Source organism: Bos indicus, chromosome 22 (genome assembly GCF_029378745.1).
Source record: "Bos indicus isolate NIAB-ARS_2022 breed Sahiwal x Tharparkar chromosome 22, NIAB-ARS_B.indTharparkar_mat_pri_1.0, whole genome shotgun sequence".
Classification (NCBI taxonomy): Eukaryota; Metazoa; Chordata; class Mammalia; order Artiodactyla; family Bovidae; genus Bos; species Bos indicus.
Window position 1 is genome coordinate 47,509,750 of NC_091781.1, and position 1,129,118 is coordinate 48,638,867.

At 47.4% G+C, this 1,129,118-nt stretch overlaps 31 protein-coding genes, 5 long non-coding RNA genes, 6 other non-coding genes and 1 pseudogene across 142 annotated transcripts in view; 21 read left to right on the top strand and 22 right to left on the bottom strand.

Moving 5' to 3' along the window:
* The first annotated feature begins 41,795 nt into the window (after nt 1-41,795).
* DCP1A (decapping mRNA 1A) lies at nt 41,796-87,428 on the top strand. The gene is made up of 10 exons (XM_019984751.2): nt 41,796-42,039; nt 44,567-44,607; nt 46,555-46,682; nt 62,445-62,511; nt 67,379-67,517; nt 69,421-69,534; nt 76,983-77,732; nt 79,631-79,696; nt 81,412-81,630; nt 81,962-87,428. Exons 1-10 carry the CDS (start codon nt 41,905-41,907, stop codon nt 82,040-82,042), a joined length of 1,740 nt encoding a protein of 579 aa, XP_019840310.1. The 5' UTR covers nt 41,796-41,904; the 3' UTR covers nt 82,043-87,428.
* Nucleotides 87,429-102,631: 15,203 nt separating this feature from the next.
* On the top strand, nt 102,632-126,162 carry TKT (transketolase). Its single transcript, XM_019984881.2, has 14 exons — nt 102,632-102,869; nt 112,451-112,568; nt 113,298-113,411; nt 114,067-114,164; nt 118,045-118,236; nt 119,696-119,814; nt 121,140-121,333; nt 121,601-121,765; nt 122,868-123,024; nt 123,145-123,275; nt 123,892-123,975; nt 124,084-124,177; nt 124,775-124,897; nt 125,873-126,162. The coding sequence occupies exons 1-14, from the start codon at nt 102,763-102,765 to the stop codon at nt 126,046-126,048; spliced, it is 1,872 nt and encodes a 623-aa protein (XP_019840440.1). The 5' UTR covers nt 102,632-102,762; the 3' UTR covers nt 126,049-126,162.
* Nucleotides 119,812-129,873, bottom strand: LOC139178619 (uncharacterized). Of its 2 annotated transcripts, XR_011563014.1 has the most exons (4): nt 129,686-129,870; nt 129,001-129,231; nt 122,787-128,062; nt 119,812-121,133 (listed from the first exon to the last, which is right to left on the bottom strand). It is a non-coding gene; the product is annotated as an uncharacterized lncRNA (long non-coding RNA). The 2 variants fall into 2 exon arrangements; XR_011563013.1 differs by having other exon boundaries at nt 122,787-129,231; nt 129,686-129,873.
* A 9,595-nt stretch (nt 129,874-139,468) lies between these two features.
* On the bottom strand, nt 139,469-140,598 carry LOC109575868 (PRELI domain containing protein 3B pseudogene; annotated as a pseudogene).
* A 946-nt stretch (nt 140,599-141,544) lies between these two features.
* PRKCD (protein kinase C delta) lies at nt 141,545-176,138 on the bottom strand. 8 transcript variants are annotated; one of them, XM_019985005.2, is made up of 20 exons: nt 175,915-176,138; nt 172,357-172,469; nt 162,703-162,814; nt 158,268-158,401; nt 156,967-157,166; nt 155,653-155,713; nt 155,326-155,488; nt 155,195-155,226; nt 153,972-154,057; nt 153,576-153,705; nt 152,871-152,971; nt 152,092-152,185; nt 151,808-151,905; nt 151,468-151,641; nt 151,076-151,167; nt 150,444-150,506; nt 149,567-149,705; nt 149,228-149,416; nt 148,499-148,627; nt 141,545-146,079 (listed from the first exon to the last, which is right to left on the bottom strand). In XM_019985005.2, the coding sequence occupies exons 4-20, from the start codon at nt 158,380-158,382 to the stop codon at nt 145,921-145,923; spliced, it is 2,025 nt and encodes a 674-aa protein (XP_019840564.1). In that variant the 5' UTR covers nt 158,383-158,401; nt 162,703-162,814; nt 172,357-172,469; nt 175,915-176,138; the 3' UTR covers nt 141,545-145,920. The 8 variants fall into 8 exon arrangements, with proteins under 8 accessions (XP_019840564.1, XP_019840562.1, XP_019840561.1 ...); XM_019985003.2 differs by having other exon boundaries at nt 152,086-152,185; XM_019985002.2 differs by having other exon boundaries at nt 152,092-152,218.
* LOC139178620 (uncharacterized) lies at nt 155,932-157,089 on the top strand. The gene is made up of 3 exons (XR_011563015.1): nt 155,932-156,441; nt 156,815-156,878; nt 157,001-157,089. It is a non-coding gene; the product is annotated as an uncharacterized lncRNA (long non-coding RNA).
* A 9,198-nt stretch (nt 176,139-185,336) lies between the features above and the next one.
* TRNAG-UCC (transfer RNA glycine (anticodon UCC)) lies at nt 185,337-185,409 on the top strand. Its single transcript has one exon. It is a non-coding gene; the product is annotated as a tRNA-Gly (tRNA).
* Nucleotides 185,410-208,436: 23,027 nt separating this feature from the next.
* Nucleotides 208,437-256,680, top strand: RFT1 (RFT1 homolog). 6 transcript variants are annotated; one of them, XR_011563017.1, is made up of 15 exons: nt 208,437-208,591; nt 211,967-212,052; nt 213,757-213,873; nt 215,015-215,204; nt 216,218-216,319; nt 221,063-221,200; nt 228,081-228,159; nt 232,634-232,684; nt 233,567-233,697; nt 234,795-234,939; nt 240,961-241,066; nt 246,332-246,581; nt 246,903-247,189; nt 251,497-252,389; nt 253,610-256,680. XR_011563017.1 is itself a non-coding variant. In XM_019984901.2 (13 exons), the coding sequence occupies exons 1-13, from the start codon at nt 208,529-208,531 to the stop codon at nt 247,068-247,070; spliced, it is 1,626 nt and encodes a 541-aa protein (XP_019840460.2). In that variant the 5' UTR covers nt 208,437-208,528; the 3' UTR covers nt 247,071-250,130. The 6 variants fall into 6 exon arrangements, 1 of the variants encoding a protein (XP_019840460.2); XR_011563016.1 differs by having other exon boundaries at nt 251,497-251,645; nt 251,807-256,680; XR_002183354.2 differs by having other exon boundaries at nt 251,497-251,645.
* A 15,759-nt stretch (nt 256,681-272,439) lies between these two features.
* Nucleotides 272,440-394,138, top strand: SFMBT1 (Scm like with four mbt domains 1). Of its 15 annotated transcripts, XM_070776503.1 has the most exons (23): nt 273,108-273,246; nt 274,019-274,140; nt 283,838-283,909; nt 339,171-339,325; nt 348,721-348,815; nt 354,169-354,409; nt 360,066-360,154; nt 362,739-362,985; nt 363,709-363,800; nt 364,665-364,766; nt 366,078-366,228; nt 368,431-368,513; nt 372,260-372,386; nt 373,646-373,759; nt 375,517-375,559; nt 376,381-376,445; nt 379,564-379,703; nt 380,452-380,561; nt 381,285-381,460; nt 385,475-385,653; nt 385,836-386,081; nt 386,963-387,091; nt 388,237-389,969. In XM_070776503.1, the coding sequence occupies exons 4-23, from the start codon at nt 339,298-339,300 to the stop codon at nt 388,375-388,377; spliced, it is 2,598 nt and encodes an 865-aa protein (XP_070632604.1). In that variant the 5' UTR covers nt 273,108-273,246; nt 274,019-274,140; nt 283,838-283,909; nt 339,171-339,297; the 3' UTR covers nt 388,378-389,969. The 15 variants fall into 15 exon arrangements, with proteins under 15 accessions (XP_070632606.1, XP_019840404.2, XP_070632604.1 ...); XM_070776505.1 differs by lacking the exons at nt 273,108-273,246; nt 274,019-274,140 and adding an exon at nt 272,440-272,576; XM_070776513.1 differs by lacking the exons at nt 274,019-274,140; nt 388,237-389,969 and adding an exon at nt 392,635-394,138.
* On the bottom strand, nt 377,055-377,191 carry LOC139178756 (small nucleolar RNA SNORA8). Its single transcript, XR_011563248.1, has one exon. It is a non-coding gene; the product is annotated as a small nucleolar RNA SNORA8 (small nucleolar RNA).
* Nucleotides 394,139-396,612: 2,474 nt separating the features above from the next.
* On the top strand, nt 396,613-450,767 carry STIMATE (STIM activating enhancer). Its single transcript, XM_019984413.2, has 8 exons — nt 396,613-396,881; nt 432,221-432,269; nt 434,079-434,174; nt 437,470-437,591; nt 442,669-442,781; nt 443,790-443,867; nt 444,649-444,798; nt 447,046-450,767. The coding sequence occupies exons 1-8, from the start codon at nt 396,722-396,724 to the stop codon at nt 447,160-447,162; spliced, it is 885 nt and encodes a 294-aa protein (XP_019839972.2). The 5' UTR covers nt 396,613-396,721; the 3' UTR covers nt 447,163-450,767.
* Nucleotides 450,768-452,243: 1,476 nt separating this feature from the next.
* On the top strand, nt 452,244-453,621 carry MUSTN1 (musculoskeletal, embryonic nuclear protein 1). 2 transcript variants are annotated; one of them, XM_019984416.2, is made up of 3 exons: nt 452,244-452,533; nt 452,939-453,071; nt 453,278-453,621. In XM_019984416.2, exons 1-3 carry the CDS (start codon nt 452,525-452,527, stop codon nt 453,382-453,384), a joined length of 249 nt encoding a protein of 82 aa, XP_019839975.1. In that variant the 5' UTR covers nt 452,244-452,524; the 3' UTR covers nt 453,385-453,621. The 2 variants fall into 2 exon arrangements, with proteins under 2 accessions (XP_019839975.1, XP_070632616.1); XM_070776515.1 differs by lacking the exon at nt 452,244-452,533 and having other exon boundaries at nt 452,663-453,071.
* Nucleotides 453,622-455,876: 2,255 nt separating this feature from the next.
* ITIH4 (inter-alpha-trypsin inhibitor heavy chain 4) lies at nt 455,877-470,962 on the top strand. Of its 2 annotated transcripts, XM_019984410.2 has the most exons (23): nt 455,877-456,082; nt 457,226-457,392; nt 459,432-459,536; nt 459,682-459,844; nt 459,981-460,091; nt 460,575-460,703; nt 461,369-461,485; nt 461,744-461,912; nt 462,021-462,146; nt 462,331-462,512; nt 462,611-462,796; nt 464,433-464,572; nt 464,784-464,938; nt 465,214-465,240; nt 465,505-465,555; nt 465,992-466,108; nt 466,964-467,041; nt 467,238-467,264; nt 467,350-467,466; nt 468,258-468,432; nt 469,976-470,130; nt 470,265-470,361; nt 470,749-470,962. In XM_019984410.2, exons 1-23 carry the CDS (start codon nt 455,996-455,998, stop codon nt 470,816-470,818), a joined length of 2,751 nt encoding a protein of 916 aa, XP_019839969.2. In that variant the 5' UTR covers nt 455,877-455,995; the 3' UTR covers nt 470,819-470,962. The 2 variants fall into 2 exon arrangements, with proteins under 2 accessions (XP_019839969.2, XP_019839970.2); XM_019984411.2 differs by lacking the exon at nt 465,505-465,555 and having other exon boundaries at nt 455,892-456,082.
* Nucleotides 470,963-474,412: 3,450 nt separating this feature from the next.
* On the bottom strand, nt 474,413-488,359 carry ITIH3 (inter-alpha-trypsin inhibitor heavy chain 3). 2 transcript variants are annotated; one of them, XM_019984417.2, is made up of 22 exons: nt 488,206-488,352; nt 487,537-487,557; nt 486,396-486,562; nt 486,202-486,306; nt 485,786-485,948; nt 485,134-485,247; nt 483,994-484,119; nt 483,574-483,690; nt 483,207-483,375; nt 482,497-482,622; nt 482,054-482,235; nt 480,166-480,351; nt 479,905-480,044; nt 479,084-479,238; nt 478,450-478,467; nt 477,372-477,395; nt 477,103-477,138; nt 476,829-476,942; nt 476,136-476,340; nt 475,278-475,450; nt 474,974-475,085; nt 474,413-474,658 (listed from the first exon to the last, which is right to left on the bottom strand). In XM_019984417.2, the coding sequence occupies exons 1-22, from the start codon at nt 488,296-488,298 to the stop codon at nt 474,529-474,531; spliced, it is 2,676 nt and encodes an 891-aa protein (XP_019839976.2). In that variant the 5' UTR covers nt 488,299-488,352; the 3' UTR covers nt 474,413-474,528. The 2 variants fall into 2 exon arrangements, with proteins under 2 accessions (XP_019839976.2, XP_070632600.1); XM_070776499.1 differs by lacking the exon at nt 487,537-487,557 and having other exon boundaries at nt 488,206-488,359.
* On the top strand, nt 486,560-497,885 carry LOC139178622 (uncharacterized). The gene is made up of 2 exons (XR_011563020.1): nt 486,560-486,686; nt 496,544-497,885. It is a non-coding gene; the product is annotated as an uncharacterized lncRNA (long non-coding RNA).
* On the bottom strand, nt 495,599-509,859 carry ITIH1 (inter-alpha-trypsin inhibitor heavy chain 1). The gene is made up of 22 exons (XM_019984977.2): nt 509,699-509,859; nt 509,441-509,461; nt 509,042-509,208; nt 508,498-508,602; nt 507,995-508,157; nt 507,340-507,453; nt 505,148-505,273; nt 504,947-505,063; nt 504,097-504,265; nt 503,882-504,007; nt 502,800-502,981; nt 502,352-502,537; nt 501,307-501,446; nt 500,387-500,541; nt 500,275-500,289; nt 499,817-499,837; nt 499,176-499,256; nt 498,952-499,065; nt 497,747-497,948; nt 496,705-496,877; nt 496,032-496,143; nt 495,599-495,876 (listed from the first exon to the last, which is right to left on the bottom strand). Exons 1-22 carry the CDS (start codon nt 509,798-509,800, stop codon nt 495,747-495,749), a joined length of 2,721 nt encoding a protein of 906 aa, XP_019840536.1. The 5' UTR covers nt 509,801-509,859; the 3' UTR covers nt 495,599-495,746.
* Nucleotides 509,860-510,120: 261 nt separating this feature from the next.
* LOC139178621 (uncharacterized) lies at nt 510,121-513,612 on the bottom strand. Its single transcript, XR_011563019.1, has 3 exons — nt 513,520-513,612; nt 512,102-512,775; nt 510,121-510,560 (listed from the first exon to the last, which is right to left on the bottom strand). It is a non-coding gene; the product is annotated as an uncharacterized lncRNA (long non-coding RNA).
* Nucleotides 513,613-520,971: 7,359 nt separating this feature from the next.
* On the top strand, nt 520,972-548,852 carry NEK4 (NIMA related kinase 4). Of its 2 annotated transcripts, none has more exons than XM_019984297.2 (15): nt 520,972-521,263; nt 526,015-526,281; nt 527,217-527,414; nt 527,603-527,710; nt 530,171-530,325; nt 531,775-531,916; nt 534,101-534,505; nt 536,576-536,725; nt 537,262-537,411; nt 538,371-538,437; nt 539,157-539,263; nt 540,695-540,783; nt 543,331-543,539; nt 543,973-544,106; nt 547,877-548,852. In XM_019984297.2, the coding sequence occupies exons 1-15, from the start codon at nt 521,171-521,173 to the stop codon at nt 547,967-547,969; spliced, it is 2,367 nt and encodes a 788-aa protein (XP_019839856.2). In that variant the 5' UTR covers nt 520,972-521,170; the 3' UTR covers nt 547,970-548,852. The 2 variants fall into 2 exon arrangements, with proteins under 2 accessions (XP_019839856.2, XP_019839857.2); XM_019984298.2 differs by having other exon boundaries at nt 520,973-521,263; nt 543,331-543,536.
* Nucleotides 529,510-529,635, bottom strand: LOC139178762 (U6atac minor spliceosomal RNA). Its single transcript, XR_011563254.1, has one exon. It is a non-coding gene; the product is annotated as a U6atac minor spliceosomal RNA (small nuclear RNA).
* A 2,507-nt stretch (nt 548,853-551,359) lies between the features above and the next one.
* On the bottom strand, nt 551,360-553,088 carry SPCS1 (signal peptidase complex subunit 1). Its single transcript, XM_019984117.2, has 4 exons — nt 552,844-553,088; nt 552,450-552,509; nt 552,285-552,371; nt 551,360-551,850 (listed from the first exon to the last, which is right to left on the bottom strand). Exons 1-4 carry the CDS (start codon nt 552,877-552,879, stop codon nt 551,725-551,727), a joined length of 309 nt encoding a protein of 102 aa, XP_019839676.2. The 5' UTR covers nt 552,880-553,088; the 3' UTR covers nt 551,360-551,724.
* A 338-nt stretch (nt 553,089-553,426) lies between these two features.
* GLT8D1 (glycosyltransferase 8 domain containing 1) lies at nt 553,427-568,511 on the top strand. Of its 4 annotated transcripts, none has more exons than XM_019984305.2 (10): nt 553,427-553,554; nt 559,212-559,265; nt 559,535-559,633; nt 561,538-561,751; nt 563,371-563,488; nt 563,715-563,799; nt 564,295-564,407; nt 564,716-564,882; nt 564,973-565,085; nt 565,233-565,756. In XM_019984305.2, exons 2-10 carry the CDS (start codon nt 559,250-559,252, stop codon nt 565,421-565,423), a joined length of 1,116 nt encoding a protein of 371 aa, XP_019839864.1. In that variant the 5' UTR covers nt 553,427-553,554; nt 559,212-559,249; the 3' UTR covers nt 565,424-565,756. The 4 variants fall into 4 exon arrangements, with proteins under 4 accessions (XP_019839864.1, XP_070632658.1, XP_070632659.1 ...); XM_070776557.1 differs by lacking the exon at nt 553,427-553,554 and adding an exon at nt 555,410-558,341; XM_070776558.1 differs by lacking the exons at nt 553,427-553,554; nt 565,233-565,756 and adding an exon at nt 566,436-568,511 and having other exon boundaries at nt 558,767-559,265.
* Nucleotides 565,986-572,369, bottom strand: GNL3 (G protein nucleolar 3). Of its 2 annotated transcripts, none has more exons than XM_019984303.2 (15): nt 572,232-572,369; nt 571,552-571,610; nt 570,873-571,010; nt 570,655-570,768; nt 570,487-570,567; nt 569,456-569,588; nt 568,647-568,759; nt 568,284-568,401; nt 567,906-567,993; nt 567,232-567,406; nt 566,966-567,108; nt 566,746-566,882; nt 566,480-566,652; nt 566,187-566,253; nt 565,986-566,090 (listed from the first exon to the last, which is right to left on the bottom strand). In XM_019984303.2, the coding sequence occupies exons 2-15, from the start codon at nt 571,585-571,587 to the stop codon at nt 566,005-566,007; spliced, it is 1,602 nt and encodes a 533-aa protein (XP_019839862.2). In that variant the 5' UTR covers nt 571,588-571,610; nt 572,232-572,369; the 3' UTR covers nt 565,986-566,004. The 2 variants fall into 2 exon arrangements, with proteins under 2 accessions (XP_019839862.2, XP_019839861.2); XM_019984302.2 differs by having other exon boundaries at nt 572,174-572,322.
* Nucleotides 567,466-567,542, bottom strand: LOC139178760 (small nucleolar RNA SNORD69). Its single transcript, XR_011563252.1, has one exon. It is a non-coding gene; the product is annotated as a small nucleolar RNA SNORD69 (small nucleolar RNA).
* LOC139178763 (small nucleolar RNA SNORD19B) lies at nt 568,528-568,609 on the bottom strand. The gene has a single exon (XR_011563255.1). It is a non-coding gene; the product is annotated as a small nucleolar RNA SNORD19B (small nucleolar RNA).
* LOC139178759 (small nucleolar RNA SNORD19) lies at nt 569,336-569,412 on the bottom strand. Its single transcript, XR_011563251.1, has one exon. It is a non-coding gene; the product is annotated as a small nucleolar RNA SNORD19 (small nucleolar RNA).
* Nucleotides 572,370-572,414: 45 nt separating the features above from the next.
* Nucleotides 572,415-681,132, top strand: PBRM1 (polybromo 1). 39 transcript variants are annotated; one of them, XM_070776519.1, is made up of 33 exons: nt 572,438-572,546; nt 576,167-576,292; nt 577,884-578,036; nt 578,965-579,062; nt 588,105-588,252; nt 594,337-594,480; nt 595,671-595,787; nt 598,332-598,400; nt 599,434-599,532; nt 602,579-602,661; nt 606,865-606,960; nt 607,555-607,646; nt 615,300-615,513; nt 618,302-618,443; nt 619,584-619,681; nt 621,760-621,804; nt 626,604-626,880; nt 631,145-631,250; nt 634,791-635,433; nt 639,327-639,538; nt 644,741-644,926; nt 645,840-645,997; nt 646,711-646,974; nt 652,088-652,233; nt 657,836-657,993; nt 664,006-664,189; nt 664,978-665,188; nt 665,823-666,024; nt 669,403-669,567; nt 672,937-673,092; nt 676,083-676,153; nt 676,268-676,484; nt 678,275-681,132. In XM_070776519.1, exons 2-33 carry the CDS (start codon nt 576,245-576,247, stop codon nt 678,445-678,447), a joined length of 5,175 nt encoding a protein of 1,724 aa, XP_070632620.1. In that variant the 5' UTR covers nt 572,438-572,546; nt 576,167-576,244; the 3' UTR covers nt 678,448-681,132. The 39 variants fall into 39 exon arrangements, with proteins under 39 accessions (XP_070632631.1, XP_070632634.1, XP_070632620.1 ...); XM_070776521.1 differs by having other exon boundaries at nt 577,887-578,036; XM_070776523.1 differs by having other exon boundaries at nt 576,167-576,283.
* A 3,481-nt stretch (nt 681,133-684,613) lies between these two features.
* Nucleotides 684,614-687,824, bottom strand: UQCC5 (ubiquinol-cytochrome c reductase complex assembly factor 5). The gene is made up of 2 exons (XM_019985081.2): nt 687,415-687,824; nt 684,614-684,718 (listed from the first exon to the last, which is right to left on the bottom strand). Exons 1-2 carry the CDS (start codon nt 687,572-687,574, stop codon nt 684,627-684,629), a joined length of 252 nt encoding a protein of 83 aa, XP_019840640.1. The 5' UTR covers nt 687,575-687,824; the 3' UTR covers nt 684,614-684,626.
* Nucleotides 687,825-689,723: 1,899 nt separating this feature from the next.
* Nucleotides 689,724-742,400, top strand: NT5DC2 (5'-nucleotidase domain containing 2). Of its 2 annotated transcripts, XM_070776567.1 has the most exons (14): nt 689,730-690,027; nt 738,377-738,561; nt 738,684-738,758; nt 738,984-739,039; nt 739,125-739,218; nt 739,385-739,513; nt 739,623-739,683; nt 739,776-739,878; nt 739,991-740,092; nt 740,234-740,315; nt 741,534-741,620; nt 741,703-741,843; nt 741,924-741,988; nt 742,061-742,400. In XM_070776567.1, exons 1-14 carry the CDS (start codon nt 689,793-689,795, stop codon nt 742,320-742,322), a joined length of 1,677 nt encoding a protein of 558 aa, XP_070632668.1. In that variant the 5' UTR covers nt 689,730-689,792; the 3' UTR covers nt 742,323-742,400. The 2 variants fall into 2 exon arrangements, with proteins under 2 accessions (XP_070632669.1, XP_070632668.1); XM_070776568.1 differs by lacking the exons at nt 741,534-741,620; nt 741,703-741,843; nt 741,924-741,988; nt 742,061-742,400 and adding an exon at nt 741,067-741,525 and having other exon boundaries at nt 689,724-690,027.
* On the bottom strand, nt 742,315-768,128 carry STAB1 (stabilin 1). 4 transcript variants are annotated; one of them, XM_070776560.1, is made up of 70 exons: nt 767,938-768,128; nt 766,439-766,558; nt 763,636-763,772; nt 763,186-763,301; nt 762,896-762,981; nt 762,755-762,824; nt 762,266-762,361; nt 761,890-762,000; nt 761,453-761,649; nt 761,122-761,252; nt 760,828-760,952; nt 760,465-760,544; nt 760,144-760,281; nt 759,864-760,004; nt 759,660-759,722; nt 759,271-759,384; nt 759,140-759,193; nt 758,820-758,900; nt 758,322-758,480; nt 757,849-757,911; nt 757,514-757,609; nt 757,182-757,268; nt 756,804-756,915; nt 756,166-756,352; nt 755,970-756,063; nt 755,709-755,867; nt 754,435-754,530; nt 753,816-753,911; nt 753,635-753,682; nt 753,356-753,486; nt 753,089-753,200; nt 752,653-752,730; nt 752,465-752,563; nt 752,240-752,338; nt 752,027-752,158; nt 751,651-751,779; nt 751,456-751,512; nt 750,993-751,076; nt 750,350-750,545; nt 750,138-750,233; nt 750,000-750,045; nt 749,829-749,905; nt 749,171-749,296; nt 748,941-749,014; nt 748,741-748,815; nt 748,368-748,490; nt 748,046-748,093; nt 747,756-747,833; nt 747,496-747,642; nt 746,984-747,124; nt 746,847-746,906; nt 746,459-746,635; nt 746,289-746,375; nt 746,027-746,176; nt 745,868-745,924; nt 745,586-745,787; nt 745,167-745,316; nt 744,978-745,082; nt 744,743-744,850; nt 744,472-744,665; nt 744,233-744,377; nt 744,020-744,153; nt 743,765-743,930; nt 743,580-743,689; nt 743,378-743,497; nt 743,150-743,299; nt 742,967-743,071; nt 742,744-742,890; nt 742,545-742,661; nt 742,315-742,465 (listed from the first exon to the last, which is right to left on the bottom strand). In XM_070776560.1, exons 1-70 carry the CDS (start codon nt 768,016-768,018, stop codon nt 742,409-742,411), a joined length of 7,827 nt encoding a protein of 2,608 aa, XP_070632661.1. In that variant the 5' UTR covers nt 768,019-768,128; the 3' UTR covers nt 742,315-742,408. The 4 variants fall into 4 exon arrangements, with proteins under 4 accessions (XP_070632661.1, XP_070632660.1, XP_019840257.2 ...); XM_070776559.1 differs by having other exon boundaries at nt 763,636-763,811; XM_019984698.2 differs by lacking the exon at nt 766,439-766,558 and having other exon boundaries at nt 767,938-768,127.
* Nucleotides 768,129-770,283: 2,155 nt separating this feature from the next.
* Nucleotides 770,284-832,555, bottom strand: NISCH (nischarin). 3 transcript variants are annotated; one of them, XM_070776561.1, is made up of 21 exons: nt 832,305-832,491; nt 829,856-829,939; nt 829,012-829,194; nt 820,846-820,894; nt 819,698-819,861; nt 819,246-819,341; nt 817,833-817,928; nt 816,093-816,245; nt 814,925-814,993; nt 814,240-814,425; nt 813,962-814,090; nt 812,505-812,618; nt 812,129-812,240; nt 807,908-808,032; nt 806,767-806,816; nt 776,344-777,738; nt 774,087-774,453; nt 773,518-773,674; nt 772,924-773,052; nt 772,242-772,403; nt 770,284-771,516 (listed from the first exon to the last, which is right to left on the bottom strand). In XM_070776561.1, exons 1-21 carry the CDS (start codon nt 832,398-832,400, stop codon nt 770,906-770,908), a joined length of 4,527 nt encoding a protein of 1,508 aa, XP_070632662.1. In that variant the 5' UTR covers nt 832,401-832,491; the 3' UTR covers nt 770,284-770,905. The 3 variants fall into 3 exon arrangements, with proteins under 3 accessions (XP_070632662.1, XP_070632663.1, XP_070632664.1); XM_070776562.1 differs by lacking the exon at nt 770,284-771,516 and adding an exon at nt 771,543-771,809 and having other exon boundaries at nt 832,305-832,555; XM_070776563.1 differs by lacking the exons at nt 770,284-771,516; nt 772,242-772,403; nt 772,924-773,052; ... (3 more) ...; nt 806,767-806,816; nt 807,908-808,032 and adding an exon at nt 810,509-811,574 and having other exon boundaries at nt 832,305-832,555.
* Nucleotides 832,556-834,113: 1,558 nt separating this feature from the next.
* LOC139178626 (uncharacterized) lies at nt 834,114-851,957 on the bottom strand. Its single transcript, XR_011563022.1, has 4 exons — nt 851,140-851,957; nt 844,273-848,976; nt 835,992-840,113; nt 834,114-834,373 (listed from the first exon to the last, which is right to left on the bottom strand). It is a non-coding gene; the product is annotated as an uncharacterized lncRNA (long non-coding RNA).
* TNNC1 (troponin C1, slow skeletal and cardiac type) lies at nt 834,509-837,474 on the top strand. The gene is made up of 6 exons (XM_070776569.1): nt 834,509-834,629; nt 836,059-836,089; nt 836,307-836,453; nt 836,705-836,819; nt 837,045-837,181; nt 837,263-837,474. The coding sequence occupies exons 1-6, from the start codon at nt 834,606-834,608 to the stop codon at nt 837,292-837,294; spliced, it is 486 nt and encodes a 161-aa protein (XP_070632670.1). The 5' UTR covers nt 834,509-834,605; the 3' UTR covers nt 837,295-837,474.
* On the top strand, nt 845,517-856,553 carry SEMA3G (semaphorin 3G). Of its 2 annotated transcripts, none has more exons than XM_070776564.1 (16): nt 845,517-845,650; nt 847,389-847,549; nt 847,673-847,735; nt 847,888-848,007; nt 848,270-848,360; nt 848,486-848,602; nt 848,824-848,969; nt 849,171-849,285; nt 849,378-849,447; nt 849,722-849,866; nt 850,165-850,396; nt 850,491-850,582; nt 851,220-851,261; nt 851,953-852,181; nt 852,443-852,582; nt 853,890-856,553. In XM_070776564.1, exons 1-16 carry the CDS (start codon nt 845,542-845,544, stop codon nt 854,328-854,330), a joined length of 2,313 nt encoding a protein of 770 aa, XP_070632665.1. In that variant the 5' UTR covers nt 845,517-845,541; the 3' UTR covers nt 854,331-856,553. The 2 variants fall into 2 exon arrangements, with proteins under 2 accessions (XP_070632665.1, XP_070632666.1); XM_070776565.1 differs by having other exon boundaries at nt 853,893-856,553.
* An 8,752-nt stretch (nt 856,554-865,305) lies between these two features.
* Nucleotides 865,306-878,754, bottom strand: PHF7 (PHD finger protein 7). 3 transcript variants are annotated; one of them, XM_070776571.1, is made up of 11 exons: nt 877,674-878,753; nt 876,795-876,909; nt 875,866-875,918; nt 875,399-875,490; nt 869,520-869,621; nt 869,018-869,142; nt 868,406-868,565; nt 867,770-867,876; nt 867,193-867,309; nt 866,644-866,768; nt 865,309-866,395 (listed from the first exon to the last, which is right to left on the bottom strand). In XM_070776571.1, the coding sequence occupies exons 2-11, from the start codon at nt 876,836-876,838 to the stop codon at nt 866,169-866,171; spliced, it is 1,152 nt and encodes a 383-aa protein (XP_070632672.1). In that variant the 5' UTR covers nt 876,839-876,909; nt 877,674-878,753; the 3' UTR covers nt 865,309-866,168. The 3 variants fall into 3 exon arrangements, with proteins under 3 accessions (XP_070632673.1, XP_070632672.1, XP_070632671.1); XM_070776570.1 differs by having other exon boundaries at nt 865,310-866,395; nt 878,048-878,753; XM_070776572.1 differs by lacking the exon at nt 876,795-876,909 and having other exon boundaries at nt 865,306-866,395; nt 878,048-878,754.
* A 195-nt stretch (nt 878,755-878,949) lies between these two features.
* BAP1 (BRCA1 associated deubiquitinase 1) lies at nt 878,950-887,465 on the top strand. 4 transcript variants are annotated; one of them, XM_070776579.1, is made up of 17 exons: nt 878,952-879,098; nt 879,197-879,226; nt 879,337-879,391; nt 880,345-880,477; nt 880,857-880,976; nt 881,283-881,344; nt 881,430-881,572; nt 881,784-881,862; nt 882,380-882,449; nt 882,745-882,892; nt 883,343-883,527; nt 883,967-884,100; nt 884,626-885,104; nt 885,216-885,376; nt 885,648-885,740; nt 885,874-885,946; nt 886,129-887,465. In XM_070776579.1, exons 1-17 carry the CDS (start codon nt 879,062-879,064, stop codon nt 886,260-886,262), a joined length of 2,136 nt encoding a protein of 711 aa, XP_070632680.1. In that variant the 5' UTR covers nt 878,952-879,061; the 3' UTR covers nt 886,263-887,465. The 4 variants fall into 4 exon arrangements, 3 of the variants coding, with proteins under 3 accessions (XP_070632680.1, XP_070632682.1, XP_070632681.1); XM_070776581.1 differs by having other exon boundaries at nt 878,955-879,098; nt 882,326-882,449; XR_011563024.1 differs by lacking the exons at nt 885,216-885,376; nt 886,129-887,465 and having other exon boundaries at nt 878,950-879,098; nt 882,326-882,449; nt 885,874-885,952.
* A 537-nt stretch (nt 887,466-888,002) lies between these two features.
* On the bottom strand, nt 888,003-974,508 carry DNAH1 (dynein axonemal heavy chain 1). Of its 6 annotated transcripts, none has more exons than XM_070776577.1 (80): nt 974,118-974,507; nt 970,840-970,929; nt 968,421-968,722; nt 964,687-965,057; nt 963,815-963,887; nt 961,453-961,627; nt 960,868-961,024; nt 959,845-959,977; nt 957,420-957,581; nt 956,595-956,847; nt 938,336-938,493; nt 937,607-937,818; nt 936,619-936,917; nt 934,768-934,918; nt 933,894-934,087; nt 933,573-933,798; nt 933,036-933,155; nt 932,586-932,668; nt 931,364-931,505; nt 930,747-930,902; nt 930,164-930,362; nt 929,823-930,076; nt 929,046-929,258; nt 927,346-927,510; nt 926,302-926,423; nt 926,042-926,147; nt 925,292-925,471; nt 922,464-922,604; nt 921,682-921,845; nt 921,306-921,419; nt 920,384-920,572; nt 919,996-920,101; nt 919,408-919,521; nt 918,816-918,965; nt 917,275-917,361; nt 916,953-917,139; nt 916,016-916,107; nt 915,334-915,488; nt 913,892-914,069; nt 912,997-913,191; nt 912,789-912,908; nt 912,405-912,563; nt 912,134-912,241; nt 910,881-911,021; nt 910,577-910,737; nt 910,032-910,189; nt 909,562-909,735; nt 908,790-908,828; nt 907,521-907,699; nt 906,030-906,260; nt 905,183-905,379; nt 904,641-904,776; nt 903,510-903,718; nt 903,108-903,279; nt 902,154-902,345; nt 901,673-901,783; nt 900,484-900,669; nt 899,873-900,064; nt 898,586-898,753; nt 898,304-898,495; nt 897,989-898,120; nt 897,390-897,515; nt 896,660-896,779; nt 896,385-896,534; nt 896,135-896,295; nt 895,072-895,297; nt 894,747-894,942; nt 894,258-894,409; nt 893,420-893,616; nt 893,020-893,164; nt 892,609-892,767; nt 892,391-892,522; nt 891,899-892,069; nt 891,625-891,804; nt 891,006-891,182; nt 890,216-890,386; nt 889,943-890,073; nt 889,236-889,656; nt 888,718-888,847; nt 888,003-888,168 (listed from the first exon to the last, which is right to left on the bottom strand). In XM_070776577.1, exons 4-80 carry the CDS (start codon nt 965,020-965,022, stop codon nt 888,047-888,049), a joined length of 12,765 nt encoding a protein of 4,254 aa, XP_070632678.1. In that variant the 5' UTR covers nt 965,023-965,057; nt 968,421-968,722; nt 970,840-970,929; nt 974,118-974,507; the 3' UTR covers nt 888,003-888,046. The 6 variants fall into 6 exon arrangements, 5 of the variants coding, with proteins under 5 accessions (XP_070632678.1, XP_070632677.1, XP_070632674.1 ...); XM_070776576.1 differs by having other exon boundaries at nt 888,718-888,952; nt 889,236-889,587; nt 974,118-974,506; XM_070776573.1 differs by having other exon boundaries at nt 888,718-888,952; nt 974,118-974,506.
* Nucleotides 974,509-989,421: 14,913 nt separating this feature from the next.
* Nucleotides 989,422-994,778, bottom strand: GLYCTK (glycerate kinase). Of its 8 annotated transcripts, none has more exons than XM_070776584.1 (6): nt 994,718-994,778; nt 993,589-993,682; nt 992,104-992,519; nt 991,722-991,873; nt 990,930-991,105; nt 989,422-990,668 (listed from the first exon to the last, which is right to left on the bottom strand). In XM_070776584.1, the coding sequence occupies exons 3-6, from the start codon at nt 992,478-992,480 to the stop codon at nt 989,802-989,804; spliced, it is 1,572 nt and encodes a 523-aa protein (XP_070632685.1). In that variant the 5' UTR covers nt 992,481-992,519; nt 993,589-993,682; nt 994,718-994,778; the 3' UTR covers nt 989,422-989,801. The 8 variants fall into 8 exon arrangements, with proteins under 8 accessions (XP_070632685.1, XP_070632688.1, XP_070632684.1 ...); XM_070776587.1 differs by having other exon boundaries at nt 993,594-993,682; nt 994,718-994,777; XM_070776583.1 differs by having other exon boundaries at nt 994,550-994,775.
* A 34,167-nt stretch (nt 994,779-1,028,945) lies between these two features.
* Nucleotides 1,028,946-1,047,869, top strand: WDR82 (WD repeat domain 82). The gene is made up of 9 exons (XM_019984554.2): nt 1,028,946-1,029,424; nt 1,034,669-1,034,766; nt 1,037,473-1,037,539; nt 1,041,508-1,041,607; nt 1,042,028-1,042,144; nt 1,042,391-1,042,546; nt 1,042,964-1,043,033; nt 1,043,598-1,043,740; nt 1,045,005-1,047,869. The coding sequence occupies exons 1-9, from the start codon at nt 1,029,264-1,029,266 to the stop codon at nt 1,045,032-1,045,034; spliced, it is 942 nt and encodes a 313-aa protein (XP_019840113.1). The 5' UTR covers nt 1,028,946-1,029,263; the 3' UTR covers nt 1,045,035-1,047,869.
* Nucleotides 1,047,870-1,049,768: 1,899 nt separating this feature from the next.
* PPM1M (protein phosphatase, Mg2+/Mn2+ dependent 1M) lies at nt 1,049,769-1,054,280 on the bottom strand. The gene is made up of 10 exons (XM_019984555.2): nt 1,054,004-1,054,280; nt 1,053,242-1,053,365; nt 1,052,846-1,053,100; nt 1,052,280-1,052,392; nt 1,051,852-1,051,936; nt 1,051,641-1,051,759; nt 1,051,440-1,051,503; nt 1,051,099-1,051,206; nt 1,050,847-1,050,995; nt 1,049,769-1,050,538 (listed from the first exon to the last, which is right to left on the bottom strand). Exons 1-10 carry the CDS (start codon nt 1,054,225-1,054,227, stop codon nt 1,050,394-1,050,396), a joined length of 1,386 nt encoding a protein of 461 aa, XP_019840114.2. The 5' UTR covers nt 1,054,228-1,054,280; the 3' UTR covers nt 1,049,769-1,050,393.
* A 10,746-nt stretch (nt 1,054,281-1,065,026) lies between these two features.
* TWF2 (twinfilin actin binding protein 2) lies at nt 1,065,027-1,074,185 on the top strand. 2 transcript variants are annotated; one of them, XM_019984855.2, is made up of 9 exons: nt 1,065,027-1,065,183; nt 1,068,418-1,068,495; nt 1,070,869-1,071,047; nt 1,071,450-1,071,545; nt 1,071,765-1,071,869; nt 1,072,007-1,072,132; nt 1,072,770-1,072,920; nt 1,073,064-1,073,185; nt 1,073,590-1,074,185. In XM_019984855.2, the coding sequence occupies exons 1-9, from the start codon at nt 1,065,159-1,065,161 to the stop codon at nt 1,073,755-1,073,757; spliced, it is 1,050 nt and encodes a 349-aa protein (XP_019840414.1). In that variant the 5' UTR covers nt 1,065,027-1,065,158; the 3' UTR covers nt 1,073,758-1,074,185. The 2 variants fall into 2 exon arrangements, with proteins under 2 accessions (XP_019840414.1, XP_019840415.1); XM_019984856.2 differs by lacking the exon at nt 1,065,027-1,065,183 and adding an exon at nt 1,068,842-1,068,975 and having other exon boundaries at nt 1,068,311-1,068,495; nt 1,070,874-1,071,047.
* Nucleotides 1,074,186-1,074,332: 147 nt separating this feature from the next.
* TLR9 (toll like receptor 9) lies at nt 1,074,333-1,084,114 on the top strand. The gene is made up of 2 exons (XM_019984854.2): nt 1,074,333-1,076,552; nt 1,077,562-1,084,114. Exons 1-2 carry the CDS (start codon nt 1,076,550-1,076,552, stop codon nt 1,080,646-1,080,648), a joined length of 3,090 nt encoding a protein of 1,029 aa, XP_019840413.2. The 5' UTR covers nt 1,074,333-1,076,549; the 3' UTR covers nt 1,080,649-1,084,114.
* Nucleotides 1,084,115-1,089,449: 5,335 nt separating this feature from the next.
* ALAS1 (5'-aminolevulinate synthase 1) lies at nt 1,089,450-1,103,670 on the bottom strand. 2 transcript variants are annotated; one of them, XM_019984867.2, is made up of 11 exons: nt 1,103,361-1,103,518; nt 1,102,132-1,102,350; nt 1,098,118-1,098,366; nt 1,097,225-1,097,374; nt 1,096,192-1,096,414; nt 1,095,168-1,095,352; nt 1,094,458-1,094,637; nt 1,093,958-1,094,122; nt 1,091,773-1,092,041; nt 1,090,915-1,091,077; nt 1,089,450-1,089,759 (listed from the first exon to the last, which is right to left on the bottom strand). In XM_019984867.2, exons 1-11 carry the CDS (start codon nt 1,103,500-1,103,502, stop codon nt 1,089,599-1,089,601), a joined length of 2,106 nt encoding a protein of 701 aa, XP_019840426.1. In that variant the 5' UTR covers nt 1,103,503-1,103,518; the 3' UTR covers nt 1,089,450-1,089,598. The 2 variants fall into 2 exon arrangements, with proteins under 2 accessions (XP_019840426.1, XP_070632690.1); XM_070776589.1 differs by lacking the exon at nt 1,102,132-1,102,350 and having other exon boundaries at nt 1,103,361-1,103,670.
* A 1,473-nt stretch (nt 1,103,671-1,105,143) lies between these two features.
* Nucleotides 1,105,144-1,129,118, top strand: part of POC1A (POC1 centriolar protein A) — a 100,633-nt gene continuing 76,658 nt past the window's right edge. Inside the window, exon 1 of one of the 2 annotated variants that reach the window (XM_019984992.2) lies at nt 1,105,144-1,105,260. The gene's annotated coding sequence lies outside the window, so the exon portion shown is untranslated. Of the gene's footprint in view, nt 1,105,261-1,116,281; nt 1,116,301-1,129,118 lie in introns of those variants that run through there. The other variant, XM_019984987.2, reaches the window with a different exon arrangement.

A 1,129,118-nucleotide genomic window follows, 5' to 3' on the forward strand; every position in this document is an offset into this window, starting at 1 on the left:
AAAACCCAATTCAAGTTATATAATCTCTCCAAGCTTCAGTTTTTGCCTCTATAACATGAATAATATGAAGATGATAATACTACCTACCTCACATAGCTTATGAGGATTAAATATAATAATGTATGAAAAGTTATAATAGCATCTGCCACACATAATATGCTTAATGAATGTTCAGTTCAGTTCAGTCAGCACTCAGCTTTCTTTATAATCCAACTCTCACATCCATACATGACCACTGGAAAAACCATAGCCTTGACAAGACAGACCTTTGTTGGCAAAGTAATGTCCCTGCTGTTTAATATGCTGTCTAGTTGGTCATAACCTTTCTTCCAAGGAGCAAGCGTCTTCTAATTTCATGGCTGCAGTCACCATCTGCAGTGATTTTGGAGCCCCAAAAAATAAAGTCTGTCACTGTTTCCACTGTTTCCCCATCTATTTCCCATGAAGTGATGGGACCAGATGCCATGATCTTAGTTTTCTGAATGTTGAGCTTTACGCCAACTTTTTCACTCTCCTCTTTTACTTTAATCAAGAGGCTCTTCAGTTCTTCTTCACTTTCTGCCTTAAGGGTGGTGTCATCTGCCTATCTGAGGCTATTGATATTTCTCCCTGCAATTTTGATTCCAGCTTGTGCTTCATCCAGTCCAGCATAAGCAGGGTGACAATATACTAGCCTTGATGTACTCCTTTCCCGATTTGGAACAGTCTGTTGTTCCATGTCCAGTTCTAACTGTTGCTTCCTGGCCTGCATACAGATTTCTCAAGAGGCAGGTCAGGTGATCTCGTATTCCCATCTCTTGAAGAATTTTCCACAGTTTGTTGTGATCCACACAGTCAAAGGCTTTGGCGTAGTCAATAAAGCAGAACGAGATGTTTTTCTGGAACTCTCTTGCTTTTTCGATGATCTAACATGTTGGCAATTTGCTCTCTGGTTAGCCATTATTATTTTTATTATGCTTAATGTACATTAAAATTGTTTTCTAGTAGGGAATTTCCTGGCAGTTCAGTGGTTAGGACTTCACGCTCTCACTGCTGAGGGTCTGGGTTCTATCCCTAAGATCCTGCAAGATCCACAACCTAAAAAAAATTTCTTAATTGTTTTGTAATAATTTTTTTTTAAATAGCACACTTCCTTTGCAACTCTCTCTGTTCTCTTTTGCCCACAGAAAGGTATAAACTCTATGCAAGCAAATGATGAAATAATTACTTAAGCTGAAGATAAACAAGCTTGGGAGAAATCTGCAGGATTGGAGAGGTACACTGGAAACTTTAGAGTGGTTAAAGACAGAGAGATGTTCATTTGTCAGTCTCTTGGATGGACTGTAATTTCTTGTCCACTGGCACTGAGCCTTTTGAGAACTAAGAAGTTAACCTTGCCCAACATACCTGAGCATCTTCCGGACTATTTCCTTGTTTACTGGGAAGGCAGTATAATATATTCCAAAGAGTGAGAATTAGGAATCCTGAGTTTGTGTTCTGACTCTGCCATTAACTCTGGGAGCCTGGAGATATGCCTCATTTCTCTGGCTTTTGGTATCTGAGAAGGAAAGAAAAAAAAAGGAGGGAGGGAGGAAGGGAAAGAAACTCCCTCTTGATTCTAAAAGTCTGATTACTTGGAAAATTCTACATTTAAAATTTCTTCTCTCCTTCAACCAGAGCAGGCAGAATTGCTCAAGCCAGTTTTCAAGCTATTCGTGCACACTAGTCTTTGTGACAGCACTTCCATTACATTTACTTTGGAAGTAATCCATAGCCCCAAAGATAATCTTCCCTTCTCTGTTTGGCATTTCTACCTAAGAGCCAGGCATCCATACATTTGTAGGGAAGGAGGGCTGAGTCCCAGGCTCACAGATAGGCCTAAATGTTGACTCCCCAAGAACTTCGGGAGAGCAAAGGGGAAGACACACTGACTCAATGGCCAGGAGGACTCGCTGTGAGCCCAGAGCTCATTCCTGACCAGCCTGAGTTTTAAAAAGGAAACACAAGGCCTCTGGCATTTCACAACAAGCAGAAGGCAACCAAAATAATGCTTCAAAGTTCCTGTGGGGGAAAGAAGTATTCAGGCAATTCATTCACTTATTCCATAAAAATACATTGACAGCCTAAGATTTGCCAAGTCCCAATCTAGGTGCTAGGAATATAGCAGGGAACAAAATCATGTTCCTATACCCACTAACCTTACCTTTTAGTGGGGAAGACAGGCAATAGACAAATAAACAAGTAAATGAATAGGTGTACATGTGTGCATGTAGGCTGGCATCGGTGGAGAGCGTGTGCACAAGTGGATGTGTATACTTATGGCTGCATGTATGTGTCAGTAGGTAAGTGCTTTGGAAAAGAAAGGCAGAGAAAGTGACATGGGGAATGGGAGAGAGGTTGGTGCTTTTCTTTTCTTTTTTTTTTTTTTTGGTCTGTGCGACATGGCATGCAAGATCTTAGTTCCCTGACAAGGGATCAAACCTGTATCCCCTGCAATGAAAGCAAGAGTATTAACCACTGGACCGCCAGGGAAGTTCCCATGTTATTATCTTAAATAGAATGGTCTTCATCGATTAGGTGACGAGTAAACACAGAACTGAAAGATGAGGAACTGAGATATCTGGAGGAACAGCATTCTAGCAGAAAAACAGTGAGTGCAAAGGCCCAGAGGCGAGCACAGGTGAGCTGTCTATGAGGAATCCAGTGAGGATGACTCAGAGAAATGAAGGCAGAGAGCAGCAGGAAGTGAGTGGGATGGGGTCGGGGGAGGCCACATTTAATAGACTTGTTAGACACTGTAAGAACTTCAGCTTTTATCCTGACCAACATGGGGATCCATTGAACAATTCTGAACAGAAGAGACAAGTGACCTGACTTATGCTTTTAAATGATCCTTGAGCTGCTAAGAATATACCCTAGGAGGGTGGCCGCAGGGACATCAGTTTATTGCCTCTGAGAGGTAATGGGGGCTTAGACAAGAGGGTTTAGCCATGAGGGCTGTGAGAAGGAGTTGGGTTCTGGATGTGTTCTGAAGGAAAGGCCAGGTTGATAGATGCGATGTGGGGAGTAAGAAAAACATTCAAGCGTGGCTACAAAGTTATTGGTCTAAGAATATAGAGGGAAAATCTGTGGGAGGAACAAATTGGAAAGCAGGAGGGTGTGGTGGCTCAGGAGCTCGATTTTGGACATGTTTTTGCAACGAACGTGAGACATCCAAGAAGAGATGAAGATTTAGCTCTGGAATTCAGAGAAAAGGTCCTGGCTAGGGACACAAGTTCAGGAGTCGAAGGTACAGGTGTGACGCAGGTGGGATGTAAACCCTTGAGACTGGATGACGGCCCCTGGGGCATGAATATAAAGAAGTCTGGTGTCTGAGCCCGGGCTCACCAGCAGTAAGAGGACTGGGCGATAAGGAGGAAGCATCTGAGACCGACAGATGCAGCCAGAGTCGCAAGAAGAATGCGAGAGACAGGGTGCCCCAGAAATCAAAAGAACAAAGAACAGAGATCAGTCATGGCAAATGCTGCTGATTCGTCAAGATGAGGACTCGGGACTCATGCGACAATGCGGATGAACCTTGAAAACATTACGGTAAGTAGAAAAAAGCTAGACGCAAAAGGCCACATGCTGTACAGTTTCGTTTATATAAAACGTCCAGAATGCACACATCCACGGAGACAGAAAGTAGATTAGTGGTTCCCAGAAGCTGGGGGAGGGAGAGACAGGGGCCACCTACTAATGACTGTGAGGTTTCTTTCGGGAGGGGCTGAAATGTTCTGGGATTAGAAAGTGGCGATGGCCGCACAACTTTGTGAATAAACTTCAAAACCCACTGAACCATTTATATCAAAAGAGTGAATATCATGGTATGTGGATTATATCTCCATTTTAAAAATCTTTTAAAAAGAGATGTCAGCGTTAACTGTTGGACTTTGTGACATGTAGGCCAATGGTGACATTGACAAGAGTGGAGGGAAGTATTAGAGTTTAAGAGAGAGAGGGAATAGAAAAATTGGAGCATCATATGAATAACAACTTTAATGGACTGAAACATATCTAATATGTTTAAAACATGAGTTCATAATGAAACTTGAAAAAAAAAATCATCCCCAAACCCAAATTAGGATGCTAGGGAATCAACTCATTATTCTGAAAGTCAATTTTTAATGATCAAAATTTATCTTGTTTTTCTTATATAAACTGTACCATTGGATATCCAAATAGTAAATGAAGGTAAATTTCTCTTTTAAAACATGTTTCAGCTAATAAACATATGAAAAAGGAAAGATAAAATTAGAATATCACCTAATATATTTTGAAGCCTCTAATGAGTTAATGGAAATAAGCATTAATCATCAAGAAGGACTAGCATCTTAAGGAGAGAAACAGACTTTTATAAGCCTCCTGATGGAAGAACATACCAGCACCTATGAAGTCGGCCTGGCCCCACACCCCCAACATCAAACCTGAATCTGCAAGGGTCTTTTATTTCCTTTTTAAAATTATTTTTAGCTTTTTAAGAGAAAATAATAATTAAAACAACTGCCGAAAATGCCACTGCCCAAATGTCCCCTGTTAATATTTCTTTGTTTTTTTTCCCCTTGTTAATATTTCTCATAGAAATAATAATGATGAAAAACAGAAACCTCCCTCCCCACTCCTAGTTCTATTCCCCCTACAACCATTGTTTTTTATTTTTCTGGTAAATAATAACGATGTCATATATTATCAGCATATACATGTTAGAATAAAAATTCATTCACAAAACCATCCTACTGTAACTAACCTGCACCTTGCTCTTTATCCTCATAATTACCTTGGCAATCCCTCTCAACAGTGTTACTTTAATGACCACAGGGCACGTTTTTAAAAGTGCTTTGTGGTTTATCACACCTTAGTCTCATTGAAATACATTGAAACAGAATATCGCTACTTTGCGGATAACTGAAGCGGACCCAGGGTGAGATTAAAGGACCTGTCCACCAATTTCACTTGAGTTGGAAGCTGAGGCTGGGTTAGACCTGGGTTCCCTTCATTTCCTAAACCACAGCGCCTCCCAGTGGCAATCAGGTGAAATTTTCTGCCCGCAGCCCCAGGGTGGCCATCTTTTTAGTCCTCCAGTTTCCAGGAAATTCTTCATTTGAATGTATAAAGACCATCTCACACCTTAAGACAGGTGTCTTTCTTTTTCATAGAGCTTCTCTGTTTGTGAAATCATTTCTATAATCATTACATTGGGATTTAAAATTCATACTAGAACATTAGGTTGTATATCCTACAATATCTAATATTCCAAGCCTGACAATGCAAAAGAACCAGAAACATTTAAAAATACTCTGTACATTGGAATAAATTTTAAAAATTGATAAAAAGGAACTTTTCTGGGGAATCTATTCCTTCTCTTTCTACATGAAAGGCTGGAACATTTATTATAGTATCTAATATTTATAATATAGAGAATATCTAACATCTATTTTATAATATTTAATATCTATATTACAGAGATATCTACATATATTATCTAATATCTATATTTATAGATATCTTATATCTATGTTATATAATATTATATACAATTATATATAATATAAATATATAATTATAATGATGTTATAATTATAATATTTATATATTTTATATATTTTAGCTATATATAATATATATAACCATATATTATATATAATATATTATGTATTATATATAATAATATATTATATATTATTACATTATATATAATATAATAATTATGTTATTATACTAAATATTCATATTAAATATTTATATATTTATTGTATATATTAAATATATTCATATTATTTATAATTAGTTAAATATATTGTATATATAGTATATATAGGTAATACATTACATATATATAATATATATTATATATTATATATATTATTAATATATATAATTAATATATTATATATTTTTAATATATTTATTATATATAATTATATATTATGTAATATATTTATATAATTTATATAATACATAATATATATCATTATATATAGTATATAATATATAATTATTATTTATATATTGTATATATAATATATACTGTATACTAGTATATATATTATATAATATATATAAATTATATATAATTTATATATATTAGATATATAGATAGCTATAGACATATATAAACAGACATATATAGACTTATAGATATATACAGATAGACTTTCCTGTAGAAAGAGAAGGTACAGATCCCCAGAGAAGTTCCTTGTTATCAGTTTTTAAAATGTAACCCAAGGTGCAGTTCAATTCAGTTCAGTTCAGTCGCTCAGTCGTGTCCGACTCTCTGCGACCCCATGAATCACAGCACGCCAGGCCTCCCTGGCGTGCATCACCAACTCCCAGAGTTCACTCAACTCACATCCATTGAGTCGGTGATGCCATCCAGCCATCTCATCCTCTGTCATCCCCTTCTCCTTCTGTCCCCTATCCCTCCCAGCATCAGAGTCTTTTCCAATGAGTCAACTCTTCACATGAGGTGGCCAAAGTACTGGAGTTTCAGCTTTAGCATCATTCCTTCCAAAGAAATCCCAGGGCTGATCTCCTTCAGAATGGACTGGTTGGATCTCCTTGCAGTCAGTCCAAGGGACTCTGAAGAGTCTTCTGCAACACCACAGTTCAAAAGCATCAATTCTTCAGTGCTCAGCTTTCTTCACAGTTCAACTCTCACATCCATACATGACCAGAGGAAAAACCAAAGCCTTGACTAGACGGACCTTTGTTGGCAAAGTAATGTCTCTGCTTTTGAATATGCAATCTAGGTTGGTCATAACTTTCCTTCCAAGGAGTAAGCGTCTTTTAATTTCATGGCTGCAGTCACCATCCGCAGTGGTTTTGGAGCCCAGAAAAATAAAGTCTGACACTGTTTCCACTGTTTCCCCATCTATTTCCCATGAAGTGATGGGACCGGATGCCATGATCTTCGTTTTCTGAATGTTGAGTTTTAAGCCAACTTTTTCACTCTCCTCTTTCACCTTCATCAAGAGGCTTTTTAGTTCCTCTTCACTTTCTGCCATCAGGGTGGTGTCATCTGCATATCTGAGGTTATTGATATTTCTCCCGGCAATCTTGATTCCAGCTTGTGCTTCTTCCAGCCCAGCGTTTCTCATTATGTACTCTGCATATAAGTTAAATAAGCAGGGTGACAATATACAGCCTTGACGTACTCCTTTTCCTATTTGGAACCAGTCTGTTGTTCCATGTCTAGTTCTAACTGTGCATCTTTAAATGTTTGTGGTTCTTCTGCATTGGCAGGCGGATTCTGGGATGATCATGAACGCTCTGCTATATTTAAAATGGGTAACCAACAAGAACCTACTGTATAGCACAGGGAACTCTGCTCAATGTTATGTGGCAGCCTGGATGGGAGGGGAGTCTGGGGGAGATTGGATACATGTAAACATATGGCTGAGTCCCTTAGCTGTTCACCTGAAACTACCCCAACACTCTTAATCGACTGTACTCCAACACACAATAAAAAGCTTTTTTACAATGTCTGTGGTTCCTCATCTCTTGGGGGCACATGGACACTTTTGAGAATCTGATGAAGGCCACCCATTCTGTCCTGAGACAAAAGCGCAGACACACAAACCCTGCTTTTAATCCTGGAGCGGTCACAGAGTTTCTAACGGCCCTCCACAGGCCCCAGGTGAAAAACCACTGCAATCATGATTTCCTCTTCCGAGTTTTCTACAGCCAGGCATATCTACTTTTTAATGTGTCACAATATGCTTTTAATTCACTCTAACTTTTAACATATCAGCCAAACCTTCTCAGCCTGACTGCATATTTATAGATATCACAATATAAACTATCTCAGGCAACCAGAACACCCTAAAATATTTTGTTTCAAATGTTTTTAAAAGTACAGAATTAAATTTCAATTTCCATTGAAATATTCAACAACGAAAAAAGCTATTGAAATTAATGTCTGACCTAGATTACTCAGTGATAACTTGATGCTCAGTCCTTACACTGAAAAGCAAACCAAACAAAAATCTAGGCTTTGATTATGGTAGGGAGGGAAGGGGACTAGAATTCACCACATCAATTAATCAGTAACTTCAGAAATAAAATGACCCTCAGGGGCAGAGAAAGTTTACTCTATTGGCTTTGGGTGGTAAAAACCCCCCTGAAGAAAATCTTCCTTCTATCACCTTGAATCCTCCACTCTAGTTAACTGGGTCCTTTTTCTGAGGTGTCCTAGGACGTCACCCTTCAAAGGCTCAGATTCCCATCGAGATGGAATCTGCATATAGCACCATCAATAAATAACGATGAAGAACTGTATCTCCTTTTTCTTCACACGGTTAAAACTACCTGTAATTTTCCTTTTCCACAGCGACTATCCAACTTTCCGGTCTGTAGGCCACCCCGAACAAGAGGTGTCAGCTGCCTAGAGTGTGAAAAGGCTATTTTCAAGCATTCCAAAAACTGACCCTTTTTTCACTGTTTATAAGGCGAGAAAAAGAGGGAAAGAGGGTAGTAACAATAACATCATTTTCTCACCTCTAAGAGCTTCTCTAAGGCTCTGACCCAGCACCAACCCCAACTTCATCTCCCACAGAATTAACACTTTCTTAAACACGAATCCAGTCCCTCTTGACTGACTCTCTGAGTGTTCAGGGGAAAAAACAGCACAGAGGCCCCTGCAGACACGGAAGGCGGTGGCCAAGCTGAGCCAGACTGGCTGCCCGGTAGAACCAATTCCTCAGAGCCCCACAAAAGGGGCCCCCTTCCCGTGTTAGCAGCAAATGTTAAAACAGGTTGGTTCTACCTTCTGAGGTTTTCAGGGGTTTTGGACTTGGAAACGTTTCTCTGACTGGCAGTATTTTGTCATCTGTGGTTATTGTTCTTCTTATTATTATTAATTCAACAGAACCCTTAGAGCTTAAGGACACAGGACTTATGGGTATGATCCTGATTCAATCCAAAATCACACTTGGCTTTCAAAGGGATGCTATTTAGCTCGCTAGGGGCTTTCCTGGTGGCTCAGCTGGTAAAGAATCCAACTGCAATGCAGAAGACCTGGGTTCGATCCCTGGGTTGTGAAGATCCCCTGCAGAAGGGAACGGCTACCCACTCCAGTATTCTGGCCTGGAGAATTCCATGGCCTGTATAGTCCATGGGGTCGCAAAGAGCCAGACACGACCGAGCGACCTTCGCTTCACGGGGGACCTATGATAGTGCAACCCTCCCCCCGCCCCCGCTTTCTTCAATTTCTAGATTTAGAACAAGCTCCCTAACCAGATTCTCCCCTAAGAAGCGACTTTCCCCCTAAGAAAAAACCATTTTTTCCCCTTCTGTCGGCCAGCAGAGAGCCAGCATGTCTGCCACATCCGACTGCATTACCATTGCATTTAGAAGGCCATCCAGAAAATATATGCAAGAAAAATGAGTGTAGCTCCGTGCTGGGCTAGCTCCCTGGGAAACTTCTGATTACCTAGCAATATGCACTTGTCCTTGGCTAACAAATGTCTTCGCTTAACATATGTGCCTGGCCTCAGCACTTTTCAGTCCTGAACTCTGCCGCCCCTTAATCCTCTTGACAGCGTGCATGTGTTCTGGGGCTCACGAGGCACGTGGATGGCAATGTGCTGGGAATTGCAACCCCCAGGGTCCCCGTTCATTCTCCAGACAGGGAAGAGGGTCTGTGGGCAGCCACCAGCGAGAGGTCAGGCTTAGGTTTCCGGGAAAGCTGCCCACGATTCCAGAGACCAGCACTTCGGCAGAGGTACCCCCTCGTTCACGTGCTGTCAGGAGCCATGCTGCGTGTCCCCGACTCAAAAAACAAGCCCATCGACTGTGGCCTATGAAGCGGGAAGAGAACACATTCATCGACTGAGCCTTCCTATGTCGTAGGCACTATCTTAATTGATTTGCCAACATTTTCTCACTGTGGGCAAATTTCTCAATCTCTACAAGCCTGGGCGGTGGAAAGCATTAACCCTGTTTTTTTCAGATGAGAAAACAGACCCAGAGAAGTTCAATGACTTCTCCAGGTGGTGGAGCCAAGCTGGAGTTCTTGTTTGACTTTCTGACTTCCAATGCTCAGATGCAGGCTGTCTTACAGCTACTGCTGAGATACTGCTTTAGTCCAGCAAACAGGAGAACAGAAGAACATTCTTCCTAAGAGCAGTCCAAGAAACGGAACTCAAGAACGTAGCCCCTGCTGACCATCTGAAAGTATCACAACATTGTTAATCAGCTATTACTCCAGTATAAAAGTTAAAAAAAAAAGCAACTCCAAAGAGAATCCATATGGTTTTCTATGGAACAAAACACAGAAAAAGAAGGGACTTGCCATCCTCTCCCCTCCTCTCAGCCTGTCCTAACCCTGCCCACCGCCAGGGCACAGGCCCCGGCCCGCCTCCTGCGTCCACCAGGAACACAGCCCTGGGGAGCAGGCCCACTCAGTCGGTACTTAACCACATCCAGCTTTATGTTGCTACTTTCTTTTAACTATCCCTCTGAACTCCTAGTTGTCTTGGTAAGTAGAGAAATACTAAGAAAAAAAAAGTAAGTATATATTGATGGATGAATGAATGAAGAAAATATGGTATGTATATATACATAAATATAGTAGATTACATACAAATACCCATACAATAGAGTATTTTTCAGCCAGAATAAAGAAGAACATCTTGCCGTTTGAGACATGTATGGAACTTGAGGGCACTACGTAAAGTGAAATATCAGACACAGAAAGACAAATATTGTATGATCTCACTATATGTGGTATCTAAAAAAAATTAAAAGCAAAATTATGCATACAGAAGACAGACTGATTGTTGCCAGAGGCAAGGTGTGCAGGTGAGACGAGGTGAAGAGCGTCAAAGAGTACAGACTTCCAGTTTTGGGTAGCTTCTCCAGGGTATCTTCCCAACCCAGGGATTGAACCCAGGTGTCCTGCACTGTAGGCAGATTCTTTACCATCTGAGCCACACCAGGGAAGCCCACATACTACTGTAGAAAAAGAATACGGACCTACTGTGTAACAAGGGAAAGTGTAGTCAGTACTCTGTAATGACCCATATGGGAAAAGAATCTAAAACAGAGCGGATGTGGGAATTCCCTGGTGGTCCGTGGTTAGGACTCCATGCTGTCACTGCTGGGGGCCCAGGCTCAGCCCCTGCTCAGTGAACCAGTGATTGTGCAAACTGCACAGCACGGCCCGAAGAAAAAGAAAGAAAAGAAAAAAGAGCGGAGACTCATTCCCTTTGCTGCGTAGCAGAAACTAGCACAACATTGTAAATCAACTATACTCCAATAAAAATTAATTTAAAAACACTCAGGTTTAATTAACCATTTCCTTGGGTCTTCATTTCATGATGGTTCTCTTGTGTCACATAATAAATAAATGTGTGTGCTTTTCTCCCGTCAATCTTCAGCAGTTTAATCTTCAGGCCCAGCCATGGACCCTACAAAGGTTGAGGAAAACGTCTTCCTCCCCTACAGCAAGGAGCATATTAAAAGATCAAAGTACCAGAACGCGATGCTTTGCCATCATGGCAGAGTTCCGATGTGGTTTATTAGTGTTCTCATCCTGGAACTGTCAGATCAAGATTGTTTGGTCAATTAATTCTAAGCAAAAACAAACTGCTTATTTGTTGGAAGAATGCTACTGAGTCCTTACCAGTTTGTTGCTTATATTTTTGGCTTAAAGTTAAAAGTCAAGGGCCTTCCCAGGCAGTCCAGTGGTTAAGACTCAGAGTTTCCACTGCAGGGGGTGAGGGTTTGATTCCTGGTCAGGGAACTAAGATCCCACGCGCCATATGGTGTGGCCAAAAAAATTTTTTTTCAACAAAAAACAAAGTTAAAAGTCAAGTATTTTAGTGTACATACATCTGATGGTGATGGTTTTCAATAAAACTGGATTTGAAAGTTGGATAGAAGATCTGTGTTTTTCCCTCAGCTTTCAAAATGCTCTTTCACCCCATCCGCACGGTGGAGGACATCCGACCCTCCAGCAGAAGGCCTGGCCGCACCACGAGACCGCACGAGCAGCTGGCTTTGCTCTGCTCAGGCCTGTGAAGTACATAGGTCTAGTACTGCTGCTGCTGCTCAGTCGCTTCAGTCGTGTCCGGCTCTGTGCGACCCCATAGACGGCAGCCCACCAGGCTCCCCCGTCCCTGGGATTCTCCAGGCAAGAACACTGGAGTGGGTTGCCATTTCCTCCTCCAGTGCAGGAAAGTGAAAAAAGAAAGTGAAGTCGAGCAACCCCTTGAACTGCAGCCTACCAGGCTCCTCCATCCATGGGATTTTCCAGGCAAGAGTCCTGGAGTGGGGTGCCACTGCCATGTGAGCCTAACCCATACTTCATAAAAGGTCACTTTTCGTCTGTTTCACAATGTTACTACATTTACCCTCTGTCCGTCTTAAGGATGACATAAACTCTTGGCTTTGCCTCTGAAACCTCTTTGGCATTACCCATCTCCAGTCTGAAGGACAAAAATCCCAAGACTGCTCTTTTTATTTAACGTCAATGATACATTTTCAAAAGACCTTTCCAGCTCACACCAGGAAAGATCTCTGCTATTCCAAACACTTTAAAAATTAGTCAGCTTCTTTTGGGGGAAGAAAAGACTCCTTGCTTATTCTGAGAAGGCATGCCAAAATATGACACTGAGATTATCTGTCAGTTCAGTTCAGCTGATGTATCTCTGTCGATTGCAAACTACACGGTTCATTTCTCTGACGCGATATGCCTTTCATCAGATCTCTTGGCGGCTTTCTATAGAGGATATACCACAATCCTCAGGGACTCACTGACTTAAAAAAATGGAGATTTTTTATTCACATATTCTATTATAGTATAAACTGTAATGGACATTTTTTTCCTCCCAAGCCCTTGTTTTCTGTATGTTTCTTTAAATGCAGGAATCTGTAGAAAGCAGAAAGTGTCTGCACAGTAATGTTTCACCCAATTCATCATATTTCCACTGCCTGTGCTAAACCATGAGGCAATTTAGCTCAGAATCCATGGAATGGTTGAAAACTGTGAATGTTCTCCTGGGTTTCATTATTGAAGAATAAAGGGCCATCAAAGGAAAACAAAGATGGGGGAAAATATCTCTGAGTAACAAAAACACTTTCTATATGAAAACATCCATTAATAAGAAATAAATGACTTTAAAATATTTACAAATAAGATGCCCCAACTTTCCCCCAAGTCCCTTAAAATTAAGTTACTTCTGTGATGAAGCAGGTCCACCTATATTATTTTCCAGTATTAAATATTATACAAATACACGTGCTAAAATACTCTTTAACAACAACAACAAAGACTTAGAAATGTCTGAAACATTAAAGGACCATTAATAAATTACTTTTCCAAACTATATATAGCTCTTTTAAGAAGTAACTTTGCCAGCTTTTACTCTGAAAGATTTTACATAAAAATAACAATACAGTATTTTTTGTAGCCAGAAGGATATTTATACCATATGATATTTTTAATATCACTCTTTACTTCACCTCCATTATTTTTTTTGGCTTCTATTTATCAGCAGTCTAAAATAAAAACACGAATATACAGAGTTTACACAAAATGAGATACTATTTGGTGATCATATTTTAACATTACCTTTCTACACCATTTGCCTCTGGATTTCCCATAAAAAATCTTTTGCTTTGAAAATCTTCATCTTTGCCAAAATACAGTTTCTAGAGCTTTGAGACGCTGTCACGCTAATACAATCGCGAAATGAAATGGCACGGAGAAGCTGGGGGATACGGGAGAGTAGGTATCAGGACCAGATCCTGTTACGTTTCAGGACCAGATCATTGTTTCTAGGAGGTAATCCATACATTTTTAATTCTTTCAGTGTTCTTGAGCAATGTAAAAAGAACCATTCCTAACCCAGTTCAACCTCTTGTCACAGGAGTAGCATTAATTTTACTGTGCAAGAGACACTGGTTACTCTGTTATCTTTTGGGTTAATGCTTATTGAACGGCAGAGTATAATTTATGTCTTTCTCTTTGATAATGAACACCCAGTTCCCTTCATGGCTCGGAACAGGTAATATCCCTTAAATTCAAGGCTGTAGACAACATACAGATGAGTGAATGGCTTTTCATACTGTGACAGTTAATCTTCATTAAATTATAGTGTTTCAGTAATTCAGAGTGATTTTAATGATCCTGTTTGACATCAATGCCTGTGTTACAAGTGCACTTCAATGGGAAAAGAATTTCCTAAAACTTCAGCCTTCAGGCTAAATGAGTTCAGGTTTAGAAAAATCATTTGTAGATCATGTTTATTCTTCCACAAATCACAAAATGAGCAGTATCCACAAGAAAGGCTCCCAATAAATCATATGGCATTTTTGTCTAAGGTAGAACACATTTCAAAAACCCAAAGTGAATTAATATATAAACAGAAAAACTAAAGCATTGAACCCTTAAAGTATGCAACACTATGGTTTTACCTCAAAGCAGGAGTTTATAATGAATATAAGTAATTGATTCCTAAACCTATTTCTGTGCAAATACAAACCATAGAAGTTCAACAAATTTCAGAAAGGAGGGAGCTAAAATTCATAAAATAAATTAAATTCACATGTATAAATGATCATATTAAAAGTGCTAAAAAATAAATATTAATGAAATAATAGCAAAAAGACAAAAAAAAAGCCTGTAATAAACCCCAGAAAAAGGGTAACAGAAAAGAAGAAATAAAAAGAATCTATAGGCTCTATTATCTCTGCTTTATACATTTTCATAACTATTTAGAGGGTCAAGAAAAAAACCTTTCATCTTTCAGACTTGACACAGCAATATAGGACTTACTGAAACTTTTCTTACAGTGTTGGCTAAGGAAATAATTCCATTCTCAGGGCAGAAGACCTAAATAGTGTTTTGTCCAGAGAAGACATACATATCCAACAGGCACGTGAAAATATGCTCAACATTGCTCATTATAAGACCCATGCAAATCACAGCTACAAAAAAGAACTACTTCACACCAGACCCGATGGGCAGAATCAAAAAGTTTAGAAACAACAAATGCTGGATAGAACATGGAGAAAAGGGAACCTACACAGACTCTTGGGTGTCTGAGCACGTGCATGCGTGCTAAGTCGCTCCAGTGCTGTCGGCCTCTTTGGAAACACGTGGACTGTAGCTTACCAGGCTCCGCTGTCCATGAGATTTTCCAGGCAAGAATACTGAAGGGGGATGTCACGCCCTCCTTCAGGGCATCCTCTGGGCCAAGGGGTCAAACCTGCATCTCTTATGTCTTGTACATTGGTAGCTAGGTTCTTTATCAGTATCGCCACCTGGGAAGGGCCTGTTTAAGCAGCTTCCACGCTTATTCACAAACCCAGAACGCCAGAACGTCAGGGTGCCTTTGCCTAGCAAACCTGAGTTGTGTCTGAAGCACTGCTGCCGCCTTGTGGACAGATTTTGTAACAACACCTTGAGACCCCTGCCTAAGGGCACTTCACGCAAGCCAGTCGCCCAGGGCTGCCCATGAAATCTACCCTTAGAAATGCCCTGGGGTGAGCTTTTCCGGTGATCCACTACTTAGAATCTGCCTGCGAAAGTTGGGAACATGGGTTCGATCCCTTCCCGAGGAGGATCCCTCACGCCTCGGGACGAAAAAGCCTTTAAGCCACAACTACTGATCCCTCAATCTGCAAGAATTTAAGACCGCCAGCTCGGAACCAGGGTTAGCCAGCAAAAGATACCGCTGCAAAGAAAAGCCCAAAGGACCACAGCTCCGCTCTGCGCATCTAGAGAAGGCCGGCGAGCAACAATAAAAACCCACGACCACTACGAATAAAAATAAACAAAAAATCTTCACTAAAAGACGAAAAGACCTGGGATAGTCGTTCACAGCAGGAATCAAATCAGGGCCGCCCCTCCACCAGTCAGTTTCAATCGGGACGTATTTTTCCCACCCTGTATGAAAGGAACATAACCAGGAGAAACTGCTTCACGTGGCTGTATGCCGGCAAAGCCATCCTCACATACACCCAGGAATCACTGCACACCACTCCCAGTGGCGCGCGTCAGGAAGGCTGCGCACCAGAAATCCAGGAGAAATCTCAAAGGAGAAAAAGAACCCCCGACAATTCCGGGGGGAATGTAAACTACCACCGCCGGCTTTTCTTTAGAATCGCCCCAGCTTCCTGGGACACCGCCGTCCGCATGGAGGTTTGGCTGGAGTTCAAATGACTCTTGCGGGTGGAAGGTCACGTGGAAGTGCCAGTGACAAACTTGTGGTGTCTCTGTAAGCACATGCCACCCCCAGGAACACGCCTGGCCCTCAGGCTCACGGTGCCTAGGGAACCTGCCTTGGGATTGGGGAAGTGCTGCCGCCTTGTGGGCACGTTCTGTAACTACAACTAGAAACACCCGCCTTAGGGCACTTCAGACTGGCTAGTCCCCACGGGGCCACAGATAAAATCCACTCTTTAGAAACGGCCTGGAGTGGCCTTTTCCGGTGATCCACGATTTAAAGTCTTCCCGACAAACTTGACGTCCCTTCCCCAGGAAGAACCTACACACCTCGGGGCAAGAGAGCCCCTGAACCACAACTACTGATCCCTCGCTCCACAACAGCTGAAGCCCGCCGCCAGCCAAGGGCCGGAACTCCGGAACTCCACAGCAAAAGAAGCCACGGCAATACCAAGCTCAAAAAGACTATAGCCCCGCTCTGAGCATCTCGAGAAGGGCGGTATGCACCAAAAAGACTCGGGACAACCAGGAGGAAAAATAAAGAAATAAACTAAAAATCTTTACTAAAAGAAGAAGAGCCCCAGGTAGTCATTCACAACAGGATTCAAAAAAGGGCCACCCCTCCACAAGCCAGTTACAATCAGGACATTTTCCCCCACCCTCTATACAAAGGAACATAATCTGGAAAAACTGCTTCATGAGCCTATATGACAGCAATGCCATGCACACAGACACCCAGGAATCACAGCACACCACTCCCAGTGGCACACAGCAGGATGGCTTCACACCAGAATTCCTTGAGAGATCTACTAGAAAACAGAACCTCCGACACTTCTGGGGGGAATGTAAACTACCACAACGGGATGGAGAACACCGTGGACGCTTCTTAAACATCAATGAACTGAGGGACCAGACGATCGAGCAACCCCACTCCTGCACCAGCATCAGCAGGAAACAGTCATTCAAAAAGCCTCATGCATTTTGATGCTCACTGCAGCACCCTTCAAAAGAGCCGAGGTGACCAGGGAACCAAAAGTCCATCCAAAGATGAATGGAGAAAGCAGATGTGGTACAAAACATAGTGAGATAGTGCCCAGGCTTTAAAAAAGATCTCATGACACACGCAGAAACAAGGACGGACCTACGGATGGTCCGAAGAAGTGAAGTCAGACAGACAAGGCTAAATGGCATCTGCCAGCACCTACCTGGCAAGTCTAAAGTGGACACAAGTGAATCAACAGACTGCCACCCATAGAAAAACACCACTGCTGACCAAAGGGAAAGGTACTGTCCAGAGTAAAGACAGAGGATGCTATATATTTAGATAGATAGATGCACCCTAATAAGTACATAAACAAGTATATGTACACAGTGTCTGCCTACATATAGATACAGATATAAAAACATGTAGATATACATGTATCTATGGAACAGATATTTAACTCTTACTCTTGTTGCTGTTGTTTAGTCACTCAGTTCTGTGCACCCTTTCACCGACTTCATGGACTATGAGCCCCCAGGCTCCACTGATCATAAGATGTCCCAGGCAAGAATACCGCTGTGGCTTGCTGCTTCCCTCAACAGATCTTTCACCCCAGGGAGCGAACCCGAATCACCTGCCTTTCAGATGGATTCTTTACCAAGAGCCACCAGGCAACCACTGTAGATCACACTGAATTGGAAATAACACTCTGAAATAACATGTATGGGAAAAGAATCCAAGGAAGAATTGATGGATTGAATGGATTTCACTGCCAGATATGGAAACCACACACAGTACTCTAAATCATGTACATTCCCAGGAATGAAAATCAAATTTAAAAAAAAAAAAAAAAACAGAAAAAAATGCCTATTCTACTTTTTCAGACCTCGGGATCTCGACTCTTTTCACATCACAGCTGTCTGATGGGGGTGGATCCCAAGGCTGGACTGTCCTGGGGCTGATGGAGCCAAGAGGATGCAGCCCCAGGGGCAGGGGGAACACCCTCGGACCAGCAGTGTCTCTGGCCCCTGAAAGTACGCCCCCTCACCATGTCCATGCCGGCTCACTTATGGCCAAACCGAGCCCCCTATACATGGAGCAGTCGACTGTCTCGACTTAACGAGCTGGGAAATTATCCTGGTGTCTAGGTTGCCTGGGTTGTGGTTCCCACTTGCAGGCTTTAACTTTAGAGTCGCCCCAGCCTCCTGGGAACCCCTGTCGGCATGCTGGCTTTGCTGGAGTTCAAATGACTCTCGTGGGTAGAGGGTCACGTGGAAGTGCTAGTTACAAACTTTTGGTGTCTCTGTAAGCACATGCCACCCCCCTGGAAAACGCCTCGCACTCAGCCTCACGATGCCTAGGGAATCTGCCTTGGGATTGGGGAAGTGCTGCCGCTTTGTGGACACTTTCTGTAACTACAACTAGAAACACCCGCCTCGGGCACGACTGAGCGACTTCACTTTCACTTTTCACTTTCATGCATTGGAGAAGGAAATGGCAACCCACTCCAGTGTTCTTGCCTGGAGAATCCCAGGGACGGGGAGCCTGGTGGGCTGCCGTCTGTGGGGTTGCACAGAGTCGGACACGACTGAAGCGACTTAGCAGCAGCAGCAGCAAGGGCACTTCAGACTCGCCAGTGGCATAGGGCCACAGATACAATCCACTCTTCAGAAGCGTCCTGGGGTGGGGCTTTGCGATGATCCACTGCTTAGAATCTGCCTGCCAAAGTAGGAGACACGGGTTCGATCCCTTCCCCAGGAGAACTCCACAGACCTCAAGGCAAGAAACCCACTGAGCCTCAATTACTGATGCCTCTCTCCTTAGCAGCTGAAGCCCAACAGGCGACAGCCGGGACTCCGCAGCAAAAGAAGCCACCACAATACCAAGCCCAAAAGGACTGTAGCCCTACTCTGAGCATCCGGAGAAGGCCAGAGTGCACCAAAAAGACCCGGGACGACCAGGAGGAAAAAAAAAAAAAACAACCTAAAATCTTAACTAAGAGAAGAAGAGCCCTGGGGAGGTCATTCACAACAGGATTCAAAACAGGGCCGCCCCTCCACAAGCCAGGTACACTGGGTACAGTTTTCCCCCCGCCCTGTATGCAGTGGAATGTAACCTGGAAAAACTGCCTCACTTGGCTGTATGACAGCAATGCCATGCACACACACACCCAGGAATCAGTGCACACCACTCCCAGCGGTGCACAGCAAGATGGTTACACAGAAATCCTGAAGAGAATTAATTCAGAGGAAAAAGAACTTCCGACACATCTGGGGGGAATGTAAACTACCACAGTCAGGATGGAGAACACTGCGGACGATTCTTAAACACGGAAGAACTGAGGGACCCCACTCCTGCACCAGCATCGACAGGAAACAGTCATTCAAAAAGCCTCAAACATTTTGATGTTCACTGTGGCACCTGTCAAGAGCAGAGGTGAGGAGGGAACCAAAAGTCCATCCAAAGATGAACGGAGAAAGCCGACGTGGTACAAAACATACTGAAATGGTGTTCAAGTTTTAAAAGAAAAGTCTCAGGACACACACAGAAACAAAGACGGACCTACAGATGGTCCGAAGAAGTGAAGTCAGACAGACAAGGCTAAATGGCATCTGCCAGCACCTACCTGGCAAGTCTAAAGTGGACACAAGTGGATCAACAGACTGCCACCCATAGAAGAACACCACTGCTGACCGAAGGGAAAGGTGCTGTCCAGAGCAAAGACAGAGGATGCTATATGCATACAGATGCGCCTTAATATGGACATAAACGTGTATGTACACACTGCCTACATATACATATAGATATAAAAACATAGATATACACGTATCTATGAAACCCATATTTAACTCCCACTCTTGTTGTTGCTGCTGTTGTTTAGTCATCCAGTTCTGTGCACACGCTTTCACCGACTCCATGGACTACGGGCCCCCAGGCTCCACTGATCATAAGATGTCCCAGGCAAGAATACCGCTGTGGCTCACCACTTCCCTCAACAGAAGATCTTTCACCCTGGGGATGGAACCTGAATCTCCTGCCTTGCAGATGGATTCTTTACCAAGAGCCACCAGGGAACCACTGTAGATCACACTGAATTGGAAATAACACTGAAATAACCCACATGGGAGAAGAATCTGAGAAGGAACTGACGTGTGTATCAGGTGAATGGATTCATGGTGCCGGATGCCGAAAGCAAACACAGTGAGCATGGTAAATCATCTGCACTCCCACAGCGATGAAAATCGAATTTAAAAAAAACACGGAGAAAATGCCTGTCCTACTCTTTCAGGCCTCAGGACCTCGGCTCTTTTCACATCACGGCAGTCTGATCAGGCTGGATCCCAAGGCTGGACTGTCCTGGGGCTGGCTGGTGGAGCTAAGAGATTGCGGCAGCAGTGCAGAACCCCCAAGGACCAGCAGTGTCTCCTGCCCCTGGAAGGCACCCCCATCACCGTGTCCATGCAGGTTTACTTATGGCCACACTGAGCTCCCTGCACAAGGAGCGGTCGACTGTCTCACTAAGGACTCGGGAAAAGTGGCCTGGTGTCCAGATTGCCTGGGTTGTGGTTCCTACTTGCTGGCTTTTCTTTAGAGTCGCCCGTTTCCTGGGGCACCCCTCATGGCATGGAGGTTTGGCTGGAGTTCAAGTGACTCTTGTGGGTGGAGGGTCACGTGCAAGTGGTAGTGACAAAATTCTGGTGTCTCTGTAATCACATGTCACCTGGGAACAGACTCAGTGCCCAGCGAACGTGCCTTGGCAATAGGCAGGTGCTGCCTCCTTGTGGACACGTTCTGTAACTACAACTAGAAACCCCCTGCCTAAGGGCACTTCAGACTCGCCAGTCCAACAGGGCCACAGATAAAATCCACTCTTTAAAAATGCCTTGGGGTGGCCTTTTCCCAGTGATCCACTGCTTAGAATCTGCCTGCCAAAGTAGGAAACACGGGCTCGATCCCTTGTCCAGGAGGATCCCCATGCCTCAAGGCAAGAAGCCCTGGGGCCTCAATTACTGATGCCTCTCTCCCCAGCAGCTGAAGCCCGCTAGCTGAGAGCCAGGACTCCGCAGCAAAAGAAGCCATCACAATACCAACCCCAAAAGGACCGTAGCCCAGCTCTGAGCATCTAGAGAAGGGTGGTGTGCACCAAAAAGACCCAGGACAACCAGGAGGAAAAATAAAGAAATAAACTAAAAATCTTTACTAAAAGAAGAGCCCTGGGATAATCATTCACAACAAGATTCAAAACAGGGCTGCCCCTCCACAAGCCAGTTACAATCGGGACATTTTTCCCCATTCTGTATGCAAAGGAACATAACCCGGAAAAACTGCTTCACGTGGCTGTATGACAGGAATGCCATCCACATGTACACCCAGGAATCACTGCACACCACTGCCAGTGGCACCCGTCAAGACGGCTACACACCAGAAATCCTGGAGACATCTCAGAGAACAAAGAACCTCCGACACGTCTAGGGGGAATGGAAACTACCACACCGGGATGGACAGCGCCCTGGGCATTTCTTAAACAGAGTGAAGATGAAGGCTGCTGTACATAGATACAAGCGAACACATACACATATAAAATGGTACAGGCTGGCACTTTCTTGCTAACTCTAAAGTGGACACAAATGTATCAAGGTACCTTACTCAAACAGATTGCACCCGTATAAAAAAAACACTGCTGCCTACCAGAGGTAAAGTTTGTGTCCAAAGTAAAGAAGGACAGTGCTATTTCTAAATACACACTAATACGTATATATGCAGGAGAAGGCGATGGCACCCCACTCCAGTACTCTTGCCTGGAAAATCCCATGGACGGAGGAGCCTGGTGGGCTGCAGTCCGTGGTGTCTCGAAGAGTAGGACACGACTGAGCAACTTCACTTTCACTTTTCACTTTCATGCACTGGAGAAGGAAATGGCAACCCACTCCAGTGTTCTTGCCTGGAGAATCCCAGGGACGGGGGAGCCTGGTGGGCTGCCGTCTATGGGGTCGCACAGAGTCGGACACGACTGAAGCGACTTAGCAACAGCATATATATATATATATGCATGTTTATGTACATATATTTCTATGTGAGGTATGTGGTAGACGGGCTCCAGGTTGAACATTTATAATCAGCCAGGCTCCTCTTTGGCTTCCCTAGTGGCCCAGATGGTATAGTATCTGCCCTCAATGGGGAAGACCTGGGTGTGATCCATGGATTGGGAAGATCCCCTGGAGATACTGGCATGACAACCCACTCCAGCATTCTTGCCTGGAGAATCCCCTTGGACAGAGGAGCCTGGCGGCCATAGTTCCTAAGGTCACAAAGTGTCCAGCACAACTGAACAACCAAGCACACCCAGCAGAGGCTCCTCTTTGCATTTCCTGAGGCTGGAGACAGGCGGGCTCCCGGTTCTAAATTCATCATCAAACAGCCTCCTCCCAGAAACCGTCACTTCAAGATCCATTGTGGCTCAGGGGTGCATGGGCACCCCAGGGGCGGGTCCCAGGTTAGATCACGTGTGGTAATAGAAACCAGATCATTGGCCTGAAGGAAGACACAGACCTGGAAGTCCTGACGTATATAAATGACTTAACGGCCTCTTTACTGAGCTCCTCCTCACTGGTGGGACACACACACACACACACACACACTCCCTTTCTCCAGGCATGTGCATCTCTGCATTGCTTCCATCTCAACTAAACAAACTATTTATCTATGCGGTCTCCCACTTGTTGTGCTATATCTGTAATAATAAACTTTCTGTACGTGCCTTTACAGCTTTTGCCTCGGTGATAAATGCATTTTTAACCGGTGGTAAAGATCCAGGGAAAATTAGCTTCTAGCCTCTAGCCTTTGCTGGTTTGGTGGCTAGGATTCCTGGTGTTCATGCAGGCTACCCAGATTCTTCCTGAGCATGGAATTAAGATCTCATTTCATGCCACTGCTCACTGCTGCCTGGCCAAGATCATATGTATATATCATATGTATATATAGACACACACACATATATAAGCATATAAATATATATGTATCTATTAAACAGATGTTTAAACAAGACCTATTGTTGTTGGTGAGGTTGGTGTTGTTCTTATTTAGTTACCAAGTACTGTGGACTCTTTTTACGACTCCATGGATTATAGGCCCCCAGGCTCCACTGACCATAAGATTTCCCAGGCAAGAATACTGGAGTGGGTTGCAATTTCCCTCGTCAGGTGACCTTTCCACTTAGGGATCGAACCAGAATCTCCTGCCTTGCAGATGGATTCTTTACCCCTGAGCCATCAGTGGTAGTGGAGGCTAGTCTAGATCACACTGAATTTGAAATAACACTCTGAAACAACCTGTATGAGAGAGGAATCTGAGAAGGAACACATGTATGTATCAGTGTAACAGACTCACGTTGACATACACCGAACACAAACACAGCACTGTAAATCATCTACACTCCCACACAATATATAAATCAAATTTAAAAAATAATGGATGAAATGCCTACTATACTCTTTTCAACCCTCAGGGACCTAGGCTCTTTTCACATCACAGCAGTCTGCAGTCTGATCAGGCTGGATCCCAAGGCTGGACTGTCCTGGGGCCTATGGAGCTAAGAGATTGCAGCAGCAGCGGGGAACCCCCTACGACCAGGAGTATCTCCTGCCCCTGGAAGGCACCCCCATCACCATGTCCATGCAGGCTTACTTATGGCCAAACTGAGCCCCCTGTGCAAGGGTTGGTGGATTCTCTTGGCTTAAAGAACCTGGAAAATTCCCCTGGTGTCCAGGTCTCCTGCGGTTGCGATTCCCACGTTCAGCTTTCCTTTATAGGAGTCACCCCAACTACCTGAGACAGCACTCTGCATGGACGTTTGGCTAGAGTTCAAATTACTCTTGCGGGAGAAGGGTAAGTGGGAAGTGGTATAGAGAGACAAACTTCTGGGGTCTTTTCCAGCGCACACCACCCTCGTTTACAAACTCCAGAAGACATCCTTCCCTCAGGATCCCGGTGCCTAGGGAACCTGATACACTGTTGGAGAAGTGCTGCCGCCTTGAGGACACATCCTGTAACTACAACTTGAAACCTCCGCCTAAGGACACTTCATATTCCGCAGGCTGGCAAAGCGGCAAATAAAACCTACCCTATAGAAATGCCCTTGATAGGCTTTGCTGGTGGTCTAGTGTTTACAATCTGCTTGCCAATGTAGAAGACACTAGTTCGATCCTTTCCCCAGGACAATCCCACATGCCTGGGGGCAAGTAAGCCCTTGAGCCACAACTACTAATCCCTGGGTCAGCAACAGCTGAAAACACCAGCCTAGAGCTGGGGCTTCACAGCAAGAGAAACCACCTCAATGACAAGCCCAAAAGGACCTCAGTCCCTTCTCCGCATCTAGAGTAGGTCAGCATGAAGCAATGAAGACCAAGGACAACCAGTAATATAAATAAATTAAATAAATATTTAATAAAAGCAAAAGACTCTTCCTCTGTCCATGGACTTCTCCAGGCCAGAATACTGCAGTGGGTAGCTGTTCTCTTCTCCAGGGGATCTTCCTGACCCAAGGATAGAAACCAGCTCTCCTGCATTGCAGGCAGATTCTTTACCCAGCTGAGCCACCAGGGAAGCCCAAGAATACTGGCGTAGGTAGCCTATCCCTTCTCCAGCAGATCTTCCTGACCCGGGATTCAAACCAGGATCTCCTGCATTGCATGCAGATTCTTTACCAGCTGAGCTACCACGGAAGCCCAAATAAATAAACGAATCTTTATGAAAAGCAGAAGAGTCCTGGGGTAGTCAGTCACAACAGGATTCAAAACAGGGCAAACCCTCCAGCAGCCAGTGTAATTGAGACATTTTACCCATGCTTTATAGAAAGAAAGTAACCAGAAAAAGCTCCTTGACATCACTATATCAGAGCAATGCCATCCACAAACACACCTAAAGAATCACTTCACACCAGCCCCAATGGCCAGCATCAAGAGGGCTACACACCATAAATCTGGAAGAGAACTTGGGGAAAGAAGAACCACCCACACATCTGGGGGAGAGGTAAATTGCCACAGCCAGGATGGAGAACACCTTGGAGGTTCCTTAAAAACCAAAAAATTCAGATGTTTCAGCAGCCCCACTTCTAGACTAGCATCGGCAGGAAGCAGTCATTCAAAAAGCCTCAAGCACCTTTACATACACTGCAGTGCCCTTCAAAAGAGCCGAGGTGAGGAGGCCACCTAAGGTCCATCCAAAGATGAATGGAGAAAGCAGACGTGGTACCAGAGCATAGTGAAATGGTGCTCAGGCTTTAAAGAACAAGGTCTCAATGCAGACACAGAAAAAAGGATGGACCTACACATGGTCCGAAGAAGAGAAGTCAGACAAGACAAGGCTAAATGTCATCTGCCAGCACTTAACTCACAAGTCTAAAGAAAGCAAGTCAAGTCGCTCAGTCATGTCTGACCCTTTGTGACCCCATGGACTGTAGCCTACCAGGCTCCTCCATCCATGGGATTCTCCAGGCGAGAATACTGGAGTGGGTTGCCATTTCCTACTCCAGGGGATCTTTCCAACCCAGGGATCAAACCTGGGTTTTCTGCATTGCTGGCAGATGCTTTACCCTCTGAGCCACCAGGGAAGCCCTAGGCAAGTCTAAAATGGATACAAATGAATCAACAGACCAGCACCCATAGAAAAAACACCACTGCTGACCAAAGGGAAAGGTCATGTCCAGAGTAAAGACAGAAGATGATATATATAGATACACCGTAATATTTCATAAACGTGTTTATGTACACAATGTCGACATAGATATAAATACAGATACAAAAACTTATAGATATACATGTATCTATGAAACAGATATTTAACTTCTACTCTTGTTGGTGATGTTGTTGTTGCCGCCGTTGTTTAGTTACCCAGTTCTGTGCACCCTTTTATGGACTCCATGGCCTATACAGCCCCCAGGCTCCACTGAACATACACTTCTCAGGATAGAATGTTGCTGTGGGTCACTGTTTCCCTCAACAGATTTCCATCCCCAGGGACTGAACCCGAATCTCCTGCCTTGCAGATGGATTCTTTACCAAGAGTCACCACAGAACTACTGTGGATCACACTGAATTTAAAATAACACTCTGAAACAACTTATAAGGGAAAAGATTCTGAGAAGAAATTGATCTGTGTATCAGTTGAATAAATTCATGTTGCTGGTCGCCAAAATCATCTACACTCCCATAGGAATGAAAATCAAAATTGAAAAAAAGAAAGAAAATGCAGACTAAAATGCCTACTATCCTCTTTTCAGACCTCGGGATCTCGGCTCTTTTCACATCACAGGCAGACTGGACTGTCCTGGGGCTGGCTGATGGAGCTAAGAGGATGCAGCCACAGTGGGGAACCCACCAGGACGAGGAGTGTCTCCTGCCCCTGGAAGGCACCCCCATCACCATCTCCACGCGGGCTTGCTGCTGCTGCTGCTGCTGCTAAGTCGCCTCAGTCGTGTCCGACTCTGTGCGACCCATAGAGGGCAGCCCACTAGGCTCCTCTGTCCCTGGTTTTCTCCAGGCAAGAACACTGGAGTGGGTTGCCATTTCCTTCTCCAATGCATGAAAGTGAAAAGTAAAAGTGAAGTCGCTCAGTCGTGCCCTACTCTTAGAGACCCCATGGACTGGAGCCTACCAGGCTCCTCCATTCATGGGATTTGCCAGGCAAGAGTACTGGAGTGGGGTGCCATTGCCTCCACGCGGGCTTACCTATGTCTGAACCAAGCCCCCTGCAAAAGGAGGGCTCGACTCTCTCGGCTTAAAGAGCCAGGAAAATTCCCCTGCTGTCCTGAGCGGTGGTTCCCACTTGCCGGTTTTCTTTAGAGTCGCCCCACTTTCCTGGGACACTACTGTCTGCATGAAGGCTTGGCTGGAGTTCAAGTTACACTAGCGGGTGAATGGTCAGAAGGAAGTAGTAACGAGAAACTCCTGGTGTCTCTTTAAGCACATGCCACCACCCTGGCACGTGCTTTGCCCTGTCTCGCAGTGCCTAGGGAACCGGACTCGGGAATGGAACAGTGCTGCCGTCTTGTGGACACATTCTGTAACTACAACTTGAACACCCAGCCAACTTCAGTTCAGTTCAGTTCAGTCGCTCAGTCGTTGTCCGACTCTTTGCGACCGCATGAATCACAGCACGCCAGGCCTCCCTGTCCATCACCAACTCCCAGAGTTCACTCAGACTCATGTCCATCGAGTCGGTGATGCCATCCAGCCATCTCATCCTCTGTCGTCCCCTTCTCCTCCTGCCCCCAATCCCTCCCAGCATCAGAGTCTATTCCAATGAGTCAACTCTTCACGTGAGGTGGCCAAAGTACTGGAGTTTCAGCTTTAGCATCAGTCCTTCCAATGAACACCCAGGACTGATCTCCTTTAGAATGAACTGGTTGGATCTCCTTGCACTGCAAGGGACTCTCAAGAGTCTTCTCCAACACCACAGCTCAAAAGCATCAATTCTTCGGCACTCAGCTTTCTTCACAGTCCAACTCTCAGATCCATACATTACCACTGGAAAAACCATAGCCTTGACTAGACAGACCTTTGTTGGCAAAGTAATGTCTCTGCTTTTGAATATGCTATCTAGGTTGGTCATAACTTTCCTTCCAAGGAGTAAGCGTCTTTTAATTTCATGGCTGCAGTCACCATCTGCAGTGATTTTGAAGCCCAAAAAATAAAGTCTGACACTGTTTCCACTGTTTCCCCATCTATTTCCCATGAAGTGATGGGACTGGATGCCATGATCTTAGTTTTCTAAATGTTGAGCTTTAAGCCAACTTTTTCACTCTCCTCTTTCACTTTCATCAAGAGGCTTTTTAGTTCTTCTTCACTTTCTGCCATAAGGGTGGTGTCATCTGCATGTCTGAGGTTATTGATATTTCTCCCGGCAATCTTGATTCCAGCTTGTGCTTCTTCCAGCCGAGGGTTTCTCATGATGTACTCTGCATATAAGTTAAATAAACAGGGTGATAATATACAGCCTTGACCTACTCCTTTTCCTATTTGGAACCAGTCTGTTGTTCCATGTCCAGTTCTAACTGTTGCTTCCTGACCTGCATACAGGTTTCTCAAGAGGCAGGTCAGGTGGTCTGGTATTCCCATCTCTTTCAGAATTTTCCGCAGTTTCTGGTGATCCATACAGTCAAAGGCTTTGGCATAGTCAATAAAGCAGAAATAGGTGTTTTTCTGGAACTCTCTTGCTTTTTTGATGATCCAGTGGATGTTGGCAATTTGACCTCTGGTTCCTCTGCCTTTTCTAAAACCAGCTTGAACATCTGGAAGTTCACGCATGGTTCATGTATTGCTGAAGCCTGGCTTGGAGAATTTTGAGCATTACTTTACTAGTGTGTGAGATGAGTGCAATTGTGCAGTAGTTTGAGCATTCTTTGGCATTGCCTTTCTTTGGGATTGGAATGAAAACTGACCTTTTCCAGTCCTGTGGCCACTGCTGAGTTTTCCAAATTTGCTGGCATATTGAGTGCAGCACTTTCACAGCCTCATCTTTCAGGATTTGAAATAGCTCAACTGGAATTCCATCACCTTCACTAGCTTTGTTTGTAGTGATGCTTTCTAAGGCCCACTTGATTTCATATTCCAGGATGTCTGGCTCTAGGTCAGTGATCACACCATTGTGATTATCTGGGTCGTGAAGATCTTTTTTGTACAGTTCTTCTGTGTATTCCTGCCACCTCTTCTTAATATCTACTGCTTCTGTTAGGTCCATACCATTTCTGTCCTTTATCGAGCTCATCTTTGCATGAAATGTTCCCTTGGTATCTCTAATCTTCTTGAAGAGATCCCTAGTCTTTCCCATTCTGTTGTTTTCCTTTTGTTTCTTTGCACTGATCCCTGAGGAAGGCTTTCTTATCTCTTCTTGCTATTCTTTGGAACTCTGCATTCAGATGCACATATCTTTCCTTTTCTCCTTTGCTTTTCGCTTCTCTTCTTTTCACAGCTGTTTGTAAGGCCTCCTCAGACAGTCATTTTGCTTTTTTGCATTTCTTTTCCATGAGGATGGTCTTGATCCCTGTCTCCTGTACAATGTCACAAACCTCAGTCCATAGCTCATCAGGCACTCTATCTATCAGATCTAGGCCCTTAAATCTATTTCTCACTTCCACTGTATAATCATAAGAGATTTGATTTAGGTCATACCTGAATGGTCTAGTGGTTTTCCCTACTTTCTTCAATTTAGATCTGAATTTGGCAATAAGGAATTCATGATCTGAGCCACAGTCAGCTCCTGGTCTTATTTTTGTTGACTGTATAGAGCTTCTCCATCTTTGGCTGCAAAGAATGTAATCAATCTGATTTCGGTGTTGACCATCTGGTGATGTCCACATGTAGAGTCTTCTCTTGTGTTATTGGAAGAGGGTGTTTGCTATGACCAGTGCACCAGTCCTGTAGGACTGCAAACAAAATCTACCCTCTAGAAATTCCCTGGTTCCAAACTGGGAAAGGAGTACATCAAGGATGTATATTGTTACCCTGCTTATTTAACTTATATGCAGAGTATATCATATGAAATGCTGGGCTAGATGAAGCACAAGCTGGAATCAAGATTGCCAGGAGAAATATCAATAACCTCAGACATGCAGATGACATCACCCTTATGACAGAAAGTGAAGAACTAAATAGCCTCTCAATAAAAGTGAAAGAGGAGAGTGAAAAACCTGGCTTAAAACTCGACCTTCAAAAAACTAAGATCATGGCATCCGGTCCCATCACTTCATGGCAAATAGATGGGGAAACATTAGAAACAGTGAGAGGCTTTATTTTGGGGGGCTCCAAAATCACCACAGATGGTGACTGAAGCCATGAAATTAAAAGATGCTTGCTCCTTGGAAAAAAAGCTATGACAAACCTAGACAGCATATTAAAATGCACAGACATAACTTTGCTGACAAAGATCCATCTAGTCAAAGCTATGGTTTTTCCAGTAGTCATGTATGCATGTGAGAGTTGGACCATAAATAAAGCTGAGTGCCAAAGAATTGATGCTTTTGAACTGTGGTGTTGGAGAAGACTTCTGAGAGTCCCTTGGACGGCAAGGAAATCCAACCAGTCCATCCTAAAGGAAATCAGTCCTGGGTGTTCTTTGGAAGGACTGATGCTGAAGCTGAAGCTCCAATACTTTGACCACCTGATGAAAAGAACTGAGTCCTTAGAGAAGACCCTGATGCTGGGAAAGATTGGGGGCAGGAGGAGAAGGGGACGATAGAGCATGAGATAGTTGATGGCATCACCAGCTCAATGTACATGAATTTGAGCAAGCTCCAGGAGTTGGTGATGGAAAAGCAAGTCTGGTGTGCTGCAGTCCATGGGGTCACAAAGAGTCGGACACGGCTGAGTGACTGAACTGAAAATTGCCCTGGGATGGGCTTTACTGGGAGACCAGTACTTAGAATCTGCCTGCCAATGCAGGAGATTTGGGTTCAACCTCTTCCCCAGAAGGATCCTATGTGCCTGGGGGCCAGTAATTCGTTGAGGCACAACTACTGATCCAGCAACCTAGAGACAGTGATCACAACTACTGAGCCCTTGTCCTGCAACTACTGAAGCCTGCGTGCCTAGAGCCCATATTCCACAATTAAAGAAGCGTCTGCGATGAGAACCCGCCAGGAAGAGTAGCCCCACTATTGGCAACTAGAGAAAGCCCTAGTTCATCAAGGAAGACCCAGAATCATAAATAAAAATTAATCTTTAAATATTATAGGGAAAAATGGACATATTCTGGGGTAGTTAATCACAACAGAATTCAAAAGAAGGCCCCTTTCAAGAAGCCAGTCAATAGGTACTTTTTACCCACTCTGTTTACAAAGGAAAGAAACAAAGAAACTGCTCATCCTGGCCCTATTAGAGAAAAGGAAACCACCACTACCCCCAGGCATAATTTCGCACCAATCCCAATGGCCAGCATCAAAAAGGCTACAAATGGTAAATCCAAGAGAGAATCTGGAGAAAAGCCAATCTCCTTTGCATTTGAGGAAAATGTAAATTACTAGTCAGTATGGATAACACGTTGGAGGTTTTTCAAAAAACAAAAAGTAGAGCAACCAGACAACTTCATTTCTGGGCAAGTGTCTACAGAAAATCATGTGTGAACATGCACATGCATGTTGATGTTCACTGCAGCAGTCTTTTTTTCACAGCAGCAGTGTATACAACAGCCCAGCCTCCGAGGCATGTGCGATGTTCGTAGACGGATGTATGGACACAGAAATTGTTGTACGTATATACAATGGCATATTCCCGAGCCCAGAAATGAATGAAATGTGCTATTGCGGCAACATCGGTGGATCCAGAGAAGATCATACAAAGCGAAGTAAGTCAGACACAAAGTCAGATATTACGCCATTCACTCACATGTGAGACCTAAAAATGGATACAAATGACACAATGTGCTAAATGGAAATAGATTCAGAGACTTCGGAAACAAACTCATGGGTACCAGGAGAACGTTTGTGATGTGTGGAAGGCAAAATTTTAAAATTGGGATTGACATATTCATACTATTACTTTTGAAATAGATAAGGAACAAAGACCCACTGTATACCATAGGGAACTACTTTATTAATCGACTTTATTATGTCATAATCTAAATGGAAAAATCATTTTAAAAAGAATGTATGTAGAACTGAATTACTTTGTTGTAATCCTGAAACTGACACAGTATTATAAATCAACTGTGGTCTAACTTTAAATAAAAATTTCTGAAAAACCAAATTCAAATTATAAAGAGAAAATAAGAAATAGTTTCCTTTTAGTATGTCAGGTGAAAAAGACGAAACAGAAACCCAGGAGTTTCCGTGGAAACTGCCACAGACTAAGCCAGTGTACCGTTTGTCTTCAAGGGTTTTTCATGACGCAATTACAAATTCAGTTTGCTTATGGTATAGGGAACATTATTTTTGGTCTTTAGCCACTTTGTGACTCTGCAAATTTGTTGCTTATCATCGATTGTAAATGTAGAGCTTTGACTGGAATTCTTTTATAATTTGGACTTATTCTCAAAGCCCTAAGCCGTGTTCTGGTCAGTCATATGCTTCATTTTAATTTTACTTCAGAAGATTGAACTGTCATTTGTGACTTGTGACTTTCTAAACAACCTGGAGCAGTAATATAGTTGGGATAGGCTGGACTGGGGTAACTAAAACTCCTCAAATAACACAATCCCTCAAACCAAACAGAGCCTACTTCTCATTCCTTATAATAGTCTCTCAAGGGCACCCTGGCTGGTGGCCAGCTCTCCTTCATGCGGCGGTTGGTTTGGCTCTTTTCATCCCGTGTCACTGCCATTTCTCCTGGCCTCACCATGACAGCACCCAGGCAGCAGAAGGTGTAAAACACGGCAAGCAGAAGGTGCTCCTGAAGGCCTTGGCCTGCAGCAGGCACACAGTGCTTCTGCTAACGTTCTTCTGGCCTGAGCTTGGTCATGGAGACAAAGGGAACCCAGGGGAGCTTGGGAAGTGAAGCCTGGCTGTGCCTCCGTCAATGGAAAGGGATCAAGGGATTGTTGGTGAACAGTCTCCTCCAGAGACAAGTCAACTCATCTTGTGCCTCTGGCTCTTTGACGTGCAAATGAGTAACAGTGATCTGCATCCATATACCAATTGCGAGGGCTTGCGAATGTGTACTGTCGAACCCAAAGAGAAAAAAAAGGTGGCAAATTAAAAAACAACTTATTCGAGATCTGAGAATTCTGGAGACGCAGACTTGGATAAAACCAAAAGTGTGCTCCTTGGGAGAGAAAGAATCAGGTGCTTCTGAAGACAAACGTCATCACATTGTTACAGTTGCCTGGCAAGAACTGTGACTGACTCAGACACAAGTCAGGAAATCTCTGTCCTTAAGGAAGAATGGGTTATTTTAGGGTAAGAGGTGATAAATATCTTGAGTTTCTGGCAGATGTTCTGGATGCTTGCATTAGGACACTAACTGGTCAGAAGTTCAGATTCCATACAGGCTGAGACATGCATCAGTCACACTTCCTCAGTGTCTTGCCTGTTCTGTTTTAGAGAACTCCCTTAGCAACACCAACTCCATTTTTATTTTCCTTCCACAGTCTACCTAAGAAGCACTTTGATCCAAGGATAAGCAGTTGAATACACTGCCATTGTTTATGACATTCCTATGCTATTGGTAATTTGAAACATAACATTTGGTAAAGTAACATTAAACAACATAGTCCTTCCTACCAAAGAACACTGTCAAGAACACCATGTTAAGTGCAATCTTTCCTGGCAATAGAGGGATGACCTATTAATAAATGTTGTTCTAATCCCATGTTATTTTATTCTCCCTACATTACTCTATATGGGACAGCTATTTCTTTCTTCCTGGTTGAAAATATTGTATTTCTGCTCCAGGACTGATAAACTAGTGCAACATATCAGAAGTGTAATTATAGAAAGCATCTGTGCGTGTGTGCTCAGTTATCTCTGACTCTTGGACTGTGCCTCTAGGCTCCTCTGTCCATGGGATTCTCCAGGAAAGAATACTGGAGTGGGTTGCTATTCCCTTCTCTAGGTAATATTCCCGACCCAGGGATTGAACCCGTGTCTCCTGTATTGGCAGGCAGATTCTTTAGCACCGGGCCACCTGACTACACCACTTAAAATACTTTCATAGGGTAACATTTTAAAATACAGAGGTCTGAGACCTTTCTAGAGAAACTGAAGGAAAGCACTACCATCCTAATCATCTGGCAAGGGTAATTTAATCAGTGTTACGCTTAATAGTAAGTCTAAAATGTTTTGGATATCAATCATGTAAAATAAATCTCAGTAGTGAAACAGCAACACAAGTAAAGTAAGTTTCATTCATGTGTAGACAGTATAATTTAAAAGTGTGGCTTCAAGTTGATATGTCTAATGTCTTATTTTACCATGTTTTTGTTAGATTAACCCATTTTTGATGTAATAATAGTTCAGTTGTGCTCTTTTTGTTTGCTTGATATTGTTTTATTATGTGTCATTATCTCATAGATAGTATTTTCCTTCATTAATAAACCTCACTAATTTATATTAAAAAAAAGTGTGCCTGGCAGAAGAGTAGCAAGATGCATGATCCACCTGGAAAACCAAGGTTCAGTTCAGTTCACTTGCTCAGTCATGTCTGACTCTTTGCAACCCCAGGGACTGCAGCACACCAGGCTTTCCTGTCCATCACCAACTCCGGGAGCTTTCTCAAACTCATGTCCATCAAGTCGGTGATGCCATCCAACCACCTCATCCTCTGTCATCCCCTTCTCCTCCTGCCTTAAATCTTTCCCAGTATCAGGGTCTTTTCTAATGAGTCAGTTCTTCACATCAGCTGGCCAAAGTCTTGCTTGCTTGCTACGTTACTTTGGTCGTGTCCAACTCTGTGCGACCGCATAGACAGCAGGCTCCCCCATCCCTGGGATTCTCCAGGCAAGAACACTGGAGTGGGTTGCCATTTCCTTCTCCAATGCATGAAAGAATTCCAGCTCAGCAAATGAAACATTATATGACCTTGGGAAAATTAGTTAGTTTGGTTTCTCTACCTAAAAAGGCAAAACATTAATAAGCATATACTTTGAGAAAATTTTTTTTTAATCTGAGGGAGAAGGGGAGAAAGACAGGAAAAGAGGGAGGCTTAGAGATGGAGAGAAAATGGACAGGGAGAAAGTTGCAAGAGTGAAAAGATGCCAAATGCTTGTCCTGGGCTATACTAAAAGCAATAAGTACAGAGCCTAAGAATCAAAATATATCAGTACAAGTAAATCAGGCATGATGATTTGTTTAGTACTTATGACAAACAAATATTTTGTTGGATGTAGAGATGAAATAACCATCCCTTCTCTCAGCTCTATGTGACAGAAGTCATCTTAACACTCTTAAACATTTATGAGGTCTGGCCTCTGTGTCAAAATGTGGTAGTAAATAAGGCAGACATGTTTCCTGCTTCACTGCGCTGATGAGACAGACGAAACATACGTGAACAAAATAATTACAACTCACAGATAAATGCTATGAAGAAAGCTAGAAAACGAGCTATCACAGGGATATCAGCAAGAAGAATGCTCCAGAAAGTGAGAACAAGTGCAAAGGTCCTGAGGCAGGACTCATTTAGCACCTGCAGGTCGGTGAACTGGGATGGAAAATTGAAAGAGAAATTCACAGGAGATGGAGATAGAAAGGAAGCAGGAGAGCAGGCCCAGAAATGCCTCCTCCCAGGCCATGGCAAGGACCTGGGATTTGACAGTGGAGAAAGGGGAAGCCTGGGACTAACAAAGCTACATGACTAGCAGATTCGGAACTAAAACACTGATCTTATGACTTGTACTTTAGTGCTCTTTATCGTAGACTCCATGGCTTACATTTGATTCTTATTTTTTATGTATTTATTTTGGTTGCATGGGTCTTCCTTTCTGCTAGCGGGCTTTCTCTGGCTGCAGAGAGTGGGGGCTCCTCTCTAGTTGTGGCGCATAGGCTGCTCACTGCAGTGGCTTTTCTTGTTGCAGAGCATGGGCCCTAGGCTTGTGGGTTTCAGTAGATGCGGGCTGTGGACTCAGGCTGTAGGGCCTGAGCTCAGCAGGCGTGGTGCACAGGCTTAGTTGCTCCATGGCATGTGGAATCTTCCCACACCAGGGATCGAACCTGTGTCCCCTGCCTTGGCAGCCAGATGCTTATCCACTGCACCACCAGGGAAGTCCTATTTTATTTTTAAAAATGAAAGAAGGTTTATTCAGGGAGATATACACTCCACAGCATGAGAAACACTGGACTGGAAGAAACACAAGCTGGAATCAAGATTGCTGGGAGAAATATCAATAACCTCAGATATGCAGATGACACCATCCTTATGGCAGAAAGTGAAGAGGAACTACAAAGCCTCTTGATGAAAGTGAAAGTGGAGAGTGAAAAAGTTGGCTTAAAGCTCAACATTCAGAAAACGAAGATCATGGCATCCAGTCCCATCACTTCATGGGAAATAGATGGGGAAACAGTGGAAACAGTGTCAGACTTTCTTTTTTGGGGCTCCAAAATCACTGCAGATGGTGACTGCAGCCATGAAATTAAAAGACGCTTACTCCTTGGAAGGAAAGTTATGATCAACCTAGATAGCATATTCAAAAGCAGAGACATTACTTTGCCAACAAAGGCCCGTCTAGTCAAGGCTATGGTTTTTCCTGTGGTCATGTATGGATGTGAGAGTTGGACTGTGAAGAAGGCTGAGCGCCGAAGAATTGATGCTTTTGAACTATGGTGTTGGAGAAGACTCTTGAGAGTCCCTTGGACTGCAAGGAGATCCAACCAGTCCATTCTGAAGGAGATCAGCCCTGGGATTTCTTTGGAAGGAATGATGCTAAAGCTGAAACTCCAGTACTTTGGCCACCTCATGCGAAGAGTTGACTCATTGGAAAAGACTCTGATGCTGGGAGGGATTGGGGGCAGGAGGGGAAGGGGACGACAGAGGATGAGATGGCTGGATGGCATCACTGACTCGATGGACGTGAGTCTGGGTGAACTCCGGGAGTTGGTGATGGACAGGGAGGCCTGGCGTGCTGTGATTCATGGGGTCGCAAAGAGTCGGACACTACTGAGCGACTGAACTGAACTGATACACTCCACAGACAGAGTTTGGGCCATCCCAGAAGGTGAAAGGACCTGAAAGAAGGTGTGGTTAGTTTTCATAGGCTGGGTAATTTCATAGGCCAGTGAGTGGGAGGATTACTTCAACTATTTTGGGAAAGAGGTGGAGATTTCCAGGAATTAGGCCATGGCCCACTTATTGGCCTTTTCTGGTTGGCCTTGGCCTGTTGTGGCGCCTGTCACGGGTATACTGAGGCTCAAGGTCTAGTAGAAGTCAACATCTCTGCCATCTTGGACCTAGAGCCCATGATTTAAATGCCAAGTTTTATTTATTTTACCACAAAAACACTCAGAGTGGCAGAGACATGGGTTTTAGGTTTTTCGTATTTAAAATTAGTTTTACTGTAAAAAGTTGTTGGAACTTCCCTGGTGGTCCAGTGCCTAAGACTCTGAGCTCCCCATGCAGACGGCCCTTGTTCGATCCCTGGTCTGGAAGGCAGATCCCACATGCCGCAACTAAGACCCGGCACAGTCAAATAAATAAATATAAAATGTGTTCCATTCATAGAACACAACGCAAAACTAACCAAAGGTAAGATTCCTTTCCACCTCCCCATCCCTCCCAGTAGTCTCTTCCATGACCATAAGGGAGTTGGGTTTTAAGACAACATTCACTGTATTTATTCAAAGTCTACTCTTTGCCAGGAGCTGTGTCAGGTACTAGAGACCTAATGGACTAAGATGTAATCTCTGACCTCTCAAAGCGTATTGTGTGAAACACAGAGGAAAGGTCTTCATGTTTGATTCACAAATGTAAGGTAAAGTCAGGCGTCAAAGTAAATGAGAAAGATTTTCAATTCCAAAATACTCATATTCTCTTTAATATATCTTAATAGCTGAATAGGGCATCAAAGTCAATTAATATAATTGGGGCCATGCAAATATGCATGCATGTTGAAGCAATTTTCTATTCTGAATATGAAAAGTCCCTAAAATAACTGGGTGTTCTTCACTAGTCTAGTCTTCTTCAATCAAAAATAAAGTTAATAATTTAAAAAGGACATGTCTTAGACTATTTCAGGAAATCTATGTAAGAAGAAAACTCATGAACGAGGAACAAGAATATAACGAATAGCATGGTGACTACTATGATTTTGCATTACATATTTAAAAGTAGCTAAGACAGTGGATCGTGAAAGCTGTTATCAAAAGAAAAAAAACGTGTAACTATGAGTGGTGATGGGTGTTAACTGGACTATTGTGGTGACTACTTTAATATATACAAACATCAACTCATTATGTTGTAAACCTGACACTAATGTGTCAACTGTGTCTAAGGTAAAAAATAGGAGTTAAAAAACCTAAATTGTTTCAGGTGTGCCTTTGAATTTTGTACCAAGGGAATGTGTTACTTATTCCAAAATTACAGTTAAAAATTAGGGTACCGATAGTTTAAATGCTCCCTTGAGAGTGGGTGGATGGGGAGGGATAGGGAGTTTGGGATTGACAGCTACACACCGCCATATTTAAAATGGATAACCAACAAGGACCTACTGTATAGCACAGAGAACTGTGCTCAATATTCTGTTACAACCTAAATGGGAAAAGAATTTGAAAAAGAATAAATGGGCTTCTCTGGTGGCTCAGTGGTAAAGAATTCGCCTGCGAGTTCAGAAGACACGGGTTCAGTCCCTGATCCCAGAATATCTCACGTGCCACAGAACAAGCCCATGTGCCACAACTACCGAGCCAACATGCTGCAACTTCTGAAGCTCAGGTGCCTAGAGCCTGTGCTCCGCGACAAGAGAAGCCACCGCAACTGGAGAGGAGCTCCCACTCACCGCAACTAGAGAAGCCCACTTGCAGCATTGGAGACCCAGCACAACCAAAATAAATAAATATTTTGAAAAGAAAAAGGATAGATACCTGTATGCGTATAGCTGAATCACTTTGTTGTACACATGAAATTAACAGAATATTGGTTTCTGTTGGTTTTTTATGTTTTTTCTTTATTTAAATTTAAAATTTTGGCTGCTCTGGGTCTCTGTTGCAGCGCATGGGCCTTCTCTAGTTGCAGTGTGCAGGCTTAGCTGCCTGGAGGCATGTGGGATCTTATTTCCGGGACAAGGAGTCAAACCTGCATCCCCTGCATTGGAAGGTGGATTTCTAACCACTGAACCACCAGGGAAGTCCCCTAACACAACACTGTTAATCAACTATACTCCAATATAAAATAAAAAGTTAAGGAAAAGAAAGAAAGAAGGTAGCGGGAGATGTAGGACTCTCTCCCCAATATGAAGAAAGGCAGGCATAGCATGGAGAAAAGGACCCTGGTGCGGCCTAGCCCCTGGATTCTAACACCAGATCCCCCTGACTTGTGCGGAACAACGAGCCAGTGACGTCTCCACCCAGCTTCAATTAAGCAACCATCAAAAGAGGATGAGCACATCACTACCATTTAGACTGTGATATGAAAGGGAGTCCTTGCCTGTCCTTCCTGATGAACTCATCCTTATTCCTGAAACACTAATTCAAACATCATCTCCTCCACCAAGCCTTCCAATACTCTTCTGACAGATGAAGTTACTGGCTCCATCCCCTGGGTGTCAAGTGAGACATCTCTAGCATTGCCCCTACTTCTTTCAGTTTCTCCCAGAACCAGAAAATTGTCTTAGACTTTGAAGCTTCCCAAGGGACTCAGTTCAGTTCAGTCATTAAGTTGTGTCTGACTCTGCAACCCCATGGACTGCAGCACCCCAGGCTTCCCTGACCATCACCAACTCCCTGGAGTTTACTCAAACTCATGTTCATGGAGTTGGTGATGCCATCCAACCATCTCATCCCCTTCTCCTCCTGCCTTCAATCTTTCCCAGGATCAGGGTCTTTTCCAATGAGTCAGTTCTTTGCATCCCAAGCGGATACCCATTCAAAGTAGGAGGTCAATAAATATTTGCTATGGAGAAGGGCAACCTGACCTGCCTCTTGAGAAATCCATATGCAGGTCAGGAAGCAACAGTTAGAACTGGACATGGAACAACAGACTGGTTCCAAATAGGAAAAGGAGTACATCAAGGCTATACATTGTCACCCTGCTTATTTAATTCATATGCAGAGTACATCATGAGAAACGTTGGGTTGGAGGAAGCACAAGCTGGAATCAAGATTGCCAGGAGGAATATCAATAACCTCAGATATGCAGATGACACCACCCTCATGGCAGAAAGTGAAGAACTAAAAAGTCTCTTGATGAAAGTGAAAGAGGAGAGTGAAAAAGTTGGCTTAAAGCTCAACATTCAGAAAACGAAGATCATGGCATCTGGTCCCATCACTTCATGGCAAATAGATGGGGAAACAGTGGCTGACTTTATTTTTCTGGGCTCCAAAATCACTGCAGATGGTGGCTGCAGCCATGATATTAAAAGACGCTTACTCCTTAGAAGGAAAGTTATGACCAAACTAGATAGCATATTAAAAGCAGAGGCATTACTTTGCCAACAAAGGTCCGTCTAGTCAAGGCTATGGTTTTTCCAGTACTCATGTATCAATGTGAGAGTTGAACTATAAAGAAAGCTGAATGCCGAAGAATTGATGCTTTTGAATTGATGTGTTGGAGAAGACTCCTGAGAGTCCCTTTGACTGCAAGGAGATCCAACCAGTCCATCCTGGGGGAGATCATTCCTGAGTTCACTGGAAGGACTGATGTTGAAGCTGAAACTCCAACACTTTGGCCACCTGTTGCGAAGAGCTGACTCATTTGAAAAGACCCTGATGCTGGAAAAGACTGAGGGCAGGAGGAGAAGGGGAGGACAGAGGATGAGATGGTTGGATGGCATCACGGACTCAATGGACATGAGGTTTGGGTAAACTCTGGGAGCTGGTGATGGACAGGGAAGCCTGGCATGCTGCTGTTCATGGGGTCACAGAGTCGGACACGACTGAGCGACTGAACTGAACTGATGGAGAAGGGAATGGCAATCCACTCCAGTATTCTTGCCTGGAGAATGCCATGGACAGACGAGCCTGGTGGGCTATAGTCCATGGGATTGCCAAGAGTCAGACACGGCTGAGCAACTAACAAAAATACTTGCTAAAGAAACAGTAAATGAATATGTTTCCTTGTCTGCATTTGTACATGTAACGTGGTTCTGCCAAGAATGTAAAAACATGAAGTATCTTTCCGTTAACGACCTCGGGATGTAAAATCATAAACAATACAACTATTACAGTCAATAGTTTTTTTCAGGCAAAAAAAATTCAACCTACACCCCGTGCACTGGAAGGGTGGAGTAAACCACTGGGCCGCCACAGACACCTCTCGGTTATCTTTTCAGTATAAAAAAAGGTTTTTTTATAACAAACCGGGGGAGGGGGCGGGGGAGTGGGTGCAGAGTTCCCTTTATCTTCCACGCCTTGTTTTACTCTTTAGCTAGTAACTGGCTCTTTTAAAATGTCTTAAAATATTAAGCAGATGTTTGCTAAAAGGATGAGTTACCGTTTTAAAGCTTTAAACGATGCACGGCAAACAAGTTTTCACGGGTTCTTTCCAAAACTGGATAAAGATTTTCGTGGGATTCAGAGGAAGAAAATAAGTTGACAACAAAAGACATTTCCGTGTAGTTACAGACGGGCTAGTTTGGCTTTTTCAAAAACTTCCTTTATAAAAACACTAACAGATCTGAGATCTGGGGTACTTTCCGAGGTTCCCCCACCCCCACCCCGTTTCTCCCCGCTTTTCTGTTTTCTAAATCGCCGGTGGAGCCCTGCCTTGACGCAGCTAGGTTTCCAGTCTGCGGCCGCAGGAAACTAATACGGCAGGAACGGTGAGAAATCTCCAGAGCAGCCTTGTTCCGAGCGCCGGTACCTTTCAGCCCGCGGAAAAGAAGAACCAGCGCCCAGGCCTTTTTGCTCCGCCACGCGGCGGCGGACGCCACCTCACACCTTCAGTCCACTGGGACCTGACGACACCGGAACCCGACGACACCGGAACCCGGCGCCCCGGGCGTGGGTTCAGCGGAGCATAATAGCTGCCGTACCGCCCGGCCGCGAGGCCCGGTGGATAGGCGGAAATTGAGGGCGCTGACGCAGCTGGGGGAACTTTGCCTCCATGGCACCTTCCTGTCCTCGACTCCGCCCCGCCAGAGGGGCTCGGCTCCGGAATTCAAGATGGAGTCGCTGAGTCGAGCTGGGCAAGAGATGAGCTTAGCGGCCCTGAAGCAACATGACCCCTACATCACCAGCATCGCAGACCTCACGGGCCAGGTCGCACTGTACACCTTCTGCCCCAAGGCCAACCAGTGGGTGAGTACAGCCAGGCCGCTGAAGTTGCTCTCCCAGCCGCCGCTTCTTAAAGGGGCCGCGCCGACCGAGCTGGGTAGGGGGCGATGCGGGAGGCCAGGGTGGCGGAGGCGAGGCCAGGGACTGGAGGAGAGCCTGGCCGGCGCCTGAGAGGTGTCGGCGCCGCTGGGGATTGGGTGAGAGGAGAGAGGGAAGTAGGTCCAAACATCCGGGGGGAAAGCTGATAGAGGGGAGGGTTGAAGAAGGGTTAGTCTCCAGGGGTCCAGTTCGAGGATGTGGGCGACCTGCCTTCTTTGCAGGTGTGTTGGAGGATATGAGACCGATGGAGTCAGAACGACGCCTGTAAGATTGTCTGAAGCTTTGAGAGTTGTTAGATAAATTATATATATATAATCTATAAAGTAAACACCCCTCTCCCCCCAACAGATAAATCAGAACCCCCTTCGCAGAGGTTATTAGGATTTAAAGCTTGAAATCCAATTAGTTTCAGTTCTTGGAAAGGCGAGAGGGTGGGGATAAGTCCCGCATTTATCAAACTACACTGTGTTTCCAGAGTTTGGAAAAGATTTCAAGGCACTTAGGAAAAGGGCTTGCTTGTTAATTTTGTTACCTTGAAACCTTTGGATAAGAGACCTCGTGTTTGTTTCAGGTATGCTGCTGGTGATGTCACCTCTGAATGCTCGCATCAGACTTTTTGCCTTTTTTGCACGAGAGAGGTTGCGAAAAGTTACATTCAGTTAGTTCACTGATTTGTTAGCCGGTTTGAAGCTTCGGTGGTTGTTTACATGTCAGAATTTCGAGACTTCCCTGGTTGTCCAGTGGTTAGGACTCCCCGCTTCTACTGCAGAGTTCCATCCTTGGTCGGGGAACTAAGATCTAACAAGCCACCCAAGTGGCTAAATAAAATATAAATAAATAAACGTAACATCATTTCCCTTAAAAATATGAATCTTCTTGATTAACTCATTTAGCTATATAGGCTTTATTTAAAAAATAATCTGTAAATGTTTGTTGGATTGAATTAATGATTCACATTCACGTTTCAATAAGAATTGAAGTCCTTGTACTAACAAAATGGAAAGATTATTATAATATATCCTTTGCAACATAATGCAGATACATGGGTTATATTTAATCATTAATTTTGTGAAAAATCATTTCACATTTATAAACAGTTAAATCAGATGCGGAGAGTTTTCAAAGTCATATTGCTTTACTTTGTATCGTCTTTCCTTCACCCCCTGGAATAGAAGGAGGTATGGCAAGCCACATAGAACAAAATTATAGATTTTTTTTTTTTAAGTGTGACTGTTTTACTAGATATTACTTTAGTTTAAATTGTTTGGACCATTGTTCTTTTCTTGCTGTACATAACATTTTTGGAGTGTGGATTGCAGACAGATGGTGAATATTTGGGGCATGAGCTTATTACTGACAAGCTTTTATTTCTAGTTTGTCACAGACTTCCAATATTTTGGAATTTTAATTGTGCCATTCTTCTTTAAATACAAGCTGAATGAAATACAAGCTGAAATAACCTGAATTGAAAACTAAACTGCTATTATTCATTTGTATCATGGCAGTGATTTGTAACTTTACACAATTGTTTATTTGGGTAAGTTTTCTTTCATTGTGAAGCAAGTGATTACCAATTTCTTATATTAATAAAGTTTGAAAGGCAAGAAATACATAAGGAAAAATTCCATGATGATGTTTAAGTTAGAAATCAAGATGGTAAATATCTTTTAAAGTTCTTTTTTTCATCCCACCAAATTCAATTCTATATGACTAACATTTAAGTTTACTAATAGTTTGCTGATTGCATTAAACTATTTAGATCCTATCTGGGCTGTGAACTGTAGACTAATTTTTTTTCTTTTTTTTTTTTAAAAACATTGTAACTATTTAAAACCTAAATACACTCTTGTCACAGCAAATGAAAGATGATGAATTGTACTTTCTTAATCAAACGTTTACTTTAAGCTAAAAAAAAGTTTAAAATTATTTGTAAGAACTATACAAATTATACTAAGTATAATTTCAGTATTCGTGATTCTTCAACAAAGTTCTAAGAATAACAAACTCATTGTGTTTGACAGTAGTTCTTAACTAATCACAAAATTTGCTGCTCGTGAAAATATGCCAGAATCTCCCAAGTGATGAAACAGTGTCCTGTAAGATAAAATTTCTTTTTTTTTTTCCTACTAACTGATAAACTTTAAAGGTGAAGTAATGACTGTATATGGACGTTGACTTTAAAATTAAGAAATTTGGCTAAAACATTTTAGTTTTAAAAAATGAAAGCTAATTCTAGATATTTTTCTCCTTTACATTTTAAAAAAGAAAAGAAAAGTTACTGTAGATATAGGCATGTTGCTGGATAGAACATTGCATATCAATTAACATGCATTAATTAATTAATTAATTTTAAAATAAATAAGTTGATCTTAAATGTGAAGTACTTTTCCACTGTGACAACTTGTGGTTAGATTATGGGGGGAAAAACTAATTGACTCATTGTCTGTTACAGGAGAAGACTGATATAGAAGGGACCTTATTTGTATATCGAAGGTAAGCTTTTTAAAAAAGTACTATTTTTTTTTAATTTGATGGTGAACAATGTCATGTAGAGTGATTCAGCCCTATTGTAATTTGTGTTTGGAACCTTCCTGCTTGACCCTTCCAAGTATTCATCCATCCCTTGCTGTGAAATCTTAACCAAGTAATGTCCCTTCTTTGACAGTTCCTGTGATTCAGAATCAAACAGAACTTATTTAGGAACCTAGCAAAATAGAAAACATTTTGTAGTAATGAATGAATCTAAAGCAGATGCCTTTCTCCTTCCCCCATATTAGGAAAACAGAGATATGTTAGTCATTGGAGTTTCTTGTTTTCCTGGATCCCTCTTAACTCTCGCTCTGATTGAGATAGATGCCTTTTCTTGGTTTCTAAAGCTTAGGAAACTCAGCAGGATTACTGATACACATACACACACGAAAAGAACTGATACTGGTTCTTTTCGTGTGTGTGTGTGTGTGTGTGGTAAATTATTTATGGATTGCAACAAGAATTTGTCAAATATTCTTCTAAATTGTGTTGTGCACCTTTGAGATCTTGTCTAAAAAACACTGATTTTTTTCTTCCTTTTAAGTGATTTAATGTTACTCTTTCTTTTTGACATTTTGTTCCCTGTTACTCATCTTTCTCCTTTAAAAAAAAAAAAAAGACTTTTACCTGGTAATATTCATTACCAATATAAATCTCTAGAAGCTCTTCAACTATTATTAGAACCTTGGTACTTGGGAAGCACTTTCCTGGCCTTATTGTAACAGCGTGGATTCACCAAAGTACAGAAAATGAAATTTAGTTTAGTGACTGACTTGATTTAATAAAATTTATGGAAGCTTCCACTTGTATTGATTCCAATAAAAGGAGACCAGTGAGACTCTGTTTGGGAAATGTGGGAACATGTTATGGATGAAATGGATAAATATATACCAGATGTCAGAATGTCCCTTTGGAGAGACCTTAGCATAGAAGAAGCATGGATTTGGAATCAGAAAACCTAAAAGCTGAATCCTGGTTATTATTTGTGTGACTTAGGGTGCAGGCCTGAATCATCCTAAGCTTGTTTCCTAATCTGGAGAATAGAGTTCTAAAACCTCTCCCATTAACACAGAAATATTCCATATACAAGTGAGAAGTACCTGAAGGATCATGTGCTGGATCACCCTGACATGGGAACCAAGATGTTTCTTGTAGGATTCAAAACATTTTCTTACTAGCTCAAGTCTCTCCATAGTTCTCCCATTTGATATAAGCAAAATCATTGTGATGGTGGGCAATAATTATTGTAACCAGTCCTGTACCATATTTAAAATAAACGATATTTTTATTGAGTGTATATTCGCTAAATATCTACTATATGGCTCTCTTGGTACTTACCTGAAAAAAAGAAGAATACTATTTGCATGGTACAGTTTAGTGGAGAAGGATGGTAAACACAAAAAATCATGGTGTGGAAAAAGAGAGAAGGGTTAGAGGTATTGAGCTTGGTAGCATTGAAAAGGGTAGTTCTGTAGCAGGCCTCAGTGAGAATGGGACATTTGAACAGAGGCTTGTGGGAAATGAGATAACTGTAGATTCTGGGCAAGTAGCCCAGACAGAGGTCTTTAGGTAGAAACATACCTATAGGAAGAATGGTAAGGAGTCCAGTGTGGCTGGAGCAGGAAGAACAGGGAAGAGGCACAGGCGTTGAAGTCAAGGGGGCACATATCACTTAAGGCCTTGGGTGGGTGGCCTTAGTTAAGACCTTGGCCTTTATTCTGAGGGACAGTCCTTGAAAGCTCCTGAGATGGGGAGGGGTATGATCTGACTTAAATTTTTTGTTTATGATTTTGAGTGCTAATAATATTATATAATGCAATATTCCATTCATTCTTTAAAATGGAACTAAAAAGTAGATAATATTTCAGCAAATTTAATGACTACTTTTTTTTTTCTTCTATTAAATCTAAGGTCAGCTTCACCTTACCATGGTTTCACCATTGTGAATCGACTGAATATGCACAATCTAGTTGAACCAGTAAATAAAGATTTGGAATTTCAGCTCCACGAACCATTTCTTCTGTATAGAAATGCAAGTTGTGAGTATCTATCTGTTAATTATAGTTCATGTGTTTGCTGCTTAATTGAGTGACTTTAGTTTCTGTCAGCACAGTATTCTTGGAAATTCAGGGTACAATAAAAACTATGGTCTATACGCTTGGTCATAAGTGAGTCTCTTGCTAAGATCAGAGCTTTTGAATTGAACTTCTAAAATTGAAACACTCTTTGTATACAGTAACTTATTATTTTAGTAATAGTTAACTATATTATTCTATATAATTATATTACATTATATTTCTACTATTTGTTCTATGAAAATAAATTTCACCCTTTGTTTTTGTTGTGATATGTGTTATTGGCTGCCCATGCCTGGCATGCTACGATTCATGGGGTCGCAAAGAGTCTCACATGACTGAGCGACTGAACTGAACTGAACTGATGCCACTGAGCAAAAGAACTTAAAGACAGATACTACTATTTCTGTGCACAAAAAAAGGACTGTCTTTGCCCTGATTGTGGTATTTTTCAGTCTGTTTATTTAGTTGAGTGTTGGGTACAAGTGCAGGGCCAAGAGCTATTGTACTTTAACATCAATAGTATAATAACTTTTAGGGTAGACAGGCCATTAAGTCAGCTGAGACTCAGGTGAGCGGCCGCTGCTCGGTTGGAGAGAGAGGATTGTAACCCTTTTTGCTGCTTCCTAGTCCAGGGTCCTTTCAGGCATTTTAAGACACGAAAAATGGTTGGGTATAGTCAGCAAAGCCAGAGTGGCCTTTTTAAGAAATAAATACTAAAAAGTACACCTGGTTCTTGTATTTCAACATGGGATTGGAGATATGAGTGTTTGGGAACAGAAGACAGACAATTTGTCTGGCTTTGCTGGTAGGAATGTCAGCCCTGGTTATTCTGGTAAGGGGACTGTGCTGCAGCCATCATCTGAGGAGGCTGCTGGAGAGGCTTGGCTTCTAACTTAAAACCTAAAAGTATGAATTTCACTTGAGTGCGAGGTAACTAGTATTGGGGGAATGTCTTCAATAGAACATGTTTAAAAAAAAACTCCTAGAAAGTATGCATCTTTTCATTCCCTGAATGAGAAGTGACAAATCTTTGTTGAAACTAAAAGCCCCAAATTCTTCTCCCTAGCTCACTTTTAAGCAAAATAAAATCTATCTCTTGAATTTTTAGTAAACAATTTGTCCAGATAATTCTCTCTCTTAGTTTGAATGGATGGATTTATTTAAACTATTATTAACAGTAAGAATTACTTCAAATAGCTGTTTTTTTATGCTGACTATTCTGTTAAAGGGGAAAGTCTGCAAAGCAGTGCAGATCCAATTTTTTATTTAAGGAAAATTGGGTTAATTCTGTTTTTATTACCTGAAAACTTAATCTAGCTGTTGCCTCTAATATAAGTTTGATTAGTAAAGTAGTCTGCTGCTGCTGCCGCCAAGTCGCTTCAGTCATGTCTGACCCTGTGCAACCCCATAGACGGCAGCCCACCAGGCTCCCCCATCCCTGGGATTCTCCAGGCAAGAACACTGCAGTGGGTTGCCATTTCCTTCTCCAGTGCATGAAAGTGAAAAGTGAAAGTGAAGTTACTCAGTCGTGTCTGACTCTTAGGGAGCCTGGGGACTGCAGCCTACCAGGCTCCTCCGTCCATGGGATTTTCCAGGCAAGAGTACTGGAATGGGATGCCATTGCCCTCTCCGAGTAAAGTAGTCAGTAGGGGAAATTATCAGAGGCCCATGGACTTAATTACCATTTAGCATAAGCCTGAAATGAGTTGTATTGAACAAGTAAAGTTACCTATGAAGTTGAAGTGCAAGATAACACAAATAAAAATGAACCATGATTAACCAAAAAGTTTTTTATATTAATTTTTATTGGAGTATAGTTCATTTCTAGTGTGTTGATTAACCAAAATGTAACCAATCAGAGCCTAAAATATCTGTAAATATTTCTATAGTCCATGTATGGAAGAAATGAAGGCAAATTGTAAAGGGAAAAGGCTAATGTTTTATTTTGTGAAAATTAGCAAATTTCTCATGTGTTACTTGGGATCAGTACTATAAGTTTTACCACACTATAGTGTCATAGATTGATTTGCTGTAATGATAAGACCTTAAACCATCAGAAGTGTTTCTTATGTTAATTAGAATATTCTTGAGGGGGACAGTGCACTAATGATATTTATTGTAGAAAGATTTTCAACAGAAGGTTGAAACAAAGGTTTCCTTAGTTAAACATAAGAGTCATTTAACCTAGATCATTCCGCTTCTCCGTTAATTGAGGCACTGAATTATTTCTTAAGGGCCTAACAGTTTCTGGTATTGCTAATTAGATATTCAAGAGCACATCAGTTTGGTTTTAAGCCAGAGAAAAGCCTGAAAAGGTCAAGAACAGTACTGTGGATATATGAGAAATAATCTAGAAGAAGAACTTGGGGAAAGTATTTAGAGGCCTTTTTGTACTGGGGAGAAGTGACAGGGCAGCATAAAGTGATTCTGAGAGTATTAAAGCCTCTGCGGAGTATGTTTTGTCTCCCTAGTCTTAGACCTGACAAGTAGTCTTGTCAGGTCAGCAAGCTACTGAATTGTTTAGGGATTTGATCTTTAAATAAAAAGTTAATTAGTGTCTGATGTGTATACAGGTAATTATACATGCTTCTGTAGCTGTTTTCTGTCATTTTCTCATGGGAAATACCACCAAGACACCTGACCCATTGTATTCCAGCTATACCCTCAGATCCAGCCTCTTTCTCTTAAATCAATTTTTAGAGTTGACAGAATATTGAGCTATAACTTTTTCCAGTTCTAACTTTTTTGGGGGGTAGGGGGGCATGCACTGAGTGGCTTGTAGGATCTTAGTTCTCCGGTCAAGGATGAAATTCAGACCCACAGCAGTGAGATCACAGGGTCCTAACCCCTGGATTGCCAGGAATTCCCTAGTTTTTCTTTAACACCCCACCTCACCATCCCAAGAGAAAGGTAAAAGCTTAGAAAGGAAATGCTTGCACCTGCCAGAAGTTTAGGTTTGGTGATTCTCTTGCACCTTTTGGAAACAGTTTATTTTTATACCTTTTGCCAGCCATAAGACCCCAATAAGGGTTGAGGAGACTGCAGATTCTGTACTTACTAAGTGAAAATTATATTCCCAGCACCTGATTTCTGATTCCCCACTTACAGATGAGGAAACAAGAGTCCCAGAGAAGTTAAGAAACTTGCTCAAGAGTCAACAAAGTTTATAAGTAACAGGCAGAAGTCAAATCTAGGTCTCTCTTGAGCTTCAAAACAAATGTTCTTTCTACTTTGCTACAACAGTAAAATAACTTATTTCATCAGTCCACTCTCTAGAGCAGTGCTGTCCTGTGGACTCTGTGATGATGGAAATGATCTCTATTGATACTGTCCCGTATAGCAGTCACTGGTCAGCCACATGTGACTGTGGAACACTTAAAATGTGGCTGGTGCAGCCAAGAAAAAACAGATTTGTAAAGTTTATTTAATCAGTTTGCATTTAAATAGCCATATAAGACTAGTGGCTACCATATTGGACACCAGAGTTCTGAAGCATAGATCCATGCAGAAACATACTTGGGCACCTTTAGATTTGTATGCCTCTCATTTAATCATTTCTTTTTAAAATTTACAAATGATTTCTAGATGCAAGGGCTGCAGAAGATATCCCTGAGGGTGGGTTTGCCATGGTAACACTCTTTGCAGTAGAATTTAATTTGCAGAAAAGAATTCTATTCTAGGCTTTGCCATTTTCCCAACTGTAACTGGGTAAATCACTTAAACCACTGATCTGACCTGCTTGTCTTAAGAAAGCGTCATATATGTAAAGGTAAGTTATCAGGCACTTACAAATTAAAATATTATAGACTGTGTCTCTGTCTTGGACTTAAACCAAGTGGTCTTATTAGTGAAAGATCTTAAAGACTTTATTATCCAGGTCCCCTAATGAGTTGTGTATTAGTAAATTAGGAAGATATCAGCCTATCAACCTAGGGAGATGACAGGCAAGCTTATCTACTTCAGTCTGTGCTATGAACTAGAGGGAAGATTTCCCCCCTAAAAATTATAGCCAGAGGCCTCTCATATTTCAGATTTGAGGTTCAAGTTATAATATTCATTTGGTGTAATTTCTTACCCAGGCCAAAAAATTAACATAAAATTGATTCTCACCTGTTGAATACTCTAGAACACTTGGCAAAAGCAAATGCAAAACTTTTTTGGAGAGAATATTCTTAATCAAAATTGCCCCAGGATCTTACTGGTAAGCCCCAGGGTCCAAAAATTACAATAAATACAAAGACATAATTCACAGTCGGTAAAGCATATGGTAAAACAAACAGCCAGCCCTTCCCAGAAATTTTGGTTAATGATATGATCAGTTAGAGACTTTAATGGATAAGAATATTAGATGTAGATTATAAAATAAAGTGACAGGTAGATTTGAAAAATAGCTAAGTAAAACTTTAAGAAATTAAAATTTTAGTTGTTGAGGTAAACTCTCTACCTGATTTAACATTTAATTATAAAGACTGAAAAGAGAATTGGGTACCTGGAAGAGACATCTGAGGAAATTATCCAGGATGCAGTCCAGAAAGGGGAAAAATGGAAAGTTTGACAGAGAGCAAAGGGTTGGAAAGTCTTAGAAAGTTTAACATATGACAGAGAAGAATTTCAGAATGATAAAATATGTAGAGGGCGAATTTTTTTTTTTAAGAGGGAATATTTGAGGAGATTATAACTCAGAATTTTCCAGAATCCATGAAAGACATAAGTCTCGGATTTAGGCAATAAAATAAGGCCTCAAGCAAAATAAATAGAAATAAATACAGACTTGGACACATGGCAAAATAAATAGAGACCTGGATCAAAGGCAAAGACGTAAACAGCCAAACTGTTGAGATCTGTTATTTAGGAAGAGCGTCAGTTAGACTGACAGCATATTTGATTGCAGCTACTGAGTTTAGAAAACAAAGGAATTTTATTTTCAAGTACTAAAGGAAAAAAATACAATTAACCATCAATTTAGTAATTCAAGAGAGCAAACTAAGACATTTTTCAACAAAAACAGAAGTTAACTCCAGCAGACCTTTGTCATATGTGCTTCCAAAGCAGTACTGTATGGTAGCTATTGAACCCTTGAAATGTGCCTAGTACAACTATGTTTTTAACTATAAGTTCTTAATTTAGTTTAGTTAATTTATTTTTACCAGTGCAGCTGTAAAGGCTATAGTTCAGAAAGAAGAAAATTGAATACAGAAGTAATTAGGTTTAAGCAACAGTAAAACAAAATAAGCATTGACTGTATAAAAAAATAAAATGCCTAGCTTGAGTAGAGGTATTAAAAAGGTAAAGCAAAAATACCAGACAGCAGTATAAGATAAAAACTTTCCAAACCAAAAAATTACAAAGACTGAGGTGAGGGTAGATAAATTGATGACCAATAGACTTGTAAGTCAAGCTATGTTTTGATCAAAAGATTCAGGGTAATCACTGCAGAACAGAAATAGGGTGTCTTAATTTTAAACCAGTACAGTTTGAGATGGGAGAAAAGTAAATAGAAACTATGGGGAATAGCCCAGTTCTAATAAAATGGCAGAAACAAATAAACCAGTAACTGAAACAAATGTTAAGTGAACCATACTTGACAGTTAAAGGAGATTCTGAGATCGGATAGATACAGAATTTGCCAGTAATGCTGTTTTCAAAAAGCGTAAAACTCCAAAGCCAGGAAAAGTTGAAAGTAAAAGAATAGGATGATATATGTCAGGTAACTATTAGCCAAACAAGACTGATGTAGCTGTGTTAATCACATGTCATAGAATCTGAGGTAGGAAACATCAGGAATAAAAGTTATCCCATAATGACAAAAGAAGTAAATTGCCTACAAGAAAAAAACAGTTCTAAACTGATACATACCTTGTATTTATCAGCATTACACATCAAATGTTTAAAATCCATAATTATAGTGGGAAATATAAACAGACCACCTCAGTAATTGACAGATAAGGCAGATAATTTACTAAGGTTATGGGATATTTAAACAACACAGTTAGACTTGGTTTAATGGACAAAGGAAAAAACCCTGCTTCTAGCAGTTCAAGAATTTGCATTATTTTCAAGTATGTATAGAATTTTTATTAAAATTATCATACATAGGTAGGAATATGAGCAGATAGATCATATTAGCAATATGATCTATCTATCTATCAATATTAGCAATAGAGCAGATCAACAAAACAAAAGCTTTCCCCTATGACCTGATTGATCCAACAGGAAAAAGAGAAGGAGAGACATAAATGGCAATATTAGGAATAACATATACTATATATATATATAATACAGCAACTAAGGATAGAGAATAAAAAACCACTGTAAAGAACTTTTTGCACAGAAGTTTAAAATTTGGATTATATAGACAATTTCCTGGAAAAAAACAGTGTAACAAAACTTAGGAGTAAATGGATTCAATGAAATAATTGGGTCAGTAGTTTTAAAATCTCTTCTATCTCATCTAAAAAGAATGCTGAGAAGAATGTTTTCTCCAGTTCAGTAAGTGGTACTCAAGTAGTCATCCATATAGCAACGGGCCTCTGAAAAAGTAACTATAAGATCTTCACATTTCTGATCTTACCACAGGAACACTTACCTCCATAGAAAGGAAATCGTGCTTCATATTATCCACTATTCCTTCAAGCATTTGATGAGCACTGGCTACAAACAACAAAACCTCACTAAGTATGTTTCTCTTAGAAGGTGCTTTCCCCCAAGATCAGTGTCGGGTACTTTCATTTTCGTTTCTGTGGGTATCTTCCAGGGTTAACATGGTAACCTGGAATTTGTTGTATATATATGTATATATACTTCTGAATTAATTATGAGATATCAGGTCTAACATGCACACAGAGTAGAATAATCACTTCTCTTTTAGCTAAAACCACCATCACACACTTGTCTAAGGACAGAATAAAGTTTGATGTGAGAAGAGAGGGGACCTTAAGGCATAGACACCCTGTAACCAGCTTAACAGCAACAGCAGATCACCACACCGGGAACAATTGGAAATAAAAATCTTATCACTGTTTAATATTTTGAAAGAACTTACCTCCAAAAATCTGTGTGAAGTACCCCTTCATTTCCGCTTCACTTGTCACTTTTCCTTTATATCGAGCATCAGTCTCTTGATATAGAGCATTTTTAATTAAAATTAGATCACTAGAAAAAGCAGGGAGATTCATTTCCATAGCGTTGAAAATGTAGCTGCCAAATGGTAAGTTTTATTAGAAGAAATATTGTAGTGTGTACGTGTGTTTTTCTTGGTCTCTGCTTGGCCTTTCTCGGTTCAAGGGCAAGAGCAGTAGAGATGCTAGGTGGCTGTTGGCATTTGGTACAAATCTTCAAACTTAAAAGCACAATACAGGAAATTTCCTTGCAAGAGTAATTTTACAGTTTGGCAACTCAAGTAATGTGAGTTCTACCACCAGGCTAAAAGACGACTTTATGAACAGTTTCTAAAGTTCCACAGCCCATATTTTGTGATCTTTGAATCCAGTACACACTGCTTCTTACGTAGCCTGAAGAGAGGCAGGCAGTCTTCCCCCATCAGCAGCAGCAGCTGCGGCTGGTATGATTCTGCAATCAGCGTAAGAGGAAGAAATCTTTGGCGCTGCATTCGTCTGGCCTTCTGAACCAAGATAAAGAAAGAGCCTTGCTGTTGTCACATAACGTAGACGGAAGAGGTAAAACACCATGAAAACAGTGACTTGGACTCCGGGGTTGATCTGGTGACGCTGTTAGGTCAGAGATATCAAAAACCTTTAATGCTTCCTAGCTGTTGTAGGTCACTACTTAGTGTTCCAGTAGAGCCTCCATCGGGTACCTTCTTGTTAACTTGAGTCTGTGAACAGTGGAGAATTTCCAAAACAGATTCTTTTCATTATGCCCAATTACTGGCTTCCCCTCCTCTCCCCAGTAGTGTTTTCAGGTGAAAGCAATTTTTATCATTTATTATTATTATCTTAGTTGTAAAGATTTTAAAAGTTGACCATGTGTGCTCTATTCATGGCAAGTGCTATGCGGCTATAGTGACGATAAATCCTAAAAGAGGTGAAATCCTAGTATGACTCACTGTTTTATTCAGGGTTACCCATCATTACAGAGTAAAAAGTTTATAAATAGGAATCGTCACTTGTGATATTCTTGGGTTTTATTTTCCTAGTCCTCCAAAAAGTTTAGTGGTCATTTCATATGTCTGAATCCTATACTGAAATTACAGTTAAAAGGAACTGTGGAAGCAGTGTTGCTGGTAAATATTTTCGGACTTGATTTAGAGAAGAGTACCATATTTAAAAATAAAGAGCTTACAGAATAGCATTTTTAATTTCCTGGAAGAAGTCTTTTAATCAATGTTTACTAAATAGACATAATTTAAACTTTAGAAAGTGAGCTCTTTTTCTGCCATGTTAGTGTTCAGTGGTGTTTAAGTATGTCTACTCTTTGGCCCCAAAAAGTTAAGCTGCTGCTACAACCCGGTTACACTTAGCAGCCTTGCTTATGATTCACAGCGTTTCCTCACCTGCCTGTTTGCCAGCTGGCACACTGTTGTGCTGTAATCCCAGGTCCAGCAGTCTTTGGCTCAGTAACTTTTCACCTGTATGTGTGTATTCTAACCTCCACCCCAGAGACTTTCTCCTCTGTCTCTTTCCCAACCTTTTGATATTGCTATGGAGCCACCAGGCTTCTTCTTATCTTAAAGGAAATGGTCTGTCAAAGCGTTTGTGTTTTCAGTTGTCAGGGCATGCTTATGTATATGTCATCTATTCTATTCTTACAGTCCTTTTGTTATCAGAAGAGTCTTCCTTATTCCACAGTAAATATTTCTGGTTATGTTCAAAGTACATTTTGTTGTGTTTGTTTCCTGGTCTAGAGGACATTTGTTGGTGCCATCTTCACAAATGTTATAAGTCATAACACCATTGCCAAAAGCTTTATCAAGCCCCCTTTTCAGCTTGGCAGCATACTGAGAAAATCTCCAGCCACCTCAGATCCTTTTAGAAAGTAGGTCAGATGTAACTAATAAATGAGTCAAAAAGGCAGCACGTGCATGAAAGTGGTCCCCAGGTCTGTTTTAGTGACATTTTACCAGATTGCTAGAAGTCTCAAGGGATTTTGTAAGGGCTCCAAATTAATTTGGATTTTCTTGACCTCGTGTGTGTCATACACCACTCCTGATGAGAAGCAGAATGAGGTATAACATCAGATCATAATTGGCTGCTGAATCTTCAAACAGGACTCTCCAGGGAAACAGATGACTTGCCCTTCAGCTTTTGAAAATTTCTCAGCATTAAATAATCCAACAACTTTGATCTTTGTCAGTTGCACTTTTCATATGTTCAAAAGAAGAGGGCTGTCATTTGAGAAGCAAGGGAAACAGTTAATTTTGAATATGCTTTTCTGCATTTTGATATTTTTTATGGAAGTACAACATAAAGTTATTTAAATGTCCTGTCACACCCGCTAACTCTTCAGGGACAGCGTGACTAATTGGGACAATGGTTAACAGCCACGATATGTGGTGGGTGTCCAGTAACTGAATAGTTTGCTTTCATCTTCAGAAAAGCCACGTACAAAAGATGATGCCATTGTTATTTACCATAGCAAAATTATACTGTATTGCCAAATGTCTAAATCCTCTGTGGCATAATTAATCAAGGAAAATTATTTCAGGATGTTTTAGCAAGCAGATGGTTGGCAGAATATGTTGGGCCTTAGAGTGTAAGTTCCCTTGAGGGAAGAGTACTTGGCTTTGGTGTGGAGACAAGGTCTTCCATGGTTTTAGCTATCTGGTGAACTTGTCTGTCTTTGCTCACAGTGACAGTGACAGGCTCAGTGGCAGCTCCCTGGGCCTCCTTGCCAGTTGCATGCACTGATCATCTGATATGTTGGCAGACAGAGCTGATTCTTGGATGCGTGTCTGAACCTCTGCATGTCTGCTTTTGGCAGAATTGAGTGTGACTCTTATCCTTTACCCATTAAGCTATCATTATGGCTTCCTTATCTCTGTTTCTTCTGCAGCATGCCTTTGAAAGTGTTTGACTCTTTTTTGGCAGTTTATTTGATAATGCACAAATGTGGAAAATGTGCATCTTATTTCTATCTAATATAGTGTATTTCTGCAAAGGAAAGAGAGTGGGACTTTAGGTAAAGATTTGTCAGAGTAAGTCGACAGCTCTTATTTTGGACTTATTTTGATTATTGATATGGAATTCTTTCCTAAGAGTTTGATTTACACACCCCTCTATGAAAACTTAAATGCCTCTGCTTAGCGCCCTCAAAATGTTGTATGTTCCTCTCTGAGCCTGATGTATTGCATATCATCCTTGTGTCCATTAGAGAAAAATTGGTGTCTTTTGTATTTGGTCTCTTGTATTTTGTGTGTTCTTTAGCCAGGTCAGAAGAGGCATATTAGAGAAAGATGATTGTGTGTAATTGCCATAAATGGAGTCTTTTCAGAGCCCCAGTCTGATTTACTAGGGGTCAGCAAAGAGTTTTTAGACTTGAAATCCACAGAAGGCATAACTCATAAATTGGACTTTGCTATTGACAAAAGAGAAAATATTTTCAAACCACATCTGACAAAGAATTGGTTTCTTGAATATATGAAGAATTCTCAACTGAACAGTTTAGAAAACAATCCTTTGGGGCAAAAGATATGAATAGACATTTAATTAAAGAGGATATATAGATGACAAGCACGTGAAAAGACATTCTGTATTATTAGTCATTAGGGAAATGTAAATTAAAACCACCATGAGATACCACTACACACCTATCAGAATGCGTAAAATTAAAAATAGAACAGCAAATGCTGGCAAGGAGCAGAGAGACTAGATGGCTTATCCATTGTTGGCAGGAATATAAAACTGGAAAACAGTGTAACCGTTTTTTTTTAAACATGTAACTACTATGACTCAGTAACTATTCTTTTGGACATTTAACCCAGAAAAATGAAAACTTAGGTTCACAGAAACCTGTACACAAACATAGCAGCCTTATGCATAATAGCCCCAAAGTGGAAGCACTGCAGATGACCTTCAGTGCATAAATGGTTAAATAAACTGGTACATCCACACCAAGAAATACTACTAAGCAAAAAATAGGAGCAAACTTTTGATGCAAGTAACAACTGTAGATGAATATCCAGAGAGTTACATTGAGTCAGAAAAGTCAGTCTCAAGAAGTTGCATCCTCTGTGATTCCATTTGTAATACATTTCTCGAACTGGCAACATTATAGTATGAAATACAGAGATCAGGGTGTTTGTCAGAGGTCAGAGATGGGGGATGGGTACCAAGGGAGATGGGTGTGGCCATAAAAGGGCAACAGGAATATCTATGGCAATAGGAATGTTCTGTATCTTGATTGTATCCATGTCAATAGTCTGGCTGTGATATTATGTTACAATTTTACAAAATGTTACCATTGGAAGAAATAAAGGGCACACAGCATCTCTGTTTCTTTTTTTACAATATGTATGAAGTTACAATTGTTTCAAAACTGAAAGTTTAATTAAAAAAAATAAAAGCATACCTACCCTTCTTGTGCCAGAGCCATATGAAATAGAATGCAGCCTGGGATAGAGATGAGCCATGCCTGTCCATGTGTTTACTTTGACTTATGTTTTCATTATTTCTGGTCTCAGTTCAGTTCAGTCACTCAATTATGGTCTCAGTTCAGTTCAGTCACTCAGTTATGTCTGATTCTTTGTGACTCCATAGACTGCAGCATGCAAGGCCTCCCTGTCCATCACCAACTCCCGGAGTTTATTCAAATTCATGTCCATTGAGTTGGTGATGCCATCCAGCCATCTCATCTTCTGTCATCCACTTCTCCTCCTGCCTTCAATCTTTCCCAGCATCGGGGTCTTTTCCAAGGAGTCAGCTCTTCACATCGGGTGGCCAAAGTATTGGAGTTTCAGCTTCAACATCAGTCCTTCCAATGAACACCCAGGATTGAGCTCCTTTAGGATGGACTGGTTGGATCTCCTTGCAGTCCAGGTGACTCTCAAGAGTCTTCTCCAACACCACAGTTCAAAAGCATCAATTCTTCAGCACTCAGCCTTCTTTATAGTCCAACTCTCACATCCACACACGACTACTGGAAAAACCATAGCCTTGACTAGACGGACCTTTGTTAGCAAAGTAATGTCTCTGCTTTTTAATATGCCGTCTAGGTTGGTCGTAACTTTCCTTCCAAGGAGTAAGCAAGCGTCTTTTAATTTCATGGCTGCAGTCACTATCTGCAGTGATGTTGGAGCCCAAGAAAATAAAGTCTGACACTGTTTCCCCATCTGTCTGCCATGAAATGATGGGACTGGATGCCATGATCTTAGTTTTCTAAATGTTGAGCTTTAAGCCAACTTTTTCACTCTCCTCTTTCACTTTCATCAAGAGGCTCTTGAGTTCTTCTTCACTTTCTGCCATAAGGGTGATATCATCTGCTTATCTGAGATTATTGATATTTCTCCCGGCATCTTGATTCCAGCTTGTGCTTCTTCCAGCCCAGCGTTTCTCATGATGTACTCCGCATAGAAGTTAAATAAGCAGGGTGACAATATACAGCCTTAACGTACTCCTTTTCCTATTTGGAACCAGTCTGTTCCATGTCCAGCTCTAACTGTTGCTTCCTGACCTGCATACAGATTTCTCAAGAGGCAGGTTAGGTGGTCTGGTATTCCTATCTGTTTCAGAATTTTCCAGTTTCTGGTGATCCACACAGTTTCAAAGCTTTGACATAGTCAATAAAGCAGAAATAGGTGTTTTTCTGTAACTCTCTTGCTTTTTCCATGATCCAGCGGATGTTGGCAATTTGATCTCTGGTTCCTCTGCCTTTTCTAAAACCAGCTTGAACATCTGGAAGTTCACGCATTGTTCACATATTGCTGAAGCCTGGCTTGGAGAATTTTGAGCATACTTTACTAGCGTGTGAGATGAGTGCGATTGTGCGGTAGTTTGAGCATTCTTTGGCATTGCCTTTCTTTGGGATTGGAATGAAAACTGACCTTTTCCAGTCCTGTGGCCACTGCTGAGTTTTCCAATTTGCTGGCATATTGAGTGCAGCACTTTCACAGCCTCATCTTTCAGGATTTGAAAGAGCTCAACTGGAATTCCATCACCTCCACTAGCTTTGTTCGTAGTGATGCTTTCTAAGGCCCACTTGACTTCACATTCCAGGATGTCTGGCTCTAGGTCAGTGATCACACCATCGTGATTATCTGGGTCGTGAAGATCTTTTTTGTACAGTTCTTCTGTGTATTCTTGCCACCTCTTCTTAATATCTTCTGTTTCTGTTGGGTCCATACCATTTCTGTCCATATGAGCCTATCTTTGCATGAAATGTTCCCTTGGTATCTCTAATTTTCTTGAATGGATCTCTAGTCTTTACCATTCTATTGTTTTCCTTTTATTTCTCTGCACTGATCACTGAGGAAGGCTTTCTTATCTCTCCTGGCTATTCTTTGGAACTCTGCATTCAAATGGGTATATCTTTCCTTTTCTCCTTTGCTTTTCGCTTCTCTTCTTTTCACAGCTATTTATAAGGCTTCAGAAAGCCATTTTGCTTTTTTGCATTTCTTTTTCTTGGGAATGGTCTTGATCCCTGCCTCCTGTACCATGTCACAAACCTTCATCCATAGTTAATCAGGCACTCTGTCTATCAGATCTAGTCCCTTAAATCTATTTCTCAATTCCGCTGTATAATCATAAGGGATTTGATTTAGGTCATACCTGATGGTCTAGTGGTTTTCCCTACTTTATTCAATTTAAGCCTGAACTTGGCAATAAGGGTCCTCCTTATGCAAGAAGTATTTATATGTAAAACACAGACAATCTAGCCAAAATTGTACTAACTATAAATGGAAAGTAACCTTTAAAATTGTATAAAAAAGTAAAAGTAAAAATATATTCAAGAAGTATTTACAGCAGTTTTATATTCTTTATAATACAGTTCAATCTATCCATCCACCAGGTTTTTCTCTGTTTTTATTGAAGTATAGTTGATTTACAGTGTTGTATTAATTTCTGCTGTTTGGCAAAGTGCACATATATGCATTCTTTTCTGTATTCTTTTTTACATATCCTATTGTTTTTAATATATCCTGGCTTATCTCAGGATATTGAATATAGTTCTATACAGTAGGACCTCGTTGTTTATTATTTACCACTGTTTTGGGGAGCTTTCTTAGCCGTGATCACCATATTGGGAATAAAAGATTGGAAAAGAAGTGTGGTATGGAGCTCAACCTGGGCACGTCCATTTCAAGTGTGAGTAGAGTTGATCATAGAAGGTTCTGGGGTGGGTGTTTGTTTTTAAAGCTTTGTTTTACCGTAACATGGTATTAATTTTATATTTTTAAATTTCAAGAGACTCAGAGATTCTGGTGTTTGGTTTTGGAATGTGGTTTAATGTGATTTTCACTAATTTTTCTCTCCACATTTGACTGTCAATTTGGAAGGCATTTTGCAGTTAGTGACCAAGTGAAGAAAAATAAAACCTAAAAGTTAAAGGTTAAATTTTATTCGGAGACTTTTCTGAGAACTAAGGCCTAGGGGATAGCCTCAGATAACTCTGAAGAATGCTGTGAAGAGATGAGGGAGGAGCCAGGGTGTATAGGAGTTTTTGCTGAAAACATGTGGTCAAACATCGAAATATTACTGCTATTCACAAAAAAAAAACAGATACTTCAGGTTAGTGATTTTTGTGCTTTTTTCTGTGCGGGAAGATGACTGGGCTCATTGAAATTATTCCTTAGGTAGGCATCTTAGATATACAGCCATGGAGGGCCATAGTATCCAGAGCACATAGTTTCCTGTTTGTCTCCATCCTGAATTTCCCTTAGCACTCACCGTGGGGCGCTGCAGCAGGGAAGGACAGCATTCCTTATTTACTGGAATGGTAGACACCGTACCCTTTCCACACAATCAGTGTTGTTTCTTAGTTTGTCGTGTGTATCTTAATCGCAGAGTCGTGTCCAACTCTTTGCAACCCTACGGACTGTAGCCTGCCAGACTCCTCTGTCCATGGAATTTTCCAGGCGAAAATACTGGAATGGGTTGCCATTTCCTATTCCAGGCAGGGAATCTTCCTGGCCCAGGGATCCAGCACTAGTGTTCGATGTTCTCTTGTGTCTCCTGCATTGGCAGGCAGAGTCTTTACTAATGTGCCACCTTGAAACTCCTAGTTTAATTGGCAGCATTTTTCCCTTGCTCCTCATGCGAAGAGTTGACTCATTGGAAAAGATTCTGATGCTGGGAGGGATTGGGGGCAGGAGAAGAAGGGAACGACAGAGGATGAGATGGCTGGATGGCATCACTGACTCGATGGACGTGAGTCTCAGTGAACTCTGGGAGTTGGTGATGGACAGGGAGGCCTGGTGTGCTGCTATTCATGGGGTCACAAAGAGTCGGACACGACTGAGCGACTGATCTGATCTGATCTGATCTGAATACATAAAATAATAATGAATCTTATAGTTTAGTGTCATCTTAAACTCAATGAGATCTGATAATGATGTCTAAAACCAACTGTCTGTATACTTTACCTGGCCCAACTTTATTAATTTATTAAACATTTTGTGGGGAGGTTTTTTTTTTCTTTAGAGGAACTGTTAACAGTTTGAGGGTCTGATGGTAAATTCTGTGACATTTTATGGCAATAATATATTACTGCCATATACTCAAGTACTGAAACCTCATTTCTCCTTATCTTTTTGTTTGTTTGTTTTTCAAGTGTCAATATACAGTATCTGGTTTTATGACAAGAACGACTGTCACCGCATAGCCAAACTCATGGCCGAGTAAGTATTTCTGTAACACCATAGATTTTAATTAGTGATATATGGCAGATGAAAAAATAATGTTTCCCCCTTCTCTTTGTTACCAGAGTCCACTAACTCATATATTTTCCCCCAATTTCCTTTTATTGTCAAAGTTTTGAAAAAGGCAGAAAAGCTTAAAGAAATCTCAAATTATCAATAATCCAACTACCACCAGTCTCTTTTTATATGTACCTTGGGTTGATGTGTGTGATTGTTTTTTATTCTTTTTTTTTATGTTCACTGAAAGAAAAATGCAAAACAAAAAAAGTTATGAGCTAATTTTTATTAAGTGACTATATTAAGGCCTATAGCCTGGGAGGTAGCCTCATCTAATTATTTAAGAGATAATACCACCAAGAGGAGAATATCTAGGAAAAATATTTACATAATTGGAATCATCTAAAGACTGCTTTGTTACCAAATTAATCAAACCAAAAAATGGTATTTAGTGTAGTCATATCAGAAAAAAAGAATTTAAAATATGATCCTCTGCAATAGTAACAAGAATTTTAAAATACTTCTGGAAAAAATAAAAGCAAAGACAAGGGAGCTAGAGAAGAGAATGCCAATAAAATGAGGATAGGTAAACTTTTTTGCTGAGAAAAACGTATAATCAAGTATCAAAAGATTACTCCTAGTAATAACCAGACATCTCATGATGAAGATTTTAGTGCTTTCCTATATGTGGGAAGGTGCAAGAATCTGAGGTCAGTGAAGTGATTCCTTGGATATGCATCTTAATTATCTATGGGCCAGGATATCCAGAGCCCAGAATGTTTCCTGTTTTTCTCCATCCTGAGCTCCTCTCACTGCACACTCTATGGGTAACTGCAGTGGCCCGTAGGCTTGATCCTTCTTGAGCTAGAATGGCAGGCAACACTTTTTTTTTTTTTACACTTGCAGAAGTAAGATTACGCTGTACATTGGACTTTTCACGTCCACAGCATTTTTCCAGGACATTAAATAGTCTTCTGTAGTATTTATGTCTGCTTTGTATTCTGTTCTGCAGATAGATCCTAATTTAACCAGAGCCTTGCTGTTCAGCATGTGGTTAGAACCGTCCAGCTGCCTCGCTCCGGAGGGTATTCTCTGTGTCCAGAGCACAGCCCACCACTTGCAGTGCATCTGACTCTGATTCTCTCCAGATTTCCACTGTAGCAGGTGGAGCTGTGTTCAGTAACTGACAAAGAACTCCCACACACATCCATGGCTACTTCCTTTAAGAGAACTTATTTTTGACACAGATTCCAGGTTTAGAATCCCCAGTCCTTTAATGGGTTATGTCCCAGGAGAGCTTTTGTGAATCAGAATCTTGGAATTTGGAAACTAATTTTCATTGAATTGATGTTCTGAGGGATGGTCGTTGTCCTTTCTCAGACTGGCCCACAGAAGCCATCCCTCTGTATTGCTGGTACTGCCATTATGGTTTCTGGGAATCTAAGACGCAGGTGTTAGAGGGGCGTGAGGTACTACCACACCCTGGACAGAATGCTGCAGTGGGCAACGAGTTCTGGTGGATTTAAGTTTTCCTTTTCAGTTTCTGCCTGGATTTCCTCAGAAATGCTGGCCTCTCTTCCCCCTCCATCAAATCAGAATTCCCTTTGCTCTTCTGCAAAATTTTTACATGTTTGGGAGAAAACAGTTGATTTTTTCTTCTTTTGTCTAATATTAAACTAAATCCTGTTAAACTATAAATAAATAATTGGCCCCACATCCCATTTCCAGATATATTTGCATTTTAAAAGAAGTGCACATGGCCAAGGCCACATTTTAGTCCAGGACTGCTAACGTGTCTCAGTTGGGTTTTTTTCTGCTTCCCGCTTTGTTTGCTGTGGGTGTGACCCCAAGGACATTGTTCCACGTGAACTTGTGTCATTCATTTGAAAATGCATTGGCTTTCCACAACCAGACTTTTCTTTTTAGAACTTTTCTCTTAAAAAAAAAAAAGATAGAAACTACTTTTTTACAAAGCCGTTTATTTAATGACCACTATCCGTACTTTTGAAAGGAACAGCAGAGGCAGTTTTTGATAACTTAGAAGACAGAGATTTGTTGATTTTTGGTTATCCTGAAATTGACAGTATTTTTCTTAAATGTCTATATTTTGGAGTATGTTAATACATAGACTTTCTCCTGCAGATTGAGAGCTTTGGGGCCCAAATTGAGAGACCCTGGCTCTTTCAGCTCTAACAGTTATTTGCAGGAAACCATTTTGAACTGTATTCTCTGTCAGTAGGCAGTACCCGTAAAGCAAGACTTCAGATCATAGATAAAGCAGAAGATAAAGCAAGGCTTATCTGAAAATACTGTAGTGAACATAAAAATAGGATGAGGAAGTAGAAACAGGAAGCAGAAAGGGAAAAGAAGGACATTCAGGTTTCCTTCACTAGAGATGCCCAAAAGAGGGGCATTTGCTTAAACGCTCAGCTTGTTTTACTAGAAGCAATGGTATTGAAAGTGATTAGCAAATGCCTGCATGAAGCTGTTGATAGTGAGTTTTCAAGTGTCTGGCCTATTTATGGCTGAAGAGAATACCAAATATGTTCACATTAACTTTGTGATAAATGGCGTTCTGGTCACCAAAGATAAAAAGGTTATCTTTGTCTTCCTTTGCTCTGACTTTGCCTGCATACAGCCTCTTTTCGCTACGTATTTCAGAATATAATCTCTGTTAGCTGGAGAGACAGGTAAAATTCTCTGGGACATATTGTGCATCTAAATAAAAGTGCCTGCCACTGCCCATTCTGTTAAATCTAGTTCTTTCTACCACTGTTTTGACAGCTGCAATATAATAAAAATTCTTGAAGTAAAACATTGATTTATTCCAAAAGGTTGTTAATAAGAACTAAGAAGGTATATAGAACAGGTAAACTTCTAGACCTGTTCTATAAATAAATCTGGAAATTCTCTTTGATCAGTAGCAAAATTGAAAATTCACTAAACTTGGAAAATGTTGCCTCTCCTAAAGAGGAAATTCAGTCTGCCAAAAAGTGTTTTTAACAAAACCTAGTCTGAATGTTTGCCTATACATAGACTATAAAATTTGGAGAACTGATAGAAGTGAGCCCTATTCCTGATCTTACAAATGTCTTGGGGCATACTTTGGGTTTGGGAGGAAGGGAGAGGGGCAGGGCTGTTCTTCCCAGAGTGTGATTGGAAGAGGCCTTAGAGTCCAGAGCTCGGTGTGCCTTCCATGTTGTCAGCCAGTTTCTGCTCTCAGCAGTGGAGAGCTTTATAAGGTAGCCCGTTGGGTGGATGAACAGTGGTGATTATTAGAAATGTTTTTCTTTTGAGTGAAGATCACAAATCCAGTCCAGGTCAGAGAGGTGAATACTAGAGGTGAATACTAGCATGGCTAAGCCAGACAGTGTAGCAGGTGGTGGGTAGAAACGGGCTGTGTGGCCAGTCCTTGATGGTTGGCATGGCCTATAACTGAGTATTAAATAATAAGTGTTTTTTCGGTTTTGGCTGCATCACTAGGTTTGTGGGATCTTAGTTCCCCCACCAGTGATTGAACCCCAGGCCCTTGGCAGTGAAAGCATGGAGTTCTAACTACTGGACCACCAGGGACTTCCCAGTTTGGGGAAAGCTTTAAACCCATCCTTGGAGAATCATAATACATTGTAGCTTATTAAAAACGCAGAACAATGTTGCTGTTTAAAAAAAAAATCTGTGTTTAATATTGTTTAATCCGATGTTTTCAAATAAGAGAACCATCCCACACACACTAATAGGAGTTCCTAGGCAGGCTGTTTTAAAGCAGTGAACTGACATTGGGTACCCTGTTCTATGCCTCGTAGTCCATAAAAAAAAAAGCCTTTTACTACTGAATTATTTTATTGCCTGTCATCCTCACTGTCTGAAAGTTCTCAAATTAATTCAGTTATCAAGCTGTGACTGTGCCTATACTATCCCGTGGCAAGTAGGCCTGTTCATTACAGTTGGACTTGAAACCTGAATGGATGTTTAAAAGAAAAAAAGATTAGTTATCTTATTAAAATTTATTACATTAATTTCAAGCTTGAAAAAAAATATAAGAAGCAATAAAACATTTATGTGCTCACCACCCAACTTTTAGTTTCTCACATTTTGCTTCAGACTTTAAGATGTGGCAGGGAGAAAGGATGTTCCTAAGAAATGAAACCCCTCAGATAGATTTGCAGACCGCAACCCTTGACTTAGACCTTGACTTTTCATGCTTTTTTTAATATATATTTTCAAGTGCAAAATTAGCTTAAGTAGCACTAGTCAAGATAAAGAGCATTGCCTCAATCACCCTGACTTTAGTTACCCACTTAGTGATTTTTTTAAGGAGACAAGGAAAATCTTTTGTTTGCTTGTAGAGTTATCACTGATTTTTGAAGATTCACCAAGATCTTCATTTTCAAGATGCTAAGCTTTTTCCTTGCTCCCCGTTATTAATACACACTCTCCGTAGAAGTTGTTCACCTGTACAGCCTTCCTTTGTCTTGGTGGCATTGTCCATTTTCAGATTTACTTTACCAGTTAGTTTGACTGATCCTGAGATACTTGTAGGAAAGAGAGAGAAATAATGAGTAATTTAGTAGATTTTAAACGTATCTACTTCTACCAAATCTGGAAAGGAATTCTGTATTTTTGGCCTTCTAACAGTGAACTATATTGGTTGATACTGTTGTGAGTGAGATGGTGAAAGTAATCAGTCATGTCTTACTGGGATGAGGTAGCTGAGGCTCTGTGTTGTGTATTGTGAGGAAGGCATTGTTACCATGAGGCAGTCTTCCAGTATCCTTGGAAATGGACGCCAAAATCTTGGGTCATATTGTGTCAAAAAAGGTCTTTCTAAAACTTGGTTCTCTTCCTCTAGTGTGGTAGAAGAGGAGACACGGCGGTCCCAGCAAGCAGCTCGGGATAAGCAGAGTCCCAGCCAGGCCAATGGCTGCAGTGACCACAGGCCCATCGACATCCTGGAGATGCTAAGCAGAGCCAAGGATGAGTACGAGAGGGTGAGGCTGTGTGCGCTGAGCAGGAAAACCAGAGCAGGGAGGAGACCTGTGGTGGGTCTGGTGGACTGGGGAGCTCACCTCCAGGGCCAGCAGGAATAAGTAGTTCAGAAAGAAAACATGTCTTATAGATAAGGAAGGGGATTTTCTTACCTCTGAAAATTCAGAGTGTTCTTTTTCTATTCCTAAAAAATTACTGCGGGAGAAAAGGATTTTGGAAAATAAAAGGTCCCACTTCCTGGGTAAAGAAATGTACATTAGAACCCATGAGACGTTTCAAGTTCTACCAGATTCCTCAATGTCTGTCTTAGAGAATTACAAAGAATTTATGGATCTATGAAAATTAATACAGGAAAGGCAATCATCTCTATAATGAATTCATTGATTCTTAGGAAACTGGATGAAGTAAATAAATTTCAAGAATCATTTCTGAGCTTTTAAGTTACCATGTATTACCATAAATTCCCTCCCATACCCTTAATGAGATATGCGTTATCTACTTGCCTTCTGTTTTTATAGAGACCTTTCTGTGTTGTGGTGACAGCTAATAAGTTGAGAGCTCTGTCACCCATTCCCAGTGAGGATGAGATCAAGGTGCCACTTGGGACAGAAAGTATAGGTGCTGCACACTAGAGCAGACCCTCCAGGAGGTGGCCCGCCTTCCTCCTCAGGCTGGGAAGCAAGTCATCTCCAGAGGAAAGAAGGAACTGAAGCCTTGTTTCTGTGTGCAGAGCTGCAAAGGAACTCTAGGTCACATGAACAGTATAAAAATCTGACATGATTTCTGGTTAATGCACATTGCAAAGGTAGAAAATAATTGCTGTTGTAAAGAAAATTCTTCTGGTATGGTATGGAGTAAATAAAATTTCTGTGGTTGGATTAAGACTAAACCTTTGGGGATTTAGTTAAATCTTTGATATTTCCTTCATAATGTGTTCTTTCTATTTTTGAAGCCATCCATAAATAGGTGGCACTTCCTTAAACAGGAGTATTGTTGCTTGTCTGCACTCGCCTGTCATCTATCATATGCTGTTAGTCTTAGCAGCGGCCCATGAGTTCACTTCTTAGTGTTTGGATGAGCTCTCCTCTGCCTCAGATGGTTCCAAGTAGACCCTTTATCTTTAGGTAGAGACTTGGGAGATTGCCAGATTCATCTGTGCAACAACTTGGGTGAATCTCAAAGGCATTATGCTAAGGAAGCCAGCATTCCATTTAGATGACAATCTCGAAAAGACGGAACTAGCGCCAGAGAAGAGTCACTGGTTGCCAGGAGTGGAAGGAGGGCACGACTGCATTGGGATAGCACAAGGGAGTTTGGGGAGGTGATTGGATATCCTGATTGTGGTAATGGGTACACAAAACTATACATTTCAAAAGTTAATTTTGAAAGTGAAAGAAATGGTAGCCCTCCAGGCTCCTCTGTCCGTGGAATTCTCCAGGCAAGGATACTAGAGTGGATTGCCATTTCCTTCTCCAAGGGATATTCCCGACTCAGGGATCAAACCAGGGTCTCCTGCATTACAGGCAGATTCTTTACAATATGAGCCACCAGGGAAGCCTGGTGATACATTTCAAAAGTTAATTTTACCATATATTAACTTTAAAAAAAAATGGAAAAGAATATATAATATAGTAATGCTGTTTGCTTGTCCTTAAGGGGTTATAAAAATAACAATTGTTACGAACACTATTGTCTAAAATCATGTGCTTAGCTTTCTAGAAATTTTATTGTCCAGTTAATTTCCATATTTACATGCAGGTCCAAAGCAAACATTTGGCATTTGGCGGGGGTGGTTATCCTTGACTTTTAAAATAATACTTCTGTTAACAGTAACCTTAAATGCTGTTTTGTAAACCAAACAATAGCAAGTTTTTTCACATGATATACTTTTCCTTTTAATTTAAGAATCAGATGGGCGACTCAAATATCTCCAGCCCTGGGCTGCAGCCAAGTACTCAGATCTCCAATCTGGGAAGCACTGAGACGCTAGAAGAGACACCATCTGGGTTGCAAGATAAGGTTTGTACAGCTCAAGCCCTAGCTTTGTCCAAAGTAACCTAACACAGAGTCAGCATTTTGTAAGGGTTTTGATGCAGTACAAGTTTGAGCCGTTGATCATCTGTCAGAGTATGTGCATATAGGCAGTAGCGTGATGTCATCCTCTCATGTCATTTCCCCTGGTCCGTGTAACTGTCTTTCATCCGGGTTTTGCAGTAGCCTCCTATCTGGTTTCCCAGCTTTTGCCCTAGCCACTCCCTCTCCTCTTCTTGACCCAGGGGTCAAAGTAATCCTGGTTTAACCTAAGTTAGACCGTGGCCTTCCTCCAATCGTGTCTCATCTCACTCGAATAAAAGCCAGGGTCACAACAGTAACCCTTAAGGCCCTCTCTGATCTGGCCCCCTTAGCCCTGGCCTCATCTTCCATCTTTCTGCGTCGTTCCCAGCCTCATAGGCTTCTCTACCTTTTCACAGATGTGTCAGTCCTGCCTCTGCCTCAGGACAGGCCTTTGCAGCTACAGTCCCCTTTGCAGTCAGAGTCCCCACAGCCTGAAAGACTTGCCTCCTAGAAGTACCTTGCTCCCATTCTAGTGTCTTCCATATAGGTGGGGGCCTTTCACACCACCCTATTTTAAATAACAATCCTTCCCTACCCCTGTTCCACTGTGCTTTATTTTCTTCCAGCTATCAGGGTTCGTGGTTTTTTTAAGTTTTGTGATTGTCTCCTCCCCACCAAAATCCAAGTATCATAGGGGGCTGCCTAGTTTGCTACTGTATCCTCAGCACCCAGCACTGTAAATATTTGTTGAATGAAATCGTTCTCTTTGTTTTTATTTCTTTTTATTTTACTATTTATATTTTTATGAAGTAATTCTTGAAACTGATGACTTGATAAGTGAACAGATATCAAGTAAAAGCCATAGTTTTTTAAGCTTTTTATTTTAAGATAATTACAGATTCATATACAGTTGTAAGAAATAATACAGGAAGAGTAAAAGCCATAGTTTTTTAAGCTCTTTAAGATCATTACAGATTCCTATGCAGTTATAAGAAATAATACAGAAAGATCCATGTCCCTTTCACCTGTTTACTCCATTGATACCAGCTTGAAAACTAGAGTACAGTATCACAACCAGAATATTAACCCAGTATACCCATCTTGTTGGAGAAGGAAATGGCAGCCCACTCCAGTGTTCTTGCGTGGAGAATCCCAGGGACAGTGGAGCCTGGTGGGTTGCCATCTATGGGGTCGCACAGAGTCGGACACGACTAAAGCGACTTAGCAGCAGCAGCATACCCATCTTGTTCACGTTTCCTCAGTTGTTGTATTCATATTCGTTTCTGTGAGTATATGCACGTGTGTGTTTGCATGCGTCCTAAATTGCTTCAGTCGTATCCAATTCTGTGCAGCCCTATGGACTGTAGCCCTCCAGGCTCCTCTGTCCTTGGGATTCTCCAGGCAATGCCCTTCTCCAGGGGACCCTCCCGACCCAGTGATCGAACCCATGTCTCTTGCGTCTCCTGCACTGGCAGGCGGGTTCTTTACCACCAGCAGCACCTGGGAAGCCTCATCTGTGTGTGTTTAGTTCCATGCAGTTTTATCTCATGTAGAGCCTTGTGTATCTACCACCACAGTCAAGATAGAGGACTTCATCACCACAAGAATCCTTTGTACTGCCCATTTGTTATCACACTGACTTATATGTCACACCCTCCTAGCCTTCCTCTGGCATCCCTAACCCCAGCAGTGACTGATATGTCTCCAGCTTTATAACACTGTCATTTCAAGAATTTTCTATAAATGGAATCATACAATATATAACCTTTTGGGAGTATGTTTCTTCACTCAGCATAACTCATTGAAGAGATTCATTGAAATTGTTACATATATTATAGTTCTGAATCTCACTGCTGAGTGGAATTAACATTTTTAACCATTCACTCGTTAAAGGACGGATGTGTTGTTACCAGTTTGGGGCTATTGTGAATGACATTTCCATGAACATTTGTATACAGATTTTTGTATACACATTTCCTTTGTTGTTCCTTTGTCCTTTCTGTTACTAAATCGTGTTCGACTCTTTCCAACTCTATGGACTGTGGCCCACCAGCTCCCCTGTCCATGCGATTTCGCAGGCAAGAATACTAGAGTGGGTTTCCATTTCCTTCTCCACGGTATCTTCCCGACCTAGGGATTGAACCTGTGTCTCCTGCATTGGAAGGCAGATTCTTTACTGCTGAGACAGCAGGGAAGCCCAAATTTAAATTTCCTTTACTCTGGGTTAAATGCCCAAGAGTACAAATGTTAGGTAATTTCATAACTGCAAGTTTTAGTTTAGAAATTGCCCTACCATACTGTTTTCCAAGAGGCTATCAGATCAGATCAGTTGCTCAGTTGTGTCCGACTCTTTGCGACCCCATGAATCGTAGCACCCCAGGCCTCCCTGTCCAACACCAACTCCCGGAGTTCACTCAGACTCACGTCCATCGAGTCAGTGATGCCATCCAGCCATCTCATCCTCTGTCATCCCCTTCTCCTCCTGCCCCCAGTCCCTCCCAGCATCAGAGTCTTTTCCAATGAGTCAACTCTTCACATGAGGTGGCCAAAGTACTGGAGTTTCAGCTTTAGCATCATTCCTTCCAAAGAAATCCCAGGGCTGATCTCCTTCAGAATGGACTGGTTGGATCTCCTTGCAGTCCAAGGGACTCTCAAGAGTCTTCTCCAACACCACAGTTCAAAAGCATCAATTCTTCGGCTCTCAGCCTTCTTCACGGTCCAACTCTCACATCCATACATGACCACAGGAAAAACCATAGCCTTGACTAGACGGACCTTTGTTGGCAAAGTAATGTCTCTGCTTTTGAATATGCTATCTAGGTTAGTCATAACTTTCCTTCCAAGGAGTAAGCGTCTTTTAACTTCATGGCTGCAGTCACCATCTGCAGTGATTTTGGAGCCCAGAAAAAGAAAGTCTGACACTGTTTCCATTGTTTCCCCATCTATTTCCCATGAAGTGATGGGACCGGATGCCGTGATCTTTATTTTCTGAATGTTGAGTTTTAAGCCAACTTTTTCACTCTCCACTTTCACTTTCATCAAGAGGCTTTTTAGTTCCTCTTCACTTTCTGCCATTAAGGGCGGTGTCATCTGCATCTTTACATTCCTAAACGATGTATGTATAATGTTTGTACGGATGCAGGTGGTAAATTATTTAAACCAGATTTTGTATACTACATTTCTTTGCTCCATTTTTACTGTATTTGAATTTAATATCCTGAAGGTCAAACGTATATTAAAAGAGAAAGTGTTATGTAAAATTTAATTTTTAAAAAATATGTGTTAAGAGAAGCAGCAAGTGGAGGAGCAGATTCCTTCTGGTCTGGCTTATCAGCCATGAATGTCCAGTGGGCTAGTCACTTTCCCTTTCATTTCTGAATCATGGGATTAACGATTCTGGCTGTATCTGACTCACAGATTTACTTTGAAACCCAAATGAAAAAATGAACCCCAAAAGACTCCATTTTATAGGCCAAAGTGACAGCACTTTGTACAATACTGAGAACTGGATATTGTTGAGCCATGTGATTGTCTAAAATTAGCTCAGATCCATAACCAGGCCTGTACACAGAAGAGTACACTGGTTTAGTAACACTGCCATCTAGTGCTGAGGAGCAAATAATGCTGTCAAGCCTTAATTTTATTTCAGTTTCATTATTTACTTAGTAGAATTTCCTTGGGACAATTTCCCTCGTTTGTTTTGTATTATTTTTGTTTTTGTTTTTTTGTTCCTGTGGTTAAGAATAATCACACCTTCTAGTGTGCCCAGGGCACTAATGAGTAGGAAATCTGACAGGGACACAGTAAATTCAAACAGAAATATGAAATTCTGTAAACAGCAAGAGCTGTGGGGTGAGAGAGGAACAATGGAAAACCTGATATAGCTTCTTTAAAAAAATTTTTTTTTCAGTCCCATATATACTATCACTTATGAATTCCATTTCACAAGGGAATGGTCAGATTAAAATTTGATTTAAGTGAAGCATTACTGAACTCAGAATCCAGACTGTAAGTATATTCAGATATGAGTAAAGAATAAAATTTCACCTTTTCTGTGGATGATGGAAGATGAATCCATGAATAAATAAGCCCAACAACTAGAGGAATGCAGCCAGTTTTTCTTGTCAGAGGCAGAGGAGAATGGAACAGGTCCTGTCCAAACCAGCTCAGAGACAATAAAGCTTTAGGGAGTTTGTGTAAAGACACATGCTCTGCCCCTTCAGCCTCTAGTGACTAATTCACCCAGTTACGTGATTCCAAAAGTTGGTACAATCTGACCAGTCACTGGCTCTTAGTTATTCAGGTCTTACTTGCACCTCTCTTTTCCAAAGGATCATTATCACCATTCAGTTGATTAGATAACCTGTCATCTGCACGGTGGACATAATGGTGCAGTGGCATAATGGTTAAGAATACGGATTGTCTTGTTAGAACTAGGTTGGCATCTGGTTCTGTTGTACTTGGGCCTCATCCATAAATGGCGATAATAATAGTACTGCCCTCACCGGTTAATAGAGTAACGCATGCAAAGTGTGTAGTACAGGGCCTCCTGTACAGTGAGCCTTCTGTCTGTGATGATTCTTCCTGCCTTATAACCTCATTTCTTCTGCCTTACGTAAGGTACCTCTGAAACCTAATGCTTTACCACACACCCTATTCCATAAAGTCTAATAATCTGTCTCTGGCCTGGCAGATGTTGCAGGGAGGTAGCAGGAGAAATTGGAAACTTACTGCTGCTTTTGCATACTACCAGATGACTTCATTTTTTAATATGAAGTAGATTTTAAATGATCAGAAATACCTGTTCTTAAGTTCAAGTATAGAAACACTTCACATGTAAATGTGGGTAATTTTAGTTTTGTAAGAGTTCGTTTTTGTTCCACTAGATAGATAAAAATTGCTACCTGGATCATTTTTGAAGCCTAAGGTGTATTTCATGGTGAGGTTTCTCCATGTCTGGTTTTTGATTGTTCCTTTTCTTAAAAATAGTATTCTTCACTGGAAAAGACTCTTAAGTTTTTACAAGATCATTCCAATATGATCTGTGTTTTCTAAAGTCAGTCAGTTCAGTTCAGTCACTCAGTTGTGTCCGACTCTTTGTGACCCCATGAATCGCAGCACCCCAGGCCTCCCTGTCCATCACCAACTCCCGGAGTTCACTCAGACTCACATCCATCAAGTCAGTGATGCCATCCAGCCATCTCATCCTCTGTCGTCCCCTTCCCCTCCCGCCCCCAATCCCTCCCAGCATCAGAGTCTTTTCCAATGAGTCAACTCTTCACATGAGGTGGCCAAAGTACTGGAGTTTCAGCTTTAGCATCATTCCTTCCAAAGAAATCCCAGGGCTGATCTCCTTCAGAATGGACTGGTTGGATCTCCTTGCAGTCCAAGGGACTCTCAAGAGTCTTCTCCAACACCACAGTTCAAAAGCATCAATTCTTCAGCGCTCAGCCTTCTTCATGGTCCAACTCTCACATCCATACATGACCACAGGAAAAACCATAACCTTGACTAGACGGACCTTTGTTGGCAAAGTAATGTCTCTGCTTTTGAATATGCTATCTAGGTTAGTCATAACTTTCCTTCCAAGGAGTAAGCGTCTTTTAATTTCATGGCTGCAATCACCATCTGCAGTGATTTTGGAGCCCAAAAAAAGAAAGTCTGACACTGTTTCCATTGTTTCCCCATCTATTTCCCATGAAGTGATGGGACCGGATGCCATGATCTTTGTTTTCTGAATGTTGAGCTTTAAGCCAACTTTTTCACTCTCCACTTTCACTTTCATCAAGAGGCTTTGTAGTTCCTCTTCACTTTCTGCCATAAGGGTGGTGTCATCTGCATATTTGAGGTTATTGATATTTCTCCCGGCAATCTTGATTCCAGCTTATGTTTCTTCCAGTCCAGCGTTTCTCATGATGTACTCTGCATATAAGTTAAATAAGCAGGGTGATAATATACAGCCTTGCCATACTCCTTTTCCTATTTGGAACCAGTCTGTTGTTCCGTGTCCAGTTCTAACTGTTGCTTCCTGACCTGCATACAGATTTCTCGAGAGGCAGATTAGGTGGTCTGGTATTCCCATCTCTTTCAGAATTTTCCACAGTTTCTTGTGATCCACACAGTCAAAGGCTTTGGCATAGTCAATAAAACAGAAATAGATGTTTTTCTGGAACTCTCTTGCTTTTTCCATGATCCAGCGGATGTTTTCTAAAGTAGGTATATCTAAATGTTGGTTTGTGCATGTGTGTTTGTGTATACACACACACATATATATATGTAAAAGAATATGGTGGTTAAGAGTTACGTAATTGGGATTTGCCTGAGGGTCCAGTGGTTAGGACTCTGTACTTCCACTGCAGAGAGTACTGGTTCAATCCATGATTGGGGAACTAAGATCCTGCAAGCCATACAGTGCAGCCAAAAAATAAAATAAATGAAAGGAGTCCTTTGGGCCCAGGTCGGAGCAGGGCCTGGCACCCTCTGCATACCCAGCAAATAAAGGTTAAATGAATTCAGCAATACTGCTTGAGGGGAAGGTGCAGGAAAGCTCACAATTGAGAACTATGAACATGTCTCCTCTGAATCATTGCAGTGGTATCAGTAAACCAGATCACTAAAATATAAATAAGTTTTAACATTTCCAGACTTAAATGCTTTCCTTTTCCTCCAGCATCTGTGATTTGGGAATTGGAAGGTTGCTATTTAAAAAATGGTTAAATTGGGAGGGGCAGTATAGGGGTAGGGGATTAAATGGTACAAATTTATTATGTATAAAATAAATAGGCTACAACAATAAATTGTACAGCACAGGGAATATAGCCAATATTTTATAGTAACTTGAAATGAAGTACAGTCTATAAAAATATTGAATCACTGTGTTGTATACCTGAAACTAATATAATGTTATGTCACCTATACTTGAATTTTTTTTAATAGTTAAATTTATTTTCTGGTATTTGAGGCCTAGTCCTTAAGGTACAATGCCTGCCTTTTAATAAAAAAAAAAAAATGAACATATAGGTAGGATTGCTTGATCATCATTTGGTCCTCATATCCTCTTGAGTGTAATTTCCCTACCATGTGTGACTGGCATGGGGCAAATTAACTTTGAGCAAAATAATTGCTCCTTTACCTTACATGTGTTTGCGAAGCAAAAAAGGTGAATTCTAAACTATCACCTGAGTCCCTAAAATTTGATTTTTATTACAAATGTAGATATCTCTTCACCACCTTGGGGATACCAGGTGCATTCTTGGCCTTAATCCTGAGGACATCTTCAGCCTGTTCCATTTCCTATTTTCAGACTCCACCTAGCCTTGCTTCTGCAAACTGATTTGGTTGATGGAAAAGAAACTTAGTTATGCTGGTTTGCAAGAGTTTTCTCTCATTGGGTGGTTTGATTTGTTTCTCAGTCTGCTCCATCTGGACACAAACATCTGACAGTGGAAGAATTATTTGGAACCTCTTTGTCAAAGGAACAGCCAGCAGTTGTGGGTCTGGATTCAGAAGAAGTGGAGAAGCTGCCAGGAGATGCCTCCCAGAAAGAGCCCAACTCATTCCTACCATTTTCCTTTGAGCCTGGCGGGGCACCCCAGTCAGAAAACCTGGGTGTCCATCCTGCTGCCCACCCCTCAGTCCAGCCCGAAGTCACCACCCCGGTGCTAATCACTCCTGCTTCCATCACTCAGTCCAGTGAAAAGCAGGCCCCCAGCTATGCCATCCCATTGCACTCTGTGCTCAGTCCCAGTCTACCAGCAGAAGCTTCTACTGGACAGGCTCCCCCCAGCCTACCCCGAAAAACCACCATGATGCAAACAGTGAAGACCGCGCCTAGGCAGAGGTCTCCACTCCTGAGTCAGCCTGTCCCTGAGCTGAGCCACGCCAGCCTGACTGCCAGCCAGAGCCCATTCAGGGCCCCGCTGAGCGTGACAAACACAACCAGTCCGTCTCTCCCAAGTGTTGATCTTCTCCAGAAACTCAGGTTGACCCCACAGCATGACCAAATACAGCCACAGTCACTCGGGAAAGGTGCAGCGGCACCCAGCTTTTCGCCAGCAGCCGGCCAGCTGGCCACGCCTGAGAGCTTCATAGAGCCTTCCCCTAAAGCGACAGCAGCGAGAGCCCCAGCCTCCCTGAGCAACATGGTGCTTGCTCCCCTTCAGGTACTGGCGGGAGATTGGGTGGCTGTAACCTAGTGGGATGAAACTGGATTTTGATTGAGAGGAGACAGTTGTTTAAAGAGACAACCGTTGAGTATGTCAGGGGCTAGAAGAAAGGAGAGGTGAGAAGCCCTGCAGTGATCAACCAAACCATCAGTAACTGGTGGTGTAACTCAGTTCCACTTCCCAAAATAATCTCAGCTGAGAAAAGCTGAGAAACTGTATTTTCCTTCCTGGGTGTGCATTTTAACGTTTATTTTTGCCTGACAGGTCTAGGAGTCCTTATTTGACTCAAGACCATGGATCCAGATTATCCCAAACTTTGTTCCATCCCCTGCTCCCTGAGTACTCTGACTGAGTGCCCGCCTTGTGCCAGGTTCATTAGGGCTGCCATAAGAGCATCCCACATTTGCAGGTCTGAGGTCAAAGAAAGCTTCCTCGGGAAACTGGCCATCAGCTGAGATCTGAAGACTCAGGAGAAATTAGCCAGACCTAGAGGTAGGAAGAGTGTGTGAAGGCAAGGAAAACAGCAGGTGCAGAAGCCTAGACACTAGAGGGCATTTGGTGAACTGTGGTGACTGGATCTATGTGGAAAGAAACGGGGGAGCAGGTATTGGTGATGAGTAAAACTTTGTAAATAGTGTCAAGGAGTTAGAGGTTTGTTCTGAGGGCCCTGGAGAGTCTTTTAAGTATGTGAGCCAAGGGTGGCACGCTGGGAGAGGAGACGACGGAAGGAGGACGACCCATCAGAAAGGAGGTTGGGGCAGTCACCCGGCCTTGAGCGGGTGGGGGCCTGTACTGGGCAGTGTGGACATGTGGATTTATTAAGAAGGAGGATGAGTGGGACTTGGTGGGATTTGGATATAGGGGTGAAGAAGAGGTTTGTCCCTCAGTAACTTATAAGGTTGGTGAGTTTACAAATGAGGAAATCAGGTCACAGTTGAAGTGACTTGTGCAAGATCACAAAACTGAAAGGGGGTGGAGCCTTTTAAGGTTTTAGTCTCATGCCCTTTAATAATTACAATCCCCAGCTCTTGAACATTTTACCAAATAATATTATACTGGCTCTCCTGTATAATATTATTTCTTAGTTAATGGAGTGTTTTGTTCCGTTCTATTAAAATTTTGTCCAGAAAAAGAAACCTAGTGTCCTGGTTACATGATTAAATTGTCAAATTTGCCGTTTCTGTCTGCGAGAATATTCTGTTTAGTAAAACAACCCTGAAATGTGTCTGCTGCCACTATTCCTGTTGTTCTAGAAATACAACCAGCAGCAGTCGTCAATACCGCCCCCTCTAGATTTGGCCTCTGGGACAGCACCCTGCTCTCCAGCATGCCTCCTGGCAGAGGAAGCTTACAAACATGTTCTTTCTCATTTATGTGGCTGTATCAAATTTTAGGACCTGGGACCATACTGAGTCCTAATGTGTTTGCTCTGCTACAGGAAGTTCTGTGTCTCCCAGGGAATAGGTGTAACATTTGTCTGTGGAAGTGTGTGGCTGTGTAAGACTGTTTAGTGCCACCTTCCAGAGTGTGAACCGCCTTATCAGGAGGCTTCATGCTGTCAGGATCTTGCGTCTCAACATTCTCAACAGCAAAAATATGCTTGGTCTGTCCCCGCTCTTATAAGAGACCCAGGTTTCAGCTTTTTCTGTAGAGACATTTTCAAGGCTTTGCACACCCCTTTTCTCCGGTGGAACTGAAGGGGGTTGGGGGCTGTCCCGAAGCTCCTATCCTGCATTGTCACAAATTCTGGTCAGCCACTTCCCTCAGGAATCTAGGAACCAAGTCATGTTTGAACTCCTCCTTACAGTTGCTAACCTAGATTTTTCCCCAGTAACTAAGAAATCTTAAATGAAAAGTTGCTACATCTGTTCATCTTTTCTGTTTAAACATTGCAGTCTATGCAGCAAAACCAGGATCCTGAAGTTTTTGCCCAGCCTAAGGTGTTATCCAGTGCCATCCCGGTAAGGATCCCCTTTTTCTAAAGAGCATAGTATGTCTTAAGTTCGTCTGCTGAGTGTGAAGTGAAACGTTTCAGCTTTCAAACCTAGGTCCCTCTTAAATGTCCCCTCCCACTCCCCCAGGCAGAGCTCATTGCTGTGGCCTCTGCAGTCCTCAAGTCGTCCATCCTCAGTGATGAGTTCCCTGAGTGTGTGTATGGGAGGGCAAGGTCGGCCACAGCAGGGGCGCTCCCTCCCTCCCTCTGTGTTGTGAATGGGCGAGTGCTGAGAGCCAGTCAGCCCCGTGTCTATGGATAGGAGACAGCCTTTGCCCAGAAGAACCGTGGTGCCCCAGTGGACCAGGCAGTGTCACCACTGCTCGCTGGCTTCCCGTTGCCCTGTGGGCAGAACCTCCCAGCCCAGGCCTGTGTGCTCTGCGCCTTGCTGCTTCTCCCCTGCCTCATTTTGTAGACGTTGTCCTCATCCTCCATTCCCTACCAGCTTTGACAGGCACACTCATCTTTTTCAGTTCCTAAACTTTTAGGTTCCATTAGCCTTTGAGCCTTAACACCTCTCCTGAAGCCTAAGATTGTAAGCAAAAGCCACCTTCTGACTGGTCTTAGCAGGTCTTCTTTGCAGCTGGTCCTGCTGCATGGTGGTCGGCATACCACTTCTTGGTGATCTCTCAGCCTGGTGTTGCACCAAAAATAACCGCAGATGGTGCAGAACCCAGAAACTGCACTCTCAAAACTATGGACAGTTTGGTTCCTTGTAGATGAGGAGGGTGACAGATAGGAGGGAAAAAATATGTAGTTTTCGTGTTGAGTGTATCAAAATATGAGAATTAGTAAAAAAAAAAAAAAAAGGGGGGGGGTGCTGCCCTCATATCTCAGTTGGTAATCCACCTACAATGCGAGAGACCTGGGTTTGATCCCTGGGTTGGAAAGATCCCCTGGAGAAGCAAAAGGCTACCCACTCCAGTATTCTGGCCTGGAGAATTCCATGGACTATACAAGTCCATGGGGTCTACAAGAGTCGGACATGACCGAGCAACTTTCATTTTCAAAAAAAATATTACTGTGTTCTGCTGGTTAGCCATTGTTAGCCCAGAAGTACATCTAAATGAAAGGAGATAAATATTAGTTTTATGTTTTTAAAATTGTATCTGTGTATCTGTGGTGGCATAATAAATACATTGAACACGACTAAAGAAACTAATGCTTCATATAATTCTTTTTATTGAATTAAAAGTTATATATAATAAAATGCAGATTTCTTAAATTGAGTTTTAATACACATATATCCTTTGGGTAGTGAGAAGTTATATAACACTTCCGTCACCTCAGAAACTTCCTTCACACCCTCCTCCAAGCATTTCTGAGTCCCTCATGGAAAAACTTTACGTATTCAACTTAATCTCAGGACTGTTCTTACTGTGCCTACCCTGCTGTTAGTTATCAGGTTCCCCTTCTGTAGTGATGGGGCTTGGCTTCTCATAACAGCTCTAGGCCATCCTTATCATGTAAATGGGCTCTTCATCCTTCAGCTAACAAGCTTCCTAACCAGACATTAAATGCTTAGATACTGCTTCCGAATCTTTATCTGAACTCTAAATAGTTAGCGCTGGACTCTGCATTCCAGCCTCCTACTGCTGTGCTTGTTATCAGGCGTCCCCTCCTCTGGGCCTGGCTGCTGGCTCCCACGCTCTTTGTTGCAAAATGGCTGTTGTTCCCCTGCAGGTGGCAAGCTCCCCTCTGGTTCCCGCAACAACCTCGGCAGCGCCCTCAGTCCTGCTGTCCCCCAGTGTTTTCCAGCAGACAGTTACAAGGTCCTCAGACCTTGAGAGGAAAGCCAGCTCCCCTTCTCCTCTCACCGTCGGGACGACAGAAAATCAGAGAAAGCCTTCCATCATCCTCAGCAAGTCTCAGCTCCAGGATACATTAATACATCTAATCAAGGTATGTAGAATATCAGTTTAGTCTTCGGATTTTCATTCTGTAAAAAAATAATTGTATGATTCTAAAAAAAAATCAATTCATAAAAAAAAAAAATCAATTCTTAAAGAAAATCCAAGACCAGCTAGAACCAGTGTTTCTCTCTCCCTGTGGGAAAATTCTCAAAGTGGAAAAATAGATATGTGTGAATTCCAAAATATTCCTCATGATTGTCTCTGGGTGGTGGGATTCTTGGCATAATTAGTTATACAGAGCACGTATATAACTTCTTCCTAAGCTGTTATCATGACAGTAAGCTCTAAGGAGGTAAACGTGACATGACCATCTCTTCCAGAATGATTCCAGCTTCCTCAGCACACTTCATGAAGTCTACTTACAGGTTCTGACCAAGAACAGAGACAACCACAACCTATGACTAGAGCAGAGTAATTCTGAAGGCAGAATGTCGACCTCAGAAACAAACAGGCCTCATCATGGAAACTTCTAAACGGAACATTGAGCTTTGAGAATTCTAAAATTGAGCCTATGAGAAAGAGACTCATTGCTTAAGAATGTTTTCCAAGTGACGTTCTCAGTGATAATGGAGGTTTCACTGTGAAGCATCACCAGCAGACCTTTGTTTTGGGGGTAAAAAAAAAGACCATTGTGTTCAGTTGTGTGGGTGTTTTCATCATCTCTAAACAAGTTTGTGAAATAAGGAATCTGATTTTCAACTCACTTTCGTATTCAAGGTCTTAAGGAAAAGAGGTCACCAGCCCTGAGGCAGTCAGCCCAGCCCATACCCCCATTCCCCTCCCTCATTTCCAACTAAAAACTTGAGCCTTGGGCTGGTAGTCAAGTTCTGAACAGAGCAAAAGTCGGCTCTGTGCAAAGTAGCTTCGGGTTTTAAGGGTCAGAAGTTAAGCTGGCAAATTAGGACTGGTTTGTCCAAGTGAAGTGTATTTTATATGAATGCCCCTTTGGGGCCTTAAAAGTTCTGAAGTTTATTAATTGTATTCTGTTTTTAAGTGTTCCCGGTGATGCCACGCAAAGGGCTTCCCCTGTGCGGATATGTTTGAATAGGGCCCTGCTGGCCCTGTGCTGAGGTGGGAGCGGGCGTGGCACACCTTTGGAGTAAAGGCTGGGACTGGTAAGACCCAAATTCTATCAGAAATCTTCACTTTAAGTTAAACTCTCCAATGGTTTTGAAAATGTTAAGCTTGTGTGTGAATCATAGCCTTATTTTCCTTTTCTGTCTAAACACAGTGAGAGGTCATTGTTAATTGTTTCCCTTAACACTTTGACAAAAGGACCAGTGGACCAATCTGACAAAGCCATTCTGGTTCCATTCCTCAAGTCTACTGAGAATAGTTTTAAAGCTATGCAGAAAAGGGAACTGTTATTCACACTGCCCTTACTTTATTATAGAATATGGAATTAAAAACCAAGTGTGATATTCTGAACTTTACCAATGTATTCTTAGGCTGTGAGTACTTCTGCAGCCCAAAGTCTGAAAATATGTAAAGATGCTTTGTTATGCTGCTATTGATCTGCCATGATTTATATTTATTCTTTTATGGCATGTAATGGTGATTAGTAATATTTTAATGTAGATTTGATTTATTTCAGCAATAGTAATTTTAAGATATTCTTTGAATGAAAGTGTCTTCGTTTCTATGATACAGGTCATTTTGTAGTATTTAACCAATTAAAATGCACTGCTTACTTTTCTGAGCACTATTTAATGATGGGATAAAAACCCAATTGGCTCAACCAGCTAGCTTAAGGATTAGCTGTGAATAATGCTGACAGATATGATGGTTCCTTGGGAACAATCATATAAGCTTTAATGGTAACTCAATCATAAATCCATAGGTTTTTTTCCTTTTAGCTGAGATTTTAGAAAATTACTTGTGAATTACATACTTGTTTTAGTTTGTGCTTGTTTTCTGTTTTCTGTTTTTTAGCATAAAGAATACCTTGATTGGCTTTTGTTAATCTAAACGTGCCTCCTGGGCAACTTTTCTGCTTCCAAATTTAGTGTCTTCTATTGTGTCTACCTATTATTTGTGAATTGTGCAGAAGTCCAGGAAGCTTCTAAGTTCTCATACTCAGTTAGGAATTAGGAATAGTTTGTTTTCAAAGGTAGTGTGTAAATTCAGCAACCAAAAATGAATTGCTTGCGCATCACCAGGAAAGAGATAGTTACAGTAAGGTGTGAAATGTCGCTGACCCCAGGAGGTGGTGTCCAGGGCGCCCCGTGACTGTTCTCCGAAGACAGTTGCCCTGGCAGGCTGGCATGCATCCAGGTGTAAGTCTCTATGGGCTTTGGAAAGCGGGAGAATTGAGGGGTTCTTGTTATGATAGATGTTTGAGTTGAAATGATGCTTTGAGTAGGGTCAATATTACAAGACAGTTGAGAGACTGTCCTGAAGAGGGTCTGTAATCAAATCTGTTCATTTTCACCCTTTAATTCAAGGAATGAATAGGATAGACAGTAGAGAATCTGGGATGAGGTTTCCTTAGTGTGAAAGTAAACTTTTAAGTGCCCAAGTCATGGAGACTTGAAAAGGGTAAGCCTGTTTCAACTCCCAAATTTCTGTATTCAAAGCATTTTGAAAATTCAGAAGCCAGAGGTTCACCGTCATGAGAACCAGGAAGTTCAGGCCAGAATGAGTCAGTAGAGAAGTCAGGCCGAGCCTGAACAGTGGCAGTTGGATGACCCTGGGCCAAAAGTCACAGTTCAGTTGCCTTACCCCTCATTCAGACTTCTGTCCAGAACCTCATGCTAGTTTAGGTTGCATGTTTACATTGCTGCAGTAACTTTACTGGAATCTTAAGTTTTAAACCTTAGTTGAGTCAAAATGGACACCAAAACAGAGACGCTTCTTGCTAGGTTTGCAGAACTCCAGGTGCCCTGCACTTAGGTCACCGTGTCTGTCTGTAGAGCCCCTCACCCGAGTGGGCGGCCCTGCTCTGCTTTTCTTGCAGTTACCGTGATGTGTTTGAGTGGACTCCCACCCCCCAAACAGCCTCGTTCCTTTAAGGCAGAAGCTCCTCCTCATTGTGCATCTCCCCCCAGGTTGGTAAGGTGTGACTTGGAATCCCATGTTGTCCAGTGACTGTCAGCTCCAGGAGTAGCATTCATGACATCTGCATGTGAATGTGAATGTCCACGGCTTACTTTGGAAGGCTTTTGGGAGCTGGGTTTTGTTAAGAGCCCAAGTTGACCTGGGTACTTCTCTGCCAGAGGAGGCACAGGCTTAGTTGAGAATAGGACCCGATTTTGCATGTCAAGAATTGTTCTTTTTCCACCTGTGTGTTCTTGTAAAAAATCTTAAACCCCATCAAATCTACTAGGTAAATATTTTTAAACCATGCAGCTTTATTACTCTCCTCCCCAAAGAATGTAGTTTGACATTTTTCTCATTTTGATAGTAGAGGCCATAACTGCCATTGTATTACTAATAATGCAACATGAAATTGAAGGTGCCTAACTGCTTAAAAAACAAAATCAGCCATCATACTGTAACTCTGGGCAAAATGAAACACAGAGGAATGAGAGGCGGCACAGGCACGGGTAGGCTCGGTCCGTGTGAGTGAAAACGAGGACTCACAGGGACGTGTGTCCTGCATTCTTGCTGCACGTTTGCTGCTGAGCACATGTTTCTTTCCTACCTGTCTTTGGTTTTCTTCAGTTGTATTCAAAGGGCCTGCTGGAACCAGTAGCGCCCTGCGTTTTCAGGTGTCTAAAATGTTAAGATCTGAAAGAAGTAAAGCAACTTACACTGAGCTCTTTAAAAGGTGTGCTTGAGAACATTTCCCTGAGTGGGCCGTCGCCTCCAGGAGCCCTTTTTTTTCAGCAAGAGAGACATGTGCAATGTTTCACTTGGCTTTGTGTGTGACATCTTCATTTGAAATGCTCTGATGCAATACCGTTCACTTTGAAAGGGGGAAATGCAGAGTTGTGTTTCCCTTTTATCTGTGTGATTCCTTCAGAAACATGTTTTTAAAATATATGTTCTCAATGGTTTTTTATTCTGTATTCCTGCTTTGGCCATGTGGCTCTCATGACCTTCAGTGTACCAGTCTCATTGCCCTGAATGTGGGCCTGAAAAGCTCTGGGACTGTGGCAAGATTTTTGTTCCATGAGCGCAATGCAGCATCATTAACATTTTTAATGGTATGGATTTTATACCATCTGTGTATGTTTGCAAATATTAAGTTATTACCTGTTTTCAGATGAGCATTTTTCATCCTAAATTTTATATGTTTGCAAATATATTTTTTTAATAAAAGTTCAAAACCAAGTTTTAGCACCTACTCAATTTTAATTGTGTTTTTATTGAACTTAAAGACTTAGGAACTTTTGGATGAGTTGCCACACTGTGCTAGAGCCCCTCCTACTGCTGAGAGGGAGTAGGGTGAGACAACAAAACAAATCCATTTATTCCCAAAAGGTTTCCCCAGATAGAGGGAACAGGTCTAATCAGGACGAGAAATAGTCTTTTATAGGGGACTTTTATCTTCTGAGTCATTTCTCAGATGCACTCATGTGCCTGGTGTCTAGGTTGATAAAGAAGGAAAGAGGGAGAGAAGAAAATAAACTGTGATTGTTATGGGAAATAGGGAAGAGGGTAGAAAAGTGTTAATCATATAAGTCCCTGATAACTGTTCACATTAAGTATTGGGTTGGCCAACCCAGTATGTTTCCAAATGAAATTCTCCCTAAAATGTTTGCTTTACCTGCCTGCTTTCATAGAGCAGAGCATATGCTTAAACCTTGCTTTATGACTTGTTTACTTCATGAGTGGCTCAGATGGTAAAGCGTCTGCCTACAATGTAGGAGACCTGGGTTCAATCCCTGGGTCGGGAAGATCTCCTGGAGAAGGAAATGGCAACCCACTCCAGTATTCTTGCCTGGAAAATCCCATGGACGGAGGAGCCCAGTAGGCTACAGTCTATGGGGTCGCAAAGAGTCGGACACGACTGAGCGACTTACTTTCTTTTCTTCTTATGACTTTTATACACACACTCAGTCACCACTAATGCATGCTCATTCAACACATAAACATTGCAACTATTTTCTTGATCTTCACAATAACCCATTTTAAAGAGAAAGGAGTTGAAGCCAAGAGTGACAAGGATGTGCCAAAGGCTGCTGCTTATTAAGCCAGCACTGAGTTAAGGACCTGAAGCCATGCAGACTGGAGGGTTGGTCTAGAATTCCTTTCTTGATTCCATTGCCTCCATGATAAATTATTCTAGATTGCTGTTGCTGGGGCTTTTATGTATGTCAGAGCTACAGGAGGCAGCCTGTCTCTCCTGGATGAGCAGCTGGAAATCCAGCCACGGGGTTTCCTCTAAGGATGAAGCAGGGTTCTTGGAAAGCAGAAGAGAAGAGCAGCAGGAAACAGTCACTAAATCAAGCAAACCCTGGAGCCCAGCCTGCATTCCCTCTTTCAGACACTGCATCTCTGGTATCTGTAATGGGAAGAAGTCAACAAGTTTCTAAAGGGCTTAAATCCATTCAGGATCCTCAACCTCCTAGACTTTGCTGCCATACTCAACGCAAATAGAACTCATGACATAAGCCTCCTACCTGGCAGGAGGATGGGGCTTCCACACATCAATTCAGGTTCACCAGGCAAATAAATTCTCTGCGGATGGCTGCTAAGAGATACGTTATGCCCAACTGGTAGAATGGCTCAGAAGGAGGTGATAACAAGAGCAACATGACAGTCACATCATGTTTCACAAACATTTCTTTCAGTTAAGTTGGAATAAATTTGAAATACAGTCCCATGAGTAATCATAACCAACATGTGTTGTGTGCTGTGTGATTGTGTGCATTATTTGTTAATCTTCCCCACATCCCTGTGAGGAGGAGGCCATTCAAAGTGCAGCCTCCAGAAAGGGCTCGAAACTCACCAGCTTCTGTCATCCTGAGAAGGGGAAGAAGGGGTACGGGGTCTGGTTAGACTGATGTCAGCCCGTCCATCTGAAAAGAGCTCCAGAACGTGGAGCCGAGAAGGCAGCCACGCTCCATAGGAACTGGTGTCTTTGTACCCAGGTCCCTGCCACTCCAAAAAGATGAGTCTGGCATTGCTTGAGCCCTGCCAGAGCTCTAGAGACACCCTCAACAAGCCACACGCCATTTTCGGTGGAGTTTCTCACAGTGTTGGCAATGGGGCCCTGGCTTCTGAAGCAAGTACAAAATCTGGATCCCTACACATTTTGCGACCCAAGCCCCATTTATTGTTTCTGTATCTGGCATCTGAGTTGATGCTTTTGTACTGCGGTGCTGGAGAAGACTTGAGAGTCCCTTGGACTGCAAGGAGATCTGAGCAGTCAACTCTAAAGGAAATCAACCCTGAATACTCACTGCAAGAACTCATGCTGAAGCTGAAGCTCCAGTACTTTGGCCACTTGATGGGAAGAGCCGACTCATTGGAAAAGACCCTGATGCTGGGAAAGATTGAGGCAGGAGAAGGGGACGACAGAGGATGAGATGGTTGGATGGCATCACTGACTGGATGGACATGAGTTTGAGCAAGCTCCGGGAGATGGTGAAAGACAGGAAAGCCTGGCATGCTGCAGTCCATGGGGTCGCAAAGACTCAGACATGACTTAGCGATTGAACAACAATATTTGAGGTGTCCCTACCCCCAGAGGTTAGCCCTTCAGCCTCTCAGGCTAACATCCTCTCCTGTCCTGCTGGCACCCAGAGGCTTCCTTGACTTCTACTTGACCCCTTACCCTGGAAGGGCCCCCGATGGGAACGGGGGCTCCAGCAATGTTGCCGGCAACACCAGTTACCTTGTTATCTGCACCATGCGCTGCGTGCACCCCAGCAGGCACCTCACCCCATTTTAAACAAATAATTTGTCATTTCACCTTAATCACTGTAAAACGTATTTGTTTGCTTAATTTGTTTCTTTGACTGTGCCAGGTCTTAGTTGCAGCATGTGGGACCCAGCTCCCTGACTGGGATAAAACCCAGGCCCCTTGCTTTGGGAGCACAGGTTCCCAGCCACTAGACCATCAGGGAACTCCCTCACCTTTACCATTTTGACCCAGAATTCACAGAGAATGTAACCTCAGTTCATTTTAGTTCAGTCGCTCAGTCGTGTCCAACTCTTTGTGACCCCATGAATCGCAGCACCCCAGGCCTCCCTGTCCATCACCAACTCCTGGAGTTCACCCAGACTCACGTCCATCGAGTCAGTGATGCCCTCCAGCCATCTCATCCTCTGTCGTCCCCTTCTCCTCCTGCCCCCAATCCCTCCCAGCATCAGAGTCTTTTCCAATGAATCAACTCTTCGCATGAGGTGGCCAAAGTACTGGAGTTTCAGTTTTAGCATCAGTCCTTCCAAAGAAATCCCAGGGCTGATCTCCTTCAGAATGGACTGGTTGGATCTCCTTGCAGTCCAAGGGACTCTCAAGAGTCTTCTCCAACACCACAGTTCAAAAGCATCAATTCTTTGGCACTCAGCCTTCTTCACAGGCCAGCTCTCACATCCATACATGACCACAGGAAAAACCATAGCCTTGACTAGACGGACCTTTGTTAGCAAAGTAATGTCTCTGCTTTTGAATATGCTATCTAGATTAGTCATAACTTTCCTTCCAAGGAGTAAGCATCTTTTAATTTCATGGCTGCAGCCACCATCTGCAGTGATTTTGGAGCCCCAAAAAAGAAAGTCTGACACTGTTTCCACTGTTTGCCCATCTATTTGCCATGAAGTGATGGGACCAGATGCCATGATCTTCGTTTTCTGAATGTTGAGTTTTAAGCCAACTTTTTCACTCTCCACTTTCACTTTCATCAAGAGGCTTTTGAGTTCCTCTTCACTTTCTGCCATAAGGGTGGTGTCATCTGCATATCTGAGGTTATTGATATTTCTCCCAGCAATCTTGATTCCAGCTTGTGCTTCTTCCAGTCCAGCATTTCTCATGATGTACTCCGCATATAAGTTAAATAAGCAGGGTGACAATATACAGCCTTGACGTACTGCTTTTCCTATTTGGAACCAGTCTGTTGTTCCATAGCCAGTTCTAACTGTTGCTTCCGGACCTGCATTCAGATTTCTCAAGAGGCAGGTCAGGTGGTCTGGTATTCCCATCTCTTTCAGAATTGTCCACAGTTTATTGTGATCCACACAGTCAAAGGCTTTGGCATAGTCAGTAAAGCAGAAATAGATGTTTTTCTGGAACTCTTGCTTTTACCATGATCCAGTGGATGTTGGCAATTTGATCTCTGGTTCCTCTGCCTTTTCTAAAACATCAGGAAGTTCACGGTTCACGTATTGCTGAAGCCTGGCTTGGAGAATTTTGAGCATTACTTTACTAGCATGTGAGATGAGTGCAATTGTGTGGTAGTTTGAGCATTCTTTGGCATTGCCTTTCTTTGGGATTGGAATGAAAACTGACCTTTTCCAGTCCTGTGGCCACTGCTGAGTTTTCCAATTTGCTGGCATATTCAGTGCAGCACTTTCACAGCATCATCTTCCAGGATTTGAAATAGCTCAACTGGAATTCCATCACCTCCACTAGCTTTGTTCGTAATGATGCTTTCTGAGGCCCATTCCGTTTCTAAGACTTCACATTCCAGGATGTCTGGCTCTAGGTCAGTGATCACACCATCGTGATTATCTGGGTCTTGAAGATCTTCTTTGTACAGTTCTTCTGTGTATTCTTGCCACCTCTTCTTAATATCTTCTGCTTCTGTTAGGTCCATACCATTTCTGTCCTTTATCGAGCCCATCTTTGCATGAAATGTTCCCTTGGTATCTCTGATTTTCTTGAAGAGATCTCTAGTCTTTCCCATTCTGTTGTTTTTCTCTATTTCTTTGCATTGACCGCTGAGGAAGGCTTTCTTATCTCTTCTTGCTGTTCTTTGGAACTCTGCATTCAGATGCTTATATCTTTCCTTTTCTCCTTTGCTTTTCGCTTCTCTTCTTTTCACAGCTATTTGTAAGGCCTCCCCAGACAGCCATTTTGCTTTTTTGCATTTCTTTTCCACGGGGATGGTCTTGATCCATCTCCTGTACAATGTCACGAACCTCATTCCATAGTTCATCAGGCATTCTGTCTATCAGATCTAGGCCCTTAAATCTATTTCTCACTTCCACTGTATAATCATAAGGGATTTGATTTATTCATACCTGAATGGTCTAGTGGTTTTCCCTACTTTCTTCAATTTAAGTCTAAATTTGGCAATAAAGAGTTGATGATCTGAGCCACAGTCAGCTCCTGGTCTTGTTTTTGTTGACTGTATAGAGCTTCTCCATCTTTGGCTGCAAAGAACAGAATCAATCTGATTTCTGTGTTGACCATCTGGTGATGTCCATGTGTAGAGAATGTAACCTAGGCCTACATAAATTTTAAATTAATATCTTAATTGTAATACACAGGAGAAATTTTCCAGTGATTTATAATCAGATGTTCTATATTAAATATGTAAATGCTCGGGCATGACTACACAAATTCTCAGAATGCCCCCATAAGTCAGAGCCCTGGCCTTCACTCCGACACTTCCCCTCCCCCACAAAAGACAGCAGCTCTCCCGTAGCGGGCCTGCCCAAGGCCGACACACCTGGGAGTCTGCTCCGCCACCCCTGCACTGCCCACTCTGTCTCCCTGGGCTCCTGCCCAAAAGGAGACTGAGGAGCTGTTTGCACTTCAGCCCAAGATGGTGAGGTTATTAATGCCTCCCAAGGACTTCAGCACCCTTAACTGATGGACCAGTGCAATGGCTGGTGGCTCAACCTCAGAGGAAGTTAGGAGGGAAGATGGGAGAGAGACACACATACACAGACCCTACTTGTTGGTCCCCATCTGACCCTCGGGGCTGCAGCTAAGAGCTATTCTGTCTCACACCCAGTGCTGGACACCACGTGCACACACGCCTGCCCTGTCCCCTTAGACTGTGGCTCCGTAGGAAACCGCGCACTGGGGAGCCTCTCTGTACCCACAGTGTGGCACAGAGCAGGGATGCAGGGCGCTGTGGGACAGAGTGACTTTCACCCTCCTGACCAACTGGGGGACACAGATGAGGGAACTGGCCATTGAGTGATCAGCCAAAGACCATCCGTCCAAGTTCACCCAGCTAGAGGGCAGCAGAGGCAAGAGTTGAAGTGGACTTACTCCCACCACCTCTCTCTGGGTTTGTGGACCATGGAGAAAGGCTTCGGGTCCCTGGAGAATTTCGGAGCACATTTGGAAGTGACAGCAGCCTTGCTCCCAATCCCCTTCTGTTATTCCTCACTTACAGGAATAGTTCTCAGAGGGCTTTCTTAGCCCTAAGCCAAAGAAGGTGAGAAAGTGGGAGAGTGGATTAGAGGCATCCTGCCAGGACACCGGCCAAGCAGGAAAGCCAAGGCCCAGGTCTGAAATGATTTTATTGTCTCAATCCCCATCACCCATGCCAGCTTGACACAGGTACAGTTTGGGGGCAAATTGGCTGTTGGTGGTCACTTCCTCCTTAGAGCCTTCCCTGATCTGCAGCCTCAGGAGGCAATTCTTTGTATAGATCACAGGGACAGAGCCGCATGGCCCCCACTGACCTATGACCTGTGAGCTGAGAACTGATACAGGATTGTCTTCAAACATCTAGCACAATATCTGCACACAGGCCTTGGCAAATGCAACGAATAAATTCATGAGTGAATCAAAATGTCATTTGAGGCCTCATCAAAGAAGGAAATGGCAACCCACTCCAGTATTCTTGCCTGGAGAATCCCATGGTCAGAGGAGCTTGGTAGGCTACAGTCCACGGGGTCGCAAAGAGTCGTACTGAGCGACTTCACTTTCACTTTGTTTCAAAGTCACCAGAAGGAAGGCTGACTAGATGTCGTTGCTAATTCTGAGGGTGGGGTGGGGAGAAAAAAACCATTATGTTGTAATCTGAGTAGTGGAACTTGGGCACCTCCCTTGGGTGAGGAGCAGCCAACTCGGGCATGGGACTTCCTATAACTGCTGACTGCTCTTCCCAGCCAAGCACTCCTACAGCTTAATGTTTCCTAGGAGGAGCTATGTAGCTCTGAACAGGGAAGTGATCCCTCTCCATGCCTTTCTCCAGAACCCTCGCCTAAAAAACGACCACTTCAGCTATTCAGTAACTGCCCAGGAGGAAATCCACTTAATCTCACCACAACAAAAACAAAACGGTCATCTGTAATATCCACTGGAACAAAAGCCACCCCTGCTGCCCAGCTTGCTCAGGGAAACGAGCACTCAGAACAAGGCACAAGGTGACATCTCTCCCCATTCCATGCTGCAGGCCAGGCCAGCTGCCTTAGAAGTGCCCCGACTGTCAGTAGCACTATCGGAGCCCAGCCTGTCACGGTGCCCCCAGACAGGAGCTGATGGAGGTTGACTCCTTGCTCCCAATGCAGGGGAGGTGCCCAGGCTCCGCTACTCAGATTACAAGCTGCAGTGACTAGGCACTTTTCTTTTGTGTGCAAGAAAAGCAGGCCTGGCTTGGCTGGGCTCCAGCCTGGTGCTCACCTGTTAGGAATGGCAGGTGCTTTCAGCCCTGGCCTTTGGTGGTGACTCAGAGGGTCAACCACCCAATTTGGTGCTGAGATTGGCCAAGGACACACAGTGAAAACCAAAAAAAAAAAGAAGTCCTCTCTCCTGGAAGCTAGTGCTAGCTGTTCTGAAAGCACACATATTGTTAATTACAGTGCAAATGCCAAAGCAGTGTCCAACCGAGGGGGGCCAGTGGATAACCTACCTCTGCCCAGTGATAATCCTGGGGGAGAAAAGCATGTGGACTCTGTGGAAAAGAATTTAAGATGCACAGTGATGTAAACCAGAGGGGTCATGACCTGGTTTGAAATATTTATATTCATGGAGAAAAAAAAGACTGGAAGGAAATAACCAAGATGTTGTCCTCGGTAACCTTGGATGGTGGGATTATAGGGGATGAAGTTTTCCTCTTTGTGTATCAGAGTTCAAGTAGAGAAGCGGAAACTGTCTATATTAAGAGATTTGATACAAGGAATTGAATTGCTCTATGGCAGGGAGGAGAAGGAAATGGCAACCCACTCCAGTGTTCTTGCTTGGAGAATCCCAGGGATGGGGGAGCCTGGTGGGTTGCCGTCTATGGGGTCGCACAGAGTCAGACAGGACTGAAGCGACTTAGCAGCAGCATGGCAGGGAGGGTGGGGAGTGACTGATCAGGTAAGTCACAAATTGCAGGGCAACCTGTCAGGAAGTGCAGGCTAGACCCTTGGGCTCAGGTGGAACTGCCATTGAAGGAGTTTTTCTTCAGCCTTTCAACCAACTGATCAGATATTCTAGATAACCACCCAGGTTATCTAGAAGAATCTCTTTTACTTAAAATATGGAATTTAATCACATCTATAAGATATCTTCACAGCAGCACTTAGTGTTTACTTGAATAATTGGGGACTACAGCATAGCTGAATGACATAAAACAGACCATCACAATATTTTTGTTAAATTCTCAAATTTTCTGCAAGGGACATGTGTTGTTACTTGTATAATTTTTTTTTAAAAATCAGTAAATGACAAAACCACCATGAGATACCACTTTGCACCTACAAGGCTGATTAAAATAAAAAAGACAAGATAATAACAAGGATTGACAAGAATGTGCAGAAATCAGAACTGGCATCCATTGCTGGTGAAATTATATAATGGTGCAGTCACTTTGGAAAACAGTTTGTTTTGCAGTGTATACCCAAGGATATATATATACCTGGTTCCCTTTCCCCACCACTGCCTTCCTATCACGGAGAAGGTAATGGCACCCCACTCCAGTACTCTTGCCTAGAAAATCCCATGGACGGAGTAGCCTGGCAGGCTTCAGTCCATGGGGTCGCTAAGAGTCAGGCACGACTGAGCAGCTTCAATTTCACTTTTCACTTTCATGCATTGGAGAAGGAAATGGCAACCCACTCCAGTATTCTTGCCTGGAGAATCCCAGGGACGGGGGAGCCTGGTGGGCTGCCATCTATGGGGTCGCACAGAGCCGGACACGACTGAAGTGACTTAGCAGTAGCAGCAGCAGCCTTCCTATCATGGGGCGCCCGCCCAGTGCCCACATCCCAGAGTTTGCCTGTGTCCTGGAGAAAACCATCTACAAAAGTCATCTCAGAATTCTCTCGGAGGGTACAGTCTCCAATCACTCCTGCTGCCTACATACCACTACCAGAGAGAGCTTACAGTCCTGTTAAAATGAAGGCAGGCTCCCACCCTTGAACGTGCTTCCCCTAGGCAAAGAAAGGGAAAACAAGAATACACCTCTGTTTAAGAATGAGCCCATTTTACAGATGTGAGGGATCCATCCAAGGCCATGGGGGCCTTGGATTCCCTCCCTCCACCCTCTGCCCCAGGCACAGTCTGGGGCAGATGTACTGAGGCAAAGTACCAGAGTCACAGAACCAGACTTGCTGGAGAGCTCTTTGCCAAATACGTATCAAGGGCTTTAGAATGGTTGCCACCCTCTGACTTAGAAGTTTCCTAGTTGAGAACTCCCAGTTCAGACCTAAGCTGCCAGGACAAGGATTTAGGTACCACATGTTAACTGCAGGGTAGTATATCTTGGTGAAAACCTGGAAGCACTCCAAATACCCATCACTGAGGGATGGTTCACAGCTAATCAATATGATGTCTTTGAAGAATTTGAGAATGCTAATGGGAGAATGTAAAAGAAAATGGTAAATGTTATATGATCTTGACAATATTAATAAAAAAATAGTAAACACCTATTGAGAGGATGCCCAATTCTACTCTGCAGCCCCTATCCCTAACCCTTGACCCTCTTCTATTCTCTACATAGTTCAGTCGCTCAGTCGTGTCTGACTCACGTCCATCGAGTCAGTGATGCCATCTAGCCATCTCATCCTCTGTCATCCCCTTCTCCTCCTGCCCCCAATCCCTCCCAGCATCAGAGTCTTTTCCAATGAGTCAGCTGTTCGCATGAGGTGGCCAAAGTACTGGAGTTTCAGCTTTAGCATCATTCCTTCCAAAGAAATCCCAGGGCCGATCTCCTTCAGAATGGACTGGTTGGATCTCCTTGCAGTCCAAGGGACTCTCAAGAGTCTTCTCCAACACCACAGTTCAAAAGCATCAATTCTTCGGTGCTCAGCCTTCTTCACAGTCCAACTCTCACATCCGTACATGACCACAGGAAAAACCATAGCCTTGACTAGACGGACCTTTGTTGGCAAAGTAATGTCTCTGCTTTTGAATATGCTATCTAGGTTGGTCACAACTTTCCTTCCAAGCAGTAAGCGTCTTTTAATTTCATGGCTGCAGCCACCATCTGCAGTGATTTTGGAGCCCAAAAGAAGAAAGTCTGACACTGTTTCCACTGTTTCCCCATCTATTTCCCATGAAGTGATGGGATCAGATGCCGTGATCTTTGTTTTCTGAATGTTGAGCTTTAAGCCAACTTTTTCACTCTCCACTTTCACTTTCATCAAGAGGCTTTTGAGTTCCTCTTCACTTTCTGCCATAAGGGTGGTGTCATCTGCATATCTGAGGTTATTGATATTTCTCCCGGCAATCTTGATTCCAGCTTGTGTTTCTTCCAGCCCAGCGTTTCTCATGATGTACTCTGCATAGAAGTTAAATAAGCAGGGTGACAATATACAGCCTTGACGTACTCCTTTTCCTATTTGGAACCAGTCTGTTGTTCCGTGTCCAGTTCTAACTCTTGCTTCCTGACCTGCATTCAGATTTCTCAAGAGGCAGGTCAGGTGATCTGGTATTCCCATCTCTTTCAGAATTTTCCACAGTTTATTGTGATCCACACAGTCAAAGGCTTTGGCATAGTCAATAAAGTAGAAATAGATGTTTTTCTGGAACTCTCTTGCTTTTTTCATGATCCAGCGGATGTTGGCAATTTGATCTCTGGTTCCTCTGCCTTTTCTAAAACCAGCTTGAACATCAGGAAGTTCACGGTTCACGTATTGCTGAAGCCTGGCTTGGAGAATTTTGAGCATTACTTTACTAGCATGTGAGATGAGTGCAATTGTGCGGTAGTTTAAGCATTCTTTGGCATTGCCTTTCTTTGGGATTGGAATGAAAACTGACCTTTTCCAGTCCTGTGGCCACTGCTGAGTTTTCCAATTTGCTGGCATATTGAGTGCAGCACTTTCACAGCCTCATCTTCCAGGATTTGAAAGAGCTCAACTGGAATTCCATCACCACTGTAATAAATCAATATTTGTCAAATGAGTGAAGTCCTGGTCCAGTGGTTAGAACTCCGAGCATCCACTGCAGAGGACACAGGTTCGATCCCTGGTTGAGGAACTAAGATCCTACATGCAGCTGCTGCTGCTGCTAAGTCCTTTGAGTCGTATCCGACTCTGTGCGACCCCATGGATGGCAGCCCACCGGGCTCCCCCATCCCTGGGATTCTCCAGGCAAGAACACTGGAGTGGGTTGCCAGTTCCTTCTCCAATGCATGAAAGTGAAAGTGAAGTCGCTCAGTCATGTCTGACTCTTAGCGACCCCATGCACTGCAGCCTACCAGGCTCCTCCTTCCATGGGATTTTCCAGGCAAGAGTACTGGAGTGGGTTGCCATTGCCTTCTCTGCTACATGCAGCATGATGTGGCAAAAAAAAATCTCAAATGAACAAATGACTTTTAATAGTGGTCCTCTTTGAGTGGAATTATGTGCAACTTTAGTTTACTTTAAAATTTTCTGTACTTTCCAGGTTTTTACAATTAGCATGCTTTCCTTTTACCTTTGTAGGGGGGAAACGTGTTTTAAAAAACAAGAACAATAACAAAAGTCAAATCAGAAAAGTCAGAGGTTCTGTGAGTTAACTGTGTGAGAGCTCACATTCCTGGGGGCATCATTATCAAAAGAAGCATTTCACCAAAAATGCCTCTGGAAGGAAATTCAGGGCACTAAGAGGAGAGATGGGGACTTCCCTGGTGGACCAGTAGCTAAGACTCTGGAGTTCCCAGTGCAGGGGGCCCAGGTTCAATCCCTGGTCAGGGAGCTAGATCCACATGCTACAACTAAGACCCAGAGCAGCCAAATAAATAAATAAAATTAAAAAAAAAAAAAAGGAGAGGTGGATTTATTAAAGCTCGGTTCTTCATCAACCTACAGTCCTGTTAGAAAGTGTCCGAGAATGGGCCCTCTGCAGGGCGTTAGGGAGCACCAGGCTGGACTCAGAAACACACACTCACACAGGAATCACCTCAGGCCCCCACGGGCCTTCAGTCCTGGATGTGAATCAAAGAAAGTGTCCTGAAGACCCGGGCTGGCTTGTTGGCTCCACTGCAAGCTCAGTGCTGGCTTGGGCCCCCACTGCCAGCCCAGGCCTGCCCCAGGAGCATGCACATAGACCAGAGCTGCCAAAGTGATGCCCAGTGCTGTCACTCAGGAACACAGCTGCTCAGGGCCCGTTCACGCCTCATTGGTGTCCACTCAGGGGACATGCAGGAGCACATCAGGATAGCTTTGCCCTGCCTTTCATGCAGACAGCTGGGCAAGGGCAGGAGAGGCCCCCACTGGTGAGCACCCCCACCGCCTGGAGGTTTGCTCCCAACTCAAAAACATCTAGGGCAATGGCCTGGCTTATGAAACACAGAAGCAGCTTTACATAATCACAAGAAATGATGAGAAAAAGTACGTTCATAAAAGTGCATCTCCCAATCGACAGTAATTCTTTCAAGACAGAATTTGGTTTTGCTGGCTGGTTTTTTTTTTGGGGGGGGGCGGTTTTTTTGGGGAGAGGATTATAAAAGTCAACAGTGTTCACTAACACTAAATTCCAAGCAAAGAAAAATTCATAGAAACCAAATACTCTTGTTGAAATGAAGAGAAAAATTAACCAGTGGGTTTTTCTGGCAGATTTATGGCTGCAGGATAATTATCCATCTTCCACGGGTGGAAATTATAGCTTTTACCATAAGGTCCCAATTCCTCCAAAGTCCCCTGTGACTTGGAGTGCATCCTTGCAGCCTCTGCTTTGCCCAGGCACACTTATGAACATGCATGTGCATAAGAACAGATGCATGCGTGTGCACGCTTTCGTTTATTTTTGACAGAAATAGGATCACACTCTAGAGGCTGTTCTGTACCTTGCTTTACTCTGTTTACAACATGGCACAGACATCTCCCCACCATAGCTGATCTTTCAGTGCTTCACTCAGCCCATGGGGCAACCAGCAAGGCACTGGCCTCAGATCTCCCTGGTGTTTTCCTTTGGAGAGTTCGCAGAACACCAAAACAGAACTGCCTGAGGGTCTTCATAGAAATGCAGAGTCCTAGGCCCTGCCCCATAGGGCTTCCCTGGTGGCTCAGTGGTGTTTCAGTCCCTGGGTTGGGAAGATCCCCTGGAGAAGGAAATGCAACCAACCCCAGTATACTGGCCTAGGTAATCCCATGGACAGAGGAACCTGGTGGGCTGGTCCATAGTGTCGTAAAGAGTCAGACTCGACTTAGTGACTAAATAACAACAGCAAGCAATCCTTCACCAGAGATTCTGATTCTGAAGGTTAGATGTGACCAGGGATTTGTATGTAGAATGACTGCTTCAGGAAGGCACAGAGCGTACAGAGGTTTCAAAGCTATGTCCTTTCTTATCAGACTGAGGGCAGAGCCACATGTCTGGTCTCTGATGTGGCATACCCTTGGGGCTATCTCACTCTGATCTAGCCTGCAGCCTTTGCCAGCTTTGGGGCCAACCTTGGGTGGGCAGGCCTCCATGGTTTGGGTCAGCAGGAGCCAAGGGCCATGGGATGCACTTGGCTTAGAGTCTGGCTGGGCATCTGGGCACCAGGCCAGCAGAGGAACAGCTGAGGAGCAACTGAGGTGGGGTGCAAGACTCACTCACACTCAGTCCATTGTTCCTCATGACCCAGAGCTCTGAGTGTGGGTCATGCAAAAGACAAGAGGGCCCAGGTGAGCAAGGCCTGGCCCCTTGCCTCCCGCAGATCTGATACAGCCTCCTCCTCAGCCACTGATTTAAAGGGATCCCTTTGTCCTCGGTAATGTAAAATGGAGCTTCTTCCTGTACAAGACATAGTAGAGTATCCACCTCCTGGGGCAAGTGAGGTGGGTGGACTCCACCAACAGAATCTGTGATAACTGTCTCCTTCCTACTCCCATTCTGGGGACCCTCATACCCCTAGGGCTCAGGGGACCTGGTAAGAGCAGAGGTGAGTGCTCCTGTACCTACACCCTGTAGGTGCTGGGATCAAACCCAGTGATCTCTCTCAGAGTCAGCCGTGTTATTAGGTCCTAATAACCTGTGAAGGGCTTGCCTCTAGTAATTTCTCAGTTAACACTGCTGCTGCTGCTAAGTCACTTCAGTCATGTCCGACTCTTTACGACCTCATGGACTGCAGCCTACCAGGCTCCTCCGTCCATGGGATTTTCCAGGCAAGAGTACTGGAGTGGGTTGCCATCGCCCTCTCCATTAACACTAGCTAATACTATTATTACTAGTGCTAAGTCACTTCAGTTGTGTCCGACTCTTTGTGACCCAGCAGACAGCAGCCTGCCAGGCTCCTCTGTCCATGGGATTCTCCAGGCAAGAATACTGGAGTGGATTGCCATTTCCTACTTCAGGGGATCTGCCCAACCCAGGGATCGAACCAGCTACATTTTCCTCTTCTGATTGTCAGGCAGGTACTTTCAGTTCAGTTCAGTCGCTCAGTCTTGTCCGACTCTTTGCAACCCCATGAATCATAGCACGCCAGGCCTCCCTGTCCATCACCAACTCCCGGAGTTCACTCAAACTCATGTCCATCTAGTCAGTGATGCCATCCAGCCATCTCATCCTCTGTCGTCCCCTTCTCCTCCTGCCCCCAATCCCTCCCAGCATCAGAGTCTTTTCCAATGAGCCAGCTGTTCGCATGAAGTGGCCAAAGTATTGGAGTTTCAGCTTCAGCATCATTCCCTCCAAGGAAATCCCAGGGCTGATCTCCTTCAGAATGGACTGGTTGGATCTCCTTGCAGTCCAAGGGACTCTCAAGAGTCTTCTCCAACACCACAGCTCAAAAGCATCAATTCTTCAGCGCTCAGCCTTCTTCACAGTCCAACTCTCACATCCATACATGACCACAGGAAAAACCATAGCCTTGACTAGACGGACCTTTGTTGGCAAGTAATGTCTCTGCTTTTGAATATGCTATCTAGGTTGGTCATAACTTTCCTTCCAAGTAGTAAGCGTCTTTTAACTTCATGGCTGCAGTCACCATCTGCAGTGATTTTGGAGCCCCAGAAAAGAAAGTCTGACACTGTTTCCACTGTTTCCCCATCTATTTCCCATGAAGTGATGGGATCAGATGCCGTGATCTTTGTTTTCTGAATGTTGAGCTTTAAGCCAACTTTTTCACTCTCCACTTTCACTTTCATCAAGAGGCTTTGTAGTTCCTCTTCACTTTCTGCCATAAGGGTGGTGTCATCTGCATATCTGAGGTTATTGATATTTCTCCCGGCAATCTTGACTCCACCTTGTGCTTCTTCCAGTCCAGCGTTTCTCATGATGTACTCTGCATATAAGTTAAATAAGCAGGGAGACAATATACAGCCTTGACGTACTCCTTTTCCTATTTGGAACCAGTCTGTTGTTCATGTCCATTTCTAACTCTTGCTTCCTGACCTGCATTCAGATTTCTCAAGAGGCAGATCAGGTGGTCTGATATTCCCATCTCTTTCAGAATTTTCCACAGTTTCCTGTGATCCACACAGTCAAAGGCTTTGGCATAGTCAATAAAGCAGAAATAGATGTTTTTCTGGAACTCTCTTGCTTTTTTCATGATCCAGCGGATGTTGGCAATTTGATCTCTGGTTCCTCTGCCTTTTCTAAAACCAGCTTGAACATCAGGAAGTTCACGGTTCACGTATTGCTGAAGCCTGGCTTGGAGAATTTTGAACATTACTAGCGTGTGAGATGAGTGCAATTGTGCGGTAGTTTGAGCATTCTTTGGCATTGCCTTTCTTTGGGATTGGAATGAAAACTGACCTTTTCCAGTCCTGTGGCCACTGCTGAGTTTTCCAAATTTGCTGGCATATTGAGTGCAGCACTTTCACAGCCTCATCTTTCAGGATTTGAAAGAGCTCAACTGGAATTCCATCACCTCCACTAGCTTTGTTCGTAGTGATGCTCTCTAAGGCCCACTTGACTTCACATTCCAGGATGTCTGGCTCTAGGTCAGTGATCACACCATCGTGATTATCTGGGTCGTGAAGATCTTTTTTGTACAGTTCTTCTGTGTATTTTTGCCACCTCTTCTTAATATCTTCTGCTTCTGTTAGGTCCATACCATTTCTGTCCTTTATCGAGCCCATCTTTGCATGAAATGTTCCCTTGGTATCTCTGATTTTCTTGAAGAAATCTCTAGTCTTTCCCATTCTGTTGTTTTCCTCTATTTCTTTGCATTGATCGCTGAGGAAGGCTTTCTTATCTCTTCTTGCTATTACCACTATTATGTAATCTCATTTTCATAGTCCTCACCACCCTCGAGGCTCATGCCCTGGGCTCTCTCTCTGGGGCTAGGGCTTGAGGATGGGGCACTTTTGCTAGTACTGAGCCCAGAACCCAACAGCCCTGTGACTTTAATTGACCTTGCCAGTTTCAATTTGCTCATTTTTTAAAACGGGATTACCAGTGAAACCTCCCCTGTCAGTTTCGCTCAGGGCTATTATGGGGAGGGAGGAGATCTGTCTGCAGGGAGGATTCGAATCCACAGGAGAATTCTGGACCGGGCCTAGAACCTGGAGTTATGATCACATTATTTGTGTGTGTGGTTAATCCCGGCAGGGCAGTGCCGCTTGACTCAGGAGCCTGGCAGCTCGAAGCTGCCCCGCAGATTTCGGGGAGAAGGAAAGAGGAACCGAGAGGCGAGGCGGGTGGACAGCATCGGGTCGGATCGCTAGACGCTCAGGCTCCCGGCGGCCTCAGTTTCCCTATCAGCGCTGGAGGGCTGGGGCGGAGCTGCCTGCGCAGGTCCGGGGGCGGGGCAGGGCGCTGGGGCGGGGCAACCTGGGGTGATGCCGGCGCCCCGCCCCGCGGGCGGCTCCCGGGATTCTTAACGCGCCGGCGAGCGGCCTCAGGCCTCCGCCGCTGCTTGCAGCTCCGCAGCCCTGCGTCTTAGCTTTCCAGTCTGCGTCCTCTGCCTCGCCACCCGCCCGTTCGCCTGGCTGCGCCATGGAGGCCTACCATAAGCCTGATCAGCAGAAGCTGCAGGCCCTGAAGGACACGGCCAACCGCCTGCGTATCAGCTCCATCCAAGCCACCACGGCGGCCGGATCGGGGTGAGTTGGGACGCTGGGCGGCGTCGCCGGCGTGCGGGCACGTCGGCTCCGTGTGGCGCTGCACAGTGCCACCACGGAGGAGGCGCCAGGGCTGGGGGTGGGGGGCGCGGTCTCATGGTGGAGTGCGCGCCTGGGAGGTTCTGACCGGAGGATCCTTCCTCCGCGCCGGTCCTCCGCCTGGCTTCCGTCCGCTGGGGCCCGGCTCTCTGAGCGCCTTAGGCCGGCTCGGCCCCTCCTTCCCCTCCACTCTAAGGCGCAAGAGACGCGACTCGGCACTGCGGAAACCTCTCGGCCGCCGTGCCCGGAGAGCCACCATTAGCGCGCTCTCGCCGAGAGCCAGGCCCTGTGCTTGGGATCTGCACACGCGGCCCCTGGACCCTTTACCCCCTGGTAATTGATAACCTTCCACCCACACGTGAGGAAACCGAGGCTCCGAGTTTGTCAGTTGGCCGGGATCGGGCGCAGCGAGAGCTGGAATTTGAACCGGCTCTGCCCGAGACGAGAGCGCCTGTTTTAATACCTCATCTTGCTGGGAAGCCTGGGGCCCTGCCCTTGTCCCTACCTCAAACTACCCGTCCCTGTCGCCACCTCACATTCCTGTTAAGAATCAAATTCCTAAAAAAAAAAAAGAATCAAATTCCTGCCACCTTGGGTTTGGAGCGAGAGTGCTGCGACTCCAGGGGAGTAAGGGTGAGGAGGGAGGTGGCCACGTGGATGCAGAGCCGTTGCATACCTTGTGAACTGAAGGTCTTAAGTGAGATCTCCTCTGGGGCGGGGACAGGAGGAGGGGATGGGCTGGAGGAAGGGAGGTTTGAAAGGCTTAGAGAACCGAGAACCAAGTCTCAGGGCTTGCGGTGAACATGCAGGGCCAGCCTCCACATGCATTTTCCCCAAGACAGGCCCATCCCCCAACGCTCTTTCCCGCCAGCCCTTGTGGCTCAGAGGCGGAGAAAGGCTGCTGTCCATCTCAGGGAGCCTTCTCTGAAGGTGGCCAGTTGGCAGGGACAGTAATGATAATCGGTCACTGTGTAGCTGGAGGCGTCCGCTGGGGTACTTAAGAAAGTCAACCAGTGAGTCACTTCAGAGCCTGTTTCCTCCTCCGTAAAATGGGAACAATAGTAGCTCCTACACAACTCTGTGGTTTCCAGGATTCCAGCCCTTTTGGGGCTTGGGACCAGGCTGCCCAGACAGCATTTCATGATTGGTTCATGAAATAATTTTGAAGTCTGGGTGGGGGATGGTTTCCAGGGACCTTCCCAGATTAAGTCTGTAGAACAAAGACAAGATTCTACCTTCTGGCTAATTTCATACAGGATATATATATATATTTTAATTGAAGGATAATTGCTTTACAAAATTTTGTTCTCTCTCAAGCCTCAACATAAATCAGCCATCAGTTCAGTTGCTCAGTTGTGTCTGACTCTCTGTGACCCCATTACCACGGCACACCAGGCCTCCCTGTCCATCACCAACTCTGGGGGTTTACCCAAACCCATGTCCATTGAGTCGGTGATGCCATCCAACCATCTCATCCTCTGTCATCCCCTTCTCCTCCTGCCCTCAGTCCTTCCCAGCACCAGGGTCTTTTCAAATGAGTCAGCTCTTTGCATCAGGTGGCCAAAGTATTGGAGTTTCAGCTTTAGTATCAGTCCTTCCAATGAACACCCAGGACTGATCTCCTTTAGGATGGACTGGTTGGATCTCCTTGCAGTCCAAGGGACTCTCAAGAGTCTTCTCCAAGACCACAGTTCAAAAGCATCAATTCTTTGGCGCTCGGCTTTCTTTATAGTCCAACTCTCACATCCATACATGACCAATGGAAAAACCATAGCCTTGACTAGACGGACCTTTGCTGACAAAGCAATGTCTCTGCTTTTTAATACGCTATCTAGGTTGGTCATAACTTTCCTTCCAAGGAGTAAGCGTCTTTTAATTTCATGGCTGCAATCACCATCTGCAGTGATTTTGGAACCCAGAAAAATAAAGTCAGCCACTGTTTCCACTGTTTCCCCATCTATTTGCATCGAAGTGATGGGACCCGATGCCATAGGTATACATATATCCCTTCCTGTTTGAACCTCCCTCCCATCTGCCTCCCCATCCCACCCCTCTAGGTTGATACAGAGCCCCTGTTTGAGTTTCCTGAGCTATACAGGAAATTCCCATTGGCTATCTGTTTTACATGTGGTAATGTAAGTTTCCATGTTACTCTTTCCATACATGTCACCCTCTCCTAGGAAATGTTTTTAGTGAGTAAATCCTAAGCTCCAGTGAGGGGCTCATGTTACCAGGAAGACTTCTTGGACAGGTGGGAAGCACCAGGCCAGAGAATGGAGAGAAACTGGAAAGGGTGGAGACCAGGCTCAGTGATGGGCATCTCAGGCATTTGAAGCTACTTGCAGAGAAATGAAACAAATATTTACAACTTGAGGTGGGGGGCTCCCAAAGGGAGAGGGTGTGTCTAGTGGGACTCCTGCCTGGGTCTTTGTTAGATAGTTAAACTCTGATTTCTACAAGGAAAAGATAACTGGATTTGGCAACTGAGTTACAGGCAGGTTTATATTGTAATGCCTGAAGGAGGAACTCACTGAACTCAAAGTGTCCATTTACAAAGAGAAAAAAAGTGAAAGATACAGTGATTCCTGTGAGTTGTGAGCAAGCCTAAAAGATTCAGGAAAGAAGTACTTAGAGAAACATGCCTCAAGACAAAAAAAAAAAAAGAAATACTTAGAAAACTGAATTTTCAGAAGGAAGTAACATTACTATGTAACCTCTGTCAAAAGAGATTTTGAAAGGCATGTGCCAAGAGTTGTGTGTGCAAAAAAAAAAAAAAAACCCCAATAAAGGAAGCCTTGAACAGGCCTCCAAGATGTTTGTTTTGAGGCAGTTCCTCATGAGTGGATGAGCTTTGCAAAGTGAAGGTGCAGCTTTGAGGCCTTGCTGCTGCTGCTGCTGCTAAGTCGCTTCAGTCGTGTCCGACTCTGTGCGACCTCATAGACTGCAGCCCACCAGGCTCCCCCATCCCTGGGCGCTGTGCAGTCATGGTCAAGGTGACCATCCTGCCAGGCTGTCTCCTTCCTAGGGAAGCTTACATCCCTGGTGATGCAAACAGCACTCTGACCAAAAGTCTTCTCATGGTCACTGCACATGCCGGATTGATAGTGGGTCAGTGAGGACCATGGGGTCCTGATATCTTGGTAGCTTTCCCCTTTGTCTGCCATCACTGGGCAAGTGACAGTGAACCTCCCCAGGCCTGGTAAGTGTGGACACTGGCCTCTGTGTCGTGGAGCTGAGGGACGGCCTGCATAGAGGACTCATTGTGCAGCAGCCAAGGCTGCTCCAGGTCACCTCGCTCTCCCTCCATGTGCCGCAGGAGCTGTGGCAGCCGTGGCAAGGGTCCAACTCACCCAGTCTTTAAAAGATGGTATTCAGGGACTTCCCTGGTGGTCCAATGGATAAGACATAGAGCTCCCAATGCAGGGAACCTGGGTTCGATCCCTCGTCAGGGAACTAGATCCCACATGCTGCAAAAAAGACCTGGTGCAGCGCCCCCCCACCCTCCACCAAAAAAAGGTGACACTCAGTGGCCTTGTCAGAGGGGCCCTGACTGCTAAGGCTCTTGGTGGAGATTTCGTAGTTCTCACCAACCACGCTAGACTCACAGTATCCAAACAGTGCTAAGTATTATCTGAGGACGCCATTAGAGTCAGACCTGAATCTGAAGGTTCAGGCTGTGCTTAGAGGTCCCCAGGGCTCTGACCCACAGTGTTGGGCTGGGTACTCCGGAACAGAAGGTCTGGCCAGGCCTGGCTGGTGGGCACAGAGGGACAAGAATCTCACCGTAGCTGTGTGCTGAGTGACTGTGCCTTTGTTGAAAAGACCCTGTTCCGTCTGAGGCCTCAGTTTCCCCATCTCTAAAGAAGTTCACAGCTAGGTGGTTTTCAAGCTGGGTTTCTTGAGAGCAGGGCCGGGGGACCAGAATGAGTGAGCTCTGGGGTCCTGCCACCACCTGTTGTGGGTTTCATGTCCTGAGGAGTGTCCCTGTGACCTTAAAGTGGCTGAAAGTGCATCCTTGCCACCCAGCTCTGGTGATTAGGGACTTGGAGTGCTCAGAGGGCCCCTGTGGGCCCAGCCTATCTGGGCAGAGAACTGCTGCCCAGGCCTTCTCCCAACTGGTCTGTCTTCACCCCAGCTCGGCCCTGACTGAGGCAAGAACAAGCCTGTTGGGATTACCCCAGCAGCAAGCAGTATGTCCCAACTCCCTGTGAGGACACCTGGCTGTCGTGCAGCGACTCTGTTCTCTGCCCCTGAGCTCAGCAGCGCTGGTGGGAAGTGCTTCCTGAAGCTGAGAACCCGGTGCACCTAGTTAGGGTCTCCTGGCTTCCCGTGAGCGGATGACACTGTGGCCCCTGGGCCACCTCTCTCTGACCCCTCCCTGGACTTGGCCTCTGTAGGTGGGTCTGTTGTCTCTAGAGCCCAGTCCCACAGCACCAGCAACTCCCTTATTGTGCACAGGACCCAGCTGCCTGCCCTGGATGCTGGGTCCTTCTGCCGACTCTTCTGCAGTACTTTTTCCCTGAGCAGTGAGGTCAAGTCCACTCCACGATGTGGGCTTGCAGGAGCTGGTAGCATGTGGAGCTGGCTGACCGGAGCCTGCACTGTTTGACCTCCTTGCTCAGAAGTCAGTTGCACCCATGGCCTTGGCTGTAATCTCTAAGGACTGCACAACTGGGTAAGGGAGTGTGGCCTCTCCAGAACTTCCTCATCTGGGCCCTGAGCACCTTCTTCCTTTTAAACACCACCCTTTTACAGCTCTAGTGAGGTATAATTTTCATCTCATGGCATTCTTAGTGTACGGTTCAGTGGCTTCTAGTAGATTTAATGTATTGACAGTGAGTTATTAATGCAGTGAGTTTTAGTGAACTTACCACTTCCCATTTTAACTCTTCTGGATATTTCATATAAATGGGGTTCTACAGAATGAGGTCTTTGAGGGTCTGGCTTTTTTCACTTAGCACAATATTTGGAAGGTCGTTATGTTGTAGCAGGTAGTGAACGTACTTTGTTTTTATTGCTGGATAGTCAGGTGTTTGGATAAACTACATTTTGTTTATCTATTCATTCTTACTCTTAGCATTTTGCTTTTCTCCTGGCTCTTCTGATGGTAGACTGCAACCTTGGGCAAGGCACTTCCTTTCTGTGGACCTCAGTGGTCTTATCCTCAAATGAGGAAGTTAGATTTCATATCTGATATTTTTAGAGCTAGGATTTTACTGAGCATTTGCCATTTTTTTATGCACTGTGCCAGGCTCTTTACACACAAAAACTACCTCATTCAGATTCTGCTATATCTCCATTTTACACGGAGGAAACTGAGGCTCAGAGAGTTCACATCCCTGGGGTCTTAGAGCCTTGGCACATTTATTTGTGCACCGTTTGTGCCAGATGCTCTTCAGGCCCGAGGCTACTACAGTGAAAAGGCTCAATCTGAGGTGTGGAGGCAGGCTTCTCAGGCAGGAGCCACCCTTCATGGTTCTTGGAACAGGAAGAACAAGGATGGCTTCTAAGGTTTGCTTCTGCCTTGGCATCCTAGGATTCCCTCCTGAGTTGTTGTTGTTTTTTTTAACATATGCCTAAAAAAAGAGTATAACTGATGTACATATTATAAATAATGAGCCTGGTAGAATACCTTCCACCAGGCCTAAGAACGAGGATATTACAGGGCTTTAGAACCTACTGGGTGTCTTTCCCTCCTCATAGGAAGAGGGTTCCCCCAAGAAAGAGCTATACCCTGAGTTTTGCATTTTATTATTTTCCTTTTAGTATAAGTTCATAAACAGTATGGTCTTCCCTGGTAGAGATCTGTCTGCAGTGAGCTTTGTTCACGTGTCGTATTTGTGAGATTTTATTGAGATTGCTGCATAGTGTTCCAGAAATATGTTGTCATCAAATACCTTCTCGATAGACATGAAGGTGGCTTTCAGATCTGATCATTGCACGTTTCACTGTGGATGTGGTCTTAGAAGTGGAGATGCTGGGCCTTAGGGAATGTGCATTTATAGCTGTTGATTTGGTCTTTTTAATAGTTAAAAGATTACTTAGATTTTTCTCTCTTCCTGAGTCAGTTTTGGTGAATCATTTTCTCCTAGACATTTTCCTGTTTCCAAATGTATTTGTATCAGGTTGTTTGGAGTATTTTATCATCTGTTCTTGTGCCCTTCCCTCCACTTCTAATAGCACCCTTTCCTTTTTCTGGATCCTGCCTTAACAGAAGTTAGCTAAACCTTTCATCTTTTTTTTCTTTTCCGAAGAGCTGACTGTTGGCTTTGATTTTTAAAAATCGTACATTTGCTTCATATTTGATAAATTTCTGTTTTTATCTTTCTACTCTCTTTGAGCTCAGTGCATATTTTAACTTTTTAGGTTGGATCTTCACTGTTGGGTTTTCAACTCACATTTCTTACTTTTTCCTTAAGGAACTTAGTTTTTTGTTCATAACAGATTATTTTTCTTCCTGTTTTGAGGCATGAGAGAGGCTGTGGCCGTGCCCACCGCCCTGGTTTGTTCAATTTTTTGAGGTCTTGAGGTATGTGTCGGGCAGGGAGGAGGGCCATCATGGCACCTGGCAGTATTACCTCTTGATAATGGAGCGGAGCCCGGCCAGAGGGCTGAGGGATCTTCTCTGCATTTGTTCTGTAGGAAAACCTGTGAGCAGGCAGAGAGTGCTGAATAGAAGGGGGAAGAGAGAAGGGAACATCTAGAAGGTGTGTCTTCCCCTGGGGTGGGTGGAGAGGGCTTTGGGAGACTTACTTAGGCCCAGCTCCCTCACACCACCTTCATAGACTGAGCTAATTGGGAATAAGTAGACAGGTTTTAGAACAACCTTGTAACTCCCATGCATCACAAAGAGTTGCTTAGCAGATAAAGTTCCCTGCAGCTGCCCACCCTGTCCCTGCCCTTCCCCATTTCTGCTGCTGCTGCTAAGCTGCTTCAGTCATGTCCGACTCTGGGCAACCCCATGGACTGCAGCCTACTGGGCTCCTCCGTTCTTGGGATTTTCCAGGCAAGAGTACTGGAGTGGGGTGCCCTCGCCTTCTCCATCTCTAGCCAGTTTGTATTCATAGATATGTCCTGAGCAACATGGGAGGTAGGCCCCCTCAACCATAGTTGTCCCCGCCAGGGCAGGCTGCAGTTGCTGGGGAAACACAGGTCTTCGGGCCCCAGAGTCTGTACACTGGAGCTCCTCTACTAAGTTGAGCCTAAAAGTCTCCCATGAGTTTGGCAGAGCCCCATCTCAGTCCACAGCTTTATTCCCTCCTGCCTGCCCCGTGGTCAGCAGAGGGTCTCAGTCCCAGCCTGCTGATGAGTGGGGGCGCTGTTGAAGACCAGAGCGTGGCATCTGGTCTTCCAGCAGATGCTGATGGTGACCTGGGCACTTTGAGTTCACTGTCTTAGTTCCTTGACTGTGGATGTCCCCACGTAGCATCCCATTTACAAGTGAGGAAGCTGAGCCTCATGGGGCTGAAGCACAAGCTGAAGCCACACAGCCGCAGTGGCCCATATCCCCACTGTGGGACACATCTCGGGGAATTCCCTGAAAGCTCTGGGGTGGGGGTGGGCAGACGCCTGGACCCTAAGCACCCCTTACTCTGTATGTTTTTATTTGGCAGGTATGAAGGTAGGGCCAGCAGTGTGTCCATCATGCAGGCTTTCTTTGTGATCCCATGGACTTAACCTGTCAGACTCCTCTGTCCATGGAATTCTCCAGGCAAGAGTACTGGAGTGGGTTGCCATTTCCTTCTCCATTTCCTGATTTGGTGGTGACGATATAGGCACATAGATCTGAACTAAACACTTAGAATGACCGAACTAACACTTAGAATGAATGCATTTTATAGTGTGTAAACTAAATTTCAATAAAATTGATTTTAAAAAAGAAGGGATCTTCCCGACCCAGGGATTGAACCCAGGTCTCCTGCATTGCAGGCAGATTCTTTACCAACTGAGCTACTAGGGAAGCCTGGTTAAAATCGAGTACTTTTCAGTTTTTGGTTTGTCTTCATGGATGACCTCCCTCCCTCCATGTCAGCTTTGCCCAGGCGGGCATGCCTTTGCCATGCACAGAAGGTGCTTTTGCCAGGCCTTTATCCCTGGAGCCCCTTCCTGGAAACCACTGATGGGCAGGAGAGGCTGAGCCCTGTCCTGTGCCTGCCTTCTGTCTCTTGGAGCAGTTTGGCCTGCTGTCCACCCGCATCCTTCCCCCACTGTTCTCCTCACAGGATCTTGACTTTTGAAAGAGGGTTCCTCAGGGATGAGGCTGCTCTCGGAGGGTGGGGAAGGCAGGAGGTCAGCCTGGCCGGTGTTGACTAGGGTGTCCGTCTGTCCCCCCTTGCCCCGCTGAATTCTGTGCTAGGGACAAGGGAAGCTGGGTTCCTGCCAGGCAGGGAAGAGGTTTCTCGTTCACATTTCCTCACCTCCCTCTTTCAGGTCTAGTGTCTTTCCCCATGACCCAGGAGTTCGTAGAAGTGGTTAAGTATAAGACAACTGTGTGCTGGGGATGTGGCTACTAAACCAGCATGGACAGTTCCGGGTTTCTCTACTAATGTGTCTGCTCTGGGAGTGACTCACCCCTAACCCGTGCGGGGAGCCGGCTGCAGGGAGGAGGGAGGCCCACGTGAACTCCAGATGGTGCATGTGCCCTTGGGTTTGGCAGTGGGCATGTTGCAGTGTGGAGGGGGCAGCTGGGAGACACGTGCCCTGAGGCTGACTTTGTAATCAGACTGTGGACCAGAGGGCTTCAGGAATTATAGCATGTCCTGCCAGGAACCCTGGGGGCTGGGACTGAATCAACCAAGTGGGTCCTGAGAAACCTGAATAAGTCTCATCTCTAAGATGTACTGTCTCTAGCTAAGTCCTCTGCCTGGTCGCCATTCAAGTAAGTATACGGTGAATAGAATGAGAGCCTAATAAAGGCAGCCCCCTTGACCCCACCAGGAAGGACAGGCTCTTGGCTACTGTCGGCCCCACCCCAGGTCTTGTCTCAGGCAGAGGACTTTTTATTTTTATTTTTTTAGGATTGTATCCTTTGTAGAAGATAAGAGATTGCTTTTGCCTTTTCAGTTCTGTACAAAAGCTTGGTTTCTGGTGCTATACCAGCCCTCAGAATGCCCATTAAAAGGCTGCTGAGTAGCCCAGTGATGCTCTTGGAGAGCCTAAAGCCCCGGTTGCCAGACTACCCACCCTATGGGTGGAGTCTACTGGAAGTCTCAGTCCATTAACCTCTGACTATGGCCATTGGGGCCCTGGATCTGTGAGGGCCATGGAGGCCAAGTTGCCCTGACAGGTGGGCAGAGTCCTGGGCAGTCCCACTGGGATTTAGCTCAATGGTCCTAGAGGGGCTACCGCAGTCTCCTGGGCCCCTCCTCCTCCATGTCTCTGAGGGTGCAACCCCCATGCAGCCCTCCCAGGGCCCAGATCACGTGGCTCCTTGACACCTGCACCCCCAGCGCTCGGGCGTGGTGAGCCCTGAGGCCAGGGGTCTGGGCCGTGACCCACATGTGCATGTCTCTCCTGGGCCACAGCCACCCCACGTCATGCTGCAGCGCTGCTGAGATCATGGCTGTCCTCTTCTTCCACACCATGCGCTACAAGGCCCTGGATCCCCGGAACCCTCACAACGACCGCTTTGTTCTCTCCAAGGTAGGAGGCCAGCCCCCCACCCTTCATGTGGGCCTGGGTGGGCCCTGCAACGGCGAGAAGGAGACCTGCCTCCCTGATGTAAGCCCAGCTTTTTGCCACCCTTCCTCACCCCAGGCTCCTTCTCCACCTGCCCCACCCGGCCCGGCCCCCTCTTGCTCTGTACTGACCCTGCTGGTAAAGTTTAACTAAGAAATAAATGACTGAATTAGTAAGAGAGAATGGAAATGATCCGTCTCTGCTGGGCCAATACCCAGGCCATGCTCACTCCCTCAGGAGTGGGGGTGCCCTGCAACAGTTTGGGATGGGGAGCCCTGATCGCCCCCCCGACCCCACGCACCGCGTGAGAGCCACAGCCGCAAGCCATGCCACGAACACCCCAAATCCACCAATACCCAGGCCTGGCTCCGTGGTCTCTGGTCTCTCGAGGCAGGCATGAGAGCTTAGAAGTCTGTCCAAGTCGGCTCACATGCCAGAACCCAGGGATTAGGGTGACCGGCTGCCTGCTGGGGTTTTGGCCTCCGCAGCCTCACAGCTGTGTTCCGCCTGCACCTGTCCTAGACTCCGCTCGGCCTTGACTGTGGGAACCTCGGGCTAGAGAAGGATGAAGGGAGGGGAAGTGGCCTTTGCTTGCTTCCTTCTCTGAAAGGCATATCCTGGCCGGCAGGCTCGGCCAGGCCCCGGCGGGAACAGCTCCTCATCTGACCTCTCCCCATGGTCCGTCCCCTGCAGGGCCATGCGGCACCCATCCTGTATGCCGTCTGGGCTGAAGCTGGCTTCCTGCCGGAGTCAGAGCTGCTGAATCTGAGGAAGATCAGCTCCGACTTGGACGGGCACCCTGTCCCGGTAAGTCCACCTCACCAGGAGCCCTGCAGGCCTCTGCCTCCATTTCCTATTTCTCAAGGCTTGTGGGAAGAGGGACTGAGGAACTGAGGATGTTAGAGAGCAGAGGAAGAACTGGGTGCTTGGGCAACACTGTTTACCCCAAGCTTATGCTGAAGTCTGAGGCCTTTAAAGCCCCAACCTAGGGTGCTCTGGGCTGACTGCCAGGAGGGCCTTTCCCCAGCACCAAATACCAGCTTCCCTTCCCCGCTGGGCCTCCTTGGCCATGTAGACATGGCTTGGGAGATGAGGTGCACTAAGGGGGTGGCAGCCGGATACTGGTGATATCCAAGGAAGGGGCCCAGTGTGTTCCTTAGAGGGTACCATGAAAACTGTCACATCCCATCGGGGCCAGCCACTAACGCTAAATATTCAGTTTTGTCCTGAGTTCTCGCACCCGCTTCACAAGGTGGGCTCTTTTACAGGTGAGGGAACAGATTCAGTCCATGGCCTGAGGTCACACAGCTCCCTGTGGACTGAGCTGGTATTTGAACCACACCCACAATTACTGCTGCAGGGAGAGTGGGAAATCATGCCCCCTGGGTCTGGGTGGGGCAAGGATCCTGGGAGGCACTTCCAGGAAACACTGCCTGTGGTAACTGAAGCCCTGTCATGACAGAAACAAGCCTTCACCGATGTGGCCACTGGCTCCCTGGGCCAGGGCCTTGGAGCCGCTTGCGGGATGGCCTACACAGGCAAATACTTCGACAAAGCCAGGTAATGCGCCCACTCCCCAACCCCACCCACAGTGGTTTGGTGGGTGGTCCTGGGGGCCCTGTTTCACTCTCCGCCCCCAAGCACCTCCTTGCCTGACGGAGACTAAGTAGAAACTGTGTAATTAACTGTGCATGCATGGTGTGAGGCTAGTACCAGGGCTAGCCTCCTTTTAAGATGAAGAAATCGGCTCAGAGGAATGAAGGGGTGTGCCCACAGTCCCTGGAGAGTGGCCAGCAGGGCCCGCTTTGCGTCTAAGGCTGCATGCTCTTTGGCCAGAATGCTTTGACTCATGAGTTTCCTTGTTGCCCTCTTGAGCCCAGCTCCTGGAGCCCGGAAGTTTTAGGAGGCCCCATCCCACAATGCCTGACTGGGTGCCACAAACCTAGGCCTGAGCCACTTAGCCTTACCTCAGGAAAGGAGTAGATGGTGTGCTCTGGGGAATTCTGGGCCTCCCTGAGCCCCACCTGTCAGTCAGGGAAGCAATGAAGCCTGGAGAGGTTGGTCTGTAGGGAGTGAGCAGCCTGGTCAGAGCTTTGCTGCTCTAGCACCCGGGCAGTTTGGGGGAGATGCCCCTTGAGGCAGGTTTCAGCCACAAGGCTGTCCACCATGGCCTGCAGACAAGTCTCTGCTGTGGAGGGGAGGAATGTTGGCTACAGGCTGTCAAGGTGGTTTCTGCATTCCTTTACCCTTTGGGGCTCTGTACTCTGCTCAGAGCTTTCTAGGGTTTCACCTTGATAAGCCCCATGGGCTGGGTGGTGACATGCGCACAGCTGTCCCTCCACACAGATGAGGAAACAGAAGTAAGATGTTTGCCTTGTGATGGAGGCAGCCTTTTGAACCCAGGGTGTGCATCCAGAGTCCGTATTCAGGGTCCCTAAGGCTGCTCTGAGGTGCCCGAGGGAAGCACAGGAGAGTCAGGGGGCCCTGCGAGTGGGAAGCTTCCCAGAGGAGAGGCTGAGGGAGCCTGGCCTGCAGGTGGCAGGTGGCTGCAGGGAGCCTGACTGGATGCTGCACCTCAGTGAGCATCTACTTTTTCAGGGGAAGCTGCTGAGACAGTTTTCTCCAGGAGGTAGACTGGGGCTCTGAGGTCTTCCAGACTCAGGCCGGTGTCAACTGACTGCACAGCCTCCTTGGCTGGGCTCTGGGGCCAGGCTCAGCCACACCCAGACGTGATGCACTGTGAAGTGAAGAAGGTCGCAAAGAATGGGATGTGTGTTTAAGAGTATTTTATTTGGCTCAGAACCAGAGTTGTGAGTTAATTATTCTCTACAGTTGGTTGAAATAATTGCTCGTGAAGGGTCATTTCCTGACCCTTAACATAATGGGAGAAGCCAGTGTAGGGAGAAGGGGTTTAGCGTGGTTCTCGGCAGCCAGGGTTGGCTAAGGCTGAGGGGTCGAGGGAATGATCAGGCTGTGCCAGCTGCCAGGGTTCCTGATAGAGCAGATCCAGCCTCCAGTCCAGTCTGTGCAGCCAGCAGCCGGGGAGCACACATCTAGCTGGCTCTTTCCCATTTCTCCCTCTCTCTCTTTTTTTGGCTGCACTCTGCAGCTTGTGGGATCTTAGTTCCCTGACCAGGCATCAAACCTGGGGCCCCGGGCAATGAGACGGTGGAGTCCTGACTACTGGCTCACCAGGGAATTTCCCCATTTCTCTTTTAAATAATTTTGGGGGGGGATTATAAAATACGTACTAATCTGAAACACAGGAATGCATTAAAAAGAAATGAACATTTTCCCTATTCTTAACCCCCTACCCCCATTTCAACCTTCTTAACAACAATGCATTCTATTCCCTCCGTGTTACTGTGAGAAGGAACTTACAGATTCATCATCCTAGTATTTATACACTTTCACCTAATGCTTTCTGGGAAAATCTGAACATTTCCTCATGCATCATGCACTGTCAAGAGCTAGTTTTAATGCCCATTCTGTTTCATGGGGATGCTATAACGCGTTTAGACAGTCATTTGTTGTTGGATATTTGGGGTGGTTTCCCAACTCCTGCAACAAATATTGGCCCTCTCATTAGGGTTTCTTCATGGTCGTTCAGGACTGTGGGTATTTGCAACTTCCTCCCCAAATCTAACAGCTTTAGGCAATACACAGCCTCAGGGTTAGCCCTAGCTTCTGCTGGGCACCCTTTTCTCCTTTCCAGTCCAGTGTCTCCCCAGGCTGCCCTCCTGACCTGAATCTGAGGTTGTGCTGTGACTCCACTCTTGGCCCCAGTTCAACTTCCTTGGAAGTGGGTGTGGAGTTGGGAGGGTCACTGATCGTCTTCCCTGGAATCCCTTTCTGGAGAAGTCAAGTTCCCTGCTGGCCTCTCTGCTCAGCCCCATCAGACTGGTCATTTAGGGGAGCGGCTGTGCAGGACCCCCTGTTCCTGGTGGAGGAACCAGTGGCCTGGCCCACTGGAGGCCGCAGAAGGGAAGATACAGGCCTGAAAGGGCATGGAGAGGATGAAGGAACTCTCTGTGACCTGGAGGCCTGCAGTGGTGCTGAGTCATGCTGACAGCACCACGGCTGGCCCCGCCTCTTCTCCAGCTCCTCCTGCCTTGGCCCTGCAACAGGGAGGCATGGAGGCCCAACTCGCTCAGCAGCAGGCAGGCTGTGTCCTCTCTGACCCATCCAGGCATCAGCCTCACTTCCTGGTTTCACACAGTTGACACTGAGCAGGCGAGTGGGGGGTCTCCACATCCTGGCGCTCCTTCTGCTACATGCAATCCTAGTCAGCAAGGACTGGGCAGTCAGGCCCAGGTTTGAATCCCCACTCAGCTGCCCAGCTGATCCTGACAAGTCCTCAGCCTTTGAGCCTGTTTCCTTATCTGTGTGTGTTTTTTTGGAATAACAACTGCACTTACCTTATTGTGGGGCTTACCTTCATAAGGGGCTTCCCTTGTGGCTCAGCTGGGAAAGAATGCACCTGCAAAGCGGGAGACCTGGGTTCAATCCCTAGGTTGGGAAGAGGAGAAGGGAAAGGCTACCCACTCCAGTATTCTGGCCTGGAGAATTCCATGGATTATATAGTCCACAGGGTGGCAAAGACTCGGACACGACTGAGCGACTTTCCCTTTACCTTCTTGAGAGGGTTACTCAGTGCTAAGCACAGTTAAGGGGTGGGAGGTGGGGTCAAGGTCTCTGGGTTGCTCTCCCTGCCTCCAGCCTCACTCTTGGCTCCACCCTCCCCAGGGAAGGTTCTATTTTTGGGTAATTTATCCCAACCTCATTGCCCTTTATACTGTGTCATACTGCCTTTGGAAAATCATGGCTACCTGGGTTGAGGGCAGGAGATGGCCCCTGGAGGGGCAGAAAGCCTAAGCCCAGCTCTAGTCTTGAGCAAAAACCAGTCCCAGAATCTTGGGAGAAGCCCATCCTGGGAGGCAGCTGCCCCCAACGGTGATCTTGGCCTTTAAGCCCCTTGGGAGTGCTCATCTTCACCTGAAGCCTGCCTCTAGAGTGCTGCCTGGTGTGCATCACAGGGGGCCTCTCCAGCCCACCTCCTCTGAGCAGAAGGTCTCCTGTCCCTCTGGCCTGCGCAGTGAGTCCCAGGGCTCCCTCAGCAGTCCTGGTTCAAGTTGGGGTAGAGAGAGGCGGATGCACCCCTGTAGTGGGTGGCTCCCACCCAGTGTGAGTAGTTAGCCCCCATGAATCTCACTGTTTTCTTCATGCCCTAACAACTCCTGATTGTCTGGATCTTATCGGCCAGATGGCTGTCTGGAGCTCTTTTCTTGGCAGCCAGTACTACTATCTGGAGCTCCTGACAGTTTCCATCGCAGCCCTTTCCTCACTGGGTGTGGACTTGGGTTTGGCACAGCTGTTGCATGTCCCAGAGGGAGAGGCCAGGGGCACAGGGACAGCCTCTAACCCGCCCCCCCATCCACAGCTACCGGGTCTATTGCATGCTGGGAGACGGGGAGCTGTCAGAGGGCTCCGTGTGGGAGGCCATGGCCTTCGCCAGCATCTACAAGCTGGACAACCTTGTCGCCATCCTTGACATCAACCGCCTGGGCCAGAGTGACCCTGCCCCGCTGCAGCACCAGATGGACATCTACCAGAAGCGCTGCGAGGCCTTCGGGTACGTATGGGCCAGTGACCTGAGGACCCTCATAGCGAAGGAGACCTCTTATGCCAGGAGCTTTGTAGGTGCAGGGGCTGAGCCGGAGGTTAAGCCGCATTTTGATGCAGCCTCCCTTCAGGGTTTGACTCACTTGGCATTTGGGCTTAAAGGGGCCGCCTTGGCCAGTGCCACGGGTTTGTGGGCTGAGACGCAGCTCTGAGTTCCTGTATTTGCACATTGGTGTGATGGTTCTCAGAGCTTCCACGTGATGCAATCTCATACATCCTCACTTTGTTCTTCAGTGAGAAGGCAGGAGGTGCACAGTGTAGACCGGGTTCACTCAGTACATCAGTCCACTGGTCACCTACGACCAGCCAGCCTGGGGAGGAGGAGCGGGCCCTTCTCCTAGGGAAATGGGAGATAAGATTTCCAGATCTCTCCCCTTGGCCTCAGAGTCACCTATTACAAAGCAAGGAGGTCTGTCTGGGTGGGTGGCATCCAGAGGGGCCCCCACCTTGATGTCCTTCCCCTGCCCCAGGTACCAGCTGCTCTGCAGTTGGGCTCTGAGGGCCCTGGGCCTCTAAGGCCACCCTTCAGAGATGAACTGGTGGCCAGGGAAGGTGGAGGTGGAGTTGCAGTACCCGGTCACATAGATACAGGGCTGTTACCTCTTTTGTGACCTTATAGAGGGAGAAAATGTGGAGAGGAAAGATTTCTCTGGATGAAGGAAGAAACAGAGCCACAAAATGCCTCAGGGACACACCTCCCGAAAACCACATGGACCTGGGGACTTAGAGAATAACCCTGGCAGTGTCCTTGGGTCTGTGTCTATAACCTTGTGACTATGGAACCAGATTCCTTAAGTCCTGGCTCCATCACTTAACTTGCTTTTGTGACCTTGGGCAGGTTGCTCCACCTTCAGTATCTCAGTTTACTTGTCTATAAAATGGGGACAACAACAGGCTTAAGTGGGTTGACAGGTGCTCGGCTCAGTAAGTGTGAGCTGCCACTTCTATTACTATTAATCTGCCAAAAAGAATTCCAGAAAGGACTGGCTGAAAGAGAAAGTTTCCTTCTGGATGTTTGACAACATAGCTTGTTTTATACAAGTTTCTAACACTGCATCCAGCAGCCATGGAAAGGTCAGCTTAAAAAATTCATCAAAAATCTAGTAGTAGATTCCAAACTCAGCGCATTGTCCCAAGAGCAGCTTTCAGTAGGAAATGAATAGCTCAGGAATGAAAGACAATAAGTACACCAGGCTTTGTGTTACTTAGGAGAGAGGAGGAAGGTCTGTCCAAAGGCAAACAAGAGGAAGTAAAACAATGTGAAAAGAGAAAATTAAACCCAAATTGGAAACAGGCAGGTTTGAGCCATCCCAGCTCCTCCAGGTCCTTTCATGCAGTGGAAGGAGGGCAGGCCCTTCCCTGGACCCTTGTCAGGGCCCTTGCCCCTCATACCCTCTCTCTGTTCCCAGTTGGAACGCTGTCATCGTAGATGGGCACAGCGTGGAGGAACTGTGCAAGGCCTTCGGGCAGGTGAAGAACCAGCCAACAGCCATCATTGCCAAGACCTTCAAGGGCCGAGGCATCACAGGTCTGTACGTGAGCCTTCCACCCCTGCCCTGCCCGGGACTGGGCCCTGCAGCTGACTTTAGAGCTGGAGGTTTTGGGGGGTACCACTGAAGAGCCTGCCCCTTGATTGCTCAGTGGAGTGTACCCAGTCTGGGGAAGGAGGTGCAGGAGACTCGGTGGGCAGGGTGGCTGAGCTGGGATTTAGGACCCTGGCCTATGGGGGTCATGTATAGGCAGGAGGACTTTGAGAGGCCTCTGGGTAAGCAGAAAGGACACTCTCTGGCTGGCATTTGCAGAGCGAACTTGGCAGCTCCAGCTGTCTGCCCTGAGCCGAAGGGCTGAGGCAGGGAGCCCCAGGAGAGCTTGGGGAGACCTAGATTCTCCCCTCAGAGGTGGGCAGGGTACCCCTCATGCAATGGAAAAGGGATTCCAGAGGCTTGTGCAGGTGGGTTGCCCAGGAGGGTCTGGAAGATAGTTCCTGAGCTGAGCCTGAGAGCTCTGCAGGCATTAAGTCCCTCCCTAGCACCCAACCATGGGTTCCAGACCCTTGTTTGGGGCTAGGATGGCCATTGCCGATTGTAAAGAAGGGAAGATGGGACTAGAAGTGGCCAGGAACTTGACTACGGAGTCTGGCATTAAGAGAGCTAACTGCAGACCCTGGGCTGGCTTCATGCATTGTGCCCAGATGGCCCCCTGCCCACCAGGGGTCACATCCCTCTCTGCCTGTGTGGACTTGGGGCAGATGAGGACATTTCACTGCAATCTGGGGAGAGGTGTGCAGCCCTCTGAGCCTCTGGGATACTGTCGCAGCCTCAGTGCTGCTGACACTCACCCTTAGGTGTTACCACTACGGCTCCTGGGGGCGGCCTGAGTCCTTGGCTCTCCCTGGGCTGTGGTGACATCTGAGGTGACTGAGAGGAGAGGGGTACTAAGCCTCACTGGCTCTCCCACACAGCAAGGAACCATGGCAGGGGGTGACTTTTGGCAGTGCTGACCCTGCCCTGGTCCTCAGCTTCCCTCCCAACTTCTTCAACAGAGTGTGATTTCTGCAGCAGACCCCATTCTCTGCAAGCTTGGGGTGCGGAGGTGACGCAGAGAACGGGTTGGGCCAGCATGCCAGCAACATTCGTCTAGCCACACATGCCCCCTCCCACTGGAAGCTCCTAGAGGCCTGGGCTGCCACTCAGTAGGGGCCTGCAGTTGAGCACTGGTCAACACAGTCCTCTCCTTACCCTCTGTGGTGGTGGCCTGCCCTCACATGGAGGGCCGGGTCCCCCAAGCAGCTTCCTGGTCCCCTGGGAGCTGTCACCTTACCTGTCCCTCTCTCCTCCAACGTTGTACCTGTAGGGATAGAAGATAAGGAGTCTTGGCATGGGAAGCCCCTCCCCAAAAATATGGCCGATCAGATCATCCAGGAAATCTCCGGTCAGATCCAGAGCAAGAAGAAGATCCTGGCGACCCCCCCAGAGGAGGACGCCCCCTCAGTGGACATCACCAACATCCGAATGCCCACCCCACCCAACTACAAAGTTGGGGACAAGGTACCCAGTTGAGCCTCCAATTTTCTGGACTGACTAGGCTGGAGTGGCAACAGTACTCATTTCCGGAGAGTGGGCCCAGGAGAGAGAAGAGAGGTTAGTTCAGGGGGAGGAGGAACCCTGAGATGTTGCTCCTGGAGTTATTTACTTTTCTGTCCCTATATTTTATCCCTTTTCTCCCTGGTGGAAGCTGTGGCCCAGGGGCTGAGCAGGGCTCCAGGCCTCATGCCTCCTAAGGTGCTCAGCCTACCCACTCTTTCCTCCCCACAGATAGCTACCCGCAAGGCCTACGGACAGGCCCTGGCCAAGCTGGGTCATGCCAGCAACCGCATCATTGCCCTGGATGGGGACACCAAGAACTCCACCTTCTCAGAACTCTTCAAAAAGGAGCACCCGGACCGTTTCATTGAGTGTTACATTGCTGAGCAGAACATGGTAGGTAGAGCTGGGGTCTGTGGGGTGTGGGGGCAGGGCCGAAGCTATATCGGCATGCTGGTCCTTGACCCAGCATGGACCCATGACCTCAAGTGACGGTGGGCGAGGGGTGATGTGACACCCAAGGGCTGGGTGAGTGGAAACGGGATGCTGCATGCCAGCCAGGCATTCTGTTGGATGGGCTTTCTCTGGGGGTAAAGGGCTCTGCAGATGGAAGGGCAGGCACAGCCAGGAGGCTGGTAGTTTTAGCAAAGGCTACTGAACTCTTATACACAAGGCTCTGGCCCTTGCCACCCTGCGGGATACAGAGATGAGAGTTTGGTGGACCGCTACCATGTGCATGTGGTTGTTAAATAAGGAACAATGTTTTGTCCAGTTTTTCAAAATATTCGCTCCTTTCTGCAGAGGAGCCCTGCAGGGCCTGCAGGCCCCTAGGAGCTGGGAGCTTCCGCCCCCTGGTGGCCACTTGGCTCTATTGCACCCAACATTCTTCCTCTTAATACCTGAACTGGAAGTTGTCTCTGGCTTCTGGCCTTGGCAGCTAGAAGATCCAGATTAAACTGGTGGGGTGTGGAGAGGGTGGGGGCTGGGGAGGCCCCAGGTGTGCTGGGGAAGGAGGGCTCATGTCACCTGGTGGATTTCATAACTATGGAGGTGGTGCCAATTTGGAACTGATGCCTGCACTCAGTGCAACTAGGCCAGGATTTGGGGCCTGGAGTTTACGGAGCTTAGGGGTGCAAGGGCTTGTCTTTGCAGAGGCCTTGGGGAAACAGGGAGATGGTGTGGGGGGGGCGGCTTGCATGGGCCTGGGAGGGATGAACCATCCATGCCCCAGCTGACTAGCTTCTTTGTGAAAGGCTTTGCTTACTGCTAGAAAAGTATTCCCCAGGAGGGTGATTTTTTTGAGAAATGGTTATATCAGTTCAAAGGAGTCTGGAAACAGACTAGAGTTCCTAGGTGCACCGGATCACTTGCATGAGAGGAGGAGAATTAACAGTTACTAGGATGACAAAACACTCACCTCCCAGGAGGTGGCCCTGAGAGGTCCTGGGCTTCCTGGCCACCTCTCCCTCAGCACTGACTCCATCTGCTCTGTCCCCAGGTGAGCATCGCCGTGGGCTGTGCCACACGCGACAGGACGGTACCCTTCTGCAGCACCTTCGCAGCCTTCTTTACACGGGCCTTCGACCAGATTCGCATGGCAGCCATCTCCGAGAGCAACATCAACCTCTGCGGCTCCCACTGCGGCGTGTCCATTGGTGAGTAGAGCTGGGGTGCTTACACCTGTGACATCCTCAGACTTCTGGAGCAGGGTGTAGGGCCAGGATTCCATTACATGCATGGGGTCTTACATTGACATATCCTTTCCCACACCCTAGGAGAAGACGGGCCCTCCCAGATGGCCCTGGAAGATCTGGCCATGTTTCGGTCTATCCCCACGTCAACTGTCTTTTACCCAAGTGATGGGGTGGCTACGGAGAAGGCAGTAGAATTAGCAGCCAATACAAAGGTGGGTCATGTGACTTCTTTCTTCAGCTGCAGCTAGTCCTTCCCTAGAGAAACAGGAGGGGAGGCCAGCATGCCAGCCCAGAGCTGCTCATTTGCTGCCTCAGAATGGGTATCTCCTGACTTTGCACTGGTGGTGTAGCTTGGAGGAGTTAGACCAGGAAAAATGAAATACACACCACCCTTCCTGCTATGTGGCAGACATTGCTAATTGATCACTGCGCTCTTTGCCCATTTGAGCATCCCAGCAGCTCCTGGGATACTGCAATCCAGCTCCCTGCCTCCATTCTGGAAGTTGAGGCTTATCTGCCCTCCCTGAGTTGGATTCTCCAAAACAGAATGAACTGAGTCCTGACCAAGAGCCACCTGCTGTTGACCAGACAGCCCCCACATGGTTCTCGTCCTCTGTCTGAGGACAGGGAGTGAGGCACAGCACTTGGGTAGGGGCAGCCCTTCCTGGAAGCTAGTCTACCTGATAGAGACTCTTCTATCTGGGACTTGGGGCTGGCTCTCACACAAGAGGAGTATTTGGAGAGGCACATGCTGCAGAGGAAAGACTCCTGCCCTTGAGATTAGATGTCCTACATCCTGAAATCCTTCGTTATTCTGTTTCATTCCAGGGTATCTGCTTCATCCGGACCAGCCGCCCAGAAAATGCCATCATCTACAACAACAATGAAGATTTCCAAATCGGACAAGCCAAGGTCAGTTGCAGTTTATGCGCCAGTGAGACCCCGTAGAGTGAACCCAAGGTCGGGACCCACCCCAGGCCACCAGTTTCTGAGCCTCACTGGCCCCCATGTTGCCCCCAGGTGGTCCTGAAGAACAAGGATGACCAGGTGACTGTGATTGGTGCCGGGGTGACCCTGCACGAGGCTTTGGCAGCTGCTGACCTGCTGAAGAGAGGTAAGGAAGGTGGGACCCGCAAAGTCTTAGACAGGGCACTGACTGCAGACCAGGTCTTGGGGGTGAGGAAGAATCTCATCTAATTAAATGATGAGAATATTAATAAAAGCCAGACTTGGAGCCCTTATTGTGTGCCCAGCATGGTGACTAGATCAGAAGCCCTGGGGCCTGACCACAGGACTTAAATCTACTTAGCTGGCCTTTAAGTATGTTATTCAGCATCCCTGTGCCTTACCTTACCTCAGGGCAGACTCTTGGAATGTCCCTCTGGCTTCCTCTTTAGCTTGCAAAGCATCTTTGATGGAGTTTCCTGACACTCCAAATGCCAACATCCTGCAGCCCAGGGCAGGAGGGGAGCGGAGGAGTGCTCCTCATCTTCCTGGAGACCAGTTGCTCCCAAATCAGGCCAGGCAGGCTCCCAGGTGGAGGGGTGGGTGGCAGAGGACATGGCATCACAGGTCAACAGAGGAGGGGGTGAGCTATTAGGGGTGGGTAGCTACGTGACGGGCTCCCTCCCCGGGCGCTCATCCAAGGCCCTAAAGGGCAGACCCACAGCACCCAGCTCCTTTGCCTAACCCCCTTCTTCTCCCCTCACAGAGAAGATCAACATTCGCGTATTGGACCCTTTCACCATCAAGCCCCTGGATAAGAAGCTCATTCTTGACAGTGCCCGTGCTACCAAGGGCAGGATCCTCACTGTGGAGGACCACTACTATGAAGGTGAGAGAGCTAGGGGCACACGGCTGGACATCCAGCCCCAGGAGGGCAGCTGCAGCCCAGGAAACCCAGAGCAGCTGGCACTTGGTTTCCTATTAGACCTCAGGCTGGGGTTGTGGACCAGTGAACTCAATGGCTGGAATGGCTCCTTGGATCCCTGCCCGATCCAGGAAACCTACAAGGGTTCCAGCCTTGCTGAGAGCACATGGTGGTTATGTCCCTGAAGTTCTTGAAAGTTAAGGCTGTTGGGGAGAATCGAGCTGGGAAAGCGACACAAATATCAGACTTGTATGTGTGTGTTTGCTTAGTTGCTTCAGTTGTGTCTGACTCCGCGAACCCATGGACTGTAGCCCACCAGACTCCTCTGTTGATGGGGTTCTCCGGGCAGAAATACTGGAGTGGGTTGCCATTTCCTCCTTCAGGGGATCTTCCCATCCTGACCCAGGTATCGAACCTGGGTCTTCTGCATTGTAGGCAGATTCTTTACCACTGAGCCACCTGGAGAAGGGAATGCCAATCCACTCTAGTATTCTTGCCTGAAGAATTCAATGGACAGAGGAGCCTGGCGAGCTGCAGTCCCTGGGGTTGCAAAGAGTCGGACATGACTGAGTGACTAACACACATCTGGGAAGCTTTTATCAGTTCTTCACAAGACCATCCTCTACACGCCATTCCTCCCCTGGGGAAGAGATAGGCTTAGACCCTGAAGTCAAGTGCATACGTTCAATGGTTGATGCCCAGAGAATGGTGTTAAAAGTGATTCAGAGGCCATATTTGGGCTTATGGGGAAAAAAAAGTGCTGTGATTGACGTCTGGTCTGGTTACAGGCGTGGGGCAGGGTGGAGTATATGCCCGTCCCACATCCTTAGGAAAGGGGATAAACTCAGACTGATTCGGGGCTGGGGGCAACTAGGGGTGATCTGCCCACCACTCCCCCTGAGGCTGCATCCCCTTACTCACCTCCTTTCCTTTGTCCAGGTGGCATAGGTGAGGCAGTGGCCTCTGCAGTTGTGGGAGAGCCTGGCGTCACTGTCACCCGCCTGGCAGTCAGCCAGGTGCCCAGAAGCGGGAAACCAGCGGAGCTGCTGAAGATGTTTGGCATTGACAGGGATGCCATCGCGCAGGCCGTGCGGGGCCTGGTGACCAGGGCCTAGGGAGGGTGTGGGTATGGTGTGGCAGTGAGTTCTACACATTCCTGAGATCCTGGCAAAGGTGCTCAAAAGATGTACTGAGAAGAGTCATAAAGTATATGTTTTGAGAAAAATGAACTGGCTCCTGAAATGTTTCTTCTTGGATGTGAATGCAGCTGGTGCTGGTTCAGAGGAAGAAGGCTAGAGGGAAAGGTGGGGAGCTTGGTGCACTTGGGAGGTTCTGGACCACGACCTGGGGAGGCCCCTCATCTGCCCCCTACTGTCAGCGCTGTTGCTACCTCTCAGGCACCACCTTCCAGCCCAGAGGCAGAAACCCTCAGCCTCGGCTGGCTTTACAATCTAAGCCCTGTCAACCCCAGAGAAGCAGAGGGATATAGGGCAGCTCCTGGGGAAGAAGGTGCTTCTCAGGTTGGCATCAGAACTGCAAGTGGCAGAAAAAAACAAAAAGCTCTCCCCCAGCACCGCAGACCAGCTCTCCTCAATTCCAAGTGCGCAGAACTCCCTTCAACTTGTGAAAATGCCTTGCCTGTGGGGCCAGGGACTCTACTGTCCAGGAGCTTCTGTGCAGGCCTGAGCTCCCAGGACCACCGCTGATTTCTCCCTTGCTCCCTGGGCTCAGCTGGGGTAGTCCTTGTTGTGCTTAGCCACGCTGTCATGCCCAACTCTTTGCGACCTTTTTGGGCTGTAGCTCCCTAGGCTACTCTGTCCATGGCGTTTTTCAGGCAAGAATACTGGAGTGGGTTGCCATTTCCTCCTCCAGGGAGTCTTCCCAACCCAGAGATTGAACCCTCGTCTCCTTGTTGCCTTTGCAGGCGGATTCTTTATCTGCTGAGCCATCAGGGAAGTCCTTGCTTATAACCAAATGTATAGAATCTTATTCTGACCTAGAACAAACTGATGCCAGGGAAAGAGGGCTGGGTACTCCTAGCCACTGGCGGGGTTCCCAGGAAATCCGTAGAGTCTTCGGGGAGATGAGACATCCGCAGGCATGTCCATTTGTCCACCTAACAATTTGGACAGTATGAACCAAGTCACCCACATTTAGCAAGCTGCTGCTCACAGGTACTCAGCCAGGTTTGGCTGGGCCAGGGGCTGTGTGCCTACCTTTGATACCAATTCCAGAGGGTGCCAGGAAGAGCAGGGGTAGAGAAGAGCCCTGGGCCAGGGCTTGTCTGCCTGCTGGCACCAACTAGAGGTGACTTAAAACACTAGAAGAAGCCAAAGTCAGGGTGAATACCAGGGAGGCTGGCACCAGGCACCATAGGAAGCCCACATGGGTAGAGGGAGGAGGGGAACAGACAAGCCCTCTCTTCTTGCCTGCCCAATGGGGTGGGGGAAGAAGATAGTTCTCAGCCAGAACTCTGGATCCTGATGTAACCATGGTGCCCCTTTTATTGAATATAAACCATAGAAGAAAAGTAAGGAAATCCATGGTAGTCTGCAAAGCCAAGCCTGGGGACAGGGAGCTAGAGGGGTGGGTGCCACCTGGCGGTCATCCCTGGTATTGTGATGCTTGGAATGGCTCCCCAAGGTAGGGCTGAAAATGGGAGTGGGGCAGCGGTTGTCCCAGGACTGGGGCAGCAGCCAGTCAGGAAGGGTGAGGAGTGGGGAGTGAAAGTGATACGGCCTAACACCTGCAAGCCAGCGCTTTATGTGTACATATCTATGTGGCATTTGCAAGGGATTATCCCCATCTTTCAGAAGACAACTGAGACTCAAATGAGACAGCAGTTACCCCAGCACAGTAAAGGGCAGAGCTGGGATTGGAAGCTACATCTCTCTGACTCCAGAAGCCCCGACATCTGTACCCTACTACCCCACGGCCCCCTTGGAGAAGGGTCTTGGGTCCTCCTGCAGGACTATGACCATGGGGAATGTGGAGGGAGTAGCCTGAAGCTCAGATTCTGTCATCTGTCAGCAAAGCCACCTGTGGTCCTTGGGGCCTAAGGCCCATGCAGAGAAGTTTCCAGAAGCAAACGATGAGACTTTCCTGGTGGTCCAGTAGTTAAGAATCAGCCTGCCAATGCAAGGGACACAGGTTCAATCCCTGGCCTGAGAAGATCCCACATGCTTTGGACCCACTAAGCCCATGCACCACGACTACTGAAGCCCGTGTGCCTAGCGTCCATGCTCCGCAACAGGGGAAGCCACCACAGCTAGAGAAAGCCCTCTCAGTCAAGAAGACCCACCACAGCCAAAAATAATATATACATATTTTAAGCAGAAGGAGGGGAACAGAAATTCATCCAGAGGTCACTGACCACCCCCTAACACACACTCAGGCCAAGGGTGGTGGAAACCCAGAGCCCCCATTCTTTATCCAGGTCTCGCTGCAAAAAAAAAAGAGCAACAGAGTTTCCAACACTGGCAAACGTTTTTCCCCAGAAAAGGTCTTTCTGCCTCAGTCCTCAAAATACCAAGGATGAGTTTATTAGTACGTAAGTCGTACACAGCCCATTTTTATGTTGCTTTCAGATCTTAACATGCAGTTTTTTTCACACATTTTCACGGGGGTAGGAGGAAGCCAATCAGAGTTTTAACAAAAACGTCCTATCTGTATGTGGCACCTTAAATTCAAGACGTTTGCACCTCTGCTCCCCCATGCCCAAAAGACTGAGAAAACCACCACCCAGTTCAGAACTGGATGAGTAGTTTTTTGTTGCTATTGTTTTATACCATTGCTCACTCTCTCTTTTTATAAATTTAATTTAATTTATTTATTTGGTTGCACCAGGTCTTATTTGAGGCATGTGGGATCTAGTTCCCTGATCAGGGATTGAACTCTGGCCCCCTGCATTGGCAGCGTGGATTCTTAGCCACTGGACTGCCAGTGAAGTCCCTGGATGAGCAGGTCTATCCCCACAAGAGGTATTTGGAGACAAGCCAGGGCCTCTACACCTGCATGAGCCCAGGTCCACTAGGCCAAGGATGAGGAGGGTTGAAGTTTAGACTCACCAGGAATTCCATTTTAGCTGATCCCGGGAACACAGACCTCAGCAACTAGCCTGTTTCTCCATCACCTCAGAGGTCCAAGTCACATCACTTTGTGGGAAGCAGGGGCCCATGTGGAGGAGGAGCCTACACCTCAAGTGACAGGGTCAGGGAGGGGCTGACTCATGGGCCAAGACCCTGGGTTGCAGCAATGGTTTCCAGTAGTCACACAGCACTGAGGCGTCAAGATGCATCCTGGGACAAACAGGAAGGTTTTGGGCAATTACTCACCCCCAATCCCTCCCACCCTGCCACCCCTGCCCGTGGGCCTGGACAGAATTCTCTCCCAGTAACTCCAGGCCTCACCGACTTTCCTTACTGTGGTTCAGATGCTCAGTCATGTCCAACTCTTTGTGACCCTGTGGACTGTAGCCCACGAGGCTCCTCTGTCCATGGGATCCTCCCGGCAAGAATACTGGAGTGGGGTATCCTCTGCCAGGGGATCTTCCCAACCCAGGGATTGAACCTAGGTCTCTTATTTCTCCCAGACATGCCACCTTCTGTCTTCATCCTGCTCCAGACCCCCGTCATCTCTTCTTCCACAGAACACAGTCAGTGAGGACGCCTTCTGACCTCAGCCCCCGCCCCCAGCTCATTCTCTACATAGCAACTCAAGGAAAACTTTTCAGAACCTGACACAAGCACTTACTGGTCAAGCACATTGCCTCCGTCATGACTCCCACTGGGTGAAGACAGCCTCTGGCTGAGCCCCCGAATGACCTCCTCCTGCCCTGCTCCAGCCTCACTTCAAACCATCTCCCCCGGCTCTCCAGCCCCAGCCCCAGCCCAGCTTCTGCCACTTCCTCCATGGGCTCTGCCACTTCCTCTTCTGCCTACCCCGCCGCGCACGCGCGCCCCCACCCCAGGCGTCGCCGGTGCTGGAACACTTACTGCTGGGGAAAACACGAGGCCGTTTGAAAACAGGACGAAAAGGGGGACCCAAGAGGAGGAAGAGAAACCTTTGGGCCGGGGGCGGGAATCAGAAAAGACTTCTGGGAGGAGATGGCACCTAAGCCAAGCCTTCCGGGGCAGACTGGGTTCTGACCAGAGCGTGAGTTGCGGGAGGGGCGGGGACGGGGGCGAGGCCATCTCAGGAGGATGGCGCGGCCTATTTGGGTGACAGCCCACACCTAGTGTGACTAGAGGGCACACGTTGCGGGGTGGGCATTCGGTAGGGGGTGTGGGTAGGGGAAGAATGCACCCTTGAATGCTAGCTTCACTAATTTAGATCTCGACTCTGCCTAAGAAGACTTCCAGTTTTACTTTCACAGGAAGAGGAACTCCTTTGTTTCCTTTTCCAAACAATACTGAATGCTTTCCATGACCCAGGTCCTGTGCAAAGAATCCAAAGCTGGACAGGCCCAAAATTGTGTCCTCCAGACCAGTGATTCCCCAAACTTGGCTAATGAACAGAATGGGAGATTGCCACACAAATCAAGTCCCAGGCCCAGAAAACCACCTCTCTCTGACTTTCCTTAGCAAAGACAAGATGGGCTGAAATTCTCATAAAAGGATCACTAAACCAAGAGAAAGCAAAAAGTATAAGTGCATAGAGTAGTTGAAATACACTTTTTTTTCTTTATGGCCATGCCACATGGCTTGTGGCCTCTTAGCAGTGAAAGCATGGAGTCCTAACCACTGGACTGCCAGGGAATCATTCCCTTGAAGTATAACAATTAATTAGACTTTTCCACAGATTCCGAAACTCCCAAACCAAAAAGGTCATCTTTCTGTTCACACCCCAATCCTAAAGTAAATCAACCCTGAATATGCATTGGAAGGACTGATGCTCAAGCTTCAATACTTTGGCCACCTGATGTGAAGAGCTGACTCATTTAAAAAGACCCTGATGCTGGGAAAGATTGAAGGCAGGAGGAGAAGGGGACAACAGAGGATGAGGTGGTTGGATGGCATACCGACTCAATGGACATGAATTTGAACAAACTCCAGGATGTGGTGAAGGACAGGGAAGCCTGGTATATTGCAGTCCACGGGGTTGCAGAGACACGACTGAAGTGACTGAACAACAACTGAGAAATCTGCTGCTGCTAAGTCACTTCAGTTGTCTGACTCTGTGTGACCCCACAGACGGCAGCCCACCAGGCTCCCCCTTCCCTGGGATTCTCCAGGCAAGAACACTGGAGTGGGTTGCCATTTCCTTCCCCAATGCATGAAAGTGAAAAGTGAAGGGAAGTCGCTCAGTCGTGTCCGACTCTTCTCGACCCCATGGACTTCAGCCTTCCAGGCGTCTCCATCCATGGGATTTTCCAGGCAAGAGTACTGGAGTGGGGTGCCATCGCAAGCAAGCCCAAACAACAGTCATAATTTCCAAGTCCACTCACCCTCTTACCTGCCACCTTTGGAGATAATCAAGATATTCTGGTGGTGAAAACTATGTTCCTCCACATTGTTGACTCACCATCCATTATCCATGCATTCTCTCCCCATCTCTCTTCCTTTCCATGCCCCTCCAGCTTCAAACATACTAAAGTAACAGAAGGCTGGAGCATGACGCAGGGGGAGAAATTTTATATTTTAAGCATTTAATATTTTAATCAGCAGTTGCCAGCAAATGACAGATAAGGTGCAGCTTTTCTTAAGTAAATATTTCTAAATTCTCATGCTTTGGAGGGTTACCTAGGAAATAGCCTTTCTTAGATCTCTGGTTGGGAGAAATCCCTCCTGGCCTTTTCTGTATTTCTTCCTTTCATAAAGCAATTATATTTATTACCTTCTCTCATGGTGATTTAATCTAGATTGTGAAATCCTTAAAACCAGGGTAATTTTCTGACTCATCTTTTTCTCCACATAGCCAGTAGCATGCTGTGTTGTGTACAGGGCAGATGTCACATGAATGGCTCTCCACCAAATTGGGTAAATGAGAAATGAGTAGCTGGGACTTCCCTTGCAGTCCAGTGGTTAATATAAGAGGTCCAACGTAGGAGGCGTGGGTTTAATCCCTAATTGGGGAACTAAGGTCCCACATGCCATGAGATGTGGCTGAATTTTTTTTTAATAAATAAATAGAAATGAATAGCAAAAGAGTACCAGTAACCTGAGAAAATTTCATTGAGGTGGTTGAGAAGGGTGCATGCAGATGCATTGCTAATTTTCTGTACTTCATTGTCTACAGAAACAGTTTTCCTGCCTTGGATCCACCCTTATAGCAATAGTGACATTTTTATAAAGCAGTGTTAATCATGTGACCTCTGGAACTAAGATGGCCTCCATTTGCAGTTTAGAAAATAGTTCACCAAAACTTCATTACTATACTAGGTCATCCATACTATTGTGCTTGGGATTCACTGAGCTTCTTGGACCTTGTTTTCATCAAGTTTAGAAATTTTTCTGCCATTATTTCTTCCAATATTTTTTCTGTACCATCATCTCCTTATACTTGAGAGATTCCTCTTAGATACACATTGGATTGCTTGAGATTGTACCACGACTTACTGGTGCTATTGATTCCACCACCACCACCCCCCCCCATCTCCCAGGTTTCATTTTGGATATTTTCTATTGCTATGTCTTCAGGTTTTTAACTATAATGTCTAGTCTGCAGTGAATCCCAGCCAGCATATTTTAAAATCTCAGACATCACTATGTCGTTGGGATCTTTTTAAATATCAAACATATATTCTGCTTATTTTTTTTTTTTTTGAACACAGGCTTTATTTTTTAAAGCAGTTTTAGGTTCACAGCAAACCTGAGGGGAAGGGAGAGTTCCTACATACCCCCTGCCCCCACATGTCATAGCCTCCTCCGCTATTGACATCCCTGATCAGAGCGGTACATCTGTCACAATTGATGAGCCTATATTGATGCATCATCACCCAAAGTCCATGTTTACATTAAAGTTCACTCTTAGTGTTATATAGTCAATGAGTTTGAATAAATGTATAATGAAATATATCAATATATTCTTAGTTTTTTACTCATTGCTTAAAAAATCTGCTGTCTTTTGCCTTTTCATCCTCTACTTCTTGAAATATGAAAGAGTTATGATAACTGTTTTAGTGTCCTCATCTGCAAATTCTAATATTTGTGCTGGTCCTGGGTCCATTTCAATTGACTGATATTTTTCCTGTTTATTTTCACGCCTGGTCATTTTTTATTGGATACCAGACATCGGGGGTTTTACCTGATTGGGTGTTGGATGTCTTTTACATTCCCATAAATATTCGTAGCCTTTGTTCTAGGAACTTTCTGGGTACTCCACACAGTGACCCTGAGTCATGAGGATTTCCAGTCTGGCTTCTGGGGAACAAATACTGTTCCTGACAACAAGTGAGCTCTGAGGCTTGCTCCCTCTCACCCATTCAGATGACCCTTGCCTGCCTTGGAGTGTTTCTCACACGCATGTACTGCTGAGTACTCCAGGAGAATTTTCTACAAACCTCCAGCCTTTTCTCTCTCATCTCCCAAGGACTACATTGTGAATTCTAGCCACCTTGGCTTCCCTGAACACCCAGTTTCATCTTCCCAGCTTGGGGACCCCACAGGGCACTCCCTGGGTTCCCCTCCTGGAGCCTCAGCCTGAGGACTGTCTTGAGGCAGTAGAGCTGGGCAACCATGGGACTCACATCCCGTGTTTCACGTCTCTCGGGGAACACTGCCCTTTGTAGCCTCATGTCCAGAATCTTGAGAACTGTTGTTTCATTGATCTTATCTTGTTTGTGTTTTTAGGTTTTGGTTTTTTTCTCCCTGCTCAGGCAGGACAGGAAGGTAAACACAGTCCCTTTTACTCTATCTTGGAAGGATAAAAGCAGGGTTCTACATCATTTATTTGTATGAAGTGTGGTCATTGTATAAGATAGAATATCACACAACCCTGAAAGGAATGCCTTAACCAGTCACAAGAGACTACATGTTGCATGATTCCATTTATGTGACGCATCCTGAAATAGGCAAATCTATACAGTCAGCAAGTAGATTAGTGGTTGCCAAGAGCTAGGGAAGTGGGAGGCTGATGGCTAAAGGGTATGGGGTTTCTTTTTTGGGTGCTGAAAGTGTTCTAAAATCGACTGTGGTAATGATTGTATAACACTGTGGGCATACTGAAAACAATTAAATTGTACACTTTGAGTGAAGGAATTGTATGGTATATGAATTATATCTCAAAGCTCTCACAATAAGGAAGGAAATACACTTGAGCTGTTACAAGGGCTTAGTAAAGGTCAATTTTAAAAGCATGCGTGGGTGGGGGGTTAGAGGGGAAATCTGGGGGCAGAAGGATCCTCTGTGCATGGACTCTATTTATAATGACGTTTAAAAACATGCAAAACAATCGCCTAGGCGATGTTCAGGGTCGCCTATGGTACAGTATGGTACTAGTCCACACACCAAAACCAGCTGCTGGTTCCCTCTGGAAGAATGCAGAGGAAATGAGGAAGTTGCCAGGGGTGACGTGTTACCCTTTTCTTTAAGAGCTTTCTTAAGAAGAAGCCTTGTCAGATAAATCAGCCCCATTTCTACTGATTGTGCCCCTCCATCTCTGGGCAGGCCCAGCACCCCACTGGGAACACCAGCCCCACGGAGCCCGATTTCCCATCGCTGAGGCAGAAATAACACCAGAGTTTTAAAAACAACTCTTGAGCTTGTTTCTGGCTTCCCTTGGGAAAACTCAACTAGCCCATCACTCTTGCCCCTTTTGTGTCTTCCTAAACCTTCCCAAAGCCACAGAAAAGCCCACCGAGCTGATGCAGGTGGCCATCAGCAGGACCTCAGGGGCCCAGTGGGGCCGCTGCTACTCTGCGTCCAGGGTCCTCAGCCCTCTTTCTGCAGCCCGTCAAGCCGCCAAACCCTGGCCACGAGTTCTTGCATTAGCTCAGCTACTGCCTCCAGTGAGAAATGCCAGCATCATGATAAGCCCCACCTGGGGACCTCACACCTGCCGCTACCACACCAGGAGGGGCTTAAACCACTTCATCAAGCCCATCGTCTCACTCCAGCCAGTGCCCCTGTTTGAGCCCTCACTTTCTATTCAGCCTCGCGCACAAATCAGCCCGGCTGGTCCCCCAGTGCAGAGAGACAGATCACTGTGGGCCAGGGCCGGGTGCAGGGCTGTGCTCAGGGGACCCCACTCAGCCTCAGGCTGGGGCTCCCAGGGCCCTGCCCAGGGCCCAGGCCTTTGCCCTGCTAGTTTCTCTGCCTTGGATGGCTTCCCCAAACCCAGCCTGTCGCCTACTCATTCTTTTTAACGTTTAAAAAACTGTGAATTGTCACCTCTGTAAAGAAAAGCACAAATCTACAGTGTAAAACAGTCATGCTAAAGGGACACCTGGGTAACCAGCAGTCAGGTCAAGAAACAGAATGCCTACCTGTTCTCTTAAAAAAGAAAAACTAAAAAAAAAAAAAATTATGAAACATTTTGAGCGTGAAGCACAGAGAATAAAATAAGTATCTGCAGACCCTCCACTTAGCTCTGTGAACCTCTACTGGGTTTTTTGTACATGCTTCAGATGTTTTTTAGTGAGGTAAAGCCTTACAGACAGAAAAGCCCAGCCCTTAGGTAGCCTCTGGAGTCTAGGCCTCCCCCACCTATTTCAGAGGAGCCAGCACCCTGGCCCCTGGGGGTCTGGGTCCTTCACAAAGAAGCTTGTTTTCCTGAGGTCATACAGCGCTGCACTTTTCCATTTCATCACCCCACACGTATCCTTCCACATTTCCCCTTAACGTGGGCTTGAGGCTCTATCAGCATTGAAGCCGGCAGCTCTGTCCACTATGAAGGAAGATGAGCCATACCCACTGCATGAACTCACTTCCATTTCTCCATTTAGTCTTCTGTGTGGACATTCAGTTGTTTCCAACTTTGCACTTTACAATGTACCCAGGAAAAATCTTGCCTGTGTGGCCATCAATACTGCGACCAAGACTTTCTCTAGCTAGAAGATCTTCAGCATCCCCCAAGGGTGTCAAGTTGCCTTCTGGAGGAATGAAGCCAATTTCCTTCCCACTCCTTGCTAACAGGGACCCACAGCTTTGCATCTCTGCAATACTTCGTATTAGCAGATTTTAAAAGTGTTGCTGGTCCAACAACTGGACTGACTCTTTCTTTGGACCTCAAGATTAAACGTCTCCTTTTCCAAGAGGTCTTCCCAGTTCCTGCTGCCCTCCCAGGAAGAGTCGGCACCTCCTCTGTACACCCACAGCCCCAGTGGACACCCTGACCCCCACCTTCCCTAGTATCGTAATTGCTTACAGACCTGCCTCCCCCAGGAAACCATGAACCTGTTCCTCATTTGCAGTTTCCCACCATCCTGCAGAATCCCTGACATACAGTCAGCGCTTACTAAATGCTCACAGAGTGAACTGATAAGTCCAGACTTCATTTCGGAGTCCTGACCACAAATGTACTAAAGAAGCATCCGGTGCAGGATCTGACCTTAGTGGCTGTTCAAGAAACATCAACTGAACCTGTATATGTCTGCATCTCGGATGGTATTTGGGGGCCCCCGGGAGACTCTCCAGCTCTGCCTCGGAAACATGCTGGGGAAGGTCATGAGGGTCAAGGGAAAGGTTTTCCTGTGGCCCTGAGATCAAACAAGAGGAGGCGGAGAAGGGTTGCCCTCCAGGCATCGGCCGCTCTTCCTGCTGCTGTGGCAACTTTCAGTGGATTTTTGTGACAGTGGGAATTACTACCTTTCATGTCATTGGGTTTTAGTTTGTGCCAAGAACTGGGAGTATTTGACATTCCAATTTTCATAATTTAAAACCGCATGAATCCTACTTGCCACTCATGTCAATTTTAGACTCTCATTTTCCTACGGTAGAGCTGGCTGATGGCCCAAAGCCCAAGGCGAGGGAGGAGGGGACGGGCCCTGTTGGAACCCATTCGTGACTCAAAATCCAGGGCTCTTCACTCCACTCCCATCCAGGAAAATTGTGTCCCCTTTCTATAAGATTCCTGAATACTAGCCTGGGCCCAGCCATGCCTTGTACTTAGAACACTGTTGTGAGGCAGACATGCTTGGAAACATGGAAGATGTTCGTGGAGTTAAGAACAATATTCTTAGATTTCCTGAGCACTCACTGGGTGCTGGGCTGCATGAAGAGTTTTCCAAGCTTTGGCCTCCTAACAACCCTATAAAGCAGGTATGATTATGCACAACGACAGGGGAGGAAACTGAGGCTCAGAGAGGCCAAGTAAGGATGGATGGATGCTTGGATGGCTGGATGGAGCGGAGGATGGGGCAGGCAGGCATAGAACCAGATCTGACTCCAAGTCTGCATTTCATGGTTTGTCATCAGCGCCTCCACTTCCTGTCCCACGCTAGGCTGAGTCTGAGTATGGGTCCAGTGTAAACAGGGGCATGTGCTATCCAGCTATTACAAACTTAAGCCAGGGTTTAAAGGCAATCTTTTTTTTTTTCCTTTAAAAAAACCATACCTTGTTTCCAGAGTACTCAAGAACAATTAAGCTAACTAGACCCATCTTTAATGGAATGCAAGCATTTTGTGAAGTGAGTTATTTTTTAATTTGTCATTGATGCAAAATGCATCTAATTCGCTTCATTTTTTCTCAGCTCATGATTTAGACCCAGGAAATGGTTCACAGAGGTTTTGCCGATACTATTGATGGCAAGTTTCTAATGGGCTGTGGCTGGCTACAGCTGTCTTGCTCTTGAGCCAGGTCCCAACCCTCAGCTGGGGCAGTGGGCCAATGCCACCTGTCAGCTGGAGGACATTGATTTCTGAGTTCCTGGGGTTTGGTCACCTGATGCTGCTAATGCCACAAAGTAGGACTGGCAGCCACCCCTGTTTTTACCTACTCTTTAGTGTGTCCCCAGAGCAGGGGCAAGGGAACTCATATCAGTCATTCGCACCTTAGTAAGGAATAAATTGGGGGAAATGGGATTCTAATTGGGTGATGGATGCTAGGGAATGGGTTTGAGGTTTGGGGCAGTCCAGAGACCCTCTTAATGCCAGGGGAGCTGTCTAGACGTGTAATCTCCACATCTCTGACTCTCTGCAAAATGGTCCTCAGGCACCTTGTTGCTGGAATATTTCCCCCGAGAGTAATGACAGGAGGTGGGTTGTAGCACTGAATATGAGTCTAGCACAAAATGGTCCTCCCTGGGCCTGAGAGCTGCCTCCCACCAGGGGGCGCTATAGCCACCCCAGCCGCTGCAGGCTCCCTCCCCTGTGCCTGTTTGATCCACCAATCTTCTGCCTATGGTGGGCGCTCCCACAGGGGTACCAGGGTCCAGCAGTGGAGCCTTCCTCACACAGGGGCTGGATGATACTGGTTGGTGACTTTGCCTTCCAGGGTGTGGCCCGCTCACAGCAGCATCTCCCTGCTCCAACAGGATGACTGGGCAAAATGCAGATTCCTGAATCTCAACCAAGTGACACTCAGTCCTGGTGCCCATTGGATTGTGGGGCGATTCAGCAATACTGATGTGGGGTCCCCCCCAGAGATCACCTAGAACTAAACCCAGGGCGGCCTGGGCATCACGTTCCAGCGCACAGTCAGGGCTGAGACCTGTTGGTTAGAATCTGGCATAAAGGACGTATCTTATCAGGATGCGTTGCGTGCTGACTATGAGAGCCACTGCCATGAAGGGACTGTGGTTTGCGCAGCCCATTCATTCATCCTTCACTTTTGGGTGCCCTCATAAGCTGGCACATGGAACCACAGAGTGGAATCACTCTGAAATTATGGTTCTCTAACTTGCTTGTCTCGATCCCTTTGCCCTGCACCACTTTCCACATCAGGGAAGTATTTAACCACCACCCCACCCCGCTAGCTGTTGAGGGTCCTGCTTGCTTCTGGTTTTCCCCAATTAATCCATGAAGTGGTGGGTATCTTGGTCTGTTTCCTAGGGCCTCTGGGTGAGTCTCCTTTGGGTAACTGCTTGGGAAGGGGACTGCTGACTCATGGGGTGGGTGCATTTTAGGTTTTAACTGAAACTGCCAAGGTGTCCTCCTGCAGTCTGGTCAGAAGGCCCAGGGGTTCCAATGTGCAACTGACAGGCTGCTGTCCTAAGCAATTTTCATCCCCTTGAAGGGATGGGGTCACTGAAGCTGCCATTTACTAAGCATCTACTGTGTCTGGAGCCCATGGGATGCACTTACAGAAATCATCCTAGTCCATAAGCAGCATCATAGTTACAGGCATAACTTGGCAATACTACAAGTTTGGTTCCAGGACACCAAAATAAAGCATGAGTCACACAGGGTTTTTGGCTTCCCAGTGCATATAAAAGTTGTGTTTAGATTATACTGCAGTCTATTAAGTATGCAATAGCATTTGGTCTGAAAAAAGTGTACAGGGACTTCCTTGCTGGTCCAGTGTTAAGACTCCACACTTCCACTACAGGGGGCATGGGTTCGATCCCTTGTTGTGGAAGTAAGGTCCCGCATACTGTACTTCAAGGCCAAAAAGTAAAATAATAACAAAATAATTTAAAAATTAAAAAGTGTACATACCTCACTTATATAGTACTTTATTGCTAAAAAATGCTAGCCATCATCTGGGCCTTCAGCAACTCATAATCTTTTTGCTGGTGGAGGGTCTTGCCTCCATGTTGATGGTCGCTGAGGATCAAGGTGTTGGCAGCTTGAAGACTGAGGAAGCTGTGGTGATTTTTTTTTTAGCTGATCCCTTTAATTTAGAAACCCTGCACCTCTTTGCTTTGATCAAGTCACATAGCTTTTCTTCAACTTATTAAAAAAAAATTCTACCTAAAATAGAGTTGCATTTTTTAAATAACAAATATACTGCCAGCTTGTAGAGCTGGGGAACTGGGTGCTGTGTATCAACTTCCATTATCATTTCTCCCCAAATGCTACTGCTGCTGCCATTGGCGTCCATATGCTTCCTCTTGCCGAAGCTGTCAGTTCCTCACTTTCAGCATTTATGTATTACCCACTCCATTGCTTCTTGGCCTTTGTTAGCATTTGATGATATCATACTTGCCATTAGCCCTTCAAGGTAATGGCTCAGACTGACTCCTTTCACGGTAATTATGGCTTCGTGAGTCAAAATAGTTTTTCTGAGTCTTGAGGATGTGGTTTGTATGTAAGTCTCCCATCTATTGAAACCATATTTGTAAGTGAAATATTTGTAGATTTAAATTCCATTGTTTTCTCTACAGGATCCACTACAGAATATTCTTGCACAGATGTTTTGGTTCTTGCTGCACCAATAATAGATTTCACAATGGAAGGCAGTCCCCACTCTGTGCTGAGAAGTCTACGGCTGGGCGACTTTCCAGAGGGATCTGTGTGTCTGTCCAGTACATCAACTCCAACCACCCTCAGGTTCAAAGGGTTTGAACTGCAGCTGTTGTAACAGTTTCCCATGGGTGGTCAAAGTCGTGCTCCGAAGTCCAGATCTTCACGGTACCGGTGGCCAGCACAGTGTCAGGGCAGCGCTAGAGGCAATTTCTTACAATAAGACAGCAATGAAGTTTGCTGTATTAAATGACTCTTCCGTTCATGAGCAATTTTTCTGTAGTACACAGTGCTGTTTGATAGCATTTTACTCACAGTAGAACTTCTTGCAAACTTGGAGTCGGTTCTCTCAAGGCCTGCCACTGCTTTATCAACTACGTTCATGTAATAGCATTCTAAATCCTTTCAACAATCTTCACAGCATCCTCACCAGGAGTAGATTCTGTTCCAAGAAACCACTTTCTTTGCTTGTCCATAAGAAGTAATTCCTTGTTCGTTAAAAGTTTTGACATGAGACTGCAGCAATTCAGTTATGTGTTCAGGCTCTACTTCTAGGGCTTCTGTGGTTTCCACATCTGCAATGACTTCCTCCAGTGGAATCCTGAACCACTCAAAGTCATCCATGAGAGTTGGAATCAAATTCTTCCAAACTCCTGTTAATGTTGATGTTCTGACTCCTTCCCATGGATCACATGGCATCTAGAATGGTAAATCTTTTCCAGCAGGTTTTCAATTTTCAGATCCATCAGAGGAATCACTATCTGTGGCAGCTATAGCCTTATGAAAGGTATTTCTTTTTCCCTTTTAAATTTTATTTTGGCTATGCTGGGTCCTTGTTGCTTAGCTGCAGTGCGCAGGGGCTGCTCCTTCACTGAGGTGCACAGGCTTCCCACTGCAGTCACTTCTCTTGTTGCGGAGCACCGGCTCCAGGTACATGGGCTTCAGTAGTCGGAGCACACGGACTCAGTAATCGTGGCACATGGGCTTAGTTGCTCCATGGCTTGTGGAATCTTCCTGGATTAGGGATTGAACCTGTGTCCCCTGCATTGGCAGGTGGATTCTTATCCTCTGTACCACCAGAGAAGACCCTGAAAGGTAATTTTTAATAAGATAAGACTTGAAAGTCAAAATTACTCTTTGGTTCATAGGTGGGATGTTGTTTCAGTGGGAACGAAAACAACATCAATCTCGTACACATCTATCAGAAGTCTTGAGTGACTAGGTACATTGTCAATAAGAAGTAATATTTTGAAAGCAATCTTTTTTTTTCTGAGCAGTAGGTTTCAACAATATGCTTAAAGTGTTCAGTAAACCATGTCGTAAACAGATGTGCTATCATCCAAGCTTTATTGTTCCATTTACAAAGCACAGGCAGAGTAGATTCAGCATCATTCTTAAGGGCCCTAGGATTTTTGTAAATGTAAATGAGCACTGGCTTTGGCTTAAGCTCACCAGCTGCAATAGCCCCTAACAAGAGAGTCAGCTTGTCCTTTGAAGCTTTGAGGCCAGGCAACGACTTTTCTCTAGCTATGTATGTTCTAGATGGCATTTTCTTCCAATATAAGGCTGTTTTATCTACAATGAAAATCAGTTGTTTAATCACTTTCAGTAATTATCTTGGTTAGCTCTTCTGGATAACTTGCTGCAGCTTCTACAGCAGCACTTGCTATTTCTTGCACTTCTTTGGAGAAAGGTCTTTCCTGAAACCTCATAAACCAACCTCTGCTAGTTTCAAACTTTTCTTCTGCAGCTTGCTCACCTCTTTCAGCCTTCACAGATCTGAAGAGAGGACCTTACTCTGGGTTTCCCTGGCGGCTCAGATGGTAAAGAATCTGCCTGCAATGCAGGAGACCCAAGAATTCCACGGGCAGAGGAGCCAGGCAGGCTACAGTCTATGGAGTCCCAAAGAATCGGACGCGACTGAGCTACTGACTGTGAAAGTCGCTGTCATGTCCGACTCTTTGCGACCCCATGGACCATACAGTCCATGGAATTCTTCAGGCCAGAATACTGGAGTGGGTAGCCTTCCCCTTCTCCAGGGGATCTTCCCAACCCAGGGATCAAACCCAGGTCTCCCGCATTGCAGGAGGATTCTTTACCAGCTGAGCCACAAGAGAAGCAACTAACACCTCCACTTTTTTTTCAGGGCCTTACTCTAGATTAGGCTTTGGCGTAAAGGAATGCTATGGCTAGTTTGATGTTCTTTCCAGACCACTAACACCTTCTCCACATCAGCAGTAAGGCTGTTCAACTTTATCATTCATACAGTCATGGGATTAACACTTTTAATTTCCTTGAAGAACTCCTTTACATTCCCAATTTGGCTAACTGGCCAAAGAGGCCTAACTTTCAGCCTGTCTCAGCTTTCCACATGCCTTCCTCACTGACCTTAATCACGTCTAGCTTTGGATTTACAGGAATGTGCGACTCTTTCCTTTCACTTGAACATTTAGAAGCCACTGAAGGGTTGTTAATCGGACTAACTTCAAAACTGTTGTGTCTTGGGACTTTCCTGGTGGCCCAGTAGTTAAGAATCTGCCTTCCGACGCAGAGGACATGGGTTTGATCCCTGGTCACAGAACTAAGATCCCACGTGCCTTGGGGCAACTAAGCCTGCACACTACAGCTACTGAGCCCGTGCAATGCAAAAAACTATCTTGAGTGTTGCAACTAAGACCCAATGCAGCCAAAAATAAATAATACATGTTTTTTTTTAAAGAAAACATATTTAAAAAAAAAAAAAACAACAACACAATACTGTTGTGTCCCAGAGAACAGGGAGGCCAAGGAAAGGAAGAGAGATGGGGGAACAGCCAGTGAGTGGAGCAGACAGAACACACGTAGCATTTACGGGTTAAGTTCTTATATGGGTGCAGTCTGTGGTACTGCAAAGCAGTTACGATAGTAACACCAGAGATCACTGATCACCATGACAGATATAATAATTATCTAAAAATTTGAAACATCCAGAAAATCACCAAAATGTGACACAGAAACACAGTGAGCAACTGCCATTGGAGAAACAGCACTGATCAACATGCTCCATGTTGCCACAGACCTTACATTTGTAAAGAGCATGACGTCTGCAGAGTGCACGAAAGTGAAGCACAACAAAACGCGGTCTGCCTCTATCCCGTTTACAATAAAGGAAACTGGAGCTCCAGGAGGCTGTCACATACTGAGGTCACACAACTAGGGACGTGCAGGCTTTGAAACCAGGGGCATGTGACAGCAGAGCCCTGCTCCTGCCCCTGCCCCCAGGACCTCCCGCATCTGTGGTAGTCCGCTTGGCAGGAGGATGAGGCCAGCTACACATTTGAGGTGGGACCAGGGCTTGCTGCTCTGCCGGCAAACCTACTTGGGAAGTGGAGGGCTGTCTTCCTGTTTCCAGACCCCCGATCCCAGTGAAAGTGTGACTCTGGGCCCAGCCACTACAGGCACTTCCTGGGCCACCAGGCAGGCCTACCCAACTCTGGGAACAGGTCTGGAGCTGCATGGCTTTCCAGGCAGTTTTGTAGCATCTCTGGTAGCTTGTTCTTCTGTCTCTTAGGCTTCACCCAGCACCACCGGGTACTCGGCATCAGTCTCCTCAGAGCCAGGAGCTCCACGAGGCAGCAGAGAGTAATGGTGCCATTTTACAGATGAGGAACTGAGGCCCACTGAAACAACTCATGGCAGTTGCAGTTTGTGGGTGGCGGACTAAACACACACTCCCATTCTTCCTGCCACCCTCCACTGCCTCTGGCTAAAAACTACTTATTCACCCAGCCCACACTGGAGGAAATGAGGTCTGGGTGCACGGCCCCACCTTGGAGCTGCAGAAAGATGGCGAGAGGCTCTGAATTCACACACCAACTGGGTATTTCTGTTCTAAACCCACTCTGGACCAACTCAAGGCTTTCTGGGGCCTGGGCAGCAGAGGTGGGGAACAGGGGTCCCCAGGCTCCTTCTCTAGGCTCTCATGGCCCCAGCGTGCCCCAGCACAGCCCATGTCACCCGGTGTCTCCCCGACCTGACTGTGAGCCCAAGGGGACAAAGCCCCACTACTGGATGCAGAGCAGGGATTCAAGTGTTTCCTGAGAAGATGGCAGGAGAGAGGGGAGAGGGGAAGGGGACACTTGGTCTCTCCGGGGAAGTTTCGACACCCTCCAGCCCCCTCCCCTGGCCAGCACCAGCCCCCCTCCACATCCGACTCCTCTCCAGCTGTGGAAACTTGCACCTCAGCTCAGAAAATGAACTTGCTGGAAGCCACCTGCTTGGCTGCCAGGGCCAGCCAATCAGGCTCTGGGGTCACCTCACCTACCATCAGGGACGAGGGCTGGGGGGGCTGGATCTGAAGGGCTGGAGGGCGGACCTTCCCCAGGGCCTGTGCCCCGAGAGAGAGACAGGAAGAAACAGGAAGCCAAGAGCAGGTCACGGAGGTGGTGGGGACAGAGACCTGCAGGCTCGGGGGGCAGTGGCCACCCCCAGTTTCCTGGCTGCACCAGGGCACGCTGGGGCAAGGCTCTCAACCCCGACCCAGCCACTCGGCATTTTCTCCCTTTTTCCTCCTACCTTGCTCCCCTCCCTGTCCCCAGGGCTCCTGGGGAATAGATTCTAGAACTCAGACACAGACTCCTCTGTGGCAAGGGCAGGGACAAACTCGAGGAATTACACTGAATGACTCAGGCCCATTGTACAGATGAGGAAACAGAGATTTCGGATGACTGACATCTGAAAAGCCACATCTTTTGGCTCCTCTGCGATTTGAATCCACATCTGCCTGAAGTCTGAGCTGTGTTTCCTTCCTCTCCCCTCCTCTCCTCCCCGGTCCAGGCTGGCCTCGCCACCTTTGCTCACATCTTCTGGCCGGGCCTTGCATTGTCATGCTCTTCCACGCTCACCCCTCATTCTTCTGAGATGGACTTTCTGCAGCTGGTCCCATCACCCCAAAGAGACAACTGTGGCTCCCTCAGCCACCCAGAAAAGTTTTCTGCTTTTGGCCCCCAGCTCTGGAGCTAGGGGAAACCCATAAATACAAACACATTTGCATGAAAGCCCAGGGGTTCTGCATCTGCAGCTAATAGCTAGGTTTAGCGTCCAAGACAGCTGCCGAAAGCGGGAGCAGCAGCCACCAGCTTCCTGGGACAAATGTGTCCCAACAGCCACTTGGTGTTTATTTAGACAGACAAATCAAAGTACCTGGTGGTTCAAACAGCTTGTGCTCCTTTTTCTTTTGGAGGCGGGGTAGGAGGTTGGAAGGGTGTGTGCCATATATATATAATATATATATTTTAAAAGATCAACATATCACCAGTCCCCACATTTTTTCTCTACTGAGCAATATATACAGCCTATATATATATATATGTGCATATATATATATAATATATATATAATATATATATATTTCAATAGATAACTACATTCAAGTCATGAAACACAGGATTTACAATTTCCCTCTGAGGGAAGAGGAAAAGCAAATTCACACACAATTCACAGAGGAAGTACCATGAAAGCCCAGCTAGACAGGAACTGAGGCCCCTCTGGGGGACATGGGGGGCAGGCAGCAGCAGCAATCACGACAACTGCACAGTTGCTTATTGTGGGGAGCAGGCAGGTGCCGATGAAGTGTGGGCCCCACCTGCGCTGCCAGGTCGGCAGGCGGTGCTGGCTGACCCAGGCTCCCGGGCTGGGATGGGCTTTTGGGGCACACGTTCAGGAACCTCAGTTTTCCAGGAGCCTCTCAAATTTGGGGTTCACGAAGGAGAAGCCAGCAAATGCTGTTTGGTCCATGGACTCGATGAGGTTCTTGTCGCTGTAGGAGAGGCGCGGCTTCTCATTCAGGAACTCCTGGTCGAAGTTGCTGAAGTCTCCAGGCGACTTCTGCAAGCAGAGGGTAGGGGTGTGGAAGCATGACTCAGAAGGCGAAGGTTCCTGAGGTTCCAGGGACCCACCCCTGGGGCCAGAATCCCTTCTGGGGTGGGCCAAGCAGAGCCATCCTTATTGAGAACAGAAAAGGGGGCCTCTCTGCTGGAAGGGGGATGCTGTTACCCAAGGGGCTGAGGGAAACCAGCAGGGGGCCTGGAGGAGGAAGGTGGGCATTTGCCCAAGCAGGCAATACAGCCCTGGGTCAAACACCTCCCACTACCTGTTTCTGTAGGTCCCACAAGCTCAGATTGGATTTTGCATTTTTAAATATTTAGGAAAAAAAAAAAGGAGAATAAAATTTCATGACATATGAAAATTAAATGAAATTCAATGGTTCAGCATTCATAAATAAAGTTTTATTAGTACACAACCATGCCTACTAACTGACATGCCGCTATGTCTATTGCTACAGCTATGGCCACTTGGAGACTATCTGGCCTGCAAAGCCTACAGTATTTCCTATCAGGCTGTTCACAGGAGAAGTCTGCCAACTCTGCTTCTCAGGGTCCAGTGAAAGTGTGATAGAAAGAGGTCTTAAGCTGGTGGCCCTCAGGCCAAACTGAACTGCAGGTACAACCATTTTGACTAGCCATGAGTTTCAATGGCATTTGAGCCAATTTTTTTTTGGCCACACCACGTGGCTTGTGGGATCTTAGCTCCCTAGCCAGGGATTGAACCTGGCCCCTAGGCAGTGAAAGCTCAGAGTCCTAACCATTGGACTGCCAGGAAATTCCTGTGCCAATATTTTTAAATTAGGCAATATGACATCAAAATCAAGTTTTGGGGACTTGCCAAAACCATGGGTTCAATCTGTGGTTGGGGAAGTAAGATCCCATGTGCTGTGCGGTGCAGCCAAAACAAATTTAAAAAATCCAGGTTCCTGGCTTCTTTGAAACACTGACAGAGCAGAGCAGTTTGGGCCAGTTTCCTGGCAGGTCTGTTAACTCTTGGTGCTGAAACCCCTTGGGGCCAGCTCATCACAGGCCCCTACCTCTTCCTTCCGAGACGGATTGCTGCTGATTAGCACATATGCCTGGTATTGTTTAAAATCAGTCCATCCCTCTTTCTATCAAAAGCATGACACTAAATGCAGGCTGTGGGATGTTCCTACAGCCTGCCTTGCCTGGTAGTAATGTGCCCAGTGCAGGAGGCAGCGAGTTTTAGGTCCCTGGAGTCGGGGGAGTTCTCTGCGGTTTTAAGACACAAACACTGAAGCATGTTACACAGGCTGCTAGGTGGTAACAGCGTCCTCAAGGGAGTGAGGGGAGGCAAAGGAGAGAAAGAGGAAGAGCGGTGATCAGAGAAGGGCCTTGGTGTCTGACTTCTGAGAAGTCCAGCCTGCCTCTGCTCTCCTGCTTGCTCCTGGCAGCTTCTCTAGATTCTAGGCTGTTGTGTACAGCAACCCTGCTTTCCCTGGAAAGCATCTGGCCTCAGCCTGGCCGAGCCTCCTCAGCCCTGCCCGCATCCCATTTCCTCTCAGACCTACTCCAAACTCTGGATCCTGGCTCCTGCCGACAGACCCTCCTCATGGCAACTGATGGTGTGTGGCCTCGTGACATCTCTTATACTGATGTCTTTTATCATAAATGATCATCGGCATGCAAGTTTCTTATCTCTCTGAGGAGCTGGGGCCCTCCAGTTCTGGGACTGGGCCTCCTACTCTGCTGTGCATGCAGCCCAGCTCAGTGCTCTGCACTCAGAAGGCGCTCAGCATTTTCAATATTTATTGCAAAATGGATTGAATGGGTGGATGGATAGATGGAAGGAGGGAGGCTTTAACTCTGATTACCAAAGCATACTCCCCTGCACACAGTGGGTGTTAAAGAATGTATGGTTGGACTTCCCTGGTGGCGCAGTGGATAAAAATCCACCTGCCAAGGCAGGGGACATGGGTTCAATCCCTAGTCTGGGAAGATTCCACAATGCCTCAGAGCAACTAAGCCCGTGCACCACAACTACGAAGTCTGTGTGCCTGGAGCCTGTGCTTCGCAGTGAGAAGCCACTGCTCTGAAAAGCCCATGCACCACAACAAAGAGCAGCCCCCGGTTGCTGCAACTAGAGAAAGCCTGCATGACACGATGAAGACTCAGTGTAACCATAAATAAATAAATCAAAGAGAATGTATGGTGAAGGGTGCTGGATCCACTGCTAGCAAATGTTTGTTGAATGACTGACTGAGGAGAGACCATGAGAACACAAGGGTAGAGACTGTGACTCAGCCTGCCAGAAGGCTTGGGAGAGCTCGTCAGAAGAAGGGAGAGGAGGAGAGCATGTAAATGATGCAGGAGGGAAGGGCAAAGCAGGAGAAGCCCACCTGGGAAGGCAGTAGGGGGCAATGTGGAGTCGTAGCCCCCACCGGAGTCGGATTACATACCACTTTGGGCTTGAAGGGTGGCTCCACTGCACGTTTCTCCAGCAGAACCCAGTTGATGGTCTTGAAGAAGGGGTGGATTTTGATGTTCCCTGTCACTCCCAGCCTCTTGCTTACATCCCGTTCAAGCAGCTGCAACCCAGCAAAGGAACCTGGTTAGCACCCAAGGGCTGCAGGAAATGGGTTCCCCAGAAAACTCCCAAGCAGGCCCAGGGGTACCCAGGCCAGTCTGGCCCAGCCCAGCATCACACCCCAGAGCCTCTGGGGTAGAGGAGTCCTCTCTTGTCTCTGCTCCCAAGTCTGCATGGATGGGGGCTGCTGGGACTCTCAGCGGGTGGGATTTGTGAGTAAAAGCAATGGTCATTTACTGGGTGTTTACCGTCTGCCTGGCACAGGCCTGAGCATCACACATTTATGTTTCCCCCGACCCAGAAGTCTGTGAGAAAGGTTCTCTCCTAGCTTCATTTTGTAGATAAGGAGACAGACTCAGAGTTTAGCCTAGGGTCTATCTGTCTCCTGACCCCAAGCCTGTCACTGCCATGCCAGATTAACTCAGTGCAGGGAACCCAGATAGGAGGTCCTGGGATCACAGAAGGAGGGTGACTCCCCCAGGTGGATGAGGACCAGAGCATCAGCAAGGCCGCCATCCCTGAGACAGGGGGCTTCTGGCACTCCCAAGACCTGGTATCTGCCAGCCCTCACCCCGGGCCAGCCCCGCCCAGGGCCTCCCACCTTCTCCAGGATGTCCTTGGACTCCTTGGTGATCCAGCGAGGATAGTATGGTGAGTCTAAACGGATGGACTCGAAGAGTTCGTCCTCATCATCACCATGGAAGGGGGACTGACCAATGAGCATCTCATAGAGAAGGACTCCGAAGGACCACCAGTCCACGGAGAACGAGTATTTCAGGCCCTGCAGGATCTGGAGTAGACAAAGTGTGGGAGCTGAAGGGGCCCCGGAATACAAGCCGGGCCAGATCTCCTCAGCTTCCCAGTTGTGGCTCAGACATCACAACTCACGCCCGCCCTGTGGAGGCGAGGTGTTGGCCGGGGCCGGGAGGGTGCCGCTCACCTCGGGGGCGATGTAGTCAGGGGTGCCGCAGAAGGTGCTGGCCTGTCTGTCCCCGGACATGTTCTCCTTGCACATGCCGAAGTCGGCAATCTTGATGTGGCCACTGTGGTCCAGCAACACGTTGTCCAGCTTGAGGTCCCTGTGGGGAAAGGACAGGAGAAGGAGTCATTAGGGCCCACTCCCCTCCTCCAGGCAGCTCCCCCCGCCATGTACCCCCCGTCAGTCTAGCACTGAGGAGGGCAAAGAAGTGCTAAATATATGTGCTTCCTGTAAGCTGGCTACTGCGTGTTCGACACACACCATCCTACTTCCCTAGAGTGAGTCAAGGCATGGACGGCATGTTATAATGTGCATCTCACACCACCTTTCAAAGCCTGGAGCCTAGTACTCAGTACACACTGTCCCATGGATTGGTTTCCCACTTGACGACATCCCCTGGCATCATCCAACAGCACAGAGCCCGGCCTCATCCTTTGGCATGGACACATATTAACAGCAGGATAGGACTGTCATTTATTGGGTGAGAATTTATGAAATCAGTCCCTGTGGGTGGAAGTTCAGAGTGCTCGGATGGGGCTTTAGAGGGAGACATCACAGGGAGAGAGACACCATACTAGTCAGTGCTGTGCTCCCTGACTGGCATCGAGTATGCTTGGGGAGTTCCCAGTTCCCGGAGCTGTGCTAGCCTCAGCTAAGGGGCCACAAGGAATTCTAGCAATGGAGTAGGTGGTTTAGGCAAATACCCAACTAAAAGACCGACTCCATGCAGAGATGGGGCCACAGCTGGACCGGGCCCCATTCAGAGCACTTCAGAGGATATGATGTAGTTGGGGCCTCCCCTCCTAAACAACACCCCCTCATCTCCCGATCCCCGCACCTGTAAATGATCCCTTTCTGGTGCAGAAACTGTAGTCCACAGACTATCTCAGCTGCGTAAAACCTGGATGAGACAACACACACACACACACATACAGTGTCCTGAGATTTCTATGAGCAGCCCCGGCTTCTTCCTAGGTCTTCTTCTATCCCCCCAGGGACAGGAAATGCTGTGCATAACTTCACAGACAACCTGGGCCTCATCAAGTACATCTTGTTTCGGGCAAGTAGGGGCTGGTAGCCAAGACAGGAAAGAAAATTAAGAAGGCAAAAGCTCCAAAGGAGACTATTCTCTGTCCCGAGTGTGTGTGTTTATACAGATATGCCTATGTGCACACACAGTTTAGCGGTGCATGCAGGTTTAAGGGCCACCCATCTGGGTCCTGCATTGAACAAGATCACCCACCTGGCTGAGGCCCAAGGAGGGGACAGGATCTGGCATATGACCAGGCTGGGTTCCCAGCCACAGCTCACCCACCACTCCTGGCTTCCCACACTGGGCGGGGGATGGCCCTGGCCACCCCAAGTCTCTCCAACCCCAGCTCCAGCCCAGGCTAGCTTCTCCAGGGGGCAAGGAGAAGGAATGGAAGGCAGGCGGGCAGAGGGCTCTTCCCCCCATGGGGCCTCGCATACGTGGCACGGGAGAGCTCGAAGCGGCCTTTGTCCTGGATGTGGTACATCAGGTCGCCCCCATTGAGGAACTCCATCACAAAGAACAGGTGGTCCTGCGGGGGCGGGAGGATGGTGAGCAGAGGGACAGAAAACGAAGGGAGGCACCCTGACAGGATCACCAGGGGCAGGCCCTAACAGGATGTAGGGAACAACCCTGTCCTGGGGGACCTGCGGGGGGAAGAATAGCCCTGCCCTGAGACATCTGAGGATGGGGGAACTCAGCCCTGCCTTCAGGGATCTGAGGAAGAAGAAGGGGCCCTGTTTTGGCAAGTCTCAATGGGAGATACAGCCCTGACCTGAGCAACTGAGGAGGGCTGTGGGCCAGGGGCACTGACAGTGGGTGGGCCAGGCACCTTGGTCTGGAAGGTGCAGAAGAGGTGGGTGAGAAACGGATGATCCCCGGCGAGGGCCAGCACCCGCTTCTCCACCATGGTGCACTCCACGTCGTCATCGATCAAGACCACGTCTTTCTTGAGAGCCTTGATGGCGAAGAATTCCTTTTTGCCCTTCAGCTCTGCGAGCAGCACCTGATGGATGTAACAGGGGTGCTGAGCGGGGGAGGGCCAGAACCAAGCCCAGGGTGCATGGCCCCACCCAACCGGGAAGCAGACAGAGAAGGTGGGAAGCAGGTGTCCCCGGGATTCTGGGCTCAGGTGGCTCAGGCTACCTACCCCGAGGCCATGGGGCCCTCACCTTCCCGAAGCTGCCTTTGCCCAGGACCTTGATGAAGGTGAAGTTGTCAATGTTGCACTTGGTGCTGCTCTCCCAGATCTTGCCGTAGGTCCCAGTTTCTGCCGAGACACAGCTGCTTCTGACTCTGGCCTCTGACCGGAGGCCCAGAAGGTGGCCCTGCCCTGCTGGATCCCTCCCAGCGGAGGGGCCTCCTCTACAGGTGCGTTCGACTGTGTGGGGAGACAGGGCCCCATGCTGGTGGGGGAGGGGAGGGGCTTTCTTGGAAGGCTTGGGCATACCTTTACCTGCGAGATCATCTCCAGAGACTCCTGGCTTCTTCTCAAAATTCTGGTAGATCCCAACAGTGTCTTGGGTCTCTGTTTCCTTCTTTACAGATCTCTGGAGGAGGGGGTGGGGGTTGGGGGGAGCGGCCTAGAGGTCATAGCATGGTCAGAACTCCCAACTCCGAGGGAGGACCCCAGCCATCCATAACTCCACCCTTAATGCCAATGGGGGACAGCGAGGGGCAGAGCCCAGGACCCCTGGGTGGTACGTGTGCATGTACACATGTGCGACAGAGTGCACACAGAGACACACATATACACACTTCTAGCACAGAGATGCCCTGCAGGTCTGAAAGGCACTGGTTACAAACAAAAGTTTTGGAAATTGAATCCTACGTGCCCAACCACTTAATAGAACCTTGTTTTTGCTGCTGTTGTTGTTTTCCTTCACTTGTGATAGATTCTACAATTTTAAAGTTTTGTGACATCCTTCAAGTTCCACCCACACGCCCAAACACACACACACACAAAACACAAACATATAAAGGCTTTAGTTCCAAGAGTTCCAAACTTGTAGTCCTCCAGGTTCACCCTCAGAGCACTGCTTGAATAACTAATACCGTACGAGAACAAGCCCACCACTTTCTAAGGACCAGGCCTTGAAATGGATCTTCCAGAAGTGGGAAGATCCTAGGTATAAATGCCCCTCACTGCAGTTCACCCCCCAGGAGTGAGCATGAGCCTGGACTGGTCCCCAACCCCAAGACCCTCTGTCCAGGCTCCCCACAGTGCCTGCCCACCTGGCTAACTTGGTTCAAGGCCTCGGCCAAGAGCTTCTGGTTGATGCCACAGAGGTTGGCCACTTTCATCTGGCACTTGTGATGCACGTTCATGCCACAGTCTGTGGTGGGAAGAGAAGCACATCATCAGGGCTCTGGCCCAGGCTGGCAGCCAGTAGGGCGGGGAGGGACGGAGGAGAAAGGAGGGCAGGGTCTGCTGGGTTTCCTGCCTTTAGAAAAAGATGTGTCTGAAATCATCACCACAAACCTTTTCTTACTTAAAAAATGAAAAACAAATGTCTGGGACAAACTAAAGAAGTCCCTTTTCCTCCAGAGGTCTCTTGCTACAGTGAAGCTGGAGGTGGCGGGGAGGGCCAGTGAGGAGCATGTTTTAAGCTGCTGAGACAGGCCCCTCCAACTGAGCACCTTCTGCACCATGTTCCTCAGTGACTGGGGCCAATTCGACTCTAAGCCCCGTTTTATAATTGAAGACATGGAGCTTAGAGCGGTGGGGCCACCTTCTGATGGTCTCATAGCAGTAAAGGGTAGTCGGCTGGGCCAGTGGGGAGGGGCCAGGAGGCCTCACCCACGTGAGATTCCCCAAGTGAGGGAGCAAAGGCAACCTTAGCGGGTCCTGGTTTCCAGGGTCTGGGTGAGTTGGGCCCTCCCTTCCCACCCCTCCCACCCCCACCCACCCCTCCTACCCCTGCCCCCACCGGCATGCACCTTCACACTTTAATCCCTGCTTCACCAGCCCCCAGAGCAGGCTGCCACAGTGGTCACAGAAGGTGGGGCTCATGTAGTTATAAACCTTGAACCGGTGCGGCATGTCGATGTTGAAACGTTCTTTCTGGAACTGGGATGCAGGATCATGGGTCAAAGGTCATATGCCAGCTCCAGCCCCTTCCTCACCCCTTAACTTTCCCCAACCCAACCCCACACACGGTAGATTTCCCAAGAGGGCCTCATGGGGAATGGGAAATCCAGGGAATCCCAGGGGTCAACCCAGGAGAAAGAAGGATGAAGGAAAATAGGGAGGAAGGGTGACCCGACAGGGAAGGGGTGGGGACAGCCCAGATTCCACCCCCACTCCCCCCACTGCCGCCCTGGGCCCAGCCTCACTATGGTGTCCCGACTGTTGGCTGCAGTGCCTGTACACCGGCCGATGATCTTGTCGATGCATTTCTTGTGGATGGCAGCATTACATTCTTGAGGAGGCACAGGCCCAGGAGGGGGACAAGAAGGCCCAGGAGGGGCAGAGTGTGAGCTGGCGCCTGCTGGCCCAGTCACAAAGCCACCGTTCTCCCCGACCACCCACACCCTCACTCCACAGAGGCCTCGGCCCCGGAGCTTGATTTTTCTCTCCTCCCGCCAGTCCCTGTGGGAGGCGCCTGGGAAGGATGGGGCAGGGAGGACAGGCTGATCTGGGGTAGGGAGGCCTCAGAGATTAGGGAAGGCTCAAGGAGTCTCAGTGGGCAGGGGGTGGGGCAGAAGTGAAGGATGGGGTGGGGATGGCACTGAGAGAACTGGAGGCAGGGGGGTCCTTGCTGTGGCCCAGGACAGCATCCAGCTCCGAAGCTCTGTCACCCTCTCACCGCCCCCACACACTGACACACACACACACACAGATGCACCCCTACACAGGGACCCTCGGGCACACATACACAGCAGAGTAGTAAGGACAAGACTTACATAGCATGCTTACAGTGCACCACTCACACTTAGAACACAGCTTTACATATTTTACCCCATTTGGTCTTCACCATGACTCTATTATCCCCATTTCACAGATGAGGAAACTGAGACACAGAGAGGTTAAGTAACTGTGCCTAAGGTCTGACAGCAAGGAAGTGGCAGCACCGGCGTTCAGACCCAGGCAGGCTGGCTCCAGAGCCTCTGCTCACTACCAGTGGCCCACACCACCTTGTGCACGCACCATCATGGTGTGCTGGTTATGTGTGTACCCAGATGCACACAGGTCTAAACAAGAGCACATGTGTAGCCAGGGACGCACTGGCAAAGCTCTGATAGCCTCTCTGGGGGGAAAGAGCCCTGATGTGCAGTGCTGGCGGGTTCTGTGTGCGTACTCCACTGGGGCCTCTTTCAGGCCAGTGTGACATCACTGAATGGGAAACGCTGGGAAGAGGCTCTCCAGCTCTGGCACTCACTGATGCAGTTATCGTCCACACACGCCCACCCGCCTGGAACACCACACACGCAAACACACACACAGGCTTCTTGCAGACACACCATCCCAACACAGAGACACAGACTTTGCTGTGAATGCACACAGGCACACATGTGCATACGCTTGCGCATACAGACCGGGCCGTGGAGACACTTACGCCTGCACTTGTAGCCTTGCTTGTTGAGACCCCTGAAAGGCAAGTGGCCAGTCTGGGTGAGTGTGGGGAAGGCCAGGGATGGCGGCCGTCCTTCCCCGCTGCCCCACCCCGGTGGGCACAACCAGTCTCACCAAACAAACTCTCTGCACACGGAGCAGAATGTGGGCTGCCCAAAGAAGGTGGCGATGAACTCGTGGTGCCTGATGTAGTGAATTTTGGCCTGTTTGATAGCTCCACGGCGGTTCATTGTTGGGAACTTGGCCTCGTCTTCACCCCGCATAGACTGCTTGCAATCTGGGGGCCGGTGAGCACAGAAGTCAACTCTGGCCCTTGGGAGGGGCCTCACCCTTTCAGTCCCTCCCAGGGCAGTCCCAGCCAGACCGCTGATGGAGGCTTCTTCCCTAAACCTCCATTCTGGCCTCTGAACCCCACCCCCAGCCCAGGTAGGGAGGGCTTACCTACGTCTTCCAGGAAATACTGCACCGACATCAGCACCTTGGCCTGGGGTTGCAAGTCCAGCTGCAGGGGTGAGGGTTGGGGAGTCAATGAGGGCGGGCCTGGGCCAAGCCAGACTCAGAACCCGCCCCCATGGTTGGTCCCTCAAGGCCCAGGGAGTCCTGGCCTCCCGCCGGCCACCTGTCTGCCCAGAGTGGGCAGGGCCCCACCCCTGAGCCCCGCCCCCACCCCTCATCCTGGGGTATTATTACATTTGGGGAAGTGAAAGGATCCAGCCCACACCCAGCTTGGCCACATGGCCCTGGGAACAGAGTGGGAAGGGAAACTCCCCACCCTCAACCCTGGCCACCCCCTTCACTAGGATCTTAGAATGTAGGTACCTCTCCCTGCCCCCCAGACATACATAGGCACATGCGTACTGAAACGGGGTGCTGGTTCTCTCTCTGTGGCCAGTCTCCTCACACAGACTGGCTGGTCCTCAGGACAGGACCCTCAGCTTCCCCAGACCCGGGGCCTGGAGCCTGACTGTGTCCACTGGGGTACTGGACGGACACACGAGCTGTCTCTGCCTGATTATTCAAGACTGCGTGCAGCCCCCAGATCAACCTCGGTCCTGGCCAGTTCCTTCACCCCTCACTGGAGGCTGAGCAGAGTCAAAGGGTCTTTCCTGGGGCGGGGGGCGGGGAGCCTACATGTAACCCCAGGGGGTAGGGATGCTCTGCCAGCATGGGTATCCTGTGGTCACAAGGGACACTCGGCCACATGTGGATGCAAAGTCCAGGTTTGGGCAGGTGAGTGGCGGGCTATGATCCTGCTCCCCACCCCTTTGTTGTGGAAGATCATAACTGGTGTTCCCCAGTGCCTGCCCGGGCCTGGAATATCTGCGAACATTCCAAACAGAACTGGGAACAATGGGGGCCTCTGGGAAGCAGGGCCTGGGGCCTGGTGTTGGGGCCAGGAGCTGCCCTTTTGTATAGCTTGTTTAACTCCGTACATCCTGCCTTTGCAAAATTAAAAGGGAAAAAATCAGCCACTACAATAGGAGGTCTCTCTCGAGAGCTGCCTGAGGGCCAGGTGCTGCAGTAAACCCTTCACCTTCAGCTTTTCATTCCATGGAACAATCGACCCCAAGGTAGGTCTCTTTAGCAGCTTCTCCTTTTACAGATTCAGAAACGGACTCAGAGAAGCTAAGGATTTGATGACTCGCAGGACCAGGATTCAAACCCAGGTTGTTGGTGGCCAGAGCCTGGGGTGCCTTTGGCCATCCCCGCTCCCTTTGCCCACCCATGTTGCGTGCCCGTGGCTGCGCCCCTCACCCAGAACTCGGCCTTGCCATTGTTCTTCTTGCAGCGCTCGGCTAGCACTGACACACCCACCGTCACCTCCGACATTGGCTCTTCGGCGGCTCGCATCAGCACTATCTGGATAACGCGGCCCTCGTAGATGTGAGCATCGAATGTGGACTTCCACTCAGGGTACATGGTGGGCTTCTTCTGCACCAGCGTCTTCCCGCGATCTGCAATGGGCCAGGCGGGCAAGGTTGGGCTAGGGCCCCTCTGTCCCTCCCTCCCCATGGCCTTCCATACTGTGGAGTCTGCCTGCTCTCTCCCCAGGGCCCAGGTCTCCATGCCTCAGCCCTCATGATCTCACTCATTATCTGTTCCAGAACACAGAAACACCGGCCGTTCCCTGAGGGCGCCCTCACTAGGTTCCACCCTGAGCCTTTGTTCTTGCTATTTCCTTCTCCTGTGACCCTCTTCCTCCAGCCCCTCTTAGATGTCACATTCCCTTACACATTCACTCAGTGAACACTGCTGCGGGCTCCCACATGCCAGACATGATACTTGGAGGCAAAGAACATGGTGCCCGTCCTAGAGCCCCAGTCCTAGGCAGAGACATGAATCAATTCACCCCTCAAGTGAATATTAAATCATAGCTGTGATGAGACTGAAGAGGGCAATGTCAGTGGGTCTAGACCTACCCATGGTCAGGTGGCCTGCCCCAGCCTAAGAGTCAGGGAAGGCTTCCTAAAGGAAGGGACAGCTCAGCTGAGACCTAAAGGATGACAAGGGTTCACCAGGCAAGGACAGATGCAAGCAGGAATGATGTGAGATGTTTGCTTCTTCCAGGAAGCCCTCCCTGACTGCAGCCTGGGATGGTACCTCATCTGGATTTCCCTATCACAGGATTCACTGTCTGGCTCCCCCACCTGACTGTGAACCCCATGAGGGCAGAGCCTGGTCAGCCTTGGAGCATGGCAGTGTCCTCTGTTCCCAGCACAGGCTGGCACAGATGGACACATGGAGCTCCTGCAAGGAGCCCATTCTTGGGCAAAACAACAAATGGGGAGGAACCAGAAGCCCTGGGCCCCAGGGAAGGTTCCATATAGCCAGTGCAGGAGGTCCTATAGGCAAGTGGGTAGTCTCTACTGTCCTGCACTGCCAGGTGAGCTGGGCAGGGAGATGAGGACAAGGAAGAGAAGGATCCCTCAAAAGTTCTAGAACAAGACACAGTTCTTCCCACTGCCGTCGCCTCCTGGCTCTGAGTTCCCTGCACCACTGGCAATTCCCTGTTGCCAGTGGCTGCAGCGTGGGTGGGGTCCAGCCTCCAGCCCTACCTGTGCTGAGAGCCTCCTTCATCTTCACAGCACAGAAGGGCTGGCTTGCCTCGTCCGCGGCCTTCAGGGAGCCCAGCTCGTAGGAGTTGAAGGAGATGCGCAGGAACGGTGCCATGTTGGGGCCTGCAGTGGGGCTGTGGAGACAGAAGACCTGAGGCAGGCAGCAGGCACAGCCTGGAGAGGGTGGTCAGGTTGCCACTCCCCTCAGAGCTCCCACACGGTGCTTAAAAGGCACTAGTCCTAGTTGCCAACATTAAAATGGAGTTTTACATAAGACGAGATTGGTGACTTCCCGATGAAACTGGAAGGTGTGACATCAGGCCCACTGGGCAATATCTGGGGGCACCGCCCCCTTGGTTGAGCACCCCTGCCAGTTCACTCTAGTTCAAAGCCCTGCTTTCACTTCTCTCCAAATCCTACCTGGGCCCTGGAGACATGTGAGCCTGTGACTTCCATCTCATTTATTTGGAGAGTCAGTCATTCAATGCCCCCTTTAACAGCCAATGGCTGGGCACCTACTACGTGCAGGTACCTAGTATACGCTGGGCTCCAGCACCTCAGTGGCAGCCAAGATGGGAAGGACAATACCCCATCCTCCTTGCCCCTTGCAGCCCACCTTGGTTTTCATAGTTGTTTTTTGCCCGTAACTACCTAGGCAGACAGGGCTTCCCTGATGGCTCAGTGGTAAAGAATCTACCTATAATGCAGGAAACACAAATTCGATCCCTGGGTCAGAAAAATCCCCTAGAGAAGGAAATGACAACCTACTCCAGTATTCTTGCCTGGGAAATCCCATGGACAGGGGAGCCTGGTGAGCTACAGACCATGGAGTCGCAAAGAGTCCAACATGACTTAGCGACTGAGCACGGCACCCAAGTAGACAACCAGGGTCAAGATGATTACCCCCACTTTTCCCACAGGAAACTGAAATCCTGAGGATGAAGCAGAACCTAAAGCTGAGAGTCTACTAATTAAGTCCCCATTTCATCTGGAACCAGGGTAGTAAAAAGCCCCACCCAGATCGGTATGCCTGACACTTCTGAACCCGAGCCCCTTGGTGCCTCTTGCCTACCTGGAAAGTTGCCTGCACTCTTAAGTTAACTTTTTCCCAAATATAAAACTATTTTAATATTAAACATAATGCTGAATTTGCTTCTTATACCACACATGTTGGCCCCACACACCCCCATTCCTCACAGTTCCTCAAATCAATGGTCATGACAGGTGACCCTGAGGGTCTTTTGGCTTGTCATCGTGGAGGATGCTCAGCTGTGCAAGCCACAGGTGCACACTCATACACCTGCCCAGACACTGGCTCTGGGTCCAGGGTCCATAGGGGAGAGCTCCACCACCATGGCTGCAGGAATGCTCACTCATGTATATCTACATATACACAGCCTTGCTCCATCCTGAACATCAGATGGCACAGAGGCAGATTAAGACACCACCTTGGCCCTGGGATGTCTCCCCTAGCTCCTCCACATGGCTGCAGAGCAGGAGCCAGGCCTGCTGGGAGTTCCAAGCCCAGATGAGCTCACAGGAAACACTGACCTCAGCCTGCAGCCCAGCCCAATGGTCCAGCCAGTCCTCTGAAGCCAGCCACTAGAATATAGAAGAGGGACCAGGCAGCACAGACTCCACCATGTCCCTTGCCCGGGCCTGGCTCCTACTTAGAAGGAGTGAGCGTGGGTGTGTGAGCTCACGTCTGAGACCAGCCACACTGACCTCTCAGCAGGCAGGGAGGGAAAGCCATCTGTGGGCTGCTGCCGCCTCCTCCCTGGGCCCCAAGCAGGCATGAGTATGCAAGCTGGTGTTAGGGGAAGGCGGGGGCGTACATGCGGGTGTGACTCCATGGCCATGGAGATGTGTGTGCCTGTGAGGATGTGTGAGTGCGTGACAGGCGGTGGGTACACAGTGTTGCACTGGACAGTGAGCTGCACAGGCCTGGCTGGGAGTGCATGTCGGAGCCCGGGTGAGGGTCTCAAATTTCTAAGCAAAAGGCTATTGAACTCATCCTGTCACCCTGTGTGGTCTGGGGTTCCGGAAGGATCAGCATGACCCCTACGCAGCACACACTTGCCTCGTGTCTGCAACCACATTCCAGGGCCTGACCCTCAGCACACATGGCTCAGCCTCAGGCTTCCCAACAGGATAAACCATCCTGGCAGAGGGGCCCAAGTCTCGGTCATCCTCATCCCCCAGATGAGGCACAGTGCCTTGCTGGAGGGCTGCTGCACTGACGAGAACTTGTACAGCCAACAGCAACGCCACAAGACTCAGATGGGGGCCTCTTGCCACCATCACCCCTTCTTGCTAATGGCATCCCTCCTTCCTCTGTGCACCATCCTTCATAGCTTACAAAGTACACTAATATCACCACATCCAGGTCTCCAGGCTCCTAGTAGCCTGGAGATAACTGACCCTACCTCTCAGAGAGGAAAACTCAAGTCTCCAGGAACAGAGCTGCTTATCCTGAAGTGGCCAACGGGCTCAGCACCTGCAGGCTGGCTCCTCATCCCCCGCCCCCATCCCCATCTCCCCTCAGGGCCCAGTCCAGGTGGCCCATGGGCTCTGGGTCACCGAGCAGGAGCCAGCCGTCCACAGGACCATGGCAGAGACAGAGTCATCAGTCTGCCCTCCAGCTCTGCAGCACTCAGAACAGCTGGTGCTTGCAGTCAGTTAGAAGCCACCGGAGGGAAAACCACAACCACAGTGGGCCCTGTCCTGGCCCCAAACCTGCACAGTCCGACCGCAGTGTCATGAAGAAGAGGACCACGGGCTGCCCTGGGGCTACCTGGCAGTAACCCAGGGTGAGGTCACCTAGCCCCAACTACCTAGGACTAAAACTAGAGCACGGGCCCCAGCCAGGTTCCCCACACCATCTCCACCCCAACTGCACTGTGTGGATCCCCAGAGGAAGAAAGACACTGTAAGCGGACGTCATCTTCCATCGATCTCGCCATGAGACCCTAAGAGAGGTCCTGGGCCCTGGCACACCGGGTCTCCCTGCACAGCGGAGCCAGAGTCACTCACCTACCTTGCAAAGCCTCTCAACACCGGTGGGAAGGCCAGGGGGTGGAGTGATGGCACAAAAACAAGGTGAGCCAACTATTTATAGCCCTCATGCAAATTGGCTTAGGTCCACAGGCCCCAAAGGAAGGCCGCTGGCTCAACCTCATCCCTGCTCTGCAGGCCCCCGTAGGCAGCAGGGGTTGGACTCCACATAGGCCTCCATGGGGACTAGCTCCTTGGAGCCAGCCGAAGCCAGCCAGACCCTTCCCGACCACCTGTCTCTACTCTTCTGCTTCTCTAGCCCACAATAGAGGCAACCCTATGAAGCAGAGAGCACTGGACTTGGAGTCAAAGGGCCTGGGTGTGAATCAGCGCCCTCACTTATAAAAAAAAAAAAAAGATCATCCTTCTATACAGATGGCTAATAAACACATGAAAAAATGCTCAATATCACGTATTATTAGAGGAACGCAAATCAAAACTACAATGAGGTATCACCCCACACTGGTCAGAAAAGCCGTCATCAAAAAATCTACAAACGATAAATGCTGGGCAGGGTGTGGAGAAAAGGGAACCCTCTTATACTGTTGGTGGGAATATAAACTGATAAAATCATTATGGAAAACAATATGGAGATTTCTTTAAAAACTAGGAATAAAACTACCATGTGACCCAACAACCTCACTACTGGGCACGTATCCTGAGAAAACCATTCTAAAAGACACATGTACCACAGTGTTCACTGCAGCACTATTTACAACAGTCAGGATGTGGAAGCAACTAGACGTCCATCAGCAGATGAATGGATAAAGAAGTTGTTTACATATATACAATGGAATAGTACTCGGCCATAAGAAGGAATGAATCTGAGTCAGATCTAGGGAGGTGGATGAACCCAGAGCCTGTAAAACAGAGTGTAATTCAGAAAGAGAAAAACAAATATCGTGTACTAACGCATATATACGTAATCTAGAAAAATGGTACTGATGAGCCTATTTGCACGGCAGCAATAGAGACACAGACACAGAGAACAGACTTGTGGACACAGTGGGGAAAGGACAGAGGGACGAATGGAGAGAGTAGCGTTGAAACATACGCAGTACCATGTGTAAAGTAGATAGCCAGTGGGAATTCGGTATATAACACAGGGAGCTCAACCTGGTGCTCTGTGACAACCAAGAGGGGTGGCCTGGGATGGGATGGGATGGGATGGGAGGGAGGGTTCAAGAGGGAGGGGACATATGCATGGCTGATTGATGTTGATGTACGGCAGAAACCAATACAACACTGTACAGCAATTATCCTCCAATTAAGAATTTTTTTAAAAAGATCTAAAAAAAAGATAAATTAGAATTAGAAAAAAAATTCATCCTTCTCTGAGGCCAACACACAACAGATTAAGCTTCTAATGGAATTAACTCACTTTATCCTTGTGTAGATCCCAGAGGTGCGTAATTTGCTGATGAAGAAACAGGCTCAGAGAGGCTAAGTGATTTGCCCAAGATCACACTGCTAATAAGTGCTAGAAGAAGGATCTGAAAAAAAAAAAAAAAGAAGGATCTGAATCCAGGCCTATCTGATGTTGCAGCCTACGTTCTTCCTGGCCTGCCATGTCAGGAAGAGGAGATGAAGGGCAAGAGAGGACAAAGGTAGAGATAGATAAATGTGCTGGGAGCAGTGTACAGGAACACATCCGTGAGGGTAGAGAAAACAAGGAGGGGGTGAGGGGACCAGAAGGTAAGTCTCCTATGCTTGACCACCCAACCCCCTCCAGGCCTTACCTTGGGGAGCCCCCTACTACTGTACAAAGAAGGTGGGTACAGACTCCTGAACTGCTACTACTTCTCCCACCCCAGACACTTGGGCCAGACTCCAGTTCTCAAAACCTGGGGAAGACCTAACTGGATCCCAGCCTCAGGGGATGAGGGCTTGCTGGCCCTACTCCCCACCCTGCCCTAGACTACAGCCCACAGGTAAGGAAAGGTGGTACCGGGCCAGGCCAGAGCAGGCAGCCTGCCTCCTCCAGGGAGGTGGAAACCTGCTCCTAGCCAGTCAGGGGCAGTGGGCAAGGCCGACCTCAAGGTGACCAGAGTGACTACACCAGCCGAAGTTACTGGTGCACGGAGGACGGTCGTGTACATTATACATTTCCTGTGTGTGTGTGTGAGGGTGAGTGTGTTCCAGTAAGTAAAGGGGGCAAATAGGAACACAGCCCGAGGGGCGTTCTCAGGAACAAGGATGAGCTTTCTCCTTTTTCTACAACAATCACGTGTAACCATTTTGTTAGAGGTAAAAAATAAATGGTACTGATGAGCCTATTTGCACGGCAGCAATAGAGACACAGACACAGAGAACAGACTTGTGGACACAGTGGGGAAAGGACAGAGGGACGAATGGAGAGAGTAGCGTTGAAACATACGCAGTACCATGTGTAAAGTAGATAGCCAGTGGGAATTCGGTATATAACACAGGGAGCTCAACCTGGTGCTCTGTGACAACCAACAGGGGTGGCCTGGGATGGGATGGGATGGGATGGGAGGGAGGGTTCAAGAGGGAGGGGACATATGCATGGCTGATTGATGTTGATGAAGCCAAAATACCTCCCAAGAGCTGGGCCTTCAGAAACTGACCTGTCCATCTCCTCTTTATACACATGGGGAAACTGAGGACGGGGTCCTGTCATTAAGGTTCTCTGGTCTCTAGATTCAGCTGGTTCCCTTCCACCCTAGTCCTTCCCTGGCATTTGGTTCTGCTTCACAGGCCACAGGGGGGTGCCTGCTGGACCGAGGGCCAAAGCAGAGCCCGAGAAGAGAGGCCTCGGCAGACTTTTGGGGGATAGTGTGAGAACATAAAGGGAGAGTCCCTCTCCAAGTCAGCCAGGGGAACAAGAGGAGGCAGGCTGAGGTCAAGCAAAGCAAGGGTGAGCAGGATCAGATGAGGCTCTGGTGAGCCTAGGCTCTGGCTCCCTTGAATGGACCCCTGAGGAGTAAGGAATACTCCCTTCCCATGCCACCCTCCCTCCCAACACACACCTGCCCAGCTCGGGGCGGCCCCTGCCACCTACCCACAAAAGGCACCACCTGCTGACAGTCAAGGCGGGTGGTGGCAGCAGCAAAGCAAAGTGGGGCAGTGTTGGCCTAGGACCTCTGGGGTTGCAAATCCTGCCTGAGGGGAGCGCAAAGTCCAGGCCACATCAGTCCCGAGGGGTGACCGGAGGGAGGAGGACCCAGGAAGCCCAGGTAATGGAAGGGAAGGAACGAGAGAGACAGTGTGATGGCAGCAGGGAGCAGGGTTTGCCCCAGTAGGGTTACAACAGGGTGAGGGGGCTGGGCGTGGCAGAAGCTGCCAGGCAGGGCAGGCAGGCAGGCAGGCAGGCGGGCAGGCAGCAGTTCAGCTGGGAGGCTGGCTTCCCCAGATGGCCTTCCCAGACGGAAGCAAGTTAAAGAGGCTACAGGGGTTTCACAACCCAGGAAATGGGCTCAGCAAGAAAAGGAGGCGGGGGAGGGAAGGGCTAGCAAAGATCTTCCAAGGGCCTTCCCCTTGTGCCCGTGTCCCCAGCCCCCACATCCTGGGAGGAGGACCAGCCATGGTCCCAGGTCATGGGCAAGGCCCAGAGCAGGAGACATGTTCCCCCCACTCCAGGTCAGGACTAGCACCTTATCCCCCAGCTGAGACTCCAATCACTGTGGACTGTCCTCCTCTTCCCCAGTGACCCTTCCTGACTGTCACCACTCCCGGTCCCTCCCTGTTCCATTCTCACAGCTTGGAACCTCCTGGAGAAGGCCCGCCTCTCAGCCTGGCCCTGGCCTGCTCACCACCTCAAATCTTACCCCCTGGCCACTCTGTGAACACGTGCCTCCATCTGAAGCTCCCCTGTGCTTTTGCACACACTGTTTCCTCAGCCAGAATGTCCCCCTGAATTCCTACATATCCTTAAAGATCGCTCTGAAGTCCAGTCCTTTCTTCCCCGCTTTCCAGGAGGTCAGCAGCTCCTCCACCTCACAGGCCCTGGCAGGTTCCCCGGGTAGGTGTCTGGGATCACACTCAGCGGAGGACTTGGGCGTCTGCCTGGAGCTCAGCCTTCCCAGCTCCAGCCACACATCTGACTGTCCTGGGGACACTAAACACCTCCACTGCAGGTCAACCCAGCCCTCGGACAAGAATCAGAGGAGAAGCTGGGGCAGCACAACTCAATTTTTTGCCATTGTCATTCCCTCAGAACCAATGAAAGACCTGGCTTTCCCCCGCAGGAACACCCGTGCCTAGGGACACAAGATTCTGCACATGATTGCGTGCTGGCTCTAGGGCTCCAACACCCAGCCTGGCCCCAGGTCACCCTCAGCCCTCCTCAGACCCAGCCAGTGGGCACCACAGTGACAAGACACACCAGGCCCATGGGACAGCCTGACAGAGGACATGCAAACAAGCATGTCATTATAGAGAAGGACATGACCACCGCTCGGGCAGTGAGAGGGGCTGGGGTGGAACGGGGGCCAAAGGGGCCTGTTGGTGGGAGGACGTCAGGAAGGGCCTCAACAGGGAAGATGCCCAGTGTGACACAGGGCCACCTAGCCAGAGGGTATGGAAGGGTTAGAGGGGCAGGTCTTGGGACACTGGCTGGTACTGGCTCATACTCACCCCTGCCGGCATGTATGGCGCATAGCACCTGGGTGGTACGGGCCTGAATCACTCAGCTGGCCCTAGGATTGGGGAGGCCCTGGGTTCAGCCAGAGGGAGGGCCCCAGGTACCCCTGAGGGAGGAACAAGAGCCCCTTCACAGCCAGACTGAGAACAAGGGGGCCTCTGTGAGGAGCCGGGCTGGGGGGTACGTCTGGGCCTTTCTCGGAATAACGTCACATGTGCACACATGGGCACACCCACCAAAGCAAACACAGCGTTACATGTGGGGAGCCCTGCTTGCAGTGAACACACCCTCACCCTTACACGGGCACAGCTGTAACCATAGGCACTCACACACTCCTATGACAACTGAGTAGCACAAACACTGAGAAACACACCCCCTGCAGCGGCTCTCACGTGTTGACAGACACCAGGCCCACACAGATCACACGGGACATTCACACCCTCATTCAACAGCACAGAGAGATCTGCATACACACAAGGTACACACCGGAACGGAGATGCTCCAGGCAGGCAGAGATCAACTCACAAGCCGGGAAGGACCCACATGTGCCTGACGAGGGGCCGCCACCAGAAAGTCCCAACGTGGCTTTTTCTGCTGCAGCCGCTGGGGCCCAGTGGCAGGGGACAGGGGAGGGAAGGGCCTGGATGTCAGGCGGGCTGGGTTTCCCCCACTGAGGGAGGTGGAGAAAGTCCCTCCCGCCCCGGGCGAAGTCCAAAGTGCACAGAGGAAGGAGTGGGCCGGTCAGGCTCCTCCCTGGGTAGCCTTCCTCCTTCTAAGAGGGGAGGTCCTTGGAGGATGGGAACAGGCTGGGGGTCACAGGTGCAGATACAGGCCTGGTGCACAGAAGAAGGGCCGGTGCTCCTGTGTAGGTGGAGCAGCTGTGCAGGCACCCCATTCAGGACCTCCAGACTCACTGGGAAGAAACTGACAAGGAGATAGTGGGTAATTCACCCAAAACCATGAACTCAATGGGGTGGTCCCCAGAGCGACAGAGAGGAGACCTCTGTTTCCAGCCCCAGAACTGCGTGTCTGGCTTTGAGGGAGACAAGGGCCAGTGCTAGATGGAGGGAATGGCTCCTCTGCCAGCCCCCAGAGACCACTCCCCAGCCCTCTCTCAGTGCACCTCTTCCTAGAGTCCCTGTGGTTTTCCTGGTTGTCGACAGTAGCCTTTGTGTTCAGAAGGAGAGATGGCCATCTAAGGCTTTTGCCTCCATCTCTTCCCTGGTGGCTCAGATGGTAAAGAATCCACCTGCAATGTGGGAGACCTGAGTCCCATCCCTGGGTTGGGAAGATCCCCTGGAGAAGGGCATGGCAACCCACTCCAGTATTCTTGCCTGGAGAATTCCACAGATAGAGGAGCCTGGTGGCTGCAGTCCATGGGGTCCTAAAGAGTTGGACACAACTGAGCGACTAAGCACAGCAGAGCACCAGGAGTCGAGCAGGGCCCCGAGGATGCCTCCCCACTTTAGTGATGGGGAGCAAGCTGGAGGGAGGCAGGACTGCGGTGTGCCATCCCATGGCAGGCACTGAACAGAAGAAGTGGAGAGCAGGGGCTGGGTGTGGGCTGGGTTAGGCTGGCAAGTCTAGTTCAGGCCATGTCTGCCCTGGGCGCCCTGTGACCTTGGTCCAGGCACTCTGGCACTGTCTGTGAAGGGCGTGATCGTGGCCTGCCCGGGAGGCGGTGCTGAGTGTGAGAGCTGCGGTGGCATCCTTGTCAGGCCTGTCATCCTCGCACCAGGTCCTTGCCCCACCGCCCCTTTCCAGCTGTCCTATAGTCACAGGGGCCTCCAAACTTCCTTGGATCAGTGGGGAAAGGGGTTCTCTAGAGCCACACAGCCCCGTGATCCCCTGCTCTGCTGCTCTGAGAAGAGCCCAGGCTGGGCAAAGGTAGCTGAGTCCACTAGCAGACCCCAGGCTAGCTACTGTCTCTCAGGACCTCAGTCCCCGTCTTGACAATGGACACCTCTCAGCTTTCTCCAGCTCTGACACTGAACGACCCTGCAATTCTCCTCCTGTCTCCCCGACCCCCGCATCCCAGCCCCGACAGCCTGCCCCTAGCGGACAGGGACCTTGGCCTGTCCTGTTCCAGCCCCAGGCCTTGGCGACTGGCTACTCCAGTGCACCTGTTTACCCAACACAGCCACAGACATGATCCAAAGCTTCCGGGGCTGTTGTGAAAACAGTGGCTCAGCCACCACAAGCCTGCCCTCATGGGCACCTTGGCAGGGACCTTCGAGGGACAGGCATCCCAGTCCTATAACCAGGGCCTCTTGGACTTGCCCACCAAAGGCCTGCTGAACTCTCTCCTCCCCTCAGTCCCGGCTTTACGTGCTACGTCTCAAGTTTCCGCTTTCAGCCCAGACCCTCCTGAACTGTAATATCCCCAACTCCACCATCTGGAGGTGCTCAAATACGTCCAAACACCTTCCCCATACAAGTGCCCTGGTCTCCTAGCAGCAACAGCACTCAGGTCAGACACCTGGGGGTCGTTTCCACCCTCCCCTTCCTCCCCCTACAGCAAGGCTATCACTTTTGCCTCCTATCTGTCCTGAAGTCCTCTCTTCTCTCCATCACCACCCCATCCCAGCACCATCGCCTTCCCCAGGCCTGCACCAGCCTGCTCACTGCCCTCCAACCTCTGCTCTAACCTCCAAGGTCCCTCTGCCGCAGTGACTAGAGAGATCTCCTAAGATCGTGCAGCAGATCTTGTCACGCCTTGTTTAAGGCCCAGTTTTCCCAGGCCCCTTTCCCTGACCTCCTGGCCATACCCCACCCTGCTCTTCAGCCCCAACCCCGGCAAGCCACTTTTGGTCCCCTAAACATCCACATTCCTTTCTGCTCAGGAGCCTCCGAACTCACTGTTTCGTCTTCCTGCTCCTCTCCCAAAACACACACTGGCTCTTTCTCATCATTCAGGTCTCTGATGCACACTCCTGGATCTGCCCATTTCACAGATGGGATGACTGAGCCTTCAAGCAGCCTAGTCCCTGGCTTCAGTACACAGCCAGTAAATATCAAGCAAGGATTTGAAGTCAGATCTGTCGACGCCTGCAGAAGTCTTGCTCCTAAACCTTCAGGAGACCCTTACTTACACTCCCAGCCCAGGCCCCTGCCCTTCTCCACCCTCCAGGCTTCTGACCTCTGCCTACTGCAATGTCATCATTACCACTCAACACTTGAGGCCCCCAACCCCTTACCACTCGCTAGCGAAAGCCGAAGCTCAGCAACCCCTTCACAGGGCTGACCTTCTGCGTGTCCCTGGGACAGGCAGGGTCCTGCCACCAGCTGCCACCTGGTGAGGATGTGTGCATGAATGTGTGTGAGGGGATCTCCAGCTCTCCCCACCCCTCCAGGCTCCATCAGTCCCCATGTCCGCCTCCTTCCCCAGCCCAAAGACCGACTTCAAGAGTCCCAAGTGGAGATAGGCTGGCAGCAGGGCTCAGCAGCCACTCCCACACCAGCAGCCTCAGCTTTTCCAAGCCCCATGTCCCGCAGGGGGCCAGAGCAGGGGAGAGGTCTGGGGGAGGCCTGTGGGGGTAGCAGGCAGCTGTGCCTGCCTTTCCCTTCCCTGCATCCATTTGTCAGGAGATCTGTTTTTCTCCTTTTGAAAGGGAGTGAGGGGGAGAAGAGCAGGAGAGGGCTGGGCCGTTGAGTGGGCACAGCTGCTCCACCCTGGAGTTCTTCTCCTAGGAGGACCCAGAACAGATTGAAACAACAGAACCCTCCCCATCCTGCAGCGTTACCACTGGAGGCAGAATCGGTGGCTTCTCAGTCAGGCTCCGCAGCCACTTGGCCCTGTGATACTGGGCCTGTGCCCAGGCCATCAGCCGATAATAATCCCATCATCAGTACCACTTGCTGTTCTTCAAACAGTTACCACGAACCGGGAGCTGCGTGCTTTATATAACTACAGTTTCTACTTCTTCATGGAGAAGGAAATGACAACCCACTCCAGTATTCTTGCCTGGGAAATCCCATGGACAGAGGAGCCTGGCGGGCTACCATCCGTGGGGGTGCAAAGAACCGGACACAACTTGGCGACTAAACCACTGCTACTCCTTAAACATGAACAGCGTGCCAGGCACAGTGCTGGCTACTTTGCATATATCATCTGTTGTTTCCAGCACAACCCAGTAAAGGTGGATGCCGTTGTGGTCTGAGGTGTCAGAGGGGGACACTGAGTCACTGGGAGTCAAAGCCACTTGCCCAGGTCCATTCATATAGCTGCTTAGGGCTGCCTAATCCCAGAGATGCAGCCCAGCATCTCTCACACACAAGGTGCCCTTCCTGCCAGAGCTTGTGCTCTGAGCCTCGGCTTACAGCTTGGAGGAAAGGAGGAGCTTGGGTCATGGTGGCTGCGGGGGACTCTGTGACCTCAGCACCCCCATTCCCCTCCTTGAGTCTCCATCCTGGGCTGGCCAGCTGTGGCCGAGGAAAGCCCGATCGGTCGACCTAACCCACTGTCCAGACACTGTTCTCCTCGGGGGCCAGGCTGGGGCGGAGCGAGCCGCAGATGGAGAGCTGGTCAGTCCCACTTTAAAACCACTTCCTGGGCAGCCCAGAGGAAGTGGGCCTCCGGAAACACCTCAGACGGTTTCTCCTTGGGCCCGGGCCTTGGAAAGTGCACAGACTGCCCCGGGAGAAGTCCCCTGCCTGCCTCCCAGTCCCCGGGGCCCAGCAACTCTGCCTGTACCAGGCGTGGACACTGCAGGGCACAGACAAGCTGATAGAATCGCCCACCCGCCTGTGAGCACCTTGGGCCCATGACCACAGACAGCCCACTTCCTCCTCTGTGGCAGCAGCCACAAACGGCACAGCTGACATGGCTCCTCCCCCGCACTCATCCCCCCTCCCCCCGCAACGTCAAGCCCGGTCAGCCTGGGGGCCTGGCCCAGGCGGGATAACTGGTAAACGTCTGGGCAAAGCTCACCTCCAAGGGTGGCGCTGTCCCCTGGAGTGCCTGTGGTCACAGTTACACCTCAAACCTCACCTTCAGTGCCAGATTCAGGCTGAGCTGTGACGCTGACCAAGGACCGCCGCCCCCACCCCTTTCTGACCCAGAATGGGCACAGTGTGGTATGTGTGGGCAGGCGTCTGAGTGCACGGATGACTGGGTGAGCGGGTGAGCGTCTGTGTGCGTGTTTGAGCGTGCCTGCCAGTGAGTGCATGTGAACACCTGTGTTCATGTGTGCGCATGTGTGGTGCGTGTGCAGGCACTCGCGGGTTTGCGGGTATGGGGGCAGAGTGCAGCTCAGCCTCTGTATCCCTGTGTGTGTTTATATGCCTATGCTAGTGAGGTAGGTGACCTCTGAGAGCAGAAAGTAGGCTGGCTTCAAGGTTAATTAATTGGACTTCTTAGGGAATGAGGCTCAGTGGTGGGCGGGAATGGCCCCCTGACCTCACATAGCAGAGTTCCCCAGCCAACCAAGGACACGTCACTCCCTTCCCAACAAGTTTGAGGAAAGGTTGAATAAACAGAAGACCCAGCATAGACCCTGCCCTTGTTTAGCCCCCACTCCCACTCCAGGAGCCAGGGCCCTGATGTCCTGCCCTCCCTCCAAGGGGAACCCCAGCCCCCACCGTCTTTTCACCCTCAAGATCTGTAGGTGCCAGAGCCAAGGGGGTGGGACTGAGGGGTTGATCTGGGAGGACTCTTTGAAGGAAAGAACATCTTTGCCACCCTCAGCAGCCCCCAGTGCCCCCAAGGATCCTGTTCACTGGACTCTGGACACCCAAAGGGTAACTTTCACTTCTGTACTGTAATGCAGGTGGAAGGGGGCAAGTGTGACCCAAAGGAGGGAACTTTGAGCTTTATAAGGCACCTGATAGAGTACAGCCTTCCCGGCATTCCACAGAGAGTTACAGCGCACCCTGAATCTGGGGGCTGCAGACGGGGACTTCAGGGCTCTCCTCTGGCCCCAGAAAGGCCAGGGTGAACTGGGGATGTGGAAGAGAGTTTGGTTGTGCCAGGAGCTGGGAGACCTTGTGTCCAACCCCTAGAAGGCCCAGGGCAAACCTCAGTTTCCCTGTGTGACGATGAGGACGGCCTGAGGCAGAGAAAGGGACCATGGAAAGCGGATACATCCGCTCTCACTCTGGCTCAAACAACGCCTCCTCCCTGCCCGGCCAGCAGTGTCACCACTCCTGGCACCCAATCACCGGTGGCCCCCGGTCTCTGAGCTTCAAGGCCAAAGCCTTCCCTGGGTCAGAAGCCACTTCACAGCAGGGAGCTCTCAGGGCCAGAGTGAACTGCTACCCTCCCTGGGCACCCAGACCCCACACACAGACTAAGGACTCTGTGTGCACGCCACCGCCCACCTCCACAACCCCATACCGACTCCAGGGCCAGGGCAGAAGGGGAGAAGCCCAAAGTGGAAGGCCATCCCTGTACACTGTCCATCTGTCCACCTGCCTAAAAGGACCCAGTCTTACCTGAGGCTCCCAGATCCCCGCAGCCTCTAGTCCTGGCTGCCGCGGCCACCACTGCCACACAAGCACCACCAGAAGTAGGCCTGTGCCCTCACCTGGGCCAGTCCCCGGCAGATCTGCAAGAGCAAGAGAAAACAGCTGAGCCGGTAGGCACCACCAAACAGGCTTTCCCCATCTGTCAGCCCCAGCATGGCCGACACAGGCCTGGGTCAGCCTCGTCTGGTTCTGAGACCTTGGCCTCTTTGGGCCTGGCTGTCTCTTCTGTGAAGTGGGGTATTGGGGTCATCTTTTCCAGGGCACCGGCTATGTGTCTACTCCATGCTAGGGGTCGGAAGACTATGTCTTAGCCCTTGGAGCATTTCCGGGTTACAGACACAGCAAAAAAGCTGTCCCCAGTCCTCTCATCTTCAAGAGCCTGCCCTGTGGGCTTGGAGGCCTACGGTTCAATCAGGGACCACTGCTTTATGGCCTGGGGCAATTCCTCTGAGCCTCAGTTTGTCTCATCTCTGAAGTGGGGCAATGTCTCAAGTGGTTGTGAGGTTCCAGTGATGTGGTGTGCCAGCTGCTGTACTGAACTCACTGGAGTGCCAAACGAATAATGACACTTCTTCATTCTTTGTTTTGTACCTTCTAGTTCAGGTGATTCTCTCACTACTGTTGTGCCCATTATACAGCTTTAAAAACAGAGGCCCAGGGAGATCCTAGAAGGAAGTAACAGCAAAGGCAGCAGGATACCCCAGGTCTCCTGGCTGAAAGGTCTAAGCACTTTCTCTGCAGGCCAGTCCAGGTCTCCACAGAAGATTCTCTTTCCCAGATGTGAGCCCCTCCTCCCACTGAAGACCCCCATCACCACTCCCTTGGGACCGAGGCACCCTCGAGTTTTATCTTTTTGTCTGCACTTCAAGTTATTTCTAATTTTAAACTCCAATTAGCTGTGCCAGCTAAATGGTGTCAGTGCCCTGCGGTCACAACTCCAAATCACCTCCACCAGCACCATTTCTGCTGCTGAGACTGGTGGAGGGTATCATGTGGGCTGGCCTCAACAGGGCTGGATGCAGGTAGGGTCTCTTCCCTCCAAGCGGATGGGAGGGGGCAAGAGCTACATCACAGGCAGGAAGTTGGGTTGGGGCTATCTGGGCTTTTAGCAGCTCCAGCTCCCAGGAGAATGGGGACCATACAGTTCGGAGGGGCTTCCCTGGCGGCTCAGTTTTAAAGAATCGACCTGCTAATGCAGGAGACACAGGTTCAATCCCTGGGTGGGGGGAGATTCCCCTGGAGAAGGAAATGGCAACCCACTCCATTTTTCTTGCTTGGGAAATCCCATGGACAGAGGAGACTGGAGGGCTACAGTCTATGGGGTCGCAAGAGTCGGACATGACTTAGTGACTAAACAACAACAATGATGATGATGACAACATTTGAGGGCAGGTAAGTGTTCACCAAACAAGACTTAGCATCTGCCGAGCTTTCACTATGGACCAAGGCTGGAGGACCTCTGGTCCTCACAACTTTGTCCACTCTGCAGATAAATAAGGAAACCGCCTTAGAGAGGCCTAGTTCCCAGCTCTTGTTCTTAAAAGGCACAGTGAGTATTTAAGCTTAAATCTTTCTTGGGTCAAGCCCAAGGTCTTGCTCACAACACTGTGACTTAGGGTGTCTGTGAACTTGAGAGAGTGGAGGAAGGTGAGAGATGGAGGGTTTTCCCCATCTTCCCAGGAGCCAGCGCTGGGCTTGAGTGTGTCACATGCACATCCACAACCTCATGACCTCCCACATGTACATACACACGTGCGCGCGCACACACAAGGGCTCTTACCTTCCCTCTCAGCACTGCCACCCCAGGGCACAGGCAACATACACCTTGTTGCACCTCCTTCTGCTATGACACCCACGCCCAAGCACTCTCGGTTCCCCACAATCACAGTGACTCCCCAAGCACACATCCGCACAATTTCATAGAGTCACAGTGTGAGTCTCCCACCAGCCATTCGCTTAGCCTCGCCCCCAGCCAAACTCCTGTCACACGCCAGATCCCTCCTACCACCCTACAGCCAAATACAACTGTCCAAACACCTCCACATCTCTCTCTCTCACGCACACACACACACACACAAGTACAACTGCCCTCTATTGGCTTGTCCACCACACCCCAGCTCAGTCCACAGCAGGAACGAGGAAACCCAAGGGACCAGTCACCTCCCTCAGTGACCAGGTCAGCCTGGTCACAGCAGCTCAGTGCAGAGAACATGTAAGTGCGTGCGCGTGCACACACACACACACGAGCCTGGGGGGCTGACACCAACACTGATGGCTGTATGTGGGTCACTATGACGTACCCAGTGTGCAACACAGGACCCTCCAGGCACATGGGCACACATCCCAACACATAGAGGGGAGTCTGGTGACAAAAACCAGTCCATACATAGCTGCAAAGAGCACAAAGAGCTTCAGGACACCCAAACAAACATACACACATACACACAGGCAAGTCACACATGTTTAAAAGGACACACAGGGGCAAGTCCCAGACCTGGGGGCAAACAATACACAAGGAGACACAGATATACAACATACCTACGTGATAGGTACAGGCAACTGAGCACAAGAAGACAAGGTCCAGGCGCATAGTGTAGGGGCCAGAAGAGAAAGGAATGTCACTACTCCAAATCTACTCACTCCAAATCCTTCTCACCGGGTTCAAGTGGGGGGCTCAGTGGGCTCTCCCCTCCCTGACAAGGACAAACAGAGGAGTTGGGGAAGTGGGGCAATTCTATCGCCTGACCTCTCTTCTCCTCCACCCCTTCCCCTCTCCTGGCTGGGCCCCTACAGGGGAAGCATCTGGATTGGGAAGGGACCACTAGAGGAGGGGGAGCAGGGAATGGCATGGGGGGGATGGTGGAGACTGGAGCCACGCCCAGCCCGGAGACAGATGGGGAGAAAGACACAGAGACTGAAAGAAGAGAGCAAGCGAAGAGGAGGCGCCGCGGCGGCTGGGCCGGGCAGGGTCCCAGGGGCGGGAGGCGAGGCCCAGTGGATAGCCTGGTTTCAGCCCCGTGGTAAAAAAAAGAGAGGCGGCGGACAGGCAGGGGCGGCGAGCGTGGGCCAGGGGCGCAGCTCCCACAGGACAGGATCTAGAGGGTGGCCGGAGGCAGGGTCGGATGGGGTGATGGGGAGCCAGGAGGGCAAAGGGCAGACAGATGGGGACCAGGGAGAGGCGGGCGGGGAACACTGAAGGAGTGGGGACGGACGGACGGACAGAGAGCTCGAGAAATTTGGAACAGATGAGAGGACCCTCAGAGGCGTTGGAGACACGAGTAGAGAGGGGCCGAGAGCAGACGGATGAGAGCCCCTCGGCCTCCACCGCTGGACAAAGGGCCAGACTGACCGACAGGGTTACGGAGGCACCGGCGGGTCTCGGAGCTCGGCGGGACTTTCGCCGGCCGCAGCTCAGTTTCTTAGTTTCGGAAACGGGAACCGGAGCGGGGAGGGGAAGGGAGGAGCGGCGCGCCCTCGGGGCAGCCTGATCCTACGGCCCGATCTTACGGCCCGGCACGCACTCACCTCCGGGCGCAGGGCCAGGCGCCAGGGGTCGCGGTGGCTGGGGTCCGGCTCGCGGCGCGGCTCCCGGGAGCGCTCGCGGAGAAGGGGTCGGTGCGCGCCAGACCCGGACGGGCCCGGCGGCCGGTGAGTTACCACCCGGGCCTCGGCGCGGCGGGCGAACGCCGGGGGTCGCTCAAGAGATCCCAGGTCCGCCGCCTCCCGCTCCCGCGCAGCGGCACACGGAAGTGCAAGGGGGCGGGGCGGCGCGACCTCACCCAGGTGCCGGCCCCAGTCTCGGCCCGCCCCCGCCCTGGGCCCGCCCCTCCGAGGCCCCGCCTACGCCGGCCACCCCCGGGGGTCCAGCAGCTCGGCTTCCCCAGGCCCGCCCCTCAGTGTCTGGGCCTCTCCGCCGGCCCGAGCACCCCTCGCCCCACTTAGGGCACGAACGGGCCCTCAGAAGGGGCCTCATTTTACTGAGGGCGCGGAGGCCCCGGGGGCCCTTTCCCCACCCTACGCCCCGCACACGGAGCCCGGGAGGCGACGGCGGGGGTTCCCCAGTTCCCAGCGCTGGCGCCCGGGACTCCCTGCCCGCCAGCTGGCCCTCCTCGCCGGGCCTTCGCTCTTTCTCTTCCTGTTGGCTGGAGTGCGGACGCAGCCGGGCTCGGTGCCCGCCGCCAGGCCGGCTAGTCCCGGCTCTGTGCCCGGAGACGAATGGGAAGACTCCAGGGCGGGAGGCTCTAGTCGGTCCACGGGTGCTGGTCAAGCGATTCTAAGAGCGACTCCTACCCTGATCCATGAATATTCCTCCCCCCTGCCCCTGCTTTTCAGAGTTCCCCATCGCCTCTGGGAGGCTCCTGAGCTTCCTTTCTAGACTTAGAACTTGATTATCTGGCATAACTCATTCATTCATTCACTGAGTACCCTCTGGGCTTCAAGTCTGGAGAGAGAGAAAGGCCCAGGGAATCCATTCCTTTGCCCCAAGTATCAGAAAACCATTCCATAACGATTCCATACTCCAAAGAAATGTCAGTTTCCAGAGGAAAAGAAGAGGGTTCCAGTTCCAGACCTATCCTCCTGGGGGACCACCTAGAGGTCATGCGGACAGTCTGGACAGCTCTTTCCAGCTGAGGCATAAGGGATGAAAATGGGAGACAATCCCCGAGGAGGCCTGAGCTGATCAAGGGGCCCATGGCCAAAACAGGCCATGGCCAGGACATTAGTCTTCTCAAGGAGCGAGTGCTGGCAGCTATTAGAATGGAATGGGCTTGTGGAGGAAATGGATGGGATATAGTGGCTGAGGAGAAGAGAAGGGCTGGATAGGGCCAGAAGAGCTGCCATGTTGCTCAGGTGGGAGGACCCTAGGTTGGGGAAGATGGGTGGGAAGAAGGGTCCAGACCTTCTGGGTTACAGGGCTGTGGGGATGGCGGGGGAGGGGTTGTCTAATGACACCTCCAGGGATGCAGAGCCCTGGCCAAGATGGGAATCTGAAACTGTGTGTGTGTGTGTGGCAGGGGTGTGTCTGAGCTGGAAAGAAGAATACTATTGATACAATGACTTTTCCCACACATGGTGGGATGGGGATGCGTGCTACCCTACATTCCACAAAGAAGACCTAGTTTGAAAACTGCTTAATGTCTAAGTTCCCAACTCTGATGCCTGTCCCTTACCCCACTGGGGTTGGCTCTGTCCACCAAGATGGACCCTTCAGGTCACACTGGACCATCATTTAGGGAAGAAATCTTATGCCTTACTGCCTACAACCAATTTTTTGTACACACTGTTCCCTGGGCCTAAATGTCATTTCCCACCCACTCCCAAATCTCTACCTGTCTTGGTTGTGTCCATTCAAATGCTACTCCTCCCTGATGTCCAGCTGTGAATCCATGGGACTTCCTTGAGCTAAAGGACTCTATTCATTAGTGTGTTCTGTGTCCTAGTCCCCACCCCCACCCCATGGCTTAGTTGGGCTTGAGCTGAAGAAAGCGTGAGCAAGATGAGTTTCAGGTGACTTTTGCTCACCTGGAATCAAGTTTCCTCTCTGGCTCCTCCCTCCAGGTCCACAGTGGCCAGCTGAGCCTCTCCCTCTTTGTCAACAATAGGCCCGGCTGGTGCCAGGGACCACTGGAAGGAGGGCAATGAGGGCCACCACTTGGAGATTACTAGGTCCAGCCACCAGGCCTTTGCTCCCACACCCTGAGGTTCACCTTGGAAAATGGAAAAGAAGAATAATGGCCATCATTGACAGAGCTGCCCCAGTGACAGGTCCTGTGCTGGGTACTGGATCTGGGCAACCTGATCAGACCTTAAGACCCTTCACAGTGAAGGCCACTATTAGTGCCACTTTTGGTGATGAGTAAACTGAGTCTCAAATCCACTTGCCCAAGAAGACACAGCTAGTAAATGGCAGAAGTGAGATTCAAACCGAGGTCTGCCAGGCTCCAAAGTCCATGTTTTACATCAGGGGTTCTCAGTCTCAGTGATGCTAACCTTTGGGTCAGATCATTCTTTGCTGTGGGGGCTGTTCTCTGCACTGGAGGATGTTTAGCAGCATCCCTGGCCTCTACCCACTAAAAATGTCTCCAAAAAAGGGAACCTTCCTACACTGTTGGTGGAAATGTAAATTGGTGCAGCCACTATGGAAAACAGTATGGAGGTTCCTCAAAAAAAAAAAAAAGCTAAACTAAAAATGAAATAAAGTTGCTATATGACCAAGCAATCCCACTCCTGGGCATATACCCAGATAAAACTATAATGTGAAAAGACACACGCATCCCTATGTTCAGAGCAGTACTATTCAAAATAGCCAAGACATGGAAACAACCTGTCAGTCAACAGATGAAGGGACAAAGAAGATGTGGTACTTATGGAATATCATTGCTGCTTAGTTGCTAAGTCATGTCCAACTCTTTGGCGACCCCAAGGACTGTAGCCAGCCCAGCTCTTCTGTCCATGGGATTTCCCAGGCAAGAATACTGGAGTGGGTTACCATTTCCTTCTCCAGGGAAACTTCCCGACCCAGGGATCGAACCCACGTGTCTTGCACTGGCAGGCAGGTCCTTTACCACTGAGCCACCAGGGAAACCCACATATGGAGTACTACTCAGCCATAAAAAAAAAATGAAATAATACCACAGCAGCAACATGGAGATGGACCTAGAGATTATCACACTAAGTGAAGTGAGTCAGAAAGAGAAAAATAAATACCATATGATACCATTTACACAAGGAAATCTAAAATATGGCAAAAATGAACCTATCTACAAAAGAGAAACAGATTCACAGACATAGAGAACAGATTTGTGGTTGCTGAGGGGGAAGGGAGATGAGGGAAGGATGGATTGGGAGTTTGGGATTAGCAGGTGCAAAGTATTATATACAGGATGGATAAACAACAAGGTATATAGCACAGGGAACTATATTCAATGTCCTGTGATAAACCATGATGGAAAAGAATATGAAAAAGAATATACATACATACATGTGTATATATATATATATTACATATATATAAACTGAGTCACTTCGCTGCACAGCAGAAATTAACACAACATTGTAAATCAACTATCCTTCAATAAAATAACATAAAAAAAAATGTCTCCAGATACAGTCAAATGACCCCTAGGGGGCAAAACCACCCTTTGTTGAGAACCACTACTTTAGAGCAGGGTTAGCGTTATAGGAACAAGGATTTATAAAGTAGACATCAGGAAGCACTTTCCTTGCCCTCAGGATTATGCAGACTCAGGAACTCAGGGGCTGCAAGCATACACTGGCCTCAGCCAACCTTTCTCCCCTGGAGATGCCAAGGGAAGGCAAGATGTCCTCAGAGAAGGTGGAGGGGCTAAGGCTGTGCAGGTCACACTGTGGTCAAAGCAGAGACGGGATGCAGGTGGGCTCCCATCTAGAGACAGGCGCTGGGATCTAGGACACAGGGAATCCAGGCCAAGCTGGGCTGGAGTGGCTCTGCATGTTGGAGTTGCCCTCTGGTGCCACACTGGATGTGCAAGGGCACGGTCCAGATGATCTTGCTTTTATGCCCCCACAACTGAATGGTACTGACCTTAGTAGGACCTGCTGAGGCTTGGGAGCAAGCCTGGGCTGTGTCACATGCTAACTGTATGACTCTGAGCAGGTGACCACACCTCTCTGATCCTAAGTTCTCACCTGTGAAATGGGCTGATGACAAACCACTACTTTGGAGGCTAAGTGTTGTGTGAGATGATGTGCGTGGAGCCTCAGCCAGGGTGGACACCTGGTGAGGCTCAGCTCACCTTGGCCATGGCACAGGTAAGGTCAATTTGCCAAGTCACAGGCTGTCAGCCTTGGAAGAGTCCTCGATAGCCTGTCATGACATGGGGCATAAATCCCTAAGCTTGGCTGGGTCCACAGCAGCCACCCAGAAGTGGTACTTTCCCTTCTTCCCTCTCCAGGTTTGCAGCCAAGGAAACGGGCCCATCAGAGGCAGCACTGAGCAGCCAGCCACCAGACTCCCACCCCCAGCATCCACTCTGTCCCCATAAAGGCTCCCGGAGGGTCAGACCAGAGGAGGGGCAGCCTGACCCCTGCAACCACTACGCCACAGAGGCCACGAACCCTGGAGGCCCGCAGACCCCTCCACAGGAAGTCCAGGACTCAACCAAGCAACGTGGAAAGGACCTGGACATCCCTCAATCTCTGGGGGCGGACTGTCCACCTGAGCCGGCAGGAAGGGGTCCCTCACTTGAGCCCTGCCAAGAGTTGGTCCTTGATTTAGCCTGTTACTGCTTCTCTATCACCATCCCTCTCCCTGAGGCTTTGGCTGCCAGCACCACCCCCATCACACCCAGAGCACTAGGCTGGCCAAGGGAGAGTGGGGCTCATGTTTCAGGGTTAAAAAGGCCAGGCTAGCAGAGATGGTGCTCCTCCGCAACTCCTAGGGATGGCAGAACCTGGATGGATCCTGCTGGGTCTAGCGCAAGCGAGAAGGGCACTTGGAACATAGTCCAACATGTAGCAGTGCCTCAGGTCACTGAAATGATCGTGGGCCTGGATTTCTGCCTCAGACACTGGGTAGTAAGGGCAGAGGCTTTGAGGGTAGTACCAAACGGCAGGAAGTGCCAGATTAGGGGCCTGGAGAGGCCAAGTTTACACCCTATGTCTTAACTGTGCCTCAGCTTTCTCAACTGTGGAATGGGCAGGATAACAGTAATACTGGCCTGGTAGGTGGTTGAGAAGATGGACAAGATCAAGCTTGTGGGGTACTCTGGGAGCAGAGCTCAATCCATACTGGTGTTAACTGGGAAAGAGTTAGTGAGGCCAGCTAATGGTTCACAGCTCCTGTCCTCAATACATCAGTGTTTGGGTGGAACTTCAGAAATACTTGGAGTAGACAAGGGGAAGGTGCTTTCTGGGAGTTCAGGGCACAGAGCTTTCCTAGGGTTCTTACAGGGTAAGGAGCCCCTGGACTACCCCGGTCCTGCTCTGACCACCGCACAACCCCTGCTCTTCCGGGTCTGCTCTTCCGCCTCCTCTACCCCTCTGCCCACCAAAGGGGCATGGGTGGGTGTTGTTGTCAGGGGCAGTCACAAAGTAATAGATATTCCCTGGCAAGGAGACCCAGAGGAACTCCCAGTTTCCAGCACCACCCCTACCTCTCACCCGCACACAGCAGTACCCCGGGCTGCTAAGATCTGCCAGGTCTCACTGTAGGCTCTGACACTTGAGGAGTCGGGGGTGGTAGGGGGCTCCGTCACCCACAGGGCGTGAAGGGCCGCGGGCTCCATCAGCTCCCTGGCTTGCTCACCTGCCTCAGTCTCCCTCCGCAGCGGGCAGCTCACCAAGCCCGGTTTGGCGGTTGGGAAACAGGGACCGCGGGTAGGAGCGGCCCTAAGCTGACAAGGTGCAGAGCGACCACCAGGCACACCCCGACCCCACCCCAACAGTTTCGCCCGCAGCAGCGGCTGCCGCGCACACGCCCCCGCAGATGTGTCTACCGCGCACCGGGCCCCGCCCCGCCGGGCCCCCAGGAGGCCTTTCTCAGCCGCGGGCAGAGGTGTCCGCCCCGTCACATGACTCAGGCCCGGCTATAAGAGACCCGGCTCTATTCCCGGATCGGGCCGGCGCCTGGAGGCTGGAGTGGCGCCGCCTTCTGGGCCGCGGCGGCGCCCTCTCGCCCTTAGCTGCTGGCGCGGTCCCGGAGTCAGAGGCTCGGGCACGCCCATTTCATGGATGGCGTAACCGAGAGCCTGGGCGAGAGTGTTGTCCAAGGCACCTGAACCAGCGCCCTGGCTGGGAGGACAGAGGGCTGGATGGGGGATGCCAAACAGGGACGGAGAGTCACAGAAACCTAGAAGAGAAATGAATGACACACATTGGCTGTTCTGATGAAAAATAGAGCACGTCAAGGAAAACAAAGACAAGTTTACAGAGATAAGTAGAAATCTGTCGTTATTGCACTGATAATTTCATCTCCTCAGACAGACCTACAGTCCACACTGTCATTGCATCTTAAAAATTGTCTTACTGGAAAGCACAATCAGGGCAGGCTTCCTGGAGAAGGTGGCTGTGTGGTGGTGGCAGAGCAGTCTGGGGCTCAAGACCCCTTGTTCATTTTACCTTGGTACCAGGATGAGGGATCCCAGGCTCCTGACCAAGCTTCACCCAGGGATTGCCAACAACGCTTGGCAAGGCTGTAAGCAGGGGCAATGAGCAGTGCCTGGAGAGAAGTGGTTAGGCCAGTTGGACCAGCAGAGCCTGAGCAAGGTGCCTGCACAGCCAGCACCTTCCATTCTGACTCCTCCAGGAATCTGAGAGGCACTGAGGCGCCAGGACAGCCCTGCCAACTCACTGCCCCGACCCCCCCCCCCACTCCTCCTCAAGGCCACTGCTCAGGTTGTGCTTTGCTCTTAAAATGCCATTCCATTAAGCTCTTAACCATCTAACAAGACCCCATGCAAAAGGTCCTCCTCTAGATTCCTGTCTCTAACTGAGGAGGGCCTCTGCTTCCTATGAGCTCTGCCCTCACCTCCATCCCACTACTGGCACGGTCCAGGGTCTTTCCTGGGGCACTGACCACATGTACAGAGGCTCCACAGTAGGAAGAACTCACATGCTGCTTCCACACTAACTGGCTGTATGACCTTGAGCAAGTGTCAGCCATCTCTGAGCCTCAGTTTCCTCATTTGTAAAATCCGGAGCCCATGAGGCTGCTCTGAGGATGGATTGAAATGTTGGTTGCAGAGGGTCTAGACCTGTGCCCAGCACTGGACCCAGACAGCTGAGCTGTTCACGTCTGTCTCCCTAGGCTCTGAGCTCCCTAGGCACACATATGCATCCTTGTCAATGTCCAGCAGCCTGCAGTGGAAAGAGACAGGTTGGCAAGGAGGAGCTTCCCCAGGGAGCTAAGTCTCACCTTTAGGCTACTTGCCCACCCTACCACTTTCACATGCCTTGGCCTTGCCTCTGCCTGTAGCCTTCTGTAGGCACAGGCTGAGGCCATCTTGGCCACAGTGGCTAGGCAGGTGGCCAGGCTATTAGGCAGGCCTTGGACAGCAGGATGGTGAGCCATTGGGGCTAGAAACACAGCCGGGTCCCAGGCCAGCCCCTCAGGGTCTGTGGGCACCAGGCGGTCATCCCGTGGCAATAGAAGGAGGAGTTCCAAAAGAAGGCTGAAATTTCCGGATGGGGGTGACATTTGGGTCAAAGGCTGGGATATATAATTTAAACCCTCAGGTTCAGACCATGTGGGACCCTTTACACCCTCACTCTAGACAGGAAGACGGGGACATGAAGACTCAGGCTAGCTGTATGCAGGTGCACCAAGTTGCCCCAGGTGGGCACTGGAACGGGGGCCTCGGATCACAGGGAGATCTGAGGACCCTGCTTGGGAGCCTTGCAAAGAAGATGAACTAGACTTTCAACTTCAGGAGGAAGATCTGGTGGCTTCAGACGCAGGGGCGTCTGGTAGTTAAACCTGGGCCACAGGTTTCTGGGTTCCCCTCCGAGCTCAGCCTTCTCTGCTTGTGTTACAGCTGGGCAGGTGGCTCAGCGTCTCGGAAACATGATGAGGATGTTAAGAGCTCCAGCTCTCAGTGGCCGTGAGGGTTAACTGACCCAGTGAGGGTAAGGAGGAGGCCACAGGCTTCCCTGTCCCATCTCTCCCCACTCCTCAGGTCCACAGGAGGACCTGCTGGGAGTGTGGACAGGTTCCCACAGTCCTACCGTTCTGTCCTGATACTTTCCTCTCTTTATCCCTTGGCCAGGAGCCTCACTCAGGCACCATGGCGAGTCCCCTGATTGCTGTCTAATTGCCTCCACCTAGATAGACTAACCCACTCCAGTACTCTTGCCTGGAAAATCCCATGGATGGAGGAGCCTGGTAGGCCGCAGTCCATGGGGTCGCTAAGAGTCGGACACGACTGAGCGACTTCACTTTCACTTTTCACTTTCATGCATTGGAGGAGGAAATGGCAACCCACTCCAGTGTTCTTGCCTGGAGAATCCCAGGGACGGGGGAGCCTGGTGGGCTGCCGTCTATGGGGTCGCACAGAGTCGGACATGACTGAAGCGACTTAGCAGCAGCAGCAGCAGATAGACTAAGCATTCTGAGCCCATCCCACAGATGAGAAAACTGAGGCTCTGGGGCATCCCTGGCCAAGGCCACACAAGGCCAGGGTTGTTGGAAGAGACGGAGGCAGCAGTCCAAGGCCTTGCCTGTCCATATGTCCTATGAAAAGATTCCTGCCCCTTCCCTAGACAAAGGCTGGATGCTGTGGTGGGAGACAGCTCTGCTGCCCTCCAGTTGGTTCTGAGAGGGGCAGATTCAGGACAGTTTCTCACGAAACTGGAACAAGGGCAGCTGTTTTGTCTGGCCTGGCTGAGCCCAGATGGCAACCGGGACTTTGGCCAGTATTCCCACCAGAGGAAGGGATGGAGTTCAGCATGATTTGGGGGGCTGGGCACCTGTTTTTCTCTGCCTGGCCCAGATGCCAGATGTGAGAGGCCACATTCTTGGGTGACTGCCCTTCAGGGTTCCCTCTTCCCTTCCATGTGCCTGTGGGGTTCCAGTCCACGGTGCAGCCCAGGCCCCTGAGCCTGAGCCTCCTGAAAAGGGCCTATCCTTATAGATGGTTTTAGAAGGCAGTGGCTGAGCTCAGGAGGCCTAAGTCTGAGACCAGGAGTCTTCTGGCCACTGGGGGCTGGTTTCTTGCAGTGTGACCTTGGGCAAGTCATCTCCCCTCTCTGGTTTCATCTTCCTTATCTCTCATTGGGGTTGTTAATACCCCTCAGAGGCTCAGGGAATGTAGACAGAGGAGGTCTAGCACAGGGCTTAGGTCAGAGTGAGCTCCCAATAGATTACTACTATTTTTGTTATATGATTTAATATTAACAGGATGTGTTTAGGGATGGGAGGGGAAGCTTACACGGCCTGAAGTCCTCTGCATAAAACCTAAGGCTCTGGGACTTCCCTGGTGGTCCAGTGGCTAAGAGTCTGCACTTCCAATGCAGGGGGCCCAGGTTCAATCCCTGGTCAGGGAACTAGATCCCATATGCCACAACTAAAAGTTCCCACATGCCACAACTAAGACCCAGTGCAGCCAAATAAATAAATTAAAATGAAAGTGTTAGTTGCTGAGTCATGTCCAACTCTCTGTGACCCCATGGACTGTAGCCTGCCAGGCTTCTCTGTCCACAGAATTCTCCAGGCAAGTATGCTGGAGTGGGTTGCCGTTTCCTACTCCAGGGGATCTTCCCAACCCAGGGATCAAGCCCGAGTCTCCCACACTGTGGGCAGATTCTTTACCATCTTAAACAAGTAAATATATATATAATATATATGTAAAACCTAAGACTCTTAGAAGCTTAATACAACCATCTCATCTAACTCCCCTTTAACTTCCCATCGTATAGATGGGAGACTAAGGTCCCAAGAGGCCAAGTAACTTGCCTAGGTAACCAGCACAGACTCCAACAGAGCCCAGCATAGAACCTAATTCATTCATTCCCTCCAGCAATCGTTTAGCAAGCACCTACTGTGTGGATGTGAGAGTTGGACTGTGAAGAAGGCTGAGTGCCGAAGAATTGATGCTTTTGAACTGTGGTGTTGGAGAAAACTCTTGAGAGTCCCTTGGACTGCAAGGAGATCCAACCAGTCCATTCTGAAGGAGATCAGCCCTGGGATTTCTTTGGAAGGAATGATGTTAAAGCTGAAACTCCAGTACTTTGGCCACCTCATGCGAAGAGTTGACTCATTGGAAAAGACTCTGATGCTGGGAGGGATTGGGGGCAGGAGGAGAAGGGACGACAGAGGATGAGATGGCTGGATGGCATCACTGACTCGATGGACGTGAGTCTGAGTGAACTCCGGGAGTTGGTGATGGATAGGGAGGCCTGGCGTGCTGCGATTCATGGGGTCGCAAAGAGTCAGACACGACTGAGCAACTGATCTGATCTGATCTGTGTGCCTGAGCCTGTACTAGAGCTGAGGAAGTGAGGATGGCTCCACCGGAGAGTGCCCCTGGTGTGGGCCAGAAAGGACAAGGAGGAATTCCTTCTCAGACAGTGGTGAGGAAGCAGAAGAGGCACTCACAGCTGGAGCAAAGACAATGTCCAAGACCAATCATAGGAGCATCAAGGTGAGCCTGGAAGGCTGGAGCGTGGGCTGCACAGGGGACCCTAGGGGTCAGTGGGGGATTCACATTCTCAGGGGTCTTGGATGCCATGCAAGGGCTGGACCTGCATTTGGGCCCTGTGCTGAAGATAATGGGAAATGAAGATTTGGGAAAGGCACTTTCCGGACAGAAACTGGAGGTAAGAAGATTGGGAAGACAGGCATTCTAGGTACAGAAAAGGGCAGGGATCTGGAGGCAGGCCTGGCTCCAGTAAGCACCTTTAAATGAGTGAGTAAGTGCAGCATGGCCTTTATCACTCATGCTGCCCTGTGGGTCCAAAACAGTGAGGATCAGAGTACCCTGCCACGTCCTGCTGATGGCACCTGTAGGGCAGGGGTGGAGACACAGAGCTGATACAGAGCCCTCTACCCACCCCATATGCCCCTCCCCCACTGCTGCAGGCTGATGACAGCCTACTCCCTGAGCACAAGGTTTGCCCACATGAAAGGGCACACAGGTGTGGGTCCAGGGAGACTTCTCTGATCTTTGCCCTTCTGACCTTTGCTGTGTGAGCTTGGAGGTACAGCCCTGAGTGATGAGTTTCTGGGACTCTGAGCAACAGACTCAGGGGTGAGAGTGTGGGTGTGTGTATGGGGTTCCTGCACCACCTCAAACACCCTTCCTTTCTTTCACTATTTGTTTTGGAACCTTTGCCTATGGGTCTCTGGGATCCCTGGTGTCATGGTTCTGGCATGTGACCTTCTTGGTGCCTGTAGGGTTGGGCTTGTATGTCTTTGTTCTTTCCCTAGCTGTAGGGCCACATTCCCTTGAGCCCATGTCCTCTCCTCCTGACCCCTCCTCATGCCTCCACACACATGACTGCCACCCCATGAGGGTCAGGCACACTGTAGGTGCTTAGTGAAGGCTGGCTTTCCCGGGGTGGCACCCCAAGCCCAAGCAGTGCTCAGCAGCGTCTGTTCACCGCATCTGTTGGCTTCCTTTGGGTCTCCACAGGGCAATGGGGCCGGGGCGGGAGCCCCTTCCCCAAGGAAATCAGGGTGGCTGGGGTTGGCCTGAGCCTCTGGGGCTCCTTGTCCTGTACCCCAGCCTTGGAAGCCCCTCTGTGGATCCAGGGACACCCCAGCCCTGTCCTGGGGAGAAAGATACACTAGGTGGGGATGTGCCCAGAAGAATCAGGAGTAGCAACACATGATGCAGCAGCTCAGGGTAGACCCACCTCTGCTGATGCCCGAGAGTACCCGTAGCATTCAGATGCAGGATCCTCTCTGCAACCCCAAGGCTGACTCCTGGAGTCTCTACCTCTTGCTGCTGTAAGATGAGGAAGTTTGGGGTGGGAAGTCACCATTACTTCCTCCCTCATCACCCTGCAATTGCTGACATGGTTGATTAGACAAGGAGGTGTGAGAGGCCTGGAGCGTGGGAGAGCCAGAGGGTGCAAGTGCACACGGCGGTGAGTGGAAGGTCAGGCTCCAGCCAAGCAAGGGTGCGCGACCTCCAGAGACGGCTCAGGCTCAGGCTCCAGATTTGCCCTTGAGGCACCATCATTCCCAGCCACCGCTGCAACGGCCAGCAACTGTCCTCGTAAAACCAAGGCCTGGGTGTCTGAAGGGAGGAGGGAAAGGGGATAGTGACTAGGAGGACAAGGATGGAGAATGTACTTTGGGTCCTTAGCATCCTTCACATTCTGGCTTAACACTGTGTCCAGGAGGCCCTGGAGAGCTCCCCATCAATTCTCCTGGCTCCCCAGAGTAGTCTTTGCCTCCGGGGCTGGGCAGAGGTGGATCTCTAGAGACTGTGGGGATCCTGAACTCTTGGAGCCTGCACTCAGAGGTCAGCCTCCTTGGAAGGGTCTCCTCCCCAAAGAACTCAATCTTCATCTGTGTCTAATAGTGGCCAGCAGGTGTGGGGCTGCCCAAGGTCACTGAATGGGCAGCAACATAAAACTTGACAATGGTTTCCCCCGCCCAGTGCCACAGAGCTCTGCTGGAAGGTAATTATAGATGGGATTATAGCCTGGGATGGCTAACTCTTTCCACAGCCCAGAGCTCAGCGGACCCAGAGGCCTCGGGGCTGCACAGAACCTCTGCCTGGCCCATCAGACTCTGCCCCAGGCCTTCAGGTTCAGGGCATCCCAAGTCCCCAGCCCTCCACCAGCCTTGATGCCTACCAATCTTAGAAGAGGTCCCCCAGGAGTCCAGGTGGAATCAGGACTCTGCAGAGGATGTGGTAAACATCAACTTGGTCTCCGATTAGAATCATAACAGGAACAATAATTCCAACCCTCACATATCAAGTATTCACTACCTACCAGGCCCTGAACTAACCCTTGATATTTATTAACTCACAGTCTTTCCACAAAGCCTTTACAATGTGGAGACCATCGTTAGCCCCGTTTTACAGGAGAGGAAACTGAGGCCCACAGAGGCAAAATGACATGCCGATTCTCACACAGCTAGGATGCGGCCAGACTGAGCCTCACATCCCAGACTATTCTGAATTCCAGGCCAGAGCTCATAGGCACTAGGCCAGGGTACCCCTAAAGTCACAGGAGCAGTTGGGGCCAGGGGAGCAGTTGGTAACTGGTCTGGGTGAAGTCAGATGAGTAATGGGTGTGGAGGTGTTGGCTGCTAACAGGGCGAGGACACAACACCCCTTCTGGAGGCTTGTTCCCCAGCAGTGAAGGCTTGTGCAGACCTTCCTGTGTGGCCTCACAGGGTGGATGTCCAAGGGGTAATGAGAAGCTGAGGGAACCAGGGTAGGCACACACAGGCTGCCCCACCATCGGCTCTCTGGAGCTTGTCCCTTCCCCAGAAACCTGCCCAGGTTCTCCCATCCCAAAGGGAGCATCCTGCCTGGCCCCACCTGCTCTGGCTCCACCAACATTCTTTCCCCACAACTTGGGAAGCTATGTGAGGGAGGGGCTCATGCAGGAGTTGCATCTGGTACCCTTCTGTGCCCCTTGCATTGCCCCAGGCCCAATGGGGATGCCCGAGTCTGCCAGACTTCATAGAAGGCTTGGGCCCCACCTCCTGCAGCACAAAGAGCCACCCCCTGGGTCCTTGCCAAGATTTATCTCTGGAATTTGCCTCTGAAAACTCTTGGTTCTTGCTGACTGGTGAGGGCAGAGCTGTGCCTGGGTTCAGGATCTCAGTCCATACTGCCCAGAAGTTCTCCTGCACATCTAACTTCTCACTTCCTGTCTGTCATTCTTTTCTATTCTCTTCTCCTTGTTCCCTTCCTGGTTCTTGCAAATGAAGAGTCCCTGGGTTCATATCTCCATCTCCACAATTAACTAAAGTAGAAATGACTTCTGTCCTGACCTTAGTAGTCAACAGTGAACCACGGGACTTCCCTGGTGATCCAGTGGTTAAGACTGCCTTTCAAGGCAGGAGGTGTGGGTTCGATCCCTGGTCAGAGACTTAAGATCCCACATGCCTTGGGGCCAAAAAAAAATTTCGAAACAATAAAGGCTTTAAAAACGGTCCACATAAAAAAAAAAAAAAAAAAAAACCTTAAAAAAAACAGTGAAACTTCAGAACTTTATCGGGTTCCTACTCTGTGCTGAGAGTGGAGGAGAGGTGAAAGGAGGGGCTGACAAATTGTGACATGGGCTACTGTGTCCCCCTCTGTACTGGTGGCCGATATTACTAATTGATCACAGCATTTCTGAGCCTGGAGGGATACAGCTCAGAATCCTCAACACAGCTGTAGGGAGCCCTTGGCAACCAGCTGGAATCGACACATCAGTTGAAACCCATTTACCCTCCTTCCTTTCTGCAGCCCACCTCCTGCCAAGGATTGAGGCCAGGGTCAGGCCAGGGCTTCTTGTGCAAAGCTGTCCTTGTCCTGTCCCACCTCTCACAGTCTGTGCCCTGATTTCCTTGTCCTCGTTCTCAGCACCTGACACGGGCTGGGGAGAGGGCAGACAGGATCATCTGTCTTTGCAGCTCAGCTTCCTCTGAGGCTGTGATGGCCTGGTTAGGGACTTGGCCCCGAATTGGTGCAGTTCCTTTGGACGGAAGGCATGTGGGCCACTGAGTGTAAGTACCTTCCAAAGCCACCTCCATCAGGGCCCCAAGACCCTCCCCAGAAACACATCTTTTCAGAGATGCTCTGGAGTCCAGAGAGTCCCCTGGCCTGGTCTCCTGCTCCCGAGGTGCTCACTGTGCATTCCTTCCCAGGTCGAGGGCAAGATCCTGACTGCTGCCTTGCCTTTTGTAGCCGTTCACACACATGGATTAACGTCTACTGGATGCCAGAGCCTATGGCAGGGGTCAAGGCCCTCCCAGCAGAAATACGTCCCAGATTCAAGGAGCTTGAGGTCTGTACAAGAAAGAGATGTGTTCCCAGGTAGAAAGTTGAGAAAGCCTTAGCCTCAGGGCCAGACAGGTGGGAAGTCAATCCCAGCACTGCCACTGGGCCTCGGTTTTCTCCTGTGTAAAATAAGGATGATTGTAATAAGAAACTCAATAACCCCAATAAGACTTCACAGACTTATTTAAAGATTAAACAAGATAATTTATGTTATTCTTCAACACTGTTTATTGAGCACCTACTATATGCCATGCTTTGCCTTTAGCTCCAGGGAAACGATTGCTCTCTTGGAGCTGAGAATCAGAAGGAGAGCAGGCAAGTCACTAGGAAATGACCACCTCCAGGAAGCAGAGCTCACATGGGGGAAGCTTAGGTACTATGAGAGCCAGGAGAATGCCTGACTCCACCTAGGAAATCAAAGAAGGCTTCCTGGAGGAGGTGACTCTTGAAGGAGGAGGATGAATTAGCCAGACTTAAGGAGAAAGGTGTTCGAGGCAGAGGGAGCAGCCTGAGCAAAAGTTTAGCAGTGAAGATGGTGCATATGAAAGGGCTCAGCACTGGGCCTCAGCATTTGTTTAAAAAGTGCAAGGCAGGAGAGGGGGCCCAGACAGACTGACCTGGGTGCTGGATGTGGGGCAGATGAACTAGGTCGGGTGCATCTAGGGAGCTGCATTATTTACCGTCCCATCTATAAAATATTTACACGGGCTTCCTGATGATTTATGGTGTTTGTTTTCCTGCCTCTGGGCTCCTGGCAGGTAAACCACGTGCCCTGCAGCTCACCCTTGGGAGGAGTTCCAGGGCACCTGCATCAAGCATCTAACTGGGCCAGGAGGAGGGCTCTGTCCAGCAGGCCAGGCCATTCAGCAGCTCCGAGCTCTTCTAATGAGATGTGAACCCCACAGACCTCAAGTCCACGCCCCAGAATCCCCGAGGCAGAGCTGGGAATCCAGGTAGCAAAGGTCTGGGCTGTGGGGAGGGGCAGACCCAGACAGACGGTGGCCCAGAGCTCCCTGGCTATGTGCCAGACCACGCTCACCTTGTCTTCTCCCCTGTAAGAGGGGGTTCATGGTGGTGCCGTGTTTGGAGGAGTAGATTGAGGTCACATAGCACAGGGTGTTAGCTCAGGGACAGGAAGCTTGCAACTCTTACATGTTTCTTTAAATGTCTGCCAAGTGTAATATTAGGACAACCTGTCACCTGGAGCACACGTAAGAGAAGAGCACAGCTCTTATAAAGTGATTCAAACGTGTTTTATGTGGGAAGCACGCGCCTTTTAACTTGTTGGGGTTGAGAGCCAAGAGCCTGCAGAAACCTTAGATGGGCCTGACCTCAGCCTCCAACAGAAGGTGACTTGCTGTCCTCTCGGCTCGGCACCTCTCTCAGAATCCTTCTAAAAATCTTATCATATCTCTTGAACTGGCCCACTTTCCTGTCCATTTCTGGAAAGGAAAAAAAGGAGAAGCTCCAGATAGAGGGAGGGAGGTGGGGCAGAAGGCTTGAGGGGAACCCGGCCCAGGCTGGGTGGTGCCTTCTCCTGCTCTGAGAGGGAACAGCCCTCAGCCAGCGAAAGTGGAGCTGGGGTGGGAGGTCTAGCCCCATAGCTGATGGGCTGGCAGGCTTGTGAAGACTGGACCACAAGGAGAAGAGGGCACTGGGCTGGGTGACTCCAACCTGAGACAGCAGGATGGACAAGACATCAGATGGGCAGGTACTGTGAGGTCAGCAGATTCCTGAAAGCAGCTTCTGGAGAACTGTGGTGTGGACGTGGATGAGAAATCAGCCCACACACTCAGGGTCTTCTTCCAGGGCCTGCCTGGACCAACTACCAACCTCACCATTGAGCAGATGCCAAGCTAAGGCCAGAGAGAGTAGGGATTAGCAGGCCATGCAGGATCAGAATGGGAGCAGAACCCGGGGGAATCCATGCCCTTGCTCTAAGAGTCACAGATCCGCGGACTTTCAGAGAGCAAGTGTCCTCAGGAACTGTCAGATCTGACCCCTTGCTGCAGTAGATAGCAGAATGTGTCCATCCCGAGCCTGCGTGGATGCTAAGTCACTTCAGTTGTGTCCAACTCTGTGCGACCCCATGGACTGTAGCCCACCAGGCTCCTCTGTCCATGGGGTTCTCCAGGCAAGAACACTGGAGTGGGTTTTCATGTCTTCCTCCAGGGGATCTTCCCCATCCAGGGATCAAACTCGTGTCTCCTACGTCTCCTGCATTGGGAGGCGGGTTCTTTACCACTAGTGCCACCTGGGAAGCCCACCCCAAACCTACTTACTTCAGATCATTCCTCACCCTTACCCTGCTCTGATGCTTGTCTATGGCAAAGGGGTCAACCTCTTCGGGCTGCACTCCTTAAACTTCCGTGGCTTAGTTTACTCATGGAGGGCACAGGGAGAAAGATGGAGGGAGAAAGGAAGAGAAATGCCTTAGGCAATGTTTCCAGCAGTGGCAGCCTCTCCTCTGTGACGTCCGATCCCTCTGAACAGGCTCTATGTGATTCTAGCTTCTTCTGGATACCCAAGTATCAGTCAGTCACACTTTAGTGAGAATCAGCTGATGAAGTTCCTTAAGTTCACTGCATTCCCAGATAGCCCTCCACAAAGCAGGGAGAGGCTGGCACAGAGTGAGGGTGAGGAAGGTAGATTCCCCCAAGGGAGAAGGGGCTGAGGACGCACAGGATGGATGCCCCAGGCAAGCCCTCTGATCCCAGACAAGTGGCCTTACCTCTCTGGACTTCAGGCTCCAATAGGAAAAGAGAAGCCACTTTAGGTATTTCAAATAGAGGGAGTTGAATGTAGGGAGTCCATTACACAGGTGATGGAAAAGTGGAGGAGCTATCAGGGAAAGGAATGGCAACCCAGAGAGTAGCACCAGCAGGAATCCACCATGCTTACAGGCTAAAGGGACAAAGGAGGATCGAGTGGTGTGCACACGCCACCCCCGGAGATCCCCCACCTCCCAGAGCCAGCAGCCTGGTGGATTTTCCCCTCCTTGTTTCTCAACTCGGTGGTTCCAGCAGCAACTTCCCCACTGAGCACGTACTTCTGTCCTTTGGCTGCAGCTCTGGGGCACAGCTGTCTGGAAAAACCTTCAGTTTCCTTTACCCAGCTGGTCTGTGAATGCGAGAGGCTAGGCCTGTGCATTGCCCCAGAGTTCCCAGAGAGAGAGTCAGGGGCTGCTGCCCAAACCAGGGACTAGGGCAGAGAGAGCTGAGGACTGAGCCTCTCTGAGCAAGGCCCCAGAAACCGAGGAAGTTGAAATCTCTGCCCTAACTTCTTAACTCCAAACAGTACCGCTCCCTCAGGGTCTCGAAGCCAGTGCCAACCAAGTTGCCCACAGATCTTTACTGAGCACCTCCTGTGTGCCAGGTACCATTAAGTCACTTTGGTTTTACCTGACTCCAAACCTGCGAGGTGGGTATTATCACATAATCCCATTTTGCAGATGGGGAAATCAAGATTCTAAAGGGCTAAGTCACTTGCCCAGGCTCCCTACACTAAGATAGGGCTGTATCATTTTACATCTCTTCCCTCAGAGCCTTGAGGGATAGACATGGAGGACCCTTGGCATTACCATTTCAACATGGTGGCTTCAAGTGCTTGAGAGTGACCCCAGAGGTTGGGGATTTTCTGTAGCATTGCTGAGGCATGAATTTGAACCCTGCATAGGTAAGGCTGGTGGTGGGAGGGAGTTACTGACTTTGAAGCAGGCTAAGCATTTCACCAGCACCCTGTGTGAAAGCATGAGGGGCTATTAGGCTCTGGAGTCACGTTACCCACCCCACTCCACAGTTGCTTGACCGTCAGCCAGTCCCTTTACCTCCTCAGCTATAAGAGGAGATACATAATCCTGACCTAGAAGGGTTCTTTTGAAGACTACAATCACGTATGTAAAAGTTCCAGTGCTCTGGTGCCTCGTAGGGGCTCTTAGGACAGTGATGTTATCTTGGCTTTTGTAAATGGTAGCATAATTCAGGGTTCTGTGGTAAGTTGTGAGGTCCGAATTAGTAGGAGCTCCAAGGGCAGGCAGTGTGATCCTGGGGGGCAGGATGTTCAGAAAGGTCCACGTCGGTGAGATTCGTAGGGCAGGCAGACAGGAGGCACTGGGTTGTGTGTTCAGAGCCTCTAGTCTTTGGGGTCACAGAGGCCTGGATGCAAACGGCAGCTCTGCCCCTTCCTTGTGCGTGTTACTTCAACAGGGCCTCACTTTCCTTGTCTATAAACTAAATGAGACATTAATGCCCATTTCCTAAGGTGTGTTGAAGAGGTTAACTGCAGTAATACACCTGGTATGTGCCTGGCATGGGCGAAGTGCTTAGCAATCATCAGTAGTTAATATTATTTACAACATCACGGGTTATTATGACTTTCATGAAGGTTGGAACAGCATTTCAGGACATGAGTGGAGGTTCCTCCACAGCCCCAGCAGTGATTCCTGGGTCCCAGCCGCCTTGGGCCCACTTGCTTACCAGCTCTGGTCTTCTCTGAGGGAGATTTCTCTAGTCCCCACGGGGAGGAGGTTTTTCTCCATTACTTCTCATCAGAATTGGACTAGGGGAGCGGTGGAAGCCTTCTGGCCCATGGTACTTGTGACAGTTCCACCTGTCCCTAGAAGGTCACCAAGAAAAGAGGTCTGGAGGGACTTCTCTAGTGGTCCAGGGGCTAAGATGCCACACTCCCCATGCAGGGGGCCCAGGTTTGATCCCTGGTCAGGGAACTAGATACCGCGTGTTGCAATTAAGACCCGGCACAGGCAAATACATTATATATATATATATTTTAAAAACTAAAGAAAATGGGTCTGGAGACCCAGCTGACAGGAACTGGCTCCCGTACCCTGGCGTCAGCTCAAATGTCACTCTGTAGAGCCCCTTCCTGTCACTCTGTTGAAGGAGGCCTCAGGATCACATCACCCTGCCTTCCTGACTTCAAGGCTCTGATCAGAATCTGGAATTATCTTATCAGCTGGGCTATAGGTTTACAGTCTACATTTCCACACTAGGAGGAAAGCTTCTTGAGGCAGAGTCCTGGTCTGTATCTTAGAGCCCAGTTTGGTGTGTAGCTCTCAACACGTCCTCAGGAAACATTTGCTGGATGAATGAATGGATGATGGCCGGGGAGGTAGAAGGCATGTCTTGGTGGGAAGTACAAGACCACTGGACAGAGGGGTGAAGGCTGAGTCCATAAGCCCAGCTCTGCCCCAACCAGCTGTGTGACCCTGGGCCTCAGTCTCCCCATATGGACCAGGAAGTCTTTGTGGGGAGGAGCTACAAGTCCCTTCAGTTTCCAACTTCCTGTGCTTCCATGAGGTCCCAGAAGCAGCAACTCTAGGAAGCCTCGTGGGCCCTCTGAGAAGCACGGCATCTCCATGATAAATGCAGCTGGTGTATTTTGAAATACATTCTTGATTTGATTGTGTCTGGGCTTTGAGTGACTAAGCACAGAGAATTCTCCCTTCCCTCAGGGCCACCACCATTAGTGAGTGACTCGGAGCACCTCCCCCATGAGCACATGCACACATGCACTCACTATCAAACCTGCTGTACACACTCACATACACTTGCTCATGTGTGCACACCATACGACACAAGTGAACACACACACGTACTCATACACATATTCTCACTCAGACACACACACATGTACACAGATGCTTACTCACACATGCACACATATGCACTGGCATAAACACATGCATGCAGTCACACACTTTCGCACTCCTATATGCTCACACTCATTTGCACACTCTCACATGCACTCACACTCACACGTAAACTCACAATGCTTATGTATTCAGTCACATGCTTGCACGTGCTCAGACTTCACCTTATATACAAAAGAACTCACAGACTCAGCCTGCATATACTCACACATACACTCACACACATTCATGCATATCCACTCTCATACTCACACATACTGACAATTACTATCACACATGCTCAGTCATACAAACATGCACACACTCACACACATGTACACACATCATTCAGTTGCACAAACCTAACCTCCACCCATCTGCAGCTTGCCTCTCCAGACCTGCCCAGGCCTGGCCCCATCTGATGGCTGCTAGCTGCTCTCTCTTTTCCTTCTTGGTTCTATTTATTTTTCTTAGCCACAGTGAGCATATTTGGAGAAGGATCTATTTTCACTCTATCTGGAAACATACTTCCCCTCGGCCATGAGCTTGTCAGATCAGTGAGAAGGTGCCTGGCCGCCGTGGCACAGGCTGAGGAGAAACCGGGATGGAGACCAAGAGCCCCGGAGGCCAGACAGCTTCCTAGGATAGTCTGGCCTTCCCTGCGGCTGAGGCCGCTGCCTCTGAAATTCTTTTTGCATAACCCTGAGCTCAGGATGGCTCCTCCCCATAGAGGCAGCTGTGGCTGGGAGTCTGGCCCACCTCTTTGCTCCTTTCATATGACATGAGGGTGGCCCTGACTCCTTATGACCTCTCTTTTCTAGGAAGGAGTCAAGCATTTGTAAATCATCTTGTCCCTCTCAGTTTTCAGATGACATGAGTTATATCTAGTGAACATTTCCTTTTTCCCAACCTGTGTAAACCCCTTTGCATACCTCATTTCATTTCAGCTTCATAAGGGACTCAAGAGACTGTGCTGTTAGTTTCCCATTTCACAGATGAGAAAACTGAGGCTCAGTTTTCTGTCATGTGCTTTAGGCTTGTCAAGAGACATGCCTAAAGCACACAGCAGTCTGGGCTAGAGCAGGGTCCATTTATCTTCCTATTGTTTAGGCTCCAGAAGCCTCGCTGTCCCCAGCACTCTCCCTGCAGAGCTGCTTGGAGATGACCAGGGACTGTGTGGGAGCTCTGGCTGGGTGGTCATGGGTTTAAATTGGGACTCCCTGTGGGTACATACCCAGAGGGTGCCTCCTCTGTTGGTGACCTGGGTGGCTGCCATGCCCAGTCAGCTTCTGACTGCCAGGTATCAATCACACTGGTGCTGAGTGTGGCAGGGCAGCCAATGGGCAAGGCAGGCCCCTGGAAGGGTACATGGCACAGACAGAGCCTCCGAAACCCAAGGCCCTTCTCCAGCTTGTGCTTCCTTCCCTTCTGGATCAGAGTGCCTTCTATCACACACATGCTCCAGTGTGACAATCCTGGGAGGGGAGCAGGGTAAGCCTTCCTGCCCCAAGCAGAGTCCATGGCTCTGTGTGCCCCTGCCCATCCCAGTACGTCAGTACACAGTAGGTGCTCAGTAAATGTTAGCTAAAATAAAAAGAATTTTTAAATGGCAAAGGATTTCAAGAGACATGTCTCTCAAAAAAATATACAGATGGTCAACAAGCACATGAAAAGTTGCTCAACATCATAAGCCATTAGGGAAATGCAAGTCAAAGCCACAGTGACATGTCACTTTACAACCCAAGAGGATGGCTGTGATCAAAAACATGGATAATCAAATGTATCGGTGAGGATGTGGAGAAATTAGAACCCTCATACACCGCCACTGGAAGTGTAAAATGCTACAGCCACCGTGAGAAACAGGTTCACCACAAGACCTCAGGTAACACGTGGTCACCACAAGACCACAGCAGTTCTGTTCCTAGGTACATAACCAACAGAACTGAAAGCGTACGTCCACACGACTGTCTGGATACCAACGTTTATAGCAGCATTACTCATAATAACCAAAGTGTGGAAACAACTCAAATGTCCATCAACTAACGAATAAACAAAATATGGCATACCCGTAAAAGGGAGTATTGTTCAGCTATAAAAAGGAATGAAAAATGATATCCGCCACAGCATGGATGACTCTACAAAACATTATTGCTAAGTGAAAGATTCTAGGTGCAAAATACCTCATTCTATATGATTCCATTTACAGGAAATGTCCAGAACAGGCAAATCCAAGGAGATACAAAGTAGATTGGTGGTTGCCAGGAGCTGAGGAGAAGAGGTAAAGAGGAATGTCTGCTAATGAATACAGGGTTTTGGGGTTTCTTTTGGGAGTGATGAGAATGTTCTGGAATGAGATAGTGGTGAAGGTTGGACAATGCCATCCAACCATGAAAATGCTGACACCCACTGAATTGTAAACCTTATTTTTTATTTTTTAATATTATGTTTTACTTTATTTCATTATTTCTTATTTTTTATTGAAATATAGTTCATTTCAATTAAATTGTACACTTTAAAAGGGGTGAATTTTACGGTATAGAATTATGAAAATAAGTTATATTTTAAAATACTCAAAAAGCCTAACCAAAAAAACCTCCAGATAATCTATGGTGGGGAGGATGGAGTTCCAAATGCTTTTCCAAGGTCACAGGGAGAAATGATGTCAGTGCTGTTGATGCAAATGCAATGAAAATGACACTCCTAGCTATTTGTTGAGCGTTCTCAGGCGATGTGCCTGGCAGTTTGGAAACATCTGCATTCATTCTCTCATGTAACTCTCATCATAATTCGTGGGGAAGTATTATTATCATCCCCATTTTACAGATGGGAAAGCAGAGGCTCAGAGAAATGAACTGTCTTGCCTAAAAGACATGTGAATTTAGATCAGTCATCTCCAAATGGTTGAGAAAAATGATTCTATGTGACTTATTTTTTAAAACATTATTATTGTCTGTTTTGGTTTTTACATGGCACTTGCACCCTCAATGCAAGAAAAAAAGACAAGAATGCAAGTTGGTGCTACTGCCACCAACAGGCTGTCAGGGCCAAGAAGGGCCTGCCCTGGCTTCCAAGTCCATTCTGGTCCCCAGGCTCAATCCTTGTCTTTTTCAGGGACAGGTGCTGACAAGCAGCCTTCAAGAAACCGGGCTGGAAAAGCCTGAGGGTAACTCTCCATGCTGGGCTGTCGTTCCAGAGGGCAAGAAATACATCACTGCTCAGGATAAGGGCCTCCACTGGCTCTGGTCCAAATTCTTTGGGGTTTTGGATAAACAAAGACTGCCCCATTTCACCTCTGTGTGACCTTTCTACATGTGTAGCCCTGGGTCAGAAGACCCAGGTCCCAGGAATAGCCCCTTCCTACCTAGCCTGTGAGAAGCCCTGAGTGTCTGTGCCGGGTCCAGGCCAGGGGCAGGAGGGTGCCCGAGGCATTTCCTCCCTGGAGCTTTGTGAATTGCTAAGAAGCAGCTTGCATAAAATGATACAGCGGAGGCCTTTGAGGTCTGATAGTCTGAGCTCAATCGCAGCTCTCCTGCCTTTTGGCTGGGTAGCTATGAGAATATCACTTTACTTTTGTAAGCCTCAGTTTCTTCATCCATGTGTTGTTTGCTGCTGTTATATCTGGCTTTTTTGCGACTCCAAGAACTGTAGTCTCCCAGGCTCCTTTGTCCATGGGATTCTCCAGGCAGAAATACTGGAGTTGGTTGTCATTCGCTTCTCCAGGGGATCTTCCCAATCCAGGAAAGAACCCAAATCTCCTGCGTTGCAGGCAGATTCCTTACTCTCTGAGCCACCAGAGCAAGTCACTTTACTTTTCTAAGCCTCAGTTTCTTCATCTGTAAAATGGGATAATAACTCAGAAGATTACTAAATAACTGTTATAAACCCACCATGTAAGATTGTTGAGAAAATCAATTGAGGTGATGCACAAAAAGTGGAGTCCTGACTAAACAATATTAACCAATATTAATACAATATTATTAAACAATAATAACAATATTAACACTTAAGGGGACCGTAGACCCAGAATCAGAAAGTCCAAAGGCTGACTCCCTGAGGTGGCACGCGTCCATGTATACCTGCGTGCACGCACACATTTGTTTCCCCATATGTTCACTGGTTGTGTACAATACACGTGATCTAACACTCAAGCTTTCATATTTGTGCTCACACATAAACCCACAAGCACATGCGTATGCATGTGCGTGCACACAGACTTTGTCTGAGGGCAGACCCTGGCAAATACATCTGCACACATGTACAGATGCACACTCACCTCCTGTCATGCATGTGAACGCATGTGCCTGAATTTGTTTCATTCACAAATGCACGTTCACACCCACGAACTTGCTATTCTCAGTGCCACCAACTGTGCGCTGGTCACAGACCAGTGAGGAAGGACCTCACTGGGTCCCCCAGTGGGCTTGGCAATCTCCACCTCTGCATTCTCTGCCTGCTTGTCCCACTGTCTGACCATGCCTTCTTGCCCTTCAAGGTGCAGCTCAAAACAGGCTCCAGCAGGAAACCTTCCCTTATACCTTATGCCTCAGCATAGAGTGGTGGCACAGGAATAGACACTGAGTTGAAATGAAGCAGACTGATGAGCAGACATTGCAATTTATTCTCTTATCTCTGCACAAATCAAAGCCCACAGGAGCCAACGAAGCCAGGGTCCTGTGGCTGCTCACCCCCAGGCCCTGGGCAGACCCGGGGACCCAGGGGGTGCACTGTGCACCCTTCCTGGTACAAATCTTTCCCAAGCGGGGATGTCCCCAGTGGTCCAGTTGAGGGGTGCAGGTTTGATCCCCGGTCAGGGAAATAAAAAGATCTCGCGGACATTCAAGGTGGTCAAAAGATTTTAAAATTTAAGTAAATAAAAAAAAAGCCAAAAAAATATTTCCCCAAGGCCCTCACACAGGCCCTACCTCCAGTCCCTGCTGCCTTGACCACTGAACTGCACCCCAATCCTGAGAGCAAGACTCCTTGTGGGCTGGACGGGCCTGGGAGCAGATCTCAGGACTCAGTTTGCTTGCTTTCAGCAGACAGAATTTTCCAGCCCACCAAAGGAGGTAGATTTTCCAAGGTGCCTGGAGATCTGCTCTCAGGCTGTGCTTCCCAGAGCTTGGTTCACTGTATCAGAACCATCCAGGTTAATGCATATTCCTAGGCCCACCCTAGTCTTTTTGACTCAGAACTGCTGAAGTGAAGCCCCAAAACTCAGCACTCACAATAAACACTCTGGTTCAGTCCTGGTTAAGGGTCTGAGAGTCACACATCCCAGAGCAAATTCTGGCACCGCCATTTACTAGCCCTTAGGCAGGTCCTTAACCCTACTAAGCCTCAGCCTCCTGGTCTGTAAAATGGGGATAATAACAGTGTGTACCCTGTGGGGCTGCTGTGGGAGTAAAATGAGATCATGAAAGAGAAATGTGCAGCACAGTGCCTACCTGGGCTCAGCAAACATGGATTATTAGTAATACAACTGAATCCTCACGCCCAGGGACTTCTGAGAGAGGGACTGATTCTTGAGTTTCTTTTGCAGGGAGGGCCCTGGTGAAGATCCTCTGGGCAGCAGAACCCCTTGGCAGGGCAGGGCTAGTGGCTGGTATATGGGACCATGCCTTGCTGTCCTGCCTTCACGCAGCTGAGGTCCAGGGCTCCACTTGCTGTATCTTCTGTTCTGCTTCCCCACCCACCAGCCACCTCCCTCTCTGTTCTGATGCCCCAGGAGTCTAACTGGCTTGGCAACAGCCCTGGCACTCCCTCCAGCTTTGTAATAAAATAGCCAGCTCAGGTCAACTTTCCCTGGCAGGGAGGCTACCTGGCACAAAGAGCAAAAGGGAGGGGGGAAACCTGGGGAAAGCTCCTTCAATGACAGCTAATTACAGCCTAGTGTTCTTCCAGGGGTCAGTTGTCCCCCAAACCAAGGGACCCCCAGGAAAGGACTCTTCTTATCACCATTATCATTAATCATTTTGGACCTTGCCATGAGCTAATAAATCTCATCTACCCTTAAACATTTTTTTAACTGAATTAAAAAATTATTTTATATATGCATTCATTCAATCGGTATTGAAATGTCCACTGCACGCTGGGCACCAGAGCTCAATGTTGATCACCAAGAGTTGCGAACGTTTTCTTTAAAAGGCCATATAGTAAATATTTTCACTTTTTCAGGCCAAACTACTCTGCTACCGTAGTAGGACAGTAACTATAGACAACAAGTAAACAAATGGGTGGATGTGGTTGTGTTTCTATAAAACTTTATTTGTGGGGAAGGGCAAGATAGGGGTAGAGATTAAGAGGTACAAACTACTATGTATAAAATAAATGAGCTAGGACTTCACTGGTGATCCAGTGGGTAAGAATCTGCCTTGCAATGTTGGGGACATGAGTTCGATCCCTTGTTGGGGAACTGAGGTCCTACATCCTTTGGAGCAACTAAGCCTATGGGCTTGAGAGCCCATGTGCCACATGATGCAATGAAGGCCCTTTATGCTGCAACTAAGACCTGAAACAGCCAAATAAATAAATAAATATTATAAAAATTAATGAGTTATAAGTATATATGAGAAGACAGGGAATATAGACAATATTTTATAATAATTATCAGTGAAATATAACCTTTAAAAATGTGAATCACTATATTATTCACCTGAAACTTATGTAATATTGTATGTCAACTATACCTCAATTAAAAAAATAATAATTTGAAAACACAGTAGAAATGTACAACATGATACCAATTTTCTAATTAAAAAATAACCTTTATATGTAGATGCTGAAATCTGAATTTCATGAAATTTTCATGTGTCATGAAATAGTCTTCTTTTGATTTTTCCTAACCGTTTACAATTCTAAAAATTATTCTTAGCTTGCAGGTGGTATAAAATAGGCAATAGCCAACAGGTCTCAGCTCACCAGCCCTGAGCTTAGCCCTCTGCACAAGAACTATGGAGTGTGCCAGGCCCCATTGGTGCCAATACCTTTAACAGAGGGGAGGCCTTTGGAGCAGCTCAGTGCTGAGGCGGGGGAGAACTTCAAGCGCACTGCATCTCAGCCTCTGCAGCTCTCCCAGAGTCCTAATCTGTAACACCTACCCGATGAGTTGTTGAGAGAAGGAAGGGGTTAGTGCATGCATGTATGGTGCTCCCACGAGCACCTGACATGGAGTTAGTGCTCAGCGCTCACTGACTCTCATCACAGTTCTTTCTCTCCCACACACCCTTGTACCAAACATGACTCTGGGCACCGAGCATCTGCTCAGTGCCTCCTTGCTAAATCCTATCCTCTGGAATGAGAGAAAAGGGCCTTTGACTCCCTGCCCAGAAGTGCCTTGGAGTCTGTACCTTGGACTCCTGGGAGTCTTTTCACTTTGGACTTACCTTGGAGAATTTCCTCCTTGGCTTCTTTGCCCCCAGTGAAATGATTCCCTAGTCACTCAGCCCACCCAGATGACCAGGGTTAGAGTATGTTGACATGAAGAGCTCTTGGCTGGTTGTGCTCCAAGGAGGAGCTGTGGAGGAGGCAGCTGCTTCGCTGGGGATAAAGGGAGCCAGGGCCTACCTCACCTGCCAGCCTAAGGTCTGAGGGGGTGGGCAGGCAGCCCAGGTCAAGGCCTTGGACATCTCAGCCCACAGGCCGAATAGCTCAACCCTTCAGCATTTTGCTCTCCTCTCCAAGTGGATGTCTAATTTGCTCTGCCTTCCAGAACAGCACTCCTCCCTTCCCTTCTAAGAGCCTCTATTACCTTATTTCATTTTTTCATAGCACTTATTCCTTTGTGAAATTGTATTATTTGTTTACTAGGTTTTTTCCCCTCCCAGTCTTCCTTCCACTAGAATTTAAGCTGCTGAAGGGCCAGACTTTTGTCTACTTTAATCCTTACACTTGCCATCACAAGACAGATAATATCCCCTGTTTAATAGCTGAACATATTGAGGTTACCTGGTTCATGAGTGGCAGAATGAGGATTCAGGGCCAGCTCTGTCTAATAGTCAAAAGCTTACATTCTGAGTCTCTGCCATAAGACAGAGCTTGATTAACCTGGCAAGACGGGAGTTGGGGGGAGTGCACAGTCCTTGAGCCCCATAGTCTGTTCCCAGCAGCAGTAATAGGTCAGGAAGCACTCATGGGTGTACTAGGAACTTTCTCTGCCGCTGCTTCAGGAGGCAAAGTCAAGTGGCCTTCATTCCTGCCTTCTTGGAGCCCATGGGATGTCTAGACATAGTCTAGTCTCTTCACTGCAAACCAGACTGTGCTAGGCTGCTAAGGCAGCAGCTTTACTGGAGATAAAGGGAGCCAGGGCCTACCTCACCTGCCAGCCTAAGGTCTGAGGGGGTGGGCAGGCAGCCTAGGTCAAGGCCTAGGTTACAAAGTGCTTTACAGGTGCTATCTTAATCTGCTTAGGCTGCTGTAATAGAATAACACAGACTGGGTGGTTTAAACAATAGGAATTTATTTCTTGCAGTTCTGAAGCCTGGGAAGTCTAAGATAAAGTGCTGGCTGGTTCAGTTCTTGGTAAGAGCCCTCTTCCTGGTTTGTAGCCAGCCTCCTTCTTGCTATATCCTCACAGGGCAGAGAGAGAGTTCCTCTCTCTTCTCTTCTTGGAAGGTCACTAACCCCATTCATGAGGGCTCCACTCTCATGACCTAAAAGCCTACCAAAGGCCACAGCTCCAATTACAACCACATTGGAAATTAGGGCTTCAACATATGAATTTGGGGATGACACATTCAATCCACAGGAGGTGCTATTGTACTCACAAACAGTGGAGTCTGGGAGGGTATGTAGTGCCTCAAAGAGGGCATTTTGGGCAGAGATAGCAGCAGAACAAAGGCCCATTAGGGCCTGTAAGGGATCTGAAAGGATAGAATCTAGAAAGTTTCAGGCAAAGGGCAGTGATAGTGTGAAAGGTGGTTGAAAGGTAAGTTGGGGTCAAATCATCTAGGGCCTAAAAGAGAGAGATAGGACTTTCCATGGCCTGCATAGCAGATGATAGCATGGACAGAACCACTAATGACTGTGTTAGGCACTTTACGTTTTATGAAGCACTTCTCTGTTCTCACAACTGGTAGTATGTAGATAAGAGAGGCACGTTTAGGATCAGGACTCTGGGGTCTGCTCCACCCAGGTAGAAATTGTATATACATGAACAAGTCACTTCACATCTCCAGGTCTCACCTTATTCCTCTCTGACAAGAGGGTCCAGTATTCAGCACTTGAGAAAGGATTACACAAAATCACAGATGTGAAGATGTTGAATTTAACTTCTGGTCCTCAGTGTTTTTGCTGTAAAACTGGGACAGTCTTGTCCAATCTGATTCAGGGGACCATGGCCGTGATGTTGTAAGCGAAGGCCAAATTATCAGACTCTTTTCATGCAGGTCCTTGAATAGTTTGTTCCTTTTGGCACATGAAGCCAGGGAAGGTAGGGTTTCTTAGTGGATGGGCTGGGAGCTTTAGAGAAGGGGCTTTGGCTACTTTAACAGCGTCTCTTAGTATGGTCACAATATTTAATTTATTTCGGATGCATAGGGATAGCAAACACCCTCTTCCAACAACACAAGAGAAGACTCTACACATGGACATCACCAGATGGTCAACACCGAAATCAGATTGATTATATTCTTTGCAGCCAAAGATGGAGAAGCTCTATACAGTCAGCAAATACAAGACCGGGAGCTGACTCTGGCTCAGATCATGAACTCCTTATTGCCAAATTCAGACTTAAATTGAAGAAAGTAGGGAAAACCACTAGACCATTCAGGTATGACCTAAATCAAATCCCTTATGATTATACAGTGGAAGTGAGAAATAGATTTAAGGAACTAGATCTGATAGATAGAGTGCCTGATGAACTATGGACTGAGGTTCGTGACATTGTACAAGAGACAGGGATCAAGACCATCCCCATGGAAAAGAAATGCAAAAAAGCAAAATGGCTGTCTGGGGAGGCCTTACAAATAGCTGTGAAAAGAAGAGAAGCGAAAAGGAGAAAAGGAAAGATATAAGCATCTGAATGCAGAGTTCCAAAGAATAGCAAGAAGAGATAAGAAAGCCTTCCTCAGCGATCAATGCAAAGAAATAGAGGAAAACAACAGAATGGGAAAGACTAGAGATCTCTTCAAGAAAATTAGAGATACCAAGGGAACATTTCATGCAAAGACGGACTCGATAAAGGACAGAAATGGTATGGACCTAACAGAAGCAGAAGATATTAAGAAGAGATGGCAAGAATACACAGAAGAACTGTACAAAAAAGATCTTTACAACCAAGATAATCACGACGGTGTGATCACTGACCTAGAGCCAGACATCCTGGAAAGTGAAGTCAAGTGGGCCTTAGAAAGCATCACTACAAACAAAGCTAGTGGAGGTGATGGAATTCCAGTTGAGCTCTTTCAAATCCTGAAAGATGATGCTGTGAAAGTGCTGCACTCAGTATGCCAGCAAATGTGGAAAACTCAGCAGTGGCCACAGGACTGGAAAAGGTCAGTTTTCATTCCAATCCCAAAGAAAGGCAATGCCAAAGAATGCTCAAACTACCACACAATTGCACTCATCTCACATGCTAGTAAAGTAATGCTCAAAATTCTCCAAGCCAGGCTTCAGCAGTACGTGAACTGTGAACTTCCAGATGTCCAAGCTGCTTTTAGAAAAGGCAGAGGAACCAGAGATCAAATGGCCAACCTCTGCTGGATCATCGAAAAAGCAAGAGAGTTCCAGAAAGACATCTATTTCTGCTTTATTGACTATGCCAAAGCCTTTGACTGTGTGGATCACAAGAAACTGTGGAAAATTCTGAAAGAGATGGGAATACCAGACCACCTGATCTGCCTCTTGAGAAATTGTATGCAGGTCAGGAAGCAACAGTTAGAACTGGACATGGAACAACAGACTGGTTCCAAATAGGAAAAGGAGTAGGTCAAGGCTGTATATTGTCACCCTGCTTATTTAACTTATATGCAGAGTACATCATGAGAAACGCTGGGCTGGAAGAAACACAAGCTGGAATCAAGATTGCCGGGAGAAATATCAATAACCTCAGATATGCAGATGACATCACCCTTATGGCAGAAAGTGAAGAGGAACTAAAAAGCCTCTTGATGAAAGTGAAAGAGAAGAGTGAAAAAGTTGGCTTAAAGCTCAACATTCAGAAAACGAAGATCATGGCATCTGGTCCCCTCACTTCATGGGAAATAGACAGGGAAACAGTGGAAACAGTGTCAGACTTTATTTTTTTGGGCTCCAAAATCACTGCAGATGGTGATTGTAGCCATGAAATTAAAAGATGCTTACTCCTTGGAAGGAAAGTTATGACCAACCCAGATAGCATATTGAAAAGCAGAGACATTACTTTGCCAACAAAGGTCCATCTAGTCAAGGCTATGGTTTTTCCAGTAGTCATGTATGGATGTGAGAGTTGGACTGTGAAGAAAGCTGAGCGCCGAAGAATTGATGCTTTTGAACTGTGGTGTTGGAGAAGACTCTTGAGAGTACCTTGGACTGCAAAGGAGATCCAACCAGTCCATTCTAAAGGAGATCGGTCCTTGGTGTTCTTTGGAAGGAATGATGCTAAAGCTGAAACTCCAGTACTTTGGCCACCTCATGCGAAGAGTTGACTCATTGGAAAAGACTCTGATGCTGGGAGGGATTGGGGGCAGGAGGAGAAGGGGACGACAGAGGATGAGATGGCTGGATGGCATCACCGACTCGATGGAAGTGAGTCTGAGTGAACTCTGGGAGTTGGTGATGGACAGGGAGGCCTGGCGTGCTGCGATTCATGGGGTCACAAAGAGTCGGATACGACTGAGCGACTGAACTGAACTGAACTGAGGGATAGACACACAAACCACCCATTAACACAAACCTGAGCGGTGAGGCGGCGCAACTACACTGACGCAGCCCCACTCCCGCCCCCTTAAAGGGCCAGATCTTCCAGTGCCCCTCCTCCGCCGTACGAAAGCTGCTAATCAGCGAGCGAGTCACTCGGTGACGCCATCTTCTCGAGACGAAGTGGGTTGTCGGCGGCGTTTCCTGATGACAGAGCCCGTGCGCCGAGGCTATGGGCAGCCGGGAGGTGCTGGGCCAGGCGGCTCGGTTGGCCTCCTCAGGTCTGCTCCTTCAGGTACTCTGGGGGACCGGCCCCAGCCCGTCTTGCAGCCGGGGTTCACGGGGAGGCCCTCGGGCCCTTGAGAGCCTATTCCGGCTTGGACACAGCTAATATGGAGGGGTTTGGCGAGAGGCGGTGGCGCCTGAGAGGGGACACCTGGGCCCAGAGCTGGGAGACTGCAGACAAATCACTTTCCCCTTTGAGCATTCTTTTTCCCATATGGCAGTAGGGGAGGGATGCCTTGGGTGCTCTAGAATATATTTTTTTTAAGGCAGGGTTTTTTTGTTTGTTTGTTTATGTTTTTATCCATGTCCCACTCCTTACCTCAAACAATTTTTTTCAAACTTTAACCCCCACTGAGTTCAGAGAGACAGTATGGCATAGCTAAGAACAGGGACCTGGGTTTACACAGGCCTGATTTGGAATCTTGGTTCTATCATGTGCTTGCTGCATGACCCAAGACTCCTCCTCATAAAATGGGAGTAATAACAGTACCTAGGTCATAAGATTGCTGTGAGACTGGGTTGGGCTTATATGGATAATTGTTACTTAACACAGTAGTATGTTGACTACATCTTCCTTCCGGCAGTATGACCATGGACAGATCACTTACTCTTCTTGGCCCTAATCTTTATCATCTGTCAGATGTGATACATGTCAGTTGATCCAAATGTTGTCGTAAAGATTCTTTTAACCCTAGAACCTGGTCATTCTAAGTCATTTAGCCATGAAGTCAGGTCATTCATGTGTTTCATTTTTTCTCTGTCTTGCCCTTGAGCCTTTCAACCCTTACTCACAAAAGCCCTGAATCTACTCTCCGCCTTATTTTAGTGAGGCAGCTTTTCACGTGGAGGTTGAGAGAAAGAATCAGGCAGACCAGGGCTCACGTTAGGGCCTTGCCACTTGGCTAAGTGCCTGCCTTTGGTGAAAATCTCTTGACTTCTACAGTCATCAGTTTCTCATCTTAAATGAGAATGATAATGCAACCTCATAATGTCATTAGGCATATTGTAAATACTTACTAAATGTTAGCTGTTTTTATTATGGTAATACGAACTTTTAAAATGGTTATTGTAGGAGTGAAATGAGACGAGCTACGTAAGGCACGTAGAATTCCTTGCACAAATATGCACTTAGTTAGCTATTCATGTAACCCTAAATTAGGTGAATCCCAAGTTACTTAGTTGTATTTCTTTTCTATTTCAGCACATTGATAGCTGTTTGAATTCAGTACTTTATCCATAAGGTTGATTCTTCAACCTTTGACGATATCTTACTACTGAGATTGGCTTCATAAAAAGAAAACAAGTCATAGCAGAAAAGCCACTAGCCTAGGAGTCTGATAGCCTTAGCCATAAGGTCAGGCTGGGTCATTTGCTTTTCAAACCCTTTGATCTGAGACTTACTTGCTTCCTGTGCATTTACCTGGTTGCTTTTAGGGTTCAGCTAATTAACAGGTGTGAAAGGGCTTTTTAGAAAAAACTATCAAGTCCTTTACAAAATTAAATGAAGACTATGTTGCTAAGAAGGGCCACAATATGGAGCAAATATGGGGAATGTGAATAACCTTACAGCTTCATTAGCTCAAACCTTAACTTAAGCCAATTAAGTATGGATATGGCCTGAGACATTAAGTTTATTAGCAACAATAACTTTGAAGTTAACATAAATGTGTTTATGTGGTTATTTATTTTTTTGGTCACAGCATGTGGGATCTTAGTTCTCCAACCAAGGATGGAAGCCACATGCCTTGCACTGGTAGTGTTGCGTCTTAACCACTGGACCACCAAGGAAGTCTGTGTGTGTGTGTGTGTGTGTGTAATAGCCATAATGTTTAGGTTTTTTGGAGTGTTTTAATTCAATCTTGTGTGCTTTTTCAAATTACAGTGCAGGCACTTGAGGTACAGTAGTTTTGCAATTACACTCTATTCTGCAAGAATTTGAGAGTTTATTGCCTGTCTTCACTCTGAGCCAGCCATAGTGAAATTATTAATTCCTTTTATTGTATGCATTTTTCAAAAATGCTTTCACTTCTATGGTGTTGTTTGGTCCTTGTTATCAACTCTGTGAGACAGATAGCCTCATTTGATGGGGATGAAAATTGAGGCTTACAAAAATTCAAAGACAAGTTTAGCTAAATGGTGAGTTGAGATGCTGAGCTGAGAAAACTTTTTCTGTTAAGAGCTACATGAATTTGTTTCAAATCTCTAAAACTGAATACAGAATTTGGTGTCTTATGTATGTACCTGCATCTTTCTCAGGAGAGGCTACCGAGCTTTCCTGAGATTTTCAAAAGGTCATCTTGGACTCCATAAAGATTAACATTGTGATGTCTTGGCTTTGGAGACCTTGCTGCTTTGTGACACTTTGGGGACCATGTTAGACTGCAGTGTCCCTTTTGGTCATACCTTTTCCCAGAGATATACTGTGGGAAATATCACTGTGGTCCATTGGCATACTTCAGTTGAATCTTCCAGATAATAACTGTTCATGTGTAACTCAGAGTGCTTGACACAGAAGTGATCTGTCATTTGCATCATTTGCACTGGAGTGCCCTTGAGTTACACCTGTGGTGCTGCGAGGTTGCAGAGGGGGTGTCACTTAATGAGGCTTGCACCCCAGCCATTATCCTCATTTGGCAACCTCATTTAATCACAACCTGTTTTTCTCTGTCTCATGGGAAGAATTCTTTGTTCAGGTGGTTTTTTTGAATTGAGAGGCTTGAAAATCTTGGGGCATTTCCTTTTCCAATGGCATTAGCTAGACTGTTTTCCTTTTCCCTCTGTTTTATATTATTGCAGTTGTTTAAAAAATATTTCATCTCTCTGGAAAGTGGCGAATATTCAGTAAATGCATATAGCCTTTTCTGCTTCCTAATTGACAAAACTAAAGTTGAAAGAGATTCAACGTCAGTATCAGATCCTTAGGTATTACTAAGCAGAAAAGAAGGAGACATTAGACGCCATGATTCCTGCTAAGTCTGCTATATCATGCAGACTTCCACTTGCTAAGCGCATGCTCTTTCTAAATAGGTTGGAGTGAGGGCCATTGTGAAGCACTAACTAGAATTCCCTTTTTGCCCACTGGAGTGCCTGACTTTGAACCTGAAGAAATTCAGTGAATCTGTCACGGCTTCCCTCTTCTTATCAGTAAACTAGGGAGACTTCCAAGCACCTTGGGTTCTTTGACCATTGCACAGGAGTGCCAAGAGACCCCAAGGAATGAGATTTCAGAAGCAGTACAGACCGCTTGAACATTTTAGAAAGAATCTCTCTGACAAAGCCTCTTATGTCATTACATTAAGAAGAACAGCCATCTTGTGTTCATTTCAGCAAAGTAAACCTTCCTAATATAGTTTATTCTTATGTATTTGTCTTCTTTTTTTGGTAGGTGTTGTTTCGATTAATCACCTTTGTCTTGAATGCGTTTATTCTTCGCTTCCTATCGAAGGAAATCGTTGGCATAGTGAATGTCAGGTAAGAAGGAGTGTACCCTGGCGTTGTCCACAGCTCACATCCCAAGTTGGGTTTTCTTCAAACTGTACCTGTGTGTCACCCTCAGATTCTAGAAGCCTGGACCTTTACCGGAAGCAGAGTGTTTTAGCAGTGGGCAGAAGAGGAGCGTGCGGGGTTTGGGGGATGAGCGGGCGATGTTGCTTTTAATGGACCCATGGTGTGTTTTCCATTAGCTGCCTCCAAATGCACATTTCTCTGCCAGCTCTTCCGCTGTGCCTGCTCTTAGAACCCAGGAGAGGAGTGGGAGTAATTCACTGCAAACTCCAACTCAGGTATAATCCTGTGTTCTTGTCCTGCTGACAGCAAAGGAAGCAGGAGTTCTGCAGATCGTGAAGATGTGCTTTGTAATTGCAGGGCCAGAGCAGCCACCTTCCCTCCCTCCTTAGTGAATTTTATAATTGGAAAGTGGCAGTGGGATGAGAACTGAGTCCTTGTCATCAGTTCCTCGGAGGCTCTTAGAAAGCCAGCTTGCTTTGTCTTTTAGATTCTGTTTCTTCTACTCTCCTCCTGTCTGTTCATGGACACCCACACATATTCTGTCTTCACAAATGACACAAAAGTATATGAAGCGATGTGCGTGCTCAGTATATCTCAGGTTCTCAGGTGTGTCTTCACATTCTGGTAAACAAGACAGTATGTTCCAGACAGCATTTTGCATCTATAATAATACTTCCTGAACATATGCTCTTGGTGCTGTTCTCGGAGCTTTAATGAATGCTCTCAAACTTTGGTGGGCAAAGGAATCCTCTGGTGAGCTTTGCACTAGGTGGGGCTGAGGAGGTGCCTGGGAACTGCACTTTGACAGTTTTTTCAGGTGATTTTGAAGTAGGGGCCATACTTTGAGAAATGCTGAGGTAAAAACAGGAAGGAAGAGGGCCAAGGTCTCTCATGTACTCAGACTTTAAAGCAGTTTGGGCCTCTGCCCAGCTGGCCTTCCCGATTGCCAGATCCCTGCACCGACAGCCCTTGTCTGGCCTGTCCACCTGCTTAAGTTACGGTTCAGTCTCATCTGGGCTGACGCACTGAGTTGCAGGATGGTCCTTGGGCAACCTCAGGTACCTTTGCCCTGGGCCGTCCCCACTCTGGCTTCATCCAGGTCACTGCCTGCTGAGGAAAGGGCACCATAGCTACTCTTTGCTAAGGTGCAGGAGGATCCACCTAGGTGCTGCCCTCCAGGAACGATGCAGACAGGCCTTGCTCCTCTGGGTTACAGCAGCCCCAGTCATGGCTGCCAACCTCGTTGCCTGCATTGAGATTGTCCAGGAGAGCCTTAACTTCTTTCACAGGGGCCATTAGGTCACCAGTGTCAGGGTGGCCAGGAGGCCCTCTGTGTGGGGTCATATCTTGTCCTTTTTTCCTCCTTATGGTCAGAGCCACACCTCTGCATAGGCACAAAGGCTGCAGCCTGGGGGGGCCGCTATGGCAGTTTCTCTCCTGGGCATAACTCTCTGTGGGCACACACTCATATGTCCCTTATTGGGTTCCTAACTCTGTTACTGTGTGGGTCCAATTAGTTGGGGAAGGGGCTTCTGTAAGAAGCCATTGCTCCTTCATATCACCACCAAGATAACTGAGACCTTTCCTCCTCCCGGTTGCTGGAAAATCCCCGAAGTTGTCTCTATGAAAAAACTACACATCCTATTGATTTCTGCTTTTCCTTGATAGGCTAACACTGCTTTACTCGACCACCATCTTCCTGGCCAGAGAGGCCTTCCGTAGAGCATGTCTGAGTGGGGCCGCCCAGCGAGACTGGAGCCAGACTCTCAACCTCCTGTGGCTCACGTGAGTTGTGCTTTGGCCGCAGACAGTTTCACGGAGGCAAGTGTAGTAAGTGTGAGAAGTTAAATAGATTTCTTGCCTAAAGCTGAATAGTCTCCAGCTTGGGTTTTGCAATGGACTTCTGGGCCATTGGCATGGGGCAGGAAGTGGAGGACGTCTGTGTGAAGGAGCTTCCCTGGCTGTTTCTCTCAGGACAGTCAGGAGCCAGGAGAAGGCTTTGGGTGGGGGTTTCTATGCCACGTTTCTAGCCCCATTTCTACCCGCTTCAGCCTCAGAAACAACAGAGGTTGTTTCTGCTTTTTTGATTCCCACTGAGCCTGTGCCATCTTTTTTATTCCTAACCATTTCTCTTTACAGTGTTTTCTGATCTTTTAACAGCCACTTATTATTTTTTGAAAGCCTTTGAATTGTTTCTTTGTATCTTTCCTCTATTTTGTTTTGTTGATTTCACTTCTGAGCCTTTTAGACTATTCTTGAGGACCAAGTATATCAGCTAAAAATTGTAATGGCTCTTTTGCAGTTTAGATCCTGCCGGGAGGGCTGGTGGTTCAAATGGTTTCCCAGTCCTTCCCTTGCATAACTCTTTATTACCTCATGGAGGTGACTGTTGTAAGGGCTGGTAGGTGATTAGTTTATTAGAGGAATGACTGTTAGCCACCCAGTCATGCTGAAGAGCCTTCTGGTCACACCTGAAGGGAGACTGTGCACTGGACTACCAGTTATTTGAAGTGTAAGACCAGCTCTATACCATTCTTTAGTCATTCTAAGTGAAAACAGCAGGCGCTTCTGGGAGTTGTAAGTCAGTGTAACACAGTGGGTAGGAGCAGGCTTTGGAGTTAGGTCGGGATCGAGTCCTTCTTCTGCCCGTGACTAGCCGTTTAATAAGACCTTGGCCGAACTACCCAGTGCCTGTCAGCCTTAGTTTCTTCATCTGTGAGTGGGGGTAATGACAGAGTAATATGTGAGGACTCAGAGAGATGAACGGGCTGAATCATAGTGCCTGGCATGTGGTAAGTGCCGGAATAAGTGGTAGCTGTTTTTATCATGACTATATTTCTTTTCTGTTCAGTGTTACTATTTTAATATATATTTATTTTTATTGTTATATTTAGCATATTAAAAGACATTTTTTTCCCTTTTCTAGAGTCCCTTTGGGTGTGTTTTGGTCCTTGTTCCTGGGCTGGGTCTGGCTACAGTTGCTCGAAGTGCCTGATCCTCACGTCGTCCCCCACTATGGAACTGGAGTGGTGGTGTTTGGCTTCTCAGCTGTGGTGGAACTTCTGGGAGAGCCCTTCTGGGTCTTGGCACAAGCACATATGTTTGTCAAGCTCAAGGTCAGTGTGCTTTCTGCTGTGAATGAGAAATGAGAAGAATAAACGAAAGAGTGGTGTTTTAAAAATGTTTTTATAAGAGAGAATGCTCTTCAAATTTCCATGTAAAATATATTTGAAAAAAGGTAACATGATCAGTTTAGTTCATTCACTTGAGATTTGTCAGATGGGCTTGGTTGAAACTTAACTCTGCTGCACTATTAATGAAGAACAGGTTTGCTAATAGAGAAGTTACTAGTTTAAATAAGAATTTAAGAGGGCCATAGAGGTTTTTCAGGTTTTCCTAGTGATTCTATTTAATTGTATAATAATATTAACTTTTCATCTTTTAAAGTGTATTATTTGATACATACAAAACATTTTAGTATATAGTATATAAATCTTAAAGATCCTTGAACCTACTACCCAACCCAAGAAATAGAGCAGTATTTTTTTTTTTTTTTAATTAAAAAAATTTTTAATGTGGACCGTTTTTGGTTTTGGGTAGCCATTCCCTTCTATAGGGTGTCTTCCCAAACCACTGATCGAACACAGGTCTCCTGCACTGCAGGCAGATTCTTTACTGTCTGAACCACCACCAGGGAAGCTATACATACAAAACAACGTAGTATATAGCATATATATAAATCTTAAAGATCCATGAACCTACTACTCAACCCAAGAAATAGAGCAGTATTTTTTTTTAATTACAAAAATTTTTAATGTGGACCATTTTTAAAGTCTTTATTGAATTTGTTAAAGTTTTGCTTCTGTTTTATGTTTGGTTTTTTGGCCAAAAGGCATGTGGGATCTTAGCTCCCCTACTAGGGATCAAACCCACTGCATTGGAAGGTGAATCCTTAATCACTGAACTGCCAGGGAAGTCCCAAAGTAGAACATTATAAATACTGTGTCCAACCATATTACCCACCCACCCCTACCACCAGGGTAACCATTATCCAAGATTGTCTGGGATTCCTTTGCCTCTTTAGTTTTAATAATGTCTCTAAAGTATACCCTTCACTATGGGTTTGCAGGTGATTGCTGAGAGCCTGTCAGTAATCCTCAAGAGTGTCCTGACAGCCCTTCTTGTGCTGTGGTTGCCTCACTGGGGGCTGTACATTTTCTCTTTGGCCCAGGTAAGAGTTATGACTTTTAAATTAACTTCTGTATAATCTCGGTTTCTCCATCTGTTTTTTACTTCTTGTTCTTGTTACTGCATGGTTTACATTTGCAGTATTCATGCATGTGGAGAAGGCTGTAAGTTCTAGGAAGATGGTCTTGGCACTGCTTCTCCTCTGGCTGCCACGTCTGTCCAAGGCCACATGTCCCCACTGTGAGGGGAACATGAAAGCTTGTTCTCATACATGAAAGCTTCTTTAGATCTTCTGTGGGCAAGCCTGTATCAAACTGGTCTTTGATTGTCTGACAGTCTTCTGGAGGAGAAAAAAAAGCAGCAAGGGGGTGGGGTAGGAATCAAATTGTCTGTTATTTTCCCTGAATTTCAATCGTTTTCAGAATAGCTGGAATCTCTGACAAGCCTCTTTTAAACTTAGATTGAAATCTCTCCTAATTCAGAGGGCGTGAATCAAGTCATAGGAGGTATGTTTTCAGTTTTAGCAGTTTTGGCTTCAATTCTATCCCATTCTCTAGTTCTAATTCATCTTTCTAGTTCTATTAAATATATAACTTATTTGTTGTTGTTGTTGTTGAGTTGTTTTTGTTGTTTAGTCACTAAGTCATGTCCCTGACTCTTTGTGACCCCATGGACTGTAGCCTGCCAGGCTCCTCTGTCCATGGAATTTTCCAGGCAAGAATACTGGGGTGGGTTGCTATTTCCTTCTCCGGGGGATCTTCAGGACCCAGAGATCGAACCCATATCTCCTGCTTGGCAGGTGGATTCTTTACCACTGAGACACCTGGGAAGCCCCCCATAGCTAGACTATAGGTGCTAATTTAAAAAATGAAACCTAAGATCAAATAGTTATCAGACCATCTCATAGTTGAAATTAATTTGTAATTGTTCTTAATATATTGGAAAGCAAGTTAAAATTCTTAGTAATGATTTATGTGAAAATGTTTTCCTGTGTCCTAGGCAAAAACTGCTGCTATTTCTGTGAAACATAGAAGAGCTAGATTTAAAATTGTAGATTAAGAATGAGAATTGCTTCCTAAAAGCAGCTTGCAACAATTGCATGTTTTAGAAATGTTACTTCTGATTATTTTGCCACAGTTTATTAGATCTAGAACTGCCATTCTCAGTGTTCATCATTGTTTGTGATGTACTCTCCCTAATAGGATTGGAGGGTCATAGAGATGCCCAGTTATTGGTTGACTCTTCTTGGGAAAGGTACTTGCATTATGATTTTCTGATTGTTGTAGCTCCCACCCAGGGTACGTCATAGATCATAGGTCAGCTAGGCCAGTTCTGAGTTTGAGTTTTATTGGCATCCTTATCATAAGACTTGTGGAAGTTCTTCTCTGGGACATTGTCTGTCAGTCTCTGTGGGAGAGGTTGAAGAGCTAACAGCATCTCATATCAGCAGGGGAGCCCCACCTATGGCGCTGGGATTCCCCTTTCTCCAGCTTGCCTCCCGGTTCCTCCTGAAGCAGGTCCCTCAACCCTTGGCATCATGACTCAAATAAAAAGAGTCAGTCTAGAATGATAAAGCGGAGAAGGCAATGGCACCCCACTCCAGTACGCTTGCCTGGAAAATCCCATGGATGGAGGAGCCTGGAAGGCTGCAGTCCATGGGGTCGCTGAGAGTTGGACACGACTGAGCGACTTCACTTTCACTTTACTTTCATGCATTGGAGAAGGAAATGGCAACCCACTCCAGTGCTCTTGCCTGGAGAATCCCAGGGACTCGGGAGCCTGGTGGGCTGCTGTCTATAGGGTCGCACAGAGTTGGACACAACTGAAGCGACTTAGCCTAGCCAGCCAGAATGATAAAGATCTCTCACAATTCAATAACAAAAGACAAACCACCCAAGAAGTGGCTCAAGGACTTGAATAGATATTTCTCCAAAGAAGATATATAAATAAGCCCGTGAAAAGATGCTCAGCATCATTAGTCATTGCTGCTGCTGCTGCTAATTCGCTTCAGTCATGTCCGACTCTGTGCGACCCCAGAGACGGCAGCCCACCAGGCTCCCCCGTCCCTGGGATTCTCCAGGCAAGAACACTGGAGTGGGTTGCCATTTCCTCCTCCAATGCATGAAAGTGAAAAGTGAAAGTGAAGTCGCTCAGTTGTGTCCGACTCCTAGCGACCCCATGGACTGCAGCCCACCAGGCCCCTCCGTCCATGGGATTTTCCAGGCAAGAGTACTGGAGTGGGTTGCCATTGCCTTCTCCATCATTAGTCATTAGGCAGATGTAAATCAAAACCACGATGAGATACTGTTTTGCACCCTCTAGGATGGCAGTTATCAAAAAGATAGGAAATAGCAAATGTTGTTGAAGATATGGAGAAATTGGAATACTCATACATTGCTGGTGGAAATGTAACATGGTGCAGCTGCTTTAGAAAACAATTTAGCAGTTCCCCAAAATGTTAAATATAGAACTGCCACATAATCTGGCAATTCTAGTCCTAGATATATAACCCAAAAGAATTGAAGACAGGTGATCAAACAAAAGTTTGTATACAGATGTCTGTAGTAATACTATTCACAATAGTCAAAAGGTGGAAGCAACCAAATGTTCATCAGTTGATGAATGGATAAACAAAATATGGTATATCTATAGAGTATTATTCAGCCGTAAAAATGAAATACTGATATGTGCTACGATGTAAATGAACCTTGAAAGCATTATGCTACGCATATGTATGGAATTTAGAAAGATGGTAACAATAACCCTGTATGCTGCTGCTAAGTCGCTTCAGTCGTGTCCGACTCTGTGCGACCCCATAGATGGCAGTCCACCAGGCTCCTCCGTCCCTGGGATTCTCCAGGCAAGAATACTGGATACTCTGTATACGAGGCAGCAAAACAGACACTGATGTATAGAACAGTCTTTTGGACTCTGTTGGAGAGGGAGAGGGTGGGATGATTTGGGAGAATGGCACTGAAACATGTATAATATCATATATGAAACGAGTCGCCAGTCCAGGTTTGATGCACGATACTGGATGCCTGGGGCTGGTGCACTGGGACGACCCAGAGGGATGGTACGGGGAGGGAGGAGGGTTCAGGATGGGGAACACGTATATACCTGTGGTGGATTCATGTTGATATATGGCAAAACCAATACAATATTGTAAAGTTAAAAAAAAAAAGCATTATGCTAAGTGAAAGAAACCAGGCAGTAAAGGCCACCCATTATATGATTCCATTAATATGTAATGTCCAGAGTAAGTCCATAGAGACAGAAAGCAGATTAGTGGTTATCAGGGGATGGAAGAATGGAGAGTGACTGCTTAATGGGCCAAGAATTTCCTTTTAGAGTGATGAAAAATGTTCTGGAATTAGATAGTGGTGGTGGTTATACAACATTGTGAATGTACTAAAAACCACTGCATTGTATGCTGTAAAATGATTAAAATGGTCAATGTTATGTGAATTTTTCCTCAATTAAAAGGGGTGGCAGGGATCCTATAGTTAGGATACTCTGTGAAGAGACTGTTGCTCCTCCCCAGGCTCTGGTCAGCGGGAAGGTGACAGAGGCAGGAAAGGGGGCTGGAAAAGGTGCTTGTTACAGAGGACATTGGCATTAGATGGCGTGGCTCCCACAGCACTGCTGTGTCTTAAAGGGTTTGAGGCATGAAAGAAGGATGGCAGGTGGAAGGTCTGTCCTCAGGCGTGGATGGGTTTGGAAAGCAGAGGGCTTACACCTGCTAAATCCAAACTCCTCTTAGTCCTTGATGTGTGCCTTTTTTACACGATAAGCCTTGATATTTCCAGATTGAAAGTGGTGCCTGGAGATCCCAGTCCTTCTTGAGCTACTGTGCAGTGCTGTTCTCAGGGTGAGAGTGAAGAAGGGAACTTGTAAAAAGGGGTTCTTGGGATACTTCTCCCCAACCTGCAGACAAAACCCCAGGCTGCTGCTCCTCACCAGAAGCCATCTTTCTGTCTCAGATGGGAAGAGGGAGGAGTTGTGGGGCCTTTTATCTCCTCTTCCCTCCCAGTCCTGTGGTAGCTCTTGCTCTGTCCATGCGCTGGGCAGAGAGGAGAGCCAGCAGCTCAATTCTGCTTTTTAATCATAATGTCACAGGTTTCCAGGGTTCGTGGAAAATCCTCAGCCCTAGATGATGGCACATCCCTGGATATTAGCACAGCCAGGACACGTGGATCCTCACGGTGTGCTGTCTAGGTGGGAAAGCCGTCCCTTTGGCCAGATACAAGTCTCTAAGAATGTATCTGACGTTGCTGCGTGGTTGCCCTAGTGGGTGTCTGTCATGGAAGTTATGTTCTGCCTGCCTGGAAGAACTATTCTCCCAGTCAGGTGGAGTGTTGTGATGCCTTCCCCAGAGATGCTGCAGTGGAGCTGAGTGTTAGTGACTAGTACTGTTGACTAGTACTGTTTTCCAGAAGGTGAGTCATTGCTCAATAGAAAGTACAGTTAATTAAGACAGTTCTATTTCTTGACTGGCCTTTAAGGTCAAATCTAGAGGCACATCTTAGTTATGGTGGTCGTGGTGGTGGTTTAGTTGCTGAGTTTGTAGCCCGCCAGATTCCTCTGTCCATGTGATTTCCCAGGCAAGAATCCTGGAGTAGGTTGCCATTTCCTTCTCCAGGAGATTTTTAGGACCCAGAGATTGAACCCTCATCTCCTGCATTGGCAGGTGGATTCTTTACCAGTGAGCCACCCGGAAAACCCCTTCTTAATTATGCTTACATTAAAACAGTGTAATTAAAACCCACTGTTTTCTTTGTTTCAGCTTTTCTATACTACACTTCTGGTGCTCTGCTATGTTATTTACTTTGCAAAGGTATTGGGCTCCCCAGAATCAGCCAAGCAACAAGCTCTTCCTGTCTCCCGCATGACAGATCTGTTACCCAGTATGACAAGAAGTAGAGTAAGTAATGTATTTTGTCTCTTATCATTTTAATCACAGATGCTGGTTATCCTTGAGGGAAAGAAATGACAATTTATTGTTTATAGTTACAGTAACAAAGATAATTTGATAACTCACGTTTATGAAGTGCCTGTTATGTGCTCAGCCAAGGTTTCTAAATCTTGGCACTAATGACAGTTTGTGTTGCATGATTTTTTTTTTTAATTAAAAAAAGCTTTTATTGAAATGTAGATAATTTATAACGTTGTGTTAGTTTCAGGTGTACGGTACAGTGATTCAGTTATAGATACATAATGTATATGTGCACATATATATATATTTGTTGTTTAGTTGCTAAGTCATGTCCAACTCTTTTGTGGCCCCATGGACTGTAGCCCGCCAGGCCTCTCTGTCTCTGGGATTTGGAGTGGGTTGCCATTTCATTCTCCAGGGTGGGCCACATAATTTTTGTTGTGGGGGCTGTCCTTTGCGTTGTAGGATGTATAGCGGCGTTCTGGATCTTTACCCACTAGATGCCAGTAACTACCACCCCTCAGTTGTAACAAGCAAAAATATCTCCAGATGCTCCCCTGGGGGGCAAAATTGCCCCCAGATGAGAAACCCTCTGCCACTCCCTGTGCCAGATGATTTACATACTGTATTTAATGGTTACAGCAACTCTTTGGGGCTGACATTATTAGAGCTGAGGCTTAGCAACTAAATACCTGCCCGGGCTGGGGGTCAGAGTGAGGCCAGGAGCCGGATAGGCGTGACTCGAAGCAGAGCGCAGGCTCTCACCCAACGCTCGCGCTCTCTGTTTTGCTGCCGTCTCTTGGTTTTTCCGGGCCTGACCTCCAGCACGGGCAGTCTGGAGGTGCTGATGTAACCGAAGGCCCCTGCAGGGTTCCTTTGTCTAGTGTCAGGCCACTCTCTCAGATGATCCGCTTCCCCAGGTACACAGTTGAGGCTTCCAGAGGCTGATGGGTGGGAGGGAGGCATAATCTCTTTCTACTCAACACTTCAACTCTCGGTCCATTTGACTTTTATCTCCCGACTCTTGTGGGGTCAGAGCTAGAGTCTCTGGCCCAGGAGTCACGCCTGTGGTGTTTTACCACACTGCATCTGTGTGGTGGCTCTGTGACCTGCTCTGTCTGGGCTGATCCACTTTCTCTTTTTCTCGTACTTGTTTGTTCGCTGGAGGTGGTTCACTGAGTTGAGGTAAGGCTTCAGCTGGGCTTCTCCTTAAAGCTCTTCCATGATTACTTGAAAAATGTAATAAAGTATTTGGAATTCAAGTCTCAGAATGTTAGGAATCTTGTTGTACAACTTTTCAAGAAAAACCAGATCTGATGTAACAAAGCCATGTATGTTCTTGTTAGAAGAGAGCTCTCCATTCTGATCTTACCTTTCGCCTAAATCAGCATCACAGTTTTTGGATGCCATGGTGCCTTATCTGTAGGCTTAGTGGATCAGGACTCCAGATCTCTTCTCTTACCTGGAGCTCCCTGCCCACAGAGCGCATCTGAGAGTACAGAAAAGTTCCTCTCCTCGAGTATTCCCCAGGGCCCACCTGTACCAGGCCTGGCCAACTTGTCGTATTGGGCCAGTGCCTGTGCCCAGCAGTATTTTCAAGTGCAGCTTTTGCACTGTTAATACAGGCAGAGAGAAAAGAGGAAGAGTCGGACAAGTGTGTACTTAACCCTGTAATGGGCTCAGAACTCTGACCTTCAGTTTCCTTATATAGCAAATGGGCATAATGAATTGTTCAGTCGCTAAGGCGTGTCCAACTCAGCGACCCCATGGACTGCAGCACACGAGGCTCCCCTGTCCTTCACTAAGTAAGAGTACCTCCCTCCTAAGGTGGTTGTGAGAGCCAGATGAGACGGGGCACATAAGGTGCTTAATGCTGTGGCCTGGCACGAGTGCTCATCCATAAATGACAGCCCACACCGTCACCAGCACCTCACTGCTGCGCTCAGAGCTGGAGTAGCTCCGCTGGAGCATCCTAGCCAGGCGGACACTGTTGACTGCTGAGAGTTCAGCGGCTTCATCTGTCCACCTGTCACGAAAGTACCCGTGCTCATACTGTTAGAGGCCTGAGCATGAGAAGGTCGAGTGTACCTTCAATCTGTGGCAGCAGTCCTCCTGACAGAGCCCAGCCCCTGCTTGGGTGCTCTCTGGGATACAAACACATAGGACGGTGACTGCTTAGCTTCAAGGAGCTTCCTGTGCATTTGGGAGGCAGTAGGTCTCCAGATCTCTGAGTTCTCACTTAAAAAAAAAAAATTATTTATTTGACTGTCTCAGGTCTTAGTTACAGCATGCAAATTAGTTCCCTGACCAGAGATGGAACCCAGGGCCCCTGCATTGGGAGCATGATGTCTTAGCCACTGGACCTCCAGGACAGTCCCAGGGGTCCTCACTTTTAAGGTGAGATTATTGGTCTACACGACCCCTGAGGCCCCTGTTAAAGACTTACAGAGTTCTGTGGAAGTATTTGAACTTTGTCAAAGAATTGTTTGTAATAACTGCCATTGACTGCATACTTACTCTGTGCCTGGCCTTAGGCTAAGCACTTGGACTTCTGTCCTTAAACCTCATAGTAACCCTATGAGGTAAATACTGTTGTCTCCCAATTCACAGATGAGAAAACAGGTTCAGAGGAGTTAGGTGATCCACCCCAAATCACACAGCTGGCTTTGGGCCCACTTCTTTCTAACTTTTGTTTGTGAAAAAAACCTTAGTCTGTGTGTTTAATCTCTATGCTCTGAATTCGTCCAAAAGAAATTAGCTTATTGCCCAAAGTAATTATTTGTTTTACTTAAAGATTGGGAGGCTCCAGGTAGAGCAATTCATTATTTAAGTGTTTTTTTTTGTTTGTTTTTTGTTTTTTTTTAAGAAAAGAAGTGAGCTGAATCTGAATGCAGTGGGTGCCTACACCAGCCTAACTTGACTCTCTGGAGCAGCTTTCTGTCCTGGGGGCTCCTTTGTACAAAACTGGTCAAACAAATTACATTTACTGTCAACTTGACCAAATTAGGAGATTTCTTTCCTCCTCTTATAGAATTTCATCTTCTTTAAAGATATTTATTTAGCCTTAAAATAATGACACTTCAAATAATGGCTGCCGTTTACATCTTTTGTACTCTTTGATACTTCTGAGTGGTTTAATATGCAAGATCAGCTAGTATTCAGGTAAAGCTGAGGAATTTAACACAGCTGTCATGTACTGAGCAGCATCTGTGTTAAGCACTGTACCAGGTACCCTGGGTGGGGTCCCTGCGCTCAGAATTTGCACTGAAGTCCTGAGATAGGACTTCCTATCCCATTTTGTAGGTGAGAAAACTGAGGCTTAGCAAAGTTAAATATCTTGCCCATGGCCTTTGTACTCCGTAAGTCAGGAGCTGTAGGGAATTCCCTGGCAGTCTGGTAGGTAGGACTCAGCTTCCACTGCAGGGGGCATGGGTTCGATCCTTGGTTGGAGAACTAAGGTCCTGCAAGCCACTTGGTGAAGTAAAAAAAAAAAGTGTCAGGAGCTGTAATTTGAGTTCTAGTCCCTGAGCTCAACTCTAAAACCTGAACCCTGCCACGAGGAGAGAAAAGGTTTAAGATCAGGAGAAGGCAGTGGCAATCATATGTCATTTTTCAAGTGATGAGGACAAAGGAGGGTGTGTGGAAATGGGAGTGTGGACAAAGGGCAGTCAACAGCCCTGCAGCAAGAGGGAGAGAGAGGAGTGCCGTGTAGGGTGTGGAGGTGATGGAGGGCAGGGGACGGGACCATGTCCCCTGTGACTCTTGACTGTGTGGTAAAGATGCAGCTGGTTGGACCATTGTAAGTCAAAGGGGTTTGGGAAGTGGAAGAGTAAAACTTAGGGTAAAATACAGTGAGCCCTGAGTTGTGATTCCAGACCTTCTCCAGAGGTACTGCCCATCACCTTTCGCCATCTGTACCTCAGTTTCTCCATCAGTACAGGGAGGCAGTGGAATGGTTTGTTGGTCAGGGGATTCTAGAGAAATTCACAGCCGGATAGACCAGCTCAGCTAGATTTCGTGGAAGGGGCCTCTTTTGACCTTTCCAAGTGACAAATCCATTCAGAACAGTAAAATCCCTAAGAATGCACTTCTTCTTCTACCACTTAGCAGATGCCTCTGAGTAGAAACCTAATCTCTGCTCAAACTTCCTGCCTCTCTATCATTAATGAGCATTTTGCAGTTAGTAAGCAGTGTGGCCATTCCTTCTAAACCGTGGGTCCATTTAAGCTGAAGGCATTAGGAGGAAGGAATGCTCAAGTGTATGAGCTTGCAGATCAGATACACTCTCATGATAGCACTCTCCTAAAGAACTTTTTATTTTTTTAAGGGCTTGGAGAAGGAATTGGCAACCCACTCCAGTGTTCTTGCTTGGAGAATCCCAGGGACGGGGGAGCCTGGGCTGCCCTCTATGGGGTCGCACAGAGTCAGACACGACTGAAGCAACTTAGCAGCAGCAGCAGCCACCCTCCCAAACCAAATCACAGCCTGACTGGCAAGTAGGCTTCACAGAAGCCTTGTGGACACACTGTAACTGTTCATTTCCTTTGAAAAGAGCACAGTTACTACTTTGTAGACCACACACCTCGCCCCTCCAGAGGGCCACCCGGCATGGAGAGAGCAGAGTGTGAAAGAGAGAGAAGGTGCTGTGCTCTGGCTCCCAGGAAGCCAGCTATGGGCAGGATCAGTGTACGTCATCAGAGAATGATATGGTCCACAGTGCCCCCTAGTGGTGTAGGGAGGTCTGGCACTCTGTTCTGGGAAAAGTGAATGTTCAATTTCCTTCTCAGTTCATTCAGTTCAGTCGTTCAGTCGCTTAGTCGTGTCCAGCTCTTTGCTACCCCATGGACTGCAGCACGCCAGGTTTCCCTGTCCATCACCAGCTCTGGGAGCTTGCTTAAACTCATGCCCATCGAGTCAGTGATGCCATCCAACCATCTCATCCTCTGTCATCCCCTTCTCTTGCCTTTAATCTTTCCCAGCATCAGGGTCTTTTCCAGTGAGTTAGTTCTTCACATCAGGTGGCCAAAGTATTGGAGTTTCAGCTTTAGCATCAGTCCTTCCAATGAATATTCAGGACTGATTTCCTTCTCATGAGGAAAATTTACCCCTGGACTGTAGCTACCCTGGCATTGGCTCCTGGTCCAGTGATGCACTGAAGTCAGTGTGGTTTGGAAGGATTCAAAACTACCTTCCAAATAGGAAAGAAAGGTTCTGAAACCAAGGGGTGATAAGATTTGAGGACTGGAAATGACCCTTGTTTCAAGTGGTGCTCTAAACTTGCTCTGTCATAAATGGTAAGCAACAGCCACATGTGGCTGCAGAGCATTTGGAGTTGAGCTGTCAGTGCCCTCAATGCACATTGGATTTCAGAGAACTAATATAAAAATGATATGAAATGCTTCTAGTATTTCTTTTCATGTTGCCGTGATAATATTTAAGGTTTAATCAAAGATTTTAAAGTGCCTTTTACCAGTTTCTTTACTCATCACTGTAGGATGCTAGAAAACGTAAAACTATATTGTGGCATGCATTATATTTCTACAGAAATACAATGTCCACTGCATAGGTGGACTTTGGGCCAAGATCAGGGGCCCATGTGACTGGGACAGGTTCCATAGCTAAAGTTGACATTTTGGAGAGATGTGGTGGGCTTGCCCTTATGAATCACCTGTTTCCTCCTAAAGAGCCCCCTGAAATCCCACCTTTGAAAAGTCATCAGTTTAAGTTAATGAGAACTTTTCAAAATGCAGGTACCTTAACCTAACACCTAAACCGAGTATTCTGGAATCCTTGGTTGCCTTCATGATCAAGGGGCCCCAGAAAGAATTAGGAGGAAGTAGAAACAAAGAAGTGCTGTCCAGCTAGCTGCCCTTCTTCAGATTTTGCAATCAGCTCTCCGGCTTCGAGGCTGCCTGTCTGTCTCTTACAGGTTGACCTCTGTCCTTCCTAAGCATTTGCTTCTTTCTTATCCTCCTTGTCCTTAGGAAATGGGCTGTTTGGGTGCTTCCCCTGAGAGTTTTAGAAGAGCCATATCAGAAGTTTTGTTTTCTCTGTCATACCAATTCTTTGTGGCTTTACTGATCTGGAAGGCCTTACTTTCTTTTGAAATATATGAGCCAAATTCGTATGCTCTGTGTGAAGGGACCCTGAATGGCTAAGTTGGCTAAGTAGAGCACTAAGATGTGGAGTACATTGAGCAGAGTTTGTCTTGCAGCTTGGCATGCTTCAGACGTCTTTTAAGGGAAGAGCTGACTGTGATTGTGTATCTTCCATTGGTCAGCTTACTCCCAGGGCAGCAGCAAGGGGACAGCACAATTCTTTAGGGGTCTCAGTGAATGAATCTTGGGCAGGCCCCACAGGTAGGCTTTTCCACCTAGAGCCTTTGTCTTCACATTTAGAAATATAAATTCTTTGTCAGTATTTGTTGGATGTTTTCTGTGTGCTTAGCAGTAAATGATGGAGAAGGCGATGGCACCGCACTCCAGTACTCCTGCCTGGAAAACCCCATGGATGGAGGAGCCTGGAGGGCTACAGTCCATGGGGTCGCTTAGAGTCGGACACGACTGAGCGACTTCACTTTCACTTTTCACTTTCATGCATTGGAGAAGGAAACGGCAACCCACTCCAGTGTTCTTGCCTGGAGAATCCCAGGGACGGGGGAGCCTGGTGGGCTGCTGTCTGTGGGGTCGCACAGAGTCAGACACGACTGAAGCAGCTTAGCAGCAGCAGCAGCAGCAGTAAATGAAAAATTAGTGGGGACTATCCAAGTTGGGATTTAGAGACCAAACTGAGTTTGCCTCCCATGTAACATTTATTGTATTCTTAGACTTGCAATACCTAGAGTTTTTTTGTTTTGTTTTTTTTCTAGGCTTTTGTAAATTGGGAAGAGGCTAAATTGACTTGGAGTTTTTTCAAACAGTCTTTCCTGAAACAGATTTTGACAGAAGGTAAGTAAAAGGTTGCTCTGAGCAGTCAGGAAACTGAAATATCAGTGACGGGGAACTTCCTGGCTGTCCAGTGGTTAAGACTTCAAGCTTCCATGCAGGGAGCATGTGTTTGATCCCTGGTCAGGAAACTAAGATCCCACATGCCATGTGGCATGGCCAAAAAACAAAAACACACAAAACCAAAACCAAAAACACACAAAGTATCAGCGAGGGGAATTCTACAGAACTGCTGGTTGCCTGGATGCAGACCACCTGCTTCCTAGAGGCCCTGGGTCAGAGGAGCCTCAGAGCTGGGAGGGTTTTAAATAAGGAGAGGAAAACTAGCATTTATTAAGTGTGATGCCTCAGTTGTCTAATTTAAATCTCCCCACAGCCTTGTAAGAAAGATATTGTTCTTTTTATTATGGATGAGGAAACTGAGCGTCAGTGAAGTTACATTACTTCTGCAGGGTCCTACAAGAGTTAGGAGCAACTTACTTTGAATCTGAGTCTCATTCCAGAATCCCACTGAATAATAATGTAATATTATTACATATATTATTATATGTAATAATAACTGTATTATAGAAATATTCTATCAATTACAGAAAGTTTAGAAAATATAGAAAGCTATCTATAATCTTTCTTGCCTGGAAAATTCCATGGATGGAGGAGCCTGGTGAGCTACAGTCCATGGGGTCCCAAAGAGTCGGACATGACTGAGCAACTTCACTTCTATCTATAATCTTATTTTCTGAACATTTTATACACTTTCTCTGAGCTTTTTTAAAAAAATACCTTTTAAAATTTGTTTACTTTTGGCCGTGCTGGGCTTTCGCTGCTGCTCAGGCTTTTCTGTAGTTGCAGTGCACGGACTTCTTGTGGTGGCTTCTCCTGTTGCGGATCACAGGCTCTAGAGCACAGGCTCGGTAGTTGTGGCACACGGACTTAGTTGCCCCACAGTATGTGGGATCTTCACGGATCAGGGATCGAACCCGTGTCTCCCACATTGGCAGACAGATTCTTTACCATTGAGCCACCAGGAAAGCCCCTTGTGACCTTTCTAAGAACCCAGTTTTTCTCATTTGGAATTGAGATGAGCTGTAAGTGCACTCAATACATATTGGATTTCAAAGAATTAGTATTAAAAAATAACATGAAATGCTTCTGGTATTTCTTTTCATGTCGCCATGATAATATTTCGGGTTAAGTCAAATATATTTTCTTTAACAATAAGATTCACTGGTGGGATAGTTTGGTCAACCTTCCAACTTCTTAGGACTGTCCAGTTTAACAGTGACAGAACTCTAATGCAGAGGACAAACCAGAAGCTGAAAGTACATCTTATTTTATATATATGTATGTATTTATACCCAGCTTTATTTCAAAGAATGAGATTGGAGGCAGCTTTAAGCTGCTGAAGGTAGTAGTTTCTCTCTATAAATTTCATGTGTCTATACATGTATGTATCTATTACTGAACATGTTTTTTAATGTCTTCAGAAACTATCTTTTAATTATAAAAATAATATAATCCCATTACAAGAATTTTGGAAAATAGGAAAAAGTTTCCTAAAACTCTAGCATTCTAATACAAACATCACTGTTCCTATCTTGTTGTTTTTCTTTGTCCACCTTCTTTACTTTTCTTCATTATACTTCCAAAGGGAAGCCCCAAGCCTCACTTCCCTCATTGGTGGTTTAAAAGATAGAACTAGGAGGTGCCTGAGGGCTCCCCGAGCTTTGAGAACACCTGTTTCTAGCCTGAGGCCGTAACATTTCCATCACAAAAGTGAAACTGTTCACAGGACTTCTGGAGGAAGTAAAGGTCAGAAACCTTCGGAGAGCTGAGTGAAGGTGCCTTAACTCTTGAGAGCAAGGGAGCATGCTGTTCACCACTGTCTCCCTGACACCCTGCTAGGCCTGGAACGTTGATACGTATTCGGCAAGGTTTGGGTTTTTATAAATATTTATTTGTCTGCACCGGGTCTTAGCTGTGGCTTGTAGGATCTAGTTCCCTGACCAAGGATCAAACCCAAACTCCCTGCCTTGGGAGGACAGAGCCTTAGCCACTGGACCACCAGGGAAGTCCACAGCAATTATTTTTTGGTAAAGAAAGGTAGCTATAGTGAAATTGTATATTGTGATAGTTCACATTATTGTTAGAACAGGCAAAACAATGGAGGGAGTTTGAGGATGGGTAGTTACTTAAATGCACTTTTTTTTTTCTTTCAGAAGTTTAAAGGCCAGTTTGAATGAGTTTAGGAAAGGCCCTAACTTGGTTGTCTGTACTGCTGTGGCTAGTCATGTGTGGCTAGTCATGTGAACAGTGGCAGGTTGTCAGCCACATGTTCGAGCCTCCCGAGGGGGGCCTGCTTCATCTTCGGTCCATCCTGGCCTGGCTGGCAAAGGGCCTTAGGAACTTCCTACGGCCTCCCTCTCCATGGCTGTGAAATAAGGAAGGGGCCTGACAAGGACACCTAGATTCTTTTTCTCTGAAAGCTACAGCTCTAAAAAATTTAAAATCATTTGTTGTTATAGCAAAAATGTGTGTGTGTGTATACACATGTATATATACACACTCACACACACATATGTGCTGTTACCTTCTACCCCCGCATTTCCTGAACACTGTGTGTCATGTGCTGAGAATATACAGATGACTGAGGAACAGGACATGGCTTCAAGGAGCTCATTCCCTCTGCAGAGACTAAAGCATTTGTGTGGTTAACTCTGATACAGGGGTGTACTTGGAAACAGCTCATTCTCCAGATGTCTCTTGAGTGCTCTCATTTCCAGGAGCTCTGCTAGGCAGCCAGGGGCATGGAGATGACCGAGACATGGTTCCTCAGGGAGCTGACAGAATGTGGGAGAGAGATGCCTTTTGTGCCAGAACCCAGGGAGGTCCCTGCAGAAAAGCCATTGCAGGTGGTGAGGATACCAACAGCTGAGCCTGGGAGCACCAGCCCAGCCTGACTCAGAAGAGCTGGAGGGGTGAAAACCTCCATGAAGGGTGTAGCAGAGGATGATAGTGTGATGGTGGGGGGTTGGGGTGAGGCTGGTGAAGGGAGGCTGAAAAGATAGCTTTCAGTTCAGTTCAGTCGCCCAGTCGTGTCCAACTCTTTGCGACCCCATGAATCACAGCACGCCAGGCCTCCCTGTCCATCACCAACTCCCAGAGTTCACTCAAACTCATTTCCGTCGAGTCGGTGATGCCATCCAGCCATCTCATCCTCTGTCGTCCCCTTCTTCTCCTGCCCCTCCCAGCATCAGAGTCTTTTCCAATGAGTCAACTCTTCACATGAGGTGACCAAAGTATTGGAGTTTCAGCTTTAGCATCAGTCCTTCCAATGAACACCCAGGACTGATTTCCTTTAGAATAGACTGGTTGGATCTCCTTGCAGTCCAAGGGACTCTCAAGAGTCTTCTCCAACACCACAGTTCAAAAGCATCAATTCTTCGGCGCTCAGCTTTCTTCACAGCCCAACTCTCACATCCATACATGACCACAGGAAAAACCATAGCCTTAACTAGATGGACCTTTGTTGGCAAAGGTCAGCCTGTAAAAGGTCCCAAATGCAAAACCAAGGCATTTGGACTTTTTGCAAACACAATAGAGCCATTTAAAGGAGTGAAAGAAGAGATGACTTAAGATCTGTATTTGCAAAAGCTGGAACTGTTATCGATGAGGATGGATTAGAGAAGAGCAGAGATACTGGGGGGCCCATGCCTGGAAGGATCTGCAGAGGTCCCTGCCACCACCCTGCCTAAAATGGGACATTGTAGGGAGGAAAGGATCGGGAGAGGGACTTGAGAGAATATCACATTCTCATCTCTTAATGCTGCTTTCTTCTTTGAGAAAGTGTTTAGGAGGAGAGAGTTGGCCCTTCAGGGCTGTGGCCTCCTCAGTGCTCCTCCTCCATAGCGGTCAGTGTTTCCCATTCAGGGATAATAAGAATATTCATGGAAGTGGGGAATAGGGCTCAGGGCTAATGTCTTTACCTTGAAGGCGTTAGACTGTCTTAGATTTGAACTGTGAACTAGGACTGCTGAGAATTGCTGGCCTCCACAGAGTTTTCTCCACTCAGAGAGGAAACTTCTGATGAGTCTGTGCAGTTTATCATGGACCTTTCATTTCACAGAATTACACTCAGATTATCTGACCTCCCTGAAAACCTGAGATTATCATTTTTATTATTAACATTTCTGTAACTCTTCATACTTTTAAGAAAACGTATCAGGTTTTATTGATTTTTGTTGTTTTTAATTGGTTTGTAACTTTGCTATCAATAAAGCCACCAGCACTTTCCAAATTGTTATTATTTTGAGATTATTTTAAATCAACATTAGAACAAGGACCATGTCATTAACCAAGTTTCTAATTTTTCTGCTTTGACAGTATTTACCAACTGGAAGAGACAATAGACAATAAGAGAAAAGGAAGCAAGAAAATACTGTGTATTTGATATGCTAATTATTTTCTTTTCCATTTACAGGCGAGCGATATGTGATGACATTCTTGAACGTGTTAAATTTTGGGGATCAGGGTAAGATGAAATTCTGTAGTGTTTTAATTAAAGATGAGCTATCTTCACGACACTTTCTAATGTTTGCCTCTGTAGTTTGATTCTTTTTAAAATATCTATCTACTTATTTATTTTTGGCTGCACTGGATCTGTTGCTGCGTGCAGGAACTGGTTGTGGCGTGCGGGCTTCTCAGTTCGGTGGCTTCTCTTGTTGCAGAGCGCAGGCTCTTGTATTACAAGGCAGATTCTTAACCACTGGACCACCAGGGAAGCCCCTGTAGTTTGATACATTTCATGAAAAAATAAATCTGAAGATTATAAAAAATGAATCCTGAAGATTGAAAATTGTAGGTCTTTATAAATGTATATCTGACTATTCCTTCCTGTGTATCTTGGGCAGCAAGTTCTCTGTTGGGATTCCCTGTCCTTACCCAGCTTTCTGCAGAGCTCTGGGGCTCATTTTGGGGGTCAGAGGGTGCCAGAGTTACAGGGAGGTCATCACAGTCATGAAGATTTGGCCCATGTGTGTGGCTAAATAGGTCTTAATATTTTTTCACATTTATTTTTGAATACTGTCCCTAAGTAGTAGAAATAAAAACAGAAAAAAATCAACTTGGCATTATGACTGTTATAAAAAAGTACTAGTGATGCAAATGTTCTGTGTCCTGACTGAATTTATATCAGTGATCTTTTGCTGTAACTTTTCAAGAATTTACTATTTGGGGGGAACTGGGTAAAGGGTACATGGTTCTCCCTTTTATTTCTTACAACTCCATGTGGATCTATAATTATCTCAAAAAGTTTAATCTAAAAAATTATATGAGAAAAAATGTTAATAGTGCTATAAAAATTCAAGTAGAAAAACCAGTAAGACTTATTTCTTTTTTTTCTTTTGTTTTGTAGGTGTGTATGATATAGTGAATAATCTTGGCTCCCTTGTGGCCAGATTACTTTTCCAGCCAATAGAGGAGAGTTTTTATATATTCTTTGCTAAGGTGCTAGAAAGAGAAAAGGACGCCACACTTCAGAAGCAGGTAGTCTTGGTTTTCATGTCCCCACCTTCCAAGTGTACAGGAGCAACAAGACAGAAATGAGGAGCTGTCTGTTTCCCTCTGTTTGATCTGAAATTTTCTTCTAGTTTTCATTCTCCTCTCACATTCTGAATGATGGCAAGATCCTGAGCTCACTTCTTCTTTCCAGCTTCTCCTTTTCCTCCTGGTCAGCCCTTTCTTTTCACCCTGTGTCCTCTGTGACCTTTTCTTTGTCCCAGCCCTCTCAGAACTCTATAGCTGTCCCCAGTGCAGCACAGACCCCTTCCTATGGTCTAAGGTTTAAGAATGAGGCTGCCTCCCCCCTCCTCAGACTCTCAAGAACCAAAGATGAGCCGAAGGATGCAGAGACTGGGGCAAGACTAATTGAGGGCATGGAGAGGAAAACACGGGGCATCTGGTCTCGCTCATCACAACAGCTGTTTAGCTTCTTAAGGACTGTGACGTGCCCAGAGCTCCATTCTGACCCTGAGAATCTACGTAGTCTGGCCAGTAAAAACAGAAGAGATTTTAATCCAGGAGTATTTGTGTGTAGAAACTTCCCTTTTCCTAGAATCATTGAAAATGTCTGACTTAGAATTAAAAGCAAACTAGTTAGCCTCTTATGTGTCTTAGAATATATTTTGCAGACAACAGTTCATGCATAATATCTTTTCAAAATGAACCAATCTGGTTCTTAGTCTGATTTAGGAATGTTTTCTCAGTGTCAATTACAGAAACATCAGAAATTGGACTTGTTTGTCAGGAGAAGCACACTGACAAAGCTAGCTAGTGCTGTAAAAACTTGTCCCTTTGAGAATAAATGTCAGAGGGGAAAGTGAGTGTTTCCTAGGCAACATTTGAGACAATTTATCTTAAATGAGTTAAAAACTAACCCTCCCCTGCTTTCTTAAGGAGGCACACTTTGTCTTTTTTCCTCTATTTGTTAATTGAGTAGAAACAAACCCAGGCTGTAGAAAAGCAGCAGTGGTTCTCAGCAGTTGAAAGAGTGATCCATGAAATAGCGAAGGGAGAAAGCCAGATGGGAGGTTTCTCTCCAGCTCATGATTCATCCCACTTCCTTCCTTCTCCCCCGGCCCCAGGAGGATGTTGCTGTGGCCGCCGTGGTTTTGGAGTCCCTGCTAAAGCTGGCCCTGCTGACCGGCCTGACCATCACTGTTTTCGGCTTTGCCTACTCTCAGCTGGTTTTGGACATCTATGGCGGGGCCATGCTTAGCTCAGGATCAGGTATGCACAGAGTTTTTTTCCAGATCTGTTCTAATTTCCCAACTGAAGGAGAGGAGTCTTATGAAATTTAGATACGGTTGACATGTGTGTCTGTATAGGGAAGATTGCCGATGGCTGGGGCACCTGAGGTCACACCAGCTCAGGGTGCAGTTGGGGCTTTGGCACCAGGTTGATCAGTCCCCACAACCTTACTTGGAGAAGTTGTTAGGAATCCTTAGCTTTCCTTTCAGGCCTCAAATGTGTTTTGCCAAGTGCTTCCCTGTGCTCCCTGTAGGGTAAGTGAGGAAGGCAGAGAGCAGGCTCTAATGAGTCTCCACTTGGTACTAAACACATCTGAAGACAGTAAGTGCCACATAAATCTCACGGCCTGATGCATAAAAGCCTCTGAAGGATAACCCAGAGCCATTTGCAGAGAATGAAATTGATCTCAGCAAATAAAATGGTATATTTAATCCAGTGACTCTTGGGTTTTGAAAGAGAAAAGTATTGAGTGTGTCTAACTTGGAAACACCTGGTGCCCAGGCCACTGAGTGTCTCACAGTGTCGCTGGGCCCTGGGGACTTGACCAGTTTCAAGATGCACTGGGTCACAGACTAGCAATCCACTTAGAGTGTTTCCTCTTGGGCTGAGCAAAGATGTTTTTAATTCCTCACATCACTAGACAAGATCCTTGAAGACTTTTTTCTAATGCCCTGTCTCAAATGTAAATGGCCCTTTCAGATGCCATTCTGCAAGATCACTGGCATGTTTTTGTCTCCACTATAATGGGCCCAAACATTTAGTATTAGGGAAAGAAGGGCTGAGTTTCTACACAAGAACAAAGGTCATTAGGTTTGGACAAACAGCTGCTGTGAAACCAATGATGTGGTTTGTAGTGCCCTGGGTCAGGCAACTATAGGAAGCCATTAGCAAGTCAGTGCACAGAGAGCAGGACAGGCTATTTCACAGCAGCTCTGCCCCTCTAGAAAGGTAATCACGAAGGAGCAGCCTTTGTAATGCAGCCATAGGACAGTGCCACAGGGGAAGGGCTGTCCCATCAACGTAGTATTCACTTGCCTAAGTCATTAATCACTAAAGATATATCAACAAACTGTTGTCATTGTGTGGGCCTTTTACTCAAGTGAGATGCTGGTGCCAGTCTTGAGCACCGATGATAGATTTGTCAGCTAAAAGGGTCAGTGTTACTTGGTAAATGAAGGTAATGAATTATGTCTCTGATGTTTTATATCAAAGTCATTAATCATTTTAGACTCAATAAGATATTCTCTTGGTCTCATCTTCAGAGAGAGAAGAATCTTGAGAATGGTCTGGTTCCTTAGTCTCTGAAAAGGATGTATGGTTTGCTCTAGTCACTGCAGCATCTTTAGGACCCTTGTCTCTTGCCTGACCCAGGCCTCCATCAACATCCCTGCCCCAGCAAGGTCTTCCAGCATCTGTCTCCTCATCACTGCTCCCTCTCATTTTGACCAGATTTCCAGCTGTGTGTGCCTTCTGGGAGGGTGAGTGTGTCTCCCCAGGGTGCCTGCTGGCTTTCCTTCCCTGTCTCCACACCACGCCTCTTCTTGTTGCCCTCTTCTTGACTCTGCGGACTAGTGCTGCAAATCCAAATGCCTTTCCTGTGCCAAAGACATTAACACTGCTGCTCTGCGCCCCAGTACTCCTCGCCACAGCCTTTTTTTTATTCCCTTAAATACTCACAGAACATTGACTTTCTCCAGAAAGTCTTACTGAATCAGAAAAGAATGAGGAACTTTCCATGGCGCAGCCCCGCCACTTAGTTTTGAGAGTGGAACTTGCAGCGCTGCTGTCCTCAGTTGCCCCAGTTGCATGTTGCCTTTGTCCTTGCCCGTGAAGTGGACTCATCTGTGACCAGACCTGCAGTGGCTCCTTTAGAGACCTCTGTGCTGCTTTCCTGGAGAAGGCGATGGCACCCCACTCCAGGACTCTTGCCTGGAAAATCCCATGGACGGAGGAGCCTGGTAAGCTACAGTCCATGAGGTCGCTAAGAGTCGGACACGACTGAGCGACTTCACTTTCACTTTTCACTTTCATGCATTGGAGGAGGAAATGGCAGCCCACTCCAGTGTTCTTGCCTGGGGAATCCCAGGGACGGGGGAGCCTGGTGGGCTGCCGTCTGTGGGGTCGCACAGGGTCTGACACGACTGCAGCGACTTGGCGGCAGCAGCAGCAGCAGTGCTGCTTTCCTAAAGGGGGACTTGGCTGCAGCGCAGGCAGACTTCCGTGGAGCACTGAGGGTTTGCTTTGCAGTACTTGGGCTCAGCCTTGTGTGTAATTAGGGGCTGTGGAAGTGGTCTGAGACTTTGATCAGACGTTTTCCTCATATCTAGCTTTTCCATCCTAAAGGAAAATACAAACATTCAATGAATCTCCCTGAGACTTCTCACATTCATCTCTTAGGTGCTTCTGTCTTGCCCTTTCTTTTACTTTTTCTTTTTTGGAGAAGGAAGAGCTTATTATTTGCAGCCAGTAAGGAGAACACTTGCTTTCCCAAAGCAGTGTCTCCTTTTTCACTTTTTAAAAATCTTTTTTTCTTCTCAGGCCCCTAATATTAGTTTCATAGGGCTGGGATCACAGTGTGTCATGAACTAAGTGGCTTGTAAGAACAGAAATTGATGGTCTCACAGTTCTGCAGAAGTCTGAAATCCAGGAGCCAGCAGAGCTCTGCTCTCTGTGGCAGCTCTAGAGGAGGCCTCATTCCTCACCTCTCTCAGCTTCTGGTGTTGGCTGGCAGTCTTTGGCTGGGAAATACATTACCCCCATCACGTGGCTGTCCTCTCCCTGTGTGTATTCACATCATCTTCCCTCTGTGACTATCTCTGTGCCCAAACTTCTGCTTTTCATAAGGATACCAATCATAATGGATTAGGGCCCATTCTGATGACCTCGTTTTAACTTATTATAAAGATGCTATTTCCAAATAGACCATACTCTTAAGTTACTGGTGATTAGGACTTCACACTACTTTTGTGAAAGTGTTAGTCACTCAGTTGCGTCTGACTCTTTGCGACTCCATGGACTGTAGGCCACCAGCCCCTCTGTCCATGGGGATTCTCCAGGCAAGAATGCTGAAGTGGATTGCCATGCCTTTCTCAAGGGGGAATCTTCCCAACCCAGGGATCGAACCCAGGTCTCCTGCATTGCAGGCAGATTCTTTCCCATCACATTACTTTTGGGGGCAATTTAATTCAACCCATACTACCACTCAGCTCAACCCAGAGTTTAAGGTTCCATCTGCAAGTTCCCCAATTCCAACCTCTTTCCCTAAAGTTGACTCAAAACCCTTCTATTCGAATCACCGTTTCATGCCGGTGTTTGTGTTCTCCACCTTGCAAAGCAGCGTGCTGTCCACGTGGCATCAACTTTCAGTTACCAAGTGAGAGGTGCAGGTTGTGAGAGGAGCCCCGCTCCTCTCTGCTAGAGAGAGGAGGACGGAGAGAAGAAGGAAGCACACTGAGCATAGCCTCGAGCTAGCACAGGCAGACCCTAGTCCCTGCCTCCTCTGCTGGAGTCATCCCACGGCTGTGGCAGGGGCCAAGCTACTTCTGTAGCAATTTGGGGGAATGAGATGCAACCTGACATGATGAAAATGTGGAACCCAAGAGAGGGCCATCAGCGCTACTCTGTTAGTACTCCTTTTGTCTTTGTTTTGTTTTTTGGTTGTTTGACCCACAGTATCTCTGAGGTGTGCTGGTTCCCAACTCCAGTCTAATTTAGCCATCGTGACCTGAATGGGGAGAAAAAAACTCAGAAATACTTGGGAAGTTCACAATCCAGAGGCGTGCTCACTAAAGATTGAGACCTAATCATAGGACCATAGAATGCTTCTCCTCACCCATAGCTCACTATCCCATTCCTAGGCCTATTTAAAACAGTTCTTTTTTTTTTTTTTTAACATTTTATCTTTTTCACACAATAGTAGGATGCAAATTCTATTCAAGTTCCCATAGACTATAAACTGGGAGACCCTGAAACATCCAGGGACAAACATAGTGGAAAACTTTCAGAGATAAAGGTATTGAAATCATGCAAGAGTCTATTCTCTTGTTACTGAGCAGTTCTTTTTATCCAGTCAGATCAAACCAAATCAAATCAAACGAACCCAGTCAGTCCCATGAAATCAACTCCATTAGACCACCAACATCAGGCAAGCCCCTTCACCAGTAAGATTACAGCTTGCTGAAGGCTCGGATAATGGGTAGCATTTTTTAGCAATAAGTTATTTTAAATTAAGGTAACTACATTTTTTTAAGGCATAATGCTGTTGCACAACTAATACAATACAGTATGTTGTCATAACTTTTATATGTACTGAGAAGCCAAAAAAATGTGACCTTCTTTATTAAAATATTTGCTCTATTGCAGTGGTCTGGAACCAAGCATGCAGTGTCTGTAAGGTGTGCTGATTCCCAACTCCAGTCTAATCTAGCCATCCTATCTCATCTGAGAGGGGAGAAAAAAACTTGGAAATGTTTGTGAAGTTCACAGTCCAGAGGCAAAAGCTCACTGAAGACTGAGACCTAATCATAGGACCACAGAATGCCTCCCCTCCTCAACAGCTCACCACCATATCACTTCTTTTTGTTATTTTTGATGGCCATGGAACTATTTAGTGTCCCCTTGGCACGGGGACCTTTCATATTAAGCAGCTTTCATAGCCATGACTAAGTTTCAGATTCTGAGACTCTGGAACTCCCCCTGGCCTGCCCTTTTCTTTTAGTGGTTTCTTTTTTTTCTTTATTGAGGTCTAATTTACATAAAGTAAAATACTGTACTCTTAAGAGTTTCGACAAATGTCTACACCTTGTAACCAATATCCAGATTAAGATACAGAACATTTCCGTTACCCCAGAAGGTTCTCATAGGGCCCTTTCCACCCAGCTGCCCCACTGTACCTCAGCGGCAAGAACTGCTCTGATTTCTTATCACCGTAGGTTAGTATTACTTTTAAAAAGAATTTCGTATAAATGAAATTATACAGTGTAAGCACTTTCACGTTTGGCTTCTTTCCCACAGTATGAAGTTTTTGAGATTGATGCATGTTTTCACATGGATCAATAGTTTTTTTTTTCTTCTTGATTGCTGAAAAGTATTTCTTTGTATGGATGGCCCATACGTTGTTTATCCTTTCTCCTGTCTGTGGTCATTTTGGGCTGTTAGGAATAAAGCTGCTACAGATGTTTTTGTACATGTGTTTTTGTGAACATTTGCATTTATTTCCACTGGTTGTATACCCAGGAGTAGAATTTTTGGATCGTAGGTTGCATTCATGTTTATTTTGTTGGAAACTGCTTGACTGCCTCTCGGTAATGGCTCTTTTAAAAGAGGGGCTCAGGGAATTCCCATCCTATAGGTTAGAAATCCACACTTTCACTGCTGACAGCCTGAGTTCAGTCCCTGGTCAGGGAACTAAGATCCCACAAGCCACATAGCACAGCAGAAAAAAAAAAAAAACAAGAAAGAGGGGATCAACTCCATTTTAAGGCTCCTGATCTTCTGTTAGCAGATTTCCCCAAAGCTTGTTAGTTAGCTGTAGAACCTAGAAGAAAATAACCTTACGAACTCTGATTCTCCCTGCAGAGTTGTGGGTATTCTATTTCCTTAGTGTGCTGCTGCTCCTGAGTCCTGGGCTTCTTCAGGGCTTCTTCAGCTGACTTTGTCTTCACCTGCAGGGCCACTAGTGTCCCTGAGTGCTCAGACTAGCAGGCTTCTTCATGCTGTTTCAAAAAGTGAGATTTGTTTGCTGGCCAGATAAGCTTTTAGTTGCTAAGCAAGAGATCTGTATATCTATTCCTAACTGTCCATTTGTTTTTAGCTGTTTATTTTGGTCAGTGCGCTGGAATGCTCAGAGTCCTTGCAGATAGTTAGGACCACACATCTGCCCAATGACCACACCAGCAGGGCTCATGACCCCTCTGGTGTTCTCTGGCCACCCAGCCGATGTGAGGATGCACGGGGGCCTCCCCCTTGGGCTCTGGAATCTCAGCAGTTGTTCCCTTACAGGTCCTGTCCTACTGCGAGCCTACTGTCTTTACGTCCTCCTCCTTGCCATCAATGGAGTGACTGAGTGTTTCACATTTGCTGCCATGAGCAAAGCGGAGGTAGACAGGTGGGTAACCTTCAAGACACACCTGTAATCATGGCCTTCTGCCAAAATGAAGTAGCTTCTTTCTTTTCATTCTTAACGTGTATTTATAGAAGACTCTTTTAGAGCCTGCAGTGCGGTGCTTTCCTCAGGCACCATTCAGTGAGTCTTCTCCACACTAGGGCTGGGGAGCAGCCACTGTTCCTCGCCTCCCTTTGTCAAGGGAAAAATCTAGGCCCTGAAGGGCTGTGTTAGTCCTGGTTGGCAGAGGCAGGCACCAGACAAGACCCCCTCCTCCACCACCTCCTTGCCTAGTGCTCCAGATGGTTACTCAGGAGCTTCCTCAAGAGGCAGGTCTACAGGTATTTCCCTGATGGTCCAGTGGTTAAGAATCCACCTACTAGTGCAGGGGGCACAGGTTTGATCCCTGGTCTGGGAAGATTCCCCATGCCTTGGAGTAACTAAGCCCATGAGCCACAAGTACTGAGCCCGGGCCTCCTAGAGCCCATACTCCACAGCAAGAGAAGCCACCACAACGAGAAACTTCAGCACCGCAACCAGAGAGTAGGACGAGCATAGCAACAAAGACCCAACACGGCCAACAATAAAGAAATAAAAATTTTTTTAAAAAAGCAGATTCATGGACAATCTCAGGGCTCTGTGACATGTCTCCTCAGAGAAAGACTCAAGTGCACATAGAAGTTTTGCCACATTTTCTCCCGTCCATTGACCCTGAGGTTGGGACCTCTGCCCTGAGCTTCAAGCAGTAGTTCTTAATACTGGTTATGAGTCAGAATTGCCCAATGGAGCTTGTTAGAAATGTAGATTCCTGTCCACTCGACTCCCACCACTCTCTCTCCTACCATACCTACAGAATCAGTAGCCCCTGAGCATGTAAATGTTTTCTTTAAAGCTCCTCAATGATTCTGATGTCAGCTTCTGGTATGAGCCTCTGATCCACACCCAGGATCATTCATCTCTTGTGTCCCAGACGCCAAAAGTAGAAAGGTAGTATCTGAAGACATCACTGTAGGATGTAGTTGAGAAGAAGGATAATACTGTTAGCGGCAAAGGAGAGAGAGGAGAGGGGGTGGGAGTAGGAAATGGGGCCAGTGGCTCTCGTTATCCCTTTGCCCCTTGAGGTCTGGGTCCCATGGGGGTTTCAGGCTGCCTCTGTAGTGCCTTGAGTGCTGTTGAAACCCCTCAGAGGCCTGGTGGGGTACGGGGAGGTGGGCAAGGATACCTCAGAGATGGGGGGAGCCCTTCCTCTCATTCACAGCAGCCTTTGCTTCCCACTGTGGCCTGTCTCAGAGGTTTGGTGACCTGTGGGCCACACCATAGTTGAGAGCTGGAGTGTAGAGCAGTGGTCCCAGCCCAGACTGATTAAACTCCCCTCAGAAGTTCTAGCCCTCTCCTACACCAGCTGAACTGAAATTTAGGGGCTTGGGCCAAGGAGTCAGCTCCAGGAGATCGCTGATGATAGCTAGGGCTTGAGGAACTGCTGGCCCAGACCAGCTTTCAGAGTAAAAACTGCGTTGAACACTGTGACCCAGTGCATATTTAGGTGTGACTGAAACGAGGCTTCCACAAAGCAACAAGTACCCCAGGTACAGAACACACTGATGATGGCTTTTAATTCTGTTTCAGTTTTTTAAACTGCCATGTCATGATGCTCTAAATTGATTTCCTAGCCCACTTTTAGGTCACAACCCATAGTTCTCAAATGTGGTCTAGACATGGTTTTTACTTCAGACAGTTAAATTTATAGCTATACACTGCTTTGAGTCTGTCCTTTTTTTTTTTTTTTTTTTAAAGTGGATAAAAAGATCTCTAAGTTTAATTTTGAAAATATTATGCTTTTACTTGAAAGGTGCTTCTAACATGAAATAATTTTAAAATATAATTTAAAACATACTAAATAAGGTACTGAAGTGTGTTGGAAAGAACTCTGGGCTAGGAATCTATCTCTTTGAAGGGAATTTTGTTAAAATAATTGCAGCATTAATGTTGAAAGGGAGAAACAAGACTAAGCCTGCTTAAAACATTAAAAATATATTATCTTCCAACAAATCATGAGGGAGTACAGACAGTGACTGATTGCTTTGGTTTCTCTTACATTGCATTGAACCAGAGGAAGCAGGTTTTTAAGTTAGTTGTAATGGGACCTGGACAGCATATTAAAATCTGGAAAATGATTTTCATGGTATTAGTCGTCAACATAGAGAAAAGACAGAGCCATATTCTCATTTGAAGTAACTCACTTCCCCTAGGAGTAAAATGTGGTTTTAAGCATGATCTCCAAGTTTGTATTAAATGTGGAAGCCCCCTTTTTGTCTAGGCCCCTGGCCCCAACCCCCAGTCTTGTTCTGAACACGTGGAGCACCTGAGCTCATCACTGACCCCAGGCTTTTTTTCCTTTCTATGAATTTAGCCAGACATAAAACTGTAGTAAGATTTTTTTGTAGTATAATTGAGTAGTTTTCATCTATTTTACTTGCTGAACTACAGGTTAATCAGTATTTGTTTGTTTTTTAATAAAAATAAGGCATTTGGTTGGATGTGAAATATTAGAATGTCCTTTGAGCTGCAAGTTCCTTTGTTGTTAATAACTTCATAATCTATATAGAAGATTGATGGCTTCACATTATGCCCCATTGAAGAATCTTGGTTGTGTTTTGTTAAGCCTGTCTTGTTTTCTTTTGTTCATTTGACAAATTTTTTTGAGCATCTGTTTTCTAAGAGACATTGCTTTAAGCTCCAGGAGTACAGCCATGAACAACGACGTGATCCCTGCTCTCCTGTAGCTGACAATAAGGGAAGCAGACAGCAAACAAGTAAATAGATAAGAACATTGTGCTCTATGGACAACTAACGGAGAAGGCAGTGGCACCCACTCCAGTACTCTTGCCTGGAAAATCCCATGGGCGGAGGAGCCTGGTAGGCTGCAGTCCGTGGGGTCGCTAAGAGTCGGACACGACTGAGCGACTTCACTTTCACTTTTCACTTTCATGCATCGGAGAAGGAAATGGCAACCCACTCCAGTGTTCTTGCCTGGAGAATCCCAGGGACAGTGGAGCCTATGGGCTGCCATCTATGGGGTCGCACAGAGTCAGACACAACTGAAGCGACTTAGCAGTAGCAGCAGCATGGAGAACTAAAACAGGGTTATGGGGTGAGAGTGGGAGCCCTTTTAGATCGGGAGGTCTTTCTGAGAAGGTTGCATTACGCTGAGGCCTCGATGACCAGGAAGAGTCTGCCATGTATAGATGGGCTAGAACCTTCCAGGCAGAGGGGACAGTGATGCAGAGGCCAAGGATTGAGAGCTCCTTTGTCTGACTTGTCGGCCCTTGAGTGCCCCATGTGGAGCTGGACTCCGTACTGTTGACTGAATGAAGGACAAGTGCCGTCTTCTCGCCTAGGCACATAAGAGACCTGTGCCGTCCTCTACGTAGTTACCTAGGCCACATTGTCATGGCCGTACCTTGATGTTTTCAGCCAGCACCCACTGGGGGACACTTCAGTTGCTTACCTTTTGATAAACCTGATTAAAAATAACTTCCTGTTTATGTTAACCAAACCTTAGAAAATAGTCATTGTCGCTGACTGATTTCCCACTGATTTACAAAGTGGCATTTTAATTTTATCTTTAAAATTCTTATTTTATCCTGAAGTGGATAATGCCTTTAAGACTATAGATTTGTGTTGCAAAGTTCAACAGTTGCAGAGCCCTATTCTAATGAGAAACAGTAGACGTCCTCATTGTTAGCGCCTCCCAAGTGACTACACCAAAGAAGCCACACTGTGACTTGTCCCTGCTGGAGTTAACATGAATTAGCTACCAGTTTCATTCATTGTTTCCCTTCTGCTTGGAGTTGGGTGAACATGACCCAACAGGTTATGAAAGTTTATGAACCTGTAGTCTGAAGAAGAACCAAACATTACACATCATCTTCTTTTTGGAAAATTGGTCAGAGTACTGGCCCACCCTCTGTGGCTTGTTATAAAGTTGGCCATTCTGATTATTGATTAGCATTAGTGAAGATGCTTCCTCTGTAAAGATATGGGCTCTTGTACTTCCATTACTCATTAAAAAGAAACTGTGTCGACTAAGAAGCAAATTAATTACTTGTCTGGAATTCTAGATGAAAGCTCTGTCCCCTGTTAGAGTATAGGTGTGTGTGTGTATGTGTGTGTTTGTTCTTGATGACACACACTCCGATAATTACGTCTCCCATAGCACCTTGGGCTTGGTCAGCCAAAGGACAAGGACCCAGGCATTTGGGGGACCCAGTGGCATTCTTGCCACCCCTCCTTCCTGTGCAGAAGCTGAATGGTGGTCTCTGAGGTTTCCTAACCAGCTGACACAACTTGGGGATCTAAGGGGTTTGGTTTCCTCAACAACTATACACTTAGATTGCCTGCTGTGTGCTCAGCAGAAACCAGACGCTGGAGAATTTGGTTCATGGTTGTACCACAAGCCTTTTGGAAGATTTTTATCTTTTCTGAGATTCAGTCTAGAGCTGAAAACTGAAGATAACTAAGTGATGTACTGCCATGGAATCAGAGAAGTGAAAGGAACGGTGTAAGCCCTCCAGTCACAGGACCCACAGAGCTCTAGAAAGGTGGATGGAGAGCCAAGGAGGGATGTGTGAGAGTCTGGGAAACCCTGACAGTGGGCCAGGCCTTGCTCCCTCTTCTCATTCTGTTATGGAAGCTGGTCACTTGCTTTGAGTGAGATCTGCTGGCAAAGGTTACGGGGCTTCTGCCTTTCCCAAAGGAAGCAGTGCTACAGTTTAGGGGCCAGGGGTCAGGTTGGGCTGTTGGTTCACTCCTTAGGCAGATTCCTCAGCCTCTCTGGGCCTGGTTTCCTTGTCTGTAAGATGGATCCAAGCTCCACAGGGAAACGGCCCTGTGTTTGTCCACCAGCACATTCCCAACAGCCCTCACAGTGCCTGTCCACACGAAACCATGAACCCGTGTCATATTCTTGAGCCTCACATTAAGGCAGGCTGAACAGGATTCTTATGGGTTTTGATTACAAAGTGTCACTTAACCAGTTATTATCCTTAAACACCATAAATACATTGAATTGTTCATTTTTTTACTCTTCTATTCAGGGCTGAGGGGGACAGTGACGTTTCCATGTTATCCACTTAGCATTTGATGTAAAAATCACCTGGATCATGGGATCTCAGAGGTGAATTCATGTTCACAGCCCCTTTCTTTGCAGCAGCCCTGCCTTGGGATGAGGTACCCACTGCCCTGCTTTGCCTGTCTTCTTCTCCCCAGGTACAATTTTACAATGCTGGCCCTGTCGTCTTCCTTCCTGATGTTATCTTATGTCCTGACCCGTTGGTGTGGCAGCGTGGGCTTCATCTTGGCCAACTGCTTCAACATGGGCATTCGGATCATGCAGAGCCTTTACTTCATCTACCACTACTACCGGAAGAGCCCCCACAGGCCTCTGGATGGCCTGTTCCTGTCACCAGTCCTCCTTGGGACATTTGCCCTCAGTGGTGGCATTACTGCTGTTTCAGAGGTGAGACTCCCCATAGCCTTCACACCACATGCTTTTGCAGTCTGTCCAGTCTCCCTTGTTCCAGACATCCCCTTCCTGTTCTGCCTGAACCAGCTGGACAAGTACTTGCTTCCTCGTGCCCCTTCCCCTAAGCTTCAGGCCAGCATCTTGTGAAATGACTGAGCAGTGGTACCTGTGGGCACAGAGTAGACCCTAGTCCATGGCTGTCACAGCTTTTCCTGATTCGAAGCTGGAGTAGTAGAGTCCCACTCTCCCTGGCTTGCCCCAAAGGAAGGCGGTATGGCTGGAGGGCCAGGGACTGACGATGGTTTCTTTCCACAGGTGTTCCTCTGCTGTGAACGGGGCTGGCTAGCCCGGCTGGCACACATCGCTGTGGGGGCCCTCTGTCTGGGAGTGACCCTCGGGACAGCATTCCTCACAGAAACCAAGCTGATTCACTTTCTTAAGACTCAGTTAGGCGTGCCCAGACTCGCTGACAAAATGACATGACCTTGCGGAAGCCCTGTGGCGCCTGGACCAGCTGTGGGGCGGTCTTGTGAGTGGAACATGTGTTCCGTGGAGGAGAGCCAGGCCAGGGGTCTGCAGTGCAGTGAGACCAACCCAGGCAGGTGAGTCGTCAGAGCGATCCACCGGACCACTTACCATCCATTTGCGGTTTCAGATAGCAAGGGGTTCCCTTTTTAAGGGAAGACCAAAAAATTCTTTTAAAATCGATACAATTATTTTTTTCACCATTTTGTTGTAATTGGCATTTTTCTTTTTGAGTAATGTATTAATTCCTCTTGGGTGTGATTGACCTTAGGAACTCTGTGTCCCACATGTTCTATCTTGGGTGTCAGCTGTTAATAATCATCTAGCTCAGAAGGACAGATAGAGCCACTTGACCCTCCACAGGAGTATTTACCATGTGCTATAAAAGCATGAAGGAGACGTGGTGTTTTGTGATGTTATACAACAAAGTTGCTCCCAGAGTTGTGGCTTTCCCCACTGTGACCTGGATTTTTAGAGAAGGAGAAATGTTAATGGGAAGTCCAAGAAATGAAGACACAGAGGCTTTCAGATCACATTTCCTGCAGTTAGCCAGGTGGAGTCAGCATCTGTCCCCTTCACGGCTGTCCCTGCAAAGGCTACCTCATGCCTTCCCGTCACAGCAGGGGCAAGCCAGCTCATCTCTGGTCTGGTCACTGGAGAAAGGACACTGTGATCCTTCGTGAGCTATCTTGTTCCCAGAAGGGAAGCCCACTTTGCAGTTGGCTGTAAGTTCTCATGAGGAGGTTGTACAGATGACAGCTAGAGTTGAGTAGAGGTGTCTTTCTTCCATTCGAATAAAATAAGGTAAATTCTATATGGCAGGTATCACTGAATCACGCCCCTTTCCCACTGACCCCTTACTTCTGGCCCTGGTCAGTGCACCTGAATTCCAGGACAAGACTGGCAGGCCTGCAGGTCTGGTCCTCCAGGCCACAGTGAGCCCAGGTGAAGGCTTGCCTCTGGGCCCTGTACCCAGTAGGTGAGGTCACCAGGCGTTGTTATCAGGCAGCAAGGCATTTTTCTTGTTAATATATTAATTGATGTCATTAATGTATTAATTAGATGTAATGGCCTTTGGAGCTCCATGCGCAAACTATATCTTGGGTGATGATAGTTAATAATCACCTAGCCCTGATGTCCCCAAACCTTCTGTGTTTACACCCAGAGAACAGGGCAACTGGTATCAGATGGTGGTTTACCTGAAGTGCACAAATTTAAATGCAGTGACCCAGGGAGAATGGACACATCATAGGCATGGCTTAGTCTCTTCATTCGCCACCTGAAACTATCACAGCATTGTTAATTGGCTATACTTCAATACAAAATAAACCACTTATTTTTAAAAAAAAAAGTTTTTAGTTAAGTAAAAATAAATCCACTGGTCCAGAGCCGGTGCCAAGAGGCCAAGGATAAAGACACCCTGAGACTAGGATCCAGTTACTTGGACACCTGTGTATCTAGTCAAAGAGAGAATGCTTTATATTAATTGCAGGGACAGTAGCTAAATGCAAGGTGTCACTGAGCAGTCAGAGGCCCTCCAGAAGCGTGGGGCTGGTCCTGTGTTGTCAGGCAGGGTCAGCCCAGCTCAGAAGGACTGATTGCTCCACGGGGTAGGGTAGGTGGCACATAGAGAAGGCAGCCCTCCCTCTCAAATACTTCTTTGCTCTCTAGAACACACAGACATGAGCCTCCAGCCCTCACAATTTCTGGTTGACCACCCCTCTCTCTGCTAGGACCCCGTCCCACTTAACCCCAGACTTGAAGTGTGGGCCTCACACCACCTGCCTCAGAATCTCCTGGATTGCAAGTCAGAAATGTAGGTTTCCAGGACCCCTCCAGACCTTTGGCATCTGCGTTTCTGGCGTGGGGCTTACCCTGTCATCCTCACCCGAGTCAGGGCCCAGGGCCAGTTCTGCTCATGTTCACAGCATCTGTGCCCAGCTCTAGGAAGAAAGCCACCTTTGCCTGAGTAGCATCACTGGCTCCCTAGCTCCTTAGGAGTGTGAGTTCCACAGCTCCCACTCTGCTTTTCTGCCCGGAGAAGCTCTGCATCTGACAGCGAGGGCGCATCTCATCTCGTCCCCAAACAGCCAGCCAGGTGGTGCTGTCAGCACCAGGCTGGCCGCCAGGCAGGGCCAGCTCCTCTGGCGAGATGGCCAGCTGGGATGGTCACCCAGGGCTCTTTGCTGTGGCCTGCTTCCTCGTTTATAGAAAGAGGAGTTCTCATAGCCCAGGCTTTTGGGAAACGGGTGTTTCCCACTACTAACACCTGCCTCCTGGGCTCCAGCACTTGGGCAGCAAGCCCCGTGTGGCCCATAGTCTCTGTCTCCACCCGGTTGCTCCCTGCAGCACAGCTGGGACCGGCCACTGGCTCTGGGGCTTCCCCGCCCCCTAGAGCTGCACCTGGGTCTGGAGGGGCTGGCCTTCAAGGGTGCTGAGCCGCCCCACATTACCCAGGAAGGAACTGGGGGGGAAATCACACTTCAGGCCTTAAGTACCACTTAAAATATAAGTGAGGCTACCTCTCCATGGAAGCAAGTCTCTAAAGCACATCCATTTATGAAACAGAAACCTTTGATGGTGAGAATGACAGCATTTCGTCTTTCTGTGCTGCCCTGGCCACATGTGTGTTGGTGACGTGGGGTTTGGCCTGTTAGGTCCCTCCGTCAGCGGCTGCTGCTGTGCCACTTAAAGCTTCTTTAGTGGTGACTCCAGGCTCTGGCAGTGTGCTCTGCCTCACCCCCTGCCACTTACCAGCCTGATTCACCAGGGCACCTCCTTCCTCCTGCCTTTTTAAAACAAGAACAACAACAACAACTTGGGTATATATTGCTAGTTTCATGTCAGTTTCCTGTGTGTATGCTCTGCCCCACCTGCCGCCACTTACCAACCTAGTTCACCAGGGCACCTCCTTCCTCCTGCCCTTTTTTTAAAAAAAAAAAAAAAAACCAGTATATTCATATTGCTAGTTTCATGTCAATTTTCCAATTTTAAAATGAGTAAATTATTTTCTCCATATTTGTGTGAAGATCTTTCATATCACTTCTTCCAAAAACGAAACAAAAAATTCTTAAATTTTGAAAGAAAGGTGGGCAAGTACCTTAGGTATGTGAATCATTTTTAGTCATCGTCAAAACGGTTCTCCCTGCCTTGGTGGACGTGACTGGATGGTGATCCCGACTTGGAAAGAGGGGCTGGTTCCCTCGGCCCTGCGATGGAGACGTCTGTGTCCCGGACTGACAGGACTGGCATTTTACTCACTGCTCTTCCCTTCTACCCAAAACAATGTTCCACGTTCTTCCACTGATGAGGCAGTCTCTTTCACCACCTTTCTTCTCTCCCACAGTCTGGGCCCACAGTCTCCTTTTGGCTATAAGCTCTGTTCTGAACGCAGAGCCCCTGAGGAGAAAGGGAACTGGCCCAGGTTATCTTCATAGGGTGGCTACTGTGGGCACAGGGTCATAAGTGAACCAGCGGAGGGGCCACCCTGGGGGCAGGTGGGTGCCCAGTTCCATCAGCTCTCACTGGGCAGGGGCTGGAGAGGGTGGTGTGATTCAGCCAGAGTTGCCACTTCGGCCTTGGAGGAGCTGCCTGAGGGCCTGTGACGAAACAACCAACTTACGAGGGAATCCTCTAGTCCACCATTTACTTGTCTCATTACCTCCCTCCCTGCTGTTGACTGACGGTCACAGTGCTGCCCTGGTCTGACCAGTGTGCTTGGCAGGGGCCGCCTGGTGGGAACAGGACCTGAGAACCTGGCAAGCCTCGGTCCTTTAATCTCATCTGCATCACAACCTGGGGCCTTGGAACGGGGCTCTGATGCTGTCAGCACAGTGAGCAGTGACTAATTAAGACACGACTGCATTAGTCACGTTGGAGGTGACAACTGAGCAGCATGTTTTGGGTTCGTGTCTGAGAGATCCTGACACACTTTTCAATTATGTGGAACTAATAGTGTGTGGCCTCCACGCAGCCGTGTCGGGCGGGGGAGAAGGAGAGTCTGCGATGAAAGTGTGACTCAGTACAGCTCCTCACTCACTTCTCTGCACTCCCTTCTGAAAATCACAATAGGTCACACCAGGGAGCGTGGCATTTGGGGTCCAGAGGGCTTCTTTCAGAAGGAGAGTTATGAGACAACTCTGGGTGACACAGGAGCCACGGCCCTCTCCATAGGCGCCTGTTGCGAACCCCAGCGTTAACAGCTCACTCTCCCTGGTCTCTGGGTGTGCCCTCGTCTGGGCGTGGCACGGCCGGGCAGGGAGAGCCAGAGGACGCAGGAGAACCAAAACATTGTCACTATGAGGGAAATGGGGTGTTTTCCTCCACAAATCCCAACCAAACTAGGGAATGTTGCTAAAACAGCTTTCCTTTTTGTTCCCCCCAGGGCATTGACAACAATTTTATGAACAAACCAGATTAGCACAGCGCCTTTTTTATGTTCCTGAACTAGAGCCGAAGATTCCTTTCTTCCTGACGTGCCTTGTGAGAGTCCCTAAGTGGCATCTCTCCAATGACAAGAGGATGTTCTTGCAGGTGTGCAGATGTTAGGCTCGGGGGTGGGGCATAGAGGGGAAGAGCTGCTGGCTTTTCCTTTTTTTCCTTTTTCCTTTTGTAACCTGGAGTGACATCACGCGGGGCTGATGGCAAGATGCCCAAGCATGCGGGGCACTCATCTTTACCTCCCCTCCCCTCAGCTCTCCCTGCAGCAACCCTGCAAACACAGGGCCGAGAGCCAGGCTCTTTGGGGAGCACCCAGAGGTCCCTCCCGTCTGCATCAGCACCAGGGAGGCCCGCTTGCGTCATGTCCGCCTTCTGAAGCACACGAGCAGAGTTTGCTTTCTAAGCGGCCCACGGTGTCACATCCATGGTTATACGCCAGCCTGGCTGCCCGTTTCTAACTCACTGGGTGGCCTTGAACAAGCCTCACTCTACCAACCGTGGCACATAGCAGGTACCATCAGCCTCTGAGCTCCATTCCTCACTCGTTCACAAAGGCCAGATCTAAGCTCTTTTGATAACCTAGCGCCTGAGAGGGCAGAGGGGTCTTCCAGCTCCTACGCCAACTGGAGCAGCACCCTTCTGATCGGAATGAAAACTGGGGATTACTCCTAAGAATTTGCTTGGAAGAGGAGTTCTTTCTGTTAAAACAATGAAACCCTGTCCAGTTTGAAATCCACAAGTTTGAACGTTTTAAACCTCCTCCCTGACCTTCCATGACGTTTTCTCCCACAGTTCCCCCCGCTTTCCCAGTCTTCATCTCATCTTAAAGAATTTAAGGTAATTGTTTTGCACAGCCACTGGCATAAGTAACAGATGTTAGGGAGAAACAAATCTGGCCCCAAATTATGTTGTGTTACAAAGAAACAGTTGTCTCTTCCCCATGGTCCTCTCTCTGTTGATGGCCTTGAACTCAGGTGACATCACCAAGGAGTGGGAAGGTGGCTGACTTCAGCCACTCCATCACTTTGTAACCATAGGCAGATCTTGCCTCCCTTTGCCTTGGTTTCCTCATCTGTCGCTAACCCACCTGGCATGGCACAGAGGGGATAGAAGGAAAACAGAGGCCGGACAGTCAAATGTAGCTCTGGAAGCTTCGGAGAAAACAGCCCATAGCAAGGCTTCCTATATGTCCTGTGTACCCACCTCTCTACCATCTTTCTCTTCTGCTCCTCGCCCTCGGCCAGTCCTCCCCTGACGCTCTCCACTCTAACCCCAGCCCAGGGTCTCTTCTCCCCACCCTTGCTCCTGTTGACCCAACTCCAGGCCTGTCTATGGCTGTGCTGGCAAAGAAGAAAGGAGTAAGGACATTACAGATACTGGTGATTTAACCCTTTTCTTCAGTGCTGTCACACCCAGAAGGCACTAAATCCCAGTCACGTGGCATTAGTAAACACATGCCCATCCCTGTTCCTTGGCTCCTGCCTTGTCTGGTTCTAAGGGTGAGCTCTGGAGCCCCGCGGCACCTGCTGTCTGGTCTCCAGCCTTTCACCCCTTCTCACCTCTCTGCCTCCTGGGCCTCACCCTGTCAGGCTCAGTTGCACGTGTCGACTCTGTCACACTCCTTTCTCTTTCTTTCAGCAGCCCTATTTTCCTTCTCCCCTGAGAATTAGGAAGGCAGGTTGTGTGGGGGTTCCAGAAAGGGTCTTGGAGATGGACCCAGCACCACTTCAAACATGACCTTGAGCAAGGTAGTTCATGCCTACGTGCCTCAGTTTACTGGTCTAAAAATGGGCATTAGAACACTCACCTCATTGGGTATGGCAGGGAATCCATGAAAAAGGATGGAGGAGCAACAAGCAGGGTGTGCCCCACCAGTCCATCATTCGTTCTGTGACTGGAATTATAAATCTACCAAACACAGAGGAACTGTGGCCCCTGGGAACGTTTGCTTCACCCCTACCTACTCCCTCCTCCCCACCTAAGCCCAGTCCACAGACATGTATGTGGTTGAATCTTTTTTCCTGCAGTGGCAACATTTCTTTCCCCTTTTCTTGAAGGCAGTGCTGCAGGTGAAGAGGAAACGAAAGCTCCTTTTCAGCCAAGCTTGCCTGGAGGAGCATAGAAGGTGAGGGCATGGGTCAGGGAGACCGCCCGAGGTCTTCTGACTCCCAGCCAAGCTCCGGCGGCCCAGCTGGGGGAAGCAGAGCTATCGTTTCCAGGGAGAGCCCAGCAAATGCCCTCTTTCAGGCTCAGCCTGAACTGCCCCATGCCCCTCCCACCCCCCTGGTAAGAGGGGATGCTTGCAAAGCCTATTAAATGATTTTCAGCAATTTCAGAAATTGCCTCAGCTGGTAGTTTAAAATTTCCCTGCAGCTTCAGATTAAAGCAGAAAGAAAAAAGACCCCTGGTGATAGACTAGAGTGTGGCTTTGTCCAAGGAGGGCCAGCTGCTGTCGGCAGCTTCTGAAGAAAACGGAGGGATCCGAGTTGGTCCTGCCATGCGGGTGGGCGGCCAAGGGCACTGGCTCCCCTGGCCTCAGCTTTAGGCCTCGCCATGGTGACCATGAGGACACTCCCGCACCCCCTCACACACTGCCTCAGTCTCCAATTTGCCAGTGTCCTCACCTTGAACCCACTCATCAAAGTTGATCTGAAACTTGAGTTCTTCCTCCTCCTCACCCCGAAAAGGCAACAAAAACAGCCATTGCCTCTACCATCAGCCTGCTTGTTGTTTTTTCCTTCTTTGGGCTGTAATGAAGGATGCAAGGTTCAGACCAACTGGCTTTCCCCTTCTGGAAGCAGCTGGAAGAGAAAGGCCAGAACCTAGGACAGAGGATGCTGTCTTATTTTTAATTTACCTGTTTTCTCCCTTGTTAAACTTTTTTATTTATTATGACCGTCTATTTATTTGGCTGCCTTGGTCTTCACTGTGGTGCACGGGCTTTCTCTGGTTGCTGTGCGTGGGGGTTGCTGTCTAGTTGCAGCACATGGGCTTCTCACTGCCGTGGCTCCTTATTGTGGGGCAAGGGGGCTTCAGGGCACAGGGGCCTCAGTCGTTGCAGCATGTGAGCTCATTAGCTGTGGCTTGCTGTCTTAGTTGCCCCGAGGCATGTGGGATCTTCCCAGACCAGGGATGGAAGCCGTGTTCCCTGCATTGCCAGTCAGATTCTTAACTACCAGGGAAGTCCCTAATCTTATTTTTTTATTATTATTTTTTTTGGCCAGACCATGTGGCATATGTGATCTTAGTTCCTCAACCAGGGGTCAGATTTGTACCCCCTGCAGTGGACGTGCAGAGTCTTAACCACTGGACAACCAGGGAAGTCTGAGGGGGTATTGTCTTGAGTGCTACTGTTAAGATGGGGTTTTCGTAAGCAAGGAAGTGTGTTCTGCCCACAGTTGGGACTCAGAACAGGGAGACACCAGACTCGTCTGAGTCTGGCCCTGATCCTTGAGTAAGGAGTAAGGCTGCTGACCTTGGTGTCTGGGTCATATCTGAGTGGTGGGGAGTCCATCAGGCCTTCCGCTTTCTCCTTCCTGCTCCTCTTCAAAAGGCTGTGACCTGGGTGTGCTGGTTCTGATCCACAGAGCCCGGTGCTCCAGGCCTCTTCATTCCCATCACCCTCTGTGGGCCATGCTCCCCAAGGCATGTGGGCAAGGCTTCTGGTTACCTTTGCAGCTTGGGAGATGATATTTTGGCCCTAGGGACCAGCTGTCGATCCAGATAATCAACAGAAGCAGAGAGCCTGGAAATCCCATTCTAATTCTAGACCTGCCTCTGTCTTCTTGAAAGATCCTCTTCTCCATCTACAAAAGGTTCTGATCCCTACTCACTGTTGCTCTGGGACCGTGGTGGGGGCCAAGGAGAAGCCCCCATGCAGCACAAATTGGGGCTGAGTGGAGAGTGGGAGAGCTGGTGGGCCTGAGTGCTCCGAGGCTGGAGCCTGGGGCTGCCTTCAGACGGGACCAGAGAAGATGTCATCACAGTCTAAAATATCTCCGCGTATTGTTCTTCCTGATGGCAAATGATCTTATTTCATGACAGCATCATGTATTGTATTAAACAGGTATTTCTTATATTAACTTGTAAAGTGTCCTGGGGCAGCCAGTACCCTGTAGACAGAAATGCCCTCCCATGGCCTCTCTGTAGTTGGCATGTGGTGCATACATTTTCCCGTGTTCACACTGCCCTCTACATTGTTCTGCTTTTACTGCACGGTGTACCAGTTAAGTTGTCCCCGGATTCCCTGCACTGAAAACCACATGGTAGAGAACATCCTGGCACAGAGACCTTGTCTGCACTTTGCCCACTCCAGGCTCCACTGCTTCCTCGGCTGCAAGTGGAGTGTGCCAGGCACAGGGAACCGCTTCCCCAGGTGTCAGGAAAATCAGTGATGCCCCAGGCCTCCCCCTGGAGAATCTGACTAATCAGCCTGGCCGGACGGGAAACTTGGGAGCTAAAGCTACCAGTAAACAGAAAGGAAGTGAAACAACCCAGGCAGGCACCTCTACCGTCTGCTCCCACTCCTCCCTTGGGGTGACGTGGCCTCCTCAAGGAAGTGGCTTTGGGCCTTGTTTCCCTGCCCAGAGGCATGGGGTGCAGCCTGTTAGGCTAGAGGCCCATTTGGGTAGCCTTCAAGGGCACTTGGTGAGCCACTGGCCCATAGGTGGAGTCCATGGTCTTGACAAGGTCATTCCAGAACTGACCATGGATTCCTGCTAAGCTGTCTCTCAATTCTGTGACCTGGACAATTTAGTCTACCTCTCCATCCTCAACATGCCTCTGTCTAAACTCTACCTATTATAATTTTCAGTTTTTCTTTTGATCAAAAGAACACATGTACACAGTTTTGAAAGATAACCCCAAACAGCAAGTTCTGCATCCCCCTCCCAAGCTACCCACTCCTTGGCTCATCATTTTAGTTCTTTTGGTCATTTCTTCATTTCCCTTCATATTTGTAAGTAATTTGCTTATGTTACTATTTCTTAATTGTTTCCCCTTTAGAATATTGACCTTTTATGGAACAATCAGCCTGCTCTCTGCATACTTCCCATCTTCCCAGTGTCAGGATTTGGGGTAAATTCATGTTTACATGTTTAAAACTATAAAAACATTGTTTTCTGCTAAACCAAGTAGTATCCTATTTCCTTTTTACTATAATCTGTTGATTATTGTCAAACTATTAATTATCTCATTATTTGCGTTCTTAAAAATACTTTATGTTCTTCCCTACAAAATCATAAAACTGAGCAAATACCATAAAGCTCTTCTCAACATGACTAACCTCAACAGGTATCACGGATTCTGTGTTTTCCCTGGAGACCTTGCTTGGGGAGCCCCACATCACCCCTTTTCCACTCTCACCGTCCCATCTGTGGGCCCCTCCCTTCCCCAGAGGGAAAAGGCTCGGGGAAGTTAAGGAACAGTAGTAAGATGGTGGCAGAGATATGGGTCTGTCCCAAGAGATGCAGTTACGGTCAAGAGTTGCCACCCCCCTCACCCGCCCAAGGATGCTGCAGCCCAGTGGGGTGGGGACCATGTAAACAGAACCATGTGGTAGAGGTCTAATCCACAACAGGATTGCACGTGGTGGGAATTCCCTGGTGGCCCAAGAGTTAGGACACAGCGCTTTCATTGCTGTGGGCCCAGGTTCAATCACTGATCAAGAAACTAAAATCCCACGGGCTGTGCAATGAGGCTGAAAAAAGGACTGCATGTGGTGTGGAGATCTCGGCCCCGACTGCAGAGGACAGAGGTGGGTCTTCCGGGCAAGTTCCCCTGCGTCTGTGTCCATCCCTGTCCCAGGCTGGGCCAGAAGCCCACCGACAGCTGGGTCCACGCTCTTCTTTGACCGCCCATGGCTGACTCCTCTTAAAAGAGGCAAAACCAGCCCTCACCTCACTGCCAGGCTGATGTGTGCCTCCCCTGGCCACCAGCAGCCCCCTCATCACAGGCCAGTCTCCCACCGCCCCAGGTCTCCTTCACTAGGGGCCTGAGCTCCGACCCCAGCCCCCGCCCTTTGCACCAGAAGCAGCTTCTTTCCTTTCCTGGTCACAGTCAGCTAAGCTCAGCTGCAGGGAAGGTGTGGAGGTTGCGGTGGTTCCAAGGGCTTCAGAGGACCTGGTCATCCAGTTGTTCACACATGGGCAACTCCCAGCCGTGGCACCAAGTCCCTAAAGACAGCACATACCTGAGTAGGCAGAGAGCCTTCTGAGTCCAGAGCACTTGCTGGAAAACCCTGTGCCTCACACAGAAGAGGCCTGTGCGTGATCTGGGGCTTCCAGTGACCACCATCCATCCGCCCCTGAGGCTGTACCCCAGAGTGTCATCAGACAGAAATCAGGTCAGCCGGACCCCACCACGGGACACTGGGACTGGTGCAGGACACATTTCGCCAGCCTCAGCCATCAGGAGGCATTTGAGAAATAGAAGATGTGTAGATCTCTCCAAGCAGCCACATGCCTTCTAGACAGACAACTCCCCAGGACTTAATCGACATCTCACAATCGGTCTGCTAAGTAGGGAAGAAGAAAATGTGGTTGTCATGGCGACACCAAGTTGCCCAGGACTGTTGGTCTCTCAGGTGGGAAAGGAGGGGACAGAGCCCAGCCTCTGCTTCCCTGGTGGGATGTTCTAGAGAGCGGGGGTCAGGCTGGACATAGCTGCTTTCTTCCCACCCTGCCAGCTCGGGCCCGAGGGCCTGAGCCGTGGGTGGTGTAAGGGGGGCTGGCTGACTCAGGGCCTTCACCCTGGGGTCTGGGTCCAAGGTTGCTCAGCATGAATGTTTCAGCCCCACCTCAGAGCATCTCAGACTTGGAGCCCCCTTCTCCTGCCGCCCACCCCCCCCAATCCTAGGACTTCCTAGCAGTGCTGTGTCCTCAGGCCTGGTCAGGGACATGCACACAGCTGGCCTTGCTGGCCTAGCCTCTGAGTCTTTCTGAATGACCGAGGGAACAACAGCCTCACCCAGAGCGCCAACCAGAGTCATACAGAGGAGGGAGTGGAGCTGGTCCACTCACCAGTACACTACGCTGCCAGCCCAGCCTCCTGCTCTCCACCAGGAACGGGATGAAGCCTCCTGATGGGTTGCCCCCTATAGTCTATGCCAAGCTGGGCCCAGGCCTGTGTAGGGGTGAGCAATAGAAGAGGGAGATGCTCAAGTGGAAGAGGTGAGCACTAGGAACCGCAGCTGCACTCAGACTCCTCTCTGAGGCCCTGCTGACCAGCTGCACATCCATTTCTGTGGCCCCAGGGCTTCGTCAGGAGTCCATGAACAGTGCACTCATGAATGAGTGAGTGGATGACATACGCAGTGAAGACTGGGAGCAGAGGAAATAGAAAGGCCAGGTCGGGGTGAGGAGCTGGGAGTATGGCCTCAGAGGGAGGTGTTTTTTGGACTCCCCATCCTCCAGTCTTCCCCCAGCCTCCCCCAGGCTGAGGCTTGGGGCAGTTCCGTCTTCCAGAGGGACCATTGAGGTCCCTGGCAGATGTGGCCCTGTCACTTGATCTCCCCTCAGAGAGGCGGGGACCCCGGGGCCCACCCGCCCCAGGCCTGGCTCACCTGGTCCCTGATGGGGGCCCGCCTCCCTGGGACCCCCACAGACCTGACTCCTTTTGCTACAAGGCCTGTGGATTTTCTCGCTGTCCAATTCATGCTAATTGGGAGCAGGGAATGTGTGCCTGAGTCGGGGTGGGCCTGCAGCTTGGATGTCCTTGTCAGAACCTGGAGGCTTTCTGGGATGGGCCCTTGCCCAGAGCCGCAGGGTCTCTGTGGGGCTTCGGTGGGACTGAGTGGGCATGGTGTGTGCTGCCTGCTTTTCTCCAGAGGGCTAGTGCAGTCACTGTCCACCTCCTACCTTGGGCACCAGCTGCCCCAGGGCCAAGCAGGCCTACCTTGTTCATGCCGAATCCTCAGCAGCTGGCACAGAGCCACAACTCAGCATTTCAGACTCCAGGAATGAAGGGAAGGCCTCTGAGGCTGGCAGGAGAGGCATGGAGGGGCTGGGGGAATGACTCGGTCCCCACCTTAACCCATGGTTCAGTAGAGGCCTGGAAAGACGTGCTTAAGTTGATGGTTTCACACTTGGCGCCTCCCTTGAGGAACAGAGGGTGCTGAGGCCCTCCCTAGAGAGGTGGGACTTCCCCTGTTCCCCCTCTTTCCCCAGGTCCCTACCTCCTTTCACCTGGGGCACAGATGGGGGTGTCCAGAGGCAAAGCACCTGTCGTGTCAAATCCTAGGCTAAGTTCTCAAGTCCTGTGGTGCTCCCCTCACCCACAGACAGGCACAGGTCATGGCCTGATGACAGAGGCTGTGATGGGAGAAGCAGGGGCGTGGGCACGTGGGGAGCCTGGGCAGGCACGCTCCCCATTCTGGAGCTGAGGTTCTCCCTGTCTCCTGCAGTGCTTTTGTCGACCTGGTCTGTGAGGGCCCTCCCCTGGGCACGTCAGGCCTCCCTCTTAGTGAACACAGACCCTGTGACCCTAGGACTTGGGTTACCCAGAGTCTGGAAGCAGGGCCCTCAGGGGTCAAAGGTACTCAGAGATTAAGATAGCTGAGCCAGCTCCTGGGACCAGCCTCAGTTTCAGCCCCTGTAAAATGGACTTGTTCCTGTGCAGCAGGCACTGGACAAGCTGGTGGGGGCAGTTGGCTGCTCTGAGGTCCGGAATGCAAGAGGAGAGATCTGACTGCTGTTGGCCACTAGAGGGCAGGACCCTCCCGTGTGTTTCCTGCAAAGGACTCGTGAGCAGGACAGCCTGCAAGACAATGGCGAGGCAGGCCCTGGACACAGGCACAAAAGGCTGAATGGCTGCTCGTCCAGTCCAGCAGAAGCTGGAGCACTAATCAGAATTCCACCTGGGCCCTAGACCCCACAAGCCCTCACTGAGCCTTTAGGCTTTCACCTCCTGAGAGGCCGGTCCTGAGTCTGCCCTCCCCTTCTTAGAATATGAGTGGCAGAGGAGCAATTAGAACAGGTCCACCAGCCTCCTCTGTGGACACAGGACAGACTGCCAGCACAGACAAACTCCTGCAAGTCTCCTCTGTGGTCTTCCAGAGAGACACTGAGAAGTGAACTTGCTGAGCTAAATCACCCTCCAAACACTCCCATCGCACACCTAGGATTAGAGGACTGCTGTACTAACACTTGGATAACACCAACACTTGGATAAAACATCTCCTTTCAGTGTGAATTTCTTTCATTACTCATCTTGTCCAGTGTCCAGAAGCAGTATGAACGTGCATGCGAGCTCAGTTGCTCAGTCATTTGTGACTCCATGGACTGTAGCCTGCCAGACTCCTCTATCCATGGGATTTCCTAGGCAAGAATACTGGAGTGGGTTGCCATTTCTTTCTCCAGGGGATCTTCCTGACCCAGGGGTCAAACCTGGATCTCTTGCATCTCCTACATTGGCAGGTGGATTCTTTACCAACTGCACCACCTGGGGAATTCTGAACAGGTGGGGATACTCACCACTATACTGCTGCTGCTGCTGCTAAGTTACTTCAGTCGTGTTTAACTCTGTGCGACTCCATAGATGGCAGCCCACCAGGCTCCCCCATCCCTGGGATTCTCTAGGTAAGACCACTGGAGTGGGTTGCCTTTTCCTTCTCCAATGCATAAAAGTGAAAGTGAAAGTGAAGTCACTCAGTCGTGTCCGACTCCTAGCGACCCCATGGACTGCAGCCTACCAGGCTCCTCCATCCATGGGAGTTCCCAGGCAAGAGTACTGGAGTGGGGTGCCACTGCCTTCTCCGCACCTCCGCATCTCATTTGTTACTTACTAATTTATTTCTAGTTTATATTTAAGATATACAGCTTTATATCTTAAAGGCAGGAGCTGTCTGGTAGGACCTCTCCTGAAGCAGTTCCCTGACCCCTGCTCCTTCCATGGGGCCAGGAGACCTGGAGATGGAGGTCAGTGGCCTGCTGGGCCCTCTCCTCCAGGCTGGACGTGGACTATACCCTGGCCCCGGCTTTCTTCCTGACATCTGACAGCAGGGCTGGCTGGGAGTATAGCTGGCATGGTCCCTGCTCAGGCTCAAACTAGGGGCAAACTGCCTTGCCCCAGAGCAATTCACCTGGAAGAGACTGACCTTTCCTGGACTTCTTATTCTGGATGAACAAATTCCAATCTAGCTCTGGCTTCACTTCCTGCTTCTAGCAAATGGGGTGAAGCAGGACACAGGATGGAAAGTTGAGAGGCAACAGGCAGGCAGGTGCTTTGGCCAGTGGAAGGTGGGGTCCTGGGAGCCCAGCGTGGATTCCACTGAACTAAGTGCTGGGAGAGGTGGAAGTGCCAAGCTTGGGGCTCTCCTGGGCCTGTCTTGGATGTTTCTCCCAGGCCTCCTTGGGAGCTCAGTGTGCCTCTTCCATGCTTTCCTTCACCCCTTAACAAACAGCACTGAGGATTTGCCCGCCAGTAACCACCAAGAGCCCAGAGAAATAAGAGAGCAAGCCCATTTGATGGGCTGTTGGAAAGCCCATTCTCGGGATGCGCCGATCTCTCTTCAACCAAAGGAGACCCCCACCCCCTGATCTGGGGGAGGGTGAGGAGACAGAGAGTGCAGGGGGCAGAGGCTGAATGGGCTTTCTGCCTGGCTGCAGTGCTTTGGGGTTACACTGGAGAGCATCTGAGTGGACAATCTCAGGCAAGTGACTTTTCCTCTGAACTCCTATGTCATCATCTGTAAAGAAGACAGAACACCACCTGCCATATGGGGTTGCGGTGAGAACTGAATGAATCCACACATGGACAGACCACCTAGCACAGGACTACACACATGTGAAAGAGACCACAAGCAGTCACTGACCAGACATTGCCCAGCAGTTAGTAGAGGCCCAGTGCTGTCACAGCACAGCCTCAGGCACCTGGGCGCATCTGTAAGTCCTCGCTTGTTGCCGTGGATCCTCCCAGCATGCGTGTGCATGACTGTGGGTGTTGTTTGTGTTTTTCCATAGGTAGACAGCCATATCTTGCCACAGATGTGGGTGTGGGCCCCCTGGAGTCATTTCTTCTAGAGAACCAGTGCTCAGAAGGTAACAGGTAGGGGGAAGTCTGAGGAAGGGCTGGTGATAGGATGGAAGGTGGAGTGGACAGGCTGAGCTTAGGGAGAACACAGGGCAGGAAAAAATAGAGATGAGGTTAGTCCACATTGGGTGCAGCGGCTAAGGTCTGTTAAGGTCAGTCCCTGACATCTTCTGCAACCGGGTTACCCCTTAGGAGGGGGTTGGGCTGGGCCCCTCCTTGCCAGCAAGGTTGGCAGCCAGGCAGTCCTGGGGCCTCAGAAAAGCCCAGACTCTGGTGGTGACAGGTGGCCCAGCTGACTTGAGAGCATGACGTGGTCCGTCCGGCTGTGATCTGCCTCCTAGGCCTCCCTGCTGTAAGCTGCCGCTTACATGTGTATGATCTCATTCACCAGCCAGTGGGCTCGACATTCGGTTGTCACTGAGACCAGAATCAGGAGGATCAGTTGCCAGCCAGGATCCTACAGGATAGGTTGGATGAAAGGAGGGCTTGTGTGCAGACACAGGACCTCTGCTTGCTTCTTCACAGCTGCTCACCCGAGGCTCCTCATCTTGGAGTGTATCCTGGAGGCTTATTTTCCTATGGCGGAATAAGTCACAGTCAGTAAAGAGCACTAATCTGGACACCATGTAACCATGACCAGAACAAGTTTCGTCACTGCAGAAAATTCCCTCCCAGTCACTAGCTCCTACCCAAGAAGTAACTACTACTATGGCCTTCTGACCTCCATCATCAGAAATTAGTTTTGCTGTCCTGCAACAAGTAAATGTAGCCACATAGCATGTTCTTTTTTTATGTCTAGCTTCTTTTAAAAAATATTTATGTATTTATTTGGCTGTGCCATGTTTTAATTGCGGCACATGGGATCTTCAATATTCCTCGTGGTGTGCGGGATTTTTAGTTGTGACATGTGAACTCAGTTGGGAGTGAGATGTGGGATCCAGTTCCCACACCAGAGATCAAACCTGGGCCCTCTGCTTTGGGAGCTCAGAGTCTTAGTGGAGCTAAGATCCAGGTACTGTGGACCACTAGGGTAGTCCTGAAGTTTCTTTTGATCAGCATGAAGTTTTTTAGATTCACTAGTTTTGCTGTGTCTAACATTTGTTCATTCCTTTTTATTGCTGAGTAGTACTCCATTGTGTAGATATACCACAAGTTATCTATGCTGTTGACAGGCATCTGGGTTGTTTCCAGTTTGTCTATTATGAATAGAGCTGCTCTGAATATTCTTGTGCAAGTATCTGTGTGTGGGTGTGTTTTTATTTCTCTTGGGTAAATTTAACCGTAGAGTGGAGAAACTGGATCATAGGGTAAATGTGTGTTTAGCTTGATAGGAAACTGGCGATAGCAGTGGATGCGAATTCCACTTCTTCATCTTGGAGGCTTCTCTGCTCGAGATGCTTGGTTGCCTCAAGGAGACCACCCCATTTCCCTTCTATAAGTGAGCCTGGCTTCTAGAGGTGGCAGCGTCCTCTGGGAACCCAGAGTCCTGCTGCAGTGGAGGATCTGGCTGATGTGGGAGCCAGCAGATGAGAAGGGAGCTCACATGTGGGAAGCACCACCTACAAGCTGGGCACCACACAAGGCTTTTACTTGCCTGCTTTGACTTAATCCTCTGGTTGCTGGGGTCTCGCCAAGAATGGTGCACAGACGTTTACTACCTGCAGAGAGCCTGTCCCTACCTGCTAAGGTTGCCTGTCTCCAGCAGTGCCTCCTGGCTGCCATATTGAGTCTTTTAGAGGGCCCAGTACAAAGGCACTGGGAGGGTCAGCAGAGCATCTCCCTCTCCCCAGCCTGCAAGAGGAAAAGCCAGGCTCTGGGAGAGAAGGGACAAGTAGACCCTGATTTCCTGCTCCCAGCTCAGGAGAGGAAATCAGGCCTCCTTCTTTGGAGATAGGCCGTTTCTAGGACCCCGTTTCATTGAACCAACCAGGACTTCACTCAGCTGGGAGCATTTCTGGGTTGGCCATTTAGTAGATCTGTGTGGGCACCTCGGTCCCACCTGTGCAGGCACACAGCCAGCATCAGTGAGAGGAGGAATGCGTGAGTGATTTAGTCTGACTCTGCCACTTGGAAAGCTCCTTATCTGAAATAGTCACAATCGTGTTCACAACCCAATCCTAGATCTTAGAGCTGAAAAGAACCTCTAGGCATCTTTGAGTGTGTTGATCTACTTTCAACAGCCCAAATGTTACTAGCCACGTTTGAAGAATAAAGTCACTGATATCAGGAAGTTAAAAGTAACTGTCTCAGTTTTGTGCTCCAGAACTGACTGAAGACAGTGGAGAACAGAAACCAGAGGCCTTAGGAGCAAGACCCAACAGGAATGAAGACCACACATCTCAGGAATCATAAAGTAAGTAATGAGAAAATTAGAATTCGATTGGCTACACTTCATTTTTGTACAAAGCTTCTGAGTAGAGCAGGGTCCACTGGAATTTTCTCTGATGTTGTGTGTATTATGCAGAAATCTCTTTTCACCCAAATCCACCCAGTGCTGACTAGCCGGAAACCAAGTTGGGGGCCTAGAAGTGGCACCATAACATCTGGCTGGAAGCCCAGTCAGGTAAGCAAGACTCTTGTTTATCAGGGAGATTAAGCTTCCCTGTTGCTGTAACAGGTATCAAACAAACATAGTAAACGTCCCTGTTAACGTTTTATAGATTGACACCCATATCCTAATAGTTATTGAATGTAAGCCATATATTAATTTTAAAAAAGGGGGAGTGGGAAATGGCAGCGTGGGAAGAGAACAAGGAGTGCAATGGAAGGCTTGGGACAGGAGGGAGCTCTGGTCCCCAGTTATGGCAAGCAGGTGGGGGTGGAGAGCAGACGGGGCATCAGAAGGATGCAGGCCACCCTTGCCCAAGTCCAGCAGATGGCTTTGGGGAGAGGCTGGGAGGGTCCCATGTCATGTCTCCCTTTACTTTTTCCTCTCCTGGTGGGCTTGCCCTCCTAATTCCCTTCCAAGGGCCCAGTGACCATTATCTTTCATGAACCTCCCACCTCTGATCCTCCAGGAGGCCACAACAGGCTTGGAGAATGTTCTATGGCTGAGTTGGCCCTAATCTATTCCCCTCTGGCTCCTAGGCTGTAAGCAGCCAAATACAGGAGCCCTCGGCCAGCATAGTGAGCCTTGGTGTCCTGCTTCCAAATGCCAGCTCCTCAGCCCCAACGTGGACCCCCAGGTCTTGGAATTGGTCTTGCTGGGGTGAAGCCTGGGTGACTGCTTCTTTTTCATGTGATATACAGAACAAGTTGGTAGAGGACCACAGGGAATGAAGACTAAATGTCCCATCAAAGACATACGCATTAGATAAAAGTACATATGAGTGTTTCTGTATTTACATATATATGTATGTGTGTGTTTTATATATATTTATATATACTTTTTAATATGTATGACCAATGGGACATTTATTATATATTTTAATTTACATGTTATACATTACACATTTCAAATCACACATACATATTCCTATACATTTAGTATTTCATTTTGTTTTATTATATGTTTTCATAGATCATATGTTATATTGTGCCTGTGCTAAGTCACTTCAGTTGTGTCCAACTCTTTGCAACCCTATGAATGGTAGCCCACCAGGCTCCTCTGTCCATGGATTTTCCAGGCAAGAATACTGGAGTGGGTTGCCATGCCTTCCTCCAGGGGATCTTCCCAACCCAGGGGTCAAACCAGCATCTCTTCTGTCTCCTGCATTGGCAGGCAGGTTTTTTACCACTAGTGCCACCTGGGAAGCCCCATATGTTACATTACTAATTAATAATTAGGAATATTTCTAATACATTTATTACATAATATATATGCTGTTAACAAAGAGGACTGAAAACAGACGTCCACAGATGGACTTATACATGAATGTTCATAACTGTGTTATTCATAATAGCTCTAAATTGGAAAGGATGCAAATCAACAAAGGGATGGATAGACAAATTGTGGCCTATCTGCACAATAGAATACTATACAGTAAGAAAAAGGAATGAGCTACTGTTACATGTAACAATGTGGAGGAACCTCAGAATCATTATGCTGTATGAGACTACCAACTATATAATTCCATTTATATAAAATTCTAGAAAATGCAGTCTAACCTGTAGCAACAAATGCATATCAGTGGCTGCCTGGGGATATTGGCAGAGGGAGGGCTGGATTGCAAAGAGATGTGAAGAAACTTTTGTGGGTGAGGAGAATATTTGTTTTCTTTGTTGTCATGATTTCTACATATATTCATATGTCAAAACTAATTGAATTATTAAACATGTAGTTATACTTCATCAATGTAAAAAAAGAAGCATTCTTAATCTCATTCCTTTTTAAAACAATGCTATTATTTTTAATATGATATATTTATTTAATATTGTTAATAATTTAATACTGTTTTGTGAGGACCAAAGTGATGATACTCCATTGATAAAATGAAAATTATTTAATGTTTTTAATTATTTTTATTTTACTTTTTAAAAAAAAGATATATGGTGCTTTTAAAATTAACTGATTTATTTGGCCGCATAGCATGTGGGATCTTAGTTCCCTGACCAGGGACTAGATCTGTGTCCCCTGCAGTGGAAGTGCTGAGTCTTAATCACTGGGCTGCCATAGAAGTCTCTGAAAAGTATTTTAAAGTAGTATTTATCTTATCATTACTTCTTCCTTTAAAAATTTTTATGTATTGTATATGTTTATAATGCATGTCATATTTTACTAGATAGACTACTATGTATGTGTAAAATAATGATTTAAACATAAACATAGTGGAGGGTGTATGCTCAAAACTTCACTGATGCAGATAAGATGTTTGGAAGAATGGCCCCCCACTCCAGTACTTTTGCCTAGAAAATCCCATGGACGGAGGAGCCTGGTGGGCTGCAGTCCATGGGGTCGCTGGGAGTCAGACACGACTGAGCGACTTCACTTTCACTTTTCACTTTCATGCAATGGAGAAGGAAATGGCAACCCACTCCAGTGTTCTTGCCTGGAGAATCCCAGGGACAGAGGAGCCTAGTGGGCTGCCGTCTATGGGGTCGCACAGAGTCGGACACAACTAAAGTGATGCAGCAGCAGCAGCAGAATAGAGGTGCTGAATCTTCATTCCTTGGGCATTCTGTGTGATTAAAATAATGGTATTTAACCTGAAATAAAGGAGCAGTTGACCATCAGAGGAAAAAAGGAATAATCTTCTGATACATGTAACAACATGATGAATCTCAAAAACAGACACAAAAGGGTATTACTCTATGATGAAATTTTTTAAGAAACAGACAACACTAACTATGGAGATAGAAATTAGATCAGTAGTTGCCTGTGGGCAGGGGAATCACTGGAAGAGGACAGAAGGAACTTTCTGAGTGATGGAACTCTATGTATCTTGATTGTGGTGGTGGTTGCCTCTGTCAATACTCAGAGACTACACACTTATAAAATGGGTGCATTTTATTGTATGCACGTTATACTCTCCCCAGGAAAAGAATATTGCAAAAAGCCTCATTGTGCAGATCAAGGAAAGCACCTTTTGTCCTTGGTACCAGTCACTGCAAACTTTAATCATTCAACTTTTAAATTGAGATAGTATTCACAAGGGCTTCCCTGGTGGCTCAGTCGGTAAAGAATTCACCTGCCAATGCAGGAAATGTGAGTTCTATCCTTGGGTCAGGAAGATCCCCTGGAGAAGGAAATGGCAACCCACTCCAATATTCTTGCCTGGGAAATTCCATGGACAGAGGAGCCTGGAGGCTACAGTCCAAGGGGGTGCAAGGGTCAAACGTGACTTAGTGACTAAACCACCACCACCATTACTCACATACCTAAAATTCACCCTTTTAAATAAAGTTTACAGTTCAGTAGTTTTTAGTATATCATGAAATTATGCAACCATCACTAAATTTTTAGCATTTCACCACCCCAAAGATAAATGCCATCTTTGTTTTCCCTGCATTACTGAGTGTCCTTGGTCGCCTATTCTGTGCCCTTAAGCTCTTGTTAGCAGATAAGTTGAAGAGGCAAAAGGTTTAGGGAAGCTGCATGGCCCAATAATATAAAATTGACAACATTGTGCTAATTCATTTTTTCCCCTACATGAATTGGGAAAAGAGGGCAGTGGAGGTACAGAGGCATCCCAGGGCTTGTGACACTCAAGGATGGAAATGGGGTCAGGGAGCCTGTGGTCTTCCCAAGGTAGGTGACTGGGGAAAAGCAAGCTTAGTGCCTTAGGTAGACAGAGAAGGAAGTGGGAAAATCTTGGGAGGCCTCCTGGAAGAGGTGGCTTTGGACTATGCCAATTATTTCTCAAAATTCTGTTCTGCTTAGTTGGCAAAGAGTATTTATGAACCTTACGGTCTTGGATTCTTAGAAGCCAGCAAGATAGGTGTCTTTATTTGCATTTTTATAGAGATGAGGAAATTGAGGCCCAGAGAGATGAAGGGTCCCATATAGGACGTATTATTGGGGAATTTCCCTGGCAGTCCAGTGGTTAGGACTCCATGCTTCCACTGCTAGGGACCTGAGATCAATTGCTGGTTGGAGAACTAGGATCCTGCAAGTCACATGGCACCGCCAAAAATGAATAAATAAAACTCAATTAAAATTTAAAATAGTACATCTCATAAGCAGTGACTCAATCTGAACTTGACCCCCAATTGTGGGGAGAGAGAACCTTTTTAGGTGAAGTGGGCAAGGAAGACTTCTCTAAGGAGACCGCCTTCTTAAAAAATACTGGAACAATGAGATGGTACCAACCATGTGAAGGGCTGTGCATGAGGGGTGGGATGGAGAGTAACCCAGGCAGTGGGAACAGAGTGTGCAAGGGTCCTGAGGTGGGAAGGGCCTTGGCATACTTTAGGGATGGAAAGGTACAGGTGAACTGCAACAAGCAAGACAGGTGAGTAGTCCTGGTGAGTTTGTAGGATGACCAGAGCCAGTTTCAGAGGCCAAAGTATGTCTTTTGACTTTTTCAAAGTGCAATAGGAAGCCAGGGGAGGCTTTTGAGTAGTGGTGTGCCATGATCAGAAGTCAGTTTCCTCCAGCTCCTCTAGCACTGACTCTGTGAATAACTACCATCCGAATTTCCAAGCAGCAGAGGGGTTGAGGAGCTGGCCCACCTAGTTTGTGTTCTAGCTCTGCCTCTCACTGAGTGATCTGGAAGCTCCCATTTTGTTCTTTGTCCTTAAGAGAATGCCACGACCTATGCTGGGGGATGTTGCAAAGAGTCAAGATTTCCTGTATGTTCACACATGCCCACACCTACACAAGGCCCTGCACAAGCCAGACTTTTTTTTTTTTTTTTCCATTTATTCATTTTTGGCTGTGTTGGGTCTCTGTCGCTGCTTGTGGACTGTATCTAGTGGCGGAAGACTCAGGATTTGTGGCACAGGGGCTCAGTTGCTCCAGTGACATGTGTGTTTCTCCCAGACCGAGGATGGAACTTGTGTCCCTTGCATTGGCAGGTGGACTCTTAACTACCAGACCACCAGGGAAGTCCCACGTCAGATTCCTAAATGCTGTTCCTCGTGGCTCTCTGCTCTTCCTGTTCCTCAGGGGTCATGAAGGTGAGCAGCGGAGAGAGGCTGGAGTCAATGAGGAACCTCACTTCTGAGTTTTAAAATATTTGGATAAATGGCAAGATAGCACATGTCCTGGTTGGGAAAATGAAATATTATGAAATATTTGATCTGTTTAAATGAATTCATAGGTTTAATGTAACCCTATGCAAAATCTCAATGTTTTGCAAATATCAGCAACAGCTGATATTTACTGAGTATATATATGAATATATATGTTATACACACACATATTATATTAAACACACACACACACACACACACACACACACACACACTATGTGCTAGGCATCATGTAGCTTGTGAGGCATACGTTACTTTTATTCCCATTTTATAGACCAAGACCCTAAGGCCTGGGAGTCATAAGCAACTTGCCAAGGTCACAGGACTGGTGAGTGTTGAAGCTGGATGATCCTGTCTCCAAAGTGAGCACTCTTAATTCCTGTATGATGATCCTAGAATGTGTATGGATTTATACCATTCTGTATATCAAGTGGTAAGTCTGAATGAAAGAAGACCCTATGAGGGGGGATTCTAGCCCTGCCAGATGCGAGAACCTATTTTAAAGAGCCAGTATTTAACTCCACATGGGATTTCCTTAAACCAAAGTCTATGAAAGGAAATGGAGAATTCAGAAGTAGACCAACCAAAATCAATAGCCTAGCATGAAAGTAGATTTTACTAAGCAAAGGATAAGGGAAGAATTATTTAATAAGTGGTGATTGCATGAAGAACTGGTGATGACGGTGGTTACTTAAAATCCATATTTTACTCCCACACAGCAAAATAAACTTGCCATGGATAACCACCAAAGAATTAAAAATAAAATTTTAGAAAACTAGCAGAATGCAGACTATCAGATGGATGGAATAAAGCTCACTTTGTCAGCACTGAAGCAATTTTAAAAAAAATCAAAAAGGACCAGAATGGCAGATTGAATAAAACAAAAAAGAACAATGGACTGGGAAATATTTGAATCACTGATGACAGAGGAGTAGCATCTGCAACATAAAAATTTCTTATTCAAAATTAGAAGAGGTTCAAGTCCCCAAAAGACAAATGGGTATGAATAGATCATTTACAGAAAGGGAAATTTAGGTAGTAAATGCATGGAAAAACATTTTAAAGTCACCTAAGAAATACTGAAGTAACCTTGAACTACCAGTAGACACTGCTAAAAGAGGAGAGAAGATGGCATCCAATACTTAGAAATGTGTATTGAACTCTTTACATTTGTTCTTGGCAGGTGCAGAATGAGTTGGGGCTGCTGTTTGGAAAGCTCTGTGGCACTGTGGGCTAAGATAATCCTGCTGTTCCTTAACCTTCCACCTGGTTATTCAACTGCCAGGAGTTTGTCTAAGTGCTGAACTAAGAGATATATTAGCAAACAATTATCAGGACCAAAATAGGCAATATTAGGAGACAGAGTGAATGGATGACGATAATTGCACACATGAAAAATGAATGTGAACAAAACAAAAATGTTAGTGATGATAGCAAACACAAAAGAGGGTGTGTGGTTGCAACTATGTAAAGACTTGCATATAGGTGGAAGGTTTCATGTTTGAAGTTGCATTTTGTAGTAGTATTATGGATACTACTTCGTTCTTTTTGCTTTTCTTCCTGGTTGTCATATTGTCTCTTCAGTGGCATTAAAAAAAAAAAATCTAGATTCAAATCTAGCCAGTGGTGTGACTTTGAGCAACATTGTCTGTGAAGTAGGGTAATATTTCCCAGCGCAGTGGCTGAGGTCATTGGGAAGTGACTTGAGCCGCATTCGGCACCCTAGACCTCCTTCTTGCTGTGGGGGCGCCTCTTCCTTTCTGAAAGACAGCAATCATCAGAGCCCTGTCAGAGACCTCCTCCCAGGGCCCGCAGGGAACTCTACAAAGCAGGTGGGGATCCGGGTGTCTCACTGGCACCTGCCCTCGCTGGGGAAGGGGCGAGCTCGGGGAACACAATCGCCTGTGTGCACCTCGGGTTTCGGGGCCGGCTTGTAGCCACCTTCGAACTTCTGTCCCAGCCCGGGGCCCCCTGCTCTCCCGCCGGAATTCGGCAGCCGTCTTGTGCCCCCTCGCTGGGGCCCCCGAGCGACAGGAAAACTAGGATTTACAGGGTGCCTCCTGCGGAAGCCCGGAGACACCCGGTGCGCCGGGGGCCCAGGGTCTGACTTCGCAGACAGGGGGCACTTGGGTGCTTTCCAGATCTCACGGGAAGGTCCCCGACGTGGGCCTGGCGGACGGACGCAGCCCTCTCCCGCGGCGACACGCGCCGATCTAGCATCCAGTTGTCGCTCTGTCCGTTCCTCCGCTAATGCCATCTTGCTGGAGGCGGTCACATGCAGACGACAGCATCGCGCTTCACCTCGGACGCCAAAAACGATACCAGGACGCCACCAAGTTCGCTGGACTCCGTCCTCAACCCGAGGTGAGGCGCAGGGGCTCTTCCCTCGTGGGTCGGAGCAGGGACTCGGTTGGCGCTGGGTCCCTGGGGCGCGCCTTCCCGTCGGGGCCAGTCCGCGCCAGCCTGCAACGCCGTCGGAGATGGGGACGCAGCCGTTAGCTCTGCGCCACGGCCTCGAGGTGTCAGCTGTAAGTTGTGGGCTGGGGGCATGAGGGGCCGGGGCGGCTGCCGCCGCGGGTCCCCCAGGACCCCCGTCTGCTGCCGCCTCGTCTCCCGTACTGACCCAGCTGGGCCGGAAGACGATCGAGCTAGCCCGGAGAGGCCCGGCAGGGGGGCGCCACGCGCGCCGCGCGAGGGGCGCGGGCTGCCGGGAGGAGCGCGGAATGGGGGGGGGGGGGGGGGCGCGGGCGCATGCGCCCTGCGCCCGTGCCATATTGGAATGAGTCGGAGCGCGGAGCGCCGCCGCCGCCGCCGCCTCCGCCGGAGCGCGGGTGGAGGGGGGCGGGGAGAGCTGCCGGCCGCCCCGCTCCGCGGAGCCCAGCAGGAAGGAGGGCGCGAGCGGGCAAGCGCGGGCGGCGCGAGCGGAAAAAGCTTCCGCGCGGGGGGACGAAAAGAAGGAAAGAAAGAAAGAAAACGAGCGCGAGAAGGGAAAAGCAAGCGATTGAGCGAGGGCGCGCGCGAAAACTCCCGGCAGGTAAAAAAGCGGGGCCGCCGGCTGGGCCTTCCCGCGCGGCGGCCTGAAGGGGCGGCGGCAGCGCCGGGGCGGTGGACCGCGCGGCGGCCCCCTCGAGGCGGCCGCGCAACTTTGCCAACGAAAATCCACCGGGAGCCGGAGGGCGGCGGGCGCGCGGGCTGAGGCGCCAACGGGCGGCGGCGGCACGTTGGGGGCGGGGGCGGGGCGCGGGGGTGGCGGGGGGGGGGGAGCGCGGCGGCCGCGCGCGGCCTGGCGCGGCCCCGCGCGGCTGCCGGCCGGGCGGTAGGAGCGCGCCTGGGCGCCTCGCTGAGGCGGCGGCGGCCGGCAGTCCCGGGCGGGCTCGCGCGGCGCGCGGCAACCCCAGGGCGTGAAAGGAAAGTGGCCGGGCGGCGGTACCGCGGGCGCCCAAGTTCCCCGGCGCGCTGGGCCCCTGGCGCGCCCCTCCCCGCGCGTCCCGCGCTCCCGCCCGCCGAGCCCCCGCGGACCCGCCCCCCGGGCTCGCTCCGGGCCCGGGGCGCGAACCCGCAGCAGGACCCGGGGACGCGCCGCCCGCGCGGCGATCTGAACTTCCCTGGGCCGAAGCGGCCGCGGCGCGATGGCTGAGCGTCTAGCGGCCGCCGCAACCGGTTGCTTCGGGCCAGCGTATCGGAGTGTGCCGGGCCTCCCCAGCGCCGATCGAGCGGGCCGTGGGCTCGCCGGGAACGCGCTGCCCGACCCCAGGCGGACCTGCCGCTCCAGAGGTCCGTGACCGTTTCGATTTCTGTTCTTAAAGTCTCGTTTTGGACCCTGAAAAGGAGACTGGAGAGGCGAGCCGAGTGTCCTGAGAAGGCAGGCCTGCTTTGTGGGGAGCAGAAACGCCTTGTGAGAACGGAGATACATTCCCGCGGAAAGGATGTATGTTAAGTTTTTCACAAAATGTCAGCTGCTCACTGGGGTCTAAAACTGAGCCGTAAAGGACAGGTCACCTGCACGTCTTGTTATACACCGGCAGTGGGGTAGGACACCCTTGCCAAGGACAGGCTTTTTATTTAGTGGGGGATATTCCCAGCGGGTCTCTCAAAGCCATGCGGGTGGACTGCCCCGAGCGAGGTTTCGTGAGCCCTACTTAGTCCTGAGAACCAAGAAACCATCAAAAAGATTGGAAAGGTAATAAGATGGATTTTATCAAACCCTGCAATGCCTTCTTCTCTGGAACCACATTTTTAAGATGTCACACTTGATTGCATCGCAAGTAAAATGCCTGAAAACGTACTTGTTCGTTTGTCGACTGTCTTGAGATGAGGAAGGAAGATGAGTGTACTCTTGAGTACACTTTGGGGCCTGTTGGCCTGGTATTTTAAGGTATGTAGAATCTTTCTAGGCCACAGGTAGATTCGGAGTTGAGATTTGTTTACAATGTCAGAAAAGTAACGGCTTGGTGGAAACGGGAGTGGCCCCAGATCAGGAAACAATTTTGTTACTACTCTTGTCATTGACTACTGCCTTATCTTGGGTAAGTTTCTTTACAGATTTGTTTTTGTTTCTTTGCAAAATTAGTGGATGAATAGATGATCATTGTGCGTCCTTTCAGTTCTGAAATTTGGTGACTTTCTAAAGAGAAAGATTAAAAAAATTTAGGTTTGTACTTTGAAAGGTTCTACAAAGAAGTGCTCACAACCTGCATCTCTATTAAAATACATTCAGAAAAAAATACCTTGAGAGTTGTATCTTGGATGATTTTATATAACATTGTCTGGAAAGATAGTTACAAATGCATTTTAATATGTTTTAAAATTATATATTTATTCATTTATTTATTGAAGCCTAATTTATAATAAGATCTCAATTTATGTACATAGAGTTCAGTGACTTTTTCATATGTATATGCACTGGTAGCTACACTCAGATCAAGATATAGAGCATTTTTAGCTTCCCAAAGGGCTCTTTCTACATTTCTCCTTTTCAGTTAACACTTTCCCTCCCCCAGGGTGACACTGTACTGACTTCTATCACCACTGGTGAGTTTTGCTTTACAGCACAACCCTTTTTGGGGTGAATGGGGGTAATATTAGTAAACTGAAAAACAACACATCTGTTAACTGGAGTTAGGGTCATGGTCATTTTCTCCATGATCCTCATGCTTTTTATAACAATTTTTACATTTTTATACTATTTAAAATGACTAAAATTTCTGACCTGGGAGACCTCTTAGTCAGAAGGTCACTTTTTAGTTGAGGCAGTACTGTGCACGTTGGGATCTGTGGTTCCGGGAGTCCTTGTGAACACGGGCCCTGTATCAATCTGCTACTTCCCGTTTTTGGAATGCAGATATATTTGCAGACAGTAGGTTTAAAGGATGAATCATGAACTTTTCCCACAAGTCAGGTTTAAGTGTCAGTAGATGAATCAGTTCCTTAAAGCCTAGAATTTGCTGAGAAAATTAAATGAAAATTGATTTTTTAAAAGTTCATTGAATTAAAGAATGTGGGCATAAAGCTTTAACAACCTTTTAAATGACAGCAGTTAACTTGATTTATATATGCAAGATATTCCCCTGGTTTGTCAGATCATTAAAACTCTAGCAGTGAAAGCAAAAACAAAAGATAACTAAAAATTATGTCAGGTGGTTTTTAATTTTTGTTTGGTTTTTGCTTTTTGTGTTAGACCTAGGAAGTTGGGCCTTTTATGTTTCCCACTAAAGCAAGAACTTCAGCAATTTACTTATCTTTCCCAAATGCCTTTTAGTATATTCTTGTACCCTTTCTTATTTCTGTTGCTAAAGGAGAGGAGGTAGAGGTTGTAACTGAATTCTTGTTAGTTCTCAGGAAGGTCTATGTTTTTTACTGCAAGGCTGTAGCAAGTTGAGAACTAAGTCCTGTGGTAGGGATGCATAGGGCATAGTCCACGAAGTTCAAAGGTTTTATTTTGTGAGATGATTCTGCTGAATAATTCTGTTTTTCTGTGACTGAGTCAGACAGTTGGCCAAAAACTAAGCTGAATTTGCTACCCTAAGATTCATAGCATCATTAGCAAAGAAAGTAATTTATCACTTAGTTATTATTGATCCACCCTTTTTTCTCCTTTCTTCCTTCCTCCCTCCCTTTTTTTGGTGGCTCTTTTTAGATTTCCTGGCTTTTGCACTATCAGATATTTAACTTAAAATTTGTTAAATTTTTGAGCGATGTAACTAAAGAGGTACAAAATGAGAAAACATTAAAGTGAATTCCGTCTTTGCTATTTATTGTTCTGTAAACTCTGATTTTTCTCTTTAAAAGTGCTTTTCTTGCCTATAATCTTGCTGCTTCTCTAGGGTACTTTTGCTTTCACAGTGGTAACTAGACTGGTCTTTACTATAGAATGATGATATAGAAGCTGCTGTCTTTTGACTCTCTGAAGTCTGTAGAAAAGCTGAATTGTCCAAACTTCATTGGCCTTTTTATTATGACTTCATGTCAGTGAAGTGAAGTTGCTCAGTCGTGTCTGACTCTTTGCGACCCCCATGGACTGTAACCTACCAGGCTCCGTGGTCCATGGGATTTTCCAGGCAAGAATACTGGAGTGGGCTGCCGTTTCCTTCTCCAGGGGATCTTCCCAACCCAGGGATCGAACCCAGGTCTCCTGCATTGCAGACAGACGCTTTACCGTCTGAGCCACTAGGGAAGCCCGACTTGCTGTCATGTTCACATTAAATAAAGGAATACATCCAGAAAGCAGAAGACGTAAGGCAGACACTGTAAATTCTAAATATTTTTTATTAAAGCTTTTCTCTCTTGTAAATTCTTAAAACTTTTCTTTCTGGAATTATTTGACTGTTACCCAATGCTTCAGAATAATTTAAGTGAGAATGAAAAGACATGTAATCAGTAAATGGTATAACTTTCTTATGGGAGAGTACTTTTATTTCTGTAAATAGACTTTATTTTCTAACTAGAATGTTTTGTAATTGAAAAAAATATTTCTTTTTGTACATAGTTGTTAAATGGGTGAAGCTCTCTGGGGATTTTGGTTACCTGGAAGATTTTGAACCATTAGACTTCAGGGAGTGGGATTTTGGTATGACTCTATACTTCTTCAAATGGAATTGGCAAATAATTAAACATTGGAAAATATTTAAAATAGAAAGGATGTGGTCAGGTTGTTACAAGTTCATTTTTAAGCTTTACAGAGGTGGGAGAGAGGATAAGAAGGCAGGTTATTAAAAGAAAAATTATGACTTTCCTGTAGAGGTTTTAACACATTTGATTGTAAACCTTTGCCTGTTGCTCAAAGGTACCTAAAGATTTGTAATTATTTTCTAGTCTCTTTTACTTAAGAGGATGTTTATAAATTTATTCAGCTCTCTGTATTTTTAAAATATTTTATATACATATATATCTTCATTTTTACTTATTTGGCTGCACTGAGTCTTAGTTTGGGCATGTGTACTCATAATTGTGGCATGTGGGATCTAGTTCTTTGACCAGAGATGGAACCCGGACCTCCTGCATTGGGAGTGGAGTCTTAGCCAAAGACTGCCAGGGAAGACTGCCTCTCTTTGTCTTTAGATCATTGCTCAGGGGCATCATTAAAAAAATGTTGTCTATATATTATCCTAAAGGTATTAGGTCCCTGCTGACTTCATGGTTTGATGGTTGAGTAACTTCAGAGCCAAGCACTGTGGATAAATACTGCATGGTGGCATTTCTAACATGGTGTATGTCCTGCATGCAGGTTCCTTTCTGACTTTTTTACGTAATCTGGAGAAAGGTTAATTACTAGACTGATTTGGGGTGGATCGGGCAGTTGACAGTTACCTGCTTGGTCTGGGAAAGTTAGTTCTGGGATGAGATGACATTTGGAGAGGGTCTTAGATGAGAGATGGAGGGTGGTTTGTCAGCAGTTACAAGTACAGGATGATTGTTTCTGGAATGACAACATGAGAGGACTGAGAAATTTAGTAATCATTAAAATACCTGAAGAATTTTTCCTGCTGAAAAATTAAGTTTAACGTGTTAACCAGCAAGTACTTCGATTTGAATTCCAAATTACTATATTTTTCCAGAATAGTTTTTATTTGATGTGGCTGCTATGTAATATTTGCTCAGTGGTAAGGCCACCTGTGAGTTATCACTAATTTTCCATGTTAATTTCATGTTCATTCGGTATCCAGACTAGTGCTTTCTTGTCTCAGTTTTTGCTAGTGTTCTTTCTTGTTTGAAAAAACAAGAATTTTCTTGTTTTTGAAAAAAATGTTTTTTCATGTTTCTTGAAAAAACATGCATTTTCCGTGTTAAACATAGTGTATGTTACTTTGGAATCATAATTTTAAGCCACTTTGGCTTATTTTTACTCATATCATTATAAAATAACCTTGGGGTGATCAATGATTACACAGATGCACTGACTATATCATTTCTAGAACACAGTAATTAATAAGGAAGCAAACTTACATTAATTTAAAAATATTTAATTTTGTAAGTTGTGATAAAATATACACAACATAAAATTTGCCATTTTAATGGGTACAATTAAGTGGCATTAAGAACATTCACAGTGTTGTGCAGTGGTCACCACTGTCCATTTTGGCAACTTTTTCATCTTCCCAAACTGAAAGTCTGTATTATTGACAATAATTCCCCATTCCTGCCTCCCTGCAGCCCCTGGTGACCAGCGTTCTGCTTCTGCCTCTGTGAATTTGACCGTCTGGCTATCTCATATAGGTGGAATTTTACAGTATCTGTCTTCTTGTGAGTGGTTTATTTCATTGTAGCGTAGTGTCCTCAAGGGTCATCTGTGTTGTAATACATGTATCAGAATTTCCTTTTGACAAAATACATTTCCACAGCAGGTAAAATAGGTCCTGGAACCCTGTATATGAGGGCTTGTTACCTCCTTTGGAGGAACTTGGTAGGTGCCAGCAGAACTGTGAGAACCAGGTACCTTTTCCTTAGATATAGTTCTGACATACATGGTTATTGGAAGGAGAGGGATGGAAGCAGAATATGATGACAGGGAAAGTGTAAAGCAAAGGTTGCTACAGTCTTGGATTTCATTTGGATGAGGACAGAGCTTTGTGGGTCTTCGTATACCCCCTTACTGTGTAGTCACTGATGTTCACAGTGTTGGTCTGAGTCAAGTGTTTGGTCCAGAACAGTTAACCAAAAGAGTTTATGCATTCTAAAGTTGTAAATAAGCCTTTGAGTATCTGAGAGGCATGATTATTCTGTGACTCATTCCCTAGCTGTTCTGGTTAGTTGAGGTTTTAACTGTATTTCAGTCTCATTTCTGTATTAATGGAAAACTAATTGAGTATTTAAAAGAGGCTTAATAGTTTACATAATAATGATACCACATAATTAATGCTCTATATTTTATGTTTTAGCTTTATTGTATTACTGTACCTCTGGATTTGAGAAATACAGATGTCCAGTCATAGAAAGCAAGTTGGGCACAGAGTATGAGTTGAGCAGTTAGCCCTTTCAGAATAGCTAAACAACTGAGCAACTAAACAACAGCCAACATATGTAAGTGTTTTTTAACACACATGTACACCTGTGGCTGATTTATATCAATGTATGGCAAAAACCACCACAATATCATAGAGTAATTAGCCTCCAATTAAAATAAATTAAAAAATTATTGTTTTCTTTACTGTTATTACAATTTTTAATTGATGTGTAGTTGATTTGTTGTGTTAGTTTCACGTGTACAGCAAAGTGATTCAGCTGTATGTGTGTATGTGTATATTCCTTTGCAGATTCTTTTCCATCATAGCTTATTATAAGATACTGAATATAGTTCCTGGGGCTATATACGTCTTTACTGTTATTTTTGATTCCTGTATTAGTAAACATGGGGTGACTTTCCTGAATACTGTTTGTTCCAGGGTGGTGGGGGGACACTTTAGAGCATCTTTTCATCACCCCTCCTCCCCAACTTGCTTCTTGACAAGGAGTGCTTTTGACTATCTTTGTGACAGTGAATGTTATGAAGCCTGATTTTTTTTTTTTTTTTGGTGCTTTAAATAACTGCTCAGTTCTTAAGAAAATCAGAGTGATTAGTTGTTTTCTAGAGTTACACTGTTAGACATAATTTTCTTTAAAAAAAACAATAGGTAGCTGTTTTTTCCAGGAATGTAGTTTCCTTTTGATTACTTTTTGTTTTTATTATTGAGCAAAATGGGCAGGAGTAGGTGATCTAGTAGCTAAACCTAGAAATATGAAAAACTTTGGGTATTTTGTTGTTATCATTTATGGGCTTTCCTGATAGCTCAGTGAAGCCTGCCAGTACAGGAGGCATGGGTTTGATCCCTGGGTATGAAGATTCCCTGGAGAGGAAAATGGCAACCCCACTCCAGTATTCTTGCCTGGGAAATCCCATGCATAGAGGAAACTGGTGGGCTACGGTCCACGCGGTTGCAAAAGAGTTAGCCACAATTTAGCAACGAAGACAACAACAACATGGTCGTTTATGATCGGGGAATTGTGACCCCATGGACTACAGACCCTAGGCTTCCCTGTCCTTCACTATCTCCTGAAGTTAGCTCAGACTCATGTCCATTGAGTCAATGATGCCATCCAACCATCTCATCTTCTTTCACTCCCTTCTTCTCCTGCCCTCAACCTTTCCCAGCATCAGGGTCTTTTCCAATGAGTCGGCTCTTGGCATCAGGTAACCAAAGTATTGGAGCTTCAGCATCAGTCCTTCCAATGAATATTCAGGGTTGATTTCTTTTAGGATTGACTGGTTTGTTCTCCTTGCTGTCCCAGGGATTGAATCCAGGTCTTGTGCATTATAGGCAGGTTCTTTACTGTCTGACCCACCAGGGAAGGGCTTCTTTATTTTTGGCTGTGCTGGTCTTTGTTGGTGTGTAGGCTTTTCTCTAGTTGCAGTGTGCAGGCTCTAGGGTATTGGGCTTTAGTAGTTGCGGCACGTAGGCTCAGTTGCTCTGCAGCACGTGGGATCTTCCCTGATCAGGGATTGAACCTGAGTCTCCTGCATTGGCAGGTGAACCCTTTACCACTGAGCCACCAGGGAAGCCCGAGCATTTCTTAATGTAGGGCTGATGTTCATTACTTTCATTTTGTTTCCATTTTGAAGTTGATTTTAATCCTCAGTCATGGTTCATATTTGCATTTGAAATGTACGAAAGTTTTTATTATTAATACAAGTAATACCACATGCAGACTGGCAAACAGAATCTGCTGTTTGGCGTTACCTGAATCTGGTTTTCCTTAAGGGTTCCTGGGTGAACTGAGAGAAACTTTAAATGACTCTGCTGCCAGTAGTAGCTGTGACAGGGGATGCAGAGAGCTGGAGGGGCTCTTCTGGCCTTGCCTTGTAGGGTGGCTCTCCCTTCTTGCAGTGAATGCTTGAGGGCTCCAGGACTTTTGCAGCCCTGTCCAGGGCTTTGAGGCACAACAGGATTCTGAAAACAGTCTCCTCCCCGCCCACCCCTTGACCTTTACCCTGATTTTGGCTTCCTATTAACTTTGAGAGGAGCTCTTTTGAAAGCAGCTATACTACTGAAATCTCAGGTTCTGTGGTAGTATTCTTTTTCCGCAAGCTCTTTGAGAGGCTTCCCTACTCTCCCTGTCTCATCTTTGACCTTACTTTGACCTCCTTTTCCTCTCAAAGAGTTTCAGCCCCTTTGGGCCTGGACCCATTGTCCAATCTTTTGTTTGCTTCCTGGCCAGTACCCTCTACCCTGGTTCCTTTGCCCTTCTGCAGCTTCTGCTCTCTGGAGCACCACCCCATCAGTCCAGCCTGTGCCCCGTTTGCTGTGGACACACCGCCTGGAATTCAGGGTCTCCTCTTGAAGGGGCCCTATTTGTGGCTGGTTCCACACAGTATTAACTTGAGGCAGACCTTTTTCTTTTTGCCTTCTGCGACCTTTGCAGCTCCTCTGTTGTTCCTCTGTTTGCACCTCCCTTGGGGGATCCCCCCACCTTTCCACTTCATCTAGCCTGTGTGCCCCCCTAAACCTTTCTACTGAGCTTCAGGTCCATATATCCTGTCTCTCTGGGCCTGTCCAGTTTGGAGTTCCGCTGGCCCTTTAATCTATAGGTCCCAAACAATTCCTTAGTCTGCCTTAAAGCTACTCCTCTAGCCGACTCATCTGCCTAGGTCTCTTTTTTTTTACCTTCCTTCTTGGTGATGGTGTCCAATTTTTCTCCTGACAGCTTTTTTTCTCCCCACAGCTTTCCTGTGGAACTGAGCCTTCTTATTGAAAATTACCAACCTTTGACTTAAGAATGTGCTGTTCTGACTTCTTGGTTTTCAGACATTTTTATAAGCTATGGGGCCCTTTGTTAAGTGAAATCTTTCCAGGAGGCCCAGTATGTAAAATAAGAAAAGACTGGAGTTCTGGTGGAAGGGGAATGAAGGGCCAGCATCCTGTCCTGCCACTTAGGCCTCCCCATGCTGCCCTCCTCCTCCTCCGAGGCAGAGCTGGTGTCTGGTTCTCGGCCTCTCTAAGTGGAACTCCCTGCAGTTAGTTGCTCAGGACTGCCTGAGGGTACTCTGCTTGTCCAAAAACCGCTTTATCTGTGCTGCACCCCGCCTCTTTCTCATTGGTTTTATTTTGTGACTGGTAAGTATAAAATTAATGCTGTGATGAAACTTGCCAAGGAAAAGCAGTGCCACTTTGGAAAGTGAAACTAGGTGGTAAAAAGAGCCAGCTCCTTTAAATGCTGAAAACCTCAGAAATGCCCAGGGGTTCCTTTCAACTTCTACAGAAGTGTTTATTGACTCTTATCTTTCTCTAAAGCTGCTCTTCTACAACATGAACATGCAAGTAAACTTAGTTTAGTTTTACTGTTTTTGTTTTGTTCATTTGCCAGTATAGCAGGTTTGTTCAACATATATAACCAAAATGTTAACCATTTGCAGTTAAAAATGTGTTCTGTTGCCTCCAAATGGTTGTCCATCCCCTTTACCCCACCCTTCTCTGATCCATCTGATACACTGTGGACAGATAGCTCTTTCTAAACAAACTTGATTTTATCACATAAATTTATCCCGCTGCCAGCAGGGTAAAGTCCAGGCTCCTCAGGAATGTGCACAGAATCCTTGAGCTTGTCTGGTCACCTGCCCAGCCCAGCCCCCTCTCACACGTGCCCTCCCTCCAGCACTGGCCAGACCCTGGTCCTCCCCACATCCTCTTCTCCGCATGTCCAGTGTGTCCTCCACTAACATACGGCTCCTCAAATGTCAGTCTGGCATATACCAATCTGATACTTCTGGCCCTATTTGACTACTGTAATTATTCTTTTAATATTTTAAAAATTTACTTCAAATTTGGACTTTTTAACTGAAATTTTATAAAGCATTATTACATTTTAGAAATAAAAATAATGAAATACAAGTAATAATAAATTAATCATTTTATTAAAATACATTCCTTCAGTAAGTTTCTCTTGTCTCTTCTCTTTTTGGCTGCACCACGCAGCTTATGGGGGCTCAGTTCCCCGACCAGGGATTGACTCTGGATCCTGGCAGTGAAAACCCAAAACCATAATTACTAGGCCACCAGGGTTCTCCGAAAGTTCCCAACTAAACCTTTTATACTTAAAACTTTTAAAAACTGTGTACTTCTTAATAGATGATATTAAGGAATTTTTTTTTTTTTTAGGTATGATAATGACATTGTGACTATATATGAGAATGTCCTTTTTCTTGGGAGAATCAAACTGAAGAGTTAAAGGTGAGGTATCATGATGTTTCAGCACTTTTAAATGGCTCATAAAATATGTATATGTGTAATACGTGCACATATATATGGAAATATATATGCAAATACATATGCACATATATATGGAAAAATACAGCAAATCAGGAAAATTTTAATAACTTTTGAATCTAAGTGGAGAGAATTTGGAATTTTTTCAAAATCTCTGTGTTTGAAAATTTCGATAAAAGCTTGTCTTGGTTTAAGTATAAAAATGGCTTCAAAAGCTGCAAAAAAAGATTAACCCCAGTACACAGTGGGTAACACACATGCACACACACACACACATACATACATACATACATACATACATATCCACGGAGAGCACAGACCCATTTGTTGAAGTGACATTTAGACTACTGTGTTTTCAATGTTGTGGGAAAACCAAATGCTAGTGAAGGGTTTTCTAAATAACTTTTAAAATTGAGGTATAATTGATATATACAGCATTACATTAGTTTTAAGTATACAACTGATCATTTGATATTTGTATATATTGTAAAATGATCACAGTATGTCTAGTTAACATCTGTCACCATATCTAGTTACAAAATTTTTTTCTTATGACTTTTAGATACACTCTGATGACTTTTAGATACTTTCAAATGTGCAATATAATATTAACTATAGTCATTGTGCTATACATTACATCTCCATGACTTACAACTAGAAGTTTGTACCTTTGAAGTTCCTAACAAATCGTGTGTAAGCAATACCTGTGAAGTAGCAGTTGCATATTTTCTATGTTAACTCTTTTTTTCCCCATTCCACCTTAATGATGCTATATAAATTCTTTAAAAGAAAGTCTTCAGCAGCCCCTAAATTTTCTCACGTTCCAGCAGGGGTTTTGTTGTGTCTAGGGGACGACACTAAGGAGATTTCTTGTTTGTCCTGTAAGACTCAAGTTTCCTGTGGAGTTTTCCTTCCTGGACGCCTCCAAGCCAGGTTAACTACCCTTTGCCCTGGGCATTCAGCCTTCTGCATATTCTCCTCTTGTGAATGTTATAAATGTAATTACTTGTTCAGTGTCTGTACCAGATTGAGAGCTGACTGTGAGAGACCTTGTTATTCCTCATTGGTACCCTGGATACAACATAGCAGAGTAGACAGTAGATACATTATAGCTGAGGAAAGGCATGGAGGCAAAACTGCAGCAGCACCATTTGTAGCTTTGTTTCTACTCCAAAATGTATTATATTCTAAACAAAAGCTATGATGTTTAATCAGATCTGATGTAGTGACTCCTTGGTTTAAAGCCTGCCATTGGCTTTCTATAGCAATTACAGTAAAATCCAAACTTCTCTTGTGGTCTGTAATACCCTTTGCAATTTGTTCCTTGCCCACCTCTGCCACTTTTCTGCCTGCTTTTCCGCAATCCGCTGTGCATCTTTTCTGTCCCTCCAAGTACAGCAAAGTTTGTTACATTTAGTTCCTTTTCATCAGAGGGGTTAGCTCAGTCATGAACCCTTCCCTCAACATCCTTACCTCCACTCCCCTGGCTTTCCTGTCTCTTTACTGCTTGCTTTTCTTCATGGTGCTTATCACTTAATGAAATTATCTTACTTTCAGTTCACTTTAATACTTAAATTAAAAAATTTAATTTATCATTGACTGCTTTAAAGTCACAAGGTAGAGAACATTAAAACCTACTCCAGGACTGTTTCTCCTTGTTGTTCCTTGTGGGAAAACCAAACAGGGCACTAATGCACTGTTCTTGTGTTTACTGTTGTCAACTCCGTGAAGATAGGAACCAGTTCCTTTAATCAGCATGGCATCCCTGTACTAAGAATGGTGCATAGCAAATATGTGTATGTTGAGTGGAGGTGTGAATAAACAACCAGCTTGTAAATGATCTAAGAAAAAAAGTTTTTTTTTAAACTCCAGAGATTTGGGGGCAGTGTTATAGTTTAGTTCTGCCTGTTCTGAATTTTTTTATAAGAAGTCAATACTTTGTCATATTTTGCTGCCTGGAGTGCCTGTTTATTTTTCTAGGTGAGCGTAATTCCTTTTTTCTTCAACTTCTTTTTTTTTTTTTTTTTAAATCACATTAACTTATAACTTCACTTTTTTGAGGATAACTGCTCATCTTTAGATCTTCAACAAACGCATTCCTTTTCTTAAAAAATAATTTTATTTATTTTTGACTGTGCTGGGTCTTCATTGCTGCTTGGGACTTTTCTTTAGTTGTGATGAGCAGGGGGCTACTCTCTAGTTGTCGTACTTGGACTTCTCATTCCGGTGGCTTCTCTTTTTGCAGAGATCAGGTTCTATGGTGTGCCTGTGTGTATGCTCAGTCGCTTCAGTTGTGTCTGGCTCTTTGCAACCCTATGGATTGTGGCCTGCCAGGCTCCTCTGTCCGTGGGATTCTCCTGCAAGAATTCTGGAGTGGGTTCCCATTCCCTTCTCCAGGAGATCTTCCCTGACCCAGGGATCAAAGCTGCATCTCCTATGTCTCCTGCATTGGCAGGTGGGTTGTCAACCACTTAGCCACCAGGGAAGCTGGTGGAAGCCCTTACAAATGCATTTCTATTAGTAAACATCAAATTGAAGGGCATTAGCTCCAGTCATTTGCTCTTCTTTTCATGAAAGTAGTTCCAAAGAGGCAGTTACCAGTCTGGTTTTTTATGGGCATGGGACAGGGCAATTCTACTTTCTTTGCCCTCATGTTCCTCGTGAGAACCTGTTATTTGCAGGTGTATGAGGCCCAGGTTGATCTGCAGAATAAAATCCAGTGAATCCACTGTCCTCCCACCATTGTTAATTGAATCGACGTTCTTATTGTGGTGGGAGTGCAGATGAAGATGTATCTGGATGGGAATGGGGGTCCCTGAGAACAGGGGAGGCATCCACAGAAGGGAAATAGGGTTGACCAGACTTAGACTTTGCCTATAATCCCTCCCACCCCCTCCTCAGTCCTGTTTGGAAATGGAAAAGTTTTGGAAATTTTGAAGCTATGGAGGAAAAGAAGCCCTCTAGTTCTTAATTAAAAATTTTTTTAAACAAATTTTTAAATTAAAAGTTTCTTTGTTGTTGTTTAATATATTTTGTTTGATATATTTTGATATATTTTGTCCTGCTTCCATGCACAAACGAAAATGAGTTAGTATTCTAGTTTTTTACTCAATTGATTTTTGGCGAGAGTTTAGAAAATTTGGACTCTCAGGTAATCCTGAAGTTAGAAACAAAAACATATTTTGTAAAACTGGTTACTCATATTATAATTAGTATGTGATACTAACATATAAAATGTAACAATTTTAGTTGCAGATTTATTAGTATATTTGAATCATTTAAACTTGGATTACTGTGGCACCAAACATGTAAGCGATTTTTCCATCTTGGTTTGAGGAGAACGTATACATTCTTTTAGCATGGTGGCAAACAGTTGAAAGTTACTATGGGTAAAATGGACCTTTTCCTATACCACTCTTCCACCAACACATTTTACTGAGCTCAAATTTTGTCACAAATAATTTAGAAATAGGTAAGAAAAATGAGATGGCTTTTAATAGGCATCACTTTTTCTTGCATTGCTCTATTTTTATCAAATCATAAACTTAAGTATCAATGCTTAATCTTTTTTTTTTTTTTTTTTGGCTATGCCGCATGGCTTGTGGGATCTTAGTTTCCCAACCAGGGATCAAACCTGCGTGCGCTCCATGCAGTGAAGCCCCGAGTGCTAACCACTGAACCACCAAGGAAGACCCCTGGTCCCTTCTGGAGGTCACTGTTATTCCTAGTTTTTTTTGTTTTCTGCCAGAAAAATTCTATTTGTATAAAGATACATATTTCCCCACCCACTTAAAAAATCAGTTGATAGTGCACTTTTCATTTAAAATATCTTGGATATATCAAAGTACACAGCAGTGTGCTTTGTTCTTTTAGTGATTGCCTAGTAATGTGTTTATACAGATGCACCGTAATTTATTCAAACAGTTCTCTGTATACTTTTGGGTTATTTCCATTTTTTTATGCTATAAACAGCGTTGTGCACTAATGATAACTGAATTTGCTTGGATTAAGACAGCTTTCTAATACTGAAAGCATTTTTTCCCCCTGAGTTCGAGTATTTGTATAAATACTGTTGACCAGCACTGGGTGTGGTAGAGTAAGGGGAGCTGGAGGTGAAGTCCTTGCCACCCCTTCCCCTTTGGTGGCATAGAAGGGGTGGAGGGGACAGAATTTCCAGCTGAGTCTTGGGAGACCGATGTGTCTGAAGATGTCCACAGACTGTGAGGTCTTAATCATGCCTTTAAAGCCCAAGACCTGTGTGTGTGCTGCTTATTATCAAATGATATTTGTGTTTTAGTTTTGAGAAAATCACAGCAGCATGGATCGACTAACAAATTATTTTACTTTCTGGAAATTTTTTAAAAAACACCTTTTTAAATTTTCTTGACTGTGTTGGTCTTAGTTGCAGCTCTTGGGTTTAGCTGCCCCGCTTGGGAGATTTAGTTGCCTGACCAGAGACCAAACCCGTATCCCCTGCATTGCAAGGCAGATTCTTAACTGCTGGGTCACAAGGAAAGTTGCTGGAAATTTTTTTTGTATTCTTTTGTTCATTGGCAGTAGACAGCTAAACTTTTTTCTTTAATTTGCTTTTTATCTGAGCTACTTGATAAATTTTAAACAGAATGCTCTGGTTCCAGTACAGTAACTTCTGAAGAAACTGAATTTGGAATCTTGAGGCATTATGTAGCTGAATCTTAGAGTGGTTATTATATTTCAATCATCTGAGTTTTTAGTTTTCATCCCTTTGCTGAAGAACTTCAGAATATTCCCTTAGAGCATACATTCATACTACCGTGAGTATCTCCTCTGCGTATTGCCATTGCCTCTAAAGCATTGTCCTCAAAGGATGGGTAATAGGGTGATGGGAGGGAGGTCCAAGAAGGAGGGGACATATGTATACCTATGGCTGATTTATGTTGATATTTGGCAGAACACAGCAAAATTCTGTAAAACAAATATCCTTAAGTTAAAAAGTAAATAAAACAAACAGAAAAAAAGATGGGTAACAATTGACTGTAATATATCCTAACCCGAGGCTGTCAGTGCTTGCACAGAGGGTGTGCACACCCAGCCAGCGGTGGGTGGATGGGCGCTGCTGGTCCACAGGCTCGGCTGCCCTTCCCTGCAGGGACTTGAGCTGCTAAGTGCATTATTGGGCTTTCCAGAATCAAGTGTGTTTGCTTTGCTGTGGCATTCTTTCTGCCATTTATTTTGTGTTCTAGTGAGTAGTTTTGACTCATGAAGGCAGACAAAAGGACGCAACTTGTAGACTTGGGATTGTGGCAAAAAAACAGTATCACAGAGTGTGGCAGAAAGCAAGTTTTTGTGCATTTATAAGGTGCCTTCAGAAAGTGATCTGAGAAGTGTAGAAATTGGCAATTAGGATTAGTCAAGTTCTTTGTATTGTGAATAGCATTGTGAACAACAGGGAAGCCTGGCAAGTTGCACCACTTAATGTTTAAAGAACAGGTGTAAGAAAATGGTTCGAAGGCTTATTTTAACGTCAGAGGATTTGAAGAGGATTGTAGAGCAAGCAAATTGCCTGTGGATAATGCCCAGTAAATTCACACAGGAGTTCTGCTTTTACGCCCTCTCAGGTGAAAAAGGCACTCGAGGTTGGCCCTTGTGCACACCAGGGCTGTCAGTGGTGCTGGCCTTGAGGCAGATGATGGGCACTGAATTTCCTTCCCTTATGAGAATGACATTACCCCTCTCTGGAGGCAGGAATGTTACTTCTGCAGTAGAAAGTTCTGGTGTTTTCCTTTCTAGTGAATTGGAGGTATCATGATCTATTGACATAGAAATTTATTCAGCAGACTGTATAAAGTGGTGGTGCCAGGAGTTTAGGGAATGCAAAGATAAGGGAATTCCCTGCCCTTGAGGAGTTTATAGTACCATAAGATGATGCCACACAAAATAGCTAGTGTTTAAAGCTGTTGGAAAGGTACAGAGTGCCTCCTGTGGAAAATACTTTGACAGGGGTGGGTGAAGGGGCTAACATTTTTGTAGGGTGTTATTTTGAGAAACAGATTTTGTGGAATAATATTTGTGGGAGTAAAGGTGAGGGAGTGAGTGATCTTTGAATACTTACTCATATATCGTTATTGTTAGTGTAAGACTTTCTCAGACTTAAAATATTTCTGTTTTTAATGGAGAAAAGGTCCAGTGTAAAATAAGAACCCTGGACTTTTCCTTTTCAAATCTCTTTCTAAACCTTAATCTTTTAGTGCTACTTCCTCCTAAAGTTGTTTAACTTTGGTGAGGGTCTCACCCACTCTCCTTCTTTGAGAACAGCAGAAGCAGCAAAGAACTAGCTCCAGTGATTTGTCATATCTTAAGCTGTGGGCAGGCTCATTGGGACCTGCCTGGAACTGCAGTGAGCAGCAGTTGGGATATGGGAAGGGAAGGGAAACTGTTAACTTGTGTCCATAAGCACGCAGCTTGGCAAAAATGACAGTATTTCCTCAGTGGGCCCCAAACTTTTTACTTTTTTATCTGTTGAGTTCCCCTAATTTGCTCTTTAATTGCTGAGGGAGGTTATTATGCTGAATTCTTCCATGTGAGTCACTTGCTGTTTTGAGTTATTAAAATTTTTATAACCCTGGCATGTTATACATTAGTTTTTCCTTGTATTGACTATTGCTGAATGTTAATTTGCAGTTATTATGTTTTCTTTGGCTAATTATATGCTCAGTTGGTAGGAGTTTCTATTGATGTGGATTTCAGCAAGATTCAGGGACCAGCCCCTGACTTTTTTTTTTTTTTTTTGGTATTCTTTTTTGTTGTTGTTGACTTTTTAAGAATCAGATAAGAGTTAAAGATACGTTCGGAATCTGCTCACCATCCTTACTGTCATTTCTTTGGTCTTACCTGTCGTCTCGTCTCATTTGGATTATTACGGTAGCCTCCTAACTGATTCCCCTCCTTCTGCCCTTGCCTGCTCCAGGCTGCCCATGATATAGTGAGATTCTGTTAACAGGTAAATCAGATGATGTCACTCTGCTCAGAACTTCCTGCTTTCACTCAAATTTTCTTCCTATCCCATAAGGCTCCCATGGCCTAGCCCTCCCACTTTTTAGGACTTCCTCCCCATTATCTGCTGTCCAGCGAGCCCAGGGGACTCCTTCCTAAGGGCCTTTGCACGTGTTGCATGTGTTCTTGCCTGGAGTGCCTTCGTACAGATGTGTGCATAACTGGCTCTCTCACTTTTTCGGGATCTTTCCCCCAAAATAAGCTCAGTGACCCGTGTGATTGATTTCAGCCCTCCTGTTATTCTGCCCAGTGAAATAAGTCCGTCAGAGAAAGACAAATACTGTATGATACCTCTTATATGTAGAATCTAAAAAATAAAACAAACTAGTGAGTATAACAAAATAGAAATAGACTTACAGATATAGAAACTGTTATGGAGTAGGGCAAGATAGAGGTAGGTACAAATTAAGAGGTACAAACTATTATGCAGAAAATAAGTAAGCAATGAGGGTATATTGCCCAGCACAGGGAATATAGCCAATATTATACTAACTATAAACTAGCAATAATATATACTAACTATATATTATTTTAACTATACTTTTAAAAATTGTGAATCACTGTGAATTACCTGACATTGTAAATCAAGTATACCTCAGTGAAAAAAAGAAAATTTCACTCCTCCTCCAACATTTCATATCCCTGCCTCTGCTTATTTTTTTCTCCTTAGCATTTATTATCTAACACTGTGTGTTTTACTTCTCCAGCCTCTGTATTATCTCTTTCCTTCGCTTGAATGCTAGCTCTTTGAGGACAGGGATTTTTGTCTGTGTTGTGTCGCCAGCACCTCAAACTAGATCTTGTCTTTAGTAGGTGCTCAGTAAGTTGTTGACTGGATGGATGGATGAATGTTTCATACCATAACTTCCTACCCTGGTTTGTGAATTGTGTAAATTCTGAATGTGGTAGGCTGTCAGACAATGTCTCATCGATAAACCTCTCCTAGGTCTTCAGTCAAAAGGGGGCTATGATTCTGTGTTTAACAGTCATTTTGTTATACTGCACAGATTGGCACAGCATTGTGCACAAATCAGGTATACTTCATTAAAAAAGGGGGCGGCTATAATTCTGGGAATTGGATACAAAAGGAGTGGCTGGAGGAGCAAAGGGGAAGATGGTATTACACAGAATCCACGCGCCACCTTTTCCCACTTATACTGCTATAGTTCACTAACAGCTGAGCAGAAACCTATACACCTGCCAGGGCTGCTGTCGGAGCGGAGTGAGAGCCAACGGTCAGGGGAGCTGGCCGTGCAAATTCATGCGTGGGATTCAGGGAGAGTCTGGGAGGATAAGTGTGGGGCTGACACGTACCAACGTAAAGTATCCAGCACAGGTGGTGTTTATTTAATTCACGTGTGGAGATACACTTAGGTGTAGGACAGACTAAATTAATAACACGGGGTAAGATCTGAGATCATGAGTGAAAGATTAGAAAGCTAAGAATTAAATTCCAGCTTAGCCTAGTCACATCCATATGTTGAACCACAAAACTGAACTCAGCCTCTTGAAATGGAACACGACAGGAAACATGTCTTCACTGTGGCCGTGATCTCTTAGTGTGATTAAGTGCTCATTTCCGTGAGTTCAGTAAATCTGTGTTTAGGCCCAGTTGTGTCCCAGATTAGATCTCTGTCACCTAGAAGATCACAGTGGCCTCTCTTATTCTGATTATAGTCCTTCCTCAGAGCCCTGTTGTCACTTAAGATTCCAAGAGGTGACAGGCTTGTGTTTATGGTACCTCTGACTGAGTGCCTCCTCCCTTTGCTGCTCAGATCATTCTCACCTCTCCCACCCGCTCCAGGATGCATCGCCAGCATCTCGTTGCTCCTCTTCTGCCTTATGAACAAGGGTACCAAGGTCTGTTGCTGCTGCTGCTAAGTCGCGTCAGTCATGTCCGACTCTGTGCGACCCCATAGATGGCAGCCCACCAGGCTCCTCTGTCCCTGGATTCTCCAGGCAAGAGTACTAGAGTAGGGTGCCATTGCCTTCTCCAGTACCAAGGTCTAAATATACTTTATTGCAAACTATATTCATGTTCGGTGCTCGTTAATATTTATGACTTGAATCTGTTACTAATAAGCTTATTTTTGATTACGGATGGCAGCATTTAAATCTCTCAAGATCTGAAGGAAGATCACAGTGGAAATGGTAGGAATAAGTGGGACTTTTGCTCGTCTTGCCCAGTTCCCTGCTTCTCTAGGCCCCAGTTAAAGTTGGCCGAGGGATTTAGGTTTGATGTCTGTTCCTTGGGTGTGAGGTCTCTCACTGATAGGTCACAAACTACTACTTCCAGTTACCGCCCTCAAAACGAAAGACAAAATGAAATCCAGTGCAGTGATTACATTTATAGATTTGGAATTTTATAATTTATTTATTTATGAAATTCACATCCTTTTTTTCGTTAAAACCTGAAATTCTCAGGGCTTTTAATGTTAAAAGTTATCTTCAGGGAATAATTTATCATGCTCTTGGGGAATTAAATAATTTATGTTCAAATGCTAGCTTATTTCATTCATCAGGTTATTTTGGATTTCTGTAATGCTAATTATTTTTCTTAAAAGATGATCCTGTGCTACTTAAAAACTAAATGAGTCTTTCATGTGCCGGTTTGGATCTGTCTTATGTTTATGGATTCACTTGTAAGGATATAATCAGTCTTAAAATGTGACTAGCTGCAGTCCCTTACTTTCCTAATACAATTATTTTCTTCAATCCAAACAAACTAGAAATAAATTTCTGTTTTTTTTGTTTTCCTGAAGACCATCATTTTTCTACAGCAAAAAAAAAAAAAAAAACTACCACCAGAGCAGCTTACATTTTTCTGTTCTTTGTGCCACTTGATAAATGAGGCCTTCACATCAGCATCTCCACCAGCAGCAGCAGCAACATTTTACCTGATGTCATGGAGGAGGCCTGGAGAGGAGGGCTGCTCCAGCTGGGGATGCTGGCCTCTAGTGGATTTGCATTTAGTCTTCTGTATGAGCCCCCTTCAGAATCTGAAGCGCTCTTTAGAAAGAAATACTGCCTCATCCAGATTCTAGGAGAGAAGTATTTAAATTAAAGCAAAAATCATTTATTTTCCCCTTCTGCATGCTTCCACTACTTCTCCCTTTTAAATGGTTTTATCACTTCCATAAAGTTTCTGTTTTTGAGCTGTGGTTGTTGGAGAACTCTCATAGAAAGGTACTGGGCTGGAAGCTTGTGACACCGAGCTGGTGGGAGGGCCCACCGACGCTTCTGAGGAGCTGATGTCTTATGAAAACACCTTTAGAGACTGTTATCAATTCATTTAAATTAAGTTTCCAGTGGGCAACAGAGTGTACTTGAGCCAGGCAAGTATCTGTGACCCAGAGGTACTTACTTGGTTTTGATTTCTTAGAGGCATTTATTTATTTTATTTTGTATTATGGTAAATTTTAAACATACACAAAGAGATAATAACATAATATGTCCCATTTACCAATCACCCCTTATTAACATCATGTTCTTCTCGAGGCATTTCTAATGCATTTAGGCATAAAATGTTTGCATTTTATAATTATGTTTTTCTCCTTTTGGCATTGTGTTTTAAGCAAAATTTTCTCCTCGTTTACATTGGCAAATTGAAATGTGCACTAGTTAACTCCTGAGACTAGTTGTAGAGAAGCAATAATTTGATCTTTCAATAGAAATGCACTGAATACAAAATAAACAGACTGCTGTTAGAGATGTTCTTTACAAATTGGTTAAGTTGTGTGTAAAATATTACTCTTGCACTCAGCTCAGCCAACAGTGAACCTCTTCTACTTTCACTTATAGCATGGAAAAATCTGGTATTATAAAACTGATGGAAACTTGGATATAGATGGGAAATGTTTTTTTTTCCTTCTTGTCTCTCCTTCCTCCATCCTTGATTTATTTCTTCTTTCTGCTACTCATTCTACAAATATTTATTGGCATTGTAGATACAACATAAACAAAGGGATGCCTATATTGTGGGAAAGTAGGAGGATAATAAACTAGTAAAGGAAATAAATAGGAGCTGGTATTTGTGATAAGTACTTGCTGGTAGGCTGAGTGATATGTTAGAGAATAAAATGAGGACATACTCAATAGGGTGATGAGAAAAAAATCTTTCTGGACTGCTGACTTTGAGATTTACAGTGTGAAGGGTGAGAAGCAGCTTGGGCAGAGGGATAGTCCTCAGGAAAGAGTCTGTGGTAGGTGGGTTAGGAACCAACAGAGGGAGTGTGATTGGAAGGAAGATGGAGTGGTATGTAGGGACCAGATCTTACAGGGTCTTGTGGATCCTGGTAAGGAGTTTGGAGTGTATTATTTAGGAAGTTAGTGAAAGCTTTACATATGATTGTGACAGAATCTGCTTTGTCTTTTTTGGGGTTGGTGGTGGTGGGGGAGGTCTGCTGCAGGGGCTTGCAGGGTCTTAATTCCTAGGCAGGGATTGAACCCGTGCCCTCTGCAGTGGAAGCATGGAGTCCTACCACTGGACCGCCAGGTAGGTCCTGATGCAATTTTAAATCACCCTTAATTCTTAGGGGTTACTTTTTTGGGGGTCAATTCTTGATTTTTTATTTTTTGCTGTTTCAAGGTATATATGTAATTAAAAATTCTTCACAAGATTTTTAGAAGTCATGACTATATTCTAAAACAAAAGGTACTTTATTTGCAATAGTAGTTTGTAGGAATGTTTCTGATCAGAGGCACAGGGAAATGATAATAAATGCAATGTTTTATTTTCCATTCTTTTGTTGAAAATCATTAATATGTCCTTGATGGAGAAAACTGCTTTTTTTTTCTGTAAGGTAAGAAGATATCAAGTCATGCTTTGTAACAAATGAGGTTTGCATCTTGAATTAATGACTCTATAATACTGTTACACTTTGAAAGGATTTAAGAATCTATAAGGAACCCATTTTCCAGAATTTATCTGGTGGCATAGTTCTTGAATTATGTTTGGTATTATGAAATTCTAAAACAGTGGATTTTAGTGGAACACTGCCTCTGTTCAGCTTTGATCTCATCCGTATTTAAAACCAAGAGTTGTGTTAATGATGACACATTCTACCCATTCTAACTTTATCTTTTACTTGTGGTCCCCTGTGTAGAAGAGCTTATTCTTCAGATGAAGGATTGAATGAGTACTTTTATTATTTTGAGTACAAGCTAATGTGCAAATTGTTATTTAGCAAGTTTTATGGTTGGCTGGGACTATTTCTATGTAAGGCTCAACACTGGAAACAGATGAAAAACTATTTTGCATTGAACTAGTTTTGCCAACATTATAATCAAATTCTATAGCATTACAGTTCCTATAGGAAGTTTCTAGATTATTGTGATTAGCCTTGCTGATGTTTTCTTTATAAAAACATGGTTTAGGATTTCAAAAAGGTATGTGAAATACTTTGTAATTTTTTTGTAGCTTAACAATCTCTGTGTTTTTGTTATTGGTCTCTTAGCAGTCAATGTTTTTCAGCTAGAAAGAAGGTAGAATATGTTACAATCAGTATATGTTCATTTGTTATCTTTATAGCTGAACTCTGTTAGTTGGTTATGGAATTGAGCTTGCAAAGACTAAAATGTATCTGTCATTTTCCTTTAATTCTAGCACCTTGAATAATAAGAAGTATGGGCCCTACCCTTTGACTTTTGGATTTGCTGGGCAGTGTTTTCCTAATTCCTTCAGTGAACAAAGGATTGTGAGAACTGCTGGATGTTGCTGCCCTTTTAAGGGGTCATTAAATCTTGTCTGTTTGCTGCTTGTTCATTTTATACCTAAATATACAGTTGCTTCCCATTCACTGCATTCACTTTGTATCTTCATATTCTCATCTCTGCCACCCACATCACAGCCTCTGCTTCTGCCACAGCTCTCACACGTGGCCAGTGATCTTTGTGTTGGCAAGTCCAGTGCCCTTTTCTCAGTCTTCATTCTCCAGCGAACTTCTTTTCATATTTGTTTTTTATTAAAAAAAATTTTTTAAAGGAAAGTTTTGTTTATTAACTTACTTTTTGGCTGCACCCCGTGGCATGTGGGATCTTAGTTCCCTGACCAAGGATTGAACTGACATTCCCTGCATTGGAAGCCAGATTTTTAACCACTGCATCACCGGGAAGTCCTGTTAGGTTTAGTCTTTCCTCACAGTTCTAAGGTCTGCTTCTCTGAGTCAAGCCCTCAGCCTTTCATCCCTGGGCTCTTTTCTGCTGGTCTACCTCTAGTCCTAATTATCCTTTAACTGTGTATATGTCAGCTAACAGATAAACTTTAAAATGTAGTACTCTTCAAGTCTTTCCTGCCTGGTGCCTTTTGCGTAGTATGTAACTTTCTGTGTATATGTACACCCTTCTGTGTGGCCTTGTCCTGTGCGTCAGCAAACTGAACTCTCCTGCCACCTTACATGCAATCACAGCTTCCCCTAATACACACACACACACACACACACACACACACACACACACACACACACGTTGCCACACACACACACACACACACACACACACACACACACACACACGTTGCCAGCCCTGAGCCTGCCTTGCTGCCTCTTGCATCCTGTTTGCCCTGCTAGTAATGTCTTCTACTCTTTCCTCTACCTTTCCAAGATTCCTTCTATCCTTTGAGATGAAGTTTCTTTACTCTTGCATGCCACTTTTTTTTGGTAGCTATCTTGACTTACGGTGAACTTTTCCTTCTCTGTGCAGCTGATTTTCTAATATCTTGCATTTCAGAAATTCCCCCGGTGGCTCTGTCTCTAACTGTAAAATCCTTTAGGGCAGGACCGACCTTTGTATCACAATCTTCCATCCCTAGTGCAGTGCTGGGAATGGAGGAGGTGCTCAGTAGTAGGTGGAGGTCAATTGCGAGAAAAGTTGAGAAACCCACATCGTAAACATGTGGATTTCTGATTGCGTTGGTAAATATTGAAAAACAGTTCTAAAGATAAAGATATAAAACATATTTATAAGGTTGGTGGTCTTTCCCGCACATGGTTTGTATCTTTTACCTGGTGTTGTTTTGTTGATGTTGTATAAAGAACATTGTGGAGTTAAAATTTAGTGGGAAAAATTTGAGCCAGGTATTTAAACACTATGTTTTATAAGGTACGTTCTGTATACAGAGAGAGACTTATTTGCCATTTTCTCAGCTACTGTAAAGCCAATACTGTGCTATAAATAAAATGTCATTAGCCAGACAGACTGTATTTTGGTTGTACAAATTAAGTGAATGTCATCTGCTTTTGAAACATGGCTCCACTTTACCCCCTTGTGCATTTTCCCATCTAAGTTACGTAAAGAGAGTTAAGAACAGTTCTCGTTGCTGTAATTAATTTTCCCAAAGCATCTCTGTGATAGAAGGGGGCTACCAGTTCTACAGAGGGTTAGATCAGGATCCATGAGCTATGTCTCCCTGGTCAGGTAGCTATGTCCAGTCACTGCCCAGCTTCTCCCTCTTGAAAGCTGCTTACTCTGCCTTCCCCTGGGCTAGGGAGGTTCTGCCAGAAGCCCCCTGCGCTCCAGGCTGTAGGAGCAACCGAGAGCTAGAAGAATTTCTGATTCTTCTCCCTTTACTCAAATGTGCCTTGTTGTTTACTGAGAAGACAGAACCTCTTCTCTGAGTTCAAAGGTTTCTTTTGTCCTTCTGCTCTAGGCCTTAAGACATCTCACCTTGATACTTGTTTTTTTCTCCTTTCCCACTGCTCCTGCTGCTGCTAAGTCGCTTCAGTCATGTCCGACTCTGTGCGACCCCATAGACGGCAGCCCACCAGGCTCCCCCGTCCCTGGGATTCTCCAGGCAAGAACACTGGAGTGGGTTGCCGTTTCCTTCTCCAATGCATGAAAGTGAAAAGTGAAAGTGAAGTTGCTCAGTTGTGTCCGACTCTGAGCGACCCCATGGACTGCAGCCTACCAGGCTCCTCCGTCCATGGCTTTTCCAGGCAAGAGTACTGGAGTGGGTTGCCATTGCCTTCTCCCACTAGTTAGAGGCAAAGGGGTAATTTTTTTTATCTTTGTAGCTGTTTCACAGTACAGCACAAGAACCAAGTATTTGTTGAATAAATAAGTGGTTCATGTGTTTAAAAGCCAAACTTTTTTCTCTTTTCTTCTCTCAAATTCTCAGCAGATTAACAGCTTTGTTGTCCAAACCCAGGGGTTCTTAAGCTTTTTGATATTCAGGTACTCATGTGCCCCTTTGGTAAGCTGGGGTTCTGTGGTGGCTCAGCTGGTAAAGATCTGCCTGCAATGTGGGAGACCTGGGATCAATCCCTAGGTTGGGAAGATCCCCTGGAGAAGGGAATGGCAACCCACTCCAGTATTCTGACCTGGAGAATTCCATGGACTGTACATGGGGTCGCAAAGAGTCGGACACGACTGAGCGACTTTCACTTCACTTCACTTTGTAAGCTAGTGAAGCCTTTTGACCATGCTCAGACTGCTGATTTTAAATAAATAAAATGAGTTTCCTTGGTGGCTCAGATTGTAACAAATCTGCCTGAAATGCGGAAGACCTGAAGGAAATCTTTATATATATCTGCGTCATCTGTAATATAATACAAAAATATGTGTTCTTTCTGTGGTGACACAGTTAGTTACTGTTAATATTGCTGTGATTTGTTGCCTGTACTTGTATTTGAAGGAAATCTTAAATTTCCATTTGAGATCAGTAAAAAAAGATCTTCACAACCAAGATAATCACAGTGATGTAATCACTGACCTAGAGCCAGACATCCTGGAATATGAAGTCAAGTGGGCCTTAGAAAGCATCACTACGAATAAAACTAGTGGAGGTGATGGAATTCCAGTTGAGCTATTTCAAATCCTGAAAGGTGATGCTGTGAAAGTGCTGCACTCAATATGCCAGCAAATTTGGAAAACTCAGCAGTGGCCACAGGACTGGAAAAGGTCAATTTTCATTCCAATCCCAAAGAAAGGCAATGCCTAAGAATGCTCAAACTACCGCACAACTGCACTCATCTCACAAGCTAGTAAAGTAATGCTCAAAATTCTCCAAGCCAGGCTTCAGCAATATGTGAACCGTGAAGTTCCTGATGTTCAAGCTGGTTTTAGAAAAGGCAGAGGAACCAGAGATCAAATTGCCAACATCCGCTGGATCATGGAAAAAGGAAGAGAGTTCCAGAAAAACATCTATTTCTGCTCTATTGACTATGCCAAAGCCTTTGACTGTGTGGATCACAATAAACTGTGGAAATTCTGAAAGAGATGGGAATACCAGACCACCTGACCTGCCTCTTGAGAAATTTGTATGCAGGTCAGGAAGCAACAGTTAGAACTAGACACGGAACAACAGACTGGTTCCAAATAGGAAAAGGAGTACATCAAGGCTGTGTATATTGTCACCCTGCTTATTTAACTTCTCTGCAGAGTACATCATGAGAAACGCTGGACTGGAAGAAGCACAAGCTGGAATCAAGATTGCCCGGAGAAATATCAATAACCTCAGATATGCAGATGACACCACCCTTATGGCAGAAAGTGAAGAAGAACTAAAAAAAGCCTCTTGATGAAAGTGGAGAGTGAAAAAGTTGGCTTAAAGTTCAACATTCAGAAAACTAAGATCATGGCATCTGGTCCCCTCACTTCATGGGAAACAGATGGGCAAACAGTGTAAACAGTGTCAAATTTATTTTTTTGGGTTCCAAAATCACTGCAGATGGTGACTGAAGCCATGAAATTAAAAGACACTCCTTGGAAGGAAAGTTATGACCAACCTAGATAGCATATTCAGAAGTAGAGACATTACTTTGTCAACAAAGGTCCATCTAGTCAAGGCTATGGTTTTTCCAGTGGTCATATATGGATATGAGAGTTGGACTGTGAAGAAGGCTGAGCGCCGAAGAATTGATGCTTTTGAACTGTGGTGTTGGAGAAGACTCTTGAGAGTCCCTTGGACTGCAAGGAGATCCAACTAGTCCATTCTAAAGGAGATCTGGAAGGACTGATGCTAAAGCTGAAACTCCAATACTTTGGCCACCTCATGTGAAGAGTTGACTCATTGGAAAAGACTCTAATACTGGGAGGGATTGAGGGCAGGAGGAGAAGGGGATGACAGAGGATGAGATGGCTGGATGGCATCACTGACTGTATGGGCATGAGTTGGGGTAAACTCCGGGAGTTGGTGATGGACAGGGAGGCCTGGCGTGCTGCGATTCATGGGGTTGCAAAGAGTCGGACATGACTGAGCAACTAAACTGAACTGAAAAAGAGAAGTAAAAACTTCCGCTTAGTCATGGTCATGCACCCCTGAATTCTCTTCACAGACCCTGGAACTCCAGGTAAAGAACCTTAATTATTCTAAAGAGTAGAAATAAAAGAAGCTATGTAAGGTAGGAAGACATTTTAAGAAATTTGCAATCCAATCCAAAAGTCTACAAATAATAAATGCTGGAGAGGGTGTGGAGAAAAGGGAACCCTCTTACACTGTTGGTGGGAATGCAAACTAGTACAGCCACTATGGAGAACAGTGTGGAGATTCCTTAAAAAACTGGAAATAGAACTGCCTTATGATCCAGCAATCCCACTGCTGGGCATACACACTGAGGAAACCAGAAGGGAAAGAGACACATGTACCCCAATGTTCATCACTGCACTGTTTATAATAGCCAGGACATGGAAGCAACCTAGATGTCCATCAGCAGATGAATGGATAAGAAAGCTGTGGTACATATACACAATGGAGTATTACTCAGCCATTAAAAAGAATACATTTGAATCAGTTCTAATGAGGTGGATGAAACTGGAGCCTATTATACAGAGTGAAGTAAGCCAGAAGGAAAAACACCAATACAGTATACTAACGCATATATATGGAATTTAGAAAGATGGTAACGATAACCCTGTATACGAGACAGCAAAAGAGACACTGATGTATAGAACAGGCTTGTGGACTCTGTGGGAGAGGGAGAGGGTGGGAAGATTTGGGAGAATGGTATTGAAACGTGTGAAATGTCATGTATGAAACGAGATGCCAGTCCAGGTTCAATGCACGATGCTGGATGCTTGGGGCTGGTGCACTGGGACGACCCAGAGGGATGGTATGGGGAGGGAGGAGGGAGGAGGGTTCAGGATGGGGAACACATGTATACCTGTGGTGGATTCATTTTGATATTTGGCAAAACTAATACAATTATGTAAGGTTTAAAAATAAAATAAAATTAATTAAAAATAAATAAAAATAAAATGAAAAAAAAAAAGAAACTAAATGATAAAGAAATTTGACACCATTGCTGGTTTTTAGTAAGAACTATGATGGGGGAGATCCAACCAGTCCATTCTGAAGGAGGTCAGCCCTGGGATTTCTTTGGAAGGAATGATGCTAAAGCTGAAACTCCAGTACTTTGGCCACCTCATGCGAAGAGTTGACTCATTGGAAAAGACTCTGATGCTGGGAGGGATTGGGGGCAGGAGAAGAAGGGGACAACAGAGAATGAGATGGCTGGATGGCATCACTGACTCGATGGACGTGAGTCTGAGTGAACTCCGGGAGTTGGTGATGGACAGGGAGGCCTGGCATGCTGCGATTCATGGGGTCGCAAAGAGTCAGACACGACTGAGTGACTGATGTGATCTGATCTGATGATGGGGGAATGGACAGGATTATTGTAAATTGCTGAGGATGCTAATGGGCAAAGAGTTGGGGGTTAAATAATTTCTGTGTTATAGTGATGACATGATGGGAATGGTTTGCCTTTTGCCTTGCCTAAATCCAAGATCTCATTTCCTTATCTGTAAAGCAAGGATATTGGAGTAAAGGATCCTTAATATCCCTTTAACCTGAAAAGTTGTTTAATAGTAGGAAGCCTACTTCTTAGGCTCACTGAGATGTAACTTATTAACTAGATGCAGCCTGTAAATAGATTGCTTAGAAGTGGGAGAGAAGTAGTTTTGAGTAGTATCTATAATCTAGAAGGCATTCTTAAAGGTACCATCTTATTTCATCCTCAGAGCCACCCTGTAAAAAAGATGGTATTCCCACTTTATAGATTAGGGGATTGAGACCCAGACGGGTGAAAAATCTTCCAGAACCACAAATTCATAGGTGATGAACTGGAGTTTGAAGTCGAGTTTTCGATGTGGAAAACCTTTTTTTTTGGCTTTCTCTTTTTGCTATACAACACTGTTCCATCCTACCTCCCTGGTGATCCAATGCAAGACTCAGTTAGTACTCGTCCTACAGACAGAACATTTTTGTTGGAAAGAATACGTTTGTATGTATTAAGATTATATTTATTACTTTCATTTTGGAAAGAAAATCAATCATTTAAAAATATTTATTAAAAATGCGAGGCAACTGAAAACAGGGGAAAGCTCTAAGTACAGTAGAGAAAAGGGTTTCCCAATCCAGAACCCTTGGCCATAGATTGTCCATCTGATGTTCCGTCACTCCAGAACACCCTCATGTTTTACTTCCTACAGTGAGGACGTTCTTCTTCATAATGACAGAGTAACCACGATATCTGGAAAGTTAACAGTGAACACTGTTACCATCCAATACTCCTCAGACTCCATTCATGTGTGACCAGTTGCCCCAATAAAGTCTCCCACCTCCCCACTGTCCCTGTTTTTGGATAAAAGCAAACGGATCCAAGGGAATCGTGCTTCACATTTAGTTGTTGTCTTCAGCCTTTCTTTTGATTTTCATGATCTTGATATGTTTGGAGATTATAGGTCTATTATAGAGTAACCCTCAATTTGGGATTCTCTGATGTTTTCTGAGGATTAAACTCAGGTTATATATCTTTGGCAGGAACATCACAGAAATAATGCTGTGTCTTATGTACCCTTTCAGGAGGTGTAGATTTCAATTTGTCCTGTTTTTGATGATCAGCTGTTTAAGGTGGCATATGCCAGGCTTCCCATTGATAAATTACTCTTTCCATTTGTAATTAATTAGTATTTTGTGAATAAGTACTTTGAAACTATGTAACTATCCCATTCTTTGTCAAACTTTTAAATTTATTGATTTATTAGTTTATATAAGTATGGGCTTGTGGTTTTCTGTTTTATTCAGTGACCTACAGTCTTGTTACTGTGTGTGTAAGTTGTCCCAGATTTGGCCAGTGGAAGCCCCGTCAGGCTGGCTTCTTTCCCTTTTTGACCTGTGTCTGTCATTGTTTGGAACATTTTCTCACTTTCTGTCACCAAGTGTTCCAGGCCAGGGTTTTTCACCTTGGGTACTGTAAGTGCTCATATGCCTGGTTATTAATCTTAGTATTCATTCCATTCTTCAAGAAAATAGAACACTTTTGAAAAAATAGCTACCAAATGTCAACCTTTTTTGTATCCTTAGTGATAGTGTCACTCAGTGGGACTTTCTGATGCTTCTGTGAAGGGGCAGAGAACCGATTTTCCCTTTTGTGCATGTTTCTTTTCTCCTGCACAGGGGGAAAAAGAGGTGTTCTTGTCCAGGAACTACCCAAAAGAGGTATTGTAATTGTCAAAAATTTTCCATTGTCAGAGCAAACATTAAACAAAGCAAAACAAAATAAACATTTCAGTGTCATTGGTACAAGAGGATCAACGTGCTCTTCAGTGATTTGCTTGCTCATCTATCATGTATTTAATGAATGGCTTCTGGTATCAAGTACTGAGCAGGGCTCTTTGCAATGTAGCTGAAATTCTAGGGCATCAGAAATCAGTGGTTCCTGCATAACCTCAAGGAGCTTGCTGTCTACTGGTTAAGAGATGAATAGTCATGAAAAAGAAAAACATGGACTGACAGACAGTCATACAAGGAAATGCCCTGAGCAGCAGTTCTTTACTTATGAAATGTGACAGATGTTCTACTTTACAGAGTGCTCTGAGGGTAAAATGAGCTCATTTAAGTGAAAGTCTTTTGTAAACTGCAGATATCTTATATAAATGAAGTGTTTCTTTCCTGTCACTCTATCTTTTGGTATTTCTGGTCTTTTTAGAATCATTAAAGTAAGCATCCCTGATCTAGCTTCTAGGCTCTTGTTCCCCACTCCATCCTGAGCATCACTGCCCATCTCTCTGTATGTGCACCACCATTTACTTTCATGGCACTTAACCCTGTTCAGAAGTTGAGTGTTACCATATTTTGTTCAAGTTGAAGTCCAAACCTTCGATCAATAAGGCGTCCAGGTTAACATCAACCTAGCTTACTAGTCTTGTCACTTGTGTTGAAGCCCATAAGCCAAACCATATCGTCATTTGCTGTGTCTCAGGTACACTTTGCACTTTTCCATCTCTGTGCCTGTGCTCTTTTCTTTTCCTTCTGCCTGGAGTTATCTTCATTTTCTTCAGTTTTCACAGTTACTCCCTCATTTTGGACCTGGTTCAAACCAAGGCCTTCCTTCACTTTGCTTCTGTTGTGGTCTTTCCAGAGCACTTGGTAGTCATCCTTTGTCTTCTTAGGTTGCTGTTAGGTTTTCCCAGATGGCATTACATGCTCTCAGCATATAGGGACCATATTTAGCATGTGTTTATATTTCCCATATTTATGTAAATTTTTTTCTGTTTGATAAGAAAAGTGATTAATTCATCCCAGCTCCCAAGAATTTAAAGGCAAAAGCAAAGTCTGACTTTTCAAAAATACCAACTGAGTTTGCACTGCAAAAAAATTATTACTCTGTACCAATTTTATGTTAAAAGTTACAACACATCTGACTTAACTTGTCCCTTGCCTCTGCAAAAGATGGACACCTTTGTTCTGTGAGTACACTGTTGTCAAGAAGAAGGGCCCATTTTGGTACCAGGGAGAGACTGCTTCAACTTAGCACATGGATGTATTAGCTAGTGTCAAGTGGGTGCCAGGCGATGTCAGTGGCTGCTGGTGCTGCTGAAATGGGCTCAAGACAAGATCCAGTATTTCTCATCTGTACATGAATGATAAAGAAGTTGTGTCTCAAAATCTGAGGACTCTGCCATTTAATTATCTACCTTAATTAAAAGTGAAAACCAGAGTGAAACTGCTTACATCATTACAAGCAATTCATTCTATTAAAAAAGAAAAAAAAAATGCCCCTGCATGCTATGAAGGAAAAGTGTTTCATGCTGTCAGAACAAAAAATAGGAGGAACCATGAGTTTAGGTTTTAGTATCTGAAAGTAATCTAATAATTGGTGATATCACATGTTTTTGAGTTAAAATTCCATATTATTCTAGATGGATTTTCAGTGATGGACCATTCCCCGCCCAACCACCACCCCCCCCCCCCCCCCCCCCCCCCCGCCACCCCGGCCCTTACCACTCCAGCTTCAACATTTACTGTTGAAAGAATAGATTGTTGAAGAAAAGAATGGTCAGAAATTGGACATAGATAGCAATGATGATCTTTTAGTTAATACATACATGTATTGATTTTCAGAAAGATCTCTAAAATACAGAATGCATTTTGGATGTAATTGTTTTGGAGGTGATGTCATATAATTTGGGATATTAGTCATGGGAGTTGCCTCTCATGCTGCTGAGAATGCAGCAGGTGTTTACAGAGTAGTAGCATCCACGAATATCAGGATATCAGTTACTATGCACGCTTTTTATTTCTGTGTTTAAAGCAATTAATGCTGTTGCTGCTGCTTTCTTGTAGCCTCTAAGAAGGCTGATTATCACTATACTTTTTTTATGGTTTACTTTTCATTATGACAATATTCAAACATACATAGAAAGTCCCACTGCTTGGTTTCTACAGTTGTCAACATAGGGCTGGTTTTTTTTAATCTATACTTTTTTTTTCTCTGATACACACAATTTTGCCTCCCTCACTGTTTTGTTGTACAAAAAAACTTGTGTATTTTATCACTTTGTAAATAGTTCAGTGTTTATGATAACTACAATGATGACTTTTAAAAACTGTAATGTGTTTATTATGTGTAAAAATCAGTTAATTCCTTAATGCTATTGAATATCCTGTTGGGAATATGATATTACTTGTATGTGGAATCTTAAAAATACAGGTACAATTGAACTTATTTATAAAACAAGAAGAGTCACAGACGTAGAAAACAGACCTATGGTTACTGGGGGTGATAAATTGTAAGATTGGGATTGACATATACACACCACTATATATAAAATAGATAACTAATAACGACCTACTGTAAGCACAGGAACCCTCCTCAGTACTCTGTAATGGCCTCTATGGGAAAGGAATCTGAAAAGGAATGGATATATGTATATGTGTAACTGATTCACTTTGCTGTACACCTGAAACTAACACAACAATCTATACTTCGATAAATTTTTAAAAATATAATTGGTATTATCACTACTTTTGAGTTCTCTTCCATGTGAAGATTAGCATTTGACTTGTGGTGTTGGCTGTTATGCAGAACCTATTTAGTTTTTTCTTTTGAAGTTGAGATATAAAAAGAATAGCTCTGTTTCTGAAATGAAAATTTAAATACCATAATTTTGTAAAAATATTTTGAGTTAAGACCAAAAAAAGCCCAAAGAACAACCAGCCACTGAAAATCTGTGTATAACAATCTTGACTAAATTCACTTGAATTGTATTTTTCCCATTGCTTCGGTACTTCATGAATGCCACACTGCTGCTGCTGCTAAGTCGCTTCAGTCGTGTCTGACTCTGTGTGACCCCATAGATGGCAGCCCACTAGGCTCCTCTGTCCCTGGGATTCCCCAGGCAAGAATACTGGAGTGGGTTGCCATTTCCTTCTCCAATGCATGCATGCATGCTAAGTCACTTCAGTCGTGTCCGACTCTGTGCGACCCCATGGACAGCAGTGCACCAGGCTCCTCCGTCCATGGAATTCTCCAGGCAAGAATACTGGAGTGGGTTGCCATTTCCTTCTCCAATGCATGCATGCATGCTAAGTCACTTCAGTCGTGTCCGACTCTGTGCGACCCCATGGACAGCAGTGCACCAGGCTCCTCCGTCCATGGAATTATCCAGGCAAGAATACTGGAGTGGGTTGCCATTTCCTTCTCCCAAATGCCAGACTACTTGTTGGAAAAAAGAGGAGGCTGTTTTGAAAATGTGTGCTCCAGGTTTAGCAGGCTGCTGCCGCTGGGTGAAGAATTTGTCAGCGGTTCAGTCGGGGGCAGTCACTGGTCTTAGACTGGGATTTAGGGTGCTCAGGACAGGCATCCAGTTCCTCAGTATAGTTCATTTTAGCAGGTGCTTAAATAAGCACTTGCTCTATGCAAATTAAACATGAGGATATCTTAAGTACTGAATGCTGAGTTCACTTGAAATAATAATTCTCTTATTTCTGTCATAGTTCAGAACTATCACAATAGTGCAGATCATGTTTGAATCTTTAGAGGTATAAACTAGACTACCCTGTAGAAAACACGTGTTAAAATAGATTATGGCTTTCTTTTCTGTGCTTGTTTCTTTCCTTAGCTGGAGCAGTGTTGCTCCTATTTTAGAAATGAAGAACTGCTTGCTGATGAGAGCAATACGAGCTGCATCCACTTTGTATGGGATTAAAGATGTTTGAAAATGAGAGATTTTTCTGTTCAGGATGACCTGAGGATTTAAGAAAAATTAAGGTTTCTGGAACCTTATTATTTCTAAGCACCCATTTCTGTAGTAGAGAACCCACTCACCCATGTTTATATTATTAATTTGGGAAAGAAAGGAGGCAGATTATCACTTGTAAAGAATTGTGTCCTTCAAATTTTGTATGGTTCTTTTTAAGAAAACCTTTCTGTTCTGGAGAATTTTGAGTATAATAGTAGACAAAACAGTAAAATGAATATCCATATACCGATGTCCAAAGATTGTTTCTGCAGTGATTAATTCACAGCCAGTGGTATTTCATCTGTACCCTCACCTGTTTCTTCCTCCCATATTTTTTTTTTCCATTTTAACTGTTTACCTTTATTTACCAAGCCACATATTTATTGGTAGGTATTTGAATAGTTTCTGAATTTTTGTTTAACTGTTACAATGTTATAATAAATACCTCTCTTTCCTTGCACTCTTCAGTGAGTTTCTTGAAGATAAATTCCCAGAAGGGAAGTTTAGTCAAAGAGTATGCATATTTTTTGTTTTTATAAATGTCCTTCGTATTTAAGATGTCATATCATTGTTTTCCAATAAACTCATACCAATTACCATTTTTTCTAAGACTCAAGTTCTCATTTTTAATCCTTAGAATCACCACTTGCTTTCCCTCTCTTATTTATATGTACATATATGTGTGTATATATACATAAAATATTTTATATAATCCTGAAACATTTGAGAATTCATTGCAGACCTCATGACACTTCTAATACTTCAGCTTACAACTCTAAGAGTAAGATATTTTCACACATTCCCTACAATACACTTACAACATTTGGGGAATTTAGCATTGATAAAATGCTAGCATCTTATTTCTCCGTGTTAGCATCTCATTTCTCTATGTCTTTCATAGTTTTTTTCCTTCCATTATCTAGCTAAGGATCATGCTTTACATTTGGTTGTTTTGTACTCCAAATATTATTTTTATAAGAATTCCAGATATGAAGTCATTTCATTGATAAATATTTTTATATGTGCTTCTAAAAGTTAAGGACTCTGTTGTTAAAACATAAACACAATGCTATTATCAGTCTGTATTTTTTCTTAATAACATTAAAATCCATGCACAGCTCAGTTCTCATTGTTTCACACATGCTATTATTTTTTTTAATGTGTTGCACAAAAATGTGAATGTATATAATGCCATAGAACTATACTCAACAGTGGTTAAAATGATAAATTTATGTTATGCATATTTTACCACAATAAATACATTTAAAATTTTGCTTGCAGGATCCAAAAGACCCAGTGCATTGCAAGTGGTCTCTTAATTCTTTTTAAAAATTGTCTTATTGAAGCATATTTTATACCTTAAGTGAACAGCTTGTTAAGTTTTAGTAAGATTATACAGTTGTGCAACCATCGTTGAAACTTAGTTTTAGAATACTTCCATCATCCCCCAAATGATCTTTTGACCATTTACTGATAATCTTTGCCTCTGTCCTGGCCCCAGGGAACCACTGATCTGCTTCTTTCTCTACAGTTTTCCCTCTTCTACACATTTCATGTAAATTGAATCAGTCAGTATGTAGCTTTTTGTGCCTGGCATTATTTCGTTCACTGTGTTGTTTCTGAGATTCGTTCCTATCATGCATGTATTAGTAGTTCGTTTGTATTTTGCTGAGAAGTGTTCCATTGTATAGCTATACCACATTTTGTTTATCCTTTCACTAATTGATGGACCTTTGGGTGGTTTCTAGTTTATGGCAATGAACACTTCTGTAAATGTCTTTGTATGGATATATTTCCATTTCTCTTTGGTAGATACCACGAGTGGAATTGCTGCATCTGGCTTTTCAAGGAACTGCCAGGCTGTTCTCACAGTGGCTGTATCATTTTATATTCTTTCACGTTGGTACCAGTGTTGTGTGAGAGCTGCAGTTTCTCCACATCCATTCTTAACACTTGGTATTGTTAGTCTTTCACTTTAATAATCTTTGTTGGCGTGTAATGATATTTCATTGAGATTTTAGCATTTCCCTAATGACTAATGAAGTTGAGTATGTTTTCATATGCTTGTCATTCATATATCTTTGTTGAAGAGTCACTTCACATCTTTTGTCTATTAAAAAAATTGGATTGTTTACTGAATTATAAGCGTTTTTATGTATAAATCCTTTATCAAACATATTTTGCAAATATTTTTCCTTCAGTTTGTGGCTTTTCTTTTTCTTAATGAAATCTTTGAGTAACAGACACTAAAACTTTGATATAGTCAAAATTTATTGATTTTTCTCTTACCATTTGTGCTTTTTTGGGCATCGTATCTAAAAAATCTTTATCAACCTAGGTCAAAAACATATTCTCTTGTTTTTCTTACATGTTTTAAAGTTTTAGCTCTTATATTTAGCTTTATGATTCCTTTTGAGTTTTTCTGTACAGTGTGTGAGGTAACGGTCAGGTCACCGTGATGTTTACCATGTTCCTATGACTTCTCTGTTGGATCTAGAAGCTCTGTCTGATTCAGGTTTGGTTTTGCTTGCTTGTTTGCAGTATTGTTTTTTCTTTGCTGTTATATTCTTCCATTATCAGGCACTTTGGCCTTTTAGGTTGTTTTTTGTTTTGTGGTTGATGTAAACTGTTTGCTGATGGTCAGCACTTAAATCTGTTGATTGATTGTTTTAGAGATTCTGCCATTCTTTCATCAGGATTGCTTTCTTTAAAAGAAGTCCTCATCTTTTTTGTTATCCAGTGGTGTGTATGATCTCTAGTTACAAATCCAGTGACTCTTGTTATTAACAAGTCGTTTGGGGTAAGTATTTTACCTCCTGCATCATTTCCCAAATGACTTGGCAGACAGAGTTTCAACTAATAAGCAAGTTTTTTTTTTCTTCCTCTGTCTCTGCATTAATGGCTTATGAACAAATCCTGTTGGAAATGCTGTATAAAAGTGTTCTCCGTGGCTTCTTTGTAGGCAAAAACTGTATGTATCCTGAATTATGCTTTATAAGAGAACATGGCAAGCTTAACCTTACCTTTTTCCAGCATAGTATTTTATGCAGAGTATGTAGTAATTGCTTGCCTTTTTTAAAACAGCTTTGATTTATGATACTGCTGTCTCTTAGGCTGCTTTGTTGTTATGAAAAGGTTTTCTGTTCTTTCCTTGATCTTAAGTGTAAATAAGAAAAGTTACAAAGTTGACATGCTATTGAGTTTTTACTTTTTTTTTTTTCCATCTTTTGTACCTTGGTTATTAACCCTTTTTTCAGCATTCTTCCCAAATGGGATGATTTTTTTTTTTTTTTTTTGGCTGTCAGTGTATCTGTTTTAAATACTAATCTACTGTCACAGTAACTCTAGAGTTTTGTGAATAGATGTACCTCCTAATAGGAGCTATATGTAGCAGATGCTTACAGTGGTTAGAACTAAGTGAATGGATGGAGCCAGGGGTGGGGACAGTTTCTGTACTAATTGATCAGCTCAAATTTAGTGACTTTGTTACCTTCGGCTTATACTCAGAAGTGTAATTGCTGGATTGTATGGTAGTTTTTTGAGGAATTCCCGGGCTGTTTTCTGCAGTAGCTACACAAATTACATTCTCAGCAACAAGTGTACAGGGGTTCCCTTTTCTTCACATTCTCACCAGCACTTGTTATCTCTTGACTTTTTGATAATAGCTATCCCAGCAGGTGTGAGGTGTCATTATGGTTTTGATTTTCATTTTTGTGATGATTAGTGATGGTGAACATCTTTTCAGGTATCTGTTGGCAATCTGTAGGTCTTTGGAAATACATCTGTTTAGTTCTATGATTGGTTAAATTTAAAGAAATATAAGAAGAAAGGAACAGTTCTTTATTCCATCAAGACTGATTACCAAGCTCTCAGGATCAAGCTCTAATTAACTGAGCAAACTTAACTTTGAAATATTTTGCCTGGTCATGTAAGTGGTAGACTGTGTAAAGTGAAATAAAAATTGTTTGAAGGTTTTAATTCTTTTACATTCTGTTGCAATACAGACATGGAAATGTGTTTCAGAGGAAGACGGGGATGGTGAGGGAGGCCAGGACCTGTCTTAGGAAGCAGTGTTGGATCTTCCAGCTGTGAAGGGCTCTTGTGTGTGTGAAGGTGCAGTCTCATTCTGAATGGGCAACACCTTTGGGTAGAAGCCATTGGAACTTGAGGGTGGTTCAATAACAGAGTGTGTGGTGAAGCTGCTCAGAAGTAGAACAGATTGTCACAGATGGTATTCATGGGAATTTTCTGTACTGTCGTTGATGGTGTTGCAATGCAGAACGGACAGCTTCCTTAGGAGTGAATGGGGAAGGACTTGGTAGAGAAGCAACATAGGTTAATGAAGAGATGTTATCTGTGGAAATATTGGGGCATTAGAATGGTGTATAATCACAAAACTATGAAGGTCATTGAACTAGATGTGACCTGTTGAGATTTTTTTCTAACTTTTAGACTTAACTAATAACAGTTATTTAGTGAGACAAAGAAAGGTTAAATAAAAGATCACCCAGGCAGTCAGTATTGTAAAAGTATAGTGCTAGGTATGGTTCCTGATGGCATTAAACAGATGCTTGAAAATGAGACAGTGATGTGAGCATAAAATATTTAATTGTTTGGAAAAAATGAGTAAAAGGAAAAATATTTAAATGTTGAACTTCATTACTCATCATTTGAATAAGGTGGAAAAGGTATTTTATTCTCTTCATATATCACCTCGCTCCATCAATATCCCTCCAAAATTGCAAAGTGGACCAGGTAAGCCCACAGTAGTAATTTTTATTTATTAGATTTATTCACATGTTTTACAAGGTGTGCTGATGTCAAAATTCCCAAGGCCAAAATTGCATGATGTTTACTTCTCATCATAATATTTGTTAAAATAGGAAAGGCTTTTCCTCTCTCTCTTTCTTGACAAGACTTTTTCATTAAGGCGGTTCTTTCCTAACTGGCAGTCTGAATTTGTTTGACATTTGTTAAAAGATTCAGGCAAGAATAGTACGGTTGGTGCTTGAATAGCTTATTGATTTTTTTTTTAAGACTGCTCTGAGAGGAATTTGAAGTTAGCTTATGACTTTTGGGTAGTTAGATTTGACATTAAGCCTCTTCCAGCATTGGATTTTGTTCCAAGTCAGCAAGGATGGACTGAGTATCCTATCTGTCATCTGACTGGTGCGCGTGAATTTCCTATTTGATATGTCTAAACCTGGGATAATCTTCAAATTATCACTTTTGAAGAATTGAATGTGAGTTTAAACAACTGAATCGAGTTCTCTTTTATACTTTAATGGAGAATAATACTGTATTTATAATCTCACATCTTACAAGAAAATACTGAAGAAGCCCTGTTAATGACTGATAGGGTGTGCTTTGAATGGTTATCTTCATGATGTTTTTCCTGAGTGAGTGACTGTGTTCTGACCAACTAGTTCATTTATTTTCTGATCAGTTTAAATACAGTTAAAATAATAACTTTGTCTCTCTCTCTCATCCCTCATCCTAAAAAAACGCACCAGCCTTTGTATCGTAAATCAAAACAGTTTTCATAGATGGTGCTGAAAATGTTTTCCTCTGAGAGCTACATCAATAATCAGTTATTTAACCCTAGCCTACCTTTTGTTAATTGGAAAATAGTGAAGTTTACTTGTTGGCTTCTTTTGATGACTTAAGGTGCTTGTCTCTGTTTCAAACTTAAATTTTATATTTTGTAAAAACTTTTTTTTCTTATAAAATATGAAAATTAGCATAGCATAGTCAGTGGTGTTAAAGATTGATTACTATGTAGATAATTTTGAACTACATGCTAATCTTAGAAAATTGGCAATCTTTTTAGTATCAAATTTGTTGTTGTTCAGTCAACAAACAACTCTGCAGCTCCATTAACTGCAGCACGCCAGGATTCCCTGTCATTCAGTATCTCTTGGAGTTTACTCAAACTCATGTCCATTGAGTCAGTGATGCCATCTATCCAATCTCATCCTCTGTCATAGTTAGGTTTATTTAAATAATAGTTTAATGGCAGGAAAAATAACATTTTTAGGGAAAGAATAGAAAAGTGGGGGAGGAAGCATTGTTTTTGTTAAAAAGGTGTAGAGATTTAACCAAAAATCTCTATATATTTCACATAGGCACTTCTAGTTTTTAGAGGATGCTTCATTGTATATATTAATATATGTGGGTATTGAAGTTGAGAACAACAAATAACAAGCTACAACTTAATTCTAATACTGACCAAACAGGCTGCCAGGCCTCCTGCTAAACTCTAGAAAGACAGGTATGTGGACTGCTCTGCCAGTTAAGGTTTTGGTTTTACGTCTTGCATATGAATTTAATTGGATTCCTCATTAGTTAGCATAATTTAGGCTGGTTGTTCTTCTTATGCCTGTTTAATACTTCGCACTGAGTTATTTTGGAAATCTAACATATTTGTAGCTTATCTCCAGTAGTGATTAGAGGTTTCCTCTTTTTTTGGAGGCACTTATTGTTAAAGCTGCTAAAGACTTATTTTATTTTCTAAATAATTTATGATTTTTCTAAATAACTTATACTTGTTCCTTGTATCACCGTTATTAAGTGTTCAGCATGCTTCTTAGGCTTGTGGACCGCAGCATAACCTTAAGGCCCAACCCAGTGTTTGGTAGTAGATAGTCACCGTCAGGCTGTTGCCCTGGGATTCCTCAAGGGATATCAGCATTGCCCTGGAGTTGGCAGGTGTCCTTGAGGGACTGGTTTTGTCTGATAGAACAGTATGGGTGTATATAGTGACTTTGAGGGGTTATAGCCTATCCAGAGTTACTTGGCATTTACAACTGATCATCTTTCAGGGCCTTAAGTTCTTTTTAAAAATTCTATTGAATTAATTGTACAGCACATGTGATTATAGTTCAGGAGTCTGTAGGGTTTGATGTAAAGCTTTTACAAATACCTGTGTGCTTAATGTTACAAAATAAAGTGGCAAACTTCCCAAAGCATCCTGCCTTATAATCATGCCCTCTGTTGAATGCTTTGAGGAGAAAGAGTAGGAGTTCAAGTTTGGTGAAAGATTGGACAAAGACAGACTCCCAGAGGTCTGAAGACATCAATCACTGTAACTTGCCCTTGGTTCCCTTCTCGAAGGCCTTGGGGAGAGGCAGAAGCCTCCTTACTCCCTTAAGGCAGAGGCTTTGTTTGTGTGCTTTCCTACTGATTCTGCGGTTTTTGGTGATGGCTGTTTATCACGGATTCTTTTTTAGCCTTTTGACTGTTCTCTAACTCAGTATCATTCCAGTCCATCAAAGAATTAATAAATATAATTTTAAAAAATGTGTACTGTATAACTTTGCTAGGAGTTTGGAGTATATGTAATAAGAAAAATAAAGAGTTTCAACTCTGTATGGTCTGGGAATCATTTTAGAAACCAAGAGTATCTTCATTCTAGTAAAAGAAGCAATAATAGCTTGTTAAGCAATAATAGCTAATATTCTTTGAGGACTTACTGTACTGTAAACGTACTAATTGATTGAATAATCAAAGTATTAATAGCTTTATGGGCTAGCTGCTGTTGTTAACATCTCCATTTTACAGAAGAGCCTACTGAGGTATAAATTGATTCTGTATCTTGCCCAAGCCACACAGCAAGCAGGTCATGCATCTGTCAGCCCCTTAGTCTGCTTTTGAGGCCACATGCTTTCTTATCAGAACGGTCTAGTTAGTTTTCATATGGTGTTGGTTATTCATATACCTTGATTTTCTCCTTTTTTACAGGCCTAAATTAACCAATGAAAATATTTTATAAAACTTCCTGAGCTTTTGAAAGTTGTAGTGTAGGTTCAATAGTCTCTACAATTTATGACCCCTATAACTTCCTTAGCTGGAAAGACATGGTTGTATGGAAACATATCTCTGATGTAACGGACAGGATTCATTAGGTACCTTCTGTAAGTGTAAATGATATACCATATATATATATTCCCTATTTAACAGATAAGGAAACTGATTTAGTAAGTGGTGAATTTAAGCTGGGTCTCATTTTTATAGTTAGTCTGGTCCATCATTTCAGTACCTGCCATTCCCCAGCATGTGAATTTTGTTGTTCACTATTCAGAGAAGCATTCGCCCAACTAATGGAGACAAAGGCACAAAGTCAAAGAAGAATTCTTTTTTGGGCACCTCTTTTGGTTTTACCCAGTGACCTTTTTCAAGATATTCGTTGGGCCGAACTTTGGGTAGAACATGTTTAGGTATACTTGGATCATTGAAAAAGCAAGAGAGTTCCAGAAAAACATCTATTTCTGCTTTATTGACTATGCCAAAGCCTTTGACTGTGTGGATCACAATAAACTGTGGAAAATTCCGAAAGAGATGGGAATACCAGACCACCTGTCCTGCCTCTTGAGAAACCTGTATGCAGGTCAGGAAGCAACAGTTAGAACTAGACACGGAACAACAGACTGGTTCCAAATAGGAAAAGGAGTATGTCAAGGCTGTATATTGTCACCCTGCTTATTTAACTTCTCTGCAGAGTACATCATGAGAAACGCTGGACTGGAAGAAGCACAAGCTGGAATCAAGACTGCCAGGAGAAATATCAATAACCTCAGACATGCAGATGATACCACCCTTATGGCAGAAAGTGAAGAGGAACTAAAGCCTCATGATGAAAGTGAAAGAGGAGAGTGAAAAAGTTGGCTTAAAGCTCAACATTCAGAAAACGAAGATCATGGCATATGGTCCCCTCACTTCATGGGAAATAGATGCGCAAACAGTGGAAACAGTGTCAGATTTTATTTTGGGGGGCTCCAAAATCACTGCAGATGGTGACTGAAGCCATGAAATTAAAAGACACTTACTCCTTGGAAGGAAAGTTATGACCAACCTAGACAGCATATTCAAAAGCAGAGACACTGCTTTGCCAACAAAGGTCCATCTAGTCAAGGCTATGGTTTTCCAGTGGTCATGTATGGATGTGAGCGTTGGACTGTGAAGAAAGCTGAGCGCCGAAGAATTGATGCTTTTGAACGGTGGTGTTGGAGAAGACTCTTGAGAGTACCTTGGACTGCAAGGAGGTCCAACCAGTCCATCCTAAAGGAGATCAGTCCTGTGTGTTCTTTGGAAGGAATAATGCTAAAACTGAAACTCCAGTACTTTGGCCACCTCATGCGAAGAGTTGACTCATTGGAAAAGACTCTGATGCTGGGAGGGATTGGGGGCAGGAGGAGAAGGGGACGACAGAGGATAAGATGGCTGGATGGCATCACTGACTTGATGGACGTGAGTCTGAGTGAACTCTGGGAGTTGGTGATGGACAGGGAGGCCTGGCGTGCTGCGATTCATGGGGTCGCAAAGAGTCGGACACGACTGAGCGACTGAACTGATTCAGCTTCAGCTGATTTTTCATTCTCTTCAAGAGAATAGATGGCTTTTAATGAAATATGATTGTCTTTTATGTTACTTTAAACAGTTCAGGAGCCAGAGAATTTGCAAATATAGTATAAGATCGAAGGCAACTAGGAATTTAGAGTGAGAAAAATGTGGACTGTCAGATAGTGGTTTGTTTTGGTCCGGTCTGATGTCCCTTTTTTTTTTCCTGACGTGTGTGTGCACTTGGTATCTTCTGTCTGTAGCTGAACTCTTACAGTTAAACTGTATTAGTGTCTCTGGTTTCACGATGATCTCTTTTAAGTATTACTCTTTGTTTTGGCCAGATTCCCTTGTTTCTTAATGTAAATTTGATCAAGTGCTGGGAGTTTTAGGCCATTCCTACCAGATGTCCACTTTATAGTCATGTGACCTATTCTTTTTGATGATGGTAATTGGAGGGAGAATAGAGGAATAAGGATACCAAAATCCATGAATAATTTAAAATATTCATGATTTTGTTCCTAGCTCCACTTTCCCTTTTAATCTCTCACAATAGTTTTTGTTTCTTACGGGAGCCAGAAATCAGATTTTAAATTTTGACTTAAATCTTCATTGACTACTTCACTGTACTTACTGTTCTCTTTAAACATACTCCTTAAGAGGTATAGCAGAATTAATAATGTAGGAACACTTTCTCTTCCACTTTATACACTCATATTTTTGAGAAATCTGAAGTTTTCCAGTTTGCGTATAATAAGTATGACACCTACCAATACTTATTAAATAGTCTCTGGTATCATATATATATATATATACACACACACAGACACACACACGCACACACATATTTTAGCTGTGTAACAAAAACTACTTTGTCGAAAGGTACAATAGATAACATTATCTGAATAAATCAAATTGCTAACATCCCCTGGATCATTGAAAAAGCAAGAGAGTTCCAGGAAAACATCTACTTTTGCTTTATGGACTATGCTAAAGCATTTGACTGTATGGATCACAACAAACTGTGGAAAATTCTGAAAGAGATGGGAATACCATACCACCTGACCTGCCTCCTGAGAAATCTGTATGCAGGTCAAGAAGCAACAGTTAATACTGGACATGGAACAACAGACTGGTTCCAAATCGGGAAAGGAGTACATCAAGGCTGTATACTGTCACCCTGCTTATTTAACTTATATGCAGAGTACATCATGAGAAACGCTGGACTGGAAGAAACACAAGCTGGAATCAAGATTGCCGGGAGAAATATCAATAACCTCAGATATGTAGATGACACCACCCCTATGGCAGAAAGCGAAGAACTAGAGTCTCTTGATGAAAGTGAAAGAGGAGAGTGAAAAGTTGGCATAAAACTCAACATTCAGAAAACGAATGGCATCTGGTTCCATCACTTCATGGCAAATAGATGGGGAAACAGTGGAATCAGACTTTATTTCTGGGGGCTCCAGAATCACTGCAGATGGTGACTTCAGCCATGAAATTGAAAGGCGCTTGCTCCTAGGAAGAAAATCTATGACCAATCTAGACAGCATATTAAAAAGCAGAGACATTACTTTGCCAACAAAAGTTTGTCTAGTCGAAGTTATTTTTTCCAGTAGTAATGTATGGATGTGAGAGTTGGACTATAAACAAATCTGAGTGCCAAAGAATTGATGCTTTTGAACTGTGGTTCTCAAGAACACTCTTGAGAATCCCTTGGACTTCAAGGAAATCCAACCAGTCAGTCCTAAAGGAGATCAGTCCTGAATATTCATTGGAAGGACTGATGCTGAAGCTGAAACTCCCAATACTTTGGCCACCTGACGCGAAGAACCGACTCATTTGAAAAGACCCTGATGCTGGGAAAGATTAAAGGTGGGAGGAAAAGGGGACAACAGAGGATGAGATGGTTGGATAGCATCACCAACTCAGGGGACCTGAGTCTGAGTAGGCTCTGGGAGTTGGTGGTGGACAGGGAAGCCTGGCATGCTGCAGTCCATGGGGTTGCAAAGAGTTGGACACGACTGAGCAACTGAACTGAACTGACTAAATAATAGTTTCAGTAAACTTAATATTTTACAGTTTAAGAAGGTATTCTAAAAAGAAAAAAACCCCAAATAATTTTATTCTACCAAGGTGTTATTTCAGTAATTAATCATTTAACTTTGTAGTTCATTAATTCAACAAATATTAATTGAGTACCAACTGTGTCTTAGAAACGGGAATTTTAATGTCTGATTTGTTCATTATTCTACCCTGGTGCCCAGGACAGAGCCTGGCATGTACTAGACATTTGTCATTGTTGTTGAGTTGCCCAGTCAAGTCCGACTCTTTGTGACCCCATAGACTGCAGCTTGACAGGCCTGCCTATCCCTCACCATCTCCCGGAGTTTGCCCAAGTTCATTGCATCAGTGATGCTGTCCAGCCATCTCATCCTCTGACACCTTCTTCTCCTTCTGCCCTCAATCTTTCCCAGCATCGGGGTCTTTTCAAATGAGTCATCTGTTCACATCAGGTGGCCAAAGTATTGGAGTTTCAGCTTCAGCATCTGTCCTTCCAGTGAATATTCAGGGTTGATCTCCCTTAAGGTTGACTGGTTTGATCTCCTTGCTGTCCAAGGGACTTTCAAGAGTCTTCTCCAGCACCACAGTTCGAAGGCATCAATTCTTTGGTGTTCTGCTTCTTTATAGTCTAGCTCTCACAACCACACATGACCACTGGGAGCTAATTGAGTGAAGCAGTGCATGTTCTTGTGGAGTTTACTTTCTAGTGCATGCCCATATCTAGCACTGCAGGGGCTGGAAAAGAAGTAGAACACATAGCCTGTACACACTGTAGTGGGATGTGTGTGCCTACCCCAGCTGTGCCTGTCCCCAGTGCAAGGTGAACAGTGCCTAATATCAAAGACTACACATTTTGAAACTGTCTTGTGTCTCTTATTAGGAATGAAAATATAGTTCCCAGAAGCTCCCCAGTAAACTTTTTCTTTCTTCTTTTCGAGCCAGGACTGGGTCACATGGCCACATCAGAACACAATGATTATCTGACAGAGTGGATGGGATGAGACTGACTGAGCATAATCCATTCTGTGACCAAATGTGGGTATAAGGGCATGGTAGAAGAGATGGAGGAAAAGACATTAGGCTGTACTAGTTGTGACCATTGCACAATTGGAGAGTTGAATTGGACTGGGCTTACCTTTGTACAGTGCTAGTTTCTAGGTATATAAAGGAGTAAAGTGGGAATTTAAACCTACTTGAGAAAAAACTTCAATCTTAACACTTTAAGCAAAAGCCTCATAAATCCTCTTGTTTGGAAGTTCATTTAAAGAATAAGAAAATTATGACTTCCCTGGTGGCTCAGCAGTAAACAATCTGCCTGCCGATGCAGGAGACATTGGCTCGATCCCTGATCCGGGAAGGTCACAGATTGTGGACCGCAACATCTAAGTCCATGCATTGCAACTGCTCAGCCCACGTGCTGCAACTACTAAAGCCCTCACGCCCTAGAGCCTGTGCTCTGCAACAAGAGATGCTACCACAGTGAGAAGCTCAGGCACCTCAACAAAGATTAGCCCTCGCTTGCTGCAACTAGAGAAAGGCTGTGCAGCAATGAAGACTCAGTTCAGTTCAGTTCAGTCGCTCAGTCGTGTCCGACTCTTTGTGACCCCATGAATCGCAGCACGCCAGGCCTCCCTGTCAACACCAACTCCCGGAGATCACTCAGACTCACGTCCATCGAGTCAGTGATGCCATCCAGCCATCTCATCCTCTGTCATCCCCTTCTCCTCCTGCCCCCAAACCCTCCCAGCATCAGAGTCTTTTCCAATGAGTCAACTCTTCGCATGAGGTGGCCAAAGTACTGGAGTTGCAGCTTTAGCATCATTCCTTCCAAAGAAATCCCAGGGCTGATCTCCTTCAAAATGGACTGGTTGGATCTCCTTGCAGTCCAGGGTACTCTCAAGAGTCTTCTCCAACACCACAGTTCAAAAGCATCAATTCTTCGGTGCTCAGCTTTCTTCACAGTCCAACTCACATCCATACATGACCACTGGAAAAACCATAGCCTTGACTAGATGGACCTTTGTTGGCAAAGCAATGTCTCTGCTTTTGAATATGCTATCTAGGTTGGTCATAACTTTCCTTCCAAGGAGTAAGCATCTTTTAATTTCATGGCTTCAGTCACCATCTGCAGTGATTTTGGAGCCCAGAAAAATAAAGTCTGACACTGTTTCCACTGTTTGCCCATCTGTTTCCCATGAAGTGAGAGGACCGGATGCCATGATCTTAGTTTTCTGAATGTTGAGCTTTAAGCCAACTTTTTCACTCTCCTCTTTCACTTTCATCAAGAGGCTTTTTAGTTCCTCTTCACTTTCTGCCATAAGGGTGGTATCATCTGCATGTCTGAGGTTATTGATATTTCTCCTGGCAGTCTTGATTCCAGCTTGTGCTTCTTCCAGTCCAGCGTTTCTCATGATGTACTCTGCAGAGAAGTTAAATAAGCAGGGTGATAATATACAACCTTGACGTACTCCTTTTCCTATTTGGAACCAGTCTATTGTTCCATGTCCAGTTCTAACTGTTGCTTCCTGACCAGCATACAGGTTTCTCAAGAGGCAGGTCAGGTGGTCTGGTATTCCCATCTCTTTCAGAATTTTCCACAGTTTGTTGTGATCCACACAGTCAGAGGCTTTGGCATAGTCAATAAAGCAGAAATAGATGTCTTTCTGGAACTCTCTTCCTTTTTCCATGATCCAGCGGATATTGGCAATTTGATCTCTGGTTCCTCTGCCTTTTCTAAAACCAGCTTGAACATCAGGAACTTCACGGTTCACGTATTGCTGAAGCCTGGCTTGGAGAATTTTGAGCATTACTTTACTAGCATGTGAGATGAGTGCAGATGTGCAGTAGTTTGAGCATTCTTTGGCATTGCCTTTCTTTGGGATTGGAATGAAAACTGAGCTTTTCCAGTTCTGTGGCCACTGCTGAGTTTTCCAAATTTGCTGGCATATTGAGTGCAGCACTTTCACAGCAATTCCATCACCTCCACTAGCTTTGTTCGTAGTGATGCTTTCTAAGGCCCACTTGACTTCACATTCCAGGATGTCTGGATCTAGGTCAATGATCACACCATCGCGATTATCTGGGTCGTGAAGATCTTTTTTGTACAGTTCTGTGTATTCTTGCCACCTCTTAGTATCTTCTGCTTCTGTTAGGTCCATACCATTTCTGTCTTTTATCGAGTTCATCTTTGCATGAAATGTCCCCTTGGTATCTCGTGCAGCCAAAAGTAAATAAATTAAATACAATTGTTTTTAAAAAAGAAGAAAATTGTATTTCTTTTTTCATGTGTTCATTAATTCAGAGTTTTCAGGCTTTTATTCTTTCATATGAATTTACCTGGTTAAGGACCTAGTAGAATAACATTTTGAGAGAAATTCATTGATGGCAACACCTATCTAGGTACCATCCAGATGCCTGGTTACTTACAATTCTAGTAGAACAGTGAAGAATCTTGAAGTTAAATACATTGAATAAACAGAAGGACTAGAGGTAAATCATTTAGGGCCATCGCTTTGTGGTGCAGGAGATAGACACCTCACAGTCATCCTGAGCTCCAGGAAAAGCTGGGAAAACCAGGGGAGTTCAAGCTCAGGAATCAGGCCAGGGTTCAGATGCTGCTCCTGGTGTTTCCTAGCTGTATAAATTGACAGATTATTTAATTTCTCTGAACCTCAGTCTCCTCATCTGTAAAATGAGGTTATCATGTATGTGATAAGAAGATGGTTGGTTAGGATTAAATAAGATATAGTTTTAAAATAGTTAACACGTTTTCCAAGTAATGTTGGGCAGTGTTTTATTTACCATATAACACACCAAATAAGCGTTGGGCACACACGTAGTAGGTACTCAAATATTACTTCTTCCCTTTTTTAAAAAAAAGATAGCTAACAGGCATTTGTTGAGTTGAAGTTTCTGATCTGTCACTTGACATGAGCAGGCTGAGAGACAGCAACCATGAAATGATAGATAGTTTCCAGGCTTTCTGTAACCAGACAGTCTTTTCCTGTAATCCTTTAATAAAATGATTGCAAATGGTGTATTTTGACAGTTTGTGTTGGTGAATCAAGTACCTCTTTATTTAATCAGAGTAAAGACATATTGACTATTTTAACTTGTGCTTGTGCTACTGGCTCCCGTATTAAAGCCTGTAATCAATGAAAAATGTGATAATATTTAAGCTCTAGAAGATATGCTGTTTCTGCAGCTTACAAGATAATATAAGGATAAATAAATGATTCTTAAATGCTTCTGTCATATTTTGGTACAATGAAAGATAGTTTCAAAACCTTGATTTAGTATTCTTGGTAGCTGAAGGTTTGTAGGTGCTCAGTATCCTGGTAGTAATTAGCAATTGCTGAGGAAACAGGACTGCAGAGTGGCCATACTTACATCTATGAAAGGGATTTATAAATTGGTTGGCATGAAATTTCCAACCTCTTTATAGTATGATTCAGTTTTTAAAAATTATTTGTCTCTGAAATTTTTGAAAGATGTGCTTTAAGCAAAGCTTAGAAAAATTGACATTTTAAGCGCCTTTAATGGAAAATATCAATAACCTCAGATATGCAGATGACACCACCTTTATGGCAGAAATTGAAGAGGAACTAAAAAGCCTCTTGATGACAGTGAAAGAGGAGAGTGAAAAAGTTGGCTTAAAGCTCAACATTCAGAAAACTAAGATCATGGCATATGGTCCCCTCACTTCATGGGAAATACATGGGGAAACAGTGGAAACGGTGTCAGACTTTATTTTTTGGGGCTCCAAAATCACTGCAGATGGTGATTGCAGCCATCAAATTAAAAGATGCTTACTCCTTGGAAGGAAAGTTATGACCAACCTAGATAGCATATTCAAAAGCAGAGACATTGCTTTGCCAACAAAGGTCCATCTAGTCAAGGCTATGGTTTTTCCAGTGGTCATGTATGGATGTGAGAGTTGGACTGTGAAGAAAGCTGAGCGCCAAAGAATTGATGCTTTTGAACTGTGGTGTTGGAGAAGACTCTTGAGAGTCCCTTGGACTGCAAGGAGGTCCAACCAGTTCATTCTAAAGGAGATCAGTCCTGGGTGTTCATTGGAAGGAATGATGCTAAAGCTGAAACTCTAATACTTTGGCTACCTCATGCGAAGAGTTGACTCATTGGAAAATACCCTGATGCAGGGAGGGATTGGGGGCAGGAGGAGAAGGGGATGATAGAGAATGAGATGGCTGGATGGCATCACTGACTCGATGGGCATGAGTTTGAAGTCCGGGAGTTTGTGATGGATAGGGAGGCCTGGCGTGCTGCGATTCATGGGGTCACAAAGAGTCGGACACAACTGAGCGACTGAACTGAACTGAATGGAAAATTTGTGGGTATTGAAATTGAGGTTTTAAAATAAGATAACAGGACAGCATAAATTACTAAATGGGTATGAGGAGGTGCCTTCATGGATGATTAGTAAACCTAGAAAGAAAGGTGAATTGTAAGAGTGGGATTGAAGGTGACAAGAAGGTTTCCAAGGTATAAAATAAGGATTGAACCCATCTATCTGGCTGTTACAATGAGTTGTTACTTTGCTCAGATGAAGTTACAATTTATAAAGAAAATAGCTTATAAATTGGAAACACTTTAATAGTAATGATTATCCTTTTGTTGATTGAAAAAAAGTTCCCTAAACACTCAAAGAGTGAACCTTTAATATGAAGAAAGCAATCATTTTGCCCTATTTGCATTAAAACCCTCTGGATTTTTCTCCCTCAAACCACTCTTCCTTTAGGCTGTTTTTCCTCCAAGTAGCAATTTCATCCTTTCTAGGGGCTTCCCTGGTAGTTCAGCTGGTAAAGAATCGCTTGCAATTCAGGAGACCCCAGTTCGATTCCTGGGTCCGGAAGATCCCCTGGAGAAGGGCATGGCAACCCACTCCAATATTCTTGCGTGGAGAATCCTCATGGACAAAGGAGCCTGGCGGGCTACAGTCCATGGGGTAGCACAGTCAGACATGACTGAGCCACCAAGCACAACATTGCTTAGATCAAAGACTTAGGTGTCAGCCTAGATAATGCTCTTTCTCTCATACCCCACATCCAGTCTCTAATTTACTCTTCTCAATGTTTTTGCTGCTCCTTACCTGGAGTTAGCCACCAACACCTCTCACCTGGATTATTCTAGCATCCTTTAAATTGGTCTTCCTGCTTCTGCTCTTGCCCTTTGACAGTCTCTTCTCAACATAGCTTTCCTGGTGGCTGAAACAGTAAAGAGTCTGCCTGCAGTGTGGGAGACCCAGGTTCGATCCCTGGGTTGGGAAGATCCCCTGGAGAAGGAAATGGCAACCCACTCCAGTATTCTTGCCTGGAAAATCCCATGGATGGAGGAGCCTGGCAGGCTACAGTCCACGGGGTTGCAAAGAGTTGAACACAACTGAGTGACTTCACTTCACTTCACTCAACATAGCTGCAGAATAACCTTTTTTTTTTTAAAGGTCAAACTCTCTGTCTCTACTCAAAATCTTCCAGTGGCTTCCCCCAAACTAAAACCTTCACATCAGTCTACAAGTGTATATGTAATGTGGCTCCCTGGTACCTTTGTAAACTCTTCTCCTAGCATCCCAGCCTTGATCATTGTGCTGCAACAGCATTGACCTTAGGTGTCCTGCACAAGGTCTCACTGAGGGTCTTTGCACTTATCTTTTTCCTGCCTGGAATGTTCTTCCCCAGGTACCCACTTCCTCCCTTTGCTCAGGTGTAGGCTCATGTCACCTCATAACTAAGATCTTAATCACCTTTTTGAAAATAGTACTCTCTGTCCTTTCTTGCTTCATTTTCCTCCTAACATTTTGGTCGGTATACTATACCCTTTGTTTTTCTCTCTCCCCACTCTGGACTGGGAGATTCATGAGGGCAGGGTTCCCCCCTCTGTTTATTTACCTAACACAATATGTGGCAGATGGTATGCATTCAGTAGATATTTATTGATTAATTGAGAAAGCAATTCCATGGTGGTTCGTATCTCTACTGCTGATCTATAGAAGTGAAAGTCTCTCAGTCTTGTCCAGCTCTGCAACTCCATGGATGTAGCCTACCAGGCTCCTCTGCCTGTGGAATTCTCCAGGCAGGAGTACTGGAATGGGTTGCCATCCCTTCTCCAGGGGGTCTTCTTGACCCAGGGATTGAACCCTGGTCTCCCACATTGCAGGCAGACTCTTTACCAACTGAGTCATGTGAAAGTGAAAGGTGCTCAGTTGTGTCTGACTCTTTGTGACCCCATGCACCATACAGTCCATGGGATTATGGGTTTGCTTATTCAGTACATTGCATATAAATGGAAGCAGACAGTGTATGGCCTTTTGTGTTTGACTCCTTTCACTTGGCACAGTATTTTCTAGGTTATCTGTGTCGTGGCATGTGTTAGTACTTTGTTCCTTTTTATGGCCAAATAATATTCCATTGTGTTAGATAGCTCACATTTTACTCATCCATTAATCAGCTGGTGGACATTTGGCTTGTTTCCACCTTTTGGCATTATGAAAAATGCTGCTGCGTACATTCATCTACAAGTTTTGGTGTAGACATATGCTTTCAGTCCTCTTGAGTATATACCAAGGAGTGGAATTGCTAGGTCTCATGGTAAATCTGTATTTTAACATTTTCAAAAACTGCCCGATAGCTTTCTAAAGGGATTTCACCACTTTGCATTCCCACCAGCATTACCTGTATGTTCTGCCACCCCCACCCCAGAGGAGTAGGGTTGTGGTAAATATCATGGTTCCCTAAGGAATAGGTGGGAGACAGTCACAAAGGAGACTGGGAGTGTGGCAAACAGTGTGAAGTAGATGACTCTCTTGCTTTTCCTTTGCTCTTGTTTGCTTTTGAGGCCTCTACTACCCTGGCTTCCTTGCTAGTCTTAGAACACAGCTCACATGCCCTCGTTCTAAGGTCTTGGTTCTGGGTTTTCCCTCTGCCTGTCAGACGCTTTCCTTCCATTTGTCCTTCAGGTCTTTGTCCATTGTTACCTTTTCAGTGATGCCCCCCTCCACCCTGTGTAACTTTTAGCCTATGGGTCTCCCCTGCCCAGCTCTGTCACTTACCATATTTAGAAAAAATAGTGTACTTTTTCTCTTTCCCACTAAAACATACGCCTCATGAGGGCAGAGATTTTGGCAGTGTTCTTCACTGATAGATCCCTAATATTTTGATAGGACTTCACACAGAGTGGGTTTCTGGTAAACATTTGTTGAAAGAATGAATAACTTTTCATATCAGTAAATGCATTTTTTTCTTAAAATAAAAATTTAAGTCATAGAAGTATACATTCTTAAAAAATTTTATTCAATGCAGATAAAGCACAAATTTCCTTTTATCCTGTTCCCGAATCTCACTTTCCTAGAAGTAACCACTGGTAGTGATTTGGATGTGATCTTCCAGATCATTTTAAAGGTATCTGTAGATATATAAAGAAATATATATATTATAGAAATAATGTAATTTTGAATATGTTTGAGTATGTTTTATAAATGTGCATACACACAGACTGCTATCTACACCCAAAACCTTTTCATCACTCCTAACATAAACTCTGTACCCATTACACTAGCTCGTTCTTCTTAACTCTCATCTTACAGATGTGCCCTAATTTACTGATTGATACTGAGGATTCCAATTTTTCCTTACAAACATTGTTGAAGCATGCAATTAGGCTTTTACACTTTGTACCCATGGGGGTGTTTTCTCTGTTTATGCTCTGAAAGTGAGAACAGTTTTAATCTCTTTCCTTGAAATTGTTATGCTACCTTTTTTTTGGGGGGGGGGATAGTTTTCTGAAATTGATATTGGAAATTGAATTGCTCAGAAGTAGAGAATGCAAGTTAAATTCTTTGATGGGATAAAATTCTTTAAGAGTCATATCCATTTGTGCTCTGTAACTGGTGATAGCAGCATTCATATCTTTGCCCATCTGTGAGTGAAAAATGCCTCATTTTAGCTGTTAAACATTTTATATGCTTATAAGTCATTTGCATGTCTTTTATAAACCTCCTGTTTGTATCTGTTTCACCCCTGTAAGGGTTGTTTTTTTATCTTTATTGATTTATAGGTATTTTCTATAATTATGGCTATTAATTTTTTGTCTATTATTTATAGAGCTGGTAATATTTTCTTCTTGTCTATAGTATGGCTTTGGAAGTGTTTTATGGCATCTTTTTGCTAATCAGAAGTTTTAAATGTTTATGTACTCAAGTATCCATTTTATAGCTTCCTTGATTAAGGAAGTCTGTATAACCATATTCTCTTGTGTTTCGCTTTTAATTTGTTTGGCGTCTTAATTTTCATGTTTTGCTCTTTTAATTCACCTGAGATTTATTTTTGTTGCAGCATGAAGTAAGGGTCTAATTTTTTTCTTCCCAAAATGAATAGCCTTTTCTTTATTAGTTTGCTCGTCCTTTCACAATTGATATGAGATGCCATTGTATCACAAACTATTCTCTCATATAAATGGATCTGTCTCTCAACCTCAGTCTATTTTATTGACGTATTTGTCTTTTCTTGCACTAATACCACATTATTTTAATATTTTGATAGAAGGAACTAGCTTCGTCATGTATCATCTTTTACAAAAATGTAGCTGGATTGTACATTTCCTCTTCTACATGCATTTAAAAATTAGCTCATCAAGATGAATAAAATACCTTATTGGTATTTTAATTGGGAAGGAAAACTTTTCTCTAACACAGTTTTAATGGTCAGGTAGTAATAGATTGTATGCTGCTGCTAAGTCACTTCAGTCGTGTCCGACTCTGTGAGACCCCATAGACGGCAGCCCACCAGGCTCCCCCATCCCTGGGACTCTCCAGGCAAGAACACTGGAGTGGGCTGCCATTTCCTTCTCCAATGCATGAAAGTGAAAAGTGACAGTGAAGTCACTCAGTCGTGTCCGACCCTCAGTGACCCCATGAACTGCAGCCTTCCAGGCTCCTCTGTCCATGGGATTGTATGCTTATGCCATATTTTACTTAAAAATTTCTCATTGTTAGACCAAAATAACCCTTTTAAAATATTACCTGGTAGTTTGACTTCTTAAAAGATTGAGATATAATTGACATAACATTATATTAAGCCAATATAAAACTGTAATTTATGTATATATACATATACAGTGCAAAATATATATTGCAAAAATGATTTAATTGTATATGTTCATGTGTATACACTATATCTTCTTCATCTCTCCATAGACACTTAGGTTGCTTCCATATCTTAGCTATTGTAAATAATGGTACAATGAATGTGGGGGTGTAAGATATCTTTTTGCGTTAGTGTTTTCATTTTTTTTCACTTCACATACCAGAACTGGAATTCCTGGATCATGTGGTAGTTTTGTTTTTCAGTTTTTCAGGAAACTACATATTGTTTTCATACTGTGCCTTGTTGTTCAGTCGTATCCAACTCTTTGCGACCCCATGGACTGCAGCAAGCCAGGCTTCCCTGTCCATCACCATCTCCTGGAAGCTTACTCAAACTCATGTCCACTGAATCGGTGATGCCATCCAACCATCTCATCCTCCGTCATCCCCTTCTGCCTCCAATCTTTCAAAGCATCAGGGTCTTTTCCAATGAGTCAGTTCTTCACATTAGGCAAAGTATTGGAGTTTCAGCTTTAGCATCAGTCCTTCCAATGAATATTCAGGACTGATGTCCTTGAGGATTGACTGGTTGGATCTCCTTGCTGTCCAAGGGACTCTCAAGAGTCTTCTCCAACACCACAGTTCAAAAACATCAGTTCTTTGGCACTCAGCCTTCTTTATGGTCAAACTCTCACATCCATACTTGATTACTGGAAAAACCATAGCTTTGACTAGATGGACCTTTGTTGGCAAACTAATGTCTCTACTTTTTAATATGCTGTCTAGATTGGTCATAACTTTTCTTCCTCAGAGCAAGCGTCTTTTAATTTCATGGCTGCAGTCACTGTCTGCAGTCATTTTGGAGCCCAAGAAAATAAAGTCTGTCATTGTTTCTGTTGTTTCCCCGTATAACTTGCCATGAAGTGATGGGACCAGATGCCATGATCTTCATTGTTTGAATGTTGAGCTTTAAGCCAACTTTTTCACTTTCTTCTTTCACTTTCATCAAGAGGCTCTTTAGTTCTCTGCTTTCTGCCATAAGGGTGGTGTCATCTGCATATCTGAGGTTATTGATATTTCTCCTGGCAATCTTGATTCCAGCTTGTGCTTCCAGCCTGGCATTTCGCATGATGTGCTTTGCATATAAGTTAAATAAGCAGTGTGACAATATACAGACTTGACGTACTCCTTTTCCCAGTTTGGAACCAGTCTGTTCTTCCATGTCCAGTTCTAACTATTGCTTCTTGACCTGCATACAGGTTTCTCAGAAGGCAACTAAGGGTCTGGTATTCCCATTCTCTTTCAGAATTTTCCATAGTTTGTTGTGATCCATACAGTCAAAGGCTTTAGTGTAGTCAATGAAGCAGAAATAGATGTTTTTCCAGAATTCTCTTGCTTTTTCTGTGACCCAGTGGATGTTGGCAATTTGATCTCTGGTTCTTCTGCCTTTTCTAAATCCAGCTTGAACATCTGGAAGTTCTTGGTTCATGTACTGTTGAAGCCTAGATTAAAGAATTTTGAGCATTACTTTACTAGCGTGTGAGATGAGTGCAATTGTGCGGTAGTTTGAGCATTCTTTGTCATTGCCTTTCTTTGGGATTGGAATGAAAACTGACCTTTTCCAGTCCTGTGGCCACTGCTGAGTTTTCCAAATTTGCTGGCGTATTGAGTGCAGCACTTTCACAGCATCATCTTTTAGGATTTGAAGTAACTCAGCTGGAATTCCATCACCTCCATTCCACTAGGTTTGTTTGTAATAATGCTTCCTAAGGCCCACTTGACCTCTCATTCCAGGATGTCTGGCTCTAGGTGAGTGATCACACCATCATGATTGTCTGGGTCATTAAGATCTTTTTTGTATAGTACTTCTGTGTATTCTTGCCACCTCTTCTTAATATCTTCTACTTCTGCTTTAGGTCCATCCCATTTCTGCCCTTTATTGTGCCTGTCTTTGCATGAAATGTTCCCTTGATAGCTCTGATTTTTTTAAAGAAATCTCTAGTTTTTCCCATTCTATTTTTTCCCTCTATTTCTTTGCATTGTTTACTTAGGAAGGCTTTCTTATCTCTCCGTGCTCCTTGGAATCCTGCATTCAGATGGGTATATCTTTCCTTTTTTCCTTTGCCTGTTGCTTCGCTCCTTTTCTCACTTGTTTGTAAAGCCTCCTCAGATAACCAGTTTTCCTTTTTGCATTTCTTCTTCTTGGGGATGGTTTTGATCACTGCCTCCTGTACAGTGTTACGAACCTCCATCCATAGTTCTTCATGCACTCTGTCTATCAGATCTAATCCCTTGAATCTATTTGTCACTTCCACTGTATAATCATAAGGGATTTGATTTAAGTCATACCTGAATAGTCTAGTGGTTTTCCCTATTTTCTTCAGTATAAGTCTGAATTTAGCAATAAGGAGTTCATGATCTCAGCCGTAGTCAGCTCCCAGTCTTATTTTTGCTGACTATATAGAGGTTCTGCATTTGGGGATGCAAAGATTATGATCAATCTGATTTAGGTATTGACTATTTGGTGATGTCCACGTGTAGAGTCGTCTCTTGTGTTGTTGGAAGAGGGTGTTTGTTATGCCAAGTGCGTTCTCTTGGCAAAACTCTGTTAGCCTTTGCCCTGCTTCGTTTGGTACTCCCAAGACCAAAGTTGCCCATTGTTCCAGGTGTCTCTTGACTTCCTACTTTGCTTTCTAGCCCCCTATGATGAAAAGGACACTTTTTTTGGTGTTAGTTCTAGAAAGTCTTGTAGGTCTTCATGGAACCATTCAACTTCAGCTTCTTCAGCATTAGTGGTTGGGGCATAGACTTGGATTACTGTGATATTGAATGGTTTGTCTTGGAAACAAAGAGAGATCATCCTGTCATTTTTGAGATTGCTCCCAAGTACAGCATTTCAGACTCTCTAGTTGACTATGAGGGCTGCTTTGTTTCTACTAAGGGATTCCTGCCCACACCATGCCTGCACCAGTGTTTATTCCCACCAGTAGTGCAGAGCAGTTTCCTGTCCTCAACATCTTTGCCAGCACTTGTTATTTTTTTCTTTTTGATGATAGCCATTCCAATAGGTATGCTGTGAGAGCTCACTGTGCTTTTGATATCCATGTCCTTAATGATGTGATGTTGAGCACCTTTTAAAAAAAGGGTATTCTTTAGGGTATTCTTTTCTCTTTTTATGAACTTTTCATTGTATGTTGAAGTATAGTTGATGAGCAGTGTTGTTGTGATAGTTTCAGGGGGACAGCAAAGAAGCCCAGCCGTACGTATACGTGTATCCATTCTCCCCCAAACTTTATCCCATCCAGACTTCCACAGAACCTTAGGGTGTTCCTGAGTTGTGGCTTTTGTTGAAAGCTTTTACTGTTTTTGTAAGTTAATAAATATTGATTTGTTCAACTAAGGTAGATGTGCCCTGTGTTGTGTTTACATAGTCATGAAAAGTTAAGTTAGTGTCAAATTTAATTTAGATGATCTGAGTGGCTAAGATTTGTCAACTTAACAGACTTATTTTTATGTTCCTCGTTCCAACATGTAGCAGTGGGTGAAAAACAACAATAACAAAGAACTTAATGAAACAATAGAAATTTTCTACTCCTGATAATCAAGTTACATTGACGTTTGACAGATGTAAGATTTAATTTACATAGCCTGTCAGATAGGATGTGCACAAGGTCAGGGAGTGAAGATTATCATATCCATTGTGGGGAGTGAAAGACAGACTGAAATCTACACGTGTTGGGGGACGAAAGTACAGTGACTGCACCACTAGCATCTGCTGTCGGGAGCAAGCTTAACTTTGCAAATCTGCCCCCAATGGAGCATCTGATTTGCTGAATTGTTTGCAGTTACCATATTTATAGCATACTTGAAATTATTACTGACCTTCCATTTGTTGAGTTGAGGGAGAGGAATGCAAATTCAAACATTTCAGTGGGAATTTTCTTTTTAACTGGTAAATATTTACTGAATTAAAACATTTTCTTGTAGCCACCATATATAATAGCTTATATCTTTATAGTCACACTGAGTTTTGTCCTTCCAAAGTGTTTTAAAAGTTGTGTCCAGCATGTTAAATCATTTGGCTGAGGACTTAAGCTGTAGAAATCTCTCTGGCATTATTGTAACTTTTCTCTGCAATAAATATTCTTACTCAATGTTTAATCTTAGCCTTGAAAATCAAGTGCATTATCGTGGAGCCTAGTAGTATAAAGGGAAGGGGAAACATCATGTAGCTGTTTGTTGTTCAGATGACTTTTAGATCTTTTAAAAGACCTATTAAAAAGTAAGTATCCCATGGTGGTTTTATTTTACATTGATGTATCACTAAAAATGAAATAGTTAAATCCAGTTTTATTCTGCCTGGGTTTTGTTGTTTCCTTTGTGTGCCTGTGTATGTTTGACTTCAGAGCTTGTTTTGTACAATTAATTTTGCTTTTTAAATTGTTATTTATATTTCTTAGAGGTGTTTCATATTTTAGAATAGCTATACTTTGGCTTCAGTCTCTTTTATTAGAATCTCCTGTAATAGGCTCCTGTTTAGTTCACTGAAATAATTTTAAATAAGATGAGCAAGATCCAGATTAGTTAGTTCATGGGAGCTTATTTACATAAACAGCTCTTAATGTATTCTGGTCACCACAAGAGGAATTCTAATACCAAAATCAGTAATAAAATAAAGGCAATAAAATAATTTAACATGAATAGGAAATAAATGAAAAGTAAATTAAATTTTTACATGTTTCAAGCTCCTGGATATTTTACTGTTTTTTTTTTCCCCTCACTGCATGAAAAGACAGCAGACTAGCAATAAAGAGAAGGATCTGCCAGATGTTCTACAGCAAAAGGCTTCATCACTTTATTTCTCTTGATCCTATTAAGACTATGAACTGACTGTTTATTGGTTAAAAATCTAAGTGATGTTTTAAGATTGAAAAAAATCTCAATCCTTTTTCACAGCTTTGCATGGTGACAGATGGTAACTGGTCTTATTGCAATGATCATTTCATATTGTATAAAAAAATTGAATCACTACACCCGAAACTTACCTAATATTGTTTGTTAATTATAGCTCAATTTTTAAAATTTTGTATTCTTAGTTTCACCTGCGTAAGAGTTGCATTTCCCCCAACTCATATCTTTTTGGCTCTGAAGATTTACTTATAATAATTATTATTATTGCACTTTGTGGCTCACTTCCCAAAATATGGCGGTGTATTTCAAGAGTTGATGAGTGCAAGCAGTGGGTGCTATCTGCAAAGCCTTGTAAACCGACAGAAAATTTTGTTGTATCAGACCCATGACGAAGTTTCAAGACTATATGTTGAGATGACCACTAAATTGTTGCCGTAGAAACTTAAAACTGTCAACTGCATAACATAACTCAGCATTTACTATGTAACTCTCTGGTAAATGTTTTTCATGGTTTATCCTACTTATCTTACCAGCCGGTGAGGTAGGTACAATACTGTTAATCCCCACTTTTATAAGTGATATCATTGGCACAAATAAGGCATTTGTTGAAAGTCACATAGCCAAGTAAACAATGGACACAAGATTTTTTAAAGTTAATATAAATTATCCTTCACTTGCTTTTTTTCCACTGGGTGTAAACATGACACTCCCATATGCTTTTATAAATCTGCCTGTATTCTTCTAATGGATACAGAGTATTTCCTAGTGTAGGTGTTTCATAACATGTGTAGCCATCTCTTTCACATTTGATGGTTTTACAGGCTGTTTCTGGTTTCTCACTGTTACAGATAATACTAAGGAGATTGGACATATTTTTGTAAGTTTTAACTCTGATTTTTAATGTGAGTTAATCACTTAATATTTTGCCCATTTTTATTTTTTCTTGGTGAATTATAGGAACTTGTATTAATTAATCCATTATCTTACAATTTGCTAATATTTTCATCTATCTCAACTGTCCTTTTGTTTTTATTGAATATTAATTGACATAACATTATATTAGTTTCAGACACATAACACAATGATTTGATATTTGTATACATTGTGAATGATTACTGCAGTAAATCTAGTTACATCTGTCACTAAACATAGAAAAAAATTTTTTCTTGTAATGAGAACTTCAGAACTACTCTCTTATCTTTGAATTTTGTTTATGGTGTCTTTTGCCATTTAGAAATTTGATACTTTTATGTTTTTGTCTCCTTTATGATTTCTCTTTTTGGGTCCAGAGTGATTTTTTTTTTTCCGGAGTGACCATTTTTAAAACAGATTTGATCCTTTATCTGCTTAAAAACGGCTTCCCTGATAGCTCATCTGGTAAAGAATCTATCTGTAATGCAGGAGACCCCAGTTCAATTTCTGAGTCGGAAAGATCTGCTGGAGAAGGAATAGGCTACCCACTCCAGTATTCTTGGGCTTCCCTTGTGGCTCAACTGGTAAAGAATCTGCCTGCAATGCGGAAGACCTGAGTTCAGTTGGATCCCTGGGTCTGGAATATCCCCTGGAGGAGGGCACGGCAGTGCACTCTATGGAGAATTCCAAGGACAGAGGAACCTGGCAGGCTACCTCCATAGGATCGCAGTCGGACACGACTGAAGTGACTGAGCATGCACACACTACTTAATTAAAGAAGCCCTTGATTGCTTCTCATTGAGAGGTAGTATATAGTATAGTGCTTGAGGAATTAGAATATGGATGCTTTGCTAGGTTTGAAACCTGATTTTCCTTCTTACTAGCTGTAGGACACTGGCAGGCACTGCTTATTCTGTGCTTGTTTCCTCATGGTGGCTATGGTTACCTTGTCCAGTTGTTGAGAGTATTAAATGGCTTAGTATGTTTAAGTGCTTTGGATAGTAGCCACACATGGAAAATCCTCAGTAAATATCGTATGTGTTATTTCTTCTCTTCCTGTCCAGTTTCCTTGTGTGCCACTTATCTGGTTGGTTCCGATGCTTCAGCCACAGAGGCCTCCTCTCAGTTCCTCCCTACCTTAGAGCCTTTGTGTGTGCTGCTCCCTGTGCCTGGACTACACTTTCTTTTCTGTCCTTTTTGACTCGCTGCAGTTTCCCCTTTGTTGTTGATCATTCAGTCGTGTCCAACTCTTTGCAATCCCATGGACTGCAGCACACCAGGGTTCCCTGTCCTTCAGTATCTCCTGAAGTTTGCTTGAACTCATGTCCATTGAGTCGGTGATGCCATCCAACCATCTCATCCTCTGTCACCCCCTTCTCCTCCTGCTCTTAATCTTTCCCACCATCAGAGTCTTTTGCAATGAGTCTTTCTTCACATCAGGGGACCACAGGTATTGGAACTTCACCATCAGTCCTTACAGTGAATAATCAGGAAATGTTGGTCTCCTTTAGAATTGACTGGTCTGATCTCCTTGCTGTCCAGTAGACAAGAGTCTTCTCCCGCACCAGTTAGAAAGCACCAGTTCTTCAACGCTCAACCTTTAGTATCACCTTGAATATCTCCCTTAGCGCCCCCCAGCCCCCACCCGCCGCCTCCAACCAGGGACCATGTCAGTGTCCTCTTATTTTAGGTTAGGTCTGCCGTTATGTTCTGTTTTAGCACCCACTGCTTTTCCTTCTTAGCACTTTAAATAATTGTTTTAAATTGTTAGCTTAAATTTTCTTCCTCCTATTGAAAATAAGTGTCATGAATGCAGAAACTAAGTCTCTCTTGGTTACTTTACCTTTACCCCCTGGAATAGTAGATGGTAATGAACTGGTGTTCCATAAATATGGGGAGTGAATGAATTATAGGTGGAATGATATAGTTTAAATGTTTTGGACTTGGAGTAGAAAAGGAAGCTGAGAGAAGAAAGCTTGTTCAGAGGATTTAAATCTCACTACCAAGTTTATACTCAGTTGTTCTATCTGTGAAAGTATGAGTTTCAGTGCTTAAGTTGTATGAAAGGACTTTGGATAACTGGTAGTTACCTCAAATGGGATATCCGTAGTATTAACAGTTATTAAGATTTTCTCTGTGCTCAGTAGGAAATTTAGTTTTAAAATCTGAAAAGGATGTTATGCTCATTTTACAGATTTAAAAAATGGACATAATGTAGTCTGTATAAGATAGCATATTTATCGTGGGTGGAGCTGGAGCTAGAATCTGTTTAAAAGGTTTTTATGAGAATCCATTCCTGGGGATCGAATACAGATTCAGAATCTTGTTGACAGGTGCAGAGGTATTTGCTCTTGTAGGTATCACAGGCAGCTGTGGCTGTTGAGTTCCTGTCCCACCGTTATGGTTTTCTGCATTGTTGTCCTTTTGGTCTGTTCACATTCTGCCTTCAGGCAGCAGCTTCTTTCCTCTTTCTACTCTATTAGGCATATGTAAAGGCAGTATCTGAGATTGTTTTGCATGTAAGTAAAGCAGGAATAAATAGATTCATCCATGTGCAGCATGGATGGGCCTCAAAAACATGCTGAGTGAAAGAAGCGAGATACAAGAAACCACATACTGTATGATTCCATTGCTGTGACATGTCCAGAAGTGACAAAATCTCTAGAGACAGAAAGTTGATCAGTGGTTGCCTGAGGCTGGGGATGGAACAGGGAAGAACTGCAGGTGGGAAGGAAGTTCTTTTCCAGAGGGATAGAAATATTCCAAAATTGGAGTATAGTGATGGTTACACAAATCTGTAAATTTACTGAAGATAATTGAATTGTACACTTAAAATGGAACATTTTGGCATGTGAGTTATGTCCCAATAAAACTCTTTTTTTTTTTTTTTTTTTTTGAAGAATAAATGATATCAGAGCTTATTTTGGAAGAATTGTGCTTTTTTTGTAAGTGTAATTGTAGACAAATATAGTTCATACTTTTTGGTTCTGCATAATATTGTAGGTAAATGAGATGGGAAACTAGATAAAATAATACATTGTATCCTGAATCTTACTAAGACAGAGCTTTGAAAGCTAAACTCCTCCCCCATTCCCCAGAACTTCATTAAGAATTGGAGTTTTCGTGGATAGACCTGCTCAGTATTATAATCTAAGTTGAAGAGGTAGTGATTCACATATATATGTTTATTTGTTGTGATTTTTAGATATCAAGATCTTAATAGCTTGCTCTCTCTGTGTCTACACACACACACATATACCTTCAAAATTAGAAAAGGTGTCAATTTTTGTTTCTAATTACATCTATGCTGCCAGTGTGTTTTTATCTGCTGTTTCAACCCACCAGAGTGTTGCGTCTTATGAGTGAGTAAACACTGGACTGCAGCCTGTTAATGTGTTCTTTTTGATTTTTCAGCACTTTCACTTGGACCCTTCGATGCCCATTGAACAGATGCTTGAGAATTGCAAGTAATCTTCAGATTGTAGCATAACCATAAGGCCTGTCCTCTGTGTGGGGAGGAGCTTACCCATGTGCTGTGGAAATGAACGGGGAGCAGCAGACTGATGCAGGTATCGGTTTTGCTGAGCGGAATCTGTTTTTCGGAGTGCAGAATTCCATTACTCACCTGTGTTACATTGTCAGGCTTATCTTTCTACCACTAAATGGGAAGCTCTTTGAAGATACGAGTTATCTTTCTTTGTACCTGGCACCAGGGGTGCTCAGCCTGTTTGCTGAAAAAGTAAATAACTTTTATGAGCAGACTTCGTTTAAAAAAAAAAGGTAATTTGTTTTGAAGTAATTATCAATTCATAGGAGCTTGCAAAGATTCTGACAGTCTTCATGTACCCATCACACAGCTTCTACTGTAAGTGACATCTCGTTTAAGTATAGTGTAATATAAAAGCTGGGAAATTGATATATGTATCAAATGTATGTATTTCTCTATGATTTGTGTAAATTCCTGTAACTGCCACTTCAGTCAAGATACAGAACTATTCCATCGCCACACAGAGCTCCTTTGTACTGCCCCTTTACATTTACACCGACTCCTCTTCCCCAGCATTCCCTAAACCGAGGTAACCATTAATCATTTCTTCATATCTATAATTTTGTCATTTCCAGAATGTTACATAAGTAGAACCACACAGTATGTGACTTTCTGAGATGGGCTTTTTTTCACTCAAAATAATGCCCCTGAGATCCATCCAAATTCTTGAATATATCAGGAATCTGTTCTCTTTTATTGCTTGGTAGTATTCCATGGATATACTGCCGTTTGGTTAACCATTCATCTGTTGCAGTACATTTTGGTTGCTTCCAGCTTTTGGCTTTTATGAATAAAGCTGCTATGAATAATCATATACATAAGATTTCATTTTTCTGGGATAAATGCCCAGGAGCACCGCTACTTTCCAGTGTGGCTGTACCATATACATTCTTTCCAGCAATGTATGAGATCTGATTTCTTCACATCCTCACAGCCATTTGGTATTGTCAGTATTTTTACTGAAGTCGTGCTGATAAATTAACAGATCATCTTGGTCTTACTTTGCATTCCCCTAATGGTTAGTGATGTTGAACAGGTTCTTACTTGCCATCCCTACATCGTCTTCAGTACCATGGCATCGTAGTTTTGGCTCATTTATCAGTCATATTGTTTGTTGCTTTTTAATTGACAACTTTATTGAAGTACTTTTTTTTGAGATACAATTCACATACTGTAAAATTTACCATTTGAAAATATACAATTCAGTGGTTTTTAGTATATTCACAAGCACTACTACTGAATTCCAGAACATTTTCATCACTCCTCAGAAGAAACCATTGGCAGTTATTTCTTGCTTAATCCAGCCTCTGGAGATCATGTCTACTTTCTGTCTCTATGCTGCTGCTGCTGCTAAGTCGCTTCAGTCATGTCCGACTCTGTGCAACCCCATAGACAGCAGCCCATCAGGCTCCACCATCCCTGGGATTCTCCAGGCAAGAACACTGGAGATAGATTTTACCTATTCATACTCTTTTTTTATTAATGTTTCCATGGTATATCCTTTTCATCCTTTCACTTTCAACCTCTGTGAATCATTATATTTGAAGTACGTTTCTTATAAAACCATATAGTCATTAAAATTTTTTTTTCAGTCTTGTAATTGGTGTGTTTAGACCATTTACAGTTAATGTAATTGTCGATATGTTAAGGCTCATGTGTGCCTTTTTTTTTTTTTTTTTAACATCTGCCGGTTTTGTTCATTTGTTTTCTCTATTTTTTGTTCCTTTTCCTATCTTCCTGTGGGATACTTGAAAATGTTTTTAGAATTTTGTTTTGATTTGTCTCTACAGTGTTCTTTTTTTTTTTTTTTTTTTTAAGATTTTGTTTGCTGGAGTCTTTGTTGCCCTTCAGGCTTTCTCTAGTTGCAGAGTACAGGGGCTACACTCTAGTTGCAGTGCACTGGCTTGTCATTGGGGTGGCTTCTCTTGTGGCATAATAGCACAGCCTTTAGGCACACAGGCTTCAGAAATCGCGGCTTGCGGGCTCTACAGCACTGGGTCGGTAGTTGTGGCGCACAGGCCTAGTTGCCCCATGGCATGTGGGATCTTCCTAGAGCAGGGATCGAACCTATATCCCCTGAGTTGGCAGGCAGATTCTTAACCAATCTATCATCAAGGAAGCCCTGTATACTGTTCTTGAGTGTATCTCTTTGTGTAGCTTTTTTAGTGGTTGCTCTAGGTATTATATATACCTAACATATCCCATTGGAGAAGGCAATGGCACCCCACTCCAGTACTCTCGCCTGGAAAATCCCATGGATGGAGGAGCCTGGTAGGCTGTGTTCCATGGGGTCACTGAGGGTCGGACACGACTGAGCGACTTCACTTTCACTTTTCACTTTCATGCGTTGGAAGAAGGAAATGGCAACCCACTCCAGTGTTCTTGCCTGGAGAATCCCAGGGACGGGGAAGCCTGGTGGGCTGCTGTCTATGGGGTCACACAGAGTTGGACACAACTGAAGTGACTTAGCATAGCAAGCAACATATCCCATTCTGCTGATGTTATCATTTTGTTAGAGTGAAGTGTAGAAATTTTACCTGCTTTTTATATCTCCTTACCTACTCTTATTTATAATAAAACTTGTCTTAAATATTTCTCTACATATTTTGAGAACCAGATTAGATATTGTTAAAATTTGGGGGAACTTTCCTGGCTATTCAGTGGTTAAGACTGCACTTCCAATGCAGGGTGTTACAGGTTCCATCCCTGGTCAGGGAACTAAGATCCCACATGCCTTCTGGTATGGCCAAAAAATAAATTTTTTTTTGGCTTCAGCTGTCAAATATAGTTTAGAAAATTCAAGAGAAGAAGGAAAATGTTTCATAATAATGTTTTCCACTATTTTTATTTTTTGTTCTTTATTAATTCCTGATTTTCCAAGATTCCTTCTACTAGCATTTCACTTCTGTTTATAGAATTTCCTTTAGCCATTTTTCTAGTGTAGGTCGGTTGGTGATAAAATTATTAGTTTCCCTGTCTCTGGTCACTTCCCTTAGAAGAGGTACTGTTTCTCTTGCTGCTTTCAAGATTTAATGTCTTTCATTTTCAGCAATTTGACTCTGTGTGTCTGTGTACAGATTTCCTTGGGTTTATCTTGTTTGGGGTTTTCTCAGCTTTTTAAAATTGTAGGCTCATGTCTTTTGACAAATTTGAAACATTTTCAGCCATTATTTCTTCTAGGACTTTTACTGCCTTGTTCTTTCTCTTCTTTTGGAACTCTGAAGACACTTTTGTTAAATCTTTGTTATTGTTGCACAGCTTTATGAGGCTCTTTTCATTTTTTTCTCTGTGTTGTTTAAATTGAAGTGTTTTCTATTGCTCTTTAATTTTAGTGATTCTTTGTTCTCCTCATTCTGCTTATAGAGCTTATCTATGGAGGGTTTTTTTTTTTTTTTTTGGTTATATTTTCAGTTCTAAAATTTCTTTTTTTAGCTGAGGAGGAATGAGAGATGGGAATAGGTCCAATTTAAAGTGCCACAATCCCACTCTTCTGACAGAGGTTCAATAACTTGTCTTGAATAGATGCTTTTCAGTTTGGGGTTTTTTTTGTTTTTTTTTTCCCCCTTCAGTTAATTTCAGAACTTTGAAATGGTCAAGTTTCATTGTTTAGCCAGTATTTTTGCTGCTTTTCTGAAAGAGTAAGGTATTCACTTTGCTATTTAGGAAGTTGATTTGTTTTCTTTTGTTTTAAATGTTGTCATTAACTCATACAGTATATATATTACGTGTGAATTTAAATCCGTTGCTGTCATCATTCATTTGATGATCAAATTATTCCATTCTCAAGCAGTGAGAGTTGTTTCAGATTGGTTCCTGTGTTCTTTGGATGTGATGTCATTATATCTCTGATAGTTTTAGTCCTTGCTTTCTGGCATAGTAAGATTCCAAGGTTCCTCCGGTACATTTCCTGCCCCAACTTTGCAATCTGACATTTCTCTGAGAAGCTCTTTTTTTTTTTTTAAGTGGATATGATGTTTATCGGAGAAGGCAATGGTACCCCGCTCCAGTCAGTACTCTTGCCTGGAAAATCCCATGGACGGAGGAGCCTGGTAGGCTGCAGTCCATGGGGTCGCTAAGTCGGACACAACTGAGCAACTTCACTTTCACTTTTCACTTTCATGCATTGGAGAAGGAAATGGCAACCCACTCCAGTGTTCTTGCCTGGAGAGTCCCAGGGACGGGGGAGCCTGGTGGGCTGCCGTCTGTGGGGTCACACAGAGTCGGACACGACTGAAGCGACTTAGCAGCAGCAGCAGCAGCATGATGTTTATAATCTACAGCCCAGATGCTGGGGTGCTCATTGATAGTAGCTTGCCATTTCTTCTAGGTCTCATCCATAAACATAGCTGGAAAATACACATCATTTTTTTTGTTTGATGCACGATGTGGGGGATCCTAGTTCTGTGACTAGGGATCAAACCTGAGCCCCCTGCAGTGGAAGTGTGGAGTCTCAAGCATTGGACTGCCAGCAAAGTCCCAAAATACACATCTTTTGAAGAGAAAAGAAAATCAGATGGCTTCATCTGATATTTATAATTTTATAAAATTGTATAAATTTTATATAATTTCATAAATAATTTTATAAAATTACAGGGATTTTCTTTCTTTGATTTTTATATCTTTTCTTTTGAAAATGTGTTGTAATCTTTAATATCATCACTTATTTGTTTTTATCCTTATTTAAACTTGTTTAAATTGTTTTATCCTTATTTAAACTTATTTATTTATATAATATTCATATAATTTTCTCACAACAAGAATACCAACATTCCAGATATCAATAGAATAGTAGTGTGTGGTTTAAGATTTCATTGTTTTGTCTTTAAATATATTCCACTCAGGTTTGCAGTCAGAATTCTGTATTTTAATAATGACTTAAAGGGATTCTGTTTTCTTTGTGGTTTTTCCACCAACCATTAGGCATGTTTGTTTAAGTTCATTTTCAGTTTTTAGAATTTTTAATTTAAATATGTTTCTAAATTGTGTAAAGAATATACGTAATTATAAAGTCAAAATTATATTTATAACAACATTCCCACTTTCAGGTTGATAGAATTCATGCTTTTTATTCTTCTCCATATATAAAGAAGGTTTATTACATTTTATCCTGTTGTTCATTTTTTAAAATGTAAAAAGATAGATGTGAGCATTTGCATATATATTCATATCTCTTTGACCCTATGCAAAAATTAGAGCTACAAGAAAAACTGCTCTATGTTTTGCTGTTTGACTTAATATGTACTGAGGATTATTCCACATCAGTATGTGGAAATCGTTCTCATTCCTTTTTACAGCTGTATAATGTTGGATGTATATACTATATTTTATTCACCCAGTTCCTTACTGATGGACATTTGGATTAATTCCAGTCTTGGTATTACATATATAGTACTACAATGAATAGCCTTGTACATACGTCTTTTTGTATTTTTGCCAGCATATCTTTGGGATAGATTCCTAGAAGTGGGATTGCTGGATCAGAAGGTAAATACATATGTAATTTTGTTAGCTGTTGCCAACAAAAATACAACCCCTTTCACCAGGGTTGTATCATTATACTTTACCTGCCTAATTACTTGCCTCACCATGAAGTGTGTTGTCAAACTTTTAGAATTTTTTCCAATCTGATATCTCAGTGTAGTTTTCATTTGCATTCTTTTAAAATGAGTAACTTTGCACCTCTTTCCATATGTTTAAGGACTATTTGCAATTCAAAAAATTCTCTTTTCATGTATTTTGCTCATTTTTTTATCAGATCATTAATTAGTCTTGTTTTTTCTCAGTTTTTAGGTAGTTTTTTTGATGTATGGGAGATTTTAGTCCTTTAATTCATTGCTTTTATTGGTCCTGTTTATTTATTTATTTTTTAATTAGCATGCTGCTTGAGGGGCTAGGGTTCTTGCCAAGGACCATGAATACAAATTGTCTAGCCTTGTTATGTTCTAGTGATGGAAGTTGGCTTTCTATTGACTCATGCTTCCAGGATGCTCCCAATAAAATCTTTATTGATTTGTTTTATTTCTAGTGAAAAATTTCAAATATGTAGAAATGAATGGAAAACATATAAGGAATACTTCTGTACCTACCATACAGAATTTAAAATTAATAAATAATAAATTAACTTTGTCCAAATTTGTTTTCATGTTTTTAAATTGTGGTATATTATCCATAACATAAAATTTACCATTTTAACCAGGTATACTGATCATTCACATTGTTGTGCAACCATTAACACCACCATCTCCAAAACTTTTTTATCTTCCTGTACTGGAACTCTGTACCCATTAAACACTAACTCCACATTCCCCTCTCCCCCCCAGTCCTTGGAAACTCCCATTCTTGTTTCTGTCTCTATGAATTTGACTACTCTACCTCAAGTAAGTGGAAACATACAATATTTGATCTTTTGTGCTTGACTTATTTAGTGTAATGTTCTCATAGTTCATCTACATTTTGTAGCCTGTCTCAGAATTTCCTTCCTTTTTGTGCCTGAATAATATTCCATTGTATGCATATACCACATTTTGTTTATCCATTCATTTGTTGATGGATACCTGGGTCAGTTACTTCCACCTTTTGGCTGTTGTGAGTATTGCTGCTCTAAACATTCATGTACAGATACCTGTTTGAGTCCCTGTTATCAATTCCTTCGGATATATACCCAGAAGTGAAATTGCTGGATCATATGGTAATTATATTTAAAATGTTTTGAGGAACCACCAAAAAATTTTCCACACTGACTATACCATTTTCTATTCCAAGACCAGCAATGCACAAAGATTCCAATTTCTCATTTCCTTGCCAAAGCTTATTTTCTGCTTTTTGATAATAACCATCCTAATGAGTATGAGGTGGTGTCTCTTTGTGGTTTTGATTTGCCTTTAATGATACTGAAGATCAGTCCTGGGTGTTCATTGGTAGGACTGATGTTGAAGCTGAAACTTCAATACTTTGGCTACCTGATGTGAAGAGCTGACTCCTTTGAAAAGACCCTGATGCTGGGAAAGATTGAGGGCAGGAGGAGAAGGGGACAACAGAGGATGAGATGGTTGGATGGCATCACTGAGTCAGTGGACATGGGTTTGGGTGGACTCTGGGAGTTGGTGATGAACAGGGAAGCCTGGTGTGCTGCGGTTCATGGGGTCGCAAAGAGTCAGACACGACTGAGCAACTGAACTGAATGATGTTGAACACATTTTCATGTGTTCCATTTTTCTAAATTAATAAAACATAATACAGTTTAAGTCTCTCTTACTTTTCTTCTAACCTTCTTTGCTTCCCTCCATCCCCAAAGGTTATTGAAATGCATGTATTTATAAACATTATATTGCAGAGTTTTGTTTTGAGGCTTAAATTATATCTTGTACTTTTTATTCTGCACCTGCTTTTTTTTTTTACTTGATGTGATTTTTTTTTTCTTTTTGAGATTTATATGTCAATCCGTTCATTCATTTCAGCTGTTACATAGTAGTGCTCCATTGTAGGATTGCCATCATGTATCTGTTCTCCTACTGATTGCTTCTGTCTGTTGCTGTTAGAAACAGTACTGTGGTGAGCGTCCCTGTGTTTGCTTGCCTCCTTGTGTCTGTGTGACGCATAGACTCCCCAAGGGTGTACTCATTCAGCAGCTGTTTATCGTAGACCTGGTAGTGTTAGGCATGGGCAGTGGGAACGCGTCTGAATAAAGCCCTGCTTCTAAGCAGCTTATGTGAATTGGGGTGATTGGGTTACAGTGAAGTGTTTGAATCTTTGCTCCCTCAGCAAAAATGTGCTGAGTCTCTGCTATGACAGAAATAGAGCATTTTCCAAAACAACGTTGCTGTCTTCATAGAGTTTGTTGTCGAGTGGGGAAGATAAAAAGACATAAGGTATACTTTGAGGTAGGAATGAATGCCTTGAAGATAATGAAAGCAGAGGCTGGGGGCTTCTACTTTAGATGTGCACTGATGGAAGGCCTTTCTGGTTGCTGGAAGGTCTTTCTGAAGAGGTGTTTGAGTAGAGGCTGAATGAAGTAAAGCTGTGAATGACACAGGGGAATGAGCCTAAGCTGAGGTAATAACTAACCTAGGGGTTTTGAGGAGAGAACGTGGTTAGAAAGTAAACAAACAAACAAACCTCAGTGTTCTTTGAGTGCAGTGAGCAAGCAAGAGGCTGGTTGGGGATGCAGTGGCAAGGTCAGGAGCTAGGAGTCAGATCATATAGGGCCTTTGTAGTCTCCCAGAGATTTTAGGTTTATTGCGTGATTAAAAGGTGAAAGGTATTGTTGTTAGACCTTGCACTTAGAGCAGTAGAAATGGTGGGAAGTGATTAGACTTGGGGTATTTTTAAAGACAGTACCTACAGAATTTTCTGATTAATTGAATGTAAGATGTGAAAGAAAGAGAAAAAAGTAAGAATAACTCCACAGTTTTTGGGTTGAGCCAAAATATCAGCCAGTGGTATCTTTTACTCAATTTGAGGACACTAAGGAAGAAGAGATTGAAAATTTAAGTTTGAAAGGCCTATTAAAGATCTCAAATACTTGGCAATTAGATACCAACTTACGGTCCAGAGTTATTATAATAGTTACACTCTCACCAGCTTTATATGATCCATTTAGGCGAATCCCAAATGGATCCTAGCAGGAGAGAGCATGTCACACTCTATGGTGTTGAGATTCATTCATAATCAGTGCATTAAGTGGAAATAAAAGTGTTAGTTGCTCAGTCATGTCCAACTCTTTAGGATCCCATGGACTGTAGTCCACCTGGCTCCTCTGTCCATGGAATTCTCCAGACAAGAATACCAGAGTGGGTAGCCATTCTCTTCCCCAGGGGATCTTCCCAACCCGGGGATCAAACCCTGGTCTCCCACATTGCAGGCAGATTCTTTACCATCTGAACCCCCAGATCAGATCAGTTGCTCAATTGTGTCTGACTCTTTGCGACCCCATGAATCGCAGCACGCCAGGCCTCCCTGTCCATCACCAACTCCCGGAGTTCACTCAGACTCACGTCCATCGAGTCGGTGATGCCATCCAGCCATCTCATCCTCTGTCGTCCCCTTCTCCTCCTGCCCCCAATCCCTCCCAGCATCAGAGTCTTTTCCAATGAGTCAACTCTTCGCATGAGGTGGCCAAAGTACTGGAGTTTCAGCTTTAGCATCATTCCTTCCAAAGAAATCCCAGGGCTGATCTCCTTCAGAATGGAGTGGTTGGATCTCCTTGCAGTCCAAGGGGATCTCTGAACCCCCAGGGGAGCCCAAATCAGTGCATTAAGGGAAACTGCCATTTAAAAAGAAAACTTAGTTATCCTGGATGTAAAGTAAATTAACTTGTGAAGTAAGTTGTAAGTTAGGTTTACTAAGTTTATATTTTTATATCTTGAGTTTTCTCTAATTGGGTCTTGCCTGTTTTGTGTTGTTTTGTTTTAATTCCAGATGCTGGATCTGGAGTGGAAGAAGTGGAGTTAAGCTGGGAAGACTATCTAGAAGAGACAGGGTCCACAGCAGTTCCCTACGGGTCTTTTAAACATGTAAGTGGTGACTATATTGCTTGACTGCCTGATCCTTTTTCATTTAGAAAAAATGAAAATCTTTTTTCATTTGATCTTTTTTCATTTAGAGACCTTATCGTATGGATCAGTTTTAAATTCCTGATATGATAACATCTCTGCCATATCTGAGCTTGGTTCTAATATCTGCTCTGTCTATTCAAACTGTGTTTTTTGTCTTTCAGTAGCTCTGTAAGTTTTTGTTGAAAGCTGGATATGTTAATAATATACTGAGTAAAAAAAAAAAAGAAATAAATGAGTTTTCATTGTTTTCTGTTTATCCAGATAAAAGTTAGGCTGATTTTACTGTTCGTTTTAGCTGTGGGTGTGAGAGGCTAAAAGGTACTTTGCTGTCGTTTATTTTGCCTCACCTTTTGTACAGGAGCCCTCTTAATGTGGTGGTAAGGTACGAGGGGAGCAAAAGCATTCTCTAGTCCTGTGATTTGGTCTCAGTGTTTTAGTGAGCCTGAGTTGTGTGTATTCTTTCCCCTATTTTGGGGGCTAGAGGGGGCTGGAGTTGGGTATTTTCCTTACCTTAGATCAGTAAGGTTCTGTTCACTGTATTTGGTTAGGACCTAGTGAAATAGTTTTTCTTGAGGGTTAGTCTTGTTAAGAAGAACAGAACGCTTTGGATGTATTTTACGATGCTGCTTTCTTCTCTCCCATATTGCAGGCAAATTCTTTACCATCTGAGCCATCGGGGAAGCCCAATTTTTGTTATAACTTGTCTCAAAGAATTTTCTAATTTCCTTTGTGATTTCTTTTTGATCTGTTGGCTAGCTGTGTTTAATATGCACATATTTGTGAATTTTTTAGTTTTCCTTGTGTTACTGAGTTCAAGTTTTATTCCATTGTGATCAGAAAAGTTACTTTGTATGATTTTTTATTTTTGTCCTGATATGGTCAGTCCTGGAGAATGTTCCATGTTCATTTGAGAGGAATGTGCATTCTCCTGTTGCTGAGTAGTGTTCTCTTTACATCTATTAGGTCTCGTTGATTTATAATCTTGTTTAAGTCTTCTGTTTCCTTTCTGTCTAGTCATTCGATCCTATATTAATTGTAGGGTACCAATTTGTTTAGACATCAGCACAACCTTGATACCAAACCTAATAATTCAAGAAGAGAAAATTACAGAGATGTGTCACTTACAATGACTGATGTAAAAATAGCTTCATACAAAGTAAACTTTGTATACCAAACTGAATGTACCTGTATTTAAAAAGGATAATACATTAATAACAAGTTGATTTTTTCCAGGAATGCAGGATGGCTTAACATTTGAAAATAAACCAGCATAATTCACCATAGTAGTAGAGTAAAGGAGAAAATTTTTACTATTATCACAATATATAAAGAAAATTATTGATAAAATTCCATATCCACTTATGATAAAATTCTTAGCAATCTATAGATGAGAATGTCCTTAATTTGATGATGTGTATATATACAAAATCTACAGAAAACTATTAATAGTAATATGATTCATATTTCTTTTTATTATGGAAGAAGACAAAAATTATGCTGGTTAACATGATTCCTATTTGATAATTGTATTGGAGGATCTAACCAATACAATAAGGTAAGAAAAACAATTAAAATGTTTAAAAATTGAGAAGGAAGGGGAAAAAATCATTATTTGCAGATGAATAATATATAAAATAATGTACAACTATATTAGAATTAATGAGTAATTTTTGCAAGATTTTTAAATACAAGACATATAAAAAAAAGATTATATTTCTATATACTAGTAACAGACAAAAATGGAAGCTGAAAGATGTGATTTACAATAACATAAAAAACATCAAATGTAACAGATATTTGCAAAGAGACACAAATCTTTATTGAAATAACTTAAAATGAAGGAATATGCCTTGTTCATATAATGGAAGACTCATTGTTTTAAAGATGTCAGTTCTTCCCAAACATATCTGTAGATTTACTGCAACTCCCACCAAAAAAAATTAGGTAGAAATTGACAAACTGATTCAAATAAGTAAAACCTGACCTCAATCTAAGACCACAGATAGAGATTAATTCAGGGTGGATATTAGTTCTCAATATGAAAGGCTTCTAGAAAATAATATAGTAGTATTGATATATCTTATGACCTCTCGGGATAGGGAGAATTTGTTTAAAAATACAGAAAATTAATTAACCTTTTAATGGAAAAATATTGATGGATCAGAGTATATTGCAATTAATGACTTCTGTTTATCAGACAACACTATCAAGAAAATGATATTTGTAATACAAGTAATTAGCAAACTGATATCTAGAATACTGAGTCAAAAGTTGGCAAAAAATTTAGGCATTCCCCAGAAGAAGTCTTAAGTGGCTAATAAAATATAAACATTCTCAAGTCTGTAAATAATAATACAAATTAAAATCACAGCAAGATAATATAATACATGCTTCAAGATGGTTAAAATGAAAAAAGCTGAAAATACAGTAATATTGGTTAGAATGTTGGAGCAAGAAGATTTCTTGTACGCTATTGGGAGAGTACATTGGTGCAACCACTTTGGGAAACAGCTTGGACGTATCTTTTTAAGAACTCATGTAGGTATGCATCAAGTGACATACGGATCTATTCTTATAATCATGACAGTGTTATTAGTAGTCTTCCAAAACTGTGAACTATCCAGAGTGCCTTCTCCTAGAAGAATTAGAATGGATAAATTATGACGTATGTGTATAATGGAACATTATACAGGAGTGAAAAGAGATCAAGTACTGTTATGTGCAACAGCACAAATGAATCTCATAAGCAGTGTTGGGCAAGAAAAGCATTCATACTGCATAATTTTGCCCACATAGTGCTGAAACACAGGCAGTGTTAAACTGTAGTGTTATAATTTAGGATAGTGATTACCTTTCAGGAATACAGCAGGTTAGTGATTAGAATAAAAATGAAGTTTTACACAGGATGTATACTTTCCCTTTCTGGCTTCTCGTTTGCAGAAGCCCCCTCACTTCCCAGTGGTTATGATGGCCACATTGTACTTAGTTGTTGTGTTTCCATGGGCTCCTCCAATGCATGACAGTTCCTCATTCTCTCTGTCTTTCATGGTGTGGATACTTTTGAAGTGCAAATCATATACTAGTTATTAAGCTAAGCTAAGCTAAGTCACTTCAGTCGTGTCTGACTCTGTGCGACCCCATAGACGGCAGCCTGCCAAGCTCCCCCGTCCCTGGGATTCTCCAGGCAAGAACACTGGAGTGGGTTGCCATTTCCTTCTCCAATGCATGAAAGTGAAAAATTAAAGTGAAGTTGCTCAGTTGTGTTGGTACAAAAATAATTGCGGTCTTGCATTGTTGAACTTGGCTGTTTGATATCAGAATACGTTCTTTTATTAATGTGGTTATGTTACACCATCATTTTAATACACATTTCTCACTTTATATTTTTTTGCTAGTGACTTATTATTTGCTGTTTATTTTATATTCATTTTAAACTAGGGAAATGATGTTAGATGAAAGGCAGATTCGAGCAGTTTTCTTATTCGAGTTCAAAATGGGTCATAAAGCAGTGGAGACAACTCACAACATCAACAACACATTTGGCCCAGAAACTGCTAACGAATGTATATTGCAGTAGTGATTCAAGAAGTTTTGCAAAGGAGATGAGACCCTTAAAGATGAGGAGCTTTAAGCCACTGCTCTCCTCAGTGACTGGCCATCGGAAGTTGACAATGACCAATTGAGAGGATCATCAAAGCTCATCCTCTTAAAACTACAGAAGAAATTGCCGAGGACTTCAATGTCGACCATTCTGTATTCGTTTGGCATTTGAAGCAAATTGGAAAGGTGAAAAAGCTTGATAAGTGGGTACCTCATGAGATGACCACAAATCAAAATACCGTCATTTTGAAGTGTCATCTTCTCTTATTCTATGCAATAGTGAACCACTTCTTGATTGGATTGTGACGTGTGATGAAAAATGGATTTTATATGACAACCGGTGATGACCAACGCAGTGACTGGACTGAGGAGAAGCTCCAAAGCACTTCCCAAATCCAAACTTGCACCCAAGAAAGGTGATGGTCACTGTTTGGTGAACTGCTGCCTGTCTGATCATTACAGCTTTCTGAATCCTGGCAAAACCATTACATCTGAGAAGTATGCTCAGCCAGTTGATGAGATGCACTGAAGACTCACAAGGTCGAACACGACTGAGCAACTAAACTGAACTGCACAGAAAACTGCAATGCTTGCAACTAGTGTTGGTCAACAGAATGGGACAAATTCTCCTCCACAACAACACCTGACCACGTGTCGCACAACTAGCATTGGGCTATGAAGATTTTGCCTCATCTGCCGTACTCACCTGACCGCTTGCCAACCGACTGCCACTTCTTGAAACATCTTGACAACTTTTTGCAGGGGAAATGCTTCTACAACCAGCAGGAGGCAGAAAATGCTTTCCAAGAGTCTGTTGAATCCCAAAGCATGGATTTTTGTGCTACAGGAATAAGCAAACTTATTTCTCATTGGCAAAAATGTGTTGATTCTAATGATTCCTATTTTGATTAATAAAGATATGTTTGAACCTAGTTATAATGATTTAAAATTCATGGTCCAAAACTGCAATTACTTTTTCACCAACCTAAATGTTTTAGGTTTCTTAGTTGGGCTTTGGTTTTTCTCGTGATTAACTTGAATTTATGCATTTTGGTTTATGCACTTCTTTGTCCCACAGTAAGAAACCTGGCTCTCATTATTTAGTACATACGTACAGGATTTTCAGAATTGCAGACTGCAACGTTTGTGACTATATAATTTGTCATTTAAATTAGGGCACTTTTGAGAGAGAGAGGAGGCATTATTAGTTATTATTCAGAGATAACAGGTGTAAACACAGACTGTTTCAGGGAAACTGGGAAATATGGCTCCCTCTGTATGGTACATATTATACATATTTATTATCAATATAACTTCTGTTTGTCCTTTACTTTTTCTAGCTTCATGAATTTTCTTCTTTTGAATGATTAAGAAATCACTCTTGAAATCTTAATGTGTTGAAGGTTGTTAAAATGGTGAACATTCAGTGGTCTGTATATTTAATAGAAAGCATATTCTATAATCATGATAGACAGCTTTCGTGGAATACTGAGTTCTCTTAAAGCTCCTTCAGGGTTGATGGGACCGAACAGCATTGCTAGTCCCTGTTTTGTTTGGATTACTCCTGTGAGTTAGAACTGAAATTTCTCAGATTTCCCTTGAGAAGATTTTATTGCATTTAGTGCTTTAGAATGGTAAGTCTTAAAGAATGTTGGCCAAAGAAGTACTCATTAGATGTTTTTCTGGTGGTTAATAACATGTCTCTGTTCAGGTGGACACACGTTTGCAAAATGGATTTGCTCCTGGGATGAAACTGGAGGTGGCTGTGAAAACTGACCCTGAAACCTACTGGGTTGCCACCATCATTACCACCTGTGAGCAGCTGCTCCTCCTCCGCTACGATGGCTACGGGGAGGATCGCAGAGCAGACTTCTGGTGTGACATCAGGAAAGCTGACCTCTATCCCATTGGGTGGTGTGAACAGAATAAAAAGACCCTCGAAGCCCCAGAAGGTAATGGCGATACGTCATATCCAGATGTGATGTGGTATTGATATAGGAAAATTTAGGCTGTCCACAGTCTTAAGATTTTCACATCTCCTAAGCACATTAGTCTTCCTAACTTCTTCGGGTTAGTATTTTGAATGAGAATATTTATAAGGAATAAAATAAATTTCCATTAGAAAAAATTATTTTCTGTGCTCCTTATAAGCCTCAATCTTTTATGACATTCATAGGGAGCATCAGTGTTTACCATCCTGTGGGTGTGTGAGGCTCTCTGAGTTTAACTTGTAGGTCTGGCTGTCTTAGAGTACATTGGGCCAGGTTGTTTCTCTTCCTGATTTTACTGTCCTCCCTCCTATTACCTTCAGACAGTCTGGGACCTGTGAGCTTTTAAAGTAAACCAGCTGAAGCTCCCTTTGAGGAAAGAGCCCTACTGGGAGTAGAATCCAAATTAAGCAGGACAGAGACAATAGGACAAAAGGAAGAGAAGAGTCATATAAACATGGAAAAAGGAAAGAGATGGCCTTAAGAAAATTTAGACCTTATATGCTTTTCTTCCAGCTTCTTATTTTGTTATATTGATAATTTTAGATTTACAGAAATATTTCAGATTTGCAAAAATATAGAAAATTCTTGGGGCCTTATTGTCAGCTTTCCCCAAATGTTGGTATTGTACCACATTTACTTTATCCTCCTTTCTTCCCTCTCTTTGTCTCTCTCTTTTCTCTCTCTCTCTCTCTCTCACTCACACACACACACGCACACACATACACACACGTATCTTTTTAATGAACCATTGAGAGTCACTTGTAGACACAATGCCTTTTTTATTTTTTTTCCTTTTTACTCTTAACATGAGAATACACCTCTAAAAATGGACATTGATGAACACAGTAAAATAATAAAATCAGGAAATTAGCTTTGATATAATACTGTTGTTTAATCTATAGAGCTTGTTCTGTTTTCATCAATAATGTTTTTATAGTAAAATGTTCCTATAGTAAAAGAAAATCCCAAGTCATTTGTTACATTCATTTATCATGTCTCCTAAAGATTCCTTTAATCTGGGGCAGTTCCTTAGTCTTTTGTTCCAAAGTCTTCCATGACTTTGACATCTTTGAAAGTTACGGGCCAGTTTTCCCACTAATGTTCATTATGTCTTGGATCCAAAACATTCATTATTCCCCGTATCTTTTCCTTGTCCAAGATTTCAGTATATTTGGCTGTCATCTTTTTAGTTTCCTTAACCTTTCTTTGTCTTCCTTGATGTTGACATTTTTGAGGAGTATAGGCCAATTATTTTTTAGCATGTGTCACAATTTAGGTTTGTCTGATGTTTACTTACATTCAGACTGTGGACATTTGGTAGGAGAAAATGCAGAAGTAATGCTGTGTCCTTCTGGTGCATGATGTTAGGAGACAACATGCTGTTAATTTGTCCGGTCACTAACTTGTGATATTAACTTTCATCACTTAAGTTGGTATATTCCAAATTTTTCCACTGTAAAATTACTTTTACCATTTTTAGTTAGTATCTTGTGGGCAGATACCTTAAAATTATGTAAATATCTCTTTAGTCTTTAAACATCACCCACTATTTTTGGCATCCATTGGTAATTTTTATCTGAAACAGTTACTACTAATGCTTAGTGAGTGTTTTTTTCTAATTCCTTCTACATTTCATAATTGGCTTTCTACTACAGAAAGGGCTTTCCCTTTTCTCCTGTTTACACACATGCGTTTGTGTATGCATCTGTATTTATGTATATATGTCAGTGTAGACTCATGAGTCTTACTCAGTGGATTATGATCCTTGCTGTCATTATTTATTTTGATGATCACACTGTCCTAGATTTGGCCAGTGGACACCTCTTCAAGCTGGCAGATGTGTCCTTTGCTATGTTCCCATTATTCTTTGAATAGTTTCTTATTCAGGAAACTTTCCCCTGCCTCAACCCTGAAATCAGCCATTTCTCTAGGAATCCCTGGTGATTTTCTTTTTTTTTTTTTGTATTTTGAAGGATGATATTTACAAATGAAGATCTGAGTGTTTAGAGTCCTGGGGTTTTTGTGGGCTTCTGGCTGATCATTAACATTCTGTGAAAAAACAATGTAAGAGAAAGTTCTGGAGACATGAAGTTACCTGGCCCACTATCTCAAGAGTATAGCAAAATCACCTCATTTAAACATGAACAACAGGAAATGATTTCTGTCAAGTCTCATACAAGGTCAAGTTATAATTTTTTAAAAAAGGCAAAAAGGAAGAATAAAATCCTTCCAGAGAAACATAATCACAAAAGAGGTGAACACTGTATCAGACAAAAACATTTCAAAACAGGATAAAAGAAAATAGTAACTACAATAGAGCAGTGAGAAAACCATAAATAAAATTTATAAAAATTAGAAAATGAACTGACTAGAGAAAAGGAAGATTTGGAAAAAAAAAATAGAAGTTAGACAAGAACTAGAAGTTTAAAAATAGTTGAAATGAAGACTAAGATGAAAACAGGAGTGACTCAAGCATGAGTAATGGAACAGAAAGAGAAGAGGAAAAAGAAGAAAAAATTTTAATTAAAAGAAATAAAAAGGACTTGGAGAAAATAATATAGGTTGGCAAAAATAGACGTCCCTGAAGATAAGAACCAAAGCAATGAAATAATAAAATACTGTAAACTATAATTTAAGAAAACTATGGAAATCAAATAGGATGTAAAAATACATATTGAAAGGTTTCACTATGTACATGGAGAAATCAAATGAGAACAGCTACATCAAGGTGTGTATTAAACTCTAAAGCAGAAATGGATCCCTTGATCATTTAGGCAAAAAACACTTAAGTTTCTTGAAAAGTTAAGAAAACAAGATTGTCACCAGACTGATCGACAACACGCTTTATGCCAAAAGATGACAGGGTAACACATTTAAGAAATTCAGTAAAAGAATATACAAGGCCAAGATTTTATGTTTAGCCAAACTGAGCTTCAGGTGTAAAGGCCACATGTTAGGAATATGTAGAGACCCAGGGAATATTGTTCCCATGAGCCCTTCCAAAGAAATCCACTAGAGAATGAGCCACAGAAAATCAAACAAATGAAGAAATGTTAGTGTGACAATGGTTAGTGAAACCCTAAATGACTCTTGAGAGTCCCTTGGACTGCAAGGAGATTCAACCAGTCCATTCTAAAGGAGATAAGTCCTGGGTGTTCATTGGAAGGACTGATGCTAAAGCTGAAACTCCAATACTTTGGTCACCTCATGTGAAGAGTTGACTCATTGGAAAAGACCCTGATGCTGAGAGGGATTGGGGCAGGAGGAGAAGGGTACGACAGAGGATGAGATGGCTGGATGTCATCACCAACTCGATGGACGTGAGTTTGAGTGAACTCCGGGAGTTGGTGATGGACAGGGAGGCCTGGCGTGCTGCGATTCATGGGGTTGCAAAGAGTCGGACACGACTGAGCGACTGAATTGAACTGAAATGTATATATGGCTATAGAATTTAAAGCTAAAAGATGGTTATAAGAGAGACAACATAAATACAGTATAGCTGTAAAAAACATGGGACCACAGTGGAGAGAACAGGTGAATGGTGGTATAAGCTTATTCATCCTCCCTCCCCCTTTGAAAACAGGGTTATTGCCTAATAATTTAACTGATTACCTGTCGTGTGTGAACTGGGAGTAAAATGCTGTTACGTGAAATGAGATGCTGAAAGAGAGGAGAAAAAGGAGGTTATTGCTAACTTAACGTTGTTTGTTAAAAAAAAGAAATAGAAAATAGTCTAAAATTAAAGAGGACTAGAATTGTTACATAAAGATATAGTATAAAGATAACCAGAAGGAAAAAAGAACCACAGACTTTTCTAAGTGCCAAAAGATAGATTTTAAAAAGAAAAAGTATATATTTAAATAAAATATATCACATAGTGAAAGACTATAGATCCACACAGGTAATTTATGTAATATTAAACAATAAGTCAGCATTGAGGCCATATCTTTGATAATGTAAATAAATTATGTTTATAAATAAATTATATATAAATTAATGGGCTTTCTCTTCTATTAAAAGTAAACAATTCAGGTTGGCTCACAAAGTAAAACCCACTTCTGTGCTATTACAGGAAACATACGTAAATGGAGATATTCTGAAAGAATAAACAGAAAAGGATGGACAAAGATACGTAGACCAGGTGCAAATAGAAAGCAGGAGTCTCAGTCTTGATATCTGACAAAGGTGGAATTCAGATCAGAAAGCACTGTAAGAGACAAAGAAGGGTATTTTATTGTTATTTTTCTAATTGAAGTATAGTTGATTTACAATGTTGTGTTGGTTTCAAGTATTCAGCAGAGTGATTCAGTTATACATATTATATAAATTCTTTTTTAGGTTCTTTTCCATATAGGTTATTGCAAGATACTGAATATAGTTCCCTGTGCTGTACAGTGGATCCTCGTTGTTTCTCTGTTTTGTGTGTGCTCATGTATATCTGTTAATCTCAAACTCCTAATTTATCCCTCTCCCTCCCCTTTGATAACTGTAAGTTTGTTTTCTATGTCTGTGAGTCTGTTTCTGTTTTGTAAATAAGTTCATTTGTATCCATTTTTTAGATTCCACGTAAAAGTGATATCATATGATATTTGTCTTTGACTTATGTCACTTAGCATGATTAATCTCTTGGTCCACCATGTTGCTACAGATGGCATTATTTCATTCTTTGTTATAACTGAGTAATATTCTGTTGTGTGTGTATAACAATATATATCACCTTTCCAAAGAAGACTACTTCATAGTGACAGAAGGTACAGTCATTAAGAAAAAGAAACAGTCTATCTACATACATCAAAGGAGTGGTCTCCAGATGCTTTGTTACATGAATAAAGAAAAATCCATATTGAATGAGGGAGGAAGAAGATATATGAATGTGTGTGTGAATTTCATTTTTTAAAAATGAAGGAATACTTTTTTTAATTGAACAACGGTTGAATAGCAGTAAGGAACACACCATTTTAAAAAGTTACCTATAGGAAAAGGAGGGAATAGGATGAAGGGGACAAAGACAAAAGACAGATTTTCTGAATGTAACTTACTTTGTAGAATTGAATTTTGAACAATGTAAATATTCTATATAACTTGTGAAAAAAAGTTTTAAAAAATGCAAATAAATCTGTGTTTGGAGCTTGTGAATTAACTACCCAAAATAGAAAAACTATTTCAATGATTTTCAAATATAGTAATTTAAATGTATGTCCCTGTGGGGAAAGTTACCTGTGGAGAAAGAACGGAATAGGATGAAGGGAACAAGGATAAAAGGCAGTTGTTGAAACTACCGTACATGGGGATTCATTATATTATTTTCTCTACTTTTCGGTATGTTTGAAAATTTCCACAATAAAAAAGTAGCTTATTTTTGAATAACATTATACTGACAGTGATACTTACAGTGAGTTGGGCCCGTTCTCTTTTTTTTTTGGATAAAACTAACCAGGAAGTAACTCATATCTACAGGAGTATTATTTTTAAGCTCTCAAAGAATCAATATGTTGGGCTCTTACATATTAAAAAGTTAAATGCACCTCTAAACCATTTTCACAGAGTTAGTTTTCTGTATTCTGTGTGGTTTACTTTCTTTGTGTTTCGTGGCTGACAGTATGATTCCGTCATCTAGGCATCAGAGATAAAGTGTCTGACTGGGATGAGTTTCTACGGCAGACCCTGACCGGAGCATGTAGTCCTCCTGTTCCACTGCTAGAGGGCGTGAGTATTATTGCTTCCAGAATCAGGATGGAAAACTAATGTTCCTCTTCAGGGAATCTTAAAATGGCTTGCTTATTTACCACTCTGAGTCAGTTCAGCATTACTACTACAAACCCAGGTGTAGGTCTTAAGGGTGTAAACTTACCCTCAGAGGTTGTAAACTGGTGGCTTGCTCAGAGCCTAGAATGTTTTTTAATTGGTTGCAAACACATAAAACGCTATAGTTTTCCAGATTCTTTCACGCAGCTTGGAAATGTGGCCTTTTTCAGCTCTCACTTGGGACTGAGCCAGGGTTGAATCTTTTGGTGTGGACATGTGTAGCTCCCACACCAGGTGACTTGAGAGACCCCTTTTCTTTTTCCCAGAAGATCCTGCAGCACTACCTACCTACTTTCAGCAGTTCTTTTAAATTAGTGTAGCTTTTGGGCTTTTTGGTGAATATAGATAATCTTATTTTTGTGAAATGAATTTATTGGTTATGATGTTTCTAATTTACATTTTGTCTCTGTTATACCAGCAAAATTGTTTGTAGCATATGTGAAATGTGGTTTATGAAGGTTCCAATGTCTTTACATCCTTACCAACACCTGTTGTTCTGTTTTTGGCTATAGCTGTCCTATTGTGTGTAAGTGGCTTCTCACTTTGAGTTGCATTTCCCTAATGACTGGTAATATTGAAAATCTTTCTATGTGCTTCTTTTTTGGAGAAGTATCTGCTCATTTTAAAATTGGGCTATTTATCTTTTTATTATTGGCTTGTAAGGGTTACTTATAAATTCAAATTACAAGTCTAGATCAAGATATATGATTTTTAAAATGTTTTATCCTGTTTTGTAGATTGTTTTTTCACTTTCTTGAAGATATTGTTTGTAGAACAAAAGTTTATTTCGATGTAGTCCAATTTATCTTTTTTTGTCTTAATCTTTAAGAAGGCTTTGCTTAACTCAAGGTCATAAAGGTTTGCTCCTATATTCTGAATGTTTTATAGTTCTAACTCTTATATATTTGATTCTGTGATCCATTCACAATTCCCCTTTTAAGCTTGATTGTTGAATTTGTTTCTAGGTGATCTTTATATTTTATACACGCATACCTCAATTTATTGTGCTTCACTTTACTGTGCTTTACAGATACTGCAGTTTTTACAAATTGAAGCTCTGTGGCAACCCTTCTTTGAGCAAGTCTGTTGGCACTATTTTTCCAGCAGTGTTTGCTTACTTTGTGTTTCTGTATTACATTTTGGTAATTCTCACAATGTTTCAAACTTTTTCATTATTATTATATTTGTATGATCTCTAATCAGTGATCTTTGATGTAACTATTGTATTAAGTTTTTGTTCTGTATTTTTAAATTAAAGTTTATGCATTGTTTTTTTAGACATAATGCTGTTGCATACTTAATAGACTAACTATAGTACAAACTTAATTTTTATATATACCAGGAAGCCAAAAAATTAGTTTGGTTCACTTTATTTCTATATTTACTTTATTGCTGTAGTCTGGAACTGAACCTGCAATATCTCAGAGGTGTGCCTGTACTCTGACACATTTAATTACGTTTAGTCAGGGTCTGGCTCACCACTCAGTAACATATGAATAAATGAATTAATCTGCTCTGTAATGACTTTGATTCAGCCATTTTTATCTTTAGTTGTGAATGTGTGCCTTTATTTGTTCATGTGTTCTTTTGCACATATATAAATATGTAATTATCATAGAACAGAACAGTTCTTAGGAGGAAAAAAATTAAGTTTGAACATTAAGAAATGATGACATGATATATTGAAATCACCCTTTTTTATTTCTTTTCTCTAGTTTTTAGTAGTATATCTAAAGAATGAGAATTAAACTTTTCCTTTCGTTGAGTGTATTCAAAACACTTACTCTATTATTCGTAAGAGCATTGTTGTGAAATGAGTAAAACATCAGAAATAACTGAAATCCCATCAGTATGTAAGTGGATAAACTACTGCCCAAGTATAATAGAGAATATCAGTAAAGCAGATTAAAAGAATGAGGAAGATTTGTATGTGCTGTAATAGAAAGATAGCTATAAAATATTAAGTGATACAAACACACTGAAAAACAATATATAGTTTTCAAAAAATATAAGAGAGAGAAAAAGATAAGACATGGATGGATGTTGACTTGGGTGTAAAAAACCTATTCTCACAGAGTGTTTGCCAAAGCATTTATCGTGTTCTTTCCTGGAGGTGGGTTGTGGGTGATTTTTACTTTTGTCATGTTTGATTTTTTTTTTTTTAATGATGATCATACTTGGCTTTTACAAAGACTTAAGTAATGATGATATTTTAAAAATTCTTTCTAGATGAAACTATGTAGCATAGTCCTAGAGATAGAAATCTTTTAGAATAGTTCTATTGCTTTATAGTAAATTTTCTTTAAGGTAGATATTTTCACATCACCAGAAATAATACTATACAGACTTGTCTAATATTAGGCGGTTCAGTGTCCCTAGCTTTGAATGGATAAGAATATAAAAGCTAGTTTGAGTTCATTTAAAACTTGACTTTTAAAAATATTATGTTACCTCTCATAAAATCATTTTGCATTTTTACTTATAGCTCCGTAACGGGAGGAATCCTTTAGATCTCATTGCTCCAGGTTCCAGGCTGGAATGTCAAGCTTTCCAGGACTCTTTAAGTACTTGGATTGTTACTGTGGTAGACAACATTGGGGGAAGGCTGAAGCTGCGTTATGAAGGACTTGAGGGTTCTGATAATGTTGAACATTGGTTGTATTACTTGGATCCGTTTCTTCATCACGTTGGTTGGGCTGCTCAACAAGGGTATGAGCTTCAACCCCCGTCAGGTGAGGAGCAATACAACATTTTTCTTTTAATATTGGGCATTATTGTTTATTAATATCAATGAGACTGAAAAATACATTATTCTGCATGTTACAAAAGCCTTTGTTGATTTGCATAATAGAAGTATTGCAAATGTATATGGAATATGTAAATGCCTTTTTTTTTTTTGGAGGGGGGAGCTTTGTTGCCTTAGTAATTTGCCACACATACTGATATACCTTCTGCCCCAGCTTTTACTGACTTCTGCCCTAAGTTATACTGACCCCTTACCAAAACTGAAGAAAAGTTCTCTAAGTAGCATTCAAATAGATGTAGGAGTAGGACAGGTCTTGAGTTCAAAGCGGATTATTGATTAAAGATATTCCAGTTTAAAAAAATAAAAAACTTTTAAAAAAAGATATTAAAATAGGAGTTAATGTTGAAATCACTCGCATTCATTATTATATACCGCAATTTGGATGTTGTATTATTTTGTGGACTGGAGTAATCCTTATGGTCTCATGATAGGTGTTTTTACTCAACTACTACCCAGGTTCTGAACAGAGGACACAAGGTACTGAAGTTTAAGTAGGACTGCTCTGAGTAAAGACGGTATAAGTGGGCTTGAACCCCTCCCTTTTCCCAGGGGAAAGTGACTTTTTTGTTTATGTGAATGATTTCAGAGCAGTTATAAAATTTGTAAGTTCTCAGATCACTTAAAGCATCCTGTCTTGTTTTAACTAAAGCCATCAGACATCTGAAAAATGAAGCTGAGTGGCAAGAGATCTTGGCCAAAGTCAAAGAGGAGGAAGAGCCATTACCATCTTATTTGTTTAAGGTAAAAACAAAAATGTGGTAGATAGGGACTTGTCTTCTCACAGTAGAGTACAGCAATATGAGGAAGCTGCAAAGTGTGAAATAACCCCTGGTGTCAGTGAGAGCGCTGTGATGACTGAAGGAGACGAAGAGGTTTCAAGGCTGGAGTGATGATCATCCTTCCTTTTTACCTGAAGGTAGTCTAGGTTTTCTCCCGAATGCTCTTAAAGCATTCTGAGTCTTTTCTCTTCTGCTTTTAAACTACATAGCCCTGACTTGTATTAAAATAAGCTTGTTGTTTTCTGTGGATGGTCCTTGTGTTCCAAATGTAGTGAGTAGGAGTGCTTGCTCCCTTTGGTTTTCTTTTTTTCCTGAATAGTTTTTTCTAGGCTAGGAAGATAATTACAGGACTAGATTATTTAATAGAAGCTGGACAGTTTCATTATTTTAATTAAGAGTAGTTTTCAGGACTTCCCTGGTGATGCAGTGGATAAGAATCCACCTGCCAATGCAGGAGACAAGCGTGCAATCCCTGTTGTGGAAAGATCCCACATGCCATGGAGCAACCAAGCTTGTGCACTGCAAGTACTGAGCCTGTAGTCTAGAGCCCAGGAGCCACAACTAATGAGCCTGCATGTTAGAACTACTGAGGCCTGTGTTCCTAGAGCCTATGCTCTATAACGAGAAGTTACCACAGTGAGAAGCCCACACGCCACAACAAGGAGTAGCCCCCGCTAGAGAAAGCCTGTAGGCAGCAACAAAGACCCAGTACAACCAAAAGCAAGTAAATAAAAAATTTTAAAAATGAGTAGTATTCAGCTATATGTTAGCGTAAAGTAAATGTGAAAATACTATATTTTATTTCCTCTTGGCCTTTGCATTTCAGGACAAGCGAGTGATCGGCACTCATTCATTCTCTGTAAATATGAAATTAGAAGCTGTGGACCCCTGGTCTCCTTTTGGCATCTCTCCTGCTACAGTTGTTAAGGTAAAATGGAGGCAACTATCTTGGTAAGAATTCTTGTTAGGGTGGCTGTTTTAGGAAATTGGTGGTGTTTTGATCGTTAGACTCTGCTAATCCAATCCATTGTTTCTCCTAAGCTGTGAGGTTAGAATTAGTTCTGTGCACATCTTACGTTTCTAATGTCCAACTCTTTGTGGTGCATTCCTTTTTCAGAGCTTGGTTGCCCCAGTTAACCAAAGCCTGGGTACCAGAGGAGTGGGGTGCACATTCTTTGGGGGCAGTCGTAGCTGTGTCCTATGGCAGTCCTCCATAACTAGAGGAGATCTAACCAGGAGGTAGCCCATGGTATCTGAAAAGTTTGGAGGCAGGCAGTGTCATCAATGTCCAACTAGGTGCCAGGCTCATTGGGTGAACAGGTGTGTGGAAAACAGTGGTCTTAGTGTCACAAGATTGAAAGTAGAGTTGTTCCAGCCATGGATTCCAGACGTAGACTTTTAATCTTTTGGAAGACTAACGAAAACAGGCTCTGGTTAGGAGTACGCACAAGAACAGGGCGGGTTGTCTGTGATGGTAACAGGCCCAGTTACTGGTTATGAGAACTGATGCATAAGGCAGAGAATTTTGTTTTAGGAGTAGAGCAGAAGTCCATTTACTGAGAGTAGAACCAAAAGTCAGGTGTGACAAGAGGAGTGGTTACTTGGAAGCTGAATCATCTGACCTATTGAGATTTGAATTTTCCTTGTCTCAGAAGAGGTTAATTCTTAGAACAAGAAGGGATCTTGAACCTGCAATGGGGCCAGAAAGTCCTTTCTGGAGTCTGAATGGTAGGTGGTAAGGAGCTAGGGGAGGTTCATAAAATCTTCTTTTTGGTATTTGAAACTAGGCTAGGATCTGATCTAATAAACTAGTGTAGCTGACTCCTCTCTAAGTCTGAACGAAGCTTTGTTCACAGCTCACACACTTGGATTTAAATCTAAGCTCTGTTTCTACCCGTCTGTGTAACATGGTGCAAGTTACTAACTTTTTTAAACTCAGTTTTCTTTTCTACAAAATAGGGTTGATAATGGTACCTCATTAGATTGTTAGAAAGATTAAAACTGAATTAATATTACATGAAAAGCATTTGATTAAAACAATACTGACATAAAGATAAGATTTATTGAGTGCTTAGTAGTAGTATTAAAACAGACTTAACGTTACTATTAATGTGGCTACGAGCTTTTATAACATGTTTATTAGCTACACCAAAGAAATGGCATGTGTGTATGTGCACACGTATGTATATATGTACACAAAAAAAGTTTATCTATTTTGTGTGTTAAATTATACATACAGGTTTTTGATGAAAAGTATTTTCTGGTGGAAATGGATGATTTGCGACTGGAGAATCGTGGGCAGCGATCCTTCGTGTGTCACATCGACAGCCCTGGTATTTTCCCTGTGCAGTGGAGTCTGAAGAATGGTTTACACATCAGCCCCCCTCCTGGTGTGTATTCATTCTTTTCTCATTTGTTTGCTTGGGAATGAGATTTATCATGAGATTTATGAGATAAATGAGATTTATCAGGTGGCTTTACCTGGATCTTTTGTCCCCCCCCCTCCTCACACCCAGTCCAGTCCTTAGTGGTTTGGGGGCACAAGACAAGTATAAACAAAGACCTAGATTCCAGTTTCTACATATTTAAATGTTACAAATTAAGCTTGTGCTGCTGTGCTATGCTTAGTCGCTCAGTTGTGTCGACTCTGCAAGCCTGTGGACTGTAGCCCCTCAGGCTCCTCTGTCCATGGGATTTCCCAGGCAAGAATAAAAGTTTGCCATTTTACTCCAGGGGATCTTCCTGACCCAGGGTTTGAGCCCATGTCTCTTGCTTGCCAAGCAGATTCTTTACCACTGAGCCACCTGGGAAGCCCATAAATTAAGCTTGAAAACTAGGAAAGTATGTCCTACTACTTAGATAAATATCTTCATGACAACCTAGGATTCCATGCAGCCTCCATCTGTGTCTGTCGGGAGGCAGTAGGGGTGAGGGTAGGATGCAATGAGCTTTGGGAGCTGGCTTACAAGAAACAGCCTGAGAGCCAGAGTGAGGAGGTGGATTGATGACTGTTCGGTTTCTGGACCTCCTCTTAAAGGGAGATGCTTTGGACTTCAGAGGGAGGATTTTGGTCAAGAGTAGAACTCAGGCTGTAAGTAGGAAAGTAGCAGCTCATTTTCCTCATGTTTGCAGCCTTGCAAAGTTTAACCTTTGACCCTTTAAGGCTACTAAATATGACTTATATGAGCTGAAATAAAAATTTTAATTTAGAGTATCTGGAAGTATAATATGTTTATCTGATTTTTATATCAGCAAGTCAGATTATTTGACTGGCGATGTATTATACTTTATTGGCAAGTCCTTGGTAAAATGTATCTTCACTTTCCAAATGGTGACTGCTGGAACACTGGACTGGGAGTGTTCTTTTCTGTTCACAAGAGTCACAGACTGTGAACCTTTGTCTTCCGTTCAGCCTTCATTTATCCAACAAACATTTGTGGAATGTTTGCGTTGAGCCAGGCCTTGGACTAGTCACTGGAGAAACAAAAGTGAGAACGACAGTTCCTGCGATGAGCAAATAGGGGAAAACAGTAGCAGAAGCCCCCTGGGTCTCCCTCATCAGTGACCAGACAGTGGGGGTGCCTGCCTGGTGAGGATGGAAGGGGTGGGGTGCACACCTTCTGGAGCAAGTTCTTTGCGTGAATGCTCTGAACACCCCAAATTCCTTATCCTGTCTGCCGTCTTTTGTGAGAAGATAAAACATTTGTATTAAAGATATCAGCGCTCTCAGCATTTTTATAGACAATGCAGCTGTCTTTATAAATAGAAGGAAAGTAGTGGGTTTTGAATTCAAAATGGCAGGTGATTTACTGTCAGGAGTTGAAGTGGAGGCAGAGAAAATACGGTGCCAGTCTGAACCTGGGCAGAGGAGCTGGCTGCACATTGTAGGCTGGAGCAGTCTTATAGCCTGCTCTGTGCCTGTGGGGCGCTGAACTCCGGGGACCAGAGAGAAGCACAGACCCAGCGGGGCAGCAGGGCTCAGTCAGCTCCTGGCACAGAGCCAGTGCCGTCAGGGTGTTGGTTTAGAGGGGCTTCTGCCAAGAACCCTGTAGACTGAAGCGAGGAATTAAGCTCAGTTTTTTTTTGTGAAATGAATTCATGACTCAGGTTATAGGAACATTGAGATTTTGTAGAAAAGGAAACTGTTGAGAGTATTAGTAGTAGCTAAGACACCTTTTAGGAAATAACTTTATGAAAGAAGTCTTCATTGATTTAACCAGTGCTGTAGGTTGTTTGCTATCTCTTTTCCTTTAGCGCCTAAGTCGTAATAGAAGGATAATGAGACTGGAATTATTAGCACAGATCAAATTCAGTCATAACTGTTTTAAAATCTTTTGTTAAATTGTCAACAACTAATCATAAATACTGCTCAAATAAATGCTTGATTTGAAGTGTGAAAGTTGAAAATTCTCTCCAGAGTTGCTCTATTTTATAAAAATCAATAATACTTTAGATTTGATAGGATGTTTTTTCCTCTAAAATGATCAAGTCCTCAAATTAGCGAAATTAGAAGTCGTGGGTGGATACCAGCAGAGAGGTAAAGCCAGGCGAGCACGTGAAGTGTGAGTCATTGCTCTTTCGTCCCTGCCTAGGCTACCAGGGCCAGGACTTTGACTGGGCCGACTACCTCAAACAGTGTGGTGCTGAAGCTGCTCCCCAGAGGTGCTTCCCTCCGGTGAGAATCCCGTGCCCACAGGGCCACTGCTCCGGGGCTGTGGGGGACTGCTGCCTTCCTGCGCTGTAGTGATGTTTACTCTGAAGCCAGTTCTCTCATGCAACCCAGAAAAGCCTCTTGTTGCTTGTAATAAAATGGTCCAAGGAAAAGTTCATTTACTGCAGAAGTTAATTTGTTAATTTAATTAGCTTAACAGTTTTACTGGTTTATTTTTTTATTAGCTGAAATTATATGAATTTAAAATTTTAGTTTATGATTAATTTTGATAGTCCTTTAAATATGAAAATATGTTGAAATATTAAGGGGTGAAAATTGTTAAACTTACTCATGGTTAACAAGGGCAAATTAACAGTGAAAAGCTTAGGACATAAAACAATAGTTTCTTACTCTATCCAACTTTCCATGGCTTCCCTTCCCAGAAGTATTTACTTCCTATTCTTCTCACTGTTATTCTCATATTTATAGTTCTTTATTTATAATACACTGCTGTCTTTTGAGTTAATTTTAGATGTGTCTCTTGATTCTATATTATGATAAATGAGTAATCTGGCTATTTTACTACTTTTCTCCTCTGTCTTTCCTGTTTCTTCTTCCTATTAGGGTGATTTTACAATTTTTGGTTAAGTCTGAATTTGAGTATTTATGTTTCCATGGACATTTAAGTGTTATTCACAGATTGTTGTTGTTCAGTCACCAAGTCCAACTCCCTGCCACCTGCATAGACTGCGGCATCCCAGGCTTCACTGTCCTTTGCCATCCCGGAGCTTGCTCAAATTCCTGTCCATTGAATTGGTGATGCTATCTAACTGTCTCATCCTCTGCCACCCTCTTCTCCTTTTGCCTTCACTCTTTCCCACCTGATGAGTAGTGCATTATTTTATGATTGCTTTCTCTTTTAATTTGTCCTCAAGTTAATAACTGCCTTGTTTTTCATAGCTTAATTTTCTTTGTTTCTTTGTTATAAAACTACCTTTTCCCACACCATTCAGTAGATTCTCAAAACTGTTTGCACATCAGGAAATCTGTCATTTAAAAATTTTTTTTTAAAGAGACACCCCTCTTAGCAACCCCTTTCTAGACAGGTTACTCTCTTGGCTTGCTGTGTAGTTTTAATTCTGGAAACTGCTCTTCTCTGTGTCCCAAGGAATTGCCTCTCCCTTTTCTTTGGACTTGAAATTCCTGTTTTGTATATCTCATGGCCTCCTTTTTTTGGTTTACTCCCTTGTTTTTGATGGAGTCTGTCTTTCAAAAGCTTCCTGAAATGCAATGCAAGAGACATAAATTTTAGTAGACATTTTGTGTTTGAAAATATCTTCACTCAGCTAACTTGACTCATCATTTGGCTCAGTGTGGAATTTTAGGCTGAAAGTTATTTCATTGTAAAATTTTGAAAGCATCAATTGTTTTCTGCCTTCAGTTCAGTTCAGTCGCTCAGTCGTGTCCGACTCTTTGTGACCCTGTGAACTGCAGCACCCCAGGCTTCCATGTCCATCACCAACTCCTGGAGCCTACTCAAACTCATGTCCATTGAGTCGGTGATGCCATCCAACCATCTCATCCTCTGTTGTCCCCTTCTCCTCCTGCCTTCAATATTTCCCAGCATCAGGGTCTTTCCAGATGAGTCAGTTCTTTGCATCAGGTGGCCAATGTAATGGAGTTTCAGCTTCAGCATCAGTCCTTCTAATGAATATTCAGGACTGATTTCCTTTAGGATGGACTGGTTTGATCTCCTTGCTGTCCAAGGGACTCTCAGAAGTCTCCTCCAACACCACAGTTCAAAAACATCAATTCTTTGGCACTCAGCTTTCTTTATTTATAGTCCAACTCTCACATCCATACATGACTACTGGAAAAAACACAGCTTTGACTAGACCTTTGTTGGCAAAATAATGTCCGTGCTTTTTAATATGCTGTCTAGGTTGGTCATAACTTTACTTCCAAGGAGCAAGCATCTTTTAATTTTATGGCTGTAGTCACCATCTGCAGTCTTTTTGGAGCCCCCCAAAATAAAGTCTGTCACTGTTTCCGTTTATTTGCCATGAAGTGATGGGACTGGATGCCATGATCTTAGTTTTCTGAATGTTGAGTTTTAAGCCAACTTTTTCACTCTCCTCTTTCACTTTCATCAAGAGGCTCTTTAGTTCTTCTTCACTTTCTGCCATAAGGGTGGTGTCATCTGCATATCTGAGGTTATTGATATTTCTCCTGGCAATCTTGATCACAGCTTTGGTTCATCCAGTCCAGCATTTCTCATGATGTACTCTGCATGTAAGTTAAATAAGTTTTCTACCTTACAGTGTTGGTATTGAGAAGTTAAAAGACATTCTTATTCTTGGTCTCTCATATATGACCTGCCTTTTGCTCTGTTCCTGGAAGATTATAGAATCTCTTTTGTCACTACATTTCAATGTGAAACCATGGCTTGGCCCATCTTCACCCATGTGCTGGTGCGTGGAGAGCAGATTCTCTCTGGACCTTTGCCTCTCTGTGCTGGGAAGCTGTCTTGAATCTCTTCTTTGATTCCTTTTCTCTCTCTCTTTTTTCCTTCTGAAATTTCTCATTTTGTTGGCCCTCTGGATCAGGCCTCTAATCCCCCACACCGCCTGCCCCCTCCCCAGCACCTTTCCTACTTCTTAGGATTTTTTTCCCTTGCTTTCTGGAAGATTTCCTAAACTTTATGTTTCAACTCTTGTTTTGAGTTTTTAATTTTTGATATCACATTTTAAAAAATAGTTTCTTTTTGGCTGTGTTCGGTGGGTTGCATGGGCTTGTCTCTCGATGCAGCAAGTGGGGGCTGCTCTCTGTTGCGTGCACAGGTTTCTCGTTGTGGTGACTTCTCTTGTTGCAGGGCACACATGGTCGGTAGTTGCAGCTCTCGGGTTCTAGAGCACAGGCTTAATAGTTGTGGTGTATGGGCTTAGTTGCTCCTCAGTTTGTGGGATTTTCCCAGACCAGAGATCAAACCTGTGTCTCCTGCTTTGGCAGCTGGATTCTTAATCACTGAGCCACTAGGGAAGCTCTGATATCACATTTTTAACTTTTAAAACCTATTTCTTATCTCTGAATATTTGTTTTTAATAACATGCTATTCTTATTTTAAAGATGTGGCAATGTTTCTTATCTTTCAGAGGATGTTAATTACTCCTGCTTTTTTTGTGATGATTCTTCTTGCATAATCTGGTTTCTCCAAGTTGCTTATTTTATCTGTTTTTGTCTCTAGCTTTATTATCTTTAGATACCTGTTAATTCCTCGGTAGGATTTGTTTGATTATATTTAAGAAATCGGGACTAAAAGAAAAGGCTGATTGGAAGCTCTGAGCATGTAGGTAGCACTTGTCCATCTTGAACTACCCAGTTGGGAAGGATCTGGCTGGCCATTTGTTGGAGAAACCTAAATCCATATCTTTATGTGTTCCTTCTTGTGCTTGTCATATTAACACAAGAAGTCTCTTTGAGTCCATTGCATGGCACGTAGAGGCAGAGGCTGGGCCTCCTGGCATTCCGTATGGTAATCCCTGTTTTGGACAGCATGCACACCCTCAACTGTTCCTGTGTCCTCCTGCCCAGGGATCTGATGTTTTACTGCCTAGAGGATAAGTCTCATCTTCTTTAGGGAGGGGAAGGGACAGTTATCCTGGGGTGTGGAATAGAGGAGTTACTCTGGGATTAAATGTTACTTGGAAAGATCTCTCAGATGAGCACATGAGTGAATATTGAGTATGTTATTTGATGAATTTATTTTCTAGTCAATTTCTGAGCATGAATTTAAGGAGAACATGAAGCTTGAGGCAGTGAACCCTCTTCTCCCTGAAGAAGTGTGTGTTGCCACCATTACTGCAGTGAGAGGCTCCTACCTGTGGCTCCAGCTAGAGGGTGAGTGTCAGCTCCCCTGAGAAGCCTTCCTCTGAACACTCTTCGTTGCCTTCCTGTTTACCCCTGTAATGTGACTTGTTCAACTTAATTGATTAACTAAATAAGGTTCTTGTTCAGAGACTTCTAATTTATAATTTAAGACCTAAAAAGTTGTCTTCCTGTCCTTGACCTTCACATTTTAGGAAATGAATTTGAATAAAAGCCTTCACTTATAGGGTCCCCTGTTTTCTTGAAGGGGAAAATATAGATTAAACAATATATATTTTGATATGACCAAAATATATGAGCTTGAGCATTAATAACCAGCTTATTCAAGAGATTATACTTTGGTTGTCCCCAACTAGAAGTACCAAAAAGTATGTGAAATTGACAAGATATATTATACTAAAAGTAATACTCAGTGATGGAACAGGTTTGTGAACAGAAAGTAGTATATGAGTACTCATCTCTACAACTAACTATGTTTGGCCTGGATTTTTTTTTATTATTATTATTCATTCCCGGATAGCCAGACTCGGTTCTTATGTTGTTCCCAGTTTGCAGAGTTAGTGTTTAACACAGGGATCAAGAACCATATTAGGTATACATGTTTATGCAGCCCCTTCTGAGCAACTTGTCTTTATCAGTTTCTGATTTGAGCTACCTTTTCTACCTCCTGGCTTGTGCCTGAGTACCAGAACTGATGTTTTTTAAATGAGTAGAACTATAACTTTTGCCTTTTATTTTCCAGTTATTTCATGGAATTCACTACCATATTTGTCTACCATCTGAATATTACTAGTAGTTCTACTAGCTTATTTGCTGTTCCCTAACTAAGGGTCACCCTGTACATTGACTGCCCGTTTTGATCATTATTGGGGGACAGTTTACTCTTTTATAAATGTTTGTTGCACATGAAAAAGTATGTGTGTATTTGCTCTGCCGTGTCTGACTCTTTGCCAGTCTATGGACTGTAGCCCACCAGGCTCCTCTATCCATGGACTTTTCTAGGTAAGAATACTGAGGCAGGTTACCATTTCCTGCCGACTGCAGTAACTCTTCCCGACCCAAGGGCTTGTGTCTCCTGCATTGGCAGGCGGATTCTTTACCACTATGCCACCTGGGCAGAAGTATGACTTTTGTAAAGGAAACTTGCTAAAGAAACTTTGTGTCCTTTGCAACAGTAGAACACTGGATACTGTCTACTAGAACACTGTCTAGGAAGTAGTTTATGAAGAAACTATTCAGTGGTCTTAAAATTGTTTTTTAAATCTAAACAGGTTCTAAGAAGCCCATACCTGAATTTATTGTGAATGTGGAATCAATGGATATATTTCCTTTGGGCTGGTGTGAAACCAATGGCCATCCCCTTAGCACTCCTCGCCGAGCACGAGGTAACTGTCTACTTCTGGGTTGAAGGTTTGATTGTTAAATAGTATGTTGTTTGGCTGTTATCAAGAGGGATGAATCTGGACATTTGAGAGAACAATAAAATTATATTCTGGTTATCCGTTCCTGCCTAGGAAATTATTCATTGCAACAAAACATTTATTATCTCACAGTTTCTATGGGTTAGGAATCTGACACAACTTTGCTGGGACCTCAGCATCGAGTCTCCGGTGAGGCCACATTTCAGGGTGTCAGGAGGGCTCTTGTCATCTCAAGGCCGAACTGGGGGAGGGTGTGCTTCCAAGTTTACTCAGATGTTTGTGGGCAAGAATTCATTTCCTTGTGGGCTGCGAGGCTGAGGGCCTCTGTTCCTTGCTGGCTGTCAGTTGGAGGCTTAGTTCAGTTTCTTCCCATTTGGGTTGCTTCATGGGGACGCTCACAGCACAGCAATTGGCTTCCATCAGAGCCAACAACTGTGAGAGGAAGAGATTGAGCAAGAGGCAAGTGCCCATGTTTAGTAACCTAACTCTAAAGTGTTCCTGCCCCTTACTTTTAAATATTGAAAGGTATTTGTATACCATAAAATAACCTCCTTTAAAGTACAGTTGACCCTTGAACAGTACGAATTTAAACTGTGTGGGTCTACTTATACATGGTTTTTTCAATAAATATATACGTCAGTACTGCATGAGCCCTGGTTGGTTGAATCTATGGGTGAAGAACTGCACCTGCAGAGACTGGAATGTAAATTTATACATGGATCTTTGAGTGCATGGGGGTTGGCACTCTAACCCCTGCATTGTTCAAAGGTCACCTGTTTTTAAAACCTAGTTCTGTGTATACTTAAGTAGCAAATACTAGAAATACGTATTGATATGTCTTTATACAGAAAGCCAAAGTAATATTTTTATGCCTCCCTAGGCCAGCTAGCTTCATTTTATATCCAGAGGATATAAAATTGTATAGCTGCTTTGGATAACAGCCTGGCAGATCCTCAGAGTATTAAATATAGTTATATACTCATGAGAAATGAAAACATATATCCACAGAAAAACGTGTACACAAATGTTCATGCTGGAAACAGTCCAAATGTCCATCAGCTGATGCATGGATAAACAAATGTTATATCTCCATAATGTGGAGTAGTCTGAAATATAAAGGAATGAGGTATTAATACACACCAGAATGTGGATGAAGTCTGAGAACATTATGCTAAGTAAAAGCCAGTCACAAAAGAGCACACGTTGTATGATTCCATTTATAGGAACAGGCAAATCTAGAGAGAGGAAAAGTAGATTGGTAGTTGCCTAGGGCTCAGGGGTGGTAAATAAAGAGGTGATTGCTATGGGGTACCAGGTTTCTTTTTGAGATAATAAAAATATTCTCAAATCAATTGTGGTAATCATTGCCCAACTCTCTGAATATACTAAAGACCAGTAAACTGTGTGTAGTTGTCCCTCAGTATACACAGGGGATTGGTCCCAGGATCTGCCATGGATACCAAAATCTGTAGCTGTACATGTCCCATAGTTGGCCCTCTGTCTCTGCAGTTTTGCGTCTGAGGAACCGGCCAACCTCAGATGGTGCAGTACTACAGTAATTACTGTTGAAAAAGTTCCTGTATAAGGAGACCCGTGCAGTTCAAACTCATGTTGTTCAAGGGTCAGCTGTAAGCAAATATTAGCTTAATGCATATGTAACTTTCCTTTGTCTTTTTATTTTTCTTGACATTTATTTATGGATTTTTTTTTTCTTTGTACAGTACACAAACAGAGGAAAATTGCAGTGGTTCAACCAGAAAAACAGTAAGTAATAAAAAGTATGTTAAATAGAAGAAGGAAACATAAAAATGTTTCTGTTCTTCATCTGTTAAAAAAAAAATGAGTACAGATCTTCCTCAGCTTATACTGGGATCATGTCCCCAAAAAGCTAATGTAAGTTGAAAATATCATAAGTTGAAAAATGCATTTTACATCCTTAACCTACCAAACATCGTAGCTTTGCCTAACTTAAACATGCTCAGGACACTTATATTAGCCTCCAGGGTGGAAGAATCATCCGCCACAAGGAACACCCAACTAATATATTGACTGCTCTACTGAAAGCAAAGAACAGAATGGTTTTAAGTGTATTGATTGTTTACCTTGTGATCTCCTGGCTGATGGTTTGCTGCCCAGGATCGTGGATCATCCCGCATAACATTAGCCAGGGAAAAGGTCAAAAGTCAAAGTATAGTTTCTGCTGAATGCATATTGCTCTTGCACCTTCATTAAGTTGAAATATCATAAAGTGAAACCACTGTCAAGCAGAGATCATCTGCAGTTTACTTGTGTTTTGAGAGGCCCACAAGGCAGTCTGTAGTTTGCTGCTCACATAAATGCAAGTTCGTTTGAATGTGCAGTATCACAGCACTGTCTACATACTGTTGTTTTCCCCTTAGAACATATAAATAGCTTTTAAAACAATTGCTTTTTTTAAAAAAAGTATGATCAAGGAAGCAGTTTTTGCTACAGATTTTGCAGTCTGCCACATTTGCTTTCTTCTTAGATTTGAAGGAAAGTAATCCTCACATTTTATTGACCTTAAAGACTATCTCATTACATTTTGTTGCTTTTTCTTGATGCAGAATACCATCCTCAAGGACTGTCCATGAGGGTCTGAAGAATCAGGAGCTGAGCTCCACAGACTCAGGTATAAGTTCAGACAGTCTTAGGAAAAGATGACCTTTAATTTCCTGTAGTGGACTTTATCTAAAAATAACTTAAGTTTATTGGAGTAGCTTCATAGAGGGATCTCTTAATTGTGATTTTAAAGAGTTACAACTGTCTTAAGATATACTCAGTTTACTAATTATCTTTAGGCTAGTATTTCTGTGTGTTTATTTATTTTTTTTTCTGCACAAAAGGTTTCTTTTTATTCATTAACATAGGCAAAGTTATTTAAGTCAATAAATTTTTAAGGATTTTTCACACGTCCTGATTCTTTCCACTGCCAATCACCATAGCTCCTCCAGGGTTGTCATCTTCAAGGTAGCCCTTTCAAAAAGTTCTGCTCGATCCACAGCTGTGATGCCTGCCACGTTGTTTTAGTTGGGCCTCTTAGATCTTCAGTGGAGTTCACTTCAAAGTTTGCCACCTGTAATCTTCAAAGACCCAATTTCCTCAAGCAGTTTACTGTAGGATCCTGTTTAGGGTCAGGAGATGGGATCTGTCTAGTTCTTAATGACAACCGTAGGAAAAAAAAGTATTAGTTACTTTTGAAGATTCTGTCAAACTGACCAGTATAAGAAACTAAAAGGATACTTGTATCAGTAGAAATACCAGGTCTAACATGCACAAAGCAAAAAAACCAACGATGCCAGATACTGAATTTATATCGCACTGTCTTTTGAACAGCCAGCAGGAACAAACTGCTGAATGCAGATACCATGCAGTGCAAATTTCTGTGTGTTTATAATATTTTAGCTATTATTTACTGATCACTTGGCAGTGTTAAAGGCTCTGGAGGTCAATATATTATCCCTGAGTTTCATAAAGAACCTGAGGCTCTCCAGATTGTGCTCTTTTTTTAAACTGGGTGGTTGAAAGATAGATGTTTATTTTTCTTTAAAACCTTTCTATGATATACACACTATATTTTGTCTATATTTTGCAAAAACAGACAGACAGACAGCAACACTGAAAAACATCCTGTAGGCAATACCTGTTAAATGAGACAGGGCTCCTTGTTGGAGGCCAAGCTGTTGACCAGGACTCCTTGGCTCCCTCTTGCTGGTTGTATGACACGTAGCATCTTGGCTCTGTGTTTTAGCACACCTTAAGCTTTTGGGTGGTATTCAGTGAATGCCTCAGAAAGAAACCAAAGCACAGAGAGGTCACACAGCTTATAGTAAAAGGGTGAGAAAGGGAACTCATATTTCTCAAGTTCAAAACTTGCACTTTTGTCTCTTCTACCCACTGCCTTTTTGTAACATCATGGAGGATCAGGGCTGTGCATTTCTTTATTTTTGTTGTATTACTGACCATTCTAATGTCCACTAAAACCACAGAATTAAGATATTAATATCTCATGTGATCATAGCCAAAGTCTTTTTGCTTTGGGTTTTGTTGTAGGTCAAGTTACCTTGGAAGCAGAGCCTGAGATTGATATTTGCATGTAGGAGTTTCAGGGGAGTGCTTTTGGGAACACTTCTGGGAAGACTTGAAGGACACAGGACTGGGCAGAGGGAGAAGTTGAGGCACAGTGCAGTTGTAATAGAATTCCTTTCCAGCCCCACAGGGAGCCCTGGAGCTGGTGGAGCCGCTGAGTGTTGCTAGCAGAGGTGTGGTGGCATACCCTAGTGTTCCCTCAGTGGTCAGCTATGGAAGTGAGCTCTTCCTCCCTCCCCACCTCACAGAGGGTGGGGCCTTGGGCCAGGTAGCTCTCTCCTCCTGAGGGGCAGTTCTAGACTGAGGGTGATTCCAGGATAGACTCACAACTGAGAGCTGTAAACTGGCAGCATTTCCAGGAGCAGGGTGCATCCCCAGAGGGGACCTGGGTGACAGAGATCAAATGGAAAAGTGGGCCCCTACATGTGCTAAGACTGAGTTCTTGGGAATTTCCTGGTGGTCCAGTGGATAGGACTCCATGCTTTCACTGCTGTGGCCCCAGGTTCAATCCCTGGTTGAGAAACGAAGAATCCTGCAAGTCATGCAGCGTGGCCTACGAATAAATTAACTAACTAAATAAATAAAAGACTGTGTTCTTAATTAGAGTGTGAACACTATGTCCTGCTGGGTGCTGTCGGCACTGGGCAAGGGGCTTTCCTAGTGGTCCAGTGGCTAAGACTCTGGGCTTCCAACGCAAGGGGCCTGGGTTCAGTCCCTGGTCAGCGAACTAGATCCCACATGGTGCAACTAGGAGTTCACATGTGCAACTTAAAAGAGATCCTGCATTCTGCAACAAAGGTGCAGTGCAGCCATATAAACAAATAAATATTTTTTAAAAACTGGACAGTTTACATACACTTTTCCTTTGGGTTAACAAGGCTGTCATCAGAAGAGCTTCTCTTTGCGTTGTCTGAAAGTAGAGGTTATAGTGTTTTTGAATTTTTTTTTTATATTTAGTAGCTGAATTGCCAACTACTCAATATGAGGGGTTAAAAAAACATTATATTGGAGTACAGTATTCATACAAAAAATAGTTGAACAGAGGGTTCTCTAGGCCCAGTTACACCCCACAATACCTGAAGAATTTAGAGATGGGGTTGCAGCATGCTTTTAGCCCTCTGAAGAATCCCAGTGATGGGAGGGCTCCTGCATCATCAGAGGCTGCCAGTGTACTGGTGCTAAGTCACTTCAGTCGTGTCTGACTCTGTGTGACCCCATAGACGGCAGCCCACCAGGCTCCTCCGTCCCTGGGATAGTTCAGTGGTTTTAAGGGACAAACCGTAGTTCTGGATATTCACCATCACTGTCTAGAAATATTCTAGAACTGATTGTTGAGTAGTTGGTCTTCAGAAATTATCATGAGTTCTCAAAGTAAATCCTCCACTTCCTGTAGTGATAGAAGCATGGGGCTCTGGAACAATATTGCACTAACCAGGAGTTAATTTGCAGTAAATCAGGATATTCAATTTCAGCAGAGTGATAGCCCTATAATATACTTTTTGTTAAGTATAAGGTATTTCACACTCAGACTGCATGTGAAGCTTCAAAATAAGTCCTGACTTTATATAATAGTGGATATACTGGTTTTTTCTTCAGTAGTCTTGCTTTAGAAGCGTAGGGTAGCATTCTGTTCTGAATATTTGTTTTTCTTCATTTCTCAGTTGTGATTAATGGAAAATATTGCTGTCCAAAGATATACTTCAACCACCGTTGCTTCTCAGGGCCATATCTTAACAAAGGAAGGATCGCTGAGCTGCCTCAGTGTGTGGGACCCGGGAACTGTGTCCTGGTCCTCAGAGAGGTAAGGTTCCTGCCTAGAGTATAAGAACTTAAAGAAATTTCACAGCTGTCTCATAGACTCATTTAGACAAGGATCAGCATGCCATAGATGTGACACCTTCAGGTTTTATCAAAAGTGACTCACATTTCTCGTGTCTTGAACAATGAACCAGGCACGTGAATATTTTTTGCTCCATAGGGAACATTCAGTTGAGCAGTTCTTCACGTGGCAGTTCATCTCTGTCACTGTAGAAAAGTCTTCTGTTAGAGCCCACATGGTCCTCATGCATGACCATGAGAGGTGTCTAAGCCTGAGAGGCTGTGTGGCGTTAACCTGGGACCATGACAGAGTTACATACATACCTGCTGGGCTTGTGCTTCCCCACCAGCGTGCCACACTCCAGGCAACAGATGTGAGGTTATCAAACCTTTCAGGCCTTAGGGTGGTGAGGCTGCATCTGGAGAGGCTGAAGCTTCTGTGTGTCTCATGACTGGTAAAGGATTGGGAAGCATATGCTAAGAGTAATTCTTGGTTTGTTGCGCCTATTCCTTTCTGACCATAATGTTTAGAATATTTAAGAGGGTCTCATTACTGTCTTACTTGCAACTATGGTCAACTGTCATATCTTCAGTACTATTATTTTGTTAATGCTTATTAATTAATATGACTAGACTTAATCACCTAGGTGACATTCTAGGGGATAGGAAGGTTCTAATGGTCTGCTTTGCTTTTTCCCAACCCAAATTTCTGCCTTAAAAATGGAGCACAGGTCCTCACTTTACTGATCAATGCAGCCTATAAACCCAGCCGTGTCCTTCGGGAGCTGCAGCTGGACAAAGACTCTGTGTGGCATGGATGTGGGGAGGTCCTCAAGGCCAAGTGAGTAGGCGCCTCCGCCCTTTTTTCTCACTCATCCTCAACGGGTGTTTCCGCGGAAAAAGTTAGGGTGCTTCTGTTCCCTGGGGCAGTCCTTCCTCAGCTCTGTGGTAAAGGACCAGCTTTGTTTTCTTTGTTTCAGTTGACATCCTATTGTGAGCCAATCCTATTATAAAATATAGTAAAAGTGAGTTACAGGAAATAAGGAATTTAGAAGATATAAAATGCAAGAACAGCTTTTTTGTTATCAGATTTAAGAGCCATAAAATTACTTTGGCAAGTTACTGTGAAAGTTTGTAAACATTTGCTTTTGTTTTCTGACCTGATTTTGTCATGGATGGGGGGGTAGGGCAGTTGGCTGGTTTTATTGGTCTGTGGCTCATACCCATGTATCACTGCTTCAGGATCAAGGAAGACTCAGTAAGAGTCACTGTTTTTTTAGTAGTTAGTGTAGAAGTTATTATTTGAAGACCTGAAACTTAGAAACAGAAAGCAGGAACTTTATTTTGCTAATTTAAAAAACTCAGCTTTTAGCTGTCACAGCTTACTAGATTATAAATTTAAGTACAATATAAATTTCTCATTGTTTTCAGAATCCTCAAACTGTAAGGGACATATAATACTCTTAAGAAGCAAAAATATTTTTCAGGTCTGTTAATATACTTGATTTTTCTCTGTGGAATCACTTGCCCAATATATTTGGTGTCTGATGTCTTCCAATGGCAGATACAAAGGAAAGAGCTATCGAGCTACTGTCGAGATAGTGAAAACAGCAGATCGGGTGACTGAATTCTGCCGGCAAACCTGTATCAAACTGGAGTGCTGTCCTAACCTCTTCGGTCCACGAATGGTTCTGGATAAGTGTTCTGAGAACTGTTCTGTTCTTACAAAGACTAAGTATAGTGAGTCAACTTTTTCAGATTTGTTCACTAATAGCAGCTGACCATACCTCATCTCCTGCAAACTTTTAATTTTGCAGATATTCAGATATAGCTGAGGGACACAAACATCCTGTATAAAGGGCCAGATAATATTTTAGGCTATATTTTGCATATTTTAATATGACTAGACTTAAATCACCTAGGTGACATTCTAGGGAATAGCAAGGTTCTAATGTTCTACTTGTCTCCTTCCCAACCCAAATTTCTGCTTTAAAAATGGAGCTCAGGTCCTCACTTTACTGATCAACGCAGCTTATAAACCCAGTCATGTCCTTCGGGAGCTGCAGCTGGACAAAGACTCTGTGTGGCATGGATGTGGGGAAGAATATGCTTTTGCATATTCTTTTTCTGTTTTATTTTCATTTTTTAAAAGAACACTTTTAAAAATGTAAACCAAAACAGGCCATGGCCACATGTGGACTATGGGCCTTAGTTTGCCAACTTTTATGTACAAACGGTGTATAAGTTAGCTTTTGCCTTTAATAGGATATATAATCCGTTTTTACAGTCTGCAACTATTTGTGTGTCCACTGTGTGCCACTACTGTTCTAGCACTGGGATACAAATGTAAAAAAAAAAATTCCTTCTCATTGAGTTTACATCTTAATGTGGGAGACATTAAGTGAAGTGAAAAAGTGAAAAAGTGAAAAAGCAGAAGTGCTATGGAGAAAAATGAAGCAAAGCAGGAGAGTGAGGAAGGCTAGCAGTTGGGATGTTGTTCATACAGGTGGCCAAGGAAGACTTCCTGGCAGATAACAACCTGAAGGAAGCAGCCAGCCATGCAGACTTCGAGGGAAGAGGCAGGAGTGTGTTGTAACAACACCTGCTACCTCTCATTGCTTATCTTTTCCCTTGTGAAGCTGCAAAAAGAAAAAATCACACAGAATGAAAATTTTAAAATATTGATTTATTTTGCTGCACGGGATCTTAGCTGTGGCACACAGGATCTTTAGTTGTAGCATGCAGGATCTAGTTCTCTGACCAGGGATCAAACCCAGGCCCCCTGCATTGGGAGCTCTGAGTCTTAGCCACTGGACCACCAGCTGCTGCTGCTGCTGCTAAGTCGCTTCAGTCGTGTCTGACTCTGTGCGACCCCATAGACCACCAGGAGGTCCCCAAAATGAAGATCTTAATTTGGAGTCTTGTCAAGGCATTGTACCCAGAGACAAAATTCTGATCCTACTTTTCCTTAAATCCTACAAGCCCTGGTATACTTAGGAGAATTAATATAGAGGTGGATTTTACCCTGTTAAACTTGAAGATTTCTCTTAAGGCACTCTAATTTTGTGCGTCTTTAATTTTACATGTGGGCAAATCACCTAAGGATCTTGGTGAAGTGGAGACTCTGATTCTTCAGGGTGTATCTGGGGCCTAAGTGTCTGCATTTCCAACAAGATCCCACATGCTGGTGATGCTGCTTATCCAAGGTCCATATTTAGCATGACAGGTTTTCTAATCAGTATATGAATCACAAAATCATATAAGAGTCTCACCTTCTTGTTTCCACTTACATTTATTGGAATGTAAACTTCTTAAGAGTGGGGTTTGTCTAGCTTATTACTGTTGTGTCAGATTCAGTACTTAGTTAGGCAGATTGCAATGATTAGGAGCTAAGTGAAATGTACTGTTCATATAAGCACATGTTTTAAGCACACCAATTTGAGCCTTCGGTATTATTTGGATTATGTTACACTTTTTGTCTGAATTTATTTTTCACAATGAGATAATTGAAATTAGCCTAGACTTTAGGAGTCCTTATAATTTTTCCCAATTAGTAATTTAAGTAATATCAAATGGATTTATATTCTCTAGTATTCATTTAGAAAAATTACATTATATTTTGATATTACTTTAATGTATAGCTCAGAGTTAAACTATATATGTGTTATTTTTTGAAGTATTTTTACATTCTATAATTCATATGAAAATACAGAGGACCTAAAAATAGTCATAACAATTCTGACAAGAATAAAGTTGGAGGACTTATTCTGACTTCAAGTTTTACCATAAACTATAGAAATCAAGAGTGTAGTATTGATGAAAGAATAGTCAAATCGAGTGATGGGACAGAATAGAGGGTCCAGAAAGAGAGACAAACGTGTAGCTACAAGATTTTCAACAAAAATGACTAATGGGAAAGGAATTTCTTTCCACAAATGGCACTGGTACAGTTGGACATCTAAATTGAAAAGGCAAAAACAAAACTCCTTGGTTCCACCTCACTATAGACAAAAATTAATTCAAGGTATGTCATAGACCTCTTGTAAAACTAAAACTATAAAGCTTCTAGAAGAAAACAAGAAAAGTACCTCAAGATTTTGAGCTAGGTAAAAGTTGCTTAGAGAGGACACAGAATTCACTAACTAACCTGAAGGAAAAACTAATACATTCAACACTACAAAGTTAAACCTTTTGTTCTTTTAATGATAGTATTTATAAAAGGAAAAGACAGTGCACAGTCTTGGAGAAAAAACCTCATTGTTTGTTTGTTTTGGCATCCCTGAACGGCACAGAGGGGAAAAGGTTCTTAGTACGCACATCCAGCAGAGAACTTGTCTCCAGAATATACTAAAACTCACAACTCACTAAAAAGAGAAGTTTTAAAACTGGAGAAAGCTGGTAGTTGTACAACATTGTGACTACATTAACAGGACTCAATTGTATGTATTTATATGTTTAGTTGTCATGTGATTTTATCTCAATTTAAAAATAAGATAAATAAAAAGAGGAATTAATCTGAAAATAGTGGTGGTGGATTTATCTGTGTCTAAAAACCACTGAATATGTACACTTACAAATGGTGGGTTTTATGTTATATGAATTACATCTCAATTTTAAAAAATGAAATAAGCAGAGAAAACTGTTTTAAAAAGTGAATAAAAGACTTGAATAGGCACTTCACCAAAAAAGTGGCCAAAAGCACATGAAAATGTGCCCAGTAGCATTAGCTGTCAGGGAAATGCAGGTTTAAACTATGATGAAAAATTACTATGTATCCACTAGATTGGCTGAAATGAAAAAAGACTGACAGTCCCACACATTGGCAGCAGTGAACTGAGCAGCAGCAGTGAACCGAGCAGCTCGATCTCTCGAATGTTGCTGGTAGGAGTGTAAAATTATATAACCCTCTTGGAAAACTTGGCAGTTTCTTCTATGTCTACCATATGATCCAGCAATTCCATTCCTAGGTATTGACCCAAGGAAAATGAAAACCTGCCCACTAAAAGCCTTGTACAAGAATGTTCACTGCAATCTAATAATTGCCAAAACTTGGAAACAGCCAGGTGCCCGTCGGCAGGAGAATAGATAAGCCAGTACATTCACACAATAGCATGCTATTCATCAATATGAAGAAATTTCCAGTCCAGGTTCAAAGCACGATACTGGATGCTTGGGGCTAGTGCACTGGGACAACCCAGAGGGATGGTATGGGGAGGGAGGAGAGAGGAGGGTTCAGAATGGGGAACACATGTATACCTGTGGCGGATTCATTTTGATATTTGGCAAAACTAATACAATTATGTAAAGTATAAAAATAAAATAAAAAAGAAAAGAAATGAACGTCTCACACATACAACATAAATGCAACTCAAAAACATTCTGCTGAGTGAAAAGGAGCCTTGTTGGAAAAAGTACTTACTGAATGATTCCTTAGATGAGGTAAAACTAACCTATAGTGAGGGAAATTAGACTAATGGTTACTTCTGGTGAGGGGGACTGATGAGGGAGTGACAATGGGAACTTTCTCCATTGATGGGGATATTTTACATCTTGATAGGATTATCTAGGTTTATGCATTTGACAGTTACTAATTGAACTATGCATTCAGAATCTACACAGTTAAGATTATTCCATTATATGGAATTTAACCTTAAATACTCTATCCATTTTGTGCTATGATAGTAGAATCTCTTGTGGTTTGAGGTACACAAAAATAATGAAACTACTTCATTTTTCTTTGTCATACACATTTAGCACACTACTACGGAAAGAAGAAAAATAAAAGAATTGGGAGACCACCTGGTGGGCATAGTAACTTAGCATGTGCCCTGAAAAAAGCGAGTAAGAGGAGAAAGAGGCGAAAAAATGTTTTTGTTCATAAGAAGAAGCGCTCCTCTGCGTCTGTTGATAATACACCAGCAGGCTCTCCCCAGGTACGAGATCTGTGATACACCAGTAATGTCTTTAAGCCAAGAGATCCCTGCTTTACAGTTCAAACAGAAAGAATATCTGCAGGTCTTTTTTAAATTCGAATCTCTAGCCAAGGAAGATGGTTTTGTGGTCCAGGAACTGATTTGTCTGGAATTTCAGTGACACATCTCCCCTTGTCCTCTAGGGAAGTGGGGGTGAAGATGAGGAGGACCCAGATGAAGGGGATGACGATTCCCTAAGTGAAGGCAGTACATCTGAGCAGCAGGATGAGCTCCAGGAAGAGTCAGAAATGTCAGAAAAAAAATCATGCTCCTCCTCCCCCACCCAAAGTGAGATATCTACATCACTGCCTCCAGACAGACAGAGAAGAAAAAGAGAACTTCGCACTTTTTCATTTTCTGATGATGAGAATAAACCTCCTTCACCAAAGGTACCCATTTTAAAACTACAGTGTTCTTTTTTCTCTCTTGACAATTTCCCTTGACAATCTAATGGTGAATGATATTGGCATTACACTTACTTCAATATGGAGTCAGTTGAATTTCCTGAGTCTCTTTTTAAAAGATCCCAAATTCAGATTTCCTTGCATTTCAAGGATTATTTGGAGATCAAATAATAATAATCCTTATCAGGAGGAAAGTCCTTCAGAATGACAGCTTATTTTAAGTTACAGAAGTTTCATTGGTAGTTTATTAGTAGTCTATTAGTCATTTAGTTTAGGGAAAACTGTCTTTTTGATATTTTTTATGATATATATGGTTTTATAGAAATAAAGTATTTATCTTTTTGGCTCCTGTTAAACCATTTTGTTGGTAGATTCATATATGCATATTATATAACCCATACGCACATTATGAGAATGGAAGTTGTTAGTGTTTTAAACTTGGATTGCTTGTAAAATATAGTCTTTGAACAGAAGTGGTTAAAAATGATTTCTCCTGATAATTTAGATAAGCCTTCTCTTATTGGAAATACCAGCCCATTCACTTCTGCACCCTGACAGACTGTGAGCTAAAATAAACCAAGGAACAAATGGAAGATTTTAAAACTATTTTCCACTGTTAAATTATCCACATTATTTATATTGAAACTTTGAGATACATTCTTGTCCATTGATAGTTCTTATTATAAAAGACAAACAGTTTCTCAGTGCCTAATGTGTGTGGACCTTTTGCATATTTGCTGGGAGAAATCATGTCCTAAAAGCACTTTGAATTCTGCCTTTTAAAGGGTTATGACTTTCTGTAGAGACTTTCTTAGAATGAAGTAGCTCTAACACCATTTGTTTTGCTTTTGTTGTGGGAAATGAAGGAAATAAGGATTGAAGTTGCTGAAAGGCTTCACCTGGACAGTAACCCCCTGAAGTGGAGTGTGGCGGACGTTGTGCGGTTCATCCGATCCACAGACTGTGCTCCGTTAGCAAGAATATTCCTAGACCAGGTATCACAGAGACCTTTAGTTTTTAGTAATGCGTCTCTTTAGCAAAGGACTGTGGATACAATAGCAATAGCAATTTATTTACAAGTCTTAGGAAAAATACTTCTATCCAAACATAAAAAATTATTTCCCTGTTTAGGAGTAGAAACGTGATAAAAAGTTATTTATCTGACTTCCTTCACAGTTGAAGCAGATTGTTACTGCAGTCTTATTTTTCCTAAGAGTTTGTTTGCATCCTCCATTAAATAACTTAAAATCAAGCATGCTATACTTAATTATCCTCTTATGCCAAAATAACAATTTGCTTGTTTTAAAAAATAATTAACATCTATAATATGTTAGGATCTAACAGAAATAGTCTGTGACCTCAAACAGTGAAATAAATTTTGTTTTGATAATTGAGGAGATTCACAACTGAACATCTTTGAAAATCTTCTCAGTTCAGTTCAGTTCAGTCGCTCAGTTGTGTCCGACTCTTTGCGACCCCATGAATCGCAGCACACCAGGCCTCCCTGTCCATCACCAACTCAGGAAAACATTGTAGTTTATAGGTAATATTTTCTTTCAGATTTAGGAAAGTTCCTCTAAAAAGATGATTCTTTCGACACATTTAGTTGTCAATTACAAGGCTAGTTAGTTTACTGGATTTCTGCAGAACAGAATAGATTCTTACCTGTGGTAAAACTTCTATTATTCATTCTGAAGATTCATTAGTATAGAGGACCATGCTGCTGCTGCTGCTGCTAAGTCGCTTCAGTCATGTCGACTCTGTGCGACCCCATAGACGGCAGCCCACCAGGCTCCCCTGTCCCTGGGATTCTCCAGGCAAGAACACTGGAGTGGGTTGCCATTTCCTTCTCCAATGCATGCAAGTGAAAAGTGAAAGTGAAGTCGCTCGGTTGTGTCCGACTCTTAGCAACCTCATGGACTGCAGCCTACCAGGCTCCTCCGTCCATGGGATTTTCCAGGCAAGAGTACTGGAGTGGGGTGCCATTGCCTTCTCCAAGAGGACCATGAGAGGTATTTAAAAGCAAATAATGAAAAGCACAGGGACCCTGATTTTGACAAAACCAAGTGAACCAGGGCTGTCATGGTTGAGTTGCCATTCATGTGCAATCACAGATAATTTGTATTTTATGCTTTAACAGGAAATTGATGGGCAGGCCCTATTGCTCCTTACTCTTCCCACTGTTCAAGAGTGCATGGACTTAAAACTGGGCCCTGCTATCAAACTTTGCCATCACATAGAGAGGATCAAGTTCGCTTTTTATGAACAGTTTGCCAACTGAGAAGGACAACCAAAGTAGGCTGTATCTTTGAAGCACAAAATGCAGCAAATCCTTCGCCCTGCTCTACAAGTGGAGCTGAAATAGTCCCAGGGCTCTGGGCCTGCAGGTGTCGGCTTGCTCTCTTTGCACTTTCAGGGAAGGAGGACCCACGCTGAGGAAGCAAAAACTGCACAAAAGTGGCTCTCCCACCAGTGAAAATGTGGGCATCTCTTGTTCATCAGATTGCAATTTTAAAAAAAAGATTGTGAAGAAAAGACTCATATAAAGAAGAATAAGCATTTCCACTGGTGTGGCCTGGAAACGAAGAATAATCAAGGCTGCTGGCAAGCAACCTTTTGATTTTCTTTTTGTTCTCTCTGTTCCTTCCCATTGTAGATGGAACTTTGTTCTCTGCTTTCTCTTTCTTGGGAAGAGAGGACATAGCTTTAAGTCGGCACTGATTTGGGACTGTGCCTCAGGCACGTCAGTGCTTCATTGTCATGTGTTTTAAAGCTTTTTTAAATTAAAACGGTTCATTTTGGGGATGATTATGTGGCTCTAGGGTTTTGAATGTACAGTCACACTTTGATCCATTTTAAAATCTATTCTTAGGAGTTCCTTTGTTTACTACCTCTGTTGATAATTGAGCTCGTAGCCCTGTCTGAGGTTTTTTTAAATGATGCCATTTCTACATGAACACTAAAACTATGACAGAAGTTGGAGGAAAAGACACTGTTTTCTTTCTTAAGAGTAATGTGTGGCACTCACACCAGTTCCTTAAGTGACTGATCTAAGAACTCTACTGTCATCGCTTTCCATCCTAACCTCGGTTGGGCTGCCTGTTTCAAGTAATATCTCAAAGACTGTTGCTGTTTTAAGTTGAATTGCTCTCTCCCCACTAGTTCTCAGAGGGACTTCCATAGCTTTTATTTTGTATTTACTTTTCTCTACAGTTGTTTGTCCAACTTTCATTTTGAGAGTCCTTACTTTGGGTAAAAATCAGTAGGTGTTTCCTGGACCCACAGTAAAGCCCATTTCCCCATTTTTCTCAGTGTCTCTAGACAGATAGTATAGAAGCACAAAAGAGAAAATACGTTTTGGGGGAGGGGGGAAGTGATGCAGAACATCAAGTTTCTGTCACAGTATGTTCTTAGTGGCCGGATAAAGATTGAGAGATGGTTAAGGATTCTAGAAACATCTTTGACAAGTCACATTTACATTTTCTTTGATCGAACCTTTAAATTGAATGTATTCTACAGTCAGTTCCCACTCAAAAACTCAGTTTCCTTTTAACTGTTTCTTTTGACCCAGCTCAACTTGACATTAAACAGAAAAATTTTCACTTATGATTGCACTGGCTGTTGGCTGTAATAGAAGAATAGCATTTACTGTACTGTTTCTGCCATGAGGAATGAGGAAAGATACATACATAGGTTGCTTCTTTTAAATGGTTTGCTTTGCTGAATGGTTTTTATTTTTTTTAATTATCCTAGTTACCTACAAATTTATAACCTAATCATTCCTCTTCAAGATTTGAAAATGTTTTAAAACGACAAACTGGGTAAATTCTAAACAGTTATACAAATATAAGGTAATTTTGTTACAAATTTAAACTGATTGTGATTTTTTTTCCTTTTCTTCCCTGCTGTTCCACCTTTTTTTTTGGACCTTGGCAAACATTTTGTAGTCTGACTCTTCTCTTTATTGGATAATTTATGAACCACTTGAGTTCAAGCCCTCCAACCAAACCCTATATTAAAGCATCAACTCTTTGCTTAGGTTACTACCAGCTATACCTGGAAAGAAGATTTAAGTAAAATTAATCTGTTTGAATGTATTGGGAGATCCAGTTTTTAAAGTTTTGATTGATTCTGTGCCACTGCAAGAGAAGCATATGTAGGATGCTTGGGAACAATTAGTCTTAAGTAGATCAAGTTTGGGGAGCAGGTATCTTGCATAATAATATTTTCTGAGAGCGTAGCAGTCAACACACTATGGCAAGTTCCTTGAAGTAGATCACTGGAATAGAAAAGTCTGGAATTGATTAACATTGTTGTCTTATTTAGGAAAGTGGTATTTATTTTCTAAGAGAGAATTTACCAAATGTAATGTAACAATGAATATATTATCTCTCTTTTGACCTCTTCAGAAACCATAGAATTTAAAACACCTCCCTTCACAAGTGAGAGGGCAGAGCCCCTGAAAGATGAAATGCACGGACCTAAGTACAGTCTCTGATCAGAGTCAGACCCTAGCCAGCTTGTCTGTTTACACCATGATTAATCAAGCTCAGCTTTCTCCTAGAGAGAAGCTGACTTTAAACTGGACAAGTCAGTAGGGTTTTCGTTAATATTGTTTTGCATTCTCATACCAAGATAATAGTTTATCAGGCAACTACAGTAAAGAAGCATGATATACCCCCAGCCCCTCCTCCCAGATATCACATAAGAGAGGATAATTATTTGGGAATTTTAAAGTAGGAAAAGCTTCCCTGATAGCTCAGTTGGTAAAGAATCTGCCTGCAATGCAGGAGACCCCGGTTCAATTCCTGTGTCGGGAAGATCCACTGGAGAAGGGATAGGCTACCCACTCCAGTATTCTTGGGCTTCCCTTGTGGCGCAGCTGGTAAAGAATCCGCCCGCAATGTGAGAGACCTGGGTTTGATCCCTGGATTGAGAAGATCTCTTGGAGAAGGAAAAGGCAACCCACTCCAGTATTCTGGCCAGGGGAATTCCATGAACTGTATAGTCTGTGGGGTGGCAAAGAGTCGGACAAGACTGAGTGACTTTCACTTCAAAGTATAAAAAGGGCTTTTAAAGTATACAGTTAAACTCCATTTGCCTCAATGTTGCTGGGGCTGGACTGGACAGCAGTGATCGTCTGATTCTTTTGATTCTAAAACAGATGTTAAACCTGATAATAGCTCACCATGTTCGGTAAGATGTTTGTGTATTGCCCATAGGTATGTGAACTTTGTTTTTTAAAGATACCAACCTCTTAAATTTGTGAGAGGTACATTATGAGGGACTGCATTTATCTAAATTTCACCTTTAGCTGGCTCAATAGCCTCCCTAAAGTCAGAAAGTTTTCCAGCATCAATTTTTGATCCTGAGTTGACAAGCTTGGAAACAGGTGAATGGATTATATCATACTTCTGGACTTTGAAGTTGATTAACCAACATAGACCTCTTATTGTAGTGTCAGTGTGTTAGGGAGACCTTTTACCGCCCGTGAAGATTTGCTATGACATTTTGACTTTACTTGGTGGGCTTCTGGGAACTCATGCTATTTTTTATTTGTAAACTACCTACCTCCATCTCTCTCAGTTGAAGCAGAATTGAGGTGGCTAATGCAGGAAATGCACTAATAGAGTGGGAGGATACTTTTGTCCTGTCTGCCTTTCTTTAGTGATGTAGGTGGCACCCAGCATACATGAGGTCAGAAAAAGGTAGTTACCAACCTCTGGAAGAGTTGGGCTTCTTGGGTAAATATTTATTGAATTATGATAGAGGCAGATGTGGAATGCCAGTTCAGAACTTGACGTTTATATATTTCTTCTCCTGAAAGCAAAATTATTCTCACTGTGAGAGAAAGGGCATTGGACCAAAGCTTCCTGAGGACTTGAATACATTTTATTTGTTCTCATCCCAATTGTCCCTAATACAGCACCTGAATACAGAGTGAAAGCTTTAGGAGGGATCAGGTTAGATAGTATTCAGAACCATCCCCTCCCTCAAGCCAAAAAGTATCTCTGGGGCACACACAGAACATCAGGGAACTGTAGGTGAGATTTAACTAAATGGGGACATTGGGAAAACTATCATAGGCACTTACATATACTTGGCACCTATCACCAAAGACTTTGCTGTAAGACACCGTGTGCTGGTTTGATTGATGCCCACAGATGCTCTGAGAGAGTTGTTAGGAGCATAGCCTTGACAGTGGAAACACACACCAGGTTTGAACTTCAGTGGTGTATATTGGGGATTTTGTGTAGTTGTGTATGTACGTGGAAGTTCAAAAGTGTTCAATGTTATCAGTTGGCCTTTTGAAGATGGAGAAGGCAGCACTAACAAATGAAGTATAAATCTTAATGGGGACTGTGTACCCCCTTTAAAAATTTGAATGTCTTTGGTCTTTGGGTCCAGTGTAAATAAGCATGTGTCATAGTCATGATGCTGGCTCAGAAACCCTGTAGGACAGAGGCTCCTGCAAAACAAAAGAAATCAATCACTTTCATGCAAGTGTAATTCTTCCTTGATTTTATTCACTTTACAGTGTTTTGCTAGTGAATTTTTATGATTCTCTCCCATTGTGTGAGGATGTGCATACTTGAGAAATTTGAATTTATCTAAATGAGCCTCCTGTGGACTTGGTGTTTTGGAAGAAAAGTTCTAAAGTCCAGCGCAGTCCAGATGGATCTGGTTCCAAGCCTGCTTGCCTGGGATTTCCTCTGTACCTGTTTCAGTTTTCACAGGTAGTTCTGTTTCTAAGGGGAGCCTTAGGGGTGAAGGTATAGAAGCTGATGGGCCCTAAGTGCACTGGAGGTCAATTTTCTTCATTCTTCTATTTCAGAAGTCTTAATATTTTTGCAAGAACCAGCAAAACCAGGAGTAGGGGTTGGAGGAATGGAGAAGTAGGGCTTAAAACTCCATTCCATTTTGTCACTTCTGACTTGATACACCGTTTGGGTCTGTCCTGGTGCTAGGACCTATCACAAAGGACTGTCTTCAAAGGGAAACAAGCCACAGCCTTGTTGGACACGTCTTTAACTCCAGCAGCAAAACTGGGACCCAGAGCTCTCGGGAGGCAAAGGATGACACTCACTAGTGAAATGTAGCTTTAATACCATTTCTAATAGGTGTGCCTGTTCACAAGATGTGTGGGAACTCATTCCTAAGGGTTTTTACATGTTTTAGTTAATCTAACTATGCCTAGCTAGGAAGAATGGATGTGGGCAAATAGTGTTGAAAGAATGAGGGTAGGCTTCATGGGGCAAATCCAGTCACAAAGCAGATGACTGAGGAAGATAACAGAGTTAAGACATAGTTAAAACTGGGCAGTTCCTTATCTTCTTTTGCAAGAAATCTCTAGGGAAGTGGACTTTGAATGTTTCTCTGGAGATTTTAAAGTGTTTGTTTATTTTCCTCTTCTTCTTTTTTTTTTTTGGTTGAATACTCTCTGAAGACAATCAGAGGCCTGCCAGGGTGGGACTTCCAGCTGGTTCCAGCACTGTCCTTAGGCCTCTTTCTAACACTAACTCATTGGAATTGATGCAGTTTGTTTAATGGATATTGTCCTTTTTTTTTTTTTTTTCTTCTTTTTTTTAAGCTGCTTCTTTGGAACAAAATGAAATGCATATTGCATTGTGTCCTTCCTTCTTGCTGTTTTTCTCTTAAATTTAAAAGTTATGCATTGAGGATAAAGTACATTTAAGAAATATGCGGAAGAATACATACTAAAATAACTCCCATCAAATTTGATGGTATAACTTCAAGGGATTAAGAAATAACTATTTTGGATGAATATTTTGCTCAGTGGGGTTTTTTTGGGGGGGGGGTTTGTGAATAAGTGTATATAAATGTGTGGTATATTACGACAGTTTTAAGTGGTCGTCAGAAAATTAAAACAGGTCTTAAGGTATATATTTAACTTCCTTTGACAGCAAGGAAGGCGTTTGACCAGAGTAAATCCTTCAGAACTTTGCAGTGGGACCTCAGAGAATCATCTCTGAATGGAGGAGAAAGTTCGTGCTTCAATAAAATTAACCTTTGCAGAATTCTCCCCGTCTCTCCTGCCGTCTGATCCTTTCCCCTCTGGATTTGGGTGCTTTTTAACTGCAGTTCAGAAAAGATAGGGAGAGTAGAATTTCCCAGAGTGAGCTTGCTCCTGTCACTGGGGACTCTGCTCCTGATCTCTGAAGACTGTTTGTTGGTCTTTACTTTTGCCTTGGTACAGCAGCAACTGGCCTTGGGATTCCTCCACATCTGGATGTGCAGAGCACTGCTTTGTCAAAAAGTGCGTTTTTCAGCTCTCTGTGCAATTTCCCTTGAGCTGTGTCTTCAAGCGATCAGTAATCTCCTTGAAATGCCCAGCTGCAGTCTCTTCTGCTCTAAGTTCACATCCTACTGTTTGGTTCTCTCTGAACAGGAACTGTACCTTGAGCATACATACCCATAAGGGACCTTCGTAGACTTAAGACAACGGTAATGCAATTTTTCCTTACCTGTTTATTTTCTTAATTTTCTGTATTTTCCCATGGTCAGTACTTGTGGAGAGTTTTAAATTTTATAAATTAAAAATCAGTTTAATTTAAAAAGCATTTTGTTGCATGCTGTCTGTGCCAGGCACTATACTGGATTCAAAAGTGTGAATAAAAATCAGTTCCTGCCCTCAAGAGGCTCACACTCGGCTGGAAGAGAGAGGTGTGTACAGCCGTCTAGCAGTCTAGACTGCTAAAAATTTAGCAGTCTGAAAAGTTCCCGTGGAGCAGCCAGCACACACAAAGTAATCTGGATGCATGAAGCATGGGTAGCAGTTCGTGACGCAGGGAAAAGGAAACTGTTCCATATAGCTAGAATGCTATGTATAGGCACAGAGGTGTGGAAGTACATTTTTTAAGAGAAGGGCTGGAGAATTGCTTCTAAGGAACCAATTAGCATTTGTGTTCCCCAGATAATCAAGTTAGTATTCCTATTAACCAAGAAAGCTTTTGGATAGCATTTAATGTTTTATGTAATTGGATTTTTTTTTAATTGAAATTTCTTGATGGCTATCTTAAGGGAAAATTTCCCTAGATTTGATTTTTATTGTTCAACAAATGTACCCCAATGTCTACTGGAATAATACTGTGTACATTGGCATTAAGTGGATGCAATCCTGATCAGGGACCTAAGAACACCAAGAGATGTCTGGAGAAAAGCCAGAGGTGACTGAGAGGGTAGATGTGACTGAGAAGGGTAGATGACAGAATGGGGGCTAGAGGTCCTAGGTGAGGAAGAGAGCAAGTTCCAAGGAGTCAGAGTTGAATAAGAATAAATGTGTTTATGTGGAGGGAGGCTCTGGAGACTGAAAATACCAGCAACCTGGTTTTCTTTTATGAATCACGTTCAAAATTAACAAGATGGGGATATATTCACATGTTTACAGTATATACCCCATATATTTCTATATGAAGGCAGTTGGATTGAAAGTGACTATGTAAATTACGTTTATGGGGGAAAAAATGGATTGGGGCCTGACTGATGAATTTAAGCTATGCCTCTTGGGGACTTCCCTGACTCTCCAGTGGTCAACACTTCACCTTCCAATGTAGGGGGTACAGGTTCCATCCTTGGTCGGGGAGCTAAGATACCACACGCCTCCTGGCCAAAAACCCAAAACATAAAACAAGCGATATTGTAAAACATTAAATAAAGACTTAAAAAACAGTCCACGTCACCCCCCCCCCCCCCAAATAATCTTAAAAGATCAACCTTTGGCCAGTATATTGGTACTAACAAGAAAGGTAGGACGCCGAAAGTGTGGGTTGAAAGGAATATCAGTTTTCCTCAACGACCTGCCTCAGAATAATCCATGCTGCTTGCCGAAATGCAGATTATTGGCTACCTCTCAGAACAACTGAATCGGAATCTGAGGGAGGAATTCAGAACTATTTGTTCACAAATTCTTCAGGGGTGAGGGGTTTATCTTGGAGGGGAAAAAAGATTTTAGATCTTCGGAGAAGGCAATGGCACCCGACTCCAGTACTCTTGCCTGGAAAAGCCCATGGTTGGAGGAGCCTGGAAGGCTGCAGTCCATGGGGTCGCTGAGGGTCGAACATAACTGAGCGGCTTCACTTTCACTTTTCACTTTCATGCATTGGAGAAGGAAATGGCAACCCACTCCAGTGTTCTTGCCTGGAGAATCCCAGGGATGGGGAAGCCTGGTGGGCTGCCGTCTATGGGGTCACACAGAGTCGGACACGACTGAAGTGACTTAGCAATAGCAATTCCCTGCTTCTGCCCTCAGGACCAGGAGCTCGGGGTCCAGGGTGGGACTCTCAATCCGGTTTGAGCAGCCCGCCTCACCTGGTCCGTCCTACCTGTGGTGAGGACCCAAGACACCGCCCCCCTCGCCGACCGGAGCCCCGCCCTTCGAGAGGTAGAGCGGGAGCGGCCAAGGCCCGCCTCCACGCCGGGTCTGGCCAATCAGGAGCTGCGGTCTCGGACGTCACGTTACGCGCGGCGCTGAGTCGGCCGCGGGGCTGAGGTACCGGCTCCGGGCTCGGACTTGGGGCTCTGGGCTCGGTGGCGTGGCCCCAGCAGGTTGGGAGGCCCGGCGGGCGGGCGGGCGGCGGCGCCCAGCGCCCCTCGCCAGGCCCGCTATGCAGGGCCCTGCCGGGAACTCGAGCCACTCACTGACGGGAGGGCCGCCCTCCACAGTCGCGTCCGGAGCGGGCCGCTGCGAGAGCGGCGCGCTCATGCACAGTTTCGGCATCTTCCTGCAGGGGCTGCTCGGCGTCGTGGCCTTCAGCACGTTGATGCGTGAGTCCGGGACCCCCGCCCTTCCTGAGGCCTTGCGCCTCAAGCTTCTGGCCCACCGGCCTCCGGGACCCTCCTGTCTGAGGAGTTCAGGCCTTGGGCCCTTTGACGAAGGTTCCTTACTCGCGCGAGCCCAGGCTGGACATTCCCAGACAACGGGGAGCTCTGGCCCCAGACCCAGGGTCCTGAGTTCTTCATCTTATCGCGTCAGCCTCTAGTCAGGGGTCACTCCTCCTCTCTTCACACCACGCACGCCTCTCTTCTGAGATGTCCCCCTGCAACCGTATCATCGCGAATTAAAGCTACCTCACTTGACAGCCTACGGCCATGACCCGCAGGTGGCATATTCCTTTCAGCCCCCTCTTAAAGTCTCTTCTTAGCCTTAGCCTCCCCATCCCCCAGTCTGATACAGAGTTTTTTGTTTTTTCTTCACCTTTACGTCAGGATTTACTATCTCCCGTTTGCATGTAAATCCTGTCCTGTCACCTTGCAATACCGGACTTGTTAGCTCGTGCGTTCCGTTCCCAGTACTGCCTACCCCATCTCCCCTTCTCCCTCAGCCTAATTTTCTGTTTTGGTTGGAGCAGGACCCACCCATACTGCCTTCCCCGCATCTCCTTTTTTTTCCTCTCCTTTGCCTGAACGGGCTCACCTCTTCCATCTCTGTCCCAAGCTTTCCTAATCAAGTTGCATCTCAAGTCTCCCCTGACTGTTCCCTTTCCCAGCCCACTTTTGTTTGTTTCAAGTATTCTTCCTTTCTGTGAGACTTGGGCAACTTTAGAAACTTAATAGAGAAGCAGCCTCAGAGGGTCTGAGGAGGTCTTAGAATTTCTGTGCTAAATCATCAGGGGCCCTTCCTGGAGAGTTTGATGATGAGGAAGAAGGTCCCAGATAGGCCCTCTGGAAAACCACAAGTTCCAACTTGTTGTCAAGTGTACCACTGGTGACGGGTTATGTTTCCTTAGTGCACGTCCTTCCTTTTATTAAAGTGTGATTGCATTTCAGGGAAGGGAAGGGTTATAACTATTTTTTACAGAGGTATTCATTCCGAAATGACTTCTCAAAACTTCCCCACTATACTCACGTATGTAGAATGGGAAGTTCCTGCAAAAACTATGCTCCTCAGCATCTGGGAAGGAGCCTGCAGCCATGTGTGTCTTGTGGAGTCCAGTTGCTGGTGTTGCAGCTTTGCTTGTTTATGATGCAGGCCTTCCTTATTTGGGTGAATTCTTCCAGGCTTTAAGTAACCCTGAAGAGGCTGTTCTTGGACACTACTTTTTTCTGGTTGCCTGACCATCATAAGTCTAGCAGCAAGTCCTGGATTGTATATGTTTGCTACATTTTCTCTCCTTTTCAATCTCTAGTTGCTTTGCTATATTTTCCCCGCTGAACAAATACCCACTTGTTCCCACAGTAATAATATGTGACGACTTAGCCAAAACCAGCTGCTGACTTGAGTGCATGAACTGTATGTGTATGTGTTCGAGACTTTGTGTGTGGGTCTGCGCTCCTCTCCCCAAATCTCTCTCCTCCAGCTGGAACTCTAGGCTTAGGTTTGTTCCCTAACCTTTCTTAGCATAGCCCTGGCTGTTTTCATGGGTTTGATTGATACTGACGGCCCCGCTTATTCCCTGGGGTTTGATACTTGTGATTCAGAGAGGGAAATGTGATTATGACAGGGCACAGTTGCTCACAGCTGAGAAGTGTGCCAGGTTGAAAGTTCAGAGTGACAGTACTGTCCCTGTGAGTCTTCAGGGACACAAACACTTCTGTACTTAACCTTCAATGTGAGCACAAGTGCACATCTCACTGTGGTTGGTATATTCTGAATGCAAAGGCAGGACTAGAAGTAGGGGTTTTTTTGCTCAGTGTGAGCTAGACATGGAGGAACTTTGTGGCAGTGGGTAGTAGGTCTTGGGACAATGATGAGTAGGGGTAATGAGGAGAAGAGTTGGAAAGGCTCAAGCTGTGAGTGCCCTGGACACAGGCATGGACATGAATCGAGAGCCTTTTTCCCCCCACCTAGAAACAGACAGCAGGCCGAGGAGAGTCCCACTGGCCAGGACCAGTACAGGGAAGTACTTTTCTTCTCTCTTAAACTTGTTGGTTCTATTGAAATAGAACTGTAGGGCTTTTCCATTTTGCAGAGGTAGGAAGAGTCATTTAGAAGCTGCTTTACATTTTGAAATGAACTTTGCTGGGGAAAAGGAAGGGGAAAGAGATGGTCTCAAGGAGGTTCTCCTGCTTGGGTTTGGCTGTCTTCCTGGTCACAAGACCTGTTCCTCAATCTAGCACAGCTGCTGTCAGGAGTGCCAGGCTCCCACAAGACTGCTCATCTTGTAACCCTTTGAGGGAGGTCTGGGTTTGTTGAGATGAGGCCACCTCATTCTTTATCAATTTCATTATTAGTTTCTTCAAATATAGTTCATCTCTCTTTTTTGGAGGGAGAGGGGGCACCATTCAACATGTGGGATCCTAGTTACCTGAACAGGGATGAAACCTGTGCCCTCTGCAGTGGAAGGGCAGAGTTCCAACCACTGGACCACCCAGGAAGTCCCCAAGCATATTTTTAATACCAGTCGTCTGTCCTCAGCAGTCAAAACTAACAGCCCCTGTCCTCTTTGGAGTTCCAATCATTTTCCTCTGGTGCTTTCCTCCTGTGTGGTGAACTCAAGACACTTCTGACAACTTCCCAGTTTTGAGGGCTGGTGCTATTCTGTTTTCCTGTTGGATCAGCTTTGTTCTATAGGATGGACCTATTTCTCTGCTAGACAGGCTGTATACAGTATGGTTACCTGGCCTTCATAAGTCTTGCAGCAAATCTTGGACTGTATATGTTTGGTACTTTTTCTCTCCTTTTCAGTCTCTAGTTGCCTTGCTGTAATGTTTTCAATCCCTTCACATCCTGATTTCAGTGAACTGTCAGACCACTGTTTCTATGTTTCTTTTTCTATCCCCCAAATCACTTTTTTTCTCGATTTACAACTTGCTGTGTTTTTTACCTGAAGGAACACCCTCTTATATCTCAGGAGAGGATTTTGATTCTCATGGGGATTTCTCATGCTGACGCGTGGCTCACTGTAGGGCTTTTCAGGCATCTCAGGCCAGGCAGTTGGGAGTTGATGTGATAGTTGATACGTATAGCTGATTCTTTAAGCTACATAAACATACAAGCCACCATCCACAGGCGTGTGCCAGTGTCAGCATCCCCTTGTTCAGGTGGTGAGCTTTCCAGAGGCTTCAGAGAAGGTACCTTCTGTGTGCAAGGAAAGCCCAACAAACTCAGAGATAAGCTTTTAAAGGGCCTTCCCCCTCTGAGTTTTCTGATGTGTTTCTGAAATGCCTTGGGTGTAGAAGTAGAAGGAATTGCTTTAAACGAGGGACCTTTGCCATGCTCTACCTGCTAAGCAGTTCCTCTTGTTTTGGTGACTTTACCTATGGTCTGTGATTTAATTAAGTCACAGCAGAGCTGAGCAGTTCTGGGGCTGCCTTGTGTGTTCTGGCCCAAGCAAGTGGCCCAGCCATCAGCTGAAGGTCGTTATTGACCAATGTGTATGTTGGCACTAGGGTTATTTACTCTCAGGACCTGTAAGTGCAAAGCCCACTCAAGCCTCCTTCACTGTGCACCATCAGAATCCTGGCTGAAGTGTAGACAGGATTGCTCTTTTAACATAAGCATTTATAGAGTTTGGATAAACCTACCTGCCTATTTTCATGTGACAGATTTGGGCACTAGCCAGTTAGGAGAAGGTGTCAGTGTTTTATGAGGACACTGCTGGCGTTGAGAAATTATAGCTTTTTTCCTGAGGTCCAGAGTAACATCACAGACTAGTCTACCCAGCTTTGAAATCTTGATCTCACATAAGAGTCCCTGCCATTCTGTCAAGCAGTAAGCTGACCCCCCTGTGTGTTCTGTACAGATATATGCATGTTGGGACAGCCTTCCCCTGGGATCACCCCTCCCCACTCCTTTCCAATATTTATCTTAAAAAATGTCAGATATACAGAAAAGACAATAATGCAATGAATGCATATCTGCCCTCCACCCAGATTCAGAAATTGTTCACCTTTTGCCACATTTACTGTATCTCTTTATACGTTTTTGGGGAAAAGGGGGTGATACATTTAACGATAACTTGAAGCCAGCATTACACTTTATCCCTAAAAGCTTCAGTTGAGTCTCCTAAAAATAAGGACAGTTGCCTTCATAACCACAGTTTCATGATCACACCTGTGAAAATTTATAACCCTGTAAGATCATCTAATAGCCAATCTGTATTCACACAAACACACAAAAATTCCTCCATTGTCACAGGTCTCTTATAGCTGGGATTTTGCAAAAACTCTGATCTGATCAAGGTCCACACATTGCATCTGGTTATGTTTTGGGTTTTTTTTTTAATATTCATTTATTTGGCTGTCGGCTTAGTTGCTCCAAGGCATGTAGAATCTTAGTTCCCTTACCAGGGATTGAACCCGTGTCCCTTGCATTGCAAGGTGGATTCTTAACCACTTGACCACCAGTGAAGTCCCTGGTTATGATTTTAAGTCACTTTTAGGCTGAAAGAATCTCCCCTATACGTGCGCATGCGTACACACACACACACACACACACACACGAACACACACACACACACACACACACATACACATACACACACACACATGAATTTTCTGTTGTTGTTTACTGCATTGCCTTTGGAAGAGTCCTGGCCAGTTGTGTATGGCACCCCATCTTCTGGAGTTGTCTGGGTGTTACCTCATTGAGGTGTTTGGGGGGTTTCCTGGACCCCTATTTTTCCTGAGTTTGGTGTGGTGGGACCATTAGCTTATGATGACTTTTCTTTGCAGCAAGAACACTGTGTGAGCAGTGCTGTATGCTTCATGTTACATGGTACCAGGCAACACATGACATCAGGCAGTCCCATGGTTAGTGATAAGGTTACTGGGCATAGAGGGCGTGTTTCTAGCTCCCTCCCTTGTAGGGTACATTGTCCCCTTTGCAGTTAGTATATTATCTCTGTGGCGGTAATGCTTAGAGATCTTGTGGATATCCTGTTCCCCAGTCACTTCACTTCTGGTAAAATAATGAAATTCAGTGATGGCTAGAATGGTGCTGAAGCTCATGTGTGAAGGTGCCATCTCTGGGCCTGTCACCCAACATGCTCTCGATAATGTCGCTTTCTGTTCCCCACTCCCCCACACCTGGAGTGTCAGCCAAGGCACAGGAAGAGCATTCTGTCACAGGCTGGTATTGTATCCAAGGGGGAAAGAAGTGTGGCCAACATTAGCATCAAGGAAGATGAGGGCTTCTTTTGAGGGGTGGGGGGGGGGTCATTATTTTTAGAAAGTTTTTGGTTTTCTAAATGCTGATTCATCTGGTAGCATTTATCAATAATGGTGATCTACTCCTTTTAAAAATTTATCTATTTTTTTTGGCCATGATGATCTGCATTGCTGTGTGGGCTTTTCTCTAGTTGCAGGAAGCAGGGGTTACTCTCTAGTTGTGGTGCTTAGGCTTCTCATTGCCGTGGTTTCTCTTGTTGCAGAGCCTGGGCTCTAGGGAGCACGGGCTTCAGTAGTTGTGACACGTGGGCTCAATAGTTTCGGCACCTGGCCTCTAGAGCACAGGCTCAATAGTTGTGGCACACCAGCTTAGTTGCTCTGAGGTATGTATGATCTTCCCAGACCTGGGATCCAGCCCATGTCCCCTGCCTTGACAGGCAGATTCTTTACCATTGAGCCACCAGGGAAGCCCTACTCCTTTATTTATAATGAAACTTCACCAGTTTGGAGTAAAATTGGGGCAAAAGGGGGTTGTCTGAATTAGGGGATAATCTGAGTTGTAATGAAATGCATCTTTTTAGCCTTTTAAATACCTCTGTTTTTCGTGTTGCCCTATAGGGGCCTGTCAAGCCTCTGCTGCTTTAATGAGCTGTTTAAAATCCTTTGCAATTAGTTTAGTACTTCCATGAAGTCTCCTGTTGAAGAAATTTTACAAATAGTTAAAAATAGCAGGATCCCTGGCTCTGGAATCCATCTGACCTGGCTTTCATGCCTGCCTCTGCCACATACTGCCCTTGAAGTGAAAAAGTGAAAGTGGCTCAGTCATGTCCAACTCTTTGAGACCCCATGGACTGTACAGTCCATGGAATTCTCTGGGCCAGAATACTGGTGTGGGTAGTTTTTCCCTTCTCCAGGGGATCTTCCCAACCCATGGATCGAACCCAGATCTCCCACATTGTGGGCGGATTCTTTACCAGCTGAGCCACAGGGAAAGCCTAAGAATACTGGAGTGGGTTGTCTATCTCTTCTGCAGTTGATTTCCCCAACCCAGGAATCAAACTGGGGTCTCCTGCATTGCAGGTGGATTCTTTATCAACTGAGCTATCAGGGAACCTTGTGGCTCAGCTGGTAAAGAATCCGCCTGCAGTGCAGGAGACCTGGGTTTGATCCCTGGATTCTCCTCTCTGCAGGATTCTCCTCTTTTAATCTGTCTTTATGGGCTTCCCTGATGGCACAGTTGGTAAAGAATCTGCCTGCAATGCAGGAGACCTGGGTTCGATCCCTGGGTTGGGAAGATCCCCAGAGAAGGGAAAGGCTCCCCACTCCAGTGTTCTGGCCTGGATCGCAGAGTTGACATGACAGAGTGACTCACTTTCACTGCCCTTGAGCAGCCCACATATATCTCGAAGCTTTGGTTTCTTCCCCAGCAAGATGGGATGGATGATTTTTCTGGGAACGTGGGGATTAGAAAGAGTGTGTGTAAGGAAGCTGGATCAGTGCCAGGCACATGTTGGGCCCTTTGTAGTGGGAGGGGGTATCATAATCCTCATTGTTATTACAGTGTTCTCATTCAGAGTTCAGTTAAGAACATCTCACAAGTGCTGAAATAACTTGTTTTCTGAATCAGGTTAAACATTTTCCTTTCTGTCTTGTTTACTCAACATCTTTACCTTTAGCCCTCTTTTAAACGGTGTGAAATCAGTTCAGCCAAAAAATTCATTCAGTTTTTCCTGTAAGAGCATACAGAAAAACCTGAACAAACTTTTAGTAGTAAAACCTGAACGAACCAGTAGTGAAAAATTGTAACCCAGCCAACACAGTGATTGCTCGTTGCAAGTTAGCGTGCATCCAGACCGGGTAGCTTTGGTGTAAGTAATAATCTCCTTCCTTCTTCTTCTTGAGTTTCTGCCTGTGGAGTCTCACGTGGGCCGTGAGTGGGCAGTGGGTGGATTGGGACAGCCCATTTACAGGTGACAAGGTCAGAGTCCCTGACTTCATCACCCCAGGTCTCATGGTAGCAGGTGGTGGCACTGGCCACTGGAGCCTGTGGATTCCTGCAGCTGGCTCTTTGCTGAGCCCCTAGTGTGCTGGCTTTTGTGCTCAGCTCTTAACGTGCTGCACAGGAACCTTGGTTGTTTTCCCTTCGCAACCAAGGACAGTGAGCAGGTGAAGTGTGGAGCACTGGGCCCCTGTCCATAGGTACAGAGCTGAGATGTGAGCCAGGTCCCTCAGGCCCGAGTAGTTCTCAGCCACTTCCCCTGCCTTCTTTCCACAGGCACGCTTCTAATTACTCTTTCCCTGTCTACTTCACCTCATTCTTTTTTCCTGTTGGGATAATTCCGAGTTTCTTTCTTAATAAGTCTTCTTAATGTCCAGAGTATTATATGGAACTTCGGACTGTTTTGTGGCTGTTGATAACATGAAGCATGTAAATTTGAAATGACCTACCAGTCCTTTCATGTACATTTGAGTTACATCTTATGTTTGCTTTTCTGGCCTGGGCCTTTGTGAAGGGTTTCCCTGGCTGTGCTGGGATAGCGAGCCCACCCTGGGATCAGTGTCTAGCGTCTGAGGCACAGCCTCCCGGGGACCCAGGGGAGCCGAACATGAGTCCATTCTGTGACTGGTGAGGAGGGATTTCCAGGGCCGTTGGTGATTTCAGGTAACCTCAAGGTTTCACAGAATTTGTTTCCCTGGTGCTGTATGACTATAAGGAGAATAGTTAATAATCACAAGAGTTAGGGATGACCCTTAAGAGTTATCCTTTTCTTCGTGTATATGTAGAAGTGGTCTGTACACCTGTTTTAGTTCATGCTACTACTCAGAAGTTATCCATCTAACCCAGGGTTTTTCAACTTGACACCATTGATACCTTGTGCCAGGTAATTCTTGGTTTGGGGGGCTGTTCTCTGCATTGTAGGATGTTTAACAGCCTCTCCAGCCTCAATCCACTGGATGCCAGTAGCTCCCCCACCGCCACCCCATTGTGACAGCCCCAAAATATCTCCAGATACTGCCATTGACCCTTGGGGGGCAAAATTGCCCCTGTTAACTACATTTGTTCAGTTTGTGGATTACTCAGCAGACTCTCTGTGGACCCTAGTAGAATGGATCTGTTAAATAAAGACCTGGGTGCCAGGAGTGGTGGTGGGTGCTTCCTTGACAAAGAAGAGCTGAGACCTAGTCCCCTGTCCCTGAGGGGCTCACAGCTGGAGTGGACTGTGGGAGCCCTGGTGGGTCATCCCAGTGCAGCGTGAAGAGGGCTATTGACGTTTGAACAGGCTTGAGAGGAGGGATGAGAGTTTCTGCCAGGAGACCTTGGGAAGTGTCCCTGAGGAAGACCTGCTTGGTCCCAACACTGAAGGTGAAGGAGAGGTGAGGGGCTCTGGATACACAGGGAATGGTGAGAACAAGGTCCAGATAGGAGATCACGGGCATGGCCATAGGTTCTGGGGGCTGGAGATAGTGGGGGCAGAGGCTCCCAGAAAACGAGGCAGTGCGTTTGGAGGGGTTCCAGAGAGCTGCCTTTTTTTTTTTTTTTTCATTTTCAGGCCTATTTTCTACAGCTTACACTTAAAAAGGGTCTTGAATTAAATCATTGGGTGGCAAGTCAGGTTCTGCATTCACCTCAGGCTCCTTTTGGATTGTTTCTTTGAGAACCTTTAAAGCAGTTTCATCACATTCCTTTTAGATCTCATGCGGTCCCCCCAGGGAAGGTCTGCTGTTTGTGTCTTTGGGGCTGTAGGAGAAGAAACAGGACCTAGTGACCTTCTCCCAACCCTCTGTTCTATTGGCAGTGCCTTCTGAGATAGGTGTTGCGATGATGTGGGCAGACCTGCTGGGCCTGCTCCGTGCCAGGCATCGTGAATTAACCCGATTAGTTCTCACAGTCATCTTGAGAGGTGGGTGCTGATATTGTCTCCATCTCATAGGTAAGGAAACTGAGTCACCGGGAGGTTAAGTAACCTGCCCAAGGTCACACAGCCTGTGAGTGGTAGAGGCAGGCCGCATGGCTCTGGAGACACTGCTTTTACCTAATAAGGGAAACAGTTCCTTATTGGTAACTGGCTTCTGTAGACTGTCCACTGCACTCCACACAGATAGACAGAGTGGAGATGCTTCACCCCTGGATTTTTGGTTCAGGCTTAGTTGTGGACAGCTGTCGGGGGTGATCTCAGAGACCCAGAGGGTAGGCCAATCCTGGGAACTTCTAGCCCCTCTGAGTGGGGCCCCAGGCTGTGGTGACCTTAGGCTTTGCTAACAAACCTCTCCTATGAGAATTCTAGTCTTCAGTACATGCTGGAACTCCTGCACTGGTGCAGTGGGATCACCAGCCCCTGAAATCACCTGCTTGCCTATTAGGAAAAAGCTTCTCACCAGAGTTAACTGTAGCCCCGTCGATGCGACATGGCCTCCCCTGTGTTTCCTTTGATTTAGAGCATCCTCTTCATTCTAAAGGGTGTCTTGCGCCGTAGTCGGGTTCCACTCAAGCTACTTTTCTGGTAGAGGATGCAGGAGCTGGCAAGACTCAGCCTGCCCTCGGGTGTGGTGTCACTTAGGGCCTTGGCGGAGGAAGGGTTGCTCAGCTGGCTGGGTTGCTCAACTAGTGTTTTCTTGGCTCTAAAATTCCTTGTAAAGACTTGATGTTGAGTGTTTGTGGCTTTTGCTATTAACAAGTGATAGGTGTCAAGAACTCTAATGCCTTTTCTCTATTTGGGACACATACGTTTTTTACATGTTTACCTTTCTCAAAATGCTTTACCCCCCACCTCCCAGTCCCAGCTTATATTCTAGTCCATGGACTTATCCAACCTCTTAGCTCATCAGTGTTCTTCACAGGCTTTTCTGTTTTCTTAGAAGACTTTTTTGCTTAATAACATGAAAATGACAGAGAGGTGAGGTGGTCACAACACCTGGATTAAATGACACAAGCCAGGCTGCAGTCCTGCAGGAAGAGATGAACCTTGGCAGCGTACACGCACCTCTTGCCAACCCCACATGCACTGGGAGCGTCTTGGCCCAGGCAGGCTCAGAGCACGAGCACAGGTTTTCTATCTGGGCAGCAAGTTTGGGTCTAAAGTATTTGTAAGTGGTTCCATCGAGGTCACGCATGGAATGGAGACTCACTCATTGCTCCCTTGAATGCCTTGCAGCACAAATGTGCTGCTCCTGCCTGCCGTGCCTTTGCTTCTGTGGTTTCCAGGTAGCAGGCTTGAGGACCACAGATCTGCTATTTCCAGCTCTGCTGCACCTCTGGCTGGTGGTGAGGGTGGGTATTGGAGTCCTGAAGACATAGTGTAGGGAGACATAAGTGCATGTATTTTTTCCTGGCAAGAGGCCTGCTTTTATAATTTTGTCCCCAGATTCTCTGTAAGACATCTCATCAGTTACTAGCAAAAAAAAACATTCCAATTCTGTTACCTGAAATTAGAGTAAACAGGAATGTTCAGTTGCCCCTCAGCTGGCTTAGCAGATTACATAGTGATTTGTTTTTCTCACCGTGTGTTTAGGTAAATAATTTGCTAATACGCCAAATAGGTCAGACTCTCCGAGGAAATGTCCAACGAGCGCTGTAGTCTTGCTAAGGACCTGCCTGAGTTCAAGGGCCACTGCTGCAGATGGAGCAGTGTCCTGCGTGCAGCTGTTTTGTAGTGCTCTTGTTCTCCCAGCAGTGGAGCTTCTCAGGCCTGGCCAGCATGGACATGTCTCAGGCTGAATTTTGGTCTGTGGTGATGTGAGGTGTGACGGTGAGGAGAGCTGAGGCCAGAGGCCACTGTCTGACCCTGTTCAAAGCAGGTAACCGTTGAACCATACCAGGAACTCCTGGATTCTTGCTCCCACTGGCCATGGCTGCCAGTGGTGTTATACTATGGGTCCTCCTTTGCCTGGGACTAAGGTAACATCTTGAAGGACAGCCAGGCTCCTGGACCTGTTTCTCCATCTTTGTTTTCTGAGCTCTTTCTGTGCTGCAGACATTCCAGCCACCACTGTCTGCACTGTAGTCCAGGCCAAGGACCACAGCCGTGATAGCAAACACTGGGCTGCAGCAAAGTGCCACCTGCTGCTCTTCTCTCAGCCCCCACACCTGCCAGACCCATTCCTGCTTCATCCCTTTACTCACAGTCCTCTTTCCCCTAAATGCTTTTCTCCTTCCTTCCACCTTGCCACATTCTCTGCATCTTCTAATAGGTGCTCCCTGACCTTAGCCCATACTGCTCTCCTTTGAAGTTGCAGGACATAAGTCTGTACTGTACATGTTAGGTCTCTGCGTGGCACTAGCTGAGCTGGACTGACTTGGCTGCCAAGCAGGTGCTGGTGCCCTGGCTGGGTGCTCAAGGCCAAGGCGAAACTTGTCCCCTACTGGGAATCTGGTCAGAGAGAGAGCTAGGAGGTGGGGAGACAGATTTTTTTCTTCTCTAATCACCACATGGTTTAGAATGCATTTTCTAAGAAAAACACAGATGTTCTCTTTTAGAATTGTGGTACAATTTGTCAATGCTGGAGAAATGTAACATTAGTATGCTATTAACAATTCACAGTCCATATTCAGATTTTATAAATTGCCTGAACACTGTCTTTATAGCTATTTTTCCCTGGTCCAGAGTCATACTTTGGATTCAGTTGTCACATCTCTAGTCTGGAATCATTCCTTAGCCTTTCTTTATCTTCTTAGCCTTGGTACTTTTGAGGAGTATAGGCCAGTGACTTTATAGAATGGCCTAGATTAGGTTTGTCTGATGTTTTCTCAAGATTACATCCAGGTTATGTGTTTTTTGGAGGGAATATTCCCCAAGGATTTCTGTGACTTCCTCAGTGTATCAAACCCTCTGGCACCTGATGCTGGTTTATCCCAGCATTGGAATAAGGCAACACCTGACACCTTGGGTGAGGTGGTTCCTCCGGATCTCTCCACTGTGAAGGTAACATTTTCCGCTTGTAAATTAAGTAAATTGTGGTGAGATACTTTGAGACCATGTAAATATAGGGTCTGTTTTCAGTCTTTCTTGTAAAGCCTCCCCTGGGTGGGAGGTAAGTGCCACAGGCTCTGAAGGTGCTTTGGCCAGTTAGAGGCCTGGTGGCAATACTGAGTCACATTTATAGGTTGTTCATTATGTGCCAAGCCCTAGTACATACCTTACTCATTTTCTTCTCACAAAACCACATAAGGTGGGTACTCATGTATGCCCTATTTTATACCTGGAGAAACTAGTGAATTATCTAACGATAAGGCAGTCAGAGAAGGCAATGGCACCCCACTCCAGTACTCTTGCCTGGAAAATCCCATGGATGGAGGAGCCTGGAAGGCTGCAGTCCATGGGGTCCCTGAGGGTAGGACACGACTTCACTTTCACTTTCACTTTTCACTTGCATGCATTGGAGAAGGAAATGGCAATCCACTCCAATATTCTTGCCTATAGAATCCCAGGGACGGGGGAGCCTGGTGGGCTGCCGTCTATGGGGTCGCACAGAGTCGGACACAACTGAAGCGACTTAGCAGCAGCAGCAGCAAGGCAGTCACCAGGTGGGGTACTGGAATTCAGACCTGGTGGGTCTTACTCCAGCAGTGGGGCTTCCCACTGTGAGTGTGCAGTGTTCCCATGCAGTTCGTGGCACAGGGACACTGCTCCTCCAGCCTCTGGGCTTCCCATGTCTTCTGTGTATGGAGTTCTTCAACATCATTTGGTTCCCATTGTCCCTCATAGGCTTGGTTTTTCCCTGAGAGCATCATTGCAGTTATTTTTTCTAGGCATGATAGATGGACCAGGAAAAACCCAAAGGCTTTTCTTCTTGAGACTGAAATCCAAGAGGGCATATCATTGAAGCCAGAGGAATCTTATGTGGATAAATTTAACACTTGAGTTGTGCAAAAGTGGATGAAGAGGCTTTAGCCAGTGAGGGGACTACCAGTATACAACTCGTCTTATATTTTAGTAAGCAATCAGAAAACAGACCAAAATACTATATGAAACAACTATTTGCAGAAATTGGACATTGGGTAGCTCAGGAACCATGAGGGAAAGGAAATAATGAAGTGAGCCTCTGGTTCTCCCCCTCAGCTTTCTCCTGGAGGCAGTTTCCAGGTCTCAAAGTAGCGAGGAACAACCCAAACAGAGCCCAGCAGCCTTGCTGAGTTGAGAAGACAAAGTTGAGGAAGCCAGAGCATCTGGAATTTTCAGGGACAATATGGAGAAAAAAGAGCTACATAGAGGAAAAGCTCAAGACATTTGTTCAGAGGTCCCCATAAGTCCTTTTCTATTGATAGATGTTAGTCTCTGTGTGCGCAGGTGAAAATTCAAAGGCAGAGCAAGGAACTGCTGGGAAGCTATGAGCCGGACTATTTAAGACAGGAGGTTTTTCTTTCCGGTTAGAGTGAGAGACGTTGTTGAACACTGGGGGCGTTCAGTAGAGAACTCAAAAAAAGCATGCCCTATTTAGCCCTAGAGAAAGGGTACATGACTTAAAAACAAGCCTTGATACCATATACAAAAATTGAGTAGAAATGCACCACAGATCTAGATGTATTGTAGAAGTGAAAACTATAGCACTTCTAGAAGAAAACATAAGAGAAAGTCTTTGTGACCTTGGGATAGGGAGAGAGGGAGGAGAATGGCTGGTTGGTGGAGTCGTCAGAAGCTACTGTATTTATGGATTTAGTGTGCCATCTTATATGGGTGCTGCTTGTAGTGCCCCAAAACAGGTGCAACAGTGAAATCAAAGGTCACTGATCACAAGTCACCATAATAAATATAATAATAATTTTAAAATATGAAATATCAAGAGAATTACCAAAATGTGACGCAGAAACATGAAGTGGAGCAAATCTTGGAAAAATGGCACCGATTGACTTGTTCGACACAGGGTTGCCACATACCTTCAGTTTGTAAAGAACGTAGTATCTGTACAATGAGATCTGCTCACATTCTTATGTTTGCCTCACCTTTAGCAAGCCAGCCTCTTTGCTCATTGCTTGTATTTTAACTGGTAGGAAATTGGAACTTCTGCGTTCCACATAGATTGTTGATACAGGATGAATTTCAGACTAATTTGCTATATAATGAGCCTTTGAGTTATGTGTGGGAGTCAAATAGGGGCTAATCTTTTAAATGGAGCCTGCTCATCCTGTGCAGGTGACTTGCTACATGTTTTCAGACTTCTCAGCTCCTTTTTTGTAAGGAGTCAGTTGATGGATCTTTCTTTTTCTCCATCTTTTAAAAAGGGGCTGTTATCTCAATGCTAAGTGAAAGGAAGTGCTCAAGTTCTAGCTTGTATATAGTACAGAGCTTTGTTCCATAGAGTCTTTGTATAGAATTTTTGCTCGCTGCCCTGAGTGCTCAGTCTCTCCCAAGCCACCTGCTCTTCCCTTGCCCCTGAAGGTACTTGGGCACAGTTGGCACTTTCCTGGTTCTTGGGTCACATTGTTTGGTCATTTCCTCAGCAAGTGACTGGGTTCTGTGCTTAAATACCCACATCAGAGGTCAGCCTCTAGCTCTTCTTGCACAGGGTCAGGCGTGGTGAGACACCTAGCTCAGTCTCCTGCCGGTAGCTTGGTTGAGGAGCAAGCCCAGAGGAACCATGTTCCTAGCACTGTTGTTGGGCTGTCTGAGGACAGGCAGTCAGGCCCAAACTGTGCCTCCATTTTTCCCAAGGTCTCATAAATTGTGCCTGGCCTTTCTGATCAGGAACTGGCGTTGGTAGGCCTATTTCAAGTTAGAAACTGCATGATCAAGGCATGTTGATTCTCTGGGGTTGGTTTATGTTCTTCTAGACCTCTAGAGATGCCAAAGAATGTATAGACTATCATACATTTGTGCTCATTTTGCAAGCTAGTAAGGCTGTGCTCAAAATCCTTCAAGTTAGGCTTCAGCAGTACACAAACCAAGAACTTCCAGATGGGGTTTAGAAAAGGCAGAGGAACCACAGATCAAATTGCCAGCATTCAGTGGATCATAGAGAAAGAAAGCAAGGGAAATACAGGAAAACATCTACTTCTGCTTCATTAACTACACTAAAACCTTTGACTTTGTGGATCACAAAAAAATGTGGAAAATCATGAAAGAGATGGGAATACCAGACCACTTTACCTGTCTCCTAAGAAACCTGTATGCAGGTCAAGAAGCAACAGTTAGAACCAGACATGGAACAACGGATGGGTTGCAAATTGGGAAAAGAGTATGTCAAGGCTGTATATTGTCACCCTGCTTATTTAACTTATATGCAGAGCACATCATGCGAAATGCTGGGCTGGATGATGCAGAAGCTGGAATCAAGACTGCCAGGAGAAATATCAACAACCTCAGATATGCAGATGACACCACTCTCATGGCAGAAAGCGAAAAGGAACTGAAGAGCCTCCTGATGAGGATGAAAGAGAAGAGTGAAAAACTTGGCTTAAAACTCAGCATTCCAAAAACTAAGATCATGGCATCCAGACCCATCACTTCATGGCAAACAGATGGGGAAAAAGTGGAAGCAGTGACAGATTTTATTTTCTTGGGTTCCAAAATCACTGCGGACTATGACTGCAGCCTTGAAATTAAAAGATGCTTGTTCCTTGGAAGGAAAGTTATGACAAACCTAGACAGCATATTAAGCAGAGGCAGCATAAAAAGCAGAGACATCACTTTGCCAACAAAGGTCTGTGTAGTCAAAGCTATGGTTTTTCCAGCAGTCATATATGGATGCGAGAGCTGGATCATAAAGAAGACTGAGTGCTGAAGAACTGATGCCTTTGAATTGGTGCTGGAGAAGACTTGTGAGAGCCCCTTGGACAGTAAGGAGATCAAACCAGTCAGTCCTAAAGGAATCCTAAATATTCATTGGAAGGTCTGCTGCTGAAGCTGAAACTCCAATAGTTTGGCCACCTGATGGGAAGAGCTGACTCATTGGAAAAGACCCTGATGCTGAGAAAGATTGAAGGCAGGAGGAGAACAGGGAAACAGAATGAGATGGTTGGATGGCATCACCAACTCAATGAACATGAGTTTGAGCAAACTCCAGGAGCTAGTGAAAGAGAAGCCTGGCGCACTGCAGTCCATGGGCAATGAGTCAGATACGACTGAATAACTGAACAACAACTTTGATCCACACCTGCCTTTCCTAGGGTGGCCTGGCACTCCCTGTGCTGAGGGTTTGGTATACTGATGTTGTCTCTCCCCCTTCACTAGCATACACTCTTCTCATTTATCACGCCATCCTTTTACCCAGGCCACCTGTTGTTCCCAAGTGGGGAAGAGGTGAAGATAGCTGTGAGAGAAACCCAAGGTGCCTGAAGCATCTGTCAGACTTCTCTAGATGGGATTTGTGCTGCCAGCCACTGAGGACTTACAGATATGTTAGTTCATAGGAGACGGATGAATTCTCTATTTATGGTCCCAGGGCTCCTTGGATTCAGGTTATTATTGTAAATTTAAGGCTTCCTCAGCTGCTCTCTGCTGCTCTGACACCTGATTCCCAGACTTTGGGACTAAGAAAATGAACTCTGTTGCTTCTGTTCTGCTCAGACTCTTGTTGGTTACACAACATATGTTGTTGAAAAAGAGAAGATTCCGTGCCAGCTGCCCTGAGTTGAGAAGCTAGGGAAAAGGTCTTCAGCGTTGGTTTATAACTGTGGTATCAAGAGAAGAGCTGATCTTCTATTAATTTCTCTGCTCAGGGTGCTTATCAGTTCACTTCCATCGATAAAGTTAGAAGGTGTAGCCCCAGTGCATTCCAGAGGAGAGTCCTCTGCTGGGCAAATGTGTGGTGCTGTCACAAAGCGGTGCTGCCTCTCACTTGCCTGGGCGTTGGGAGCCTCTCTGGTCTATGAACATATCTTCCTAACTGTGCCACTTGGTGCTGACAGCCGGGGAACACAGAGCCATGGGGAGGGGGTGCAGGGCCGTGGGGATGGTGAAGCGATGTTGAGCACACTAGGGGACCTGGGGCTTTCCCACTCCCAGCTGTAGCTGCTGGGGCTGTGCTGTGGGAGGCCAAGCAGTGGCAGGAGCAGCCAACCTTGGACAGTGCTTGTCAGAGGAGGCCTGTTGTGGCCTCTCTGTACCAATGAACTTTGCCAGCCAATCTCAGTTTCCACTTGCATTAAGACTTGAGTTGACTTCTTAACTGTAAGCCTTGAAACTTTGGATAATGCTTGAATTATAAATATATGCACTATTAGCTACCATCAGTATAGAACAAAGTTCTTGAATGATTTTTCTACCTATTCTTAAATTTTCTGAGCAAACTCTTTTTGGAGGCTGTTCTTGACTTGTTAATGCTGTCTGGATTACACATAGAGGTTTGTGTTTCACAAGCTTTGCATTTAATACCAAGGGGCCAAGCCCAGTCAGTCCTGATGCTGGAGCTTGTTTTGTGGGGGTACAGGTCAGCAGTGGCCTGGATTATGGACCTGATTGCCGCTTGTCGCCTGTGAGATTTCAGCAAGTTCCTTAACTGCACTGAGATTCAGTTTCTTTATCTAAAACATAGGATAATACTGTCCTTCCAGGGTAGATGTGAGAAATGGTTCAGTTGGCATAGCCCACGCCTTCAGTCCATGGTGGCTCAGATGGTAAAGCATCTGTCTGCAATGTGGGAGACCCAGATTCGATCCCTGGGTTGGAAAGATCCCCTGGAGAAGGAAATGGCAACCCACTCCAGTATTCTTGCCTGGAAAATTCCACGGATGGAGGAGCCTGGTAGGCTACAGTCCATAGGGTTGCAAAGAGTCGGACATGACTGAGCGACTTCACTTTCTTTTTAGTATTCTGACGATGACCATGATGATACCATTCCTGATGAGGCTTTCCCAGAAACACTTGTAGGAACTCATGTGAATAAGCCTCGCGTGTTGGGTTTAGTAGACGAGGCTGTTTTCTTCAAAGATGAGATGGGGTTTGGTTGGAGACCCTTTGGGGTGTAAACCTGTCCTGGGCCAGTCGCCCTCACATAGCTTCCAAACTGTTCACAGGGGCTGCTGGATGAGGGAGGTGGGGGCCAGGTGGCCACTTCACCACTGCTAGGGAATGGCCTGAGCGTATCTGACCTGCAGAAGGCCAGAGGGTGAGTGGAGTCATCTTTGAGTGAAACAGTACACTGGGGTTTTCCTCCTAGTGAGATTCTTAAGGTTGAATGAGCCACGTCCTCAGCTTCTGTGTTTAACTCTCCATGAGTGGATGTATAGCTGTACCTGTACCCTCTCCTTCCGGGCCCAAAATGTGAACACAGCGTCCCTATATATCCATTATATGCTCTGTTCTCTGCCACGTTTGGACCACCTAAGCAGCTGGAATCATTTTGGAGCCTTGGATTACAAGGATGAAAACCCACTCTGTAGTCTGCAGCTCATCACTGAGCAGTTGGGCAAGCGGGTGTCTCCTCCAACTGTCAGAGGCAGTGTTGAAACAACTTTCCGTGCCAACAATGATGGGCCAGTGGTCATCTTCCCTGGTGGGACTGGACCCAGGCTGCAGATGTTCCCTCTGAGAAATTCGGATTCTGGGGCCACACCTTTTTCTCTTTGATTAGCCATGAGGTGCAGTCCTTTTAATGCAGTCAAAAGCCTCTTCTCCAGCACAATCAGAATTGCTATTCATTGGTTAATTTTTAAAAGGCAGAGAATCTGGGAAATCCTGTAAAATGTATATGTATACGATAAACATTTTATTTTAACTTATGCGTGTAAGCATCAGATGTGAGGGGAGCCCTGGCCTGGCTCACAGGAGCACAGGGACACATATCATCCACCAGGGATGGTAAATAGTGCAGTAGTGATCTTGCCCCTGGTTGAAGTGGACTAAATGGACTGAAGTGACATATTTCCCATCTCTAGTAAGCCCTGCCAGCTGGAAGCTTTTCTGTCAGAAGGAAATTTTCTGAACAAGTTGGGTTTGAGGAAGGCTATAAATTACCTAATATGCAAAATTGTATTATTGTTGTTTTTAAATTACTGTTATTGGTAACAGAAGCTTTTTTCTCAGTTGTTTTTAGACCTTTTTTGTTTTCTTATCACAAAGTAATACATGTTCTTTGTAAACAAGTAAAGAAAACAGTATGGAAATTTGTAGTATAAAAAACAGAAGTTTCCTACAGTTCCATCCTCTAGAAAGCTACCCATGGTAACAGTTTATTGTGCGCCTTCAAATTTCTATATGTATATATAATTTTAAAATAAAAACAGGTTTACAGGACACATTGCTATTATGGTCACTGCTTTTTTCCCCCAGGCTTCTCTGTCCTTCACCATCTTCTGGGGTTTGTTCAACTCATGTCCATTGAGTCAGTGACACCATCCAACCATCTTTATCCTCTGTCGCCCTCCTCTGTCTCCTCCTGCCCTCAGTCTTTCCCAGCGTCAGGGTCTTTTCCATTGAGTCCGCTCTTTGCACAGATGGCCAAAGTATTGGAGCTTCAGCTTCAGCATCAGTCCTTCCAATGAGTATGCAGGGTTGATTTCCTTTAGGATTGACTGATTGAATCTCCTTGCTATTTAAGGGACTCTCAAGGGTCTTCTCCAGCACCATAGTTCAAAAGCATCAATTCTTTGGCCTCAGCTGTCTTTATGGTCCAGTTCTCACATCTATACATGACTGCTGGAAAAACAATAGCTTTGACTATAGAGACCTTTGTCAGCAAAGTGATGCTTCTGCTTTTTAATACACTGTCTAGGTTTGTCATAGCTTTTCTTCCAATGAACAAGCATCTTTTAATTTCAAGGCTGCAGTCATGATCCACAGTGATTTTGGAACCCAAGAAAATAAAATCGGTCACTGCTTCCACTTTTTCCCCATCTGTTTGCCATGAAGTGGCAAATAGGGTCTGGATGCCATGATCTTAGTTTTTGGAATGCTGAGTTTTAAGCCAGCTTTTTCACTCTTCTCTTCCATCCTCATCAGGAGGCTCTTCAGTTCCTTTTCGCTTTCTGCCATTAGAGTGGTATCATCTGCATATCTGAGGTTGTTGATATTTCTCCTGGCAGTCTTGATTCCAGCTTCTGCATCATCCAGCCCAGCATTTCGCATGATGTGCTCTGCATATAAGTTAAATAAGCAGGGTGACAATATACAGCCTTGACATACTCTTTTCCCAATTTGCAACCCATCCATTATTCTATGTCCGGTTCTGTTGCTTCTTGACCTGCATACAGGTTTCTTAGGAGACAGGTAAAGTGGTCTGGTATTCCCATCTCTTTCATGATTTTCCACATTTTTTTGTGATCCACAAAGTCAAAGGTTTTAGTGTAGTTAATGAAGCAGAAGTAGATGTTTTCCTGTATTTCCCTTGCTTTCTTTCTCTATGATCCACCGAATGTTGGCAATTTGATCTCTGGTTCCTCTACCTTTTCTCAACCCAGCTTGTACACCTGGAAGTTCTCAGTTTGTGTACTACAGAAGCCTAACTTGAAGGATTTTGAGCACAGCCTTACTAGCTTGCAAAATGAGCACAAATGTATGATAGTCTGTACATTCTTTGGCATCTCTAGAGGTCTAGAAGAACATAAACCAACCCCAGAGAATCAACATGCCTTGATCATGCAGTTTCTAACTTGAAATAGGCTTGCCAACACCAGCTCCTGATCAGAAAGGCCAGGCACAGTTTATGAGATCTCAGGAAAAATGGAGGCATAGTACAGGGCCCAGTTGTTGAAGCCTCGCTTGAAGGATTTTGAGCATTACCTTGCTTGCATGTAAAATGAGTGCAATTATTCAGTAGCTTGAACGTTCCTTGGTGTTGCCATTCTTTGGGATTAGAATGAAGACTGACCTTTTCCAGCCCTGTGGTCACTGCTGAGTTTTCCAAATTTGCTGACATATTGAGTGCAGTACTTTCACAGCATCATCTTTTAGGATTAGAAATAGCTCTGCTGGAATTCCATCACCTCCACTAGAAATTGTATTGTGGCGTGATATACATAGCATAAAATTCATTCATTGCAAGTGTTCCATCTCTGCCTCACTTTTTAACTGTTGTATTCCATTGTATAACTTACATGTAACCCCTCCCCTGTTGATAGACGTTTACCACTTAAGTCTTACACTCTTGCAGACAAAACGGCAATACATTCTCGCACAGAGTTTTGGATATTAGTGTGAGTGTAGCTATAAAAGAAAATCCTAGAAGTGTATTTTCTGGGCCGCAGTGTATAAATATTTAAAATCAAAGCAGAAATTACCAAAACATCTGCTGTAACTTTGTAAGTGATCTGTGAATTGATAGAAAACAACACACATCTTTGTCCACTAGGAGATTAAATGAAGTTCATAAATGTACCTGGCCAAGAAATCTGGTTAGCAGTGCAGTCACAGCAAATCTCTGATTTCCCTAGACCTTCCCAGGGACGCTGGCTCACAGAGTAGAGTTCCACTTCCCCACATTTCCCTAGTGATTGTACCATTTACTTTACTTTTTCTGCTCTTTAACTGAGTCCTAATATCCTCACTAAATGTTTTAATCTTTGCTAATTGGGGCAAGAATAATTAATATGCATTTTAAAAATCGGCCTTATTGGGTTGCATATCTTCTTGTGGGCTTATCAGCCGTTGGCATTTCTTTCCATCCAGTGGTTCCCCATGGAACTCTCCCACCCCTGCTGAGATCATCAGCATTAGCAGATGGCACAGCCACCCTGATCCCAGGGAAGCTGTGCTTCTAATGCGGCCCCATGTTTAGAAGGTTAAGCATTTTTATTTGCTAGACAGTTTATTCTCTCGCTTTTCTTTCAACCTTTGGCAGAACCACTGCTTGGGAGGATTAAAGGTAGATAGCATAGAACCTAGGCTTTGTTTGTAAGAGTCCAGTAAGAGTTAAGGGTCCTTACAAAAGGTGTTCATGAGCACTTAAACTGATTTCAAACCCAGAGTGTCTGGTTCTTGGTCTAAGACCAAATATGAGGCCTTGACGGGCCGGTTCATCCTGCTTCATGGTTAGTTAGAAGGAAGAAAGCTTAGGGGTAGTGTCCTCTGGCAGTCTTGCTGGCAGATTACTTTGTCCAAAGCCAAAGAAAAAGCTTAGCAATTTTGGTCCTGTTTCAGGACTAATGGTTTATAAACTAGTCCTCTGGAAGAACTCATTGTGCAAATTCTTGGAACTTACTGAATTAAAAATAGAAACCTGGACAGTCCTCAATAACTATGTCTTAAGTGACAGACTGGATGAACTCCTTTGTTCAACAAATATTGTGTAGCAACCTGTTAGGAGCCAGGCACCATTTTAGCCAGGGTGCTAAAAATGTGAGGATAAACAGAGCAGAAGGTCCTGGTCTTACAGAGCTTACTTTCTAGTTGGGAGAAAAAACAACAGTAGTCAGGAGAACGCTAAGAATTTCTGAGATGAGAGCTATTAGTGCTGTGAAGAGAATGGAATAGGAACGTGAGATTGAAGGACAGGAGCAATACAGGATGTGCACATCTCAGGTGAGATGGCCAACAGGGGCTTCCGAGGAGGGGACCGGGAAACTGGGAAGAGAGGGCACTGACACTTGGCCAGCTGGGAGCAAACTGGGCAAAGAGAGTTCCAGATATTTTGAAAATACAGCTGTGGCAAGATGGAGCCTGGTGAGTGTGGTATGTAGCGAGAAGGCCAGAATGGCCAGAGGGGATGAGGGGAGGAGGTCAGGTGGAGCCATGAGTCATGTATTCCCTGGGCCTTGAGAAGGAGTCTGCGTTTTATTCTTCTGCTGTGGGAAGGCTTTGTGTTTGTTTTGTTGTTTTTAAAATTCTTTTAAAGTACACAGCTCTAAGGTATAAAGTTGACTTTTGGCAGATTTGTTTGCCATGGGAGTTTTAGGTGAAGAGTGGCATAATTTTATGTTTAACTATATATATTTATGAGACTTCCACAAAGAGCTCTGTGGAGGATGGATGGATGGATGGATGGACAGACCAACAAACAATAGTCTTTTTTTTTAATTAATTTATTGTCTGCGTGGAATCTTGTTTCAGCACGGGTGATCTTCAGTCTTTGTTGCGGCACGTGGGATCTTTAGCTGCGGCGTGTGGGATCTAGTTCCCCCACCAGGAATTTAACTGGGGCCCCTTGTTGCTCAAGTGCAGAGTCCCAGCCACTGGACCACCGGGGAAGTCCCTGCAATAGTCTTATTGTGGAAAATAGTGTGACTTTCAAGTGGGACATGTAGAAAGAGACATTGCCGGTGGCCTTTGGAGCTGCTGCTTTGCCACGTGTGTCCCAGGTAAAGGCTAGGAGGTGGGGCAGGAGTGGTGGTTGTGAAACCCACAGCCATGGGCAGGTTAACTTTGGCTCAAGCCTGCATGGACGGAGGAGCCTGGTAGGCTGCAGTCCATGGGGTCGCTAGAAGTCGGACACGACTGAGTGACTTCACTTTCACTTTTCACTTGCATGCATTGGAGAAGGAAATGGCAACCCACTCCAGGGTTCTTGCCTTGAGAATCCCAGGGACAGGGGATCCTGGTGGGCTGCCATCTATGGGGTCACACAGAGTCGGACACAACTGAAGCAACTTAGCAGCAGCAGCAGGCTCTGCAGGCCCCCAGCAGCATTTGCACTGGTTTCTGCTCTGACAAGGTGCTCACTGGTCTTAGTGATCAGATCCAGTCTGGGTTCTTGACTGGGCCCAGCTGATTCAGCCTCCTCTCTGTGAATCATGTGATTGAAGGGGTGCTGGGGTTCACCCCTGGGGTGTGATTTCTGAGGGCTGTTAAAAAGATCTCTTTTCAAAGATATCTCTTCCATCAACCTGAAATTCCACCCCTAAAATATCTGGATTTTGAGTATATGAGGGCACCTACAAGTCACTCCCTATATGATGGGAGGCAGCAGAAGTTGACTGTATTGCTTCCCCAAGTGACAGTGGAAGGAGTGGGGGTGTAAAGCAGGTAAGTCTGTAAGGTTGCTTGGGGACTGAGAGAGACCCAGGACCTGAGGCCCTGTGTTCCGAGTAGACAGCTCGGGGAGGGGCTGCACAGAGGCCCAGCGAGCCTGCTGTGGGAAGAGGGCAGCGGCCCTCGGGATCACTGAAAAGACACTCAGTCCCCTTGCCCTCCCATCTCTTGGCAGTGGTTCTGGGTGAGAGGATGCAAGTTCATCAGAGGCCTCTCACTCTGTGGGGTGAGCACCCCCAGCTGAACTCTGACCATGGTGCTCCTCACTGCAACCGCCTGCTCAGCCAGCCCTTGGGACAGACGCATTGACCTGCTTTTCCTCCTGAGTCACAGTGTGATGACGGGGGTCTCATTCCAGGGTGTTGCTTGAATCAGTCAGCGATGTGTCAATTCAAATTCTTTCCTCACTCTAACTCTAGAAGAAATTCTGCAGCAGCCCCTAGTTGATTTCATGGTGCATTTCCCATCCTTAGCCAAGAGCAGCATGAGATGTCTTGACAAGAACCAGACTTGACTTTTCCCCGGTAACCTTCAAAGCCTTTCGAGTTGGTCTGGAGTCCTCTTTCCTGACAGTCCTTCGGTGTTTCCTGAGCATGTCCTGTGTTCCCTGCCTGTCTGTGGTGAGGCGGGAGGCCCAACCCTGCCTGTCTGTGGGCTGCTCCATCCTGAGCTGTGCCCTGCTGCTCTGTGCAGGGTGTCCCTGTCACCGCTGTTTGGTGCTCACCTTTCAGAGCACCAAAGTCTGGAGAGTTCTTCCAGTGGCCATCCTGTGGGGCTGATAGAGGCTGGTGGACCAGGGAACCGCAGCCGCTGTAGCTTTGTTCTGGTCCCACATGGGAAGTGCAGGCCAGAAGGAGATTTGAAACCGGAAGTACAGTGATGCAATGGCTAATGATCTTGGTTTTATTTAGATGATGGCATTTTAGGTCATTTCACTTTCTCTAGTTTCCAAACTTATCACAATGATCTATTATCTAAAAGAGGAAAGAAAGACTTTAGGGAGGCCCTGCATTCACAGCTTGCAGGTGGAGGAGTGCTTGCTTGCTGTGCGCAGGTGGGCCTGCACCTGAAGGCACATCTTCGTCTGACCGTGGTGCCTCTGCTCCTTCTTGTTGCAACGTGCTCACTACCTGCTAAGTACAGAGCAGCTTTAAATACTGTCTTGCTAATGCTCTAGTGAGGTGAATGCTGCAATTTCTTCCATTTTATAGAGGGGCAGATTGAGGGCCAGGAAGGTTAAGAGCTTTCTCTGGCCCCACCTAAGTTGCCGGCATGAGGTTTTGAGCCCAGAGCTTGCATGCTGAGTGCTAAGCCGTCACTTCCTCTGGCCCATGACAGAGCCCGGTGTGTTCCGCTCCATCTGTTCAGGTCAGTGCCTGCTTCCTTCTAGGTGCTGGGCTGGCTGCGAGGATGTAAACACAAATGAGTTAAGGAGGTGTCTGCCTCCTTAACTAACTGTCTAGTGAGAGAGAGAAACAGATCCTTAGCATTGCATGTGAAGTGTTAATCTGAGGGTGTTCATAGGAGACTTTGGGGAGCCAGAGGGAGGAAGGAGGCTTAGCTCAGTTACAAAGGAGGCATGTCTTAGAGTGGTCTGAACTAAATCTTAGAGTTATCCAGGAGAAGAAATATGGGGGCCCTCCCACACCAAAGGGACTGTGTGAGCAATAGCTAGGTTGGGAGATGCCAGACCATGGGGACTTGGTGTTACCAGCTTGAAAAGTCACAGTTGTGTTCCCTGAGGGGAGGGGGATAGGGTGGACTCTGGAAAGTTTTAAGCAAGGCGTGGCATCTCAGCTCACTCCAGCCACAGTGTGGGGGTGTTTATGGGAAGAGGACCAGAGTCAGAAGGACACATTGATGGCAGGAGATGGTCCTTGACCTCAGGGAGCCTCCAGAGCCCTCTCTGCCCTTGTGGTCCAGCCCTGCCAGAACCAGTGTTGTCTTGGATTCAGCGTCCTCAGGAGATGGGCTCTGGAGTGAGGCAGGTGTAGACGCACACCCTGGTTGTGCCACTTTGGACCTTCAGCAGACCCTCTGACCTTACCTGTCAAATGTGAATAATACACTTCACCGTTGTCGCGAAGATGATAAGTAGTGATGTGAAACCCTGGACTGAATGCCTGATGCAGGTAGCAGTGAGGCAGCCACGCCACTCGCCCACTGCAGCTGTTTTGTTTTCACGTCGATCCTATGAAGTCGACAACAGAGGACGTTCAGACCCAGAGGAGTTAAGTGACTTGCTTCATATATTAAAACTTTTAATAAAGCAGAGACTAGATTTCAGGTTACTTGCCCCCGAATGGACTGCCTTTAGTTCCTTGCTGTAAGAATCACCTGCCTTTTCATTTCTCCTTGAAAGGTGGCACAGTTCAGTTCAGTTCAGTCGCTCACTCGTGTCTGAGTCTGTGACTCCGTGGACTGCAGCACACCAGGCCTCCCTGTCCATCACCAACTCCTGAAGTTTACCAAAACACATGTGCATTGGGTCGATGTTGCCATCCAACCATCTCATCCTCTGTCATCCCCTTCTTCTCCTACCTTCAATCTTTCCCAGCATCAAGGTCTTTTCAAATGAGTCAGTTCTTCCCATCAGGTGACCAAAGTATTGGAGTTTTAGCTTCAGCATCAGTCCTTCCAATGAATATTCAGGACTGATTTCCTTTAGGATGGACTGGATGGATCTCCTTTTAGTCCAAGGGACTCTCAAGAGTCTCCTCCAACACCACAGTTCAAAAGCATCAATTCTTCAGCACTCAGCTTTCTTTATAGTCCAACACTCACATCCATACATGACCACTGGAAAAACCATAGCTTTTTTTTTTTTGAAAAACCATAGCTTTGACCAGGCAGACCTTTGTTGACAAAGTAGTGTCTCCGCTTTTTAATATGCTGTCTAGGTTGGTCATAGTTTTTCTTCCAAGGAGTAAGCGTCTTCTGATTTCATGGCTGCAGTCACCATCTGCAGTGATTTTGGAGCTCAAAAAAATAGTCACTGTTTCCCCATCTATTTGCTATGACATGATGGGACCAGATGCCATGATCTTAGTTTTCTGAATGTTGAGCTTTAAGCCAACTTTTTCACTCTTCTCTTTTACTTTCATCAAGAGGCTTTTTAGTTCCTCTTCACTTTCTGCCATAAGGATGGTGTCATCTGCATATCTGAGGTTATTGATATTTCTCCCAGCAGTCTTGATTCCAGCTTGTGCTTCTTCCAGCTCAGCGTTTCTCATGATGTACTCTGCATATAAGTTAAAATAGCAGGGTGACGATATACAGCCTGGACATACTCCTTTCCTGATTTGGAACCAGTCTGTTGTCCCATGTCCCGTTCTAACTGTTGCTTCCTGACCTGCATACAGATTTCTCAAGAGGCAGGTCAGGTGGTCTGGTATTCCCATCTCTTTCAGAATTTTCCACAGTTTGTTGTGATCCACACAGCCAAAGGCTTTGGCATAGTCAGTAAAGCAGAAATAGATGTTTTTCTGAAACTCTCTTTTTCGATGATCCAGCGGATGTTGGCAATTTGATCTCTGGTTCCTCTGCCTTTTCTAAATCCAGCTTGAACATCTGGAATTTCACGGTTCACATACTGTTGAAGCCTGGCTTGGAGAATTTTGAGCATTACTTTGCTAGCGTGTGAGATGAATGCAATTGTGTAGTAGTTTGAGCATTCTTTGGCATTGTTTCATTTGGGATTGGAATGAAAACTGAACTTTTCCAGGCCTGTGGCCACTGCTGAGTTTTCCAAATTTGCTGGCATATTGAGTGCAGCACTTTCACAGCATCATCTTTTAGGATTTGAAATAGCTCAGCTGGAATTCCATTACCTCCACTAAACTGTCCTAGACTAGCACTTGGTCATCAGCCACACCCAGCTGCAGGGGAGGCTGATAACGCAGTCTACATGCTAGCAAAGGGATTTCCTTAGAAAGAGAGGGTCCAGGGGGGTTGGGGGACTGGTAAACAGCAGACTTCCTCAGTGTCTTCCTGGACTTTTCTCCCTGCCCAGAAGACACTGAGTACATTTGGGGTTTTCACACCACTAAGGGGTGTTAAAGAGGCTCAGTTGTTGGGGTGATCTTTTATAATTTAGAGAAAGTCCAGACATACTTCTGGGCTCTTCCTTGACTGCTGGTGAGGGTGGATTTACTCACCCCACCCCCAGGGGTTTCTGTCCTTTGGGATTGGGGTCCTGGGCACTTAGAACCAGCAGTTGGTTTGAGGTTACTGAAGAGCCACCTGTCTCAGGTGGCTTGTATTTCACCCCGGCTCCACTGCTAAGGACCTGGTGATCTGGGACACATCACCTCTTCCCCCCACCATTTTCCTCACCCTTTATGCTGAGGGTGTTGGCCCCACCAGGACCCTTCTGGCTGTGACTCAGAGTTCAAACTGCCTAGTTTATTCAGCAATCCCCAGCTGGCACTGGTGGGCCTGCCTTGCTGCTGGGCTTGCTGTGGAGTTGGGGATGAGGCTGCTTGCTGTTTGTCCCAGTAAACAGTCGGTTACCTTTGACAGGAAGCCTGTGTCGCATGAAGCCCTAGGCCATGGTACAGTTTGAGAAATGAGGCCGTCAGAGGTGTCATCCTGGTCAGCAGCCTGTCACTGGGTAGAAGGCTCCAAAATTATGGATTTTTTTCCTGGCTTCAGGTCACTGGAAGGAGAGTGTTTGCCCCCAGGAAAGAACAAGAAAGCATGAGCTCACAGTCTCTGGAGCTCCCCCCACCCCAGAGGGTAGAAGCCTGCTCACAGAGGTCCAGGGTCTCACATAGGGACTGGTGATTTTGTGGTCCCAGTGAAGAGCCTGTGACTCTGATTTCCATAGCCTGTGACACGGCGCTGCCCAGGATGTCTTCTGTTGTATCACTTTGTGAAATGCCAGACCCTCAAGTGGTCACTTTGTGGTCTGTGATCACCTTCCAGCTTTAAGAGTATGACTTCAGTCATAAAAATACACACATTCCACACGTTTTATTTTGTAATTGAATTGCCTCAGTGGATTTTCCTGGCCAAGAGAAGCTCTCTGCCAAGAACCCTGCCCCGTTCATGAGCCTCTTTCTGTACTGTGTTCACAGCAAGGGGTGATTTTATACCCTCATCGTGCTGGTTTGGGAAGTACCATGAGATAAAGAGGGGCACAGGGAAATGCCACCTCCTGGGAACCATGTCTGCAGAAGCCCAGGTTGCCCCATTGTCGTTCAGCCTTGAACCCTGCTTTCTCTTCCCCTGCCAGTCAGGAGCCTCTTACTGCCCCTTACATGCCTCTCACTCTCCTTCACTCAGGCTGTGCCCGGCTTGGACCACACATCTCTCTTAAATTGTGTGGTTTAATTTCAAAATGGTTATACTTTTTACTACTCGGTTTCTAAGTAGAGCTATAGCTGCTCTGTGGAAATTATTTCCCTTCCAATTCTTGTGGTTTGACTTTTAGTGCCACCTCATATGTCTTCCTGTGACATGAAACGCCCTGTATAGAATCCTAGCTCTCTTCCTGCACCCGGTGAGTCCTTGGAGCATCAGCTGGGCAAGGCTCCAAGGAGGGTGGGGAAAGGGGGTGCCTAGTCCGTGTCTTCTAGGTGCTGACTCAGAAAGCTGTGTGCGAAACCACATGACAGCATTACATGAGCAGTGACGAGGCTGCCTGTGTGAACAGGCAGAATCCCCTCACCCCTGCTGCCTTCCAGTTGTGTGGCACCAAAAGCATGAGACTTTAAAGCGTGACCACTGTGCCCTGGTCCTCTTAGGGGAGGGTGTGAGCTGAAGCGCAGAGCAGGTGGGCAGAGAGGCGGGCAGGTGGGAGTCTTGCCAGCCCCACTTGAGCATGCCTGGGAGCCCATGTGCCCTCATGAGTGCACCCTGCAGCCATGCTGGGGCTGCCTTCCAGTGACCACACTGTCAAAGCAAAAAGTTTCATAATACACAGTGCAGGCAGGGCTGTGGGGAAATGGGCACTTGTATGAGTTGCTGTAGCCTCTCTGGAGGGCAGTATGACAGAGTCAGTTGTACATAAGCTTTGACGCAACAAGTTCACCCCTAGGAGTGAACCCACACAGGCAGAGACAGCGCATGGCTTGGACATTCGCTGCAGTGGTGCTTGTAGAATAGACTCAGAGATGACACAGCCACGCCAGGGGATACCACATCACTTCTAATCTAAGAGATGGAGCCACGTGGACAGTAGGTGAAGCTCCAGGGTGCTTTTCAATGAGCACCGTGAGGATCTGACTCTATGAAGTCTGAGACCATCTGTCTCTCTCTTTAAAGAGACATCTGTCCATCTTCTACTCACCTAGCACGTCTTTGGAAGAACCCACAGGACCCAGGTGACAGGGCTTGGCCCTGAGAAGGGAAATGGAGTGGGATTTCAGATGGAAGGGAGTGTTTTGAAATCTGAATTTTTTTTAAGAAGTAAGGGGAATTCCACTCTTTCACTGCCAAGGCCCCAGGTTCAATCCCTGATTGGGGAACTAAGATCCAGCAAGCCATGCAGCATGGCCAAAAAAAGAAAGAGAAAAAGTTTAAAAATTGCTTTGTTAGTTTTCTAGGAATGCCGTAACAAATAATCACAAACTTCTTGGCTTAACATAACAGAAACTTATTGTCTCACAGTCCTAGAAGCCCAAAGTCCAGAATCAGTGTGTTGGCAGGACCACAGCCCCCTCTAGGGGAGAATCCTTGCCTCTTCCACTTGTGGTGGCTTCCGAAGTTTCCAGGCTCCTGTCTTCACAAGACCATCTTCTCCTCTGTCATAAGAGTACTTGTAATCAGATTTAGGGCCCCCTGCATAATCCAGGATTATCTCTTCTCAAGATCTTTAACTTAATTATGGTTGCAAAGACCCTTTTTCCAAGTAAGGTCACATTCACAGATATTGAGGATCAACCTGGATCATAGCAGCCCCCCTTCAACTTTTTCCTTTTACGTAAAGTCACATGACTGGTAGCAGAGACAGGACTCACAGCCCATCTCTCTGGCTCTTGGCCCCTACTGCTTTTCTGGAGATGGGGCCCCATGCCTGTCTTCAGGATATGTGTGCTTAAAGGCAAGACAGCCTGCTTGGGAGCCCGTGAGGGCTCTGTGTCCTGATGGCCCCTTGTCTGTCAGCGCTCTCCACATCCTCACTCTCTTCTTTGTCGCACGAAGGTCTCTGTTAGGTGCTGCTCTGTCAACCTTGGGTTCCAACTCCAGTGTCACTTCTTATCAGGGGCTTGACCTACCCTTCAGGTTTGCCTGCTTCCCCTCCACTAGCCCTCCAGCCTCAGGGGATATTGGTGGATATGCTGGAAAGGATGAATTGCATGCTGCTTTGGCCTCTTGCTCCCTCTGAGTTTTCTCCATCCTGCAGGAGCACTAGGAATTGAGAAAAGATGGATTGTCCCAGGGCTGTCCCTGAGAAACTCTGTGGAGCTTCTGAGGGGGCAGCTGCCAGACCCCTGTGGGAGGCAGGTCTGTGTCCATGAGACTGGTTACCTTTCTCACCGTCCATCAGGGACTCAGAGGCAGTTCTTTGTCTCTTCCCTGTAGAGAAATGTGTCTCCCCAGTTTTCCATTTCTCACCACCCCCAAACCGAAACCAGAAGTGCAGTGGAACCATGTAAGTTCCCAGCTCTGGAGTCATCCTGGACTGTTTTCTTCCTCTCATGCCACCCCCACCCCCCACCCTGTCGGCTCAGTGTTGAAGATAAACAGCCAGGAGCCCACCGCCTCTCGTCCTCTCCTGCTACCAGCAGGCCATGCCACCACTGCCTCATCCTGGGTTCTCATAATGGTCTTTGCCTGCTCTCCCTGCTCAGCACAGCACAGCAGGGGCTAAGCCTGTTGAACTGTGGGCCACAGCCGTGCTGCCCTGCTCCTGCCCACTGGTCACTGTGGGCAGAGGGGAGCCTTCACCCTGGGAGACCTGACCTCGTGTCCTGTACTTCCTGCAGTCCCTGGCCTCAGCCCTCTGCCTGATGGCTCTTTCGCAGACACGGGTGATTCTCAGAGAGCGATGCTCACCTGCTGGGCCTCCTCAGCCGCACCTGCACACCCGCTTCAGAGGCCCTTTGCCTCTTTCCTGCTCTCTATTGTTGCTATCTGACATGCTGTGTGTTTACTCCTCTATCCCCACTAGAGTGTAAGGAAGATGGAAATTTTTATTTATTTCATCTCCTGCCAACCGGCCCTCTCACATGGCAGGCCCCTCAATAAAACAGGGATGGGTGAACGGGTTCTTCTGTTCTTGTCCAAATTAGATCTGCAGTAGCTTTCTTAATGTTTCTTCATTTACTTAAATATATCAGAGTCTAAAATATATGTATTTTAGACTCTGATATATTCTAGGGAAATGGGGTGGAGAGGGAGAGAGAGAAAGCAGGAGAATCTGAATGCACTGTACGTCCCACCGAGGGCGCTCCTGGGTGAGACTGTTCCTAGGCATGGATGGCCTGCGTATACTCTTCCTCTCCCTTTTGTTGTCACAGAACCTAGCTATGAGTCACATCACTTTTCCCCATTTTGCTGCATTAATACAAGTCTGTGATAGGGTTGTCTTTTTTTTTTTTTTTTTTTTAATGAAAGCAGTATGAACATGGAAGAGTGTTAAGCCATTCAGAATGATATAAAAAGTCTACTCCCTGATCCATAATTCCTTTCATCAAAGGGAGCCCTTGTTAACAGTCACTTAACATTAACCCTAGGGGAAAAAAGCAACCCATGTGTTATATCAGCATAAATGTATATTTTTAAAACATGGATCTAAACAGAATCATGGTAGGCATACTCTTCTGTTATTTGTTAATATAATTTGTTATTCTTTCCATATTAATCCATGTAGACATACCTTGTTTCTAGCAACTGCCTGGTTTTGTGTCGTACTGTGATGTATATACTCGACCCCTTATTGATGGTGTTGGCTTCTTCCTGGGTTTTTGTTACGGCAGTATTTCAGTGAAACCTATGCATCTTGGCACATGCTTCAGTAAGACTTGTACAGCACGTACCTGGCCAAGCACTGCAGGTTAAGGGACTGTGGGCATCAACAGTTTTGGTAGTTAATGCCAGATTGCCATCTGAATGCAGGCACTGGTTCATTCTTCTAGAGTGTGTTTTCCTCCCAACTTTTTATTTCAGAAAATGTTAGACTCATGGAAAACATCTAACGATTTCATGAGTACCGAAGTGTCCTTCCTCTAGGTTTACCAGTTACTGTGTTGCCCTATGTGTTGGTGTTCTAAGACTGCCAGAACAAACTACCACAGAATGGGCGCATTAAACAACAAACATTTTTTCTTCACAGTTCTGGAGGGTGAAAGTTCAGGCCAAGATGTTGGCCAGCTTCGTTTCTCCTGAGGCCTCTCTCCTTGGCTTGAAGGTGGCCGTCTTCTCACCGTGTCCTCTCACGGTCACCTGTCAGTCTGTGCGTGTCCATATCTCCTTTCCTTCTAAGGATACCAGACATGGTGGATTAGGGCCCACCCATGTGACCTCGTCTTACCTTTATTATCTCTTTTAAGGTCCCATCTGCAAATAGTCACATTCTGGGGTTCTGGAGGTTAGGACTTCTTCACAAGAATTGGGCATGTGAGAGGAGGAATACAGTTTGGCCCATAACATGGTATTTGCTTCTCTTTATTTTTTTTTTCCCCTCTTTATTTTTTATATATCATATTAATAGAATTACAAATACTTACTATAGAATCATCACTTACATTTGTTTTATTTATCATATATAATTATAATGTAGGGCTTCCACATTATAAATTATACCATTTATAATGTATCTATTATATATAATTAATATATATAACATAATTTCCCCCTAAACCACTTGAAGGTAAATTGCACCCATTCTGGTACTTCAGCATATGTCTCCCAAGAATGAGGGTGTTCTCTTTTGTTGTTTTAACATCCCTTATTTTATGCTATTAGGGACCGATTCCCCTGAGGAGCCAAGCAAATGAGCAGGAGGTACCCCAGCCCTGCCTGTGGGCCTTCCCTCTAGACAGCTTGTCCTGGCCCAGCTCCGTCCACCTCTCTTTCCTGAGCCCCCAGCCCTTCAGTGAGCCAGGAGGTTGCTCACAGAACCTCTGGGCCTCCCTCAAACTCCAGATTTTGTGGCCTTGTTGATGTTTTAGATCTGAGATGTGTCAGTGGGGTGACAGAGCTCCTCACAATTTCACTTGCTTTTTGGTCTATCAAAATGTCTTTAAAAACACCAGAAGTTTCTTTTATGTGGATAGGTAATCCTTGCTTTGCAGACTGGGGGCTGGCTGTATTTATTTAGAGAAGTAGGGCTTATTGATTCGGCACCGGTTTCTCCCTCGCTGCCTCCTTCCTCTTCGTGCATCCTCATTGCAGTTTGGGACTCTGCCAGAAGTCGATTCTTGCCTGCTACCATCGTGTCTATTTCTTCCTCAGTACTTTGTATAGGAAAACCCCACACACATGGCACTTGCATTGTTTGTTTTAGTAGAGTCATTGTGGAAATAGTCTGCCTGAGGCTTCAGCGGAGGACAGGACACTTAGAACATTTTTGCTTCCGTCTGTATAAGCGGTTGTGTTTGCAGACCCGCCTGAGGTCAAGATGTCAGTCTGGGGAGCCCTTTGTCATCCATCGTGGTCAGGCTGTTGGTGAATGAGCACACCACCCCCACTGTCCTGGGCTGGGAGGGCCCCTGCCTATTGCCTGGGGCTTTGCTTTGTCCATCCTGCCCTCGGAAACCCACCATCTACACCATTCAGAGGTGGTTTTCCACCTCTGTGTCTTTCTGTGTCTATGCCTCTGTTTAGCTCTCTCCCTTAGGTTTTCCTTTCCTCAGAACTCATTCCAAGCTCCATGGCCTGGCACTGAGGACCCTCCCCTCTCTAGCTCCTGCTCAGCCTGTCTTCCTGGTTACCTGCTGTATTAAAGTGTTAATCACTCAGTCGTGACTCCTTTTGATCCCACGGACTATAGTCTGTCAGGCTTCTCTGTCCGTGGAATTCTCCAGGCAAGAATACTGGAGTAGGTTGCCATTCCCTTCTCCACTGGATATTCCTGACCCAGGGTTCGAACCCATGTCTGCTGCATTGCAGGCAGATTCTTTACCATCTGAGCCACCAGGGAAGCCTGAGCAAGTACCCTGACTCAGTGGTGTGAACACTGAGTGTGCTGAGGATCCCCAGCTTATTAAATGCACTTTGCTTCCTTATCACTGTGGCAAGCTACTGATTATCTGCTCTTTTTTTTTCCTTTAGTCAAACGCTTCAGAGAACCAAAGCATGAAAGACGACCATGGAGGATATGGTGGGTATTTAAATATTAACTCATTCCTAGAATACTTTTGACTATTTTGAGTTTTTTTGAGGGAGGGGGCGTGGAATGTGACCAGTTATACGTAGCATAAAGTGTTGAAATCCATTAGTCCGGTTTATCGTCATGAGTTGTGTATAATATGATAGAACTTTTGTTTCTCCAGGTAAGTGTTGAGCCCACGATAGGGTTAGTGACAGCCAGATGGTGGTGCTTCTGTCATCACTCTGCTGTCCAGTTTTAGGAAATGGAAGATGACACAGATGTGTCCGTCCACACTGCAGGCTTTGTTAGTTACTTCTTCCTGTCGACGGACTATGTTAAATCCTTGAATTCTCTATGTGTAAGCAAAAAAGTAATCTAAACGTGGAGATGAGTCAAATGTACAGTGTACATACTCCTCGCATCAAAACTATAGTCTTTCTTAGTCCTAGGATGACTTTGTGGCAGCAGTTTTTCCTTCTAAATATGCTGGTGAGATACTCAGACATAGCCTCCAAAGACAAAGCTCCAAAAAAACTAAATTCCTCACAAGGCAACAGGCAGCTCCTCAGGACAACATGATGCCCTCAAGAAGCTGTCGTTCTTGCACCTATCCTAACCATAGCAACTTTCCCTCCGAAGGAAACTTGTGAGAAATCTCTATGGTGAAGGCCCTTTAATAACATTTTAGCCGTACTCTTGATTGATCTTCAATACATTGTTTCTGAATGTTGATAATCTTCTCTCAAGTCTTGAGTATTTAACTTGGGCAGGGGGCCTGGGGGAACCTGGAGCTGAGTTTTCCACATGGTCCCCTTTGGCAGCTCCTACTTTACCATGATTTTAGGAAATGGTTTTCAAGCCTCAGCAGCAGGGTTGGTCTGGATAATCTCTAAGGTCCATTCCAGCCTTGAGTCCCATGCCCATCATCCCATCAGTGGCCTGCCCAGTTCTGAAGGCCCAGCCTGGAAGGCCAAGAGAAGCGGCCGCAATCCAGAGGTCCCTCAGCCATGGACTGCAAGTGGTCTCCAAGTGCTCATGGTTGAAGAGAGACTGAGGGCCCATGTTGTCTCCACCATGCTCCTGCCATGTGTCCCAGAGACTACAGAACTTGTTTTTTCTTTTCTAAAACTCCTCTCCTCTAGCCCGGGATTGGCAAGTTATAGCCCACAGCCTCAACCTGGCCACTGTCTGTCTCCACAAGTAAAATGTCAGTGGGGTGCTAGTGACCCTGGCTGCCCTTGCGCTGCAGCAGCAGAGTGCGTAGTCATGCAGAGTACGATGACTCTCACAGCCTAAAATATCTATCCTCAGACCCTTCACAGGAACACATGTCCACCTGGGTCCCACCCATTGTTTAAGCTGCAGCATCTGAAGGTGGCTCAGGGTTCTGGCAGCAGTGCGGATTCATCCAAGTCTTGTTAAGCTCACATGTCATTGAGTTTGTGCATGAAATCAGTTGGGGGCTCTTTAAAGTAGAAGCACCTTGGACCTCATCCAAAGCTGTGATCGAGCATTTTGTTTTGAAGTAACAAAAATGAAAAGATAGAGACACATATTTTAAATGTGTTTTGTGTGTTTAAATCTGTTATCAGTCAGCGGCCTTTCAGGGCTGCACTGATACTGGTGGTTTTGAAAGACAGCTGAAAGGCCAAGCCCTAGTTAGTACTAGTGCCCCCAGAGGAGGGGACTAGTCATTGGAAGGAAGGTTGGGGTCTCCCCAGCAGCTTTGTTTGTCTTATTTCAGACTTAACGTTTCCCCCAAATTGGATATTACCCTCATGTCAGAGTGATAACAAGTGCTGATTCTGTTTTGTACAGGTTTTTAGACACTTCCAAACAAGCCATAGGAATGCTGTTCATCCATTTTGCAAATGTATACCTAGCAGATCTCAACGAAGAGGACCCTTGTTCACTGTAAGTGGACTGTATTTGAGTATGAACATCGCCTGGCCCTCCATGCCTTTCCGTCTGCTGCCGGTCATGTTCCCTCTGGCTTGGGGAGAGGGCAACTCTCCTTCATCCCCTGTTCCCCTCTGAGAGATCGTTGTGTGCATGCTGGGTGTTAGGGTTTTGCCCAGTGATGGTGGCCCTGTGCACTGGCTTTCTGCTTATCAACCTAAGTTCTGTCCCTTGGCCTTCTAGTGCCCTCATGTCTCCCAATTTCCAAGCAGCCCTTGCACAGCAGCTTGGAAGGAGTGACTGTGCTGAGACATGACACACAGGGGCTTCTCTGTCATGTCAGCCACTCGGGGTCAGAGCCTTTGTTGACCACCATTGACCTCACTGACCTGAAGACCATGAGTGGTTCTGCCTCGTCAGTGCAGTCAATGTGCCTTCCACACAACCCCCAGAGTTGTCTGCCTGAAGCCCCAGTTGGGCCACGTCACCTGACCTCTTTGCTAACAACACTCAAACAGTGCTATGGAATGGAAAAGGTCGCTCCCCTGCCTTATCCTGGCCCCATCTGCTGCCTTTCTTGCTCAGACTTGGTGCGCCAGCCATGCTGGTCTGCTCCTGGTGGTCCTCAAGCCCACCAGCTGTCTCCTTCCTCTGTGCCTTTGCTTGCACTGCCCTCTGCCTGGAATGCCCCCCAGCCCTGCCCTGCCGTGCCTCTGAGGAAGAGCAGGCTGGAGGGCTGGTGGGTCCCTTGCCAAAAGATTTAGCATATATTTAAGACCATCTTGACTAGAAGATTCCTTTAAGCTTCTCTTGTTTGGTGACAGTATGCAATTCTGAGATTTAGTCCAAGTCCAGGCTCAGAAGGAAGTTGTAAAGTCTTCCCTCCCCAGGGTTTTTCCTGAAGACCTGTATAGGTTCTCATCTGTTTGGGTGTAGTCCCAAAGCAGGGGACTGGAAGGGGGATCATCTGTAGGGGAGTTAGTTAGGAAAAGGCCTGGTCCTTCCAGTCCCCGAGCCCAGCAGCAAGCTTGTGTCATCCTCTGGTAAACCATCTTGGTTGGCTGAGATACACTGAGAGCCAGCTGCTCACCCTGGAGGCCTTGGGGTGAGGAACCCTATCTCCTGGTCCCACTGTGGTCATTGTGGGTCGTTGACAAACTGAATCACAGCCAGGATGGAGAAGGGGATGTTAGCTGCTGACAAATCTCAGGTGCTCAGCCAGAGGAGGAGAGGCCCAAAATGGAGTTAGGTGTTGTGGAAAGAGCCCTTGGCTGGGAAGCCACACTGTCGAAAGGAGCTCAACTTCTCTGTTTCTTCATCCAGATCCCCAGGATCAGTGCGAAGTTTTCATGAGGTGATGGGTACAGGCACCATTGTAAGCCACTGGGGCACTTATCAATCAGAGGATATTGTCGTTAGAGCTTAGGAAAGATGTGGAGCTCCAGCAGTTGCTCGAGGAGCTGTTGGGGAGAGACTGGGCAGGCAGAGCAGGAGAGCACGCACCTGGCCTGTGGAAGAGTGAGTGCCAGAGTGGGATCTGTTCCAGCCCTGCCATTCTTGCTTTGCCCTGTGACTCTTCATAGATGGGGGAAGAGTTGGGCTGGACCTTGGCCATCTTGGGTTTTTGCATATCTACAAGGGAAACCAGTCAGTTCAGGGAGAGGAGAACTTAAAAACAAAGGAGGATGAGGCTCCCAATGGCAACAAGGGTTCCCTGTGCTGGGGGTACTGTTCTGGGTGGGAGTTTGGTCCTTGTGATATCTCAGGGGCTAGGATTCTAACAGACATCTGTGTAACACCTACTATGTGGCAGACTCTGTTCACCTATATTGACTCATTGGATCCTCATAACAGCCCTGCAATATGGATATTTTGATTATCCTCAGTTTACAGTTAGAGAATTGAAGCAGAGAGATTTTTATAACTTAATCGAGTTCACACAGCTCAAGGGTGATGGAGTAGGAATTTGAACCCAGCCAGTCTGGTCTGAGGTCCACAGGATACCCTGTTGGCTGCCAGTCTCGCCTGTGTTGAGGGGAGGGTCTAGAGCTTCCTGTCTGTGTTCCCAAGGTCTGGTACACAGTAGGCTGGAATCAGTGTTGGTGAGGGAATGAATGAAATAATACATACATCTGTGTCAAGTACTCTTAATATTTTCAGGATGGGTCCCAGATGTCAGAACCGCTTGAAACCAGTGTGGTCTAAGCATGAGGGCAGCGTTAGCCTAGGGCCAGAGCTCAGTGTGACCTTGGACAAACTGCTTGGGAAGCAGTCAATATGCCGTCTCTAGTCTCTGGTCTGAGAGTGACCCCTTGTGATTTTAAAGAGGAAAGGCAGGCAGGAGGAAAAGGCCGTTGTCCCCTCCCTCTGGTTTCCCGCCGCCCCAGGGCACTGGTTCCAATGTGCTCCCTTGGGTTTCAGAGTACTGCACGTGTTATTGAGGCCAGGCCTTGGGGCAGGGGCGTGGGGCTGCCTAAGTATCTCAAGCCTCTCAACTTGGAAATGCCGCAGTTAGTCTGTAGTATCTGCAGCTTCTCTGGGGGTTTCCAAGCTATGTGGCATCCAGGAGGGCACCTGACGCCATGACTGCTTGTCTCCTGCTCTGTGTAGAGAGCTGGGGCCTGTGTTCGGGGCCCTCAGGGGAGGGCTAGTGGGCAAGGGGCCAAGTGAGGGAAGAGGTGTGTGTCGGACAGATAGAAGCAGAGCCCACAAGAACAAGAGGTCAGGGTGGGCGTGGTCTTCTGACCTCCTCTGCTTCCTGCATCATCTTGCCCTTTCCGTAGGTGTTCGCTAGGGCTTGCCTCCGTGGCAGGCCCTGAAGCATAGGGATGATCGAGGGCACATGGCCTTGACCTTTCTGGTCTGAGAAACCCTAGAGGCCATTTCCTACCCTGCTCTGTGCAGCAGCTCTGTCTCAGGGCCTTGGGAGGGCTGGGCCTTCACTGAGTGAGCAGTCATGGAACAAACTATTTTTATCAATTAAGTTCTATTTTCCTACCAGCCTCGTGGCTGCTCCCAGTCACTCTCTCCCAGTCTCTGTTTGGCAGGAATACTTGAGGTCTTTTGAGTCTCTTATCACTCTCTCACCTTCCTTGAGCAGGGCACTGTCCTAGGGTGGGAGGCCTTCCTGGGCTCCCTGAAGTGACCCCTACAGCCTCCCCCGCATGGAGGCTCCCCCTCCCAGAGCAGGGCCAGACAAGCCCGGGTCCCCAGCCTTGACCTTGACCCAGGAAGCACATGAGGCCTGGCTCCCTGGTGGCTGCTCCCCAGGTGGTGCTTCCTGATGGTGCGCCGTGTCCTCTCCTCACAGGTACCTCATCAACTTCCTCCTGGATGCCACCGTGGGCATGCTCCTCATCTACGTGGGTGTGCGCGCCGTCAGCGTCCTGGTGGAATGGCAGCAGTGGGAGTCCCTGCGTTTTGGCGAATACGGTAATGTAGCACGGACACCGGACGGGGGTGTAGAGGGGTCGTCCTGGAGGGGCTCTGCTCCTTACCCTGTACAGCCCTCCAGGCCGCTGGGTTGGAGAAGGTTCAGGAGCGGTGGCTGTGTCCTCTGTGTGGTGGAAAGGCTGGTTCTGGAGCCTGAGCTCCATCCTCCTATGTGAGGCAGGTGGGTGGGTGCCTGCTTCACTGCCAAGTCCCCAGCCTTGCTGGCAGGAGCCATAGGGTTCACCCTCAAGACAGGGAGGGGGCAGGGCCTTCCTCCAGCAGAGGGCACCAGCAGCCCTACCTGTGGGGCTGTAAGGCCACCTTTCTCCGCCATGCTTCCCACCGGCCTGCCTTGCTGGAGAGACAGGGGTGGCTCTCAGTTTGGGAGCTGCTCTTTTTTCTGCTACATGTCCATACTTGTCCTGTCACTGGGCCATTCCACTACTGGAGCTCACAAGGTCAGGACTGGAGTGTCTATCCCCAACCCCAGGGCCAATTCACCTTGCCATCACCTGACTGTGGGCTGGCCCCCGACCTGGTATCCCGCAGGTACAGTCACCAGGGACAGTAGGGGCATCCTCACTCACAGAGACAGAGCCTAGAACAGGTGGCCTGTGGATACTGGCACAGTGTTGACCCACTCCATCTTGTCAGACCGTGGGGATACAGTGTTGGTAGGAAGCTGCCCTCATGCTGGCTCCAAGTGCACATGGGGTACCTTTTACTTACTACCCCCAGAGAAAGAGCTGGATGTGGCCTCAGGGGCTGCTGGTAAGAGGGGCTTCTTTGATCCTTGCCCCGCTCTGGGGATCCACCTCTCTCCCACCTTCACAGGGGGCCCTGCTGTCTGTGGCCAGGAGCTCCCATTCATGGGCACGGCATCAGTGGAGCCTTTGTCATGAGGGGCACATGGGCCAAGATGGGGAGGACCCACAAGAGACTGGCATTTAAAGGGAGAGCCAGTTCTTGGAGCTGGCCGTGAGTGCCTGGGGTATTTCTAGAAATCTTAAGTAATTGTTTGTCTCCATTGACGGGAGGTGAGCTCAGGGGAGGGCTTTTCTTAGCCTTGTTACTTGACGCCTGATGAGTCACTGACTTAAGATAGTGTCCGACACACAGCGGGTGCCCCTGTGGCTCGGGGTCTTCCCTGTGGAGAAGCTCCAGGTCTGATTCCTTAGAATGGAGGACAGAAGTGGACCACGCGCACATGGACCAAAGTGGCATCATCCTCATTTATAGGATGGGCACCCACAGGGGTTGAGTGACGCTCACCCAGGCAGTGCACAGCTTGGAGGGCCTCTTGGCTGCTACACGGGGATACCCGATCTTCCCACCAGCTCCAGGAACAGTGCTCTGCTGATCGTCTCTGCTGTTAAGATCCCTCCTGGAAGCCAGGACTCTCAAGTCAGCTGTAGCTGAACGGTGCTAGGGAGAGCTGCTCATACCCAGTCATGCTGCTCAGTGGCCTGGGAGTGGACACCAGGCCAGGTCCCGACACGGGGGCCATTATGGTTGCACCTGTTCCCAGTGTGTTCTGTTTGCATCCCTAAGAGAGATGGAAAGAAGGTGGCAGTGGTTGTTTGAGCCTCTTGTTTCTGTGCCACCTTCCTCTACCCACATGCCCAACCCCTGCCCTTGGGTCATCCCACCCCCTGCGCCTTTGGGAACCGGAGTCCTCAAGCCAGGGTGTTTCCAGGTGAAGCTGCCATTTATTGAGGAGCATCTGGGTCCTCCCTGCCCAGGCAGAGGAAGGATAGTGGCTATTCTCAGTTACCTGGTTCCTGTTGTTATTGTTTTCTTTTGCTGCTGTAACAAATTACTGCAAAATTATTGGCTTCAGTTCAGTTCAGTCACTCAGTCGTGTCCGACTCTTTGCGACCCCATGAATCACAGCACGCCAGGCCTCCCTGTCCATCACCAACTCCTGGAGTTCACTTAGACTCAACGTCCATCGAGTCAGTGATGCCATCCAGCCATCTCATCCTCTGTCGTCCCCTTCTCCTCCTGCCCCCAATCCCTCCCAGCATCAGAGTCTTTTCCAATGAGTCAAGTCTTCGCATGAGGTGGCCAAAGTACTGGAGTTTCAGCTTTAGCATGTTTTCTTTTGCTGCTGTAACAAATTACTACAAAATTATTGGCATAAAACAGCACAAATGTATTATTTTACAGTCTGTAGTGGAGAAGTCTGACAAAGGGTCTCATGGACTAAAGCCAGATTGTCAGCAGGACTAGTTCCTTCTGGAGTCTGTACAAGGAGAACCCATTTCCTGGCCTTATCCAGATTCTGGACAGTGACTGTATTTCTTAGCTTGTAGCCCCTTCATTCATTTTCAGGGCCAGTAACCACAGGTTGAGTGCTTCCAAGTGGCACAGTGGTAAAGAATCCTCCTGCAATGCAGGAGACCTGAGTTCGATAACTGGATCAGGAAGATCCCCTGGAGTAGGAAATGGTAACCCACTCCAGTATTCTTACCTGGAAAATCCCATGGACAGAGGACACTGGCTGGCTAGAGTCCATGGGGTCACAAAGAGTTGGACACGACTGAGCAACTGATCATACATACACACAACTGCTGGTTGAGTTCTTCTCATATTATATCTCTCTGGCCTTTCACACCTTCTCCACTCTTAAGTGCCCTTGTGATTACTGGGCCACCTGGATAGGCCAGGATGCTCTCCCCATCTTAGGTTAGCCACTGTTATTGCACTTGCAGCCTCAACTCCCCTCTGCACAGTAGTTGCATAGTCTCAGGTTCTGGGGGTTAGGGTGTGGACATTATTCTCCCTACTGTACCTGTTAACTGGCCTGTCCACTTGAGGCAGTAGTTCCAAGTAGGGCTCAGAGCTCTCTTCTTAGGCTAGTGAAGGAGAGGGGCTTGTTTTCTGGGTATTCCTGTGGTCCCTAGAAAAGAAGGTGAACTTACTAAGAAAAACATGGGATGTGGGGAATAGACCACGCAGCCCTGAGGGATAAGGCAAGGTACAGGGAGAGGTGGTGTCCGCAGTCTGAAGACTAGGCTGCTCTTCCCTAGACAGAATTCCTGGAAGCGGTCAGTGTCTCTCAGGCACCTGTTGCTTGGGCTTTGCTACCAGCCTCTGTCCCAGTCCTCCCTCTGGAAGCCTCTCTACATACAGATGAGTTCCATCCTTTTGGTCCCGTTCCCATGATTTATCCTGAGGAAATAATCTAGCAAAAACACCCAAGTACCTGAGGGTGTCCAGTGTGGTAATAAAAAGCAGGGCACACGAGAATGCCTGGCTTGTCTCTCCTTGAAAGATGAGGCTGTGGGGAATGCCAGAAAGACTCTCAGATAAAACAAATCAGAAAAACCAGCGCGTGTGCTGGTGGTTATGTGGCTATGTGCTGGATGCTCAGGGGACATGGTCTGTGACAGTGGGGTCACATGTGACTTTTCTTTTTTTGCTTTAAAACTTTCTTATTCAAGCATCTACATTGAAGAAAAAAAAGGCAGCTGCAGCTAAGGGGGGTGACTCTGAAACTCAGCAGTGAAATTCAGGGTGTAGTGTGAGGACAACAGGAGGAAAAGCATTTTCTTCTTCTGTTGCCATTAAGACTTAGAGCAAATGGGGTGAGCATGATGCAAGCAGATTTTTGTTTGATATTAAATTTGTTGCCACTTGTCTTGTTGACTTTTAAACACACTAGTCTCACTTCATTCGTCTGTCCTACCAGTGCTCTGTCTGACCGTCCCCCATTTCATTGAACAGTTTTTAGCCAAGTATTTTGAGCTGCTGTTTTTGAGAACTTTCCTCAATAACGTCAGATAGTTTACCGAAAGGATTACAAAACTCCAGTAAAAATCTAGGAGAGATTGCGCTTCTGAAATGGCTTTTTGGCTCAGATGTGTCTTACCCAGAAGTGAGAGTAAATAGGACACCGCAGGAGACGCACTGAGGTCTTTCTGCATGTTTTCTGTGCACTTCTCCCGAGATTTTCCAGAAAAGGGAATGACCTGGGGTTGTATCCATTACGGCTGTGGAAGGCTTCCCCTGGGGCTCCACCAAGCACAGCGGGTTGGCCTGGGGACTGCTGGCACCCACCCCCAGACAGGGATTTCTGCGGACACTGTGGAAACAGAAGCCAGAGATCCCTCGGGGGGCCTGGATCAGGGCCTTTGTCTCCCCTGAAGTTACTGTCCAGCCCCCTCCTGGCCACCGTGATCAAGCAGCTCCAGCAGGGCTTCCCGAGTGGCTGGGGCACACCCCCCTCCCCGCCTCCCGCCTCGGGTCTTCTGCGCTGAAGGTGTGTGGCTCCCCAGGGACCCATCTCATGGGTTCTCCCTGTCACTGAAGATGGAGGATGTTCACTGGAGGGGTCCTCCACCCTTCATCAAGTCCCTTTTGAATCATTCTGGAGGCGCTTGAGGGGCCAAGTGTCCCCCAGTATGGACTGCTGGCCTCTTCCGTTTCTCAAGCACAGTGACTGACGGGATCACAGACAGACGTTTGTCACAGCCTCCTTACCTGGGGGGCTTCTCTCTTTGTTTCCTTGTCCCCAGTCCAAGGTGTTTTGGGGTGCCCCTAGACAGAATCTGAATACCCCCCAGAGTCAGGTTTCTTACTTGCAGGGCTAAGGGCAGCAGGAAAGTGAGGGGGAGTGGGGAATGGCGGCGGAAGTGGGATAGGGGTGAGAGGCAAACAAAGAGGTTGTTTACTGCCTTCCTGATTCAGAAACCATAGCCCGTTCATGGATGGGGAGAGGATGGATAGCACCACAGCCGCTGGAAACATCAACAATGGATAATAATAGCAGTCTTGCTTAACACAGCTTCTGCTGCCAGTGGACAAAAAGAGCCAGCTTTTCTCAGCCCCAGCAATGGACACTTACTAACTTTAGTGCCTTGTAATTATATCTTAGAGTCTCTGAAAGAAAGGCCACTTTGGTATCTCCAAATTAGGAATTCTCTGATTTTTGTTTGTTTAAGACAAGCTGATTCTTGGCGCTCTGGAGGGCTCATTTAGGAGCTCGTGGGTTGGAGGCGGGGATCAGGGCTCATGGGAGCTGTGGGTGATTGGGGTGGAGGCGACTCAGTGACCAAGCCCTCTCTCCCTGCAGGAGACCCTCTGCAGTGTGGAGCCTGGGTTGGACAATGTGCCCTTTACATCGTGATCATGATTTTTGAAAAATCTGTCGTTTTCATCGTCCTCCTAATACTTCAGTGGAAGAAGGTTTGCCTCTTGTTCCCTTCTTTACCAACTCCTTGAGATGTCAAGGAAGACAGTATTCCCCCCTTCCCCAATCCCCACCCTAGCCCTGTTGGGAAACCAAATTGGTTTTCTTTTTAACTACATGAAGGTACCTGGATTTGGTCTGATGGGGCAGCTCCTGGCCACGTATCAAGAGCAGTAACTTGTCACTTTTTCATATAGCATCCTTCTACCTCCCTTATACACATCTGCTCTAGATTAAGCCTTGGACATATGTAAAGCCCATGAAGATACAGTCCCTGCCCTGCAGTTGCCTACGTCATCAGGTAACTGTTAAGTGTTGTCAGCAGATGTTCTCTGCATCTGCAGGTGCCTCCTCATTCACCTCTCTTGGCCAGTGGTTTAATCAAGCCTTTTGGTGGCAAAGGCAGTTGTTGGTCATATGTTCCTGTGGTTCCTAACACTGCCCTCTGGCCCCAGGGCTGTGCAGATAAGACTCCACTGCCCACAGGAAACCAGCCAAAGTAGCTCAGATCTTTGGTTTTATTTGTGGCCGAGTTTTATTTTTTAAAAAAATAAACTAAGGCTTTTGGGAGCTGTTGTTGAGGAGGTGGTTGGGGTGCAGGATTTCCATTAGAAAGTGGTCGGCGCCTCATTGCTAGTATCTGTGATGACTGTCCACCAGCCTCACTCTTTCCAACTTGCTGAAGCCCACACTCTACCCTGTGCCAGCTTTGTAAAGTGCTTCAGCCTCCAGTCCCCCTACACTTCTCACTTCCACAGCAAGGGAAAGCTACTCAAGGATTACCTGCTCCTAGTGGGCTCCAAAGGGGTCCCTTGTTGGCAGTCAAGTCTGGGGACTATGTGGCCCTGGGTGTGAGGTGCGGTTCTCATCAGGGCTCTGAGGGAAGTGTCTTAGCAAAGCCTCCTCTCAGGGCCTCATGGGCCATTTCCCTACCACTCCCCACCCCGCTGGAAACTATCTTTGTGGTCTTCCCCCAACCTCACTAAGTCTGCTTCTCTTTACAGGTGGCCCTGTTGAATCCCATTGAAAACCCAGACTTGAAGCTGGCCATCGTCATGCTGATCGTCCCCTTCTTTGTCAATGTCAGTGCCTTATTGCATTTCATAACCTCTGTTTGCTCCACGCCTTCCCGTGTTCCTTTCAAAATTCTGACAGAGAAAACACCTTCTAGCACTTGGGTGCCTCCATGCAAGTATTTGCCAACTCTCATCCCCACCCCAGACCTAGAAACATCCGAATTACTTCCTCAACATGCAGATCCTGCTCCGGGGCCTCTGTGCAAAGTGGAGGGTCCTGGGATCTTTGTCGTGCCCTCCCTACCAGGGAACTGCCACATATGTAACAGTGACTTCTAGATTAAGACCGTTAGGAATGAAGACTGTCAGGAATTTTCCTGACCTCAGGGCTCCTAGAGAAACTTCCTGACCGCAGGGCTCCTAGAGAAACTTCCTGACTGCAGGGCTCCTAGAAAAACTCACAAGCACACTGGCTAGAAATTAGGAAATAAGAAAAGAAATGGCAAAGGAACCTGGGGCTGGCAGATGTGGTAGGTGTGCCGACCAGCGACTCCGCTCAGGGGAGGAGCCCCTACCAGGAGTCCAGAGACCTTGGCTCAGGCCCTGCTCTGCTGAGTGCATCAGTCATCAGCAAGAACCCCTTGCAGCAAAACTCTTAGAGGGCGCAGGGATTGGAAGTCTCTTCCTTGACTTCTGAGAGGGAGCAAGGGCCTGCATGATATCTTCCTCTCCCCAGTTCTTAATGCTGTGATCTGGAACGGGTCTGAGGAGGATGGGTGTGGGAGCTGCTTGCCTTTGCTTTCATAAGTGTGTTATCCCAAAGTGACCTGCATTTTTCTTCCCATAGGCTCTGATGTTTTGGGTAGTGGACAATTTCCTCATGAGAAAGGGAAGGACGAAAGCTAAGCTAGAAGAAAGAGGAGCCAACCAGGACTCAAGGAACGGGAGCAAGGTCCGCTACCGAAGGGCCGCGTCCCATGAGGAGTCAGAGTCTGAGGTAGGGCTAAGCCCTCGTGCCACTGACCCAGGAAGGGTCTGCTCTGTTCGAATGTGGCCGTCTCTTGAATGCTGAGTCACAGCCCCACCAGTGGGAGGGAGAGGAAGCTGACAGCTCCCGTCCAGCTGGGACCCATTCCTGCTGTCCCCTGGTCCTTCCTCAGGCTGGGAGCTGAAGCGTCTGGTGAGGGGTGGCCCTTTTCCAGCAGCCCCTCCATCGGGGGAGCAAGACAGGAAAGGGAGGAGAGGCACTGTTCCAGGGAAGCTGGCAAGGACTAGTGGGCGTGGTTGTCCTTTAAGCATCAAGGCGTTTGAATCCCTGCCCATCTTTCCAGAGCAAGGGAAGTGTTGGCTAAACTGACTGGAAACTTCTGTGGGGGTAGCTAGGCCTCCCAGGGAGAACCTCATCTCCCCTTATTTTCAAGTTTCCTAAGTTGAAACATTTGGACCTCAGGGAGATTGGTGGCCATAAATAGGAGCCAGGAGACAAGGTTGTATGTCCAAGGCAGGCCCGTAGGTGCATGGCACTATGGGTGTGGGTGACAGAAATGGCTGAGGATGTCTTCTCGGAGAGGCCTTCACACTTGTGGATGAGGTGACAGCCAGCCTGCATAGCCCATCTTAGCAGGCAGTGATATATTTTGAGATTGAAGTGAAGTGAAGTGAAAGTCGCTCAGTCGTGTCCAACTCTTTGTGACCCCACGGACTACATAGTCCATGGGATTCTCCAGGCCAGAATACTGGAGTTGGTAGCCTTTCCCTTCTCCAGGGGATCTTCCCAACCCAGGGATCAAACCCAGGTTTCCTGCATTGCAGGCAGATTCTTTACCAGCTGAGCCACAAAGGAAGCCCATTTTGAGATTGAGGCTTTGACAAAACCCTGTGAGAACTTGAAACAGTTGGTTTAGCCCCTTGGGGCATCCTGGAGAGTGCTTTGAAAACCACCTAGGTGGAAGACATCGGGGAAGCCTGCCTCTTCTCTAGCTGAAAGTGAAGTCGCTCAGTCGTGTCTGATTCTTTGTGACCCCATGGACACTAGGCTCCTCCATCCATGGGATTTTCTAGGCAAGAGTACTGGAGTGGGTTGCCATTTCCTTCTCCAGGGAACTTCCCAACCCAGGGATCGAACCCAGGTCTCCCACATTGTAGACAGACGCTTTATCATCTGAGCCACCAGGGAAGTCGCCTCTTCTCTAGGCGTCCCCTCAAATCTTGATGAGGCCAGCCTGTCGGGTTGTAAGAACATGGTGAATGTTGTGAAGGACAAACAGCGTTTTAGGCAGAAGCAGCTGCTCCTGAGGCGTCATGGTCCTGTGGTTTGGTGTTTGGGTAATAATGTGAAATTCACTGTGGCCAGAGTAGCATGTATTCCGGAGGGTAGGATAGCATGACAGGAAGTGGGTTATAGGCCAAGATCTGAGCTAACTGGCTAGGTGGTTTGTGATCCAGAGCAAGGAATGGGCATGCGTTTGTACAGGTTATAGGGAGCCAGAGAGAGTGTTCGATCAGGGGACCAGGACTGGGGGCAGGAAGCCCTGCAGGGAGGGTAGTGAGAGCACCCTGCCCTGGAGGAGGATAAGCTTCCCCTGTGCAGCTGTGCTCTGGGCCTCTCCATCTTGGCCTGGGCTGTCCCCATCCTTCCCCGATGCTCTGAGTCCTGAGCAGCCAGGCAGGTGGGCAGTGAATGTTGTCTGCTCCAGGTGCCCTAGCTGTGTGGCTGTGTTGTTCTAGGGGCTCAGAAGAGCAGAGGGCTCCTGTTTGTCTTCAGAAATTTGTGAGGTTGGCTCATAGCAGCCACTCTGAAATGGCCCTGCTGTGTGTGCCCCACAGGTGTTTTCCTTTCCAAAAGGGACTTTTCAGTACTCTTGTGCTATATTTGAACCAATTTCAAGGACCTGGGACTCCATATTGCCAACACTGGGCTTTTTTGGCCAGTGTGACCTAATGCAAAGTTTGCTCTGATGGTGGTTCGGTCCCAGCCGGAGGTTGTATGGAGAAGCAGGAGCAGCGAGGCATGTCCACTCAGCACTGGTGTTAGCACCTGTGGGGGTGCACGTGGTGTAAACAAGGTCGGGCGAGGGACAGCTCGTCTCACTCTGTAAAGGGGGACCTCCCCATCTCCCTCTGTTAATCAACTTGACACTTGAGGCCTCCTGGCCAGGTTGGAGTTCTAGACGGGGGTCCAGGGTGGCCAGGTGAAGAGGGCATCGCTGGCGGTGACTCAGGGCCATGCCTATCCACCACTCAGATCCTGATCTCAGCCGATGACGAGATGGAGGAGTCGGACGTGGAGGAGGACCTCCGGAGACTGACGCCCCTGAAGCCTGCGAAGAAAAAGAAGCACCGCTTCGGGCTGCCTGTATGATGCATTCCCAAGCCAGGATCGGGTGGGGTCCCGCGGCCGGCCACCGGTCAGCCGAGGGTCGCTCGGCCGCGTCTTCCCTCCCCTCCTCTCTCTGCCCCTCTTCTACCTCCGCTCCTCCCGCGGCCTTGGCCGCTCCCAGATACTGTGACCCGGGGAGGGGGGCCGCCGGCTCCACGTGGCAGCTGGAGGTCCCCTCTCAGTTGCACTACAAACACTGACCAAATATGCAAGCGAGGCGTTCTGTTTGTGTTGTCGTCCCGGTGGTGTTGCGAGGGACCCGGAAGCCCTGTCCCGCGTCTTGCCGTGTGGCCTTGAGGCTGAGGACTTACCTGCACGTGGACCGTGGGTGGAGCTTCTCGTCAGGGCTTCAGCGGGGAGTGTGAAGACGGAAAATGTTTGGGGGCTGAGTTACTCATTGACCAAGTTGGAGCTGTGACGCTTTCTTACTCGAAATGGCTTTTGTAACTATTGATTTCTATGGCTGGTTTTATGAGCTGTCACAGTGTTAACGTTTTTTGAGTATGTGTTTATTTCCTATGGGACTAATGGGCAAAACATAGATTTTTAAGTCTTCCGTATGCTGTTGACTTTTATATGTTTAAGTTATATTTTCATACTATTGTATTTAAAAGCTCTTTTTTACCCCCAAAGAAATGGGTTTGTTTGCCTTTCATGGGACGTGAACTGGTGGGAGGAAAAAGTTGAGAGTTTTTTTATTTGGAATATCGTTAGGTAATCTGCGATCCGATGCGGTAAATAATTCCAGTAGGAAGGGAGGTGGGTCCTTATCTGAAATCAGCAAACCCAGTCAGTGGTTCTGCAGAGGTCAGGCCTGAGCAGGAGGCAGCTGGTCCAAATGTGGATCCAGGGCCTGTGAGGGTGAAACAGGAAGGGCTCTGCCCAGAGCCCAGCAGCACTTGGCACTTACTTCAGCTGGCAAGTTAGAGTCTTGGTGAAATGTGACTGAAAAGGGAGCATAAGAGGATATTGTGTCCAGAGAAATTGAGACTCCAAGGCCACTCCTGTTTGTCCCCTGCATCTCTTCAGAACCTCCACATCTGAAGTTTAAAGCCCAGTCTTGGCCTCCCCGCCTCCCATGGTGCAAACTTCAGAGCCAGACTCTGGACCCACCTCTGGGAGCATCCTCTCAGGCTACCCCGTGCCTGTCAGCTTAGTGTTGCTCTACTCGTCTTATGCAGCAGTCTAGAGAACGCCTGTCTGACCATGAGATCCTGTTGTTTACATCCTCCAGAGCATCAGGGTGGCTGGGCATGGGGCGGGGCAGGTGGAGGTGAGTGAGCTCGCTGTCTGCATCCACAGGCAGGACGAAGTGCTTCTTTCTAAACTTGTGGCCCCCACTCCTCAGAATGAGCATAGGCCCCGTGGCTTTGGGAGTCTGCTGCCCGGCAGTGGAGTGGGCTGACCCAGGTACTTGCCTGCTGTGGGAGCAGCAAGGCAAAGCAGCCCGGTGTTTTGTCCCAGCCCAGGGTTGGCCTGAAAGTTTAGGAATAGAGAACTTCATGGCGAAGTTGCGAGCTGGAAGTGAGATCAGTGCAGGGAGCCCACACCACCCAGAACCTTCCTTTTAGACCTACATAACAATGTGTTTCACTCAAGCAGGTTGGGTCTGAATTGTGACGTGTGAGCCACAGTGTTAAACCAGGCATCCTGGGTCTATCCTCTGCCTCCTGCAGTCCCACCTGTGTGGGTCGTAAGGGCACAAACTTTGGAGAGGACTTCTCAGCTGTCATTCTCTAAGAGTCCAGAAGCAGGAGGGCCAGAGGAACCTGGACCTGAACTGCCATGGGCGGCGATTCTGCTTGGGTGGGTGCCAGTGGCCACAGGAGAGGAAGGTGAGATTGCAGCCCATCTCCACTCTCCCTTCACCCTATTCTCATCCCATGCTCTTCCCTCTCCAACCTTCAGCTATGTTAGTGGGCAGCTCTGCACTGGGAAGACCAGGCCCGACTCTGGTCCTGGTAGGTGGTAGGCATCGCTGACTCGCCTTACTTTGTCCTCCCGTTGCCTTTCGTTTTTAATAACCTGTGGTCACAGCTGTTTCCTGCACCTCACTGAGCCCAGAATCTGAGCTTTTCTTTCAGTCTTCAGATCCTGATGTTTCCAAACTAGCAACAGTGGGCAGGAGACACACAGGCTGTGAAGGATAGAGACTGGGTTATACAGATCCCAGATGATCTGCTTATCCCAGTGCCTGCTGGGCAGTAGGTTTTGGGGACTAAGAGGTAGTGCGCAAGTGGTGGTTTCTCCCTGTATCCTGATTTTCAAAGGAGTTTAGTCTCTGAGTGGCAGTTGTGTGGTAGCTGGCTACCTAGGGCATGGACATTGACCAGAGTCTAGTTATACAGGGCATCGTTGGCATGCTTGGCCTTACCCTCTGTGCACACTCACACGCACAGTTTGTATCCCCCAGGAGTGCCTCCTGTGGTTACTGAGTTCTTTTCTGTGGTGCACTGTCCCGAGATAGTAGGTACGGTGGGCCATGGCCAGGACTTAATTCCCGGCTGGCCTCCCTCCCTGGGGTAAGCTTTCTCTCCAACTGCTCCAAGGTGCCTTATGAGGTGCAGCCCTTCACCTGCCCTAAGGCAAGCGTTGTCATGTTTGAGAAGCCACAGAACACCAGCTGGATGTTGTGCGCTGTCCATCTGGTTTGTCTGAATTTGGATCTCAGACAAAGGTGGACCCCATGCCACCTTTCATAGAAACTTGTAAGGCAAGGCCAGGAACAAGTTTCTTGTAACTGATGGAAGTAACCTGATGAAGTAGAATTGTCACATCTACCGTCTGAATGAAGGAGACCACCATTGCCCATTTTCCCTTTGGCTGCCAGTGGATGTTGTCAGTAGCAAGGAAGAATGTTGATGAGATCCCCGGCAACAGTGGCTTCTTGGTCTGTTCAGTCCAAAGGCCTACCATGTGAAGTCCCACTAATTAGCCTTCAGGCACGCTGGTGGCCTCCAGCCTCAAGCTTTAAATTGTGCCTCTTCCTGGCAACAAGAAGTCATGGGTTAATGTTGACCATGCCTGTAAAGGGAATATATGTAAAGGTTCAAATTCAAATTGTTTCTTCCCCTCGGCAGCGTGGGCCTAGAGGCTGCAGCCCAGAGTCCCCGACTGAAGGCTGCCCCAGGAGCCTGGAGGGAGCAGCAGGTGTCAGCATCTCACTCTGCCCTCCAGACGGCAATCCACTGGCCGTTTTGCAGCCAGGTGAACATTGATGACTCTGGGAACTTACCATCAGCCAGAGCAGCCACCCTGGAGGGTGCAAGGCTGGCCTTTAGAAGTGTCACACACTTCCAGCGAGGAGCAGAGAGCTGTCTGTTTTACCCTGCAAAACATTGGTAGCTCCAAGGAGCTTTGCTTGGGGGAGGGCCTTTGAGCTCCTGAGGGGGTGGGTGGGTTGTTTTAATTTGGTTTCTCTTTTCATGAAGTTTGTTAGGAGTCAGACCTATGTGAGCAAACCATGGCCTCCCAGTGGAGGTGGTTCAATTTGTGGTGTTATGAGTCACAGAAACACATTTTTGAAGTGAAAGGGAAGATGATGTACTTACACTGTAAAATGGTTTACAATAAAGTTTGACATCTTATTACAGTTTCTAAAAAAAGAAGCTATCACTCTTGTGGTTGGTTGTTGGTTGTGTGTTCTGTGGAGCTGAAACAGCTTAGTGGGGTCAAGAAAATGTCCCGAGTGAGTTAGAAAGTTCTTCCCAGAAAACAGGGTGAGAATGAATCTGACCTCTCCTCATGGCGGACGTGGGAGCCAAAACCTGCCGAGGGGAAAAAAACAAACACGCTCATGCCATTTCGTCTTTCCTGCTAATGCGAGTGAAAGCTCCTCTGTCTCCCCCCGACCAGGAGTGTGTGGTGCCTTAGAGATGGGGTGTAAGGCGTGAACATCCCACATCCTTGTTCCTGAGGCTGCAGGGCTGGAAGGCAGGTGCCTCCCTGGGCAGCGCTGGCTGTGGAGGCAGAGCTGAAGCACCGGGAGCTAGCAGCACAGGCCAGGCCTGTCCTCAGTGCCTCTTGGTCCCTGTTTGGAGTCCTGGATTCGTGCCGGCAACTGTCTGAAGGCATTCCTCATGTCAGCACTCGTCTCAGATGGAACCTGGCAGGGCTCGCGTTGGCCTCCCAGAGCCAAAACCAGGCAGGGGGAATTAGGGTGGGATGAGATCTGACAGCAATGGAATGGCGTTCCAGGTAGCCAAATGTCAGTGCCTGGTTGGTTCCGTCTGCTTGGAGCCTTCAAGGATAAAAATGTGCTCTATCACAAACTGACAAGGAGCCTGGGTATGTTCGACCCAACAGGACAGACCCTGAGCGCCCATCCACATCACATTCACTCCTGCCCTCACCCCAGGCCCAGAGCCCTGCCATGTGCCCTGGGGGTCTCCCCTTCAAGGATTGGGTGTTTGAAACTAGCAGAGGAGAGTTAAGTGACCTTCAGGGTCCCTGTCCGTCTGTCTATGACTGGAGTGGGCTTCACTGTTGCCCACCCTCTCATAACCTAAATATCCTTGGGCCAGTTGCCCTTCAGTGACCTCATCTCAGTCAGAGGCTCTGTGCTGTTTCCTCCAGCTCGCCTCATGGTTTCTTCCCAGCCCTTCCTGGGCACTTTTCCCCTTCCTTTATCCCTCTCCTAATAAAGTTGCACTGGGAGCTGGACAGAGAATGGGGGCATCAGCAAAACTGTTGATGGGGCAGCTCCCAGGCTTCCCTTGGCTGCAATTTCTCCACCTGGGAGCCAGGTGCAGGCCCCATGCTCTGAGTGTGATGGCTCAGCAAGCTGGCCGTGAGCACATGCTCCCCAGCGGCAGATTCAGGAAGCCTCCTCCCTGCTGCCATGTGGAGCTGGAAAGTCTCTTTCCTGTGGAATCCAGGGAGAGGGTAGAGAGAAAAACAAGCTCAGAGTTGTCCACCCTGGCCCAGGGCCCTCCCTTTCCTCGGGGACACCCCCACGCTGGGATGGACTATCGCAGATAGACAGCTCAGACAGCCACATGTATGTTACACGACCTGCATTCGTAAACACAAGTTGCTGCCAGGCCCAGCGCCTCCCTCCCACAAGAGAGCAGCTGTCCCCGAGGGTACGGGGTCTCCCCAGCTGTCTACTGTCGCCAGGACTGCAGCCCCCCAGGCAGAAGTGCTCAGAAGCCCCTATCATCTCCAAGAATAAACTCTGAAGCCAGCGGCTGCGTGGATCTGAATCATCGGGGAGCTGTCAGAGGAGGGGGAGTGACTTCCCGGGACAGGCAAGCGGACTATATAAGCCCCAGAGGGCTGGGCGCTGCTTAAATCTCTTCCACAGCCACTGCCTGCCAGGGAGCAGCTCCCCACAGCACCCACCATGTCCCAGGTAGGAGGGCCCAGCTCAGGGCCTGCTGGTGCCAAGGGCGGGGGTGGGGTGGGGGAGATAGACGCTGTCAACTCTGGCAGCTGTGTCTTGAGCTGAGCTCAGGGCATAAACACAGGAGGCTCTGCCTCCCCTGGAACGCCAGGGCTCAGGGAGGTCAGGCAGACAGATGGTATGAGACTGTGACAGCCACGGCCCCAGAGCTCCTGGTCTTTGGGGAAAGGATGGAGACTTGGGGTAGGGGGTGTGTGACATGCAGTCAGGAAGGCTTCTTGGAAGAGAAGTGATGCCTTGAATTGACTGGAGTTAAGTGAGCAGGGAAGAGGGGTCTGGGCCAAGGCGTGGTGGCGGGAAAGGGCCCTCAGCCTCAAGGCCTCAGGTTGTAAGATGAGGCTTGGGCTCCCCGAGGCTGGCGCTCAGGAAGCCCCCATCAAGAAGAAGCGGCCCCCCGTGAAGGAGGAGGACCTGAAGGGGGCCCGAGGGAACCTGACCAAGAACCAGGAAATCAAGTCCAAGACCTACCAGGTCATGCGGGAGTGTGGTGAGTGTTCTCAGGACGATGGGGGCCTGGATGCAGATGTGTGTCTGTGGGAAGGAGGATGGGTTGGGGGCGGGAGGGTCCCACGAGTCCTTGTTCTAAGAGTTCAGAGCTTGTGGGCTCGAGGTGGTGCTTACCACAGTGGGGGCCTCTCCTCTCTAGGAAGCCAGGCCTGCCCCTGACCCACCTCCTCCCCATCCTTCCCGCAGAGCAAGCTGGTTCTACCGCCCCGTCAGTGTTCAGCCGCGCCCGGACTGGCGCTGAGACCGTGTTTGAGAAGCCCAAAGCTGGACCCGCCAAGAGTGTCTTTGGCTGAGAAGTGCATGCCACCCCATCCCTCACCACAGGCACCACTGCGACACAGGAACTTTTCCCAAGAAATGTTTTTTTTTTTTTTTTTCCCAAGAACTCTTTTTTTATGCCAGAACACACCTTCTCACCTGCCGCCTTGGGAAATGCCACCCCTGCCCTACAGCCCTGGCCCCTCAGCCCAGGGACTCTGTACTCACACCTGGGAAACACCAATAAAGAGAATGCCCAAGTGGCCCCAGCATTTGAAGGGTGTTGGTTGGTCACCGGCCATGGCCACTAAATGCCAGGGAGGGGAGGGGAGGGCAGGGCGGGTGTGGGGCACATTTTCCACCCGTCTCGACTTCTGGGAAAGTCCCAGAGGATAATGCAGGTGCTGTTATGCCCACCGCCACATGCCACAGAGAGCCTTGGGGGTGGAGACCTGGTGCTGACCTGTGTGACTTCAAACCGTCTCTCCTTTTCTGAGTCACAGTTTCCCCTAGTATGTGACAAGGGGCCCTATTGTGTAGAGCAGGCCATGGTCACAGTGCTCAGAGTGAAGCAGGTAGGGGCCTGGGGCTCACCCTGTCCCCACCCTTCACAGAAGCCATCGCGATGCCTCCAGGGACCCAAAGTTCGGTGGAACTCAGGGTTCTCGAATCTCCCTCCCCCTTGGTCACATTGCCCACTGCCACCTCGCATCCCCTCAAAGACACAACCAGGTGGAGGCTCCTCTCCGGCCAGTGGCCGACCACTCCCTGAGCCACTGTCCCCTCACCCCAGCTGAGTAAGCCTCCCCCTCGCCACTCCCATGGCTCTGCCTGAGTCACGGAACACCAGGGTCTCAGGTCTTGTGTGATTCTTCCCGCTTCAGGCCTCAAATGTCCCTGAGCACCTGGAGCTGTCGGATTCAGGGCACTAGAGAGGCCTGTCCAGCTGTGACAGCAAGACCCCAGACAGTCCAGGCTAGTCGGGCAGGGCCTGGGCTTACAGTGCCTGGCTTGGGGCCGATGTCTGCAAGGAAGTCTCGCCCATCCCCTAAGCAGGTGGAGCGGGCTGCACAAAGCCTTTCGCATGTTCCCAGCCAGCCCTGCCTCCTTATATAGCTTTTTCAGACTGGGCCCGAGGGAGCAGACCTTCTGTGGGGGCCAGGCCTGGGCCTGCCCACTGGGCCCCTTGGGGAGGCCCTTCTCAAAGATTGCTGAAAGGCTATGTTCTCCCGTGTCATTCCGATCACATCCAGAGCCAAGGGGCGGGTGGTGCAGATGTGCACAGAGGTTCAGCTGAAGTCATGTAAAGAAAGGGAGTGTTTACTTGTAGCCACAGACCCAGCTCCCTTCCCTCGGGGCAGGTGCTGCTGGCATTGACAGAGGCAGGGCTAATGGAGGAGACCCCTTCCTGCCCTGTGACTCTCCCAAGTGGGACCTGAAGATGGCACCCTCCCTCAACCCCTATCCCCAGGAGAATGTCACTGAGCCCTCCTTCTCCGACCCAGGGTCTGGCACCCGGCCACTTTTCTGAAGCATCTTTAGCCCATATGTGGCCCGAGACTCAGGAACTGAGCTCTCCCAGATCCACAGGGAGACAAGCACCAGCTGTGTCCCCACCCCCTAATATTTATTTGCTTTATTGCTGTTACGAAAACAGTCTTTCAACTTTATTACAGAAAAATTGAAAAAAGCCATCCTTAATCCTACCGCAGGCCCTCCAGCCGTCCTCCTGTGGCCTGGGCCCATGACAACAGCACTGCCTTGGCGGTGGCTTGCTGACAGATCGGTGTTCTGCCCTTCCTCACTAGGAGTGATTCACGGGCTCCCTTGGCACAACTGACCTCCACATAGGCCACTTGAGCACACACGCCACCACCCTGAATCGCCCCCTCAGGAACTCCATGCTTCCCTCTCAGGAAACTCCCCACAGCCTGATCTCTGGGCCACAACGCGGGACATCTTGGTGACTCGGTTTGTATTGCCAAGTGCAGATCTTGTTTTGGAGGCCTTGCTGGAACTGCACCAAGATACCTGGCTAGAATAATGGGGCCTGAAGAGCATCCTGGGCACCCCCCCAGCAGAGAGAAGGGGGGCCCCTTGGCCTAGCCCCACTCCTCCCCTAAGTAAGGCGTATCCACCCCGCCTTAGCCCCAGCAGATCTTGCTCCACTCAGGTGCCCCGAGGGCTGCTTCGTGCCCTTGGGTCCCAGTGACCAGTCACACTGACCTGATTTCCAGGCCCCCTGCTTCCCAGAAACCATACTTTGGCCCTCCTCTTCCCAGCCATGCCTCTCCTCTAAGGCTGGGCTAACGGAGAGCCGGCCAGTTCACTGCTGTGCCCCCCAGCCCTGGGGAGCTTTTTGGTGGGATTACTGGTATGAGGGGTGGTGGTGCCTTGCTTAGATTCTGGACCTTTCAGAAGGGGCGCCCGTACTCAACTCCCACCCAAGCCTGCTCCTGGGTTCCCATCCCCAGCCAAGGTCCACAGGACATTTGCAGCTTGCCTGCTTATCTTGAGGTCCCTGTGGTGTTTGGCTTTGCAGATCCCAGTTTCCCAGAACCTGCCCCCGCAGGGGCGGGGCGGCGAGCAAGTTACTAATTCCGCACTTCGCCGTCTCACGTTCAGAAGCGACCGGCCAGAGCCAGAATGAAGACCCCAGCCCCGGGCCGCATCCACAGCATCGTGCTGGTCCTGCTCTCGCTGGCTGTCCTCCAGACCAGCAAGGCCCAAAAGGTAACATCTGTGGGGGCCTGTGTGTGTGCACCCTAGTGAATGGGGCAAATGAGTGAAGGCGAGGAGAGTCTTGGTCTGTGTGAGCGTGGGTCAGTGTGTGTACAGAGAAGGGGTGCTGCCCTAAGGGGTCTATGGAGAATCCCCCATTTCCTGGGAGGGGTGATCCTGTTATTTCCCAGTTCCCAGGGAGGAACTACAGCCTAGCAAGTTGCCCTAGAAGGGTGGGTAAGAATGCGCCTCAGGAGCCCAGCTTACCCCTCCTGTCAGCCTGACCTCGCGGAAGTTATTGATGCTTTCTGTGTCTCTTTCTCCTCCTCTGTAGAACAGTAGCAGAACAAGGTTACAGTAATAGAACTATTCAGAGGTTTGTGGTGAAGAGGAAACCTTTAGTATTACGAAGTGCTGAGTACAGGGTCTGGCACCAGGCAGACACTCACTCACGTGTAAACAAGGCACTCAGCCTGCCGTGCACCTCTGTGCTGAACACAAGTATGCCATGTGCAAGCAGGCAAAAGCCGTGTAGGCTCTGCCTGTGTACACATACCCTTCCTTGGAGACCGCACACCTGGGGCAAAATACACATGCTTGGGGGAGTGCCCCATGGGATGGATGGAGCAACAAGGGCAGCCCCATGGCTGTGGAGAAAAGGACAGAGCAGAAGATGCTCAGCCTTAGAGATGGACCTTCCCTACCTCCAAGTCTCCCAGCTCCCACAGGCCCCTGCGAGGAGGCTGGTGGGCACTGTTTTCCCAGTCACCGGACTTGGGCACTGCCCTTCTACTGGGCAGGGCTAAGATGGCATGGAAGCTGCTGCCACTCAACTCTGCCTCAAGGATAAGTCCCTCCCAGACACAGTGGGGCTCAGGCTCCACCCCCAACCCCTTGCCTGCTTTTTCTCCAAGGAGCACTGTGGCCCCCACTAGACAAGACAGACCGGTCCCTGCCCAGTAGGGTCTCTGCACTATTGGGTGGGGAATGAAACACACAGCGGCCTCTGATTTGAGATCAAAGTTCACAATGCTGCATGTGATTATTCTTGGTCTGAGGCTCGGTTGGGGTTGTGGGCCAGGGCTTGGTGTGGGACCAAGGTCAAGACCCACTCTTGAAGAGCATTAAACAGTCCCACCCTTTCCTCCTTCACAGGTCCAGAATGACATTGACATCTACAGCCTCACTGTGGACTCTAAGGTCTCCTCCCGATTCGCCCACACAGTCATCACCAGCCGGGTGGTCAACAAGGCTGATGCCGTGCGGGAGGCCACCTTCCAGATGGAGCTGCCCAAGAAAGCGTTCATCACCAACTTCTCCATGTAGGTGCCCTCCTGCACTCTTCCTGGTCTCCCCTCCCCAACCCAGCAGTCTGACGCCATGGCCCCTGTGTTCTCTTCCTGATATGAGATGTGCCAGGATATAAGCCTGAGGTGTGTGTGTTCCACCTGTAGGCAATACAGAGGCCAGAGGCTTCCAGGAACTTCATGCATTCTCAGAGACCCTTCCTTGCCTCCATCCTTTTATCCCTTCCTCCTTCCCATTCTACCTTCCTCATTCCACCCCTCTACCCATTCCTACCTCTTTTCCTCCATCTATCCCTCTCTCCCTTCATCCCTCCCTCAGTTGGTCCCTCCCGCCTTCTGTCTCTCCATCTATTCATCCATCTGTTTTCCCTGAATTCTTCCCAGGTGCCAGATGGAGAACCACAGCCTCTTTATGTCTTTGCCTTTGAGAAGTATAGACTTAGGGCATCCTGAGGCCAAGCCCAGACAGAAGGGAATCACCAAAAGGCAGATTCCAACCCAGAACACAGAAAACTTCTTAACTTCTTAAGCCCCTACAATGAAGCAATGCCTCAGGGAGGGCGATCACTTCCTTGTCACAGAAGTTCTGACCCAGGCTGGTCCAGCTGCCCCATAGTGGGATACTGCAAAGGATGGTTCTTCTCTGAGCCAGAAGCTGTGTTGAGAGGCCCCTGGGGTTTCCGTAAGCTGGTGACTCTGTAAGCTGGTGATGATCGTCACTTTGTCCTCTACTTTCCTCCCCCACCCTTCCCAACTGAGTTTTGCAATGTTTGCTAAATGCCAGAGAACTCTCTGTCTCTGGCCCTGCAGGAGAGGCAGTGATTAAGAACAGGCCAGAGAGGGGCTGATCCTAGAAACTCAGGGAGAGTGATGGGCGGGGCAGAGAGCTAGCGTCTCAGGCAGAGTCCCCGTTGCACCCTGGGACCTCTGAACACCTGCGATGGGGGCAGGGTCCTTATGGTTGGTTCCTTAGCTCTCTGCCCAGCCCCCTCCATCAGCCCTTCTTTTCCTAACCAGGAGCAGGCCTATGCGGCCCAACTTGCAGTGTAAGCTTCACAGGCTGCACCCCACTTCCCATGTGGGTGCTGTGGCTGGCAAGCTGCAAGATTCCAGGCCCATTTCATCTTCTGAAGGCCCAGGACATGCACCCCTTTCTGGGCCCAGCTCCTGTGGCTGCATGAGATAGGGAAGCAGGGGGCAGGGCAGGGTGCCTTGCTCCCCAACCTGGCTAGGAGCCCCATTTGGGCATCTGGAAGGAGGAGCCCTGCAGCCCAGCACCAGCCCCACTGTAGCCCAGGGTTAAATTGTGACCAGGAAGGTGCGGAGGAGGGACACTGGTCCCGACATCCTGGCTGTCCCCTCCCACCTGGAGACTCTTACACTTTCACACCACCCCCCGGATGGAGCAGACTTATGTTTGCCTGCCGCTTCTCTCTCTATCCCTCAAATGGCCACTAGGATTGTTTCTACCCATCAAGGAGCCCCATCCCCTAGTCATCCAAAACCTTTCCCAGGAGCCAGCCTCTCTTCAGTGTGGCCTGTCCTTTGTTGGTGAAAAGGGGCAGCCGTGGAGAGAGGGGTCAGAGCCTTCAGCCCTGTGTCTCCACTGGCCTGGGAGCCAGCATCTCCCTCCTCAGCCTGCCCCACCCAGCTGGACACAAGGCTGAGTGAAATGAGGCTCAGAGCTCTTGCTGGTGGCTGATTGGTTCCTCTGGAGACAGTCTGTAGGGTGGAAGGGGCAACTGGAACGTGGAGCCATACAGGAAGGGAGGAGAGAGGCCAGGTGCTTGCTCAGCCCTGCCTCCTCCTTCATCCCAGTAGTTCAGGAAAAGGCATGTCAGCCAACACAGCGCATAGCTCAGGGTAGATGGAGGTCTGCTGAGCCCCAAGCACCCCAGGGCCCCAAACAGAGCTGTGTCCGCAGTAGGTGTGTAAGAGACGCGTGGGCTCAGGTAAAGATAGGAGTCACTCTGGGCATGGAAAGTCCCAGAGAAGGTGGGATTGCAGTGGGCCTCACCCGCCAGGCTCTCACAACTCACTCCCTCCTGCCCCAGGGTCATCGATGGTGTGACCTACCCAGGTAACATCAAGGAGAAGGCTGCAGCGCAGCAGCAGTACAGTGCAGCTGTGGCCAGGGGCGAGAGTGCTGGCCTTGTCAGGTGAGTCCAAGCGGGGGGAAGATCCCTCTGGGGGTGGGGTCAAGGCTGCCCCCGCCTTCAGCTGTTGAGCATTGCTCCCCCTCCAAGGGCCATACCCACCCCGACCCCAAGTCTGAGGGGCACATCCGATGCCCTCTTCCCCCAGGGCCACCGGGAGAAAGACAGAGCAGTTCCAGGTGTCCGTTAGTGTGGCTCCTGCTGCCAAGGTCACCTTCGAGCTGGTGTATGAAGAGCTGCTGGCCCGTCATCTGGGAGCGTACGAGCTGCTGCTGAAAGTCCGGCCCCAGCAGCTGGTCAAACACCTGCAGGTACATGGCACCACTTTCTCCTAGAAGGCTTCCTTGATGACCTCACTCTGCCGAGGGCGGACCCAGCTTCCCCCTCTACCCTGTGAGGGCCAGCCCTGGCTCCCAGCAGACCCAGTAACCCACTTCTTGCTTCTAGATGGACATTCACATCTTTGAGCCTCAGGGCATCAGCTTTCTGGAGACAGAGAGCACCTTCATGACCAGTAAACTGGCAGAGGCCCTCACCACCTCACAGAACAAGACCAAGGTGGGCCTGCTAGGGTCTGCGGGTGAGGGTTCCCAGGGGCCTGTCTTGAGACTAGACTTCCAGAGAACGGAACCACTGATCAGAATCTCTGAGCTTCAGGGACTTGTGAGGTTCCTATGTCTGTGCTGTCATTTGGCAGACAGGGAGGGCAAGGCCCAGGGATGGATGGTGGGTCCTGGTTTGAACCCTGAGCTCAGGAGAGAAGACTTATGTGAGGGTCCCCAGACCAGGTAGGGAGGAGGGGCTGGCTGGACCGCACACATCCTGGGCCCATCCTCTGCTTGCACAAAGACGGGAGCAGGAGATTCACTCACACCCGCTCCCCTATATGGAGGTCATCTGGCTGACAGCTCAGCCTGAGACAAAGTCTCCTAAAACTTGACCCAAGACTGCCTCCTGGAATTCTCTCTTCAGATAGGGATGAGGGGTGTTGTTAATACCACCTTGCTGCTCCTTCCAACTTCAGCCAGGTCATTTTTCCAGGCTCACGTCCGATTCAAGCCAACACTGTCACAGCAACAAAAGTATCCGGAGAAGCAGGACACGGTCCTAGATGGCAGCTTCATTGTCCGCTACGATGTGGACCGGCCCCTTTCCGGGGGTTCCATTCAGGTATGTGGGCTCCAGGCAAGAGCTGAGCCACCAAAAAGTCCATTCACCCTCAAGGACCTGAGCCTGGGTGTTCTTGAAGAAAAGACAGAATAACCACCCTGGTTATCAGTGTGCCCCAGGTATTGCACAGAGAGAACACAGGCAGTTTGGTTGTGTTGTCGCTGAAACTGTTCCCTTCCAGAGGGGGAGAAAAGTTCATCTCTGCTGAAGAGATATTGGGTGGGGTTTCCCTTGTTGCCCTGGCTGCCAGGAGGCTCACAGTTCACTTTTACGCTCAATCGCAGTAGCTTCTTTCACATAAGTTTCTGGCCACATTGTGCTTCCCTTTTACCTTTTTGATGGGCCTTGTTTTTGGAGTCTTCACTTCTTTGATGGATCTCAGGTATACTATGTCTGAACGTTTTAGTATAAGCTGCTTCAAATAATTAAATAGGTAAAGTAAGGGTAGAGTTCTGGCGAGCCAGGTCTAAGCAGGGAAGCCTTTGTAAGGGAGGCACTGGATCAAGCCAAGCAATATGGCGAGAATCTGGGGAGGCTCATGGTGGAATACGGCCGGAAGGAGCTGGAATAAAGAGTGCAGCAGAACCTCAGGGTTGGGGGTGAGGAGGCTGGTTGGGGGCAGAGCTGCAGCTCTTACACCTGGCTGTGTCTCACTCTGGTCACAGATTGAGAATGGCTACTTTGTGCACTACTTTGCCCCTGATAGCCTGTCCACAATACCCAAGAATGTGATCTTTGTCATCGACAAGAGCGGCTCCATGATGGGCAGGAAAATAAAGCAGGTAGGTCCCATGGGCCAGGCAGGAGTTCTGAAAACTCGCAGACGTCTAACACCATCAGCTCTGGTCCAGCAGGCCAACCAGACGTGCCCTCCCTCTTCCTAGGTAGGGGGCTCCCGTGGATTGAGGTTGGTCTTGCCGCTAGAACATGCCCCACGTCCTCATTCCAGCTGTGAGCCTTAAGGTGCAGTCTAAGGGCACAGGAGCCACCAGGGAGGCCCCACTGAGACACCCACCTTGTGTCCCCTTGCCCTGACCCAGACCCGGGAAGCCCTCATCAAGATCCTGGATGACCTCAGTCCCCATGACCAGTTCGACCTCATCAGCTTCAGTTCGGAAGCAACCACGTGGAAACCTTTGCTAGTGCCAGCCTCGACTGAGAACGTGAATGAGGCCAAGAGCTACGCCACTGGCATCCAGGCCCAGGGAGGTGAGTGCTTGTGCAGCCCTGCGTGGTGGACACTTCTGGGGCGCCCTGCGTGGTGGACACTTCTGGGGCGCCCTGCTGGGAGCCCCGCTGAGGGTGTGTGCCCCACAGGGACCAATATAAATGATGCGATGCTGATGGCCGTGCAGCTGCTGGAGAAAGCCAACCAGGAGGAGCTGCTGCCTGAAGGGAGCATCACCCTCATCATCCTCCTCACTGATGGCGACCCCACTGTAGGTGAGGCACTGCCAGCACCCCCCTGGTGCACTGCCCAGAAGGAGAAGCTGGGTTTCAGCCTGGCGTGCTGTGGAACCTGGGGCAGGGAGAAGGGTCTTTTAGGCCTCTTTGGCTCTGAGATTCCAGAAATATCCATTGAGCCAATCACCGTTTTCTCACCCCTTTCCGAAACCACTGGGTCCAGGGGAGACCAACCCTTCGAACATCCAGAAGAACGTGCGGAAAGCTATAAATGGCCAGCATAGTCTCTTCTGCCTGGGCTTTGGCTTCGATGTCAGCTACGCCTTCCTGGAGAAGATGGCACTAGAGAACGGCGGCCTGGCCCGGCGCATCTATGAGGACTCAGACTCCGCCCTGCAGCTGCAGGTGCCCACACACCCTGACTGGGCTGTGTGAGCAAGGGATGGTACAGCCAGGTGGGCAGACCCCAGCCCGGCCCTCATGAAACCCTCCCTGCCCTGCAGGACTTCTACCAGGAGGTGGCCAACCCACTGATGACGTCAGTGGCCTTTGAGTACCTGAGCAATGCTGTGGAGTCGGTCACGCAGGACACCTTCCGGGTGTTCTTCAAGGGCTCCGAGTTGGTAGTGGCTGGGAAGCTCCGGGAGCAGAGCCCTGATGTGCTCTTAGCCCAAATCCGGGGGCAGCTGGTAAGTGTGGCTGGCCATTCTGGAGAGGAAGGGCAGCTGGGGCGGGCAGTCAGAGGGGCTGGCCTCAAACCCCAGCCCTGCCAGGCTCCAGCCCATTGACCTTGAGCAAGTTACAGAGTGCCCTCTGCCATCTGTGGGTGACGCAGCCCCACCGTGTTGGCTCCCCGTGGAGATTATCAAGATGATGTAATTTTCCGAGGGCGCCTGCGCAGCGCTGGCACGTGGTAGGCACGTAACGGTCAACCAGTACAGCTGCTGCTGTTGCTCCTGAGGGCACCAGCTGCTTGACATCCCCTCTTGTCCTCACCCAAGCAGTCAGGCAGGGAGGGCTGCTCCCATTTCACAGATTAGCAGTCTGACCTCCAGGCAGAGCAGCCACTTTGCCGCAGGTCCCGCTACTGCCAGGTCAAGAGCCCAGCCCACCAGGTGGTGTCCTGTCCCTGCACAGCCTTCCCTGCCTCTCATTCCACAAAGAGAACCACAGCAGCTCTCCAGGCCCTGGGGGTACTGCCCTCATGAGAGAGAGAGCACGGGTACATTGTCACACGAGCAAGGAGCTGCGGGCTGGGTAAACTTGGGGAGTCAGGGAAGCAGCGCTGGAAGCCCCAGCTTGGCCTGGGGATCAGGGAGGGCTTCTGAGGGAGGCTCAGCTGAGACTGAGGGGTAAGTGGAAGGTGGAAGAGGTCAGATGTTGGAAGGACAGAGGAATATTTCATGATTTTGTGGCAGGCAGTCAGCATGTGTGGGGAGAAGAGCAGGTGGGCAAGGCAAGTGGGCATGGGGGTGCCCAGGGCCTTGTCTCAGAAGTAGCCAAGTGTCGGGATAGGCAGAGCACATCCTATGGCGAGCCTGCCCAGCTTCACACCCAGCTCTGGCACCTCGCAGAGTTGAGACCTGGAGCATGGCACTAAACCTCGCTGTGCCTCAGTTTCCTGCTTTGTAGCCATGAAAATAAGTCAACCTCACCCACCTCATAAGGCTGCGTTGGAGATTAAGGTTTTGCCCTGTGTAAACACTCCCTGTGTGTCAGCTGCTCATATTGTCCTGGAGTCCAGGAGTTCTTAAAGTGCAGAACCCAAGGTGACTTAGTGTAGTTCACAAACAAACATGTCTTTCTTTTAGTAGTTATGTAGTTAACGTGTTGTGAAAAATAGCTCGAACACCAGACCTAAGGTTTCACAGGTCTTGTTGCTTGGGGCAAGAGTGTTAGTCTATTTAAAATTCATCCAAGGGACTTCCCTGGCAGTCTAGTGGTTAGGACTCCATGCTGTCACTACCAAGGGCCTGGATTCAATCCCTGGTCGAGGAACTAAGATCTCACATGCCACGTGGCACAGCCAAAAACAGAAAAAAATAGCTGTATGTGTGGAGAGGGCAAAAAATTCAGGCAGCTCCTGGTTCTGCGCCCATTGTTTTGCACCTGGAATAGTCTTCTCCATGTTTTCTCCACCTCCTTATCATCCTTGGAGGCTCCAGGACTGAGCCTCTCACACCCCTAAGCATCCTCCGTACCCTCTGCTCTACTTGCAACCAACGCCACCCCAACCAGGTTTCTTGTGGCGGGCTGGGCAGCACCAGGCCAGGTGCTGGCATCACGCCCTCACTGCTCCTGCCCTCCCTGGGCCCCTCTTTACAGCACAGGGAGAACATCACCTATATGATGATGTCCCATGTGGCCGAGCAGGAGGAGATGTTCCGGAGCCCCAAGTACATCTTCCACAGCTTCATAGAGAGACTCTGGGCATACCTGACCATCCAGCAACTGCTCGAGCAAATGTGGGTGAAGGCATCCTCCAGGGCCCACTGGGGTGGCCATCCACGGCCTCAGCATCTCCCCAGGCTCTTCACTGGCAGGGCTGGCACAGCTGGCACAGGCATCTCCTGGGCAGGGAGACTTGAGGTGGTGGTAACCCCAGAAGGGTCTGGGAGGGAGGGAGACTCTGGGCAGCTGGGGGCTTGCTGAGCCACTGGCCTCCTCTACCTGCAGGGTCTCTGCGTTAGATGCTGAGAAGCAGGCTCTTGAGGCCCGCGCACTGAGCTTGTCACTCAGCTACAGCTTTGTCACCCCCCTCACGTCCATGGTGATCACCAAACCTGAAGGTCAAGAACAGTCTCAGGTTGCTGAGAAGCCTGTGGAGGATGGTGGGTGTGGCAGCAGAGTTCTGACCCAGCATTCTCCCCAGCCCCTCCCCAACGTCCCAACCAAGACTCCCAGAAAACTCATCCCTATTTCATTGATGAGGAAACTGAGGCTGGGCCTCCTGACCCCCTCCCGCCCCCCACCCCCCGCCGCCGCACGTTCACTGTACCCTGTATAGCGCTGGGGTTGGGAAACAAAGTTAAATAGAAATACTTCAGATGTATCCAAACCACCCTGATGGTGTGTCTCTCTTTCTCCCTCTTTTTGTCTTATTCAGAAAGCAGAGGCAGCAGAGTCTACTTAGGTAAGAGCCTAATGCCCTCTAAGGCTGGCCCTGGTGACTCTTGGTTGACACAGGGCCTATGGTTCGGCGACCATATGGCGACTAGCCAGCGCCTCTCCCACCCAGCCCTCCTCAGGAGGGGTGTCGTCTGCCCAAGCACGCTGGTGCACTCAGTTACCTGTTCATTCAGATATTGGCTGTCACTCAGGCCCTAGAGACACAGAGACACTGGGGGTCCCAGAAACATGCATTCAAGAAGCAAACTCAAGTTTCTCTGATTTCCAGGGCCCATGAGGTTTGGTCATTCTGTGGGGGACAGAACATCCAGGAAACCAGGTAGCAAAAGAGGAGAGGGTAGAGGAAGGGGATACTGACAGAACCTTTACCCTGGCTACAGGCTGGGCTCTGCCCTGGCTGTGGATAAGGGGAGTGACTTACTAGACTCGCCTAGCCAGTAGCAGGGCTGGGACTCAAATCCAGTTGTGTCTGATTAGGAGGCAGCAGTGCAGACCCTGTCTTTGTCTTTTCTAAAAGAAGAGGCTGGAGAGGAAAAGATAGTTTGAGGGGCACTACCAGAGCGGGGAAGGAGGGCCAATATTCCAGCAGGGAGAAGTTCGAGAAGGGCCCTTTGTTCCAACCCAGAGTGATAGGGGAGGGGAGGGGACCCACCTGCCCCCTCCATGTCCCTCTTCTGGGGTTAGTCCCAGCGCCTAGGCTGTGGGGACCCATGACTCTGCTTGAGAAAACACTGCTTGTGTGAACTTTGCCAAAGGTGGAGGTTTGAAATTGTTAAACGGCACTCCATTATTCGGACCACCTGGACCTCCTGCTGCTGCTTCTCCATTCCACCGTATGACCTCGAGATTGGTGCTACCAGAGCTGATGTCACGTAAGCCACTTTCTGACCCTCTGAGGGCCAAGTTTCCTCAAGATGAACCTGCCCATAGTGTTGGATGAAATAAATCACCAAGCCCAGGGCTAAGCAGAGACCAGGGAGGTTTGCTGTAAGGTATGACATTAATTGGGCTTCCCAGGTAGCTCAGCTGGTAAAAAAATCTGCCTGCAATGCAGGAGACCCCGGTTTGATTCCTGGGTTGGGAAGATCCCCTGGAGAAGGGATAGACTACTCACTCCAGTAATCTTGGGTTTCCCTAGTGGCCCAGATGGCAAAGAATCCACCTGCAATGCGGGAGACCTGGGTTTAATCCCTGAGTTGGGAAGATGCCCTTGAGGAAGGCATGGCACCCCACTCCAGTATTCTTGCCTGGAGAATCCCCATGGACAGAGGAGCCTGGCGGGCTACAGTCCAGAGGGTCACAAAGAGTCGGATGCCACTAAGTGACTAGCACAGCACAGCACATGACATTAAATAGCATGTCCTTTATTTTTACTGAATTGAATTTGTTACACTCTGGAGGCTGGCTCACTAGAGATGGAACATTCTAGAAAAGGAAGGTTTCCTCCATTCCCAAAGCCAAGAGTAGTCCCTTGAGCTGTTTTCTGATCTCCAAACCTAGACTCAGACACAGCTGCAGGGCCAGGCTGGACCCCATCTCCTCAGTTTTTTCCCTGACAGCATGCTCTTCTGGTTGGAAAAATCTCTTTGCAAAGGTAGTTCTAGACTGAGTGTGTGTTTGTGGCAGGGTTCGTGGAGTTGGAGCTTGGTGGGTGGCAGGTAGGAGTGACGGCTGGAGGGCTTGCCGTTTGCTTCGAATCCTGACTGCCTTCTCCCTTTCTGTTCTAGCACTCGCGCCTGCTTCTGCACCGTCACCTACCTCAGGTCCTGGTGGAGCATCTCACGACACGGATTTCAGAATCAAAGGTGCCCCCAGGCTGCAGTAGAGTCTGGCACTATGGCAGAGAGACCTGGAAGGGGAGGGTCCGGGGAGCTGTATGAACCCATAACATAGGTTTCTTGATGGAGAGGGAACCCTGAACATCCATTGGCTTTTCCATTCCTTAACCCTGCCCCTCCCCAGGAAAAGACTGCCTAAACGGAGACTTTTTTTTTATTTCAGGAACAACCCCGACAGCCCTACCCTTCGGTAAGTGCCACCCCGTCTCAGCCTCCCTCCCCATCCTCGCCCCTAGCCAACTTTACCTACTCCCAGAACACACCTGCTGTCTCAGCTCCCGTCCAGGCTCCTTCTGTCATCCTGCCACTGCCTGGGCAGAGCGTGGACCGGCTCTGTGTGGACCTCCGGCGCCCTCAGGAGCTAGTGAACCTGCTCTCGGACCCTGACCAAGGTGAGAGGCACATACCCCGTTATCCACCCAGAGAAATCTGGTCACAGCGCACCCCCCAGCTTCCTACCTCAGAAACTGGGACACCTACCCACAGACTCCCAGGCAGGCGGCGTCCCAGGCAGGCGCTGCCTGAGCTCCAACACTTGCGCTCATACATCTGCCCCATGACCTCTCGCTGGGCACCACTTATGTGGGCCTGAATGACCTACACCCCAACGTGAGCAGAGGTGGGCTTGCCCCTAGATACTGCCATACTTCAGGGTGAGGAGACACCTGGGCACAGCCTGTAGTCAGCACCCAAAATGTAGTGGAGATGAACCCAGGAGAGGAGACGAGCTGTCCGAGGGCCAGGACATAGGGCTGCATGGGGTTGTATGGGGGTGACGGGGCCTTGGCGGAGAAGTGGGGGTCCGTGAGGCCGAGAACGGGGTAGGCAGAAGCACAGAGCCCTGAGGGAGGCCAGTGGAGCTGGAAAAGGTGTGGAGGAGGGAGGTACACTGGCCAGACCTGCCCTCAAGTCCCCAGAAGGTGGAGCTGATCTGGTCATCTGAAGGTGGCCGTCACTGAAGACTGGGGGGCCCCTCCAAAGCCAGGGGTACCCAAGGGATGAGTGGAAAGATGGTGGGAAGCAGGCCTACAGCATGAGGGGAGGTGGGGAAGGGAACCAGCAGGTGAGTGGGTGAAGAGCAGCCCTGGGGGTTGTAGCCGGGGAGGGGCGGGGGGAACCTCCTGTTCAGGCCAACGCCCAGCTGGAGCCACAGCTTTGACCTCTCTGCTCCTGGCCCTCTCAGGGGTTGAGGTGACTGGCCACTTTGAGACAGCGAAGGCCCGCTTCTCGTGGATTGAGGTGACCTTCGAGAACCCCCAGGTGCAGATCCATGCGTCCCCTGAGCACGTGGTTATGACTCGAAACCGAAGAAACTCTGCATACAAGTGGAAGGAAACGCTGTACTCGGTGATGCCCGGGTGAGCATTAGGCAGTGGCCACTTTCCACTTTTATGGGCTGGGCACGAGTGCTCTGCAGTGAGCCGCACCCACAGGAGGGGCAGCGATGTGAGAGTCCTTCACGTCCCCCTCCAGCTCTGGAGGGTGACAGGGGTTGACCTGGGGACCTGGCTGTGCTCACACCTAACCCGGGTCACTGTTGGGTCCAGGGGACAGCATGGTTTGGAGCTGCTCTGCCGCTAACCCTGAGTGACCATAGGCAGGGTGTTCTACCCCCTCATCCCTAACTAGGGCTAATCGTCTGAGCCCTCAGCCGGAGGGCTGAGGCTCCAGTCTCATGAGAGCATGTGGTCAGAGAGCACTTTGCCCATAGATGGTGCAGTGCCCACTGGGCACACAGGAAGGTGTGCTGTCTACATGATAAGGTAACCATGATGATTAGAGTCTGGACGGCACTGTCCACCAGGGGAGGTTAGGAATGTCACTCTTAGCCTTGGAGCTCTGACAAGGAGACAAGTCCCTCTGACATCAATACCAGGCAGCTAGAGGGTAGCAGAGGTGGATTGCAACTTCTTCTTGTGGGGCTACCTCTCTGTGGAGCCCAGCAGAGCTGTGTCCAGCTCTGGGAGTCATGAGCTGGGGGGAGAGAGTCCAAGGACCCAGGCCCTCTTCAAGCAGTGTCCTCTGGACTCCCTGCCCATGCTGAGTACAGAGAGCCTTGTCCACTCCCTCTCAGTCAGCCCCTCCAGAGAAACTGGTTCCCACTTGGTAAGTGAGTACAGACCTCAGGAATCTGAGGGGCTCCCCTTTAAAAGCTCCCAGTTTCATAAAAGGTCTTAAAGTCTCCTGTTATCTGGTAGATACAGAAAGATCAATAGCATTTCTGTGCCTTGGACAAACACACTAGAAGATGGAATAAAGGATTCCTATCAGTCGTGGTGCTTGAACATTCACATACTTTCATAAGCTCAGAAGATCCACATAAAGAAAAATAGACCATAGCTTTTACATTGAACTGTGTTAACAAGACAGTGTAAGTTTAGGGAGATTCCATTGAAAATAACCTCAGAGTCACAGCACGGGTTTATTCAACATGTAACGTTCCTGCGAAAACAAAAACAGTAATAACTCCAGAGATTATTCTAAGTAAAAAAGGAAGTCATTCCAGAGGGACTTGCCCTTCTAGATCTTAAAACACACAATTAAACACTAATCATCAGAAGAAAGTGGCACTGGCCATAAGATCAAAAGGGACAGAGGAAATGTATTCATGAACCCCTAAGTCACATAAAACTACTTTGGGAGAAATCAATCTAAGAAAGCCAGAGGGAGAGGAACCATTATTTTATGTTATACATAATGCCAGGATAACAGGTGTCAGTGAGTTAGCATTGGTCCCAGGTTCCCAGGTGACTGAGGAAACCGAAGCCCACAAGACCGAGGGCCCTCGCCTGGAAGGCCAAGCTAGGAGATTCTGAGGACAGAAGGGCAGCCCCCACCCGTGGCCACCCCAGGTCCCCGGTGGGCATCTCCAGGATGCTCAGGACACAGCTTTGCCCACAGCCTCAAGGTGACCATGGACAAGGAGGGGCTCCTGTTGCTCAGCAGACCAGACAGAGTGACCATCGGCCTGCTGTTCTGGGACGGCCCTGGAAAGGGGCTCCGGCTTCTCCTGCAGAACACTGACCGCTTCTCCAGCCATGTCAGTGGGACCCTTGGTACGTGGCCCAGGCTTGGGAAACCCTCAGAAGCCGCCTCTGCCTGTGAACAGGAAGTGCCCTCTCCTCGAGAGGGCGTGTTTCCCAGCCTCCCTCTGTCTTTTTCCTTCTCTGACCCACCCTTTGTATCTCAGGCCAGTTTTACCAGGACGTGCTCTGGGGGCCCCTGGACACGGCAGATGACAGCAAGCGAACACTGAAGGTCCAGGGACGTGACTACTCTGCCACCAGGTGACTCAGTACAACTCTCCACTGAGCCCAGCCATGGGTGGGGGCTGGGAGCTAGGCTCTGGGACCCCCACTCCTCTGTCCCTCCCCAGGAACCAGACAGTCAGGTATCAGGTCAGACAAGTCTGACCCAGCTGTCAGTTACCCCACAAAGGATGGTCAACTCAGACCCACAGGAAACACATTAGCCCAGAGGTCACTGGGAAACTCTCCCTGAATTCCTGGACCCTAGGGACCACACATCACTGGGTCCCCTTGGGTGACCTGTGCTGGAGGGAAGTCTCAGAGGCCCCGAGACCCTCCACCCTGCACATTCCTATCCCCAGCTGTCTCCCTTTCTTCCTACCACACCTGACACATGCTGACCATCTGTCTGTCTGTCCATCCCAGAGAGCTCAAGCTGGATTACCAAGAGAGCCCCCCAGGCAAAGAGATTTCCTGCTGGTCTGTGGAGCTGTAATTCTGGAAGGAGCTACACCCACCACCCCCTGCCGCCGCCCTGTGTGCCGATGGCTGCCACCCAGTGACCACAGGGCCACTCTGGGTCCTGGAACATTGTAGGGAGAGGTATTTGCACTCAATAAAATAAAGAGAGGTGGTGTGAGCCCAGGGAGTGAGCATCTCTGGTTTCATCTGGCCAAACCCCCAAGCATCAAGGTCGTGTCCTAGACACGTAGTGTCGTGTACCATTAGAATCATCCACCGTCAGCCACTCAAAGGCCTGTGGCCAGTAAGGCCCACAGATAGCGTTCAGTCCTATCCCTTCTCTTTACAGGTAGGGAAACTATGATTTAGAGTGATTGGAACCGTTAAAATGTTGCTCTTGCTGGGGCCCTGGAGCCAGAGAACACTCTGGGGAACAGGTTTCATTCTGCTTTTTGGTGACACAGGGCCCATGAAAAGAATAAAAGGCTGACCTGGGCGGAAGTTCATTACAGGCCAGCTCCCGACATTCTCAGCCACCTGTGGGCCCTTTTGCAATAGAATTTGCAGGATACAATTTGGCGTTCACACCTGTGCTCGGAAACAAGCCTGTCTTCTCACTGCCTTGGCAGAGAAGGTGGCAGCGGAAGACCAGGGAGACAGGGTTGAGGCCCTAGTCCCGGGAGGGGCGCAAGGTCTGTTCCCAGGGGCCTGGGCCATTGAGGGGCTTCTGTCTAGGCCTAGGGTTAGACACCCCAAACATCCCACTGGATTCCTGCACAGGCAAAGCGTACTTTCAAAATGTTTATAATTATTTCACCTACTTCTTCCAAAATGACACAAGGCTTACAAATAAAAGGTACATAAAGAGAATAAAACAGAATATATATATATGTGTATGTGTATATATATGAGAATGAACAGGAGAGAAGAGCCAAGAGGAGGAGAGTTGAATCAGAGACACTGATTCAGAAGGGGAAGCTGCAGCAATGGGAAGCTTTGCTTCGAGCTTTCTGGAAGCCAGGACGAAGCAGAGAATGAGTTCATTTTAACTTGCTAAGAGGGAGCAAACCAGATATGGAAAATATTCTTTTCCCAGCTCGACTTATACAGGGTGTTTTCTGAGTAAGTCTTTATAGGAGGGTAGAAGAGAGGCTGGTGGGAGGAAGGGGTTTCCAGCAGCAGGTTTTCCAACACTCAGGGACACTTTCCTGCGTTGCTGCCTCCCCATCAAGCCTGGTGGCCTGCAGGGGCCTCGGACTGAGTCACTTTGTGAGGATCACTTTCAGAGGCTCTGAGATGAGCTCGGCAAGATCAGGGAATAGCATCAGAGGCTCCATCAGACTCGCTGTGGGCTTGCTCTGACGTACCAGGACAAAACACTGGCCCCTGGGCTGGGCTGTGAATTGGTGCCCCTACAGAGGGGTCCTGGGTGACTTTCTGGCCCAGCCAGCACCTGACAGCCATGCGTTGTGAACCATTGGAAGTAGGTCCATGCCCGTCTTTGTTTTGTTCACCGCGTGCTTTCCAGCACCCACTTGGGCCAAGCCCCGGCAGAGTGCTGCAGGTACCCTGGGCACCTGACAGAGCTGCCACCCAGAGAACAGGCGGGTGCCACAAGGAGCCCAGAGGGAGACAACTTGCCTAACCTGAGGAATAGCCGGGAAGGCTTCCTGGGCATGGCGTGGGTGGGACTGGCTTGGGATTGAGTTTTGAAGAACTAAAAGAAGTTCGCCCAGTGGAAAAGGAGGGCAAGGACGCTAGGCCTAGAGCCAGGACACTGCACTGAGTTCAGCAAGGTGAAGGGAAGCCGTGTTGTGGGGTGAGGTGGAAGGGGATGCTGGCAAGATGGGGAACAGGCCCAGGCCAGTGCCGGCTGCACACACCTCGCCATGGAGTTCTGCTGCTATCCTGAAAGCTCGGGGAGCTATCAAAGGCCATAGGCAGGGACCGACCCAGCCAGAATGACGTGGGACTGGGGAGAAAACAGAGTCTGCCTAGTCCTGGCCTCTGTCAAGAGACCCCCTAATTATGTGTTGGAAGAGGGGGCAGAATTTGGGCTGGGGAAGTCTTCCTGCCTTTCTTCCAACCCCCTGGACTTGGTCATCAGTGGGAGCAGCAGGACAAATATAGGTGTCTCAGGAGGACCAGAAACCACCATGCTGATGCCTCTTTACATGCTCCATCTGGCAGGACCCTTCTTCCCATTTCACAAATGTGAATACTGACCTCAAGATAACTGGTTTAAAGCTGCATGGCTTCTCAGCCAATTTGGGACTGAATGAGTGGTAGGGTCTGCCCACTTCAGGGTGTCCCATTCCAGGTTGGGCCCTTTCTGCCAGCCCAGCCCAGGCCTCTGCTACATTCAGTCTGGAGCTGTGTCTCATGTCACCCTCTCACCAGAGCAGTGACAGTGCCTGGGGAGCTCTTCTGGGGATGGATGTTTCACCCTGGGTTGGGCCCTGGGCCAGCTGTGTTCCAGCTCAGACAGAAGGGCCCCCTGGCGTGGGAGGCAGCCGAACTTCCTGGTTACCCACAGCCAGACCCCACCCCAGCAGCCCCAATGGCTTTAGAGACCCTTCCCAACCTGGCTGCAACCTCCTCCAGTTTTACTGCTTCCCCCGCACCACTTCAGCGGGGTACCCTCCACCCTGCATGCCCTCCACCCCTCAGGCAGCGAGAACAGCAGGAGCTGAGGGTCTGGGGAAGGAGGGATTATGTTGCAGAACTGAAAGCAGTCTGTGTGTCTGGAATCCAGACTGAAAGGAAACCCCTGGTATGCGGGGCTGATGAAACTGGAGGGACAGCAGGGAGGACTTTTGTCTTTGTCTCAAGAATCCTAGGTGGGAGATGTCATTTATAGGGTTTCAGGCAGCAAGTGATGACCAGTCCTGCTCTGTAAAAGAGCTCTCTCTGGGAGCAGGAAGGCCAGGCAGGGAAAGGTGCTGTTGCTCAGGTGGAAGAGGCTTGTCCAGGCTGACAGCCTGCAGAGCCGCTTCTCTAGGAACCTCTGTCTGACCCCTACCCCACTCAGGACTTACAGGGTGCAGCAGCAGGTGGTCACCATAAGGAATGATTGGAGGATCCCAGGAATCCCCAGTGAAGCTGAAGACAAACTGGAGCACCCATGCAAACAGGAACTGAGTTACTAAGCTGTGTGCCCCCAGTTCCTAGCCCAAAATGTTGGGTTTAGCTGCTGAATGGATGGATTGTGGAGGGGTGGGCTGGTGGATGAGCCAGTGGATGGATGGTGAGATGATCAGAGAGTGGAGAGATGGATGGCGCAATTAGTGGCAGGCTGAATCCGCCTTGGAGCATCTCTGCTCCTGTATCATAGAACAAGCTTCAGCCCTGATAAGAGCTCCTGAGCCAGGGACCCTTGACTTTTCCTCCATCCTTCCTAAATCCTGAAAGGCAGTCAGTCCTTCCTGACTTCTCAGAGGCCCTTTGTTGCGTAATCGATTATTTTTTTCCTTCCCCCACTGTCCTGTGTTTGACTCCTGTAGTAACCCCCCAACCAGCTGCATTGATGGCGAGGCCCAGGAAGTTGCCTTCCTAGCAGCCAACCCTTCCTTCGAGCTGCCTGTCCCTGGAGCAGGGGCTGATGGAAGCAGGCAGAGGCTGGGGGCAGTCCAGTTCCTTCTTGGCCTTTATTGTCACAGCCTTTTATCACGCCCCACTCTGTGCCTCTGTTCCAGATGCCAGGCAGGCTGGGCTGGCCATCTCAGCAGGAGTTGGCGTATCAACTCAGAACAGGTTGGGGACAATGTAGTCTCTGTGGATGCCGTCGATCAGCCCTTGCCCATTGTTGTGGACGAACCAGCAGGCAACATTCCTGCCGACGCTGATGTCCTTCCTATAGTCCTTCTGGGAGCCCCTGAAAGAAAGGAGAGAGAGGCTGTGATGTGCAGGGTAGGCAAGATGGCCACGTTCATGGACCTAAACTTGAAAGGGGGTGTGAACTTGCCAATTCTACGAGTCCAGACTCTGGTCAAGAGTGAGGTCATGTGGTTACTCCTTCTAGGGGGCCAGATTTGGCTTTTTCCTGATTAGAGGGAGCCAAAAGCCCAGAGGGAAACAAGGGAATCCCATGGAAGACAAGAGCCAGCCAGGCTGATGTGCGTAGGTGGAGAGAGCTCTTCCCTCCTATCTCGTACCCAGCAGTCTGAGGACATCAGCAGGGTCCCCTCACCTGGTGACTGTCAGCTGATGGTTCTTCACCACCATTGTGGCATCTGGCTTTGTGGGGTCAGAGCCTGGGTGGACATCAGACACTTGAAAGTCAAAGGGGTGGAAGAACTGTCCTAGGAATAAAAACATTCACACTGTCAACCCTACCTCCGCCATACGGGACAAGGCCACTGGCCTTCCAGGATTGATGCAAAGGCTGGGTGGGGTGTTGAGTGCTGGGTCCAGGGTGACTAAGATGGCCCTTTCACGTGGCTTTTTCCCTCCACCATGTGGCCTGAACGACCTGAAGCTTGAAGATTTCATACCCAGCAGCCCATGTGTCTGTGCTGACATCCCACGACTGTTCACCACATAGAAGCCGAGGAAGTCATGGTGGGCAGGCTCTTTCTTCCACACCTGATGCAGGACAACCACAAAAGTAACCCCGTCTCCAAAGGAGACCACCATGTTCTTCTTCCTGTTGATCATCACAGATAGCCTAGAAGAGAAGAAAAGGTCAGCAGTGGGGCCCAGTGGCCATGATACCAGGCGTCTGAATCAAGGGCAGAGCAGGAAACGTGACATCTGAGAGCACACAGACTCCAGAAACTGTCAGGGGTGTTGGAGAGAAGATGCTTATGGACAATGACTTCGCCCTGCACTGAGTGGGTTCCTGCTACTCCGTAAGCAGACGAGGGGCTGTCCTGGGGGTCTGGAGACCTGGGATCAAGCCCCAGCTAGGCCACTGGGCTTCCTGTGTGACGTTGGGTAGGTTCTGCCCCTCTCTGAACCGCCATGGGACTAACACTGTAGCCCTGCCCACCCAGCTTGGGGGTGACCTGAAGGTGCAGGAGAGGCAGAGGAGTTTGAGAACAAGTGAGCTCAGCCAGAGCTGATGCACACAGGAATCTTTGTCATCATCAGCCTGCCAGGTCCACCTAATGCTTTTGTCCACACAGCCCTTCCTTCAAGTTGTCCTGTGAATTGTCCAGCCACCTATCTGTCTGCCTTTGGTGGGGAGCCCCAAGGTTGGGCTGGGGGCCACCATGTTCACCTTTCCCAGAGTGGGAGCTGAGGCCACTGGTCTCTCCTGTTAACCCCGTGGATCTTCTGGGATTTGTTCAAATTCCCCCTAAGACCCTCGCACTCCATCACCCCTCAGAGACCCAGCAGCAGGGCTTTACCCGTCCTGTGTGACCATGACTGTGTCCAGCCAGCTGAACGTGCTCAGTGAGTCCCCATTCCACAGGGTGATATTCTCCCATGTCACCTCAATCCGGAAGTCCATCTGAGCACTGGCAATGCCCAGTTTGCCAAAGTAAGTCCTTCTGGTCTGGGAATCTGAGCGGCCTGTCTTCTCACCAATGATCTGCCCGTTAACTGTGAGGCCTGCCAGATGGGTGGGGCAATGAGAGACCAGCAAGACCTAAGTCCAGACTGGTCTTTTAGGGTCACAGCTTCCCCTTCAGCCAGACCTCCTGAGGGATAACCCAGTGGGGGACCCAGGTCTCTCAGTTGACAGACCAGGATTTGAGAGCCAGTCCTATCTGTTCCTAGACATATTGGGATCACACTGGTGGCTGAGGGCCCACCTTGTGGAACTGCCCCTTGTCTGGGCCAGGGAGTGTTGTCCAGAGAAACACTATTCCTCACGCCCAGGGTGAGTCCTGCCCATAGGCCCAGGCAGGCCTTAACTCTAACCGTCTCCCCATTACCCCCGGCCCTGTGGCTGTGGATGGAATATGAAATCCCTACAGGATGGAATCTACCTTTAAAGATGGGTGCATTTGGGGCAGAGTGAGCCTGGCCCATGTGTCCACCCTGGGGGCTCCAGGCCGTCTCAGGAAGGGCCCCTGGCCCCAGTCCATGGCCCCCACCTGTGACAGGGTCCTGAATGAGGCGCAGCACTGTGCCTGGGTCTTCATCAATATTGAAGCAGATGGCATCATCCTTCTCTGGAATTTGGATGATGAAATGGGGGTCCCCATCCACTGAGAACACACAGAGAAGAGGCTGGCTCTCGGGATCTTTCACTGTTCCAGGGACCTCCCCTTGCCTCCTAGTCCCTGTGGGATGGACTCCTAGACAGGCAGGAGGCCTGCCTGAGGTCCTAGGCCCAGAGCCTCGACCTGGGGAAGCTGGGAAACTCACCGTAGTAGTAGGGTGTTTGGGGAGCCTGGTAGCTGGCTGTGGACGAAAGAGAGAGGGCTGAGCGAAACAAACAGGCCAGGGGAGGCACCAAGACCCCCACCCAGAGTTTGGTTCATGCCCCTCACCTTCAGGCTCCCTAATGCTCTTAACCTCCCCCCATCTCCTCAGGACCCCCCCAGCCATCTGCCTGTTCCAGAGAGCTGATTCAGGAAAGACTCCTGAGGGGAACCATGCAGGGCCGCGCTCTGTGGCAGCTGGCACATACTCACTCAGGTAAGCCATGGACGGGACCTCTGAAAAAAGAAGCCAAAGGGTAAGTGTGAGCAAGGTCTAGGGGGTTCCCTCCCCCGAACCCCAGGCCTTCTGCCTGTCTTGGGGCTGCTGTCCCCAGTGGGGCCCCAATGCTGACAGAGGTGGGAATGTGACCCCCTAAGTTTAGGCTTCAGAAATGGGGTGCCCCCAAGGAATCCCTTTCTAGGGCTGGTGGTAGTAGGGGCCTAATGTTAATGCAGGGGATCGGCATTTCCAAGTGGCTAAAATAAAAGCCATTAGGTTATCAGTGTCTCTGTCACGAGCAATTCTGTCTGCCACCCTAAACTACAGTCCCGAGGCTGGAGTAGAATGAGGCTCACAGGTGACTATTGTCCTCAGTAGCAAAACATGCACCGACATGCACCTACACACACACTCACACACACGTGCACCAGTGACTACATCTCACAGGGCTATTCAGAGGGCAGAGCCGTGACCCAGTCGAAATACACTGTTTGGTTAGAACAGCCTGTGTGGATAGAGACAAGGCAGGCCGGTAGGGGCTGGGGACGTCCTGCCTGATGGTGTGGGGATGAGGTTCCAGTTCCATAATGAGACAAGCACAGACTGCTGTGAACTCCAGAGCCGGTGCCAAAACTAGGCTGCCTGGGCCAAAGTCCTGGCTGGGTCCCCTGCTGAACGAGTCCTTGAGCAAAGGAACTTAACTTCCCCATGCCTCAGTTTCCTCTCTGTAAAATGGGAACCGTAAGAGGCCTCCTTCAAAGCTTTGCTGTGGGGTTACTGAGTAACTAACTGAGTTACTCATTTTTGCAGGTCACAGAATACTTTCATCCCAATTGTCCCTCCTTGGGCAGGGGAAGCCCCCCCCTTTGTCAGCTGATGAGAACCCTGAGGCTCAGAGTAAACAGAGCCCTGCCCTGGCCCCTGGTGAGTTGGCAGTAGAGCTGGGAGCTGAGCTCAGGTGTCCTGGTGGCCCCTTCCTGGGTGGTGGGTCCCCTGGGTGATTGGAAAGGCCTCCTTGGTCCTGTCTTGACCTCCTCCTGGGAAACTCATCAGCCGCTGGCTGAAGCTCACCTTCTGCATCCAGAGGCCCTGCAAGGGAGGAAGAGGAGACCATGGGGTTGGAGGCCACAGAACCCCAGTGTCAGGGCCCTAGTGACTGACTCACTGCCTGGCCGGCCAGCCATGGGCCATGTGTGCCCCCACAGGAAGCAGGAGCTCCTGGAGGCAGAGGCCTGGCCCAGACTGGCTCTTTACCTCCCATATCTCCCAGTGCCAATTGCAGGGACCCTCAGGACACTGCACTCATGGCGTTTGGTTGACCAGGCCTGGTCCCAGCCTCCAGCTCTCATGGCCTCTTACTCTCACAATCCCCAGGTGCTGTCTCCAGGCTGAACTTTTAGGTCGGAAGTGCTTCGTCTTATCTAACAACACTTCCATGCTGCAACCTCAGTCCTTTTCCTAGAAATGATCCTGGACACCCTGCCCCCTTTAGAGACTTCAAGGCTCTTCCTATTCATGCCTACATTCCACTAGTCACACTAATGGCTTCCCTCCCTCTATAACACCCTCCCCGGTCGTTGGCCAATTTTCCTCTGATGCCTCCTAGACCTGCCTTTCTCAGCAGGCCCACTTCTTTTCAGGGCACCCAGGGTCAGGGGCCTGGAAGGAGGCATCCAACTTGTGGCCCCCCACCGTCTGTGCCTACCTTCTCCGGGCTTGTTGGCAATGGCCGTCTGGTTCTCGTTGTCCTCAGGCTTGGTCACCACCATGGAGGTCAGCGGAGTCACGAAGTGGTACTTGAGGGACAGCTCCAAGGCCTGGGCCGTGAGAATCTCCTTCTCCTCACCCTGGGCATTCTTGCTGTGGGGACGGGCAGGGTGGGAGGGTCAGCCCAAGACCCCCTCCACCTCTCCCAGTGGGTGTCCCCTAGGATGGAGCCCACTAGCAGTCAGAGAAAATGGTTTCATCAGCTCCCTGGGATAGATGGACCTGCCCTGATTCCTCTCTGGGCATGTTTCTCCAGGTGAAAGCCACAAGGGGCTCAACATGGCCACAGCCAGTCGGTCACCATGGTGTTCACATGCTGAGTGCCAGCATCTTTCCCAGCCAATCCAGCCCAACAGAAGGCTGACACGGCCCCCTCGCATGGCCAAGCTCTGCCCCCTGGGGCTGAGGGCTGGGGTCTCAGCCTTCCATTATGTTCCTCAGCATCTCTGCAGACCCGTGCTGGGTGTGGGGGACAGGATGTCAAGGCTCATCCCTGCCCTCAAGATGCTCCCAGGCTCCTGCCTGAGCCCCCCGTCACAGACCCTCTCTGCTCCAGGAAAAACAGGCCATGGGGGCCTGGCCAAGAGAAGGATCGGGCAGCTGCAGTGGGCATGGAGGTGCACGTCGCAAGGTGAAAGTTTCCTCCTCTTGGGCTCTCCTGGAGCATAGCCAGCATGGGGGGTGGTGCACAGGTAGGTGCTGAGGCAAGGCTGGGGGTCAGGGCAGGGCCTCGCTGTGTGAGGGGTGGGTTAGGGTCACCGTTTGTCCAGCAGCTGCTCGATGGTGAGGTAGGCCCAGAGCCGCTCAATGTAGTCCCCAAAAATGTAGTCCCGCTCCTGCAGGGCCTTCTCCATCTCCTTCATGTCCACTTCCTCGGTGAAGGTCAGGTCGTTGATGGCCTGGGATGGGGGTGGGAGGAGGCAAGAGGCTAGTGTCCTGGAGCCAGGTTGGCCTGGTTCAGAGGCTGCATCGGTAGGTCCCCCACCCCTAGCACACAAGAAGGCCCCCGGGTCAGCTTACCCCGTGGCCTTTCACAGCTGCCTTAAAGCTGTTCATGTCCTCATCCGCCAGGCGCCCGGCTACCACAATCTCAGAGCCATCATAGAAGTGCTGGTAACTGTTCTGGGTGAGGTCCAGGATGGCATTCTGAGGGTACTCTACCTCCACGCCTGTCAGCAGTGGGTTGGCCACCTCCTCATAGAAGCCCTAGAGTTCAGATGAGGGCCCTGATCATCTCAGGCCACCAGTGCAGGCAGGGAGGGGACAGGGTGGGCAGGTTCCCACTGGTGCTTCTGCAGGTGGCTGGATCTCTCAAGCTAGGCCAGTCCAGCTCCTGATCTCCACTTCCACCTGGCCCTGACTGTGTCCTTCAGTTTGGGGAACCTCCTCCTCAATGCCCCCGCCATCCCAATTAGAGACTGGGAAGAACAGAAAAGGAAAGGACAGAGTTCTTGACACATAGGATTCAAGAAATGTTTGTTTGTTGAAATGAAAGTAAAAAGAAGAGGAAGAGTGGAGGCTGACTAGAGAAGCTGACGTGGAGTGAGAGCGTGGAGACCAGGAGACTCAGGAGGAAGGCCGGGGGCTCCACTGCAGAGGTGGAGAGGCACTGCCTGTGCTGGGGAGGAGAGGGGCTACCAGATTTAGCAAATGAAAATGCAGGGCATGACTTACATTTGAATAACAGGTAAGTGACAGGTTACTTTTTAGTATAAGTACAGCTGTCATAGGGACACATTTTGTAACCCCAAAATACACAGGTGAAAATCCTTACTCCCGTGCTTCAGGACATGACCTTAAATTTGGAGAAAAGCTCTTTACAGAGATCAAGTTAAAATGAGTTGTTTAGGATGGACTCCAATCCGGTATGACTGGTGTCCTTGAAAGAGGGAAATTTGGACCCAGAGGCAGACATGCCCACAGAGAAAATGATATGAAGATATACAAGGAGAAAATGGCCATCGACAGGCCAAGGAGAGAGGTCTAGAGTAGAGCCTTCCCTCCTAGCTCTCACAAGGAACCAACCCTGCCAGCATCTTGATCTTGGACATCCAGCCTCTAGACATATGAGACAATAAATGTCTGCTGTGGAAGCCACCCAGGGAGGGCTTCCCTGATGGCTCAGATGGTAAAGAATCCACCTGAAATACAGGAGATCCAAGTTTGATCCCTGGGTCGGGAAGATACCCTGGAGAAGGGATGGCAGCCCACTCCAGTATTCTTGCCTGGAGAATTCCATGGACAGAGAAGCCTGACAGGCTACAGCCCATGGGGTCACAAACAGTCGGACACGACTGAGCAACCACCACTAACAATGGCCTGTGGAAGCCGCCCGGGTATGGTAATTTATTAAGGCAGCACTAGCAAACTAAATGTGGGGCTTCTTAGGTAGAACTAGTGGTAAAGAACCCTCCTGCCAATGCAGGAGACGTAAGAGACAGGGGTTCAGTCCCTGGGTTAGAAGATCCCCTGGAGTAGGGTGTGGCAACCCCCTCCAGTATTCCTTCCTGGAGACTCCCATGGACAGAAGAGCCTGGTGGGCTAGAGTCCATAGCGTCACACAGAGTCAGACATGACTGGAGCAACTTAACACAGCACAGCAAACTAAGTACAGTGTCCTGTTCAGTGTTTGGAGCATGCTTGCTAAAAAATTATTCGTTGTTTATGAGAAGTTCCTATTTAACTGGAGGTCTTAGATCTGATATGGCAGTCCTACGGAGGAAGCAGGTCTGTTCTGTGCAGCCTGTGGACAAAATCAGAACCTGTACTGATGGGTAAGAGGTGACCAGAGAGAGATTTCAACCCGAGAGGAAGTTCTTTCTAAGAACTTAAATCGTCACACAGTGGAACAGCTTCTTGAGGAAGTAGTGAGCTCCCCATTCCCAGAGGGATATGAGGCAAGGCACACCTGCAACTGCAAGTTGGCATCGGAATCCTCATAAATGCGCCGGGCAAGCCCATGGTTCTCCAGGGCCATATTTTCCAGGAAGTTATAATTCAGATTGTTGCCAAAGCCCAAGTTATACAAGGGGAACTTGCCGCCAATGGCATTCCGCACATTCTCTTGGATTTTCTCAGGTCTGCTTTCACCTGCGGGAGAAGGAGGTATTTACGCTGCAGCCATAGCCCCAGCAACTGTCTGGACCAGCTCTGTCTGCAGAGATCTGACCCCTGCCTGTGCAGAGCTGGCAGAGTCATGGCCACAAGCCCTCAGTGAGCAGACACTGGGGCGAGCAGAGCCCTTCAGGGGCTCACAGATCACGGGGGACCCTGGGGAGAGCTGCCCAAGGTCGTGCAGCACGCTGGCTATAGCGCCAGGAGCGGCAGCCAGAGCCACACACGCGGCCTCACCCACATTGGCGTCCCCGTCGGTCAGCATGATGATAATGGAGGTGCTCCTCTCTGGGACTGTATGCTCCTCCCGGGCCTTGTTCAGCATACTGATGCCCCTCAGCAGTGCGTCATTGATGTTGGTCACTGGCACACAGACAGAGGCACCATGAGAGGGGATCCTCAGGGTGCCAGGGGGAGGCAGTCGAGACAACAGTCCCTGCTCACATGCCCAAAGACCCTGCCTGCCTGTGCGCGGTGGTACTCAGTAAATATTGACTGGATGACTCAGTGAGTGATGAATGGATGACTTAGTCTTTCAAATGAGTAAGAGGACCAGCCTCTCAGGGCTGCTGCAAGGATAGATGCACATGGTGACTGTAAGAACACATTGTGATTGGAGAACAGTTAAATGGACTGCCAGCTCCTCTCACAGGGAGGAGTGGGGAGTAGTGTAGACGTCACTTGTCATCTTTCATATGAAATGCCACGGATAAGAGTTCTCTGTGGCATTACCTTGTGGAGATCACAGGTTGGAAAGAAATGGGTTTCCCTAGACCACAGAGAAGACATCGCAATGTCAAGCCTGAGGACTCTCCATCCCACCTCTATCCACAGCTTGGATCTGCAGGGCCCAGACCAGCAAAGTCTCTGCTGCCAAGGCAGAAGGGAAACAGGCTGCTCAGGCAGAGAGGAACGGCAGGATGTAGCTCCCTCCCCTCTGTTCTTACTTCCTCGGTCTTGAATATCCATCACAAATTTACTGGCTTCCTGGATGTTCTCAGGAGTGGCTGGAACTAAACTGTCTTTCCAAGTGGTCACGTCTCCACTGAACAGAATGAAATTCAAGTAGTCATCCTGTTTGACATCCTCCAGAATTTTGAGGAGGGCATCCTTTGTCTGGGAAGGAGAAAGACAAGCAGACAAGAAGATATGTTCCCGGCCCAGGGCCCTGCCATCTGCAGGAAAAGAGGCTTTGTGCCTTTTAAAAATCCCGCCCTCCTTTCTTCTCTTTCACTGGAATATTAGCTTCATCCACTTTAAAAATATCTCCCTGTGTCTCCCATCCATCAGCCACTCTTGCACCAAGGAGAGTACCTGTTCCATTTTCCGACCGTGCATGGAGCCGCTGACGTCAATCACGAAGACCACGCTCTTGGGCACCACCGGAAGGCCTTGAGGTGCAAAGAAGTGCACAAAGTAGCCATTGACGATCTGGAAAGGGGAGAGGGAGACTGGAGACCAGTGGCCCTTCAGCAACCTCACATTGGCTACCCTTGAAAATAGAACCCAGACTTTTAGCAGCGCCAAATAAAGATGTCCTTTCTTCGCCTCCAGGGGGCACCACATAAAGGCTCTGGTCCGCCTGTGGTCCCCATGCCTTGCAGGAACTTCATGCTTGGGCTGAAGATCAAGGTTGTTTTACTAGATGAAGCTGCAGTCCCTCCACACATCAGCCCTCACCAGAGCAAAGTAGGGGATGGATCAGCCTGGCAGAGCCAGTTGGCAGGTACCTACTTGCACATTGGCGGGAGATTCTCTGTTCACATCATAGGTGATGATGAAATCTCCTTTGAGGAGGGAGTCTGTGCAGGTTGGGCAGGAACGCTGTTGGTCCAAGCTGGGTTTGAAGGACACATGGCCCTGAGGGAGGGTGATGGAGGGCCTCTCTCAGCTTGGGCAGGGCCTGCCCTCTGCAGACCTCAGCCTGGGGCTGCCCTGGGCACTCAGCAAAGTGCCTGAGTCCTGCCGCCCTCTGGGGTACTCTGGCCTTCCTGAGCACCTCTCTCCGCCTCGGAGATCAGGAGCCCCTTGGAGGCTAGAGGCCTTATCTGAGCCAGGCTTTCACTCTCCTGGTTCTCTGGGCCTCACAAGTCCCTTAGCTCTGTCTGCACCTAGAAGCCACTTAGGGAGGAGAATTCTGCACTATGAAAAGGAACTTCTCATTGGGTGACACTGTGTGCTTTTTGTCAAGAGGAGCAAGGAAGGAGCAGAGTAGAGAGTGAGGAAGGGGCCCTGGGCGGGGACACCGCCTGCAGAGGTCACCAGCCCTCTTGAGAGTGTGCTCCTCGAGCCTCGCCCTGGGAGTCCTGACTGAGGTTTGCTGTCCATGTAAACATGTATTCATCCACTACCCACGATCAGCAAGACCCCTGGAATTGCTGGGGACCTTGGGGTCCAGAGCCAACCACGAGCACCAAGAATGAATTTCCCTTTCTTTCACCACTCATGTGGAGTCAGATCTGAAAAACTCCCTCAGGTCTCTGTCTCCTTCTCTGTAAAACAGGGACCAGCAGCCTGCCCTACCTTCCCGAAGTGAAACAGGATCAGGCTTCATAAATGGTTTCCCTGTCCCCTCCCCAGTGCAGTTGAGACCCCAGTTCCTCTGGCAGGTCATCACCAGCAAACAGCCCCCTGCCTCCAGCATCCTGACTCCTGCCCCAGGTGGCCTAGGAGAAAGGGGATGTTACAGACTTCTCCCCCTCCCTGATCCCCGCCTCATACCTACACACACACACACACACACACTCTCTCTCTCTCTCTCTCTCTCTGTCTCTCCCTTGCATCTGTCAAACCCCCAGGTTCAAACTCACCTTGCTAGACTCAGTGTTCCTGCCCCTGCTCCCTCCCCCCAGGCCCCAGAGGCATCTATACCACCTTTTTCCCTGAGAAGGACTTGGTGAGGGCGCTGCCCAAGAGGTCATTGGTGATGAACGAGGCTTCAGCATCCAGGGTGCTGATGCCCTGTGGCTCGAAGATGTCTACCGTGATCTGAAATGGCCAAGTGTCACGGGATGTCACTTAGTGACAGTGCTGAGCCCAGCCTCCAGGACAACAAGGGTGAGGAGATGGGTCAGTGTGGCGCAGGGACCAGCCACTAGGACAACTCTGTGACACCCAAGCCTGCTGCCTCCCAGCAAGGAGATGACCACATGGGTTTGCAGCTGGGTACTCTGACCCCAAAGCTCTTCCACTCCCTGCCATATGGTGCCCCAGAGTCTACCACTAAAAGCATTTCCTTTGGCTTTGTACTCTGATGTAGGTAAAAATGCCCAAGTAACCAGTTACCAGCATTACAGAAACACTTGGTGATGTTGCCCTCAAGGGCCCAGCACCCAACCTGGATAGTCCAGGTATAGTCTGGCCTCCTCCCTTTGGCCCAAGTGCTGTGGGCAGCACCACTGTAATTCCCCCACGCCTCCTTGGCCAGTTGCTGGGGCCTGGGCTCCTATACTTCTCCTGTGGGCTCTGCCCAGGGCTCTTTCTGGCACCCCATCCCCTCAGGGGCTACAAGCGAGTGGCCAGTTACCTCAAAGTGCTTGACCAGTTGCTTGGGCTGGACCTTGAGGTACATCTCGTACTTGCCCTTATGCCTCTTGAGCAGCTCCTCGTAGGTTAGCTCAAAAGTGACCTTGCTGCCTGCAGCCACATTGACTGAGACCGTGAATTTCTCCAGCTTCCGCCCAGAGGCCCTGAATGGGGATGAAAAACAATGACTTCCCCAGAAAGAGCACAGCCCCCTGCTTCCTGGGCCTCTGGTTTCCCCCTGGGAGAGCCCCCTACCCACACTGAGCCTTGGTTGCCTCAACTTCAAAGTAAGATAACGTTGTAAGAATTACAGCACATTTTGCCAGGTAATAATAATAGCTGCTGTTCTTTTGTTAGTGTCTCTGAGGGCCCTCACAGCCCTGACATTCTCCCCAAGGCCTGGGGGTCCACACTTACTTGACCAGGCCAGCTGTCTTGCCCTGGGACACGGCCTTCTCATATTGCTTCTTGGCAACTTCCTTCTCCTTGACCTTTCCCGGGTAGGTAACACCATCGATGGTCCTGCAGAGATAGAGAGTTGGGGAAGGAGGGGCTCAGGCTGAGCCAGACTCCCCTCCCTGCCCAGAGCCAGAAGCTGTGGTGACACCCACAAGGTGAAGTTGGTGATGAAGGCTGTCTTGGGCAGCTCCACATCGAAGGACACCTCCTTGGCTGTGTTTGCGTGGTTGACGGCCCTGGTGGTGACGACATTGTGAGCGAAGCGGGAGGTCACCTTGCAGTTGACCTTGGTGCTGTAGACTTCGATGCCATCGACTGCCTGAGGGAGAGGGACAGTGTATCAGCGGACTGTGACCAGCCAGCCTGAGGCCCCTGGAAACCAGGACCTCCTCCTGGCTGCTCCCCTTCAAGCTCCCCTTTGTGGGCTACAAAGCTCCTGCCTGGTAAGTGGCCCCTCCAGTCTCCCAGTCACACACGTCAGAAGCCTGGGCAGTATCTTTGGTCGCTACCTTTAACTGGCCACCACTGTTGTGATGGCTGCTCTGCCTCCTTAGCTCTATAATCTGGTTTACATGCAGCTGTAGCCAGTGAGATGGTGTAAAAACTCAAATTTGACCTGTCCTTCTCCTGTTTAAAGTCCTTCTATTCTCCCTACCACCCCCAGGACAGCCTTCCCCATGGCTCTGGGGGCCGCTGGGCAGGTCCTGCCTCCTCTGCTCAGTCCATGTCCCTACCATGCTGGCTCCTAGCTCTTCCCGCTCATCTTCCAGAGCTCAGCTTAGAAAGAGCATGTCCACACACACTCCATTCTGCTCCCTGTGTCCTTTGATAGCTGCCTGGTTCTGTCTCCCAAAAAGGCCCTTATTTCCTGCACCAAGGGCGATGCATGGGGAGGGCCTTCGCGCCCCCCAGCACCCTCTTTCCAACGGGATGATGGGCCAAGGGATGTTCTAGGGAGACATCTGGATTGAACATGGATATAAAGATGCTTCGCGAAGGCATCACAGGGTCATTCACTCTGTGTCTCTTGCCCCATGCATGGGGTCTGATAAATACTCGGTAAGCGTTTGTGGGAAGAAGGACCCGTGGAAGGGTGGTCCTCCATTGCATCAGCGAGTCTGAGGGGCATGGTTCCCTGGAGATTTCTCCCAGGGCTCAGGAGGCAGCAGGGGTCTGCCAGGGCAGGGGGCCATGAGGGAGTTTGCCAGCTGGAGGGACCTTCCCCTGTCGCCCACTTCCTCCGCTGTTGGGCAACCAGCTCTGCCCTGCCCCATCTCTTGTGAAAGTTCTCACCCCTCCCGGGAGGCTCCGTTTCTGGAAAAAAACAAAGACAAACACAGGGGTCGGGCCAAGGCCAAGGCTACCGTGGCCTGGGTAGAGGCTGTGGGCTGAGGCCAGGGTTCAGCAGTGACCACCTCCCCCAGTACCTACACACACCTTGAGGTGCCTCCGGATGGAGGACCCACCCAGAGCCACATGTCAGAGTAGAAAGGGCTCTGAGTAGATGGAGAGACTGAGGTCCGGGGGAAGGTCTAGGGGAGCGTGTCAGGGAGGGCCAAAGTCAGTGCTCTCCCCCTGCACCATATACCCCGACTCATTCTGCCCCTCCCTAGGCCCCAGGCCTCCAGACCCCACCACCACTGTACCCCATGCAGCTCAGCCTGGCCATTCCTAGAGGCCTCTCCCCTTGTCTATATATGAACCCCAGAGCCCCTCAGTGAGGTGAGCTGATCGTGGTGCATCACCCACCTGACAAGTCAGCAAACAGAGGCCCAAGAGATTTAAGCTCCCCCGGGGAAGCTGTCTCATCAGATTTGACAGCAGGTCTGGGGCCCAGGTCCCCCTATACCCTGCCCTGTTCCTTGCAGCTCACTGCCCAGCCTCTGCCTCCTCCTCATTCTACAGAGGACTGCCCAGTGTGGCCTCCCTGCCTGCCTATTGGTGAATAAGGGGCAGACTTACCCCAAGCAGCAGGGATGGGTTTCTAGGGAAGCCAGAGACTGCCAAGCCGGAGAGCAGGGCCAAGATGAGGTAGGGCCACTGAGCCAACGCCATTGCTGGGCATGCTGGCCTGGCCCCGGGCTCCTTATATGAGCAAGCCTGATGTTTTCCCAAGTGGGGTCATCGACCTGCATCGGGGGCGGGAGAGCAGGGGGTGGGAGGGGCAGGAGGCGGGAGGTTCCCCTGGGGAAGCTGGGCATGGGTGGAGTGATGGGCCTGGATCTACCTGTACCAAGGTAACTCGGTGGGTATCATCCACAGTGTTAGGGCTTCACACCCAGTGGCCGTGGGACACGGAGCCCCATGGGGAAGCCAGAAGTATTGCGTTGACAAACGGGCCCAGAGACCCTCTGGGAGGGGGTGATGATGATGGAATATGGACTCACATTTAAAACAAAAGGCATCTCAGCATTGTCACCACATCATGGGCACAGCCTCTGGTCTGGCCTCCTGGATCACAGTTATCTCACCTCCCTTCTCCAGGGCCCAAAACCAGACTTATCAGGGCCAGGGCCCAAAACCAGACTTACCACCCTGAGACTCGGATCTCCATGGCTGACTCCTTCCTCATTACCCTCTATGATTCCTGTGCCCCTTGGGAAAGACAATCCCCGAGTCCTGTGATCCAGCTCCAAGTTGCTTTCTGAAGGTAACTTTTCCCACCTTCCACTTCTCTGTACCTCACATCTCTTCTCTCTGTCCCTCCAAATGTCTTCTTCCTTTTTTGTCCCCTAGCTGAGCACAGACAGCCCTGCTCCAGGCTCCAAGCTCCCAAAGGGCCTACATTCTACTGTTAATGTTTGGTTGAGGTTCGCATGTTTGGATCTGATCACTGTCTCTAGACTCTGAGCACCTGGAGGACCAGGCCATGTGTCGTGTTCCTCCCTGTGTTCTCAGTCTGACCAGGAACTCAGCTGCCCTTGGCCCTTTGGAGGATCGTTCTCCCAGAAGTCCCCAGTGAGGCTGGAGTTGTGGTCCAGGACCATGGCAGCCTCAGAGGCACGGTCTTAGTGCCTCCCAGTGGGGGCTGGGTCCTTCTGGGCCATCCCAGAGCCCTGCCAGCCCCTAGACCTTCCAGAGTGGCCATCATGTGCTGGCCATACTTTTCTGAACAAAATGACCCAGTGACCCTCCCACTTGGCCACCACTGAGCAGAGATAATGAGAATGCCTAGTCACAGGATAGCTCATGTATGGATCAGACTATGGTCCTGACTGAAAGCCAAGACTTCATTTGACTGTGGTATGTACAGAGAGAGTTGACTCCTGGGGGCAGAGAAATGGAGTGAGGAAACAGAAGCTAGGAGGCAGCAGAAGCCACAAGGAAAGAGGGGACTAGTGACTGGAAATGGCAGCAGCCACAGAAGCAAAGACAGAGAGTTGCCACCTTAGCAAAATGATGGTAGATCAACAAAGGGAACTGCTGATGCCTGGCTGGGGGTCCCTGCTCTCCTCCGGCCTCTTGAATTCTTATAGTGACCCCTACTACCACCAGGCACCCAGCTCTGGGCTGACACCTGGGAGCAGAAAGAAGAAGGGCCCTTCCACATGGTTCATGCAATCACCTTCAGTGTCTGCAGTCACTGACCGCTAGGCCCTGGGGCTGTGGCAGAACTGTTGTCCTGCCAGCATTGCCCAGCAGCCCCTCCTCATGCCCACCCCCAGCCCCTTTCCTCCAGGCTGCCACCTCATCCCTCACTACTTAGAGCTTTGTGGGAGGAACAACTCATAATAGGAAATTCTGAGGTTGCTCAAGAGGCCCCTGAGGGACATCTGGGGACTTGAGGGAGCCAGAGTCATTAGACAGAATTTGGAATTAAATGGAATCTAAGACATCTTCAGGTTCACCCTATTTCTACTCTATAGGATGGGAAAAAGAGGCCCTAGTTAGGCAGGGCTTTGCTCAGGATGACCAGCCAGCTGGCAGGCCATGGCCCTCCCTTAAGAAGCCCAGAATACTCCAAACAGTGGGCTAGGCTCTGAACCTTCACGGGCTGTCCCTCAGGGCTCTATGTCCCTGGGCCTGGGGCAGCCCTGGGCCTCAGCCTCTGTGCTGTCAATCTGAGTCCTCATTTGGGGCAGGAACCAGACAGAAGACCAGAAAAACAGCAATGCTCTGGAAAGAAGGGAGTAGAGGCCCATCACACTTTGCCAGAAGGGCCAGTGGCTCCCCAAAGTACAAGGTCATCTCCCCACACCCTGTAATGTCACATTTCAACTGGGCCCCCAGACAAAGCCAGGAAAGAAATTCTGAAGGGGTCATTCCAGGCCCCATTGTGAGGAGTCAGTGGGCTGCTATTCATGAAGTCAGAGCTTCTGGGCAGTGGCTGTCTCTGCTTTGGGGAGATTTGCCTGCTCCCAGAAGTGCCAACCCCCAGCTGGGAAATCCAGTGGAGGGTGGAGGCCTGGGAACTGCTTCCTGAGGCCCTGACTGCAGTGAGTGAGCCTCTAGTTCCTGGCAGGACTTCTTCAGGACTCCAAGTCCATATTATATATATATATATATATATATATTTTTTTTTTTTTTTTTTCACATGCTCATGGTAAGTAATACTTAGAAAGATCTAGATCTGGAGTGGCAGCTGCGTGGTGCTGGAGCGACTTTGAGGAGATACCCCACTTCCAAGGGCAAAGGAGAAGTCTCAGCAAGATGGTAAGGAGGGGTGAAATCACGAAATCACATTTAGAATCAAACCCCATACCCACCAGAGACCCTCAGAGGGCTCAAACAAACCTTGGGCGCACCAGGACCCAGAGACCCGACAGAGACTAAGACAGAACTGTGTTTGAGTGTCTCCTGTGGGTGCAGGTCAGCAGTGGACTGCTGCAGGGGCAGGGGCTCTGGGTGCAGTAGACCTGGGTCTGGCATAAGTCCTCCTGGAGGAGGTCACCATTAACCCCACCATAGAGCCACCAGAGCTTACACAGGACTGGGGAGACAGAGTCATGGAGCGCACAAACACAACCGTGTGCACACCAGGACCCAGGAGAAAGGAGCAGTGATCCCACAGGAGACTGACCCAGACTCGCCCGTGAGTGTCCAGGAGCCTCCGGCGGAGGTGTGGGTAAGTGGTGGCCTGCTGCAGGCTGGGGGCCCTGAGTGCAGCAGTGCGTGCCTGGGACCTTTTGAAGGAGGTCACCATTATCTTCATTACCTCCACCATAGTTTGGCCTCAGGTCAAATAACATGGAGGGAACGCAGCCCCGCCCATCAACAGAAAATTGGATTCAAGATTTACTAAGCATGGCCCCACTCATCAGAACTAGACCCAGTTTCCTCTCAGTCTCTCCCATCAGGAAGCTTCCATAAGCCTCTTATCCTCCTCCATCAGAGGACAGAATGAATGAAAACCACAATCACAGAAAATTAACCAATCTGATCATATGGAACACAGCCTTGTCAAACTCAATGAAACTATGAGCCATGTCATGTGGTGCCACCCAAGATAGACGGGTCATGGTGGAAAGCTCTGACAAAATGTGGTCCACTGGAGAAGGGAATGGCAAACCACTTCAGTATTCTTGTCTTGAGAACCCCATGAACAGTATTAAAATGGCAAAAAGATAGGACACTGGAAGATGAACTCCCCAGGTTGGTAGGTGTCCAATATGCTACTGGAAATCAGTGGAGAAATAACTCCAGAAAGAATGAAGAGACGGAGCCAAAGCAAAAACAACACCAGTTGTGGATATGACCGGTGATAGAAGTAAATTCCAATGCTGTAAAGAGCAATATTGCATAGGAACCTGCAATATTGTTAGGTCCACGAATCAAGGCAAATTGGAAGTGGTCAAACAGGAGGTGGCAAGAGTGAATGTTGACATTTTAGGAATCAACTAAAATGGACTGGAATGGGTGAATTTAACTCGGATGACCATTAAAGCTACTACTGTGGGCAAGAATTCCTTAGAAGAAATGGAGTAGCTATCATAGTCAACAAGAGTCTGAAATGCAGTACTTGGATGAAATCTCAAAAATGAAATGACAAAATGATCTCTGTTCATTTCCAAGGCAAACCATTCAATATCACAGTAATCCAAGTCTATGGCCTGACTAATAATGCTGAAGAAGCTGAACTTGAATGGTTCTATGAAGACCTACAAGACCTTTTAGAACTGACGCCCAAAAAAGATGTCCTTTTCATTATAGGAGACTGGAATGCAAAAGTAGGAAGTCAAGAAATACCTGGAGTAACAGGCAAATTTGGCCTTGGAATACGGAATGAAGCAGGGCAAAGACTAGTAGAGTTTTGCCAAGAGAACACACGGGTCTTCGCAAACACCCTCTTCCAACAACACAAGAGAAGACTCTACACACAGACATCACCAGATGGTCAACACCGAAATCAGATTGATTATATTCTTTGCAGCCAAAGATGGAGAAGCTCTATACAGTCAGCAAGAACAAGACAGGAGCTGACTGTGGCTCAGATCATGAACTCCTTATTGCCAAATTCAGACTTAAATTGAAGAAATAGGGAAAATGACTAAATCATTCAGGTATGACCTAAATCAAATCCCTTATGATTATACACTGAAAATGAGAAATAGATTCAAGGGATTAGATCTGATAGAGTGCCTGAAGAACTATGGACAGAGGTTCGTGACATTGTACAGGAGGCAGTGATCAAGACCATCACCAAGAAAAAGAAATGCAAAAAGGCAAAATGGTTGTCTGAGGAGGCCTTACAAATAGCTGTGAAAAGAAGAGAAGCAAAAACCAAAGGAGAAAAGGAAAGATATACCTATTTGATTTCAGAATTCCAAAGAATAGCAAGGAGAGATAAGAAAGCTTTCCTCAGTGATCAATGCAAAGAAATAGAGGAAAACAACAGAATGGGAAAGACTAGAGATCTCTTCAAGAAAATTAGAGATACCAAGGGAACATTTCATGCAAAGATGGGCACAATAAAGGACAGAAATGGTATGGACCTAACAGAAGCAGAAGATATTAAGAAGAGGTGGCAGGAATACACAGAAGAACTATACAAAAAAGGTCTTCATGACCCAGATAACCACGATGCTGTGATCACTCACCTAGAGCCAGACATCCTGGAATGTGAAGTCAAGTGGGCCTTAGGAAGCATCACTATGAACAAAGCTAGTGGAGGTGGTGGAATTCCAGTTGAGCTATTTCAAATCCTGAAAGATGATGCTGTGAAAGTGTTGTACTCAATATGCCAGCAAATTTGGATAACTCAGCAGGGGCCACAGGACTGGAAAAGGTCAGTTTTCATTCCAATCCCAAAGAAAGGCAATGCCAAAGAATGCTCAAACTATCGCACAATTGCACTCATCTCCACATGCTAGTAAATACTCAAAATTCTCCAAGCCAGGCTTCAACAGCATGTGAACCATGAATTTCCAGATGCTCAAACTGGTTTTAGAAAAGGCAGAGGAACCAGAGATCAAATTGCCAACATCTGTTGGATCGTCAAAAAAGCAAGAGAATACCAGGAAAACATCTATTTCTGCTTTATTGACTATGCCAAAGTCTTTGACTGTGTGGATCACAACAAACTATGGAAAATTCTTTAAGAGATGGAAATAGCAGACCACCTTACCTGCCTCCTGAGAAATCTGTATGCAGGCCAGGAAGCAACAGTTAGAACTGGACATGGAACAACAGACTGGTTCCAAATAGGAAAAGGAGTACATCAAGGCTGTATATTTTCACCCTGCTTATTTAACTTATATGCAGGGTACATCATGAGAGTATATCATGCTTCCTTCAGTCCAGCATGAAGCACAAGCTGGAATCAAAATTGCCGGGAGAAATATCAATAACCTCAGATATGCAGATAACACCACCCTTATGGCAGAAAGCAAAGAACTAAAGAGCCTCTTTAGTGATGAAAGTGAAAAGATGGAAGTGAAAGAGGAGAGTGAAAAAGTTGGCTCAAAACTCAACATTCAGAAAAGTAAGATAATAGCATCTGGTCCCATCACTTCATGGCAAATAGATGGGGGAACAATGGAAAAAATGACAGACTTTATTTTTGGGGGCTCCAAAATCATTACAGATGGTGACTGCAGCCATGAAAATAAAAGACACTTGGTGTTTGGAAGGAAAGTTATGACCAACCTAGACAGCATATTAAAAAGCAGAGACATTACTTTGCCAACAAAGGTCTGTCTAGTCAAAGCTGTTTTTTCCAGTAGTCATGTATGGATGTGAGAATTGGACTATAAAGCTGAGTGCCAAAGAATTGATGCTTTTGAATTGTGGTGTTGGAGAAGACTCTTGAGAGTCCCTTGGAGAGCAAGGAGATCCAGCCAGTCCATCCTAAGGAGATCAGTCCTGAGTGTTCATTGGAAGGACTGATGCTGAAGCTGAAACTCCTACACTTTGGCCACCTGATGCAAAGAACTGATTCATTTGAAAAGACCCTGATGCTGGGAAAGATTGAAAGCGGGAGGAGAAGGGAATGACAGAGGATGAGATTGTTGGATGGCATCACCGACTCAATGGACATGAGTTTGAGTAAGCTCCGGGAGTTGGTGATGGACAGGAAGGCCTGGCGTGCTGCAGTCCATTCGGTCACAAAGAGTCGGACACAACTGAGCGACTGAACTGAACTGAACTCAGAAAGATCTAGAACAAACTTTGGCCGTCAGCCGCCAGAAAATTTACATGGAGTGGTTAAGCACATAGATGCTGATGCCAGATAGAATCGGTTCAAATCCCAGTTCCACCACTTAAACCGTGAGGGATTTGCGACAAGTTACCTAACCTCGGATATAAACAGTCATGACAAAAGTGTCCCCTAGGGCTGTTGGGAGCATGGAAGTGAAAGTATGTCAGTCAGTCGTGTCCAACTCTTAGCAACCCCCTGGACTGCAGCCCGCCAGGCTCCTCTGTCCATGAGATTCTCCAGGCAAGAATACCAGAGTGAGTTGCCCTTCCCTTCTCCAGGGGATCTTCTCAACCCAAGGATTGAACCCAAGGTCTCCCGCTTTGCAGGGAAATTCTTTACCGTCTCAGTCACCAGGGAAGCCCTAGCGCTGTTGGGAGTATGTATATATTCAGTTAATTCAGCAAAGGCACTGAAAACAGTACCTGACTGCAGGAAGCACTGGGGCAGCTTCGGCCATTGTGGGTCATTCCTATACAATCCGCCAGCGTGTCCTTTGGTCTCTGGACCAATAGGGGAAGCCATGTGCATGGGACACTCGGGCATTCAGAGGGCACAGGGCCAGACGGCTACAGAGAATGGGGGTGGGGGTGGAGGCAGAGTTGGTGCAGGCTCCCTCCCGGCCTCCAGGTCTGCTGTGACTCCTGAGCCCTTCTGAGGAGCAACATCTTGGGTTGCCTCCTTGCCACCCCGTGTTCCCCAAAAGCAGCCAGGCTGAGCTAGACATAGCTTCTCTTTAATGGAAATCATGAGTGCTTTGACATAGGAGACCAGCTTGAACGGGAAGGTGTGGCCAGTGCAGCAGGTCAGGATGCTACCCTGCCCCTCTGCCGTGGTCCCAAGGGAGGATGGGTGTGCCAGCTGGAGCTCAGAAGATGTCAGGGACGATATAGTCAGTGTGGATGCCGTCAATCAGCCCATCCCCATTGTTGTGAATGAACCAGCAGGTCACCTCAGCCCCATGTCGGGGGTCCTTCCTGTAGTCTTTTTGCAAGCCCCTGAGGAGAAATATGCCAGCTGGGGTCACCTTTTAGATCCAGCAGGGCTGTACCTCCCCAGGACGCCCACCCGACCCATGTGACACCTAGAAGAAGACCTGGACCAATGATGGAGAAGGCCAAGGGCAGAGATGCTGGGAGAAAAGTCCACCCACCTGGTGACTGTCAGGCGGCGGTTCTTCACCACCATTGTGGCATCTGTTTTTGTGGGGTCAGAGCCTGGGTGGAGGTCGGACACTTTATAATCAAAGGGGTGGAAGAATTGTCCTGGAAAGGCATGCACAAGACCGTGGTTACCATCGGGGGCCTTGCTGCCCTGTGCTCACCAGGTGCTCCCTGGAGGTTTAGAGTTATGGCACTATTTTTTCCCAAGGGCTTGACTGTTTCTGATAAATTTTAACATCCAAAGCCACCTCTAGTTCACTTACTATAAAGAAGCAGATATGTTGCTTCTATAGGAATTCCAAAGGAGTATGGCTGGGGAGAGGGGAGGGAGGGGTAGAGAGCAGGGTCTGCAGGAAGGCCACAAAGAGAAGCGGTGTGGCCATGACCCATCCCACCCAGGAGGTGCCTGGGAGTCCACTGGACCTTTCTCTTTTCTAATTGGACCTCTCCTTACACGCTCTCAGGCTCACTTAAGCTTTAGTTTCACTGTGTTTGATTACAGCCTCTTTGAGGGACAAGCCGTCACCAGGACCCTCTTTGGAGCTCTGAGCCTTGGAGGCCACGTTGGAGGTGCACCTGTCCTGGTGCCTCGCAAAGCTGACCCATGGTGAGTCCTAACACGCCACCCCCCACAGCTCTGCCAGCCTGGCCAGCCGGACATACCCAGCAGCCCGTGTGTCCGTGCTGACATCCGGTGACTATCCAGCACATAGAAGCCCAGGAAGTCCTGGCGGACAGCACTCCCCCTCCACACCCGGTGCAGGACGACCTCGAAGGTGCCCCCATCCTCCACAGACACCACCAGGTTCCTCTTCCTGTTGATGGTCACCAGCACCCTGTGGGGCCGGGTGCCATGAGGGTGGATGCAGCTTCACTGCACCTCTCCGTTCAGCTGCTCTTGTCCTTGGGACCCAGCTCTTAGGACCCCCTCTCCTCTGAGATGGTTGAGTATTTCTTGCTCCACACTTCTTCCCACATGTTGCTGCTGGGTATATTCTGTACAGGCCCTGTGCTAAGCCCTCCATTGAAACTATATCATTCAATTCCCCCTTTGATCCTGTGAGGACCACAGCTCAAAGAGGTTAAGAAGTTGCTCGAGTTCACATAGCTGGTGAGTGACAGAGCCAGGACTTCTACTCCAGCCTGTCAAGTGTGAGTCTGTGTTCTTTGACTCATCATATGATCCACTATACTGGACCCTGCCCACCTCTCCCTACAGCTCCACTGACCAGCACTGGGCTCTGATGCTCGGCAGTGTTTACAGATGAATGAGTGAAGGAAAGAACCAACACTAAACAAGTCATACTAAGACAGCGCTGAAAGACAAGCCCAGAGAACACAAGTTCAGCAGAGGAAGAGACCAGGATGGGTTCAGGGAAGAGGTGGCCCTTGCGCTGGGCCTGGGAGGATGAATTGCTTGGTTTGGTGGAGACAGGACTGTGGGGCGAGGGTGCCACAGGAGCTCAGGCAGCCAGGCCCAGAGACACGCATCCCGGAACCAAAGGAAATTGGGAGTGAGGGGTCGGGAATGGTTCACAGGGCCCAGCATGTCCGCACGGAGGCCTTATGACCTCACTCACAGGCAGAGCTCAGGGAATGAGGGTCCACAGGCTCGGGGGGTGGGGCTGGCTCTGGGGCTTCATGCCTTGGTCCTCACCACACTCACCCCTGCCTCCCTTCCCAGGCCCCCGCCTAAGCTGGTTACTCATTTTGCCGCAGGAAGGCCTGGTCCCTCCAGGAGAACACGGGCCCGCCAGACCCAGGGTTCAGCGTAATGTTCTGAGGAGTCACTTCCAGCTGGAAGTCAGTTGCGGGGTTTGCGATCCCCAGACGCCCGAAGTACGTGCCCTCATGCTTCCCAGGGCTCCCAGCCTCGTTGCCGATGAGCTGCCCGTTCACTGAGAAGCCTGCAGTAGGGTGAAGGGTCATCAGGTCGGGGGCCAGCTCTCACCAGAACCCTGCCAGCCAGTCTTTGCTCCTGCCCTCCCTCTTTGGTCACTGAGAGCCTCAGCACCCAAGGAGGTAGGCTTTCAGGACAGGTGCAGGCCACACACAGCACCGCCTGCCTCCCTTCCCACCACCCTCTCTGAGATTAGAATGCTCCGTTCTGCGCTCTGAAGGAGGTCTCGCCTCCCCAGGACAGGCCTTGGAGCTGCTTATTCTCCATGACGCAGGGCAGGTGCTGTAGGTGAGTCTTAGGGCCTCTCCACAGAGGCCTCCTCTGAACTGGGCAGCAAGCAGCCCCCTCCCCATTGTCACTGTCCCAAAACTATCCTTGTCTCATGCTCTGAAATGGTCACCTAAGAATCTGTTCACCTGTTTATCTCCCTTCCCTAAACTCCACGAGAGCAGGGACTCTGTCCGGGTTTCCATTGTGTCCCCAGCCCTTTGGATGTGCTCAACAAACATGTGCAGATGACCTGAATGGACTGGGAGGGTGGGAGAAGTGTCCAAGATATGGAGAGGGCATTGTTCTCATCACTGGAGCCCGGGGGCAGCGGGGAGGTTGACTCCAAGACCCCTGCAGCCATGCAGGGCCAAGGGAGGGGTATGCAGCAGGGTCACAGGATAATTTACAGGACTCGGTACAAAATGAAAACAAGGGGCCCCTCCTTCAAAAATTAAGAATTTCAGGATGCAACTGCAGAGCATTAAATCAAGCATGGGGCCCTTCCCATGCACGGTTCCGTGCACCTGCACAGGTCGCATGCCCACAAAGCTGGCCCTATGTAGCGCCCAGGCAGGTGGGTGGGGTGTGACGGCGGCAGGCTGAGCCCAGCCAGGTGGCGGGTACACTGGGTGTGGGCAGTGGGGGCCACAACCGCTGTCCTTCCTGGTTATGGCTGAACGCTGAGGGCAGAGGAGCCTGGGCCCCACCCTCTCTGGCAGGGGGTGTGATGTCACCAGTACCTGTGTCAGGATCCTGCACCAGGCTCAGGACCACACCAGGCTCCTCGTTGATGTTGAAGCACAGCGTGTCCTCTTTCTGGGGCACGTGGATGAGGAAGTGCGGGTCAGTATCCACTGAGGGCACAGCATGGAGTCCGTTAGACTGAGCGTTAGGCAGATGGGGCCAGCTGGGAACAAGGGTTCAGCCAGGCAGGAATGTCCCTCAGACCCTCCCAAGGACTCACCGCCAGTCACTTGGTCTGGCAACTTCTTGATGTCGAGGCTGGAGTGCGTTGGAGCAGGCTGGGAGGCCTGTAGCATGAAGGCTGAGCAGCAAGAGTGAACGGCCTTTAGAAGGGAGGTGGCCAGGCTTTCCCTGCAGCTGGTGGCTCCTTCTCTGGGGCCCCTCCCACCCAGGCAGGCTGGCCCGAGGCCGCGGATGCACGAGTGGACATGGAGACTTTGACACCTCTCGGGATGTGGGAATGGAAGTTTGGCCCAGAGCAATGGCCTGGCCTGGAGAAGAAAATGGCAACCCAAACAAGTATTCTTGTTTGGGAAATCCCATTGACAGAGGAGCCCAGTGGGCTATAGTCCCTGGGGTTGCAAGAGTCAGACATGACTGAGCAACTAAATCACCACTACCAGTGTCCTGGCCCCAGCTCGGTCTCCTTCATGAGGACCTGGTGGGCTGGTGGCTCTGGGGTTGGGAGGCCAGGCCTGGGTCAGGGGGAGAGTTCTGAGGGCTCCCAGCGAGAGGGAGCGAGGAGCACTGGAGCAGAGAGAGACAGCCTTAGATGGGCAACACCCTGGGCTTTGCTCAGGACTGAGGGTGGTCCCGTGGAGCAGAGGTAAGACGTGCGTTGTCAGGGTGACGGCCACTTACTCTTTCTGGGTCCCACCATCTCTGTAGAGGACAAGGACAGAGGACAGCGTCACCCTCCCTGCTCCAAGGGCAACTGGGCCAAAACATCAGTCAGGCCTGGGCAGCCCTCTTCCTGGGGGTCCCAGCCCTCCTCCTGTGGGACTCAGCCCTCTCCTAGGGGTCCCAGCCCTTCTCCTGGGGGTCCCAGTCCTCCTTGCAAACGGATGCTCACACTAAGGGCCCCAAAGAAGGCCCGGGAGTGGAGGGGTTCAGGCTGTGTGAGGGCTCCCCAAACACTCAGGTAGCAACAGTTTGGTTACAACAAAGTGGGGAAGGGCATCTCAGGGAAGGAAGAGACCAAGAAAGGCTGGAGCCGGGCAGGTGTGGGGAGGGGATCTGTGTGTCTGGTGGCCAGAACTGCGCCACTTGCCCAGCCACCCAGAGCCCCTTGCAAAAGTCAACATGATTTAAAAACTCACCCAAGGGCAGAGAATCTAGAAAGGAGAGAAAGGAAAGAGAATTAACGCCCTGGAGGCTTTTGGTTCTCAGAAGCCTCCCCATGCCCACAGCCTCCCCTCAGCCAGCCCATACCGTCCAGGGGCTTATCAATGATGGGCTCCAGGCCGTCCTGGTCTGTCATGCCCCTGACGGTCATGGAGGTCAGTGGGGTCACGAACTGATAGGCCAATGACATCTGCAGGGCCTTTGCTGACACGTTGGCCTTCTCCTCGCCCTCCAACTTCATCCTGCGAGACAGACACCGGCTCCAGGCCTGCAGCTTGGACGACAGTAAACTTGCATTCCCTTGTCCTTTCCTGCTGTTGTTGACTTGTTCAACAGGCATGGAATAAGCCCCTGCAGTGGCCCCACTCAGGGGCTGCCTTCAAGGACCTCATGATTTAAATGCCTCCCATAGAGAAATGGGTTTCCTTGGTGACTCAGATGGTAAAGAATCTGCCTGCAATACGGGAGACCTGGGTTCGATCCCTGGGTCGGGAAGATCCCGTGTTCTTGCCTGGAGAATTCCATGGACAGAGGAGCCTGGAGGGCTATAGTCCATGCGGTTGCAGAGTCGGACATGACTGAGTGACTAACAGTTTCATAGAGAAAACCTGGAGGTTTGGTAGAGCTGGGGGATGTGCCCCAGAATTCAACAGCTGTGACATTCTGGCAAGTGGTCTAACCTCTCTGAACCCCGGTGTGCTCAGTATGTTGTGAGGATGAACTGAGTGTGTCTGGACACAGTAGCCCCACGGGCAAGGGCAGCATCGCCCACAGAGCTAAGTAGGAGCAAACGGCAGGCCGCCCTGTGCCCCCCTGCAGGCCCCGCCCACACATTGACTGCCTGGTTGATATTAACTTAGAGAGCAAAGTCAGAGAACAGTAAATCTGACCTGCTCACACGTTCAAGACTCAGAACCACCCCTTCTTAGTTCAAAGACCCAGGGGTTGTGGGGCGTGCTCTTGGGCGGTTGTGCCCCCATTCCCCTAGGCAGCCAGTGGGCTGGTACCGCTTGGCCAGCAGCTCCTGGATGGTCAGGTAGGCCCACAGGCGTTCAACGTGGTTCTCCAGCATGTGGCCCCGTTCTCGGAGCAGTTTCTTCATCTCTTCCTCGTCCACCAGGCAGGTTGTCATGAATTCTTGGCCCTCCTGAGAGAGGCGAGGGCGAGAGAGGCTGTGAACCTTTGTCAGCATTCCATCCCCCTTCTTTCCTAAGCCTGCACTTCTCATCCTCACCCATCCATTCCTTCCATAAAAGTTGCCAAGCACCCTCTGTGAGCCAAGTTGACCCAGGCCTCGGGGATCCCAGGGGAGGAGGATCAGGCTCTGCTCTCATAGAGTTACTGTCTCTGGGGGATGCCAGCAAACAGCCGGCCAGTCCACCATGCAACTGTGTCCACCCCACCCCACTCCTCCAGATGCCCATTCAACTTGCCGCAGCCCACAAGTGTGCCTTTTCTCCTCAGCTACGATATGGGGGCACCTCTTCCCAGGGGTTTGCCATGCACAGGATTATTTCATTTACTCCACACAACTCTCTAGTGCAGTTTTACCCTCATAGTATAGAAAGGCCTAGAGACCTGGACCCATTTGATCAATGTCACCCACCTGGAGCCAAGGTCTAGCTCAGCTTTCCTCACTGAAAGCCGGAGTCCTGAACCCTCAGCTACAACCAGACGGCTAGACTCCAGGTCTCCAGGACCCCCGAGCGTGCATGTGCACACGTGCACTGCACTGTGGTACAAAGCTGAATGTGTAGTAGGTGCTCAGGAAATAGTGTCACTTGAGAAGGAAGACGCTAGCCTCTCACTGCCTCATGCTTTGGGAGGAATGACATGGGGAATAACAGGTGGTCCAGTTGGCTGCAAGGATGACCACTTATCAAGGCCACTTGAGCCTGCCCTCAGGATGACTGCATTAGGAGAACGTTCAGCCCTGGGGGTGTGTGTGGCCTGGTGGGGTGAGGGCACTCCTCTGGGGAAAGAGAGGCTGCCAAGGGCACAGGGGTGGGGAGCTTCTGAGTGCCTCTCCACCCTTTGCAGCCCTCTATTTACCCCGTGAGCTCGCACGTCCGCCTTGAAGCTGCTCAGTTTGTGGTCAGCAATGCGCCCCGCCACCATGATTTCCGAGCCTTCGTAGTACTGTTTATGGCGGTGCTGGGTCAGGTCTGAGACGGCTTCCTGGGGGTACAGCAACTCCACATCCCTCAGGAGGGGGTTGGCTACCTGCTCATAGAAACCCTGCAGGAATGGGGGGGGGGTGCAGCCTCAGAGCTGGTGGGTCACCCTAGGCATCCAACAGGAAACCCCCTCACAAAGTGGTATGTCAGGATCGCTGCCTTATAGAAGGAATTGCAGGCTCAGGGGTTAAGGAACTGGCTCAAGGTCCCACAGCTAAGTTGAACTCTACACCAGAGCTTTATCTGCTCTGGGCTGGTGGGTACATGGCTGCCAAGGCTCTGATCCCCATGGCGTGACTTTGAGGGGCTGTGGGAGAGGAGACCTGCAGCTGCTGGGTAGCATCATGATCCTCGTAGATTCTCTGGACACGTCCGTTGTTCTCCAGGGACATGACCTCCAGGAAGTTCAAGTCCACATCATGGCCAAAGCCCAAGTTGTAGAGTGGGAACCTGCCCTTGATGCCATCTCGGACATTCTTGAGGATTTGGGTACGATCCATCACCCCTGCAGCCACACAGCCAGGTAGGGATGGGATGCATGTGGGGCATGAGGGCAACTTGGGGCACCCTCTGGGGGCCAAGCCTCCCATCTTAGACCATCTCCAGTCCCCACTAGCCTCTTGAGGCCACGCCTCTTGCTGTCTCCTCTGGGTGATGCAACAGCTGCTAACAGAGCTCCTAGAAGACTGCCCATTTCCATGGATCCATCATGAGCAAATCTGATTTTAAACCCTCCACGGCTCCTCCCATGGCCTGTGAGGGCCTGCTGACCTTTCCACTCTGTTTTACCTGCTTTATACATGCCTGCACTTCCTGCACAGACCTTGCTGGTGCACAAACCTTGTTTTGTTCAAGCTGCCCCTTCTGCCAAGGATGCCTTCCTGCTTCTCCTCTCCTCCTTCCAGATGGAGCTCAGGGCTCACCTTCCTCCAGGAGGCCTTCTGAGACTCTGCCTGGGTCAGGTGCCCCTTGTCTGTGGTCTTTTGGCCTCCTGGCACCCTGTTCTTTCAGAGCCCTTGACAGAGCATCTGTTCCTGGGTCTGCCTCCCCCAGTGGACCCTGGACTCCTTAAGGGCAAAGATGTTTCTTGTTCTCTTAGTGTCTCTTCTTGGTCCCTACTCCTGTGCTTGGTGAGGTACTGAAAACACAGTTCATTAAATTCAGCCTAGGAGTCCTGTCCCTCCTTCTGGGCCCTGTCCAGCCCTGTGTCATGGAGAAACACTCCCAGTTTCCCACCTCAGGACAGAGGAGCACCTTGGAGCTTCTGCAGACTTTATGGTCTGAACTCTGCTCTTAGACAAGTGCTCAGCTTTACCCTTAGCCTCTCTGCCCCCAGACGGCATCCCCAGTGCCTTCCATAATGAGCAGACCCAACACCTCCCAGGGTATCCCTGATGGCACTTACCTTCTGTGGGCTCGCCATCTGTCAACATGATGAGAATTGAGGCGTGGTTGCTGAGTTCTGGGAGACTTTGCTGAGCTTTGTTCAAGATCTCAATTCCCCTAAGCAGACCTCCATTCAGGTTTGTAGCTGCAAAAAAAGAGAAAGCAGATCAGTGTGTGCCTTCAATCTGAGGGGACAGAGGTGGCATCAAGGTGGCCCCAGACCCCTGCCCCTACCCCCGGCCAGGGAGAATTGCTGCACGAAGTTCCGAGCTGCCTCCAGGTTGGCAGGAGATGCCTGCACCAGCGAACCCTTCCATGACTGCACTGCAGACCCAAAGAGGACCAGGTCGAAGTAGTCTCCTGGCCGCATGTCCCCCAGGATTTTATGGAGCGCCTCCTTGGTCTGTAAGGATAGGACAGTCAGTGGAGGGACAGGGCCCCAGGATAGTGCCTTCTGTAATCTCCAGATGCCCAGTTAAAAGACCCACAGGGTTAGAGGCATGTGGCAGACAAACAGGAGGGGCAAGAAAGCTAGTGGTGACAGGAGAGGAGCCTCCTGCTGAGTGAGCCCTGGGGTGGCTGAGGGCGTGGAGAAGGCAAAGGGACCCAGTGGGAAAGGGAAATGACCAGGAGTTCAGGGGGGCAGGGTTACGACAGAGGACCCCTGGAGGCTGGGTTTCTAAAACCCTGCTTGTCCACCAATGGTTTCACTGTGCCATGGACAGGGCACAGATCATGCGTGTGGAGGGGAGGCTGCTGCCAGCTGCAAGCCATCTCTGGACCCCTGTAATCATCCCCACATGCCTAGAACACAGGTCTCATCTTCCAAGCCCTCCCCCACTGGTAAACGTCATGACTCTGTGGGCCCTGTCACCTTGCTCCTATGCTTGCCATCGAGAAGTGAGTGTACTTGCTCATGGCTGCACAGTGAGAAGTGGCCCTGACCACTGGGATTTCCTGTTAGATTACCCTGCCTCTGGCCAGGGACAGAAGTCCCAAACCCAGGCTCTGCGGGCAAAACTAGTTTGGGGTGGGCGATGGGGTTGAAGAAGCTCCCACTGGGCTGTTCAGAGCCACCATTTACCTGCTTCAGTTTCTGGCCTTCCATGGAGGAGCTGATGTCAATCACAAAAACCACATTCTTGTTCAGTTTTTTTAGGTTTTGGGGAGCAAAGAAGTGGGCAAAGTAGTTATTGGCGACCTGAAACACAAACGGGTGAGTGAGGCCGCTCTCAAAAGGACCCCTGTCTGCCCCGTAAGTCTCAGGCTAGAAGTTCAGACTCACCAGGAGGTCACAGGCATCATCCCGATTGACATCGTAAGTCACCTTGAAGTCCCCATTCAGCAAGGTTGTAGAGCACGTGGGGCAGGTTTGCTGCTGGCTCACTGTGGGGCGGAAAAGCACGTGACCCTGGAACAAGCGAGAGTGTGAGGCATTACTGGTTTGCAAGGACAACATAAGATGTGTGCATGTGTGTGTGTGTCGTATATAGCCATAGGAATGAGTCTCATGCGACCCTCACCCTGCTGCTGAGAGTGCACGCCTGTGCAAAGTAGGAGAGAAGACCTGTTTCTTTGCTCACATGCTTCTGAATCATTGGAATTGTCTACAATAAGTATCGCCATTTCGGGTACACAATGAAAAACAAAATAACAGCAGCATGTTGGAAATTCCCTGGCAATCCAGTGGTCAGGACTCTGAGTTTTCATTGCTGGGGGCCCAGGTTCAATCCCTGGTTGGGGAGCTAAGATCCCGCAAGCCACATGGTGTGGCCAAAAATGTAAATAATACCAGGATGAGAGACACTTGGCATCTCATACTGTTCAGTGAAAAAAGAACACTGTGCTAGAAAATGGAACCTGCCTGGATAGACAAGGAGAAGGAAGGGCCCAGAGTGGGAGCTTCAGCCTGGTTGAACTTGGTGCTGGTGCTCAGGGAAATTGGGGGTGGTTTGCTGGAAAACTCAGCAGTGGCCACAGGACTGGAAAAGGTCAGTTTTCATTCCAATCCCAAAGAAAGGCAATGCCAAAGAATGCTCAAACTACCGCACAATTGCACTCATCTCACATGCTAGTAAATACTCAAAATTCTCCAAGCCAGGCTTCAGCAATATGTGAACCATGAACCTCCAGATGTTCAAGCTAGATTTAGAAAAGGCAGAGGAACCAGAGATCAAATTGCCAACATCTGCTGGATCATCGAAAAAGCAAGAAAGTTTCAGAAAAAAACATCTATTTCTGCTTTATTGACTATGCCAAAGCCTTTGACTGTGTGGATCACAGAAATCTCCTGCAGAAAATTCTGAAGGAGATGAGAATACCAGACCACCTGACGTGCCTCTTGAGAAACCTATATGCAGGTCAGGAAGCAACAGTTAGAACTGGACATGGAACAACAGACTGGTTCCAAATAAGAAAAGGAGTACATCAAGGCTGTATATTGTCACCCTGCTTATTTAACATCTATGCAGAGTACATCATGAGAAACACCGGGCTAGAGGAAGCACAAGCTGGAATCAAGATTGCCGGGAGAAATAACCTCAGATATGCAGATGACACCACCCTTATGGCTGAAAGTGAAGAAGAGCTAAAGAGCCTCTTGATGAAAGTGAAAGAGAAGAGTGAAAAAGTTGAGTAAGCTCCGGGAGTTGGTGATGGACAATGAGGCCTGGCATGCTGTGGTTCATGGGGTCGCAAAGAGATGGACACAACTGAGTGACTGAACTGAACTGAACTGTCCTCAATACATTTCTGTACCTCCGTACTTTCCACATTTTTCTTAAGGACCCTTTCTTTTTACATTTTGTTTGTTGGTTATAAAAGTAAAATATGTTCATTAAAGATATTTGAAAAGAATTACTAGGAAGACAAAGACGATTCCCTTGGGCCCCTACTGAAAGCAAGCGTTTGCTAGCACTCCACCGTGTCGCATTTTGTTTCTAAGGAACCCCTCCAAAACTGTAGGAAACATTTCTTCTAAGTGAACTGTTACAGTCACTACCAAAGGTGGGGGGGGAATAAACGGTTTGCTCCTGGCTCTAGTTGAGGGCAAGTTAGGAAGCGGGGCACTAGCTGGGTATCACCCATCCATATGCCGCACTCCTCAGGAACCGGGGTAGGAGCAAGCAGGATGCTCCTGGAATTCTTGTAGATGGGTGGGAAGCGACAAGTGGTAAGTGACTGGGTAGGCCAACATCCTTGCCAAACTTAATCATGTTTCCAAGAACACTGGGGCTTGGAATGCTGAGGTTTACACATGTGTCCTATATACCGTGAATGCTTTCCCAGGAGTATGAGATAAGCAAAGAGGAAACTGAGGCTTAAGCAAGCCAGCAACTCGCTGCAGACCAGGCAGACAGACCCTCCCCAGCCTTAGGCTTTTGAGAATCAGAAGTGCTGAGTTCTCTTCTCTCTCCCATATGGCAGCCTGGTTGAGCTAGGCTGAGAAGTCTCTGAGGGCTCCGCCATCTGACGCACCTTTTTCCCTGAGAAGGACTTCTTGATAAGTTGGGCAGCCAGTTCCTTGGGGAGGAAGGAGGCCTCGACATCCAGCTTCCTGATCCCCTGGGGCTCAAAGATGTCCACGTCGATCTGTGGCATTGAAACAACTCCTGCACCAAGGCTCGCATTTGGGAACCATCATCAAGTCTCAGCCAAGAGCCAGCGTGTATCCTGGCCCCCCCACCATATGCAGCGCCCACCCAGCTCTCAGCACAGGGCCTGGCATGTCACAGGCATTCCAAAAATATTGGCCAAATGAAGATGTGCATGTCTGTGCCCCTCAACTCAGCCACCACTTATGTGCCAGCCACAATGACAGCCCCTCAGGCTGTCTGGGAGTTTCCTACAAAATCCCTGAACATTCACTATCTCTCATGATCTTTGCAGCACTTCTGGGACACACAGAACCCCCATTTAACAGATGAGCAAGCTGAGGCTCAGAAGGAGAAGGCTGGAGGGTTCAGGGAGCCACAGAGAGCCACTGGAGCCCACCTGGAAGAGTTAGTACCCTCCCTGTGTGCCCAGGACTGCACACAGAGGGTGCTGAGCTTACATGTGCAGCCACAGTGAGGGAAAGGCAAGAGCCTGGCTCCTGAGACCTCACGCCTGCCTGTGGTCACCCGCGAGCTACCTCAAAATGCTGCACCAGCTGCTGGGGCTTGACTTTGATGACAATGTCGTATTGCATGAGCTTCCGCCTCAGCACCTCCTCATAGGTCAGCCGGAACGTGGCCTTGCTCCGTGGACCGACGATGATGTGGATGGAGAACTGCTCCATTGTTCTCCCTGAGGCCCTGGATGTGCCACCAGGGCCAAAACCAGACACGTCACATGGTAAGTGACGTGTGGGTCCTTGTCACTTAAAACATACTCCTCAGAATCAATTTCTCTTATTTTTAGTGCTTCCCCCAGCCTTCTTTGACCCTCACCCTGCCTTAGCTGACTGGCCAGAGTCAGGGCCCCCTTCTCCAGAGGTCTTGTCCAACACACCTGTGCCAGCAGTGGGTTTGACCAGTTTACTCCCATCCCCTCATCTGGGGCTGCCCTCCACCCAAGACACCTTGCAGCCTTCAGATCCATGCTGGCAGGGGGTGGGTGGCACCAGAGATTGGGCCGGCAGGGCCCAGAGCTCACCTGACAAGTCCTGCATTCTCTCCTGAGATGGCTGCTTTCCGGTATTGCTTCCATGCAGTCACTTTGTCCTTTATGTCTCCGGTGAAGGCATTTTCATCTGCTGTGCTGCAGGGAGGAAGAAGCCATCAGGGCAGTGCCCCTCCCCCACCACATGGGGCCTTGAGTCGGGGGCACTCCCAGTTCGGGGTTGGGGGGGAATGGAGGCGGGGGGTAGCACTGAGGAGGTCCTGTCCAGGTGAGCACTTGGGGGAGGGCTTCCCCTGCCAGTCTCCCGCTGACCCCAGAGTAGCTCAGGGACCCTAGCACGGAGGTGGGCAGCCCCGGCCACAGGGTCCAGCAGTAAGCCTTGGGTGCTGGCCTGTGCTCCTGGGCCCTCGGCTGAAAACATTCTGTCAGAGGCTTTGGTTTGCTGTCCAAGATGGCAGCCCAGAGCAGGCCCTAAAGGGCTTTTCAGTCCCTCAGAGCTGGGTCTGGCCCTTGGCCCTTGGGTATGAGGGGAGCCCTGGCTGTGGGCTGGGCCTGGTGAACCAGGCAAGGCACGCACATGGCAAAGTCGCTGATGAAGGCCGTCTTGGGTATTTCCACGTTGAAGGACACTTCCTTGGCTGTGTCAGCGCTGTTGACCACTTGGCTGGTGATGATGTAGTGGGCGAAGCGAGAGGTGACTTTGCAGTTGACTTTCAAACTGCGGATGACCACACCATCGACAGCCTAAAGTGGGATGTGCAGGAGGTGGCCTAGGATGGGGGCCCCCCAGCACCCAGCTCTGACATGGGTGCTATTCTGTATGCCTGAAACAGTGCCATGGGAATTGAGGTGGCTAGAGAGCCCCTGTCTGTGGGAGTCAGGAGTCCCCCTGCCCAGGGGCATGCCCTGAAACCTGGGGGAAACTGGCGGTAATAATGGCCCCACCACAGACCCCTTTGCCGAGACCCACACTCACTGCATCCACAGCCATTCGCTTCTGTAAAACAAAACCAGGGCAAGTGTGAATGCAAGCACTCAGGGGACCAGGGCCTATCTGTTAAGGCATGGGAGTGGGATGTAGCCTGTGTCCTCAACACCCCAGCTTCATCTCCCCAGTGCTGCTAGGGGGTCCTCTCCCTTCAGAGGAAGTCGAGGTGGGTGGGGAAAGCCCCCATCCCTGGGCTCCCTTCCAGGCTCAGCTGCCTGGTTCTGGCCCAGGGGTATACCCACATACCTTGCCACCTTTGGGATTGCGTGTGGGTGAACCCTGAGCGGCCGCGGCCTGCAGGGCGAGCAGGGACACCAGGCACACGCAGAGGAGCCCCCGCAGCCCCATCGTGCCGCGCGTGATCTCAAGACTCCTGCTGCCTTGTCACCTCACTCAGACCATGAGTAAATACAATGCTGGATAAACACAGATTAAACATTAGACAAGGTCAGGGCAAGTATTACAATTTGAGGGATCAAAAATTGACAGGGGGATTCCCAGCTGTGTAAACTCCCGGCCAGACTCAGACTGTGCCCCTCGGTTAGAACCGCACTCGGCCAGCGTGAATTGTGAATTTTAATCCCGGATCTGTGGCACAGGGGCAATACCAGTGATACGGTGGCAGGTGTCAAGAAGCCACAATTAAAAATGAATTTCTCTTCATTAGGTGTTCTTGTCAAAATTCTTTAATCATCAACAAACTTTTCAGACAGTCATATAGTCACCTGGGAGGCAGATATGATGATTTAGGAAGTGTCTGCCCACATCCTTGTTTCTGACGGCACCAACTCTAGCCATCCTGCCAGGGTCGTCTGGACAGTTCTGGGGATACGTAATGGGTGACGCGCCTTCTAGGGCGGTCAGCTTTGGGAAGAAGAGCAGAAGCAAACCTCATCGTTTCTCTGGGCAGGGATGCAGAGGAACCGGGAGCAGCGGAGACGAAGATGAATGCCACACTTTCACGATGAAGGGTGGACTACGAGCCACCCTCTGCTCTCAGCCCTTTATGATCTGATTTCATCCTCAATGTGTCCCTGGGATGTTGGTCCCACAGCAAATGAAAGAGGAGGTGTTCAAACCCACATCTCTCAGATGCCAAAGCCGAAGCCTATGATGCAATGACAGAAATGCCCTCTGTGTTATTAGGAAGCAAGAAGAAGCAGTCAAATATCCCAGAGAGCCATCTTGTCCCTGCAGTCTCTTAAATTTTATGCACAAACCCTCCCTGTCCCCTACAAGCCCCAGCAGACTGGGCAGACACAACTCTGTTCAACCCCCTCCATGGCCCTGGTAGGGATGTACTGGCTGCCGTGACCCTGATGTGGTGAGCGGGCCCAGAAGCTTCTTTGATCTCTGTTTACTTGTCCTGGACTTTGTCTTATAGAGCAGCTTCTGGGAAAGGGTTTATTTTCCCTAGGCCAGAATGCCCTTCTCGCCTGTTTTCTGGCCTTTGTGGGAGGTGAGATGGATCAACATGAAACTGCACACTGGGGGTTATGTTGATTTCCTGCATGAATATCGACCATGCCCTGTGTTGGGTTGGGTACAGTGTCAGCACCAGGACACTATAACGATGAGACTCAAGTGCCTCACTGTGTTCAGTAAGGTGAAGTGAAAAGTGTTAGCCACTCAGCCCATCCAACTCTTGATGGCACCATGGACTGTAGCCCAGCAGGCTTCTCTGTCCATGGGATTCTCTAGGCAAGAATACTGGAGGGGTACCCATTCCCTTCTCCAGGATATCTTCCCAACCCAGGGACTGAACCCGGGTCTCCTGCATTACAGGCAAATTGATACCCACAAATCCTCTGAGTTCTCTTTCTTGCCACTTCCAAGGGCTGTGGGTAAGTTCCTCTTGGTTCTGAGCTCCACTCTCTGTGTCAAGCTTCTAATTGAATTGGCTTTCCAGTCTGGGGCAGGTCAACCTCAGCTAGCATATGGTTCCACCCAGAACCCAAGCCTCTAGCTATTGGTTTTATCCACTGTTCTTCATTTGATTGCAATCCCAGTCCACATTTCTTGGGGTCAGCTGGTTCAGTCCTTTCCCTACTCCCCAGTTCCACACTGGGAATTGCTGGCACTTCACACAAGGTCTTCACTTGGCTAGGTTACTGTTAGTTTCTACTAGTGTGCACATGAGGTCTAGACTGTAGCTACTAGGAATCTCAGTAGTCAAAGCCACAAAACTGGTGGAGCACTTAAAACCTATTAGAGAACACCCACCTAACTCTAGTGCTTAATCACTTCACTCGTGTCTAACTCTGCAACTCTATGGACTGTAGCCTGCCAGGCTCTTCTGTCCATGGGATCATCCAGGCAAGAATACTGGAGTGGGTGCCATTTCCCCAGGGGATCTTTCTGACCCAGGGATCAAACCTCTGTCTACTGGGTCTCCTGCATTGGCAAGCAAATTCTTTACCACTGAGAAGCCCCAGGGAAGCCTGAGGACAGCCCTCTAAGGTATTAATTTGGCTCTCAGTCAGTCAGTTTGATCCCTCAGTCATGTCTAACTCTTTGTGACCCCATGGACTGCAGCATGCCAGGCCTCCCTGTCCATCACCAACTCCCGGAGCTTACTCAAATTCATGTCCATTGAGTCAGTGATGCCATTCAACCATCTCATCCTCTGTCATCCCCTTCTCCTCCTACCTTCAATCTTTCCCAGCATCAGGGTCTTTTCAAATCAGTCAGGTCTTCCCATCAGGTGGCCAAAGTACTGGAGTTTCAGCTTCAGCATCAGTCCTTCCAATGAATAATCAGGACTGATCTCCTTTAGGATTGACTAGTTGGATCTCCTTGAAGTCCAAGGGACTCTCAAGAATCTTCTCCATCACCACAGTTCAAAAGCATCAATTCTTCAGTGTTCAGCTTTCTTTATAGTCCAACTCTCACATCCATACATGACTACTGAAAAAAACATAACTTTGACTAGACAGACCTTTGTTGGCAAAGTAATATCTGTGCTTTTTAATACGCTGTCTAGGTTGGTCATAACTTTTCCTCCAAGGAGCAAATGTCTTTTAATTTCATGGCTGCAATCACCATCTGCAGTGACTTTGGAGGCCAGAAAAATTAAGTCTGTCACTGTTTCCACTGTTTCCCCATCTATTTGCTATGAAGTGATGGGATCAGATGCCATGATCTTCATTTTATGAATGTTGAGTTTTAAGCCAACTTTTTCACTCTTGTCTTTCACTTTCATCAAGAGGCTTTTTAGTTCTTCTTCACTTTCTGCCATAAGGGTGGTATCATCTGCATATCTGAGGTTATTGCTATTTCTCCCAGCAATCTTGATTCCAGCTTGTGCTTCATCCAGTCGAGCTCTAAGAGACCCAAAACAGCTAAAGCAATGGGATCAAGTTTCAAGTAATTGAGTGCGCCACCTTCTGGCACAACTGCATATTTTATATCCAAGAACTCTGGATCTGGCAGTTGTAATTATCTACAAAAATGGTAAAATCTCACGAAGACAATCTGGACTTACAGTGGCTGATATGAGAAAGGTTCCAGTTAGACAAGAGCATTTATTTAAGAAGTGCATTTGAAAGCAAGGGTTCCCAAATCAAACAAACAGAATGGGATACCTATTTTAATTGGTATGCAGAAACCTCCAAAAGCCTTCAAGATTCCATAATACCTTCACTGAGAGACTCATGGCTAATGAAAAATTAAAGACACAGAGGCACCTAAAAGAAAAGGCTATATAGGATTGATGCAACTTTGACTGCTCCCCTCTGTCTTCCTTTACTTGGGTATTCATTCTATTAATTCTCTGTCTGATTTGTCTTTTCACTCTGAAGAGACTACAAGTCCGAAACAGAAGTCCACCAAGTTAGTGGCCTTACAGATGTCCTCATATCTACCCTCAAAGGAGGACCCCCATGTGAGCCCCTCCCAGTGTTGGTGGGACTCCTGAGAGATTTTCTGGTAAAGCTATTTTATTTCCTTAAATAGCCTAGGGAAAATTAAAATTAATAGATAACCTTAAGAAATTCTGGTAGATACTGGAGACTGAAGGTGGGATCCTGGGAGAACTGGTAAATGCAGTGAACAGTAAGAATACTAACCAGATTCAGCTCTCCCGAATATCTCTCTGTAGAGTCCAGACAAGCCAGGCAGGGGAGCGGGGAAGGAGAGGCTTGATGTTGTACTTGCCTTTACTGTTTGTCCTGGCTGAAAATTAACAAGATTTATTTGAAAGGACTTTCCCCCACCCCCCGCCCCTAGTTAGCTCTTTGACCAGAAACTGGCCAAACTGGAAGTTAATATTCAGAGCCTGATAAGAATTTTTTTTGGGGGGTGGGGGTGGAGGGCTTCTCTAAGCTAAATGTACACAAAGGGAAAGAAAAAAACTGAGCAAGCAAAAAAATCTCCTGAAGCTTTTGTGGAAGGATTTACAGAAACATTTCAAAGACAGATAGCTGTAAGTCTAGAAATAGGGATCTTATTGATTTCTTTCTTAGTTGAAGATTTTCTCCCTGATACAAAGAAGCAAATTGAGAAAAATGTAGTTGTATGGAGAGGGGGTGTGGTGGGGGGGTGTCAATCAATAATGTCATTTAAGTTACAACCCAATCCCCTGAGGAATTAAAAACAACTGTCCTTCAGATCAGATCAGTCGCTCAGTCGTGTCCGACTCTTTGCGACCCCATGAATCGCAGCACGCCAGGCCTCCCTGTCCATCAGCAACTCCCAGAGTTCACCCAGACTCGCATCCATCGAGTCAGTGATGCCATCCAGCCATCTCATCCTCTGTCGTCCCCTTCTCCTCTTGCCCCCAATCCCTCCCAGCATCAGTGTCTTTTCCAATGAGTCAACTCTTTGCATGAGGTGGCCAAAGTACAGGAGTTTCAGCTTTAGCATCATTCCTTCCAAAGAAATCCCAGGGCTGATCTCCTTCAGAATGAACTGGTTGGATCTCCTTGCAGTCCAAGGGACTCTCAAGAGTCTTCTCCAACACCACAGTTCAAAAGCATCAATTCTTCGGCGCTTAGCCTTCTTCACAGTCCAACTCTCACATCCATACATGACCACAGGAAAAACCATAGCCTTGACTAGACGGACCTTTGTTGACAAAGTAATGTCTCTGCTTTTGAATATGCTATCTAGGTTGGTCATAACTTTCCTTCCAAGGAGTAAGCGTCTTTTAATTTCATGGCTGCAGTCACCATCTGCAGTGATTTTGGAGCCCAGAAAAATAAAGTCTGACACTGTTTCCACTGTTTCCTCATCTATTTCCCATGAAGTGATAGGACCGGATGCCATGATCTTCATTTTCTGAATGTTGAGCTTTAAGCCAACTTTTTCACTCTCCACTTTCACTTTCATCAAGAAGCTTTTTAGTTCCTCTTCACTTTCTGCCATAAGGGTGGTGTCATCTGCATATCTGAGGTTATTGATATTTCTCCTGGCAATCTTGATTCCAGCTTGTGTTTCTTCCAGTCCAGCGTTTCTCATGATGTACTCTGCATATAAGTTAAATAAACAGGGTGACAATATACAGCCTTGATGTACTCTTTTTCCTATTTGGAACCAGTCTGTTGTTGCATGTCCAGTTCTAACTGTTGCTTCCTGACTTGCATACAAATTTCTCAAGAGGCAGATCAGATGGTCTGGTATTCCCATCTCTTTCAGAATTTTCCACAGTTTATTGTGATCCACACAGTCAAAGGCTTTGGCATAGTCAATAAAGCAGAAATAGACGTTTTTCTGGAACTCTCTTGCTTTTTCCATGATCCAGCGGATGTTGGCAATTTTTGCAAAGCCAGAAATGCAGCTTCAGAAACAATTAAAATCCACCTGTCCTTTTTAACCAGTCCTCAAACCTGCCCTCAGTTCAGTTCAGTTCAGTCCCTCAGTCATGTCTGTCTCTTTGTGACACCATGGACTGCAGCATGCCAGGCCTCCCTGTCCATCACCAACTCCCGGAGTTTACTCAAACTCATGTCCATTGAGTCGGTGATGCCATCCAACCATCTCATCCTCTGTCGTCCCCTTCTCCTCCTGCCTTCAATCTTTCCCAGCATCAGGGTCTTTTCAAATGAGTCAGGTCTTCCCATCAGGTGGCCAAGGTATTTGAGTTTCAGCTTCAGCATCATTCCCTCCAAAGAAATCCCAGGGCTGATCTCCTTCAGAATGGACTGGTTGGATCTCCTTGCAGTCCAAGGGACTCTCAAAAGTCTTCTCCAACACCACAGTTCAAAAGCATCAATTCTTCGGTGTTCAGCTTTCTTTATAGTCCAACTCTCACATCCGTACATGACTACTGGAAAAAACATAACATTGACTAGACGGACTTTTGTTGGCAAAGTAATGTCTGTGCTTTTTAATATGCTGTCTAGGTTGGTCATAACTTTTCTTTCAAGGAATAAGCGTCTTTTAATTGGTTCAGTCACCATCTGCAGTGATTTTGGAGCCCCCCCAAATAAAGTCTGTCACTGTTTCCACATCTATTTGCCAGGAAGTGAGGGGACCAGATGCCATGATCTTAGTTTTCTGAATGTTGAGTTTTGAGCCAACTTTTTCACTCTTCTCTTTCACTTGCAGCAAGAGGCTCTTTAGTTCCTCTTCACTTTCTGCCATAAGGGTAGTGTCATCTGCATATCTGAGGTTATCGATATTTTTCTTGGCAGTCTTGATTCCAGCCTGTGCTTCATCCAGCCCAGCATTTCTCATGATGTACTCTGTATGTAAGTTAAACAAGTAGGGTGACAGTATACAGCCTTGATGTACTCCTTTCCCTATTTGGAACCAGTCTGTTGTTCCATGTCCAGTTCTAACTGTTGCTTCCTGACCTGCATACAGATTTCTCAGGAGGCAGGTCAGGTGGTCCGGTATTCCCATCTCTTTAAGAATTTCCAACAGTTTGTGGTGATCCACAAAGTCAAAGGCTTTGGCATAGTCAATAAAGCAGAAATATATGTTTTTCTGGAACTCTCTTGCTTTTTCGATTATCCAACAGATATTGGCAATTTGATCTCTAGTTCCTCTGCCTTTTCTAAATCTAGCTTGAACATCTGGAATTTCACGGTTCACATACTGTTGAAGCCTGGCTTGGAGAATTTTGAGCATTACTTTGCTAGCGTGTGAAATGAGTGCAATTGTGCAGTAGTTTGAGCATTCTTTGGCATTGCCTTTCTTTGGGATTGGAATGAAAACTGACCTTTTCCAGTCCTGTGGCCATTGCTGAGTTTTCCAAATTTGCTGGCGTATTGAGTGCAGGATTTTCACAGTATCATCTTTTAGGATTTGAAATAGCTCAACTGGAATTCCATCACCTCCACTAGCTTTGTTCGTAGTGATGCTTCCTAAGGCCCACTTGACTTCACATTCCAGGATATCTGGCTCTAGGTGAGTGATCATACCATCATGATTATCTGGGTCATGAAGATCTTTTTTGTATAGTTCTTCTGTGTATTCCTGCCACTTCTTCTTAATATCTTCTGCTTCTGTTAGGCCCATACCATTTCTGTCCTTTATTGAGCCCATCTTTGCATGAAATGTTCCCCTGGTATCTCTAATTTTCTTGAAGAGATCTCTAGTCTTTCCCATTCTATTGTTTTCCTCTGTTTCTTTGCACTGATCACTGAGGAAGGCTTTCTTATTTCTCCTTGCTATTCTTTGGAACTCTGCATTCAAATGGGTATATCTTTCCTTTTCTCCTTTGGCTTTCACTTCTCTTCTTTTCACAGCTATTTGTAAGGCCTTCTCAGACAGCCATTTTGCTTTTTTGCATTTCTTTTCCTTGGGGATGGTCTTGATCCCTGTTTCCTGTACAGTGTCACAAACCTGCCCTATTTTATCTCAAAAAGCTAAAAATTCTGCACCTAACAAACAAAAGTCTTTGGAAGAATATGCATTTCCTCTGTGCCTTTGAGATGTAATGTTCTTATCTGGTCTTCTCCAGAAGTCTAATTGAGGTTATCTCTTTGAAATGGTAACTTCAAAGAGATAATTCTTATCGGAAGGAAACAAAAGGGGAACCGTTAATTTGGAATTAAGGCAAATGAAAAATCTTAAGTGTCTTCTCCACAAATATTAGTAAAAAGCTTTAGCCGTTTGAGCAGTTAACCTTAACTTATTCCGTCTGCCAAAGACACAGTTTGGATCCAGTTTCTTCTATAACTAGTGAATTTTGTAATTTTGCACCTGATTCATGGCTAAAATTTTAGAACAAAAGCTATAAGCTCTCTGTTTGCATCAGTCTATATGTTGATGTGTGTTTCCATATGCATGTTGTAGATGTGTGGTTTTTTTCCTACTTTAAGAAAGTATTGCCAAAATAATTTGTTTAAAAATTCTATTTAACTGGCTTAAAGAAAATTAAGGACATTGACTGAAGAAAAATGCCCAAAAATCTAAAAGTTTTTAAGATTTAAAAAAAGATATTTATTTTTCACTGTGCTGGGTCATTGTTGCTATGTGGGGATTTTCTCTAGTTGCAGAGAGCAGGAGCTACTCTATAGCTGTGGTGCACGTGGTTCTCAATGCAGTGGCTTCTCTTGTTGCAGAGCACGGGCTCTAGGCACGTGGGCTTCAGTAGTTGCGGCTTGTGGGCTCAGTAGTTGTGAAGCACAGGCCCAGTTTCTCTGAAGCATGTGGGATCTTCCCGGATCAGGGATCTAACCCATTTCTCCTGCACTGGCAGGTGGATTCTTTACCACTTAGCCACCAGGGAAGCCCCTTTTAATTGAGATTTATTCAGGGAATCTTTCTGTGGACCATATAGCCTGGAAGACATCCTCTCAGCTCTGAAGAACTGCCCTCATGGGGTAAGGGAGGAGCCAGGATACACAGTTTTCTGCTGGAAAAAAAGATATGTAGTCTAACATCAAAAGATTATGGATAATTGGGCCTTCCCTGGCAGTCCAATGGTTAAGACTCAAAGCTGGGGGCACGGGTTCCATCCCAGTTTGGGGAACTAAGATCCCACATGCTGCACAGTGAGGCCCCCCCCCCAAAAAAACAAGACTATAAGATCCTTTTATTTTACTAACTTGAAATTTTTTTAGTATTTATTTTTTATTATTATTTATTTGGCTCTGCCAGGTCTTAGTTCTGTTGCAGGAAGGGGGACCCCTTCCAGGGCCCAAAACTGGGCTCTTGTCTAACACTCGGAAATGAATTGTCCGAGGAGACGCATGTGCTAACAAAGCAAGAGATTTTATTGGGAAAGGGCACCCGGGTGGAGAGCAGTAGGGTAAGGGAATCCAGGAGAACTACTCTGCCACATGGCTTGCAGTCTCGGGTTTTATGGTGATGGGATTAGTTTCCACATTATCCTTAGCCAATCATTCTGACTCAGAGTTCTTCCTGGTGGTGCACACCTTGTTCAGCCAAGATGGATGCCAGAGAGGATTCTGGGAGGTGGTCAGACAGGTGGTGTCTCCTTTTGACCTTTCCTGAACTCTTCTGGTTGGTGGAGGCTTATTAGTTCCCTGTTCCTTACCAGGACCACCTGTCATAAAACAACTCATGCAAATAGTTACTGTGGTACCTGGCCAGGGTGGGCGGTTTCAATCAGTGTGCTTCTCCTAACAGTTCTAATAACCAGATTTTTAGTTGTGACATGCGAACTCTTAGTTGCAACATGCAGGATCTAGTGCCTTGACCAGGGAACAAATGTGTGCTCCTCTGCACTGGAAGCATAGAGTCTTGTTGTAGGCAAGAGCCAATTCTGACTCCAAGGTGGATCTGTTTCTTTGACTTTAACCTTTGTTTTTCATTACTTTTGTTATTGTGTGCCATGTCACTTCAGTTGTGTCTGACTCTTAGTGATCCTATGGGCTGTAGCCCACCGGGCTTTTCTGTCCATGGGAATTCTCCAAGCAAAAATACTGGAGTGGGTTGCCATGCCCTGTTCCAGGGGATCTTCCTTGGGCAGGGATCAATCCCACATCTCTTACGTTTCCTGCATTGGCAATCGGGTTCTTTATCTTCACCTTTATGATGCTGAAGCTGAAGCTCCAATACTTTGGCCACCTGATGCGAAGAGCCAACTCATTAGAAAAGACCCTGATACTGGGAATGGTTGAAGGCAGGAGGAGAAGGGGACAACAGAGGATGAGATGGTTGGATGGCATCACCAATTCAATGGACATGATTTTGAGCAAGCTCCAGGAGATGGTGAAGGACAGGAAAGCCTGGTGTGTTTCAATCTATGGGGTCACAAAGAATTGGACACGACTGAGCAACTGAACAACCAAGATGCTGGCCATTCCAGGAGACATCTGCAAGATAATGGTTTTTACTTCTTCAACTCCTCCCTCTCTTTGTTCTATAAAAGAACCCGGCATCCAGACCTGGACAAGTCTGCCATTTTCTCTGTCAGCTGCCTTTTGGAATAAAGTTGTATTCCTTGCCTTCACACCTCATCTCTAAGCTAAATGGCCTGTCAGTGCAGCGAGCACATGGAGCTTGGACTCTGTAACAGTCTTAGCCACTGGACCACAACGGAAGTCCTTGGATTTTTTTTTTTAACAAAAACAAACATGGCTTCTCAGGTGGCTGCTAGTGGTAAAGAATGTGCCTGCCAGTGCAGGTTAGACGTTAAGAGACATGGGTTTGATCACTGGGTTGGGAAGATCCCATGGAGGACCCACTCCAGTATTCTTGCCTGGATAATCCCATGGACAGAGGAGCCTGGTGGGCTGCAGTCCATAGAGTTGCACAGAGTCAGTCACAACTGAAGCAACTTAGCATGAATGCATGATATTATGCATTCTCAACAGGGGCAATATCAACCCCATCCCCCCAAACTGGGAAAAATAAACCAAAAAAAAAAAAAAAAATCTTACACTTCAATTGGATTTTAAGACCTTAAGAAAGACACTCTGGGGTTGTAAGCAGACACACACACACGATTTACAATTTTAACTTTTGTTAGGTAAATGTCTTAGGAAAGGGAGATACTGGTTGGAACAAATGATAAATTCTTTTGGCAGCTTTGAGCTTTCACAAGCAGGCCATTTAAGGTGGGCCAGTCCTCTAGGGATGCTGCCTTAAGTTGTTAGAAACCATATCAAAATTTGGTCAAGTCAATTAGTGCAGGGGTTTGAATGGAGTCCTTCTGAATATCTTTCGCAGTTCTCAATATGCAAGCTGAATTATTAGGAGCGAAGTGTACTGATATCTCCAATTTTGCAATGCACAAAAAATTAAGACAGACTGCTGTATGTATACATTAACTATCTTGTGATAAAGTAAATATAACAAATGTTACTTGTAGAATCTAGTCTGTCCTCAGTCCCCTAATAGAAATGTGAGTTCCTGGAAGGCAGGGACTTCTTCGGCATGGCACACGGCAAGCAGTCAGTAAATATGTATTTGTGGAGGGAATACCTGCAAAGCGTTTAAAGCAAATAAACGCTCACTAGCAGGAAGCGTTTGTGCTTCTTTGTTGCAGGCAACCCGGAAGTTCCTCAGTAGAACTGAGGCCGAGGGTGCGCGCGCATATCTCGCGCGGTCGCTCTGGCCGCTAGACGCCTCAGTTCTGTGGTAGGTCCTCCAGGCCGCAGAGCATGCGCAGGGCTTCGCCCCCCGGGATCGCTATGGCAGCGGCGTCGCGGTGGGTCGGGCCTCCGCTCTGGCGCCCGGGCAAGGGCGCCTCAGCGGCCGCGGGTACCACATCCTCTCGGGCATGAGCGGAGTCTCCCGCTGCCGCTCGCCGCCCCGCCCACCTCTGCCGCCGCATCCCGACTGTGGGTCCGCGCCAGGATCATGCCCCTGACCGCCTACTGCTACCTGCGTGTCGTGGGCAAAGGCAGCTACGGGGAGGTGACGCTTGTGAGGCACCGGCGGGACGGCAGGCAGGTCGGCGGAGTTGGGGCCCGGCAAGGGAAGGGGGCAGGCAGGGATTCTCCGAAGGCGCCGTCCGAGGGCTGAGCCCGGCTTGTGTGAAGGGGACGCACCTCGCACCTCGGATGGTACTTCCTCAGGAAAATCGTCCCAGACCATCAAGACTAGGACAGCCCTTCCTGTCATATGCGCCCCGAACTCCCTGGCACTCTCTTTGTAGTCGTAGTTGGCTTTCTTAATCTGCACACTTTTCCCCAGCTATCCTTAGTTCCGTGAGAGCATCCATTCCCAGGACCTAAAGGCAAGTATTCCTGGCAAGTTTTCCTCTTTCTTCTTTTCTCAGCTATTTGTAAGGCCTCTTCAGACAGCCATTTTGCCTTTTTGCATTTCTGTTTCTTGGGGATGGTCTTGATCCCTGCCTCCTGTACAGTGTCACAAACCTCTATCCATAGTTCTTCAGGCACTCTTGTCTATCAGATCTAATACCTTGAATCTATTTGTGACTTCCACTGTATAATTGTAGGGGATTTGATTTAGGTCATACCTGAATGATCTAGTGGTTTTCCCTATTTCTTCAATTTAAATCTGAATTTGGCAATAAGGAGTTCATGAACTGAGCCACAATCAGCTCCCAGTCTTGTTTTTGCTGACTGTATAGAGCTTCTCCATCTTTGGCTGCAAAAACTATAATCAATTTGATTTCTGTGTTGACCATTTGGTGATGTCCATGTGTAGCATCTTCTCTTTTGTTGTTAGAAGAGGGTGTTTGCTGTGACCAGTGCGTTTTCTTGGCCAAACTGTGTTAGCCTTTGATTGGCTTTGTTTTGTACTCCAAGGCCAAATTTGCCTGTTACTCCAGATATTTCTTGACTTCCTACTTTTGCATTCCAGTCCCCTATAATGAAAAGGACATGTTTTTGGGGTGTTCTAGAAGATGTTGTAGGTCTTCATAGATCCAGTCAGCTTCAGCTTCTTCAGCATTACTGGTCAGGGCATAGACTTGGATTACCCTGATATTGAATGATTTGCCTTGGAAACGAACAGAGATCATTCTGTCATTTTTGAGATTGCACCCAAGTACTGCATTTCAGACTCTTTTGTTGACTATGAGGGCTACTCCATTTCTCCTAAGGGATTCTTGCCCACAGTAGTAGGTATAATGGCCATCTGAGTTAAATTCACCCATTCCAGTCCATTTTAGTTCACTGATTCCTAAAATGTCGATGTTCACTCCTGCCATCACCTGATGCAAAAAGTCAAAATGGTTGTCTGAGGAGGCCTTACAAATAGCTGTGGAAAGAAGAGAAGTGAAAGCCAAAGGAGAAAAGGAAAGCTATACTCATTTGAACACAGAGTTCCAAAGAATATCAAGGAGAGATAAAGCCTTCCTCAGTGATCAGTGCAAAGAAACAGAGGAAAACAATAGAATGAGAAAGACTAGAGATTTCTTCAAGAAAATTATAGATACCAAGGGAATATTTCATGCAAAGATGGGCACAATAAAGGACAGAAATGGTATGGACCTAACAGAAACAGAAGATATTAGGGGGTGGCAAGAATACACAGAGGGATACAAAAAGATCTTAATGACCCAGATAACCAAGATGGTGTGATCACTCACCTAGAGCCAGACATCCTGGAATGCGAAGTCAAGTGGGCCTTAGGAAGCATCACTTTGAGCAAAGCTAGTGGAGGTGATGGAATTCCAGTTGAGCTATTTCACATCCTAAAAGATGATACTGTGAAAGTCCTGCACTCAATATGCCAGCAAATTTGGATAACTCAGCAATGGCCACAGGACTGGAAAAGTTCAGTTTTCATTCCAGTCCCAAAGAAAGGCAATGACAAAGAATGCTCAAACTACTGCACAATTGCACTCATCTCACATGCTAGCTGAGTAATGCTTGAAATTTCTCCAAGCCAGGCTTCAACAATATGTGAACTGTGAACTTCCAGATGTTCGAGCTAGATTTAGAAAAGGCAGAGGAACCAGAGATCAAATTGCCAACATATGTTGGATCATCAAAAAAGCAAGAGAGTTCCAGAAAAACATCTATTTCTGCTTTATTGACTAGGCCAAAGCCTTTGACTTGTGGATCACAACAAATTGTGGAAAATTCTGAAAGACATGGGACTGCCAGACCACCTTACCTGCCTCCTGAGTAATCTGTATGCGGGTCAAGAAGCAACAGTTAGAACTGGACATGGAACAACAGACTGGTTCCAAATTGGGAAAGGAGTACTTCAAGGCTGTATATTGTCATCCTGCTTGTTTAACTTACATGCAGAGTACATCATGAGAAATGCCAGGCTTGATGAAGCACAGGCTGAAATCAAGATTGCCGAGAGAAATATCAATAACCTCAGATATGCAAATGACACTACCCTTAATGGCAGAAAGCAAAGAACTAAAAAGCCACTTGCTGCAAGTGAAAGAGGAGAGTGAAAAAGTTGGCTCAAAACTCAACATTCAGAAAACTAAGATCATGTCATCTGGTCCCCTCACTTCATGGCAAATAGATGGGGAAACAGTGGAAACAGTGACAGACTTTATTTTTGGGGTCCCAGAATCACAGCAGATGATGATTGCAGTCATGAAATTAAAAGACGTTTACTCCTTGGAAGAAAAGTTATGACCAACCTAGACAGCATGTTTAAAAGCAAAGACATTACTTTGCCAACAAAGGACAGTCTAGTCAAGGCTATGGTTTTTCCAGTAGTCACGTATGAATGTGCAGTTGCTGCTGCTAAGTTGCTTCAGTCGTGTCCGACTCTGTGTGACCCCATAGATGGCAGCCCACCAGGCTCCCCCGTCCCTGGAATTCTCCAGGCAAGAACACTGGAGTGGGTTGACTTCCTTCTCCAGTACATGACGGTGAAAAGTTAAAGTGAAGTCGCTCAGTTGTGTCTGACTCTTCAGGACCCCATGGACTGCAGCCTACTAGGCTCCTCCATCCATGGGATTTTCCAGGCAAGAATACTGGAGTGGGGTACCATTGCTTTCTCTGGTATGGATGTGAGAGTTGGACTATAAAGAAAGCTAAGCACTGAATAATTGATGCTTTTGAACTGTGGTATTGGAGAAGACTCTTGAGAGTCCCTTAGACTGCTCAGAGATCCAACCAGTCCATCCTAAAGGAAATCCTGAATATTCATTGGAAAGACTGATGCTAAAGCTGAAACTCCAATATTTTGGCCACCTGATGCAAAGAACTGACTCATCTGAAAATACCCTGATGCTGGGAAAGATTGAAGGCAGGAGGAGGGGACGACAGAGGATTCGGTGGTTGGGTCGCATCACCAACTTGATGGACGTGAGTTTGAGTAAACCCCGGGAGTTGGTGATGGACCGGGAAGCCTAGCATGCTGCAGTCCCTGGGGTCACAAAGAGTTGGACACGACTGAGTGACTGAACTGAAATGATTTCTCTTTCAGTGAAGGGCCCCATACTCCATCGGACCTGGAGACCACTGAACTCTTAAAACTCAGCTTCTTACCTTTCCTCCAAACCTGCTCTCCCGGTCCCCATTTCAGGGAGTAGCACCACCAACCATCCCATTGCCCAAGCTGGATACCTGGGAGTCATTCTGGGATCCCCCTTTCCCTTCCCTCATTCCCACCACCTTATTTGTCTGTCCACTAAGCCAGCTGGCCTCTTTTCATCTCCACGGGTACCTTTCCCATCCAGGACATCATTATCTCTAGTTAAGCTGTGGCCATAGCCTCCGGCTTGTCCTCCCTGTCATTATACTTGCCCTTCTCCAATTCATCATTTTCATTATAGTCTCAATGATCATTCTGAAACATGCCTCTAATGTTGCACTTTATCCCAGTACCCTCAGGATCATGAACCAGTTCTTTAATGTGGTTTATAAAAAAGATGAGCATGTAATGTATTGGGACAAACTGGGACAATTTGAAAACTGAAAGGAGGCACTATTAATAATTACACCAGGACGATGTGACTGCCCCAGACAAACTGGGAGGAGATGTCCCCATAAGTATAAGGTCGTCTTGCCTGTTTTGCCTTGTTTCAGGTGCTGGTCACTCTGCCTGGAACACCAGTGCAGGCAGAAGAGATTTATTCATTGGGCAGTGAGGAGTGGGGACTTTTTGAGCTGAGGATGCAATACTGGCAGTAATAATAGCGCGTCATGGTTGAGCAGTAGTTTACATTTTGCAAAACACATTTATGGTGTTTGTTGAATAATGAATTGTTTGGTATATCAGTTGATCAAGGGCAATGTATTAGGTGCTGAAGGACATTGACTTTTTTATTTTTAAGTAAGAATGGTTTTGGACATTGAGGATAAGTGATTTTTAGCCTTATTTGACCATGGATCCCTTTGAGAATCTAATGTGATCCATGAACCCATTCTGTCTGCAGATGTATATTCAAGTCATATTCTATGCACCTTTGTAGGAGGAACTAAGAGGTTAAAGAATCTCTTCTACAGATTTTATGATTGATTCAGTGGTATATTAATGTGGACTCATTTTTAACCACTAATGAAATTGTAAAATGCAGATGGAAAGTGTAAATTTTTTTGTGACCCCATACCCTGCTCTAAGTCTAACCTGTAAAAAGTATCATTAATGATAACAAATGTTTTCCCCAATTTAGTGCTTTGTGAATAATAAATAGGTTATGTAGCAGTCTCCACAAGGTTGTTTTTGAGGACACTTAGGAGACACCTTAAATATGTTTGAATCTATAATACTGTATGTTTGTTTCCATATTGTAAAAACATGTGTTTTCTTTGCAGTATGTCATCAAAAAGCTGAACCTCCGAAATGCCTCCAGCCGAGAGCGGCGAGCTGCTGAACAGGAAGCTCAGCTCTTGTCTCAGCTGAAGCATCCCAACATTGTCACCTACAAGGAGTCGTGGGAGGGTGGGGACGGTTTGCTGTACATCGTCATGGGCTTCTGTGAAGGAGGTGATCTGTACCGAAAGCTCAAAGAGCAGAAAGGGAGGCTTCTGCCTGAGAGTCAGGTGGTGGAGTGGTTTGTTCAGATCGCCATGGCTCTGCAGGTACTGTCGGGACTCAGAGCATTTCACTTGCTCCAAGGTGACAGAAGGATGGCTGGGGGGATTTTAGGGAAATGATTCCCCAGATTTATTCATGAAAAAAAAAGAAAAAACGTTTAAAAACTCCAATTATGATGACCTAGTCCCTCTTGCTTTAGCATTGGAATATTTCTGAATAAGCAAATACTATATTGAAGCAGACATGGATTTTATCTGATGGCTGGGGAAGATAGTTCTTTATTCATTTAAATATTATAGCAAAATCCATTTTAAGGGCACTTAATTGAGAAAAACCAAAGAATGACCGTATTTGTTATCTGTTGGTCAGCTGCATCGTACTGAATGGTGGTTAAGCTAATTAATGTGCCTAAACTCTGGGGCTTTGGGCTTTACCTCTGCTGTGGCAGAGTTAGCATAAATGTGAAATATGTTTGTGTTTTAATATACATATTTTCAAAAGTGAGACTGTTCATGAAATGTCACTCTGGGACTAGTCTGACTTGTCCAGAGTTTACTGTGTTTAAATATAAGTTTTTTCACTCTAAATAAAAGTGATGTTATTATAGGTGAAAACATTATTAACCTGAAGATTTCATGAGCCTGAGAGGAATGTTCATCTAACTTTGTCTAAGTTGTCTACCTTCAATGGCAGTTTGAAAGCATGCTTTTTAACTGGGTCTGTATAATGCTAGGTGGTATGACTGTCAAGGCACCAGGGAACAATTGTGAAGGAAGTTGGGCAAATTAATGCATAGAACTTAATTTCTTACTTTGGAAAGTTGTGAATTAGACCTTTTGTTTACAGACTATATAGCAATAGTGTTTTGATGTATAGGTAACTAAGGCTCTTTAACTTACACAGTTGTTGATGGTATATAAGAAGTCAAAAATAAGTTGACAAGTGTATTTATATTGAATACAATGTTCTTTTTCTTCAGTATTTACATGAAAAACACATCCTCCACCGAGATCTAAAAACCCAAAATGTCTTCCTGACAAGAACAAATATCATCAAAGTGGGTGACCTTGGAATTGCCCGCGTGCTTGAGAACCACTGTGACATGGCTAGCACCCTCATTGGCACACCGTACTATATGAGCCCTGAACTGTTTTCGAACAAACCCTACAACTACAAGGTAGGATTGGGCTGTTTCTGCCAGCTCACCTTGTCTCTAGGGCAGTAGTCATAATTTTAGAATCCATCAGAATATTAAGTCAGAAGAATTCTCTGTGAATCAATTTAAGGAAAATGTCTTTTTTTTTAAAGAGGAAAATGTAAATAAGGCATTCTGATATTTCACCATTTACTAATTTTTTTTTCTAGTCTGATGTTTGGGCTCTGGGATGCTGTGTTTATGAAATGGCCACCCTGAAGCATGCTTTCAATGCAAAAGACATGAATTCTTTAGTTTATCGGATTATTGAAGGAAAGGTAAAGAATATTTTGGAACTAATTGTTTTTAATATACGGAGCAAGGTTAATTTAATCTAACTTTGAAAGTAGCTACTGGTAAAAGGGATAGTTGGGTGGATAGTTAAGAATGGTGGGTCCCATGTGTGGGGAAGGTTGAACTATAGGAGAAGGAACTGATCTTTCCTTGATATTAATTTAAGGTGGCTGAGTGGGTCTGAAGAATTGGCTTCTTGAAAACCGCAACCTTAGAGCCTCAGGATGTGCACATGCCCTGAGCCTATTGGTAGTGTCTCCTAAGTACCTTATGGTTAAATGAACCCCATTTACAATGAGTCTGCTCTGTCTGAACTTGTTGTTCCTTTGATAATCATAATCACTAGACAGATGCTAGAGTGACAAATTTTATATATGAATTTCATGAGACTTGTTGCTGTCTGCAGTATCAGGCATCCACACACCTTTAAGTTTTGAGGCTATGAATCACTTACTGATTTTAATATTACACCAAGACATATTTAATGTTTTAATTTGAAAAAAAAATTAAAAAACACATCAAAAGTAAAATTTGCTTTTTACATCCACTACTTAATAATTCCACTAAAGAACCAAAAAGGAAAGGGGTGAAATTTCTTTCCGTTGTCATCCATTTCCATTCTTTGGAGATAACCATTGGTGACCATTTGTTGCATACCCTTCCTGGCTTTCCCTGTCTTTATGCAGACTTTGCTCTGGGTGTGTATGTTTAAAAAAGTAACTGAAGTGAAGTCAGGCTACACGCACTGTTGTACACAACCCGCTTTTCTGACTTAGCATATGAGGGACATCTTTCCAGGTTGGTATCTGTAAGGCTTTTATTTTTTTAAAGGCTACCTGGTATTTTATTAGGAGGGTATGGGACTTCCCAGGTGGCACTAGTGGTAAAGAATCCACCTGCCAATGCAGGAGATGCAAGAGACGCAGGTTTATTTATTTATTTTTTTAATATAAATTTATTTATTTTAATTGGAGGCTAATTACTTTACAATATTTTATTGGTTTTGCCATACATCAATATGAATCCGCCACGGGTGTACACGTGTTCCCCATCCTGAACCCCCCTCCCACCTCCCTCCCCGTACCATCCCTCTGGGTTATCCAAGTGCACCAGCCCCGAGCACCCTGTCTCATGCATCGAACCTGGACTGGTGATTCATTTCACATATGGTATTGTACATGTTTCAATTCCATTCTCCCAAATCATCCCACCCTCGCCCTCTCCCACAGAGTCAAAAAGACTGTTCTATACATCTGTGTCTCTTTTGCTGTCTCGCATACAGGATTATCGTTACCATCTTTCTAAATTCCATATATATGCATTAGTATACTGTATTGGTGTTTTTCTTTATGGCTTACTTCACTCTGTATAATAGGCTCCAGTTTCATTCACCTCATTAGAACTGATTCAAATGTATTCTTTTTAATGGCTGAGTACTCCATTGTGTATATGTACCACAGCTTTCTTATCCATTCATCTGCTGATGGACATCTAGGTTGCTTCCATCCCCTGCCTATTATAAACAGTGCTGCGATGAACATTGGGGTACACGTGTCTCTTTCAATTCTGGTTTCCTTGGTGGTATGCCCAGCAGTGGGATTGCTGGGTCATATGGCAGTTCTATTTCCAGTTTTTTAAGGAATCTCCACACTGTTCTCCATAGTGGCTGTACTAGTTTGCATTCCCACCAACAGTGTAAGAGGATTCCCTTTTCTCCACACCCTCTCCAGCATTGATTGGTTGTAGACTTTTGGATAGCAGCCATTCTGACTGGCATGAAATGGAAAAACAGTGGTTAGATGCCAGGAAGTAGGTGGCAATGCCTTAACCGTATGCATGTTGTCAGGCCCGAGAGCCTCTTCCATCCTTGTCAAGGGGAGCGCTAACCCTCTCTCCTTTTATACAACACGAGACACAGGTTTAATCTCTGGATCCGGAAGATTCCCTGGAGTAGGAAATGGCAACTCACTGCAGTATTCTTGCCTGGGAAGTCCCATGGACAGAGGAGCCTGGTGGGCTACAGTCTGTGGGGTCGCAAAGAGTTGGATATGGCTGAATGCACGTGCATGCACACACACACACACACACCATACTGTATTCCCCAGGTACCCTGTGGATGGCCATTTACGTTGTTTCCAGTCATTCACTACTACAAGAACAACACTGAAGTGGACATCCTGGCATCTAAATCTTTAGGAACTCATGCTCTTGTTTATAAAGGAGACAGTCCTCAAATGGAATTGGTGGTTTGAAAGATAAATGTTATAATCGTACAACTTGCTGTTATAACCAAGATGCCAGGTCAGCTTTCTGTAAACTAAGATGCTGGCTATTTTTTGCTCCTGTGGATAATGATTTTTAAAAATGTACATTGGGAAATCTCTACTGTCTTTTACTTTTCTTAAGACTGTTAGTCATCCCTGTGGTTTGATTTCTCTTTGTAGCTGCCACCAATGCCAAAAGATTACAGCCCAGAGCTGGCAGAACTGATAAGAACTATGCTGAGCAAGAGACCTGAAGAAAGACCTTCTGTGAGGAGCATCTTGAGGCAGCCTTACATAAAGCGCCAAATATCCTTGTTTTTGGAGGCCACGAAGGCGTAAGATATTTCCCTTGCAAATAGCTGGGCTAAATAGATGGAATAAAAGAGGGTGGTTTTTATAATTTTCATGTGTGATAATTTATGATGAGTTTTTTAAAAACATGAAGTAGAATTGCATGATTAGAACAAGTGTTGAGATTTGCTTAATTGGTAAACTCAGAAATCTGGAAAACCATTGGAGGAATCACTTTCACATTCCTCTGAGAGTTCCAAAGCATATTGAGTATGAGTCCTTTAAAAGGATTATGTTTCACAAATCATATTAAAATGACAGATCATCTAAGAAGCCTATTACATTATGTGCTGTGTAAGATAATAGTCGCATTTAAAAAATAGTACTCAAATTTCATAGGGCTTTTATAAGGTTCCTTCTTCACTCATATAGAATTCTTTGACTTGCAGGTCCTACCTTCACTGAATAGGTGTTCCAGGATCTAAGACTTAGAGCTAGACAAGACCTTCACAGTCTCTGCCTTTTGACTTGTTAATTCGGAGGCAATGTTAGAAAGGCCCCAGGGAATAAAGGAGGATCATATTTTTGTTTACATTGCCTATAATTTACCACCAGCAGACCTTTGGCCTTCTGTACCTTTGGTCTTCATGCTCTCCTTGAATTCTCCAAAGGTTTAGCTCCATTGTAAAACAGTTGGGGATATTATTCCTGTAAACATTTATTCTGCAAGTTAAGGCTGAGTATACTAATCATTTTACTTTTAAACTTGGCAGAGCAGTTGTGTGTTATTACAAACGTGAAACTTGAAAATAATCCTGGTATTTCTAACTGTGAGGCAATTTTTCATAGATGTAAAATTTTAGGACAATGTTATATTTACAGAAAAGTTGCAGAAATAAAGCAGAGAGCTTCTATATAACCCTCACTCAGTTCCCCTTGTCAACATCTTATATTACCATGGTACATTTGTCAGAACTAAGAAAGCATCAGTATCTGATGTTGACTAAACTACAGACTTTATTTGGCTTTCACCAGTTTTTCTACTAATGTCCTTCTTTTTGCTTTAGGATCCAGTCCAGCATACCATTTTACTCCTCATTTCTCTTTAGTCAACTTGGATCTCTGACAGTTTCTTAGTTTCTTTGTTTTTCATGACCATCATTGTTTTTGAAGATTACTGGTCAAGTGTTTTGTTGAATGCTCCCTGGTTTTTAGAAGACTTTTCTCCATAAAAGGAGCAGTTATATGGGAATTCCCTGGGAGTCCAGTGGTTAGGATTCCAGACATCCACTGCAGGAGGCCCAGGTTCTATCTCTTGTCAGGGAACTAAGATCTTGCAAGCTGTGTGGTGTGGCCAAAAAATAAAAGAAGGAAAAAAAAAGGAGAAGTTCTACAAAGGAGTTGTAACATGTATGCACATTTCCTCACATATATAGAAACCTTTAAACTTCATTGTATTAATAATAACTTTTCCCTCTTTCTTCCTCATAAAGAAAAACCTCCAAAAATAATGTTAAAAATGGTGACTCTAAATCCAAGCCTGTGGCTGCAGTGGTTCCTGGAAAGGCTGAATTAAGTCATGAAGTAGTTCCCCTTCAATCACACTCTTCTGAGAGCTCCAAGACATATGTAATGGTATGTCTCTTTTTAAAGGATATGTGTTCTAGAAATTATTAAAATGATAGGTTACCTAAGCTAGTTATTCTATGTGAAATGATTAAGTTTCATTAGATTTCTGTTAATTTTATAGTATAAAGAAGGAATACTGGGGAAGTTAATCAAATGCCTATTATTAATAAAATGTTGGTGAAGTCAGTGCTGTAATAACTTCAAGAAGGTTTTTGTAATTGAGGTGAAATTTATATAAAATAAAATTAACCATTTTACATTGAACAGTTAATCGCATTCATTATATTCACAGTACTGTGTAGCCATCGCCTCTGTCACATCGTTCCAAATCAGTTTCTCCACCCAGAAGGAAACCCCGTACTCATTAAGTTGTCACTGCTCATTCCCTCCTCCGTCCAGTCCCTATAAAACACCTGTGTGTTTTCTGTTTGTACGGGTTTGCCTGTTCTGAATATTTGCTATAAATGGAATCATACAATATGTAAACTTTTGTGTCTGACTTCTTTCACTTAACATGTTTTTGAGGTTAATCCAGGTAGTATGTATCAATACTTCATTTATTTTTATGTCTGAGTAATACTCCATTGTATTTGTATACCATAATTTGTTTATCCATTCATTCACTGGTAGATATTGGGTTGTTTTCATCTTTTGGCTATTGCTGCGAACACTTGTGTACAATATTTGTTTGAGTATCTGTTTTTAATTCTTTTGGGTGTAATATCTAGGAAGGGAATTGCTGGGTCATGTGGTAATTGATGTTTAACTTTTTGAGCAGTGACCATACTGTTTTTCATTAGTGTTTCATTTCACATTTTTACCAGAAATTCCTGAGAAATCCAATTTCTCTTCAACTTCACCAACTCTTGTTATTTTCTATTTTTCCAATTCTAGCCATCCTAGTGGATGTGAAGTGGTATGTTATTGTAATTTTGATTTGCCCTTGACTAATGATATAGAACTTTTTGGCTATTTGAAAGCCTTCTTTGGAGAAATATCTATTAAGTCCTTTGCCCATTTTTAATTGGATTTTTTTTTTATGGTTGAGTCCTAAGAGTTCTTTGTATAGTATGGATACTAGACCCTCAGTAGATATATGATTTAGAAATATCTCCTTCTGTTCTGTAGGTTGTCCTTTCCATATCTTGATAGATAATATTCTCTTATGCACAATTTTCAATTTTGATGAAGTCTAATATATATATATTTTTTTCTTTTGTTGCCCATACTCATATCTAAGAATCCCTTGCCAAATCCAAGGTCATGAAGATATATGCCTGTGTTTTCTTACAGGATTTTTATAGTTTTAGCTCATATATTTACATATTGATCCATTCACAATTTTGTATTATCATAAAATATTTGTTGTTTAGTTGCTAAGTTGTGTCCAACTCTTTGTGACCCCATGGACTGTAGCCCACCAGGCCTCTCTGTCCATGGGATTTCCCGGGCAAGAATACTCAAGTGGGTTGCTATTTCCTTCTCCAGGGGATTTTCCTAACCCAGAGATCGAACCCACGTCTCCTGCATATGCAATGTAAAATTTGGCATTTATACCATTTTTAACCAATTAATTTCGTTTTGTACCATTTTAAAGCATACAATTCAGTAGTCTTAATTACATTCACAATGTTGTGCTGCCGTTCACCATATCTTCTAAAACCTTTCATCATTCCGAACAGAAATGTTGCTCCCTGTTGCTCCTACTCCCAAACTCTGGTAACCCTGGTAGACAGAAACTTACTTTCTGTCTCTGAATCTGCCTATTTTAGGTGCCTCATATAAATGGAATCATACACATTCTTTCCTCTATGTCTAGCTCCTAGTTTATTCCACTTAGCAAGTTTTCAAAGGTTATTCATATTGTAGCATGTTATCAGAACTTCATTCCTTTCTATGGCTTTATAATATTCCGTTATATGTATACACCATATTTATTTAATCATTCGCCTGCTAATGGCCATTTGGATTGTTTCATCTTTTGCCATTGTGAATACTGCTGCTATAAACATTGGTGTAGAAATACCTGTTTGAGTCTGTACTTTTAGTTCTTGGGGCATATACCTTGGAGTGGGATTGTTGGGCCTTATGATTATTCCATGTTTAACTTCCTGAGGAACTTGCAGCACCATTTTGAGTTAAATTTTTTATATGGTGTATATAATAACTTGGAAGCGTGTTTTCACTCAGGGTGAAGACAAATGTTTGTTCCAGGAGAAACCTGTAGTCATTGGCCCCTTGAAGATACCCACAAGTCTGAAAGACCACATCTACAAACCAGACATAAGCAATACTGTGGACTCACTAGCCACAATCAGTAGGGTGAATATTGACATCTTACCTACAGAGAGGAGGAACTCAATGAATGACGGCTTAGTTCAAGAGAACCCACCAGGGCACCTAGATGCCTCTAATGAACTGGAAGGTAAATGTAATGTTTCTCAAGTGACGGAGACGTTGCAGAACAGTAAATCCAGTGCTCTACCTGGAAACCGAATTCCCACATCATCCTCTCACTGTGTCACTGGAGAAAGGAATGACCCAATGAAGCCTCTGCAGCCCCTAAACAAAGACCAAAATTTACCAAAAGACCAGGTGAGTGACATGCACAAGGTGTTGGTTTCAGAGAGAGGATTGAACAGTGCAGTTACAAAGATGTGGGTTGTGTTCTTGTGCTTTTAGGAAAATCTGTTATTTCCATGTAAGAGTTTAAATGTAACAGAACCAAAGGATAGGACCTGAGGAATTCTTAGATCCCTTCTTTGCCCTCTTATAGGGTACTTGCAATTCTCCATTAGTGTGTTTTGTTCCTGTTTCTGCATCATTCGTCTTTAGTCTTCCAAATGAATGGGTAACTGGGTAGAAAGAAAGCCAGAATGTGGGATCTTAGTTTCCCAATTAGCAATTGAACTTGTGTGCCCTGAACTGGAAGGCAGGCTCTCAACCGTTGGGCCACCAGGAAAGTCCCAGTCTTGTACTTTTTTTGTTAAATTCTGATTCTATTGTAAATGGAATTGTTTTCATAATTTCATTTTCATAGTGTATATTGCTTGGTATAGAAATATTATTAATTTTTATATATTAAATTTTTATCCTATAGCCTTGCTTAACTCATTTATTGGTTTAATAACCTTTTAATAATGTATTTCTTAGAATTCTCTGAATATAATATCACATCGTCTACAAATTGAGATCCTTTTTTCTTTTTAATCTGTATTTCTTACTTTGTTTTTTCTTGTCTAATTGCCCTGGCTAGAACCTCTAGTACATTGTTGAATAGAAGTGATAAGAATTTATATTCTTGTTTTGTTCCTGATAAATGTGTTTCTTACATCAGGCTTTAGAGGGCAAGGTTTTTTGTTTTGTTTGATAGAATTTCATGTCTGGCATTTCTTTTTTGTTGTTGTTGTTATTGTATTGTTGTTGATAACAGTGGGAGACTTTTTTTTTAAGACCAATTGGATTTCATGGAAAAACTCCTTAATTCATTTGAACAGTTACTCTTGTATGTGTAAGCTTTAAATATTCTATACTTAATACCAGCAGAGAAACATTTATTTCACTTTTAAGAATTAAATCACTCATTTTTATTATCTGGGCCCTGTTGGCTCAGACGGTAAAGAATCTGCCTGCAGTGCAGGAGACCGTGATTTGATCTCTAGGTTGGGAAGATCACCTGGAGAAGTGAATGACTACCCATTCTAGTATTCTTGCCTAGAGAATTCCATGGACAGAGGAGCCTGGTGGTCCATAGTCCATAGGGTCACTAAGAGTCAGACCCAACTGAGCGACTAACACGTAACATCCTTGTTTAGCTAGCATGTCACATTTTTCCTTTTTCTTTCTAACATGTACCACATAGTGGGCTTTTTGATAAAAATGTGTTGATTAAATGACATTTGATTACCAGTGTCCATCTTCTTGAAAACTTAGATATTCTGATAGTTAAAAATTAAAAATTAATGTAAGAAGCTATTTTGTTTTAATGTTTGGTTTCTCAAACCAGCTATCCAAATAAAATACCAAGTCCTTGGTGATCTTTATAATTTAAAAGTTAATTTATCTTTACTACTGCTAGAAATTGCTCCTGATTCCTGAGCATCTAATATGTGCTAGATATGGTCTTAAGTATTACCGTGCCCAGTCTTCTCTAATCCTCCATTATTCACATGATCAGTATGAAGCATTGTACCCATTTGTAGATGAGGAAACAAAGGTTGAGGGAGATGTGACTCCATCTAAATCCAAACTCGTGGTGTTTTCATGGTGTTTACAGAGGACATCCGCAGAACTAATGTTTACATGGGAAGTATGTGTATATTAAAAACATTTGTTAGTTTTCTGAATAGAACACCTATTAAAAGTTATAAAAGATTTTTTATTGAACATCGGAAGTTTCAGGTTATAACAGAGTAACTGAAAAAATTATTTTTATTTGGGAAAAGAGAAGAAAACCCAGAATACATAGATAACTGATGCCAGCATTTTGTCTTTGCCTATCAACACTGAAAATAAGCATTCATTTTGAGAAAGACAGTTCCTGCTTTCATTTTTAATTTTAAAAATAGATATGGAGGGTTCAGTCATTTAGAAGTTCAAAAGACTATTTCACTATTCTACTTTGGTTTTTTGTTTGTTTGTTTATTTCATTTTTCTGTCTTTAAGGATCAAGTTGGTGGTGAATGTGTTACAGGAAAACAGGACAGAATCCACCCAGCTTTACAGCCACACAGCTCTGGGTCTGAACCTTCCCAGTCTCGACAGCGGCGGCAGAAGAAAAGAGAACACGCTGAGCACAGTGGAGAAAAGAGACAGGTCAGCAGAGACCTCATTGGAATAAGTCACTGTGCTGCTGCTTGTGAAACAGATTTTAGGAAGCTCCATTTCTATTTAGAATGATGTGCCAAAAAGGTACATACAAAATCTGAGGAACATACGGAGAAAGGTAGAAAGGCTAAGTATTAATTGTTAAATGTCAGTGAGTTGGAAGCAAAGTAAGAATTGTACCTTCTCCAGCAAGGATGGACCGTTCATTTTGAGAGTTAAAGGAACAGGCCGACAAAGATGAATCTCTGATTCCTCGTATGTCATGTTAATGAATAGTTTCTCCCTCAACTTCTGCATGAGATCGTGTCACCCTCTCATTTCTGGAAGTAACTTTCACAGGTATCCTCTCTGTATGGTTTCTTAAGTGGTCATTCACTTTTGGCTGAGTTTCTTTCCCACCAAAATACAATGTTTTAAAGTTCTGAGGGAATCACTGACAAATACATAAATGTACCCATGGGCGACCTTTGCAGGTGGATAGTATATGAAATTTATAGTCTCTCCCTCTTTGTTAATTATTTAAGTTCCAAGAGACTCCGCCTTGCCTTTTGCCTTCTCTTCCCACTGTTGGAAAAATGGAATGTACATCAACACAAAAAGATGCTGAAAACCAAAGTAGAGTGGTCACTGGATCTGTGAACAGTTCGAGGGGCAGTGAGATAGCATCATCAAAGGTTTGTGAGAGTATATGTTGGATTTTTTAAAAAAACCTTATTATAAAGCTTTTTGGTAAAATAAATCCTGCTTATATTGTGAGGTTTTATATGAAAACATCTTAGGTCTGCTTTTTGCCAAACACTGGAAAGTGCAAATTTGTGATTCTCAACAGAAGCTTTGATTGAACTGGACAGATTCTATCATTCCAAATCTGGTCATGTCTAGTTAATTAAGGAGACCAAGTGGATTCTGAGTGTAGGAAAGCAGAATTCCCATTTCCCCTTAGACAAATGAGTTTTTCCTAGAAATGAGGGCTCTGATCATCCTAGCAAGTAGTTGTAACCCTGATGTGAACTAGTTTCAAATGGCCACTCCAGACTTCCCTTCACGGAAGTAGTCCAGTGGTTAAGAATTAGCCTGCCAATGTGGGGGACATGGATTCGATCCCTGCTCTGGGAAGATTCCACATGCCCCAGGGCAGCTAAGCCTGTGTGCTGCAACTACTGAAGCCCGTGCGCCTCTGTGCCACAACAGCTGAAGCCTGTGGGCCCTAGAACCTGTGGTCTGCAACAAGAGAAGCCACCACAGTGAGAGGCCCGCGAACACGAGTAGAGAGTAGCCCCTGCTCTCTGCAGCCAGAGAAAAGCCCACACAGCAATGAAGGCCCGTCACAGCCAAAGATACATACATATATGAATGAATTTTTAAAAATGAAAAAAAGGGACACTCCTTAAAGGTTTGTGCTGTGCTCTTTCCTGTAGTGCTGGATGATATGTCATATACTGTAGGTGTTATAAGAAGAGTGAATAGGGAAGACTTCCCAGGTGGTCCAGTGGTTAAGACTAGGTCCAGTGCAGGGCGTACAGGCTTGATTCCTGTTCAGGGAACTTAGATCCTGCATGCTGTGTGGCGTGGCCCCTAAAAAGAAAAAAGAGTCGTGAGTAGGAATGGAAGTAACTCTAACTTTCTTTAAAAGGACCGACCATTATCAGCAAGAGAGAGGAGGCGACTGAAACAGTCACAGGAAGAGATCTTCCCCTCAGGTAACATTATTCTGTTTCCTTCATCTAAAGGAGGCTATTGGTGTTGCTCAATTTCCAGTATCAGTAATCCATTTGGGAAACCAATTCAGAAGAATTTTTGAAATTTCCTAGTCAAGCCTTTTAAAAAATGAGCATAGTGTTGGATCTGGAACTTGTGTTATTAAAAGGAAGAAGGATACTAAAAAGAGAGCAAGAGAGCTTTGAATGGCAGTAACGCCTGGGAAATTTCAAACAGGAAAGCAATCAAGTGAGAGTTTAATTTGTTTCCATGTTTAGAGTCTGTTGGTCAAGGAAGTGCTCTCTTCTCAGGAACAGAGAGAGGAAGCCAGGAGAATGGTGCTGCCCTGGGCTGAGGGCTGCGATCATTCCTATTGCTGTTATCTAAAGACAACATATTCTAGCAGTTTCCATTTATTGAAGGCTGACAGTGGCTCAAACATTATGGTAAGCATTTTGAGGGCATTATCTCATTTCATATTTTTCAGCTGAGGAGACTGAGGGTCAGAGGGGTTAAGTAACTTGTCCAAGGTCACGACACTTACAGACCTGGAGCTGAGATTTGAGCTGAGGTGTCCCCAGCACCAGAATGATGATGAATATGCTGTCTGAGTTCCTTTAGGCTGGCCCTTGCTGGGGTATCTTCTGTACCCCAGTACAAAGCACTCTTCTGTTGAGGCCAGTCCACCACAAAGAACTGCTGGGGGTGGTCACTTTTTCAGGCCCTGCAGTGAGGAGAGCTTCTCTGGGTCCAGCGGGACCAGCGAAACCACAGAAAGACCACCTCAGCCCTGCTCGAAGGTCATCTTCCGACTGCAGTGTTGCTCAGGTACATTACGTAGTCCCAAGGGAAAAGGTGGACATGGCCACATCTGGCAAGCCTAATGTGGTAAACCTCATATGTGCCAGCTCTGCTTCTGGAACAGTGCTACTTAAGTTACATCTTTCACACTTTCTCTAATAAGGAAAAGAACCCATCAATAATAATTAAAATAATTTTGTTTCATTAAGGGTTTGAATTTTTCAGGCACTCTTGTAAACACCTGGCAGCCTAGTTAATATCTTTCTTAGGTAGTCTAATACTTCCAAATGGCTTCCACTCGGCAACACTTTGCTTATACTGCTCTGTTAATATACCAAACGACATGGCCAGGTTTTAGTCTCGCAAGCTGCTTCTTCCTTTGTTTCCCGTTTGTGTTGAAGTACCTTAGTTTTTGGCCCAGGGATGATGTAGGAGCACCATCTGGTGGCAGAATGTGTATTTGCAAGGTGTTCAACCCAGATTCACTTTTCTGTGTGATAATTCATACCTTGAGAATAATTATTCAATTTTCTGTATTCCAGTTTTTGACATTATTTCTAGGAGCATATAATTATTTTTTTTAAAAAGGAAACTTCCGGAGGAGCCAGGTTTCAAACACAGGCAACAAGGTCTTAAAATCCATTCATTAGGTCACTATGTTACAATGCCTCTCCATTCCATGAGATGAAAACATCTCTTAAAAAAAAAAAAAAAAGGAAACTTCCTGTCCTGTAATGATTTTTTTCCCTTTAACGATAGTCTATGATTTAGTTGTTTCATTAATTAAGATAGTCCTCTCTATTTTCCAAAGTTGTAAACATTTGTGTATAATTATATCTGGTAGGCTGCAGTCCATGGGGTCGCTAAGAGTCGGACATGACTGAGCGACTTCACTTTCACTTTTCACTTTCATGCATTGGAGAAGGAAATGGCAACCCACTCCAGTGCTCTTGCCTGGAGAATCCCAGGGACGGGGAGCCTGGTGGGCTGCTGTCTCTGGGGTCACACAGAGTCGGACACGACTGAAGTGACTTACCATAGCATATCTGGTAATCCTTTTAAGCATTTAACAAAGAGTCTCATATGTGAGCAAACTGAGGTTACTTTTAATTTAAGTGGCATTCTGTCTTGTTTAGATTACTAACGTTCTTTATGGTACCAGCCCTCTGCTTAGAAGTTGAAACACCAGAATTGTTTGTCCCCTCTCGTCTTCATAGCTGAGAGTTTCCAGGAACTTACAAAACTTCACCTTGGTGTTCTTTAGGGCTCGCTTACGAGCGTCATGGGTGAACTAGGACATGATTTGGTGAAGTCACTTCAAGTTTTCCGTCCAGTAGTTCTACTGTTATTGAACCTAGGTGCGCTTTGTGGCTAGACGTTGCGTCTAAGACTGTTTCGTGTATTACATTCTGGTTGTGTTGTCATGTGAAATTTTGTTTTTCCAAACAAAATTAATAGGAAAGGAAGCTCACCCATTGTCTCTCAGAGGATGAGTTAAGTTCCTCTACCAGTTCAACTGATAAATCAGATGGGGATTCCAGGGAAGGGTAAGTTCTTATCTGTTTATCTCCCTTCATAAATTGGTTCTATTTGAATTCATTTTATTTTTAACTTAAACATTTTTTTATTGATGTATAAATTTACAATATTGTGTTAATTTCTGATGTACAGCAAAGTCACTCAGTACATATGTATATTCTTGTTCACGTTCTTTTCCACTGTGGTTCACCACAGGAATAGACTATAGTTCCCTGTGCTAGACAGTAGTAATCCATCCTGTATGTCCATGCTTGTTTATCCATCCTATATGTAATAGTTTACATCTGCTAAGCTCAAATTCCTAGTCCTTCCCTCCCACATCCCTGCCCCTGTGGCAACCACAGGTCTGTTCTGTCTTGGAGTCTGTTTCCGTTTCACAGGTATGTTCATTTGTGTCACATTTTAGGTTTCACAAGTAAGTGATGTCATATGGTTCTTGTCTTTCTCTTTTGACTTACTTCACTTAGTATGATAAGCCATTTATATTGCTTCAGATGGCATTATTTCATTCTTTTTAATGGCTCAGTAACTATCTTGCATCTTCTTTGTCTGTTCATCTCTCATTGGACATCTAGATTGTCTCCATGCATTGGCTATTGTAAACAGTGCTGCTTTGAACATAAGGGTACATGTATCTTTTTGAATTATAGTTTTCTCTAGGTATATGCCTAGGAATAGGATTGTTGGATCATATGGCAACTCTATTTTTAATTTTTTGAGGAACCTCCATACTGTTTTCCACAGTGGCTGCACCAGTTTACCTTCCTACCAACAGTGTAAGAGAGTTCCCTTTTCTCTACACCCTCTCCAACATTTATTATATGTAGACTTTTTAATGATGGCCATTCTGACTGGTGTTAGGTAGTATCATAGTTTTGTTTTCATTTCTGTAATAATTAGTGATGATGAACATCTTTTCATATGCCTGTTGATCATCTGTATCCCATCTTTAAAGAAATGTCTGTTTCGGTTTTCTACCCATTTTTATATTGGTTTTTTTTTTTTGTTGTTGTTGTTATTTAATTGTATGAGCCGTTTATGTATTTTGGAAATTAATCCCTTGTTGGTCACATTGTTTGTAAATATTCCCCCTAATCTGTAGGTTATCTGTTCTTTTTTTATGGTTTCCTTTGCTGTGCAAAAGCTTATAAGTTTGCTCAAATCCCATTTGTTTGTGAATTCATTTTAAATGTACATTTATAACAGCATTCAGACCTATAGTACTGTCATTAATAACATTGTAAATGGTTTTGGTATATGCTGGGACTAAAGTTCTCTTTCAATGAACACATCTGATTTTCATTCAGAATTCTTATGTCTTTTTAGATCTGTGGCTTTAGTTTTTATCAATTTGGCCATTATTTTCATCAGTTTGGCCATTATTTCTTCAAATATTTTTTTGGATCCCCTCTTTCCCTCCTGAGGATCCTACATGTATATTAGAGTTGGCGATGGACTGGGAGGCCTGGCGTGCTGCAGTCCATGGGGTGGCAAAGAGGCAGACACGACTGAGTGACTGAACTGAACTGAACTGAAAGTTATCCCACAGATCACTGATGATGTTCATCTTTTTTTTAGACTTTTTTTTCTCTATCCCCTGCACCCCCCGCCTCTTTTTTTTTTTTTTTTTTTCCGGTCATGCCGCTTGGCTTGTGGGATCTAAGTTCCCTGACCAGGGATTGAACCTGCACCCTTGGCAGTGAAAGCACAGTGTCCTAACCACCGGACTGCCAGGAATTCCCATCTGTTCCATTTTTTATAGATTCTATTGCTCTCTCTTTAAGTTTACTAATCTTTTCTTCTGCGGTATCTAATTTGTTAATCCCATCCGATGTATTGAACACATTGTACTTATCATTTGTAGTTCAGTTTGGGTCTTATCTTCATTGCCTTTCCTTAACATGCTAATGCTTCCTCTGTGTTGGTCATATGGAATAAATTTTTAATAACCTCTTTAATGTCCTTTGTTTACTAATTGTCACATGTGTCACTTTTGGATCTGTTTCTATTAATTTTGTGCTGTTTTCCTGCTTTGTATATCTGGTATTTTTGACTCGGTTCCAGACATTGTTAATCTTATCCCATTAGGTGCTGATATTTTTATCTTCCTTTAAATATTCTTGAACTTTGTGCTTGTATATAGTTAAATTACTTAGAAATAGTTGGGCAGAATTTATACACAGAAACAGGGGCCTTCTCTTTCTGGCTCTCTCCTTTCCAAGACTCCTTACTTACTTTCTAGGGGCAGTGGTGGTCTTGAACTCTGGTACGTGGTTCTGCAGGTAAGAAAGACTGTGGGGTTTTTTTTTGTACTTTAGCTCCCTATGGCCTGTCCTTAGGCTAGAAGTATTAACTCCCCTCCAGAATCTGTTTGTAAATTTTATACATTCTCCATTGCCCTCATAGTTAACTTTTGTATTTTGTCCAGAGTTTATACTTATTTGTGGAGGGGTCTGTCTGTAAGAACTTACTTGTTCATTGGGAAGCCGAACTTCTTAATTTCCAGTGAAAAATTGTCATGAAGCAGTTTTTTTTTTTTTTCCTTTTCTTCCCAGTAAAGGTCATACAAATGAAATGACTGACTTGGTACAATTGATGACTCAGACTCTGAAGTTGGACTCTAAAGAGAGCTATGAAGATCTCCCAGTACCAGATCCAGTGTCAGAATTTAAACTTCATCGGAAGTATCGGGACACGCTAATACTTCATGGGAAAGTTGCAGAAGAGGCAGAGGAACTCCATTTTAAAGAGCTACCTTCAGGTGGTCAGTTTATTGTTTTACACCAAACTGGAGAACGTATGTTTACTGGAGAAATGTATCAAACTAAGGATCTAATGTTTTCAAATTTGTTTTTTTAATTATTTCCTTTGGATATTTCCATAAAAATATATCTTATTTTATGTAATAGTTGTGTTCCTGAAAAGTTGCATGAAATTTTATTTTTAACAATAAATGTAAATAAATACACATTTGGAATTTTTCATTTTCTTCAAATTAGACAATTGCAGTTTTTAGTTTTAGGAGATGGTAATGAGATATGAAGCTTAAGTTCAGTCATTAAAAATACATGAAGTCATTAAACCAAACTCTTATCAAAGTGAAAAGAATCTTAACATGACAAGATTTTTTAAAAAAATCATTGTGTTCTTGCTGAAGTGGTGAAAGTTCATTTTTCCCTGTTGTTGTTGCTTTTTAGCGATCATGCCAGGTTCTGAAAAAATCAGAAGAATAGTTGAAGTCTTAAGAGCTGATGTAATTCGGGGCCTGGGGATTCAGCTTTTAGAGCAGGTGTATGATATTTTGGAAGAGGAGGATGAATTGGAAAGAGAGGTGAGTATCCAAACTGTAGCTGTGCCAGCTGCTTACGCTATGGGATTTTTCTACTGGCCTTTAGGATTATAATTAACATACCATACATTTTACCCATTTACCACTGCAGTCAATGTTAGAACATTTAATTACTCCCGGAAGAGCCCCTGTACCCACTGGTAGTCGTTCCCCATTGTCCTCTAGGCCCTTCACCTCTAAACAACCATTCATATTTCTCTCTCTGTAGATTTGCCTATTCTGGACATTTCATTTAAGTAGAATTGTAAAAAGCTATGTGGTCTTTTGTGCTTGATTTCTTTCATTTAGCATATGTTTTCAAGATTCACCATGTTATAGCACACGGAAAACTCCTTCTTTTATATGGCCGAACGTGGCTGTGCCACATCACCAGGCGATGGACAGTTAGATTGTTTCCACTTATTGGCTATTGTGAATAATGTTATGAACATTTGTGTACAAGTTTTTGCGTGGACATATGTTTTCATTTTTCTTGGGTATCTCCCTAGGGGTGGAAATTGCTGAATCATATTGCCCTGGCTAGAACCTCCACTACAATGTTGAATAGAAGTGGTGAGAGTAAACATCCTTATCTTGTTTCTGATCTTAGATGCAGCAGTCTTTATTAATTATGATGTTAACTATCAGTTTTTAGATATTCTTTTTCAGGTTGAAGAAGATCCCCCCCCCCTTTTTTAAGGATTTAATTTTATTTTGTTTTATTCTCTATGGTATTTTATTTTATATTTTTGGGGTGAAGGTCCTGTCTATTTCTGGTTTGCTGAGTGTTTTTATCGTGAAAAGGTGTAAGGTTTGTCAAATGCTTTGTATTTAGGTGATCATGTTTGTGTTTTTTTTTTTTTTTTTTTTTATGTGGTGTTACATTAATTTGTTTTTGGATGTTAAACCATCCTTATATTCCTGAGATAAGTCCCACTTGGTCATGGTCTGTACTGCTTCTTAGATGTTGCTAGAGTCATGTTTCTAGTATTTTGTTGAGCGTTTTTTGTGTTGGTGTTCACATGATATTGATCTTCAGTTTTCTTTCCTCGTGATATTTTTTATTGGTTTTGTTATCAGGGCAGTACTTGCCTCAGAATGAGCTGGGGCGTGTTCCCTCATCTTTTGGGGGAAGAATTAGTGAAGAACTGGTGTTAATTCTTTTTGAAATGTTTGCGATAGAATTAATTCACCAATGAAAGTATCTGGGATCTGGGCCTGGGCTTTTCTTATATATATGAATATATATATGGGCTTCCCTGGTGGCTCAGATAGTAAAGAATCTGCCTGCAATGCGGGAAACCTGGGTTTGATCCCTGGGTTGGGAAGATCCCCTGGAGGAGGGCATGGCAACCCACTCTAGTATTCTTGCCTGGAGAATTCCCATGGAGGAGAATTCCGAGAGGAGCCTGGTGGGCTACAATCTATGGGTTTGTAAAGAGTCTGACATAACTGAGTGACTAAACACATACGTGTTTAGTGTTTAGTCACATATGTGTGTGTGTGTGTGTATGTATATACACACACACACACACATATATACGTATATATATATACACATGTATATATATATATATATCTTTTGGCCATCTTGCATGGCATGTGGGATCTTAGTTCCCCAACCAGGGACTGAACCCTCACACCCTGCATTGGCATTGTGGATGGAGTCTTAACTACTGGACCACCGGGGAAGTCCTTGGGCTTTTCTTTGTGAGTAGTTTTTTGTTAGTGAATTCAGTGCCTTACTATATTCAGATTGTTCTTCTGTTTCTAAAATCTGTGTCTTTCTAGGAATTTGTCCATTTCATCTAAGTTATCCATCAGTTCAGTCGCTCAGTCCTGTCCGACTCTTTGCGACCCCATGAATCGCAGCACACTAGGCATCCCTATCCATCACCAACTCCCGGAGTTCACTCAAACTCATATCCATCAAGTCGGTGATGGCATCCAGCCATCTCATCCTCTGTCTTCCCCTTCTCCTCCTGCCCCCAATTCCTCCCAGCATCAGAGTCTTTTCCAATGACTCAACTCTTTGCATGAAGTGGCCAAAGTATTGGAGTTTCAGCTTTAGCATCAGTCCTTCCAAAGAACACCCAGGACTGATCTCCTTTAGAATGGACTGGTTGGATCTCCTTGCAGTCCAAGGGACTCTCAAGAGTCTTTTCCAACACCACAGTTCAAAAGCAAAGTTATTCATAATTGGCAATTATTAATAGAAATCCTTTTTAATCTTTTTTATTTCTATAAGGTTGGTTGTTTAGGAGTCTGTTGTTTAATTTCCGTAAATATGTTACATTTCTCTATAGGTTTAACAGTGCATTATACACATGCTGGTTTTTTAATCATATGCACGTAACTTCAAATTTATCATTTTAACCATTTTTAAGTATTTGGTTCAATGCTGCAGTCCATGGGGTCACAAAGAGTCACACACGACTGAGGACTGAACTGAACTCAGTGGCCTTAAGTATGTTTTACAGAATTGTGCGAACATTACCCATCCATTTCTAGAACTACTTTCATTTTGCAAAACTGAAACTCTGTACGAATTAAGCAAAAACTCCCCATTTTCCCTACCAGCTCCTGGGAGCCACCATTCTTACATCTGTGTCTATGAATTTAACTAAGCCTTGATACAAAGCCTAAACGTAGCATCTAGAAAAAGTAAAACTCGCCTATAAAGAAAACTTCAGGCCCAGATGGCTTTGCTGGTGAATTCTTCCAATCATCTAAGGAAGAAATAACACAAATCCTACACAAATTCTTTAGAAAACAGAAAAAGAAGGGACATTTTCCATTTCTCCAGAAAACCAGAACTGTGATATCAAAACCCAACAAGGACACTAACATGAAACAAACATAAAACCAGTATCTCTCATGAACATCTTAATCATCTAGTATTTTGTTGAAGATTTTTGCATCAATGGTCATAAGGGATATACGTTTATATTTTTCTTTTCCTGTAGTCTCCCTGTCTGGCCCTAGCACCAGGGCAATGCTGGCCTCATGAATGAGCCAGGAAGTGCTCCCTCCTCCTTAACTCTCGGAAGAATTTGAGAAGGACTGAAAACAGTTCCTGGCCACGTTTGGCAGAATTCAGCAGCAAAGTTCCAGCACCTTTCCTTGTTAGCAGATTTAGATTACTAATTCAGTTTCCTTGCTAGTTATGGTATATTCAGATTTTCTTTTTCTTAGTACTTCAGTTTCGATAGGTTTTATGTTTCTTGGAATTTGTCCAAGATTATGCAACTTGTTGGTGTTCATGGTATTCCCTTAGAATCCTTTTCATTTTTTTTCATTAGAGTGGTGGTAATGTCCCAAATCCATTTCAGATTTTAGTAATTTGAGTCTTTTTTTTCCTTAGTATAGCTAAAGGTTTGTCAATTTTGTTCATCTTCTGAGAACCAACTTTTCGTTTCATTGATTTTTCTCTAATTTTCTGTTCTCTGTTATATTCTTCTCAGCTCTAATCTTTATTATTTCCTTCCTTTGGCTACTTTTAGGTTTAATTTGTTCTTTTTCTACTACTTTAGCTTATAAAGTTAGGTCGTTGACATGAAATCTTTTTCTAACATAAGCATTTATAGCTATAAATTATTTCCTCAGCATTGCTTTTGGTGCATCGCATAAGTTTTGGTATTTTCTCATTTTCATTTGTCTCTAAATATCTTAAGTTTTTTTTTGTGATTTTTTCCCCCCTTTGGTGCACTGGAGTATGTTGTTTAATTTCTACTATATACTGATTTTTTTTTTTTTTAATGTTTCCCAAATAGGTACATTTGCAGGAGCACATGGGTGAAAAGTACGTGACTTACAGTGTGAAAGCTCGCCAGTTAAAATTTTTTGAAGAAAATGTGAATTTTTGAGAATTTATCTAATATGCTGCCAGAATAAAACTATTTTCAAAGGTTTTTGGCTTAAACAAATACAAACAAACCTATATCAATGATTGGAGGCCATTCACCATCCTTTTATCTTGTTGGCTTTTTAACTAGAAAAAGATTGGACAAAACAGTAATATTGAAGCAAGCTTACAAAAGAAAAAAAAAAAAACCTTGGCTATCTTATTCTCTTTATGAGGGAAAAAAAAATCTATTTTAAGACATTTGTTTGATTACTGTTTACTGAGCCTTAAACCAACATACCTAGAACTATTTTTTAAGGTACTTAGGAGCTTGAATACTGAGACAAAACATACTGGATTGGAAGTTCTACATTATACGACAGTGATAAAAGCAATAGGGGAAAAAATGACATATCCAGTGATATTACTTTTTACTATTAATAACTAAGTAGCAGTTGATAAATTATTTTTTTATAATTCTGGGAGTACATTTAAAGATATGAAGTTATATATAGTACCTTAGCAATTGAATTTTTTTAGCATGTTAATATAATTTAACATTATATTTCCATTTAATATGGACCTCATTCAAGGTATACAAGAATTGAAAGTAGGAGATATTTTGGGCTTGTAAATCAATATGTTTTTGCAGACTGGGTTTTTTTTTTTTTTTAAGATTCATTTTTCCATCAGCAGAAACATCTGTTAAACACTTAATACCTTTTCTATTTCAGCGATTTTTAAGTAATAATGTCCAGATCCTTTTAGTTATGTTGGACAGATTTGTCTCCTGAAATTTGTCTTCTTACACATCAAGATATCGATTGTTTTCCCTTATTTGAAATGTATAATTCATAATGCCTATCTAGCAAGTAGCTTTTATAAAATAAAAGTTTTGATTAGTATATGCAGAACTCTATACCTTTTTTGAAAATTACACACACACATAAAATAATAAAATGTTCCCTTTCTAGTCCCCTAAAAGACTTTTATTTAGTTTTTATTATGTGCCAGGTACTAGGTTCATGGCCTAATTTCTGAAGCTTCTTAATTTTAATTTGAAGGGTTTGTTGTAACACAACTCTAAAACCATCTGATCCCAGTGCCCAACTGGGTTCAAATTTTTGGCAAACTGTGGGTCTTTCTGAGCTATTTACCATTTCTTGCATGTTTTAGAGATCCATAATCTTTCTTGGGAAGTCAACTTTAGTTTTACTGAAGTTTTCTAACTTATTTGTGTAAAGTTACATATATTCCCTCATACATTTTTAGTCCCATTCTATATATTTTTAAGTCAGTTTTAATGCTTCTGTTGTTTTGTGGTTTTTTTCTTGAGTGCCTAATCATTTTTCAGCTTTAATTTTAAAACACATTTTTAAGACTAAATTTTCCTTTCAGCATGTCTTTGGCCACATTTGAGAGACTTTTGATGTTTTATTTGACATTAGTTTGTAAATAGTCAAGAATTTATGTTTTGACTTTCTCTTGTAAAAGTACTTTTTTAATTTCCATGTATTTCCAAAGCCAAGAAATTTCCTCCTTGCCCCAGCTACATTGCAGTGTTAGTAAATATGACCTGCACAAACCTCTATTTCTTGGAATCGTTTTTTCCTGTAGCTCAGTACATGATCCATTATTGGAATGGCCCTACGTGCATTCAGTAAAGGTGAATTCTCTTATGCATCGGCAGAATCACTTCTCCACTAAATAGTGGAAATGTTCTACATCTGCTCTAATATGGTAGCCACTAGTCATATAAAACCTGTTGAGTCTTTGCCATGTGGCTGGCTGAGAAACTCAATTTAAAAAAAAAATTTATTTTTGGATGTGCCATGCTGCATATAGGATCTTAATTCCCAACTAGGGATCAAACCCACTCCCCCTGCATTGGAAATAGAGTGTTAAGCACTAGATGGCCAGGGAAGTCCTGAGGAACCCAATTTTTAATTAAACTTAAGACACACATGCCTAGTAGCACCATACTGGACAGAACAGCTCTGTATTCATTTAGTAAATATGATGGAGTGCCTGTGTGTCATGTACTCTTGTACTAAGCAAAAAGCAGTGAGCCCAAGAAGGTTCCTGGTGCCGTGGAGCTCATGTTCTGGGGTGGATGATTAACAAATATATACTGAGATATATTAAATACCATGAAAATAAATATAGAATGATGGGGCATACCCAAACTTTTGATAGGACAGTAGGAAATGCTTCTTTATAGTGACATCTGTGTAGGGCTTCCCAGGTGGCGCTAGTCGTAAAGAACCTGCCTGCCAATGCAGGAGATGTGGGTTCGATCCCTGGGTCGGGAAGATCCCCTAGAGGAGGGCATGGCAACCCACTCCAGTATTCTTGCCTGGAGAATTCCATGGAGAGAGGAGCCTGGCAGCCTACAGTCCATAGGGTCACAGAGTCAGATACGACTGAAGTGACTTAGCATTCACGCACTGGGTAGGGACCTGAATGAAAGGAGAGAACAAGTCATGTATACCTAAGGGACGGTGTCCCAGGCATGTGGAACAAGTACAAAAGTCTTCATATTGCCTTGATCTATCAAAATCTGAAAGGTAGAGTGTTGGTCTCCTACCAAGAGTGCAGCTTTGCCAAATCCTGTATATGTAAGTCTTTATTTATTTCACATCTTACTCAATGCATGATTCATTCACTGACATCTTGCAGCTATGAAATGTCCCTCTTTGCCCCATTTAATGCTTTCTGATATTAAATTTCTGACTTTTTCACTACTACCACTCCTTTCTGCTTGCATTTGCCTAATACATCCTTGCTCCTGTTTTCAACCTTTGGGTGTCATTTTGAGAACATGAGGTAACATGATTTTCAACCCTATTGGGAGCTCTTAACTTTGTAATCACATTTTTTATAGATATGCTTGGTCTTATTTCTGCTGTCTTTTACTTTTCTTCCCCCTTTTAAAAACCCTTTCCTGACTTCTGGTGTATTAAGATCTTCACTCCCTTTTTTAAAAACTCAGTTTGGAAGTCCTATATTCTGGTATCAAGAAGAAGAATATGACTTGTAATAACCCTTGCACTCCCATTCCTCACACAAGACTGTTAGAACATTTTTCTCTTCAGCCCTCTGGAAAATTTAAAAGTAATTTATAGCTTCTCAGGTTTTCATTTTGAACTGCCTTAGGTAAAGCATGGATTAAATGTTTTCTGTTTGGCAACAGCCTTATTTTACTGGTATCAAAATATTACTTTACCACAAAATTTCCATCAGTAAGTTTTTTCACAAGTACTTGCTGTTGTTAAAAAAACATACACTAGGACCTTGTAGCTTCAGAAGACAGAAATGGTTCTTGCTGACACTTTCAGAACCATGAACTTCTAACTTTGGCTTTTACTCGTAGTCATGTTTGCAGAACAATGAACAAAAGACTCTATAGACATTGAATTGCACTGAGTTTTAATTGAAAACATTAAAACAGCCTGACTACCCATAATGCATTATAAAACTTGATAGTTAAATTGTACTGTCATTTATGAAGCTTTTACTCATTATTTTGTAGACCTGAAAGAAACTTTGCATACCTCTGTTTTCTGTTCTCCATTTCAGAGGAAGATTGTGAGGAGAAGGTCTAAAATATTTAGAAATCAAAACCCAAAAGAGAAATGAAATATGGAGAAAACAAAATCTATACACAGCTGAGCATGGGTGGTTTTTAGCTTATGTTTTATATATGAAAACAATTTAGCTCATGTCACACAAAACAAAAGCAGGTACAACAGTAAAGCTGAATCATGAAAACCCCGATCAATTATTTTTAGCATGTCTCTTAACTTTTCGTTCCCCTGGTTTCTTGTCTTCTGTGCTTGAGTCTTGAACAGGTAACCACTTGAGGGGGTGCCGGCGATAAATGGGCCATGGAGGAAGTGTCAGCTGGGTCAGAACAGAAAATCAATCAACTATGGCCATTAGAAGCTTGAAAGAGTATTCTGTATCATGCCTGGTTCCCAAATGACTCTTTTGCTACAGGTAAAAACAAGGAAACCCACATTCCTATGAAAACTCTGTGCCATCACCCAGACAAGATACTTTAAGAACAAGCCTCATTGTTTACACATGGCTTTAAGAGCTAAAAGAAAGGTGAGGAGGGAGCAATGTGAAGACCATAAGGTCTTAAGTTCTAGCTTTGACTTTTAAGATTACTGCTTGGAGCAACTGCCAAAAGAAATAAGCTTTATGCAACTTAACCTCATCTGATGCTATCTGGCATTGAAACGTTGTGTGGATTCTCAGTACTACATCCAAACAAAATAACCCAATTCAGAAAACCTAACTTGCCACTAACATCCAAGCCATAAATATCTTACCAAACACGAAAAAGCAAATCCAGCCATAACTATATAGACAGTCCACCCGAACTGTTCAGCCAGGTACCCGTAGATAAATCCAACTATCTAAAGGCAAAGAAAGTATATTAAACACAGTCAAGCTGGGGGTGAGGGTGGAAAAGATTATGTAAAATCAATACTTACTGCAGAAAAAAGGATAATTCCCTGAAACATCTGTTCAGCTAGCTTCTGGCCCTTGTAATCCTAGAGGTGAAGAAGGGCAAAGCAGGAGTTGGTTCCACCACCGAAGAGGTACATTACTGCAAGGGCCTCACATTTTTGGCACCAGGGCATTGCCAACATATGGGGCTCCCCCAAGAAACTAAGCAAGGAATGCCATTCTGGGTTTCCCGGGGGAACCGAAGCATCCTTACGGAGCCCAGGGAGGGGCACCCTTGGGGGGAAGAGAGAAGGGCACCAGGTAGGTACAACTCGGCACCCGCGCCCTACGGGGTAGGTCTCGGACAAGGGTTACGGAGCTGCCAGGCTCGCGAGCTGCGTGCAGGGATCACAGGGCCCTGGCGGGCAGCGGCCTCACCATTTGCGTGGGCAGTGAGCTCAGATGCTCCAACATGTCTGGTTCTGAAGGCGGGCGGCAGAGCGAGGGCAGCCGGGACTCAGGGATGCTAGGGCCCGGGGTCAGCTTCTGCTGACGGGTCCAGTTCCGCGGGCCTGCGGAGTCGAGGGTTGCGATGGCCGCGGTCCCGGAAGCGGATGTCTCCCACAGACCCGGTCGGCCCGAGGCCCCTCCCCGTGCCCTCGCTAGGCGACCTGTGCTTTCGCAGTTGGCCGTCGGCCGGCGCCCTCTCCGCGGGGGCTGAGATGCTGACGGCGGCAGCCGAGTCGAGGCATCACGCGCCCGTGAAGGGCTCGCCGTCAGCGCTGTTGGGTGCTGGGAGCCGCGGTCCCGGTCCCCCAAAACTGTCCTCGGCTGGGCGGGCGCTGCTGAAGTGCGGCCTGCGCGCGCCCCGTCTCCATGGCGACGGACTTCTTGCGAGGACCCCAGCGGTGGGGCTGCCCGGCGGCGCCTGCTCCGTGAGACGCCCTCGGGGTCCGAGCGGCCGACGGGCGGGGGTCTGTGGGGCTGCGCGGCGGTCGCCAAGCTAGCGGGCGGGCGGCCTTGGTCCGGAGTGCAGGCGACGCGGGCGGTCCGGCGGCTGGCTGAGCCCCGGGGCCTGCGGCAGGGGCGCTGAGCTGGCGGGGCGGGCCGGGGTGCGGGCAGCGGCTCCTCCTCCTCCTCGGACTGCAGGTAAGGGCTGCTGCGGGCAGCGTCCGAGGGGAACGGCTGGCCGGAATCCCAACGCGGGGTCTCGGAGCCTGGGTGGGGAGCCCGCCGAGCGTGTGCTCTGCGGAACACCAGAATTTAGAGGGTGACTACCCCAGAACCCTTCATCCAGAGAAAGGGTATCCTTTCGGGGAGGGGTTCTTGCCGCCCCCTTCGCACCAGTGTGGCCAGCTCCCGCCCGGGGAGCCTCTAGGCTGCTCGGCTGCTGCTCTAGCCCCTTCACAGACTCAGACCGCCGAGGATTCACACAGCCTCTCTCTCTCTGCGGGTGTCTCTCTCAAAAGCTGAGGCCCTTCTCCGTTACTCTGAGGAAGGTGGAAGACCCACGTTGCAGAGAGAAACTGTTGTGGGAAACCTGGGCCGGGGGGGGGGGGGGCGGTCCCTACTGGTTCGTTGGCCTCTATGCTGTGTTGCGCGTCAGAGTCACTCACAAACGCTGGGATTCTGGGCACTCCAGGGGCAGGTTGATGTGTGTGGTTGCTGCCCTCATTCAGATCAGATCAGATCAGTCGCTCAGTCGTGTCCGACTCTTTGCGACCCCATGAATCGCAGCACACCGGGCCTCCCTGTCCATCACCAACTCCCAGAGTTCACTCAGACTCATGTCCATCGAGTCAGTGATGCCATCCAGCCATCTCATCCTCTGTCGTCCCCTTCTCCTCTTGCCCCCAATCCCTCCCAGCATCAGGGTCTTATCCAATGAGTCAACTCTTCACATGAGGTGGCCAAAGTACAGGAGTTTCAGCTTTAGCATCATTCCTTCCAAAGAAATCCCAGGGCTGATCTCCTTCAGAATGGACTGGTTGGATCTCCCTGCAGTCCAAGGGACTCTCAAGAGTCTTCTCCAACACCACAGTTCAAAAGCATCAATTCTTCGGCGCTCAGCCTTCTTCACAGTCCAACTCTCACATCCATATATGACCACAGGAAAATCCATAGCCTTGACTAGACGAACCTTTGTTGGCAAAGTAATGTCTCTGCTTTTGAATATGCTATCTAGGTTGGTCATAACTTTCCTTCCAAGGAGTAAGCGTCTTCTAATTTCATGGCTGCAATCACCATCTGCAGTGATTTTGGAGCCCAGAAAAATAAGGTCTGACACTGTTTCCACTGTTTCCCCATCTATTTCCCATGAAGTGATAGGACCGGATGCCATGATCTTCGTTTTCTGAATGTTGAGTTTTAAGCCAAGTTTTTCACTCTCCACTTTCACTTGCAGCAAGAGGCTCTTTAGTTCCTCTTCACTTTCTGCCATAAGGGTGGTGTCATCTGCATATCTGAGGTTATTGATATTTCTCCTGGCAATCTTGATTCCAGCTTGTGTTTCTTCCAGCCCAGGGTTTCTCATGATGTACTCTGCATATAAGTTAAATAAGCAGGGTGACAATATACAGCCTTGACGAACTCCTTTTCCTATTTGGAACCAGTCTGTTGTTCCATGTCCAGTTCTAACTGTTGCTTCCTGACCTGCATACAATTTCTCAAGAGGCAGATCAGGTGGTCTGGTATTCCCATCTCTTTTAGAATTGTCCACAGTTTATTGTGATCCACACAGTCAAAGGCTTTGGCATAGTCAATAAAGCAGAAATAGATGTTTTTCTGGAACTCTCTTGCTTTTTCCATGATCCAGCAGATGGTGGCAATTTGATTTGGTTCCTCTGCCTTTTCTAAAACCAGTTTGAACATCAGGAAGTTCACGGTTCACGTATTGCTGAAGCCTGGCTTGGAGAATTTTGAGCATTACTTTACTAGCGTGTGAGATGAGTGCAATTGTGCGGTAGTTTGAGCATTCTTTGGCATTGCCTTTCTTTGGGATTGAAATGAAAACTGACCTTTTCCAGTCCTGTGGCCACTGCTGAGTTTTCCAAATTTGCTGGCATATTGAGTGCAGCACTTTTACAGCATTATCTTTCAGGATTTGGAATAGCTCAACTGGAATTCCATCACCTCCACTAGCTTTGTTCGTAGTGATGCTTTCTAAGGCCCACTTGACTTCACATTCCAGGATGTCTGGCTCTAGGTCAGTGATCACACCATCTTAAATTGAAGAAAGTAGGGAAAACCACTAGACCATTCAGGTATTACCTAAATCATATCCCTTATGATTATACAGTGGAAGTGAGAAATAGATCTAAGGGCCTAGATCTGATAGATAGAGTGCCTGATGAATTATGGAATGAGGTTCGTGACATTGTACAGGAGACAGGGATCAAGACCATTCCCATGGAAAAGAAATGCAAAAAAGCAAAATGGCTGTCTGGGGAGGCCTTACAAATAGCTGTGAAAAGAGAAGCGAAAAGCAAAGGAGAAAAGGAAAGATATAAGCATCTGAATTCAGAGTTCCAAAGAATAGCAAGAAGAGATAAGAAAGCCTTCTTCAGCGATCAATGCAAAGAAGTAGAGGAAAACAACAGAATGGGAAAGACTAGGGATCTCTTCAAGAAAATCAGAGATACCAAAGGAACATTTCATGCAAAGATGGGCTCGATAAAGGACAGAAATGGTATGGACCTAACAGAAGCAGAAGATAGATATTAAGAAGAGATGGCAAGAATACACAGAAGAACTGTATAAAAAAGATCTTCACGACCCGGATAATCACGATGGTGCCCTCATTCATTAAGCCGCAAATACACCCCGCAGCTTTTGTGTGTGTGTATGTGTGTGTGTGTGTGTGGGCAAGATTCGGCCCTGACCAACAACAGGCCCTTGCCTGCCTGGAGCCCAGAATGTGTCAAGGGCGACAGCCACGTAACCCCAGAAGTATAAACCGGATTACTCTGGGGTAGCGAAGCCCTGGATATATGAGAGCTCAGGGGAAATGTGACAATGCGGGATTTGAGGGAGGCTCCCTTAACTGCTGAAAGCCAAGTAGTAGCTAGCCAGATGAAGAGGTAGAGAAAGTGGATGTACACCCTTCGTACCTTTTCCACCTTTCAATCTGGTGGAGACTAAGCCCTTTCCCTCGTATGTAGCCATAGACATATCACTCTGTTTATCCTCCTTTAAACGCACTTTACAGGGTAGCAGTTGCTGTAGATACTTTATGGTATTTGATCTATAAAGATAGTTATGGGAAAAGGAGACTGCTTTTGTCAGATTTGATTTCAGAGAGATCCCCCATTGGAATTTGTTTCCATGATTATGTTTAAAGATGATGTTCCCTTTCAGGGCTGAGAACCAGCCTTGCTCCTAGATTAACAAGATCGTTCAACAAGTGTCACATATCTACTGTCCTTTGCCAGACATGGTTTTAGATGGCAAGGATACACCAGTATACACTTTTCCCTGGAGTCACTGTTTCCAAAGATCAGGGAAGACAGAATGAAGAAACAAATCAAATAAAGGAGATAATGTCATAATTGAAGAGGGGGTGGTAAGCTTTATTGATGGTCTCTGAGGGGATGGGTAAGAGGACCAAAAGGTGACCTTGGTCTTCTGTAGTCTCAGCAAAGCCAGTTTGAATGGAAAAAGTAGAGCAGAAGTCTGGTTAGAGGAGGCTAAAGAGAGGACAGGAGGAAAGAAACTGGAGCTGGAGACTTTCAGTCCTTTCAAGCTTTTTGTGTGAGAGGAAGCAGAGAAATGGGTCTGTGGGTCTACTGGGATTTGAGAAGTGGTGTCTTTTTTATTTTTTAATTAACTGGAAGATACCAGAGCATGATAATATGCTGCTGAGACTGTGTTCCAGCAGAGAGGGAAAGAGTTTGCTGTTGCTGCACCAAAGAGATAGGTTGTAGAGCGTGAGTGGAATGGCCTTCCATGGGAGTGTATAGCAATGGGAGGGAAAGCAGAAGAGACCACTGAGAATGTGGGTACTAGTGCATGTAGCCAGCAAGTTGAAAAACATAGTGTTCTTTCCCCCTAAGGTTTCTTCACCCATATTTCTGGGAACGGCTGCCGTGTGTGTGTGTGTGTGTGTGTGTGTGTGTGTGTGTGTGTGTGTGTGCGTGTGTTGAGTGATTTGGGAATGTGAAGGCCTTATCATTTCCAAACAAAATATTAATTTCATAGTGGACAAGTGAGTATCACTCATCAAGTTTTACACAGTTGTGTACTCTAGCAGAAATATAGTCAGTGTTTTTGCACATCCTGCATGTACATGCAGTTTGGCTTTGAGAATTCTTTCTACCCAGATCAGTGAATTCCATTACCAGGAATTGCACCAGGAAAGGAATTATGGATCAGACACACTCCATAATAATTGGTATTTTGCGTGTAGATAAGCATGGAAGAGTTTTTGGAGCAGATGGTTTCTGCCATGCAAATCTACTTAAGTGCATCAAATACCTGCTAGGATTGTGTTTTTCTTCTGTCTGGCCAGTTGCAATAGCACAAATACTCGTGCCTCTTGATCAGGATACTCCCTGTAAGTAATTGTTGCTGGACGTTGTTGAGCTAAACCATTGTCCTTTATACTGTTCATTAAATGAGATTCATTAAAGTGAGATTGTTTTCTTCAGTCTTGGAAATTGGCTCCAAGCAGGCAGACAATAGAACTGTCTGAGGAGCCCCCAGTCTGCCACCTTCTATAGGTCAGGCTCAGTCCTCAAGAGGAAGTAGAGACACATAGCTCAGGGTATATAATGATATATATTCTTTAGAGAGGAAAGCTGTTGATATAATATACTTTACATGTACTGCTTTAGAAAGAAGAGTGAGAGAGAAGGAATGTGCATTTTTGAAATTTTAATTGGACGATAATTACAATATGGTGATGGTTTTTGCCATACATCAACATGAATCAGCCACAGGTACATGTCCCCCCGGATCCTGAACCCCTCTCCCACCTCCCTCCCTATCCTATCCCTCTGGGTTGTCCCAGAGCACTGGCTTTGGGTGCCCTGCTTCATGCATTGAACTTGCACTGGTCACCTGTTTTACATATGGTAATGTACATGTTTCAATGCTATTCTCTCAAATCATCCCACCCTCGCCGTGTGTGTACTTTGGGAGTCTGAATTATTTTCTCCAAATTTGTAATCTGGCCTGTGATTCCCAATTTTTTTAAATAGCCCTTCAATATATTTTTCTTCTTTTCAAAGGCCTTTAGAAATGAGTTCATAGAATACAATTTGAAACAGGTGGTATTTTGTACCAGTGAGGTTGACCTCAGTTTACTTGATCATAGACAACTAAGGTAAGTCGCTTCAGTCGTGTCCGACTCCGTGCGACCCCATAGGCGGCAGCCCACCAGGCTCCCCCGTCCCTGAGATTCTCCAGGCAAGAGTACTGGAGTGGGGTGCCATTGCCTTCTCCGATAGACAACTCAGTCCCTGTCTAATTAGGAATTCTAAGTAGAAATTCATTCAGAAAACGTTTCCATAGTGGTTAGACCCCTAGACCCCTAAATTCTACCAGGTATCCCTCCTGGTAGAATTTCTTTTGTTTTCGTCTAGTGGCATATGGTACACAAGGCTGTAAGTTATTGGAAATATTTTATTATTTTGACCGCCATAAAAAATTCAGATCTCAAGTTGGGTTCTTGGAAACTGTTAATTGAAAACAAGTTTCTGGCAGAATATACCATATATTCACTTGTTTCTGTCTGAATAAAAGCGTAGGCGTTTTGATGTCCACTGTAATGTACCTACTGACTTTGGGGGCTTGTTTTTGTTTTGTAGGGTTAAAAACTAATATTTATATAAGACAGAAGAGAAAGATGTCATTTCGTAAAGGTACGTTCTTTCTACAGTTGTTATTTTGTTGTTGTTGCTGAGTCACATCCCACCAGGCTCCTCTGTCCATGGGATTTTCCAGCCAGGAATATTGGATTGGGTTGCCATTTCCTTCTCCAGGGGATCTTCCTGACCCAGGGGTCGAACCCGGGTGTGTGGCATTGGCAGGCAGATTCTTTTCTGCTAAGCCACAGAGGAAGCCGTGTCTTATCTTTTACTGGGTCAAAAGGTGAAGAGATGTAATGTGGGCTTTCTCCTCTGTGTTTCAGTAAATATCGTCATCCTGGTCCTGGCTGTTGCTCTCTTCTTACTGGTTTTGCATCATAACTTCCTTGGTCTGAGCAGTTTGCTGAGGAATGAGGTTTCAGGTATGGGAACCCTGACTAAAGCCTTGCTGCCTGTTAAGGACCTGGAATTCCCTGTGTCCCACATTCTAAGTTACATCACTAGATTTAAAGAAAAGGCTTTCTGCTTGGCCCTACAGAAGCTACTAACGACTCTGAGAAAGGCAGGTTGCGCTCATTGTGCTCTAGCAGCCTGTCCCCTTCTCCCTGCTGGGCAGTTGTTTGCTAAGCATTTGATCTCACCAAAGATTCCTTTTTACCAAATTAGAATCCTTAGAGAAAGGAGCCACTATACGCTGTTATCTGCAGACATTTCAGTTGGGCAGGGCTTCAGAAGGTGACAGGTTAATGTTGCTGGTGTTTGATGCCTACTTTGTTCACAATTAGATTGTCAGTCTGGTCACCTGTTACTTTCCTTTAATATGTGGAACCATATCAGCAGGATTCTAGTAGTAAAACAAAACCATAAAACCTCTTCAGCTGATTTAAAATATCATTGTTGTATAACTCTGCTGCCAGTTATTTTAGATTGGTTGTTCATATTGCCCTGCCTTGGTATTGAGAAATGTTTGAGGCTTCAGAAGCTTTGTCAAAAATAATTTTTGAATTGTTACCCACCATCCTTGACCAGAGCATGAAAAGACCAATAGCTTTCCCTTAACTTTCACTGAATGCTCTGATAGCATGTTTTATAATAGTGTATATATATGTATGTGTGTGTGTATGTATTTACAGAAAGTAATGCATGCTCCTAATAGTAGGAGCATTTATTTTTTTATTTTTTATTTTTTTTTTAGTAGGAGCATTTATAAACCGCATTCGAGTTCCATGAGGGCAGTTGTAGCTGGTACATAGGAGGTGCTTAATAAATATTCATTGAATAAATTATTTCACTGCCTAGAGATAACTATGAATATTAAAATTTCCCCTATCGTCCAGTTTTTTTCCTGTGTACTTTTTCCATATAGTTGAGATTATACTATATATTAATATAAATTACACATGACATGATTTTTCACCTAATTATATCCTAAGTAAGTCACCAAGACAAAACTCTTCAAATGTAAATTTAATGCCACATAGTTTACTTTTTGCTATAGGAAAGTCATTTGGTACAACGACTTTGAGATTCTTTTTGATGGCAACCCCACAATATGAATGTGTTACAGCACACACATGCATGTATGTATTGTCTATCTGCCCTTCACAGTGGTAAAGATTTAACTGTTTTATTCATGGCTGTAACCCCAGTGCCTAGATACTACCTGGCACATAGTAAGTGCTCAGTGTTCAGTGCATGATGAATGAGTCGATGAATGGACATACTATGAAAGGCAAGAAGGAAGGCTTGCAAAACAATACTCGGAGTTGCTGTGTGTGATGCATTCTGATATTCTCTAAGTCACTGTTCTGTTCCAATTCAGAAACTTGTTTTCCTGCTCACATTCTAATTGTGACCCACTAAATTACTTTCATGCATACTTCTCGGACACGATTCATGGTTTGAAAAAAAACTGTTTTTTAGTCTGTTTCTAGGTTTTCATAGTTGTAAATAAAATTATGACTTTTGGTTCCCTCTCAGGTTTTGTTCTTAAGAGACACAAGGGAATTACTGGGTCAGAGGCCACGTACCTGTTTAAGGCTCTTGATACAAATTGCCAAAATACAGTCTAAAAAGATCCTGTTATATTCCTACCAGTAGTGTATCATAATTCCATCTGCTGCCTGTTTTTTGTTTTAAATGCTTTTCCAAGGCCTGGTGACATACAGGAAAACACAGAGTTTCTGGCCTGTGTGGCTCACATGTAATGAGACAGACTGAGGTGTAAGTAGCATAACCCTCAGCTAACCTCTTTTCACGTGTTGGGATCTGTATGAAAAGCTCTGGAGATTTATCGTAGTACCTTCCTTGTGTGCGTTCTTTGCAGATTCAGGAATTGTGGGGCTTCAGCCAGTGGACTTTATCCCAAATGCTCCCCAACGTGTGGTAGACGGGAGAGAAGAGGAGATTCCTGTGGTCATTGCTGCATCTGAAGATAGGCTCGGAGGGGCCATTGCAGCCATAAACAGCATTCAGCACAATACTCGCTCCAACGTGATTTTCTACATTGTTACACTCAATGGCACAGCAGACCATCTCCGGTGAGCTCTGCCTGCCTTGATGGCTCTGCTTCTAGGGGATACTCTAAGAGCAGGCCAGCTGCCAATCGAGTAGTTTTTTTTCAGTGTTTACAATCATTTTTCCTGTGTAATTATTATACCACATATAAACTGCACATTTTTTCCAAATGATTGTACCATAAGTACATCTCCATGATAGCAGAAACATGTAAGCAACTTGTGCCAAGATGTGAATCAACTGTGTTTACTATGCACGTTGTTAAACTCAAGCATTTTTTTTTTTTTTTTTGGTAATTAACTTCCTCAATGAAGGAAGCACTATGTTGACTTACATTTTACAAGTTTCTTATTTCTAGAACATGCTCTTGAGTAGTTCTGGTCTAGAGTTGGAAGGGACGGGAGAGCAACAGCAAGGTAGAATGGTGAAGTGAGTATAGACCTAACCCCTGGGAACCTGTTTCCTCATCTGTAAGTATGGGGTGTAAATATCCAACCTAGAGAATTGTTGTGGAGAAGGCAATGGCAACCCACTCCAGTACTCTTGCCTGGAAAATCCCATGGACGGAGGAGCCTGGTAGGCTGCAGTCCTTGGGGTCGCGAAGAGTCGGACATGACTGAGCGACTTCACTTTCACTTTTCACTTTCATGCATTGGAGAAGGAAATGGCAGCCCACTCCATTGTTCTTGCCTGGAGAATCCCAGGGATGGCGGAGCCTAGTGGGCTGCTGTCTATAGGGTTGCACAGAGTCGGACACGACTGAAGTGACTTAGCAGTAGCAGAGGATTGTTGTATCAAGTAAATGAAAAAAAAATATATGAACTACCTACCACATAATAATCGCTCAGTAAATGATCCTTAGTATTATGATTTATAGAAAACCACTCTGATGGACAGTCTTAAATGTGTTTTGAAGATGCTTTGACTTAAGATTTACAAAGTTTATTCCAAAGTTTTGTCTAATAGGTTAATAGTGGTCAGAGTTCTGTGCCATTCTTCATGGTTCATGTTTTTTGTGAAAATTGTTATGAATAATTTTTCCATTTTTAAAAACTTAAGAAACCATCTAAAATAGAAACAAATATTGCATTAAAATAAAAATATCCACAAAATGCTGATCTGAAATGGCCCTAGGAAAAATGTGCTGGACATCTTTAGGGAACACTGACTTCTCACAGGCAGCACCTTAGACTCAGGTAGAATTACTGTCGTCACACTCAGTGAGTGTATAGGTTAACAGACTGATTCACCCCCTATGCTGATAACTAGCTTTCACTACCATCATACCTTGACTTATTTTCTTCACTCATGTTATTTGGAGGGACAGAAGTTGAACGATCCATGTGGCGATGGGATCATCTCAATTCCATAGTGAATTTTGTACAGCAGTTTTAGTGTCAGAAGAGTGATCAAAGTATGAGCCTTTGGGAGCTCTGTTACCATAGAATCTTGGTTCAGGAAGGGACTTTAGTGGGAAAACTCACAGATGAGGATACCAGAACTCAAGAGGTGAAGGGAATTGAGGACACCTGTTTGGTCCTCAGGATTTCTCTTGCATTAGGGTCTTGGAAAGCAGAGAGACATGGCTATGATTTGGGACATTATTACTTTAAACTGATATTTGGTGGTTTATTTTCATCAGGTCCTGGCTCAGTAGCAGTAACCTGAAACGTATCAGGTACAAAATTGTGAATTTTGACACTAAACTTTTGGAAGGGAAAGTAAAGGAGGATCCTGACCAGGGGGAATCCATAAAACCAGTGAGTTCCATGCATCCTTGTTTGTACTTGGTAGTACTAGGAAATGGCTGGAATACCTGCATAACTGGGCACAGTGCACCGATTATACTTCCCTGGGGACCAAGTCTGGAAGTTCTGAGACCTTTGGCTGTCTTCTCTTGCATGGATGCTGAGAGCATCCTGGGAATTTCTAGTAAACAAAAGCACGGCCACTTACAAATCCTGTTTCAATGCTTTCCTTTTCCAGTTAACCTTTGCAAGGTTCTACTTGCCAATTCTGGTTCCCAGAGCAAAGAAGGCCATATACATGGATGATGATGTGATCGTGCAAGGTACTGAAGAATGTCACATCATTGCTGCTTTCTGTCCACTGTGGGCTGTAGTGTTTGTCTTATGGTTATCCTGTAAAAGGTCATCTTTCACTTGAAAATATGTGGATTATTTTCAAATATCTTTTGATACTGATTTCTAACATAATTCCACAGTGATAACAGACTGTTTGATTTTAATACCTTTAGACCATGAAATTTTTGCACCTTGTTTTATATCCCTGGATATGTTCATGTCTCCTACTTTACAGTCTATGGGAACTTGAATAGAATTTGTATCCTACTGTTGTGTGAAAATTATATACAAATCTTAATTGCGTTGAATTGGTTCACACTATTTCTCAGGTCTATTCTATCCTGCTTCTCTGTATATTTATTCTATTAATTTCTAAAAGTTTGATATTGAAACTCCAACTAAAAACCTTAATTTACCTACTTAAAGTAGGAGGAATTGGAATCTTGGGACAACTTGCAGCCTGAATCTTAACTTTCTTTCAGGTGATATTCTTGCCCTGTACAATACACCACTGAAGCCAGGACACGCAGCTGCATTTTCAGAAGACTGTGATTCAACCTCTGCTAAAGTTGTCATCCGTGGAGCAGGGAACCAGGTAAATTATTTATTAGACCTCGTGAATTTACTGTACTCCCCTTTTAGCTACATTTTATTCACTGGTTATTTCATTCTAAAACTCAAGGCTACTTTCCTAGATTGGTTTATGGATTTGAAAACCTAATTCTCCTTGAATATCCGGCTTTATAATTAGGTCCTATTGTCTAACTTGCAATCCCAGCTCTCACTTCTAATTGCTTTATGTAGAGCCCTTTGCTAATTATCTGAGAAATCGTAAGTAAGGACAATGATTATCAAATTAGTTTGAAGCAGTAAATATATTATATATCCCAATTGTGTTTTTAGTACAATTACATTGGATATCTTGACTATAAGAAGGAGAGAATTCGTGAACTTTCCATGAAAGCCAGCACCTGCTCATTTAATCCTGGAGTTTTTGTTGCAAACTTGACAGAATGGAGAAGACAGAATATAACTAACCAGCTGGAAAAATGGATGAAACTTAATGTAGAGTAAGTTATGTAACTGGCCTAGCTCTGAAAACTCTTGTATCTCAACCCTGACAGTCTTGACTAACAGGAATTGTTCTCTCGCCCACCCAGAGAGGGGCTGTATAGCAGAACACTGGCTGGCAGCATCACAACGCCACCCCTACTGATCGTGTTTTATCAGCAGCACTCCACCATCGACCCTATGTGGAACGTTCGCCACCTTGGTAAGTAGGTAATTAACCAAGAGCCTAAGCAGTCAAGTGTCTACTAAGGACCACCCTCAGGAATGGACTATATTGTTTCCCTTAAGTTACCTGCAGTCTTGTGTCTGATTGGTACGATGATTTGGCTCTTTTTTCTCTAAATGTAAGGTTCCAGTGCTGGAAAACGATATTCACCCCAATTTGTAAAGGCTGCCAAGTTACTCCACTGGAATGGGCACTTTAAGCCATGGGGAAGAACTGCTTCATATACTGATGTCTGGGAAAAATGGTATATTCCAGACCCAACAGGCAAATTCAGCCTAATCCGAAGACATGTGGAGATCTCAAATACAAAGTAAACTACAAATTGTGCTATAAGTATTTCTCAGGAAATCCTGGAAGACAGTGTGTGTGGGAAGTAACACTAGCTAGGCTTCAGTGCCTGTCTTCAGCAACCCATGGAAAAAGGGACATTTCAGCTGGGTAAAGGACAGACTGTCCCATTTGGCAGCCAGCTTCCCAGACAGACTATAAATATGCCTCCATCTGCCTTATCAAGCGTTCGCTTACTGATGGTGCTGACTGACCAGAGGTGAATGGACTTAAGATATGGTTGCTACAGCCAATTCATCACTGCTACTTGGTTTTAATTTTGTGACCTGTGTAAATAAAGTGAAAACTACATTTTTCAATAGGTATCTGCTTTAACTTTACTTCTATCTGCTCACTGTTTAAGAGATGTATTTTTACAGAATTTAGACACTTTCTAAGTTGCATAATTTTTTTAAATGAATATATTGTTATATACATACCTAGAAAATTTACATAGCTCATGTCATAACCACTAACTAACTGGTACATCACATGCAGAACAGCTTAGCAGTCTGCTCACAATGTTAAAATCCACCACCAACAAAAAACTCTACAGGACAAGGCTTTATTATACATAATCTGTACTGAAGTCATAAACATCATCTTCCTCTTCAGTCATTTTATCCAAGACAAAAGATGGTGCAGACTGCTTATCTATATTGGAAAGAAAAGAGATTTTTTTTTTTTTTAAAAAGTAAAAGTAATTCTGTATCATACTTCTTTGCTGGAAGACCTTTCCACCCAACTCACCTGCTCGAGACTTCTCAGACAGTGTCTCACAGGCCTCTTCTGCGGGGGACATGGCTAAGCTCTCATCCTGTGGGAGAGAAAGATAGTATTGGTAGCCCTTGCCTGCTCACTAATCCAAGTTAATTATGTACCCAGAAAAAAGTGTCTGGAAGTACACAGTAAAGGATGTACAAAATCAAGACTAATGATTGCAAGCCTTAAACCTAAGTCATGAAATAGACACACTTTAATTTCTATTTCTTTCTTTAGCCCCTTTGCATTTGTTGTATATAACTCATGCATGACATACTTACATCACCTTCTTCGTCAACAATTCCCTGATCCGTCTTGACATCTTCGTAGCTCTCCTGCTCCTGTTTTTTCTGTTTTGGCAATTCTTCAGGTATGTCCTTTTCATCTATCACTCCATTTGTCAGACCCGATGACTGGAAAAGGATGCTACTGGCTAAATGAGGGCTCTTGATGGCTAGGAAAAGTAAGCATAGCCCACATAAACAGACAAGACCTTCACTGGCCTGGCAGCTGATAAAGACAGCAATTTAACACAAGCCATGCTTACCTTGTATGCTGTGTGCATTGTTCTTTTCCAGTTCTTCCAGATCAAAGCCCCATTTCATGTCTGTCACAATGCTCTCATTAAAATGTGGAGGAGGAGTCCAAGATGCAGGGGGATGGCAATAGTAACCTAAGAAAGCACTGATATTAAAAACAAAGTATGGTCAAAAATCAGTTCCTTTCTCCTATATGATCAGCCAAAAGCCAACAGAAAGAAGCCTTACCCTGTCCACTCAGACCACAGCACTTTGGCAGCACCTTCTACATTTGGGCTTCCACCTTTTTGGTGCAGTCCTCTTCTCTGAGCAAATGAAGTAAAAAATTCCAGAGAATTTGTAAAGACGGGGACAGTAAATTTCAGTACTACCTTAAAAAAACAGAAACAAAGCTCATTTATCTGATACAGATGAATGTTTTTGTTTTTTGTTTGTTTTTTAAAAAGCTTACAATGAAAGACAGATTGAACTCAAGGGAAAAGGGATTCTTTTACCTGTTGGGCATCAGCCTGGGACAGGATGGCGCTAGCAGCCTCCAATGGTCTTACTACCTCAATACTTGCCGGACTTCTCAGAGCAAGTGCAGGAGCAGAGTTAAGTGGAGACACAATGAAACATGGACTGTCTATGATTGTGATTTGTTTGTCCAAGGGGACAAGCTGCATGCACCTGGAACAAGAAAGATGGTAACTGACGGGGCACTAGTTTTCCTGAAGGACAAGGGACAGAACACGAAGCTCAGGGTTGGATTGAACAAACTCAGCACAGTCTGTCAGATCCAGTTTATCATCATTTGCTTCATGTTTATCTAAAACCACTAAAACACACTCCCTTCTAAAGTGAAACACTATGACCTAAACACAAGCTGCTTCTTGTCAAGTATTTCCCTTCTACCTGGCAGACTTCTATTGACTTCAAGTTCAGGTTTGAATATCACTTCTTCTAAGGCAGTTTTCTCCTCTCTGAACCTATGTGCTCATCTTTCAAACTAGATTGTGGGCAGCTATTCTACTAGATCCATTCTTCCCCAAGCCTAACCGTGGCTGAGTCCCCCGCCTTTCACTGAGTAGAAAAATTGAGTAAATAGAAATACAATATTGTCTCCCTTAAAATAACCAAAATTTACTCATCTATAATGAAATGTTACAACAATGTTACAACAGTTTACCTCGTGAGCCCCATGGATACACCAACACTGCATATCTGTTCTTGCTTTAAGCTATTGATGACACTGCTTTTCCCCACATTTGGGAAACCTACAAATGGGAAATCCACAGATTACAAAAGGCTAATGCTGGTAATTATCCAATTTCCGCTGTCTTTTTTTATGCCTGCCTGATTTTTATAGCAAGATCAGAGTTGGATCTGAGCGTCCTCACTTCAACACTAAGACCACTCTTGGTATCTTCATTTCTTGCACAAGTAATGAAAGGGCAGGAAAAGATTATTAATTCAAGTAATCAGAGCTCTTAGAAGCTAACATTACCTATAGTGTTGAGTTGCACTTATTGAGCTAATATATAAAATACGGTGAACTGACACTCACCAATTACCCCAACATGAATGGCTTTGCCAGAAGTTTTCTGAAAACCTTCAAGAAGCTTCCAAAGGCCTTGTTTTCCAACACAGACTTCACTTTTGGACAGAGCAGCTTTCTTCTTTACCTTCACAAGTTAAAATCCAAAATGATTACTTTAACACCTTTGGACAAGCCACCAGATAAAACCCAACCACTCTGGCTCCAAAGCCCATCTATTAAAATTGCCACATTCCATTGTCTTTCAGATTATTTCTGGATGAAATCAGAGTTGGATCTTATAAGTTTTCATTTTTTAATCAAGATTTTGTACACTCATCATGTTTCACCCATCTGAAAGAACCACATTTCCCACCACTAAATTAAGGGTACCTTGATACGCTTCCTTTTGTCCTTTTGTTGTGTTGAGGCTTTGAACACCACTGTTGGCAATTCTTTGTTCAAATAACTTAGCCAGTTCTCCAAATTCTCCTTTGGTACCAAATCTGATAGGGATTAGGAATACAATCCTGCTCATTTTGTTGAGATGAATCTGCAAAGTCTAGCAAGCTATGTCTATCATTCAGGTTTGCCTTTCCCCAGGTTTTAAAAAGCATCTGAACTGTAAGACTGGGAGAATGTCTGCACCCCAACAAGCTTCTGTTTAGCACAATTCAGTACATATACCTCTGTATTTCTTCACTTCTCTGCATTGCTCACCTTTTCAGGATTAAGTCAACTTCTAGGTTACTGTACGAACTTTAGGGCCATGCTTCCGGAATTATACTATCAGGTAGCAACCAAGTTTATTGACCCCCTAGGAGTAATTTTAGTTCTCTCCTTATTGTTTCACAGGTTTCTGTTTCTGGGTGTTCCTGTCCTTGCTGCTTAAACCCAGATACATAACCATGTATTTCATTTAAATGCTGCCACATACGGACACTGTGCAGGTGTGGGGAATACGGCACTCTGCCATCATTTCCTATGTGAAATATACTGCACAGTAGCTGAGTCTAGAAAGGTTACACTCTTATTATGAGCCCAGCACTGTCTTTGGCAACAAGAGCTCGTGCATATGCACTGGTCCCACTGAGGTCAGAGTTGGATCTTACGAGTCTTCACAGACAGTAAGACTGTGCAGATGTTTTCCTCATACCTCATCAGTGCATATGGAACATAAAGAGCCTACCCTTTTCACCTACCTGATTTATTTAATACGAGTACCAGCTTTTTCTGTCCACCCCGGATGATGGCTTCTTCTACCTGGGGACACCTGCAACCAAGAGGATCTCTGGCATCCAACACCTCTAGCACAACATCTGAGGCTTCAATCACCTGTCAAAGCAGAAGCTGTCAGAACAGCATCACTCAGTCTGGCACCACCCTCCATGTAAGTACACTGGCTCTGTCTTTTCAACAGAGTGAGCTCAGAGGTGAATCTCATGTCTGTGTTCACCATTCCTTACATGACAGACACAGGTTTGTTCAGTGGCCTCTGAACAGTGGATCTCAAGAGTGGAAACACTCCCACTATCTAAAAATGCAACCTCCCCATTCTGAATCATGTAGTCTGAGAGATCCTTATGGTCCTGCCAGGAGCTGCTGAGAAACACAGCCAGGGTCTCTTCACGGGAGGGAGTGAGCTCAGGAGAATAAGGTCTTGGGGATGGGGGTGCTACCCCAAGACACCCTTGACCCTGCTCATGTAGGTTTTGGCAGAGTATTTGACAATCTTTTGTACTACTAGAGTAGTACTACTACTACTTTAAAAGCCCATGTATCAACATGTTATTTTAACACCCAATGCCACTTCTATAAATCATGCTTATGGGCATCTGTTTCTCATGCAAAAAATTAAAAGCACAAGAATATTTCTGGGGACTTCCCTGGGGGTCCAGTGGCTTGGACTCCCACTCCCAATACAGGGGGCTCAGATTCAATCCCTGGTCAGGGAACTAGATCACATGTGCTACATCTAAGGATTCTGTGTGATGCAACTTAGACCTGGTGTGACCATACAATGGTCACAGGGACTATGGCCTCCCCCCCACCTTTTTTTTAATATTTCCTTTAGCTAAATGTAACAGACCAAGCCAACTTGCTGAAGAATTCTTCCAGCTCAAGAGAACTCTACTCCCACTTCTATAAAGTTGGTGTCAGGAGGAAAAAAAGATGATTCTTAAGTCTTTTAAACTTCACAACCACTTTTAGACACTAACCTAGACTATGATACCTTTTTAAGTTCCTGACAGTACAGCCTCTTTGGATTCTGTTTGCTTGTCTTGGCTTTCTTAGCTTTGCGTTGCCCTAATTCCTGGGGGATAAAGTCAAGGGAAAGGACACAAAATTAGAAGGTCAGTAGATGTAACTCATTTCCACTTTTCATGACTGTAACCCCTACCTCTGTTACAGGTTCTGTGTTAGATAGCTTAACATCAGGGTCAGTTTCAAGTTTTCTTTTCTTGTTCCGTTCGTTTTGCCTGTCAAGTTTCTGCTGCTGTTTCAGTTCTTCAAGCTGTGTTCAAGCCACAAGAGAAATGCATGAGCCAGTGACTTGCTGTTGTAACTTTACACACACCCACACACCACTTGTTGAAAGCGTGAGCTAATACATCTTACCTGCTGTTTCCTTAGCTCAGCTTCCCGAAGAAGAGCCTCCTTAAAAGGAGCACTGTTTGGAACTCCTGGGTCTTTCCTAGGCTTCTTTCGACCCCGTTTTTTAGCCTCTTTCCTCAACTTTCGATGGTGTTCTCGAACCTACCATAATGGTATTTTATCAGTTTACAGAAATGCTAAAGAGAATTCCAGTGAGTAGCCAATGTGGCTGCAGTTTACATGTCACTGAATTATTTCGACTCCCTAAGAGCTTGCACCATATCCGACCTCTGTTCTAGTTAAACCTCCATTAGTGAAATCATACTAATGTTAACCTACATCTCTGGGGCAGGAAATCAATTTAGCCTCTTCCAGGCTTCCCTGGTAGCTCAGTTGGTAAAGAATCCACCTGCGATGCAGGAGACCTGGGTTCGATTCCTGGATCGGGAAGATCCGCTGGAGAAGGGCTAGGCTACCCACTCCAGCATTCTTGGGCTTCCCTTGTGGCTCAGCTGGTAGACTCCGCCTGTAATGCGGGAGACCTGGGTTTGATCCCTGGATTGGGAAGATCGCCTGGAGAAGGGAAAGGCTACCACTCCAGTATTCTGGCTTGGAGAATTCCACGGGGTATATAGTCCCTGGCCTCGTAAAGAGTCAGGCACGACTGAGCAACTTTAAGTTTCACAACTCTTCCAAGACTTACCTTTTTTTGGATTTTATACCGCTTGTGGCAAGTCATGCGTTTACTTGCTTTCTTTAATTCTACAAAGTAACACATCACAAAAGGATTAATTTATTTACTGTTTTTCAAAATTTTATCCATAAATGATCAGTTTGGTTAGCTTTTGATGACCGCGCTTTAGGTCACATCCATTTTTACATTAACTGGCTCTGAAACATAATTTAATAATATTGTGGGGCGCGTGGTAAAAATAATCACGGACCAGTCAAGTCCCAGAGAATCTAACTCAACAGATTCGTTGTAGATCCAACTTCCCTACTTCCACCTTCTTAGATTAGACTGGGATCGTACACAGGAGCGTATAACCCCAAAACTGCCACTTCCTGTCAAACAGCACGAATCACAGAAGAAAATCTAACAGTGCGTGTTTAAACCTGGCTCAGACACTGGGTCCTCATGACTCTCAGGCCTGATCTTCACCCTTGGGGCCCAGACTTTCTTGCTGCACACAAGACCGCGCGGCTCACGTGGGGCCTTCCAACCCTTGGTTCTAGACGGGATCAGGGAGACGGAGCATCCTGGTGGGTTCATCGACTATCAGACACAAACGCCCCCTCCACGCCCGCCCCCTGACCACACTCACTCGGCCGCTTCATAGTGGAAGCCGAAAGAACTGCGCCCGAAGTTACACCAGCGCTTACAAGGTACAACGTGTCTCTGCAGGCGCCACGTGCGAACTGAGGCCTCCGCCGAGCGTCACGCACTCACGCTGCTGCCGTAAAGCGCGTGGCCGCTGGCCCGTGTGCGCGCGCACGCAGTGTCGTGCGGAGCCGGGTTCGCTCGACGGCCGCGGAACTGGTTTTGCGGCGGTACCGGGAGGGGTGAGGGCGGTGAGGGCGGCGGGTGCTGGAGCGACGGCAGCGGCCGCGGCCGGAGGAGCAATAGCAGCAGCCGTGGCTTCCACGGGGCGGGGCGCGGCGGTCGGCGGCCGGGGCTGCAGGCGGCGGAGCGGCTGGGTAAGGCCGGGCCCGGGGCGGGCGGGGCCGCTTCCTCTCGGCCGACTGCCGGGCCTTTGTGTGGGCCCGGGCGGGCGGGAGCAGCGGCGGAGGCCCCGCCCCGATGGTGGGGAGGCGCCGGTCGGGCCGGGAGCGCGGGGCGTGGCCCGGCGGCGGGGTTTCGGGACAGGCCCGGCAGCCTCGCCGCACCTGCCGCCAGGGACAAAGGCGCGCCGCGGCCCGAAAGCTCCCAGCGCCCCGCTTTCCCGCCCCCCGCGGCTGGCCGAGCTCCCGTCGCGGGCAACTTCAAAGCTGTCAACGTTTCCCTTAGTTCCCCGTGCCGGTGACAGGTTGGGAAAGTCTTACATTTCCTCAGCAGTTAAGGGCTTCTTTTTTTGTTGTTGTCGTTTCTTGACGGTTCAGACACAAACTCGCCTAGTAGATGTTTTTTTTTTTAATACTTTCCAGATGACTGTTCGGACTGAGTGTTTTTTTAAATCAGTGGGAGTTGTATTTGTCATGGAGGGCAGATATAATTTTTTTCCGTGCAACACCACAAAGATTCGAGGTTTTAAAATTGTGTACATTTCTGGGTTTTAATATTTTCCATCTCAACAAAATTTTTTTATTGAAAAAGAAGCATAGTTTCGTTATTATAGGATAGATATTGGTGACTTAAAGGTGAAGAAAGATAGGCAGAAATTAAGGAGGAATCCTGAAAAACAAATGACGAATACACGGTATAGTGAATATAGAAATTATTACTACGACTGTAGGAACATGTGTTGGAGTATAAAGCATTACTGTTAACTTGTTTTCCAGCAAATTATCCCTCCTCAGTGATTTCTAGTTTTTTTTTTCCATTTAGTAGTGAGCTCTTTTCCCAAGTACAATTCAGAAGCAAAGTGGATTCAATACAAAAGAGCAGTATATTTCTTCTTTTATGTCTAAAAATTGAAAGTTATTTTTTGAAAAAGTATGTCAAATCAGTAACAGACATTTGTGGATAAATAGAAGGGTTTGACCTCTTGGGCTTTGGGAGTGTCCGAAATACCTAAAGTATTAATGTTCTATCCAAACCCCTAAGATTAGTACATTGCTGTATCTGTGTGATAGGCTAGTCTCAAGACTTCGAACATCATGTGCGGGAATGTTGATTCAGGAATATTCTCTAAGGCAAACACAGGCTGCAACATAATACATATAATTTGTTCACAGGAAGGTTTTTTAAAAAGGCAGCCAGGCATAGAACAAATACTGAAAGCTGAGAACGCTATCTGCCTACAATACAGGAGACCCAGCCGGGTTGGATCCCTGGGTTGGGCAGATCTCCTGGAGAAGGGAATGGCAACCCACTTCAGTAGTCTTGCCTGGACAATTCCATGCACAGAGGAGCCTGGCGGGCTACAGCCCTTGGGGTTGCAAAGAGTCGGACACGACTGAATGACTAACACACAGCATTATAAGTGATTTTTTCCCCAAGATTATTGTGTTAAAGATAAATTACGGCACTAAGAATCACTGGAAATACAGAAGAGTAGTAAAAGTCTATAAACTGTCAGAATACACCATTTGGCTATACTGAGTAATTTTTTCCCGGTTGCACATTGTAAAGTTATTCTTTACTGTCCACTGTAATTTATCATTGGTTGTTAGATTTTGGACATGTGACTGTAATCAATGCCATTTAAAAAGTTGTAACTAAGCTTCAGAATCTATTCCTTTTCTCTTTATAGAAAAATAATTGCTGAATGGATGCTCACAAGCCTTTTAAACTACACAAACTTTTTTTTTAAATATTTTACTTAAGTGCACTTTTACTACATTTGTTAAATAGATTAGTTGATCACTGAAACTGTGCTATAAGTCAGGTGACAAAAATGGATAAATTGCTTTTCTTGTGCACAAGGGAGAATGAAATCCTAGAGTTAAGTTTTAACATTTTTGTTGCACTTTGATATTTCAGAGGCTTCCCTTGTGACATTTCAAAGTGATTTCATGTACATTCATTGTCAAAACAGTCCAAGGGAGATATGTACGCTTTGCATGTGTGCTCACTCAGTCGTGTCTGATTGTTTGCGACCCCATGGACTGTAGCCTGCCAGGTTCTCCTGTCCATGGGATTATCCTGGCAAGAATACTGGAATGGGTTGCCATTTCCTTCTGTAGGGGATTCTGACCCAGGAATCGAACCTGCAGCTCTTGTGTCGGCAGGTGAATTCTTTACCACTGAGCCCTGATATATACACTACTGTTTTCATTTTAGAAATGAAGAAACAGATCTGAGAGGTTGTGACCCAGCCTCAAACAGATCATTAAAGAAGGAAGACCCGTGTCTCTTATTAGTCTTCACTTCTGAGCTCCGGTCTTGTTGCTCCTCCCACCCACCTGGGCACATTGCTTTTCTTGCCAGACTTTCAAAGTACATGTTAAAATGTGTTCTTTAAATGACAAAATATTTGAAAATTATACTTAAGTTGAATCTTTTTGTTGTTATCAAAGTAAATTAATGATTGGAGTTATTTTGGACAATATATGGTCTAGACTATAATCAGTCTTGAATATTCATTGGAAGAACTGAGGCTGAAGCTGAAACTCCAATACTTTGGCCACCTAATGCGAAGAACTGTGTCACTAGAAAAGACCCTTATGCTGGGAAAGATTGGCGGTGGGAGGAGAAGGGGACGACAGAGGATGAGGTGGTTGGATGGCATCACCGATTTGATGTACGTGAGTTTGAATAAGCTCTGGGAGTTGGTAATGGACAGGGAAGCCTGGGGTGCTGCAGTCCGTGGGGTCACAAAGAGTTGAACACGACTGAGCAACTAAACGGAACTGATACACACAGAGAGAAGGAAATGGCAGCCCACTCCAGTATTCTTGCCTGGTAAATCCCCTAGACAGAGGAGCCTGGCGGGCTGTGGTCCGTGGGGTCGCAGAGAGTCGGACATGACCGAGCGACTAACAGACACACAGCATACACCACGCCCTCTCCCCCGCAGTGATTTACGTTTTTTGTTATTTGATTTTCAGTGAGTTATTTATAAAAGTAATTTTGACCTTCTCCCAATTGGTTGAAAGGCTTTAAAAAAAAAAAGAAACAACCTTTCTAAATTTGTGTGTAGTATCTTTTCAATGCTGATAGGACTTTTGGAAAGAAATGTCTCTCTCTGGATTTTTTTGGTGGGGAGGAGTTTACCAGACTGCTCACCATAAGCCATTCTTGGTTTGTTCCAGCTTGCTAACAGTTGGTGTCTCATGTGAGCCTTTCACATGTGTTCATGCTCCATTCCAGCTGTGATTGAACTCTGCTCTTATTGACTAGGGGGCAATTGGGCAGGCATGCTTCGTTCCTGGAATTGACAGTCATTCCATGTGAGTAAAGGGGAACCTCAGTGAGACATCTTTAAGCATGTGAAAAGCATTTGGTGTTACAATGGAAGGAATATGAGATACTGTTAGTGCCTGAGCCTTTGCAGAAGTTTGGTTGGTGCAGGAGAACTGATACACTTATTTTCTCCAGTTCTCTTATCTTTCTTTAGCAGTTCTGCTTGAATGTTTTCTGCCTATTCGTAATCATTTTTACTCCTTTTGACCCTTCTTTTTATTTCCCCCTTCTCTGCCTTGTTCTTCTCTTTCAGTTTTGAATACATTAACATTGAATCAGCACTTCTAAAGCCCTGCTTTCTCCCTGTGGCTTCACTTGGCCTTCAGACATAATGAGGAGACTGGCTTTTCGAGGAGCTGGTTGTGCTCTGGTAAAGCTGGTAAATTACTGATCATCTACATCCTTTCCCTTTTCTGTCCTTCTTTGGCTTTTCCCTTCTACCTTTCTTAAATTTTGTTATCTTTTTCATAGAGTCCTGCCTTATGTTCATCAGATTCACTTGAGTCCTTGTCATAGATTGTTTATAAAAGCTTGGTCCTTAGTTTCTGCGTCTTACTCAACTGAGGCCACTTTATCAGCCTTTTATAAAACAAATAAAAATCAACAAAACTTGGCTGGCCTTGGCCTAAGTCCTTTGAAGCCTTAGCCAGTTGTAGCCAATTGCAAACTAATACACTGTATAACAAACTAAGTCCTAGAGGAAGGAACCGTATGATATTAGACTCAGTTTTTAAACACCATGTGGGCTGTAGTTCAGGGGAAGAGATGAGAGACTTCTTTTGTTTGTTAGTTGGCTACCAGAATTTTTATTTTGTTGGTTTGTTTTGTTCCTGTTTTTTATTCCCTGCAAATCCCTAGTTTTTCTCTCCATATTACTGGCAACCCATTCTTTCAGCTGCTGGTGTCTGTTTCCTGAAATTGGATGTTGATAAGAGACCCTAGGGTCAGTGTTTTCTTTTTTATTTAGAGAAAGACCTTTGAAATTACAGTATCCTATTTGATACTGTTGTTAAATTGTATAAGCATTGTAGGACTTGCTTGGGTATATATCCTTTCCCTCTCGATGTAGCAGGTCATTTCAGTGGTTGCATTTTTTATGTTATAGTCAAATATATATAGTAAAGTTGTGTAAAGATTACTTAGCAGCCTGCCTAAAACTAGAGCAAATATTTACATGTTTCTGGGAGGCCAAGGAGGACCTAAAATCTCATTTTTGAGGTATTCTTCCAGATCTTCTACTGAAATGTAAAGTAGTGAGCTCATGGGGATAGAATACCTCAAAGAACTGAAAAGGTTAGTCTGAATTGACAGAAAAATTTCCAAATGGAGTTTTGCTACTTTAGTTAGCATAGGTATGGCAAGTTGAGTGTTTTCTGGGTTATGTCTTGTGAAGCTTTCCTTACTGAGTGGAGAAAATTTATTTTCAGTGTGTTAATTTTAGGGTACATCTGAAATGCTAGAAGGTCCTCTATCCCCCTACTCTTTTGCCACAGAGTCTGCTTCTGCAGGTCTCCCCCTGACACACACACTCATCCTGGCCTTCCTAGAAAGTGGTCATAATCGTAAGGAACTCTGGGGAAAATAGATGAGGCTGCTCACTCCAGAGCTGACCTCCTTAGAGTCTCTGACCCTGAGGCAATATGCCAGCACACCATTATATGTGGGTGTACTGTGTTATGTGGATTTTCAAACTCCATTCCAGGGTAAATTTGGGGCCAGAAGTGGTTGTCATTCAAAATTGGTAAATACAGATGAGTATACTTTTGCTGAATTTGTCCCATCCAGTGGAAAGTGTAGCATTCTGATAAGTGAAGGGGCTAAAGCAAGGTCTAGGACTTGCATTGAAAAAGCATAGTTAAGCTTCTTTGCAACAGTGAACATATCTGAAGCTTGGTAGCAGGTGGCCAGCTGAGGGCTTGGTGGCAGAGCATAAATTTCAATTTAAGAACATGGCTAATTCTTCTTTATAGAAGAAGTTGGATTCCATGGGTTCCAAGAGAAGAAGAGCTACCTCCCCTTCCAGTAGTGTCAGTGGGGACTTTGATGATGGGCACCATTCTGTGTCTACACCAGGCCCAAGCAGGAAAAGGAGGAGACTTTCCAGTCTTCCAACTGTAGACCCTGTAAGTAACTTGAATCACAGTTTCTGCCTTCTGCACGATTCCCTACCCTTCCTGTAATGATAAGCTGTTAAGATGCAAGGGCTTTCAGCTTCTTTTTCCTCTGGTTTGATCTTCTTAATCTTTGTTTCACGAAAGTATTTAGCCAAAAGCCTTACAGTAGTAGCATAATGTAATATTATGAAATAATAAAGAATATTCTTTTGTCATATAGTCACTTGAGTAACTGTGCTTGCCTGTGCCAAGCTCTCTTGTGGTAGTTGGAATATAACCATGTGTAAGGTGAGCTAGTTTTTCACGTGAAACTTAGAGGCTAGTGTTGGAGAAGCAGAATGTAGACAGATGAGCACATAAATAAAAAAGTAGCCTCAGTTACTGATGAATGCTATGAAGAAAAGTTTGGATGATCCGGGCTGTTTTGGCCATATCTTCAGGAAAGGTTTCTTTGTGATCAGAAGGCACCAGCCCTGCAGAGCGCTGGGGAAGAATGTTCCAGACCGAGGAGCTGGCTCAGGAATGGGTTTGATGTGTTGTGATTACAGAGAGGGTCAAGAGGGAGAAGGAAACTGGCAAGAGTCTGCCCAGCCGGAGTGTACCCTGCGTACTCTGTGGGCAGTGTTAGGAGTTTAGATTTTATTCTCTGGCTGGTAAGAAGCCCCTCTGCTGGATGCTTTTTAAGCAAGGGTGGTATGAACTGATTCGGTTTCAAAGAAAAGAAAAAACACTAGTACCACATTCTGATGAAAGATTTAATCATTTAAATGATCTTAAATAAGGAGAGATAATGTCAGCCTATTTCAGATTTGGGTTCCCATGTGGGAATTTGGGGATTCATCCTTTCTCCTGGCTTTTTTTTTTTTTAATAATCCTAATGCCTACCATGACTTTCTGATCAATTTTCTGGTGATTTTTCTCCTTTTCCTATGTATAGATTGCTGTGTGCCATGAACTCTACAACACCATCCGAGACTATAAGGATGAGCAGGGCAGGCTCCTCTGTGAGCTCTTCATTAGGGCACCAAAACGAAGGTGAGTGGGAGGAGTTTGGTCCTCGGTCCCTGTTGAAAGTGTTTAGTAATTGAGCTTTCTTTTGGAAGGATTTGCTTAAGTGATACTGGGGTCCAGATTTTAGTTTCAGCTGTTAAGATATAGTGAAGCATATTAAAAAAAGTTTTTTTTAATTAAAGAAAAAGTTTTAATTGTCAAAAAAATACAATATGAAATTTGCAATCTTAATCATTTTTAAATGTACAGTTCCACAAGTGTTAAGTGTATTGTTACATAGCAGATCTCCATAGCTTTTTCATGTTGCAGAATTGAAACTCTATGCCCATTAAATAACTCCCTGTTTCCCCCCTCCCCCATCTCCAACCCCTAGCGATCACCATTGCACTTTGTATTTCTGTGAATTTGACTGCTTTAGGTATCTCATGTAAGTGGAATCATACAGTATCTGTCTTTTGTAATTGGCTTGTTTCACCTAGTATAATGTCCTCAAGATTTATCCATGTTGAACTACGTGACAGGATTTCCTTCCTCTTCAAGACTGAATGATATTCCATTGTATACATATACCACATTTTAAAAATCCATTCATTGGTTAAACACTTGGGTTGCTTTCTCTTCTTGGCTATATTGTGAATTATGCTGCAGTGAAGGTGACTGCAAATATAAATACCTCTTGGAGATCCTGCTTTCAGTTCTTTTAGGTATATACCCAGGAGTGAGATAGTAGGATCTTATAGTAATTCTATTTTTACTTTTTTTAGGAATCATCATATTGTTTTCCATAATTATAGCACCATTTTATATTCCCACCAACCATGTACAAGAGTTACAATTTCTCCACATTCTCACTGACACTTGCAGTATTGTAGTAAGTTTAAATCAGAAGGTATGAGTCCTCTGTGATTCTTAATTTTTTGTGTCAACTTGACTGGGTGAAGGGATGCCCAGATAGGTGGTAAAATGTTACTTCTTGGTGTGTCTGTGAGAATGTCTCTTGAAGAGATTAACATCTGAACAGTTAGACTGAGTAAAAAAAGGCCTTCACCATATGGAGCTGGGTATCTTCCAGTCCCCTGAGGGTTTGGATGGAACAAAAGGGCAGAGAAGGGGTGAATATACATTCTCTGTTGGAACTGAAACATTGATCTGTCCTTGGACATCAGAGTGCCTGGTTCTTGGGCTTTCAAACTGAATTGTACCACTGGCTCTCCTGGTCTCCAGCTGGCAGATACTGGGACTTCTTGGCCTCTGTAATTGCCAGTTCTAATACTTATTCAGCAGTGGCCACAGGACTGGAAAAGGTCAGTTTTCATTTCAATCCCAAAGAAAGGCAATGCCAAAGAATGCTCAAACTACCGCACAATTGCACTCATCTCACACGCTAGTAAAGTAATGCTTAAAATTCTCCAAGCCAGGCTTCAGCAATACGTGAACCGTGAACTTCCTGATGTTCAAGCTGGTTTTAGAAAAGGCAGAGGAACCAGAGATCAAATTGCCAACATCTCCTGGATCATCGAAAAAGCAAGAGAGTTCCAGAAAAACATCTATTTCTGCTTTATTGACTATGCCAAAGCCTTTGACTGTGTGGATCACAATAAACTGTGGACAATTCTGAAAGAGATGGGAATACCAGACCACCTGATCTGCCTCTTGAGAAATCTGTATGCAGGTCAGGAAGCAACAGTTAGAACTGGACATGGACCAACATACTGGTTCCAAATAGGAAAAGGAGTTCATCAAGGCTGTATATTGTCACCCTGTTTATTTAACTTATATGCAGAGTATATTAAGAGAAACGCTGGGCTGGAAGAAACACAAGCTGGAATCAAGATCGCCGGGAGAAATATCAATAACCTCAGATATGCAGATGACACCACCCTTATTGCAGAAAGTGAAGAGGAACTACAAAGCCTCTTGATGAAGGTGAAAGTGGAGAGTGAAAAAGTTGGCTTAAAGCTCAACATTCGGAAAACGAAGATCATGGCATCCGGTCCCATCACTTCATGGGAAATAGATGGGGAAACAGTGGAAACAGTGTCAGACTTTCTTTTTCTGGGCTCCAAAATCACTGCAGATGGTGACTGCAGCCATGAAATTAGAAGACGCTTACTCCTTGGAAGGAAAGTTATGACCAACCTAGATAGCATATTCAAAAGCAGAGACATTACTTTGTCAACAAAGGTCCGTCTAGTCAAGGCTATGGTTTTTCCTGTGGTCATGTATGGATGTGAGAGTTGGACTGTGAAGAAGGCTGAGCGCCAAAGAATTGATGCTTTTGAACTGTGGTGTTGGAGAAGACTCTTGAGAGTCCCTTGGACTGCAAGGAGATCCAACCAGTCCATTCTGAAGGAGATCAGCCCTGGGATTTCTTTGGAATTATAAATGATGCTAAAGCTGAAACTCCAGTACTTTGGCCACCTCATGGGAAGAGTTGACTCATTGGAAAAGACTCTGATGCTGGGAGGGATTGGGGGCAAGAGGAGAAGGGGACGACAGAGGATGAGATGGCTGGATGGCATCACTGACTCGATGGATGTGAGTCTGGGTGAACTCCGGGAGTTGGTGAAGGACAGAGAAGCCTGGCGTGCTGCAATTCATGGGGTTGCAAAGAGTCGGACACGACTGAGCGACTGATCTGATCTGATACTTATTCTCTTTTTTCTTCTTCTTTCTCTGTGTGTGTATGTGTGTGTATAACTCCTAGTGGTTCTCATTCTCTAGAGAACCCTGATTAGTATGGTCTTTTAGCTTTTTTCTTCTTTCTCAGGATGGGTTTTTTTGTTTCTGCAAAAGATGCTGTTGGAATTTTGTTAGGTTTTACATTGGTTCTATGCATAGTATTGGTGTACAATATTATGTTTTCCAATACGTGAACATGGGCTGTCTTTCCGTTTTGTTGTTGTTCAGTTCCTAGGTTGTGACATACTCTTGCAAGCTTACGGACTGTGTAGCCTGCCAGCCTCCTCTGTCCATGGGATTTTCCAGGCAAGAATACTGGAATGAGTTGCTGTTTCCTTCTCCAGGGGATCTTTCCTACTCAGGGATTAAACCCACATCTCCTGCATTGGCAGGTGGATTCTTTACTGCTGAGCCACTAGGGAAGCCCATCTTTCCATTTATTTGTGTATTATTTAATTTCTTATAGAAATGTGCAGGTTTTAGTGTTTAAGTCTGTTATCTTGTTGGTCAGGTTTATTCTTGAGGCTCCATTTTGGATTGTTCACTGTTGCTGTATAGAAATGCAGCCGATTTTTGTATGTGTTGATTTTGTATCTTAAAACTTTGCTGAATTCATTTATTCTAAGTTTTTTTGTGTGGGATCTTTAGAGTATTCTGCATATGAGATCATCTGTAAACAAAGATGGTTTACTTCTTCCTAATTTAGATGCCTTTTATTTCTTTTCGTTGCCTAATTGCTCTGGCTAGGTCTTCTAGTACTATATTGAAAAGAAGTGGTGAGAGCAAGCATCTTTGTCCTTACTTTTAAGTATCATATTAGCTATAGGCTGTTTATATATGGCTTTTATTTTGTTGAAGTAGTATAGTTACCATCTATACCTATTTTTTTGAGAGTTTTTATCATGAAAGCATTTATCAAATGCTTTTTAGGCATTAGTTGAGACGATCATGTGGTTATTTTCCATCATTCTGTTACTATGATTCATTACTTTTATCAATTTTCATAAATTGAATCACCCTTGCAATGCAGGAGTAAATCCTACTTGGTCATGGTGTATAATCCTTTCAACATGCTGCTGAATTCATTTCACTAGTATTTTGTTGAAAATTTTTGCATCAACACCACATTCATAAAGGATGTTGTTCTGTAATTTTCTTGAAGTGTCTTTGTCTGGTTTTGATATCAGAGCATTACTAGCTTCACAGAATAAATAAAATTTCCCTCCCCTTTGGAAAAGTTTGAGAAGAATTGTTCTTCTCAAGAAAAATGTTTGGTGAACTTCAACAGTGAAACCATTAGGTGTAGGGTTTTTCTAGAACTTTTCTCCTAGGCCAAGAGGTTTTTGATTACTGATTCAATCTCTATAATGGTTATATGTCTATTCAAGTTTTCTGTTTTCTTCATATTGTTTTGGTTGGTTGTATGTTTCTAGGAATTTATCCCTTACTTTTAGGATATCCAGCTTATTGGTGTACAGTTGTTCATACTAATCTCTTACAATTCTTTTTATTTTTGTGGTATTGGTTGAAATGTTCCCTCTTTCATTTCTGATTTTATTTTAATCTTTTTTTCTTAATTAGCTAAGAGTTTGTAAATTCCATTAATCTTTTTTAGAAACCAACTCAACTTTGTTGGTTTTTTTCCTATTCTCGATGGTTATCTCTACTTTATATATTATTTCCTTCCTTCTAGCTTTGGGTTTAGTTTGTTCTTTATCTGGTTCCTTGAGAGTGGAACACATTTTTAAAAATTATTTAATGGCCTTTAGAATAGCAGCAAAGTTACATTTATCATAGTTAAAAGGGATCAGTTTTTCACAATATGCAGAGGCCACAGTGATTATTTTCACCTCGCTTTCTCTCTTTTCTCCCTAACTTTTGGGCTTGACTTCTGTCGTCCAGTGGAGCAAAAACAAGTTGCTGGTCCCAGTATGCACCTGGCACACACTTCCCTGTGGAGCTCTTACTCTCCCTGACTAGAGCAGCCTTCCTCTCTTGCTGTCAAAATAATATCACTGTTCTTCTCAGACTCTGACATTTGAAGTTATTTGTTCTGAAAACATAAATGACTGTGATAAATAGAATAATGACCCCCCCAAAAATGTCCGTCTTCTAGTCCCTGGACTCCATGAATATGTAGGATTACATGGCAAAGAGAAATTAAGTTTGTTAGTCAACTCACTTTGAGTTGGAGAAGTTATCCTGGATTATCCAGGTGGTCCCAGTGTAATCACAGGGATCTTTAAACAGGAAAGAGGGAAGCAGAGGAATCAGTCACAGAGAGGTGTGAAGATGCTGTGCTCATTTCTTTGTACTTGGAGGAACGGGGCTACAAGCCAGAGAATGCACATGGCCTCCAGAAGCTGGAAAAGGCAAGGGAATGAATTCTCAAGAACCTCTGAAAGGAACGTGAACACCTTGCCTTTTAACTCAGTGAGACCCATTTGTGGATTTCTGTAAGATGAGAGATTTGTGTTGCTTTAAGCCATTAGTTTTGTGGTTAATTTGCTGTAGCAACAAAAGGAAATGAATACAATGAGTTAATTAAAGATTTAGATCCATTCATGAATGTTGATGTCATAGTGTGTAGCCAACAAGCTCTAGGTTGAGCTGAAGGCAGCCTCTCACTTCTAAGAGCCACCAAGGATGTAGTGTCATCATCCCGAGTGAGGAGAGCTCTGTAAATTAGTCATGCCAGAAAAGAAGGTTTTTTTATCTAATGAGGTAACTATCCAGATTTCAGTTGGTTCATCAGTAATAGTCTTTTAAAAGTTGTCATTTAATTAGCCTATCATAGTAAAAGCCTGTATTTATTGCTTTTTTAAACCTGTGCAGTATTCCTATCACAATTTAGAAGTGATAACTTGTACAAGTTCTCAGACTAAGTATAACCAGAATTCAGACTCAAGTCTTTCTGTTTCTAAAGCCTGTTCTCTTACCCAGTATGTTATATACAGAATGCAGTGCCCCTGTACCTCATGGAACAGGACCACCCACTTCTCTGCTGCCAGCTGAGGGGCCGAGGGTACACGCCTTGGGTGCTGGAGCACTGTCTTCTAGCCTTGGTGATGTGGTACCTCAGAGCGCCACTGCTGTCCCCCAGGGCTGTGCCTACCTGCATCTCTGCCCCTCCTCTGTTGTGCAATGCGTGCTTTCTCAAGAGCTTGTGGGAAGTAGTATTCTTCTCATAAGTAGTATTGTAGTATCACTCAGAGCCACACAATTGTGAATTTCTTTTTGAGACTTTGTTTTGATTAGTATATTAGGCTGTTGGTACTCGAGCATCTAAATTAGCAAAGGCTGAGACAAGAACAATTGCTTTCTCTCAGATACATGTCCTATTCTGTGAGGTCTTCAGGGCCAAGATACTCTCTGTCTCTTTATTCTGCTGTGCCTGGGGTATCGCCCTTGGCTGCATGGTCTAAGGTGGTGCACCACCAAAATGACCTTCCAGCCCGTAGGAAAAAGAAGGCGTGTTAAGGAAGTGACCTGGACATGGTACACTTCAGCTCTTGCATTGGCCAGAACTTAGCTGCAACGAGACTTAAGAATTTGGCCTTTAGTACCCAGGCAGCAGCTTAGAATGCTGTCATCTTGGGAAGGAGGGAAAATAGATTTAGGTGTAGCCAGCAGGCTCTGCACATGAGGCAGATTAGTTCTCACTTTTCTGGTTAAATTCTTAGCTATGCTTTGGCTATGCTATGGCCATGTTACAGCAGGGTGCCCTCATCTATTGTTGAAAGAGAAAATCTGTTCAGACATGTATTTCACAGTCTTCTGTGTACATATGTATGTGTACACAAATGTCTGGGAGAATACTTACAGCTCTTAAACTTGGGATGAATATAGACAGATTTTACTTTTCTTTCTTTTTACTTTTTTTTTTTTAGTATTATTTGGCTGAGTCGGGTCTTAGCTGCATCATGCGGGATCTCTCATTGAGGCACACAGGCTCCAGAGTGCTCTGGCTCAGTAGTTGTGGCTTGTGGGCTTAGTTGCTCTGTGGCACGTGGGATCTTAGTTCCTCAACTAGGGATGGAAACCGTGTCCCCTGCATTGCAAATGTTAACCACTGGACCACCAGAGAAGTCCGAGGTTTTACTTTGCTTTCTGTATGTTGATTTAAGTGGGGAAGATCAGGGCTGTTTCGTTTTCAAAGTGGGGGGACCTTGTTTTGACCAAATTATGTAGTGTGGAATGTTTGGATCCTGGTCCTTTTTTTCTGTATGGTAATTCTGAAAATGTTTGTGAGGAGCCCCCTTGCAGGGCTTCCGGGATATAGTGTCCTTTCTAGGTTATGTGTCCTTAACGGATTCCCAGTTGTCTACAGATGATCGCCTGAGGGTTTGTTGAGGCCCAGCCTCAACAAACAGTACACTGTGGCCCATGAGGGCCAGGTGGAGAGAGCCATCTTTGGATATCAAGTGAACACAGCCCTAAAGCTTGCTCTGAGAAAGTCCCTTGGTACCACTGGCAGCATTGGTATTAGGTCTTCATTATCACCGGCTGAGCGCCGAAGAATTAATGCTTTTGAACTGTGGTGTTGGAGAAGACTCTTGAGAGTCCCTTGGACTGCAAGGAGATCCAACCAGTCCATTCTGAAGGAGATCAGCCCTGGGATTTCTTTGGAAGGAATGATGCTAAAGCTGAAACTCCAGTACTTTGGCCACCTCATGGGAAGAGTTGACTCATTGGAAAAGACTCTGATGCTGGGAGGGATTGGGGGCAGGAGGTGAAGGGGAAGACAGAGGATGAGATGGCTGGATGGCATCACTGACTCGATGGACATGAGTCTCAGTGAACTCTGGGAGTTGGTGTTGGACAGGGAGGCCTGGCGTGCTGCGATTCATGGGGTCGCAAAGAGTCGGACACGACTGAGCGACTGATCTGATCTGATCACTCGCTGAGACTTTTATGTTCTTACACTTTTTGAAGAGCAGATTGAATGCTCCTTTTATCCCCTCAGACTTAATTTTATAAATCAGTAAAATTGTAAACACTTGATAAGGGTTTTTAAAAACCTAATTTGTTCTTCCTTTTCCTTTCTGTAGAGTTTAATCTAGAGTCATTAGTTAAGGCTGAGCAAGGGTAGGAATCTGCAAGGGAGACACGCGATGGGCGCACAGGAAAGGGCTTGGGGACAGTAGCCGCGTCGCAGGCTGCTTTCGTGGAGCACAGGCTCTGGGTGTGAGGGCGTTGTTGGTTGTAGGATGCCGGCGTCAGTAGCTGTGGCTTGTGGGCTCTGGAGCACAGGCTCAGTGGTTGTGGCACGCGTGCTTAGTTACTCTGTGGCATGTGGAATCTTCCCAGACCAGGGATCAAACCTGTGTCCCCTATATGGGCAGGCGAATTCCTATCCACTATGCCACCAGCAAAGTCCTGAAGTCCCTTTTTGTAGGAGAGAAACACTAAATTCTTCATCAGCTTACTCTCAAATGGTTCAGAAAAAAACGCTTTTTGTACTATGCTTGAAATTTTTATGTTAATATGAAAAGCTTTTAAAAATTAAATGCACATGACTGAAACATGTGTCTTAGCAACCATGGTGTTCTTCATAGTTGTAACTTACCCTCTTACACATCTAGGATGAGTTTTATCTACCCCTGAGGGAAAATTGAAAAAAAATAGCTGATTAGGTAATTTTTCAGAAGATTTCCTTGTCTCGTGGAACTTTTGAAAAAAGCCAGAAGAAATAATAATAAACATCCATGAACCAAAAGCCAACTTAAAATGTTATTATAACTACCTTTAAAGTGTCCCCTTTCCTCCAAGAGATAACCATTATCCTGAATTTTGTGTTTATCATTCCCATGCCTTTTTTTAAATATAGTTTAGTCATGTTTGTTCGTGTATTATGCTCTTTTATCTTTGGTAAGCTCCTTGTGCCAAGGGCCTCATCTTTTTCTTTTGTAACTTAAGTACTTGATGTTAGAGCACCATATATACTAGGCACTTGATAGCACTTGGCAGAGAAAGTTCTGTGGTCACTACCTGAAGAAGGACAGTCCATTTTGTAAGTTTATAAAATGCTTTGAAGCATACCTGTTTTTTTGAACCCCACGAAAGGTAAGTCATTTTCATTTGCAGAAGATACCATTGACATGGTTTTAGTATTGGTTCCCTAAATCTTAAATATTTAGCGTATAAGAGACCATTACAGATAATAAATTTAGGGTTTTTTTTTTTTTAATCACTAATAGGTATTTTGAAAAGGGCATGCGTATTCATCTTACTTTTGTTATTCCCTCTGAGTTCTGATCATGGGAGTAAGTCTAGTATGCTCTCTCACTTGGGAGTGTTGGGCATTACCACAGATAGTTTTGAGACATAACGTTTTATAGGCTTTTGATTATTACTTTTTGAAAATCATTAAATTATTGACAGAAATCAACCAGACTATTATGAAGTGGTTTCTCAGCCCATTGACTTGATGAAAATCCAACAGAAACTAAAAATGGAAGAGTATGATGATGTTAATCTGCTTACTGCTGACTTCCAGCTGCTTTTTAACAATGCAAAGGCCTATTATAAGGTAAGAAAGCATCATATTTGGAAGATATCCAATTTGATAATTGTGTGGCTTTTTAATATTTATCAGTCTGATAGGTAAGTAGTGATTTTTCATTTGATAGTTTGAGTTTGTATTTCTCTTCTTAGTAAAGAAACTGAAGATTAATATGATTATGAACCATTGTTGTTTCTTCTGTGTCTGCTCAAATCTTTTACCCGTTTGTCTCTTGGGTTTGTGATTTTCATGTTTATTTTTAGAAATTTTTTTGTTCTAGGTGCTAATCCTTTTTTGGTTATATGTGTTGCAAATATCCTCTCCCACGGTGTGGCTGTTTTTTCACTCTTTGTGGCGTCTTTTGATGAACAGAAGTTTTTTAAAATTTTATTTTAAAATAGTCAGATTTCTTAGTCTTTAACTTTGTGTTTATCCTTCTCTATGTCTTATTTCAGAAATCTCTCCTCCACAAAGATTGTAAAGATATTCTTTTCTCCCAACAGTTTAATAGTTTTGTCTTTCGTATATATGCCTTTAGTGTACCTGGGATTGAGTGTGTCTCCTGTGAGCTAGGGATTTGCTTTTCCCACAGGTATAAGCTGCACCTTGAAATGGCCATTCACTTCACATTTGTCTGTGCTGTTACTGCTGGCATTGCTTCCAGGTGCTGTGGGTCTCTTTCTGGTCTTTATTCTGTTCCTCTTGTTCTGGCCAGTTTATCTAAAACTAGGCTATTCTATATCTACCTTAATTTCTTTGATTTTATAATTTTCTTGTCTGGCAGGGAAACTGTTTTGATTATTCTTGGCCCTTTCCTTATACTTTTTAATATTAGTGTGTTAAGTCAACAAGCACCAAAAAAATTGTTTGAGTTTGTATTGGAATTGCATTGACTCTGTAGATTGTGTTTTGGAGAATTGACATAATCGTGATGTTTATTATTCCGGTCTGTAAATTTGGTACATCTTCACTTATTTGTCTTTTTAGCAAAGCTTTAAATGTTTTTTTTTTTTTTTTATTTTGATTCTGTAAAAATACTGTTAAATTAATTCTTAATGTTGTGTGTATGTATTTTTTCTTTGAGATATAATTCACACACTTTTTAAAGTGTAGAATTTGGGGAGGGAGGTTAATATATTTGAAAGTTGTGCAACCATCACCACTGTCAAACTCCAGAATTTTTTCATTACCTCAAAAAGAAAACCATGCCCATTAACAAGCATAACTTCATTTCCCCCTCTCCTAGCTTCTAGCTTCTGCAATCTACTTTCCTTTTGTATGGACTTCCCTTTTCAGGGCTTTGCATATAAATGGAATCCTGTATGGATGACTAACTTTTCTCACTGTGCACAGTTTCTTCAACGTGGATTCTTGTCATAACCTTTATTAGTACTTAGTTCCTTTTTTATAGCTGAATAATATTCCATTATACGAATATGTATCATATTTTGTTTGTGTCTTAGTTGATGTACATTTGGGTTGTTTCTGCTTTAACAGTAGTGAATAAAGTTGCTATAAATTTTGTGAATATATAGCAAGAGTGCTGTTCATTGGGTACAGTACACTATATGTGTCCATTGGATCTAGCTTTTTAATTATGTTGCTGATATCATTTATATCCTGATTTATCTGCATGAACTATCTAGTTTCCAAATGATGTGCTATAAAATCCAACTGATGATAGATTTGTCTATTTCTCCTTATTAGCCATACTGATTTTTTCTTTATATACTTTGAAAGTATGCAAATAGGAGCATACAAGTTGAAATTGTTATATTGTCCTAGTACATTGCTTTTGCATTTTGGCACCCCACTCTGGTACTCTCGCCTGGAAAATCCCATGGATGGAGGAGCCTGGTGGGCTGCAGTCCATGGGGTCGCTAAGAGTCGGGCACGACTGAGCAACTTCACTTTCACTTTTCACTTTCATGCGTTGGAGAAGGCAATGGCACCCCACTCCAGTACTCTCGCCTGGAAAATCCCATGGACGGAGGAGCCTGGTGGGCTGCCCTCTATGGGGTCGCACAGAGTCGGACACAACTGAAGCGACCTAGCAGTAGCAGTAGTTTTCTTTATTGTTAGTATTGTCTTTTTTGAATTTTGTTTTATCTGATATTATTACACGTAAAATAATAGCAGCTTTATTTTTGTATTCACCTTGTTTATTTTTTCTATTCTCTTATTTCCAACCTCTTCATATCTTTTTAATGCTAGTGTATCTCTTGTAAGCCCCATATAATTGAATTTCTGTTAATCTAGTTGATGATCTTCACCTTTTAACTGAAGCATTTTATCTCTTTACAGTTTTAGTAATTATTACATTTGGCTGTATTCCTATCATTTAAATTTCTACTTTCTATTTATCTCATTTTGTAATTTTTTTCTTTTTTTGTTTCTCTGCCTTGTTTTGGGTGTTTTTTTCCTTCATATTTTTCTTGGTTTTATTTTGTTTTAAATTTCTTCTATAATTTGAAAGTTGTCAGATCCATTAATAATATGCTCTTATCCAAGAAGTTCTAATATGCATAATTAATTTTTCAAAGTCAAATATTAATCAGTATTTTAAACATCCTTCTAAATAATGTAAAACCTTAAAATAATGTAACTGATCTTTTTATTTATGCTTCTGATGTTTTGTATTTTAGTTCTATTGTGACAAATTTTTAATCCCATAAAATAATGTTATTTTTATATAGTCAGTATTTTTACTCACAAACATACTACTCTCTTTATTCTTCATTCTTATATTGCTATTGAGAAGTCATCTGTCAGTATAACTGTAGTTCCCTTGAAAGTTATCTCTCTCTTCTTTCTGACTATCTTAAGTATCTTCTTTTTGTCTTTATACTCCACAGTTTCACTGTGATATGTGTAGATATGATTGTCTTCTTATTTATAGAATTTGGGAATTGTAGATCTGTCTGAATCTTTGGGTTGGTGTTTTTCATCAGTTCTGAAAAGTTGTATGTCTTTGTATATTGCCCTTGCCCCATTCTCTCTTCTCCTGTAGGACTCTGATTGGATGTTATATTAGAATTTCCCTAGATTTCCATTTCTGTTAACTTTATGTAGAGCCCTTTTATTGTGTCAGTGTTGCTTTTTAGGTAATATCTTTAGTTCTTACTTGTTTCTTTGAAATCTGCTCAATCTACTGAGTTTTTACCTTTTAATGTTTATATTTTCCTTATTTTGGAAGTAGTTTCTTTTGAGGGAATTGGTTGTATCCTCAGTCCTATTATTTCTTTAAACATATTCAGCATGCTTATTTTTTATTCTACAGCAGATAATTTAGTACCTGAATTACTTACATGTGTGTGTTTGCTGTCATTTATGCTTGCTTTCTCTTGTGACTCTTAGTCACACGTGTTTCATCCATTTTGACTATGAGCTTATATTTCTTGGAGACTGTGGAGATTCTTAAGTTGAAGTTCTTCTGGAGAAGATTTGTTGCTTATCTCAGGTTGCTTATCTGGCCTCTCTTTGTTAGGACTAGCTTATGCTGAAGAGTTCTCAGAGGAGATTTATCTCATGCCTCTCCTCTCCCTGCAGTGCCATGGGTTGAGCTGGGTGGAGGTTGAGGTGGGTGGTCTACCTTGTTCCTTGGCAGCACAGAAACTGATTTGTTTTTAATTCCCAGTTACACTGCAGCCATAGCCTTTGAAGTCCCAGCTTATGGTGGAGCCTGGCCTGTGTCTCTTGTCCTTGTAGCCTCAAAGACATTTGAAAGCTAAAGCTCTTGAAAACTATAAGCATCTTGTCTTAAAGGTAGCCTCAAGGTAAACATTGGCTTCAGTGTATTGCTTGCTTATCCAGGTTCCGACTTTTACTCTGTTCTTGCTTTTGTGAACACTGCTTATTCCTTACTGGCAGCACATGGATGCATTTTTAAAAGTTTACTGTTCATTTTACATTACATCCAGCATTGTTGTTACTGGAAAGTTTTGGTTAGTTTATCCCCTCTATCCTTCAAGAAAAGAAAATATTCAAATAAGGTTTTAAATAGTTGAAGAATAGAAATGAAAATCAAGGCAGTCATTAACTTCTCTCATTTAGACTTGTACCCCTTAAATTGGGTCTTATCCTTTAAATTGTCTTTCTTAGTGTATGAGTAACCTGTTCAGTTCAGTTCAGTCACTCAGTCATGTCCGACTCTTTGCGACCTCGTGAACCGCAGCAGGCCAGGCCTCCCTGTCCATCTCCAACTCCTGGAGTTTACCCAAACTCATGTCCATTGAGTTGGTGATGCCATCCAACCATCTCATCCTCTGTCGTCCCCTTCTCCAACCTTAAATCTTTCCAAACATCAGGGTCTTTTCAAATGAGTCAGCTCTTCACATCAGGTGGCCAAAATATTGGACTTTCAGCTTCAACATCAATCCTTCCAGTGAACACCCAGGACTGATTTCCTTTAGGATGGACTGATTGGATCTCCTTGCAGTCCAAGGGACTCCCAAGAGTCTTCTCCAACACCACAGTTCAAAAGCATCAATTCTTCGGTGCTCAGCTTTCTTTATAGTCCAACTTTCACATCCATACCTGACTATTGGAAAAACCATAGCCTTGACTAGACGGACCTTTGTTGGCAAAGTAATGTCTTTGCTTTTTAATATGCTGTCTAGGTTGGTCATAACTTTCCTTCCAAGGAGTAAGTGTCTTTTAATTTCATGGCTGCAATCACCATCTGCAGTGATTTTGGAGCCCCCAAAAATAAAGCCAGCCACTGTTTGCACTGTTTCCCCATCTATTTGCCATGAAGTGATGGGACCGGATGCCATGATCTTAGTTTTCTGAATGTTGAACTTTAAGCCAACTTTTTCACTCTCCTCTTTCACGTTCATCAAGAGGCTCTTTAGTTCTTCTTCACTTTCTGCCATAAGGGTGGTGTCATCTGCATATCTGAGGTTATTGGTATTTCTTCTGGCAGTCTTGATTCCAGCTTGTGCTTCATCCAGCCCAGTGTTTCTCATGATGTACTCTGCATGTAAGTTAAATAAGTAGGGTGACAATATATAGCCTTGACGTACTCCTTTTCCTATTTGGAACCCGTCTGTTCAATGTCCAGTTCTAACTCTTGCTTCCTGACCTGCATATAGGTTTCTCAGGAGGCACATCAGGTGGTCTAGCATTCCTACCTCTTTCAGAATTTTCCACAGTTTATTGTGATCCACAGTCAAAGGCTTTGGCATAGTCAATAAAGCAGAAATAGATGTTTTTCTGGAACTCTACTGCTTTTTCCATGATCCAGCAGATGGTGGCAATTTGATCTCTGGTTCCTCTGCCTTTTCTAAAATCAGCTTGAACATCTGGAAGTTCATGGTTCACATAGTGCTGAAGCCTGGCTTGGAGAATTTTGAGCATTACTTTACTACCGTGTGAGATGAGTGCAGTTGTGCGGTAGTTTGAACATTCTTTGGCATTTCCTTCCTTTGGGATTGGAATGAAAACTGATGTTTTTCAGTCCTGTGGCCACTGCTGAGTTTTCCAAATTTGCTGGCATATTGAGTGCAGCACTTTCACAGCATCATCTTTTAGGATTTGAAATAGCTCAACTGTAATTCCATCACCTCCACTAACTTTGTTCATAGTGATACTTCGTAAGGCCTGCTTGACTTCACGTTCCAGGATGTCTGGCTCTAGGTGAGTGATCACATCATTGTGATTATCTGGGTCATGAAGATATTTTTTGTATAGTTCTTCTGTGTATTCTTGCTGCCTCTTCTTAATATCTTCTGCTTCTCTAAGGTCCATACCATTTCTGTCCTTTATTGAGCCCATCTTTGCATGAATGTTCATGCAAAGTGTATTAGTAATAATTACCCTTAATTTAGCAAATTATTTATATTCTTCAAGTCTCTCTGTAATGAGATAGGACATAAATAGAATTAATAAAATTATTTGATTTCAGAATGCCTTTAAAACATACACTTAGTTTTTCAGAAGAGAATTGAGGCCCATGTATCATTTACTTATAAGAATTTTAAAATTTGTGATAGTTTTCAAAGTTATATCTTAGTGTACCAATCTGTTGGAACAGGATGCTTTAGAAATAGTCATTGATTTCTAATAAAATGCTAAGTGATATCTTTTCCTCTTCTCTTTGCTAATGTACAGCCAGATTCTCCTGAATATAAAGCTGCTTGCAAACTCTGGGATTTGTACCTTCGAACAAGAAATGAGTTTGTTCAGAAGGGAGAAGCAGATGACGAAGATGATGATGAAGACGGGCAAGACAGTCAAGGCGCAGTGACGGAAGGAGTACGTGTGCCACCGGAATGGGTGGTGGATCGGCTGCTGGGAGGTTGACAAGGCCCCTGCTTGTGATTTCTCATGGCCACTGTTGCAGCTAGGCTTTCTGTGCAGTCGTGTTGGTAACTGGAAGGGTAAACAGACACACAACCAGAGAGCCCCACTCCAATGACAAGGGATCTGGGACAACCAGTGTTGTTAGATTGAGGTATTATGTAAAGGCAGGCTGCGTTGTGATTGAAAGTTGCAAAGTTGATGGAATCACCTTAGTTAGGAATATTTTTGTGGGTTAGGTTGGTTTCTGTTCCTAGAACATGTCACGTGTCTTCCTGCCTCTGGAATTTTGCAGTTGCTTGTGCTTCTGCTTCCTTTGGCTCTGCCTGTGACTATCTCCTTTGCATTATTCTAACATCACTTAATGTAAACTGGGAAAAGACTTTCCTAACCACTCTATCAGATTGTTTGCTCTCTGCTCCTCCTTTCCCATCATCATATCATGCTGTTGTGTGATCTTCAGTTTTTATCACTGTATGTGGAATAAGTGTCTAGTATTAGTTTATATGTTTACTCTCTGTCTTCCTCAAGTAGAATGATAGCTCCAAAAAGCTATCACCTTGCTCACCTATTCAGACATCTAGATTCTGCCTGACATGTAGGGACTGAAAATACTTGCTGATTGAGTGCACATGTTTAAAAAGAGGAAAAAGAACAGTAAAAGGAATTGCATCTCTCCTCTGCAACTTTAAATAGACATCCAGAGAATAAGTTTTGTGAATGCATTCATACACCCTGCTGTCTTTGTCATCTGCAACACGTTTCCAGAGTAACTGGTTGGGCTGGGAGGAGAGGAATCTTGCTTATAGGACATAATTCTCCTCTTTGAAGCTAACTTTGGTGTTACATTTTAACTAGTAAGTAAATGACTTAAATATGAGTATTCTAGTCTGCTTTCATCAGTGTTACATTGATTCTTCTCTGAGCTGTGTGGTAGGGGAGTCTCAGCTAATCACTTGTCTTATATGTTGAATATTTATTGTGAGTCTAAAGTGTGATATTCATGAAAATTGTACTTAATGTAAGTTTAGAAGTTGCTCTTTTGAATTGGCTTTAAAATTTTAGAAGCTGTTTAATATCAGTATTTACTTTTGGATTTTTCTTATTCCTTTCGTCTCTCATTCCTCATACCCCCGTACTCCCAGTCTTCTCCAGGTTACTTGAAGGAGATCCTGGAGCAGCTTCTTGAAGCCATAGTTGTAGCCACAAATCCATCAGGACGTCTCATAAGCGAACTTTTTCAGAAGCTGCCTTCTAAAGTGGTAAGTGATGTAGTTAAAGACAAGTGGATTAAAGTGTTGATTTTATTCTTTTTTAAGTACTTCATAAATTCTCTTACTTCTTAGTAAATAGAGTAAGGGTAATGGAAGGCGTTGGAGGTAGCCGAGAGATCCTCTTCATGGCCTTAGCAGTAAGCATATAGGATATGTTCTGTCATTTTACTTCAGCAAAAGGTTATAGATTTTTTGTTTGTGTGTTTGGTTTTATGATTAGAAATTGTTTTTGTTTGTTTTTTCATTTTTGTGGTCGTAAAATATGCAATAATCTAAGATTTACCTTTTAACCAATTTAAGTACAAAGTTCAGTGGCGTTAAGTGCAGTCATATTATTGTGCAGCTGTCACAACCATTTCTTTCCAAAACTTCTTCATCTTCCTACCTATTAAACAGGAACTCCCTACTTTTCCCTCCTGCCGGTTCCTGGAAACCACAGTTCTGCTCCTCTGAACTTGACTACACTAAGTACCTCATTTAAGAGAAATCATACAGTATTTGTTTGTGTCTGGCTTATTTCACTTAGCCTAGTATCTTCATGATTTATCCACGTTGTAGGTTGTTTCTAAGATTCATGATTCTTTTTTTTTTTTTTTTTAGATTCATGATTCTTAAGTGATAAAATAAGCACATAAATTAAACCTTTTATTTATAAAAGAGAAGAAATATTCTCTGCTCAAGAGTCAGAATGAGAGGAAGATAATTCACTTCTTCCTGATAAGTACTCTTCTACCCCAACATGGAAGAGGTTTTCTAGACCAGTGGAACCCTTTAAAAGTGTTAGAGCCCCATGTGTCTTCACACCCAAAGAGCAATTAACATAGCTGATGTTCCACTTTAGCTTTTGGAACTGCAAAAATTTCTTTGACCTTCACATTCTTGTATTTCTGGATAAGGACATACTTTCAGAGGTACTCCACTGTACACATACTTTAAGAAGTACTCCATTATAACTCCTTGTGAGCATTTTCTCTTTAAGAACAAGGACTGAATTTCTTAAGGATGAAGACTCTGACATATTTTCTTTTGTGTCCCTGTCATATAGTTGGAACCCAGCATGTCAGAGGCTTGCAAGAAGTGTTTGTTGACTGACAGGTGGCGTGTAGCTTTACCCATCAGTCATCAACAACACTAGTTGTAGGACAATTATGACATTAGAAATAGGGTATCTGAACACTGCTGTCTGAAGTGTGAATCTGATTAGAAAAAATATACTGGTTTATGTTTGTCATATGTTTAAAATGTTAAGAAAAGAAAAACAGTATGACAGTTGATTAAAAACTGCATATGGAATTATCATATGATCCAGCAATTCAGCTTTAGATATATACCTAGAAGAGTGAAATCAGGGTCTTAATGAGATATTTGTACAATCGTGTTCCTAGCAGTATAATTCACAATAGCTGAAACATGGAAAAAGCTCAGGTGTTCCTCGATATGTGAATAGATAAATAAAGTGTAGTATATAAACACCGTGGAGTATTATTCAGCCTTTAAAAAGAATGACAGTCTTGACCCATGCTACAATAAGAATAAACCCTGAACACATCATGGTAAGTGAAATAAGCCAGTCGTAAAGAACAAATATTGTATGATCCTTCTTTTAGGAAGTATGTACTTTTCTAAATATTGTATGATACTTCTTTAGGAAGTACTTAACAGCCAAATTCATAGAAAGAAAAAGTAAAATTGTGATTTCCAGGGGTTGAAGGAGGGGAAGGTGGAGAGTTATTGTTGAAAGGGTATGAAATTTCAGCTTGGGAAGATGAAAAGTTCTGGAGATGGATGATGGTGATGGTTGCACAATAATGTAAATGTATTTAAAGCTGCTGAACTGTACACTTAAAAAGGTTAAACAGTAAATTTTATGTATTTTTTTTAAACACAGTGAGGAAATAAAAGTACAGTTTCTGTAAAAAGTGAAGCTGCTCAGTCAGGAATAGAGATTGGGTTGGGAAGATCCCCTGGAGAAGGAAATGGCAACCCACTCCAGTATTCTGGCCTGGGAAATCCCATGAACAGAGGAGCCTGGCGGGCTACAGTATGTGGGGTCACAAGAATCAGACGTGACTTAGCAACTAAATAATTTTGCACCCTGATTTCTTATAGGTCCTTAGTATTTCATATGAAATAGGATATAATTGTGTTATAGATTGCTGAATTAAAAGATCTTATAATAAACTCTTTGAAAACCTCTGCTTCATTTCCCCACATAGATATCTTGGGATCTTAAATATAAAATTGTGTGATCTGTGGATTTAGGAAATTTAAAAACATTAAATTGTGGTATATTAGTTATATAACCAAAAAGTAACTGTAAAGTCCTACAGTGTGCTCTTGGGTATCTCATGAAGCTTGTAAAAATCAAATGATTTCTGCTTCAAGTATAACAAAAAATATGCTGTACAACTGTGTCTTTAGCTTTTATCTCAAAAGCTGCTCAATTGATTAACAGATGGTCAGTGTACTTCCTTGTTATCTCATTAGCTGGATACTTGCACTTATTAAGCATGCCTGGGTTTTGTTTTTCAGCAATATCCAGACTATTATGCAATTATTAAGGAGCCTATAGATCTCAAGACCATTGCCCAGAGGATACAGGTATGAAGTTGTACCATATGTAGAAATATGTGGTTTAGGGCATATTGGCCTATGGTTATTTTTTAGGCCTTTTAAAGAACAGAAGCGGATATTTCTGTAAGGAGTTGTTATTAATAGCAATGTAATATAAACAAATTAGAGGTGTTACTGAGTATAGCTTTGGAGGAATCAGCATAGCATCCCTTTTGCATTTTTTCTGTAGGAAGGAAAGCAAAATTTTCATTGACTTAAGTGTTATAGTTTTAGTAAGTTTTGCTCTCAGGACAAAAATTAAAGCACATTGGTCATGGACATTTTTGATTGTGAAAGGTACATTGTCAATGAAAGGTTTGTTTATTTTTATTGGCTTCCAAATAGTTTTAGGATATTTCAGAGTAAAAGTTAACTACAACAAACATTAAGAGTGTAAGGTTAGTGAAAATGCTCTGTCCTCTTTGTGTTTCCCCCTCCCTGTGTCTTCAGCAGTATAGATAGAATTGCTGTACAATTGCTATGTGTTGGCTAGTTAATTCTTATAACACCTCTGTGAGGAAGATACTGTTATTTACAGATAAGAAAACGAAAACACAGAGATGGTAAGTCACTTGCCTGAGTCATCAACTAATGAGAAGAGGTAGGATTTTTTTTTTTAAGGCTTAGGATTTGAATCCAGATAGTCTCACTCCAATGTCTGTACTCTTTAATGAATTAGTTTTCATGAAACATTTAGAACAGTGGTTGGCCCAGAGTAAACACTGTATATTTGGTAAATAAAACAACTTTTACTTTATCTGATTTTTTTTAAAAATATAAGTTGTTTTTATGAGAATAATGTAGCTCTGGTTTTGTTACCTATCTCAAAAACTTCTTTGTAAATGGACAGTAGTAATAGTCTATAAAAGAGCAGATGACTTTATATGTTGTTCACATATGTACTTTCCAATAAAGTCTTAAGAGTATGGTGAGAGTTTAAAAATATATGGAGTTTTTTTTTAAGGTCATGTTGCTTAACTGTCTTTTAAGAATAACTGCTGTATTTTATTGTTTACTATAGAATGGAAGCTACAAGAGTATTCACGCAATGGCCAAAGATATAGATCTCCTAGCAAAAAATGCCAAAACTTACAATGAGCCTGGTTCTCAAGTGTTCAAGGTTAGTTTTGTTGTTGTTGCTTTCATTGATAAGAATACAGATTTTAATTTAGAGCCAATATTTTTGTATCAGAACCACATACCATACATTTTACCCAAAGTGTATCATTTAATGACTTTTAGTATGTTCACTGAGTTGTGTAGCCGTCACCACAATGAATTAGCAGTCACTGTCCATCTCCTCCCAGTCTCCCTGCTGCTGCTGCTAAGTCGCTTCAGTCATGTCCCAACTCTGTGCCACCCCATAGACGGCAGCCCACCAGGCTCCCCCGTCCCTGGATTCTCCAGGCAAGAACACTGGAGTGGGTTGCCATTTCCTTCTCCAGTGCATGAAAGTGAAAAGTGAAAGGGAAGTCGCTCAGTTGTGTCCGACTCTCAGCGACCCCATGGACTGCATCCTACCAGGCTCCTCCACCCATGGGATTTTCCAGGCAAGAGTACTGGAGTGGGTTGCCATTCCCAGTCTTCCTAACCCTAGGCAACTGCCACCAGTCTACTTTCTATCTCTGTGAATTTACCTGTTTTCAACATTTCATATAAATGGAACCTTACAATTTGTAGTCCTTTGTGACTGGCTTCTTTCACTTAGCATCATGATTTCGAGGTGTTCCTGTTGTATCATGTATTTCTTTTTATTCCCAAATAGTATTCAGTTAAATCTATATATCATGTTTTAGTCACTCATTCATCAATTGCTAGGCATTTAAGTTGCTTCCACTTTGGGGCTATTATACATAATGCTGCTGTGAACATTCATGTTTAAGTTTTTATATGCACATATATTTTCATTTTTATTGAATACGTACCTTGGAATGAAATTGCTGGGCCAGATGGTAAACTATATTTTTAACTTTTTTGAGGTTAAAATTGTTTTTAAATTATTCTTAAAGCCACTGCACCTACATTCCCACTAGCAATGTGCAAGTGTAATTTCTCCACATCCTCACCAATACTAGTTTCTATTTTTGGTTTTGTTTTATTTCTAGTAGGTATGAAGTAGTGTCGAATTATGGTTTTGATTAGCCTTTTTTTTTCCTTGCCAGTGCCCCATCATTGTAGTTGGGGCCAACAAGTTCAGTGAACAGTGAAAACCTGGAATCCTAACCACTTGGCCACCAGGGAATCCCCTGATTAGCATTTTCTAATGATTAGTGATGTTGAACATCTTTTCATGTGCATATTGGCCTTTCTTACTCTTTGAAAAAAAATTTTCAGATTTTTAGTCCCCCTTTTAACTTGGGTTAACTGTCTTTTTATTGTTGAATTGTTACACTTCTTTTTATCATCTAAACAATAGACGACATATGATTTACAAATATTTTCTCCCATTCTATATACTGTCTTTTCATTTTCATGATGATATCCTTTGACGCACAAAAGTTTTTAATTTTGGGAATTCCTTGGCAGTCCAGTGCAGGGGTTTCAGACCCTGGTTGGGAAACTGAGATCCCACATGTTGTGTGCTGCAGGACCCCTACCCAACCTCACCCCACCCCCCATCCCATCCCCCCCATGCCCAAGAAAAAAACTTCTCAATTTTAATTAAGTGTTTAATTTTGATAAGTCCCAATTTGTCTGTTTTTTCTTAGATTTCTTGTGCTTTTAATGTCTTACTGAAGAAACCATTACCTAATCTAAGGCTGCAAAGATTTATACCTATGTTTTCTTCTAAGAATTTTATTGTTCTAGGCAGTGGCACCCCACTCCAGTACTCTTGCCTGGAAAATCCCATGGATGTAGGAACCTGGTGGGCTACAGTTCATGGGGTCGCTAAGAGTTGAACACGATTGCGTGACTTCACTTTCACTTTTCACTTTCATGCATTGGAGAAGGAAATGGCAGCCCACTCCAGTGTTCTTGCTGGAGAATCCCAGGGATGGGGGAGCCTGGTGGGCTGCCTTCTATGGGGTCACACAGAGTAGGACACGACTGAAGTGACTTAGCAGCAGCAGCATTTACATTTAGATTTTTGAGCCATTTTGAGTTTATTTTTATATACGTGAGGTAGGTGTGAGGTTGGAGTCCACGTTCATCCAGTGCCTTATGTTAAAAAGACTGTTCTTTCCCTGTTGAATTGTCCTGGCAACCCTGTTGAAAATCAGTTGACTGTAGATCCTTGGTTCTAAACCATTCACCTATGTTTCTTTTTATTCCACACAAGGTTCATTTTTGGTCCACTTTGTAGTTAAATATTGATATAGTCCCTTCATATAAACCTCAATGATATAAAAGTCACTCTGTATAGTATCGTATACAATGTAAAATGACTTTCATTGCTTTGCAGTTCTCTCCTAGAAGTTTTGTAGTCCTTCTACAAAATGAACTGTAATGAACTGTTGCTTGTAGAAATTTCTCAAATTAATAATTTATCACTGGGAACTTAGCAAAGGGTGCTCAGAAAACCTTTTGGGAATAAAGTCATTTAGATTTACGGAATGCTGACTCAGTTGCTTTTGGTAGTTAATTTTAATTTTTATCTTGCATTTATTAAGGAACTTTGAGTGAAAATCAAGAATGAAGTCCTTGTATTGTTAATCCTTGATAAGAGATTTGAGTAGTATAGTACCAGTTGTTGATGCAATTAAGAATTTTGCTTTTCGGTCTGATTAATGGTCCTAAACTAAATTTTGGAGTGAAGGGAAACTGAATTTGCTATATGCTATTAATTTAAGCGAGTATGTTCATCCAGAATTTATGTGCCTACTCTTTAATCTTAGAAGTATACTTTTGTTTCAATTTTTAGGTTAGTGTACACAGGTAGAGTCCATTGTATTCTCACCCCGGTTTTTCCCTGTTCAGCATTAGATCTTTATCTTTCAGCTGGCTAGTTGTGGAAGAGCTGAGAGGCTTCTCAATTTGTATTTAATTACGGAGATGCTTTGAAAGCTTGTGGAAAGGTTAGAGGATGCAGCTGTCTGCATGTTGGATGGAAGGCTACTCCACATGCAAGGAGTGCCATAGAAAGTGTCCAGTACGTGATGGAGGGCGTTTTAAACTGCCCATTTTTTTCTATACTTTTTCTAAGCTAAGTAATTTTATCTTAACAGGATGCAAATTCTATTAAAAAAATATTTTATATGAAAAAGGCAGAAATTGAACATGAAATGACAAAGTCAAGCCTTCGAATGAGGTAGGTTAAAAAAATGTTTAAAGTTCTTGTGCTTTTATTATTTGTCAAAATAGCTAGTGAAATCAATATAGTGAAAAACAAGCTGTTGCATTTCAAGGTTATATTTACAGTTGCTAATATGATTCTGAAGAGAATAGGGTTAAATAACTCTTAATCAGTCCCTTCATTGTAGCTGAAGGGCTTTATTTAAAAAGAAACAAATTTTAAAATTTAACACCACTATGTACTTTTATTGCCTTGTACAAATATGTGTGTAAATATTTGTATATCATATTTGTATAATGCATATTACATATAATACATGTATATATAGGCAAAACTTGGAGATAACTGGGTTCATTTCTAGACTACTGCAATAAAGCGAATATCACACTAAAGTGAGTCACACAAGTTTTTTGCTTTCCCCATGCATATGAAAGCTATGTTCACACTATACTGTAGTTAAGTGTGCAGTAGCATTAGGTCTAAAAAAGCTGTGTGTATACCCTAATTTGAAAAGACTGTATTGCTTAAAAATGCTGACCATCATCTGAGCCTTCAGCAAGTTGTAATCTTTTTTGCCGGTGAATGGTCTTGCTTCTGTTGATGGCTGCTGACTGATCAGGGTGGTGGTTGCTGAAACTTGAGGTGGCTGTGCCAGCTCCTTAAAATAAGACAACAATGATGTGTCCCACGTCAGTCCACTCTTCTTTTTCTAATGATTTGTCTATAGCATGAGATGCTGTTGGATAACAGGAGAACTTTCAAAATTGGAGTCAGTCCTCTGAAATGCTGATGCTGCTTTATCAACTAAGTTTATGTAATATTCTCAGTCTTTTGTTGCTGTTTAAACAGTCTTCACAGCATTTTCACACAAGTAGATTCCATCTCAGGAAACTACTTTCTTTGCTCATCCATACAAAGTAACTCGTCAGTGTTAAAGTTTTATCATGAGATTGTAGCAGTTCAGTCACATCTTCAGGCTCTATTTTTAATTCCAGTTCTCTTACTGTTTCTATCCCATCTCCTGTTATTTCCTCCACTGAAGTCTTAAACCCCTCAAAGTAACCCATGAGGGTTGGAATCCACTTCTTCTAAGTTCCTGTTGATGTTCATGTTCTTTCCATGAATCACAAATGTTCTTAATGACATCTAGAATAACAAATCATTTCCAGAAAGTTTTCAGTTGAATTTTCCCAGATCCATCAAAGGAATCACTATCCACGGCAGCTATAGCCTTATGAAATGTATTTCTTCAATAATAAGACTTAAAAGTCGAAATTTCTCTTTGATCCGTGGGCTGCAGAATGGATATTGTGTCTGTAGGCATGAAAACAACATTAATCTTGTACATCTCCATCAGAGCTCTTAGGTGACCATGTGCATTTTCAATGAGCAGTACTGTTTTGGAAATAATTTTGAGCAGTAGGTCTCAACAGCAGGCTTAAAATATTCAGCGAACCATGTTGTAAACAGATGTGCTGTCATCCAGGCTTTGTTGTTCCATTTATTGAGCACAAGCAGAGTATATTTGTCATAATTCTTAAGGGCCCTAGGATTTTTCAGAATAGTAAAATGAGCACTGGTTTCAACTTTTAAATCACCAGCTACATTAGCCCTATCAAGAGAGTCAGCCTGTCCTTTGAAACTTTGAAGCTGGGCACTGACTCCTCTCTAGTTGTGAAAGCCTTGGATTGTTCTTCCATGATAAGTATATTTTATCTGCATTGAAAATCTTTTATTTAGTATAGCTACGTTTATTAATAATTTCAGCTAGATCTTCTGGATAACTGGCTGCTGCTTTTTTATCAGCACTGGCTCTTTCACCTTGCACTTATATTTTATAGAGATGACTTCTTTCTTTAAACCTCATGAACCAGTCTCTGCTAGCTTCAGACTTTTATTCCCCACCTTAACTCTCTCAGCCTTCATCAAATTGAAGAGAGGCCCTTGCTCTGGATTATGGATTGGCTTACAGGATTGTTGTGGTTGGTTTGACCTTCTGTCTAGACCACTAACACTTTCTTCTTATCAGCAATAAAGCTGTCTTACTGTGTTATCATTTCTGTGTTCACTGGAGTAGTACTTTTAATTTCCTTCAAAAACTTTTCCTTTGCTTTTGTGACTTGGCTAACTGGTGCAGGAGGCCTAGTTTCCGGCTGATCTCAGCTTTCAACATGCCTTCCGCACTGAGCTTAATCATTTGTAGCTTTTGCTTGAAACTGGAAAAAAAGTGCAACTCTTCCTTTCCCTTGAATGCTTAGAGGCCAGTGTAGGGTTATTAATTGACCTACTTTCAGTATTCTTGTGTATGAGAAAATAGGGAGAGTGAGGAGAAAGGAAAAAGATGGGGGAATAGCTGGTTGGTGGAGCAGTCAGAGCACACACAACATTTATTAAGTTCACTGTCTTACATGGGCATGGATCATGGATCATGGTTCCCCAAAGTATTTACAGTGATAGCATCAGAGATCACCACAACAAGTATAATAATAATGGAAAGGTTTGAAATAATTGCAAGAATTACCAAAATGTGGCACAGAGACGCAAAGTGAGCCAATGCCTTTGGAAAAGTGGTGCTCAGACTTGCTCGATTTAGGATTGCCACAAACCTTTAGTTTGTAAAAAGAAAAAGAAAAAAGGCAGTATATGTGACATTTAATAAAACAAAGCATGATGAAACAAAGTATGCTTATAATATTGTGATATTTGCATCTATATAGTAGGATGCATATATTTTCACTGTAAGAGTATTTAGCCAGATGTCGGGAGATTCTAGCTTATCCTGTGCTGGGACTGTGACTTTGAACACGTCTTACTTCTAGGATTCCATTTGCTTCTATCTGAAATGGAAAGATCGAGTGGCTGCTTTTGTAGCTTTTTTCTGACTTTGACATTTGCTATGTTTCTGGATCCTCTGGTCACTGCAGTAACCATAAACTGTCTGGGATCAACTCTGGTGTATTTTTTTTTTTTTTTGCTCAGAGTTCCAGATTTTGCTCTTCAATTTTTTTAATTCAGCAGAAACAAGTTTTTTCATATCAGTAATTGAAAAATGCCCTTATGCCAACATATTCTAACTTAACATCTGATCATTGGCAACTTCTATAAGCATAATTTTTTTTAATTAATTTATTTTAATTGGAGGCTAACTACTTTACCGTATTGTAGTTTTTGCTATACATCGACATGAATCATCCATGGGTGTACATGTGTCCCACTATCCTGAACCCCCCTCCTACCTCTCTCCCCATCTCTGGGTTGTCCCAGAGCACCCGCTTTGGGTACCTTGCTTCATGCATTGAATTTGCACTGGTCATCTATTTACATATGGTAATATACATGTTTCAGTGCTATTCTCTCATACCGTCCAACCCTCACCTTCTCCCACATAGTCTAAAAGTCTGTTCTTTATATCTGTGTCTCTTTTGCTGTCTTGCATGTAGGGTTGTCATTACCATCTTTATAAATTCCATATATATGTGTTAATATACTGTATTGGTGTTTCCTTTCTGGCTTACTTCACTCTGTATAATAGGCTCTAGTTTCATGCACCTCATTAGAACTGACTCAAATGTGTTCTTCTTAATGGCTGAGTAATATTCCATTGTGTACGTACCACAACTTCTTATGCGTTCATCTGCCGATGGACATTTAGGTTGCTTCCATGTCCTAGCTGTTGTAAGCAGTGCTGCAGTGAACATTGGGGTAGATATGTCTCTTTCAGTTCTGGTTTCTCTTTCAGTTTTGGTGTGTTTGCCCAGGAGTGGGATTGGTGGGTCGTATGGTAGTTCTATTTCCAGTTTTTTAAGGAATCTCCACACTGTTCTCCATAGTGACTGTGCTAGTTTGCATTCCTACCAACAGTGTAAGAGGGTTCCCTTTTCTCCGCACCCTGTCCATCTTTTATTGTTTGTAGCAGAGTCCCAGATTTTGGAGCAAAGACTCCTGCATAGTAGAGGCTCGGCAGTATTTGAGTCTTCCCTCCCTCATTCCCCGCCATGCCCTGTGGCACGTGGAATCTTAGTTCCCCCAACTAGGAATGGAACGTTTGCCTCCTGCAGTGGAAACACTGAGTCTTAACCATTGGAACGCCAGGGTAGTCCCAGAGTGTATCTTTTTTTAAGAAAAGAAAAAGAAAATGGTTGTTTTCTTTTTGTTTATCCAGCATTATGATTTCAGCTGTTAGTTTTCTGAGTTTTTTTTAACCTTGTCTCTGGATAGGACTTCATCAAATTTGGCTGCAACCAGGCTGACAGGTCCTTCGCACAGTAAAGGCAGCCTTGGTGAAGAGAGAAATCCCACTAGCAAGTATTACCGGTGAGAGAGAGTGTCTGAGAGCTGACCCATGTTTATGAGGATAAGCATGCTAGCATTTTCTTGATGACTATCTTGAAGTAATATCTTTGAGTGTAGTTGGCTGATTTTATGAAACTTTGTTGTCAGATATTTATTTAAAAAGTATAGTAGGCCTGACTTCATGTCTGAGAAATGCTTAAGCAGAAAGTGTGCGTCAGGTAGTGCTTAAAATTACCAGTAAAATGTGTCGTAAAATACTGAAAGAGTTTGTGTTCATAATAGATGTTATTTTCATTGTTAAAATATGAGCATCTTCAGAATTAACCAGCAATTACGAATGAATCTTTATTTTTCATAAAAAAGGAATAGTGCTGCAAGTAGCCTGCTTTAAGGGTTTTCTATCTCTAGTCCCTCTTTTCTGAGGAAAAACTTAGTCTTCTTGGTTAAGATTGATTGTGGGGGATATAAAAAAGTACAAAGTAAATTGAGTAGGCAGCTGAATAGAAACCCTTTCTTTGATGTGAATGCCTTATTAACAGTTCCTGTTTCCTGTAAAGTAACCGAATTATTATAACATCTTTCCCTGCCTTCTAATTGCTTGTTTTTTCCTTGTAGTAATAAAAGAGCAGTCCAAGGGGGTCGTTTATCTGCAATTACCATGGCACTTCAGTATGGCTCAGAAAGTGAAGAGGATGCTGCTTTAGCTGGTAGGCATTAAGCTGTGACTAGTTATATGTCATCTCAGTGAATCCTTCTTCTTAAGGAAACTTGCAGTTATTTTGGTCTGGCTGGAAGTTTGTCTGTTTTTGGAGGACACACTTGTTTTGTTACATTTTGATTGCACTCTTGGTTGTCAAACTTATTAAGAACTTACTACTGCTTTATTTTGTGTTAAAGCATGAATCTAAGTAAATAAATACTTGTGCAAAAACAATTGTTTTGATAGCCTTAGCAGATCCTGGTTTCAAACCTATGATGGTAAATAGTGCTAGTCATGCATGCATGTGTGTGCTCAGCCATGTGCAACTCTTTGTGACCCCAGGACTATAACCCATCAGGCTCCTCTGTCCATGGGATTTGCCAGGCAAGAACACTGGAGTGGATTGCCATCTCCTCCTCCAAGGGATCTTCCCAACCCAGGCATCGAATCTGTGTCTCCTGCAAATCCTGCGTTACAGGCAGATTCTTTACCACTGAGTCATCAGGAGAGCCCAAAGTACTAGTGACACCGTCAGGAAATCCCAGGAAGACATTCACGTCACTTTAGATTTCCAGGTCACTGGCTTACATTTTCAGTAGACTAGAATGTCTTTTCACCTGGAGCTTATGATTTAAAGATAGCTGTAAATTATGGTAAACTTTCATTTAAATAATTGGGCACTAGAAATTTGAGTAAAAGCACACACTTCATAAAGGAGTAACAAAGAACAGCTATAGAGGTGTATTTTCTGTCTTCCTCCTAAGTGCGATGTAATATTTTTTTATTTTATGGTATTTTTTATATGTAGAGATAAAATTTGTTTTATGAAATTACTCTTGATTTTATAATCAAGTGTGACACAAAAGATTTTTCTAGCTGTATTTTTATTTTCTACTAAATCTATAGAAATTCATAATTACTGTAGACTACTAAAGTATGAATTTAAGTTTTTGATTGTCATCTACAGAATTATATTTTTTTAAATTTAAGTCAGTCCTTATCAAAAATTGAAAGAAACTTTTCTCTTTTCATTAGCTTTCTTTTTTGCCAACTATAGAAGTGACACACACTTCTAGCATTTGGTTACTTCATTAACCTTATAGTAGTATAACAAATTGAAGGAAAATCATAGCACTTATAAGATTATTACAAAGCATTTATTGGCTTTTTTTTTTTCCCTTAATAAATAGTACTTTTGTCACAAGAGGATTCTTATTTAGTAAGCTCAGGTAGTAAAACAAAGTAGATGCCAACCAAATTTGTGTGTTGTAGATCCTTCAGGGTGTTCTTCAGAACCTGTTTATCCTTAATTTAGTCAAAGTTTAATATACTTGGTTTTCTGCTTCCTGTTCCTGGAAACAGCTTTAGGGCTAGGTACAGTGAAAATAGCAAAGAAAGGATAACTCATGATCTTGGAGCAACAAGAAAGCTGATGGAAAGAAGACATAAGAATTGAAAGTGTGGCTTGGCATCTTGAGGTTATTCATTTTATTTTTTTTTTTTTTTTTTTTTGTTGGCAAAATAATATCTTTATTGTTTAATATGCAATCTAGGTTTGTCATAGCTTTTCTTCCAAGGAACAAGTGTCTTTTAATTTCATGGCTGCAGTCACCATCTGCAGTGATTTTGAAGTCCAAGAAAATGAAGTCTGTCACTGTTTCCATTGTTTCTCCATCTATTTGCCATGAAGTGATGGGACTGGATGCCACAATCTTCGCTTTTGGAATGTTGAGTTTTAAGCCAGCTTTTTCACTTCCCTTTCACTTTCATCAAGAGGCTCTTCAGTTCATCAAAATATTCATCATCAAAATATCATTCATCAGTTCATCAAAACATTCAGCCCATAAAAATATCAATTCATCAGTTCATCAAAATATTCAGTTCACCAGAATATCAAAATATTAAATGAATAAAATACTAATGAATTTATTTTTTAAGAGAAAGAAGGACAAAATCTGTTCTTATCTGACCATATAAAAATACAAATGCCTGGGATCTGTGAGTGATTTAGCCTGAAGGAAAAGTTTTTAAAACCTTATTAGATGAGCTTACAGTTAAAAAATAAAAATGAACTCTTATTCTAGTACCATTAGTGCAGAAACTAGAGACAGATGGGGTGGCCTATGAGAAACCCTGCCAAACACAGCCTTGTTGTATACAAACAGACAGCATGGTTTGATGTTGAAATCCACAGGTATCTTTGGAAGGTGTTTATCAGTGGAGTCTATTATCTATAAAATATTATGGGTAACTTGCATCAGTAGAGAATACTGAATCAGTTTTCAATGAAAATAGCTTCCAGCTTGAACTGGATTTGTAAACAGGTTAATCTATGTTTGAGTTTCAGTTTCTATAGAAATATATTATAGGTCTAGTATATTAATACCTTCAACTTTAAAGAATGATCTCACTATGAAAACCATTTTTATAAAAGCAGCATTCCAAGACATATTGCTGCTAAGATAAAGAGATGTTTCCTACCCATGGCGTTACTGTTCATCAGAAAAACCCCGAAAGAGAAGCCGCTGGTGTCTTCTAGGCACAAGAAGAATGTGTGAGCTCCATATAGATTAATCATGCCCTCGGTAGGGGTGGCGTCCCGGGTGAAGATGGGCCAGGTCTTCCAGGTCATGTTGTGGCGGTACTGCTGGTGCACGTGTTCGCCCAGCCCGTACACGTTGGCACTGGGCAGTCGCATGGAGAGCTGCAGGTACTGCTGGGCAAACTGGAGGGGCCCAATGCTGGTGTCCAACAAGACTCTTTTGTTGCTGGCCCTCATTATCTTGATGCTGAAGGGTTTGTGAATGACTTCTAGATGATAGCTCAAATTGGAAGCATCAGCATTCCCATCAAAGAGCTTAACATTTTCATGGGGGACTTCATAGCGCATGTTATTGAAATCAGTGATCTTAAAATGGAAACGATTGGATGTCTGATATTCAGCTCTGAAGAGGGTGTCGATTACATCATATCCAAACAGAGATGGTGATGGCAGCCTTCTCAACTGGGCCTCATACTCTGTGCTTGTATTTTTAACCAAATTGCTGATTTCGTAGCCCCAGTTCCTGGGGAAGAAGCACCAGGGGATGGCAGTATCTGGCACAGGTTTCCAGCAGCACTTATATCTCTGTCGGCAGACATCAATATGATGAGTGCTGCAATGGTGTGCCCAGGGGCTGAGGGGACACACACACCAGCCACAATGTCCAGCCTAGAAGACTGGCGAGGTTATTCATTTTAGAGGCAAACCACATTGTGTCTCCCTGAAGGGTGGTGAAGGAGGTGGAGAACAGCACGTACTTGAAGTTACTTTAAGAAGAGCAGTGAGGTGGACAGTAGGATACGAAAAACAGATAAAACTTCCAGTCTTCTCCCACCAACACAAAATAAGGCAAGAAGGCAAAAAGAAACATAGAAGAAATGTGATAAATGGAAACAGAGAAACAGCTCCAAAAATTACGTCTGAAATAAATGTTAGTGGCCTGAATTTGCCGATTAAGACAGTTCCAGATTGGGTATTTAAAAAATCAAGTTATATACTGCTTACAAGAGACACATCTTAAATATACAGGAAAGTGAATGTAAAAGGATGGAATGTAAAAAAGATACCCCTGGCAAATAATAACCAGACGCTAGTCATGTTGACTTTTGCTAAACTGGACTTTCAAACAATGCATTTCCAAAGATAAAATGGATTTACCTTATACTGATTAAAAAGTTTATTGCATCAGGCAGATAAATCCTAAAAGGGCTCAGAATATATAAAGCAAGCAGATAGAACTTCTTGGAGAAAGAGACAACATTGCCGTTAGAGTGGGAGCCTGCTTCTATCAATTGCTAGATACACAGCCAAAAAAACCAGTGAGACAGAGAAGATTTGACTATAATTCCTCAAAAGTTTATTTGTTTCCTATTTCTGCTAAAACAAATTGCCACAAACTTAGTGGCTTAAAACATCACAAGTTTATTCCCTTCAGCTCTGAAGGTCAGAAATCTAATATCAGGTTGTTGGCAGGCCGGTATCCTTTTGGAGGCTGTAGGGGATAATGGACTTCCTTACATTTTCCAGTGTCTAGAGGCTGTCTGTATTCCTTGGCTCATGGCCTCTTCCTCTGCATTGAGAACACAGCATTTCAATCTCTACATGTCACCCCATCTCCTTCCTTTGACATTCTTGCCTGTCTTTCATAAGGATCCTATAGTGCCTAGAGATTAATCCAGGATAATTTCCCAAACTCAAGATTCCTTGCAATCATATCTGCAGAGTGTCTTGCCATTTAAGGTAATATTCACAAGTTCTGTGGATTAGAGCATAGATTTGTGTGGGGGCTTATTATTCAGCCTACCACAACAAGTTGGTTATTAACAGGCAAGTATTCTACAGTTGGAGAATACATGTTCTTCCCTGGTTCACATGGAAGATTTACAAAAATTGGTCATGTACTTAGCCATAAAACAAATTTCAAATTTGAAAGATCAGGTATTATACAGACCATACTTCTGACTGTAATATGGCTGTGATAGCAACTAATAATGAAAAAGAATTTTTTACTTTTTTTTTTTTTTTTTAATAGATCTTTATTTAAAAATCCAATCTGCCAACTTAGTGTTTTCCACCAACTTGGGGAGCAGAAACCTTTCACAGGCTTCACGATCTTTTGCTTATGTGGTTTTTTTTTTTTTTTTGAAAAATAAATTTTTAAAAGGAGTAATTGTAATACAAATTTAATTACTTAAATTTGAACAGTAACAATAATGAAAATAATACATATCAAAAACAGTGGAGGTGCCACTAAAGTGATACTTTCAGAAGGAAATTTATAGTTCTGACTGCTTCTGTTCAGAAAGAAAAGCAGCTGAAAGTTATTGAACTAACAAGCATCCAAGATAAGTAAATAATAAGAAAAACAGAGATGTTAGATAAAAGATGGTAAAGCCAAGGACAGGAGATAATTCTTTAGAAAGGAAATCTCTAATGGAAAAGATCAGTGAAGTCAAAAATTTTCCTGTTACAGCTCTTAATAAAATATGTAAATCTATAGCAAGATTATAAAGAAATAGAAGGCACAAATAAAAAAATATTAGGGGAAAAAGAGAGCATATAGAGCATGTAAAGACAGCATAATGCAAATACATTTGAATGTTTAGATAAAATTGACAAATTCCTAGAAACTGATAAATGCCTGAAAACTGATTCAGGAATAAAAAGACTGATTAGTCATATCACCATTAAAGATATTAAATTGCTAATTAGAGATACTCCTGCATTGAAAACACCAAGCCATACATTCAAGGAACAGAATTATATAATAAACTCCTGCAGTGAGTAAGAAAAGAACTCTGCAATTTATTCTTTGAATCTGATATAAAACCAAAACCATACAAAATATAACCACACTGTATCTAGTAGTATCTGCAGTCTGCATAAGCACACTGTATCTAGCAGTATGTGTAATATACAATAACACAGTTGGGTTTATTTCAGGAATACTAGGTTCAGTTCAGTTCAGTCGCTCAGTCGTGTCCGACCCTTTGCAACCCCATGAATCGCAGCACGCCAGGCCTCCCTGTCCATCACCAACTCCTGGAGTTCACTTAAACCCATGTCCATCAAGTCAGTAATGCCATCCAGCCATCTCATGCTCTGTCGTCCCCTTTTCCTCCTGCCCCCAATCCCTCCCAGCATCAGAGTCTTTTTCCAATGAGTCAACTCTTCGCATGAGGTGGCCAGTATCTGTAATACACAATAACACAGTTGGGTTTATTTCAGGAATACTAGGTTAGTTCAGCATAAAAGATAAAAGAATTATTTACTGTATTAGTAGATTAAAGGAGCAAAACCATGATGTTTGCTCGACAAATGCATTTGATTAAACTACAAGTCTCATTCATGATAAAAGCTAAGCATACTAGGAATAGAAGGGGACTTTCCTAACCTGATAAATGGCATCTCCACTTTCAGTGGAGAATCATTTGTAGTATTCTCCTTACCATAAGAAACAAAGTTTAAAATGTTCTTACTTCTTGTTCAAAGTACTAGCCAGCAAACAGTGATAACAGTGATGCTGTAAGGATCAGAAGAGAAGGGTTTGTAAGGATTGCAATCAATAAGAATACTTTTTGAGTTTTTTATTTAAAAGACTACAGATAAATTACTAGAATAAGAATAATAAAATGCTAATGTAAATTATTATACAAAAGTTAACTTCATTTCCAGAATCAACCATAAAAAGAAAATGTAATTTTTTAAAAAGATATAGTTTACAGTAACAGCAAAATATATTCCTAAATTTAAATTCAATAAAACATGTGCAAGAGCTTTATGAAAAGATGAGAGGTAGTGGAGTCAGGAAAGACTGCATAGTTTCCAATTTCTGTCTTTGCTTCTAGCTCCTTGACTCTTAAATCTAAAACCCTTCTTGACTACTTTACAGGCCAGCTGACCTTGGGCAGGTCATCAACCTCTCATGTCTAGTTTTCTCCTTTGGAAAAGAAGTGACCATACCTGTTCTGTATGGTGATGTTAGGATTACCTGAGAATGGTGCTTATCAAGCTCTTAATATGTAACTAAGTACTGAATAAGTGATTCTCATACTTGCCTGGGAGACATAGTGATTTTGGTTATACTGATCCATCAAGAAATAATGTAAATCAGGTGCTTATACACTGTTTAAGAGTTCAGAGAAATGAACAGTATATTTTGTATTTCTGTTAAAGTGATTGCATGTTTTGTTTTGGTGTTTCTATGATTAGCTTCTACCTAAAAGTTTTCTCAATAAAGGAAAACATCTTTCCTAAGGTCTACTACAGGTAAATCTCTTTGACTTTGCCTCACTTTAAATCAAATTTGTCAATGCCAGCCCCCAGCTACCTTTATCCTAAGCTATATGCTGTCGCTTTAGTTCTGAGATCCGAGAATAACTGTTTGCTCCTTTTCTTGTCCAAGCACACATAAGCAAGGATCTCCAAAGATGGCAGAGAAACTATTTTGTAACCTTTTAAAGACAGACAGACAGGGCTTCCCTTGGATAAAGAATCTGCCTTCTATAGAGGAGACTTACAGGAGACTTGGAGGAGACAGGGGTTCAATGTCTCCTGATCTTCCTGGGCCAGGAAGATCCCCTGGAGAAGGAAATGGCACCCCACTAAAGTATTCTTGCCTGGAAAATTCCTGTGAACAGAGGAGCCTGGCAGGCTGTGGTCTGTGGGATCACAAGAGTCACAAGAGTCCTACAGGACTGAGCAACTAAATTACAACAACCAAGACGGTATGACTTTTACTATGTAACATTCTGTTTCTATGTAACATTTCTCTTAAGTAAGCATACACTTTTACTGCTGCTGCTGCTAAGTCGCTTCAGTCGCATCCCACTCTGTGTGACCCCATAGATGGCAGCCCACCAGGCTCCCCTGTCCCTGGGATTCTCCAGGCAAGAACACTGGAGTGGGTTGCCATTTCTTTCTCCAATGCATGAAAGTGAAAAGTGAAAGTGAAGTCTATCTACTAAGCATTACTAACAGCATCTTTAATGAAGGCTAGAGACTATTCTTTTAAAATAAGTATTCTCAAACATAGACAGCATAATCTGGAAGGTTGTTTAAAGCTTTAAAAATGTTTTTTTTTTATTCCCTTTATAAATATCTTTTATATCTTTGTAGCTGCGCGATATGAAGAAGGAGAATCTGAAGCAGAGAGCATTACTTCATTTATGGATGTTTCAAATCCTTTTTATCAGCTTTATGACACAGTTCGGAGCTGTCGGAATAACCAAGGCCAGCTAATAGCTGAACCTTTTTTCCATTTGCCTTCAAAGAAAAAATATCCTGATTATTATCAGCAAATTAAAACACCCATATCACTGCAACAGATCAGGTAATACATCATTTATATTACTCAGTATACATTTATTTTCTTGTGATTGAGCCTGTGCATATATCCTTCATTTCTAAAATGGATAAGGGTATAAAAATGTTTTTCATATGTCTAGAGTATGCTTAAGTATCACACCAATGTAAACATGAGAAATAAATTTGATTAACTACAAAGTACATTCTTTGTATTACAGTAGTGTCAAGAGACAAATAAACAGAAGTATCCCAGCTAGTCATTTGTGTGTCAGATTATGGATTATAAAAAAAAATTATGTAGCTCAGAATTTAACTGTTCATTTTCTTATAACTGCAAAAATTTCTCTTTCTATTCCTTTTATTGATATTTTTATCACAACAATTTACCTGCATTTAAAATTTTGTATCTTGGTTTCCCTTTTGAAGGGTCAGCTCTTAGGACATCTAATCTACTTCCTTTCCAAGGATGCATGCTGAGCCAGTCGTGCCCCATAGGAGCTGGACCACCTTTCACTGTGCTCTTCATCAGAGCAGCAGGGAAATCTTGAGCAGTGCTGAGCAGTAGCACTTTCTGTGATGATGAAATGTTACTTTATCTGTACTGTCTCTGGTAGCCACTCGACATGTGACTGTCGAAAACTTGAAATGTGGCATAATGAAACTAGATTTCAAGTTTTACTTTATTTTGCTTTAAACAGACATGTGTGACCACTGTATTGCACAGCACAATCCGAGGAAGATGTGTTAGCAGAAGGAATATAGTTGAGGAATATCATCAAAAGCCAAAAAAAAAAGGAAGGGTGGGGAGGAGCTCGACAACATGGCTGCATAGACCATCTTCGTTGTGCTGGGGCTTGTCATCCCCATGCTTTATTTCCTGTTCTACCCTTTCCTTCCCACTCCCATCCTTGATTAATATCAGACTGATAAATATCTGCAGATTTGTTGTAGATTGTCATCTGTTAATACTAGTTTAGGTTCTCTATTGTTCTTTGTGGGTATTGAGAATATCCAGCACGTTATCCTTGAAGTTAGCATAAATAAGCCCAAGGCTGTAATTTAAACTCTTGTTGCTAGCCACAGGTAGTGAGAGCTGAGTATGTGCTTAGTTGTTGTTGTTGTTGTTGTTGTTTTTGCTTCATCCCAGAGGATCAAATGTTCTATTATAACATTCTTATCTCTGTAAGCACTACATGGAATCTATATATGATTTTAGTAAATTTTAAGTAAAACTTTACATGTGTAGTGAATGATGTGTCATTCTAAGAGCAAAGTGTGGAGTCTACATTAATTCTGTGAAGCTGTACACATAATGTGGTTCTTTACCTAATATTGTTTTTGTGACTTTGATGGATAGCAGATAAGTGCTTCAGTCAAGCTTTAAAAGTCTGTCCTGTCTAAATCTATATAGCGTTAGGGCAGACTGTGATGCTTCACTTTGTACCAGGTGTACAGGGACTTGCGATAGCCTTAGTGTTGGTAATAGCCTAAATGCCTGAGACAGCTGTTAGAATTCTTAAGACTTAAAGTACGTGAAAACCTCAGTATTAAGCCATTGGATTAATTACAATTGTTTGTGTTGGAGGAAGAGTAGCAAAAGGACTCTTAACATTAATCTGCCTCTCATTTACCATCTTAAGACTGCTCTTCAGGGAATTCCCTAGTGGTCCAGTGGTTAGGACTGGGCACTTTCACTGTGAGGCCAGGTTCAATTCATAGTTGGGGAACTAAGATCTCGCAAGCAGCACAGCACAGAACCGCGCCCCCCGTCCCCCGCCCCCCCACAAAAAAGGGACTGCTCTTCATTTCCCTTATGCAACTCCCCTGGAGTTTAATGTTTCTTATTCTACATGTTCCTTCGTGTGGTTGCCAGTACTTTCTCTTTTCTTTAACTCTCATCAAGAGGAATGACCTCTTATTTTCTGAAATGTGTAGATCACCATGATTCTTCATTACAGTAGCTTGAAACCTCCCTGATTTTTATCTCTTCCTAGGGTTTGCATGTAAGGGCTTCCCTGGTGCTGCTGCTAAGTCGCGTCAGTCATGTCTGACTTTGTGCGACCCCACAGACGGCAGCCCAACAGGCTCCTCTGTCCCTGGGATTCTCCAGGCAAGAATACGGGAGTGGGTTGCCATTTCCTTCTCCATTGCATGAAAGTGAAAGTGAAGTTGCTCAGTCGTGTCCAGCTCTTAGCGACCCCATGGACTGCAGCCCACCAGGCTCCTCCGTCCATGGGATTCTCCAGGCAAGAGTACTGGAGTGGGGTGCCATTGCTTCCCTGGTGGCTCAGTGCTAAAAAATCCACCTATGAATGCAGCAGACAGCAGGTTCTATCCCTGAGTTGGCAAGATTCCCCTGGAGGAGGAAGTGGCAATCAGCTCTAGTATTCTTGCCTGGGAAATCCCATGGACAGAGAAGCCTGCTGGGGTTCTCAAGTCCATGGGGTTGCAAAGAGTCAGACACAACTTAGCGACTGAACAACAACAGGGTTTTCATGTAGCCAATACCAGGATTTTACCTTAGGAGTTTTGCTAACATGTTTGCTTTGTAGTTGACCACCTTACTAGGTTCTCTTATTGCTGCTTGTCGTGTTTGATTCTTTTGGGTTTTCAGTTAAATTATCATGTTGTCTAAATATAGTGGTGCTTTTGCTCCTTCACTTTATTTGGAAATTGTTACTTCCAGGCCTCTAGTCAGTATCACTGGTAAACTACCTTGTAATATTTGTCAAGATTTTTGCACTGAACTTTCAGGAAAGGTGTTTCTGCATATTCAAAATGGAAGGTTCTAGCCTTGTGTTTGTCTTTCACAGAACAAAGCTAAAAAACCAAGAATATGAAACTTTAGATCATTTGGAGTGTGATCTGAATTTAATGTTTGAAAATGCCAAACGCTATAATGTTCCCAACTCGGCCATCTACAAGCGAGTTCTGAAACTGCAGCAAGTCATGCAGGTATAATTTCCTGGTTTTGCTAAGTTTTTGTATGTATAATTGAGTGTGTTAAGATATGTGATTTTCCTCCAGCAGTGTCATATCATTCATTTTAGCCACACATACTGATTTTTTTTTTTTTGAATATTTTTTTAAGAGCTTTCAGGACTATGCAGAGTAGAAATAATAGTTTAGACTGGGTTAGCTTTGTGAGTGGAAGAAGCAGGGATTTGTCCCTGGGGAGTAATTTTAGGGTTATGAGGATGATTCCCCCTAATCACAGATGATATTCTGCGTTCAGATTTTATTTATTTGGTTCTAGACTCTGTCTCTGTTGAGGTAGTGTTGGTTCTAGGAGAAGGGTCATCTTTAGGCTAATTCATCATTGTACAGTGTCCATGAGTTGACTGAATTATTTCTAAGAGCACACCTTGGAGGGCATCTGAGGCCATGGGTCATCTCAGTGTTTTGAGAAAAAAGGGCATAGATATGAAATACAAATTGTGTCTACCTGTCAGTTTTGGTAGAATCTTCCTGGAAAGAGAATCTCAGAGCAAGGAACAACAAAAGCACTTTTATATCACCTGTAGAATCTCCATTTTTGTATGGTCAGCTCTGTGATCCATGTTGAGGATTTAAATATTTTGTTTTCAGAACTCTGTGTATATTCCCTAAGTCTGCTGTCATTGGACTTTAGCTGTCTCTGGCAGAAGGTCTTTAAAAATGCATGTATTGAAAAGTAGATCTTATTTCACCTCTCACTTTAAGCCTTCTTCTTAGTCACACTGTTGCTTAAGGCAAGGGTGCTAAAGGCTAGCTTTGACTTGGCTTTACTGAAATACGGCCACCAGAGCAGGATGCCCCGATAGCTTGTCTCAGTGCTTTGAACGAGTTGGTGTCCTTCGGAGTCTTAAATTCAGTTTAGCTAGAGTTGATTCCTCAACTCTCTGGATCCATTTTTTTTTAACCTATTTTTCTGTCATGCAAACTTTTGTTAAATTGGGTTATTGAAAATGTTTAATGACTTCTTTTTGATTTTGAGTATTCTACGTGTGGTTGTATCTTTCTGCTTGAATCTGATGTGGCTAGCTCTTTAATATTCATATATTCTAGAAGTGGTCAGCAGAATGAGCTCGACTCCTGGGGTCTCTTCTGTTTTAGGCAAAGAAGAAAGAGCTTGCTAGGAGAGACGACATTGAGGATGGAGACAGCATGATTTCTTCAGCCACCTCTGATACTGGTAGTGCCAAAAGAAAAAGGTATATATTCTTCATATAACTGGAGACATTGTCTCAGTTTGTTTTGTTTCAGATTTAAGTGCAGAAAATTGTTTCTGTAAGCTTTCAAGTATGAATTATAAAATTTAAATACTTTATAACATTTAAAAATTCATTTGTTAATTGCATGATTAGTGTTTCCTTGGTAACATCTTGTTTTTAGATAACATATTTAAAAATAATTACTTATATGGCCTGGTGAAACCTGTTATTCTTTTTGCTGTCCAGGTTATTTTGTTTTAATGTGGCATTGTAAGAAGCCCTTTAAATCTAGGTAATTTCTATGTGGCGATTTAAAAAGAAAAATCAGTCATTATTCTTACCCCTTTGTTTTCTCTTGTTAATCTGATCTTTATTTGCTATTTTAAGGATGTCATATAAAGCACCAAGTTACAACTTCTTGTAGTTCATAACAGGTTAAGCTAGATATTTGTTTTTCTTTTCTTTCTAATCTTTCTCTGAACTTCCCTAACCCTTCCTTTTTCTCATGGGTTTTATGGAAGGGGACCTTACTGTGAGATTCTGAAGCTGGAGTCCTATAAAGAAATCTTGCAAGACCATCTCTTTAGTCTGCGCCTCCCACATGGAGTTTCTCTGACTTGATCTTTGTGGAACACCGTATTCTTCCTGAGCCTTAACTGTCTCACCATCTTTGTGATAGCAGGGAGGAAACCTTAAACAAAGAATAAGTTCATCACTAATAGCAGGGCCTGACAGATTGAAAATTGAATGAAGTCATTAGTAACTATTAATGCAGTTCTGTTCATATATTGTAGATCCACTGACACCAGAGAATTTTTTAAAAATGGTTTAGAAAAGGGAAGCTATCTTGTCTTTCCCTGTAAATAGCATTTGGGAAGTGTTTTTTAGCAATGAAAATAACTTTGCTATGCTATGCCAAGGTAACTAAATTGATTGGTGTGCCCTGAGGTGTGAGTCTCCTCCATTACTGGAGTAATGGAGTCTACTCCATTACTATGAATTTCATCCTTCCAAGTTCTTAATTCCTTGTTATACCAGGGACAATGGAGGAAAAATGTGAGACCAGATCAGAGACATCAAATCAAGAACATCTTTGAGTGTAATTATATTACTACTACAGCATCACCTGTGTTTTCCAGATCAGTCACCAATCAAAGATAAAAACTTCTCAGGCAAAAGAAGGTAATGGAGGCAAAAGTGATGGTACAATTAGTGCCAACACTGAATGACAAGAGAGATCTTAAACTAGTTGAGTGTTAAGAAAACAGTTCCAGGGAAGCATTAGCCCAGGCCAGATCTTTAAAAAATCTCTATGGCTTGTACTTTGTGGGACAACCCAAGTAGATGAAATGAAAGTTATTACTCTAATTAAAACTTCCCATAAAAAAAAAAGCTAAGCATTATGTTCTTAAAATAATAAGATCCCACTTTAGAGAAAAAGGCTTTTCATGCACAGGTTTTCTAGGAAGTATTTTGTTTAATGAAGTGAAAAATACAAGTAAGAGAAGAGCAAATATAAATCATAGCTAAAGCAGTAAAAGAACACATTTGGGTTTGAAATATAGGCATGAGCATACACGAGGAGGCTGAGAGAAGCAAGTCCTTTACTTTGGACTGTGACAAAGGAAATACCTAACAGCCTTTTAGAAGGTAGCTATGTTGAGAGGCTTTGGTAATAAGAAAGGGACTCCTCCAGAACTCAGGTAAACATGACAGCCTAGTAGGATAAGTTAAGCATATCCAGAGAAGGCAGGGCCAAGTTTTCCAAATACTACTTGACTTGACTCTGAAGTATTGAATACGGTTCTGTCTTTGCCTTATTTTTTTCGTATCAAAGATTATGAAAAAAATTACTGCGGGTATGTTCTCTTCATTCTGGGAATACCTTCTCCCCAACGCCTCTACCCTAAAGTCCACCTTCTGTCTTCCATGTTGAAATGTTCCAGGTATTCTTAAAACCTTTTATCCTTTGGATTAAATGATCCTCTTTTTTCTCAACCATATTTGGTTTATACATGACCTCCAATGTTGCTTGTTTTGTTTCTCTTCACATGTAATGTTTGTTTCTGCTTTCCCAGGAGCACTCTTGACAGTGAGATGTTGGGTCTCAGGAGGCTCTCCAGGTGTGCAGTCCTTTTTTATGCATAAACATGTTTTTTTAAAGTGTAACTTCTGTGGCATGGTCAGCACTGATTAGGTGAAAAGTGCAGTCTTAAGCATGTGAAATAATGGTTTTTATTTGGATGCCAGTTTATCTTATGAATAAAGAAAACAGTATAGTTTAGGAGTATAGTTAGTAAAATTAACTGAGAATTAGCCTAGATATAGTCAGGACCCTTACTTTGTCGCCAGCTTTGCCCGGGGCAGCAAGCGCCTGCACCAGTCATTGAGGCTGTGCTTCTGCAGCAGAGGTAGAGAGGCTGAGACTTTGGTGGCATTGGTTGTGTCCAGGGGCTGGCGGGTACGGATTTCTTTTCAGGAATGTCTCTTATAGACTGGGGATGGTGGAGGGATCAGAATCAGTGTTGATAATCCAAGTGATACCAGTCTGTGATGGTGCCAGTGCATTGGGTTAGTGCTTCTTGAGCATGAATACATTTCTTTAGTCTCTGGTCTTGTTTGTGTTTTATTTCTTTAAAGCCATCCATTCTTTTGCATGTTACTTATGATTTTAAAAACAGCCCTTCGGTTGCCATATGTAGTCCTAGTAATCATCTTATGGTGCCTTTATTTTTGCCTCTGCCATCTGGCATTCATGGAGTGTCAGTTGCTTGCAGAACACCATACTGTCCTCTTACAGGTCATAAAGGAAAAGTTGAGTCATCCTCTCTACCTTCCAGGAATTTACTGACCGGGAAATGAGGCAGGTTTAAACAAAACCGTGTGATGCTCACAGTTGTATAGTTGTATGGAAGTGTGTGATTGCCCAAGTAGCTTTCGGAAATGTGATTTCCCTATTATGCTTTTCTTTGAAAGTTAGATGTTTGAAGTTATCTACATTTGCTACCATACGTAGTCCACTCTATACAATTACTGTATTAGTATCTTCTTCCTACTGTTTTCCTTAAGAAAAGTTTTCTTAATTGGTAAATTTAAGAAAAAGACCATGGATTGGTATTTCTTTTACATGACTCATAGTATGTGGCACTTGGTTCTGAGTAGAAGAAGAAACAGAAGTGTGGAGTACTGTTGTAACCCCATACTCTGGACCCTGACTGCCTGGTTTCAAATCCCAGTTCTTATTAGCTCTGTGATTTGAACCTCATCACAGTTTCCTCATCTGAAAAAAGAGTTGATGACAAAAACCTACATAGGATTTCTGTGAGGACCTGATTGCTTAATATGCCTGAAACCACAGAACTGGGCCTGAATACTCACTGAATGTAGCTCTGATTATTTTCTGGAGGTATTTCCTGTTGACATCAAGACATGATAGATTTCATTTTGTTTTTAGTCAGATGTTATTAGACTGGGAAAGTCATTAAGATGAATAAAAAGATTTTGCTCCTTGAAGATGAAATATTAAAGCCTTGTAAAAGAAGGAACCTTTGGGTTTACTTAACTTCACAGCAGGCACTATTAGAAATCTAGGGCCAGGGAGGTAGAGGCCAGGAGACCTTGAAGCCTGTGAGCTGGGTTGACTATGATTAGAGGCCCTTGGTAAGGGCTGGCTTTTTGTCATTTACTTGTATGATAAAAGCAGCCTGGTGACTATCGCTGATTCAAGTCTCAGTTCTGATTACAGCCTTAGGTATTCACTTAAGTCTCCAAGCCTCTGTGTCTACATCTCCAAAATTGGGGTAATAATTGTACTTGGTTCTTAGAGTTTGAGGATTAAATGATAAGTGCTTAGCACAGTCCCTGGCATGTGGTAGAAGAGTTATCTGTAACTGTAAATAGAATCTTGTGTGTATATTAAATACAAACATGTACTAAATAATAGCTTCATAGTAAAAATGATGATAAGATTTAAGAAAGTGGTCAGCCACAAACTATGAAGGTTAGGACTAACACCATGGCATGAAAAAGGGAAGATCAGATCTCGAAGGGCTGTGAAGGTCCACTAGGACTTGGTGATAAACTAAGAGAAGCAAAAAGTGACATTGATTCCAATGTTTTAGGCTGAGTTTGGGGGTCAAAAGGATGGTAAGGTGGTGGTCTTGGAAAATCAGGGATTTAGAGTGAAGCCTCTACTAACTCATGATCTTTTTGCAAGTTAGAAAAAGTACCCACTTCTCAAGACACTTAACGTTCATTTATTGGAAAATTGCTGTAATATAATGACTTTGTTAGCACAAGACCATAGTGCTAACAAGACCATAAACTTCTAAAATTGTATGTTTAATATAATAGCATTTGTGATCTGAATGGACATCCTCTTCAGTATGACACCCTTAAGTGCATAATGACAACCCTGGTTTGGAACTCTCTTAAGGTTTTTTTAACCTAAGTATGTTCAGAGGTCCAGATTAAAAAAGAATGAGTGTGCTAGTTACCAGGTCTGGGATTTAATTATGCACCTTTCCCAAAATAGGGAAGAGTGAACTGTTTACAGCTAATAGTCTGAGGGAGGAAAGAAGTAGGACGAATAGAGGGGTTCTGAGATGAATTAAAAATCAAGGGGCCGTGGCATTTGAGAACAGTAAACAGGAAGCATCAGATAGGGTGATACGGTCGCTGTCTTTTTGTAATGTAGAGTTTATGTCATTTCAAAAGTGTTTGAAGTTACTTTCAGAAGTGTGAACATAATAAGATTCAGCATCATATTGGAAAAGGATAAAGCAAATATACCAGCCACTCAAGCTAATACAGTTAGGAAGAATATGAAGTTTAGCTCTGAGTTTTTTCTGGCAGTTAGATTGAAAGTAATAGGCCAGTGGTTCTTGGTTTCAAAGGCAATATAAGGATCTGGAAAAATGTAAACAAAATAACAAAGCTGGATTAGTTCAGAGAAGATTGTGTGACCCTAAGAACAAAAATTTTGCTTGCCTTTGAGGCTGGAAACCAGTTACACATCACTCTCTTAAAGTGAATCATACAACTGGAGTTGTATGCTTATTAGTAAGGCATACCATTAGTGTTAAAAGTCCTAAAACAGTAAATGTCAACTATTAGAGCAGTTATCAAATTCTGTGATATCAAATCCAAGTTCTGAGGTTTTTTCTTTAGAGGCTTCTTGAAGGCTAAGGACATCCAGTCTCTGCCCACTTGTGCGGAGCTCTGCGATGCTGGAGCTTTGTCCTGCCTTCCCCTTCCATTATTCACTTGCTGAAGTCCTGAACTGACAGAGTTGGTCCCCTCTCATCATCATCTGGGGATGCCTGTTTGGAGAAATAGTTAGCATTAGATGAAACTTCACCTAGATCGCTGTCATCAAACAATCACTTACTTGACATAGACACCAAAATACTGAGTGGGGATATGACAGGAATGATTCCAGAGCCACCAGTGGAAATGAGCAGTCCCGAGTGAAGACACGGATGACAAGGATGCTCCCAGCTCTAGGCAATGGCCTTTGTGTCTCCTAACTGGATCACTTTCAGGTTGCCTTGTGCTCTGTGATGTTAGGAAGATGGGCGTTTTTGAGACTTTTAAAATCTTTACATAGAGGATTTATTTATTTTCTCATCTGTTATCCTTTATTTGAGTTTTCTTTCTTTTTTTTTTTTTTAAAAGCATATTGAACCTCATGGAGAAAATATCTGGCCTTTGTCTTCTTTATGACCCAGAAGTAGATTGAGTGGCCAGAGGACTGGAATAGGAGAGCCATTTGGCCACATAGTTTGCTTCAGTAATGAACTCCCTTCCATGTGTAAGATAGGGACTGGATAGGAAATATTTACCTCCAAATGCGACACTGTGCCCTTTTAATAAGTGTTGAATAGAAAGTAAGTCATGGGTTATTTATTTTTATTACCTACCTCAGAGACTGATGGTTTGCAAGTTCAGGTCTGGCCAGTCTTAGATATCTGTGTCCTGAGGTCATATAAACAGTGGGCCAGAAATCATATTGGAAGATCATCTCTTCTAATCATTCATTCATTCCAATAATTCTAATAATTCATTGGACATCTCACCTTGGGCAAGTCATTTAACTTCTCTGAGCCAGTTTCCTCAATAATTAGGAGGCTAGCCCATATGTTCTCTTACGCCTTTTTGTAACTCAGGTTCTAATCTGTAGCCCCTTGTACTTTGTCCTATATTACTAGGACATCTGTTTCCTAGCATAACATCTCACTGGGGGAATTTGGACAAGACAGGGATTCATACTCAAGGATGAAAATTTACTCGGGAGCTTAGGTGAACCACAGACCATTTATTCTTTAAGCAAGGCTGGGATTGTGGAATAATGAGGGAGGGAGAAGGAACTGACCATGATAGGAGAAATGCCTGAGACATTTGTACACACTATAGAGATACTAGTCTGTCAGACAGCATCCCTTTTTTTCTGGTAACCAGGAAATACAGGTGTTCAGGAGTGATTGTCTTAGGAGATGGAACACTTCTCTTTGTGTGTGTGTGTGTGTGTGTGTTTAAGGGAGAACTGTTAGTAACAGTAGGGAATCAGCAGTTTTATTCCACTTTAGCTCTGTTCTTCAAAAAATTGATAATAGAATTTCATTTTCTTTGGTGTTAGATAATACTTTTTTCAAGCATTGCATTTCATAAATATTCTAAACAGGTTTGTCTGGTGTTCTTAGGTACTCCTGCCAGAGTCACTGTGTTTTAACTATTTTGGAAAATTTCCTAATATTTGCTTATAGCTTCCAGCATGTTTACTGTGTTTGTGCCATATATAATAAATAAATTATAATCATTATGAAGCACCTATCCACAAGATTAATTTGTTTTATTTCATATTCATTCTTCTATCAAGAAAACTACACCCGTTCTCATTTTTCCCCTTTCTCACTTCCAACAGTAAAAAGAACATAAGAAAGCAGCGAATGAAAATCTTATTCAATGTTGTTCTCGAAGCTCGTGAGCCAGGCTCAGGCAGAAGACTTTGTGATCTATTTATGGTTAAACCATCCAAAAAGGACTATCCTGATTATTATAAAATCATCTTGGAGCCAATGGACTTGAAAATAATTGAGCATAACATCCGCAATGACAAATATGCGGGGGAGGAGGGAATGATAGAGGACATGAAGCTGATGTTCCGGAATGCCAGGCACTACAACGAGGAGGGCTCCCAGGTAAGGGCACGTGGGGATCCTGACAGACGCCCAACTGCAATGATTCTTCTCAATGACTAGCTTAATATTTTGTCTTTCCTTAATTGTTTAAAATTAGAGGCAGGACATTGTAAAGGTTAAAACTTTATACCCTGTACAGTTACCCCTCATTGCCTTGTGGGAGGGGATTGGTTCCAGGGCTTCCCGGACCCCTGCAGCACCAAAATCCATAGAGTCTCAAGTCTCTTGTTTGAAATGTCATTACAGTTGACTGTCTGAATCCACGGATTCCATGGATTCAAACTGTCAGCTATAATCTGACATCTTAGATTTGAGTCCTATCTTGCTAATCCCTGTGTAAGTAACTCATCTTTTCTGAGCCTCATGTGTAAAATGGGGTTAATAATAGTACTTGCATTAAGGTTGTTGTGGGATTAGAATGAGCTCATGTTGACAGAAAATGTTACATAGCGCCTGGTATTCAAACACTCAAATGAAAGCCAAGGACATGAAAATCTTTCATCATTATTGTTACTGCTATCCTCAGTTGCCATACTGCTCTAGGGATAGTCCATAAAATGATATAATTAGATAAATAGAATGGGAAAGACTAGAGATCTCTTCAAGAAAATGAGAGATACCAAGGGAATATTTTGTGCAAGGATGGGCACAATAAAAGACGATGTAGACCTAACAGAAGCAGAAGATATTAAGAAGAGATGGCAAGAATACACAGAAGAACTGTACAAAAGAGGTCTTCATGACCCAGATAACCACGATGGTGTGATCACTCACCTAGAGCCAGACATCCTGGAGTGTGAAGTCAAGTGGGCCTTAGGAAGCATCACTACAAACAAAGATAATGGAGGTGATGGAATTCCAATTGAGCTATTTCAAATCCTAAAAGATAATGCTATTAAAAGTGCTACACTCCATATGCCAGCAAATTTGGAAACTCAGCAGTGGCCATAGGACTGGAAAAGGTCAGTTTTCATTCCAATCCCAAAGAAAGGCAATCCCAAAGAATGTTCAGACTACCACACAATTGCACTCATCTCACACGCTTGCAAAGTAATGCTCAAAATTCTCCAAGCCAGGCTTCAATAGTACATGAACCGAGAACTTCCAGATACTCAAGCTGGATTTAGAAAAGGCAGAGGAACCAGAGATCAAATTGCCTACATCCATTGGATTATAGAAAAAGCAAGAGAATTCCAGAAAAACATCTTCTGCTTCATTGACTACACTGAAGCCTTTCACTGTGTGGATCACAATAGACTGGAAAATTCCTAAAGAGATGGGAATACCAGACCGCCTTAGCTGCCTCCTGAGAAACCTGTATTCAGGTCAAAAGCAACAGTTAGAACCAAACATGGAACAACAGACTGGTTCCATATTGGGAAAGGAGTGCATCAAGGCTGTATATTGTCACCTTTTATAATAACTTATGTTCAGAGTACATCATGTGAAATGTTGGGCTGGATGAAGCAGAAGCTAGAATCCAGATTGCCAGGAGAAATATTAGTAACCTCAGATGTGTAGATGATTACCACCCTTACGGCAGAAAGTGAAAAGGAACCAAAGAGCCTCTAGATAAAGGTGAAAGAAGAGAGTGAAAAAACTGGCTTAAAACTCACCATTCAAAAAACGAAGATCCTGGCATCTGGTCCCCTCACTTCATGGCAGATAGATGGGGAAACAATGGAAACAGTGGCAGACTTTATTTTCTTGGGCTCCAAAATCACTGCAGGTGGTGACTGCAGCCGTGAAATTGAAAGATGCTTGCTCCTTGGAAGAAAAGCTATGACCAACCTATACAGCATATTAAAAAGCAGACACATTACTTTGCTGACAAAGGTCTGTATAGTCAAAGCTGTGATTTTTCTAGTAGTCATGTAAAAATGTGAGAATTGGACCATAAAGAAAGCTGAGTGCCAAAGAATTGATGCTTTTGAACTGTGGTGTTGGAGAAGACTCTTGAGAGTCCCTTGGATGTGAAGAGATCAAACCAATCAATCCTAAAAGAAATCAATCCTAGGCATTCATTGGAAGGACTGATGCTGAAGCTGAAGCTGCAGTACTTTGGCCACCTGATGGGAAGAACTGACTCATTAGAAAAGACCCTAGTGATGGGAAAGATTGAAGGCAGGAGGAAAAGGGGACGACAGAGGATGAGATGGTTGGATGGCATCACCAACTCAATGGACATGAGTTTGAGCAAACTCTGGGAGATGGTGAAAGACAGGGAAACCTGGTGTGCTGCAGTCCATGGGGTCACTAAAGAGTTGGACACAAATAAGCACCTGAAAAACAACAAGAGTAATCTAAATATTAGGATATTTTCAATAATACACCTTTATATAATTGATTTTGTTAGGAAGCATCTTGATTTTCAGTTCTTCATCAGTAAAGCTATGATATAGTCTTCCTTTCATATATTTTCTACTCAGTATCTGTTATCTACTTTATTTTTTATTAATAAATTGAAGTATAAGTGACATGCGTTTCAGGGGTACAACATAGTGATTGAATATTTGTATATATTAGAAAATGATCACATTAAGTCTAGTTAACATCCATCACCATATGCAGTTAACAATTTTTTTCTTGTGATGAGAACTTGTAAGATCTACTGTCTTGGCTGCTGCTAAGTCGCTTCAGTCGTGTCCCAACTCTGTGCGACCCCATAGACGGCAGCCCACTAGGCTCCCCCGTTCCTGGGATTCTCCAGGCAAGAACACTGGAGTGGGTTGCCATTTCCTTCTCCAATGCATGAAAGTGAAAAGTGAAAGTGAAGTCCCTCAGTCGTGTCCGACTCTTAGCAACCCCATGGACTGCAACCCAACAGGCCCCTCCGTCCATGGGACTTTCCAGGCAAGAGTACTGGAGTGGGGTGCCATTGCCTTCTCGGAAGATCTACTGTCTTAGCATCTTGCAAATATACAGTACGGTGTTACTAAGTATGGCTGCCATGCTGAACATTGCGTCCCCATGGCTTACTTACTTTATAACTGGAGTTTGTGCCTTTTGACCCCTTTACTCATCTTGCCTGTCCTCTGGCAGCCACCAGTCTATTCTCTGTATCTATGAGCTTGAGATTTTTGGGGGGCCGAGGAATGGTATTTTAGTTTCCTTAGAGGTGAGATCATATAGTATTTGTATTTCTCTGTCTCACCTTATTTCATTTAGCATAATGCCTTTAGGATTTGTCTTTCATCTTGTCGCAAATGGCAGGATTTCATTCTTTTTATGGCTGAATGATATTCCTGTCTGTGACATTTTCTTTATCCAGTCACTCTTTCGTGAACACTTAGGTTGTTTCCGTATCTTGGCCATTGTAAACATGCTGCAGTGAACATGGTTTGGGGGTCCATAGATCCTTTCTGAGTTTTCTCTGTCTACTCTAAGTTTCCCAGAAATGAAAGTACATTTTCAAATCATTTATATTTCCATTCTTATGTTATTGCATTTGAATATAAAATAAAGTAGGTGCTGAGGATGCTTGTAATCAGAGAAGTGGTTCTCTTCTGTGATAGGGGTTTATACTGTCCTCAGTGTCATTGGGTAATGTGCCACTTGTCTGCCACCAGTGGAGAAAAAAGCCACCCTTAGGAGAGGTTGCCAAAGAAGAGAGGTCATTTATTCCCTCAGTCCCTCTGCTCTGGTGGTATTCAGGGAGGAGAGCCTTTGGACTGGGGTGGGAGGAGGCAACTGTGGGGGCCAAGCCATTGGGTGAGTAACTTTGTCCATGGCTATATATTATCACCCTTGGCTCAGTCTTCAGAGAGAGAGAGAGAGAGAGAGAGAGAGAGACTAAGCAGAGATTATTGCTTTTCACAAATCAGATTCCAGGCTATGAATGCACACTGATATTAAATCTCTTTTAATAATATTTGAGATGTTTTTCTCCAGCTATCATGTATTTTTACTTTCCATTGAGCTCAGTCTGCTACCTAGAGGGTCCAGTGTAAGAGAGATTTATGAAGAAACAGCACATGTAAATATGTTTCAGAACTTCTGCAGAAACTTGTAGTGATTCTACTACAGTAGTTCTCAAACTTCAGCTGGCATGGGTGCACGTTAGAAATACTGGAAAGCTTTAAACAATGAACCAAGACCCACCCCACAGAGATGTGATTTGTTGCTCTGTTGTGGTCTCAGGCTTTATTTCTTTAGTTCTCAACTGTCCTAACCTGTGTTTTAAAACTTCTTTATGGATACATATTATACTTTAATAGAAAGCTTCTTAGAAAATAATTTTAATTATATTTGTAATTGAATATAGGTGTACAACGATGCACACATCCTGGAGAAGTTACTCAAGGATAAAAGGAAAGAGCTGGGCCCACTGCCTGATGATGATGACATGGCATCTCCCAAACTCAAGCTGAGTAAGGCAGCCTCACACTTCGTGGTTCAGTTCAGTCTGTCAAGTATGGGTTGGTTGGTTTAGTTGCTAAGTTGTGTCTGACTGTTGTGACCCCATGGACTGTAGCCTGCCAGGCTCCTCTGTCCATGAGATTCTCCACGCAAGAATACTGGAGTGGGTTGCTGTTTCCTGATTTACTGAAATATTTCATTAATTGGTGAATATAATTGAATTTGCACTCCAGCACAGAGTTTCTTGGTTTCTCTCAAGTACTCTCTTCTGTATTTTAAGTAAACATAAAAGCGCATGAGGAATAGAAGAATATTACGTCAAAAGGTTTTGTTTACTTTTTTTGAATGCGGTGGACATTTTATAAATGTTAAATAGTGAGAATAGATACTTTTTCTACATGTGATGCCTGGAAAAAGTATAGGAGCAGGTTTTAATTTTCTTCCTGTTTTTCGGTCTGTTTGCTAAGTTACTGGAATTAAAAGTGAGTCCCTCCTAGACAGAATTTGAGAGGTTAGAGATGTCTAGTTACTGTACTGTAAGTTAACTCAGCTGTCTGTTGAGTGTGGGCTGTGAATGGTTGTTATGTTAAAAACCGTGAGAGGGACTTCACTGGCAGTCTATTGGTTAGGACTTTGCCTTCCAGTGCAGGGGTTAGGGTTTGATCCTGGTTGAAGAGCTGGGACCCCCAAGCAGCCAAAAAAAACAAAAACAAAAAAAAACCCCATAAAACAGAAGTAGTATTGCAACAAATTCTGTAAAAGCTTTAAAGATGGTCCACATCCAAAAAAAAGCAAACTGTAAAGAGAAGAAAGAAAGCAAAAATAATTAGTACCATTGGGCTAAAGAACAGGTGTCTGCCTTATTTAAAATATATAAATAAATACCAAGCAAATGATGGTGGTGTCAAATATTCTTTAGAGCCGTATTTGCTAAAATGGAAAGAACAAACTTTAATTTCTTTACATGGAATGACTAAACTGAATTTGCAGTAGTTTGGGGTATGATTTATTGCTTAAGTGATCATTCCTTTTTGTTAAGCTACTTATTTATTTTTTCATGTAATTATAAAAGCATACAGAAATGAAAACCTTCTAATTTTTCACTTGCAAGAATGAAAGTCTCCTAATTTATAGGGACATAATATCTTTTAAAACTAAAATTAACTATATAAGTTAAGAAACTAATGACAGATACTTTAATAGTAACTGTATTAGTTACTGTTTAGTTAATAGTAAATATAGAACTAAATATATATAAATGCATGTATATATATTTTTTAAAGTTCAGGGAGAGGAGATTTTACCGTGCAATGTTAATTTTCTTTTCATTTCTCAATGTTATATTATGAAAAACTCAAGGCAATGGCACCCCACTCCAGTACTGTTGCCCGGAAAATCCCATGGATGGAGGAGCCTGGTAGGCTGCAGTCCATGGGGTCGCTAAGAGTCAGACACGACTGAGCGACTTCACTTTCACTTTCCACTTTCATGCATTGGAGAAGGAAATGGCAACCCACTCCAGTGTTCTTGCCTGGAGAATCCCAGGGACGGAGAAGCCATGCAGTCCATGTCGTCGCACAGAGTTGGACATGACTGAAGCGACTTAGCGCCAGCAGCATACACAGATGTAAAGAATAGTACAATGAATCACTCTCTATACCTATTACTCAGCATTTATCAAGATTGTACCATACTTACTTCCTGTATTCCCTTTTGCCCTTCTTTTTTCTTTATTCTGAATTATAAGACACATCCAGTCATGTCATTTTATTTCTACATAGTTCAGTATGCATCTTTAAAATATGCAGATAGTTTCTTAAATAATCATGACATCATTGTCACACATTACAAAATTAGGAATTTCTTGGTTTCCTCTAATACCTGATAAATTTTCAAATTTTACTGATTGTCTCACAAATATATTTTTACAATTGGTTTCTTCCAGGCAGGATCTAGTTAAGTTCTGTGTATTGCATTTGATTGTTTTACTTAAACTCATAATTCAGAGCAGTCCTCCTCCTTTTTTTCATCCTCCTGCTGTTGACTCTAGAAACCTGGTCACTTCCTTGTACAGTCCTCCTTAGGATATCAGTTAACTTTTTCCTTATTTCTTTCAAATGGACATTAACTTCAATGGCTTGATTAGATGCAGTTTCAACTTGTTGAGTAAGGTCCACATGTTGCATTTGATTGATAGTTCTCTTAGTCTGTGAGTTCTCCATCTTTTCCTTTTTGTCTTGCAGTTTGTTGAAGAAATTGGGTTTGTACTGTAGTTTCCCACAGTCTAGGTTTTGGTAATTGTATCCCTTTGCTGCAGTATTCACGTGTTCCTTTGTATTTCCTATAAATTGGTAGTTGATCAGACCTAGATTTTAAATTTGATTCTCCCCTCACTTTGGCACAGAAACTGACGTAAGAGGTAATATAGTCTTCCGTCAGGTGGCATGTAATATCTGGTTGTTTCTTTAAATTATGGTAATAGCTATTGATGCTTGCTACATAAATTGATTGAAGAGATGTAAAGTAGTACTAGTTTAATTTTATCACTGCTTGTTCGGTTACTAACTGGAATACTTCTATGTAGAAAAGCTGCCTCATCCGTATTTGGTTACCCAGTGGATGGTTTTTTTGTTTGTATGTATTGTTTTGGTTTTTGAAAGGATAAAAGCTAGATTTCCCTTTTCATTTACCAGTTTTCAAAGTAATGAAATACAGACAAGATAATGCATTGGCTTACTAAAATCCTGCAATATCTACCCCATTGTTTGTTTTTATCATTAAGGACTACTAGATGTAAACATATTCCTGAGTTTTAACCCATTGCAATTATGGTTCTTGTTGATATTTAATGTTGTCCCAGGTTGGCTGCTGTGGTCTTTTGAGCTGGCCATAGTAAGAAGTCGTTGATAGACTCTTACTGTCTAGCGTCTCAAGATACAGCAAACTGATCTTGTGTAGACTAGGAATCAACCATTTGCAAAAGAGCTAATAACATTAGTTTTTGAAATCAGTATTCTAAAAATATAGTCAGAATTATTTCGGGGTATACTGCAACTAGGTTGGTCACTGTTTCTAGAATTTTCAGTGGACAGAGCTAAGAAATTTTGTATTTTATATTTAAAGAGAAAATGCACCATAAATTCATATCGATCCTCTCAATTGAGATTCCAGGCACAAAGTTTTTATTCATTGTCCTCTGTTTTAATGTCTTTATCTCTTTTTTTTCCTTGATGAAAATCTCAGTTCTCAAGGATACCATAGGAGATGGAATTAGACTGTCACAAAACTGCTCATTTCCTTTATTCTGCCTTATTTACAACTATCTCAACATAACAGTACTTTCTCTTCCGCCAAAAATATGAGTACTGAAAATAGTTTGTTTTTCTAGTTCTTTCTTTGTTGATGGGATATATTTCACTAGAAAAATGCTAATTACTGTGTTTTATACATCACTTGAAATAATTCCTTCCTTGGGTTATGCTACCAACTTTATACAAATTTAGGTTCATTTATTTTATTTTATTCATTTAACATTAAGTCTTTTTCTTTAGGTAGGAAGAGTGGTATTTCTCCTAAAAAATCAAAATACATGACTCCAATGCAGCAGAAACTAAATGAAGTCTATGAAGCTGTAAAGAACTATACTGATAAGAGGGGTCGCCGCCTCAGTGCCATATTTCTGAGGCTTCCCTCCAGATCCGAGCTGCCTGACTACTATTTGACCATTAAAAAGCCCATGGACATGGAAAAAATTCGAAGTCACATGATGGCCAACAAATACCAAGATATAGACTCCATGGTTGAGGACTTCGTCATGATGTTTAACAATGCCTGTACATACAATGAGCCCGAGTCTTTGATCTACAAAGATGCCCTTGTCCTACACAAAGTGCTGCTTGAAACTCGGAGAGACTTAGAAGGAGATGAGGACTCGCATGTCCCAAATGTAACCTTGCTGATTCAGGAGCTTATCCATAATCTTTTTGTGTCAGTCATGAGTCATCAGGATGATGAAGGAAGATGCTACAGTGATTCCTTAGCAGAAATTCCTGCTGTGGATCCCAGCTTTCCAAACAAACCTCCTCTTACTTTTGACATAATTAGGAAGAATGTTGAAAATAACCGCTACCGACGGCTTGATTTATTTCAAGAGCATATGTTTGAAGTATTGGAGAGGGCAAGAAGGATGAATCGGTATGTTTTCAAAGTCATTTCTTTTTGAGAAGGTGTGACACAGAAGGTGTAAAATAGAGGAAAGAATTTGCTTTGATGTGCTATTTCAGCGTACAGTTGGTGGCGTGCTATTTTGAATTTTAATTAGAATGTATAGAGAGTAAGAATGTTCTGGGGGAGAGAAGACACACTACTGAATTGGGTCAATGAGGGGAAGAAATGAGAGACAAAATTGAGGATATGTTGAAAGGATAAACTTAAAATACAGCCTTTCATAGAACATGTATTTTAAAAGGATGGAATGCTTTTAATTAGAAATAATAATAGGATTTTCTTTTCAAGTTTGAGTTCAGTGCAAGTGTGCTTTAAGTAAAGTAGCTCTAAAATATTGATCTGAGCTTACACTGATTTAAATTTGATTGCCATTTCAGACTCCTCAAAGGGCTTCTTTTTAGTTTCAGATTTGTCACTTTTAAGTTCATTCTGCAGACATTAAATGTTATAAAAAGAAGAGGCAGTCAAATTTAAATTTCCGTCAAACTTAAATCCCCTTCTAATTTTGATCTGTGCTGTATATTTGCCACACAAAAATAGCATATACTCAGCTGTGGAAATAGTTTCAGTTCTGCAATCATGGTGGGTCTTCTCGGTGCTCTTGGGATCACTTGGGGAGAATAAAAGAGTTAAGAATACACACCCTACCTTCCTAGAGCTTATTATCTGTTATGCTGATTGCTAGACCTTTAGTCAGTGGGCATGGGGTAATTCCAGCCAGGGACTCTATGAAGCCTGGGTTTGCTCTGGATCTTGAAAGAAAAGTGAAAAGTAATATTTGCTGTTCCTATTGAGCGCTTGCCCTTTCTAAAGTACCATGTAGACGATCTCTAACCCTTACTGTAGCCATCATAGGTAAGGGATAATCTTCCAATTTGTATATGAAGACGTGCACGACAGAGAGAAGTAACTTGCCATAGTCACACAACTAGTAAATGCGGCGACTCATCTTGTTCCTCACTGCAGGGAGCTGCTGCTGAGCCAGTCACCAGGCGGCCAGTCAAGCAGTATAGCCAGGGATGGTAAGACTTGAGCTCTGTGCTCTGAGAGCTTAAAGTCTGACAGTTGGAAAAGCACCTGTGCTTAGGGAGCAATCGTTCCCAGCATGAGATAACATTTAAGGACTTGGTATTTAGTAAGATGGTGGAGTAATAAACTTCTTTAGGGTTCTAAAGAGCATGAGATGTCAGGGAAGAATGGGGAAATGGGTGGGATTCACATCAGGTAAGTGGTGTGAGTAAAGGCATAAGATTAGGAAATGAATACGGTGTGTTCACAGGATAGGTAGAGTTAGGGTCAGGTTGGAGAGGCCTCTGAGAGACATGTTTAAGATATGGTCCTTATTCTTCAACAGTGAAGAAATAAAGCCGGAAGGGGAGTGCATCTTGCAGTCAGAATCTGCATTCATTTATTTCTTAGTTTTCATTTATCCTAAAAATATTTATTAAATGGCTACCAGTTACGAGCATGTTCTGGATACATGGAATATACCAGTGGACAAAACAGACAAACCCTTCCCTCATGGAGTTTAGAGTTCTATTCTTGTTCTCAGTTTACTTAAATAGTCCTTAAATCTAAAGTCACTCCTCTTCTCCCTACCCCATACCCTACCCCCATTACTTCGTGGGCTTAGTTCTATGAATGCGTCTTCCACAATACATTTGTCTCTTAGATTATTATTAGGCTTCCCTCGTGGCTCATATGGTAAAGAGTCTGCCTGCAGTACAGGAGACCTGGGTTCAATCTCTGGGTTGGAAAGATCCCCTGGAGAAGGAAATGGCAACCCACTCCATTATCCCTTGCCTGGAAAATTCCATGGACGAGGAGCCTGGCAGGCTATACTTCATGGAGTCGCAGAGAGTCAGACATGACTGAGCAACTTCACTTTCTTTCTTTCTTAGATTATTAGCAGCTTTGTTCCTTGTATAGATGACATGATTAGTTTAGGAACTAAGCAGATTTGTATCTGTAAGAAATAAACTCTTTTCGTTCTCCCATTATTGACCTGATTAGCTTTTGCTGTTGAGGCCTAGGAGGTAGCTGCTGCTGCTAAGTCACTTCAGTCGTGTCCGACTCTGTGTGACCCCATAGACGGCAGCTCACCAGGCTCCCCCGTCCCTGGGATTCTCCAGGCAAGAACAGTGGAGTGGGTTGCCATTTCCTTCTCCAATGCATAAAAGTGAAAGTGAAGTCGCTCAGTCGTGTCTGACTCTTAGCGACCCCATGGATTGCAGCCCACCAGGCTCCTCCATCCATGGGATTTTCCAGGCAAGAGTACTGGAGTAGAGTCCAGCGTAACTTTACAGTATTCCCTTCTTTGTCTGAGGTTTCACTTTCTGCAGTTTAAGTTACCCAAGATCAGTCAAGATCCAAAAGTACTAAATGAAAAACCCAGAAGTAAACAATTTGTAATTTTAAAATTAACACGATTTGTAGTTTTTATAGTGTTCTGAGTGCATGATGGAATTATAAATCTGCCCTTTGAAAGTAGCATGGATTATCAAAAGTGCATTTTCAGTTTTAATTTTATACTTGTAATTATAAGCTCTTATAAAATTAATTTCAAGTGAACAGCCTTCAGAAGTCTCTATTCAGAAAATAGGCATCAGAATAGTGTCGTTGAAGTTTCTTCCCTTGGCCCGTTTTAGTTTTATTGCTTTCCTACAAGTGTTAGCATTTCTGTAACCCGAAAAGATTTTAGAATCTTCCTAGAAACACCCATCTGGGTCGTTATTGGCAGTGTTTTAGGTTGCCAGGTCGCCTGTGCTTGTGGTCAGCATTCTGGAGTAAGATGCTCTAATGGTCGGTGTCAGCAAGCAGCTGACTGGGCTTGGCTGCAGCATCCACACTGCCCTGGCCAGAATGCCTCCATGACTGCTGCTAAGTCTTTGTCTCTGGTTATCCTTGTGAATAATTTTTCAAGCCCTGATATTCCTAGTAGTTAATAGAATTATCTTTAGGCCTTCCTCAGACCAACACAGTGGATGACAAATAGTAATAAAATTTCTTTGAGTCTAAATTATGAAGTTCATTTTGCCCAATCGTCTAATTTTATAAATGGGGAGAATCTCTTAAAAGTTTTCAGTATGACACAGATGATTTTTTTTTTTTCTATCTTTCACTGTGTTGCCTTTGCTGGTTCCTCAGAATTATGTAGGTATTTCTCGGGAACTAAAATGAACACTAACTCTGAGGCCTACACCCATTTTATGATACTCTCAGGACTTTGCAATTTAGGTTCAAATATTTACTGAGTCCTAGCAGCCTAGATACCCACTCCAGTGTTCTTGCCTGGAGAATCCCAGGGGCAGGAGAGCCTGGTGGGCTAACGTCTATGGGGTCACACAGAGTCGGACATGACTGAAGTGACTTAGCAGCAGCAGCAGCAGCCTAGACAACCATGATATAGATCCCCCCCCCCCCCAAAAAAGGCTAAATCTTCTGTTAATATTTTATCTAGTGTGTTGATCCCTTAACTAAAAGAAAGTTAGAATTAATCCCAAGATTAGATTCAGGTAAGTGTTAGATGCGGTATGAAGCCTTAGTATAGTCCTTGGTTCTGGCATCCCTCTTCTGTTGCCAAACTTAGTAGTGAATGTACCACGTTTCTCCCCCAGGAAGCTGGATGATTTTACATGAGCTATACAGGGAGTGAGCCTTAAAGAAATGGGAACTGGTGGGCAGGAGGCTCACTGAGGTAAAATTGAACAAATTTTAAGGAGATACCCATATTAGAACTGCTCAGAAGTTATCACTATATCAATGAATACAGTAAAGAAGCATTTCATAGAATGCTTAACATATGATCAGGGTGTTTGAAAGAAGCATATTGTCAATGAATGTTCTTGATGCTGTTATAGGACAGATTCTGAAATATATGAGGATGCGGTAGAACTTCAGCAGTTTTTTATTAAAATTCGTGATGAACTCTGCAAAAATGGAGAGATCCTTCTTTCACCAGCACTCAGCTATACCACAAAACATTTGCATAATGATGTGGAGAAAGAAAAGAAGGAAAAACTGCCAAAAGAAATAGAGGAAGATAAACTAAAACGAGAAGAAGAAAAAAGAGGTTAGTTTCTTTTCATTTTGTTAAATGTGAAGGAACATTATACTCTATCCTAGGTGGTCTTGCTGTAGAGTAGACCTCTCTTTGTATAAATGAAGACTCAGGGTGTTGGCTCTTAACAAATGGACATGGTAAGCTGGAAATGTTTCTGTCAGTATCAGCTTAGTCGTCAGACTGGGAAAGATTGTAAGTTGCCTGTGACACAGCTCTTACTCTTAGTATTTCCAGAACAGAGTCAGTTAATTCACAAACGTGGCAGCTTAATACCTCTTAATACTGCTAGTAAATAAAAACCTAAGGGGCCCAGCTGAGGCTCAAAAGCATTCTCAGCAGTGAGTGCATAAAGTTTCTGCCCTATTGTTCAACAGCATAGCTGTCCTTATATGGACTCAAGACAAGTAGATACTTTGGTTGAACCACTTAAGGAGGAGGAAATTTTTATTTTAATTGTATCAACCTAAAAATGTTACCTTGAGTCACTTGCCAGAGCTTAGAAATATTTGAAAGTAGGAACTTTTATTAGAAAGTTAATCATTCCTGAAAAAAGAGTTCATATAAAATACCTAGAATGGGTAACTTTTCCAAGAGTCATATTTATCTTTGGCATCAAGTCTGTTCCTTAGAATTTTTTCCTCAGGAAAGGGAGCAAAATAAGTTGATTTAAGCAAATTCTCATAAGCAGTGGCATATGCAAAAGAGAAGAGAAAGGAACCCGGTTGGTGAGGACTGAATTTACCAGCATAGGGCTACCTGCCAGTAGAAACCAGCAGCTTTTTGCCATAGGGAATGTGCTCATTGATGATGATGAGAGAGAGAGAGAGTGCATGGGTGTGTGTGGGTGTGTGTTGGACTGGAAGAGGGGGTGGTTTTATGTCTTGACCATCAACAAAAGCAGTTGATGCAGAAATGAACTGAGTAAACTTGCAGCTTTGCTTGCCCCAGGTAACAGTTGACGTTGAGGAATATCCTGAAAATTATTGTAGAAGGACTAACATAAGCTCTTCACACATTCTTGGTTAACTGGAAAGCTGCCCGTGTGTAGAGGAGTTGCGAGAAGCTGATGAGGTGAAGGGGAAAGATACACCATGCAAATAGTAACCATAATGACTTGGAGTGGCTATATTAATCAGACAAATAAACTTTAAGAAATATTACTAGAGATGAAGAGGGACATTTTAAAATGTTAAAAGGGTCAAAAACATATAATACTTATAAATGTATATGTACCTATGGAGGAGAAAATGGCAACCCACTCCAGTATTCTTGCCTGGGAAATCCCATGGACAGAGGAACCTGGCAGGCTGCAGTCCATGGGGTCGCAGAAGAGCCAGACACGACTTAGAAACTAAGCAGCAAACAAAATGTACCTAACAGTGGGGCTGCAAAGTACATGAAGCAAAAGCTGACAGAACTGAAAAGGGAAACATTTCAGTTATTAGAATCTTGATGGGCCTTTCTCAGCAAATGACAGGCTAAACCAAAAATTGGCAAAAGTATGACTTATTAAGATTAGGCTGTCATAGACTGAATATTATGTCCCCCACCAAAATTCATATATTGTAGCCTCCAATGCAGAGAAGGCAATGGCACTCCACTCCAGTACTCTTGCCTGGAAAATCCCATGGACGGAGGAGCCTTGTAGGCTGCAGTCCATGGGGTCGCTAAAAGTCGGACATGACTGAGCGACTTCACTTTCACTTTTCACTTTCATGCACTGGAGAAGGAAATGGCAACCCACTCCACTGTTCTTGCCTGGAGAATCCCAGGGACGGGGACTTGCATTTCTTTTTTCAATGTGGTACCTGTCTTCTGAGCCTGGGAGCCTTTGCTGATGAGAGCAAAGGAGGACTGCTGCAAAGGACTGCTTTCTGAGGCTGCCAGAGCATCCCTGTCAGTAATTACTCACCTTTTGCACTAATTCAGAGACTCTTTCCCCAGCATGAGACTGGAGGTAGGTAGGAAGTGGTACTTTGCCGTAGAATGTGAGGTCAGCACTGGAAGGATGGAGTAGGAAAAGCTTAGAAGCAGAGTACTCTGAAGGTTGTTGTAACTAGTTATTTATGAGTATTGAAAGATGGCAAAATGCTGAAAAGAATGGTGGTTGTATATCAGTCAGCCTTCTCTGTCTTTAAGTCACGGAGTAGATTTCTTAATAATCAGTGGAAATTGAAGGAAACAAGATGTCACACACCCTGTTTTTTTATATTAAATGCCAGAACTAACTATTCCTACTTGGCTCAGTAAGCAAAATAAGACTACATAAACGTGGGCAGATGGTATGCAGATACCATTGCTCCTTCCAAAACGATTCAAATGACGAAAGGGGGCTTTTAAAACAAGCACAAAATCATTCACTCCCCTCAAAAAAAGCGAAGGAAATAGTGGAAGAGAAGATGATGGCAGTTAAAATTTAGAAGCTAGAAAAATTGATAGCTAATGCTGGCTTCAAGGCTACCGTTGGATAAAGACCTTAGGCCATTTCCTGTTGAGAAAGGCGCAAGCATTAGAATGCCCTGTACACCTGAAAAATGAAGGTGCATGCAAGACTGGAAGCAAAAAGTTGAGTTGAAAGTCTAAAGGAGTTGAACCTCTAGATTACCTCCCCACCCTTCCTCTGACTGTTCATCCCTGAAGTGTCCAGACTCAGGGATACCAGGCTGACCTAAGGGTTGGGGTATGGTTCTGAAGAGGGGAGTTAGGAAAGGATTTATACTAAATAGTGAGACCCCTGACCTTCTAAACTTCTGATGTCCTAGAATAGCTTTTAATCTTGGGACAGGGAGAATTTTTCTCTTGAAAAATGCAGCAGGCAGTGGGGGAAAACTAAAGATAACATCTGGTCCTCAGTGAAATCCATCATTCACCCAGCTCTGTGTATGCTGGCCTGTGTATGCTGGAGAGCTTCCAGTCAGCTTTTTAAGTGTTTTAACATTTTAAATAGAAGCAGATATTTATTTAAATGGACCAAATATTTAAGTGAAATCTCTCTAAGATGTTAAGATAAAGAACAAAACAAAAAAAAGAACCTTAGCGGAAACAGAAGAAGTGAAGGCTGCAGGAGAAAATACTAGGCTTCAAGGCCTGGAACTAGTTCTCTGTGGCTCCACACTTTACCCCGAATCATCTTTTCTCATGAGAGGCAGCACATGTTTGTACCTGAGTTGTTTTGTCAGCCTGTTTCCTGTCTCTGGAGTTTGGGGGGTCACCAGCCTTTCATTTTGTACCCTTTCTGTCCCTTTCAGGGCAGCATTTCTGCTGGCATAAAATTCTCAAGAACCTTGTGAATCTACTGCATATGTCACAAGGATTCATTTGATTAATCAACTACTAGACAACATTTTCCGCCAAAATTGTCAAAACTCTTTTAAAAATGTATAATACCAGTGTTAGAGAGTGAATGGAGAAACAGACCCCCACTCCCTTGTAGCCAAATAGTGATGGATTTAGATTGGTATAGACTTTGGGGGTCAATTTGGAACATGCATTTAAAAACATTTAATGTGCTTATTTCCAGATCTTCTGTTTATGAAAAATTATCCGAATGAAGTAATCAAAGAAACGGCAAAGCTTTTTACTAAAGAAAAAACTATGGTGTTTGTAAATGATGGCTTACATGTTGTTTAGTTGCTAAGTCATGTCCGACTCTTTGTGACCCCGTGGACTGTATAGCATGCTAGGTTTCCCTGTTCTTTACTATCTCCCAGAGTTTGCTCAGATTCATGTCCATTGAGTTGATGATGCTATCTAACCATCTCATCCTCTGCCACCCTCTTCCTCTTTTTGCCTTCAGTCCTTCCCAGCATCAGAGTCCTTTCCATTGTTAGATCTTTGCATCAGATGGCCAAAGTATTGGAGCTTCAGCATCAGTCCTTTCAATTAATATTTAGGGTTGATTTCCTTTAGCATTGTTTGGTTGATCTCCTTCCAGTCCAAAGGACTCTCAAGACTCTTCTCCAGCACCACAGTTTGAAGACATTAGTTCTTCAGCACTCAGCTTTCTTTATGGTCCAACTTTGACATCTATACATGACTACTGGATAAACCATAGCTTCGACTATAACAGGTCTTTGTTGGCAAAGTGACATCTTTGGTTTTTAATACACTGTTTAGGTTTGTTTTAGCTTTCCTTCCAAGGATTAAGCGTCTTTTAATTTCATGACTGCCATCATCCATGGTGATTTTCGAGCCCAGGAAAATAAAATCTGTCACTGCTACCACTTTTTTCCCATCTATTTGCCATGAGTGATGGGACCAGATGCCATGATCTTAGTTTTTTGAATGGTGACCTTTAAGCCCACTATTTGACTCCTGTCTTTCATCCTCATCAAGATGATCTTCAGTTCCTCTTGGCTTTCTGCCATTAGAGTGGTATCGTCTGCATATCTGAGGTTGTTGATATTTCTCCTGGAAATCTTGATTCCAGCTTGTGATATGGAAGCCATTAAAAAATATTCTTTAGCAAAACTAAAAATCTTCTTGAAAAGCATTTGATCTCAGAGGAAATTTTTATGATATTAAGTGTATAAAGATACAGTTTCTGGGCTTCTCTGATAGCTCAGACAGTAAAGAATCTGCCTGCATTGCAGGAGGCACAGGTTTGATCCCTGGAGAAGGAAATGGCAACCCACTCCAATATTCTTGCCTGGACAATTCCACGGACAGAGGAGACTGGCAGGCTACAGTCCATGGGGTCGTAAAGAGTCCGTCACGACTGAGTGACTAATACTTTTCATATATAGTTTACAGTATGTTGTATGAAATACATGTCTCGTTAGTTCTAAGATTCCATTCATTGTGACATAACCATGTAATAATAGTCAGAAGAAAGAAATTTCAGAGGTATTAAGATGGCAAGAAAGTACATACAAGATTATCTCTAGGATCACATGATTTATGAGTGGCTTCTTTTCTTCTTTATACCTTTCTGTATCATCCAAAATGACTACAGTGAGCATATATTATTATGGTGATTATTTTTATTCTGTAGATACTTTATGTATTTATTTAAATTAATGGCAGTTGGTTGTAATTTTAAAAGACAATTTTGAGTAGAGACTGTTAGGAATGTGTATATCATACTATTTGTCCTGAATCCTGCCTTGGAGTATCTGGAAAAGAATTAAATGTATTAGTAAGTGTAGTTTTAATCCTGCATCTGATTGCCACATCCCTTTCATGAGAACATTTTTCTCTTTTTCACCTAAGAAGCTGAAAAGAGTGAAGATTCCTCAGGAGCTGCAGGCCTCTCAGGCTTACATCGCACATACAGCCAGGACTGCAGCTTTAAGAACAGCATGTACCATGTTGGAGATTACGTCTATGTGGAGCCCTCAGAGGTCAATCTACAACCGCATATCGTCTGTATTGAGAGACTGTGGGAAGATTCTGCTGGTAAGTTCATTTTAAATTGGGGAGCAAATTGGTGAGATGTGATTATCTTACTCCTTGTTTCTCAGGGAAGGAAATTGTAACTCAGACATCTTTATGCCTTTCCACAGTAGTTGTTTTACACTCTTAATAAGTACAATTCAATACCCACTATATGAGGAATATAGGATCGAGCTCTGTTGGGCAGTGGCATAGCTGAGTCAAAAGAGACGCAACTTCTTGAAGTCTAGATGAGATTCATTCATTCAACTGATACTTATTAAAAAAATCCGGGAGCCAAACCCTGTAGGATGGCCGAGAATCAGAACAAAAGGTCTGTGTTTTGTCCCTGGCAAAACCACTCTGGTAAAAGTCACAAATAAAGAAGAAATTGTTATAGAGAGACATGTGGCTTAGAATTTGGCTTCGAATTTGATTTCAAAAAGGCTTCCTAGAACAGTTGGCTTTATCTTGAAACAGAGAATGAATAGGAGTTAATGAAGCCAAAACCAAGCAGAAGTGTGATCCAGACAATCCAGTTCTTTCATAAATACATCATAAATACAAAGGTATTTACCTTTGTATTCTTGAACCCAAGTGCTACATATGCCCTTTAGTATGTCTTACATCCTTATTAAAGCACACAGCTTTAGCTGTGTCCTGACCCAGCAGAGTAGAGTAGGTCCCATCCCGTTCCTTGTTCTATTTATTTTACTTCTTTTACCATAAGGGGGAAAGTAGCATTTTTAGGTGTGATTTCACTTTAGTATTTTTAGTATTATTTCGTCTAAGATAATTCTGTTAAGGAACCATGGCCTAAAAGCACATTGCTCGGTTCAGCCCACGGCAGATTGGATGGAGTATTTGCTCATTTTACAAAGAATATGTTATTTCCATTAATGGTAATTCTCTCTCTTTTTCCCTCTTTGTTTTTGAGGTGAAAAATGGTTGTATGGCTGTTGGTTTTATCGGCCAAATGAAACATTCCATTTGGCTACACGGAAATTTCTAGAAAAAGAAGTTTTTAAGAGTGACTATTACAATAAAGTTCCTGTTAGTAAAATTCTAGGAAAATGTGTGGTCATGTTTGTCAAGGTAAGAAACTTATTAATCCCCAAACAGTAAATTATTTCATGGAGTTCACATGGAGTTTCACAACCACAGAAAATTGATATTTACGAAATGAATAGCTCTGTTTAAAACTGTTTGAATTTTTTTAGGCTGTGTCTCTGGCTTTATGTAAAGATTTGAGGACAAATAAATCTGAGCATAAAAGTGAAAGACCCTTTGCTGCCTGTGCTATATAGCTATATGCAGTTAGCTTAAATTTTTTTATATTGCCAGACAAATTTTTAAAGATGACATTTTCTGAAGAATCATTAAATCTTCAGTGTGGTTCTAGGTAATATGGTGTACTTTTTGTTTGTCTGTCTACTATAGGCACAGGCTCAAAGCTTTAAAGAACTAGCTGTCTAAAATACTAATGTACTGTCATAGGGGCAGTTGGTAAAACTTCAGGTCAGTTCAGTCGCTCAGTTGTGTCCGACTCTTTGCGACCCCATGGACTGCAGCACACCAGGCCTCCCTGTTCATCAGGGAGGTAAACTAAATAAGCTAAATAGAATATACTAAGTAATGCCATTCTATATAAGGAAATACTCCTGACCTCTAACCATTTACCATTTGTTGTTGTCAAAAAGTCTTAACACTTTAGCTTTTATTTCTTTGCTTGGTTGGTGTTTTTGTGTTTTTTGGTTGATTGGTTTTCAGAAAATTCACCTAATTGATTTTATTCTTATATGCACCAGGAATACTTTAAATTATGCCCAGAAAATTTTCGAGATGAGGATGTTTTTGTCTGTGAATCACGATATTCTGCCAAAACCAAATCTTTTAAGAAAATTAAACTGTGGACCATGCCCGTCAGCTCGGTTAGGTTTGTCCCTCGAGATGTGCCCTTGCCTGTGGTCCGAGTGGCCTCTGTATTTGCAAACGCAGATAAAGCGGATGATGAGAAGAATACAGACAACTCAGAGGACAGTCGAACTGAAGACAGTTGTAACTTGGAAAAGGTATGTAGATAATAGCCACACAGAAAAGAATTTTAATTTCAAAACACCCCTTCTCAAAAATAAATGAATAAAGTATTCAACTTCAGAATTAGAAAAAGAGTAATAATATAAAACTTTAGCCTAACAAAAAGAAGGGAACTATAAAGGAAAGAGAAATTAATACTTGAAAAACATAATAGCAGGACTGAAAAGGAGACTTTGATGGGTTCAATGAGATAAACTACCAATTGTCCTAATAAAGGAAAAAGAAAGGCATTAAGCTCAACATACAAAATATAGAGGAAATTTAAAGACTTGTGCATTTCTGTTAATAAATTTGAAAACCTGAATGAAGGCATTCCCTGGCAGTTCAGAGGTTAGGACTTTGTACTTTCATTGGCGAGGGCCTGGGTTCAGTCCCTGTTGGGGGAACTAAGATCTCACAAGCCTCTTGGTGCAGTCAAAAAATAACTAAAACAAAAACAAATAATAATAGTAAGATCTGAATGAAATGAGTAATTTTCCAAGATAATACCAATTAGTTAAATGAAATCAAGAAGAGATAAAATGTTTAAGTAGATAACAACATGAAGTTTGTTTTTTTTTTTTTTTTAATGTCAGAGAGCTCAGTCCAAAAAGTACTTAGGTCAGATAATTCCATAGGTAAATTCTTTCACCCTTTAAAGTATTCCAGGAGTTCCCAGGCAGTCCTGGGGTGATTAAGACTCCACGCTTCTACTGCATGGTGGCATGAGTTTGATCCCTGGTTGGGGAACTAAGATCCCACATGCTGTGCAGTAAAGCCAAAAAAAATTATCACGGAGTATGGAGATCAAGGAAAACTTCCTAGTTTGTCTTACCAGGACAGAATAATCTTTGATCCAAAGTCAAAAAATAAAAACAGAAAACTGCAGTTGAGTATCAGTTTATAAATATTGATACAAAAAATATTTGGGAAAAAAAGTGAAATCAGATACAGATGAAATCACATTAGTTCTCTGAGAGCAGCATCACCAAGTAGAAGGAAGTTCATTCTTGGAATATAAGGATTAGTCAAAATTAGGAAAATTTAGTAATACACTTCTATATATTCGTAGATCAAAAGAGAAATTATTTGATAAGGCATAATATTCATCTGGATTGATGTCTTTAAATAGATAGTCCCTCAAAATGATTTTAAAAAATTGTATATCAAGCCTAAAGTGAAAGAAATTCCTTTGAAAGCTGTATACACAACATAGGTGCTTGCTTTATCATTATGTGTATTTTTCTGAAAAGAACCAATATAACTAGACAGACAAAAGTAGTAAAATATTGACAACAAAGAGGCAAAATTATTTTTTTGCTGAGAATGGGGGAGAAATTAACTGTGAAAAGTTTTTGAATACAGAGCCTACAACAAGTAGAAATTTCAAAATCCACATATAAGTTAATAGCTTTCTTGTATAAGCACAACAGTAATTTCATAAGATTTTGAAAGTAAAATGAAACTGTTGAATAGATTTTAACAAATGTTATAAAAAATCTTGGAAGAAACTATCCAATTCACATGAACCAAAAAAAAAAAATACACTAAGAAATTATCTTAAAAGGAGCATATGGAACCTGTAGGAGGAAGAAAAACAGTCTGCTGAAAGGTACTGAAGATTTACTTGAGTAAGTTGTTTTGAAACTTGACAATACTATCATTCTTATGAAAGAATAAATGCATGACAGTCACGAGAAAAAGCAGAAAAACTGAAAGAGCGGTTGAGAGTGCTTTAACCCTGCCAGATAATATGGCATTTTACAAAGATACATTTTTAAAATATTGAGTTAGTTCATAATTGATTAATGAAGGGAATAGCCTTTTCACAGTTAAATCCAGACTATAAAGATACTCAATCATTCATTTTAGTTTTACATATTTTAACTTTTATTTTGAAATTATTTTAGACTTAACAGATGTGCAGAGTGCTTAGCAAAGATAGTATAAAGACATTCCTTATATTCTTCATTCAGCTTCTGCTAATGTTAACACCTTGTAAAGCATAGTACAGGGATCAAAACCAGAAAGTTAGCATTAATACTATTTACTAATCTAGAGACCTTATTCATTTTTCCCCTTTTGTCCCACAGTCGCCTTTTTTTCTTCTAATTTTATTGAGATATAATTGACATATAGCATTGTATAAGTTTTAAGTTGTACCGCATAATGATTTGACTTACCTACATCATGATAATGATTACCACAGTAAGTGTGGTAATCAACATCCATCAACTCATATAGGTACAACATTAAAGAAATAGGAAAAAAAGTTTTTTTCCCCTTGTGATAAGAACTCTCTTAACATCTTTCATATAATGTACAGTAGTATTAATTATATTCATCATGTTGTACATTACATCCCTGGTACTTATTTATAACTAGAAGTTTGAACTTTTTGACTGTCATAATCCAATCCCCCTTCCCCCTCATATCCTGCCTCGTAACCACAAATCTGATCTCTTTTTGTGAGTTTGTGGATTTGAAATATAATTAACCTACAATACTATGTTAGTTTCTGGTATACAGCGTAATGATTCAGTATTTCTATATATATTTCAAAATGATCACCATGATAAATCTAGTCATCATTTAAACATACAAAGATATTATATAATTATTCCCTGTGTTGTACATTTCATACCTGTGATTCATTTATAACTGAGAGTTTGTATAAACGCAGTATTTTAACTCAGCAAGAGAGGATAGAATAAAATGATATTGGAAAAACTGATAGCTATTTGAAAAAAGAAGAAAAAAAAACCTACTTGAACTCCTTTCATTTCATATTCCAAAATAAGTAAGGTATAAACATTAAAAAAGAAACATAAGTTGCTAGCCTAAGTACATTTATGTTATGTACATATAATCTTTTATTCACTGATAAGCTTGGAATGGATCCTTTATATGAGATAAAACCCGGTAGCCACAAAAGAAAAAAAAAGATCATTTTCTAGATTTACAATTGACAGTATCAGTTAGTTTAATAAAACAGTCTTAGGACTGCTGTTGCTAAAGTACAAGATCTCTTTGAAGTCTAGGAAAAAAATAATACTAGAAAAATGGGCAAAGGATCAAATAGATCATTTATAAAAGATCAAAAAAACATAAATGTTTTAATCTAATAGTTTTTAAAATGCCCAGCAAACTGACAGTTCTGAAGACTAGTAATATACACAGCCTGGTGTGAGTGTGGGACAGCACATCCCATCAGTGGCTTTGACCCTGCTGTCTGATAACAGGGAATGTGTTCCAACATAGTACTCAACCCTGGGCCACATCCAAATGCCCCTGAATAGGAATTTGTCACACATCCATTCATATAATGCAAATGTGTAGTTAGCAGAAGGAATCAACAAATTGCAGAATGGAATATGATTCCATCATTACTCAGAAAAAACAAAAATGTGTGCTTTATGTTTTATGTATGTGTAAACAACATGAAAAACTATAAATTGGTTAAACTGGGTGGTTATCTCTGGGGTTGGATCACAGAAAACTTGATTTTTAAATTTTGCATACTCTAATGTTTGAATTATTTCCAACAGATGCACTTTTTATATAGGGTGAAAGCAGCATTTTTAAATTTTTAGTGTAAAAAACAAGAAAAAAATTTTTTAGTTTCTTAGATAAAAATCCATTTTAGTGTCATTAAAATGTTAAAAAGAGAAAAGGAGCTTGGGAAAGAACATGATATTTTGTACATTTTATCAGTATGTCTGGGAATCATAGAGATACTAATTTTAAAAGAGGAAATACCAGTGGAAATCAGTGTGGGAATTAAATTTGTTTTTGTTATTGGAGTTCATTAGTACCCCGTGTCCTGTGTATGAATTACTTTTTTTAGTCTTATATCTTTATTTTAATATTGCATGGCTAAAATATATTATACCAAGAAATTTTTAGAAGGATAACTAGAACAGAACCCATTCCTAAAATAAATATGTATTCTTAATCTCAGGTCTGTCTTTTTCACAGCTCCATTCCTCCTGGCACCCCTCAATCTAGTATATGTGTGGTACCTCTCTCATTCTTAAGAATTTTCTAAGAAGTCCATTTCAGTATCACATTTGAAATCATAAAGATCAAAGCATTAAATTATCTGGGCATTCCAGAAGAGTTTTTTTTCCCTTAAGTTTTAAGTTTTTGATATTTTCAGGAAAATGCAGTAGAAAATTTGGGGGTTTTGCAGTTTCCTCAGTTTTTATATGTTTTAGAGCTTTTGTATTTATTTATTTATTTATTTTTTTTTTAGAGCTTTTGTATTTAAAACACCTAGTGCTATATGCTCATTATCTGCTAGATTCTCAGTAAATTATGTTTCTTAGTTTCATTAATCAGAAGTATCTTTTCTTTTTTTTTTTGTTAAGACTATAAGAACAATAGTGAACATTAAGTGGTTTATGAGCCAGGCGTTATTCTGTGTACTTAACATGGATTGTGTCTTATAAGCTTCCTAACAACCCCATCTGATTCGCATACTGTCTTCGTTTTACAGATGATGAACCCAAGGCATAAGAGGTCAAGTAGTTTACCCAGTGTCACAGCAGTCAGTAGGTGACAGACCCTATACATTATTAAAAAGCAGAGTATATGTGTTTCTGTCACAGAGGCTATGCTGTTCTTTTCATGTTAGAATAAATCAAGATGGTAAAATTTTTAAATCAGTTGTTAATATGCAGAAATTAAGAGCTTAGTAAATATGGTGAAGAGGAAGTTTGTATAGTATTTGCTCCTTTATAACAGTTGAATGAGGCTGTTTCTGAAATTAAGTCTTCATTGTTGGTCGTTGGTGGGGTTTTTTTTGGGTTTTGTTTTTCTTTTTTTTTTTGGCTAAAGTCTCCGAGAATGGGAAAAGGAAGGAGAGAGTAGTAAAAGGATCTTTGAGTAACATTTTATGAAAATGAACTAGAAATTTAAAATAGATACAGTATTTGATAAGATTTAGTTTAATTTCAGTAACCTGAACTTTGGGTTTCCTGTTTATTAGTTTCTACTTATGGTTATTTTTTGAGTTAAAAGGGCGGAAAGTCTGCTTTGCCTTCATACTTTCTCTTCCAACTCCTTGATTGTCAGCTCCCTGTCTTTAACCAGTTTCCTTTATCACAGGAGAAAGAAGATGTCCCTGTGGAAATGTCGAATGGTGAACCAGGTTGCCACTACTTTGAGCAGCTCCGGTATAATGACATGTGGCTGAAGGTTGGCGACTGTGTCTTCATCAAGTCCCATGGGCTAGTGCGTCCTCGTGTTGGCAGGTGAACATTTCGAGTTAAGAGAGGACAAGGCTTGGTTTGAGACATTTGGTACCAGTAGGAATTCATTACTGTTTAGGATGAAGACCAAAGTCCCTCCCTTGGGAACATTTCCTACTTCCTTTCACACCACACTCTCCCGTCTTATGCCTCTAGCCACACTTCCTCTCAGGACTCCTGTTGTGTGTGTGTTTTTCTTTCTTTCTTTTTCTTTTTCTCCTCCTGCCATTTACTGAACTCTTCAACCCAGAAATCTCCCTGCCAGCTTCATATGGTGAACTCTTTTTAGCTTAAATTTGAAATGGCACTTCCTTAAGGAAGCCTTTCCTGTCTCCTCTAGACTGGATTAGGTCCCCCTATTACGCATTCTCGGAGCTCTGTGTATTTCCTCTTCCTCAGAACACATATCAGTTTTATTATCAGGCTTCCATACAAGACTACAAATGCCCTGAGAGTTAGAGGCCCTCTCTTTTTTGAGCAAAAAAGTGATATATACCTTTATATCCCCTGCTGCAAACATAGTGCATGAGGCTCAAATATTTGATAAACAAGTAAATGGGTGAAAGTATGATTGGATGGCATAAAGTAGCAGTAAAGGAATTTAGGGAACAGGGCTGGGCAGTAGAGGTTAGTAATTAAGGAAAGTAACTCATTCCAAGAGATCTTGATGTAAGTCCCAGCCCTGTCGGTTTAATGTTCTTAGGCAAATTATTTACCTCTCTGGGCTTCAGTTTCCTCATTGTATTTGTTCGTCATTTAGTAATTGTTTATTATATATGTACTATTTGCTAGGTTCTATAGATATATTTTATAGTATGAACAGTATGAAAAGACAAAATGATAGGATACTGAAAGAGGAACTCCTCAGGTCAGTAAGTGCCCAATATGCTACTGGAGATCAGTGGAGAAATAACTCCAGAAAGAATGAAGGGATGGAGCCAAAGCAAAAACAGTACCCAGTTGTGGATGTGACTGGTGATAGAAGCAAGGTCTGATGCTGTAAAGAGCAATACTGCATAGGAACCTGGAATGTCAGGTCCATGAATCAAGGCAAATTGGAAGTGGTCAAACAGGAGATGGCAAGAGTGAATGTCGACATTCTAGGAATCAGCGAACTAAAATGGACTGGAATGGGTGAATTTAACTCAGATGACCATTATATTTACTACTACAGGCTGGAATCCCTTAGAACAAATGGAGTAGCCATCATGGTCAACAAAAGATTCCGAAATGCAGTACTTGGATGCAATCTCAAGAACGACAGAATGATCTCTGTTCGTTTCTAAGGCAAACCATTCAATATCACAGTAATCCAAGTCTATGCCCCAACCAGTAACGCTGAAGAAGCTGAAGTGGAATGGTTCTATGAAGACCTACAAGACCTTTTAGAACTAACACCCAAAAAAGATGTCCTTTTCATCATAGGGGACTGGAATGCAAAAGTAGAAAGTCAAGAAACACCTGGAGTAACAGGCAAATTTGGCCTTGGAATACAGAATGAAGCAGGGCAAAGACTAATAGAGTTTTGCCAAGAAAATGCACTGGTCATAGCAAACACCCACTTCCAACAACACAGGAGAAGACTCTACACATGGACATCACCAGATGGTCAACACTGAATTCAGATTGATTATATTCGTTGCAGCCAAAGATGGAGAAGCTCTATACAGTCAGCAAAAACAAGACCAGGAGCTGACCTGGCTCAGATCATGAACTCCTTATTGCCAAATTCAGACTTAAATGGAAGAAAGTAGGGAAAACCACTAGACCATTCAGGTATGACCTAAATCAAATCCCTTATGATTATACAGTGGAAGTGAGAAATAGATTTAAGGGACTAGATCTGATAGACAGAGTGCCTGATGAACTATGGAATGAGGTTCATGACATTGTACAGGAGACAGGGATCAAGACCATCCCCATGGAAAAATGCAAAAAAGCAAAATGGCTGTCTGGGGAGGCCTTACAAATAGCTGTGAAAAGAAGAGAAGCGAAAAGCAAAGGAGAAAAGGAAAGATAAGCATCTGAATGCAGAGTTCCAAAAACTAGCAAGAAGAGATAAGAAAGCCTTCCTCAGTGATCAGTGCAAAGAAAGAGAGAAAAACAACAGAATGGGAAAGACTGGAGATCTCTTCAAGAAAATCAGAGATACCATGGTAACATTTCATGCAAAGATGGGCTTGATAAAGGACAGAAACGGTATGGACCTAACAGAAGCAGAAGATATTAAGAAGAGGTGGCAAGAATACACAGAAGAACTGTACAAAAAAGATCTTCATGACCCAGATAATCATGATGGTGTGATCACTCATCTAGAGCCAGACATCCTGGAATGTGAAGTCAAGTGGGCCTTAGGAAGCATCACTATGAACAAAGCTAGTGGAGGTGATGGCATTCCAGTTGAGCTATTTCAAATCCTGGAAGATGATGCTGTGAAAGTGCTGCACTCAATATGCAAGCAAATTTGGAAAACTCAGCAGGGGCCACAGGACTGGAAAAGGTCAGTTTTCATTCCAATCCCAAAGAAAGGCAATGCCAAAGAATGCTCAAACTACCGCACAATTGTACTCATCTCACATGCTAGTAAAGTAATGCTCAAAATTCTCCAAGCCAGGCTTCAGCAATATGTGAACTGTGAACTTCCTGATGTTCAAGCTGGTTTTAGAAAAGGCAGAGGAACCAGAGATCAAATTGCCAACATCTACTGGATCATCAAAAAAGCAAGAGAGTTCCAGAAAAACATCTATTTCTGCTTTATTGACTATGCCAGAGCCTTTGACTGTGTGGATCAAAATAAACTGTGGAAAATTCTGAAAGAGATGGGAATACCCGACCACCTGACCTGCCTCTTGAGAAACCTATATGCAGATCAGGAAGCAACAGTTAGAACTGGAAGGAAGCAACAGTTAGAACTGGAAGGCAAACTGGAACAACAGACTGGTTCCAAACAGGAAAAGGAGTACGTCAAGGCTATATATTGTCACCCTGCTTATTTAACTTATATGCAGAGTACATCATGAGAAACTCTGGCCTGGAAGAAGCACAAGCTGGAGTCAAGATTGCCGGGAGAAATATCAATAACCTCAGATATGCAGATGACACCACCCTTATGGCAGAAAGGGAAGAGGAACTCAAAAGCCTGTTGATGAAAGTGAAAGAGGAGAGTGAAAAAGTTGGCTTAAAGCTCAACATTCAGAAAATGAAGATCATGGCATCTGGTCCCATCACTTCATGGGAAATAGATGCGGAAACCTTGGAAACAGTGTCAGACTTTATTTTTTTGGGCTCCAAAATCACTGCAGATGGTGACTGCAGCCATGAGATTAAAAGACACTTGGTGTTTGGAAGGAAAGTTATGACCAACCTAGACAGCATATTGAAAAGCAGAGACATTACTTTGCCAACAAAGGTCCGTGTAGTCAAGGCTGTGGTTTTTCCAGTGGTCATGTATGGATGTGAGAGTTGGACTGTGAAGAAAGCTGAGCGCCGAAGAATTGATGCTTTTGAACTGTGGTGTTGGAGAAGACTCTTGAGAGTCCCTTGGACTGCAAGGAGATCCAACCAGTCCATTCTGAAGGAGATCAGCCCTGGGATTTCTTTGGAAGGAATGATGCTAAAGCTGGAACTCCAGTACTTTGGCCACCTCATGCGAAGAGTTGACTCATTGGAAAAGACTCTGATGCTGGGAGGGATTGGGGGCAGGAGGAGAAGGGGACGGCGGAGGATGAGATGGCTCGATGGCATCACTGACTCAAGGGACGTGAGTCTCAGTGAACTCCGGGAGTTGATGATGGACACGGAGGCCCGGTGTGCTGCGATTCATGGGGTCGCAAAGAGTCGGACATGACTGAGCAATTGAACTGAACTGATAGATACATTAGTGCATAAAAGATACAACTATCCTTAGTCTCCTGGACCTTTTTTCTAGTAGGAAGGCAAACTGCAAACATGAGTAAATAAAGTATATGGTACGTTAAATTATGATGTATGCTATGGAAAGAAATAGAGCTGGATATGGGAAATCGGGAGTGCCATGGTCAAAGTAGGGTGTTCAAAACTTTACACAGGCTGATGTGTAAAGCCTCACTAAGAGTTCACAGTTGAGCCAACATTTGAAGGGACCAAGGAAGTGAGTAATATGAATATCCAGGGAGAAAGCTTTCCAGGGACAGAGAACAGCCAGTGCAAAGACTGGAGAGAGAAGCATGCCTGGGCTGTTCAGATCAGAGCTTGTGACAAAGGGAGTGGGCAATACCTGAGTTAGGTAGGAAGTACATGAGCCAGGGGATATAGTGCAAATTGTGTGAGGCTCAGAAACTGCTGAAGGGACTTGCACCTTTACTGAATTAAATGAAATACCATGGATTATTTTAAGTGCAAAAATGACATTTTTTTCCCCCTCTGCACTCCATGGCATGTATGATCTTAGTTCCCTGACCAGAGGTCAAACCTGTGTCTCCTGCAGTGGAAGTGTAGCATTTTAAATACTGAACCACGAGCGAAGTCCCCAGAAGTGACATCTGACTTAGGTCTTAGCAGAAAGGCTCTGTCTACTGATTATTAAGAATAGATTGTAAAGAGTCAAAGGTAGAAAGGCAAAATCTGCTAGGAGGCTGTTGCAATAATCTAGGCAAGAATGATGGTGTCTCAGGCCAGTAGTCAGATCCAGTTCTACAAATTAGATCCAGTTTTGAAGGGTTGAGTTGAGAGAATGTAGTCCCTGGTGGCTCAATGGTAAAGAATCTGCCAGTGCAGGAGACGTGGGTTTGATTGCTGGGTTGGGATATCCTCTGGAGAAGGAAATCGCAACCCCCTCCAGTATTCCTGCCTTGGAAATCCCATGGACAGAGGAGCCTGGTGGGCTGCAGTCCATAAGGTTGCAAAGAGTTGGACACGACTGAGCAACTAAACAGCAACAATAGCAGCAAAGTGTCCAGGAGAGAGAGAGGAGTCAAGGGTGACTCCTGCATTTTGATCTGAAGAACTGAAAGTGTATATTAACTGAGATGAGGATGCTGCTTCATGTCTGGAACCTTGAGACTTTGGGAACAGTAATAATATCAACCTTATGATATGGTTCTGAGAAATAGTACAGTATCCTGCACAGAACAGTCAGATGTTTTTATTTTTTTCTAGTGAAATGATCAGTGGCTTTCATTAGATTTTCATGAGGTAAAGGGGTATTAGATCTTGACCTACAAGAAGGTCATGAACCATTGCCTTAAAAGCGTGTCTGCCACTGATGTGATCTGACCCCAAATATTGAGGATCTGTGTGTTTATTCAGCTCATAAGTCCAATTGATAGATGCTTTGTATCTCAGGAAGAAAACTTGGGAGTCAGTTTAAACTTTTAAGTTGTATTCTTTGGTATTATGTTTAAAAAAATGTTCACTTCTTTTTTTCCCCAAATATCTTGTCATATGTTTAAAGGGGGAAAAAAAGAACCAAGAAAATTGTCTTATTATCAAAATAGTCAGTGAAACTCCTCTAAATATAGCATACCATTAAGTTTTTGGTTAGCAGAATGTTTGATACATTAAGCCTTCAGGAATGAAATCCATCAGAATTCTAATTTAATGGAATTTTTCCATTTTTTCTCCCAAGAATTGAAAAGGTATGGGTCCGAGATGGAGCTGCGTATTTTTATGGCCCCATCTTCATTCACCCAGAAGAGACGGAACATGAGCCGACAAAAATGTTCTACAAGAAGGAAGTGTTTTTGAGTAATCTGGAAGAAACCTGTCCCATGACATGTATTCTAGGTATGTATTCATACTTTTCATTTAATCACACTCATTCCACAGTTGAGTCATTGCACACTTTTTCTGTCCTGGACACTGTTCTAGGTGCTAAGTATATAGCAATAAAAAAATAAAAATCTCAGGCTTCTCAGGCACCTAACTGTGTGGAGCAGAGGCTGGGGAGCCAGTTAGTAAATTAAAATTAAATATATAGAACATCAGGTAGTAATTAGGGCAATGAATGAGAATAAAACAGAGTACGAGGATAGAGAGTAATGTTGCAGGGAGGTTCTGGTTAGGTCATATCATCAGCAAAAGCCTCTCTGGTAGGTGACATGAGAGCAGAACCCTGAAGGAAGTGAGGAAGAAAACTATTCAAATAGCTGCTGAGATTTTACTCCTTTTAGGCACTGCAAACATCAGCTGCAGAGACCTTGAGGCAGAGTATCTGGGTGTGTTTGAGTCACAGTAAGAAAGCTTACTTCTAGTAAGGAGACAAAGGGAGCCTAAAGGGAAGACTGAAGTCTTTGGTTAGAGTGACTGCAGCTGTGCAGGGGGTCTGGTAGGGAATGAGCCCTCTCAGGTGACTGGGCCCTAAGTCATGGTAGGTCATGTGCAGGGATTGAGCTTTAACAGATAAGAGTTCTTATGAGGAGTCTGAACAAAGAGGCATGTGAGCCAACATGTGTATTAGAGGAATCACTGTGGCTGCAGTATGGGGAATTGTTGTAAGAATAAGGTAGGAAGCAAGGAGAGCAATTAAAAGACATACTGTCTCTGTTGGATTAACCCTAGTAGTGTTACTGTTCAATTCCAGAAACATGAAGGTCTTGCTTTGGCTTCTGTTGAGTCATCCTCCTGAGTGTGCAAAGTGCCATTCTGCTTCTGAGATATAGTTACATGATTCATATACTGTCACCATTTTCAGCTCTTGGGTTTCTTCTGGCCCCAAAGTAACTCGATAACTTTTTACACTAGCTGCTACCTACGTCTTTTTGAGTGGTTTTCCAAAAGGTTACTAGTTACAACTTTATATTGATTACCTATGGTTGTAAAGTTGAAGAAGCTACCATGCTTATGATCAAAAGGAAATTTGCAAATTAAAAAATATTTTATTTATATATTTGGCTGCCCTGGGTCTTAGTTCTGGTGCGCAGGATCTGCCGTCTTTGTTGTGGCATACAAGACATTTAGTTGCAGCATGTGTTCACTGACCAAGGATTGAATCTGGGTCCCCTGCAGTGGAAGCACAGAGTCCTAACCACTGGACCACTGGGGAAGTCCCTAAAAAGTATTTTACACTTAGACTTCGTCTGGTTGCTTTAATGTTTATCTATATTGTTCTTTGGTGCTTTGAATTTTTTTCAGAATTGAATATGGTAATCATGTCTGAATGGCCAATAATTCAGTACATTTTCTCTTCCACTCTGGGGAGAGACAACAAAGGCTAGTGAAGTTATTAAATCCTTCTTGAGTTTCTGCAGCAGAGGTCTTCCTTTTTACTTGTGCTCTGGAGCTTTACTTCTAGTGAGGAGACAGAGGGAGCCTAAAGGGGAGACTGAGGTCTTCTTTGGTTAGGACAACTGTATCATTGATTGTTTCTTGGTTATTTTCCTAGCGATGACCCTGGGGATTACATCTTAAACTTATGAAAATCTGATTTTCATATACACTATACAAAAAACTCTGTTCCTCTATAGCTCCATCCCTCTCCTTTGTGTTATTGTCAGAAATTACCTCTTTATACTTTGTGTGCCCCGTTATCATAGATTTATAATTATTGCTTTATGCATTTGTCTTTAAAATCATATAGGTTGAAAAAAAGAGAATTTGCAAACCAAAAATATATTGCCTTTTATATTTACCTATGTAGTTACCTTTACTAATGTTTTTTATTTCTTTGTATGACTACAAGTTATTATCTAATGCCTTTTCATTTCAGCCTACAGGACTCCCTTTAGCATTTCTTTTAGGACAGGTTTGCTCACAAGAATCTCTTCTCACCTTTTGTTTATCTGGAAATGTCTTCGAGTTTTGAAGGGTATTTTTGATGTATATAGAATTCTCCATTGGCAGTTTTTTCTTTCATGTCTTTCATCACATTTGGGAAATTTTGGGCCACTGTGTCTTCAGATATTTTTTCCTGTGCTTTTCATTTTCTTCACCATCCAAGACTCCTACTATGCCTATGTGGGTCATGCTTAATGGTGTGCGTTGGATCTCTGAGATGCTCTTCATGTTTCTGTATTCTTTTTTTCTGTCTTTCTCAGACTTTTCATTTTAATTTTCCTATCTTCAAGGTCATTGATTCTTCTGTGTGTTGTTGAACCCTTCTAATAAATTTTTCATTTTAGTTATTGTACTTTTTAGCTTCAGAGTTTCTATTTCATGGTTACAACTTCTGTCTCTTTATTGATTCTCTATTTGGTGAGACATCATTCTGGTTTCTTTTAGTTCCTTGTCCTTTAGCTCTTCTGGTGTATTTAGGACAGTTGATTTAAATTCTTTGTGTAGTAAGTTCAGTGTCTAAACTTCCTCAGGGACAGTTTCTGTTCATTTTTTTTTTTATCCTGTGAATGGGCCCTACTTACTTGTCTCATGCATGCCTCATAGTTTTTATTGAAGACTGGATATTGTGAATATTACCAATATAATATAACTCTGGAAATGAGATTCTACCCCCCTCCTTAAGTTTTTGTTGTCACTGCTTATTGTGAGTTGTTATTGCTTGTTTAGTGACTTTTCTAAGCTACTTTAAAGACTGTATTCTTTGTTGTGTGTTGTCACTGAAATCTCTGTTCTACCAGCTTAGTGGTCAGCTAGTGATTTAACAGAGAATTTCTTAAGTGCTTGGATCCAAAAAAAAAAAAACCCACCCCAAATTCCCAGCCCTTGCAACTGTACAGTGCATCTTTCTGGAGCGCACATTCAGCACTCAGCCAGAAAGTTCACAGCTCTGCCTTTATACTTACCGCTGCTTGTGCAGGCCTTGACAGTCAGCGGAAGCTGAGGACCTGGGGCCTTCTCAGGTCTTTGCTGAACATGCACCTTGCCCGTAGCATGTGCATGGCTTTCTAGATTTCCAGGAATATGTGGAAGCTTCTCAAAACTCTTATTCCCCAAACATCTCACTTCCCAGTTTTTTCTCCCAGGGTTTTCATCATGTCTACTGTTTGCCCCAACTGATATCCTTTGCCAGACCCAGCTGGTGGCAGCTATGTTTTCAACAAAAGCACCATAGCCACTTCCCTGCTACTTGGAAGTTAGGCAGCAGTTTGGAAAAAGTAAAATTGTATCCATCTCTCACATCAGCTTCAAAATAAATTCCCAGATAAAATATAGGCTTAAATGAACACAGAAGTAGTAAAGATACCAAAGGAAAGTGATGGGGAAGAAATTTTTATAATTCTTAACATCAAACCCAAAAACCATATAAGAAAGATTGATAAATTCAACTATATAAAAGTTTTAAATGTTTGGCAGAAGCAAAGACAGGTGACAACTTTGGGAAAATACATGCAGTGTATATCATAGAAAAAGATCAGATTTCATTCATATATGAAGAATTATTAAATAATTAGAAAAAAAGATCACTATCCAATAGGAAAACAGGCAAAGATTAATAGAGAGCAGAGAGAAGTGGTTCTTAAAATATGCACAACCTAAGCCAGTAGAGAAATGTTAAGTTAAAATTACCCAGATGCTACTTTCTTAAAAAAATTATCAAATTGTCAAAGATTCATATGTTTACTAGTTGACAAGAATTTAGGGAAGTGGCATTTGCCCATTTTGTGGTGGGTTTATGAATTACCATCACCTCTGTGAAAGGCAAATTTGATAATACCTACAAAAATTAAAGTGTATGTACCCTTTGACCCAGCTTTTGTACTTCTAGATGTTTATTCCTCAGGTGTACTCATTCATGTGCAAATTGGTATATGTCTTAAAGTATGTCAGTCTTGCTTCAGTGAGAGAGCAAAAATTTGGAAAAGAAACTAAACATCCACCAGTAGGGAACTAGTTGGATAAATATACTAATACCAGCAGTGATCCTTAAAATGTATTATTTTGCACCAAAATTTAGGTGTAAAACAATATGAGTGATATGCTAACCATTCTAAGTCCCACAACTGAGACCCGATGCAGCCAAATAAATTGTTGTTGTTCACTTGCTCAGTCGTGTCTGACTCTGTGACCCCGTGGGCTGCAGCACACCCACTGACAGTATTGTACAACCATCAGTACTATCCATTTCTAGAACTTTTCATCATCCCAAATAGAAACTCTGTACCCATTAAGCAATAACTACTCATTTCCATCTCTTCCAGCCCCTTAATAAGCACTATTTTACTATCAGTCTCTATGAATTCTGGCTATTCTGGGTACGTTATGTAAGTGGAATCATGCAAAATTTTTCCTTTTTGAGTCAGATTTATTTTACTTAGCATAAATAAAAAATTCTCAAAATTCGTCCATGGTGTAGCATGTATCCAAATTTTATTCCTTTTTGAGGCTGAAGTTTTTTATTGTATGTATATGTAACATTTTGTGTATTCATTCATCTGTTGATGGACATTTGGGTAATTTCTATATTTTGGCCAGTTGTAAATAATGCTGTTGTGAACATTGGTGTATGTGTATCTGAGTCCCTGCTTTCAGTCATTTTGTATATTTACCTAGAAGTAGAATTTCTGGATCAATTTTCAGTTCAGTTCAATTGCTGAGTCGTGTCTGACTCTTTGTGACTCCATGTCCACAGGCCTCCCTGTCCTCACCAACTCCCGGAGTTTACCCAAACTGATGTCCATTGAGTCAGTGATGCCATCCAACCATCTCATCCTCTGTCGTCCCCTTCTCCTCCCACCTTCAATCTTTCCCTCCATCAGGGTCTTTACAAATGAGTCAGCTCTTCACATCAGGTAGCCAAAGTATTGGAGTTTCAGCTTCAACATCAGTCCTTCCAATGAACACTCAGGACTGATCTCCTTTAGGATGGACTGGTTGGATCTCCTTGCAGTCCAGGGGACTCTCAAGAGTCTTCTCTAACACCACAGTTCAAAAGCATCAGTTCTTCAGCGCTCAGCTTTCTTTATAGTCCAACTCCCACATCCAGCTGTACCATTTCACATTAGCAGCAGTGACATATAGTGGTTCCAGCTTCTCCACATCCTTACCAACACTTGGTATTTTCTGGAAGTTTCATTTGGCTTTTTTCCCTTTGTAATAGCCATCGTAATGAATGTGAAGTGGTATTTCAATTTTTATTTGTATTTTCCAAATGATTAATGATGTGAGTGAGCATCTTTTCATGAGCTTATTGGGTATTTGTATATCTTCTTTGGAGAAATGTCTATTCAGATCATTTGCCTGTTTTTTGAGTTATTTATTTTGTTATTTCCGATTTGTCGGAGTTCTTTATGTATTCTGGATATTAGACTCTCACAAGAGATATAATTTGCAAATATTTCCCACTGTTCTGTGTGCTGTCTTTTCACTTTGTGTCCTTTGAAGCACAGAAGTTTTTCATTTTGATGAAGTCTAATTTATCTTTATTTTCTTTAGTTGCTTGTGATTTTAATGTCACATTTATGAAACCATTGCCTAATAGAGGGTCACAAAGGTTTATACCTATGTTTTTCTATAAGAGTTTTATAGTTGTGTCTCTTACATTAAGGTCTCTGATCCATTTTGAATTAATTTGTGTATATGGCATATAGTAGGCTTCTAGCTCCATTCGTTTGCATGTGGTAAATCCAGTTGTTCCAGCACTGCCTGTTAAAGTCTATTCTTTCCCCAGTTGAATTGTCTTGACACCCTTGTCAAAAATCAGTTACCTGTAAAAACTCAGTTATATGGATTTATTTCTAGACTTTTAATTCTAGTCTATTGATCTGCATATCTGTCCTTACATCTTATACCCTTTAAATCTTCTAATTTTAATCATTTGAATGTATTAATTTAAAGGTTTAAAATAATTGTTATCTATGACCACAGTAACTCCTTTAATTTCTCTCCAAAATTTTTCTCTTTCAGGAAAATGTGCTGTGTTGTCATTCAAGGACTTCCTCTCCTGCAGGCCAACTGAAATTCCAGAAAATGACATTCTGCTTTGTGAGAGCCGCTACAACGAGAGTGACAAGCAGATGAAGAAATTTAAGGGACTGAAGAGATTTTCACTCTCTGCTAAAGTGGTAGATGATGAAATTTATTACTTCAGGTAAAGTTGAAAAAACTAAAAAAGAGCACTTCAGCTCCTTTGATATCAGTAAAACATATCAAAATTGCATAGTCCACGGTGGGTTTTTATTGTTTTTTATTAGGTCTTAAACTAGAGCAATAGACATTTCAAACAGAACATATTAATTAATTTAATTAAATATTAAAGGAAAATCCTCACAATCTGCTGAGATGTGGTGACTGCTGGATCAGTCCTCTTTGTGTAGACTTCAATAATTGTAATATGGAGGCAGAAATCTTTGACTCTGGTATGCATAATCTATTAAGAGATTGTGTAGTTCTGTGAACTGCGAAAGTTCTTCTTAGTATTTATAGGCAACTAGATCTTAGCTTTCAGTCCAGTGCTTTTGTTGGGTATTCAGCAGAATCCCTTAAAAACACACATCTGAGAACTTCCCTGGTGGTCCAGTACTTAAGAATCCACCTTTCAATGCAAGGGACACAAGTTCGATTCCTGGTCAGGAAACTAAGACCCCACATGCCACAGGGTGACTAAGTTCGCACACTGCACTAAAGATCCCGTATGCCTCAACTAAGACCTGATACAGCCAAATAAATAAATATTTTTTTAAAAAAGCAAGCATCTGTAAGTAGATGTGACTTTATATGTTTTAATTATTTCCCTTGTGGACTTAAAGAGTGGACATTGCACGTTACAGAAAGTTGGTTCTAGGTATTAAGGCAGAACATTGCTTTCCAATCCATCCTGGAGTAGTGTCAGGTGATTTCATTTTATTTATTCATTTATTTTTATGTCCCTTCTTCTAGAAAACCAATTGTTCCTCAGAAGGAGCCCTCACCTTTATTGGAAAAGAAGATCCAGTTGCTAGAAGCTAAATTTGCTGAGTTAGAAGGTGGAGATGATGATATTGAAGAGATGGGAGAAGAGGATAGTGAGGTCATTGAGCCTCCCTCTCTACCTCAACTTCAGACTCCCCTGGCCAGTGAGCTGGATCTCATGCCCTACACACCCCCACAGGTGAAGGTGGCGGCTTCCTGTTACTTGTCTTATTCCTAGCTCTGGTTTGCAGTAAAAAGAAAGGAGACATCCAGCCCCTCCATTATGGGAGCTTCAACCTAGAATTCTTCAAGAAGTAACAGATTTTTTTATTTTTTCCTCTCTTGATGCCACTAATAATTTAAAATGTAGTATCTTTATTAAAAAGTTTCATAGATAGCTGGCTTTGGTGGCAGGTTTAGTTAGAAAGCTCTCCTTGTCTTGCATTGAAAAAAAAAAAAAAAAACAATGAGGAATTGCATCGTCCTCTTACTCTAGCTTTTATTGCTCATACCTTTTTAAGTCTCTTTCTTTAGGACCCCATCTTTTGGTTAAGGTGATCCCTATAGGTATTTTCTTCTCATTTAGAATTTTCTCAAGCCTTGATTGTGAGGTCACCATTATAGATTGCAGTCATGGAATTCAGTGGAACTTCCATTTTTCTTATATGGTCAGAGGCCAGAAATAGCTGTGTTTTGAATAAGAAAATGAACTATAAACTGAAGATGTCTGTAGAACAGTAGCTATTAAATTGCACATTTTTGGCTTACAAAAACCTTTAGTAATTGACGAGATGCAGTGTTCTGATGCATTATAAGAGCTTTCTGTCTTACAGTCTACGCCCAAATCTGCCAAAGGCAGTGCAAAGAAGGAAGGCTCCAAACGGAAGATCAACATGAGTGGCTACATCCTGTTCAGCAGTGAGATGAGAGCTGTGATTAAGGCCCAGCACCCAGACTATTCTTTTGGGGAGCTCAGCCGACTGGTGGGGACAGAGTGGAGAAACCTTGAGACAGCCAAGAAAGCAGAATATGAAGGTAAATAGAGCATAGGCACAACTGTCTGAGCTTTGTAAGCGAGGGGGTGTTTTCAGCAGTGCACGAGCTTAGGTTAAATCTCTTGTTCTTACCACTTGCACATGAACTTTGTGTTGGGGGCTGTCTCAAGTGGCTCCCATCCAGCAGTTTAAGGGTCAGCCTTGTCCCAGCTGAGCAAGTGCTGCCTCTGACTTGGCCTCTGATCCTAGTGTGTTGGTTTTTTTTTTTTTTTTTCCAAAAATTTCTCAAATATTTAGCTGTTTAAAAAATTGCATGATTTTTTTTCTTTTATTAAATCCTGTAAGCACACATGTGTTGAGCTGGGGAATGATTGTACAAGGATGTTAGATACAGTTTTAGTTAAAATTTCATCTGAAATGGGGCTTTTAAAATCAGTGATCTTCTATTATGGCTCTTGACAAGCCATATAAACTCCAGACTGAGGCTTGGCTGAAGCACCTGGTTTTCTACGCCTTTCCTGGCCTGTGCTGCATTCATAGCTACTTTTAAGGTACTTGGGTACTCTTTGATAAAGCTCAACTGCCTTCATTTTTCTTTTACTCTATAATTAAATTATTTAGGGCTGTGAGCTATCATTCAAGGATTTGGTGGTTCATAGCCATTAGGGACAGATACTAAATAGAGATTTTTTGTTTTTTAATATTAGGCATGACTTAAATAAGGAAATGAGTAGTAAACATTAGGTTAGGCAGGATGATTGCCCTCAGAGCTATATTTTTTTCATTTGGAATTGTATACAATGCTTCATGTTGACAGTTATAAAGCCCTCTCTCAAATAACCACAGTGATCACCATTACCCTTCTTGACAGGGTCCAAACCCATTATTTTTCAACAACCATAAATAAATTAATTATCAAGGCTGCCTCCTTTATTAAACTTTATGGAGTTTCCAAAGAAACTCCTTTTTTAAAAGAAAAGTTTACTCCTTTGATTTTTTATATAGTTGATTTTTAAAATTATCTGACAGGCTTCCCCAAGGATCTTCTGTAGAACCCTAATCCTACAAGATGTTCAGCCAGAAAAAAATTGTGGCAAAAGCAGTTTGAGAAGCACTCCAAACACTTCTCTCTTGGAAACTTACAGTGCATATTGCCATATTAAAGTCTTTAAACGTGCAGTTAAGAACCTGTTTTTTTCCCACCTGGCATTTTCTGAAATTGATCAGGTATTTATGTAATATCTGCTAATATCCTGAGGAACTAATATTTCATGGAACATTCTTTGAGAAATCATAGTCAGTTCTATAAGAACCTACAACCTTGGAGAGCATTGGTATTAGTTAAGACCCAGATATATCACTCAGTTGGAGGAGTGTTTCAAACGAAGCTCACATGGCTATAAAGCCTGATCCAGGACAAAATGAAGCCAGTACTGCTCGGCTGGTTACTTAGAGTGTGAACAAGAGCGAGAAATGTGTCTGGAGATAACGTAAAAATGCTGGAGCCAAACTGAAGAGAAGGAAGAGTGACGACTTCTGGGAAATTCTCCCAGATTTTAAGGGGAGTCTGAAATTCAGTGAGAACTTAGCGAGAGGAGTTATGTGACTCACCAGTGTCTGCCTGAGACACCAAGTCTGAGCTTGTGGTGTTCTGACCCACTCAGTTCAAAACCCAAAGTTTGGAGTTCGGCTGACTTCATTTAATAATTCTCTTTTTTTTTTTTTTTTTTTTATAATTCTCTTTTCTAAGACAGCCTAACTGGGCTCCTCCCAGAAAGAACCAGCAGGTCCAATATTCCATCCCCAGGCTTGAACTCTTCTTTTTTCAACTTCATTTTTTTGCTCTCCCATTTTACTGTTTCATTTGTGTAATGAAGATATGAGAACTTAATGTGGGGTTCTAGGTCATCAGTGTCTCACTTTTTTTGTTTTGTTTTTTAAACGCTAGTTCAAGGAAATGGGTTGTTAAAATGGCCTTTGTCCCTCACACTCATTGTACAGAGGATCTGTACACTGGGACAGTGTAGTGAGTGATGACAAGTCTCTGCAGGTAACTGTCGCAGCCAAGGAAGCTTTGACTTGCTTGACTTTCACATTCTTAAACAAAGGAGGACTGGAACCGTTGCTTCTCGATGCTCTTTAAAGCCATGTGACCGTGAGCTATCTGCCCCCTCCTTGTATCAGCCAGCGGTACCCTTTTGAATTTCATGTTGGAGGGTTAACGTGTGGCAGTTGGAGTTTGATGCCAGGAAATCAGGGCTACTGCTGGTTCTCTCTGTATTCTTGGACAAGTCACTATCTGTCTCCCAGTCTCAATTTGTCCATGTGAAGAGTGGAAAGGATTTCCTATTTATGAATGGTGAAGCAAAGTCAACCTTTATTGTGGGAGCTTTGGTAATGCACATTTCTAGAGCTCGCTAGTCAGAGTCCAGCCTTGCCAGCTCCTGAAAAGACTGGGAGTTGTGATTGTTGGGGCTGCTGGCCATGGAGATGCAGAAAGAGTAGCTCCGAGGAGTGAAGGATGTAGCAAGGATGTTCCACAGCCCAGAACTGGCACACAAGCTAATGCTCCTCTCGCATTTTGGATGAAATAAGTATGAATTCTGAAACTTCTGCTGATTTAGGATGACTTATGGTCAGTATTGAACTCAGCTTCAGGAAACCTGGTTCTGTCCGTACATTGTCCATTGCTTCATATGTGTATACATAGTATTTCCTGCTTCTGATGACTGTAGCCTGGAGTATCATGCATTTTTTCCCCTTGGGGTTTATTAAACATGACCTCTTCATTAGAATGTACACATTAGCATTTATTTTTCTAAAACCTTCTGGAGGAGGCAGTAAGCTACTTTTCCCTTACAGAGTTAATTTTCTTCAGCTGCTAAACCCCATGACACTAATGACAAGAGTCCTCAAATCTTAGTAAAATTGGGTGCAACGTATCAGGAAAATATAGTAAGTAATAATTGTGCCAAAAATTATAATGGGCCATGGAATTGCTTCATGTTGAAATTTTTTAAAAATTTGTAATGCTATTAATACTAGAATAATGGTAGCGCTTCTCATCTTCAGGGTGCCTTGTGAGATTAACCATGTTGGTTATGCTGGTGACGTTTTTAAATAAAATCTGTGCTTTCTGAATGTGTGTTGCAGTCTTAACATTCTTGAAATCTTTGCAGACCAGTTCTCAAGATGGGATAGGAAAGCTGGACTCTAGGTTACCAAGTGAAATCGGCCCGACTCCTCCTGTGTTGAGACTAGTCATCTACTGTTCCTTCCATTGAGACAGAACTGTTGCCTGTGTTTTTTTTTTTTTGTTTTTTTGTTTTTTTTTTTAACTAGTCCTGTTGAATGCAATGGATGGTATTTTGAATTCCTGGGTTAAAAACAGAATTGAAAATCTGAAATGCCTTTACAGAGCGGGCAGCTAAAGTTGCTGAGCAGCAGGAGAGAGAGCGAGCAGCACAGCAACAGCAGCCGAGTGCTTCTCCCCGAGCAGGCACCCCTGTGGGGGCTCTCATGGGGGTGGTGCCACCACCAACACCAATGGGGATGCTCAATCAGCAGTTGACACCTGTTGCAGGTAAAAACAGGAGCTAAGACCATTTTTTTTTCCACTTTAAGAAATTCCTTCATTTTTTTTTTTTTTTTTTTTTCTCCAACGAGGAGTAGGCCACAATCTCTAGGCTCTTCTCTTGACAGATTCAGAGTTTGAATCATCCATGTTGTCCTTATATCGCCTTTCCCTTATGGGCAATGCCTCCCCTCTGCCCCAGAAATGGGCCCTGGGCCCAACCCTGGGAATTGGTAGAGAGCAGCTCTCCCCTGGCTGTGGGCATGGTCTGGCGATATTCCGCACCCCAGACTGCTCTGGATAGAGTTCTACAGCAGAAAATACAAACAGACCCTGGATTCTGTTCTGGAGGGACTCCCAAGAGGAAACACAAAACTAGTCTTAAGGAGATGATGATTTTCCCGTCTCATCCTAGTATTCAGTTTGCCTTGTTCTGCTGCAGCCATCCTTTAGAAGATTGACCATTTAAAAGGATTTTTGACAGTGAATTATAAATCCTTTCTTGGTCACCAATGTGCATGACTGCTAAGTAGAATACAAAGTCCTTATTCAATTCATTGTGCCCACTCTGTAATGCTTTTCTATTTAATTACATTAAACTGCATTTTCTGTTAGTATCCCAGTCACATATTTTTCCAAAAAGAAAAGAAAATGATGAATGTGGTTTGCTTGTGTGTGTTGTCTCTGGTTCTGGTAGCCATGGCAAAATTGGCCATTATTGAATTGAATATTCTTGTCTGACATGTCTCCAATGAGAAGCCTGCAGACCACTTCTCAGGTCCCTCTTTTGTGATCTCTCTAAGCCTGGTGAGGTCCATCCAAGCTGTGTTTCTTCTTAAGCAAGCAGTCTGACCTCTTTGCAGGGAGTCCAAGATAGTGTTGTTCAAGACAAGCTCTTGGGATGCTGTTTTGGTTTTCGCTTTTTTTTTTTTTTTTTTTGCTTTTCAAGGCAGAGTAGCATAGGATAACTTTTCCATTGTTGCTCCTACCTTTTGTGATGGCAAGTTCTCAGATGCACTATCGCTGAAGTCAGCAGTTGCACTCGCCAAAGCACATCTGAATCATGGCTTTCAGTACTCTCAGTGTAACTGATGTTGATCTAACAAATCTCATAATCGCCTGCTCTATTCCATGGCCCATTTTGGTTAATGGGGTTCCAGAGGTTTTTAGAAATCAGACCTTGAACATGGGGACTTTGAAAGTTAGAATTCCCTCATTGACATTCTCTTTTGTTCTATTTGATGTGTGATATTCTAGCACTGTGCCCTTGACTAAAAAGCCCAGGGACACATTAACAAAATGAATTCAAACAGCTAAAAACATTAAAAAAACAGCAGCTGCAGCATTTTAGCTCCCTGTTGGGGAATGACTTCATAGAACTCTGATGGGTGAGGAGGGCGGGCCCCCCTTCCAGAAAGCCCCTGCTCCATTATTAAGCATATGGTGCCCAGACTTCTGGGCCATGGGAGTGCAGGGCAAGCATTCTCTACAGGAACCAGTCTTTGGTCCACAGCAGGAATTTTGCCGCCAAGAGGGTGATTTTTTTCATGGGTTTACAGGTTGCATAGTGCCTGATTCTTAGCCTTGTTGCTGTCTGAGATCAGCTTTGCTTACAAGCATTGAAGCTCATTTGAACACATGTGACTGGGATAATAAATGCCAAAGTACAGTTTAATGAAGACAAGTGTCATGTCTTTCAGTTCTTAATAATTTCTTCAACCACAGCCTGTGTAGGCTGCGTTCAGATGGGCTTTTGTAATTGAAAGCAAAGCCTCCTAACATTCTTACATTCCCAACTACTTATCCCTAAAAACTATCTGGTGGAAATGGTTAAAAGACAGTTTGGTAGCGTTGCATCTCCTCATAAGTATGGTGTCTGTTCTTCACTCTCTGAACTCTACTTTAAGAAAAAGGAAATTCATAGTCGTAGTTTATGTACAGAGGTATTGTTGTTTAAAACTTATTTTAATTATTTGTGTAATTGTAGGTTTCTTAGCTTAGATATGACAAGTGAGGCAAGCTGAATCAATCTCAAGAGTTTTCAGTAATTTTATAGCGTCAAAGGACTAAAAATAAATACCTCTCAAACAATTCTTCAGGGAAAGTCAAAAAGTAAAATTCTTAGAATCTGCAGTTTTCTGCTATATCTAGAACCCCTCTATAATACAAAAAGAATTATATAAAGATGAGGTTTCGCACCAATTCCTCAACGCTCCCTTTGTGCAAGAAGCTGTGACCAAAGATGATTGCATTTTGGGGGGAGCCTTGTGTTTTGTTCATTGTGATCATTTCAAATCCCAGAAAAAATCAATTTGTTTTTCTTGATTTAAAAAATGTCATGTGGCTTTAAAGTTCTTTTGATAGGTGAGTCTTTGACATTTTGAAATTTTCTTCTTCTTTTCACTCTTTTTGCCAAAAATACTTGTTTCTTGAAATTCTTCCCTAGCTAGCAGAAAATATTTTGTGTTGTGACGATGCACTTTGAAAATAAAGGAATGAAAACCTCTGTTCAGAAAAATTCTGTACCTCCTTTAAAATGTTCCCTGTTAACTGAAGGTCTGTGAGGACATTTGTGTGCTTGGAGACAATGATGACAATTGGCATTTTCTCATGTCAGCAGAGCCTGATTCTCCAGCTGTTCCTTCTAAGGTCTGCGCACAAGCTGCTGAGTGACCTGGGCTTAGGTTGGCTTGGGGGGCCGGGAGCAGGGGGAGGTTTTATCTTTATTTTATCATGTTTGGAAATCTAAAGATGAAGCATCAGTCATTGTGATGACTCTTAGCTGTTCCCCAGCTCAAGCTCAAGCATGCTCCATTCTTACCAGCAGTGGTGGGGCTAGAAGGGAGGAGGAATGGACACAGAAGTCTTAAAAACTTCTTGCCCACCTTCCCCCGTGCTGGAGAACCATGCTTTGTGATCAGGGCTGTGCGCCTCATTTCCTCCATTTCAGTTTCCCCTCATGTGTACCCGTGATAGGCATATGAGTGTGGGCATAGTGGAATGATGGGGTTTATACTGTTCAGTAGAATCGCAGTAGACAGAACTGGTCACTCTGTTTGAACAGCTTGCAGTAATCATGACCTTGGGAAGGCTGTTACTACTTCTCTTTATTATTTAACTGAAAACATGCAGTGTATTTATCCCAGGGAGAATAACTACAAATAATAATATACTAAGTACTAATTCATCCAGAAATATATTTCAATTTGTAATGTTTTATTTTGTTCATTATTGCAACAAAATAATTGCACTAATTGTTATATCATGCAGTACTAAGGGCGCTTTATTCATTAGTAGTGCATGTGGGGGGGGGTTGTTATTACTTAGTTCATGTTGCATGTTAATGATGCATGTCTGAAATTTGTTGTGTCCTTCAAGGCATGATGGGTGGCTATCCGCCAGGCCTTCCACCTTTGCAGGGCCCAGTTGATGGCCTTGTTAGCATGGGCAGCATGCAGCCACTTCACCCTGGGGGGCCTCCACCCCACCATCTTCCGCCAGGTGTGCCCGGCCTCCCGGGCATCCCACCACCGGGTAAGAACTTCATCCTCATTCACTCATTAATCTCATCTTCATACTCTCTTTTTCTCCCTCAGCCATTTGTTCCAGGAGGTACCAGCTGCCCATGTGGGCAGGCCTTCCCTCACTGAGAACCCCAGGGATGTCAGCCGCAGGACCTGTCCTGTGTGTTGAGTAGGTGGCTCAGCACCTTTGTCCTTGAGCACTGGCTGCCTAGCAGCAGCACAGGACACATGACAAGAAACTAGACTAAGCAGATGAGGGGGCAAGAGGCGCGCTCTGGAACCCCTCAAACAGTTCAGCATACGCTCAGAAAGCAGACTCAGCCTAGACAGTCATGGTCTGCTCTAGTGAATGAAGTTTCCCAAATGGCTAGTTCAGAGTCACATATGAAAAGCAGTTTTTGCTCCTGAGTCCATTTCTTGCTCTGGTTCAGTTCTTATCTCAAAGGGTCTTTTGTATAGAATCCTTGCTCCATCTTTTGTTTTTCAAACAACACCTCCCCTCTAAGGGGATTACAGAGTTGCTAATGTAGGACTCTTCAGAAACTCTTCAGTCAGTCCTTCTAGGAACAGAAGAAAGAACCTGCACTGAACTAGTTTTCTGTGTCTGAGTCCTCAAAGAAGCATGACATAGCATTTAAAGAACAGCACAGTCCACCCTGGTAACTATAGACACTGGTTCGTCTGTCAGCAGAAGCCCAGAAGTTATGTCATATAGAAACATATAAATGGAGTTCAGAAATAGGTACAGTTTTACTTTATAATTAATTAGCAAATTGAAAGATTATTACGAATGGAAAAATCACCAGTTCCCATCATATGCAAAAAAAAAAAAAAATAACTAACCCTTAGACATAATCTAGTTAGAGGGAAAGTGGCCTCAGGATAACTTGGAATAGCCTTTGATCTATTATCCAAAATATTAGCTAAAGACCTGGCCCAGATGACAGAATATAGAAACATTAGATTTGCTTATAACAGTCTTGGCTGTACCAGTCCCGCAGCTATGAAGAGTTCCAAACGATGCTTCACAGGGTGTGCCCCGCAGTACATAGGGTCAGCCAACCTGGGGGCTTGGCCCAGCGTCTCCAGTGACACTCTGTGATGTGAGTGGTACTTAGAAAATGGCCACAACTCCCAGAAATGTTTGATGCAGACCTAACCAGAGGAAGAAACGTTTGTGGGAGTGGGTGTTTCATTATGGAAGTGGTGGACTGTGAGTGAGTTGGACTATGTCAGTCATAAAATGGGTGTGCCCCTGTGGCAGGTAGAGTTGGCTTTAATTCTGTGCCCTGTCCCCTTGGCATAGAGTGTCTGACTGAGCAGTCAGACAAGGCTGGAGGGGACCCCCAGGTGTGTGTGTTACTTGGTAGGAACCACACCTAAGTCCAGTACCCTCTAGGTAACTGGTCTTTTGGTGGGTATTGGGGGACAGATGTTTCCCTGTCCCCCTTCTCCAGATTCTAAATGCATTTGAAGAAAGCATAACATACCTCATGACAGGGAGACAGGGAAGATCCTCTCTTAATGTTTACCCACACATGTCCGACCAGGCTTCAAGGAGAGGAGGTTTCATGAACTCCTCTGGCGAGTCAGCCCACAGTCTCACCAGCTGCCCCATGGCATGGCATTTGTAACCAGGAAGCAAAGGGGGTTGGTTGCTGATTTGTTTGTGCTGCCCTGCAAAGATTGATACAGACAGCTCAGGGAGCCCCCAGTGTTGTGAAATATAAAGTGCGTGAGTGTCCTGGCGGGCCTGGGGGGCAGAGGTTAATAATATGTTGCTGGAATAGCAACTTACCCACTGCATCCTCTTCATTCACTCACAAATAATCGCTAGGATCCTACTCTTATGATCCAGGTACCCTTCTGGGCCCTTGGAATATCAAAATCCCTGCTTTGTAAACAGAAAGTTTGTTTTCACTTACTATTTTCTCTTTAACAGATGTGTAATACTTCTTGATATTTAGCAATTCTGAACCTTAGTGAGTCAGTTCTGCCTGGTCAAAATACACCATTTTGAATCCAGAGAAACTATAGAATGCAAAGCTAGCTCTTACTCATCCTTCTCTGCAGCTAGCTGGACTTGTTTAAGGTTTAAACATCATCTCACCAGGGTTTTGATTGTATTAATAGTTTGTTGGTTTTTAGCGAACTGGGTCTCTTGCCTGTTTCTCTGTTTTCATGAGACTAGAAAATGGATGATCCTGAGATTAAAATAGCCCCAGATGCTAAATTTAGGATATCACATTATTATCAACCAGGACGTATGAGACAGAAATTGCTTGTGAGGAGTCACCAGAAGTTTATACAAAGACCAAATGTAGTGAGACCATGGAATCTTTCTCTTTCCCTTTGTCATTTTGCATTTGAGGTGATAGCACCAAGGGCTGCCCTGCTTCCAGATGATCCCTTTTCAAAGTGCCGCTCTCTCAGAGGGCAGGGTCCCCTCTCTGCCAACATCAGTGACTCCAGTCAGAACCAGAGTGCTGATAGCCTGTGAGGGGACAGCAGGAATGTGTCTCCAGCCTCCACAAAGGTCATTGAAGTGTGTACTTGCACAGCCTCTTCCCTTAGGCCCCTGCTGTCCCAACACACTGCATACAGCTGAGCCTGGTTGCAATGCTCTTACTGCCGAAATTAAACACAGGCTTCAGGTGCTGGAAACTGTTGTTGAAAGATAAAGGCCTTGAAAATAGAGTTGCATTCTGACTATAGCTTACCTAGGGAAATATTAGAATTCTCTGCAGAGTTCAAATTATTTCTCAGCCATGAGTAATTAATGTACATCTCTCCTAGCTTTGTATTTAGAGTACCTAGAAAACAAAAGAACATGAATTTTCTATATGATGCTACATCCTGTTTTGGGTGCTTAGGGTTCCTGTCCACAAAGACTCAGGGCAGTGATCATAGGTTTGCATTTTAAATGACATTTCTTATCAGACAGTTTTTCAGTCTTCTCATCCCAGAACCTCTAATTGTGCCTGTAATTCTGAATTATAGGTGTGATGAACCAAGGAGTGGCCCCTATGGTAGGGACTCCAGCACCAGGTGGAAGTCCGTATGGACAGCAGGTGAGCCTCCAAATTGGATCTTCTAGGACTCAACAGAATTCAAGTTACCCTTTCTTTCTCAGAGCATGGGCTGAGTATTTTTTCCCCCCTGACCCTTTATCTGTGCTCTTTCAGGTAGGTGTTCTGGGGCCTCCAGGGCAGCAGGCACCACCTCCATATCCTGGCCCACATCCTGCTGGCCCCCCTGTCATACAGCAGCCAACAACACCCATGTTTGTGGCTCCCCCACCGAAGACCCAACGGCTTCTCCACTCAGAGGCCTACCTAAAATACATTGAAGGACTCAGTGCTGAGTCCAACAGCATTAGCAAGTGGGACCAGACTCTGGCAGGTAAGGAGAGGTCTTTCTGAAGAAGCTTTTTCAAAATCTGTGCTTTATCAAAGTCCTCTTGCTGCTGTTGACATATTATAGGATAAGTATCCATTGTTCTTATATAGGCATACCTTGTTTTATTGCACTTTGCCTTATTACACTTCTCAGATACCGGTTTTTTTTTACAAATTGAAAGTTTGTGGCACCCCCATGAGCAAGTCTCTCACCACCATTTTTACAATAGCATGTGGCCACTTCATGTTTCTGTTAACATTTTGGTAATTTCCACAATAGTTTCAACTTTTTCATTATAATTGTTATGGTGAATCTGTGATCAACAATCTTTGACATTACCATTATAAAATGATTACAGCCTGCTGAGGGCTCAGATGATGGCTGATAGTTTTTAGCAATGTAGTCTTTTAAAGTTAAGGTACCTGTGTTGCTTTTTTAGACCTGACGCTATGTAACACACTTAATAGGCTACGGTATAGTATAAATGGAACTTTTACTTGCACTTGGGAAACAATTTAATGCGATTTGCTTTATTGTGATCTGGAACCAAACCTGAGGAAGGCCTTTTTAAGTAAAATATATATTTAGCTGAAGCATTTTGCAGTTTTGTATATTGATATCATATACTGAAATTTTTTTTTTTTGGCTGAGTTTCAAAGCTTCATTTTATCATAAACATCAATGCTATCTCAATAAGTATATTCTGAATTTTTTCAACTACTTTTCAGGCATTTGGGCATAGCATAGATGTATTTGGGCAAATTAAAAATTATTTCATCTCAAATTTTAAAAAAGATAAAAGTATTATTGGAAGACATGTTTCTAATCTGTCAAGTTACTCATTTAGTTCAGCAGGCTTAACATATTTTCAGTACATACTGAAATAACTTGCCAAGTTTCCAAAGAAATTCAGAAGTTTCCATCCATTCTTCAGGGGCTTCCCGGGTGGCTCAGTGGTAAAGAAATCACCTGCCAATGCAGGAGATGCAGGTTTGATTTCAGGGTCAGGAAGGTCCCCTGAAAAAGGAAATGGTAACCTACTCCAGTATTCTTGCCTGGGAAATTCCATGGACAGAGGAGCCTGGAGGGCTATAATTCATGGAGTCACAAAAGAATGACTTGACGACTAAACATCAACAATTCATCCTTCATTTCTAAGCCAGATTTGATCATTGATTTCTTTTAAGAGTAGTAGTTTTCCCTTTCCTCACATTTACCTTTTTAGGAATTTTTGTTAGTATTGAAGTTATTAAATATCACAAGTGCTTACAACAAAATACTAGTGGTCAGATCTTTTAGCTGTTTGTGCAACTCTTATGTTCCCAGTTCTAGTAATTTTGTTACATTGTGCAGCTCTTGTGAAGTAACTGTTAGAAATTAGAAAATTTCTAAACTGTAAAGCATGAAATGAGACATCCTTGGCTAGGTTGACTCATACCTAAGTAAAATAGTTTTCTAAAAACCAAGATGTCAGAGATTTCCCTGGTGGTCCAGTGGTTAGGAATCCAGGCTTCCACTACAGGGGGCTGGGTTCGATCCCTGGTCAGGTAACTAAGACCCCATGTGCCATGCAAATATGCATGCCAGCATTTTACTGTGTGTGGCAAATAAGTAAAAGAAACTTAAAAAAAAAAAACAAGATGCCTATAAAACAATATATGAAATTTTCTGGGAAATATTCTGTAGAGTTAATTTCATAATATTTAATAAACAGCAAATGTTTCACATTTCAATAAGTCTGTCAGACCTTAGGACTGATGTTTACATTTCTCTGTCCACACTTCCATTTTCAGCTCGAAGACGTGATGTCCATCTGTCGAAAGAACAGGAGAGCCGCCTTCCCTCTCACTGGCTAAAAAGTAAAGGGGCCCACACCACCATGGCAGATGCCCTATGGCGCCTTCGGGATCTGATGCTCCGAGACACCCTCAACATTCGCCAAGCATACAATCTAGAAAACCTTTAATCACGTCAATTACTTTTCTTTTATAGAAGCATAAAGAGTTTTGTGGAACAGTAGCCATTTTAGTTACTGGGGGTGGGGGGAGATAAAAAGGATGACAATTTTTATTGCATTTTACTGTACACCACAAGGCCATTTTTATATAAGGACACTTTTAATAAGCTATTTCAATTTGTTTTTGTTATATTAAGTTGACTTTATCAAATACACAAAGATTTTTTTTGCATATGTTTCCTTCGTTTAAAACCAGTTTCATAATTGGTTGTATATTTAGACTCGGAGTTTTACCTTTTTACTTGTTGCCATAGAGCTGAAACCACCAGAGGTTTTGTCTTGGCTTGGGGTTTTTGTTTTTCATTTTTTTGGTTGGTATTTTTGTTTGTTTTTTAAATAACAAACAAAATGGAAAAAAAAAAACACATACAAAAGAGTTTACAGATTAGTTTAAGTTGACATGAAATGTGAAGTTGGTCCTAGTTTACATCTTAGAGAAGGGGGTGTACTTGTGTCTGTTTCATGTGCCTAAATATCTTCAGCCACTTTTGCAAAAACTGTTTCTTCCAGGTAAAGTAAAAGGTTGTTAGTTACTTGATAGATGTTTGACAGACGTGGCACATTTGCTCTAGTAACTCAGAAATCTGAAGTTAGCTCTGTGCAGTCTTCTGTAACTAGTGCATCTCCCGGACACCCGGAGGGAGAAAGCACTTTTTCTTGCTCTGAGTTAGACATCTGTAGTGTCAGTTACCTTTGCAGAACATGTGCACAACCCTGAATTATGTTTAGTCTTGGCAGGTAAGTTTAAGGGTACTCTTGATCTTTTTATAATGAATTCACAATTTATGCCTATACATGTTAAGACGATTTAAAACTTCAAATCTCTTACACTGAAACAATGGAAGTTCATCTTGAAGAAGGTATTGAGGTGTGCTGGAGGGTGATTTATTAAACATAACACCTAACCTAACTTAGGGAGGGGAGTGCATTAACTGGATATGGGCTGTTTCAGAAGCATAATTGTAAGAGGCTGAATTGCCTGCATAGGCAAATATGTTTTAGTATGCTTTATTTCCTCATCAGATGTGGCTTTTTTTTCTTTTTTCCTCCAAAGTTTCAGGTTGTAATTCTCAACCAGAAGTTTAAGATTTTCTGAAATAATTTTAAAATGTAGCTTGTGCTTTTGAATTTCAGAAGGGACTCATAATTTCAGAAAATGCTCACTAAAAAGAATATTATAGATCCCAAACACTTAGGTTTGATGACCCTGTCTCTCTTATATGATCCTGGAAAAAAACAATTGGAGGCAATATATAATGCTCAGACGGGTAGAAAACATCAAACGTGGAACAGTATTTCAGTCAGCATTTTTGAAACCTGCTTTGTTGTAGCAAGATGGTTGCCATTGTAGTGAAGCTTCCACTGCTATTTGTAAATTGAGTGATTCTTAGAGGACACTTTTTTCTTTTAATCTGGTATGAATCAATACCTGGATATTTAATCACTATTCTTACTAAATCATGGGGACAAAAGAGTACAGAATGGAAAAAAGTCTCTTTGTATCTAGATACTTTAAATACAGAAGGTCCTTGTATCTTAATTACTTATAGTCAACCACTGGATCTCAATTTGCATCAAGTATTTTAAATAATTCTGAATTTTAAGAAATGTTTTGCAGTAGTATGTCAGTACCTTATTGTTCAACTGAATCGGATAAAGAAATCTTCAGTTCCTGGTTATTTGGGCCATTTCATCATGGACTGTATAATACAATCAGATTATTTTATTTCTAGGCATCCTTGAATTACACCAAAGAACCTGAAATTTAATTTTGGTTAAGTTATTTATTTATTTCATGCACCCATCTTATTTCCCTTTTTAAGGTCTGGAAGAGACTTCTTTTGGGAAGCCTCTAAAAACTCTTCACTGTGGGCTATGTGGGGCAGTAGAAGCCAGAGCACTCCTCCTCCAGGCTCCTTCCCTGTCTAGAGGTGCTGTAGGAACCGTAGATCCAGCCAGGGGCTTCCCTAAGGCAGTGCAGAGCCGGGCCAGAGGGCCACGAGGCAGGCCCTAAGGAAGTGTTGTTGTTGTTGTTGTTGTTGTTGTTGTTTTTTAAACTCTATGTATTTATTTTAGAATCATGTCTTTCTGTATATTGACTTGGAGAATATCAGTTAATATTTTAGGATATAAGATTTGAGGTCAGCCATCTTCCAAAAAGAAAAAAAAATGTATGGACTTTAAAAGGTACACGTGAACTATACATTTTTTTTTTTCCGTGAGCTTTAGGAACTGTAGTGATATGGCTTAGAAAGTATAATAGCCTAAATGTTTTCAAAATGTAAGTTCATGTGGAAAAGAATTTTGTTTATGTGGGGGGAAAGACCTATAGGTTTAAAACAGTATGTCAGCTAACTGATTTAAAAGGCCTTGAATTGCTTTGTTTTTTGAACTGCCCTCCTCCTTTTCTTCCTGTGAGGAAGATTAAGAGGGGACTCTTCTTTGTGTAAAATCTCCAAATTGGTGGTGTTGACTTTTGAATTTGAACATTTTCAAACCTGATTAAAACTTGGTTTATTCTAACTTCTGTATCAAAAAAGGTTCAAGTGGTAACTAGTCTTACAATATGTATGTATCATATGTTTGTTCATCTAAAGCTTTTTAATCCAAATAAAAATGGAGTTTGCAAAGTGATTGGGATTAACCAGGTTTGGTTGTTCTGTTAAAGCTTGTGTCAGACAGATGTTTAGTTTCAAGCAGGTTTAATTCCTGCAAACCTTGATTTTATGCTGACAGGGGTACAGCTGCCAATTTAAAGGAAAAGCGCTCCTCGGGTACAGGCAAAAGTCAGTGTCCCGACCCTGGTCCAGGGCTCAGGCTGCATTAACACAGAAGCCAAGTATAATCAGGCCACAGCCTGATGTGCCCATGTCACACCTCTCAGACTGACAGTCAGGGATTCCTAACATGTCCTCAGCAAAGGCTGAAGTTAAAGTCGCAGAGGGAGTTGTTACTGATGGTGGAAGGTAAGGCAGCATGTCCTGTATCATAAATCACTGTAACCCATTTCAAGTAGATGTGTGGCCAGAGGAGACTAATGGCCTGGAAATACTTTTATCATGCTTATAAGCTCCTAGAAAATGGCCACAATTTTAACAGAAAGTGCTGGTAAAGTCAACCAACTGTTTTCCTCTAATATCACTTTGCAAATCCCTGTGGTTCTGTTCTCCTAAGAGTTTAGGACTGTCCTGCCATCTGTGGTCATGAACATACTGTAAAGGATGGTTGATGTATAGTTAAACATTCCAGCTACATACTCTGAGCAAGACTGCTAAGTATTACTCAATTCCCTCTTCATTCAGAAGTCTGCTAGGTCAGCTGAATCAAAGTTCAGACCTGAACAAATTATCTATTCCCCAAATAGATGTAGAATGCACATCTTGTGGATTGCGCATAAATGTATGAAGACTAAAGCACACACATACTTTATTAGGAGAGAAATTGTTTTGGAAAACACCGTGGTCCAAGTGTATTTTCTTTTTTTTTAAAAGAAAAGTAACTCAGTGTGAAAAATCCAAACTTCTAAAAACAGATTAATTGAATTGCTATAACTTCAGAGATCCAGGCAAGATTTCCAAAATGGGACTGCTAGATGAACACAGAGAGCCCTCCATTACTGAGTATTTACTCTGTGCCTGGGTCCTTTCCCTATCCATTCAGATGATAAAGTGAAGTTCCAAAGCCCAGGTAGTTCCCCCAGCACCCCAGTGGACATCGACTTCTAGCTTTTGTTATCCTAAAGTATCCTGGTTTTTAAATGTAAGTTCTTTGTGGGTGTAGTTCACAGTAGGGGGCACTGCACTTCTGTAAGCTGCTTATAAGAGCATTGCTCTTTAAACTATTACAGCTCCCTTAAATAACCCTAGTGTCTGATAAGTGCATAGTCATATTCCTTTAGTAGAAGGCTTAAAAAAATTGAGGCAAAGGTAAAAGCCTCCACAATGGTTTAACAAAAATTAGTTCTGTACCATCCAAATTAATGTGCTTTGAAAGTATCTTCAATTTAATACAGTAATTGCTTTGCTAGTCTACTTCCCTTGATGTCAGACATTGTTGTGTCATCTTCAAAGGTTTGTTGTCTTAAATCAGCACTCCAGTACTTGTATTTTAAAAAGATGATGAGGAAAACTCTAGGGAAGTTAGGCACAAATTTCAGACTGGAGATTGTTTCTGGGATGGAAGCGGGAAGGAAACCACAGCAGACACAGAAGGTAGCTGATGGTTTTACTAGCATTTACAACTTCTCTTTGTAAAAGGTATATATGCTACATATTTATGTATGTACAAAGTATTAAACTTCTAAAACTGGGGCCGGGTGGAAAAATGGAGTTAGGCCACAATTTAAATGTATTGTGCAATAATCTAGTCATTAAAATAACCGTGAGGTTTAAGGTCACCAGGAACTCTTGTGACAAAAGTGCAAGTGAAGACTACCTTCCTCCCCCAGGTGCTATTGGTCATCACTGGTCTTCATAGTCAAGCCACGTCTGAGCAGTGGCTCAGTAGTACTTTAATAAGGTGAGTGGTGAGTGGCTCTTTATTTATACTAAATTGGTTCTAACATAAATGAACTGACTTAAATCCCTTCAGTTCAGTTCAGTCGCTCAGTCGTGTCCGACTCTGCGACCCCATGAACTGCAGCACGCCAGGCCTCCCTGTCCATCACCAACTCCTGGAGTTCACCCAAACCCATGTCCATTGAGTCAGTGATGCCATCCAACCATCTCATTCTCTGTCGTCCCCTTCTCTTCCTGCCTTCAGTGTTTCCCAGCATCAGGATCTTTTCAAATGAGTCAGCTCTTCACATCAGGTGGCCGAAGTATTGGAGTTTCAGCTTCAGCATCAGTCCTTCCAATGAATATTCAGGACTGATTTCCTTTAGGATGGACTGGTTGGATCTCCTTGCAGTCCAAGGGACTCTCAAGAGTCTTCTCCAACACCACAGTTCAAAAGCATCAATTCTTTGGCGCTCAGCTTTCTTTATAGTCCAACTCTCACATCCATATATGACCACTGGAAAAACCATAGCATTGACTAGATGGACCTTTGGTGACAAAGTAATGTCTCTGCTTTTCAATATGCTATCTAGGTTGGTCATAACTTTCCTTCCAAGGAGTAAGCGTCTTTTAATTTCATGACTGCAATCACCATCTGCAGTGATCTTGGAACCCAGAAAAATAAAGTCAGCCACTGTTTCCCCATCTATTTCCCATGAAGTGATGGGCCCGGATGCCATGATCTTAGTTTTCAGTGTATTTGTGGCAGAGATCTGTAACTTGATAATACCTGTGGCCTTAAGCATCAGCTTCTTTATTCATGAGTGAATAGGTAGAAATGATTTTGCAACTTAGTCTTCTTTAGTATGTAGATATTTTTTTGTTTGAAAAGATGTTGGATGTGGTTATCCAAGCCTAGAAAGATGCCTTTGCTTTTCTACCACCTGATCCAAACTTTTTCTGGGTTAGATTGCAAACTCTCCCTATAGCCTGAGCCTCTGATTTAACTCAAGTCTGTGGTTGCTCAGTGCTGTGAAGATTCACTTTTTGGGGGAAGGAGCAGTGTCTTCAGCAGCTGGATGAAGGCAGCATCTTCCTCACAGAGGGTAGTGAAGCCTATGGTTCCCAGTCCTCACAGAGGTCCAGCCCTTGATATTAGTGGAGTCAAACAAGGGAAGGGGTTGTTGGTGTTCATAACAATGTAAGGTGTGTTTGCATTCTAGGAAAATGTTCACTAATTGGTAGCTGGCAGAAATGCAGTCTGCATAGTCATCCTCATTTAAATGACCCTGCAGTAGAGACCTTACTTTCATTCATACTAAATTTGAGTTCAGCAAAAAATTAACTTAGGTTATCCCTGGTTACCTAAAACAAAGGACTTCACAATTTAGGGTACACTGAAAAGCATCCTGATTCATCCTTGAATTGTTTAAGAAATGTTTCACAAACTAGAGTCCGTTGTTTCAGTAGGAAATAATTTTCCCACAAGTGCTGTGCATCAGTGATTTGGGAAGTATTCAAGCAGGGACAGGAAAAGTATAAAAACTGTTTATAAAGGCAATTCTGTGTAAGAACAAGAGACCTGAAAAATACATTTTAAAAGGAGTTGAAAGCAGTAGTGAAGTTTGAGATTTACTTTATTGACTGCTGAAGTTCAGTCTCTGATGCATCTTGCAGCCTTCTCTGATACTGTCTTTCTGAGGCTTTTCTGCGGTAGACGTCATCTGTATCAAACAAAGATTTGATTTAGATTTTTTAAGAAACTATGGAATTAAAAATACATATCAGAGTAATTTAACCAGTAGTCTAGATCTATCACCTGAATCTCAACAATAATGTTTAATGCCAAAATCAACTTAAAACACGATTTAAATGAGGACTATGTTAAAGTTCTCAATAGCAGGGTCAGAGTCAGCATCCTCAAAGATAGGGTCATGTCACAGCACAGCTCTTAGCAATTTCACTTCTCTCTGAAATCATCTGTCTTAACTGTCCTCTCTCAGGCACTTCCAACCCTACAGCTCTCTGCTGCTCTCTCTGTCACACCCAGGAACTCAGGGCAGGGAGGTGAGGGCAGTCTCCTTGTTCTTGGCTGCTGCTTCTCCACCCTCTTTCTCCCGGGGCCTTGCCATTTGCCACTGCCTTCCCTGGCATCTGCCGTCCGTCACTACCCTTCAGTCTCTGAAAATGCTGGCATTTAGCTCAGATTCCTTGACCCTGTCCTGTGCCATCTTCCCAGTTGACACCATCCCCAACAGATAAGAAGCAACAGCCCCCTTCATCATCCTGACTTCTCAACTTTTGCCATCTTGCAAGTTTCCTCTGAAGTAATAAATTCCTTCTGTTCTGACCACAACCTCTACTCCCTTTCTACCAGCCTTTCTGTCCTTGGATCTTTACCAACTTCCTCAGCTCCTTGTTCTCTCTTACTGCCCAAACCAGCTGAAATTCCCTCTTGCTAGTACCAGCTTCTTGACACACCTTCAAAACCCCAACTACAGATTGATGCAACTTCCTTCCTTCTCCATGCCTCACTCTGCTTGCTACGCACTGTGGGTGTTGGACCTAAGTGGGTCCACTATGATGCCTGACAATCCTGTTGCTTCAGCCATGGCCCTGACCCTACTCCGCTCACCCCAAATGGCCATGAACTCTTTCTGCACAGAGAGAAAAGTCGTCAGTAAAGAACTCTTCCCACTGACTTCCAAGGGCTACTCGGCCTTGCTCAGATCCCATCCTCTCCCTTCTCAAGGGCCAGGGTATATCCAGCCTCCCTCCACCTGCTCTGTCCTGATCAGTATTTGCATATCTTCAAGTCTCCTGGTAGAGGAGAGAAAACTTACCTCCCACCCACTTAGTTGAACTTCCTAAACTGCCTGTCTTCTACGATAAAAGACCCTTCTTGTTTCCCTCCTTGCCTCTCTGGCCACTCTCAGTCACCCTTAAAATGTTGGGGCTTAAGCTCTAACTTTCATCACAATCTGCATGTGAGTGACCCACTAACCTAGATCTAAGGCCTAGATGTGCCTTCTATCTATATAACCATCTCCCCCTCAGCACAGGCAAAATGGAGCCCAGGACTGTTCTGCTTATGTTCCCCCCTGCCCCAGCTGCCCCACCAGAAGCCTCCACTCATCTCCTGAGTCTACTCAAACACCACGGCCTTGTCAGTACTGCCTCTGGAGTGTCAACTCTAGCCACTTCTTAGCATCTCATCCTAGTCTAGACCACCATCCCAAACCTGGAAAACCATACGCCTACGTCTTCCTGCCAGTGTGCTTTCCACAAAAAGTCATTCACCACATATGTTCACCTCCTGCTGCTTGAAACTCTTCAGTCCTTTGGGATACAGTCTTGGTTCTCTGGTCCCTTTGTGGCCCCTCCAGGCACCTTTTAAACCACACCATCCCTCACGCTGCTCACCTGTTTCAGTCCCTCAAACACAGCATACTTGCACACCAAGGCCCCCAAGTTTGCTCTTACCACTGGCAGAAGACACTTGCAACACCACCAATGTTTCCCTCATCTGGCTGACAATCTTTGGGCCCCCCTGACATGGTCACTCCTCCAGGCAGCCTTCCCTGCACCACCTAGTACAATTCAGGTGCCCCACCCAGGAATCCCATGTTCCCTCCACTTTCCCCTCACAAGTAATCACACTTAATAGTAACTGATCTGTCTCTCCCATTGGTGGTGTTCTGGGGTGGGGAGCCCTCTGCCTTATTCTGTCTTCTAAGTGGTGGTTATTAAATATTAATGAATGGATGAACAGAAGAATTAAGTATCTTTAGAAACCGCTAATTTATTTTTTAGAAGAGGGTTGGCAGTTCACAAGTGATCGTGTTTCTGGAGAGGGAGAAAGCAGAAAGGGCCTAGGAGTTAGAGAAGTCTTTCTGGAAGAGGAACTAGCCTATACAGAGCTAGTGCTCAGCAAAGCAATGCCAGGCACTCTGTTTACAGTGCTTGCCCTTGGTACCCATGACTCTGGCCTGTAAAGACAGTGGTATTTAAGCGGGGCAGACCAGCTCTCCCTAGGGTTTGGACGTGCCAATTAGGAGCTTACACATACCCTTCTATCCCGCTTCTAGATGCTGTGGGCAAGTCTATTCCTTAGGCCCAGTGTCACTGGCAGGCTTGAAAGGACAGCGTCCAGAATGCAGTCACGTGCCCTCCCATCTAAGTGCAGGGAAGGTCTCAAGGTTGGACACCAATGTATATTTGTCGCCCCGCTTGTAGGAGAGCCCAGGCGGATGTCCACGCCCCAATGAGGGAGACAGTACTCGCCCTTCTGCAGGATAAAAGCAGCTCAGCGCTGAGCGGAATGAGAGGTCTGCAACCTAACAATATTCCCAGCAAAATGGTTCCTTTGCCGCCTCCTGCTTGCTTGAAAAGAAACGGAGGCTGCTGCACCCCCACTTACAAAAGGTCTCCTGGCCCACGCGCACTTTAATCATGATCCACTCCATTGTTCCTCCGAGGACAAAAAAGAAGGGCAGGAACCTGTAGACGCCGAATCGCTGCTTCCCGGGCATCCGCTGCAGAACCCGCCTCACCTGGGCCCTGGAAAACATGCCGGACATAGGAGGTCGTTGGAGGAGGGTAAGGCGGAACAAAGGCTGGAGCGCCCGGATGAAACCAAAGCGGCCCTGCCCGTCCTTGCTGAGTCCGACGGCCAGGTTGCCTTGCAATCCAAGTCTTGCACCGCCTCCACAGTGGTCAACAGTGGAGCCCGAAGAGGGTAAGGAGCTGGGCGCTGAGCTCCGGACCCAGAACCTGGGCCGCCTCCACCAAGGGTGAGACGGGACTCGCGGGTCCGCCAATCAGAATGTGACGGAGTGCGCATGCTCGATGAAGCCGAGCCCAGCAGGCGCAGATACTCCTGCTCTTGGAGGCAGGGCGGGCCGAGGGGCGGGACCTCCCACGTGGCGTCGGCCTGGCCCCGCCCCCTGCCCTCCCTTGTTCAAGCTGGTACTCAGAGTTGGCGGCCGCGCCCCCTACTCTGCCACCGCCATCTTTTCTCTTAAAGTCCTAAGAGAAGTGATGACGCTCACTGATGTACTACTAAACGTGTACTGCACCATGCTCTAAAATACAGTCACGCAACGCCTTGCATTTACTTCGTGATCGTAACTGATGCCTAGACTTCTAAAAATAACAGGATTTGAGATGCACTGTTGAAAGCTGAACTTTAGCACGACAAAAGTCTAAGTAAGCATCTTGTGGCAAACAACTATAACATTAATAAAAACTATCCTGTACGGGGCACTTACTGTTATTCCCAGACTACTAGACAATCTAAGAACATCAAATGAAAACTTAGAAGCAATAAGAGAGTTTAGTATTATAGACACAATATATAAAAACAGGCTGGAAAAGAGAGATCAAGCAGCAACTCTAGAAGGTAGCAGGGCCCGCTGCTGAGCTGCCAGGCCCAAGCTGCTGCCTGGATAACCTGCCTTCTCCTGGTGCAAACCCTACTAAACCATGTCCACACACCGGCTTGGTGCCCACTCTGGCTTCTCTTGGTGGCTCTGCGGGCTGCATGCCACAGAGCGCCCATCTTCCACCCAGACAAGACTTATAGGTGGCCAAACCCCCAGCACACACCTAGTTCACTGGGGCCCTGGGGTCGGGGGCCGCACCCACCCACCCCCACGGGCCCACCTATGGCCTCTATTATCCTGTGCCAGCACTCGTCACATGACTGGCACTGTAGGTCCTCAGTCAAGGGGCAGGGAATAGTAGACTGTACACACACCCTTAAAGCCGGCGAGGCCACCGCGGAGAGCACCTCAAGGAAACAGTGTCTAGCTAGCTCTCCACCGACAAGGCCCCAGGTGCAGGGTAGGCCTGCTCAAGGCCCAGGACACGGATATTTGAGGACTCAGATAACGAATCTGAGTGAAATAAACGCGGGTGGAGAGTGCTTCCCAGCAGGAAAGAGTAATTTTGTTGAAAATCCTGTTGATAGTGCTAGAAGAGCATGAGAGGTCCAAGTGGGGAAGCGAGGAGTGGTGCGGGTCGGTGCGGCCATTTGCTGAGGTAGGAACCAGGCGGGCGCAGTCAGCCCTGGCCTTCTGCCTCGCTCCACGTTAATAGGGTTCACCTGTGTGGACACAGAGCCCGGAGAACGAAGGGGCTGCTTCAGCGGGCGTCGGCTGCATTGCGGGTCCCCAGGTCTCACCCAGCGTGGGGCTGGCAGCAGGGAGCGCGCGGGAAGAACTCTTTATTCTCTAGGTAAGTGAGTGAAACGACCTGGCATAGCCAGTCATGGGCGGGAGGCGGGGAACAAGACCCGGGTTTCAGAACTGGGGGAAGCGGCGGAGGATCTGAGGTCTGGAACACAGGGGGTGGAGGAAGGGGCGGGAGGACCCAGTAGCAGAGAGGGAGAAAGAGGACTGGGGGGCCCAGGTAGACCCGCAGCACTCTGGCCCTCTCCTTTCCAAGCCCGGGCCGTCCGGAGCCTCGCGGGGACGGCCGTTCTTAGGTATTCCGATCTCTCGGGAGGAGGACAGAAAGAGCCGCCATGGCCTCAGCAGATTCCGCAGAGGGGCGCAGACTTCTGGACCTCTCGGGAGACTGGGGGAAGGGGCCCGGCAACCCGCCCCGCCCCGCCTCGCCCGGGACCTCCCGCCCCGCCGGGGCCGAGGGGCGCGCCCATTGGCGGACGGGCTCCGCGCGCCGCGCCCATTGGCCGGCCGCCGTGAGGGAGCACGAGGCCACCGTGGCGGGCCCGCAGTCGGAGGGGCGGCGGACTGGCCTGAGGGCCAAGGGCTGCGCGGGCTGCGCGCAGCGGGCATGGCGGGTGCGGGGCTGCGGGCGGCCGCTCGGCGCTGGGTGCCGCGCCGAGATCACGGCGGGCCGCGAGCCGCCTCGTCCTCGCCCTCCTGCCCAGGTTGCGGCCCCCCGGGTCCCGGCGCCCACTGCCCGGGCGCCCCGCGCTCCGCGCCCGCCCCGGCGCCGGCCGGCGGCGCCGCCGAGCCCAGCGCACACCTGTGGGCTCGGTACCAAGACATGCGGAGACTGGTGCACGGTAAGTGAGCCCGAGCGGGAGGAGCGTCGGGGGTGTAGTCCGAGCGGCGGCAAGCTCCAGAGCACCGCTTGCGAGTCGTCCGGGACTCGCCGCTCCTCGGGGGAAGCGCGGTGGTGGGGCTCGCCTGAGCTCCTGAGCCCCAAGGCCCGGCTGCCCTTCGGGAGACTCGGGCGGGTGGTCCTGGGGACGCTTGGAGGCGGGCGGGCGGGCGCGCGCGAGGTTTGTTCCTCCGCTGGTTCTCAGTAGCTCCGGGGTTCCTGGAGCGGCCGCCGGAAGGCGGGACCCCGCCGTCTTTTCTCAGAGTCCCACCGAAGCGGAAACACCCCCGACCCCTTGTTCTCTTCGGGGCCCTTAGTTGGGGCGGGAGTACTGGGGACAAAGCCAACCAGCCGGCGGCGCTGGACGGAGCGGACTCGGAGGGACTCTCGACCCAAAGATGCTGACTGCACTCTTCGGCCGCCTCTAGAGTCCGGCGGTCTCTGTCTAGGAGGAGAAGGCGTTGTTTGAGAAACAACACCAAGTCGTCCCAGCCCCCTGGAATCCAGAAGAGTTGTTGCTCCCTCGGTCAGGGCACTTTCTCCTCTGTCCTCTCTCCCTCGGCGAAACGGGCAGATGAGGCCCCGGTGAGGCCAGAGGGCGGAGAGGGCTGGAGGTTTGTCCTGGTGTCGGGAGCCCTGCCGCTGCAGCGGACAGATGTCGTTGGCTCCGGGCTCTATCTCTGGCCAGCCGGGTGGCGCTCAGCGAGCCTCTCCCTCGCGGCCCCTCGGTGTCCTACGTCGGAAAACAGTCCTGCCGGGGCCCCTGTCTCAGAGTTGTGGCGGTGACTGGGAAAGAGGCCAAGAAGGGACAGGGGAGCTTTCGGAGGAGCCCCCTCCCCCCAGGAGTGACGCGGCTTTTGTTGTCTGAAGGACAAACGTGGTCCTGTCTGGAAGATTCCAAGTAACTGAACCGAGGCTTCCGCTCCAGCAGTGTGGAGACCCGGGAGTGCTGGGTGGACAGGACTCACCTCTTGAGAAGCTGAGGCAGAACAAGACCCCTGAGAAACGGTGGTTTTGAAGTCCTTGGCCTTCTCTGAGGAAGGTCCCTACCTTACCCCTTCCTGGACAGAACACTCCTGGGGTGCTGTGTGCGGAGATGTCTTTGCTCTGCGCCTCGGAGAAGACCTTCTGTACAGCCGCCTGAGAAGCCTGTTTTGTGTGTGTGGCAAAGAGACAGAGGGAGGTCTAGTGGGCTTTAGTTCTCCAGGGCCTACCTGAATCTTCACATCTTCTCATAGACCCCCAAGCTCCTCTTGATGTGATAAGGACAAGGTCATTTCCAAGTTGCCCTGGTGAGTGCCAGGATGAACCAGACTTACACACCTCATTCCTAACTCTCCCTTTCTGGCTGTTTTTTCTGGGGAGCGATTCTGGACATTGAGGCATGCTGATCCTGCTCAGTCACTTATGACTCTTTGTGACCCCATGGACTAGCCCGCCAGGCTCCTCTGTCTATGGGATTTCCCAGGCAAGAATATTGGAGTGGGTTGCCATTCCCTACTCCAGGGGATCTTCCCAACCCAGGTAGGGATCAAACCCGTGTCTCCTAGTCTCCTGCATTGCAAGTGGTTTCTTTACCGCTGAGCCACCGGGGAAGCCCCAGAGGCATGCTGATGCCTGTGGGCAAAACTTTGTCAGGGAGCCAGGTCCCAGGCAAGCCCCCCCTTCCCCCCTCAACCCTGGCCTCAATGTGGCAACACAGGAAGGCTAGGCCAAGGGGCACAGTGATTGAGACAGGTGGGGTAACCTGAATTTAAATCTCAGCTCCATGGCCTATTGCTAGATGGGTTGGAATAAGTGACTTTATCTCCCTAAACTCTGATTTCTTCATCTGGATGATGGAGGAATAAATGTGACCACCTCATGGAATTGGAGTGGAGACTGAGCAAGGGGAGGCTCTAAGGCAGGGGTCCACAGTCTCCTGGATGTAATGCCTGATGATCTGAGGTGGAGCTGATGTAGTAATAGAAATCAAGTACACAGTAGAGGTAATGTGCTTGAATCATCTCGAAACCATCCCCTCCACCCCCAACCTGTCCATGAAAAAATTATCCCTGGTGCCAAAAATGTTGAGGATCCAGAAGCAGCAGGAGAATGGCCCCCATGAGTGGGTCTCATGGCTGCCATGGGGAAGAGGTGGCCAGGAAGCTGGGCGCTGTGCAGTGAGACCAGTGAGCCTGGGGGGCTGGTACAAGGGAAAGCGTGTATCCTCCCCTGTCTCTGCACCACTGCAGCCTTGTGGAAGAAACTGGGACCTTGTGGGCCCCAGACCTATGGTGTTCTCAGTGTAGAAGCTGGGCCTCAGGAGGCTTAGTCTGTGGGCTGCTTCCCCATCCTTCTTTGTTCCTGGGAGGATTGTCCATCCCTGGGAACATCCTCTGGGGCAGAGGTGAAAGCTTGGATTTGGCCAGAAGTCAGTGCCAGCAAGGGGTTGCACTGCCAAGCAGACCTCTCCCCTCCTGGGGAACTACTAGACTTTGAACTGAGAGTCACAGTTGACACCCAGGAACTTGGGACTGTTGGGAAGGGATGTTGCAGAAGCACTTAGCTTCCAAGAGAGCTGCAGGCAGCTGGATCTCCTGTGCACCCAGGTGAGGAGTGTTCCATCTGCACCCACGAGTCTGGAGGGGCTGCTCTGCCGGGCCCCAGGGCCACCAGAGGAACCAGCCTCACCTGTTCCCCCACCCATGCACTGTGCTGGGCTCCAAAGGAAGGGGGATGGGGGTGGAGACCGTGTTCCTTAGGGGCCTCCAAGGTGAATATCTGTTGCATGGCCACAGGCTTCTGCTTCGAACCACAGCTGGTTGTTTCTGAGACAAATTAATTCCCTGGAGGCCTGGGCTGTTTGGGCCTCAGCCATGGGCTAGAGGTCTCAGGAATGGGGCCATCTGGAGGCCCCAAAAGGCACCCTGTGTGTGCACCTAGTCCTGCCTGCTCCCCCCGACCCCCTGCAAACCCTGTTTCCTTGAGGGCAATTGAGGACAGGAGGTATGGGCTCCACAGGGGCATTGCCTATTTAATCCTACATTTGTTGAGGGTCCAGGCAAGAATGCTGCCCAGAGCATGTTCTGTGGGACCCTCCTATTTATTCTGCAGTTTGATACAATTTTTATTTCCCCTTTAGAGACAAGGAAACTGAGGCCCAAACGGTAAGGTGAGGTGATTTTCCTGAGGTCACAAGCCAGAGAGAGAGGGCTTGGTTTTCTCTCTGACCTCAAAGCCCGTGCCCTTTCCTCATCCACCTCCCGCAGTGCACAGATGGGGAAACTAAGGCAAACAAGTCCAGGACTCCTCAGCCCCCTGGGAGTAGCCAGGGCATTGGGTGGCTATTATTGTGTCCTCAGAGGGGAACAGCCTGGTCAGTGGCCCAGAACCCATCACACACGTCCCCCTGTCGTCATTAGCAATGATCTGTGGCTCGAGGTGATGCTGAGAATTCAGCCTCTGTGCACTGGTGCCAAATCAAATCTCGGAGACAGTTCTGGGTGAAGCAGAAAAGATTAGCCTTGTTGCTTTGCCAGGCAAGCTTCCAGCAGGTTCCTGCATCGAAATACAATCTCCCAACATGGGAGGAATCACTGAGGAATTTTTATAACAATGGCTCAAGACTGGAGTTCCTGTGAAGATTAGGGTGTGTGCAGGGCCTGCACTCTTCTTATTTATTTATTTGGCAGCATTGGGCCTTAGTTGCGTCACATGGGATATTTTGTTCAGGCAAATGGACTCTAGTTGTGGTGCCCAGGCTTCAGTATTTGGGGCACACAGCCTTAGTTGCTCCAAGACATGTGGGATCTTAGTTCCCCAATAAGGGGTCGAACCCTGGAATTCTTAACCACTGGACCACCAGGAAAGCCCCGGTCTCCTACTCTTGATGAGTTTCTCTGGTTCCTCAAATCTTGCTTCAGGTGGTTTCTTGGCTGTTCCTCCCATCTCTGCATCCTTTTCCTTCCCAGCAAGTGACTGTTTGAATCTCTCTTTAGAAATCAGAGAAGGTCATGCAGGCTGGAGTCTCTTCCCTCCAAACAAGAAACAGGGGACAGAAATGATTCCCTGCTCAGAACCCCCACAAGATCCTGCTCGGTTTCACTCCCCCTTTGTCACTCCTTAATCTTTTTTTTTCCTATTGGCATATAATGCTTAACAATGCTGTGCTAGTTTCTGCTGAACAACGTGAATCGGCTGTGTGTATACATTTATCCCCTCCATCATGGACCTTCTCCCACCTCCACCCACATCGCACCCAAATGTGTCATCTCAGAGCTGAGATCCCTGTGCCACACAGGAGGTTCCCCCTGCCCATCCGTTTCACATGTGGTAGTATATGTATGCCAATCCTAATCTCCAGTTCGTCCCCCACTTCCCTTCCCACATGTGTCCACATGTTTCTTCTCTGCATTGCGTCTCTGTTGCTGAAAATAGCTTCATCTCTACCATTTTTCTGGGCGGGGAAGATCCCCTGGAGAAGGGAATGGCTACTCACTCCAGTATTCTTGCCCGGAGAGTTCCATGGATGGAGGAGCCTGGCAGGCTATGGTCCATGGGCTCACAAAGAGTTGGAAACAACTGAGCGACTAACACACACACACACACACACACACACACACACACACACACACACACACTACCATTTTTCTAGATTCCACATGTATGTCTCACTACACGGGATTTGTTTTTTTCTTTGTGACTTACTTCACTCTGTATGACAGACGTTAGATCCGTCCACCTCTCTACGGAGGACCCTGTTTCATTCTGTTTAGTGGTGGTGCCACTTCCCAGGTGGTGCAGTGGTAAAAGAATCCACCTGCCAGTGTAGGCGACCCAAGAGATGCGGGTTCCACCCGGGGTCAGGAAGATCTCCTGCAGGAGGAAATGGCAACCTGCTCCAGTGTTCTTGCCTGAAAAATTCCACCTGCAGAGAAGCCTGGTGGGCTACAGCCCATAGGGAGCAAAGAGTCAGACACAACTGAGCATTCCATTGTGTATATGTATATATACATTGTATATATTGTGTGTATGTATATACATTGTATATATGTGTGTGTATACACAATATATACATTGTATGTATGTATGTATACCTCTTCATCTTTCCAGAAACAATTAGGTCTCCACATTCTGGCTGTTACCAATACCACTGCAGTGAATATCTGGATACATGTGTTATTCTGAACTATGGTTTTCTCAGGGTATATGCCCAGGCATGGGATTCCTGGTGGTATGGTAGTTCTATTTGTAGTTTTTTTAAGGAACCTCCATACCATTCTCCATAGTGGCTATACCAGTTTGCATCCCCGCAACAGTGCAAGAAGATTCCCTTTTTTTCCATACCCTCTGCAGCATTTATTGTGTGTAGATTTTTTGATGATGGTCATTTTGACTGGTGTGAGGTGATACCATATGGTAGTTTTGATTTGCATTTCTTTAATAATTAGTGATGTTGAGCATCTTTTCATGTGCTTCTTGGCCAACTGTGTGTCTTCTTTGGAGAGCTGTCTATTTAGATCTTTTGGCCATTTTTTGATTGGATTGTTTTTTTCAATATTGAGCTCAATGAGCTGTTTGTATATTTTGGAGATTAACCCTTTGTTATTTAGTTTGCAAATGTTTTCTGCCGTTCTTTGTTTTTGACATTGTTAGTTTTCATTGGAGTATAATTGCCCTACAGTGTTGTTAGTTTCTCCTGTGCAACAGTGTGGATCAGCTGTGAGTGTGCCTCTGTCCGCTCTGTGCGGAGCTTCCCCTCCGTGTCCCGCTCCACCCCGCCTGGTCGTTGCAGCTCAGCGAGCTGGCCGCCCGCGCTGTGCAGCAGCCTCCCCCCAGCATCTGCTTCACACAGGGTGGCTGTGTCGGCACTGCTCTCTCAGTGCTTCACTCTCGCCTTCCGCTGGCGTGTCCACAAAGGCCATTCTCTACAACTGTGTTTCTCTTCCTGCCCAGATAAAAGGTTCCTCTGTACCATTTTCCAGATTCCACATATATGTGTTAACATACGACATTTCCTTTGTCTTTCTGACTTACTTAACCGTCTCTGACAGCTCTTGGTCCATGCACATCTCTGAAATGACACTATTATGTTCCTTTTTATGGCTTAGTAATGTTCCATTGTTTATATGTACCACATCTTTTTTTTTTTTAATTTATATTTTTGAAGGACAGCTGCTTTACAGTGTTGCATTGGTTTCTGCTATAAGACAATGTGAATCAGATATAAAGATAGATACACACACACACACACCATGTGTATTGAGTCTCCCTCCCACTCTCACTATCCCACCCCTTTCGATCCTCGCCGCCCACTAAGCTGGGCCCCCGTGTGATACCGCAGCTGCCCGCTAGCTATCCACGGTCCGCATGGCAGTGTGCATGTGTCAGTGTTCCTCTCTCAGTTCGTCTTGCTGTGTCCTCGAGTCTGCTCTCTACCTCAGCGTCTCTGTTCCGGCTCTACAGATGGGATCATCTGTAACATTTTTCCAGCTTCCATATATATGTGTGTTAATCCACAGTATCTGTTGTTTTACCTGACTTATTTCACTCTGTACAACTCTGGACCCATCCACATCCCGACAGGTGACCCAGTCTTGTTCCATTTTACTGCTGAGCAGTATTCCATTGTCTGTATATGTAAGACATCTTTTTTTTAAATTGGAGGATAATTGGTTTCCAGTGTTGTGTTGGCTTCTGTTTACATCAGTGTGAATCAGCTGTAAGTACGCGTACATCCCTTCCCTCTTGAGCCTCCGTCTCACCCCTCTAGGTATTCACAGAGCGTTGCCCAGCAGCTTCCCGCCAGCTGTCTGTCGTCCGCGTGGTAGTTGATTCATTTCACTCTTCTTTCAGCTCACTCTACCCGCTCCTTCCCTGCTGTGTCTACAAATTTGTTCTCTGTCTGTGTCACGATTCCTGCCCTGCAAGTACGTTCATCTGTACTGGTGTTCTAGATTCCAAGTATATGTTAAAATATGATATTTGTTTTTCTCTTTCTATTTACTTCACTCTTTATGACGTACACTAGATTCGTCTACAAGTGACCCAGTTTCCTTCCTTTTTGTGGCTGAGTAATATTCATTTCTGTATTTGTACCACAGCTGCTTTATCCATTCGTGTTTCCCTAGACAGGTTCTTCCCACATCCTGGCTGTTGTAAATGCTGCTGCATTGAACACTGGGATACATGTGTCCTTTTGAATTATGCTTTTCTAGGGTGTATGCCCAGTCGTTGGGTGGATGAGTGCTATGACAGTTCTTTTTATAGTCTTTTAAGGAACCTCCATGCCATTCTCCATAGTGGCTATAGCAGTTCACATTCCTGCTAACAGTGTGAGAGGGTTCTCGTCTCCACACCCTCTGCAGCATTTATTGTGTAGATTTCTAGGTGATGGCCAAGGTGACAGGTGTGAGGTGATAGCTCACTGTAGTTTTGACTTGCATTTCTCTAATAATTCATGATGAGCATCTTCACATCTGCTTCTCGGCCATCTGTATATCTACTTTGCGAGGTGTCTGTTTAGGTTTTTTGGTTTGTTTTTTGGATATTGAGCTCCACGAGCTGTTCTTATATTTTGGAGAGTATTTGTTTTATCATCTGAAAATATTTTCCCCCATTCTTTTTTTTTTCTTTTACTTTTCAGTGGAAAAGTAACTACAGTGTAATTAGTTTCTGCTGTACACCAGTGTCAGTCAGCCGTAAGTGTACATACATCTCCCCATCTTGAGTCTCCCAAGAGACTCACCGTCCCACCCCTCTTGATCTTCCCGAAGCACCGAGCTGAGCTTCCTGGGATGCCTGGCAGCTTCCCGCTAGCTGTCCGTTTCACACAAGGAGTGTGCAGATGTCAGTGCCCCTCTGTCAGCTTGCCCACCCGCTCCTTCCCGGATCGTGTTCACATGCCCACTCTCTACACCTGTGGCTCTATTTCTGCCCTGTAGATAGGTTCATCTATAACACTACTTCTAGAGTCCACATATATGTGTCATCTATGATATTTTTCTCTTTTGATTTATTCACTCCGTATGACAGCACTAAGTCTATCCACATCTCTATACATGATCCAGTTTCCTTTGTTTTTATGGTTAAATGATATTGCATTGTATATACATACCACGTTTTTAAAATTTATTTTGAATTGGAGAATAATTGCTTGCCAGTGTCGTGTTGCTTTCTGCTGCACATCAACGAGAATCATATAGATATATCTATATCTACCCTCTGGATTCTCCCTCCCACCCCATTCCCAATCCCACCCATCTAGGTCATCACACAGCAGAGAACTGAGTTCCATTGGTTGTACAGCAGCTCCCCACTAGATTTCTATATTATACATGACAGTGTATATATGTCAAGGCTAGTTGCTCAATTAACCCCACCCTCTCCTTCCTGGACTGTTTCGACAAGTTCTTTCTCTACATCTGCAGCTCTATTCCTGCCCTGAAAATAGGTTCTTCTGTATCATGTTTCTGGATACCCCATATAAGTATTAAGATACGATATTTCCTTTTGTCTTTTTGGACTGACTTCACTCTGTGTGACAACTCTAGGTCCATATTTCTACAAAGTACACCAATTTTGTTCCTTTTTGTGGCTGAATAATTTTCCTTTGCACATACATATGTATATATATACACATACACACCACTTCGTTTTTTTTTTAATGTATTTGTTTTCAGTTGGTGTAGAATTGCTTTCCAGTGTTATTAGTTTCTGCTATAGAACAAGGTGAGTCAACTATAAGCATATATATATGTATCCCCTCTTTCATGACCCTCCCTCCCACCGTCACCATCCCACCCCTTTGGTTTTCACAATATACCAAGCTGACTGTGTGTTATCCGGCAGCCTCTCATTAGCTGTGTATTTTTTACGTGGTAGTTTATCCATATCAGTGCTAGCTACCCTTCCAATTCACCCCACCCTCTTCTTCCCTCACCGTGTGGACAAATTTGTTGTCTTTCTTCGTCCTTATTCCTGCCTTGCAAATAGGTTCATCTATACCTTTTTTCTAGATTCCACATATGTGTCTTAATATATGATATTTGTTTCTCTGTTTGACTTCACTCTGTATGACATACTCTAGGTGCATCTACAAAATTACAAGCGATCCAGTTTATTCCTTTTAATAGCTGTGTGACATTCCACTGTGTGTATGTACCACAATTTCTTCATCCATTCATCTGTTGATAGACGTTGAGATTGTTTCCATGTCCTGGCTTATAACCCATACTGCAGTGAACATTGGGGTACAAGTGTCATTTTTAATTATGACTTTCTCAGGATATATGTTCAGTCGTGGGATTTCTGGATCATATTGTGGATCTAGTTGTAGTTTTTTAAGGAACCTCCATATTGATTATATCAGTTTACATTCCCAGCCACAGTGCAAGAGGGTACCCTTCTCTCCACACCTTCTTCAGCATTTATTGTTAGTGGATTTTTTTTTTCCTTTGGTGATGGGCCATTCTGACTCATAACATGTGGTACCTCATTGTAGTTTTAACTTGCATATCTCTAATAATCTGTAATGTTGAGTATCTTTTCATGTGCTTGTCAGCTATCTGTCTTTTTTGGAGAGATGTCTACTTTGGTCTTCCTCCCATTTTTAGATCTGGTTGTTTTTTGGATATTGAGCTCCACCATCTCCTTGTGTGTTTTAGACATTGATTCTTTGTCCGTTGCTTCATTTCCAAATAGTCCACCCCTCTTTTTTTTTTTTTTTTCCTTCAGTTTTCAGTTAGAGTCCAGTTGCTTCACAACGTTTTGTTGGTTTCTGCTGTACAACAATATGCATCAGCTATAAATAAACATCTGTCTCTTGCCTCTTAAGCCTGTCTCCCACCCTTACCATTCTAACCTCTTGATCTTCACAGGACACCAAGCTGACCTCCCTGTGGTGTATTGGAGTTTCCCTCAAGCTCTCTACTTCACACTTGGTGGTGGTTATGTGTCACTGCTTGTCTCTCAACTCGCCACACCCTCTGCTTCTCTCCTGTGTCACCTGTCTGTACATTGGCAGATCTGTTCTTGCCCTGCACATAGATTGAAATCTATTTCTAGATTCCACATATATGTGTTCATGTACTATATTTTATTCTCTTTCTGATTTATTCACTCTGTATAACAACATAGGTCTATCCACATCTCTACAAATGACCCAGTTTCCTTCCTTTTTATGAATAATATTCCACTGTATATACTACCACAGTTTTTAATTTATTTTTAACTGGAGGATAATTACTCCCCAGTGTTGTGCTGGATTCTGCTGTGCATCGGCGTGAACCAGCCATAAGTGCACGTCTCCTCCCTCTGGAGCCTCCCTCCCGCGCCCCTGACTCTCAGAACACTGGGCCATCACAGAGCCGTGCCGCGCTTCCTGTGTTGTACAGCGGCTCCCATAGAGCTCTGTTTAATGCATGGTGGTTCATCCCTATCAGCGCTGCTCCTTCAGTTCACTCCACGCTCTCCTCCCCACTGATTCTCTGCGTCTCTCTTCCTGCCCAGCATGTAGATTCATCTGTACCACTTCTCTAGATTCCAGTTATGTGTGTTAATATATGATATTTGCTTTTCTCTTTGTGACTTACCTCATTCTTTATGATGTACACTAGGTTCATCTAGATCACGACAAGTGACCCAATTTCCTTCCTTTTTATGAGTGAGTAATATACCATTCTGTATATGTACCACAACTTCTTTATCCATTGGTGTTTCCTGATGGCTCAGATGATTAAAAACAAAAATCATCCTGCAATGCAAGAGACTTTGGTTCAAACCCTGGGTTGGGAAGATCCCCTGGAACAGGGCACGGCAAGCCACTCCCATATTCTTGCCTGGAGAATTCCATGGACAGAGGAGCCTGGCGGGCTACAGTCCATGGGGTTTGCACAGAGTTGGACAAGAATGAGCGACTGACACTTTCACTTCACATAGACAATTAGGTTATTTCCACATCCTGGCTATTGTGAATACTTTAGCAGTGAGTATTGGGATACATGTGTCCTTTTGAATTATGCTTTTCTCACGTTATATGCCCAGTCGTGGGATTGCTGGGTGCTGTGATAGTTCTATTCATAGTTTTTTGAGTAACCTGCATACCACTGTCCATAGTGGCTGTCCCAGTTTTCATTCTGATCAACAATGCAAGAGGGTTCTCTTTTCTACACCCTCTTCAGCATTTATTGTGTGTAGATATCTTCATTGTAGTTTTGAGCATCATTTCATTTACTTCTTGGTCATCTGTGTGTCTCCTTTCAGTCAGTTCAGTCGCTCAGTCATGTCCGACTCTTTGCAACCCCATGGACTGCAGTACACCAGGCCTCCCTGACTATCACCAACTCCCAGAGTTTACTCAAACTCATGTCCATTGAGTCGGTGATGCCATCCAACCATCTCATCCTCTGTCATCCCCTTCTCCTCCTGCCTTCAGTTTTTCCCAGCATCAGGGTTTTTTCCAGTGAGTCAGTACTTTGCATCAGGTGGCCAAATTATTGGAGTTTCAGCTTCAGCCTCAGTCCTTCCCGTGAATATTCACGACTGATTTCCTTTAGGATTGACTGATTTGATTTCCTTCTCCAAGAATCTTCTCTAACACCACAGTTCAAAAGCATCAATTGTTCGGCGCTCAGCTTTCTTTATAGTCCAGTTCTCACATCCATACATGACTACTAGAAAAACCATAGCCTTGACTAGACAGATCTTTGTCAGCAAAGTAGTGTCTCTGCTTTGTAATACGCTGTCTACATTGGTCATAACATTTCTTCCAAGAGCAACGTCTTTTAATTTCGTGGCTTCAGTCACCATGTGCAATGATTTTGGAGCCCAGAAAAATAAAGTCTATCACTGTTTCCATTGTTTCCCCATCCATTTGCCATGAAGTGATAGGACCAGATGCCAGGCTCTTAGTTTTCTGAAAGTTGAGTTTTAAGCCAACTTTTAAACTCTCCTCTTTCACTTTCATCAAGAGACTCTTTACTTCTTCACTTTCTGCCATAAGGGTGGTGTCATCTGCATATCTGAGGTTATTGATATTTCTCTTGGCAGTCTTGATTCCAGCTTGTGCTTCATCCAGCTTGGCATGTCACATAATGTACCCTGCATAGAAGTTAAATAAGCAGGATGACAATATACAGCCTTGACGTACTCCTTTCCCCATTTTGAACCAATCTGTTGTTCCATGTCCAGTTCTAACTCTTGCTTCTTGAACCTGCATACAGATTTTTCAGGAGGCAAGTAAGGTGGTCTGGTATTCCCAATTCTTAAAGAATTTTCCACAGTTTGTTGTGATCCACACAGTCAAAGGCTTTGGCATAGTCAATAAAGCAGAAGTAGATGTTTTTCTGGAACTGTCTTGCTCTTTTGGTGATCCAGTGGATGTTGGCAATTTGATCTATGATTCCTCTACCTTTTCTAAATCTAGCTTGAACATCTGGAAGTTCTCAGTTCATGTACTGTTGAAACCTGGCTTGGAGAATTTTGAGCATTACTTTGCTAGCGTGTGAGATGAGTGCAATTGTGCAGTTGTTTGAACATTCTTTGGCATTGCCTTTCTTTGGGATTGGGATGAAAACTGACTTTGTCCAGTCCTCTGGCCACTGCTGAATTTTCCAAATTTGCTGGCATATTGAGTGCAGCACTTTCACAGCATGATCTTTCAGGACTTGAAATAGCTCAGCTGGAATTCCATCACCCCAATTAGCTTTGTCCATAGTGATGCTTCCTAAGGCCCATGTGACTTCGCATTCCAGGATGTCTAGGCTCTGGGTGAGTGACCACACCATCGTGGTTATCTGGGTCGTGAAGATCTTTTTTGTACAGGTCTTCAGTGTATTTTACTGCCTCTTCTTAGTATCTTCTGCTACTTAGAGAGATGTCTATTAGGTCTTTTGGCCATTTTTTATGTTGTTTTTAGGTTGTTTGTTTTTTGAATATTGAGCTCCATGAGCTGTTTGTATATTTTGGAGAGTAATCATTTGTGTGTTATAACATTTGCATATATTTTTTCTCATTCTTTTGTTATTTTAGTTTTCAGTTAGAGTATAATTGCTTTACAGAGTTTGTTTTTGCTGTACAACAGTGTCAGTCGGTTAAAAGTGTACATATGTCTGCCTGTCTTGAGCCTCCCTCCCACCCTCAGCATCCCGCCCTCTGGGTCATCACAGAGCGTGAAGCTGAGCTTCTGTGATATCCAGCAGCCTTCCACTAGCTCTCTCTTTTACACAGAGTATCGTATGTATGTCAGAGCTACTCTCACTTCTTCACATTCTCCTTCCACCAATGTGTCCACAAGTCCATTTTCTACAACTGTGTTTCTGTTCTTGCTCTGATAATAGGTTCATCTGTACCATTTTCTAGGTTCCACATATGTGTTAAAAATGACATTTCCTTTTATTTCTGATTTAATTTACTCTTTCTGCTAACTCTGTGTCTATCAATCTCTCTCCAGGTGACAGTTACTTCTTTTTGTGGCTTATAATCTTCTGTTGTAAATATGTACCACCTCTTTTTAAAATTTATTTTTAGTTGAGGGATAAATGCTTTACCGTGCTGTGTTGGTTTATGCTATGCATCAGCATGGCTTAGTTAAAAGCACACATATATTCCCTCCCTCTTGAGCCTGCATCTCACCCCTGTAGGTTGTCACAGAGCCCCGAGCTGGGCTCCCTGTGTCATACGGCAGCTCCCCACTGGCTGTCTGCTGTACACGCGGCAGTTTATCCATCTCAGCGCTGCTCTTTCCACCTGCCCCACCTCCTCTTGTCACACATCCATCGTGCATGTCCGCATCTCTGTTCCTGCCCTGCAGGTAGCTTCATCTGCACTGCTTTTCTTTTCTTTTTTTTTTGCGCTGCTTTTCTAGATTCCACCTAGATATGTTACTATGAGAAACGCTGGGCTGGAGGAAGCACAAGCTGGAATCAAGACTGACAGGAGAAATATCAATAACCTCAGACATGCAGATGACACCACCCTTATGGCAGAAGGTGAAGAGGAACTAAAAAGTCTCTTGATGAAAGTGAAAGAGGAGAGTGAAAAAGTTGGCGTAAAGCTCAACATTCAGAAAACGAAGATCTTGGCATCTGGTCCCATCACTTTATGGGAAATAAATGGGGAAACAGTGGAAACAGTGTCAGACTTTATTTTTTTGGCTCCAAAATCACTGCATATGATGATTGCAGCCATGAAATTAAAAGACACTTACTCCTTGGAAAGTTATGACCAACCTAGAGCATATTGAAAAGCAGAGACATTACTTTGCCAACAAAGGTCCGTCTAGTCAAGGCTATGGTTTTTCTTGTGATCATGTATGGATGTGAGAGTTAGTCTTTGAAGAAAGCTGAGTGCCAAAGAATTGATGCTTTTGAACTGTGGTGTTGGAGAAGACTCTTGGGAGTCCCTTGGACTGCAAGGAGATCCAACCAGTCCATCCTAAAGGAGACCAGTCCTGGGTGTTCTTTGGAAGGACTGATGCTGAGGCTGAAACTCCAATACTTTGGCCACCACGTGCAAAGAGTTGACTCATTGGAAAAGACCCTGATGCTGGGAGTGATTGGGGGCAGGAGAAGGGGACAACAGAGGATGAGATGGCTGGATGGCATCACCAATTCGAAGCACATGAGTTTGGGTAAACTCCGGGAGTTGGTGATGGACAGGGAGGCCTGGCGTGCTGTGGTTCATGGGGTTGCAAAGAGTCGGACACGACTGAGCAACTGAACTGAACTGAACTGATACGATACTTGTTTTTCTATTTCTGACTGACTTCACTCTGTATGACATACTCTAGGTGCATCTACATCACTACAACTGACCTGATTTTGTTCCATTTGGTGACTGAGTAATTTTTCATTGTATATACGTACCACATCACTTTTAAATTTTTACTTCTTTTCAGTTGGAGTATAATTGCATTAGTGCAACAGCGTGAATCAGTTGTGAGTGTCCATCTGCTTCCCCCCTCTTGAGCCCACTGTCACCATCCCACGCCTCTTGGTTTTCACAGTGCGCCGAGTTGAGCTCCCATTAGCTGTGTAGTTTCTGCACGGTAGCTTATCCGTGTCAGTACCGCGGCTTCAGTTTGCCCCCCAGTCTCCTACCACTGTGTCCAGAAACGCGTCCTCTGTTTGTTTCGTATTCCTGCCCTGAAAGTGGATTCACTCATACCTCTTCTCTAGATTCCACACTCCACCTTTGTGGAATACCTTTTTTCACATTCCACCTGTGTGTGTTAATATACAGTGTTTGTTTCTCTCTCTGACTGACTTCACTCTGTATGACATACTCTGGGTTCATTGTCACTACAGGCGATCCAATTTCATTTTTTAATGGCTGTGTAATATTCCATTGTGTATATGTATCACAATTTCCTTATCCACTCATCTGTTGATAGACAGGATGTTTCCATGTACTGGCTATTGCAAATTGCACTGCAGTGAATATTGGGGTACATGTTTTGTTTTGAATGATGGCTTTCTCAGTGCGTATGTGCAATCATGAGATTATCGAATTATAGGGTGGTTCTGTGTGTGGTTTCTAAGGACCCTGCATGCTGTTCTCCGCATGGGCTGTATCAGTTTACGTTTTCAGCAACAGTTGTAGGAGAGCACCCTTTTCTCCAGACCCTTTCCAGCATTTATTGTTTTTAGGTTTCTTTTTGATGATGGCCATTTTGATTGGTGTGTGGTGATGCCTCATTGTAGTTTGAATTTGGATTTCTCTAGTAATTTGTCATGTTGAGCATCTTTTCATGTGCTTCTTGGCTATCCGTTTGTCTTCTTTGGAGAGATGTCTACTTACGTCTTCCTCCCATTTTTAGACCTGGTTTTTTTTCTTTTTGGATACTGAGCTCCATGATCTCCTTGTGTATTTCTGACATTAATTCTTTGTCCTTTGCTTCGTTTGCAAATATTTTCTCCCATTTTTTTTCAGTTGTGAATTGGAGTCCAGTTACTTTACAGTCTTGTGTTAGTTTCTGCAGTAAAGCAGTATGAATCCTCTGTAAGTACATGTGTATGTATCCCTTCTCTCTCGAGCCTGCCTCCCAGCCTCACCGTCCACCCTTCCTGGTCTGCACCGGGCACCGGGCTTAGCTCCCTGAGGTGCCCGGCAGCTTCACTCGAGCTGCTGCTTTACTCTCGGTAGTGCGAGTATGTCAGTGCCGCTGCTCCATTCTCCCCGTCGTCCCCTTTCCTCTCTGTGTCGAACAGATCTGTTATGTACGCGTGCATCTCCATTCCTGCCCTGCAGGTACTTTTGTCTGTATGTTTTTTTCTATATTCCATGTATCTGTGTGTTAATATGGGCTTCCCTTGGAACTCAGCTGGTAAAGAATCTGCCTGCAGTGCAGGAGACCTTGCTTTGATTTCTGGGGCAGGACGACCCCCAGGAGGAGGGAATGACAACCCACTCCAGTCTTCTTGCCTGGAGAATCCCATGGACAGAGGAGCCTGGTGGGCTGCAGTTCATGGGGTCGCAGAGTCAGTCACAGCTGAAGTGGCTGAGGGCAGCGCAGCACACACATGTTAATATACAGTGTTTGTCTCTCTCTCTCTGACTTGCTTCACTCTTTGTGACGTACTCCAGGTTCACCTGCATCTCTGCAAGAGGCCCCGTCTCATTCCTTTTAATGGCTGAGTAAGTCCACTGTGTGTATATATACCAGTTTCTTTACCCATTCATCTGTTGATAGACCCTGAGATTGTTTCCGTGTTCTGGCTTGTAAATTGTACTGCAGTCAACATTGGGGTATATGTGTCATTTTTTAATTATGGTTTTCTTAGGATATATGCCCAGTCGTGGAATTTCTGGATCATATTATAGTTCTGTTTATAGTTTTTTAAGGAACCTCCACATACTGCCTGTATCAATTTACATTCCCACCAACAGTGTAAGAAGAGGGTGTCCTTTTCCGCACACCTTCTCCAGCACTTATTGTTTGTTGTGTTTTTGATGGTGGCTATTCTGACCTGCGTGAGGTGGTGCCTCACTGTAGTTTAGATTTGCATTTCTCCAAAACCGCTGCAGATGGTGACTGCAGCCATGAAATTAAAAGATGCTTACTCCTTGGAAGAAAAGTTATGACCAACCTAGACAGTTTATTAAAAAGCAGAGACATTACTTTGCCAACAAAGGTCCGTCTAGTCAAGGCTATGGTTTTTCCTGTGGTCATGTATGAATGTGAGAGTTGGACTATAAAGAAAGCTGAGCGCCGAAGAATTGATGCTTTTGAACTGTGGTGTTGGAGAAGACTCTTGGGAGTCCCTTGGACTGCAAGGAGATCTAACCAGTCCATCCTAAAGGAAATAAATCAGTCCTGAATATTCATTGGAAGGACTGATGCTGAAGCTGAAGCTCCAATACTTTGGCCACCTGATGAGAAGAGCTGACTCATTTGAAAAGACCCTGATGCTGGGAAAGACTGAAGGTGGGAGGAGAAGGGGACGACAGAGGATGAGATGGTTGGATGGCATCACCGACTCAATGGACATGAGTCTGAGTGAACTCCGGGAGTTGGTGGACAAGGAGGCCTGGTGTGCTGCAGTCCATGGGGTCGCAAAGAGTCAGACACAACTGAGCAACTGAATGGAACTGAATAATCCGTAATATTGAGCATCTTTTCATGTGCTTCTTGGCTATCTGTATGTCTTCTTTGGACAGATGTCTACTTAGGTCTTCCTCCCATGTTTAGATCCAGTTGTTTCTTTGTTGGATATTGAGCGCCACGATTGTATATTTTGGACATTGATTTTTTTTTTTGTCTTGCTTTGTTTCCAAATATTTCCATTTTTTTTTCTCTTCAGTTAGATTCTAGTTGCTTTACAATGTCTTGTTAGTTTCTACTGTACAACAGTATGAATCAGCTATAGTACACGCATGTCTCCTCCCTCTGGAGCCTCCCTCCCACACCCCAGCTCTCACCCCACTGGGTCGTCACGGAGCGGCGTGCTGAGCTTCCCACTGCTCTCTGTTTTATACATGGTACTTTGTCCGTTTCAGTGATATTCTTTGAGTTCACTCCACCCTCTCCTCCCTCCGTTGTGCATACAAATTTGTTCTCTATGTCTCTATTCATTTCTCTGCAGGTATGTTCATCTGTACTGCCTTTCTAGATTCCAGGTATATGTGTTTATATATGAAATTTGTTTTTCTCTTTCTGACTTCACTCTCTATGACATACACTAGATTCATCTATATCACTGCATGACCCAGTTTCCTTCCTTTTCTGGCTGAGTAATACTCCACTGCGTGTATGTGCCACCGCTTCTCTATCCATTCATGTTTCCGTGGACAGGCTGTTTCCGCGTCCTGGCTGTTGTAAGTACTGCAGCAGTGAATACTGGGATACATGTGTCCTTTTGAACTATGATGGTTTTCTCAGGTTATGTGCCCACTCGTGAGATGCTGGGTGCTCTGATAGTTCTGTTTATAGATTTTTTTTTTTTTTTAGGTTGCCAGTTCTAGTCTAGAATTTTATATAAATGGACACATATGCAAACAGTACATACTCTTTGGCCCAAGACTTCTTTCACATAACATGTTTTAAAGCTTCATCCTTGCTGTGTGAGTCAGTAAATCATTCCTTTTTGCAGCTAAGTTCATTGACTGGAGAGCTCAGGGTTTTATATTCCATTGTCCTGCTAACGGACACCCAGATTGTTTTCAGTTTGGGAAAATTATTAACAAAGACGATATGAACATGCTATACAATACTTCTTGTGAACATATCCTTTCACTTCATTTGGGTAAATATCTAGGGGTGAAATTACTGAGTCGCAGGTTAGATGTATGTGCGTGCATGCTCAGTCGCTTCAGTCGTGTCCAACTCTTTGCGACCCTATGGACTGTAGCGCACTAGGCTCCTCAGTCCATGGGGATTCTCCAGGCAAGAATACTGGAGTGAGTTGCCATGCCCTTCTCCAGGGAATCTATCCAACCCAGGGATCGAGCCCGGGTCTCCTGCATTGCAGGCAGATTCTTTACCGCTGAGCCACCAGGAAAGTCCAGGTGTATATTTAGTTTTCTAAAAAGACTGCCAGAACTTTCCAAACCAATTATACCTTTTTACAGTCCTATCAACCCCCATTCCACATCCTCATCCACAGTGGTGCCAGTCATTCTAACTTTAGCCATCCAAACGGGCGTGCAGTAGGGTATCATGCAGCTTTGGTTACGTTTCCCTGATGACTAATGACGTTGAGCATCTTTTCTCATATCATTATTGGCCATTCATTAATCTTTCTTTGTGAAATGTCTGTGCAAATCTTGGCCCATATTTATTGAATTGTTTGTCTTTTCGTTATTGAGTGGCAGGAGTGATATATATACTCTGGACACTTGTCCTTTGTCAGATGCATGTCTTGTAAACGTTTCCCTTAATCTGTGACTTTTTGCCTGTTTGTTCTCTCCGTAGGGCCTTTTGATGAGCTGCTGCTTCTGCTAAGTCACTTCAGTCGTGTCTGACTCTGTGCGACCCCATAGACAGCAGCCCACTAGGCTCCTCCGTCCCTGGGATTCTCCAGGCCAGAATACTGGAGTGGGTTGCCATTTCCTTCTCCTGTTTATAGATTTTTAAGTCGCCTCCATACCATTCTCCATAGTGGCTGTACCAGTTTTACACTTCCCCAACATTGTAAGAAGCTTCTCTGTTCCACACCTTCTACAGCATTTATTCTGTGTAGATTTTTTGATGAAGGCCATTGTGGTAGGTGTGAGGTGATACCTCATTGTAGTTTTGATTTGCATTTCTCTAATAATTCATAATGTTGAGTATTTTTATCTGCTTCTTGGCCTTGTGTATGTCTTCTTTGGAGAGTTGTCTATTAGGACTTTGGGCCATTTTGTTTTTAATATTTTTATTTGGCCGCACCTGGTCTTGGTTGTGGCCTGTGCGATCTGGTTCCCCGCCCTGGGTCAGATGACCGCCCCCTGTGTTGGGGTGCAGAGTCGCAGCCCCTGGACCAACACAGGAGCCTCTCAGCCATTTTTGGGTTGTTTGTTTTCTGAATATTGAGCTCCATGAGCTCTTTTATATATTTTGATTGTTTGTAATCAAACAATTACCTAATTGTTTACTTAACTTTTTATAATCAAACGGTTACCTAATTAGGTAACAAAACAGTCACCTAATCTCTGGGTGGGTTTATCTCTGGGCTTTCTATTCTGTACCACCGATCTATATTCTGTTTTTGTGCCGTACGTGTCATAATTAGTGTTGCCTTTTCTTTTTAATTCCTTTTTGGCTATGCTAGCTCTTCATGGCTGCGCATAGGCGCTCTCCAGTTGCAGCAAACAGAGCTGCTCTCTAGTTGCAGTGGCTTCTCTTCTTTCAGAGCAAGGACTCTAGAGTGTGGGCTTCAGTGGTTGTGATGAACAGACTTGATTGTCCTTTGGCGTGTGGGATCTTTCTGGAACAGGGCTCGAACCTGTGTCTCCTGCATTGGCGGGTGGAATCTTAACCACTGGACCAGGAGGGAAGGCTACTGTAGCTTTGCAGTGTAGTCTGAAGTTGGGTGCCTGAATCCTCCAGCTTCATTTTTCTTTCTCAAGATGGGTTTGGCTATTTAGAGTCTTTTTTGTTTCCGTACACACTGTAACATTTTTTGTTAAGAGTGTCATTGTTAGTTTCAAAGGGATTGTATTGAATCTGTAGAGTGTTCTGGGTAATATAGTCATTTTCACTTTATTGTTCCAGTCAAAGAACATGGCATATGTCTCCATCTGTGTCATCTTGATTTCTTTTGTTTTATACTTTTCTCAGTACAGGTTTTCTGCCTCCTTAGGTTTATTCCTAGATATTTTATTCTTTTTGTTGCAGTGTTAAATAGGACTGTGACCTTCATTTCTCTTACTGCAAGTTTTTGTTGGTGTGTGAGAATGCAAGAGATTCCTGTGCGTTAATTTTGTGTCCTGAAACTTTACCAAACGGATTGCCTCTGGTAGCCCTCTGGCAGCACGTTGAGGATTTTCTGCTCATAGCACCATGTCTTGCGCAAACAGTGACAGCTTTACTTATTTTCCAACTTGTGTTCCTTTTATTTCTTTTTCTTCTCTGATTGCCGTGGCTAGGGCTTCCAAGACTGTGTTGAATACGAATTGTGAGAGTGGACATCCTTCTCTTGTTCCTGATCTTACAGGAAATGTTTTCATTTTTTTCAGCATTGAGAATAATGTTTGCTGCGGATTTGTCATATATAGCCTTTATTATGTTGAGGTAGGGTCCCTCTGTGCCCACTTCCTGGAGAGTTTTTGTCATAAATGGGTGTTGAATTTTGTCAAAAGATTGTTCTGCACCTATTGAGTTGATCTTCTGTTTTTTATTCTTTAATTTGTTGATATGGTATATCACATTGGTTTGCATCCCTGGGATAAATTCCACTTGATCATGGTGTATGATCATTTTGATGTGTTGTTGAATTCTGTTTTTTAGTGTTTTTGAGGGCTTTTGTGTCTGTGTTCATCAGTGATGTTGGTCTGCAATTTTCTTTTTTTGTGAAATCTTTGGTATCAGGGTAACGGTGGCCACATCGAATGAGTTTGAGAGTGTTCCTCCCTCTGCCATTTTTTGGACGTGTTTGAGATGGATACGTGTTTGCTCTTTGTGTATTTGATAGAATTTGTCTGTGAAGCCATCTGGTCCTGGATATTTGTCTGTTAAAAGATTTTTAATGACAGTTTCAATTACAGTACTTGTGATTGATTCCTTCATGTCTTTCTGTTTCTTCCTGGTTCAGTCTTAGAAGGTTGTCCCTCTCTAAGAATTTGTCAGTTTCTTCCAGGTTGTCCATTTTATTGGTATATACTTGCTTCTAGTAGTCTATTACGATTTTTTGTATTTCTGCCATGTCAGTTGTAACTTTTCCTTTTTTCATTTCAAATTTTACTGATTTGAACCCTCTCCCTTTTTTCTTGATGAGTCTACTTGAGATTTATTAATATTATTTACCTTTTCAAAGAACCAACTGTTAATTTTATTGATCTTTGTTATTGTTTTCTTTATTTCTTTTTCATTTATTTCTGGTTTGATCTCTGATTTCTTTTAATAACTTTGGGTAACTTTTTATCCTTCTTTCTCTGATTTAGGTGTGAGGTTAGATTTTTTCATATACATATTTTTAATTATTTTTATTTATCTATGTAGGTCGGGCTGGGTCTTTGTTGCATGCCGGCTTTCTCTGGTTTCAGTGAGTGGGGGCTACGCCTTATCGTGGTGCGGTGGCGTCTCGTTGCAGCACGTGCTCCAGCCGTGGGGGCATCAGGCTCCAGGTGCGCAGGTGTCTAGTTGAGGCCAGCAGGCTCAGCAGTTGTGGCCAGCGTGCTCCTGAGCGTGGTCTCGGCAGCATGGCACCCATGTGATTGCCCCGCAGCATGTAGAATCTTCCCAGGCCAGGGGTCAAACCCGGGTCCTGTGAGGGGCAGTCAGATTCTTATCCACTGTACTACTGGGGCAGTCTTAGATTGCTTGAGTGTCTTGCTTTTTGAGGCTAGATTGAATTGCTATAAATTTCTTTCTTAGAACTGCTTTTTCTGCATCCCAGAGGTTTTTGGTCAGTGTTTTTATTGTCATTAGTTACTTTGGGGCTTTTTGGTTGGTTTTCTGGTTTTTTTTAGGGTGCACTGTATCTTCACTGCTGTGTGCAGGCTTTCTCTAGTTGAAGCAACCTAGTGCTGCTCTCTGGTCACCACGCACAGGCTTCTCGTTGCAGAGCATGGGCCCTAGAGCGTGCGGGCTTCATGTGGCGCGTAGGCGCAGTGGTTGAAGTTTGCCAGCTCTAGAGCTCGGGCTCAGGGGCTGCGGCACACGGGCTTAGTTTAGTTGTCCTGCGGCTTGTGGAGTCTTCCGAACCAGAGAGCAAACCCCTGTCCCCTGCGTTGGCAGGAAGATTCTAAGCCACTGGACCACCAGGGAAGTCCTCTCTGTGTTTTTTTCTTTTTTCCTTTTTAATTTCTTCAGTGATCTCTTGGTTAATAATAGCATATTATTTAGCCTCTGTGTGTTTATGTTTTTTCATAGTTTTTCCCCCCTGTGAATGATGTTTGCTGCTGCTGCTGCTAAGTCACTTCAGTCGTGTCTGACTCTGTGCGACCCCATAGACGGCAGCCCACCAGGCTCCGCCGTCCCTGGGATTCTCCAGGCAAGAACACTGGAGAGGGTTGCCATTTCCTTCTCCAATGCAAGAAAGTGAAAAGTGAAAGTGAAGTCACTCAGTCGTGTCCGACTCTCAGCGACCCCAAGGACTGCAGCCCACCAGGCTCCTCCATCCATGGGATTTTCCAGGCAAGAGTACTGGAGTGGGGTGCCATTGCCTTCTCCAATGCAAGAAAGTGAAAAGTGAAAGTGAAGTCGCTCAGTCGTGTCCGACTCTCAGCGACCCCAAGGACTGCAGCCCACCAGGCTCCTCCATCCATGGGATTTTCCAGGCAAGAGTACTGGAGTGGGGTGCCATTGCCTTCTCCATTTTTTAGCCTAGAGAAATTCTTTAAGCATTTGTTGTAAACCTGGTTTGGTGGTGCTGATTTCGCTTTAGCATTTGTATGTAAAGCTTTTTTACTTCTCTCTTTTGGCTGAACTTGGCAGTATGGGGGGATCTGGTTCTCTGACCAGGACTCAAACCTGGAGCCCCCCTGCATTCGGCCACAGAGTCTTGGCCACTGGACCACCAGGGAAGTCCCTGAATATGTAATTTTGTGTGGAAAGGTAAAAGGTATTTTCGAGAAAGCATAAGAAAACAAAACTCCTATTCAGCTTGTAACTAATCCTCAAGGTTTCCCAAAGGGCGAGATGTCCACTTCTCAGGAGGTTGTTTGCTGGCTGTAGGCAGGTCTGACAGGTCAGCCCTTGGCACCTTCTTACGCTAGAGTGATGTACCCACGGTTTTACTTCATACAGGTTTAGAGAAGCGTGAGTGGAAAGAAGAATGTGGTCAGGTCCCTTCCATTTCTCTTCCAGCTGCTTCTCAGTCCTGGTTCTTCCCACAGGCCCAGCAGCACCGGCTCCTGCCTGTGAAGGGCTGCCAGGGAGCTTCCAGGCGAGGGGAGGCCTGGAGACGTGCACTCAAGCACGTGGTTAACAGTCGACCCATCTGTTGTTCAGTTCAGTCACTCATTCATGTCCAACTCTTTGCGACCCCATGGACTGCAGCACACCAGGCCTCCCTGCCCATCACCAACTCCTGGAGCTTGCTCAAACTCATGTCCATCAAGTCAGTGATGCCATCCAACCATCTCATCCTCTGTCGTCCCCTTCTCCTCCCACCTTCAGTCTTTCCCAGCATCAGGGTTTTTTCCAGTGAGTCAGTTCTTCACATCAGGTGGCCAGAGTGTTAGAGTTTCAGCTTCAGCATCAGTCCTTCCAATGAATATTCAGCACTGATTTCCCTTAGAATGGACTGGTTGGATCTCCCTGCAGTCCAAGGGACTCTCAAGAGTCTTCTCCAACACCACAGTTCAAAAGCATCAATTCTTCGGCGCTCAGCTTTCTTCACAGTCCAACTCTCACATCCATATATGACCACTGGAAAAACCATAGCCTTGACTAGACGGACCTTTGTTGGCAAAGTATTGTCTCTGCTTTTTTAATCTGTTGTACATAATGTTTAATTTTTACCTCTTTTGTTAGAATTGTCTTTTTTAAAACTACCTATTTATTTTATTGTAGTACAATAAGCTTACAATATCGTGTTTATTTCTGCTATACAGCAAAGTAACTCATTTATACACATATATACATTCTTTTTAATGTTCTTTTCCAGTATGGTTTATCCCATTGGACTGAATCTGGTTCCCTACCCTCTACACTAGGACTCTTGCTCATCAGTTCCTTTTTTTGTCTGTGTGTTGCGGGGGTGGCTGAGCTGTGTCTTCTTTGCAGTGTGCCCGCTTTCTCTGTTGCAGCTCTTAGCCTTCTTTTGTTGTGAGCATGGGCTCTGTAGCACACACTCAGTGATCACATCTCCCAGATTCTCCGGTTGTGACCTAATTTAGTTGCCCCGTGGCACGTGGGATGTTAGTTCCTCAAGCAGGGGCCTGACGTGCACCCCTTGCATCGGAAGGCGGACTCTTAACCACTGGACCACCAGGGACAGCCTGTCCATCCTCAGTATCAGAGTTTGCACCTGCTAACCCGAGCTTCCAGCCCACCCCCCTCCCCCCTTGGCAACTAAAAGTGTGTTCTCTCTGTCTGTGAGGCTGTTTCTTAGGTGGCTTCATTGGCGCCCTATTTTTTCCCCCTCTCTGTTTGATGATCTGTCACTCTCATCTCGCTGTGTCTCTCTTTCTCCCTCCCGCCCTCCCTCTTTCTTTCTTTTTCTCCTCTTCCTCCCCCTTCGTCCCTCTCTTTCTTTTTTTGTCTTGCCCTGTTTCTCTTTCTCCCTCCCTCCCTCTTGGGCTCTGTCTCCCCCTGGTCTGTTTTTCTGCTGCTCTCTCTCTAAGCCTCCCTCCTTCTCTCTTCCTTTTTCTGTCTCTCTCTCTACCTCCTTCTCTATCTCCCTGTCAACCTCTCTCTCTTTCTCCCTTTTTCTCACACTTTTTCTTTCTCTCTCTCTTATCCCTGTCTTTTCCTCTCCTTTTCAGTGTGTCTCTTTCTCGTGCTCCCCATCTCTCTCTCTCTCTCTCTTCCGGTCTCTCTTTCCCTCTCCCTCCCTCCCTTTCTCTGTCTCCTGTCTCTTTTTCTCTCTCTCCATCTCTCTTGGTGCCTCCCTGCCTGTCTCACTCTTTCTTTCCTTTTCTCTCTCCCTGTCTCTCTCTCTCTCTTGCTCCCTGTCTCTCTCCCCGCTTCCCACTCTGGGTTTCTCCCTCTTTCTTTCTCTGTCTCTCTCCCCCTCCCTCCCAACCTGTCTCTTGGTCTCTGTGTCCCTCTCTCGCTGTTCTCTCTCTCGTTCTCTCTCTTGCTGTGAGTGTCCCTCTCCCTCTCTCTCCCGGACTTTCTCTCTCCACCTCCTGTTTTGCAGAAAATTTTCACTTTCATCTCAGGTTCAAAGGATGTATTAACAAAAGCAGCCGCTTGTTATAAACAAATAAGTGATACCCACATTCATTAGAAAATTATCTAATGTACTTTCAATATACTAACATCACAAAAAAAGACAAATAGAAACAGCAGAGGACACCTCTCCAAAGTGGGTTTTGACCAACGTCCCACCTGAGCAGCGCTGGGAACTCCTGCGACCCAGCACATCTGGATTCCCAGTGGGGAAAGGTCCTAGGCGCAGGTCCCCTCCTCGGCTGAGACTTCAAGAATTGCAGTTTGGGTTCCCGCTGATAATCCCATCATGCCCACTGATATCCTGGTCGGTCTGTGAGCAAATAGCAGCTCTGGTTTCATCTTAATGCTGTTTGCTTTGTTCTGTAAAACTTGGAATGTTGTTAAGCCTGGGACCTCCTTGGCCAAACCCCCTCCAGGGGCTCAACAGTTTCGAGATCCCTGTCTTGTCCCCTGTCTTATCTAAGGTGCAAGGCTTGCAGTCTTAGCAGACGGGGTGAGGGGTCTGCTCTGCTTAGTCTCTGAACCCTAAACCAGACTGTGGATTTGCTTTCCCGCACGTCCCTCTTCCTCTGCCCCCTTCCCCCCCACCCCTTCTTTCCCTGCCTCTCTGGGTGTCTTTCCCTCTCCCCCTTCCTCCGCTCTTCTTTCCCTGCCTCTCTGGATGTCTTTCCCTCTCCCCCTTCCTCCGCTCTTCTTTCCCTGCCTCTCTGGGTGTCTCTCCCTCTCTACTCTGTCTCTTCTCCCCTCTGTATCTCTCTCCTTTTTCTCACTCCTCCCCTCTCTTCTTCCCTCCCTCTGCCGGCTCTGTCTCTCTTGTCACTGCCTCTTTTGCTCTCTCTCCTGCCCTGTCTCTCTCCCTGTTGTTATTTCTTTCTCTCTCTCCCTCCATTCCTGTCTGTCTCACTCCCTCTGTCTGTTTCCCTGTCTTTCTTCCTTCCTCACTCCCTACCTCGGTCTTACTCTCCCTGATTGCCTCTCTCTTTCTCTGTCTCTCTATCACTCCCTAATTCACCGTCTCTGCGTCTCTGTCAGTCTCTCTCCCGTCTCTGTGTTTCTCTCTCTCTCTCTCTCCCCCTCCCCGCCCCGCAGGCCCTGCCTCTCATTCTTCCTCCTTGCCTCTCTCTCCCTCTCACTCATTCATGCTCGCCCCCAGCCCCCATGCCTCCTCTCTGTCTCCCTCCCTCCTTCTCTGTTTCTCTCTGTGTCTCTCTCTCCTTGTCTCCTTTTCTTTCTTTCTCTCCCACCTTCCTCTTTTTCTCCTGTTTTCTCTCTGGTTCTTTCTCGTTCTTTTTTTCCTGCCTCACGCTCCATTTGCCCTATTTATGTTCTACATTATCAGTGATATCATATGGTATTTGTCTTTCAGACTTACTGCCTTTAGTATGATAATCCCTCACTGCATCCATGTTGGCTTCAGATGGCATTGTTTTGTTCTGTTTTTATGGCTGAGCGGTGCTCCGTTGCGTATATGTACCACATCTGTATCCACTCATCTGTCCATGGGAATTTAAGTTGTGTCCGTGTCTTGGCTTCTGTGTATAGCGCTGCTGTGAACATAGGGGTGCGTGTATCTTTCTGAATTAGTTTGTTTATTCATTTACGGCTGTGCTGGGTCTTTGTTGGCGCAGGTGGGCTTTCTCAAGCTGCAGTGAGCGGGCCCCTCTCTAGCTGTGGCATGGCGGCTTCTCTCGCTGTGGAGCACGGTCTCTAGGGCGCGTGGGCTTCAGCAGTTGCAGTGAGCAGGCTCAGCGGGGGAGGCGCACAGGCTGTGGAGTCTGCAGAGGCTTCAGGAGTTGGGAGGCGGGGGCTCCGCGTTTGCGCCCGGTGAGCTCCGTAGTTGGGCGCACGGGCTTGGTTGCCCTGCAGCATGTGGAATCCTCCCAGACCCGGGATCAAACCCAGGTCCCCTGCACTGGCAGGCAGGTTCTTAACCACTGGGCCACCACTCATGGCCTCTATGAATTCTTTATGTCTCCAGTGATTTCTTGGTTATATAGTAGCGTATTATTTAGCTTCGATGTGTTTCTGTGGTTTTCTTTTTTCCCCTGTAATTGATTTCTAATCTCAGTACTGTGGCCAGAAAAGATGCTTGATACGATTGCCATTTTCTTAAATTTAGTGAGGCTCGGTTTGTGGCCTAAGATGTGATCTGTCCTGGAGAATGTTTCATGTGCACTTGAGAAGACAGTGTATTCTGCCGCTTTTGAGTGGAATGTTCTATCAGTATCAATTAAGTCTGTCTGATCTGTTGTGTCAATTAGAGATTGACTTAAATTTCCGTATTTATTTTCTGTCTGGATGATGTGCCCATTGGTTTTAGTGGAGTGTTACAGTCCTCCGGTGTAATTGTGTTGGGCTTCCCCGTGGTTCAGATGGTAAAGAATCTGCCCTCAATATAGAAGACCTGGGCTCAAATCACGGGTCAAGGGGATTCCCCTAGAGAAGGGCCTGGCTCCCCCCTCCAGTATTCTTGCCTGGACAGTTTCACGGACAGAGCAGCCTGCCGGGCTGCATCCATGGGCTCACAAGCTGTCAGAACGACCGAGAGACGACACACTGCAGGCGTCACTGCGTAATTGTGTTCCTGTCACTTTCCCCTTTTTATGGCTGTTAGCATTTGCCTTACGCGTTGATCTGCTTCTGTGTTAGGTGAATAAGTAACTATAGTTGTTATACGTCCTTATGGAATTGACCCTGATCAATAGTGACCTTCCTTGTCTCTTGTAACAGTCTTCATTTTAAAGTCTGTTTTACCTGATAATGAGTAATGCTGTTCCAGCATTCTTTTGATTTCCATTTGCATGGATTATCTTTTTCCATCCTCTCACTTTCATACGGTATGTGTCCCTAGGTCCAAAGTGGGTCTCTTGTAGACAACATATATAAAAAAGTCTTGGTTTTGCATGCGTTCAGCCAGTCTGTGTCTTTTGGTTGGCACATTAATCCATGTACATTGTAGGTAATTATCAATATGCATGGTCCTATTACCATTTTCTTAATTGTTTTGGATCTGTTTTTGTGGTTCCTATTCTCCCTTGTGTTTTCAGCCTAGAAAAGTTTTTAAAGCAATTTTTGTAAACCTGGTTTGGTGGTTTTGTAAACCTGGTTTGATTTCTCTTTTGCTTGTCTGTAAAGCTTTTTTTTTTTTGGCTGCGCTCTGAGGTATGTGGGATCTTAGTTCCTTGAGCAGAAATCGAACCCACGCCCCCTGTATTGGAAGCTCAGAGTTTCACCCGCCAGGGAAGTGCCCTGTCTGTAAAGCATTTGATTTCTCCAGTGAATCTGAGTGATACTGCTGGGTAGAATGATCTTGGTTGTAGATTTTCCCTTTTCATCACTTTAAATATATCCAGCCACTTCCATCTGCCCTCTGCTTAAAAATCAGCTGATAACCTTGTATGGATTCCCTTATATGTTATTCTTGCTTTTACATTGCTGTTTTCATTTTTTTTTTTAATTAAATTCTGTTAGTTTGATGAATATGTGTCTCAATGTGTATCTCCTTGGGTTTATCCTGTATAGGACCGCCTGAACTTGGGTGGCTATTTCCTTTCCTGTGTTACAGAAATTTTCATCTATATTCTCTGCAAATATTTTCTCAGACCCTTTCTCTCCTGCTGCTGTGTCGCTTCAGTCGTGTCCGACTCTGTGCGACCCCATAGACGGCAGCCCACCATGCTCCCCTGTCCCTGGGATTCTCCAAGCAAGAACACTGGAGTGGGTTGCCATTTCCTTCTCCAATGCGTGAAAGTGAAAAGTGAAAGTGAATTCTCTCCTGAGACCCTTATGATTTGAACGTTGGTGTGTTTAATTTTGTCCCAGAGGTCTCTAAGCCTGTTCTCATTTATTTTGATTCTTTTTTCTTTATTCTGCTCCTCAGCAGTTCTTTCCACCATTCTGTCTTTCTAGTTTATTTTTCATTTCTGTTATTGTGTTTTCATCACTGTTTGTTTGCTCTTTAGTTCTTTTAGGTCCTTGTTAAACATTTCTTGTATTTTCTCAATCTGTGCCTCCATTCTATTTCTGAAATTTAGGATTACTGTCATTACTCTCTGAATCCTTTTTCAGTAGGTTGCCTATTTCCTCTTCATTTATTTTATCTTGTAAGTTTTTACATTGTTCCTTTGTCTGTACCATATTTTTTGTCATCTCTCTTTTTTTTTTTGATGGGTGGGACTATGTTCCTGTCTTGCTGGTGGTTTGGCCTGAGGTGTCCAGCACTGGAGTTTACAGGCCGTGGGTTAAGCCGGGTCTTGGTACTGAGATGAGAACCTCTGGGTGAACTCACTCCGATTAATGTTGCCTGGGGTCTGAGGTTCTCTGTTAGTCCATGGGTTTGGACTTGGTGTTCCCGCCACAGGATCCCTGGCCTGGGAACCATGATGCTGTAGGTCACACAGTGCTGCCAAGAGAGACAGCAGATAAGAAGCAGCAGAACAGTAACAGGAGTAAAAAATTAAAAAGTAGAAAATATATTTTAAAAAATTTAAAAACATAACAGCAACAACAAAGTTAAAGAGAATCACATTAGGAGGGAAATAGCTAGCAAAGGCTCTGGGGGTTGGTGGGGTGGGCTTTAGGCTCAGGACCTGCACAGCCATGGGGGACCCTGAGGCGTAGAGATTCAGGCCCTGGACCCCAGCTGGCTTCCCAGGTCCTGAGCAGGTGGGGAAGGTGCTTCCCAGCTTGTCTCTGTCCCTCCAAAGGTCTCTCCCCTACCCTGCTGATCACTGCATCATGGGTGAAAGTTGCTCAGTTGTGTCCATGGACTGTACAGGGCTCTTTGTGACCCCATGGACTGTACAGGGACCCAGGGCAGAATACTGGAGTGGGTACCCTTTCCCTTCTTCAGGGGATCTTCCCAACCCAGGTATCAAATCCAGGTCTCCCACATTGCAGGTGGATTATTTACCAGCTGAGCCACAAGGGGAGCTCAAGAATACTGGTGAGGGTAGCCTATCCCTTCTCCAGCAGATCTTCCCGACCCAGGGATCGAACTTGGGTCGCATGCATTGCAGACAGATTCTTTACCCTCTGAGCTATCTCCTCCACCACATCCTCCCTGGTTGCAGGGAAACTCCTCCAGCCCCCCTTAGGTGTTTGAGCTCCCCCACCAGCACTGCTCCCTGTTCTCCTACACCGTCTTTACGCCACTTCTGGTATCCAGTTTTGTTCTGAATATGCCACAGTCTTTTTTTTTTTCCTCCTTTTAAAAAGATGCATGACTTTATTTTTCATTTCTGGCTGTGCTGGCTCTTCGGTGCTGCCTGGGCTTTTGCTGTGGAGAGCGGGGCTACTCTGTGCTTGTTCTGGAGCACAGGCTCAGCGGTTGTGGGGCGTGTTCTCAACTGCTCTGCAGCATGTGCAGTATTTCCAGATCAGGGATGGAACCCGTGTATCCTGCCTTGGCAGGTGGATTCCTTATCACTGAGCCACCAGGGAAGCCCTGATATTCCTCAGTCTTGAGAACAGACACTGGACAATAGAAGGAATAATCGTTGCTGATAGAGATGTTAATCATAAACTCAGTAGAGGAAGTCAGCTTTAAGGGGGCTCAGTTTTAATCCCCACTTCAGTTTTATCTTTCCCTGAGTCTTTCAGGGAACAGAAAGGCACCTACTCTGGCTACTTCCTGGAGGGGCCTGCATGCTGCCTAAATTCGGGGCACTGGAGACTGAATTAGAAATGCTTGATTCCAAGTCCTGCATCCGAGGGTTGTGTGATGACGATCTCAGTCCTGGGGCGCCATCTTGGTGCCGCAGACCCAGCTGGAGGAGTGACGGCTGCCGCTCATGACCCGGAGTAGCTCTGTTTGCTCAGATTCAGGCGTCGGGTCTGCCCCTCGCTTCACAGGGAGACTTGGCGCAGCCAGTTGTTTCATACCACTCCCTGGAAGAGAGAAGCGCACCCAGGCGCACGTGCTGAAGGCCTGGAAGTAGGAAGCTCCCCGCGTGCCAGCAGTTAGGGTTATCAGAGAAGCAGCACGTGGAGCTGTCCTGTGGGGGTTGTTTTTTGTTTATTTATTTTGGCTGCACTGGGTGTTCCTGGCAGTGCACAGCTGTTCCTTGTAGCATGTGGGCTTCTCTAGTTGTGTCCTGAGGGCTCTAGAATCCACAGGCTTAGTTGCAGCACGTGGGATCTAGTTCCCCAACCAGGGATCAAACTCGGAGCCCTCTGCACTGGGCCAGGGTGCCTTAGCTGCTAGACTACTGGGGAAATCCCTGAATCTGTAGTTTGGTGGGAAAGGAAAAGGGTGTGAGAAAGCATGAGAGTGTTAGTCGTTCAGTCGTGTCCAACTGTTTGCTACCCCTTGGACTGTAGCCTACCAGGCTCTTCTGTCTATGAGATTTCCCAGGCAAGAATACTGGAGTGGGTTGCCATTTCCTCCCCCAGGGGATCTTCCCGATCTAGGGGCTGAACCTGGGTCTCCTGCATAGCAGGTAGATTCATTACTGCCTGAGCCATCAGGGAAGCCCATGAGAAAGTGTAAGAAAACAAAACTCCCATTCGGCTTGTAACTAATCCTCAAGGTTTCCCAAAGGGCGAGATGTCCACTTCTCAGGAGGTTGCTTGCTGGCTGTAGGCAGGCCTGACAGGTCAGCCCCTGGTACCTTCTTACACTAGAGTGATGTACCCACGGTTTTACTCCATCTGGGTTTAGAGAAGTGTGAGTGGTAAGAAGAACGTGGTCGGGCCCCTTCCATTTCTCTTCCAGCTGCTGCTCAGTCCTGGCTCTTCCCACAGCCCCAGCAGCACCGGCTCCTGCCTGCGAGGGGCTGCCAGGGAGCTTCCAGGCGAGGGGAGGCCTGGAGACGTGCACTCAGACCCGTCTGTCGTACATACTGTTTAATTTTACCTCTTGTGTTAAAAACACTTCTCTTTTTTAAAGCTGTCTAGCTATTTATATTTATTTTATTGAAGTATAGTTGATTTGCAATGTTTTAATTTCTGCTGTACAGTAAGGTAGCTCTGTTCACACATCTATCCATTCTTTTTAGTATTCTTGTCCATTATGGTTTATCCCAAGAGGTTGAGTCTAGTTTCCTGCACTGGACAGTACGATCCATTTGTTCATCCGGCCCTTTTTTTTTTGGCTGAACCGAGTCTTTACAGTGTGTGGGCTTCTCCAGTTGCAGCTCTTGGTCTTCTTGCAGAGCATGGGCTCTAGAGCGCGTGGACTCGGTATTGGGGCGCCCAGGTTCTGCAGTTGCCTGTGGGGCGTTCGTCCCCCCACCAGGGGTGTAACCTGCATCCCCTGCATCGAAAGGCAGACGTCCCTGTTCATGGTAAATGCAGAGTCTGAGTCCACTAAGCCCGAACTCCCGGTCCATCCCCTCCCTACTCCTCTCCCTCTTGGCAACTAAAAGTCTGTTCTCTCTGTTAGGCTGTTAGCGAGATGTGTTCAGGTGTGCTGGGTTTTTTCCCCTCCCTGTTAACATTTTCTGTCACTCTCTTTTGCCCTCTTTCTCCCTCCCACCCTGCCTCCTTCCCCGTCCCTTTCTTTTTCTTTCTGCCTCCCTCTCTCCTGGTCTGTCTCTGTCTCTCCGGCCCTGTGCCTCCCTCCTTCCGTCTTTCTGTCTTTCTTTCTTTCTCCCTACCTCCCTTTCTATCTCCCTGTCAACCTCTCTCTCTCTCTCTCTCTCTCTTTTCATCCCACCCTCTTTCCTTGTCTCCTCTTTCTCCTTCCCTCCATCTCTCTTGACCTCTCCCTGCGTCACTCTTTCTCTCTTTGTCTCTCTCTCTCTATTTCTCCCTCTCTTAGTCTCTCTTTTGCTGTCTCCCTGCTTCTCCCTCTCCCCTCCCTTCCTCTCTCCCTCCCTCTCCACCCTCCTTTGGTCTCTCTCTCTTTCCCTCCCACCCTTTCTCCCCTTTCTCTCCCTCCCTCCCTTTTTCTCAGTCTTCTTTCTTCCTCTCCATCTTTTGGTCTCTCCCTGCCTCCCTGCCTGTCTCACTCTTTCTTTCCTTTTCTCTCTCCCTCCCTCCCTCCCTCCCACCCCCTCTCTCGGTCTCTCTCCCTGTCTCTCTCTCTCTTTCTCTTGCTCCCTGTCTCTCTCCCCCCTTCCCACTCTGGGTCACTCTCTTTTTCTCCCTCTTTGTTTCTCTGTCTCTCATGTCTCCCTCCCTCCCTCCCAACCTTGGTCTCTGTGTGTGTGTCTCTCTCTGTGAGCGTCCCTCTCTCTCTGTCTCCCAGACTTTCTCCACCTCCTGTTTTGCAGAAAATGTTCACTTTCATCTCAGCTTCAAAGGATGTGTTAACAAAAGCAGCCGCTCATTATATACAAGTGAGTGATACCCACATTCATTAGAGAATTATCTAGCGAACTTTCAATATACTAACATCACAAGAAAAGACAAATAGAAACAGCAGAGGACACCTCTCCCAAGTGGGTTTTGACCAGCATCCCACCTGAGCAGCGCTGGGAAGTCCCGTGACCCCACACATCTGGACTCCCAGTGGGGAAAGGTCTTAGGCAGCAGGTGCCCTCCTTGGGTGAGACTTCAAAAATGGTAACGATGACCCCACATGTGAGACAGCAAAACAGACACAGATGTAAAGAACAGTCTTTTGGACTCTGTGTGAGAAGGTGAGGGTGGGATGATCTGAGAGAATAGCATTGAAACATGTATATTACTGTATGTGAAATAGATCGCCAATCCAGGCTTGATGCATGAGACAGGGTGCTGGGGCTGGTGCGCTGGGATGACCCTGAGGGAAGGGATGGGGAGGGAGGTGGGAGGGGGGTTCAGGATGGGGAACACATGTACACCCGTGGTGGATTCATGTCAATGTATGGCAAAAACCACTGCAACATTGTAAAGTAATTAGCCTCCAATTAAAATAAATTAATTTAAAAAAAGAATTCGTGAAAAAGTAATTAAGCAGTGATAATAAAAAAGAAAACTTAGTGTAAATGTTAATATATAATACTTTCTCTAGTCAGCAATTTTAAACCAAAGAACAACAGCAACAAAATTGCAGTTTGGGTTCCTGTTTATAATCCCAGGATGCAAACATATCCTGGTCAATCTGTGAGAAGATGGCAGCTCTAGTTTCATCTTAATGCTGTTTGCTTTGTTCTATAAAACTTGCAATGTTGTTAAGCCTGGGACCTCGTGGGCCAAACCCCTCCAGAGGCTAAACAGTTTCGAGATCCGTCCCCTGTTGTGTCTAAGGTGCAAGGCTTGCGGTCTTAGCAGACGGGGTCAGGGGTCTGCCCTGCTTAGTCTCTGAAGCCTAAACCAGCCTGTCCATCTGTTTTCCCACGCGTCCCTCTCCTGCGCGCCCGCCACCTCTGTCTCGGCGCACGCTCGCTCGCTCTCTCTGTTGTTTCTTTTTCCCTCGCCCTCTGACTCTCTCTCAGTCTCTCTGCCTCACCTTCTTTCTGACTCTGCCGTCGTCTCTCCCTCTGTCTCTCTCCTCTCTCCCCGTCTCCCTTCCTCTCCCGCCCTGTGTCTCTTTCTGCCTCTTGCCCTTTGTCTCCCCCTCGCCCTCTGCCCTCTTCCTCTTCTCCTCCCTCCTCCAGCTCTCTGTCTTCTTTCCTCTCCCTTCCCTCCTCCCGTGCCTCTCTCTCTCCTTGCCGCTTTTTCTCTGTCTCTGTCCTGCCCTGTCTCTCTCTCTCCCTCCTTCCTCTGTCTCTTCTTTCTCCCTGAATTTCTCTCCCTTCTCTGTCTCTGTCACCCTTTAATTCTGCCTCCTTCACAGTCTCTCTGTTTTATCTCTCACTTCCTATCTTTCCTCTCTGTGTCCTTTCTTCTCTTCCTGGCTCTTCCCCCCTCGCTCATTCCTGCCCTCACCCCCGTGTCTCTTTCCCACCTCTTTCTCTGCCTCTCTTTCTCTGTGTCTCTTTTCTGTCTCCTCCTTCCCTCTCCCTTTCTCCCTAGCTCCTTCCCTCCGTCTCTGTCGGTGTCTCCTTGCTTCCCTTTCTTGCTCTCTCTCCCACCTTCCCTCTCTCTTTCTCTCCCATTTTCTCTCTCCTCTTTGTCTTTCTCTTTTTTCTTCTGCACTCTGTTAATCCGATTTTACATTCTACATATCGTGATATCATATGGTATCTTTCTTAGCTCACTTAGTATGATAATCTCTCCAAGTTGGCTTCAGATGGCATTGTTTTGTTCTGTTTTTATGGCTGAGCAGTGCCCGTTGCATATATGTACCACATCTGTATCCACTCATCTGTCCATGGGAATTTAAGTTGTGTCCGTGTGTTGGCTTCTGTGTATAGCGCTGCTGTGAACATAGGGGTGCGTGTATCTTTCTGAATTAGTTTGTTTATTCATTTGTGGCTGCTCTGGGTCTTTGTTGGCGCGGGTGGGCTTTCTCAAGCTGCAGTGAGCGGGCCCCTCTCTAGCTGTGGCGTGGCGGCTTCTCTCGCTGTGGAGCACGGTCTCTAGGGCGCGTGGGCTTCAGCAGTTGCAGTGAGCAGGCTCAGCAGTGGAGGCGCACGGGCTCTAGACTGCGCGGACGTCAGGAGTTGGGAGGCGGGGCTCCGCGTTTGCGCCCGGTGAGCTCCATAGTTGGGCGCACGGGCTTGGTTGCCCTGCAGCATGTGGAATCCTCCCAGACCCGGGATCAAACCCAGGTCCCGTGCACTGGCAGGCAGGTTCTTAACCGCTGGGCCACCGGGGACGTCCTCTGTGTGTTGTTGATTCCTTTAGTGACCTCTGGGTTATTTAGTAGCAGGTCGATTATCCTCCGTGTGTCTGTGTTTTTCATAGTTTGGGTTTTTTTCCCTGTAATTGATTTCTATTCTCATAATTCTGTGGTCAGAAAAGATGCTTGATATGATTTCCATTTTCTTAAATTTAGTGAGGTTTGATTTAAGACCCAAGATGTGATCTGTCCTGGAGAACGTTTCATGTGCACCTGAAAGAAAGTGTATTCTGCCGCTTTTGAGTATCAGTTAAGTCCATCTGGTCTATTGTGTTGGTTAAAGATTGTGTTAGTTTATTTTCTGTCTGGATGATTTGTCCATTGGTGTAAGGGGAGTGTTAAAACCCTTCGCTGTAATTGTGGTGGGCTTCCCTGGTGGCTCAGACAGTAAAGAATCTGCCTGCCGTGCAGGAGACCTGGGTTCAAACCTTATTCTTGCCTGGAGAATTCCATGGACAGGAGCCTGGTGAGCTACCTTCAGTCCATGGGGTCACAAGCAGTCGGACATGACTGAGTGACTAACACACTACACTTATCACTACATGTGTTAATTTCGATTTCACCTTTTATGATGATTAGCATTTGCCTTATGCATTGAACTGCTCCTGTCTTGAGTGAATAAATATTTATAATTGTTATACCTCCTTGTGGGACTGATCGTTAATCACTGTGTAGTGACCTTCCTTGTCTCTTGTAACAGTCTTTATTTAAAGTCTGTTTTACCTGATATGAATGATGCTGTTCCAGCATTCTTTTGATTTCCATTTGCATGGAATATCTTTTTTCATCCCCTCATTTTCAGTCTGTGTGTGTTCCCAAGTCTGATGTAGGCCCCTTTTAGACAGCGTCTATACTGTTCTTATTTTTCCATCCATTCAGCCAGTGTGTGTCCTTTGCTTGGAGCATTTAATCCTTTTACATTCTAGATAATTATCAACATACATGTTCCTTTTACCATTTTCTTATTGTTTTGTATCTGTTTTGTGAGTCAGTTTCTTGTGTTTTCAGCCTACAGAAGTTCCTTAAGAATTTGTTGTAAACCTGGTTTGGTGGTGCTGAATTCCTTAGCTTTTGCTTGTTTGTAAAGGCTTTTTACATTTTATTTTTGCCAGAGCTATGCAGGATGTGGGATCTAAGTTCCTTGACCAGGGATCCAGCCCATGCCCCCTGTATTGGAAGTGCTGGGTTTTAAACACCTGAGAAGTTGTCTGTAAAGCTATTGATTTCTCCATGGAATCTGAATGATATCCTTGCTGGATAGCGTAATCTTGTTTGCACTTTCTTTCCCTTTCATGACTTTAAATATGTCCTGCCATCCCATCTGTCTTGCAGAGTTTCTGCGGAAAATCAGCTGATAACCTTATGGAGATTCCCTTGTCTGTTTTTGTTGCTTTTACCTTGCTGCTTTTTATTTTTGATTTTTGTTAGTTTGATGAATATTTGTCTCTTTGTGTATCTCCTTGGATTTCTCCTGTTTGGGACTGTCTAGACTTGGGTGCCTGTTTCCTGTGTTAGGGATATTTTCAACTGTAATCTCTGCCAGTATTTTTCTCCAACTCTTTCTCTCCTTCTAAGACCCCTGTGATTTGAATGTTGGTGTGTGTAATGTCCCAGAGGTCTCTGAGACTGTCCTCATTTATTTTGGTTCCTTTTTTCTTTATTCTGCTGCTCAGCAGTTCTTTCCACCATTCTTTGAGCTCACTTACTGGTTCTTCTGGTTTAGTTACTCTGCTATTCCAGTGTAGCTTCCATTCCGGTTCTTCTTGTGTTTTTCATCACTGTTTGCTCTTTAGTTCTTTAGGTCCTTGTTAAACACGTCTGGATTTTCTCGACCTGTGCCTGCATTCTCTTTCTGAGATTTAGGATCATCTTTACTATCATTACTCTGATTTTCTTTTTAGGTAGGTTGCCTGTTTCCTCCTCATTTGTTTGGTCTTGTAGGTTTTTACATTGCTCCTTCATCTGTACCAAATTTTTTTTATCTCTCCTTTTTATATTTGATGGGTGGGACTGTGTTCTTGACTTGCTGGTTGTTTGGCCTGAGGCGTCCAACCCTGGAGTCTGCAGGCTGTAGGTCAGTGCTGCGGTGAGGGCTTCTGGTAGAGCTCACGATGATTAATAGTGCCTGAATTCTGAGGTTCTCTGTTAGTCCAGGGGTTTAGACTCGGTGCTTCCACCACAGGAGCTCAAGCCTGATCCCTGGCCTGGGAACCATGGCCCCGCAGGTCACACAGTGCTGCCAAAAAAAAAAAAAAAGATAAGAAACAACAAGGAGAACAGTAAAAACGAATAAAAAATAAAATAAATCTAGAAAATATATTAGAAATAATAGGGACTTCCCTGGTGGTTCAGTGGCTAAGACTCCACACTCCCAATGCAGTGTTGGGGGGAGGGGCAGGTTTGATTCCTGGCATGGCCAAAAATATATAAGAAAAACAAAAATGTAATAACAACAAAGCTAAAGAGAATCAGTACAGCAAGGGGAAAATAGCCAGAAAAGGCCCTGGGAGGCTGGGCTTAGACTCAAGACCTGCACAGCCAGAGTGAGCCCTGAAGGTGGAGATTCAGGCCCTGGACCCCAGCAGGCTCCCTGGGTCCTGAGCAGGTTGGGAAGACCCTTGTCATGTTCCCCTCACTCCCTCAGCCACCCCTCAGGGGTGCCCCCCATCTCGCCTCTGCTTTTCCTCCCTCCCTCCTTCCCCCACTACATCCTACCTGCTTGCATGGAGGTTCCTCCAGTCCCCCTAGGTGTCTGGGGTCCCCCGCCAGCAGCGCCTGGTTGGTGCCACTGTGTTCAGTTCAGTTCAGTCGCTCAGTCGTGTCCTACTCTTTGCGACCCCATGAATCGCAGCATGCCAGGCCTCCCTGTCTATCACCAACTCCCGGAGTTCACCCAGACTCACGTCCATCGAGTCGGTGATGCCATCCAGCCATCTCATCCTCTGTCATCCCCTTCTCCTCCTGCCCCCAATCCCTCCCAGCATCAGAGTCTTTTCCAATGAGTTAACTCTTCGCAACAGGTGGCCAAAGTACTGGAGTTTCAGTTTTAGCATCATTTCTTCCAAAGAACACCCAGGACTGATCTCCTCTAGAATGGACTGGTTGGATCTCCTTGCAGTCCAAGGGACTCTCAAGAGTCTTCTCCAACACCACAGTTCAAAAGCATCAATTCTTCGGTGCTCAGCTTTCTTCACAATCCAACTCTCACATCCATACATGACCACAGGAAAAACCATAGCCTTGACTAGACGGATGTTTGTTGGCAAAGTAATGTCTCTGCTTTTGAATATGCTATCTAGGTTGGTCATAACTTTCCTACCAAGGGGTAAGCATCTTTTAATTTCATGCAAAGTCACCATCTGCAGTGACTTTGGAGCCCAAAAAAATAAAGTCTGACACTGTTTCCACTGTTTCCACATCTATTTCCCATGAAGTGATGGGACCACATGCCATGATCTTAGTTTTCTGAATGTTGAGGTTTAAGCCAACTTTTTCACTCTCCTCTTTCACTTTCCTCAAGAGGCTTATTAGTTCCTCTTCACTTTTTCTGCCATAAGGGTGGTGTTGTCCGCATATCTGAGGTTATTGATATTTCTCCTGGCAATCTTGATTCCAGCTTCTGCTTCTTCCAGCCCAGCGTTTCTCATGATGTACTCTGCAGAGAAGTTGAATAAGCAGGGTGACAATATATACAGCCTTGATGTACTCCTTTTCCTATTTGGAACCAGTCTGTTGTTCCATGGCCAGTTCTAACTGTTGCTTCCTGACCTGCATACAGGTTTCTCAAGAGGCAGGTCAGGTGGTCTGGTATTCTCATCTCTTTCAGAATTTTCCACAGTTTATTATGATCCACACAGTCAAAGGCTTTGGCATAGTCAATAAAGCAGAAATAGATGTTTTTCTGGAACCCTCTTGCTTTTTCGACGATCCAGCAGATGTTGGCAGTTTGATCTCTGGTTCCTCTGCCTTTTCTAAAACCAGCTTGAACATCAGGAAGTTCACGGTTCACATATTGCTGAAGCCTGGCTTGGAGAATTTTGAGCATGACTTTACTAGTGAGATGAGTGCAATTGTGCGGTCGTTTGAGCATTCTTTGGCATTGTCTTTCTTTGGGATTGGAATGAAAACTGACCTTTTCCAGTCCTGTGGCCCCTGCTGAGTTTTCCAAATTTGCTGGCATATTGAGTGCAGCACTTTCACAGCATCATCTTCCAGGATTTGAAAATAGCTCAACTGGAATGCCATCACCTCCACTAGCTTTGTTCATAGTGATGCTTCCTAAGGCCCACTTGACTTCACATTCCAGGATGTCTGGCTCTAGGTGAGTGATCACACCATCGTGATTATCTGAGTCATGAAGATCTTTTTTGTACAGTTCTTCTGTGTATTCTTGCCACCTCTTCTTAATATCTTCTGCTTCTGTTAGGTCCATACCGTTTCTGTCCTTTATCGAGCCCATCTTTGCATGAAATGTTCCCTTGGTATCTCTGATTTTCTTGAAGAGATCTCTAGTCTTTCCCATTCTGTTGTTTTCCTCTATTTCTCTGCATTGATCGCTGAGGAAGGCTTTCTTATCTCTTCTTGCTATTCTTTGGAACTCTACATTCAGATGCTTATATCTTTCCTTTTCTCCTTTGCTTTTTGCTTCTCTTCTTTTCACAGCTATTTGTAAGGCCTCCCCAGACAGCCATTTTGCTTTTTTGCATTTCTTTTCCATGGGGATGGTCTTAATCCCTGTCTCCTGTACAGTGTCACCAACCTCCGTCCATAGTTCATCAGGTACTCTATCAGATCTAGTCCCTTAAACCTATTTCTCACTTCCACTGTATAATCATAAGGGATTTGATTTAGGTCATACCTGAATGGTCTAGTGGTTTTCCCTACTTTCTTCCGTTTAAGTCTGAATTTGGCAATAAGGAGTTCATGATCTGAGCCACGTCAGCTCCTGGTCTTGTTTTTGCTGACTGTATAGAGCTTCTCCATCTTTGGCTGCAAAGAATATAATCAATCTGATTTTGGTGTTGACCATCTGGTGATGTCCATGTGTAGAGTCTTCTCTTGTGTTGTTGGAAGAGGGTGTCTGCTATGACCAGTGTGTTCTCTTTGCAAAACTCTATTAGCATTTGCCCCGCTTCATTCCGTATTCCAAGGCCAAATTTGCCTGTTACTCCAGGTGTTTCTTGACTTCCTACTTTTGCATTCCAGTCCCCTGTAATGAAAAGGACATCTTTTTTGGGTGTTAGTTCTAAAAGGTCTTGTAGGTCTTCATAGAACCGTTCCACTTCAGCTTCTTCAGCGTTACTGGTTGGGGCATAGACTTGGATTACTGTGATATTGAATGGTTTGCCTTGGAAACGAACAGAGATCATTCTGTCGTTTTTGAGATTGCATCCAAGTACTGCATTTCGGACTCTCTTTGTTGACTATGATGGCTACTCCATTTCTTCCAAGGGATTCCTGCCTGCAGTAGTAGATATAATGGTCATCTGAGTTAAATTCACCCATTCCACTCCATTTTAGTTCACTGATTCCTAGAATGTCGGCATTCACTCTTGCCATCTCTTGTTTGACCACTTCCAATTTGCCTTGATTCATGGACCTAACATTCCAGGTTCCTATGCTGTATTGCTCTTTACACTGTGTTAGGAGATGTGAATTCCTTGTCCTGTTACTCCACCATCTGTGCCTCGCCTCTGGTTTCCATTTTTGCTCTCAATACTTCTCAGTCCTTTTTTTCCCGCACTGTTTTAAACATATGACTTCATTTATTTCTTTCTTTGGGTGAGCTGAGTCTTCATTAGCGTGTGGACTTTATCTGGTTGCGGCTCTCGGCCTTCTCCTGTTGTGGAGCACGGGCTTAGAGCACATGGACTCAATAGTTGCGGCTCGCAGGTTCTCTAGTTGTGGCGAGTTGGTTTAGTTGCCCCAAGGCATGTGGGATGTTTGTTCCCCAGCCAGGGATCTAACCTGCATCCCCTGTTCATTCTAAGTGTCAGAGTTTGCTTCTACTAACCCTGAACTGCCAGTCCATCCCTTCCCTCCTCCCCTCACCCTTGGCAACTAAAAGTCTGTTCTCTCTGTGAGGCTGTTTCTTCAGTTAGGTTCAGTCACTCAGTCATGTCCAATTCTTTGCGACCCCATGGACAGCAGCACGCCAGGCCTGCCTGTCCATCACCAACTCCCAGATCTTGCTCAAATTCATCTCCATCAAGCCGGTGATGCCATCCAACCATCTCATCCTCTGTCATCCCCTTCTCCTCCTGCCCTCACTCTTTCCCAGCATCACGGTCTTTTCCAGTGAGTCAGCTCTTCGCATCAGGTGGCCAAAGTACTGGAGTTTCAGCTTTAGCATCAGTCCTTCCAATGAACACCCAGGACTGATCTCCTTCAGGATGGTCTGGTTGGATCTCCTTGCAGTCCAAGGGACTCTCAAGAGTCTTCTCCAACACCACAGTTCAAAAGCATCAATTCTTCGGCGCTCAGCTTTCTTCACAGTCCAACTCTCACATCCATACATGACCACTGGAAAAACCATAGCCTTTAGACAGACCTTTGTCGGCAAAGTAATGTCTCTGCTTTTGAATATGCTGTCTAGGTTGGTCATAGCAAGCGTCTTTTGATTCCATGGCTGCAGTCACCATGTGCAGTGAGTTTGGAGCCCAGAAGATGACGGCTGCTTCTTAGGTGTGTTCCTTTGTGCCCTGACTCTCCCGTCTTTCATTCTGTTTCTCTTGCCCTGTCTCTCTCCTCTCCCTCTCCCTCACTTCCTCCCTCTTTCTTTCCCTTTCTCTCCCTGCCTCCCTCCTTCTCTCCTGATCTTTCTCCCTCTCTTTTCTGCTTCTTTCTCTCTCCCACCCTCTCCACCTGTCTGTCTTCCTCGGTGTCTCTCTTCCTGTGTATCTCTTGGCCTCTTTCTGACTGTCTCCTGGTCTCTTTCTGTCTTTCTGCTCCCTTTCCCTTTCTCTCTGTCCCTTCGTCCCTATCTCTGTCTCTCCTTCCCTCCTCCTCTCTCTCTGGCTTTCTGTCTCCTCCTTTCTCTTTTCTTCCTCCCTCTCTCCCCCACCCGGCTCTCTGTCCCTCCCTGTCACTGTGTCTCCCTCCCTTTTTCTCTCTCTGACCACTGTTTCTCCTGCCCCCTCTCTCCCCCCCTCTGCCTTCACCCCACCCCTCTTCTCAGTCTCCTGCCTGTCTCTGTCTCGCCCTCCTTCCCTCTCCTGCTCTCTGCCTCTCCCCGTCTCAGTCTCCCTCTCTCTTCCCATCTCCCCCATCACTCCGCCTTCCCCCCTCACACCCTCTTTCTGCCCCCCTTGCTCTTCCTGTGTCTTTCTGTCCCCCATGCTTCCTTTGTTTCTCCCTCACCTCTTCCCTTCTCTCCCCCTGACTCTCTGCCTCTCTTTCTCCTTTCTTCCCTCCCTCTTTCTCCCTAGCTCCTCCCGCCCGTGTTTCTCTGTCTCGCCCACCTTCCCTGCCTTCCTTCTCTGTATGCCCTATGTAGATTCCACATATAAGTGATATCATATGGTATTTGTCTTTCTGACTTCACTTAGTATCATAATCTCTAGTTGCAACCTTAAGTGGCATTATTTTGTTCTTTTTTTCCCTATGTCTGAGTAATATTTCTTTGTATAAATGTACCACATCTTTAGGGGCTTCCCGGGTGGCTCAGCTGGTAAAGAATCTGCCTGCAATGCCGGAGTCTCTGGTTTGATTCCTGGGTCGGGAAGATCCTCTGGAGAAGGGATAGGGATAGATTGCTCACTCCAGTATTCTTGCCTGGAGAATACCGTGGACAGAGGAAGCTGGCAGGCTCTATTCCATGGGGTTGCAAAGAGTCGGACACGACGGAGCAACTAAGCACACGCACCCACCACATCTTTACCCGTCCGTCTGTCAGTGGAAATGTGTTTCTGTTTCTTGGCTGTTGTGTACAGTGATGCCATGAACACAGGCGTGTATGCATCTTTGTAAATGGGTTTTTCTGTGTTTATTTTAGCCACGCTTTGTCTTCGGCGCTGCTCTCCACTTGTGGTGCACGGGCTTCTCGTCGTGTGGCTGCTCTTGTCGAGGGCCAGGGGCTCCAGGGCAAGCGGGCGCAGTGATTGCAGAGCGGGGCTCGGTGTTTGCAGTGTGTGAGCTCAGCAGTTGTGCAGGCGCTTAGTTGCCCTGCCATGTTCTAGTCGTGTCTGACTCTGTGAACCCGTGGACTGTAGCCCGCCAGGCTCCTCTGTCCATGGGATTCTCCAGGCAAGAATACTGGAGCGGGTTGCCATTTCCTCCTCCAGGGGATCTTCCTGACCCAGGGATCGACCCAGGTCTCTTGTGTCTCCTGCATTGGCAGGCAGATTCTTTACCACTAAGCCATCAGGGAACCCTCTCCAGCGTGTGGAATCTTCCCAGACCAGAGATCGAACCCATGTCCCCTGCGTTGGCAGGCAGATCCCTAACCACTGGATCACCAAGGATGTTCCTGAATTATGGTTTGACTGATAACATGCCCACAAATGGAACTGCTGGATCATATGGTGGTTCTATTTTATTTTTCTGACCACTCCATTTTCCATCGTTTCTGTACCAATTTGCATTACCACCAGTGATGGAGTTCCCTTTTCTCCACACCTTCTCTAGCATATGTTACTTGTAGACTTCTTAATGATGGTCATTCTAACCTGTGTGAGGTGGTACCTTTATGCAGTTCTGATTGCATTTCTCTCATAATTAGTGATGTTGAGCACCTTTTCATGTGCCTATTGGCACCTATATGTTTTCTCTTAAGAAATGTCTTACTTATGGTCTTTTGCCATAAATTTTTGATTCGGTTGTTCTTTTTGTTGAATTGATGTTATACTATTTGTATATTTTGGCAATTAATATACATCCTTTGTCTGTTGCATCCTTTGTAAATATTTTGCCCCATTCCGAAGGCTTTCTTTTTGCCATTGTTATGTTTTCCTTTGCTGTGCGAAAGTTTGTAAGTTTGGGTCCCATTTCTTCATTTTTATTTGTATTGTCTTGGGAAACTGGCCTAAGCAGACGCGGGTGCGCCTCCGTCGGAGGCTGTTCTGCTGGGTTCCGGCGTCATGTTTGCACGTGTGGGCTGAGGGCGGGTCCCGCCGGCGCTGGTTTACATGCGGTCGTCCACCTGCAGCTTTCCAGTGCCACGAAATGCTTCCCTCTCTCCTCTCAGGAGCCAGGAAGGGCCTTCGTATGCCGTTTCACAGGGGCTCAATCCTAGCCCGCTTCTAGGAGCCACAACTGGAAGACGTTCCTTTTTTGACGAGTTTTCTGGCACAGCTTGGGGAGAGTTTTCCTCAGGGCGCAGTCCATCTTTTCGGCCTTTCTCGTAGGTTGGGGCCTCCATGCTGAGTGAGGTTTCCAGTCTGTACCCAAAGCTTTGTTTGCTGTCTGTGTTGTTTCTGTGATGAAAGCAGGCCCACGGGCCCCTCTGTAGCAGAGGGGAGGCCGCACCGAGGAGTAACGTCCTTAAAAAGGACTTTTGCCACTTCTGATGCTTTTCCTTGCATGAAGGGCTCTACTCAGCCTTGATCCAGGTGTAATCCTTGCAGTCTTTAGCTGAAATCTTGAAGAGGTTGGGGGACTTTTTAATCCTTTTAGCATCCCAAGTCTGACATAGCTCAGAAATTTCGAGTTTATAAAAACACGGGAATGTGAAATCACATCCTCAGTGGTCACTCAGCTTTACCATTGTCCTCCACTTTGACTTGTAAATGCATTCCCCTCATCAGTGGCAAAGCAGACATAACGTGCGTTTGTGAGAGGTCACGAAACAGGCCACTTTTTAAAGTTAAACCATGTGTTAATATAAGCCAGGGACTTCCCCATACCTCAATACATGCACACTTTTATCATTTCCCCTTCTGATTGCAAATCTTTCAGTAGAAAGCATTGATAATCAAAATATCTGTCCAGTTCAACCTGAATGTAGATCATGTCCCTCGGTACCGGGTCTCCTTTGTATGTGCCTAATTAATCCACGTTGGGGAAAAGCCGATCAGGTGTCATGAGAAGGCTCAGAGGTATGTTAATGAGGGAACACTAAAGGCCATACATTGTATCGCTTATATCCAGTTGTTATACGTACCGAACGTGCAGCAGTACACCCAGCTCAGCGGCGTGGTATGAAATTTATTAGAGACCTGTATTTGTCATAAGGTCCTTCCCATAAATTTTCTTGAAGGTGAAGCAGTTTTGCAAACGCATCAGAGTACAGTAACTGTTTATAAATGACAGGACTTAGAAAGGCATGGTTAAACATCTGATTACAGTGTAATGAAACTTACAGTGTAAGGAAACTTGGTTACAATAACAGAATTACAACTGATTACATTTAATTTAAAGTACCAAATGTTGTTATTCAGTCCAAGTCCTGTCTGACCCTTAGCAACCTCATGGACTGCAGTGCACCAAGCTCCCCTGCCCTCTGCTATCTCCGATTTGCTCAAACTCATGTCCATTGAGCCAGTGATGCTCCTGGCCATCTCATGCTCTGCTGCCCTCTTCTCCTCCCACCTTCAGTCTTCCCCAGCATCAGGGTCTTTTCCAATGAGTTGGCTCTTTGCATCAGGTGGCCAAAGTATTGGAGCTTCAGCATCAGTCCTTCCAATGAATGTTCAGGGTTGATTTCCTTTAGGATTGACTGGTTGGATCTCCTTGCAGTCCACGGACTCTCAAGAGTCTTCTCCAACACCACAGTTCAAAAGCATCAATTCTTCAGCACTCAGCCTTCTTTATGGTCCAACTCTCACATCCTACGTGACTACTGGAAAAACCATAGCTTTGACTATATACATTCTCAAGTCAGCCCTATGTTGGGGGCTAGATTTGATGCTGAAAACTCAGCCTCTGCGCACCAGTGCAGAATCAAATCTGAGAGTCTGGGGTGAAGAAGAAGAAAACAGCTTTATTGCTTTGCCAGGCCAAGGGGGAGACAGCAGGCTTGTGCCCCCGAAAAACCACCTCACATCCAACCCAGGAGGAATTGGGGAGGAGTTGTTGGAGTGGCCCAAGGGTGGGGCTGCTGTTAGGGGTGTGTGCAGGGCCTGCACTTTATTGTGTCTTCGGCGCCTCCTGCTCTTGGTGAGCTCTCTGCTTCCTCAGATCTGGCCTCGGGGGTTTCTCAGCTGCCTCTCCCCGTGTCTGCATCCTTTGCCTTCCCGGACTAGCAGCTGTTTGTATCTGTCCTTTGGAACCCAGGGAAGGTCATGGAGGCTGGCATTTCCTCCCTACAATCAAGAAACGGGACAGAAGGCTCCCGCGCCCAGGAGCCCCATGGGGTCCTGTTCAGTTTCAGGCAGCAAATGCTATTATGTGGGCTGCCGGGCGGCTGAAACCTGATTAGAGGGGCCTCGCCCTGAGGCCTGTGGCAGATGCTCAGAGCTGAGCAGCTCCGGCCTCAGCCAGCACTCCTACCCCGGTGATGGGGTCCTGAGACCCCACCCCAGCTTCAGGCAAGTGGAGAGGGCCAGCGCATAGCCAGGTGTCCCCTGGGGCGTGTAAAGGCTGGAGGAGGGGCAGCTGGTGGGCTGTCAGCATGGTCACCCGGTACCTATCGGCCCCTTATCCCACCTGTGTGACCCTGGGCGGGGGGCTTTTCTCTGAGCCCGTTTGACCTGCCGAGCTCAGAGCACCCATCTTAGGGTGTCTCAGGGCCCGCCTCACACTTGGCGCCTCCTCCTGTAGACCTCCTGCCCCCCGAGGTGTGCAGTCTCCTGAACCCTGCGGCCATCTATGCCAACAATGAGATCAGCCTGCGCGACGTCGAGGTGTACGGCTTTGACTACGACTACACCCTGGCCCAGTACTCGGACACGCTGCACCCGGAGATCTTCAATGCCGCCCGTGACATCCTGGTTGAGCACTACAAGGTGAGGCCAGACCAGCCCTTGGGGGCTGGTGGCTGAATGGCTGAATGGATCCCGAGGCAACTGCCCGGCGAGCAGGTGTGCCAACACCGCTGGCTCAGGCCTGGCCCCATTTCCCCCAACAGTACCCAGAGGGCATTCGGAAGTATGAGTACAACCCCAGCTTTGCCATCCGTGGCCTCCACTACGATATTCAGAAGGTGAGCGGCCCCTCCTGAGGGGCCTCCACTGCTTCCTTAGCCACCTGTCTCCGGCGGTGGTGGGCTCATCTTTCTACTCCTTTGGCCTCAAAGCCGCACTTCTTCTTGTCAAGCGTGGGGTGCCTTTCTACCAGCCAGCTGGGGCATGGGGGCTGGAAAAGGCTGGCTCAGAGCCGTTGGCGAATGCTCGCCTCACCGCCCATCTTGCTCCCGTGGTGCCCCTAGAGCCTTCTGATGAAGATTGACGCCTTCCATTATGTGCAGCTGGGGACGGCCTACAGGTCAGTGCTGCCCCGGCCTTGCCCCGTACCCCCGGCTCACACTAGAGCGCCACTTTGGACTGGTGGTCTCTGTGCATCCATCCAGGGGCCTCCAGCCTGTGCCAGACGAAGAGGTGATTGAGCTCTACGGGGGCACCCAGCACATCCCCCTCTACCAGATGAGCGGCTTCTACGGCAAGGTAGGTGCCCGCCTACTGCTGCCCAGGCGACCCGCTCAGCACACTCCCGGGGCGGGCTCCCGGGGTGCAGTGCCTGCACCCTGGTGTCCCAGCCCTCGCCCCAAGGCCACACTGCCCTTGGGTCCCCAGGGCTGGAGGGCTTGCTCAGCCAGTGCTCCTTCCCCAGGGCCCTTCCATCAAGCAGTTCATGGACATCTTCTCGCTGCCAGAGATGGCACTGCTCTCCTGCGTGGTGGACCACTTCCTGGGCCACGGCCTGGAGTTTGACCAGGCGCACCTCTACAAGGATGTGACAGTAAGGGCCTGGGCCTGCGCCCCCGGGTGGCGTGGACGGGAGCCCAGACACAGCAGGGCAGGTCATCCTGGGCTCCAGTGAGGCCTCACTGTCCCTCCGCTGCCCCTAGGATGCCATCCGAGACGTGCACGTGAAGGGCCTCATGTACCAGTGGATCGAGCGGGACATGGGTAAGGGGGGCCAGGGCCCTGTTGCGGCTGCCGGGGCCGGCACGGGGCTGGCCCTCACCTCTCCCTTCTCTCCCACCCCACGTACTTCCCAGAGAAGTACATCCTGCGAGGGGACGAGACGTTCGCTGTGCTGAGCCGCCTGGTGGCCCATGGGAAGCAGCTGTTCCTCATCACCAACAGCCCTTTCAGCTTCGTGTAAGCCCCCCTGCCCCCGCGGGGGGCGGAAGCGGGACAGGGACTCGAGCTGGGTGGCAGAGGCCTGGAGCCTCCCTCGGCCGCCTGCCCCACTCGGCCCCTCTCCGCCCAGGGACAAGGGGATGCGGCACATGGTGGGTCCTGACTGGCGCCAGCTCTTTGACGTGGTCATCGTCCAAGCGGACAAGCCCAGCTTCTTCACCGACCGACGCAAGTAAGGCCTGACCGGTGGTCGGCCCAGGGAGTGGGCGCGGTTGCTGCTCTGTGTCCTGAGGCAGGCGTGCCACCTGTTGTTCTGCCACAGTCTGGGAACCAGGCCCTTGAACCTCACCCCAGGCCTTTGAACCCACCCTAGGCCTTTCAGGAAACTTGATGAGAAGGGCTCGCTGCACTGGGACCGCATCACCCGCCTGGAAAAGGGCAAGATCTACCGGCAGGTGAGAGCCAGCTGGGTGGGCGCCGCCCCACACCCGCTGGGGCTCTGTCTCCTCCCAGGGGCCCCAGCCCCGATGCTTGGCCTCACCGTGCCATGCTCTCCTCACATGTGCCGTGAAGCTCTTCAGTAGCTCAGGCATTCAGTAAGCGCCCACTCAGCGGGGCTGAGCCATCTGCTGCAGCCAGACAGCCTGGTTGGGGCGGCTCACAGGCCTCTGAGGACCCCTTTTCCTGGCTGGCTAGGAAGGTGAGAAGGGGCTTTGTGCTTGGTGGGGAGGTGTTAGGTGGCTGTGAGCGGGAGGTGATGAAGTATTCGGCTCTGGATGGAATGTGGAAATCCTGGCTGAACTGGGGCTTCTTAGAGACAGGGGTTCGGGGTTGGGGGTCAGGCCCGTAGCGCAGCCTTGGGCTGCTGGGTGCCGAGCCCAGGCGCTGCAGGCAGTACCCCGGCCCTGCACCTGCCCGCTGCTCAGCCTCCCATGCTGGCGGCCCCTGGGCAGGCTGTGAGGGTGACACTCTGTTGTCTTGGCCTCCCGCTGAGCCTGAGGAGCGCCACTCCACCTTTGTGGGAAACACTGAGTTTCCTTCTTTGGCAGGTTTTAGACTTTCCTTTAGGCCTCATGTTCTCTCCCTGTCTCCTGCCAACTTGGCACATCCTCAGCACTCCGCCCGCTCATACTTCCTCTTCCTTGGGGTCCCCTGCACCTCACTCTTCCTCCTTACCTGTCTGCCCTGTGGCTCTCCCCTCCCCAGGCCTCTCCCATGGACAGGCTGTCCCGGCCCACCCCGGTGTCTGCTCCCCTTCCAGCCTCCTCTGCCGTGTTGGATAGAGCCTGGCTGTTTTCATCTTTTCTCCAGCTTTGGCGCGGGAGGGGCAGGCACCTCACAGGGAAGTCTGCTATTGGTGGGCCGGGGTGGCCTGCTGGCTGTGGGGCCGTGGGGTCACGGCTGCAGTTTGTTTCCCAGAGTGGACTCAGGCCGTCGCTTGCACGGGTGTGAGGGCACAGGGCGGGGAGGCCTTCCTACCGTGGGCAAACCCCCTTCCTGAGTGTGAAGGGGAGGCAGCGAGGGCCAGGGCCCAGAGTGGCCCCAAGGCCACGGGAAAGGGCAGCCCTGCATCCGGCCTCGCTGCCTCTGGGGGATGGGGAAGCCTGGAGGAGAAGAGCCCCAGGGGAGCCCCCACGGCACAATGGGCGTAGCTGTGTACCCCCTCCCCCCAGGGAAACCTGTTTGACTTCCTCCGGCTGACAGAATGGCGCGGCCCCCGAGTGCTCTACTTCGGGGACCACCTCTACAGTGACCTGGCGGTAAGGGGGCCGGGGCCCCCTGGGGGAGGTGGGGGGGGGTCTCTCCTGGCTGCTGCTGAACCCAGTCTCCCCGGCCCCCCAGGACCTCATGCTGCGGCACGGCTGGCGCACAGGCGCCATCATCCCCGAGCTGGAGCGTGAGATCCGCATCATCAACACGGAGCAGTACATGCACTCGCTGACGTGGCAGCAGGCGCTCACGGGGCTGCTGGAGCGCATGCAGGTGTGGGGCCCGGCTGGCGGCGGGCGGGGCGTGGGGGGCTGCCCCCGGCTGCTCACACCTGGCACACCCGTCTCCCCCAGACCTACCAGGACGCCGAGTCGCGGCAGGTGCTGGCCGCCTGGATGAAGGAGCGGCAGGAGCTGAGGTGAGTGAGGGGCCCGGGCAGGAGGCCCCGCCCCCTCGGGCGCTCCCCGAGTGCCCGTGTCTCCTTCGGCAGGTGCGTCACCAAGGCGCTGTTCAACGCACAGTTTGGGAGCATCTTCCGCACCTTCCACAACCCCACCTACTTCTCGCGGCGGCTGGTGCGCTTCTCCGACCTCTACATGGCCTCCCTCAGCTGCTTGCTCAACTACCGCGTGGACTTCACCTTCTACCCGCGCCGCACCCCCCTGCAGCACGAGGCGCCGCTCTGGATGGACCAGCTCTGCACCGGCTGCATGAAGACGCCCTTCCTCAGTGACATGGCGCACATCCGCTGAGAGTACCTTTATTGTCTGGATCAGGCCCAGCCCCACCTGTCCCGCCCTCTCCGGGCAATAAAAGCCGTCTCCCTCGTGCCTCTGCGTCACTTCACCTCGAGGATCCTCTGTGTGTCGGGGAAGTCCTCCTCCAGGACCGAGTCCTGAGCGGGCGGCTGTCGGTTAGTGTCTGGGCCGAGGCTGGGTCCCAGGTCCCCTTGCCACCCCCCCAACCCCACTCACATCAAAGGGTTCACAAAAGGCCTCGTGGCTACCAAAGACCGGGTTAGGGACGGAGACCAGAGGTGGGCTGGTCCCTTCCTGCCACGGGGAGAAGTCGTCAGCAGCAGCATCTTCTGCCTAGAAAGGCAGGTGAGTTGTGAGACCTTAGCAGCCTTGCTGGCCCAGATCCCACACCTCCCTCAGCCCCCTGCCCAGCTACCTGGAAGGCAGAGAAGCCAAAGCCTGCGGACCGGCTTCGGCCACGAAAGTAGAGGGCTCCGGCCACCAGGCCAAGGACGGCTCCAGCAGCCACCACAGCCCCCACGCCCGCTGCCACAGGCGGGGCCTCTGGGGCCACCACTGCCCACTGCAAACAAGGAGAGCGTGAGGGACCCGGCCGCAGCGGCCCCCCACCCCTCCTCGCCTGTCCACGCTCAACTCACGGCCTGCGGGGGCGCCAGCAGGGGGCTGGCCAGAGTGTGGATGATGCCATTGAAGGCCAGGATGTCCCACACGATGACGCGGCTGACCACAACTGCCCCTGGGACCTGTAGGGAGACTGGAGTCAGGCCCAGTGATGATCAGTGAGGGCTGGCCAGCAGGGCAGGAGCCACCTCCAGACTCACTTCAGGGGCCCGAGAACTGTTGCCGGGGCCCAGGTTGCCGATGACGAGGCTGAGGCCCGAGTGCGCGGGAAGCAGGGCACCCTGGCTCGCGTTGGCGCTCAGGAAGGTGGTGTTGGAGGCATGCAGCTCCAGGTCTGGACCGCTCAGGGTCTGTGGGCACAGCACAGCTGTTGTGGACCAAGCACAGCAAGCAGAGTCAGGCCCTGTGCTCCCCACACTCCCCGTTACCGTGTTGTCGGTGAAAGCTTCATCGACAGGGACGAAGAGCGTCTTGTAGGTGCGCTCGTCATCCAGGAAGTCCAGAAACTCGAGACCCCTCGGGGTGGCATTGGCGTAGCCCAGTAGCATCTGGGGATGGTGGGACACAGGGTTGTGGGTGGGTTCCCTCCACAAGGATCCCCGCTGCACCACACCCCTGGCCCCTGGATACCCCATAGAAGATTGAGAAGTTGGCGGTAGTGGCCAGTACATCCAGCAGCTTCCCATTGCACACGCTGGTCCCATCGCCCACGAAGCCATCGCGGCATCGGCAGGCCACGTCTGCAGGGAAGGCAGTACAGTGAGTGAGTGGGTCAGCGGGGAGACAGAAGCGAGCGGGCTTAGGGGCGGCCGTACCTCGCATGCGGAAGCAGTAGGCGTCCCAGCGCTCCGAGAGGTTCTCCCGGGCGCCCAGGCTGACCACGCCCACCTGGCCGTCCCCACAGTCTGCCGTCGGGAAGACGACGGGGTGGGCAGCCGAGCCATTGGCCAGCCAGCCCACAAGGCAGAGGTGGAGGCCCAGCTGTAAGGGGAGAAGCGGAGGCTGAGACCCAAGGCCCAGTTCAAAAGGGCCCCCACAGGCTTGGCTTCAGACTCCCAGGCCCCACATACCTGCTGGGCAGCAGAGAGCTGAAGGAGAGAGGCAAGAACAGCTCCCTGGGCCCCACAAGCCGCCTCGGCCTCTGAGAAGTTCAGGCCATAAGGGCCACTGGGGGCCTGGAGGTGAAAGACACCAGCTCGCTTCTCTGCAGAGGGGAGGGGTGCATGGTCAGTGGGCCATCACCCGGTCAAGTGAGGGTGCGGGGAGGGGGCGGGGAAGCACACCCTGGAAGTGAAGGTCAGTGCACACGGCGTCTGCGTGACAGGGAGGCGGCCGGTCCAGGCAGCGGTCCACGGGCGGCTCAGGTTCCAGCAGACACTGCAGTCCATCACCCACGTAGCCGGCGTGGCACACACAGCGCCGTGTGTTCTGGGGCAGGAGAGAGGTGGGCACCCTTCGGGGCCTGGGGCAGCCAAAATCGGGGGGACCCCCCCCACCCGGTGGCTTGGCTCCCCCTGCTCACTGGCCCAGTGTTCAGGCAGTCGGCGTGCTCACTGCAGCCCCCGCGGAGGCCATCCTCACAGGGGTTGCGGGCCCGGCAGCTCCAGCCATCGCCCTCGTAGTCTGGCCAGCAGATGCAGGTGACCGCTGTGCCCGCCTGGCTGCAGTTGGCATGCTCGCTGCAGCCACCACGCCCATCCTGGCACAGGTTCACCACTGGAGGTGGGGAGGAGGGTGTTGGACCAGGTAACGGGAGGGGATGGGAGGGGAGTGGGCGCTCCACCCCTGCTCACCTGTGCACGTGCGGCCGTCCCCTTCGTAGCCCAGGCTGCACTCACAGCTGTTGCCAGCGCGGCACACGGCCTGGGGTGCGCAGGGCGGAGCACACACAGGCTGCAGCTCTGTCCCCCAGGGCCCACCCCACACATCAGGTTAGTGGCTGCCCTCCTGGACTCCCTTCCATCCGAGTGTGCAGTTGGGGCACGCACTGGTGTGTGCAGGGTGGGCACAAACACAGGGCCCACTCACCCAGCTGCACCTCACAGCGTGGCCCCGTCCAGCCCTCATCACAGAAGCAGGAGCCGGAGCCCCCCAGGCCCTCGTCACAGCGGCCGTGGGAGGTGCAGTTGCAGGCTGGGGAGAGGGACAGGCAGGATGGTGTTGGCACACGGGCCAGGGGGGTCAGGGAGCAGGGCAGGGCCGGGCAGCACAGCCTACCTTGGCACAGGGGCCCAAAGGCTCCCGGGGCACAGAGCTCACAGGCCGTGCCGGCGAAGCGCGTGTGGCACCTGCACTCCCCGCTGCCGCTCATGCCGTCCATGCACGAGCCGCGCTGGTTACAGGGGTTGCTGGCGCCGCCAGGGCAAGCTCAGGGAGGGGATGAGGAGAGAGGTGAGGTCAGGCCTCGTCAGGAGCCCCGCACATGCACCCCCAGCCCCCGTGCCCTGGAGAACACCTGGACCCCTAGCCCAGTCCACCAGGTCCTGTTCCACCTACACCCCCACCTCTGCTCAAAACACATTCTCCTGCAGGTCCACTCACCCCAGCCTGACCACCCTGAGCCCCTTGCTGTGCTCCCAGCCGTCTTGGGGGCTGGGAGGCCCGGGCGGCAGAGTCTGCAGCCTCGGGACACTCACCTCGGCACTCGCTGCCGTAGTGACCAGGGCAGCAGCTGGGCTTCCAGGTGGTGGTGACACAGTTGCGGTAGCAGCCCCTGCCCAGGCCTTGGGGGTGACCCCAGTGGCTGGGCCGGGTCCACACACTGCGCAGGGCCAAGGAGTGCAGCGGAGGGGACGTCCAGAACTTGGAGAAGTAGCGCCAGCAGGCCTCAGGGCTGCCCTGGGCCAAGAGGAATCGGGCTGCAAACCTGCGCCTGTTGGGCCCTGCCCAACCCCACCACCTAGTGCCCAGCCCCTTACCTGCTCCTGTGAGCCCGGAGGGCAGGGGGGTTCCAGCCCACAAATGCTGCAAACTTTCTGCGAGGAGAGGAAGGCAACACGGCAAGTCGAGTGGGTGGACAGGACAGTGCCAAGTGGCCTTGGCACCCCCCTCCGCGTCTGGCCTGTGGCCTCCCTCACCAGCCACAGCGGTCGGGTCTCAAAGCGGTCACAGCGGGCACCAAGGCCAGGCGGCTCCAGCAGCTGGTCAATGCCATAGGCCAGGCCCCCCTCAAAGGGCAGGTGTCGCTGCACGATTCGGGCGGCGTCCTCTCCCACCGTGAGCGCGCCCTGCCGGGGAGGGGTGTGCAGTAGGCAGGCGGCGTCACAGGGATACTGCAGCCCCCACTGTCCAGGCCACTGCCTCCTGCCGCCCTCATTCAAGCATCCTCCCCAGACTCACCGGCCGTGCATGGCTGCAGGAGAAGGAGATGGGGGTCCCATGCATGGTGCGCAGGGGGCCCAGGTTGGGCAGGTCAGATGCCAAGGCCTGAACACATGGAGCCCTGGTTGGAGCTGGGTGAGCAGCCTGAGGGGCAGGCAGTAGGGACCACGCCCTGGGGGTGCACCTACCTCGACGTTGCGGATCACGTGGCCCCGCAGAATGGCTGCCAGCTTGTCACGGTGGTCCTTATGGTAGAGCCAGACCTGGCGATCAGGAGGCAAGGCTTGTAGGGCGGAATCTGTGGGCCACAGCATGGTGAGCGGCCTGTGGGAGGAATCTTGAAGCAGGGGCAGGAGGCCAGCCATCTGGTGAGAGAGGAGGTGTGGTCACAGCCCCGGCCGAGGCCAGTGGGCTGATGGAGGGGCCCGGGAGAGGCTCCAGGGACCCGGGTAACCTTCCCACCAGCCACCTCCTCTGTAGCCATCCCAGGCCGACAGACATGTACATACATGTGTGTAGCCAGGTGTGCGGGCACGTATGAGCACACACACTGAAAAGCTCACACGGGGGCAGTACCGTCACAAGGCCACTGAAGATCTTGTAACCGAAGGTCTCTGCAGCAGCAGTGAAGTTTCTCTGGGGACAGGGGCTCAGTGAGCAGCGAGGTCAGGAAGGGGGTGAGGGAGGGTCCCAGGCCCGCAGCCAGGTCCTACCCGCGGAGCTGGGGCAGCATCAGCTTCCCAGTGCAGCACTTCCGGCGGCAGCAGGACACGGTCGATGAAATGCAGGACACCGTTCACAGCCTCCTGGTCGCTGCTCACCACGCGTGCAAAGTCGTTGATGTAGATGTTGCCCTGGGGGTGGGCCCGGGACGGAATGAAGCCAAGTGGTTGGGGGCCTGGTTGGGCGAATCTTGGGGAAGGAAGTGGGCAGGATCAAGGCAGAGCGCGGGCCTCGCCTCCTGCCCAGGGAAACAGCTGTTGGATTTGGCTGGTGGGAGCCCCACGGACACGGGGCCACACTCAGAAGTCCTGAGCCCAGGACTAGCCCCTGGCTGGTAGTAGGCAGCGTCCAGGGCTGGTGTCATCTCCCTGTCAGTAAAGCCAGCCTGGGAAGGTGAGAGGGTCTTGAAGGCACGGGCGCAGGGCCCAGGCGAGGACCCTGAGAGCAGTGGAGTGCTGGTCTGTGGACAGCCCGCATCGGGGGTGGGCGGAGCTGGGCCTACCTCCCTCTCGCTGAAGCGCAGCGGATGCCCCGAGAGTGCGGTGGCATAGCCCTCCTCCAGCAGCTCCTGGCTTCGCAGCTGTCGGCAGCCAACAACGTGGTACCGGAACACAAGCTGGCGGTTGGCACGAATGCGGGCCAGCTCGTCCTACAGTGGGAGTCACAAGGGTGCAGGGGCCTCACTGCCACCTCTGTGCCCAGGTAGGGCCCACAGCCCAGCAGGCCCACCCCACCCCAGCCTTGCTCCAAGGGCTGAGTCACCTGTGACATGTTGGTCAGCAGATCTGCATGCGGCACAAAGACTGTGAAAGGCCCGTCCCCCTTGAGGTCCTTGTATTCCTGAGGGGAGAGGGTAACAGCTTGAGTGGGAAGGGCAACTTGGGACCAACTTGAGGCTTCTACTGATTTTCCAGGAAAGACCTGGACTCAGAAACCAAACCAGCAGCCAGCTTCTGACCAAATGAGACTATCAAGGCTCAGAGACAGGTGGGACCTGCAGGTCAGAGAGACCCAGGCTGGACCAAGGATGTGGAGGCCAGCTGGTCACTCACCAGGAGATGGAGGCTGAAGAAGGAGGCGTGCTTGTCCCGAAGCAGCTCCTGAGGCAGGGAAGGCAAGGGTCAGCTCAGAGTTTGGTCGGCCTGCAGTCAGGGCTGGTGCTTGTCCCAGCACCGGGAGCCCAAGGTCTGGCCAAGGCAGAGACGAAGAAAGGAAAGCCAGGGCAGTCTGCTCTGGGATCAGAATGGGTTTCATGGACCGTAACTGGGTCAGGCCCAGGTGGAGTCAGGATCAGGAGCAATAGCCAACACCATGGCTCAGGCCCATGGCGGGCACTGCCAGGGTTGGGTCAGGGCCCTCCCTGGGCATCATTACCAGGCTGATGCGGGCTCGGCAGGTGAAGCCATCCCCCACGGTGCGGACTGCGTCGCAGGCACAGGTCCTCTGGCCATCCCCTGTGCTTTTGCACACGGCATAGGGGCTGCAGCCTCCGTTGTTCTGCGGTGGGGACAGGAGAGAGGCAGCGGTGACTCCCAGCCCTCCTCAGCCGTGACCAGCCCTGGGGAAGGGGCCGCGAGCTTCCCTGTCCACACCCCAGAAACCCGTTTCTTCCTGCTCACACCTGACCTGGTGGCGAAGGTGGCTGTCCCTTCAGAGGCACTCAGGACCCCGCTGGGGCTCAGGAAGGCTGGGCCCCCCCTCCCCGGCCCCTCCCTCTTGGACGCTGGGGGTGCCCTGGGGGCCTGACCTGGGAGCAGGGGTCCAGGAGCACACAGGCCCGGATGCCATCCCCACTGTAACCTTCGCGGCAGCTGCAGGAGACCTGTCACAGATCCCAGTCAGCGGGGCTGCTGGATGGAGGCGCACCCCTCCGAGGGCCTGGTCTGAGGAGCACCCGCCCTGTGGGGACGGCCCAGCCCCAGTGCGCGGCTCCCCCAGTCATCTCACCTGCTGGGGGCCTGTGGGGATACACTCGGCATGCATGTGGCAGCCCCCATGGCGGATGAGACAGCTGTTGGCTTCTGGGGGAAGAGGCGCTGGGATGAGGGGTAGCCCCTCCGTCCGTCCGTCCGTCTGGGTGCTCTCCCCCTACTCTGAGCACCCACACTCCCGTGCGCCCCTCAGCCCGTCCTGGTCTGACTGAAGCCAGACCCTCAGCCCGCGTCAGCCAGCCTCACCCCGGCACAGCTCCCCGTCGCCCGTGTAGCCGTCCAGGCAGGTGCACGTCCGCTGACCAGGTGCCACGGTCGTGCAGTTGGCGTGGGGGGAGCAGCCGCCATGGTCACGCGCACATGGGTCCACCGCTAGGGGCAGACGGGCCGAGAGAGCCGTGAGCGGGGCGGGGGCGGGGCAGACGGGCCGAGAGAGCCGTGAGCGGGGCGGGGGCGGGGCAGACGGGCCGAGAGAGCCGTGAGCGGGGCGGGGGCGGGGCAGACGGGCCGAGAGAGCCGTGAGCGGGGCGGGGGCGGGGCAGACGGGCCCAGAGAGCCGTGAGCGGGGCGGGGGCGGGGCAGACGGGCCGAGAGAGCCGTGAGCGGGGCGGGGGCGGGGCAGACGGGCCGAGAGAGCCGTGAGCGGGGCGGGGGCGGGGCAGACGGGCCGAGAGAGCCGTGAGCGGGGCGGGGGCGGGGCAGACGGGCCGAGAGAGCCGTGAGCGGGGCGGGGGCGGGGCAGACGGGCCGAGAGAGCCGTGAGCGGGGCGGGGGCGGGGCAGCAGGGACCAGGAGCAGGGCAGGCGAGAAAGGGGAAGGCCAGGGGGAGGGTGAGACCCCAGAGGGGACAGAGACTGGATCTAAAGGGCATGGAAAGGGCTCTGGGGCGGTGGAGTGGCTGGACCTGAACAGGAGACGCCATCACCCGAGTACCCCGCGGCACAGACGCAGACAGGGGCTGCAGCCGAGTCCTGCACGCAGCTGGAGGGGACGGCGATAGCTCAGGCGGGCCTGCCGGTCCCCCGCCCTGGCCCCAGCACCCCCGCCCACTGGCCCCAGGGCCGAGCTCACTCACTTGGCATTGGGGTCACACTTCTGCAGGCACTGAGGGCCACTGATTTCTGGGAGGGTAGGAGGATGATGGTTGTGACCATGCGGACCCTGGAACCACCTCCCCAGTGCTCGCCCCTCTCCCTGGGGGGCTGCTCCTCACTCTGGTCACAGCGGAGGCCCTGCCAACCCACGTTGCAGACGCAGCTTCCGTCCCCGCGGAGGCCCTCCTGGCACAGCCCATGGGCGCAGTCACACACTGGGAGCAGGACGGGGTGGGGGGGACAGGCATCAGCCGGTGCCCTGCTCTGGGGTCTCCATCCCCGCTGCCCCTGGCCGGCGTCCCCACCTCTCCTGCTCGCCCCCCGGGTTCACCTCCGGTGCAGTTGGGCCCGTAGCGGCCCAGCTCGCACATCTCACAGGCCGTTCCGTGGAAGCCCTCATGGCAGCGGCACTCCCCGCTGCCCAGGAGCCGGTCCTGGCACTGCCCATGGCCTGAGCACACGCCACCCAGACCCCCCGGGCACGGCTCACACAGGGTGCCGAAGAAGCCAGGGCAGCAGTCAGGCACCTGCGGGGAGCATGAGGACGTCAGGGGGTGGGAAACCGTGGGGACGGCAGGGCCGGGCATCTTGGGGCCTCAGAGAAACGGAGCCTGCCCTCTACAAGCCTCTGCAACAGAACTGAAGGAAGGGCCAGGCCGGACCCCACGGTGGGGGGCGCAGTTGCCCCACTGCTGCCCCAGGGCTTGGCTGGTGCAGTCAGCTCCAGGCTGAGCCCTTTCTCCCCCTCTACACCCCCAGTCCCTGGAGACGTGGCCTCAGGGACACACACTGGCCCCTCCAACCTCAGCCCTCTCTCCCTTCCCCTTCCTCCAGGCCGTGGCTTCCTGGCTTCATCTGTGTCCCAGCCCTCACCACTGCCCCTGAAGCCTGATCTGGCCTCCTGCCCTGCCCCCCTCCCACCTCCTCTCTGGTCAAAGTGGGGGGTGGGGTGGGGGGCCTATTTCAGGGCAAACCTGGATCTTCTTGGCACACGTGTATGAACAGCCCCGGGAGAAGGAGTAGCCAGACCGGTAGACACAGCTCTTCCTGGGGGTGTCCTGGAAACGGGACAGGCAGAGGGCTCAGCCAGCGGTCAGGGAGGGGCAAGGTGGTGAATGGGCAGACCGACAGACTACAGTGATCAGCGGGTGAGACAGGTGAACAGGACAGATAGCAAAAGGGTCAAAGAAGGACCAGGACAGACCCCAGGAAGAGAGGGTGGGTGAGACCCAGACGTGGGCCACAGGCTGAGTGAGTCTGGGTGAGGCCTCCTCTGGGCAGACATGACCCAGGCCTCCGGGCCTCCAGGCAAGTCGAGTGGCCCACGCTGTCCAGGAGTCCATGCCCGGGTGAGCAGAGCTGGGCTGGGGAGCCTGGACACCTCAGGCGCGTGAGAGCCAGTGGAGCAGGGACGGAATGAGCCGGTCCCCTTCTCACCTCCAGCTGGTAGCCCTGAGTGCAGCGGAATTTCCGGCTACAGTTCACACATTTCTCCTGAGGAGAAAGAGGGCAGAGGATTAGGCAGCCCTGAGGCGGGGGGCTCCAAACTCACCTGGCCTCCTCGGCGGGCTAACAGCTCTCCCACCCTCCCCAGGTGCCCCTCCCACTAGCCAGCGCTGCCCGGCCTCTTACCCGCAGGGCCTCTGCGTGGCTGTGCAGGCAGCGGCTTGAGCCCACCGTCAGGACCCCCGACAGGCCGAAGAGCGAGCGGCCAGGGGCCTGCAGCACAGGGCCTTCCAGCGGCACATGGTTCACCTCGGGCTGGGGTGGGGGGCAGAGGCTGAAGCCCTCTTCCCACCCCCTCCCCACCCTTACCTCAGGGGCTGCAGGCCAGGGAGGTGCCCCAGATCTGGCGTAACCCCATGGATTAGGGGGGTCTCCCGGGATGGGCCGTCCCTGGACCACAGGCTGGAGGTGCCCAGGTGGGGGAACTCCAAAGGAAAGGGGTGTTCAGGAGCAGGGTGCTGGGGGCAGGGTCTCCTTTGCCCACCCCCTGCCCAGTGCCAACCTGGCCACTGTGGTTGTAGAAGACAAGCCAGTGGGCAGGCCCCAGGAGGGAGTTGCGGTGCCCCCCCTTGCCCAGGGCCTCTGTGGAGAGCGCCTCGCCCAGGATCACGTGGTGTCGCACAACGTCCGAGTCCTGGAGCGAGGAGGAGACGCTCAGGGGCCGTGCGATGGGAGGCTGGCCCGCCCCCGGTGGCCCCAGTCCCGGTGGTCTCACCAGGCTGCTGCTGTTGGCCTGGGCCTCCAGAGAGCGGTTGGTTGGCACGAAGATGGTGTAGGCGGTGGCAGCCTCAATCTGGGGAACCAGCCTGTGGCGCTAGGGGCAGGGGGCAGGTGTCAGGGGTGGCCCGCTCGCCCTCAGGCCCCGCCCTGGGAGCCAGCAGCCCGGCCACAGCCAGGGGGAGGGCACCCCTGACCAGACGCCCCCTCCGCCCGCCCTTACCTGTAGCAGCTCCCGGAAGAGGTGGAAGGCAGGCACCGAGTCCAGCTGCTGCAGCAGCCCCTGCCCCCCCAGCACATCCCTTCTTGGAGGCAGTAAGACCTAGCACGGAGCACGGGAGCTGGTCAGCACGTCCCTGCCCCCTGCCCTGCCTAGAAGCGTCCCTGTGCGCATGTCCCCTCCAGCCATACCTGGCTGAGGACGTGGAGGACTCCATTGGTGGCAAGGAGGTCAGCCACGTCCACGCTGGCATTTTGCACCCAGACCCTCTGGAAGGCAGCAGGGAGAGCTCAGGAGACACAGGCAGATGCTTAAGAGTGGGTATAGCACCAACAGAGGCCGCTGGCCACAAGGTGCCCAACTGACCTGGACACCCTCTCACTCAGCACCTACCACATGGGCACACAGACCCTCGCTGGGGCCCAGGCATGAGGGGACAGGGGTGCATATGCAGACCACGATGGACAACCCCCAGCCGGGCACTCATTCCGGCAGCAAATGTGTTCTGAGCACAGCGTCTGGGCTCAGCCCTGGCAGGGCAAGGAGACCCTGGGCTGAAGCCTGCAGCCACCACTCGAATCGACCCCATGCCCATAGGGCCCCTTCTGCCCAAAGCCCACCACATACTCCACTGACGTTGTGAATCTCCCAGCGTACGGTGGGGTTCAGGGTGGATACATTCTGCCCGTGCAGCCGGGCCAGCTCCTCCTCGGACAGGGCGCCCTGGAGAAAATGGGCCCTGGGGGAACACAGTTTAGGGGGGCCGTGGAACCAGGTTAGTGTAACCTATACACTTCACCCCAAAGGGTGAACACATGCCAAGTTGAGGACCTCTGGGAAGGGGCTGGGTCTCGCATGAGAGCCCCCTCCAAGAGCCCAGCCCTGGCAGCCCACCTGACCAGCTGCGGCAGCAGCCTTGGCTGAAGCCAGAAGGCCTGGTCCTCGGTGCTCAGCCGACGGATGGCAGACTCCGAGGGAACCAGGGCTGTGACTTGGCTGTCGGCAGGAAGAGTGATGCCGGCCCCCTGTGCACGTGGTGTGTGGAGGTACAGGAGTCATGAAGGCAGCCACCGCCTTGAGATCGCCGTTCCCAGCCTCCTGGCCTGCCCTCCACCCCCTGCTGTTACATGGCCTGGATGTGAGTCCCCAGCCCAGCATTCCACCCAATCCTACCTTAATCCACTGGTAGAAGACGGAGAAGTGGGCGTTTGCCTCCAGCTCCTGAAGGGAGAGAAAAAGCTGAAGTCACCCGTCTAGGGCCAGACTTGAGCCCCTTCCCAGGGACCCTGAGCACTGCCCCAGCGCCCTCCCCACCCACGAGAGGACTCCTGTCGGAGAGCAGGGAACCACTCACCTTGAGGATGTCTCCGTAGCAGCTGAAGCCATCACCCCCATAGTCAGGAGGACATGTGCAGACCCGCTGGCCTCCCCCCACTGCCCGGCAGGTGGCCTGGGGTGGAAGGGCAGACACGGCCTCCATTCAGCACCCGATGGCGAGCAGGATAGCACCCCTGGCCATCTCTCCATTCACCCCGGCCCATCCACTTGTCTGTCCACCTACCCACCCCTCTCTCTCCACCCAGTCTGTGTTCAAGCGGCTCCTTTGCTGGGCCTGGCCCTGCCCCCCAAGACCAGTGAGCATTTGACATGGGTCACACTGACCCACCACAGCAGACGGGGCAGCCGGGAGGCCCTGGACCCTCAGGAGAGGCCTGAGCTGAGAGCAGGAGGAGCTAGCCAGGCCAAAGGTGTGGGGCGGGGAGGCGTGTCGGGCAGTGGGGATGGAGTCTGGGCAGGGGTGCAGCCTTCATAAGGCGGCATCAAAGCTATCTTATGGGCAAGCAGGTGACAGGGTTCAGATTTGGGATGCAGAAGGATCCCAATCCTGACCGGAGACAGGACACTGCGGGGGCCAACCTCCCCCAACCCAGATGCCTCCCCTGGGCACGGAGACCTCTCAGGGACCCCCTCACCAGATCATGGCACCCCCCGTTGCCCGCCCGGCAGGGATCAATGGGGCTGCACACGTAGCCATCTCCCGCGAAGCCCAGCTTGCACGTGCACCGGCTCTGGAGATGGAGAGGTTGGGGGCGGGGAGCCTCATCGCACCAGAAGCACAAAACCCTTTCCTCCCCGACCACTCAGCCCTCAACGGGCGAGCGCCTCTGGAAAGGCCTGTTCAGACCCCGGAGGAGCTTCTCCCAGCCCCACCCTCGGAGGGTCAAGTTCCAGTGCAGAGACTGAGGCCCTGAGGGGGAGACTGGCTCTCCGGAAGAATCCCAGGAAGTGATGCTGTCAAGAGGGGCCTCCTGTGCAGCCTGGGGCCCGGCCAGGCTGCTGAGGTCTGCAGCCCGCGTCCACATTGCAGGGGAGGCCCCCCGGATCTCAGCTGCCCCTCTCTGCATGTTGGGGGCACCTCCAGCTGCTTACTCCATCCTCAGCTCTGAACTTGAAAGCTCCTGATGGAGTTCACATCCAGCTCTCAGGTCACCTGAGTGCCTCTGCTGAGGCCCCATGGGTGTGGTCCAGGAGCAGAGGGAGCCCACGGGTCCCTGCGCCAGCCCGGACCACCCAGAGGCTGACCTTGACACAGCCAGGCCTGGCCTCCTAGCTTGCATGTTCGATTCTTCAACGCTAGCCAGTCTGCGGGCTCACCAGGCCTCACAGGCCTCACAGGGAAGGTTTCAGGTTCTGAGATCCTTTGACTGGATTCTTAGACTCCCAAGTCCCAGAGCTGGATGTGCACGAGTCTACAGATTTTGGGATGTCACTCTCCTTGGGCAGGGGTCTCTTCGAGCTTTTGCTCAGTACTGAATCCCTACATCTAGAACAGTGACTAGCATGTGACAGGTACCTGGTGACCTGTGGGAAACCAGCGAGCGAGTGGATGAGCTACTCATCATAAGACAATGGCCCCAGAGGCCAGTTAGAGCAGAGAACTCGTGGATTCTTGGTTATGAGAGTCCTCACCCCTGAGAGGCAGGAGTCACAGCCTTCTGGTCTGGGAACAACACTGCCCTAGACTGGCACCTTCCTCTCAAACTATTGTAACCATCATGTTGGCGTCTAGCACCTGTCCGCTGCTTTCAGATTGTACAACTCAACATTTCAGAACTGGATTCGCATCGTGTCTGAGTTAAGACCCTGAGCTTGAGTTCTTAGAGTGGATGTTGCTAGAGTCAGATGAGCTGGGGGGAGAGTCCCCCACGCCCACCCCACCCTGCTCTCTTGAGCCTGCCAAGCTCACCTGCCCGGGTCCCACATAGCTGCAGAGGGCATCAGCATGGCAGCCGCCTCGCAAGTCCAACTCACACTCGTCAACAGCCACGCAGACACGACCGTCCCCACTCCAGCCTTTGTGGCACATGCAGTGGTGGGCGCCCCGGGCCCCAGGGACACACTCAGCCTGTGAGAGCCATGGATAAAGGACTCAGGGTGGCAGGCTGGGGACGAGGGAGTCCCGCCTCTAGCCCATGGGTCAGGCCTTCAGGGCAGGGGCCAGGCTCACGTTCTCCGAGCACCCGCCGCGGTCTGGGCGGGAGCAGGGGTCGCTGGGTGTGCAGGAGAAGCCGTCACCCTCAAAGCCATCCAGACAGAGACACCTGGGGGTGGGTGAACGAAGGGCCTCCAGTGAGCCTCAGGGAGCTCTGAGCAAAGCACGGTCACGGCAGGCAGGGGAGCAGACAGGGAGCCCACGTCCTCACCTGGAGACACCCCCCTGGTTAACGCAGCGGGCATGTGGGTGGCACTGCTGGGCTTGCTCCGTGGACCCACAGCTCACCGTGGACTCGTTGCAGAAGCGGCCGCTGAAGCCTGGGGCACATGTGCCATGCTGGCACACCCCCCCACTGCCCGGACGGTTGTCACATAGACCGTGGACACAACCGCAGTCTGCAAGGAGCAGACGGAGCAGGGAAACTGAGGCAGAGGCATGGCTGGCTGGGAGCCAGGACGCAGCTGGGCAATGCTGGGACTGGAGCAGCCAGAAAAGGTCTGACTGCAGGGTCACAAAGTCAAGTCATCCCAGACTCGAAAGGAGAGGGGAAGAAACAAGAACAGAGCAATTCGTTGCTTACAGTCACCCTATTCTAGCTGCCCTGCTCCCAACACCATCACAAAGTTCTTCTGTGTGTCTGACCTAAACCCTTCATGCTTTAGATTGAACTGTGGTTGTCTTTCCAGCATGGATCAGACACCTGCTTGTGTTTCCAAAATCTTCTCCATGATCTGTGGCCTGAACCCTTTTTCCTGAGGTTCTATTTCATGTCTTGGGAGTCCCCAGCCCACCTTGCAAGCAGACCCTTTATCTCCCTGGCAGGGGGTCTTGGCCAGGACCACCCACCTTCCTGGCACTGGTCTCCATGCTTGTTCGGGTTGGAGCAGATGTGGCAGGCGATGCCCTTGTAGTCTGGGAAGCAGAGGCAGGCCCCGCTGCCCTGGACCCCATCGCTGCACTGGGGGTGAGCAGGAGGCAAGAACAGTAGCCGGGAGGTGATTATCCACACCCTCTCCCCTAACACCCCTTTCTCCCCACAGCCTAACTCTGCACTCCTGCTCCTTGCAGAAGACCTCCTGCTGGAAGAGACCATGAATCACAGACGCTGCCAAAAGAACCAGCCCCCTAAAAGGCACCTGGCCCTGGAGGGTTCACGGGTGACTTCTGCTCAACCTAGGCGCCCCTATCCCCCCACCCTTCATGCCAGGGCAGGAGAGGACTCACGTTGCCTTTGCCATAGCAGGGGTTGGAAAAGCCCCCAGGACACTGTAAACAGTCAGGCCCAAAAAACCCTTTGCAGCAGCCAGGTTTCTGTAAGAGAACACATCTGAGGGTCTGTTGGGAGCCACGCTGACCCCCAGGTCCAGCTGGCTTCTGCTCTCTGGTCCCATGTCTGCAGCAGGGGGTGGCCGAGGCCCCTCTGGGACCCCTTTTCCACCCTTAGGATGCAGCACAGCTCTCTGAGGATGGCAGCCCACCCAGCCATCCTGGCGGGTGCCCCGGGTGCCCCAGTGCCCCGGGTCGCCAGGGAGCGAGCGTCCCATGCCCAGGCTCACCTGGATGGTCTGGTTGCAGTAGTAGGCGCAGCCCTTCTTCAGGACGTTGAGCCCAGTAGGGTCATGGATGTAGACACACTCCTCAGGAGAGATGTCCTGGGTGGGCCGGGCCAGGCTGGTCAGCAGGCAGGGGTCCTGGGCCGGCCCCCTCGCCAGGCAGCCCTGGTCAAAAGACCTCACCCCCACCCCTGGGCCAGGCACTTCTGCTGTCAGCGGAGCTGTGCCTCCAGGGCCAGCCGAGTCTCCCAGCCCAGCTTCCCCACCCTGATCCAGGGCAGAAACCTCACTGGGCAGTCAGGAGTCAGCCCCCAAGGACCGGGCCAGGGGATGCTCACCAGCTTCACGCTGTTGGGGGGGCACGTGCTGGTGTTCAGGGCTTGGCAGTCCACACAGGAGCCCTGGGCAGGGCCGGGGGAGGAGAGGAGAAGGCTTAGTCATGGTTTATTTATTTAGCAAACCCTAAGATGGTGGCACTGAGCCAAGACCTGAGATAGGAGAAGAGTCACCACAGGAGGGGGCTGGGGAGGCGGGGAGGGGGCGTTCCAGGCAGAGGGAAGAGGGTGAAGGCCTCGTGGTGAGAGAGCTCGTGTGAGAGCAGCCGAGGCCTGGGCGGGGAGGCTGGGAACAGGGTGGAAAGGCATGAGTGATGGCCAAGGGCCTGTCAGGAGGACTGCTGAGAGCTGGGTGGGGGACATCCAAGCCAAACTGTGGGGCCTACGTCCGAGCCCCAGAGCCACCCACTCTCTAGAGGACTAGACAGAGGCGCCTCTTCTCCCTGGAAGATGGCCCCCACACGAGCGGCACTCACCGCCACGACCGCGTGCTGCTCCTCGTTGCAGAGCTTGGGCAGGATGGGCAGGATGGTCGGGGGCAGCAGGACGCCCTCCAGCATGTGGATCACGCCGTTGGCAGCCAGCACATCTACTGTCCGCAGGGGGACCCCCTCAGGTCCCAGCAGGATGCGCCCCTGTGGCAGAGCCCAGAGTGTACCCTCGGCCTGGCTCCCCTCTGCACTCATCGCACTGTCAAGGCCCCCCTGCCAGCCACCTCGTCACTGCCCCCCGGCAACGTCTGCCCTGGCAGAACCGCTCCAGCCTCCACTCCCTGATCCATGAGGTTTCTGCCACACAGAGCCCCCCGTTTGCTGGGACCAAGGAGAGGGATTTGGGCTGTGCCTGCTCCCACATGACCCCCACAGGGCCTGCCTGGGCTCAAAGGGCTCAAAGCACAACAGCAGGTCCGAAAGAGGCTTGACACTGGCTGGTCATCACCAGCCCCTCCACTGGTCCATCCCTGTGGCGCTCACCTCCTCTGAGATATTCACAGCCAGGATCTGGTTTGCCATGGTGAGCACCCGACCCTTGGAGAGGAGCTTCTCAACAGTCAGCTGGGGTGGAGGAAAGGGTGGCCTTAGGCCGGGCACTGGCCACAGCTTGGGGCCATGCCCAGTCCTGCCTAGGTGACTTGCGGCTACCACCTTGGTCCCCAGACTTTTCCCTGTGCTGTAGAGTCCAGATGGCAGTGGGGAGGAGGAGGCAGCCCAGGGGAAGACCGGCCTCTGCAGACAAATCCTCTGAGGGCCCAGAGGCAGGTGTCAGCTGGCCACCCTCCCAGAGGACCTCTCACCTGGCCGTGGTTGTAGACGTGGTACCTCACCAGCTCCTGCAGTTTGGAGAGACCCTGGCAGGAGAGAGGGGTCTTGGCTGCTCAAGGCTCTGGGCCCTGTATCCCCAGCCCCCTCTCTCTCATGAGCTTACCGCCGTGAAGAGGTAGACCAGGCGGCCATCCCGCAAGCCATCCACTGCCTCATTGCTGGGGGCAAAGACTGTGAAGGGCCCGGGCCCATCCAAGAAGGAGGGCAACCCGCAGTTCTGTAGTGGGGAGAGAGAGGTAAGAGGCCAGCCCTTACCTCTAAGTCCTGCCTGGGCCCTGCGGCGCTCAGTCTGCAGGGAACGCCACCAGGAGTAAGTGGGAGACACTGGCAATGGGTTCACGCTACCACAGCTGCAGGATGGGGATGGGCAGGTTCTGGGACAGGGGCGTGGGCCAAGGCCCATCCTACTCCAGAAACCCAGGTCACTGTGCGGCTACATTCTGGGCACTGAGGGATCCTGGCCCAAAAGATCAGACTTTCCCCCAGACTCACCTCCAGGATGGTTTCAAACCGGCTGAACACCTCATTGGAGGCAAGGATCTGGCCGATGGTCCTCTGTAAGAAGGCATGAGCGTGAGGGCCCAGAGGGGAAGGTGCTCCGCTCCAGCCCTGCCCAGAGCTGCTGAGGGCCTTCTCTGAACTCAGCACAGGTCAGAGGTCATCCAGTGGCACAGGGCTGGGGGAACAATAGCTTACCTTGGGGTCCTCAGGGAGCTCTGGTGGGGGCTGCAACCGCAAGGCAGTGACGACGTGGAAGAGGCCGTTGGCTGCTGGGTAGTTAGCCTTGTGGATGGTGAATGTCTGCTGCGGCTGGTCTTGGTATTTGTAGGTATATTTCTGACGAGACATGAGATCATTGGCTCAGACTCCAAACATCCACCCCTTATCCTAAGGCTCTGTCCGCCTCCACGCCTCCTCCTGGGCTGTGTTCCCCACCTGTGACTCCTCTGGTCTCCAGGCCGGGGCCCCTGCTTACCCTGAAGCGGCTGAAACTGACAGTGATCTCCTGCCCGGCCAGCGTCCACCACCGGCGTGGAGCCTGGGTCCCCGCCTCCTCCAGCATGTGCTGGCCGGCGATGATGTGCTGTCTGCACAGCTGCTGGGCGACGGATGCCTGCGGGCACAGGGGCAGGGGTGCTGAGTGGGCCCAGGGCAGGCGGTCCTCTATCGTGCCACCCCACCCAAGCAATGGGAGGACAGGGGGCCTCCCAGGGCTTGGTCCCGAGTGCGCGGGTGGTGGGCACGCTCTCCAGGCCCTTCAGCCTGGGGCGGGTCCAGGGAGGAAGCGGGAGCTCACGTTCATAGTCCTGGAGGAGACGAGTGGTGCCAGCACGGTGAATGGGCCCGACGTGCTGAGGATCTCCCGGCAGCCCTGGTCTGGGGGCAGGAGGGGGCACGTCAGAATGGGTCTAGGAGGCCCTCAGGCATTAGTCCTGGGTCTTGGAGCATTGTTGGGGGGCGGGGGGATGTTGGGGTAGGTCTCGGGTAAATGAGGACATCGGCATCTGGGGGGCTAGCTCCCACCTCCATCATGCACCCCAACCCAGTCCATGCTCTGCTTCTACAGCTCTTGGGCAGAGAAACAAGGCATCTCCGGAGAGTCCACCCAGGGTGCTGGGCGTGAGGGGTGGGGTCTCTGGCAGGTGGCAGGGTCACGCACCCAGCATGGCAAAGGTGACTCTCAGCCGCAGTAACATGCTCGTCTGGCTGGCCTTCTGCACCTCGTGGAGCAGGTGTCCGTAGCAGGCACGCCCATCCCCCACCTCACCCTCCTTGCACACACAGCTGGGACATGGGTAGAAACCAGTCAGGCTGGGGGCCATGGCCAGGCTCCCCCTTCCAACCTTCACCCACCATCCACACAGGCCCTGAGGTTCGCACGGATACACACTCGCCCCGGCCCAGCAGCCCTCTCCGCTGTCCCTGGGGCCCAGCCCGAGGCCCCCGTGCTCACCTGGTCTTTCCATCAGGGGTCACCTGGCAGGTGGCTGAGCGGTCACAGGAGAAGGCGGAGCAGTGGGCGAAGCAGCCCGCGGAGCTGTCGTGGGCAATGCTGACCAGGCCTGGCTTACATAAGCAGGAGGCCTGGCCCGCCCAGCCGGGGAGGGTGGGGTGACACCACATCCATGAGAACCCAGAGATCTCCGCTGGGCCCCCACGGCTGCCCTCCCAGATGCAGGCGGTCATCCTCCTCTCATTTTATAAATGGGGCAGCTGAGGCTCCCAGAGCCGTGACAGACCCACAGCCAGAGTGAGTGGGGGAGTGCTGGGGGCCGCCAGCTCACCTGGCCGGGCTTCCTGTACAGACACAAGGTGGAGTTGCTGGGGCAGCCGCCGTTGTTGGTGGTGCACGGGTCCTGGGGCAGACACACCGTCCCATCCCCGTGGTAGTTCTCAGGGCAGCGACACTGGGCCTGCCCTCCAGGGCCCACAGAGCACTGGGCAAGCGGGGAGCAGGGTGACGGCCGGCAGGGGTCGGAGGCTGCGGGGGCACAGAGAGAGCCCACATGAGCCGGGCCCCCAGGAGCCCCGCCCTCTGCAGCCTCTAACCAGGATGGCCCAGAGACGGGTGAGCAGACTGATCCACACCTTGGGGACGGGCCCTATTTCCCTCCCTCAGGGACAGCTCTCCCTCCCTGAAAATGGCCAGATTGTACTCGCTGCTTTAAAAGGATGCTCGCCCCGAGCTGGGGCCCCGGCCTCCTCTAGACCCCTGACTTACCCCGGCACTCATGACCCTGCTGCGTATAGCCAGGCAGGCAGCTACAGGAGGGGGCCTCTTCAGAGCACTGGGAGTTCCGAGGACAGTTCAGGGCCTGGCAGGCGAGCAGCTCTGAGTGGAGAAGGGAGAGGATTTATTGCAGCAGCTCCAGGTTCCAGGCTGGGGAGGAACACTGGAGCGAAGAGGCTCTGCCCACTCTGCTGTGTGACCCTGGCCAGGGCCCCACCCTCTCTGGGCCTGTGGGCGGTGAAGGTTTCAGATGACACCCCCTCCCCCAGCCAGCTGTGAGCCTCTCACACTTAGAAGGAAGCCGGCTGCAGGCAGAGGTCCCATCCTGCTCTGGCTGGTGAGGAGTGCCAGCCCAGCAGCTGCTCACCCTGGTCACAGTGGGCTCCAGTGTATCCAGCGAAGCACAGGCAGCTTCCATCCCCGCGCGGCCCGTGGCGGCACACGCCGTGTACACATCTGCACACTGGGAGGGACACGCAGGGAAAGTGGGATCCCGGCCCCCCCCCGGCAGGCACACGGGGATGTCGAGCCCCTGCCCTCTGCATCTCCAGAACTCAGCGCCCGCAGGCACAACCTCCAGATGACAGAGGCGTGGGGCAGGACCACAGGGGAGGTGGGAGCCCAGGGCAGGCACCTGGCCTAGTCTGGGGGCTCAGGGAAGGCTTCCTGGAGGAGGCCTCCAAGAACAGCACGTGCAAGGGCTAGAGATGTGACCAAGCAAAGCTCGTGTCCCCAGAGGAGACGTGTGAGGCTGGACGGCTGAGAGGGAGTCTGACAGCGGTTGGTTGGAGGGACTGGGTCCACACTGGCCCCCAAGTGGACACCGGCCCTACCCTCCTGCTGGGCCAGCGCTCACCTGACTGGCAGTCAGGCCCAAACCGGTTGGGGTCCCGACACTCCTGGCAGGCTGAGCCACTGAAGTTCTCCTGGTGGAGAGATGCACCAAGTTAGTGCAGCCCCTCACGATCACCCCCACCCAGTGCCACCGGGCCCTCACCTGGCACACGCAGGTCCCATTCCCGTCTAGGCCATCCAGGCAGGTCCCGTGGCCACTGCATGGGGTCTCGGCACCACCAGGGCACTCTGCGGAACCCCCCCCCACACAGAACTCAGGTCTGTCCCAAGGACCCCCAGTTCACCCAAGCCCAGCAGCTCTGGGCAGCCCCAGATGTGGTCCCTCCCTTGGGGGCAGCCGAGTCAGGTGGCCAAGCTGTGCATTAAATGAGCCAGATGAAGGAGCATGCCAGTGGGCGGGGGCGTGAGGAGCAGGGCTGGGCACCCCCATACCATAGCACTGGGACCCCCAGTAGCCCGGGCAGCAGGCCTTCTGCACCATGTCCTTCCAACACTCCAGGCTGCAGCCGCTCATGGACAACAGAGAGTCCCCCAGCTGGACCTCGTATCTGGGGACCAAGGATGGGCAGGGTGAGGTGAGGACTGCCCCCTGCAGCCCCCGGCCCAGCCTCCCACCCTGGGTTCCGTGGCTCTCACTACTCCCCCATCCCTTCCCTCCTGGCCCCGAGCTGAGCACAAGGCCTGGCCCGCGGCGGACGCTCAGTAAATAGCGTCAGGCCCGCCTCCTGCTCCTTTCTCCCTGCCTACCTGCCTCACTGGAGGGGCCAAGAGATATGTAGATGAGTGAATCCCTGCCCTCACTCCCCAGGCCTGCCAAGCCCTCTTGGTCCCCTACCACCCCACAGGACACCCCTGGAAGCAAGCGATGGTGGGGATGCACACCGGCAGTCCTGTGAGATCTTCTCCGGGAAGGCCCGAATCCAGCCCAAGGGACACACTCGCTTCTTGATGGCGGGGCATGGGGTGCAGGGTATGTGAGTGACGAACTTGGTCTTCACATCGCAGCGTTTGGACCGGACCTGGCCCAGGGGCAGGGTTTGCAGTGAGGGGCCTGGACCCTGCACACAGCCAGGACTCGTGGTCACAGCGAGGCCGAGCACCCCTCTCCAGGCGCTGGTTCCCCATCTGTTCATCGAGGAGGTCCTGAGTCTGGGGGGGCCCTGCCTGTCACAGGCTGTCCCCTGCCACAGTGCGTCCCTATGTCCCCAGCCATGCACCTCTGTCTTGGGGCCCGGAGGCACACACAGAAGCCCGAGTCTCTGCCTTCTGACATAAAGGGCATCTGGCGTTTTTGTTCCATTCTGGGTGATTCAGAGGAGGAAACTGAACCCCGGGCAAGTGGCCCTCGCCGGTAGCCACTCAGGGACTTGAACCTAGGCTCTCAGCCTAGTGCCAATTCTCACCTTTCATTTAAACACAAACGCTAAGTGACAGAGATACACTGCCACACCATGCCCCAGCCCCACGCAGGACGAGAGCTTCAGCCACATGCCGCGGGGCTGCCCGTCCAGCTGGCCCCCTGCTCTGAGCACATCCCTCGCTCTATGCTGACCGCCTCCGCCAGCCGAGGGCCCTGCCTGCTCCCTCAGGTCAGAGGCCCAGCAGCCAGCACCACGCCTGCAATAGACCCACACGAGCAGGCGTGTGGGAGGGAGTCTGAGTTTGGGCCAAGCGGCCCCAAGCCCTGGTCCAGGCCTAACCCACGACCCCACATGCCAGCTGGGACCCAGGAGGCCACTGCCCATCACTAGGCGGGCAGTGCTGGCAGTGAGGGAGCTAGAAGGACCCATCCCGGGGAGGCAGCCGTTGAGTTGGGACCTGCAGGATGCATGAAAACTGATCAGAGACAGTGCTCCTGGCAGAGGAGACAGGAGAGGCAAAAGCCAGTAAGTGGGAAGAAGCAAAGAGCCGCGTGTGATGAGGCAGAGACAGGCAGAGGGGCTCGGGCCAGGCCAGCGAGGGGAGGTAGAGTCCGGAGGAGCGCCGGGACTCACTTGTGTTTTCAATGGGTCCTCTGACTGCTGCATGGAGAACAGAGCAGGGGCCAGGGACGAGAGTTATCCAAGTGCCAAGAAAGCCCTCGAGTCCCACCTGCTGGCCTGTCACAGCCCCCGCAAGTCCACCAGCACCGGGGCTACCATTACGGCAACAATGTTCCAGCCTTCTCCAGCACTGACCCTGAGCGACACTCCGGCTGCCAGGGGAGAAGAGACCCCAGGGAGGAGCACTTTGATGAGGAGAGGCTTTAGGGACTTGAGGCCTGGCCTGGAGACGCTGAGAAGTTCCCATCTGAAAAATGCTGAACACACTCCAAAGGGAGTGAACCCAGAATCTCTTTTTCCTAGAACACATCACAGATGTGCAGCTCCCCAGGCGAGAGAAAAGGAGAAATAGCGCCTGAGCCCTTTTCTGGCAAACATGAAGGGCCCGGGGCCTCTCCCCACTGCTGCGATTTGGCCTTTTCCGCTCCCTCTGTGGTCTGCAAAGAGGGAAGTTGCTGTAGGAGGCCTCAGGCTGGCTGTAGGCTGGATGCTGTGGTCTCATTCCCCATCCTGACACTCGGGCTTTGCTGACCCAGAGAGCAACTAGGAAGTTGGGTAACTCCCAGCCAGGCAGCTGCTGGCTCAGGGCAAAGGCTTGGCACGCAGCTGGTTCCCCTGAGGACCACCTGGCCAGCCAGACACAGCTGCCAGCACCATCACCAGGGGCCTGGGGACCAGCGAGAGGGCACCGTCCTTACTCCTGGACAGAGGGGGTTCCATTAAGTAGGGCACGAGTTACCAGTACGGGAGGAAGCTGGAGCCTGTGCCCTGCTGGTGGAGTGGATACACATTCAGGAGATGTTGCATCTGTAAATCGGTGATGGATGGATGGATAAACCAGTGACCAAATCACACCTCTCTGGGACCTCACCAGAGGTGGGCACTCAGGCCCCCTCTGCCTGGCGGCCTACAACCTCACCACTCATCCCACTGGGTGGAGTGCAGCTGGATCCCAGCCGAGTGCTGAATCAGATTCCCTTCTTCCCGAGGGCATCTCAGGACCCGTCTGAGCCGGGCGGGCACTGCCCCCCTCCCTGTCCTAATCCAGAACTGATTCTGCAACGTCTGCTTCCCACAGAGACACTGCTGGGGAAGTTAAGGAGACACGAGGTGTTAAGCTTGTTGAGACAAGATGAAAGAAATTCCCCCAAGCTGGGGTCTAGGGCCCAAAACCCAAACTCCCTCAAGACCAAGGGATCTCCAAACTTCTCCTTGTTGTAGATCAATGTCCCTCTCCCCTCAAACCCCAGCTGAAGCCTGCAGATTTCACTTGCATCAGCATGTGCCCAGCAGAAGGGGCACTGGCAGAGACTTGAGTAGGCAGGTGCTAAGCCCCCTCCTCCAGGAAGCCTTCCCTGACTCACTGCCTGAACCTCCATCTGGCAGAGTCCTACTCCTCACTAACTGTGACCCATAAGTTATCCGTCCCCTCAGAACTTCAGTTTCCTAAGGTTCACAGTGAGTCTCATGCTACACAAGATGCCGAGAGTGCTGAGAGGCCAGCGTTGACACATTCCTGACAAAATCCCCAGGGCCTACTTCCCTTGCCCCGGCTGGCTGAGCCCCAGGCCCAGAAGGCAGATTTACAGGTGGTCTGTGACAAGAAAGGGCCTCCCAGATGATGCTAATGGTAAAGAACCCACCTGCCAATGCAGAAGACTAAGAGACACGGGTTCAATGCCTTGGTCGGGAAGATCCCCTGGAGAAGGAAATGGCAACCCACTCCAGTATTCTTGCCTGGAGAATCCCATGGACGGAGGAGCCTGGTGGGTTACGGTCCATGGGGTCACAAAGAGTCAGACACAACTAAAGCGACTTAGCATGCAGCACACATGTGACAAGGAAAAACTCCCAGCCTGAGTATCCCCCCAAAGACCCCTGTCACAAGAACATGAGGTGACCTTTGAAATTCCCTTGTGTTATACACATGACGAAACTGAGGCAGGGAGGGAGCCAGAACCACTTGCAGGGCTCAGCATGGCCTGAAACCCTTGGCTCTGCCACCATCTCCCTAACTTTTTCAGCCTCAGATCTGCCCATCCCCAACCCTGACCTGGCCCTGAAGCTGGGGAGGCCCCTCTCCCCGCCCCTCCTCTGAGGGACCACAGGCAAATGAGTGAGCCCCGTGGTGGCACGGGGCCTGGGTCCCCACCTGGTCCTGCCTGGCAGTGGGGCCCTGGGCAAGTCCTCGCCCTCTTGGGACCTCAGTCTGCCTGTCAGTGATTCGAGGACTGTCACCACGCCGAGGGTAGGGGGCTCTTACAGAAACTCCAGTCGGGATAACGTCCCCACAGTGGGGCCTGGGCGGATCTGCAGACAGGCAGTCCGAAGGGGGCTTGTGCACGCAAACCCGAAGTCGTGCCTTCGAACCCTGTCAGCTCCTTCCTCGTAGCCGAATCGGGACTCGCAGAGCGTGGCTCTGGAGCAGGACCAACCTGTCTCTATAATCCCTGGGCCTTGGCTGCCTCAGGTGGAGAAAAGGGCCCGCTGCTCGGGGACTGGGAAGATTCGAAGGCATGACGTCCCTGTGCCCAGGGCTGTGTACTTGGCGAACACAGGGTTGTGTTATTAGATGTGAGGGTGTGACTGGTGGCTGCTGTTTGCCCAGGAGGACTGGGTATGCATAGACCTCACTGTGCTTCTGGGCACTCTCAGGGCAGGACACAGGCACACACACAGGTGCACACACACCCAGCATGCCTACACACAGCCTCTCAGACTGTGAGCCTCTCAAGTCTGTCAGCTCCGCGAGGTTGGGGGTGATCACATCTCCCACCCTCAAGCCAGGGCCAGAGAGAAACCAGGCCTTATTCCAGGCAGGGGGATGGGCCTGGCTCCATACCCCTAACCCTCAGGCTGAGGAGCCCTGGGAGAGCTGCCCACACCACCTGGCTGGCTAGCCAGAGACAGGAGGGAAGGCTGAGCTTCCCTGCCACCCCAAAGCATTGAAAACACAGACCTCAGCCTGGGGAAGTGGGCACAAGAGCCCAGCCCTCCGTCCGGCTCAGAGAAGGTCAGACAAGCAGCAGCTGCCATGTGTGTCACCAGCCCCGTGCCTGCTCCACGAGCACACCCTCCCTGCTCCCACCATGGCCAGGAGAGCCTGGATATCACGCCCCACCGATGACCAGCTCATACTCACCTTCTGCTCCCCAAAGAAGCTGGGGCCTGCCAAGCAGAGAGCCAGGAAGCAGAGCAAGAGGTGGCCGCGGGGCCCTGCCATGGCCAATGGCGGCTGGCGGGCACGTTGTGCGGGACAGAATCAGGGCAGCGGTGTGGGGAACGAGCTCTAGGAGGCAGGCACTTCACTAGCAGGCAAGACGGGGCGGGCAGGCGCTTTAAAAGCAGCCGGGAGGCCCCGCCAGCTCCCCCCCACAGGAACCCGCCAGGATTTCCTCCTGCATATCAGCAGCCTGCAGGCGGAAGGGAAGGTGCTGGCCACTGACCCCTGCATGGATGCCTGGGCCCTGCTTGGGACTTCCTGGCCCGGGACCCTCCTCCTGGCATCACAGCCTCCAAGCCCACCATTAGCCACAAGCCTGGGGTGTATCAGAGTTGGCAAAGCCCATTCAGGGGCAGATGCAGACAACTCCCCACCCCAAGCACCTACAAGCCCAGCATGTTTCATTCAGAGGCTCTGGGGGGTTCTGGAGGGTCGGGGAGAGGGCAGCCTCAGAATCGGGTCTGCCTGCCTCTATCTGTCCAGCTGCTCAGGGCACCTGGCAGCCCCTGTGCTAAGTGGAAGCTGTTCCCCGTCACCTGCCCGGCTTCACTTGCTCACCCGTGACTGAGCTTGCCCCGCTCAGCCTCCACCACCCCCGGATCCCCATCCCCACAACAGGCCCCCTCCCAAGGGGCACCCCCACTGTCAGCATCCCTCTTGCCCCAGTCCAGTCTCCACTCAGTCCTGAGGCTTCCCCCTGCACCCTGCACCCCTCTCCACAACAGGCTGGCCTCTCTGACCTGCTGTCTGCTCCCCCTACTCTGTTCCACCATAGGTTTTTCTATCAACACTCTGTTAAGCATAGAGTAAGCTCCCTTGGCACTGCCGTTACCCCTCAGATCCTCACAAGACTCACCACAAAGTTCAGTCTCAGGTCAGAGATCTCCAGCCTACACCTCCTTCTAGCACTGGCCACCAGCGAACACCAGTTTATTTTCCAACCCCTGCTGGAATGTCAGCCATAGCAGAGCAGGGACAGAGTCTGGCTGATTCACACATAGATTCCGTTCAGATTGGTGGGATGAATGAATGAGACATTACTCTTACTATGCTAATACTGGTGGGGGAATGGAGGCTCAAAGGAGTAGGGAATTTCGTCCAAGATCGCTCAGCTAACCAGTGGAAGGATCCAATCCCAGGTCTGGGGCTTGTGGGTACCCTGCCCCCTACTACACTGCAGATGACCCCGGCCAGGTCCCATCCTCACGGACCCAGGCTGGGGTCTGCACTTACCTGTTGGGCTGCGGGGTCTGGGAACCGCAGTCCAGGTGTACGCGTGGTGGGCCCTGCCTCTGGACTGTAACTCTCCACTTATGGACGATGTAACCAATGGAGACCAACGAAGGGGCCTTGGCAGTGGCCCCTCCTGTACCAGCTGAGAGGCTACAGGGCTCATCTTCGACATCTGGCTGAGGGGAGGTGAAGGGGGAGACCCTCCCCTTGGTGGATGCCCCCATCCGCCAGAGCCTTCCCGAGAGTCATGGGCCCTCCAGGTGAGGATTCCCCACTCTGCTGCACCAGGAAAAACCGAGGCGAGGCAGGCCTGGGAGCCAGGCTGACCCCTCCTCCACCGCCCAGCACTGCTCGTCCCAAACGGTCCTGCAACCTTAGGACCCAAGGCTCCTGACGGGGCCAGCATGAGGGAGAGGCGAGCGGACCTTGGGGACCCCGCTGCGGGGCAGGAACGGGTTGAGGAAGGATGGGGCATAGGGGCTGGCTCCCAAAGAAACCTCACGTCCTACCTCAGCAGAGTTCCCTGAAGCAAACCACCTCTTAGGAGATGAGCCTAGACATGGACAGCACAGGGTCCTCCTCCCCGCTATCCAGCACCAGGGCTACCTCCTCTGCAGGCCATCCTGGTGAGACCCCTAGACCCCACACAGAGAGCTGTCCCAGACTCCAGACCTGACCCTCACAGCAGGCTGGGGGTGACATTCCAGACCTGGGGGGGCAGGGCAGCAGCCAGGGTGCCAGGGGCTCCTAAGGAGCTTCCGGTTTGCCCTGAGGCTCCTGGTTTAGCCACAGCCCAGCAAGGCCCTGTCCAAAGAGCCCCTTCTACCTCCCCTGTCCCAGGCTCCTCGGAAACCCATCCAGTACCCGGCCCGGGACAGCCGCTCCCTTTGGTCCTTTGCAGCCTCTTCCCTGCTCGGTTCCCTGAGTAGCTCATCTTCTTATGTCTCTAAGGCACCCTCTCCCTCAGGCCAACCATGCCCTGTACCAATGCCCTGCTGGGACCCCAGCGGCCCTTGAAATAAAAGACCCAGATTGTGTCAAACTTGGCTTTACTGGAATAGAGAAAACAGGCAACAGGAATCACAATGGTGCTGGCAGCTCTAGGTCCCCTGCCCCCAGCCCTCTCAGCCCCAAGGCCTGGGAGCCTCCTGCCAGGGGCTCTCCCACTAGTCTGGACCAGGAGAGGCCTCCCCTCTGGAAACTGTGTGGGGTGGGAGCTTTCAATGTGCATTTCACTGCCAGCTTCAGAATTAGCAGCAAATGTCCACAATGACAGCAACAGCAACGAGACTGGACTTGACATCTCAGGAAAGGACGTGCAGAACAAACCAGACCCACAGCGCCACAGATTGACAGCAGTCTTGCGACAGAAGACACAACACCAGTGCGCCCGGCCACACGGCACGAGGGGCGGGCGACAGGTCTGCGGGAGGCTGACAGCACGCGGAGGCCCTGCAGGGGCCGGCGCCTTCACTCCCGAGGCTGGAAAGAACCGACTGAACTCAAGTGCTCACATTCTCTGGGAGGACGGTCAAACGAAGGTACCGCAAGAGAGCACAGTTTAAAAACAGCGAAGATGGCCTGCTTCCCGGCCCTGGGTGGGCACCAGGCCAGACACGGCGGGCAGCAAGGGCTGGCTGCCACCCGGGCGAGCCTAGCCGGTGAGCTCCACGGGCAGCTCCCGGCCACACAGGGCCTCCCACTGACGGGCCAGCAGCGAGATGAGCTTCTCTCGGCTCTCCGCGCTGGGGACAAACACCTGCCACTGGACCTCACGGCCCTGGCCACCCCTAGCCGGGCCACCTGGCACCTCCCCGAAGTGGTCCAGGGTGACGCTGCCCATGAGGTCGTGGCCCTGCACATCATCGAAGACCAGGGTGAGGGCCTGTGGGTATGTCTGGTAGCCCATGAGCACGCGGTCCAGGTCCCGGACGCGGCGCCCGTCATCCAGCCGGTACCGGTCCCTCTGTGGCGGCTCTTTGGCGAACTCGGGCAGCGGGTAGTGGACGAAGTCCTCGTCCAGGAGGAAGATCTCGGCGCTGGTGAGCAGGAGCGTCTTGGGGCGCAGCAAGCCCCTGCAGCGCCCCGGCTGCGGCGAGCCCACCTGGAAGGCCTGCACACACAGCAGGATGCTGAGGGCTGGCGCCTTCTCCGGCGCAGCCATCTTCTGGGCCACGGTGAACGTCAGGTCTCCGACCTCCTCCTCGCTGGGGTAGGTGAACTTGACGCGGCTCGAGTGGATCAGCTCATAGTTTTCCATCTTCCCTGAAGAGAGAGACGCCACCAGGGCTGCAGGCTGGAACTGGCCTGTGGTGGTGCTAGGCTCACCAGCAGCCCCAAGCCCCCCAGAGACGGCAGCATGAGTCACGTGACCATCAGAAGCAGCAGAGAGTGATCCAAGCCCCCCTGCTCAGCCTGAGACCCTCAGGCCAGCAGCGCAGAGCAGGGCAGATACGAAATGCATCTGCCGAATGGCTGTGGATTTGCTGGGACAGGGACTCTGCCGTGGAAAAGTCCATGCAGGGCTTCCTTGGTGGTCCAGTGGTTCAGAAACCACTCTGCAATAATGCAAGGGACACTGGTTCGAACTCTGGTTCAGGGAGATTGATTCCACATGCCGTGGAGCCTGGGCCCACAGCTACAGTGCTTGTACTCTAGAGCCCACGAGCCACAATTACTGAGCCCACACACACTGCCACTACTGAAGCCCACGCGACAAGAGCCCATGCTGCACAACAAGAGAAGCACTGCGATGGGAAGCCCACACCAGGACAAAGAGCAGCCTCTGCTCACCACCACTGGAGAAAGCCTGCGTGAGGCAACAAAGATCCACGATAGCCAAAAAAAAAAAAAAAAAAAGCCATGGGAAACTCTGACTGACTACGCAGGAAGACAGCTAGAAGCAGAGCGGCTGCTGGCAGAGAGACGCTGTCCTGGGGCCTGCTGCAGCCCTTGGGGTCGGCGAGGAGACTCGAGCTGGGCGGGGGTACCTGTGGTCTTGTTTCCAAACTCAGAATAGAAGTCTTTGTCCACAGGCTCAGGTGAGGGTGTGCGTTCCAGCAAGGAGAGCACAGCCATGAGGTGCTGGAGGAAGCAGTGGGTCAGGTAGCTGTCCCGCGTCAAGCAGGTAACCACCTGCGCCGGGCAGGAGCCTGCGAGAGAAGGGGACAGGCATGACCGCAGCTCGCCGCTCCCCCGGCCCCGCCCTTGCAGTCTCCTCTAGTGTCCGGCAGGTCAGCCTGGACCTGAGGACCACAGAGCCGGGTCCAGGAAAGCGCACGTGGCGAAGCATCACGGGGCCTGGGGAGACGGCCGTTTCTCAGGCCGGAAGGGCTGTGACATTTTTCTGGAAGGGGATACAGAGGCATTAGGGAAAGAGCTTAGCTTTCTCTCTTCAGGAAGTATGAGTCAGACACATCCTGCCCGGGAGCCCAGGGCCCACTCTGCCCTCCCGCCCAGCTCTTCGCCGCCTCGGTCCCTGGCCTCCCGCTCCATGTCCTGGGGGTGAGTTCTGCTCTCTCAGCAGTTCCTGAAGCGGCTTCCTCCCGCTCCAGTGAACTGGCCTGTGAGCAGATAACTCTGCCTGCAATAACGCACCCACGTATGAAGGTGGAAGCCCACTGGGGACACCGACCTTCACCCAAAATAGGACAAAACAGAGCGGCCACTCACCTGTTAGCCGGAAATACTGGTCAAACAGCCCAACGTTGACTACCTGCAGGTCGCTGAGTTTCAAAACAAAGCACTGAGAGATGTGGAAGGGGCTGTTGTTGTAGTCGGTGTTTTTCTGATGCCAGAAATCTGTGACAGGGAGAAAGGGACAGACTGTGGTGATGGCCGTGCTGGGTGAGCACAAGGCTCCCAGGTACACAGCTGCCTGGAGCAGGAAAGGGTCCCCTTGATGGCCCGGCCCACTGAGAAGCCACCACCACCTCTGCACACACAAGACCTCATGGGAAATGTATTCCACAGTCTGAGCCGTGCTTGGTGTGCTGGATACACCAGGAGTCCTAAGACAGCCACTGGCTGAGGAACCCACCGAGGCCCCAAGAGGCAGAGGCTGCCCAGGCCCTCACGGGCCTGGCTGGGTGCGTTCATGCCTGGCCTCACATCCCTTGTGCCAGATCCAGGAGGATAGTGCTGACATCAACCTCCCTTCCTCCAAGAAGATAGTCTCAGCCCCGTGCAGCCAAACCGCTGCTTCCTCAGGTCACACGGGGGTCCAGAGACAGAAGCCCTCCCATCCCCGCGAGCCCCAGTGCCCACCCTGCAGCGGCTCCGAGAAGTAGCGGCGGAGGCCGTCGTGCAGCACGAAGTACACGGCCTTGGTAGAGAGCAGCACACAGGCTGTCACCTCCAGCCCCGGCATCTGGTAGAACACCACCGATGACCACAGGAGGTGCCGCAGCTCCTCATTTTCCACCTGGACACAGAGGGGCCAGTTGGGGCTGCAGGACAGCAGGTGACCAGGGTGTGCAGCTCCTCCTGCAGGCTTCTGGGAAGGGGGCTCCCACAGCCCCACCGGCGGTGACCTGCTGCCCCGGGGGTGGCATGGGACTCTACCGTGTCGTCAATGAATGTGTAACTACAGAAGAGAGGAGGTGAGGAGCGGGAGACAGTCTGCAGTGGGGTCTGCCCAGGGACCGAGGCTAGGAATGGCCACAGAGGGAGGCAGTGGTGGAGGGGACAACTGGTCAGGTCCTCAAAACCGTGAAGAGCTGAAGCTGGGGGAAAAGCCAGCACGGAGAAGGCTGGGAACCCGAAGCTGAGCCCAAGGCAAGCCTGCTGCAGCTCCGGACAACCGAGCCCCCTTCCTCCACAGGTGCCAGCCCTACCTCAGCAATGCTGCTGTGGAAGAACTCGACCACGGCCCGTCCACGCAGGCTGGCGATGTGCCGGAGAGACGGGCAGGCAGGCAGGTGTGACGGGATCTGATTGTCCTCCGACATGGACCGGATCAGGGGCTCACTTGGGTACTGTGCAGGGGCCTCTGCTTGGGCCAGAGCCTCCACTGGGATCTCTGCTGAGGCCTCGGCCTCCTCGGGGACCTCCACTGGAACAAGAGCTGGCACTGAGGCCTCCACTGGAGCTGGGGTCTTTGCTGGGCTTGGGGCTGAGGCCTCTCCTGGAGTAAGAGCAGGGGCCTCCACCAGGGCCGGGGCTGTAGTCTCTGCTGGAGCTTCTTGGAGATTCTGGTCACTGCTACATATCCCGATTCCCCCGAGAAACACCATATTAACATGTGGGCCCCAAATGCAGACTCCCAGCCCACGTGTAACCTCAGCGTGTGGGGACTGCACGCACCACCCACCACCTCTGGAGTCATCTGGGGATTTCATCTTGGTTTCTCATGGTAAAAGCAAAGGGAAAGGTGCCAGGCCCCTTCTCTTGGGAGGGAGATGGAAAGACGGACCAAGGCTGACACACAGATGTGCCCATGGGCTGAAAAATCATTCTGAAAAGGTGGTAAAAGTATCACCAATGCCACTCCAGAGTCCAGAGTGCGGCTGGGACCCTGGGGCACATGGAGTTGAGAAACAAAAACTCAGCCTTTCCTCAGTCTGCCTTTGAGGCCTCCTCAGGTGTCCCAGGATCTCACCCGCCTTGGCCACCACTGCATGTGGCCACACTGGATTTTCCCGTGACTGTTCCAGGCACCAGGTCCAACAAGGCTCAGAAAGAACCCTCGTGCATTGAGAGCCCCCAACCAGCCTTCACACCCACAAGCTCAGGCTCGTGTCAGCGGGGAGTCCTGGATACCGTCCTCTCAATCCAGCAGCTGTCTGTCGAGAGAGATCCCTGGGGCCCTGATCTTGCACAGGGCCAAATCCCCTCAAGCCTCTCAGGCTCTCCTCCTGTTGGCCTGGGCCAGACAGGCGTCTGCTGGGGTGAAGCAGGGCGCCTGCTTTCTGTATGCAGTCCCCTCTGTGGGCAAGGTCCACCAGGTTTGGGGGTGGCAGGGAAACAGAGACAAGCTGAAGCTTGTCACCACCTGAAGCCCCATCACGGGGGCAAGGAGACGGAGAGACAGCCTCATGAGGCTGCCTCTGGCACAAGTAGCTCCCTAGTACCTGAAGGAATGAGGGGTCTCTACAGAGGGCACGGGACTTGAGCTGGGCATGAGGGGCCCCTGATTCAGCCAAGAAGAGGCTGGATGTCCTTTGGGAGCATCCGTTGAGGGGCTGGGCTGGAGAGAAAAGGCAGGGCCTCTGAAATGCTGGGGTGAGGATAGGGTCTCCACTGTCCACCAGGAACAAATGAAGGGCTTCCCTGTCCAGCTGGGGAAGCCCCATCATACATGAAGCTGGGGGAAGTCACAGGAGAAAGGGCACCCTGAAGGGTACAGGGACCCTCGTGAGCCCAAGGCAGGCATGAATCATGGGTGTGACCACAGTTCCCCTTATAGGCCACTCTACCCCAAGCCCAGGCAGCTCTGAGGGGAGCCAGGCTCAGCAGCAGGAGCAGGGGAAGGAGGGAAAAGTGAGGAAGACGAGCACAGGGCTGCGAATTCCTCCTCTCTCTGCACCTCAGTCTCCCCGAGAAGAGCAGGAGCTCTGCACGGAGAGACCACCCAGCTTACACACTCAGACCTTGCTGCTCTCGGCCAACAAGTTCAGGACTCACAAAATTACACAGAGTGGGCCCCTGAGCAACCCAGGTCCTCCTGAGAAGGAAGGAGTGTATGGCTCACCAAAGGGTAAGGCTTGAAGCTGGGGGTCAGAGGCAGGCGGTACCAGCAGCAGCTCCCCCAGCCCAGCTAAGAAAGCCAAGCACAGGACTGGGAGCCCAGGGGCGAGGGTACATGGGTAATGCCTAAAGGCCATGCTTGGGCCCAGGGGGAGGGCCAGGCAAGGTGGGAGCAGAAGCCTGGAGGCCCAGCGACGCAGGGCTCTAAGTGGCAGAGAAGAGGCCCAGTGTCCTTCCACAAAGAAGGACTTCTTCTGAAGCCTGGGAGATAAGGAGCAGCCTAGCACCAAGCCCGAGGGAGCTAAGGGCAGTGTTGATGGGGGTGAGAGGTTTGGGTGTGGTGAGCGGACTGGTCTCAGCCAGCCCCCTGCTTCCTGGCCCCCAGAAGCCCGTGCTCAGCCTCACCTGGCCCTGCTCTCTGCAGGCTGGCCGTCCACGAGGGGGCTCTGAGGCCCGCCCCCCGTTGCGGGGGTCTTGGCGATGACCACGGTCTTCAGGTCCTGCAGCGAGGCCCGCAGCTGGTTGTAGATGCGCAGGAAGTGGAACTTCTCATGGGGCAGCACAAAGATGGCGGTGACGAAGCGGTAGCCCACGAGCAGCTCGAGCACGTGGCCGTCCGCGAAGGCACCCCGTGGCTGGGTGCAGCTGCGCGTGGGGTCCAGCAGCACAGTGGACAGCGGCACGCGGCTGAGCTTGAAGCTGTTGCGGTTGCGGCAGTTGTGGGTGCCCCGGTTGGGCATGGGGTTGAAGTCGGCCTTGATGACGTTGAGGTGCTGGGGCGTGAGCAGCAGCCAGTAGGGGATGGCGGCGGACTTAACGGCCTCGGAGGGCGCGCAGCAGGAGCGCCGCACGGCCGAGCAGAGGGTGCAGCTGGCCCACTCGATGTTGCCCGAGTAGTCCCCAGCGGCCGTCTGCACCATGCGCTTGTCACTGTAGACCAGGTAGACGGGAAAGCAGCCCTGGCTGCGCTCCTGGCAGCCGCCTGCCACTTTGTAGAAGGTGAGCAGCTGGCGCAGGAACTCCTGCAGGCTGGTGTGGCTGCCGTAAAGCACGGGGCTGCACAGCATGGCCATGTGCTGCGGGGCGAAGCAGGCGCGCAGGTCGGCATGGAACTCGTGCAGGTGGGCAGCGTCGGAGATGATGAAGAGCGTGTTCTCACTGTGCCGCACCTTCAGCACCAGGCACAGCTCCGGCATGAGGAAGCCGAACTCGGTGAGGTCGCCGTGCGGGAAGCAGAACACGAAGCGCAGCGAGGAGAGGATGTGCTGGCTGCTGCCCCGCGACTCCTGGTGCGGGATCTCGAAGACAGCGATGCCGAAGTCGGTGAGTACGAGGCAGGCGGCGAACTGGCGGATGCTGCCCTGCACGTGGATCAGGAAGCACCAGAGCACCTTGAGGATGCGGATGTGCTCCAGCAGGAAGTCCTCGTCTGCGCCCAGCGCCCACTCCAGAGCCAGGCGCTCCTCCTCAGCCTCCTCCTCCTCCTCTTCCTCCTCTTCCTCTCCTGGACCACCCTCCTCCTCTTCCTCTGTATCTGGGGGCCCCATTTCGAAGTAGCGATTCTCAGCAACGTCCTCCTCCTCCTCCTCATCCTCGCCCTGCTCCCCCTGGCCCTCCTCTCGCTGGTTGGCGGCCTCAATCCAAGCAGGGAGCTGCCGCTCGATAGCCTGTCGGATGAGCGTGCTCAGGCGCTGGATGAAGTCCTGGTTGGTGGCAGTGTAGCCAATGCAGGTAAAGGGCAGGAAGATGATCTGGCCGGACCCAGGCACCACCTGGACCTCTGGCTCCGCGTGCTCGGGGCTGTGCGGGGAGAGGCCAGGTCAGTGGCATGCTGGGCTGGGATGCCCCCACCTCCCACATCCAGATTCTGCTGCTGTCCCCCTGGTCTTGAGGAACCAATGCATGGGTCTCAAAGCCTCCTAACGAGTCAAGCCTGCTCCTAGCAAGCACCCTGATAGGGAGCTTAAGTGCTGGAAGGCTGGGGCAGCCGCACTGCCAGGGCCTCAGACCACAGGCATCCAGTGCAGTCCTGCCCACGTCATGAAGACGCCTCAGTCCTGTGGACACTGGCCACAAGCCCCAAAGGCAGTGAGTGCTCAAGGCCATGGACTAACTTGACAACAGTCTCCTTCAGGGGAACCCAGTGACCTTGAGAGGGGTAGGGAGTGGGACAGGTGGGTCTGAGGACCTTCACATTTAAATTCAAGCTCCTCCAGAGACAGGCAATCTGCCTGAGAAAGAATTCAGAGTAGTAACAGTAAAAATGATTCAAAATCTCAGAAAAAATAATGGAGGCACAGACCAAGAGAATACAGGAAATGTTTAACAAAGAGACAGAAGGTTAAAAGAACAGAGAATAAGTGAAACGAAAAAGACACTAGAAAAAAGTCAAGAGCAGAATAACTGAGGCAGAAGAATGAGTGAGCGAGCTGGAAGACAGAGAAGTGGACATCGCTGCCACAGGACAGAATAAAGTAAAAAGAATGAAGAGAAATGAGAAATGGCCTCAGAGACCTCTGGGACATCACTAAACACACCAACATCCTATTGTAGGGTCCCAGCAGAAAAGAGACAGGGAAAGGGCCTGAGAAAATATGTGAAGAGATTATAGCCAAAAGCTTCCCTAAAATGGGAAAGGAAACAGTCATTCAAGTCCAGGAAGTGCAGAGTTCCATACAGGATAAACCCAAGGAGGAACAGGCCAAAACACATATTACTCAAATTGACAAAAGTCAAATACAAAGAAAAATATTAAAATCAAAAGGGAAAAGTAACAAACAACACACAAGTAAATCCCCATAAGGTTATCAGATGATTTTTCAGCAGAAACTGCAAGCCAGAAGAGAGTGGCACAATATATTTAAAGTGATGAAAGGGATAAACCTACAATCAAGAATACTCTACCCAGCAAGGTTTTCATTCAGATTCAGAGAAGTTTTACAGAGGAGCAAAAGTTAAGAGAATAGACACCACCAATCTAGCCTTACAACAAATGCTAAAGGAACTCCTGGGGGCAGGGGTGGGGGGCGGGGCAGACGGTAAAGAACACATTTGCCAGCGCAGAGCTCGACCCCTGGGCCGGGAAGATCCCTTGGAGGAGGGCGTGACAGCCCACTCCAGGATTCTTGCCTGGAGAATCCCATGAACAGGGGGGCCTGGCAGGCTGCAGTCCAGAACTGGACACGACCAAAGCAACTCAGCATGCACACGTGTGTGCACACGCGCGCGCGCGCACACAGACACGCGCGCGCGCGCGTCATCGGAGGTGGGGGTGGGGAGGCCAAAGCTAGAAACAAGAAAAGCACAATTGGGAAAGCTCAACAATAAAGGCAAACATAAAGTAACAGTAGGAAACCACCCCCACACAAATATCGTATCAAAATCAGCAACCACAGGGGAGTACAAACACAGGAAATCAGAATTACACTTGAAATCAAGAGACCAGCAACTTAAAACCACCTTCCGTAAAGACTGCTATAGCAAAATCTCAAGAGGGACTTCCCTGGTGGTCCAACGGTTAAGAATCTGCCTTGCAATGCAGGGGACTCGGGTTTGATCCCTCCTCGGGGAACTAGAATCCCACATTCCACACAGCGACTGAGTGCCACAACTTGAGAGTCCGAGTGCCACAGTGAAAGTTCCGGCGTGCCACAACAAGGATGCCACAAGCCGCAACGGGTGCAGTCAAATTAAAAACACAAAAGAATCCAAACCTCATGGGAACTGCAAACCAAACATCTCTAACAGATACACAAACAAAAAAGAAGAAGGCAAATCAAACACAACACTAAAGACAGACATCAAACCACAAGAGAACAAAAGACGACCAACAAAAACAAATCCTAATCAATTAAGAAAATGGCAATAGGAACATGTATTATCAGTAATTACCTTAAATGTAAAATGTAAATTAAATGCTCCAAACAAAAGGCACAGACTGGCTGAATGGATATAAAACAAGACCCATATATATGCTGTCTACAAGAGACCCACTTTAGACTTAGGGACACATACAGACTGAAAGTGAGGGGATAGAAAAAGATATTCCATGCAAATGGAAATCAAAAGAAAGCTGAAATAGCAGTATACATATCAGAGAAAATAGACCTTAAAATAACAACTGTTACAAGAGATAAGGAAATGGGATTTCCCTGGTGGTCAAGTGGCGGACACTCTGCGCTCTCAACACAGGGGGCTGGGGCTTGATCCCGGGTCAGGGAACTAGATCCAGCAGACAAAGGGTTCACCCGCCGAAACTAAGGATCGTGCAGGCTACAGCAAGGATCAAAGGTTCCGCGTGCTGCGACCAAGGGCTGTGTGGCCAGGGAAATACATAAATATTAAAAAGACAAGGAAGGACACGACATAATGATCAAGGAATCAATTCAAGAAGAAGATACAATTTCAAGTAGATGTATGTACCCAACACAGGAGCACCTCAATATGAACATAAATGCTAACAGTCTAAGGGCTCCCCTGGTGGCTCAGATGGCAAAGAAGGGGGAAATCAACAGTAATACAATAATAGCAGGGAACTCAATGGACAGATCATCCAGACAGAAAATCAATAAAGAAACACCAGCCCTAAAGATACATTAGACTAGATGGACTTAACTAATATTTATAGGGCATTCCATTCAAAAAGAGCCTAGACTTTCTTTTCAAGCACACACAGAACATTCTGCAGGATAGATTGTATCTTTGGCCACAAATCAAGCCTCCATAAATTCAAGAAAACTGAAATCACATCAAGTATCTTTTCCAACCACAATGCTGTAAGATTATAAATCAAATACAAGAAAAAAAAAAACTGCAAAACCCCACAAACATGTAGAGGTTAAACAATGTTATGAAATAGCCAATGGATCACTGAAGAAATCAAAGAGGAAATAAAAAATACCTAGAGACAAATGACAATGAAACATGACAATCCAAAACCTATGGGATGCAGCAAACGCAGTTCTAAGAAGGAAGTTGATAGCAATACAATCTTACCCCAGGACACAAGAAAAATCTCAAACAACCTAACTGTGGGACTTCCCTGGCGGTCCAATGGTTAACAACCCACCTACCAATGCAGGGAACGTGGGTTCAATCACTGGTCCAGGAAGATCTCACATGCCACAGAGCAACGAAGCCTGTGTGCTACAGCTACTGAGCCTGAACTCTAGAAGCCATGCTCCCCAACAAGAGAAGCCGCGATGAGAAGCCATGCACTGCAATTAGAGTAATCCCCACCCACTGCAACCAGAGAAAGCCCGTGCACAGCAAAGACCCAGAACAGTCATATATATACACACACACACCCACCCGCTAAAGGAACCAGAGAAAGCCTGTGCACAGCAAAGACTCAGAACAGTCTGCCCTGTGCACAGCAAAGACCCAGAACAGTCTCTCTCTCACACACACACACACAAGCCCGTGCCAACATCCAGCACAATCACACACACACATAAACACACACACATCCTACAGAACTAGAGAAAGAAGAACTCCAAAGTTAGTAGAAGGAATGAAACTATATTGATCAGAGCAGAAATAAACGAAATAGAAATGAATAAAACAATAAGAAACATCAATGAAACTAAAAGCTGATCCTATGAAAAGATGAACAAAATTAATAAACCTTTTTAATTCATTGGGAGAAAAGAAAAGGAGAGGGCTCAGATTAATAAAACTAGAAGTGGGAACTTCTGTGGTGGTACAATGGATAAGAATCTGCCTGCCAGTGCAAGGGGACACTGGTCTGATCCCTTGTCCAGGAAGATTCCACATGCCACGGAGAAACCAGGCCCACGCACCACAACCACTGAGCCCACGAGCAGCAAATACCAAAGCCAGCACGTGCTCCAAGGCCCACAAGCCACAACTACTGATCCACGTGCTGCAATGCCTGAAGCCCGTGCACCTAGAGCCTGTGCTGTGCAACAAGAGAAGCCACTGCGATGACCACAGTGAGAAGTCCCGGCTCACCACAACTAGGAAAGCACGTATGCAGCAGCGGAGACACACAACCCCAAAACTAATTATTAAAAAAAAAAGTAGGAACAAAAAAGGGTGTTACAGCTGACACCACGGACATACAAAGGATTTTAAGAGCATGAGCAACTATGGGGGGCTTCCCTGGTAGCTCAGCTGGTAAAGAATCTGCCTGCAATGCAGGAGACCCAGGTTCAATTCCTGGGTCAGCAAAATGCCCTGGAGAACGGATAGGTTACCCTCTCCAGTATTCTTGGGCTTCCCTGGTAGCTCAGACAGTAAAGAATCTGACTGCAATATGAGAGAATGGGGTTCGATCCCTGGGTTGGGAAGATCCCCTGGAGACAGAAACAGCTACCCACTCCAGTAGTCCTGCCTGGAGAATTCCATGGACAGAGAAGCCAGGCTACAGTCCACGGAGTCACCAAGAAGCAGATACAACTGAGCGACTGTCACAAGCAACCATACACCAATAAAATGGACAACCTAGAAGAAATTAACAAATTCTTAGAAAGGTACAACTTTTCAAGGCTGAACCAGGAAGAAATAGAAAATACAAACAGACCAATCACAAGTACTAAAATTGAAACTGATTCAAAAACTTCCAACAAACAAAAGTCCAAGACCAGTCGGCTTCACAGGAGCATTTTATTAAACATTTACACAACAGTTAACACCTATCCCTCTGATATTCTTCAAAAAAAGTGCAGAAGAAGGAACACGCCCAAGCTCATTCTATGAGGCCACCAATACCTTGATACCAAAACCAAAGATATCACAAAAAAAGAAAATTACAGAACTTCCCTGGTGGTCCAGGGGTCCAGAATCCATCTTGCAATGTGGGGGACACAGATTCAACCCTTGGTAAGGGAACTAAGATCCCACATGCTGGAGCAACTAAGCCCCACGTACTGCAAATACTGAGCCTGATGTTCTGGAGCTTGCGCACAACTGGAGTCCATGAGCCACAATGAAAGACCTTGCACAGTGCAACAAAGATCCTGCGTGCTGCAACTAAGAGGTCGCGCAGCCAAATAAATAAATATTAAAAAAAGAATAAAGGGCCAATAACCCAGAGGCAAAAAAAAAAAAAAAAACTCAACAAAACACTAGCAAACCAAGCCCGACAACACAATAACAGTTCACACACCATGATCAAGTGGGATTTATTCCAGGGATGCAAAGGTTTTTCAATATAAACAAATCAACCAATGTGATACACCACATTAACAAACTGAAGAAGAAAAAAACCATATGATCATCTTAACAGATGTAGAAAAGGTTTTTCACAAAATCCCACACATATTTATGGTTTAAAAAGAAAAAAAAAAAAAAAACTCTCTAGAAAGTGGGCATAGAGGGAATCTACCTCAACATCACAAAGACCACATACAACAAACCCACAATTACCATCGTTCTCAAAGGTGAAAAACTCAAAACATTTCCTCCAAGATCTCCTGATGTCCACTCTTGCCAATTTGACGGAACATAGATCTGGAGAGTGTAGTCACAGCAATCAGAGAAGAAAAAGAAATAAAAGAAATCCAAATTGAAAAGAGAAAGTAAAACTGTCAGTGTTTGCACATACACAGAAAATCCTAAAGACACAACCTGAAAACTACGAGAGCTCATCAACGAGTCTGGTAAATTTGCAGGATACAAAATCAATACACAGAAATCTCTTGCATTCCCACACAGTAACAACGAAAGATGAGAAAAACATTTTACTGGAGTGTAACTGCTTCGTAATATTGTGTTAGTTGCTGCTGTAGAATGAATGAATCACTTATATGTATACATATATCCTCCTCCTCATGGAGCTCCCTCCCACCCCCGAGCCCACCCACCTAGGTCATCAAAGAGGACCAAGCTGAGCTCCCTGAGCTATACAGCAGGTCCACACTAGCTCTCTTTTAAATGCGGTAGTGTAAATATGTGAATCCTAATCTCTCAGTTCATTCCACACTCCCGTTCCCGCCACCCCCCACATCCACACCTGTTTTCTACATCTGTGTCTCTAGTCCTGCCTGACAAATACGTTCATCTGTACCATTTTTCTAGATTCCACATATGTACATTAACATACAATATTTATTTCTCTCTGACTTACTTCACTCTGTACATCTCCAAAACACAGAACAGCTCATGTAGCTCAAAACCAAACACACACACAAACTATGGATAAAGACCTAAATTGACCTCTCTCCAATGAAGACATACAGATGGCCAAGAGGCACATGGAAAGATGCTCAACATCACTAATTGACAGAGAAATGCAAATCAAAACTACAATCAGGTGAGAATTTCTGGTGGCCCACTGGTTACGAATCTGACTTGCAGCGTAGGCAATGTGGGCTCAATCCCTGGTCCCACGTCATGGAGGAACTACAGCCATGTGCCGAGACCACTGAGCCCACGCACTCCAGAGCCTGTAGGTCACAACCACTGAAGCCTGCATGCTCTGGAGTCCCCACGCCACAAGCAAGATCTCACGGGCCACAGCTCAGGCCAGAGGCAGTCAAATACATAAAGTAAAGAAAAAAGCTACAATGAGGTATCACCTCACACAGGTCAGAATGGCCATCATCAAAAAAATCCATGAACAACAAATGCTACAGAGGGTGTGAAACAAAGGGAACCCTCTTACACTGTTGGTGGGAATGTAAACTGATACAGCTACTATGGAAAACAGTATGGAGAGTCCTTGAAAAACTACGAATAAAGCCACCATATGACCCAACAATACCATTACTGGGCATACACCTGAGAAAACCATAGTCCAAAAAGACATATGTACCCCAAGCTTCACTGCAACACTGTTTATAATAGCCAGGACACAGAAGCAACCTAGATGCCCACTGACAGATGAACGGATCAAGAATTTGTGGTACACATACACAATGCAATATTGTTGTTGTTTTAATCACTAAGTTGTATTTGATTCTTTTGCAACCCCATGAACTGTAGTCCATCAGACTCCTCTGTCCATGTGATTTCCCAGGCAAGAACACTGGAGTGGGTTGCCTTCTTTCCCAAAGATCTTTCTCCAGGGGATCTTCCCTACCCAGGAATTGAACCTGAGTCTCCTGCATTGGCAGGCAGATTCTTTACCACTAAGCCACCAGGGAAGCTCCACAATGGAGTATTACTCAGCCATAAATTTTTTTTTTAAGTTCTAGTGACGAGGATGCAGAGAAGGTGATGGCACCCCACTCCAGTACTCTTGCCTGGAAAATCCCATGGACGGAGGAGCCTGGTGGGCTGTGGTCCATGGGGTCACGAAGAGTCGGACACGACTGAGCGACTTCACTTTCACTTTTCACTTTCATGCATTGGAGAAGGAAATGGCAACCCACTCCAGTGTTCTTGCCTGGAGAATCCCAGGGACAGAGGAGCCTGGTGGGCTGCCGTCTCTGGGGTCGCACAGAGTCGGACACGACTGAAGCGACTTAGCAGCAGCAGCAGACGTGGATGAACCTAGAGTCTGTTACAGAGAGATGTTAAGTCAGAAAGAGAAAAATAAACATTGAATATTGACCTATATAGATGGGATCTAGAAAAACAGTGCTGATAAACCTATCTGCAGGCAGGAATAGAGACACAGACTCAGAGAACAGAGCTGCGGACACAGCAGCGGGAGGAGAGGATGGGATGAGTTGAAAGAGGAGCGCTGGAACATCCGCATAACCACGCACAGAGCAGTGGGAAGCTGCCGTGTAACACACACAGCTCAACCCATGCTCTCTGACAACCCAGAGGGCTGGGACAAGGTTGGGGTGCAGGGAGGTTTAAGAGGGAGGGGCTGTATGTATACTTCCGGCTGATTCATGCTGTTGCACAGCAGAAACCAACACAACATCGTAAAGTAACTCTCCTCAGTGGACAATAACTAAAAAAAAAGTCTTCTGGGATGTCCCTGATGATCCAGTGGCTAAGACTTCACACTCCCAAAGCTGGGGGTCCTGGGTTTGATCCCTGGTCGGGAATCTAGATCCCACATTCCACAAGTAAGAGTTTGTATGCCGCAACTAAAAACTCCCCCGAGCTGCACCTGAAGGGCCCACATGCCGCAGTCCACAACTAAGACCTGGGCAACCAATCAACAAACGGAGAAAATATTTTAAAACTGTATCTCTTAAAAAAAAGTCTCTAAACAATAAATGCTTTGAGGGTATGGAGAAAAGGGAACCCTCCTACATTGTTAGTAGGAATATAAATTGTTACAACCATTATGGAGAATGGTATACAGTTTCCTTAACAAACTAAATACAGACCTACTACATGATCTAATAATCCCACTTCTGGACATATATCCAGAGAAAGACTTAATTCAGAAAGATAACATGTACCCCAATGTTCACTACAGCACTGTTTACAATAGCCAAGACAGGTAACAAACCTAAACATCGACTAAACAAACCTAAACACCACTGGCAGGTGAGTAACGGGACACTTTTCAGCCGTAAAAAAGGAATGGAAAAAAGGAATGAAAGAATGCCACTTGCAACAGTAGGACGGATCTGGAGACTGTCATACTGAATGAAGTCAGATAAGGACTAATGTCACATATCACTGTATGAGGAATCTAAAAAACAATGGTACAAATGAACTTATTTATAAAAGAGTCATAGATGCAGAAAACAAACTTACAGTTACCAGGGGGAAATGGGGAAGAGGGGTAAACTAGGAGTTTGGGAGTGACATAAGCACACTACTATATATACAGTAGGTAACTAACAAGGACATACTACTGCACAGCACAGGGAGCTCTACTTAGCCCTCCGTAATGACCCATATGGGAAACGAATCTAAACAGTGTAGCTGTAAGTATAACTGACTGACTTTGCTGTATACCTGAAAGTAACACATTATAAATCAACCATATTCCAATTAAAATTTTAAAAAATAATAATAAACTCCTGTACCTCTTGGCCTCTAATGCCCTTGTGAAAAAGGATATATAAAATGCAGTTGGGAAACCTCTTCTGTAAAAATCAGAGTCAACAGTCGAGGGTTTGGAGACTAACCCACTCACATCACTTTTTTTTTTTTAAAGCAGCTCTTTAAGAACGGAAAAATCAGTTTCCAGTTCAAGATAGTCCCTCCTGTGAGAGCACAAAAAAAATCACAACTAGATGTTGAGCAACCACTGACAGGAGGATGCTGGAAACTACCAAAAAAAGACACCCACATCCAAAAACAAGGAGGGAGATGCAGAGAGAGGGCAGCAGGGCACAATCACAATAAAATCAAATCCTTTCCCACCAGGCGGGTGACCCAAACCTGCAGAACAACACCAAAGAAGTTCTCCCACTGTTTCGAAGGCTCTGAACCCCACACCAGGCTTCCCAGCCCCGGGATCCGACAAAGAAATCATACTCCCCAGGGAATCTGGCCTTGAAGTTCAGTGAGAATTGATTACAACACTTCCACAGGACTGAGGGAAACACAGACTCCAGTCCTGGAGGACACAAACAAATCATTTCATGAAGAAGCTCCAGAGCAAAGGGGCAGTGACCCCACAGGAAGACTAAACCAAACTGCCTGCCAGTGCTGGAGGGGCCACCAGGGAGGCACAGCTGGGCAGAGGCTCAGCACAAGGGCAGGGGCCCTGGCAGCAGAAGCCCAGCAAGGTACCCCTTGCCATAAACCCTCCTGGAGTTCCCCATTAATTTAATTAGACTGTTAATTTAAAACAGGCAAAAGCAACAAAGGTTTACTGTGCATCACAGGGAACTGCAGTCAGTATCTCGTAATAACCTATAATGGAAAATAATTTCAAAAATAATCTATTTGTGTATGTATAACTAAATCACCTTGCTCTGCACCTGAAACATTGTAAGTCAACTATACTTCAATAAAATATAATTATATATTAAGAAAAAAAAAGAAAAAATAATAGCATGGAACTTTAACATCCACTTACACCAGTGGACGTCGGGACAGAAAATCAATAAGGAAACATAAGCGTTAAAGATACAACAGACCAGATGGACTTACTGATGTTTACAGAGCATTCCATTAGAAAGCAGCAAAATACACTTTCTTTTCAAGTGCACATGGAACATCCCCCAGGATAGAGCTTATCTTTGTCCCTAAATCAAGCCTCAGTAAATTTAAGAACACTGAAAACATATCAGGTATCACTGCCGACCACAATGCTGTAAGATCAGAAATCAGATACAAGAAAAAAACTACAAAAACCCACAAATATATGGAGGCTGAATGATACGTTACTTGACAACCAATGGATCACCGAAGATATCAAAAAGGAAATAAAAAAAATACCTAGAGACAAATGACAATGAAAACATGACAATCCAAAACCTATGGGATGCAGCAAAAGCAGGTCTAAGAGAGAAGCTGAAGCAACACAATCTTACCTCAGGACACAAGAGAAAATCTCAAATAAACAACCTAACCGTGGGACTTCCCTTGTGGTCCAGTGGTTAAGAATCCACCTGCCAAATGCAGGGGACATGGGTTCAATCCCTGGTCTGGGAAGATCCCATATGCCACAGAACTACTAAGCCTATGTGCCACAGCTTTTGAGCCTGTACTCCAAGGCCCATGCTCTGCAACATGAGAAGCTACCTCAGTGAGAAACCCATGCACCCCAACTACACAGTAACCCCACTCACTGCAGCTAGAGAAAGCCTGCACAGAGCAAACACCCAGTGCAGCCACACCCCACGTGAACCAGAGAGAGAGAAGATAAGCCCCAACATTAGCAGAAGGAAAGAAATCATAATGACCAGAGCAGAAAGAAATGATATAAGATGAAGAGAACAGAAAAGGCCACTGAAAATAAAAACTGGTCCTATAAAAAGATGAACAAGACTGATAAACCTTTAGACTCAAAGGGAGAAAAAAAGGAAGAGGGCTCAAATCAAGAAAAGTAGAAACAGGGACTTCCCTGGTGGTGCAGTGCATGAAAAGCCACCTGCCAATGCAAGCGGACACTGGTTTGATCCCTTGTCCAGGAAGATTTCACAGGCCATGGAGCAACCAGGCCCACGCACCACAACTACGGAGCCCAAGAGCAGCAATGCTGAAGCCAGCACACACTCCAGGGCCTACGAGCCACAACTATCGAGTGCCCGGGCTGCAACCTCTGAAACCCATGTACCCAGGCCCTGCGCTATGCAAGAGCCACTCAATGGAAGCCCACGCACTGCAACAGAGAGCAGTCCCGGCCCACCGTAACTGGAGAGTATGCAGCAATACAGAGATAGCACAACCAAAAATTAATTACTAAAAAACTAGGAATGAAAAAGGGTAAGTTACAACTGACGCCACGGACGTACAAAGGATAAGAGACCACTACAAGCAACTATATGCCAATAAAATGGACAGTCTAGAAGAAATGGACAGATTCTTAGAAAAGTACAACCTTCCGAGACTGAGCCAGGAAGAAACAGCAAACATCAACAGACCAATCACAAGTTCTGAAACTGTGGTTCAAAACCTTCCAACAAAAGTCCAGGACCAGATGGCCTCACAGATGAATTCTATCAAGCATTTAGACAACACTTGACACCTATCCTTCTGAAATCCTTCCAAAAAATTGCCAAAGAAGGAACACTCCCAAGCTCATTCTATGAGGCCACGATCACCCGGATACCAAAACCAAAGATACCACAAAAATGAAAATGACAGGGACTTCCCTGGTGCTCCAGAGGTTACAAATCCACCTTGCGATGCAAGTGACACCGGTCTGACCCTTGGTAGGGAACTGAGACCCCAAATACTGCAGAGCAACCGAAGCACACATGCTGAAAGCGCTGGGCCCGCGTGTTCTGGAGCCTGGACACCACGGCTAGAGAGTCCATGAGCCACCAAGACAGACCCCGCACGAGGCCACAAAGACCCTGTGTGCTGCAACCAGGACGTCACGCAGCCGAAGAAATAAATGTTAAAAACAGGAAAGGAAAACTACCGGCCAGTATCACTCAACACAGACACAAAACATCCCAATAAGACACTAGCAAACCAAGTCCAATAACACATTAAAAGGTTCATACACCATGATCAAGTGGGATTTATCCCAGATGCAAAGATTTTTCAATATACACCAGTCAATGTGATATACCACATTAACAAACTGAAGAATTAAAACCATATGATCATCTTAATAGATACAGAAAAAGTTTTTGACAAAATCCAACACCCATTTACGATAAAAAAAAAAAAAAAAAAAAACTCTCCAGAAAGTGGGCACAGAGGGAATCTACCTCACCATAATAAGGCTACATAAAACATTCTCAAAGGTGAAAAACTCAAAACATTTCCTCCAAGACCTCCTGATGTTTACTCTCGCCACTTTTATTCAACACAGTTCTGGACATTCTAGTCACAGCAATCGGAAAGGAAAAGGAAATAATCAAACTGGAACAAGAACATAAAACTGTCACTGTTTGCAGATACACAAAAAATCCAAAGACACTATCAGAAGAGTATGAGAGCTCATCATCGAATCTGGAAAATCTGCAGGATACAAAATGAATAAAAGATCAGAAAAAAATTTTATTTGAGTATAATTGCTTTCCAAGATTGTGTTAGTTTCTGCTATACAATGAATTAATCAGTTATATGTATACAAATATCCTCCTTCTCCTCTTTGACCTCCCTCACACCCTCATCCCCACCCTAGTCATCTAGGTCATCACAGGGCACCAAGCTGAGTTTCCAGGGCTACAGAGCAGGTTCGCATTAGTGCTCTGCACCTGGCAGGGCACATCCGTGGTTCCTAACCTCCCGCTCTACTTCGCACGCCCTCGTGCCACCCCCACCCGTGTCCACATGTCCACTCTCTGTCTCTATTCCTGCCCTACAAGTCAGTTCATCTGTACCATTTTTCTAGATTCCACATGTATGGATTAACAAACGATCTTTCTCTCTTTCTGAATTACTTCACTATGTATATCTCCAAAATATAGAAATAGCTCATAAGCTCAATATCAAACAAAAAACCAAATCGAAGTATAGGCAAAGACCTAAATTGACATCTCTCCAAAGAAGACATACAGACGGCCAAGAGGCACATGAAAAGGTGCTCAACATCACTAATTATTAGAGAAATGCACATCAAAACTACAATGAGATGGGACTTCCCTGGTGATCCAGAGGCTAAGACTTCACAATTCCAATGCTGGGAGCCTGGGTTTGATGCCTGGTCAGGGATCTAGATCGCACATGCCACAAGAGTTTGCACGCTGCACCTGAAAACTCCCGTGTGCTGCGCCTGAAGAGCCCACATGCTGCAGCAAAGAGCAAACACCCTGCAGTCCACAACTAAGACCTGGGCCACCAAACAAGCAAACAAGATACTTTAAAACTATATCTCTTAAAAAAAATGACTGACAATAAGACCCTGATGCTGGGAGGGACTGGGGGCAGGAGGAGAAGGGGACGACAGAGGATGAGATGGCTGGATGGCATCACCGACTCCATGGACACAGGTTTGGGTGAACTCTGGGAGTTGGTGATGGACAGGGAGGCCTGGCGTGCTGCGGTTCATGGGGTCGCAGAGAGTCGGACATGACTGAGCTGAACTGAACAATAAGTGCTTGTGAGGGTGTGGCGAAAAGGGAACCCTCCTATATCCCTGGTAGGAAGGTAAACTGCTACGACCATTATGGGAAACTGATATTTGAGGCTCCTTGAAAAACTAAATACAGAACTGCTATATGATCCAACAACCCCATTCCTGGGCATATATCCAGAGAAGAACTTAATTCAAAAAGATACAAGCAAAGGAAAAAAAAAAGATACAATCACCCCAATGTTCACTGCAGCACTATTTAAAATAGCCAAGACATGGAAGCAAACTAAACCACCAGTTGACAGGTGAGTGGATAAAGATGGGGTAGAGACATTACTTTGCCAACAAAGGTCCGTCTAGTCAAGGCTATGGTTTTCCCAGTGGTCATGTATGGGTGTGAGAGTTGGACTATAAACAAAGCTGAGTACCAAAGAATTGATACTTCTGAACTGTGGTGTTGGAGAAGACTCTTGAGAGTCCCTTGCACTGCAAGAAGATCCAACCAGTCCATCCTAAAGGAGATCAATCCTGAATATTCATTGGAAGGACTGATGCTGAAGCTGAAACTCCAATACTTTGGCCACCTGATATGAAGAACTGACTCATTGGAAAAGACTCTGATGCTGGAAAAGATTAATGGTAGGAGAAGGGGATGACAGAGGATGAGATGGTTGGATGGAATCACCAACTCAATGGACATGAGTTTGAGCAGACTCTGGGAGTTGGTGATGTACAGGGAAGCCTGGCGTGCTGCAGTCCATGGGGTTGCAAGGAGTCAGACATAACTGAGCGACTGAACCGAACTGAACATACATATAATGGAATAATACTTAGCCATAAAAAAGGAATGAAGTAATGCCATTTGCCACAACATGGATGGACCTAGAAATTATCATACTGAATGAAGTCAGATAATGACAAATATCATGTATTGCTTACATGCGGAATCCAAAAAGTAATGGTACAAATGAACTTATTCATATAAGAGTCATAAATGTAGAAAAATTTAGTTACCAGGGAGAAATGGGGAAGAGGGATAAATTAGGAGTCTGAGATTGAAATATATGCACTACTGTATCTAAACCACGTAACAAGAACCTACTAATGCGTAGCACAGGGAACCCTACTTAGTACTCTGTAGTGACCTACATGGGAAAAGAATCTAAAAAAGAGTGGATGTATGTATAACTGATTTACTCTGCTGTATACCTGAAAGTAACACATCATAAATCAACTATATTCCAGTAAAAATTTAAAAAATAGTAATAAATTCAGGTGCCTCTTGGCCTCTGATGCCCTTGTGAAAAAGGATATATAAAATGCAGTTGGGGAACCTCTTCCGTAAAATTCAGAGTAAACAGTCAAGGCTTTGGAGACCACCCCACCCACATCACTTTAAAAAAAAACAAACAAACACAGCTCTTCAAGAATGGAACAGTGGGCTTCCGGTTCAAGATGGCAGAATAGAAGGACGTGCACTCATTTCCTCCTGCAAGAGCACCAAAATCACAACTTGCTATCGAGTAACCATTGACAGAAGGGTGCTGGGACCTACCAAAAAAAAGACACGTCACCTCCAGACAAAGAAGCTGCAGCAAGATGGCAGGCGGGGCACAATCACGGTAAAATCAAATCCCATACCCACCAGGTTGGTGACCCACAGACTGGAGAACAGTAATACCAAAGAAGCTCTCCCTCTGTTGTGAAGGTTCTGAACCCCACGTCAGGCTTCCCAGCCGGGGATCTGACAGAGGGACTGGGAATCCCTGGCAATCTGGCCTTGAAGGCCAGCAGGATTTGACTGCAAGACTTCCACAGGACTAGGGCAAACAGAGACTCCAGTCTTGGGAGGGCACAAACAAAGCCTCAGAGGAAAGGAGCAAGCCTTCCTCTGCACCAAGCCTCAGAGGAAAGCAGCTTTCCTTTCAGTTTCCCCGGGAGACTGAACCAAACCACCTGCTAGAGCTGGGTCTCCTGTGGCGGCGCGGGTTGGCAGGGGGTCCCCACAGGGGTGGAGGCACTGGCAGCAGCAGTCTGGAAAGGTCCCCCTTGGCAGAAAGCCTCTTGGAGGTCCCATTAACCTGAATGCAGACTCAAGGGCTGGGTCACCTCAGGCCAAAAAGCTATCAGGGAGGGAGCACAACCTCACCCAACACCAGGTAACTGGATCAAAGCTTCACTGAGCAAGGCCCTGCCCACCTGAGAAAGACCCAGTTTTTCCCACCACCAGCCTCTCCCATCTGAATTAAATTTGTCCATTCCTGTCCATTTTATTTCACTGATTCCTAAAATGTCGATGTTCACGCTTGCCATCTCCTGTTTGACCACTTTCAATCAAATTTACTTTGATTGATGGACTTAACATTCCAGGTTCCTATGCAACACTGTTCTTTACAGCATCGGACTACTTTCGCCACCAGACACATCCACAACTGGATGTCATTTCTGTTTTGGCTCAGCCTCTTCAGTCCTTCTGGAGCTATTTCTCCACTCCTCTCCAGTAGCATATTGGACATCTACTGACCTGGGGGGTCGGGGGGCAGTTTCTCTTTCAGTGTCCTATCTTTCTGCCTTTGCAAACTGTTCATGGGGTTCTCAAGACAAGAATACTGAAGCGGTTTGTCATTCCCTTTTCCAGTAGATCACATTTTGTAAGAACTCTCCACCAAGACCTGTCTGTCTTGGGTGGCCCCACATAGCATGGCTCATGGTTTCATTAAGTTACACAAAGCTGTGATCCATGTGATCACTTTGGTTAGTTTTCTGTGATTGTGGTTTTCATTCTGTCTGCCCTCTGATGGGCAGAGGCTTGTGCAAGCTTCCTGATGGAAAGGGAGAAAACTGGGTCTTGGGCCAAGGCCATGTTCAGTAAATCTTTAATCCGATTTCCTGTTGATAGGTGGAGCTGTGCTCTCTCCCTGTAGGGTAACGGAGACCTCCAAAAGGACTTATACCAGCACACCTCCCAGAATAGCTGCTGACCCCGAGAGGCAGGCCACTGTCGACCCACGCCTCTGCCAGAGACTCCCGGACAGTCACAAGCAAGTCTGGCTCAGTCTGCTGTGGGGCCACTGCTCCTTTCTCCTGGGTCTTGGGGCACACGAAGTTTTGTCTGTGCCCTCCAAGCGTCTCTGTTTTCCCAGTCCTATGGGAGTTCTGTAACCAAATCCCACTGACCTTCAAAGTCAGATTCCCGGCAGATTCTCGTTGACATGTTAGGAATCAGTGAACTAAAGTGAACTGGAGTGGGCGAATTTAATTCAGATGACCATTGGAACTACTACGTGGGCAAGAATCCCTTGAAGAAATGGAGTAGTCCTCAGAGTCAGTAAGATCCAAAATGCAGTACTGGAGAGCAATCTCCAAAACAGCAGAATGATCTTTCTTTGTTTCCAAGGCAAACCATTCAATATCACAGTAATCCAAGCCTATGATCCAACCAGTAATGCTGAAGAAGCTGAAGCTGAACAGTTCTATGAAGACCTATAAGACCTTTTAGAACTAATACCAAAAAAAAAAAAAAAAGTGCTATTCAGCACAGGGGACTAGAATGCAAAATAGGAAGTCAAGAGATAGCTGGAGTTAACAGGCAAGTTTGGCTTTTAAGTACAAAATAAAGCAGGGCAAAGGCTAACAGTTTTGCCAAGAGGATGCACTAGTCATAGCAAACATCCTCCTCCACCAACACAAGAGAAGACTCTACACATGGACATCAACAGATGATCAATACAGAAATTAAGTTGATTATATTCTTGCAGCTGAAGATGGAGAAGCTCTATCGAGTCAGCAAAAACAAGCCCTGGACTGTGGCTCAGACCATCGGCTTCTTACTGCAAAATTGAGGCTCAAATTGCGGAAAGTAGGGAAAACCACTGCAGGCCATTCAGGTATGACCTAAATCAAAGAAAGACACGCAGTCAGAGGCAAATCAAGAGAGAAGGTAGGGGAGACAGAGAGAGACAAGAGACAGAAAAGAAAAGAGGGGAGGGGGTAGAGAAAGAGGGAGAGGGGGAGAGAGAGAGAGGGAGGCAGACATGGGGGAGGGAAGGAGAGGGGAAAAAAAGAGAGGGAAGAAGGAAGGAGGAGATGGGAGAGAGGGAGAGAGAGTTTGAGAAGGAGGGAGGCAGAAACGGAGGGAGGGAGGGAGAAAGAGAGAAGGGGAAGGAAGGAGAAAGAGAGAGCATGAGAGAGAGAGTAGGAGGGAGGGAGAAATCGAGAGTGACAGAGGCAGAGAAGGAAGGAGGTGTGAAGGCAGAGAGAGAGAGATGAAAGAGAAAGAGACAGGAAGAGAGAGACAGATACACAGAGAAAGAGAGACTGAGAGAAAAGGAGAGTGGGAAAAGAGCAAGAGAGAAACAGAGACAGGGAAAGAGACTAAGCCGGAGGGAGAGAGACGGACAGACAGACAAAGAGGGAATGGGGAGTGGGAGGAGAGGGAGAGAAAGAAAGAGGAAGGGAGGAAGACAGAGGGGGATGCAGACAGAGTTCAAGAGACAGGGAGGGAGGGAGACTGAGAAAGAGAGGGAACTACACAGGGAGAGACCAAGGGAGTAGGTGGGAGGGAGGGAGACACGGTGACAGGGAGAGAGACAGAGAAAGAGAGGGGTGGGGGAGAGAGGGAGGAAGAAAAGAGAGAGGAGGAGAGAGAAAGGGGGAGAGAGAGGAGGGAAGGAGAGAAGGGGAAAGACAGAGATAGGAAAGAAGGGAGAGAGAGATACAGGAAGAGAGAGAAAGACCAAGAGAGGCAAGGAGGAAGACAGAGACACGGAGAAAGACAGATGGAGGGAGGGAGAGACGGAGAAAGAGGGAGAGAGAGAGAAAGACTGAAAGAGGGAGGGAGATAGGGAGGAAGGGATGGGGCAAAGGAGAGAAGACACATAGCGGGAGACAGAGAGGGACCGAGAAAGTAGGTGGGAGGGAGGGAGGGAGAGTAACAGAGACAGCGAGAGAGAGAAAGAAAAAGGGTGTTGGGGGTGGGGGAGAGGGAGAGAGAGAAAAAGGGAGGCAGAAAGAGAGAGAGACCAAGAGCCAGGGAGGGAGAGGGAAAGAGACAGGGAGGGAGGGAGAGAGAGACTGAGGGGATGGAAAAAAAGCAGTAAGAGAAAGAGGGACGGAAGGAGAGACAGAAATAAAAGCGGGGGCGGGGGTGGGGAGAGAAAGACAGGGTCAGGCAGAGAGCTGAAGAAAGATTGAGGGAGGGAGAGAGGGAGGGATGGAGGGAGAGTGACAAAGAGAGAGGGAGGGAGGGTGGAAAAAGACAGCAAGAGAGACAGACAGAGAGAAACAGAGACACAGGCAGAGAGACCAAAAGTGTGTGTGATGGGGGCGGTGGGGGGTGGGCTAGGGGAGAAACAGAGTGACAGGGAGGCAGAAAGAGACAGAGCAAGAAAGAGGGGCCAACTCCAGGGAGTAGGGGAGGCAGAGAGAGAGGGAAGGAGGCAAAGAGAAAGAGGGAGGGAGAAACAGAGAGGGTGAGGGAAAGAGACAGGGCAGAAAGAAGGGAGAGAGAGAGAAAAGGATAAAGGGAAAGAGACAGAGACCAGGAGACCGAGAAAGACCAAGAGAGAGCCCGGAAGAGAGACACAGAGGAAGACAGACACACAGAGAGGGTGGGAGAGAGGGAGAGGCTGAAAGGAGGAGGGGGACAGAGATTCAGAGAGACAGATCCCGAGAGAAGGGGGCAGGCAGGGACAGAAAGCGAAAGAAAGAGGGAGCAAGTGAGTGAGGGGGGTGGCGGGAGGCAGGCAAGGTGGGGGGAGAGAGACAGGGCAAGAGACACAGACAATGAAAGAAGGATGGGAAAAAACCAGGGCACAAACGAACCTGCCTAAGAAACAGCCTCACAGACAGAGAGAACAGATACAGTTGCCAAGGGGGAGCGGAGGAAGGAAGGGATGGACTGGAGTTCTGGGTTAGCAGAGGCAGGCCCTGATATTTACGATGGTGGCCCAATGGTTAAGAATCTGCCTTCCAATGCAGGCGCGGGTTAGACCCCTGGTTGGGGAGCTAACATTCCACATGGCACATGGTAACTAAGCCAGCTCGTGACAAGAGTTTCGAGCTGCAACTACTGAGTCCATGCGCTCCGGAGCCATGCTCCACAAGAGAAGACTGAGAGCTGCAATTAGAGCAAGCCCACACACTGCGATGAAGGCTCAGCTCAGGCCAATACACAAATCATATGTTTAAAAAAGAGCAGGGCGGGGGAGACTGGGGAGTACTGAGAGCAAACATGGAAACCAGAGGCGAGGCACAGATGGTGGAGTAACAGGACAAGGAATTCACGTCTCCTAACACAGTGGCACCAACCAGGTGCCAGCGGGGGACCCCAGACACCTACGGGACTGGAGGAGCCTCCATGCAAGCAGGTAGGATGTGGTGGGGGAAGGAGGGAGGGAGGAAAAGCAGAGGCGGGATGGGGGGAACCCCTGAGGGGTGGCTGGGGGAGCAAGCTCCCACACTTGGAAGAGCCCACCCATGGTGCAGGGATCAGCAGGGAAGGGGAGAGAGCTTCTCAGGAGAGGGACATGGGAGGGCTACATGACAGGGGTCTCCTCAACCTGCTCAGGACCCAGGGAGCCTACTGGGGTCCAGAGTCTGAACTTCCACCCCTCAGAGACCCCTGGCTGTGCAGGTCCTGAGCCTAAGGCCAGCCCCACAGGGGCTACTGTGATTCTGTTTAGCTTTGTTGTTGTTGCACTTTTATTTTTTCTAATATATTTTCTAGTTTTATTTTTTATTCCTTTTTACTCTCTGCTCCTTCTTTGTTGCTTTTCTTGGGGGGCGGCAGGGGAGGGCAGCACTTTGTGACCTGCGGGGTCATGGTTCCCAGGCCAGGGATCAGGCTTGAGCTCCTGCAGTGGAAGCACTGAGTCTAAACCCCTGGACTAACAGAGACCCTCAAACCCCAGGCAATATTAGTCAGTGTGAGCTCTCCCTGAGGTTCTCCTCTCAGCACCAAGACCCAGCTCCACCCATGGCCTGCAAACTCCAGGGTTGGACGTCTCAGGCCAAACAACCAGCAAGACAGAAACGGTCCCACTCACCAAAAAAAAAGAGAGAGAGACAAAAAATATGATACAGACGAAGGAGCAACGCAAAAACCTACAAGACCAAATAAATGAAGAGGAAACAGGCATATACCTGAAAAAGAATTCAGAGAGTAATGACAGTAAAGATGAGCCTAAATCTCAGGAGGAGAATGGAGGCACGGGTCGAGAAAATACCAGAAATGTACAACAAGGACCTAGAAGAACTAAAGAGCAAACAGTGATGAAGCAAACAAGAACTGAAATGAAAGATACACCGGAAGGAACTGATAGCAAAGTAACTAAAGCAGAAGAATAAATAAGATCGAAAGAACTGTTGAGGAGCAGAATAAAGAAAAAAGAATAAAAATAAATGAGGACAGTCTCAGAGACCTCTGGGACAACATTAAACACACCAACGTTCAAATCACAGGGGTCCTGGAAGGAGAGAAAGGGTCTGAGAAAATATTTGCAGAGATTATAGTTGAAAATTTTTCTAACACAGGAAATAGGCACCCAAGTCCAGACAGTCCCATACAGGATAAATAGGAGAAGATACACACAGAGACACATATCAATCAAACCAACAAAAATTAAATTTAAAAAAAAAAGCAAAAAATAATATACAAGGGAATCCCCATAAGGTTATTAGCCAATTTTTCAGTAGAAATTCTGAAGGCCAGACAGGCGTGGCAAGATGTATTTAAAATGATGAAAGGGGTAAATCTACAACCAAGATTACGCTACCTGGCAAGGATATCATTCAGATCCAATGGAGAAATCAAAAGCTTTACAGGCAAGGGATTTCTCTGGCAATTAAAACTCCACGCTTCCAATGCATGGGGTATGGGCTCGATCTCTGGTCAAGGAAATAAGGTTCCACATACTGAGGAATGCAGCCAAAAAAAAAGTAAAAAAAAAAAGCTTTCAGACAAGCAAAAGCTAAAAGAATTCAGCACTACCAAATCGGGTTTATGACAAATGCTTAAAGAACTTCTCTAGGCTGAAAACACAAAGAGAGAAAAGGACCCACTAAAAATAAATTCAAAGTAATTAAGAAAATGGTAATAGAAACATGCATATCAATAATTACCTACAATGAAAATGGACAAAACGCTCCCACCAAGACACAGATTGACAAAATGGATGAGAAAATAAGACCTGTACTATCCAAAAGAAACCAACTTCAGACTTGCAGTCATACAGACTGAAAAAGAGGGGATGGAAAAAGATATATTCCATGCAAATGGAAATGAAAAGAAAGCTGGGAAAGCATTACGTACAGCAGATAAGATAGACTTTAAAATAAAGACTGTTACAAGAGATAAGGAAGGCTAGTACATAATGAAGGGATCAATCTCACAAGGAGGGATAACAATTATAAATGTTTATTCACCCAACACAGGAGCACCTCAACGCATAAGGCGAATGCTAATAGCCATAAAAGGGGAATCGACAGTAACAGAAATAGAAGGGAATTTACCACCCAGCTTACACCAATGGACAGATCATCCAGACACAAAATAAATAAGGAAACACAATCTTTAAATCACACAATAGACCAGACAGACTTAACTGATACTGACAAAACGTTCTACTCAAAAGTGGCAGAATACACTTTCTTCTCAAGTATACATGGTGCATTCTCCAGGACAGATCACATCTGGGGTCACAAATCAAGGCTCACTAAATTTAAGAAAATAGAAATCATTATCAAACATCTTTTCCAACCACAGCACTATGAGGTCAGAAATCAATTATGGGGGAAAAAACTATGAAAAACAGAAAAACACATGGAGGATAATCGACATGCTACTAAATAACCCAGAGATCACTAAAGAAATCAAAAACACACAGAGGACGTCCCCGGTGGCCCAGTGGTTAAGAACCTGCCTGCCAGTGCAGGGGACCTGGGTTTGATCCCGGGTCTGGGAGGATTCCACATGCTGCAGGGCAACCAAGCCCGTGCACCCAACTACGGAGCTCACCGGGCGCAAACACGGAGCCCCGACTCCCAACTCCTGACGTCCGCGCAGTCTAGAGCCCGTGCGCCTCCACCGCTGAGCCTGCTCACTGCAACTGCTGAAGCCCACGCGCCCTAGAGACCGTGCTCCACAGCGAGAGAAGCCGCCACGCCACAGCTAGAGAGGGGCCCGCTCACTGCAGCTTGAGAAAGCCCACCCGTGCCAACAAAGACCCAGCGCAGCCGTAAATGAATAAACGAACTAATTCAGAAAGATACACGCACCCCTATGTTCACAGCAGTGCTATACACAGAAGCCAAGACACGGACACAACTTAAATTGCCATGGACAGATGAGTGGATAAAGATGTACATACACACAAGGGAGCACTGCTCAGCCATAAAAACAGAACAAAACAATGCCATCTGAAGCCAACATGGATGCAGTGAGGGATTATCATACTAAAGGCAGTAAGTCTGAAAGACAAATACCATATGGTATCACTGATATGCAGACTGTAAAATAGGGCAAATAGAGAGTGAGGGAGAAAAAAGAGAAAGACAAAGAGAAAGCACCAGAAAGAAAATGGGAGACAAAGAAAGAAGGAAGGTGGGAGAGAGAGGAAGAAAGGCAAACAAGGAGAGAGACACACAGAGACAGAGAAACAGAGAGAGGGAGGGAAGGAGCTAGGAAGAAAGAGACAAGGGGGAAGAAAGAGAGAAGGCAGAGAGAGAGAATGAAGGGAGAAAGAGAGAGAGAGAGGTAGGGCTGGAGGGCGAGACAGGAGGGGGGAAGGAAGTGAAAGATAAAGAGAGAGACAGGGAGAGAGACTGAGAGAGAGGGTGGGAGGGAAGGAGAATTAGAGAGTGACACAGAGACAGAAAGAGAGAGAATAGGGAGTCAGGGAGAGACTAAGACAGACATAGGGAGTGAGAAAGAAAGAAAGATGCAGGGAGAGAAACATGAGAGACAAACAAAGAGGGAGGGAGAGAGACAGAGAGGCAGAAAGAGACAAGGCTGGAGAGTGACAGGAAAAGCAGCAGAACCAGACAGACAGACATGGGGGGAGAAACGAAGATGCAAGAGAGATGGAGGAGGGGGAGAAGTGAGCGAGAGGAGACACAGAAGACAGAAGAGAGAAGGAGAGAGGGAGAAAGAGGAAAGGACACACAGAGAAAAGCGAGGAGAGAGGAGTAAGAAAGAGGGAATGGCAGGGGAGAAAGAGAGACAAAGCCGGGGTGGGGGGGTGGGGGAGAGACAGACAGAAAAAGAGTGGGATGGGGCGAGAGAAACAGAGAAAGAAAGAGGGAAGGAGAGAGAGAGCAAGAGAGAGGATGGGGCGGGGGGGGGGGACAACAAAGAGGAAGAGAAACTGAACAACAGGGCAAGAAAGAGAAAGGAGAAAAGAGACAGAGAGAGAAGGAGAGAGGCAGAGAGACAGGGAGAGGTGCACAGAGACAGACACCTAGACAGAGAGGGGAGAGGGGAAAGGAGAGAGAGACAGGGAGCAAAAAACCAGAAAGGGAGAGAGACAGAGAGAGAGAGTGGGAGAGGGGAAAGGAGAGAGAGACAGAGAGAGAGAGTGGGAGGGAGGGTGTAACAGAGCGCGACCGAGAGAAAAGAGGGAGATAGAGAAAGAGAGTGAGACAGGGAGAGAGTCACGGAGAGACCAAGACAGATGTAGGGAAGGAGACAGAGGGGGAGACAGTGAAAGAGGGAGGGAGAGGGATAAAGAGAGAGACAGAGAGGGAGGGACAAAGAGAGACAGAGAGGGACAAAGAGAGAGTGTAGGAAGCAAAGAGAAACAGAGAAAGAAAGAGGGAGGGATAAAGACAGACAGAGAGGGGGAGAAAAAGGGAGAAAGAGTAGGGAAAGAGACAGAGAGAAAAAGTGTGTGTGTGGGAGGAAGGGAGGGAGAGAGAGAGCAAGACAGAAAAAGAAAAAGGGAAGGAGGGAGGCAGAGAGGGGCAGGTGGTGGGGGTCAGAGAGAGAGACAGAGCAGGAGAGAGACAAAGACCAAGAAAGAGGGAGGGAGAAAGAGAGCAAGAAAGAGAGGCAGAGAAAGAGAGATCAATTGAGGGAGTGAAATAGAAAGGAGCGGGGTGCAAGAGGAATAGAGAGACAGACAGGTGAAGAGACAGTGACAGAAAATAAAACAGGGAGGGGGAAAAGGCACAAACAGACCTGCCAACAGCGGCCTCACAGACACAGAGAGCAGCCTGTTAGCTGCAAAGGGCGAGGGGAGGAGGGAAGAGATGGACAGGGAGTTCCAGGTTAGCAGGCGCGAACTCTGATATGTACAACCAATACAAATGTCCCTGGTGGGCCAGTGGTTAAGAGTCTGCCTTCCAACACAGGGAATGAAGGTTAGATCCCTGGCTGGGGACTAACATCACATGTGACACAGGGCAACTAAACCAGCTGGTAACAACTAGAGAACCTGTAGCCTCAACTATTTAGTAGAACCCATGCTCCGCAACAAGACCAAGAGCTGCAACTAGAGAAAGCCCACATACTGCGACGAAGACCCAGCTAAGGCAAAAAGGGATGGATGAACAACAGAGCCCTAACGTACAGTGCAGGGAACTAGATCCAATCTCCTGGGATAACCATAACGGAAAACAACACGAAAAAGCATGTGTATGTATGTATAACTGAGTTACCTTACTGTACAGAAGAACTACACTAGAGAGGTCTTAATGACCCAGATAACCACAATGGTGTGGTCACTCACCTAGAGCCAGACATCCTGGAATGCAAAGTCAAGTAGGCCTTAGAGAGCGTTACTGCAAACAAAGTTAGTGGAGGTGATGGAATTCCAGCTGAACTATTTCAAATCCTAAAAGATGACGCTGTTAAAGTAGTGCACTCAATATGCCAGCAAATTTGGAAAACTCAGCGGTGGCCACAGGACTGGCCAAGGTCAGTTTTCATTCCAATTCCAAAGAAGGGCAATGCCAAGGAAAGTTCAGATTATTGCACAATTGCACTCATTTCACATGCTAGCAAGGTAATCCTCGAAATCCGTCAAGCCAAATTTCAACAGTACATGAACTGAGAACTTCCAGATGTACAAGATGGATTTAGAAAAGGCAGATGAACCAGAGATCAAATTGCCAACATCCACTGGATCATAGAAAAAGCAAGAGAATTCCAGAAAAAACATCTATTTGTGGTTCACTGACTACGCTAGAGTCTTTGACCATGTGGATCACAACAAACTGTGGAAATTTTTTAAAGCAATGGGAATATCAGACCACCTTACCTGTCCCCTGAGAAATCTGTACGTAGGTCAAGAAGCAACAGTTAGAAGCAGACATGGAACAACAGACTGGTTCAAAATGCGAAAAGGAGGACGTCAAGGCTGTATATTGCCACCCTGTTTATTTAACTTATATGCAGAGTACATCATATGAAATGCCGGGCTGGATGAAGTACAAGCTGGAATCAAGATTGCTGGGGGAAATATCAATAACCTCAGATATGCAGATGACACCACCCTTTCCGCAGAAAGTGAAGAGGAATTAAAGACCCTCTTGATGAGGGTGAAAGACGAGCATGAAAAAGCTGGCTTAAAACTCAACATTCAAAAAATGAAGATCATGGCATCCAGTTTCACCAATTCATGACAAACAGATGGGGAAACGATGGAAACAGTGACACATTTTATTTTCCTGGACTCCAAAATCACTGTGGACGGTGACTGCAGCCATGAAATTAAAAGACACTTGCTCCTTGGAAGGAAAGCTATGACCAACCTAGACAGCATATTAAAAAGCAGAGACATCACTTTGCCGACAGAGGTCTGTACAGTCAAAGCTATGGCTTTTCCAACAGTCATGTACGAATGTGAGAGCTGGACCATAAAGAAGGCTGAGCACTGAACAATTGATGTTTTTGAACTGTGGTGCTGAAGAAGACTCTTGAGAGAGTCCCTTGGACTGCAAGGAGATCAAACCAGTCAATCCTAAAGGAAATCAACCCTGAATATTCACTGGAAGGACGGATGCTGAAGCTCCAATACTTTGGCCACCTGATGCGAACAGACAACTCATTGGAAAAGACTCTGATGCTGGGAAAGACTGAAGGCAGGAGGAGAAGGGGATGACAGAGGATGAGATGGTTGGATGGCATCATTGACTCAATGGACCTGAGTTTGAGCAAACTCTGGACATAGTGAAGGACAGGGAAGCCTGGCATGCTGCAGTCCATGAAGTCGTAAAGAGCTGGACACAACTGAGCGACTGAACAACAACAAGGCCCTCCCAACAGAAGTTTACACAAGCCTCTTAGCCTCCTCCATCAGAGGGCAGAGAGAAGAAGCGAGAAGAACCATAGTCCCACAGCAGCTAAAACAAAAACCGCATTACAGAAAAGTTAATCAGCTTGAAAAAGCAGAAATCTATGTCCCAGATGAAGGGACAAGATAAAACCCCAGAAAAACAACTACATGAAGTGGAGATAGGCAACCTTCCAGAAGAAAGAATGGAGGCAAAGAATGAGAAGATGCAAGGAATGTTTACCAAAGACCTAGAACTAAAGAACACACACAGAGAGATGAATAACACACTAGAAGGACTCAACAGCAGAATAACTGAGGCCGAACAGATAAACGACCTGAAGGAGAGCATAGTGGAAATCACTGCCGCAGAACAGAATACAGAAAAACAGAATGAAAATGAACGAAGACAGCCCAAGAGACCTCTGGGACAACAATAAACGCACAGACATTCGCACTGTAAGGGTCCCAGAAGGAGAAGAGAGAAAGCACCTGAGAAATTATTTGAAGAGAAAATAGCTGAAAATTTCCGTAACAGCAGAAAGGAAACAGTCAACCAAGTCCAAAAAGAATGAAATAACTGCATCTGTAGCGACATGGACGGACCTAGAGATTGTCTTACTGAGTGAAATGAGTCAGACAGACGAAGAGAAATGTCACATGACAACCCTTATATGCAGAATCTAAAAAGAAATGATACAAATGAACTTATCTGAAAAATGGAAAACAGACTCATGGACTTGGAGAACTTGGAGAATTGCCAGAGGGGAAGGGATAGTTGCAGAGTTTGGGATAAACATGTAAACACTGCTAAATTTAAAATGGATAAGCAGCAAGGTCCTACTGTATAGCACAGGGAACTCAATGTTATGTGGCAGCCTGGATCAGAGGGGAATTTGGGCAAAAATGGATACATGTATATGTATGGCTGAGTCCCTTGGCTGTCCACCTGAAACTATCACAATGATAATCAGCTAAACTCCAAAATAAATTATAAAGTTTAATAATAAAAAAGGAATGAAATTAGAAAAAAAAAAGCTTTTATACATAAAGAATCCATTATATATATTTTAGAAACTATTTAGAATTTAGACTTATGAATTTTTGCCTAAGTAAAAAATTTACAACATTTTGATTCCACTTGTTTAACTTAGTATGAATAGAATGTTAGATTTCTATTAAAAAAAATAGATATGAACAAGCAACAAAGGTTTACTGTATAGCATAGGAAACTATAGTCAGAATCTTGTAATAACCTATAATGGAAGATAATTTCAGAAACAGTCTGTATTTGTGTAACTGAATCACACACAAAAAAGAATTCTACTTTTTGAAATTTAGTAATGTTTATCTTTTTGCCAGTTTCTTTAAATGTCCTATGGACATCTAATAACAATGTATGAGATACAAAATTTTATATGTATTCATGTAGGATATAAGATTAACATAAATTAATATAAATACAAATCTATTACAGTTTAATTATTGATGACATTATTCAAGACACTCCTGTTATTTTTCCTACATTTAATAAAGTATTCTCACAGAAATGCTAATATGTCTCACTATGATTATATATTTTTTTCTTTTCCCTTATACTTCTTTTGATTTGTGCTTTATGTATCTTTCTTTCTTTGTTGTCAGGTGTCTAATGGGTTAAGATGTCAATCTTGTTTGTGAATTGTACCTGTTATAATTAAATCACCTTTGTCTCATTTAAAAATATATAAATTTTTTAAAAAAGAAGACTGGAACAATCATTTTAAAATCACAGATTGCACAAAACAGGCAATGGACTAAACTGGCCTTGATATGCTGACCCCTAGTACAGGGTAACATTTGTGAAAAGCAAAATTTAGGGATTAAAACTGTGGAACAGACCAGAGCCCATTTCATCTGTTTATTTATTCAAAGGAAGACCTAATTCTATGCAACTTCCGTGAACAGATTTTTCACACAATCTTGGTTACTACCAGCCCACGCTGAGCACACACAGAAGGCCCCGAGTGTCTTCTCCAACGGTGTCTTCCCTACCTCACACCGCCAACAGCTCCCGGCACGTCCCTTAAATCATCAGAAGGTGCCTGCCAGGAAAGGAAACAGGGTCAGCCCCCAGCTGCTCAGCCACGCCCTGAACCAGGTACCAGCCCTGAGCCCTCCCTCATGGCCCTGCAGGAAGCGCCTCGCTATCCGCACTCCACCTCGTGGTGGATCGCGGGGCCCCAAGAGACAGAGAGTCACCCAGTTACCCCGCCAATGCACAGCAGGGCTGAGGTTCCCACCTGGGTCTGACTCCAGTCCATGCCTCCAACCTCTGGACCAGAGCCTCTCACCCTCTGCAGCTCAGCTTGTGCCTCTGGGTCTGGCACCTGAATGTTCCCTGTGCCATACCAGAGAGTCTACATGGACTGCCTACCAATCTGGTGTTGGGCCAGAAGAGGACATGGTGAGCAGAGGCTGTGTAGGGCCTGGCAAGGCCTCCCAGTGGTCTCTGGGCAGCAGAGAAGACCTAGGGCTCAGGAGCCTCCTACTGTGACCCTGGGTGAAGGGAGAGTGTTGGGACAGAGCAGAACTGCCCACTGCCCCAGTGCGACAGGGCATGACTGTGTTGGTGAGCAAAGACAGGGCTGGGAAGGCTCAGACACCAAGCACACTCCCCACACACACAGCAAACGAGCCCCTCGCACACCTGCCGGCCTCTTTCTTCCCGAGACACAGGAATTAGCTCAGGGACCCTCAGCAGCAGCCACAGAGGAGGTAACAAAGTCACAATGTATCCCAGAATACCAGGCTGACGGGTAGAAATGGGCAAAATGGCCCAGAGGTGCCAGACAGCAGGGGAGAAACTTCTTGATGGGTTTGGAACACAAACAAGCCCCCCCAGGACCTTTTGAACTGCTTTCCTCAGGAAGTCTGTTCACAGGCACTAAGGGTTACCTAGCTTCGCCCCCCAGGACCCAGCGAGAGAAAACTGCCTAACCCCATCAGCCCAGAGAGAGAGACAGACACACAGATGCTAACCGAACAGACCCTGAACCACACAGCAGAGTGCCCCAAGCACTGGCCGCATCCGCCATGACTCCAGACCGGCCACCTCCTATTTGTAGACAGCTGGAGGCAGAAGAGCGGGCCACAGGACCACCAACCCCGGGGAGGAGGAGGAGGAGGAGGTTACCTGTCCCGCAGGGATGGACTCCAAGGAATCAGAGCATCCTCCCACAATGGACCGGTCCTCAGGAGTCAGACTGTCGGTGGATGAGAGGCTGCTGGCCAGGGCCTCCTCTTGCACGAACATGATTCCTAGAGAGACCAGGGGCAGGCGGGTGGGGCAGGCGGGGCAGGAGAGCAGCCATTCAACAAATGGGGCTGTGTCCTCGGGCTACAGCATGGCTGGGGGCTAATCAGACCCCCCAAATCCAGGCAAGTGGATTACAGAAGAAAATGTTACAACCAAAACCTTAAAATAACTAGAAGAACGAACGCCTGCTCATCTAATCTCAGGACGGGAATTTCTGAGCCTGAATCCAAAGGAAGAACTTGAGGTGTGACTATATAAAAACTAAACTTCTGTAAGAAAAACAAACTTGAATGAAATGAGAAAAAAGTGCTCACAGTATTTGTCAAAGGCTTGTATCTTTAATCTATAAAATGTTCTTACAGATAACAAAAAATGGGGGAAAGAAATCCCACTAGGAGGCTGCAAAGAACGAATAGACATTCCACAAAAGAATAGCCAATGGGCGTGACACAAGACCAAGCTCACCCTCCGAACCATCCGAGAAGGGAGAGTTCTGCCTCTCACTTCAGCAAAGGTCAGGCTGTGTGGCCTGACTGGGCGGAGGCAGGCACTTCGGGGCGAGCTGCCCCGCCCTTTCAGACAGCAGTTTGGCAAAATGTCCAGGAGTCTTACACGCGTTTGCTCCTAGAGCCTCTTCCTGGGGACAGAGCTGAAGCCTCTCCACCCTGCCACCCAACATCCCTGGGAAGCTCTACGGATCCAGGAGTCCCGGACCCCTCATCAGAAGGCCGGGCCTGCTTGCTGGCTCGGGTTTCCTCCGGGGCTGGCAAGGACAACCCAGGCCCAGCTTCCCACAGGACACATCCCACTGACTCTCCCCAAGGCCACCGGCAATGGATAGCACACTCTGACTCATTCAGGCCGTTTTTAAAGCCTGCTGAGGTTGTTGTATGAATTCAGCTCATCTGGGTCCATTATTTCACTCCAAACATTTTCTAGACCGGTTGAGGATAAAATGTTTTTTAACTTTCTCCTAAATACAGCTGGTTGGATGAATGCTGGGTGTCAACCCCTAATTCCACCATAATTTCGAGGAGGCCAGGGCTCGCCTCCATCGCCTGGCTCTACTACCAGTCACCACGGCCCAACAAAATGACTCAGAGAGAGCTCAGAGCCCCACACCCTTGTCCAGCTCAGTTGCGGCCTGGGGTCAGGACAACTTGCACAGCCCAGGTCCTCTACTCATGGCTGGGCAGGCAGATGGTCCAAATCCAGACCCACCCCACCCAGAGCAAAGCAGCAGGGGCTGTGCACAGGCAGGAAGGGCGGCAGGCACACAGCCAGGCATGAGGCATGCTATTCTCTCCCGGAACCCACCCCCTCCTCCCTCACGTGCTCAGATCCTACCATCCTTTGACAGTCACCTCACATACACCTCCAGAGCAAAATCCTCTCTGCTCTAGACAGACCTCTCTTTCACAAATGCCCCAAACTCCCTTGGGGGTACTGCTCAGCTTCCCAAGAGGCTCCAAGTTTCTCAGGGGACTGTCCTGGTCACCTGGAAACCCTCCAACAAACACACAGGCGGGGAGCCCTTACTGACCGCTTCTGATGGACCAGCAGCAGCGCCAAGTGCTTCCCAGCGTCAGCTCATGCACGCCTCCCGTTATTTACCACAGCTCATCAAATCTAAGATGCGTGGATGTGGCGCCATCTTGGTCTTAGCAGGCGTCCGCGGAAGGTGTTCCCACAACTCCATCACGAACACCAGCTGGCTGACAGCAACTACGAGACGCACTGACTGACAGCTGCCTCTCAGCTTCAGAGGCAGAAGGTGGAGTGCGTGCATCTTAGAGTCGATGAAGCAGGGTAGAGAAAACAGAGCTTCTGGAGGCAACAAGCTGCTTCAGGGACCACAGCCAGGGAAGCTGCGATGTAAACTCAGGGCACCCCGGCCAGGCGCCTGCTCTCCTAACCACGTCTCTACAGCCTCCTCTCAGCCCCTGGACCTGGCCTGGCTGGAGAATCAACTCCGACACTTCCCACATCAGTCCCCGTGGCCACAACCCTCCATGGCTCCAACAAGCTGGGCTAGCAGGTCCTGAGGTGACCAGAGGCCTTGTGTTTATTGGACAGTCCCCTCCTGGCGGGCCTCCGGGCGTAGGGGGTGGGGGACAGCTTACTCGCAAGTATGTCCACTTCTACAAAAGCGGGCTGGGAGCAAAGCTGCTCCCTGCAGAAGAAATCCTTGCCCACACAGGCAAGGTCCAGTAGCACATGGCTGAACACAAATTTCTGTGGATTCCTCCACATTAGCAATAAAAACCAGTATTTTCCTGTCACTACCCTCCCAAACCCTGTTTGGAGCTGAGGAAATGTGAACAGGGACAGTCTTTCTGCTTCCTTCCTGGACTGTGGTCTGTACAAACAACTGGTCAGAAAGGGGCACTCAGGGGACGGGACAGGGGACATCAGAATGCCTAGACGGGGCCCAACCTTTGTTGTTTCTCACCAAAAGGAAAGAGATGTGCACACAGAGACATCCACTGCAGTTTTATTTATAAGAGGATCTGGAGACAACGTCTAAATGTCCAGTACAAGGACTGGGAAAGGAAGGGGAGGCTACAGTGAGCCACTGCATGGTGCCCCCGGAGCGGGGCGGTGAAGAAGGGGACTGAGTCTGGTTCTGGCTGCTGCAGAGGCTTCGCCGCCACAGGGGGGCCCCCCACAACTGCAACTGTGGGGGGCAGACACCTCCCTTGCCACCCACAGCTCACTCGCCTGCTCACACTCACTGATTCCTTGCCTTGACAAGGGCAGACTGAGAACTGGCGGGCCCCCAGCCGGGCGGGCCAGCTGCACCTCCCGGTCCCCAGAGCCTAGCCACGCAGACCCCCTGCAGGCCGCAGGGCCGGAGGCAGGGAGCGGGCCTGAGGAGGGCTCTGGCCCTCCTGACAGGAGACAGGTCAGGGAAGCATCTTCAAAGTGATACAGGCCCCCTCCCCTTTTACATTAAAAAAAAAAAGAAATAGAAAACCAGAACTTCTCAATCAAGAATGTTACTAACGCAAACAGATGGCGACTCTGGCACCGACATGCCCCGCCCACTCTCTGGCTCACATCCACGGCTGTGACCTTGGTGAGCTGCCCGGCCCAGGCTCTCTGACTGAACCCAGCATTCTTCATATCCCACCTTCCCCTCTCGGCGGTAATGGCTGCAGGGCACTCCGGACCGCGGCTTAAACTCCCTCCCTCTCTCTCACGCCCGCCGTGGCCCATGTTTTGCTGGCAGAAACAGCGCTGCGCCGAGCATTTCACCTCCCCCTTCCCTGTTATCTTAACCCGCTAAGATAAAATCCCCACCAGCGGGGTTACCAAGTCAAGGGGTGGGAACGTTTTTCTGGCTCTTGAAACATAGGGTCAAACTGTTTTCCCAAGACCTCACACCAAGTTCTCCAACTCCAGGAGCCCGGGCGGGCGGCGTTCTTTCCTGTGTGTCCCGAGCCTCGGCTCCACTCGGGACGGCACACCCTCCCCTCTTCCGTGGGGGCCGGGCCAGCAGACACTCATGGGACCTGCTTCACTCACTCATCTCCGAGGATGCCTGGGTTCAGAGGTGAAAGCCCTTTGAAAACGCTAAGACAGTGGGTGGGTGAAAGGGATTGGTCTTCCATGGGTCCACCAACAGCCCATCTCGGCCCCACCAACACAGCGTTCGGGGCTGGGTCACCAACAGGGCCATGGCAATGAGGCACACTCCCCACACAGGGACGGGGCGGGGGCACCTGACTCAGGGAAGTAACCAGGAGGCCTGGCTTCTCGTTAACAGGCAGCCAGCCTGCCCACACTGCCTGCAGGCGCTTGGGGTCCTTATGGGCCAGCAGCCCCGAGCCTGTTCAAAGAGCACACCCCGCAGTACCCTAGAGGAACTGGATGTGGGTGTCAGAGCAATGGGGAGTCTTCACTGAGCAAACTGAGAAATCAAGCCAGGCACCCCCCAGCCATGCGCCTCCCCAGGAGGGGCTGGTGTGCAAACAGCACCGTGCCCTCCCTGCATCCGAACCCGCTCCCCCAACCCCAGCCCAGCTGGGGGCCCGGGCAGGGCCTGTGCAGCTCCGTCAGGGAGGCAGACACACACATACACACATACACGGTTACCTTGGTTGGAGAGGATGGGCTGGGGCAGGGAGGCAGAGGTGGGAGCCGCGCTGGGTGGGGAGCTGCTGGGTCTGACACAGGGGGCAGCAGAGAGCCGAGAATCCTCACTGACCTGAGGGGGAGTGCTGAGTCAGCCGGGCAGAGGTGAAAGATCCAGAACAGAACTGGGCAGAGCCAGAGACGTGAGGAGCTAATGGTGCTCGCAAACAAACACTGGGGACAGGGAGGACCTCGACTAACCCTCAGCAACCCCACGAGGCAGGTCCGATGGCCACCCCCATCTCACAGATGAGAACGGATAGGGACACACAGCCAGGGGGAGGCCAGGGTGGCAGGGCCAGGACTCCACTCCTCCACCTCCCACACGAAGACTCACCTTCTTCTCAGGGTTGCTTAATTTGGACTTGACCTCTTTGGCTTTCTGAATTGCTTTTAGCACTTCCACTGTGTCCAACTCTTTCTCTGTGGTCACTGTGTTGTCCAGGCAGACCTACGGTGTTCAGAAAATGGCCATCAGCACAGGGGCTGGCAGCATGGAGCGAGCAGGATGGCGGGGTCCCGCCGAGGTGTGGGCCAGGCCCCCTGAGGACAGACAAGGCTGCAGGGGCTCAGCCTCCAGGAGGGAGATCTCTGCCACCCATAGAAGCGACCAGGGAGCTCCCTGGAGTGACCCAGCAAGGCCCCGCAACGCCTAGTCTGGCTCTGGGAGCTCCTCTTGGAAAAGAGAAGGCAGGGCACAGGGCTCCCTGAGAAGGCCTCTGGGATGGCTGGGAGTAGGGGAAGGTGGTGCCTTGAACTAAGCCTCCGATCATGATGAAACTCGTATCTGCAAAGAGCAAGGGGAGAGCCTTCTAGGCTGGGAGAGTCAAGGCATGGGAAGCAGGTAGGAAGGCAGGGACCCCACCCGCAAGTGCAGGAATGAGCTACGGGCCGGCAGGCAGTGGGGAACAGCAGAGCGGTCAAATGAGGGAAAGTCCCAAGGGCCGAGGGAGGGGAGCTGATGTCTTGGTGACAGTGTGGAGAAAGGGGCACTGGGGTGGAAAACACACAGAGGGGTGGGGGATGACGCAGACAGACTTCCAGCTGTCTTCCGGCCTGGGATCTGGGGGGAGTGGGAGCGTGGCCTGCTCGAAGCAAGGAGACAGGGGAACCTGCAGGGCACCTGTGGGGCGGGCAGGTGACCATCAGCAGACAGCAGATACTGGGCTAAGTGACACTGGCCAAGGTGGGTAAACACATCTGGTTTATGATGAGATTTTATGGCCAGAAGTCGTCCAGGAAATGAGATACTTGGAATTAAGTATCTTATTCTTGACTCTTGCCTACAATAAACATTGTTTGTTGTTTAGTCACTAAATTTCTGTCTGATTCTGCAACGTCATGGGCTGGAGCCTGCCAGCTCATAATCTGTCCATGGGATTATCCCAGGCAAGAACACTGGAGCGGCCTGCCACTTTCTCCCCCAGGAGACCGTCCCGACTCAGGGATGGAATCCGCATCTCCAGCACTGGCAGGCGGGTTCTCTACTGCTGAGCCGCCAGAGAAGCCCACAGTAAACATTACTTTTTAACAAGTAGAAGACAGTCCCTCCACACTCAGGCTGTGCCCGTTGGTTCCTGGAGAGCCCCCCAGGCCTGATGCTCTGACGGAGGCGACATGAGGTCAGCCTACGGAGGAAGCGTGGCAGCCTGTGGCCCCTAAGAGAAGAGGAGCAAGGGAGCCTTTTCCTATGGAGGCAGTGGGCTTCCCTGATCCGAAAGGCCACTCAGGGTCAGGACGGCCTTCTGAAGCAGGCAGATGTCACCTGCAGCTGAGTCTCCCCAAGCAGCTTACCTCTGAGGCCCGCTCTCCGAACTGAGCCAGCACCTTGGTCCGATAGTCGGGGATGATACTCAGGGGGTTGTTCAGCAGAGCCACGTGCTCCAGACATGGGAGGCTGCCGATGCTTCTGACCTCTTCCATCTGAAAGGCATCCCCCGAGTCCCTTCGCTAACAACTCAGCAACGTGACAACACGAGCCAACGGCCAACAAAAGCCCCCCGTTCTCACTGAAGTGACCGTCGAGGCACAGCCTCCCCAGAACCCTGTGTTCCTTCTGGGGCGCAGCTCACCTGTTCGATTCTGTTGTCGCTGAGGTCCAGGTTGACCAGGGAATAGAGCTTATGCAGGCCACTCAGATGCCTCAGGAGGTTGCCTGCCAGGTTCAGGGTCTTGATGTTGCCCAGTTTGGTGTGAGCCCCTTCCAAGGAGGAGAGCTTGTTGTACGACAGGTCCACGTGCACAAGGTTGTACAGGTGCTGTGGCGGCAGCGACAACAGGGTCCCGGGGTTAAGGCCAAGGGTCCAAACAACGGGCACCGACGTGAAGGGGGACGGGCCTTCCAGCCTCAATGACTAGTTCTGCAGGTTGGCTCTGTTCCCGCTGACATTTTTTCAGAAGGGAAACTCTTCTTCCCTGCACAGGTTTACAGGGCCAACACGGCCCACAGGGTAGGAGTAGAGGCAGGGTTTGAAAACAAGGCTGTCCATCTTCACAGTGGAGGCATCATCTTTATCATGTCCAATGTGTATTTATACTTTGGGAAGTACAGCAACACATGCTCATTGCATTGTTGCGACCTAAAGGGAATGGCAGCAGGCTCTGCCTTTACAAACCTCTGGTACACCCAGATACCCTTCAAGTGCCCATGAGAGAAATCCCAAGACTCCCAAGGCCACATCAGCCTCCTGGATCTCAGGAGAATGGGACCTTGTGAGAAGCTCACAGACAGTAAAGGTCTCCAAAGACACTAATTACCTGCAAATTGTTCATGACCAGCACTCCATTGTGACTCAGGTCCAGGAACTCAATCTTTGGAATCAGTTTCTTGTGAAAGAAAAGACAACACCTGACGTTACCCTAGGAGACTGAACCCTTTCCGGCCCCTCCACAGGAGGGACAGATGCTTCTGCCTGCCCACAGACTCCTGGGCAGGCCATCTGTGCAGGGCCCCTGACAGGACACCTCCCAGGGCCCAGCCAGCAGCACATCCTAAGGAACACGTAACAGAGGGCCTCCATGGCTGAGCACCAGTGCACTGCTTCTGTAGAACACTTGGCTTGTAAAAGTGATAAACAGCAAGTGCAGACAGAAGCAGGTGTGTGCTTCTTCAACTCTACCTATCCCCATCGAGACGCACAAACACAGGAACCACACTCCTGCCCAAGTACCATCTGGATGTCACTCTTACAGGGGAACATCTGGAACCTGTTCTGTTTTTCCCGGCTGCACTGTGAGGCACACTGGATCTTAGTTCCCTGATCAGGGATCAAACCTGTCCCCACTACAGTGGAAACATAAAAGTCCTAACCACTGAACTACCAGGAATGTCCCTGGAACCTATGGACTAACTTTTCTTCTCCCCTTCTTGGGAATAAATTTCACCACTTACTGTGTCTATGCTATCAAATGCACACACAATTAATACACTTCATCTCGTTCTAAGCACTCCTTTAAAAAAACCAATTATTTATTTTTGGCTGTGCTGGGCCTATACTGCTGCCCAGCTTTCCTCTAGCTGCAGAGAGCGGGGGCCACTCTCCACGCGGCTGTGCTCAGGCTGCTCATCGTGGCGGCGTCTCCTGTGGCGGAGCACAGGCTCTGGGGTGCGTGGGCTTCAGCAGCTGCCGCGTGCGGGCTCATGGGGCTCTAGGGCACAGGCTCAGTAGTTGTGGTGCACGGGCTTAGCTGCTCTGTGAGATCTTCCTGGACCAGGGATTGAACCAGTGTCTCCTGCATTGGCCAGCGGATTCTCTACCACTGAGCCACCAGGGAAGCCCTGAGATTTTAAATAACTTTTAAATAACCCCATTAACTTAAGCACTGCCGGCAGTGCACAGAGCACTGGATGCAGGTCTTCGGTGGTCCTTCTGGTAAAGTGTTAAACACCCAACCCCAGGGTCTGGTCAGGCCGTGGAAGGCGTACCACAGAATCATCGATCTCAGAGATGCTATTGTGACTCAAGTCCAGAGCGGTCAGAGCCTGCCATGTGGGGATGACGGCAGTCACGGGGCCCTCCAGGGCTGCGCCTGCTGGCTCCCACTCATCGAACTCCGAGGCTTCGGGAACGAGGACTTCCTGTGTGAGAACATCTGGTGAGCACCCCCATGGTAGCCCTCATGCAACACTCATTGGGAAAACAATCATTGCAAAATTTCAGGAAGGGCTGGAGCATATTTAGTATGTGGAAGTGAACTTGCATTAAAACGGGGCTTTGGTTCATATGCCTCGAAACAATTGTGAAATAACTGAAGAGCTTAGAAACATAACGGCCACTTGGAATATGTTCTGGCCCTGCTGCGGGAGCAAACGCTTTTCCAGCTCACAAGAGCCTCGTTATACAGTGATGCCTTTTCTGGCTTAAATCTTGGAGGCTGAAGGTCAGAATTTTCTGTGTTTCCAGGCAACCGTGCTTTACAAGCTGGCACTGTGGCCCCCACGGCTGACAATAGGCCTTTTAACCATTACTTCACAGGGTAAAATCTAGGAGGGCTGAAACAGGGCAGCAGCAGGGAGCACGGGGGCACCGTCTACTGGGAAGGAGGCAGGTCTTCTCGCTTCGGCTTCTGATGCCCTTTGATAAGACTTCTCCTCTCTCAATGGATCACTCTGGGCTCCCTGAGCAGGGAAGCAGGGAGTATCTCCCAGAGGGGCAAAGCTGCCTGAAACAAGCCACCTCTTTTCAGCCAGTAGCCTCAAGAGAAAGACTTTCCCTCAAACCTAAATCTTCATCAGATCCTCTAAGTTCTAAAAGTAACACTATACTTCTTTCTAGAAAAACTTTAAGATTACTGAGTCTGCTAAGTCACTTCAGTCGCGTCCAACTCTTGGCAACCCCATGGACTGTAGCCTGCCAGGCTCCTCTGTCCGTGGGATTCTTCAGGAATGAATACTGGAGTGGGTTGCCATTTCCTTCTCCAGGGGATCTTCTCAACCCAGGGATCAAACCAGCATCTCTTACATCTCCTGTGTTAGCAGCAGGTTCTTTACCACTAGCGCCACCTGGAAGTCAAGTCATTACTAAGATGCAAATCATAAAAATGTAAAGAGAGAAGGGATAAAACCTCTTAACGTACTTGGTTTGTGAGTTTGTGTCACTCACATATAAACAACAAGGTCCACCACACACAACCTCGCCTGCCTACTCAAGTTCACTGAGAACAAAATACAAATGAGTGCTAAGCCAGGGCTTTTCATAGTTAGAGAACATTTCCATCAATTCATCTACTAAATGTTCTGACACTCGTGCTGCTGAAAATTTATTAAAAACCAGTGACATTTTCTGGAGAAGGAAATGGCAACCCCACTCCAGTATTCTTGCCTGGAGAATCCCAGGGACGGCGGAGCCTGGTGGGCTGCCGTCTATGGGGTTGCACAGAGTCGGACATGACTGAAGCGACTTAGCAGCAGCAGCAGCAGCAGTGACCTTTTCTGGGGGGTGGAGATTACCCTGCTCTTAAAATCTCTGGTTTTACAGTGTTGATTCGGGATGATGATGTAGCCTGAGGCTACAGGGACTGTCAAGCACTGGGAGGTCCCACATGAGTGTGCAGCTGCCCAGGGGAAAGTCTGGCTTCTGATTCCTGACAGATGGCAGTGAGGGCACCACAGTGCAGGGCCCTGCCCCTCAGACAGCACCCAGGAAGGTTAACAGGTGGCGCTTACCTTCATGGAGGTTGCCGAGAAACGGACGCTCATTGTGGCCAAGGTGGGCTTGGATGCAACCAGCCCCCGGATGCGCCTGGCATCACAGTGACTTATCTGGAACAAGAACAGCTATGTCTCAGAAGGGCATCGTCACTCTAACGGAAGTCCCATGAAGTCCCACCCACACACAAAAGGAGCACAACCATCAGTGACCCCAAATCCTTCGAGGCAGGCACTGACTCAAACCCTAAGTCTCTGCTTTCTCATTTTTAGTGCTAACTAGACATGTTCTGAAGTAGCCCGTGAGACAGAGACACAAACTCGTTTCTCTGAACAGCTGCTTGGGGCTGGGTGGCTGGACACAAAGTGAGAGCCAGGGACACCAGAGCTGGAGAGCCTGGGGCCTCTGCAACATCACCTGCCCCACTCCACTGGCCTCGGCAGCCTTGCAGGGGAAAGGAGGGGGACAAGCCAAACCACCTCCCTCAAGCCACCTGTCCGAGCGCTACACTACATACCCGCAGGCCCCGCCTGGCAGAGCCGCAGCCTGCCCAACCAGGCACTCCTCTCACTACCCAGCCCCACTTGCCTGTGCTGGTCGAGGACCAGATGCCCATCGAAGGAAGGGTCCTCAAGGGACCTCCTGAGACAAGCCCGGCACGTTGCAGAGTCAGACTCTGCTGAGCTCAGACACTACATTCCCCCTTTTAACTGTGTGATCCTGGCCAAACTTCCTTACCCTCCTAAGCCTCAGTTTCCTCAACTGTAAAATGGGAATGTAAGTGCCCACTTCACGTGGCTGTTGAGAAGATTTCATCGAGGAATGAACATTAGACATGAGGAACAGGGCTGCACACAAAAGCCATGCTCGAGGACTTGCTGTGTTAAAGTGTTTTCCCCTATTCTCTACTGAGTCCCCTTCTTATTAAAAAAAAAAAGAAAAAACAAGGTACAAAATTGGCACTGTGAACCCAGGAGCTCTGCAGTGAGTAATGCCAAGTATTTCCTGTTAGGTACAGGCACGGCAGAGAGCAGAGAATCCTGCAACCCCTCTGCTGATCTGCCCTGGAAGATGCAGACGTGGAATTGGCTCTGTGTGACCCATAGGACGACTTCCTAGCACTTCAATTTGAGCAATGAAGAAGCCCAGGAGAAGCTGGGCGCTGGTGCTCCAACCTGTCCAAATGCTGCAGGGTGGGGACATGCAGACCGGCCAAGAGCAGCAGAAGCTCGTCTCTCTGCCTCCACAGCGCCTGACTCCCCTAAATGGAATCTGCCACATACTGACAGACACAAATGCAGCAGTGCCTTACGATTAAATCCAGACACTCAACCTCAGGAACACTCCCTAGGCACAGACAGAATGGTCAGAAATCAGACCATGCTGCGAGGGCACAGTCCCGCCTGCACTCCAGGGGCCCTGGGCCTTACCTCCACCTGATGAAGAGACTTGAATATAGACAGATCAAAAGGCAGGAGCTGCTCCTGAATGTTGCTGGTCCCAAAAGGTCCTTCTGTGCCAGAAACCTACAGCCAAATAAATGGTGTGAATTAGGGATGCTGCTGCAACCAGCACTTTCCATCCGTGTTCATCGTTGCCAGGCTGCGAGAGGCAGTCTGGGCAAGGACTCCCACTCAGCACTTCCATGATCAACAAAGCAAGCTAAAGCCAAGGTTCAAAGTAGGGGGCCACTGGACCATGACTGCCCCCTGGTGCTCAGAGGCGGAAGCACAGTGCCCAGATCACCAAATGTCACCTTCTTTTCCCCAGGGCCTGCAGCGTATATATATATATACACACACACACACACACACCCACCCAGGTCACGAGCTGTGTGCCCATGACTGAGCAGTTCCCCATGACCAGGCTCCCACAGCTTTACCTTAAGGTACTTAAGGCGACAGGTGAAGTCCAGGATGTGCCCCAGGTCAGTCTTGGCATCCCCGCTGGCGCACGTGGGCTTTCCCTGCTGCAGCTGCTCGGTGACTGCGTAGAGCTGCAGGGGGCCAATGGCGAAGACCTCGCCAGCCCCCAGGAGCTGTTCTCCTGCAACAGCCACAGCCCAACAGGTGAGCACTGGGTCCCAGCCCCGCTGTGCGGCCAGGGTAGCTGCCCACTCGGGCAACAGTGAACAAGCACTTGGCCGGCACCCATTATGCGCACCGAGTCAGGACGAAGGCAGGACCCTCCTGAGCATGCGGAAGCGGCCTCCCTCCTGGGCTGATAGCTCAGGGTCAACACGTGATTACAAAGGGGGGAAGGGCCACAGGAATTTGCTCTGGGAGCCTCTCGGAGGTGAAACTGAGTTACAATCTGAGGCCCTGGCCAGGAGAAAGCCAGCGCAGGCACAGCACTGAGGGCAACAGCCCACTGTAACCTCTAAGACACAGATGTCTTAATAGGTGAGACCCAAGGTGCCAGCACAGTAAGGGGCCCGAGAGCAGGGCAGGAGGGCTTCTGAGCCCGACACTGGTGTTTGGGCCTCCTGTTGTGCTTTCCAGCCATGCACCCTCAGACAGCTAACCGGGCCTCTCATCCGCAACGTCCTTGTCCGGCCCTCTTTCAGGGGAGCAGTAAGACACACACAGAAGTCTGGCCCACAAGCACTCACTCAGTACATCTTAGCCACCATCACTGTGCTCTCAGGCAGGGTCATGACCCTGAGGCAGCTTCGGTGCCATCCGAACCCTTTTAGGTAAGAACAAACCCGGTGCAAGAGGGCAGCACACCACCCACCTTCTAGAACTCCATCAGAAGGCCCTGGAATACAATCTGAGCCTGAGAACAGAGCCCCCGAGGACAGGGGCCCCAGGGTCCTGAGGTGAAGAACACAGCTCTTCAGACTTGCAGAGCAGACAGGTGCACAGGCCTGCCTGTGGACCAGGCCCAGGGGTCTGGGCAACCCTGGGAAGGTGGGTCCTGGCTAGAACCCACTTGGCACAGAGCCAGCTGACAGAGTTCTGGGCCCCTGGCCGCCTAACAGGGCTAGCCAAGTTGCATCCAGTATTTCAAGGACCCCTGGCCATATACCTTTTTCGAAGAGTTCCTCAGCCAGTGCTGCAGTGATGCCATTAATCTCCTAAAGAGAAAACAAAATCCAGTCAGGATATTCCCCTGCTCCCCACCACTGGGACCTGCACCTTTCTTGCCATCTACTCCCTCCACTGCTCCAAAGCCAGCTCTCCAGAAGTAAAACAAAACGGAGAGAGTAAATCTAAAGTGAATCAAGCAGCTCAGAAAGGAAAAGAGCATTTCCAGTTACGCGGATAACAGCTCCAAGGCCACTCAGCACGGGCTGACCTCCAGGCCCAGGAGACCGCAAAGCCTGGCCATGTCAGGCGCTGGCTGGGAAGTCAACAGCTCCCAAAACTGGCCTTGGGAGATTACTGAGAGAGGCATAGCAGACAGACAGTCCTGCTTCCTCTGGAAAAGAGGTTCCCATTACCCTGGTGGGAAAAAAAAACAGGCTTCACAGAGCCAGCCCGGCCTGGGAGTGACCATTTTTACTGACATTCATGTCCCACAGGTATCTGAGGAAAGAGTGAGCACAGGCTCTCTTCCTGCGCCGTCCCTCCAAGGCTGGTGACAGCACCACCCAGCCCAGGGTCGTCAGGAAGAGGCAGGAAAGGGTTCCCTTTTAGGGCGATGGGGTAAAGGCAGTACAAGAATGACCTTCAGTCACATTACAGCTAATGTGCTGGGTCTCAATTCACACCAGGCAATGGCCTACGTGCTCCCCACCAAGAGGCTCACTCAATCCTCCAGGCGCCCTAGGCCAGGAGGCTCTTATTTTGAATCCTATTTCACAGGTAAGTAAACTGAGGTGCAGACAGGCTGCGATCCTCACTGTTACATGGCAAGAAACTCGCAAAGCCACACTTTCAAGTGCTTAGCCGTGAAGCCTCTCTCAGTACACAGCTGACAGCTGACTGCCTCAGCATTTCTGGGTGTAACCATGGGGTTGCCAGAGCCCCAGGGCTTGCAACCCCACATCCTGCAGGTAAGAACGGCACCTAATTGACGATGGCAGCCAACAGGGCTTTTGTAAACAGGTCCTGATGAAAACTGCACGATCACCTCCATAGTTCACAAGAACCCCTCTGCCACCAGGACACGCAATTAGTGTGTTTACGGAACTTGAAAGGCACCAGGCTGCAGGAGACAGTGTCCTTCTCCTGTTTTTCTATGGTTCGTCTCTCACTTACCTTTCACACATACAGGACACCCTAATGCTTGTTTACATGCTGCAAATATCTAAGTGTCTTTTCCTTGTCTGTGCATGCCCCTTACATGTGTTCACACCGGTTCTCCTGACAGAGGGAGGTTTGGCAAGTGTGCATTTTTTAACCTGTGATTCTTTTCCTTTGTGACTTCTGGGACCTCTCTCCCAACCCTAAGGTCATAAAAACACTCCCCTAATTTCTCCTTTTAGTACTCTAAGGTATCTGTTATTAAAAAATGTGCTTATTTCATCTGCTTGAAATTCAGCTTGTATGAGACTAATTCCTCCTTATTCTCACAAATGAACAAAAAGCCAAAGGGAGAAAAATGAGCGAACACAGCTCCACTGTTAGGGGGCTCAGAGTCTGGCAAGACACAGGGTCAAATGTAAAAGGGCCACCAGAAGGATACAGCAGGTTCTGAGCCAGAGAGGCTCCAGTAAATGAGAGGACAGGCCATCAGTTCACTCAGAAGTTCAACTTCAGTCTCCTGCAACAATTCAATTGCTGGGCAGTTACTTCCTTGGCTGCTATGAAGAACCGAAGATCAGGAAGACCATGGAATGACCCAGAAGCTCATTTCTCTACCTACACTCTGAGAACTAAGCCCTGTCTCCAGATCAGCACTTTCCCATCTGGCGTGCAGTCAGAATCGCCCATCGCCTGGACAGCCTAGAAAGACACAGACTCCCGAGAGGCTTCCGATCCGCACCCACCTCCAGTCCCCAAGAGCAGCTCCCCAGACTCTCCATTCCCAGCAGGGACACTAGGTCTCACATGGGAAAAGGGCCCCCAGCCCACGCTTAGTAGCAGCAACCCTTATCCTCAGAGTTACATTTCTTTGGGCAGCTGGCGTCAACACCAGCTCAGCTGATGAGATAGGGCTGGAATTTCTGGAAGACCCAGAAAGTTGGGAGATTGTGAGGGCCAAGGACTCATGCTAAACAAAGAGCATGTTTCCACTTCTGAACAATCTAAAAAGTAGACAATTTCTTCCGCCCCTCCCCTTGGGCTACAGGAAGCACTCCCTGCAGCTATACCAGGCAACACTATCAACTTAGTTGCCTTGGCTGATCTTTACCTTGAGAGACTCTTAATTAAAGGGGAAACAAAGAAAGGCCTCAGCCCAAAATCCACAGTATAAGTCTTTTCAGAGAAGCATTTTGTCTGCCTCCTCAGAGTACTCTGGTTCAACTGTGGCCTTGTGGCCAAATGTAAGCAGGGTTGGGCCCCCCTCCTGCTAGGAGGAAACAGGGGCATCGGTGGGTCCCATTTAAAGCTCCTGCAGATTCTGCCCAGAGGTACCTCTGCGAACGGGTACTCCCCCACCCACACACACTCCACCCAATCCTGCTAAGGGACTTGAAATACTTCAGGGTCCCACAGATGTCTGAACTGAAATACCCTAAAAAAAAAAAAAAAAATGGCAGGGAGCTTCTCTGGTGGCTCAACGGTAAGGAATCCACCTGCCAGTGCAGGAGACGTGGGTTTGATTCCTGGTCCGGGATGATGCCACATGCCAAGGAGAAACTAAGCCCATGCACCACAACTATTAAGCCTGTGCTCAAGAGCCCAGGAACCACAACTACAGAAGCCCATGAGCCCCAGAACCCACGCTTTGCAATAAGAGAAGCCACCACAGTGAAAAGCCTATGCACCGCGATGAAGAGTAGCCCCCACTTGCCAGAAGTAGAGAAAGTCTGCCTGCAGCAAGAAAAATCCAGCACAGCCAAAAATAAATAAATTAAAATTTTAAAAGACATTCTTTATAACTTCAAAAATTTTTTCAATAAAAAAAAAATAGGTGTTTAAAAACTATAATACCCACTTCCAAACATGTTACATTCCAATCAATCAGCCACCTGCCAGGGTCAAGTGCTGGTCTGCACCCTTGAGCAGCACCCCTGTAGGCAAGTTGCTCAGCTGTGTCTAACTCTTTGCGACCCCATGTACTATACAGTTCATGGAATTCTCCAGGCCAGAATACTGGAGTAGGTAGCCTTTCCCTTCTCCAGGGGATCTTCCCAACCCATGGATCGAACCCAGATCTCCCACATTGCAGGCAGATTCTTTACCAGCTGAGCCACAGGGGAAGCCCAAGAATACTGGAGTGGGTAGCCTATGCCTTCTCCAGCAGATCATCTCGACCCAAGAATCGAACCCGGGTCTCCCGCATTGCAGACAGATTCTTTACCAAGTGAGCTATGCACACAAATGCACCACAGACTATTAGGCTGTGGTTCGGACACCACTGTTCTGACAGCATGTTAGTACATGCAGGTCTGTGAACCCCCTGCAGCACAGACCCTACTCAATGAATAACCGCAGGCCAGTCCAACGCTCCTGCCTGGCACAGGCTTGAGCACAGCGTGTGTGTCACTGGAGCATTAACGAGGGGCTCAATTACACATCACTGTGTGGTTTACATACACACACAGGGGTCGGAGCCCTTGATAACTTATTTCATGCCTATATGAGGCACACCAGCAGAAGTCAGGAACACTGTGTGAGTAAAAATTCCCCATTGAGAGATTCAAGCCTAAACTTTGGCTGAAGAGAGCTCCAAGACCATAAGTAAGCCGCAAGGATATCTGTTATCACTTACAGCTTATACTCTGCAACTAAAACAAACAACCAAAAGCTACCTTTAGGATGGTAACAGTTCTATCCTACTCTGATTTCAAATTTCAAAAAGTGTCTTTGTTCTACCCAACTGGTTTCAAGATAACAAAATGATATAAATGCTACCTTTGACAAGAAGTGAATGCATTTCCTAACTAGAATAGCTAGCAGTGGCTGGGACCTGGAGAGCCCCCGCCATAAGCCCAGACCTCTTCTGGGCCCTTCACCATCACTGCACAGTCTCCTGCAATTCCCAAGGGCCTGGGATCATCCCCCTCCAACTCACAAGAGGAACTGAGACACACAGAGGTTCCATGACCGCCTTTGAATAAACTGTCAGGAAGCAGCAGGGCTGGGAGACAAACGGCTCTGCCTGCCTGTCAGCCTGCCCCAAAGTGGAGGCCCCAACCTCACACCGTATACAAAAATCCCCTCAAAATGGTTGCAGTCCTAAATACAAGACCTAAAACTGTAAGACTCTTAGAAGAAAAACGTAGTTGCAAATCTTTGTTATCTTGAATTTGGTTTCTTAGATATGATACCAAAAAGTGACTGGAGGGAAAAAAATGGGTAAACTTCATCAAAATCGAAAACTTATGTTTCAAAGAATACAATCAGGAAAACGAAGACAATTCACACGATGAAAGAAAAGATTTGCACATCATATTTCTAACAAGGGCTTAAATATCCAGAGTATACAAAGAACTCCTATAACTCAACAACAAAAACAACCTAATTTTTGAAACACAAAAGATTTCAGTAACTTTATCTAAAGAAGATATACAAATAACCAACAAGCACACGAAAAGAAGCTCAACATTATTAGTCATTAGCCAAATGCAAACTGAAACCACAAGGTACCACGCTACACCCATGAGGATGCTACAGTAAAAGCGAACAGTAGCAAGTGTGGGCAAAGACGTGCGAACATAACAGCCTACACATTGCTGGTAGGAATGCGTTGGCCAACTTTCTGGCCAACTCAATAAAATGGTGCAGCCACTACGAAAGAAAATTTGGCTGTTCCTCATAAACAGAGTTATCATACAATCCAGCAATTCCACTCCTAGTATATACCCAACAGAAAGTATGTTGTTGTTATCCTTTAGTTGCTGAACTGTGTCTGACTCTTTTTGTGATCCCACGGACTGCAGCCCGCCAGGCTCCTCTGTCCATGAGATTACCCAGGCAACAATACTGGAGTGGGCTGGCGTTCCCGTCTCCAGGGCATCTTCCTGACCCAGAGACTGAACCTGCATCGCCTGCACTGGCAGGTGGATTCTTTACTACTGGGCCACCTGGGAAGCCCCAACAGAAAGTATGGGTCTACACAAAAACATATGAATGTTCTCAGCAGCCTTATTTAATAAAAGCCAAGAACTGGAAGCAAGCTAAAGTTACCAGTCCATTAACTCATAAATGGACAATATATGGTATCTTTAAACAACGTAATAGTACTTGACCATAAAAGAACTGAAGTACTTATTTTTGTTTACAGCATGAACAGACCTTGAAAACACTATGCTAAGTGAAAGCAGTCAGTCACAAAAGGTCATATGTTGCATGATTCCATTTATATGAAATGTTAGAATATACAAACCTATATATTATGAAAGCATATTAGTGACTGCTGATGGGTACACAGTTCCTTCCTGTGTGATGAATGTTCTGGAATTAAGACAGTAGTGACAGATGCACAATTCTGTTAATATACTAAAAACCAGGGACTTGTATGCTTTGTAAGAGTGAATTTTGTATGTGAATTATATACCAAAAAAAAAAATCCACACCCCAGCCAAACAGGGTTCCCTGGGTCCACCCTGTCCAATGGCAGCCCCACAAGAGGTGGACTACACTGGGAGTAAATTCAGAGAGGACACTGATGGGGGCGAAGGCTACCAGAAACCTTCCCTAAGGGCTCCCAGTCTGTAAGAAAGCTGACAAATCTTTTGGGCCCTGTCTGTCCAAATTCATTTGAAGATCTAATATCGTGATTCTCAATCAGGTGCAATTTGCCTCTCAGGCAGTACCTGGCAATGCGTGGAGATACTGTGGGTAGTTACAACGTGGTGGGGTGGGGGGTGGGGGCAGACTGGGGGGGCGCTACTGGCATCTAGTGGGCAGAGGTCAGAGATGCTGCTCAGCACTGCACAGGGCAGCCCCCCCACCAATCGTCTGGTCCAACACGCCAACAGTGCCACAGCTAAGCAACCGTGATTTAGTTTAATGATGGATCAACCACTTTTTTAGAACTCTGGATTTATATAACCAAGAGGCCCTTTTGATAATAATTATTTCAGATATGTTCAAACTGCTCCAAGCAGTAGAACACGCCTCAAACCAGAACTGCTACAGATGTAGGGTAGGCCCCAGGCCTACGTCAGGCAAACCTATCTCAAAAAAGCAGCCCAGTACTTCTCTGGTGGCTCAGTGAACTCCAATCTGCCTGCCAATGCAGGGCACATGGGTTCGATTCCTGGCCCGGGAAGATTCCACAAGGCATAAAGCAACTAAGCCCGATCTCTGGGTCAGGAAGATCCTCTGTAGAAGGGAATGGCAGCCCACACCCGACTGAGCCGCAACTTGGGAGCCTGCGTGTTGCAACTACTGAAGCCCGCGCACCTAGAGCCTGCGCTCCGCAACGAGAGAAGCCACCACAGCGAGAAGTCCACGTGCCACAATGAAGAGTAGCCCCCACTCGCCACAGCTAGAGAAAAGCCGGCACATACCAACCAAGACCCAGCGCAACCAAAATAATAATTAACATACAAATCATTTAAAAAACAAAAAGCAGTCCAGGCCTTTCCATACTCAGAGGCAGCTAGGAGACTGCCTCAAAGGCCCAGGTCTTAAGCAATGAATTATACTTTAAACTTGAATAGCTAATCAAAGCTTTCTTAAAGTACAGCATTTCTTAAACACTAACCAGTTATCTGAAAGACTCACATAAGGAATGGACTTCTCTTTTTCACATAAGGAAAGAAAATGCAAAAAAAAAAAAAAAAAAGTCTGCAACAGGAAAATTACTGCTAACCACATACATTACGGGTACATACATGCCAAACAAAATCCAAAGATAGATACACATATGTAGCCCCCATCTATAGAAGCCGCTCTTCTTTCCCACAGGGCCCTCCAAGCTGAGTGACCCAGTGCTAGTGCCGTCACCAAATTTCCAGGTTCTGCCCAACACTTCAAGAAAGGCTCAGCTGTCTCTCTGAAAATATCTCAAGACAGTTATTTTTTAAACAAGTTTGGGCTTTTAAGACCACAACCCACAGGTCCCTTCCTAAAAGGCAAGCCTGAAAAGGGAGTGGGTTGTTTCGGGTTTTTTTCCCTATCTTCATCACACAAAAGGAAAATAATTAAATGTAAATTATCCAAAAATCTACTACCCAAAAACAACTCCTCGTAATATTTTGATGTATAACCTTCTAGAATTTTCCCAAATATATTCATACAAACTTCTTTTTTAAATAAGAATGGGACCATACCCTAATACCATTTTCTGCCCTGCTCTTTTCATCTAGTAATGTATTTCTTTTCCTACATCAGCAAATCCACAGACACGTCATTTTCTAGCAGCACAATATCCAATCCCACGCTAGCACCCTTTTTTTTTTTAAGTCACCTCCTATGGGGCTTTTGAGTGTCTTCAGCATCTTATTATAATCCTGGAATGACTACCTTTACACCTATATCCTTTTCTCAGTCGCCCAGTCTTTTCCCTTAGAATACATTCTCAGAAATGAAATTACTGGGTTGTTTAACGTTTTGGTTTCATGCTGCACCAAACTTCCCCCCTTGAAGTGTGACAACTCATACTGTCACCAGCAGCCCGTGACCGTTGTTCCTCCGTCCAGAAGGGAGTGCAGAACTGCCCTGAGACGTACACTCCCACTGGAGGAAGCCATCTACCCTCACTCAGCACCTTGGACTCTGACGATGCCCTAAGATGGCAATATTCTGCCAACACAGATGGATCCCTTAATTAGTTTTGAGCTGGGAACCAACAACTCAACAATAGTCAATGCCAGGTGTCAGCTGTTTCTAATCTAACCCCATCCATTTGGATGGAAACCTTACTCAACACCCACAGGCCGTTTTGCTAAACAAAACGACTTGTGGTGGAGGAAAACCTCTCTGTGGCCAGAGCCGGTCAGCCTAATTTAAAGCAAATCCGTTTATGAACACGCTCTGTCTGAACCCCAACCCGCCAGGATGCTCCTCCATCTACTAACCGCAGGCTCCAACTCCAGCCTAACTCTCAGAGTTGAGGTCTACAAGGTTTGCTACCTGGAGCTCTGGTGGCCGCAGGCTTGCAGGCGAAGGCGAAAACCCAAGAGGAACTTACGTAAAAGTGGAAATGCAAGAACTGGGCCAGCACTCTGGGGGCCACATCAGGGAAGGTGGCCAGGAGCGTCTGGAGATAAATTTCTAGATCCTTCTCCCTCTTTTCCACCAAGCTCCTGGAGTTTTTCCCAATTATCTTTTTGGGCGGAAGCAGACTTCTATCAATCTTCTTCTCTGCAACAAGCTGTAAGAAAACACAAGTGTGTCAACCACAGACCAAGAGGTTCTGTAACTGTGCAAGGCCAAGGCAAGCAGCTGAGGGCAGGTGCTCGCTACGAAGCCCATCGCGGCAGGAGCACCACGATTAGTGATCAAACTAGCGCACCTGGGTTTGGCCTCAAGTTTAATTAGCACTAGAAACACCGATACAGTTCTAGACAATGAGTTCCACCAAGAGACTCTGGAGACATTTAGGAAATACCTCAAAGCCCCTGAAGTCACCATCTTCTCTAAACCACAACACAATTCTCACGCTACAAATGACCCAGAGAAAGGGAGCTCTCTCCAACGCAAATAAAGAATTACAGCCAGATACTAAAGCACGGGTTCTGGAATAGGTATACCCAGGTGGAACAAGTTGAAGCCTGCTCCCTCCCCTGGAAACTATCCCAGCATCTCATATCCTAGCTACAACTGTCAATCTTAAAACTGAAGTTCAAATACACTCCTTGCACACTGTCTCATGCAAGAGTTGAACTCTCAGGATCCAACGGGTTTGGGGTTTTTTTTTTTTCGCTGTTTACATTAATAAACCAGTTTTGCCCTAAAACCAACCCATGACACAATGGGAACTTGGCCTAAAAGCCCCCAAAGCCCTGAAACACAGGACCCCAATTTTCAATTACCTTTTCATGTAGGTCGTGGAAATCACTGTAGCGGTGCTTGACTGTCCACTCATGGCTCCCATCAGTGATCTGGATGATGTAAACCTAAGAGGGAAAACAGCCCTTGCCTAGCCAGCAATGAGGAAAGCCCCACCTCACCCTTAGCAATAGCTGCAGGACACCCAAACCCCCCAGGCCGAAGTTAAGTTGCTCCTGCCCACCAGCCTCTGTACCTGACCCTTGCTGAGAAGCAGGGGGCCCCTTTTAGCCTCCTCCATGGCCCTAGCACTGGATCTGGCAGGCATATGGGACAAGTCTGACCCCTATCCAACAGTGAGAAACAAAAAAGGCAGCTATCATATTAAGCAATCTCTTTAGTTTTTAAACTCCATGTTTAAGCCTCCATGTAATTCAAAGTCCAATCCAACCTGAGCTGCAAGAAAGGCCTTTCCTTCTGAGGCAAAACAGGGTCAGGTTTGGCAGGACCAACTTTTCTGCTTTAGTTCTTTTTCAGGAGCCCTGACTATATATTCTAGAAGCAAGTCCTTTTCCAACACTTTCAGCTGGTTCAGGAGCTGAACACAGCCAGGAGTCAAGGCACTTAGAAGCTCAGAGGAGGGCTGCTGCTGCTAGGTTGCTTCAGTCGTGTCCGACTCTGTGCGACCCCACAGCCGGCAGCCCGCCAGGCTCCCCCGTCCCTGGGATTCACCAGGCAATAACACTGGAGTGGGTTGCCATTTCCTTCTCCAATGCATGAAAGTGAAAAGTGAAAGTGAAGTCGCTCAGTCGTGTCCGACTCCCAGCAACCCCATGGACTGCAGCCTACCAGGCTCCTCTGTCCATGGGATTTTCCAGGCAAGAGTACTAGAGTGGGGTGCCAGTGCCTTCTCCGCAGAGGAGGGCAGTGATAGATAATTAAGTCCTAATAGAAGCGAACGGGTCAGGAAGACCTGTGTTCAAAATCTGGTTCTGCCATTCCTGGCTATAGTTTATGTATGTATGTCAACTTATGTAAGTGACTGGGAGCCTTAAGTTGTTTGAGCCTTGGTTCCCATCTTAAAATCTGGTAGGATTAAGAATCAAAGGTAATGCATGCAAAATGATTTGTAAAGGGCCTGGCATGTAGTAACTGATCAATCAAAGGTAGGTGTTGATAATTATTCAACTCAGCATACCTGGATAAAAGGACACAAAATCACCACCTTCCCAACACCCATTCAGAGGAAGGCCTCAGCCCTGTGGACTAGGAGAGCTTTTTTGGAGCTAACCCTCCAGGTGGATACACTGCATGCATGATGGCTGACCAGAGCTAAGTCCTCACCTGGATGAGGCCCCATGGTCCTTGCATCCCGCCCCTCTCTGCAGCACGCAGGGAAGGGGGAGGAGAAAATAATCAACTCAACTGAAGCCTCCATTGAGGAGCAGGCCTGTTGCTCCAGGATCCGTAGGAGCCCCTCCACAGCCTGACCATTTCCCTCCCCCTCCTCCTGCCCAGGAAAGGAGAAAGAGCCAGAAAAATGACCCTCAGGAGGAGGATTAGGATGAGGGCCAAGGAGGTGGGGTGAAGGCAGAGCCAAGCCCCCTTCCCCAACTCACCATGGTCCCAGAACAAAGGCCAGGAGGCTGAGAGGTGCTCAGGCCACCCCCACCTTGGGGCCAGTCCCTGCTAGGCAGCCTACCAGGCCCATAGGCGCCCAAGCCCACCCAGACCCAGGAGGGCCTCCTACTTCATCACAGTCTGCAACTTCTCCCCTTTCTATCCTGCATCTCCTCCACAGTCTTGAAGTGTGCATGGGCAGTGAGCCGCTCTCACCCACCCCCCCAGTCCAAACCCATGAAGACCCCTAAGGTTCCGGGCTCTTGGACTCAGTCCTGAGCCACCCCCTCAATTCCCGGGGTCTGCGCTCCACCCGCCTCCATTCTTGTCTCTGCCTGAGCGCTAAGGCCCCCAGATGCCCCCTTCACTTTTGAGCAAATGTCAACTGCAACCCCAAGGGCCCCCAGACCAAGGCCCCGCCCTCTCTTTTTCTTCATGGCTTGCAGCGCCCTGACCCCTTCCGCTGATACCATCCGAAGACCCCTTTCCTAATTCCCCTTCTCCGGGACCCCTGTCACGTCCTCCCAGGCCGGCGCCCCTCCAGGGGAGCCTCCGCCTCAACCTGCCCCCTCTCCTCTGCAGGCCTCCTTTATCCCTTGATCCTTCCCATTCTTAGCCTCCTTTTCTAAACACATACCCTTCCTAATCCCCTTCTCTGCGCCCCACCCCAAGACCCTTTTTCCAGACCTGCGGAGCCCAAGCGTCCGTTCCCCAGATTCTGCCATCCCAGGCCCCCTCCTCAAAGTCGCAGCGCCCCGACATCCTCCTCTCCAGCTACGGGGCCAAGAAGCCCACCCCAACCTCCCGCCCCGGACTCAAGACTCCGGGTTCCAGTCGCCATCTCCAGTTCGGGAGTCCGGGCCCCCAGCACACCGTATACGTGTCCACGAGCTCAGAGCCCACGACGCGCGCCGTCTTGACCGGCTCGGCCTCCCGCTCGGGCCCGAAGCTGCGCGCCGCCGCCGCCATGTTCCGGGCTCGGTCGCCGCCGCCGCCCGGCGCAGACTGGCAGCAGTAGGGGGCGGGGTCAGCGTCCCACCGCCCCCTGGCCCCCGCTGCCCCCCGCCCCCGGCGCGAGCCGTGCAGCCATGTTGGCCCCGCCGCCTTCTCGCGCCCCAGCCCCACTCCGCCCGGCGCACGTAATTGACAGCTGCGGCCCGCGGCGCGCGTGCGCAGGCCGCCTGGGACGGTTCGATTGCGTAATCGGTACCCGAGGCCCCGCCCGCCGCGCGCCTTGCAGCTCGGGAGAAACTGAGGCTTGGGCGGGAATTGCTCTGGGCTCTGGCACTCGGGAGGGATGGCCCTGCACCTTCCGTGGCGAGTCACTGCCACGCCTGGCCTTAGTTTCCCTCTCCGCAAAAGCGACAGTAATTAAATCTCACCTACCTCTTGGTCTCATTCCCTGGAGGACCCGAGTGTGTTGAAGGAGGATCTGATTTGTACCTGGAGTCCGAACAGGACAGAATAACTCTGAGCTAGTTCTTAACCTCTGCAAGACTCAGAGATCTCTGTCAAATGGACTTTCTAGAGAATTGAGTGGGTTAATCCATGCAATGGCTGGCAGGCAAGGCAGGGAACTGGTGTAGGCTCTGTGACTTCCCAGATGGGTCAGCGGTAAAGAATCTGCCTGCCAAACAGGAGACGCGGATTCCATCCCTGGGTCGGGAAGATCCCCTGGAGGAGGAAATGGCAACCCACTCCAGTATTCTTGCCTGGAAAAAATCCCATGGACAGAGGAGCCTGGCAGGCTACAGTCCATGAGGTCACAAAGAGCCAGGCACGACTGAGCCACTCAAAACCAGCTGCGTGAAGGACGTGGAGGGCTTAGGTGGAAAGGATATGTGCTGGCCATCTGGCACAACACCCCCAGATGGTATCCTGCTGCTGAGTCACTTCAGTCGTGTCCGACTCTGTGCGACCCCATAGATGGCAGCCCAGCAGGCTGCCCCGTCTCTGGGATTCTCCAGGCAAGAACACTGGAGTGGGTTACCATTTCCTTCTCCAATGCATGAAAGTGAAAAGTGAAAGTGAAGTCGCTCAGTTGTGTCCGACCCTCAGCGACCCCATGAACTGCAGCCTTCCAGGCTCCTCCATCCATGGGATTTTCCAGGCAAGAGTAGATGGTATCCTACCAGAGCTCAAAACGAGGGGGTGACAGATAGGCCCTGGACTCAGGAACTACAGTGCTGGAAAAGGGAAGCATGGGCACAGAGAAGGAGCCCTAACCCGGGTCCAGAAGAGAGGTAGTAACCCAACTGGAGAGGGAGAGTCTTACACAGATGAGGCATCTGTCGGTGTATTTGTTGACTGGTAGAGTGCATTTCAGCCTAGACCTAGTACTTTTCTCCCGGAGGAGATGACAGATCTGGGGAAAGGCTCCTCTGGCACCCTTGGCAGAAGGGCTCCAAACCGTACTCTCTTGAGGTAGACCAGTGCCTTCCTTCTCCACTAGTCCCACAGCACCATAATCCAAGCTTGGTGTTCGAGGCTTCTCTTGGCAGGGTCCTCCACTCCCAGCTTCTTGCATACTGCTGCAGGAAAGTGAAGTCACTCAGTCGTGTCTGACTCTTTGCGACCCCATGGACTGTAGCTTACCAGGCTACTCCGTCCATGGGATTTTCCAGGCAAGAGTACTGTACTGGAGTGGGTTGCCATTTCCTTCTCCAGGGAATCTTCCCAACCCAGGGATCTAACCTGGGTCTCCCGCACTGCAGGCAGATGCTTTACCATCTGAGCCACCAGGGAAGCCCAGAGGGGTTTCACTTAAGTCAGAAGCTGCCAAGTCAGCCAGACCTGAGCAAGTCACCACCCCTCCAGGAGCCTCACCCACCTCCTTGGTTGGATAAGAGTTGTGTTGCTGGCCTGGGGCCCACTGCATTGCAGCTCCTGCCTGTCCTGGACTCATGTTTTCATCCATTCTAAAAACCTTTCCAGAGAGTCTCCTGGGGGAATGGGGGACAGAGGGAAAGAGCCCTGATCCTTGTAGCCCTTCATCTGCTCCTTGCCCTGGGCAGAGGACACAGGGACTCAGGCCAGTGTGAGATCACCAGGGCCGGGGGAGGGAGTAGAGGATATTGCAGGCAGGGGTGGGCTGGGTCGGGAATGCGGCGGGGCTGGGCTATTTAAGCCCAGGGCCGCTGGCAACCCCAGCAGCCTGCCCTGTGAGCCGCCAGTATGGATGACATCTACAAGGCTGCGGTAAGGGATGGGCCTGGGCAGGGCTGGGGTGGGCGTACCCACTGGGGGCTCAGGGGCAAGGTCACCCCAAGGAGGTGGTGGGAACCCAGGATAAGGTCCACGAACTTTCAGCCTAGACCTTCAAGGGGCCAGTTGGTCTGGCATTCCAGGGTGTAGAAGGGGTGAAGAGTTTAGGATCCGGGGGGAACTGTCAGGGTTGGTGGAGGACATCAAAGCTATGGCATCATGTCCAGCCCTGCCTCCAAACGTCGGTAGTCTGTGTCACTGTCTCTGGGACACACCTCTCTGCATTTGTGTCTGGTCTCTTTCCTAGTCTCTGTCTCTTTGTTCCTCCCAAGCTCTCCTTCTGAGGCTCTGTCGCTGTTTCCCTCTCCCCATTTCTGCCCCTCACATTCTGCTTCTCACACATCCAATCCCTCACCAGCCCCTTGGCTGCCTGAAGATGCTCTGGAGGGTGGGACAGGGGTTGTGAGGAGGGGGCTGCAGAGGGCTCTGAAGTTTGAGGCGGGCACAGAGGGACTAGGAGGGAATAACAGACCTGGGGCCTAGCCCCTGTTCAGCCTGGCAGGCTCAGGGCTCAGGGGCTCAGCTAGGGGGAAGGGCTAGAGGGTGGTCACCTTTTCTTGGTCACCCCAAGTCCCTGCAGGGGCCACTGAGGGGCTTCAGATGCTATTCCATCCTGGGAGTGGGGGTGTTGCTGACCTCTGTCCACCACAGAGACAAGGGCATCTGACACAGACATCTGTCTGCAAGGGAACCCCTACCTCAGCTCCAGGAAGTATGGCCCCCCTCCTGGGCAGGGAAGGCTACAGCTGGCTCTGGGGGTGCCCCTGTCTTTCCTGCAGGAGTCTGTGGAGCTGGGGGAGGGGGCAGCCCTCCACCCCGTGCCCATACAAGGCCTGGCGGGCCAGGGACTAATTTTGGCTCTTGAGACACCAGGAGGCCAAGGGGCCAGATAACGCTGCCCCACCCCCTGCATGCCAGAGTCCCCAGAACAATCACCAGGTTTAACTTTGTCCCCCGTTAAAAATAGCCCAGTGGCCACCGGTCAGGTTACAGCGGGTGGCTTTGCCCACCCCCGCTGTGGTTTTATTGTCCCAACCTGAGGGACAGCTGCCCCTCAGGCCACCCAGCTTGGGTTTCATCAGGGGGGCTGAACGGACACTGAGTGGCCAAACTGGCTATTGTTACTCAGGGTCACCTTGGTCCTGGAGCGGGTGCCCACCTGCCACCCTGGCCCTGAGCCCAGCCTCAGGGAGGCGAGCTGGGTCACCTCAGGGCTTTGGGGGCAGGCTGGGAGAACTGAGGCCTCTGCTCGGTGACCTGGGAACGGCCTGCCTCTTCCCGGCTTAGTCTTCCCACCTGTGGAATGGGCTGGTTTCCTCGACAGCAGCTAAGGTCTGAGCCTGAGACTTCTTTTCTTCTCTAGGTAGAGCAGCTGACAGAAGAGCAGAAAAATGGTGAGTGCCCCACCATGCATGTGGGGAAACAGCAGGGCCCAGCTGGGGGAGCGTGAGGACCCCAGGCTGCAGGCCCGAGGCTGGGGTCCCTCTCCCTGTCACCCCAGAGGTCTCAGAGGGGAGCGGGCAGGTTAGCAGGCAGCCCTTGGCATCTGGCCTTCAGGGTTCTTGACTGAGATGTGCTGCTCTGCTTCCCCTCCTCTCCTACTGGACACAGAGTTCAAGGCGGCCTTTGACATCTTCGTGCTGGGCGCTGAGGATGGCTGCATCAGCACCAAGGAGCTGGGCAAGGTGATGAGGATGCTGGGGCAGAACCCCACCCCTGAGGAGCTGCAGGAGATGATTGACGAGGTGGATGAGGATGGTGAGCCCATTTGTCCCTCCCCAGGCCCCCAGCTCTGGGGGGACTTGAACCCTGGCCCTGCCACTTCTTACTCTGCGCCCTTAAAGGAGCTGTTTGGCCTCTCTGATCCTCAACCATATCATCTATGCAATGGGTGCAATAATCACACTCGCCTCAGAGTCACTGGGAGGATTCAGTGAGAACACCACTGGGGTCAGTGTCCAGCCATTCTGACCACTGCCCTTTAATGGCTGTGCTGCCCTCTCCCCCAGGCAGCGGCACAGTGGACTTTGATGAGTTCTTGGTCATGATGGTTCGGTGCATGAAGGATGACAGCAAAGGAAAGTCTGAGGAAGAGCTTTCAGACCTCTTCCGCATGTTTGACAAGTGAGTGTGTGAGCCTGGACCTCCGACCCTGACCCTGGCAGAGCTGGGCAGAGGGGGACAGCTTTGTGACCTTAGGCCTCCATCTCCTGTTCTGTGCCATAAGGGAATAGGATGCCTCATCTCCCGGTGGCCCTTCCCTGCTTCCCAGGGTCATGAGCAGGGCTGTTTCACCCCCTCCCCCTGCCCCTAAAATGGGTTCTGAGGCCCCTCTCACCCAACTGGCAGAAATGCTGATGGCTACATCGACCTGGAGGAGCTGAAGATAATGCTTCAGGCTACAGGGGAGACCATCACAGAGGACGACATTGAGGAGCTCATGAAGGACGGTGACAAAAACAACGATGGCCGCATCGACTATGATGGTGAGTGGGTCCATCTGAATCCCCCTGCCCACACCCTGCCCAGGCCCCATGTCTAACCTATGCCTGTCCATCTCTCCACAGAGTTCCTGGAGTTCATGAAGGGGGTGGAGTAGACACCAACCTTCACCCAGAGCTGCCTGTGCCACCTTCCAACTCCAGCTGGGCCCCGGGACTGTGGGCAGGGGGCCAGGGTCCCCAGGATGTGAACTTGGGTGTGTCCTTGATGAAGGGCCCTCCATGACTACCTCCCTCAGCACTGTTCTAGGAAATGCCAATAAAATCGTGCTCCTAGAGGCCTGGTGTCCAGCTTTCATTCCCCCATCTCCACCAGTGGCCTCTCCTGCCCTGACCGCCACCTTCCCTGTCCCAGAACCCATGCTCTCACCACCCTTGCACCCCGCCTTCTACAGCTCAGAGACCACCATGCTCCATACCCACCTGGCTCCTTTCTAGAACTGCTGGTGCCCAGGCTCCATCTCCAGCAATTCCACATCTGGAGTCTGTGGTGGCCCAGGAATCTGAGTTTCACAGATCCCTGGGGGCCATGGCTTTAGTCAGCCAGTTGGCAGCAGAAGGATCCTAATACTCGGAGGGGCAGTCATTGAGCACCAGGCCAAGCCCTGGATGCCACTTGGCAGAGCAGCCATGGCTCCTTCTCATGTCTGGTTGGGGGCAGCAGGACGCTTGGGGGGGAAACTGGCCTGTGGCTCCAGTCCCTCTGCCCACTCACTTAGATTTCCTGCTGGCAGTGTTGACTCCCCAGACCCAGTGGCAAATCGTCTACTCTACCTCCCCTCACTCATTTGACAGGTAAGGACCCTGGTGCCCAGGGAGGCTCAGAGAGGGGCCTGTCAGGGTCATCCTGTGAGTCTGGGGAGAGCAGAGCCACCTGGCTCCCAGCCGAGGACTCCGATGAACAGGTCCTGATGGGCAGGACTCCCAGTTCCTGTGAACCTCATGACTCCAGCACCCACTTTCACTCCCTGTCAGGGAGTGGAGGCATGGGGCCTGGTGACTCTCAGCTACCTGGGGGTACCCAGGCCAGAGCTACGGACATAACAGTGAGACTGGCCTCCGGGAGATGGGGGACCACAAGGAAGCGAGGTGTCAGCAGTGGTGCTTACCAGAGGGACAGCTGCCCCAGTGCCTAGGCTCCAGCCAGAATGTCAGCAGCTGTTGTGCTCCGCCCAGCCACTCCACAGCCTCCCCACCTGTGCCCCAGCCTTGGCATTCTCCAGACAGGCCCGGCATTCCAGAGACGGTCTTGGAATTCTGAAGATGCCTCAGTGGAGGCCAAAGCTGGTGGGAGCTGCCTGGTCCCTGGAGAGATCGGGGAGAGGAGACGGGTCCCCTCCATCCTGTCCTCGGGAGCTGGAACTGAAGGACCTACATGTACACCCAGGAATGACATTCAGGATAGGAGGCAGGGTGATGGTGGGTGGCACCACCAGCCTGTGTGCCATTCCAGGGTTTAGTCATACCCCGACTATGTGTCTAGCACTGGCTGAACACTCGGACCTTTCAGAGGGAGGCCCAGTCCCTAACTTTGTGGAATTTATAGTAAACTCAGGAAGACAAAGAAGAGATGAGTACAGTGAGGAAACCAGCAGAGTGCAAAATGGGGATTGGAGAGGGGATGTGCTGGTGGGGTGGGAGAAACCCTGGGTAAGCGAAGGGCCCAAGGCCCTGGGAGGGAAGGAAGGAGGCGTTGAAGACAGCTGATGACTCTGGAGCTAGGGAATTTGGAAGCCCCGAGGTCTTGGCCCCCTGGACACAAGGGTTTTACTGGAATTGTGGGATGGGAGCTCAACTACAAAGGGCAAAAGGAATGAGGCAAGGTAAAGGGGAGATGGCAAGTGTGGACAATGCTGGTGATATTTTGCAAAGACTCAGGGAACAGAGAGATGAGCTGGAGCTGAAGGGAGATGTAAAGTCCAGGGAAGCTAACTTAAGGAGGTGGGTTAGGGAATGACCAATATGCTCATGGGAGCAACCTAGTGAAGCTGGGAAAGGAGCGAAGCAAGATGCAGGGGCAGAACTTCAGAGGGCCAGGGTCTCTAGGAGTGTGTCAAGGGCCTGTTTATAGCCCTGGGACTAGATCCAAGCTGAACAGGAAGGAAGAGGAAGCTTGAGGCAGGGAGGAAAGAATCGTGGCAGCAGGGATGCTGAGCAGGAGGTGGAATCAGAGGAGGAAATATTCTGAATGCAGACAGTGAAGGTCACATCTTCATTGATGATAACTTGGAAGATGGGTAACTGAGGTGGGGGAGGAGGACAAGGACCATAGGCTGGGGACTCCCACGGGATATGGGATGCTAACGGTATAAGCAAAGGAGGGGAGGAAAATTCCAAGAGTTGAGCCCTCTGTGAACAAACTAGGAGGATGACTGGGCCAGCTACAAAGAGGGTACAAGGGGGCTGCTGGATGGCGCCTTGAAGGGATCCACACCACATTTCTAATGCGGGGGGGGGCAAGAGTTCAATCCTTGGTCAGGGAACTAGATCCCACATGCCATGGGCCATGGCCAACAAAAAAGAGAAGGGGTCCACGGGTAGGAAGTTCTGTGAGACTTTCCCGATATCTGTGCTCCAGAATGAGGTTTTGGTGGAGGAAGTGCTGAGGGCATCCAATCTTCCCAGGTACGTCTACCACGGAATTCGAGCTGGGAGAAGCTGGGCTGCATGCTTTATAAGCCCGCCTGGGGGCACATGGCGCATCACAGAACACCTCACACAGCTGTACAGTGGACGCAGGCTGACAAGCTGCCGTCAGTACATGCCACTGCACGCCCCCACATGCAGCCCCCGGGTCTGACCATTCTGCTTTGTCCAGTCCTCTCCGTTTCTGTTGGGCTGTGTCATCATTTGCCTGACAACGCTTCTTCCATGAAGCCTCCTTTGACTTCCTCCATCAGAAGCAAGCACTGGACGCCTGTAAAGCAAGGCAGTTAGAACACTCCTTCACAGCATACACCACAAGAAACTCAGAACAGCCTAGAGACTTAAGACATGACACAGTGAAACTCCTAGAACATAGGGAACGCATTCTCTGACATGCTGTGCTAAGTCGCTTCAGTCGTGTCCAACTCTTTGTGACCCCATGGACTGTAGTCCACCAGGCTCCTCTGTCTACAAAATTCTCCCAGCAAGAATACTGGAGTGGACTGCCATGCTGTCCTCTAGGGGTCTTACCGACCTCTGCAGGGATTGAACCTGCAGCTTCTGCACTGCAGGCGGATTCTTTACCACTAAGCCACCTGGGAAGCCTCTTCTCTGACATAAATAGTAGCAATCTTTTCTCAGATCAGTCTCCCAAGGCAAAAGAAAATAAAGGCAAAAATAAATGGGACCTAATCAAACTTTCAAGCTTTTGCACAGTAAATGAAACCATAAACAAAACAAAATGACAACCTATGGAGTGGGAGAAAAAATTTGCAAATAACATGACTGACAGACAAGGGCTTAATTTCTAAAGTATATGAACAGTTCATACAACTCAATATGAAAAAACAACCCAGTCAAAAAATGAGCAGAATAGCTAAATAGATATTTCTCCAAAAGAGACATACATCCATCAGCAGATGAATGGATAAGAAAGCTGTGGTACATATACACAATGGAGTATTACTCAGCCATTAAAAAGAATACATTTGAATCAGTTCTAATGAGGTGGATGAAACTGGAGCCTATTATACAGAGTGAAGTAAGCCAGAAGGAAAAACACCAATACAGTATACTAACGCATATATATGGAATTTAGAAAGATGCTAACAATAACCCTGTGTACGAGACAGCAAAAGAGACACTGATGTATAGAACAGTCTTATGGACTCTGTGGGAGAGGGAGAGGGTGGGAAGATTTGGGAGAATGGCATTGAAACATGTAAAATATCATGTATGAAACGAGATGCCAGTCCAGGTTCGATGCACGATGCTGGATGCTTGGGGCTAGTGCACTGGGACGACCCAGAGGGATAGTATGGGGAGGGAGGAGGGAGGAGGGAGGAGGGTTCAGGATGGGGAACACATGTATACCTGTGGCGGATTCATTTTGATATTTGGGAAAACTAATACAATTATGTAAAGTTTAAAAATAAAATAAAAAAAAGAGACATACAGATAACCAATAGCCAACAGGCTATCTGTTGCATAAAAAGATGCAAAACATCACTAATTATTAGAGAAATGCAAATCCGAACCACAATGAGGTTCCACCTTACACCAGTCAGAATGGCCATCATCAAAATGCCTACAAATAGCGGTACATGTGTACAATGGAATGTTACTCAGCCATAAAAAGAATGAAACAATGCCATTTGCGGCAACATGGATGGACACAGAGATTGTCACACTGAGTGAAGTCAGAGACAAGTATCATACGACATCGCTTATAGGTGGAATCTAAAAAAATACGGTACAGGGACTTTCCTGGTGGTCCAGTGGTTAAGACTCTGCTCTCCCAATGCAGGGGGCCTGGGTGTGACTCCTGGTCAGGGAACATGATCCCACATTCTGCAACTAAAAGTTCATATGCTGCAACTGAAGATCCCACATACCACAGTGAAGATGGGAGATCCTGAATGCCGCAACTAAGACCTGGCACAGCCAAATAAATAAATAACAATAAATATTTAAAAAATTAAAATGGGGCAAACAAGTTTATTTGCAAAACAGAAATAGAGTCATACATGTAGAAAACAAGCTTATGATTACCAGGGGAAAGAATGGGGTGGAGGGAGGGTAAATTGGGAGACTGAGACTGACATACACACACTGCTATATATAAAGTAAGTAACTAGTAAGGACCTACTGTATAGCACAGGGAACTCTTCTCAATACTCTATAATGACCTATATGTGAAAAGAAACTAACTGAGTGGACACATATAGAACATTCATTTTGCTGTACTGCTGAAACTAACACAACACTGTAAGTCAACTATTCTCTAATAGAAAAGGTTTAAAGTCTACAAAGAATAAATGCTGGAGAGGGTGTGGAGAAAAGGGAATCCGTCTACACTGTTGGTGGAAATGTAAACTGGTGCAGCCACTATGGAAAACATCATGAAAGTTCCTTTAAAAATGAAAACTAGAGTTACCATATGACCCAGCAATCCCACCCCTGGGCATATGTTCAGAAAAGATGAAAACCCTAATTCAAAAAGACGTGCACCCCATGTTCATGGCTTCCCAGGTGGCACAGTAGTAAAGAATCCACCTGCCAATGCAGCAGACACAAGAGACGCACATTTGATCACTGGGTCGGGAAGATCCCCTAGAGAAGGAAATGGCAACCCACTCCCAATATTCTTGCCTAGAAAATCCCAAGGACAGAGGAGCCTGGTGGGCTATGGGTCCATGGGGTCGCAAAAGAACTGGACGTGACTTAGCAACTAAACAACAAACGTACGTACCCACACAATGGAATATTATTCAGCCATAAAAAGAGTGAAATATTGCCATTTGCAGCAACACTGGGTGGACCTAGACATGATCAAACTAAGGGAAGTAAGTCAGATAGAGAAAGTCAAATATAAATGATATCACTTATATGTGGAACCTAAAACATAATACAAAGGAACTTACTTTTAAAATAGACTCACAGAGATAGAAAACAAAGTTATGGTTACCAATGGAAGAAAAGAGGGGGAGAAATAAATAAGGAGTATGGGATTAATAGATACACACTACTGTATATAAAATAGATTAAAACGATTTACTGTATAGCACAGGGGACTATATTCAACATCGTGTACTAATCTATAATGGAAAATAATCTGAAAAAGGATATATATATTTATATACATATATGCTAATCACTTTGCCATATACCTGAAACTAATGATACTGTAGATTGACTATACTTAGGAAAAAATAATGATAAACAAGTAACTTTTAAAACATTTTAACAAGAAGCCATCACTGGAGCATCTCCCCCTGCCCCTACCTCTCTCTTCATATTAAGGTTGCCTGGTTACTTACTGTGTGCTGGGTCAAGAGGCTGTAGTTTCTGCTGGGCGGCCCTGCTGCCCATCCAGGGCCTGACCCAGCCAGCAGCTTTTGGACCTCCAGCAGTTCTGACTTTGTCCATTAGATGGCACAAGATGTCTGTGGCTGGGCCCATTGATCCCAGACATCAAGGGCACCCTTGGGGTCTTTTTCTTAACTGCAGCCAGCAAGTGAAGATCTAAAATTTGTTTTGTTTTGTTTAGCCACGCCACACAACTTGTAGGATATTAGTTCCTGGACCAGGGATAGAACTCAGGCCCTCAGCAATGAAAGGACAGAGGCCTAACCACTGGACCGCCAGGGAATTCCCTGCAAGCAGAGATCTTTACAGAAGATCCTTACCCTGCTTCCTAGACTCGGAGCCAGGCCCAGAGAAGAAGAGGACCTGGTGAGGCCACGAAAGTTCAGCCCCTTCGACGGGCTGCTTTTCTGCAGTGTGGGATGGGCTGCCCCCACATCCTGCCCGAGTAAACCCAGGCCTCCCCTGCAGTCACAGCTGGGGGCCTGGCTGAGCTTAGATCCCCAGGGTGAGCTGGCAGGCTGAGTTGCTGGGCCTCCCGCCCACAGCTGGTGGCCACATGCTGGTTGAGGGGCTGTCCAGCTCAATCTCCAGCTAGACATTGACCCCTGGCCTGGGCGACAGGCTGAAGCATCTCCCCGTGGAGATGGATGCAGAGGGACTCCACCCTTCCAAGGACCCAGGATATGACCACCATCATGGCAGCCGCTGCACAAGCACCTCTCACCAGTTTATAGAGCCTGGTACCCCTAAGGTGGCTGGTCCCTGGCTCTGGACAGAGGAGACTGAGACCCAGAGAAGGAAGGGCCTTGCCCAAGGTTCTTCAGGGGATCCAGAGGAAGGATGGCCTCCCTGAGTAGACCCTTGCTCAATCCCAGGTCAGGAGGCACGTGTATTTCTAGAGGAGATGGGGACTGGGAGACAGGTTTCCAGGTCCCTGGGTCCTTCTTATGCTGACTCAAGAGACTGATTTGTTTCCAAAATTTTTTTTTTTTTTTTAAAGAGAGAGATTGATCTATTTCCCTTTCAGAAATGAGCTAGAAAGGGAGGTGGGATCCCAGTACCTTTAGGAGCAAAGGGGCAGGACAGAGCAAGTCCTGTTCTCAGGCTGCTATGTGGCCTGGACCACCTCTTTCATTCTTTGATGCCATTTGAGGATTCAGGCTTGTCTCTCCAGGAGGCCTAACTTACAAAAGTTTCTAGAATCCTGGGAGCACCAAGATTCTGGCTCAAGGTTGAAATCTTAGCACCCAAGGCTTCAGATTCTGAGTGTAGGGGTCTGGAATGGGGTAGAGTGGCAGCTGTGGAGGGTGGAGACAGGGACTACTGTTGAGATGACGGGGGTCTCCTTGAGTGTCCTTATTCAGCCTCTCAGCCTCATCTCCCCTCTTGTCGATATTCTGTGACTCTCCTGTCCCCTGGATCAGCACTCAGAGCAGAGGGAATGGGGGTATGAGCATCCTCCCCCTACCTTCACTCTGGAGGAACCATAGATATAGGGCCTACAGGCAGAGGGGAAGTCTGGGAAGAACCCACCACTCACCTAGTGATGCTCTGGGCCCCGGGGCTCTGGGAGAACTGGAGGAGGGAGGCGGGGCAAAGGGGGCTTCTCTGGCACAAGGTGAATCCTGTTCCCTGACCCAGTGAAATGGGATGTGGGGCCTGGAGGCCAGATAGGAATAGGCCTGGGTGGAGAAGTCTGGCCACTCATCTGTTGCCAATTTCAGATCTGTAAAGTGTGGCCGGACCTCAAGTCCTCTTCCAAAGCACAGAGTCCCTTGGGCTGGAATGAGTACCCCTAGGCAACTTGGGCCGTGTCAGGGGAGCTGGGGAGCCAGGCCAAGGCTTCAGGGGGCTGGACTCTTGGTGTCAGGGACCTGGGCACAGAATCAACCTGTGGGGGGGTCTCTGTCATGGGCAGTGGAGGGGCAAGGAGCAAAGGAGAGCCCAGCTAGACCACCCATCCAGCTCATCAACTTCTGATGTCCCTTCCAGGCTATCTCTCCCCCTTGACATTTTGCTAGAGCCAAGGGACTTGGGTTTATGGACATTTCCGTATAAACCATCATAGCCTGGCCAGAAAAAAAGTCTCCCAAATGGAGAACCAGCTATTCTGACACAGAGCCACCAACTGGGCCAGCCGAGGTGGAGGGAGAGGCTGCAGGTGGATGGCGGGGCACTCGACCCCTCCCTCCTCCTCCCGCCTTGGACGGGGTGGAGCCGCTGCCTTATAAGCAGCAGAGGCGGGTCTGGCGGCAACTGAGCAAACTACAACCAGCGGCATCGCGGGACCCAGGGCAGCTCTGCAAGCAGCTCGGTGCCCGTTCCTCAGCATGGCCCCCTCAGCCTGGGCCGTCTGCTGCCTCCTGGGGGGCCTCCTCCTCCGGGGGGGCAGTCCCAACCCCGGCCCCAGCGTGCCCCGCCTGCGGCTCTCCTTCCGAGGTAGGGCAGTGCACTCTGTGCGTGTCTATGGAGCCCGTGACCCTGCTATACCCCAGGTGTGGGACTCTAGCCAGCCCCAGGCAGTCTGTTCTGCCAGCCGGAGGGGGGATTCAGCCACTCCTAGAACAGCCTGCAGGAAGGACTTTACAGTTATTCCCGGCCATGTGCTCCCTGCTGGCTGCCAGAGGCTCCTGGGAGGAAGGCAGGGGGAGGGGGACCAATCCTGGCAGATGGGACCGGGGTGGAGGTGGGAGACAAGAGACACACTGGGGGAGAACCTGAGTGAGGGGGCTTAGAGAAAAGGAGAGGGAGCTCAGTAGAGGCGGGCAGAGAGAGATGGGGAGGGGGCAGAGAGGGCAAGTCTGGAGGATCTGTCTACTCTCAGCTGCGCTCCTTGCCCAGGGCACACAGTGGGGAAGAGGGGGCCCCTCAGCCCATCCCCACAGCCCTGTTCCCACTCCTGCCTCTGGCAGCCCACTTTGTAATGCTGGCCTTTCTCTTCCCCTCCATCCGTGAGGCTCTGTGTGGCTTCCCTTCTTTGCCCATCCTGGTCCAGGAAGTTCCTCTGCAGATCTAACCTGTTGTGTTAGATCTGTTGTTAGATCTGTTAGATCACAACCATGTTGTGCTGCAGCTGGCACAAGCCTCTTCTGAATCTGATGAGACACAGGCTTGCAACAGAGTTTTCTTCGTGGGGAAACCAGAGGGATGGTCACCTTCTCCCAGTCCAAGGGGCGAGACTCAGGCCTTCTCTGGAGAGTTGGGGGGCAGGGGACATGGCTCCACTCTGGAGTCTGAAGGGAGTGTGGTGGTGGTGGGCTTGGGGAGGAGGGGGTGGAATGGGGTCCTGCCCTGGGAGCTGTGGCTTTGGGGGAGTCAGGCTACAAGAAAAGGTCCAAACAGGGCAAATCTCCTCCAAAGTACTGTCAGTCACGGAAGGCTTCCTGGAAGAGGCTGTTAATGAGTTTGGGGATAGAATTGAGTGTTTGGGGATAGAAAAGATGACTTTTGGGGCAGGTTTGGCTATCCCCCCTCCCCAAGGGTGGCCAGACATCCTGCTGTTTGTTTGCACACCCATCTCCTCCAGCTACCTAGCTGGACCCCAAAGACCTATTTCAGGACTCCCACCTCCTGGGACCCTCATCTGCAGACAGCCACCTCCATTCCTGGGTAGGCAGCGTCTATGGAGGAGAGAACCTTCTTTAGCCACATCCCTGGACCAGAGCCTAGAGATCCACCTGGCCGTATCTGGCCTCTCCCACACCCAGGCCTTAGGCAGATGCTCCCTCTGCTGGGAACACTCTCCCCTGTCTGCCCATCCCACTGAGTCAGCTTTGTATGCTGCTCAGACCACCCAGCCTTCCTCCAGGCTCTCCCAGCACTTCGCCCAGCTTGCAGCCATAAGTTCTGCTGGTGGGGCCATCTTCCTTGAGGAGCCGGTAGAGCACAGGCCAGGGGAAGGAGATGTGAACTGAAGACCAGGGGGCCATGGAGTGGAGGGAAAGGGGGCAGGCCTCTGGGTGGGCTTGGCTGGGTGGGGGGCTCTGAGTCCCCTGTCCCACCCACCCCCAGGAGTCACTTCCCAGAAGCCCTCCAGCAGCCCTGTGGATGGAAACATTTTCCAGATGTGAGTGTGTGGGGGGCGGTAGATGCACAGCTGGGACCCTCCACCTCCACAAACTGGCTGGAGAAGTGGGCTGAGCAGCAGCTCTGACCCCCTCCCTCGGCTCCCTCCTAGACCTCCTATCTGCCAACCGTTCTGCCATCTTTCTGGGCCCCCGGGGCTCCCTGGACCTTCAGGCCCTGTACCTGGACGAGTACCGGGACCGACTGTTTCTGGGCGGCCGTGATGCCATCTATTCTCTGCGGTTGGACCAGACATGGCCAGATCCCCGGGAGGTGAGCTGGACAGTTTGGGAAGCAACTCTCTCTGAGGGCTAGGTGACTCCAGACGGGAGGCTGACTGGGGCAACTGAGGCTGTGAGGTCAGGGGTCAGCCAGGCTGACCTGGCTGTGTTTCAGGTCCTGTGGCCACCACAGCCCGGACAGAGAGAGGAGTGCGTTCACAAGGGAAGAGATCCTTTGGTGAGTGCTATCAGGAGGGACTGTCCCCGACCCTGACCCACACCCAGGCCCTGACCCCAGGTGCCTGAGCTGGGGCCACGTGGAACAGATCTTGATGGTCTGGTAGAATCTCTCCTCACCCAAGATCCATCCCCCATCTGCCTTCTCCCCAGGTGGAGTGCGCCAACTTTGTGCGGGTGCTGCACCCCCACAACCGGACCCACCTGCTGGCGTGTGGCACTGGCGCCTTCCAGCCCACCTGTGCCCTCCTTGCTGTTGGGCATCGTGGAGAGGTGAGCTGCCGCGGCCCCACAAAGGGCTGGGAAGCTGTGACATTTCCTCCTACTGTCTGAATTCTACCCATTGAGCCTGGGTCGGGGCAGAGGGGTCAGAGCCTGAAAGGCGCCTTTGTGCCAGGGAGCCGCCCCTACTGGCAAGGTCCTGAATGAGGGCGCCTTCCACCCACCCCACTGTCTAGCCGCACGCAATGGCCACTGCCCGGGTAGGGGGCTGGCACTGCTTTCCCAGGTAACTCGTCTCCCTCCCTCTCCCCAGCATGTGCTCCATCTGGAGCCCCGAAGCATGGAAAGTGGGAGGGGGAGATGCCCACACGAGCCCAGTCGTCCCTTCGCCAGCACCTTTGTAGGTGGGTGACACCCAGGCCAGGGCCGGCATGACAAAGGTGGGGGTTGGCCAGCATCATTGGGAAGGGATGGGCCAGGTTCAGGGCCTGGCCCTCCTCCCCTGACTCTGCCCCCACCCCAACCCTAGGAGGGGAGCTGTACACAGGCCTCAATGCCGACTTCCTGGGGCATGAGGCCATGATCTTCCGGTCTGGGGGTCCCCGACCAGCCTTGCGTTCTGACTCTGACCAGAACCTCCTGCACGGTGAGCTCAGGGCTCTGCGAAGAGCAAGGCTGACTGGGTTCTGCCACTGGCACCAGCAGCGAGGAGGGAGTGGGGACCGGAGGGGCAGCCCATCCCCACTCCACTCCCTAAGACCCAGTGGGGTCCCTGGGGTCCCTGCGCCTCTTCTCCTCCTCACTGGTTCACCCCTGCCCTGTTCCTTCCCGTGAGGGCCCTCCCAACTCCTCCCTGTTACCTCCCAGACCCCAGGTTTGTGCTGGCCGCCCGGATCCCTGACAATTCTGACCCGGACGACGACAAGGTGTACTTCTTCTTCTCGGAGACAGTCCCCTCGCCTGACGGAGGCCCGGGCCGTGTCACCATCAGCCGAGTGGGCCGCGTCTGTGTGGTGAGAGCTGTGGAAGGGACAGTGAGGTTGGAATCCTGGCCATACACGTCTTCCCAGCCCTGTCCCCACCTGAAACTGTAGGCAAACTGAAGCAAGGGTGTGGAGCTGACATCCATGCCTCCCTCCAAGGGTGAGGGTGGAGGAGCAGGAAAGGGGGGGCCTGTCCTCGGGCCCCAAGGCTGACCGGCCCCCACCCCCCAGAATGATGCGGGCGGCCAGCGGGTGCTGGTGAACAAATGGAGCACCTTCCTCAAGGCCAGGCTGCTCTGCTCCGTGCCTGGCCCTGGCAGTGCCGAGACCCACTTCGACCAGCTGGGTAAGGGCATGGCCAGAGCACACAGGGTGAGGGCTGGAGAGGGCTCAGAGCCCGTGAGTGGGGGGCACTGGCGGTGGCCTTCTGTCTCCCAGAGGACGTGTTCCTGCTGTGGCCCAACTCGGGGAAGAGCCTGGAGGTGTACGCTCTGTTCAGCACGGTCAGGTGGGCAGATGGCCTCCCCTCACCCCCACCCCCGGCCCTGTCTCTACACCCTGGCCTCCCCTGTTGAGCCCCTGCTCTCACGTCCCAGCCTAGCCAGGAGTCCCTGACTCTGTCCCTGACTCGGTGACTCCGTGGCTGTATTCTTTGCCTGGGTGTCCTTGTTTTCCCGTCTCTGCTGACCGCAGGCCCCATCATCCTCCCTATGGAACTATGCTGCCCCCTTCCTGTCTCTGAGAACCTCCCTGGCCTGACTATCCCTGTCTGTTCTCTGCAGTGCTGTGTTCCAGGGCTATGCCATCTGTGTGTACCACATGGCTGATATCTGGGAGGTCTTCAAGGGGCCCTTTGCCCACCAAGATGGTCCCCAGCACCAATGGGGCCCCTATGGGGGCAAGGTGCCCTTTCCACGTCCTGGCATGGTGAGTATCTACCTGGGACCAGGGCAGGGCAGAGGGCTGAGTAGATGCTGGGAGGGGCTCTAGATGCCAAGGACAGGCTTGGGTCTGCGCAAAGCCCCAGGGCAGCAGCTGGGCTGGGTGGGGTGAGGAGGGGAGCGGAGCCCTGACTACACTGAGGAGTCTCTCATACAGCACTAAGGGTCCACGAGCTGTCCCTCAGAGGCTGGTGTGAACAGCCAGTGGAGTCTAGACACAGACTGGGGGTGGGGAATGTGACAACCCAGGAGGCTTCAGGCACTCCCTTTGCCATGGCCTACAGTGTCCCAGTAAGATGACTGCACAGCCAGGACGACCCTTTGGCAGCACCAAGGACTACCCGGATGAGGTGCTGCAGTTTGCCCGAGCCCACCCACTCATGTTCCGGCCCGTGCGTCCCCGGCGGGGTCGCCCTGTCCTTGTCAAAACCCATCTGGCCCAGCAGCTACGTCAGATCGTGGTGGACCGTGTGGAGGCAGAGGACGGGACCTACGACGTCATCTTTCTGGGGACTGGTAGGTGGGCTGCCTGGGGTGCCTGGCCAGGGGAGGTGTGCGGGGACCTGAGCTGCCCCTTCCTCTCCCACTGACCCCTCCTCCCCTGCCCCAGACTCAGGGTCCGTGCTCAAGGTCATTGCCCTCCAGGGGGCGGGCTCTGCAGAGCCTGAGGAAGTAGTTCTGGAAGAGCTCCAGGTGTTTAAGGTGAGCAGGGGGAACTGATGGGGAAGGTTCCCTTAGGCTCCATCCCTGTGTCTAGGCCTGGCTACAAGGAAGCAGGAGCAAAGTGTAGGAGGGAAATGGACCTATCTTTACCGAACCCGCAGTCAGTGGGCAGTGGGCCTCACTATCGCAGAGGCCTTGCCGACGCTTCTAAATGACTGCGGGCCTAGAAACATAGTCTGTGAGTTGAGAGGTGGGGGGCCCAGGGACAGATGGCCAAGGCGATCGCCCCTTGACAAAGCCCTGCCAGGCTCAAGTTGCAATGAGGAGTGACTGACACCCCAAGGGGTTCTGTTGACCCCTCTACAGAGTCAGGCAGGGGGTCATCTGTGTTTGGGGAACTGCTGAGCTTCCCCAAGTGGGTGGAATGGGTGATTTGGGACAGCTGCCTCATTGCTGGGGGACAGGGCTATGGGAGGGGACACCAGAGCTTTGTGCTTTTAGCCAAGCCTTGGAGGCCAGCCAGGGAGAGGGGACCTTTCTAAAACACAATGTGTGGGAAAGACCATCTGGTCTTAGTTGCCAGGGAGTGCACTGACCTGGGAGAAAGATGGCTTTCACTCAGAGGCTGGAAGAGGCTGAAAGCAGGGATTCAGGGCAGGTCTCACTTCTTTCCCAGGTGCCAACACCCATCACTGAGATGGAGATCTCCGTCAAAAGGGTAAGAGCAGCTGCCATGACTGCCAAATCCTCCTTCCTCTGATCTCCTGAAGTTTCCCTGAGCCCTGCTGTTTCCCAGCGGGCCCTGGGGCTGCCTGATTAGGCCCTGCAATGACGGTTGTGGGTTCAGCTAGGAGCTGAGATTCCCACGCATGAAACCCATGGGCAGTGGGAGGCCCTCAGTAAGTAAGCCTGTGTTCAGATAAGGGGAGATCCACAAAGGCCAGCAACTCAGGGCAGACAAAAACATGCTTGAAAACAGGATCCAGATTTTACATCAAACAGATTTTAAAGACATGCTGTGTGTCCTTTTGCAAGTGGCAAAACCTCCCCAAGTTCATCTGCCCCAGTTTATCTTTGGGTAAATCTCGACTTTTGTGCTAGAACTGCTCAAGGCAGTTCACCTCTAAAGTCAGAGGCAAGGCCATTGGGGTAGAAGGCAAAGGTCTGCTGCTTGGAGGGTCTGGAAAAGCCCCGTAGAAAAAAGACCCCAGGTGTGCCCCATCTCATCCACGCCCTAGCATAGGATCCGACGCAGATCAGGTGGGTGATAAACATTTTTTGTTCTGGGAATGCACTCAGGAGGTTCTGAAAGACTCTTGCAAATGTCAGGAGTGCCGAGGGGGCTGAGAGCCTAGCTGCTTCTGTGTGGAGCACAGACTCACCTCGGGCTCTGCCTGTGTCCCTCCCAGCAAATGCTGTACGTGGGCTCAAGGCTGGGCGTGGCCCGGTTGCAGCTGCACCAGTGCGAGACGTATGGCAGTGCCTGTGCGGAGTGCTGCCTGGCTCGGGACCCCTACTGCGCCTGGGACGGTGCCTCCTGCACCCGCTACCGGCCCGGCTCCAACAAGCGGCGGTTCCGCCGCCAGGACATCCGGCATGGCAACCCTGCCCTGCAGTGCCTGGGGCAGAGCCAGGAGGGTGAGCGGCGGAGGGCACGGGTTGCCCCTGTGGAGGGTGGCCTCAGGCTGCTCCTGTGGTCACAGGCAGCCCTCAGTTTCTGTGTGTGTGTAGCTCCTGTCAGCTATGGGTGCAGTGTCTTTGGGTAGAGAGAAGGGCTTAGGGATCAGCAGATGCCTAGTCCCTGTCACATTCATGGGGGGTCCTGGGCTGTGGGAGTCAGTTGGTGGTCCTGGGGGCCTTACAGTTCCTGAGCTGAGCCCACTTCCAAATCTTCCCCAGAGGAGACTGCAGGACTCGTGGCGACCACCACTGTCTACGGCACGGAGCACAACAGCACCTTCCTAGAGTGTCTGCCCAAGTCCCCACAGGCTGCCGCGCATTGGTTCTTGCAGAGGCCCGGGGACGAGAGGCCTGAGCAGGTGAGTGAGGACCCTGGCTCCAGCCTGCACGTGTCCTGCAGTCACACCCCTCCCTGAACTCTCAGGGGGAACCTGTCAAGATCAACTTAAGAAAAGCGTGTATCAGGCCCCTGGGGTGCCTAGAAGGAGGTGTCCCTGTTCCTGCCATCTGGGAACACCCAGGCCAGATGTGGTAGAACTTCTCCAGTGACAGGCAGCCCACAAATTTCCAGGCCCTGGGCTGGGCTCTGTCTGAGAGGGCCTGGCAGAGATGGCGGAGAGGGAAGGAGGGCTGGGCTGGTCAGGAAGGCTCCCATGCTTACACATATGGCTCATCTTTGAAGGGGTCTCTTCCTCAGGGTCTTCCTTCACCCTAGGAGGCCTGGGCCCCTGACCACCGGCCCTTGCACATACACCTCCACCACACACACATACACACAAGTACACACTGCCTGGCCCCTCACTTCCTCCCTAGAGTCCAGCTGTCTGCCTAGGCCCTCTCCTCCCCCATCCAGGAAAGTCTGTCAACCCCAGAGATGGCTTCAGTCTGGGGCCTGAGCTTGGGTGTGGGTGGCGCAGGGTGAAGAGCCATTCTCAAGCTGCTCCCACAGATGGGAAGGGGAGGGAGTGGGTTGATTACAGGAGGGGCTCTCCTCCCAGCTTGAGAACTGGGGGAGGCCAGCCTTGGGCCAGCTGTTAGGCTGGGCACTGAGAAGTCTCCCTGGGAGGGCAGAGTCAGGGGAGCAATGAGATGGAGTTACACACCACTCACCACCCAAGCAGTGCAGCCTTGGTGTACACACGTGCAGACAAAAGCCCAGCCAGGGTCCAGGCCAAAGATGGGTCGGATCGGAACCATGCTTCCCTCCTACACCATGATGGGCCTGTGGGCCCTTCAATATCAGGGGAGTGAACTGTGCAGACCAAGACAGGGAGAGCTCTGTACAGTGTCGAGTGTAGAGCAGTTTTAGTCCTCGGGCTGGGGGTAAACCCTGACTTGAGAAAAAGCCCATAAATACCCTTTAACCTTCTCTGTTCTCTGGGAATGTGTGCCAGGGGCCCCCAAGGCCAAGATAGGGGCTCCAGAGCTCTGACGAGGGGAGAAACCAGTCAATCAAACCTTTGAGAAGCCCCCTTCGCAGGCCCTGTCCTGGGTTCTGGGAAAGTGAGGCCCTGCCGGCAGTTAGTTCAGTCAAGGACGCTGAGCCTGCATGCTGCTGGGAAGGGGAGAATGAACCCTGAGATGGCAAATGTGGAAAAGCAAGGGGCAAAGAAGTTGATGGGGCAAACACTGCTCCAGGCGCCCTCACGCCCTCCCACACCTCCAGCAGGTGAAGACTGACGAGCGCGTCCTGCAAACAGAGCAGGGGCTGCTGTTCCGCAGGCTCAACCGCCTGGATGCGGGCACCTATACCTGCATGACGCTGGAGCATGGCTTCTCCCAGGTGGTGGTCCGCCTGGCTCTGGAGGTGATCGTGCCTGCACAGCTCGACATTCTGTTCCCCCGGGAGCCGAGGCCAGAGGAGCCCACAGCCCGAGGCGGCCCCACCTCCCCCTACTCCAAGGCCTGGTATAAGGATATCATGCAGCTCATCGGCTTCGCCAACCTGCCCCGGGTGGATGAGTACTGTGAGCGAGTGTGGTGCCCCTCCCGCAGCCGCACCCGCGGCAAACAGGCCAAGGGCAAGAGCTGGGTGGGGCTGGAGCTGGGCAAGAAGGTGAAGAGCCGGGTACAGGCCGAGCGCAATCGGACACCCCGGGAGGTATGAGGCTACATAGAGGAGGGAGGAGGAGGGGGTGGTCGGGATGGGCCGAGTGGCCAGCAGCAGCCCCCAGCATCTCCCACCCACCCAGCTAGGGCAGAGGGGGTTAACGTGCCTGATGGCCTCTTAGAGATAGAATCTCTGAGAGGCCCCCTCCAGGCCACCCGCAGGATAGGCTGGGGCCTGATGGAGGGCCCTGTGTCCCAGGCCTGTTCCTTGTCCCTCTCTGGGCTCTCAGTCCCAGGCGGGAGTCAACACCCTCTGGCTGCTGGCAACCCCAGTGGGTCTGCTATTTGTTCTTGAGCAAGGCTCCCACAGCACATTTCCGCTTGTGCCCAGAGGCGAGAGGGTTGGGTAGTTCTTACCCAGCCTGCAGAACAATGGCCATTCTGAGTGACCCTTAGAGTGGGTGTGTGGGTGCAGCTGAGGTGGTGTCTGGGCAGGGGGCCCGCAGGCAGACAAGGAGGGTGGAAGTCGCCCGTCAGCTAGCACTGGCTAAGAAGACCTACCTTGACTGAGGTGGAGAGGGAAAGTGGAGGCGCTGGGAAGGTGGAGCAGCAAGAACCCCCTCCCACTTTGTGCCCTGATGTTTGGTGCTTACCTGCCACCGCCCACCCCCTCTTCTCCATCTCAAAATCACAGAAGCACAGGCTGCTAGAGCTCCCTGAACCTCCCAGCCTAACTTCTCTACCCCGGGTCCCATTGCTGCCAGGCATGTTTCCTGAGATGCCCACCCCCTCCTGATGGGATTGCCTCTCCCCACCATCAGGGTCTCCATGTTGATGGGCAGGGAGAGGGTGAATTCTGGGAGAAGCTGTCCCTCATCTTTGTGGACTAGGAGATAGGGAGAGGGGAGTTGGGGTATTTAGAGGAGTGGGCTGTCTTTCCCAGGGCAATGCAAGCTTGCACACAGCTGGGACAATGGGGACGTGGCAGCTGTGTGAGCAGGCTGTGTGGTGAGGACAGAAGGCAGCGCTCTGCCTAGGGGGCCACAGAGGACTGAGATGGGGAGAGGTCAGGAGACCCTAGTATCGGCTACGGGACCCAGGAGCAGGAATTCTCAAGGCCCCAAGAAGGTGTCAATCAGCCCAGAAGCCACAGGTTTCCCACCCTGGGATCTTTGGTTTCTGCTAAATAAGGGTTTGTCATGGGTGGTTCATTTATGAACCCTATATTTTTCTTTTAAGGGAGAAAATTGCAGGGGGAAGCTGCTAAAGCCTGCTGGTTCTTGGGGGGTGCTGCCAGCTCAGGTAGTCAGGACACATTCTGTCTGGGTGTGTAGGGAGGTGTTTTTGCCATCAGCAGTAATGTGTTTCTTGGGCTGGGGAGCATGGAGGAGGAGGAGGACTAAATGAAAAGTTGTTCCCAGCCTGCATATGAACAAGTCAGTGACGCACAAAATGGACAGGAGGGGAACAAGAGCCTCAGGTTCAAGATTCCCTCCATTAAAAACCAAGAGGAAGGAAGGGGGGAAAAAAACAGATAAAAAGACAAGGCTTCCTGCCCGCCTGAACTCAAACCCAGACTGTGTCTGCCTTGGATTGCATCTGAGCCCCACGTCCACTCCCCACCTCTAGAGAACTGGGATCTGAAACAGGCCCCTTCCCCTCTTCTCATGGAAAGTGAGCCAGATGTGTCCTGAGGCTAACCTGACAGCACTTGGGGAAGCCTGCAGCCAGCGGCACTTGTGGCTGGGATGTCAGCAGGTAAAAGCAGAGGAGGAGCACTGTGCGGAGGGGGCTGGAGAAGAGAGGGGAAGAGAAGACAGCGGCTATGGAAGAGCGTAGGGGGAGAGCCCAGAGCCCCAGGCATGGATGTCAGAGCTGCCAGCAGCTCTGCCCCCGAATCCCAAGTTTTTTTAGTGGCAACTAGGCTGGGTCCCCTGGGGAAGTTACTCTGGAAAATGGAGGGAAGAGTTCAAAATCCTGACAAGGAACACCTGCACTTGGAAAATATGGATAGCTTCTACTGATCTCCACCCCGCCATCCCCATGGTACCTTGTGTTATTCACTCCTGGAAATGCCTCTGTGTGTGAATTCTATTTTTGTATTCATCTGTCGGGATGGGCCTCGTGGTTTCTCTGTCTTCAAAGCACACTTCTCATAATTACCATTGTTCTTTATATCGTCACCGCCCCTGAGTGCTGGTGAGGAGAGTGCAGGGGTTTTCCACACAACCTACAGGGAAAGGGATGAAGCTAATATTTATATCACGCAATTATATCATTATTGTGTCTGTGTATTTCTGTACTAAATTGATGCCATTCATGTGAGCTGTAAATGAGGGGCCTTCCCTGTCCATTCCAGAAGGGCAAAAACACCCTGGGTGGTTTTTTCTAAAAGGCAAGGAGATGGGTATCAGAGGAAGGAAGAAGTCAGAGGGCTTTGCTTATGAAGCTGAGATTGCTTATTAAATTAGGAAAATCCCATCCCATGGGCTTCTGAGACTTCTTGGAACTTCAGGAAGATGTTGAGCCAGGAAAAAAAAAATGCTGGCAAAGGGCAGCTGGCACGTAGGCAGCCTGCTCCTTTTTCACAATAACGCTTGACTTTGTGACAGCAACATTTGGCCTGGTGCCTGTCTTCAGCAGCCACATACCAACGTATATTAAAGCCACTGTGCTCTTGCTGGCGGCGGGGGCGGGGGTTGGGGGTGGAGGGGGTGGGGAACAGGGAGGGGGGCAGGCTGTGCTGTGGGAGCTGCAGCTTTGGGAGAGAGAGGAGGGGGAGCCCCTGAGTCTGAACTACTGTGCAGGCTGCAGGAGCCACCTCTCCACCAGCCCCACTCCCCACCGTGACATCATGCCCCTGCCCCAAGAGCAGACTCCACTGGTGCCAGACGGAGATAGGAAAAGGCAGGGTTGCTTTAGAAATGGGAAGGACATCACCCCAAGTCACCACAGAGCCCAGCCTCTTGCTTGGATGGGCCCTTCAACCCATGCTATGGACTAGTAGGCTTAACAGTCGTCAGTCATTAGTCCCATCTTGCAACCCCGGCCCCGGAGCAGGACCCCTGCTTTTGCCCCCTGGCCCGTGCACAAGCACCCAGGCCTCACAGAAAGTGAGGCCACCACCACCATCTGAGAAGCCTCATCAGAGCACCGTGTGTCGTGGACTGCTGGGCTGGGTGGGTGTGTGAATAGGGAGGGAGCCCCCCTCTCCCCTGGGATGCATGGTGTCTCTGCTCCCACATCACCACCATTCATTCCCTGAAGACCCCCTGGGCCTGGACTTCCCTGGGCCCCTCACCACCCCACCCCCCATCCCCCCATCTGGAGCCCTATTTCCTGCCACAGGAATTTCACTCTATCTTCTGCTCCCAGGTTTTTCCTCTGTCTTATATGTCCCCTGGTCTTTGGGCCTGTTTTATGATTTCTCAAACAGGTCTAGAGCTGGAAAGGGGCTTCGAGAAAGAGGTTAGTCAAATGACGTCCAAAATGGTGTCCTTTGGAACAACTGTATCATGAGATCCTTGACAAGTCAGATAAACACAGGATTTCTGTCCCCTTAGCCCCACAGAGCTGTGCATTGCCTGCTTGCTTGCCCTGTGAAGCTCCTGAGGAACCCACGATGATTCCTCATTAACTAGCATGTCTACTCTGTGCTATATGACTTTCCAAAACATGTGGTCCTCTAGCCCCCCGCCCCTGCCTTTCTTTCCCCATGGAGCAGCTGCCATTTCATGTTTCTAATGTTCTGAAGAGCATATTTTGGGGGAAATGCTGGTTAGATTAATTCCCGCCCTTTACATGTGAGATTAATTAATTAATCTCTGCCTTCTAAGCCTCTAAGCTCTGGAGGCCCTGACTTCCCAGATGGAATAGACACATCTTGGTTTCCCATGGCCAGCACCACGGCAGGACCTGACACCCCATGCTGCCACGCCGCCGGTCTGGTGTTCCTGGGACCTGGACTCTGCCCTGCCTCTGGCTTCTGTCCTCTCACACCCAGCCCGCCTCCCCAGCCCACTTCCTGCTCCTCTTGTGTCTGGCATGTTCCTCTGCGGAGGGTTAGGGTTCACTCCAAGCTTGTGGCTGTCCTGTAGTCCACAAGACTAGGTTTCTAAGCAAGGGTAAGGGGCAGAGCGGGGGCAGGATGAGGGAGGAAGACAGTCCTTTTCACTTTCTCAAATGGCTTCTTTGCTAAGCCAGGGTCCGGTCTCAGACACCCCTAGAATCCCCCGACTATAGGAGCAGGCAGGCAGCAGCCCTCAGGAGGCAGGTCTGGCTCCTGCCAGGTTTTCCTCTCTGTGGGCTGGCAAGGACCCGGGATGCGGTTGGAGTGAGGTGAGTCTCACAGGGCTCTGCAGTCCACCAAACTGAGGTGTCTCCCATCAGCCACATCTTCTTACAAGTAGCAGACAGCTGCTCAAGAATAGACCAGTTTTCACCCCAGTTAAGGATCTACCCCAACCTCACTCAAGTCCCAGCCTGAAAGGGCTCTGGCGAGGAGAAAGTTCAACACACAGCAAGATCAAATCCCCGGGGGGATATCTGAGATTACAAAATTGGCCCTGGTGTGCAGAGAGAATGAATGGGTGGGGCTAGGTTTAGATATAATACCTGATAAGGAGCTCAAGGATTGTTAGGCCTCCACCCTGGCTTCTCTTCCGGACTCACCCACCCTCCTGGTGCACAGGAGATGAAGAAAGTGGCCCCGTGCCCACTTCCCACTGCTCAGCCCCAGCCCGCCTTTGTGTGGGTACCACTGCTGGCCCCCCACTTCCTTAGAGGCCGTGTCCTAATGGAGCCTTTCACTTTCCCTGCTGGATTTTCATTAAGGAAACTTCTGGTTCCTCAACGTAGCCTATTAAAAAAAAAAAATCATTTTCCACTGGGGATGGGAAATGCTGCAGTCTCCAGGGAGGCCTTGCAAGGGATGCCCACCCTCATGCTCACACTGGGCCTCCAGCAGTCAACTAGTAGCTTGTACTCAGGAACTCTGCTGAGGACAGCTTAGGAGGCCAGTCTTAATTCCTGTCCCCTACAGAGGAAGATGACTGGAGTGCACCTAACCCATCCCAAGGGCGTATTTCACTGCCAAGAACATCCCACTGGGCAGAGAAGGAAGACCAGGGCAAGGGGACAGCTGCAGGCAGGAGAGGATTCCAAAGTGAAGCAAGGGGCCCAGAGCAGAGTCCAGGTGTCTGCCATCAAATGGAGGAGACAGAGACTTAAAGCCCAGATTTCCCACTTTGGGGGCCAACGGGGGCTCCGTTCTCACAGATAAAGGTACGGAAGAATGATGTGGCAGACCAGCAGCTTGCTTTATGGGCATGAGCTCATCTGTTCACTCTGCCTGCCCCCGCAGCTGATAAGAATCTGGTGCTGTTTCCTGCAGTCCAAGGGTCTCAGACAATGGTGTGAACGGCTGGCCCTACTGGAAAGGACATTGTTCAGGGAAGAAAAAACAACACACTAGCACAAAGCCAGAGCAGGATCTGCCCAAACGTAAGGGCCTGTTTACAAATCTACCATTTTCAAGTAGGGGGACACAATGGGGAATTGTTTCTGGTGAGGCTAGGGTCCCCTCCAGAATGCTCCTGGGGGCTGGGGATGGCTTTGATGGCCCAGACAGGTCTCAGATGCTCTGTGAGGGACTGACACTGATGGCGCACATGCCTTCCTGTTTATCAGAGGTGCACTTCAGGACAGGCTCCAGGAGTGAGTTTACACCCAAGACCGGGGGAGGAGCTCCTCGGCTTCACTCCCTCTACTGAGGCCATGAACTCAGGGATGTCAGGGGGCTGGAGGTGGTTTGCCAGGGAAAAGTGAGATTATTTTCTGAAAAACATCAACTCTTTGGTTTATGGCCTGCAATTGCCATTCTGCTTTTTGGAAAAAATGCACAAGACCCTTGCAAATAGCCACCCCCTCTGCAATGGGGCTCCCTGGCTTGGTCTGTAAGGGAGCCTTCTCACATCAGGGACCCTGTGATGCTACAACTCACCTGCAGGCAGTCTGGGAGCACACAGGGGGCTGATGCTATGTCCCTGGGATCAGGGCCAATGGGGGTGCTGTTTCTCATAACAACCTCCTGCTCTGTCCACAGGAAGTCAGAGCCTTTGAACCACAAACCAAAGACCCTGATGTCAGAGTGTGTGTGTGTGTGTGTACACGCAGCAGGAGGGTAAGGCAGAAGAGGAAAAGAACCGTATTACTCAATCCCCTTGGAATTGGGAGATCCCATTTTTAGGGGTAAGAGGAGGGCAGCTGTGGTTAGGAAGATCGTTTTGGGTCTAGAGAGATCTGGAAGGCAGTCCTATCTAAGGACCTGACCTATGATACTAAGTGTCATTAGTAACTTAGAAGTTATTGTCATGTCTATACTCATCTCTAAATATAACAGGGGCACAGCTCATGAATAAACTTGAATGGGTGTGTTCAGAACACCTGAATAGCAGTAAGTCCTGTGCAATCCTAAAATAGAAGGAAGCTTCCCTAAGCCTTTCTCAACCTTCCATGTGTAAAGGGTTAGAATCTTCTTCCTCAATGTGCTCCCAGTGCCCTCTGGTGTTTGACAGTTAAACAACAGCCTGATAAATGCAGGATTTGAGCACATCCAATAAATAATCCAGGTGACAGCAAACTGACTCTGAATGTGGGGTACCAAGCCAGACACCATGAGGGGGAGAAAGGTTAATAAGATAGACAGGTCCCTTCCTATCAGGGGCTTCCAATCTAGAGGAAGAGACAATTATGGGACCAGATGGAGAACAGCACAGGCTATCATAGGGGTACAAGCAGAGCTCAGAGGGAGTGCCTAGGCATGAAGAAGTGGCCCTTATACCGGGTTCATCAGGCTAATGATAGAGGTTATGGCTCTCTAGACTCTAAGCCTCATGTTCAGGGCCCATTATGCCAGGGTAGCCATGGCAGAGTGCCCATGAAAGACCCTAGATGTCCATCTCAGTGGGGGCCATCCTAAGTCAAGAAGAGCTAGCAGATGTTTCATGGCAATTACCAGAAGGGAAAAGGATAGATATGTCAGCAAAGCAAGAGGATGTAGGAAACCATACAGAGAGAAGGCTTTTGCTGTCGTCCTGTGAGGCACAAGGGTCTGAGCTGAGCATTGGCCGTGGGATAGAGAGGAAGGCAAACATGTAAAAAATTCAAATGGACAAGAAAGAGCGTGGTTGAGCAGAAAAGGAAACGGAAGGAGATTCTGAAGTTTCTGGCCCTAGTTCATGGTCCCCACAGAGGTAAGAATTAGAGCAAGGGGAGCAGGGGCCCTGGGGAGATTTTATTTGATGTCTATTCCTATTCTCCCCAAGTGAGCTATTTGTTTTAGGTCCTAAGTTATAAAACAGTAATTCTCTCAGATACACCATTTATGGAAACAAGTATTTAAAATATTCAAGACGAGGGACTTCCCTGGTGGTCCAGTGGTTAAGAATCCCCCTGCCAATGCAGGGGATGTGGCTATAATCCCTGGTCCAGGAGGATCCCACATGCTGTGGGACAACTAAGCCGGTGCGCCACAACTGCTGAATCTCGAGTGCCGAGAGGCTGTGCTCCACAACGAGAGAAGCCACCACATTGAGAAGCCCACGTACTGCGACAACAGGGTGGCCCCCACTTGCCTCAACTAGAGATAGCCTGTATGCCACAACAAAGACCAGCCCAGCCAGAAAGAAATAAATAATGCAGATGAGTCTGGGCTCTCTTGTAGGGCCAAAAAGTAAAGAAGTGCTCAGAACAAACCAAAACCCAAAGGGAACACAATAATGGCAGTATGTGAAAAGGACACAGGAGTCCCAGTGGCCAAAGCTAGAACCACCTGAATAAGCAGAACCAACAGAATAAGTACACCTGGATTATAACCCAAAGTGTAATATACGTATCCATGAGTCCATACTGATATAAATGATTGAGCAAATAAGTAAGTGGGAGAGGACAGGTAAATCTCCCATGCAGAAAGACTCCAGACAATATATGTAGATACTCAGTCCTTAAAGAAGGAGGGGACATAAATCCCCACTCATTAATTGTGGGCTGCACAGAGTGGCTTCTTTCCAAAATGTAGTGTATGAAAGGGGGAAAGGGAGTAATTTTTCTCTTTCTGGAAAAACTCGACAAACGCTAATTTGGCCAGCTGACCAAGACGAAGGTCAAGAAGGATAAGTTACACTGATCATACATAACTTCAATTTGATGTGATAAAAATGGCACTTTACCTGTGTGGTCTTCCTCCCTCAAACCCACGAGTGTGTGTGTGTGCTCCAGTCGCTCAGTGTGTCCAACGCTTTGAGACCCTTTGGACTGTAGCCTGCCAGACTCCTCTGTCCGTGGGATTTTTCTGTCAAGAATACTGTAGTGGGTTGCCACTTCCTACTCCAGGGGATCTTCCTAATCCAGGGATAGAACCCACATATCCTGCGTTTCCTACATTGCAGGCAGATTCTTTACCGCTGAGCCATCGGGGAAGCCCTAATCATAAGGAAAACCATCAGACAAATCCAAATTGAGTGGTCCTCAACAAAACACCTGACCATACTCCTCAAAATTGTCAAGGTCATAAAAAACCAGGAAAATCTGACAAACTGTTAGAGCCAAGAGAGCTAAAGACTCAGGATGACTCATTGCAATGTGGTATCCTGGATGGGTGGCTAGAATAGAAAAAAGACATTAGGTAAAAACTAAGGAAATCTGAATAAAATATGAGCTTTATTTGGTTAATAGTAATGTATCAGTATTGGTTCAATAATAGTAATGTATCAGTATTGGTTCATTAATTGTCACAAATGTACCGTATTGCTGCCAGACATTAATGGGGGGAAACTGGGCTTGGGGTATGTGGGGACTCTGCAGTATCTTCACAATTTTTCTTTAAATCTTTGAAAACTATCCCAAGTTAAAAGTTTAAGGCAAAAGCCCAGTTATTTGAGACTGGCTGATTAGGCCCAGATGAAGAGGACGTCAAAGTTGGACTTTCTAGCTCACAAAAATGGGGTTAGCTATTAACATCAATGAAGAGTAAGGGCATACACACTGTGATAAAGTTAATAAGGGTGTGTGCACACATGTGCACTGTTCTGATAGGCACCAACTGCACACAGAAATCGGGCAACTGAATGTCTGGGTGACAAAACGCACCCCATCTCCCCACTCCCACTGTGAGCTCCACCTGCCGCCCACTGCAGCAGGAGTTTAGAGGGTGCTGATAGAGGGCCATTATTTTCAGTTACAGTGGTATTTCTCACACTTGAGTAGTACAGAAATGGACTCTTTTTTTTAAAGGAAAAGATATACCCCAGATGTCTGAGAATATGCCTGATGACCCAAAATATATAAGCTCTGTAAGAAACTAATGTCTTAATTTTGAAAGTATCTTTCAGTTGTGAATTATTGCTGCAAGAGTTAAATCTTTAGGATAGGTAAAATACTGTTTAAAATATAACTTGAAACCTCTCTTGTCACTTGCAGAGCGCTAACAAAGTGTCCTTGGATGTCCAGATTAGGAACCACAGCACTGAGTCCCCTAATTTGCGGGAGAGAAAATGAAAAAAGGCAGTCATGGGGGAGCTGTGAGAAGGCCCAAGGAGCAGCAAGCTCAGAAGGAGCAGGCTCTAGGAGGCAGGTCTTCCAGAAAATCAGTGCATAGCCATCTGATGTTCAGCCTACAAGGAAAACTGTAATTGCAGGCAATTGATCATGTGGAATATATGGGAAGAATTAGCTATGGGTAAATAGCATGCAAAGAATTGAATCATTGGAAAAGACCCTGATGCTGGGAGGGATTGGGGGCAGGAGAAGGGGATGACAGAAGATGAGACGGCTGGATGTCATCACCGAATCGATGCACATGAGTTTGGGTGAACTCCGGGAGTTGGTGATGGATAGAGAGGCCTGGCGTGCTGCGATTCATGGGGTCGCAAAGAGTCGGACATGACTGAGCAACTGAACTGAACTGACTGAAATAGCAAAAAAAAAAAAAATTTGTTTAAAGGAAAAAAAAATGTACAGGAGAGGAAAAATAAACATAGTATACCCCTTGACTCAGTAGTAAAGAGCAATTACATAGCCATAGTAACGTAAACACTGAAGGTTAATTTAACAGAAATTGTGATGTAATTATAAAAGACGGAGGGAATGAAAATGGGAAGGTTTTAAAGGTGCTAGGTCTTTATGGAATGTATAGGAAGTAAAAAATGTCCTACGATTAATATATTAAGAAATGGCTAAAAAAGTGGAAAGTAGTTGTCTTTAGGGAATAATACTGGGGGTAGGGAAGGATGAGTCCAAAAAGCAATTTTCACTATAGTCCTTTTAGTATGCTTTGACTTTTTTAAAGCATTTACTTTGTCCCCAACTGCCCCTTTGGGATTCCAAGTGAATCTGGTCAAATCTGAATCACTGTACACCTTCAGGTGTAAGTCTTCAGGGGTCAGCAACATTTGAACCAACCCCACTCCAGTACTCTTGCCTGGCAAATCCCATGGATGGAGGAGCCTGGTAGGCTGCAGTCCATGGGGTTGTTTAGAGTCGGACATGACTGAGCGGCTTCACTTTCACTTTTCATGTTCATGCATTGGAGAAGGAAATGGCAACCCACTCCAGTGTTCTTGCCTGGAGAATCCCAGGGACGGGGGAGCCTGGTGGGCCGCCGTCTCTGGGGTCGCACAGAGTCAGACACGACTGACGCGACTTAGCTTAGCTGCTGCTGCGTCGCTTCAGTCATGTCCAACTCTGTGTGACCCCAGAGACGGCGGCCCACCAGGCTCCCCCGTCCCTGGGATTCTCCAGGCAAGAACACTGGAGTGGGTTGCCATTTCCTTCTCCAATGCATGAACGTGAAAAGTGAAAGTGAAGTCGCTCAGTCGTGTCTGACTCCCAGCAACCCCATGGACTGCAGCCTACCAGGCTCCTCCATCCATGGGATTTGCCAGGTAAGAGCACTGGAGTGGGTTGCCATTGCCTTCTCCAGTTTCACCTTGGTGAAACCCTGCCAACTCAATATCTGGCAATGGTCCAGAGTTTCCCCTACTAATCCAAAACCCACAAAAGCATTAAAAACAAATGTTCTGTTTCTCTCAAGACCTTCTGCCAAATTTCTATCCTAGCTGCCTTGCCTAATGTCTAGCATGGCCCCCTTACCTGAGCTGGAAATACTCAAGCCACCAGGTAGGAGGGTTTGACTGGAGCTGTGTCTTCACTCTTGCTGGGAGGTATGCTGATGACCAAGCCGCCTGGAGTGAGGGGAGCCCTTCTGCCCCACATGGGCATGTCTGTCCCTGGCCTGTCTGAGTCCAGGGCCCCAAGCTTTGCAGTGGTGGCCTATTCTCAGTCCAGGGTGGACTCCTTTGCTGCTCCCCTTCCTGATGAGATCTTGTGTTTATTTGCACAATGATGAAATCTGTCCCTGTAAAGTCCATTTACCTGCAAAATACTTCCCTCCAAAGCAACAGGTCTAAGTTGAAAGCTCTCCATTTAATTTACTGAGTTTTGTAGATCCCTTAGTATGCTAGATAAATTCCAGAGTGATTGTATAAGGAGACACCAATGGAGAGAAAACCTTTATTTGCATAATAACAAACGCAGGTGAAGAAAGAAGTATAGGAGAACTAGATCAAGGTGGAAGAATCTTGGTGGAAGAAAAGAGTATAAAAGGCCCTCTGGGGATCAGACAGGAAGAGCAGAGGCGCTCTCTCTACAAACTCGTTCTGTGATTAGCATCAGGACTGCTCTGAACTAGCGTTCCTTAGGACTTCTCTTTCCTTGGTTAAGAGACTACCTGCTGGCCCCTTTCCTTGTCTCCCAATCCCAAAGTGCTCCCTCCTCCAAACCTGATGGAGGAGCACAGCTCTGTACCCAAATGTGTTTGGCAGAAACTACTCAGAAAACGTTACTCGGATTTTTTGCAGCTCTTAGAGATTGTGACACCCTTAGATCCCCAGGATTGGCTCCTCCTGGGACCAGAGGACTCTGGGTTTTCTAATAAGGAAGATCCTGGCCAGTTGGTCCAAGAAGGGCCCGGATTCTCTTCCAGCCCGGTGTCTCTGTAGAAATGTCCCCTGGAGAGGAAGGTGCTGCTGCAACAGGGGATGTCACCTGAGTTTTCAAGTGTGTACTCTGGTGAAAGAAAGTTGGGAGAGGCCAACTCGATCCTCTGTTTCCCTCCCAGGCACAGGTCTTTATGCCCCTCCCTAGCCACTTTTCTTCCCAAATTAAAGTACCAAGTAAAAGTCCCCACCTGACAGCACACCCTCCTCCTTTACCAGGCACTGTGAGTCCCCCTGACCCCCCACCTCCACCGCCACCACGAGTCCCAGCCCTCCCTCACCACCCTCACCAAGACCAGATCATCCCTCTAGTCCCACCTATGACTTTGGCAGCAGGCGCACACTCCATGCACTCCCATTTCTTACAGTTGGATCTGAGAGAGGAGCAGTTCCTATGGGTTCCATGGGATCCGCATGTAGCGCACAGAATGAGGCGCCACTTCCTACAGGAAGAGCCAAGGGAGGGTGGTGGGACAAACGGAACACTCAGAACCACTCTCAGGATGTTCGCTGCAGTTCAGGCCCTTGCTGAGGTCTTCCTAGGAATCTTTCACTACACATTCTACTCAAGACGGAGGGGTGCCTGAGTGCTGATCCCGGGGCCTGTGGTCAGGCACAGCCACGCACAAGGTAGACTGGGAAGGAATGGCCCTGAGTGTCTCTCCATGGGGCACAAGGAGAGCAGACCCAGCAGAGAGACCTGTTCACTTGTGCATGAGTGAGTCCTGAGCTGCTCAAGGATGGGACTTAGCAGCTGTGTTTGCCCTGAGATCTGCAGACAAAGGTAAATTTCTTGTGCCTGAAAACTGTGCCAAGCCCTAAGATCGCCCTGATGAGAGATCTTTCTAGTCAGGAACTTTTCCCTACCCTTCTTCCTCAGAGCTGTCTCTGCCTCGTTCATACAGACAGATGGGGGCATCACAATGCTGATAGCGCTGATACAACTCTGAGAAAGCCCCTGGCTCGAGTTCCCAGGCAGCATCTCTGCAGTGGGAGAAGAAACAGTGAGTAAGGGACGTACAATCGGTTGGTAAAACCTTTGTTCACCCTGGAAGAACTAGCAAGAACTCAAGCTAGTACAGCAAGAGTTCAACAGGCTGCCCAAATGCTTCAACAAGGCGGGGCAAGTGGTCTGGCAGTGGGAGAGGGTTGACGCAGATGAGTGGAACACAGGGGTTCCTTAGCTCCACACTGGAATTCAAGAACTCAACAAATCCTGTTCCCCAGAGCACCTTTTTTGGGAAACATGCACACCACCCCTACTTTCCTCCCCGCTCCATTCCTTTTTATAATCGAAAAGCTCTCCCACCACCCTTCCCTTTTCACTGTGTATCAATGCTTCTGCTACTTCCTCATTCTCTGAACTATCCTTACACTCACCTCCTTTCTAGAAACCTAGGCAACCCACTCCCTGGCTCAATTCCTGTGGTCAAGTTTCCACTACCTGTCTGGAATATGAATTCCCATTCTTAGCATTTCTTGAGGAAACTCTTCTCGATTGTTGCACTGTGGACATTTGAAGAAATGCTTTGCTGATGTGTGAGCATATTTCTGTAAGATAAACATGGAAAAACTTTGTGCTTATAAAAACACTCTCTTTGATCACATTCTTTCCACCCTTACCGTCATTTTACAGAGGATACTGCTAAGAGAGGTTAGGGCGAGGGCTGCAAACCCAGGGGTCAGACCAGGGACCAAAAGCTCAAGAGAGCACCCAGGAGTGCCTCAGGTGTCATCTTCAGCCATGGGGTCTGGCAGTGGTCAACCTGGCTGGGGTCAGGTACTGTGGATACACGTTTCCCTGTCCTTCAATCTCAGGAACCACAGCTGATTGTGAAGCTACTTGACTCATTCTAGGAGTAGTTCATTCGCTCCAGCCATCCTGAGGATTTTGTTCAGTCTAAATAATGAATGAGGTACTGCAGGTCAACGATGACCAGAGACCCAGCTAAGTTTCTTCTGGAACCAGTTCTGCATACAGACTTCCAGCACAACGCACAGACGCTGAGATTGCCTGAGCATTCCCAGGATGCTCAGAGCTGGGCCATTGGGATGGTCCCCAGAGCAGAGAGAGCCCCACCTGTATGCACTTCCGGTGGTAGATGGCTTGGCTACAGCATGGGCTCTGGATGTTTTCAACACTTATTTGGGATAAGTCTTCACAACACAAGATACAGCTTTCCTCCCCCACGTTCCTGCGTCGGATGTTCTGTGTAGGGCGATGTTCCCCACAAAATGATCTGTGGCAGAGTAAATAGGCTTCGTTTTTTGTTTGTAAATGATGCAGTTTTCCAGCTGCCCGTAAGAGGAATAGCAATCAACCACTCTGGCCCGTCTCCAGTGAACCTCCAAGCTCATGGGCAGGAGGAGGAGCAGGATGAGGAACAGCCACATGCCTTCTCACAGCTGCTTTCCCACTGAGCAAAGCTCCACAGCCTCCTGTTCCTGAAAGCCCCACTTAGTTCTGAGCAGCTGTCTAAGAACCCCAGCTGTTTGTAATTTAAGGAGGGGATGGGAAGCAAGAAGCAAATCTGTGAAATCGCCAAGTCAAGACACTGTTTCTCATTATCAAATGGAGGGACAGATTTTCTGGTGAATCAAAATAGGCCCGTGAGAACTGGACTCTGATTTCATCAGATGCTAAATAACAAATTACAAAAGGGCAGCTCAACTTTCCCCCTTCATCACTCACTTGTACTCTCCAAAAAATTGTGAAAGGCAACCCCTTTCTAGGCCACAAGGAAGATGGAAGTTTCTGGCACATTGGTCCTTCTGGCAGTTGATGGCAGCTCCCTTTCTCTTGCACACAAAGCAGATCTGCAAATGAAATCCCAAGCAGTACTCAGGGCCCCAAGACAGACAGACAGAAAAACACTCTGTAGCATAGCATCCTATGGAACGGAAATTCTTTGACACAGCAGCCATTCCTCTTCCTCAGTGACCTAGAAGCTCTAAGGCATGCCAAAGCTGAGCTTCAAGCAGCACTGCATTCTTTTTGGCTTTCTCAGGATGTTGCTCCCTCACCTGACTTAGGACACTATACCCTAGAGAAGGATGGAACTTAAGAGAAAGACTAGTGGGAAATTCAAGAGTCCTTGACTTTGAAACTACCAATTACGGAAAAGAACAGCAACAGGGATGAGAGGAGTAGTAGAAGAGGCCTACCCCAAGCCCCCATTTCAGGGGATTCTAACCTTCCTAGAGGCCCGGGCTGCCTCCTTTCTGATGTCTTCAGGTAGGAATCCATGGAAACCTCTGTTGGATTGGCCCCTCTGAGGCAGCTTGCTAGATAGGATCTAGAAGGGCAGCAGAACCAGGCTGTCAACACTGATGATCAGTGAGACAGTGCAGTGGGGTGAGAAGGATGACAGGGTAAGACAGCCAAGAAATAGAGCTTGGTGGGATACATATGCATTCACAGGACAATTTATTTAACAAAGGTTTACATAGCACAGGCATTGGGGACTCTTAAGTGCTTTCCAAATATTAACTTATTTAATTCTTGCAACAACCTTAAGAGGTAGGTACATCATCATCCCCATTTTATAGTCTAGAGAGATCATCTGACTGGATCAAGACCACGGAACTCCAGAACCCGGGCTTTCATCCACCTTTGTGCTATGCCATCTTTCATTTATTGAGGACTGTTTTTGTGTGCTGAGCACTTTGAGAAACACACCTAATGCAGTGACTCATTTTCTGCTCACAAACCTGTCATACGGATGCCACTGCGATCCTCATCTTAGAGGCCACTGAGGTACAATGCATTAAGTGACCTCGCTGGGGTCACACAGCAAGGAGGCAGCTGAGTGGTGTTCACATCCGGGCCCCCAGAACCCACACTCTTCCTCTCTTGCTGTGCTGACCCTTGGTACAGAATCAATACTCTTCGCAGAGTGTATTCTTTACAGAAAAGGAAACGAGGCTTTAAAGTCACCCAACTGTAGTCATTCTGGCTTATAGGGAAAGGAGAGGTATTGAACTTTTCTTTGAAAACATACTTTAAAGGACCTTTTGTTTCTGAAAAGCCCCTAAAACAGAGTCTAGAATGGGAAATCAAACAAAAAGCAGCTGAATTGTTATGTACCCAAGAACCGTGGACATGTACGTACTTTGGAAGAATTTCACACCTGAGCCCCACCCCAAGAAGCTTCCAAAAATATTAGACTTTACAGTATTAGACTGTAAGGGTATTAGACTTTACAGTAATTACATGTAATATAATGGGGACCGAGGTTATTTTAACAATAGCAAAATAGCAAACGTGAGCCTACAAGGTTGGATGACTTGAGGATACTTGAATCATAGCCCAATTAGGCCTAAAACATATTTATGTTTACACTCACTCAAGGCTTTAGGACTATATGAGTGATTTTTATCTATACTTTTAAGTGTTATTAATATTTTCTACAATGAACTGTGTAATTTCTATAAATAGAAAATTCAATAGTGAAAGATTAAAAACAATCTAAATGTCCTTTAATAGGAGTTTAATACTTTTTGGCACACCTGTACCATGGGATATCCACCAGTTATTAAAAAAAAAAAAAAAACTAGATCAGTATATTCTAAGTGGAAAGATCTCTGTAAATATATGAGCTTAAAAAAATACAAAGCACTGTGTATGTTTATTTTTATGTTGAAAATATATATGTGGAAAAATGCATTGAAATTAAACAAGATCAGATCAGATCAAATCAGATCAGTCGCTCAGTCATGTCCGACTCTTTGCGACCCCATGAATCGCAGCATGCCAGGCCTCCCTGTCCATCACCAACTCCCGGAGTTCACTCAGACTCATGTCCATCGAGTCAGTGATGCCATCTAGCCATCTCATCCTCTGTCGTCCCCTTCTCCTCCTGCCCCCAATCCCTCCCAGCATCAGAGTCTTTTCCAATGAGTCAACTCTTCGCATGAGGTGGACAAAGTACTGGAGTTTCAGCTTTAGCATCATTCCTTCCAAAGAAATCCCAGGGCTGATCTCCTTCAGAATGGACTGGTTGGATCTCCTTGCAGTCCAAGGGACTCTCAAGAGTCTTCGCCAACACTACAGTTCAAAAGCATCAATTCTTCGGCGCTCAGCCTTCTTCACAGTCCAACTCTCACATCCATACATGACCACAGGAAAAACCATAGCCTTGACTAGATGGACCTTTGTTGGCAAAGTAATGTCTCTGCTTTTGAATATGCTATCTAGGTTGGTCATAACATTCCTTCCAAGGAGTAAGCTTCTTAATTTCATGGTTGCAGTCACCATCTTCAGTGATTTTGGAGCCCAAAAAAATAAAATCTGACACTGTTTCCACTGTTTCCCCATCTATTTCCCATGAAGTGATGGGACCGGATGCCATGATCTTCGTTTTCTGAATGTTGAGCTTTAAGCCAACTTTTTCACTCTCCACTTTCACCTTCATCAAGAGGCTTTTGAGTTCCTCTTCACTTTCTGCCATAAGGATGGTATGCAGGTCAGGAAGCAACAGTTAGAACTGGACATGGAACAACAGACTGGTTCCAAATAGGAAAAGGAGTACGTCAAGGCTGTATATTGTCACCCTGTTTATTTAACTTCTATGCAGAGTACACATCATGAGAAACACTGGACTGGAAGAAACACAAGCTGGGATCAAGATTGCCGGGAGAAATATCAATAACCTCAGATATGCAGATGACACCACCCTTATGGCAGAAATTAAACAAGACCTGACGCCAAAACAAGATAGGAGTTACAAGAATGAAAAGTCACAGACCAATCTTTCTCATGAGCATAGATACAAAAATGAAACAAAATACTGAATCCAGCACCATATAAAAAGGATTATATACCATGACCAGGCAGAACTTGAGCCAGAGATGCAAGATTAGTTTAACATTAAAGTATTCAATCAATGTAACAAACCACATTAACAAAATAAATGAGAAAAACCACGATCATCTTGATACAGAAAAAACATTGGACAAAATTCAGCACATATTCATAATACCCTCCACAAACTAGAAATAAAAGGTAGCTTCTCTAATCTGGTGAAAAACCTACAGCTAACATCATAGTTTAATGATGAAAACCTGGATGCTATCCTCTAAAGTTAGGAACAAGACAAGATATTCACTCAAATAACTTCTATTCAACACTAAAGGTCCCAGCTATTACAATAAAGGAAGAAGAATTAAAAGACATAAAGATTGGAAAGAAAGAAGTAGAACTGCTTTTATGCGCCCATAATTGTGTACACAGGAAATCCTAAAGGCATTCACAAAAAATTAAAAAAATAAAATCTACTGAATAAGTGAATTTAACAAGATTGCAGATATAAAATCAAAGAATAAAAATAAATTGCATTTCTATACACCAGCAACCTTGAAAATTAAATTTTAAAATACCATTATATAATAGCATAAAAATCACAAACTATGTAGAAATACATTTAACAAAATATGTGCAAGACTTCTTCACTAAAAAACATTGCTGAGGTAAATTTTTAAAGACCCAAATTAATGGGGAAATATGTCATGTCCATGGACTAGAAGATTCAATATGGCTTGTCAATTTTTCCCAAATTGATCTATAAATTCAGTGCAATACCAATCACTAACATGACAAGCCCTTTTTTAAACAAGAAAAGTTGACAAGCTAAATATAAAATGTACATGGAAAAGGAAAGCATGTGATACTGATTGCCAAAGCAATCTTGGAAAAAGACTACAGAATTTACAATACTTAATTTCAAGACGCTTTAAAGATGATCAAAACAGTGTGGTATTGGTAAGGACTGACACACACATCAATGACAGAAAACAGACCATGCAGATCCACGGACATGTGGTCAACAGATTTTGACAAAGACACTGAGGCAGTTTAATGGGCAGGGAAAGATTTCCTGGGACACACAAACAAGCACTAACAATAAAAGGAAAAACGGATAAACTAGACTTCATCAAAATTAAAAACTTCTGTCCTTCAAAAGATATCATTAAAGCAGGGGGAAGGGGTGGGATGTGTGATGTTGGCCTCAGAGGTGGCCAGAAGAAGCCCCTGAAGCCCAAGAAGCAAGCCAAGGACAAGGCATTCAACAGAAACAGAGGAAAAACAGAAAAAACTCGGGAAGCTAAAAGCAAAGGCCGGGAAGAAAGGTCCCCTAGCCACATGGAGAATTAAGAAACCTGGCAAAAAGTTGTTCCTTGTGCCTGAGGCAATGATGAGCCTTAATTCCATCCCAGGTGTTTCAACATCTGGATTACCTGCCGTAACATCTGTTGCCACCTATACCTAGAATGCAGTGTTATCCTGAAACCTATTGTAAACTTAAGAATAAAATTTGCAAAAACAAAAACAAACAAACAAACAAAAAATAGATATACAGTGACTTATCTTGACTTTAATTCTCCGAGAAGGCGATGGCACCCCACTCCAGTACTCTTGCCTGGAAAATCCCATGGATGGAGGAGCCTGGTAGGCTGCAGTCCATGGGGTCGTGAAGAGTCGGACACGACTGAGCAACTTCACTTTCACATTTCACTTTCATGCATTGGAGAAGGAAATGGCAAGCCACTCCAGTGTTCTTGCCTGGAGAATCCCAGGGATGGAGGAGCCTGGTGGGCCGCCGTCTATGGGGTCGCACAGAGTCGGACACGACTGAAGCAACATAGCAGCAGCAGCAGCAGCAGCAGCAGTCATTTCTACTTTAGCTATGAGGTTCACATAAACCCAGCCCAAAATCCTGCCAAAATGTGTTCTTTGTTCTATCCTGAATTCTGTACCACCTGTAATTAAACCAACTCACTTGAAAAAAATAAAAAAGGCAAATCATAGACTGGGAGAATACACATATCAGAAAAAGGATTTGTAGCCAGAATGTATAAAGAGCTCTTATAACTCAATAAGACAAAACAACTTTTTTTTTGCCTGACCAGGGATTGAACCCAAGTCTCCAGACAACTAGACTTTTTAAATGGACAAAATATTTGTACAGACACTTCACAAAAGAAAATATGTAAATAGCCAATAAGCACACAAAAAGAAACTCAACACTTTAGGTCACCAGAAAAATGTAAATTAAAACCACAATGAGATACCAAAACATACCTACTAGAATGGTAAAATTAAAAAGACTAACAATATAAATTTTGGAAAAGAATATTGGACAAATAGAAATCTCATAAATTGCTAGTGACAGTATAAACTAGTACAACCACTTTGGAAAGTGATTTGGCAACTTCACATGAAGTTAAACATATAGTTAGTAATTCCACTCCTAGACATTTGTCCCAGAGAAGTGAAAGCATGTTTTCATAAAAAAATTTGTACATGAATTTTCACAACAGCTTTATTCATAAAACCCCCCAAATGGAAACATTCAAATGTTCATCAGCAGGTGGATAAAAAAGCAAATTATAATATATTCATACAACAGAAGACTACTACACTATAAAAAGGCACAGGCTAACAAACCATGCAACAAGGGTCCATTTTCAAAACACTGTGTTGAATGAAAGTAGCAAGACTCGAAAGAGTACAGATTGTATGGTTTCATTTATATGAATTATGAGAAGAGAGAAAAGTAGTCTATTGAGCAAAACAGTGATTATCTTTGAGAGAACTAACTGGAAAGGGTAGGAGGGAACTTTCTGGCATGATAGAAGTATTTATTTTGATTAGGGTAGTGTTTACATGCAAACATACGTTTTATCCCCATGATATATGAGTGTATCATGATATATGAGCTTATCATCAAACTATACACTTGAAATGAGTGCATTCCATAGCATACAAACTATACTTAAGAAAAAGAGAATACCAGGGAAAAAATAACTGCAAGAACTGTTTGCTTCTGGGGAGAAGGAGAAGGACTGAGAACACTGTTAATGGGAAGAGACTTTATATTGTACATACTTTATAATGTTAGAGAATTTTATATCAGGCACACATATTACTTCTTAAAAATCAGATTTTAAAAGAAAATAGCCATTAAGAAAAACAAGCCAACATGGCAATGCATCTGAGGCTGGGTGCAAAAACAAAGCCCAGACTATATAAAAAATCATAGGACATTCAAAGCAAAGGGGGCCTTATACTTACAAGACAGAAATAATGCACACTGAGATTGTCCTTCTGAAGAAATTCCCCTAATTTTTCGGGATCCCCAGGTTCTTGAAGGCATAGCCGGCAAACTGCAAAAAGGATGTTAGGAATTCATTTTGGGAACATAACCATCTAAGTACAAGGAGGAGGAGAGTACTGGGAAGAGGATCATTTTAACAAGGAAGAGGCTGGGCTGAAGTGGTATTGGGTATCAATTAGTCTTTTATATGATTTTAGCCACATCTGAAGGAGTTGGCTGCAACTGCTCACTTCATATACTTTTGCCTCAAGTGGCTTTACTTGTTCCTTGCCCTTTGGATGTGACAGTTAAAAATTACAGACCCTGAGTTCAGGATCTTAGCGATTCTGGGAAGAACGGACAGTGAGAAGTTTGCTGCCCTCTACAGGCGGCCTTTGCTGAGGCTGGGAGGCAGCAGCTGAACAGAACCACTTGTCTTTCTTACCAGGCCCTGAAGAACGCTTCCTCTGGGTTACCCTCTTTGTCTTGGCAGATCTTCTACACAAGAAATGGAAAAAATACAAGTAGTCTTTGAGGATTCTATTGACACCTTTTGTAACATTTCCCTCAAAATGTTAAACCACGGACCTGATGAAGGACCAAGATAGCTAATGGCTAAGACATTAGTTTTCTTCTTCCTTTTTCATATTTTTGAAAGCACACACCATGCCCACTGAATTATTTGAACTATGTGAGAGCACAGTCATCTTTCTGTCCGCGTGTCTCTATCGCCTGTGTGGACTGAATGATGCAAGAACAAACCCCCTTTTATTCTTTTACTGTTTCTGCCTTCACCTACCCTGAATCTCAAGTGGTACTATGTTCACAAAGCCTAATAAAATGATATTAAAATCGATTAAGAATTTCTTATTGCTAGGCAATATTCCTGGCTCTTTACATGTATTAGCTCAAAGGATTGACAGAATACTCTAAAAAGTGAGTGCTATTATTGTATATTTTCTAGATGAGGAACTGAGGCCTAAAGAAATGAAGTAACTTGTCCCAGGTCACCTAGTTAGCAAGTGTCAGAGCCAGGGTCACTCCAGTGTTCTTGCCCGGAGAATCCCAGGGACAGAGGAGCCTGGTGGGCTGCCATCTACAGGGTCGCACAGAGTCGGACACGACTGAAGCGACTTAGCAGCAGCAGCAGAGCCAGGATATGAACCTGGGCAGCAGGGCTCCAGAGCCAGGATTTTGTCTGTAGGGACATCCCTGGGAAGATAGGTTAGGGGCAGCTTCCAGGGGACCACTGGTGTGTGCTTCCACACTAACCAACCCCAGTCTCCAAGACCACGCAAAGGAGACAGAAAGTAAAGCATATACTACAGGCCACCGGGCAATTTCTCCCAAACTCTGTTAAGTCGCCTACTCCACCTCAATCTTTGATATTCCTTCTTCTTTTCTTTTATAGACTTCATTCGCTGCTGCCTCTCTCTCTCCTATCTTGAACTCTTCTGTACTATAATGAGGACAATACAGGCTCTTCCAGCTATAAATATAAATAAGTCAGCTATTAAATCTACATTAAGTTCCATAAGGTCAAAGCAACAGTGCACTTTACCTCCCCATCCATGTAACAGAAAAAAAGGGACCCACCCAGTATCAATGCCAGTAATAGCCAATAATTACTAACTGTATCCAGAACTGTTCTGGGCATTTCACATTTAACTTGCAAACCCCCCTGGAAATAGGTACCATTTTATCCCTATATTCAAGGTGAGGAAACAGGTACAGAGAGATCACAGAGGGGCACCTGCATAGGATCAGAATTACTGATATACCACAGCAGTGTGAGAACTTGGGAGATACTATTTGAACTGGCTAACTGGTTCTTCGTTTTATGTCTACTAAATATACAAGGTAGCACTCCTAACACCTCCTTTTGCCCCCAAGTACAAGCTCCTTAATTCTACGCAGGAAAAGCTAGGTTAGGTAGCTCTTTCCTAGGAAAAGAAGCCTGTGGGATTCTGGCTGCCTAAAGCGAGAACTCCCTCTAGTGAGAGACAAGATATAACCCTGACAAACCACCCTTTGGCTCCTATCACTTCTTTTCACCAGGCTCAGATGGTCACTGAGGTCTGGCCTGTTCTCAACCTTCCTCTAGATCTGAGCCAAGATTAAAAGGCCCCAAAATGGAGAAGACACCCTGCCACTCCTTCCCTGACTAATGTCAGCTGACTACAAATTCAGAGTTTTCATTGGTTAGGGGGGAAATTCCTGAATGGGAAGGGGGACAAAATAAATAAAACCCACTCCTATGAAGGAAGCACAGTGTCAAGTCAGTGGAGAGGACAGCATTTCTTAGGAGCGTTGAGTGAATTAGGTCAGTCCAGGGACACACACTCCAGCACCCACATCCTCAGAGCATATAGCTGGAGAGCATAAATATCTTCAGGGACTGTATGAAGGTAACTACTCAGGCAACTAGTTGTTCAGAAATCTAAGGCTCCATCTCTTCTAACCCATGAGTTGCACCTGCATTGATAATGACATTTGGTGGCTTATTTAACAAAAGCACTTGGACAGGCTGAAAAAGAAGGGCATGACTAGGGGATCCACGTTAGCAGGCTACAGAACAGTTCCAAGTTATTGGGGGAATCCAGATCATCTAGCAATAGAAATAAAACCTTAAAACTTCAGTTGTTTGCATCGCTGGACCAAGACGTTCCTTGAGTTAGATTCTGTGCACACTGGTAGTTACAGGAAGACGCAACGGTCTTTAAAGCATGTGAGGAGGACGTTGCAAACGTTGGCTTCCACAAGCTGCTCAGTTCGAGGTTTCCTAACCAAGCGGATGCTCCCTTGAACCGGTTATCAAGTTGTTTCGCTGGATAAGTGCTGCATAAAACTTGTTGAAAAAATTAAAACTAAAGAAGCGTGTTCGGCGCCGCCGCTGCAAGAATAAACGATGATTTATTGGAAAATACTGTAAGTGTGGCCACAACCGTCCCCCGGAGGTAACAGCCGGAGATGGTGCTCAAGGAGCATCCCGCGAATGCCAGACCAGGCTCATGTCGCGCCTGCCGGGCGGCTGGTGCGGGGCCGGGCCGGAGGTCGCCTCCGCCGGTCGCTCCTCACGGTAGCACACGGGCCGCCGCTCTCGGCTGGGGCCGCCCGTCCAGCTCTCGCCGAGGGCGCTGCTGTCCCGGAGCTTTATTCGTTGTCACAAGCCGTGGTAGCTACCTCACGGGCCGCCGCCCCGCGCGGTGACTGCGCCGGCGAAGGGGGTGAGCGTGCAAACGGGGGCCGAGTCACGCGGACTGCGACCCAGGGAGACTGAGGCCGCGGGGACCACCGCGACGCTGACCGTTGTGGCGTACCCGGACCGCTAACGGTCACGCGCCCGCCCCGCCCCTTCTCGCTCCACCTGGGCTCCAGCCCCGCCCCTTCCTCTTGCCCCGCCCTCTCGCGCAAGCGCGCCGGCGTCCGGAGTCCAAATTACGGAAGAGGAGCCTGGAGGCGGGGCGTAGGCCGTCGCGCAGAAGTGACGTAGTGCCGCCGGCGCGGGCGGGTGACGCGACGAGGCCCGTTGTCTGTGTGTGGGGTTAGGGGCCCCCGGGGCGGAGGGGGCTCCCGGCAGGGAGGCGGCGGGTGGGTCGGGAGGGCCTGGACATGGCGCTGAGGGCCCGCCCCGCGGGAAGATGAATAAGGGCTGGCTGGAGCTGGAGAGCGACCCTGGTGAGAAGGAGATCGGGCAGGCCGGGAGTTGGGGAGGCCGGGTGGGTCCGAGACGCGCCTTTCTGATCACCACTCGCTCCTCTTCTCGTTTCCCCCAGGCCTCTTCACCCTCCTCGTGGAAGATTTCGGTAAGAGCCTCTCCTGCCCGCCGGACCCGGGCTCTGGGGGCCTACTCCTGGGTCATCACTCCACAGCCAGGGGCTGCCCTTCCCGACTTCTTTTCCTTCCTTGATGGCAGGTGTCAAAGGGGTGCAGGTGGAGGAGATCTATGACCTTCAGAGCAAATGCCAAGGGTGAGTGACTTGGCGTCAGAGCCACCCTTTACACCTCGAGGGCTAGGGAGGGGCCTGAGAGAGAGTGCTCTTCAGGGAGGTAGTTTCAGAAGCCCCAAATTGTAAAATTTGTTATCAGGAAGCATCCCTCCTCCTTGGGTGCCCTCCTGATGAAGCTGGTACTGTGTTTTCCTTTCTCCCAGTTTTCCCTACGCACCACTCTTTATGTGGTACCCCCTTCCCTCCAAATTCTAACCATCTCTTAGGTTCAATTCAGCTGCTTTTTCTTGCCTTCCAGCTGGAAACCCCCTTCTCTTGACTCAGGTCACACAGTGTCTTTTGTGCAGCTGTAATTTACTAATGACTGCTTTAACATGCTCATGTGCCAGTGGTTTTAATTCCCACACAAGGGTGTCCTATGGATTGGTTGGTTTGTGGCATCTGACAAGGCCTCTCTTGGGTGACCAAGCTCAGGGTCTTGTCTTGGTGATCCTACAGAAGAGAAGTGTGGAGGAGCTGCTATAGTGACTGAACAGAGAAGTCTGCTTTTGTTTCCCAGGACAGAAGGGACTGCTATGGGTGTACATTTCCTTGCCTGACTGCACTGAGGCCCACGCCCTGGGTTTCAGAAGTTTGAATTAGTGTTTAAATATCACATCATATTGTTCTTGCCTTACCTTCTGTTCCTGCCTGGTCCTGGGCCATTGGTTCCAGCTTTTCCTTTCTTATCCCAGAACCCTAGACTGCATAAGGATGCTGAGCGGACTCCTGGAGCATCACAGCCAGAGGCTGATGCTTGACTCTGCCTGCATCAGGCTCCTGGGGTGTGAGGGCTCAGGGCCACTTTGGGCAGTCTTAGGAAGAAGCCACGGGAGAGGTGGGATCACAAGAAGGACACCCAAGAGGAGGGGAAAGGGGATGCAGATTGCCTTCCCCCACTTGACTGGTCAAGTTCTGTCCCTTCCTTTCCCCAGCCCCGTGTATGGATTCATCTTCCTGTTCAAATGGATCGAAGAGCGCCGATCCCGTCGCAAGGTCTCTACCTTGGTGGATGATACATCTGTGATTGATGATGATATTGTGAATAACATGTTCTTTGCCCACCAGGTCTGCTGGGCTCTGTGTTCTTTCTGCAGGGTGGGATGCTGCCATTTTCTTTGCTTGGAAAGTGGAAGAGGGGGAAGGCAAGAGGAGGAGATAGGCAGATACCGCAGGTGGTGGTTACAGAAGTCCCGAGGCAGAAGGAACTGAGCTCTTCTTCATGAAAAACAGGAAGTCTCTTTAAAGCAGGGCGATGCCTGAGTCCATTTTCCATGTCCCCAGACAGCTGATGGGTACTTAGTTGAATGAACAGATGTTGGGTAAAGATGAGGAGAGCTGATGAGGATTGTCCAGATATGACTGTCCTGCCTGGGACCCCTTTACTGACGAGTATGGGCTTGGTCTGAGGCGTGCTGTAGATGGGTGACTGTTCTTTGTTTCACAGCTGATCCCCAACTCTTGTGCCACCCATGCCCTGCTGAGCGTGCTCCTGAACTGCAGCAATGTGGACCTGGGGCCCACCCTGAGTCGCATGAAGGACTTCACCAAAGGCTTCAGCCCTGAGGTAGGCCACAGTGCCTTCCACTTGCCAGAAAAGGAGACAGACCTGGGGAAAAAGGAATATTCCTTAAGTCATGCCTTGTTAGGACTTTATCAGGCCACATTGTTCTCCAGTGTCTACTGATTACCGTGTAGGGCCAGTAGAGCCTATTTTTGGGGGGCTCCAGAGCTCTCTTCTGCCCCCACCAGGCCTTTAGGAGGGTCCACCTGTGCTTGTTCCAGTTCCTGGAAGGTTTCCAGACCTGCTCTCCTGAGCTTTGTTTCCCACCTGAGAAGTTGCTCTGATGTGGCCTTATTTTCCTTCCTCTAGAGCAAAGGATATGCGATTGGCAATGCTCCGGAGTTGGCCAAGGCACATAATAGCCATGCCAGGTGTGTGGGAGCTGTGGGAATTGATGGGGGTGGGAACAAGGAACGGGGCTGTCCCATTCTGGGCGCTGACTGTGTCCTTCCCCAGGCCTGAGCCACGCCACCTCCCTGAGAAGCAGAATGGCCTTAGTGCTGTGCGGACCATGGAAGCCTTCCACTTTGTCAGCTATGTGCCTATCACAGGCCGGCTTTTTGAGCTGGATGGGCTGAAAGTCTACCCCATTGACCATGGTAGGGGGTTTCTCTGCTGACCCCCTAGGGGGTTGGGGCTCGGGGTCCTCAGGGGGGTGGGTCTTGACTTCAGGCTCTGGCTGGATAGCATGTTGTACTGCATTGTGCAACTGGCCCCCTTTGGCTCAACTGCTGTCCATCCTTCTCCCACTCCTGGCCTGCCCGAGTTCAGGGTTTCCCACCTGCTGACTCCTCATCTTGGTTTCCCCAGGGCCCTGGGGGGAGGATGAGGAGTGGACGGACAAAGCCCGGCGGGTCATCATGGAGCGTATTGGCCTCGCCACTGCAGGGTAAGGACTCTGTGCCTACCCTGACCTCTGGAGCTGTGCCCTCATCGGGAGGGACACAGAAGAGGGGACCGAGGTGGAGAGAGACCAGATGATTTGTGCATGGCCACATGATGAATCTGGCAAAAGCAGGATTAGATCTTGGGCTCTCAGCTCCTTGCCCTATTTCCCATCCAGGCTATGTGTGGCCTGCTGCAGGATAGACTGGGGAGGGGCAGGCCATGGTGGAGCCTCGGGTGGCCCAGGTGTGCTGGCTCACACTTCCTGACAGGCTCCTCACACAGCTTGCTGGAAGGCACCGGCTGAGGTGCCCGGTGTGCATGGCCAGCTGCTGCCCGCCTGTGGGGGTGGGGCCTGTACCTGTGGCTGCAGGTGTGACTTCAGGGAGCCCTGCCAGCGTATCTGCCTCCTCCTGATGGCGGGGCCAGGGTGAGAGCTGCTCTCACGGCTGCGGCTGTGACTGCAGGGAGCCCTACCATGACATCCGCTTCAACCTGATGGCGGTGGTGCCCGACCGCAGGATCAAGTACGAGGCCAGGCTACACGTGTTGAAGGTGAACCGTCAGACCGTACTGGAGGCCCTGCAGCAGGTGGGGACCCCTCCTGCCCAGTCCGTGACTGGCCCAGCCACCCGCTCCTTCCCTCCACGGGGGCCTTGTCTCTTGATTCCCCAGTTACTCTCTATTGTGGGTCTGGGCTTCAACTAACCACTCCTTTCCTTGGCTCCCACGGTGGGACTTGGTGAGGGGAGGGGGAGGATAGCCTCTGAAAGGAGGTCTGGCTGATTTCTTTCCCTTTTGAGTGTGTGGAGTCTAGGCCCTTAGCCGTCTGGGGTGGAAGCCAGGGTCTCCCTTCACTTCTTTGCACCTTGGATTTTGATTTCAGCTGATCAGGGTAACACAGCCAGAGCTGATTCAGACCCACAAGTCTCAAGAGTCACAGCTGCCTGAAGAATCCAAACCCGCCAGCAGCAAGTCCCCTCTGGCGCTGGAAACAAGCAGGGCCCCGGTGGCCTCTGAGAGCACCCACACAGGTACTGGAGCTTCTCGGGCCTCAGAGCCTCCCCCTCACAGCTTGACGTTGGAAGCCCAGGCAGAGCAGGTCTTTTTCTGGGGAGGCTTGGGCAGTGGCTCAGGGCTCCTGTGGGCGGTCGGAAGTCTGCAGCCTGCAGCCCTGTCCCCTCCCCTTGGAACATGGAGGAAGAGCGGTCCCTCCCCAAAGAAAGGGCTGCCATGACCACAGGCCCCCAAGCCTTCTCTCTGAAGTATATGCCCTGTCTGCTTTCTCTGGACCTTTTTTTTTTTCACCTTCTTCTTTTTTTAATCTCACCCTTTTCCTGTCTCACTGTGGCCACGTTTGTTGATGCTGAATCCATCAGCTGTCTCTTCTGTTCTTCTCTGGGAAGGGGAGGGGAGACCAGGCCTGAGGACAACTTTTCTTGAGGGTCTGGCTGAAAGTCCTGCCTGTGCCCTCCCTCTCTCAGATGGCGTGGAAGAGGTGGCTGGTTCATGCCCACAAGCCCCGACTCACAGCCCTCCTAGCAAACCCAAGCTGGTGGTGAAGCCTCCAGGGAGCAACATCAATGGGGTTCCCCCCAACCCCACTCCTATTGTCCAGCGGCTGCCAGCCTTTCTGGACAATCACAACTATGCCAAGTCCCCCATGCAGGTAAGTGGGGAGGGTTCCCACCAGGGTTCTCTGGAGAGCCTGCCCCAGGCACTTTCCTCAGGTGGTCTCACGCATGTCTGCTCTCTGTCCCAGCCTAGGTGACCGGGGTTCTCTGTCTGATACTCAGAAGTGCCCACAACTGCAGGGATTTAGGGAGGCAGAGAGAGCTCCTCTGACTTTAAATTCAGTCTCAAAACCGTGGGGCTAAATGTTTAGGGCATGGGGTTCGGTTCTACTAGCAAAATAAATGCAGATGTTTCAGGGCACTCTCTTTCTCTTAGAAGCCCTGTGTAGGCAGGGGGCAAGGAGTGCTCTGGAGCACCTAGGTGGGTTCAGTGGGCTCAGCCTGGAGAACCATGCTGGCTTTCTGGGGGAGGTGCTGTGTCTGGCCAGGGCTGACTGGCCCCTGGCTCACGGCTGCACTGGGCCTCTGCTCCAGGAGGAGGAAGACCTGGCAGCGGGTGTGGGCCGCAGCAGAGTTCCAGTGCGCCCGCCCCAGCAGTACTCAGACGATGAAGATGACTACGAGGATGAGGAGGAGGACGACGCACAGAGCACCAGCTCCGCCATCAGGTCAGCCCCGGCTCTGTAAGGCTGGAGGTTGGGTGCTGCGGCGCCTATCTTGACTCTTCCAGCACAGAGAATGCCCTTCAGCAGATGACGCTGGACGCCTGCTGAGTGCAGGGCCTAGGGGAGGCAGACGTGAAGGGCCGACTCCAGATCCCCAGAAGTCTTCGGAGGGCTTGGGGCAGGGCTGTGCACATTTAAGTAGACATCGAGTCATGGCCTATTTGGAGGTGGCCTTGTGTCCAGGCCTTGAAGGATGGGGTCGGGTATCTTTGCTGAAGACACAGCATTGGCCAAAAGCCAGAAGTGAGGCAGCTGGAATAGAGGAGGTGTTCTCAGAGGACACCTGGCTGCAGCTGTCAGAGCTCAGAGTGCTAGGCTGGGCATGGCCAAGTCAGGCTGCTGGAGCTGCAGGGTCATTTCCTGAGGCTAAGAAGTGTTCAGGTCATCCTGGGCACTGCTGGATGTGGTCCCCTGGCCTCTTCCTTGGGCTTACCTCTCCTTGGGCTCACCTCTCCTTGGGCCCCACAGGTATAAGCGAAAGGGGCCGGGGAAACCAGGGCCATTGAGCAGCTCTGGAGATGGGCAGCTGTCAGTGCTACAGCCCAACACCATCAACGTCTTGGCCGAGAAGCTCAAAGAGTCCCAGAAGGACCTCTCGATTCCTTTGTCCATCAAGACGAGCAGCGGGGCGGGGAGTCCGGCTGTGGCAGTGCCCACGCACTCGCAGCCCTCGCCCACCCCCAGCAACGAGAGCACGGACACAGCCTCTGAGATCGGCAGCGCTTTCAATTCGCCACTGCGCTCGCCCATCCGCTCAGCCAACCCCACGCGGCCCTCTAGTCCCGTCACCTCGCACATCTCCAAGGTGCTTTTTGGAGAGGACGACAGCCTGCTGCGTGTTGACTGCATACGCTACAATCGTGCTGTACGCGACCTGGGTCCTGTCATCAGCACGGGCCTCCTGCACCTGGCTGAGGATGGTGTGCTGAGTCCCCTGGCACTGACAGGTGGGCCTTGGGTTGGCTCCCTGGCCTCTTGGCATATTGGAGAGGGAGGTGGCCAAGTGACCACCACGCATCCTGCACCCTGATGGGTCTTCTCTTGCCTTCTCTTCCCAGAGAGTGGGAAGGGTTCCTCCCCTTCCATCAGACCAAGCCAAGGCAGCCAGGGGTCTGGCAGCCCAGAGGAGAAGGAGGTGGTGGAGGCTGTGGACAGCAGAGAGAAGCCAGGGCTGGTCAGGCCTAGCGAGTCCTTGAATGGGGAGAAGTATTCACCCAAGGTGAGCCCTTCTGTGGCTTCCTTTCCTAATCCTGACAAGGGCTGGGCCCAGGGCACTGCCGTCCAGGTGCTGAGTTCTAGTGGGAATTATGGTGTGGAGGGTGGTGCCCAAAGCCAGGTGCCAGGAAGCCTGTCTGGGTGGGGTAGCGGCAGGGGCCTTGATACGCTCCAGGGCCTCTGGCTGCTTGCCCTTGCCTCTTGCTGCCCCCTGGTAGTTGGGCCTCGGGGCTGGCCAGCCCCCCTTCATGGGTGCCATTGGTGCATTTTGGCAGGAGCTGCTGGCGCTGCTGAAGTGTGTGGAGGCTGAAATTGCAAACTATGAGGCCTGTCTCAAGGAAGAAGTGGAGAAGAGGAAGAAGTTCAAGGTGGGCCCTCTCTCCAGCGGCCTGGTCTGCTGCCCACCTGTCTTCCCACAGGCGCGACCTGCTAGGGTCGGCTAGTGGCTGCTCTGGGGAGACGGCTGTAGCGTCCTCAGGTCCTGATCCTTCTCTCCCTCAGATTGACGACCAGAGAAGGACCCACAACTACGATGAGTTCATCTGCACCTTCATCTCCATGCTGGCTCAGGAAGGTGAGCCAGGCTCAGCACCCTGGCCCTCAGGCCCCTTTCCTCTGGCCTCTGGGGGTTCTTGAGCTGACTGTGGTCTTGGGGAGGGCAGGAAGAGCCTCAGCCCCCGACCTGAGGCTGCAGCCAGTTGAGTCGCAGCTCCCAGGCATCCAACTGCCTGCTCAAAGGCCTGCGTCTCTCCGCAGGCATGCTGGCCAATCTGGTGGAGCAGAACATCTCAGTGCGGCGGCGCCAGGGGGTCAGCATTGGCCGGCTCCACAAGCAGCGGAAGCCGGACCGGCGGAAACGCTCCCGTCCCTATAAGGCCAAGCGCCAGTGAGGACTGCTGGCCAGACCCTGCGTTCACTCTTGCCGCCTGGCCCTCACCAGGGCCCTCCCCTGCCCTGTCCCCATCTTCCCAGTATTACCGGATAGTTCCAGTTGGAGAGCCCAGACCCTGGGAATGGGAGCCAAGCTGGGATCCTCGGCCTCGTGTCCCTGGGCCTGGCAGGGCAAGCTGGCCCCGTCATGCTCTGGAGGCAGCAGCTAGAGCTGAGGCCCAGTGAGGTGCTGCAGCTTCCTCCACAGCCGGCTGTGGAGCAGCAGGACCTGGCCTTTCTGCCTGGGCAGCAGAATATATATTTTACCTACAGAGACGTCTATTTTTCTGGGCTCTGACCTATCTTGCCACCACTGTGTTGACATAGTCAGCTTCCTGACTCTGAGCTCTCTCCTAACACTGTCATCCTGGAGGGCCGGAGTTACTCCTGCGGGGTCACAGCTGGGGGCCACGTGAGCAGTGGGCCCTGCTGCTCCAGCCCCCGGTGGTTCCTGCTGTTGGGGAAGCCAGGTCTGCTCTTCATTCCTCCTGGGAGAGCTCCAAACTCAGGGCCCTGGCTGCTGGACTAGGCTGGGAGTGGGGTGTCCCCGCAGGGGTGGGATGAGCAGCCTGCTGGGGTCCCGTGGCCTGAGCAGAGAGGAGTGTTTGAGCTGGTTGGCCTGGCTCCAGCCAGCCTCGTCGAGACTGCTCTCTGTGGCAGGGCCCTGGACTCTTTGTCTTCAGTGTTGTGGCCCTGGCAAGGGGCCTGCCTTGGGCTCCTGGGCTCAGAGGAGCCTTTGCCCAGGCCCTCAGTATTACCATGTCTCCCTCCTCTTAGAGACAGCAGAGACAGGGCTGCTTGCAAAAGCTGGCACCACTCAGCTCTCCCTGCCATGCCAGCTTTCTCAGCTTCTGCAGGGCACTCAGGGTGGGGGACAGCAGGACCAAGTCAACCAGTCGGAGCCCCATGTTCCCAGAGGGCCTGATGGCCAAGGGCTAATGGGTCCAGCACTGCCTCTGGAGCTCAGGCCCCAGACGGAGCCCCGTGGCCTTGGGCAGGCGGCTCCGAGGCGATCCAAGCCAGCCCCTTATGTGTACATAGTGACCAGGGTGGGGGGGCAGCTGCAGCCATGGCAACTGTCTCTCTGTGCTAAGCGTAGCCCGACCCCTCTGGCCTCTGTAAATACTGGATGGATGAATGAATAAAACTCTCCTTAAAAATAAGCCCACCTGTGCTTGCTGGCCTGAGGTTTGGAGGCTAGGCTGTGGTGGGAGTGAGGACCTAACCAGACCTGGGCTGGGCCCTGTGTGTGACCAGAGATGGGAGGGGAGTGCATTCTCATTCTGGGGCAGAGGTTCTTGGGACCCTAGGTCTGGGGTTTACGGCCCGAACTGGGCGGGGGGAGGGGGGGCTTCAGTGGGAGGCAGGACCCCGAGGAGTGGTGTGCAAGGTGTACTGTGGGAGGAGAGGGCTGCGGCTTTACCCGACCTGACGGCTTTGTAACCTGAGAGGTGCTGGGACTCAGTGGAGGTGGTAGCTCCGCCTCTAGTCCTGCCTGGTACGCTGTCCCTGGAGGGGTCCTGGGACCTCACAAGGCTCACCTCTCTTCCCTTGCAGGTCAAAGCTTCCAGCTCTGCCATGCTTCCCCCTGCTAAGCACATTCTCTCTCAAGGCCACTGCAGCCTCTCACCCGCACCTTCCCTGGCCGTGGGTCCTACAGAGGAGGCCTGGTGGAAGGAGCTAAGGCTCAGCGGGACCGCTCAGGAAATGCAACTTTAATTGGCCCCAGCCCTTTTGTCTGGGTCTAGTAGTCCAGGGCACAGATTAGGGCCACACCACGCTTTATCCAGTGTCGCTGGGGCTGGTCAGTGGGGATCTCCACGGCAATGACGTAGTTTGTGGAGTGGCCGGTGGTCGATAGTGTTCCTGGAGCAGGCGAGAGGGGAGGAGGTTAAGTTCGCTGCCTCAACTGGGGCAGGAACAGGGTATAAAGGAAGGTGGTCCCTTGGTGACTGAGCTTGGGACAAGGAAGGGACCTGACCCAAGAGGAAGCCTGTCTGGCCAGTGTGGCCCAGGCTCAGACCTGCCCTGGGTTACTGCACCTGTTAAGGACTGGAATGGGACAGTTGATACCCCTGCTCATTCCCTGCTGGATCCAGCCTGGGCCTACCCATCCTGTCTGGGCCTGTTGGCTCCTGGGAACCTCCATTGGCAGGCTGGGGCTCCCAGGATCCAACATGGGTCTGCTGAGGGAGATGAGAGTGGTGAGCTCAGGGGCCACTCCCCACAGACTCAGCTCAGCCCCTGGGCACTACCCTGCCTGCTGCTGGACCAGCTCTGTCTGGGCCTCAGGAGTGCTGACTGACCTCTGCCAGCCATCTCGTTCAGCTAACCTGGGTCAGCCTAACTGGCCCAACCCTGGGCCCTGCCTATGGCCTTCCGTGTGGTGTAGGCTCCCCCGCCCTGGGTCCATACCAGCACGGGTCAGCGTCTTGTAGATGGGGCACAGATAGAAGTCCTGGTCTTGGACCTTGCGGTTGGGCGTGGGCAGGAGCCAGATAACAGCCATCTCTGTGTACAGCTCCTTGGGCCGAGACTCAGCCAGCTGGAAGGCCAAAGGGTCCCATCGGGCGCCTTCCAGGAACAGTCCGTGGATGAAGCACCCCTCCTTGGGCCTGGTCTTGAGCTCTGACACTGACTCGCGCATCACCTGGTATGGGCACACAGATGCCTCTCACATATAAACTGCAGAATCTGGGGTAGGATTTGGGTCCTGAGGGCTCTGCCTGCCCCAGCATCGGCTATTTTAGCTGGTAGCATATAGCCTGCGCCCCAGCCCTAGGGATTTCCCTGGGGCCTATAGTCTCTTCCTGACCCCCGACCCCGGCTCAGGAGTTCCCTGATCCTGCCAGCCAGCTGTGGCCTCAGTGCCCATCCCACCTGGGCCACACCCCCCGGCCTGTCACCTGACCTGACCCTGGCTGAATTCAGACCTTGAAATCAAAGGAGATGGTGTCGATGGAGATGACAGATTTGCGGGCATAGTTCTGCAGAGTGCCTGTCAGGAAAGCCTGGGGGAAGAAGAAGCCGCTGATCCAGAAGACGGCTGGGATGCCCTCGGAGATCCAGGTCTGTAGGAAGTCCAGGCGCTGCAGCAGGTCCAGGACCCATGAGGACAGTGGCTTAAGCGACGGGTAGGCCTTGGCCTTCCAGAGCTCGGGCACAGAGTTGTTGTACAGGCTGGCAGCCATCAGCTCCAGCTGTGAGGACATCACCACCAGCCCCTTGAGGGCCTTGAGCAGGTCTCTCAGCGACTGTGTGATCACTTGTAGCAGCCGATTGTACCTACAGAGCCAGTGGCGAGGCGGAAGGCAGTGGTCTGGGACTGTGTGGCCATATCCGCACTCCCCAGTTCTAGGCCATAGAGAAACAATGACAGAACACAGGGGCTAAGAGCATAAAGCCAGGTCAGGGGGCCCGAGTACCAATCCCAGCCCTGGCTGTTAGTAAATATATGACCTTAGATCCCTTAACCTGCTGGGGCCTTGGTTTACTCATCTGTGAAATGGGGATAATATGGCTGAGTTAGAGGTTGAGTTTATAGCACTTCGCATGGCTCCTGGCCCATGGTAGCCTTTGCTATCATTTCTCTACAGCCCAGGGGCCCGCTGACTCAGAGCTGGGGCTAGCAGGGGATTACCGAATGACCTCCTGTGCTAGCACCGTGTTCATTGACTCTTCATACAGCACAGGGTACTTGGTCATGACCCACTGCAAGTTGACAGGGTCGGGCACCTTGATCAGAATGTTTTGGGCCACGTCCTCCACTATCTGTGAGGGCAAAGGGACACAAATGGGTCAGGGGTGGCCCCCATTAGCCCGTGTAGGAGTCCCCTCATTCAGCGGAGCAGGCAGGATGGTGGACAGGAGACTCCCCCTGCATTGGGTGGGCCCCTTCCCTGCTGCCACAGACCTCCTCCCGGCTCTGGCCGCCTGCAGTGGAGGATTTGGGTTGTAGTTGGACGATGGTGCCAAGCAGGGTGTAGGTCTCGTTCTGGGCGAAGGTGATATTGGCGTTGTCATGCAGGCCAAAGATCTCCGGCATGTCGTTGAGTGGAAGGCTCTTGACGTAGGAGAGGTAGCCCTGCAGGGGGAGGAGGGCTGCAACTGAAGCCCCTCCCCTGCTCTACCTCCAGCCTGCAGGACGGCCCTCCAAGCAAGCACACCCCCGTACTCGTCATCTCTGGCTGCAACCTTTACGTATCCCCCTCTTACCCTCGGGACTCCATGGGCTCTGCTCCCTTCCAGCCCACTTCTCCCTGATGTCTCACTCCCTGCTTCTTCATTCAGGGGCTCAACCCTGTCACAGCCCCTCCTCTGCAGGCCCTTTATGTTTCTGGCCCACATGCTGGGGTTCTCTACCTAGACCCTGGCTGCCCCGCACACATCTTAGCTGAAGCATCATGTCCTCAGGAGCCCTCCCTGACTGTATGGTCTGGGCTGGTGACCTTCACTGCCTCGCCTGGCAGCCTCAGAGGAGCCACCCCCCTGCCTCAAAGAGTAATTACCCTCAGGCAGGGGCTGAGAGGCAGGACTGAGCCTCTCCCCACAGAACGCGAGCTCCAGGGCTATCCTTGTGGGATGGATCAGTCAATGAAAAAGAGTGACTGGCCGGTAGGGGCCACGTCTCCCAGCACCCTCCACGGCACCCCAGGACCCCCACCCGGCAGGCCGCCTTGGGCACAGCCCTGCTGTGTGCTCACGTTGAGGTCGTAGGTGGGCTGGATCTGGTGGTAAACGCCCGAGGCGCTGTAGCTATGCTCTGGGAAGAGCACCTCAGGGCTGTAGAAGTCCTCTAGGATGTTCATGACGCAGCGGCGGTCCCAGTCGTCAGTGACACGGCCCCCGTAGTTGATCTCCCCTGCCGTGTACTTAAGGACCTATGGGGTGGGTTTTGAGCTGTGGTGTTGGAGAAGACCCGTGAGAGTCCCTTGGACTGCAAGGAGATCCAACCAGTCCATCCCAAAGGAAATCAGTCCTGAATATTCACTGGAAGGACTGATGCTGAAGCTGAAGCTCCAATACTTTGGCCACCTGATGAGAAGACCTGACTAATTAGAAAAGATCCTGATACTGGGAGGGATTGGGGGCAGGAGGAGAAGGGGATGACAGAGGATGAGATGGTTGGATGGCATCACCGACTCAATGGACGTGAGTTTGAGCAAGCTCTGGGAGATGGTGAAGGACAGGGAGGCCTGGCATGCTGCAGTCCACGGGGTCACAAAGAGTCAGACACGACTGAGCGACTGAACAACAAAAATGGGTTGGGTGGGTCAGGCCCCCAGGCGCCCAGCTCCCCCCACCAGCCCGTACCCAGCCCACCTTGTAGGGGATGTGGTCATACTCGTCCAGGAACATCTTGAGCTGGCTGATGCAGATGCGCAGGTCCCCGTCTGTGAACTCGTAGGGGATGTTGAAGCCCAGGGGCCCAAACTTACGCCGCTCCAGGGCATTCCCGTGGAACAAACACAGAGACAGCAGCAGGCACTTGAACTCCATCACCTGCCGGAGGTGGGGGAGGGGAGGAGGGGCATGAAGGGTGGGGATGAAAATGGAGTGGCGTTGGCGGGGCGGTCCTGTGCCAAGCGTGTCTCACCTTGTGACAGGAGTTGAGGAACTCATCGCTGAGGCTGCTGTAAGACTTGAGGAGGTTGGCCTTGACCCCGCGCGGTGGCTCAATGGTCATTTTGGAGCCATTCTGTAGGATGGACACTGGGAACTTGTTGCTAGGCAGGCTGGTGAGCCACAGGCGGAAGTCCCGGTGCACCTGGAAGCCACGCTCCACATGAGCCCTGAGACCCATACCTGGTGGCCACCCCAGCACCAGGCTCTCCCCTACCCAGGATCCTGGGCCACCCTCGGCCTGACTCTACCCCTGGGACGGACCACTGGTTAGGAACATGGGCTTCGGCAAGTCCCAGGGTCACCTCTGTGCTGGGTGGCCTTGGCGGCAGTGACCTGAGGGGCTACTGGGAAGAATAATCTGGTTGACGCATGTTACACGTGTCCCTTGCTGAGTGCCCACTGTGGGGTGCGCTCGTTGAGCGTCATCTGTCCGGGATGAAGGCACTGGTGCCCCTTGGTGTACCTTGTCAGGGTTGATGTGCTCGATGAGGCGCTCCAGCACCGGCATCCAGCTCGGTGCCAGGTGGCAGTTCTGAAAGAAGACCCACTTGCCCCTCTCTATGGAGCTGCGCATCATGGCTTCCGCCCGAGGGCCCTGTGGGGACAGGAGCGCTGAGTGATGGGGGACCCACTGGCCAAGCCCACCGGCTCCCTCCTCCTCCACCACCCGCTTGCCCTGACCTGGCCCTGGCCCAGGGAGATGGCAGAGAGCTTCTTGGAGAACTTCATTTCTTCGGCAAATTTGTAGAGGTCAGCGGCAGGGTCAGTGCCTGGCGACAGCACGAAGATGAGGGGAGTGGTGGGGTTGGAGTCTTTGAACACCAGTGACAGGTTGGCTGTCTGCAGGGCGGAGAGATGCTGGGGTCGCCAAGAGCGTCTCCTCAGGGGCAGGCCACCAGGGCGAGAGAGGAGGCACCTGGAGCCCCCAGAGTGGTCCCCAAGGGGTTTCCTGAGGGGACTTGGAACCTATCAGAGCCTCATGTGGTGGCTAAGGATCCTGGCTGACCAAGGCTACAAAGGGGTCCATGCAGGTGCAGCCAGGACCCTGGTCCCAGGGGGCGACTAGCCCAGGCGCCGGCTGACAGCACTTGCCTGGGGCTCAATGAAGCGTGGCTCCAGGTTGGCGGCCACAAAGTCCTGCATGGCATTGGTCACCTTGTCCCCACGTAGGCAGCGGAGGACCAGCAGCTTCTGGAACTGGTCCAGGTATTGGTCCCAGATGCCAGGCAAGGGCTCCCTGCAACAGTGCCCACATCCCCCTGAGAGCTGACCTGTGGTAGGACACTGGCCACAGGCTCTCTGCTTGGTGGGGGAGGCCAGACAGCACGGAGAATGCGGTGTCCAGGGGTGCGTGGCTGCGGGCACGGGAGAGATGTAGTCACAGCTGCGGGGCAGCCCTGGGCGGCCCCTCAGAGAAAGTCCAGGGCAAGCCTGTACCTGGGTCTCACTCCCTGGATGCACCTACCCTGCTGTGCCCCAGGCCCCAGCTCACCGGTGGGGCTCATGGCTGTCAAAGATGGCCTGGAATTCCGGCAGGTGCTTCACGAAATCATGGGTGAAGGAGGAGAAGGCCGGTAGGTTGGAGAGCGCCTGGATGTCTCTCCAGGCCCGGTCTGTCAGCCAGTCTGGGGCAGGGTTCTCACTCAGGACCGAAACGGAGCCTCCAGATAGGAGGTAGCGCCACTCGTTCTAGCAAGGGACAGAGGAGGCGAGCGCCCGGGCCCTGAGCCATGGGTCCAGCGCCCCACCCAGCAGAACCTCCTCTACCATCCTCAGCCAGAAAACTCGGGTGGTAGTCCCACAGGTCTGGGTTAGTGTTACCTCTTTCCCTTTCCCTGGCTGTGTGACCTGAGGCAAAAGATTTGACCTCTCTGAGCCTCTGTTTCCTCACTTGGAAAGTAGGAAGAATCAGGACTCTGCTTCCCAGGGGTTTCACAGGGGTAGGTCGGAGGGTTGCTGTGAGCCCAGCACCTGGCATACAGTGAGGGCTCAAGCAGTGGAGGAGGTCACTCTCAATGCTTCCCAACACACCACGAAATCCCTGGCACTCATGAGACCGTGAGTTGGGAGGCTCAGGACGGTCTCTGCTCACTAGTACTCTCAAGGTGCTGAGAAGGCCTGTGCACAGGGCCTGCTGGGTCACAGTTAACCCGGGCCTCCTGGGGTTTCACACAAATAACTGTTTCCGGAGGCCTCTGCCCATCTGCCCTTGCTGTGCCCTCCTGCCTGATATGCCCTGTCCTTCCACCCTGTTCTGTCAGCTCGGCAACAGGGCAACCCCTCAGGCCATCTGTCCTTGACCGGGCCGTAGCTCCCTCTCTGCCACGCACCTGGTTGATCTTGCCCTGGTTCATCATGATGCGGGCACACAGCAGGAAGGCGAACATCAGCTTGTGCTTCTCGAAGAGGCTGCGGCAGACATTGCTGTAGAGGTTGTAGGTCAGGTAGTGGTTGATGTTGGCAATGCGCTTCTTCAGGTTGTCTGCAGGGCAGAGGGGTGATGGCATTGTGGGGACAGGGTGGGGGGCAGAGAAGAAAGATCCTTGGGGCACAGCCCAGCCCAGCCAGCCTCCCCAGCAGCCAAAGGAGCAGTCTGGGGCACACCCCCTTGGGGCATTTGCTCCGAGGAGGCTACGAGTGGGGTATGTGTTCGTACGTAGGGTGAGTCTGATGAAGGTGTGTACCAGTGAACCTGGGTGTGCGTCTACATGTGTGTGCCTGCTGTGGAAATCCTGGTGTGACACATCCAGGTGTGTCACCTCTGTGCCAGGGTGGAGCCTGGTTGTTTGGGTCAACATGTGCATCTGTGCCAGGGTTACCTGCCCTCTCTGAGTTGGCGATGCCTGAGAGGAAGATGTTGAGAAACCACTCGAGGGAGTACTGGTACATGGGGTCCACGTTGGCCAGGTCAGACACACAGAAGAAGAGGATCTGGGTGCGGACGGCCACAGGAACGTACTCCATGCGTGTGAGGTCAATGTCCTTCTCTGTCTGTTCTGCAATCCTGACCTTGGCCTGGGGGTGCAGTAGGAGGCTGCTTGTCAGGTAGGCTGGCAAAGAGCAGCAGGCAGAAGAGGGTGGTGATGTGGGCAGGCCTGGGGCAGGCGGGGAGAGGCGGGCAGGGGTGTGCGGGCAGTTGTGGACCTGGATCTCGGCAGCCTTCATCTTGGAAGCCTCCAGCACCTTGATGAGCTCCATGTCATCCACGGGGTTGCCCTCAGAGGAGCTGAGGCGGTACAGGATCTGGTCTTCAATGTCCTTCAGCTCCTGGCGCATCTTGGCGTTACTGACAATCAGCTGGTTCTTGGCTTCCTCCAGGTCGGGCCGCTCCTCAGCCACAACCTGGCCCAGCAGCTGGTCCTCTAGGCCGCTGCCAGGAGCAGGAGACATTATGTCTGTAGCACCTGGTGAGCCCTGGAGGGCCAGCCTCGAGCCTGCTTACCTGCCTACCTGTGCTCCTGGGGCTCCAAAGAGCCCAGCATCTCTGCTGGAGTCAGCCTGGGAGGTCTGACCTCAGCCTTAGGCTGCAGGGCTAAGGCAGAGCCTGGATTCAAAGTGATTATTTCTCAGTGAGACCTCAGGTGGGAGCCTGGAATCCCAAGAGGGGCCAGGCAGTTGAATGCGGGAGCTGCTGGGGTCTCTGAGAAACTCCCTCTCAGCAGGAGGAGACTATGGGTGATGGGGAGGACCAGGCCTTAAGGGAATTTTCACCCCCTGATCCGTGGAGAGGTTCACAGTGGCCACTGTCAGGGAGGCCTTAGCACTCTGTGCGGGTGGCTGGCACAAGCTGCAGTGCCTGGGTGTAGGGCAGCAAGGGCAAGAAACAGGGCTTGGGTGCAGGGAGTCAGAGTATGCCCCCCTCGGGGCTCCAGGACAGCGCTGGGGTGAGCGCACAAGGGCCCAGCGAGGGCTGTGGGGAAAGGGCATCCGGATGAGGTGGGCTAGCGCTGCCCAGGGAGGCTGGGAGAGGGGCTCCAGACCCAGGATCAGGATGAACTGGGGGAAGCGGGGAACATTGGTTCTTACGTGGGAACAGTGGGGCATTGGTGGAAGGGCTGGAATGACCTGAAATGCAGACAGCCTGTGAGGAAGCTGGTGGGGTCTCCGAGGGGGAAAATCCCTGAGTCTCAGCCCAGGGGTGGGAGAGAGGCAGCCAGGTAGGTCCAGGCAGAGCTGATGCTCGGGGGGCTGGGGGCCAGGGGCTTACCTGGGTGACAGGGTGAAGTTGATGAGGGTGAGTCTGGTGGAGATCTCGGGTGTGTAGTGGGGGTTGGGCAGCTTGGTGGTGATGTACATCTTGAAGTCCTCGTGGTAGGGGATCACCGTGTCCCCCAGCTTCAGCACCGTGTTCCCCTGCTGCTTGTAGGTCTGCAGCGGGTGGGATGGGTGAGCGCTGTGGCCTGAGGTCCCACCAGTGAGGCAGGGGGAGGGGGCCGCCCCCACACCCGCAGGCCCACCTGCTTGAGCAGCACGGGCTCCAGGGCGGGATCCAGCTCCTCGCCCACATTCTCCAGGAGGCAGGGCTTGCCAAAGCGGATGGCATTCTCCATGCTGCGCAGGAAGTCGCGGTCGCTCAGCTTGAACACATCCAGCCCGTTGTCCTTCTCCTGGGGGCACGGAGTGGAGGGAGCGGGGAAGGGTCCGTGTGGGCTGAGAGCTGGCCTGAGGCTCAGCTACTCCGCATGCACCTACTAAGGCCTGCTGGGTGGGGTGGTGGCAGGGGTAGGCTCACCATGTTCTTGATCCATTTGTTGGCCTGGCCCTGAGGGTCAATGAAGTGGGTCCAGCGCTGGGAGAACTGGTTGATGACCCCATTCTCCACTGACAGGGTGTCGTTGGGGAGGCCAGCGATCTGTGAGGGACCAGGCTGGGTGGGGGGAGGCTCACACAAACAGGCCCGGTGGGGTAGCAGCTACCCCCAGCCTCATGCTCCAGCTGACCCCTTCCCCTTACTGCATCCTCTTGAGGGTGGAGGGCAGTACACGAGGTCTCAGCCCTCAGGACCTGCCTCCCGGCTATGGGCTGACTCCTGACACCCTCCTTCGCCGGGCCTCTTGTTTCTTTGCCTGTTGAGTCCTAGCTCAGTCAGACCATCTTCACGGAGCCATTGGAGCCCACTGGCCCTCCCAGCCTGTGTCCACACCTGGCCTGTGCCTACTGCCTCTTGGTTCTCTCCCTGTGTCAACTCTACCTGTCCTCCCCGCGCTCTGGACACTGCTCTCCTACCCCGCCCAACTCTCACAAGCACCCTTTGACCTCTCTGCCTGCAGTCAGCCAGCACCTGTGCCACTCAGCTTTCTCCTCTCCTGCCCACCAGCCTCTGACCGGCCCCAGGCAGGTTCAGGGAAGGCACCTCTAAGCAGACCCAGGAGAGAGGACGGGAGGCAGGCGGGGGCCTCCTGGCCCAGCCCAGAGCACACTGCAGGCCCAGCCCGGTTGCTCGAGCCCCACAGGGTGGGCACCTGCCAGGAGCGGATCTTCACGGGGTTCCCCAGTGTCCCGATCAGCGTGGGCTCGGCGGTGTGTGGGACGCGGTGGGCCACGAGCTGCTTGACCCAGCTGTCATACAGCACTGTGCGGTACTGGCCCTGGAGAGACACCAGACTCTGAGCTACCCCACCGAGACAGCCACAATGCCCTCCCACTTCCTCTGCACCCAGTGCTCGCAGCTGCACAGAGGGGTCCGCGCAGAGCAGGAGGCCTGAGCCCTAGCCCCACCATAGGGAACATCCTTGGCCTCCCCACCTCTCAGCCCCTTCCCAGGGAAACCGGGGGGATGACAACAGTGGCCACCCATCAGGGCAGCTGTGAGGACTGAGGGAGAGGTGCACAGCAAGCCCAGAAGAACGAGCTCAGCCTTCTGTCTAGAAACGCCAGCCCTGCATGGCAGGATTTCTGGCTGTTTTGGAAGCTGCCTTTTCCCCAGTACCCAGAACGGCTCCTGGCTCAGACAGGACATCTAAAAAAAAATGTTTGTTGAATGAGTGTGTGAGAGGAGAGCCACCCTCAGGCCACTACTTATGGAAGTGAGGCCTCACAGCGGGGCTGGGGCGGTCCTCACTGTGAAGGGGCCCAGGTAGGCCACAAAGCCGGCGGCCACCAGCACGTCCCCGAAGATGCTGTCAAGCATGTGTTCCAGGCTCTCCACCGTCTCCTGCCAGCGCACCCGCTCGTCTGACAGCCCGTTGATGAGCTGCAGGGACAGTCCATGGGGAGGCTGGCCCTGGATGTCCCTGCCTGGTGCAGCCCCCCCGACCAAGGTAGCTGGGGAGAGGGAAGGGACAGCCACCCCAGGACCACCCCCTCTACTGCTCAGGCCCCTCCAGCCCATGGGGGGCAGGCCGTGCTTGCGGGCCGTCCCCAGAGGGGTGCGCACCTTGTCAGCACGGCCCAGCCGCTGCTCGCACTGCTCACACTTCAGCTCCAGCTCCTCCTTCTTGGCGATGCACTCTCGGTACTTGGCCTGCATCGTGGCAATGCCATCCTCCACCTCGTGCAGGCGCTGCTTCGCCTCCTCCAGGATCCTCTGTGTCACCTCCAGGTCGTCCTGGGCCTCCCGCAAGGCTTGCTGCAGGCAGAGGAAACAGGGCCAGCTTTCCCGGTGCCCCCGGGGGAGCCCAGGCCGCCGCCCCTGGCCCCAGGCCTACCCAGCGCTCACCCGCTTGGGCTCCACGGCCTTGGCCACAAAGTGGTACTTGTGCATGGCGCGCACCCACTGGCAGATGGAGGTGCAGGCCTTGGACACCTTGGCGATGGCGGCCGGCTGGAACTCCTCATTGTCGATGTATGGCTGGATGGCTTTGATCACTGCCTCCCCAATGTTGTCCTGGGGATGGGAACCACGGGCTTGGGGCCGCTTCCCAGGGAGGACGGAGAGGACTCTGGTGGGTGGGGGTACACCCTGCTCTTGCCTCTATGCCCCGGGCAGGCTAGGGAATAAACACGACCCAGAAAGGCCGGAAAGAAGAGGAACTTCTGTCCCAGGATTTCAAAGAATACAATCTGAGATTTTTTCTTCCTCAAGATCTGATAACACATAGGTCCTATTTAAAACCCATTTAGAGACGAGGGCTGCTTCCTGGCTGACGTGGAGATGAGTGAGTGGTTCTAAGGTCCAACCAGGCATGTGTTCAAGTGCAAAACTCCCCACTCCCAGAGCGTATCACTCCTTCAGGGCTCTTGACCTGTGCTAGGAGAATACAGGTCTGTAGTTTAGGATGAACCCAGGAATCTGTACTGTTCATGAGCTCCTAGAGGTCAGAGCTTGGGACCAAGGGAGCCTGAGCGCTGGCCATGAGCCTCCTGCTTTGGCGTAATTGGAGGAATGGGGAGCTCTGTATGGAGTTCAGCTGTCACTGAGATGGGCCATTGTCTCTACCCTCCTTAGGATGTGCCCAGGGCTTCAGCACTGACACGTGGTGGTGGTGGGTGGCCCATGTGGGTGGAGAGAAACCTCCAAGAGGGCTGTAGGCTCCATCCCGTGAGAGCACATGCCCATGGATACTGAGAGCCCCAGACAGACAGGAAGAGAGAGAAATGCAGAGACAGACAGGTGTTAAATCTCAGGTGCTGAGACCGAGGGAGAGGCAACGTTGAGCAGCCAGGGAAGGTCTTGGCCAGGGCCACAGGGGTTGTAGGGAGAAAACGACAGGAGAGAGACTCTCCAGGTGGCAGAGCCTTGGAGTGACTGTGGGTGATTAAGGTCCCGTGGGCACTGGGGCCTTCCCAGGTCCTGAATCATCAATATCCATCTGCTACTGGGGCTGTTGCCCCCTGCCCCCTAGCTGGAGAGCTCCTCTGGGCCAGGGTCTGGTCCCCTCTGCTCTGTGACCACAGGCCTATGTGTGTTGCAGGCAGAGGGAGATGGGATGGAGGGCCCAGCTCTGTGGGGGAGGGGACAGTTCCTTCCCCCTGCCTCTGTGCCCAGCTGGCCTGGCACGCGCACCTTGTCAAACTTGAAGAGGCTCTCCAGGAAGCGGCCGGGGTCCTGCAGCAGCCCCTTGCCTGGCTCCCAGTAGTCATCCACCTTGGAGCCAGGCTTTTCTCCTGGGACCTTCTTGGGCTTGATGCCCTTCATGATGCACACAGCTTCGATGACCAGCTTCACGCCTGGCGGTGGCCGCTGCATGGCACGCACCTGGGGGCCAGGCCAAGAGTCGGGAAGGGGTAGGTCCCTTATAGTGGGCACCCCCAGGCAGGGACAGCTTACAGACAGGGTGGGTCCCGTCAACTGAGTCCCTACTGCTACAGCCCACAGGTATGCCCAGTGACCCCCAAACGTCTGTCTTAGCCCGTGGTGACTACTGCTCCCCCATGTACCCAGGCCTGGCCTAAAGGCCTTACACAGTCATTTCTCAGGGCGCAGAGCCTTCCTCAGGCACCTGCCTGGGTCCTCGGGGCTGATACAAGGAGGTAAGGGCAGGCAGCTGGGTTCAAGCTCTAGTTCTGCCCTCACCTCTTGACAGATGATGCTCACGAGATGTTCGAAGGAAAGCCTATGGGCCAGAACCCAAGGAGGCATCAGGAGAGATACCCAGAAGGGGCCAAGCCACCTACCTCAGTCACATCGTTCTTGTTGAGGTTGCGCAAGCTAGCCAGGGCTGCATCCAGGGCTGGCAGAGCCTCATCCAGGTCCTTCTGGGCATCATCAGCGATAGCTTGTGCCTTCCTGGCCTTCTCATTGGCCTTGATCTCCTCTGCTTGCACTGAATTCCGGGTCTCCTCAGCGATGGCCGTGTCCACCTAGGGGCCAGAGGTAGCGAGGCCCCACGGGTGGCCAGTCAGGGACCCATGCGCCCTCCTCCCTTTTCTCCTCTCATGTCTCAGTCTCCCCAGATGGAAGGGAATGAGGGTTGAGATGCCCCATTCTCCAAGGACCCTCTCGGCTATGACAGCCTGAGGAGATCTGGGAGTGCTAGCAGCCCCTTCCAATCCTGAGTGCTCATCGTGGGCCTGGCATGGGGCTCTGGGCTTTACGTGCTTGAGCATAACTGCCCCTGGGGCAGGACCCCCAAAACCCACAGGGCACCTCCATACAAGACAGAGAAAGACGCTCCCCTCCCACCAGCCACTTCCTTTCCATCTGCTGGAAACATTTCCACTGCCCCTGCCTTTGTAGGGCAGGACATGATTGTTTCTTCCAGAAAACTGCCATCATGAATGTGCGAATCTGCGGAGGCTGCTGTGAGGTGTGTGTGTGTATGTGTGTGAGTCACTCAGTTGTGTTCAACTCTTAGTGACCCCCGTGGACTATAGCCTCCCAGGCTCCTCTGGGAGTCCATGGAATTCTTCAGGTAAGAATCCTGGAGTGGGTTGCCATTCCCTTCTCCAGGGGATCTTCCTGACCCAGGGATCAGAACCAGGGTCTCCCACATGGCGGGCAGATTCTTTACCATTGGAGGACTAACCTTTAAACACGGGCCCTCGTGTAGACTCAGAGGGTCTCAGAGGGAGACTCAGGCAGACTCTGCACCACTGCTTGTGGCGTCCCTCCTGCTCACAACAACCTGTGCTGTGACTATTGGGTTTGGATTTGTCTGTCATGCTCATCACCCTATCTCCTGCTCAGGGCAGTGCCCGGCATAGAATAGGTTCTGAGCAAGCATTTGTTGAGGGATCGCATGACTGAATGAGGGATCTGGGCACCGAGAGTCCGGGCCACTAGGGATCTCGTGGCTGTGTGGGGATGCTGAGCCTCCTCAGACGTGCTCAGCCATCAGGGAGGGAGCCCAGGAGCACCCCCGACCTTGATCTGCTCCATGGTGAGCGTGGTGTCCCTGGCAGCCTCCTCCAGCAGGGGGCGCATAATCTCCAGCTCCTCCTGCATCTTGGCCACGTCCTCTGCGGTGCGCAGCAGCTGAGGGGTTGGAGGGGCACGGAGAGGAAATCAGGTGTGATAGGGACCAGAGAGCGAGGCCTGGAGGGGAACAAGGGAGAGGGCCCTGCAGGGCTGCCCTCATTCATTCACAAGCGAGAGGCTGTGGCTGGCTGCTTCAGGGGCCCCCAGGTTGCCCAGGGGGCCCCAGAGGAAGGGAGCAGTCCACTAAAAGTCTTTGGGGTGACCTGCTTTGGTCTTGCCCTTGGCCCACCACCTTCGGCGAGGGAAGAGGCTACCCATCTAAACGCTGTGGGCTGCCAACTGACAGGGGTCATGTGGAGTCAGGGCTGAGACAGAATGGGCAGAATCACATGCAGCCAGCGGTTGCCCACGAGGCCCCTGACCCCACCTTGTCGAGGCCACTCTTCATGCGGTTCTTAGCGGTTTTCAGCTCCTGTTTCTTCTGCCCGACAAGGATGGAGAAGATATTGAGCAGCTCCAGGTAGCTCTTGGGAGTCACATAGTTGTGGCGGGCCAGCTCGGCCAGATACTCGACACACTTCTTGGCCACCGACTGGTGGATATACACGCAGACCTGAATCTGTGGGGAAAGAGATCGAGGATGCCAGTCTGGTAGAGATGGGGCACCAGGGTGCCCTCGAAGCCACTGAAGCCTGGGCCTGGGGAGGGAATCAGGTGCCCCTCACACTCACTCTCACAGGAGGTGATCTCCAGCTAAAGATCACCTACTCTGTAGACAAAAATCCCATGACTCAGAGAAGTCAATAGGCGTTTTCAAGTTCACACAGTTGTCAAGGGCAGAGTTCACTTTGAATTTGGGCCTAAAGGTATCCCAGCTCTTGGCCCAGTGTCTTTGTCACAGCCCCTATGACCTGCCTCGCTCAGAAAGCCCCAGCGTGGGGCCCCTTTTGGAGGCTGTAGCTGGGGAAGGGAGGCCTCCCCAAGGCCTCAGCATGGCTGAACAGCAATGGGCTCATCTGAGCTCTTGGCCCTCAGGTGACTATCACTTTCTTAGGTTGGGCTAGACATATCTAGCCCTCCCACCCATCTGTGGTCTCTGGGTTGTATCATGGGGCTCTTCAGAGATGCTGCTATGGAACCCTCTGGGAATAGGATAATGGTGACTGTGAAACTGTGTGTCCAGCCTCCTACATCACCGTGACCACCTTGTGATATTCCTATTATACAGATGAGGAAACTGAGGCTTAGACAGGTAAAGCTGGCTGCCTGGAGACTTCCCATAAGCGGTGCGCCTGGGACTCTCACCCAGACCTTGGTGACCCCAAGCCCAAATCTACACAGTCTCTCCTCACACGAGCTTTCTCCTCACCAAGATACCTACCAGTCCTTCAATTACTTTGGGGGTGGCATCCAGCTCTGGGATCTCACTCAGGAACATGATGGCCACAGACTCCAGGGCCTCTGCCGGCCACTCATTAAACCAGTCAATGGTACAGCAGTTGACCAGGGAGGGGAACTGTCTCAGGCGAGCTCGGAAGACCTCTCCAATGGGGCTGGGGGCAGGGGCTCAAATGAGGCCCTGAAACACTGACACCCCCCACCCTCCAGGAACCCAGGACCCAGGGTCATTTGACAGCCCTGCAGTGTGTGAGCCAGGACACAGGAGCAGAGCAGCCTGGGCCCAGTGGCGTGGCGGGCAGGCCCAGGCCACTTCCCCGCATGGCAGGCCCGGGTGCTCCCCCACCCCAACCACTGTCCCGTGAGGCTGCGGGGCCACCCGAACCTCATGCACAGCACCAGGTGGATGCTGCTGCGCACACGCCCAGTGTAGGCGGCCATGAGGTTGGCCTTGGTGGGCTGCAGGCCCTGCTCCTGGATGTACGGCCGCATGGTGTTCATGATCTGGTCTTGCTCATCCATGTTGTAGAGGTTGGGAATGTCGCCCGAGTTCAGGACATTGTTAATGTCCTCCAGGAATGACTCATTCTTGATCTGGGGAGAGCAGGGTGGAGGAAATGAACCTTGATGATGGCCCTGGGGTGTTGGGCTCCACGACCCTGGTCTCCTTGAACCTTAGCAGCAGACCCCTTCCACAGACAGTGCCTCTAGGCTCAGAGAAGCCCAGGGTTACACAGGTGACCTCCCAAGTCGTGGTCGAGGACTCACACCCAGACCCGCCCTGCAGCAGAGACTCTGAACATCGGTGCTTGGCTATGGAAGGGCCTGGGTCCTGGGTGCGACATGCAGTGTCTTCCTCCTCTCTTGCTGGGCCTCTCCACATCTCACAGTTTAATCCACCGGAGAAAACCAGGCCACAGGCAGAAACAGGTCCTTGCCTATCTCATATGGCCAGGGCCTGGCCAGTGCCAGAAGGCACCCTCTCTCACCTGACTACATAAGGGGAGCCCCAGATAGAAGAGCAGGGCTGGCTGGGAGCCTTCTGGGGCTTCAGTTTCAGCCCAACCCCAAATGCCAGTCAGGTTGAAGTGCTGCCCTGCCTGTCTTGAGGTCCCGGACCCACAACCTCTCCTCTTCTCAGCCCTGGAAGAGGCTTCACACCTAGGGAGCTCCAGATGGAGTAGCCCTAGGAAGGAAGCCGTGGGCCCAGCACTGTAGGAGTCCTGTGGTCTTTAAGGTCAGAAGCCATTGACCAGTGAGTGTGGTTCTGCCTATGGTCAGCCATGGCGCCAGGGGCCTTCTTTACCTCTGGGGATAACCATGATCTATGCCCACCACCCCTCGGTTCTGACAGGCTGGGTTTGACCCCCTGCCCCTCTTACAGCCATTCCTCCCAAGATCCACCCCCACTAACAGGGACCTGGACTCAAAAGACTGACCACCATTCTGGATGGCATGCTGGGGTGAGTGGTATCCCGCTCACCCCAGACCCCGCCCACTGCCCATGTAGTGGCACCTGGGTATCTGAGAACAGGAAGGTGATGGGCAGGTTGTGCAAGCCAGCCTTGAGCAAGACCTTCTTGACGTCATCACGCCACTCTGTCATGCCGTAATTCTTAGACAGCTCAATCTGGAAGCACTCGAACTCGGCCCTGAGACAGTGTTTGGGTAGAGAGTTCAAGGCTTCACCTGAGCCATCTGCTATCGTCCTGGGCAGACTTGCTGACTCCTTGGCCCTCAACCTGCTCTCTGGCCTCCAGGCCTTTGCTGAGGCTGCTCCCTCGGCCCGGAATGCCCTTCCCTTCCATCTGCCAAGCTCTGATTCAGAGAGAAGGCCCATGGCCACCTCCTCCAGGAAGCCCTCCTGGATGCCTGCAGCTACCCGCTGCCTTCCCCGCAGCATCACAGGGCCCTGCTGCTGCCTCTCCTTGGAGCCCAGGCCTTCTAGAAGCCTGTGGGCCAAGTGGGTCTGCCCCAGTGCGGAACATGAGGAAGGACAGGGATGGACATGAGTCTGCCCCAAGCCACCCACCGCCCACCATGCCTGGGGGCCCTCACATGTGCGAGGCCAGTCTCGTGAGGGAGCTGCGGCCGCTGCCACCCACGCCCAGGAGGAGTGCGTTGCCCAGCGCCTGGCGCAGGGTGCGGCTGATGCGGCAGACATGACTCATGGCGTCCATGAAGAGCACCAGCCTCAGCTTGGCTGTGTTGATCTGGTTGTAGTCGTCCATGTACTCCTCGATCACCTGCATCATCTGGGGTGGGGGGCGGGGAATGAGAACAGCTGGGTCCTCCTCCTGTCCCTGTGTGCCCTGTCACCCCCGACAGGGAGGATATCCCCCGCTTCCCTGTGCTCCTCTGGCATGGAGGGATGGTGGGCCTTCAGATGCCGGGTGAATGAGGCCTGACCTGTCCGACACACCGAGGCCTGAGGGTGGGGTCAGAGAGCTGCCTGCTGCCTCCAGGGCTCCCCAGGATGTACCAACCTGGGGCCCCACGAGAGCTACTGAGAACTAGAGAGGATCTCTGTGGGGAGAAACCACCAGGAGCCCCACTCACTCCAGCTTCACCCTGCCACCCTGGGGTCTTGACTCAAGACTCGTGGCCCCAGGGGCCCTGCTGCAGCTCTGTGGGTGGATGACAGCCCCTCAAACGGGCTTAGTGTGTCCCCAGTTATGGAGCCAGTCTCAGCTGAACCATAGGCTTGCCCTCAGGAAAGGGCCAAGCGGGGCCTCCTGCATCCATTTGACAGGTGAGGAGATGGGGACTCAGAGAGGCAACTGCTGAAGTCTCCGAGCTGGCCTTCCAGACCAGTGTCCAACCCTCTGGTCAGAGGGTGCTGGTCTCTTAGCAGCGGCCACAGAGGGCCGGGGTCCCAGGGCTAGGGCCCCAGCAGGACCCTCACCTTCCTCTCATTGGTGATGAGCTCGTAGGACTTGACGTCGGAGCCCGGCGACATGAAGTCCCCGTAGAGGATGGGCTGGAAGGGGCAGACCTCTTCAAAGCCCACCTCCCACTCATCCATGTGGCTCTCCAGGAGCTTGTCGAACCAGCCACGGTCCTCGTCGTTCACCAGGCGGTCGCGGAACACGCGGCAGTTCTCGTGGTACCACAGGCGCAGCAGCTGCACCTTGTCCTGCGGCCACCCTGGCATCAGTGCCCGCCCTCAGCCACCTCTCAATGCCCCAGGGGCCCTGACCTGGGCCTGGCTCTCCCACTGGGACCCAGCAGGACCCTGAGTGTCTGCTGACCCATGGAGGATGCAGTCCACACACTGCTGCCCTCGTCTCCCCACTGCCACCCCCAGCTTCAGGCCCAGCTGTGCCAGCTGGGCACCCAGCTCCTTTAGCTTCAGGGTCCCCCCTCACCCCAGGCTTCCCAGGTGGTACTAGTGTTAAAGAACACGCTTGCCAATACAGGAGACATAGAGACTCAAGTTTGATCCTTGGGTCAGGAAGATCCCCGAGAGAAAGAAAGAAATGGCAACCTGCTCCAGTATTCTTGCCTGGAGAATCCCTTGGACAGAAGAGCCTGGCAGGCTATAGTCCATGGGGTCACAAAGAGTCAGGCATGACTGAAGTGACTTAGCACAGTTTTCAGAGTCCCCAGAGCTCCCCAAACCCAGAGCCTGGGAGGGATGCCTGACTCCTTAAACCTTCCTGACACCCCACATCTAACCCCTCACTTGACCCCCAAGCCCCCTCTGACACTGTCCACATCCTGCTGCCACGTCCATGCTGACTTGCCCGCCTCTCCCCGGGTGATGGGACCAGCCTCAGGAAGCCCCCAGGCTCTTCTCTCGACCCCTTTGCCTGGAGCTTGGAGGGCTATGGCTAGTTTCCTTCCTGTTCACCCTGTCCCTTAGACATCGGGCCCGCACACACTGACCCATCCATCCACCATTCCAAAGTGCACATCTGCACCCTCCCCACCCCCGGCTCCCATCACCTCCAGGACTCTCTCCCGCTGCAGCCACAGAGCTGCACAGGCACCCAGCACCCTTGACACTGCCCCCTGCTGCACTTCTGCTCCTTCCCCCTGGCACCTTCGGTTCCTAGAAGGCATCCCATGGACTCTGCCCCCAGTTTTCTCATACCCTGGGCTGCCATCAGGAACCCACCAGGCCTTGCCAGGACCTGGCTCCTGCTTTTGTGTGGCCCCATCACAACCACTATCCTAGGCATGGATTTCACCAGCAAGATGGGACTCAGCTGCATGAAGCTCCTGGGGGCTTGGCACCTGCCGATGCAAAGTTCTGCCCCCAGCCGCAGGGCCTGACCAGATCAAGGCTGAGGAGTTGATCAGGAAGGCCTAAAACTGGGGTCCTGGGAGAACCATGAGGGCAGTGTGGGCACTCGCTACTGGACACTTGGGGAGGGGGCCCACCAGTCCTCACCTCGACCTTGGCTGGGTCGGCCATGAGCATTCCCTGGAAGACCTTGGAGAGGTCCCGCAGGTTGAAGGTGTAGTGGGACTTGGCCGGGGTGGGCAGCAGCTGGGAGGTGATGGTGGAGTACACCATGATGGTGGCTTCCACGAGGGGATCCGTGAAGTGGGTGATGTTGGGGGCCCCAGCTAAAGGAACGGGAGAGCAGACCTGGGTCACGGCCCCTGCAGATCCGGGGCTGTGTCCTCCGCACACGCCTTTCCCCAGCCTGCAGGCTTGGACCGCCCACCCCCCACCCCCGCAGCCCTCTCAGATGCTACCTCTGACAAGGTCTTCCTGGCGACCCCCACCACGGGGTGAGGAATCTCTCGCTGGGAGCGCCCCACTTTTATATCTTTATCACTGACCTAGCCTGTCCCTGTGTTGGGGTGCTGGGATACAGTTGTGGAATTGGAGACACTAAAGGGATCAGACCTGGATGAAACGCGCTGCTTGGAGCCATGCATGGGGAGGGGTGCATGGCCCACATGGAGGTAAGGAGTGCACTGCCGTGGGTGTGGAAGCGTGGGCTCAGCCAGGACTTTGGGGGCTTATCACCCCCTTGCATTTTTACCACTAACACAATCTATTTGCTTGTGCTCTGAAAACCATCCAGTTTTTTGCTGGGAACCAAAATTCTGTCAGGGGGAATTTGGGGCAGAGGGAGCCTCCACAAAGAGGAAAAAAGGCAAAGAAGGGGCAGAAGGGCTCACTAGCCCTAACATGGGCTCCTCTGTTAACATGGGGACTGTTTTAGGTGCTGGGCACAGGGGGTGGCCCCCGCAGACACACTTCTTACCCCAATAAGCTGACATTCTTGGTGAGGAAGACAGACTCTGACCAGTTAACAGGAGACTGAATAAGCTGGGTTGGGACATTTGATATAAATGCTGGGGAGGCCTTGTTCAAGAGTGTATAGGAACAGAGACCTGAAGCCCTGAGGGGCCAAGCAGGCCCAGAACTGGAGGAGGGACACTCACCTTGCTTCTACTATCATATGGGCATGGGCCCAGGCCCTGACCAGCCACGCAACAGGTGACTGACCCTATGGAGGCTGTCGGTGCGGGGCGACCTTTGCTCCGACACTGTCCTGAGGTCCCTACAGGAGCCTGAGGAGGGCTCACTGTGGCCCCTGGGACCCAAGCCTCAGCCACATCCAACTTGAGTCCAGGGCTGCCCCTGGAACAAGGGCCCTTGCCCCCTCCAGGCCCTGCCCAGGGTACTGGGCACTACACTTACGCACGGGCTCCCGGTAACTCTTTTCTCCGAGGAGTCCATCTAGAGGGTTGAGGGAGAGACAAGGGCTCAGAGTTAGGTGAGCCACTTGCTGCCCACCTTGACCGGCTATTCCCAGCTGAGCAGCCCCAGAGCAGCCCCTGACCACCATCCCCTCCTCAGAGCCACACGGCCCCACCCCTAAGCTGGGCATGGAGGCAAGCTCTGGCAGGCCAGAGGAGGGAAAGCCTGACTCCCCTCACCCACCACCTGGCACAGTGCCAAGTGGAGTTCAAAGGTCAGAGTGTGTTCTTGGTGGGAAGTGGACTGGTTGGGGAAACTGCATCCTGGGGCGGACCTTTCTTCAAGCCTCATGGAAGATGAGGACCACTTTGTTCACTCTATCTTGGTGGTATTTCCTCATGTTCAAAAGTATCAATAACATCTCTCCACCAGAGATTCTAAAATATGTGTGTGTGCTTATATGGGTGAACGTACATGTTTGCATATGTATAAATCACATATTCAGCAGTTTCCATGTGCCAGCTTCATACCAGATGCTCTACATGCAGTGTCTTATTTAACCTTCACAACTTGGGGTGATGGGCACTAATATTGTCACCCATTTTAGATGAAGAAACTCTGGCCCAGAGAGGTTCATGAACTGGCCCAAGATAACAGAGCTGAGTAAAGGGTGGAGCCAGTGGTTCAGCCACCCCGCTCTTCCCAGCGTGGCTCATTGGACCTGGGCTTCTGCTGGAGCCCACAGCCTCCCCCACTCCTGCCTGGTACTTACCCACCCAACTGCCCAGGATGGTGGAGAAGATGCGCTTCTTGCTGACCTCATCCATCTCAGCAAAGGACAGGTAGTTGAAGTGGCGGGTCAACCGTGGGGTGATGGCATTTCTGCCTCCACCAGGGGGGCCCATGGCACAGACAAAGTTGATGTCCACCAGCTGCTTGAAGGCTCCTGGAGTGGGAGTAGGAAGTCAGAAGCCCCTGCCAGGGGCTACATTAAGGCTTCTGTAGGCCCTGAGCACTTCCACCTTCATGGGCCTCCTCCTCCATTAAAAAAAATTTTTTTTTTAGTTATACTTTACAACAGCATTAGTAATATAGACAAACGCGTTAATATCATACATTTTAAATGCTCTGGGAAAATGTTCATTTTCCCCTTGCTTTTAAAAGAGATTAGGACACTTTTGTGGACCCTCTATGAGTCAGCACACCCCACCCCATCCCCTGGCCCAGGCTGAACACACGCACCGATGATCTTGCGGTCATACCAGCCGCCGTGGTCCATCCACTGGCGCAACAGCTCAATGGGTGGCTGGGCGCCATAGGTCTCCAAGGCTGGCATGTTCAGGTCATCGATGAAGAAGATGAAGTTGCGCCCCAGGGGCGGCCCGAACACACCTTTCCGCCTGCGGGGAGGGGCTGTGTGAGCCCAGGGCACACGGCACCAGGTGCTCAGGGAGTCCAAGGCTGCAGGATGGCAGCTCCACCTCTGGGAGGCCCTCACTGACTTCAGCCTCCCCCAGATCGCTGGGCCTCTTGAGGAGCTCCTTGTCACATTCTGAGTGTCCTGGGACATCACATCTGGCTGCCCTGAGTCTTGCCTCCAGGCAGACGGATAACAAGCCCTACCCAAGTGCCCGGCCCAGGGAGGGTGCCTACAGACGGGCTCAGGGGAATCCTGATAGAAGAAGGGTACAAGGGCACCTAGGGCCCACCCAGGAGGGGAGGGGACACAGAAGCTGGCTGAGCCAGGCTGGGGGACATGGGGACCCCGGAAGGAGCCAGGGGCCTGCCTCTTGTCCAGCTTGCTGTCGATGAGGTCCTGCGTTTGGTTGGCCGAGGTGCGGGCAGAGAAGGTGAGGAAGTGGCTGATGTATTCCAGAGGCAGGTTTTTGAGGAGCTTGTTGGAGATGGTGAGGGTCTTCCCTGTGCCTGTGGGCCCGATGCACAGCACCTAGGAGAGGGGGGTCACGGGGTCAGAGCGTCCTCACAGGGCCCGATGCGCAGTGGGAGCTGCTGCCCTGTCAGTGCAGGAGGCCGGTCACTGCCGGCCTAGGCCTTGGGGTGAGGGGGTGCTGGGGTGGCGGGGGCACTCACGGGCTTGTGGTTGGTGAGCAGCATGTCTAGCAGGTAGGACATCTGGATGGTGTCCGTGGTTGGCACGATGATGCTGCAGTAGTTGGTGTCTGGCATCATGGTGAATGTGGTGGAGGAGTCCATCCACTTCACCCAGGCGACCTGGAACCACAGGAGGCACAGGCCGGGCCTGAAACCTCTCCTCGTTCCCGTCCAGGCTGAGTGTACCAAGAGGGCAAGGAGCTGCACGGTCGGGCAAGAGGGTCCAGCGGAGGGGCTGCTCCTGGTAGAAATAGGAGTCCCTCTGCCCTGCTTTACGCACAGGGTGGGGGACTCCCGGAACAAACCTCCAGGAATCCGGGGCTCTCTGCACACAGCTGCCCAAGTGAAGGCTTCACCGCATCCAGTTTACCTCCAGTGGGGCCAGTCTCTGGGTCTCTGCATATGAGGGAAGTCCTCCGGGAACTGGACAACCCAGAATGCAAAGCTCTTTGCTGTTAACTTTAGGCTTCCCAAGCCTATGGGGGCCACAACTGTGGGACTGGCATCACCTGGATACTGAGAAGTCACCTGGCCTGGTCTCCCCTGCCATCCCCAACTGCACGAATCCCTTCACCCACCCACAGCCCTGACTCAACTTGTAGACCTTCCTCTCTGTGGTCAAATCAACATGTCCCACTGGGGATGGCACTGATGGTTAGACTCATGTGTGAGACCCCCAGCAGGACCGTGTGTGGCGACCACCTCTGAGGTGCCTCTCTGGCCACTCCTCCTTCTGGGCTGGGGTCCTGATGCCACGAGGGTAGGTTCATGGAGCCCTTGCTGGCTGAGAGGAGTGATGGGGACACTGAGACAGGCCATGGGGGCTTACTCCTCCACTCTTGGGGAGCCCCACCCCTGGGCAAATGGGGCTCTTAAGTAGAACCAAGTTGATGAATCCCTGGGCTCAGCAGCAAGATGGGACAGGCAGTGCACATGGTTGAGAAGGGAGGCACTCTGTCATCCCCCAGTCCCAGGTTCAAGGCCAGCTCTGACACCGACTAGCTGGGTATGACTGTTCTGAGCCCCAGTTTCCTTGTTTGGGAAATGGACCCACTAGTAACCACCCTGTGGGTCTGTGAGGATTCACGAGATGACGCAAATAACCCCAGTATGACACCTGTGGCCATCAGCAAGGCCTCCTCTCTGCAGCCATTGAGTAGGACAGCTACCACCTGACCGCCTCCCTCCCCTCCCTGCTCCCCGTGCTGGTCCTGGGACCAGGCCTCTGTCACCTGCTTGCCCTCCTCCTCCTCGTCGTCGTCATCACTGGTGCTGCTGATGCCACCGTCCTCCAGCCTATAATCAAACACCAGCCCCTCCTCTGGGAAGAGCAAGGCCACCTGCGAGGGATCGGGGGAGAAAAAAAACAGGTGATGAGGCCCAGTCGCTTACGTGGCTACTTGTCCCTGGGGCCCTGGGCCTGGGGGACAGCCCCACAACACCCAGCATTCAGCATACACGTCCCAGCCCTTGGAGCCCAGCCCAGAGGCGGCTGCCTCTCACGTTTTCTGTCTTCATTTTGATCCTGAGCCAGTGGCTGAAGTTGTTACGGCTGGTGCTGTCCCCCGTGGCACCCACACTCCAGATGAGGGAGAAGATGAACCAGGGCTCGATCAGCTCAGGGATGCGGCTCAGCTTCTCGGGCGGCATCTTCTTGAGGCCCTGGAGACAGAGGCGGGAACAGAACTGAGCGACCTGAGGAAGCCAGGGGGGTGGGGGTGGGGGTCGTCCCTTGGCCTCTGCAGCAGACTGGACGGGGGTGTCCCATGAACCATGTGAGCCAATCCGATTCTCTCTTCCAGGAAGCTGGACTTGGGATTCGGGGCCCTTGGGTGAGGCAAGCAGGGCAGGAAGGAGCAGGCTGCAGTCCACAACTCAGAGTCTCACTTCTTTGGGCAGGAAGGGCTTGAAGAAGCAGTCCAGCAGCTTGAGGAGACTCGTGGTCAGGTTGCTGTTGGTTGAGGCGATCACCTCCTTCACCGAGGACCGGACGAAAGCAAGGGACTCCTGCAGAGGATGGGCACCCCACTCTTGTGGCTGTTGGCCATAGCACCCGGCTGCCCCCACCTGGGCCAGCACACTGTGGCTCCCTCACCTCCAGGAAGGAGATAAAGAGGGACTTGAACTGCTCCTCAAAGGGCCTGAGTAAGGCAGGGATACGCCTCAGCCAGCACTCGACAAAGGGCATGAGCCCCAGGATGCTGGGTTCCAGGTACACCATGCCGCAGCGGGATACTGTGGCTGGGGAGGCCACCGCCAGGTCTTGCACCTCGAACATCATGGTCATCGCCTGCCGAGATGAACTGCATGAGCTGCTGGCCCCCAGGGCAGGGGAAAGGGCTGTGGGGCCATGGGGAGGGGCTGCCCGTCCTGCAACAGTGGGCAGGCCCCGGGGCAGGTTGTGGGCCAGGCTCAGTGCTGGGGTAGGGGCAAAGACAGGAACCCTTGGGCCTCAGCTGATCATGTGGCTCTTGCTGGAGCCTCGGGGAGGAGTCTAAGTCAGGAGGTTCCTGGAAGCCGTCTGGCCAGCCTGGGGTCAGGGCATTTTGGGGTCCCTGGAGACCTTGGGAGATCTGATGGGAGCTGTGTGCTCTGCTCCAGAGCCCCCAACCTGTGTACCTGGACACAGGGTCACACTGGCCTCTGTACCACCTGTACCCCAGACTCCAGGCACATTGCCAGGATGCCTGAGCCAATCTGGGCCAAAATGGCTGTGAGTGGGCCTGGGGAGCACAGAGCAGTATCAGCTAAGACTGAGGTGTTTGTCCTGAGCTGAGAGCATTGCAGAAAGTGGGTCTGCTGCAAGGGAAGCACCAAGCAGCTGTGCGGGACGTGCCTCAGGTACAGGAGCCTGGGGATGGGGAGGGTGCCGCAGCCCGGAGAGGAAAGGGTGCGGGGTGGGGGGGGTGGTGAGGCTTGGCCAGCCTGGTGTGGCCCCTGGGCCCACCCAGTTGCAGAGGACAGCGGGGTGAGTGGACAGGCAGACGGACCTCTGTGAGCTTGATGATCTCCCCAGAGCTGAGGCACAGCTTCTTGTTGTCGTCGAGCACCGTGTTCATGTTCTCAATCCAGACGGCGTCCACTGGCCCATCGAACATGTACCACTTCTTGCTGGTGTCGGAGGTGATGGCCCCCATCCGGATGAGGGAGGAGAAGATCCCATCTGTCCTGCAGCCACCAGGGAGGAGAGGGCTGTGGGCACTGGAGGCGGAGGGCCGTGGGTGCCAGGGAGGAAGGGCACAGCTGTCTCCCAGGGAAACCTGGATCCAGGCTGGTCCTGCTCTGCGTTTTTTTTTTTTTTTTTGTCTTAAGTACCTTCATTCATTTAAAAATTATAGTAGGGAAAATAGGACTTTTTGGTGTAGTATGATATAATGAAAACGTGTGGTTCTATTCTCTCCCTGCTGTGCTGTGCTTAGTCATTCAGTCATGTTTGACTCTTTGTGACCCCATAGACAGTAGCCCACCAGGCTTCTCTGTTCGTGGGGATTCTCCAGGCAAGAATACTGGAGTGGGTTGCCATGCTCTCCTCCTCTTCCTGCTGAGTCCTCACTAAAGTTACATTAAAAGAAGATGGAAAGTGATACCCTCAAAAGAAAAGGAAGATGGGGAGGAGGGAACACAGAAGTAGAGGCCCACATGGGCCCAGAAGATGCACAGAGGTGGAGAAGGGGTAAATGACCTCTCAGAGAAAGCAGAGTCACAAGAGTATCTAGTTCCTGCCACAGACCCAGGAAGGCTCAGACTTCAGAGGCACCAAATGCGAGGGAAGTGGGTGGGTCGAAGGGCATTTTTCTGATCTGGTCCCCGGACCCCAACCTGCCCACATAAGAGCCTGGAGTGGCTGTGATTGAGACCCTTCACCAGAAACGGGGGAAGCTGGACAGGCCCATGTTCAGAAAGACAGGTGACTGCCCTTCTCCAGTGCCCATTCCCCACTGGGTTCCCAGAACACTGGGACCAAGAAGAAGACACCCCAGCAGGAGACTGGAGACTTCTCTGGAAAAACAGAATAGCCCCAGAGAAAACCTTCTAGTGCTGACTGGTGGGCCTCTAGTCAGCTCCATGCACTTCCCCCTAAAATGCACACCTCGGCCTGGGAGCACAGGCCCCGAAGAGGGAGCACCAGCTCTCGTGGGTGCTGACAATAATCATCAACTTTTCCTGAGTGCTTGCCATGTGCTACACTGTCCCAGCCATCTCCCGTATTTTTATCCCGACTTTGCAGGTGAGGGACAAAGGTCCGGGGTTGTGGGGATGAGATGCGGCACTCAGTGAGGAAGCACACTGGTGCCAAGAGTCCCAGGAAGTTGGGCTCCAGAGCCAGAGCTCCCAATCTCCCACTCAGCTGGGGGAGGGAGGGGGCCAGGGACCCACAAGCTGCAGAGGTTTAGGAGCACGGCGGTCACTGGAAGGGTCCCGGGCCACTCACCACTCATGGGTGAGCAGGTCAAACTCCCCATACAACTGTCCCATGGTGATGGACTTGGGGTTGAGCACGTAGTAGCTGACGGCCTCGTACACACCGCCGCTGATGGACGGCTGCCCTTTCAGTGACGTCATGGCGGCGGCCAGGACTCTGTAACACTGGGGAAATGGCCAGCCAAGAGTGAGCCTCCAAGCTCCCTGGAGAGCAGGGCTGGCACGGGCTATGGGCCTCAGGGAGCAGCAGGGTATTCTAAAGGCCCAGGAGGCACAAGCGGGGGCCAAGACCCCTGCTGCTGAGGCTGCCCTGCCCTCAGGCCCACTGTGTGGGCACTGGGCCACCCAGCTTGGCTCCACTTAAGTTACTCTCTTTTTTTTTCTTTTTAAAATTTTTATTTTATGTTAGAATATAGAGAACGAATTTATGTTTGCCAGAGGGGAAGGGCGAGGGGGAGGGGTAGATTGGGAGTTTGGGACTGACATGTACACACTGCTATATTTAAAGCAGATAATCAGGGCCTTCTCTAGTAGTCCAGTGGCTAAGACTCTGCGCTCCCAATACAGGGGGCCTGCATTTGATACCTGGTCAGGGAACTAGATCCCACACGATGCAACGAAGACTTGGCACACCCAAATAAATAAAGTAGAAAACCAGCAAGGACCTACAGTCCAGCACAGGGGACGCTTACGTTACTCTTGCCGGAGCCTGTGGGCCCGACGAGCATGAGGCCGTGCCGCACCACCGTGGTCTCGTAGAGCTGGATACACTTGGTCAGGAATCCTGGAGGGACATGGCAGGGGGCCCGGGGTCAGAGTAGGGGCTTAGATCCTGGCTCTGCCACTAGTTCGCTGTGACCTCTGGTGGGTTACCTCACTCCCCGCGCCTCAGTTTCCTCCTCTGTGAAATGGGGTGGCAGTAGTTCCTACCTCACGAGGCCTGTGAAGCCCTGAGCCTCCGTGAGCACGGAGGGTTTGGAGAGCTTCCAGGTCGATGAGCACCTTCACAGGCCGGGAGGGTGACTCACCCCAACTCCATAGGGACAGACCTCACCCCGTGTAGCCCTTTATCCTGCTGTTACCTGTATCCTTTATCATTATCACATCCTTTTTTAAACAATAAACCAGCAAACATTCCTGTTTCCCTGAGTTCTGTGAGTTGTTCTAGCAAATGATCAAGCCTGAGGAGGGGGGCATGGGAACCTGTGATCTGTAGCCAAGCAGAACAGAAGCTGTGGGTAACCTGGGGACCTCACACTCATGACTGGTGTCTGAAGGGGGTGCAGTCTTGTGGAACTGAGCCCTTAGAATGTGGGGTCTGTGCTGACCCTGATTCGTGTCAGATTTGAACTGACCTGTGGAACACTCAGGCGTGTTAGAGAACAGATGAGTTTGAGGTAAAACCCCACACCTCTGGTGTCAGAAGTGTTGAATGTGAGAATGAAGGTGAAAGTTTTTCTTCAGCTCCCATCACTTGAAGGGTCCCAGTGGAGACAGGGGCACAGAGCCCCAGCCCGCAGCATGCTTGGCCAGGTGTGAGGGACCCTGAGGCTGGACTGCAAGCCTGGCACAGCTGGACCTAGCCCTCTTCTGGTGCCCACAGGACTGCGGGGCAGGGCCAGGGCGCACCGTCCACGTCCTTCAGGTTGCTCTTCTCGCAGGCCTTGCGGATGGCCTTGTCCAGGATGCCGTAGTCAGTCTCCTCCTCCTTGATGGTGGGGAACAGGTCAGACACGATCCCAGAGAAGAGCTTGAGGTCCTCCTGCAGGAACTTGGGCACATTCACGTCTCGGATGGCCCGGAGGCAAATCAGCTCCTGCAGCAGAGGCCCCGGTCAGATGACCCTCGACCCTCAAGCTGCTCCGGAGCCCTCCTGGACCGCCCACCCCCCAAGACCCCCACCACCAGAGCTCCCCTGGAGCCCTCGGGCACCTCTTTGAATGGAGCTCACCTCGTCCATGCTGGGGTTTTCTCGCTTAAGGTTCCCAGCAGCTGAGATCACAGTCTTCACGGCTCTCATCCCGAAGTCATAGTGGTCCTGTCACCACCAAAAAGAAGAGGGGCGGTGGGCATTGTCCCTCTTGGGGCTTCTGGGGAGCACTCAGCCTCCCACCTGACACCTGGCTGGGCCTCATCGCCCAGCTCGTGGCTGATGTTGCTCCCCCTGCAGGCTGTCAGCACCCGCTCACACACCCCAGCCTGGGCTGGGCACTGCACTTCGCACTCCTCTGCTGTCTCTACTTCACTGCCCCAGCCGCTCTCTCCATTTACCAGAGAGAGCACCCTGCCTGCCTCCTGGCCCCTGAGGGTGAGGTGTCTGCCTTCGTCATGGCCCAGTCCCTGCGGTCCCACCCAGCACAGCGCCAAGGGCAGGGAGGCACTCAGGTTTTATTTACAGTGAGAATGAAGGAGTTTCCCTTTTAACACACATCACCTCTCTCCAGACCCACCCTCTTGACCACGCTACCATGGCTTTTCCCACTTTTGCCGCTGGGTCCATCTCTCTCCATTATACAGCAGGTGTGATGGAAATATCAAGCTCATCGTTTTGCCCCATGGTGTCAGACCATGAGGCTACATACACCTGGGCCCAACCCACAGACCAGCATGTTCCCCAGAAATCTTGGGCTTGGAGCTGGATGCAAAGACTGGGCTTGGCTTCGGGTCATCAGCACTTGGGAAGGGGTGAGCACTTTCCAGAACTGTGTGGGGGATAGTGGCTCTGTTACTGGAGATTGGTGGGGGCATTTTTGAAAGCAGACAGTTAGAAAGAAGGGTGTGTGGAGGTGCTGACACCATGATGCACCCTGTGGGGAGCTGCTCTTTCTCCTAGCAATAGATTGCTCTTCTAGCCCATGGTTTTTGGTACCAAAAACACCGGGCCAAAGGCAAGTATAGTCTCCCAAGCCACAGGGATGGCTGTTCATGCATGAACAGGTCACCTAGAGAGGGCCCATGAGTGTGACAACAGAGACTTATTTCTGGGACCATTAAGAAACGAAGCCGGTAGCATCTGAGCCCAGGGTCGGGGCTCATCTCTGCTACTGTAAAGGGGCAGCCTGCCTGAGACAGGAGCCCAAATGGAAAGCTCATCCACCAGCCCCGGTGCCTGAACCAGTAGCACCTACCCCTAGATGCAGGCCCAGCTCACCGAGGGGCAAGCCCTCCTGCTGGGAGGCTCCAGGGGAGGTGGGGCTGGCTGTCTCCCTCTGGTCCCATGCAACCTAGGTACGCCTGCTCCCCAGCCTTGGCTGTGTGGCGCTTGGGCCCTTACTGGCCAACCCTCCTTGCACCTGCACTAGCCCAGGTGGCCATCTGTTCCTGGCTCCTGCTCCAGCTCCCCTGCACACACGTGAGCCTGGCCAGGCTCCTGGCTGCTTCGGGCCTCAGTGTCCTCAGCTGAGAAGTGGGGGCGTGATTCCTACCTCAGAGGGTTGCAGGGAGAAGACAGCAGCTCCCAGACCCTGGAACCTGCTCCGGGCAGGATCTCACCTGGGAACTGAGCTGCTCAGAGGACAGCTTGAAGGTGGTCGTGATCTTCTTGGCCAGCACATTGGCCTCGTTGAAGCCAAAGGAGTAGAGAGAAATCTCCGCAATCATGGCATAATCCGGAACCATCATGGCCACGGGCCGGAAGAGTGCCTGGGGCACAGGGTATCTGCGTGAATGGAGAGGCCGACCTCCCCTCCCAGAGCATCACCCACTTTCTGGACTGTCTGGTCCTCAGAAGGCGGCTCCACTGCCCTCCTCCCTTGCCAGCACTTGGATCCTCTCTCCACTGCGCCTGCCATAGCTGAGGCTTGTACTCCCCTATGGGTGGATCCCTATGCCCATTAGAAACCAGTCCTCTGTGTTGACGTGAACCTGCCCTTGCCTTCTCCCAGGCCCTGAGGACAAGCCTGGCCCTTCCTCTCCATGGCTGGGGGATGCCTGGGCAGGAGGGCTGCCATGGGGAAGCACAGTCCCTGATGTCCAGCAGCTGTGTCCCTGCATAAGCATGTGGGCATCTCTGAGCCCAGGCCACAGCTCCGCTGTTTCCCAGTGCCCTGAGCAGCCTTCCAGACCAACCCAGGCCTGAACTCACCTTCAGGTTATCAGGCAGCTCAGTGCGGCCAGCGTATCCCGGATTCATGGTGATAAACACAGCACAAGACGGCACGAGTGGGATCTCGACGCCTTCAAACATGAAGCGCTCCACCTGCGGGGGTGGGGAGGGCTTGGCACACCCATCCCATGCTCTGGATGGTCCCCTCATCCCACTGATGGTCCTGGCTATAACAGGTCAGCCTGGATTGACCCTTGACCATGGATTGGCTCTTCTCCCAGGATCTGGCCTAAGACCTCTGGTCCCAGTGGCGACCTCTGGCCTCCCAGCTCCCAGCTCCCTGAGGTCTTCACACATCTACTTCCACCCCCAGGATGGGGTAAGGATACGGGGCTCCCTGGCTGGCTACAAAAGTCCCCTCACAGACAGCTCTGCTAGGTGGTTGGGGGAATGCCCAGTTCCCTGTGAGATGAGAGAGGCTGGGCTCAGGGCAGAGGCCCAAACGCCTGGTTTCCCATCCCGCCAGTGTAGGGGGGTTGCAAGGCAGCATGGGCGGGGTGGGTACAGTTGAAGTGAAAAGGTGGTCAGTTACAGGATACGTGGAGGGAAGGCTCCCCCAGAACTCACCCGCTGTTGCTGCGCCTTCTGGATGGTGGTGATCTGCTGGGCCACCACAGACAGCACCTCAATATCAATGCGATTGAACTCATCGAAGCAGGCCCAGGCGCCAGCACTGAGGGGAAAACATCGCAGAGGCATATGAGTTCAGAGCCCCCCTGGCACCTCCAAGGGCCCCTGCTGGGAGGCGACCACTGCTGCCTCTGTGGCCATCTCGGTCAGCTCAGCCACAGCCCCACCAGCCGTACCCCTTCCCAGTGCCGCCAGGGGCCAGGCCTCGACTCCTGTTGTTCCGCCCCACCCCCTCCAGCACCCCGCTAGGCTCCTCTTGGGGCAGGGTCCCCGCAAGAGCGCGGCCTCCCCGCCCTGTCTGTGCCACCCGCACACCCAGCCTCACCTGGCCAGGCCCTTGAAGAACTTGCCCATGGCCATGAAGTCGAGCTGGTCGGAGCAGTTGAACACAACGGTTTGGATGGCCAAGGCCTTGCCCAGGTCTTTTGTGGTCTCAGTTTTCCCTGTACCAGCTGGGCCAGCTGGGGCGCCCCCAAACTTGAGGTGCAGGGCCCCAGTCAGGGTCAGGTAGCACCTGAGGGGGTGAGAGGTGAGGGGCGGGGCCCTGCACCTTCTCAGGAGTCCCACAGACTCGAGAGAGCCCCACCCTCCGCTGTCTTGGGCCCTGGGGAGGGGTGACTCCTGCCCCTCCGCGTGCTGAGGGCGCCAAGCACGCCCAGCCCTGGCTGCAGGGAACCGGTCTGGAGCCCTCAGCCACCTGACCAGTGCTCCCCACCCCATGGCCCTGCAGACTCAGGGACCTGCCAGATGGCTGACCTCTGGTCACTCTTCCTTTTATTCCTCAAAACCCAGCTTGAGAATTCAGTTGCTGCTAAATACAGGCAGCCAGAGGAAGCAACTGAGGGCTTTAGGAAGAAGTGTTCACTTTGTCAAGGGACTTGCCCCCTGTTTCTCTCAAGATCAGCTGCTCTGTTATGGTGAAAGGAAGATCTGACTGATAAAACCCGTAAAGCCCACGCCCACTTGATGCTTACTGAGCACCACACAGGTGCTAAGAGCTTTACACGGCAGCTCAAGAAACTCTCCTGACTGCCCAGAGGAGGCTGCAGAGGAAACTGAGGCACAGGGGGCTTGAGCCACCCGCCCAAGGTCATGAAGCCCATGACGAGCAAGAGACAGTTAAACAAGCCCCAAAGCTGAGCCCCTAATGTTTGACTGTCTGGTTCATCACAGATGAACTGCACTCTGTGGGTCCTGGACTCCTGGGCCAGCCAGTGTGGGAGAGGGCGTGGGGAGGGGGCGCTCACCTGTCCGTGAGGGGCGTGATCACCAGCCTACCGCTGTTGCCAAGGTACTCGTAGCCGTAGATGAACTCGGCATTCACAGCCCGGATGTACAGGTTGTTATTCATCCAGTAGTACCTGGCATTGCAGGGAGATGGGTTCCCAGGGCATGTGGACCACGGGCCACTGGGCAGGGTACATGGTTGAGGAGAGGTGGTTCTTTTTTTTTTTTTTTGAGAGGTGGTTCTTTGGGGAAATGAGGGCATCGTGGCACACCCGGCTTCCCCCGGGCATTGAAGTCAGCTCCAGCCTCTTGTAGCTGACTCTCCACCCTGCCCTGCCCACTCCTGCTGCTGCTCTGGCCTGCGGATGGATGTGGCCACACTGCCTGCCCCCTCACCTCAGCTGTGAGATCCACTCGAAGTCATGCACGCTGACCACGTTCTCCTGGACCAGCTTGTGCACCACATCCTTGGCGTGGACCTCGATGACGATTAGCGCCGACAGCACAGCTCGCTGCATGCGGGACAGACTTCCCCGCACCAGTGCTACCAGGTCACTGAGCTGCAGGAGCCAGGGGACCCCGTCAGGGACGGGTGGGGCCATGCTGCAGGCAGGCCTTCCCTGCCTTGCTCAGGGGTGGGCTTCCGCCAGCAGCAACCCCTCTCTTCTGGGGGCTTCTGATGGTCTGGGATGGGCAGGGTGCAGGGATCAGGCAGAGGAGGGTAGGCAGGGCATTGGTGACATGGGAAGTCTGGCAGGGATGTCAATAAAAATGGAGGCACACACATGCATCCATCTGCCCACTGTGCACGGTGCCCAGGGTCAGGAAGGGGCCTGGTGAGGAGCTTGAGGAAGCAGTGTGGTGAGGAGCCAGTGCACAAGGCAAGGGTAGGCCATGGGCCAGCCTAGGAGAGCTCCAGGTAGGAGGCTCCCACTCTGACCTTCAGGAGAGGGGCACCTGCCTGACCTCAGCACTCCCGTTAGAGCCCCCATCCCTCCCACTGGTGGCTGGTCATGAGACACTTGTTTCAGGGGTGTCTGACCCTCTACTCTTTGGTTCCAACCCCAGGCCCTCTTCCAGGATCAAGACATGACAAAGCTCCTGGAGGGACTGAGCTGCCTCAGGGTGTGGGTTGTTGGTGGGGAGCAGATGGTGACCCCCACACCCTTGAGTCTCACCTGCCGGGCAAGCTGGGGGAACAGCCGGCTGCTGAGGTTGCCAGCCTCCAGAGCCTCTTCCACCTCTAAGGTCCAATAGGTCTGACACCCGGCGATGGTCACCTGGCCAGGCCAGTTCAGAACCCACTGAGTCCTGAGCATCTGGGAAGATAACACAGGTAGGGCTGACCCAGGCAGCTGCCAGTGCCGACCCTGCAGACTGTTTTTCCCTTAGAGGTCATCTGTGCTTCTGAGCTCAAAATTCCACCCCAAGAGCAGGGAAGCCTTTAAAACTTTGGGCCTCTTAGGCTGGGCAGAGTCATCACTTCCTCTGCCGTAGAGATCTGGAAGTGGAGGGGTGGAAGCCCAGGATTGGGAAACATACATCCTGGGTTCACATCCTGACTGCCACCTGTGAATCACAGGCCCTTTGGGCAGGAAACATCTCTCAGCTACTTTGTAGGATAAGGCTTAACCCTGAGGTTAAGGGGTTCAGCTCCAGCATCAGCGGTCATGGGGGCCTGGCACACAGCAAGTGCTTAAAACAACAACAGCAACTGATTATGACTAGGAGCCAGTCTTACTTTTTGGAGGGTGTTTTCAGATTCCTCCCTCTGCTCCCAGAGACACTCTGGCTGACTGAGAGCAACAGCAGTCAAGTCTGTAGTCTAAGGATGAGGCAGGTGCCAACTACAAACTGGCACTTGCCAAGAGCATTGCCAACGACTGAACAACAAAGGCATTTGCCAGCTGCACCCTGTGCTGCTGCAGCTGTTGACCTTCCACCTCATGAGGGGGTTCAGGGTGGAGTGAGGCACTCTGGGCTCCAGGGAACCTGGTGGGACAAGTATTTAGATAGGAGGATATTTTCAGGAACAGATTTTATGATCCCAATCACTGCATCTCCTCGTTATCTAGAAAAGCACTAAATCCCTTCATGATGATGACAGATCCTCCTGACTAGGAGAAAACCTCTTGCAAAGTAAGCGGTTGACCACAGTCATCAAGACAGTATGGTACTGGCACAAAGACAGAAATATAGATCAATGGAACAAAATAGAAAGCCCAGAGATAAATCCACGCACATATGGACACCTTATCTCTGACAAAGGAGGCAAGAATATACAATGGAGAAAATCTTTTTAACAAGTGGTGCTGGGAAAACTGGTCAACCACCTGTAAAAGAATGAAACTAGAACACTGTCTAACACCATACACAAAAATAAACTCAAAATGGATTAAAGATCTAAACGTAAGACCAGAAACTATTAAACTCCGAGAGGAAAACATAGGCAAAACACTCTCCAACATAAACCACAGCAGGATCCTCCATGACCCACCTCCCAGAATATTGGAAATAAAAGCAAAAATAAACAAATGGGACCTAATTAAAAGTAAAAGCTTCTACACAACAAAGGAAACTATAAGCAAGGTGAAAAGACAGCCTTCAGAATGGGAAAAAATAATAGCGAATGAAGCAACAGACAAAGAATTAATCTCAAAAATATACAAGCAACTCCTAAAGCTCAATTCAAGAAAAATAAAAGACCCAGTCAAAAAGTGAGCCAAAGAACTAAACAGACATTTCTCCAAAGAAGACATACAGATGGCTAACAACACATGAAAAGATGCTCAACATCACTCATTATCAGAGAAATGCAAATCAAAACCACAATGAGGTACCATTTCACGCCAGTCAGAATGGCTGCGATCCAAAAGTCTATAAACAATAAATGCTGGAGAGGGTGTGGAGAAAAGGGAACCCTCTTACACTGTTGGTGGGAATGCAAACTAGTACAGCCACTATGGAGAACAGTGTGGAGATTCCTTAAAAAACTGGAAATAGAACTGCCTTATGATCCAGCAATCCCACTGCTGGGCATACACACTGAGGAAACCAGAAGGGAAAGAGACACGTGTACCCCAGTGTTCATCGCAGCACTGTTTAGAATAGCCAGGACATGGAAGCAACCTAGATGTCCATCAGCAGATGAATGGATAAGAAAGCTGTGGTACATATACACAATGGAGTATTACTCAGCCATTAAAAAGAATACATTTGAATCAGTTCTAATGAGGTGGATGAAACTGGAGCCTATTATACAGAGTGAAGTAAGCCAGAAAGAAAAACACCAATACAGTATACTAACGCATATATATGGAATTTAGAAAGATGGTAATGACAACCCTGTAAGCGAGACAGCAAAAGAGACACAGATGTATTGAACAGTCTTTTGGACTCTGTGGGAGAGAGTGAGGGCAGGATGATTCGGGAGAATGGCATTGAAACATGTAAAATATCATATGTGAAACGAATCGCCGGTCCAGGTTTGATGCATGATACAGGGTGCTCGGGGCTGGTGCACTGGGATGACCCAGAGGGATGGGATGGGGAGGGAGGTGGGAGGGGGGTTCAGGATGGAGAACACATGTACACTCATGGCGGATTCAAGTCAATGTATGGCAAAACCAATACAATACTGTAAAGTAAAATAAATTAATTAATTAATTTAAAAAATAATGAAGTACCAAACATGTGAAAAAAAAAAAAAAAACAAAAAAGGAAGCGCTTGATTTCATTAAGCTCCCGCTTCACCAAAATCGTATATACTGACCTTCCCCCAGTGCCGCTTTGGAGCAGTCCCTCAGAGCTATCTCTGCCTCCCGGGCTGCAGTCCTCATTTTGCCCCAAATAAAACTTAACTCACAACTCTCAAGTTGTGCATCTTTTTTAGTCAACACAGGCAGGTAACCCAGCCCTTGTGATGGAGCAGAAAGGCGCTGAGAAAGGAGCCAATGGAAGGATGAGCAGGCTGGGAGGCTGCGCTGGGAGGGGTGGTGTGGCTCACCCTGGGGTAGGCCTTGATGGCCCTCTCGATGATGTCCCGCACGCTGGCCTTCATGCTGTTTTCCACCTCCCGCAGCCAGTCCTCCACGTTGCTGGACGGGTAGATGGAGAAGGACAGCTGCACCTCCTCACCCTCTGCCGAGTACATATGTGTGATCTCCAGGTCCTCCTGAAACAGCAGCTGGGGTTGGGGGGAAGCAGTGAGAGTGGGGTGAACCTCAGTGTGTCCAGAGGCCCTGCCCACCAGAGCCCCAGCGTGGACCCCGCCTGTGTCCTCCACCTTCAGAAGATGGCTCTCGCCTCTGGAAGAGAGCTCCCCTTGGCTGGACCTCCCCTGATTCTTCGTGGGCAGGACGGATCTGCCTGCTCCAGCTGTGGCCCCGGCCACTTGGGGAAGGAGGCTAAGCCTGCCCTGCGAGTGCCCCCCATCCCCCCCTCCCACAGGCCTGTGAGGCCTCCCTTGTAAATGAAGATGAGGACGAGGGGATTCAGCAGCCTCTGACCTCTTGGGTTTCTCAGCCTAGTCAGCACCTCAGTGGATTGCAGGGGGGCCAGGGTACCCGTGGATGAGCTGGGATCAAGAGCTCCCCAACCCTGCGCTGAGGGAGCTGACCCTCCTCCCACAGACCCCAGAGATGTCTCCGAGGGCCTGGGATCTCATTCCCTGCTAAAAAGACTTGGGGTGAGAGAACAGGTATCCTCCCTGGGACGGTGCCCTCAGGGCACCTGAGCCCTTGGCCCAGCTACCCACCTGGGCGATGTTCTCGAAGCACTTGCGCAGGTGGGGCTGTACGGCGGTGGGGTCCTTTGTCTGGGACAAGATCTCGAGCAGCTCGTCATCAGATAGGAAGTAGAATCTGCCAGGGATGCGGGGGTGAGGGCCGTCAGGCAGCCCTGGGTCCCAGCTGTTCCAGTACTACCGACATCCCTGCACCCCACCCTGACAGGGTACTGGGCCCCAGCCTCGATGGCAGGGGGGAGCAGAGCAGGCATGGGCCAGGAGTCCCCCACCTGGGGAAGGCGCTCCGCTTGGTCTCCAAGTACTCGCTGAGGCCTTTCTGCACCATGTCCAGCAGCTTGTTGCAGTCCCGCAGGCTGTCCAGCAGCCTCTGGTCAGAGCACACATTGATCACCTGCGTGGCCCGGGTCAAAGACAAACTGAAAGTGAGTGTGGCCCGGCTGGGAGGCAGCAAGGTGGGCTCAGAGAAGGACCCATACGTGCTTCCTAGAGACTCTCAGCGAGCCTGGGAAGAGAGAGGGACAGGAAAATTGCCCTAAACCAGGGGCTGCCTCCATAACTCAAAAAGACACATGTACCCCAACGTTCACTGTAGCACTGTTTACAATAGCCTAGGTGGGGCTAGTGGTAAAGAACCCACCTGCCAATGCAGGAGACATTACAGACGTGAGTTCGATTCCTGGGTCAGGAAGATGTTCTGGAGGAGAGGATGGCAACCCACTCCAGTATTCTTGCCTGGAGTATCCCATGGACAAAGAACCCTGGTGGACTACAGTCCATGGGGTCACAAAGAGTCAGACGTGGCTGAAGCGACTTAGCACAGGGGCTGTCTCCATCACTTGTAAGCCCCACAGGAAAAAAGTCTATGATTAAAAACTAGGGTTGGAATTCTCTAGTGGTCCAGTGGTTAAGAATCTGCCTTGAAATGGAGGGGATACAGGTTCGATCCCTGGTCAGGGAACTAAGATCCCACATGCTGAAGGGCAACCAAGATCCAATGCAACCAAATAAGTAAATGAATATTAAAAACAAACAAACAAAAAACTACAGTTAACCAAAGCCAAGGAATTTGATTTGCTGCAGGACTTGTCAGGTCCTTTAAAAATACTAATGGGGACTGCAAATCTCCAAGAGGAAAAACCATCAAGTGCTGTGTTTCTGAGGCGTGTCTCAAGACTGGGGAGCCCACTCAGGGGGACAACGGCTAAGACCAAAGCCTTGGACTCGTCCTCCAGTCTTCCTTGTTCAGGAAGAGGTGAGGCCAGGACCCTCTTCAGTGCCCCAGCTGCCCTCCTCCCATCCCTGTGTGAGCTCGCCTCCCGGTTCTCGTAGGCATTCTTCATGATCTTCCTCCAGATCCGCTCCATGGTCTGGTAGCGCTTGCTCTCCACCGGCAGCTGCCGGTTGATGTCCTCGGAGCTGAAGATGGGCTCCAGGTAGAGCCAAGCCCGCTGACAGTTCAGCCACTCCTCCAGCACCTCCTGGACAGGGCGTGGACTGTCAGGGCCTGCGGCCCAAGTTGGGTCCTGGCCCCCGTGACCCAGGCATTTTACCCCACTGAGTTCTGGGCAGAGCACTGGGGGCCAGAGCCTGTGCCCATGGGGAAATTTCTAGGTGGCGCTGTCAGTCACAGGACTCCAGGCAACAAAGAGGGCTGCATGGATGCCTGCCTTCCAGAGAAACCCCAAGTCCCCCATAGGATGTCCAGGCCTCCAACAAAGCCAGGGGAGCTACTCTTCCTATGAGAGAACCACACCCCAAGCAGCACACCACGAGGAAACAATACAGAGCTCAGTGCATGGAAGCCCAAACTAGTCTCCTCTCCTGGGAGGACTCTGGGTCTATGACCCCAGGATTCTTGGCGGTGTACTTGGACTTGAGCTTGAGATCCCCTAAAATACTCTCTAAAACATCAGTCCACAAGTGAGCCCTCTTCAAGTCACCGTCCCCTCTTGCCTCCACAATCCCCTTTCCGAATTTGTCTCTTGCCTTTCCCTATCAGTGCAAACGCATTCATTCATTCATGAGTTCATTCTCTTCTTCACAAGCTGTGAGCTGTGTCAGGCCCAGGTCAGGCCCATGTGGGCTCCAGAGGAAACAGAGGAGAGGGTGGTCCCTGCCTTCGAGGAGCCCACCACCCTCTGAACAGCCACTTATGCCTCTGAATCACTGAGGGCCCCAGCACGTGTGATGGGCTCTGTAAGGGGCATCGACCAGAAGCCTCAATGGGAACACCCTGCAGGCGGGGAGTGGTGGGGGAGTCGGTGAGGGCTGCTTGATGCTGATCCCTGGAGGAAATGGGACTCCAGGGAGAGAGGACAGCAAAGGATGGAGACCCAGGGACAATGCTGATGACCTCAGGCCTCTCTGGGTGACCCAAGGAACACAGACAGGTCTTCCTCTTTCAGCTTCTGGCCTTCACTGGAGGTCTTTGAATAGCTACCAGGAAGCCCTCTAGAAGGAGTTGCTGGGATCACACTAGTAGGCCTGCCCTGGACTGACCTCAGGGCTCTGAAGATAGCCCCAGCCACTTGCCTCGAGAGCCCTAAAGAACAGTGATCCCCAGTGCCCTGGTGCCCTCCCCCAAAGGCGGCTCCAAGTAAGACAGGAGTGGGAGTGGGAGGCTCAGGGAATAGTGGGAAGAGACACTGAGGAGCCTCAGGCCTCGTGGTGTCCAGCCCAGAAAGCCCCAAGCCTGGAGGTCCCAGCTGCCCCAAGCCCAGGCAGCACTCAGGGGTCTGGGGGCAGCTCTTGTGCTCCTCTTTAAGGGCAGCTTTGGCCCAAACTCTGGCCCCACCTCTAAGCCCTGAACTGCCAACTCCAGCAGCCCAACATCAGAGATGGAGAGCCCCATTCTAGTCCACCTCCTCTGACTGAGGGGCCTGTCAGAGAGCCAGGAGCCGGACAAACCTGGGCAAGGCACTTCACCGCGTCCAGCCCCACCCGAACATCATCAGGAGCCACCTTGGGACAGGGCACTGGGCAGGGTGGGGGAGGAGAGGGCAGGAAGGCCCACCTGCGTCAGCTTCAGCTTGGTCTCCCAGGAGTTGATGCGTTGCTCAAAGGGCTTCTTGTAGGGTGAGAAGGACATGCTCTGGGTCATGACGATGTGGTCATCGAGCAGCTGGGAGGCCTCATCTGGGCTCTTGAGGATGTAGGTGTCTGTCTCTTTGTAGGGCATCACGTTGAACAGGATGGTGGACCACTCCTTCTCCATCTTGTCCAGAGCCTGGGGGTGGGGGGTGGGTGGTATAAGACAGGGTTGGGTCCCCAGAAAGAGCAGGCCCACACTGAGCAGCACTGGGCAGGAAAAGTCAGGCTTTGCTCAACCAGGACCTTCAGTCAAGCCCCCTCTGTAAACTCTCATCTTGTCTAGTCAACAAGTCCCCCATGGGCCCTCGTCGGAATCCAGGGCAGACGCGCTGGATGTACTGGTATGCTGTGGGGCAGCTAAGTCACTGGTTAGGAGCTCTGGTCCCAGTTCCAGCCCTTACTGGCTAGGCCGCCTTGGCCAATTGCTGAACCTCTCTGAGCCTTAATTTGCTCATCTGCTAAGTGAGGCAATGCTCTCAGCACATTCCTGAGGGAGGAATAACTTGAGAGGAATAACTGAGTAATAACGGGGCTGGTGGACACTGTGCCAAGCACTTCACACACATTATTAACACACTTAATAAGACGCAGCTCATCCCTGAGGTGAGGGACCCCAGGGATGGGGCCCAGGACTGTCACCTTCCCACACCATCGGGCAGCATGTGGGTGGGGCAGGGAGGGCCTGCGGGGGGCTGCCCACCTGCTCGATGGCATACTCCTTGCCAGCCACCTCGGCCACCTTGCTGATGCTCTCGATGTGGTCCTGCAGGTTCATCTCGAGGCAGCGGGCGAAGGTCAGGTTGGCCTTGGGCCTGACATTAATGTTGATCTCGCTGGACAGCACGTCCCAGTGCCGGTTCCTCATGCCAGGGTTGCGCAGCCCCTGGATCAGTGGGATGTACGGCTTGAACTCCTCGATGCGGGCCCGGATGTCTAAGGCCACATCCTGGCAGGCTGCAGGGGAGGGCAGGCAGGGGTGAGAGGCAGCAGGCTGAGGCAGGGTGGGGGTGAGGGAAACGGCGGTCTGGCTGGGCTGCCTACCTGGAATGTCTTTGAACTGCTTCACGCACTTGTGCATGGTCTTGAAGGACTCGATGACGTTCTTCTCCAGCTGCTCTGCGTCAATGGCTGACAGGGGGTCGTTCATCCAGCTCTCGGACCAGCGCAGCCAGTCAGAGGCTGTGGTCCAGAGGTCCAGATAGGGCTGGAACTCCTTCACCATCCTGGAGAGCTTGTCGTACTGCAGGGGCAGAAGAACTGGGGCTGGGCCGGGCTGCTCCTCCTGGCCGCCCCCACTTCCTTGCTCCTGGCTGCCGTCCCTGATTCAGTCCCCAAGGACTCAGGCCTGGCCTCCCTTCTTCCTTCCCCCACATCTGGGCTCTGAGTGGCTGAGCCAGGTCTGTGCTGAGCCTCCTACTTTTTGCTGGGGGTCCAGCCAGCCTCCTCGCCCTGGGGACCACAGGGTGGGAAAGCTCATCTCGGCAGCCTGTTCAGTCCTGCCCCCGCCAAATGGCAGGGCCCTGCCAGCTGGTGGCTGGTTCCAGAGGTGGCCGCAAAGGCCACGGGCTTCTCCTTGAGCTTTTCTTGGGGATGGGGGACAGTGTGCCAGGGCGGGTAGGCCTACGTTGGTGATCGGCAAGCCAAAGATGCGTTCGCGGTTGTTGTAGAGCATCGCCAGCTGCTGGCAGTCCTTCAGCTGCTTCTTGACCCGCCGCACCTCATTGGCGATTTCATGCGCACGCAGAATCTCCACGTGGGTGGAGAAGCCAGCTACCACCAGCTGTGGGCCAAGGAGCGAGGGATCAGGGGCTTCTGTGGCCCCACTTATGCCCATGTATCCCTGCGCACATCCAGGGAACCTGAGGTCCCCAGAGCATCAACATCTCCCAGTTCGGAGAGGACTTTCTCCTGGAGGGGGTGCTTCCTGGTCCCTCACAGGCAGCTGACTGCCCCTGGTAACACGACAAGGTCAGATGAGACCCGGTGCCCTGAATGCCATGCCCACTGGGGCACCAGGATACAGCAGAAGAGCTGGGGCTCTCTGAGACCCTGAATTTCCCAGGAACTTGCTGCCTAGGCAGCTCTCTGGCCTTCAGTGCATTCTTTTAGCCACTTGTTCATTTGTCCAGCAACCACTGACACAGCACCTCCTGACTGCGAGGGGCAAGGCGCAGACCTGGAGGGGTGTAGGGGGGTATGGGGTGCGGGGTGTGTGTGTCTGCGTCCTCAGCCCAGCCTCACCTGCAGCCCTTCCAGCTTCTCCTGGAAGTTGTTCTGATCCATAAGCTGGATTTTGCGGAACTTCTCCTCATCTTCCAAGTGTTGCTGTCGCACCAGCTCTATCTGCCCAAGGATCTTAGTAGGCCAGTTGCTGGCAGCCCATCTGGATGGAGCGGGGATGGGGAATGGTGGGGATGTCACACAGAAATCATGGGGTGGCAGGCCAGGTTGAAGGGGAAACGGGGGATCTGGGCAGCAGCTGGAGCAGCCAGGGCTGGGCAACAGGGAAGTGGAAGTGAGCCTTGAGGCAGCCGCTGCCATCCTGCGGAGTGTGGCTGCCTGGCAGGGGAAGTGGTCCCCGCCCTGGGGTTGCGGGCAATGTGCAGGGAGATGCACACCCAATGTGCCCAGTGCACAACAGGACACAGAGGGAGTGGTGGCTGATGTGAGAGAAGCCATCCTGAGTTTCCCTCTTAAACCCCAGGCCTGCAGGGGCCTCAGCTCAGATGAGGCAAAGTGCCAGTCTCTAGCCTTTATTTCCTTGGTTATCAGCCAGGGATACCAGACCTGCTTCCTTCATATCAATGCCCTCTGCCAGGCTGACCTGGGGGCTCTGTGGGCTTCAGGGATTCTGCATGCAGGTGGCCTCAGGCTGCAGGTCCTGTGGGAGGCCGCCCTGGGCACCAGGATGTCCCACAGAGCAGGTGACTTAGGGCTCCCGGGCAGGGTTCCCAGGAAACAGTGCCAGTCGCTCCCAGGCCCCAGCAACCTGGAGGCACCCCCAGTCTGTACGACAGCTGGGCAAGGGGACTCCAGGCCTGAGTAAGGTTGTCTCAACCAGAGGTCATTTTCCACGAGGCTCTTGAGCTGAGGTGGGAGGGGCCAGTGCTCCTCCCCAGGCGCCACCCATCAGGCTGGGCTTTGCCTTTTCTCTGTGTTCCCAGGGACCCTCATGGGCCTCAACCACAAACAAGGGGATTGTAAGCCCAGAGATCACATGTGTATCAGCAATGACGGGATAGAGGATGGAGATAGGCTGGGGGCAGCAGGGTCCCTAGACCACGGGAACCAGACTTCCTTCCGCCCCACTGGCCAGATGGCCCTGGCCCACGTGGAGCCACGGCCTCTAGCATCTCAGCAGAGCATCTCTGGTGTGGCCTGCAGCCGCTGTGGTTCAGTACCTCTTTCCCCTATATCCTGCTATCCACCACCCACCTGGTGTGGGGACCAACCTCCTACTCACTTGTCATTGAAGTCTTCGGTGCTGAGGTTGTAAAGGAATTCATCCATGACCTGGTAGTCGCCCATGATCTTCACAATCCGCTCCTGCATGTACAGGCAGCCATGAGAACCACGTGTGCCTGGGAGGATAACCGGACCAGGCTCCCCAGAGTGGTTGGGTGCTATGGAGAGGCTGCCCTCTTTCGGAGAGGCGAGGCCTGGGACGGTGAAGTAGATGGCAGCTGCAAGGCTAGCTTTGAGCTTGGGGGTCCTGGGGCCGTGGCCACCACATCACCGACCTCCAGCCCCCGACCCATGCCCTCCGCCCTGCCGACCTCCCAGACAGCAGAGCTCCGAATCTCCACTGTGCACCCAGCCTCCCAACCCTCAGAGCCCAGTTGTCCTCTGTGTGTCCACCTCAGTCCCAGCTTCCCGGCTCCTGCTCCTCCAGCTCCCAGTGCGCCCGTCTCACCTCCAGCCCCACCAGCTTCTCGGGGACACCCTTCATCCACTCGCGAAGCTCAGCCAGCTCCTCGATGCTGTTGGGCTTCTCGTAGATTTTGCGGCTGATGCTGCGGAATTCCTCGCAGATCTGGCAGGAGGGGAAGGGCTCTGGGGAGGCCGCGGGCCCCTCTCTTGCCTTCCCAGGGCCCTGCTCCTCCTCCTTGGTCCCCCACCCCACCACATCCTTCAGTGCAATCTGAGAAGGGGTGCTCCCTGCCAGCTCACTGGGGAGCTGAGGGTCACCTGGCACGTCCCCTCCTCCCCAGCCTCCTGCACCAGCACCACACCCTCAGCTCTGGGGGTTCCTTGTGAGGGGTCCCCAGGTCTGTACAAGTCCAGGGAAATAGAGAGCAGCCCCCACCTCCTGGGACCTCTCATGGGGACCCCTGGTAGGGTCAAGGCAAGGAGACTTCCAGACCCTTCCATCAACACGCCTAAGCCTCACTCTGCATGCACGGGTGCATGTGCTGCTGCAGTTGCTGGGGCCGGGCAGGCGGGCACTTACGTTATCCACCTCCCTGTGCAAGTTCTTGGCCAGGATATCCAGCATGGAAGTGGCCAGGGCCTTGCGCTTCTTGGACAGGCTCTGCTTGACGTTGTCCACATTGATGTAGAAGGGCCCGATGATGATGCTGCTGGGCAGCGAGCTGTCCAGGACCTCTTTCTCGTGCAGGTGGGTGAGCACCACCTCCCGCACCTCCTCGGCTGATGGGCACTGGGTCTGGAAGGCCCTGGGGACAGCAGGCACCCACGAGGGGCAGAGGCTGGTGAGAGGGTGGGCAGGGGTCACCCAGACAGGCAGACACACTCCAACACGTGCACGCACTTGAGGAAGGTGTTGACATCGTTGTTGTTCAGCTCCAGGTACTTTCTGAACTCCTTGGTGTAGGCCTGCAGGGGGATCATGGCCTTGCGCACTGCGTTGGCGATGACGGCCCGCAGCTCTTCCACCAGCGGCTCGTGAAGCCCCACCGACTCCAGCAGGGGGTCGCCGCTGATGAAAATGTCCTCCATCACCAGCTGGGGGTGAGGGGGAAGGGGCACAGAGCTGCATGAGCCACAGGGCAGGTGGGCAGAGGGGTGGGAGTGTGGTTCAGACTGAGTGGGCAGGAGTCTGGGGGTAGTGGTGAGGGGAGAGGGTTTCCTGTTGGGTCCCCTAGATGGGGCTATGGACTAACACAAGGCCTGTGATGCCCACTGAGCAGCAGCATCTTCCTCTGCCTTCCCTGGCTCAGCCCCAGGGCAAAAAGACAACCACATTGCTGGTGGCTCTAAGCAACAAGGGAAAGAAGAGGGGACTGGGTTACAGAGGCTCTGGCGTGGCGGGCTGTGCTGTGATGAGGAATGAGGGCTTTTGAGAAGGGATCTCAAGAGTGGAGGTGGGTTTGTGTCTATATCCTGAGGGGAAGAGAGAGGTCAGGAGCTGGGTGGGATCTGGGTCAGACATTGCCGTGGCAGAAGTGAGCGAGCCTCACTCCAGTCGCAGGTCTGACCCTTTGCAGCTAGGTGAGCTTGGGCTTCTCCAAGCCTCCTCTACAGAATGGGGATGTTAATGGTTCCCAGTTCGGCTGGTGGTGGGGACTAAATGAGCTATTCAAGAATTACGGGGCTGAGCATGCTGCCAGCTGGGTGGGAGGCCCATGGTGGAGGTGAGCTGCCTGGACGCTATGGCAGCACCCAGGCACGAGTACCCACTGTACCTTCTCCAGCTGGGGCACTGTGTGGGTGGCCAGGATGCCCTTGTCAAAGAGGGTGAGCAGAGAAGTCTCAAACTGCTCCAGCGGCGTGCTGTAGTGCACCCCCGAGGTGTCCAGCATCAGGTCCACGATGAACAGCGGGTTCTTGCGGGGCCTGTAGGGACAGTGGCCGGGGGGAGGGGGCGGGGACAGTGGGCAGGGACCTGAAGAGGCATGCACGAAGGAGGCACAGCCCCTGCCTATGCTGTGGCCTGATGGCTCTGGAGCTTCTCCATGAGTGAGACTTGCCTGTGCCCTCTTCCCAGAAACTGCCAAGTTAACAGAGAGAAAGACCCAGACCAGCCAGACAGGCTCCTCTGTTCCAGCCACTTGCCCAGAGGCCCACGGGCACCAGGGAGAGGGAGGACCTCCACGCAGTACCGAGGTCATCAGGGCAGGTCAGCCAGACCCTGGGTGCTTGTGGCACCCACACCTTCCCTGGGAGCCCACCACCCTTAGCTCCAGACGCCCCATCACAGGCAACGGCCCTCAAGCCTGGATCCCCACTGAGCCTGCCCATGCTCTGGATTGCTACCACCCTGACCTCGAATGAGCATCTCAGACATTCTGTGTTCCCTGCCTCCCCCCAGTCCCCACAAGGGTTCAGTGAACGCTAGGGGTCAGCCTTGCTTCCTCCCCACACACGTCTGCCCTCCCCCAGCACTGCGGCCCATGCGCTGTCCCAATCTGCCCTACCAGCCCATCACCTTGTGTCTAGACAAGGGCCAGGGCCATGGTCCGACTTCTCTTCTGCCTCGCTCATCCTCATAAAACCAAAGCATGGTTTGGGGATGTAGTTCAGATTATTACTCCCCTCTGATGGCTGCTGACCACATTTACAATAAACCCAGCCCCCGACCATAACCCCAGGAGGCTCTGCATCATCTGGCCTGGTCCCCGCAACCTCTCTTGTGTCATCCTGACCAGCTCTCCCTGCCTTCCCCACTCCAGCCGAAGCCGCTGGCATTTCCTTCTGTGATGGCTCCAAGTTCTCTCTCCCTTCCGTGACTCTGCCTGGTGCCCTTTCCCCAGCATCTCCTAACCGGGTTTCCTCTCATCCTCAGTTCTTGGCTCAGATGCCACGTCCTCCCTAATCCTCTGCCAATGCCCCCTCTCCCAGGTCTGTCACAGCCCCTGCCAAGATCAGCAAGGACTGTATCTGTTTATTTCTTTGCTTGCTGTCTGTGCCCAGGTGAGAGCGGGGGTCACGCCCTTCTTGTTCCCCTAGAATGCTGCCTAATTCATGGCAAGTGCTCAGAAAACATTTCTCGGGCTTTCTTGGTGGGCCAGCGGTTAAGAATCTGCCTGCCAAAGCAGGGGACACCAGTTTGATCCTGGGTCCAGGAAGATCCCACATGAATTGGGGCAATCAAACCCGCAGGGCACCACCATTACTGAAGCCCGCATGCTCTAGAGCCCGTGCTCAAGAGAAACCACCGCAGTGAGAAGCCCGAGCACTGCGACCAGAGGGTAGACCCCTCTCACCTCAACTGGAGAGTGCCTGCGTGCAGCAGTGAAGGCCCAGCACAGCCAAAGAGAAAAGTAAGTAAGTAAACATTTCTCTACTGGGGAACTCAGTGACTGACTGAGAGAGTGAGAGATGGAGGTCACCAGAAGACACACCAGCCAGAGGTGCTGGGACATCCCCCAGCAACCAGGGGAGCAACCCCTACCCCTGGCATCCAGGACCTGCCAGAGCTGGGCACCCTGCCCCTGGCGGCCCCAGTGTCCCCAACCCTGCACCGCCCTAGCCACCGGCGCCTGAGAAAGAACAGTGCTGGTGTCGACAGGTGGCTCCGCCCGGCCGAGCCCTACCTGTAGGGGCTGTTGATTAAGTCTTCGCCCCAGACCATGTCGTCGGCGCAGCCGAGCACGCTGCAGCAGGCGTCGCTGATGAACTGCGAGAAGCTGGCGAGGGAGTCCTGCACCAGGAAGCGCAGCGTGTCCTGCAGCATGTACTTGAGCAGCTCCATCAGCTTGCGCAGCTTCGACATGAGGTACACCTCCCAGTTGGTCTCGTAGAGGTTGTACCAGCCTTTGCTCATGTCGCGGAGGCTGCTGCGCATGGCCACCTTAAGCGTGCTGATCCAGCTGTCCTTTAGGAACATCTGCACCTGCGGGCCACGGCTGGCATCACCAGGCCGCCTGATGGAGGGGCCCGCCACCCGCAGCCGCCACGATCGGGGGGCCCTCCAGACTCAGACGACCGGCACCCCCCACCCCAGCCTACTGCCAAGCCCTGCCAACCCACACCCCCTGCCCGCCTCCCCACCGGGGACCAAGGCTTGTGGGAGAGGGGAGAGGGGAAGGAGGGAGGGGCAGCAGAAGCTGGGCTTTCCCAGCAGTCAAAGGAGAGATGGAGAGACACGGAGAATGAGGCAGAGACAACAAGGCACAGAGTGGAGCAGAGAAGAAGACGCTTTCCTCCTAGTCCGGCTCATGCCTGTCTCCCTTGACGCTGTACACCCCTCGCCCCTCACGCTCTCATGCTCAGGTAGATATAGGGGTGTATGGGGTTCCTGCTCCCCTTTCCAAGGCCAGGAGTTTGCTTCAGACGCCTCCAGTGTTGGACAGAGCATGACTAGAAAAGGTGCCCAGCCTGCTTGTCCTTTTCTGAGATGAACCACCCCCTTGGTGGCCGCCCCAGTCTCCTGCAAGGTCTAGGAAGAGGCAAGACCTGGTCTCAAGGAAAGCAGGAGCTCTCAGCTGATGGACTCCCAGGCTTCTCAGGGCCCCTGTCTGTGTCCAACAGCTCCGAGGCCCTGGCCCGCTGCCGCCCTCCGTCCCCTGGATGCCCACGCACCTGGGAGAAGGTCTGCGACTGGATCTGCTCGAACTCCTCCAGGCGGCTGTACTTGGAGAGGCTCGAGTGGAAGAGGGACATGGTGGTCACCTTGTTGCACTCGGCCCGCACCTTGCTGAGGGCCGTGATGACCTCCGACCGCGTAAGCAGGGACACAAAGGTGAAGTCCGCCTTCTGTTCCAGGAAGGGGTACCTGGGTACACTCACCAGTCCTACCGGGGTCGGGGGGCAAGGGCCAGTGGCAGACCAGCCTTGGATGGGCCAGGGATCAGGGCCAATCTCCCAGGTAATGATGGGGAGACAATTCCTGCCTCCTCTCTGGAAGAGACACCCATGTCCCTGGAAAATCTTCTTTCCCATCATCTACCTGGGTGACCCAAAGGCCCCACAGTGAAGTGTCCATTCTGGGATGGGTAAACCAATTCCCTCCAGGTGACTCTGGGTCACAGGCCCCTTCAAGGTGGGTAAGAACCGTGGGCTCCTCCCACCTGCTCTAGCTCACCCTGCACACAGCCCCTGGGCCCATCCATATACCCAGTCATTTCTGCACCAGACTTTTCAGAAGCACTTTCTTCCACCACCACCTGCTCCCTGACCCTAAACCCCAGCTCTCCAAGCAGGAGGGAGAAGAAGGGGATGAGTTCTGGGGACAGGGAGGTCCCAGAGGGAGGGGCTGGAGGGCTCTGGCCAGGGGTGGCCATGGGACCACCTTTGCCCAACCACCCTCACCTTGCTTGGGCACCTTCTCCTCCTCCTTCTTAGGCAGAGTCACGTAGGAGAATGTCTCTGGCTTGGAGGAGACAATTTTGTCAAAGTTGATCTTGTTCATGCTGCGCTCGTAGTCCAGGTTTACTTCCCTAGAGAGGTTGCTGAGGTGCTCCAGAACCCTGCCCACAGGGAGCAGAGAGGGCAGAGTCAGCGAGCTCCACACACCCTGCCACCCGCGTACTGCAGGCCGGCTGGGCTCACGGCTCTGCCCTGCCACGGACCTGGGGATATGAGTTTAGGGTGTCCCCTCTGCATTCTTGCGTGCACCTTTGTAATTTATAGCCAAAGATATTCTAAATGATACAAAACTTAAGAAATGGAATTGTGGACAACCAAGGTAATGATGGTGACATCAATTCAACTCTCCCCAGATACATTTTTTTTTTAAAAAGAAAAGGAAAACCACAGCAAGAAGAACAAATAATATTTACCAAAACCTACACCTTTAGCATAACTAGAATAAAGACAGCATCCAAACTCACATTATCTTCAAGCAGAAAAATAAACATCAACTCTCGGTGCACTCTGGCTCACACTGCAGCTGCAAGCCTTCATGGAGAACAAGGGAAGTCCGAAAAAAACTACTGTGGGGAGGGAAGTGTGGTAGCCCCAAGATGGCTCTAAAATCCCTCCAGAAAGAGAAAATGTTTCCTAACTGCAAAAATACCAAACAAGGTACATCAGCGCGCTTACTAAAAGGGACTTAGCAGTGCTCGTTCAAGGTAGGAGTCTCCGAAAGGCATGACTTATAAAGGGGGAAGGTTAACAGGAAAGGGGTCTTTTGGAGATTGGGAGTGTGAGGCAGCTAGAAAAACAAGTGAAAATTAAGAATCCTGCAAGAGAGAACAAAATCCTGGAGGACACACGACTCTCCCCGCCTCCCTACCCGCAACACACACACACACACACACACACACCATGGCCCTGTATTTTTTAAAAAATTAATAGGCCAGTTTGCTATACTAACACAAGAGGGCGCACTGGAACTAAAAATCTTATGCATCTTTCCAAATCCATGAAATGAGTGGGTGAAAGACTGACTATATGTATATAAGGCAGCTGTAAGAAAAAGAGAACACCTTACTTGATGAAAATTCTCACATACCTTTCAACAAAGATAAAGCAGAGTAAAACTAATACAACACTTCAAACTAAAGTGTATCTTTTCAAACACGCATCTGGACACATGAAGAAATAAAACATGGGTATAGGCAAATAATAGGAAGAAAAGAAATGATATTTAGTTGGACTCAGTGAAAAAAAGAACTAAATTATCTAACGAAGGACAGCTAAATAATTATAAGGTGTCCAAGGAAGAATACAGTCAAATTTAAAAGGTAATAAAAAATATATGAAAATTAGGAATATAGCCAAGAGAATAAAAATGAGAAGAAGAAAGGACAGAAAAGGATCAGAAAGTTGCTGAATTAAAAACAGGCAGAGTGCCCCTGACCCTGCAGCAGGCCATCGCTGACCCATGTCTCCGCTGGAGACTCCTGGACACTCACAGCACACTCTAAGTCTTATGACCAAAATCAATTGAAGCCTGGCAGGAAAGACAAAGGTGGCATTTAGGAGGTCTCTATCACAGTCCAAGAGAGGATGATAGTTAAGTCTGGACTATGGAGAAAGTAAGAGAGATGAAAGAAGCCTGGAACTGACGAGGAAACTGAAGGTCAGAGAAGCGGAACAATTTGCCTGCACCCATGGAACTAATCAGGGGCTACCCCAGCCTTTAAACTGTCATCACACTTGGAAACCACAGTGTTACATACATGGTCATATTCAATTCTGTGTCAATAAGACCCTGATAAAAACTCTGGACCCCGGGGATAAGAGATAGAGCCCTGAGCCTTTGGAGTGGGAGCACTGACTCCAAGACCCTAGACTACCAGAGAACTAACCCTAGGGAGTATCAAATAGTGAGAACTCACACAAAGGAAACCACTCCAATACAAGACCCGGCATCACCAACCATCAGTAGCACCCTGTGCAGGACACCTCACCTAAACAACAAACAAAACAAAAATATAAACCCAGTCATCAGCAGACAGGATCACCACCTCACTCAGCCCTGCCCATCAGAGGAAGAACAAACAGACAAAAACTCAGCACAAACCTCACCCTGTATGAAGCTTACACAAACCACGGGACCAAACTTAGGAGGGAAAAACAAAAACGAAGAAAGAATTCAACCCTGAAGCCTGGGAAAAGGAGATCTCAAACACAATAAGGTTTTTAAAAAAAATGAAATGGCAGAGAAATACTACACAAATTAAGGAACAAACTAGAAACACAGAAGTCCAATTAAATGAAGAGGAAATAGGCAAACTACCTAAAAAAGAATTCAGAATGATAATAGTAAAGACGATCAAAAACCTTGAAAACAAAATGGAGAAAATGCAAGAATCGATGAACAAAGACCTAGAAGAATTAAAGAATAAACATACAGAGACAAACAACATAATTACTGAAATTAAAAATACTCTATGGAGAAGGAAATGGCAACCCACTCCAGTATTCTTGCCTGGAAATCCCATGGACAGAGGAACCTGGTGGGCTACAGTCCATGGGGTCACAAAGAGTCGGACACGACTGAGCGACTTCACTTTCACTTTCAAGAAATAAATAAATGTATTTATATTGCAAAAAAAAAAAAATACTCTAGAAGGAATCAATAGCAGAATATCTGAAGCAGAAGAACGAATCAGTGAGCTAGAAAATAAAATGGTGGAAATAACTTCTGAAGAGCACAGTAAAGTAAAAAGAATGAAAAGAACTAAGGATAGTCTCAGAGACCTCTGGGACCATATCAAAAGCACAAACATTCGAATTATAGGGGTCCCAGGAGAAGAAGAGAAAAAGAAAGGGTATGAAAAAATTTTTGAAGAGATTATAGTTGAAAATTTCCCCAACATGGAAAAGGAAATAGTTAATCAAGTCCAAGAGGCACAAAGAGTCCCATACAGGGTAAACCCAAGGAGACACATGCCAAGACACATACTAATCAAACTAACAAAGACTAAACACAAAGAAAGAATATTAAAAGCAGCAAGGGAGAAGCAACAAGTAACATACCAGGGAAACCCCATATGCTTAACCGCTGATCTTTCAGCAGAAACTCTGCAGGCCAGAAGGGAACGGCAGGATATATTAAAAGTACCGACAGGGAAAAATCTACAACTAACATTACTGTAACCGGCAAGGACCTCATTCAAAATTGATGGAGAAATAAAAAGCTTTTCAGACAAGCAAAAGTTAAGAGAATTCAGTACCGCCAAACCAGCCTTACAACAAATATTAAAGGGACTTATATAGTCAAGAAATACAAGAGAAGAAAAAAGATCTACAAAATCAACCCCAAACAAGAAGATGGCAATAGGGACATATATGTCAATAATTACTTTAAATAGAAATGGATTAAATGCTCCAACCAAAAGACACAGACTGGCTGAATGGATATAAAAACAAGACCCATATATATGCTGTCTGCAAGAAACCCATTTCAGACCTAACGACACATATAGACTGAAAGTGAGAGGATGGAAAAATATATTCCATGCAAATGGGAAGCAAAAGAAAGCTGGAGTAGCAATCCTCATATCAGACAAAATAGACCTTAAAATAAAGAATATTAGATAGGGAAGGACATCACATAATGATCAAGGGATCAATCCAAGAGGAAGATATAACAATTGTAAATATCTATGCACCCAAATATAGGAGCACCTCAATATATAAGACAAACATTAACAGACATAAAAGGAGAGATTGACAGTAACACAATAATAGTAGGAGACTTTAACACCCCACTCACACCAGAGGACAGATCATTAAAACAGAAAATTAATAAGGAAACACAAGTCTTAAATGATATACTAGATGAGATGGATCATATTTATTTCAGGACATTCCATCCAAATGCAGAAGAATACAGCTTCTTCTCAAGTGCATGTGGAACATTCTCCAGGATATACATCTTGGGTCACAAATCCAATCTCAGTAAACTTAAGAAAACTGAAATCGTATCAAGCATCTTCTCCAACCACAATGCTATGAGACTAGATATCAATTATGAGAAAAAAAAAGAAACACAAACACATGGAGATTAAACAACACGTTTCTAAATAACCAACAGGTTACTGAAGAAATCAAAAGGGAAATTAAAAAATTTCTAGAAACAAATGACAATGAAAACATGACAACTCAAAACCTATGGGATGCACCAAAAGCAGTTCTAAGAGGGAAATTTATAGCAATACAACCATACCTCAAGAAACAAGAAAAACATCGAATAGACAACCTAACTTTACACCTAAAGCAACTGGAAAAAGAACAACAAAAAACCTCCAAAATTAGTAGAAGGAAAGAAATCATAAAGATCTGAGCAGAAATAAATGGAAGAAACAATAGAAAAGATTAATAAAACTAAAAGCTGGTTCTTTGAGAAGATAAACAAAATTGACAAACCTTTAGCTAGGCTCATCAAGAAAAAAAGGGAGAAGAATCAAATCAACAAAATTAGAAATGAAAAAGGAGAGGTTACAACAGACAGTGCAGAAATACAAAGGATTATACGAGACTATTATGAACAACTATATGGCAATAAAATGGATAGCCTGGAAAAAATGGACAGATTCTTATAAAAGTTCAATCTTGTAAGACTGAACCAGGAAAAATAGAAGTTATGAACAACCCAACTACAAGCACTGAAATTGAAGCTGTGATCAAAAATCTCCCAAAAAACAACAACCCAGGACCAGATGGCTTCACAGGCGAATCCCATCAAACATTTAGAGAAGAGTTAATGCCTATCCTTCTAAAACTCTTTCAAAAAATTGCAGAGGAAGGAACACCTCCAAGCTCATTCTATGAGGCCACCATCACCCTGATACCAAAACCAGACAAAGACAACACAAAAAAAGAAAACTACAGGCCAATATCACTGATGAACATAGATGCAAAAATCCTCAACAAAATTTTAGCAAACAGTTCAGCAACACATCAAAAAGCTCATACACCATGATCAAGTTAGGTTCATTCCAGGTATGCAAGGATTTTTCAATATATGCAAGTCAACTAATGTGATACACCATATTCACAAATTGAAAGATAAAAATCATATGATAATCTCAATAGATGCAGAAAAAGCCTTTGACAAAATTCCGCATCCATTTATGATTAAAACTCTTCAAAAAATGGGCATACAAAGAACCTACCTCAACATAGTAAAGGCCATACAGGATAAGCCTACAGCAAACATCATTCTCCATGGTGAAAAACTGAAAGCATTCCCCCTAAAATCAGGAACAAGACAAGGGTGTCCACTTTCACCACTATTATTCAACATAGTTCTGGAAGTCCAAGCTACAGCAATCAGAGAAGAAAAAGAAATACAAGGAATCCAGATCGGAAAAGAAGTAAAGCTCTCACTGTTTGCAGATGACATGATACTGTACATAGAAAAGCCTAAAGATAATATCAGAAAATTACTAGAGCTAATCAGTGAACTTAGCAAAGCTACAGGATATAAAATCAATACACAGAAATCCCTTGCATTTCTATATACTAAGATTGCTTTGGCAATGAAAAACCAGAAAGAGAAATTAAGGAATCAATTCCATGCACCATTGCAACAAAAAGAAATAAATATCTAGGAGTAAATTTAACCAAGGATACAAAAGAACTGTACACAGAAGATTATAAGACACTGATGAAAGAAATCAAAGACAACATAAACAGATGGAGAGATAGTCCATGTTCCTGGGCAGGAAGAATCAATATTGGAAAATGACTATACTACCAAATGCAATCTACAGATTCAATGTGATCCCTATCAAATTACCAATGGCATTTTTCACAGAACTAAAACAAAATATTTCACAATTCATATAGAAACACAAAAGACACCGAACAGCCAAAGCAATCTTGAGAAAGAAGAATGGAGCTGGAGGAATCAACCTTCCCAACTTCAGATTATACTACAAAACTACAGTCATCAAGACAGGATGGTGCTGGCACAAAAACAGAAATATAGACCAATGGAACAAGATAGAAAGCCCAGAAATAAACCCATGAACCTATGGGTACCTTAATTTTGACAAAGGAGGCAAGAATATACAATGCGGCAAAGACAGCGTCTTCAATAAATGATGCTGGGAAAACTGGACAGCTATGTGTAAAAGAATGAAATTAGAACACTTCCTAACACCATACACAAAGATAAACTCAAAATGGATTAAAGACCTACATGTAAGACCAGAAACTATAAAACTATTAGAGAAAAACATACGTGGAACACTTGATGACATAAATCAAAGCATGACCCACCTCCTAGAGTAATGGAAATAAAAACAAAAGTAAAAAAGTGAGACCTGATTAAACTTAACAGCTTTTGCATGGCAAAGGAAACTATAAGCAAGATGAAAAGACAACCCTCAGAATAGGAGAAAATAAAAGCAAATGAAACAATAAGCAGCTCATACAACTCACTGCCAGAAAAACAAACAACCCAATCAAAAAGTGGGAAAAAGACCTAAACAGATATTTATCCAAAGAAGACACACAGATGGCTAACAAACACATGAAATAATGCTCAACATTGCTCATTATTAGAGAAATGCAAATCAAAACCACAATGAGCTATCACCTCACACCAGTCAGAATGGCCCTCATCAAAAAGTCTACAAACAGTAAATGCTGGAGAGGGTGTGGAGAAAAGGGAACGCTCTTGCACTGTTGGTGGGAATGTAAATTGATACAGCCATTATGGAAGATGGTATGGAGATTCCTTAAAAATCTATGAATAAAACTACCATATGACCCAGCAATCCCATTCCTAGGCATATACCCTGGAAACCAAAATTGAAAGAGACACATGTATCGCATTGTTCATTGCAGCACTATTTACAATAGCTAGAACATGGAAGCAACCTAGATGTCCATTGACAGATGAATGGATAAAGAAGTTGTGGTACATATACACAATGGAATATTACTCAACCATAAAAAAGGAATGCATTTGAGTCAGTTCTGATGAGGTGGATGAACCTAGAACCTATTATACAGAGTGAAGTGAGTCATTAAAAGAAAGATAAATATCATATTCTAACGCACATATACAGAATCTGGAAAAATGGTACTGAAGAATTTATTTACAGGGCAGCAATGGAGAAACAAACATCGAAAACCGACTTATAGACATGGGGAGAAGAGAGGAGAGGTTGAGATGCATGGAGAGAGTAACATGGAAACTTACTTTTCCATATGTAAAAGAGATAGCCAATGGGAATTTGCTGTATGGCTCAGGAAACTCAAACAGGGACTCTGTATCAACCTAGAGGGGTGGGATGGGGAGGCAGATGGGAGGGAGGTTCAAAAGGGAGGGGATATATGTATACCTATGGCTGATTCATGCTGAGGTTTGACAGAAAACAACAAAATTCTGTAAAACAATTATCCTTCAATAAAAAAATAAATTGAAAAGAAAGTTTTTTTAAAAAACAGGTTAATAAGAAGCAACATGATAGAGAGGAAGATAGGATGGAGTCTCTGATGAAAAGAAAACAATGGAACAGAACTAATATTTAAAACAACAATTCAAGAAAATTTTCCAGAAATAAAAGAATATCTGAATTTAAACATTTAAAAGGCCAATTGTGTACCTGGGAAAAAATATCCAGAATGATCAACTCTAAGATGTACCCTAGTAAAATGACTAAAGATGAAAAAAGTCTCCAAGGCCTCCAAGGAAAAAAAAAAATCAAACAACTTACAAGTGAAGGGGATTTTGACATCAGATGTCTCAAAAAGAACATACAAAGCAAGACAAGAGAATAGCATTTTTAAAAGCAAGGAACAAAAGTATATGAACCAAGAATTTTATATCCAGTCAAGCTGTCATTCAAGTTTTAAATATGCAAGAACTCTAACACGATACCTTTGAGCCCTTTATAAGGAATCTTCCAGGAGCTTCAACCAGTCAAGAGACTGATGGGGTTCAGGACACACCACCCAAAAACATGGTACCTTGGCACAGAATGTTCTAAGCTGAAGGATCACAAAAACAGAAGGTGCAGGAAGGATTCTCTGACCTTCCCCTGAAGCAGGTCATAAGACCCTCAAGTGAGAGATAGCACCCCTTACCTGGAGGAAGGAGACATCCTTAGCTCCAGGATGGAGGAGGCCAAGAGCAACGGGAATGTACAGACCTTGTTAAGCTCCCCCGGGCGACTCAGTTCATATCCGTTTGTCCTATCACACTTCCTGAAACCTTCCATTCTTCATCAAACCCAGTATAAAAGCACTCAGGTTTAACCTCTTCGTCCTTATTTCCATATGAATGCTCCCATGTCACATAAAACTCAAACAAGCTTCCCTCTTGTTAATCTGTTTTCTGTCACTGACACCCAGCCAAGAACCTAGAAGGGTATAGGAAGGGAGAGGGTATCGCCTTTCCTGCAAGATGACAGGGGAAACTTCAGGAAAAGGGTTCATATACTTAATATAGTAGATTGAAGATGAACACAGAGAGATGAAAGTGGAAGAATATTATCTTAGAATACTAATTGGAAAAAGGCAACTTAAAATGGGAGGGAAAAAGGATGAGATAAGTAAAATAAGATCAAGTACTGTTGCATAGGAAATAGAAGGTTAGCAGACACATCAAAAACCGACAGACTGGAGAGGAGAAGGTTAAATAAGGAAGCAGGAAATTATGAGCACTGTAAAAGGATAAGCACAAAAGAAACCAGTAAAATAAAGGTACAAACTGTCCTAAATACCAAAAGAAAAATTTTAAGTAAAAGAACAAAGAAAACGCATTATGAGGAGAAAGAAACAGTATCCTATTATAACACGCATAATAATTTTCATGTGAAACAACATGACAGAGATGAGATCAAACCTATCAGCCGTATCCATAGAAGTGAATGGGCTTAACTCACTTTTCACAAGGAAAAAGATTCTTAGTTTGACTCACAAAGTAAAACTCAACTATATGGTGAAAACAAGAGACCTACCTGCAACAAACTAATTCAGAAGGATTGAAAATAGAGGGAGGGGCAAAGATTATATCTATATACATATATTTAATGGAAACAACAGCAAAAAAAAACCCCAGCAAGTTACAATTGTGATATCAAGCAAAGTAAAAGTCAGGTCAAAAAGCATTAGACCTGATCAAGGATACTTTTAAATGCTAAAAATATCAATTTATAGTGATAATATAACACACTTCTCTCACTGCACAAGAGTAAGTGAAGATGCAGAAGATGTAAATAGTATAACCAATAAGGTAGATTTTTATGGAGTAGACGCATATATAAAACTTTTGTACCTTTATCATAGGAATACACCTCTTCTCAAGTGCAAGTGGAACATTCACAAACACTGATCACATACTGTCATACAGAAAATACCAGCAAGTTCTATATAGTAGAAATATTAAAAATAACACTCTCTGATCTCAATACAACAAAACTAGAAATTACTAACATTGTAGCAAGTAGTTTCCATATGGAAAAAAGTTAAAACCTTATATTAAACTCTATGATGAAATAGAAAACAAAAATCAAATTTTTGTAATTAAAAAAAATGAACTACTACATATCAGAATCAGCAGACTACTGCATTTTTAAAGTTATCAGAAGAAAATTCATAGTCTTAAGCCCATTTATCAACAAGAATATAAATAAGTGAATTAAACACCCAGCACAAATACACACGTGCACACAGACTATGAATATAGCAAAACATAAGCCAAAAGGAAGGAAATAATAAAAACAAAAGTAGAATGATAGAGATGTAATAAAGTCAATCAAATTAATAATCCTAAATCCTATGTTTTTAAATTAACAATCCAAACAAATCACAAGTAACTTAATAAAGTAAAAAAGAGAACATAATTCTACAAAATAAGAGGTGACTAAGGAAGGCAATGTTAAAATGAAAAAGATTTTAAATCATATTGCATATTTCTATGCAAATATATATTAAAATCTAGACAATATGATAATTTTCTAGAGAAATAAAATATAACAAAATTGACTCCATTGGAAAAAGAAAGCTTAAATAGACCAATTTCTGTAGAAAAATTAAGTTACAGAAAAACTAAAAAAACACCACGTCCAAATGGTTTATGAAAGGATGACCACATAGCCCCAATGCAATATAAATTGTTCCAGAGTACTGAAGGAAAATGTCAAAATTCTTTATATGAAGTAAGTATAACTTTGCTTCAAACCTGTTAAAGACAGTACAAAAAAAAATTACAGACCAACATCACATCAATGATAAACTTCTAAATAGCTTATTAACCAACAAAACCTAATACTACATTAAGAAATGATACACCATGGCTAAGTGAGATTTATTAAAGGACTGCAAGTTTGTTTCAATATTCAGTTTAGTTCAGTTGCTCAGTTGTGTCCAACTCAATATTAGGAAATCAATTAATATAATTCACCATAGGAATAGATCTAAGGAGACAAACATGATTATCTCCACTGGTATTTTTAAATGTATGACATTTTTAATACATTTAAATGTATCTAGAAATATATGACAAAATTTAAGAAAATAGAAATCAACAGGTACATTATTAAGTAAACAAAACCCAAAAGCTAGCATTTTTCTTAATGGAGAAACACTAGAGGTATTTCCACTAATATTAGGAATAAGGTAATGATGCCTACTGTCTCCACTACTATCCAATATTGTTACTGGAGGAATTAGAGACTGCAATTAGACAAGAGAAAGTAATTAGAAGACTGCATGCATGCTAAGTCGCTTCAGTTGTGTCCAACTCTTTTCGACCCTATGGACTGTAACGCTCCAGGCTCCTTTGTCCATGGGATTCTCCAGGCAAGAATACTGGAGTGGGTTGCCATGCCCTCCTCCAGGGTATCTGCCCAACACAGGGATCAAACCTGCATCTCCTGAGGCTCCTGCATTGTAGGCGGATTCTTTACCACTGAGCCACTGGGGAAGCCCAATCAGAAGAAGAATAGGAATATAATAAGTAAAACTATCTCTATTTCTAGATAGTGTGCACTTAGAAAGCCCTAGAGAATCAATGATAAACTCAAACAGTAAATGATTTCAGGAAGGTAACAGAATGTAAATTAGTACAAAGAAATCAATCAGTAGACATAATAGTAGAGAAAGCCTATTCATAACAACAAAGAAGATAAAATATTGTATTAACCAAAAAATTTATTTGGATTTTTCCATAACACTGTACGGAAAAATGCAAACCAAATTTTTTGGTCAATCCAATACTTAATGAGCAATATGCAAAACCTACATGAATAAAACTTCAAAGCACTCCTGAAAGACACAAAGGTGGACTTGAGTAAATGGACAAACATGCCTTGTTCTTGGATAGGTCAATTTAAGATCCCAAAGACATCAGCTATACCTAAAGTAATTGAAAAATATAATGCAATCCCAATAAAAATACCAAATATTTCCAAAACAGACCTAGAAAAGTTGATACTAAAGCTCACATGGAGAAATAAGCATAGCAATTCCCTATCAAAAACTCAACAACTTTTTTTGCAAAAACACAAAAATCCATCCTAAATTTCATGTGGAATCTCAAGGAACCCCCAAATAACCAAAACAAACTTGAAAAAGAAGAACAAAGTGGGAAGACACATTTTTCAATTTCAGAAATAATTACAAACCTACAGTAATCAAAATATGTGGTACTGGCATAAAGACAGACGGATAGACCAGTGGAATAGAAAAGAGAGTCCGGAAATAAACCCTCACATAAATAACCAAATGATTTTCAACAAGGGTGCCAACATCATTCAATGGGGAAGACAGCCTTTTTAATACATTGTGCTGGGAAAACTGGATATTCACATGCAAAAGAATGAAGCTGGACCCTTACCTAAGACCATATACAAAATTTAACTCAAAATGGATCACAAATCTGAACATAAGAGCTAACACTGTAAGATTCTTAAAAGGACACATGGGAGAAAGGTTCATGACATTGGATTTGGTGATGATTTTCTTATACATGGTGCCAAAAGCATAACAATAAGGAAAAATTGACAAATTGGGCTTCACCAAAATGAAAACCTCTGTGTCCTAGTTACACAAAAGACACTATCAACAGAATAAAAAGGCAACCCATGGAATGGGAGAGAATATCTTCAAATCACATATCTGATAAGGGATTAATATCCAGAGTACATAAAGAACCAAAAGTACAAGCAACGAATTTGAATACACATTTCTCCAAATAAGAATACACAAAACAGCCAATAGGCACATGAAAAGATGTTCAACATCACTAAGCATTGCTGCTGCTGCTGCTGCTAAGTCACTCCAGTCATGTCCGACTCTGTGTGACCCCATAGACGGCAGCCCACCAGGCTCCCCTGTCCCTGGGATTCTCCAGGCAAGAACACTGGAGTGGGTTGCCGTTTCCTTCTCCAATGCATGAAAGTGAAAGGTGAAAGTCAAGTCCCTCAGTCGTGTTGACTCTTCTCGACCCCATGGACTGCAGCCCACCAGGCTCCTCCATCCATGGGATTTTCCAGGCAAGAGTACTGGAGTGGGGTGCCATTGCAGTAAGCATTAGGAAAATGCAGATAAAAATCACCCTGTAGAATGGCTACTATAAAGAAAAAAACCCAGAAAATAACAAGTGTCAGTGAGGATATGGAGAAATTTGAATCCCTTGTGCCCTGCTGCGGGAATGTAAAAAGGTGCAATTGCTATGGAAAACAGGATGGTGGTTTCTCAAAAAAAATAAAAACAGGGCTTTGCCAACACCACCGATGTCACCTGGAGCCACCCTGTACCACCCCACCATGGTGGTACCACATCCACCCTATACCACATCCCATGGTGTGACCATGGAGCCACGCTGTACCATCCCACCATGGTCAACCCACAGTGTTCTTCAACATTCACTGTCAATGTGAGTCCTTGGCCATGCCTCCTTTGAGCTATATGCAGACAAAGTTCCAAAGACAGCAGAAAACTTTAGTATTCTGAGCACTGAGGAGAAAGGATTTTGGTTATCAAGGTCCCTACTGTCACAGCATTATTCCAGGATTTATGTTCCTGGGTGGTGACTTCATATCCTGTAGAGGCATGGGCAGCAAGTCAACTACAAGAAGAAATGTGATGCTTCCCTGGTGGCTCAGCAGTTAAAGTGTCTGCCTTCAATGCAGGAGACCTGGGTTTGATCCCTGGGTCGGGAAGATCCCCTGGAGAAGGAAATGGGAACCCACTCCAGTATTCTTGCCTGGAGAATCCCACAGATGGAGAAGCCTGGTAGGCTACAGTCCACAGGGTCGCAAAGAGTCGGACACGATTGAGCCACTTCACTATACTATACAATCACCCTGAAGCAGTGGGTCCTAGCATCCTGTACATGGCAAATTCTGGACCCACATAAACCGTGCCATTTTTCATGTACACTACCAAGGTTGAGTGGTTGGGCTGCAAGCACGTGGTCTTTTGCAAGGTGAAGGAGGGCACCATTACTGTGAAAACCACAGAGTGCTTTGGGTTTGGCAAGCACCAGATTTGGCAAGAAGCTCAGAAGCAAGCTGCTGAGAAGCTCGCCATTGCTGCATGTGGATAGCTCTAATAAATTTGACTTGTATTTTATCTTAACCACGGACCATTCCTTTTCCCACCTGCTCATAATAGCCTATATTCTTTGTGCTCTCACTGCAGTTTTTTGGGTTTTATGTTTTCCTTATCCCCTCCAAGTGTCGCTGAATTACAGAGTCGAATTTATGATAATGAGACAAAAACTAAACAGCAACAAATAGAACTGACAGATGATCTAGTAATTCCGCTTTTGGAAAAGAAGTGGAGCTCCGCTTCTTCTCAGGAGAACAGAAAGTAGGGACATGAAGAGATCTTTGTGCACCCATGCTCACAGCAGAATTATTCCTAAGAGCCAAAAGGCAGGCGCAATCAAGTGTCCATCAACAGATGAACAGACAAAGAAAATGTGCTATATATGCACAACGGAATATTACTCAGCCTTAAAAAGGAAGGGAATTCTGGTGTGTGCTACAACATGGATGATACTAGAAGACATTATGTTAAATGAAAGGAGGAGTCACAAAAAGACAAGTAATGCACGATTCATATGAAGCACTTAGGAATTCAAATTCATAGAGACAGAAAGCAGAACGGTGGTTGCCAGGGGCTGGGTGAGAGGAGAAGGGGGTCTTATAGTTTAATGGGTGCAGAGCTTCACTGTGGGACAATGAACATCCTGTGGATGGATGGCAGTGATAACAGGATAATAATGTGCACACACTTAATGCCACTGAGAAATGCCACTTAGAAATGGTTAAAACGGTGAATTTTATATTATGTATATTTTCCCACTATTTAAAAAAATAACTCATTAAAACAAACAAACATGCAAGAATTGCCAGAAAAACACTGAAAGGGAAAAGCTATTAATACAAAGGGGGAATGGCCTGACAAGACATTAAAACACACTGTAAAATATCTATAATTAAAACTGTAGTACGAGTGTATGAATAGACACAGAACAATGGAATAGAACAGAAACTTCAGAAATAGACCAAAGTACACAAGGAAATTAGTGTATAAAGGTGGCCTCCCAAATCACCAGGTCAAAGATAGAGGTTTCAACAAATGTTGATGGGTGTTAAAAAATGTTTAATAAACACTAGTCATTTGGAAAAGGATAAAATTGGATCCATACCACACACCATTCATAAGGATGAATCAAGGATGTAAAAGGCAAAAGCATGAAGCCATACCAGTTCTAGAAGAAAACCTCAATATAGGGAAAGACTGTAACTATGATTCAAAATCCAGATGTAATAGAATGGCTAATAAAATTGTTTACATGTTTTTAAGTTATACTGCAAAAATTACCACGTGCTGTGCTGTGCTTAGTCGCTCAGTTGTGTCTGACTCTTTGAGACCCCAGGGACTGTAGCCCACCAGGCTTCTCTGTCCATGGGGATTCTCCAGGCAAGAACACTGGAGTGGGTTGCCATGCCTTCCTCCAGGGGGTCTTCCCAACCCAGGGATCGAATCCAGGTCTCCTGCATTGCAGGCAGATTCTTTTCCATCTGAGCCACCAGGAAGCCCCAAAATTACCATAGGCAAAGTTAATATACAACTGACAAACCAGGAGAAAATATTTACAACATGTATCACACAGCTAAAGAACTAATATCCCTAATATACAAAGAACTCTTAATATTAGAGGGAAAATACCGCAAAAACTAAAAGAAAAAAAAATGAGCATAAAATGTGGACAAGTCATAAAAAGATATAAAAATTGCCCTTAATCATATGAAAAGATTCAAAAGACATTCAGCCTTACTTGTACTACTTATAGACTTACCTTCCAGACTGGCAAAAAAATTTAATAGTATAATAAGCAGCTCACTCTTGACAAGGATGTGGGGAAACAGGTACTCTCACACATTGCTGGCGGGCATACAAAATCATTATGGAGGAGAAGCTGGTGATCAGTAAGTACTTGTCTTTTTGCCTAGCAACTCCACTATGCAGGAGACCCAGGTTCAATCCCTGGTCAGGAAGATCCCCTGGAGAAGGGAATGGCAACCCCCTCCAGTACTCTTGGAGTGTGGGAGAATACTAAAGCTATACCTCCACCAGTATCAATATACACACGCACAAGATTATTTATTCATAACACTGTTTGTAATTGCAAAACGCTGGAAAGTACCTAAATGCCTGCTAAGTCACTTCAGTCGTGTCCAACTCTGTGCGATCCCACAGACGGCAGCCCACCAGGCTCCCTCATCCCTGGGATTCTCCAAGCAAGAACACTGGAGTGGGTTGCCATTTCCTTCTCCAATGCATGAAAGTGAAAAGTGAAAGTGAAGTCGCTCAGTCGTGTCCAACACTTAGCGACCCCATGGACTGCAGCCCACCAGGCTCCTCCGTCCATGGGATTTTCCAGGCAAGAGTACTGGAGTGGGGTGCCACTGCCTTCTCCGACCTAAATGCCTATGTATTAGCAAATGGTTGAATAAACCATGATACATGGTACATCCACACAACAGATGACCATGCAGCTGTAAAAAGAGAATGAACTGAAAAGGACTGATTCCCAGGATGCATCATAAGTGAAAAAGGCAAGATAAAAATGAGTATCTATGGTGTGCTACTCATCATGTAACAGGGGGGATAAGAACATGGGAAATAGATGGGGAAACAGTGGAAACAGTGTCAGATTTATTTTTCTGGGCTCCAAAATCACTGCAGATGGTGACTGCAGCCATGAAATTAAAAGACGCTTACTCCTTGGAAGGAAAGTTATGATCAACCTAGACAGCATATTCAAAAGCAGAGACATTACCTTGCCAACAAAGGTTTGTCTAGTCAAGGCTATGGTTTTTCTTGTGGTCATGTATGGATGTGAGAGTTGGACTGTGAAGAAGGCTGAGCACCGAAGAATTGATGCTTTTGAACTGTGGTGTTGGAGAAGACTCTTGAGAGTCCCTTGGACTACAAGGAGATCCAACCAGTCCATTCTAAAGGAGATCAGCCCTGGGATTTCTTTGGAAGGAATGATGCTAAAGCTGAAACTCCAATACTTTGTCCATCTCATGCGAAGAGTTGACTCATTGGAAAAGACTCTGATGCTGGGAGGGATTGGGGGCAAGAGGAGAAGGGGACGACAGAGGATGAGATGGCTGGATGGCATCACTGACTCAATGGACGTGAGTCTCAGTGAACTCCAGGAGTTGGTGATGGACAGGGAGGCCTGGAGTGCTGCGATTCATGGGGTCACAAAGAGTCGGACACAACTGAGCGACTGATCTCATCTGACCATTTGTGCAAAAAGAAATACAAGAAGGATAAACCAGAAACTACTGACCTTGGTAACCTATGGGTGAGAACACAGTAGAAAAGATGAGAGATGTGGATAGAATGAGTGAGGGTGAAGAGTAACAAATCTCTGAGTATATATTTTTGAGTAATATATACTACTGACTATATTTTATATATGGGTATATATATTATATATAAAAAGAAATGCACACATACGTGTGTATATTTTCTATACATTCAATACATATGTACTACATAAAATGTAATATATGAGTCATTATTCTATAATATAATATACATATACTTAGATCATGCTTATATTCTATATATACACATATATGTATTTATTTATATTTATAAAATAAATGGACCAAGCTATAGTTCATTAAATGAATGAATCACACTCAGGAGGATGGGGAGAACTAAACCAAGTAACTTCTGAACCTAGCGTTTGCACTGTATGCCCCCAGGCTAAACATAAAAAAGAAAACTAAACAAATATCAAAGATTACTTATCAGAGTTTATCCTCCAAAGAGGACAGATTAGCAACTGAAATTACTTTGTGTATCCTAGGTCTGAGCAAATAAGTAAATACACTATGAAGAATAAAAGCCAATTTTCTTTCAGAAATAGAAATAAAAAAACAAGCACAAGTAAGAATGAGGCCTGTGGTTTGAAGTAAATGTGAAGGTATCAATATGAACTCATGATTTTTGACATTTCAATAGATAGATATATAATAATTAGACATATGTGTGGAGGCTATATGGAACATAATGTAATATAACACTATAATATGATATAATGTAAAATAAATAATATGTATAGCTTAGGTCTATCTGCTAGGGCCTCAAAGCTTGATTTCTCAGGAGCAATGAGCACATCTTAATGCCAAAATTTTGTCTTCTAAATGCGATTCCCCACCAAGAGGAACCAGGGCCCGTTAGAGAAATAGTTGATTTCAGGGCTGGGTCTGGGAAAGTACAAGATGACCCTGGAAATTCTTGCTATGCCAGAAAGTAAAGACATGCTCAAAGAATAACAGAAACATTAACAAGAAGACACAGGAAGCAGCCTGAAGAGCTCCCACTGGGCAACTCTGAGCCAATTTCAGCATGAAAATTAAACATGGTAGTAACAGATTATAACCCTTGGAATAAAATTAAGAATCCATGAGTCCATATTGATAATGAGAGACCTGGAGCTGAACAAGGCATTGGTCAGGGTCCAAGAAGTCCATAGTATAGTGGGCAAGACAGCCCCAAACAGATGAGCACGGGGAGAGTACCCCTCTCACATACAGGGCAGCACTAGCTCCCTACTGACAGCTCCCTGGAGGAGGTGCTGCTGGGTATGGGAAGGGTCTGGGTGGGGAGGACTCACGAGGGCCCTTTGCGCATCCGAGGCGTGCTCATGGCCCACTGCTTGATCTTGTTCAGGCTCTGCTCGCTGACGAGCCGCTGGCCCTCAGAGGGCATGCAGTCCACGTACAGGTTGTACAGCAGCAGCGCCTCCGTGTTCTTGCGCAGGGCGTTGGCCTCGACCACACGTCGTGTGAACACACGTGGGTCCTCAGCACAGAAGAGGAGCTGGATCCTTGGCACCCAGTACTGACAGATCAGGAGGGGTGACCTTCCTGGGGATGGGTGGAGGGACAAAGGAACAGCCAGTGGGGCCCTCTGGGCAGGAGCACTAGATTCCGGCCTGGCTCTGCCACTGATGCACAGGGCCCTGAGCAAGTGACCCCATCCTATCTGTGAAAGGGGTATGACAATGCTCCCTGCACTGCCCACATCACAAGTTGGATCATGATTGGATATGAAAGTGCTTCGTTAAATGTGAAAAGCTGGGCATGGACAAGGGGTTTCAAAGGAGTGGGCTATTCAAGCGCCCATTCCTGGATGCCACAGCCAGGGCGGACATCACTCATTGATGGGCCTTGGGATCCTTCTCAACATGACACTGAAAACACCATTGCCAGCTGCTCAGAGGTGACATATCAAATAACGACCAGCTGCCCTTCCTGGGGTCTCTGAGTGGTGGGTCCTCTGATTCTCACTGGTTGGGGGACAGACAGCCACAGGACAAGAGAGCAAGGGGGGATTCAGACCTCAGCTGGTTATGCCCTGGGCAGGGGCCGGCCTCAGTCACAGGCCAGGCCGGGCCTGAGCTGGGGGTCTGCCTGAGGCAGGGGCAGAGACCTCGTACCTTCAGGCGTGACCCCGCCATTCAGGATAGGCTTCCCCATCTCATCTCGCACTAAGCCATCCTCACTCGTCTTGTGCACTAGGTACAGCTTGTTCTCCTTGTCGTAGTCCAGGACACCGACACTGCACCACTTGTACTTCAGCTTCTGACTCTTGGGGTCCTCTGAAACAGGAGGGGAGTCTATCAGTGCTCCCGGCCATGGGGTGGAGTGAGGCTGCTGCATGTGGGCAGTGGGTGCTAGGAAAGGTCTCGGTGGTCACTGATCTGGCCTCTCTCCCGCCACACTGACTCCCTTTCTCTGGCTGCAGCAGGGTGGGGGCCCTGCCTCCTCCCAGCTGAGCTGGGCAGGAGGAGCCAGGAGGGCCAGGCCTCTCTGCTCTGGTCTCTGCATGGCTCCCTCAGGGCAGCGAGAGACACAGGCCAGCAGGGCTGGGACCGGGAGGCAGGAAAGCCCGAAGCAAACAGATTCGGTTGCGGATCTAGGTGTAAAGCTCACCATGTTCCAACTGGACCCTTTCGAGGCTGAGGGAAGTCCTGAGGCCTTATGTGGCAGCTGAGCCCCCAAGCCCCTCCATCAGAGCAGGGCAGGGTAGAAGACGACAGCTACCCTGCAATGGCTTCAGAGTGGGCCTCGGGGTCTGTTTGGTCAGAATGCACCCATGCCCTGGCCTGAAATTTTTGACTCCTTTTGCTCACCTCCTGCCACTGCCCCCCTTCCTCATCCCTCTCCAGCCACACTGGACATCTGGCTACCCCTGATCTAGAGCTGGCTCCTGCCTCAGGGCCTCAGCGGCGGCTGCGCCCTCTATCTGCAACAGTCTTCGCCCACATCACCTTGATGCTGGCTCGTCCCCTGCTCAAGTGGCTTTTCCTTGGAGAAGCATCTCTGCCTAAAATAGCACCTTTTCCCCCGGCACTCTCTGACCCTGTCTGCATATCTCACAGAGCCTGAAGTCATACTGTGTACACATCCTCTCCGGGCCGGAATTCCGAGTAAATGCTCCCGCTGACCGATGCCAGGCAGGTGAGGACAGGTGTGATAAACCTCACCGGCTTTGGTTCTGTTTGGCTTTTCCCTTCTCGTCCTAATTAGTTCCCTTCCTGAAAATGCTGACCTGTTCTTGGCTCAACTTAGAGGAAAAGATGTCACGAGAAGCCCCCAGCAGAAAGCAGAGGCCCCTGGCAGAAAGGCTCCCGACCTGTCCCTCCCATTAGAGCCGCCACTGAGGGCCCGGGCCGTGTGAAGCGGAATCAGCAGAAGCACCTCAGGGAAGCCACTGCCTGGTGCATTTAAGGTTAATGCAGCCCCAAACTTTCCGCTTTTATCACCAAGAATCAGAGATCTGGGAACAATTGAGTTAAATTATTTTTGTAATTAAGTCCAAAGTAAAGGGATCATTCTGGGTTTCTTGTCTAGTTCAGAGAAATTGATTCCAGCATTAATGCGTTTTTAAATTGAAACGCAAACTTACAGCTTGCACAATGGACTTGCTGTGGGCCCCCTGGAGGTAGAGCAGTCTGAGAACCAGCGTGGCTCCTAGAGTCCTGTCTCCCGTCTGGGCGCCGGCCCATTGGGCTCACTCCCCCCTCCACGCATGGGGCAGAGAGCAGAGAGGCCCTCGCCCAGCACAAGGGGATGGCCACCTTCAATCTCAAGACCCGGACCTTCCTAGGATGTCTACATGGAGACTAGTCATGCAGGCCAGGGTGGGAACCATGGAAGGTCAGCCTGGCTCTGCTCTGGACAGCAGCGGACTGGAGAGAGCGTCCGAGGCTGCCAGGGCAGATCTGGGGCCAAAGGAGGGACAGACACAGACAAGTTTAAGGTCTGGCAAAAGTGTGCAACATTACTGTGGGGATGTGGGTGTCACAGCGATTGTGAATGGGTGACTGTCGACATGTGTGTTTGTGTGGTGAAAATGTGCGTATGACTGTGTACGTGTGTGTGAGAGATGGTGGGTGAGCGTGACAGTGGGCTTATGAATGTGTGTGTTTGAAAGCAAGTATATGAGTGTGTCATAGTGTGTGTGCTGTCCATGCAGACGTGAAAGCCAAGAGGCCACAGATACAGGTGGGGCAGAGGAGTTTCTGGGTGATAGAGTGGAATTGTGCCCCTTATATACACTTGAACATGTCTAATAAGCCTGCCTATTTTTCATTACCAATAAATCGAAGACTTTTCTTTAAGACACAGCTGTTCCCTCCCCAGCCCACCAATCCATGGCATCCCTGGCCCCTGCCTTTCCTCCTGTGGGGCCAGCCCTCTGGCCTGTATCCTAGCTGGGAGGGAGGCCTCAAAATGTGGGGCCACCGCCTCCCACGGTTGAGGCTCAGGACAGCCAAGGAGTCCGTGGCTGGGTTGCTGCCAGGACAGCATGGTGCAGACCAAGATCCTGTCCTCCGTGCTCCCGCTGGCCCTGCTCACCGTGCCCCAGGAAGTCATCGGTAGGCAGGAGGGCTTTGCCAGGGACAGGTTTCCTGTTCTCAGACCCTGGCTCCAAGCCCATGTTGATCCACTCAGTGGGAGTCCGGCAGTCAAACTCCTCATTGTCAAACACCTAGGAGGAAATAGCAGGTGCTGGGCAGAGGCAGCTCATCCTGGCGGCCCCTGTGGGCTGAGCATGCGAGGCTAGAGGTGCCCGGTAGCCTCCTCCCTGGATGCAGATGCACGTCTGGGGACCAGGGGCCCGAGTGCCCCCTCTGCTGCTCACAGGGCTCCGTGAAACCCTGTCCAAACAAGCTACCCTGAGGTTCAGGCAGAGGGGTGACTGGGACTCAGAGCAGGCCCTCTCTTCCACTGGCCAGGACCACCCAGCTCAGGATCAGTGGAAGAGGCGGTCCTTGGATTTTCCTGAGCGCCCACCCTGACTCGGAAATGATGGCGATTCAGGTTGTCAGGAGGGTAATGTGCATCGAGATTCCACTCTGTCTCCCCAGACGCACTGCCAGGCAAGAGACAGTCAGGGCCATGGAGAGAAGGGCAGGGAGGTGGGTGAAAACCAGAGCCGGCTATGCTCTCTCTTTCTCCTCCCTGGACTCCATTTCCCCACAGAACTCCAAAGAGGCTACACAGTTGCCCTCCTCTACTCCAGCTCTCTCCAGCCCAGTGACCCCAGACGCAGTGGTCAAAGGGAGCTGAACGCTACTCCACAGTCCCTCTGGGCTGCTTCTTGACGCCTGAGGAGGGGGTGGGGCCAGAACTCATGCACAAAGGCTTCCCCAGTCTCCCAGAGAAGCAGCAGAGAATCAGCATCCCATGGGTGCTGGGTACCCCCCCGCCACCATGCCCCAGCCTAGGATGTTGAAACTCCCCCTGCGGAGCAGATGTCCTGTTTGACATACAAGTGCTTGTCATTGCCAGGGGATCCCCCTTTTGAATTTGACCCCTCTGCTCGGGTCTTGCACCCCCATCTCCTGACCATCAACTCTCCGTGGACGCTGGACTCACCTTCAGTGGGAGATAGATGGGGAAGAGCGGGTCATGACCCTGCTCAATAGTCTGGGGGTTGTGGGGGTCTGGGTGCCTGGGCATGAGCTTGTCGGAGTCAATGCCCTCGTTGGCCAGCAGCTGCTCGATGTCCAGGCTCAGGTAGAGCTGCTTCCTCCTGCCCGAGGGAGACAGAGGGAGCTCATGACATCTCAGCTCAGGTGAGTCACCCCCTCGGGTGTCAGCAAGGGCCCATGGAGTTGAGGCAGTAAAGGTGGGGCTCAGGGACCCCTCCAGGGCCCTATGCTCTCTGGAACCCATGAGGAAGTGGTGTGATGGCTGGAGCCGCTCTCCAGGGCCCCAAATACCCTTGCATCCTGCCTGCAGTCCCACCACATTGACTTAAGAGCCACCCTCCTTGATTTCACAGCAAGGAAAGCAACGTGTTTCCACTAAGAAACCAAAGGGCTAGAAGAGCTGATTGGAACACTTGCAACACAGACCCATCTAGGTAACCTCTGCCATGAGGATGGTCACCTAGCTGCCTACCATCCGTCACCCCTTGTGGTGGGCAGATGCCACCTCCCACCGCCGACCCAGCCATACCTCTCGATCTCAATCTTGCGGGGGCACTGGCCCGGCAGCACCATGTAGGGCACCTGTACTTTGGGCTCGTAGGCCTGCAGCGGGAAGTCAGTCTGGGTGAGCAGCTTGGTGGTGGACCCGATGTGCTCGCGCTCCAGGCGCTCCTCGAAGTCCTCAGAAACCTCAAAGGTTCTGACTGCGGGCAGGGGCAGGGGTGGGGACTCAGGCTGGGGCCCGACACCCCCAGCACCATGCTGGGCAGGGAGCAGGCATGTGGCTTTGGGGCAGGGGGAGTTCAGAGTGGGCCTGAGGCAGGGAGAGGCCAGATGTACACTGGGAGCCCCGGGGGATCCTGAGCCTGGAGGATAAGGGGCTCTGGCAGGCCTGTTTTGGGTCGTGCTCTCCCTGCCCAGAGCTAGTCTCCTCGATCGTTCTCCTCCATGCTGCCCATGACCCTGCTGCCAGTGGCTTTTGCTCAAGCCAGGTGCTGAATCAAACTACTCGCCAGGATTACAGCTGGATAGGAAGGTGAAGTGGTAGCTCCCTGCATGTCTGGGTGGGTTCCTGCCATCCCCACCCCGCAGGCCCTGCCAAGCATCTCGGGGTCTGAATGCCATGCATTCACTGGGACCGCTTCCAGACATAAGGCATCCTCGACACTGTAGGAGAGGGTAGCACCACCACCCTGCCCCCACGGGGTCCCCAAGTCACAAAATGGCCATCCCTCCTCAGACAGGCTTCCGTTCCAGTTCTGAGGGCAGGGGCACTGGGGAGAGAGACCAACTGGTAGGGTGACATTTCAGTTTCCCGGGACTCAAGATGTTAAGTGGGAAGGAGAGTCTCAGGCAAGCCAGAGAGGTGGGGAGGGGGTGTGGAAAAAAGCTTCGGGGGATGGGCCACCTTTCCCAGGGCCGGGTGGAGGGGGACCTTTGGACTGCTTAGTGATGGCCCCCAACCACTCTCCTGGGAGGTCCTAGGAACCCCCTGCCTGGGCCTCACATCTCTGGGGTCAAGACGTAGCCACATGGCAAGAGGGTCCACCTTGGGTGTACCCACTCTACAGGCTTACGGAAGCTTCCAGAGGCTGAGCAGGGGCCATCCCCCTGCAGCGAAGTCAGCTCTTTTATCAGAGCTGTTGGGTTCTGAGGGAACCCAACGCTATCAAAAAGCCCTGGACCAGAGGCAGTTTTCAGATTCCTAATCATCTGCTCTTGAGCCTGTGGGTCCGTAACACACTCCACCCCAAAAATCCTGAGCTTCTGGGCCTGGCCCTGTCCCTGCAGGCCCAGAGCCCTAGGCATCTTCCCAGGCCTCCACAGCCTCCACAAAGCCTTCTGCCAAGAGCTGACTGCCACCACTCTCTGACCCTTCTGGGCTGCTCTTCCTCATGTGGGTGGGGACACAAAGCTGCTGACCAACCCTTCTCCCATCCCTGCCCCTGCCATGGATGGTGGGAGCACCATTCCCAGTCCCCCACAGCCCTTGATCTGTGGTCTGTAACCATTCTCTAGGCCACAGATACTTGTAAAACTGCTGACCGCAGTAGGCTGCGTCCTCACATCACTGCACAGAGGCACATACATGTGATGTTTCCTCTGCCACCTCTGGGGAGTCACAGACCACCACCCCCGCAAGAGGCCTGTGGGTCCCAAGAAGGCGAGTCTGGACAGTGCCAGCACACAGCCAGGCCTCTCCTAGGGGTAGAGAGGAAGGGCAGACAGCCGGGACCATGGAGGACCTGGGCCTGATCGAAGGGAGTGTCCTGCCTGCTGGCCAGTCAGGAGGGTTCCCCCCAATTCCTCACTGCCTTTCAGGGCCCCTCCCTGCTCACTGCCTCTCTTGGAGCCACCCTCTGCTCCCTTCTGCCACTGGGGGCTGCCCCGCACCCTGCAGGCCTGTCTCAGACCTTACAAAACTCATCACGGAGCCTGAGAGGAGCATCCTTCTTCCCCTCCCCAGCAGTGACCTCCCCGGCACCTTCCTTCTCCAAGCCCTGTTTCTGGTACTGTGGCCTGAGCTGGAGAACAGCTCAGACACAGTCCTGAACTCCTCCAAGCCCGTGTTCCAGGGGAGGCAAGAAATATACCTGTCAATTTCCCACTGGCCCCATCCAGGCTGAGAGAAATGAGGCTCCAGACCTCAGCAGCCCCAGTACACCTGGGCACCCTTGCCATATACAGCTTTGCCGAGAGTAATGACTAAGCAACTGTGCTTCACTGAGCACTCACCGTGAGCGGGGCCCTTGCAAAGCACCTTGTGTCTTATTATCCCCATTTTACCAGTGGAGGAAATTGAGACCCTCAGCCAAGAGCAGACAATCTCCCTCAGGCCAGAGGCACTGCTTTTGAAGGCACCCACCCACACAGCCTCGCTGGGCACTGACCTTCTGGGGTGAACTTGTCAAGGTCGGCCTGCCACAGGAGGTCCAGGTTTGTGCAGGGGCCATGGCACACTTCCTGAAACCAAACCCCACAGCCTTGAGGGAGCATAAACATCCTGAGGACAGGCAGGATCTGGAAGGACGCCCAAGGCCAAGTATCTTCCCTGAGTCCACTAAGCTGCACTCCAGGCGCACAGGGACAGGGACGGGAAAGAATCAACGGAGAGGAATTTGCACAATTCCTCATTCAGAGGCCAAAGTGGGTGACAAGCGATGGACACCTGGGACACCCTGGCCCAACCCCGCTCTGGTCATGCACAGGCCCCTCGTCTCTCTGAGAACAGTCCTGGCGTGTGTCCAGGGGCTGGGCCACAAGACAGAGGTCCTCTGCCTAAAAGCATCCTAAGGCTGTGCGGGACCCACGGGGCTCTTTTCACCCTTCCCTAGTTATATCCCTTCCCTTCTCTGTCCTCCCCCGCCCTCCATCTCTCTACTCCTCTACATGGGCCGTGGCCTGTCAGGGATCTCCAATCTTTGTACCTTCTGTTCCCCCTGCCTGGAACACCCTCCAGACCCCATCCTACCCAGCAAATTCATACCTATCTTGTAGATCTAAGTGGTACATGACCCCCTCCCCAGCCAGAGTTGGGGGCAGGAGTGGGGAAATACTTCCCCACCAACCCACTGCCCCATGACACTGGGTATATGGATGACAATCCTCGTGTGCTGTCACCAGGGATGGATGGGCAGATGGGTGGGTGGGTAGAAAACTGCTAAACTGATAGGCACCTGGATGGATGGATGAAAGGAAGAAAGGGCAAATGAAACCCACAAGGAAGGTTCAGGCTTGGTAAGGGCACGGCTGCCACACTCACCCCAAGTTTATCCAAGCTTCCGGGGCTGAGGATGTCAGAGTAGAATCCGCGCTGCTTCATCAGGGGGTACTTCTTGTCAGAGCCTGTCAGGGGCAACTTCCGGGGCTGCCCCAAGTCTGAGGGCATGGGTGGGGTCACGGACAGAGGTAAAGGTGGGGTCTTAGGGTCAGGGCTTGGAGGAAGTTTCTGTGACCCAGAATCTGGTCCCTGAAGAATCCTCCCCGGGTCACGCTCCAGGTCTTTCAGATTACACTCAGGGCCCGCAGAGGTCCATCTGCACTCTTGGCCCTGAGAGGCCCTTCCTGGGCTGTGGCCTTCTCTGTTAGGTTGCTCCATGCTGCTTTCTCAGGGTGATGTCCCAGCCAGAGTTCCTAGGACAAGATACTGATGTCCACTGGGCCCTGGTCAGCCTCAGCTCAGCTCCCAGGGCCACCAGAGTACAGGGATGTCTAGTCGGCCACCCCACAACATGCCCCAGCCCCAGGCATGGAGAAGAGAGAGAGGAGTACTCTCCTAACCTGAATATTACTCAGCCACAAAAAAAAAAAAAAAAAAAATGCCATTTATAGAAACATGGATAGACCTAGAGATTATCATACTAAGTGATGTAAGTCAGACAGAGAAAGACAAGTACCATGTGATATCACTTATATGTGGAACCTAAAACATGGCACAGATGAACCTATCTATGAAACGGAAACAGACTCACAAACATAACGATCCGACTTGTGGTTGCCAGGGGTGGGGCGTAGGGGTGGAGGGAGAAGGCTGGACTGGGGGTTTGGGGTTGGCAGATGCAGACTACTGCCTACAGGATAAACAGACAATAAGGTAATCCTGTACAGCACAGGGAACTAGATCCAATCCCCTGGAAAAGTGAAGTGAAGGTTGCTCAGTCGTGTCTGACTCCTTGCGACCCCGTGGACTATACAGTCCATGGAATTCTCCAGGTCAGAATACTGGAGTGGGTAGCCTTTCCCATCTCCAGGGGAACTTCCCAACCCAAGGATTGAACCCAGGTCTCCTGCATTGCAGGCAGACTCTTTACCAGCTGAGCCACAAGGGAACCACAAGAATACCAGAGTGGGTAGCCTATCTCTTCTCCAGTGGATCCAATCCCTTAGGATAAACCGTAACGGAAATGGCTATATGTATATGAGTCACTTGGCTGTACAGCAGAGATTGGCACAACATTGTAAACAAACTATACTCAATAAAAAACTTTTTTTAAAAAAAAGGCAGTCAGTCTACAATTATCTCAATAGAAATGTCAATTTAAAGGAGGGCATCTCAACAAAAAGAAACAGAGGCCTGGCCCAAATAAGGCCCCCTCCCACTGCCCAGTCCCATTTCCCACCCGCTGCCCACAGGAGCGGTGGGACAGGCCTCTCTTTCAGCGGCGTGTTTGGTGCTCCGTTATCTCCATTTTAGCCTGGTGGGACTGGCCGGTGCAGGCCGCTATTAGTTCATGGCAGGGGAATCTTGCCTGGCCTGACCCGAAGGGTGGGGCAGGCAGCCAGACTGTCTGGGGCAAGGCTACCCAGCAGTGTCAAAGCATCCTGTGGCTGCTGGAGTCTGCTTCTAAGAAGGGGGTGGTGAGTTGGCAAGATCACTTGAAGGCACAGGAAGCACAGATGGTGCTCTGGCAGCAAGCCCCACACTGCAAGGCCAAAGGCCAATCAGCTTTTCACCAGTCAAGCATGTCCCACCAGAACTCTGCTCCCTGAATCTACTCCCTGGTGGCCAGCCGTCTCCCGGGGCAGGTGCTGAAAATGACACTGAATCTGGCCCACCTGTCTGACTGTCGCCAGCCCTTCCCAGAGCATCTTGAAGACAAAGGACCCACTGGCCCCATCATGGCTGCAAATCCACAGGTATCTGCTTCATCTTTTAACAAAATCACCAAACAGAAAGAGCATGCCTTCGAGAGGCTAGGTCAAAGCCCCACACAAAGGCATTCCATTCCCTGGTCTCCCTGGTTCTCAGATAGGCTTGACCATGCGTGGCTGTTTCCTGGTGTGTTACAAGACTGACGGACGTAACAGGTGCAGAAGCGTCCAGGAAGCTGCAGTGTTGCTGGGGGCAAAAGGAGCCAGTGACGAGTGCACATGCTGCCCCTGGGGGCCTTTTCCCTCTGAGCAGGTTGGCAGTGGGACGTGCATTCAGGCATGTCCCAAGACGGAAGATGGGAGAGAGGTGCAGACTCAGAATCCTGTTTCCCCTCCATCCCTCAGCCCCACACAGGATCAACAGATCCCTTCCAACCTCACCCAGCTCTGGACACCTAGACTTCACCAGTGTGCACAGGATCAGTGACAGACAGGCAGGCAGGCAGACAGAAAGACCTCTGCCTCCTGTCACAGCCTCACAGGTGACAGCAGCCTGCACACGGGAATGGGTGTGGCTGGTAAGAGAGAGGACATGGTCTCCAGCAAGGCCTCTGCTGGGCACCCTCTCATTTGTGTGAGGGAACTGGCCGGTAGGAGGGCGAGGTGGCCCTGGAAAGTGCAGCGCTGGGAATGGTGACTGGCACTGGGAGTTTAGATGGAGTTCACACATTATCTTGTTTAAATCTCTGAGGTAGGAACTGAGACTATTCTCAATTCTTAGAGATTCAGAGGTGGGAAAAACGAGGCTCAGGAAGGGTAAGTGACCTGCTCAAAAGGCACTACTGGAATGTGAACACAAGTTACTGTTTCTCCAGGAAGATTACCTGGGAGCCCCGCTGGTGTGAGTCAGAGGAGGCTTCGGGATGGATTCACAGACATTCAACCCTGTGTGACCTGACCACTTGCCGGGCACTTGGCTAGATGGACATAGATGAACAAGGGACAGCTACTACTAGAATCACCAATCCACAAACGAGGAAACTAAGGTCCATAGAAGTTAAGAAACTCAGAAAAGGCACACAGCCAAGAAGTGGCAGAACCATAATAGAAACTGAGGTCTCCGCCTCTGGCTAGCCTAAAGATCCTTGTCCTTGGCTTCACAACAGTGGTTCTCAAACCATGTGCCAAGGAGCCCTGAGGTTGAGCAAGGTGAGTGCCTAAGCACGAGGGCTTCGGAGCCACCCACTACTGAGCCACCCAACAAGGACCCTGCGCCTTTATCTGTTTTACATATTAGGGTTCCGCTCAAGCTCAAATGCAACAATTTTCAAGTAGCATTCATCTCTGGAACCTCAACACCTAGCAAGGGACTAGCATGGGCTTGACACATGGCAGGTGCCTAGAAAGCATTTGGTGAGTAATTGCACGAACGACTGAATGAATGGGGAAAGTAAGGGAGGAAGTTGATCCTGTAAGCCCTGTGAGACAGCTGCAGCAGCACTCTGCCGATTTACGGATGAGACACTGAAGACTAAGAGGACTGGGCAGTGGTCAGGCTCAGGAGAGGGGCTGCATGGCCGCTGAGGACCAGAGACCTGGCTCTTTTCCTCATGGGAAAGGAGAAGGAGGGGGCTATGCTCTCAGCATGGGGTGGAGCAAAAACATAAAAATTTTAAAAGTGGTCTCGTCAGTATGGAACTTATCTACAAGATTGTTTAAAAGCGTGCCCCACTCCCTTGCCACTGACCAAAGACAAGAAACCGCTTGTGGGCTCGTCGGCAGGGATGTGAATCCTGAGCCAGGAGGGCGTCCTCTTTGGTGTACACTTGCCCCCCGCGCCTTATTGAGGTCCCCCTGCAGGTGTTGGCCCTGCGATCCCCCAGGCCCACCGACCTACCGACCTACCGGCTCCACCGCAAACGGTGTGGGGTCCGGCTGCCCGTCTCTATGGAGAGACGCTGGGTCCGTTGCTAAGGGGCGGGACCATCCGGGAAGGCTCGCGGGAGCTTCCGTCAGTAAACCTCCGTAGGTCTGCACTGGTGTCCCCTACACAACGCCAGACTTGGTTCCTCCCGCCCAGACTCGCGCAGCTCGTCCACCCTGGACTGGTCCACCTCCGGGCGGCTGGATGGGGGTCGTCGGGAAAGCATCAGCCGTCTAGGCTCTCAAATCCAGCCTCCATTATCCATCTCCCCTCCCAGACTTTTCTAGAGAAAGAGACAAAATGTGCAAAAGCTGTTTTCAAAGTGTGAACAACAACTCTAAAGGGTCCACTCTGAATCCTGGTTAAAAAAAGAAAACCCAAGTTATATAAATAACATGGGAAGAATAACTGGGGAAATATACAAACTGAAGTTTGTATGTAAGGCACAGATGTCAGAAAGATGGTCAGTTCACTGTGGGAAAGGGTCGTTTCTGGACCCCCACATCACCCAAGACTCAGCTTAAACACACACACATACACACACTGCTGCTGCTGCTGCTAAGTTGCTTCAGTCGTGTCCGACTGTGTGCGACCCCATAGACGGCAGCCCACCAGGCTCCGCCGTCCCTGGGATTCTCCAGGCAAGAACACTGGAGTGGGTTGCCATTTCCTTCTCCAATGCATGAGAGTGAAAAGTGAAAGTGAAGTCGTTCAGTCGTGTCCGACTCTTCGCTATCCCAAGGACTGCAACCCACCAGGCTCCTCCGTCCATGGGATTTTCCAAGCAAGAGTACTGGAATGGGGTGCCATTGCCTTCTCTGGCGCACACACACACACACACACACACACACACACACACCCCTAGAGACTCAACTTAAACACACACATACACACCTGCAACTCCACCTCAGCCCTCCTCCGGGTGGGCAGTGGATGTGCCCAATACTGAGAATTTGGAGATCTGAAGGTATATAGATGCCCTCTGTACCCACCAGTCTTTCCATTTTTCTATAAGGAGAACAGGTGGATTACAAACCAAAGACAATGTAAAAAATAACTCTACCTCAACCTGAGAATCCCTGCCCAGAGCCTTCTCAAAACTGGCTGCATTTCATAGATGGGAAAACTGAGGCTTGATAAGACAGGTTAGTATTGGGGTTGGGGGAGCATGGTAGGACCTGATGCTCATTATGTATGCAAATACCTGATTTTATTTGATGTTTTAGTAATGCTGACTTGGTGCCAGGCCTGTGCTGGGGACTAAGTATCCAGATTTGAACTGGACCCTGCCCCTGCCATAAAATGTCTACTTAGTGGGAGAGAGCCAGAGATACCAGGTCACAAAGAACCCAGAAGCAGAGTTAAAGCTGTGACTAGAGACAATGTCAGGTAGCGCTAGTGGTAAAGAACCTACCTGCCAGTGCAGGACTCGGGCTTGATCCCTGGGTCAGGAATATCCCCAGGAGAAAGGCATGGCAACCCACTCCACTATTCTTGCCTGGAGAATCCCAAGGACAAATGAGCCTGGCAGGCTACAATCCATAGGGTCACAAAGAGTCAGACACAACTGAAGCAACTTAGCATGCACACACTGAGTCAATAACTCAGGCTTTGCACTGATGTCTGCTTCCTCTGTCCAGAACTTCTCTCTCCACCAACTCCTATGCCTGGCCAACTCTTACTGATCCTTCAAGACCCAATGCTGATAAAACCTTTCCTGAGCCTGAACAATGATTTACTTTGCTTTTCTTGTTGGCATTCACACAATAGATACTTGGTGACCAGAAAGAAGGAAAGAGAGTGAGGGGAATTGAAAGCAAGAATAGCCACAGCTTTTCGAGGGGACAGAGACCCCCAAAGCCCTGTTTTGGGCAGCCTGGCTCCTCAGTAGGGCTAGGGCTAGGCTGTGTACCCCACTCTAGTTTGTGGAGAGGCACCTGCTTCTCTTCTTTTGCCTGCCACTTCCTGCACTGGATACAGCTTTCCAAAAAGCTGCAGTACCCATCCTGTTGCCAGGGCAACATCAGCCCATGGTGGGACGTCAGGGATGACAGGGGCAGAGCACTAATCCTGGAAAGTTGCCAAGCAACGCAGCGGGTTGGTGACATCATAGGGGACATGGTTTCTGGACAGATGGACAAGCCACTGCAGAAAGGGTCCACTCTCAGGAGATCTAGCTCACAAAGTCACTCACCCTCTACTATGCAAAGCCAATGGTTTTGGCTGTATCCCTCAACTGGAGGTGGGCTTGGGTGAGGGGAGCAGGCAGTGATGCTTTCCCCAGCAGCCCTGCCAGCTCCACCTTGCCCCTCTGCAGGGGTGGGCAGTGGATGTAACGGCCCCCTTCCTTGGCAGGGGACTGTGGGTCAGTCCCTGCCCTCCTGGGTCTCAGGTGCCTACCCTCAAATGCCATCTTCTCCAGTGGCAGGGCCTGGGTTCAGCCTTTGATCTTCCTGCCATGTCCTAGAAGCCATCGTGTTCACTCGTTCCCTGGGAGAGAAGCAAGGAGCTGAGCCATGATCCCATCCTGGGCTCCTGCCCTTTTTGTGGTGGGAGGGCAGGTTTTTGCCCTATTATATGGGTTGGAAGGGAAGCCAAGCTTGCTCTTGCTGAAATGGGGAGAGGCTGGGTTCCTGAAAGTGTTGCAGGGTGGGGCTTGGGCAGACAGGTTGCTTAGGGCACCCTGGCCCAAGCCCATGCCTTTGGGCCAGGGGTTTGAGGAGCACAGCCCGCCTGGGTGCCCCCCTCCCCTGTGCTTCCTGCTGGCAGTACTGAGGCTGGGAGGAATGCTTCAGTAGCTACAGAGATGAAAGCCTCATGTGAATGGGCAGCAGAATGGGCCCTTCACATGGCCAACCAGCCAGAACAGAGGGCGACAGGCACTCAGACAGGGTGCCTGGGGCTACCCGCTCTCCACCTGCCCCCAGCTGACCTCTTGTACCCCAGGATCTCTCTCTGGTTTGCTTGGCCAGGAGCTCTGAGCTGATGCCAAGAGAAACCAAGTCACAGGCATGGAGGGAATCAGAGAGATGGCTCAGCTTCATCCCAGGCCTCCCCCCTCTGCCACTGGCCAGCTGGCTTTGGCAGCTCTCACCAGCATTTTCTCTGATGAATAAAAATGAAGGCAAATTAATTCTCCTTTCATCCACATGGTCAGCCTGACAGACAATACCTTGAAAGCCCAGAGCTCAGGGAGAAGGAGTGGAAAGGAGTTTTGGGGGGGCTGGAGGAGTGAGGACCACTCGGTCATGAATGCTCAGTTCCCAGTCCAAAGCCACTCCCACCTATATTCATGTGGAGCTTCCCAGACACAATCTCCTTCTTTGGGTTTTTCTACCACCTTCCATCTCATCTCAGGCTACACCTCCTGTGGAAGCCCTCCCTGGTTGCCAAAGAACACATTCACATTCCCCTCAGGGCACCAAAGCCAGTACCACTCAGTAGGCAACCATGCAATGGTCACTGCTGTATCCCCCAACTGAAAGGTAGTCTTGCATGGTGGGGACCAGGGTGCTGCTTCTCCCAGCAGTCCTGCAAGCTCCATCACTCCTGAAAGGACCCACAGGAAATGACTAGGAGACAGAGCCATCCACGTCAGGCCATCACCCTGAAGATGCCCGCTGACAGCCACCTAGCTGCACGTGACCGCACTTCACATCCTCTTCCCCAGTCTACCTCCCCACTCTGGCCTGCAATTCCAGACCATGCCAGTGAACCGGGTCCAGGGTGCTGATGTCTGCTCACCAGGAGCAGCAGCCAGAAGAGGTTCCCGCCAGCCCCTAAACACCTGGGCCAAAGCTCCAGGTGACAAGCCCCGGGACAATGATATATTTCACAGGACATTTCCGCGGGGCCTGAGGAGCTGCAGAGAGCTGTTCATCATAATTAGGTTCTGAGTGCCTCTGATTTCCCCTTGGCCCCAAGCAGCTCACTGAGCATCAGCAGAAAGACCTCTTGGTAGAGTAGCTGGCCTCAACCATATCAGTCCTGTGACCCACCAGGTACCCTCACCCCTCCTGGGAACCTGAGTTTGCAGAGTCGGGGACCTGACTACCATTGTGACCTTTTGCCCACCTCTAGAAAGGTCTATGAATAGGGCAGGAGGCCTGGTTTCTGCCGCCAGTTCACTGGGCAAGTCTCTTCTCTTGCCACGCCTTCGTTTTTCCATCTGCACAGTGGGGAACACAAACCTTGCTCAGCTCTGCACCTTGGCCTCCTGTACAGAATGGTGTGAGGGACACTGGGACTGTTACCCTAACCCAAATACCTCTTTTCTGGGCAAAGGCTTTGCTCTTTCCAGACCTCTGAGAGGAAGTGTGTAAGAAACTCTGACAGTCAGAGCAGCACTATTTACAACACCCAAAACACGGAGACAACCTAAACGTCACTGACACATGAATGGATAAAGAAAATATAGTGTATATACACAATGGAATACTACTCGGCCATGAAAAGAACAAAATAATGCCAGTTACGGCAACATGGACGGACCTGGAGATTATCACACTAAGTCAGAGAGATAAATACCATATGACACCCCTTACATGTGGAATCTAAAATCTGGCACAAATGAGCCTACTACAAAACAGAAGTAGACTCAGACACAGAGGACAGACTTGTTGCCAAGCGAGTGGAGGGTTAGGGAAGGAAGGACTGGGCGTGTGGGATCAGCAGAGAAAAACCACTATATATAGGAGGATAAATGAGACCCAACTGTATAGCACAGGGAACTATATTCAATATCTTGGGGAAAAACCATACTGAAAAAGAATGTCTCTATGTGTATAAGTGAGTCACTTTGCTGTGCAGTAGAAATTGGCATGACATTGCCAATCAACTAGACTTCAATTATAAAAATTTAAAACCAGAAAGAAACTCCGACAGGTCAGCAAAGATAGTTTGTTCAAGAGAGGGAGTTCCTCATTATCAGAGAGGTGGGGCCAGTTAGTGCCGATGGCCCAGGGGTGTTCAAACAGCCAGGGTGGCAGCTGCAGCGGGCAGTCTCCTTGGCAACCTGCTCCCATGCTGCAGGTCCGCAAACAAGGTGGCAAGAGGAGAGGGGCCTCAGCCTAGGTCAGAGCAAAGTCGGATGGGAGCCTGGGGCTGTCCTGCAGTGTGTAGGGCGACAGGGGCCACAAGCCAAACACCAGTGACCGGGGGCCTCGCCTTCCCTCTCCAGGAAGGGGGTGGGCATCCTCCAGAGCTCCCCACTCCACCCATCCCCTTGACCCTCTTCTATTCCACCATCCAGTTGGGGAGGGGACATCAGAGTGCCAGATATCAATAGTTCCCAGCATCTCAGTGTCCCTACCTGAACTGTTTGAATCACCAGGGGCCCGCCAGGCCATCCTCTGGCAGTATTCCCTCTCCATGTAGGAGGGGGTCCCTGCCCCAGTGTCCACTTTCCCTGATCCTCTTGACCTGCCACTCAAGAAGCTGGCACTGATAGGTCCCCTGCCCAGTACCCTGTACCCATGAGGGGCCGCTGAGAAATGTCATCTCCACCTCTAAACAGTGGCTCTCAAGTGTGCAGGAGGCCTTCAGGTCTCCACATGGTCTAACAGAGGTGACCCCACGTGGCCCCCTTCTTTCTTCTCTCTCCAACTCTGCCATCCAACCCTGAACCAGCTCTGGGGACATCCTTGCCTCAAATCTCCTTCCAAGCAGAAGGAACTTACCCTTGGAGGCCCTGAGTGTGGGAACAGTTGCTTCCATTTTACAGATGAGTAGACTGAGGCCCTGGAATGGAGGCCTTGTCATGGACACACGTGCTACTGGTCAGGAAGAGCTGGCTTGGCAGTGGGACCCTTGGCCCTGGCCCAGGGCCCACCCTGCTACCCCTTCCTGGTTCCATAGCCCCTCTTGTCTGGCCCGCAGAGCAGGCAGCTGGGCTCGGGAATGGGCAGGGAGTGCCTTGGGGAGGGCGCCTGGGCTGGGGAGCAGGTGCGGTGGGGGGGCGGCAGGTGCAGGATAATGGGGCCACCGGGGAGGCCGGGGGAGCAGGTGCCACCGTCGGGGGTGAGGTTGCCATTGTTCAGGCAGCTCTGGTGGGCCCCGTGCAGGAGCGGCATCCCTGTGAGCCCCTGGGCCACCCTGGCTCATGCTCGGAGGTCGTCCAGATGCCTGGGCACAGGCAGAGAGCCAAGCCCCTCCCCTGGGTCTCAGCAACCCGCCAGGTTGCCATGACAACAAGTACTTTCATCCTTGTCCCTTTGTCTGGTCACGGTCCAGCTTTTGTGACCAAGCCATAATCGGGAGGTGGAGAGAAAGGGGCCTTACCTCCGGACACACTCAGCTGGAGTAGAACTGTGAACCCGAGACAGAGGGACTGGGGGGCAGGTTAAAGCGGAAAGACTGGGCTTTGCCAGCCACTGACCCTTGGAGCCTCCTCTCCTGGCTGCTCACCACACCCTGAGAGCTGGGTCTGTGGGCCTGGGAGTGACCTGGACCCCAGGCTCTCCTATCCTCTCCCTCTGCCTCATCTTCCCATCTAGGAATGGACCACTCCCCTCCCTTGGTGCACCATGGCTCTGGGAAGCAAGAGCATGGCTGAACCAGTTGGATAACTTCCCTGTACAACTGAGGAAAATGAGGCACAGAGCCAAGCTGGGCCTTGGCCTGGATCACACCACAGAGAGCAAAAGGAAGAGCCAGGACCTCAAGCCATTAAGTCTCAAGGCCCAAATGGCAAGCCACCCCCACTGTCATCTCTTTTCCTGACACCTCAGTGGGCAGGAGCCTAGCCACCAGGGCTGGGGACAGGCTATGGGTGGCCCAAACCCCACTATCTGTGTGACCGTGAGCAAGCCTCTTTTCCTCCTGGAACCCCAGTCTGTAAATCTAGGGGCATCAAGAGTAACGGGGAGCCCATCCCCCCAAAGCTGGGGTGAGAATGAAGCAAGACTCACTCTGCATAAAGCCAGCTCCACGCCAACCCCACAAACACCACACATCCTCCATGCCCAGCATCACTCCCTACCCAGAGGACTTGACATCCCCATGTCTCCACCCTGCCGCCTGCTCTGGGCCTTTGCACCAGTGGTCCCTCGCCTGTGGAGCTCTCTCCCCTCACACAGGAATCTGGAAGTCTCTGGTCACTGAGAGAGAATGTGCGTGTGTGTGCTCAGCCGTGTTCAACTCTTTGTAACCCCATGAACTGTAACCCGCCAGGCTCCTCTGTCCATGGGATTCTCCAAACAAGAATACTGGAGTCTGCTGCCATTCCCTTCTTGGATCACTGCCTAAATCTACAGGAATCCCCCACAGGCAAGTTCTGATGTTCAACAGGGGAAGCCCTGAGCAGAAGCAGAGCGTGTTCCTGGGATGCGAACTCAGCTCTGGGGATGGGGTGGCACAGAAGGAGGGGAGTGGGGTGGCTTACAGACTGGGCTCTAGCACGTTTTGTCCTTCCTTCCTCGGCTGGCTCTTCTGATCTTTGAGGGGAGCCAGGGATTCCTGCAAGCCCCCTGCCCCAGGCTCACCACCGCAGTTTCATGGGAGGAGTCTGGGCATCTCATTGATGATCAGCACAACCTTGAAGGTTTGGAGTGAGCTTCTGTAGGGTCTGCCAGTTTTCATGGGATCTGGGGCTCTCTCTGCAGGCCTCTTTGGCTCAGGACAGACCACCCCCTACCAGGGCAGCCTCACACACATGACAGGGTCTGGTGATGTGACCCACAGACAGCTCCAAGCAGACACCTCAGTCAGGATGGGTCTGCATCCCCTCTTCTCAGCCACCACTGGTCCCCCTGAATGAGATTTGAGAAGTAGAGGGCCACAGGAAAGGGGCCTAGGCTCTCCTGCAGCTGGAGTGGAGTGAACACTGAGCAGAGAACCGATTCGAAACACCAGGGACCCAGCCCCACATATCAACACAGCCCGGCCATCTCAAGAAAATGTTACTTCCTCTTCCCATGAACATCTTTCTCTGGGATTAGCTCGACATCTGTGCTGGATGTGAGTGGGGCGGCAGCAGGGCCTGTTTCCTGAGGCCACTGGATGGGTGCTGGGGCCTGGGCTGAGGTTGCAGCACTGGCAGCCCACACCCACAGAAGGACGGTGTCCACCATGGTTATTCATTGCTGCTCTGGGTTAGGAAGCTGTTACTGAGAAACTCGTGTCATGAGGTTTAAACATCATGTCACTTAATCCTCACATCAGCCCTGGAAGATGGTGTCTATCATCGTTTCCCCTTTTATAGGTAGGGACACTAAAGCTCAGAGATGTTAAGCTTGTGAGAGGGGATAAGCAGACCCACCTGAGAGGTTGGGGAGGGGAGAAGGGCACAACTGAGGCCACTGTTGGCTAGAACAGTGCAAAATACAGATTTGGGCTCAGAATAAAGCATTTTGTATAATGGCCTGAGCCAAGGGACCAGGCTATCTACGTGGCAAGAAACATGCGTCGTGAGGCAAGGAGAAGCTGGAGTGGGTACCTCACTCAGGCATCAGGATGGAAACAGTCCCGCCCAAAGCACCTAGGACCTTAAGTGTCCATCCCAGCCTCACCCCAGCCCTGGAGGGCAGAGAGAAGGCAGCACCTCTCAGTCAGGGGGCGAAGGATGGAGGGGCACATACTGCCCAGAACCAATGCCCTGTTGCCTCATCTCCAGGAGTAGCTTCCACTGTCCGAAGTATGCCTTAAAGGGAAGTTTCAGTGGACCAGGGACAAGGTACAGGGGAGACTGGGAGTGAACACTCCAAATTTTGCATCCCAGGTCACTTGCTTTGTCCCAGCCCCCCACGGTGGGGACGATTCAGAGCTCAGGCCCACGCCCAGTTCCCCTCCCTAGGGAACTGACAGCTGTTCTTCCCCTCCGCCACCAAACCCCAGCAGTTCTACTCCTAAACACCCTCCAAACCAATGCCCCCTCCAGATCCATAGCCACGGCCCTGGCCTCCTCCTCCCTGGCCTGCTCACCACCAGCCGGCATTACCAGTTCCTCCTACCCAGCAGCCCTGCTTAGACCCCTCCACAGCCCATCCTTCTCCCCACGTGGCACCACGTGCTGCCCTCTGGCCAGAGGGAGGCTCTTTGAGTTCCTGGTACACATGAGGTACGTGCCCGCTTGTCACCTGGATCATACTCATTGCAGCTCAGGCATGTTTCCTCCCAGATCTAGGTTAAGCATCCCTGTGCTCCTATAGCCATGACAGAACCATGCAGCCATAGCCATTAACATGTCTGCCTCAGGAGCTCCCTGGCGATCCAGTGGTTAGGAGTCAGTGCATTTACTCCCAAGAGCCTGGTGTTCAATCCCTGTTCAGGGAACAAAGATTCCACAAGCCACAAGACGAGGCCAGATATATGCATATAACATATATTATATATATACATATATAAAATGTCTGCCTTCTCAGAGAGACCAAATGTGCTATGGGCAGGGTCAGCCTGTCTGGCTCAGCCCCGTGTCCCTAGTCCCAGCCCTGCTGCCTGGCACAGAGGAGATGCGCAGTGACTGACAGCCAAGTGGATGAATGAGAATGTGGTCAAGGCCGGGAGGGCTGGTGTCCCGGCTGAGCTTGGCTGGGCGTAGAAGCCACAGCAGGAAGTGGGCTTGAGGAAGACTTCCAGGATGGGAGACTGACTGAGCCAGCAGGTCCTCTGCAGAGGCCCCTGGACCTGTGCGGCCCCTCTCCTGCCTTGAACTGCAAAGAGGTGTCATCTCTAACAGTCACACATCTGCCAGAAAGGGGCAGGAACTGGGGCCTCCAGCCGAAGGGAGAGGGTGATTTAGGTGGATTCCTAGAGGTCTCATACACTGCCTTTGAATCATGTGTTCGCTTTCAGCAAAGCCACTTAACAGTCTCCTGGGGACCACCGTGGGTGTGAGGGAATTCAAAGGTCCAGCCATGGGCCCCCCTCCCTGTTCAGCTGGAGGGCAGATGCCCATTGGTGGCTTTGTACAACCCCAACCCCCAGCCCCGACCCCTGTGCAGAGAACCAGCAAGTCTGAGAGGGCAGGAGGTGTCCCTGGACTTGGCTGACCTTGAAGCTACTGCTGTCTGCGGGTGGTCCCAGGCCAGCCTTCTGCTGCCGCACACTCCTCCTGGCTCAGCGGCTGCATCCTGAACTCCCTGGCGGGCTTCCAGGCCTTGGAGGAGGCCACCGCCTTTGCCACCACCATCACCGCTGCCACCACTGCTGCTGTGAAAATGCAATTACAGCAAACAGCCGCTGCCTCACTCGAGCCTCACCATCCACACCTGGAACTAATTAACTTAATTAGGGCTTAATGAGCTACACTGGTCGAAGGCCTATTTTTACTTAATTATCCCCTAATGCGCTTGGCATGGAGGAGCGGGGGATCAGGAGCATGGCTTTGGCGGTGGCAGCCACCTCCTCTCCCTGCAGAAGGGACACCCAGGAGCCACGCTCGCCTGCCAGGAGTGAACCCCAAAGAGCTGGAAGTCTGGGAGTGGAGGCGAGGCAGGGGCCACACCTGAGGGAACAAGTGCCCCAGCCCCGGCACCATCACTGTGGCCGCCCGGCCTCAGCTGGGGCTGAAGCCACCCAGACCCCCCTCAGCCCTAGCACATTGCCCTTTGCCATCTGCTGCATCACGCCTGCACCACGTGGTTCTCATTTTCTGACCCCCCACTAGAGTACAGGTTCCGTGAGGGCACAGATTTCGTGTCTTGGTCCCTACTGAGTCCCCAGCCTAGAACAGCATGTGCCTGGCACACAGCAAGGACTTTCTGTTGAATGGACGTTGAGGGAATGCCTTGACGAATGGCCGAAGGCCTTGAGCTCCCCGGAGCTCACCCATACACCTCACGCCTGAGGACAACATCCCCACACCTACCCTGGCCTCCCACTGCTCACACTGGTCCTGCCACCTGAAGTCCATCTCCCACCTGCCCCAGGCCCTGCAGGAGCCTTGTCTCCTGACCAGGTAGGGACAGGGCTGGGACCTCTCCTGTTGGAACTTGGCTCTTCCTGGCACTTATCTCTGCCTACCCTTTGGGGGATGCTCCTTGGGGCTGGGTCTGTCTGAACCCTGAGGCCATGGGCCCCTGGAGGTGGTGACTTCATCTCTGCCTGCCCATTACTTTTCCATTTAACCCCAGTAGCCTGGCCCAAAGTGGCTGGCCCACAGTTAGCCATCAGAGGACAGTCGGCCTCACCTTGATCCTACGGCTCTAGACCCAGCAAGGGGCTTAGAGAGCCGAGTCCAGTCAGCTGCAGTACTGCCTGTAAGACGGGCTGCTCCACTGAGCAGGGAGGTCTAGGATGGCCCCCAGAGCCCAGGCCTCCCGGACAGGACTCCCCAGTTCAGAAGGGCAAGGTGCCCAGTCTGGGGCAGTTGGAACTACCAGTCAGAGCTGTCTCCCCAGGGGCCCAGGGGCCCAGGACCCCAGGGCAGGGTATGGGTGGAACAGAAAGGGGAGGGGCAAAATAATTTGGAGGGAAGGAAGACAGATGTCATGTTCCTTGTGTCCCAGCTTCCTGGGGACTCTGGACAGTCCCAGGATGTGTGAGATCATAGACTCCTGCTTCACACAGGGAAACTGAGGTCTGAGAGACAGCACCCGCCCAGGTGACCCGGCCAGGAAGGGAGTAGAGTTGCTGGGACCTGATTTAGGTTCCCACAGCCCTCAGCCCTGACATCGGACAATGGTGGCACTGACGGCCATCTGCCCTCACTTCCCTGCCCTCCCCCACCCCGCCCAGGAAAGCCATGGATGGTTTCTGGAGGGTCAGCGCCTGCTTCCTGGCCTTGTGGAAGGCAGGGGGTGGGGAGGGCAGCAGCAACTGAGGGAGCAGGACTGGGAGCCCTCGGTGGTTTCCTGCCTTCTCCTAGGGAAAGGCTCCAGGGGGCAGGGGACCTCCCTGAAACTGAGGGTGAGCTGCCAGTGCTTGAGGGGTGTCTGGAAACGCTGGGGCTGCCTCTTGAGTCAGCACTGCCAGCTTCAGTATACCCACGAGTCCAACAAGGATAGTAGGAATCCATCCGGGCCTTCCAGTCTGTGACCTCGAAGAACCACCATAAGGGCCCAAGAGGCCAGTGGCTCCTGTGGGCAGGAAAATCCTGGAGAGAGAGGAGACAGTTTGATGATGGTACTCTTTCAGACAGAGACCCTGGGGACAGAGTTCTAGACTGCCCAGGCCCCCTCACTTCAGCTGCCCCGGCCTAGCCAGAGCCCGGCTGTTGGGGGGTAGTGGGGGAAGTGACAGAGTCCATCTGTGATGGGAGAGGCTTGATCAGGGATGCCATCAGCCCTGGAAACTGCCTTTCTGCTCCCACCGACTCTCCTGTCCTCGCCTGGCTGTCGGCTGCTGGCAGTCACCCCACACACACGCAGCGGCCGCTGCCCGCCTCCCTCCCAAGCAGCAGCAGCTGCTGTGGTCTCCATGCTGGAACCAAAATTGAATGAGCATTTTCACAATGTCGCCTCCCGCTGACGGCTCCTAATTGCATGTTGAAGCCATGCAATGGAGCCCAACTCACACTAATTATGTCATTACCCTAATTAAGTAAATACTGTATGTGCTAATTGGCTGAAATCTCTTCAGTGGGGGATGGGCAGGGGGAGAGGAAACCCGTGTCCCCTGGGCTTTCACACGGATGCACTGGGGGTAACAGATTCAGGGTGGGGGGGCACTCCCCCCTCGGTTTGGCAGATCCTGCCATCACCCAAGTAGGATTCAGGGAGGACCCTCGGCTGCGGCCCAGGACAAGCTTGCCCGTGCTCCAGGAGAGGTGGCAGAAGATGCTGGACAGGTGGTCAGAGACCCAGGCTGAAGGCCTAACTTTGCCCTGACAGACTGGTGGTCGTGAACAACCTTCTACCTCTCTTCAGTGGGTCCTCTTGCCCACCTCCCACCTCAGGCAGCCCAGAACCTATGGAACCTCAGACGTCAGGGCATCAGAGGGACTTAATGTCCAGGAAGGATTAACCAAGCCACTGTCATCCAAATATATGGGATATCAGTTATATGCCCAGCCCGGGGCAACAGGAGAGATAACAGCTGATGACTAAGCAAAGCCCTAGGCTCTGGGGACAGTTCCAGTGTGAGCCAGCAAAAGGAATAAACAGGGCTGGCAGGTGAGGTGGAAGACATTCTGAAGAAATCTGAAGGCTTCCTGGAGGAGGAGGACTTCACCTATGAGAGAGAGGAAATCGGGACCTCAGAGCTCAGATCATCTTTCAAGGTGTGTTTTTTGTTTTTCTTTTTTTAATGTCAAACTTGTTAATCATAACTTTCAGGGGAGGGTGGTAAGGGAGAAAAGCACAGCCATCCAGAGGGGGGCTCCCAAATGGGATGCCAACCTACTTGGGGACACAGGAGGAATGCCAGCCCCATGTCAGGGACAGTTGCATCAGCCCTAGTATGACCAGAGCCTTCACCCCGCCTTCTTTAAGCTCATCACCGTGGACTCGCCATCAAGTGAGGGCCCCCATCCCTCCCCTGCCTCTCACGAGGCTGTGGGGAGGGTCTCCAAGGCCATATCAGCTGGACCTCCATCAGCTGGATCTTCTCAGGCCCTGCGGAGCCAGGTAGTGCCCCATCTGGCAAGCGTGCCCAGGTACCGCAGTGTGGGCATCCCTGTTCTCCCAGCTCCACTCTACCCGCCTGCTGCCACCTCCGTAGACATATGCTGCGGCTCCGCACCCAGCAAACACCACATGCTCACTTTGGTGGGCAATGGCTCCCTGCCTTCCAGGCTGCAGGGAAGAAAAACTGGCCGAGCGCTGGACAGGCTCAACTCCCAAAGCGGCCCCTGGCCAAGCCCTTCCAGCTCCCAGGCCTCAGGTTCCCAATGGATGATGTCCACTCATTCATTCCTTGTCCCAGGGTTCCATTCATCCCACACAAACAAGGTCTGGGCGTCTCTACGCTGGCTCCAGAAGACAAGACACAGATAAGAAACCATCCTTTTAGCCATGACATCTGCAACTTGATCTCAAATCGCTCAGGAAAAAAATCACATAGAACTAGGCACACGCACAGAGCGAACGCATATAGAGAGAGGGAAAGCGAGGCAAAATACTAGCCCTAGTTGACATGGTTAGAGGGTATATAGGTGTCTTACACTACTCTTACTTTGACAACTCTTCTGTAAGTTTGCATTTATTTTGAAACACATAGTAGAAAGAAGGAAGGGAGGAAGGAAGGTCCTTTCACTTTATAGGATTCCAGGCTACTAGAGCAGGCAGCTGAACCAGTGGCTGTCTTTGGAGGAGGGCTTCTATAAGGTGTGGAGGAAACGGGGCCAGGCAGAGTCTAAGGGCCTCTGGCTCCTACCCTTCCACGCAGCATGGGATGGAGGCTGACTCTCACCTCCTCTCCCCGTCACAGCTTCAGGCAAGCCCCCAGCTCCCTCCTCTTTTCCTACTCTTCAGAGCCTTCGGACCCTCCAGTAGGAGAAGGGGAACTCGCCCTGGTCAGAGGTTTGGGAGGGCCTCCTGTGGCTCTGAGCATGGACAGACAAGACTGGAGCAGCCCAGGGTGCTGGGCCTGGGACCAGAGAGGGACGGGACAGGACGGATCCAGCCAAGCCCACCCTAGGCCCGCTGCCCCTCACAGACTATCACAGACTTGTGCCCCGGCTGCCCCTATCACAGACAAGTGCTCCAGTGTCCTTGCCTGTCACAGCAACTCTTGGCAGCAGGAGGGGAGCAGCAGGAAGTGGTTCATTATTCCATCCTTCATTAGGTCTGCATTAGGCAGCCCGAGAGGAGAGGAACCGTGGGATGTGCAGGAGGAGGCCTCTGCTTCAGATGGGCCTGTGAAGGGGCTGTGGCGCTGGACCCGCCCCCTGCAGCCTCCTTCCCAACTGCCCCCTCCCTCTCCCCTGCTCCCCGACTCCTTTCATTCTCACTCCTCCTCTTCCCCATTGTGCCTACCAGCCTCCCCACCTCCCTGGGGGGCTCCCCAGGGCTCTCCCCTAAAAGGGGACCTCCCCTACGCAGGTCTCCATCCAGACTTTGGACAACCACCCAGTGGCCCCTCCCCCCAAAGAGACAGTGCCATCGGCATATCCCCGATGTGTGGTCAGTCAGCGGCAGAATGCAGGGCGGACTCCCGCCCGCGCCCACCGCGACCGACCCCTCTCCCCTTGACCTCAGGCTGCCACTTCGGAGCCTGGGCCGCCCCCGAGCGGACCTGCCCTTCATTCAGGACGCTCTGTCCGGGACGCTCCAGGCTGCGGCACCCAGAGGTCAGCAGGGGCCGGTTCCTCCTCTCGGACACCTTTGTTCTTCTCCCGCCTTTGTCCCCGGCCTGTCCTCCTGACCAGCCCACAGCCCCGGCGCGTCTCACCCCTCGCCTGTCAGCTCGCCTCTCCCTCCCACTCCCCTTCGTGGCCTTTGGCCCGCTCGAGCGGGGCAGCCCGGCAGGGTGCGGGGTGGGGCCCCTCTGCCCTCTCGCCCAGCCCCCAGCCCGCCTGGCCCCCCGCAGCCCCGCTCCCCCACTGCTCCCTCTCCGGCCCACGCCCCCCTCACTTGCCCCGCGTCCCGCCCCCTCAAACACCTCCCCTCGCCTCCTCCGCCCCCTCCCCATTTCCTCTTCCCTCTTTCCCTGGCCCTTCAGTCCCTGGAAGTCAGGCCTCCTCCTCCCCTCCCCTCTTCGCTCTCGTCCTCTCCCTTCTCTCTTCCCCCTCCAGACTCCACTCCTTCGCCTGCTCACTCACCCTCTCCCTCTCCCGCTTGCCCCCCCCTCTCTCCCCCACCTCTTTGTTTCAGCTGAGAACCGGCGGCTCCTCGGGACAGTTCCCACACCGCAGTGCCTCTGGTGAGCAGACAGCGCCGCTGAGGTGAGCTGGGGGATCCGGCGGGCGGGCACAGGCAGGCGCGGGCAGCAGGAGCTGGAGCTCCAGGGGGCGAGCGGGTGGGGACGGGCCATCTAGCTCGCCGCTGCTCTGTGCCCCGGGGCCAGTGGGAACAGCAGTCGGAGGAGTGCCAGCTTCAGATTCCCCGGTGGTCAGCCAGGTGGCCGTCGGGGGCAAAGCCAGTCTGGAGCTGGCAGGTTCTGCCCCTGCCCGGGTGCCTGGCTTCTGAGGGAGACCCTCAGAGGCACTGGACTGGGGAGGGCAAGGGCTGGGCTGCCCAGAACTGCCATCCCTGACGGTCTGTGTGCGGTCCTAGAGAACAGGGGCCCTGGCCCCTGCCTTGGGCTGGGTTGCCGGGTGGCAGCAATGGAGCTGTCCGTGGGGCTGTGACCCCAACAAGTGCCTGTTCTCAGGGCAGGGTGGGGGGTTGCTGCTCAGGTAGGGGGTGTGGGCAGAGGAGAGCTCTGCCTGTGTTAAAGGAGGGCTGCTTTCACTCCAAGCTACTGACCGCCAGGCCCACAGAGCCACATGGTGGAGGGGCGCTTCTCCCTGCCCCAGGGGTCTCTGGTCAAGCTCCTCCAGGATAGGGTCCCCAGGACTGCTTTACCCAGAGTTACAATCAACAGGAATTCAGGTCCAAGCCCAGATGTCCCCGTGGTCAGCTTCCTGGGCTGAACTGAGGATAGGGAGGAATGCCTTGATGGGGGGGGGGGCGGGTGCGGGGACAGCTGGGCGACAACCGGTAGAAACAGAGCCCTGGCTCTTGAGTGAGGCTACAAGTGTGAGCACTGGAGATGCCCCAGCTACATAGGGATCCAGAGATGCTGGGCAGGTGGGTGGGAGCGGATGGAAGGGGCAGAAGCCAGTGCCGTGGGCCCCGCCCCCTTCTCCCTGGAGCTGGAGATGGAGAGACCGCGCAGGAAGGGGACACCGTGTGCCCCTCACACTTCCCCAGAGAGGCAAGCAGGGAGGCTCTGCAGGTGGGCCGGGGTTGGGGTGGTGAGGACAGGGAGGAAAGGCCAAGACTGGGACAGGGGCAGGGTAGGGGGGTAGCCCTTGGCTATTTGGTTAGGGCAGGGTCAGATCCTATAGCTCCTTGAACCCCCAGGAGCCAGCAGTGGACAAGAGAGTGGTGGGCAGTCACCTTGTGAGGCAGAGCAGCTAGGGGCATATGTTGCCTAGGACTGGGCGGATGGGGCACTTGCTTCTGGGGGCCCACTCTCCCTAGACCTCTTCCCTGGCCAAAGCCCCCTCATCTTGGCTGGTGAGAGCCCCTCCCAGATGGAGGAGCACCACGGGCAAAGAGGCAGAATCACGGCTGGGGACCCTGAACTCACCCCACCCCACCAGCCTCTCCAGAACAGGGCAGCCAGAGCCCAGGAAATGGGACAGAAAAGCCTTAAGAGTGGCCCCCTGGTTCCCCAGTGAGGGGCTGGCTGTCAAGACACCCCTGTCTCGGGGAGAAAGGCCAGCCCTCCAGGCCTGGGCACAGCTCACCCTCTCTCTATGGGCCCTCTCTCTCTCTCTCACAGCTGCCTGCCTAGGCCACTGTCAGCGCCACCTCCCTGACTCCCCCTGGCCCCCACACAGCCCCTGTGCTCCCCTAGCACACTGGATTCCTCTAGCCCAGAGAGGGGACTCGTGGCCTGGGGTCAGGCCAGTTCTCACGCACCCAGCCTGGGCCTCATCAGGTCCCTTACACATGATTCCAGTGGACCAGGCTGCCCCACCCATTTTTTTCTGAGCCCTCATGGGCTCTCTCCCAAGCTGGGCCAGCTAACTCTAGCTCCAGCTGAGCCCCCAAAACTGGTTCTGTCATCTCCCAGGACGCCATGCACCCCAGCAGCCATTAAAGGCCAAAGTACCACACCCTGCTGGTGCCAGTCCAACGCCAGAGTGTGGGAGTCACTCGCTCAGCCTCAGTGACTGCCGAGGCCTCCTGGGCTCAACCCTAAGCCTGCATGGAGGAGGGAGCCTCCCTGAGCTTCTCCTGGGAAGAGGCTAAGACCACTCTCTTCTCTCCTTCTGTCCCTGACCCCCTTCCACAGAGCTTTCCTGCCCACATGCATCTGCTGCCACCACATACCCAGAGAGGTGAGGATAAGAATGCTGTCCCCATTAAACAGAAGGGAAAATTGAGGTCTGGGAAAAGAAAGCTGGCATGGCCAGGATAAGGACCTAGGACCTGATTTCCACTCCAGTGCTCCTTCTTGGTCTTTCAACTGCCGCCCTGGAGAAAGCCTACCTGAGGGTACGATGCCTACGCTCACCAAAGTCCACCCGCTTCCCAGCCTTGCCACCCCCCAAATCCTCATACCCTGAGGGCATGCCCAGTGACACAGGGCTAGGTTACTCCCAGGGGTGTCTGAGCCAGGTCCACTCAGTGACCGTCTGTGGGTTGAAGTGGACACACGCATGCCTACGCATGTCCCTGACCGCACACACACAACTGTGCACACAGATGCAGACACACACCTTTGTGTAGAAGCCCACCACTCAACCGCGTGTGGCTTTCTGCCAAATCACACACACAAAGGAGCTGTGAAATCTAAGCCAAGAGGGGCTGACAAGTCTGTTCTAAGGACCCCTAGATGGACCAAGGTGGTAAAGGACTCCTAGATGGACCAAGTGATAAAGAATTCGCCTGCCGACGCAGGAGACGTAAGAGATGTGGGTTCGATCTCTGGGTCAGGAAGATCCCCTGGAATAGGAAATGGTAGCCCACTTGTTATCTTGCCTAGAGAAGCCCGTGCATAGAGGAGCCTGGCCACTAAGTTGCTCAGTCATGTCCAACTCTTTGCGACCCCGGGGACTGTAGCCCACCAGGCTCCTCCGCCCATGGGATTCTCCAGGCAAGAATACTGGAGTGGGTTGCCATTTCTTTCTCTAGAGGATCTTCCCGACCCAGGGATCGAACCCAGGTCTCCCGCATTGCAGGAAGATGCTTTAAGCTCTGAGCCACCAGGGAAGCCCGGCTATAATGCATAGGGTCATAAAGAGTTGTACACGACTAAAGAGACTTAGCACGCACACAGATGGACCAAGCATGATGATGTCATCATCCCTAAGCCCCTGGCAAGGAACCAGGGAAGCAGGAGTGGACCTTGGGCTCTGGCTGGGCCTGCACCAGGCCCCAAGGTCTCTGAGCCCCAGAGGGTGGGCAGAGGATAGTCAGGAAGGTCCCAAGCAGGTTCCCATTCTGGCTCTGTGGCAGACCTGCTGTGCTTCCCCAGACAAGCCACCTTCCCTCTCTGTTCACTGGCTTTTATAAAACAGAGGGATTTGGGTTAGCAGACACCTAAAGGCTGGCCAGGCCCACTGCCCAGCCACTCTCGGTTCATCTAGGGGCAGACAATGGAAGGGCCTGTGAGGGCAGCAGCCAGGGAAAGCTTCTGGGGACGGAGATGAGGGCAGCGCGGGGACAGCAGGAGCCCGAGCGGGAGGGACAGAAGCCAAGAGCCAGGGCGGGAGTGGTTCCTACGGCCCATGGCTGAGGGTTATGGGACAGATAATAAGTCCTACAGAACACTCACCGTGTAGGCTTTGTTTCACATTTTCATCTAGATTGCACTCAAATATATCCTTCCTCATCTAGGGGTTACCAAATGGGCAAATCTAACAGCTTAAGCCCACTCCAGCCTCCAGCCTCCCAGCCCCAACAAACACAGGCTCAGGGCAGGGGCCAAGGAGGTGACACGGCGGGGGCGGGGGGGGGGGGACTTCTGGCCAGACCCCACCCACACTCAACCCCCTCAGCAGGCGAGTAAGCAGCCACGCGTCCAGGAAGCAGGACCGCCCGTGCTGAGGATGTCCGTGCATACACACAGATGCACTCCTCCTCCTGGGATGCCAGCACCAACACCTGCACGCTTGCATACTACCACACACACACGCGCGCGTGCACAAGCTGGGGGACACAGCGGATGGGTCCTCAGCCATAGCCCCAGCCTTCGTCCTGCTCTTGCGGGAAACTTGGTGCCCGGTGCTAACACTCATGCCTCACAGGGAGGACTGAAGTGGGGCCAGGGTATGTCTAGAGGGTGCCAGAGGTGCACCTGGGCACAGGCTCAGCCACGTGAGGACAGTACCCCTAAGACTATGACCCTACTCGCCCCCGCCCCAGCCAGAAGAACCCTCCTGCCAGGACAGAAGGAAGTGGAGCCCCAGCATCACAGAGGGGTACCAACTCCCCTCTCCCCTAAATCTCCCTGGCCCCCAGAACCCAGTTTACCTGCTCACCTCCCTGTCCGTCCTCAGCCCACCAGGAACCATCTGCATGCTGCAGTCTGGAGTCCAAGTACAGAAGGAGGCTCTTCCCAGAGGCAGGGCACGCCAGCCCTGGCCCCGAGTCCCTCACAGCCTCAGAGAGGAGGGCATGGCTGGGGTGGGGTGGGGGCCAGCAGGAGCAGCCCCAGGCCTCGCTGTTCTCTATGGCTTTTTATTCCTATGTGATTCTACTGCTCACTCATATAGGGATTGGAGCCGTGGCGCACGGCGGGGGCAGCCAGCGGAGGGCTCGGACACTGAACAAAGAGGTCCAAGGAGACCAGGACAGCAGTCCCCGTCTCCCGGCGCAGGCTGCTAGCCTGGCCTGGGGAGCCCCTCCCCGGGTGCTCCCCTCCCGGGCCAGCTGGAACAGGGGGAGGGGCCGTTGGATCCCAGCACTGGAGACCCCTCACACACTGCAGGCTGGCACCAGGACCTGGACTGCGTCCCCAGAGGAATGGCTGAAGGGTCTGGTTGGGGGCGGAGTCGGGGGTCAGTTCGGCTGGGAAAAAGGGCCTGGCACAAGGAAACAAGACCCAGTGTCCTATGTGGCTGGTGGTAGGCCCTGGAAAAATGAGGCAGCTCAACCAAAGAAGGTACAGTCTGGCTAGGGACTGTCCAAAGGCAGAAGGGAGAGAAGTCCTTGGTGGGGCAGGCAGCAAGCTAGTGCCCAGCGAGGAGACACCTCAGCAGGGATGCCACAGCGGGGAGTGACAGACAGCAGGACTAGCGTCCTCAGGCCTGCCCTCCCTGGGGTCTCCGCTCACCCACATCAAGCATGCCAGGCTCAACCCTCCCAGGCTCCCATTTAGGTGAATCGAGTGCCCTGCAGAGACGGGACAGCCAACTCCTGCAGGGCCCCCGTGCCGGGGCTACTGGCGGCCACCACTCTGCTCCTGGCAGCCCCTGCCGGTCTGTGCTCTGAGAGAAGACACACTGAGAACCCAGAGCATGATCCTTTTTATTTTCAGTCCTTCCTGCTTCACCCCACAGAAGAAACAGGCTTGGAAGCTGAGCAGAGGGGCTGCCTGGGGGAGAAGACTAGGACAGCAAACTGGCCCAGGGGCCTGTCCTGGTCCTCTGGAGTACCCACTGCCATGGCTGAAAGTAGGGGTGGAAGAGAGCCCCCATCTGCCTGGTCAGTGTGAAACTGGACACACAGAAGAGGCCCTGGTTGGGAGGTGTGAGGACCAACCAAGTAGCCATGGCCAAGGGAGAAGGGGCCCTAAAGCTTGGTCGGGCCCTGGGGACCAAACCTGGTCTGTTCCAGGACGCTGCCCTGCAGGCCTCTTCTGGGTTCCCCAAAACATGACCTACATCATCACTGCGGATGCAGGAACAGAAAGTGGGCGTCTGTGACATTGGTGCCAGTCAGCCCCGTGTGCAGCAGGTGTGCCCCACCCTGGAAGCGGCAGAAGAAGGTATGTGAGTCATTATGGGCCAGGAAGGTGGCCACATCCAGACCCTCAGCGGCAGCTTGGCTGGTAAGCTCAGGCCTGACCCAGGCCCCGGCTGCCTCTGTGGGCCCATCCTGCCCATCAGTGCCGCCGCTCAAAAACAGCACGTCAACAGTCCCCAGTGGCCACTGTCCCAGCTCCACTCCGACACGCAGGGCCAGCTCCTGGTTGCGGCCACCCTTGCCTGAGCCCTGCAACCGCACCGTGGGCTCGCCACCAGCCAGCAAGCAGACTGGGCCCGGAGCGCCCACCACAGCCTCCAGAGCCTCCTTCAGTTGCAGATCTGGGAGCTGGAGGTCAGCTGCAAGTTCATAGAGTCGTTCATCTTCCTGCACAGACGCTCCAGCGCCAGGCAGGGCAAGGTGGGCTCCAGCGACTCGGGCCAGTAGCCCGTAGAACTGGGCCACACTTTTCACATCACCCTGTATGGCTGTGCTCAGCACCACAGCCCTGTATCCCAGCGCCTCAGCCTGCTTCTGAGCCTCAGCCAGTGCCAGTGCATTGGAGCCAAGGATAACATTGAGGACGTGACCACAGGTGTGTGGCCCGTGGGGGTCAGAGTCTGCCCGGGCCAGCACAGTCTTCACAGAACGTGGCAGGGCAGTGCGAAGGCCATAGCGATTGAGGATGTACAGGCAGTCTTGCACGCTGTGGATGCTGGCCACAGTGGGGCCGCTGGCAATCACCTCCACGGGGTCCCCCACCACGTCTGACAGAATGAGGCTCACCACCTGGGGAGGGGTCGCAGAGGCAAGGCTCAATCCCACCTGATCCTTGCCTCAGGGCCCGAGAGGACAAACTGCCTTCGTCTAGCCACATGTCTTCACGCCACCCAATGCACTTCCTCGCCCACTTCTAACCCCTCTCAAGTGGGTGTGCAAAACACCTAGCCCTGTGGACTCCCATACAGGCCTCTGCCCTTCATCTCCCTGGCACATGTGGGCCTGGTTCCACCAGCCCCAGACTGCCTGGTGAAGAAGGGCCCCACACACCTGGGCAGGGTAGGCGGCCTGAGCCAGCCCCCCGCCCTTGAGCTGGGACAGGGCCTTCCGGATGGTGTTCAGCTCCTGGATTGTGGCTCCCCGGGCTGCCAGCAGCTTGGTTAGCGTCTGCTTCTCCTCCAGCGTGACAGGTGGGATGGGGGCGGGCAGCAGGGCTGAGCCCCCCCCTGCAGAGACAGTGAAGACTTTGGGCAGAGGGGATGGATGGCACGGGGACTTTCCGACCTGGGGAGCCGGCAGGCAGTGCTCATTTAGGGATGTGGCGGCTAGAAAGAGGGGTTAGGGTGCCCCCGTGTGGACATACAGTGAATGCCCACACAGTCACCACAACCAAGGCACCTGAGGTTGAACTCTGCCTTGGGGTAGCCCAGGTCCCAGCAGACACTGGAAGAACTATTCCTTAAAACCTTAGAAGAGGAAAGAGACCTGGAGGAGACAGCGGAAAACGAGGGAGGGGACTCAGGGAGTTGGAAACCGGGGTCCTAGCCCCAGGTGACAATGGTGCCGAGGGCAGCAGCAACTGAGACGTTTTCCTTGCAAGACCTCAGCAGGGTGCTCCCTGCGTACCCTCTCACAGGGGAGGGCCCCACAGCTCAGGGGAAGCCACCAAGGAGTCAGCCATCCAGGTCTTTACTGCCTCTAATCTGTGACCTCGAGGGCTCTGACCAATGGTTCCTTGCACACCTGATTTTGGGAAACCTCCCCGCTGCCCCCCTGCACCCGTGCGCGCACACATACACACACACACACGCACCCCGTCCTAAGCCAGTGCGGCACCCTCACCTGAGATGAGCACAAGCAGCAGATCGTCAGCGGTCAGGCCTTCGGCCAGCTGCCTGATGGCCAGAGCAGCCCGCAGAGCGTCCCGGTCCGGCAGGTTGTCCTCCGCGCCCTCGAATACCTGGATGCGGCTGTGCGGCTTCAGCAGCATCTCCCTCAGGGGAGAGAGAAGGGAGAGCCAGAGATGTGGTGGGCTCTGTGTCCCGCTGGCTTCTCAGATGTACAGGTGAAAGGGATGTGAACAAGGACGCCCACTGACACCCACCCTGGAGCCAGGCCACTCCCAGAAGAAACTGGAAGCTGGTGAAGGAAGGAGGCCCCAATCCAGGCTGAACCTGGGCCCAGGTTCCCCTCCAGACAAGAACAGCACCCCCAGGTTCCTTACTGCTTGCCAGCGTGCTCCATGGCCGCACGGATCCCCTTGGGAACACTGATCACTCCCTGCACAAGATGCTGGCCCAGGAGCTCCTCAGCTGCAGCTGCCATGCCCAGCACAGCCTTGCCAAAGCCTACCAGGTAGAGGTTCTGCCTCAGCTGAAAGCTCCGGTCCCGCACCTTCAGCTCTCCGCTGTCGGGGTCCAAGGACAGGGCGCGCTGCAGCAGGGGGCCCGGCAGCACTGCACCCACAGTGCTCTCAAACAGCTGCCGTGCCTGCTCTGCCAGAGCCATGCTACTGGCCATGCGGGCCAATGGGCCCCCCCAGAGGAGTGGGCCCGAGGGGGCTCTGGCCAAGTGACGCAGGACCTGCAGGGCTGCAGCCATGCCCCACTGCTCTCAGCACCACTTGGCGTCCATGGCCGCCTAGGAGGAAGAAAGCACTGGTTAGGCTGCTGCAAAACCAGAGACAGGAGGCTTCAGGGCCAGTGGACCCCACAGCTGCTGCTGCTGCTGCGGGAATAGGCCATCTGCCAGACCCAGGAGAATCCCTAAGGTCCACAGCTGTCTGATCTCACTCCAGTCTTCTGAGCCCAGGCCTGCAGTCTAACCAACCACATCCTCCTCTTCTGCAGGCCACGCGCCAGCTCTCTGGACACCCTGCCCAGAGTCCAGAGGTCCTGTTAGCAGAGCCTTCCTCCTAGACCACCTCCTTCGGCTGAGAGTTAATCATTCACAGAGGAAGAAATTACTATCCGTGGCTTCCATCCTGCCCCTTTCCCACCTCCTGCACTTCTGAGCCTCGCCCAGGGCAACACCCCTTTCTGGCACTCCTTCCTTGCCTCTTTACCTCTTTACTTGAGTTGCGACAAAGCTGCTGGCTATGCCACCAACGGGAGCCCAGTGACCTCCAGGCTGCTCTGTTTCATTATCTCACAGGCCTGGGCTGGGGAGCCTGGAAAGACTAAGTCTGTGCAGGGAGGCTGTAGATTTGTTGGGACACTGACAAGCAGGTCCGGGCACATCCTTGGGCCACAAAGCCTGAAGAATCCCGCACTCAGGGCCAGCCCAGCAACAGCTTCAGGTTCAACTCTGACTCATAGTAGAACCTTAAAAAAGTCCTTAGACACCACATGACTCCAGGTATGATGGGGTCCAATCTGCAGGACAGAAAGGATGCCCTTCCACCTACATGGACAGACCCACCCTTGCCAAGAACATGCCTTTTGCTCTAACATAACAAATCTTGGATCACACCACCCACAGGGGTGAGAGCCACGTGGCTGGGGCAGGCAAAGGGCAGGCTTCTACCACTGAAGCCAAACAGTCATTTTCCCCACTGGGCACGGTAAAAGCCACAGAAGACTTGAAGTGAGGGTCAAGAGGTTGCAGAGTAGTTTAGGGACAATAAAGTGCTAAAAAGCCCATCTCTAACAAGGCGTTACTTTAATAAATTATAAATTTACTTTATAGTTATAAATTAATAAATGCCCACCATACATGCTGACTGCAGCAGCAAGTGTGCACAGAGCAGGGGAATCGGGCTCCAGCTCTACCACAGGACAGCTCCGTTTCTCTCACTGGGTCTCCTGTGCAAAATGAGAGGTGAGATGAGACTAATGCTCTTCCTTTGACATCCCTGGGCTCTCTGAAGCTGTCCACCGTTAACACTGAAAACTTCGACTGCAAACATCGCTTTATCCTACACCAAAGAAAAAAAAACCTGGCAATGTCCAGCCTCGGGTCACTTAGCCTGCATTGAGCTCAACTTTCCCATTTAGAGAAGACAAACCGTTCCTGACTCCAGCTGTGAACGGGAAAACACAGAGGGAGCTGCCATGGGGATTCAAAACGGGTCCAGCAATTGCTAGGGCTGGCCAATGAGCACTGGCCATAAAAGTGGCTTAGCACGTAGCAATAGCTGATTTTGACGGTCTGGACCAAATCTGTACCTGTTTCCCCGATAGATACAGGCCTAGAGGATACCAGCGTTGCCAATGGATATCAGAACCCAAGGCAGGGGGCGCCCAAGACTAAGGCGGCCAGAAAAAATACAGAACGTCCAACCAAATTTCAATTTCAGATAAATTAGGAATTGTTAAAAACTAAATATGTTCCGTACAATATTCGTATCCGACTCTTAGCGACCCCATGGACTGCAGCCTACCAGGCTCCTCCGTCCATGGGATTTTCCAGGCAAGAGTACTGGAGTGGGGTGCCATTGCCTTCTCCGATTTGGGACATATCCATACTAAAAAAGTATTTGTTTATCTAGTTAAAATTCAAGTTTAACTAGACGCCCTGCATTTTTATTTGCCAAATCCAACAACTCCATTTGGAACACCGCTTCTCCTAAACTACCCTGAGCTCCAGGAAGTCGTAAATACAAAGCCGACCCGCCTTGACACCTCCCCGCCACCAAGGGGGGCTCTAGCCCTTCCCCCGCCTTCGCCTGCCTGCCCGGCGCCGGAAGTGATGTCACCCGCAGGCAAGGGCCTCAGGCTTTCCTCAGGGAAAGGGCTGTCGCGTAATGTCCGAGAAAATAAGAACCCGCTGCTGCCTGGGCCCGCAGCCCCTGAGCCAATGGCCCTGTGGCTCTGCAGGCCCTCACGGCACCGACATACCGCCTAACCATTCGGCGACCCGAGGTCCAACCCTAGGACCGGAAGTGCTCGATGGGGGCGGATCCGGATCCGGAAGTGTGGGGGCGGGGTTGGGGCGCCGATGGCGAGGGGCGGGGTAAGCGGGAACCAGAGCCGGAGCTGGTATTGGTTCCGCCCTGCTCTCCAAGAGGCTTGGATGCAGTCACCTTCAGGCCTCAGTGCCTTCATCCCTACAGTGGGATAATAATCGCCACCTCGCCGGTTGCTATAATCTGCCCACTCCTTTATTCTGTACGATTCAATCAGTCGCACATACTTTCCTACCTCCTGTTAGGTGCTGGGCATTGGACAAAGCAAATGGACTGAGAATCACTACTTACCCACAGCTGGCTCCTCCTGGAGCCAGATGAAATCAACCCTGCCACCGCTGTAATTCCACAAGGCATTCGTGTTCCCCGCCTTCTTCCCCGGGCTACCAAATCACAGCTCTGATTCAGCAAGAGAGTTCCAGAATCAGCAAGAGAGTGATTCTGAAACACACGAAGTACATGTGAACACGAATGACCCTAGGCCTCCCGCCCTGTCCCAGCTCTCACCCTGGACCCAGCTTGATAGTGGTATCTTGCCACATTCAAAAGACAAGTCCTGACCAGACTCAAGGACACAGAAGAATACATTGTTCTTACAGATGTTTTCTTGAGATCACAAATTATACCACAGATTTCTTAAAAGTCTTAAAACATTTCTCCCCACCTGCTCTTTTCTGCCACATCTCTCTTTCCCGCCACATCTCTCTTTCCCAAACCATGCTCTGCTCTTTTCAACAAGTATTTCTCCCCCACTTCCTAGCTGTCTCCCTGGGTTTTTCTTTCCTTTATAATAGAGGACCTTTTGTGCGTGTGTGTTAAGTCACTTGTTGTGTCCAACTCTGCAACCCTATGGACTGCAGCTTCCAAGTTTCTCTGTCCATGGGATTCTCCAGGCAAGAATACTGGAGTGGGTTGTCATGCCCTCCTCCAGGGGAACATCCCAACCCAGGAATCAAACCTGCTCCTCATATGTCTCCTGTATTGGCAGGCAGGTTCTCCCAAATCTTCACCACCTCATCATCACAACAAAGGCAACTTCAAGATTTGCTCTTTTTAGGTGTAAGGAAATTGTACTTAAAATTTAAGTTTTTCCTTGCTTGCAGTAAGCTGTCTTCATCCATCCATGTGTTTATTCAGTTCCTGAGTACCTTCTATGTGGGCCAAGTGCTCTAGCTGCTGGGATGAATAAGTCGTGGTACTTTTAGTTTGGAAACTTACTCTGCTTTTATAATTACATTCCCTCATTTTGGGGGAGGTGGGGAAATGTAAAGTTGAGCATCTCTCGTTATTTAGTGCCAGAGACCCATAAACAGACATCACTTGCTGTGCTTTTCTGTCAGACTGTCAGCAGGAGACTATATCCATTTTTAAAATCCCCATCCCACCCCACTACTCACAAGATGCATTTAACTGCAAGATTCAGGTGTCCACTGGACTGTGAGCTCCTGGAAAGTGGGGAAAGTGAAAGTTGCTCAGTCTTGTCCGACTGTTTGCCACCCCATGGACTACACAGTCCATGGAATTATATTGGAGTGGGTAGCCTTTCCCTTCTCCAGGGGATCTTCCCAGTCAATGGATTGAACCCAGGTCTCCCACATTGCAGGTGGATTCTTTACTGACTGAGCCACTAGGAAAGCCCAAGAATACTGGAGTGAGTAGCCTATCCCTTCTCCAGCAGATCTTCCCAACCCAGGAATCAAACTGGGGTCTCTTGCATTGCAGGCACATTTTTTACCAACTGAGCTATGAGGGAAGCCCAGGAAAGTGGTTCAGTTCAGTTCAGTCGCTCAGTCATGTCCGACTCTTTGTGACCCCATGAATCGCAGCACTCCAGGCCTCCCTGTTCATCACCAACTCCCGGAGTTCACCCAGATTCACGTCCATCGAGTCAGTGATGCCATCCAGCCATCTCATCCTCTGTTGTCCCCTTCTCCTCCTGCCCCCAATCCCTCCCAGCATCAGAGTCTTTTCCAACGAGTCAACTCTTCGCATGAGGTGGCCAGAGTACTGGAGTTTCAGCTTTAGCATCATTCCTTCCAAAGAAATCCCAGGGCTGATCTCCTTCAGAATGGACTGGTTGGATCTCCTTGCAGTCCAAGGGACTCTCAAGAGTCTTCTCCAACATCACAGTTTAAAAGCATCAATTCTTCAGTGCTCAGCCTTCTTCACAGTCCAACTCTCACATCCATACATGACCACAGGAAAAACCATAGCCTTGACTAGATGGACCTTTGTTGACAAAGTAATGTCTCTGCTTTTGAATATGCTATCTAGGTTGGTCATAACTTTCCTTCCAAGGAGTAAGCATCTTTTAATTTCATGGCTGCAGTCACCATCTGCAGTGATTTTGGAGCCCAGAAAAATAAAGTCTGACACTGTTTCCACTGTTTCCCCATCTAATTCCCATGAAGTGATGGGACCAGATGCCATGGTCTTCGTTTTCTGAATGTTGAGCTTTAAGCCAACTTTTTCACTCTCCACTTTCACTTCCATCAAGAGGCTTTTAAGGTCCTCTTCACTTTCTGCCATAAGGATGGTGTTATCTGCATATCTGAGGTTGTTGATATTTCTCCTGGCAATCTTGATTCCAGCTTGTGCTTCTTCCAGTCCAGCATTTCTCATGATGTACTCTGCAAATAAGTTAAATAAGCAGGGTGACAATATACAGCCTTGACGTACTCCTTTTCCTATTTGGAACCAGTCTGCTGTTCCATGTGCAGTTCTAACTGTTGCTTCCTGACCTGCATACAGATTTCTCAAGAGGAAGGTCAGGTGGTCTGGTACTCCCATCTCTTTCAGAATTGTCCACAGTTTATTGTGATCCACACAATCAAAGGCTTTGGCATAGTCAATAAAGCAGAAATAGATGTTTTTCTGGAACTCTCTTGCTTTTTCCATGATCCAGCGGATGTTGGCAATTTGATCTCTGGTTCCTCTGCCTTTTCTAAAACCAGCTTGAACATCAGGAAGTTCATGGTTCACGTATTGCTGAAGCCTGGCTTGGAGAATTTTGAGCATTACTTTACTAGCGTGTGAGATGAGTGCAATTGTTTGGTAGTTTGAGCATTCTTTGGCATTGCCTTTCTTTGGGATTGGAATGAAAACGGACCTTTTCCAGTCCTGTGGCCACTGCTGAGTTTTCCAAATTTGATCTAATTAATATTTGCATTTCCACTGCCGTACATAAGACCAGACACAAATACAAGCTGACATTTTTCTTTCCTCTTCTTTTTTCGATGAATAAACAATGGGAATTCCCTGGAGGTCCAGGGGTTAGGACTGGGCACTTACTCCCGGGGCCAGGTTTAGGGACACTAGGATCCTGCAAGCCACGTGGCACAACCGAAAAAAGAAGGAATAATAAAACAGTGAAACGCTCAGCTACAAAGTACTGCAGACCCTAGGTGGAAAAGATTTCACAAAAGGGAAAGGGATGATGGTAAGTGGAAGTAAAAGACTTCATGAGGCAGTGGGATTTGGGTCTAAGAAAACAATCAGGCTCATCAGAATGTTTAAACATACCTTGTTAGTCGGCATGAATATGTCTACAGTCTTAAATACACTTGGCAATAAGTATCAGTGTCAAAATGTGCCAAGAAATTGCAATCCAAGGAAATGATTGGTGATGTGGACAAAGATGGTATAAGGAAGGAAAAAGCTTTTTCCTCTAACCTCTTAGGTTCATTGACCAAGACCCTACAGATTAAACCGACAAATGACAGATTAACAACAGAAAAAGGTTTATTTCATATGGATGGGAGGGAGCTCACAGAAATGACATGAAAACTCCCAAAAAGCCATTAGGCTGGAGAGCTTATATATCATTTCTTAACAGGGAGTGATAAATTTTGGAGATGTAACAAGACAAAAGGGATTTGAGCTTCTCGGGGTAATAAATCATGGGAAAGTAAATATAAGGGGGAAACTAATGGAAGATAAGGATTGCTAAAGTAATGTATGTTTGTGAAGATTCATCTCAGTGTTGGCTCCCCATCTCCTAGTATGCGGGCGTTGCCTTTCTCATGAAACTGAGCGCCTCCAAAGTACTTTCCCTTACTAAGTTTATGGTTAACCTCTCTATCCAAAACTTTATTCCTTTTCTTGACCCCTTTGACTGCAAGCCTTTTGTGAAATGAAGCACTTCCTGCCATATCAGTGGGCACGAAGTGTCACAGCCATCGGCGATTTCTGCCCTCCAAATGTGAATGAGGGCTCCCAAAAGGGAACACAATGCCTTCGATCCAGCAGGTGACTCAACCCCCGACAGTGATTGCTGAGGTCAGTGAACAAGGAATTAAGTATTTAAACTGTCAAGAAACAGGATTTGGGGGCTTCCCTGGTGGCTCATCACTTCATGGCAAATAGATGGGGAAACAGCGGAAACAGGGGATGACTTTGTTTTTCTGGGCTCCAAAATCACTGCAGATGGTGATTGCAGCCATGATATTAAAAGATGCTTAGTCCTTGGAAGGAAAGTTATGACCAACCTAGACAGCATATTAAAAAGCAGAGACGTTACTTTGCCAACAAAGGTCCGTTAGGTCAAGGCTATGGTTTTTCCAGTGGTCATGTATGGATGTGAGAAAGTGAAGTTGCTCAGTCATGTCTGACTCTTAGCGACCCCATGGACTACAGGCTCCTCCGTCCATGGGATTTTCCAGGCAAGAGTACTGGAGTGGGGTGCCATCACTTTCTCCGAAGTTTAAGAGCTGCTGCTGCTGCTGCTAAGTCGCTTCAGTGGTGTCCGACTCTGTGCGACCCCATAGACGGCAGCCCATCAGGCTCTGCCGTCCCTGGGATTCTCCAGGCAAGAACACTGGAGTGGGTTGCCATTTCCTTCTCCAATGCATGGAAGTAAAAAGTGAAAGTGAGGTCGTTCAGTCGTGTCCGACTCTTAGGGACCCCATGGACTGCAGCCCACCAGGCTCCTCCGTCCATGGGATTTTCCAGGCAAGAGTACTGGAGTGGGGTGCCATTGCCTTCTCTGATGGATGTGAGAGTTGGACTATAAAGAAAGCTGAGTGTAGAAGAATTGATGCTTTTGAACTGTGGTGTTGGGGAAGACTCTTGAGAGTCCCTTGGACTTCGAGGAGACACAACCAGTCCATCCTAAAGGAGATCAATCCTGGGTGTTCATTGGAAGGACTGATGTTGAAGCTGAAATTCCAATACTTTGGCCACCTGATGAGAAGAGCTGACTCATTTGAAAAGACTCTGATGCTGGGAAAGATTGAGGGTAGGAGAAGGGGACAACAGAGGATGAGATGGTTGGATGGCATCTCCGACTCAATGGACATGCGTTTGGGTGGACTCCGGGAGTTGGTGATGGACAGGAAGGCCTGCCGTGCTGCGGTTTATGGGGTCGCAAAGAGTCAGACATGACTGAGCGACTGAACTGAATTGAACTGAACTGGTGGCTCAGTGCTAAAGAATCTGCCCGACAGTGCTTGAGTTCAGTTTCCGATCTGCGAAGATCCCATGCGCTGTGGAACAACTAAGCTCATGCGCCGCAACTACTGAGGCTTCACGCTGCAACTACTGGGGCCAGAGTGCCCTAGAGCCCGTGCTCCGCAACAAGAGAAACCACCACAGTGAGAGGCCTGTGCACACTGCAGCTGGAGAGTGGCCCCCTGCTCCCTTCAACCAGAGAAAAGCCCGTGTAGCAACAAAGACCCAGCACTGCCTAAAGTAAATAAATAAAATTTTAAATATATATATATTAAAACATAAGAAACAGGATTTGGCCCCAGATAGCTGAGGCTCACATGAAAGGAATGAACTCAATAAGCCCAGAGGCTTGCATCTTCCCACATATAGAAGAACACTAAATATCTTTGCTTGATACCTGATTTTCCTTACTACTTAACAATAATCAGACCGCCTGCCCCTTTTGTTGCAAACTTGTATATAACCTGACTCCCTCTCCGGCCTCCAAGCAGTTTTCTCAAGGGTATTGAGATGTTGTCTGCTGGGCTTGAAGTCCTTAACATTCCCTCCAAATAAAATAACTCTCTACTCTCAGGTTGTGACTAATTTTATAGTCGACACTTTGCTACTTGAACTCTAATTAGCCAGAGTCAGATGACTAAAATTGCTGTTGTTGATAATGTAATTGATGCACTAAAATTGCTGTTGGAGATATCATCATTAATGGACAAACTCAGGTTGTTTCTCCAGGGTAAGATGAACTAAAAGGCCCCGAGACATGAACCATCTGACCAGAAAGTGGTAAACCAGAGAATTCATGGTTCTCAAAAATATGATTAAGAAATGTCACAGAAATGTGCCAAGATGATGAGTAATCTCGGCTTCTTTGTTCCCTTTAAACATGCTCCCAGGGACTTCCTTGGTGGTCTGCACACCTGACACAGGAGTCCCTGTTCGATCCCTGATCAGGGAACTATAAATAGATCCCACAAACCAAAACTAAGAGTTCGAGTGCCACTACTAAGACCCAGCGCAGCCAAATAAGTAAAAGAAATACTTTAAAAAATAAATATATGGGGGTTTCTCTGGTGTCTCAGTGGTAAAGAATCGGCCTGCCAATGCAGGAGACATAGGTTCAGCCCTAATCTAGGAATATCCCACATGCCATGGAGCAGCTAAGCCCATTCACCACAACCATTGAGCCTGTGTTCTAGAGCCTGGGAAACACCATTACTGAAGCCTGTGTGCCCTAGAGCCAGCGCTCCACAGCAAGAGAAGTCACACAATGCAACTGGAGAGTAGACCTCACTCTCTGCAGCTAGGGAACAGCCCATGCAGCAGTGAAGACCCAGCACAGCCCGAAAAATAAAGAAAATAAAATTATTTTTTAAATAAATAAAAACACCCTCAACTCAAAAACCAAGTTGTGCTGGCTCTGAGACTTCTCTCCCACTCTCTTGCTTATACCCTGCGATAATAACACCTTACTTTGTCGCACACACCCTCTGCCAGAGTTTGGCTTTCTGTGCCATGGGCACAGGGCCCCTGCTCCATAACACTCACAGGAAATTTATGTCCCACTTTTAGGTAGAAAGGAAAAGGGCAGAGGGCCCTTCCTGAATCTGCTGTTTCTCATATTCCTTCAGTTCAAAATAATTCTTCTGCCAGAGATCATACCTGGGGGGAGGGCATATTCTGATCCCCTTCAATGGACATGAAGAGATATTCAGCCCAAAGATTTTATAAGTATAAAGCAATCTAAACATCTATTGATAGAATTTATGCAAATAAATTACAGTACTTCTAAACAGACATTAAAAAATACTAAAATTTTAATATTATTAAGGCTACATACATGGTACTTTTTGTAGCATGACTATTTTATGACTAGAAAGACTGTTGAAAGGGCCATTTAAGTAGAATTTAAGCCTTCCTCTGTCACTGCTACCATTATTCAAGCAAGCTGAAGGAAAGAAAGTTATGGATTGGGATATATTACTCATATTAAACTCAGGGAAAAGTTTAACTGAATAGACTCTTTCAGGGTAAGCTTTAATTTAAAGACTCCCTTTTAGAACGGAGGAGGAGGTCATTCATGGGTGATGTTGAGTAGTCAGTGACCAGGGAAAGGTGGTGTGAATGAAAAATATTACCTGTCATATTAGTAAACAAAGAATGTTGCAGCCATCAAGCTGTCACATTACAGCTGCCCTGACATGAGCCCTGAGGGAACTCAGAAACATAACACCAGCCATCAAATCACCAGACACAGTAGCCCCCTTACCACCACCATTGGGCACCCTGAGGAACAACAAACGATGTTGTTCAGTCACTAAGTTGTGTCCAACTCTGTGACCTCATGAACCGCAGCATGCCAGGCTCCCCTGTCCTTTACTGTCTCCCAGAATTTGCTCAAACTCATGTCCATTGAGTCGGTAATGCCATTCAACCATCTTATCCTCTTCTCCTCCTGGCCTCATTCTTACCGAACATCAGGGTCTCTTCCAGTGAGTCAACTCTTTGGATCAGGTGGCCAAAGTACTGGAGCTTTAGCTTCAGCATCAATCCTTCCAATAAATATTCAGGGTTGATTTCCTTTAGGATTGACTTGTTTGATCTCCTTGCTATCCAAGGGACTCTCAAGAGTCTTCTCCAGCACTACAGTTTGAAAGCATCAATTCTTTAGCTTCTTTACCACCCAACATGCTCATCTATACATGACTACTGGAAAAACCATAGCTTTGACTATACAGACTTTTGTCAGCAAAGTGATATCTCTGTTCTTTAACATGCTGTCTAGGTTTGTCATAGCTTTTCTTTCAAGGAGCAAGCATCTTTTAATTTTATGGCTGCAATCACCATCCACAGTAATTTTGGAGCTCAAGAGAAGAAAATCTGTCACTGTTACCACTTTTTCCCCGTCTATTTGTCTTAGAGTGATGGGACTCGATGCCCATGATCTTAGTTTTACGAATGTTGAGTTTTAAGCTTTTTCACGCTCCTCTCTCACCCTCATCAAGAGGCTCTTTAGTTCTTCTTCATTCTCTGCCATTAGAGTGCTATCTTCTGCATATCTGAGGTTGTTCATGTTTTTCCTGGCAATCTTGATTCCAGCTTGTGCTTCATCGAGCCCAGCATTTTGCATGCTGTACTCTGAATATAAGTTAAATATGCAGAGTGACAATATACAGCCTTGAAGTACCTCTTTCCCAATTTTGAATCAGTCCATTTTCTTTCAGTTCAATCACTCAGTCATGTCTGACTCTTTGCAACCCCAAGGACTGCAGCACGCCAAGCCTCCCTGTCCATCACCAACTCCCTGAGTCCACCCAAACCCATGTCCATTGAGTCGGCGATGCCATCCAACCATCTCATCCTCTGTCGTCCCCTTCTCCTCCTTCCTGCAGTCTTTCCCAGCATCAAGGTCTTTTCCAATGAGTCAGTTCTTCTCATAAGGTGGCCAAAGTATTGGAGTTTAAGCTTCAACATCAGTGCTTCCAATGAACACCCAGGACGGATCTCCTTTAGGATGGACAGGCTGGATCTCCTTGCAGTCCAAGGGACTCTCAAGGGTTTTCTCCAACACTACAGTTCAAAAGCATCAATTCTTCTACACTCAGCTTTCTTTATAGTCCAACTCTCACATCCATACATGACTACTGGAAAAACCATAACCTTGACTAGACGGACCTTTGTTGGCAAAGTAATGTCTCTGCTTTTTAATATGCTGTCTAGGTTGGTCATAGCTTTTCTTCAAAGGAGCAAGCATCTTGTCATTTCATGGCTGCAGCCACCATCTGCAGTAATTTTGGAGCTCAAAAAAATAAAATCTCCTACAGTTTCCACTGTTCCCCCATCTATTTGCCATGAAGTAATGGCACCCCACTCCAGTACTCTTAGCCTGGAAAATCCCATGGACAGAGGAGCCTGGTAGGCTGAAGTCCATGGGGTCGCTAAGAGTCGGACATGACTGAGCGACTTCACTTTCACTTTTCACTTTCATACATTGGAGGAGGAAATGGCAACCCACTCCAGTGTTCTTGCCTGGAGAATCCCAGGGACGGCGGGGCCTGGTGGGCTGCCGTCTATGGGGTCGAACAGAGTCAGACACGACTGAAGCGACTTAGCAGCAGCAGCAGCAGCAATGGGACCAGATGCCATGATCTTTGTTTTCTGAATGTTGAGCTTTAAGCCAACTTTTTCACTCTCCTCTTTTATTTTCATCAAGAGGCTCTTTAGTCCTTCACTTTCTGCCACAAGGGTAGCGTCATCTGCATATCTGAAGTTATTGATATCTCCCCCGGCAATCTTGATTCCAGCTTGTGCTTCATCCAGCCCAGTGTTTCTCATGATATACTCTGTGTATAAGTTAAATAAGTAGAGTGACAATATATAGCCTTGACATACTCCTTTTCCTATTTGGAACCAGTCTGTTGTTCCACGTCCAGTTCTAACTGTTGCTTCCTGACCTGCATACAGATTTCTCAAGAGGAGGGTCAGGTAGTCTAGTATTCCCATCTCTTGAAGAATTCTCCACAATTTGTAGTTATCCACACAATCAAAGGCTTTGGCATAGTCAATAAAGCAGAAATAGATGTTTCTCTGGAACTCTCTTGCTTTTTCCATGATCCAGCGGATGTTGGCAATTTGATCTCTGGTTCCTCTGCCTTTTCTAAAACCAGCTTGAACATCTGGAAGTTCACGGTTCACATATTGCTGAAGCCTGGCTTGGAGAATTTTGAGCATTACTTTACTAGCGTGTGAGATGAGTGCAATTGTGCAGTAGTTTGAGCATTCTTTGGCATTACTTTTCTTTGGGATTGGAATGAAAACGGACCTTTTCCAGTCCTGTGGGCACTGCTGAGTTTTCCAAATTTGCTGGCATATTGACTGCAGCACTTTCACAGCATCATCTTTTAGGATTTGAAATAGCTTAACTGAAATTCCATCATTTTCACTAGCTTTGTTCATAGTGATGCTTTCTAAGGCCCACTTGACTTCACATTCCAGGATGTCTGGCTCTGGGTGAGTGATCACACCATGATTATCTGGGTCATGAGGATCTTTTTTGTACAATCCTTCTGTGTATTCTTGCCATCTCTTCTTAATATCTTCTGCTTCTGTTAGGCCCATACCATTTCTATGCTTTATTGTGCCCATCTTTGCATGAAATGTTCCCTTGATATCTCTGATTTTCTTGAAGAGATCTCTAGTCTTTCCTATTCTATGGTTTTCCTCTGTTTCTTTGCACTGATCACTGAGGAAGGCTTTCTTATCTCTCCTTGTTATTCTATGAAACTCTACTTTCAAATGGGTATATCTTTCCTTTTCTCCTTTGCTTTTCGAGTCTTCTTTTCACAGCGATTTGTATGGCCTCCTCACATAGCCATTTTGCTTTTTTGTATTTCTTTTTCTTGGGGATGGTCTTGATCGCTGTCTCCTGTACAATGTCATGAACCTCCATCTGTAGTTCATCAGGCACTCTGTCTATCAGATCTAGTCCCTTAAATCTATTTCTCACTTCCATTGTATAATCGTAAGGGATTTGATTTAGGCCACACCTGAATGGTCTAGTGGTATTCCCTACTTTCTTCAATTTAGGTCTGAACTTTGCCATAAGAAGTTCATGATCTGAGCCATAATCAGCTCCCGGTCTTGTTTTTGCTGACTGTGTGGAGCTTCTTCATCTTTGGCTGCAAAGAATATAATCAATCTGATTTTGGTGCTGACCAACCAGTGATGTCCATGTACAGAGTCTGCAGAGTCTTCTCTTGTGTTGTTGGAAGAGGGTGTTTGCTATAACCAGTGCGTTCATTTGGCAAAACTCTACTAGCTTTTGCCCTGCTTCATTCCGTATTCCAAGGCCAAATTTGTCTGTTACTCCAGGTGTTTCTTGACTTCCTACTTTTGCATTCCAGTCCCCTATGATGAAAAGGATATCTTTTTTGGGTGTTAGTTCTAAAAGGTCTTGTAGGTCTTCATAGAACCATTCAACTTCAGGTTCTTCAGCATTATTGGTCAGGGCATAGACTCGGATTACAGTGATATTGAATGGTTTGCCTTGGAAACCAACAGATCATTCTGCCATTTTTGAGACTGCATCCAAGTACTGCATTTCGGACTCTTTTGTTGACTATGATGACTACCCCATTTCTTCTAAGGGATTCTTGCCTACAGTAGTAGATATAATGGTCATCTGAGTTAAATTCACCCATTCCAGTCCCTTTTAGTTCACTGATTCCTAAAATGTTGACGTTCACTCTTGCCATCTCCTGTTTGATCTCCATTTTCTTTAGTTAACCCTAGATCTGATAGATAGAGTGCCTGATGAACTATGGAATGAGGTTCGTAACATTGTACAGGAGACAGGGATCAAGACCATTCCCATAGAAAAGAAATGCAAAAAAGCAAAATGGCTGTCTGGGGAGGCCTTACAAATAGCTGTGAAAAGAAGAGAAGCGAAAAGCAAAGGAGAAAAGGAAAGATATAAACATCTGAATGCAGAGTTCCAAAGAATAGCAAGAAGAGATAAGAAAGCCTTCTTCAGCGATCAATGCAAAGAAATAGAGGAAAACACAGAATGGAAAAGACTAGGGGTCTCTTCAAGAAAATCAGAGATACCAAAGGAACATTTCATGCAAAGATGAGCTCGATAAAGGACAGAAATGGTATGGACCTAATAGAAGCAGAAGATATTAAGAAGAGATGGCAAGAATACACAGAAGAACTGTACAAAGAAGATCTTCACGACCCAGATAATCACGAAGGTGTGATCACTGACCTAGAGCCAGACATCCTGGAATGTGAAGTCAAGTGGGCCTTAGAAAGCATCACTACGAACAAAGCTAGTGGAGGTGATGGAATTCCAGTTGAGCTATTCCAAATCCTGGAAGATGATGCTGTGAAAGTGCTGCACTCAATATGCCCGCAAATTTGGAAAACTCAGCAGTGGCCACAGGACTGGAAAAGGTCCGTTTTCATTCCAATCCCAAAGAAAGGCAATGCCAAAGAATGCTCAAACGACCGCAGAATTGCACTCATCTCACACGCTAGTAAAGTAATGCTCAAAATTCTCCAAGCCAGGCTTCAGCAATATGTGAACTGTGAACTTCCTGATGTTCAAGCTGGTTTTAGAAAAGGCAGAGGAACCAGAGATCAAATTGCCAACATCTGCTGGATCATGGAAAAAGCAAGAGAGTTCCAGAGAAACATCTATTTCTGTTTTATTGACTATGCCAAAGCCTTTGACTGTGTGGATCACAATAAACTGTGGACAATTCTGAAAAGAGATGGGAATACCAGACCACCTGATCTGCCTCTTGAGAAATGTGTATGCAGGTCAGGAAGCAACAGTTAGAACTGGACATGGAACAACAGACTGGTTCCAAACAGGAAAAGGAATACGTCAAGGCTGTATATTGTCACCCTGCTTATTTAACTTATATGCAGAGTACATCATGAGAAACGCTGGACTGGAAGAAACACAAGCTGGAATCAAGATTGCCGGGAGAAATATCATAACCTCAGATATGCAGATGACACCACCCTTATGGCAGAAAGTGAAGAGGAACTCAAAAGCCTCTTGATGAAAGTGAAAGTGGAGAGTGAAAAAGTTGGCTTAAGCTCAACATTCAGAAAACGAAGATCATGGCATCTGGTCCCACCACTTCATGGGAAATAGATGGGGAAACAGTGGAAACAGTGTCAGACTTTATTGTTTTGGGCTCCAAAATCACTGCAGATGGTGACTGCAGCCATGAAATTAAAAGACGCTTACTCCTTGGAAGGAAAGTTATGACCAACCTAGATAGCATGTTCAAAAGCAGAGATATTACTTTGCCAACAAAGGTTCGTCTAGTCAAGGCTATGGTTTTTCCAGTGGTCATGCATGGATGTGAGAGTTGGACTGTGAAGAAGATCTGAGCACTGAAGAATTGATGCTTTTGAACTGTGGTGTTGGAGAAGACTCTTGAGAGTCCCTTGGACTGCAAGGAGATCCAACCAGTCCATTCTGAAGGAGATCAGCCCTGGGATTTCTTTGGAAGGAATGATGCTAAAGCTGAAACTCCAGTACTTTGGCCACCTCATGCCAAGAGTTGATTTATTGGAAAAGACCCTGATGCTGGGAGGGATTGGGGGCAGGAGGAGAAGGGGACAACAGAGGATGAGATGGCTGGATGGCATCACTGACTCGATGGATGTGAGTCTGGGTGAACTCCAGGAATTGGTGATGGACAGGGAGGCCTGGCGTGCTGCGATTCATGGGGTCGCAAAGAGTCAGACATGACTGAGCGACTGATCTAATCTGATCTGATCTGAATTGTCTGGAGACTTCCCTAGCAGACCAGTGATTAAAGCTCTGTGCTTCCAAAGAGGGGAGATGTGGATTTGAATTGAGAAGTCGAATATTTCCTGCCATATCAATAAACAAGGATGTCATTATCATCAGTGATTGGAGCCCTCCAGTTGAGCCAATGAACCCTGAGGGAACACAGGAATGGGGAAAAAAAAAAAAAAAGAAACTGCCATCTAGTAACCATCAGACTACAGCTACTTCCTGAGGTTAGCCCCAAGGAAACTCAGGATGTGAAAACACAGGAACTGGTCCCAGTAGCTGAGATATATATATCAAAGGAATGATTTCAGTGAGCCTGAACTCTGGTATCTCCCCATACATAGAAAAGCGCTAAATTCTTTTACTTGGATTATCTCATTTTCTTTAATTAACAATAATCTTTTGATGTTCAGGCTACCTACCTTTTGGTGTAAAACTTCTGCTCCTCCCCTCACCTCCACAGAGCAATTTTCTCAGGGTTATTTGAATGCTGTCTCCCGGGCCTGAGGTCCTAAAAATCCCACCAAATAAAACATAACTCTCAACTTTTAGGTTGTAAATATTTTTTAAGTTGACAGATACCTGGTTGGGGAACTAAGAATCCACATGCCATGCAATGTGGCCAAATAAAAAAACACAGTAATCTTTTAATGTTCCAACTACCTGGTTTTTGATGCAAAAACTCATATATCCTGGCTCCTCCATTGCCTCTTTGGAGCAGATCACTTCAGCAGAATCATCTGAAATGCTGTGTCCCAGGCTTAACTCCTCAGTTTTGTCCACCGAATAAAACATAATACTCAACTTCAGCATTCAGATTGTGAACTTTTTTTTTTTCAATCAATAGTGGCAGTAATGACACCCATCCCCACTAACAGTGCTGAATCTCAAGAATTCATCACGGATAAAGAACTTGGTCCCTATAAGCCTTAAATCTCCCCCTATACTATACACTGGTTCAGGGGGGGTCACCAGGAGTAGTGAAGGGTGCAATTTGGGGAGAATGATGCTCAATCTTGGGCTTTCTGATCTGGAACTTTGCTGTAAATAAATCCTGCTCATGGAAGAAGCTGATCACAGAGGACATGCTGCTATTTGAAGTTTCAGTTGCCTGAGGAAGTTTGAGGTGTTAGTCCCAGACGTTAGCACAGCAGAGCCAGCAGCCCTATCAACGCCTCTGTTGACATTTGTCCTGTTGCCCTCCAACCTCACACCATGATGGTGGTTAATAGTGTGAACTAAGAAAGCCACCTACCATGTCATTAAACAAAGAATGTTGCAGCCATCAAGCCACCACATAAGAGCCACCACCCCATTCCACCCCCGCCCCCACCGCCCTGCCCCTCCATGGTACACCCGGAAAAGACTCAGGATGAGCAGACCCAGGATACTGGCTCCAGATAGCTGAGATGTATATCAAAGGAATGCTTTCCATGAGCCCAGACTTTACATCTCCCCATTCACAGAAAAGCACTAAATTCCTTAACTTGAGACATATGACTTTCTTTAATAAATAGCAATCTTTTGATGATCCCACTACCTGATCTTCATTGCAAGTCAGTCAGGCAGTCAGTTCAGTTGCTCAGTCGTGTCTGACTCTTTGCGACCCCGTTGACTGAGGCATGCCTGGTCTCCCTGTCCATCACCCACTCCAGAGCTTGCTCAAACTCATGTCCATCGAGTCATTGCTGCCATCCAACCATCTCATCCTCTGCTGTCCCCTTCTCCTCCTGCCTGCAATGTTTCCCAGCATCAGGGTCTTTTCTAAACAGTGAGTTCTTTGCATCAGGTGGCCAAAGTACTGGAGCTTCAGCTTCAACATCAGTCCTTCCAATGACTATTCAGGACTGATTTCCTTTAAGATTGACTGATTTGCTCTCCTTGCAGTCCAAGGGACGCTCGAGAGTCTTTTCCAACACCACAGTTCAAAAACATCAATTTTTCAACACTCAGCTTTCTTTATGGTCCAACTCTCTCATCCATACATGACTACTGGAAAAACCATAGTGTAAGTCAAGTGCAAAGAAAAAGAGAGCAAGCTGGGCAGTCAGGCAAGAAAAAGGAAATATATTAGAGGGAAAAGAGAAGGTGACTGGCCCTTAAGGAGAAAGCGTTCTCCCTTTCTGGCGGAGTCCTTCTTATACCCCACCAATGAAAAATTCTTTGAAGGGATGGTCGTGTAGCCAGAGGTCTGGAATCTGGTGGTCTTGCAGCTTTGAGAAGATAGGCGCCAGTGCGATAACAGGATGCCATTTGGGCAATTTGGTCAGTCTCACAGATCACTGTGATTTTATTCTTCCTTTGCGAAGTCTACATAACGAGCCATCTTATCAATGAGACTCCATATGGGCCCTATCACACAGCTTTGACTAGACAGACCTTTGTCGGTAAAGTAACGTGTCTGCTTTTTAATATGGTGTCTAGGTCTGGCATAGCTTTTCTCCCAAGAAGCAAGCATCTTTTAATTTCATGGCTGCAGTCACCATCTGCAATGATTTTGGAGCCCAAGAAAATAAAGGCTGTCACTGTTTTCATTGCAAACACTCCTATAAATCCTGGCTCTTCCCTTACCTCTTGGGAATAGTTCCTCAGAGCTTTTTTTTTTTTTTTTTGGTCAAGCCCTATGTATGTAGGATCTTAGCTCCCCAACCAGGGATTGAACCTGTGCCGCTTGCAGTGGAAGTGTGGAGTCTCAACCACTGAACTAATCAGGTAAGTACCCCTCAGCGCTCTCTGAAAGCCTGTCTCCCAGGCTAAGTTCTCTGTATGTTCACTGAATAAAACATAACTCTCAACTTTTAGGTGGTGCATTTTTTTTCATTTGACAGGGATATAACAACTTTGAAGAGATCAAGAACATTTTGCTGCGTGTGTTCACAAACTCAACAGTCTTTTGCCCTAATTGATAAATACCACAAAGCAGGAACAGGAAGCGGAAAGCAGCTTCCACAAGGACAAGCTCTTTGCATCAGTTTTGGATTTCTGTGGCTAGGCAAGTTTTTATTCCATCAATTCTAGTGGTTTCTGACTGGCATCCACCTCCTTTATTGCATTTAAAATATGTATTTATTTGGCTGTGCTGGGTCTTAGTTGCAGCATGCAGGATCTTTAGGTGAGGCATGAAAACTCTTAGTTTCAGCATCTGGTATCTAGTTCCCTGACCAGGGATCAAACCCATACCCCTTGCATTGGGAACACAGTCTTAGCCACTGGACCACCAAGAAGTCTCAGTCTATTGCATTTTAATTATGACTGGACAGAGACAAATGACAATAAGAATTCAGGACCAGCAGGAGATACACTATTGATTTAGAAGCAAAAATAAAAACAGTGAATATGGGAACTCCCCTAGTGGTCCAGTGGTTAAGACTCTGTGCTTCAATGCAGGGGGCATGGGTTGATCCCTGGTCAGGGAACTACGATCCCACATGCCAAGTGGCCAGGAAAAAAAAAAAGTGAATGTGAATGTGTTCAGAATTTTCTTCAATAAGGTGAACTCAGTTTGGTTATTTTAACCTAAAAAGTATTGGAAATTATTACAGTGCATTCATAAGATAGAGAACTCCACCTTGAAATCCACTGTGAAAATTAAAAAGTGATTTTTTTTTTTTTTAATGCAAACCATCAGAGGGTGTCAGTCATCAACTCCAAACTGGAGGGGCACTCCTGGTCTCTGTGGCCTCCCTTTGCTTGTGTTTGACACCCTGGACCTTAGGGCTCAGTCCCCTCTTCCTTACCATTCACTCCTGATGCGAGTTTTCACAGAGGAGTAGAAGAGTTCCTTTGGGGGGCGGGCTGCCAGAGTCTGCTCTGCAGTGAGCTTTTGGGGGTCCCTCTACCACCTCCCCTCTCCCCACCCACCTTTGTCTCAGCACAACTGGACACTTTTCCAGGGCAGGCCCAAGGTGGGATGTTCTGGGAGACCCGGAACTCAAGTGAGGGAAGGTGTTCTGAAGGGTTGCTCAGTAGGAGGCAAAGGGTCCAGCAGCCTGGAGGCGGGGTGGAGTGGAGCTGTCCTAAGTAAAGACTTAAAAACACCCTGGAGCTATTTTCCTTGGGAGGATGTGTGGGAGAGAATACAAACAAGCACCAGGAAGCTGCTCAGCTGTGGAGGGCTGCTCTGCGGAGGTTGGACTGGCAGAAAGGGACTTTAAACCTTTGGAAAGAACTTAATAGTTTTAGAGGCAGTGGCTCTAGAGGTTCTTCCTGGCTCTGGGTAGTCTAGGCTTTCCGGGAAGATCCCATCCCTTCCTTCCAGAACAAGCAGGCATTGTTCACCAACAATGGACTTTGTTAAATGGGAATATTATCTCCCCTTTGTGGTAGAAACAGAGCTGGAGCTTTCCAGTTCAGAAGCAGTTTATGAATTCAGACTCCACCACTTACTGGCTGCACACCCTCGAGAAAGTTACTTAACCTCTCAGAACCTCAGAGTCTTCATTATCAAAATGGGGTTAAAGAACATTAAACAAATAATGTATTTAAAGTGCACACAGAGGGAGTTCGCTGGTGGTCCTGTGGTTAGGACTCTGTGCTTTCACTGCCAAGGGCTCTGGTTCCTGGGCCGGGAACTGAGATCCCACAAATCTCAAGGTGTGGTCAAAAACTTTTTAAAAAATAAAAATAATAATTTTTAAAAAGTGAATGTAGAAAGGCTTACAGTTATGGCTGGGCCAGCTTTATAGGTGTGGGGGCTTCCTAGGTGGTGCTAGTGGTAAAGAACCTGCCTGCCAATGTAGGAGACTGAAACATAAGTCGATCCTAGGGTTGGGAAGATACCCTGGAGAAAGGTGTGCAACTCACTCCAGTAGTCTTGTTTGGAGAATCCCAAGAGTTGGATACAACTGAAGCAATGTAGCATGCAGGCGCTGTAAGGCACAGTTTGGGCCGAGGCAGAAAAGGAAAGACGACCTCAACGGAGGTAGGTTATCTTTATTCAGCCAAGGAGGGGCGACAGTCAGCCTAACGACCAGGCTGAGAGTGAGAGGGATCAGGGAGGCTTCATATTTAAAGGGAGGTTTGTGGACACGACAAGGGAAACATTAGTCAGGTGGGATGTTTTGGGTAATCTTTAGTTGAGATGCCATTTGTAGTTGAACAAGGGGTGGGAGGTTTTGGGCAGGGGGTGATAAGTCCCAGGTAGATGCAACCGGCCCGGAGCATCAGGGCAGGACTTAAATTTTGGTTTTGTTTCCCCCGAAATTAGATGATTCAGCAAGGGCCTCTAAGAATGTAGTTTTCTTTTCTAGGCCCCAGGACTCCTTCAACTCCAGTATTCTTGTCTGGAGAATCCCATGATCGGGGAGCCTGGCAGGCTACGGTCCAAAGGGTCGCCAAGGGTCGAACACGACTGAAGCGATGTATCCGGCACACACAACGTACGCAGTCCATCATACGGAGAACCAGGGTCAAAGGGTCCTGCACTGGGCTGAACATTCTGCTTTTGCTGTCTGGCAATTGTTAACAATTTGTTGAGGAAGGGTTCATGTTTTTACTTAGTACTGGGTCTGCAATTTATGTTGTTGATCTTGCTGCCAGGTGTTGACTTAAAAAATAATCACAGCCTAAAAGTTGAGAGTTATGCTTTACTCGGTGGAATTATTTAGGACTCCAAGCCTGGGAGACAGCGTCTCAAGTGACCCTGAGAGAACTGCTTCGAGGAGGTAGGGGGAGGAGTCGGGTTACATAGAAGTTTGCAACACAGGGCAGGTAGTCTGAACATCAAAAGTATTTTTGTGAATTAAAGAAAACCAGATATCTCAAGTTAAGGAATTTAGCTCTTTTCCATGAATGGGAAGATGCAAGAGTCTGGGCTCACTGAAATCATTCCTTTCATATCGGTGTTGCTGTTCAGTTGCCAAGTCATATCCGACTCTTTGTGACCCCATGGACTGCAGCATGCTAGGCTTCCCTCTCCTTCACTGTCTCCCAGAGCTTGCTCAAACTCATGTTCACTGAGTCCATGTGCATCTCAGCTATGGGGTCAGTATCCTGCGCGATTCTTCAGTTCAACCTAATGGCTGCAGGATGGCAGGTACTGTTCTCCTTCCTTGTTGCCCTGGAGGGTTGGAATCGCTGATAACTGTGACATCCTTGCTTATTGATATAGCAGGAAACACCCCACTTCTCAGTACTGAATCTGCAAACTATGTAGCTGGTCCTGCTATAAGGGGAAGATGTTATCCTTTCAACCCAGCCCCCTGGTCCAGGAATCTCAGAACCTCCTTGAGAAATTTCAATTATTAGGACAGCTATTCTACACCTTGGGAGAGACAGAGGTGGTGCTGTGGTTCCTGGGCAGGACTGAGGCTGTAATGAGAAAGTTTGAACCCCCTTCTACAACAGTCATATCCTGGCCGCTTAGCCTAGAAGAGCTCTTTGAGCAAGGGGCCTAGAACCGCTAGGTTTGCTGGCTCACTGGGTAGCTGAAGGCCATGCTTTGAGTCCTCCATGGGCTGATCCCTTAGGGAAACTGAGCACAACATGGAATTTAGGATTGATACAGGCTACTTAAATTAGATGAAATCATCCAAAGTTCCCTTACCAAAAAAAGGAAAAGGAAAATCAAATTGTTCTAATGTTTTAAAATCCTTTTAGTTCAGTTCAGTTCAGTTGCTCAGTTGTGTCCAACTCTTTGCGACCCCATGAATCGCAGCACTCGAGGCCTCCCTGTCCATCACCAACTCCCAGAGTTCACTCAAGCTCATGTCCATCAAGTCGGTGATGCCATCCAGCCATCTCATCTTCTGTCATCCCCTTCTCCTCCTGCCCCCAATCCCTCCCAGCATCAGAGTCTTTTCCAATGAGTCAACTCTTCGCATGAGGTGGCCAAAGTATTGGAGTTTCAGCTTCAACATCAGTCCTTTCAGTGAACATCCAGGATTGATCTCCTTTAGAATGGACTGGTTGGATCTCCTTGCAGTCCAAGGGACTCTCAAGAGTCTTCTCCAACACCACAACTCAAAAGCATCAATTCTTCCGCGCTCAGCCTTCTTCACAGTCCAACTCTCACATCCACACATGACTACTGGAAAAACCATAGCCTTAACTAGATGGACCTTTGTTGGCAAAGTAATGTCTCTGCTTTTGAATATGTTATCTAGGTTGGTCATAACTCTCCTTTCAAGGAATAAGCATCTTTTAATTTCATGGCTGCAGTCACCATCTGCAGTGATTTTGGAGCCCCCCAAAATAAAGTCTGACACTGTTTCCACTGTTTCCCCATCTATTTCCCATGAAGTGATGGGAACGGATGCCATGATCTTAGTTTTCTGAATGTTGAGCTTTAAGCCAACTTTTTCACTCTCTTCTTTCACTTTCATCAAGAGGCTTTTGAGTTCCTCTTCACTCTCTGCCATAAGGGTGGTGTCATCTGCATATCTGAGGTTATTGATATTTCTCCCGGCAATCTTGATTCCAGCTTGTGCTTCTTCCAGCCCTGTGTTTTTCATGATGTACTCTGCATAGAAGTTAAATAAGCAGGGTGTTTTAAGCATATATTAATTCCATCACCAGGCTTCCCTGATGGCTCAGTGGTAAAGAATCCTCCTGCAAACGCAGGAGATACGGGTTCAATTCCTGATCAGGAAAATCCCACATGCTGTGGAGCAACGAAGCCACAACTACTGAAGCTCTCGTGCCCTAGAGCCTGTGCTCCACAAGAGACACCACAGCCATGAGCCCATGCACCGCAACAAAGAGTAGGCCACGCTTGCTGCAACTAGAGAAAGCCCGCTCGCAGCAATGAAGACCCAGCACAGCCAAAACCAAATAAATTAAAAAAAGAAAATGCTACATAATTTTAATTCCATGATCAGAAGGCAAAAACCAAGAAAGCAACAAAAAATAGATCATATGTTTTTATCAATAAAACTATTGCTGAGGTTGCCTCCACAGAAGAGGTTTACAATTTCCAGTTGATATAAAATGTCACCTTCCTCATGGCCATCACAGGACATTTATTTCCTCTTGGAGGTAAGTGAAATGAAGCATTCGTTTAGCAAATCAAGCAATTTGTTGGGTAAGAAGTGATTCTATGTGAACCGTGTGTGACCATTGAAACATGCTATACAAAATTACCAGGGGTTGCAATTATGTTCCAACATTTTGCTTTCCCACTTTGGCAATTAAGCACACACACACACACACACACACACACACCTCCCCAAAGAAGAGTCACTTGAGTAGTTACTGTGAGGGCTTGTGAAATAAGTTGAGTGGGGAGCAGAAAATGCCATCCCAAAATGTGCTACTTTAGCAAGTGGATTGCTTTGAGTTGAAGGCAATTAAAAGAATTGATGCTTTTAAACTGTGGTGTAGGAGAAGACTCTTGAGAGTCACTTGGACTGCAAGGAGATCAAACCAGTCCATCCTAAAGGAAATCAGTCCTGAATATTCATTGGAAGGACTGATGCTGAGGCTGAAACTCAAATACTTTGGCCACCTGATGCGAAGAACTGACTCATTGGAAAAGACCCTGATGCTGGGAAAGACGGAAGGCAGGAGGAGAAAGGGACTACAGAGAATGAGATGGTTGGATGACATCACTGACTCAATGGACATGAGTTTGAGCAAGCTCCAGGATTTGGTGATGGACAGGGAAGCATGGTGTGCTACAGTCCATGGGATTGCAAAGAGTCAGACAGGACTGAGCAACTGAACTGAACTGAAGACTCAGCAGATTCAGGAAAGGCTTTCTATCTCTCCCTTAAGGAGTTACCCCACGTCCGAGGTCAGGGGCAGTGGCTGGGAGGAGCTACCCCATGCCCGAGGTCAGGGGTGGCAGCCAGGAGGAGCTACCCCACGCCCGAGGTCAGGGGCGGTGGCTGAGAGAAGCAACCCCACGTCCAAGGAGCAGTGGCTGTGAGGGCCCAGGAGGGCTGAGAGGAGCTACTCCACATTCAAGGTCAGGAGGGATGGCTGTGAGGAGATACCCCTCGTCCAAGGTAAGGAGCAGCAGCTGCGCTTTGCTGGAGCAGCCGTGAAGAGATACCCCATATCCAAGGTAAGAGAGACCCAAGTAAGATTGTAGGTGTTGTGAGAGGCATCAGAGGGCAGACACACAAACCATAATCACAGAAAACTAGTCAATCTAATCACACTAGGACCACAGCCTTGTCTAACTCAATGAAACTAAGCCATGCCCGTGGGGCAACCGAAGATGGGCGGGTCATGGTGGAGAGGTCTGACAGAATGTGGTCCACTGGAGAAGGGAATGGCAAACCACTTCAGTGTTCTTGCCTTGAGAACACCATGAACAGTATGAAAAGGCAAAATGATAGGATATTGAAAGAGGAACTCCCCAGGTCCGTAGGTGCCCAATATGCTACTGGAGATCAGTGGAGAAATAACTCCAGAAAGAATGAAGGGATGGAGCCAAAGCAAAAACAATACCCAGTTGTATATGTGACTGGTGATAGAAGTGAGGTCCAATGCTGTAAAGAGCAATATTGCGTAGGAACCTGGAATGTTAGGTCCATGAATCAAGGCAAACTGGAAGTGGTCAAACAGGAGATGGCAAGAGTGAACGTTGACATTCTAGGAATCAGCGAACTAAAATGGACTGGAATGGGTGAATTTAACTCAGATGACCATTATATCTACTACTGTGGGCAGGAATCCCTTAGAAGAAATGGAGTCGCCATCATGGTCAACAAAAGAGTCTGAAATGCAGTACTTGGATGCAATCTCAAAAATGACAGAATGATCTCTGTTCAATTTCCAAGGCAAACCATTCAATATCACAGTAACCCAAGTCTATGCCCCAACCAGTAATGCTGAAGAAGCTGAAGTTGAACAGTTCTATGAAGACCTACAAGACCTTTTAGAACTAACACCCAAAAAAGATGTCCTTTTCATTATAGGGGACTGGAATGCAAAAGTAGGAAGTCAAGAAACACCTGGAGTAACAGGCAAATTTGGCCTTGGAATACAGAATGAAACAGGGCAAAGACTAATAGAGTTTTGCCTAGAGAATGCACTGGTCATAGCAAACACCCTCTTCCAACAACACAAGAGAAGACTCTACACATGGACATCACCAGATGGTCAACACCGAAATCAGATTGATTATATTCCTTGCAGCCAAAGATGGAGAAGCTCTATACAGTCAGCAAAAACAAGACTGGGAGCTGACTGTGGCTCAGATCATGAACTCCTTATTGCCAAATTCAGACTTAAATGGAAGAAAGTAGGGAAAACCGCTACACCATTCAGGTATGACCTAAATCAAATTCCTTATGATTATACAATGGAAGTGAGAAATAGATTTAAGGGACTAGATCTGATAGACAGAGTGCCTGATGAACTATGGATGAAGGTTCGTGACATTGTACAGGAGACAGGGATCAAGACCATCCCCATGGAAAAGAAATGCAAAAAAGCAAAATGGCTGTCTGGGGAGGCCTTACAAATAGCTGTGAAAAGACGAGAAGCAAAAAGCAAAGGAGAAAAGGAAAGATATAAGTATCTGAATGCAGAGTTCCAAAAAAAAGTAAGGAGAGATAAGAAAGCCTTCCTCAGTGATCAATGCAAAGAAATAGAGGAAAACAACAGAATGGGAAAGACTAGAGATCTCTTCAAGAAAATTAGAGATACTAAGGGAACATTTCATGCAAAGATGGGCTCGATTAAGGACAGAAATGGTATGGGCCTAACAGAAGCAGAAGATATTAAGAAGAGGTGGCAGGAATACACAGAAGAACTGTACAAAAAAAATCTTCACAACCAAGATAATCACAATGGTGTGATCACTGACCTAGAGCCAGACATCCTGGAATGTGAAGTCAAGTGGGCCTTAGAAAGCATCACTACGAACAAAGCTAGTGGAGGTGATGGAATTCCAATTGAGTTCTTTCAAATCCTGGAAGATGATGCTGTGAAAGTGCTGCGCTCAATATGCCCGCAAATTTGGAAAACTCAGCAGTGGCCACAGGACTGGAAAAGGTCCGTTTTCATTCCAATCCCAAAGAAAGGCAATGCCAAAGAATGCTCAAACGACCGCACAATTGCACTCATCTCACATGCTAGTAAAGTAATGCTCAAAATTCTCCAAGCCAGGCTTCAGCAATATGTGAACCGTGAACTTCCTGATGTTCAAGCTGGTTTTAGAAAAGGCAGAGGAATCAGAGATCAAATTGCCAACATCCGCTGGATCATAGAAAAAGCAAGAGAGTTCCAGAGAAACATCTATTTCTGTTTTATTGACTATGCCAAAGCCTTTGACTGTGTGGATCACAATAAACTGTGGAAAATTCTGAAAGAGATGGGAATATGAGACCACCTGACCTGCTTCTTGAGAAACCTATATGCAGGTCAGGAAACAACAGTGAGCACTGGATATGGAACAACAGACTGGTTCCAAATAGGAAAAGGAGTTCGTCAAGGCTGTATATTGTCACCCTGCTTGTTTAACTTATATGCAGAGTACATCATGAGAAATGCTGGACTGGAAGAAGCACAAGCTGGAATCAAGATTGCCAGGAGAAATATCAATAACTTCAGATATGCAGATGACACCACCCTTATGGCAGAAAGTGAAGAGGAACTCAAAAGCCTCTTGATGAAAGTGAAAGTGGAGAGTGAAAAAGTTGGCTTAAAGCTCAACATTCAGAAAACGAAGACCATGGCATCTGGTCCCATCACTTCATGGGAATTAGATGGGGAAACAGTGGAAACAGTGTCAGACTTTATTTTTCTGGGCTCCAAAATCACTGCAGATGGTGACTGCAGCCATGAAATTAAAAGACACTTACTCCTTGGAAGGAAAGTTATGACCAACCTAGATAGCATATTCAAAAGCAGAGACATTACTTTGTCAACAAAGGTCCGTCTAGTCAAGGCTATGGTTTTTCCTGTGGTCATGTATGGATGTGAGAGTTGGACTGTGAAGAAGGCTGAGCGCCGAAGAACTGATGCTTTTGAACTGTGGTGTTGGAGAAGACTCTTGAGAGTCCCTTGGACTGCAAGGAGATCCAACCAGTCCATTCTGAAGGAGATCAGCCCTGGGATTTCTTTGGAAGGAATGATGCTAAAGCTGAAACTCCAGTACTTTGGCCACCTCATGCAAAGAGTTGACTCACTGGAAAAGACTCTGATGCTGGGAAGGATTGGGGGCAGGAGGAGAAGGGGACGACAGAGGATGAGATGGCTGGATGGCATCACTGACTCAATGGATGTGAGTCTGGGTGAACTCTGGGAGTTGATGATGGACAGGGAGGCCTGGCATGCTGCAATTCATGGGGTCGCAAAGAGTCGGACACGACTGAGCGACTGAACTAAACTGAACTGAACTGAACAAATGGGCCAATCTCAATCTTATTATGGTAATCATTTCACATATTTATATAAATGTATCAAATCATCCTGTTTTACACCTTAAACTTGACACAAAGTTATATGGGTGGCGCAGTGGTAAAAAATCCACCTGCCAATGCAGGAGACCCGGGTTCCACCCCTGGTTCGGGAAGATCTCCTGGGGAAGGAAACAGCAACCCACTCCAGTATTCTTGCCTGGGAAAAGCCACGGACAGAGGAACCTGGTGGACTACAATCCATGGGGTCGAAGAGTTGGAAATGGCTAAACAACAACAACAAAAACCCTTTCTAGCAAAAAATAGCTTAAACAATAAAGAAAAATTGTGATTTCACATAAGATGTGATCTCAAGGTAGAATGGTTGGAGGATTAGCTGTGTAGATCACAAGGACCCTGTGGTAGTTTCGTAGGGTGGCCATATCAAAGTCACACACAAGGTGGCTTACAACAATAGAATTTTATCGTCTCACAGTTCTGGAGGCCTAAAAAAGAAAAGTAGTATCTAAAGGAAGATTATGGGGAGGTAGCAAGTCTGCACACAGCAGAAATTGGCAGAGAATCTGATCCCCTGTCTTAATGATGAACTGAGATTATCCCCTATTCCCCTTTCAAACACTTTCATGGCCTAGCAGAATCTTCAGAGTTGGTTCTGAAACACATGTCTGCCTTCTCCTCAGGTTGCCAGTCTCCTGAATAAAGGAAGCTTTCCCTTTCCAACGAAGTCTAGTCTCTTGAGTATTGGCTTTTTTTTTTTTTTTTTTTTCCGGTTGTACTGGCTTTACGTTGCTGTGCACAGAGGCTACTCCTCATTATAGTGGGCAGGCTTTTCAGTATGGTGGCTTCTCTTTTTGCAGAGCATGGGCTCTAGGCATGTGGGCTTCAGTAGCTGTAGCACGTAGGCTCAATAGTTGTGGCTCTAGGGCCTACAGTGCATGTTCTTCAGTGGCTGTGTGCACAGGCTTTGTTGCTCTGCTGCATGTGGGATCTTCCAAGACAAGTGCTCGAACTCTTGTCCTCTGTATTGGCAGGCGGATTCTTATCCACTGTGCCACCAGGGAAGTCCGAGTATTGGCTTTTGAGCAGTGAGCAGCCAAACTTGAGTTTGGAAACAGCTTCACATATATAGTTATCTATAGGTAAGTCCGGGTTCTGCGACTTGCTATTGGAATACCTCTCTTCGCCTCCAGTTTGCCTCTCATAGAGTAGTTATGAAGCTCAAGTGAAATCATATGTATAAATAAATGTGTATGTATGTAAGATAATTGTTATTACAGCTAGACATCCTTTACTTTCTCCACACATAATGTTGCCAGCTAGCAATTGATTCTCCAGTGTTGGGATGAGAACAATTTTTAAGATATACTGTTTGATTCCAACTAAATGACATTCTGGAGAAGGCAAAACTATGGAGACAGTAAAAGATCAGCGGTTGCCAGGATTTGGGAGTGGGGGATAAAGAGGTAGAGCACAGAGGGTCTTTAGGAATAAGAAAATACTCTGTTACCATAATAATGGATACACATCATTATACATATGTCCAAACCCATAGAATGTGTAAAACAATTGTGAGCCATAAGGCAAACTATGGACCTATGGCGATTATGATGTGTCAATGTAGGTTCAGCCAGTATAACGAATGTACCATTCTGGTGAGAAATATTGATAATAGACAGGCTGTGCATATGTGGGGTCAATGAGTATACAGGAATATCTGTGCCTTCCTTTTCATTTTTCTGTGAACCTACAACTTTCTTAAAAAAAGTCTTTTTTAAAGACAAAGAAAATGGAAAAAAATAAATGGGCCAATTAAATATCTCGAGGGACGTCCCTGGTGGTCCAGTGGTTAAGAGTACACCTGAAAAAAAAAAAAAAAAAGAGTCTGCTTGCAGTGCAGGGAATATGGGTTTGATCCCTGGTCAGGGACCTAAGATCCCACATACCGAGGAGTAACTAAACCTGCGTGCCACAACTAGAGAGTCAGAGCACAACTGCAATGAAGAGCCTGTGTGCCACAGTGAAAGATCCCAAGTTTGGCACTAAGATCCAAGGCAGCCAAATAAATTTTTAAAACTATTAAAAATAAATAAATACTTTGGCTACATTAATTCATTCAAGGTTCGTGACATTGTACAGGAGACAGGGATCAAGACCATCCCCATGGAAAAGAAATGCAAAAAAGCAAAATGGCTGTCTGGGGAGGCCTTACAAATAGCTGTGAAAAGAAGAGAAGCAAAAAGCAAAGGAGAAAAGGAAAGATATAAGCATCTGAATGCAGAGTTCCAAAGAATAGCAAGAAGAGATAAGAAAGCCTTCCTCAGTGGTCAATGCAAAGAAATAGAGGAAAACAACAGAATGGGAAAGACTAGAGATCTCTTCAAGAAAATTAGAGATACTAAGGGAACATTTCATGCAAAGATGGGCTCAATAAAGGACAGAAATGGTATGAACCTAAACAAAAGCAGAAGATATTAAGAAAAGATGGCAAGAATACACAGAAGAACTGTACAAAAAAGATCTTCACAACCCAGATAATCACGATGGTGTGATCACTGACCTAGAGCCAGACATCCTGGAATGTGAAGTCAAGTGGGCCTTAGAAAGCATCACTACGAACAAAGCTAGTGGAGGTGATGGAATTCCAGTTGAGCTATTTCAAATCCTGAAAGATGATGCTGTGAAAGTGCTGCACTCAATATGCCAGCAAATTTGGAAAACTCAGCAGTGCCCACAGGACTGGAAAAGGTCCGTTTTCATTCCAGTCCCAAAGAAAGGCAATGCCAAGAATGCTCAAACGACGGCACAATTGCACTCATCTCACACGCTAGTAAAGTAATGCTCAAAATTCTCCAAGCCAGGCTTCAGCAATATGTGAACCATGAACTTCCTGATGTTCAAGCTGGTTTTAGAAAAGGCAGAGGAACCAGAGATCAAATTGCCAACATCCGCTGGATCATGGAAAAAGCAAGAGAGTTCCAGAAAAACATCTATTTCTGTTTTACTGACTATGCCAAAGCCTTTGACTGTGTGGTTCACAATAAACTGTGGACAATTCTGAAAGAGATGGGAATACCAGACCACCTGATCTGCCTCTTGAGAAATTTGTATGCAGGTCAGGAAGCAACAGTTAGAACTGGACATGGAACAACAGACTGGTTCCAAATAGGAAAAGGAGTACGTCAAGGCTGTATATTGTCACCCTGCTTATTTAACTTATATGCAGAGTACATCATGAGAAATGCTGGACTGGAAGAAGCACAAGCTGGAATCAAGATTGCCGGGAGAAATATCATAACCTCAGATATGCAGATAACACCATCCTTATGGCAGAAAGTGAAGAGGACCTTAAAAGCCTCTTGATGAAAGTGAAAGTGGAGAGTGAAAAAGTTGGCTTAAAGCTCAACATTCAGAAAACGAAGACCATGGCATCCGGTCCCATCACTTCATGGGAAATAGATGGGGAAACAGTGGAAACAGTGTCAGACTTTATTTTTCTGGGCTCCAAAATCACTGCAGATGGTGACTGCAGCCATGAAATTAAAAGACATTTACTCTTTGGAAGGAAAGTTATGACCAACCTAGATAGCATATTCAAAAGCAGAGACATTACTTTGTCAACAAAGGTCCGTCTAGTCAAGGCTATGGTTTTTCCTGTGGTCATGTATGGATGTGAGAGTTGGACTGTGAAGAAGGCTGAGCACGGAAGAACTGATGCTTTTGAACTGTGGTGTTGGAGAAGACTCTTGAGAGTCCCTTGGACTGCAAGGAGATCCAACCAGTCCATTCTGAAGGAGATCAGCCCTGGGATTTCTTTGGAAGGAATGATGCTAAAGCTGAAACTCCAATACTTTGGCCACCTCATGCGAAGAGTTGACTCATTGGAAAAGACTCTGATGCTGGGAGGGATTGGGGGCAGGAGGAGAAGGGGACGACAGAGGATGAGATGGCTGGATGGTATCACTGACTCGATGGAAGTGAGTCTGGGTGAACTCCAGGAGTTGGTGATGTACAGGGAGGCCTGGCGTGCTGCGATTCATGGGGTCGCAAAGAGTCGGACATGACTGAGTGACTGAACTGAACTGATTGAGTCAGACCCTGGCTGGGCTCTGGATAACATGGGAAGCAAAATTACTTTACAAATGCCTAATGAAATAGTAGAGAGCCGAGGTGGGAGCCTGGCGGGCTGCCGTCTATGGGGTTGCACAGAGTTGGACACGAGTGAAGCAACTTAGCAGCAGCAGCAGCAGCGTTCAAAATGACTGTGTAGTTTTGCATCTACTGATCTGAAAGATATCCATAGTAATCTATGAAAAGGATAGGTTTTTAATAATATTATATTATGAGCCTGTTAAAATATATTTTAGTGGGGAAAAAAGTCTGAAAAGTTCTGCGTCAGATCAAACGTAATAGTATAGCTATTCCCAGACACTATGGTTTGTTTTTTGTTTTTTAAATTATTTCTTTGAATTTTTTAGTTTTCTGCAATGGATGTACATTTGCTTGCATGGATACTAAGTATATAAATAAATGAAATAATGGTTAAAAGAAAAGGAAGCCTAAAAAATTAAGTCGATGTGCTTTAAAGCAGTCTGATTCACTTCTGATTGAAGTTTTCTCCTCTGTCCACCCCTCATTGGAGCCAGCCTTTCTCTAAAGTCCAGCCTGTAAGGCACTGTAGGATTGGAAGCTTAGAGAGCCTCACTGTAACAGGGCAGGGAGCCAGGCTAGGAATGTGAGACAGTGAGAATGTGAAACAGGCTGAGCCATTTCAGGGCACTTTTAAAATATGAAAAAAAAAAAAAAAAGACTTTTTCCACTCCAAAAATAATTCAGGAAGTCAAGTCTTGGGAGGAAGCTTCAATCTTCAACAGTGAATCTGGGAAAGGTATGGGAAGTACACAACTTGAAAGATGTGCTGCAAAGATTTCTTTTGCCATACAACATTCAGCAAGTTATGGCTGTTTCTGTGGTTGTTTTGCAGATTAGATGGCCTGCAAAATATATCTCCCTGGATATATTCACTTCCCAACAGTTGTAGGACATGGCACCCAGATCTGTCTTTGTCACCTCCTAAGCATTCAAAGCAGACTCTACATTAGTCTTCCTAGCCTATGAAATGAAAAAGCAGGCATTGCAGGGAAGTGTGTGCTCTGGGGGCACAGAGGGCTTTTCTTCGACTGCTTTGCAGTTTGGACAGTTGCCATCCATTTGGGTTCCTCTCAAACAGCCTTTTTTCCAGACCCCAGAACAAACTGTAGCCAGAAACTGTTCTTTGTCGGAAGGCAATTGCAGCCCAGACTTCACTAGGATCTTGCCGTCTTCTCTCAAGGAATAAGTTCTCTTTATGTGTCGGGATCCTGGTTCTCTTGTTTACTTGGGGATTGGACACAGCCCCTGGTTCTTTCCAGAAAACCCCCACTGTCCCAGGGTTTCTGTTTTGTCTTCAACATTGTCCAAATTATATCTGCTCTCTGGATACCATATCTTCCTAGTATGAGTGATTGAAATGTTTTGTCTTCCCTCTTCCCTTTTCTTCCTCTTTAGACACCTCAGTTTAGTGAAACTGAGGTTTCACAAAATAAATAGACCTCTGCCACCACTGTTGTGCGTGTGTGCTAAGTCACTTCAGTTGTATCCTCTTTGTGGCCCTATGGACTGTAGCCCAGCAGGCTCCTCTGTCCATGGGGATTCTCCAGGCAAGGATGCTGGAGTGGGTTGCCATTTCCTCCTCCAGGGCTGTAGACCCAAGCAATTAACCTTTTGAGGGGCTGAACGCAACTTAAAGGGCTGCTTGAATGCTCAAAGGAAACTAAAGCAAAGGTGTGTACCTATTTTGTAATCAGATATCGTTTTCCTTTGTCAGAGGTCAACTTTCCTTCCTTTTAAGGCAAAGAATCTCTTATACCAGTGGCCCCCAGTTTCGCCCACTGCTCTCTTCCTGCTGTGTGGCCTGGTTCCTAAGGCCATGGACTGGTACCAGTCCATAGTCTGGAGGTTTGGGATACCTGCCTTATACAAACTATCACAACAATTCCATTGACTACAAAGAGGGTAATGAAACTATTCTATTAATATATCTTGAGTGTGGTGGTTGTACAAATTGTACAATACTGTATATGGATTCCAAAATTCAAAGAACTATGAAAAAGGCTAATTGTTATTGTACATAAATTATACCTTGATTGAGAACACCAACAAAAACTGGTTTAAGTAACATGAAAATTGTCTAAGATATAATGTTAAAGCACGAGAGGAAATGGCTGCTTCTACAGCTTAGGTGGATATATGAGTATGGAGGCTATCAGGAGAATTTAAAACTGTTTTGCTGGAGAAGGAGATAATTTTCCCTTTAAAACATTTATTTGTTATTAATGCTATGGATTTTGGGAGCTATAAATATGTTTTAAAATTTAAAGATGGGTGTTTATAAAATGTATGGAACTGAACACTTAAAATTAGTTTGTTTCATACACTTTATATTAAGTATCAACTACAAAAGTTTTTAAAATAATGTATTTATTTTTTGGCCATGCTGGGTCTTTGTTGCTGCACAGGATTTTCTTGAGTTGCAGCAGGCTTGGGTTTCCTTGGTGGCTCAGAAGGTAAAGAATTCCTGCAATGTGGGAGACCTTGCTTCAATCCCTGGGTTGGAAAGATCCTCTGGAGGAGGGCATGGCAACCCACTCCAGTATTCTTTCCTGGAGAATCCCCATAGACAGAGGAGCCTGGAGGGCTACAGTCCATGGGGTCGAAAGGAGTCGGCACTCTCCAGTTGCAGTGCAGGAGCTTCTCATCACAGTGGCTTCTCTTGTTTCAGAGCACAGGCTCTAGGGCGCTCAGGCCTGAGTTCAGTTCAGTTCAGTCGCTCAGTCGTGTCTGATTCTTTGTGACCCCATGAATTGCAGCATGCCAGGCCTCCCTGTACATCACCAGCTCCCGGAGTTCACCCAAACTCATGTCCATCGAGTCGGTGATGCCATCCAGCCATCTCATCCTCTGTCGTCCCCTTCTCCTCCTGCCCCCAATCCCTCCCAGCATCAGAGTCTTTTCCAATGAGTCAACTCTTTGCACGAGGTGGCCAAAGTACTGGAGTTTCAGCTTTAGCATCAGTTCTTTCAAAGAACACCTGGGACTGATCTCCTTTACAATGGACTGGTTGGATCTCCTTGCAGTCCAAGGGACTCTCAAGAGTCTTCTCCAACACCACAGTTCAAAAGCATCAATTCTTCGGCGCTCAGCTTTCTTCACAGTCCAACTTTCACATCCACACATGACCACTGGAAAAACTGGAAAAACCATAGCCTTGCTTGACTAGACGGACCTTTGTTGGTAAAGTAATGTCTCTGCTTTTGAATATGCTATCTAGGTTGGTCATAACTTTCCTTCCAAGGAGTTGGCCTCAATAGCTGTGGTTCCCAGGCCCTAGAGCACAGGCTCAATAGTTGTGCAGGACCGGCTCTGCCGCTCTGTGGCACGTGACATCCTCCCAAACCAGGGATCGAACCCGTGTCTCCTGCACTAGCAGATTCTTTACTACTGAGCCACCAGGGAAGCCCAACAACGCTTTCAAAGAAGGCTTAAAGAAAAGTTGTGGGTGGTCGTCACAAGAAGGTACAACCAAATGAAAAAAAAATCCATCCACTTAAAATTTAGGCAATCTAACGTATAGTACACCTTAAAAAAATACAGAAGTTGAAATCTCGTTCTGTCTGTTGTGGACCAACGGTCAAAAGCTGCCAGCGATGACTCACACCCAGAACAGGCCTCCTGGGGCGTAGCCCACCTCCACAGTACCTGCTGTCCCTGGGCCTGCGGCCGGGGATCCTGCAGGGGGCGCCTGAGTCTCTTAGCGGTGGCGAGCTTGCACACAAGCCTGAGGCTCCGGGTCACCCGGGGCCTTGGAATCCAAGGGGTAAGGACGTGGGAGTCCCCTCTCCTCCCGCCCCCGCAGCAGGTCGGGGAATTGCCTCTAGGGGCCACCCAGCCACGCCACTCCCTGCCGCCCGCGCTGACGTCACCGCCCCGCCTCCTCGCCTCGCGCCGCCGTTCCCGCCCCGCCCCTTTTCCCGGCTGGCACCGCGGTGAGGTTCCTCGCCCTCGGCTTCTGCCTGTTGTCCCAAGATGGCGGACACAATGAACCGGCGTCGCGCCGATTGGCCCTGAGGCGACCGTGAGGACGAACGGTCGGCAAGGCCCCACAGTCCGGGCAGAAGAGTGTTGCTTAAGCAGGAGGAGAAAGAGGAGGAGGCGTCCCGACTGCCGGCCGCTCTCCCGCCCGCCGCCGGCGCGGCGCCCGCCCCGCCCCGGTCGGCCCCTCGGCAGCCCGCCCGTTCCCCGGGCCCCGCCCCGGCCCTGCGCCGCTGCCGCCGCCGCCACCGCCGCCGCCGCCTCAGGCAGCCGCCGCCATGAAGCTGACCGACAGCGTGCTGCGAAGCTTCCGCGTCGCCAAGGTGTTCCGCGAAAACTCTGACAAGATCAACTGCTTCGACTTCAGCCCCAACGGCGAGACGGTCATCTCGAGCAGCGACGACGACTCCATCGTGCTCTATGACTGCCAGGAGGGCAAGTGAGTGCGGCGGTGGCCTTGGGCCCGGGTCTGAGTCCCTCCCGCCCTCCGCGTCGTGGCCCTGCGCTCGCCCCGCGGCCCGCTCTCTGCCCGGGCCCGGCCCCGCGGCCTGTTTTGCACACGCTCCTGCCAGGGCCGCGTCCCCTCCGAAGCCGTCTGGGAGACCGTTTTTTTCTTAATAACGATGGCGATAACAATAATCATGTTTTTGTCTTGTCTGCCTTCGGTCTCCTTTCAGACCGCTTTTGCATCTCTGGCCAAACCCCACCTTGACCTTGACCTTTAAACGCCGGGTCCGCCCACCGCGGCCCCAGCTGGTAGCTTTTCCGTTAGTCGGGCTTAGTCCTCGGTGCCCGTCGGCTGTGTCCCCCTTGCAGAACCGCGGAGGCTGCTCGGCTGCCTCATTCAGCAGAGGCAGCTCCCTCTGCCCTCTGCTCGGTGACCTCGATTCAGTCCTGGCCCATCGCCGGTCCCCTGCCCCTCAGCTTCCCGCCGTGTTTCTGCCGGAAGGCCGCGTGGGTTGCAGTTGTTACCTGTCAGGATTTATTTGTTGTGCCTCTTTGGGCCCCTTGTCTTTTCCTTTCTGTTGCAAATCATTCTCTTACTCCCTCAGCCCCGGTTCCTCCGTTTATAGTTAACTTTGTAACAGCATCTGAAACTTTTCCTTTTTGCCAGACACGGACGAACCTGGCCGTCCCATCCCGACCTGAATGTGAACCTCCTAATAGAACAAAGAAAATATCGTGTAACAATTTCGTGTTTCTTCTTGTACTTGTTTTTTAAATTACACCTTACAGTCCATTAGGACTTAACCACAGTTCTAAGTCTGATCATGACATTTCTAGGTTGTCCCAAGTCCTCTGGAGACCCAACACATGTGGATCTCTGCAGAATCTTAAAAGCACAACATTTTGCCAATTCCCCCCTTTTTCCTCAGCTCTGCCCCAGACTTGCTTTCTCCGTGTCCCTTCTAAATTGTGAGCTCCTTTTTGAATCCTTGGGCTTTTCTTTACCTTCTCCAGCCGTTCTTCTGTCTGTTTTCTTTAAACTGATGTCTTCTATGAACTTTCAGAACTTGTCTCTTCACTTCTGAATTTGGTTATTTGAGGTAATGGTCTATTGTTCTCCCCAATTTTTCCTATTTGGGCTGTGAAAAAGTATTATGTAACTGGCTTTGGATCTGCCTGCAGTGTGTGGAAGAGTGGCCTATAGTGGTGGTCCAAGGGGAAGAGAATTGTTAGCTGGACCAATGCTGAGTGGTGATGTATTCATTTCTGTCCAAGTCTGGCCACTTGCATTAACGTGGATTAGAGTCACGTATAAAGCTAGGGTGGAGATAGAGGTTGTGGGGTCCTGGAGCTAGAAGAAATTTGAAGCTGACTTGCTTGAAATGCTTAGTGCTTGTGCACAGATTAGAACCTCTCCCTGGAACTTGAGGATGGAGGTGTGTGTCTTCATTCAAAGAAAATGAAAATCGTGAAAGCATTTCTTCAGAGTTTGTCTCCAAATATGGCATAATTTCCACCCCTTAGTAGAAATGACATTGACTGGAAGTCCTTCTTGTTATAAGTAAAATATTAATTTTATAACATAATTCACTTCATTCATTCATGTAGCATTTTTGCATAATTACAAACTTGCAGAAAAGTTACACCATTGTTTCCAAGAACTCCCAGGATCCAATAATTAGTTATGTTTTGCTCTGTTTTCTTTGTCATCTCTATGTAAATGTTTACATTTACATACGTATATGTATGTGTGTATATGTGTGTGTATGTATATACAGATATATATATATATATATATATATGCATTTTTCCCCTGAACCATTAGATAGTAATATAGAGGTATCAAGCCCCTTTATCCTAAACACTTCAACACGGATATCCTAAGCATAAGGACGTTTTCTTATGTAACCAGAGTACAGTTATCCAAATTAGAGATGTAATATTAACACAGTAGTATACAGCACATTCTTTAAAATATTCTCATATGAATTGTGACCTTGTTTCATGGTGATCTGTGATAAGAGAGTGATCTGATAGACTGGGTTCTAGTTTGGCTTTGTGACTAGGTATGTGACATTGGTCAGATCTCTTCTCTAGCTTCAAGGAGTCCATGATCCTAAGTGATAACGTGAAGAAAAAAAATTGCCACTAGTGTAGGTCAAACCAACATTGGAAGAAAAGTAAGATTTCCTTGGAAAGCACAGTATCTGTATTAGGTGGTACTAATGTTGGGAGTTTGAAAATAGCTAAAACAAAATTCTTTGTGCTTAATATTTTCTCTGTTTACTGTTCATTGACACTTTTTTAATAATGGAGTTCATCCACTGAGTGATTTTGGGGAGAGGGGAGGTGCACCACAAGACATGTAGGATCTTAGTTCCCCTACCAGGGTTCAAACCCTCGAACCCTGCATTGGAAATGCACGGTCTTACCCACTGCTGCCAGGGAAGTCCCAAATGATTTTTTTTGTTTGTTTAGTATGAAAGCATACAAAGGATATTACTTGTGGTAGATGATGTGAATTTTAGAGAAAAGGATTTAATATTGTTTATTCTTATACGGTTCAATATGTGAACCGTGAACTTCCTGATGTTCAAGCTGGTTTTAGAAAAGGCAGAGGAACCAGAGATCAAATTGCCAACATCCGCTGGATCATGGAAAAAGCAAGAGAGTTCCAGAAAAACATCTATTTCTGCTTTATTGACTATGCCAAAGCCTTTGATTGTGTGGATCACAATAAACTGTGGAAAATTCTGAAAGAGATGGGAATACCAGACCTCCTGATCTGCCTCTTGAGAAATTTGTATGCAGGTCAGGAAGCAACAGTTAGAACTGGACGTGGAACAACAGACTGGTTGCAAATAGGAAAAGGAGTACGTCAAGGCTGTATATTGTCACCCTGTTTATTTAACTTATATGCAGAGTACATCATGAGAAATGCTGGACTGGAAGAAACACAAGCTGGAATCAAGATTGCCGGGAGAAATATCAATAACCTCAGATATGCAGATGACACCACCCTTATGGTAGAAAGTGAAGAGGAACTCAAAAGCCTCTTGATGAAAGTGAAAGTGGAGAGTGAAAAAGTTGGCTTAAAGCTCAACATTCAGAAAACGAAGATCATGGCATCCGGTCCCATCACTTCATGGGAATTAGATGGGGAAACAGGGGAAACAGTGTCAGACTTTATTTTTCTGGGCTCCAAAATCACTGCAGATGGTGACTGCAGCCATGAAATTAAAAGACGCTTACTCCTTGGAAGGAAAGTTATGACCAACCTAGATAGCATATTCAAAAGCAGAGACATTACTTTGCCAACAAAGGTTCGTCTAGTCAAGGCTATGGTTTTTCCTGTGGTCATGTATGGATGTGAGAGTTGGACTGTGAAGAAGGCTGAGCGCCGAAGAACTGATGCTTTTGAACTGTGGTGTTGGAGAAGACTCTTGAGAGTCCCTTGGACTGCAAGGAGATCCAACCAGTCCATTCTGAAGGAGATCAGCCCTGGGATTTCTTTGGAAGGAATGATGCTAAAGCTGAAACTCCAATACTTTGGCCACCTCATGCCAAGAGTTGATTCATTGGAAAAGACTCTGATGCTGGGAGGGATTGGGGGCAAGAGAAGAAGGGGACGACAGAGGATGAGATGGCTGGATGGCATCACTGACTTGATGGATGTGAGTCTCAGTGAACTCCAGGAGTTGGTGATGGACAGGGAGGCCTGGCGCGCTGTGATTCATGGGGTCGCAAAGAGTCGGACACGACTGAGCGACTGATCTGATCTGATCTGATTCTTACCTAATCACCAGAATCATAGTTTGTGCAAAGAAGCTTACCATAATATTTGTGAAAAAATGTGCATAGTCCTCTGAAATGGATGCATTAGAATCTAGCTATCAAACTAGAAAATGATATGAGGTAAAAGATTATGTTAAGCACAAAACCTTAGGTTAGTATTATTGATACATTTGAGACAAATAGACCATATGTAATTGAAACTGAATATTTTCCTTAGACCATACCCTTTAACATTGGTTCTTCAGGCTCTGTCTTGATTATTGTAGGCCCAATACTGAGGTAAGTAAGCTTCTCTTTGCATTGGTGGACGCAGAGTCAACTGTCTTGAGAGTAAGCACATGTTCATATGCACACTCACTCCCTCACTCTCATTCACTGGTTAACACAGTAACTACATGGCAGAACCCAGGATGGTGGACTCGACAAGGTAGCATTTAAACTGATCTTTTTATTAACTCATCTTTTGGGAAACGGTGAGAATGGGAAAATTCAGTGCATTTGGAGTGAGAAATCTTGTTTGTAAATAGGTTTAATGTAGGGAAACCCTTGACGTCAGAAAAATTGAAAGTGCAGATTGACTTCTTAAAGCTCCCTGAGTCATCTGATTGTTTAGCATCTAGGTTTCAAGAGGTTTTTACATTGAGAGGGTGAACTTCTTTTCCATAAATTCTTGGTAAACAGTAGTATAGGATTTATGAAATCCTCCTGTACATAAATGTAGAATATTACGAAGTTTTTGATAAAATATTTTGATGAGATCAGTTTCGGCTTGATCTTTAAGATTCTGTAGAAGAAGATAACGTTTAAGGAATTTCAACAAATAGACTGATAACCTGAAGCTTAGAAATAAGTGATTTTACATTTAAGTAAAGAGAAAAGAACTAATGACTAGTTTTGATATAGAGAGTTAGGTTTGTCTTATAAAAGGCTCAGTATGTGCTTTGGAACTATAAGATAGAGAGGATGGAAATACTAGGTTATATTAGGAAAGGCAGTTTTGTACCTGGTTTCAGTTTTGATAAATCATTTCTTGAAGAAAGAGCATCTTTCCAAGTGAATGGCTTAAGTTCTGGCCTCACTGGTGTGACATATTCCCATTTTCCTCTTTCTTGTAAGTTATGAATTGTTTTATGTGTCTGTCTTCTCAGATAGATGTACTACTTCTCAAAGCTTACTTGTGAACACTGTAGTAAAGTCCGATTTGAGCCCTCAGATTTACTTCTACTTCCTAACTTTGGCATTTGGTTCAGGCTGTTGCCCTTGATTGATTCTGTTTATTTCCTCCCTTTTTGGAAGAAATTCTGTTTGTTTTCAGTGTTAGGACTTACCAAGAATCTTCACCCTTCCCACATCATTCAAGTGCTTCTGTTTACATGAAGATACTAGATTTTGGTGTTGGAAGATTTTGATGGTTTTCTTTCTCTGTCCATTTCCTTGGCAGACCAAAGAGAACCCTGTACAGTAAGAAATACGGCGTGGATCTCATCAGATACACTCATGCAGCAAATACAGTCGTTTACAGCTCTAACAAAATAGACGGTAAGCAAGCTTCTTTTTAGCAAGTTAATGGTCATGATTACCTTTGTTAGGTAAGGTTTATGGAATCTTTGTGACCGCTTATGTTTGTTTATAGTTATTTTAAATTTTCCTGTGATATTTGCTGTGCTAACATCATTATGACTGAAGAGATGCTGGAAGCAAGCCATTAGTACTTTTGAAGGACTTGAAACTGAGTAAGAAAGTTTTCTAGTTTAGGGTGGGGAGTGGAAATAGGAAGCTACGAATTATATTTACCGTTTGTGCTTCTTGAAACTTCAAAGAATACTTTTAGAAGAAATAAAAGAAAAGAACACTTGACACACAGCAAGTGTTAAACAGTGCTGCCTTCCTGTTCAAAATAATACAGATTTGAGAAAAGTTTTCACAGATACTTTCAGGTATGGTAGTTTAGTAGACCTTAGAAGAGTTTTTGTATTGTCCAATCTATTGATGGTTTGTGTCACAAAGGACAATATACTGACCTTAGTTTTCTTTGATTCCAGGGACATTTTTGATCTGAATTTTATCCCCCTTTCCATTTATTTACTTATTTAAATTTTTTGGCCATACCATGTGTACAACATGTGGGATCTTAGTTGCTCCATCAGGAATCAAACCTGTGTACCCTGAATTGGCAGCGCAGAGTCTTAACCACTGCCACTCCAGTCTTAACCACTGGACTCCCTTTCTTCTTTAAATAAAGTTAATGCCTTTGAAGAATAATAGTTATTTTTCAAATTTTAAACTTGTGAATTCTTTCTCTAATAAAGGATCTTTGTTTTTACTGCTTTTCCTCTGTGATAGGTCATTCTCAGTTGATAGGTCATCTTGGAATTGAGCTATAACACTTTCATGTTAGGACTGGGGTTTTTTTTTAAATCTCACTGACTTATTGATTATTTCATTTTTAGCAGTAAGATTTTTCTAATGTCATTCAACAAAGGTTGCTTAGACTGCTATTTTGGTTATGCATATCTCAGAGCAGATGAGTAGAAGTTTTTTTGGTTGGTTTTTTTTTTTTTTTTAATGAGAATTCTGTACTTGATTTTTAGTAAGTATATTGTTTGTACTTTTCATGCCTTTATTTCAGAAGTGGTTTTCTAAGTAAACAGTGCAATTGATACTTTTGGACAAGAATATAAAACAGGATTTTGAGGAAATATATCTCTGTGATCATCTGAATGAATGGTGTTTCTCCTGTTGGGGTGTTTTTCTGGGTGATTAAATGAGAATGCTCCAAATATGGTGCAAGATGAGGCAAATGTGTAGCACTTGCAGCTTTGCTGCCAGGCCTCTGCTGTGAGGACGTTGCCTTTCCTGTTTCGAGCACATCCGGAGTTGCTCCAACGCTTCGTATCCTTTTGCCTGATTCCAGGCTGAGGTAGTAGTTTGTACAGTTTGAGGGTCTATGATACCACCCGGTACAGGAGATAACTGTACAGGCCACTGCCTTGCCGGGAACAGTGCGCCGGCTACCGAGTGGGGCGGAGACGATGGCGACGCCCTGCCCACCTATGGGAGACCAGGTAATGGGGAAGGGGTCTCTTCTGTTCAGGGCCCGTGAGGAGTTCCTCACAGTAGAACAGTCAGGAATACTTTACAGTTGTCATTTGAGAACTTTGAAGGTGTATTCAAGGAAGCTGTTTAGTTTTGTGCCTTTTTCCCTCTCCCAGGTTAAATATTAGTACCCCTGTAAACGAGTGGAAAGAATTTGTGCTTTCAACCTTTTTGTTCCTGTATACTGTTTGCCTCCATAATGTTCTTTCTGTCCTTTCCTTTTCTGTATTTTGGCCCTATTGCCTTTTACATTTTTCAACAATTGTTTCTTATTCCTAGTCTTGTCAGAAGCATGGTACTTTCCAGTTCTATTCTTTATGGAACTTCATTCCCTTCCCAGCACCATCGTATTTTGTTTTACTTTTTCAGAAGGAATGATTTGGGTTTTAAGAGTACTTTTCTTATTTTCTGCAAGCACAGATCTCTGATGACTCCCTTCTTTGATCCTGTAAAAATCTCACTGCTGTGAACTGGACTTGGTATAGTTTATGACTCTGATGTTTAAATATCTTGCAGTCTTTTTAATCTAAATTTTCTCATTTCTTCTTTTGGCCACTTTCTAACTCACTTCTCTGTATAAGGGGCCATTATAGTTGGTTAATTAGAAAAGGAGTAGAACTTTACTTCTCTTTCCATTTTATTTAATTTTAATGTAAATTGTGTATTCAGTTTACATTCAGATGAGGTGAAGGTTGGGTTGACATGCTGTTGGAGAATACTGGAGAAAAATATGCCAGAGTCCAGCCTGATCCAGAGCTCAGTATGGTTGTTTAGTTCTTCGAGCCTGTTTCGTCAGTAGCTCAGTATGTTTTTCTTTAAGGTTTGCATTCTGTGGGTACTGAAACTGTTGTGAGGTTTTTTTTGGGGGGTGGGGCATATTTGCAGGATAATTTACATTGTAACTATGCAGAAGCCAAAGATTGGTAACAACAATGATTTTTAAACATAGCTCTATATGCTTTCAGCTTGAGAACTCTGCTTTTGAGTTACGTGAAATCTCTAGTGCTGTGGAAAGGAGTTATTCACTATTGTGCATTCAAACTTTGCTTGAATAATGGAGAACAATGAATTCTTTTACCTTGTCTTTTCAAGATGAAAACGCAAAGTAAATTATTATTTAAAAATAATAGGATATTTGTCTTCTTTCAGATACTATTCGTTACCTGTCATTGCATGACAACAAATATATCAGGTACTTTCCTGGACATAGCAAAAGGTAAGACACAGGTGTTAAAAAAAAGTAAATAGGTTATCCAGAGAATAAAGGAGTGGAGAGATTTTATTAGTGAAATGAAGCTAGTTTCTCACTGCTGCTTGGCGTATCTCTTAAGTCTTCTCTTGTTAACCCTTCCTAAACAGTCAGCTCTAGATTAATCAAGGTTGTTGAGGCAGGGGTAGGACTTCATGGATAAACTGAAACCTCAGTTAAAACATTAATAGGAAAAATGTGGACTAAAGATATTCAGTGGAAACCTATATAGTAAAAATTGTATTTGGCATTTAGAGATCTCAAATATCAGACATCCCTTAATGAAAGGACAGTTTACATGTCTGAGGCTTCCTGTATAGGTGGCCCCCATTTCAGCATGCCCCTCCTCTACATAAACATGTTCCATATGAAGATCTTCATAAGAATGCAAAATTAATAAATTGTTCTTTGTTACTTTTTGAAAGTTAAGAAACTTGTTTCCTTATTCAGTTTCATAATGCAGGTTGTTTGTCTCTTATCCCAATTCTCCTAGTATTTTTCCTCTGGTTTTTCAAGTTTGGGTTGAATGTTAAACACAATTTCCCTTGGATGCTATTTTAATCACTGGTACTTTCTTTGCAAATGTACAGTAATCCAACGTGGAGTGGTTCAGAGCCCTGATAAGAGGTGGGCGGAGAACACCCTGTTTACAGTGGCACTTGTGATTGGGCTGGGCGTTTTCTTTGTTGCTGAACATAAGAGGTGGCAATTGTTGGTTACTGTGTAGTTCAGACAAAGAATGGCTTGTGACTAGTAGATGTTTTTGTTTGTTAAATTAACGTTCACAAACATATTGTCTGTAATTGGGAGTTGATGGCAGTTGTTTGAAACTGTCCAATTTTACCACTTGCCCAATTTCTTGACCTCCTGATTCTAAATAGATAACTTTGTCCCTCTTTTGTGAGAAAGTCAAAGCCATCCAAACTGAGTTCTTTTCAACTTCTGTCTTTTCCGCCTAAATTCCTCTCTTCCTTAGAAACCTTTCCCTGAGAAAGAAGTAGTTTTTTTCTTCCTTGAGAAAAACAACCCCTCTCTACTTTCTTCCATCTCCTTTGCTGCCTACAGACTTCCTTACCTTGAATTTTTTGGTTGAGAATATCACCCACTTCTTTTCACTGTCAGACATAGAAGAATAATCTGCATATTCCCATCTCTACCTCCTAACATTCATTCACTGTTTAATTCTCTCATCCAAGCCAAGCTGTTTACTCCCCTTTCCCTGCTGCCTCCAGGTAAAATATACTGCCTGGGGCTTGCTTTGGCACTCAGCCTCTCAGTAAAGCTTTTTTTTTCCCCCTTTGGCTTTCCATCTTGGTTCTGTTCTTGATATTCTTGGCCTCTCTTTCTCCTTTAACTCTGAAGTAAGCAAGGTTCTACCCTAGCTTTTTTCTCTTCTTCTTGGTATTTTCTCAGCTACCTCCATCACTGATTTCATTCACCTCAGATGGCTTCCCAAATCAGTATTTTCAGCCTATGATTTTCAGACTGGACTTCACACCTACAAGTTTTATACACATCTCTGTAGGTCTCTGACAGATCTGATACTCCATCCTTCGTTAAATTCCTTGGGCCAGTTCCTCTGTTTGCCTTATGTTTTTTCCATCTGTCTCTTCTAGTTCTCCCAACTCAAAGCCTCTGTTGTCTGTTCACTGCTTTTTCCCTGCCTTCACATTCAGTGAGCTGTTAAATCCTGTTGACACTACCTAGGTTTAACCTCATGTGTCACTTTCCTCCATACTTAGTCCTTTGCTTCTGTCCTTGCTCAGGTAAATTACTGTCAAATCCTAATCTCCCCACCACTCACTATCCTGCTTCTGCACTCTAGTTTTTCTTTTCTTTTCTTTTTTTTTACAGTTCTGACCACTTCACAGCCTCCATCAAAAAACCTTGGAGTCAGGTTCTTTTCTGTCTGACCCGTTTTCCCAGTGTTGTTGAGGTGAACTCTTGCGCTGCTTCCTGAACTGCTTCATGCCTTCTCCTATCTGGCATCTTCCAGAAAGACCACTCCCATTGAAACCCTATTCAACACAGGTGTAGCTGCGTCCGGAAAGCCTTCTCTGACCCTCTCTTGGAATTGTCTGGGCTAGACAGTTAAGCTTTCTTAGAGTGGAAATCTTGTTCCTCCTTGCATTCCCTGTGCTTCTTAACAGAGCCATATGCCAAGGTAGACTTCCTCTGAACTTCTGACATAAAATTACATGTCCATATGCAATCTCCTCACTCTGTTTTATTACCACCTCAGCATTCCCAGGAAATTTTGGCTTATAGTATCTTTAAAATTTTTAAGTTGATGATCTAGTGCAAATGTTAATTTAGTTATGCTGGAAGATTTGGAGTGGGGTGGGTGGCGGGGAAAGTACATTTTCTCATTTTCTGTTCATGGCACACATTTTAATTCTTTCTCATGGAACCAAAACCTCCTGAACCCCTTTCAGTGTCATCTAAAATTTGAACTTCCTCTATTTCTACAGTTAAAAAATCCACTCACAAATGAGTTGTGTGACTTAATCACCTTATTTTTTAACTTCAGATTTTTCTTTGTCAAAATGAAACAGTACACCACCATCATTTCCTCTGCAATCTTCACTTATGACACCCACTCTTTTGTCTATGAAGTGTTTTTTAGCCAAGCCAGAATGTGGAGCTGCTCTTCCATAACACCCAGAAGGAAGCACCATCTGAGTGTCCATTTTCACAAGGGCTTCCTCAAGAACCCCCCTGGTTAGGGCTCTGGCATGCTCCAAGAGGCAGGTAAAGCAGAGTCACATGCTGTCCTTCTCCATAGGCTGGGCCCAAATGCTGGGGACATGGTGGGTATCTTCAGTGCAGAGCATGGCAGAGCAAGAACATGAGCAGAGGGGAAAAGAGAGTCCAGATGAGGCCTTGGAAGAAATATTTTTCAGTGAGTGAATCTTAACAGTATAACCATAAAAGGGGACCCATATCAGAAACATAGCATAGGCTGTTAGCACAGGCCTGTGGCTTTCCGTAGGTATGGCGCTCAAACTATCAACCTCACCATCACCTAGGAACGTGTTAGAAACATAGATTGTCCGACTTATTGGACCCACAAACCTCTAGTTAAGGAATTTTTTTATTAATAAATTGAGATATAGTTCAATACCATTAATTCATCCTTTTAAAGTGTACAATTCAGTGGTTTTTAATATATTCACAGAGTTGGGCAACCATCACCACTATATAATTCCAGAACATATTCATCACCCCAAATAGAAACCCTGTATCCATTAACACTCCCCATTTCCCGTCTTCCTGGCCCCTGGCAGCAACTAATCTACTTTCTATCTAACCTCTTTAACTTTCATGCATGTTTAATATGAATAAGTGATTTCATTTCTTTTTATTACCAAGTAATATTCCTATGTGGTGATAACACATTTTGTTTATCCATTTATTAGGTGATGGACATTTGAGTTGTTTCTACTTTTTAGTAGTCATGAATTATGCTATTATGAACACAGACGCATGGGGATTTTTCTTTTTGACATGTTTTCCTGTTTCTTGGGTGTATATCTAGCAACGGAATGTTTACCTTTTTGAGAAAGTGTAGAACTTTTTCAAAGCAACTGTACCATTTTACATTCTTACCAGCAGTGTATCAGGATTCCAATTTGTCCACATCCTCACCCACACTTGTTATCTCTCTTTAATTTTTGCTTTGCTAGTGGGTATGAAATGGTGTCTCATGATTTGATTTGATTTGGAATCGTATATTTTTATGTTGTAGCTTTAAGTTGCTTTTTAAATTATACTAATTGCCTTTGATTATTCCAGATTGCTTGTGTATGCCTGTTTCTTAAAATAACATTCTTAGGAGAACATGTATATAGGGAGGCAGGCCAAGTGGTTTAGAGTTCATATACAATTATTGCAGATATTTTGCTTCAACTACTATTTATCTTGATGCATTGCAGGGTGGTGGCTTTGTCCATGTCACCTGTGGATGACACTTTCATTTCTGGGTCTCTTGATAAGACTATTCGGCTCTGGGATCTCCGCTCTCCTAACTGCCAGGTAATGTTGCCTCACAGTTACACTTTAAGTGTTTTCTGTGGTAAGCACTATCATCAATGCTCCCTCTCAAGGAAAGGGGAAAGCAGTGTTTTCTTTCTGGAATCCCAGAGTCTTTAAATTTTGGAGAAAATCTTTTCTTTTCCTGGTAGGTGACTGATAATTGAGTTAATACCTTAATCCAGTGCATATTTATTATGATCCATGCCTTAGTGTTTTAAAGGCAGTTTTCCTGGAGACTCTGAACTATAGATATTAGATTTTTATTTGAATTCAGAGTCTGTAAAATTGTACAGTTAGAGTTGATCTGAAATGAATTGCATGGAGACCTATTTTTTTAAAACTTCATTTTAGTTAGTTTTATGTTTGTTTTTGTAGGATCCTGGGTTCATTAACTTTTTAAAAAATTTTCTTTTTTCTTAGGGTCTCATGCATCTACAGGGCAAGCCAGTTTGTTCTTTTGATCCAGAAGGATTAATTTTTGCCGCAGGTGTCAATTCTGAAATGGTCAAACTTTATGATCTTCGCTCTTTTGATAAGGTAAATCTTTGAATCTTTGAACTGTCTTGATACTATGGAAGTTTTGAAGGGTGCGATGGACGTTGAAGAGCCTTTTTCTACACTAGAGGAGGTATGTGGTAGATCTTAGAAAGCATCAGAGCAGTACGTAATCCTCTGCTTTCCCTAGTCCCAAAGGAATCTAAAGGGATAGAATGAGATTTGGCTCTGGCAGAAAGAATGATTGATGTGCCTTGGGCCTGAGGCTGCTGTCTTTTTCTTTTGCAGGGGCCATTTGCAACATTTAAGATGCAGTATGATCGGACTTGTGAGTGGACAGGACTTAAGTTCAGCAATGATGGCAAGCTCATCCTCATTTCCACCAATGGCAGCTTCATCCGTCTGATCGATGCATTCAAGGGAGTTGTGATGCATACATTTGGGGTGAGCTGACAACTTTTGAGCTCTTTTTTTTTTTTTTCCCCTCCCAATGTTCTTACCTTTTTTCTATGGTCATCCCTTCTGAGATAGTTGATGGAGACCAGCAGTTGTCCTTGGTTAAAGGCATGGACTGGCATTTTCTTCCTGCACATGACATTAGTTCTCTTGGATTCTGAGACATTTACTTCTCACTCAGTGGCTCAAGTTTGGTGTTTAGATACATAATAATTCCTGACCATAAACATTTTCTAGCTCCCTTGAACATGCAGTTGGGAGTGAATTAATTGTAAAGGGTGGTAGCCAAGTCTGGAACCTTGGTAGCACTGTGCATTGAGAAGGTGTATGTGGAGTCAGTGTTTGTAGGCAATTATTTTTTGTTAATGGCACTGTAACGAGTATTGTTTTGCTTTTATTTTTTAGGGTTATGCTAATAGCAAGGCTGTCACATTGGAGGCCTCGTTTACTCCAGACTCCCAGTTTATCATGATTGGTAAGCGTCCTTTATCCCCTTTGGGGGTTATTTCTCTGATACTGTGCATTATGTTATTTTTGCTGGTTATAACTAATTAAGAAACCATTTATTATCCTCTTGATAGAAATTTCCAGATTTCTGTGTAGCACATTATGTCAAAGATATTGTGTCTTTAAACTGTCCTGGCTTTGCATGTCTTTACTGGGGATGGGTGTTAATGATGGTCTTCTCCTGGACCAGCATAGAATTAAGTCCTGCAAGCACTGTCTTGCTGATAGTAGCAACTTCCTGTTGTAACCTTGCGTTGAGTCACCTTAGTGTAGATGTTTGTAGGGTGATCGTATTTAGCCCCCTTTTTAAATGAGAAAACTGTAGTTAGAGGGGAAATGGCTTGCCTGAGAATAGAGTCTAAATCAGTTCCTAAAGTGTCTTTTCTTCACTGTCTTTACTCCTCCTCCATTTCTGCTGATGGCTGGGTCCTGAAGGTTGGCCGCTTTCAAGATGTCAGTCTGTGTCTGTTTGCCGCTTGTCTTTGTAGTATGCCTTGAGCTGTTGTTACATGCCTTGATCTTTACTCTTCAGGTTCGGAGGATGGCAAGATCCATGTCTGGAATGGAGAGAGTGGTATAAAAGTAGCTGTATTGGATGGCAAACACACAGGCCCCATTACCTGTTTGCAGTTCAACCCCAAGTTCATGACCTTTGCCAGCGCTTGTTCTAACATGGTATGTGAACAGCGGGAGATGTCCTCCGCGTAGGGGCCCTCTTCATTTGGGGTGGGGTCCTTCTGTGAGCACAGTGAGTTTTAAGTAGGCACAGTTACAAGCAGCCACGTTCATGTTTCTCAGCTGGTGGCCTCCCTGTTTCGCCTCTGTTATCTGATCTGTGATTGGGCTGGCCTTGCACTTTTACTTTTCTTTCCATGATCTGGGATCACCTCTGAGGTCCTGGGAGATCTTAGGTCAGCTCTGGCTCCTGGTTTTATGTCCAGACTACCTGAAGCTAACTTTTGGTTTCTTAAAACTCTTTGACCCAGCCTTTTGTGGCTACAAACTTCAGTTTTTCCATTCCTCTCAGATTATGCTGAGTTCATCAGAAATTCTTAGTTAATCACAGCTCACCACTTAGAATTTTCTCCAGGCCCCTGTCTCCTCCTGGACAACATGAGCAAAACAAAGTAGCAGTGAATCTCAACCTCCTATTTCCTTTTGGCATCTCCTAAACCTGTCTGGAGAAGGCAATGGCACCCCACTCCAGTACTCTTGCCTGGAAAATCCCATGGATGGAGGAGCCTGGTAGACTGCAGTCCATGGGGTCCCTAAGAGTCAGACACGACTGAGCGACTTCACTTTCTCTTTTCACCTTCATGCATTGGAGAAGGAAATGGCAACCCACTCCAGTGTTCTTGCCTGGAGAATCCCAGGGACGGGGGAGCCTGGTGGGCTGCCGTCTATGGGGTCGCACAGAGTCGGACACGACTGAAGCGACTTAGCAGCAGCAGCAGCAAACCTGTCTAGGTATTGGTATGAGGCATTTCATTACTAGCCTACTCAGAATACATTGCTCCATCTCTTTTTCTTTTTAACTAAGAAAACTGTCCCAAAAAAAATGTAGCAGAGACATCCAGTCCAACCTCTTTTGTTATTTATAGCTCCTGAATGAGAGGGCCTGCCTGAGGTCACTTGAAGGTTAACAGTGAAGCCAGACACCCACCTCCCAGAGAGTACTTCTTTTTTTTTAAACACTGGACCTCTGTGATGGAACTTAGTGTTGGAGTGAAAAAGAACTAGCTTACTTTCACATAGATTGGGGAGTGTTTCTCCGTTTATAGATTGCCAGTCAGTTGGTCAGGAGGGAGGGCTACCAGCCATAACTGCTTCAACTTTAGGGTTGGGCTCCTTGATGGTGGGGGAGGGGTAAGAAAATCCTTCAGCATTGAGGAGAGAACCTTGGTTTCTTAGAGTTGACTCATGTTCTTCTTTCATCCAGGCCTTCTGGTTGCCCACCATTGATGACTGACCTGCATGGTGCTTGGCTGTTTTCTGTACAGCGAGGGTGGCAAGTAGGAAAAAACTCAGAGGGGACTAAGATAATAGTGGGATTGGATCATTTGACTGGGCTGGAGAGCATCCTTCCACATGGCCTTCCCAAGAATGTGCTGTACATCTGCTCAAAAGAAAAAAGTTACTTTGCCGAACTTCTTCAAAAGGACTCTTGGTGTGGCCGACTCAATCGGGACTCAGACTTTCCAGCTGTCACTGCACCGAGCTCCTCCAGAGGAGTGACCAGACTTGTGATGAGGATATAGTGGGCCCTCGAGACGCCTTCAGTTTTGAATGTATTTGCTGCTGAGGAGTCGGTGAAGTTGTTATTTCTGCACATCCCTTCTCCCACCCCCATAAATGCATGGGAAGCCACAGTTCTGATTTTGAGATGCTAGGGCAGTTTAGTGCCCCTTGCCCTCACCCTGCATGTCTTGTTACTGGGTCTCCCTGTGTTATTGTGGCATTGTCCACAACTGTTGCATTACTTAGGTGCCAAACATTTACAGAAGTAAGTCTCCATGTATTTTAGGGTCAGAAAGGGACAGATACAGAAGGACCTTGCTTTCCAGGAAGTCTTGCCAGTTAGTCATGTGAAGGTGGGTGACCTGACCATGCCTCAGGCTCTGGGTAGGCAAAGGGTCAAACCTGAAAAGGAGGGAGGAGTGGGAGCAGGTGAATTCCTGGGGCTGGGAGGTCTAGCAGCAGCTTGGTGTGGTCCCCTGTCATCAACACAAACCCTCGGTCCTTCTGGGTGCCTGCCAAGTTTGATTGTGTATGAAAGCAAGGTGGGCGTCTATTTTTGTGCATGAGCTCCATCACGCGTTCCTGTGGGCCAGTATTGTGGAGTGAGTCCGAGCTGTTTACATTGATGCCTTCCCTGCCCACCACAAGTTGTGTACATAGTCTCCAGATGATCCTACCCCTTGCCCAGCTCCCAACACGGGGCTGGCCTAGGCCTGTGTTATATTTAGCCTTTTTATATATGACTTGGGATTCTGTTGTTTGTATTTTAGCACAGTGTGTGTACACCTTCATTTAAATATATCGTGTGTGTGCATACATATATACATATATATATGTATGCACATATATATATATATATATATATATATTTTAAAAGTATCAAAGAGTTCAGCTGAAGGAGATGAAGTCCCATGCCTCCAGAGAAAGACTGCATCCTTGCTAATAGTGTTTGCCACAAGTGTTAGTGAGTCTTCCCTATTAACTTTTTTCCCTTCGGGAGACTAAACAAAAGCAAAGCTTTTGAGTGTTTGCTGTCCCCATGGCAGCTAAGTGAGGGTCTTGGAATGACTGCCTTGTGTTCCTCAAGTCGCACTTTGGGGCCTTCTCTGCAGTATTAGCCCCTTTTTTGCCCAGTGATGCTCTGTCTGCGCCTGTATGTGTGTGACAGTCACTTTTGCATGCCTTTTGTGTCTGGCTTCTAGCATTTGGGGACAGGATGCTGGAACCAGAGCATTTTCAGCTTGTCTGAGGCTTCTTTGCCAATTACAGGTCACTCCTGTTTACCTGGTATGTCTGCTTTCTTGCTGCTTTTCCTTGTCTTGTCTTGGGGAGGCTTCCTGATCGGGGTTGAGATGAGCTGTAGATAGCTCATTACCTTTTCCCCTGCATGGCCTTCTTAGAGCAGGACAAGTGGCATATTATTTCACCAAGTTCTCAAACATATAAGCGAGTAACACATTCCCTGCAGACCCAGAAACAGGCCCAACAAGGTTATGTTTGACTTGCCCCAGAGTACCTACCCACTGGTGGGGAAAGCAAGCCATTACTCTCGCCATTCAGCAGCAGGAATAGGCTGTGAATTGCTAGCAGTTTTGTTTTCTTTTGCTTTTTTAGCAGTTACTTTTTGGTTTGTTCCTCAAATTTAAGGGCAAGGGGCATACATCTTTGCCAGACATAGACTGAAATCTACAGTTTATACAGTGCCACACTATAAAGCTCTGCATTCTCAGAGTGGAGAGACTTTTAGAAACCAAGTGATCTGAACTATTAACTGCCCACCCCTGGCTTTCCAGGGTAGAAAATTCATGGTAGGAATAACTGTTCAGAGAGAGTACTTGGAACTGTAGGTTAACAAGAAGGCCTGCGTAAGTGACGTATCTGTACCCAGAGCAGCCACCATGCATGACTTGTCTGTCCGCAGGAAAATGATTTGTATTGAGATCCTGTGTGTCCGAAGCAGAGGCAGCAGGTCCTTTGAAAATATGCACTGCACTGCTTCTGTTTATGGGGACCTGTGGCTGCAGAGCCAGCTCCTGAGTTGGGAAGGAAAGGGAAAGATGCAGCTGGAAGTAACCGAAGATGATGCGGTGGTGGAAATAAGGCAGAATTAAGGGAGGAGTGTCTGTGAGTCAGAGACCCTGAGGAGCACCAGGGCTGCTAAGACACCTTCAGTGGGAGCCGAGGTGCTTAAGTTCTCCCGGGGATGGGGGGTGCACCAGGCTCTCCAGAGTCAGGGCCAAAGCCACTGATTTATATGTGACGGTGACACTGCACTGCTCAACCACCAGCCAATGGGGTATTTTTTGTTTTTTTTTAGAAAAAAATGTAACTTGCAGTCATAATTAATGCTTATTAAGAAAAACCTGGGAATTTTAAAAAGAATCAGTTTACCACCCAAATGTTACCACTGCTAATCTTTTGGTGTTAAGTGTTCTTCTAGACATTTCTGTGCATATAGATTTTTGGTGTGTTTACATAGTTGTTATTCTACTGTATATACAATTTTATGTCCTTTTTGTACTTAACATATAAACATTTTTTTCCATGTTATCTGTCTTAGACAGAATTTTACGGCTGCAGCCTCTTCCATTGAGTTTTCATAGCACTGTTTGCCTTGTTCTTAGAGTTGGAGGGCATGGGGGTGGGTTGTCCCCTGTCAGTCCTCCTGGCTCATACTGGGACTCACTGTAATGCTGTGGACAGGTTGTTGGGCTTGCTGGGACTGCCTCTGGTAACTAAGGCCTGTGGGCTGGTGGGAGGAACCCTCTATCAAGCTCCCAGTGCACAGCAGTCTGGGTCCCTCAACCCCTCATTCTAATAAGCAGCAGTAGGCCAGAAATGAGTGACCCAGAAAAGGCAGGCCTGAGCCAACCTTGAGATCCTCAAAGACTGTATTTGGTGTATACCTCAAGCTGCCTTTCATCCTCACTGTTAACTTCAACCCTTGATCAGTTGGCAACCTCTAGCTGGAATAAGGTTCATCCTGCTAGGCACTAGGTTGTGGGGGGGGGCAAGTATAGTGGAAATAAAATTCTGGTAGAAGGCCTGGCCTGTTCCTTGGTAACCCACTGCCTGGCTGGTGAATTGGCAACTCACTAGTACCGTGGCATCCTCAGCTGCAATACCGGGGGCCTGCCACTTTGCCCCTGGTCATTAGAGGTTGACCAAAGGCTCTGGAGGGCAGCAGAGGGAGCGAGCCAACGTGTAAGGGGCAGGCCATGCACAGGCTGTCAACACGACTGTTCAGGGAGGAGGAGGTCCCCCTAACGGCCTGCCATGAAGGCTACTGCGGTTTTTGGCTCTGCTGAGAGACATGAACACGCAGGTGACCGTGGCTGCCTTTGCAGTGGTCACTCCTGTTGGTTTGGCTTGTTTGCAGTTGAGAGACCTACCGTTGCCCACTTCCTGGGCTTCAGCCTTGTGATGTGAGAAGCAAAGCAGACTGTGGGTGAGCTGGCTGAGTAGCTGACGTGGGTAGTGGGTTGGCAGGCACAGGATACCGCTTACAAAGCTTTGCTGGGAGCAGGGGGGAGTGGAGGGTGGGGACTGCTGAAGAAATAGGAAGTAAAACTGCAGGGCGGTAGGGCACAGTTGTGCATGCCAGATGTCTTACTAGAGTCTTGGAGAGGGTGCCCAGAGCTGCTGGGGCTAACCACAGTTGGTCATGACCCAGCTGTGGACAGAGGTAGGCCCAGAAGTGCAGGGCTATGGAATATGACTGTAAAAAGTGAGTAATTTCATAGTTTATCCTATCTCTTCCCTAGAGAACATGTAGGAAATGGAGTCTAAAGTGAGTTAATGGGCAGGAAAGGAGCTCTGGGAGCCTCCCCAGTGTGTTAAATAAACAAGTTTCACCATCATATTGGGGCTTAGTGGTCCTTGTCCTTTCTGGCTGCAGTTTAAGGCTGTGAGTTGCCTGGTAAGAATTAATCTCAATTGTAAACCAAAGTAAGAGTAGATGAGGGAGGAGTTAGATAAGGCTGAGGTTATGAAATTCAACAAATACTAAGCATCTAAGCCTTGGCCAGTGCTGGATGATAAAAAGGGGTCTTGTGAGGAAGTTGAAGAACTAAACTACTCATGAAACAGCAAGCTCTGGAGCCCCAACTAACTTGTCTCCGGTCAGTAAGTCTAGCTTTATTCTAAATTTACTGTAAACTTTATACTAAAACTACTATAATTTGCATTTTTTAAAAACCCAAAGGCATTCCCTCTGGTACCTCAAGCCCAGAACTCACAGCCAGCAGTGAGGACCCTCCCTTCTGTTCTCCCGGGCAGCAGTTCTCTCACTGGGGCTCATCCCAAGCTGGGAACTAGGGAGGCTACAGAGAAAACAGTGCTGATTATAGGAAATTTGTAAGGTGGAGCTAAGGCTAAGACTGATTTTTTATTTTAGAAGAGAACAAGAAAAAGCAAAAAGTGTACTATAATGCCAAGCTTTACAGCAATTGACAATTCACAAGGGTTCTCTGCATATAAACATTTAATAGGGAGGTGATGGAAGCAACAAGGGCATTGTCGAGGCATCAGCCTTGGGCAGGGCTGGGGCCAGAGAGGAGCAGTCAGGAGCAGTGATGAGGGCATTCACCACTCAGCCACCTCTGGGGCTCCTTCTGCCTGTTAGTTTCCCCCCCAACTATAGCCCCTGGGTCCGTGCCTCTCCTCCAGCACAGAGGGGAGCAGACCAGGATCTCAGTGACATTCATGCATTAGAGACCTGGATCCAACCACAGGCTGTCTGCCCTTTCTGGCATCCTTGGCCAATGCACTTAGTCCAGCTGTCCCCATTTGGGAATAATGTATTGAGGCTGTTCAGGATCTTCTCCGAGGAGCCTTGCATGGAATCCTAATGTCAAGTGACTGCCATACATTATTATTGACAGCGTTCTTTGCCTGGCAGGGGTGGGGACCTGGGGAACTCCCTATGTTCTTCCAGCTCTGACTGCCTTGTAGAAATGCGCACCTTGAAATAGGCTGGGGTCAGGGCTCGGTCTGGGACTGGGGCAGGCAGACCTGCTGTTGACCGTGGTGGAGGGATACCCATATCGCACCTGGCCCCTTAGTGGTTCTGGGATGCGGTGTCTGAATCCTCAGCGGCTACTGTGCCCCTGGCCCTGGTGGTGCAAGGGAATCACGAACACAGAGACGTCGTCGTAGGACACCTGCCCTTCCTGTATAGGACTGTCATCCGTCCCCTGTGTGCTGCGTATCAGCATCTTGGCCAGCTCCGAGAACCTGTGGGGACCATCCTGCAGATGTACTTTGGGGCCAGATCAAAGAGGCAAGGCCAGCCCTCCGGGAGAGCTCACCCAGTTCTCACTGGACACTTGAGAACTCAAGCAGTGCAGTCTGACTGTGTGGACCATGTGAGTATGGACCCAGAGAATTTGAGGACCCACAGTCACCCCCAGTAAACCTGAGGTAGCTCCAGTCCTGGCCAACTGTTCTTAGCCGGACTCCTCTGTTGTGTTGTCTTCTCCGTACTTCTTAATGCTGCTGCTGGTACTAACCCAGGTCCAGGCAGATCCCAGCAACTACAGTACCTGTGTGGGTCCTCTCGGTTGCCAAGGAGGAAGCTCCGCACCAGCCATGCCACTTGCTCATTGGACAGGACATCCCAAAGCCCATCAGTTGCCATGACAACCACATCCTCCTCCTGGGGCTCCAGCTGGTCCATATTGAGCACAGTCACCTGCAAGGTAAGTCTGAGGTCTCCTCACTGCTCCCTTCCTAGCTCCCGCCAACCTTGCATTGTCTGCCTTACTGGGCAGATGGAAGTGCTGTGGCCCCCTCACCTGTGGGACAGATAGCAAGAAGGGCTTGAGCTGAATATTTGTGTCCAGGACTCTGAGTTGATGGTCTCCTAGACCCCGGGAGACGGCCAGGGTTCCCAGTAGCCGAGCCTGGAAATAATAGAGGTGTGAGGTGATAGCAAACAGCCCCAGAAAATGTACACATAAAGCACACACAGGTGGACTGTGACCCATGGGCCCCTGGGCTGAGGGAGAAACATCCTGTGACCTTGGAGCAGCCCCTAGGACCTCAGCCAAGGCCCCCCACCCCACGAGGGACAAAGGAGCTCCCACCTCCACAGGGGGTGATTCAAGAGGGATTCTCAGAGTGGCCATTTACTGACCTGCCTACCCTGTCCATGAATCAGTGGGTACTTGAGATCCGACTTCTCCACACACTTGTAGCTCCTACCAGGAGCAGACCCAGCATCAACCCAGGCCAACAGGGCCCACCTTGCCTCGTGGAAGGGGACTGCCCCAGGCCACCCAGCTGAGCCTGGACCCCAGGGCCCTCCCCACAGTGTCCCCAACCCCACCTCACTCACCAGCCACTCATGTGGTGATCCCTGAACAAGACCTTCTGCCCCAAGTCATCCCCCTTCAGTCGCCGAGGGAACTCCAGTCGGGTGAACTCACCAGCCAGAAGCTCAGGGTAGATAAAGGCCTGGGATAGGGAGGCCTTGCTCAGATCAGGCTCCCTCTGGTGGCCCAGGAGCTGGGGCTGCATCCACATCCTCCTCCACTAAGAGCACCTACCAGCTGCTGGATCCGCTGCCGCTCAGTCTCTGGGGTGAACTCAGAGCTCAGGGGCCGTACCTCATCCCTCCGCACCAGAATGGCCCTGGATGAAGTTTTAGAGGAGACGGAGAGGTCTGTGGAGCAGCCTCCATCCTTACCCATGGCCTCCCTCCTGCTGGCCCCTCCTCCAACCACCAGGGGCCAGTTCTGCCCATGCCAATCCCTTGCTCAAAGCCCCTCCATGACTGCTTAAGTCCTGCAGGGTAAAGCCTCAACCGTCTGACCTGGTCCCTGCCCCTCTGGCATCTGACACATGCCCGGTACACAAACAACTCAGCCAATCTTCCTCATTTCTGTCTCTCCACTTCCAGCCCCCTTTCACTGTCCCCCCACCTCTCCTGCCCGTCTGCTCGCCCCATCTTGCCCACCTTCCAGGGCTCACTCACCTGCTGTCCCCAGCATTGGCCACATACAGCTTTCCCTTCAGGGACACAGCCACCAGGGCTGTGCAGCCACCCACCTGGCCTGAGGCCTCCAACTCTCGCCCGATCACCTCATCCTGGGGCAAACCAAGGCTGCTTTAGCTGCTGCTTGTACTGCCATTGTGCCAGTGTCCCCAAGCCCCACCCTACAGCGCACTTCCCAACCAGCAAGCATGGCAGTCCCTGCCCAAAGTCTAGCTATGACTCCAGGATCCCTGTGGTCAGGAGATCTAAATATATCCTTGGGGAGGTATGGAAGTCATATTCTAAACAGTGAGGAAGAGAAACCAGGGACCTAAAGGATGTGCAATGAGATAATACAGGTAAAAGCACCTAGCACATATTAATACGAAGTGCTGGGGAAATAGGAGAGGTTATGATGACTGCTTAATGACAACCCAATTTTATCCTCTCAATCCGAAGATCCAGGGTGATCACAATTAAGTGCAGGGACGCCCCCCTAACCCAGAGTGCCTCAGATCCCTGGGGATAAAACCTTCCCTCCTTCCCCAGCCAAAGGTCACACTCACACACTCCTGAAAGGCACTCTCCAGAGCCCCGATCACCAAGTCTTCTGTTCGAATGCCCTTTTCCTCCACAAACTGGGGGTCACTGGGGCAGACGCAGCAGCCGCTGAGGTGCATGGGGGGCTGAGTGGCCACCATGCCCTCTACCACAGCCTCCAGCTGCCGGCGCAGGCAGGAGTGCAGAGTGTTGGCAGCCAGGATAGCTGCAGCTGGACCGCCGTGCCCATCAAACAGTGCCCAGTAATGACCTGTCAGGAACTGTACAGGAAGGGCTTGGCATCAGGATCTGCCTGGCCTCCCTAGTTGTCCCCTGGCTGAAAATGGGGCACTAGGGCAAGAACCTCAGTCTGCAGTCCTGGCCCCAGTCTATAAGAGGGGCTCAGGCTCAGCTGCACTCACCTCCTCTGAGCACAAGGTCTGCCATTCCTGGTCCTCTTCAACCCCAAACTCACATCTCCGGATGCACAGCTTCCCACAGGCCGCCTGATCCTCATTGAACTCAGATTTCTCTGCGTTGATGATTCTGAGGCCAGGATGTGATCAGTGACCCTTTTAGGGACACACCTCTGCCCCCATGGACACAGAGAACAGTTGAAACATAGAAGGGAGCCCTCCCTCTGGAGCAATAGCCACCGTGCTGTCCCTAACACACACCTGGACAAACAAATGCTGGTAGTTTGCAAACTGTTCAGTGATCTCACAGCTAAGGCAAAACTCAGGACTCAGCCCCTCTGGAGCTTACCTGCTGTCCTGGGCTGGGAGGTAAGGGCAAGGCTGCCTAGGGAGGTGTGAGGCTTCCTTGCCTATCGGCTGCCCCATCTCAGCCATAACCCAGGGTGAGATGTGTGAGTGTGAGGAGTGGAAGGACTCTCCAAAGCCCAGAACGCTGGACCTCTGCCCAGTGACACCTCTTTTGGAAGCCTGAGGGGGTAGGTTTTTGGGCTGAGAGGGCAGGTCCTTCCCGATGGGATGCGGGAGGGACCCAGAGGAAGCTATCCACAAGGTAGGGGGCGCGGGATCCTTCACTCAGCTGAGCCTGTTTTCTCAGTCGCCAGCACGGGACCCCGGGCGGGATCATGGGGTGGGGGACGCGGCCTCAGGATAAGACTCGCGGGGAGGGGGGAGGTTCGGGCGGGGGCCCGTTTGGGGCCGGGCACTCACTCGGCGTAGCCTGCGTTCCAGGGCAGCGAGCGGCCCCGTACCGGGCTGCGCACGGGCCGGGCGTCCGGGCGGCGCGAGGCGTCGGCGGTGCCGGAGCTGGAGCCCGAGCCGCGCAGGAAGCGGGGCCGCCGGTAGGGCACAGGGCTGGTGCGGGGCCGGGGTGGCCGCGGCGCGGGGAGCGGGCCCCTCGGCAGGAAGCGGCGCCGGAACCAGTCGGCTGACATGGCGCGTTGGCCGGGGGCTGCCCGCGGGGCGCCGGGCGAGAGGCTGGGCCGACGGCACCGCCCACTAGTCCCCGGAGGAGGAAGCGGGCTAGGGGCGGGGCGGAGCCGGCTGCGCGGCGACGCCCCCAAACCCCAACCTCCCTGCCGCCCGGGAGGGAGCCTGTGCGCGGCCTGGGTGCCATCAAACCTACCGACAAGCCGATGGTGTTATCAACCCCACTTTACAGGCAAGAACACTGAGCCTAGAGAGACAAAGAGGCTGGCCTCCGCTCACCCAGGAACCTGAGCAGGCTGAGGTTCACCCACCCGTACGGCGCACGAGCCTCTGAGAGGGAAAGTGCCTCCTCCCCGCCCAGGGAGGCTGTAGGGGTCCGGGGCCTCCAGGTTGGATCAATGTCCATGGCAGAGACTCAGGTCTCTTCTTGCTAGCCCGGAACCTTACACAAGGGCAAGATGGGAACAGGATGTACTTGGAGGTGTCACACGCCTGACACATTGAGTAAGAGGCTCAGAGCACAGTGTTCCCTCAGGTGACCTGCGTGCCTCACTCGCTTGGCCTGGCACCCTCCACTTTCAGACCGGGCTTGGTGGTCACCCTGGCCTTCCTTATCCTGAGCGTCCACTCCCACCCTCAAGGCCAAGTCTTGTAAACACTGTGCCTCCGATCAAGATGTCCTCTCTAGACAGACAGCAGGGGCCTCACTAGAGTGTTAAGTGACTGATGGGCAAACAGAATCCTTGGTCCCCAAAACAGCAACTAGTCAAGAGTTGAGACTTGTGACTAAGGGAAGTGAAAGACTTTCATCTGGGCTGGGGGCAAGATGTAAGCCTCTTGACTCCTGGCTGCCTACCACCATGGGGTCTGCAGCTGTGTCCCCCTTCACACCTGCATGTTAACAGTGCTTTGTCACCCTCTGCTGCTGAAGCCCAGCTTCCCATGCAGGACTGTTACTTCCATCTCAGAACAAGGACTCCTGAGGCCCACAGAGGGGAAGTGTCCTGACACCCAAAGCTGTGCTGTTTCCACTATGACAGTGCAGCTGACTCAGAGCCCCCACAGGGGATTTCTCTTCCCCTTTCCTCCTCTGGGAAGACAGGCCTGACCACTCAAAACCCCTGAGGCCCCACAACCCAGGGCCCTGGGGCAGGGGAGGGGGCGGGAGGGTGTGCTACAGGAGCAGTCCCTACCTTCGCTTCCATGCCTAAGCCCAGCACTTGCTCACTGGTCTTTACTTCCTCCTGGAGGCCAGCCCTGCCCCACTGGGAGTTCCCCCCACCCACAGAGTATGGTTCCTGGGGCAGGGGAGCTGTGCCCAACAAGCTGTCCCTCAAGTAACTCAGTTCCAGCTAGCCTGGAAGCTAATTTACTGCCAAGCTAAATTAGCCTGGGAGTTAATTTACTGTCCCCACTTGGTGTGTCAGACCCCAAGCAAGAGAAAAGCACTAATGGAAATGAGCTCACCTGTAGTGATGGGGAAGTCCTGGTGGACGATGCTTGAATCAGCCTTCAAAGGGGAAGGGGACAAAGAGAAGGCTTTCTAAAGGACACCTGAGCTACAACCTGTCATTGGGACAAAATGCACCAGTGACCCAGAGTGGGGCAAACCCAATTCTATCAGTGGGGTGACCGCCTCATCCCATCAGCCAATGGCTCATAGGCTTTTAAAGTCTAAAACCAGAGGCACCAATGCAAACAGTCTATTCCCCACACTTATCATCTCAGACTCCCCGGGTGGATGAAGATCCTGTTCTCTTAGGTGTATTCAGAGACACTCCTGGCAGCCAGGAGTCACAGGTGGTCTGTTGCCCACCTTAACTATTTTGAGTTTTCAGAGCCATGTAGAATCCGATGGCAATCCCATCTTCCCTGTTCCAAGGGGGCCTGAGCATTCCTCCAGTGCTACCCAGGCTTCTATGGTTCCATAGGCTCCCGGGAGCCTCTGCTCCTGTCTGGATCCCAAGACTGATTCTCTTGGTTTACTCTGTTATTTTGCTTCAGCAAAGTGGTGGGTATGTCTAAGAAAGGTTGACTGGATTCTGATCATTTTTCTGGGTCCTGGTAAGTCTGAAAGAGCTTGTATTCTGTCTTTGCTTTTTGTTTTTTAAAAATGTATTTGGCTGTGCCGGGTCTTAGTTGCACGTGTGGGATCTTCCTTGCAATGCGTGGGATCTAGTTCCTGGACCCCTGCATTGGGAGCATGGAGTCTTAACCACTGGACCATCAGAGAAGGGAAGTCCCTGCCTTTGCTTTTTATTTAATATTTCGGTCCAGAATTCTTTCTGACTGCTCTGTCATTGTTTTTTTGGCTGTTACTGCTGCTGAAATCCAGTACCCCATCACTCCCAGGACTTTGGAATGGCCCATGTCTGCCTTTTTCTGTCTCCAGAAGCCTCCAGGCTCTTCTGTGTCTAGTGTCTGAAGTTGTAGGTGAGGTTCCTTGGGGTGGGTCTGTCTTCATTTCTGGGTTGAGTCCTCCTGCTGCTGCTGCTGCTGCTAAGTCACTTCAGTCATGTCCAGCTCTGTGCGACCCCATAGACAGCAGCCCACCAGGCTCCTCCGTCCCTGGGATTCTCCAGGCAAGAACACTGGAGTGGGTTGCCATTTCCTTCTCCAGTGCAGGAAAGTGAAAAGTGAAAGTAGCAATTCCTCACTTTCCAATGACACCCTTCTCCCAACTGCTCGAGCGAACTCAAGCCTGCCCCCTCTGGCCAGAGACCTCTCCTCAGCTAACCCAGCTGGCCTGTGAGGGATAGAGGGCCATTTTTAGGCTGTGTTTGTTTGTTTGTTTTTTCCACTCACAATGAAAAGGCTTTTGTTGAATTCCATATCTGTTCTTAACAAGATTTTAGATTTAATTTAAAATATTTAATACATTTCATTATGACTCAGTTTCCTTCCCTGAAGTCAAACAATGGTGCTACTTTCTAGTGAATCCTTCCAGAGGTGTCAAGGGCATGCTGTGCACGTGCATGCAAAGCAAAACAAAACCACCTAAGACCAGGGACAACGAGTGCTGGAAGAATGTGGAGAAAAGGGAACTCTCATGTATTGTTGCTGGGAAGGTAAATTGGTGCAGCCACTATGGAGAACAGTATTCAGTTCAGTTCAGTTCAGTTGCTCAGTCGTGTCTGACTCTTTGCAACCCCATGAATCGCAGCACGCCAGGCCTCCCTGTCCATCACCAACTCCCAGAGTTCACTCAGACTCACATCCATCGAGTCAGTGATGCCATCCAGCCATCTCATCCTCTGTCGTCCCCTTCTCCTCCTGCCCTCAATCCCTCCCAGCATCAGGGTCTTTTCTAATGAGTCAACTCTTCGCATGAGGTGGCCAAAGTACTGGAGTTTCAGCTTTAGCATCATTCCTTCCAAAGAAATCCCAGGGCTGATCTCCTTCAGAATGGACTGGTTGGATCTCCTTGCAGTCCAAGGAACTCTCAAGAGTCTTCTCCAACACCACAGTTCAAAAGCATCAATTCTTCGGCACTCAGCTTTCTTCACAGTCCAACTCTCACATCCATACATGACCACTGGAAAAACCATAGCCTTGACTAGATGGACCTTTGTTGGCAAAGTAATGCCTCTGCTTTTGAATATGCTGTCTAGGTTGGTCGTAACTTTCCTTCCAAGGAGAACAGTATGGTGGTTCCTCAAAAAAACTAAAAATAGAACTACTGTATGACCCAGCAATTGTACTTCTTGATATTTATCTGAAGAAAACAAAATCACTACCTTAAAAAGCTATCTGCCCCACCATGTTTATTGCAGCATTATTTACAATAGCCAAGACATGGAAAAAAACGTGTGTCATCAATGAATGAATGGGTAAAAAAGACTGTATCTCTATGGTGGCTCAGATAGTAAAGAACCTGCCTGCAATGCAGGAGACCTGGGTTTGATCCCTGGGTCAGGAAGATACCCTGGAGAAGGTAATAGCAACCCACTCCACTATTCTTGCCTGGAGAATCCCAAGGACAGAGGAGCCTGGTGGGCTATATAGTCCGTGGGGTCACAAAGAGTTGGAGATATATATATATATATATATATATATATATATACACAAATGATAGGATACTCTACACTGTATCCTGCATGTGCAGTTTTCATAAAGATACCTTTATCTTTTCTTGCATCAGTTCTTCAAGAGCTGCCTTGTTCCTTGTGGGGGCTACCGAGCAGTCTCTGCAAACATGCAGACTTTATGTAGCTAGTCCCCCAGTGTGAACATTTGAATAGTTTTCTATTTTTTTGCTTTACAAGTTTTTTGTGTGGGCATATTGGTAGGATCAGTTCCTACTAACAGAATTGTGGCATCAAAGGCATTCATTGTTCACAGCAACACTATTCATAACAGCCAAAAGTTGGAAACAACCCAAGTTGTTCATCAGCTGGATGAATGGATGGACAAACAGTAGCACATATGCACAATGGAATACTATTCAGCCATAAAAAGAATGAAATGCTGATACACTGTACAAGGTAGATGAACCTGCAAAACATTATATTAAGAAGCTGGACACAAAAGGTCACATATTTTATGTTTCTAAGATGGTTGGATGGCATCACCAACACAATGGACATGAGTTTGAGCAAACTCCAGGATATAGTGAAGGACAGGGGAGCCTGGCGTGCTGCGTGCAGTCCATGGGGTCACCAAAGAGTCAGACACAACTGAGCGACTGAACAACGTATTAAATATCCAAAGTAAGTAAATCCATAGAAATAGAGAGGAGACTGATGGTTGCCAGGGGCTGAGAGTAGGGGAGAATTGGAAGTAACTGCTTAATGAATATAGAGTTTTATTTTGGAGTGATAAATAATGTTTTGGAATTAGATAGAGGTGGTGGTTGTACAACATACTGGACATACTGAATTGTTCAGTTTAAAATGGTTAATCTTTTAATGTATTATTTATTTCATCGTGCTGGACTTAGATGTGGCATGTGAACTCTCTAGTAAAAGCTCAGGCTTTTACTAGTTGTGGCGACCGGGGGCTACTCTTCACTGCAGGCTTCCCGTTGCAGTGGCTTCTCCTGTTTCAGAGCACAGACTCCAGGTGGGGGTTGGTGGTGTGGTGGTGGTGGTATTCAGTAGTTGTGGCACTCAGGCTCAGCTGCCCTGAAACATGTGAGGATCTTCCCAGAGCAGGGATCAGACCCATGTCCCATGCACTGGCAAGTGGATTCATTAACCACTGAACCACCAAGGAGGTCCCTTTAGGGTTTGCTTGTTTTAATTAGATAATTTGGCTTCTCTTGAGTCTGTAGCATGCAGGATCTTCCATTGCAATGCGTGGGCTCTCTAATTGTGGTGCACAGGCTCAGTATAAAATGGTTAATTTTATGTTATGTGAATTTCACAATTTAAAAGAAAAAGGGGGAGAGGGAATACATGTAATAATTTGTAGATATTGTCCTACACAAAGGTGGCACCAATCAGCCTATTTCCTCATCCTTTGACCATTGCAGTTTTGTAATAAAGTTTTTAATTTTTACCTAAGGGCTTTCCAGGTGGCGCTAGTGGTAAAGAATTCATTTGTCAATGCAGGAGATGCAGGAGTTGTGGGTTCCATTCCTGGATTGGGAAGATCCCCTGGAGGAGGGCATGACAACCCACTCCAGTATTCTTGTCTGGAAAATTCCATGGACAGAGGAGGCTGCTGGGCTACAGTCCATGGGGTCTCAAGGAGCTCGACACGACTGAGCAACTGAACAGACATACCTTTAATTTTTACCTATAAGTAAAAAATATGCAAGTCTAGTTTGACTTTCACTTAATAGGAGAAGATAACCAACTTTTCACAGATTTGAGAGACATTATTTGCAGTTCATTTCCTATAGATGGTCTTTTTGTATCCTGTGCCCAGTCTTCTTACTGAGCTATTGGTCTTTTTCTTATTGATGTATGAGAGTTCTTTATATATAAAAGAAATAAACTCTTTATTTTGAAATGATTTGCAAGTATATTATTTGTAGTCGGTTACAATTTTATGTGATATTAAATGGTTTGCCTTGGAAACGAACAGAGATCATTCTGTCATTTTTGAGATTCCATCCAAGTACTGCATTTCAGACTCTTCTGTTGACCATGATGGGGACTCCATTTCTTCTAAGGGATTCCTGCCCACAGTAGTAGATATAACGGTCATCAGAGTTAAATTCACCCATTCCAGTCCATTTTAGTTTGCTGATTCCTAGAATGTCGACGTTCACTCTTGCCATCTCCTGTTTGACCAGTTCCAATTTGCCTTGATTCATGGACCTAACATTCCAGGTTCCTATGCAATATTGCTCTTTACAGCATTGGACCTTGCTTCTATCACCAGTCACATCCACAACTGGGTATGGTTTTTGCTTTGGCCTCCATCCCTTCATTCTTTCTGGAGTTTCTATCTCCTGTAGTATATTGGGCACCTACTGACCAATTGGGGGGTTCCTCTTTCAGTATCCTATCATTTTGCCTTTTCATACTGTTCATGGGGTTCTCAAGGCAAGAATACTGAAGTGGTTTGCCATTCCCTTCTCCAGTGGACCACATTCTGTCAGACCTCTCCACCATGACCCGCTCATCTTGGGTGGCCCCACACGGCATGGCTTAGTTTCATTGAGTTAGACAAGGCTGTGGTCCATGTGATCAGATTGGCTAGTTTTCTGTGATTATGGTTTCAGTGTGTCTGCCCTCTGATGCCCTCTTGCAACATCTACCGTCTTACTTGGGTTTCTCTTACATTGAACGTGGGGTACCTCTTCACGGCTGCTCCAGCAAAGCGCAGCCGCTGCTCCTTATCTTGGATGAGGTTGCCCCTCCTGACCTTAAACGTGGAGTAGCTGCTCTCAGCCCTCTTGCGCCTGTGCAGCTGCCACTCCCTGGACGTGGGATAGCTCCTCTTGGCCGCCGCCCCTGACCTCGGGCATGGGGTAGCTCCTCTCAGCCACCGCCCCTGTATATTGTCACCCTGCTTATTTAACTTCTATGCAGAGTACATCATGAGAAACACGGGGCTGGAAGAAGCACAAGCTGGAATTAAGATTGCTGGGAGAAATATTAATAAACTCAGATATGCAGATGACACCACCCTTATGGCAGAAAGTGAAGAGGAACTAAAAAGCCTCTTGATGAAAGTGAAAGAGGAGAGTGAAAAAGTTGCCTTAAAGCTCAACATTCAGAAAACGAAGATCATGGCATCCGGTCCCACCACTTCATGGGAAATAGATGGGGAAACAGTGGAAACAGTGTCAGACTTTCTTTTTTGGGGCTCCAAAATCACTGCAGATGGTGATTGCAGCCATGAAATTAAGATGCTTACTCCTTGGAAGGAAAGTTATGACCAACCTAGATAGCATATTCAAAAGCAGAGATATTACTTGGTCAACAAAGGTCCGTCTAGTCAAGGCTACGGTTTTTCCAGTGGTGAATGTATGGATGTGAGAGTTGGACTGTGAAGAAAGCTGAGTGCCGAAGAATTGATGCTTTTGAACTGTGGTGTTGGAGAAGACTCTTGAGAGTTCCTTGGACTGCAAGGAGATCCAACCAGTCCATCCTAAAAGAGACCAGTCCTGGGTGTTCATTGGTAGGACTGATGCTGAGGCTGAAACTCCAATACTTTGGCCACCTCATGTGAAGAGTTGACTCATTGGAAAAGACCCTGATGCTGGGAGGGATTGGGGGCAGGAGGAGAAGGGGACGACAGAGGATGAGATGGCTGGATGGCATCACCGACTCAATGGACATGAGTTTGGGTGAACTCCAGGAGTTGGTGATGGACAGGGAGGCCTGGCGTGCTGAGATTCATGGGGTCACAAAGAGTCAGATATGACTGAGCGACTGAACTGAAATGAACTGAACAGTTTTATGTTTCTGTTTTTATTTTGACTGTGGGTTTTTCTATATAGACTTTTTCTTCCTTTTTAAAAACTTGTTACAATGTTGTATTGGTTTCTGCCATACATACAACTCGAATCAGCCATAATACAATTTTTATTTTTAGTGTAAATGAATTTTTTTTCTCTTATGGTTTCTAGGTTTGGTAACATACCAGGAGGACTTCTCCATTCCAAGATTTTACAATCTCCTCCCTTTGTTTCAGTAATTTTATATTAACGTGTGTTAGTCGCTCAGTCGGAGAAAGCAATGGCACCCCACTCCAGTACTCTTTCGTGGAAAATCCTATGGACGGAGGAGCCTGGTAGGCTGCAGTCCATGGGGTCGCTATGAGTCAGACACGATTGAGTGACTTCACTTTCACTTTTCACTTTCCTGCATTGGAGAAGGAAATGGCAACCCACTCCAGTGTTCTTGCCTGGAGAATCCCAGGGATGGAGGAGCCTGGTGGGCTGCCATCTATGGGGTCGCACAGAGTCGGACACGACTGAAGCGACTTAGCAGCAGCAGCAGCAGTCGCTCAGTTGTGTCCAACTCTTTGTGACCCATAGACAGTAATCTGCCAGGCTCCTCTGTCCATGGGATTTCCCAGGTAAGAATACTGGAGAGGATTGCCATTTCCTTTTCCAGGGGATCTTCTTGACCCATGGATTGAACCCAGGTCTTCTGCATTGCAGGCAGATTCTTTACTGCCTGAGCCACCAAGAAGTCCTTTATATTAATAGTTCACTTAAAAAAATTTTTTTTTTTTTTAATCTTTGACTCATCTGAAAAAAAATACATTCAAATAATTTCAATGGCTGACTCTGTGTTGAGAAACATCGGCAAGAAAGGAGCAACCAACCTGTTCCTGGACACCCTGATCATCCCTGGGCTCGTGTGAGGAGCTGCGTGCAGCTTTCTCATCTTTCTGTCTGAAACCAGATCTCAGCTAGAGATGGAGTCTGTTTGGATGCTCCACTGTTCCCTGGGCTCCTGGCTTGCATCACAGGCTCTGAAACTGAGCAGGACTGAGCCACAATCCCATTCTCTCAGGAAGTTCCTTTCTCTGGTTTAACTCTTTTCACTCAGGTGTGAGACAGTGATGGAGGCCGTGGGGGCCACTGCCCAGAAGGATTTCTCATCCTTTGTCCTAATTTCTAGAGTAAAGGAAACTTAGGTTCTTGGGGAACACTCACTGCCTGGTGACTTGGATCAAATCACTTTATTTCTCCAAACCTCAGATTCTAAATGTGTAAGGAGACAGTAACACCTACCCTGTAGGACTGTCGTGAGTATTAAGTAAATGTGCCCTGCCATAGTAACTGTGCAACACACAGACTCACAGTTCATTCAGACTTTTTTTTTTTTTTTTGGCAAATATTATTGGGGACCCACTAATCCTGGGCACTGTTGGGAATAGAGCAGTGTTGGGGATAGAGCAAGGGCAAAAACTTAACGACTGGTGGGAGGAAGACAATAAAGAAATAAGCAAGTAAATGTTAAGTAGTGATAAAAACAAAGAGAATGATGCAGGGTGGGGCCAACCAGGTAGCAGGGGAGACCTTGATGTTAAGACAGCCATGTAGTTCATCTAGTGATGGGACATTTTAATAGGGAACAGAACCCTATTATTTTTTTAATTAATCTGTTTTCTTGGTTAATTCCTGTTTCCAAGAGGTTGAGGTTCTTATGGTTCTGTGGAGCTGCCAAGTGTTCTTGTGGAGGGAGGCAGGTCTGAGAGCTGATATAACCAGAGTCTCGGTGTTGCTGGCCTCAGTGGGCTGTGAGAGAGCTGGGGGCACTTGCCTATGAACTGTTCTCCCCACAGCTGGTTTCACTGTCACAAGTGGTTTTTAGGTTCCATAGTAAGTGCTGAAGTGGTCATGGTGAGCTCACTGCACAGGCCCAGTCCTCGGGGTGTGCACAGGAAGATGAATAAGAAAAAACCTTTCATTTTGTGTGTGCTGGAGAAACCCAGGGTGTGGGGCACACAGAGGAGGGCTCAATGCTGCCTAGTTAGGGTGAGGTAGGGACAGGGGGCAGGGAGCTCAAGCTGAGGCCTGATACCAGGCAGGCCACATACTCCATCACCAACTCTCAGCAACCCCAGGCCTCAAAGCCTTTCTAACCTTCCCAACCAAAGTCCCAGTACAGGCTCTGATTGGACAGACTGTCCAATCATGTGCTCACCCTGACTCAATCACAGTGGCCTGGAAGATACATTCTGTTGGTAACCAGCAGGCAGGGGCTGATGTCAGAGAAGGCAACGCTCATGGCTATGGAGTCAGAAGTTGATTAGGAGTTGGGAAGTTTCTCAGACTCACCAAACTCGGACCCTCTTTGCACATGCAATTTCCTCTTCTCGGAAAACTTTTCCCTTGCTCTACCAGGCTTTCCTCCATGTCTCCACTCAAATTTCACCTCCTCCTGAGGGTCCCTTGCTCTCTGCACAGGGTGCTCACTGCCACAGACTCCGTTCATTTGCTGACTGCCCAGTAGAAGGTCTGTCTGGGCTCCCACTGCTAGGGCAGGGCCGGCGGGTCGAGCCGCCTCGAGGAGCGCAGACCCCACAGGAGGTGCTCAAGAAACGTCTCAGAGGAAAGGGATGCCACTCAAACACACGCCTCCACCCCCTTCAAGGCCACAAATTGGGGTAAGCGCGGATCCCTCATCTGCAAACCCACCTGGCTGGGACTCACGGGCACGCCCCAGCGCCAGGCCACTCGGTTCCGGGTGCACAGACACACACGCTCAGCTATACGCTGGACCTGTTTTCGGTCACAGACGGCACGCGCAAGCGCGCGTGCAATCCGATCGATTCCCAGTCTTAGGCGCACCCGGAACCAAGCGCCCACTATGCGCACGCGCGGCCCGGAGTCCCCGCCCCTCGCCCGTCAGGGGCGGGGCGCTCTGGAGGCGGGTCCTGCGGCACCGCCCGGGAAGCTGCGCGAGTCTGGGCGGCCGCCACCACATCCTCCTCCTTCCTCTCCTTCGAGTGCAAGCGAGCCAAGCCGGGCCGGGGCCAAGCCGAGGGCTCCGAGGGCGCGGGCGGAGCGGGTCACGGAGTCATGGCGCATCAGACCGGCATCCACGGTGAGGACGGATGGCGAACAGTCAGGGGGCCGAGGGTCTCTGCTCGCGGCTGCAGCCCCTCCCTGGCTGTCGGGCCCCTCTTTCCTCTCCCGGCATCAGCCTGGGGAAGCTTCCTGTTTTCTTTTGCAGCCGCGAGTCGCCTGGGGTGGTCATTTCTTGGTGGAATGCGGACTTACTGTGCATAGTTGAGGGTGGGTGTACGTGCAGGCGCGCAGCTGGGGTGGAAGCGTCTGTGTTCCCATCTGGGGGTGGATGTGCCTGTGTGTGCCCATCTATTAGCACGCAGGGTGGGTGTACCCGGATGTTCACATCTGAGGGAGTCTGCACGCATGTGCACTAGTCTTGTGGGTACAGCCCTATGTATGCACATCTGGATCTGACTGCTTGTGTACATCGAGCGCACCTGCACTAATGGCTGATTGGACACTGTCGGCTGGAATCATCTTCAGACGATGACGGAATCACCATGATCAGTGTTTCGTGACTGTGTGCACATATCTGGGGGTGTCTGTGTGCGTGTGCACAATCTGGGTGCCTTTCAGTGTTCATTCGATTCAATGCATGCACAGTATGGCTCCTATTGGCTGTGTCTGTGTGAGGAGGGGGTCCTGACCTTTTGGCTCCTCCCCAGACCCTCACAAACTAGGCTGGCAAAACCTTGGGACAGGTGTTTTCTGTCAGTCTGACCTTGACCTCTGATCTCCCTGCCATTTTCCACTCTGATCTCCTGAGTCTGCCCTAGTCAGGGTTGGAAGGTCCCAGCTCCAGGCTGGAGGCAAGGAAGAAGGTTCTGACCTAGAGATTCCAGGCCAGGTCCTCCACCCCAGAGCCCAGAGCATCCTCCTCCTCCCGCAAGGGTCCGATTCCTCCTTCCACAGGACAGGGAAGAAGCAGTGGCCAGGAGCCAGGTGTCCTGACCCTATCTGGACCTCAGTGTCCCCCTGTGTCACTGGCCTGGGAGGGCTGCCTGGCCTGTGGGAAAGGCCCAGGTTGCTTGCCCAGAAGCCCGGTGGTTTGGCCCTCAGCCATTCCTCCCACCACACCAGGATCCCCTGCCCGGGGCCATCACCATCGACCAACCTGACCACCTGGATCTCTGCTTGCGGTTGTGGCCGCTTGGTGGCTGGCCCTGACCGGGTTTCCCTGGCCACGCCCCATAGGACCAGAAAAAGCAGGAGCCTGGGTCTGGGCCAGGGCTCTCCAAGAAGAGCTGGAGGGGCGGCTTCATGACTCAGCCCCACGGAAGGGAACAACCCCTCACCAGACCTGCCCCTTCCTTCCCCTTTGTCTGATTATTGCTGCTGCCTCAAACTAGGAGGGGATTAGAGGTTAGGGCTCCACTGCCCTAACATGGGCACATGCTGGGCTGACTGGTCCTGTGGCCTGGGCCCTCCTTCACTCCTTCATTTCCCTTTACTGAGATCAGCCTGCCTAGGGAAATCTGGCAGCCCTCCTTCCGCCTGGGAGCAGCCCACCCCTTCCCATTTCTGGCCTGGGGAGGTGGCAGGAGAGATCACCGTGGATGCCTGGGTGCCAGTCCCTATCCACTGCCTCACAGCAGGCAGGAGAGGGCTGTAACCTGAGGCTGACTGGGAGAGGGTGGGAGGCAAGGCAGCAGGAGTGCGGGTGGGGGGCATGAATCTTTGATGATAGAGGCTCAGGTGTCCCAGGCCTGGCCTCTGGATTATTGATGGTGGCTGAGGAGACATGGAGGGCGGTGTGTCTTCCGCTACTGGGGTGTCACTTTGTCCTGGTAACACTAGAAGGGGTGTGTCAGCCTCTCCCTTGGGGAAGGTCTGAGCAGGTAATAGCCTGCCCTGCTGTCATCGCAGTAATAAAAATGAATAATTGTTATTAGGACAGGCTCTAATGCTGTGGGAGGTATTAACTCCATCTTACAGAGAAGTTTGAGGTTCAGTGAGGTCAGAGGTCATATACATCTGGTGGAACCTCAGGCCTGGAGTCCACTGAGGGGCAGATCTGTCCTGGCTCAGTGGGGCTATGTCTCCATACCATGCTGCTGTCAACCCCAAGGGCCTGCCCGGCTTAGCTGCAGTTCCACCCACCCTGTGGCTTTGGAAGGTGGGACACAGTGCCGCCCTGTGAATCATGCGCACGGTCACCCTGCATGATGGGCACCTGAGGACATGACCAGAGTTTGTTTTCCTAAAGGCCCCCCCCGCACCCACCCTCGAGCTGCCAGTCGGGCCCTATAAATATTCTCTGACCTCAACCCTCCAGCTGTGTTCCCACACAATTCTCCTGACCCCTGGGCAGCCCCAAGGTCATGCTGGCCTGGCCCTGTGCAGCCCTCTGGAGACCCAAGTAGGTCCTTCCCAATTTGGACCTTTGCTCCCCCATCTGAACCACCAGTGAATCTGAGATTTCCACATTTCCCTAGCTCTGACCATGATCCTCTCCTCTGCAGCTGTGTTCCTGGTCATTGGCTGTCACTTTTTGGCTCTGTGGCTCAGGGACCACAATCAGGGTCTGTTTTGGAGAGTCCCTGAGAGTCACTCCTCTTCCTGGCTGCCTGGGGGTGGAGGTTTATCGCCCCCTGGCAGGACTGAGCCAGGGCTGGCCTGGCTCTTCAGGGCCTCCCAGCATGAGGCAGCCTGGCTGGGGGATGGGGCTGGGCGTGTGTGTGTGTGTGTGTGTGTGTATGCGTGTGTGCGCAGCAGTGTGTACCTCTGTGTTTCTGTGTACAGCCACTTGCCTGCACACATTTGTTAGCCATGCTCTGCATTTGCCTGTGTCTGAATTTATTAGCAACCTGGGGACTGTATCCATGTGTGTGTGTGTGTGTATGTGTGAATAAACATAGTGGTCAATGCATGTTGGGGGCTCCTGTAATTTTGTCTGTGGATATGAGGATGCTGGGTGTGTCCCAGGCTAGCCCTGTGCTGGGCCTTCTTGGGGTGCAGGGAACAGGTGGGAGTTGTTCATTCTGGCTGGCTTGGCCTATCCCATTCCCGGGTGGGCTGTCTCCTCTCCATGTGCCCTGTCAACAGAGCCATCCCAGCCAGCAGGCTGCCTGCCTGCCACCTCTGCTGGCTAAATTTGGGAGCTTGCGTTCAGCAGCCGTGTCAGGTTCCCAGTCACATGGGGGACCGTATATAATCTGGCTCCCAGCTCCGCCACCAGACCCCCAGGACAGAGCAAGCCCCGAGTGTGTCCCTGCCCACGCTGTTCCCTGTGCCTGCTCAGCGCCCACCATGTTTCTTGTTCTTGTAGCCACCGAAGAGCTGAAGGAGTTCTTTGCCAAGGCGAGGGCTGGCTCTGTGCGACTCATCAAAGTTGTCATTGAGGACGGTGAGTGCTTCCTGTGAGCAAGAGGACAGACTGGTGGCTGGACCCTACTGCTCCTCTGGGAGGTGGGGGGAATGTTGTCCTTCAGCCCCTCAGTATCCCATCTGGAAATGAGAGGTGCCTTGTAGGAGAGCCTTGGTGGTGGGCATGGTCCTTACGCCTGTTACACAGGAGCTGGGGACATAGCAAGGAGAGCCCTGCCCAGGGGTCCTGCCGAGCCTTTCCAGAGGCTCTGTAGTCATCTGCTGGCCTAGTCAGGGGGCGGGGCAGGGCAGGGTCGCAGGGGATGAGTAAGGCCAGGCACTGCCCTCGGTGTCTAGTGCTGTTTACCTCCCTGGGTGGTCGACAGGCCTGGCCTCACTTGACTGCTGACTGGGGAAGATGCCTAAGGAGAAGCCGGAGCCCTATTCAGGGGGACTGCCCTCGCTGTGGGGAGAAGGAACTTGTGTCGGTCTCTTTGAGAGCAGGACCAAGGAATTCCAGGTTTGGCTGGGCCATGACTTGAACCTGGGGCACCTGAGGCTTCCATAAGGGGTGGTGCTAGAGGTTTAGGGCTTAGAGTGTGAGTGAGCTTGAGCTGAGGCCTAAAGTGGGGAGGGAATTTGGGGAGGCAGAGGATTAGACTGAGGCTTGGGGAGCTCTGGGTAGGTAAGTCCTGGGGTACAGGGCTGTCCCTGGAGGTGAGGAGTACAGACTCTAGAACTGGGAATGGGCTCCGCCATCTGTGGGATTTTCCAGGCAAGAGTACTGCAGTGGGGCGCCATCGCCTTCTCCGGGGAGTGGGCCAGGCCCCCACAAATCCTTCCAGCCCTTCTTGATAGCCATGCAGTAGTGGGCCCTTCTGGGTGCCTCCTGAATGGGCTTGGTGCCCAGCTGACTGTTCACATGCTGAATTGGGTCAAAGCTGGGTCTGCCCAGACCGAGAATTCACCCAGGCTTTAGAGCTAGAGCTCTGCTGGATGGTGTCCAGGGTCCCCAAATTCAGATGCCCTCAGAGGCCGGGTCGGGGATATGGGGGTAGGTCAGTCCCCTGCACCCCTCCAAAGAGATGAACTCATGGACCCCAGACCTCAGCCTTCCCTGTCACCTCCCAGACAGAACATCCCTGAGACATTGAGCAGGAGGAGTCTCTCAGTGGGCCCTTATCTGCACTCTGCTGTTGGGCATCTGGGAGCCCCAGAGGATCCAGGCCTCCTGCCGACAGCCTATCTGAGTGTGGCTTGATCTTCCTGATTTTTCTAGAAGAGCCAGGAATTCCACTTGTTACATCAGACTTTCCAGTTTGAAAAATGTTGGCAACAAATTAAACAATTTTGGCAATGCTGTTGCCCAGCCGCCGCCCGCCCCGCCCGCCCCCGCCTTCCCCAGCCTTGGTCAGCCCGTGACTGCTGGTTTTCAGCCTTGATCAGCCTGTGACTGCTGGTTTTCAGCCTTGATCTATCTGAGTTCTGGGAGGATAGGTGAAGAGGCCAAGGCCAGAGGGAGGTGGATGGGCTGGCAGGCCCGGCCTGTAGGCGCTCTTGGATACCCAGCCCTTTGCCCCCATCAGGGGGGCTTGGTGCTCAGGTGCTGGTACCCTCAGGCCAGGTGGTAGTTGTCCACTTACCCCAGTTCTTCCTCCAGCCTGGGCCTGTGCATACATGGGCTGGTGTTTGGTGCCACACCAAGACGCCTGGTGGGGGTTGGTGGGTCAAGTGTGTGTCCATTCAGCCACTTTGCGCCAGCCAGGAAGGCGGCAGGACTGGTCAGCCCTGGGTATTAAGAGGTTGGCTGCTTTTGATTGGTTACTTTTGGGGAAGGGGACTACAGCTGGTGGAGGGCAGCAGGGTACCTGTTTCTGCAGTGTCTGGTGGGAGCCCCTGTCTCCCTCTTTCCCACAAGCCTTTTTGCCTGCAGGGGCCTGAGGCTGTGACAGTACTTCAAACAGCATTCTGTTTGAGTTCATTCTGAGAATAGTGTGCCGGGGGGTCTGCTGGAGCCCCAGGCTGAGGGAGGAGGGGGCCGGAGGCACAGTTGGGCCGTCCACTGGGTATATTCCAGTGGGGTGAGGGGTGTGGGTATCTGTAAGAGGCTGCGTTGTTGGTGGCTGTGGGTACACAGCTGCATGTCTTGGTGTGGTTGTCTGTATTGGGTCATCTGTTGGCATGTTCTCGAGGCCACATGTGCGTTGTGTGTGTGTGTAGAGGGAGCAGCCTCGGGCTGGCAGCTCTGCGCCCTCAATCATTCATTCACTCACACACTGATTGAGTCACAGGCTTCAGGGGAAGGCAGGGAGGGTGGTCAGTGGGTCTGAGTCACCTCCAGAGGCCAAGGCCCACAGTGAGAGGTGGCTGTGGGACATGGCTACTCCTTGGCTCACCTGGCCTCTGCCCCCAGAACAGCTCGTGCTGGGCGCCTTTCGGGAGCTGGTGGGCTGCTGGGACCAGGACTATGACGGGGCCGTTCTGCCGCTGCTGGATGCCCAACAGCCTTGCTACCTGCTCTACCGCCTGGACTCGCAGAATGCCCAGGGCTTCGAGTGGCTCTTCCTCGCCTGGTCACCTGATAATTCCCCCGTGAGTCGTCGGAACTCCTGCCCAGCCGAGGGATCGGAGGAGGAGGGGAAGCTGGGTCTGATCAAGATAACGTGGCGCTGCCCTGGGGAGTCTAAAGCGGGAGATATCAGATCCTGCTCTAGGGAGTATGAATGAGGGAGGGACAAGGTCCTGCACTTGGAGCCTGGCATCTCAGAGCTTCCCCGCCCTGTCAGCCTGGCTCTGAGAGGCAAAGGTTGCGCTGGGTGAGGGTTCCCTCTGCTGTCCAGACCACCCTACTGCAGCCTCGCCTTCGTGCTGCGCCCTCTGCCGGGTGAGTGGGCACAATGAGGGGACTTGGTCCCCACCCAGAGGCTCATGCCTGCTCCTGGACAGGCAGCCCTGCCTGGAGAGAAGTCTCATGGCTTGGCCCCTGCCCTTCAGGTGCGGCTGAAGATGCTATATGCAGCCACACGGGCCACAGTGAAGAAGGAGTTTGGAGGCGGCCACATCAAGGATGAGCTGTTCGGGACTGTGAAGGTAGCCGCACCCTACACCCTACCACCCCAGACCAGGACCCCACCAGACTAGGGTCACGGGCCCACAGAAGGTGGGATGCTATGCAGGGTTACAGAGCAAGTGGGTGCCAGGGGATGAGTAGGGAGGGCTGGGAGAGTCCTAGGTCTGCAAGCTGGGGTGCTCAGTGGGCTTCTGCCAGCCCATCCTAAGGTGCTCACTTACGCTGCATCCACTGGCCAGGATGACCTCTCCTTTGCCGGGTACCAGAAGCACCTGTCGTCCTGTGCAGCGCCTGCCCCACTGACCTCGGCTGAAAGAGAACTCCAGCAGATCCGTATTAACGAGGTGGGCACGCTGGGCAGAAGTCCCAGCCCAAGGCCTCCAGGTCAAGTCAGGCCCCACTGGCTGAGCCTGCACTCCCCATGTGGCTATCCCCTGGTGTGGGCAGGTGAGGGCCTCACTCACTGTTCACCTGTCCCCAGGTGAAGACAGAGATCAGCGTGGAGAGCAAACACCAGACCTTGCAGGGCCTGGCCTTCCCCCTGCAGCCGCAGGCCCAACGGGCACTTCAGCAGCTCAGACAGAAGACGATCAACTACATCCAGCTGGTAGGTGCTGGTTCCCTGCCCCAGGCGCACACTTGGGGTACACTGTACCCCACCTGCTCCTGCCCCGACGCATGAGCTCGCTTCAGCTTACCCTTGTACCCATGGGAACAGGCTGCCCCCATGCCTGCCTGCCTCCTGCAGTTGCCGTGTGTAGTGACTACAGTCTGTTCCCGCAGGGGCGCCTGCCACACTGCCCCTCATTCCACCCTCCATGCTGCGTGCACACGTCACCCTTGGCTCCCCCCTCAGCCCTGAACCCCTTCCTGTCCCAGACTCCCTCTGTAGCCCCACTGATCACCCGCCTTTCCCCAGCCAGTGCCTCAGTGGTTCAGCCTTCCCCCTTTCAGAGTGGCTCTTCCATCATGAGGATGGGCTGGCCCAGGGATGCTGCCTCCCTGAGGTCAAGGCCTTTGCCCCTGACCTGTCCATCGTCCTTGGTGGGACTTCCTTCTCTAGCAGAGTGTTCAAAGGGGCAGAGTTCGGCCTGGGCTCAGGAGTGGCCTCTTCAGAGTCGGGGAGGGGAGCCCTGGGAGAGGAGCTGACAGCGGCTTCCCACCTTGGGGAATTCTTGTCAGGGAGGGTGGGCCTGGGCCCTCGCCCGCACGGTGCCCTCACATCTCCTGCTGCCCCTCGGCAGAAGCTGGACCTGGAGCGGGAGACTATCGAGCTGGTGCACACAGAGCCCACGGACGTGGCCCAGCTGCCGTCCCGAGTGCCCCGAGACGCCGCCCGCTACCACTTCTTCCTCTACAAGCACACCCACGAGGGTGACCCCCTGGAGTCTGTGGGTGAGTGGCCATGGCGGGACTCCCACTGCTCAAGTGGCTGGGCAGGAGCCATGATGGCCCACGGCTGGGCGGGCCGCCTGCAGGGACTGTGGGGGTGGCAGGAGTGCCAGGCCCGCCTCAGCTCACCTCCCCATCCCCCGCAGTGTTCATCTACTCCATGCCCGGCTACAAGTGCAGCATCAAGGAGCGCATGCTCTACTCCAGCTGCAAGAGCCGCCTCCTCGACTCCGTGGAGCAGGACTTCCAGCTGGAGATCGCCAAGAAGGTGGGTGCTGTTCCCTCGGGCCCTGTCACCACCCCTTATGTTGGATGTCAGGGTCCTGAGACAATGGCAGAGCAGGGGGCATTGCTGCCCTGTTGGATGGAGGGGGAGACTGAGACCCAAGGGGTCTTGTGTGTCGCTGATGGCCTGGACAAGCCCCAGCTGTGACACCCGTGTCTCTCCTTTCCCTGAGTTTGGAAGGCAGGTGGAAGGTGACAAGGCCTTCCACCAGCAGGCCCCCAGCTCTGTGCTCCTGGGGGTGGCATTTCATGTGGGCATCTGGGAGGACACCCTAGGGCTGGAGAGCAAGAGATCCAAGGGGTGCTCCAGGAGTGGGGGTGACTGAGGGTGGTGTGTGTCAGGGCCCTGCACCCTCGGAGTGACCAACCATGCCTTGCCCTGCACAGATCGAGATTGGTGATGGGGCGGAGCTGACGGCTGACTTCCTCTACGACGAGGTGCACCCCAAGCAGCACCTCGCCAAACGGGCCTTCGCCAAGCCCAGGGGCCCCGAGGGCAAGCGGGGCCACAAGCGCCTCATCCGTGGCCCCGGTGAGAATGGGGATGACAGCTAGGTGGTGGGACCTGAGCCCTGCTGGCGTGTGGAACTGTGGGGCTGCCCCCACCCCACCCCCACGGCCACCTCCCTCCTTGCAGCCGGGCTCTGGGGTGGGGGTTGCCTCCTATGGGTAGGAGGACTGGTAACTGAACATCCTTGCAGCTTCCGAGGGCCCCTGGGGTGCTGTGACCCTCCCCCACTGCTGTCCCTGTCTATCATCCCTGTGCCCAGGGCATCTGGGGACCCTGCTCGGCTGGTTCAACGGGCTGCGTGGGGGGACTGGCGTGAACCAAGCCCCCAGGGGAACTAAGATTAGGGCCCCAGCATGGCCCAGAACCCTTTGGCCACAAGGGGTGAGGTCATTTGGGGCTGGGGCAGGGGGTCACCGCAGGACGAGATGGTTGAATGCTGTATTTTTTAAAGAATAAAATATTTTTAAATCAACAGCTGAGTTTGGCCCTGAGGGACCACCTCTGGCCCTGGGTATGGGGAGGCCCTGGGCATAGACCTATCCCTCCCCACCACACACACACACACACACAATGCAGAAGGGGCCTGTGGGCCTGCTGGGTGGAGCCCCAGCCCGCCTGGCTGCAGATATGTGGAAGAGCTGTGTCCGTGTGTACATGTGCAGGCTTCGCTGTCAGCTCATTGGCCCCCTCTTGAGTACCTTGGGTACCTCTCTTGTCCCAAATCGCCTAGGTTTCTGGTCCCAGGGACTCTGGGGGAATCTCCCTTGGACTTGGGATTCAGCAGCAGCCAGAACTTCATTTTCTGCCTCTGAGAAGTGTGTAGAATACCCCTGCTATCCCAGATGGGAAGAGTACGGGGTTGGGGATGGATGGGGCCGATGATGGATTCACTGCTGGATGGGCACCATCCTTTTTCTGGAAAGTGCCTCTTGGGCTGGGACTCAGGGCAGTGTCCCATCCCTGGGGCCTTTCTCTGCCTCTACTGAAGTGCTTAGAATTGTAGGGAGTGGAGCTGGAACCCAAGCCAGGACCCATAGAAGGCAGACTCATCTTTCCCACTTCAAACACTGGTTCTCAAGTGGGCAGGAAGACAACACCATCATTCCCATGCTGTCAAACTCCCTGGGCCTGTGCCCAGCTGGGTGCCTGGCAGCTTGGAGCCTGCCTGCCATGACATCCACCCAGAGATGGGCACAGAGAAGCAGGGGTAGCAGATGTCCAGCCCTGCCCCGTCCTGCCAGAAACGCTATTTATTTGTTCATTCATTCCCTCATTCACTTAGCCATCACTCAGAAACACTCTATGCTGCCCAGAGCTGACTGTGGAGACCCATGAATTCAGCAAGTGTTGAGCACCTACAGACAACTTTAACAACCTTATGGTTTTTGCCTTTATGATCCCCTGAACTCTTTCTCTTCCCTGAAACACTCTTTCATTTTACCCAAATCTGTATATCCAGAATTGCAATTTCTAACACTTCAAATAAACTCTTTATTTGCAAACAAAACAAAAATGTTAACAAATTAGGTAAAAGAGCTCAGGAGTACTCCACCTGGGGTAGGGGCTTTATAAGAAGATCAGAGAAGGCCTCATTGAAAGGGTAATGTGTGACGAGAGATGTCAGGTGGGTGAGGGAGGGGGCCGTGTGAGTATCTGGAAAAAGAGCTTCAAGACACAGGGAACAGTATGTTCAAAGGCCCTGGGGCAGGAGAATTACATGCATGTGTTCGAGCCGCAGCCAGGAGGCCAGTGTGGCTGGAGACTGGGCAGGGAGCAAGGGGCAGGCAGATACCATAGGACCCTGCTGGCTATGTGTGGACTGTGGCTCTGACCCCAGAAAGGGCCATGGAGGGGTCTGAGCAGAGAAGGGACCTAATGTGACTTAGGGGCCTAATAAGAACAAACTGTGGACCTTGAGAGCAGAAGCAGGGCGGTCCTGAGGAGGTAACAACTGCACTGGTCTAGGCAGGAGGAGATGGCAGCTCAGCCCAGACTGGTGGATGTGAAAGTGGGGGCAGGGGGGAAAATGGGCAGATTCTGAACATGGAGCCAGCAGGACTTGCTGAGGGTCCCGGGGCAACCTGCGGCTTGGGGCCTGAGTGATCTGTTGCAATCATCTGGGTCAGAAGGATTGTGGGGGGAGCCTCAGGGGAGGATGAGCCAGGAGGTCTCAGCTGATCCAGCGGTGGGGTTTGTGCTCTGATGGTGCTCTGGGGATGCAGAGGAGGGCCTGCTCCTGGAGGAAGCTGCCGCTGTGGCAGGGGCAGATGACCCTGGGCAAGGCCAGTGCTGCCCCCTGCCCCATACGCCAGGCCTGGCATGACACACAGAGCTCTGGGACTGGTACCCCAGGGCAGGAAAGGACAGTGAAGGAGCTGCCAGCCTGAGACTGCTGCCTGGGGGGGCAGGGGCTGAGAAGGCTGAGGCATACCCCACCAGGTCTGACACTGCTCCTAATTCCAATCTTTTGCCAACCTTAGACTGAGCTTTGGGCCTTCACCTCTCCCCAGACTTCCCAGAGGACAGGTGTGAGGCCCACGTGGGATGTGACAGATGGTTCAGACAGACTGGGGTGGGGGGCGGGGAGTAGAAAGAGGAAGGGGTGGCGGAGCGATCTGCCACCTGACTATGCAAATGGCCTCTCTGACTCATTATGTCCCCTACACCCCGCCCCTGCCATGAGCATAGGGAGGAAGGGGGCTGCTAGGTTATTACAAAATTCTCACTTCCTCTGATCTCTGAGCCGGCGGCACGGGAAGTGGGCGCCAAGCATCCTTCCCTGCAGCTGCCTCCCAACCTGCCCGCCAGACCCTCTGGAGAAGCCGCATTCCCTGTCATGGTAGGATAGCAGCCCTCGGCCCCCGGGGAAGAGGACAAGGTGGGGAGGAAGTGATGGAGAGAAACACGGGCTTGGGAGCTACAGACAAGGGTGGGTGAAAGGCACAGTCACCCAGGTGGCTCTGGGGAAATGCACTGAGCCCTGAAGTCATGAGCCATGAGACCCAAACTCTGCTTGGGTGAGGAGGCTGGGGCTAAGGGATGCTCTCAGTGGTGGTGCTGGGCTCACTGGTGGTGCTGGGCTCACTGGTGGTGGTGCTGGGCTCACTGGTGGTGGTGGTGCTGGGCTCACTGGTGGTGGTGGTGCTGGGCTGCAAGCCAAGGGGATGCCAGGGCTATGCCCTGTCTGCCCTTTGCTGCCCAACCTTCCCTCCAATTCGTTCTGACCCACAGCAGTTTGAGTGCCTGGGCTGGCTAAGGTGGGCAGAGCATGAAAGAGCTAGGCAGTGGCCATCCTGGCCAAGGCCCTGGGCAGTGGCCAGCTTGAACCCCAGCAGGAGACCTTCACTCCCACCTCTTGGCCAAACGGAGCAGGAGTGGTTGGGGGGAGCCTGACAGACAGCAGAGGGAGGTTTTCAGGGGTGCTGCAGGGAAGGGAAGATGCCTCTTTGCTTGGGAGAGACGAGAAGTGACCTTCTCGTCTCTCCCAAGAGAAGGAATGGAAGGGGGAAGCGAGGATGAGCCTGGGGGGCCTGTTGACCACCAACCTGGCTCTCCTGTCCAGCTAGGGTTTGGTTTCGAGTGAAAGCCTCCATCACGAGTCTAGATTGCAGGTCTCAGGATGAGCTCTGATTCCTTTCTCTGAGTCAAAGGCTGGGTCTCAGATCTGAGTCCAAGTTCCCCATGGGCCTTGGAGATGTGATGGGCACTGGAGAGAGAAACAGGAACCTCCCTGGAGGGCTGGGAGAGACGGAGAGACAGAGGTGGAAGCCTTTCTGGGGAACCCCCAGGGAGGTGAGGCAGAGGAGGTGGAGCTGGGGCCGTGTTCTGACCCGGCGCCCACCTTGCAGGGCCCCTACTGTGCCCCGCACCCCCTTTCTCTCCTGGTGCAGGCGGCGGCACTGGCAGCGGCCCTGGCCGAGGGCACCCTGCCTGCCTTCCTGCCCTGTGAGCTCCAGCCCCATGGTCAGGTGGACTGCAACTGGCTGTTCCTGAAGTCTGTGCCGCACTTTTCGGCTGGAGCCCCCCGGGCCAATGTCACCAGCCTCTCCTTAATCTCCAACCGCATCCACCACTTGCATGACTCTGACTTCGTCCACCTGTCCAACCTGCGGGTCCTCAACCTCAAGTGGAACTGCCCGCCGGCCGGCCTCAGCCCCATGCACTTCCCCTGCCGTATGACCATCGAGCCCAACACCTTCCTGGCTGTGCCCACCCTGGAGGAGCTGAACCTGAGCTACAACGGCATCACGACCGTGCCTGCCCTGCCCAGTTCCCTCGTGTCCCTGTCGCTGAGCCACACCAGCATCCTGGTGCTAGGCCCCACCCACTTCACCGGCCTGCACGCCCTGCGCTTTCTGTACATGGACGGCAACTGCTACTACATGAACCCCTGCCCGCGGGCCCTGGAGGTGGCCCCAGGCGCCCTCCTCGGCCTGGGCAACCTCACGCACCTGTCGCTCAAGTACAACAACCTCACGGAGGTGCCCCGCCGCCTGCCCCCCAGCCTGGACACCCTGCTGCTGTCCTACAACCACATTGTCACCCTGGCACCCGAGGACCTGGCCAACCTGACTGCCCTGCGCGTGCTTGACGTGGGTGGGAACTGCCGCCGCTGCGACCATGCCCGCAACCCCTGCAGGGAGTGCCCAAAGAACTTCCCCAAGCTGCACCCTGACACCTTCAGTCACCTGAGCCGCCTCGAAGGCCTGGTGTTGAAGGACAGTTCTCTCTACAAACTAGAGAAAGATTGGTTCCGCGGCCTGGGCAGGCTCCAAGTGCTCGACCTGAGTGAGAACTTCCTCTATGACTACATCACCAAGACCACCATCTTCAACGACCTGACCCAGCTGCGCAGACTCAACCTGTCCTTCAATTACCACAAGAAGGTGTCCTTCGCCCACCTGCACCTGGCGTCCTCCTTTGGGAGTCTGGTGTCCCTGGAGAAGCTGGACATGCACGGCATCTTCTTCCGCTCCCTCACCAACATCACGCTCCAGCCGCTGACCCGGCTGCCCAAGCTCCAGAGTCTGCGTCTGCAGCTGAACTTCATCAACCAGGCCCAGCTCAGCATCTTTGGGGCCTTCCCGAGCCTGCTCTTCGTGGACCTGTCGGACAACCGCATCAGCGGAGCCGCGACGCCAGCGGCCGCCCTGGAGGAGGTGGACAGCAGGGTGGAAGTCTGGCGATTGCCCAGGGGCCTCGCTCCAGGCCCGCTGGACGCCGTCAGCTCAAAGGACTTCATGCCAAGCTGCAACCTCAACTTCACCTTGGACCTGTCACGGAACAACCTGGTGACAATCCAGCAAGAGATGTTTACCCGCCTCTCCCGCCTCCAGTGCCTGCGCCTGAGCCACAACAGCATCTCACAGGCGGTTAATGGCTCCCAGTTCGTGCCGCTGACCAGCCTGCGAGTGCTCGACCTGTCCCACAACAAGCTGGACCTGTACCATGGGCGCTCATTCACGGAGCTGCCACAGCTGGAGGCACTGGACCTCAGCTACAACAGCCAGCCCTTCAGCATGCAGGGCGTGGGCCACAACCTCAGCTTCGTGGCCCAGCTGCCCTCCCTGCGCTACCTCAGCCTTGCGCACAATGGCATCCACAGCCGCGTGTCACAGAAGCTCAGCAGCGCCTCGTTGCGCGCCCTGGACTTCAGCGGCAACTCCCTGAGCCAGATGTGGGCCGAGGGAGACCTCTATCTCTGCTTTTTCAAAGGCTTGAGGAACCTGGTCCAGCTGGACCTGTCCGAGAACCATCTGCACACCCTCCTGCCTCGTCACCTGGACAACCTGCCCAAGAGCCTGCGGCAGCTGCGTCTCCGGGACAATAACCTGGCCTTCTTCAACTGGAGCAGCCTGACCGTCCTGCCCCGGCTGGAAGCCCTGGATCTGGCAGGAAACCAGCTGAAGGCCCTGAGCAACGGCAGCCTGCCGCCTGGCATCCGGCTCCAGAAGCTGGACGTGAGCAGCAACAGCATCGGCTTCGTGATCCCCGGCTTCTTCGTCCGCGCGACTCGGCTGATAGAGCTTAACCTCAGCGCCAATGCCCTGAAGACAGTGGATCCCTCCTGGTTCGGTTCCTTAGCAGGGACCCTGAAAATCCTAGACGTGAGCGCCAACCCGCTCCACTGCGCCTGCGGGGCGGCCTTTGTGGACTTCCTGCTGGAGAGACAGGAGGCCGTGCCCGGGCTGTCCAGGCGCGTCACATGTGGCAGTCCGGGCCAGCTCCAGGGCCGCAGCATCTTCACACAGGACCTGCGTCTCTGCCTGGATGAGACCCTCTCCTTGGACTGCTTTGGCCTCTCGCTGCTAATGGTGGCGCTGGGCCTGGCAGTGCCCATGCTGCACCACCTCTGTGGCTGGGACCTCTGGTACTGCTTCCACCTGTGTCTGGCCCATTTGCCCCGACGGCGGCGGCAGCGGGGCGAGGACACCCTGCTCTATGATGCCTTCGTGGTCTTCGACAAGGTGCAGAGTGCAGTGGCTGATTGGGTGTACAACGAGCTCCGCGTGCAGCTGGAGGAGCGCCGGGGGCGCCGGGCGCTCCGCCTCTGCCTGGAGGAGCGAGACTGGCTCCCTGGTAAGACGCTCTTCGAGAACCTGTGGGCCTCGGTCTACAGCAGCCGCAAGACCATGTTCGTGCTGGACCACACGGACCGGGTCAGCGGCCTCCTGCGCGCCAGCTTCCTGCTGGCCCAGCAGCGCCTGTTGGAGGACCGCAAGGACGTCGTAGTGCTGGTGATCCTGCGCCCCGCCGCCTATCGGTCCCGCTACGTGCGGCTGCGCCAGCGCCTCTGCCGCCAGAGCGTCCTCCTCTGGCCCCACCAGCCCAGTGGCCAGGGTAGTTTCTGGGCCAACCTGGGCATAGCCCTGACCAGGGACAACCGTCACTTCTATAACCGGAACTTCTGCCGGGGCCCCACGACAGCCGAATAGCACAGAGTGACTGCCCAGCACTCCTTTAACCCCACACCCCCACTTCCCACCCCCCCCCCCGCCCGACTCCCCACAACGCTCCCCGCCCCCCGCCCCCACCGTTTTGCCTCTCTGCCTGGGATGCCCCAACTTGCCTCCCTTTGCAATCCCACCGCTCTGTCTGGCCCCCTGGCATAGAGCAGGCACACAAATAAATGCTGCTGGAGGGCCAACAGCTAACCCTGAGCTCACTGAAGGTGCTATTGGGAGGGAAAAGGGGAGAATTCACTGGGCCTAAAACAAAGGCGGGGAGCAAGAGGTGATTGGCGGTAATCGCCCTGGAGAAAAGGGGAGGGCCCACAGGGCTTAGGCTGGCAGGGTTACGGGGGAAGCTGCTAAGAGCAGTGGTGTTCACTGTCATGTTTTTCAGACAGTGAGGTCTTGGTCCTTCCCAGAGAAGAGACTGGGTCTCCTGACCCTTTCAACTCCTCCCTCAATTCGCAGTCCTACTGAGCTTGGCATTCCTCTGTAACTGTCCTCAGGATCTATCTCCCTCACCAGCAGGGCCTAGGGTACCTCAAGGGCAGGCAGGGAATCTGCAGGCCTGCTTCATTTCTAACTGGCACCAGATTCCTAAGAGGTGGTAACCCTGCAGAATGTTCATTCCTAAAGCGATCGGGAAGATGTGCAGCAAGCTCAGCAGGGGTGATTGCGCCTTCTGGTGGCCATGTTTATGCTGCACTGGGGAGGCTGGTCCAGGCTGGGGAGAGGAAGGCCTGTGGGTGAATCCTGGCAGCAGTGGGCTGAGAGCCAGGGAAGAGTCTAAAGTGAGCTCACAACCCATCCCTGTTTCCGCCTTGAGTGCATGCTGAGTCTGTCTGTTTGGCATCAAAGGGACACCTCGGTGAGCTGTCACCTGGCTACAAAGGAGGGGCCTCCCTTTCCTGCTCCTGCCTCTCATAGCTGATTGTACGTAGGTGGGAGTTGCAGCCACGATGGAGTATGTGTGTGTGTTTCTAGTTTTGGTGCTAGATTTCTGTGTAGACTTTGGGATACTGCTGGGAGCCTCGATGCCCAGTGTTTGGAGAGAGCCTGTTCAGTGTCTCCACAAGTGTGTGAGGAGTGATGGGTCCTGTTAGGCCCAGGGTCCTTGAGCTACTTTGCTCAGGCTGGCTGTCTCCCATCCCCACAATTAAACCTGCCCTTTGAGGAGCAGAGGAGACACGTGCAGCCTCTTGGTTGGAGCTGGCGTCTGGGGCACTGGGAGAGAGGACCCAGCTGAGCTGGCCATGCGCCCAGTTTGGGGCAGCTCAGGGCTCAGGACCTCTGGGCTGGAAGGTTGGCACTCAGGCAGACTTGGCTAATCTTGCAGCTTGGTTGTGGGGATCCCTGGTAGGGACAGGAGGCTGCTTTTCCCCCTCCCTCCAGGCTATAGCTGGGAGAGAAGTCTAGGCCACCTTCTCCTTTCTGACCTGGGTTCAGGGGCTCCTGCTGGAGGCTGGCATCCCATATTCTCTGCCTGCCTAAAAGAAAGACAGAGGAGGGTCTCTGACCCACGTATCTGTAGCCCCACGAGGGCCCTGATCCAGTCCAGTTTCTGGAGGAGTAGGCTAGCACGGCCCCATGCACGTCCTTAACCCATGCTTGGGGAGAAAATAAAACAAGAACTGTCATTCCCCTAGGCTGGAGTCTTGTGGGTAGGGGAGAGGGGACTGCTGAGTGGCTTTGAGACTGTTCTGGCCACATCTGGGAGCAGAAGTCAGGCCCTGCCTAGGGCACCACATTTTGCGTGTGAGAAGCACAGTGCCTGTCTCTGACCAACAGAGTCTGCCCTAGGGCAGACCCCAGCTAGGACCTCTGCATTCCCGGCCATGCATGCTCCCAGTCCTGGTTCTTCTGAGGATTCAGAAGAAGAACATCTTGGAGATGAAGCATGGGGGCTATGGTAGGAGCACTCTTGGGCTCCACTTAAGTCAGTCTAGAGGCATCTATGGTGCTCGATTCAATTTGCAGGGGAAAGTTCTGCTGTCATCGACCACATCTAGGGGCAGAGCCACTGGCCTGGGCCCTGCAGGGGGTGCTACGAACTGGGCTCCTGTGGTCAGGAAGGACGCTGGTGGCTGGCCCTCTTCTCCACACTGCTGCATGTCCTCAACCATTAACACTGCCCACAACACGGCTTTGCAAGGCTGGGGAAGAGATAGGCCTTGAATCAGATTACCTGGGGGGACCACCAACTCTGCTCTTTGGGTTATCCTGGGCAAGTGCCCTCCCCTAGAGAGTCTGTACATCTGCCTGTGAGAATGGCCAGAATTACTCTGCAGGCTGTTACAAGTATTCATGGTAATGTGTTTCAAGTCTGGGAGACCTAGCTGGTCGCCCAGTGGTTATTTTTAGGTATGGGACTTACACTGAGGACTACCAGCTGATGGGACTGTGAGAGATTTTTCTCTCTCTATCCAGAGATGGATCCTCCTAAGTCAAGGCCCTGGCCCAGTGCACTGAAAGGGGTTCAGAGGCAACTGTGGTGGAACTGATTTCGGATGCACGCAGCAGTAACTGCCAGTTTGCAGCAAGCAGCAGGGAGCCATTGCTGGAAGCAGGGTCTTACTTTCCCAGTCTGGGAGTCCTAACCACTGGACCACAGTGGAGCTGAAGAGGAAAAGTTAAAGTTTTACATCACCTCCTTCTCCTTCTGCCTCTGTAACTCAGCTTGCCCCTTGCAAAGTCTAGATCACATAGGTCATGTAGTCTCAGAAAGTGGGGACTTGCAATACTAGGAACTGGAGTTTATCTCACTCACCCTTGTCCTGCTCTTTGAAATCTCCCAGCCCCTGCAAACCTGCTTAATCATGCCTGTCCAAGCCAGGGATCCCCCTCCCCATCTTGACCACTGTACCCGTGCGCGTGAAACCCCTTAGTTTAAACCAGCCTATTAACAGCTAGCGTTGCCCACTACAGTCTGTCTAGAAAAACTCTAATCCCTCTGTTCAGGGTTCAGAGGTTGGAGTGTTAACTCCTCTGGGCCCGCTGGCATAATGAATCTGAGTTCTCTAACTCTCCAAGTGTGGTGCTTGGTTTCTCGAGTACTGGTTTCTGCAAGAGAGCCAGCAGTTAGGCTAGGGTCTCTAGTCTTTGCCTGCTTAGTCAAGAATGAGGTGAGGCGGTAGAAGGTAAAGTGTAAAGTGAACAGTTTATTGAAAAGTACATATGGAAAGGCACACAGGTGAGCTCAGAGAGAGAGTCTCACCTTTTTGAAGTTTAAATCCCTTATAAGGGGTCGGTTTTCCGGGTCTTTGTCTTCCCTCAGGCCAATCATCTTGCTGGCTCTCCCCCTGGTTAATTTGTCTCAGGACCCTCACCTGAGGTTTGCACACATACACCTTAGCCAAGATGGATCTCAAAGTGAAGGCTTCTGGGAGAAGCAAAACTCATTACAGCCTGGAATATCCTCTGATTTTCGACTCCAAGGAGACTTCCTGAGCATGTGTAATGCCTCCTTTATCCTTTACTCAGGCAGGGTTCTGGCCTCTCTTTGTCCTTGTCATGATTATTCCCTTGAGATGTTTACAAGAGACAAAGACCGGCTATTTACCCTGTTTCTGTGGTCACTTCCATTTTGGAGAGGAAACAGGAGGCCGGCAGTAAATTCTGTGCAACCCCATAGACGGCAGCCCACCAGGCTCCTCCATCCCTGGGATTCTCCAGGCAAGAACAATGGAGTGGGTTGCCATTTCCTTCTCCAATGCATGAAAGTGAAAAGTGAAAGGGAAGTCGCTCAGTCGTGTCCGACTCATAGCGACCCCATGGACTGCAGCCAACCAGGCTCCTCCATCCATGGGATTTTCCAGGCAAGAGTACTGGAGTGGGTTGCCACTGCCTTCTCCGAAAGAGGAGGCTGGGGGACTGTAAATATCCAACCTGGAGCCTGTCTATCTCCTGCCTCAGAATCAGAGGCTCAGGAACCTGGGAGCGGGACTGGGGATCTGCACACCCTGGTGTTGCCTCCTTGTGCTTCCCTGCCATCGGCGATCAGAGGGCGCTAGACAAGCCAAGGTCTGGGCACAAGACTTAGGACAACTTGACGGGAAGAAATGTAAAAGTAAGGAAATTCTACCTGCTAAGATTCCAAGTTACAGCTCTCCCATTTCCCTCTAGGACACATTATTTAATGCCCTGAAAGTGAAAATGTTAGTCGCTTAGCCCTCTCCAACTCTTTGCGACCCCATGGACTGTAGCCCTTCAGGCTCCTCTGTCCACGGAATTCTCCAAGCAAGAATATTGGAGTGGGTTGCCATTCCCTTCTCCAGAAAACTTCATGAACCAGGGATCGAACATGGGTCTCCTCCATTGCAGGCAGATTCTTTACCATCTGAGCCACCAGGGAAGCCCATTTAATGCCCTAGGCTTCTGAATATTCTTAGGGAGCTTCCATGACATCATCCATTTTCACACTTGCATCTTTATTAGAAACCTTGCTTACACGAACTTTTCCTATGTAAGCAGTTGATGAATCCTTGCGCTCCTGCAGCAGTGCTCCCGGACAGTTTTGGCACCAGGGACCCGTTGTGTGGAAAGCAATTTTTCCACCAACAGGGATTATACAGGGAGATGGGTTCAGGATGATTCAAGAGCGTTACGTTTATTGTGCACTTTATTTCTATTACTATTATATCACCTCCACCTCAGATCATCAGGCATGATATCCTAGAGGTTGGGGACCCCTGCCCTGCAGAACATTCCATCACCCTTTGTCCTCATAATCACAAACAGCACGGAGAAGCTGAGCTAATGACCTTGTTGACGCCCCCCGTCCCCCGACTCTGAGTCTAAATGAGAAGGAAGGTGGGTCTTGTTAAGCATTGGGAGAGAAACGTGACCCAAAGTAGAGGGGAAACTACTGGATGGAAAGGAGGTGGAGGCAGTTCCAGGCGTGGGAATCTGGAGGACAATGGAAGGGCCCTGAAGGCTGTCCTGGGGGAACAGGGCTGGGAAAGCTGAATGAGGGCGTTTCCTGAGCTGAAAGGAACCTCATGGCGGTTCCCAGGGGATATGACTTCCATCTTACCCAGGGGGCCTGCCCGGGTGCATGGCTTTATCTGATGGGACCAGGACTCAGCCATTTCTCTCATCGCTTGGCCTGGTTAGGGGCATGGACCCACCCCCAGAGAGCAGGAGCTGAGGCCAGGACTCTCTCATTTCTCCAGTTGCTTGGCTGTTCTTCAGCTCATCTATCCATTCTAGAAAAGTAATCTTGCAGATTTTCACAGGTCACTGTTGTAGGCTGAGTGTTTGTGTCCCTCCTTGGTTGAAACCCTAACCTCAGGTGATGGTGTTTAGAAGTGGGGCCTTTGAAGTGTAATTAGATTTAAATTAGGGTAGGAGGTAGGCCCTCTGTGGTAGGATTAGTGGTTTTATAAAAAGAAGAGGGGGAAGATTTTCTGGTGATCCAGTAGTTGAGGCTCTGCCCTCCAGTACAGGTTTGATCCCTGGCAGGACTAAGCTCCCACATTCTGTGGGAAAACTAAATTCGCAGGCAACAAATACTGACCCGGCAGTTCTTTGGGGCGCACATACTGCCAACTACTGAGCCTGCGCACTATGAAGCCCACGTGCCTCAAGCAGCTACTGCACATGTGCATTCTGGGGCACACCTTCTGCAACTACCTTCTGCCTGGGTTGAGGTCTGTCTTTGAGATAGAACTTACACGACTTGTTAACAGTGTCATGTGCGTCAATGAGAGCTGACTTCCACACGAGAGGCCAGAGTTAGTGGATTGATAATGGCAAGATGAGGAGAGGGTAGGTAGCGGAGGAGTGGGCAGCCCTGGGCGCCATCAGGAGCTGCGTGGTTCAGATGCTTGTTTATTGGCCATCAGTGATGTACGGCTCGAACTGAAAACCAGGGTGGCGTGTGTGTTGGAGGCATTGAGAGATCCTCAGAGAGGATCCGCAGAGAGGGGAAGCCTGACATGCAGTCAGAGATGAACCCAGTGAGCGCTCAACATTCAGAGAACGACCAGCTCAGGAATGAGGAGGAAAGTCAGGAGAGGTCAGTGGCCCAGAAGCTTAGAGAAAGCTATAAAAAGGCTAAGGACAACCACCTCAAATACCAATGAGAAGCAAACAGAACGGGCCGCTGGATTTGGCAAAGACAAGCACGATGTGGCAAGAAAAGAGTGGCCTCCACAAAGAACAGGCTGAAGGACCAAGTGGGGAGGGCTAAGCAGAAAGGGCAGAACAGAAGCGGCAGCTAGGTGGGGCTCAAGACCGAGGGAGAGCTTGTTTTATTACAGGATGGGTGCGTGCCTGCTGCAGGCCCACGGGAAGAAGGTAAGAGCACAAGAAGCTATGGGACTCAGAACCCCAGGGGCAGGAGTCAGGGGAAGGAGCACGAACGAACGGTTGGAGACCACAGTGCAGCGAGCACTGGAGGACCTGCTGGTGACAGACCAGCCTGGACTGCCCGACTTTCACAGGGAAGTGTGAGGGCCAGGGCTGGGCTGGGAGCAGCTGCCGCAGCACTGACTGTTCGGTGTGGGGAGAGGCTTGGACTAAAGCAGCTGCAGCTGCGGCTTGTGCCCTCAGAACTGCTTGGGGTTGGGGCACAGCTGTGCTGGCCACTGCCTGGCAGGCATTAAAGCCGTGCTGACTTCCCTATCCTGCCTCTTGTTAGTGCTGCTGGGGTGCATGGTACACGTGTCTTTACAAATTAGTTTTTTCTGATGTATGCCCAGGAGTGGGATTGCTGAATCTTATTTTTAGTTTAAGGAACCTTCATACTGTTCTTCACAGTGGCTGTACCAACTTACATTCCCACCAACAGTGTAGAACGCCCCCTGACTCATTCCCTTTTCTCCACACCCTCTCCAGCATTTATTGTTTGTAGATTTTTTTTGATGATGGCCATTCTGATGGTGTGAGGTCATACCTCTATGTTTGGCTGAGTAATATTCCATTGTATATATGTAATCTTTGACAAAGGAGGCAGGAATATACAATGGAGAAAATACAGCCTCTTCATTAAGCAGTGCTGGGAAAACTGGACAGCTACATGTAAAAGAATGAAATTAGAATACTTCCTAACACCTCTACATAGTTTTGATTTGCATTCCCTGGTGACTCAGATGATAAAAGAATCTGCACACAATGCAGGAGACCTGGGTTTGAGTCCTGGGTTGGGAAGATCCCCTGGAGGAGGGCATGGCTACTCCAGTACTCTTACCTGGAGAATCCCATGGACAGAGGAGCCTGGCAGCTACAGTCGCCAGGTGGACACGGCTTTGAGTGACTAACACTTTCACTTCTAATAATTAGCTATGTTGAACCCATCTTTTCATGTTTGTTGGCCATCTGTTTGTCCTCTTTGGAGAGATGTCTGTTTAGGTCTTTTGCCAATTTTTTGATAGGATCGTGTGTTTTTGATATTGAGCTGCATGAATGAGCGTCTTGTTATTTTGGAGACTAATCCTTTGTTGCTTTGTTTACAAATATTTTCCCCCATTCTGAGGGCTGTCTTTTCATCTTGTTTGTGGCTTTCTTTGCTGTGCAGAAGCTTTTAAGTTTAATTAGGTCGCATTCGTTTTTATTTTCATTACTCTAAGAGGTGGGTCAAAAAAGATCTTGCTGTGATTTATGTCAAAGATTGTTCTATGTTTTTTCTAAGAGTTTTATAGTGTCTCACCTTACATTTAAGTCTTTAATCCAGTTTGAGTTTCTTTTTGTGCATGGTATTAGAAAGTGTTCTAATTTCATTCTTTTACATGTAGCTGTCCAGTTTTCCCAGCACCACTTATTGAAGAGGCTGTATTTTCTCCTTGTATATTCTTGCCTTTGTCAAAGATTACATATATACAATGGAATATTACTCAGCCAGAAAAATGAACAAATCTGAGTCTTTTGTAGTGATGTGGATGGACTTAGAGTCTGTCATACAGAGTGAAGTAACTCAAAAAGAGAAAAACAAATATTGTATATGAACACATGTATGTGGAATCTAGAAAAATGGTACAGGTGAGCCTATTTGCAGGGCAGGAGCAGAGATGCAAACGTGGAGAATGGGCATGTGGCCACCACCAGGGAGGGGCTGCTGCTGCTGCTAAGTCACTTCAGTTGTGTCCCACTCTATGGAGGGTAGGACGAATCGGGAGATTGGGCTTGACATATTAATACCATGTGTAGGACAGACAGCAAGTGGGAAGCTGCTGGATAACACAGGGAGCTCAGCTCCATGCTCTGCGATGACCTAGAGAGGTGGGATGGGGGCAGTGGGAGGGAGGTTCAAGAGGCAGGGGATATGTGTATAGGTACAGATGATTCACTTTGTTGTACAGCAGAAACAAACACAACATTGCGAAGCAATCATACTCTAGTTTTCAAAAAAGGACACGCTAGCTTCCAGGGGAGAAGGCAATGGCACCCCACTCCAGTACTCTTGCCTGGAAAATCCCATGGACGGAGGAGCCTGGTTGGCTGCAGTCTGTGGGGTCGTGAAGAGTCGGATATGAGTGAACGACTTCACTTTCACCTTTCACTTTCATGCATTGGAGAAGGGAACGGCAACCTACTCTGGAGTTCTTCTCTGGAGAATCCCAGGGACGGGGGAGCCTGGCGGGCTGCCATCTATGGGGTTGCACAGAGTCGGACACGACTAAAGTGACTTAGCAGCAGCAGCTTCCGGCATTCTGAGAGGCTGTGCCATCCTGGGTAGGGTCTGGAGCCACTACCTGGGACCAGGACATTTTCACACATCTCAGCAATACAGACTGAGTTTAAAGGGATGAATGACTTTTTGATTCAGCAGCCAATAAAAAGAGGAACCCTGATTTAGACAAGAATTTATTTTCTGGACTACATGTTTACCATAGATTAAAATTAATATAATTTAATTCACATACAAAGACAACTGTGGAGGGACTACGTGGATACAACGTGACTTGGGGTAGGTGGAGCAACTTAGGGCACAGCACATTCAGGCCTGAGCAGACACCAGCTTGCTCATACCAGAGAAGTAGGATTTCTCTCTTTCACTCATCATTTCAAAATGCAGTGGCCTCCTGCAGAAGTTGCACTCGGCTGAGGAATGTGGCTTGAGTTCCAGCCCAACTCGCTTCCACGTGGCCAGCAGGTTATCTGTGAGGGGCAAGTTTTTTAAAATTAGAGGAAGTACATACCCAGGACAAATGGAAATATATGTCCCCAATAATAACTTGTATGCAAGAGTTCACAGCAGCATTCTTTTCTTTTTCATAATAATCAAAAAGTGGAGACAACCCAAACATCCACCAATTGATGGATAAACAAAATGTGGTGTATCTGTACTGAGGAAAATTATTTGGTAGGAATGAAGTGCTGATTCAAGCTACAACGTAGATGAAACCTTGAACACACTGTGCTGTGAAATAAGCCAGGCATAAAGGGCCATATATTGTACGATTCCATTTATATAAAATGTTATGTATAGGCAAGTCCACAGACAAAAAGTGGATCAAGGCTGGGATGTGGCTGCGAAGTGGTGTAAAGTTTCTCTCTGAGGTGATAAAAACATTCTGGCATCAGAGTGCTGACGGTTGCACAACATTACTTAAAAACCACTGAGTTATGTAATTTGAAGGTTAGAATTTGTTTTATATGAATTCTATCTTAATAGGCTGTTACTTAAAAAATAGAGAAAACCCAGGTCTGGCTTTACTTTACACCCTTCAGAGAAGAAGTTGCTCCCACATGGCTCCACTGTGTGGAACGGATCATTCCTTGCAGAGTAGCCCTAAAGGCTGGAGGCAGGGAAACCACCGTGGGTGGCGGTGGAGGCTCAGGAGAGCAACACACCTCCGAGGCAGAGGCAGCTATGGGCAGCCCGTTCAGTCTCTGCCTTCAGGTGGACACCGGGGGAAAGGCCTGGGTTACACACAACTATGAGAATATGAAATGCTGAACAGAAGGGGTTAGGTGTGTAGTCGGTTTTCAGGGAAGAGAGAAGTGCAGAGCTGAGCTCTGGAGGCCTGGGCAGGCTTAGGCTGTCAGAGGCATCTCTCCTGCAGCAGTCACCACTGGGGGTCCCTGAGTCACACAGACAGAGGCATGGATGGGAACAGTGAGCAGATAGCAGGCTCCCTCAGTGCTTCCAAAGAAGTGGAACAAACGACTAAACGTCTTTCACCCTTCTGTACCACCTGAGAATTCTTGATTACTTGGAAAAAGACAAATCTGAATGGCTTGAATTATAAATGCTGCAGATAGCTTCATGCCACTCTCCCGCGGGGCTCTGGCAGCTCCCTGGCTACTCACCCACAAAGTAGCTCATCATCTGTGGTGTGTGGTGGGGCGTGGGGGCGATGCGCAGCAGCTCCTCACCCCGGGGCACTGTGGGGTAATTGATCGCTTGGACATAGATATTATGTCTAGTCATTAGTTCATCACAGACCTCCGTGTTTTTAGCAGCATCTGCCACCTAAGATTGATAATAACAGAAGATAAGGCTGGAACCAGACAGCAGAGACTAGTCACACGCATGTCCAAGTGGCTTGGGCTCGACCTGCACATGCAAGCCTGGCAGAAAGGCAGAGTGCTGCCCCGACACCTGCAGTTTAAAGGGCTGTTCACCACAGATCAGAGAACTGAAACCATAGTAGAAGTAACTTTCACACTGATCTCCCTCCTAGGCTTCAAAGGGGGGTAGCGGGAGCTCCCATGAGCCTATTGATGGCAGGGGGTGTGTGCACCCTGGGGATGAAGGAAGCTTTGGTGATACCAGCTCTGTTACTCAGACGAATTCAACTGTGACGCCAACAGGGCTGCCCTTTGTAGCAGGCAGAGCAAGACCTGTGTCACAATGAAATGAATAAAAAGCCATACTTCACAGCTAGCCAAGCTCCGGCTTCCAGAGCTTCCCAGACTCAAGCTCTGTGTTTACCCTGTCAAGGCTAGTGCGCTGGAGAAGGAACCTCCAGCCTGCTGGGCTCAAAGGCTTCATTCTCATTGTGAAGTCAGCCAAAGGCAGAAACATGGCAGACAGCCACTGGCTACAGCCCTTGGCCCCAGCAGTCACCCTGCCCAGCCCAAGTTCAGGAAGGCGTGAACCAGAACATCTCCTGGTCAAGTGCAGAGGCCCAGCCCCCAGCAAGTGAGTCACAGACAGGCCATTACCCGGACGGGGATGATGTGACTGGGGCAGTGGACCACTGGCAGGCCAGCGTCCATCAGCATCTGCCTCATGAGCTTCACGTTGCGCTGGTGTTGGCGGCGAAGTGTTCGGCCCTCAGTGCTCCTCAGGATCCGCACAGACTCCAGTGCTCCAGCCAGCAGCATGGGCGGCAGGGAGGTGGTGAAAATGAAGCCCGCTGCGTAGGACCGGACGGTGTCGATCAGGGAACTCGTGCTGGCGATGTACCCTCCAACGCAGCCAATGGCTTTGCCTAGGAGACAGGTTCATTTATTACAGCGACTGCCCTAAATGTGCACAGCCAGGCGCTGCAGACCCTCAGAACACTTACTCTTCTCTCTCTCCTTTGTTTGTCCTAAGACTGAAATCAAGGGACAGCAGCCCATTTCCAAAAGGGAAAAAGCTGACTGTTACAAAAGGGTCTTGCCCAAAGACAAATGGCCAAGCTGGTGTCTGACCAGGATCAAAGCGCAGGTCTCCAGACTAGGTGTTGCACCAGCGGCTGGTCCCAGCATGCCTAACACCAAGTGCCACCTCCCTCTGTCCTCCCTGCCCACCCAGGTCGGCTGCATCCCCCGCACTCTGCACTGCGCCTGCTCTGGACAGGGTCCAGCTGGGTGCTCACTGTGAGTGTTACCCTTCAGGCCAGAATGTCAGCCAGCTAAAGACACTAACTTGTTTTGGCAGGACCGGTATTAATTTCTACTTAAGTAATCACAAAACTCCAACAAGGAAAACTCAGACCCTGTTATGGTTGATTTAGGGCTGGCCTCATTTTTCCTTCTTCTTGAGTTCCCTTATATAATCAGGATCTCAGGTTTCAAGATTAAGGGCTCCAGAAGAGTCCTCCTCAATCTTAAATATTATGTTCTGTAATTAACATTCTTGCTTCAACCCCACACATGATTGGACTGGTATAAGATGTCACAATGGAAAATTTTTCTCTCCAGCCCTTTTCATCTCTCAGGGACCATACCTTCAAAGGGCCCACGTCATGGGAGCTCTTTACAAGAAAAGGGCAGCTGGAATCAGGACAGGACACTTGAACAAGAGTTCCCCTCCTGGCAGGGCTCTGCCCCAAGAGCCCCAGGCTCTCCTGGTCTGCACAATGTTCTCATGCCCCTTAACGGGGCTGAAGGACACTCTTTTTTGCTTGCCATTCCTTTACCAGTGCAGACCGTAAAGTGGCATTAGCCAGCCACTGCGTGTGTCTCCAACTGCTTTACTAACTTCTGAAATTCTCAAATTTGTATAGATGATGTTTTTATTTCATAGACGAAGAGAAGGCCTGTAGTAATTGTCTGTATACTGTTCACTTATATTCTTCAAACTGAGGTAGGGGTCTGCTGTTACCTCCATGAGGAAACTGAGGCACAGAGAAGTTAACCACCAATCCAAGGTCACACCGATAGTGAGTTACACAGGCAAGACTTACACCCAGCAGGCAGCATGGCTATGGAGTCTGGAGTTGCTCCAAGAGACGCTGCCTCTCAACTAGGAGGAGCAGAGGATATACAAAGACACTGGGTGAACTGGACTGTTCCCATGTGCTAGGGACAGAGCTCAGCTTCACAACCCAGCACCTGAACCTGTAGCTCCAGGAGAACAGCACTAAAATTCTTCCTTTTTATTTCTTTTTAATATAAGGGAACAATCTGATGTAGAGAGAGTAAAAGCTATTGTCACGGTGTATACCTAGACCCACAACTATGTTTGGAATGAGCTCAGAGAGCAACAAATGGTAATTCCGTCATGTTAGGCTATGAGATTTACTTTGATTCTGCTGGCCAGGCCTCCATGACTCAAGGGATTCTGCTAAGCTGTGCCACTCACTGAGAAAATGAAAACTTGCTCAAAAAAATGACCCAGGCTTTAGATGCTATCAGACCATCTCCTCACCTGACCCATTAGACCAGCAGTCCTTGCTTTTGTTGTTTAGTTGCTAAATTTTGTCCGACTCTTTTGCAACCCCATAGACTAGTCCCCAGGCTCCTCTGTCCATGGGATTTCCTAGGCAAGAATACTGGAGTGGGTTGCCATTTCCTCCTCTAGGGGATCTTTCTGACCTAGGGATGGAACTCTCATCTCCTGCACTGGCAGGTGGATTCTTTACCACTGAGTCAGAATTTAATTTTAGTATGGATTACAGACTGTGCAGAGTATACATACCAAGTGTTCCAGAAATGATGTCCATTTTTGGCATAACTCCATCCCGATCGCCAATCCCTCCGCCTTGCAGCCCGTAGAGCCCCACTGCGTGGACCTCATCCACGAAGGTGATTGCTCCAAACTCGTGGGCCACGTCACACAGCTCTTCCAGTGGGCACACTGCCCCTGAGGAGAGACCACAGACCATGCTGAAGCACTTGCTGTGTCACAGATTTCCGTTTTGGTAAGGATTAGAACACAATAACTTACCTTCTAAGATATTTTTAATATGGGGAAAGCAATGAACTTCCCCCAGTTTCTGGACTGTTTGGAGATTTGGAGCTTAGTAAAAGCCAAAGTAGAATATCTACCTACAATCACCCAAATCTATACGGTGTCCCCCAACTACAAAATCCTGGCAGAAAGTGAAAAGAAAAGAAACTACAAAAATAACATCACGCTTTTAAGTTCAGGCCCTGTTTTCATTAAAAGTTTTCAGGCTGGCCTCTAGATAGACTTACCGTCCATTGAGTGGACAGTTTCAAAGGCGACAATCTTGGGGACGGCAGGGTCGGACCTCTGCAGCAGTTCCCGGAGGTGGCTGACATCGTTGTGGCGGAAGATGTACTTTGGCACTCCACTGTTTCGAATCCCTTGGATCATGGAGGCATGGTTCCCAGCGTCAGAGTAAATCTCACAGCCTAACAAGACAAAAATGCGCTTTATTGCCATCTGTACCAAAGCCATATTATTTTCTCAACAGTCAAGGACAACAGACTTGGCCCTGAAAATGCTACCTTGCCCCGTAGGAAAAAGGCCCTGCATGCCAGTTTCTTTCTGGCAAAATAACTAACTAGTGCTTCTCCTCTGAGAAGGCCCAAAGATATAAAATAACCCAGTGGGACACAGTTAATCTCCTTTTAAATCTGGCTGCCTCACTCCAAACTCAATCAAAAGGTAACTACACATGATTAAGAGAATTCTCCAAAAGATTTTCTTGGAATACAAAGCACACTGGAAGCAATTACTGTAAGGACAAGCCCTGCAAGTCTGATTCTTCATTGTTATCCTGCTCCACTGGAACTCAGAATGTAATACTTCGTGAAGTGTTAACTCAGTTTATAAGTTCCTAGCGTATCTCTTGAGTGGTTTCGGTAAGTCTTTTTTGTCATCTTCCTGTTATTACTAAGAAACCCAGACAGTTCTAAGGCACCCACAGCAGGCTTCCTACCTGGCATCATCTTAGCCAGAGTGAAGAGGGTCGAGTCATTGGCCACAAAGCACGAGGAGAACAAGAGTGCAGCATCTTTTCCATGGAGGTCAGCCAGCTCCTGCTCCAGGTCCACGTGGAATTTACTAGTTCCAGAAATATTTCTAGTACCCCCTGCTCCAGTACCATGCTGTTTCAAAGTGTCTCTTTTAAAAAAAAAAAAAAAAGCAAACAGAAAATAAATCTCATGGTTCTGAATACTATAAGAACAGTTCCTCCCGCTAGGATCCAGGAGACTCAAACTGATGCTGATGTAGCGCTTCTTTCCCTGTGAATATGGGGCCAGGAATTTCAACCACTTCCTGTCTAGACTGGGTGGGAGAAAGTCTCAACATCAGGGTGATGATGCCTCTGGGGGGATCAAGAGCAAGTGTCCACTTACCAGTTTAGTTAATTTACGAAGGTTTCTTTTCTCTGACAAACATCTCTTTCTCCAATAACATGACCTCAGGCTCTAGAGGGACATCTTGACTGATTGTCGGTTATACCCTCTGCGAACCAGTCCCATAATCTTAGGCTGTCTCTATTACTAAACCTCAGACTGGGCTCTCTCTGGCAAGCCTCCTTGCGGAATTTGGCCAGCAACTCTCTCAGGTGTCCTTAACCGTGGCAAACCTCCTGAAGGACATGAATGACGGGCTGTACCATCCCCTGCTGCTCAATTTGTATTTCTCCATCCACACCTACAAGGCAGGGCACGTATGTGCAAGACTGCTTGGTGTAAGAGGGGTCCTTGCTTATGGAGAAGTAGGAAGTGAGCAGACATATATTCAACAAGCGCATAAACTTGAACCCTTGCACAAAGAGGGGCTCCATCAACTACTTACACTTTAGAGTTCTCTAAAATTAATGTGTACATGTTTTTAAAGGCTAAAAATTTAGCTTTTAAAATTTTCCCCTATAAAAGATCCAATCCCTGTAAATTATCAGTGTGTTGCTAAGTCATGCTCATGCCAGTGGTATCTGAAAGCTGAGAGCTACTTACATGACGGCTCCACACACCCGTGGGTGGCGACTCATTCCTAGGTAGTCATTGCTACACCAGACAGACACCTGCTTTTTGCTGATGAGAGAGTCCGAATAGTCATCTGCCATGGGGAAGCATTGCGCCTTCCGGTTCACAGTTTTGAAAACTCGATAGCTATGGTCATTTTTTTTCTCATCAATTTTCTTCTCAAAGAAACGATCATACTGAAAAGTGCAAACAGCTAAAAACCAAACAAAAGACGGTACAATCTGATGGTTAAAAAGCACATCTAGGCTTTGGTGGAAGACCTGGGTTCCCATCCCAGCTCGGTCACTTGGCAGTAGGGAGGCTCTGGACAACTGAAGGAAGTACTCATCTGGGCAAGTTTCTTGATGCCCTCATCTTAAGACTGTATGTGTCTCAAAGGACACTGTATGTGCCAAGCATTTAACATAATCCCCACTCGATAGCTCAGTTGGTAAAGAATCCTCCTGTAATGCAGGAGACCCCGGTTTAATTCATGAGTCAGGAAGATCTCCTGGAGAAGGGAAAGGCTACCCACTCCCGTATAATGGTCTGGAGGACTCCATGGACTGTATACTCCATGGGGTTGCAAAGAGTAGGACACGACTGAGCGACTTTCACTTTTCACTTTCCGTGAGCAGACAGTAGGTGCTAAGAGAGAGGATGCAGGCTCTCAACAGGACTGGCATTTACTATAGTCAAGAGCACCCACCTGCATCAAGCAAGGGGCATGTTTTTTTTTTTAATTAATTTGGCTGCACTGGGTCTTATTAATACTTGTGGCATGCAGAATCTTCCACTGTGGTATGAGGGATCTTCAGTTGCGGCGTGTGAGATCTAGTTACCTGACCAGGGATACAACTTGGGTGCCCTGCCTTTGGAGTGCTAAGTCCTAACCACTGGACCACCAGGGAAGTCCCAGGGACATGGTTTTTAACCCTCAACTCACCATGCAATTGTATGTTTAATCTGATGTATGTTTAAGTTATAAACGGTCTTCCACTAGGCAAATATCAAGGAGACTTACATTTTGGCAAGTTATCTTGAAGAAGGTGGGACACTCTTTCTGGTCGCTGCTTTCGCATGATATCCTGAAAGTTCTTCAACAGTCCATTCAGCTCCCCTCCTTCGGTCTTCACGTTAATCACACTGGGATTCACTGAAGTTTGGGCAACCTCTGGAAAACAAGTAACAAGAGGCACAGGGGATCAGTGTTCTATTCTGAGTCCACAATACCTTCCAGACATATTGTCAAAAATGGCTTACTGCCTAGTTCATAAAAATAGCCCATCATAACCAAAGTGAGATGTAACTGAATATATGAAGCCTCTCTTCTTTAGTTACTGTTTGATTTTGTTTTCAGAGCTACCAGCCAGCTTTGAGGAACATTAAACTCTGAAGCTTTTTTTTTTGCCCCCTGGCTGGTTAGTATGCCTTCCCCACTGCACCCCCCCAAACCCTAACTGAGACAATTTTCTTTATAGAAAACAATTCCAGCCATTTGATCATTTCTGCTGGCGAGGTTTCTTGGGGACCTTGTGTGTTCCATGGATACAGCCACAAATGGAATAAAGGCTACCTTGGGAGTCCTAAGACCAGCACTAATTGTAGTAACACTGTTTTTTCCCTTTTATCCCACCAGATGATGGGAAAGAAACACAGGGCAACCAGTTAACAGTTTATGCCTGCGGGGTATTTTCAGAAATTAGTTACTGTAAAAGCTGGTCACACCCTACACAACACAGAGTAAAGAAACTCCCACATTTACCACACAGTCCCCTATCCGGATGACCTTTCTCCTTGGCCCTAAAAGAGGAAGATGCGGACACAAAAACTCCCCTAGTAATAGCTCAGACAAATCTGAGGGTCTGGAGGAGCCGAAGGGCCTCTTCACTCTTGTGAGGGTCCCTGTCAGTTTACCTTCCCTCACGGCATGCATCTCCTGCACATCTTCCTGAAGCGCCAGGCTGGCTTTGCGGAAGACACTGCTGCCGCCCTGGCTCATCTCGGCTGCCAGGAAAGGGCATTTGCTCCCAGTGCCCTGGCTCGAGGCGAGGGAAGGGTGTCCAGACGGAAGCTGCGTGCCATCTGCAGTCTGCTGGGACCCATCAGGAGCCTGCTGGGATCCATCAGGAGCCTGCTGCACTTCGGCTTTGGCGGCTTTGTCCTCTGAGGGGGAAACGGAAAAACTGAAGCATCGGATCTGGCTGCTCGGGACACAGAAGCCCACTTGTTTCTTTCTCTTGTTGCCTCGAAGACACACTTTATACTTCCTCTACCTCAGGATCCAGACACCTGGGTTCTGCAAATTCAACTGCTTTCTCATCTGTCTCACTGGAAACAATGCTCCTGTGAAGAGTTAACTGGCACAGTCCACCTACTGCTCAAACCCACAGTACCTCTCACTTATCAATCCCCAAAGTAGTACTTTCTAGTTCTAAACGGCCCTGCATTCTTGAGCTGGATTATTTTCAGTAAATCTGCCCCAAGTACACTCAGCATATTTCATGAGAGGACACACTCTTGAAGTAATTGGAAATAGTCATACAGCTTTTTCTCTACTAATATTTTCTAGACCAAAAACATTGGTTTAGATTCTTGACCAAAAGCGTGCTGTTGCTTAACATATAAACTATCAGTTTTCTCTAAATGGCTCAAAGAAGTTCATGACTTAACACAGTTGGCTGGGAATTAATTTCCTAGACTTCCCTCTCTCCTTGAGCAAATGTGTTCATCTTCCTTCTGGAAGTCTTTCTTCATCATCCTGGGATATTCCTGTGAGTCATAGGCCAGGCTCTCCTATAACTTGGGTAAGATGTCTCCATACAGTAATATAGTTTTTATCAACATCTTCTAAAAGGAAAGTAAAAAAAAAACACCCAGAAATGGGACTTTCCTGGCAGTCCAGTGGTTAGGACTCTGCATTTCCATTACAGGACGGCACAGGTTCAATCCCTGATCAGGGAACTATGATCTCGTATGCCATGTGGCATGGCCAAAAAAAATTGCTTTCAAGTTCATTTCATTCACTGTAAGAGTCATTAAATACATATTCATTGTAGGAAGTCTAGAAAAACCGAGTTCTATCATTCAAAATATAACCATTAAAAAAAAAATAATAACCATTTCAGGACTTCCCTGGTGGTCTAGTGGCTAAGACTCCACAATTCTACTACAGGGGGCACAGGTCCCTGGTTGGGGAAGTTGCACATGCTTTGCAGTGTGGCAAAACAAAAACACCAGAAAACCAGAAAACAAACAACCCCCTGCCATAACCACTGCAGACAACTTGGCATATTAACTGTCTTTTCCCTTTTGTACAGGTTTAGAAAAAGTTTTACTTTTTCTGTATGTTGTTGAAGTGAAAGTCGCCTAGTCATGTCTGACTCTTTGTGACCCCATGGACTACGTAGTCCATGGATTTCTGGCCAGAATACTGAAGTGGGTAGCTGTTCCCTTCTCCAGCGGATCTTCCCAACCCAGGGATCGAACTCAGGTCTCCCCCACTGCAGGCAGATTCTTTACCAGCTGAGCCACCTGTATGCTTGTTTTAATATGCCCTTTTCATTATAAAGATCTATGTAAGCTAGTAAATATTTTGAGTATCATCTGGGATGGTTACATAATAGTCTATCAAGTGGACAAGTCACATTTTACTCAACCAGGAATACAAGAGGAATCTATTGTTAAGAGACTGGTAAAACAGGGTTTTGATTGTTCAGTTAAAAAAAGCCATAACTAATTCCTAAACAATGGTAAGGAGGAAAAAAAAATCCTACAAAGGATTAAATCCTTTCTACTAAAAGAAAAAAACATTCTTTTCTTACAAGTTCACACTCAAAGAACATACCTAACAAGCCTGTAGGGTAAATTATTCCCCAGAATTAAGTGGAATCTGAAAAGTTGAATTCTCTCCTGGAAAAGACTAGAACTAAATCTCTGATCTCTTTCTTAAAAACAAAATTTTAAAATTAATATACAAAGATATATGTGTTGAAAAATTACTACTTTAACAAATTCTGTATGATTCCACTTAAGTGACATTTCTAGAGTAGTCAAAGTCAGAGAAAGTTCAATCATGTCTGCCAGGGCCTGGGGGAGGAAAATGGGGGCGGGGGGAGTTAGGATTGAGTTGCCACAGAGTTTCAGTCTGGGACACTGAAAAGAGTTCTGGACATTGCATGGTGGTGATGGCTGCACAACAATATGAATATACTTAATACCACTGTATACTTAAAAGTGGTTGCAATGGGAAGTTTTATATGTACTTGGCCACAGTAAAAAAAAAAAAAAAAAAAAAAGTAAAAGAATAAGGACAGCATGCTTGCATTTATTTGGAGCTCTGTTACTAGTTCTGGCCAATAGCTGTTATATGTTGCTTCCTGGCTAAAATACCCAAGAGCTGGTGGGGATCAGTGAGTATCTGATGACACTAGGAAACTGCATCATCTTTTAGATGTGATAATGGTACTGTGATGGTGGGTTTAGAACTCATATCTTTTAAAGGTACAATACTGATATTTACAGAGGAGATTTCTGGAACCAGTTTCAAAATAGTACAGTGGGAGTGAAAGTGAAAGTGAAGTCGCTCAGTCGTGTCTGACTCTTAGCAACCCCATGGACTGCAGCCCACCAGGCTCCTCCGTCCATGGGATTTTCCAGGCAAGAGTACTGGAGTAGGGTGCCATTGCCTTCTCCGTTAACAGCGGCTAAATGGGGACACAAGTGAAACAAAATTGGCTCTCACTGATTATTGTTGTTCAAAATTGAAATTTACTGTTATGAAGTTTTTAAAAGATGAGCTGATTTGAGACCTTCTCACTTTCCCCTCATGCAATAGTGACCCAAAAGCCATCTATTTCAGCAGTAAAGCTGTAGGACACCAAAGTGTGAACCCCAGGTCACTGCTTAGAAGAAAATGGCCTTGATGACCCAAAGTGTGAACAAGATGACCTGCCTTGTATGAACAAGATAGAAATCTTTTGTGTGTTAAGCCCGTGAGATTCAGGGGTTGCTAGATGCCTCAGTGTAGCCTAACGTAACTGAAAAGCACACAGGCACAGTTGACTTTCTGGGTTTCCCTGGTGGCTCAGATGGTACAGAACCTGCTTGGAGAAGGAAATGGCAAGCCACTCCAGTACTCTTGCCTGGAGAATCCTGTGGACAGAGGAGCGTGACAGGCTATAGCCCATGGGGTCACAAAAGAGTCAGACTCAACTGAGCAACTAACAGAATTGACTTTGAAGATGGTTTAGTCTGGAATAGCCCACATGGTCTGGAGCCAGACAAAAAGATAAAAGTATAAGATAAGTGACTCAGACTTCCCTTATGGTCTAGTGGCTGAGACTCTGCTCCCCAGTGCCGGAGGCTTGGGATGGATCCCTGGTCAGGGAACTAGATTTCACATGTCGCAACTAAGACCTTGGTGTAGCCAAATAAACAAGTGATTAAAAAAAAAAAAGGGGGTGACTGCCTAAGTAATTAGCAGGAATTTGGGAAGGCATAGCACAGAGAAAGCAGTTGAGGGCAAAAGGCACAGGTCAGGCAACATAGCAAAGGCAAGGAAAAAAAAGAAGAAGAAAATCACAACTTTAGAAGTTACAGACTTCTAGATTCCATCTTTACAGAAAGATTCTAGATTCTTAGGCTTCCATGAATGAGGCACTGACAAACTCCCAACAGATACCAACATGCAATCCATAAGGTGGAACACTGGCCACTGTTTCACCTTTAAAGATGTGAAAACTAAAAGTGCCTACTTTGTGGGGTTAGGATGATGATTCCATGAGATAATCTATGCAAAGAACTGAGCCTGGCACACAGTAACCCCCTCAGCGTGACCCTCGTCAGCACTGTGCACAAGAACTGCTTCCAGGGTCTTGTAATGAATGCAGACATCCCACCACCCTCTACTTCATTGCTAAGGACACTTACTCTCATTAGCTGGAGGGGTTTCTGTGACCTGCTGGCAGAGTACTGCTGAAGTGGACAGGGCCCGAGGGGCTGGCTTGGCCCCAATTTCCATCATCTTAGGGCAGTTTTGGGCATAGAACAATAGAGATTTGCCTGCCTTCTGCAGAAAGGCTTGAGGCACTCGGGATAAGAATGGGCAGCGACGAACAACAGTCTCCATCTCCCGGAGGTACACTGATCCTGCACAAAGATGAGGAGTGACACCAACACTTGTTAATATTTGTGCAAATACCACCCCAAGGTCACTGGATTGTCACCTGAAGTCTGTAGCAAGGGTACCCTGGGATACTAATGAGTCTCACTCAAAAATGTCTAAGGACAGCGCTGATGAGAGACTAAGAAGTGGTGACCACACGCAACCCAGATCACCATCTTCTTCATTCCCCAGCTACTTAAAAAGGCACCTGCAAAGCTACTTTACCAAATACCGTAAATAATGATGAGTAATAACCAAGGGGCTGGGACATGAGGGACAAGTCAGGAACAGGTTTGGGAAGTCAGAGGCTCCTTGAGAAAGATGCACAGTGCAGACAAGACACCTTGGCACCCACCCAGGTGGTGAAGTGAGGCCAGGGAAGAAGCCACTGTCATCCATCCAGGCAGAGAGGACTCTTAGGGATCCTGATCTTCTCCTGGTCCCCACACACTCCCAAAACTCTCAAGAAGGCATCCAGTCCAGCCCGGGGTTCCTGAGGCCAGGATTTCCCCGAGGGTATGCCCCTACAGTTCCATGAACTGGGCATAACTGAGAAAGGAGAGGCGTACAGAAGGCCAAGGGTACAAGGGGAAATGCCGCTTGGACTAACTGGGAAGAAGCAAGGGTTAAAAAACGAGGGCCTTGGGTCTGGCGGAAAGCGGTGGTCCTGGGCAGGGGAGGCCAGAAGTTAACGGGTAGAGGTGGGGGAGGAAGTGTCTAGGACTCGAGATTAACGAGGTGTCTAAGACAGGGATTCGAAAGCAGTCGGTTAAGTGGCAAATGGCCATTCGAAAGTGGTCGGTTAAATGGGGAATGGCGGAAGGGGCCGATGTGGTAGGAGATCGGGACAAAAAAAGTTGACCCCGAGGTGGAGGGTGATTAGTGCGGTGGGGGATGGGGTCCCAACGGCTAGGGCAGCGGGGCGCCGGCAGGCAGGGCACGCGGGGATCGGGTTGCCCCCGGCTGCGCCGCACGCAGAGCGCGGGGCCCTCACCTGCGCGGGGAACTCGGCGGAGGTGGCGGAGGCCGCAGGTACCCAAGTGGAAGCGTCGAACCAAGCCTTGCCCTTGTCTGCGAGAACCCTCAGGCCGTGATCCCTGTCGTCCTAATATACACTCAGATGGGCAGCTGCGCATGCGCCGCGGAGGAGTGCGGCTTCTGCGCAGGCGTGCCGCGGAAAGGGCAGGGCGGGGCGAGGCGAGGAGGCGCTCCTTGGACTTTGACTGGATAACTGGGACTGCCAGTAGTGGGGATGAAGTGCAGTGCTGTACAGGAGCGGATACCTTCATCCCGCACCACCTTGCCGCTTCCCCCACCAAGTACCCCTATGCTTCAGAACCATTTGTGGGGCATAAAAGGGCAGAGATTGGGGGGGGGGGGGGACACCTCTAGGGCAACTGAGGGGTAATACGGCTCTAAAAATAGGTACCTTGGGAAAAGAGGAGAGAGAGGAAACTAGGAGTTCCAGACCAGGGTAATAAGCAGTATCTGACTCACCCAGGCTTGTTTTTATGTGGGTGGGAGTGGGGGAAAGGGAGGGACAGGGGAGGCTTCCCGGAGGAGATGGGACTGGACTGACTTAGGCATGGTGTGGTCCTGGGGGTGATTCCCAGGGACCTGGAGGGAGGGATTCTAGGAGCAGAAGCAGACCTATCCGTTGCACTTTGTGGTCTGAGATAAAGGGACTTAACCTGATGCAGAGAAGGAGCACAAGGAACAGGGCTGGATGGAACCCACACACTACACATTCAGGGGGGCCGGCGGTGGAAGCATGGGGTCTGACCCGTAGTTTGGGTTTGGCACATATTGATTATTTTCCATTGTGGGCTGCCCAAAGTCCCTTGCTGGCCGCCCGGTCTGGGCACCAACTGGGTGACTCAGGGCTTTCTCCCAGAGTTTAACTGGCCCTATCTCCTTTGAGTCTCCCCCAGACCACACCTTTAGGGTACAGCTTGACAAAGCCCTGTCAGGAACACCAGCGTGGCCTCCTTGCTCCACACTTTTCCCAGCTTAACTTGGGCTTGGTTGTGCTGGGCCTGCACCGGGCTCAGGGTTGCTCTCTCCTTCTCCTGAGGAAAGGACTGCCCAGGTAGCTCCTTCCTCAGGTAGGTGTTAATTAGAGGGACAAAGTCTAGAGTGATAGTGGTCAAGGTGGGTCCAGTACTCCCCAGTTGCCTCTCTCTGAGTCTCCAGCCAGCTGCCAGACAGGTGAAGGAAGTCAACCTGCAGAGGAGGCACCAGGGTCCGAAGTGGCACTGGGGCCAGTTTGGGGCTCCAAGATGAGAGCTTTGCCTGGGAACCTAGGGCTCAACTCTGCCCCATCCTGCTGAGGGGCCCTGTGCAGTGCCCAACAGCTGGAGAGAATGTAAGTGAAAAGATCAGACTCAAGTGCAGCCAGAACAGAGTAAACATGGTAGAGGGCTTTGCCCATCCCTGGGCCTCACTTTCCCTATCTGAGCAATGGGATCATAATCCCCATTCTGCCTACCTTGTGGGGCTGTTGGAGTGATCAGAGGCAAAGCAGAAGCTGGAAGAACTGGATATCAGAGCTGGACATGGGTTCTAACCTCAGCTCGATCTTGTTTGGTCTCAGGTAGGCCACAACCTCTCTAAGGCTCTGTTCCTCCTTGTAAAGCTCTCCCAGCCTTGCCACTTGTGTTTGGCAGAGGGTCAGGTGAAGTCATGGATTTCAGAGGCCAATTGTTTAAACCAACAAGTTTCCAGCCCTCTGGGAATTTCCTGTTTAATAGAAGGAAAGGTTAGGAAACAGAAGACTCCCACAGAAAGTGAAATAGAATGTTGTAAATAATTCCAGATGGAGGAAAAGGCTATTACTCCAACAGGCACTGGAGGAGAGGGGAATCCCAGCCACAAGGAAGGCTTCCAGAAGAAAGGTACTGGCTGGAGGGGTGGGTGTCTATGGGACTGCAAGACTGGTAGGTGAGGCATAGAGTAGGCAAACCCAGCTCTGTCCTGGAGGGCAGTGTGAGTCAGCTTGAATAGCTGGGCTGCAGGAATGCAGCTAGGTAGTTAGATGAGAAAGGCCACAACGAGCCAAATAGCTTCCCGGTATGGGACTGAAATAATCAGACCCAGGAATCTGCGTCTTAACCAGGCCTCCCTCCTCATAATGTGGGGATAGGGTAGCTTGAGGCAACATCTTGGGAAATGCTGCACGAGTGGTTTCCAGATTGAGATCTTGTTTTTTGTTTTTTTTAAGAACTTTATGTATTTACTTTTAAAAGTTTTGATGGCATTAAGTCTTCATTGCAGCATGCAGTCTTAGTTGTCCTGTGTCACGTGGGATCTGAGTTACCCGACCAGGAATTGAACCCATGTCCTCTGCATTAGAAGGCAGATTCTTACTTATTTATTGGCTGTGCTGGGTCTTCATTGCTGCGTGGGCTCTTTCTACTTGTAGCGTGTCAGGTCTACTCTCTAGTTGTGGTATGTAGGCTTCTCATTGCAGTGGCTTTTCTTGTTGTACAGCACAGGCTCTAGGGCGTGCAGATTTCAGAAGCTGTACTACATAGGCTGGGTAGTTGCAGCTCCTGGGTGGTGGTGCACGGGCTTAGTTGCTCCAAGGCATGTGGGATCTTCCTAGACCAGGGATGGAACCTACGTCTCTTGCATTGGCAGGCAGATTCTTTACCACTGAGCCACCAGGGAAGCCCTGGAAGGTGGATTCTTAACCACTAGACCACCGTGGAAGTCCCTGAGACCTTGCTAGAAGGGCAAAGGCTAAAGCTATTAATTCTAATCTTGAATGTGCTACTTTTTGATTTTGGAGTCTTGGGCAAATTACCCCATGCCCTAAGCCTCAGTTTATGCATCTGTGAAGTGAGAGTGCCCCTCTGTCTCAGTGGGTGGGCCCCATTTTGACAGAGTTGAGATCCCTCTCCTGAGTTCAGCCTTCTTGCTCTCCTCTCCCTCCCTCTGCTTTTTCCTTCCCTCTCTTTTCTCCAGCCTCACTGCTGTCTTGCCTCCCTCCTCAGAGCTGTGGTGTAAAGCACTCATCTTACCACCCTGGTCCTGGGCAGGGGAGCCCAAGCCTCCGTAGTTCAGGCAAGGTCAGGCTCCATTCTGGGAATGACGCTAGGACCCAGCCTCCCCGACTCCCCTGTCTGCGTCATCTTCACCGTCAGGGGCCGTTGCACTGTCCGAGGAGCTATTTTTAGCAGGGCCCCTCTATAAGGATCATGAAGCCCAGGGACCTTGAGTAAGCTTCATGCTTTCCTCTGGGCCTCAGTTTCCACATCTGCCAGCCAGGTGAGAAATCTCGCCAGCCTTCCTCTTGAGGAGACCCCAGTGGACGTGGGACAGTCTTGAAGACAGGCAAAACCTTCAGCCTGTGCTACTGATGCTCAGTGTGGCCTTGGCCTTGGGCCTGCAGTGCCCGTTTGGGTATCGGTGCCTATATGAATAATGGTGGGTGAGGGGCCAGCCTTGTAGAGGGGCTAGAGGTTCTGGAAACAGCTCAGCTCTGCCCTGGAGGGTTGGAAACCACGAGCTCCAGGGTTTATAGTGATCGGGCCCAGGAGTTATGTTAGGAATTTGGGGGTTGGCTGGGACAGGAGGGTTCTGAAGCCCCTACCACTTGCCTTGTTCTGGTCCTTCCAGGCTCTGGCTTACCTGGGGCAGGCCTGGGCCTGGGTTTGTGAAGCCATCTGTGGGGCAGGGGGTAGGCTCCTATTGACTAGGGGGAGAAGGGGCCACAGTGGAGCAAAGCCATCAGATGCTCCAGGAGGCAGGTCAGAGTGGTCCACAAGCAACAACTCCCCGCACTCTTGTTGAAAGAGAGCAAGAAACGCCCCCAAAAGCCAACACTTATCTTCCCAGAGAGCCCCAGAGGACCCCAGAATCTAACCTTCCAGCCTAGCACCCACAAACTGTGGCCCAGACAAGTTCTGTTTGACCTACACAGTGCTTATAAAAATGTGAGTTAGTTGGCAAGATGTAGCAACCTGGAGATTTTTAAACTGAAACTCGGATTTTTAGCTTCTCTTGAGCACCCTGCAGGCCTGGAACCCCTGGGCTGGCCCAGGCAGGACCTGCTGTCCCCACTTTTCCACCAGCGCTCCCTCCAGTGGGTTCCTAACCCTGAGGATGTGTGATGTCCAAGAAGTGACAGCTGTCTGACCTTGCAGACATCTGAGTGTGTGTCTGTAGCCCTAACCCATCTTAGAGCCCAGGTCACTAAGACCCAGAGAGGGGAGAGGACTTGCTCAGGGCCGCACAGCAGATGAGGTTTGGGTTGCAAAGGGAACCACATGTAATGGTTCCCGGCTCTCTAGCCCACATGCTGGGCTCTTTTGCCCTCAGCCTCTGGAGGAGGGTCTGGGGTGGGGGCCCAGGGGAAGGATCGGACTGGTCCAGAGGTGGTTCCCCAGAGCTTGTCCTCAGCTCCCAGCCCCAGCCTGAAGGTCAGGCCTGAGCAGGCCCCCTGAGGTGATGGAGCAGTGATGGGGTGATGACATAGGGTGGAGTGAAGGGACCCGACTGATCCCACCTCCTCTGGCCACTGCTGGATGCACAGTGCAAAGGAGCCTCTCTCCCTGCCCTGAGCTGCTGAGGACACACCCTAGGAAAGGGACCGTTACAGACGGTGACCAGCGTGGACAGGGCAGGGACGGATGATGGCGGGAAGGACGGGACCCACCTGGGAGTTGGGACCTGGCAACAGGGAGATACTGCTCTGATGGAACAGCCAGGCTGAGGGTCTCGCAGAGAAGGCTGGAGGAGCCTAGTGTGAAGGAGGGAATTGGGGGGCGAGGGAGGCTAGAGGCAAGAGGGAGACAAGGGAGGTATGTGGGGTGGGGGTCATCCCACTGTTACCAGCTGTGTGATTATCAGCCAAGGCAAGGACTTTCATTTCTCCCTGGCTGTGCAGGCATTTAAAGGCCTTATTTTGCTGCATTCTGACCAGAAGAGGGGGGAGCTGGGACAATGGAGGGAGGAGGAGAGAGTGAGTAAGCAAGGCTGAGAGCAGTGGGCCTGGGTGGACTGGGCAGTAAGAAGGCTGGGAGGATGGCACTACCATGAACAAGTAGCAGCTCCGTTCAGATGTAGGCCCTGGTCCCCACGAAGAAGCCGTCTAGGCCATGTAGTGATTAGCCACATACACTGGACAGAAATTCAGGATGGTGAAGGAACTCGCCCAGGTTACACAGCCAGCAGGTGGAGAACAGGGCTGACCTGCTGGCCTCTGATCCAGTGCCCCACCCCAGGGAGATTAAGGGAGCTGGGAGGAACGAGGCTGGGACTACGTCTAAGGGTTTCAGCTCTCCGCGGAAGCCTTTCTCTACTTCTGGGTGTTGGTCCGGTTTGGTTGGGCAGATGGGAGTGCCCAGCCAAGGAGACGGCCCAGCCTGACCCTTAGAGGAAATCATCCACTTCCAGAAACCTCTGGGCAGCCAGCCACAGGCTCAGGAGGCGAGACTTCATTCTGACCCCACGCACCGGTGACACCTGCTCCTTCTCTGTCCCCTGCACGTGGGTCAGAGGCTCTGGACTTGGCTGCCTGGCACTGGGACTTTCAGCCTGCCGGAGGCTGCCTTCCGCCCTGCTCTCCTTGCTCCTTGGAGACCCTGGAGGCTGTAGTTCTCTGCCCTCTACTCTAGAGCCCATCTCTGATGGGCAGAAGCAATACTCCTCTCTGCCTCTTCTCCTGTTCCTGCACCATTCCATCCATCCTTTCTCAGGACTAACAGTGATTCCCTAAGACCAACCACCGCCCTACTGAATTGTGGTCCCAGGCAGATCTGTGCCTTTTCCTATTTAACTCTCAGATGTGGGCCGCCTCCTGCAGCTCCGCTCTCAGAGCGAAGGCAGACTCTTTGTTTGTGTTCCACTCCCAGCTCCATCCCTCCATGGGTTCCTTAGCCTTAAGCAATTGCCACAGCCTCTCTGAGATTCATTTTCCTCATGCACAGAAGGAAGTAATACATTATATGGTGGTTCAATGTTATGTATCAGCTTGGCTAGGTGATATTGCTTGTTTGTTTAAACGCCAATCTAGATGTGGCTGTGACGTACATATGATTGTACATATGATTAATGTCTGCAATAGGCTGACTGTATGGGAGGTTGTCCACAGTAACGTGACTGGGCCTAACGCAGTCAGTGAAGGCTTTGAGAGGAAAACCCGAGGTTTCCTGGAGCTGGACTTCTGTTGCAAGCAGTAATATAGAAACTCTGCCTGAGTTTCCAGCCTCCTGGCCTGCCCTCCAGATTTCAGTTCTGCTAGCCACCACAGTCATGTGAGTCAGTTCCTTAAAATAAACCTCTCTTTCTCTCCCTCTCCATCTATGCTAAATATGTATCTTAGTGGTTCTCCAAGGCTGACATGAGGACTCCCTGAAACACCACCCCCACCTGGAAACAGCATACAGTTAGTGTGAGCTACGGACGAGGGAATCGAGGCGTGGAGAGGTGACTTGTCCAGAGTTTCAGAGCTGGAGTCAGGAATCGAGCCAGGCCTGTCTTCCCAGCTCTCTCAATGTGTTCTTGCCTTGTCACCCATCTCCTTGCCGTGACCCTCAAGTCAAGGTGCCCAAGGGGCCTCCGGTGACTCCCTCTCTCCTGGGGTTCCCTTTGGGTTTAATTAGAGCCCTCAAGTCCAAGTTGGGGGTGAGGCCAGAGGCATTGTTGGGGCCTGACTGGTACTGAGTTAACTGATTCTTGGGCAAGACTAGCAGTCTTGTGACATGTCAGCCATCACCAGTCTTCGAACTGTGGTGGCCCTGCTGTGGCTTTTAGAGTCGTTACGAGTGAAATCAACCAGGGGTGATGGCTAAATACCCACCCCTTCACCTTGGGGAAGACTTCTCTGCCCCACTCCCTACTCTGCACACCTTGCAAGCTCATCTCTTTGCAGCATAGACCTGGGTTAGCAGCACAGAGCCCCACAGAGGCCTGATGGGGTGGGGTAGTATGGGCCCTGCACCCCCTGGGCTCAGGGACAGCCCCATCTCTCTGCAGCTCTTGTCATTCTCAGGAACACAGCCCTCTGTGGCCAGGCCTGCTTCCCATTTTTTCAAGAAAAGCCTCATATCTAGATTTTGACATGAACACTCTGAATTCTTGTCTTTTTTTTTTAATAGCAAAACCCTATTTATTTGAATAGATAATATTTGCATATGCCCTAAGTGCAAATAGCATGGTTCAGGGTAAACAATGCAAATTCCCCTCATCCAGATCTTTCCGCAGACACTGCTACTGCTCCTAGGTTCTCATGGGTCCTTCCAGAAAGATGCCACTCATTTATTCAACATTTATCAGTCGATCATCTACTACGTGTCCAGTGCTGCACTTACAGAACATAGTCCTTTTTGCTCTTTGTACCTAACACTAATAGCTTGGAGAGAGCCCTGTCAGTGACCAGGGAGTGCCCGTCCTTTTCCACAACTGCGTAATAATACTCCACCGCACTGTTGCTCATTGTTCACCCACATAGCCCTTAACCGATTGTTGGGTGGTTTCCAGTAGGTTGCACCGTCAGACATCCTCATATGGGGTGAGGACGTCTGTGGGATATTTAGAAATGAAATCACGAGGTCAAAGGTGAAATAGAAGGTTGCAAATCTTTGTTTTTTGTTAAAGTTTTAAATTTTATATTGTTGATTCACAATGCTGTGTTAGTTTTAGGTGCACAGCAAAGTGAGTTAGTTATACATATATATATTATTCTTTTTCAGATTCTTTTCTCATGTAAGTTATTACGGAGTGTTGAATAGAGTTCCCTGTGTTCTACATCAGGTCCTTGTTGATTATTACATTAATTAATATATAATAATGTATTATTATATTAATGTATATATGTTAATCCCAACCCCCTAACTTATCCCTCCTCCTCTTTCCCCTTTGGTAACCATAAATTTGTTTTCTTTCTTTTTTTTATAATTTTATCTATTTAGTTTTGGCTGTGCTGGACCTTCGTTGCTGTGCGTGGGCTTTCTTTAGTCGTGATGCGCGGGCTTCTCATTGTAGTGGCTTCTCTGTTGCAGAAATAGGCTTTAAGGGGTGTGAGTGTCAGCAGTTGCGGTTCCTGGGCTCTAGAGCACAGGCTCAATACTTGTGGCACTTGGGCTAAGTTGCTCTGCAGCATGTGAGATCTTCCCAGACCGGGGACTGAACCCGAGTCCCCTGCGTTAGCCGTGGCTTCTTTACCACTGAGCCGCCAGGGAAGCCCTCATATGTTTGTTTTCTAAGTCTATGAGTCTGTTTCTGTTTTGTGAATTAGTTTATTTGTATTGATTTTTTTTAGATTTCACTTAAAAGTGTTATGATATTTGTCTTTTTCTGTTTGACTTCACTTAGTATGATAATCTGTAGGTGCATCCATGTTGCTGCAAACAGCACTATTTCATTTTTTATGGCAGAGTAATATTCCATTGTACCACAGATACGTATGTAGTATACACATAGATATGTACCACAGTTTATTTCCACTCATCTGTTGATGGACATTTAGGTTGCCTCCATGTTTTGGCTACTGTAAATAGTACTGCAGTGAACATTAGGGTGCGTGTATTTGATAGTTTTCTCTGGATATATGCCCAGGAGTGGGATTGTTAGGTCAAATGGTAGCTCTATGTTTCATTTTTTAAGGAGGCTCTATACTGTTCTCCATAGTGGGTACACCAATTTACATTCCTACTAATAGTGTAGGATGGTTTCCTTTGCTCCACACCCTCTCCAGCATTTATTGTCTATGCTGCTGCTAAGTCGCTTCAGTCATATCCTAATCTCTGCGACCCCATAGACAGCAGCCCACCAGGCTCCCCCGTCCCTGGGATTCTCCAGGCAAGAACACTGGAGTGGGTTGCCATTTCCTTCTCCAATGCATGAAAGTAAAGTGAAAGTGAAGTCGCTCAGTCGTGTCCGACTCCTAGCGACCCCGTGGACTGCAGCCCACCAGGCTCTGCCGTCCATGGGATTTTCCAGGCAAGAGAAGGTCAAAATCTTTGATTCCAACTTTGCTTTTTCTCTCACATAGAATTGTATGCCCTGTTATAAACAACCTCAGATTCTTGATGGAACGAGGTAGTTTTCAGGAAATAGATAAATAGGTTTACTTATTCAGTAAATACTTATCATGCACCTCTTGTTTATTGGGCATTGAGCCGGGTTCCAGGGAGGCATCCCAGCTCTCATGGAGCGGACAGTCCAGCAGGGAAGACAGATATAAACACAAGCCCATCCAGACACATGGTCATGTGAGAGTGAGAGCTCACGTGGGTGGTCTGAGTGGCCAGAACAGGGGCTGCTTTATCTGGGGATTTGGAAAAGCCTCATGAGGATGGGACATTCCGTGTAAGTCCTGAAGAATGAGAAGAGCCAACCAGGTGATGGTTGGGGTGGAGCAGGCCGGACGGGGACCCACGATCTTGGTTATCTCCAGCTGTAGTCACTACGCTTCATGATATTGTTGTTCAGTTGCTAAGCCGTGTCCGACTATTTGTGACCCGAAGGACTGCAGCACGCTAGGCTTCCCTGTCCTTCACCATCTCTCGGAGCTTGCTCAAACTCCTGCCCGTTGAGTTGGTGATGCCATCCAACCATCTCATTCTGTGTCACCCGCTTCTCCTCCTGCCTTCAGTCTTTCCCAGCATCAGGGTCTTTTCCAGTGAGTCGACTCTTCCATCATGACATGGGGAGTTGAAAATATCACCTGTTGTGCCAGGCACCAAGGATGTGTTGGATACGTCTCATCGTATTACTGTTATTATAGTAAAATGTGAATGAGAAGGCATGGATGAGAAGTTGGGGCTAGTAGGCAGTGCTCAGAAGATGGGCTTGGACTCTTTAAGCCTTTGAGGACCCTGAGGAAGGTGGATGGGGAGGAGCTAGAAGGCCTCCAAGCCCTCGCTGAAGTCATAGAGGTGGGGTTGCTGGTGGGATGGGGCATGGGGGGCAGCAGAGGTCATCCAGGCCCCAACTGAGAGGGTCCCCAGAGCTGGCTGAGAGGTGGACCTTTTCCCACGGGGTCTGGGGTTGGGGGACAGCTGTGAAGCCTTGGGGTCAATCCTAGGTGAGACACACCCTGGTGTTCAGGCAGCATGAAGTGCCAGACCCAAGCAGGGGATCCCGGGGTCGGAGGAGGGCAGTCTTCACATCTACCCAATCTCCAGATCCCCTCTGGCTTGATGCTGAGGCCTGGTTGTGACACCAGCTCAGCACTTCCCTCTAGCTAACGGCCACCATCCCACCCAGCCCCTGAGTTCCTCTTTTCTGAGCCCCTACTTCAAGGTCCATTGGGACTTTGCCTTCATTGCTTTGACTTGGGCGGTCTAGGGGGGCTAGAGGGGCTCAGCAGAGCTGTTGGCTCAGAGGAGGTTCTCCGTGAACATGTGACGAGTGAATGAATGAGTGAATGAATGAATGGAGTGGGTAAACAGGCAAATCTTCTCTGTGGGCTCTGTGAGTGCATGTGTATGGTGAGTTCTCAGGCCCCAGAACTGGGGGCAGTTTGTGGGCAGGTTGTGTCACCAAAGAGGCAAATGTGAAAAGTGGGAAGCTGATGGCTGGGCAGGAGAATCTGAACAAGGTCATTACCAGGCACCCGGTCGCTCAGGCATTTGTGCGAGTCTGCCCCTGGGGAGATCTGCAGGCACCCTGCTGTCACACCCCTTCTTGTCCACACACGGGCTCACGGGCCCCTCCCTGGGGTCCACGCCATCCTCTGTGCTCACCCTGGGCTGGCCGTGTCTGATCCTGGTCTGTAGACCATGAGAGTGGTCAGGAAACCAGCTGAGGCCCCGTGGAGCTGTGCTGGGTAGGCAGCTTCAGGACAGATGGGCACAGGGCAGGTGGTGCGTCTCCCCATCCCAGGCCCTGAGCCTTTCTCCTGGCCCTTGTCCCACTGGCCAGCACATCAGGTAACCATGGCTCTGCGTGGGAGGGCTCCCACATTATGTCTGAGTAACTACATTTAAAAAGTAGTTTTTCCATATCCTGCTCATGTCTTAGCAGACAGGAAGCTGCTGGCAGCTCTGAAGTCACAGTTTAGGTTTGGGAATTTTCAGGGCCAGAGCAGCCTGGTGGTCATTCACAGGTGTACACACCGGATGTCTCTCAAATGCATACTTGGTCCAGGACCCACAGGTGCCAGAGTCACTAACAGCCCCTCATGCACAGCCACATGCCCAGCCACTGTAGTCATGGCCAGCACACTCACACTAGCAGCCATGTGTAGCTGCAGAGTCACATTTGCTGCAGGCAGACATGCAGGGACGGGCCGCTGCGCGCCACGGCTGTGCGCGGTGTGCACTGTCACACACGCGGCGGCCCGGCGGTGTGGCGCCACAGGGTTGTGCACTGCTGCTTCGCCTCTCCCTCTCACTGCCCCCCACCGAGTGCCCACTAGCTCCCCGGAATGCGACATCACTGTCCTTCCCCCACCTGCCTTTCTGGTGAGGTCAGGGCTGTGAGGTCAGTGTGCGCCCCCTTGGCAGCTTGGGAAAGGACGGTGGGTTTGTAAAAATCACCCGAGTCCAGTCAGGGTCATCTTGGGACATTCGTGCACTTTGCAGAGTGTGTGGGTATTATTAGGCACCGGCAGGAGTCCAGAGAGGATACATCAAAGTACGCCACAGAGGAGGCACTGGTCAGTGTTCGGGCTGTTAAACAGGTGTTCTCTGAAAAAAATGTTCTGTGGTCACATAGGTTAGGAATGTGCATTATATAATTCAGCCGGGCTGAACAAAGGTGAACTGCTTTCTTGTTTGTAGGTTTTGGCAGAGCTGCCAGAGCTCCCAGGAATGGAGTGGGGTGGGTGGGGAGGCCATAGCGTGGGTCTCGTGGCCACCCACACTGCCTTCTCAGGGCCTCAGGTGGGCTGGAGGCACCTGGGTAAGGCTGCTTGGCAACACCAGCAATCCCTGGACCCTTCTGTGCCCACCGTGGGGCTGTGGATTCAGCCGCGTGCCCTAGAGTCTGCATTGCTGCCAGTTCTCAGGTGTTGCTGGGGCCACACGTGGAAAACTGCAGACCTCAGAGGAGGCAGAGGGAGCTTTTCAAGGCAAAACTTGCCTGGGGCTGTGCCTCTGCTCAGAGCTCCCCCCTACTCAGTGGAAGGCACGTCCTCACGGTCTGCAAGGCCCACCCACCAGATGACCCCCCAGCTAGTTATTCTGTCCCTTAAGCCCGCCCAGTGAATCCCCACCTCGGGCCTTTGTGTTGCTGCCCCTTCTGCCCTGAAACGCTCCTTCCTCAGATCTTGGGGGGACCAGCCCTCCCCGCCATCCCTTCCTTCTCGCTCCTCCAACCCCGTGCTTGCACACCATGTTCTTCCACGAGGCCTGCCACGACCCGCGACAGCACCTGCGGCCCTCTGCGTCCACGCCTGGAGGCCAAGGCCATGCCGTCGTGTTCTTGGCCCTGTTCCCAGCACCAAACGTGGTGCTGGGGAAGGGGAGGGTCAGAAGGGGAGGAACAGAGCTGGAGGGGGCCAGCAGGGCTAGAACCCCTCTGTCAGCCAGGCCTGAGCAACTGGAGCCCCCACACAGGAGGACCCCAGGTGGGGCTCTCTGGTCCGATGCCAGGTCTGCTGCCCTGGGTGGGCGGTGAGGAGAGGACAAGTGCTCAGGCCAGGGCAGTGGGGAATGGCCCTGGGGGCAGCCAGGTTCTGTCACCAGCAACATGTTCCTTATCAGCACTGACCTGTGTCCTCTCCTTGGAGCACTCGGCATCCTGACATATCTCCCCAGGGGTCATGGCAGTGTGGATAAACTCCGCTCACCTGCAGCTCACAGTGGTGTGGGTGAGGTTGGAGGGTGTCCTGTGGCAGAAACCAGAAGGTTCTGGGGAGCTGGGGCCAGGCTTGTTTTCCCCGACACACCCTCTACTGGGTCTGGCCTGCCCTAGGGGTGTGGCCAGACTGAAGAGGGCAGCCGGCAGAAGAGGAGTTAGCCCGGCCTGACTGCCGGGTGCAGGTGACTGATGGGGAGAGGCTGGGGGGGCAGAGCCCCTCTGACCTAGTCCTCTGTGGGGTCTGTGGGGTGGCTGCCCGGCGTCCCTGGGGCCTGATCGTGTCCTGCCTCCTTCCTGAAGCAGCTGTGTGTGCTGGCTGTACCCTGTAGCCCTCCCCCAGCATGTCAAGGCTGCAGGTTGAAGCAGCCTTGGGTGTCGGGATAGTCCGTGAAATTGCTCATGATGTCAGTGGTGGCCTTGCTCAGGGCTCTCAAGGAATCCTCTGACAAGCAAGGCTTTTTAAATTTATTACTTGATATTTATTATTGTTTCTGGCTGCACTGCACAGCATTTGGGGTCTTAGTTCCGTGACCAGGGATGGAACCCATGCTGCCTGCAGTGGAAGCACAGAGTCTTCGGCACTGGACCACCAGGGAAGTCCCTGACAAGCAAGGCTTTGACTTCAGGGTCCTCCTGCTCAGGGAGCTAGCGTCAGGCCCTGAGGCTTGCTGAGTGGCTGTGCCTGGCAGATGGGTTGCAGGCTGAGGTCCCTGGGTCACCAGCTGTCCTGGGTGTAACTGTGAGCAGTGTCCTGCTTCCCATGTACCTGTGTCTGTCCATACACACACGTGTGCACGTGCAGCAAAGTCTACAGTCTGCGTTCCTGCACTCCCAACCCCCACCCCTGCCTGCCTCCCTCCTTTTTTAATTGACAAAACACCAAATTAATGTCAGGTGTACAGTGTAATGATTCGATATTTGTATGTATTGCAAAACGATCACCACAGTGAGTTGGTTGACATCCATCCCCATACACGGTTACATAAAAATCATCTTCCTTGTGATGAGAACTTTCAAGATCCACTCTCCTAGCTATGTTCAAATATGCAGGATATAGTATTATTACCTATGGTCACCATGCTGTACCTTTCCTCACCATGAATTATTCATTTTATAATTGGAATTTTTTTTCATGGAGCTTACTGTATGCCAGGCCTGTGGTTTAATCCTCCTGCAACCCGATGCCATAGGGTTGCTATGCTATGCTATGCTAAGTCACTTCAGTCGTGTTCGACTCTGTGTGACCCCATAGACGGCAGCCCACCAGGCTCCCCTGTCCCTGGGATTCTCCAGGCAAGAACACCGGAGTGGGTAGCAGGTTGTGTCTCCCCAAAGATATGTTGAAGTCATAACTCACCCATATACCTGTGAATGGAACTTTGCTAGGAAATAGGCTTCCCGAGTAGCTCAGCTGGTAAAGAGTCCGCCTGTAGTGCAGGAGACCCTGGTTCAACTCCTGGCTCTGGAAGATCCACTGGAGAAAGGATAGGCTACCCACTCCAGTATTCTTGGGCTTCCCTGGTGGCTCAGCTGGTAAAGAATCCATCTGAAATATGGGAGACCTGGGTTCGATCCCTGGGGTGGGAAGATCCCCTGGAGAAGGGAACAGTTACCCACTCCAGTGTTCTGGCCTGGAGAATTCCGTGGACTGCACAGTCCATGGTGTCGCAAAGAGTCAGACACGACTGAGCAACTTTCACTTTCAGGGTTGTTAAAAACATAATGAAGTTAAAATGAGGTCCTACTGGATGAGACTGTGCTCTAATCCTACTACTGGTGTCCTTTATAAGAAGGCCAGAGGTACACAGAGAGGAAGGCATGTGAGGAAGGAGGTGGACATTGGAGTTGTGCCCCACAAGAGCTGAGAAACTCCTGAGGCAGAAACAAGGTGGGCGTCCTTCCCTAGAGGCTTTGGGAGGAGCATGGCCCTGCCAGCACCTCGATTTCTGACTTCTAACCTCCAGAAGCAGGAGAGAATAAATTTCTGTTGTTTTTAGCCACTGGGTTTGTGGTGTCTTGTTACAGCAACCTAGGAAAGTAATACATTTAGTTTCTGTTAGGATCTCCATTGTACAGGAGGAAATAAGATTCAGAGATGTTAAGCTGTCGCCTACCGGTACACAGCAAGTCAGTGTTACACCTGGGATTGGAGCCCAGATCTGCACAACTCCAAGCCTGTGAGCTCAGCCTCTGCCTATCGGACCTCCTTCGGCTCCATTCCTTGAACCACTACAGCATCCCACTCCCTGCAGCCTCAGGGGAGACCCCATCCCTCCCTGTTGGGGGCCTCCAGTGTTCTTCACTAGCTCCTAAAACTCTTCCACGTCCTGGCTTCCCCATGTTCCCATCTGACCTCCTTCCTTCCCTTCCCCAGCAGGCTTCAGGGGTGCCTCTCACCATCCCCGAGACCCTGCATGGCCTCGGTCCTTGGCGCTGCTCTCAACTGTCCGCATGGGAGTTCTGGTACCCCCACAGCCTGGACCCCCATCCTCCTGTGCATCTCTGTGCAGTCATGATCTCCCTGTAGTTGTACCCCTTCTTCCTGTTGCTCCCAGGTCTCCATACCAGGACTCTGTCCCCCTTCCATCCCTGCTCAGGATGGACCCTCTGTAGGGGAGCACCGACCATACCCCCTCCCTGGCACCCCAGGCTTCCAACATGCCCCACTGCCCCCAAAGTGGCATTTGAGACCACTGTCCAAGCTCCTGTGGACCATGAGGTTCAGACGGAGGAGGCCCCAATTGCCTTCTCTGCAGAGGGCCTCCCCCATCTCCCTGCCCCCAGCCCGCTTTGACCCTCAGCCTCTACCCTGGTCCAAGGGCGGAAGCCCCCACTGCCCAAAGCAGGTCCCGGTCTGTTCAGCCAAAGTTGGAGGCCCAGCATGATTTGTCAAATCCTGAGCCAGCCTGTTCAGGGAAGGGAAGGAGGGCAAGGCCAGAGCTCCTTTGATGTTGTGATGACCTTCTGTTGGTCCAGCAGAGGTTTGCACAAGGAGGGGTCGCTGGAGTCCGTGTGTCCATGTGATGTAACGGGGCATCAGCTTGTACGCCAGTACATCGGCATGTGATGTAACAGCTGTTGTTGGTGCTCTACCTGCTCCCTCCCACTTACCGTTTGGGGTACACAAGCCTGAGCTCTTACTGCCAGAGACCCCTGCTGAGGGCTTTCTGTGTCCCAGAAACCCCTAGGCCTGGTGTAGAACTGACTGAAGGTGCCAGGCTGTTAAGTGTGGGTGGATAGGCCCTCACCCCAGGTAAGGTGACCCTGAGGAATGTCCTGTGCTCGGTCTGGGCTCTCTAGCGACGTCAGGCTCCAGTCACCCAAGGTAGTAACTTGCTTAATAATACCCTTCGTGGCTCCCCCTCCTCTGTCTCACGCTCACACTCCCTACTGGTGTTCTCTCAAACACATGAATTAGCCTTAATCCTTTCTTAGCTTCTGGAAGAACCCAAACCAAGATATACAGGTGCATGTGTCAAAGTTATCTCGTAAGCGTGCAGGCAAGTGCAGCAGACACACAATCACATGCAAGAACCCAGAGGCACAGGTTGCACACATTCACACACCTGCATCCATTCCACGTGCTCTCGAGAGGGGCCTGGATAAACTGACAGGACCCTCCATCTAGAAGCACTTGGATCTGCATCCTGCTTGGCTTTCAGATCCCCACCCCTGCCTTGTCCTGGAAGCCTTCTCCCCATCCTGCCAACAGAGGGACACCCTCAGTGCTGGGCCGGGACCCCTAAAAGGACTTTCAGAGGGCTCAGCCTGCTTGGTGGCCCTTTCCCTGTCTGATTCCCCTGGAGCAGAGGCTAGTTCATCTCCTGCCACCCCCACTGAGGGGATGCAGGGGCAGCGATATACCTGACCCTCCATAATGCCCAGGGGCCATGGAACAGAGTGGGGCATGCAGCTGGCATTCCACAGATGCTTGTGGAATAGAACTGTCTGCTCCCACCACTATAGCAAGCCCTTCTCTGAGCCTCAGCATCACAGGGACCCCTGGGAGGGATTTCCTAGTGTTCCTCGGGCCCAGTGGTTCCAGGCAGTGAGTTGTCCAAAAATTTCGGCGACTATTCCCTGTGCCAAGCCAGGGCTGAGTGCCCAGGACCCTCCTGTGATTAGCAGGGTGTGGTCCTCTCTCTCACGTAGTCATAGCCTAGGGGGAGATAGACAGAAAACTCCAGCATATAAGGAGTGAAGGGTATGGAGGCATGAGGGATGCCTGGGGTGGGGCCAGCAGAAGTGGCTCCTCAAAGGCAGGGGCAGGCTGTCCAGGTCCTCCTGGTGCCCAGAGTTTATCAGTTCCCCGGACTACTACATCAGAATCGCCAGAGGGGAGGACTTCCCTGGCAGTTCTGTGGTTAAGACTCCATTCTTCCAGTACCTGGGGCATGGGTTTGATGCGCAGTCAGCAAACTAAGATCCTACATGCCCATGGGTGTGGCCAAAAAAAAAGAACCACCAAAGGGTTTATTATAAATATGGGCTCCCCGCTCCACCTGGCGCTATGGCTGGTCTGGGAACTGGCATTTAAACCAGCTGCACCCTAGATTCTGGAAAACCCCATGTAGGCCTGGCCTTGGCAATCTCACTCCGTTTAATGACCAGCTGAGTGACTGTTCTATAGCCCTGCTTCTCAAACTGAGGGTGGGATGGTGGTGGTCATGAAACCACAGGGTAAACAAGTATATTTCTGAATATCAGTGTGACTTGGAGTTAACTGGTCAATCATTAAAACAATAATTTGATATTTAAAAGATATTAAAAAGGAGTATTTGCTAAAATTCATGGTTTAAGATAAAATATGAGACAACAAAGGACTTTGTAGTGTGGGATTGGACACCTTGGGACAGTTTCAGTCCCCATCTCCGTTGTTGGGGGTGAAATCTTGAGGCCCCCTTTTCTTTCCACCAGGGCCTAAACTATTTAAGGGTTTTTATTCTTCTTCTTGTATACATTAGGATTAAGGGTCCAGGCTGTGCATACAGACTTGGGTTCAAATCCTGGTTTCCTACATATTGATACTAACTCTGTGCCTCAGTTTTCCCATCAGTAAAATGGGTATAAATACTGTACTGCTCCTGGGCTTATAGTTAAAACTTCACATGGATCTTGCTGTACTCCTTCAGTTCAGTTCAGTCTCTCAGTCGTGTCTGACTCTTAGCAACCCCATGGACTGCAGCACACCAGGCTTCCCTGTCCATTACCAACCTCCAGAGTTTGCTCAGACTCATGTGCATCGAGTTGGTGCTGCCATCCAACCATCTCATCCTCTGTCATCCCCTTCTCCTGGCCTCAATCTTTCCCAGCATCAGGGTATTTTCCAAGGAGTCAGTTCTTCACATTGGGTGGCCAAAGTATTGGAGTTTCAGCTTCAGCATCAGTTTTTCCAATGGATATTCAGGACTGATTTCCTTTAGGATTGACTGGTTGGATCTCCTTGCAGTTCAAGGGACTCTCAAGAGTCTTCTTCAATACCATAGTTCAAAAGCATCAACTCTTTAGCACTCAGCTTTCTTTATGGTCCAACTCTCACATCCATACATGACTACTGGAAAAATCATAGCTCTGACTAGGCAGACCTTTGTCAGCAAAGTAATGTCTCTGCTTTTTAAAATGCTATCTAGCTTGGTCATAGCTTTTCTTTGAAGGGGCAAGCATCTTTTAATTTCATGGCTGCAGTCACCATCTACAGTGATTTTGGAGCCCAAGAAAATAAAATCTGTCACTGTTTCCATTGTTTTCCCATCTATTTGCCATGAATTTATGGGACTGGATGCCATGATCTTTGTTTTTTGAATGTTGAGTTTTAAGCCAGCTTTTTCACTCTCCTCTTTCACTTTTGTCAAGAGGCTCTTTAGTTCTTCTTTACTTTCTGCCATAAGGGTGGTGTCATCTGTGTATCTGAGGTTATTGATATTTCTCCCTGCAGTCTTGATTCCAGCTTGTGCTTCATCCAGCCTGGCATTTTGCATGATGTACTCTGCATATAAGTTAAATAAGTGGGGTGACAATACACAGCCTTGACATACTCCTTTCCCAATTTGGAACCAGTCTGTTGTTCCATATCCAGTTCTAACTGTTCCTTCTTGACCTGCATACAGATTTCTCAGGAGTATTTCTGGTATTCGCATCTCTTGAAGAATTTTCCACAGTTTGTTGTGATCTACACAGTCAAAGGCTTTCATGTAATCAATAAAGCAGAAAAAGATGTTTTTTTGGAACTCTCTTGCTTTTTCAATGATCCAACGGATGTTGGCAATTTGATCTCTGGTTCCTCTGCCTTTTCTAAATCCAGCTTGAACATCTGGAAGTTCACAGTTCATGTACTGTTGAAGCCTGGCTTGGAGAATTTTGAGCATTACTTAGCTAGCGTGTGAGATGAGTGCAATTGTGCAGTAGTTTGAGCATTCTTTGGCATTGCTCTTCTTTGGGATTGGAATGAAAACTGACCTTTTCCAGTCCTGTGGCCACTGTTGAGTTTTCCAAATTTGCTGGCATATTGAGTGCAGCACTTTCACAGCATCATCTTTCAGGATTTGAAATAGCTCAGCTGGTTCTATCATCTCCACTAGCCTTGTTTGTAGTGATGGTTATTTGACTTCACACTCCAGGATGTCTGGCTCTAGGTGAGTTATCATACCATCATGGTTATCTGGGTTGTGAAGATCTTTTTTGTATAGTTCTTCTGTGTATTCTTGCCACCGTGTCTTAATCTCTTCTGCTTCTGTTACGTCCATATCAGGTCTGTCCATTATTGTGCCCATCTTTGTATGAAATTTTCCCTTGGTATCTCTAATTTTCTTGAAGAGATCTCTAGTCTTTCCTATTCTGTTGTTTTCCTCTATTTCTTTGCATTGTTCACATAAGAAGCCTTTCTTATCTCTCCTTGCTATTCTTTGGCATTCTGCATTCAAATGGGTATATCTTTCCTTTTCTCCTTTGCCTTTAGCTTCTCTTCTTTTCTCAGCTGTTTTGCCTTTTTGCATTTCTTTTTCTTGGGAATGGCTTTGATCACTGCCTCCTGTACAATGTCACAAACCTCCGTCCAGAGTTCTTCAGGCACTCTGTCTATCAGATCTAAGCCCTTGAATCTATTTGTCACTTCCACTGTGTAATTGTAAGGGATTTGATTTAGGTCATACCTGAATGGTCTAATGGTTTTCCCTACTTTCTTCAGTTTAAGTCTGAATTTTCCCCTAAGGAGTTCATGATCTGAGCCACAGTCAGCTCCCAGTCTTATTTTTGCTGTACTCCTTGGTAAATGAAAATTGTCAGTTATTTTATTGCTGGTGCTATACCACACCACAGTTCAGGGCTGTGATTATCCTAATTTCTTGGGTATCTAGCCCTGTGTTCCCACCCTGGGTGCTCTGGGGGCAGCCAGCAAAGATCTGTGAGGGGACCTGAGGAGCTGTGGCCTGGCATCCTTCCGTCTTGCCCAAGTCCCCTGGGTTTGGGTTGGTGTCTCCAAACCTCAGGCTTCCCAGGTGGCACTAGTGGTAAAGAATCTGCCTACCAATGCAGGAGACACAAGATGCAGGTCCGATCCCTGGGTTGGGAAGATCCCCTGAAGTAGAAAATGGCAACCCACTGCGGTATTCTTGCCTGGAAAATTCCATGAACAGAGGAGCCTGGCTGGCTAAAAAGTCCTTGGGGTTGCAACGAGTTGAACCAACTGGGCAACTGAGCACTCCAAACCCTCCTCAGCTGGGCAGGGGGACATGGGGACAATGAATTGCTCTGGCTACTGTGGACTGGACACTGTGCCCCCAGGGCCACAGAGCCAGTCCCTATTTTAGGGCTGTGCAGTCCAATATCATAGCCACTAGCCACATATGGCTGCTTACATTTAAATTCATTAAAATTGAACAAAATTTAAGATCCAATTCCTTAGGCACAGTAGCCACATTTCAGGTGTTTGACAGTCACGTGTGACCAGTGCTACCTTGTGGAACAGTGTGCATACAGAACATTTTCATCATCACAGAAAGTTCTTTTGGTTCCACTCATCTCAAGAGGAAGTTCTCAGCTGTGGCTGCCCACTAGACTCACCTGGAGAGCTTTTAAAAAACACCGGTGCCTGACCCCACTTGCAGAGGTTCTGAACAGCAGCCAGGGCCGAGAACCACTGCTCTGAAGCCCTGTTCAAATTGTCTACTGGAAAGCTTTCTCTAGTGGAAATGGTTCAAATTGAATTAATACCTTTTGTGAATGTCTGCCTCCCTCTCCCAGCTCATGTGTGCAGAGCCAGGGCTGGGGGTTTAGCCTCAGTTTTGTGGAATTCCCTCTCCACATAGTTGGGCTGCCTGCCCATTCCCCTCTCCCTGGACAATGTGAAATGGAGGTCTAGCATCTCTCGTGGCGTTTCTTGAGGCTATGGGAGACAGGTCATGCTTCATGCTTGTCATACTTATGGGGTGTGGGTAGAAGTACTCAGAGGCATCCCTGTCTGGCTTGAGTGGATGGTGAGGAATGTGGCTACTGTCCAGCTCTGTCTTTCTGAAAACTGGCCCCAGAGTCCCCTGGGTCCACTGACCTTATCATCCCAGGAATTGCCGTGGTGACTAGTCATGCTACCCACTGTTTGCAACATGCAAGGGCAGGCCAAAGCTGTGTGCATACCGAGTGGCCACTGCTGCTGGATGGCTGAGCAGAGCTAGGTGAGGTTGAAGGGTGGGGACTCCATGGAACCTCTCCCCACTTTGGGGTGGGCCTCCCCTATAAGAAGGCTGACCTGCAGGGGCATGCCAGTTTCACAGTGGGTTCCCCTGAATTGCAGTGGGTCTTCCTAGGGAGGGTCATCCTGCAGGGGTCACTCCCACAAGAGGGAGACCTGCTACCAGAGCGCCATCTTGGTTCACCCCAACCCTAGGAGGGCCACATGTCCCTTGTGGCAGGGAGTCTGGGAGTGATGATGCAAGGATGGAAGGCCCTTGCAGGGGGCCCTGTGTGGGGGCTGTGTACCAGGACAGAGACATGTCTGCCATAGGGGGGCTTGGAAAAGAAGGTCTCCCTGAGCCTCCTCAACATGGAGATCACCCAACAACATTAAAGCTCTTCCAACACTGAGCATCCCCTGCTCCCATGGAGTTCCCAGAAACGGGGTTCAGTCTGCTCCACCAGAACATGGAACGTGGAGCCGCCAATCTTGGTTTATGGAGACTGTGCTTGTGGTGTCTAGGTTGTGGTGCTTGTGGTGGATCCTAGGTTGTCTGTGGTTTTGTCAGAGTTGACCTCTGCGTTTTTATGGTGAGTAAATGAGCAAGAGCTAGTGGGGCATCCTCAGTTCCTCCTCCCTGAGGTGTGAGAATCGCAGACAGTGGGAGCTGGAAAGACCAGAAAGGATGAGTAAAATCTTCCATGCCTCTCACTTCGAGCAAGCCTGACATTTAAAAATCATTTTACCAAAGGATTTTATAAATGCAGTTTTGTAGATTATGAACTCTTGTAGACCAGAGGTGTTCTCTAACTACAACGGACAAAAATAAAACCCAAACCACCACCACCACCAAGAACGAATGAATCTGTCTGTGTAAGAGATACGGTTTTGTGTATTTGTTTCCTCCTTAGTGTTTTCATTTTAAGTATTTGGCCAGTAGGCAAGAGAATAGCTGAGTAAGATGCAGATGTTGATGGAAAAGCTTGAAAACTGTCATTTGAACAGTGCTGAACAATTTTGGGATGTGTGTAAGTGATACTATACATGTTTTAAGGAAAATTTCATAGTGTATAACTTAAGTGAGCCTGAACATTTCTAACATAGGAAGCCCCTTCTAACATACAGGAACCAATTTTAAGCCAAATCACAGTGAAGTTAGGGTTAAAAAAAAGTGAAAGTGAAAAGTGAAGTCAATCAGTCCTGCGGACTCTTTGCAACTGGATGAACTGTAACCTACCAGGCTCCTCTGTCCATGGGATTCTCCAGGCAAGAGTACTGGAGTGGTTGCCATTTTCTTCTTAAGGTTAAAATGTATCTATTTCTTGTGTCTGGCCCCAGACCTTTCAAGTCCAAAGAAGAGACTCATTCTTCCACATGCCAACTCTTCCCCCCTCCCCACCCCTCACCCCCCTACCCCCCAACCCCCTCACCACCCCCCCACCCCGCCCCCTGACCCACTGTCAGTCTCTGAGTTCACTGCATTGGTCTCTGGTTTGCAGGTCCAGGCACACACCATCTTAGATACTTGGATATCATGAGAAACCTCAGGGCCTGGCCAAATCTTAATCAGTGTTTATGTTTTGTTTATGTTCATTTTCTCAGTCGTGTCTGACTCTTTACGACCCCATGGAATGCAGCACTCCAGGCTTCCCTGTCCTTCACAATCTCCTGGAGTTTGCTCAAACTCATGTCCATTGGATGGCATCGGTGATGCCATACAACCATCTCATCTTCTGTCGTCCCCTTCTCCTCCTGCTTTCAATCTTTCCCAGCATCAGGGTCTTTTCCAGTGAGTCAGCTCTTCATGTCAGGTGGCCAAACTATTGGAGCTTCAGCTTCAGTATATGTCCTTCCAATGAATATTCAGGGTTGATTTCCTTTAGGATTGACTGGTTTGATCTCCTTGCTGTCCAAGGGACTTTGAAGAGTTCTCCAGCAGCACAGTTCAAAAGCATCAGTTCTTCAGTGCTCAGCCTTCTTTGTGGTTCAACTCTCACATCCATACATTACTACTAGAAAAACCATAGCTTTGACTATATGAAGTGATATCTCTGCTTTTTAATACACTGTCTAGGTTTGTCATTGCTTTTTTCCCAAGGAGCAGGTGTCTTTTAATTTCATGGCTACAGTCACCATCTGCAGTGATTTTGGAGCCCAAGAAAATAAAGTCTGTCACTGTTTGCGTTTTTTCCCCATCTATTTGCCATGAAGTGATGGGACCAGATGCCATGATCTTAGTTTTTTGAATGTTGAGTTTTAAGCCAGCTTTTTCGCTCTTCTGTTTCACCTTCTTCAAGAGGCTCTTTAGTTCCCCTTTGCTTTCTGCCATTAGAGTGGTGTCATCTGCATATCTGAGGTTATTGATATTTCTCCCTGCAATCTTGATTCCAGCTTGTGCTTCATCCAGCCCATCATTTCGCATGATGTACTCTGCATATAAGTTAAATAAGCAGGGTGACAATATACAGCCTTGACGTGCTCCTTTCCCAATTTGGAACCAGTCTGTTGTTCCATGTCTGGTTCTGACTGTTGTTTCTTGACCTGCATACAGGTTTCTCAGGAGGCAGGTAAGGTGGTCTGGTATTCCCATCTCTTGAAGAATTCTTCACAGTTTGTTGTGATCCACACAGTCAAAGGTTTTAGTGAAGTCAATGAAGCAGAAGTTGATGTTTTTGTGGAATTCCCTGGCTTTTTCTATGATCCAGCGAATATTGGCAATTTGATCTCTGGTTTCTCTGCCTTTTCTAAATCCATCTTGTACATCTGCAAGTTCTTGGTTCATATATTGCTGAAACCTAGCTTGAAAGATTTTGAGCATTACCTTCTAGCATGTGAAATGGGTATAATTGTGTAGCAGTTTGAACATTCTTTGGCATTACCCTTCTTTGATTGGAATGAAAACTGACCTTTTCCAGTCCTGTGGCCACTGCTGAGTTTTCCAAATTTGCTGGCATATTGAGTGCAGCACTTTCACAGCATCATCTTTCAGGATTTGGAAGAGCTCAACTGGAATTCCATCACCTCCACGAGCTTTGTTCGTAGTGATGCTTTCTAAGGCCCACTTGACTTCACATTCCAGGATGTCTGGCTCTAGGTCAGTGATCACACCATCGTGGTTATCTGGGTCATGAAGATCTTTTTTGTACAGTTCTTCTGTGTATTCTTGTCACCTCTTCTTAATATCTTCTACTTCTGTTAGGTCCATACCATTTCTGTCCTTTATTGAGCCCATCTTTGCATGAAATGTTCCCTTGGTATCTCTAATTTTCTTGAAGAGATCTCTAGTCTTTTCTATTCTATTGTTTCCTTTATTTCTTTGCATTGTTCACATAAGGCTTTCTTATCTCTCCTTGCTGTTCTTTGGGATGCTGCATTCAGTTGGGTATATCTTTCCTTTTCTCCTTTGCCTTTAGCTTCTCTTCTTTTCTCAGCTGTTTTGCCTTTTTGCATTTCTTTTTCTTGGGGATGGTTTTGATCACCACCTCCTGTACAATGTCATGAACCTCCATCCACATTTGTTCTGGCACTCTGTCAGATCTAACCCCTTAAATCTATGTCTCACTTCCACTGTATAATCATAAGGGATTTGATTTAGGTCATACCTGAATGGCCTAGTGGTTTTCTCTTCTTTCTTCTATTTAAATCTGAATTTTGAAATATGGAGTTCATGATCTGAGTTACAGTCAGCTCCTGGTCTTTTTTTTTTTTTTTTGCTGACTGTATAGAGCTTCTCCATCTTTGGCTGCAAAGAATATAGTCAATCTGATTTCAGTATTGACCATCTGATGATGTCCATGTGTAGAGACCTCTCTTGTGTTGTGGGAGGAGGGTGTTTGCTGTGACCAGTATATTCTCTTGACAAAACTGTTAGCCTTTGCCCTGCTTCATTTTAAGTATCGACAATCCATACTTCACCAGAAGAGGTGATGGAAGATTCACAAATCTTGAAAAATGTCCAGTCTAGATCAGGCCCAGCTTGGGGTGGGGGTGGGGGCGCGCGTCTAAGGACAGCAGAAAGTGAGCAAGGACGGCCTCTGGTGGACAGGTCCCGGCATTGTTTCCTCTTTTAAACTGGTATTGTAATTTACATCGGGTACTCAGCGCTGAGGGTCCTGAGAGGGCCAGGCTGCGAAACAGCCTCTCATATCACAAACTGGGAAACTGAGGTCCACAGAGCAGAGTTACTTTTTCCCCGAGGTCACACAGCGAATCAGGGCAAGAACTGAGAATATATCCCAGGCCTTTCGACTCCACGGATGTGATTCCGGGTGACTAGTGTCCTTTTAAACAGACACTTGTTTTAAGCGCGTTCGGAGGAGCGAACCACTTAAAGAA

Bases quoted from the DNA above. Each gene is read 5' to 3' on its own strand.
- STIMATE (XM_019984413.2), top strand. From the start codon at position 396,722: ATGCAGGGCCCTGCCGGGAACTCGAGCCACTCACTGACGGGAGGGCCG. The intron at 434,175-437,469 runs GTAAGTGGACTG...CTCTCCTCACAG, and splicing joins GAAGAGGACCCTTGTTCACT to GTACCTCATCAACTTCCTCC. The intron at 442,782-443,789 runs GTTTGCCTCTTG...TTCTCTTTACAG, and splicing joins TAATACTTCAGTGGAAGAAG to GTGGCCCTGTTGAATCCCAT.
- ITIH3 (XM_019984417.2), bottom strand. From the start codon at position 488,298: ATGGCGTTGGCTCAGTGGCCCTACCTCATCTTGGCCCTGCTCTCCGGC. The intron at 479,239-479,904 runs GTGACCCTAACC...CCGTCCCCACAG, and splicing joins GAGCAGCTGCTGGACAAACG to CAAGAATGCCCAGGGTGAGG. The intron at 476,341-476,828 runs GTGGGGGCCATG...CCCATCTGGCAG, and splicing joins CATTCAGGACCCTGTCACAG to GCCTCACAGTTAACGGGCAG.
- GLYCTK (XM_070776584.1), bottom strand. From the start codon at position 992,480: ATGGCTGCAGCCCTGCAGGTCCTGCGTCACTTGGCCAGAGCCCCCTCG. The intron at 991,874-992,103 runs GTAAGGAACCTG...CTCTCCCCTGAG, and splicing joins ATGGAGCACGCTGGCAAGCA to GGAGATGCTGCTGAAGCCGC. The intron at 991,106-991,721 runs GTGAGGGTGCCG...CTGTCTCTGCAG, and splicing joins GCTGCTTGTGCTCATCTCAG to GGGGGGGCTCAGCCCTGCTG.
- RFT1 (XM_019984901.2), top strand. From the start codon at position 208,529: ATGGGCAGCCGGGAGGTGCTGGGCCAGGCGGCTCGGTTGGCCTCCTCA. The intron at 232,685-233,566 runs GTAAGATGAAAT...TTTGTTTTGTAG, and splicing joins GTTAAATTTTGGGGATCAGG to GTGTGTATGATATAGTGAAT. The intron at 234,940-240,960 runs GTATGCACAGAG...GTTCCCTTACAG, and splicing joins CATGCTTAGCTCAGGATCAG to GTCCTGTCCTACTGCGAGCC.
- PHF7 (XM_070776571.1), bottom strand. From the start codon at position 876,838: ATGAAGTCTATAAAAGAAAAGAAGAAGGAATATCAAAGATTGAG. The intron at 875,919-876,794 runs GTGGAGTAGGCG...TTTCTTGTGTAG, and splicing joins AAGGAATATCAAAGATTGAG to AAGATCTGCCAAGACAAAGA. The intron at 869,143-869,519 runs GTTAGAATCCCC...TTTCATTTGCAG, and splicing joins CAGCCCGGGCCTCTAGGAAG to ATCTGCTTTGTGTGCAAGAG.
- NISCH (XM_070776561.1), bottom strand. From the start codon at position 832,400: ATGGCGGCGGCGGCGCGCAGCTTCGGGCCCGAGCGGGAGGCCGAGCCG. The intron at 819,342-819,697 runs GTAAAGCTGTGG...ATTTGGCTGTAG, and splicing joins GTCGCCTTAAGTACCTTAAG to GTTTCTGGCACAGAAGGACC. The intron at 772,404-772,923 runs GTGAGTGGCCGC...CTTCTCTCGCAG, and splicing joins CCAGTATTTCCGGCTAACAG to GCTCCTGCCCGGCGCAGGTG.
- SEMA3G (XM_070776564.1), top strand. From the start codon at position 845,542: ATGGCCCCCTCAGCCTGGGCCGTCTGCTGCCTCCTGGGGGGCCTCCTC. The intron at 845,651-847,388 runs GTAGGGCAGTGC...GCTCCCTCCTAG, and splicing joins CCTGCGGCTCTCCTTCCGAG to ACCTCCTATCTGCCAACCGT. The intron at 850,397-850,490 runs GTAGGTGGGCTG...CCCCTGCCCCAG, and splicing joins CGTCATCTTTCTGGGGACTG to ACTCAGGGTCCGTGCTCAAG.
- ITIH4 (XM_019984410.2), top strand. From the start codon at position 455,996: ATGAAGACCCCAGCCCCGGGCCGCATCCACAGCATCGTGCTGGTCCTG. The intron at 465,241-465,504 runs GTAAGAGCCTAA...TCTGATTTCCAG, and splicing joins AGGCAGCAGAGTCTACTTAG to GGCCCATGAGGTTTGGTCAT. The intron at 467,042-467,237 runs GTGCCCCCAGGC...TTTTTATTTCAG, and splicing joins CACGGATTTCAGAATCAAAG to GAACAACCCCGACAGCCCTA.
- NT5DC2 (XM_070776567.1), top strand. From the start codon at position 689,793: ATGGCGGGTGCGGGGCTGCGGGCGGCCGCTCGGCGCTGGGTGCCGCGC. The intron at 738,562-738,683 runs GTGAGGCCAGAC...TTCCCCCAACAG, and splicing joins TCCTGGTTGAGCACTACAAG to TACCCAGAGGGCATTCGGAA. The intron at 741,844-741,923 runs GTGTGGGGCCCG...CGTCTCCCCCAG, and splicing joins GGCTGCTGGAGCGCATGCAG to ACCTACCAGGACGCCGAGTC.
- ALAS1 (XM_019984867.2), bottom strand. From the start codon at position 1,103,502: ATGCGCAGCTGCCCATCTGAGTGTATATTAGGACGACAGGGATCACGG. The intron at 1,102,351-1,103,360 runs GTGAGGGCCCCG...ATCTTTGTGCAG, and splicing joins CCGCCGAGTTCCCCGCGCAG to GATCAGTGTACCTCCGGGAG. The intron at 1,096,415-1,097,224 runs GTAAGTCTCCTT...TTTGGTTTTTAG, and splicing joins TCAAGATAACTTGCCAAAAT to CTGTTTGCACTTTTCAGTAT.
- PBRM1 (XM_070776519.1), top strand. From the start codon at position 576,245: ATGAGGAGACTGGCTTTTCGAGGAGCTGGTTGTGCTCTGGTAAAGCTG. The intron at 645,998-646,710 runs GTAAGAAACTTA...TATATGCACCAG, and splicing joins GTGTGGTCATGTTTGTCAAG to GAATACTTTAAATTATGCCC. The intron at 664,190-664,977 runs GTAAAGTTGAAA...CCCTTCTTCTAG, and splicing joins GATGAAATTTATTACTTCAG to AAAACCAATTGTTCCTCAGA.
- UQCC5 (XM_019985081.2), bottom strand. From the start codon at position 687,574: ATGTCCGGCATGTTTTCCAGGGCCCAGGTGAGGCGGGTTCTGCAGCGG. The intron at 684,719-687,414 runs GTAAGTGGGGGT...TGTTTGATACAG, and splicing joins CGTGGGCCAGGAGACCTTTT to ATGACGTCTACCGCAGAAAA.
- GLT8D1 (XM_019984304.2), top strand. From the start codon at position 559,160: ATGTCCACTGTAATGTACCTACTGACTTTGGGGGCTTGTTTTTGTTTT. The intron at 563,489-563,714 runs GTGAGTTCCATG...TTCCTTTTCCAG, and splicing joins AGGGGGAATCCATAAAACCA to TTAACCTTTGCAAGGTTCTA. The intron at 564,408-564,715 runs GTAAATTATTTA...TTGTGTTTTTAG, and splicing joins TCCGTGGAGCAGGGAACCAG to TACAATTACATTGGATATCT.
- TWF2 (XM_019984855.2), top strand. From the start codon at position 1,065,159: ATGGCGCATCAGACCGGCATCCACG. The intron at 1,071,048-1,071,449 runs GTGAGTCGTCGG...CCTGCCCTTCAG, and splicing joins GGTCACCTGATAATTCCCCC to GTGCGGCTGAAGATGCTATA. The intron at 1,072,133-1,072,769 runs GTAGGTGCTGGT...GCCCCTCGGCAG, and splicing joins CGATCAACTACATCCAGCTG to AAGCTGGACCTGGAGCGGGA.
- TKT (XM_019984881.2), top strand. From the start codon at position 102,763: ATGGAGGCCTACCATAAGCCTGATCAGCAGAAGCTGCAGGCCCTGAAG. The intron at 112,569-113,297 runs GTAGGAGGCCAG...CGTCCCCTGCAG, and splicing joins ACCGCTTTGTTCTCTCCAAG to GGCCATGCGGCACCCATCCT. The intron at 121,334-121,600 runs GTACCCAGTTGA...TCCTCCCCACAG, and splicing joins ACTACAAAGTTGGGGACAAG to ATAGCTACCCGCAAGGCCTA.
- SFMBT1 (XM_070776505.1), top strand. From the start codon at position 339,298: ATGAACGGGGAGCAGCAGACTGATGCAG. The intron at 360,155-362,738 runs GTGAGTATTATT...TTTTACTTATAG, and splicing joins CTGTTCCACTGCTAGAGGGC to CTCCGTAACGGGAGGAATCC. The intron at 363,801-364,664 runs GTAAAAACAAAA...TTTGCATTTCAG, and splicing joins TACCATCTTATTTGTTTAAG to GACAAGCGAGTGATCGGCAC.
- GNL3 (XM_019984302.2), bottom strand. The intron at 570,568-570,654 runs GTAGGGGTTACA...TTTATCCCCCAG, and splicing joins ACACAGAACCTGTAACAGAG to GAATTAGGGCAACGCAAAGC. The intron at 567,407-567,905 runs GTAAACTGTTGT...TTCTTGTTCCAG, and splicing joins GTATCCATGGGGCTCACGAG to GTGCATGCAGCTTGTCCCCT.
- ITIH1 (XM_019984977.2), bottom strand. From the start codon at position 509,800: ATGGGGCTGCGGGGGCTCCTCTGCGTGTGCCTGGTGTCCCTGCTCGCC. The intron at 502,982-503,881 runs GTAAGTGCCATC...GTGTGGCTGCAG, and splicing joins AGATGGCGAGCCCACAGAAG to GGGTGATGGATCGTACCCAA. The intron at 501,447-502,351 runs GTAAATAGAGGG...CGCCTCTCTCAG, and splicing joins CGGACGTGCGAGCTCACGGG to GAGGGCCAAGAATTCATGAC.
- PRKCD (XM_019985000.2), bottom strand. From the start codon at position 158,382: ATGGCACCGTTCCTGCGCATCTCCTTCAACTCCTACGAGCTGGGCTCC. The intron at 152,972-153,575 runs GTGCATGCCGGT...TTCCCACCACAG, and splicing joins GCAGGGATTAAAGTGTGAAG to ACTGTGGCATGAACGTGCAT. The intron at 146,080-148,498 runs GTATGTAATCCG...CTCTGCTTGCAG, and splicing joins CACCCTTCAAGCCCAAAGTG to AAGTCGCCTGGAGACTTCAG.
- NEK4 (XM_019984297.2), top strand. From the start codon at position 521,171: ATGCCCCTGACCGCCTACTGCTACCTGCGTGTCGTGGGCAAAGGCAGC. The intron at 536,726-537,261 runs GTCAGCAGAGAC...TAATTATTTAAG, and splicing joins ACAGTGGAGAAAAGAGACAG to TTCCAAGAGACTCCGCCTTG. The intron at 540,784-543,330 runs GTAAGTTCTTAT...TTTTCTTCCCAG, and splicing joins GATGGGGATTCCAGGGAAGG to TAAAGGTCATACAAATGAAA.
- MUSTN1 (XM_070776515.1), top strand. From the start codon at position 452,918: ATGAGGCTTGGGCTCCCCGAGGCTGGCGCTCAGGAAGCCCCCATCAAG. The intron at 453,072-453,277 runs GTGAGTGTTCTC...TCCTTCCCGCAG, and splicing joins CCAGGTCATGCGGGAGTGTG to AGCAAGCTGGTTCTACCGCC.
- DCP1A (XM_019984751.2), top strand. From the start codon at position 41,905: ATGGAGTCGCTGAGTCGAGCTGGGCAAGAGATGAGCTTAGCGGCCCTG. The intron at 44,608-46,554 runs GTAAGCTTTTTA...ATTAAATCTAAG, and splicing joins ACCTTATTTGTATATCGAAG to GTCAGCTTCACCTTACCATG. The intron at 81,631-81,961 runs GTATGTAGAATA...CATCTCTTCCAG, and splicing joins CATTAATACATCTAATCAAG to AATGATTCCAGCTTCCTCAG.
- TNNC1 (XM_070776569.1), top strand. From the start codon at position 834,606: ATGGATGACATCTACAAGGCTGCG. The intron at 834,630-836,058 runs GTAAGGGATGGG...TTTCTTCTCTAG, and splicing joins ATGACATCTACAAGGCTGCG to GTAGAGCAGCTGACAGAAGA. The intron at 836,454-836,704 runs GTGAGCCCATTT...CCTCTCCCCCAG, and splicing joins TGACGAGGTGGATGAGGATG to GCAGCGGCACAGTGGACTTT.
- BAP1 (XM_070776581.1), top strand. From the start codon at position 879,062: ATGAATAAGGGCTGGCTGGAGCTGGAGAGCGACCCTG. The intron at 879,227-879,336 runs GTAAGAGCCTCT...CCTTGATGGCAG, and splicing joins CCTCCTCGTGGAAGATTTCG to GTGTCAAAGGGGTGCAGGTG. The intron at 885,105-885,215 runs GTGGGCCTTGGG...TTCTCTTCCCAG, and splicing joins GAGTCCCCTGGCACTGACAG to AGAGTGGGAAGGGTTCCTCC.
- SPCS1 (XM_019984117.2), bottom strand. From the start codon at position 552,879: ATGTTGGAGCATCTGAGCTCACTGCCCACGCAAATG. The intron at 552,510-552,843 runs GTGAGGCCGCTG...CTTCACCTCTAG, and splicing joins GCTCACTGCCCACGCAAATG to GATTACAAGGGCCAGAAGCT. The intron at 552,372-552,449 runs GTAAGTATTGAT...CTTTGCCTTTAG, and splicing joins GAATTATCCTTTTTTCTGCA to ATAGTTGGATTTATCTACGG.
- STAB1 (XM_070776559.1), bottom strand. From the start codon at position 768,018: ATGGCAGGGCCCCGCGGCCACCTCTTGCTCTGCTTCCTGGCTCTCTGC. The intron at 756,353-756,803 runs GTGGGTGGTCCT...TGCTCCTTGCAG, and splicing joins TGGAGACCAGTGCCAGGAAG to ACTGCGGTTGTGTCCACGGT. The intron at 746,907-746,983 runs GTAGGACCTGGC...CCCTGTCCCCAG, and splicing joins ATGCTGCCCCAGCTCCGCGG to AGAAACTTCACTGCTGCTGC.
- PPM1M (XM_019984555.2), bottom strand. From the start codon at position 1,054,227: ATGTCAGCCGACTGGTTCCGGCGCCGCTTCCTGCCGAGGGGCCCGCTC. The intron at 1,053,101-1,053,241 runs GTGAGTGCAGCT...CTTCCTGTACAG, and splicing joins AGACCTTGTGCTCAGAGGAG to TTCCTGACAGGTCATTACTG. The intron at 1,051,207-1,051,439 runs GTCAGTAAATGG...TATTATTTCCAG, and splicing joins TTCATGGACAGGGTAGGCAG to GCTCGGCTACTGGGAACCCT.
- DNAH1 (XM_070776573.1), bottom strand. From the start codon at position 965,022: ATGGAGCAACCTAACAGAGAAGGCCACAGCCCAGGAAGGGCCTCTCAG. The intron at 957,582-959,844 runs GTGAGCAGGGCC...CTCCTGTTTCAG, and splicing joins CGATGACTTCCTGGGGCACG to AGGACCCCAAGAGTCAGAAG. The intron at 912,242-912,404 runs GTGAGAGGCAGC...GATCCCTCGCAG, and splicing joins TCAAAATGAAGACAGAAAAC to GTGGCCTTGCTCTTCCCAGA.
- WDR82 (XM_019984554.2), top strand. From the start codon at position 1,029,264: ATGAAGCTGACCGACAGCGTGCTGCGAAGCTTCCGCGTCGCCAAGGTG. The intron at 1,029,425-1,034,668 runs GTGAGTGCGGCG...TTTCCTTGGCAG, and splicing joins TATGACTGCCAGGAGGGCAA to ACCAAAGAGAACCCTGTACA. The intron at 1,034,767-1,037,472 runs GTAAGCAAGCTT...GTCTTCTTTCAG, and splicing joins CAGCTCTAACAAAATAGACG to ATACTATTCGTTACCTGTCA.